This window comes from Saccopteryx leptura, chromosome 2, assembly GCF_036850995.1.
Source record: "Saccopteryx leptura isolate mSacLep1 chromosome 2, mSacLep1_pri_phased_curated, whole genome shotgun sequence".
Classification (NCBI taxonomy): Eukaryota; Metazoa; Chordata; class Mammalia; order Chiroptera; family Emballonuridae; genus Saccopteryx; species Saccopteryx leptura.
The window spans coordinates 160,220,885-161,319,915 of NC_089504.1; the positions used below are offsets into that span (position 1 = coordinate 160,220,885).

At 39.9% G+C, this 1,099,031-nt stretch overlaps 5 protein-coding genes, 2 long non-coding RNA genes, 1 other non-coding gene and 1 pseudogene across 17 annotated transcripts; 4 read left to right on the plus strand and 5 right to left on the minus strand.

The window, feature by feature from the left end:
- The first annotated feature begins 7,073 nt into the window (after positions 1 to 7,073).
- NUP58 (nucleoporin 58) lies at positions 7,074 to 117,419 on the plus strand. Of its 5 annotated transcripts, none has more exons than XR_010749262.1 (16): positions 7,074 to 7,392; positions 13,126 to 13,265; positions 18,571 to 18,720; positions 19,348 to 19,485; positions 22,145 to 22,255; positions 26,802 to 26,826; positions 28,583 to 28,648; positions 28,938 to 29,112; positions 30,739 to 30,818; positions 32,729 to 32,847; positions 33,274 to 33,356; positions 36,778 to 36,979; positions 42,243 to 42,341; positions 43,904 to 43,999; positions 45,202 to 45,622; positions 117,402 to 117,419. XR_010749262.1 is itself a non-coding variant. In XM_066369166.1 (15 exons), exons 1-15 carry the CDS (start codon positions 7,286 to 7,288, stop codon positions 60,426 to 60,428), a joined length of 1,623 nt encoding a protein of 540 aa, XP_066225263.1. In that variant the 5' UTR covers positions 7,074 to 7,285; the 3' UTR covers positions 60,429 to 60,483. The 5 variants fall into 5 exon arrangements, 3 of the variants coding, with proteins under 3 accessions (XP_066225263.1, XP_066225262.1, XP_066225261.1); XR_010749261.1 differs by lacking the exon at positions 117,402 to 117,419 and adding an exon at positions 47,431 to 47,524 and having other exon boundaries at positions 45,202 to 47,270; XM_066369166.1 differs by lacking the exons at positions 45,202 to 45,622; positions 117,402 to 117,419 and adding an exon at positions 60,346 to 60,483 and having other exon boundaries at positions 42,243 to 42,290.
- An 8,867-nt stretch (positions 117,420 to 126,286) lies between these two features.
- On the minus strand, positions 126,287 to 134,107 carry LOC136395063 (uncharacterized). Its single transcript, XR_010749263.1, has 3 exons — positions 133,975 to 134,107; positions 127,779 to 129,028; positions 126,287 to 127,373 (listed from the first exon to the last, which is right to left on the minus strand). It is a non-coding gene; the product is annotated as an uncharacterized lncRNA (long non-coding RNA).
- ATP8A2 (ATPase phospholipid transporting 8A2) lies at positions 133,701 to 860,187 on the plus strand. 4 transcript variants are annotated; one of them, XM_066369169.1, is made up of 37 exons: positions 133,701 to 133,774; positions 263,514 to 263,658; positions 314,816 to 314,915; positions 316,628 to 316,726; positions 317,647 to 317,692; positions 318,373 to 318,413; positions 324,918 to 324,991; positions 326,936 to 327,005; positions 328,805 to 328,932; positions 330,132 to 330,243; positions 336,223 to 336,388; positions 341,150 to 341,277; positions 343,252 to 343,329; positions 347,639 to 347,727; positions 350,211 to 350,255; positions 352,534 to 352,609; positions 371,715 to 371,820; positions 372,546 to 372,628; positions 375,377 to 375,426; positions 377,690 to 377,759; positions 383,541 to 383,625; positions 384,951 to 385,090; positions 387,475 to 387,613; positions 406,942 to 407,006; positions 499,289 to 499,461; positions 582,024 to 582,207; positions 588,406 to 588,516; positions 650,236 to 650,310; positions 663,832 to 663,954; positions 666,898 to 666,976; positions 683,579 to 683,640; positions 684,206 to 684,262; positions 686,053 to 686,160; positions 808,734 to 808,822; positions 815,237 to 815,332; positions 853,390 to 853,484; positions 859,776 to 860,187. In XM_066369169.1, exons 2-37 carry the CDS (start codon positions 263,558 to 263,560, stop codon positions 859,871 to 859,873), a joined length of 3,441 nt encoding a protein of 1,146 aa, XP_066225266.1. In that variant the 5' UTR covers positions 133,701 to 133,774; positions 263,514 to 263,557; the 3' UTR covers positions 859,874 to 860,187. The 4 variants fall into 4 exon arrangements, with proteins under 4 accessions (XP_066225266.1, XP_066225265.1, XP_066225264.1 ...); XM_066369168.1 differs by lacking the exon at positions 133,701 to 133,774 and adding an exon at positions 133,988 to 134,164; XM_066369167.1 differs by lacking the exon at positions 133,701 to 133,774 and adding an exon at positions 232,941 to 233,009.
- LOC136396384 (U4 spliceosomal RNA) lies at positions 327,886 to 328,018 on the minus strand (annotated as a pseudogene).
- Positions 568,942 to 569,045, plus strand: LOC136396546 (U6 spliceosomal RNA). The gene has a single exon (XR_010749817.1). It is a non-coding gene; the product is annotated as a U6 spliceosomal RNA (small nuclear RNA).
- A 21,402-nt stretch (positions 860,188 to 881,589) lies between the features above and the next one.
- On the minus strand, positions 881,590 to 886,603 carry SHISA2 (shisa family member 2). The gene is made up of 2 exons (XM_066369172.1): positions 886,007 to 886,603; positions 881,590 to 882,719 (listed from the first exon to the last, which is right to left on the minus strand). The coding sequence occupies exons 1-2, from the start codon at positions 886,341 to 886,343 to the stop codon at positions 882,166 to 882,168; spliced, it is 891 nt and encodes a 296-aa protein (XP_066225269.1). The 5' UTR covers positions 886,344 to 886,603; the 3' UTR covers positions 881,590 to 882,165.
- An 18,727-nt stretch (positions 886,604 to 905,330) lies between these two features.
- LOC136393193 (uncharacterized) lies at positions 905,331 to 909,669 on the minus strand. The gene is made up of 3 exons (XR_010749056.1): positions 909,631 to 909,669; positions 907,989 to 908,335; positions 905,331 to 905,609 (listed from the first exon to the last, which is right to left on the minus strand). It is a non-coding gene; the product is annotated as an uncharacterized lncRNA (long non-coding RNA).
- Positions 909,670 to 1,066,507: 156,838 nt separating this feature from the next.
- RNF6 (ring finger protein 6) lies at positions 1,066,508 to 1,082,480 on the minus strand. 3 transcript variants are annotated; one of them, XM_066369175.1, is made up of 6 exons: positions 1,082,352 to 1,082,480; positions 1,081,840 to 1,081,925; positions 1,079,308 to 1,079,518; positions 1,077,848 to 1,077,943; positions 1,073,497 to 1,073,615; positions 1,066,508 to 1,066,689 (listed from the first exon to the last, which is right to left on the minus strand). In XM_066369175.1, exons 3-6 carry the CDS (start codon positions 1,079,498 to 1,079,500, stop codon positions 1,066,657 to 1,066,659), a joined length of 441 nt encoding a protein of 146 aa, XP_066225272.1. In that variant the 5' UTR covers positions 1,079,501 to 1,079,518; positions 1,081,840 to 1,081,925; positions 1,082,352 to 1,082,480; the 3' UTR covers positions 1,066,508 to 1,066,656. The 3 variants fall into 3 exon arrangements, with proteins under 3 accessions (XP_066225272.1, XP_066225271.1, XP_066225270.1); XM_066369174.1 differs by lacking the exon at positions 1,066,508 to 1,066,689 and having other exon boundaries at positions 1,070,812 to 1,073,615; XM_066369173.1 differs by lacking the exons at positions 1,066,508 to 1,066,689; positions 1,081,840 to 1,081,925; positions 1,082,352 to 1,082,480 and having other exon boundaries at positions 1,070,812 to 1,073,615; positions 1,079,308 to 1,079,533.
- On the plus strand, positions 1,080,149 to 1,086,351 carry LOC136391640 (uncharacterized). Its single transcript, XM_066363394.1, has 5 exons — positions 1,080,149 to 1,080,219; positions 1,082,161 to 1,082,722; positions 1,084,076 to 1,084,200; positions 1,084,930 to 1,085,013; positions 1,085,926 to 1,086,351. The coding sequence occupies exons 1-3, from the start codon at positions 1,080,149 to 1,080,151 to the stop codon at positions 1,084,136 to 1,084,138; spliced, it is 696 nt and encodes a 231-aa protein (XP_066219491.1). The 3' UTR covers positions 1,084,139 to 1,084,200; positions 1,084,930 to 1,085,013; positions 1,085,926 to 1,086,351.
- Positions 1,086,352 to 1,099,031: the final 12,680 nt, after the last annotated feature.

The window sequence follows — 1,099,031 nt, forward strand, 5'->3', positions numbered from 1 at the left end:
TATCCACTGCGCCACCACCTGGTCAGGCACTTACTTTTTTTTTTTTTTTTGTATTTTTTCCGAAGCTGGAAACGGGGAGAGACAGTCAGACAGACTTCCGCATGCACCCGACCAGGATCCACCCGGCACGCCCACCAGGGGGCGAAGCTCTGCCCACCAGGGGGCGATGCTCTGCCCCTCCGGGGCATCGCTCTGTTGCGACCAGAGCCACTCTAGCGCCTGAGGCAGAGGCCAAGGAGCCATCCCCAGCGCCCGGGCCATCTTTGCTCCAATGGAGCCTCTCTGCGGGAGGGGAAGAGAGAGACAGAGAGGAAGGAGAGGAGGAGGGGTGGAGAAGCAGATGGGCACTTCTCCTGTGTGCCCTGGTCAGGAATCGAACCCGGGACTTCTGCATGCCAGGCCGACGCTCTACCACTGAGCCAACCGGCCAGGGCCACAGGCACTTTTTTTTAAACATTCATCTGCACAACAGTGTATTCTAAATGCCTGTAGTAATGTTCATTCTGTCCATAGGTGAAAAACATGCAAATAAGGACACCAATCAAGAAGCAATATGGAAATATCTTAAATAACAGTTTTATTTTTTTGTGAGGCATTGTTTAATATTTTTCATTAATATTTTAAAACTCATAACAGAATCTAGTTTTGTGTACCTTTTTTATTTTATTAAATGTATGAAATAAACTACCTTCTGGTATGTCATTTTTTTATACTTAAAATGGTCATTAGGGCAGAGAACAGGTTGTTCAATTATTTGAACCTCATCATTGGATGAAGGCAGGGACAGAGGTTGGTGGAATCTGTTTTGACAAGCTGGTTTCATCTTCTCTCCACTTGCTTGCTAACCCCTATCTTTGCTCCCCGAGAATCGAGAATCAGGTCTTCTTTAACTAGCTCTATCATAATTCAGCACCACTGACTTCTGTGTGTCAGATGCCTGAATGGCCCTGTCTCTCTCCCTTGGATGTGCAGTCAGTTAAAATGAACCCTTCTCCCATCTTCTGGGTCCTACAGATCTCAATTTTCTGAAGTGGGTGCAATCCTCTCCAGTTCATTTCTTACGAACTAGATCTTGGCTTCTGATATACTCGAGGTCTGGCTGTACCTCTTTTTCTAGATTTTCTTGAAACTTCTCTGTATCTCTACAATAACTGTCTTCTCCTGTCTCTCCCACATATAATACACACTTATGTTGGAACTACTTGAGAGACCTTCTATTCCTTAAAACCAAAAGAGGCCTAAGTAAGTTATGGGGAAACTGATCAGAGCAAAGGGAATTGGACAGGCTTGAGGGAAATTTCATTTATGCCATGGAAAAGTCTTATGACTATATTCCTGCTTGATGGCAGTAAACATTACTCTACTGGCCAGAATATGTGCAATGTCCAGGTATAGTGATTTGTTTCCTTGAAAGATGAAAAGAATAAATGCAGATTAATTCTTCCTCTTTGACTCCTTCTTCTTCTCATTCTTCCTCTTATTCTTCTTTTTGACTAGAACTTGACCACTATTGCCCGTCTGTTAGCATGTTTCAAGACAATTAGGTAACGGGTTGTTGTTACTTATTACTGTTATATTCCAGTCCTATAGATATTTTGAACCTTGGTTCACCTTGGATATTCTCTATGTTTACACATGTAAAATGCATATGTGGATGCCTACTAAAGATGGTGTAGTAAATTTAGCTATAGGGGCCCAAATATAATGACCTAAATAACACAGAAGTTGAGTTTTCTCTCATGTTAAAGAAATTTGAAGTAGGCCCTGGCCGGTTGGCTCAGTGGTAGAGTGTCAGCCCAGTGTGTGGATGTCCCAAGTTTGATTCCTGGTCAGGGCACACAGGAGAAGCACTCATCTGCTTCTCCACCCCTCCCCTCTCACTTCCCTCTTTTCTCCTCCCCTCCTCCAGCCAAGGCTTGATTGGAGCAAGTTGGCCTCAGGTGCTGAGGATGGCTCCATGGCCTCCACCTCAGGTGCTAAAATGGCTCCAGTTGCAACAGAGCAAGGGCCTCAGATGGTCAGAGCATTGCCTCCTGGTGGGAATGCTGGGTGGATCCTGGTCAGGGTGCATGTGGGAGTCTGTCTTTGCCTCCCCTTTGCTCATTAGAATAAAAAAAGAAAGAGAGAGAGAGAAATAAATAAATCTGAAGGTAGTTAGACTAGGGTTGGTATGCTGGCTTTATATCACCAAGGAACTACATTCATACTATTTTTCTGCTATACCTTCCTTAGTGTATGACTTTTTTTTTTATTTTTTTATTTTTTTGTATTTTTCTGAAGTTGGAAATGGGGAGGCAGTCAGACAGACTCCCGCATGTGCCCGACCAGGATCCACCCAGCATGCCCACCAGGGGGCGAAGCTCTGCTCATCTGGGGCATTGCTCTGTTTGCAACAAGAGCCATTCTAGCGCCTGAGGCAAAGGCCATAGAGCCATTCTCAGTGCCTGGGCCAACTTTGCTCCAATGGAGCCTTGGCTGCAGGAGGGGAAGAGAGAGACAGAGAGGAAGGAGAGGGGGAGGGGTGGAGAAGCAGATGAGCGCTTCTCCTGTGTGCCCTGGCCGGGAATCGAACCTGGGACTCCAGCATGCCAGGCCGACGCTCTACCACTGAACCAACTGGCCAGGGCTTTTTTTTTTTAAATGAGAGGAGGGGAGATAGTGAGGCAGACTCCCATGAGTGCCTGGTAATGATCCACCCAGCAACACGTCTTGGGCCAATATTTGAGTACCAAGCTATTTTTAGCACCTTACACTGATGCATTTGGACCAACCTTCAAGCTATCCTCAGTGCCCAGGACCATACTTGAAACAATCAAGCCACTCGCTGCAGGAGCGGAAGAGGAGAGAAGAGGGAGAGGGAGGAAAGGAGAAGCAGATGGTTGCTTCTCCTGTGTATCTTGACCGGAAATCGAACCCGTGACATCCATGCTCTATCCACTGAGCCCCCAGTCAGGACACATATGACTTCCATTAATTTTCTCACAGTCCAAGACAGCTGTTGGAGCCACAGTCATTGTCCAGTTCCAGGCAATAGGAAGGAAGAAGAAGAAAGGCAAAAGGGATATATGCCAGCTATCTCCTTCTCTACAAAAGCCATACTGGAAGTCTCATCTCATGTCTCCTACTTATATCTAATTAACCTTTAAAGGCAGTTGAGATGTGTAGTCATTTATCTGGTTAGTGTTCCACCTTGAACAAAATTGGGACTTTTTTTTTTTAAAGAAAAAGGGAAGTATAAAAATTAGTGGCAATAAGATAGCTTCCCTCCTTAATTTTATTTTGACACTGACAAGTTTCTTTTCCTCTTACGTTCATCCACTATCATTATCAGGTCTGAAAGCAACTTTTTCATGTCTCTTTCTCCACACTCACCAAAAGGAATGATATAATTTCAAAATAAATGACCACAGGTTAAATTAAATCATATATTTATCTTCATGGAAAACTCATTAGATTGCTTTCATTTTTCTCATTCCTTAGGTTATAACTGAAAGCTTTATCAAGAAACAGGCCATACTGTTCTGATATATTGTTGCAAATGCTTGTTTTTTAGCTTTAGGCTTCCCCCCTACTTTTTTTTTTTTTTTTGAAAAATTTTAAACCAACATAAAAGTGCAAAGGGTATAATAATAAATACCCATATACTTTGCTCATAGAGACACCAATAGTTACCACTTTTATCACATTTTTATTATTGACCTATCTCTCTATAAATTGTTGTCTTTGGGTCTTTTGAAAATTTAGTCAATAACCCTCTTATGAGAATAAATTCAAGATGGAGGGCAACTGGTTATATGTAATCTCTAAAAGGTAACTTCTCTTTTGGGTATTTCATAGATTCAGACCCTACATGTATCAAATCCCTTTAAATAGATGTGAGATTCCTACTTCATTTATGTGTTAAAGCCTTTTTTTTGAGAGAAAGAGGTATCAATTTGTTCCACTTAGATGTTTTCATATATGCCATGATGAGCGTTTGAAATGGTGACCATGGGGATGGAGCTGTACCCTCAGGATTGAGCTATGACCTCGGGATCAAGCTGGTGCCCTCAGGATCCAGTCAGTTATCCCAGGCTTGAACTGGCAACCTCTGGGCTCTATCCACTGCACCACCAGTCAGGGCTAATTAGAGCCTTTTGACTGATACTTCTGGAAGTGTTATCTTGATCAGAGCATACCACGGAAGGAGTCTATTTAGATATTTTAATGAAAACTGTGCCTAGAACTTTTTTACAGTTAATTTCAGATTGCATTTCAGATACTTCAGTTTGATTATGACATTATACAACCAGTAAATCAGCAAAAGATGGGATTTCTTAACAGAATTCTCACAATAATAACAAAGGGAGGAAGCATAGGGGCTTACCATAGAATATGAGTCACTTTCTTCATTGTGGAAATAAGTAATTCATGTAGAATTGATATATGGGTCCAAGTCCCATAATGTCCAAGAGGAATATTTGGAACATTCTTTGGAATAGGATGTATTACTATCACTAGGTAAGGAAGATTAAATTACAGTGCTTCATGGTTGCCTTGCTGGAACAATTTTAGACATAAATAGGCATGAAGACCATTTTACTGTCGAGTTTTCAATTGAATAACCAAAAACGTGCGGTTACAGAAACTGCTTTCATTGGAGTTTTATTTCTGTAGAACATAAGGATTTAAAGTGTTTCTTTTTTCTTTTTGACTAATAGGACCAACAGAAGTAATCGAGAATGAGTCTTTGAGGTCCAATCTTAAACTTGTCCATTTAGAGGCATGTGGTAGATTTTACACTGTTCATCAAATATTCCAGTTTCCATCTCTGTAGTGCTCCACACTGTGGGATTTTGAGGGTTGCTGTAGTATAATTTAAACTAGTGTCAAGTGAGTGAATTTTGGAAGGGCACAATTCAGTTCATAACAGGTGGTAATGTCCAAGTTCAAGGCAGGACAAAGTGCTGCATTAAGGAGAGTTTTGAGATAGTAAGTTAGGAAGTGCCGGACTAGAGCCACTGAGTATTTGAACAAGGCAATGTCATGGTGAGAATTCTGTTTTGGGAGAGCAAATCTGGTGGTTGCTTATGGAAAAACTTTATTGCAAAAAATGAAAAACCACGTTATGATGGCAGCACCTAAAATGCACTACTGCCAGAAAGTCTTTCCAGATCCTTCCACCAGAGGGGATTTCTTCTTTAAACCCACGGGTTTTGTTTTTTTTTTTGTTTTTTTTTTTTTAATGTTTAAGGGTTGCTGAGAGAACACTTACATTTCACCTTACATTGTATACTTACTTCTGTAGTTTTCTTCTGCCTTTCTTTTGCAGATCCTCTAGGAGAGGTCGCGCAGCCGTCTGAATGCCGCCGCAAAGCCAGGAGGCAGCGGTGGGGGGGGGGGGGAGGGGGCAACCCGGCGCTCGGCCCCAGGTACCACACTCCTAGCAAGCAAGAAACGCTGACACTATTTGTAGACTTGGCTCATCCTTTGACACCCAGGGTCTGTCCAGTTCTGTCCGCTCGGTCAGCACCAAGAACAGGGCCAGCCACCCCACCCACGAAAGGACGTTCTGAACTTCCTTGGTGGCCGCAGCCTCTGGGCTCTGCGCGCCTCGGATCCCGGAGGTGGTGGTACTCACCTCGTTGAACGGATGAGTGAATTATTATAGGTTGACTTCGAAACTGTCAGGAAGCAGACACGCTCCTCGTTCTTCAGCGGGTGGCGGCCAACGACAGACTCAAGTCACCTCCTTTCCTGTAGTAGGGGTTTGAAACGATCAGGAGGGCCGTCCCAATTCTGGGATTCTGCAAGTCCTTTTTGTCAGGAGGCAAGGACATAACCATTAATTGAAACACGACACACATGTCGCCTGACCAGGCAGTGGTGCAGTGGATAGAGCATCGGACTGGGATGCGGAGGACCCCGGTTTGAAACCCCGAGGTGGCCAGCTTGAGCGCGGGTTCATCTGGTTTGAGCAAAAGCTCACCAGCTTGGACCCAAGGTCGCTGGCTCCAGAAAGGGGTCGCCCGGTCTGCTGAAGGCCTGCGGTCAAGGCACATATGAGAAAGCAATCAATGAACAACTAAGGCAAGAGTCCCCAAACTTTTTACACAGGGGGCCAGTTTACTGTCCCTCAGACCGTTGGAGGGATGGACTATAATAAAAACTATGAACAAATCCCTATGCATCAGATCATTTACAACAACATGGATGGACCTTGATAACATTATACTGAGTGCAATAAGTAAATCAGAAAAAACTAAGAACTGTATGATTCCATACAGAGGTGGGACATAAAAATGAGACTCAGAGACATGGACAAGAGTGTGGGGGTTACGGGGTGGGGGGGGGAGGAGATTGAGAGGGTTGGGGGAAGGGAGAGGCACAAAGAAAACCAGTTAGGTGACGGAAGACACTGGGACTTTGGGTGATGGGAATGCAGCATAATCAAATGTCAAAATAACCTAGAGATGTTTTCTCTGAAGATATGTACCCTGATTTATCAATGTCACCCCATTAAAATTAATTAAAAGAATAAAAAATAAAAAAATCCCTATGCACACTGTACACATCTTATTTTAAAGTAAAAAAAACAAAACGGGAACAAATACAATATTTAAAATAAAGAGCCAGTAAATTTAAATCAACAAACTGACCAATATTTCAATGGGAACTATGCTCCTTTCACTGACCACCAATGAAAGAGGTGCCCCTTCCGGAAGTGCAGCGGGGCAGGATAAATGGCCTCAGGGGGCGCAAGCGCCCTGAGGGCCATAGTTGGGGACCCCTGTACTAAGGTGTCACAACGTGCAACGAAAAACTAATGATTGATGCTTCTCACCTCTTTCTGTTTCTGTCTGTCCCTATCTATCCCTCTCTCTGACTCTCTCTCTTTCTCTGAAAAAAAAAAAAAGAAACACGACACGCATGTAATAGATTACATCAACATTAGAACTAAAAGAGAAATAGCTGGATTGGATTTGAACTCTGGGAACCTCCCCCTAGAGAGTAGGCGGGGCGCCAATCTCACCTAGTCCCAGGGAGCTTTGCGCGGCCCGCAGGCCGCGCCCCCGCCCCAGGGTTCTGTGCGCCCCGGGCTCGCTTCCGGTGGGCTGTTTGCGGGCTTAGGGCGCTGGGGAGTGGTGATTGTTAACTGCGGCCTTGTCTTCTGGGCCGCTGGGTTTGAAGTTCCCGCTAGGTCCCGGCTGAGCGGGAGCGATGCTGGCGGGCTCGCCTGGGCTTTGAGGCGATAGGATCGCCCCAGACCTCTTTTCGCTTGCTGACGGCCCAACGCCGGGCAGCTATGTCTACGGGGTTCTCCTTCGGAACCGGCACGTTGGGCTCCACCACCGCCGCCCCCGGCGGGACCGCCACTGGCGGCGGTTTCTCCTTCGGGACGGGAGCGTCTAGGTAACCGCCCTTCCTCTCCTTCCCGGAGTAGTCCGGCCCGTCTTGATTCCTGCTGACTTCTTTCCCGGTCGGCATGGAGAAAAATAATTGCCCCGCTCCAGCTTCGTCGGCTTCCCGATCGCCGCCCTTCTCGGGCTCTCCAGGCAGCATGGCTGAGGGGCGGGTGGAGGATCTTTGTATTGTGAGCGCCCGAAACCCACAGTGGTACCGACATTGTTCCTACGGAGTGGGGTGAAGGGCCTGGAATTTCACACTCGGGCCCTAGCCGTTTCTCAGTCTTAGGTGTGGAATGAATGAATGTTGAACGAATGAATGAAATACAACTTATTGTGGGGTTTTAGAAACAATAGAAAAGTTTAAGAACAATTGTAAGTTTCTCCTAAATAATGCAGATTTCTGGGATTCCAGATGTCCTTTTTTTCTTTTGGTTTTTTTTTTTTTTTTTTGGTGTACTTTTTGCAGCATGTATTGCTGATAATTTTGAACAGTATGCAGACGAGTATCATAAGTGAGAATGTGGTGTTTTAATGACTCACATTGTCTTTTAATTAAATTGCAAAATGTAGGTAGCATGTTCATCATTTCTGCTCAAGCTGCTACACCGGTGACAAAAATTTGGCTAGCAGAAGTCCAGAAAGAGGCAATTAAAATAGTGAATGATCATTTTACTGATGACAGATTTAACCATTAGTACTCAGTCTTTTCCAGATAGAGGAGTTCATTAAAACAAGAATTGTACGTAGGTGTTGCAAGAAGCTTAAATATGGTTGTAAATTAGAGGTAAAAATACCTTCAGTGTTGTCTGTATTCAGAAAGTGAGGAGGACCACAGACTGCACAGTCAAGTCAGAAATCTGGGAGTTTTCCTTAATATATCCTATTCTATCACTATACAGTTAATCAGCAGGGCCTGATAATTTTAATTATTTTCTATTTATTTAAAGTACTACCACCCTGTTGCAAGCTCTTGTCATTCATGGAACAGATTCTATATAATATGCTGTGTTTTAGGTGATAGATAAAAAAGAATCCTGTTTTGAAGCTTACATTCTTAGAAAAACACTTATGATTCTTGCTGGGTTTTCAACCATTGATCTTTTTCGTATAAAATGAGAATTGCTCCCTGTAAGGTATTTTTCCCCGCCGAGGAAGAAGGAAGGGGCCAGAGCCAGGAAGTGTGGAATAATAAAAGGCTTTATTGAGTACAGAGTGCATCCCGCCCGACGAGGTTCCCTGGTCCTGGGGACACAAAGGCCAGGGAAGTCGCATAGGGTGACCCGTGTAGAGGATATTTAAAGGATCTCAAGGATGGTCGAGCTAATATGATGTGGTGAAATCTTACTGGCTGACAGACAGTCGCTTTTTTCCAAAGGGTTCCTGGGAAGTTTCTTCTGGCCAGTATGGATGTGGGCGGTTCTAGCCAAGTTCCCGGTCTGGTGTCTCATGTGACCTTTCCCCTTGCCCACCACCTTACACTCCCATCATCTGTTACTTATTCAATGAAATCCCAATTGCTATCTCAAAAATATTTTTTTTCATTGTTTTTTTTTTGAGAGAGAGAATGAGAAGCATCAGCTCATTGTTCCTCTTGGTTGTGCACCCATTGGTTGCTTTTCATCCGTGCCCTGACCAGGGCTTGAATCAGCCACCTGGGGGATTCAGCCAGGGACCCAGGGATCGAACCAGTGACCTTGTCACTCCGAGACAACCAACGTTCTATCCACTGTGCCACCAGCCAGGACTCAAAAATCTACTTTTATATCTATCTTTTTTACTACATTGTAGTCAGGTTGATATTTTTAAAAAAATTCACATTGTCTCCTTTTAAAAGATTTTTCACTATCATTATAATGAAGTAAGAATAAGAGCCAAATAATCTGGAACCTCTTCAGCAGGCTCATCTGAATCCATCTTTTCCTCATTCCAGTTTGCTCCAATTCAGTGATCCAGACCCACTAAAAGAATAACATTTATATCATCACCTAGCTCAGGAACATAAGTAACTGAAAGTTTCCAAGGAAGATACCTTACTCCACAAGATGCACCTTTGATGCTTTCTGTTCTGTTGCATTTTTAAAAAATGCTTGTAGTCTGCTAAATTAATTTTATTATACCTGTTAATGGGTCCTGATTTTAGTTTGAAAAAAGGTACTCTCGTAACTTGAGCCTTTTCTCAGTTCCTCAGGTGGTTTTGGCCAAACACCTCACTTTAAGCCAGTTCCCTCCACATGTAATTCCCCTACTCCCTGCTACCTAATGTGCCTAGCTAATGTCTGCGTTTGGAACTTAAAGGGTTACTTTCCCAGAGAGACCTTTTCTGACCTATCAATCTAGAGGAGGTGTGCATCTTCATAGTAACCTGTACCATAGCACTTATCACAGCTGTAACAGCTAATTATATATTTTTGATGACTTGGTTATTGTCTGATCCAAGCAATAAGAATGAGGGTGGAGACCTTTTCCTACTGTTTTTTTTCCAGGAAAGACAGTGGAGCTCAATATGTGTGTGTTGAATGAATGGTTAGTCTCTTTCACTGACTGGAAACTTCTGGAGGAAAGGGACTCAATCTTATTTACCATTTCATTCTTACTCCTTAGCCCCTGTAACAGTGCCTGGGATATAAAAAGGGCTTTAATAAATACTGTTGAGTGGTCAAGTAAAGAATTTATTAGTAATAAATTAGAAAAACTTACACAGGTTCTAGGAAGGCTTGGATAAATTAATGAAAGGAGAGACTGTCTAACATCTCTTTGTTGGCATCCTGATTTGACTACTCCTGTTGCCACTTAATTTGGTCTCATTCTGGGAAGGTTACTCTTCAAGCTTCAGTTCCCACAATTAGAAAAGGGGTATAATGTATTTACCTCAGAGAGCTGCTAATGGGATAAAGCTTGTAGAGAATTTAGCATCATATCTGGCACTTGGTTCAGTGCTCGATAAATATTAGATATTATGTTAAGTTTATAGAAAAGCAAGCTGGGGAAGTTAAAATAACATTCTGGATCTGCTTGAGTCAACTTGGCTTTTCTACCACACAACCTGTTGAATCAATGGTAGATAATATTGAGTTGAGGTCAGTTCTGGAATAGCTGCTTTTTTTTCTTAAAGGAAGTAAATATTTTTGCCATGGAGACTTTTCTGTTTTGCTTCTCTGATAGAGTAATATGATTTCACTTTAAATTATTTCTTTGGTGATGTTTTCAACTTTAATTATGAAGCAGTTTATTGTGTTTTCATTCAAGAAATTTTAAATGTTTTAATGGTCTAAATTACATACTTTTATTGTACATCTCAGTTCCTCAGGTGGTTTTGGCCAAACACCTCACTTTAAGCCAGTTCCCTCCACATGTAATTCCCCTACTCCCTGCTACCTAATGTGCCTAGCTAATGTCTGCGTTTGGAACTTAAAGAGTTACTTTCCCAGAGAGACCTTTTCTGACCTATCAATCTAGAGGAGGTGTGCATCTTCATAGTATCCTGTGCCATAGCACTTATCACAGCTGTAACAGCTAATTATATATTTATTAGCTGAAGTAAAAAAATGGAATCACTAATTGGGAGGAAGGGGAGCATAATAATCATTTTCTTAATTTGATATCAAGATTGCCAACAATGTTTCTTGTAAACTCAGTTTATTAAGTGTTTAAAGATATGTGCTTTGTATGCCCTGGCCAATTGGCTTAGTGGTAGAGCATTGGCCCAGCATGTGATGTCCCAGATTCGATTCCCAGTCCTCCACCTCTCCCCCCCTCTTCTGCTCCTGTTCACCCTCACCCTCACCCTCACCCTCACCCTCATGGCTTGATTGGTTCCAGTGAATTGGCCTTGGGTGCTAAGGATGGGTCCGTTGCTGAGCAACAGCAGTGGCCTCAGATGGGCAGAGTATAACCTGCTAGTGGGCTTGCTAGGTGGATCCCCATCAGGTCACATTTGGAGCCTGTCTTTCTGCTTCCCCTCCTCTCACTAAAATTAGGAAAAAAAAAAAGTGCTTTGTCAGTGAGACCTTGCAGCCCTGCCCCGACAACAGCCAGTACTTCCTGTACCCAGTACACACGCTTGTGCTCCTAGGTATCATTTTTAAAGCCAGTGGTAAGACACAATTAGTGTATGCTTTCTCTTTATTCTGGTTGAGTGTTGATCCCTGATTTCAGCTTCTGCCTCTTTAATTAAGCTCCTCCCTCTCTTTGCCCTCAGTGATTTGTTGAGATAATACCCATGTTTATAATGAGTTCAGTAGAACTTATACGTGTTCCTAATGATAATAATAGTAACAACATGTATTGAGTGAAGTTTATTCATCCTGCACGATTTCTTAATCTTCACAAAAAATCCTGTTTGTGTGTACTGTTATTCCCATGTTGTAGATGAGGAAATACAGGCTCAAAAAGTTTACATAATGTCAGTACATATCAGCACAATAGGGTGCCGGAACTGGAACCCAGCCATAATACCCCTGCCTTTCCCTTAAATTGAAACTCTCCAGGTTTCTAAGCTTTTTAAAATTGACATTGAGTTTTCATGGTGATTATGTTTGGAAGGGCAGAGAGAGAATTAATAAAAATACATATATAAAATGAATGGGATTTCCCATTATGTTACGCATGTTATAATCTCTATTAATTCTCCTACATAATTTTTGAAGTATCAAGTGCTCAGGATATTTTTTGCCTATTTTTATAATTTGTTCTATCTAGAGATAGCAAATTGGAGCCTCTGAGGCTTTATAAAAACAGTTGAACAGTTGTGAACTTTGTTCACATCACTTGTTACTAGCTGCTCTTTCAGAAACGCTCTGAAGAGGATTTCTGCTGGTGAACCCAATCTTGATAATTTTGCTTTGCATTTTACTCTTGCCAGGATATGTTCATTTTTATCTGTTGCCCTCCTGCCCCCACTCCCACCCCCAACCCCATGAGTATGGTGATATAGTCATAGATGTTAAAGACATCTTACAATACCTTTTCCATTTCTGGGAATGTCCTACTTTTTTTTTATGTTAGTAGTTGGTGAAGAACAAACATTTAGCAGTGTGAACTGTACATGATTAATTCAAAAGGAAAATGCTCCACATTCAAGGATTTCCTTGTGGCCATTTTAAAGTATGCTCGTTTTCAAACAAAAACTGGGTAAAGGAGAATATGTGTGGTCCAGTTTGTGATTACTTGGGATCTGAAGTCATAATTGCTCTAGATCAGTGGTCCCCAACCTTTTTTGGGCCAAGGACCGGTTTAATGTCAGAAAATATTTTCACCAACCGGCCTTTAGGGTGGGACGGATAAATGTATCACGTGACCGAGACAAGTGTCAAGAGTGAGTCTTAGACGGATGTAACAGAGGGAATCTAGTCATTTTTAAAAAATAAAACATCGTTCAGACTTAAATATAAATAAAACGGAAATAATGTAAGTTATTTATTCTTTCTCTGCACACCAGTACCAAATGGCCCACGGACCGGTACCGGTCCTCGGCCCAGGGGTTGGGGACCACTGCTCTAGATTATGCTTTTTTTGAAAGTTGGTATTATATTTTTTAAAGACTAATTATCTATGTGGATTTATTCTTAAAGACAACTGAAAAATATTTAAACTTGGCTCAAATTATAAGTTTCTTTTTTATCCTGTGGAGCTGTGTTAGCTATGGTAAATGAAAGAAAATAATCTTGAAGAGTTAATTTTCATTTTTTTAAAGCAAATATTGGTTCTAGTAGACTTTGTTTTGTCTTTTATAAACAAGCAATCCTGTAGGCCTCAATTTTGGAAGTCTTGGAAGCGCCACGACTCTAGCAACTACATCTGCCTCTTCAGGTAGTTTTGGAACCGGGCTCTTTGGATCTAAACCTGCCACTGGGTTTACACTGGGAGGATCAAATACAGGTAAGGAAAATTGTCACATTTTCAGGGAGTAGGTTTGGGATTTTATCCTCTTTATGGTTCTGTAGTGTATCTCCTCCCTTTGCAAGTATTGTTGTTGATGGTAGACTTTAAAAATGAGAACTACTAAGATAAAAAAAAATAAAGAGATATGGAATTAAGGGCCAGTGACAGGCCCAGCCATTAGCTATGATCTACTTTAATGTAAGGAAGGAAAACACACATTTAAAGAATTAAAGAAGTTATATCTCTTTATATATAATGAGTTAAAGTAATTTAAATTTTAATAGATTATATAATGCAGTGCTTTACCTTAGAGAAGACTTAGGTTTACCAATTTTGCCGTTAATTAATTGAACATATATGGGACAGTCAGCATCCTATTTTGCTAGAACACTGTAATTTACATTCTTTATTTTTATATAATTTAATTTTTAAAAAATTATTGATTTTAGAGAGAAAAGAAGGGAGGGAGAGAGAGAGAGACAGACAGACAGACAAGGATGTTTATCTGTTCCTGTATGTGTCCTAACTAGGGCTCAATCCCCCAACCTTGGTGTAATGGAACGATGCTCTAACCAACTGAGCTATCTGGCCAAGGCTATAATGCTATAATTTACATTCTTTTTATTTATTTATTTATTTATTTATTTATTTATTTATTTATTTTTGTATTTTTCTGAAGTTAGAAGCGTGGAAACAGTCAGACAGACACTCACATGTGCTGGACCAGGATCCACTGGGCAAGCCCACCAGGGGGCGATGTTCTTCCCATCTTGGGTGTTGCTTCGTTATAACCGGAGCCATTCTAGCACCTGAGGCGGAGGCCATGGAGCCATCCTCAGCGCCCGGGCCACTTTGCTCCCATAGAGCCTTGGCTGCGGGAGGGGAAGAGAGGAAGGAGAGGGTGAAGGATGGAAAGCAGATGGGCGCTTCTCCTGTGTGCCCTGACCAGGAATCGAACCCGGTCCTTCTACATTCCTGGCGGACACTCTACCACTGAGCCAGCCAGCCACAGCTATAATTTACATTCCTAAGAAATGTTTTAAATTGTTATATTAAAACGGTTGTTTCACTGGGAAAAGGGCAAGAGGGTAGTTTGGTGGACATTTCAATGATAAAAAGTGGTTTGTTGTTTTTTGTTTGTTTGCTTTGTTTTTTTTAAGCGAGAGAGTGAGAGGCAGACACAGACAGGAAGAGAGAGAGATGAGAAGCATCAACTTACAGTTTTCTCACTTCAGTTGTGCATTGATTGCTTCTCGTATGTGCCTTGACTACTTTTCATATGTGCCTTGACTGGGGGGCTCCATCTAAGTCAGTGACCCTCTGGGCTCAAGCCAGTGACTGTGGGATCATATTGATTATCCCACACTCAAGCCAGCATTCCGCACTCAAACTGGTGAATCCAGGGTTTCTGAGGTTTCAAACCTGGGACCTCAGTGTCCCAGGTCGATATTCTATCTATTGCACCACCACCGGTCAGGTGTATTGTTGTTTTTTTTTAGTGCTACAAGTATTTTGTTATAAACTAAAAATGTTTTACTGGAGTTGCTTTATTATTTATTCTTTATTCTCTACCCTCAGTCTCTTTTACATCTTTTGCATTGATCTTCTAGCATTGATTACAGTATTCTTCACAGCCACACACAGAAAGTGAAAGAATTGCAGGAATAAATATGAGACCAGCCAGTGAGCTTCAGCTCTGTGTGCCAGGGTTTTCCTTGGAGTAGCTTTTTTTTCTTCTTTGCCTAATATTCTAATCAATAATTGTTTTCATTTTATAAATCTTATTTCCTAATTAATTGGATTATATACACTTACAGAATAAAAATCAATTCTATAGGAAGATTTTTTATATAAGTGGTTATGGTAGAAGAGGAAATTGTGATACATATTGGATTATAAACAGTGTTCTCACTCCTTGGGTTCCATGATTCCAGGTCTTGCCCTTGAGACAAACCAGAAGAATGCCATATTCCACTGATGATTAAATTTTATTTTTCTTTTTGTCCCCACAAATAGTAACAACTATAACTATAGGGTTGACTCTGGGCAAGAACTTTTGAGGAAAGATCCCAGGTCTGTGGTTTTCAACTCTTTCCTAATATCCTTCAGAGCTGGGGTATAGAGAAAAGCATGTAAGAATATGAATATAGATCACAGATCACAAATGCTGACTTATCAAAGAATCTTTTAGTATTTGAGTATTTAAAATTACTATATAGTCTTTTTTCAATTTAAAACAATTTTTTAATTCAGCTATGGTTTTTCTGTGGACATTTATTTTACAATATATTTTTCAGTCATTTGAGTTCATTTAGTGGAAAAGACACAAAAATGTAGGCCAGGTGTCTTGGAATTAAGCCCCGGTTGCACCTCTAATTAGCTATGAGGCTTCATCAGTCCTTGAAATAGCTGGCAGCTTTTAGTTATTTATAAAATGAGGACATTGGACCATAAGAAGCTTTTGGATTCTCTTCCAGCTCAAAAACATAGTTTCCTGTAGTGGTATACCAAAGGGAATGTGAATAACTAGGGTTATAGCCTGCCTTGAATCTGTATGGCAGTAATTAATGGGAAAGGAAATAAAAGAAGAAAAGTACATTGAATAACACCATTAAAATTAAATTAAAAATTGAAATAAAGTTTAGACTAAATAAAATTTAATCATCAGTGGAAGATGGCATTCTTTTGGTTTGTCTCAAAGGCAAGACTTTCTTCACTTGGCTGCTGCTTACCTTACTGTTAACAGAAAGCACATATTTACCACCAGAATTTTGGATAGGATTGACTACAAGTGCAAGCAATTGGATTCTCTTATTTTCTGAGATTGTGGAATTCATACATGATTTCAAAGCACTGTACTTGGCAGGAACTTCTAGTTATAGTAAGGTCAATCCAAAAGGATAATATTTGGATTTTTTTTTCCGTTAGTGCTTTTAGGAGAACTCCAAATAAGCCATTTATACTTTACTTCATTTAAATTTTTATAAGCTACTGTTTCCTAACTGTGGCCTTAGGTATACATAATGCCTTGAACATTTAGTATTGGCTGTTGATGTCACGAACTGCTGAGTGCATGAGCAAGACAGTCTGTTATGAGGTGAGGTGACTGGGCAGGTATAATACTATATATATCCTTGTGTAATCTGATAAAAGCTCTAACAGCTTTATGCAAGGCACCAAGGAAGGCAGAGGGAAAAGAGGGCAGGAGTTCATTTTAGGGGCAGGAAACATTCTACACTGATGAGTGGAAAATGCAAAGACCCACTCAAAAAAAGATACAGGGAAATGGGAATAACACTTTGTTATTGGAGTTTTGAGATTTAGGGATAGGAATGGTAGGGAGAGATTTTGAGGAACAGTGGGACCAGATGGGAAAGGCGATGCCAACATTTTAGACTATTTAAGAGTGGAGAGTTTATGGGAATCTTATACTGGGAATCACAGATAATTCCAAGATTAGATTATAGGCTAGAGGAAATTGATAACAGAAACAAATTAAGAGGTTTATTGTAATAGTTCTTGAGAGAGGAAATGGCCTGAACTAAGATTTTTGAGGATGCTTGTATTCTTAGAATAGTTCTGAAATAAAATTAATTTTTTTATTTAGGAAGTAAGTTTAATGGGGTGATACTGATTAGTAAGAGAGCATAGGTTTCACATAAACATCTCTATAGCATTTGAACTGTTGATTTCATTGTGTGCCTGTCACCCAAAGTCAAATCATTTTCTGTCACTGTATGTTTGTCCCTCTTTACTCCTTTCACCGCCACCTCTCCCCCTTAGAAACCACTTCATTTTTGTATGTGTCCTTGAGTCTCAGTTTTATATCCCACCTATGTGTGAAATCATATCCTGAAGGAGAATTTACAGGATGTGTCAGTTGCAGTGGAGAAAAGGGATGTCAAGAATGATTGTGGTTTCTGCCTTAAGCAACAGGGGGTTTAGGAAATATTTTTTTAATATAGGGAGAGCCTGACCAGGTGGTGGCGCAGTGGATGGGGCGTCGGACTGGGATGTGGAGGACCCAGGTTTGAGATCCTGAAGTTTCCAGCTTGAGCGCGGGCTCATCTGGTTTGAGCAGGGCTCACCAGCTTGAGCCCAAGGTCACTGGCTCGAGCAAGGAGTCACTAGCTCTGCTGTAGCCCCTCGGTCAAGGCACATATGAGAAATCAATCAATGAGCAACTGAGGAGCTGCAACAAAGAATTGATGTTCTCATCTCTCTCTTCCTGTCTGTCTGTCCCTATCTGTCCCTTTCTCTGACTCTCTGTCTCTGCCACACACACACAAATATATATAGGGATAAAAATGTAGGAGTCCAAAAGGGCATTTAGGTAGATCTAGCCAATGCAGACTCAGATAGATATAGATTAGATCAATGTACCTGTAGTTATACTTGAAATTCTGAAAATGAGTGAGATCTTTTAGGAAGTAAGAGCAGGAAGTGAACCATGGGGAGTATCACTTAAGAAGTGAACAATGAATGACAATGGCCGGTTGGTTCTGTGGTAGAATGTTGGCCTAGCATGTGGATGTCCCGGGTTCGATTGCCGGTCAGGGCACATAGGAGAAGCACCCATCTGCTTCTCCACACCCCCTTCTCCTCCCCTCCTGCAGCCAAGGCTCAATTAGAGTGAGTTGGCCCTGTGCACTGAAGATGGCTCTGGTGGCCTCCACCTCAGGCACTAAGAAGAGTTTGGTTGCTGAGCAACAGAGCAAGGGTCCCAGATGGGCAAAATATCGCCCCCTAGTGGGCTTGCTGGGTGGATCCCGGCCCAGGTGCATGCGAGAGTCTGTCTCTGCCTTCCCTCCTCTCACTTAAAAAAAAAAAAAAGTGAATGGAGTAAGGGGATCTACAAAAGTGAACAGAAAGGAGCAGCAGGAGGAGAGGCAGGAAGAGAGCTGGGCACTGACAGACAGCAGCTCTCAGGAAGACGGTTTTGAGCAGTAGAGAAAAGTCATTAAAATAGTCTTGGAAAAGGGGCCGTTTTTCTGCTGAGTATAAAGGAAAGGAAGGGTTGATGGCTGTTATAAGTCAGTGTAGGGGTAGAACCAAAATTGAATGTCAATATTAACACATTGATTGAATTTTTTTTTTTTTTTTTTTTGCTTCCTTAACTCTTAGGGCCATCTTTTCAGTATGCACCATCATTTGGTACCAACTTTTATATTTTTCTCTCATATACAAGTACATCCTTGTTCTCTCTGCAAAACATAGGATCACTAACTTTGAGGAATCTGGATTGACTGACATATATACATACAGTTATTTTAAACTAAGGATTTTTTTGTTTTTTAAATAGGAACTCCAACCACTACATCTGCATCTGCAACAAGTTTCAGTTTGGGATTCAGTAAACCTGCAGCCTCTGCCACACCATTTGCTCTGCCTATTACTTCTACCTCAGCTAGTGGTCTTACTCTTTCATCTGCTCTGACATCAACTCCCGCAGGTGAGGCAGAATGGGAAAAAGTCACATGTTGTGGTTAAATTATAATTTTAGTTGGTTAGTGTACATAGGTATCCATGTTTATTAAAGATAACTTCAATTTGGGAAAATTTTTATTTAAATCATTCAGCAATTTTGACCTATTACTGATTTGTGAAAAAATTCATCATTGGGCATTAAAGCAGCAGAGACTGTCATAGAAGTTGGTCTCTATTTCGGAGAGCAAAGCAGGGGAGAGGATGAGAGAAATAAGTGTAAAACTATTAATACCTGCTTTGTTTTCGAGGTGCATTTTGGTGACAGGGAAGGAGAAGGAGTTTACATAAAGCTTCCCTGGCTTAAATTCATTCAGATTTGAAGGCAGAGTTGGTGGCCTGGGCTGAAAACTCTTTATTACCGTGTGAAATCAGTTACCCAGTATCATTCTGTTATTACCCACAGTCCTTTTTTCTGATACTGGTTTTCTCTTTATTTGTAAGTTATATATCAATATAATTTTATCTTTATTGAGGAGTTTTTCCAAGAAACAGTTTTATCATGGATTTTCATTGTTTTGAGAAAGTATTTTGTATTTTCTGTGGTGTTCTAGAAACAGTTTCTTTTTGAAGACTAACAATCTCACCTTTATAGCATCCACAGGATTTACTCTGAACAGCTTGGGTGGAACGGCAGCCACAACTACGACTGCGTCGACAGGCCTTTCTTTAGGGGGGGCCTTAGCTGGTTTGGGGGGTTCGCTTTTTCAGACTACAAACACAGCATCATCAGGTAGGTAATCAATGGTATTTGCTCTCCAGAAATAACAAATATTTTAAAATTTACTTTATTTTGTATTTTGAGCTGATTGCTTTGTCTACTTAACCTGTATGTTTTCCTTTTAGTATGAAACCAATTATAATGTTTTGCATGCATAATTGGAGCTCTTAGCCATATTTTAGATAAAAATTTTCTTGTTTCTCAATATTGACTGAGTTGATAAAGAGGGGCCTATTTGAGGAGCCCTTAGTTTCTAGAGAAATTTGTCTTTTTGATAAATAGCATTTGAATAGTTTGGGTTATTTAGTGTCTACAGTTATTGTAAAATATCTTGACCTTTTAAGCCTTGGTTCTAGGAATGGCTTTCTATTATAGACATCAGGAAAAGGGTATTAGCACACTATGAAGGCAAAATTTTAAAATACAATATTAAATAATTTTATTATAGCCAGACAATACTCAAGTGGTCAGTTCATCTGACAGAAAATTTCTGTTTAACAGTTTATATATTAGGAATAGTTAATAACATGTTGAAATCACAGAATTTTCAGTAATGCTTACATTAATTTATAATGGCTATTTCAGTATTTTCCCTGAGACCCTAATATGTGTCTAGTATTTTACTTGGTTGTGTGGGAGACATGAAGGAATATAACTTGATGATTTCTATTAAAGCTATAGTTCTTTTGTGTTCTCAATTTAAATACTAAATTTAATGGATAATTCCAAGTCAGTAGAAGGGGTGAAAGGAGTTGGTCAAGGTAACCTGTAGAAATTTGTAATATTCAGATTTCATTGATTTTTCTTTGAAAGAGAGAGTGGAAGGAGGGGAATAGAGAGAGAGAGGCATCAATAAATTGTTTTACTTAGTTGTGCCATTGATTGCTTCTCATATGTGCCCTGACCAGGGCTTGAACTGGGGACCTCAGGATTGAGCTGGCAACATCAACTATCCAGGACGATACTCTATGCACTGCACCATTGGCCACGGCAAATTTTATTGATCTTTCAAATATTTTTGTCCTTATTGTTTAACTTTGTAGGTATTCAAAATGTCTTCTAATAAACAAATTACTAGATGACTATAACATACATTTCTTTGTAGGATAAATATTTAAATATCTCCCGAAGATTCCAATGAAAGACAAAAATAGTATATGGGAGGTATATGTTTTTTGTGTGTCTTTTATTGAGTTTTTGGGTCTGTTAGGATTTTTCCTAGGCTCTTGACACAGTATTCCATGCTTAATATATGGATACATTAACCTAAAGGTGCACTGATCTTTTTAAAACATAAGAAGTCACTTATTTAGCTAAGTTTTTTCATACATTGCCAGGATTTAAATCCCGCTTTCAGTTATCTCATGCTCTTACCAGTACATCTCACTGTTTTCTCTGAGGTTGTTTTTCCTTTTTATTTATTTTTTTTTGAGATTTTACCAAGTAGACACAAATTAACAAAATTTTATTTAAATACACACAAATTACCAAAAGTAGAGATGAAATGAGAAGGCATCACTATGTTTTCTCTGTTTTTAAAGTAGATAGATAGCATCCTGTCTAAAATACCCACCATTATGTCAGCTTGGGATTGTATTGACTTATATGATTTAAAAAGCAAGATCTTTGAAATTTTGCTATTTGATCCACAAGTACTGTATTTCCCCATGTATAAGATGCACTCTCTTTTGAAAAATTTGGGGTCTAAAACTGGTGCGTCTTATACAGTGGGGGTAGATTTTTTTACTTGCATTTCCCACTTTTTTCGCACAGATGCAGGGTTGTATGAATTTTATGATGAATAAAACTTGAGTTCAAGAACTTTATGTATTACATTTACTTTCAAATTTCAGGTGCCTAAATTAAGGTGTGCCTTATATATGGGAGCATCTTATACATATGAGAATACGGTAAATAATAATGATTAAAAATTAACTGTAGTCTAGTCCCTTTCATTTCTTTTGTCAGTGAGGTGGGATTTAGAGAAAAGTCTGTTTTTCTTTTTAAGTCTCCATTTTTTTTAAGTTTTATGAAAGTATGAAATTTTGATGATGTTTGAACTATAAGACTTCCAATTATTCCTTAAATTTCATTAATAGTAAAACTTTATATTATACTAAACTCGTATAAATTCATTCTAGATATTTATTTTCCTCCAGGTTTATTGAGGTATAGTTGACAAATAAAATTGTAAGGTTTTAAAAATATGTATAATTTGATCAACGTAGACGTTGTAAAGCTATACATTAACTCCACCTATTGAGTTAACACATTCAATAATAGATTACTTTAAAAGTGTGTAATTCCAAACTATGGTTGGAAGACAGGATATATTCACCTGAAAACATACAAACTGAAACTGCTTTTGTAGGAAGGGCTTATAAACAAAATAAAATTAAGTGTTTACATATACAGTATTGAATTAACAGATATATTCTGACCCTTTTCATTAAGAAAAATCACATTATGCAAACTATATATACCATTGAATCCAAGCAAGACTATCAGTCTTTGTGCAGAGTATGCTCTGGACTTGTTTTTTGTTATTTTTCCTAATCAAGTATGAATAAAACCTGGGATCCAACTTAAAAGCATTTGAGTCCTTTGGTCAGAAGAAATCATTATAAAGACTTCCAGGGAACTTTATAAATGATGTTTGGCTTATTTATAGGTCTTGGGCAGAATGCTTTAAGCTTGACTTTGGGAACCACAGCAGCTACTTCAACTGCAGGCAACGAAGGCCTTGGTGGTATAGATTTCAGTAGTTCATCAGATAAAAAGAGTAAGTAATGTTATTATAAATTCTAAAAATCCTGTGAGGGAACTTAAATTCCTGTATCTGGAAGATCATTAGTTATGCTATATATTCAGTAGTAAAGTATTTTACTTTTAAGTTTATTTGTATTGTATTTAATAAATTTTGTGTGCTGCGCATTTAAATTTTTATTTTTGTGAAAATTGAGATTTGTATGTGCCTATGCCTCATGTAGCTGTTTTATTGTGCATATTAATATGTATTTTTTATTTGGGATTATAATACATATACTGTTTGAAACCTGCTCTTCTCCCATGTAATAATACATCAGAAGTATTTGTCAATGTTAGTAGTTCTTTAAAAATATGTTAATGTTGCTTAATATTAATTTTATGAATCGATATATCAATTTAGTCAGCCATCATTCTATTGTTAGTGTATGTTTCCAGTTTTTTTTCACTCTGGGAAGTATCACTATACTGGGCGTCTTTGCAGAGAGGCCCAAGGTAGTATTAAGTTTAAAGAGTGTCAGCTGTGGAGATAAATTGCCTGTGTTCAAATCCTAGCTGAATTATTTAAAAACCTTGCACTATTCAAGTTATTTATTCTCTCAGTGCTTTAGTATTTTTTGTTTTAATCTGTGAGGGAAACTAATGGAACCTACTTTGTAGGGTTAGTTTGAGGATTACTATTTGTAAAACCTTAGCAGAGAGCCAGGTTCACAGTAAATGCTATCTCGGTGTTTGCTTTTGTTATAAATGTTGTTCATATGTTTCTTTAGGGTGAATACCTAGAAACTGAATCACTGGCTTAAAGATAGGGACATTTGGGAGACTTTTGGTATATGTTGTGAAACTGCTTTGCAGAAAGGTGTTACACACCAGTTAGTGTGAAAGTACTTTTGTTACTGTGCTGTTTGTCATGCTGAAGATTCTTTTTAAAAATTTGCCATATTCTTTTGGAAAAGTTTTTTATTGTTCTGTGTGTTATGTCTTGTTTTGTAGCATCTTTTCTGTTTCTGATGAAAGTGTGTCTTTAATTAGAGTATATACATGCACATTGCATTCTAAGTTTTCTCAGAAGAACTTAGAATGACATAATGGGTAAAGGGGTAAATAGTGTCTTTATATCTGTATAAGAATTTTTTTAATTAAACATGGGTTTTATTATAAAGAGGTACTATTTATTTTAGGGTGAATTATTATCCTAAAAGTTGCTAAAATCCTTTTAAACTTACACAATTTGGGTTTCTCTTTGAATGAACATTTACAAATTTCTAAACATAGGGTTCTATCTCTTGTTTTTATGTAGTATTCTTTATAGCAACTTCATCATTAGAAAAATAGCCTTAGATGTTTTAGCTGTTTATTTTTTTACTCAGAGCAGCTTGATACCTTCTAACTACTTATATTTTAAACATGAGACTACTTGTTTCTTCATTTTAATTGCTACTAAGCTCCACGTGAAGGAGCCAACTGAAACAAAGGAGTGAGAGAAATATAAGGGGTTAGCCCCATCCCGGTCCTATTTCATGTATATTGTACCTTTGCTAGAGTTGAGCAAAAGGGACACATAGAATAAGTGCACATGGCTACACGTACCACATCCCAGTTCCCTCTAATCTGATACATGTGTCAAGGGAATCAAGGGATTTTTTTTTTAATCTAAAAGAATTTTTTTTTACGTAGCTATATTAATGTGGACCTCTACTAGTGGGATTTAATCAGATGAAGAATGGTAGAGAGCAGCATTCCATGAGCATGGAATGAGGCTTAGACATGAGAATGATTTTAGCCCTTTTGAAAAAGTGCTGACAGGCCAGTGTAGCTGCAGAACAGAAAGATTCAGATTCCAGAGATCACAAAGAGGGCTTTGTTATAAAACATTAAAGAGTTTTGTAATTATACTGAGGACAGTTGGGATCTACTAAAGAATTTTTTTTTTAATTTTTTAATTTTTAATTTTTGTCAAGTGAGAGGCAGGGAGACAGAGAGACAGACTCCTGCATGTGCCCTGACCAGGATCCACCTGGCAACCCCCATCTGGGGCTGATGTTCTGTCCATCTGGGGCTGCTGCTCCATTGCTCTGTAACTGAGCTGTTCTGGTGCCTGAGTGGAGGCCATGGAGCCATCCTCAGCGCCAGGGCCAACTTGCTTGTGGCCGTGGAGGGGAAGGAGGGAGAGAAGGGTGGAAAAGCAGATGGTCACTTCTTCTGTGTGCTCTGACCAGGAATTGAACCTGTGACTTCCACACGCCAGGTGACACTCTACTGCTGAGCCAATCGTCAGGACCTACTAAAGGGTTTTAATCTGGATAGTGTGACATGGTGAGACTTGTATTTTAAGAATAGCATTCTGAGAACCATGTGGAGAATAATGTACAGGAAGCCAAGAGTAGATGAGGAGAACTGTTAGGAAGCCTTTATAGTAGTCCATAGGTATTTATTTCCGAGGCAAGCTAGGTGGACTGATTAGGAGTCCACACTAATCAAGAAACAGGCGCAAGTTTTTATACACATGCTTGTGTGTGTATTAATTTTTGTAAAATATAATAAACTGGAATATCAAAGAAACAGCAAAATAACAACTGGTCAATAAAAAAGTTTAAATACTTGGGAAAAATTAAATTAAATCCCTACCTTATATTACTGTGTCTTGTCAAATCTAAAACACTGTGTATAGAACATGGGTGCCAATTTCAGACATGTCAAACTAAGAAAGAAAAAATCCTAGAATAATGTAATACAAATATGGAAAAATAAATTACAGTTGAATTAAAGAGGTGAACAAAAGCAAATTTGGTACAGAGATAAAAGGTAAATGACAAATATAAAGTAAAATACTTTATTTCACATGCTGCTTTTTTCACATTTTAAATCTCTGAAATCATGAATCTTGCAGTTATTAAGGGTCTAGTTTTAGAAATAGACACATGAAATATAAACATGAGACAAATAATTTGCTTAATGTCAAAATGACTCTTAGAAGTCAGTAAGAGAAGTACAAATAGCATCAATAAGTAGTTCACAGAAGGAGAAATGCATGTGTCTCATTAACATTTGAAATAGATATTTTACTTCAGGAATATGAATTAAGATGGAAATGAGTTGACATTTTTCACCCACATACTAGCCATGATTTATTTTTCTTTAATGTGTTCATTGTTGTTGAGGGTGTGATGGAAAAGTTACGCTTATTTTTAGTAGATGGGAAGGTAAGTTGAGACAAGTGTTCTAAAGGATCAGTGGTAAGATGTCAGACGGCATGCTCTGATTTCTAAAGTCCTCTTCTTGAAGTAAAGATCGGGTAGTGCACAGGTACTTGTAGATATAGACACTCCCCACATCAACATTATTTCTGTAGTAGCTGCTAAGATGCTAAGCAAAGAGTTGGGCGTGAAGATTACACTACAGCTACATCATCTGTCTACTCTGATGATTGAGAGTCATTTTAATTGACATGGAAAATATTCACAGCATGCTGAGAAAAAATATGTTAAAATGTGACAAAGTAATCCTGATTGCATTTTAAAAAGTATGCGTAAATGCAGAAAAAGACTGGAAGGAACTATTAAGGTTTTCCTGTGGGATGAAGATTTATGTGTTTCTATATTTTCTCTATGTCCTTAAATAAACAGGTCATTGTATCATTTGCTGAAGAAAAAGTTACTTTTATCTATTTTTAAGTGTGTATGCTATTAATGAAATAGGTGTTACTACTGAGAGAGCTTTCGATTGGTCTCAGGCACAGAAAAATTTCATTCTTGAAAATTTGCTGCTTTTGTAAAATATTTAGAATAGTTCAGGTAATCTGATATATTTTAGTATTCCATACTGATTGGGCTTTAAAAAGTTTCAAGTAAAGCTCTTGGGAGTTAAACTGCCAGGTTGCAATATTTTTTATGGAAGATAGAAGATTTAAAAAACTTGTATATTTTTATTTTTCAATATAGTTTACATTTAGTGTTATTCTGTATTAGTTTCAGATGTACCACGAAGTGGTTAGGAAATCATGTACTTCTCAGAGTGGTCCCCACATTGCTTCAAGTACTATCTCGCCCGCATACATAGTTATCATAATATTATTGAGTATGCTCCCGGTATGCTGTGTTCTACATCTCTGTGACAGTTCTGTAACTACCATTTTTTACTGCTTAGTCCCTTCATCTGTTTCACCCAGCCCCCTCTCTCCCCTCCCTTCCGACAGCTGTCAGTCTGTTCTCTATATCTATGAATTTGTTTCTATTTTGTTTATTTTATTCTTTAGATTTCACTTATAACTGAGATTGTATGCTATTTGTGTTTCTTTCTCTGACTTATTAAGAAAGATTCTTGCCCTTGAAAGAAATAGGTGCACATCAACTATATAACTTTATGTATACATGAATATATCTCCATAACTTGCTGTAGTTGGAGTTTGTGACAAGTCATGACGTTTAAGGGGCTTTGTAAGAAATGCTTTAACAGTTTCTATTTATACCTTAGTTTGCATTAACTTAAAACTTTTATTTGCAGTACAAATATTGCAGTATTTGTTGAATTACCTATTTTTACACAAAACTTGAATTTTCTAGGTGATAAAGCTGGAACAAGACCAGAGTAAGTTTACAATTTAACTTTTAAAATATTTTAATTAAATAATTTTATTAAATTGTAGGGAAATAGTATGGTTGGAAGTATATGGAACCATGTAGACATTTTAAAGAAAAAATTTTTTAACCAGTCTTTGTCAAAAATAAAATAATAAACATTTGCTCTAGAAAGATTACAAAAGGTCAAATCTTTAATTTTTATTGTTAAGAAAATTTATAGTCAGTTCGTTCTAGGAAATGGTTGGCTTTTCCCCAAATAATACAAATGAGTACCAAAATATGTACCTATTTTTTTAACTTATTAAATATTGAATGATTCATGGACCTTTACTCTTGGAGCACCTTTAATATATATAAATGAAAATATACATGTGGGGCAAAAGTAGGTTTATAGTTGTGAGTATGCAAAAACAGTTTATTCCTATATTATTAATTTATTAATTGTATTATTTTTCATATAAACAGCTGAAGCCCTAGTTTGGTACACCCTGTATATGTGTGAGTGTGTGTACCTTTTTTATATAAATTACTATGCCAGTATCATTCATTTCCTAAAGATGAAGTGGAATAATAATAGCTTCCATATGCGTCATATATGTGTTTGAAGATTATTATTTTTATATTTCCTCACCTAATATGTATTATGTTAAAGAAAGCATTTGAAGTAAATTATCTGATCAAGTTCACTCTTCCCAACTATCTTGTGTATATTTTAATCCTGTTACATAAATGAGGAAGTTTAGAGAGACTGAGATTTGCCTAGTTATTATCCAGGAAGTAGTAGCAGGACTGCATCTGAAGACTAACTTGTGATTCTATCACTGCCTGCCAATTTTCACTTATTTCTGCCTTCATTAAATGTTTGTGATTTCCTTAAGTTATTTCTTAGTCTATTTTGTTGAAGAACAGATTGAAGTTATAAAATAATAAAATTTGTGAGTATCTCATTATGAGAAGTTTTATAGACTTTCTTGAAATGGATGCTTTTATATTTTCAGCCAAATAAAATGTCAGTCATGGAATTTTTGAACCAGAGGGAAATTAATTCAATATCTTAAAATCTGTAGTATTTTTTCATTTTTCTCATTTTCCAAACATTTAGTCAAATGCATTTATAGTATGTAGATGCCCAATCTTCTTAGAAAAGGAATCTCCACATCAGATGAATTGTTAGTTATTTTATTTTTTAGAGAGAAACCGGGACAGACAGGGAGAGAGATGAGAAGTATCAACTCACAAAGGTGTCACTTTAGTTGTTCATTGATTGCTTTCTCATATTGCTTTGATAGGGTCGCCGGGGGGCTGAGGGAGGGTGGCTCTAGCCAAGCCAGTGACTCGTGACCTTGGGCTCAAGCCAGTGACATTGGGCTTCAAGCCAGCAACCTTTGGGCTCAACCCAGCAACCATGGAGTCTTGTCTATGATCCCACACTCAAGCCAGCGACCTTGTGCTCAAGTTGATGAGCCTGTGCTCAAGCTGGATGAACCCTCACTTAAGCCAGTAACCACAGGGATTCGAACCTGGGTCCTCAGCATCCCAGGTTGACATTCTGTCCACTGTGCCCACCACCTAGTCAGTTGATTGTTAGTTATTTTATAGGTCACAAAAGGTATTGTTCTTTGTAAAGAACTTTGAAATCTTCCATGAAAGCTATACATGGGGAATATTTGCTTTATTTTCTTGTACTTTAACACATATTCTAGTAAAACTCAGCTGTCACCCTATAATCTCAATGGTTTTAATACATCTGGCCTTTTTCTTAGGGATAGTAAAGCACTGAAGGATGAAAATCTACCTCCTGTCATCTGCCAGGATGTTGAAAAACTCCAGTAAGTGTGTCAAGTATAATTGGATAAATCATACTTGAGGAAATGCAAGAATATATTTTAACTTGGGTTAAAATTTTGATGCTTTTAGAAATTAGAGTGAAATCAGAATAACAGACATTAAAGTTCTGTAATTGCTGTTGTGTAAAATAGCATGTGAACTACAGATGACGTTTTAGTTTTTGCTTCTTAAGATACTTAGACTCTGATGAACCTATTGTTAATGTGCTTTTTTTTAAACGTAGGAAACCAAAGGTATATATTTTTTTTAATTCAGTTTTATTTTTTTAAGGAAATTTGTGAAAGAACAAAAACAGGTACAAGAAGAAATCAGTAGAATGTCTTCAAAAGCAATGCTTAAAGTACAAGAAGATATTAAAGCTCTAAAGCAGCTTCTGTCATTGGCTGCCAGTGGATTACAGAGAAACACTCTCAATATTGACAAATTGAAAATAGAAACTGCTCAGGTAAACTAATTTAAAGTCATTTAATCACAGGAGTTTTTTTGTGGATGTTTTTTCTTTCCCAAATGGAAAATATAGGTCCTTCTTAAATTATAAAGTTTAATAAAGCGCATATACTTTTAAATTGCTATAATAATAATAGTTACTAATTTTTATCTGTTGTTTAGTAGGGATGAGACAGTGCTCTAAGCAGTTGATATATAAACCCTAAACTAGGGTTTTCACTACAGCCCTATGTAGTGAAACTTAACTTCATTATATAAATAAGAAAACAGAGCTTTGTTAATAAAGGGAGTGCTTGGATTCAGACCCGGGTAATCTAACTCTAGAGTTTATTCTGCTAACTGTGTTTCATAAACGTGCCTACTGGCATAATTGTTATACAAGAGGGAAACAGCTAGACAGAAAAGTGTCTTTTTAATCTGTCAGTTACTAAAAAGAAGTTATTTGCATTATAGATAGTAAATTCTACTGATGACTCAAAGGGCTCAAGTAGGCACTTTTATCATCTGTCCAAAGTAGGATACCTTTATTTTGGTTCTTGAAATATACTTTGGTGTTCCTCAGGCTGGCAGGAAAGAAGGGTAACAAGCAATGGCATGAGGCATGAAATAGGCATGTTGGTGGATCTACACGCAGTTTACCATTATTAGCTGCACTGAGTATGAGTCTGGGTCTGGCAAGAGTCAGTGCTCAATTAGGCAGGGGGTGTCCGAGTTTGAATAGTCCAGTCCTCTCCAGGGCATCTGGACTGTAGTCAGATAGGAGGGAAGCCTGGAGTGAAGACTGAAAAGGAGAGTGAAGGGCAGTTAGAGACTTAACAGTTAGACAATAAAATGAGGGCAAAAGGTTGCGATAGAGAATATAAAGGTTAAGGCAAGATTTACTTTTTTTTTAATAAGGGAGACTTACTTAGAATTGGAAAAAGCCATGAAATGTATGGGGTTAAAGCAGAATATCAGCCTTGATAAACAATTGATTAGAAAATAGAAATGACAGTAAGGAACATTCAAAGACAATTTAAGAATGGTTGTTGTGTATGTAAGCATTAAAAAAAACTGGGCTGCCTAGGTTCAATTCTCAGGTCTTTAAACTATATGGCCCTGGGCAAATTACCTAATGTCTCTAACTCCATTTTTTTCATCTGTAAATAGGGAGCATTGTCTGTATTTTAGGGTTATTATTGAGATTTAACCCATGATTATTACACAAAGCCTTCAACATAGTGCTTGGTACATAGTAGTCCCCAGAGTGTTAACTGTTGCTGTCATCAGCCTCTGTGTCATTACTGCTGCCTTGCTTTTCTACAGTAGCATTTTCTATGTTTATATTAAAGCTGTTTAAATAGTAGCATAGTCTTTTACTGTGAATGAATTAATTTCATGAGCCCTACAGAAATTCATAGTGTAAAAAATTTATCAACTCATAGATTTATCATAAAGTTTGTTAAAAGTACCGTCTGTCTTTTTTTTGGAAAGGTATTAGCAACTTGTAAATCAACTCCATGCACACTGTTCTCACAGTGTGGACTTCCAAGGGTGACGTGTGAGGTTGCAAACCAGAGATAGTTGGTGTTTTTAGCTTAATAACCTGCCCCCCTCCCTTTTTTTTAAACCTCTGGTATATTAGGAGTTAAAGAATGCAGAAATAGCTTTGAGAACCCAGAAGACACCACCTGGACTCCAACATGAAAATGCAGCTCCTGCTGAGTAAGTTAATGGAATTTTTAAAAGAACTGTTTCTCACTTTAAAAAAGCAGGGCAGTAAACACAATATAGAGGCTAAGAATTAATAGAAACTATATAAATTTTCTTGTTAACCCCATTTTATTGAAGGGTAAGTGAAGGCTAAGAACTGAGCTTTTAACTATTATTATGCCATTATACTTTATTTACGTGGACCTGTGGGATTTATTCCTTATTATTTTTTTTTTAGTAGAAATTGATATATTTTCTGTTTGGATTTTTAATTTAAAAATAATTTTGTGATAGTCCCTTTCTTGAACAGTGCATACTAAATGCAGTTTAACTCTTACTTATTTTCATAGCTTTTATTTACATAGGTAATAAATCTTTAGGAAGAAAAATAAGATGTTGATAAGTAAAATTAAAATAAAAAAATCCACCTGTAATCTCATCACTCAGCTTTGTATATTCATGTAGTAACCATACATGTGATACATATCTTGTCTCCTTTTTATGTATGTTTGTGTTACCAGAGATAATACTAAGCTAATATTTATCAAATGCTTCCCTTATGGCAAGCAGTGTGCTTAGCACTTCACATGCTCTATCTCATTTCCCACAAAACCTCTACAGTCTTAGGGATGAGGAGCCTGAGGCAGGAGGAGGTGAAATTCTGTGCTTGTGAATCTTACAAGTCTTTTTGATTCTTGTCTCTCTCTCTCTCTCTCTCTTTCTTTTTTATTGTTATTTTTTGTTATGATATGATTTCAGACTTACAGAAGAGTTTCAAGAATAGAACAAAGAATTCCCATATATATTTCATCTAGATTCCCTACATGTTAACATTTTTACTATTTTTGTTCCTTGCTTTGTATGTATATATATATTTTTTGCCCTGAACAGCTTGAGTTATTTGCAGGCATGACACCTTTATGACTAAGTACTTTAGCGTGTATTTCTTAAACAAGGATCTTATGACGAAAGTCAAGAAATAAACAGTGACAACCCTTTCATTGTATTTAGATTAGCATGGGATGCTTCCTTTAGTATTTTATACCTGTGTCTTTTTATTCTGCTATCAGAGCTAGTTTTGAAATGGGTTGAATCTTAATCATTTTGCATTGCAAAAAGCTTTTACAATTCCCCTTTTTGTGTAGAATAATGTTCGGAATGCTCTGCATGTTATTCAGGGTCCTTTTTTATCTAGCATTCTCTGGTTAAATTTATCAGAACAGTAGTACTGTCATGCCCTTTCTGTAGTACAGTATAGTGTTTCAGATTATAAAATAAGAACCGTAAGTATTTGGTTATAAATTCTGGTTAACAGCTGAACTTTTAAAAACCTTTATTTTAAATTTACTATATTTTAGACTTATCAGGAAACTAGCAAAAATGGTAATAAAGAATTTTCTTTGCTCCCCTTAATGTTAATGTATTGCAAAATCATAGTTGTGAAGAACAGGAAATTAACATTGGCACAAATAATTAACCAAACTACAGAATCTATTTTAATTTTACTGACTTTTTCACTAATGTGCTTTTGTATTTTCCACAAATATACTTGTTCTGCTCTAGGATCCTATTCACTTGCATTTAGTTGTTACTGCTAATTATCTCTTCCAATCCGTAACAGTTACTGTCTTCCTTTGTCTTTGATGACCTTGAAGGTGCTTTTGAAGAGTATTAAGTTACTGTATAGATTATGCCTTTATTGGGATATCTTCATGATTGGAGTAAGGATATGCATATATTTTTGATAACCTTGATAATTTATGAGGTTGGATTTTTGTTTCAGTAATGTTTGTTCCTCTTAAAGATACATTATGTCATTAGACTAACTCAAAGGCCCTGCTTAAGTGGGGGCATTTATTTGGTATTTTGAATATAAAGAAAATATTTATAAACCTTTTGTCTGACTTTATGTTTCTATATAGCTACTTCAGAATCTTGGTTCAGCAGTTTGAGGTACAGCTTCAGCAGTATAGACAGCAGATTGAAGAACTAGAAAACCATCTTGCCACTCAAGCAAATAATTCACATATAGCACCTCAAGGTAACATGATTTCTGTGGTAATTTTTTTTTTTTTTGTAGGAAAAAGGTTAAGCCGTTGTTATGTAGTAGATATTCTAAATAACTATTAGTAATTTTCTTAAGCTTCTATAAGAAAATTTTCTTAGAAGTCCTTGATTAGATCTTTATTGCTTGTGAATATAAAATGCTTTAATTATGCTAACCAAGGGCAGAAGGACATCCACCCCTCCCCCAGATTTCTGATGTAGGCCACCTTCTCTTAGTCTGCTCACTCAGCTGTCCTATCACAACCATGGGAATACTGATGTAGTTTTTTCCTCCTACATATTAACTGTACCAAAACTTGGACTCAAGTAATAGAAAACTAATAGTTATTGTGTTAATATATATATATATATATATATATATATATATATATTTATGTAATGATATAATTTTCTCTTACAGATTTGTCAATGGCTATGCAGAAAATTTATCAAACATTTGTAGCTTTAGCTGCACAACTTCAGTCTATTCATGAAAATGTAAAGGTAGGTTTTTATTGCCAGTTCATTTCTGTAGATATCGAGACTGAAGTGAAATATTTGTTCATTTGTGGGACAAAAGAGTTCATGTTTATTACAGAAAGAGCTGAATTACATAAAGTGAAAGAGATTTAAAATAATCCATAATCATGCCCAAACACAACTATGGATAATATCTTTTTATTTTTTAAAAAGATCCAACAGTACATTTTGAACAACTTTCTGTGTTCATACACACATTTCTTCAGCATCATTTTTAGTAGTTACATAAGATTTCATTGTTAATGTGCAGTTTGTTTAATCCCTTCTCTTTTGTCAGACTTTTAGTTTGTTTCCATCTTTTACCACTACAAACAGCACAACAGAATATAAACATTTTTAGTAGCAAAGTCATTTTGTGCTGCTTTGCTTAGTTTTATGTATGTTTTTAATGTTTATTAACCACTGCATTAAAAAACTTGCTTACATTAGTCCTTCTAAATAACGGCTGCTGTCTGTTCATGAAACACTACACACAAAATAATTCATCACTGCATATTTGAACCTCATCATATTTCTCCCTCTGGTTATATATATTTTTAAAATTTAAGTGAAATATTAAATACAAGTGCATTTTTACTAAGTAATCAGGCAAATATAATTGAATTATTTCTTGGAGTTATTTACAATTTTAAAAAGTCTTAAAAATGTAAAGCACCTAAATCTGAGTCTAAATAAGTTGTTAGCTGTAAAATAGAGATTACCAATATTTTCATTTATATTTTAATCAATGCATAGTAGAATTTTTTTTAAGTTAATTTAAATTGTCTTTTTTTTTTTTTTTTTTTTGTATTTTTCTGAAGCTGGAAACGGGGAGAGACAGTCAGACAGACTCCCGCATGTGCCTGACCGGGATCCACCCGGCACGCCCACCAGGGGCGATGCTCTGCCCCTGGGGGGGGGGAGGTTGCTCTGTTGTGACCAGAGCCACTCTAGCACCTGGGGCAGAGGCCAAGGAGCCATCCCCAGCGCCCGGGCCATCCCTGCTCCAATGGAGCCTCGGCTGCTGGAGGGGAAGAGAGAGACAGAGAGGAAGGAGAGGGGGAGGGGTGGAGAAGCAAATGGGCGTCTCTTCTGTGTGCCCTGGCCGGGAATTGAACCCGGGACCCCCGCACGCCAGGCCGACGCTCTACCACTGAGCCAACCGGCCAGGGCCAATTTAAATGGTCTTTTAAAAATAATTGCACAAATATTCTTAAATTTATGTCTGTAATAAATACAAAGTTTTGTAAAGTGCTAAAGATGATTTTCTGTTGTTACTTTAAAGTCTGTGTTGTTCATGTTGGTTTTGTTCTCCTTAATTTTATTTGAAACTTTTCAAATATATACAAAATGAGAGCACTATTATAATGAATGCCCAGGTACCCACCACCCAGTTACAACCATTATTAAGATCCTGCTGATCTTTTTTTTTTTTAATCAATTCTCCACACATACTTTTACCCCTAGAGTATTTTAAAGCAAACGCCAGATTGTCATTTATAAATATACGTGCTTTTTAAATGGCAAGTTCTTTTCTCTGATTTTTAAAAACTTCCCTTTTATGACCATAAAATAGTGAGATAGAGATTTACACAAAACAGCCTCAGGTCCTCTTGGATAAATTTCACATGAAATTTATCTACTCTTTTTAAAAAATATATATGCACATCCCCAAGAACCAAAGGATTTTCCATGACCAGATTTGCTATGTTGCCATTTATTTTCAGCTGCATTTAGATGTCTACACTTGATCATTTCTTATAAAAATCTAACAAGAGATAGTTTTTTTCTGTTTGTTTTATTTTGTAATGTTTTTTATGATATAATTTGGTGAAACAGCCTTAAACTACCTGATCCAGCCAGGTTCAATGACATTAACAAAATTGGACATTAATTTTGAATTATATCAATCATGACTGATGTCTGATTTTGGTTTCTTACAAACTGATCCTTTTCAAGTGTCTAAGGCAGGTCATTATTTCTGAATATTTGAAGTAGAACTAAAATTTATGGCCTGTGGCTGCTAAATATTGTGTGGATATGTGCAGTTAATTACACAGAAAAAGGGAAGATTGATTTAGAGGTGATCAGTTCTAAAAAGATTTGTGACCCTTGGCCCTTTGGCTCAGTGGATAAAGCGTTGGCCTGGCGTGTGGACATCCTGGGTTTGATCCCCAGTCAGTGGGGATCCCCAGATCCCCAATACACATGAGAAGTAACCATCTGCTTCTCTTCCCCTCCCGCTGCCCCTTCTCTCTCTCTTTCCTTCTCACACCAGTGACTGAGTTGGTCCGAGCACTGGCCCCAGATGGCGTTGTTGGGTGGATCCCAGTCAGGGTGCATGGGGAAGTCTGTCTCACTGTCTCCCCTCCTCTCACTTAAAAAAAAAATCTTTGTGTTTCTGGTATCACATACCCTTGCATTTTTACCAGTTTTCATTTCTTGACAGGCCCTCTTTTAGTACATTTTTGAGGTAGCAAAGTTTAGAACTGGAACATCAAATACTGACATTCACCTAAAAGATGATGATAGCATTTAAATACTGTAAATAATGGTACGATTTGTAAGTGCTCTACCTGTTATAATCAAAAAGCCTAAAATGTATTAATTTCTGCTCAAAACAGGTAGGAAATATGAAAAGTCTGCATCTCTTCAAAAAGCAGTTTAAAACTGATCTAAATTAAGTTAAATCGTCATGAAGTATTTAATAATTCTAATGCAAATATAATCATTTCTATTAATGGTCTTTAAGGCAGATATGTTGCCTTGGGTAAACCAGCCCAATTAATGTAATTTTTCTTTCTTACTCTGAAATTACAAATTCATTTTTCCCTGTTTAGTTAGTTACACAAACGGAACATGAGTCATTCTCATTGCAAAATAGTCAAATAGTATTGATAACATAAAGGCCCTCTTTTTACCATTCAAGCTCTCTGCTGAGGAACATCTTATTTAACATGTCATCCAGGCCTTTTAAAAAATGTATTTAACAAATATGTATTTAGTGCTTTTTATTTTCAAGCTTTTTGAATCAAAAGTTTATCAAAAGATTGGACTTTGGAGGGGAGAATTTCATGAAAAACTGGAATATTTAAAACAGTTTCAGGTACTGCTCTGCTTGTCTTAAAGCTTAGCTAACCTATTTTAAAGAGGGGTTCATGAAACCAGAATGTTTTAGAAAGATTATATTATAAAGACATATGACAGTCATGGGGAAGAAGTGTTCAAAGGAGTGCTAGAACTTTAAAACTCATCATTTCCCATACCATGCATTGCCAGCACTAGAATTTGTAATTTAGATGGACTGCATAATATTGGCAATATCGTTGTTCTCTCTCTGCTAACTTATTCATATGCTACCAAAGTCATCACAGAACTCGACTAACCTTTTTTTTCCTTCTTTCAGGTGCTCAAGGAACAGTACCTTGGCTACAGAAAAATGTTCTTGGGAGATGCTGTAGACGTGTTTGAAGCCAGGCGAGCGGAAGCTAAGAAGTGGCAGAATGCCCCTAGAGTTACTACTGGACCCACCCCTTTCAGCAACATTCCAAATGCAGCCGCTGTTGCCATGGCTGCAACACTTACACAGCAGCAACAGCCTGCTACAGGTCTGAATGCATTCAAGTTATAGCTTCTTAATGTTAAAATATGCAGAACATCTATGTGCATTTTTATAAGTCTTCCTAATGTTAGCACTGAAGAAACCTCTATGAATAGCTATTCCAGTACAATCTAAAAATTGTGATGGACACAATTATAAACATACCTGATAAATACAGGGTAGTTTTAGCAATAATTACATCAATGAAATATCAAATATTGTGAATTTACTTAATGTTATTTGCTGTATTGCTATAAATACCCTTTAGCACATGGTGTTTCACTACTGAATTACTTTTAAGAGTAACAGAATCTAAAATCGTGTTTATATCATTTACTGTTTTAAAGTTAGATAATCCAGCCATACACTGCAGTTTTCATGTATGATACTAATAGTGCGCTCTTGTTTTCCTCATATACAGTAATTACAGAATACCGACATTCAGGATGAAGTATGTTTTTATTGACTTCAGGGTGTGTTGAAGAGCAGTAGTTTTGTTTGTATGTGTAGCTGACAAGAAGGAGTACAGGTCCTCTAAATCAAATTTGGAAGAAAGTACATGCTAAACTTATTTATACCTTTTCAAAATGAGCAGAGCTGTAGCAAGAACAGGAGCAAGATGTTTCGAGATGCTTTGGATTGCATGTTAGCAGTATGAAGTGGAAAGTTAAGCTGATGAAAAGCATTGGTGAGATACTGGAAAGCAGAAAATTTTAGTCCTTGGTTTAATTCCACTTCTCATGGGAAAAACACATTTGGCAGTTCTACAGTGTTTAGTTTGGTCCTGTGTCAGAGATTACTACTGTCTTTTACTCCTGCTGTTCCTTTTTTGTCAGGCTTACAGTTTGCTATAGAAAAATGTAGTCTTAATTAGGATACTGATATATTTTTACTCATTCATACATTTTTGAGTAATGCTTACTATACTATAGCATGTATTCCTCTGAGAAATCCATGTAGTCCAGTAGTAAATTATAGTACAAAATAAGTAAAAAATAAAAATAAAAAGAACATAGCTAGACTGACTGCATTCAGGCTGCCTCTTTAGGGAAGCATTCTCTGTTTCTCACTATTGGCAGTGTACAACTTGTTCTTCACATTTGGAGGTGACAGAAGTGACTTCCATCTGTAAATGGCTATTGATGGATTTATGCCAACTCCTTCACATTCCAGGGCTGGTCCCATGTGAATAGTGGCTTGCATTAGTTCTGTATGTGATTCTCTAGCTGGCTGGGGTATAAGGTTGTATCCTCAAGTTGTGAGGAAAAGTGTCTGATTGAAGTGTCCCTATCAGTCCATAATTATGAGCCTCAGTTCTCATGATTATTTAACAAATTAATCAGACAAACCATAGTACCAGTATACTTTTTAGAGCCAATATCAGTCCTAAAAATAATCAAATAAGCATGAGTTTGGTTAAGTGTTCTTGCACCAAAGGGATTTCCATTCTAAGTTAGAGAGGTTTGTACGTTTTCACTCACGCATTTTGGGCTTATGGACTTAGGAAGATAGATGTTCATTGTATAAATATGAGTGCCTACTATGTGTGAGGTTGTGGGGACACAAAGATAAACAGTATAGGTGTGGTATTGGCTCTCTGTGGTGATGACAGTATAGCTTAATTTAGAGTAATTGTGTTGAGGAGCCTTTTCCTGATATGCTTTAATTTTGTCTGTGAATTTTGTCAGGCCTTGGGGGAACTGACTGCTTCCTCTGTTCCCTGCAGTTTTAAAACCCACATAGGGATTTTCTGATCATGTGGCAGGAATTGCAGTTTAGCAAACCTAAGCGGTCTAGAGTGTGTTCATGTTGAGTTATGTGAATGATTAGAACTGAGAAGCTAAGCAATCGTGAGAAGTTTTACAGCGTCTTCTCTTTTTCCTTTTGTTTTTCTGAAGGTTTCCCTGGCACCATAGTCCATACTTTATGCATCTCCCTGTTATGCTGTTAGTTATTTTAGTCATGTCTCCACTATAGCAAGATTTATGAGGCCCGTTAGATAGTGCTGATTTTATGTGTTACATCCTGTTTAGAAATATCTATTGATTTCATCATGCAATGTCTTATTTCTTATGCCCTGTAACTTTGAAGAAATCTTTTTAAAACCAGTAACAGATTTTAAAGACCATCTAGATAAAGTTAGGTAAAGCCTATGTGCCATTTATATATATATAGATATAGATATAGATATATATAGTGCTGTTGATCTGTGCAAGATTTAAGTTGTCAGGCGATTTGCTTTTATTTGCATATGGATTTTTTACTTTATTAATACAAAAAAAGCAGATAGCTTCTTAGGCTAGTACCTTCTGAAGGTGGTTTCTGTGTGGTCTTTCTTGGAGGTGGAGGTATGCACTTAAGTGACTTCTTGATTATTATTTTATGTTTTTTAATGAAGTTATATAATGAAATTTAGGCCTGTGTAATTTGTGGTTATTGCTTCTGAAGGATAAATATAATTAATAAAAATCCAGCAGGCTATTAAGGTATGAAATAAGCATCAACACACGGATAATTTACATGTTGATAGAGCGTGAGTATACTTGTCCACTTTCTAGTGCTTCTAAAGCCTCTTAAAAAGCCTAAGATTTTACATTAGGCTTTTATCAGTATGAATTTTAACTTAGGGTAGATTGTTTTAAGCCAATGTACTGGGATTAAGCTTTGCTGTTGTGTTTTGACACTTTAAAAGTGATGTTTACATAATAAGACTTTTTTCATGTGAGTTAGCTGCTGTTTCTAAGGAGAGCTGAGACATTTTAGGAATTCCTTCCAGCTTTTAGTATAGATTTGGACATTGAAGGTGTAGTGTTAAATAGGAAACTAAGTATTTCATTTTATTGTGGTTTTGTGATTTTGTTGTATTTAATAACCAAAGGAGCATTCCCCATTAAATCACTAAGCAAAATTTTTCAAATTGGGGAAAAGTTATTTTTTGTTTAAGAAATAATTGTTTTAAAATACGATTTAAGAATAACCAGATTACATTAGGTATTTTGAGTGGTCACTGAAAATTATAAAAAATTTTAGCACTTTAGTCCTTTTTCTGTGAATGAAATTTTACTCTTAAAGAGGTAGAATTTATTCTGGGAAGTATGAATTAACAGTATTAAACTTGATTTTTTTGTGTGTGAATCTATAATATGGTAACTTTTGTAAAATGTTACTCTACATGAAGATTTCACTTTGGGCAATCATTGGGATATATTACTACTAACTTGGTTTTATTTATGGGAACTAAGAGCCTCTCATTGAATGACTATTCAGATTTTGAAACAGACTTCTTGAATTGTTTACGTAATTTTTGCCTGAAGGATTTAGATTCTGCTTTCTAATAGTGAAACTAATTTATATAAGTGGCCAGAGTGTAATATATATGCTAATACTTTGGCATGGGAGATATTTATCGTGAGTCTTTACTATTAAAAATCTTATACATTTGCCTACTAGTTTTATAAATGATGCTGCCTTCAGAATTTGTGTGAAGGTACACAAAACTCAAAAATATGTATCTGTTGTGCAATGGAAAGTCTTGTCATCATTGGAGTTCTTCATTACTTATATCTTGAATATTGATGACTAGAGTTGCTCTTAAAAATAGACCCACACTCAACAAAAAGCATGTTATTTGAGTAACTTATGACTTGTGGGCTGAGGGCTGTGGTGTGCATTATTCTTTAGCGTCTTCCACCAGCAGTGCCTCCTATTAACGTGACGCTTGAGTCTCTCAATGTTAAAGAAACTGGACATGTGTTTTCTACATACTATTTTTGTTAGAAATAGGAAAGTAATATGCTTAGTTTCTTGTCCTGTAGTAACATTTTACAAAAGAGCTACTTGGCAAGTATTTTATTCTCAAATTGATCTCAAACTGGATGTAAAAATTTAAATCCTTTTTTAGTTTATTTTTTAATAGTAGTATAAGAACTCTGGCTGCTGTTAGTTCCCACTCTTTATTTTCTGGGTGGAAACTATGTGAAAAGTCCAGTTTTGTCCCAGTGTAACAAAACGTAGTTTGTTTCCTCCCTCCCTCCCTCCCTCCCTCCTCCCTCCTTTCTTTCTTCTTTCTTTTTTTTATGCTTTATAATTTACACTACCTTTTGAATATACAAACCTCATTCATTGAACAACTTGAAGGCTTTGAGTTCTCTGAAATATTACAATTTCAATCTATGTATTACTTTGGCAGATCCCTTCACTTTGAGATGCACTGATCACTGTGCTTGAAAAAGACGAGACTGAAGATTGTACTATGAAACTTATTGAATAGTTTTCATAAGTTATTTATCAAATGAGAGATTTTTAGATTTTTGCAGTCTGCTTAGTTTTAAAAAAGAATGTAGTTAAAATGAGAGGCAAGTTTGATGCTATTCTTGCCAAACAAACTCAGCCAAAATCTTTCAAATAACACCTGGAAAAAGGATGACCAAAATTGTTTTGCATCTGATTACATTTTCCAAAATGTTGGAAAGAAATTTCTGAATTGAAATCTTGAATGTATTGAATCTGTTAAGGTACACAGCGGTGCCTTTGTAAATGTTCATTATCTATCTTATTTAATCAGGTGATAAGTGGTGTAATGTAGCAGAGCTTAACATTAGAATTCAGTTACCACTTTTTGTGAACAAGTTGGAATTGTCATGTTACTGTGTAATTGATTTGCTTTAAAATGAACAATAAATTTAATAAAATAAAACATTGTCTTGTTTTTTATCTATTTATTTTATATATATCACTCATATTTCATATAAGAAATCATGCCTGGCTTTTTGGGTACTTACTCTTATGAAGTAACATGATAGTTTTGCCATGTTAGTGTCAGTCTCTTTTGATCAGTTGAGACTTGACTCTAACAGTAAGGAGCTTGTTTTAAAAAAAATAGTTAAAGTCTTTATTGATTACACCAACTAATTTTATCAAAAAACAAAAATGGGGAGATCTAAAAATGATTTTAGAAGTAAAACTAAACTATAATTTACAATACATTAAAGATTTCAAATTATTTTGCAGGTTAAACTAACATCTTTCAATGCAGTAAGCTTCTTTTACTTGTCTACTGTGAACAAATTAATTTTAAAAATTTGGGAGGTAGTTATATCAGTTGGGACAGATAAATTAGGCTGGGGAGACATCCTGAAAACTAAGTTTTAGCAAATAGAATTTGTTTAAAGTAATTACTGTTTATTTTAAAAACAATTAAACTTTAATCTTGAAAGAGTTAAGGCAAATTTGTTTTTCCCCCCCTCCCCCCCCCTTTTTTTTTATACCAGGGCCACAGCCATCTCTGGGAGTTAGTTTTGGAACGCCATTCGGCTCAGGTATTGGCACTGGCTTGCAATCAAGTGGCTTAGGTTCTTCAGCCCTTGGAGGTACACTTTAACTTTTCTAATAATTGCATTGAACTCTTATACACTTGAATTGATGCTAGCCTATAAAAAATTTCTAAAAGGATCTACTATTTTGGAAGGTAAGATTCCATCTGGCAAAACCAATTCTGCAAACATACTCAATGTTTTCTAGTATTAAATTTAGAATCTAGAAAATCATTTCATCTGTGAATAGTAAATATTAAAAAGTATTACAATTAAGTGTTAGGGATGTTCCTATACTCAAAGCAATATGCAAAAATATGAACTTGAAAATTTACTTAGTTTTAATAAATTTAACTAACTTTAAAAAAATTAGAAGTAGTAATTAACATCAGTTTGGAGTCCAAACTACTATACTTCTGGATATACATTCTCCTAATCATTATCTTCTTTTTCTGGAAATGAACACTTTAAATGGGGAAATAATTTCATAAGTTGAACAGCTTAGTTTCTGTTCATTCCTAAGTACTTTTGACATATTGGACTATATGCATGTTTGTATACATATGCAATTAAATTTACTTGAATAGTTTCATAAGTAAATTCTAATAGTGAGGTAAGTTTGGAAAACATGCTAAATAAAGATGCATTCATAATTGTCTGATATGGATGATTGAAAGTTGATTGTGTTTTATGGAGCACATTGTCATATAATGAATATGGTTCTATTATTTCCATTAAAATATATAAGAGAGTAAGCTTATAAGCTATTATGGTTACTTCATATAATAGACCCTATTAGGAATTACTAGAATTATGACAGCATAATTCTGTAATCTAATTTGCCATCATAATTCTTAGAGGCAATAAAACTCAAACTCAGTATTTTAGATAAGCTGTTGTAGTAATCTGAGAAGAATTTGAATTTTATTTTTAAGCACTTTTAGGTGTAAAGTCTTCAAGTACTTATTAAAATCTCATGAACTATATGATGAAAACAATTTTTTAGGTTAAATTTAGACTATTAAGAGAAAAAATGTTCTCCCAGTTTCTCATTGTTACATTGGCTGATGCTATGGCAACAGCATACTGTTATTGAGTAGATTAACTGTTTCATAATTATACAGTTTTTCAATGGTAAAGGTTCTTAAGTGAAAATATTTGGGTGAAAAAGCAGAGTAATATCACCTTGTAGTAACTCTCTTTACATTATTGTGCATGTTTGCTTATTGTGAATTTAGCCCCCCCCTCTTTTTTCTTTTGTAAAATGAAATATCCCAAAGTAGATAATGTTATATCTGTTTGACTAAAATCATGCTTGAATGCTCAGTAAAATTTCTAGTTCATTTGGAAGAGCAAATACTAAAATGTTCTTGTTTTTTATGGCCTTGTTATTTAAAAATCACTGATGGGTCATAAACTTAGTCTAAATACATACAAAAGTTTCATTTTAGAACTAATCTGGTTCTTCCAGAAGTCTTATGCAAAGCAGATTTCCTTCATAAGGCCATGTTTTTGAACACTGTATTATTAGACCTTTGATAATTTGGGTTTTACTGGTCAGTGTCCATTCACCTGTGTTTTACCTGCCATTGTGTATTTCTCTATTGCCCTTCCACTAGGATTTGGAGCTAGCTCTGGTTTTGGATGCAGCACCACAGGGGCCTCCACATTTGGATTTGGAACAACAAATAAACCCTCAGGAAGTCTTAGTGCAGGTTTGTGTGTTTCAGCCTGAATTTCAGACAAATTTAAAGGTGCAAAATACTCAATTTGAAAGTTCAAGTATTTCCAATATTGAAAAAAATCCTTGATTTAGTTCCTATCCTCTGGGTGAAGCATGAAAGCCTAACCATATAGCTTTATCTCTCTCGTAAGCTAAATGTCAGGTTTATAAAATATTTCTAACAAAACTCATTAGTTTGATAAAATAAATAATTATATCCTGTCTTAATTAGGTAGAAATTCCTTTGAACCCAAAGACTAACTTCATGGTTCAAAAATGTTTTTCATTATTATAAGAGTAAGTTTTAGCCAGTTTTTATCATTCATTCAGGATAATGATTTCTCTTTCAAAGAGATGATCTGTAGTTATGATGTCTCATCTTACAGTTGGGTTCTTTATTCATTCTTCAGATAGTCTCTGAGTCTTTCAGTAGAAATTTCCATGTTCCATCTACTTTTGTACTTTCTCTATATTTGTAAATTATGACTTGTTTTAATGTACAGCACTTAGGGATAAAAACTATGTCTAAAATGGTGATGTAATGCCAATTAAGCTGTATTAAAATTAAGGGAATTTGAAGGAAATTCTGTTTGATATTAAGTAATGTTTAAAATCAACAGTTCCAGCAGAATAACATATGTGGAATACAGTGGTATCAGAATTATAAATATGTTAATATTCATTAACTAGACAATGCTAGTACTTGATCTTAATTATGTAAGGGCTCTTATCAAATCAAAACAATAGGCATTACTCTTCAGTGTATTTCTTGCCTCGAAAATTGTGGGTTGTGGTTTTCTTGGAGGACTTAAAATTGCATGGATGGGTCCAAAGTTTGGGAGAGTATCTTCAACATGTTGATAAAATATTTCTGGAGGGGCAGAGGAAGAAGGCACCTTGGCCCATTCAGTTCCCAGAAAAGTGTATGGCACTTGAAGTCTTCTCTAGATTTCAGTTATTTGCACTAGGGTTTCTCTTTTGGCCTGGATGACTAAACTTCTGTCTCTCTGGTGCCAGTTGATTGCTAAGTGATTTTCCTATAAAATTGCATGTTAGAAATTTAGGGCCATAACATATTTACTGTTTTTATAGATTATATATCTTGCAGCTAGAAATTTACCTCTCATTCTCATTTTTTATATTTGTTTTTGTGACTTAACTTCTGATATGAATATTCTTTCCCCTAAACATAAGGCTTTGGCAGCTCAAGTACCTCTGGGTTTAACTTCAGCAATCCTGGCATCACGGCATCAGCTGGTTTGACATTTGGGGTGTCCAATCCTGCCTCTGCAGGCTTTGGAACAGGAGGTCAACTCCTTCAGTTGAAGAAACCTCCAGCTGGAAACAAAAGAGGAAAAAGATAAACATATGGGTTGATGTGTTGAGAGAATCCATTGCAGCATCGTTTATTCTGAGTCTATTTTTCTAAAATTGATGTAGGAATTAAATTACGTCCCAGGAGATTTCTAAAGTTTGATATTTTTCCTTACTCGGGAATTTGAACTTATTCTTATTTGCCATGCTAAATGTCTTTTTTCTTGTGAATTTGAAACCCAGTTGTATATTTTTCTTTATTTCCATTTTAAGTGTAAGAAATATTCTGATTACATTGCTGGTTGGTAAAACCTACTACTATTTACCTAGTGTTAATAGCAATGTTTTTGTTGATACAGTTTACATTATGTGAAAATATGCACATGTGTTTCTTACATAGTTGGTATGAACTCTAGGGCCTATACTAGAATCAGTTGGTTTCTTGATAAAGGTCTTTTGAACTACACTGCAGGGCATCTTGTGAATATGTATATAAATTTATACAGAATAATACACACATCTGCGTGTGCATATAAAACATATATTTACAGACCTACAACTTTTGCCTCAGACTGTTCCCCTTTTCTAAGGGTATTTCATTTTTCACCTGTGCAGCTTCAAATCTTCAGTGCTTGTAGAATGATGAGCTAGAGGTCAGGTTATTGCAGTTACGTATTTGCTTAAAGACTTAGTGAAATGGTTACTGTTATAAATATTTGACCGACTCAACTTTATTGCCCCTAGTCTTTTCTATTTTTGTTTTCCATCTTAACTGTCAACAGCTACTCTAAATGAGTAAATGAATGCTGGTAAAATTTGTTGAACATTTTAACAAATTTATTATCCTATATGTCCTCAAATTGCCTGTATGAGATGATTTTTCATATCTGAAATGAACCTTCAAAAGCATATTGGAACTCCAGACTGGTGTTCTGGGAGCAAAGAGCTATTAAGCCAAATTAGTTCTATGCAGATGAAGGATGCACTATGACTTTAGTGGAAACTTTTCTAGCTATTCCAATACTACAGAGTTCTTACAGGGCTATTGACATTGACACCAAATGGAGTGGCTCATCAGCCTCTTAATGTCTTAAGTAAGTGCTTAATTTGGAACAGAGAAACAATATATTTTAAGAAAAAAAGTATTCTTTTTATTAACTATAAACTGCCCCCTATTTTAACAGAGCTCCAGGTAATAACACATAGGCATGTCAGGATGCATCTGTGTCATATTTGCTTATCTTAGTACTAGTGACATAAGAGTGGGTGAAAAAGAGAGTCCTTGGAAAGAAAACTGCCTTAGCCATGATTTCAGACAGAAACCATTAGGTAGACCCTATGTACCTTTCAATTACAGTTTTCAGATGGGATGTGAACATGGAATTTATTGAAAATATTTTAATTTTTTATATAGAAGGTTTTGTACATAATGTGCATCAAGTGAATATTTTCAGAAGCATTTCACCGAGATAGCTTTTTTCTAAAATAAGTATTACATAAATATGTGTATGTGTATATACACACATGCAGATGTGCACACACACTTTTAGTATGTTAGTTCGGTTTGATTATAAAAGTGTTGTCAAATCTTTTATTTATACGCATATAACAATGATTGGCTTTTTGGAATTAATATATTTGCACCTTGATGCATTAAAATAAGGAAAATGCTTTGTTTCTGAGCTCTGAAGCTGTTTTTAATTTTGTACACTTCTTATACTGCAATCCCCAAAACCAGATTTTGGGTCAGGGTAGATAAACATGTGATTTTGTGTTTTGAATTACAGTTAAAATGAAATATACAATTAAAGCAAACTTTTTTTTTAAGAACATCACATTATACTGCAAAAATCTGAATATTTATATTTCTTGGTTTTTTTCTTTATATATTTTACATTTAAATATGTTGAACCACTGGAAATTTGTAACAGATCAGTTTTGTGATAGAAGTTAAACATGGCTGCAGTGCTCCAGTCTCTTCGGAGGCATGGGTTGCCTGCAGTCCCTGTGCAGGTTTGGGGGGCTGCAGTGCTCCCTTGCATGGGTTGCCTGCAGTCCCTGTGCAGGTCTGCAATAAAACTTATAAAATTTAAAAAAAAAAAAAAGAAGTTAAACATGTCATTGTCTCCATTGTCTTCACTTTGTCCAGAGCCTGTCATTAAGTAAACAATAAAATTTATTGCGTCAGTTGCTTTGAATCTTTATAGGTGTTAGTAGTTCTTAATATGTAATTTCTAATTATTGCTCTTTTATTCTCTTGGGTCAGTTTTTAGTGTTTTCAATGATTTACACATTTTTGGTTTAAAAAAAAAAAAACGAAGCCTGACCACAAGAAAGAAAGTTTGAGTAAAAAATAAAATTCGCCTTTAATTCCGAAGTCCTAATCCCACTTTCTTTCCCAGAATATTCACTGTAAATGGTTTGGTGTATATCCTTTTAGACTTTTTTTTTTAATACATTTTGAACATATGTGTACAGATATTTATTCCTGCTTTTTTCTTCTCATTTTCTCAAATTTATCATTCCCTCTTAGATCCTTTTTCTGTTTTGTAACAAATGGATTGAAAGTCAATATATTCTGTGATTTGCTTTTCTCCCCTTTAATACTGTATCATCGACATCTTTTCATGTCAATCCATGCACATTTCCTTTTTACGTACTATTCTGTAGCATGAATGGATGATGATTAGTTCCAACTAATACCTGTTGGTGGGCAGTTAGGTTCTTTCCATTATTTCAATGTTATAGAAAAATCTACAGTGAGTATCCTTGTAAATGGTTCTTTGTGCTTATGTTAATGTTTCTTTGGATGGATTCTAGAAGAGGAATTGCTAAAGATTAGCATACAAAATTGTATGTTTTAATGTCAGACTGCCTTCAAAAAATGCTATATATAATAAATACATACTTCTATAGTTTGTATGAGTATCCGTTTCCCAGCAATCTCTAAACATAGGTATTATCAATTTTAATAAGTACTTGTGAGGTTGAACTTTTTAATATATAAATTTCTCCACTTGCATGTTAGTATCCTTTTCCATTTTTATAATCAGGTTATTTAGGAGTTTTTAAATTTTTTAAAATCGTTTGTAAGGTTTCTGTACATAATGGTCATTAATATCTTTCTTTGAGATAATTTGGAGTCCTGTAATCATCAGTTCAAACTCCTGCCTTGACCCTGTATAATCTTGGGCAAGTTACCTAACTTTTCTAGCCCTCAGCTTCATCATCTGGAAACGGGACAATCAAGATGAGTGGTTGTATTAATAACATACTCGACTCGAAAGCATTTGGGTAGCATGAGCCCTGACTCGGAAAGCAGTTACTGTTCCTGCACCAATACCCCCACTGCTTTCATTATTGAGGCTGGAGGCTTGATTTTGGCCTGATAGGGAAAGCCAACCTATCTTACTATTCTGTTTGGTGTGTATGTGTGTCTTTTGGGGGAGGGATGTCTATTTTAGGGCACTTACTCTTTAAGGTGAAGTTTAATACTTATTTTGTCAAGTTTCTTTTTTCTTAAAGTCCTACTGGGATTTTGATTGGGTTAATACAAATATGGTATCATCCAGGGAGGATTGACATCTTAATACATAGAGCATGGTATATGCATTTATTGGGTTTTTATTTTTCAGCAAGGTGTTTCAGTGTTTTTATTAGATTCTTGGTTAATTGTTCCTCAACAGCATCTTGTTCTGTTTCTGAGTGTAGTTGGTACAAGGTTATTTACATTATTACAAATGCAGATTAATGGTTCTTTTGTGATAATAGAGTAAATCCAAGTTAATGTCCTACTAATTTCAAATAGTATCTTCTGTAACAAGGGAATTAGAGTATGCCTCTGGAAGTACTGTTGTGGGACTTTCTTTTGCATGTGAAATACTTGGATCTCTCCCACCTGTTTCCTAGGTACCCCCTTCCCCAGGCCTTGTTCAGTCTCTGTGTGAGTAACCTGAGTGCCCTGTATTTTCTGGAGCACACATCCATGGTTATTACTAAGGGGACACCACCCTGGGCTCATTAACATGGGCCAGGGTCCTGGAAAATCTGTGCTGGTGGGCCTATTTTAAGTCTTATTCACAAACTCATCTTTGCCTATCAATGTCTCTCCCATTTATTGAGTGTGTAGTCTGTTCTGGGCACCACCCTCAGAACTTTATTAACTTGACTTGTTTAATCTCCATATTACCCTATAAAGCAGAGAGCAATTTATTTATGGTCCCATGGCTGATAAGTCATGGAGCTGAGGGTTTTTTTGTGACAGAATAGCACACTGACTTTCCTGTCCCGCCTCTTAAAGGCACTGAAGATAATGCGATTGCATTATTTATATGGGGGAAATTACAAGTATATAATAGACTATAGATGAAGGCAAGGTAAGGTAAGTATGAAGGGCCATGGGACTTGAGGGAGAATAATCATATCCAGGCCTGACCTGTTTTGACACGGTGAATAAAGTGTCGACCTCAAACGCTGAGGTTGCTGGTTCGAACCCCAGGCTTGCCCAGTCAAGGCACATACAAAAAGCAACTACTACAAGTTGATGCTTTCTGCTCCTCCTCATTCCTTTCTATATATCCTCTTTGTAAAATCAATAAATAAAATCTTTGAAAAGAAATAATCACAATATTTTGGATGTAAAGAGTGAAGAAGCAAGCCTTACCTGCGGTGGCACAGTGGATAAAGCAACAACCTGGAACACTGAGGTCACTAGTTTTGAAACCCCAGGCTAGTGCCCGGTCAAAGCACATACAAAAAACAACTACTAAGAGTTGATGCTTCCTGCTCTGTCCCCCCTTTTTGTCCTCTAAAATTAATAAAATCTTATAAAAAATAAAAGTAAAATGATTTTACCAAATCCCTTTGGTAACTAGGAACTTTAAAGGTTTGTTACAAAATTAATGATAAATATTCTTTAGTACCTAAGTCATTACCAAATAAGAATCTTAAGAAAGGAAGTTTTATGTATGTAGTCAAGGTTAAGATTAAGATAAATTTATTTTAGTGAGTGAATTTAAAATCAAAAGTAAGCTGATGCAGAATTAGAATTAGATTTTTCTCTCTCTGCTAAAAAGGATAGTTTCTTGGGCTATTGATTTTCCACTATTACTGTGAAATTTTTTCTTCCTAGAGAGCAAAAATAAAACATAATTTTCTGTTTTGTGTTGCCTTAACCATGTTCATGATTACTTAAGAAAACAATCTCCTTCATAGTAAGAACTAAGTTTTGCTAACAATATGTAAACTTCTGGTATTTGTGTTTGAAATTTTTATTGCCACTTAGACTGAATGGGTAAGTAAGTATTGCTTCATAATGACTTATGATCCTAGTTAAATGTCTAAACCTCTTGATATTTTCACAAACTTCTCCAAATTTAAATTATAAATGCAATTTTGACCTGGGAATAACTGAAGTGTTTAGAAGGACTCCCAGGACACCACAAAAGATTTATTTTCTCTCCTTACAAAAGAGAAATATTAAACTAATTAGGTTTATTTTGATGTGTTGAAATTACATGGTAAGCTCTGTCAAATAATTATCTTGTATTTATATGCCTATAATTCTTAGTATTTAATGAATGTCCTAGAGATGACAATCTAATAGTTTACAATGTCCTGAAATAATACAGTGATGCCTTGAGATACGAACAGACCAACATACGAATTTTTTTAAGATACAAGCTGCGACTCGGTTCGTATTTTTATTTGAGATCCAAGCGAAATTCCGAGATACGAGTAGTGATTCGGGAAGCTGCCGCTAGTTGGCACGTTGGCTCACCGTTACGGTATCAGCAGTTTGATACAGTACGAGTTGACTTACGAGCTCGGTTATAGAACGAATTAAATTTGTATCTCAAGGTACCACTGTATTTTAATTTGGTAACTTAAAGTGGTATGTTATAGAGAAAAGCATATTTCTTTATATTTCTTTGTCAATTGTTTTATAACCATGTCATCTTAACCTGGGGTTTCAAAACCAGTCTTTTTGTTTTAAGTGAGAGGAGGGGAGATAGACAGACTTTCGCATGTTCCCTGACCAGAATCCATCTGGCAACCCCATCTGGGGCCGATACTCGAATCAACTGAGCTATCCTCAGTGGCTGGGGCCAACGCTCTGACTAACCGAACCACTGGCTGTGAGAAGGAAAGAGTGAGAGAAGGGGGTGTGGGAAGGGAACAGAAGCAGATGGTCACTTCTCCTGTGTGCTCTGACCTGGGATTAAGCCCGGGATCAAACCTGGGACCAAACCCAAGATATCCGCAAGCCAGACCGATGGTCTATCCACTGAGCCAGCCCCGGCCAGGGCCCCATCTTAAGTTTTTTGTTACTTACAGGCACTCCTTTGGTCTAACTTTAATAGCTATGTAGAAGTTTGCTTCTAGCAAGGTGATGTACCTGACTAATGTCCCTCCCCGTCGCATCAGTCCCAGAGATTCTATTGAAGTCATGGAAGAACAAATATCCTGATGATCATCTTGAACCCAGGTTGGTGGGGCTTTACCAGGTTCTCTTAATAACCCATTCCTCTGTTAAATTGATCCAGCTCCTCTTAAGAACACCCAGGATGGCCCCACTGCTGATGAAAATTCAGTCAGAAGGCCTTCAAAAATCAAAAGGAGATGTGCTCCTGTTCTGGCCAAAGATATACTCCAAAAGTCAGAATACACACTCAAACTCCAAACAGATCTCAAGTTGCTGATTAGAAGACAGCTAGCAAAAGATAAATAATGCACAACTTACTGCTGTGCATATCTGTCTTCATTTTACATCTCCTTTGTACATATAAAATTTAATTAGCTTCCTTTATTTATTCAACCAACTCAAAAGGGAAGTTCTCCAATGTTCTATGTACTTGGCTACCAGGGAGATGGTTTTGGCCAATATTTGGCAAAACCTTATCTCCCTAGCGGGGAGTCCAAGCCCACCAACACATGATTAGTAATCTTTCAATAACTTTAAGAATGATAGCCAATGAAACTATTCAAGCCATAAAGCCTCAAAAGAAGGCTTTAGACTGGCTAAAGTTGTGTTCGATAATTGAATTGCTTTGGATTTTATTCTAGCTGAATAGGTGGTTTCTGCTCACCGGTCAATTGTTGCTCAGGAGCTGTAAACCAGGACATTAAAATAGTAAGGTAGGACAACAGTACCCAACCACGCACTTGTAAATATTTGCAACTAGGTACAAATCAGATCCATTCCTTAAGCCCCTAGGTTTACGACCCTAATCAACAGCTGTGGAGTCTACCTTGCCTGGGTGGATGAAGGTCATTGCCAAGGCATTAAGAAAAGTGAAAACAGTAGAAGGCTTTTTCCTGAGGCTTAGGAACTGCTGCAAGTGAAGTGCTTTTCAGTTCTGTTAAGGCTATGGCTTGATGCCTTAGCATCATAAGTGCTGATAAAGGACCAATGTCATCTCTGTTCTGGGCTCCTCAAGAAACTGAACCAGGGGAGGGTACACTTGAATGGCGATTGGACTGACAACTTCTCTCAAGTTGTATACTATACAATGTATAGGATGTGTCTTGCCAGAGAGTGAGGTGTGTCCCAGCCAGCTAAAGTGTATTGATCCTGTTGAAGTCCCGACTCACATGCTCTGTGGACGGGAACTGACCCCAAGAGCACTGATAAGCTTCCTTTTTGTTTGGGTTCTTTTTGTTTGTTTTTACATAAGAGGAGGAGAGATAGTGAGGTAAACTCCCACATGCACCCTGACCCGGATCCATCTGGTAACCCCATCTGGGGACAATGCTTGAGTACCGAGGTATTTTTAGTGCCTGAAGCTGATGCTCTCCAATGAAGCTATCCTCTGCCTGGGGCCACACTTGAACTAATTGAGCCACTGGCTGTGGGAGGGGGGGAGGGAGAGAAAAGCAGATGGCTACTTCTATGTAACCTGACCAGGAATTGAACCCGGAACATCCATACATCAGGCTGACTCAGGCCACTGTGCCACTGGCCAGGGGCTGATAGGCTTTTTAACATGGTCTTTTGCCACCTCACATTGCAGATCATCTGGCACCTGGTGCCTTCATCCCTTGAACACTATGACTGATGTTCACCATATGCATAGAATATGCAAACTGTATCCATGTTAACGATAGAAATAATGCCACTGCATTTGTTATAATTGGAGGAAAGAACCTCAGGATGCATTTGGACCCTGAGAAGAGAAACTCACCCAAATATATATAGATAGGTATTGCAGGCAAAGTCTGATGGCAAGTCCCTGCCTTGGCTTTTCTGGCCTGGAGAAGCCTTTTATTTATTATTATTATTATTAATATTAATATTGGAGAGGCAGGGAAGCAGAGAAGACTCCCACATGTGCTCCAACTGGGATCCACAAAGCAAGCCCCTACCAAATTATGCTCTGCCCAGCAGGGTGCAGCTCCATTGCTTGGCAACCAAGCTATTTTAGTACCTGAGGTTTAGGCCTTGGAGCCATTCTCAGTGCTTAGGGCCAACTTTGCTCTAACCATTTGAGCCATGGCTGCAGAAGAGAAGAGAGCGAGAGATGGGGGTGGAGGGGGGAGAAGCACATGGTCATGAGAAGCCTTTTAAAGTTCAATCTGAAGATTCCTTAGGGAAATTACAGCAAAGCAGATTTAAAGGTGCCAGTATGGGTAATTACTATTCTTGCTGGACTTACACAGATAATCAGGCCAAGTTTATTGAAACTATACCTATTTTTCAGATAAGTTCAGTATAATTTGGCTATCTTTGGTAAAAATGGGGTTGATTTTAGAAAATTGTTTCATTAGGAACTACACTGCTCACAAATATTAGGGGATATTTTATAGCTTCATATTCATTTGAAATATCCGCTAATTTTTGTGAGCCTTTGTGGATATTAGATTCTAGTGATATCCATTCTCTTGAGTTTTGTTTTCTACTTGTAAACTGGACTGGATCCTGATTCTTGTAGTGATGTGGAATCATTGAGAACTAAAACTGTCCTTTCTTTGAACCTCACAAATTGCAGCTGGACAACATGATATAAACTTCAGAGATTGCCATAACAGCTCATACTTAACCTCAGAGACTGATGCTGTGTAAGTCACACAGAAAGTTTATCTGGGCACCTGATGACATTAAAGACATTTCCAATTATAAAAGGTCGTTTCTAATCTACAAACCCAGAAACTGGTTTACAATTTTCTCTGATCATTAACCTTTGTTTTCTTGTTCCCATAAATCTTATCAAATACTGATTTTATAGAATTTAACCCATATGGTCAGCCGTTTAGCCCATTTGACTGTCCAAACTCTAAGGCTCCAACAGAGTCCTTGGCATGTGGATCCTTAAACAATAGGATTGCTTTAGATTACTTGTTAGCTGAACAAGGACGTGTTTATATACCGGCCAACTGTTTGGTTCCTGGGGAACATAATAACAAAAGTTGCTCTTTATTCTTTGTCTCCTCTTGGGGTACAGATATCCTAGCCTGCTGCTACTTCTCCCACTGCTGTCATCCATGCTTACAAATTGAACACCCAGAGTACCCCCTTTAAGGCTCAGGAAATATCACATAAGATGTGGACATGTGAGATTATAATGTGTGATTATGTGGACATACGAGAGCCGGCTAAGAGGGGCACAGTGGACAGACAAATCTGACTTCATCTTAAAAGTTAATCCTCCCTCTTAACCGAATGAACAACAAAAAGGGGAAATTGTAACAGTAAACTGCTCGGCTTCTCTTTGACTCCATCTTTCTAAAGCCTGATTTGTTCCCTCTGGCCTTTTCTTTTTTAGAAGTTCTAATTGGTCCTTTAAAAATTATGCCTGGTCACTTTTGGATATTCTCTTATTTCTTATATTTATCTTCTTTAAGCGTTATTTAACATATATTTGTCATTGATAAATCTAACATCTAAAGTAAATAGGTCTGATTTTTTTCTTTTTTTGAGAGAGACAGGAAAGGAGATGAGAAGCATCAACTTATAGTTGCATCGCTTTAGTTGTTCACTAATTACTTCTCATATGTGCCTTGACCAGGTTGTGGGGGGCGTGGTGCTCAAGTTGAGCCAGTGATCTCTTGTTCAAGCCAGCAACCTTGGGCTTCAAGCAACCTTTGAGCTCAATCCAGTGCCCTTGGGTCATGTTGATAATTCTGCACTCAAGCAGGCAACCCCATGCTAAAGCTGGTGAGCCTGCAATCAAGCCAGCGACCTTGGGGATTTGAACCTGAGACCTCAGCATCCTGGGTCGGTGCGCTATCCACTGTACCACCACAAGTCAGGCAACAGGTCTGATTTTGTTACTTGATTTTTCTGTTGACTTTTGCTCAATGCAGGTTATTTTTTTTCCTTGTGTGTTTTGTGATGTTTATTTGTGAGTTCATCTTGGATAGGAATTTATCTTTAGGAATTCTTTGTAGCTGAAGATGTGCTCCTCCAGAGAGGATTTACATTTGCTTCTTCCGTCAGGCACCTGAAAGCTCTACCAACCCAAGTCCACTTTAAGGTAACACTGCACTCTTGAGGAATTTGTAGTGTGAGTTGAAACCATAGTCCCTTCTGAAAGTCAGCTCTAAATAATGATTCTCAGAGCAGAATTTTCTTTTACTTCAGAGAGTCAAGGCTACAATGGGCAAGTTTCTGTCACAAAGTTTTCTTTCTTTCCTTCCCTCCTTCCTTCTTTTTTTCTTCCATCCTCCCTCCCTCCCTTTCTTTGTTTTTTCCCCCCTTCCTTCCTTTTGTTGTCAAGGGATTGGCAAACTATGGCCAGCTGGCCAGATCCAGCTTACTTCCTGTTTTTGCAAATAAAGTTTTATTGGAACACAGCTGCTATACCCATTGTTTTACTTAGTGTCTGTGTCTACTTCTGCTCTACAGTGAGACTTAAGTAGTTGGGACAGAGACTATATGGCCCGTGAAGCCTAAAATAATCACTATCTTATGGCCATTAGAGAAAAAGTTTGCTGAATCCTAGGGTAGACCTTTGGTATCCCTGGTCTCGGGGGGGGGGGGGGGATTCTGTGACCTTACCTTACATGACTTATATTGCCTAAGATACAGAGAAAAGCTGCTCTTTTATTAAAAGACCTCAAAATACAGTGGTTTAAACAAGATCGCTTATTTTTCTTTCACATGATGGTCCAAGCAGTTCAGTGGGCTCAGAGGCCCAGACTTCTAACAGTGTTCTGCCATTCTAACAGTAATGGCCTTGTTTACATGATGGAATATATAGGGTAGGACAAAAATAAGTTTACAGTTATGAGTATGTGAATCACAGTTCATTCTTATATTATTATTTATTATTTATTGTACTAGTTTTCATATGAACAACTATAAACCTACTTCTGTCCCACCTTGTACTTGCATTCGAACTCATAGGATAAAGGAGAGTGATGAGAAAAATAGCTCTTTTTCTAGTGAGTTACATATGTTACTTCTGCTCCATCACATTGGCCAAACCTACTCATATAGTAAGTGAGGCTGGGAAATGTCCTGATAATTGGTCATACAATCAGCTAAAACTCCTATTTGTCAAGAAGGGGAGGATGTTTACTGGGGAGCAGGAGGGGGAGGGCTACCAGAAGTCTGCAACAGGCTCCAGGGCCATGGATTGCCTCCTAAACAGCCGCTAAAATCTAGAGCATTGGTGGTCACCAATCTCAGTGCTCCCCCTCCCTCAGGCTTTCATTTTTGTCTTCTATGATTTACCTTAATGTCTTAGTAGCTTAGCTATGCATTTAAAAACTGTTTAAAAATTGTACCCATCGTTTTCAGGTGTTTTGTAGTGGGAGTGCATTTCAGGAGCTCTAATCCAAACACAGTTTTAAATAGAAGATCTTGCTTAATTTTTATGGGTACATATTCTATTCAGTCTATGTTATTCCTGGTCTGAGTGTACACTGATCTAGATGGCATCTAGTCTCAGCAGTGACTTTATTCTTTTTTGTCAGTGGTCTAGTTAGTTGATATTATCCTTTCTTCAAAATCACTATACTCACTTGGCTCTCATTTTAACTTTGCTTTAGCTTTCATTTTAACTCTGTTTCTGGTGTTGCTATGTTAAGTTTTTGTTCAGAAGTTGCAAACTAGAGGTCTGAAACTTGATCTGTTTAGTCCACAGAATGTTTGATGATTCTTGAAAATCAGATTTTACATGAAATTCCAACTTAATCATTTGCCACATCAATTTAATAATTTGCTGCATTTCACACTGGTTTTGTCACTTCCCTTTCCCACATTTAATTATCACAAGACTCCTCTGTACATACCCTTCCCTAGTGTTGTGAAGAGTCTAGTAAGGGAGAGGAGATATTTTCTTTGTTTCCCAGTCGGGAAAACAAACTCACATATAATCAGCCTTTTGGCATTCCCTGTTCACACAGATGTTACAATGGTTAATCTGCTCACAAATAAGCTTAGGAAGGAAATTGTGTAGTAAATTTCTCAGCCTGTGGCCATCAACCATCACTCTGAATGCAGTGATCCCGAGTGGAGCTCTGCAGTTCAGGGCAACTGACAGCAGGGCGCAGGGGACATGATCGTCCGCCTTTCCAAGAGCTAGTTACCAATTTCCCACATTGTTATTCAAGCATGTTTCCTGACCTGTTATTTTTATGGCTTAAGGTTCTATACTGGGACTTGTTTTTGTGTGTGTTTTACTCTTTTTAAGCACATTTATACAAGGAATAATTCTTTCCAATATTCTATGTTAGCTGAAAAGGATTGGTTTAAAGAACAATGTTCTCTTACCTAACTTAACCCAAAATAATAATATGTTGAGCATTTATTCCTTCTTCTCTCAAGAAGAATTCCTTCTGCTCCTATATACTGTTTTATATGCCATTGGTTTAGAATTAGTGATTCTCCTTTAAACTCCTATTCACTCTGATAATAACAAACATATTTAGTGAACACCTATTTTTTAAGTCAAGCAAAAGTGTTTGGTAAGTCATCCTGCCATTGTTCAGAATTAGCTCTTTAATTTGTGCTGTCCAAAATGGTAGCCCCTCACCATATGTGGCTATTGAGCATTTGCATATGGCTAGTATGATTGAGAAACTAAACTTTAAATTTCATTTGAATCAATTTAAAATTTAATTTTAAAACTGACATTTGATTCAAATATTGGGCAGCATTTAAGTGTTTGGAACAATGTGTTTCATTTTTCAATTGTTAATTTTAAGAAATTTAAATTCAGGTCGATATTGATTAATGTCACTGTGTTCAAGTTAATTTTCTAAATAAAATTTAAAAATTAAAAAAAATTCAGGTCAAGTAGTTCCAAGGCAAATTTAGCATATGAATTAAGCATTTAGTATAAAAAGAAGAATGTAAAATATTTCATTAATATTTTATATTGATTACATGTTGAAATGATAAGATATTGGGTTAAATAGAACAGATAACCAAAGTTAATTTTATGTGTTGCTTGTTTTAATGTGGCTAGTATAAAATTTAAATAATACATATGTGACTTGCTTTATATTTGTTGGACAGTGTTGCCTTAGATGGTACTAACCATGGTCCTGGGACCACTATGGCTTATCATACACCTAAAAGAGAATTAAATTGCATATTTTTAATTTGCTTCCTTATTAAAATCTCTATGTTCTAACAGCCGACTCCCTGGTATCCCTGTTTTCATTGTCTACCCTGTCCCTCATCAGAATTCTTATGCTTATTTTCTCAAGATGCAAATAAGGCTATGTAAAGCCCATATCTTTTTTTATTTTTTTAAAAATTTCTTTAAGACTTTATTCTTTTTTTTTTTTTTGCATTTTTCTGAAGCTGGAAACAGGGAGAGACAGTCAGACAGACTCCCGCATGTGCCCGACCGGGATCCACCCGGCACGCCCACCATGGGGTGATGCTCTGCCCATCCTGGGCGTCGCCATGTTGCGACCAGAGCCACTCTAGCACCTGAGGCAGAGGCCACAGAGCCATCCCCAGCGCCTGGGCCATCTTTGCTCCAATGGAGCCTTGGCTGCGGGAGGGGAAGAGAGAGACAGAGAGGAAGGCGCAGCGGAGGGGTGGAGAAGCAAATGGGCGCTTCTCCTGTGTGCCCTGGCCGGGAATCGAACCCGGGTCCTCCACACGCTAGGCCGATGCTCTACCACTGAGCCAACCAGCCAGGGCAACTTTATTCATTTTATTGAGAGTGAGAAAGCACATGGATGAGAGAGAGAAGGGAGGAGGAGCAGGAAGCATCAACTCTCATGTGCCTTGACCAGGCAAGCCCAGGTTTCGAACCAGTGACCTCAGTGTTCCAGATCTATACTTTCTCCACTGCGCCACCACAGGTCAAGCAAAGCTCATATGCTTTAGTGTTCTTTATTCAGAACTCTTTAGCACAATAGAAAAGACCCCTCACGGCCTGCTCTTTCCTTTTACCAACCTCTTCTGATACTCTTACACACGGAGGCCATTCCAGAACACCATGTGCTTTCCTGCTGCTGTGCTTTTGCAGATGTTGTGTCTTGTCTAGAAGAAATGTTAACCCTTCAGCGCCATTTTTTCTCTCCTTGCCATTTCCTCCAGCAAATCTTTAGCCAGGTCTTCTCTACCTCTTCTCTCTTGTTAGACTTTGGACCTTATGATACAGGCTTTCCACATTTTGTTTTTGTTACTGGCAGTGTATTCATCTCCCACATTAGACTGTGTAATACTAGAACAGGAGCCCTGTTCTGTTTTTGTTGTTTTCACTCAATACATACCATCTAATTTGACTCCATCAGTGTCTCGGAATTAAGTAATTATTGCAGCAGGAAAAAGGTTAATTCAATGACTCACTGAATCTTTCTTCATATAGGTTTTAGAAGTGGGCTGTTAGGGTTAGAATCTCTGTTTCACCACTCAGTAGGTTTATGATCTTGGCCAAGTTATTTTAACATCTTTGTGCCTCATAAGTAAAAGAGAAATAACAATACACATCTTACATGTTGATTGGGAAGATTCAAATGAGTTAGGTGCTAAGATATCTGCTTGGGGCAAGCTAAGCATACAATAAGTATTAACTAATTGTCACAATACAGTCTCAACTATTTTTCTTTTACTCGCAGGCAACAAGTCACAGGTTTTAACAGGATTTCGAAAACCCACTGTTACAGAAACCGATGAACTAGGAAGAAATATCATGTTCTGAGGAGTCATTAAATCAACAAATATCTACTTGACAAGGAACTTCTGATTTTCATTTTGTGAATCTCGTTATTTAACAACAGAACTCTAGGTCTTAGAGTGAGTTTGGTCAAAGTTTTTAGAATTCAGGAAAGACATCTTGCCCTTGATGTTTAAAAATAATCTAATGGATCATATACTAGATACGGAGAGTTAGGAATTAAGAAGTAGGCCACTAATTCCATGTATATAAGGAATTGTGGAAAACTCACAGATGGAAAGGAAAAAGTGGATACAAAATATAATTGACCAAGTATAGTAAATTAAATATCTGTTAAATTATGCAACTCATTCTTTTTGGGGAAAAAAAGCTTTATTGAGATATAATTTATATATTATACAATTCACCCACCTAAAGTGTACATTTAAAGACTTTTAGTGTATTCACAAAGTTATATAATACCACAGTATATTTTAGAACATTTTGACACCCCCCCCCAAAAAATCCCATACACATTAGCTGTTACTCCCCATTCCCCACCACCACCTCAAGTCCCAGGTGACCATTATTGTATGCAAACATTGCTTCTGTGTATTTGCCTATATATCTGCCTTTTTATATAAATGAATGGTTTTGTTCACTTAGTATAATGTTTTCAAGGGTTGTCCATGTTGTAGGATATAGCAGTACTTCATTTCTTTTTTCTTTAATTTTTATTTTTAATTTATTGCATTGACATGGTTTCAAGCTTCCCAGTCAATATAACATTCTCTGCACACCGCATTGTGTCCCCCTGTGCCCATACAAAGTCTCTGTCCACCCCCATTTTCTCCCCTTTGCCCTCTACTCTCTACCATCACTCCCCTTTCCTTCTGGCTATTGCTCTCCTGTTGTCTGTATCTATGTGTTATGTATATATAATTTGGCTAATCCCTTCTCCTTCTTGGATCCCATTCCCCCGTCCCCTTTCCCACTGACAGCTGTCCATCTGTTCCCTGTGACCCTGCCTCTGTTTCTATTTTGTTCCTCAGTTAATTGTGTTCATTAGATTTCACGTATAATGAGAGCATATGGTCTTTGTTTATTTCTGCCTGGCTTATTCATTAGCATAATGATCTCTAGATCCATCCATGCTGTTGCAAAAGGTAAGATTTCCTTCTTTTATACAGTCACACAGTATTCCATTGTGTAAATGAACCATAGCTTTTTTATCTACTCATCCACTGATGGACACTTGGACTGTTTTCAGTCTTAGCTATAGCAAACAACGCTGCAATGAACATGGCAGGGCATACCCCCTTTTATATAGAACTAGAAAGCCTGGCGGTCATACGAAATGGCCGCTGTTCTAGATATAATAAATTGTAATTAAAATGATTTGTGAAAAGGTGTCTGCTAATTCAAACTGAATTACCCAGGGCAGGCAGCGAGGATGCCCCTTTGCTTAGTGCCCATGGGGTTTCCCCCTTCTACTTGCTTAATTGCTTAAAGTAGAGTGCAATGAAGGAAACCACTGGTGGTACATTTCTTAAGAGCCACCGCTAGCTCAATAAATAAAGGTGATTTAAATAATAAAATGTTAATTCACATGTCAAAGATCTCTTTGTACACAACATTTCTTGTGTATATCTTTCCATTATTTTTAAGCTCGCCTTGAAGAGGACCATCAATTATTTTTAATTTTACGTCCATTCTTTCACGAACTCTTGAACAGGCAACATAAAGTTGACCGTGTCCAAATGTACTTGCAACATTGAGAAAATCCTTTCTTGCCACGGTCAAATCAATTAGTTTCTAACTTGAAGTTTAAGGACTGACAATGTTCACATTTAATATTCATGTCACCAGAGGAATGCTCAAAAATTAAAGTTTCTCTGTTTGAAACTGTTTTAATCCTTTTTGCGTTTCGGTCAGCATTACTCTGTCATTTTTTTGCATTTCTCTCCTGCCTTTGTTCAAGGGACTCATTTTGTCGAGACAGGCTTTTTTGTCTTGCATCTGAGGCAGGTCTTGTTTCTCTATGCTCATCAGTCTCATTTTGCCGAGAAAGACGCATTTGCTCTGCGATTGAAGCAAGCCTTGTCTTTCTCTGCTCAGTGGTTTCTTTTTGTCGAGAAAGCTGTTTTTGTGCAGCTTTAGCTCCTTTTCTCTCCTCTTCAGTGCTGTATTTTCTAGGAGGCGTTCTTAAAAGAAATTACGTTAAGACGTAGTTTTTATGTAAAACAGATAATTGCCAATGCAAACAAATGTTCACCTTCCCCCTGACACACTCAATTTGCATTCAGCCTTAAATTGTTTCAAAAGCAGATGATTGCCAATACAAACAAATGTTCACCTTCCCCCTGACCCGCTCAATTTGCGTTCAGCCATGGCAACTTCACCCCATTGGCTAGTACAGTTACGCAAGCAACCAATAAGCTATCGGCGACAAACAGACACTTAAGCTGCATATAATAAAGATATTAAATTTAATGGGATGACATTAATGAATAAGGGTAAATAGGTTTCAGGTAAACATTTCTATAGCATTTGAACTGTTGATTGTGTTGTACGTCTATCATCGAAAGTCAAACCACTTTCTGTCACCGTGTGTCATTTTTTACTACCCTCTCTCCCTGGTGACCACTTTTATCTATGTCCATGAGTCTCATTTTTATATCCCACCCATGTGTGAAGTCACACAGTTCTTAGCTTTCTCTGGTTTACTCAGTTTACTCAGTATAATGTTCTCAAGATTCACCCATGTTGCCGTAAATGGCAATATGTCATTATTTCTTATGGCTGAGTAGTATTCCATTGTCTGTATGTACCACATCTTCTTTATCCAATCCTCTATTGAGGGACACTTAGGTTGTTTCCATGTTTTGGCCACTATGAATAATGCTGCAATGAACTTGGGGGTGCATGTGTCTTTACATACCAATGTTTTCAAGTACTTTGGGTAGACACCCAATGAAGGCATTGTTGAGTCATATGGGAACTCTATTCTTAATTTTTTGAAGAACTATCATACTTTCTTCCATAATGGCTGTGCTAGTTTACATTTCCACCAGCAGTGAATGAGGATTTCTGTTTCTCCACAACCTCTCCAACACTTGTTATTACCTGTCTTGTTGATAATAGCCAATCTAAAAGTATGAGGTGGTATCTCATTGTCGTTTTGATTTATATTTCTTTAATGGCTATTGAAGATGAGCATCTTTTCATATATCTATTGGCCATTTGTATATCTTCTTAGGAGAAGTGTCTGTACAGGTCCTCTCCCCATTTTAAAATAGGATTGCTTGCTTGTTTGTTGCTGAGCTTTGTGAGTTCTGTACTATTTTAGATATTAACTCCTTATTGGGGCTATTGTTTGTAAATATCATCTCCCATTAGGTTGGCTGCCTTTTTGTTTTGTTGTTGGTTTCTTTTGCTGTGCAGAAGCTTTTTAATTTGATATAGTTCCATTCATTTACTTTTGCCTTTACTTCCCTTGCCTTTAGGATCAAATTCATAAAGTGTTCTTTATGGTCAAGGTCCATGAGTTTAGTAGCTATGTTTTCTTCTATGTAAGTTATTGTTTCAGATGCATATTTAGGACTTTGACCCATTTTGAATTAATTTTTGTACATGGAATCAAAATGTAGTCAAGTTTCATTTTTTTGCATGTGGTTTTCCAATTTCTCCAGCACCATTTATTGAAGAGGCTTTCTTTTTTTTTTCTGATGCATTTTTGGCTGCTTTGTTGAAGATTACTTGTCCATATATATGTGGTTTTATTTCTGGGTTCTCGATTCTGTTCCATTGGTCTGTATGTCTGTTGTTCTGCCAATGCCATGCTGTTTTGATTATCATGGCTCTGTAGTATAGTTTGAAGTCAGGTATTGTGATACTTCCATCCTCATTCTTCTTTTCTAGGGATTGCTTTGGCTATTTGAAGTTTTTTATAGTTCCATATTATCCTGGTCATTTTTTTGTTTTATTTATTTTAAATGACATTGTAATTTAAATGGAGATTATATTATATTTATATATTTCTATGGGTAATATGGTCATTTTAACTATGTTGATTAATGTGACCCATGAACATGGAATATTCTTCCATTTTGTTGTATCCTTTTTGATTTCTTTCAATAATGCTTTTTAGTTTTCAGTATATAGTTCCTTCACATCTTTTGTTAAGCTCATTTCTAGGTACAGTATTCTTTGTTGTTGTTGCAACTGTGAAGGAAAATTTTTTTCAATTTATTTTCTGAAGTTTCATTGTAGGTGTAGAGGAAAGCAGTATTCTTCTGTATATTGATTTTGTATCCTGAAACATTACTATTTTGATTTTTTGTTTCTAATAGTTTTATGGTGAAGCCCTTGGGGTTTTCTATATATGGGATCATGTTATCCGCAAAAAGTGACACCTTTACTTCTTCTTTCCTTATATGGTTGCTTTTACTTTCTTTTTAAAAATCTGATTGCTCTGTCTAAAACTTCCAGCACTATGTTGAATAGGAGTGGAGAGAGTGGAATGCCTTGTATTTCTTCTCATTTTAGAGGAAAAGCTTTCAGTTTTTCACCATTTGGTGATGAATGTCTTAGATGGCCTTTATTATGTTGAGATACTTTCCTTCTATACCCATTTTTTTGAGTGCTTTAAACATAAATGGATGTTGTATCTTATCGAATGCCTTTTCTGCATTTATTGATAAGATAATATAATTTTTGTTCTTTATTTTGATGATGTGGTGTATTATGTTGATCAATTTCTGTATGTCGAACCATCTTTGTGCTCCAAGAATAAATCCCACTTGATTGTGATGTATTATTTTTTTTAAATATTTTGTTGTATTCGATTTGCTAGTATTTTGTTTAGGGTTTTTGCATCTGTATTCATTAGAGATATTGGTCTGTAGTTTTTTGTTGTTGTTTCTGTCCTTGCCAGGTTTTGTTATGAGGGTTATGTTGACCTCATATAATGTGTTGGGGATTATTGCTTCTTCTTCTGTTTTTTAGAAGTCTTTGAGAAGGATAGGTATCAATCCTTTGAATGTTTGGTAGAGTTCACTAGTGTAACCTTATAATCCTGGAATTTATTTTGAGGGAGGGATATTTTTGATAGTTGTTTCTATTTTCTCCCTGTTTATAGATCTATTTAGGTTTTCCATTTCTTTGTGGCTCAGTCTAGGAAGATTGTATAGTTCTAGGAATTTACCCCCATTTCCTCTAGGTTGTTGAATTTGATGGCATATAATCTTTCATAATATTCTACTATGATCTTTTGTATAGCTATGATGTCTGTGGTATTTTTTCCACTATGATTTTGGATTTTGTTTATATGAGTCCTTTCTCTTTTTTCTTAGTGAGTCTAGCCAGTGGTTTGTTGATTTTATTGATCTTTTTTAAAAACAAGCTATGTTGTATTAATTTTTCTATATTTTTTTGTTCTTTATTTCATTTAGTTCTGCTCTAATTTTTACTATTTCCTTTCTTCTGATGACTTTAAGTTGCCTTTGTTCCTCTTTTTCTAGTTCTTTAAGTTGTGATGTTAGGTTGTTTGCTTGGGATATCTTGTGTTTCTTGATATAAGCTTGCAATGATATAAACTTCCGTCTTATTACTGTTTTTGCTGCATCCCAGAAATTTTGATATGCTGTGTTGTCATTTTCATTTGTATATATCTTTTGATCTCTGCTTTTACTTCTTTAACTCAATCATTTTTTAGAAGTATATTGTTTAATCTCCACATTTTTGTGGGTTTTTTTACTTCCTTTTTTCTAATTTCAAAGCCTTATGGTCAGAAAATATGCTTGGTAAAATTTCTATCTTCCTGAATTTGTTAATGTTAGTTTTATGGCCCAACATGTGGTCTATTCTTGAGAGTGTTCCATGCACACTGGAAAAGAATGTATAATCCAATGTTTTGAGATGAAATATCCTAAAAATGTCTATTATGTATATTTGGTTCATTAGGCCAATATTTCTTTATTGATTTTGTTTAGATGATCTGTCTCAAGTGCTCAATGGTGTGTTGAAATCTCCAAGTATGAATGTGTTGTGGGCTGCTACTATTTTTAGATCAGTTAGTAGATGTCTTATATATTTTGGTGCTTCCTGGTTTGGTGCATATATATAAGAAGTGTTGTATCTTCTTGCTACAATGTTCCCTTAATCGTTATGAAATTTCCATCATTGTCTCTGGTTACCTTTGTTGTCTTGAAGTCAGCATTGTCATATATGAGTATGGCTACACCTGCTTTTTCTTTGGGTGTTATTTGCTTTGAGAATCATTTTCTGGTTAGACACTTTGCAAGTATGTTTGTCCTTGCAGCTTAGATGTATCTCTTGAAGGCAACATATGGTTGGGTTTTGCTTCTTGATCTAATCTGCTACTCTGTGCCTCTTTAGTGGTGAGTTCAGTCCATTTACATTTAGGATAATTACTGACATTTGAGGATTTCCTATAGTCATTTTATGTTTTGTTCTCTGGTAGCTCTGTGTCTTGTTTGGTTCTTTTATTTCTTTTTCTGTCAGTAGTTTTTGTTTGCTGGTATTTTATACTTCTTTCCCCTGTTTCTTCTTTTTTAGGCATGTGTTCCAATAGTGGCTTTTTCATGGGTGGTTACCATTAAGTTAAGAAAAAAATGTTCATATGGACAAGAGTCCTTTGTAATAAGAGTGCTTCTGCACTCCATCCTCCTTTGCTCCTGGAGATCTTTATCCTCTCCCCTTTTATACTATTGTTGTCACAGATTACCCTTGTTTTTATTGTGACCCTGCTGGAAATTTTACTTATAGTTTTGACTTGTTTTGCTCTTTGTGTCTGGTTGAATATCCCCATGAGTATTTCCTGTAGTCCGTGTTTTCTGGTGATATATTCATTCAGCTTCTGTATGTCTGTAAAAGTTTTTATTTCTCCTTCATATTTGAAGGATAACTTTGATGGATATAGTGTTCTTGGTTGGCAATTTCTCTCTTTCAGTACTTCGAATCTTTGGGTCCATTCTCTTCTGGCTTGTACAGTTTCTACTGAGAGGTCTGATGATAACATAATGAGCTTTCCTTTATATGTTATGATCTTTTCCCTCACTGCCTTGAGGATTCTTTCTTTTTCATTGATTTTTTTTTTGACAAATTTATTATGATGTGCCTTGTAGTAGGTCTGTTTGGGTTGCAGTAACTCAGTGCTCTGTTTGCTTTTTGGATTCGAGGCTCTAAATCTTTCCAAGGGCTTGGAAAATTCTTATTAATTATTTGTTTGAATAAGCTCTCCATCTCTTCTCCCTCTTGTCTTCTTCTGATAAACCCATTATTCTTATATTGCTCTTTCTGATGGAGTCAGACAATTCTTGTAGAGCTCTCTCAATTTTTTTAATTTGTGAGTCTCTCTCCTCTTCTCTCTACAGCATCTCTAGTTGCCTGTCTTTGATGTCACCAATTCTTTCCTCTATCTGGCTTGTTCTAGTAGCTAAACTTGCTACCTCAGTCTTTATGTATTGAGTTCTTCATCTCTGTTTTTAAAGTTTCAGTCTCCTAAAACTTTAAAAGTATTTGTTTTGTTCTTTAATTTGTCTTCTGAGCTCATTAAGTTGCCTATTGGTGTTTTCTCACATCTCATTGAGTATTTTTAGAACTTTTTGAATTCTCAATCATTATACTCAAAGGCTTCTAAGTGATTAAGATTTTTTCTAGAGATTTTTCATCTTCTTTCTGAAAGACCTCTCTTGTGTGGACATGGTATTTGATGTCTTCTTGCTTGATGACATTTGAGAATAGTATTGTTGGCAGCATTGTTCACAATAGCGAAGATCTGTCAGTGGATGAGTAAATTAAAAAGCTTTGGTATATATACTGTGGAATACTACTCAGCCATAAGGAATGGTTACATCGGGTCATTTACAAAACATGGGTGGACCTTGATAACATTATACTGAGCGAAATAAGTAAATCAGAAAAAACTAAGAACTATATGATTCCATAGATAGGTGGGACATAAAAATGAGACTCAGAGACATGAACAAGAGTGTGGGGGTTACCAGGTGGGGGGGAGAGTGAGGGGTTGGGGGAGGGGAGGGGCACAAAGAAAACCACTTAGAAGGTGATGGAAGACAATTGGACTTTGGGTGATGGGAATGCAGCATAATCAAATGTCAAAATAACATAGAGATGTTTTCTCTGAACATATATACCCTGATTTATCAATGTCACCCCATTAAAATTAATTCAAAAAATAAATAAAAAATATCTTTGCTAAAAAAAACTCTAACTAAAAATAAATAAATAAATAGCCACAGCTAGAAAAATTGAAAAAAATAAAGAAATACAATAAAAATATAAAAATTTAATAATTATTACAAGTAAAGAAGAAAAACCACAGGAAGAGATCAAATGCAAACAGAAAATCAGAAACAAAACACCAACAAGAAAATAAAAATAAAAATATAAAAATTAAGGAAATGAAATTTAAAAATGAAAAAGAGAAAAGGAATAAAAAGAAAAAAAAGAGGGGGAAGGGAAAAATAAATTTCAGTTTTGAGAGGTTTCTTGCAGTAGGTGTCACTATATTACAACTTTTAGTTCTGTGAAGTTCCTGGGCTGTCCACTGAGATGTTGCTGTGGAAATGATGTAAACATGGCCACAGTCGTGTTGGTCGGGGGGTAGTGTGTTGTGAGGGCTTTATGGTTTCGGCTTTATGGTTTTGGCTTTACTACTTTGACTTGCTGGCATTATGGCTCTAACAATGGTGATCTCAAGCTTCTGGGAACTCCTTCCCACATCTCAACAGTCCTGGGGACTGAATTTGGAGCACCTCTGTTCTTCAGGGGAGAGCATGGCTTGGAGAACAAGCTGTAGGATTTGTCTCTGTCACTCTCTGTACTGTGAGGTGTGGGATGTGGGATCTGGGAGGCTAGTGGTGCTGCACTTTAGCTTTCTCTGTCTTCTGTCAAGTGTGGGCTACAGGCAGAACATGGGAACACTGGGTGAGACCTCATGTTCTGACTGCTTTGGATTATCTCGCCCTCTGCCCTTCTGTGTCACCATTCCTCCTGGCAGAAAAAGACCCAGTCCCTCTGAGTTTCCCTCTCCATACTGCTCAGACAAATTCCAGAGAGCTTGAGCTTTCCTCCTTCCTATAGTCTGGCAGAGAAAAAAACCCCAGTCACTCCAGATTTGTCTCCTCTCCTTTCCAAAACCCACTGCAAATTCATTTTATCTTCTGATCCCCTTTTTAGCCCATCTCATCTTTATTTATTTATTTTTATTTTTTTATAAATAAATTTTTATTAATTTTAATGGGGTGACATCAATAAATCAGGGTACATATATTCAAAGAAAACATGTCCAGGTTATCTTGTCATTCAATTATGTTGCATACCCATCACCCAAAGTCAGATTGTCCTCCGTCACCTACTATCTAGTTTTCTTTGTGCCCCTCCCCCTTCCCATCTCCCTCCTTCCCTCCCCCCCCATAACCACCACACTCTTGTCCATGTCTCTTAGTTTCGTTTTTATGTCCCACCAATGAATGGAATCATGCAGTTCTTGTTTTTTTCTGATTTACTTAGTTCACTCCATATAATGTTATCAAGATCCCACCATTTTGTTATAAATGATCTGATGTCATTATTTCTTATGGCTGAGTAGTATACCATAGTGTATATGTGCCACATCTTCTTTATCCAGTCTTCTATATACATTTTTTTTACAGTGATTAAAGCCTTTAAGCAAACTCTTGGCCAATACAACAAGAATCCATAAAAGAGTAGTGTCCTTAACATGTTCACCAAGTCCAAGTTGGCACCAACACCATTCCAAATCCCTGCAAATGCAACCCAACCCCAGTTCAGTCTGTTAGGAGCTATCACAAGGAGCAGGAGTCCAGGAAAAGTCCACATCCAGGAAAAGTCCGCATGGCACTGGAATTGTTGTCACAATTCTATACTTTGCAGTTCACGTCCAAGTCCCAATGACCACTGCTTCTAGCTGGGAATGATTCAGGTAGACTGGGAAAGCCATCTGCAGCATGTGTGGAGATGGAGCTTCTGTTCTCTGCCTGGAGAGATGAGACCAGGTTGCTTTTCCCTGGAGCTCTGCAACTGTGGCTTGGTAAAGAGAACCTTGGGATACACTAAGCTGGGTGGCAAAGGTAAATTCACAACAGAAGTTGGCAAAGGGGGAGAGAGAGCTCTAAATTAGGAGTAGGTCCCAGCCTGAACCCCATCTCACCTTTAGTCCATTCAGTTTGCTGATCCCTCAGGCACACCCGGTGAGCCCAGCTGGGGTTCCTTTGTTGCATTATCATTGTTCAATTTGTTGACATTTCAAAGGGAGAGATCAGGAGTAACTCTCACACTTATATTACTCTGACATCATACCTCTTAATATTTTTAATGATGTCTTTTGTTGTGCAAAAGGCTTTTAGTTTGATATAGTCCCATTTGTTTATTTTTTCCTTTATTTCACTTGCCTGAGAAGATATATCAGCAAAAATATTGCTACTAGAGATGTCTGAGAGTTTATTACCTATGTTTTATTTTAGGATTTTTATACTTTTGCAACTTACATTTAAGTCTTTTATTTATTTTTGTGAATGGCATAAGTTGGTGGTCTGGCTTCATTTTTTTGCATGTACTGTCCAATTTTCCCAATACAATTTATTAAAGAGACTGTTTTTACTTCATTGTATACTCTTGCCTTCTTTGTTGAATATTAATTGCTGATAAAGGTGCGGGTTTTTTTCCCCTGGGTTCTCTGTGTTCTATTCCTTTGATTCATTTGTTTTTTTCTTATACCAGTACCAGGCTGTATTGATTACAATGACCTTGTAGTATAGCTTGATATCAGAAAGTGTGATACCTCCCACTTTGTTTTTCAGTGTCAAGGTTGCTGAGGGTATTCAGGATCTTTTTTGGTTTCATATAAATTTTTGGAATACATGTCCAAGATCTGTGAAGTATGCCATTGGTATTTAGTAAAAATTGCACTGAATCTATAGATTGCTTTGGGTAACATGGACATTTTAATTATTTTAATCATTAAATCCTTGCTCCCTGGTATAACTGCAGATAATCATGGTATATAATCTTTTTAATGTATTGTTGAATCTGGTTTAATAATATTTTGTTAAAAATTTTAGCATCTCTGTTCATCAGGTATATTGGCAGAGAGTTTTCTTTTTTTGTAGTGTCTCAACCTGGTTTAGGAATCAGGAAAATGTATGCTACATAAAATGTGTTTGAAAGTGTTCTCCCCTCTTGAATTTTTTGAAATAGCTTGAGAAGAACAGGTGTTAGTTCTTCTTGAATGTTTGGTAAAATTTGCCTGTAAAGCATCCAGTCCAAAACTTTTGTTTGCTGGGAGTTTTTTGATAACTCTTTCAATTTTATCTGTTGTATGGTCTGTTCAATTTTCTGATTCTTACAGATTCAGTTTTGGAGGATTGTATGTTTCTAGAAATTTACCCATTTCACCTAGATTGTCCAATTATTTGGCATATAGTTCTTTATAATATTTTCTTACAATCCTTTGTATTTCTGTGATGTCAGTTGTTACTTCTCTTTCATTTCTCATTTTATTTATATGGGTCCACTCTTTTCTTTTTTTTATCATTTAGTTTTTTGGGTTTTTTTTTGTTTTGTTTTTATAAATAAATTTTTATTTTAATGGGGTGTCATCAATAAATCAGGGTACATATATTCAAAGAAAACATGTCCAGGTTATCTTGTCATTCAATTATGTTGCATACCCATCACCCAAAGTCAGATTGTCCTCCATCACCTTCTATCTAGTTTTCTTTGTGCCCCTCCCCCACCACTACATAACCACTACATCTTGTCCATGTCTCTTAATCTTGTTCTTATGTCCCACCAATGTATGGAATCCTGCAGTTCTTGTTTTTTTTCTGATTTACTTAGTTCACTCCGTATAATGTTATCAAGATCCCACCATTTTGTTGTAAGTGATCTGATGTCATCATTTCTTATGGCTGAATAGTATACCATAGTGTGTATATGTGCCACATCTTCTTTATCCAGTCTTCTTTTTTTTTTACAGTGAATAGAAGCTGAAAAAAGGGGGAAAGAGCCTTATACTATTCTTCTAACTGCCAGAAATAGCTGTGAGACACATTCTTTTTTTTTTTTTTTTGATTAATTTTGATGGAGTGACGTTCATAAAATTGTCTTCTGTCACCTTCTAACTGGTTTTCTTTGTGCCCCTCTTCTCCCCCAAGCCTCTCCTGCTCCTCCCCCCCCACCCTGTAACCCCAACACTGTTGTCCATGTCTCTGAGTCTCATTTTTATGTCCCACCTATGTATGGAATAATATAGTTCTTAGTTTTTTCTGATTTACTTATTTCACTCAGTATAATGTTATCAAGGTCCATCTATGTTGTTGTAAAAGATCCAATGTCATCATTTCTATGGCTGAGTAGTATTCCATAGTATATATGTAACAAAGCTTTTTAATCCACTCGTCCTCTGATGGACACTTGGACTGTTTCCAGATCTTTGCTATTGTGAACAATGCTGCCATAAACATGGGGGTGCATTTCTTCTTTTCAAACAGTGCTATGGTGTTCTTGGGGTATATTCCTAAGAGTGGTATAGCTGGGTCAAAAGGTAGTTCGAGTTTTAATTTCTTGAGGAATCTCCATACTATTTTCCACAGTGGCTGCACCAGTCTGCATTCCCACCAGCAGTGCAGGAGGGTTCCCTTTTCTCCACAACCTCGCCAGCACTTATTCTGTGTTGTTTTATTGATGAGCACCATTCTGACTGGTGTGAGGTGATATCTCATTGTGGTTTTAATTTGCATTTCTCTAATAATTAGTGATGTTGAGTATTTTTACATATGCCTATTGGCCATCTGTGTGTCCTCTTTGGAGAAGTGTCTATTTATTTATTTTGCCCATTCTTGGATTGGATTGTTTGTCTTCCTGGTATTAAGTTTTACAAGTTCTTTATAAATTTTGGTTATTAACCCCTTATCAGCCTTGTTCCTGATCTTAAGGGGATTGCTTTTAATTTTTGCCCGAGTATGATATTGGCTGTGGGTTTGTCATAGATGGCCTTTATCATGTTGAAGTATGTTCCTTGTATTCCCACTTTGCTGAGAGTTTTGATCATGAATGGGTGCTGGATTTTATCAAATGCTTTTTCTACATCTATTGAAATTATCATATGGTTTTTCTCCTTCCTTTTGTTTATGTGATGAATCACATTGATTGATTTGCGAATATTGTACCAGCCTTGCCTCCCAAGAATAAATCCCACTTGATCATGGTATATGATTTTTTTCATATATTGCTGGATCTGGTTTGCTAATATTTTGTTGAGGATTTTAGCATCTAAATTCAGCACGGATATTGCCCTATAATTTTCTTTCTTTGTGTTGTCTTTGCCTGGTTTTGGAATCAGAATTATGCTCGCCTCATAAAAGAAGCTTGGAAGTCTTCCTTCCTCCTGAATTTTTTGAAATAGCTTGAGAAGAATAGGAGTTATTTCTTCTTTGACTATTTGGTAGAATTCACTTGTGAAGCCATCAGGCCCAGGACTTTTCTTTTTTGGAAATTTTTTGATAACTGTTTCAATCTCATTTGTTGTAATTGGCCTGTTTAGGTTTTCTGATTCTTTCAGATTAATTAATGGAAGATTATATGTTTCAAGGAATTTGTCCATTTCATCTAGGTTGTCTAGTTTTTTGGCGTACAGTTCTTCATAATATTTTCTTACAATATTTTGTATTTCTGTTGTGTCAGTTGTTATTTCTCCACTCTCATTTCTAATTTTATTTATTTGAGTCCTCTCTCTTTTTCTCTTGGTGAGTCTGGTTAAAGGTTCATCGATCTTGTTTACCCTTTCAAAGAACCAGCTCCTGGTTTCATTGATCCTCTGTATTGTTTCTTTAGCCTCTATGTCATTTATTTCTGCTCTTATCTTTATTATTTCCTTCCTTCTACTAGCTCTGGGCTTTACTTGCTGTTCTTTTTCTAGTTCTATTTTTTATTTATTTTTTTAATGGGCTGACATCAGTAAATCAGGATACATATATTCAAAGATAACATGTCCAGGTTATCTTGTCGTTCAATTATGTTGCATACCCATTACCCAAAGTCAGATTATCCTCTGTCACCTTCTATCTAGTTCTCTTTGTGCCCCTTCCCCTCCCCCCTTCCCTCTTCCTCTCCTCCCTCCCCCCGTAACCACCACACTCTTATCAATGTCCCTTGGTCTCACATTTATGTCCCATCTACGTATGGAATAATGCAGTTCCTGGTTTTTTCTGATTAACTTATTTCACTTCGTATAATATTATCAAGATCCCACCATTTTGCTGTAAATGATCCGATGTCATCATTTCTTATGGCTGAGTAGTATTCCATGGTGTATATGTGCCACATCTTCTTTATCTAGTCATCTATTGATAAAGGGCTTTTTGGTTGTTTCCATGTCCTGGCCACTGTGAACAATGCTGCAATATACATGAGGCTGCATGTGTCTTTACGTATCAATGTTTCTGAGTTTTTGGGGTATATACCCAGTAGAGGGATTGCTGGGTCATAAGGTAGTTCTATTTTCAGTTTTTTGAGGAGCCACCATACTTTCTTCCATAATGGTTGTACTACTTTACATTCCCACCAACAATGGATGAGGGTTTCTTTTTCTCCACAACCTCTCCAACATTTGCTATTACCTGTCTTGTTAATAATAGCTAATCTAACAGGTGTGAGGTGGTATCTCATTGCAGTTTTGATTTGCATTTTTCTAATAACTAAGGAAGATGAGCATCTTTTCATATATCTGTTGGCCATTTGTATTTCTTCCTGGGAGAAGTATTTGTTCATATCCTCTTCCCATTTTTTTATTGGATTGTTTGTTTGATTGTTGTTAAGTTTTAGGAGTTCTTTGTATATTTTGGATATTAGGTCCTTATCTGAGCAGGTGTTTAGAAATATCATTTCCCATTTAGTTAGCTGTCTGTTTATCTTGTTGTCAGTTTCTCTTGCTGAGCAAAAACTTCTTAGTCTGATGTAGTCCCATTCATTAATTTTTGCCTTCACTTCTCTTGCCTGTGGAGTCAAATGCATAAAATGCTCTTTAAAGCCTAGGTCCATGAGTTAGTACCTATGTCTTCTTCTATGTACTTTATTGTTTCAGGTCTTATGTTTAGATCTTTGATCCATTTTGAGTTAATTTTAGTACAAGGGGACAAACTGTAGTCCAGTTTCATTCTTTTGCATGTGGCTTTCCAGTTTTCCCAGCACCATTTGTTGAAGAGGCTTTCTTTTCTCCATTGTGTGTTGTTGGCCCCTTTATCAAAAATTATTTGACTATGCATATGTGGTTTAATTTCTGGGCTTTCTATTCTGTTCCATTGGTCTGAATGTCTATTTTTCTGCCAATACCATGCTGTTTTGATTGTCATGGCCCTATAATATAGTTTGAAGTCAGGTATTGTAATGCCCCCAGCTTCATTCTCTTTCTTTAGGATTGCTTTGGCTATTTGGGGTTTTTTATAGTTTCATATAAACTGTTGATTTTATGCTCCATTTCTTTAAAAAATGTCATTGAAATTTTGATGGGAATTGCATTAAATTTGTATATTGCTTTCGGTAATATGGCCATCTTGATTATATTTATTCTTCCTAACCAAGAACAAGGAATATTCTTCCATCTCATAATATCTTTTTCGATTTCCCTTAACAATGGTTTATAGTTTTCATTGTATAAGACCTTTACATTCTTTGTTATGTTTATTCCTAAGTATTTTATTTTTTGTTGTTGTTGCAATCGTGAAGGGGATTATTCTTTTGAGTTCGTTCTCAAATGTTTCATTATTGGCATATAGAAAGGCTATTAACTTCTGTATGTTAATTTTGTATCCTGCGACCTTACTGTATTGGCTTATTGTTTCTAGTAGTCTTTTTGTGAATTCTTTGGGGTTTTTGATGTATAGGATCATATCATCTGCAAAAAGTGATACCTTTACTTCTTCTTTTCCGATATAGATGCCTTTTATTTCTTTGTCTTGTCTGATTGCTCTGGCTAGAACCTCTAGTACCACATTAAATAAGAGTGGAGAGAGTGGAAAACCCTGTCTTGTTCCTGATTTAAGGGGGAAAGCCTTCAGTTTTGTGCCATTTAATATGATGTTAGCTGATGGTTTATCATATATGGCCTTTATCATGTTGAGATATTTTCCTTCTATACCCTTTTTGTTGAGAGTCTTAAACATAAAATTGTGTTGTATTTTATCGAAAACATTTTCTGCGTTTATTTATAAGATCATGTGGTTTTTGTTCTTTGTTTTTTTGATATGGTATATTAGGTTAACCGTTTTACATATGTTGAACCATCCTTGAGATTCTGGGATGAATCCCACTTAATCATGATGTATTATTTTTTTAATATGTTGTTGTATTCGATTTGCTAGTAGTTTGTTTAGTTTTTGAGCATCTGTGTTCATTAGAGATATTGGTCTGTAGTTTTCTTTTTTTGTGCCTTCCTTGCCTGGTTTTGGTATGAGGGTTATGTTTGCCTCATAAAATGTGTTTGGAAGTATTGCTTCTTCTTCAATTTCTTGGAAGACTTTCAGTAGAATAGGAACCAAGTCTTCTTTGAAGGTTTGATAAAATTCGCTGGTATAGCCATCTGGGCCTGGACTTTTATTTTTGGGGAGGTTTTTAATTTTTTTTTTCTATTTTTTTCTGCTAATAAGTCTGTGTAGGCTTTCTGCTTCTTCTTGACTCAGTCTAGGAAGGTTGTATTGTTCTAGGAATTTATCCAGTTCTTCTAGGTTGTTGAATTTAGTGGCATAAGGTTTTTCATAGTATTCTACAATAATTCTTTGTATATCTATGATGTCCATGGTGATTTCTCCTCTTTCATTTTGGATTTTGTTTATATAAGTTCTTTCTCTTTTTTCCTTGGTAAGTCTTGCCAATTTTGTCAATTTGTTGATATTTTCTCTTTTTTTTTCTTTTTATTTATTTTCTTTTTTTCTGAAGCTGGAAACAGGGAGGCAGTCAGACAGACTTCCACATGCGCCCGACCGGGATCCACCCGGCACGCTTACCAGGGGGCGATGCTCTGCCCACCAGGGGGCTTCGCTCTGTTGCAACCAGAGCCACTCTAGCACCTGGGGCAGAATCCAAGGCGCCATCCCCAGCGCCCGGGCCATCTTTTGCTCCAATGGAGCCTTGGGTGCGGGAGGGGAAGAGAGAGACAGAGAGGAAGGAGGGGGGGAGGGGTGGAGAAGCAGATGGGCACCTCTCCTGTGTGCCCTGGCCGGGAATCAAACCCGGGACTCATGCACGCCAGGCCAACGCTCTTCCACTGAGCCTACCAGCCAGGGCCTTTGTTGATCTTTTCAAAGAACCAGCTCCTTGTTCTATTAATTTTTTCTATAGTTTTTCTGTTCTCTATTTCATTTATTTCTGCTCTGATTTTTATTATCTCCTTTTTTCGGCTGGTTTTGGGTTGTCTTTGTTTTTCTTTTTCTAGTTCCTTAAGGTGAGAAGTTAAGTGGTTCACTTGGGCTCTCTCTTATTTGTTCATATATGCCTGAAGTGATATGAACTTCCCTCTTATCACTGCTTTTGCTGCATCCCATAGATTCTGATATGTCTTATTGTCATTTTCATTTGTCTGTATATATGTTTTAATCTCTGCACTTATTTCTTTCTTGACCCATTCATTTTTTAAAAGTATATTGTTTAGTTTCCACATCTTTGTGGGATTTTTTTCCTCTTTTTTGCAGTTGAATTCTAGTTTCAAGGCTTTATGATCAGAAAATATGCTTGGTACAACTTCGATTTTTCTAAATTTGCTGATGTTGTTTTTGTGGCCCAACATATGGTCAATTCTAGAGAATGATCCATGTACATTGGAGAAAAATGTATACTCAGTCACTTTGGGATGAAATGTCCTTTAGATGACTATCATATCCAGGTGCTCTAGTGTTTTGTTTAAGGCCACTATATCTTTGTTGATTCTCTGTTTGGATGACTGATCTAGAGCTGTCAGTGGTGTATTGAGGTCTCCAAGTATGATTGTATTTTTGTCCGTTTTTGTTTTAAGGTCAATAAGTAGCTGTCTTATATATTTTGGTGCTCCTTGGTTTGGTGCATATATATTAAGAATTGTTATGTCTTCTTGATTCAGTGTCCCCTTAGCCATTATGAAATGGCCATTTTTGCCTCTGAATACTTTTGTTGTCTTGTAGTTAGCATTATCAGATATGAGTATTGCTACGCCTGCTTTTTTTTGGATGTTATTTGCTTGGAGTATTGTTTTCCAGCCTTTCACTTTGAATTTATTTTTATCCTTGTTACTTAGATGAGTTTCTTGTAGGCAGCATACAGTTAGATTTGCTTTTTTGATCCATTTTGCTACTCTGTGCCTTTTTATTGGTGAGTTTAATCCGTTTACATTTAGTGTAATTATTGACACTTGTGAGTTCCGTATTGCCATTTTATAGATTGCTTTCTGTTAGTTTTTTGTCTTGTTTGATTCTTCTCTTTCATTTTTCTATCTTTTGTTTTTATTTGGTTGTGTTCCATACATCTTTCCTCTGTTGCTATGTTTTTTAAACCATGTGCTTCTGTGGTGGTTTTTTCAATGGTGGTTATCATTAAGTAATGAAAAGGGTTCCTACCCTGTTCATTGTAGTGCACTATTTTGTGAATATTTTGCACTCCATCATCCTTTGCTACTGTTAGTCTCCATCCTCTCCCCCCCTTTCTGTTTGTTGTCACAGTTTAAATTTGGTTTTATTGTGTTCTTCTTGGAGCTTTTACTTGTGGCTTTGTTGTTTTTTTTTGTTCTTTGTATCTGATTGGAGAACCCCCTTTAATATTTCCTGGAGTGGGGGTTTTCTGATGATAAATTTCCTCATCTTTTCTGTATCTGTAAATGTTTTTATTTCTCCTTCATATTTGAAGTTTAGCTTTGATGGGTATATTATTTGTGGCTGAAAGTTCCTCTCTTTCAGGACTTTAAATATTGGGGTCCACTCTCTTCTCGCTTGTAGAGTTTCTGTTGAGAAATCTGATGATAATCTAATGGGCTTCTTTTATATGTTGTATTCTTCTTTTCCCTGACTGCGTTGAGAATTTTTTCTTTGCAGTTGGTTTTTGCCAATTTCATTATGATGTGCCTTGAAGTAGGTTTGTTGGGGTTAAGAAAACTTGAAGTTCTGTTTGCTTCTAGAATTTGAGGCTTTAGTTCTTTCTACAGGCTTGGGAAGTTCTCATCTATTATTTGTTTGAGTATGTTCTCCATTCCATTTTCTCTCTCTTCTCCCTCTGATATACCTATTATTCTTACGTTATTCTTTTTGATGGAGTCAGATAATTCCTGTAGGGCTATCTCATTTTTTTTAAAAATTTTGAGTCTCTTTCCTATTCTCTCTGTTGTGCCTCAAGTTGCTTGTCTTCTATTTCACTAATCCTCTCTTCTGTCTCGCCTGTTCTATTAGCTAAGCTTATTACCTCGTTATTTAGTTCGTGAATTGAGTTTTTCATCTCTGATTTGTTTTTATAGTTTCAATTTTCTTGGAGATATACTCTTTGTGTTCATTTGAGTTGTTTTCTGAGCTCCCTAAATTGCCTTTCTGTGTTTTCTTGTATATCTCTGAGTATTTTTAGGATTTCTATTTTAAATTCTCTGTTGTTTAACTCCAAGGTTTCCAATATCTTAAATTTTTTCTCATCTATCTGTGTTACTCTCTTTCTTTTGTATCCATGATATTCGATTTTCTCTTTTTTAATGGCATCTGAGTGTGGTTTTGTTGATAGTATTAATGAGATTTAATAAAGAATAAAAAGTTAAAAAAATAAATAAAAATAAAAAATAAAAAAGAGTTTTTTTATAAATTAATCATTAATTAAAGAAAATTAAATAAAATAAAAATTTAAATAAAAGGAAATTATTCCTCCCCCTCCTTTTTTCCTCTCCTCTCCTCTCCCCTCTTTCTTGAGAAAATCTTGTGGTGATCTGTGAATTATATTGTACTAAATAGAACAAACAATACCTGTAATGGAGGGCCTGAATTGGGGAGAGGTAATAAAGGGGCAAAAAAAAAAAAAGAGAAAAGAAAAAAAGAAAAAAAAGGGGGGGGGTGCGGTATGGACCCACAAAAAGCAAATAAGGAAAAAATTTGGGTCAAGAATTAAATGATTTGCTTTTAGGTGTTGGCTGACTAAGAGTTATGATGAGAGGAATACGAGGGAAACAGGAAAAAGAAGAGGGAAATTAAAAAATTACTATTGTATTTAGTGGAACAGGAACTAGAGGAGAGCGAGGGATGGGAGTACTGCTAGTGAGTTATAAAGGTGAAGTAAAACCCCCTCAAAATGCAACAAACATAAGTTTGAGTTCCAGATAAGATAATTTGTTCATTATTGAGGTTTGAATGAGAGGAGACGTAAAGGAGAAAGGAAGAGACTAATATAGAGGGAGAAAAGAGTGAGAGAGCGAGAAAAAAGACAGAACCACTAAAAGAAGAAAAAAGAAAATAGAGGAGAGAGAGAGAGAGAGAGTTAAGGGTTTTGGAGTGCAACCCTCATAGAGAGAAAGGAAGAGGAAAGAAAAGATAATGGGAGATGTAACACTTATGGGTAGTATAGTTCAAATAGAGGAGAGAGTAAGGCCGGCAGAGAATTAAACGACCAAATTGGAGGAGGAAAAAAAAATCAAGAATGAATATAGGAGACACAGATGAACAAATATAATAAAATGGGATAGGTTATAAAGTCTGCAGATTATTCTTGATTTTGAGAGGTTATCGTCTTGCTTTTTCTTTTCTGTCCCTCTTCTTGGTCGGTGACTTTGTACCCCGGGTTCTGCCCCTGTGGCACGCTCTGGTTGAGGTTTGCAGTTGATAATTCTCTATGGCGATGTCATGTATTGGGCTTCAGTCTCGTTGGCAGTCGAGGTTCATTAGCGTTTATAGGCTCCGACAGTGAGAGAGTCTGTGTTCCTGGAGGCTCTTTCCTAGTCTTTCCTTCCTCAATTAGAAGCCTGATTATCCAGCTATGGGGTTGCTGCTGCCTCTGCCTGGATAGTAAGAGGCTCAAAGAGTTGGCAACTCCCCACTCTATTCCCACTCAGCACTGGGCTCTGGGTAAGGCTGAGTAAGTCAGAGCTGCTAACATGATCAGGCGTGGCTTCCACCCACTCAAAGACCTCTAACTCTGCCCCTCTGTGGGATAACAAGAGCGCCCACCCCTGAGGTGTTTGGAGGAATCTCCTGCCCACTCTCAGTGCATGCTGACCAGGATATCAGGCCAGCCGTCTCTCACTCCGAGAAAGCCCTCCACCCACATGGAGAAGTTCTAGTGTTGGAATTGGCTCTAGCTCCCTCCCCATGCGTGGCTCCCTCAGGGCACTGGGGCAATTCGGAAATTCTACTTTTGGCCCACACAAAGGCCTCTGACTCTGCCTCTCTGTGGGTTAACACGGGCGGCGCCCACCCCTGAGGTGTTCAGAGGAATCTCTCACCCACTATCTGCACGCGCTGACCAGGAGATGGGGAAAATGGCTGCCCCACTTGTTTTTCTTTATCTGGGTTTGGCGCAAGTGTTAGCTTGTATTGCCCGGGTTGCCACAGTCACAGTTTTTACTCGGCTTGGATCTCTGTGCCACAGCCTGGTTCGGCCGTTTGTGCCATGGCCTGGATCTATTCACCCCCTTTGCCTGCCTTAGTTTCTATACTGTAAGTTCCTAGTGAAAGCAGCCTTATTTAGGTTAGTGAGGAACACGGAGCATTTCTTACTCCCTATTTCCCCTGGGGTTTGGTTATATATTTAGCCAATTTTTCGCTCAATCATACTTTTGGGTGTGTTGCAAAACATCTGAAGGCTCCAAGGATAGGTTTTTCTGTTTCTAGTTGAAAATCTTGTTGAGTTTATGGGGAGATTTATCGGTATCGCTTCCTACCATGCCATCACTCTGACGTCATCTCTCTAGTTCTTATAGATGTAGGGTCAAGTTGTTTATTTGAGCTTTTTCTAGCTTCTTGAGGTATGCCTATAGTGCTATAAACTTCCCTCTCAGGACTGCTTTTGCTGTGTACCATAAATTTTGAATTGATGTATGCTCATTATCGTTTGTTTCTAGGAATTTTTAAATTTCTTCTTTGATCTCATTGTTTACCCATTTGTTATTTAATAACATACTATTTAGTTTCCAAGTGTTTGAGTATTTTTCAGTTTTTCTTTTGAGGTTGATTTCTAGTTTAATGCCATTGTGATCAGAGAAAGTGCTCGATATGATTTCAATCTTCTTAAATTTGTTGAGACCGCTTTTGTGACCTAACATGTGGTGTATTCTAGAGAATGTACCATGAGCACTTGAAAAGAATGTATATTCTGCTGTTTTAGGGTGAAAAGTTCTGAAGATATCTATTAAATCGAGTTGATCTAATATGTCCTTTAAGTCTGCTGTTTCTTTGTTAATTTTCTTTCTTGAGGATCTATCTAATGATGTTAATTAGGTATTGAAATCTCCTACTATTATAGTATTGCTGTTGATCTCGCCCTTTAAATTTATCAGAGTCTGCTTTATATATTTAGGTGCTCCTATATTAGGTGCGTAGATATTTATGATGGTTATATCTTCCTTTTGGATTGCTCCCTTTATCATTATGTAGTGACCTTTATCTCTAACTATAGTCTTTGTTTTAAAGTCCATTTTTTCTGATATAAGTATTGCTACCCCAGCTTTTTTTTTTTCATTTCTATTTGCATGAAATATTTTTTTCCATCCTTTTACCTTCAGTCTATGTGCATCTTTTGATTTAAGGTGTGTCTCTTGTAGACAGCATATGTATGGGTCCTGTGTTCTTATCCATGCAGCTACCCTATGTCTTTTGATCAGATCATTTAATCCATTTACATTTAAGGTTATTACTGATATGTAATTGTTTATTGCCATTTTATTCTTTAAAACTGTATTCCTCTTTTGCTATATTCTTTTTCTCCTTTGATCTGTTTACAACAGGTTCCTTAGCATTTCTTGCAGCCTTGGTTTGGTTGTAGTGAATTCCTTGAGGGATTTTTTTTTTTTGTCTGGAAAGCTTTTTATTTCTCCTTCAATTTTAAACAATAGCCTTGCTGGATAAAGTAGTCTTCATTGTAGGCTCTTTTTCTGCATTACTTTGAATATTTCTTGCCATTCCCTTCTGGCCTCAAGTGTTTCTGTTGAGAAGTCAGAAGTCATCCTTATGGGGGCTCCTTTGTAGGTGATAGTTTTTTTTTCCTTAGCAGCTTTTAATATTTTCTCTTTATCACTTAGCTTTTGTATTTTAATTATGATGTCTTGGTGTAGATTTCTTTGGGTTTCTCTTTAATTGAGTTCTCTGTGCTTCCTGAACATGTTAGGTGTTTTCCTGCCTTAACTGAGGGAAGTTTTCAGCTGTGATATGTTTGAACAAAGTCTCTATCCCTTGTTCTTTATCTTCTCCTTCAGGAACCCCTATGATGTGGATGTTATTTCTCTTCATGTTGTCACAGAGCTCTCTAAGAATTTCCTCAGACTTTTTGAGTCTCTTTTCTTTTTTGTGCTCTGCTTCTCTGCCTTTATTTATTGTGTCCTCTAACTTGCTGATTTGATTCTCCTCTTCTTCCATCCTGCTTTTAATTTCTCCCATTGTGTTCTTTATTTCAGATATTGTATTTGTCATTTCTGACTTATTTTTTTTTTATTATTTCAATGTCCTTTTTATAATTGCTATCTCTTTATTTAGGCTTTCGTAGTGACCACCTATTGTTGTTCTAATATGTTTGAGCATCCTAACAATAGTTATTTTAAACTCTGCATTTGGTAATTTGGTTATATCTGATTCATTTGGGTCCTTTTCTGGAGATTTCTCTTGGTTCATTTGTGTTGCATTTCTCTACCTCTGCATTTTCTCTGTGTAAAGGAAGGTTTTGGCCCCTTGAGTCCACTGGGTATGGACTCTGTTCCCTAGGTATGGTCTGTCTGCAGGCCCGCCACCCCCTCTTCTGTTGCTGCCTAGGGCTCTTGGGTTTGGGTGTTGCAGGCGCCTTCCCACTGGGGCTGTTGCTGTGGTTTCCACCTATCCTTCATGGGAGTGGCTGTGCTCATGTGCTCGGGTGCACAAGCCTTGGTGGCCTTGGCCTTTGCCCTGCCCCCATGGGTGGTGTTATGCTTGGTCGTGAGGGCACTGGCAAGCACCTTTGCTCAGCTGTGGGTCTCCGCCTGTTCCCGGGCTTTCGCCCCACCCTTGCAGGAGGAGCCTGCTCGTGGAATGGCTGCTAGCCTTGGCTCTACTGGCCAGGCAGGACTGCGTGCCCACGCTCAGCTCAGTAGCAGAACTTTGCCTGTTCTGGGCTTTTGGCTCCACCCTCGCAGGAGGAGCCGGCTCACAAGTCAGGCCACAAGCCTCAGTTCCATGGTTGGGGCAAGGCTGTGCTGCTGTGTCCTTGCTCAGGGGCTGGTCTCCACCCCTTCCGGGGTTCCCACCCTTCTCTCATGGGCTGGATTACAGGCTGGCGGCAGCTGGACTTGACTGCTTTTGCATGCCTACTTCTCCCCAGCTGGGCAAGACTGAGCTCACACATGAGCCCAGAGGCGGCCAGCAGGCTTCCGCACCTGCCGATAGAACCGACCCTCTACGTCCCGCTGCTGCCCGCCCTCCAGCGAGCCCTCAGCCATGTGGGGTGCGGGTGCTGCAGCTCCGACCTTAACACTCACTACTGTAGACCTGAAAGCTCCTTCCTTCTAAGCAACTCTTCTCTCAGTGCCGTGGGGGAGCTTGTTTGGCTGCTCTCCTGCTTCCCTTTGTTGGTATTGCTGTTTCCGGGGAAAATATTCACTTCAGATTTGGGGAGTGACTTGACCCAGGGGTTAGGGTGGCTGTCTCCCAAAATGTTTCTCCCTGTGCCTCCTAGATTACACTCTCTTCCTGCTACTCTGGTATTCTCCTCTCTCCCCATCCCCCAGATCCCTGGGTGAGTGGTTGTGAGAGAGGTGTTCTGCACGGTCCCTTTAAGAAGAATCCTGGGTCTGAGAAATCAGTCTCTTTCTCACAAACAGTATCCTGACTTGTTTCCAGCTAAATACTGTCCTTACGCCTCTTCTGGGCTCTGGGGCTGCAGGTTGGGGGTTTGTTCCTGGGACTCAGGACCCTCCCCTCTCTGCTATACTCACTTCCTGCCACGCGAGTCTCTCCCAGCTGCCATTCACTCCGGGGAGCTGGGCAGCCCTCTCCGCGTTTCCACTTTTCCTACCAGTCTCAGTGTGGCTTCTTCAGTGTTCTTTGGTTGAAGAGTCCGCTTAGTTTAGTCCAAAGTTGGTTTTTCCAGATGATAGTTCTTAAAATTAGTTTGTAATCCACTTTGGTTCTGGGAGGTGGATGTTGGTACGTCTGCCTACTCCAGTGCCATCTTGTCTTCCTCTTTTTTTTTTCTTGATGACTCTGGTTAAAGGTTTCTTAATCTTTTTTACCTTTTCGAAGAAATTAAACCAGCTCTTGGTTTCATTGATCTTTTGTATTTTTTTGCTTTTTTTTTAGCCTCTATGTCATTCATTTCCATGCTGATCTTTATTACTTTCTTCTTGCTAGTTCCTCTAGGCTTTGTGTGTTGTTCTTTTTCTAGTTCCTTTAGGTGTGGGGTTAGATTGTTTGTTTTAGATATTTTTTTGGGGCCATCTTGAGGTTGGCCTGTTATTCTATGAACATCCTTCTTAGGCCTGCTTTGCTGTGTCCCATAGGTTTGAGGTTGTTGTATGTTCTTTTCATTTGTTTCCAAAAAATTTTTTATTTCTTCCTTGATCTCATTGTTAACCCATTCATTATTTAATAACATCCTATTTAGACTCCAAGAGTTTAAATGTTTTTTAGTTTTTCTCTTGTAGTTGATTTCTAGAATTTTGCCATTGTGGTCAGAAAAGATGCTTGTCATGATTTCAATCTTCTTAAATTTATTGACACTTGTTTTGTGTCCTAATATGTGGTCTATCCTAGAATATGTACCATGTGCATGCACTTTAAAAGAATATTTACTCTGCTGCTTTGGGATAAAATATTCTAAAGATATTAATTAAATTCAGTTGATCTAGTATGTCATTAAAGGCCACAATTTTTTTGTTAATTTTCTGTCTGGAGGATTTTTTTATTGATGTTAGTGGAGAATTAAAATCCTTAACTGTTATTGTTTTTCTGTCAATTTTGCCCTTTATGCCCATCAAAATCTGCTTTATATATTTAGGTGCTCCTATATTAGGTGCATAAATATTTACAATGGTTATTTTCTACTGTTGGATTGCTTCCTTTATCATTATGTAGTGACCTTCTTTATCCCTTACTATAGTCTTTGTTTTAATGACTATTTTGTCAGATATAAGTATTGCTACCCCAGCTTGTTTTTTATTTCCATTTGCATGACATACTTTTTTCTCCCTTCACTTTAGGTCTATGCATGTCTTTTGTTTTGAGGTGGGTCTCTTCTAGATAACATATATGAGGGTTCTGTTTTCTTATCCATGCAGCTACCCTATATCTTTTAATTGGAGGATTTAATCCATTTACATTTAAAGTTATTATTGATATGTACTTATTTGTTGCCATTTTATTCTTTAAACCTATAATTCTATTCCTCTCGATTATTTTTTTCCTTTCTTTTTTTCTTGGCTTTAAGTGCACTCTTAGAAATCTCTCTTGCCTTCCCCAAGTTGGGGAAGAAGTAAATGTGCAGGCTGAAGTGCAAAAAAAGAAAGATAAGGCAGAAGTCCAAGTAAAGTGCTAGTTTGTGCCCCTATGGAAGCCTCAGGAGCAGAAATAAGGAAAGCCAGAGGCCAGGGTCACTGGTACAAATTGGAGGACTGCCTGTCTGCTGTCTAGAACTTCTCCATAGATCTAGAAAATACATGCCATGACTATCTTTGGAGATCCACCCTGCTATTACAAAAACATTCCCTTTTGGTCTGTTGACCTGGACCTGTGACATTCTGGACTGGTTCTGTTCTCTGTGTGGCTGAATGTAATGTGTACATTAAATTATTTCTCCTGTTTAGCTGAAGAAAAAAAACCATTTCTTGCAGTACTGGTTTGGTGGTAATCAACTCCTTTAGCCTTTTCTTGTCTGGGAAGCTCTTTATTTATTCTTCAATTTTAAATCCAGCTTTGCTGGATTAAGTAGTCTTGGCTGTCGGTTTTTGTTTTGCATCACTTTGAATATTTCTTGTTGATCTCTTCTGGCCTAAAGTATTTCTGTTGAGAAGTCAAGTGACAGCCTTATGGGAACTCCTTTGTACATAATTAATTGCTTTTCTCTTGCTGCTTTTAGAATTCTTTCTGTCTCTTATCTTTGGCATTTTAATGATATGTCTTAGTGTGAGTCTCTTTGGGTTCATCTTAAGTGGGACTCTTGGTGCTTTTTGAACTAGTGTGAGTTTTTCTTCATCAGGTTAGAGAATTTTTCAGCTATGATTTCTTCAAACAATTTCTCTGTCTCTCTTTTGTGTGTGTGTAGAAATGTTTTTCCTTTATATATATATATATAATTAATTATGTTTTTAAATAGATTCTAGGGTCACCCCGAATGCACTTCCCCCTATTGCCCTCAACATCTCCCTTGCCTCTCTGCCTACAGTGCCCTCTACCCTTCCGTTCAGGTTTATCTCATCATATCATCCCCTTTCCCTCTGTCCTCTTTTCCTCTGTTTCCTTTGATCTCTCCTCTTTCTCAATTCTGTTCCTCAGTTCTCTTAATTCCTTGGATTCCTCAAATGAGTGAGGCCATATGATATTTTTCTTTCTCTGCCTGGCTTATTTCATTCAACATAATAGTTTCCAAGTCCCTCCACATTGTTGCAAAAGGTAATATTTTCTTCTTTTTCATAGCCCCATAGTATTGCATTGTATATATGTACCACTGCTTTCTAATCCACTTGTCCACTGATGGACACTTGGGCTGTTTCTAGATCTTTGCTATTGTGAACAATGTTGCCATAAACATGGGGGTGCATTTCTTTTTTTCAATTGGTGATATGGTGTCCTGGGAATATATTCCTATAAGTGGGATAGCTGGGTCAAGGGCAGTTCCATTTTTAATATTTTGAGGAATCTCCATACTGTTTTCCACAATGGCTGCACTAGTCTGCATTCCCACCAGCAGTGCAGGAGGGTTCCCCTTTCTCCACATCCTCGTCAGCACCTATAGTGTGTTGTTTTGTCAATGAGTTTCATTCTGACTGGTGTGAGGTGGTATCTCATTGTGGTTTTAATTTGCATTTCTCTAATGATTAGTGATGTTGAATATTTTTTCATGTGTCTATTGGCCATCTGTATGTTCTCTTTGGAGAAGTGTCATTCATTTCTTTTGCCCCTTTTTTGATTGAATTATGTATCTTCCTGGTGTTGAGTTTTACAAGTTCTTTATAAATTTGGGTTATTAATCCCTTATCAGATGTATTGTCAAATATGTTCTCCCATTGTGTAGTTTGTCTTTTTATTCTGTTCATATTGTCTTTAGCTGTGCAAAAGCTTTTTAATTTGATATAGTCCCATTTGTTTATCCTGTCTTTTATTTCAGTTGCCTGTGGAGATAATTCAGCAAAGATATTGCTGCGATAGATGTTGGTGAGCTTACTGCCTATGTTTTCTTCTAGGATGCTTATGGTTTCATGATTTACATTTAAGTCCTTTATCCATTTTGAGTTTATTTTTGTGCATGGTGTAAGTTGGAGTTCTAGTTTCATTTTTTTGCAGATAGCTGTCCAATTTTCCCAACACCATTTGTTAAAGAGACTGTCTTTACTCCACTGTATGCTCTTACCTCCTTTGTCAAATATCAATTGTCCATAAAGATGTGGGTTTATTTCTGGGTTCTCTGTTCTGTCCCATTGATCTATATGTCTGTTCTTATGCCAGTACCAAGTTGTTTTGAGTACAAAGGCCTTGTAGTATAACTTGATATCAGGAAGTGTGATACCTCCCACTTTCTTCTTCTTTTTCAAGATTGCTGAGGCTATTCGTGTTCTTTTTTGGTTTTGTATAAATTTTTGGAATATGTGTTCTCTATCTTTGAAGTATGTCACTGACATTTTAATTGGTATTGCATTGAATTTATAAATTGCTTTGGGTAATATAGACATTTTAATTATAATTATTCTTCCTAACCATGAGCACAGTATATGTTTCCATTTTTTTATGTCTTCCTTGATTTCTTTTATCAGTGTTTTATAATTTTCTGAGTACAAGTCTTTAACCTTCTTGGTTAAATTTACTCCTAGATACTTTATTTTTTTTGTTGTTGCAATAGTGAAGGGGATTGTTTCTTTAATTTCTCTTTCTGACAGTTCATTGTTTGTATATAAAAATGCCTCTGATTTATGAGTATTAATTTTATATCCTGCCACCTTGCTGAATTCGTTTATTATGTCCAGTAGTTTTTTGACTTAGACTTTAGGGTTTTCTATATACAGTATCATATCAACTTCAAATAATGATAGTTTTACTTCTTCTTTTCCAATTTGGATGTGTTTTATTTCTTCTTCTTGTCTGATTGCTGTAGCTAGGACTTCCAGTACTATGTTGAATAAGAGGGGTGAAAGGGGCCACCCCTGCCTTGTTCCTGATTTTAGGGGAATTGCTTTTAATTTTTGTACATTAATTATAATGTTGGCTGTGATTTTGTAATAGATGGCCTTTATCATGTTGAGGTATGTCCCCTGTATTCCCACGTTGTTGAGAGTTTTGATCATGAATGGGTGCTGGATTTTATCAAATGCTTTTCCTGCATCTATTGAAATTATCATGTGGTTTTTCTCCTTCCTTTTGTTTATGTGGTGAATCACATTAATTGATTTATGAATGTTGTACCAGCCTTGCCTCTACAGAATAAATCCCACTTGATCATGATGCATGATTTTTTTCATGTATTGCTGGATCCAGTTTGCTAATATTTTGTTTTGGATTTTAACATCTAAATTCATCAGGAATATTGGCCTATAATTTTCTTTCTTTGTGTTGTCTTTACCTAGTTTTGGAATCAGAATTATGCTCCCCTCATAAAAGGAACTTGGACATGTTTCTTCCTTCTGAATTTTTTGAAATAGCTTGCGAAGGATAGGAGTTAGTTCTTCTTTGAATGTTTGGTAGAATTCACCAGTGAAACCATCAGGCCCAGGAGTTTTGTTTTTTGGGAGCTTTTTGATAACTGTTTTGATCTCTTTTGTTGTAATTGGTCTGTTTAGGTTTTCTGGTTCTTCCAGATTGCTTTTGAAAGATTATTTGATTCAAGTAATGTGTCCATTTTACCTAGGTTGTTTAATTTTTTTGCATACAGTTCTTTACAGTATTTTCTTACAATATTTTGTATTTCTGTTGTGTCGGTTGTTATTTCTCCACTCTCATTTCTAATTTTATTTATTTGAGTCCCCTTTCTTCTTTTCTTTGTGAGTCTGCTTAAAGGTTCATCAATCTTGTTTACCCTTTCAAAGAACCAGCTCTTGGTTTCATTGATCCTCTGTATTGTTTCTTTACCCTCTATGTCATTTATTTCCATTCTGATCTTTATTATTTCCTTCCTTCTACTACCTCTGGCCTCACTTGTGGTTCTTTTTTTAGTTCTTTTAGATGAAGGGTTAGGTTGTTTATTTGAGCTTTTTCAAACTTCTTAAGGAATGCTTCTAGTGCTATGAACTTTCCTCTCAGGACTGCTTTTGCTCTGTTTCATAAATTTTGAGTTGTTGTTTGTTCATTATCCTTTCTTTCTAGGAATTTTTAAATTTCTTCTTTGATTTTATTGTTAACCAATTCGTTATTTAATAACATGCTATTTAGCTTCCATGAGTTTAAGTATTTTTCCGTTTTTCTGTTGTGGTTGATTTCTAGTTTCATGCCATTGTGATCAGAGAAAATGCTTGATATGATTTCAATCTTCTTAAATTTGTTGAGATTGCTCTTGTGTCCTAACATGTGGTCTATCTTAGAGAATGTACCATGAGCACTTGAAAAGAATGTATATTCTGCTGCCTTAGGGAGAAAGATTCTAAAGATATCTATTAAATCAAATTGATCTAGTACAGGTGTCCCCAAACTATGGCACGCAGGCCGCATGCGGCCCCCTGAGGCCATTTATCCAGCCCCCGCTGCACTTCTGGAAGGGGTACATCTTTCATTGGTGGTCAGTGAGAGGAGCACAGGATGCATCTGTGCTATTGGAGTACTGTATGTGGCAGTGCTGCAAAGTGCAGCATCGCTCATGTACAGTACTACTTCCAATGACGCGGGATGTATGTGTCACGGCTTCGGGAGCATGTCATATCACTTGTTACAGCTATCAGTGACAAATATGAAACCAGACATTGACCATCTCATTAGCCAAAGAAGGCCCATAGTTTCCATTGCAATACTGGTCAGTTTGTTGATTTAAATTTACTTGTTCTTTATTTTAAATATTGTATTTATCCCGTTTTTTTTTTTTTTTACTTTAAAATAAGATATGTGCAGTGTGCATAGTGAATTGTTCATAGTTTTTTTTTATAGTCTGGCCCTTTAACGGTCTGAGGGACAGTGAACTGGCCCCCTGAGTAAAAAGTTTGGGGACCCCTGACCTAGTGTGTCCTTTAAGTCTGCTGTTTCTTTGTTAATTTTCTTTCTTGAGGATCTATCAGGTGATGTTAGCGGGGTATTGAAATCCCCTACTATTATAGTATTGCTGTTGATCTCACCCTTTTTATCCATTAAAGTCTGCTTTATATATTTAGGTGCTCCTATATCAGGTGCGTAGATATTTATGATGGTTATATCTTCCTGTTGGATTGCTTCCTTTATCATTATGTAGTGGCCTTCTTTATCTCTTAGTATAGTCTTTGTTTTAAAGTCCATTTTTTCTGATATAAGTATTGCTACCCCAGCTTTTTTTTTTTCATTTCCATTTGCATGAAATATTTTTTTCCATCCTTTTACCTTCAGTCTATGTGCATCTTTTGTTTTAAGGTGTGTCTCTTGTAGACAGCATATGTATGGGCCCTGTTTTCTTATCCAAGCGGCTACCCTATGTCTTTTGATTGTATCATTTAAACCATTTACATTTAAGGTTATTATTGATATGTAATTGTTTATTGCCATTTTATTCTTTAAAGCTGTATTGCCCTTTTGCTATATTCTTTTTCTCCTTTGATCTGTTAACAACAGGCCCCTTAACATTTCCTGCAGTATTGGTTTGGTTATAATGAATTCCTTGAGTTGGTTTTTTTTTTGGTCTGGGAAGCTTTTTATTTCTCCTTCAATTTTAAATAATAGCCTTGCTGGATAAAGTAGTCTTGGTTGTAGGCTCTTGTTCTGCATTACTTTGAATATTTCTTGCCATTCCCTTCTGGCCTCAAGTGTTTCTGTTGAGAAGGTGGATGTCATCCTTATGGGGGGCTCTTTTGTAGGTGATAGCCTTCTTTTCTCTAGTAGCTTTGAATATTTTTTCTTTATCGCTTAGCTTTGGCATTTTAATTATGATGTGTCTTGGAGTAGGTCTTTTTGGGTTTCTCTTTAATGGAATTCTCTGTGCTTCTTCAACTTGTGAGACCCTTTCTTGCATTAATTTAGGGAAGTTTTCAGCTATGATTTGATTGAATAAATTTTCTATCCCTTGTTCTTTCTCTTCTTTTTCAGGAACCCCTATGTTGCAGATGTTATTTCACTTCATGTTGTCAGAGAGCTCTCTCAGAGTTTGCTCAGACTTTTTGAATCTCTTTTCTTTTTTATGCTCTGCTTTTGTGCCTTTGTTCATCTTGTCCTCCAGCTCGCTGATTCAATCCTCAGCTTCATTCATCCTGCTTTTAATTCTTTTCATTGTGTTCTTCATTTCTGATATTGTATTTGTCACCTCTGACTGGTTATTTTTTAATATTTCAAGGTGGTTTTTTTTATATTGTTATCTCTTTATTTAGGTGTTCGTAATGACCATCCTTTGTTGTTCTAAGATCTCTAAGCATCCTAACAATCATTCTAAACTCTGCATCCAGCAGTTTGGATATTTCCATGTCATTCAGTTCCTTTTCTGGAGATTTCTCTTGTGGTTCATTTGGATTGCACTTCTCTGTCTTCTCATTATGTCTGTGTGTTTGGGTGTGTTGTTTGTAGGGCTGGTTGAATCTAGGTTTGGTGTTGTCAGCCTCCAATTTTCAGTTGTGTTATTTCTAGGTCTTCTTGGGTTGGTATCAGCTGTTATTTGTAATCAAGTTCTCTGTCTCTTGTTGGTTCTCTTCTTCAGGAATCCTTATGATGCAGATGTTGTTTCTCTTGATGTTGTTGCAGATGTCTCTTATGTTCCCTCAGCCTTCTTGAGACTCTTCTTCTTTCTTTCTCTCTTCATTCATTTATTTTTTGTTTCTCTGTTGTGTGCTAAATCACTGATTTGATCCTATTCTTCATACAACCTGCTATTGAATTCTTCTAATGTAGTCTTCATTTCAGATATTGCATTTGCCATTTATGACTTTTTATGGTTTCAATGTTTTTTTAATGCCTCTATCTCTTTGTTTTAATTCTCACTGATATGATATAATTTTTACTTTAAGATTCTTAAGCATCCTAATAATCATTATTTTAAACTCCAGTTTGGTAGGTTTTTTGCTTTCTTTTTATTTAATTCTTTTTCAGGTGATTTCTCTTGTTGCTTCATTTGGGGTGTGTTTCTGTATCTGACCATTTTTTCTGTATGTTAAGTTGCTCTGCTCTTACTCCCAAATTTGTTGTGATATTTTTATGAGGAAGGGGGACTCATTGGTACTAACCTCCAGGTCACCTGAGCTCCTTGTTCTAGGAATACTTTCTTTCTTTTCTTCTTTCTTTCATTTTTTTTCTTTTTTTAAAATGATCTGATTTTACAGAGAAAGGAGTGGTAGGAGAAATGAAAAATATCAACTCATAGTTGCTTCAATTTAGTTGTTCAATGATTGCTTGTTGTATGTATATGCCTTGACCAGGCAAGCCCAAGATTTCAAACCAGTGACCTCAGTGTCCCTAGTCAACAGTCTAGCCACTGTGCTACCACAGCTAGGAAGAATGTTTCTTGAGGGTTATGTTTATCCTCCTGTTGTATGTGAGAAATTAAAATTTTTTTAATTCGATTTTAATTTATTGTTTTAACCTGGAAACAAGTGTCCCATTCAATATAACTTCCTCACCCCCACGTTCTTGTCTTCCATAACCCCCATGTTTGCCAATCTCCCTCTACCTCCCCCTTCCCTTTGGGATTTTCTGTTCTGTCCTGTTATCTGTATCTATGTGTTATGTATATATAATTTTACTAATTCCTTCACCTTCTCTGACCTCATTCCCTCATCATCCTTCCCTCTGATAGCTGTCCCTCTGCTTTCTGTGACCTAGCCTCTGCTTCTTTTCTGTTCCTCAGTACACTTTGTTCATTAGATTTCACATATAAGTGAGATCATATGATATTTGTCTTTTTTTGCCTGGCTTATTTCACTTAGCATAATAATCTCCAGGTCCATCCATGCCACCACAAAAGGTAAGATTTTCTTCTTTTTCATGGCTGTGTAGTATTTCATTGTGCATATGTACCGCTGCTTTGTAATCCACTTGTCCACTGATGAACACTTGGGCTGTCTTCAGATCTCGGCTATTATAACAATGCTACAATAAACATGGGGTGCATATCTTCTTTTGAATCAGTGATTTGGTGTTCTTAGGATATATTCCTAAAGGTGGGATAGCTGGGTCAAAAGTCAGTTCCATTTTTAATTTTTTGAGGAAACTTTGTACTATTTTCCACAGTGGCTGCACAAGTCTGCATTCCCACCAGCAGTGCAGGAGGGGTCCCTTTTCTCCACACCCTCTACCGCACTTATTGTCTGTCATTTCATTAATGAGTGCCATTCTGACAGGTGTGAGGTGGTATCCATTGTGGTTTTAATTTGCATTTCTCTGATGATTAATGACATTGAACATTTTTTTCATATGCTTATTGGCTATTTGTATGTCCTGTTTGGAGAAGTGTCTATTCAGTTCTTTTGCCCATTTGTTAATTGGATTGTTTACCTTCCTGGTGTTGAGTTCTTTATAAATTTTGGTTATTAATCTCTTATCAAACGTATTGGCAAATATGTTCTCCCATTGTGTGGGTTGTCTTTTTATTCTGTTTATGATGTCTTTTGCTGTACAAAAGCTTTTAAATTTGAAATAGTCCCATTTCTTTATTTTGTCCTTTATTTCACTTGCCTGTGGAGATAAAGCAGCAAAAATACTACTATGAGAGATTTGGATAGTTTACTGCCTAAGTTTTCTTCCAAGATGTTTATGGTTTCATTACTTACATTTAAGTCTTTTATCCATTTTGAGTTTATTTTTGTGAATAATTGAAGTTGATGATCTAGTTTTATTTTTTTGCATGTACCTGTCCAATTTTTCTTTTTTTTCTTTTTGTATTTTTTTCTGAAGCTGGAAATGGGGAGAGACGGTCAGACAGACTCCTGCATGCGCCCGACTGGGATCCACCTGGCACGCTCACCAGGGGCGACGCTCTGCCCACCAGGGGGCGATGCTCTGCCCCTCTGGGGCATCGCTCTGCCACGACCAGAGCCACTCTAGCGCCTGGGGCAGAGGCCAAGGAGCCATCCCCAGCGCCTGGGCCATCTTTGCTCCAATGGAGCCTCGGCTGTGGGAGGGGAAGAGAGAGACAGAGAGGAAGGAGGGGGGGTGGAGAAGCAAATGGGCCCTTCTCCTATGTGCCCTGGCGGGGAACCGAACCCGGGTTCCCCGCACGCCAGGCTGACGCTCTACCACTGAGCCAACCGGCCAGGGCTACCTGTCCAATTTTTCTAACACCATTTATTAAAGAGACTGTCTTTACTCCACTGTATGCTCTTACCTCCTTTGTCAAATACCAATTGACCCTGAAGGCGTGGGTTTATTTCTGGGGTTTTTTTCTGTTCCATTGATCTGTATGCCTGTTCTTATGCCAGTGCCAGGCTGTTTTGAGTACAATGGACTTGCAGTATAACTTGATATCAGGAAGTGTGATACCTCTCACTTTATTCTTCATTTTCAAGATTCCTGAGGCTATTCATGTTCTTTTTTGTTCCATATAAATTTTTGGAATATTTGTTCTATATCTTTGAAGTATACCATTGGTCTTTGAATAAGAATTGCATTGAATCTATAAATTGCTTTGGGTAATATAGACATTTTAATGATGTTCATACTTCCTATCCATAAACCCATTATATGCTTCCACTTGTCTGTATCTTTCTTGATTTCTTTTTTCAATGTCTTATAATTTTCTGAGTACAAGTCTTTTACCTCCTTGGTTAAATTTACTTCTAGGTAATGTTTTTGTTGTTGTTGCAATAGTGAGGAGGATTGTTTCCTTAATTTCTCTTTCAGACAGTTTATTGTTGGTGTATAAAAATGCCACTGATTCATGAATATTAATTTTATATTCTGCCACTTTGCCGAATTTATTTATCAGGTCTAGTAGTGTTTTTGACCAAGACTTTAGGGTTTCCTATATACAGTATTATGTCATCAGCAAATAATGATAGTTTTATTTCTTTTCCAATTTGGATGGCTTTTATTTTTTCTTCTTGTCTGATTGCTGTGGCTAGGCCTTCTAGAACTACAATATGTTAAATAAGAGTGATGAAAGGGAGTACCCCTGCCTTGTTCCTGACCTTAAGTGGATTGATTTTACTTTTTGTCCTTTGAGTACGATGTTGTCTGTTGGTTTGTTATAGATGGCCTTTATTATGTTCCCTGTATTCTCATTTTGCTGAGAGTTTTGATCATAAATGGGTGCTGAATTTTATCAAGTATTTTTTTTGCATTTATTGATATAATCCTGAGTTTTATCTTTCCTTTTGTTTATGTGATGAATCACATGTATTGATTTGCGATGATTGTATCAGCCTTGTCTCCCCAGAATAAATCCTGCTTGATTATGATATATGACATTTTTAATGTATTGCCGGATTTGGTTTGCTAATATTTTGTTGAGAATTTTAGCATCTATGTTCATCAGGGATATTATTCTATACTTTTTTTTTTCTTTATAATGTCTTTACCTGGTTTTGGAATGAGAATAAGGCTTGCCTCATAAAAGGAGCTTGGAAGTGTTCCCTACTCTTGAATTTTTTGAAATGTTTGTGAAAGATATGTGTTAGTTCTTCTCTGAATATTTGGTAAATTTTCCTATGAAACCATCCCGTCCAGGACTTTTGTTTGTTGGGGTTTTTTGAAAACTTTTAATTTCATTTGTTGTAATTGGTCTGTATATAGGTTTTCTGATTCTTTCAGATTGAGTCTTGGAAGATTGTATGTTTCTAGAAATTTATCCATTTCACTTAGGTTGTCCAATTTTTGGGCATATAGATCTTCACTGTATTTTCTTACAATCCTTTGTATTTCTGTGGTGTCAGTTGTTACTTCTCCATTTTCATTTCTAATTTTATTTATTTGAGTCTCTCTCTTTTTTTCTTGATGAGTCTGGTTAAAGGTTTGTCAATCTTGTTTATATTTTCAAAGAACCAGCTGTTAGTTTCATTGATCTTTTGTATTGTTTTTCTTTAGCCTCTATGTCATTTATTTCTGCTCTGATATTTATTATTTCCTCCCTTCTATTTCCTTTGGGCTCTATTTGTTGGTTTTTTTCTAGTTCTTTTAGATGCAGGATTAAGTTGTTTATTAGAGCTTTTTCTTCCTTCTTAAGGCATGCCTGTAGTGCTATGAATTTCCCTCTCAGGACTGCTTCTTCTGTGTCCCATAAATTTTGAGTTGTTATATGTTCATTTTTGTTTGTTTCAAGAAAATTTTTTATTTCTTTCTTGATCTCATTGTTAACCCATTTGTTATTTAATAACATGGTATTTAGCCTACAAGTGTGTGAATGTTTTTCAGTTTTTTTATTGTAGTTGACTTTTAATTTCATGCCACTGTGATCAAAGAAGATGCTTGGTATGATTTCAGTCTTCTTCAATTTATTGAGACTTGTTTTGTGTGGTCTACTAACATGTGGTCTACTCTAGAGAATGTACCATGAGCACTTAAGAAGAATGTATATTCTGCTGCTTTTCAGAGAAAGGTTCTGAAGATATCTATTAAATCCAGTTGTTCTAGTGTGTCATTTAAGGTCGCTGTTTCTTTGTTAATTTTCTTTCTGGAGTATCTATCCATTGATGTTAGTAGGGTATTAAAATCTCCTACTATTATAGTATTGCTGTTGATCTCACCCTTTATGTTCATCAAAATTTGCTTTATATATTTATGTGCTCCTATATTAGGTGCATAGATATTTACAATAGTTATATCCTACTGTTAGATTCCTCCCTTTATCATTGTTTCCTTTATCATTATGTAGTGACCTTCTTTATCTCTTACTGTAGCCTTTATGTTAAAGGCTATTTTGTCATTATAAGTTTCCTACCCCAGCTTTTTTTTCATTTCCATTTGCATGAAATACTTATTTCCATCCCTTCACTTCCTGTCTATGTGTATCTTTTGTTCTGAAGTGGATCTCTTGTAGATAGCATATGTATGGGTCCTGTTTTCTTTTTATTTATTTATTTATTTATTTATTTATTTATTTTTACAGAAACAGAGAGAGAGTCAGAGAGAGGGATAGACAGGGACAGACAGACAGGAACAGAGAGATGAGAAGCATCAATCATTAGTTTTTCGTTGCGACACCTTAGTTGTTCATTGATTGCTTTCTCATATGTGCCCTGACCGCGGGCCTTCAGCAGACCGAGTAACTCCTTGCTGTAGCCAGCAACCTTGGGTCCAAGCTGGTGAGCTTTTGCTCAAACCAGATGAGCCCGTGCTCAAGCTGGGGACCTCGGGGTCTCGAACCCGGATCCTTCCGCATCCCAGTCCGATGCTCTATTCACTGCGCCACCACCTGGTCAGGCTGGGTCCTGTTTTCTTATCCATGCAGCTACCCTATGTCTTTTGATTGGAGCATTTAATCCATTTACATTTAAGGTTATTATTGATATGTGTTTATTTATTGCCATTTTATTCTTTAAATCTACAATCCTCTTTTTCTAGATTTCTTTTTCTTTTACTCTTTTTACAGTAGGCCCCTTAACATTTCTTGAAGTACTGGTTTGGTTATAATGAATTCCTTGAGTTGTTGTTGTTTTTTTTTTTTTTTTTTTTGTCTGGAAAGCTTTTTATTTCTATGTCAATTTTAAACAATAATTTTGCTGGGCAAAGAAGTGTTGCTTGTAGGTTCTTGTTTTGTATCACTTTGAATATTTCTTGCCAATCCCTTCTGACCTCAAGTGTTTCTGTTGAGAAGTCAGATGTCATCCTTATGGGGGCTCCTCTGTAGGTAATTAACTGCTTTTTTTTTTTGCAGCTTTTAGCATTCCTTCTTTGTCTCTTAACTTTGGCCCTTTAATTATGATGTGTCTTGGTATAGGCCTCCTTGAGTTCCTCTTTAATGAGACCCTCTGTGCTTCTTGAACTTGTGTAACTTTTTCCTTCATCAATTTAGAGAAGTTTTCAGCTGTAATTTTTTCAAACAGGTTCTCTATTACTTGTTTGTTCTCATCTCCTTTAGGAACCCCTATTATGCAGATATTGTTTCTCTTCATGTTGCACAGAGCTCTTTTACTGTTTCCTCAGTCTTAATCCTCTTTTCTTGTTGCTGCTCTGCTTCTGTGCTTTCATTTATCTTATGCTCTAAATCATTGTTGCAATTCTCTGCATCATCCAGACTGCTGTTGATCCCTTCTAGTGCAGTGTTCATTTCTGTATTTGTCATTTCTGACTGGTTATTTTTAATGATTTCAATGTCATTTTTGATGCTTGTTGTATATTTAGGTCAGGGTTCCCCAAACTATGGCCTGTGGGCCAAATGCGGCTCCCTGAGGCCATTTATCCAGCCCCCACCACACTTCCAGAAGGGGCACCTCTTTCATTGGTGGTCAGTGAGAGGAGCATGGTTCCCATTGAAATACTGGTCAGTTTATTGATTTAAATTTACTTGTTCTTTATTTTAAATATTGTATTTGTTTCCATTTTGTTTTTTACTTTAAAATAAGATATGTGCAGTGTGCATAGGGGTTTGTTCATAGTTTTTTTATAGTCTGGTCCTCCAATGGTCTGAGGGACAGTGAACTGGCCCCCTGTGTAAAAAGTTTGGTGACCCCTGATTTAGGTGCTCATTATGTCCATCCATTGTTGTTCTGAGATCCTTGAGTATCCTAAAAACCATTATTTTAATCTCTGCATCTGGTAATATGGTTACTTCCATCTCATTCAGTTTTTTTTCTGGTTATTTCTCGTTTATTCATTTGGGTTGCATTTCTCTATCTTTCAATTTTGTCTTTGTATTAGGTATCAGTGTCTGAATTTGACATTTTTGTGGTGTCTTTATGGAGAAGATGGACTTGGTGGTACTGACCTCCAGGCCACCTGTTTTTCTTGTTCTAAGAATGCTTCTTGAGGGTACTATTTTCCCTATTGTTGTATGTGAGTATTAGATGCAGTTGATCCTTTTGTGGCTATGGTTATCCCTTCAGGCTGGCTGGTTCTAAGGGTAAACCTTGATCATGTGTATTATATATTCTATGCAATGTCTGTTCTATTGAGTGTACTTATTCTCTACTGTCTCTGGGAAGCTTTTTATTTATGCCTGCTAGACTCCACCTTTGAGCATGCTGCTTGTGTAGATAGCTGAGTCTAGGATTGGTATTGTCTGCCACCCACTACCAGTTGTAATATCCCTCAATCTTTTTGGATTTGTGTCAACTGTTGTTTGGGCTACCTGTCTGCTGCTACTGCACTTTTCACAGTTTGTGTCTGCATTTTCTTTGCCTGGGTAGTGTGGGAGGGGCCAACCTTTGTTAGAGGAGACTTCTTCCTGCTTAGAGATGACAGCATCTCTGTAAAAGCCCCAAACTCTGTAAGATTTGTCTCCACTTTTCAGCTCCTCCTCCTCCTCTTGAGGCTGCCTGGTCTTCCCACAGAATCTTCAGACTGGCTTCACTCAACCAACTCCTTTCCAGGTTGCATGCTTGGTGGGTTAGAGCAGCAGAGGTTGTGAATACAATGTTAGTGGGACCCATACTATGGGGTCTCTTGGTCAGGAGCTCAGTATGCAAATGTGGCCCCTATTCCAGAGCTTAATTCTTCAGCCACTGCTGGATACTCAAATTTTATTTCTCCCCATCAAGGTGAGCAGCAGGTTCAGACCAAGTGTGGCCAACAGTCCCCTCTGCAAAAGTTCTTTCAGCAAGTGAGACCCTGGACTCAGGAAGGAAGACTGAGAGAGTCATCTCCTGGGGCTGACTGCGCCCCCCCCCCCCAAAAGTGGCTAAGCCCCTTGACCAGATCCAACAATAGACTCACAGGGATCCTTGTGTTAAATATCCATGCTCTAAGCCTCTCTCCCTTCCCTTTTCGAATCTAGCCCAGCAGGGCAGGATATCCAGTGCCCAGTCCTGCTGACTATGAAGTTCCACCCTATCCAATGCACATGAGCCTCTGTGTCAGTGCTGATCACAAAGAGTGGAACTTGCCTCAGCTGGACCAGGTGTGAGGAGCCTTTCTTTAGGATACCACTCTAGCAAGGGTTGTTAGCTCATGAACTGATGCTTTCTACAGCCGAGCCATGGATATGCCAACCCTGGGCCTCCCTGGCAGGAACCTGGAGCAGACCAGTGGGAGACACTGCCTGTGACTGGCCCTCAGCAACCTTCTTTGAGCTATAAGCAATCCAGAGTTTGTGGCTGCCTCTGCTAGGACCAGGTGTACATGGAAATACCAAGCTGCACTCCTAGGCTGGCTTTTAATCGCACTGGGCCTGGGAGAAGGTTGACTTATAAGACCAAGTTTCCTCCGTCATCTCACTGCTTGTTGGGCTTAGCTGCTGAAAAAAACCTGGCTATAGTCTAGCACCTGCAGCAATTCAGGGATTACAAAGGGTGGTGGGTGTGGCTTCGCCTCTCGGCCCCAGGTGTCAGTCTGTCTAGACTTTTTTCATAAACCTCAGTAGGGTGTGGCCTCTGAGACCCAGAGGCGTGGTCTGCCTGCAGTTTGGACATTTTATACTGAGTCTCCCGTGAGGTGGAAGCACCAGTCTTAGAGTTGGGAGCATGTGGAGGAAAGCTCCAGTCTCAACACCAGAAAACTGAGCCACTGACACACCCCCTGCTTCCTCACCGCTCAGAACAACCTGTCGCCATGACTCGGGTAGGACAGACTCCTGAGAGTGGAACTGTTGCTTTTCTCCAGGCTGATGCCACCCAGAGGGGACACTCTGCCCAAGAAAGATGGCAACTGCAGTATTGGAGATTGACTCAGCACAGGGGTTCCATTAGCCTTCCCCCACAGTGTTTCTTCCTGGGCCTCCATCTTTACACTCTCATCATATAACTCCAGTCCTTTCAGCTCTCCCTGCACCAGAGCCCCAGGTAAGTGGCTGTGAATGAGATTTTCTGTGTGGGCCCTTTAAAATAGAGCCTGCATCTCTGAGAGCTCAGTCTCTTTCTCGCAAATAGAAACCTTGGTCATTTCAATGCCAAATGCTGTCGGGGTGCCTCTTCTAGGCTTTGGGGCTCTAGGCTGGGGCTCCGGACCTGGTGCTGAGCACACACACCTCTCTGGGTGACCCTCCCACAGTGAGAGTCTCTCTGGACCCTCAGCCACCACTTGCTCCTGGGAGTGGGGCAACCCTGTCTGCATCTCCACCCTTCCTACCAGTCTCAGTGTGGCTTCTTCTGTGATCCTTGGTTATAGTCTCCTCTTTCTGTAGTCCAAAATTGGTTTTTTAAGATGATTGTTCTTAAATTAAATTGTAATCTAATTTGGTTCTGGGAGATGGCAGTTGGAATGTCTGTCTTCTCTGTCACAATTTTGGAACCTGTTACTATGATTCATATGAGTCTTGAATGCTGTTGTCCCATTCGTGTGTGGCATTAACCCCTCAGGCTGACTGGGTCTAAGGGTCAACCTTGATTGTGTAGTTATTCTCAGCAGGGTCTGGTGCCTGCTGGACTCCCCTTTCAGCATGTCTTTTGTGTGACTTGTAAGCTTAACATTGGTGCAGTCTGCAACCCACCACTGGTTGTGTTGGTTCTGGGTCCTCTTGGGTGGGGTTCAGGTATGGGTTGATGTCAGACGTTGTTTGTAACTCACTGTGAGCTACGTGTCTGGAGCTACCACTCTGTTTACTATTTGTGTCTGTGTTATCTGTGCCTGGGTGTATGTGGGAGGGGCCAACATATGTATAAAGATTACCTTTCTTCTACTTAGAACTAAGAGAAGCTCCATAAAAGGACCCAAGTTCCTTAATATTTGCTTTCACTTTGTAGCTGCTCCACTTCCTCTTATAGCTGCATGGTCTTCCCACAGAGTTTTTTGTGGAAAGACTATAGAGTTGGGTCAGACTGGCTCACCCAATTAACCCCTGTACAGGTTGCAAGCTTGGTGAGATAGGGCACTCAGTTTGGGAGAATAACATTAGTTGGACCCCCTCCTTGGGGTATCTCTTGGTCAGGAGCTCAGTACAGGGAAAGTGGCCTCAACTCCAGAGCCTAATCCCTTATTCACTGCTGGATACTCCAATTTATTTCTTCCCAGACAGGTGAGCAGCAGGTTCAGGTTGGGTGGGGCCTATAGTTCCCTCTGCAGAAATTCTGTCAGCTGAGGAGCCCCTGGTCTCAGGAAGGAAGATTAAGAGAGTTTTCCACTGGGGCTGTCTGTGATCCTTTCCCCATGAGGTGGCTAAGCCCCTCAACAAGTCCCAACAATATGGTCCATGGAACACACATTCTGAATGTCTGAGCTCTAAGCCTCTCACCCATTCCCCAATGGAACTTAGCCCAGTGTGGCAGGGTATCCAGGACTTGGGTCAGCTGACTATAAGGTTCTACTTCATCCAATGCATGCAAGCTACTGTGCAGGTGCTGACCATAGAAAATAGAATTTGTCTCAGCTGGCTTTGGTGCCTGATGAGCTCTCCATTTGGATATGCTCTTAGTAATATGAGTTCAGTTCTAGTCCGATGTTGTCTGTAGCTGGCCACTGGGTGTGTGGTTCTGGGCCTTTTAGGAGGGCACCTGGTATAGACTAATGTAAGACACTGCCTATGACACCCTCGGCAAGGGGTTTGGAGTTGTAAGAAATCCAAAGTTTGTGGTTAGCTCTGTTGGGCCTTGGTGTACATGGAAGGATCAAGCTGCACTCCTAGGCTTTTACCAGATCCAGGCCTGGGAGCAAATCAACAAAAGACCCAATGTTACTTCAGATCCATCTCATGCTGCCTCTGTCTGCTAGTTGCTTGTCAGGCTTGGTGCCCTGAAAACAGCTCTGGTAGATTATAGAGGTTGGAGTTAATCAGACATCAGGTAAGGTGGTGGGTGAATTTCCGACCCCGGGGCCCCAGGTGTTGGTCTGTCCTGAATTCTTTTACAGACCTCATTAGGGTGTGGCCACTAGGAATCCACTGGGTGTGGCCTCTGAAACCCAGAAATTTCATCTGCCAACAGTCTGGACAGTTCCTATTGAATCTCTCATAGGGCAGAAGCACAAGTCATATTCTCAGGAAAGTAGAGGGAATAATAGCTCTGGTCTGAACACTAGACAACTGAGTCGCTCCCTAAGTCTTTTTAGCCTTCTAATTTCTGGCCAAGACTGCTTACTTCTCAGCAGGACCCAATCTATGTAGGATGGGTCAAGAGAGATTGCCAAGGGTGGGGCAATTGCTTTTCCCCAAGTTGATGCTGCATGAAGGGGACTGCTCCACCAAGAAAGACGGCGACTGCTGTATTGGAGAACAATTCAGCATAGCACATGTGGTGGCTGTCCCACACCGTGTCTCTCTTCGGGGCTGCCAAATTCATACTCTCCTTATGTGACTCTAGTTCTCTCAGCCTGCCCTCTACTGTAGCCCAGGTTAAGTGGCTATAAATGAAATTTTCTGTGTTGCCCTTTAAGATGGTGCCTGCATCTCTGAGAATTCCTATTTCTTTCTCACAGACAGAAACATCTCCTCTTTTCACTGCCAAATGCTATGTGAGCCTCTCTTCTAGGCTCTGGTGCTCTAGACTGGGGTGCCCATCCTGGAGCTTAAGATCCTCACCTATCAAACCTTCCTGGCAGCTTGGAGTCCCTCCAGAGCCTTAGCCCCCACTCATGGGAGCAGAAGGGCAACCTTTTCTCTTGTCTGCCCTTCCTACCAGTTTCAATGTGGCTTCTTCTGTGACTCCTTGGTTATAGACTCTTCTTCATTTAGTCCTGACTTGGTTTTTCAGGATGATTGTTCTTAAATTTAGTTATAACTCCAGTTTCAGCCTGGGAGTAGGTGAGTGGAACAACATTCACCTACTTCACTGTAGTCTTCTCTCCAAAGCTAACCCAGTATAATGTTTTTCAACATATGGTTTCTGGAGTTATAACTCCAGTTTGGTCCTGAGAGGTGGCAACTGGAATGTTTGCCTACTCTTGTCATCATCCTGGACCATCCCATCCTTCATTCCTCTTTATTACGGAATAATATTCAATTATGTGGATGTAATATGTTTTATTAACCCATTCATTAGTTGATGGACATTTAGGTGGTTTCCACTTTTTGGCTATTATGAATAATGCTGTTGTATTTGTGTACAGGTATTTGTGTGAATATACGATTTCGATTCTGTTGAGTATATAACTAGATAAGAATTGCTAGGTCACATATATATTTATTATTTTGAAGAACTGCTAGACTTTTACAAAGTAGCTCTTCCATTTTACATTTCACCAATAAAGTATGAAAGTTCCAATATTCTCATACCCTGCTTCTGTCTGTTTTATTATTATTATTATTATTATTATTATTATTATTATTATTACCATCCTAGTGGGTATAAATTGGTAGCTCACCATGGTTTTAATTTGCATTTCCCTAATGACTAATAATGTTGAACATCTTTTTATGTGGTTTTTGGTAGAATGGAAAGAAATTGAGGTGGTAAGACAAAGTAAGCCTTTTGAGGAGATTATTTAAAAGCGATGTAGGAATTGGAAGAAAAATTAGAATCAAGAATTTTTATGAAAATTCAAGAAATAATGGTATGTTTATGTGTTGACAGAAGAGACCCAATGGAGAAGCATAACTTGGTGGTGCAAGAGAGAAAGAAGAGAATTATTGGAGTAGTGTTCTTAGAGAAGTGAGGGGAGATGGGATCATCTTAAGAGCAGAAGCAGTTAACCCCAGAGTTACTATGCAGAGTTCATGGGCAAAGAAGTAGAAGGTAGGATGATGTTGTAGTGGGAGGTTAAGCTGAGAGTAGGAAATATAGACGAAGGTGTGGAGGTTTGAGAGGAAAGAGATAAACAGTAGCCACCCCATGACAGCAAAAAGAGTGAATAGATTAGGTTATTAGGCAATATTTAGTACCTTTTGGAGGTTGGAAACCATAAATTCAACAGATTCAGTCAACAGAGTTGGGCACTTTTCTTCCTCACATTCAGATATTCTGATTTTGGCACGTAGAAGGCAGAGACTTGGGTTAAATCAAGTTTTCTGTTTTTCCAAGCAAATAAAATGAAGCTAGAGAATGACAGGGGTTGGGAATTATGGAATTTCCCAAACTGGGAAAAGAGGGAAATGAAGAATTGAGGGACAATGAGATAATTATTAAATCAGTGGGTCTTAGGTCCTTGGATATGAAAGAATTATTTTACCTGATAGTTGAGTGAATGTGCTGGAAAAATAGATGATGATAGAAGAATATGATGACTGAAATTCAGATCAGGGAGGGGTTTTTCAGTTACTGACAATGACAAAATCTAGAGCTGTGCTTTCCAACATGATAGCTATTAGCTTTGGGTGACTATTAAAATTTAAATTGATCAGAAGTATATAAAATTAAAAATTTAGTCATTCAATCACTCTAGGCACACCTGCAAAGTCACATGTGACAATGGCCACCATCTTCTTGATGTGCAGAAGTGGCCAGTTTGATTACTGATCAGAGCACATACAGGAATAGATCAATGTTCCTGTTTCTATCTCTCTCTCACTCTCCCTTCCTTTTTCTCTAAAATCAATAAAAGGGAAAGAAAGAAAGAAAAAAAAAGAGAAAGCAAAAAGAATCAGAATCAGACACTGCTGGGTGTATGACTGTGAGAGTGAATGCTAAGTAAGGTAAAGATAAAAATCACTGGAGTAAAAGAAAGTTAGGAACCCTGAGGCCAGGGTGTTTGGATGGATCAACATGAATATTGGAGTCACCCAGAAATACAGTAGTAGTATTAAAATGAGTGGGATTAAATCAGGAGCTAAAGTCTTTAAGGAATGTGGTGAGAAGGAATGACCTAGGCTAACTGTTGGTATAGTCTGATTGTCTGAGCTTCAGAGCTGAGCGATTTTTTTTTGGAAAAATGAGAGAGAAAGAACTGGAAGCAGCAACAAAGTTTAAGGACACTCACATGCTCTCCTGGCAGTATATGAGGGATTTGAGGGAGAGCAGCAACACAATGAGAAGGTTTCGGGGAAGCAGTGTCCATAGGAGAGAGAGGCAGGCTTCTCTTAGAGCAGGCATACCAAGGGAATACTTAGAGTTTGAGGCTATCAAGGACTTTTGCTAATGGCTGACTGCAAGGCAGAAGACGCAGGATTCAAGAATTGAGGAAGGGTGAAGGAGATTAGGTCAATGAGGAACTTCCAGTGGAGATTTAGGACCTGGGTCAAAGTTGTTTTTACTTTGAGTTTATGGGCCTCCCTCTTGACACTTGTACCAATTCTACAGTTTTTTAATTTAAAACAGGTATTATGTATATCTGATACATACAAAAAGACAAAGTATAGGTTATGTGGGACAATAATAAAATAAATACAGGTATAAGTCTGTAATAATAAGCATATAATATATTAACCAGAAAATAAGCATAAGTAAATATAATAACTATAATAATAAAATAAATATAAATTATGAGCAATAATAATAAACACTCATGAAATCACCATTTAACTTAGAAACCCAGAGCATGATTAATATTGTTAAAGCTACCTGTGCAGTCTATCTCTCTGGCTCTCCACGGAAGTCACCATCAATCTAAATTCTGTTCTTTTCTTTCAATCTTTCAAAAATACTTCTTAACATATATGCATATTTCCCTAAACATTTAATTTTCTTGTTTTTGAGTGTTATAAAAATGATTAATATATGTAGTCTGCACATTGTTTATTTGCACTTAGCATTGTATTTCCAAGATTGCCCCATGTTGTATCTAGGTGTATCTAGGTTCAAGCATTTTCATAATGGCATAAACATGCATTATGTGAAGTTAACTATCCCTTACATCAGTGGTCCCCAACCTTTTTTGGGCACAGACCGGTTTAATGTCAGAAAATATTTTCACAGACTGGCCTTTAGGGTGGGATGGATAAATGTATCACGTGACCAAGACAAGTGTCAAGAGTGAGCCTTAGACAGATGTAACAGAGGGAATCTGGTCATTTTTAAAAAATAAAACATCGTTCAGACTTAAATATAAATAAAACAGAAATAATGTAAGTTATTTATTCTTTCTCTGCGGACCAGTGCCAAATGGCCCATGGACCGGTACCAGTCTGCGGCCCGGGGGTTGGGGACCACTGCCTTACATGATAGTGAGCACTTTTAGTTTCTATATTGTTTTCTATTATGAACAAATGGGGGGTGACGTCACGGAAATGGCGCCGTGAGCAGCGCGTCCGACAGATCTCCCCAAAATCTCAACAAATTTATCAACTAGAAACAGAAAAATTTATCCTCGGAGCATTCCAGAGTTCCACACACACTGAAAGCGAAAGGACTGTTATCACTTGAATCTGATAGACAGGTCGGAGCTGAGGGTGTGGAAGAAGCTAACTACCGCACGGACGTTCATTCAAGCCAAGGAGGGAGTACGCCTGTGGTGAGTCAACCCACGCGTGCAACTGCCCGCCCACACTCTGCGAGCAGCCACCGGCGTGCCGTTAGAAACTAGTCACAGAGCAAGCTCCCTTGCACTGTGAGCGTCCCCAGCAGCCCGCGCACTGCGAATGAGAGTCCCCAGCCACCGGCGTGCCTAGAGCACCCCATTCGCTCGCGTGCCCTGAACGTCCCACTTGCCCACACGCCCAGAGCACCCCACTCGCCCGCACACCCAGAGTGCCCAATTCTCCCGCGCGCCCAGTGCACCCCAGCCGCCAGCGGCAAGGCAAGCGGGAAGGGCACCAAAGCTATCTTTCCTACTCCGGAGATTCTCTCTATGGGCAGGGCACCTCACCCAGCCATTCAAGCTAAAAATCAAGCGTTGGGGGAGGGACGCGTGGGCAGCTTGAAATACTTTCTGGAGCACAGCTGCGGATCCAATCACTGAAATTAGCTTAACCCACGAAATCTGCGCACCCACGGGGCTCTAATTGATAAGATCTCTCTCAGTTCAGTGATCCAAGACAAGAGGCGTGATATTTTTTAGTGCCTCTCGCTAAAGGGGCAGGGGCAATGTCTGATTGACAGAGCCTTCATAGTCAGGGATATATGCTAACAAGAAGGACTTGGCAGATGTTAAGATCTATACAGCAAGCAGCGACCAGTGCCTCTTCTTCCCAGCCAAAACAGGCTACAAAGTGTGGAAAGCCTGGGTTGAGTGGTCCAACTGAATGCTAGGCGCTGAACAGTCACTGTTGGGCAGATAAAATGTATTATGCTCACTTTGTTAAAAATGGCGCTGCCCACGTGAGGCCGTAGCCCAGGTGATATTAATGTGTGTTGAGAATCCTTGGAGCCTGGGGCTTGGTTTTGGGATTAAGCCTTTCCCACCCTTTTTGATGTGGGGTGGTACAATCCAATCATGCCTCAGAGAAGTGACTTTGTATTATAGACTTCCCTATTTTGTATATTGGATTAGAGGTTGTGAAGCTACAATATAAAATGGGGGAAGAACGAGAGTTTGCTCTTGGTTCCTGGGATGATTAGCATGAGAGAGCAGAGGGAGCAGAGCAGAGAGCAGAAAGAGGCCATGTGGCCAGGAGAAGCAGCCAAGATGGCGGAGTGCTGAGTGAGATGCCAGTTTGGGCAGAGATTGTATCTGGGATAAGGAAGGAGATGGGGAACTGAGAATAAGGCTGGTGAGCTAGAAACCTTTGATTCTAGGAAACTCGTATAAGTCAGTGGCTTTGTGAGCACTGAATGTGAATGGGTTTTGGAGCCCAGTGTGTGTTTTTACTTGCCCACCGGGTGCAAGCTAGGATTAAAGAAGATGGCCCATCAGTTTTTGGCTCCATTGTTTCTTTACCGACTGTCTGAATCCAATGCGAACCTGCATGGGCTGGGCTGCTGTGATAGTGGCCCTGGCCTTGGCTGCTGGCTTTACAGTCACCTTGACAACAATTGACTCCCAGCCCTGCCTGATTACACTGGAGGCTCTGACTGCCAGAGCCTTACCCAAAGCCTTGCGCTGAGTGGGGATAGAGTGGGGATTTCCCAGCTCTTTGAGCCTCTTACTCCCCAGGCAGAAGCAGTGGCAGCCTCATAGCTGGATCACCAGGCTGCTAATTCAGGAAGGGGAGACTAGGAGAGAGACTCCAGGAAAGCAAACTCTCTCATTGTTGGACCCTGCAAATGCCAACAAGCCTTGACTACCAACGAGACTAAAGCCAATTATATGACATTGCCATAGAATCCCATCAACTGCAAATCCCTACCTAAGCATGACACAGGGGCAGAGCCTGGGGTACAGAGTCACTGACCAGGAAGAGGGAGAGAAAAGAAAAAGAATGAAGTTAACCTCTCAAAATCAAGAAAAATCCACAGACTTTATAACTTGTTCCACTATTTTTTTGTTGTTGTTGTTTGTTCCTTCTACTTTATTGCCTTTATTATTATTACTCCTATTTCCTCCACCTCGGTCCTTTTATTCTCTTCCCATCTTATGCTTTCCTTTTCTTGAATTACAATACCCATGAGTGTTACATTTTATTTCTTTTCTTCATCCTTACTCTCCTTTAGGGTTACACTCCAAAACTCTTAACTCTCACTCTCTCCCCTTTTGTTTTTTTTTTCTTTTCCTTTGTTTTACTCTTTTTCTTATTTTTTCCTTTCTATTCATTTCTTCTTTTCTCCTTTTACTTTTCCTCCCATTCAATCCTCAATCATGAACAAATTATTTAATTTAGGACTCAAGTTTTTTTGGGGTTTTTTTTTTGCTTTTGTTTTTGGTTTTCTTTTGTTTGTTTTTGTGGCATTTTGGGTACTTTTAACTTTGCTTTTTAACTCATTAGCATTCCTCCCAAACCAAGGTCTCCATTGTATTTAGTCTTTGCTCCACTTAATACAACAGATTTTTACTTATTATTTTTATTTTTTTCTTCTTTAATTATTATTTTTTTCTCCTTTTTTCTGTTTCCCTCTTATCCCTCTCATTATATCTTTTAGTTGACCATCACTTACAAGCAAATCATTTTATACCTGTCTAAGATTTTCTCCTTTTTTTTGCATTCAGTAGGTTCCTACTCCCTTTTTTGCCCCTTGAACTCTTCACCCCAAATCAGGCCCTCCATTATAGGCAGTTTTTGTTCCATTTAGCATAATATAATTCACAGGTCATCACGATATTTCCCTAAGGAGGGGAGAGGAGGGGAAGAGAAGAAAGAAAAAAGGGGGAAATAATAAATTATTACTGTTTTTTTTTGTGGGGTGTTTTTCATTTTTCCTTTTTTTTTTTTTTACTTTTTATTCTTTATTAATTCTAATTAGTGCTATCAACAAGACCACCCTCAGATGCCAATAAGAAAAAAGAAATAGAATATTATGGATATAAAAGATAGAGAGGTAACACAAATAGATGTGGAAAAACCTATGGAGAAAAGATTTAACATATTGAAAACCTTGGAGCTAAATGACAGAGAATTTAAAATAGAAATCCTAAAAATACTCAGAGATATACAAAAAAACACAGAAAGGCAATTTAGGGAGCTCAGAAAACAACTAAATGATCACAAAGAATATATTACCAAGGAAACTGAAACTATAAAAACATATCAAACAGAAATGAAAAACTCAATTCACGAGCTGAAAAACGAGGTAACAAGCTTAGCTAATAGAACAGGCGAGACAGAAGAGAGGATTAGTGAAATAGAAGACAAGCAACTTGAGGCACAACAGAGAGAAGAAGAAAGAGACTCAAAAATAATAAAAAATGAGAAAGCCCTACAGGAATTGTCTGACTCCATCAGAAAGAATAACATAAGAATAATAGGTATATCAGAGGGAGAAGAGAAAGAAAATGGAATGGAGAATATACTCAAACAAATAATAGGCGAGAACTTCCCAAGCCTGTGGAAAGAACTAAAGCCTCAAATTCAAGAAGCAAACAGAACACCGAGTTTTCTTAACCCCAACAAACCCACTCCAAGGCACATCATAATGAAGATGACACAAACCAATGACAAAGAAAAAATTTTCAAGGCAGCCAGGGAAAAGAAGAGTACAACATATAAAGGAAGGCCTATTAGATTATCATCAGATTTCTCAGCAGAAACTCTACAAGTTAGAAGAGAGTGGACCCCAATATTTAAAGCCCTGAAAGAAAGGAACTTTCAGCCAAGAATACTATACTCATCAAAGCTATCCTTCAAGTATGAAGGAAATATAAAAACATTCACAAATACAGAAAAGATGAGAGAATTTATTATCAGAAAGCCCCCACTCCAGGAAATACTAAAGGAGGTTTTCCAACCAGATTCAAAGAACAAAACAAAATAAAACCACAAGTAACAGCTCCACCAAGAACACAATAAAACCAAATTTATACTGTGACAACAAAAGAAAAAAAGGGGGGAGAGGATGGAGATTAACAGTAGCAAAGGATGATGAAGCGCAGAAATACTCATAAAATAGGGTACTACAATGAATATGGTAGGTACCCTTTTCATTACTTAATGGTAACCACCCTTGTAAAAACCACCACAAAAACACTTGACTTAAAAAAGGTAGCAACAGAGGAAAGAAGTATGGAATACAAACAAACAAAAACAAATGATAGAAAAACAAAAGAGAAGAATCAAACAAGATACAAAACTAACAGAAAGCAATTTATAAAATGGCAATAGGGAACCCACAAGTGTCAATAATTACACTAAATGTAAATGGATTAAACTTACCAATAAAAAGACACAGAGTAGCAGAATGGATTAAAAAAGAAAATCCAACTGTATGCTGCCTACAAGAAACACATCTAAGCAACAAGGATAAAAACAAATTCAGAGTGAAAGGCTGGAAAACAATACTCCAAGCAAACAACACCCAAAAAAAAGCAGGTGTAGCAATACTCATATCTAATAATGCTGACTACAAGACAGAAAAAGTACTCAGAGACAAAAATGGTCATTTCATAATGATTAAGAGAACACTGAATCAAGAAGACATAACAATCCTTAATATATATGCACCAAACCAAGGAGCACCAAAATATATAAGACAGCTACTTATTGACCTTAAAACAAAAACTGACAAAAATACAATCATACTTGGAGACCTCAATACACCGCTGACGGCTCTAGATCGGTCATCCAAACAGAGAATCAATAAAGATATATTGGCCTTAAACGAAATACTAGAACACCTGGATATGATAGACATCTACAGGACATTTCATCCCAACGCGACAGAGTATACATTTTTCTCTAGTGTACATGGAACATTCTCAAGAATTGACCATATGTTGGGCCACAAAGACAATATCAGCAAATATAGAAAAATTGAAATTGTACCAAGCATATTCTCTGATCATAAAGCCTTGAAACTAGAATTCAACTGAAAAAAAGAGGGGGAAAAACACAAAAATGTGGAAACTAAACAACATACTTCTAAAAAATGAATGGGTCAAAGAAGAAATAAGTGCAGAGATCAAAAAATATATACAGACAAATGAAAATGACAATATGACATATCAGAATCTCTGGGATGCAGCAAAAGCTGTAATAAGAGGAAAGTTCATATCACTTCAGGCCTATATGAACAAACAAGAGAGAGCCTAAGTAAACCACTTAACTTCACACCTTAAGGAACTAGAAAAGGAAGAACAAAGACAACCCAAAACCAGCTGAAGAAAGGAGATAATAAAAATCAGAGCAGAAATAAACGAAATAGAGAACAGAAAAACTTTAGAAAAAATTAATAGAACAAGGAGCTGGTTCTTTGAAAAGATCAACAAAATTGACAAACCCTTGGCAAGACTCACCAAGAAAAAAAGGCACAGGACTCAAATAAATAAAATCCAAAATGAAAGGAGAAATCACCACAGACATCATAGATATACAAAGAATTATAGTAGAATACTATGAAAAACTATATGCCACCAAATACAACAATCTAGAAGAAATGTATAAATTCCTAGAACAATTCAACCTTCCTAGACTGAGTCATGAAGAAGCAGAAAGCCTAAACAGACCAATCAGCAGGGAGGAAATAGAAAAAACTATTAAAAACCTCCCCCAAAATAACAGTCCAGGCCCAGACGGTTATACTAATGAATTCTATCAAACATTCAAAGAAGACTTGGTTCCTATTCTACTCAAAGTCTTCCAAAAAATGGAAGAAGAAGCAATACTTCCAAACACATTTTATGAGGCCAACATAACCCTCAAACCGAAACCTGGAAAGGATGGCACAAAGAAAATTACAGACCAATATCTCTAATGAATACAGATGCTAAAATACTAAACAAAATACTGGCACGTCGAATACAACAACATATTAAAAAGATAATACATCATGATCAAGTGGGATTCATCCCAGAATCTCAAGGATGGTTCAACATACATAAAACGGTTAACGTAATACACCATATCAACAAAACAAAGAACCAAAAACCACATGATCTTATCAATAGATGCATAAAAGGCTTTTGATAAAATACAACACAATTTTATGTTTAAGACTCTCAACAAGATGGGTATAGAAGGAAAATATCTCAACATGATAAAGGCCATATATGATAAACCATCAGCCAACATCATATTAAATGGCATAAAACTGAGGACTTTCCACCTTAAATCAGGAACAAGACAGGGTTGTCCACTCTCTCCACTCTTATTTAACGTGGTGCTAGAAGTTCTGGCCAGAGCAATCAGACAAGACAAAGAAATAAAAGGCATCCATATCGGAAAAGAAGAAGTAAAGGTATCACTTTTTGCTGATGATATGATCCTATACATTGAAAACCCGAAGGACTCCACAAAAAGATTACTAGAAACAATAAACCAATACAGTAAGGTCGCAGGATCCAAAATTAACATACAAAAGCCCATAGCCTTTCTATATGCCAACAATGAAATATTAGAAAACGAATTCAAAAAAATAATCCCCTTCATGATTGCAACAAAAAATATAAAATACCTAGGAATAAACATAACAAAGAATGTAAAGGACCTATATAATGAAAACTACAAGGCATTGTTAAGAGAAATAGAAAAAGACACAATGAGAAGGAAAAATATTCCTTGTTCTTGGATAGGAAGCATAAATATAATTAAAATGGCCATATTACCCAAAGCAATATATAAATTTAACGCAATTCCCATCAAAATTCCTATGACATTTTTTAAAGAAATGGAACAAAAAATCATCAGATTTATATGGAACTATAAAAAACCCTGAATAGCCAAAGCAATCCTAAGGAAAAAGAATGAAGCTGGGGGCATTACAATACCTGACTTTAAACTATATTATAGGGCCATGATAATCAAAACAGCATGGTATTGGCAGAAAAATAGACACTCAGACCAATGGAACAGAATAGAAAGCCCAGAAATAAAACCACATATATATGGTCAAATAATCTTTGATAAAGGGGCCACAACACACAATGGAGAAAAGAAAGCCTCTTCAATAAATGGTGTTGGGAAAACTGGAAAGCCATATGCAAAAGAATGAAACTCGACTACACCTTGTCCCCATGTACTAAAATTAACTCAAAATGGATCAAAGACCTAAATATAAGACCTGAAACAATAAAGTACATAGAAGAAGACATAGGTACTAAACTCATGGACCTGGGTTTTAAAGAACATTTTATAAACTTGACTCCAATGGCAAGAGAAGTGAAGGCAAAGATAAATGAATGAGACTACATCAGAATAAAAAGTTTTTGCTCAGCAAGAGAAACTGATATCAAAATAAACAGACAGCCAACTAAATGGGAAATGGTATTTTCAAACAACAGCTCAGATAAGGGCCTAATATCCAAAATATACAAAGAACTCATAAAACTCAACAACAAACAAACAAACAATCCAATAAAACAATGGGAAGAAGACATGAACAGACACTTCTTCCAGGAAGAAATACAAATGGCCAACAGATATATGAAAAGATGCTCAGCTTCATTAGTTATTAGAGAAATGCAAATCAAAACTACAATGAGATACCACCTCACACCTGTTAGATTAGCTATTATCAACAAGACGGGTAATAGCAAATGTTGGAGAGGCTGCGGAGAAAAGGGAACTCTCATCCACTGTTGGTGGGAATGTAAAGTAGTACGACCATTATGGAGGAAAGTATGGTGGTTCCTCAAAAAACTGAAAATAGAACTACCATATGACCCAGCAATCCCTCTACTGGGTATATACCCCAAAACCTCAGAAACATTGATACGTAAAGACACATGTAGCCCCATGTTCATTGCAGCACTGTTCACAGTGGCCAAGACATGGAAACAACCAAAAAGCCTTTCAATAGATGACTGGATAAAGAAGATGTGGCACATATACACTATGGAATACTACTCAGCCATAAGAAATGATGACATCAGATCATTTACAGCAAAATGGTGGGATCTTGATAACATTATATGGAGTGAAATAAATAAATCAGAAAAAAACAAGAACTACATGATGCCATACATTGGTGGAACATAAAAATGAGACTGAGAGACATGGTCAAAAGTGTGGTGGTTACCAGGGGTGGGGGGAGGCAGGATGCAGGAGGGAAGGAGGGAGAGAGTTAGGGGGAGGGGGAGGGGCACAGAGAAAACTAGATAGAGGGTGACGGAGGACAATCTGACTCTGGGCAAGGGGTATGCAACATAATTTAATGACAAGATAACCTAGACATTTTCTTTGAATATATGTACCCTGATTTATTAATGTCATCCCATTAACATTAATAAAAATTTATTAAAAAAAAAACCACAAATGGTTGTCATGAACTCTGAATGTTTCCTGACATACCACATAAGAGGTTCTTCTCTAGGACACCATTTTCAAATTGTGGGTCATGATCCATTAGTATGACATGAAAACAAATTTAGTAGGCTGTGCGGGATAGGGGGAAGTTCAGGAAGAGACACAGTGGCATGCAGACTACTTTGAGCTAAATGCAACTTCTCTAGCTAGAATAGTGATTTTCACACTTTTTCATTTCATGGCACACACAAACTAGTTACTAAAATTCTGCAGAACACCATTAGTATTTTTTTGTTGATCTGACAAAAAATAGATATAAATTTGATTCATTTACACTAGATGGCTATTGTTGTGTTGGCTGTTGTCACTTAGATTTGCAGTCTATGGGGAAAAAGGTCAGTATCCCTGACTAAATAAGTATTGCATGTTTTAAAAATTCTTGTAGCACACCAGTGTGCTTCTTGAGGCACATCGGTAACAAATCACTGACCTAGAAGAACTTGAGTTAGAGATCTTGCCCATAATAAGCTATCATAACTTCTTTTGATAAGTCTATAGGGCAGGGCAAACTTTGTCTACTAAAGATTTGCTCTTTTTTTATCTTGCAATGCCTCTATGAAGCCCCCAAGGTGCATCACCTTATCCCTAGCTCAGGATGTCTTATGTACCTCAATCCCTCTTTCTGTCTCTGAACCTCTCAGGCATGTGAGGTCTCTGATGCTCTCATGAATGCCAGTTGCTTATATATTGTATGTACTAAATTTGGTCATTTTCTCTTACTAATTTCTACCATGTGTATTTGATTATTAGACAAGCCCAAATGATCTTGAGGGTAGAAGAAAGTTTGCTATTTCCTCCAAATGGCCAACAGCATCTACAAATTTAACCAGAACTGAAATGTTAGTAATCACAAGAATAATGAAGAGAAAGGGAAAAAAAGGAGGGACTTTGTAATGGTCCCTAGGCCTTGTTGAAAACATGGAATTGTTCCTTTGTCCACATACATAGAAATCCACAAGAAAGCTGATATTGTAGATATCAAGAGAATATATCTGGCCCTGGCTGGATAGCTCAGTTGGCCAGAGCATTGTCCTAAAGAGCAGAGGTACCAGTTCAATTCCCTGGTCAGGATACATACAGGAATAGATCTATGTTCCTGCCTCTATCTCTCTCCCCCTCCCTTTGACTCTCTTTAAAATCAATCAATAAAAAATGAAGAGAATATATATACTCTAAATGGAAGGCCAGACCTCACAAACGTTACCATAACAAAGTTGGGAAGAATCTAGAATGTCAAATACCCTGCTTGGAATTTTTTGCATCAAAGAAGATATTTGCCAAGAGAATTAATGGTTGTTTGTGTGTGTTAGACACTCTAATGTACTGAAGGCGCTTCCTGACCAAAAAAATAAAAATAAAAATAAAAAAAGAAAGAAAGAAAGAAAGAGAAAGAAAGAAAAATGTGAAAAAAAATGATTAGACTAATGGATGTCAAGAGAGGAAAATGCCTGGGTTCAGCTGGAACACCAGCCTGTTCTACCTTAAAAACTCCCTGTATGAAGGTTCAAGGTATGAAATTTATGCTGGTGGAACTGACTCTATATAAATTCATGGCAAGGTTGGTAGAGAAGCAATAAAGACTTTTGTTTGAAAAAAAAAGAAAAGATCAGGGCACACAGCACATAGTGAGAGCAAGTATTGTTTTCTTAAACTAATTTCACTTGAGTGTTGCTGTACTGCTTTAAGATATAAACTATTACTGTGGTTGATAGTAAAAAAAATTAAAGCCAGTCCTCTATAAAGTATTTACATATGCAGATGTTCAAATTGTTTATCATGGGAGTTGTATAAATTTACATACCCACCAGCAGTGTTTGTGAGTCCTTGTTCTCCACCCTCACGCATTAGTAATGAGAAATTTTTTATTTTTTTATTTTTCTGAAGTTAGAAGCGGGGAGGCAGTCAGACAGACTCCTGCATGTGCCCGACCGGATCCACCCTGCATGCCCACCAGAAGCGTGCACTGCCCATCTGGGGCATTGCTCGGTTGGTGTTGGAGCCATTCTAGTGCCTGAGGTGGAGGCCAGGGAGCCGTCTTCAGTGCCCAGGCCAATTTGCTCCAATGGAACCTTAGCTGAGGGAGGGGAAGAGAGAGACAGAGAAGAAGGAGAGAGGGAAGGGTGGAGAAGCCAATGGGTGCTTCTCCTGTGTGCCCTGGCCGGGAATCGAACCCGGGACTTTCACATGCTGGGTCGACACTTTACTGCTGAGCCAACTGGTCAGGGCCAGTAATGAGAGATTTCTTAATTTTTGCCACTCTACCTGGTATTAAATGTTATCTCCTGGTGGTTATAATTTTTTGTTACTAAATAAGATTAAAAATATATTAATATATTTATGGGCCATTCATGTTTTTTTCTTTTTTTTTTAATGGTTGGCACTGATTAAATTTATTTAAAAAAATTTTTTTTAAAGACTTTATTCATTATAAAGAGAAGAGAAGAGAACAGAGGGGGTGGGAAGGAGCAGGAAGTATCAACTCCCATATGTGCCTTGACCAGGCAAGCCCAGGGTTCCAAACTGGCAAACTCAGCATTCCAGATTGATGCTTTGTCCACTGTGCCACCACAGGCCAGGCATTTATTCATGTTTTCTTTTTAGTTAATAACTGTGATATCTTTTGCCCATTTATTGTATTGGATTATTTATCTTTTTCTTATTAACACAGAAATTCTAGCTGCTCATCCTTTGTTGGTTATATATGTTGCAAGTATTTAGTTACAGTTTGTGGCTTGTCTTTTCCATCTATGTTGTTGTCTTTTGATAAGCAGATGTTCTTAGTTTCTTTTTAAATTATCTTTTATTTTTCATTTATGTGAGAGTAGGAGAGATAGAGAGACTCCCACATGTACCTTGACTAAGATCCACCCAGTGACTCCTGTCTGGGGCTGATGCTCTGCCCATCTGGGGCCATGCTCACAACCAAGCTATTTTTAGCACCTGAAGTGGAGGCTCTATAGAACCTTCCTCAGCGCCCAGGGCCAATGCACTCAAATCAATTGAGCCATGACTGCAGGAGGGGAAGAGAAAGAGGGAAGGGAGAGGGGGAGAAGAAGAGAAGCAGATGGTCGCTTCTCCTGTGTGCCCTGACCGGGAATTGAACCTGGGACTCTCACATGCTAGGTTGATGCTATACCATTCAGCCAACCACCCAGGGCCTAGTGGATAGGCATTCTTTATGTCCGTGTTCTTAATTACTTTCCAGAAAGCATCACACAATGGGAATGAGGAAGGCCAATCATATGTAGGATATAAGACTAGGGATTTTGCTTTTTGTGATAGGACCTAACATCATGGCCAGTATACCAACTGATGCCCACAAACACATTTTATCTTTGAAGTCAAAATGTGTTGAGAAACACTTCAAGAAGTTTTGCTGTTGCATCATTTTTATGTTGACACCATTCATCTCCACAGGGCATTTTTTAAATAACAATATGTTCCAAATAAATTTGATGACAAAGGTGGGAAGAGTTGCAGATAGGATTGTATCAATCAGTAATATTTTGGTTGCAACTGATACAAACCTAAATAGCATTAGCTTCTAGGAATGGCTAGGAGGAAGTTTAGTTTCCTGTCCCTACTAATCTTCATAATCCTGCCAAAAATCTATAAGTAAAGGCAGTGTTTGCAGCTTCAAGATTTGTTCGTTCACTCTTTTCTTCTCTAAGTCTTTGCTATGTAGTAATTCTAGGGTTGCACATTGTCTTAAGTACAAAGGGAATTGTTTCAACCATGTTCAATGAAGGGCCTGGGCTTCAGAAAAGGCTGGATTGATCAGAGCAAATGATATTATATGAAAATTAATTTCAGTCTTGCCTACCTAGTCAGGGTTTCTCCATAGTGCCAAGAGGGCTTCTAAAAGCCCCAAATTTACATCCTTCTTGTTAGGCCAGGTAGTGATGTAGGTTGTGAAAGAATTCACAAAGAGTGGAAATGCTGAAGCAGATGAATTTATTGGCTATGCAAGAAGAAATCCGAGAAAAAGGGACCTTGGAGACAGGTTTGGGGGGTTGGCCCAGGGTGAGCTGCCGCTGCCTTCTGCTCCCCTGGTTACAAGTCTCATGGGTTCCTTAGAGTTTAGGAGAAAAACGGGCAAGGAAAACGCACCTGGGGGGGGGGAGGAGGAAGAGGAGGAGAGGGAAGGGAAAGGCACAGGTGTGCGTCCGGAAGAGAGAGCACCACTGGATTCTATCCTAAGGTCTTTTAAAGTCAGGGTTGGGGGGAGGGGGTCTTAGGGGAGGTCCCAGGAGAGAATCTCAGTAGCATATTCATCAGCTCTCACGGTGTGCCCTTTAAAGGTCGTGATCTCCACCAATGGTCAGTGCCAGAGCAGGGGGCCATTAGTCAATGCAGCTAGTCCTAAGGTCAGCTGTGGCACCGCTTATCTGGTTTTGCTGCTTTTCTGGGCCTGGATGTTATCTCTGGGGGGCTAATGCTTAAGCTGTATTCTCTGGCTTCCTTGTTTGTTTCTTCTCTAAGGGGGTCTAAAACCCCATACGAGCTATATGCCAGGGGAGAAAAGGTCAGGGGAGGGTACAAATCCCCTGACCAGTAATATGAAATTAGAGGGTCTACTGTATATATGACCAGCTAAGGGAGGAAAGGTCACTCTGAGGGGAGAGGTCCTTGTTTTGCCAGTTTGCCCATTGCTAGGCACCCGGGCCTTTCCTCCGTGGTGGCCTCCTGTGGCTGGCCTGTAGTCCTTGCTCTGCTCACGTCTGTCTTAACTGCCTACCACACTCAGTATCTCTTTATTTCTGTAAAACAAACTTAAAACTTTGTCAGGAAACTAGGTTAAGGGGTGAACGATAGGTATTTGGTCTTTTTACTTCTTACAGCTCAAGATCCTCTGTCTTCAACTGTATCTCTCTCTGTAAAACCCTCTGGATTTTCCCGCTCAGATCTGGTTTTTCCTTTTCACCTGGAGATAAAGCATGGTTTCCAGGGAAACTTAGTCTGATTGGTCAGCATGGTTTTATGGTCACTCCAGTAGTAGGGGAGGTGGAGCTATGATGATATTGTTCTCTCTCCCCCTCCAAATCACTTGCAGTTGAGAGAACAGTTCATAAAATATGACAAAGCAACAGATGACTGTCTGCTAGAATTTAGTACCTTTGTTAGTCTTTGGTCAGCAGATATGAAAGAAAATACAGATGCTTGATTAAAGTCTTTCGGTCTGTTTATGTAAAAGTATGCTTTTTGGTTTGTGCTATTATAACTGTCTAGAAATCCTTTCTTTTTCCTTTACTTCTACTTCTCTGTTGAAAGATGTAGGTGAATACAATAATTATGAGCGTGGCCACTAGGCAGACTGACAAAAGCTCACAGTCTGGCTCCATTTACGACCTGCCTATGTGATCTTGGGCAAATCATTGAACTTCTCTAACCTTGAGTTTTCTCATTCACACAACAGAGCTAGTGGCTTATCTCCCTGCATTGTTTAGAAAGTTAAATGAGAATAGGCAAGGAAAGCATTTAGCTTATTGCCTGACAGAGTGTAAGCACTTAAAAATGTTAGTTATTATTATTGTTATTATAAAACTAGTGCATCTGCTTTTAGACTTGTTGATTTGTCCTCAAGTAGCTCTGCTGGCTGCTGAATTTCCCAATACTCTGCAGCTGAGTTGCATTTCCTGAAGAGGGTCTTTGCTCAGTTGTTATGACATTCCTTCTGTTCCCCATGTTCAACTTGGCAACCAATAAATACTTGCTTTGATCACTTTCCAATATCCATCCTTTGCACATGTTCAAACAAGTGCAATTAAAGCAAAAACTCTGGGCTGATGGACTCACAATATTCCTACAATTCATTTAAGAAGGCACTTTTTCTTGTTGTATTGTAAAAATTTTTGAAAGATACCAAGAACCATAAGAAGGAAATAAAAATCACCATGCACAGATAATTACAGGTAACATTTTAGTGCTTCTCTGTCTAGATATGGGCATATAATTTATATATTTATGTTAAAAATAGATCACATTCTATATATAATTTTGTATTTCTCCTTTGTTCATTTAACGTTATATTTTAAATAGTTTCTCAAACCATTAGTAGCCTTCAAAATTTTTATTTTTAAATACAATCATTTTTTAAGAAACATTTAGCTTATTTGTTCCTTCTTTCATCATTGGGCTTTTCATATGTTTGCTATTATAAATGACATTATTATGAGTAACCTAATGGAAACATTCCCTTCCTTTATTAGTATTTTTAAAGTTAAGGTATAAGTCTTAATTGTATAGTTTGATAAGTTTTGAAAAATGCACACATCCCATATCTACTTCTTTATTTAAAAAGACCAGAACTTTTTTTTTTATCACCCCAGGATGTTTCTTTTAGTCCCTTCTCTACAAATCTCTACAATCTGACCCCTAGAGGGTTTTTTTTGTCTTTCTTATACTTTATTTGAATGGAGTTTTTAAAACTTCCCGCAGAAAATTTACAGATCAATGTACTAGAACAGGTAGGCTTTAATTCAGTGATTCATGGATTGGATAGCATCTAATCTAGCAGGTAGGAGGGAGCTCCAAAGAGCTGTTCAAGGCAAGAGATTTTTCAAAAATTGGGATATAATTGACATAACGTTAGTTTCAGATGGATGACATATGATTTGATATCTGTATGTATTGCAAAATGATCACCATAAGTCTGATTAACATCCATTACCACGTATAGTTATAATTTTTTTGCTTGTGATATGAACTTTCAAGATGTACTCCCATAGCAGCTTTCAAATATGTGATACAGTGTTAATAACTATAGCCATCATGCTGTATATTACATCCCCCAAACTTATTTTATAACTGGAAGTTTGTACCTTTTGACCCCTTCATCTATGTCACATACCCCCACCCCCACTCCCCAAGTCTCTGGCCATCACCAATCTGTTCTCTGTATCTGTGAGTTCAGTTTATTTTAGATTCCACATATAAGTGAGATCATATAGTCTTTCTCCATTTCACTTCTTTCTTTCTTTTTTTTTAAATTAAGCAAGAGGCAAGGAGGCAGAAAGACATGTGCCCCAACTGGGATCCACCTATCGAGTCCCCTACTGGGAGATGCTTTGCGCATATGGGGCCACTTCAGCAACTGAGTTATTTTAGTGCCTGAGGTGAGGCCATGAAGCCATCCTCAGTGCTTAGGGCCAACATGCTCAAACCAATTGAGCCATGGATGCAGGAAGGGAAGAAAGAGAGAGAGAAGGGGGAGGGGGAGGGGAGGAGAAACAGATGGTCACTTCTCCTGTGTGCCCTGACTGGGAATTGCACCTGGGACTTCCACACGCCAGGCCAACATTCTACCACTGAACCAACAAACCAGGGACTTGTTTAACTTATTTCAGTTAACACAATACTATCAAGGTCCATCCATGTTGTTCCAAATGTCAAGATTTCATTCTTTGTTATAGCTGAGTAGTATTCCACTGTACGTATGTACCGCATTTTCTGTATCTATTCATTTCCTGATGGATACTTTGGTTGCTTTCATGTTCTGGCTATTGTAAATAATGCTGCAATGAACATGGAGATGAAGATATTTTTTCAAGTTAGTGTGTTCATTTTCTTCAAATAAATATCCAGAAGTGGAACTGCTGGATCATACAGTAGTCCTATTTTAAAATTTTGAGGGCCCTCCATACTGTTTTTTATAGTGGCTGAATCAGTTTACATTCCCACTTAATGGTGTAGAACATCCTTTTCTCCACATCCTCATCAACATTTATTTTTTAATTTTTTGATAATAGTCATTCTAGCATGTATGATATAACTCATTGTGGTTTTGGTTTGCATTTCTCTTCTGATTAGTGACATTGAGCATCTTGCAAGAAATAGGCCAAAGTGAGCAGAAATACAAAAGTTATACTGGGCATTTGCTGATAGGTTAAAGCATGGTTACTTCCCTTATATGGAGCAAAGGGAAGATTTGGAGCTGGGTCAGGTAATTTTTGATGGACACACACAAGTGCTGAATGGTTGACCTAGGCTTCCTTTTCTGGGACAGTCAAGAACACAAAGCATAGTATAGTAACTTAGTTAAGTTCTGGTTTGCTGATGTGGGGCTTAGCATGAGAGACTCCACCTTGGGCCTAATCTGGTTACTTTAACAGAATCATTCTGTATCTCCCTTTCTCTGTCCTGCTTTCACTCAGCATACTTGATAATTTATTCCTTTTTATTGATGAGATATAGCCCATTATATGAATATACTGCAATATTTTATCCACTTTTTTTTTTGTATTTTTCTGAAGCTGGAAATGGGGAGAGACAGTCAGACAGACTCCCGCATGCGCCCGACCGGGATCCACCCGGCACGCCCACCAGGGGGCGACGCTCTGCCCACCAGGGGGTGATGCTCTGCCCCTCTGGGGCGTCGCTCTGCCGCAACCAGAGCCACTCTAGCGCCTGGGGCAGAGGCCAAGGAGCCATCCCCAGTGCCCGGGCCATCTTTGCTCCAATGGAGCCTTGGCTGCGGGAGGGGAAGAGAGAGACAGAGAGGAAGGGGGGGGGTGGAGAAGCAAATGGGCGCTTCTCTTATGTGCCCTGGCCGGGAATCGAACCCGGGTCCCTTGCACGCCAGGCCGACTCTCTACCGCTGAGCCAACCGGCCAGGGCTATTTTATCCATTTACCTATTGATGGATATTTGGATTATTTCCAGCTTGACTATTATGATTAAAGCTTATATATATATATATATATATATATATATATTTTTTTTTTTTTTTTTTTTTTTTTTTTAAGTGAGAGGAGGGGAGATAGTGAGATAGACTCTTGCATGCTCCCCAACTGTGATCCACCTAGCACTCTGCCCTGGTCTGGGCCCAATTCTTGAATCAATTGAGCTATTTTAGCACCTGAGGTTGTTGCTCTCTGACCAGATAAGCTATATTTAGTGCCTGAGGCTAATGTTTGAACCAGTTGAGCCACTGGCTGTGAGACGGGAAGAGGGAGAGAAGGGGGAGAGAGAAGGGGAGAGAAGCAGATGGCCACTTCTTTTGTGTACCCTGACCAGGGAGCAAACCTAGGACATCCATAGGCTGAGCCAATGCTCCATCCACACTGAGCCAATGGGCCAGCACCACTATTAATATGTTATATACAGGTATATATATGTTAATATATATATATGTTAGTGAGAGAGACAGACAAGAAGAGAGAGATGAGAAGCATTAACTTGCAGTTGCTGCATTTAGTTGTTCATTGATTGCTTTCTCATATGTGCCTTGACTGAGGGGGTCAAGCTGAGCCAGTGACCCCTTGCTCAAACCAGTGCCCTTGGGCTCAAAACAGCAACCTTGGGCTTCAAGTCAGAACCCTTTGGGCTCAAGCCAGTGAAAATGGGGTCATGTCTATGATAACATGCTCAAGCTGGTGACCCTGCACTCAAGTTGGTGAGCCCACACTCAAGCTGGATGAGCCTATGCTCAAATTAGTGACCTCAGGATCCTTAGCATCCTAGAGTTGAAGCTCTATCCACTGTGCCACCACCTGATCAGGCACTATTAATATTTTAATGTCTTTTTATAAATATGTGTTCATTTCTCTTCAGTAAATACCTAGAATTGGAATTTCTAATTTATAGGGAAGGTGTACATCTAACTTTATGAGAATCTACCTGTTTACACTCCTACTAGCAACACATGAATTATTCTACATCCTCTATTTGGAGTTGTTAATCTTTATTTCAACATCCTGGTGAGTGTACAGTGGAATGTCATTGTGTTTTAATTCACATTTTCCTGATGATTAACAAATTAGATTTGTCTTTTTAGTATTATACTGTAAGAGTTACTTGGCCCTGGCTGGTTGGCTCAGCGGTAGAGCGTTGGCCTAGCGTGCGGAGGACCCGGGTTCGATTCCCGGCCAGGGCACACAGGAGAAGCGCCCATTTGCTTCTCCACCCCTCCGCCGCGCTTTCCTCTCTGTCTCTCTCTTCCCCTCCCGCAGCCAAGGCTCCATTGGAGCAAAGATGGCCCGGGCGCTGGGGATGGCTCTGTGGCCTCTGCCTCAGGCGCTAGAGTGGCTCTGGTCGCAACATGGCGACGCCCAGGATGGGCAGAGCATTGACCCCTGGTGGGCAGAGCGTCGCCCCTGGTGGGCGTGCCGGGTGGATCCCGGTCGGGCGCATGCGGGAGTCTGTCTGACTGTCTCTCCCTGTTTCCAGCTTTTTTAAAAAAAAAAAAAAAAAAAGAGTTACTTATACATCCTAGATACCAGTTCTTTGTCAGATGTATGCACTGTAAAAGTCTCCACCCAGTCTGTGGCTTGCCTATTCATTTTCTTGGTAGTATTTTCTGATGAGCAGAAGGTTTATTTTTTATTATGTTCACTTTATAAGTTTTCCCCTTATGGTTAGTGTTTTCTATGTCCTGTGTAAGAGGTATTTTTAGAACCATGTTTTCTACAAGCTTTATAAGTTTACTTTTTTTTACATATAAGTCCTTGATCCATTTAGAGTTAATTATTGTATATGGTTAAGGGGCCAAGGCTTATTTTTTTCCATATAAACATCAAGTTTTTACAGCACTATTTATTGAAAAGACTATATTATATGCCTGTCCAGTGGTGGTGCAGTGGATAAAGCGTTGAGCTGGAATGCTGAGGTTGCCGGTTTGAAACTCTGGGCTTGCCTGGTCAAGGCACATACAAGAAGCAACTATGAGTTGATACTTCTCGCTCCTCTTCCCCCACCTTTCTTTTTCTCTCTCATCTCTAAAAAAATCAATAAATGAAAAGACTATTTTCAGGATGTGGCCACAGTAGCTGAGAAAGGGGGGAGAAAGAAGGGGAAGAGTGATCTGAGGAAGAAGGGAATGGGGAGAAAGAGAAGGGGAGGGAGAGGAGGAGGGGGAGGGAAAGAGAAAGGAAGGAGAAAGATGCTAACGAAGGGGAGGGAGAGGAGGAGGGGGAGGGAAAGAGAAAGGAAGGAGAAAGATGCTAACGCTCCAGCAGGTCCTAAGACAGAAGAAGGGGACAGGAACCAAAGAATTTAGGTGGGAAAGGAGTCAAAACCTTCAACTGAGGACTTGGGGTATCAGAAGGAAGGGGAATACATTAAACACAAAGTCTTTGGACTGAACAGCAGTGAGAGTCACTTCAAAGTGAAAATAATAACACATCTCAAGAAACTCAAAGAATCATACTGCCAGAGATGGAATTCCAATGAATTCACTCCAGCTTCCCTTTGAAGGTCAGAGAATTGCTGATAATCACTGGGCACGAGGGTTTCCTCTATCCCTGTCTCTTCAGAGATTGACCTGAAGCAGGGCTGCAACATTGTCTTAGCTGTGGTGGTCAAGGAGACTCAAAACAGAGAACTTTGTCTCATAGGTATCTTCTGGGTCGCTCCACGACCCCGTGAGCATTTTCTTCTCTTTTCTTCTTGCATACCTTAGACTTGTCTGTCTTGGTTCTTTTCTTTCTCTTGGTGTTGTCCATCAATTCCATCTCTTCCTAAAGGTGAACATACAATATAAGTAAAGGGACAATGATACATGTAGGAAATGAAAAAAAATCAAAGGAAGATTATGTTGATCATGACAGAATGGCTTTGAATGGAATTAGTGTGAGTTCCAGATGAAGCAGAAGAGCACGTCTTAGAGCGTGGAGCTGGTGGGGAGAGCCACGATCTCCCCCCTTTTTTAATGCTAAACCACAGTCTACAGAGCCAGATCAGAGTGAAGGAGTTTTCACCTTTGATAGACTGCTGTTGCCAAGATTAAGTAGTTTAAATCAAAGACAGCTTTATTCACTGTTGTGTTGTTTGCTAACCTTGAGGAGACCTTAAGCAGATGACTGCAGCCAGGTCAGTCTTTGCCTTTCCCTGTGGCTGGGACTAGATTGAGGTGCCTTCTAAGAAAGGACGGCAGAGCAGGGTCATGGCTACCCACTCAGTTCCTGTGATGTTGTGGCGTAATAAGAAATACACATTTGTTGTTCCATCTTCAGTTCCTGGCACAAAGCCCCTAAAACCCTTGTAATTTCTGAGTCTAAAAGGAGTATGCTTTGTTATTCATAACAGGCTCCTTTCAGCATCTGAGATTACCTTAATGAGGTAACTTTTGGAAAGCCCTTATAGAGGGGAAACAGGTTGCCAGGGGAGCCAACCAGGAGATTAGAAGTTTGGACCTTTGAGCCCCACTAATCCAACATCAAAGAGGCAGAGCAGGACTGGAATTTAATCAGCACTTGCTGATGATGTAATCAACTGTACCTGTGTAATAAAGACTCCTTAAAAATCCAAACCAAAGGAGTTTAGAGAGCTTCCATGTTGGTGAACATAGTCATAACTTGGAAGGGTGGCACACCCCAAACTCTACAGGGACAGATGCTCCTGCGGTTGGAACTTTTCTGGACTTTACCTTATGTATTTTTCTTCATCTGGCTATTCATTTGTGTCCTTTATCATTAATTTTGTAATAAATCAGTAATAGTAAAAAAAACCAAAACACTATACTTTTCCTATTGAATTACTCCATTGCTTTTATCAAAAGTATTTAACCATATGTGCATGAATCTATTTCTGGATTCTCTGTTTCAATGATCTGTTTGTCTCCCTATACCACATTGTCTTGAATAGTATTACTACTATAGTAAAACTTGAGATCTGGCCCTGGCCGGTTGGCTCAGTGGTAGAGCGTCAGCCTGGTGTGCAGGAGTCCCAGGTTCGATTCCCGGCCAGGGCACAAAGGAGAGGTGCCCATCTGCTTCTCCACCCCACCCCACTCCTCCTTCCTCTCTGTCTCTCTCTTCCCCTCCTGCGGCCGAGGCTCCATTGGAGCAAGGTTGGCCCGGGTGCTGAGGATGGCTCTGTGGCCTCTGCCTCAGGTGCTAGAATGGCTCTGGTTGCAGTGGAGAGGTGCCCCAGATGGGCAGAGCATCACCCCTGGTGGGCGTGCTGGGTGGATCCCGGTCGGGCGCATGCGGGAGTCTGTCTGACTGCCTCCTCCTTTCCAACTTCAGAAAAATACAAAAAAACAAACAAACAAACAAACAATATAAAACAAACAAAAAAAAAAACAAAAAAACTTGAGATCTGGTAAATACTCCAATTTTGTTCTGTGGGAGCCCAAATACTTTGCTTTTAGCATGAAGGTCTTTCACATCTTTCATTAATTCCCCATACATATTATATGCTTTTGGTGCAATTATAATTTATTGAAATCAAAATTGCTAATTGCTAGTTCTGGTGGATTATATTTCCAGGCATGGCTGCCACAGTGTTTCCAATCCTCATGTTCTTCCAGAATTTTGCCATGTTACCATCAAGTAATGGAGTCTATTTCCTGTCCCCTTGGACTGACTGGACCTTTGTGACTGCCTTAACAAACAGGATGTGATGGAAGTGACACTACATGATTTCCAAGACCAGGTTAGAAGGTGACATAGCCTCCACTTGGCTCTCTCTCCTGCAGGGACCCTTTGAATCTAACAAATATCTTGTGAGGAAGCCCAGGGTACCTACAGGATCCATGTGTTAGATGTACAAGATGACAGCCCCTGCTAAAATTCCAGGTGTAGCCAGCATCACATTCCAGGCATAAATGTTAGTAAATGAATGAATAATTGTGGGGGATGGGTGGGAAGTGATAGGTCATTAGGAAGATTTATATTGACAGTTCTACTGATCATTTCTTCTATGTCCATTTGGGACACTGCTGCCTAAAAACAATGTGTAAGAATGAGGTGAATTTGAACACATGTTAGGAGAGTCATCAAAATGAATTTACAAAGTGTTGAATAAGACCACCATAGAAGAATAATGATTTCCACGAAATGAGCTTTCTCCCTGCATCCTTTAGCCACTACTGTCAGAGATGCTTTTTAGTTTGTATATAACAGGGAAAGAGGTAAGGGACCCTCTGAAGAAAGCCTGAAAGAAAATGGTCTGGGGACAGAGGGAAATGAAAGGGATTAGGGCTTAGTGGCTTCCACTGTTTCTATATTGTTTTTTTTTTTTTCCTAAACTGGAAAGTATGTACATGGTTGATAGCCATATACTTATCCATATGTTTTTACATGCCCTATATATGTCACTTCCTTTGAAGAAATGTTTACATATGTATAGACATGTATTCATATGTAAAAGAGAATGTATGGATATTTCAAAAAGGAAATGGGGTTTTAGCTGAGGAAAAGAAGTGTTTAAGAAATGGCTTAAAATCTTCAGTTGTATGAACAAACTTCTTGAAAAGGGTGCAAGCTGGTTGTGCTATAGAACCATGATGACTAAGAAAGAATGAGTTTCAATTAAAATAGAGAAATTGAAGATGGTTATAGGAAGAACTGCTTGAAAACCCTACTTCCTGAACACTGAAGTGTGAGGTCAAGAGAAGTTGTGCAGGTCTCTTTCCTTGGTAATCTTGGGAGACAAGTAGAGTACGCTTTTTTGCGGTCCCAGCACTGGGGGGCATAGGCCCTCTCTCTGGGAAACTGTATCTGGGCTGATCTCATTGCCTAGGGAAAGGGGCACACAGGATGGTAAGAGTGGATGGAGACAGTTGGCTTTCAGCGAAAGAAAACCTGAACCCCTTGTTTGCCTCCATGTCCTCCATAAGGAAGAAAAGGGCTGCTCTGACTTCTTAGCTCAACCATACGCATCATGACAGGGTACAATAAATCAGGGTAGCACACTGCATCAGTCTGTGGTGGCAGGCGAATGTTCTATATTTAACATATTTGACTTCTTTCTTAAAAATTAAAAATAACATCTACTTTTTCTGTTCCCATCCAGTTATGGAAAACAATTTTTTTTTTTTTAATTTACCTTGAACTTGGGGTTTCACTCAAATCCCTTTCAGTTCTGCTTAGGTCCTCAAGGGATTATTATCAGTAAGAAAATTTACTGACTCATTAGTGATGAAGTTTTCGAAAAACTCATAGCAGTAAGATCACCCTAAGCAGCTATGAAGTTCACTGAGAAAACATCTCCCACCCGGGAGTTCAGCTCAACCATTCAGAAAATTTTTTTCTTTCTCAACTCCCTGCTAAAGACTCTTCTCTTATCGGAAACATCTTTTTTTTAAGGGCCCAGAATATACAGGTAGGGAATCCTACTTGAAGCTAAGATTGCCAGCCTACAGTTCCCAAAGCAAGTTCTCCCTCCTGCATCGTCCTAAGGAAGCCCTCACTAGACTGCCTTCCCTAGACTGCCTTCCCGGTGCCAATGCCCTCTGGGCTCTGGTTTCCTCAGGACCTGAAGTTTATGTGAAATGAGGCGTAATGATCACATTGGTAAATTGCAGGGTCAGACTCATACCTGAACCTTTTTTTAAAAAAAACTCTGAGGCCTGACCTGTGGTGGTGCAGTGGATAAAGCGTCAACCTGGAACGCTGAGGTTGCTGGTTCAAAACCCTGGGCTTGCCCGGTCAAGGCACATATGGGAGTTGAAGCTTCCTGCTCCTCCCCCCTTCTCTCTCTCTCTCTCTCTCTCTCTCTCCCTCTCCCTCTCCCTCTCCTCTAAAATGAATAAATAAATAAAAATAATTTAAAAAAATTAAAAAAATAAAAATAAAAAAATAAAAAAACTCTGAGGTCAGAATTTCTTCAGATAGTAAAAAGATTGAGGTGTTCTCCCCCCCCCCCCCGAACTGTGCTCAGAAGGAGAAGCACAGTTTGAACATTAACTGACAAGTAAAAACAAAAATAGATCAAATGACCTTGGACAAGTCACCTCACCTTTCAATGATTTTGTTTCTATGGAATAAGGTGTGAGTGTATATGTATGTACATGTGTTAGTGTGTATTAAGAGCTCCCTAGGATATTTTTTACAATGTTAGCATGCCACTAGCACACATCTTAGGCAGGCTGTTGGGGCTGGGAGTGAGGAGTCTCTGGACCTCAGCCTTTTCTGAGTTCCAGGCCATATATCAGACACCTGAGAAATAATATTCCTGTGAAGAACCAAAACAAATCCCACCAAACTAGACACGGAAGAACAGAACCAGTGAAAAGAAGGAAGTTATGAGTTCTGTACTTTTATCTATAGGAGACACTTGTGCCCCATGACAAGTGACAAGCAGGTAAAATAGGCACCACAGACAGGCATAGATATAAGACGGTAACTCGAGGGGAGCCCACTCTCCTACACCGCCCATCCATACCTTCAATCCCAACAATTCCACCCCACCTGCTTCTCCACCGCTTAAAGCCCTTAGTCTTGAGAAACATCTCAGATTTTTCCTGAGCAACGTTGCAGGTAATTTCCAACCCCGCTCCTTCCACCCCAACCGGTGCCCTGAGGAGGCCGGACCATCCCCAGCCACACCCGGCCCGCAGCGGCAGCGGAGCGAGCGCGAGCACCGCCGCATTGGGCTGCAGCGGCGGCACCCACGCGCAGTCCGGCGGCCGCGGCCCCGGCGCCTGCGCTCCCAACTGCTCCCACAGCACGGCCGTTACCGCAGTGCGCCCGGCACGCGTCGGTCAGCGATCCTCGGGTCGCCGGCCCTGCGCCCAACCAAGCTGCGCGCTGCCTCCGCTGCTCGCGCGGTGCAGCGCCGCCTCTGCGGAGAGGTGTCCAACGGCTCCCGCCTGGACAAAGCCCTGAACATGTCCGTGCCGGGAAGGTCCAGGATTCGCGCCTCCGTTGGTGAGAGGGGAGGGTGGGCTGGGCGGGCTTGGGTTAGGTGACACCGCCCCCCGTCTGGCCTCCCCCGCAGTTGGGTCCTTGAGTCCCAGGACCCGCCCGAGCGCAGTGCCGCCACTACACTGCGGAGCCTGAAATGCCCAATGGCCGGCGGGGTGGGAGGCGGTGACCCGGTGGGCGCCTAGTACAGGTGCGCGGGTGCGCGCCTGCCCCTGCGCGGGAGGCGGCGGCTGGTGGCCGCGACCCAGGAAGCAGTACGCGGACGGCCGCGCCCGGCTGTCCCCCGGGGTGGCGCGCACTGTGGGAGGGCGCAGAAACCATCTCGCCTTTCCCTTTGGTGTGCAATGTTTGCCGCAGAACTCAAAGGGAGCCAGGAAGGTCACACGAACGTTTGTAGCACCCGGGGCTCTGGGGCCTCCGCGAGCCCACCCCGGCACAGCACGCACCCCACACCCTGCAGCTGGCCGCCGCGGGTTCCTAAGCCACGCGGTGCTCCAGACAGCATCTCCCACCGCTCGCATCTGGATTTTGTTCTTCTTCTTCTTCTTCTTCTTTCTTTCTTTCTTTTTTTTAAATTTATTTTTATTTTTATTTTTTACATATTTAGAAACTGAAGTCTTGTTGAGTTGAGTGCTATGTGATTATGATACAGGACGCGTTCTCCAGACCTTTGAGCTTCAAAAACCATTAGATTTCTTACCCTTTCAGGACTCCCGCAAAGTTAGTAGGTAGATGTTTGATGTGAGAAGGAAAGTACAAGGTTTGCAGTTTGGAGCTGGGATCTCTTGTGTTTTTCATTATCCTTATTTGGAGAAAACAGGAGTATAAAGACCAGTAACTTTATTTTTGTGGCTGGGTACTGTGAGAAGGAAACGGCTTATCAGGTAATTTAGGGCAGAGTGTTTCTTAAATTTGAGTCACGTAAGGTCACCTTCAAATTCATTAAGAGGGAACTCCTAGTGTAAAAGGATCATGGGCCTGATGCTTTGAGACTGGACTAGGGAGCAAGGGCTGAGCCCCGTGGGACGGGGCAGCAGTAATCCAGGTGCCAGATGGTTCCTGTGGCAGATTTAAGGAGGAAGAAGGGGGAGTGTGCACGTCCGCCATATGTTTGAAAGTAGAGCCAACAGCATTTGCCCGTGACTTGGATGTGAGGCTTAAATAAAAGAGGAGAATCTAAGATAGCACAGAGGTTTTTGGTCTGAAAACTGGAAGAGTGTACCATTTCCCAGGATGGGGAAGGCAGCAGAGAGAACAGGGTTCTCTTTTGCGGAGAGAGGAGGGTAGTCGTCAGGAAATTGGTTTTGAAGACATGGAGTACATACTAGAGAACCAGATGAAGGTGTGTGGTAGAGAATTGCATTTATAAGCCTAGCGTTCAGGGGACTGTTGTTCTAGACCCGAGAGATAAATTCAGGAGTCTTCAGCAGGATGGCTCCATGGGGGTGTGACGGTGCAGTTGCACAGGGCCAGGCTGCTGTAGGATGCCCATATTTGCTTTAATGATTGGCTGTTGCTGTCTTGGAAGTCTTAATAAGTTTTGGAGAAGGGGCCACACTTTCATTTTGACTTGGCTGTACAAATAATGCAGTCACTGTGTACAGATGTGCCTGAAAGGACAGGGTTTCTTGGACGAGATCCTGGGCTCTCCATCGTTTTAAGGTCAGAGATTAGAGCAGCCCTCAAGGAGGCTGAGAGAATGGCCAGTGAGGTTGGCGGAGCCCGCAAGAGGGAAGCTCCTCATCTCAGGAATTGGGCAGATATGCAGGAAGTGAGGATTGTTTAGTTGTGCCCAGTGCTGCTGAGAGCTCAAGAAGGGTGAGGCCTGAGAATCAACCGTTAGACTTAGCAATGTGGAGGTCATTGGAGACCTTGAAAGGAGCTGTTTTTGTTATCATCATTGGGAAGAATGTCTATAGAGCAGTTTCCAGACAGACTAAGAGGACAGATACGGGAACGGCATGTCCAGAAAACTCTTTTGGATGAATTTTGTAGAAAAGGGGGAGAGCAAATGGAGCGGTAGCTGGACAGAATATGAGTTTCAGAGATTGTTTTGTTTTAAGACTAATATTGCAGTTGTAAAGTTGATGGCATGGATGTGAAAGTCAGGGGGTTTTAGGGAGAAGGGAGGGATAGTGATCTGAGATCAATGAGAAGCAGGGTTATCAGGGCAGAGCAATGAAGGGCAGAGGTCCAGAGGTAGAGGATATAGGGGATCTTGCTGATGACAGGCTGCAAGTTCCAAAAGACAAAAAGGATGGTTTTAAGAGATGGGGTCTGTTAGAATATTTACATCCTGTATGAGAAAGAGGGAGGACCTGGATAGTGTGAGTTTCCTGGGGTGACTCAGTGAACTTGAGTGTATACAGTATAGGGCTTCATAGGGCTGGTTTGGAGGATGACCCAGGCAGAGAGAGGTGGTGAGGCTTGTAAGTATTGCAAGAGGAGGGTTGGTTGGATGCTGGAAGGTTGGCTCAGGAGTGTCCTGATCTCTGAAACTTCTTTTCTCTTTTTTACAGCTGATAGGGGTGTGGAGCCAGGCGTGGAGCCTTGCAATGGGCAGAAGTAACACTCAGAGCTTTGGGCAGCTCTTTTTTTTTTTTTTTTTTTTTTAAATAAAGCACGAGAGGAGGGGGGGTGGAAGAGAGAGATGAGAAACATCAACTCCTGGTTGCTTCACTTTAGTTGTTTTCATTGATTGCTTCTCATTGGGCAGCTTCTTTATCTATTATACAGAAATGTCTTGGTTCTTTTTGGTCCCATACTTTTGTATATGTATTTTTTTTAAAGGAAGTAGGATTTGTGGGTGAGTATGACCAAGGAGGGGCAGCACTGAGGCTCTCATGAGTGCAGGGCCCACCATTTGTCCTGGGGCTCGTGGATATATGATCCCCTAGCCACTGGGATGAGTCACTTTTTCAGATGTATTTTTAAAAGAGCCTTTTCTGAAAACAAAAATAAAAACATCCTGTTAGGATATTGGTTAAATTTGCTTTAAGCTTATAAATTAATCTGGGGAGAGTAGATATTTAAAAAATATTGTGTCTTCTTAAGTACAAAAATGGTATTTCTCATTGTTTAATGTCTTTTATGTTTTTTTAAAGTGTCATAATTTTTTTCCATGAAACTTTCTATGCATTTTAAAAGGTTGATTTCAAGATACTCATGTTTCTAGAAGGAATGGGATTATTCAAAACTTACATTTTTAAATTGTTTTTTTGCTGGTGTCTAGAAAACTAACAGGGTTTTTCTAATGATTGTGTATCCAACAATCTGGTGAACTATCTATAAATTTTTATAGTTTATAGATTCACTTAATTTTGTTTGTATAATGGACAATCTCATCTGCAAGAAATTTTGTTTTCTCATCATTATTATAACTCTTACCTTTTTCTTATTTGATTATATTTGCTAACACTGTCAATAAAGTTTGATCAGAAGTGCTATGCTTGCTCTGCTCTTTAGAACACTGAAAATAATGCTTCCAGGATTTCATGTGGAGTATGATATTGCCTGGCAGAATTTAGTAGCTATTCTGTATTACAGTATGAAGTACTCTACTGTTCCTTCTCAGTACTTCAGTGAGGCAGAGGCTCATTGACTGTGTGCCTTGATATAATCACACAGTCAATGTGAAATTGGAAAATACCTTATGGTTCCCAGATGGTTGTGGGATCTCTCCCTTTTGTCTCTGCATCTTTGTGTGCATTAATATTGAATCATGGCATACCTAATAGAATGGTTATAATAAAAAGTGATGACCATTAAATCCTGGCAAGAATGCAGAAAAACTGGATCATTGATATATTGTTGCTGGGGCTGTAAAATGGCACAGCCACTCAGGAAAATGTTTGGCAGTTCCTTATTTTATTTATTTATTTTATTGATTGATTTTAGAGAGACAAAGAAGAGGGGAAGAGTGAGAGAGAAGCATTCATTTGTTGTTCCCCTTAGTTGTGTCCTTATTGGCTATTGCCTGTATGTGCCCTGATTGGGATCGAACCTGCAACCTTGGTGTTTTGGGATGACACTCTGACTGAGTTAACCAGTTTCTTATAAAGCTGAACCTGCAACTACCATTAACTACAGCAATTGTACTCTTGAGCATTTATTCCCGAGAAATGGAAACATATTCACACAAAAACCTGTACATCAATATTCATGGCAGCCATAATTATATTAGCCAAGACCAGATGTCCTTCAATGGCTGGATGACTAAACAAACTGTGGTACATCCATACCGTGGAGTACTATTCAGCAAGAAAAAGGAACTGACTACTGGTACATGCAACAACTTGGATGGATCTCTAGGGAATTGCACTGAGTGGAAAAAAAGCCGAGTCCCAAAAAGTTACATGATGGCTGATTCTATTTCTGTATTATTCACAAAATGACACAGTTATAGAAATGGACGATGAATTAGTGGTTGTCAAAGGTGAAGGCAGGTGTAGGGGTGGGAGGGATAAAAGGCAGCCTGATAAAAGGGACCGTTGTGGTGATGGAAATGTCCTGTATCTTGACTTATCCAACATCAGTTTTGCAAGATGTTACCATTGTGGGAAACTGGAGAAAGGGTACCAAAAGAAAAAAGAAATTCTATTATTTCCTATAACTCATGTGAAATCTTAAATAACCTCAAAAAGTTTAATTAAAAAAAGTAAACCATAGTAATTTTCCATCAAAAGAGAATAATTGTCATATCATATACTATCATTCAAGATATTTAAGTTTTATTATTATAATTTTATTGTACATTACCTATTTCTATAGCACAGCAGAGCCTGTGTGTTTAAGAAGCTTAGTGCCTGCCTCATTACGTTGTGCTTAATAAATCTGGTAAGGTCTAGAGCAGGGTGAACTTGAACAGTAGTTACTTTCTTAAATTGTGCTTCTCATTTTTTACAAACTAGTACTGAAAGGATCAAAGATCACAGCCTGCTTCAAGATTATAGGCTGAGCTGCATACTATTTAGTGAAAGACTTCTGGGATTATTCTTTCTTGCCTATGAGATGTATTTGACCTCTCTCTTAACCTGGATGTTCATTTGTACTTTTGTCAATTATAACATTCCTCATGGCTATATTTTGTGCCTCTGTGTCTCAGACATTTTACCAGGAGATGGGAATTCAAAGACTAATGGTGGGGGGGAAGAGGTCCTCCTGCCGTTATGGAGCTTCTGGTCTGGTCAAGGTGGAGCATTTTAGTAGTAAAGGAGACAGAGTAGAAACAGAGTTGGGGATTTTAACAAATATGTACTGAATGCCCACTGTCTACCAGGCACTGCTCCTGGGGATAGAGACAGAGAAGAGAGCAAGTGTGCTGTCCCAGAACACTGTCTTGTGGTTGGTTCCGGCGCATGGGGTGAGTGCTCTTAACTCTCTCATCCAGCTTTGTGTTGACTCATGGATGGTGCACATGCATGAATAGGGAAATGAAGTGGGTGAGTGTGTGTATGGGTGTGTGGCGTGGGGATGAATAGCAAGGACAGAAAGGAAGGGATAGCTGTTTTCTGTGGACTACAACATCAGCAGTATCTAGGGCAGAAGCTCCTAGTGCCTGTCTTACTGACTTTGTGGATTTGGCTAAATGATAAAAGTTTAGCGATGAAGAGCAGGCAGGCAGTAATTGCACAGACCAAATCGAGAAACCTCTCTCGAGTCCTCTTCTGAATCCCACATTCATTCATTCATTTCTTCTGCTCTCTCCTGGTCATCAAGGGTGTTTTGTTTTGTTTTGTTTCCATAAGATTCCTGCATGGACTTAGTTTTCCAGTAACAACCTGTCCTATGTTTCAAGGGGAGGATTAGAAGAATCAGGGCAGCTGAGGTGTGCAGAGTGGTGATATTACAATGTAAGGGCCAGGTGGTTCCTCAGAGATAGTCAAATCCTCTCCTTTCACAGGTGAGAAAAACAATTCCGAAATGTCCTTTGCTTGCTGATTAAGTTCCGGCAGGAGCCACTAGTTCCCAAAGCCACTGTGCTTTCTATCATCTCCAGCTTGCTGAGTTCAATAATTAGACTTAAGTTGAACAGAACAGTTTGTTCATTCTTTATTGTTTTCTGTTCGTCAAATGGAGATAAATAAAGAACTGGATCTAATTTCTCTTCCTCCCATTATCTGTAAAATAAATATTTGAGCTCTCTCATGAATTATTCTGGGACTTGGTCTAATGGTCTAGATTATGTTAGAAAGTTTCTTTAAGGTAGTTGTATAAATAGGGGTAGAAACACTAGGCTTTAGAGTTAGAGAGCATTGGATTAAAAAAATTTTTTTATGGTGACAGAAAGAGACAGAGAGAGGGACAGATAAGGACAGACAGACAGGAAGGGAAAGAAATGAGAAGCATCAGTTCTTCATTGCAGCACCTTAGTTGTTCATTGATTGCTTTCTCATTTATGCCTTAACTGGGGGGCTACAGCAGAGCGAGTGACCCCTTGCTCAAGCCAGTGACCTTGGGCTCAAGCTGGTGAGCCTTGCTCAAACCAGATGAGCCAGCGCTGAAACCAGTGACCTTGGGGTTTTGAACCTGGGTCCTCTGCATCCCAGTTCGAAGCTCTATCCACTGCGCCACCGCCTAGTCACACTGGATTCAAATTTTGACATTGCCATTTGCCACCTGTATGACATGAAAAAGCTTTCTTTACTTGTTACAGATGAGGATGAAAATAAATTTTCTTCCTCATGGTGTGGTTGTGATTAGTGAGTAATAATATACATAAAAGTGCATGCCTTAGTTATTAAGTACTACACTGACAGAACTTCATGATGTAATCAAGCTTCTATTGACAATATGACAGATATTTCTCATGTTGCCTGTCATCAACCCAGGTCAACTCCTCCACCTTGCTACCTATTCTGCATAAAAGAAGAATTGACAACAGCTTTAGTTTTCATCATTTTCCCCTCTAAATCTAACAATGGAGGTCTATTTAGGGGATGACTAGTAGAGTCATTATTAGAGAATTTAAGTGTTCTTTTTGTGTCATTATCTAGGTGTGTTATTACCCACTGAGCACTCTGATTATAGAGTGTTCATTCTTTAATGTCTCTGAAGGTTCTGTCCTTCTGTTAAAAGTAGTCACACCTTCAAGGCCATTTTCTACCCTGAAGGTAGCCAATAGACACCTCAGTGGATGGCTTCAGTTATTTAATAATTGATTTTATTTTTCTAGTGGATGTTTTATCTCAGACCTTGATCTGAGAGAAGTGCCAGTTAGACAAATTAAAATTACTCTCTAAAAAGTTGTCAAATATTTATGGGAGAATGTGTACAGAGTTCCTTTTAAAGATTGGTGTCTAACTTTCCTCCTTGTATCTCTGCATGTACTAAATATAACCTCTGTTCAATATTGCACTGAATACAATAGGTTATTTACATCCATTTAGGCCGGTAAAAGTACTCAGAACAAATATTAACAACCATTAAGAAAGGCTAAAAATAAAAGTGATCTCATATCCATGCCTGAGGAGTATCTCTTCATCATCCTCAAGGGCAAACACAGAAACAGGACGTAGGAGAGGGCCTGGACAGAGCAGAGCTGAAGTGGGGATAGTCAGTTGCTCCTGCAAAATACCCTGACAGCACAAAAGGACAGTCATACCTGCATGGCCACCTGGGTCTGCCTGCACAGATGTGTTCATAAGAGTGCATGAGTAACATTTTATTTATCAGCAATGATCATGGAAGGCTCACACCACCAACATATTACCACAGATGTGTGTGTGTGATGTGCAGACATATCTGCATATGATGTGTGCCTTTTGCTCTGACAGTTCACATCTTACCTTGTGCACTGCCTCTCTATAAGTTCTAGAATCTGATACATCATCACGTCATCCTAAAAACTGATGTAATCCTGATTAACTTTAATTTAGAGGTTTTATATTTGCAAGGGAGTTTTTTACTCTTTTGTACTCGTACACCAAATAATCAGCAAATGTCACATTTCACACATTCAGTGAAGCGTTCGGAGCTCCTTTCCCCTTCTCTGTCTTTGGAGATGCTCTGTGAGCTGCAAGCAGCACTGAGGTCCCAGGATTACCGTAAATGTTTTAAGCACATTACTAAGACTGATCCTGTAGGAAACTAGGGTAAGCAAACTACTGCATGGGATAAGCACTTCTTTCTTCTGACCTTTGGAATCTCATTCCAGACACTGAGTTCAGAGATGGTTGCTTTAACCCCAGGCCTTAAATAATATCATGGAAAAGTTCATTCACATTCCAGAGAAGAAACAATGCCCTGGCTGATGATATATTCGGGTTAGCACAGAACAGGATCAGGCCTCTTATCAACTATTTTTAGCTATATAATGATTATTCATATTTAAGATGCTTTTCTATTTTCTTTTCTTTATTCTAATGTACTGCAGAAACATAACTTTGGTTTTGAAATTACAGAATTTTTATTTTTGAATTCCCAAAGAGTCATAGTAGCAGACAAACTTAATGCTCTCTTTGGCCCTGGCATCTCAAGACTCACTTGGCAGCTGAATCTAACCTGCCCAGATCGCTAAGAGTTTAAGGTGACATGCTATTTGTGCTGAGTTCCTTGCTCCCCCTCCTCCACACCCCTTCATTTGTGATGGCAAGAGTAATAGAAATAGACTATCTGGGTTCACTCTAAATTCATGTTCATGTTGACCCTTCCTGATGTTTGGAAATACATTTATTGAAGTCTAACTCTTCTATCATCTGATTTTCTGATGTTAGGGTTCAGGCAGATTTTTCTGGAAGGGAAGACACCAGTGTGGGCAGGTGACTGAGAAAGCACCACAGGTAAAAGCAGGTGGGGTCGGCTGTAAGCGATTACGATCAGTGAAGATTGTAGATGGGGTGTACACGTAGGGTCTGTTACAGTATTCCAGCTAAGATAAAAGGAGGGCAGAGAGACGGGCTGAGCTGGACCCAAGTGCTGTAGACATGGAAACCAGGAAAGTGGAGGTTGAGGTAGAAACTCTTTCAGGTGAGTGGCAAGTAGAAAAGTTGTATTTCCTTCCTGCCTGTCCGATATTTGCCCTTCAGAGAGTCCAAGACACTGTCTAGAGTCTGACAGTATCAAAGTTGAAGGTGACTGTCTAGCTCTATCTTTCCAGTCTGGTGGCCTCTAGCTGCATGTATGATGTGTGAGAATTGAACTGTGCTGTGTCATAATGCAAACTGGATTTTGATGACTTATTATAAAAAAGGAATGTAAAACATCTCATTACTATTTTATGCTTAGTATATATTAAATTATATTTTGGCTGTGTTGGGTTAAGTAAACTACATTTAAAGATTATTTAATCTTTAGAACATCAATTTAGAACACTGAGGCCACCAGCGTTTCTAGTGTGGCTACTAGAAAAGTTAAAACTGTGTATGTGGCTTGTATTATATTTCTGTTGGACAACACTTTTATGTATCATCTTGTCCAAACATTTTTGATTGACTATTTATGGAATGGCAGACTTTCAGAAATAAAAATTACCCGATAGCTCAACAACCTCATTTCTAGGTGAGAAACCAAGGCCAGGGAAGGTCAAGTTCCAGGACTTACCCAATGTTCCAGGGACTGAAACAGAGATGAGAGCCATTTCTTTAGATTCCTCCAGTATTCTTTTCAGGGTTATTTTGTCTTCTTTTTACTGTGAGTGAAAATCTTCCTTGGGCGCAACCTAATTGTGGGGCAGCTGTGTTCGGCTTGCTTGCTGGTTTACTGGCTGCATGCCCTTTGCCTGACTGGTATGTGAGCATGTGGCAACGCCATGTATGTGTGGCATATGTAAGGCTAAGGGTGCTTGTGCTTGGGGCATTATGGATGGCAGATTACCTGCCCGCCACTGTGAGGGGCCATTTTGCTGTTTGTTTGCCTGAGAAACAGTTTTCTCTGCCTGTGTGCTTGTTGCCATTGTGACAGTCTATTAAAACAGGAATGGCCCAACACTTTCTGGCTCTGCAGTTTCTCTACTGTCCACCCGAATTCAGTGTGGACCTGCCTGGCCTTGGCCACCAGCCTTACACTAATATATCCACCTAAAATGAATTTTTAAAATGAACTGGGTACTGTGAACTTATATTTCTTTGAACCTAACTTCTAATAAAGTCTACTGGTTTGAGTTTTTGGCTGTTTTCAATATTGTCAGTCAGTATTTGCAGGGTGGATCTTCAAATAGCATGCTCTTGTGATTTGTGATTATATGAACTATCAACCATGTGTTGTGTGGTCCGGGGAAGCAGCTGGCAAGTCTTAGCCTGTAGAGTAACCTCCTTCACAACCAATTGGTGTCTCAGTAGCAGTTTTCTTTCCCCAGAGGCCAGTCATTAATTGGAGTTGAGTTTTTTGGGTTTTTGTTAGTTTTTTTTTTAGGTTTTTTTTTTTTTTGTATTTTTCCGAAGCTGGAAACGGGGAGAGACAGCCAGACAGACTCCCGCATGCGCCCGACTGGGATCCACCTGGCACGCCCACCAGGGGTGACGCTTTGCCCACCAGGGGGCGATGCTCTGCCCCTCCGGGGCGTCGCTCTGCCACAACCAGAGCCACTCTAGCACCTGGGGCAGAGGCCAAGGAGCCATCCCCAGCGCCCGGGCCATCTTTGCTCCAATGGAGCCTTGGCTGCGGGAGGGGAAGAGAGAGACAGAGAGGAAGAAGGGGGGGTGGAGAAGGAAATGGGCGCTTCTCCTATGTGCCCTGGCCAGGAATCGAACCCGGGTCCCCCGCACACCAGGCCGACCCTCTACCACTGAGCAAACCGGCCAGGGCTTTGTTAGTTTTTTTTAAGCAACATTTAAAAAAAATTATTTATTTTTATTTAGACAATTAAATTTAACAGGGTGGCAATTGGTCAACTAGAGTACATAGATTTAGAGAAAACATCTCCATTTCATTTGGACAGTTGATTATGTTGTATACCCATCACCCAAAGTCAAATCATCCTCCATCACCGTATATTTGTTTCCCTTTATGCCCTTCCCCCTCTATTCATCCCTTTTCTTGCTTCCCTTCCCCTCCCCCTGGTAACCACTGCACTCTTATCTATGTCCATGATTCTCAATTTTGTGTACCACCTATGTATGGAATCATGCAGTTCTTAGTTTTTTCTGATTTACTTATTTCACTCACTATAATGTTATCAAGATCCAACTATTTTGTTGTAAATGATACTATGTCATCATTTCTTATGGCTGAGTAGTATTCCATAGTATATATGTACCACATCTTCTTTATTCAATCCTCTATTGAAGGGCATTTTGATTGTTTCTATGTCTTGGCCACCATGAACAATGCTGCAATGAACATGGGGTGCATGTGTCATGTGTCTTTACATACATACCATGTTTTCAAGTTTTGGGGGTATATACCCAGTAGAGGGATTGCTGGGTCATACGGTAGTTCTACTTTTAATTTTTTGAGGAACCACCATACTTTCTTCCATAATGGTTGTACTACTTTACATTCCCACCAACAGTGGATGAGGGTTCTTTTTTCTCCACAGCCTCTCCAACACTTGTTATTACCTGTCTTGTTGATTATAGCTAATCTAGTTTTGATTTGCATTTCTTTAATAGATAGTGAAGATGAGCATCTTGTAATATATCTGTTGGCCATTAGTATTTCTTCCTGGGAGAAGTGTCTGTACATGTCCTCTTCCCATTTTTTTTATTGTATTGTTTGCTTGTTAGTTGCTGAGTTTTGTGAATTCTTTGTATATTTTTGATATTAGCCCCTTATCTGAACTGTTGTTTGAAAATATCATCGCCCATTTAGTTGGCTGTCTGTTTTGTTGCCAGTTTCTTTTGCTGTGCAGAAGCTTCTTAATCTGATGTGGTCCCATTCAATTATCTTTGCCTTCACTTCCCTTGCCTTTGGAGTCAAATTTATAAAATGTTCTCTATGGCCAATGTCCATGAGTTTAGGACCTATGTTTTCTTCTATGTAATTTATTGTTTCAGATCTTATATTCAGGTCTTTGATTCATTTTGAATTAATTTTTGTGCAAGGTGACAAACTAGTCAAATTTCATTCTTTTGCATGTCGCTTTCCAATTTTCCCAGCACCATTTGTTGAAGAGGCTTTCTTTTCTCCATTGTTTGTTTTTGTCTCCTTTATCAAAGATGATTTGAACATAGATATGTGGTTTTATTCTGGGCTCTCTATTCTGTTCCATTAATCTGTGTGTCTGTTGTTCTACCAGCACCATGTTGTGCACTTTGGTTTTTTTTTGTATTTTTCTGAAGCTGGAAACGGGGAGAGACAGTCAGACAGACTCCCGCATGCGCCTGACCGGGATCCACCCACTGGTCAACCTGGTCCCTACCACCCACTAGTGGGCGGTCCAGCTTTCATGGTGGGCCAATCGCAGCACTGATTGGTTGCGTGGTAGGGACCAGGTTGACCAGCACTGCAAAAGTGGGGTGTTTTTATAAAAAGTTTGAAGACCCCTGCATGCCTCCAGCTTTGTTTTTTTTCCATAGGATTACTTTGGCTATTCAGGGGTTTTTATGGTTCCATATAAACTTGCTGATTTTTTGTTCCATTTCTTTAGAAAATGATACTGGAATTTTGATGGGAATTGCATTAAGTTTGTATATGCCCGGTAATATGGTCATTTCAACTATATTTATTCTTCCTATCCAAGAACAAGAAATATTTTTCCATTTCATTGTGTCTTTTTTGATTTCCTTTAATAATCCTTTTATATTTAAAACACTCAACAAAATGGGTATAGAAGGAAAATATCTCAATATAATAAAGACCATTTATGACAAACCATCAGCTAACATCATACTAAATGGTAAAAAAATGAAAACTTTTCCTCTCAAATCAGAAACAAGACAGGTTGCCTACTCTCTCCACTATTATTCAACATAGTGCTGGAAGTTCTAGCCAGAACAATCAGACAAGAGAAAGAAATAAAATGCTTTCATATTGGGGAAGAAGGAGTAAAAGTTTCTCTTTTTGCAGATGATATGATCCTGTATATAGAAAACCCCAAAGACTCCACAGAAAGGCTATTAGAAACAATAAACGAACATAGTAAGGCCGCAGGAAACAAAATTAATATACAGAAGTCTATTGCTTTCTTATACGCCAACAATGAAACTTTAGAAAATGAACTAAAAAAATAATCCCTTTTACAGTTACAACAAAAAAAATAAAATACCTAGGAATAAACATAGCAAAGACTGTAAAGGACCTATATAAGCAACATTTAAATAATGTTCCCCTCTTAGTGTATATTTTCTCCATAATATGTTACATTCTTCAAATATGCATCCCAAAAAAACAGAGGAAGTAAATATAAAAGAAAAGAATCCAAGGAGGCAGTGTTTAAACCTCACCAGGCTGGTAGTGCCACTGATGAAAAGATAAAGAAGGTTTTTTGTTTTGTTTTGTTTTGTCAGTTGAAGTTAGACTTTTTAGATTGTTTATGACTATGAGTTTTTAGGAATGTCTTTTAAACTACATTGATGAAATTATGGGCTATGATGATAAATACAGTGGTACCTTGAGATAAGAGTTTATTTGTTCTGTAACCGAGCTCGTAAGTCAGTCAACTCATATAGTATATCAAATTTCTCCCATTTAAAATAACTGAAATAGATTTAATCCATTCCAGCCCTGTGAAACATCTGCAAACCATCCTAAATTATGAAAAAGACATGTTTTTAATTAAGAAACACATGTATACTTTACCAATGCATAACAAAATATATGAAATAAAAGAAAAAAGTGTTATTTAGTACTGTATTCTTACCTTGGAGACAGACGATTGCAGCTAACGGAGAAAACTGCACTTTCTTAACACTAAATGTGAATGAAAATTGCATTTTCTTTACTTTAAACAGAACTAAAACTGCATTTTCTTTACTTAAAGTAAAACCACAAAAACTTAATTGTACAAAAAATGCACTTTCTTAACTTTAAACTAAACCTAAGCTTAACATTACATATTTTTCATTTACTCATCACCTGTTTTTGCCTTTTTGGCTGCAGTTTCAGCACTTTTACTTGCAGGACTTTTGAATAAAAATTTACCCAAAGAGGTTTGCTTTTGCCTGCCTTTAAAAATGTTACGGAAATATGACAAGTGTCATTAAAAAGTGCTGAAGCACGACCAATTGAAACTTTTTCTGGGTGTTTCTTTTCAATGAACCTTGAAAACTCCTCCTACATTGCCAGCATGTCTTTAATTTCACTTGTAGAAATCATTTTCTCTGACTCTACCTCCTCCTCACTACTAATCTCTTGCAGAAACTCCATATGTTGCATCATCTGTAGCTCCTTCAACTCCTCAATTGAGAGTTCCTCTTCATGTTCCTCAATGAGCTCATTTACATCACCCTCAGCTACCTCCAGACCCATCGACTTTCCGAGGGACACAGTCTCCTCCAACACTTCTACCTTGGTCTTGGTCTCTGGTTCAAATCCTTCAAAGTCCCTGTCTGCAACAACATCAGGCCATAACATTTTCCATGCTGAGTTCAAGGTTCTTCTTGTAACCTCTTGCCATGCCAAGTCAATAATATGTAAACAAATCACAATGTTGTAGTGATCTTTCCAAAACTCTCGAAGGGTTAGATTTGTATTCTTAGTCACCTCAAAGCAGCGGTGGAACAAGTGCTTTGTGTAAAGTTTTTTAAAGTTGGAAATGACCTGCTGATCCATAGGTTGCAAGATTGAAGTCGTGTTGGGTGGAAGGTAGAGGACTTTCACAAATTTGAACTCATCGAGAATGTCATCTTCAAGACCAGGTGGGTGGGCTGGAGCATTTTCAAGGATTAGTAATGCTTTCATCAGGAATTTATTTTCTTGAAGATATTTCTTCACTGCAAGACCAAAGATGAGATTTACCCATTCAGTAAAAAACTGCCGCATAACCCATGCCCTAGCATTGGCGCGCCACATAACCTGCAGTTTTTCTTTAAGAATCTTGTGAGTCTTAAAGGCTCAAGGTTTTTCAACATGATACACTAGCAGTGGCTTTACCTTACAGTCACCACTAGCATTTGCACACAATGCGAGGGTCAGACAGTTCTTCATGGGTTTATGGCCTGGCAGCTTTTTCTCCTCTGCTGTGATGAAAGTCTTCTGGGGCATTTTTTTTCCCAAAACAATCCTGTTTTGTCAGAGTTGAACACTTGTTGGGGGATGGAGCCTTCCTTCGTGATATGCGCAGCAAAACGTGTGATGTACTCCTCAGCTGCTTTAATGTCAGCACTAGCAGCTTCACCGAGCGGATGCCAGATCTCTTCTTGAAATTTTCAAACCAGCCATGACTTGCCTTAAACGTATCTTCTGTGGCCTCTTTTAAGCTTGATGGTTCTTTCTTCTTCAATTCACAGTAAATAATACGTGCCTTTTCGCATTTATAGTCTCTGTCCCTGTATCTCCTGCCAGCTCTTTCTCTTTCACCCACACCAGCAGAAGCTTCTCCGTTTACTTTTTTTTAAATTTTTTTTTCCATTATCACAGGAAGTTTTATTGGACAGACAGAAGAAATTATTTCTAGTTTTCTAGGCTTGCTGGTACCATCTTTCATCACTCTGGGTCTTTTTACAGGGAACACATATTGTCTCTGCTAAGATCAAATGCATCTTTTTTTAAAAAAATTAATTTTTATGGGGTGACATTGATAAATCAGGGTGCATATGATGTTCAGAGAAAACATCTCTAGGTTATTTTGACATTTGATTATGCTGCATACCCATCACCCAAAGTCCAATTGTCTTCTGTCACCTTCTAACTGGTTTTCTTTGAGCCCCTCCACTCCCCCAACCCCCTCTCTCTCCTCACCCCACCCCATAGCCCCCACACTCTTGTCCTTGTCTCTGAGTCTCATTTTTATGTCCCACCTATCTATGGAATCATATAGTTCTTAGTTTTTTCTGATTTACTTATTTTGCTCAGTATAATGTTATCAAGGTCCATCCATGTTGTTGTAAATGATCTGATGTCATCATTTCTTATGGCTGAGTAGTATTCCATAGTATATATGTACCAAAGCTTTTTATTTTTTTTTTTAATTTTTTTTTTTTTTTTAATTTTTTTTTTTTTTTTTTTTTTTTAATTTTATTTTTTTTTAATGGGGTGACATCAATAAATCAGGATACATATATTCAAAGATAACAAGTCCAGGTTATCTTGTCGTTCAATTATGTTGCATACCCACCACCCAAAGTCAGATTGTCCTCTGTCACCTTCTATCTTGTTTTCTTTGTGCCCCTCCCCACCCCCTATCCCTCTCCCATTCCCCCCTCCCCCCCCCCCCCCCCCGTAACCACCACACTCTTATAAATGTCTCTTAGTTTCACTATTATGTCCCACCTACGTATGGAATAATACAGTTCCTGTTTTTTTCTGATTTACTTATTTCGCTTCGTATCATGTTATCAAGATCCCACCATTTTGCTGTAAATGTTCCGATGTCATCATTTCTTATGGCTGAGTAGTATTCCATAATGTATATGTGCCACATCTTCTTTATCCAGTCATCTATTGACGGGCTTTTTTGTACCAAAGCTTTTTAATTCACTCATTTACTGACGGACACTTGGGCTGTTTCCAGATCTTTGCTATTGTGCACAATGCTGCCATAAACATGGAGGTACATTTCTTCTTTTCAAACAGTGCTATGATGTTCTTGGGGTATATTCCTAAAAGTGGGATAGCTGGATCAAAAGGCAGTTTGATTTTTAATTTCTTGAGGAATCTCTATACTGTTTTCCACAGTGGCTGCACCAGTCTGCATTCCCACCAGCAGTGCAGGAGGGTTCCCTTTTCTCCACATCCTCACCAGCACTTATTCTGTGTTGTTTTGTTGATGAATGCCATTCAGACTAGTGTGAAGTGATATCTCATTGTGGTTTTAATTTGCATTTCTCTAATGATTAGTGATGTTGAGCATTTTTTCATATGCCTACTGGCCATCTGTATGTCCTCTTTGGAAAAGTGTCTATTCATTTCTTTTGCCCATTTTTGGATTGGATTGTTTGTCTTCCTGGTATTGAGTTTTACATGTTCTTTATAAATTTTGGTTATTAACCCCTTATCAGATGTATTGTCAAATATATTCTTCCATTGTGTAGTTTGTCTTTTTATTCTGTTCTTATTGTCTTTGGTTGTGCAAAAACTTTTTAGTTAGATATAGTCCCATTTGTTTATCCTGTCTTTCATTTCACTTGCCCGTGGAGATAAATCGGCAAATATATTGCTGCGAGAGATGTCAGAGAGCTTACTGCCTATGTTTTCTTCTAAGATGCTTATGGTTTCACGCCTTACATTTAAGTCTTTTATCCATTTTGAGTTTATTTTTGTGAATGGTGTAAGTTGGTGGTCTAGTCTCATTTTTTTTGCAGGTAGCTGTCCAATTTTCCCAACACCATTTATTAAAGAGGCTGTCTTTTCTCCATTGTATGCTCTTACCTCCTTTGTTAAATATCAGATGTTCATAGAGCTGTGGGTTTATTTCTGGGTTCTCTGTTCTGTTCCATTGATCTATATGCCTGTTCTTATGCCAGTACCAGGCTGTTTTGAGTACAATGGCCTTGTAGTATAACTTGATATCAGGAAGTGTGAGACTTTTTTTTTTTTTTTTTACAGAGACAGAGAGAGAGTCAGAGAGAGGGATAGACAGGGACAGTCAGACAGGAACGGAGAGAGATGAGAAACATCAATCATTAGTTTTTTGTTGCGCATTGTGACTTCTTAGTTGTTCATTGATTGCTTTCTCATATGTGCCTTGATTGTGGGCCTTAAGCAGACTGAGTAACCCCTTGCTAGAGCCAGTGACCGTGGGTCCAAGCTGGTGAGCTTTTGCTCAGGCCAGATGAGCCCACACTCAAGCTGGCAACCTCGGGGTCTCGAACCTGGGTCCTTCCACATCCCAGTCTAAGGCTCTATTCACTGTGCCACCGCCTAGTTAGGCAAATATAGACATTTTTTTTTGTATTTTTCTGAAGCTGGAAACTGAAAGGCAGTCAGACAGACTCCCGCATGCGCCCGATTGGGATCCACCCGACATGCCCACCAGGGGGCGATGCTCTGCCCATCTGGGGCATCGCTGTGTTGTGACCAGAGCCAGTCTAGCACCTGCGGCAGAGGCCATGGAGCCATCCCCAGCACCCGGGCCATCTATTGCTCCAATGGAGCCTTGGCTGCGGGAGGGGAAGAGAGAGACAGAGAGGAAAGAGAGGGGGAGGGCTGGAGAAGCAGATGGGCGCCCCTCTTGTGTGCCCTGGCCGGGAATCGAACCCAGGACTTCCGCATGCCAGGTTGACGCTCTACCACTGAGCCAACCGGCCAGGGCCAAGACATTTAATGATGTTTATTCTTCCTAACCATGAGCACGTTATATACTTCCACTTGTTTGTATCTTTTCTGATTTCTTTTATCAATGTTTTATAATTTTCTGAGTACAAGTCTTTAATCTCCCTGGTTAAATTTATTCCTAGGTACTTTATTATTTTTTTGGTTGCAATGGTAAAGGGGATTGCTTCCTTAATTTCTCTTTCTGACAGTTCATTGTTAGTGTATAAAAATGCCTCTGATTTCTGAGTATTAATTTTATATCCTGCCACCTTCCTGAATTCGTTTATCAGGTCTAGTAGTTTTTTGACTGAGACTTTAGGGTTTTCTATATACAATATTATATCATCTGCAAATAATGATAGTTTTACTTCTTCTTTTCCAATTTGGATGCCTTTTATTTCTTTTTCTTGTCTGCTTGCTGTGGCTAGGACTTCCAGAACTATGGTAAATAAGAGTGGTGAAAGGGGGCACCCCTGCATTGTTCCTGATCTTAAGGGGATTGCTTTTAATTTTTGCCCATTGAGTATGATGTTGGCTGTGGGTTTGTCATAGATGGCTTTTATCATATTGAGGTATGTTCCCTATATTCCCACTTGGCTGAGAGTTTTGATCATGAATGGGTGCTGCATTTTTTCAAATGCTTTTTTTGCATCTATTAAAATTATGTGGTTTTTCTCCTTCCTTTTTGTTTATGTGATGAATCACATTGATTGATTTGCGAATATTGTACCAGCCTTGCCTCCCCAGAATAAATCCCACTTGATCATGGTGTATGATTTTTTTCATATATTGCTGGATCTGGTTTGCTAATATTTTGTTGAGGATTTTAGCATCTATATTCATCAGGGATGTTGGCCTATAATTTTCTTTCTTTGTGTTGTCTTTGCCTGGTTTTGGAATCAAAATTATACTCGCCTCATAAAAGGAGCTTGCAAGTCTTCCTTCCTCTTGAATTTTTTGAAATAGCTTGAGAAGGATAGGCGTTCTTCTTTGAATATTTGGTAGAATTCACTTGTGAAGCCATCAGGCCCAGGACTTTTCTTTGTTGGGAGTTTTTTGATAACTGTTTCAATCTCATTTGTTGTAATCGGTCTGTTTAGGTTTTCTGATTCTTCCAGATTGTTTTTTGGAAGATTATATGTTTCAAGGAATTTGTCCATTTCATCTAGGTTGTCTAGTTTTTTGGCATACAGTTCTTCATAGTATTTTCTTACAATATTTTGTATTTCTGTTGTATCACTTGTTATTTCTCCACTCTCATTTCTAATTTTATTTATTTGAGTCCTCTCTCTTTTTTTCTTGGTGAGTCTGGTTAAAGGTTCATCAATCTTGTTTATCTTTTCAAAGAACCAGCTCCTGGTTTCATTAATTCTTTGTATTGTTTCTTTAGCCTCTATGTCATTTATTTCCACTCTGATCTTTATTATTTTCTTCCTTCTACTAGCTCTGGGCTTTACTTGCTGTTCTTTTTCTAGTTCTTTTAGATGCAGGGTCAAGTTGTTTATTTGAGCTTTTTCTACCTTTTTGAGGAATGCTTGTAATGCTATGAACTTCCCTCTCAGGACTGCTTTTGCTGTGTCTCATAAATATTGAGTTGATGTATACTCGTTATGTTTGTTTCTAGGAATTTTTTAATTTTTTCTTTGATCTCATTGTCAACCCTTTCATTATTTAATAACATGCTATTTAGTTTCCAAGTGTTTGAGTATTTTTCAGTTTTTCTGTTGTGGTTGATTTTAGTTTCATGCCATTGTGATCAGAGGAAGTGCTCAATATGATTTCAATCTTCTTCAATTTGTTGAGACCACTTTTGTGCTCTAACATGTGGTCTATCCTAGAGAATGTACCATGAGCACTTGAAAAGAATGTATACTCTGCTGCTTTAGAGTGAAAGGTTTTGAAGTTATCTATTAAATCCAGTTGAGTGTGTCCTTTAAGTTTGCTGTTTCTTTGTTAATTTTCTTTTTTGAGGATCTATCTAGTGATGTTAGTGGGGTATTGAAATTCTCTACTATTATAGTATTGCTTTTGATCTCACCCTTTAAATCCATCAAAGTCTGCTTTATATATTTAGGTGCTCCTATGTTAGATGTGTAGATATTTATAACAGTTATATCTTCCTGTTGGATTGCTCCCTTTATCATTATGTAGTAGCCTTCTTTATCTCTTACTATATTCTTTGCTTTAAAGTCCATTTTGTCTGATATAAGTATTGCTACCCCAGTTTTTATTTCATTTCCATTTGCGTGAAATATTTTTTTCCATTCTTTTATCTTCAGTCTGTGTGCATCTTTTTGTTTTAAGGTGTGTCTCTTGTAGACAGGATATGTATGGGTCCTGTTTTCTTTTTTTTTTTTTTTAAAGCTTAGTTTATTTATTTATTTATTCATTTTTAGAGAGGAGAGGGAGAGACAGAGAGAGAGAGGAGAGACAGAGAGAAGGGGGGAGGAGCTGGAAGCATCAACTCCCATATGTGCCTTGACCAGGCAAGCCCAGGGTTTCGAACCGGCGACCTCAGCATTTCCAGGTCGACGCTTTATCCACTGCGCCACCACAGGTCAGGCCTGGGTCCTGTTTTCTTATCCACACAGCTACCCTATGTCTTTTGATAGGATCATTTAATTTATTTACATTTAAGGTTATTATTGATATGTAATTGTTTATTACCATTTTATTTTTTAAAACTGTATTCCTCTTTTGCTATATTCTTTTTCTCCTTTGATCTGTTTACAACAGGCCCCTTAGTATTTCTTGCAGCCTTGGTTTGGTTGTAGTGAATTCCTTGAGGGTTTTTTTTGGTCTGGAAAGCTTTTTATTTCTCCTTCAATTTTAAACAATAGCCTTGCTGGATAAAGTAGTCTTGGTTGTAGGCTCTTGTTCTGCATTACTTTGAATATTTCTTGCCATTCCCTTCTGGCCTCAAGTGTTTCTGTTGAGAAGTCAGAAGTCATCCTTATGGGGGCTCCTTTGTAGGTGATAGTCTTTTTTCTCTAGCAGCTTTTAATATTTTCTCCTTATCACTTAGCTTTGGTATTTTAATTATGATGTGTCTTGGTGTAGATTTCTTTGGGTTTCTCTTTAATGAAGTTCTCTGTGCTTCTTGAACTTGTGAGATGTTTTCCTGCCTTAATTGAGGGGAAGTTTTCAGCAATGATATGTTTGAACAAAGTCTCTATCCCTTGTTCTTTCTCTTCTTCTTCATGAACCCCTATGATGCGGATGTTATTTCTCTTCCTGTTGTCACGAGCTCTCTTAGTTTCCTCAGACTTTTTGAGTCTCTTTTTTTTTCTGCTCTGCTTCCGTGCCTTCATTTATCCTGTCCTCTAACTTGCTGATTCGTTTCTTTGCTTCATCCATCCTGCTTTTAATTCCTTCCATTGTGTTTGTCATTTGATATTGTATTTGTCATTTCTGACTGATTCTTTTTTATTATTTTAATGTCCTTTTTTATATTTGCTATCTCTTTATTTTGGTGTTCATAATGACCATCTATTGTTGTTCTAATATCTTTGAGCTTCCTAACAATCATTATTTTGAACTCTGCATCTGGTTATTTGGTTATATCTGACTCATTCAGGTCCTTTTCTGGGGATTTCTCTTGATTCATTTGTGTTGCATTTCTTTGCTTTCTCATTTTGTCTGTGTAAAAGAAGGTTTTGGCCACTGGATTCCACTGGGTGTGGCCTCTGTATTCCCTAGGTATGGTCTGTCTGCAAGTCCGCCACCCCCTCTGCTGTTGCTGCTGCCTAGGGCGTTCGGGTATGGGCGTTGCCAATGCCTGCCCACTGAGGCTGTTGCTGTGGTTTCTGCCTCTCCTTCACAGGAGTGGCTGTGATCACGTGCTCGGGTGTACAAGCCTCAGTGGTCTTGGCCTTCTCCCCACCCCCATGGGTGGCGTTATGCTTTGCCCTGAGGACAGGGGTGAGCACCTTTGCTCAGCTGTGGGTCTCTGCCTGATTCTGGGCTTTTGCCCCACCTTTGCATGAGGAGCCTGCTTGTGGGATGGCTGCAAGCCTTGGCTCCACAGGTCAGGTGGGACTGCGTGCCCATGCTCAGTAGCAGGACTCCACCTATTTGGGGCTTTTGGCTCCACCCCTGTGGGAGGAGCCAGCTTCAAAATCAGGCCACAAGCCTAGGTTCTGTGGGTGGGGCAGGGCTGTGCTCCTGTGCCCTTGCTGAAGGGCAGGTCTCCGCCCCCTCTGGGGTTCCCACCCTTCCCCCTGCAGGCTGGATTGCAGGAGGCCCACAGCTGGGCTTGACCAGTTTTGCATGTCCCCAACCAGGCAAGACTGAGCTCACACCTGGGCCTCAGTGGTGGCCAGCTGGCTTCCGCCCTTGCCGACAGAACTGTGCTTCCATGTCCTTCCACCACCCGCCCTTGGGCGAGCCCTCAGCTGTGTAGGTAGGGGCGATGCAGCTCAGACCATAACACCCACTACTCTAGTCCCGAAAGCTTCCTCCTTTTAAGCAACTCTGCTCTGAGTGCCGTGGGGGAACTTGTTTGGCTGGTGTCCTGCTTCCCTTTGCTGGTATTGCTGTTTCCAGGGGAAATATTCACTTCAGATTTGGAGAGGGACTCGTCCCAGAGGTTAGGGTGGCTGTCTCTCAAAGTGTTTCTCCCTGTGCCTCCTAGATTACACTCTCTTCCTGCTACTCCAGTCCTCTCCTCTCTCCCTGTCCCCTGGAGCCCCAGGTTAGTGGTTGTGGGAGAGGTTTTCTGCACGATCCCTTTAAGAAGGATCCTGGGTCTGAGGAATCAGTCTCTTTCTCACAAACAGTATCGTGTCTTGTTTCCAGCTAAATAGTGTCCGTACACCTCTTCTAGGCTCTGGGGCTGCAGGCTGGATATTTGTTCCTGGGACTCAGGACCCTCCCCTCTCTGCTAAACTCACTTCCTGCCATGTGAGTCTCTCCTGGCCTCCACATTTCTGCTTTTCCTACCAGTCTCAGTGTGCCTTCTTCAGTGTTCCTTGGTTGAAGAGTCCTCATAGTTTAGTCCAAAGTTGGGTTTTCCAGATGATGGTTCTTAAAATTAGTTTGTAATCCACTTTGATTCTGGGAGGTGGAAGTTGGTACGTCTGCCTACTCCATTGCCAACTTGTCTCTCTCCTCCATTTCTTTATGGATATTTGTCCTTAATTGGAACAGAATTGTAGTTCCTTTCACTGGATTTGTGCTTTTGATGGCATCCTTTTGTTTAAGGATGGTACAAATTGTAGATGTATTGCAGTTGTACAGCCTTGCCACTTCAATCACTCATACACCATGTGCTCATGTTTTTCTATTATTTCTTGCTTTACTTCTATCAACATCATTCTCTTCTTCTCACCGCTGTCCTTTCCACTCCCTTTCTTAGGCCCCATGATAGCACACAAAAAAGCTAGTAAAAAATGCAAAAATGATGCAAGAACAAGTACAACGCATGAGATTTGACTTGATTCTGTGGGTAACATGTGAGAAAGAATGAGATGCTGGTGTTGTGCTGCTGATGTGCCAACACGCCAACTAGTGGCAGCTTCCCGAATCACAACTTGTATCTCGGAATTTTGCTCAGATCTTGAACAAAAATTCGGAGAGAGTCACAGCTTGTATCTTAAAATATTTGTATGTTTGTCTGCTTGTATCTCAAGGTACCACTGGTAACTAGGATGGTACTTGTGGTGCTAGCGGTCTGATCTGTTGGGTCAGTGGTGTGTGGTTACTGTGCTTAGGGGTAAGATTTGGCTCTCAGTCCGTGAGTCTGTGTAACAAAGAACTGTGTTGACTATAGTCTGTGATATAGTTCATTGGAGATTCTGGCTTTATGAGCATGGCTATAGAGCATGACTAAAGGACCCAGGGTCAGAGAGGTATTTTGTAATTCTGAGTCCATCATGATACATGATATGTTGACAAGATGCCCCAGGGCAATGCCAGCAGTATTACACTGAGGTGCTGGAGATGATGTCTTAGATGTGATGATGTCTATGTTAACTCTGAATTTAGTGCTGTGGTGTGACACTAAGGTCAGCACTATAGTGTGTTGCGTTGTGATGAATGTCACAACATAATGACATATATCTAGCATTACAGTGTCATACAGAGTATTTTCACTGCCCTAACAATTCTCTGTGCTCTAGTCTATTCATCACCACTGCCCACCCCCAGTTCCTGATCTCTTTACTTTCTGTATAGTTTTGCCTCTTCCATAATATCAGTTGGTTGAAATCATACAGAATGTAGCCTTTTTAGATTGGCTTTTTTTGCTTAGTGATATGCATTTAAGGTTCCTCCATGTCTTTCTGTGGATTGAAGGCTCATTAAAAAAAGAACCAAAACTCCGCATAATAATGTTCTGTTGTCTGGCTAGACCACAGTTTATTTATTCATTAACCTGTTGAAAGAAATCTTGGTTGAGTTCAAGTTTTGGAAATTATGAGTACAGCTTCTGTAAACATTTATGTATAGGTTTTTGTATGAATGTTAGTTTTCAATTCCTTTGGGTAAATAACAAGAAGCATGATTTCTGGATCATATAGTAAGGGTATTTTTAGTTTCACATGAAACTGCCAAACTGTCTTCCCAAGTGGTTGTACCATTTTGATTGATGACCAGCAGTGAATGAGAGTTCCTGTTGCTCCACATCCTCCCCTGTGGGTGGTAGTGTCAGTGTTTTGGATTTTATCCATTCTAATAGGTATATAGTGGTATCTCATTGTTATTCTAATTGCAATTACCTAATGATATGTGATGTGGAGCATCTTTTTATATGTTTATTTTCCATACACATATCTTCTTCTTTTTTTTTTTTAGAGTGAAATTGATTTTAATGGATCAAATTACTCCAACTCTTTCAACAATTTTTACTTAATTAGAAAGAACTCAAAAGGCTGTAAACTGCTGAGCTTTAATGAAACTTGTTCCATCAGTTTTCTGAAGTTTTTTTTTTTTTTTTTTTAATAATTTTATTTTTTTAATGGGGTGACATCAATAAATCAGGATACATATATTCAAAGATAACAAGTCCAGGTTATCTTGTCATTCAATTATGTTGCATACCCACCACCCAAAGTCAGATTGTCCTCTGTCACCTTCTATCTTGTTTTCTTTGTGCCCCTCCCCACCCCCTATCCCTCTCCCATTCCCCCCTCCCCCCTGTAACCACCACACTCTTATCAATGTCTCTTAGTTTCACTTTTATGTCCCACCTACGTATGGAATAATGCAGTTCCTGGTTTTTTCTGATTTACTTATTTCGCTTCGTATTATGTTATCAAGATCCCACCATTTTGCTGTAAATGTTCCGATGTCATCATTTCTTATGGCTGAGTAGTATTCCATAGTGTATATGTGCCACATCTTCTTTATCCAGTCATCTATTGATGGGATTTTTGGTTGTTTCCATGTCCTGGCCACTGTGAACAATGCTGCAATAAACATGGGGCTGCATGTGTCTTTACGTATCAATGTTTCTGAGTTTTTGGGGTATATACCCAGTAGAGGGATTGCTGGGTCATAAGGTAGTTCTATTTTCAGTTTTTTGAGGAACCACCATACTTTCTTCCATAATGGTTGTACTACTTTACATTCCCACCAACAGTGGATGAGGGTTCCTTTTTCTCCACAGCCTCTCCAACATTTCCTATTACCTGTCTTGCTAATAATAGCTAATCTAACAGGTGTGAGGTGGTATCTCATTGCCGTTTTGATTTGCATTTCTCTAATAGCTAAAGAAGATGAGCATCTTTTCATATATCTGTTGGCCATTTGCATTTCTTCCTGGGAGAAGTGTCTATTCATATCCTCTTCCCATTATTTTATTGGATTGTTTGTTTGTTGTTGAGTTTTATGAGTTCTTTGTATATTTTGGATATTAGGCCCTTATCTGAGCTGTTGTTTGAAAATATCATTTCCCATTTAGTTGGCTTTCTGTTTATTTTGTTATCAGTTTCTCTTGCTGAGCAAAAACTTCTTAGTCTGATGTAGTGTCATTCATTAATTTTTGCCTTCACTTCTCTTGCCTTTGGAGTCAAATTCATAAAATGCTCTTTAAAACCCAGGTCCATGAGTTGAGTACCTATGTCTTCTTCTATGTACTTAATTGTTTCAGGTCTTATGTTTAGATCTTTGATCCATTTTGAGTTAATTTTTGTACAGGGCGAGAGACTGTAGTCCAGTTTCATTCTTTTGCATGTGGCTTTTCAGTTTTCCCAGCACCATTTATTGAAGAGGCTTTCTTTTCTCCATTGTGTGTTGTTGGCCCCTTTATCAAAAATTATTTGACTATATATATGTAGTTTTATTTCTGGACTTTCTATTCTGTTCCATTGGTCTGAGTGTCTATTTTTCTGCCAATGCCATGCTGTTTTGATTGTCATGGCCCTATAATATAGTTTGAAGTCAGGTATTGTAATGCCCCCAGCTTCATTATTTTTCTTTAGGATTGCTTTGGCTATTCGGGGTTTTTTATAGTTCCATATAAATCTGATGATTTTTTGCTCTATTTCTTTAAAAAATGTCATTGGAAGTTTGATGGGAATTGCATTAAATTTGTATATTGCTTTGGGTAATATGGCCATCTTGATTATATTTATTCTTCCTAACCAAGAACAAGGTATATCCTTCCATCTCATTATATCTTTTTCGATTTCCCTTAACAATGGTTTATATTAATAGTTTTCATTATATAAGTCCTTTACATTCTTTGTTATGTTTATTCCTAAGTATTTTTTTTTTTTTTGTTGCAATCATGAAGGGGATTATTCTTTTGAGTTTGTTCTCAATTGTTTCATTGTTGGCATATAGAAAGGCTATTGACTTCTGTATGTTAATTTTGTATCCTGCAACCTTACTGTATTGGCTTATTGTTTCTAGTAGTCTTTTTGTGGATTCTTTGGGGTTTTCGATGTATAGGATCATATCATCTGCAAAAAGTGATACCTTTACTTCTTCTTTTCCGATATGGATGCCTTTAATTTCTTTGTCTTGTCTGATTGCTCTGGCTAGAACCTCTAGTACCACATTAAATAAGAGTGGAGAGAGTGGACAACCCTGTCTTGTTCCTGATTTAAGGGGGAAAGCCTTCAGTTTAGTGCCATTTAATATGATGTTAGCTGATGGTTTATCATATATGGCCTTTATCATGTTGAGATATTTTCCTTCTATACCCATTTTGTTGAGAGTCTTAAACATAAAATTGTGTTGTATTTTATCGAAAGCCTTTTCTGCGTCTATTGATAAGATCAAGTGGTTTTTGTTCTTTGTTTTGTTGATATGGTGTATTACGTTAACCGTTTTACGTATGTTGAACCGTCCTTGAGATTCTGGGATGAATCCCACTTGATCATGATGTATTATCTTTTTAATATGTTGTTGTATTTGATTTGCTAGTATTTTGTTTAGTATTTTAGCATCTGTATTCATTAGACATATTGGTCTGTAGTTTTCTTTTTTTGTGCCATCCTTGCCTGGTTTTGGTATGAGGGTTATGTTGGCCTCATAAAATGTGTTTGGAAGTATTGCTTCTTCTTCAATTTTTTGGAAAACTTTGTGTAGAATAGGAACCAAGTCTTCTTTGAATGTTTGATAAAATTCGCTGGTATAGCCGTCAGGGCCTGGACTTTTATTTTTGGGGAGGTTTTTAATGGTTTATTCTATTTCTTTTGTACTGATAGCTCTGTTTAGGCTTTCTGCTTCTTCTTGACTCAGTCTAGGAAGGTTGTATTGTTCTAGGAATTTATCCATTTCTTCTAGGTTGTTGATTTAGTGGCATAAAGTTTTTCATAGTATTCTACAATAATTCTTTGTATATCTACGGTGTCCGTGGTGATTTCTCCTCTTTCATTTTGGATTTTGTTTATATGAGTTCTTTCTCTTTTTTCCTTGGTAAGTCTTGTCAAGGGTTTGTCAATTTTGTTGATCTTTTCAAAGAACCAGCTCCTTGTTCTATTAATTTTTTCTATAGTTTTTCTGTTCTCTAATTCATTTATTTCTGCTCTGATTTTTATTATCTCCTTTCTTCGGCGGTTTTGGGTTTTCTTTGTTCTTCTTTTTGTAGTTCCTTAAGGTGGGAAGTTAAGTGGTTCACTTGGGCTCTCTCTTGTTTGTTCATATATGCCTGAAGTGATATGAACTTCCCTCTTATCACTGCTTTTGCTGCATCCCATAGATTCTGATATGTCTTATTGTCATTTTCATTAGTCTGTATATATCTTTTGATCTCTGCACTTATTTCTTCTTTGATCCATTCATTTTTTAAAAGTATGTTGTTTAGTTTCCACATTTTTGTGGGATTTTTTTTCTCTTTTTTGCAGTTGAATTCTAGTTTTAAGGCTTTATGATCAGAAAATATGCTTGGTACAACTTCAATTTTTCTGAATTTGCTGATGTTGTTTTTGTGGACCAACATATGGTCGATTCTTGAGAATGATCCATGTACACTGGAGAAAAATGTATACTCAGTCACTTTGGGATGAAATGTCCTGTAGATGTCTATCATATCCAGGTGCTCTAGTGTTTTGTTTAAGGTCACTATATATTTGTTGATTCTCTGTTTGGATGACCGATCTGGAGCCGTCAGCGGTGTATTGAGGTCTCCAAGTATGACTGTATTTTTGTTAGTTTTTGTTTTAAGGTCAATAAGTAGCTGTCTTATATATTTTGGTGCTCCTTGGTTTGGTGCATATATATTAAGAACTGTTATGTCTTCTTGATTCAGTGTCCCCTTAGCCATTATGAAATGGCCATTTTTGTCTCTGAGTACTTTTCCTGTCTTGTAGTCAGCATTATCCGATATGAGTATTGCTATGCCTCCTTTTTTGGGATGTTATTTGCTTGGAGTATTGTTTTCCAGCCTTTCACTTTGAATTTGTTTTTATCCTTGTTACTTAGATGAGTTTCCTGTGGGCAGCATACAGTTGGATTTTCTTTTTTAATCCATTCTGCTACTCTGTGCCTTTTTATTGGTGAGTTTAATCCATTTACATTTAGTGTAATTATTGATACTTGTGAGTTCCCTATTGCCATTTTATATCTTGCTTTCTGTTAGTTTTTTGTCTTGTTTGATCCTTCTCTTTCATTTTTCTATCTTTTGTTTTTATTTGGTTGTATTCCATACATCTTTCCTCTGTTGCTATCTTTTTTATCTCATGTGCTTCTGTGGTGGTTTTTTCAATGGTGGTTACCTTTTAGAAATGAAAAGGGTCCCTACCCTGTTCATTGTATCGAACTATTTTGTTAGTACTTTTGCACTCCATCATCCTTTGCTACTGTTAATCTCCATCTTCTCCCCCTCTTTCTTTTTGTTGTTGTCACAGTTTAAATTTGGTTTTATTGTGTTCTTCTTGGAGCTTTTACTTGTGGCTCTGTTTTTTTTTGTTCTTTGTATCTGATTGGAGAACCCGCTTTAGTAATTCCTGGAGTGGGGGTTTTCTGATGATAAATTCCCTCATCTTTTCTGTATCTGTGAATGTTTTTATTTCTCCTTCATATTTGAAGGATAGCTTTGATGGGTATAGTATCCATGGCTGAAAGTTCCTCTCTTTCAGGACTTTAAATATTGGGGTCCACTCTCTTCTAGCTTGTAGAGTTTCTGCTGAGAAATCTGATGATAATCTAATGGGCCTTCCTTTATATGTTGTATTCTTCTTTTCCCTGGCTGCTTTGAGAATTTTTTCTTTGCTGTTGGTTTGTGTCAATTTCATTATGATATGCCTTGGAGTAGGTTTGTTGGGGTTAAGAAAACTCGGAGTTCTGTTTGCTTCTTGAACTTGAGGCTTTAGTTCTTTCCACAGGCTTGGGAAGTTCTCTTCTATTATTTGTTTGAGTATGTTCTCCATTCCATTTTCTCTCTCTTCTCCCTCTGATATACCTATTATTCTTATGTTATTCTTTTTGATAGAGTCAGATAATTCTTGTAGGGCTATCTCATTTTTTAAAATTTTTGAGTCTCTTTCTTCTTCTCTCTGTTGTGCCTCAAGTTGCTTGTCTTCTATTTCACTAATCCTCTCTTCTATCTGACCTGTACTATTAGCTAAGCTTGTTACTTTGTTTTTCAGCTCGTGAATTGAGTTTTTCATCTTTGTTTGATTTGTTTTTATAGTTTCAATTTCCTTAGACATATATTCTTTGTGTTCATTGAGTTGTTTTCTGAGCTCCCTAAATTGCCTTTCTGTGTTTTCTTGTATATCTCAGAGGATTTTTAGGATTTCTATCTTGAATTCTCTGTCATTTAGCTCCAAGGTTTCCAATATATTAAATTTTTTCTCCATAGATTTTTCCTAATCTAGCTTTGTTACCTCTCTTTCTTTTGCATCCATGATATTCGATTTTCTCTTCCTTAATGGCATCTGAGGGTGGTTTTGTTGATAGTATTAATGAGATTTAATAAAGAATAAAAAGTTAAAAAAAGTAAAAAAATAATAAAAAATCAAAAATCGAAAAGAGTTGTTTTTTTTCTAAAAAAATTAATAATGAAATAAAGAAAAATAAAATAAAATAAAAATTTAAAAAAAAGGAAATTATTTCCCCCCTCCTTTTTTCCTCTCTCCTCTCCTCTCTTTCTTGAGAAAATCTTGTGGTGAACTGTGAATTATAACAAACAATGCCTGTGATGGAGGGCCTGAATTGGGGAAAAGTAATAAAGGGGCAAAAAAAAAAAAAAAAGAAAAAAAAAGATAAAAGAAAAAAAAAGAGGGTATGGACCCACAAAAAGCAAATAAGGAAAAAATTTGGGTCAAGAATAAAATGATTTGCTTTTAGGTGTTGGTTGTGTAAGAGTTATGATGAGAGGAATAAGAGGAAAACAGAAAAATGGGGGGGACAAATTAAAAAATTACTATTGTATTTAGTGGAACAAGAACTAGATAAAATGGAGAGCCAGGGATGGGAGCACTGCTAGTGAGTTAAAAAGGTGAAGTAAAAACCCCCCAAAATGCCACAAACATAAGTTTGAGTCCCAGATAAGATAATTTGTTTGTTATTGAGGTTTGAATGAGAGGAGATATAAAGGAAAAAGGAAGAAACTAATATAGAGGGAGAAAAGAAAGAGAGAGAGAGAGAAAGAAAAAAAAAAGGGAGCCACTAAAAGGAGAAAAAAGAAAGGAGAGAGAGAAAGAGAGAGAGAGAGAGAGAGAGAGAGAGAGAGTTAAGGGTTTTGGAGTGCAACCCTCATAGAGAGAAATGAAGAGGAGAGAAAAGATAATGGGAGATGTAACACTTATGGGTAGTATAGTTCAAGGAGAGGAGAGAATAAGACCGGCAGAGAGTTAATCGGCCAAATTGGAGGAAGAAAAAAAAGTATCAAGAATGAAGATAAGAGAAACAAACGAACAAATATAAGAAAATGGGATAGGTTATAAAGTCTGCAGATTATTCTTGATTGTGAGAGGTTATCTTCTTGCTTTTTTTTTTCTCTCCCTCTTCCTGGTCGGTGACTCTGTACCCCGGGTTCTGCCCCTTTGGCACGCTCAGGTAGAGGTTTGCAGTTGATAAGTCTCTATGGCAATGTCATGTATTGTGCTTTAGTCTCGTTGGCAGTCGAGGCTCATTAGCATTTATAGGCTCCGACAGTGAGAGAGTCCATGTTCCTGGAGCCTTTCTCCTAGTCTTTCCTTCCTCAATTAGTAGCCTGATAATCCAGCTATGGGGTTGCTGCTGCCTCTGCCTGGATAGTAAGAGGCTCAAAGAGCTGGCAACTCCCCACTCTATTTCCACTCAGCACAGGGCTCTGGGTAAGGCTCAGTCAGTCAGAGTTGCTAGCATAATCAGGCGGGCTTTCCGCCCACTCAAAGACCTCTGGCTCTGCCACTCTGTCCGGTAACACAGGCGGGCGCCCCCTTCCGGGGCGCTTGGAGGAAACTCTCATTCACTATCTGAGTGCGCATACCAGGATATCCGGCCAGCAGTCGCACGCTCTGAGTGAGACCCCCAACCGCATGGAAAAGTTGCAGCGTTGGAATTGAGTCCTGCTCCGTCCCTGTGCGTGGCTTTTGCAAGGCGCTGGGGCGGCCCGAGATTCCGCTTTGGCCCACACAAAGGCCCCTGACTCTGCCCCTCTGTGCGATAACACGGGCGCGCACTGCCGAGGCACTCGGAGGAATCTCTCACTCCCTATCTGCGCGCGCAGACCAGGATATGAGGCCGGCCGCGTTTCCCTCTGAGTGAAACCCCCACCAGCACGGAAAATTTCCACCGTTGGAATTAGTTCTCGCTCCCTCCCGTGCGCGGCTTTCCCAGGGCGCTGGGGCTGCCCAGAGATTCTGCTTTCGGCCCACAGAAAGGCCTCTGACTCTGCCTCTCTGTGGGGTAACACGGGCACCCACTTCCGGGGCTTAGGAAGAAATCTCTCATCCACTAACTGCGCACCGACCAGGAGATCGGGTAAAATGGCTACCCCGCTTGTCTTTCTCTGTTTGGGTTTGGCGCGAGTGTTAGCTTGTATTGCCCGGGTTGCCACAGGATCAGTTTTTCCTCGGCTTGGATCTCCGTGCCACAGCCTGGTTCGGGCGCTTGTGCCACAGCCTGGATCTATTCACCCCCTTTGCCCGCCTCAGTTTCTATATTCACAGTTACCAGAGAAAGCCGCCCTGTTTAGGTTAGTGAGGAAGGCGGAGCATTTCTTACTCCCTATTTCCTTCAGGGTTTGGTTATATATTTAGCCAATTTTTCACTCGACCATACCTTTGAGTGTATTGCGAAGCATCTGGAGGCTCCAAGTATAGGTTTTTCTGTTTCTGGTTGAAGATCTTGTTGAGTTTTGGGGGAGATTTATCAGTATCGCTTCCTACCCCGCCATTACTCTGACGTCATCTTCACATATCTTCTTTAATGGAACATCTATTCATATCTTTTGCTTGTTTGTAAATCAAAATGTTTGTTTTCTTATTGTTGAGTTCTAAGAGTTATTTGTATTTTTTAGATACAAGTCCTTTATCAGATATTTGTTTTGCTAGTTTTTTCTCCCTGTCTATGGCTTTTTATTCTCTAAGTGTCTTTTGCAGAGCACACATTTTTAATTTGCTTTTAAAGATTTTATTTATTGATTTTAGAGAGAGGGTTAAAGAGAGGGAAAAAGATCATACTTATTTTACTTCAGTTGTCCATTGATTGCTTCTTCTATGTGCCTTGACCAGGCAAACCCAGGATTTCAAACTGGTGTCGTTAGCATTCCAGGTTTGATGCTCTACCAGGGGTCCCCAAACTTTTTACACAGAGGGCCAGTTCACTGTCCCTCAGACCGTTGGAGGGCCACCACATACAGTGCTCCTCTCACTGACCACCAATGAAAGAGGTGGCCCTTCCAGAAGTGCAGTGGGGGGGCCGGATAAATGGCCTCAGGGGGCTGCATGCGGCCCACAGGCCGTAGTTTGGGGACGCCTGCATCTATCCACTGTGCCAACACAGGTCAGGCATGTTTTTAATTTTAACAAAGTCTGATTTATCAATATTAGGTGTGCCAAGTTTTTATTGGTAACATTTTTCCTTAGCGTTTTGAAATTTGTACATACAAACTTATTCTTTTAGAGAGCACTCTTAAATCTTTGAGTAGTACAAACATTCATGTATGTCCTCGTGCCTCCTGACCATCCAGAGTAACAAACTAATTTCATTTTTTGGAAAAAAACCCCTCACTCCCAGGGGTCAGCGAGCATGAGAAAAACTCACTACTCAAAGGGTTAAGTTATAAATACACATAATTCCTTATTTTCCCCTAACAATGACTAGAATTAAGCATTATAAATATCCTTTTCTTCTCCATAGTGAGTTCCCCCACTGAGAAGAAAGAGACCTGGACACAGTTTGACTCCCTCCCACCCCTCTCTTCCTTGAAATGGTCTGAGTTGGTTCCAGAAAGTCATGAATAGGTGTTTACAAACTTCTTGTTGGAATAGGTCCCCTGGGGTCTCTTAGTGACCATCTGTGAGTGGTGAACTAATTCTTTGTGTCCCTGAACATGCTTTTATGTCATTCTCACAATTAAATGATATAGTTTTGCTGACTACAGGGTTCTAGACTTAAAATTCTTTTTCTTCAGCACTTTAAAGATTCTGCTTCATTATTTTCTTGTACTCATATTTGCTGATAAGAATCACTGTCACTCTGATTCTTGTTCCTTGGCAGCTAAGCTATTTTTCTTTTTGATAAGTTTTTAATGATATTCTCAAATTTCAATGTGATGATCTAAGTGTTCTACCCCCCCCCCCCCCCGGTTAAATGCTCAGCAGTGGAAGACTCTTTTAATCTGAGAGCTGTGTCTTTCTTTTTGGGTGGAAATTCCCATATCTTGCATTGCCAAGTATTGCCTCCATGTGTTCTCCATCTTCCTGCCAATCCTTGCAGTTAGACTGCAGTTGACATCTCAGTCTCTGCCCCCAGGTGTCTTAATTTCCCTTCTGTACTCTTTATCTCCCAAAGCGATTCTTTGGGAGAATCGCTTGGTATTGTCTTCCAGTTTAGGAATTCACTCTTCAGCTTTGATTTTCTTTTCATTTCTCCTTAGTTTTTAGTATCTATTGACGTTTTATTTCAACAATTACAGGTTCTATTTCCAAAGTTTCTAATTGATTTTTTTTTCATTACCATCTAGCATTACTTTATGTATTAAATCTTCCCTCATCTTCTGGAGGAGACTTATTTCCAAGTCCTTTTCTGATCATTTTATTATTTGAGTGTGAGCTTTGTTTGCTTTCTACTTTTCCTGGTGTTCATGTATCTTGAGTTCTTTGTTACTTCAAAACTCATTTTTTTTTTCAGTTGGGAGTCCCTGGAGAGGACTAAGCAAAGCTTCAGGGACCATGCTTATTGTCTTCACTGAGTACAGGGATGGTGGATGCTAGTCAGCAGCCCACTCGGTGGCTGCTCTATAGAGCTGGACTGCTTGCCCTTCATTCCTTCCACACAAACAACTCTGTGTTTCATGAACAGGGAGCTCTCTCTAAATGAAAACTATTGGTCTTTCATTTTCCAAAGGGCTGGCGTTTTAGTGGCTAAGCCCTCACAAGATGTTGTAGAGAAGCATTTTAGCCCTGGGAGTTGTTTATCCTGCTGTTTCCTTCCTTGGCTTGAATGGCATCCTTGCTGGTTGACGAGGGGAGTTCAATCAGAGCCAATACTCCATCTTCATTTGACTTGTGCTAAACTTTAGGCTGACTGCAGACCTGTGTTTAGTCTGGGTATAGCTCAGATGACTCTAGTCAAGCCTGCTCTGGAGCTCTGACTCTGGCACTTCTGAGCTGGGTGTGCTTGGGGAGTCTCTCAGCTCTTCTTTCCTTATGGGTAAAATGTAGGTGAGAATACTGCCTACCTCACCAATTATTGAGAGGCCCAAAAAAGATAACCTACAAGTGAGACAAAAGTAGGTTTATAGGGTGTGAGTGCATGAAAAAGAGTTTATTCTTGTATTATTAATTATTATATCACTTTTCATACAAACAACTGCCATAACCTGTATATGAGGCACTTAACACTTACTTGAATTATTTATGATTTATTATAAAATTAATAATTAAAACAATGATGTTCATATGCTGCAGTTATTTTTTTTATTTTTTTTTTATTTTATTTTTTTTAATGGGGCAACATCAATAAATCAGGATACATATATTCAAAGATAACAAGACCAGGTTATCTTGTCATTCAATTATGTTGCATACCCATCACCCACAGTCAGATTGTCCTCTGTCACCTTCTATCTAGTTTTCTTTGAGCCCTTCCCCCTCCCCCTTTCCCTCTCCTTTTCCCCCCTTCTCCCGTAACCACCACACTCTTATCAATGTCTCTTAGTTTCACTTTTATGTCCCACCTACGTATGGAATAATGCAGTTCCTGTTTTTTTCTGATTTACTTATTTTACTTCGTATCATGTTATCAAGATCCCACCATTTTGCTGTAAATGATCCAATGTCATCATTTCTTATGGCTGAGTAGTATTCCATAGTGTATATGTGCCACATCTTCTTTATCCAGTCATCTATTGACGGGCTTTTTGGTTGTTTCCATGGCCTGGCCACTGTGAACAATGCTGCAATGAACATGGGGCTGCATGTGTCTTTACGTATCAATGTTTCTGAGTTTTGGGGGTATATACCCAGTAGAAGGATTGCTGGGTCATAAGGTAGTTCTATTTTCAGTTTTTTGAGGAACCACCATACTTTCTTCCATAATGGTTGTACTACTTTACATTCCCACCAACAGTGGATGAGGGTTCCTTTTTCTCCACAGCCTCTCTAACATTTGCTATTACCTGTCTTGTTAATAATAGCTACTCTAACAGGTGTGAGGTGGTATCTCATTGCAGTTTTGATTTGCATTTCTCTAATAGCTAATGAAGATGAGCATCTTTTCATATATCTGTTGGCCATTTGTATTTCTTCCTGGGAGAAGTGTCTGTTCATGTCCTCTTGCCATTTTTTTATTGGATTGTTTGTTTGTTGTTGAGTTTTATGAGTTCTTTGTATATTTTGGATATTAGGCCCTTATCTGAGCTGTTGTTTGAAAATATCATTTCCCATTTAGTTGGCTTTCTGTTTATTTTGTTATCAGTTTCTCTTGCTGAGCAAAAACTTCTTAGTCTGATGTAGTGTCATTCATTAATTTTTGCCTTCACTTCTCTTGCCTTTGGAGTCAAATTCATAAAATGCTCTTTAAAACCCAGGTCCATGAGTTGAGTACCTATGTCTTCTTCTATGTACTTAATTGTTTCAGGTCTTATGTTTAGATCTTTGATCCATTTTGAGTTAATTTTTGTACAGGGCGAGAGACTGTAGTCCAGTTTCATTCTTTTGCATGTGGCTTTTCAGTTTTCCCAGCACCATTTATTGAAGAGGCTTTCTTTTCTCCATTGTGTGTTGTTGGCCCCTTTATCAAAAATTATTTGACTATATATATGTAGTTTTATTTCTGGACTTTCTATTCTGTTCCATTGGTCTGAGTGTCTATTTTTCTGCCAATGCCATGCTGTTTTGATTGTCATGGCCCTATAATATAGTTTGAAGTCAGGTATTGTAATGCCCCCAGCTTCATTATTTTTCTTTAGGATTGCTTTGGCTATTCGGGGTTTTTTATAGTTCCATATAAATCTGATGATTTTTTGCTCTATTTCTTTAAAAAATGTCATTGGAAGTTTGATGGGAATTGCATTAAATTTGTATATTGCTTTGGGTAATATGGCCATCTTGATTATATTTATTCTTCCTAACCAAGAACAAGGTATATCCTTCCATCTCATTATATCTTTTTCGATTTCCCTTAACAATGGTTTATATTAATAGTTTTCATTATATAAGTCCTTTACATTCTTTGTTATGTTTATTCCTAAGTATTTTATTTTTTTTTGTTGCAATCATGAAGGGGATTATTCTTTTGAGTTTGTTCTCAATTGTTTCATTGTTGGCATATAGAAAGGCTATTGACTTCTGTATGTTAATTTTGTATCCTGCGACCTTACTGTATTGGCTTATTGTTTCTAGTAGTCTTTTTGTGGGTTCTTTGGGGTTTTCGATGTATAGGATCATATCATCTGCAAAAAATGATACCTTTACTTCTTCTTTTCCGATATGGATGCATTTAATTTCTTTGTCTTGTCTGATTGCTCTGGCTAGAACCTCTAGTACCACATTAAATAAGAGTGGAGAGAGTGGACAACCCTGTCTTGTTCCTGATTTAAGGGGAAAAGCCTTCAGTTTAGTGCCATTTAATATGATGTTAGCTGATGGTTTATCATATATGGCCTTTATCATGTTGAGATATTTTCCTTCTATACCCATTTTGTTGAGAGTCTTAAACATAAAATTGTGTTGTATTTTATCGAAAGCCTTTTCTGCGTCTATTGATAAGATCATGTGGTTTTTGTTCTTTGTTTTGTTGATATGGTGTATTACGTTAACCGTTTTACGTATATTGAACCGTCCTTGAGATTCTGGGATGAATCCCACTTGATTCTGATGTATTATGTTTTTAATATGTTGTTGTATTTGATTTGCTAGTATTTTGTTTAGTATTTTAGCATCTGTATTCATTAGACATATTGGTCTGTAGTTTTCTTTTTTTGTGCCATCCTTGCCTGGTTTTGGTATGAGGGTTATGTTGGCCTCATAAAATGTGTTTGGAAGTATTGCTTCTTCTTCAATTTTTTGGAAGACTTTCAGTAGAATAGGAACCCAGTCTTCTTTGAATGTTTGGTAAAATTTGCTGGTATAGCCGTCAGGGCCTGAACTTTTATTTTTGGGGAGGTTTTTAATGGTTTTTTCTATTTCTTCTCTACTAATAGCTCTGTTTAGGCTTTCTGCTTCTTCTTGACTCAGTATAGGAAGGTTGTATTGTTCTAGGAATTTATCCATTTCTTCTAGGTTGTTGAATTTAGTGTCATAAAATTTTTCATAGTATTCTACAATAATTCTTTGTATATCTACAGTGTCTGTGGTGATTTCTCCTCTTTTATTTTGGATTTTGTTTATATGAGTTCTTTCTCTTTTTTCCTTGGTAAGTCTTGCCAAGGGTTTGTCAATTTTGTTGATCTTTCCAAAGAACCAGCTCCTTGTTCTATTAATTTTTTCTATAGTTTTTCTGTTCTCTATTTCATTTATTTCTGCTCTGATTTTTATTATCTCCTTTCTTCGGCTGGATTTGGGTTGTCTTTGTTCTTCTTTTTGTAGTTCCTTAAGGTGGGAAGTTAAGTGGTTCACTTGGGCTCTCTCTTGTTTGTTCATATATGCCTGAAGTGATATGAATTTCCCTCTTATCACTGCTTTTGCTGCATTCCATAGATTCTAATATGTCGTATTGTCATTTTCATTAGTCTGTATATATCTTTTGATCTCTGGACTTATATCTTCTTTGACCCATTCATTTTTTAGAAGTATGTTGTTTAGTTTCCACATTTTTGTGGGATATTTTCCCTCTTTTTTGCAGTTGAATTCTAGTTCCAAGGTTTTATGATCAGAAAATATGCTTGGTACAACTTCGATTTTTCTGAATTTGCTGATGTTGTTTTTGTGGCCCAACATATGGTCGATTCTTGAGAATGATCCATGTACACTGGAGAAAAAAGTATACTCAGTCACTTTGGGATGAAATGTCCTGTAGATGTCTATCATATCCAGGTGCTCTAGTGTTTTGTTTAAGGTCACTATATATTTGTTGATTCTCTGTTTGGATGACCGATCTGGAGCCGTCAGCGGTGTATTGAGGTCTCCAAGTATGACTGTATTTTTGTTAGTTTTTGTTTTAAGGTCAATAAGTAGCTGTCTTATATATTTTGGTGCTCCTTGGTTTGGTGCATATATATTAAGAACTGTTATGTCTTCTTGATTCAGTGTCCCCTTAGCCATTATGAAATGGCCATTTTTGTCTCTGAGTACTTTTGCTGTCTTGTCATCAGCATTATCAGATATGAGTATTGCTATGCCTCCTTTTTTTGGATGTTATTTGCTTGGAGTATTGTTATCCAGCCTTTCACTTTGATTTTATTTTTATACTTGTTACTTAGATGAGTTTCCTGTGGGCAGCATATAGTTGGATTTTCTTTTTTAATCCATTCTGCTACTCTGTGTCTTTTTATTGGTGAGTTTAATCTGTTTACATTTAGTGTAATTATTGACACTTGTGAGTTCCCTATTGACATTTTATATATTGCTTTCTGTTAGTTTTGTGTCTTGTTTGATCCTTCTCTTTTGTTTTTCTATCTTTTGTTTTTATTTGGTTGTATTCCATACATCTTTCCTCTGTTGCTCTCTTTTTTATCTCATGTGCTTCTGTGGTGGTTTTTTCAATGGTGGTTACCTTTAAGTAATGAAAAGGGTTCCTACCCTGTTCATTGTAGTGCACTATTTTGTGAGTACTTTTGCACTCCATCGTCCTTTGCTACTGTTAATCTTCATCCTCTCCCCCCCTTTCTTTTTGTTGTTGTCACAGTTTAAATTTGGTTTTATTGTGTTCTTTTTGGAGCTTTTACTTATGGTTTTGTTTTTTTTTTTTTTCTTTGTATCTGATTGGAGAACCCCCTTTAGTAATTCCTGGAGTGGGAGTTTTCTGATGATAAATTCCCTCATCTTTTCTGTATCTGTGAATGTTTTTATTTCTCCTTCATATTTGAAGGTTAGCTTTGATGGGTATAGTATTCATGGCTGAAAGTTCCTCCCTTGCAGGACTTTAAATATTGGGGTCCACTCTCTTCTAGCTTGTAGAGTTTCTGCTGAGAAATCTGATGATAATCTAATGGGCCTTCCTTTATATGTTGTATTCTTCTTTTACCTGGCTGCCTTGAGAATTTTTTCTTTGCCGTTGGTTTGTGCCAATTTCATTATTGTGTGCCTTGGACTAGGTTTGTTGGGATTAAGAAAACTCGGAGTTCTGTTTGCTTCTTGAATTTGAGGCTTTAGTTCTTTCCCCAGGCTTGGGAAGTTCTCATCTATTATTTGTTTGAGTATGTTCTCCATTCCATTTTCTCTTTCTTCTCCCTCTGATATACCTATTATTCTTATGTTACTCTTTTTGATGGAGTCAGATAATTCTTGTAGGGCTTTCTCATTTTTTTAAATTTTTGAGTCTCTTTCTTCTTCTCTCTGTTGTGCCTGAAGTTGCTTGTCTTCTATTTCACTAATCCTCTCTTCTATCTGGCCTGTTCTATTAGCTCAGCTTGTTACCTTGTTTTTCAGCTCGTGAATGAGTTTTTCATCTCTGTTTGATTTGTTTTTATCATTTCAATTTCCTTGGACATATATTCTTTGTGTTCATTGAGTTGTTTTCTGAGCTCCCTAAATTGCCTTTCTGTGTTTTCTTGTATATCTCGGAGGACTTTTAGGATTTCTATCTTGAATTTTCTGTCATTTAGCTCCAAGGTTACCAATATATTAAATTTTTTCTCCATAGATTTTTCCTCATCTAGCTTTGTTACCTCTCTTTCTTTTGTATCCATGATATTCGATTTTCTCTTCCTTAATGGCATCTGAGGGTGGTTTTGTTGATAGTATTAATGAGATTTAGTAAAGAATAAAGATTAAAAAAATCGAAGAGTTGTTTTTTAAAAAAAATTAATAATGAAAAAAAGAAAAATAAAGTAAAAATTTTAAAAAAAGGAAATTATTCCCCCCTCTTTTTTTTTTTTCTCCTCTCCTCTCCACTCTTTCTTGAGAAAATCTTGTGGTGAACTGTGAATTATATTGTATTAAATAGAACAAACAATGCCTGTGATGGAGGGCCTGAATTTGGGAAAAGTAATAAAGGGGCAAACAAAAAAAAAAGAAAAGAAAAGAAAAAAAAAGAAGGGGGTATGGACCCACAAAAAGCAGATAAGGAAAAAATTTGGGTCAAGAATAAAATGATTTGCTTTTAGGTGTTGGTTGACTAAGAGTTATGATGAGAGGAATAAGAGGGAAACAGGAAAATGGGGGGACAAATTAAAAAAATTACTATTGTATTTAGTGGAACAAGAACTGGATAAAATGGAGAGCCAGGGATGGGAGCACTGCTAGTGAGTTAAAAAGGTGAAGTAAAACCCCCCCAAAATGCCACAAACATAAGTTTGAGTCCCAGATAAGATAATTTGTTTGTTATTGAGTTTGAATGAGAGGAGACGTAAGGGAGAAAGGAAGAAAGTAATATAGAGGGAGAAAAGAAAGAGAGAGAGAGAGAAAGAAAAAAAAAGAGGGAGCCACTAAAAGAAGAAAAAAGAAAAAAGAGGAGAGAGAGAGAGAGAGTTAGAGAGAGTTAAGGGTTTTAGAGTGCAACCCTCATAGAGAGAAAGGAAGAGGAAAGAAAAGATAATAGGAGATGTAACAGTTATGGGTAGTGTAGTTCAAGGAGAGGAGAGAGTAAGACTGGCAGGGAGTTAATCGACCAAATTGGAGGAGGGAAAAAAAAATCAAGAGTGAAGATAAGAGAAACAAACGAACAAATATAATAAAATGGAATAGGTTATAAAGTCTGCGGATTATTCTTGATTTTGAGAGGTTATCTTCTTGCTTTTTCTTTTCTCTCCCTCTTCCTGGTTGGTGACTCTGTACCCCAGGTTCTGCCCCTTTGGCACGCTCAGGTAGAGGTTTGCAGTTGATAAGTCTCTATGGCAATGTCATGTATTGTGCTTCAGTCTCTTTGGCAGTTGAGGCTCATTAGCATTTATAGGCTCCACCAGTGAGAGAGTCCATGTTCCTGGAGCCTCTGTCCTGGTCTTTCCTTCCTCAATTAGTAGCCTGATAATCCAGCTATGGGGTTGCTGCTGCCTCTGCCTGGATAGTAAGAGTCTCAAAGAGCTGGCAACTCCCCACTCTATTCCCACTCAGCACAGGGCTCTGGGTAAGGCTCAATCAGTCAGAGCTGCTAGCATAATCAGGCGGGTCTTCCACCCACTCAAAGACCTCTGGCTTTGCCACTCTGTCCATTAACACGGGCGGGCACCCAATCCTGGGGCGCTTGTAGGAAACTCTCGCTCACTATCTGCGCACGCAGACCAGGATATCAGGCCAGCAGTTTCACACTCTGAGTGAAACCCCCAACCACATGGAAAAGTTCTAGCGTTAGAATTGGCTCTCCTCCGTCCCGTGCATGGCTTTTGCAAGGCGCTGGGGTGGCCCGAGAGTCCACCCCTGGCCCACACAAAGGTCCCTGACTCTGCCCTTCCATGGGATAACATGGGTGCACACTGCCGAGGCACTGGGAGGAATCTCTCGCTCACTATCTGCGCGTGCCAACTAGGATATCAGGCCGGTTGCCTCACCCTCTGAGTGAAACCCCCACCAGCACGGAAAAGTTCCAGCATTGGAATTAGTTCTCGCTCCCCCATGCGTGGCTTTTTAAGGGTGCTGGGGCGGCCCGGAGAGTCCGCTTTCGGCCCACACCAAGGCCTCTGACTCTGCCTCTCTGTGGGATAACAGGGGCGCCCACTCCCGGGGCTTTGGAAGGAATCTCTCACCCACTATCTGCACATGCCGACCCGGAGATCGAGGAAAATGGCTGCCCCGCTTGTCTTTCTTTGTCTGGGTTTGGCGCGAGTGTTAGCTTGTATTGCGTGGGTTGCCACAGGAACAGTTTTTTCTCAGCTTGGATCTCTGTGCCACAGCCTGGTTCGGCTGTTTGTGCCGCGGCCTGGATCTATTCACCCCCTTTGCCTGCCTTAGTTTCTATATTCTCAGTTCCCAGTGAAAACCGCCGTTTAGGTTAGTGAGGAAGGCGAAGCATTTCTTACTCCCTATTTCCTTCGGGGTTTGATTATATATTTAGCCAATTTTTCGCTCAACCATACCTTCGGGTGTATTGCGAAACATCTGGAGGCTCCAAGGATAGGTTTTTCTGTTTCTGGTTGAAGATCTTGTTGAGTTTTGGGGGAGATTTATTGGTATTGCTTTCTACCCTGCCATTACTCTGATGTCATCTCGCTGCAGTTATTTTAAGAATACTATGCAAGGGATATCAGATCCTGACTATCCTCCATTTTATTTTGTGTATAAGTAGATGGTTAAATTCTCCCCATATAAAATGAACTCTAACTATATGGATGTAAATGTCTTTGGAAAGTCAAACAACAATTTTGTAGGCTTAATTTTTTCTATTGATTTTTGAGAGAAAGCAAGGGAGAGAGAGAGAGAGAGAGAGAGAGAATCATCAACTTGTTGTTCCACTTAGTTGTGCACCCACTGATTGCCCTTCATTTGTGCCCCAATTGGAGCTTGAACTGGCAACCTTGGGCTTGAGCCAGTGACCCCCAGATCGAGTCAGAAACCTTGGTGCTCTAGAACAATGTTCTATTTCTGCGCCACTGGCACTGGCCAGGGCTAGGCTTAATTTTTAAAGAGCATTACAAAATTCTGCATACATCAGCAAATGCTTGGGAGAATTTGCCTCTTCCAGTGAACCAAAAACATCTTCTACCTCAGGGGTCGGGAACCTTTTTGGCTGAGAGAGTCATGAACGCCAGATATTTTAAAATGTAATTCCGTGAGAGCCATACAATATGTTTAACACTAAATGCAAGAATAAAAGTAAATGTGTGCATTTTATGTAAGATCAACATTTTTAAAGTACAATAAGTCTCTGAATTCTTTTTAATAACATTGTTATGCTGTTGCTAACCAATGATGAATAAAGTACTTCTTCCCATTAATGTGACTTCTGGTGCTGCATGGTTTTATTGATGGCTTCGTAGTCTGGATGATACGTGGTAAGGTTAAGCTTCATGCAGGTGTTGAGACTTCCATCCGTTAAACGTGATCGTAGGTTGGTCTTAATGTTCTTTAGATGTGAGAAAGACTGCTCACATGCATACGTAGAGCCAAACATTGTCAGTACAGCAATACTCACAGGCTGCAGTGTGTGGTATGTGACGGGAAGCACGTTCCAAGTTTTGACAATCAGCTCGTCCGCGGGTTGAAGTTTTTTCATTTCTCCCCACTTGTGTTTGCTCACCAGCTCTGCTTGCTGTCATGCAAGTCTTTCCAAATCTTCATTCAGTGACTTGAACTTATTCACCCACATGTCTGAGGCCTTCAGGTCAGCAGCATGTAGCTCAAAATCTCTGATGGAGACACCGGGAATGTAACTCAGGTCAGCGCTGTCCACTGCACACTCGTGTGGATGGGTGATGAATTTAAAAAGATGAGTGCACTCACAAAATTCTCCAAAGTGCACTTTGAATAACTGCAGGAGATTAGATGTGAAGTCCACTAGCTGCTGGAGATCAAGATGTTGAGCAGGGTCACTTCCTGTGCATGCATCTTTAAAACTCTCCCAGTTTTTCAAAGTGTAGTAAATGACCTGTTTCAATGTTGGCGATGAAGAGTTCCAGCTTGTTTTCAAAGGCACAGTGCTTGTTTAAAGGGTAAGACACTATTTCCAATGCCTTGCATTCTCACATTGAGCTGGTTCAGATGTTCTGTCATGTCCACGAGATAGTAGAACTTCAGGAGCCACTCAGTGTTAGCTAACTCAGGATGCTCAATGTTTTTCATTTCAAGGAAAGTTCAGATTTCACTCAGACAAGCTGTGAAATGGCTGAGCACCTTCCCTCTTGACAACCAATGCACATTGCTGTGCAGAAGCAGACCAGGATAATTATTCCCAACTTCATCCAGCAGTGTTTTAAACTGGTGATCATTTAAAGCTCGGCCAACAATAAAGTTGACCACCGAATGTCCAGCGACATCACCTCACCAAGCTGCTCATCACACATCTGAGCACAAAGTGTCTCCTGATGTAGGATGCAGTGAAAACTTAGGATGGGTCTCTTTTCATGTTCATGAAGAAGCACTACGAATCCTCTGTTTTTCCCCACCATGCACAGAGCACCATCAGTACACAGTGAAATAAGTTTATCCATCTGTAGATTTTTTTTCTTTAACGAACTCAGTGAGAGACTTGAATAAATCCTCCCCTCTTGTTATCTCTTTCATAGGCAAAACAGCAAGACTTTCCTCATGTAGTGTGTCACCAACAGCATACCTTGCAATCACGCTGAACTGGGATAAATGGCTTACGTCTGTTGACTCATCCAAAGCGAGAGAAAAGAATGGTGCTGCATTTATGTTCTTCACTTTTGTTACCTCAATTTGATTTGCCATCATGATGGTACAATTGTGAACAGTTCTTGCTGACAGAGGCATGGTCTTGTATTCATTTGATTATCTTGTCTTTATCTGAAAAGTCGTCAAAAAGTTCACTGGTAACATCAAACATGAATGTTTTGGCATACTCCCCATCTGTGAATGGCTTTTCATTTCTCACAATTGCTAAAGCACCAGCAAAGCTAGCTGAATTCCAGTCACCTTGTTGGGTCCAAACATGGAGTTGCTGCTGACTAGCTTGCACTCTGCACAGTAGCTCTTGACATGCTTTCTTCCTGCTGTCCCCCACTGGATATTTCAATGCAAATGTAGTATGGCTTGTGTCAAAGTGCCACTTTATATTTACTGTTTCATCGATGCAATTTTATCATTGCATATTAGACACACTGCAGAACCTGCTCTCTCCACAAAGGCAAATTCCTCTGTCCATTCCTGCTGAAAAGTACGATATTCTTCATCTTTTTTTCTTTTAGCCATCTTCTTCGTCAAAAGGGTTTCTGCATTAGCTAGCTGACTACTTGATTAAAAGGAGGGAAGTTTACTTCCTGACCTCACACGACCCCTGTACATTAAGCATTATCCAATAAAAATTTGATGTTGCCCTGGAGGACAGCTGTGATTGGCTCCAGCCACCCACAACCATGAACATGAGCAGTAGGAAATGAATGGATTGTAATACATGAGAATGTTTTTTATTTTTTAACATTTTTTAAATTAAAGATATGTCTGCAAGCCAGATGCAGCCATCAAAAGAGCCACATCTGGCTTGTGAGCCATAGGTTCCGGACCCCTGTTCTACCTGATTATGTATGTGTTTTGGGAAACTTAGAGGAATACAGTGATTATGCAGAGTGCTGCCCCACCCTGCTCACCAGAGGAGATAGGGGGCAGGCTGAGGTGGCACCCATCACAGGCTTGCACTTCTTAACCAAAGTATACTAAGCCTAGTAGTAATTTGAGCATTAATAGGGACCGTATTTTCCTTATGGAATCCAAGTTGTCACTTTTCTGTCATCACTAGCATGAAAGATAGGACTGCCTCATAAACTTCAGATTCTGAAACAATTTAATGTTTCAGAATGTTCAATGTGTCTCTCTTCTTTTTCTTCTTTGATTTCCTTCAAAGCACATTTTTCAGCACCTCAAGACTTCTCAGCTGATCCTGTAAATACAGAATTCAATCAATCACTCTCTGTCTGGACCTTTAGGGAAATTTCTCCCACTCCATTAGCATTAGGAAAAAAGAACAGGCAGGCTCATTCTATGCTTGGATCTAAGGCACTAAATAACCAGAGAAAACCTTGCTCAGGTGGTTATGCTTAGAAAACCATTGAGGATTTCTCAGGGCAGCAGTGAACAACCATGAGCTTCCAACTGTGTGTTTTAGCAGGAATTAAAATAGTGCAAACAGGTCTGAGTGGCAAGGTCTCAGTGGACATGGTTTCATGTCCTAACTTTTTCTCTTTTTTTGTTTTTATAGAAAACAAACTGGTACTTGCTAGAGGGTTAGTTGGTGGGGGGATGAGTAAAAAAGATGAATGGGATTAAAGGTTGAAAGGTGAAGATACAAACTTTTAAGTCATAGGGATATGAGGTATAGCTTAGGGAATAGTCAATAACTTCACAATAACTTTGTATGATCACTGATGGTTACTGGACTTCTTCTGGTAATCACTTTGTAAGGTGTGTAAATATTAAAGCACTACACTGTGCACCTGAAGTTAATATAATGTATTCCAACAATACTTTAATTAAAAAGAGCTTTACATTCTAGAATGGAAAAAAATAGAGAAGAAGATAGGTAAGTTTGGAAATCAGAAATCCTTGCATTTTAGTTGTAAGGAGAACAAAATAGAAATGGTTGGATTTTGTGATGTTACAATTAGAAAGTGATTTTGTTGAGTCTGATAAATTATTTATGTCACATTTTCCTCTCTAAAGTACTAAAACTCTAGGCATAATGAGGCCCATTAACTATGAGCAAAGGAAATAGAATGCAATACTGGGAAAGGAGGCATCAGCACACATTGTGGACGCTTTCTGCCTGGCGTCTTCAACTTGGCCTGGGTTTGCTCAGAAATCTGCAGTCTCTTATCTTTTGTCAGAGATGAATCAACTAGCATGCTGCCCTGGGGGTGAAAAGTGTGAGTGGCTGGTGTACACAATTGGAGAGGCAGCAAGGAAAGGTTCATTTGGTGATTAACAGAGAAGGGCATTTGTATGCCTCTTTATCATTCTCAACTTCAAATTGAAGAAATGCCCAACATATCTTCTCTTAGCTGGTTTTTACTCAAATCAACACATTTATTGAACATTGTCTTATGTCTGGTGTGTCAGGAAGTGGCCTGGGTTGTGGATAAAGCATGCATAAAACTACACAGTTCCTGTTTCCAAGGATTTAGCATCTGGTTGAGGAGATAAGACCTAGATATGCAAAAAAATAAAAATAAAAAAGTGCCAATACATATTTTAAGACAATAATAGAAGAGGTGCCCACAGGCACAATTAATTGGTGAATGAATTAGGATGATGAAACAGAGATTGGTTTGGGTGAGCTTTTAAGAGGAGAATTTAGGTTAGTAACTTTTTGAATGATCTATCTGAATGGCAGGACAAATATGTAATTACCAAATATCTGCTCTTCTTAACATCCTGTGAATTACCCTTTTCCCCCTTGAAGCAAGCCCCAGGTCACTGTTCTATTCCTTAGCTCAGGATAGGATATAAGCCCCAAGTGCCTGTATGGTCCTAGAGTCTTATTGTCTTTGACCAGCAAAAAAACCTAGAAGGACAGAAGGAAAAAAATTCTCCCCCATAGGCTATTTTAAAAGTCAGAATTATTAAAGTATAATTGGCACACAGTAAAATTCACCCTTTTTAGGTGTAGAGTACTGCTTGATGATTTTGGCAAATGTATACAGTCTTATATTATAATCAAGTCATAGAATTATTTCATTACTCCAAAAGTTCATGTCATTTGGTAACCACTTCTCTCTCCACCTCTTCCAGCTCCTGATGACCACTGATCTCATTTCTGTCCCTGAAGTTTTGCCTATTTCAGAATGTCACACTCCTGGAACCATGTGTACGCAGTCTTTTGTGTCTAGCTTCTTTCACTGACTGCTTTTGAGGCTCATCCATGTTTATAGTTTCATTCCTTTGTACTGCTGACAAGTATTTTATTTTATAGATGGACCACATTTAAAAAAATCAATTAACTGTTTTCTTAATTTTGAAGGATGTATAGACTTAGATGAAGGTGGCAATGGTGGGGAGAAGATGGGGCAATTTGGAAGCAAAGAGGCACAAGGTCAAATAGAATGAGTTTCTGAGATGTATCCTGACTTTGAGAAGTCAGGATGAATCAGAGAGGAAGACTCCAGAGTATGAGGATTTACCTGCATTTTTATTATTGATAAATTCAGCTCATGCCTTTATTCCCACTTTATACTCCAAATCATATTTTTTTCTACCCTGGACTCCTGTTAATCTATCCATTCTTCACCCATCTATCCATTTCTCCATCCATCCATTATCTATCTATCTATCTATCTATCTATCTATCTATCTATCTATCAGTTTTTCCTTATCTATTTACTTATCCTATATATTTATCTTTTAGCAACATTTGTTGAATGTTGAAGGCCTTCAAAGTGGCAGACACTGAGGCTGTGATCAAGTTAAACAAATTAAAAATCATAATCCCTAGAAGTTTGCAGTCTAGTGGAGCAGTAGTCCCCAACCTTTTTTGGGCCACGGACCGGTTTAATGTCAGAAAATATTTTCACGGACTGGCCTTTAGGGTGAGATGGATAAATGTAACACGTAACCGAGACAAGCGTCAAGAGTGAATCTTAGACGGATGCAACAGAGAGAATCTGGTCATTTTTTAAAAATAAAACATCATTCAGATTTAAATATAAATAAAATGGAAATAATGTAAGTTATTTATTCTTTCTTTGCAGACCAGTACCAAATGGCCCACGGGCCGGTGCCAGCCTGCGGCTTGGGGGTTGGGGACCACTGTAGTGGAGGACAAAGCAGAAAAGTTAATAATTAACAGAAAAAGTTATCATGTAATGACTTAAATTGTTATTTATTTAAGTTGTTATTTCTATGTGGGTCCTGGAAGGTAGTAAGCTCACTTTGCCCTCTATTTCAGTTCCTTGACTATCTTAAGAGTTCGACAAGTATAAAAGATAATTTAAGTTGTAATTCGTAAGAATAGTTTTGGTCTTTGGGAAAGACAAGAAACTTTCTTGTGTGGATGTTTGTGTTTTTTCCCTTGTAGGATGCCATACAGAAGACATTTTGGTGGGGACCCTTGAACAGGCTGTCTTAAGTGATGTTGGGCTCAGGGGAAGGCATAGCATACAGATAATACATTTTCTTAATACCTATTTGTGGTTGAGAAAATGGTTTGAAAAGTGCTGGTAAGCAATAATCTAGTCTAATGTGCAACATGTATAATTTCATGTATTAGAAAATAAAGTTATGTAATTCCATTTCATGGCAATAGATGGACAAAAGCAGCCAGGATATCCCTGAGTGCTGAGCTGAGCCTATGCAGTGTGAAGTGTAGTCAGGTGCAGGCCTCTCACCTGGTGAACAGAAACACTAGCTATTTGGTGTCCTGAGCTGGTGGTTGAAGTTAATGGTGTGAGCTGGTGACCTGTCATAATCTCTCCACTGGCAAGTGTCTGATACTTGAGTCAGTAGAAATTGCTGTTGTTTTTACACACGTTGTGTCTTTCTTTCGCACATCTGCGAATGTCCATCCAGTCCCAAATGTTTCCTCCTTCATGGAGTCCTTAATGGTTGATCAAGATTGAGGAGCTTTTCTTTCTCTGAGCCACTGTGGCTTCTACTCTGTATCACTTTTTAATTTTTGTATGTGTGTGTGTGTGTGTGTGTGTGTGTGCGCGCATATCTTAGAACTATTTACAGGGGGCTCTTGGATTATAGCACAGTTCCGTTCCACAATAGTGATGTAACCCGATTTTTGGTATAAGTCAAAACACACCCTAGCCTAAGTCACTTTTCTATTCTAACACAGTTGTAAAATCATAATCTAGAACATAAAAACACAACTAAGACAAAGAAAAAGAAAAAAGACATAAATATACTGCACTGTACACAATATTGTGTATTCTTCTGACACAGGCAACCAAACTAGTTCACCCACGTAGTCCATAGGTACGATACTAACGGCATAAGCCAAAACACTCATGTCTCAATTTTTTAAAGATTTTATGGGAGTGAACATCATAAACTTGAAACATCATATGTCGAGACTGTCGTAACCTAAGGACCGCCTGCCTGTATATACTTTTTGAGTGTTCTATTTGGTTTTCATCATCTTGATGGAAGAATTGTGGATTCATTCATTTTGTATGTGCCTTGATTGTGATAGATACTGAGTACACATTTATTGAAAATTTACTTAAATCTAATTCATTGAAAATCTCATCTAAAAATTTTTTTTCTTGTACTCTTCTAGATTGTTGGCTGAGGACCCCCTCTTCCCCTTTTAATAAAAAGCAGATACACAAGAGAAAAAATTTAATTACATATCTATGTATGTTCATATAGGAGCCCCACAAAGGAGACTTAAAAGGCAGACAGCTGATGAGATACTGAGCCAAGGAGAGGGGTAGGTCTGGGACTCCAGAGGGGGAGGCAATTCATGGGAAGGAGAAAAAGGGAAAGTCACTCTGCTATGTGGGTACATCTCCTGCATGAAGAAGTGATCTCTGCCAATAGTTCTCTTCCTTGTACAGACCCCCCTTCTAATGTAAATCTACCTTACAAAAGGGTAATGTCTATTCAATTTTCAGAGCTTGTCCTGTATCTGCAGCTTTTCAAAATTACCAGCTCAAAGTAATCCTTCTGCCAAAGAGGCATGTTTTGGGGTGGTGTATTCTACTGTCTCTCACCAGCATAAGACAGTGAGGTGACTGGGAAGAGCCGAGGTGTCTACATCAGGCAGGTTGAAATCCCACACACTGGTCATGAGATCTTGGGAAAAATGACAAAACTTTTCAGACTAAGTCTACCAACTTATAAAAGATAAGTACTATCTCACAGTCACTGAGAGGAACTAGACAATATACATAGTGCATAACTTTTGATAGTTATTTTATAACTACAATTTTTTATTGTTTTGGTTGTTGTCAAATAATTAGATGAATGATCAGTTTAAATGTCATCGCCTGATAAGTGGATCTTAAAAATAGGTTGGAAGGATTCTAACAGATTGTTTGGAGTGTCTGGGTCTCCTTTATGGGTAGCATGTGGGTGGGCTTGTCCTCTACAGTATGATTAGACATGCCTGTCTGGTCACAGGCAGGCTGAGAGTGAGAGGGGACCAGTCCAAGGGGAGGGCAGCTTTTTATAGATAAAGTGGTGATGCTGGGAGGTGACGCTGGGAGGTTAGTGACGCAGGCAGGCATTAACAGGGGTGTTGCAGTAGGATAATTTATTAAGCTGTACATTTGCTTTGTGTAGTTTTCAGTATCTGTTTTATTTTACAATAGAAAACAAAATCCCCCACCAACAAAGAAATTAAAGAAAAAAAATTAGCAGTATGGAAACAATGTAGGTGTCCATCAATGGATGGATGAATAAAGAAGTGGTACATGTATACAATGGAATATTACATAGTCTTGAAAAAGATTGAAATCTTGCTGTTTGTGACAACATAGGGAGTATTATGTTAAGTGAAATAAGTCAGATAGAGAAAGACAAATACTATATGATTTTACTTATAGTGGAATCTAAAAATAAAAGATGAACAAACAAAACAAACAAGCATAGATACAGAGAGCAAATTGATGATTGCCAGAGGGGAGGGGGAAATGAGTATAAAAAGGGAAGGGATTAAGAGGTACAAACTTCCAAGTGTAAAATAAATAATGGAGATGTAATGTACAGCATAGGGAAGAGAATCAATAAGATCGTAATAACCATGATTGGTGACTAATGTTTACTAGACTTATGCAGTGGTCACTATGTAAAGTATATAAATGTTGAATCACTATGTTGTTGTACACCATACATTTCAGGAACTATTTTAGCTCCTGAAACTAATATAATATTAGAAAAATAAAAAAGAAGCAAACTAAAAAGCAAGACAAAAGAAAATTCCAAGTCTGACCAGGATGCAGCAGGCTCATCTAGTTCTGAGCTGTGGCCCGTGGGCCTGAGGGGAACCCACGCAGAACAGGCAGAGGACAGAAAGCAGGAGGTTACAGAATTCTGTTGTTGGCTAGGTGGGTGACATAGGTCAGATCTAAGCTTGCGAGGCTTGACAGTTCTTTTGGCCACTTTCAGTGGACTGCTGGTGTCTATGGACATGATCTGTCCACTTCAGAGTTTGTTACCCGAGATCTTGTCCCCAATCAGAGGGAGGCAGTCTTTTAGAAAAAGGCCATGGTGCTTTGTCACCTTCACCTTTGCCTCTGTGACTTCTGTGTTGGTCTGGACATCTATAGTAACATGAGGCCAGTTTCTTCTTAACCACAGCTGGTCTGTAACCATGAGGGTGCTCTTTGGAAATACTGTTATCTTCATGTTCCTAATCTTTGTTTTAACTGACTTTATCTTAGGGCTGTAAATATGGATTTTTTTTTTATTAAGTGAGAAGCAAGAAGGCAGAGACAGACTCCTGCATGTGTCCCGACAAGGATCCACCCAGCAAACACCCTAACAGGTGATGCTCTGCCCATCTGGTCCACTGCTCCATTGCTCGGCAATCGAACTATTTTAGCTCCTGAGGCAAGGCCATCAAGCCATCCTCAGCACCCAGAGCCAACTTTGCTAGAACCATTCGAGCCATGGCTGTGAGAGGAGAAGAGAGAGAGAGAGATGGGGAAGGGGCGGAGAAGCAGATGGTCGCTTCTCTTGTGTGCCCTGACTGGAAATTGGAACCAGGACTTCCACATGCTGGGCTGATGCTCTACCACTGAGTCAACCAGCCAGGGCCTTTTTTTTTTTTTTTTTTTTTTTTTTTTTTAAATCACCGACTTTGAGCCATAGTTGAAAAGCCTGCCTCACATAGGTCTGCATTTCCTTTCCTTTCTGCCTTCAGACTAGGCAGTGAGAGAAAAGAGGATGTATTTCTTATAGGATCTTACTAAAGTTCACTAGAAGACTTCACCACCAACATCCTGATATTTTCTTAAATCAAATTTTAAAGTGCTAGCCTCTGTGAGCATCTGGCCGAAATCCTAAGATGCACCAGCACCTTTCAGCTTCCTTGCTATGCTGCCAGGGAGTGAGGACAGTTTCCTGACTGAGCATGTGTGAGGGGTCCTCACTGCTCCTCATCCACCTCAACTCAGTCATAGTTCCCATTTTAGGACTGGCAACATGCAGTATCCCACTTCTAAGAACCACTTTCTGTCTTCAGTGGTGTTCATTAGTCAACTTGGGCTGCCATGAGAACATTCCATGGACTGTGTGGATTAAACAATAGATCTTTATTTTTCACAGTTCTGGAAGCTGTGAAGGGAAGACCAAGATACTAATTGATTTGGTTCCACAGTAAGAACCCATATCCTGTCTTGCAGGGAGCCAGCTTCTCACTGTGTCCTCACATGGTGGAAAGAGACAGCGCTGGTCTCTTTTCTTACAAGGACATTAATCCCATCATCTGGGTCCCATCCACATGACCTCATCTAAACCCAATTGTGAATCACCTCCCAAAGGACCTTGCCTCCAAATACAATCACATGGTGGGGTGGTGATGGTGGTGGTATAGGGCTAGACATGAATATTGCAGGGTGGGGGGCACAAAACATTTTTTAAAATTAATTTTAATGAGGTGACATTGATCAATCAGTACATAAGTTTAGAGAAAACATCTCCAGGTTATTTTGACATTTGATTACGTTGCATACCCATCACCAAAGTCAAATTGTCTTCCGTCACTTTCTATCTGGTTTTCTTTGTGTCCCTCCACTCCCTTCACCCCTCCCACTCCCCCCCTCCCGTAACCACCACACTTTTGTCCATGTCCCTGAGTCTCATTTTTATGTCCCATCTATGTATGGAATCATATAGTTCATAGTTTTTTCTGATTTACTTATTTCATTCAGTATAATGTTATCAAGGTCCATCCATGTTGTCATAAATACTATGTCATTTCTTATGGCTGAGTAGTATTCCATACTATATATGTACTACATCTTCTTTATCCAATCATCTATTAAAGGGCAATTTTGTTGTTTCCATGTCTTGGCCACTGTGAACAATGTTGCAATGAAAATGGGGTTGCATGTGTCTTTACGTAGCAATGTTTTTGAGTTTTGGGGCTATATACCCAGAAGAGCAGCGGTTCTCAACCTGTGGGTCATGACCCCGGTGAGGGTCGAATGACCAAAACACAGGGGTCTCGTTCGACCTCCGCCGGGGTCGCGACCCACAGGTTGAGAACTGCTGCAGTAGAGGGATTGCTGGGTCATATGGTAGTTTTACTTTTAATTTTTTGAGGAACCACCATACTTTCTTCCATAATGGTTGTACTACTTTACATTCCCACCAACAATGTATGAGGGTTTCTTTTTCTCCACAGGCTCTCCAACACTTATTATTACCTGTCTTGTTGATAATAGCTAATGTAACAGGCATGAGGTGGTATCTCATTGTAGTTTTGATTTGCATTTCTCTAATAGCTAATGAAGATGAGCATCTTTTCATATATCTGTTGGCCATTTGTATTTCCTCCTGGGAGAAGTGTCTGTCTGTTCATGTCCTCTTCCTATTTTTTTATTGGATTGTTTGTTTGTTGTTGAGTTTTATGAGTTCTTTGTATATTTTGGATATTAGGCCCTTATCTGAACTGTTGTTTGAAAATATCAATTCCCATTTAGTTGGCTGTCTGTTTATTTTGTTGTCAGTTTCTCTTGCCATGCAAAAACTTCTTAGTCTGATGTGGTCCCATTCATTTATCTTTGCCTTCATTTCCCTTGCCTTTGGAGTCAAATTCATAAAGTTCTCTTTATATCCAAGGTCCATGAGTTTAGTACCTATGTTTTCGTCTATGTAATTTATTGTTTCAGGTCTTATATTTAGGTATTTGATCCCTTTTGAATTAATTTTAGTACAAGGGAACAAGCTGTAGTCGAATTTCATTCTATTGCATGTGCTTTTCCAGTTTTCCCAGCACCAATTGTTGAAGAGGCTTTCTTTTCTCCATTGTGTGTTGTTGGCCCCTTTATCGAAAATTATTTGACCATATACATGTGATTTTATTTCTGGTCTTTCTATTCTGTTCCATTGGTCTGAGTGTCTATTTTTCTGCCAATACCATGCAGTTTTGATTGTCGTGGCTTTATAATATAATTTGAAGTCAGGTATTGTAATGCCCCCAGCTTCGTTCTTTTTCCTTAGGATTGTTTTGGCTATTCAGTGTTTTTTATAGTTCCATATAAACCTGATAATTTTTTATTCCATTTCTTTAAAAAATGACATTGAGATTTTGATGGGAATTGCATTAAATTTGTATATTGCTTTGGGTGTTATGGCCATTTTGACTATATTTATTTTTCCCATCCAAGAACAAGGAATATTTTTCCATTTCAGTCTATCTTTTTCGATTTACCTTAACAAAGCTTTGTAGTTTTCATTATATAGGTCCTTTACATTCTTTGATATGTTTATTACTAGGTATTTTATATTTTGTTGCAACCATGAAGGGGATTATTTGAGCTCGTTTTTTGATGTTTCATTGTTGGCATATAGGAAAGCAATGGACTTTTGTATATTAATTTTGTATCCTGTGACCTTACTGTATTGGTTCATTGTTTCTAGTAGTCTTTCTGTGGAGTCTTTGGGGTTTTTGATGTATAGGATCATATCATCTGGAAAAAGTGAAACCTTTACTTTTTTCCCAATATGAATGCCTTTTATTTATTTCTTTTGTCTGATTGCTCTGTCTAGAACTTCCAGCACTACATTGAATAAGAGTGGAGAGAGTGGACAACTTTGTCTTGTTCCTGATTTTAGGAGAAAAGTCCTCAGTTTTATGCCATTTAGCTGACAGTTTATCATAAATGGCCTTTATTATGTTGACGTATTTTCCTTCTATACCCATTTTGTTGAGTGTTTTAAACATGAAATAATGTTGTATTTTATTGAATGCCTTTTCTGCATCTATTGACAGGATTATAGGTTTTTTGTTCTTTGTTTTGTTGATATGGTGTATTATGTTAACTGTTTTACATATGTTGAACTGTCCTTGTGATTCTGGGATGAATCCCACTTGATCATGATGAATTATTTTTTTGATGTGTTGTATTCGATTTGCTAGTATTTTGTTTAGTATTTTAGCATCTATATTCATTAGAGATATTGTTCTGTAGTTTTCTTTTTATTGTGTTGTCCTTGCCAGGTTTCAGTATGAGGGTTATATTTGCCTCATAAAATGTGTTTGGCAGTATTGCTTCTTCTTCAATTTTTTGAAAGACTTTGAGTAGGATAAGAACAAAGTCTTCTTTGTATGTTTGATAGAATTCACTACTGTAGCCATCTGAACCTGGAATTTTATTTGGGGGGGGGTTATAGTTGTTTCTATTTCCTCCCTGTTTATAGGTCTGTTTAGGATTTCTGCTTCTTCATGACTCAGTCTGAGTCCTTTCTCTTTTTTCCTTAGTGAGTCTTGCCAAGGGTTTGCCAATTTTGCTGATCTTTTCAAAGAACCAGCTCCTTATTTTGTTAATTTTTTTCTATAGTTTTTCTGTACTTTATTTTGTTTATTTCTGCTCTGATTTTTTTTTTTTTACAGAGACAGAGAGAGAGAGTCACAGAGATGGATAGATAGGGACAGACAGACAGGAACGGAGAGACATGAGAAGCATCAATCATCAGTTTTTCGTTGCAACACCTTAGTTGTTCATTGATTGCTTTCTCATATGTGCCTTGACCATGGGCCTTCAACAGACCAAGCAACCCCTTGCTCGAGCCAGTGACCTTGGGTCCAAGCTGGTGAGCTTTGCTCAAACCAGATGAGACCGCACTCAAGCTGGCGACCTCGAGGTCTGGAACCTGGGTCCTCCTCATCCCAGTCCGATGCTCTATCTACTGCGCTACCACCTGGCTGCTCTGATTTTTATTAATTCCTTTCTCCTGCTGGTTTTGGGTTCTTTGTTCTTCTTTTTCTAGTTCCTTAAGATGTAAAGTTAAGTGGTTTACTTGGGCTCTCTCTTGTTTGTTCATATAGGCCTGTAATGATATGAACTTCCCTCTTATTACTGCTTTTGCTGCATCCCAGAGATTCTGAAATGTCGTATTGTTATTTTTGTTTGTCTGTATGTATCTTTTGATCTCTGCTTTTATTTCTTCTTTGACACACTCATTTTTTAGAAGTATGTTGTTTAGTTTCCACATTTTTGTGGATTTGTTTACCTCTTTTTTGCAGTTGAATTCTAGTTTCAAGGCTTTATGATCAGAAAATGTGCTTGGTATAATTTCAATCTTTCTGAATTTGTTGTTGCTATTTTTGTGGCCCAACATATGGTCGATTCTTGAGAATGTTCCATGTTCATTAGAGAAAAATGTATACTCTGGCACGTTGGGATGAAATGTCCTGTAAATGTCTATCATATCCAATTGTTCTAGTGTTTCATTTATTTATTATTTTTATAAATTTTTATTAATTTTAATGGCTGACATCAATAAATCAGGGTACATATGTTCAAAGAAAACATGTCCAGGTTATTTTATCATTCAATTATGTTGCATAACCATCATCCAAAGTCAAATTGTCCTCCGTCACCTTCTATCTGTTTTTCTTTGTGCCCCTCTCCCTTCCCCTTCCCCTCTCCCTCCCTCTCCTCCCTCACCCTGGTAACCACCATACTCTTGTCCATGTTGCTTAGTCTCATTTGTATGTCCCACCTATGTATGGAATCATGAAGTTCTTAGTTTTTTCTGATTTACTTATTTCACTCCATATAATGTTATCAAGATCCAACTATTTTATTGTAAATGATCCAATGTCATCATTTCTTATGCTTTAGTATTTCATAATGTATATGTGCCACATCTTCTTTATCCAGTCTTCTATTGAAGGGCTTTTTGGTTGTTTTCATGTCTTGGCCACTGTGAACAATGCTGCAATGAACATGGGGCTATATGTGTCTTTATGTATCAGTGTCTCTGAGTTTTGGGGGTATATACCCAGTAGAAGGATTGCTGGTCATAAGGTAGTAGTTCTATTTTCAGTTTTTTGAGGAAGCACCATACTTTCTTCCATAATGGTTGTACTACTTTACATTCCACCAACAGTGAATAAGGGTTCCTTTTTCTCCACAGCCTCTCCAACACTTGCTATTACCTAATCTAACAGGTGTGAGGTAGTATCTCATTATAGTTTTGATTTGCATTTTTCTAATAATAATGAAGATGAGCATCTTTTCATATGTCTGTTGGCCATTAGTATTTCTTCCTGGGAGAAGTGTCTGTTCATGTCCTCTTCCCATTTTTTTTATTGGATTGTTTGTTTGTTTGTTGTTGAGTTTTATGAGTTCTTTGTATATTTTGGATATTAGGCACTTACCTGAGCTGTTGTTTGAAAATATCAACTCCCTTTTAGTTGGCTGTCTGTTTATTTTGTTGTCAGTTTCTCTTGCCATGCAAAAACTTCTTAGTCTGATGTGGTCCCATTCATTTATCTTTGCCTTTATTTCTCTTGCCTTTGGAGTCAAATTCATGAAATGCTCTTTAAAACCAAGGTTCATGAGTTTAGTACTTATATTTTCGTCTATGTACTTTATTGTTTCAGATCTTATATTTAGATTTGTGATTCATTTTGAATTAATTTTCGTACAAGGGGACAAACTGTAGTCGAGTTTCATTCTTTTGCATGTGGCTTTCCAGTTTTCCCAGCACCATTTGTTGAAGAGGCTTTCTTTTCTCCATTGTGTGTTGTTGGCACCTTTATCAAAAATTATTTGACTATATATATGTGGTTTTATTTCTGGTCTTTCTATTCTGTTCCATTGTTCTGAGTGTTTATTTTTCTGCCAATACCATGCTGTTTTGATTGTCGTGGCTCTATAATAAAATTTGAAGTCAGGTATTGTAATGCCCCCAGCTTCACTCTTTTTCCTTAGGATTGCTTTGACTATTCGTGGTTTTTTATAGTTTTATATACAGCTGATGATTTTTTGTTCCATTTCTTTAAAAAATGTCATTGGAATTTTGATGGGAATTGCATTAAATTTGTATATTGCTTTGGGTGTTATGGCCATTTTGATTATATTTATTCTTCCTATCTAAAAGCAAGGAATATTTTTCTGTTTCATTGTATCTTTTTCAGTTTCCCTTAACAATGCTTTGTAGTTTTTGTTATATAGGTTCTTTACATTCTTTGTTATGTTTATTTCTAGGTATTTTTGTTGTTGTTGCTGCAATCGTGAAGGGGACTATTTTTTTGAGTTTGTTTTCTAATGTTTCATTGTTGACATATAAAAAGGCTATGGAATTTTGTATATTAATTTTGTATTCTGCGACCTTACTGTATTGGTTTATTGTTTCTAGTAATCTTTTTGTGGAGTCTTTGGGGTTTTCAATGTATAGGATCAGATCAGCTGCAAAAAAGCAACACCTTTACTTCTTCTTTTCTGATATGGATGCCTTTTATTTCTTTCTCTTGTCTGATTGCTCTGGCCACAACTTCTAGCACCATGTTAAATAAGAGTGGAGAGAGTGGACAACCCTGTCTTATTCCTGATTTAAGGGGGAAAGTCCTCAGTTAATATGCCACTTAATATGATATTAGCTGATGGGTTATCATATATGGCCTGTATCATGTTGAGATATTTTTCTTCTATACCCATTTTGTTGAGTGTCTTAAACATAAAATTGTGTTGTGTTTTATCGAATGCCTTTTCTGCATCTATTGATAAGATCATGTGGTTTTTGTTCTTTGTTTTGTTGATATGGTGTATTACATTAACCGTTTTACATATGTTGAACTGTCCTTGAGATTCTGGGATGAATCCCACTTGATCATGATGTATTATTTTTTTAATATGTTGTTGTATTCGAATTGCCAGTATTTTGTTTAGTATTTTAGCAACTGTATTCATTAGAGATATTGGTCTGTAGTTTTCTTTTTGTGTGCTGTCCTTGCCAGGTTTCGGTATGAAGGTTATGTTGGCCTCATAAAATGTGTTTGGCAGTATTGCTTCTTCTTTAATTTTTTGGAAGGCTTTGAATAGGGACCAAGTCTTCTGTGAATGTTTGATAGAATTCACTAGTATAACCATCTGGACCTGGACTTTTATTTTGGGGGAGGTTTTTAATAGTTCTTTCTATTTTCTCCCTGTTTATGGGTCTGTTTAGGCTTTCTGTTTCTTCATGACTCAGTCTAGGAAGGTCGTATTGTTCTAGAAATTTATCCATTTCTCTAGAATGTTGAATTTGGTGGCATATAGTTTTCCATAGTATTCTACAATAATTCTTTGTATATCTATGATGTCTGTGGTGATTTCTCCTCTTACATTTTTTCCCCCTTGGTTAGTCTTGCCAAGGGTTTGTCAATTTTGTTGATTTTTCAAAGAACCAGCTCATTGTTTTTTTTTTTTTTTTGTATTTTTCTGAAGCTGGAAACGGGGAGAGACAGTCAGATAGACTCCCGCATGCGCCCGACCGGGATCCACCTGGCACGCCCACCAGGGGCAACGCTCTGCCCACCAGGGGGCAATGCTCTGCCCCTCCAGGGCATCGCTCTGCCGCGACCAGAGCTACTCTAGCACCTGGGGCAGAGGCCAAGGAGCCATCCCCAGCGCCCGGGCCATCTTTGCTCCAATGGATCCTTGGCTGCGGGAGGGGAAGAGAGAGACAGAGAGGAAGGAGGGGGGTGTGGAGAAGCAAATGGGCGCTTCTCCTGTGTGCCCTGGCCGGGAATCGAACCCGGGTTCCCCGCACACCAGGTGGACGCTCTACCGCTGAGCCAACCAGCCAGGGCCAGCTCCTTGTTTTATTAATATTTTCTATAGTTTTTCTGTTCTCTATTTCATTCATTTCTGCTCAGATTTTTATTATTTTCTTTATTTGGCTGGTCTTGGGTTGTCTTTGTTCTTCTTTTTTAGTTTCTTAAGGTGTGAAGTTAAGTAGTTTACTTGGGCTCTCTCTTGATTTTTCATATAGGCCTGAAGTGATATGAACTTCTCTCTTATTACTGCTTTTGCTGCATCCCAGAAATTCTGATATGTTGTATTGTCATTTTTATTTGTCCGTATATATCTTTTGTTCTCTGTGCTTATTTCATCTTTGATCAATTAATTTTTTTTTATTGTATTTTTCTGAAGCTGGAAATGGGGAGGCAGTCAGACAGACTCCCGCATGCGCCCGACCGGGATCCACCTGGCACGCCCACCAGGGGCGATGCTCTGCCCATCTGGGGCATTGCTCTGTCACAACCAGAGCCACTCTAGCGCCTGGGGCAGAGGCCAAGGAGCCATCCCCAGTGCCCGGGCTATCTTTTGCTCCAATGGAGCCTCAGCTGTGGGAGGGGAAGAGAGAGACAGAGAGGAAGGAGAGGGGGAGGGCTGGAGAAGCAGATGGGCGCCTCTCCTGTGTGCCCTGGCCGGGAATCGAACTTGGGACTTCCACACGCCAGGCCAACGCTCTACCACTGAGCCAACCAGCCAGGGCCTGACCAATTCATTTTTTAAAAGTCGGTTGTTTAGTTTCCACATTTTTTGGGTTTCTTTACCTCTTTTTTGCAGTTGAATTCTAGTTTCAAGGCTTTATGATAAGAAAATATGCTTGGTACAATTTCAATTTTTCTGAATTTGCTGATGTTATTTTTGTGGCCCAACATATGGTCAATTCTTGAGAATGTTTTATGTACACTAGAGAAAAAATGTATATTCTGTCACTTTGGATGAAATGTCCTGTAGATGTCTATCATATTTAATTGCTCTAGTGTTTCATTTAAGGCAAATATATCTTTATTGATTTTCTGTTTGGATGAACGATTTAGAGACATCAGTGGTGTATTAAGGTCTCCAATATGATTGTATTTTTGTTGGTTTTTGTTTTTAGGTCAGTCAGTAGCTGTCTTATATATTTTGGTGCTCCTTGGTTTGGTGCATATATATTAAGAATTGTTATGTCTTCTTGATTCAGTGTCCCCTTAGCCATTATGAAATGGCCATTTTTGTCTCTGAGTACTTTTGCTGTCTTATAGTCAGCATTATCAGATATGAGTATTACTACGCCTGCTTTTTTTTTGGATGTTATTTGCTTGGCATATTGTTTTCCAGCCTTTCACTTTGAATTTGTTTTTATCCTTGTTGCTTAGATGTGTTTCTTATAGGCAGCATACAGTTGAATTTTCTTATTTTTTAAATTTTTATTATTTATTTATTTATTTATTTTTACAGGGACAGAGAGAGAGTCAGAGAGTGGGATAGATGGGGACAGACAGGAACAGAGATGAGAAGCATCACAACATCTTAGTTGTTCATTGATTGCTTTCTCATATGTGCCTTGACCATGGGCCTTCAACAGAATGAGTAATCCCTTGCTTGAGCCAGCAACCTTGGGTTCAAGCTGGTGAGCTTTTTTTTTTTTTTTTTTTTTTTGTTTAAGCCAGATGAGCCTGCGCTCCAGCTGTCAACCTCAGGGTCTCGAACCTGGGTCCTTCCGCATCCCAGTTGATGCTCTATCTCAGTGTTTCCCAATCCTTTTTGTGCCATGCCCCACCTTAACCTTTCTAAAATTTTTATGTCCCCCCATGTAACATACATAATTTTTAACATTAAAAAATTGATTTGTTCACTTAATAAACATAAATGATAGGTTCTAGGAAGAAATCACTATGAAATTGTTAACAAAACACAGTAAGTAAAATTTCAAAACATATAATGAAAAACAGAAATTTAAATTCCAAATAATTTTAATACAGATTTTTCTATATTAATTTATTATTTTAATTTAGTGTGATCCTTGCGCTTGATGCTTGCTGCACAGAGATTTTATATTAGGTTCCAATTTGGTTAGCTTTAGTCTCAAGTCTCCACGTTGTGTTAAATCCAGCCGATTTCTTTTTTTTACCAGTAAATCATTTACAGCACTAAATCCACATTCAGCTAAAAATGAAGATGGAAACAGTAGCAATAATTTTCTTGCACATTTGGTTGAATTTGGGTATTTGATTTCTGTTTCCTCACAAAGCCATGCCATCGCTGCTTTGATATTAAATAAAGCTTTAACTGACTCATCATTTTGCAATTCTGCGAGTTCTTCTTGATACTGCATATTTGATATATCAGACAAATCCACCAACATTGGCTGCATCATCCATGTTGGGAAATCAATTTGTTTTAAATCAGAAAATCTTTCTTTTAAATCAGCCGATAGAATATTCAAATGATTGACAATAACAAGTAAAGCGGTATCAGTTACTTCACATTTTTGGAGCCAATGAAACTGTTTAAAGTTTTTATTGTTCATATGTTTCTGACATAACTCAATATTGGTAATGAAAGCAAATATCTTTGCTTTTGCATCGACAAGAGTTTTATTTGTTCCTTGAAGTTGCTTATTTAATAGATTTAGTTTTTCAAAGATATCGGCTAAATAACTCACAAATGCTTTACCATCTATTTGTAATAGATACTTCATTTCAGGTTTGTCGCTTAAAAAATCACTAAGAGTATCAAACAGTTCCATAAATCTTTTCAAACAGTTTCCTTTAGATAGCCATCTTACTTCAGTATGAAGTAAAAGTCTCACATGGTCTTCATTTTGTTCTTCACAAAATAGCTTGAAAAGACGCTCACATTTGGCACTAGCTTTAATAGCATTAACAAACTTTATTACTGTATGTAATATCAATACTTCATTCAGAACAGGCAAGATGTTTTTAGCTACCAAGTTTTCCCTATGAATAACACAATGCACAAGAATCATTTCTGGATTCGCATCTTTCATCAATTTTAAGCAGCCATTTTTCTTGCCCATCATATTGGGAGCACCATCTGCAGCACAAGATGTTATATTTTTCATTGGTATATCATTGACATCTAAGTAGTTTTTTAGCTTGTTATATATATCTTTGGAGGTAGTGGTGCTTTCTAATCTTTTACAGAACAACATTTCTTCAGCAAAATGTCCTTTATCAATATATCTTATGTAAGTTATCAATACTGCCTCACTGTCTCTCAAAGTTGATTCATCCATTTGCAAGGAGAATTTTCTTGTTTTCAGATTTTCAATAAGTTGTTTTTCAATATCCTCACTCATTTCGTCTATTCTCCTGCTAACAGTATTGTCACTGAGTTGCATAGCTTTTACATCTTTGTCATCTTTTTCAAGAACCGTTTTAAGAAATGCTGATATTGACGGTTTTATTAAATTCTCTCCTATAGTGTGATTTTCTCCAGTTTTAGCGATGAATAAAGAAATTTGATAACTAGCCTCAAGAACACGATTATTAGTTGAAGTATGAGCAGTAAATAGAGACTTTAATGTTGTTCTTTTTTCAAAATTTTTCTTTAAAGTTTTAAAGTAACTCAAATCTGAATTAATATGAGCACTATGTTTCGTCTTCAAGTGCGCCTCAAGACAACCTCGTTTCATTGATTCGTTGGTCAAGCATTGCTGGCATAAAAGACAAAAAGGAATCCGCTCATCGTGAACAGCGGGTATGAACCCAAATTTTAAATATTCCTCTGAATATTGACGAGTTTTTTTCTTGTTTGCACCACTCATTTTACTATGGGCTATAAGAAAGAAAAATAAGATCAATTAAAAACTAATATTAAAATATGTGTTAAAATATATTCAATGTGACATAGAGTAAACGTATACTAAAAATTCGTATTTATTTAAATGTATATAACACATTTACTACACTACCACCGCAAATCAAAAGGTATCTATATTTTTCCACTTGACAAAATTTTCTGGAAAGTTATGCTTCTAAAATTAAAATTGTCGTGCATGCACTATTATAGCTCCAATAATATTTATAAAATATTAGTCCTTTCTAGCTCCGATGCAAGAAGTACTTAATAAAGAGTTTAATATTGATAAAAATAAAATCAAATACATACCAATTATATCTATACAATATATATATGTATATTTATTAAATCAACGAGCTTTTACAACAGTTTTGACTGACACTTATTTCAAATTAACACCAACTGAATGATGTGAAACACTACAGAAGTTGCGATGGGCCAATTAGGTGAGAATTACTGCGTTGTTTAGCGAGTTTTTAAAATGTCCGGGGTTCCCTGCGGCAGACGGCATGCTTTGCAGTGAACCCAGGACGAAGTTTACTTGACGACGCCAATCACCCAGTTGATATTTTGGTCTCGTCAAACGAAATTATACTTAATAATTATTTACCGCAATTATTTAAGAATTGCATTTTTTGTTAAATTTGGCACCGATATCTAGCATTGCATTTAAATGGCCCGGGGCAAAAGACTTAAAGTCGTGTTGAGTCCATTTTCAAATTGCCCCCCTTAACTATCGAATTGCCCCCCTGTGGGACGTGGGCCCCACGTTGGGAAACACCACTCTATCCACTGCGCCACTGCCTGATCAGGCTAGATTTTCTTTTTTAATTTATTCTGCTATGCTGTGTCTTTTTATTGGTGAGTTTAATCCATTTACATTTAGTGTAATTATTGATATTTGTGGGTTCCTTATTGCCATTTTATAAATTTCTTTCTGTTAGCTTTGTATCTTGTTTGATTGTTCTCTTTTGTTTTTCTATCATTTGTTTTTGTTTGGTTGTAATCCATACTTCTTTCCTCTGTTGCTAACTTTTTTAAGTCATGTGCTTCTGTGGTGTTTTTTTCAGGGGTGATTACCATTAAGTAATGAAATGAGTACCTACCATGTTCATTGTAGTACACTATCTTATGAGTGCTTCCATACTCCATCATCCTTTGCTACTGTTAATCTCCATCCTCTCCCCTTTTTTCTTGTTTTTGTTGTTACAGTTTAAATTTGGTTTTATTGTGTTCTTTTTTTTTTTTCTGAGACAGAGAGAAGGATAGACAGGGACAGACAGGAACGGAGAGATGAGAAGCATCAATCATTAGTTTTTCATTGCGCATTGTGACACCTTAGTTGTTCATTGATTGCTTTCTCATATGTGCCTTGACCATGGGCCTTCAGCAGACCGAGTAACCCCTTGGTCGAGCCAGTAACCTTGGGTCCAAGCTGGTGAGCTTTGCTCAAACCAGATGAGCCCATGCTCAACCTGTCGACCTTGGGGTCTCGAGCCTGAGTCCTCTGCATCCCAATCTGACGCTCTATCTACTGTGCCACTGCCTGGTCAGGCTTTATTGTGTTCTTGGTGAAGCTTTTACTTGTGGTTTTGTTTTGTTTTGTTCTTTGTATCTGGTTGGAAAACATCCTTTAGTATTTCCTGGAGTGGGGGTTTTCTGATGATAAATTTCCTCACATTTTCTGTATCTGTGAATGTTTTTATTTCTCCTTTATATTTGAAGGATAGCATTGGTGGGTATAGTATTCTTGGCTGGAAGTTCCTCTCTTTCAGAACATAAATATTGGGGTCCACTCTCTTCTAGCTTGTAGAGTTTCTGCTGAGAAATTTGATGATAATCTAATAGGCCTTCCTTTATATGTTATATTCTTTTCCCTGGCTGCCTTGAGAATTTTTTTTTTTTGTATTGGTTTGTGCCAATTTCATTATGATTTGCCTTGGAGTAGGTTTGCTGGGGTTAAGAAAACCCGATGTTCTGTTTGCTTCTCGAATTTAAGGCTTTAGTTCTTTCCCCAGGCTTGGGAAGTTCTCGTCTATTATTTGTTTGAATATACCTATTATTCTTATGTTAGTCTTTTTGATGGAGTCAGACAATTTCTGTAGGGCTTTCTCATTTTTAAAAATTTTTTGAGTCTATCTTCTTCTCTCTGTTGTGCCTCAAGTTGCTTCTCTTCTATGTCACTAATCCTACCTTCTATCTGGTCTGTTTTATTAGCTAAGCTTGTTACCTTGTTTTTCATTTCATGAATTGAGTTTTTTATCTGTGTTTGATTTGTTTTTATAGTTTCAATTTCCTTGGTAATATATTCTTTGTGTTCATTGAGTTGTTTTTTTGAGGTCCCTAAATTGCCTTTGTGTGTTTTCTTATATATCTCTGAGTATTTTTAGAATTTATATTTTAAATTCTCTGTCATTTAGCTTCAAGGTTTCCAATATATTAATAAATTTTTTCTCCATAGATTTTTCCTTAGCTATTTGTGCTACATCTCTGTCTTTTGTATCCATGATAATTGATTTCCTTTTCCTTAATGGCATCTGAGGGTGGTTTTGTTAATAGCACTAATGAGAATTAATAAAGAATAAAAAGTAAAAAAAGAAACAAAATGGAAAAAAATAAAAAAATATATTATTTCTTTTTTTTTCTCCTTTGCCCTCCTCTTTCAGAAAATACCATGTTAAACTGTGAATTATATTGTGCTAAATGGAACAAAAACTACCTATAATGGATGGCCTGAGTTGGGGAGAAGTGATAAAGGGGCAAAAATTAGGTAGGCACCCACAAAATGCAAAAAAGGAAAAAATTTTTATCAAGAATAAAATGATTTGCTTGTAAGTGATGGTCGACTGAGAGATAGAATGAGAGGGATAAGAGGGCAACAGGAAAAAGAAAAAAAATTACTATTGTATTAAGTGAATCAAAAACTAGATAAAATAGAGCCGGGGTTTGGGGGAATGCTAATGTGTTAAAAAGCGAAGTAAAAAGCACCCAAAGTGCCACAAAGAAAAAATTTGAGTCCCAAATAAAATAATTTGTTTGTGAGTGAGGATTTAATGAGAGGACAAGTAAAGGAGAAAAGAAGAAACTAATAGGGTGAAAAAATAAAAAGGGATAAAGGAAAAGAAGAAAAAAAGCAAAAAAAGAGAGAGTTAAGTGTTGTGGAGTGTAACCCTTATGGAGAGAAAGGAAGAAGAAAAGAAAGAAAATGGGAAATGTAACACTTATGGGTAGTGTAGTTCAAGAAGAGAAAAGAATAAGACAGGCAGAGAATAAAAGAACCAAGGTGGAAGAAAAAAAAATACAAGAAGATGAAAGAAACACAAAGAGGTAGAAAAAGTTATAAAGTCTTTGGATTTTTCTTGATTTTGAGAGGTTATCTTCTTCCTTTTTCTTTCCTCTCCTTCTTCCTGGTTGGTGGCTCTGTACCCCAGGCTCTGCCCCTGTGGCATGCTTAGGTAGAGATTTGCAGTTGATGAATCTCTATGGCAGGGGTCCCCAAACTACGGCCCACAGGCTGCATGCTGCCCCCTGAGGCCATTTATCCGGCCCCTGCCGCACTTCCAGAAGGGACACCTCTTTCATTGGTGGTCAGTGAGAGGAGCATAGTTCCCATTGAAATACTGGTCAGTTTGTTGATTTAAATTTACTTGTTCTTTATTTTAAATATTGTATTTGTTCCCGTTTTTTTTTTTTTTTTTTTTTTTTTTACTTTAAAATAAGATATGTGCAGTGTGCATAGGGGTTTGTTCATAGTTTTTTTTATACTCTGGCCCTCCAATGGTCTGAGGGACAGTGAACTGGCCCCCTGTGTAAAAAGTTTGGGGACCCATGCTCTATGGCAATGTCATATATTAGGCTTCAGTCTTATTGGTGATCTGGGCTTCTTAGCATTTGCAGGCTCCAACAATTAGAGAGTCCGTTTACCCAGAGCCTCTCTCCTAGTCTCTTCTTCCTGAATTAGCAGCCTGATGATCCAGCTATGCGGTTACTGCTGCCTCTGCTTGGAGAGTAAGAGGCTCAAAGAGCTGAAAAATCCCCACTGTATCCCCACTCTGCTCAGGGCTCTGGGTAAGGCTATGTCAGTCAGAGCCTCCAGTGTAATCAGGCTGGGCTTGGAGCCAATTGCTCTCAAGGTGCCTTTCTATGAGCTTCCAGGTGTGTCTATTATGCCTCAGCACTCTGTGGGACCACTCTCCCCAGGCTTTTTGCACTTTGTAACCTGTTTTGGCTGGGAAGAAGATGCCCTAGTCCCTGCCTGCAGAAAAAGAGGTCTTAAAGGCTGCCAAGTCCCTCTTTTTAACATATAGCCCTGAGTATGAAATCTCTGCCAATCAGAGCCATCAGCTTACTCAGGTAGGGGGGCATGTTGACTTCTGTTCAATTCCCCAGGTATATCTAGTTAAATTTGCCTTAGTGTTCTGTGGTATTGCTTTCTGCTGGCTTATTCTTTGTTCAAAAGCCTACAGTCTAGCCTGACTAACTTCTGCAGTGTTCTCTGAGGTTTGTTCCATGGGAATGTGTTTTTCACCCTGTATTGGCTGACAGAAAGTTGCCCCTGCCCCTACATGCATAGCAAGAAGCCCTAAAAAATATCATGCCTCTTGTTTTAGATCACTGAACTGAGAGAGATCTTGTCAGTTAGAGCTGCATAAATCTGTTGGGAGGTGATTCGACTGTGGGTTAAGCTAATTTCAGCAATTGGATCCGCAGATCTGCTCCAGAGACAGACTGCAAGCTGCTTGTGCGCCCCTCCCCCTAACACTTTCATATTTTTTTCTTCCCGGGGATGTTAGCTTGAATGGCTGGGTGAAGCGCCCTGCCTGCCCGGAGAAGTTCGGGCGTAGGGAAGTTCGCTTTTGCGCACTACCCACGCATGCTGTTCAGGGTGCAGGGACCACACTGAGACTCTGCTCACAGCCCATGCAGAGGCCTCTGACCTTGCCCCTATGTTCGGGAATGTGGGCGTCCTCTCTTGGGGCACTAGGAGGAACCTCTCACACACTATCCGCGCTCACTAACCAGGATATCGGGGCTAATGGCAGCTGCCGCTCACCCGCCTTTGCCTGGGTCTGGAGCAGGCGTTAGCTCGCATTGGCTGAGTCACCACAGGCACACTCTTTCCTCGGCTTGGATGTGTGTGCCACAGCCCAGTTCCCTTCACACCCTCAGCCCCCACTCTATCTCAATTCCAAGTGAAAGCAGCCTTTGCTCAGTTTAGTGAGGAAGGCGGAGTGTTCCTTTATCCATCTTATTTCCTACAGGGTTGATTATATATTTAGTCAATTTTTCACTTGATCATACCTTCGTGTTCAGTGTGTGGGACTTCCAGACGCACCAAGGATAGATTTTTCTGTCACTGGTTGAAGAACTTGTTGAAATTTTGAGGTATTGGGAGTGCTCTTCACGGTGCCATTTCTCTGACATCACTCTAGTGTTTCATTTAAGGCCGATATTTCTTTATTGATTTTCTGTTTGGATGAACAATCTAAAGTCATCAGCAGTGTACTGAGGTCTCCAAGTATGATTGTATTTTTGTGGGTTTTTGTTTTTAGGTCAGTCAGTAGCTGTCTTATATATTTTGGTGCTCCTTGGTTTGGTGCATATATATTAAGAAGTGTTATGTCTTCTTGATTCAATGTCCCCTTTATCATTATAAAATGACCGTTTTTGTCTCTGAGTACCTTAGCCATTTTGTAGTCAGCATTGTTAGATATGAGTATTGCTACACCTGCTTTTTTGGGGGTGTTATTTGCTTGGAGTATTGTTTTTCCAGCCTTTCACTTTGAATTTGTTTTTATCCTTGTAGCTTAGATGTGTTTCTTGTAGGCAGCATACAGTTGGATTTTCTTTTTTAATCCATTCTGCTACTCTGTGTCTTTTTATTGGTGAGTTAAATCCATTTTTGTTTAGTATAATTATTGACACTTGAGGGTTTTTTATTGCCATTTTATATATTGCTTTCTGATAGTTTTGTATCTTGTTTGGTTCTTCTCTTTTTTTTTCTATCATTTGCTTTTGTTTGGTTGTAATCCATACTTCTTTCCTCTGTTACTTCTTTTTTCAAGTCATGTGCTTCTGTGGTGTTTTTTTCAGGAGTGGTTACCATTAAGTAATGTAATACATTATCTCATAAGTGCTTCTGCTCTCTATCCTCCTTTGCTATTGTTAATCTTCCTCCTCTCCCCTTTTTTGTTTTTGTTGTCACAGATTAATCTTGTTTTTATTGCGATCTTGATGGATTTTTTACTTATAGTTTTTTTTTTGTTGTTGTTGTTGTTCTTTGTATCTGGTCGGAAAACCCCCCTTAGTATTTCCTGAAGTGGAGGTTTTCTGGTGATAAATTTCCTCATCTTTTCTGTATCTGTGAATGTTTTTATTTCTCCTTTGTATTTGAAGGATAGCGTTGATGAGTATAGTATTCTTGGCTGCAAGTTCCTCTTTTCAGAACTTTAAATATTGGAATCCACTCTCTTCTAGCTTGTAGAGTTTCTGCTGAGAAATCTGTTCATAATCTAATAGGCCTTCCTTTATATGTTGTATTCTTCTTTTCCCTGGCTGTCTTGAGAATTTTTTCTTTGTCATTGGTTTGTGCCAATATCATTATGATGTTCCTTGGAGTAGGTTTGTTGGGGTTAAGATAACTCGGTGTTCTGTTTGCTTCTTGAATTTGAGGCTTTAGTTCTTTCTGCAGGCTTGGGAAGTTCTCATCTATTATTTGTTTGAATATGTTTTTCATTCCATTTTCTCTCTCTTCTCCTTCTGAGATACTCATTATTTTTATGTTGCTCTTTCTGATGGAGTCAGACAATTTCTGTAGGGCTTTCTCATTTTTTTAAATTTGTGAGTCTCTCTCCTCTTCTCTCTGTAGTGCCTCTAGTTGCCTGTCTTCTATGTCACTAATTCTCTTCTCTATCTTGGCTGTTCTATTGGCTAAGCTTGTTACCTCGTTTTTCAGTTCATGTATTGAGTTTTTCATTTCTGTTTGATTCATTTCCATAGTTTCAATTTCCTTGGTGATGTATTCTTTTTGTTCGTTGAATTGTTTTTTGAGCTCCCTAAGTTGCCTGTCTGTGCTTTCCTGTATATCACTGAGTATTTTTAGGACTTCAATTTAAAATTCTCTGTAATTTAACTCCAAGGTTTCTAAGCTATTGAAACTTTTTTCTGTAGATTTTTCCTTATCTATCTGAGCTACATCTCTGTCTTTTGTATTAATGATATTTGATTTCTTTTTTCTTAGTGGCATTTGAGAGTGGTATTGTTAATAACACTAATAAGAGTTGATAAAAAAATTTTTTTTGAGAAAATGCTGTAAAAAAGTAAAAATTCAATTGTGCTCAGCGGAACAAAAATATGTAGAATGGAGGGCTTGAGTTGGGGGGAAATGACAAAGAGGCAAAAAATGAGGCAAGAACCCACAATATGCCACAAGGAAAAAATTTGGATCAAGAATAAAATAAGCCTGACAAGGCAGTGGCCCAGTGGATAGAGTATTGGACTGGTGTGCAGAAGACCCAGGTTCAGGACCCTGAGGTCGCCAGCTTGAGCGTGGGCTTATCTGGTTTGAGCAAAAGTTTACCAGCTTGGACCCAAGGTTGCTGGCTCGAACAAGGGGTTACTCGGTCTGCTGAAGGCCCACGGTCAAGGCACATATGAGAAAGCAATCAATGAACAACTAAAGTGTTGCAATGAAAAACTGGTGATTGATGCTTCTCATCTCTCTTTGTTCCTGTCTGTATGTCCCTACCTATCCTTCTCTCTCTGACTCACTCTCTGTCTTTGTAAAGAAAAAAATTTTTAAGCAGAATAAAATATTTTGTTTGTAAATGATGGTCAAATGAGAAATATAGTGTAAGAGAAGAGAAGAAAAAGAGAAAAAAGAAAAAATACAGTGAAAAATGAAAATTCTATTGTATTTAGTGGAACAACAACTACATAGAATGCAGAGCCAGAGTTGGGGGAAATGCTAAAGAGATAAAAAAAAAATGAGCAGAAGCATACAAAATTCAACAAAGAAAAAATTGAATCCAGAATAAAATAATTTGTTTTGTGGGTGAGATTTGAATGAGAGAAAAAGTGAGAGAAAAGAAGAAACAAAAAGAAAGAGAGAGAGAGGAAAAAAAAGAAAAAAAATTGAGTTAAGTTTTTTTGGAATGTAACACTTATAAAAATAAGAATGGAAAGTGTAACACCTATGGGTAATAAAGTTTAGAATGAAAAGAAAATAATAAAATGGAAAGATGATAAAATGACCAAGGGGAAAAAAAAAGAAAAAAAAAATGGAAAAACTTATAAAGCCTGTAGATTTTTCCTGGTTTTGAGAGGTTATCTTTCTTTTTTTTCTTCTCTCTCTTTTTGGCCGGTGGCGCTGTATCCTAGGTTTTGCCCCTGTGGCACTCTTAGGCTGAGATTTGCAGTTGATGTGTCACTATGGTGATGACATAAACTAGACCTTGGTCCTGTTGGTAGGCAGGGCTTGTCAGCGTTTTCAGGTTCCGACAATGGGAGAGTCCATTTTCCTTGAGCCTCCCTCTTCCTAAATCTCTCCTTCTTGAACCAGCAGCCTGAGAATCCAGCTGTGAAGTTGCCCCTGCCACTGCCTGGAGAGCAAGAGGCTCTAAGAGCTGCCAAATCCCCCCTCTATCTACACTCAATGCAGGGTTCTGGGTAAGACTTTGCCAGCCAGAGCCGCCAGCATAATCAGGCAGGGCTGGGAGCTGATTGCTTTTCAGGTGTCTTTCTATGAGCCTCCAGGCATATCTAGTATGCCTCAGTGCTCCATGGGTCTACTCTCCCCAGGCTTTTTGCACTTTGTAACCTGTATTGGCTGGCAGGAAGAGGCCCCAGTCACTGCCTGCAGAGGAAGAGGTCGTAAAAGCTGCCAAGTCCCTCCTCCAGGTTTGTTCAAAGCACAGCTCTGTGTATGAAAGCTTTGTCAACCAGAGCCCCCACCTCAAGCACACAGGGGAGTGAGCTGATTTCTGGTTCTACTTAAATTTACCTCAGTGCTCTGCGGGTCTGCTCTCCACAGGCTTCTCCCTTGTTGGGAAGCCTCCAGCCCAGCCTGCCCAACTTCCACAGTGTTCTCTGAGGTCTGTCCCATGGGACTGTACTTTTTAACCTGTATCGGCTGGCTGGAAGTTGCCCCAGCCATTGCCTGCCGAGCTAGAGGCCCTGAGAACTATCAAGTTCCTCCTCCAGGTCTCCTTAAATCCCAGGCCTGGGAAAGAAGGCTTTTTCACCTAGAGCCTCCAGCGTAAACCCGCTGGGCAGTGAGAAGGCTGTGGATTAGTCTCCTTTCAGCACTCCGTGGATCTGCTCGCGTGCCCTTCCCCCCACAACTTCTACAATTCTCTTTCTCGGGAAAGTGCTTTGATCACCTGTATGGCTGGAGGAGGCGCTGTGCCTGTAAGAAAGCCGGCTCTCCGCGCACTTCCTGCACGCTGCTATTTGGGGCACCGGGATTATACAGAAACTCTGGTCACAGCCCACGCAGAGGGCCACTGCTGACAGCCTCCAACCCAGGCCCTCTGTCCAGGAATGCAGGAGCCCATGCCTGAAGCGCCAGGTGGATCCACTCGCACACTGCTGGTGCTCGCTGATCAGGAGACTGGAGTAAACAAGGCAACTGCTTGCCCACCTTTGCTGGGGTCTGCTTCTCGCATTAGCATCGCATGGGCTGAGCGTGGGCACACTCTCTCCTCAGCTTGAACATCTCTGCCCTAGCCCAGCTTTTTCTGTGCCCCCAGCCCTTGCTTTCTCTTAGTTCCAAGTGAAAGAAGCCCTTGCTCAGGTCAGTGAGGAAAGCGGAATACTCTGTTCTCCGTCTTATTTCCTTCAGAGTGGATTATATATTCAGCCACCTTTTTGCCCAATCGTACCTCTGTTTGATGTATGTGTACTTCAGATGCTCCTGTGATTGTTTTTATGTCTCTAGATGTTGAATTTGTTTAAATTTCAGGGAGAGGTTTCAGGAGCATCCCTCAAGGCGGCATTTCTCTGACGTCACCGCACAATACATTTAGTGCACAATTTGTACTCTTTTTTTTTTTTTTTAAACCTCCTGGAATTTCCTTTAGATTAGTCACTTTACTTTCATGTATAGGATTATCTGAATGTCACCATTGTAGACCATAGGTCCATGAGTACAGCCTAGTCTGTGCTGCTTTATTATTGTGGTGCTTGGCACATAGTAGCTGCTCAGTAAACGTTGTGGCCCGGAGCTAAAAGACCTGGAAATACAAATTTGAATGGAACTCGGTTCCTGTCTTGAACTCAGGAGAGCAAGAAGATCTTCATAGGATTATTTCCATACAAATGTGCTAAATTTTATTAAAAGATAGGGAGTGAGGCTGAGACATGACAAGAAGAGTGTCACTCTGACTGGGGTGAGAATGATCAAGAAAACTTACATGAGAAGGTATTCTAAAGAGTATTTAACTAAAGTAATGAATATGAAAAGAAATAAAGTGGGACAGATTATTACAAGTGCTAGGGTTGTCCCTTGGTATAGATATGTATAATAAAATATCATTACTGTTATTAGTCTTCACCTGTGCTGGAAAAGTTTGCTGCAGTCATTACCACATGTCCATTTGCACAATTAGAGAGACAGGCCAGTACTGTCTAATCTGCATGTCTGACCAATGACGTTCTCTGGTGTAGAGCAGTGAGTGGTTCTCAGACAGAAGCATGCACCAGAGGCACTGGGGAATTTTGTTGAAAGGCAGGTGACTGGGCCCCTTTCTCAGGTTTTAAGGGTGGAACCAAAATTTTGTATTTCTAATTAATTCCCAGGGACTGTTGCTATTGCTGGCCTGTGAGCCCATTTGGAGAGTCACTGGCAGGTATGGTCACCCCTGATTTCTTGGCACTTCTGAAAAACTGTTCCACACAAATAACTTACCCAGATAACTAAACCTTATCTCTCCAAATTCCACTTTTGTTTTTCTAAATTATGTGAAGACAACATATCCTAAAATGAACTCTGCATTTCTTTACTTTCTTAAACAGAGAATTCTGAACACCATCAAACCCTCTACAATGTTTACTGAGTGGCTACTATGTGCCAAGCGCCACAATAATAAAGCAGCACAGACTAGGCTGTACTCATGGACCTATGGTCTACAATGGTGACATTCAGATAATCCTATTCATGGAAGTTTATGATCTTGGCTTATCATAATGAACACCTGTAATGGTTCTGTTCAGGGACCCACAAGGGGAGATATTTGAGCCCATCAGCGCAGATTCTGGTCCTGATGATGCAGAAGGGGCCGGGTGCCTCCTGCGCTTTGGCTGGTGTTAACCCTGCACTCACTAGTTCACGAGAAGGCCATGGCAGTCTTGGGAGGGGGTCTGAGGTGGCCAGTCCTCAGAAGGGCCACTTCGAGGCTTGGGACAGTGGTGTCTTACCAATTGGTACAAAAGTATTTCAGTATTTCAACAACAGTAAGGCCACACAATGCCTGTCCACCTGGAATACACATTGGTTCTGTGGCTGCCCAGGTCAATAATGGATAGTTTTTATTGTTTCATGTTTTTTTCTCCTTATGATCAAGTCATCAGCTATCATTAATTTTTAACTTTTATTCATTCATTAAACAACAGCTATGCACCCTGGATTTATACAAAGGCAAATCAGGCATGCAGTGAACATACTGCCCTACTGGGGAATTACACAGGGTCCTTACCTTCTCTTGCTAAAATTTGAATACATTCTTGCCCTTACGACATTGCAGACTAGTGAGGATAAAAATTAAAAAAAATATGCAAAAGTCCTTTAAAATGGCTAAGTATTACACAAATGAAAGAGATTATTTTTCTTTTTACTGGAAATGTTAAAAATAGGATCTCCAGATAAGTGGTATGAAGCTATAATAGAAGTGGCATTTTGTTAGAAAATTTCAGCCTGGCATACTATAGCAAATGCTTGTGTCTATCAAGTTATAAATCAAACCTTTAAAAAAGGGCTAGCAGCAAAATTATTAATAGATGCTTGCTCAGGCTGGAATAAGGAGGCTCTTGTGTCCTTTCAGTGGCTGCCAAAAACTTTTTTTCTCCCAAAATAACCATTTTTTGTTTTTCATTGCTATTCTCCTGCTTCCAGCCATTCTTTCTTTAGCAAGGAATACAATTTAGGCCAGATTGTGAGTTACAATGTTAAGTGCTTTCTGGAGGGGGGAACAAAGCAGTAGACCCATCAGTGAGAGCCAGGTGTCAGCCATAGGCAGGCATCGTGGCCCCTGTGTGTTTGGATGAGAGGACAGAGTGATGTCGAGGTGTCCTTCAAATATAGTTTCTCTTCTGTGCTGGTTCGCCATGGTGCTGGCTCCTGGGTCTGCATCTAAATGAGCATATCTCTTACTGGTTTCATCTCATTGTTCCTTTGCCTCTCAGGCGGGAGTAGCTGAATCAGACTGGGCCTCAGGTAAGAAGACTCTAATGGAAATATGGTCCTCTAGGGGCTCCGTTGGTAAAATGGCTCTTGTTCCGGGGACCAGTCCAGTTTGGCTAGTAACATTGACTTGGAAGAGACCAAGCTGTGAAGGTACAGCGTCATGCTGTGTTGGAGAAAATATGGAAAACATGCTCTAAACAGAATTCTGGTTGAGTTGTAGAATCTGTATTCACCTCTGCCAGGAACTCACTAGGTGACCTTGAGAAAGTTTTCAACTTCCTGCATCCAAATTCTTCATTCTGGGCCGGCTTTCTGTGTAGACAGACTAGGAGCTCACTTCTCGATGTGTAGCGACCATACTTCCCAGAACTCAATAGGAATGCATGGCCTGGAAATATTTCTTAACATGTATTTATTTTAATGGAATATTACCTACTGACTTGATTCATTTGTAACCCTGACACTTGAAGTTTGAGGGTTCAAAAGAGTAGGGAACTTGAAGTTGGGAATGTCCAGGAAACCCCCACATGTATAATTGTCATATCCTTATGAAAACCATTTGTTTGGTTTACTTATCACAGGTAAGATAAATTCCAAAAGCAAGAGGGATGGAGGGGGGCTGCCAAAAGGAATCTATTCATTCATTTCCTCCTCTGTACACTGGGATGTTTATTCACTACATGCCTGGCACTGTGTTGAGTGGTGAGAATCACTCTGGCCCGGTGGAAGACAGAGACAAATAGGCTTATAGAACAGTGAGTAACTGCTACAGCTGGGAGAGCAGAGGAAGCACATGAGCAAAGCACTAGATGTAGTGTCCGGGGAAGGCTTCCTGGAGGAAGTAGTATCTAAGACTGAATGAATTTTGAGTCACGCAAAGAAGGGTGTTGGAGGCGGTGAGAATGTTCAGGGCAAAGGCAAGAGCTTGGACAGAACCCTGGAGAGGAGCGAGAGCCTGCGAGGGAGCGTGGCCGGCTGGGAAGCTCAGCCTTGCTGACCTACTTGAGCTTCATCTGCAGCACAGTGGAGAGCCCTCCGGAGGACATGAATGTGTCACAGGAAGGGCTGTACTGGAGGACTCTACTCTCACTGTGGAGAACGGTGTGGAGAGGAGAGTGATTATGTCACGGACAGCATTCATAGGCGAGGAAGAGGGGAGAGAGCAAACCCGGTGCTCCCCTGGAGTGGTTGTGAGGCTGGAGGAAAGTGGGTGCACACTGGAGAAACGTGGTCGAATGTGGGAACGTGGGAAGAAAGCTGAGCATGCTGCTTAGATTTCTGGTTGAGGCAGTTGGGAGGGGGAGTACAGTTTTGGAGGGAGATAAATATAAGAGAGTGTGGTCTCCCGGTAGCTCAGGATGGCATGTGTCACACAGAAGTGGTTAGCAGGGTCAGACGCTGCCAGTGCTCAAGGAAGACAAAGGTATAAAGGTTTGACTTGGCAGCAAGGGGTTGTTAGAGACCTTGCAACCTTGAGGAGAGCAGCTTGGTAGATTGCTAAGCACAGGGGCCAACTGCAGTGTCTAAGAAGACAAGGAGAGGGGAGAAGCCAGTGGGTAGACATAGAGGACACTATCAGAAAACTCAGCTTCCAGGGGAGGGATGGGAAGAAGTTGTTAAAAAGTGGGTAAAAGTACAGAAAATGGAGTCCTGAAGAAGAATGATAGTTACCACTTAAGGACTGGCCATGCCCTTACATACTGAGCTAAACTTAGAATGCAGACATTTGCCAGTAAAACCTACCTCCCCTCATTCGTTTCTTTGTTCACCCCATACCTCTAGTTCTTCCTTTCAGGTCAATTCCCATATCTGAGATCTCCAGCAGGCTGTGTCCTCCTCTGATCACTGGGTTTGGGGCTGCTCCTTCGGGCCCCTGTAGATATAAGTGGCACCAGGCTCCCTGTGCACCAAGGTACCACCCAGGCTCATCTACCATCCTGGAAAGACTGACGCATCGACCAGTCAGCAAGGCTGATTCAGGGCTGAAACTTCTGGTTCTGCAGAAGGGCAGGGAGTGTAGAAAGGGCAGGGACAGCCTCATGGAGGAGGTGACATTTGAGTCCAGCATGGAGAAAGGAGATGGATTTCTCTAGGTGCTGGAAGCTGAGACCATGCTTGGAATCCCCTCTGCCTCTCTTGGACCCATCTTCCCGCTCTGGCCCATCTTATTCTCGGAGGGCTAGATTCTGAGTTAACGAGTTCATGAGCCAGTTTTGTTACCCTTACCAGAGAATGTATTATACTTCGCAGGTAAGATATTTTTTATTTTAGCAATGACATTGTATGGTTAATGCCTCAACCCAAGCAGTGATTTTATGAGGGTTGTGTTCAGGCTGCCAGATAGTCATGCCTCTCAGGGGTCATGCTGCAAAGACAGCTGCCTCTCAAGTGGCACTGTTACTACTGTTCGTGGCTTCTGGGCAGAGCAGTGGCATTTACCTGGTGGTGGTGGTCTGTAAGGACCACTTAAGGACACATGGTCGGGTTAAATTAGGAAGTGGGGGAGAGACTGTGTAGGTCTTAACTGTCATGCTAACATTTTCAGTATCAATGCAAAGTTTCACTATAGAAAAGATTCTACCATTAAATCCAATCAAGCTGCAAATATTGATGGCTTTAAAAGAAACTTATTCTATAATTCTGAATGTAAATGAGATGATTTAAAGAGTCATCAAATGGAAAACAAAACTTAGTCTTCTTTCTGAAAGCCCTTCTTCAGTTAAAAGGAAGAATGTTTTTGAATTGTGATATCGAATATCACAATATAAGGTTTTACTTCTAGACTGTATTTCAGGAAAGTTAGTTTCAGTGAGATGGGAAGCCAGTTTCTGCAAAGGATAATTTGTAAAGCTTGGTATTGCCCATGCCTGTATGCATTCCAGGATACAGCAGGCTCAGTGAGGGAGAGAAGGAGTGGCTTCCCTCTGGTTGCAATGGTCAAAATGTTGTGAAAGTTTCACATTTCTGTCACCATTGCAGTTTTCTTCTTTGGGATTAAGGCTGAGGTCTCTCTCTCTGGATAGTATGTGGATTCCCTCTCTTCTTCAAGGGTAACTATTTTTCTCACCTTAAGACTTAAGAACAGCTGTCTTTGTAGAAAGATTTATTTTCAATACCCAGAACTCTGTAAATCATGTATCTTCAAGTATTTGAAAGAAACCTGCCAGTGAGAAATCCATGATATTTTTCTGTCCACTTGGAGATGCAATTCTGGCACTTTCTACAGAACTTTTGTTAGTTTGACTACACCCTGATAGTTTAGGAACTGGTGCCTGTGGAGAGAGGCAACGTTCCTTTTCCCAAGGAGCTTTGGGGAGACTTGATGCCCAGACAAAATCAATGTCATGATCAAGTGGTGGCGGGAGTGGAGGAGAGGCTAAGATCCACCCCGTTCTTTTAGATTCAAGATCCCTCATGAAAATACCAACACTTCTGAAGGACTTAGGCCCACTCCAGTAGAAACCAGCTGACTAACTTGTGAGGACTCTGTGGGAGCAAGATGCTGAGAACACGGGCTCCAGGAAGGAGGCAGCTGAGCTGCCTGGGCAGGAAAGAGAGATGTGTTCTTTCAGCCTTTTGCTTTCCCCCAACCCTGTGCCTACACTCTTGTGGTGAGTTGAGTTTTATACTCCCTCTAAAGACACACACTTGTTTATTAAGAGTTAAAATCCATCAGGAAGCAAATATAAAAAGTCAAACTCTTCCAAATTTATGTGTTTTGGAAAGTGCAACTAGAATTAGTTATGGTAATACTGAAACTTCATCTAGATTGAAAACTTGTATCCGAAAGAGCCAATGAAGTAATGGAAAGTAAGAAAAAAAGCTGTCTTCTGACTGCCTTGACTTCCCCTCATATTGTGGTCTAGAGAAATGGGTATGGGATTGGCAGATAGATAGAGATTATTTAATTTAAAGGACAGTTTTGCAAGGCTGTTACAAGGGGAATGATAAGCGGTAAGAAATTTTACAGTGGGGAGATAATCCAAAGCCTGGGAAGAAATCACATAAAAATGGAAAAAGTACATTTGCCATTAGGGAACGCTGCCTACCTGTGTTAGGCTGGGAGTTCTCAGTGGGTTTCTGAGGAGGACTGCCATCTCTCCCTGTGAGCGATTTGCACATTATTTTGGATAGAAGGCCTGACACGGGGTCTCTGGGAACCACAAAGGGGGCATTAAGGAAGGGTTCTGAATATCATTAATGTGAGAGAATGAGTTAATCTTAGAACAGTTTTCAAAAAGGGGGGGGATATTTTGACTCCATGATTTGTAACTGGCCCAGACAACATGAGCCAGTGTCCACCTCCATAACCTTTTACTGAGTGCTCTGGGGCCTGCATGTGGCCCCAATCCCAACCTCTTTCTCTCATAGTCTTTATTTTTTAGAGCAATTTTAAGGTTCACAGCAAATTTATCAGAAAGTTTAGAGTTCCCTGCCCAGCCTCTCTATCATCATCAATGAACCGACATTGACTGTCACCCCAAAGTTCGTGCTTCACAGTACGTTTCTCTCTTTCTGTTGTATAGTCTATGGGTTTTGACACGTGTCTGCCATGATAGCGTCACAGAGTTGTCTCACAACCCTGACATTCTCTGCGCTCTGCCTAGTCATCCCTCCCTCCCCTGTGACCTCCGGAAACCACTGATCCTTTTACTGTCTCCGGTCTGACCTTTTCCAGAATGTGATATGCTCAAAACCATACGGTGTGTAGCCTTTCACGCAGGCTACTTGCACTTAGCAGTGTGTGTGTGAGGTTTCTCCATGTCTTTTTTTTTTAATTTTATTTAGAAAATTAACTTTAACAGGGTGACATTGACCAATAAGAGATCATAGGTTTCAGGTGAACATTTCTATAGCATTTGAACTGATGATTATGTTGTACACCCCTCACCCAAAGTTGAGTCATTTTCTGTCACCTTGTATTTGTCCCTCTTTAAACCCTGCCCCCTCTCCCATCCTTTCCCCATTCACTCAAGTTCCCTTTCCCCTCCCCCACATTCCCTTCCACTGGTAACTACTGAACTTTTATCTATGTCCATAAGTCTCAGTTATATATCCACCTATGTTTGGAACCATATAGTTCTTAGCTTTTTCTGATTGACTTGTTTCAGTATAATATTCTCAAGGTCCATTCATGTTGTCGTAAATGTCACTATGTCATTGTTTCTTATGGCTGAGTAGTATTCCATTGTATATATGTACCACATCTTCTTTATCCAATCCTCTATTCAGTGACATTTTGGTTGTTTCCATGTCTTGGCCACTGTGAATAATGCTGCAATGAACATGGGAGTATATGTGTCTTCACATACCAATGTTTTTGAGTTTTGGGGTTAGATACTCAGTAGAGGTATTGCAGGATCATGTGGTAATTCTATTCTTAATTTTTAAGAAACCACTGTGCTTTCTTCCATAATGGTTGTACTAATTTGCATTCCCACCAACAGTGAATAAGGGTTCCTTTTTCTCCACAGCCTCTCCAACACTTGCTATTACCTGTCTTGCTGATAATAGCCAATCTAACTGATGTGAGGTGGTATCTCATTGTAGTTTTACTTTGCATTGCTCGAATAGCTAGTGAAGATGAGCATCTTTTCATATACCTGTTGGTCATTGTATGTCCTTTTGGGAGAAGTGTCTGTTCAGGTCCTCTCCCCATTTTTTAAATGGATTGTTTGCTTGTTTGTTGCTAAGCTTTGTGAGTTCTTTATATATTTTGGTTATTAACCCCCTTTCGGAGATGTTGTTTGCAAATATCATCTCCCATTTAGTTGGCTGTCTGTTTGTTTTGTTGCCAGTTTCTTTTGCTGTGGAGAAGCTTTTTAGTTTGATTTAGTCTCATTCAATTATTTTGCCTTTAGGGTTAAATTCATAAATTGTTCTCTGTGGCCAGGGTCCATGATCTTAGTACCTATGTTTTCTTCTATGTAATTTATAGTATTATGTCTTATATTTAGGTCTTTGATCCATTTTGAATTAATTTTTATGAAGGGATCAAACTGTAGTCAAGTTTCATTCTCTTGCACGTGGTTTTCCAATTTTCCCAGCACTGTTTATTGAAGAAGTGTTCTTTTCCCATTGTGTGTTTTTGGCTCCTTTATCAAAAATGATTTATCTATATATATGTGTTTTTATTTCTGAGTTCTCAATTTTGTTCCATTGTTCTGTATGTCTTTTTTTCTGCCAGTACCATGCTGTTTTAATTATGGTGGCTCTGTATTATACCGTCATCCCTCGCCATATTGTGGTTCACTGTTTGCAGTCTCACTGTATTGCAAATTTTTAAGTTGTATATATCTAATTTTGTATTGTGGGATTTTGCGGTATATAGGTATTTTTATATATTTATCATTTTAATTATTTTTGTAGTAAAATAAGCATTTTCCAGCTTAAAAATTAAAAAGAATATGAAAAAATTAAAACATATTAAAAGAATATTAAATCAAAATAAAATATGTAGTGTACATTAGATGAGTAGACAAAGACACACATATGGAAAATGCAACTACTGCTGCTTCCACTTGAGCTAGTTTGCCTACGTGAGATTGTACATGGCACACTATTGGCTGATGGATGGAAAGCAACCAACCAGAGCACTGTGTTCTGAATCCTGGGTGCTGATTGGCTCAGCAACCATAGCCTTAAAAATATATATAAGTAATAAAATAAATTTAAGGTCACTACTTCACAGATTATTGCCTGTTGCAGAGGGTTCTGTAACCTAACCCCGTGATAGACAAGGAACCACTGTAATTTGAAGTCAAGTAGTGTGATATCTCTGGCTTCATTCTTTTTCCTCAGAATAGCTTTGGCTACTTGGGATTTTTTATGGTTCCATACAAACCTGGTAATTTTTTGTTTTATTTCTTTAAAAAAATGATATTGGGATTTTGATGGGGATTGCATTAAATTTGTGTATTGCTTTGTGTACTATGGCCATTTTAACTATGTTGAGTCTTCCGATCCATGAACATAGAATATTATTCCACTTCATTGTGTCTTTTTCAATTTCTTTCAATGTTTTGTGGTTTTCAGTATATAAGTGCTTCACGTCCTTTGTTAAGTTTATTTTTAGGTACTTTATATATATTTTTTTTTGCAATTGTAAAGGAATTGTTTTTGAGTTCATTTTCCAAAGTTTCATTGTTGACATATAGAAAAGCAGTAGAGTTTTGTATATTAATTTTGTATCCTGCGATTTTACTGTATTAGTTTATTGTTAATAAGTTTTTTGGTGGAGTCTTTGGGGTTTTCTATATACAGGATCATGTCATCTGCGAAAAGTGATACCTTTACTACTTCATTCCTGATATGAATGTCTTTTGTTTCTTTCTTTTGCCTGATTGCTCTGGTTAAAACTTCCAGAACTATGTTGAATAAGAGTGGAAAGAGTGGGCAACCTTGCCTCCTTCCTGATTTTAGAGGAAATGCCTTCATTTTTTCACCATTTAGTATAATATTAGCTGATGGTTTGTCATATATGGCCTTTTTTATGTTGAGGTACTTTCCTTCTATTCCGATTTTATTGAGTGTTTTAAACATAAAGGGGTGTTGCATCTTAAATGCCTTTTCTGCATCTATTGATAGGATCATGATTTTTGTTCTTTGTTTTGTCGATGTGGTATATTATGTTGATTGATTTCCATATGTTGAACTACTTGTGCTCCTGGAATGAATCCCACTTGATCGTGATGTATATATTTTTTAATGTGTTGTATTCTACTTGCTAATATTTTAGGGTTTTTGCATCTGTATTCATTAGAGATATTGGTCTGTAGTTTCCTTTTTTGTGTTTTCCTTGCCAAATTTTGGTATGAGGGTTATGTTAGCCTCATAAAATGTGTTGGGGAGTATTGCTTTTTCTTCTAGTTTTTGGAAGACTGAGAAGGAGAGATACCAAATCTTCTTTGAATGTTTGGTAGAGTTCAGTAGTGTTACCAGCTGGTCCTGGACTTTTGTTTTTGGGGAGGGAGGGTTTTTTTTTTTTTTTTTTTTTTGCATTTTTCTGAAGCTGGAAACAGGGAGAGACAGTCAGACAGACTCCCGCATGCGCCCAACCGGGATCCACCCGGCACGCCCACCATGGGGCGATGCTCTGCCCACCAGGGGACGATGCTCTGCTCATCCTGGGCGTCGCCATGTTGCCACCAGAGCCACTCTAGCGCCTGAGGCAGAGGCCACAGAGCCATCCCCAGCACCCGGGCCATCTTTGCTCCAATGGAGCCCCGGCTGCAGGAGGGGAAGAGAGAGACAGAAAGGAAAGCGCGGCAGAGGGGTGGAGAAGCAAATGGGCGCTTCTCCTGTGTGCCCTGGCCGGGAATCGAACCCGGGTCCTCCGCACGCTAGGCCGACACTCTACCGCTGAGCCAATCGGCCAGGGCGGGACGGAGGTTTTTGATAGTTGTTTCTATTTTCTCTCTGCTTATAGGTCTATTTAGGTTTTCCACTTCTTCATGTCTCAGTCTTGAAAGATTGGATAGTTCTAGGAATTTATCCTCTAGGTTGTTGAATTTGATGGCATGTAATCTTTCATAATATTCTATTATGATCTTTTATTTATCTATGATATCTGTGGTAATTTTTCCTCTTTCATTTTGGATTTTGTTTACGTGAGCCCTTCCTCTTTTTTCCTTTGTGAGTCTAGCCAGTGGTTTGTCAATTTTATTGATCTTTTCAGAGTTCCAGCTCTTTGTTGTATTAATTTTTTCTATCGTTTTTTTGTTCTCTATTTCATTTAGTTCTGCTCTAATTTTTACTATTTCCTTTCTTCTGCTGACTTTGGGTTGCCATTGTTCTTTTTCTAGTTCCTTAAGGTGGGATGTTAGATTGTTTACTTGGGAATCTCTCTTGTTTCTTGATATAAGCCTGTAATGATATAAACTTCCCTCTTATAACTTTTGCTGCATCCCAGAAATTTAGTATGTCATGTTGTCACTTTCATTTGTCTGTATATATCTTTTGATCTCCACTTTTATTTTTTTTTGACCCAGTCATTTTTTTAGAAATATGTTGTTTAATTTTATGTTTTTGTGGGTTTCTTTACTTCCTGTTTTTTGTGTTGAATTCTAATTTCAGAGTCTTATGATCAGAAAATATGCTTGGTATAATTTCAATCTCCCTGAATTTGTTGATGTTAGTTTTGTGGCCCAAAATGTGGTCTGGTCTATCCTTGAGAATGTTCCATGCACACTGGAGAAAAAAATATAATCTGATGTTTTGGGATGAAATATCCTAAAATTCTCTATTTCCATTTGGTCTAGAGTATCATTTAAGGCTAATATTTTTTATTGATTTTTTTTGGATGATCTATGTATCTAAAGCCATTTTTGGTGTATTGAAATCTCCAAGTATAATTGTATTTTTGTCCACTTCTATTTTGGATCAGTTAGTAGATGCCTTATATATTTTGGTGCTCCCTGGTTTGGAGCATACATATTAAGAAGTGTTATGTCTTCTTGATATCATGTTCCCTTTATCATTATGAAATGTTTATCTTTGTCTCTGGTTACTTTTGTTGTCTTAAAATTAGCATTGTCAGATATGAGTATGGCTACATCTGCTTTTCTTTTGATATTATTTGCTTGGAGAATTGTTTTCTAACCTTTCACCTTGAATCTACTTTTGTCCTTGCAGCTTAGATGTGTCCCTTTTTGGGGGAGGCAGAGACAGGGAGAGTCAGAGAGAGGGACAGACAGGCAGGAAGGGAGAGAGATGAGAAACATCAGTTCTTCGTTGTGGCTCCTTAGTTGTTCATTGATTGATTTCTCATGTGTGCCTTGAATGGGGGGCTACAGCAGACCGAGTGACCCCTTGCTTGAGCCAGCGACCTTGGGCTCAAGCAGGTGAGCCTTGCTCAAACTAGATAAGCCCATGCTCAAGCTGGTGTCCTCAGGGTCTCGAACCTGGGTCCTCCACATCCCAGTTTGATGCTCTATCCACTGCGCCACCACCTGGTCAGGCTAGATATGTCTCTTGAAGTTAGCATATGGTTGGGTTTTGCTTTTTGATCCAATATGCTATTCTGTGCATCTTTATTGGTGAGTTTAGTCCATTTACATTTAGGGAAATTATTGACATGAGGATTTCCTATAGCCATTTTATGTTTTGTTTTCCGGTATTTCTGTGTCCTGTTTATTTCTTCTATATTTTGTTTCTGTCAGTTGTTTTTGTTTGGTGATATTCCATACTTCTTTTCCCTGTTTATTCTTTTTTAGACCATGTGTTTCAATAGTGGCATTTTTGTGAGTGGGCTACCATTAGGGTAAAAAAATGTTCATATGTACAGTTGTCCCTCGCCATATTGTGCTTCACTTTTTGCGGTCTCACTGTATTGCAAATTTTTAATTTTGTATCTCAGATTTTTCACTATATTGTGCGATTTTGCAGTATATAGGTATTTTTATATATTTATTATTTTAATTATTTTTGCAATAAAATAAGCATTTTCTAGCTTAAAAATGGAAAACCATATAAAAAGATAAAAAATATTTAAACATATTAAAAGAATATTAAATTGAAAAAATACATAAAATTACATAGGTTTAAGAGTGTAGATTATGTTTAAGAGCATAGGAAGTGTTTAGAAGAGTGTGGGAAAGTTTAGTAACAGTGTGGGAAAGATTTATAAGAGTGTGGGGAAGGTTTATAAAGCCTTAAAAATACATAAGTAATAAAATAAATATAAGGTCGCTACTTCACGGATTTTCACCTATTGCAGGAGGTTCTGGAACCTAATTTTCGTGATAGATGAGGGACCACTATACAAGAGTCCTTCATCAAATGAGTGCTTCTGCACTCCATCCTCCTTTGCTACTGCAGATCTTTATCATCTCCCCCTTCATGCTATTGTTGTCACATATTATTCTTGTTTTTATTGTGACCTTGTTGGAGATTTTACTTGTAATTTTGACTTGTTTTGTTCTTTGTGTCTAGTTGAATATCCCACTTGACTATTTCCTGCAGTGGAGGTTATCTGGTGATAAATTTCCTCAGATTCTGTATGTTTGTAAAAGTTTTTATTTCTACTTCATATCTGAAGGATAACTTTAATGGATATAGTGTTCTTGGCTGGTAATTCCTCTGTTTCAGTACTTTGAATGTTTGGGTCCACTCTCTCATGGCTTATAGTTTCTACTGAGAAGTCTGATGATAACCTAATGGGGTTTCTTTTATATGTTATGGTCTTCTTTTTCCTAGCTGCCTTGAGTATCTTTTCTTTGTCATTGATTTTTGACAGTTTTATTACGATGTGCCTTTAGTAGGTCTGTGTGGGTTGCAGTAACTTGGCATTCTGTTTGCCTCTTGAATTCAAGGCTGTAGTTCCATAAGTTTGGGAAATTCTTATTAATTACTTGTTTTAATAAGCTCTCCATTCCCTTCTCCCTCTCATCTTCTTCGAATATACCCATTATTCTTATATTGTTCTTCCTGATGGAGTCAGACAATACTTGTAGAGTTCTCTCTGTTTTTTTAATCCATGAGTCTCTCTCCTTTTCTCTCTGTAGCATCTCTAGTTGCCTGTGTTCAGATTCACTGATTCTTTCCTCTTTCTGGCTTCTTCTAGTAGCTAAACTTGCTCCCTCAGTCTTCAATTCATGTATTGAGTTCTTCATCTCTGTTTTTAAGTTTCAGTCTCCTTCAGTCTCCTTGTTTTGTTCATTAATTTGTTTTCTGAGCTCATTAAGTTGCCTATTGGTGTCTTCTTGCATATAATTAAGTATTTTCAGAACTTCATTTTGAATTCTCTATAATTTAACTAAAAGGCTTTTCTATGTGATTGAAATTTTTTTCTGGAGATTTTTAATTTTTTTTTCTGAAATACTTCTCTGTCTTGTGTAGCCATTGTATTAGATTTCTTCTTGCTTGATGGCATTTGAGAGAGGTATTGTTAAGAACCTTAACCAAAAAAAAGAGCTAGAAAAATTGAAAAATAAAAAATACAATAAAAATATGAAAACTTAAAAATTATGACAAGTAATGAAGGAAAACCACAGGAAAAAATTTCAAAGGTGAAGAAAAGTATAAAAAACAAAGCATGTGGCCCTGGCCGGTTGGCTCAGCGGTAGAGCGTCGGCCTGGCATACGGGGGACCCGAGTTCGATTTCCAGCCGGGGCACATAGGAGAAGCGCCCATTTGCTTCTCCATCCCCCCCCCTCCTCTCTGTCTCTCTCTTCCCCTCCCGCAGCCAAGGCTCCATTGGAGCAAAAGATGGCCCGGGCGCTGGGGATGGCTCCTTGGCCTCTGCCCCAGGAGCTGGAGTGGCTCTGGTCGCGGCAGAGCGATGCTCCGGAGGGGCAGAGCATCGCCCCCTGGTGGGCAGAGCGCCGCCCTGATGGGCGTGCCGGGTGGATCCCGGTCGGGCGCATGCGGGAGTCTGTCTGACTGTCTCTCCCCGTTTCCAGCTTCGGAAAAATACAAATAAAACAAAACAAAACAAAGCATGCACAAAAATAAGAATTAAGATATGAAAATTTAAAAATATGAAATTCAAAAATGAAAAAGAGGAAAAAGAATAAGAAAAAAGAGAAGGCAAAAAGGGGGAAATAAAAGGAAAAATAAATTTTGGTTTTGAGATGTTTCTTCCAGTAGGTGTTGCTGTATTACAACTTTTAGTTCTGTGAAGTTCCTGGGCTGTCCACTGAGATGTTGCTGTGGCAATGGTATAGACGGGGCCACAGCTGTGTTGGTGAGTGGGGCATTTTGTTAGGATTTTATGGCTCTAATAATGGTAATCTCAGGCTTCTGAGTGCTCCTTCCCATGTCTCAACAGACTTGGGGTCTGGGCATGGAGCACCTATGTTCTTCAGGGGAGAGAGCAGCTCTGGAGAGTGGGCTGTGGAGTTTGTCTCTGCCACTCTCCATACCATGAGGTGAGGGAGGCATGATTTTGGAGACTGTGGGATGCAATTTAGCTTTCTCTATCTCTACCAAGAGTGGGCTTCAGGCAGACCATGGGAACACTGGCTGTGACACTGGCTGCACTATGGCCACTTTGGTTTATCTCCCCCTCAGTCCTTCTGTCTCACTCCTTCTCCCAGCAGAAGGAGACCCAGTCACTCTGAGTTTCCCATTCTGTACCCCTTAGACAGAATCTAGAAAGCCTGAGCTTTCCTCCTCCCCATAGTGGCAGAGAAAAAAAAAACAACCCAGTCACTCCAGGCTTGTCTCCTCTCCTCTCCAAAGCCCACTGTGAATGTGTCTTCTCTTCTGCCTCACTTTTCACCCCACCTCACCTTTAGTTCATTTGGTGCATGGATCTTTCAGGCAAACCTGGGAGCCCAGCTGGGGTTCCTTCACTGCATTATAGTTGTTTGATTTGTTGACATTTCAAAAGGCAAGATCAGCAGTATCTCTCATGCTACCACTTATCACTGATAGGAAAACTGGTCATTATTTTGGAATAAAGGCTCTTTATTTACTTGAAGGCTGCTCTATTTTTATTCCTTAGTAACTCTCTGTCTTTATTTGTATTTCCTGGATTACTAATAAGATCTTTCATTTTCCCACAGATTGATTGGAAATCTGTCCAAAGAGGGTGGCTCTTTTCTCACCTTAGTGGATGCAGTGATGTAAGTGGGAGGGCTGGACTGTGTTTGCCATGTGGGGGTGACTGTGTTTAGACAGCAAAGCCACAGACTGTCGGTGGAGGAACCCTAGGAATGCTGAGCCTTTCACTCCGTGAAACACATGGGGACCAAATGGCTTGTCAGAAATCAGAGCTATAATTGGAACCTGAGACCCTTGACTGTGATTTAACTTATTACAAGAACTGCACTTCTAAATAGAAGTATCAATTATATTAAACTATAGACAGAAACATAAGTTTTAGGAGACCAAGCTGTTTTTTTTTTACTCCGGGGCACAATCTGAAATATCTTTATTAATCAGTCGCTGGAATGCATCTCGTGTATTCTGCTTTCTCACAAATTGAGTGCTTCCAGCTCTCTAATTGAGGTTTACTGCATATTAATAACCCTAGCCATAATTTTAATTCCATGCTACAAAACCTCAGAACCGCAAATGATGCTGAATTCATTGCCTGATTTGTGGTTAATTACCTAATGTACATTTTTTTTTTTTTTTCATTTTTCTGAAGCTGGAAACAGGGAGAGACAGTCAGACAGACTCCCGCATGCGCCCGACCGGGATCCACCTGGCACGCCCACCAGGGGCGACGCTCTGCCCACCAGGGGGCGATGCTCTGCCCATCCTGGGCATCGCCATGTTGCGACCAGAGCCACTCTAGCGCCTGAGGCAGAGGCCACAGAGCCATCCCCAGCGCCCGGGCCATCTTTGCTCCAATGGAGCCTTGGCTGCGGGAGGGGAAGAGAGAGACAGAGAGGAAAGCGCGGCGGAGGGGTGGAGAAGCAAATGGGCGCTTCTCCTGTGTGCCCTGGCCGGGAATCGAACCCGGGTCCTCCGCACGCTAGGCCGACGCTCTACCGCTGAGCCAACCGGCCAGCTAATGTACATTTTGTTCTTGGAGAATTGCCCTTGGTTACTTGTTATATAGTCTCTACTTTTGAGCTCTCACCACTGCCTGGCTGTTATTTCATCTTTTTATTTGTTCTTTATCAGTTGCTGGTCACACAGGATTGTGTCAAGCAGGTTGTGTGTATATACTATATTTTTGACTCCTTAAGACTCATCTGATCATAAGACACACCTTGTGCTTTAAGGAGGAAAATGAGAAAAAAATATCTGAACCAAATGGTGTATTAAAATATTTAATAAAATACCGTATTTTTCACTCCAGAAGATGCACAGGCATTTTCCCCTCTACTTTTTGGGGAAAAATGGTGCATCTTATGGAGCAAAAAATATGATAATTAATCAAGACAGGACATATTTGAAATTTTCCAGGGAACAAGCGAAAGAATATGGTACTTTAGTAAGTCAAGGAGATGATAAAGTTGGATTCTTTCTGGGAAAACTGACTCTAATCAAGCAGAATATGACAGCTATAATAGTCTCTAAGCTTTGGGTCCTATCTGCAGTGCATCCTAAAACAGGGTGTTTCTGAGGACCCTAGGATAGGGCAGAAAACCCACACAAAGCCTGTCAGTTGACTTTCTGTCCTTGGGGAATTTTTAGATTTGCATAAATAAATGTGCTGCCGAAGTAAGCACGAGATTTGCCTAAATATGAGTGAACTTTTTCTCCTGGTGTGAACACCGACTTCTTTATTGTAGGGCTTTGCTGGTTCCTAGAGCTGCATGTGGTCATGTGTTTGTGAGAAGATCCCGGCTCTCAGATCCTGAATGGAGCTCCTGGACAGGATCATCTCAGCTGGAATTCGGCCCCCTGGGAACCACAGCAATTACAGTAGCCTGCTCATCTCCCCCATTACCTTTCTCTGCAGATGACATGACTTTGTTCACATTTCTCAAAAGGAAGCACTCCCGGAACAGTCCCCTCAGGATGTGTAACTAAGTTGACTCCTGGGATTGCTGCATTCTTAAGTGGTTCAAGGTTTTTTTCCCCTAAATATACATTTTTTTTCTCCTCAAACAGAGTAAATGACAGGGACAGTTTGTGTGATCAGAGCCCTCCAGTACTCATTTATCTAAAGAGATAAACCAAACACTGGGTTCCCTCAGCTCTTTGTAGAATAGGGCATAGCCAGCTCTAGTGAGACTCTGCGTGTGTCTTTTCAGTTTTGGAGGAATCTAAATTTGTGTGGAGAATGACTTCTAATTCTCTTTTTATATTGATCTTACCTGTGGGACTGAGGTTGTTGTAAGGTCTGAGTTCTTGAGGATTGGCCTCTCATCCTCCCACGATTGCATGGGAAAGGCATTTTCCCATGTGCTGTTCCTTGACTTGGGTGTGTATGGGGAGGGAGAGGGGAGGGAGTGCTATGGACTTCCTCTGAAAATCTCAGTAGTGTGCTGCCCTTCATGCCTTTCTGGTCTGTTTTATCTTTTTATTTTTTTTTAAAATTTTTTATTTCTTTTGTATTTTTCTGAAGCTGGAAACGGGAGAGACAGTCAGATAGACTCCTGCATGTGCCCGACCGGGATCCACCCGGCACGCCCACCAGGGGGTGACGCTCTGCCCACCAGGGGGTGATGCTCTGCCCTCCCGGGCGTCGCTCTGTTGCGACCAGAGCCACTCTAGCGCCTGGGGCAGAGGCCAAGGAGCCATCCTCAGCGCCCGGGCCATCTTTGCTCCAATGGAGCCTCGGCTGCAGGAGGGGAAGAGAGAGACAGAGAGGAAGGAGAGGGGGAGAGGTGGAGAAGCAGATGGGCGCTTCTCCTGTGTGCCCTGGCCGGGAATTGAACCCGGGACTTCTGCACGCCAGGCTGACGCTCTACCACTGAGCCAACCAGCCAGGGCCTTTTCTGGTCTGTTTTAAAAGCGTCATTTGCATATATGAAAGTGAAGTGCATGTGTACTTGATTTTTGTCTCTCAGCTGAAATGCTCAGTTTCCCACAGAACTCTTATCTAATGTGTCAGAAGTCATGTGCTTAGCAGCAGAGGGAGGGGACATGTGTTTAACCCCTGCTTTACATAAGCTTTTCTAACGTCAGGCTGAGAAGAACCTCATCAGGGGTGGTTAAGATTGGGGATCTTTGTGCCTGAGTTGCATTCACCCACAGCTCACACCTGGGATTGCCACCCAATTGGCAGTGAGTACCAGGAGGTTCTTTTCTAGAGAATAATTTCTTATCTACATCAGCTGCCCCATCACAGAGTTAAGATAACTATCCACTGTTATGTTCTCCAATAGTACCCAACCCACAGCCCCATCCGTTCTGTTGATGACTTGTTTCCAGCTCTTGGTTTTTACTAATGTGATAGTGTGGAAGGCACGAGCACATTCAGGCTTACTGCACTCACATGCTCCTTTTTCCAGCATGGATGTGTCCTGCAGCTATGGGCACATCCCTGCCTTGTTGACCTAAGTGTGGCTTGTGTAGCATTTGACTTCTCCTATTATTGGGCAAGGTGGGGAGCATGTCATTTGTGGGGGGGGAGATCTACAGGACCTTTTTGGATCCTGAATACTCTTCTTGGGACACACATTCCAAGGCCCCCTGGGGTTTCTGAGTGTTAATCTGCTGGAGCCTGATAGAAACTTCTTATTACCAGGAAGTGACAGCAGAAGCTGTCTGAAGTGTAGATGTTTCTGGCTATTGGAAATATTTATACAGTCAGTTAAGTGATGTGTGCTGCATCTCCTGGAAGAAAAAACCAGTCAAGTTTAAATTTTGTTTTTTATCAACATAATCTTTGTATTAGGATTTTTATTTTGGAAGCATCTAACCTCAAGCTTGATGTAGTCCTTCTCTGGTGTGAATGTCACCAGAATTGATTGTATTAGATTCCTGCTTGGTTTTTGTTGGGTTGAACTTTCTGTCCTTTTGAGCCTCAATTGCACAGTTAATTGATCTTGTGGGTTTTTCCCTGTTGAAGACTTGCACATTGAATTGTGTCTCTGCTCTTCAAAAGTTCTGCATAAGGGAAATGTAATGTAGGCTATTGATTTTTGGAATTACCATTGGAATAGAATCTTATTTAGTTTTCCTCTAAATTATAGGCTACACTGATCTTATGAAAAGTTTTCACAGTTAACAAAATCATGTGTACCTCTTCTAACTAAATTTAAATGATGGGCTATCTTTTTATTGGTTTGTGGCCATAAAGTTGATCATAGTGTTGGAGATTTCAAATTTGCCTCAAGACAAGGTGTAATGACTTGACTTGGAATTTGTGCCCATAACCTTCCAGTCAAATCAGAAAAATATTTTGACCATGTTCACAATGCTGCTAATACCTGCTTTAACTTTAATAGAAACCTAAGCTGTTTACATTTTTTTCCTCTCAAGGATATATTTATGCTGAGGAATCTGAAAGGTTTTCAGCAGATCAAAGCCCTAAAAATCCAGTTGTCAAAACTTTTGAAGCTATGGTACTTTTAGGTAATCAGTGTAAATACAATCAGTCTGACTTTTTTTTTTTTTTAATGAAACTTGTCCTGTTATTGCTAGAAATTGCATTTAGCATTTCTGAAAGGTTCCTGAAGTTGGACACTTCACCATTAAACAGGATTATGGAGCCAGACACGTTTTAAAGTCAGAATTACAAATGAATTTTAAAGAAAATATATTATCTAAATTCCAAAGAATAGTTAAGGATAGACATTGCAGCACATACCCTGCTTTGTAGAGAAAGTGAGACAAATTATAAACAAGTGGAAACTTTGGGATCTTTCTAATTCCCCAAAGGGTTCTTCACCATTGGGAAGCCTCCAATTTAGAATCAGAACAATTACATGTTGATAATATGATGGGAAGCTTTAATTTATTAATCAAATGTTAAGAAGGTGTTAAAAATAGGATGTAATAGTAAAGAAAACAGTTCTTCCTATTTTACTCTTTTTCTAATAATAAAATGTGTTCATTTGAGAAAACAGGAGAACACGAACAGGGATAAAAACAAATCATCTATATTCTTTATTTTATTATTTTATTTATTTATTTTTTCTTTTCCAAGTGAGAGGAGGGGAGATAGACAGACTTCCCCATTTGCCTCGACCAGTATTTGCTCAGCAATCCCCGTCTGGGGCTGATGCTATGCCTATCTGGCATATGCTCGCAACTGAGCTACTTTTAGTGCCTGAGATGGAGGGTCCAAGGAGTCATCCTCAGCACCTGGGGCCAATGTGCTTGAACTAATCAAGGCATGGCTGCAGGAGGAGAAGAAGAGAGAGAAAGAGAAAAAGGGAGAAGGGGTGGTGGAGAAGCAAATGGTCACTTCTATGTGCCCTGACCGGGAATCAAACCTGGGACATCCACATGCCGGGCTGATGCTCTACCACTGAGCCAGCTGGCTAGGGCCTCATCTGTATTCTTAAAGCCCAAAGAAGATAATTGCTATTAACAGTTTGATGTGTGGCCTCTTAAAAAAATGTGATGAGTTTTAATTCTTTGTTTTCATTGATTTGCTACATTTGTTACTTTTCAGATTTTGTTTCAAAATCATCAATCCGGGCATCCAGAGATCCCTGTGGATTTTTCTCAGAGGGACAGTTAATCCTTGAGGGTAGATCTGAAGTGAGGGAATTTTTGGGTGTGAGATTTATAACCTTCAAAAGTCCAGTAAATATCTAAGAGAGAAGCCCAGTTCTAAAAACATTCTCTAAAAATATTTTAGTATATTTTCACCTCTTTTGCATAGTTTCTATAGAAAGATTTGCACTTTCCACAAGTAATCACAGATAGTAAGAGATGAATTAGAAAAGACAGTTTCTCCCAGCTTTGAATCAAGTTTGTTAGCAAACACAACCTAGTGTATGCTGGGTTTTTATTTCTATTAATTGTTTTATTTCACTATAGTCTTTTTGTAAAAGAATGATTTATTCACATCAAAAAGGAATGGTATGTCACAACTGAAAATAAGTTAGGGGAAAAAGAGGGTAAGAGAAAATAAGAGTTAGAAAAAGTAAGACATAATCAGAGGTCTAAGAAAATATACTTTGTCTCAGAGTTTTTAAGCAACCAAAGCAAAAAGAAGGCGTGATCCACCGTGAGAATTAGTGTGCATTAGAGGGGAAAAATTCTGCCCAGGAGATGCTGAACTGGTTCTGATACTTAGTCCAGAATCAAATTTCTCCCTGAGGAACCCCCAAAAAGTGCTGTGATATGGGACCACAACCTTTACAACCTCCCTGAAGAAATCATAATGATGTGTTGATTGGAACTCATCAGTCAGCTGTCTCTTCTCGTTCCTCCTGTGAGCCAGGATGGGACAGGGACAATTCTGGGGCAATTCTGCTCCACAGTCTGGCTTGAGCACCGTTAGATGGGCCTGGATGCTGCCACAGGGTCTCCCTAACAAGGAGGTCAAGTTAAATCCTCTGAGGAGCGGGAGGTGTTTCAGGATGGAAACATTACAGAGAGGAGCTTTGTTCACTCTCCTGTTTATCTCCACACACGTCTTTGTGCGGTGCTGTGTCAGGCCAGTTTAGAGAAGCAAGATTCTTTCTTACTTTACCATCACAGTCAAGGTTAATGTTTGCCATTGCCTCTGCACACACCTTGCAACTTAACAGGCTTTTAAAAACGCAATATGATTCTAACCTTTTCCCCCATTTGTTTTTAGGTTTTCATTATAGATGGTTGCCACAGGCAGTTTTGTTAAATATACTGAGTTTGGGGGCTTATGTTTTTTATCTTGCTGAGAAATCTTTTCAGTCTATGGAATTTTAACATTAAAATCCAAGTGCTATTTTTATGTGATGTTCTGTGGAATGTAGGTGTCACCCATTTGCCCCTTCTTCTTAAATGACATGATGATGATGGTGCCTACCTTGATGTAACTGAGTTCTGCGTGGTGAGTCAGGTAAGCGGAAGGAGCTCCAGTCGGTGCCGAGCAGACTGGGTCTTTTTCACAGTCCTCCCTCTGACTTGCTCACAGGTGCTGAGATGAATCTCCAGAAGTGACTGTGAAATAAGGCAAGCCAAGGAGGCTACCATTCATTAGAAATTCTACTGTAGTATAGGAGGGTACATCCTTGAATATTATTCTCCTCTCCTTCTTTTTCCTTTGCCAATTTGGTAGGCGTAAAGGTTTTATTTTATTTGTTTCTTGTTTTCAATAAAAATTGTTTCCTCTATTCTATATGACTCTCTACCATCCTTCATAAGTTTCTTTTACTCAGGAGCTGTGCTTTGTGCTAGGTGAATTAGAACAGGGGAGTTTCAGGGTGTAATATAATTCTCCCAGGTTATCACAGGGATCAGCTTTGAGCTGTCTTAATACCCAGACACCTGTGAACAGTTACTGCTGCATGTGTCTTCATGTGCCCATGTGAGAGACCGAGCACCATGCCTCTGACCTGGAGGAGATGCTGTTCCACAGGTAACAGACACCAGCTGCATAGCTGTTTTAATCTAGATGCACTAGTGCGAGATGTGAGTGAAGGGGAAGGTAAAAAGAACAGCAGTATTTTGAGCAGATTGTTAGCCTGACCCTAGCAGTTCTTATTCTTGTGCCTTTCTAGATAGGGATGATAGGAAGCAGATGATGATTTAGGGAATTCTTTCTCTTTTTGTAAATATTAGCCAGATATGTTTTAAATCCTGAGAGCCTCAATAAAGCTTTTTACAATAAAAGCATTTAGATGAATTTATTATTTAGGTCAATATGAAAATGAATTAGGTTATATTTAGACAGCAAGAAATCCAGAAGTTACATGTGAAAATGGTCTAATAATAACCTGTGGTCTTAGATTAGGTTGTTTACCTCAGTGGGCACCAACATAAAAACAATAAGCTTGAAACAATAAGCTCCTGATTGGGGATCATGCCATTCACATTACTTTAAAATTACTTTTTCTTTGCCCAAATTTGTTTTTAGACAGTTTCTTTGAGTTTAATGAGCTTGCTGTTAGGTGTTTAATTTGCTCTTGCAACTTAGAACAATGGCTGCAAAAGAATAAACCCTCAAAGCACAATAATTCTGCATGTCCGGCAATTTCTTTTACTTGGTAACAGTCAGAGGTGGGTTTAATAGCAAGTGCACCAGGCATGCACTCTGGGCCCCGACTTCTGAAGGGCCCCACAAAACCCCAACTTTACACTTTTTCCTAATAACATCAAGTTTGGCTTCATATGTGCAATTTAAACATTAATAGTACATAATATTTTTTATTTATTTAAAAATATGGTTAATATGTATTTTTATTTTCCCTGATTCTCTCTCTTTTTTAAGGGGCCCAATATTTTCTTCTGTGCCTGGGGCCTCAACCGACCTTAATCTGCCCATGGTATCAGTTACAACTACTGAAGGCTGTGGTTGTGGGGAGAACGAAAACCACTGTTTGTTAAGATCTGCAGCTTTCAGCAACTTAACATTTCTGTCCCTACCTTACAGTTGTTAGAGGGACTTGAGCACAGACTTAACAGTGATTGACACCACATTCACATGACGAGGAAGTCAGTGCTGCCCGTCCCATGTGTATTCTGGGAGTTCTCCTCAGCTTGTGTAGTCTCCTCGTGGTCTATCTGCTCATTCATTTTTTCAACCTTCCCACAACTGGGGACTTAGCTTCTTGCAGCCTCAATACATATTGTGACTCTTGCAGAAACACTTTATGTAAGTATTATTTGGTGACCAAGAAAATGATCTTAGTAAACAAATACCCAAAACACTACAATGTCCTGCTTTGTTTTCTTTTTTTTTAACTCAACCCAAATTTACTATCTTATGGATCTGGAGATTAGAAGTCCAAGCGTAGTCTTAGAGCTAAAATCAAGATGTCAGCAAGGCAGCATTCCTTTTGGAAGCTCCAAAGGCGAATCTGTTTCCCTACTTTTCTAGAGACTGCCTGCATTTTTTGGCTCCTGGCCCCTTTCCTCCATCTTCCCGGTGAATTATTCCAATCTCTGCTTTCATCCTTGAATCTCTTTTTTTCTGACTTTGAACTCTTGCCTCCCCCTTTTTCTTTTTACTTTTAATTTTATTTTATCATTTTTTATTTTCAATTACAGTTGACATTATTGTATTAGTTTCAGGTGTATACCTCAGTGATTAGACATTACATAATTTACTAAGTGATCATCCCAATAAATCTCACACTCACCTGAGACCACACACAGTTATTAGACTATTATTGACTATATTCCCCATGCTGTACTTTACATTCCTATCACTATTCTGTAACAACCAAATTGTTCTTCTTAATCCCTTCAGCTTTTTCACCCAACGCTCAAACCCCCTCCCATCTGGCAACTGTGAAAATGTTTTCTGTATCTATGATTTTGTTTCTGTACAGCTTTTTCATTTATTAATATTTTGCTTTTTAAAGATTTAATTGTTGACAGATATGTATCTATTGCCATCTTATTGTTCATATTTTTTATATATATTTTTCATCTTATTAAAGAGGGCCCTTTAACATTTCATGTAATACTGATTTGGTGGTGATGAACTCCTTTAGATTTTTCTTGTCTGAGAAGCTCTTTATTTGTTCTTTGATTCTAAATGAAAGCTTTGCTGGTAAGAGTAATCTTGGTTGTAGGTCCTTGCTTTTCATCACTTTGAATATTTTTTGCCAATCCCTTCTGGCCTAAAGTGTTTCTCTTGAGAAATCACCTAACAGTTTTATGGGAGCTCCCTTGTAGGTAACTAACTGCTTTTCTCTTGCTGCTTTTAAGATGATCTATTCATATTTGCATTTTAATTATGATGTGTCTTGTTGTGGGCCTCTATGGGTTCATCTTGTTTGGGACTTTCTGTGTTTTCTGGATTTATATGTCTTATTTCTTTCACCAAGTTAGTGAAGTTTTCTGTCACTATTTTTAAAAATAGGTTTTTAATTTCTCCCATTCTCTTCTCCTCCCAGCACCTCCATGATACAACTGTTGATACACTTAACGTTCTCCCAGAGGCTCCTTACAGTATCTTCATTTTGTGTGTGTGGGGGGTTCTTTCTGGTTTTTTTTTTTTTTTTTTTTGCTATTCTCACTGGGTGTTTTCTGCTTCCTTATATTCCAAATTGCTGATTTGGTTCTCAGCTTGATCTACTCTACTATTGATTCACTGTAAATTATTCTTCATTTTAGTTAGTGTATCCTTCATCTGACTGGTTCTTTCTTATGGTTTCGATGTTTTTTTTTAATGCTCATTTTTTCTTCTTGAAGTTCTCAATAAGTTTTTTGAGCATCCTTATACCTAGTGTTTTGTACTGTGAATCTGAGGTATCACTTGCCTCCATTTTGTTTAGTTCTTTTTTCTAGGGATTTCTTCTGTTCTTTCATTTTGGACATGTCTCTTTGTTTTCACATTTTGGCTGCTTCTCAGTGTTTGTTTCTGTGTATTAAGTAGAGCTGCTACATCTCCTAGACTTGGTAAGTGGCCTTGTGTAGTAGGTGTCCTGTAGGGCCCAGTGGCACAGCCTCCCCAGTCACCTGAGCTGGGCTCTCCAGTGCACCCCTGTGTGGGTTGTGTGTACCTTGTGTTGTACTTGAGCCTTCATTGCTGTTGACATAACTAGGAGGGATTGAACCTCTGGCTAATCAGCTTTTTTTTTTTTTTTTCCTGAAGCCGGAAATGGGGAGAGACAGTCAGACAGACTCCTGCATGCGCCCGACCGGGATCCACCCGGCACGCCCACCAGGGGGCGACGCTCTGCCCACCAGGGGGCGATGCTCTGCCCCTCCGGGGTGTCGCTCTGTCGCAACCAGAGCCACTCTAGCACCTGGGGCAGAGGCCAAGGAGCCATCCCCAGTTCCCGGGCCATCTTTGCTCCAATGAAGCCTCGCTGCAGGAGGGGAAGAGAGAGACAGAGAGGAAGGAGAGGGGGAGGGGTGGAGAAGCAGATGGGCGCCTCTCCTGTGTGCCCTGGCCGGGAATCGAACCTGGGACTTCTGCACGCCAGGCCGATGCTCTACCACTGAGCCAACTGGGCAGGGCCGACTAATCAGCTTTGAGGACTGGCTGTGACTACAGCAGAAGAGCTGCTGTCTACCCTTTGAAGCAGGACTTGCATCAGTGGGGCTTTGGTACTCAACGAGTCTGTCCCTTGAATATATTACTTGTGGAAGTGGTAGGGTTGTGCTCTGGTGTGGTCTAATGCTGTCCATTTAAGTGCACTGGCTCTGGGACCTCCCAAGAGGTGTAAGGTCAGCCACTGCCTATGGCCTATCTGGGGCCACCCAGCATGAACTGCAGAGTGACATGCATTTGGCAGTTACTTGTGCTGGGCTTGGAGGTACCCAGGAGAGGCCAAGTTGTAAACTAAGGGTGGCTGCTACTAGTGCCAAGCCTGGGGCCACTTAGCAAGAGGTATGGGGTATGCAGAGGTCAGATGTTGCCTGTTTGAGAGATTTTAGGAAAGTCTGAAGCATGAGCCAAGACAAGCCATTTATGTGGAAAAGTCACTGGAAACACTGTATTTTTCTTTTTTATTCTGCTTGGTGTTCATTGAGCTTCTGGACCTTTGAATTTATAGTTTTCATGGAATCTGAAAACATTTCTGTCTTTTCCCTCTTTATGCTCCCTTTTTTGCCCCCTGGGACTCTAATTATATATATATATATATATATATATATATATATATACACACACACACACATATATATCTCAGAATCCCTTGATACTATCTCATAAGTCACCGATGCTCTGTTTATATTGTTTTCTCATTGTTTCAGTTTGGATAGTTTTTATTCTGATGTCTTCAAATTCAAGTTTTGGGGTTTTTTTTCCTTTGCAATGCCTTATCTTCTTTTAATCCTACCAGGTATCATTTTAATTTTAGATATTTTAGTTTTTATCTCTAGAAATTCCATTTGCTTCTTTTTATAAATCTCTCTTTTCTTTTTTATATGCCTTTTCCCCTTCTAAATCCTTGGACATATCAAATATACTAATATTAGTTTTCTAAACTTCTTGTCTAATAATTACACATCTCTTAAATTATGGGTCTGTTCCCATCATTGAACTTTTTTTCTGGGTATGCATCATCCATTTGATATGGGTTTTCTGTTTCTTGCATGTGTAGTAGTTTTTGATTGAATATGATACATTGTGGATTAAGTGTTGGATTTTGTTAATTTCTGTCAAGAGTTTTTGGACTTTGTTTTGGCTTATTACTGTATTTCCCCATGTATAAGACGTTCCTGTTTTTGAAGAATTTGGTGTCTAAAAACTGGGTGCATCTTATATAGTGGTTGTAGATTTTTTTCTTGCATTTCCTGCTTTTTCGTGCTTGTTTTCACGCTCATTGTTGAAGACAATGATTTGTCATCAGGCACAGATGAGGACAAGCTAATGGATGGGAGTTTTGACAGTGATGAGGAGTTGTATAAATTTTATGATGAATAAACCTTGAGTTCAATAACTGTCAGTAATACATTGTTTTTCAAGTTTCAGGCCCCCAAATTAAGGTGCATCTTATACATGGGAGCATCTTATACATGTGGAAATACGGTGACTTGTAGTTTAGTTTGATTTTTACTAAGGTTAGTTTTTAAGCTACAATGTACTGGGTCTCTAGAGTAGCCTTTCCAATAGGCCTATCTTAGTCCCACAACTAAGGCATGGTTCCTTTAGTTAATTAGGTCTCTTTGGGTCATGGGAACCCAAACAATTTCCTGGTTTTGTATGAATCTTGGAAATTGTTGCTCTTACTTTTCTTTGGTAATTACCCTTTCCCTGGCCTTGATAAGTTTTACCATTTATATTTACAGTTGGAATTTAGTCAAAGATCCATAGCGACCCATATGAAAATTTCTGGAGCTTAAGTTTTTTATAGTTTCTCACTCCTCAGTTCTCTGCCTTGTAAATTCTCAGCATTTGGGGCTCTTTGCACTGAAGTTTGTCTTCTCAATTTGATGAGACTTCCAGGTTTTCTTGAGTGGTGGTAGAGAGGGGAGTGGGAGAGGTTCCCTCCTCATTACAGCTTTGCCCAGAAATTGTTTTCAGGTAGAAAGATGATATGATTATAGGGGTCACTTTGTTTGTTTTCTTCTCTCCAGTGTTATCTTCCTATACTGCTTGTTGTTTGCTATAAAAAAAAATTGTTTACTCTATTTCATCCAGATTCCTAATTGTTATAGTGGAAGCATGCTAGTCTGGACCTCCTTAATCTCTCATGGTCTGAAACAGATATCCTAATGGGTGTATTTTAAACTGTCAATATGCAAGATAAAGTAATCCCATTTCAATGTATATTCCCTTGATTATTGTGTGCTTTTTTGCATTAAACCAGGGGTCGGGAACCTTTTTGGCTGAGAGAGCCATGAACGCCACATATTTTAAAACATAATTCCATGAGAGCCATACAACGACCCCTGTACGTTAAGCATTATCCAATAAAAATTTGGTGTTGTCCCTGAGGACAGCTGTGATTGGCTGCAGCTACCCGCAACCATGAACATGAGCGGTAGGAAATGAATGGTTTGTAATACATGAGAATGTTTTATATTTTTAATGTTATTTTTTTATTAAAGATTTGTCTTTGAGTCAGATGCAGCCATCAAAAGAGCCACATCTGGCTTGCGAGCCATAGGTTCCTGACCCCTGTTCTAAACTAACTTAGACTTTCTAGGCTTTCTGTGGTATAGTTTGAGGGAGCCAGTTGCTTGGATATCATCTAACTTGGGTTGTTATTACAGTAGTGGAAAGGCACTCCGTACCAAAAACACAAGTATCACACTGGGTTTCGTTTTCAAAATTCTAATGTAGTTTAAAAGGGGAAGAGATTTATTTCTGTAAGCAAATATATCTTCATATGTATATAGGCATGCGTTTTAACTGGAGAACTTAGAGGAAGTTTACAACATAGCTCACTATTAGTCACACAAGAGACCATTGTGACGTCATAAAGGGAATGGAAAAGTAGGTATCTGCATGCACCTCTGGCATCTTCTCACCATCAAAGACTAAGAGTATATGGTAAGAGGATGTTATATTTTATTCTTTAGGTGCTATAAAGTATCATCTTGATTTTTCTCTTTACTAAAATAATTCAATTCTGTTTAGATGCTTTTCTCTCCTTATAAACTTATGATTGGTTTTTATGGCTGTCATATTTTTCTGTAAGTCAAATAACAATAGTGTGCTTAAAAAAGGTGCTGTTAAAGATTGACACCCTGTTTAAGTTTGAATTAAGTATGTAGTAGCAGTTCACAGCTGTGAAAGCATTTATGGATACATATCTTTAAGAAACACTACTATATATTATTTTAGATGTTTTATATTTCCAGAAAGGTCCCAAATATTTAAAACAGCAAATATCTTCTTTAGTTTGACCAATAGATACTAATTTCATATTTAAAGTTGATTAAAAATGCAGTTTTGATAAATCAAGTGTTAACTTACCAAAGTAAAATAGGAAACTTTTGAATTAAAAATAACTTTGGGCAAAGCAGGGGGACATGTTGGGAAATATTCTACAAACATTTAATGGCTCAAAATGGTAATGTGAACATAAAAGATTGTTTTATGCATATGTAGGGCTGTCTGTAGCTAGGGTTTGACAGCTGTGTGCTCTCTCTGACATTTGACCTCAGAGGTTGCTGTCTTGGTAAACTTGTGTGTGCCCTTCCTTGTTGTGAGCTCTCACTTCTGATATTACAAGTGTCACTGGCTGTAGCAATATTTTTCCTTCTATTTGTGTCTAATCTGAGGCAGGGGTGTGTCTAGTTTGTTAATCTTATTAGAAACAAGGATAACCTAAATATGTTCTTAACTCTAACGCAGGACTGAAGTCCTCTAAAATGGAAACTTTGGATGTTAGTGAAAAACTTTCATATGTTGACTTGGATTTCTCTACAGGCATTTTGATTTCTAAATCACAGCTGGATTGAGAGTTTTCAAGAGGGCTAAGTTATAGCTAGGCCAAGTGCTAGTACAGCTTGAGAATATGGTGGTTTTGTATATAGAGCTATCTTCCCTGTTAAATTTTCCTCAAGCTGGTACTGAAATCATGTTTTCTTCTTTAGATACAAGGTGTATGTTTAATGAGGAGTGGGAGGGCTGTGAGGGATCTCCACAGGTAAGAAGTCAATGCAGGTAAGGTAATTATTAATAATAAAGTTTATAACTGTTAGAATAGTGTGGTCAAACAGAAATATAATGGCATATTTGTACTTTAATAGTATATTTTAACTTAGTAATCCCAAATGTTATTTCAACATGTAATAAATATAAAACTTATTAAGACAGTTTATACTTTTTAAATTCCCAGTCTTCAAATTCTAGTGTCTATTTTACCCTCACAACATGTATCAATTCTGATTGGCCACATTTTAAGTACTCACTAGTCATATGTAGCTAAGTGGCTACCTACCAGATAGCATAGGGGTAGTTTCTGGTTGTTCTCTAATCAATATTGTACTTCCTGTTAAAAATTTATATATGCACACAAATTGCAGTCTAAGTAAAGTGTTGATAGTTCACAATACCCATTTTAATGCACTCTAGATAGCTATAATGAAATAACGATCTTTTTGTTTACTTACCAAAATCATTGCTATCCTTACCAGTAGTGTAGTCTTTCTACTGTTGGGTAATTGACACGATCCTTGTAATGCAGTTTTCTCTGAATGATAAAAATTTTAAGACAACCATAAACATAGTAAATGCTTTTTAATATTGACTGTGACTATACAGTAGGAATAGAAGAGTTCTTTGGGTTAGTTAATGCAATATGCAAGTAATTTGTGTGAGTGTGTGTGCAAGGAAAGTATAGGATTTAACTTAGAATTATAAGTTACAGAAATAATATGGTTAGAAGGGAATGGTGAACATGGAGATGGCCCTTGTGATCTAGAACACAAAATTGAGGCTCATAAGTAGGCCAGGTAGAGGAATTCCTGGTTGGAATATAAAGTAAGTAAATACAGAGATCCTCTTGTGAAAAATGACTCGACAAAAAGAGGGTGTATAAGCTTTGTAGTAGCTGATATTTAGATATTTAACAAGTACTCTTTGGTACTGTAACACAGTACAGCCATATGAGTTAATAGAATCTTTAATAAAAATCTTAAAAATTACCATATCTTTGTTAGCTCTATCTAATACATCTGAGAAGAGCATATTAATTTCGGGGGTCAGAAAGATTAAGAGATTTGTCATTACGTTTCATGAAGTTGGGGGTGGGATTATGCCTTTAGATTAGACTTGAGTTCATTGTCACATCTGTTATAGTAGCTGTGATGAAAGCATTGTATTAATAGTGTCAACATCAGGTGTGTGAGGGTTCCAGAGAGTTCCATAGCTTTGTATTTATTGTAAGTCTGAATTTTTCCCCTAAAGAATCAGCCATGTGACAGATGTGTACATGCAATGGGGATGGTGAGAATAGTGAATTGGGCCAATGAATTACCTTGAGCAGGGGTAGTCAACCTTTTTATACCCACCACCCACTTTTGTATTTCTGTTAGTAGTAAAATTTTCTAACTGCCCACCAGTTCCACAGTAATAGTGATTTATAAAGTAGGGAAGTAACTTTACTTTATAAAATTTATAAAGCAGAGTTACAGCAAGTTAAAGCACATAATAATAATTACTTACCAAGTACTTTATGTCAGATTTTCACTAAGTTTGGCAGAATAAGTCTTTATAAAACAACTTACTATAGTTAAATCTATCTTTTTATTTATACTTTGGGTGCTCCACTACTGCCTACCATGAAAGCTGGAACGCCCACTAGTGGGCGGTAGGGACCAGGTTGACTATCACTTGACCTAGAGCGAGGCTCTGTTGAGGATGAGTTGTTGTATTGATATATTTCATGTAGATACATCTTACATTCCCTTCAAGGAATTTTTTTTTGAGGGATTGGTTTTAATAATTTTATCTTCCTGTAAAACAAGTTAAGTTATTTAGATCATTGGCTTTTGACTTTTAAACTTTTGCTTAATAAAATTTTTTTCAAAATTCTGATTGAAAGTTATTCTTAGAAGATAATAGTAAAATTCAAATTAGGAAGTTTTACTCATTGTCACAGTTGCTGAGGCCAATTAAGATGCCAGCGTGCAATGTTCTAGCGCAATTATTTTCAGATATTACAGTTTTAGGATTTCTCCTTGTGGTGAGTGCTCTGACCTTTGTCCTTAGATAATTTGAAACATGTGTAGCTTTATTTCAGTGTGGCTGCTTTTTTGAACCCTTTCTTGGTTTCTTTGTCTTCTTATTCAGCATTTTACCTTGTGTTGCGAGAACTTTCTGTTGTCCTCTTTTCTTGGATTTTACCCACATTCTTGACATAGCTATTTGTTTTATGTAATCTATGGCTTTGATGGTCAATGCCATGGCTTTGAGGGTCTTCCGCCTATTCCAGAAATGCAGGTGTGTGCCACAGTTACTGTTCAGAGCCTCAGAAGAACTCCCATGGCCCTCTTTTTTTTTTTTTTTTAATTTTTCTGAAGTTGGAAATGGGGAGGCAATCAGACAGACTCCCGCATGCACCCGACTGGGATCCACCCAGCATGCCCACCAGGAGGCGATGCTCTGCTGCATCCATAGCCATTCTAGCACCTGAGGCAGATGCCATAAAGCCATCCTCAGCACCCAGGCCAACTTTGCTCCAATGGAGCCTTGGCTGCGGGAGGGGAAGAGACAGAGAGGAAAGAGAGAGGGAAGGGTGGAGAAGCAGAAGGGCGCTTCTCCTGTGTGCCCTGGCCGGGAATTGAACCCGGGACTTCTGCACGCCAGGCCGATGCTCTACCACTGAGCCAACTAGCCAGGGCCTCCCATGGCCCTCTTGTATCATTAAAAACCCTTTTAATTGGGTGTGTTTACATTAAAAGAATTCTTCTGTTTACTCATGCCAGTCTTCTTGTATCAGTTCCTATGAAACTTTTTATAGTGATTATAAAACATCTAATAATTTCTAATTTCAACACATGATCAGTGGAACCAGACAGACCCAGATCTGAACCTTGGATAGATCACCTGTGAGGTAGGTGTCTTTCAGCAAGTTATTTAACCTCATAGAGCCTCAATTCTCTAATCTGTAAAAGGGTGATATACACAACCTGGTTGTAAATTAAATGTGATTTTATGTGGAAGCACCTGGCAGGTGGTAGGTCTCAGGACATAGAAATTTAATAACACTGGGGAACAAATTTTTTTTCCTTTTCTGTTGCATAAGGTTTTAGAACTGTTTCTATATATTTAAGCATTGCTAATTCCAAATCTGAAGTTTGTTTCTTGGTGCATGCTCTAGTTTTTATGCAATTTTAATTTCTTTTTGTTACAGTTAATGGCATGCATTGGGGGTTTTTTTTGTTTTTTTATTTTTGTTTTTTGTTTTTTACAGGGACAGAGAGTCAGAGAGAGGGATAGATAGGGACAGACAGACAGGAACGGAGAGAGATGAGAAACATCAATCATCAGTTTCTCATTGCAACACCTTAGTTGTTCATTAATTGCTTTCTCATATGTGCCTTGACCACGGGCCTTCAGCAGACCAAGTAACCCCTTGCTTGAGCCAGCAACCTTGGGTCCAAGCTGGTGAACTTTTTGCTAAAGCCAGATGAGCCTGCACTCAAGCTGGCGACCTCGGGGTCTCGAACCTGGGTCCTTCTGCATCCCAGTCCGACACTCTATCCACTGCGCCACAGCCTCGTCAGGCTGCATTGGTTTTTAAATTGGAGTTAAAGGGCAATGACTCTTGGATTGAACATAACCACAAGGCAATTAATGTTTTACAAATATCACTTTTACATAATTATAGTTGTTTTTAAATGTAAAAAATTATTATCTGATAAAAACACCCTCTTGGCCTGACTAGGTGGTGGCGCAGTGGATAGAGCATTGGCCTGGGACATAGAGGACCCAGGTTTGAGACCCTGAGGTCGTCAGCTTGAGCATGGGCTCATCGAGTTTGAGCAGGGCTCACCAGCTTGGACCCGAGGTTGCTGGCTCCAGCAAGGGGTCACTCAGTCAGCTGTAGCCCCGGTCAAGGCACATATGAGAAGTCAATCAATGAATAGCTAGGGAACCACAACAAAGAATTCATGTTTCTAATCTCTCTCCCTTCCTGTCTATCTGTCCCTATCTGTCCCTCTCTCTGACTCTCTCTGTCTCTGCCAAAAAAAAAACAACCCAAAACAAAAAAAAAAACACCCTCTTATTTTGTTTTAAGATTGAATCATGGCTACTTCGAGTAGGCATAAATGTAAGAATAGTCCTGGCACCTTCTGTTATATATGTGGCTGTTACATACTTCAATGTCAAAGGTGCAGTATTTCATCATTTGTGACACATGTATATATTGCCTATTTTCAAGTTCCCCTTGGCGATCAAGACAAGAATTGGGCTCCTCATATTGTGTGTCATAATTGTGAGGAAATGCTTCGTGACTGGACAAAAGGAAAATGCAAAGGAATGACTTTTGGTATTCCCATGGTTTAGTGTGAACCTAAGGACCACAGCAGTGACTGTTATTTCTGTCTGATCCATACAAAGGGCATTGGCAAGAAAAAACAGCATATGATCTCATATCCTTATATTCCTTCAGCAATACGACCTATCCCAAACTCTGAGACACTCCCGGTTCCAATTTTCAATGGTTTTATTTCTTCTAAGGATGAAGAAAGTGAACATGGTGATCAAGTGTATTTTGATAAGATGCATGAGGAAGTGGTTGTAGAATCGGAAGGGTCTTTTTCTGATGCCAAGCAGTCATTAACCCCTCAGCAGTTTAGCCAACTCGAATTGAATGACTTAGTAAGAGATTTGGGCTTGTCAAAAAAAGCAGGGGGAGGGAGGACATAGGAGGGAGGGAGGGAGAGAGTTAGGGGGAGGGGGAGGGGCACAGAGAACTAGATAGAGGGTGACGGAGGGCAATCTGACTATGGGCGAGGGGTATGCAACATAATTTAATGACAAGATAACCTAGACATGTTTTCTTTGAATATATGTACCCTGATTTATTAATGTCATCCCATTAACATTAATAAAAATTTATTTAAAAAAAAAAAAAAGGCAGCCGAGTTATTAGCCTCCAGGCTTCAAGAAAAGAATGTACTTCACCAGTCAGCTAAAGTATCCCATCTCAAGAAGCGTGAACAAATTTTTGTGGAGTTTTTTTTTTTCTGAAGACAAACACTTTGTTTACTGTCAGGATATCAGTTGTCTTCTCAGTCAGCTAGGTGTTACCACTTACAGTCCAACAGAATTGCGGTTATTTCTTGACAGCTTTAAACGGAGTCTGAAATGTGTTCTCCCACACAATGGTAATGTTTATGCAGCAGTTCCAATTGGTTATTCAGCTCATCTGCAAGAAGATTATAATGACATAAAAATTGTTCTCCAATTTCTGAAGTATGAGGATCATAACTGGATCATTTGTGTGGATCTTAAAATGGTAAGTTTTCTGGTAGGACAACAGAGAGGTTTCACAAAATATCCTTGCTTTCCGTGTTTGTGGGACAGCTGAGCTCAGGAGAAACACTGGACACAGAAAGAGTGGCCAAAGTGAAGCTCTGGAAGTAGGGGTGCAAAATATTGTGAATGAACCTGTAGTTAATTGAGACAGGATCATTTTTCCCCACTTCACATCAAACTTGGTGTAATGAAGCAGTTTGTTCAGGCTTTGAATAGAGAAAGTGAATGCTTTCAACATATTATTTCTGCTTTTCCTGCCTTGTCTTTCGAGAAGATAAAAGTAGGTGTATTTAATGGACCTCAAATTCGAACCCTCATAGCTGACAAAGAATTTGCCAGGAAGATGAATAAGGAGGAGAAAGCAGCATGGCAGTCTTTTGTGGCAGTTACAAAGAACTTCCTTGGCAACAAAATAGCAGAAAACTATGAACTTCTGGTTCAAAGGATGCTGTTGGCTTTCCGCGACATTGGATGTAACATGAGCGTTAAGATTCACTTCCTGAACAGTCACCTTGATAAGGTTCCCAAAAATCTTGGAGCTGTTAGTGATGAGCAGACTACTTCTAGAGCATCAAACAAGATTGTCCTCAACAAGTCACAAATGCAAGAGCTACAAAGGCAAATTTTTGCCTGAATAGAATTTAAATGTTTTGCACAAATTTTATGATTAAAATAAGTGTTTTAATATGTTCTGTTTTGAAATTGTAGAAAAATTTTGATGCAATTATATCTTTTAGTGTATTAGCATATTTACTGCATTATATAAATTATTATATTTTCACAAAGATGATGCTCAAGAAGACATTCTACTTTATTATGTTAAACTAAATGTTGAAAATTTTACAATAAGATGAAAACCTAAAATCTTGAATTGCAAAAAAACCCCTGTAGCTTACAAAGAAAAACTAATGTCAGATTTGAGATCAGTATACTCTATTTAGGTAAGAACAAGTGTTTTTGTGGATACAACAAAAATTTTGTTCCCCAGTGTAATTAGCATATAAAGACATTAACAAATGTCTTTATCCTGCAGTTTTATCACATTCCCTATTTTATTACAGAACTTTGCAATTTACTTACTTTTTTAAAAAAACCCAAGGTCTTATTTTAGCATTATAAAATTATTAGGCAAAGTAGGTTATATCGTTATCTCTCAGAGAAAGAAGTAAAATCTCATAGATTAAGCTTTAAATTATGGGTTAAATGTCATAAGCTTGAGGAAATTAGGACAATTAGGCTAAAATTCTAGCCCTACTAAAAATTGGACAAAGTGTCCATTTATGTTTAAAATGAGAAGGAGATATAATATGTTTGCTATATACCAGATGATTAATAAACTTTAGCAACAAAGGTGAGTAGGGTATTTGCAAAAATTTCATTCACTGAATTAGTCAAAAGGCAAGAACCAAGCATGTACTAGGTACTAGAAGGAGAGCAGATAACAAGAAAAACTTAGCTCATTCTGCTTACATTCTCAAGGGGTGGACAGATAGCACACAAACAAATGATATTTATAAGAGTTATCACTGCTCTGAAGAAAAGAAACCAGGGTAGAGAATGACCAAAGGGAAGAACCACTGTAGGTAGTCTAGTTAGAGAAGAGCTCTTTGAAGATGTGCTGTTTGAGCAGAGAGCCAAATGACCAGGAATAAGAGCTGTGAAGTTGTAGAAGTAGGTAATTTCAGCTGAGGTTATCCTGACCATAAGGAGTAGTAATACAAGAGCTGAGGGCCTGAGGTGGGAGTGAACTAGACATTTATAAGGGATGGAAGAAAAGACCAGTCTGTCTTAAAGAAAGAGTTATAGCCCATGGTGGGGAGTTTGCTCTCTACTCCAAGTATGATGAAAAGTTGGGCAGTTTCAAAGAAGTGATTGATCAGATCTGGTTTTACATTTTAAAAAGTGACTGACTGACTCCATGTGGAAAACAAGCTTCTGAAGTGTAAACATATGGGGAGGGTGAGTTAGGAAGTTGCTGTGGTGTCTGGGTGAGGAATGATGACAGGATGACCTAGGATAGTAGCATTTGAGGGGGAGAGAAGTGGTCAGATCCAGTATCTATTTGTGGGTGAGAGGTATAGAACCAGTGGTATTTCCTGACAGAGTAGATGTAGGATTGAAAGATAATTCAAAATATTTGGGAAGTCACTGTGAAGGACAATGCTGAACTATTCCTCCTTCAGGTCAATGATTTTTTTACCCTGCACATTATAAAGACAACAATCCATTTATACAATCTGAGTATGCTTTAAAGTGCCAGAGACTGTAGGGAAATTAGATAGTCCTTGACTTCAAGGACCTCAAAGAAGGACATTTGAAAGAAGCACTCAGTCTCCATAATTAAAAGGAGGAGAGAATTAAAGCCAGCAGAGGAGAAAGAGCTGGCAGAAAAAGTATCTAGGGGAGATGCATGCTTTGAGAATGGAGAAATGAGAAGCACAGTAAGTGCTGTTGGCTTTTGTGAATTTGTTCCCCTGTTCTCTGTGGAGTTAAGAATGAAGTTACTTTTCCATCATCATCATCATCATCAACTTCATCATCACCATCATGTATTTCAAATGTGTCTCAAATATGATAGGATTTTTTTACATATATAAACATTATTGTTCTCTTTCTTTACATAAAGGCAGTGATAAAGCTTAAAGATGCATCTCCTATGAAAAATGCAAAAATGAGAAGTCTACATAAATAATTAATGCTTCAGAAAATTAAAGGTGGAAAATATTTTCCCAGTAATTACAGTTCTTCATTGGAGTACTTAAAGTAAATAAAACTTTTCCCCTTAGATTTCAAACTATACTGTCTCAGCAGAGAATGGTAAAATCTAATCAGTAATGTTTTTTATTCACTAGATGAGTGGACACTATTTCAGTATCTCTCAGGCTGCTCACATGCCTAAGCCTGAACTCTGTAGGCACGAACACCCCAAGATAGATTGTCATAAGGAGAAAGGCATTCCCACGTGTAACAGAATTTCCGTGTACACGCTGTTGCCAGGACTGCATTTCCAGTTGCCTGTTTGGCTCCCTGGCCTCCCGGGAGTCCAGCGTTGCCATGTCAGAAGACTTGCCTGCCTTCTCAGTGCACAGAGCAGGGGGGACACAGCAATTCTTGAGGAGGAGCTCTATTCCAACCAAGTGACTCCCAATGTGTTTGTTGACTCGGTCTTTTTAGTGTGAGAGGTGTGGGCATCTTACCTGTTTACTGGTAGGGACCCTGGACCTTCTCAGGAGTGAGGGAGAGTCTGGTGAGAGATTAGTGCAACCAGTGAGGAAGAGAAAATGGAGCAGGAAAGATAAGCACAGAAATCAGACACACTCCTGTTTGCAGGCATGCCTCACAAGTGTGTGAGTCGGGGAAAGGAGGAGAGGCAGGATCCCAGCATTGGCCCTTATGAATCTGCTATCTCCTACCTGTGGCTTCACCTGAGAGTGGAACCACTTTCTTGGTGGCCTGGGCCTACTTTCACACTGGGGTAAGAGGTGTGTGTATTGTAGACCATGAACTGATAGGTTGAGACCTTGATGTAGTCCGACGGCCACACTCACTGTAGGTATGAATAGCCACTTGGGGGAGTACCTAACTCCTAACAGTAGGCACAAATCGGGGCTGCCTCCATAAAGGTTTGAAAGGTTGAAAAGAGTATTCAAGTGATGAAAAAAGTAGAAGCTGCATGTGTCAAACTGCAGAGGAAAAGAACTTAGTTCCTTTAGGAGCTGGAAAGTGGCCCAGTAAGTCTAGACCTTGAGTGATGGCCGCAACTGTAAGAGATGAGGCCAGCCTGACCTGTGGTGATGCAGTGGACAGAGTGTTGACCTTGAATGCTCAGGTCCCCTGTTTGAAACCCCGAGGTTGCTGGCTTGGATGTGGGCTCATTGACTTGAGCACAGGATCATTGACACAATCCCAAGGTTGTTGACTTGAGCCCAAAGGTCACTGGGTTGAAGCACAAGGTCACTGTCTTGAGCAAGGGGCTGTTTGCCTTGAGCCCCCCCCCCCCAGTCAAAGCACATATAGGAAGCAATCAATGAACAACTAAAGTGAAGTAACTATGAGTTAATGCTTCTCATCTCTCTCCTCCCTCTCTCTCTCCCTTCTTGTCTCTCTCTCTCAAATCAATTAAAAAAAAAAAACCAAACAGATGAAGCTGAATGGATAGGTGTTTGAGTTTAAGCAACACCTCACATATCCTGGGTAATTAATGATTTTTAAATAAAGCATCTCTACTTATGAGGATTTTGGTAATACATGTCAAACCATGCACTTGAAAAGCACTCACACTTTTATTTGGATTTTTCTTGAGATATGTGTCCTAACAAAATAAGTTCACATGATCTCCTTCACTCTGCCGACCTGCTTTGGTGATTGAACCAGTGTGGGTGATTTCCAGGAGCGTGACTGTTTCTTTGTGGGCTCTGGGTTCCTGATGTTGGTCTCACTAGGTGTTTGGAGAGTTCTAGTGTTGATTTACCTTTTCATTTTCTGAGCTGCATAGACCCTCTGGAATGATCACTGGGGTCAGTTGTACAACAGTTCCCCCCTTAAACCCATGGTTTCACTCTCCATGGTTTCAGTTACCTGCACTGAACCACAATCTGAAAATATTAAATTGAAAATTCCAGAAATAGTAAGTTTTAAACAGTGTGCCATTCTGAGTAGCAGGATGAAATTTCGAAGCTGTTCCACTTCGTCCTGATTGGATATGAATCATCCCTTTGTCCAGCATCTCCATGCTGTGTACAGTCCCATGTGTCACTTAGGAGCCATCTCAGTTATCATGGTGTTGCAGGGCTTATGTTCAAGTAACCTCTATTTTACTTAAAAACCCAAAGCAGAAGAGCAGTGATGCTGACAATTAGGATATGCCAAAGAGAAACTAAAGTGCTTCCTTTAAGTGAAAAGATGTAAGTTCTCAACACACACTTACTTTATAATAGGCACATGTGTATGTATAGGAGAAACATAATATATATAGTAAGTTTGGTATTTCATGCAGTTTCAGTCATTTTCTGGGGGTCTTGGAACATATCCCCATGGATAAGGGGGGAACTACTGTACCATGGCCTTTTCACATCTGGTGTTCCATCCTTTGTGGCTTGGCTGTCTTTGCAAATGTTATGTGTATCATATGTTCTTTATCGTTTGGTATGTCTTTCAACCCGCTATGTAGCAGTTGTTTAAGCATTGTTGTCATTATTCAAATAAAACTAGAAACTGTTTTTTCTGTGAGTGTGAAAATGCAAGCTGGAACTAGAGGACACTAGACCTGTGGTGAGATCACAGACACGGAGATGGAGTTAGGAGTAAGGAAAATTTGTCAGGGGGCACCAGGCTGCCTCTGAGCCTGCAGTTCAGTGGGGTTTCTCTTTTTTAAAAGGGAACTCTGAAAGTGTACTTTTATTTAGTGAAAAAAAAAATACCGAAACCAAATAAGGATATAAGATTCAGTTAGTCAACAAACATTTGTCTCTCTTAAAATTTTTTTTACCTTAAAACCCCACCCCCAAATTATTTATAATGTAGGTCATATAAATGACTCACATTATAATAAACAAAAAAATTAACTTGTAGATACATTGAGCAAGTTGCTTAATTACTCTTTGCCCCATTTTTATTATTGCGAAGCAGGGCATATGATTGTTGTAAGGATTGATACCTATGGAGTACTTAGTTGAGGCTCAACAAAAGAGAGTTATGCTTTTCATTGTAATTATTTATGACTTCTTAGTGACATTACAAAGAACACTAATTGCTGTGGCAGCAATTAGTTGGTGGAGGATGGTGGGGATGCCAGTGACTCCATCTGTGTCTATTTGGCGTTGCTTTTGCTCTTCAAGGATTTTTTTTTTTAGATTTGAAACTTTCTCAATTCTCTGAAGAAACGTGATACACAAAATTTGAGGGAAACAAGAAAGTCAAGGAAAGCCATCACACTGGAAAAGAATATCTTGTGTCAGTGGATTTGGGAATAAAGGTGAATGAGTTGACTTTTGTGTTGACCTGCTTATATCAATGTGCAATTTAGGAGGTTGCTTTAAGGTTGTTAATGGAAGTAAAGAGTGTTAGGGTCACATGACCAGTGGGGATAAACAAAAATAGTAGGTTGATTTGCATGTGAAACTAGGTTGATGGTTGAAGCAAATAATGTGCCTTTCTCTTGTCCATGGCCTTTGATTTCCAAGTACTCGGAACCTCCACCTCTGTAGGAAAGACTCATCTCCAAACAAAACTGGACATAACCATTTCTTTCTCCCAATTCTCTAGGTGGTTCAGATTTATTGTTGATTATAGTTAAGGAGTTACATTTTCCTCTTCCCATTTAAGACCATGTGAAATGTGTGGCCATGTTCACTTGATTCATTTGTTGGATGCATCAAATGCCTTCTATATTCTGTACACTGGGGATGCAGAGGTGACTAAGATGAATAGGAATCCTGCCCTCACAGAGCTTATATCTAATGTTGGAAGACAGAAAATGGACAGAGGGATTTCATGGGGCAGTGAAAGCAACAGAAGAGAAAGCATGGTGTTAGGAAGTAACTGACAAGATGAGTACTATAGACGTGGTGGTTAGGGAATGCTTCCATGTGGAAGTGATATTTCTCTTGAGGCTTGAATGATAGGAAGGAAGTAGCAAAGCAAAGACTCGGGGACAAACTTCCAAGTAAAAGGAAAGGCAGGTACTATGTCTCTGGAGATGGAGCAGAGTTGATGTCTTTGAGGATAGAGAGGAGGCCACTATGGATGGTATTCTTCAAGAACAAGGACAAGATTGGTCACTAATGACCCTGGAGAGGGGGTGTTGACTGTGATATTAGATGCAGTAAATCTGTATGTCTTTGGATGAGGTATTGTGGTCTTCAAATACTCAGGACTGGCAAACTACATCTTCAGAGAAAATTGCACCCTCTCGGGATTAACTGTTCAAAGACAGCATTTACGTATTTTGAATTGGCAATGGGGTTTTAAAGTTCATAGCCCTAATTTGAGGCCAGTCTTGAGGTCCTGGTGGGATGAAGAATATCTATGCTAGCAGTAGAAGGAGTTGCTACAGGATGTCATTGGACCTGTGATTTAAGCCTCAGCAGATTCAGCCCACGTAAAAAAATCCTTTGAGTATTTGAATTGTAGCTTTGCATTTTTTGTTATTTTTGGTCATATATTAAATATATTTTCTTAAAGCAACTTTGTCCTTATTTAATTTACAGGTTATATTTGAACATCTCTAAGGTGTAAGATGGGTTTCAAGGAACAGAAGCCCAATTTGTATTGCTGTACTTATTGGAAACAAAGCTTCGAATACTGTGGCTTGACTTTCAGCCACCACGCTGAGGCCAACTAGGCTGTCAAGAAAGTGGTACTGGCCTGTGTCTCTGCTCATACTTAGTCCTGGAATGCTCTGCTCTTTCTCCTCACAATCAAATCACACTCATTCTTATAAGGCTACTTTAAATGCTTCCTCATGAGACAGCCCTGCTTTTTGGGCCTGTGTGAGATTGGCAGTCATCTTTGTCCTCTGAATTTCTATATTTCTCGATCTCTCTTGTTTCTGTTGCCTCTACTAAGATGTAAGCTATGCCTTAGTGTGCCTTTCCCTTTCCACTCACTAGTAAAATGCCTTATAGCCACAAGGTGCTTAGTAACTATTTGAATAAATGTAGCCCCCAACAATATTTTAAATCATCAGTAGTCCATGAGCCATTATTTCCTTTCCTGTTTTCTCTATCCCTGAAGAGAGAAACCAATAAGATTTTGCAGTAATAAGAAATCCTGATCCATCAATGTTATTTTCCTTTAGTGTTTATTTCTTTTGAATTCTTTTTTTTTTTTTAAGTTAGAGAAGGGGAGATAATGAGACAGACTCCTGCATGTGCCCCAACTGGATCCACCTGGCAACACCAGCTGGGGCTGATACTGAGTACCAAGCTATTTTTAGCACCTGAAGCCAGACCCACTCGGACCAACCTAGCTATCCTCAGCTCCTGGGGCTGATGCTCAAACCAATTGAGGGCACTGGCTTCAGAAGAAGAAGAAGGAGAGAAGGAGAGAAGGAGGAGGGGGGAGAAGCAGATGGTCACTTCTCCTGTGTGCCCTGACCGGGAATCAAACCCAGGACTTCCATACTCTGGCTAATGCTCTATCCACTGAACCAACTGGTTAGGGTCTTTTTTGAATTCTTGGGTGTAATGGATCATAGATGCTGTATTTGGAGAGATGTGGTTTGTGCAAGGTGGGGTCTAGAAAAGGCCTCCCAAATGTGTCTGCCAAGACTGGAATAATTATATTTTGCATCTGTATAGCATTTTCATTGTGTTTGATTAAGATAAATAATCAACCCAAGTGTTTCCCCAGCTACTGTTCTTCATGCTTGTGTTCTGAAGGATCATGAAACATCTTCATAAATGGCCAGAGTTTAACTCAAAACTCCTTTGGGAAGGGGAGTGTGTGTTTGTGTGTGGGTGTCTGTGTGTGTGTGTACTTATGTGTACATGCATGCACATACATATGCCTCTTGTTACAAAGCTTTATGATAATTATAGTGTTTTTCTGGAAAATTTTCTGGAGGCAAAGAGAAAACTACCTTTACACACTTTTCAAGTACTTAAAAAATAAAGAAAATAATATTTAAAAACTTTGAAAATCTCTTTTCTAGGAATTTTAGCTTCTGTTTTGTTGATATAGAAGAAATTTAATATTTCCTTTAGGTGGGAGCTGGGATATAATCAGGTTGTTAACTGTGAAAGAACTTAGTTTATATAAGGGGTCAGCAAACTATGGCCTGTGGGCCAGATCTGGCCAGTGAGTGAGGTATAGTTTGTTCATTTTAAGACTTACATGTTAAACAAACAAATAAGAGAGAGAGAGAGAGACAGAGGAAGAGGCTGTATATGCCCCAAAGCCTAAAATATTTACTACCTGACGCTCTGCAGAAAATGTTTGCCAACCTTTGACTTAGAGAATCAATTTCTATTTTGTGGATAAAGAGGCCAAGATTAGATGATAGCAGACTTGCCTAAGTTCTCAGAAGGAGTCTGTTCTAGTGGAAGGAGAGTCAGATTCAAGTTTCTGCAGTTCTGGCTTCAAGTCTTATCTGGCATTTGACCTAATGTACTTTTGTGATTGTTAGTAAAGTTTCCCTTTTGACTCTGTCATTTTAGGGTTCACAGTGCACAATGCAGTTCTAATACTATCTACCCAAAGTTAGGTGAAACTTTGGGTAGATAGTTACAGATTCAGGGCACAGTTCTCTACAAGAATGCCTTCACTTCAAACCCCAGCTGCAAGCTCTGGTGTTCCAGTGCCATCTGTATTTCTGACCAACTGGCTACAAATTCAGGGGTTTCCATGATCTCAATATTTTTATTCTTTTTCAGTATTTTTAATTTCATTAATAAGCTAGAACAACTCAGATAACTCAGGAAAGCACTATACTTATGACTACAGTTTTATCATAAAGGATACAAATCAGGACTAACTAAATGGACAGACACATAAAGCCAGGTCTTGGAGGGTCTTACATGTGAAACTTCCATGTCCTCAGGATATGTTACCTGAGCTTTGATATATATTGTTTTTACTGGAGTTTCATTACACAGGCATTATTAATTGGATCATTGGTGGAATTCAGTCTCTAGTCCCCTACCTTCTCCAGAGTAAGGAGGTCAGTCTGATATCAACTGGTTCAAATCCCAACCCTCTAATCACATGGTTAATTTTTCTGACACAGCAGGCCCCTTCTAAAAAGGTCTAGGGGCTCACAATGAGTTACTTCATTAGCATTGTCAACTGATAGTCATTGGCACCAATTCAGTGCCAACAGAGATCCCCAATTTGGGGTGCAGTGAAGAAGGAAACTTCATTCAGTGTGAAACAGCTCGTGATACAGCCTGGCTGTAAAAACAGCATGGCTGTGTGGCAACCCTGGGGGCAGGCCCCTCTCCAGCTAGATATAGCTCTGCTCTGCACTGCTCCTTGCTGGTCTGCTTTGTTGTGCATTGGTCTGCTCTGTTCTGTGCCAGTCTACTTTGGCCTGCACTGGTCTGCTCCACTCTGCTCTAGTAAGACATCTTTGGTGTTTCAGCTCCAGCCAAGAACACACAGTCTTCAGTCATTGGTGGAAAAGGAAGTGTACTCTCAGAGCCACAGGGGTCCTGGTTTATATGGATAGAAGTCTCTCTTCCTGGTCCCTGATTGGTCTGTTCTCATGCTAATGAGGACTCCAAATCCTTGCAATGTGATTGATTCAAAAGGCACTGTCCTGATTGGTCAGAATAGAGATGCTCTGGTTGGTTGGAGCTGCATAGCTCTGATTGGATGAAGAAATCCTCGGTCCCATTGGTTGAACTAGGATTCCAGGAACTCCTTTATAAGGGCTAGCTCAGGCAGCAGTAATACAGCACAGGCAAAAAGTTTAGTGCAGGCTTCACCCTGAAGTGCAGTTTGCGTAAGAGACCATGTGTGGCTCTTTTTTTTTTTTTTTTAATTTTAAATTTAAGCCTAGCTAGCCACCAGGAGCCCTTTTTAGTAGGTGTCTTCTTTCTCAGGTTCACAACATAAACTCAGATGTGGTCCCAGGCACACATTATGCATGACAAATACTCCCATCACTTGGGAAATTCTAAGGGGTTAGAGGTTTCCCAAGGAAGCTGGGGCTGGGACAAAGACCAGCCAAAGTCTTTATTGTACAACAATGTCCAAGTGACTTACAGAGGTGCTGCAAACATTTATAAGGACTGGCTCAGATGGCAGAACCACTTTAATAGGTTTCTGAAGGAGGAAGATTAGAATATTATTTTTCCCAAGAGTTTCTGTGAGACAGTGAAATCTTCCTTGTGAGCAAAATAGACTAGATGAGTCTTGAGCATCTTTGGCATTTGAACACTTTGTTTGAATTAGGGAAAAATACTGTACTTCAGAGTGAAGGCTTTCCTTTTAAATATAAAGGAGAAATAAAAACTTCCAGATATATAGAAGCTGAGGGATTTATCACAGAAAACACCCATTGCAGGAAATTCTCAAGGGAGTCATTCTACCTGATACAAAAAACAAAACATCACAAAACTACAAGTAAAAGCTCCAACAAGCTTACAATATAAACAGGGATAACTTGTGACTACAAGAGCATAAAAGGGGAGAGGATAAAGGTCTGAATTAGCAAAAGTGGATGGAGTGCAGAAGCACTCATAAGACAAAGGACTCTTGTATATACAAAACTTTTTCCCCCCAATAAGCTAATGGTAATCACCCACAAAAAACTAAAACTAAAATACATAGCTTAAAAAAAAAAAGAGGAAATAGAGGAAAGAAGTATGGAATACCACCAAACAACAACAACAAAAAAACAACTGAAAGAAACACAAAGGAAAAGAACCGAAGGAGACACAGAGCTACTGAAAAACAAAAGTTAAAATGGAAATCCTCATGCGTCAACAATTACCCTAAATGTAAATGGACTAAACTACTAATAAAGAGGCACAGAGTAGCAGATATAATAAAAAAAACCCAACCATATGCTGCTTTCAGGAGACACATCTAAGCTGCAAGGACAAAAGTAGAATCAAAGTAAAAGGATGGGAAACAATTCTCCAAGCAAATAATACCCAAAGAAAAGCAGGTATAGCCATACCTAACAGTGATGACTTCAAAAGAACAAAAGTAAAAAGAGACAAAGATGGACATTTCACAATGATAAAGCGGACACTACATCACTAAGACATAACACTTCTTAACATGTATGCATCGAATCAGGGAGCACCGGAATATATAAAACAACTACTAACAGAACTAAAAGGAGAAACAGACAAAAATATAATCATACTTGGGGACCTTAATAATCCATTGACAACTCTAGATAGATCATCCAAACAGAGACTCAATAAATAAATATTGGCCTTAAATGACACTCTGGACCAAATGGACATAATTGACATTTACAGAACCTTTCATCTCAAAACATCAGATTCTACATTCTTTTCCAGTGCACATGGAACATTCTCAAGGACAGACATATGTTGGGTCACAAAACTAGCCTCAACAAATTCAAGAAGACTGAAATTATGCCAAGCATATTCTCTGACCATTATACTCTGAAATTAAAATTCAATTGCACTGACCTGTGGTGGTGCAGTAGTGGATAAAATGTTGACCTGGAATACTGAGGTTGCTGGTTTGAAACCCTGGTCAAGGCATATATGGGAGCTGATGCTTCCTGTTCCTCCCCCACTTCTCTCTCTCCCCCCCTCCTCTCTCTCCCCCCTCCCCTGCCTCTAAAATGTATAAATAAAATCTTTTAAAAAATTAATAGAATTCAACTGCAAAAAGGAAGAAAAGAAACCCACAAAAATGTAGATATTAAACAGAGTGAATCTTTTGCTTCTGTGTGGCTGAAGGCAATGAAGTAATTAGTAAAAATTTGCCTTAATATTAACTTTATGTGTGTGTGTTTGCTTCTTTATTTAAAGTTATTAACTCCCTGAACCTATTTAGTTTATGCTAATATTTATCTATATATGTATATATCATATAAGTAGTAAAATAATAAGTGTTAAATATTACTATAGTAATACTTATTGGATAGGAATAAATTTCAAAAACCTCTTAGGATTTTTCCTTTTGTTTCCAAAATGATCTCCATGGAATTAGTTTATGTAGTGATTAGAAATAAAGTGTCCTACTTTCTCTCTGCTCAACTGCCAATGGGAGGTCTGTCATTGTCCCTGGTTCTTAATCAGAGACTTCCACATCCTTATTGCTTCAGATACGTTTCATGTGAGTGAAATGAGGAAGAATTTGGGTCATTCAATAAAATAGAAAGACTACTATAATGGCACAAACAAAATGAATGGGGAGATTAACAGGCAACTTGAAGCCACAGAGTGTCAGAGGCCTGTGGACAGGGGGAGTTACTGAGGTGTGTCCCTGCCCTGCCCTGCCAACTCTATGGGTCAGTGTCATGTTTACCATACTTATTCTTCTTTCCTCTGCTCCTTCCCTATTCTTTACCTGTCTTCTTATAGTCTCCTGGTGAGCATTTTTTGTCATCTAGGCAGGGGATGCTTTATCACTTCATATTCATTTTGAAATATCCCCTACTTTTTGTGAGCAATAGATGTGTGTTCCTTAAAATTCTCCTTTCTCCAATCTTGGCAGAAACTCTGAAGGGAAGAGGAGTTGCTTATTTATTTAGCCAGTCATCTTCCAGCTACTTATTGGCTTCATCCAAACCAACCAGCTCAAATGTTTCCATGAAGACCTTGCTCTGTCAGACCTGGCCTCCTTGGGTCTGGGGTATAGCATCTAACGGCAGCTGTACCAGAAGCACCTAAACGTTTGGGCGCCGCAGAGCAATATATAAGTGGATAAGTGTTCGTCTGTCCTGTTTAACTTGCTTCTCTGTCTTACAGGGAAAAATAGGTTCTCTGTGTGTCTGTTGGTTAGCATGTCTGCTTAGGAATAATTTATAGAATGAATTAGTAGTAGCTTATGAAACCCAAAGACCGAAAGACACCTGGGGTCTTGGAGGGGACTATACTCAGAATCCAGAAGCTTTAGGACAATTTCTGTTGCTCTCCATGCATCTGCTGCATCTTCATCTCAAAAGAACTCCCTTCTCTGCTTCCCTGCCCACTCAGTGGGTAGACAATGTCCACCCAGAGACATGGAGAGTGTGTTAATGGGGCAGGCACATGCAGAGAAAAATCTCCTCTATGTCCCATATCACAGTTTCTGGAGGAGAGACTCAGGTTGACCAAGTAACCATCCTTGGTGCAAAGAGCTACATAATACAGACCAAGTCTTTGTTTCAGCATCTGGATAAGCATCTTCAGAAGGCATCCACTATATCAACCCTTTACTTATTCATTCAAAATATACCTACAGACTGTTTACTGCATGCTACGCATTATTCAGGAATACAGGTTGAGCCCTGAACAAGAGTCCCTGCCCTCATGGCCTTGGCTGTCAACCATCTTTTTTGCCTTTCAACTTTGCAACAAACTTAGTGCTAGTTCATTTACCAGCTCTTGTTTATTCTTTACTTTCACTTTGGTTTATTTCTCAATATTTATTGATTCCCACTATCTGCTGACACTGTGCTTATTTATGTGTGTGTATGTGAGCACATACTCTCATTTTGTATGGTGGTATTTTCAAAATGCATTGTCATGATTTATTTCATGAGTGAATTTGAAGCCTTAGTCATAATGTGTTTTGCTATATATAGAACAGTGTCTTTTTTAGGCAATGTACTTGCAACAGATTTGTGTTAATTTGAAAATATTAATGTTTGTCTCCAAAGCAAGGCTGGATCAGGATGAGGCCGCTGAGGTAGAAGAAAGTTAACTGAGTCTTAGTGGGGCACCTCTATTTCTACCTAGAAGAGAAGTCCAGGATGGGCTCTATTGATTCAGAAAGATAAGCTGGCCTGATATATTATTTCCCTTTGTTCCGTCATCACTGCTTGTTTGTGTCAATATTTTTTTTCAGCACAGTATTTATTACCCAACAGTTAAATGTTAATTTGGAAAAACTGTGGTTTCCATTCTTATTTTTATCAGTGGTGCATTTTATTTATTTATTTTTTTTTTTGTGCTAGTCTTCTCCTCTTCAAGTCCCAATTATCTAATATTTCTTCTTTTCTCTGGCCCACACATTTAATAATAATAAAAAAAATCTTGCAGCATTTTCTTTTGAGGTATTTCTCATGTTCATGGTTTTTTTTTCTGTTTTTCATTTAATTCATGCTTTTTATCATCTTCTATATTGCCGAATTAATTTTTTAAATTGATTTCCTTATCCATAAATTCTTCCCTTTTTCTGTTTCTACATATACATCATTACCAGGAGCTTTTCCCTCCTGCTTGGAAACCTTGTGTGGTTTTATATGACAGTTACCATGAAGTTCAAGCTTCCCACCCAGGTATTTAAGTAATCCACAGTCTGGCTATGGGTTATTTTCTGAGTTTCCTTCCTACCCATTTCTAATTTGGACCCTTAGTGCTGGTGTTGTTAGTTTTTTAATTGGCCCCTGGTGCATTTTGTCTATTGGGCCTTTGCTTATACTCTTCTGGCTCTTCCTAGAATGCCCTCCGCCCTCCTCATATAACCTATCCTCTCCTGGAAGGCTCTCATGTCTGTTCTCAGATTCTGTTCTGACCTCACCCCAAGCACAAAGACGCTGCCAACTTATGACCCTCCTCAGCACCTTCAAAGCTACTCTTAGTCACTTAGTCATAAACTGAGGCATGCTGGCAACCATGGTTATACCGGTTAACATTGTGGAGAGCAGGAACCAGGTATCTTTTGTTTTTTGTGTTCTCAGCAGTGTCTAACAAGTGATTCTCAATTGTGGCTATCCATTAGTCTCACTTGAGTGTTAAAAACAAAACAGGACCTGGGAGGGCTGGGCCAGGAAACCAGTGACAAGTGAGCGCTCTTTTGGTGATAATAATGTACGGCTGGAGTGGAGAGCCAGTAAGCGAACACAGTCTCGCACTGAATTGTTTGACCCATACTAGAAGAATAAGTCAATCAGAAAAAGCTAAGAGCTATTTGATTTCACACACAGGTGGGAAATAAAATTGAGACTCACGGACACAGATAAAAGTGAAGTGGTTACCAGGGGCAGGGGAGTAAAGAGGGACAAATACAGTATATGGTGATGGAAAATGATTTGACTTTGGGTGATGGACACACACACAAACAACAATTCCAAAAAAATAACAGTTTGAGCCATCTGTGAATATCACTGCATCTCTGCCTGGAGGATTCAAAGTGACCCTTTATAAGACTTGAGTAAAAATGACTTATTCAACCAGCAAATATGAGTTCTCATTATGTGCCAGGCACTGGTCCGGGTGCTGAGGTCACTGTCATGAACAAAACATGTCCCCACTGTTCTGGGGCTTCTGCTCTTGGCCAGGGGAAGACAGACCATAAATAAATAATACCAGGTAATGATGATAAATGCTGGGAGAAAAACAGAGCAGGATAAGTGGGCAGAGAGGAAAGCAGTACTTTCATATAGGCTTGTTTCAAAGATATTCCCTAATTAAATTAGTCAATGCCTTAAAAATCAGCCTCTCCTGATTAAAGTCTGGCAGCCAGAGCTGGCTGGCCAGCCAGGACTGAAGTGGGGACTCTCCCTCTCTGCTGCCCCGTATCTATAAGCAGAGGGTTGAGCAGGGTCCTATGGAACAGAGGGACCCCAGAGAATGGAGGGCTGGAGGGGAAGATGAGGGGGTTGTGAACGTGGGGTCCTCTAGCAAGGAACAGCCAGAGCACTGTGGCTGCACACCTGGCCCAGGACCAGGGATCTGGCTTCTGGCTATGAGCACTTTTCAGGACAGCGTGTCAGTGATCAGTGACCAGTTCTACATTGTGGTTGTCCCCTTCTTATGCTAAGGATTATGATATTCGTCACTTTGAAAAGATGACATGCTTAAATAGCCCAAACTTTGTTTCAAAATGTTTTGCAGTGTCAGTGAAACTTCTCTGTTAGCTGGAAGTGGGTGTTTACTGAAATAAGATACCAGTTTCCTTAATATGCAACATGCATTTCTTTGATAGGTGTAAAGTATGGCAGATATTAGAGCAAATGTATATTTAAGGAAAAAGAGGGAAGGTTTTATCTGGTGGGCATGTTTCTTCGGTTCTTTACTTAGGGCTCCGCTCCCAGAAGTTCAGTTCTTGAGATAGGTGGTCCCTTCTCCTGTGGGATGCTCCCTGTAGTTGGAGACATGGTTAAGATCTCCTGTGTGTGCCTGTGTGTAGCAGTTTTAGTAATGGGTATATCATTATTCTCCATGCAGACACCTCCTTAATGAAGGGTATGGGGATGTTGTGCTCAGGGAGAGAGGTTTCACTCGAGGACTGAAATCTTAAGGAGATACACTTGCATTGTCTTAACCACAGAAAACAGTAACTTGAGCAGTGAAATGGAAGATCGTGCATCTGTCGGTTCAAGATAGCCGTGGAGCAAGCCTTTCACACCGAGGTCGGGGAATTTCATTGTTAGAGCAGAGATGTCTCCTCTCCCCATCCCTTTCTGCAGGGACTGAAAAAGACATATCCCCTTTGTTGCTATCATCTTGTCCCTACAGCAATCCAAGGGGCCGAGAAAGCCTAGTGCAAGAGCTCAATCCCTAGCTTTAGAAAGGGAGCTCAGCAGGCAGGAGCTAGTGACCTCTGCCCCCGCCCGCGTCCCCGTGCCAGCCCACGCAGCCGGAAGCGAGTCCCTCGCCTGCTCCTGCCGAGCACACGGCTGCCCGGAGTTGGGGGAGAGGGCAGCGAGAGCGGGAGGGCAGGGGCCGAGGGAACAGCAACGGGGCGGGGTGGAGGGAGGAGCGGGGAGGAGCCGGCAGCAGCTGCACGGCGGGTCTCCAGGGGGAGCTAAGGTACATAGGCGGGCCCTGCATCGCCCAGAGCATCCTTTCCCTGCTGGACCCCGCCCGCGGTTGGTCTCGCTGCTCCTCTTCCTTGGCTGACTTCTTTGTGCTGTTTTCTGCTCGCGCCTCCTCTCTGCAGTACCTGTTCCTCCTCCTTCGGGCTATAAGAAGGCAGATGATGAGATGTCCCGGGCCACGTCTGTTGGAGACCAGCTGGAGGCACCAGCCCGCACGATTTACCTCAACCAACCGCAGTTGAACAAATTCCGTGACAACCAGATCAGGTAGGGAAAGGCGGCTGAGAGACGCGAGAAGTGGTGAATTTGCAGTTGGGGAAGGGGCTCACCTTCCCCTTGTTAGCTCTTCCACGCACCTAGCCAGCTCCCACCTCTGTCTGCTTCCTTCAGCCCCTCCCCTCCCCCTCCCTTCCCTTCCCCTCCCCTCCCCTCCCCCTTCCTTTCCCTCTCCTTCCCCTCCCCTCCTCCTCCCCTCCCCTCCCCTCCCCTCCCCCTTCCTTTCCCTCCCCTTCCCCTCCCCTCCTCCTCCCCTCCCCTCCTCCTCCCCTCCCCTCCCCTCCCCTCCCCTCCCCTCCCCTCCCCTCCTCCTCCCCTCTCCTCCCCTCCTTTCCCCCCCCTGAGCCTGTCAGTCTGCAACCCACGCGTACTTCCAGTGGGGTCATATGTACATAGCCTTTACTTTTCTCTCCTTTGCCTCTATCCCTTGTTTAGGCTGTGTGGGTCCCGAGAAAGTTTTTTATTTAAAATGAGGTCTCATATTTTCATCTCTGAGTTCCCTTCCAAGAATTCCCCCTATCCTGTTTTAACCCAGTTGATAGCTCTTAGCAATTTATAGACCATAACCTGGGGAACTGTTTTATAAGGGAATCCCACAGATCACAAGGACTCACATGCAGCTCTGAATGGTCCAGGACATGCTAAGAGGTTTATTTGCTGGGAAACTTTGCCCAGAGTTAGCAGAAAGATGGATGGAAACCGACATGTGTGCTTTTGGCTACCCACTGTGTCAGATGCTTTAGCTATACTAGCTTTGTAAATCCTCATGACCTCCTGAAGAAAGGCATTATTACAATAAGATTAGGAAACTGAGATAGCAAGATGTTAAATAATGTATTTATGGTCATATAGCTACTGAATGGTAGAGCTGGAAATAGAACCCAGCCTGTCTAACTACTAAGGCTCAAATTCTTTCTGTTGTGCAAAGCTAGATCATTAGGCACAGGTGTTAATACATTTTCAAATTTCATTAAAATTTCAGGCTTAGATAACTTTATCCCTGGGAGTGTCTTCAGAGGATATAATTCTGTGAGTGTCTCAGAACACCAAGGTCAGGTGTAGAGAAGTTAAGTGATTGGTCAGGTAACATGTAGAATCTAGATTATTGACAAACCTGAATTCCAGTAGGTAACACTTTGTTATTGTTATATGTTTAAGTAATTGATAGCAATAGCACTTGTGCAGGAAGCTTAACCTGATATCCTTATTTAGAAACATTTGGCTGTTAGACATTATTGTAGCTTGATAGGATTTGGAGTAGAATAATGGTGCATATTATGTGGAGGTGATTCCTTCTTTTATTAAGGGAGTGTTAGATTATCCTGTTTTTATTTTGGGTTTTAAGAATGATCACTGGGACATATTTTTATACTTAAAAGTATAGCATAGAGCCTTAGAAGAATAGCAGAGGCCACATTCAAATAATGAGTGGGTTTGTTTTAAGATACAAAACATCAACCACAGTGAGTTACCACTTCTCACACTAGGATGCCTCTAACCAACAAGATCTGGAGTAAAATGTGTTGATGAGGATGTAGAGAAATTGGAATCCTCATACATTGTGGATGGGAATGAAAAATGGTGTAGCTACTTAAGATAACAGTGTGGCAGTTTCTCAAAAGGTTAAATGTAAAGTTAACATCTGTTCCAGCAATTTTACTCCTACATATCAATAACCAAGAGAAATAAAGACATGTCCACACAAAAACTGTACACAAATGTTCATAGCAGCATTAGTCACAATAGCCAAAAAGTGGAAACAATCCAAATGTCTGTCAATAGAAGAATGATTGAATAAAAGGTGTTATAGCTATACAATGGAATATTATTTGGCCATAAAATAAATGAAGTCCTGATACATGCTACAACATGGATGAACCTGAAAATATGCTAAGTGAAAGACGCCATAACAAAAGGCCTCATATTATAGGCACACCCGGTGATTTTGTGGTCTCAGTTTCAGACCTACCACTGTCAAGTGAGTAAATATTGCAATAAAGTGAGTCCTAAATTTTTGCTGTTGGAGGTTCTTGCCTTCAATTAGTAAAAAAAAAAAAAAAAAAGAAAGAAAGAAAATATCTGTGAAGTGCAATAAAGCATAATGCAATAAAACAAGGTGTGCCTGTATATGATTCCATTTATATGAAATATCCGGAAGAAACATAAGATGGGTTCATGGGTCCTAGGGCTGGGAAAGGGGGAGGGAGGGGCTGCTAACGTGCATGGAGTTTCTTTGGGGTGATGCTTTACACATCTCTGAAAATACCTGAAATCATTTTTAGAATCCTGCACTGCCACAATAGTTTCATTACCTCATACCTTCTCATTTGTATTTCTATTGAATGACTTTTAAAAAGATAAAATTTCTTTTTAAAAAGATTTACACTGTATAAGGATATGGAATTGAAGAGTCACTTTTTAACTTGAGGCTATTTTTGGAAAATACCTTAGTAGTATTTTTGATTAATCCCTATTTAATTTTGGTATTCATTGTTCATGCTTAAAGCTGGGAGAATGAAATAGGGGTCTTTGTTTTGCCTAAATTTTCTAGTTTCTATGAAATGAAGATTTTTAAAAGCCTTGGAAAAGGAACCTTACAATCTGTTTGTAATCAAGACCCAAAGCTGACTTTTGAGACTGATTTTATTATCAGTTGGAGATATGTCAAGTGGCTACTTGTATTAAGAGTTTGAATTTTACTATTTTGGGATGGGGAGAAATTAATATGGGAATGTACAGTGATGATTGACCAGGAATAAAGTAGGTAGATACAAATTATTCTATTTAAAGCCTTATGTGAGTGTATAATTGAATTAGTTGACAGGTAGTTAATACTAAAATTTATAGAATTTCTGAGAGACTTATACTATGAGCATAACTTTCAGAATACACTGAATAGGGTCCAAGAAATTAAAATGTGCCCCTTGTGGTTTTATAAAATGGCCTTTGAATATTTGTTTTGCCTTAACTGCGTATTTAAATAGGAATTGCTAATGGCCATGTGTCTAACAGTTCATTAAAGGATTTGTTGTAAAGCTTCTTGGTGTTATAGCTTATGGAGTTTACAGAATGTTGAGCCACATTATTTTATATTGCTGGAATCAAATTTTATAAAAATAGTGATTTTTAAAAATAAGGCTTTTTACCTTGGTCATGAATGTTTGTTAAAAGTCAATAAAGCTGTTCAAAGGAGTGCTTTCATAAAAGGGAGTTGATAAAGAATTTTTTAATATAACTTTTCTTGAGAAGAGGTTAAGTTTATTTTTATTTTTTTGGAGGCTGGGTATGAAGTATTTATCCCAGATTGCTTCTAAGTTGAGATTTTTGAAGAGAAGGGAACATGTGGGACAGATGAGGCTCATGCTGTTTCGTGGAAGTGTTTGGAAGCTGTGCGCCTCAGGAGGCTGGCCCTTGCTGGAGCAGTTTTCTCACTGACCTGCCCCGCTCTAGGCCCGTTCTGACTTGGAACCCTGAGGATCGTGGCTGTGGCTCCTGTCTACCTTCATGAGCAATTGACATTCTGAATTCAGGGAAGAGATCAAAGTTTGCTAAAGGTGGAGGTGGCTGCTGGGTATTGGGGGAGGTTGGTCAGGGGGTGGTGTGGTAAATTCAGGACAGGGATCAAGGGTCGAGGGTTAATGTTTGGAATGATGTTTCCGAGAAGGAGGCTGGGCCTGGTGAGTAGGAGTTAGAAGGTCACCACCGAGGCTGACTGTGACCTTGTCACCTTCAGGGGAATGTGTAACCTGGTAATTCCAAATTCCAAGCAATTCCTTGGAGTTCCTGCACCATAGAAGTGGCTATCTCTCCAAACGTTGTTCTTGTTCTTGTTACTGAAAATAACATGTGTTCAATCTGAAGCTGTGGCAGATTGAAGTTTTCCATTACTGAACTAAAAAAAATTGGATTACCTAATTATGGAGAAGAATGATATGATCTTTTTCTCCTAGACAGTAATTTTTTAGGGCCTTAACTGTGAGGAAAAAAATAACCTTTATCTTCTAGAAAGAGTAATTAATGGAATATTGCAAAGTACATATACATGTCCAAGATGGTGTATATGTCTACCTAAGAAGATCTCTTTTTCATGAAGTATACAATACCTTCTCTTAAATATTTTTACAGCTTTATTGAAATATAGTTCAGCCATCTAAGGGGTATGGTTCATTGGTTTTTAGTATATTCACAGAATTGTATAAAAATCATCACAGTTAATTTGAGAACATTGTCATGGCTTCCAGGAGAACTCCATGCCTTTAGCTGTCATCTCTCTGCTCTTCCTCCCCAAGTCCTAAGCAACTGCTGCTCTTCGTCCTACCTCTGTAGCTCTCCTTGTTTTGGACCTTTCATCTGAATGATATCATTTCCTTTTCTATGGTTTAAATTAAATATTAAATGTGTGTAAAACGCTTTCTATTTAGAGGCACCTGTTGGCGAATCTTTAATTCTGTGTAATTCAAAATGTGTAATGTTAAGCTTTTTTTTTTCTTCCAGAAAGATCTTGAAATAATTTACTGGGCAACATTTATGTAATCATGATCAGGCATATGCAGTCTTTTTATATGATTATCATATACTCTTTGAAATAGTGACTTTTAAGGCTGTAAGACCGTTTTCTTCTGTGTTTGAAATGAAGTCTTCAAAGCCGGTTAGGAGTGTTGATAGATAGTAATTCTGAATGAGTATTGGTATCAGGCGGGAGTTTTAACTAGCAAAAGTCTTCATTAGATAAAGTGCTTGGATTTGGTAAGACCTAGTGCCTTCAGGTTGGGTTGTCTTAAAGGAAACTTGCTTTATAGGAATATTTTGTTGGTTTTGCTAAGATAAGTTTTTTTCTCTCTTTAAGTCTTTTTGTTGTTGTTCTTGTTTGCTAAGATAGGTTTAAAATAAGTTTTTGCCTTGGCAGAATGGTAACTGAGCACTGGGTGGCCAGTTTTACAGTATCATTGTTTTATAATATTATGCTGGAATCCTAATGTCTGAGAGGGAATTTTTGTCTTGAGGACTGAAGAGCAATCATCTTTACAAACTAGTCTGTACATGAATAGTGGTGATAGATGACATGTATAATATAATACCTAATATTACCAAATGCACTAAGGAGGACTGACTTTTCTTTAAGCATTTAAAGCTGCAGAATTTAGATAGGATCTGGTCTTAACACTTAAACTACTTGCAATTTAACAAAGAAACAATACTGAGATTTGAGTAACAGTCATAACTTCCTTCTCCTTCATGTAATGATCAGTGTTTTATTTATTTATTTTTTTTACAGAGATAGAGAGAGAGTCAGAGAGAGGGATAGACAGGGACAGACAGACAGGAACGGAGAGATGAGAAGCAGTCAATCATCAGTTTCTCATTGCGCATTGCGACACCTTAGTTGTTCATTAATTGCTTTCTCATATGTGCCTTGACCGTGGGCCTTTAGCAGACCGAATAACCCCTTGCTGGAGCCAGCGACCTTGGGTCCAAGCTGGTGAGCTTTTAGCTCAAACCAGAATAGCCCACACTCAAGCTGGCGACCTCAGGGTCTCGAACCTGGGTCTTTGGCATCCCAGTCCGACACTCTATCCACTGTGCAACGACCTGGTCAGGCAAAATCAGTGTTTTAAAAACTAAGGTTTACATACCTCATTTGAGACAATTGCCCATTAAGGCTGGCAAAGATAATCGTGTATAAAAGTTCTTGTCAAGAGTAATTGATTATGTTGAAAGCATTCCACGTACCTACCTTAAAAGAGCCTCAAGATTTTTTCCATGTACACTGTTTTTATCTTTATTTATATATTTTAATAAAACTGTATTTAAGGTATACAATGTGATGATTTGATATATATACACACACACAAATATACATATATACATAGTGAAATACTACAGTCAAGCTAATTAACATATAATCTTTTCACATAGTTAACCATTCACTGTTTTAAAACTAGAGGCAGATATATACTTGGTTAATTTCCAAACCACCCACTCCTATCATCCTGTAGTTTCTGAACATGAATGTCACAGAATATTTTTTTTTTATATAATTTTATTTTTTTAATGGGGCGACATCAATAAATCAGGATACATATATTCAAAGATAACAAGTCCAGGTTATCTTGTCGTTCAATTATGTTGCATACCCATCACCCAAAGTCACATTGTCCTCTGTCACCTTCTATCTAGTTTTCTTTGTGCCCCTCCCCCTCCCCCTTTTCCTCTCCCTTTCCCCCCTCCCCCCGTAACCACCACACTCTTATCAATGTCTCTTAGTTTCATTTTTATGTCCCACCTACGTATGGAATAATGCAGTTCCTGGTTTTTTTCTGATTTACTTATTTCGCTTCATATCATGTTATCAAGATCCCACCATTTTGCTGTAAATGATCCGATTTCATCATTTCTTATGGCTGAGTAGTATTCCATAGTGTATATGTGCCACATCTTCTTTATCCAGTCATCTATTGACGAGCTTTTTGGTTGTTTCCATGTCCTGGCCACTGTGAACAATGCTGCAATAAACATGGGGCTGCATGTGTCTTTACGTATCAATGTTTCTGAGTTTTTGGGGTATATACCCAGTAGAGGGATTGCTGGGTCATAAGGTAGTTCTATTTTCAGTGTTTTGAGGAACCACCATACTTTCTTCCATAATGGTTGTACTACTTTACAAAATGTCACAGAATATTTAGAGTTCTTATGCCATAGGAAATTCTTGTACTTAGAATTTTTATTGGATTTACACCCCTGGACAAGGCTTTTGAGGTATTCTGCAGATAAAAATATTTAAACTGGGAGGGAGGGCTTTTGGTACTGAGTGTTTCAGGTAACCATTAAACACATGAGCTATTTTGAAATGTATTTTATGAGAAGGAAAAGTGTGTCAGCCTTGGACTACATTTGTATTTGATGTATCTAAGAAAACAGTAAATGTCTAGAACTGACTCCTGTGGTGGTTTCTTTATCAAGTTGACCTTTGTATGGGTGGATGTGGAGCGTATTTTGAATTGATCAAGGAAACATCAATGCATTCCCATTAATGAAAACAGGTTAAAGCAGTAACTTATTTCCCCTGTTCCCAAATTCTATTAACTTATTGTTTCCTGTGAACTTGTGAGCACTTCTGGATCTTATGGATAAAAATAATTAAACATCAAGATTTGTGAAAAACACAAGTTAAAATTTAACCAGAATTGGAGAGACTACGGAGATATGACAGTGTCAGATCTGAATCAGATCTTAGGACAGAAAATGTACATTGGTGGGCACACTGGTAAACTTTGAAGTTGGGGTAGCATTGTGCGAACACCGTCTAATCAGTTTTATGGTGATATAAGATAGTAACATTGTGGGGAAACTGGGTGAAGGGTATACGACAACTCTGTGCCATGTTTGCAACTCTTCTGTAAGTATAAACTGACCTCAAAACAGAAATATTTTAAAAATTAAAGTACCTGGGAGAGCAGGAACTAAATGCCAAACTTGTCTTTCTGTTGGGTGCTTTGGGAAATGTTGGGTCCTTCATTGGAGACAGACATGTTTTTGAAGGGCTGATAGTCAGTAGAGACCGCACCAGTATCTCCCCATGGTTACCATGCTAGGTAGGTGGAGAAACACCCTCTGGGTGTCAAACATCATTCCCTTAGATGGCAACACTATGAGTTTGTTTGCTTAATGTCTGATCTGGTTGTACAGAAGTTGAAAAAGTAGGCATTTACATGGACAGCAGAAAATTCAGAGTTTAGTCACATGAGCTTTTGTGTAGTTATCTAGAAAGTAGCATCTAAGTGTTTATTTTACTTACGGGTGAGCCACTCAACAGACAGCACAAACTTACTCAGAAATGCTGCTCAGCAACCCTTTCAAGAGGGACAATGCTTAGAGAAAACAAAAGGTGAGGTATGCCCATTGTTGGGATGCAGGGATGTTCTACAGAGAAATTTCCTGAAATCCATGATGTTGGGTCTGATCATTTAAATGCTGATCTATCCTTTTAATGAAAGCCAGTTCTTCAAAACTTAAATTGCAGGTTTTTAGCTACTATTTTTAAAAAGGAATTTGGGGTTGAGTTTGAGATGATGTTGGTCATTCTGAGAGATTATTCTATGTAGCTTAAATATTTGTTATGTGTACTGCCACTCCCCAGGCTGCTCAAGAGTGTTGGCAGTTTTAGTTTTCAGGCCTGCCTGAGACAAGATGTCAGCTGGAGAGTGGGTCTGACTGGTCACATAAGTTCTGTATCTCTCGTTAGTGGCCTCCAAACTTTTGTGATCGCATGTCTCATCAGTAAGCCCTTTTACTATGAACCTTTAACATGTATATTTAAATATCTGTTTAGCTGCATCACTATTATTATTTACTATCTCAAGACCCAATATGTATTTACCAAGATTCTCAGTTAAGAATCATGGATATAAATCCATATTGTTAATATTCTTCTTGATTATTTTGAATGTTTTTGGCTGATTTATCAGATTTAATTAAATTATCCTAATGTTTAACCTAGTGAACTGATTTTGAAGAGCTCTTATTAAACATAAAAGTGTTAATTGTATTGTTTTTTATTCACTTGTCCTTGTTTTCAGTCTGTCATTTGTTTCATCGCATGATTAGTAAGCCACTTGTTTTTTGGGGGAGAGTTAGCTTAGTTGAAATTAGATAAATTAGTCCATAAAGTCACCTAGCTGGACACAGAAACTGAAATATGTAGTAATACACAGCAAGAACAGTCAGGGCAGGGGTGGGTACCACTGTTTCTTTCGGGTTTGGTCATCTCAACCTGCCACAACAAAATACCATAGCCTGGGTGGCTTAAACAGTGGAAGTTTATTTTCTCACACTTCTGGAGTCTAGAATTCCAAGGTCAGGGTGTCAGTGTGGTGAACCCTACCTCCTTGTTTGCAGACAGCCGGCTTCTCTCTGTGGCTATGTCCTCACATGGTAAAGAGAAACCAAGCTCTTTGGTGTGTCTTTTTTTTTTTGTATTTTTCCGAAGCCAGAAACGGGGAGGCAGTCAGATAGACTCCCGCATGTGCCCAACCGGGATCCACCCGGCACGCCCACCAAGGGGCGATGCTCTGCCCATCTGGGGCATCGCTCTGTTGCGACCAGAGCCACTCTAGCACCTGAGGCAGAGGCCACAGAGCCATCCTCAGTGCCTGGGCCAACTTTGCTCCAATGGAGCCTCGGCTGCGGGAGGGGAAGAGAGAGACAGGGAGGAAGGAGAGGGGGAGGGGTGGAGAAGCAGATGGGTGCTTCTCCTGTGTGCCCTGGCCGGGAATCGAACCTGGGACTCCTGCACTCCAGGCTGACGCTCTACCACTGAGCCAACCGGCCAGGGCCTGTGGTGTGTCTTCTTTTAAGGGCGCTCACTAATCCCATCAAGAGGAGGAGGGGTGGGGGAACTTTAACTACCTTGTGCCAGCTTAATCTCCTCCCAAAGGCCCCATCTCTAAATACTATCACACTGCAGATTAGATGAGTTTTCAGAGGACGCAGTTCAATCCACAGCACCTGCCCATCATTTAAGAGCGTCCCCTCCAACCATGTTATATAGCAGGGGTCCCCAAACTTTTTACACAGGGGGCCAGTTCACTGTCCCTCAGACCACTGGAGGGCCGGACTATAAAAAAACTATGAACAAATCCCTATGCACACTGCACATATTTTATTTTAAAGTAAAAAAACAAAACGGGAACAAATACAATATTTAAAATAAAGAACAAGTAAATTTAAATCAACAAACTGACCAGTATTTCAATGGGAACTATGCTCCTCTCACTGACCACCAATGAAAGAGGTGCCCCTTCCGGAAGTGCGGTGGGGGCCAGATAAATGGCCTCAGGGGGCCGCATGCGGCCCGCGAGCCGTAGTTTGGGGACCCCTGTTATATAGGACCATGTGGAGGCAATCCAATCAGTAAATGTTATGAAAGCTTAATTTTTTGCAGGAGCACGTACATGTAAGCTCTGATAATGTATTCCTGTACCCCACTCAGGAGCCATCTGCTTTAGACTTTCTTCCTTGGAGAACACTTATGTGGTCTCTCCCAGTCAAGCTTTGACTTTGGCCTCAGCAGCACTGAGACTGACCACATTAAGGGGACCTAACCACCACCATTTTTAAGCCTACATTTGGTATAAACTAAAAAGGCATTTCAGTCTCCTTCTATTGAGACTGATGAATTGGGGCTGGGTGGTCAGTTGCAGCTCTGCAGAGTGAGGTGGATACAGGCTGGAGAAAATCTGCTAGGAGGTGACCAGTGCACTGGGTTGGAAGATGAGTCAGTCTGAGAGAGAAGGTGTAGCTCTGGCGGGGGTGGGGAGGGCATCTAGGCCGGGAGCAGCCCATGCACAGGTGCAGGAGAGCATCACAGCTTAACTGCTGAGTGCTTTGCAGCAGAGACAGGCTGTTGGATGACATGCCGTGAGGGGCCAGGCTCCTGCAGATGGGTTAGCTGTAGCCAGGAAAGCTTTTAACGGGAATTCCTTCTGGCTGTGGTGTGTATGTGCTCACATGTTCTGCATTTGTAAGTGCGTTAGGCTGTGGTGATTGCCTAGGGAGAGGTGTTGGGCTGTAACATTGTAGGAGAAAAAGTCACTAGGGATGGTTAGATGTGGGGCTGTGATTGGGTGGAGGAATAGACTAGCAGGTTCTCAGGGTTCCAGTTTTGGGAACAGGAAAGGTGGTGACAGTGTTTCTTGTATTCCTGAGGATTAAAAAAAAACTATTTTGAAAAGTGAGTTGGGGCAAGGTCATTGACTTCAAAATAGCACAATCTCTCTTCCACTTCAGTATTAAATCTAATACTGATTCCCTCTGCGGGAATCAGAGGTGCATGAGTGCTTCTGTTGGCTGTGTATGAAGTTAGATAGCTATGTTTTTGTCTCCATCTTCCAACAAGGTAGGAGGAACTCCAGTCCTACTGGAGAGACACTCCAGCTTTTGATGGATCTTTATAGGTTTGATTCCAAGATACTTGACTTTGCAAACAAGAACTATAATAGCGTCATGACTCATAAGAATTAGTTGAGACTATGTATATAACCCAAGATGTAGTATTAGATGTACTGTGTCCAAAGAGAGTCTGATAATCTTACTAGTGATTACTAATATTGTTCTTTTGTGTAACTCGTGTTGCTTACTATCCAGTTATTTGATAACTAAAACATTCAGTTAGTGAGCTATTACTGGGGGAAAGGAAGGTGTATTGAGTATTACCCTGTGCATGGGACATAGACTGCCTGGAGAAGAAATATGTAGGCTAAAGAATAATGAGGTAAATTTTGGGTGTCAGGGGCTTTTGTATGTATTTTTCTGGCCTGCAAATTCTACACGCAAGCACACTGAACTGAGAGCATATGACAGGCATGATGTATTTGGGGTGAGTGAATGTTGTTAATCAATAAATTGACTTCTATTTTGGAGTGCTGCAAGAACAAAGCTGGGTGTAAATCACATTGAATTCACCATGGCTCCTCCATGCAACTAAACACAGACTCTTCACCAGAAAATGGCAAAAACCTTAAACTTGGTCCAAGTGAATAACTAGAACGTTATTGAATTGTGAATATAGAGTCTGTATCTTTTCTTCCCCACTCTTTTTCCTTCCTACTGTGTATAATGTTTACTCTGAATACTTAATTGTAGATTCAGTTTTTTCTTTTTTTATAACAGAGACAGAGGGAGGGACAGACAGACAGACAGGAAGGGAGAGAGATGAAAAGCATCAATTCTTCACTGTGGCACCTTAGTTGTTCATTGATTGCTTTCTCCTATGTTCCCTGACTAGGGGGCTACAGCAGACCAAGTAACCCCTTGCTTGAGCCAGCAACCTTGCATCCAAGCTGGTGAGCTGTGCTAAAACCAGATGAGCTCCTGCTCAAGCTGGTGACTTCAGGGTTTCGAACCTGGGTCCTCTGCATCTCAGTCTGATGCTCTATCCCATTGCGCCACCACCTGGTCAGGCTAGATTCAGTTATATAAAGAAATATTCTTTAAATTTTCCCATCAAAAATATGACTCATTTATTTCTATTCCAGCAAAGGGTGAAGGTTTTGAAAGTGTCATTGTCTAGTATCTGATATGTGTTACCAAGCTATCACAGTTTAAAAATAGAGCTCATTAGTTTAAAACAGTAAGCCTATTTGCTGAGTAGTATCATAATTACTTCTTCAGTATTCTATCTTTGTTAAAATTGCCTCGTATTAATGTTTAATGTTACCTTTACAGACTAGAGTTTATTAATCATTCTAGAGTTGATACATCCGAGTAAATTGAATTATTTCACAGAATGACAATGCCAAAGGCAGACGGAAGCATTAACTTCTCAGTATTCCTGTTTTGCCTGCCAGCTGTCACACGGTTTCTGTGCTATCATATTTCAATAAAGTTTAGTTCCCTATATATGCCTAGGTATTGCAGGAGAAGTAATTTTAAGTACTGGAGGGAATGTGTATATGTGTTGTGTGTATGTGTGTGTATAAACCATAGTTATTCTTTAATGGAGGTCTTGGCATGGGTTGGCCATATTTATAAGCCAAACATTATAGGTATTGTAAAGTTGGGGAAGTTTAAAGTAAAAAATAGTGTAATGGGAGATCCCTACTGATACCTTTACCAATCTCCTCCCACCACTTTGTGTAAATGTATACAATTCTCTTACTTAATGCTTATAACTCATTGGGCCTACAGGTGAACATTTATCTCCACTGGGAACTTATTAATTCACCTGGTAAACCATTCTAGCCAATGCTTACCTGATATGGAAAGTTCTTTCATTATACTGAGGCTTCCTGTGATTTCTACACGTGAAAAACAGCAATTGATCCATAAACAGCAGTAAATATTTTTAGTCCCCACAACAAAACATTAATTCTAATATCATATTTGGATTAGTATTCATGAACTGACCTGCATTTAATAGTGTTCTGAATGAACATTTAGTGTGACAATCATATAGAGTCATTTATAGAGAAGTGCTTTGTAGTGTTGTCTTAGGGAGACGTGGGTCTCCTCATGTACTGGGCTTCCTACTGCCTCCTCAGAAAAATGAGTGTTCTTATTTAATGAGTTAGCTGATGACTGATCCAGTTCTCATTGCTCCTATACTCAACAAAAATTTAAATGTGCATTTAAGGTTTTTATATTTTTGCCCTTAAAACTGTACCCTCAAACATTAAAACTATATGATAATATGCATGAATTTTGAGGAAAGGCTGAGAAAGCTGGGGCTGTCAGTCAGTTGACTAATAATATTTCCATGTCTCTTCCAACTTATGAGGGCCATGTAGTTCTAGTTTTGTGGTCCATTTGTTGGTATTTCCTTCATGGACATAGTACAGTGTTCCAAAAAACTGTTAAATCACATTTCACACATTTAACTAGTGAAGAAATAACTTTTAATACAGTGCTGGCATTTTCTATAGAGTAAAATAAGTGTTTTATAGAAACCAACCCTCGATATTTAAGTATTTTGAAATAGTGGATTACTCTACAAGAACATTAGCTGACTGATTTTAAATCATAGTATTTTCATATAAGTAGCTTGAAAATATTGATTTAACATTCTTTTTTTTTTGTATTTTTCTGAAGCTGGAAACAGGGAGAGATAGACAGACTCCCGCATGCGCCCGACCGGGATCCACTCGGCATGCCCACCAGGGGGCGACGCTCTGCCCACCAGGGGGCGATGCTCTGCCCCTCCGGGACGTCGCTCTGTTGCGACCAGAGCCACTCTAGCGCCTGGGGCAGAGGCCAAGGAGCCATCTCCAGTGCCCGGGCCATCTTTGCTCCAATGGAGCCTTGGCTGTGGGAGGGGAAGAGAGAGACAGAGAGGAAGGGAGGGGGAGGTGTGGAGAAGCAGATGGGCGCTTCTCCTATGTGCCCTGGCAGGGAATCGAACCCGGGACTTCTGCACGCCAGGCCAACGCTCTACCACTGAGCCAACCGGCCAGGACCTGATTTAACATTCTTCATAGCTAAATATTTTTCTCACATAGCAGTTAAAGATAAATGATGAATCCCGTTATGCTAAGGAACCTCATAAATTTTGAAATTTGAGATACTACCGTTAGGAAATAGGAATACAATAAGAATGCCTAGCCTTGGAAAGAAACTTATATGCTGTCTGCCTTTGGAAATACATGTAATATTTTGAAAATTAGAACAGCATAAAAACAGGTTCACATCTGTCCATGGAATAATAATATATTAATTCCAAAGTTGTATTTTCTGCTTAGTAAGACCTTAGTGGTAGTCTCTGACTAAAAGTGAATTGTCTTTAAAAGCTTGTGCCAAGGTTTTCATACTCCATAAAATTATCAAATACATTTATTTTGGAACCTGCAAACGATATCAGCACTGATAATTGCTTTGCCCTCAATTTCTCTTTTTCATGGTATTCGCACGGCGTTGTCACATGCTTCTCATTTCCTGTAGCATGCACAGGTAACCAGGTTGGTGAGACCATGCTATATAGATTTTTTTTTTTAGAAAAAACTTACATTGCTTAAGAAAAATATAGGTGGGTATGTATATATTGGTATGGGTGGGGCTTGATTTCCATTTGAAACCAGCACTCAAGGTTATTTTGTTGAGGGTGGTCCTCATTTACTGTCATCCCCATCCCAAAGAGCATATTTCGTAGAATCATTGTGAGGAGTAAATGAATTAATAAGTGGCAAGCATATTAAACAGCACCTGGCTGAGTGCTTTATATATTTTGATGTTATTGTCATTTGCATTTTAGATAGTATGTTTGGCGGTAACTTTCCCATCAAACTGGGTACATATCGCTTGAGTTAGAAAACAAACAGGTTTTGAATTGCCTTAGTAGAGATGAAAAGGTAATGCAAAAACTGAGTAGGATGAGTATTTTTAAAGAACAAACTACATTTTTTATATTTAGTGAGAGAGAGAAAGAGAGACAGACAAGAAGGGAGAGAGATGAGAAGCATCAACTTATAGTTGCAGCACTTTTAGTTGTTCATTGATTGATTTCTCATATGTGCCTTGACCGGGGGCCTAGAACTGAGCAAGTGACCCCTTGCTCAAGCCAGCGCCTTTGGGCTCAAGCCAGAGAGACCTTTGGGCTCAAGCCAGTGATCAGGGGGTCATGTCTATGATTCCACGCTCAAGCCAGCAACACAGCACTCAAGCTGGATGAGTCTGCGCTCAAGCTGGTGACATCGAGGTTTCAAACCTGGGTCCTCAGCATCCCAGGTTGATGCTCTATCCACTGCATCGCTGCCTGGTCAGGCCAAACTACATTTTCTTTTTGTAGCAACCTGATTTTTAAGATTAATTTTAGTATTTGCCTGAGGTTATCATGGAGAAAATGTAAATTAAGTATTTATTGGAAAGATGGTAATGAGAAAAACATTTTTTTTTCTTGAATAGCCAGAGAAAGAAGGTAATTAGGGAAAGTAATAGGGGCAAAGCAAACCTGCTATATGGGTTTTGGCTCTTCTAGAAACCAGCTGAATGATTTTTTCCTCATTTGTTAGATGAGAAGCATACTTGAAAGTTTGTTGTAAAACTAAATGAGGTTACAAATGAGAAAATGCCTAGAGAGTAATGCACCATAGATATTGTATGTCCCGTCCTCCCTAGCAGGTCAGATAGATAGGCTTATTGCTTTTTTCTTTTTAATCAAGATGGATACACATGACATGAAATTTACTATTTAACCACTTTTAAGTGTACAGTTCAGTTGTTAAGTACATTGACATTGTTGTGCAACCAGATCTCCAGAACTCTTTTCATCTTTCCAAACTGAGACTTTCTATCCATTTAATGACTCCCCATGCCCCCCTACCTCCAGCCCCTGGAACCCCCCACTCTATTTTCTCTCTATGACTTGGTCTGGTCTAAGAACCTTATATAAAACAGTCTTATTGATCTTTGAAATAGTAAACCTCCATCATTATAGAGATTTTTGGTTATTTTATCAAGTTGTCCCTTTTTAATGGTGTCTCCTTTAAATCTTCTATGCTTTGTCTTACATCTTGCTGTGTACCATGGCAAGTGCCATTTAAAAAATATAGCTATAAAAATAGGTATAAAAATTTAAAGGAAGTTCAAATGACTTTTTCCTTCCCATTTCTGCAGAGTGGTCAGACTCACCACACCTATTTCCCTGATGATTTGGGGGAAAAGTTGGGCTGTTCTGGGAGCAGCAGGGAGAATTAGAGGGCTGAGGAAGAAGCTGAGTGGACTGGCATGGGGTTTTACACCACATCTACTCTGTCGAGTGCATGGTTTCTGCCACACTGGTTCAGGCTCTAGTTCCTCCACTTCTAATGTGATGCCCTGCCTCTGTGCCCATTTCCTTTCCAGGTAGTTTTGTTCTGAAACAGTGACCATACTGTGTTTCTCCCTGTTCAGTAACCATCGCTACTTTTATTTTGTCTTCAGTAAGATATACACATCTATTCTTTCTCATTCTATCCCAGGCTTACTGTTCCATGTCCTCACATCCTTCTTCCTGTGTTCTGGTTGCAGTGAATTACTCACTGCCCCCCCCCCCACTCCAGTGCCCCTCCCTGCCCCACTGCCCCACTTTTTGAAAGAGACAGGGAGAGAAAGAGACTGTAAGATTGAGCTGCTCCTATATGTGCCCTGACTGGGGAATGGAACTGGCAACCTCCACACTCCTGGATGAAGCTCTAACCAGCCAAGCTATCTGGCTAGGGCTTAATTTTTATTGATTTTTAGAGAAACAGAGGAAGGGAGAGAGAAGGGAGGGAGTAGGGAAGCATTTGTTGTTCCACTCAGTCAAGCATTCTTTGGTTGCTTCCTGTGTCTGTCCTGACTGGGGATCGAACTTGCAACCTTGTTTCAGGATGATGCCCTTAACCGACTGAGCTAACTGGCCAGGACCCTCACTGGGCCTTTAATTACAGAATTTCCCTTAGAACGTTCCTTTTTCACTACTAAAGTTCTTCCCCCTGGTGAGCTCTGTCTTCTAAGGCTCAGTCTCATATCTCTTAAGAAGTGTTTTCTTCCTTGTCCTGCACCCCCACGCTTGGCAGGTTGAGCCGTCCTCAGCTAGCACCACAGCATTGCACAGACTTTTCTCTGGTGGAACTTTGGAACTTAACACGTTGCATCTCATCTATTTTTATGTATGACTCTCCAGCCCTGCTGCATCATGCTGGATGGCAGAGTCTTATCTCGCATCCTCCCCAGACTGAGCACAGTGCCTGGCCAATAAGAAGCACACAATCTTTGCTGAATGACTTTGTTCTACTGGTGAAGGTCAGAAGTGTACAGAAAATAGGAATTGGCTTAACACATTGTTCTAAGATTTCCTTCATACTTAATTGCTTATTGAACAAGATAGAAACCCCAAAGTAGTTCCTTATGCCTTGGAAATTGATGTATTGTGTGGTTTTGATGTGCTTTTTATACATAAAGTACTCTTGAAAGGGGATCACTGAGTTAAATGCTTTTAATGTCAACTCTTCAACCATACAGATTGATATCTGCCGTCAAATGAGGTGCCTTTGGGACTAATGTGATTGCTGGCATCCTTAGTCATTTATGTCAGTTGAAGTTTAAATTTTGTTTACTCAACCAATTTTTGGTACCTAGTACACACCAGTCATTGTGCTTGTTATTTGGGGATAGGATGGTGGGAAAGCAAGGGCTCTGTATATGTGATTCTGATCATCTTTTTACTCATTTCATTCTATTTCTCATACTTACCTTTAGCTTTTGGGGTATGTTTGTGAAAAGAGATGACTTAGAGAACACACGTGCTAGTTGCCCCTTTGTTCTCTCTGCTTTTTGGCCCGCGTCCTCAGCCTCTTAAAAGAGGGCTTATAGCAGAGGAAGATTCAGAGTAGCCTTCTGGTATGTTCCTCCTAGGTCCCAGCTAGGTTGTGCCATTCCTTGGTGGTCTGCCCACCTTATAATTTTCATTTCCATGGCACTTTCTTTTTAGGTTCACCATAGGGTGCAAATCTCGAATAGGTCAGAGAGCCAGTGCTCCCACACCCGAAACTATACTCACAAGGAGAGGTCAGATGTGAGGTGTGGATAAGATTAAGTTAGTCCCAGCTGGTGTCCCATTTCACAGATAAAGAAATCCATGAAAACAATGTTACTTAATTCACCTATATCTCCACAGTCCATGGAGGACCAAGGACCAGTCTGCCTGAGGTGCAGATGATAAAGCCAACTACAAGTCGATCTGCTTTTTATTATCCCTGTGCACCAGTAATTGTAAGCAATGTCAGTGCTAAGAATAGCCCTTTCTGACATACCTTAACATAATAAAGGCCATGTATGACAAATTCACAGCTAACATCTTGTTCAACAGTGACAAGCTGAAAGCTTTTCCTCTAAGGTCAAGAACAAGACAAGATTCTAACTCTCACTACTTTTATTCAAAATACATAGTATTTCCTAGCCACAGCAATCAGACAAAAAATAAATAAAAGGCATTCAAGTTGGAAAGGAAGGAGTAAAATAGTCACTATTTGCAGATGGCATAATACTATATCTCGAGAACCCTAAAGATTCTACTAAAAGCCTGACCTGTGGTGGTGCAGTGGATAAAGCGTCAACCTGGAAATGCTGAGGTTGCCGGTTCAAAACCCTGGGCTTGCCTGGTCAAGGCACATATGGGAGTTGATGCTTCCTGCTCCTCCCCTCTTCTCTCTCTCTCTCTCTCTCTCTTCCTTCTCTATAATGAATAAATAAAAATAAAATCTTTAAAAAAAAAAAGATTCTACCAAAAAACAGAATGACTGAATTCAATGAAGTTGCAGGATATAAAATTAATGTTCAGAAATCTGTTGTGTTTCTATACACAAACACAGAGCTATCAGAAAGAGAAATTAAGAAAATAAATATTGTTGGCCCTGGCCGGTTGGCTCAGCGGTAAAGCGTCGGCCTGGCGTGCGGGGGACCCGGGTTTGATTCCCGGTCAGGGCACATAGGAGAAGCGCCCATTTGCTTCTCCACCCCCCCCCCTTCTTCTCTGTCTCTCTCTTCCCCTCCTGCAGCCAAGGCTCCATTGGAGCAAAGATGGCCCGGGCGCTGGGGATGGCTCCTTGGCCTCTGCCCCAGGCGCTAGAGTGGCTCTGGTCGCAGCAGAGCGATGCCCCGGAGGGGCAGAGCATCGCCCCCTGGTGGGCAGAGCTTCGCCCACTGGTGGGCGGGCCGGGTGGATCCCAGTTGGGCGCATGCGGGAGTCTGTCTGACTCTCTCTCCCCGTTTCCAGCTTCAGAAAAGAAAAGAAAAGAAAAGAAATATTGTTAAAATTTCCATTCAACCCAAAGCAATCTACAGATTCAATGTAATCTCTATCATTATATCAATGTAATTACCCCCTTCCCCACAAAACTAAAACAAATAATTCTGACATCTATATGGAACTACAAAAGACCCAGAATAACCAAAGCAATCTTGAGAAAGAATAACAAGTTGAAGGTAACATGCCCCCTGGTTTCAAACTATACTACAAAGGTGGTAATCAAAACAGTATGGTAGTGGCACAAAAACAGATACATAGATCAGTGGAGCAGAATAGAAAAATAAACCTGGAAATAAACCCATGTCTATACACATGGTCAATTAATCTATTATATGACATGGAGACAAGACTATACAATGACATTGGTATTGGGAAAAATAATTGGTATTGGAAAAACTGGGAAGATACATGCAAAAAAAAAAAGAAAAACTGGATCATCTTCTTACACCACATACAAGAATAAATTCAAACTGGATTAAAGACAAATAAATATAAGATGTGAAATCATAAAACTCCTAGAGGAAAATATAGGCAGTAAATAGGAAGTAAACTCTTTGACCTCAGTGTTAGCGATATTGTTTTAGACATATCTCCTTGGGCAAAGGCAGCAAAAGAAAAATAAACTAATAGGACTATATCAAGCTAAAAAGCTTTTGAATGCAAAATAAACCAACAACACAATGAAAAGACAACCTACTGAATGGGAGAAGATATTCGCAAATGATATATTTGATACAAGGTTAATATAAAATATATAAATAATTTATACAACTCAACAACAACAACAAAAAACAAACAAGAAGGAATCCAATTAAAATATGGGCAGAGGACCTGAATAGACATTCCTCCAAAGAGAACATGCATGACCAATGGGCACATGAAAAGATGTTCACCATCACTAATCATCAGGGAAATGAAAAATTAAAATCATGAGATATCACCTCACACCTGTCAGAATGGCTGTTCTCAAAAGGACAGCAAATAAATGTTGACACAAATGTGGAGAAAGGGAATTCTTGTGCACTGTTGATGAGACTGTAACTTAGTGCAGCCACTATGGAAAACAGTATAGTGATTTTTCAAAAGAAAAAAAATAAACAGTAAAACTACCATATGACCCAGCAATATCAATTCTGGTATTTATACGAAGAAAAGAAAAATAATAATTCAAAGAGATATACACACCCCTGTGTTCATTGCAGCATTATTTACAGTAGCCAAGATTTGGAAGCAACTTATGTGTTTATTGATAGAAGAATGGATAGCCTGACCAGGCGATGGCGCAGTGAATAGAGTATCGGACTGGGATGCAGAGGACCCGGGTTTGAAACCCTGAGGTTGCTGGCTTGGGCATGGGCTCATCTGCCTTGGGGCGGGTTCATCTGGATTGGGCGCAGGCTCACCAGCTTGAACGTGGGGTTGCTGGCTTAAATGTGGGATCATAGACATGACCTCATGGTCACTGGCTTGAGCCCGAGGTCGCAGTCTTGAAGCCCAAAGTTGCTGGCTTGAGCAGGGGGTCACTTGCTCTGCTGTAGCCCCCTGGTCAAGGTACATATGAGAAAGCAATCAATGAACAATTGAGGTGCCACAACGAAGAATTGATGCTTCTCATCTCTCTCTCTCCCTTCCTGTCTGTCCTACCTGTCCCTCTTTCTGTCTATCTCTGTCACAAAAAAAGAAGATATATGTGTGTATACACACATACACATGTGCATTACTCAGACACAAAAAAGAATGCAGTGTTGTCATTTGTGACAATATGGGTGGATCTGGAGAGTATTACATTAAACAAAATAAATTGAACAAGGATATATGGTATTGTGTGATTTCATTTACATGTGAAATCTAAAAAACAAAACAAACCAGAAACAAAGTTATGATTGCCAGAAGGGTGAACTGGGAGTATGGGAGGAAAAGGGGGAGGGGATTAAGAAGTACAAATGCCCAGTTATAAAATATGTTGTGGAAATATAATATACAGCATTGGGAGCAGAGTCAATGATACTGTAATAACTATGAATGGTGACAAATACGGTTATTAGACTCACTGTGGTGATCTCTTTGTGAGGGATATAAATGTGGAATCACTGTTATAAACCTGAAATGAATATAATTTGATATGTCAACTATAATTAAAAATAAATTACAAAAAGAATACTCTTCCTTAAAGAAATTCTTAACAGTTGCTGTAATTATTATTTACTTCTAAAGATTATATGTATGTGTAACATACATAAACATATACGCACATAAATGCTTAACACTGGCACAGTTAAATTATGTTTAAATAAGTTTTGTATTCTACATGGAAATCCATTAAGAGCACTCCCAAATAACCCTCTAGCCCCTAATGAACATGAGCTAGGTTTAATAATAATATTAAAATTGTATATTTTATAATTATTTATTGTTTTAAAATTGAAGACCAAATCAAGAAAGTAAAACATAACAATGTTATGTTATGTAGTCATTTAGTAGTTGTCTAAATTTTACCTTTTGCAGGTACTTTGGGTTTGTTAAATTCACTTGTTCCTTGATAATGATGACATAAATATTATTATAGTAGCCTATAACCAGAGCATCAAAGCTCACACTATTACGTAGATATGAAAATGATGGAATAAATAGCTGTGCCTTTTTCTTTTTTGTATTATAATAAGAGCTATGCTTTATTAGTGTATTTGGATAAAGTTTAATAAAGACGGTGTTTTCTGGTTGTTTTTGTATGTTTTTATTTCATAATTGTTATTAAAAATAATTTTGTAACAGAGAAGAGGACTATTGAAAAAACACTGCATGTCAGACAGGATGACGCAGGGTCTCTGCCTGCAGCCAGTGTCATGGCAGAGCTGAGTCTGACCTGCTCTGAACTGTCACATGGTGCCCTTGATTACTGAGCTGCAGCCCCTCCTGCCCCTGTATGGATATATAGGTAGCACTCTATTTTCCAGGCCTCAGTTTCCTCCTGAACAAAACAAGGTGTTCCAATTAGATTTTTCAAGGTCTCTTACAGTTCTGAAATCCCAGGGTTGAATGAATCCTAAGCCCGTGGCCTGGAACTGGTGGGATAGTGTTTCAGTTGACCCGTTGACTAATTATCGCAGTGATACCTGCTCCTTCTGGTCCTTATGAGACCAGGAGTGAGGGACTTACTAGATGTTTCTGTCTGCACTTGGAAGGAAGATATATTTATTTCCTACATGCTCCAAAATTCATTTGTTCAGACTTTTTTTTTTTTTTTTTCATTTTTCTGAAGCTGGAAACAGGGAGAGACAGTCAGACAGACTCCCGCATGCGCCCGACCGGGATCCACCCGGCACGCCCACCAGGGGCGACGCTCTGCCCACCAGGGGTGATGCTCTGCCCATCCTGGGCGTCGCCATATTGCGACCAGAGCCACTCTAGCGCCTGAGGCAGAGGCCACAGAGCCATCCCCAGCGCCTGGGCCATCTTTGCTCCAATGGAGCCTTGGCTGCGGGAGGGGAAGAGAGAGACAGAGAGGAAAGCGCGGCAGAGGGGTGGAGAAGCAAATGGGCGCTTCTCCTGTGTGCCCTGGCCGGGAATCGAACCCGGGTCCTCCGCACGCTAGGCCGACGCTCTACCGCTGAGCCAACCGGCCAGGGCTGTTCAGACTTTTTAATTACATTTTTCAAATCTGTATTTATAGCCTATTCAATTAGTCTGATAATAGCATTAGTCTCCTGTTACACATTTTTCAGTTTGCTTTGAATTGTGTTTCACATGTTTTCATGCCAGATCATTTAATACATAGAATTTAACACATTGGTGGTAACATGGCTATACATGTTATCCCCTGCTTTTTGAAACTTTGCTTTAGGACATCAGAGTAATGTTGTCATGAGAGATACCTTTGATCTCTCCCCTTGATATTTCAACAAATTGAACAGCTATCACTCATCAAAGGAACCCCAGCTAGGTTTGCAAGCTTGCATGAAAAGATCCATGCATCAAATTGACTAAAGATGGGAAGGGTAAAAATGGAGGATGAAGGATAAGAAGCAATTGGTGGGGCTCTGGAAAGGGGAGAAACCCAGAGTGACTGGGTCTTCTTCAGCCAAGAGGAGTGGAGAAATTAGGGGGCATCTGGAGAGATACTGAACCAAGGTGGTAGCAGAGCATTCCTGCGGTCTGTTGGCAACCTGCACTTGGGACAGAGACAGAAAAATACAGAGTGTAGTCCCCTAGCCCCCAACCTCCCAGATCCTGCCTCACTCTCCTTGTGGGCTATGGAGAGTGGCAGACACATGCCCCACAGCTAGTTCTACAGAGCCACTCTTTCCCTTGAAGAACAGAGGCCCTCAATCTGTGTCTAAGACCTTGATCTGTTGAGACAGAGGAAGGAGGGCCTGGAGGCCTCAGATCACGATTACTGAAGCCATAAAGCCCTCATTGCACAGCCCATACATCATCGTCACAGCAGCCCACCTCTATCATCACAACGGGCACTTCTCAGCAGAGGTCAGCCTGGGGACTACAGGCTAAAACTGGTAATCCAACATCATTTACTGAAAAAAAAAATAGAATAAAACTCTTACAAGTGCATCTAACACAACTCCCTTTTTTATTTGCTTGGATTCTTTTTCTTTCTATTGTTGCTTTATTTTAATTATTGTTTTTAATTATTATTTTTTCTTCTTTTAAAAATTTTAATTATTTTTCTTTGTTTTTTTCCTGATTTTTCTTTTTTATTTATTTTTATTTTTGGTTTTTGTTTGATTTCTTAACAATACCACTCTCAAATGTCATCAAGGCAGAAAAAAAATGTGCCATGATTGTCCAAGAAAGAGATGCAGTTCAAATTTCCTGAAAGCAATATCAATCGCATTGAACCCTTGGTGTTAAATGGCAAAGAATTCAAAGTTGAAGTAGTAAAAATATTCAACGAGATGCAAGAAAACACTGATAGGCAGTATAAGAACCTCAGAAAACAAAACAAGTACTTCACCAAGGAGATCAAAACTTTAAAAACAGAGATGAACTACTCAACACATGAATTGCAAAATGAACTAGCTAGTTTAGCTAATAGAACAGGCCAGATAGAGGATAGAATCATGACATTGAAGATAGGCAACTAGAGATAATACTGAGGAAAGAAGACAGAGACTTAAGAATTTAAAAATGATAAAGCTCTACTAGAATTGTCTGACTCCATCAGAAAGAGCAATATAAGAATAACAGGTATATTAGAAGAAGAGAGGGAGAAGAGAATGGAGAGCTTATTCAAACAAATAATTGATGAAAATTTGCCAAGCCTATGGAAAGAATTAGATCCTCAAATCCAAGGAACGAACAGAATGCCGGGTTACTGCAACCTGAACAGTCCTCCAAGGCACATTGTAATAAAACTGTCAAGATCAATGACAAAGAAAGAATCTTCAAGGCAGCTAAGGAAAATAAGAAAATAACATAAAAAGGAAGGTCCATTAGGTTAGCATCAGACTTTTCAGCAGAAATTCTATAAGCCAGAAGAGAGTAGACCCAAATACTCAAAGTACTGAAAGAGAGAAATTATCATCTGAGAATACTATATCCATTAAAGTTATCCTTCCAATATGATGGAGAAATAAACACTTTTCCAGACATACAGAAGCTGAGGGAATTTATCACCAGAAAACCCCTACTGCAAGAAATACTCAAGGGGGTTATTCTATCAGATATAAAGAATAAAATAACACATAACAAAATATAACTACAAGTGAAAGCTCCAACAAGCTTACACTATAAACAAGGATAATCTGTGACAACAATAACATAAAAGGGGAGGGGATAAAGATCTGTAGTAGCAAAGTTAGATGGAGTGCAGAAGCACTCATAGGCAAAGGATTCATATATATGAACATTTTTTTCTTAATAATGTAATGGTAACCACCTACGAAAAACTAATACTGAAGCACATAGCATAAAAAAAAAAAGGAAACAGGAAAGAAGGAAGGAAGTATGAAATACCACAAAACAAAAGCAACTGAAAGAAACACAAAGAAAAAGAACCAAAGGAGACACAGAGCTACCAGAGAAACAAAAGTTAAAATGGCTATAGGAAATCCTCATGTGTCAACAATTACTCTAAATGTAAATGAACTGAATTCACCAATAAAGAGGTGCAGAGTAGCAGATTGGATCAAAAAACAAAGCCCAGCCCTGGCCAGTGGCTCAGTCATAGAGTGTTGATGCAGTGTGTGGATGTCCCAGGTTCGATTCCTAGTCAGAGCACACAGGAGAAACGCCTATTTGCTCCCTCACCCCTCCCCATCTCGCTTTTCTTTCTCTCTCTCTTCCCCTCCTGCAGCCATGGCTTGATTGGAGTGAGTTGACCCTGGGTGCTGAGGATAGCTCCATGGCTTCTGCCTTAGGTGCTAAGAAGAGCTTGGTTGCTGAGCAATGGAACAATGCCCCAGATGGGCAGAGCATCACCCCTAGTGGGCCAGTTGAGTTGATACCAGTTAAGGCACATGCAGGAGTTTGTCTTTCTGCCTCCCCTCCTCTCACTGAATAAACAAACAAATAAACAAACAAAGAAAACCCAAATAAAAGCCCAACCATATGCTGTTTTCAGGAGACACATTTAAGGTGCAAAGACAAAAGTAGACTCAATGTGAAAAGTTGGAAAAATATTCTCCAAGCAAATAATACCCAAAGAAAAGCAGGTGTAGCCATACTTATATCTTAAGAATACTGACTTCATGACAACAAAGGTAACAAGAGACATAGATGGATATTTCATAATGATAAAGGGGTCACTATAACAAGAAGACACTTTTTAATATATAATGCACCAGATTAGGGAGTGCCAAAATCTACTAACAGATAGAAATAAAAACAGACAAAAACACAATTAGTAGAGTTGCCTCAGGTGCTAGAATGGCTCCAGTTGCAATGGAGCAATGCCTCAGATGGGCAGAGCATCGCCCCCTACTGGGCTTGCCAGGTGCATACTTGTCAGGCACATATGGGAGTCTGTCTTTCTGCCTCTTTGCTTCTCACTTCAGAAAACAAACAAACAAAAAAGAGGTAAAAAGATATATACCAAAAAGCAAGAATGACAACACGACATGTCAAACATTCTGGATGCAGCAAAAGCAATAATAAGAGGGAATATTATGTCATTACAGGCTTATATCAAAAACAAGAGATCTCAAATAAACCACCTTACATTACATCTTAAAGTACTGGAAAAAAGAAAAAAGGCAACACAAAGTTAGCAGAAGAAAGGAAGTAATAAAAGTTAAAGCAGAACTAAATGAAATAGAAAACAAAAAATACAACAACAAACAAACAAACAATCCAATAAAAAAATGGGAAGAGGATATGAATAGACACTTCTCCCAGGAAGAAATACAAATGGCCAACAGATATATGAAAAGATGCTCATCTTCTTTAGCTATTAGAGAAATGCAAATCAAAACGGCAATGAGATACCACCTCACACCTGTTCGATTAGCTGTTATTAGCAAGTCAGGTAACAGCAAATGTTGGAGAGGCTGTGGAGAAAAAGGAACCCTCATACACTGTTGGTGGGAATGTAAAGTAGTACAACCATTATGGAAGAAAGTATGGTGGTTCCTCAAAAAACTGAAAATAGAACTACCTTATGACCCAGCAATCCCTCTACTGGGTATATATCCCAAAAACTCAGAAACATTGATACGTAAAGACACATGCAGCCCCATGTTTATTGCAGCATTGTTCACAGTGGCCAGGACATGGAAACAACCAAAAAGCCCATCAATAGATGACTGGATAAAGAAGATGTGGCACATATACACTATGGAATACTACTCAGCCATAAGAAATGATGACATCGGAACATTTACAGCAAAATGGTGGGATCTTGATAACATGATACGAAGCGAAATAAGTAAATCAGAAAAAAACAGGAACTGTATTATTCCATACGTAGGTGGGACATAATAGTGAAACTAAGAGACATTTATAAGAGTGTGGTGGTTACGGGGGGGAGGGGGGAATGGGAGAGGGATAGGGGGTGGGGAGGGGCACAAAGAAAACAAGATAGAAGGTGACAGAGGACAATCTGACTTTGGGTGGTGGGTATGCAACATAATTGAACGACAAGATAACCTGGACTTGTTATCTTTGAATATATGTATCCTGATTTATTGATGTCACCCCATTAAAAAAATAAAATTATATAAAAAAAATATATAGAAAAAATATTACAACAAAGAGCTGGTTCTTTGAAAAAAATCAATAAAATTTGCAACCCCCTGCCTAAACTCACTAAGCAAAAAAGAGAAAGAGCTCATATAAAAAAAATTCGAAATGAAAGAGGAAAAATTACCATGGATATCATAGATATAAAAGGAATAATACTAGAATAATATAAAAAACTATATTGCACTAAATTCAATAATGTAGAAGAAATGGATAAGTTCCTAGAACTATACAATCTTCCTATACTGAGTCATGAGTAAGTAGAAAATCTAAATAGTCCCATAAGCAGGGAGGAAATAGAGACAACTATCAAAAGCCTCTCCCAAAATAAAAGTCCAGGAACAGATGGCTTCACTGGTGAATTCTACCAAAACATTGAAAGAAGGTTTGGTTCCTATCCTTCTCAAAGTCTTCCAAAAAATAGAAGAAGAAGCAATACCTCCTAACACATTTTATGTGGCCAACATAACACTGATACTAAAACCTGGCAAGAACAACACAAAAAAAGAAAACTACAGACCATTATGTCTAATGAATACATATGCAAAAATCCTAAACAAAATTTAATATAACAACACATTAAAAAATTAATACATCACTATCAAGTGGGATTTACTCCAGGAGCACAAGGATGTTTCAACATACATAAATTAATCAATGTAATACACCACATCAACAAAACTAAGGACAAAAATAATATGATCTTATCATAGATGCACAGAAGGCATTCGATAAGATACATCTATTTATGTTTAAAACATTCAATACAGTGGGTATAGAAGGAAAGTACCTCAATATAATGGACATATATGACAAAGCATCAGCTAATATCATACTAAATGATGAAATATTGAAAGCTTTTCCTCTAAAATCAGGAAAAAGACAAAGCTGTCCACTTTCTCTACTCTTATTCAACATAGTTCTGGAGGTTTTAGCCAGAACGATCAGGCAAGAGAAAGAAATAAAAGGCATCCATATGGGGAAAGAAGTATAGTTATCAGTTTTTGCAGATGACATGATCCTGTATATAGAAACCCCAAAGATGCCATCGAAAAACTATTAGATTTCTTTGAATACATGTACCCTGATTTATTGATGTCACCCCATAAACATTAATAAAAATTTATAAAACAAAATACAAAAAACCAAAACAAAAAAGAAAAACTATTAGAAACAATAAATACAGTAAAGTTGCAGGATACAAAATTAGTATACAAAGGTCTACTGCTTTCCTATACTGCAACAATGAAACTTCAGAAAACAAACTAAAAATAATACTCTTGTTATAATTGCAACAATGAAAAATTAAATACCTGGGAATAAACTAAACAGAGGTTGTGAAGGACCTATATACTTAAAACTATAAAACATTAAAAGGATGGGAAAATAGTCTATGTTCATGGATTGGAAGAATCAAAATAGTTAAAATGGCAATATTATCCAAAGCAATATACAAATTTAATGCAACCCCCATTAAAATGCCATTTTTTTAAGAAATAGAACAAAAAGTCACCAGATTTGTATGGAACTGTAAAAGACCCCAAATTGCCAATGCAATCCTGCGAAAAAAGAATACAGGTGAAGGTATAACACTACCTGACTTTATACTACAGAGCCATGATAATAAAAACAGCATGGTATTGGCAGAAAAAGAGGCACACAGACCAATGGAACAGAATAGACAGCTCAGAAATAAAACTGCATGTATATGTACAAATCTTGGATAAGGCAGCCAAAAACACACAGCCTCAGGCTGTTCATTTAGGTTTGTATTCTCAGTTACTGTTTAGTTATGGAGGAACCTATTCTCTGTGTACAAGGAACTATCCTGATGCTTGTCTCTCTCCAAGAACAGTGTGTACGTGCGCTTTAGAATGATTGGATTGAATGAGTCTAAGGTCCTTTGCCTTGGCCCCTAGTCTCAAGTAGCAGCTGGTAAAACTTTTATTTTCTTTAGGTTTGCTAACCAGGAGTAGTTTTTTACAACTATTTTCTTATCACTGGAAATCCTCCCCTCCCCCTACACCCTCCCATCCCAACCTGTTTTTCCTCTACCAGTTTCTTTTCTCAAAACCATATAAACACCCTCAATTTATTTTTTTCTTATAAGACTATGTTTTCCTCCTTGGTGTTCGTCATGTAACCTGAGTGTCTGGTATTAGTTATAAAGTCTAAATAAATAGTAAAAGGATTTTGCATTTATATATCTGGTTACACCCATTAAAGGCACTTTCATACACAATTTTATGTTAACCTGAAAGACTTCCTAAAACACAACCTAGTATAAATAACTTAACTTTTTAGTTGATTCCTAACTATATTTGCTTTCAGTATACCTGCCCTAGAGACACTTTGTCTCCAACCTAAGAGATACTGTCCCTTTGCTCCCAACGGTTTGCTGACCCTCCTCTATGGTGAAGTCTGTCCATTCATTGCACTTTCAGAGCCACTGCTGGCTGGCTTCTGTTGTTTTGGCTTTGCATGCCTTAATACTACTATTTTATATAGTGTATACTATGTAATGTTTTATAATATTGGAATATTATTATTTAATGGTTTCTTTTATATTCCCTTATACAAGTATTCTTTCTTGCTATAGAATTATAATTAGTATAACTTTTTTTTATGTCCTGTGACATAGAAAGGAATAAAATGGTCTTTACTTATGAGTGTGGAAGCTGACACATAGAGTCCTGACTGGTGGCACAGTAGATGGAGCAATGCACCACAGCACTGAATTTGCTGGTTTGATCCTGGGATCACAGAATCCAAGTCCCCCAAGCCTGGGATCACCAGCTTAATCCTGAGGGTGTGGACTTGAGCCCAGTCAGGGCACATGTGAGAAGCAATCAATGGCACAACTAAGTAAAACAGTGAGAATTGATGCAACTCCCCCCCCCCCCACACACACACACACTTCTCTCTCTCAAGAAAAGAAGTTGAGACATAGAAAGGAGCAGTGGCTTCTACAAGCTGGAGTTGTGAGCAGAAACCAGCATTCCGTACTCTCTTACTGGGCCTTTTTCTCTTTTATTATTCAGAGAAAACTAAATGAACAAAATTTTGATTATCGCCCAATAAATTCCTTCTAGCTTTGTTTAAATTCTACCTTTATATTTATCATAGATAATATCTAATTATGATGTCTGGAGATTTTTCTGTTCTCATTGCTAAGAGTTGGTCATTTTTAGTTCAGTGCTCATCAGAGGGGAGCTGATGTATTTTTTTTTTATAAATAAATTTTTATTAATTTTAATGGGGTGACATCAATAAATCAGGGTACATATATTCAAAGAAAACATGTCCAGGTTATCTTGTCATTCAATTATGTTGCATACCCATCACCCAAAATCAGAATGTCCTCCATCACCTTCTATCTAGTTTTCTTTGTGCCCCTCTCCCTCCTTCCCTCCCCCCCCCCCCCCCGTAACCACCACACTCTTGTCCATGTCTCTTAGTCTCGTTTTTATGTCCCACCAATGTATGGAATCATACAGTTCTTGGTTTTTTCTGATTTACTTATTTCACTCCGTATAATGTTATCAAGATCCCACCATTTTGTTGTAAATGATCCGATGTCATCATTTCTTATGGCTGAGTAGTATACCATAGTATATATGTGCCACATCTTCTTTATCCAGTCTTCTAATTTTTTTTTACAGTGATTAAAGCCTTTAAGCAAACTCTTGGCCAATACAGCAAGAATCCATAAAAGAGTAGTGTCTTTAACATGTTCACCAAGTCCAAGTTGGCACCAACTCCATTCCAAATCCCTGCAAATGCAACCCAACCCCAGTTCAGTCTGTTAGGAGCTATCACAAGAAGCAGGAGTCCAGGAAAAGTCCACATCCAGGAAAAGTCTGCATGGCACTGGAATTGTTGTCACAATTCTATACTTTGCAGCTCATGTCCAAGTCCCAAGGACCGCTGCTTCTAGCTGGGAATGATTCAGATAGACTGGAAAAGCAATCTGCAGCATGTGTGGAGATGTAGCTTCTGTTCTCCTCTGCCTGGAGAGATGAGACCAGGTTGCTTTTCCCTGGAGCTCTGCAACTGTGGCATGGTAAAGAGAACCTTGGGATACACTAAGCTGGGTGGCAAAGGTAAATTCATAATAGAAGTTGGCAAAAGAGGGAAAGAGAGCTCTAGATTAGGAGTAGGTCCCAGCCTGAAATATGAGTGGGGCATTGAGGTAGGAGGAATAAAGGAAACACTATATATTAAACAAAGCAGCAGAAAATAGGACTATCAACACCCACAACAGAGATCTTCGAGGGAAGAATAAAAAACCTGACTATTCAGGCAAGACATAGTTAAGTGGCCCTTGTGCAAATGAGATCAGTTTACCTGCTTCTTGGAAGAAATACCCTGGGCTCGTCCACAGTGTTGTAGATGGGGCCGATGGCCCTGGGCACCTTCAGCCTTCAGTGGCAAACCCCAGCTTTCTGGGCAAGGTTAGGTCATAAGTGGCTGGAGCAGGGCTGGAAGAGACTGAACCCTCCCTTAGAGGAGTGAGGGGAAAGCCTACCTTCCAGTGTCCCTTTTTCCTCACAGCAAAGGCATGTAAGCCTGGCAGGCTTTAGCTCAATGACCTTCCTTTTCACTATTGAAGCAGGACCCAGATGGCATCCTATGAGACCCCTTTGGGGCGTTGGAGCCTTGAAGGGCGTATCCTAAAAGCTGGTAGTTTACCTGATCTCTCTTGGGCTTTTTCTGCCTCTTGGTACCTTAAAAGCCATGCTCAGAAGATCTCGCTGAGGGGTTTGAGGATCCCCATCCACCTATATAAACCTTTTCTGTATATCTGGAGCTATTTGGAAAATGACAAAACAGTGTTATTAGCTGGATCAAATAAAAGAAGGTAAAAGTTTGCAAGAGAAAAAGATTTGGCATCTCCTGTTCATTAGCATTCAAAAGAAATTAAAAATTTTTTAAGTAAAAAGCATGATATGGTAGACCCATAGGAGTTCCAGGATATGACTCCTCCCTTTTAAATTTTTTTAAATTGACCTTAAAATATTTGCCGGGTACACTTTAATAATACCTTGACTTTAAAGATTGTAAGAAATACCCATAATTCGAAAGGTTTGACAAAATACAGTAAATGCTTTTGCTACATATGCAGGAGCATTGTCAGCTTTAACTAGTTTAGGAAATCCAGTAATAGAAAAATGCATACAGACAATGAGCAATAACATGCTTAGCAGCCTCTCCTGTTCTGGCAGAGGTTACTATAAATCCAGAATAAGTATCCACTGTAACGTGGACATAGGACTGTTTGCCAAATGAAGGTATATGAGTAACATCCATTTGCCAAAGTTGTCCTGGTAGGAGTCCTTGAGGGTTAACTCCAAATGAAGGGACAGATTGTAGTATAGGACACCTTGGACAGGATTTATCAATCTGCCATGCTGCTTCCCGAGAAAGTTGAAACTGTTTACGCAGGGCTGCAGTGTTCTGGTGATGAAAAGTATGAGACTGAATTGCTCGATCTGTCATGGTTGCTCCAAATATTTTCTTTTGGATAGCTTGATCAACAAGGGCATTCCCTTGTGCTAAACCTCCAGGGAGCATAGAGTGAGCTAGAGTATGTCCTATAAAACATGGACATACAAGTCTTTGAAGAAGGAGGAACTGCTGAAATAGTTCATCAGCAGTTGTCTCTAAAACAGCAGTCTTTAAAGTGGAAACAACCATAAGTAAATATTTGCTGTCTGTAGATAGATTAAAGGGGGAATATGGCAAATGCTGAAAAGCCATGATAATGGCATATAATTCTAGTCTTTGAGCTGATTTTAAGTTGACTGTTTCAGTATAAGTTGTCCATTGATTTGCAAAAGCAATTTGCCATTTAGTGGAAGTTTCTCAGAGCCATTGTTGTTGATCCTTTGACAAAAGGAACAACAATAATTTTGAAGCTCAAAACCTATAAGCTATAAGGGTCGCCTATGCCTCTTGATAATCCAGGAGGCGACAAGATCAAAATATGGAAGTGTATTCCATGGGCTATTAGATGGTTCAATGTGCCCAAGCTGTAGCTGCTCTTGTACCAATCGAGCCTCAAGTTTTTCCTGAGAAAGGGGCTATTGGTTTACCCATACAGGATTATCTGATTTCCAAATAATTGGGTCTGCACAATGCATTATTGGGGTAGCAGGAGTTACCACGGCCCCTATGCTAAATTTTGATATGCTAATCCACACCTTCTGGTATTGGGTGCAACTTCTACGGGGATGAGAATTCCTCGCTGTACTTTCCCTAGTCCCTTAGTGGGCAAAAATCCCCAATCAAGCATCTGAGTACTGACTAAACCATTAGGACTGACAAGCAACGCTCCCGTATTTTTCAAAACATCTTTACACCACAAATTAACTGGCCATCCAGGGAGCACATAAGGCTTAAAAAAATCCAGAATGATCTTCTTAATCTTTCCAATGTAAAAAACTAGAACTTTGTTGAGGGGATTTATTCTGCCCTATACCTTGTAATTCTGTGGCTGCTGCATGAGTGGGCCAGGAAGGAGGCCAGTGTAGCTTAGCAATAACAGATACATCAGCTCTAGTATCTAAAAGTTCTTTAAATTTATGCCCATGTATTGTTAGTTCCATTTCAGGGCGTTCCTGACCTATTTTTTTTTAATCCAATTGGCAAAATCAAAGGAGCCAAATCACCAATTTTCTTGGGGCCCCTTTTGCAGGATGTGGCCTGAGAAGCAGAATTAGCATCTTTATACTATTCTTCTAACTGCTTGAATTAGCTGTGAGCCAAATTCTTTTTTTTTATTATTAATTTTAATGGGGTGACATTGATGATGTATTTTTTTTTCACTTCTGATTTTAGGTTCTTTGCATTTATGGTTACTACCATGGGCATATGATTTTTGTAATGCCCTAAACACAAACCACTAATACTTTCACATTTCTAATTAGTCAATATACAGAATAGTCTCATTCCAACTCTGAACCTCAATCCATGCTGACTCCTTTGTCATGCTGGATTAGGGACATATGCCAACCAGTCAACCTACTGTATTTAAAACCAGAAAGCTCTGAAATGTCTTGGAAATTTGCTTTTCTCAGCAAAAGACAGTAAGACAGATACGACCCACCAATTTTGTTGCTGTTGTGCACAGTTAAAAATGCCTGGAACTAGAAGTGATTGCGAGGTGCAGTTCTGCCAGTAAGATGTGAGCAGAGGGCATCTGGGATGCTCCGGATAGTCCCAGTTCTTCCTGTGTGAACACAGCTGTGAATCTGAAGGAGGAAATCCATTCTGTGGCAATACAGTGAGAAGCTGTTGGAGTAGAGACACTTAGGATATTGACCTTTGTGAGGCTGCTGCATGGGCACTGAGTCAGCTACCTCTGCAATTCCCTTTCTGAGAAGAACCCCCCACCCTATCCCACCAATGACTTCAGACAAGTTTCTGTTGCAAGAAGCAGAATTCAGTTTCTCATTCAGAACATTAAAAAAAAAAGTTCTGGCCCTGGCCGGTTGGCTCAGTGGTAGAGCGTTGGCCTGGCATGCGGGAGTCCTGAGTTCGATTCCCGGCCAGGGCACACAGGAGAAGCGCCCATCTGCTTCTCCACCCCTCCCCCTCTCCTTCCTCTCTGTCTCTCTCTTCCCCTCCCACAGTCGAGGCTCCATTGGAGCAAAGTTGGCCCGGGCACTGAGGATGGCTCTGTAACCTCTGCCTCAGGTGCTAGAATGGCTCTGATTGCGGCAAAGCGACGCCCAGATGGGCAGAGCATCGCCCCCTGGTGGGCATGCCGGGTGGATCCCGGTCGGGCGTATGCGGGAGTCTGTCTGAGTGCCTCCCCGTTTCCAACTTAAGAAAAGTACCAAAAAAAAAAAGTTCTAACTACTGTATTGGCTTGTTTTCTAAGTATTCACATATATTCATGTTGTCTTTCCATTCTCACTGGCTTTCAATAAAAAAGTATTTTCTTATTATGACATATGGTGTACTTTTCATTTGAAAATCTACAAGGCTAAGAAATTGGCCTAAATATGATATAAATATTATGGTTCAGTCTTAGATTAATGACTTTTTGTTTTAATATATTACCACAGTCACATGGCCATTTTGCCACTAGTTCATAATAGTGGTCATTTTCCAGAATATATTCTATTTAGCAAAGCATTGTTACTAATTGGAATTGTTAATCATAATACATGCACTTCTAGAAAAACTGCAGATGTGTTTTCCTAAAGTGATGACTTAAACAGTCCAACAAACCAGTTCCTCATTGGGGAATTTGCACTTTATCACAAAACACATGTGCATGTATGTCTTTAAAAAATCTTTAAGGCACTTAGCTTGCATATTGCTAAAAATTGCTAATAATCAAAATATGAGTGCAACTTATTACAGTTGAACTACATGAGTCATACTGGAGAAACAATGTTTGAAATGTATGGGGCCATAACTTTCTCTGTTATTTCATCAAGTGATCATATCCAAGTCTGTAGTAATCATTTTAAAAACAGATATGGAAACTAATATTTTTCCTTTAGAATTTTTCTTTTTGTATGTGTGGTGTTAAGTTTTCCATTGAGAACTTTGGCTAAAAAAATTATGTATTGTCAAAATTTTGGTAAAGAAGGATATTGAGGGGGAGGTATTGTCTTACTAGAGTGACAGAACATATATATATCTACTGTGAACTGACAAAGATATCCATGGAACTAAATATGTGCCAATATTTTACATAGTGATATTTTAGTTAAGTGGAATGGATAATTGTGCTGGTACCACTTATTAGACAATATGACTATGTGTCAGGATAAAGACGAAATTGAACTCCATCCTATATGATATGTAAAAATGAACTCTTATTGCAAAAATTACAGACCACATTTTAAGAAAAATCTATAAAGAGAATCTTAGAAGTGTGTATGTATTTTATGTATGTGCATATACATTATATAAAATGGAATGGGGGGAAGAATTTCTTAATACTAAATCACAACACTAACTTTTTTTGGAGTATCTACATTATTCATACTTGACATACCTTTTTGTATGTCAAAAGTACTGTTTAAAAAAATATACAAATGAATGGTCTAGAAAACTATTTAATATATATTAGGGTTAGTAGGTAGACATTACCAAATTCTTACAAATGGACACTGAGAAGACCAACAAACCAATTGGAAAATGAGCAAAGTATATGAGGAGGTGTTAATGAAGCAAAGCCTTATTGCTCTCAGATGTGTAAAAATGTATGTTGAATTTTGTTATAATCAAAACAATGAAATTAGCATCACAACAATTTATTACTTGACATAGGGCTGAATACTGTAAAAAGACTGTTAATACCTTCTGTTGGCAGGAATATGAAGATAAAATATATTCTCATACATTGCTAATAGTAGTGTGAACTACTAAACTGATTTGGGAAGTAATTTGCTATCTATTAAAATTAAAAGTTTATGATTCTCTTGGAACAGAAAAAGGACATTCAGTAGAAACTTTGGAAATCTTGTCTGGTCCACTAATCTTTAGAGATGCTTAGAATGGAACCACTTTTTGAAGTGAAATCTAATAAAAGTAAAATCACCAGCATTATGAATGAAAATGGATATTCACGGTGGCATTTTTCTAGTTTGAAAGCCTGGAAATAAAGAAATTGCTCCCTATAATACCTTGATTGAATAAATTATGGAATATTATATAACCATAAAAAGAATGGCTTAGAGCTTTACCATTGACTTATAGAGATTTTGCTTTTGTTGAGTGATAAAAGCAAAATTTAGAAAATGGCATGTGTCTCAGTTTTTGTGGAACATGGGCAACTTTCTGTATATGAATATGTGTGCATATCTGTGTAAGATTATGTGATCTTAGAGAAATTATGGGAGGGTATATATTGTAGGTCATTAAAATAACTCTATTTGTGTTAGATGATGCATGGATCCAGAGTCAGCTTGACTAACAGTTAAGATCCAGGACCTCTGCCCATTCCAGGGCCCTGGGAGGTCGTCTGCTATATGATTACCTGGTTGATGTTTTTGTATAACTTAGGAAATAGATCTGAACCCTGATATTCCAAGGCAACTATCTCTTTTCAGTTAGACTTCAGCCATTATCACACTTTCTCTCCTGTTAGATGACATTGGAGTGGTGTTTTAGGGATCTGGATAAGGAAAACTTGGAAATAACATTTTGTTTGGTTTTAGAGGTATATTTTTGTGCTGTGCAGTCACATTTGTGAATAGATAAATTAATCATCCCAGCACAAGAGCAAATAACAAATGCTCCTACTACCACTGCATCAACTGGGGTTGTGATGTGCGATTATAGAGTTAGAAGTATCAAAATATGAGTGGCACTTATTATATTTGAACTACATGAGTCATATTGGAGAAACAATGTTTGAAATGTATGGGGCCATAAACTAGTCTGCAGGGAAGTCTTTCATATTTTCAGTTATATTTATAAAAGAAATTTGATAGGAATTTCTCTGAATTTGATGCTAATCATAAAAATTTACATTACGTTGCTGTTCAGGAATTATAAAGCTGAAAGAAATATTACAGAAAGATTAATGAAAAATAACCACAGCTCGAGGAATGATTTTTCTATTCTTTCTATTGAAACTATTACAAAATTGTTATATAAGAAGTGATTTAAGTAAGTGAAGTAAAAAATATGGGAGGGGGTATAGAATGTCAGATAGTTAATAAAAAATACTGTGTATCCCAGAAATTGCAATGTAGTTTATTTCAGCTTTCATGAATTGTATTATGTTGTGATCCCCCCAAATCTTAAATGTTTTCACTTTTATGCCCTATTTTATTTTTATACTTTTGTATTTTTCTTAAAGTGAGACCCTCCAAATCGTATGTATATTGTATACAAATGATATCCAGGCCCCACAAAATCTGGATTTAGATTTTTTTAAAGTTTGTTAACTGGGTATAGAATAATAAGTAAATTAAATGAAAAGATGAGAAGATATTTTAAGATTACTTAGGAAGGAACTACGTTATATTAAATGGCCATGAGTAAATATGCAAGGACCAATTATTAAAATGAAATAAAGCTTTAAAGTTCTTCCTTAAACATTGCTTCTCTGAGGATTCGTGTTAGAAAATTATTATTGAGGAACTTGATCTTCATCTGGCTCAGGTTTCTGTTACAGAAAACGCTATTTTAGCTGGCCAGCAGAGGGCACTGTGTTGTTGGTCAGAGGTGTGCGGTAAGCTCTCTGCCTCCAAGGCGGGTGGAGGTGGTTAAGAGCATAAATATTTGATGTGGCCAATTTAGAGCTTAATGTGTAAGAGGAGAGAAGTCCCCACCCCCATGCCTTCACTTGTGAATGTGTGTGTTCTCTCTGTCTCACACACATACTCTCACACACACACATGCACACGCACACAATACTGAGATGAATGGATGGATTACAGACTGTGTGTTGGGTACTCATGGATAGGGAAAAGCTTGCTAGAGAAGATGACCCCTTGGGCTGTTGGCTGGGAAGAAGAGAAAGGATATGGTTTGATAAAAAGAAAAAAAGATGTTCTGGAAATTTGGCAGAGGATTAAAGGAAGCGAGACAATGTAAGAGCTAATACTCTTCAGGATAAAGTGATTTCCATTGGAGTGGGAAGAGGTTTATTCCCTTTCTTCCTGAGGGCTTTCTTCTTGTGTTGAAAGCCAGACTGTTCTTCTCAAGGAATAACTGTATAAAAGTTTTATATTCTGAATGCTGTCCTGCTTGTTTTTTTTTAGACTCATATAGGGCAGATTAGAATTTTCCTTTCTTATCCATGACCTAGAGTCTGGCTGTTGCTGATAGAACATACTGACTGTAGGGATTAATAACAGATATGAGTTGTTACTAGATTTTGGGGGAAGTAACATGAGAATTAATTAGGTATTTAACCTAATTTCATGTTCCAATAAATAGCTCCTTGTGTATGACGATTCCTGAAATTAGCTAAAATAAAAAAAACAAAAACAGCCTGACCAGGCTGTGGTGCAGTGGATAGAGTGTCAGACTGGGATGTGGAGGACCCAGGTTCGAGACCCTGAGGTCGCCAGCTTGAGCGCGGGCTCATCTGGTTTGAGCAAGATCACCAGCTTGGACTCAGTGTCTCTGGCTCGAGCAAGGGGTTACTCAGTCTGCTGTAGCCCCACGGTCAAGGCACATATGAGAAAGCAATCAATGAACAACTAAGGTGTCACAACAAAAAACTAATGATTGATGCTTCTCATCTCTCTTTGTTCCTGTCTGTCTGTCCCTGTCTATCCCTCTCTCCAACTCTTTCTCTTTCTGTGTAAAAAAAAAAAAAAAAAAAAGAAAGAAAGAAATGAAGAGTATGCTAACTGAAATGAAGAATAATTTACAGGAAATCAACAGAGAAGATGAAGCCAATAATCAAATCAGGGATTTGGAATATAAGGAAGCAAAAAACACCAAATCAGAACAGCAAAAAGAAAAATGAATGCAAAAAATTGAAGATAGTATAAGCAACCTCTGGGACAACTTCCAGCGTACCAACATTCATATCATGGGGTGCTAGAAGGACAAGAGAGAGAAAGAAACTGAAAACTTACTTGAAAAAAATATGACAGAAAACTTCCCCAACCTGGTGGAGGAAATAGATATATAAATCAAGAAAGTACAGAGAATCCCAAACGAGATGAACCTAAAAAGAATCATACCAAAGACACATCATAATTAAAATGCAAAAGGTTAAAGACAAAGAGAAATCTTCAATGCAGCAAGAGAAAAGCAATTAATTACCTACAAGGGAGCTTCCATAAGACTGTCAGCTGATTTCTCAACAGAAACTTTGCAGGCCAAAAGGGATTGGCAGGAAATTCAAAATGATGAAAAAGGAGGACCTACAACCAAGATTACTTGAACCAGCAAAGCTATCATTTAGAATTGAAGGACATACCTATAAAAAGCTTCCTGGGAAAGGAGTTCATCACCACCAAACCAGCTTTATGTGAAATATTAAAGGGTCTTCTTTAAGAAGAAGAAAAAAGAAGATAAAAAATATGAGTAATAAAATAGCAATAAATAAATACATATCTACCAACAAATATATCTAAAAAGTAAAATAGACGAAGAAGCAGAACAAAAATAGAGTCATAGATACAGAGAATATTTTGAGAGTTACTAAATGAGAGGAGAGTTGGGGAAGTGGGTGAAAAAAGGTGAAGGGATTAAGAAGTACAAATTGATAGTTAAGGAATAGTCATAGTAATGTGCAGTACAGCATAGGGAGTATGGTCAGTATTCTAACAACTTAATATGGGGTCATATGGGTACAAGATATATCAAGATGATCACTTAGTAAGTTATGTAATGGTTAATCACTGGAGTGTACATCTGAAACTAATATGTTGATGTATGTTAACCTTAATTGAAAAATAAAAATGATATAAAAAATCTTGGTTATTGCCCTATTAATTTTTAGCATAATAATACGAATCCATCAAAATCTGACTTCCATTTCCTCCCTCATAAGCTCTATCTTCTATTACACCTTTATTTATTTTGCCCCAAACTCTGTGCAATAGCTGTGTAACAGTGTTGACTGTTCCTAAAACAAATGCCTTTTTTGCTGTTTTGCTTGTCTTTCAGAATGACCTTTCCCCTTCATCCCTTGAAGCCCAGTTCCAATGTGAAACCCTTCCTGACTTGCACTAATTGAAGAATTAATTGATTCTTCCACTACACTCCCATAGAACTTTGTATATAATTTCATTATGGGATACAGACAACAAAATAATTATGATGCAAATATGTACTGTTGCCCTGCCTGATGCGAGCTCTTGAGAACAAAGAAATAAGCACTACATAAATGTTTGAGTGAAACGTGAACAGTAGAGTAGTTTGTATTTCTGCAAACCCTGAGGATCAAAGAACAGAAGCTCATTTGAGTTAGTTCTTAATTTGAGATCATGGACTCAATTACCAATAAGTAGTCTTTATATAAATCATTACTTATTGAGAACTACCAATGTGCAAGATACTTTGCTCAGTGGTTTGGTATTATAAATAATTTGGTTGGTGATAATAATTTTGAGCTATTACATGTGCCCCTATTCTCATGCAAAATAATACTTTTAAAGATTTTATAATATTCGGAGTGTTTTCTTATTTTACTTGATTTATGTAACACTCTTAGGTAGGTAGAACAGCTACAGACTGACTCCCTTTTATCCAAAAGGAGTTTGATGTTTAGAGGTTATTTGTACAAGTTCACTGATTAAGAACTATGGGAATTGGAACCAGAATCTAGATTTTTCCTGAAATAAATGCCAACTGCTAAGACATTTATTCTGAACTATCTCATTATATTGATAGACTAAACAGTTACTGTAATGAAAATCTATCTTTTGTTCTCTTAAAAGATAATCTAAGATATTTTTTGGACGGTGTAGAACTAAAATGCTTGTCATATGACAGACTTTTAAAGACTGAAAGAACCTGAGTTAATTATTTCTCTGAGTTAACTAGCATTTTGAAAACACATCTCTACTACTGCTAGCAATAAATATATTTTTTTCTTAGGCTTGCATTCAAGCAACTGATTTGGATTTGGGTGTTCATGGAAATGAATGAAACAACCTTAGAAAAACTTGTTTGACATGTAAATTTTTTATTCTTTAAAGAGAATAGCTGATAGATGTAAATTAAAAAGTGAAGTGTATATTGGTACTTGAACACATGGAAGCTTTTGGTGATTAGTACTGTATCCTTTGTCAAATACAATTTGGGTTTTATTTTAATTTTGTTTTTCTTGGTTTTTGGTGGGATTAGATTATAATTTAAAGACATAAGAAAATTTGTTTTCTTTTTTTATTATTACTAATTTTAATGCAGTGACATTGAAAAATCAGGGTACATATGTTCCGAGAAAACATCTCCAGATTTTTTTGACATTTGATTGTGTTGCATATCCCTCACCCAAAGTCAAATTGTCTTCCGTCACCTTCTATGTGGTTTTCTTTGTGCCCCTCCCCTAACCCCACCTCCTCTCTCTCCTTCCTCGCCCCCTTCCCACCCCCCCAACCCACCCCCGTTACTATAACATTCTTGTCCATGTCTCTGAGTCTCATTTTTATGTCCCATCTAAGTATGGATTCATATAGTTCTTAGTTTTTTCTGTTTTACTAATTTCACTCTGTATAATGTTATCAAGGTCCATCCATGTTATTGCAAATGATCCGATGTCATCATTTCTTATGGCTGAGTAGTATTCCATAGTATATATGTACCAAAGCTTTTTAATCCACTCGTCCTCTGACGGACACTTGGGCTGTTTCCAGGTCTTCGCTATTGTGAACAATGCTGCCATAAACATGGGGGTGCATTTCCCCTTTTGGAACAGTTCTATAGTGTTCTTGGGGTATATTCCTAAAAGTGGGATAGCTGGGTCAAAGGCAGTTCAATTTTTAATTTTTTGAGGAGTCTTTATACTGTTTTCCACAGTGTCTGCACCAGTCTGCATTCCCACCAGCAGTGCAGGAGGGTTCCCTTTTCTTCACATCCTTGCCAGCTCTTATTCTGTGTTGTCTTGTTGAGTGCCATTCTGACTGGTGTGAGGTGATATCTCATTGTGGTTTTAATTTGCATTTCTCTAATGATTACTTATGTTGAGCATTTTTTCATCTGCCTATTGGCCATCTGTATGTCCTCTTTGGAGAAGTGTCTATTCATTTCTTTTGCCCCTTTTTTGATTGGATTGTTTGTCTTCCTGGTTTTGAGTTTTACAAGTTCTTTATAAATTTTGGTTATTAACCCCTTATCAGACGTATTGTCAAATATGTTCTCCTATTATGTAGTTTGTCTTTTTATTCTGTTCTTATTGTCTTTAGCTCTGTAAAAGCTTTTTAGTTTGATATAGTCCCATTTGTTTATCCTGTCTTTTATTTCACTTGCCCGTGGAGATAAATCAGCAATATTGCTGCGAGAGATGTTGGAGAGCTTACTTCCTATGTTTTCTTCTAAGATGCTTATGGTTTCACAGATTACATTTAAGTCTTTTATCCATTTTGAGTTTATTTTTGTGAATGGTGTAAGTTGGTAGTCTCGTTTCATTTTTTTACAAGTATCTGTCCAATTTTCCCAACACTATTTGTTAAAGAGACTGTCTTTTCTCCATTGTATGCTCTTACCTCCTTTTTCAAATATCAGTTGTCCATAGAGCTGTGGGTTTATTTCTGGGTTCTCTGTTCTGTTCCACTGATCTATATGCCTGTTCTTATGCCAGTACCAGGCTGTTTTGAGTACAATGGCCTTGTAGTATAACTTGATATCAGGAAGTGTGATACCTCCCACTTTATGCTTTTTTTTTAAGAATGCTGAGGCTATTTGTGTTCTTTTTTGGTTCCATATAAATTTTTGGAATATGTGATGTATGTCTTTAAAGTATGTCATTGGTATTTTAGTTGGTATTGCATTGAATTTATAAATTGCTTTGGGTAATATAGACATTTAATGATGTTTATTCTTCCTAACCATGAGCACAGTATATACTTCCACTTGTTTGTATCCTTCTTGATTTCTTTTTCAATGTTTTATAAATTTTTCAAGTACAATTCTTTAGTCTCCTTGGTTAAATTTACTCCTAGGTACTTTATTTATTTTGATTGAAATAGTGAAGGGGACTGTTTCCTTAATTTCTCTTTCTGCAGTTTTTGTTGGTTTATAAAAATGCCTGTGATTTCTGAGTATTAATTTTATATCCTGCCACTTTACTGAATTCATTTATCAGGTCTGAAACTTTAGGGTTTTCTATATACAATATCATATCATCTGTAAATAACGATAGTTTTACTTCTTTTCCAACATGAATGCCTTTTATTTCTTCTTCTTGTCTGATTGCTGTGGCTAGGACTTCCAGGACTATGTTGAATAAGAGTGGTGAAAGGGGGCATCCCTGCCTTGTTTCTGATATTAAGGGGATTGTTTTAAATTTTTGTCCATTGAGTATGATGTTGGCTGTGGGTTTGTCATAGATGGCTTTTATCATGTTGAGGTATGTTCCCTGTATTCCCACTTTACTAAGAGTTTTGATCATGAATGGGTGCTGGATTTTATCAAATGCTTTTTCTGCATCTATTGAAATTATCATGTGGTTTTTCTCCTTCCTTTTATGTGAAGAATCACATTGATTGATTTGTGAATATTGTACCAGCCTTACCTCCCAAGAATAAATCCCACTTGATCATGGTGTATGATTTTTGCATATATTGTTGGATTCGATTTGCTAATATTTTGTTGAGGATTTTAGCATCTATATTCATCAGGGATATTGTTGTTTTTTTTCCTGGATTTGGAATCAGAATTATGCTTGCCTCATATAAGGAGCTTGGAAGTCTTCCTTCCTCTTGAATTTTTTGATATAGTGTGAGAAGGATATGAGTTAGTTCTTCTTTGAATATTTGGTAGAATTCACTTGTGAAGCCATCAGGCCTCGGACTTTTCTTTGTTGGGAGTTTTTTGATACCTGTTTTAATCTCATTTGTTGTAATCGGTCTGTTTAGGTTTTCTGATTCTTCCAGATTGATTTTTGGAAGATTGTATGTTTCAAGGAATCTGTCCATTTCATCTATGTTGTCTAGTTTTTTGGCATACAGTTCTTCATAGTATTTTCTTACAATATTTTGTATTTCTATTGTGTCAGTTGTTATTTCTCCACTCTCATTTCTAGTTTTATTTATTTGAGTCCTCTTTCTTTTTTTCTTGGTGAGTCTAGTTTAAGGTTCATCAATCTTGTTTACCTTTTCAAAGAACCAGCTCCTGGTTTCATTGATCCTCTATTGTTTCTTAAGCCTCTATGTCATTTATTTCTGCTCTGATCTTTATTATTTCCTTCCTTCTACTACATTTAGGCTTTACTGCTGTTCTTTTTCTAGTTCTTTTAGATGCAGGTTTACATTGTTTATTTGAGCTTTTTCTAGCTTCTTAAAGTATGCCTGTAGTGCTATGAACTTCCCTCTCAGTACTGCTTTTGCTGTGTACCATAAATTTTGAGTTGTTGTATGCTCATTATCATTTGTTTCTAGGAATTTCTTTATTTCTTCTTTGATCTCATTCTTAATCCATTTGTTATTTAAAAACCTGCTATTTAGGTTCCATGTGTTTGAGAATTTTTGAGTTTTTCTGTTGTGGTTGATTTCTAGTTTCATGCCTTTGTGATCAGAGATAGTGCTTGATATGATTTCAATCTTCTTAAATTTGTTGAGAGCACTTTTGTGCCCTCACATGCAGTCTATCCTAGAGAATGTACCATGATTACTTGAAAAGAATGTATATTCTGCTGCTTTAGGGTGAAGGGTTCTGAAGATATCTATTAAATTGAGTTGATCTAGTGTGTCCTTTAAGTCTGCTGTTTCTTTGTTAATTTTTTTTCTTGAGGATCTATCTAATGATGTTAGTGGGGTATTGAAATCCCCTACTATTATAGTATTGCTGTTGATCTTGCCCTTTATATCCATCAAAGTCTGCTTTATATATTTATGTGCTCCTATATTAGGTGTGTAGATATTTATAATAGTTACATCTTTCTGTTGGATAGCTCCCTTTATCATTATAAAGTGGAATTCTTTATATCTTACTATATCCTTTGTTTTAAAGTCCATTTTGTCTGATATAAGTATTGCTACCCCAGCTCTTTTTAAATTTCCATTTGCATGAAATGTTTTTTTCCATCCTTTTCCCTTCAGTCTATGTGCATCTTTTGTTTTAAGTTGTGTCTCTTGTAGACAACATATGTATGGGTTCTGTTTTCTTATCCATGCAGCTATCCTATGTCTCCTGATTGGATCATTTAATCCATTTACATTTAAGGTTATTATTAATATGTAGTTGTTTATTGCCATTTTATTCTTTAATGCTGTATTTCTTTTTTGCTATATTCTTTTCTCACTTTGATCTGTTTACAACAGGCCCCTTAACATTTCCTGCAGCATTGCTTTGGTTGTAATAAATTCCTTGAGTTTTGTTTTTGTCTGGGAAGCTTTTTATTTCTCCTTCAATTTTAAATGATAGCTTTGCTGGATAAAATAGTCTTGGTTGTAGATTCTTGTTCTGCATTACTTTGAATATTTCTTGCCATTTCCTTCTGGCCTCAAGTGTTTCTGTTGAGAAGTCTGATGTCATTCTTATCAGGGCTTCTTTGTAGGTGATAATCTTTTTTTCTCTAGCAGCTTTTAATATTTTCTCTTTATCACTTAGTTTTGGTGTTTTAATTATGATGTGTCTTGGTGTAGGTTTCTTTGGGTTTCTCTTTAATGAAGTTCTCTGTGCTTCTTGAACTTGTGAGAGTTTCTCCTTCATTAATTTGGGAAGTTTTCAACTATGATATGATTGAACAAAGTCTCTATCCCTTGTTCTTTGTCTTCTTCTTCAGGAACCCCTATGATGCGGATGTTATTTCTCTTCATGTTGTCACAGAGCTCACTAAGAGTTTCCTCTTAGACTTTTTGAGTCTCCTTTCTTTTTTTTTCTCTGCTTTCATTCCACTTGTCCTCTAACTTGCTGATTCAATCCTCAGCTCCATCCATCCTGTTTTTAATGTCTTCCATTGTGGTCTTCATTTCTGATATTGTATTTGTCATCTCTGACTCTTTTTTAATATTTCAATATCCTTTTTTATACTTGCTATTTCTTTATTTAGGTGTTCGTAATGACCATCCATTGTTGTTCTAAGATCCATAAGCATCATTACAATCATTATTTTGAACTGCGCATCTGGAAGTTTGGTTATTTCCATATCACTCAGTTCATTTCCTGAAGGTTTCTCTTGTGGTTTCATTTGGGTTGTGCTTCGCTGTCTTTTCATTATGTCTGTGTGTTTGGGTGTTTTGTTTGTAGAGCTGGTTGAGTCTAGGGTTCCTGTTGTCTGCCTCCAATTTTCAGTTGTGTTATTTCTAGGGCTTCTTGGGTTGGCATCATCTATCATTTGTAATCCACTTTTGGATTTGGGCCACTTTGAGGTCTTGATTTGTTTGTTTTCTTTTCTTTTTTTTTTTTATATAATTTTATTTTTTTAATGGGGTGACATCAATAAATCAGGATACATATATTCAAAGATAACAAGTCCAGGTTATCTTGTCGTTCAATTATGTTGCATACCCACCACCCAAAGTCAGATTGTCCTCTGTCACCTTCTATCTTGTTTTCTTTGAGCCCCTCCCCACCCCCTATCCCTCTCCCATTCCCCCCTCCCCCCTGTAACCACCACACTCTTATAAATGTCTCTTAGTTTCACTATTATGTCCCACCTACGTATGGAATAATACAGTTCCTGTTTTTTTCTGATTTACTTATTTCGCTTTGTATCATGTTATCAAGATCCCACCATTTTGCTGTAAATGTTCCGATGTCATCATTTCTTATGGCTGAGTAGTATTCCATAGTGTATATGTGCCACATCTTCTTTATCCAGTCATCTATTGATGGGCTTTTTGGTTGTTTCCATGTCCTGGCCACTGTGAACAATGCTGCAATAGATTTGTTTGTTTTCTTAACAGGTGATAGTCTTGTTTACTGATCTCAGCAGGGGGCTTATTTGAAACGTATCCAGGAATGCAGTGGCTGTAACCCGAGACTCTGAAGGTCTCTTCTGCCTGTTACTTTCTCTGGGGGCAGGGTGTTTTCTCAGCTTCAGTAGGGGGAGGTGTATCTCAGATCTCCATGGAGACCTGAGTTACTGCCCCTCCTCCCCACTTCTTGTTTTCAGCTGTGTCTTGTTGTGCTGATTGGAGCTGGAGAGATGTTTGGAAATCTGTTACCTGGAAGCACTTCAGTCTTTTGTTTTGTGGAAGCGTCAGCCCCTCTCCCAGCTAAGGCCACCTCCAGCATTGGATGAATCAGCTTCTCAGTTCGTCCCCTGCATTCCTCTGCCCCTCACTGTCTGTCTCTCTCTCTCCCCTTTCTTTTTGGAAGACAAGCTTGCCCTTTCAATACACCTCATTTCCTGGTCACCAGGCAAGTGGCTGTGAGCTGTATTTTCTGCTCTTTTCCTTGGAGGGAGAGCCATTCTGGGCTCTCAGCCTCACCTCCTTTCTGTTCCTGTAAGCAGGGGAGATTCAGGCACTCCCTACCAGGTTTGTTGTGGCTTCTTCTTTGCTCCTTGGTTTTTGAGAGCTATTCTTGTAGTCCAGAGTTGGTTTTTCATGCTGATTGTTCCTAAATTAATTTGTAATCCATTTCAGTGGTGTGAGCTGAGAGTCTGTGCCTCATTTTTCTTTTTCAGAGAGAAAGACAGGCAGGAAGGGAGAGAGATGAGAAGCACCAATTCTTTGTTGTGGCACCTTAGTTGTTCATTTATTGCTTTCTCATATGTGCCTTGGTCAGGGGGCTACAGCAGAGCGAGTGACCCCTTGCTCAATCCAGCAACTTTGGACTTCAAGCCAGTGACTTTTGGGCTCAAGCCAGTGACCATAGGGTCATGTCTATGACCCCATGCTCAAGCTGGTGACCTTGGGGTTTCGAACCTGGGTCCTCTGTGTCCCAGGCCAATGCTCTATTCACTGCACCACACCCTGGTCAGGCTAGAATGGATTTTCATGGTTCCTTTACTGATCAGTGTTGGTTGCTTTATTTCTGTAGTCAGTGCTGCCATAAAGGAACACACTGTGTTCCATTTGACTTTTCTGGAAGTTGCGGTCAAGTATACAAGTTACCATATTTCCCATGTATGAGATGCCCCCATGTATAAGATGCACCTTAATTTTGGGGCCGGAAATTTGAAAAAAAAAGTATTACATAAATTTATTGAACTCAAGATGTATTCATCATAAAATTCATACAACTCCTCATCACTGTCAAAACTCCCATCCATTAGCTTGTCCTCATTTGTGTCTGATGACGAATTTCTGTCTTTAGTGTGCAGAAAAACAAGTGCGAAAAAGCAGGAAATGCAAGTAAAAAAATCTCCAACCACTGTATAAGACGCAACCAGTTTATAGACCTGAAATTTTTCGAAAAATGGTGCATCTTATACATGGGGAAATACGGTAAATATATTTCCCCTACTCTTTAAAGAAATTATTGTCAGCTCATTTATTCTGTCTGCCTGAATTTGACCATGACATCCCTTTATCCCACAGAGCTACACAGATGAGTGGGAACTCTACGTAAGTGAAGTTTCTAGCTAATTTGGTGATACTCCTTTAAGTGTCATGTTCTTTAAGATTGAACTGTTTATAAGTGTTTTTTTTTTTTATAATTTGTTATATATAAATATCTTAAGCAGAAGAAGGTTAAAGAAACAAGTCTGTCTATAAGGACAACTCTAATGCTTGGGTGTTTGCAAGCATCATGGGGATCATCTTCCCTGAGGCAGAGGCTGTAAGTGGTACATGGGACCATTTCCTGTTCTGTCAAGTGACCTTGGGTGGCAATATTTTCTGAGTTGTCAGCTTGCATGTTTTTGTTTTGTCTTTCCAGGGTTGGCTGGGGCTGGGTGTTGTGGTACTACTTCTGCCTCTCATATTCTGTCTACTGAGCTCCTCTGTTCTGGTGCTCTAATTGGTTGTGTATTTGAACCCTGCAGGATAACCCTGTTAGAATACATTTCCGTTAGGAGTTGGTCAGCACCATGCCTTCAGAAGGTGAGCTAGGGGCCAAACAGGTAGTCTTGCGGACAGCCTTCAAGCAGCCAAGGGAGGAGAGGTTCATTTTCTTCTTCAGGGTCTCAGTTTACACCTCTGTGTTATTCTCTTGTTCATTGAGGGTCTGCTGTGTGCTGTGTGGTAGGAACATGCAGAGGTGAAGATCATGACTGTTCTCAGGATCTATTCTGGGGATAGATAAATAAATATAAAATAAAGCAAAACAGATACTATATAGTGTAGTATAAAGCACCACACTGTGGGCTTCAAGGGAGAGGAGTCTGTGGAAGATACAAGATTCAGTGGGAAGATAAGAGGGAAAGTATGGCTTAGTTATGGAGAGGATGTCCCAGGTGGAAGCAAAGTGTGGGCAGAGGTGGGTGCATAAAGGGCACGTGGAGGGAATGGAGTTTATTTAGGTGTGGTTAGGTAAACATCCGTGGTGGGCATTCAGGGGGATACTGAATTGTTGTTCACAGCCTGTTGCTCTATAGGTGACTTTCTACAGTGAATCAGTGGCTTTGTAATAAGACTTGTAGAGCATCACAAATCCTGGCATAATAATTCTGCCTTGCTTGTGTGAGTTGCCTGCCTGATGTTTCCACCTCATTCTTTATGTCAGTGTTCATGTCTAACTGTGTTTGGAACATGGACCTCTTTCTGTTTTGTGATTCCTGAAACATTCTTTACATTCTTACTGTGTCTGTAGCACATAGATCCTAGAAGGTGGGCAAAGTTTCCTGCTTGTACACTGTTGGAAACTAAACAAACACATGTATAATGGAATTTTAAAATAAATATCACATTACAATTTTTTCTTAACAGGTATGTCCTTTGTATGCAAGGGCCAGCACAGCATTTACTTGTCCTGAATTTTGAAATATTTTGTTTTTAAAATCCCTTGTAAAATATTTGAAATTTTATCTTTTTTTTTTTGTTTGTTTTGTTTTGTTTAGAACAGCGGTTCTCAACCGGTGGGTCGCGACCCTGGCTTTAGGCAACCCCTGTGTTTTAGTCGTTTGACCCCCGCCAGGGTCGCGCCCCACAGGTTGAGAACCACTGGTTTAGAATTTTCTCCTATAACTAATAGCAGTTTTCTTTGTACTTTTAGTACGGCCAAGTACAGCGTGCTGACATTTCTACCTCGATTTTTGTACGAGCAGATTAGAAGAGCAGCTAACGCGTTCTTCCTCTTCATTGCCTTACTACAGGTAATGTTTCTTTAAATTTTCTCTAAAATTTTTATCTTGATTACAAGATAAGATTTTGCTGAAAGGTCACCTACCTAAAAAAGTGTCTTAATACTTGGATGTAATTTGCTTTCTTCATCCAGTCCTTGTTTGCATAAACAAACATGGTCTTATAATTTGCATAAATAAACATGGTCTTACATAAAGGCACATTTCTTTAAGTATGCCTTAGATCAGGAGTCCCCAAACTAGGGCCGCATGCAGCCCCCTGAGGCCATTTATCCATCCCCCTGCTGCACTTCCAGAAGGGGCACTTCTTTCATTGGTGGTCAGTGAGAGTACTGTATGTGTATGCATCCTGTGCTCCTGGAGTACTGAATGTGGCGGCGCCACAAAGCGCAGCATCACTCTCATACAGTACTACTTCCGGTGACATGGGACGCACGCATCATGGCTCTGGAAGCGCGTCATATCCTTGTTACGGCTAGCAGTGACAAATATGGAACCGGACCATATTGACCATCTCATTAGCCAAAAGCAGGCCCATAGTTCCTATTTAAATACTGGTCAGTTTGTTGATTTAAATTTACCTGTTCTTTATTTTAAATATTGTATTTGTTCCCGTTTTGTTTTTTTACTTTAAAATAAGATATGTGCAGTGTGCATAGGGATTTGTTCATAGTTTTTGTTATAGTCCGGCCCTCCAACGGTCTGAGGGACAGTGAACTGGCCCCCTGTGTAAAAAGTTTGGGGACCCCTGCCTTAGATTGTAATAAATAAAAGGAACATTGAAAAATGGCCTGAGGGCTTTACTTTTCACTCTTTTTCTGTTCTGCATATAGCAACATTGGATAAAAATTTAAAAGTATGACTGTTGGTGGGAATGTAAAGTAGTACAACCACTATGGAGGAAAGTATGGTGGTTCCTCAAAAAACTGCAAATAGAACTACCTTATGACCCAGCAATCCCTCTACTGGGTATATACCCCAAAACCTCAGAATCATTGATACGTAAAGACACATGTAGCCCCGTGTTCATAGCAGCACTGTTCACAGTGGCCAAGACATGGAAACAACCAAAAAGCCCTTCAATAGAAGATTGGATAAAGAAGATGTGGCACATATACACTATGGAATACTACTCAGCCATAAGAAATGATGACATTAGATCATTTATAGCAAAATGGTGGGATCTTGATAACATTATACGGAGTGAAATAAGTAAATCAGAAAAAAACAAGAACTACATGATTCCATACATTGGTGGAACATAAAAACAAGACTAAGAGACATGGACAAGAGTGTGGTGGCTACCAGGGGTGGGGGGAGGGAGGACGCAGGAGGGAGGGAGGGAGAGATTTAGGGGGAGGGGGAGGGGCACAGAGAAAACTAGATAGAGGGTGACAGAGGACAATCTGACTCTGGGCGAGGGGTATGCAACATAATTTAATGAGAAGATAACCTAGACATGTTTTCTTTGAATATATGTACCCTGAATTATTAATGTCATCCCATTAACATTAATAAAAATTTATTAAAAAAAAAAAAGAAAATACTTTAAAAAAAAATTTTAAAGTATGGAACACACTTAGCTAGTTTTTAGAGTAAGGTCATTATTTTGGTGTAACAAAAGTGGAGAAGAACCACAGAAGAGTGGCTGGTGAGTGACATTTTTTTCTTTCTTAGAGGATTTTAATTTGCCAACTTTTCTCTTTTGGTTTCTTATCTTGCAGCAAATCCCAGATGTATCTCCAACAGGAAGATATACCACCCTGGTGCCACTGATCTTTATTTTAACAGTTGCAGGCATCAAAGAGATTGTAGAAGATTTTGTAAGTTTTTGCTTTCAGATAATCAAAACCTTGTATTGAATGTAACATAACTCACTTGTTGCTTGGGCTTTAAGAGAGGATTGGTCTATAGCTTAACTAGTCTCCCAAGGTTCATAATTATATTTTTTAGGGGAGGGAACATGTACATACATTGTCCTTAATATCTGTACAATGACACAGAAGTAGTTCAAACTACCTTTTCTGATAGAGTTCCCAGGACCTCTTTGATTTTATCACTGATATTCTCACATCCTCCTGTAGAGCTTCCTATTTGGTGGCAGAGGAAGAGCTGTAATGCTGTCCAGCATAGCAGCATTGTGCTGGTTGTCCCTGAGGGAATTCTGCAAGAATCTTTTCCCTCTTGGTGTATCCCAAGTTCATTGGCTACAACTATCCTCTCTCCATCCTATTTTCTAACTCTGTGCCTTTTTTCTCTCTATTCCTCCCATCTCGTACATGTACTTGCTGTCTCTAGGACGCATCTTATGCACATTTTTTCAGGGACTAGGTAAATGAATAAATGTAATATAAATCAAAACAAAGGTAATTTGCCCCAGAAGATTGGTTTTTAATCAAGAAAAAAAATGAATTCAATTTTGTGTTTATCATACTGAATAATTCCCTCAGTCTGATGTAAAACCAAGAGGAGTGAGAAGTTTCCTACTTCAAGTTGCTTAATTCATTGTTAGAACCTGAATATGGTAATTTAAACCAGGTTAGATGACATGTCTACATTTACTGTACTTGTGTACTGAATTAGTGAGCAGTGCTGCTTACAAACATTGAACTGAGCTGGAGTGTCAGCATTGTAGTAGTTGGCGTCCTAGTCCCCTTCCCCGCCACCATCATCCTTAGTGTTTGCTGTGTCAGTTATTCATTTGCGACTTTTGAATCTAAGATCTTTTTTCTTTCTCTAACAGAAGCGACATAAGGCAGACAACAGTATTAACAGAAAGAAAATTATAGGTAAGATACCAGACCAATCTCTTTGCCACTAGAAAACCTGAGAATAAGACCTGTATTTAAGGCATTTTAATAAGTAATTAATGGTGTTGAGATAAATTGGGGGAAATGATCTATAAATACTTTAAAGAAATAGCAAAATGGTTAACAAATGCAATAAAATGTGAATTCTGGCAATTAAGTTTTGAATAGGACTTGTGTGTTTTAGAATTTCAGGAAAGGTTGTAACTTTTCAGTAGCTAGACATATTTTGTGTCAAAAAAAAGTCCAAGCATTCATATCCTTGGTTTATAATTGCTCCTTACCTCTCTCTGTTTACTTTTTATTGTAGTGTCTTTTAGAACATTAGCTCTGTTATTGTGGGATTGTTTTGATTTCTTCTTTGTTTTGGTAAATCTTGTAAGAGCAGGGTGATTTTTTTTCTTATGGGCTAAGTATGAATAGATTTAACTTTATATACATACATCTATATTTATGTGCATGCATTTTTATATATATGGTACATAAATAAATAGGTTAGGGCTCTCCATAACTTATGGGGAGTGGTGATGTTATATCTGTATATCTAAGGATGTGGTATGTTGGAATTAATAAGTGGGATTTTTAAGAAGCCTTTTATATTTTGGAAAGCTAACTTTGATTATCATCAGTATTAAGTGATACATTTATTTTTTCTTTTTCAGTGTTAAGAAATGGTATGTGGCATACCATTATGTGGAAAGAGGTAAAAACTATTTTTAAATATATGCCAAAAAGTATTGGTTTGGAGACATGTAATGAATTGCTTGTATTGATTACAGTATAAAGTTTATGTTAAGACATAGAGGTCATCTTTATTTGATGTAAGTTTTATGTTGTGGAGTTTTCCCACGAGGTTTACTTAGAATTGATACATGCTTATTCTACTCCCTGTGTCGTCTGGAAGGTGCTTACTGTGTCAGTCCAGAGTTATGAAGTTCATTGCTCCTGATGAATAGTTCTGAAATCTCAAAGCATTTTCTAGTTTCTAAATCCAAGTCAAGAAACATTTTTTCTTGTTTTCTGTTCTCTTAAACACAATTCATTTTTTAAAAAGATTTTTTAACTTTTGAGATACAATAAGTAATGGGCTAGTGGTTGGAAACCATTCCATTCAGATTCTGAGGTGGGGTAGTTGGGTGTGGCCAGCAGTTGTTGCTTTTAAGTTTATAGCAGCCAGAAGGGCTTGCTTTGCTTTCACCTTTCTGGAGGTAAGAGGTCTGCAGGGTTTGGGAATTGTGTGCTTTTTTGGTTGTTTATATTGATGAATAGAAAATTTAGAAAAAATATGCTATGCCACCTGGGATTATTGTGTCTGACAAAATTATCTTTTCAAGTGATTCTTTGTTTTAACTGGATCTTCTTCAAAGTCACAGATGGTTTTTGGGGATGACTGCCATTACTCGAGGATTGAAAGCTGATTAACATGATTTCAAAAGAAAATTACTCTTTAGAAGGTTGACTTATAATAGTTTCTCTTGCTAAACATTTAGCAAGCAATGTTTAAAAATGTCACAATGATCTTTTAATCTGAAAAATGCCTGTGATATGGTAAGGGCAGCCTTATTTTAGTTTTTGTCTTGTTTTTACTTTGTTATACGAGCCCCTCTGTAGTGTTCTGTGATAACACTTTAAGCTTGGTACCAATCCAGTACTGTACTGTAAATAGTAGTTGACATCACTCTCATTTAAGGTGTGGTGGTTCTTGGTCAAATGGTTGGAAACTCTTGACATCACAGAGGGTAGAAATGTGACCAGTGCTACAGAGTGCAGGGATTCCCATGGCACTTAGGAAAGACCTGTTTCTTCAAAGTTCCTACTGCCAGCCCCCTCCCCAGAAAGGCACTAAGACTGGTTGGAGTGGAAAACAGTGTGCATTTGGGATGTGGATGCTACCTGAAACAGTAGGAAATGGAGTGAAGATCTCTGAATTCTGGGCCCAGGAGTTGATGGCCTTGCAAACACCTAAAGCTTATTACTATTTCCACACATAAATCAAACACTTGTTATTTCATTTGCCACATGCAATTTTATTTCAATTAAAATGAATTTTGTTTGCATATTTAAATGAAGCTCCCAGCTGTACCAGAGACCCTGTTAGGCATTGGGGATGCAAATCGAATCAGAGAGCTTGGCCCTGCTCTTAAGGAGTTTTCTCCAGTGGTTGTCAGACTTCTGTGGGCATCCTAGTCCCCTGGAGGGCTGGTACAGCACACAGTCTGGGCCCTGCTCTCAGAAATTCTAGTTCAGCAGTTCCAGGTGGGAGCCCTAGAATTTGCATTTGTATTATTTATTTATTATATTTTTTAATTTAAAAATTTAAATTTAATGGAGTGACAATGGTCAATAACAGTATATATGTTTCAGGTACACATCTCTATAGCATTTGAACTGTTGACTATTGGCTCTGTTGTGTGTCTATTACTCAAAGTCAAATCATTTTCCATCATCATATATTTGTCCCTCTTGACTCCTTATGGTAGCTCTTTGTAAATATCATTTCCTATTTGGTTGGCTGCCTTTTTGTTTTGTTTTCAGTTTCTTTTGCTATGTAGAAGCTTTTTAGTTTGATAGAGTCCCATTCATTTATTTTTGCCTTTACTTCCCTTGCCTTACTTCTCAAATTCATAAAATGTTCTCTACAATCAAGGTCCATGAGTTTATTTATTTATTTATATTTTACAGGGACAGAGTAGAGTCAGAGAGAGGGATAGATAGGGACAGACAGACAGAATGGAGAGAGATTAGAAGCATCAATCATCAGTTTTTCGTTGCGACACCTTAGTTGTTCATTGATTACTTTCTCATATGTGCCTTGACCGGGGGCCTTCAGCAGACCAAGTAACTCCTTGCTGGAGCCAGCGACTTTGGGTCCAAGCTGGTGAGCTTTTTGCTCAAGCCAGATGAGCCCACGCTCAAGCAGGCAACCTTGGGATCTCGAACCTGGGTCCTTCCGCATCCCTGTCCGATGCTCTATCCACTGCACCACTGCCTGGTCAGGCGGTCCATGAGTTTAGTACCTATATTTTCTTCTATGTAGTTTATTGTTTCAGATCTTATATTTAGTTCTTTAATTCATTGTGAGTTAATTTTTGTGCAGGAGGACAAACTGTAGTTATTTTATTGTTTTGCATGTGGTTTTCCAATTTTCCTAGCGCCATTTATTGAAGAGGCTTTCTTTTCTTCATTGTGTAAGTTTTTGGCTCCTTTGTTGAAGATGATTTGTCCATTTATATATGGTTTTATTTTTGGGCTCTTGATTTGGTTCCCTTGATCTGTATGTCTGTTTTTCTGACAATACCATGCTGTTTGATTATCATGGCTCTGTAGTATAATTTGAAGTTGGGTAGTATGATATCTCTGGCCTCATTCTTGTTTCTCAGCATTGCTTCGGTTATTTGGGGTTTATTATGGTTCCGTACAAATCTGGTGGGGTTTTTTTCTATTTCTTTTTAAACTGATATTGAGATTTTAATGGGGATTAGAATTTGCATTTTTAACAAGTTCCTAGATAACGCTGATGCTGCTGGTCTGGGGAAGTGATAGGCAATAAGCATGTGCAATGTAGGTGCTGAGCTCTGTGTTGGGGCATGTATCTGGTGCTCTGGGGACTTCTGGGAGGGTCGGAAAAGGCTGTCCTTATGAGATGCCCTCTTGAAGGATGAACAGGAGATAACCAGTGTAAGATAGGGGCTTTGGGTGAAACTGTGAGGTGCCTGGGAAAGCCAGGCACATCTGCAAACTGCTTAGAATATGGGCAATGACAAGACAGCCATGGTAGAGGTGCCCGAGATGGCAGGTATGGTAGAATTGGCTAACTTTAAGCTTCCCAAAACAATAACCAATCATCTGAACTACCCAAGCTCACGTCAGCGGGATCCCAGACTGTAGCTGATCATTGGTAAATGCTCAGCTGTTAGTTGGTAAATGGTAGTGCTGGGGTGGATCTCAACAACTTTGGTTGACTTTGAGAGACTTTTTGGCTCATTCTTCAAAATTATGAGATTTGAGAAATCCTCTGAGGCTAGAGTGAATTCAGGGATCTGAGGGGGGGGGGTGTCTCTTTTCACCTTAAAAAATTCTCCCTCTAGATCAGGGGTCTCAAACTCGGGCCTGCGGGCCGCATGCGGCCCGCCCACCAATTTTGTGCGGCCCGCAGACTGGCCCGCAGACTAATCCACGAAGTTTGATTAGTCTGCCGGCCGCACAAAATTGGTGGGCGGGCCGTATGCGGCCCACGGGCCGCGAGTTTGAGACCCCTGCTCTAGATAGTTTCCCACACTAAATGGATAACCATGCATAAGAACACCAGATAGAAACAAACAAAATTCCGAGTAAGTAGTTTCTCATGTACATGTAACTTCTTAGTACTTTGTTACTAAGCACTGAGAGGATAGTTATTAAGGAGATAATTATTTTCTTATTTCAGTAATAGAGATGGGAGAAAGCCTTAATTTCTCTTGTCCTCCCACTTTGAATGAGAAAGAAACCACTGCCTTTTTTTTCTTTTGAAAACGTGACTAATTTTCCCTTCTCATTTTAAAATTATTTCTTCTGATTTTTCTATGTGATTTAACTGTTCAGATAAAATATTTTTATAACCTTTAACTAGTATGAACATTCATGTACATTCTCATGCCTCCTGACCATCCAGAGTAACTGGAACTAATTTCATTTTTTGAAAAAAAAAAACTCACTCCCAGGGGTCAGTGAGCATGAAAAAAGCTCACTACTCAAAGGGTTAAAAAATATTTTCAATTTTCATAGGTCCTCCTTGCTTTTGTACTGATGCTGTTAAACTAGCTCTGTAGCATTTATCCTCTGGCTTCTCTTTATTGTTAGAGATAGTTTAATTATATGACTTCCTTTTGCCTTAAAAGAGGGTACTAACTTCAAATGTACAATGGTTGTGGAATTTAATTCTCACCCCTTCCCTTAATTGGGCCTGATTCCTTAGACACCCCCAGACACGTGGATAAGCAAGGCACAGCACTTACAGGGCAGCTTTTAGTAAAACCCTTTTGATTATAGAAAATTAGGCCCAGGCTGGTTGGCTCAGTCGGTTATGAGCATTGTTCCAAAATGACAAGGTGGTGGGTTCGATCACGGGTCGGGGCACAAACGGAAGCAACCAAAGAATGCACAACTGAGTGGAACAGCAGATGAGTGCTTCCCTTCCCCCTCTTCTCTTTCCCTTCCTCTCTCTGTCTCTCTCTCTCTAAAAAAAAAAAAAAAAAAAAAAATCAATAAAAATTAAAATTAAGCCCTGGTCAGATAGCTTGGTTGGAGTATTGTCCTAGAGCCCGGAGGTTGCTGGTTTGACTCCCTAGTCAGGGCACATACAGGAGCATAGGAGCAGCTTGGCGTTTCTTTCTTTCTCTCTCCCTCCCTCTCCTCCTCTCTCTCTCTCTCTCTCAAAAAAAAAAAAATTAAATGTAGGCTCCTGCTAGAGCCATTCTCCCAGTTTGCAAGATCCAGTAATTTTTCACAAGTGTTACAGTATATGAAATTCTTGATTTCTTTTTAATTTAATTTAGTGAGAGGAGGGGAGGCAGAGACAGACTCCTACATGCCCCTACCCCTCAGAATCCACCTGGCAAGCCCACTAGGGAGTGATGCTCTGCCCGTCTGGGGCGTTGCTTTGTTGCTCAGCATCTAAGTTCTTAGTACCTGAGGCAGAGTCCATGGAGCCATCCACAGTGCCTGAGGCCAACTCGCTCCAATCAAGCTATGGCTGCAGGAGGTGTAGAGAGAGAGAAAGAGAGAAGCACGAGGGGGGTGGAGAAGTAGATGGGTGTTTCTCCTGTGTACTCTGACCAGAAATTGAACCCGGGACATCCACATGCTGGGCTGATGCTCTACCACTGAGCCAACAGGCCAGGGCCTGAAATTCTTGATTTCTAAGAGAATAGTAACATGGGTTAAGTTGAGAAACAGATTCCATTTTGATTTTCAAACTGTTAGTATACTTCGGCTGGCCTTCCTTGTGTCATTGGAGAATGCTGCCACCTTTCACGCTCACACTCGGAGTGCCCACCCCCACTCATGCCGGTAGAGGCTAACCCTTAACATATGCCTGTTTCATGCCAGGTGCTTGCATCTACTTTCTAAATCATTGCCTCGACCCTACAGAGCCAGTGGTGGAGTGTTCTCCCTGTTTTATAAGTGAGGACAGGGGAGTTCAGAGAGGTGAAGAGATTGTTAAATCCCAAGGTAGTGTATCTGTGAAGCTGGGTCTAAGCCTAAGCCTAGGCCTGCCTGACTTGAGAGCCTACATTCTCTCTATCCAGGTGCTTGTGTGATGTTATTTAAAGGATTTAGAGAGCCTTGACTGTGGGGTTCATTTTCTGCAGACTAGGGCCTGTTTCTTTGCTGTGGGTTCTTCTGCCCAGTGGAGTTTGCTTTTCGAGGTGGTCTTTGACTTCAGCCACTATTATTTTTCTGGCAATTTCTTGAGGCTACACAGATTTTCTCTGTTTTATGAGGTATATTTTTGGGGAACATTTTAGAAGGACTGTTCATGAATGAATTTAGTATTGCCTTTTAATCAGACTGCTGGCCAGATTGCTCTGTTTTGAAAATCTTGGTTGTTTGCTCTTTGATCAAGTTATTTCACTCTGAGCCTCAGTTTTCCCATTTGTAAAGTGGAGAAATTTATATGTGTTAACTCAATTGGTGCTCACCATAACCTTATGAAATAGTACTGTTGATTTTATTATATAGATGAGAAAACTGAGGCATGCAGACTTTATTGGACCAGTTCAAGGTTACACCTAGGTCGTAAGGAGTGCATACAGCCAGGGGATTTGAATTCAGAGCTGTGTTCTTAACCAGTCTACCTGACTGCCTATAGCTGTGAAATTTATAAGTGGATGAATACTTGCAAGAAAATGATATCTTGCTAGTTCTGACTTATATTTCTCCCCCTTCCCTTTCTTTTTCTTTTCTTTTTGTTCAGCATCATTGCAAAGAGGCAATAGTACCATTTGTCTATATTGAAAGATTTTCTTTTTGTTCTTGTCAAAGAAGATAATTTGGGCTTCTTTATCAAACTATAGAAATGATTCCTGAAAGTATAGTCTTGGGCTTCTTTATCTTAAACTTCATGGCATAGTTATGAAGTAATTTTTATTCAAATATTTAACCACCTTTATCACCATTCGTTCTTTCTTTTCTTTCATGCTTCTCTCTCCTTGTCCCTGTTTTCTAGGTGACAGTGGGAGACATTGTGAAGGTTGTCAACGGGCAGTACCTTCCAGCGGACGTGGTCCTGCTATCCTCCAGGTTAGGTGTGCTATAGTGGGCATGCTTTTTGAAATAAATGTTAAGAACAATAAAATATTAAATGGTGACTGCTGACATCCTGAGCCACTCTTGCTCTTCTCCCCTGAGTCACTGATCTTCTCTCAGGCCTGTTCTTCCATTACCTGTCATTTGCTCTTTCCTGTCTTAATCCTAAATTTTCTTTCTCCTCTTTATTCCTTTGTCTTTTTTGTGAACTCTTTTACATTTACCAATTCATTTTAGTCTCATGGCTATTCTGGGCTGTTCCTCTTTGTAGGGTAACGTTCAAGAGCAGTGGGTGACCACTCCAGCAACCTCCAGGTGGCAGCATGTCTGAGACTTGGTGTTAGTCTCCTGATGGGTCCAGCCCACAATCCCTCCTGCTGAGCCCAGTGCCTCCCTTTACTATTCAGAGAACTGCAGGTGTTTTCTCAGCATAGACATGACTAACAGATACTGTTCCCTCTTCATTCATCCACACTTTGCTCTCTTTCTGCCCAAATATTGTTGCTGCGTTTTCTAGGTAGTTTTGTTGCTAAAGTGGCATAAATAATGGACAATACAGTCCTTGACTTTTCTTTGGCTTGATACATGATATTATATATCAAAGAAGGAATGCCAACATTAGAGTAAGAATAAATTTCTAGTCTTGAGTTCAAGGGTAAATGATTTGATATTAAGGCTAAAATTTCCTGTATTCCTGTTGGGAATCATAGACACTCACACTGTTTGCATCTTCTTTGGTTGGAGTATGAAATTGTTTCTCTGAGCTGACATGTTTTCAAGGGTGGTCATTAGTGTTTGAGCCCGTACTTTGTGCCAAGCAGTTTGCTGAGTCCCTTGTTCCATTCAGTCTTCCCAACAACCCCTGGCATCCTTACTTCATACAGAGAAAGCAGAGGAATTAAACAACTTGCTGAAGCCATCAGCCAATAAAGGTAGCGCCGTGAGATTGTAATTTACCTGGTAGCTGTCAGTCTAGCCTCTTAGCCACAGACAGTGATGCCTATACCTGAAGATTGGTAGTAGCAGTGTCATCTACTCTGCTTAATTTTATTATTTGAGTTTTCTGTCCTTAACATTAGGTGTGTTGATGAAAAAGTTGCCTGTTGACAGAGTAAAAGGTTCAGGGCAGTTAAGGCTTGCCAGAGCTATGCAACTTCCCTGAACTATAATTGATTTCCAAACCTCTCTTGCTGTAATTTTCTTCAGAAGATGAGTTTCTACTGGCTCTGTCTGGAGAGGCTCTTTTGGTCAGGAGGAGTGGGCCAGCTCTCAGACTTCAGGTGTCACCCATATCCATTGGTTGGGTCTTAGCTGGAAAGTCATATGTTTGCTCTAAACTCCCCCTCCCTTCTCATTTACCCTGAGTTATTTCTGTTACTCAAGGTCAAGCATCCACTGTGTGGAGCCCATAAGGGCAGATCATTTGTGTTGGTGCTTAAGCCCCAAAGATCAGTGTCTGTCTTTCTACTCAGTTACTACTACTAAAGTGTTTGTGTACACAGTTGACCTGTAAACAACACAAGTTTAAAGTGTGTAGGTCCACTTATATGCAGATTTTTTTCAATAACTACCTATTCTGTTTTCCACCTGTGATTGGGAGTCTGCAGAGGGCCGGCTGTGTGCACTGACTATGGCCATTTTATATAGGGGACTTGAGCACCCACAGTTTTGGAATGCAGGGTCCTAACCAATTGCCTGTGGATACCAAGGAAAGACTTGGGGTCATCAAGTTTTTGGGGAGTTGAAAGTTAAGCTTGAATTTTTGGCTGAGCAGGGGAGGTGGTTGTCAGTACCCCTAACTCCTCAGGTTGTTCAAGGATCAACCTAACACTTTGTTGAGGGCTAGTGAGCAGACATAGTTTCCATAGTCTTTATGAGCTGTGAATTTGTGGAGGGGACCTTACTAAATTTTGGCTTTTTCTCTCTTTCTTTCCTTAGTGAACCTCAGGCAATGTGTTATGTCGAGACAGCTAATCTAGACGGGGAGACGAATCTTAAATTACGGCAGGTAAAGTTACCTTTCGTGACTTGTGTTGTTCCGGAGGCCCAGTCTATAGATCTGGTCCCCACTTGTACTGGTCGGTGCTTTTTCCAGAGGAAAAAAATGTTCTGCCACAAAAGGTTATGCCATAATCCTAATGGAAGCCATGGAGAGAACATGCCTTTTGTTATAATGGGAACTCCTTGAGCACGTAAAAGAGCTGAAAAAGTGGGCGTAATTCAAGTATGGGTCAGGAAGGATGTCATGCCTGAACTTTGTTCTCACTATGCTCTCTGCCTCTTAGCCCTGCAGGGCTGAGTCGCATGGTGCAAAGTGCAGCAGCTGCAGGGAGAGATGAAGTTAGACAAACAGTGGGCACCTTCCTTTCCATTGTTTTTTTTTTTTCTTTTTTTTTTTAGATTCTAATTTTAGAGAGTGGTATAGTAGATACAAAATTTCCATTCTTTAAATAAAGCTATTCTTACCATATTTTTAAATTCTACAATAAAGAATAGTTTTTAATATAATAAACATTTGAACCATTTGACACTTCAACTTTTATGCTGCACAAAGTTGAATTTGATAATTCTGTCCACATGTCTTTCTTTTCTACCTCAAATATTTGATTTAAACATCTTTTTTTTTTTTTCTTCTGTTTAAGGAGGAATAGTTATTGGCTTAAAGGGGTACTTTATTCCAGTGTTTTTCAACCACCGGTCTACAGTCTGGTCTGCCAGAAATATTGTGCCAGTCTGTGAAAGAGTTAACCACCTTGATGTTATATGAAGATTATAGACCTAAAGATCTTAGTTGAATTCGCTTATGCTCAGGGTGATTTCTGCCTTAGCCAGCCCCAAAATAATTCTCCCATTTTCATCGGTTTGGTCCCCAAGTGTAAAAAGGTTGAAAACCACTGCTTTCTTCTGTTTTTGTGACCAGTATAGCTAGTAAATATGCTTTTTTAAAAAGAAAATTTTTACTTAGCAATAATCATGCCTCAGATAAACTTCATTGGCTACGTACTGCCATTGCGCAAAGCTATGCTTTTCTGTAAGGTGTTTGAGGATGTGAAATGTTACTAAACATGGATGCTCCAAGCATAGTGATGGAATCTTTTTTTTTTTTTTAAATAAGCCAGCTTTAATTTTTAAAGTATTATTAATACATTTACAATTAATTTTGTACATAGAGATAATGTAACCATGAATGACCTATACAAACTGGGGCAAATCACTTAACCTCTCTAAACCTCAACTGTTCCACATAAAGAATTAGTCCTTCCAAAACTTGCAGTCTACAGAGTTTGTAGTAGGGAGGTATTGATCTATTTTTAATATGTCAGAAAGCCTTTAAGAACCTTGTATTTAACCACAATAAAGATTCACAAGCCCAATATCTAATACATAAAAAGTACTCAATAATTAATGAATTAGGGAATGAACAAGATGAGAATGAATAAAAAGGAATCTGAATAAATGAAAAAAAATAGAATATATTCAGTCTTCACTTACATCAAAGCTATAGTCTACTGGTTATATTTTGCTGATATGTGATGGCCAATTAATATATCATTCTGACTATGAGTGATGGAATCTTAACTTTCTGCTTCATTGAATTCTTTTGAAACTGTTGTGTTAGGTTGCTGTCTGTAAAAAACGCTGCTTGTAAGGTTGATGTTGTGGACGGATAGCCTGTTTTCTTAATCTCCCTAAATTATTTCATTTTAGAGGACTCATCATTTCCTTTAGTTAACAGTGGGGATGTGGGATGTGGTCCCTAAACTTGGAAAACTGTAATCAATCTCCTCTTTTGATTTAACATTTTAGAGTTTGAACCACACTGCTGATATGCAAACAAGGGAGATATTGATGAAGTTGTCTGGAACTATAAAATGTGAAGGGCCCAACCGCCACCTTTATGACTTCACTGGAAACTTGAACTTAGATGGAGAGAGGTATTACTTTCTCTTTTCTTAGTGGTTATTATTTTTTTTAATGAGAGTTAGAATTACTGGACATTTGGAAAATATTAGTTTGTTTTCTGGAATATTTCAGAACACTGATATTTCTTCATGTTAAATTTGAATAAGAGAGAATGAAGTTTTTTTGAAACACTGTTTCAATCAATTTAAATCATCACTTCAATTTAAGGAAAGAACTGATTTTTGTTAAGAAAAGACAGCCAGAAGGTCTGAAAGGAAGTTCGCAGCACTGGCCTGTTCTCCCTCTGTGTGTTACCTGCCTGGGAGGAGAGATGCTTCTGGCTGTGTGAAATCATCCAGGGAAGCAGAAGGGAGGTGTCTGAGGTGCATGAAACCTAATATATGTATTATTTCTAGCATTCTTTTTTCTAGCGTTCTTTTAAGTAGCATTTATTTTTAGAAAGTTAAATGAAAGGAACAACAATTAAGTCTCCTTTAAAATATTCACTGCCCTATTGTCTATATTCTGTTGTCTTTGTGCTCTTGGCATTGTTGTATTGTTAGAGAGTCATTTTTTGTCATTATGTTGGGGTGCAGTTTCTACCTTCTGCCCATCTTTAATTTGCATACTTCTAATCAGTCCTTCCCACCTGTGTATTTTGAACAGACCCATAGAGAAGGACCTGATGGTGGGAATCAACCCAAAATAACCACGGCAACTACGTGTGACTGTTGCCCTTTTATTTACGTGGGTGGAGCCATTCCATAGGCTCCTGTTTTGCAATTCTAAATCATCACCCTGCCTTTTATCTAATCATTAAGTCATTCTTGACAAATATGATATTATAGCTTTATTTATTTATTTCCTTAAAATATGCTATAAAATAAACTGAATTTTTCAAATGGATAAATTTCTGGTTATATTAGCAAAAAATTTTTTTGATGTTGAGTTTCATAACAGGATTATAAGAGACACAATTTCCTCTAACACTTTATAGGAAAAACAGAAATAAATTTTTTTGTAGTGATGGATAAGAGAAACCCTTCTAGTGGGTCTTTATTTATTTATTTAGATTAAGCTAAAGGTAACCTTTATTGCCCCATTTTTCAGTGAAATAGTTCAACTTTAAGTAAAGGAAACATTTGATTTATTGTGGGTTTATGTTTAAGGGGAAAGCTTGTGCTCATTTGTTAGACTCTCATTGAATATAAATGTTGTTTCTTGTTTTTAGCCCTGTTCCCCTTGGGCCCGACCAGATCTTATTAAGAGGTACACAGCTTAGGAATACTCAGTGGGTCTTTGGCATAGTTGTTTATACTGGACACGACACCAAACTCATGCAGGTAAAACATTTCAATGCTGAAAAACAATGCTGATGTTAGTCTTTTTTTTTTCTTCTTCTTTTTAAAAAACACTTTTGTTCTGCTTTTATGGCATAGAGAGAAGAAATGCAGATGTTGCATTTTGGAAGCTGGAATTTGTCTATGAACCTAAATTTGGAAAGGAAGTTTCTTTAGTTTGATTCATTAGGTAGTTTCTCATAGATTTCTGTTGTTATAGTAGATATTTGTTAACTCCTGCTTGAAATAGCAATGGTCTTATTTTCTGGATGTAGGGGAAAAGCAGTTCTTATATATTTCATCTTCTGGACTTAAGCAGGGACTTGTTCTTTCTTCATTTTTCTTACTACTTCTGCTCCTCATCTCCATTAATTAGAATATTACAGTAAATTGTCTTAATTAACTGCATTCTAGATAATTTAAAATCAGTTATTTTTTAATTAATGTTTATTCTTTATATACCAAAATATATAATAAAAATGATTTTGCTCTTTCTCCATGTTAATATTTTTAAAAAATTATTAGTTATGAATTTGCAGCCCACTTTTATATTATGACATATTTTGCTAGACTACTTTGAAATTCTGGATAACTCTGTGTCCCTATGTGTCATTTCCTATATATTTCTTTGGTATCACTTGGCATTTTATTTTACTAATGGTTGCTGTTAATGAGGTTGGCTTTTCAATTTCTCTGCCCTTTTGCATAATTTGCACACATTTGACTGTATTTCTTAACTAAAAAATGTTTAGTGACCACTGTACACCATGTCTTGTGCCAGGCTATGTGGATACAATAGTGAAATACCTTACCTTCTGGGAGCCGTATACACAGAAGAATAATAAGGAATTATGAAGTAGAGAGATAATTGTTGTAATGTGCATCATTACAAAGTCTACAGGTGTATATAGAAGGGTTGACCAACCCAGTCTTGGGAGTGTCCGTTGGCTAGCTACTAAGAATGACACTAAGAAGCAGAGTTTAGACATAGAGTTGGAAAAGGGAGGCTATTGTGTTGGTCTACACTTTGAGGTCAAATAATGTAGGAGTGAGTTAAATACTTGCTAGAACAGATGAAGTAATGGACCCCAATGTCTATACCAGCTGAGTAATGTAGTTGAAACAGGGGAGATATGGGGAGGATAATAAGGGCTGAGAGACTCATTGCAGTTGATGAAGATTGTTGGAGTTGCTGAGTGATAGCTGATCAGTCTGTAGGGTTCTTGTCTTTGAGTTTCTCGTGTGTGTGTGGGGGGGTTATAGAGTGGAGAGATCTGGAAGTGAACCATGGGAGTTGGGAGCTAAAGGTAGAGCTGTTGAAGGCCATTTGGTGTTGAGGAGTGAAGGACTGAGAGACTGTGGTATTTGATGGCCCAGTGCTGTGACTTTGAAGGTCAGATCATGGCAAGGCTGGATGCCACAGCCAATTGCTCAAGTACCTAGGGCATGAAGGAGGGGTGACTGAGAGGTGAGTAGACTTGCTAAGGGAAGAAGCAGAAGGTATTGTCACCAAATGGCATGAATTTTACAAATGGGTTTTTAATATGGCATTAGAGGAATAAAGTGTCAGGAGTATTACCAGGTCCCGTGTACACATTCAGTAATATTGTCTGGATTCGGAGGGATGTGAGTCTTTCCTGGAGCACCCTTCACTTGACAGGCCTTCCAGGAAAAAGTGTCTGTGGCTGGGTAAGGTAAGGAGGCAGAGAACAGCTTCTGAAGGAGGGCAAGGACATAGAGAAGTATTGGTCCTGGAGTGGGGGCCCCCAGCTGTGGTGCAATGGTTACAGAGGCAGTGGGCATGGGAATGGTGCATGGGGCTTCTGTGGCTGTTCAGAAGGGAATAGTTGGTGAATGCTACAAGGCAGGTTTGGATGGAGATTGTTCAGTATATCTGGCATGTGCCTGATCCATCCTTCCTGGAGGTCCTCACCCACTTACCAAGGCTGGTTGGAAAGTGTAAGTTTGGTTAAGAGCAGCTTGTGTGCAGAGAGTATCTTGATAAATAAAGTTCCGCTGCCTACTACGTGTTTTCCAACTTCCCGCGTCCAGTGTCAGTATCCAGTCTGACACGGCTGGAGCTCCACTTATGCAGATCACTTCTGCCTTTGATAACATGAGAAGCATATCACAAAGAGTTAGGTCAAATTTGGTCAGGGCCCCAAGCCTAGTTTCTAGATTGTGCGTGTCACAAATTTAGCCATTCTTCAAGATCCCTGGTACACTGGTTGTTTTCTTAGGGTGTAACACTGTTTCTCTAGATCAGGGGTCCCCAAACTTTTTACATAGGGGGCCAGTTCTCTGTCCCTCAGACTGTTGGAGGGCCGGAGTATAAAAAAAACTATGAACAAATCCCTATGCACACTGCACATATCTTATTTTTAAGTAAAAAAAACAAAACGGGAACAAATACAATATTTAAAATAAAGAACAAGTAAATTTAAATCAACAAACTGACCAGTATTTCAATGGGAACTATGCTCCTCTCACTGACCACCAATGAAACAGGTGCCCCTTCCAGAAGTGCGGTGGGGGCCGGATAAATGGCCTCAGGGGGCCGCATGTAGCCCGCGGGCCGTAGTTTGGGGACCCCTGCTCTAGATCATATATTGGTAATACAGCTTTGTTGCTGAGGTAATATGGGATAATTAAGTTACCCTTAAAATGATCCCATCATCTCTTCAGTGAGCAAGGAATGCACTAAGTTATCTTGTGCATCTTTATCCCATGGGTGTGGTAGGCACTTTCCTTTGCACCTAGATATGTTAAAGCTCTAGTTACATGTTGACTGCTTGAGTGCAGAACAATGGAAAGCCCCAGAAGTGTCTGCATGAGTCGCTGTGCCTTCAGGGCTAAAACAGCAAGTAAACCTGCAGAGCCTCGCAGGGAGTGTAATATAACACACGCAGCTGGAAGCCACCCTGTTGGGAAGTAACATTATTTGTCTGTACTTGTGCTACTTGACCACAGAGAGGAAAAATGATTGCTTTAAGCCTCTTCTGCTTTTTGTTTTCTTTTTCAAACTCTCACTTCAATACCTTCTATTCTTCAGAGTTCCCTTGCTTCATGTTTAGTGTAGTTACAGGTAGAAATATTTCAGTGTCTACTGTTTGTATTGGTTGATTGAATGGGAAAGAGAGGTATTATCACAGTAATTACAGCAAATACTTAATGCCCATGTATTTTTCTAAGCAATTGGCATATATTAACTCATTTATTCCTCACAAGGGCTCTGTGAGGAAGATGCTGTTATTTCCATTTTAATAGATGAGGACACTAAGGCAGAGAATCTATGTATGTTACCAAAAACGCACACCCAGTAAGAGAGGAAGCTGGGATTCAGGAGCTCAGCAGTCTGGCTCCTGAGTCCATGTTCTAATTAGTACTCTACTGACTGCTTTCTTAGGAGGAAATGAAATGTGTAAAATCCAGGTCAGATACAAGCTTTTACAGAATCTGACATTTTGCCCTGTTTCTATTAAGAACTACATTACTCAGGAGTTGCAGTGCTTTCTAAGAATTTTACAGAACTTATACTGCTAGTTAGAATTTCACATTATAAGCTCATCCTTATAAGTCGCCGTGGTCAGCAGACAGGAATGAATCGGCACAGCTTGACTCTCCACTCCACAAAGCACATGTGTTTTGAGCTCTTGTGTTGCATGAGAGATAACTTTCTCCAATCTTGTTAACTGGCCAGGATTTAACCACAAAAAAAAGATCAGAAGTTCATAAGCTCAGGAGTCATAAAAATGATGTTTATTGTAAACTGTTTTTCTGTCTATGCCTCTAGTGATTGTTTATTAAACATTAAAAGATCCTCTTTAAACAATTGGGATAGGCAGTTTTGGAACTGGTCTCTTGGCTCCTAACCTGAGACCAGAGGTGTTGTATCATCGTCATTGACCTTTAGATGGCATGGATTTTTATTTAGATTTTAGAGGAATTTTTAAAAAGTCTATAAAGAGAAAATAATTAAAAAAAAAATTAAGTGAGAGTCAGGAGGCAGAGAGACAGACTCCTGCATGCACCTCAACTGGGATCAACACGGCAAGCCCCTACCAGGTGATAAGAGCAAATAATTTAAAGAACTAAAATGAAAGGGAGAAAAGAGTATATAAAGGAAAATGCTGTTGTGCAGTTAAGATACTGAATGGACTTAGGTTTTCAAAATTGCCAGTATGACACTTTCCTAACTCCCTACACCAACAGAAAACCATGGCCATTAGTGTAGCATTTCTAGGCTTGGCAATAGAATTTAGATCATTTCAGAGATGTTGTGTGTGTTTTTCAATGGAACTGAGGAATTACCTTCTATCTTGGTTTTATTTTCAAATTGTGACTTGATTTGTATTCTTTTCAGAAGTTTTTTCATCTTAATTCCATTAATGTTCAGATAAATTGAGACTAGTGGAGAGCACTGACTTAGGTTTGGCAACAGGCATCATTTTTATGTCCCAGTAGTACCTTATCAGCTTTCACATCACCAGATCTTTGCAAATCAATGTTGCCTCTAAAAAGATAGGCTCATTGCTCAGGAAAGGAGACCTGCAGACAGAAGCTCCTGCGCCATATCCCTGTCCACTTCCAGTTTTCTGATTTAATCTAGGCTCTGCTCACCTCCAGGAATGGGTTATTACCATTTATTGAATTATTGTATTAGTCTCCTACTGCTGCCATAGCAAATTTCACAATTTTAAGCTTACAGACACAAAGTTGTTACGTTACAGTTGTATGTGTTGGAAGTAAAATATCAGGTGGGTGTCTGCAGGGCAGCATCCCCTCCATACAATACTTGGGGAAACTCTAGAGGAGAGCCTTTCTTGCCTTTCCCAGTCTTCCAGAGGCTGCCCCGATTCCTTGGCTCATGACCATCTTCCTTCATCTTCAAAGCCATCTCTGTGACCATTCTTCTACGGGCACATCTTCTGATCAAGGACCCCTGTGATTAAATCAAGTCCACTCGGATAATCTAAAATAATCTAAGTCAAGGTCCTTAATTTCATTATGCCCACAAAGTCTCTTTTACCATATAAAATAACATATTTATAGAGTCCAGGCATTAGGTTATAGATATGATTATGGGGAGGGGTCATTATTCTTCCCACTACAGTTAGTAGTTAGTAGTCATTTTTAATAAAATGACTTCAGGCTCACAAATGTCTAGTGTAAACTATTCTATTGGATTTTCCACTGTTGAGAGGATATAGTCCCAAATTTTCTGCCTTCTGTGCTTTAATGAATATTTCTAACATCACTTCCCAACACTGGCCTCTGTTCTAGTGGGGCTGGTTCCCCACCAGCAGTGAGAAAACCAGCCCTGCATGTTAGGTTGTCTTTCTGCGTTTGTTTTACCTTCATGTTTGTGTTTTATGATTTGGGACTCCATTCAGGTTTCTTCTGGCCACTAGAGCTTGCCTGACCTTTCCTGCTTGTTTCTTGTTCAGTTTTCTTAATGAATTGTCTATTTCTTTTGATACCTATTGATATTCTGTTTTGCATTATTGATGTATATGTGTTTGTATGTGTACTTTCAAAATCTGTTTCTGTATGTTAATTGTAGAGCTATGTTATTACTTTGAAGATTCTCTCTAGATTTTTTATGATAGAGAATCTTTAAGTTTCTCTTGAATTAGAAACATCCTGATTTCTTTTAATATTGACTTAAATGATTTAGGACCTGTTGATTTCCAAGATAATGCAAGTAGCTAATTTTATGCTAAAATGGAACCAGGAGAAGCACAGGTTGAATCATGTAGAGTTAAAATATGTTCTTTAAAATAGAATGTATCTTCCTTAATCTTTATTTAAAACTAGCTGCTGATTCAGAAATATGGTACACTTTGTAATTTTATTGGTTATTTGGCAAAAATATAGTCTTTTACTTTTTGTTTAATTTGAATGACTTACCTCCTTTTCTCCCCACTCCTTTTCCTCGAGTCTGTTCTGTGACCCTTATTGATTATAAATCCTGTTGTACAGAATTCCACCAAAGCTCCTCTCAAGAGATCAAATGTTGAGAAAGTGACAAATGTGCAGATCCTGGTATTGTTTTGCATACTCTTGGTCATGGCCTTGGTGAGCTCAGCAGGAGCCCTGTACTGGAATGGGTCTCAAGGTGGAAAAAACTGGTACATCAAGAAGATGGGTAAGTGTTGGGGTGAGTTGCTTGTTGAAGTAAGACAAAACATTTTTGGAAAGTCCTTCTAGGCACAGTTTAAGTGTGGTGGCCATGCCATCCTTCTCTACCCTTTGGCCACTCTGAATAATGCCACCCTTTCAAGGAGAATCGAAAGATTAAGAGTCATGTGATGAAGTGAAGATGGACACATTTAGGGATTGTTTTATATTCAAATGATTACATTTAACTATATTTTTTGTTATTTTCTTATTAGTTGCTTTAGAGATTGCATTAATTCACGAGCACATACTTCAGATAAATACCAATTTAATTGCAGTACAACATAGAAAATTTCTTTTAATACAGATCTGTCTCCTCCTCTGCTTTATGCTACTTTTGTCATATATTGATTGCATCTATCTATCTATCTATTACAGTAGTGTTGTAATCATTGATTTATATAATCTTATGCCTTTTAAATAAGCAAAAGGCAAAAGAAGTAAACTTACAGAGTTTTTTTTATATTAACCTACTTCATTTCTTCCTGTGGATTTGAGTCACCAGCTTATGTCATTTCTTTGCTTCAGTAGTTTCATTCTCTCCTCACTCCTTTGTGCTCTCATCTCTATTATGTCTGTATAAAATTTTATAATGAATTTTTTGCAATTAAAAAAAATTCCAAAACAAAGGATAAAATTATGTAATTATGTTGTGTTTTATAAGTACCTATATAATTACCTCTACTGCTACTCTTTGTTTCTTTATGTGGGTTTAATTACTGTGTCATTACCTTTTATCTTGGAGAATTTTCTTTAGTATTTGTTATAAAGCAGTTTAGGTAGTAGCACATTTTTTTCAGTTTTTTTTTTTCCCCTGGCAGTTCTTAATTTCTTTTTTAGAAGGGAAATTTTGCTGATAGAGAATTCTTGTAGGATTCCTGGTTGATATTCTTTTCCTTTCAGTACTTTAAATATGCTATCCCACTGCTTTCTGGCCTCTATTGCACTGATGGGGAGTTAGCTGTGAATCTCACTGACTTTTCCCTTGTATGTGAGTCATTTTTCTATCAGTGCTTTTAAAATTATCTTTGGTTTTTAATAATTTTGAGTTTAGTTTATGAAGTTTCTTGAGATTTTTGGATATGTATATTAATATTTTTCATCAAATTTGGAAAGTTTTCAACTATTATTTTTTTAAATGAAACTGTGGTTTAAATGTAGTGTTGGGACCAACCCACTCTGCCTCTCTGCTCCTCCTACTAATCTCACTGTGGCTTCTTCTTTAAATCCCTCGTTGTAGGAGTACCATTCAGCTAGATTTTAAGTGGTTCTGAATGATGGCTGTTCTGTAGGTTAGTTGAAATTTTGGTGTGGTTGGAGGATTCGAGTACCGTCTTTACCTATGTTGCCATCTTGACCAGAAAATGGATTTTTAATACCTCTGATCCTCGAACAATTTAGTGATTAGGGCTAAAAAAATCCATATGTAACTTTTGACACTGCCAAAACTCAGTTTTCCCTCATATCAATAAGGGATTGGTTCTAGGACCTGCCACAGATACCAAAATCCATGGGAGCTTAAGTCCCCTACATAAAATGGCATGGATCGATGCATACAAATGGCCTTCCACATTCACAGGCTCCCAGCTGTGGATCAAAGACAGTGGTAGGTATTTGTTGAAAAAAATCTGCATAAGTGGACCCACACATTTCAAACTCATACTGGTCAAGGGTCAACTGTACATTCACAGAATTGTGCAGCCCTCACCCCTACCTAAATTTACAACATTTTTGTCTCCTAAGAAAGAAACCCTGTCCTCATTAGTAGTCAGTTCTCTCCTTGTTTTTATTTTTAAGTCTGGACTCCTAGGGTTCTACACAGTTTAGTGTTCAGTGATTGGACACAGGTTATGCTTAAACCCCTTTGTTGTTTGATCTCTGCATGGCTTTTAATGTTTGGGGAATTTAATGTCTGACCCACATTCAGTCACTAGTTCCTAGCTCACAATTACCCTCTTTGGTTCCTCCTGAGCATGTGCAGCCTTGTGCAAGGACATGAACTTCTAGACCTCCGGAGTTGAGAGTGATCTAAGCAAGGTTTCCTTAGCTATCTTTTCCATGGATTTCCATGTTTAATTTCTAGCTAATCTGCTGCCTTGTTTGTTCCTACAGGTATAGTGAGATATTTGTCTTCCCTGATTATTAGCCACTGGAAACTATTGTTTTTGACAATTCCTTGGGCTTGGCTGTTCATACTCTGCTTCAAATAATGTCAACTCCCTCAGGCTGTTCCTGTCCTGTACACCTGCTTCACTCTCTGGTAGCAGCCTGAAACACCCTGGGATGGAGTCCTCATGACTTACCCCAATCGCTCACCTAGAACATATTTAATGCAACATAGATGTTGGGGAGAGGGGAACCTGCTTTTGGATTAAATATCAAAGGCTTCCATTTATCAAAATTGAGTAGATTTTCTTGGATACATACCTTTGAATTTTATATACTCTATTTTTTTATTATTAAGTGAGAGATGGGGAGGCAGAGACAGACTCCCCTATGCACCCCAACCAGGATCCACCTGGCAAGCACCCTACCAAGTGATGCTCTGACTGTTTGGGCTGCTGCTCTGTTGCTCAGCAACTGAGCTATTTTAGCACCTGAGGCAAGGCCATGAAGCCATCCTCACTTCCCGGGGCCCACTTTGCTCATTTGAGCCATGGCTACAGGAGGGGAAGGGGGGGGAGAGAGAGAGAGAGAGAGAGAGAGAGAGAGGGAGAGAGAGAGGGAGGGAGGAGAGAGAGAGAGAGGAGAGGGGTGGAGAAGCAGATGATCACCTTTTTTTTTTTTTTTTCTGAAGCTGGAAACAGGGAGAGACAGTCAGACAGACTCCTGCATGCGCCCGACCGGGATCCACCCGGCACGCCCACCAGAGGCGATGCTCTGCCCACCAGGGGGCGATGCTCTGCCCATCCTGGGCGTCGCCATGTTGCGACCAGAACCACTCTAGCGCCTGAGGCAGAGGCCACAGAGCTATCCCCAGCGCCCGGGCTATCTTTGCTCCAATGGAGCCTTGGCTGTGGGAGGGGAAGAGAGAGACAGAGAGGAAAGCGCGGCGGAGGGGTGGAAAAGCAAATGGGCGCTTCTCCTGTGTGCCCTGGCCGGGAATTGAACGCAAGTCCTCTGCACGCTAGGCCGATGCTCTACCGCTGAGCCAACCGGCCAGGGCTAGATGGTCACTTTTTGACTGGGAATTGAACCTGGAACTTCTACATGCTACGTCAATGCTCTACTGCTGAGCTAACTGGCCAGGGCCTTTACATACTCTTGTTATTGGTTTCCAAGAACTTTAAATGCTTGTTTTTGACACTTTTGTCCAGTTTCATTGTTCATTTTTTGGGAAGGAGATTTGCCAACCTCCTTATACAGCAATTTCAGAAAATAAATAAAACAATGACGAAATTCTTTTAAATGATAAACTTGAATTTAAAAATTTTGGAATTTTTTGGGGGGGATTATTGTTCCTGTCTTTCAATATATTTTAGTTAAACTGATCAAAACACTTTTTTCCTTTTCTTTAAATCTCATGTAGAAAACCCTCACACTTTGAACTTCTAGGAAAACTCTTGTTGCCATTTCACAAATGTGGGAAATGTGACTAGAACTTCAGTTGTAGGTTAGATTCAAATCTCTTGATTTGGCTGTTAAAATTTGGATTAATGTTTTGTGTCTAACTTCAGATGTGAAGTTTGATACTTTGCATATATACATACTTTATTAATAAAAACATGATTTGAGTAAATAAACAACATTGACACTATCTTGGTGTACATGCTTAAAGGAAACTGGTGGTTAAATTGCTCCAATAATATCAGACTCCAGTACTAGCTGCATGATTTACAGTGGAATAATGGTCTTTTTGTCCCACCCAAATGCTCTCTGTCTCATTATTCTGATGGTAATATCTGAGTAGCTCTGGTAAATGCCATTGGCCTTCACATTTATACTGCCACCGTTGAAGTTTTGACTTAGTTCAAAGATCTTTGACCTTTTGATGTACACAGAATTTGTACCTCCCCCCCCCCCCATCCCTTCTCCTGTAAAGCTGGTCCTGAGTGCTTTGGGTCTCTTCTCTTAGGGGTCTTGTTCCATCAAGATATTCCTTCTTTTATCTTCAATAAATGGACTCAAGGCTTCTTGCCTTCCTACCCTTATTCACCTAGTTTACCTATTCACAATTATTTTTTTCCAGTTCTTTGGATTGTCCCAAAGGTACTCATACCATAATGAGTTGCAGACATTTCTTATAACTATTTCAAATGCTTGTCCTTTTTTACATCCTTTTCAGTTACCTGTCTTCTCTCTGTCCTCCAAAACTCGACTAAAGTCTCTATTCTTCTGGATGGTCCTTAGTTGACCATGCCATCCCATAATAAAACAAATCTCCTGTCCTGGTTCCTGCAATGCCCTACGAACATCTCTTTAACAGATGTAACTTGATGTCTTGTCACACTGAGGGACGCACTTGCTTCTGCTTCCTTCCTGCCCCACGACCTCCTACTAGAAGCCAGCTCTTTATTGAAAAGGATTGTGTATTTATAGTCTTTGTATTCACAGTTGGTGCCATGTAGCAGGTGCTCAATAAATATTTTAACTTGACTCTAAATGCATACATAAACTAATACATTCTTTTTGTGTGTGTGAGCATCTTTTAGAAAAGTTTCAAAATAATATGAGAAAACTTCATGGAGATTAAGTAAAGCTATACAGGTGTTCTGGTTTTCTTCCACAGACACGAGCTCAGATAATTTTGGATATAACTTGTTGACGTTCATCATCTTGTACAACAACCTTATTCCCATCAGTCTGCTGGTGACTCTTGAGGTTGTGAAATACATTCAAGCCCTTTTTATAAACTGGGTGAGTATCACAGCAGACTTTAAAAGTTCAGCTACTGCAGAAATGTCAACCACAATTTTCTAATGTTCTCTTAGAGCCTTAGTCATTTAATTGAGTGCCCAGAAAAAGAATAATGTAGTTAATTTTTTTTAAGTGAGAGGAGGGGAAATAGAGAGAGAGAGACTCTTGCATGTGTCCCAACTGGTATCCACCTGGCAACCCCGGTCTGGGGCCAAATGCTTAAATCAACAAAGCTATCCTCAGTGCCCAGGGCCAATACTGAACCAATTGAGTCACTGGTTGTGAGAAGGGAAGAGAGAAAGAAGGGGGAAGAGGGAGGGGGAATGAGGCAGATGGTCACTTCTCATGTGTGCTGTGACTAGGGATCATCTATATGCTGGGATGGCCGTATGCGAGGTGCACGCTCTATCCACTGAGCCAATTAGCCTGGGCCATAGTTAATTTATGATTTGGTCTGGAAGGTAGAGGGCCAGAGAACTGGCCAGGTATCTCTGGTGAAGTTGTCCCTGAGCCAGTGATAGCACTGACCAGTTACCTAACATCTTAGCTCTCTGTTCTATGAAATGGGGTAAGGGACAGTTGTTTCTATTCAAGGGGTTTTTGTGAGGATTAAATGAAAAAATGGAGGCAGAATGCTTAACAGATGCTTGTCTTTTGGTGAGTGGGGATGAAGTGAAACAGTTATATCTATTTATATATAAACAGATATAACTTCTGTTTATGCTTTTGAAGTTTAATGAGTGCTGAAAAAAGGCCTCTTGCATGTGTCTGTATCAGCATTTATTATATATCAAAATTTGTGGTGACAGTAAACTTGTTTTTAATTGTTAAGGGTGGAAGTGGAATCTTTAAGGAACTGTCATTGTCATTAAACACTTTAATTCAGCAGCATGTATATGTAGACCAGGTGTTTGCATGTATATTTTTTATTATTTTCAAATATTTAAAAATTTTACTGAATTTATTGTAGTACAATTCTATAATATATCATTTGTAAATTGCATTGTGTGTTCACCAGCCCAAGTCAAGTCTCCTTCTGTCAGCAGATATTTAAAAAGGATAAAGGACATCATGTACATTTTTATTTGGTCTTCATAACAATCCTGTGAATTAGGTATTAGCTGAACTCAGAAATGTGAGTTAGTTGAGGTCATGAAATGCTCGCCTTGAAATAAAATCTTCTGTATATAAATATCATGTCTTCTCCCTGTAGCACAGTGTTTCTCTTTACTAATTACTGCTGTATTTTTACCCCAAAGTATTATTTAAAATTTTTTTAAAAGATTTTATTTATTCATTTTAGAGAGAAGAGAGAGAAAGAGAGAGAGAGAGAGAGAGAGAGAGAGAGAGGAGAAGGAGGGAGGAGCAGGAAGCATCAACTCCCATATGTGCCTTAACTGGGCAAGCCCAGGGTTTCAAACCAGTGATCTTAGCATTCCAGGTCGACGCTTTATCCACTGTGCCACCACAGGTTGGGCTACCCCAAAATTAAAAAGCAGCACTCACAGTATCTATTTTTTTTTTTTTTTTTTTTTTGCATTTTTTCCGAAGCTGGAAACGGGGAGGCAGTCTGACAGACTCCCGCATGTGCCCGACCGGGATCCACCCGGCATGCCCACCAGGGGGCGATGCTCTGCCCATCTGGGGCGTCGCTCTGTTGTATCCAGAGCCATCCTAGCACCTGAGGCAGAGGCCATAGAGCCATCCTCAGCGCCCAGGCCATCTTTGCTCCAATGGAGCCTCGACTGTGGGAGGGGAAGAGAGAGACAGAGAGGAAGGAGAGGGGGAGGGGTGAAGAAGCAGATGGACGCTTCTCCTGTGTGCCCTGGCCGGGAATTGAACCCAGGACTCCTGCACGCCAGGCCGACACTCTACCACTGAGCCAACCGGACAGGGCCCACAGTATCTATTTTTAATATAGACAAAGGATTAATAGTGTATATTTTCTGAAGCTCCTCCTCTTCTCTTTCTCAGGACACAGATATGTATTATCTTGGAAATGATACTCCTGCCATGGCCAGGACATCAAACCTTAATGAAGAGCTTGGTCAGGTGAGAACCTCTTTGGGAACTTGATGGTGCATGAGGGAAGACTCATGTTAGAAGTGTGGAGAGATTTTTGCAAAAATACTTGTGTATGAATGTGATTTTGACATCTGAAGAGCTATATAGTACTTGAAAGTATTATTAAGTATAAATGTTAATCAGTTTTGAATTGCATTTTGAGGTATAGATATGTCTTATCACTTAGGTGGTACCTGCAAAAAATCTAGTACACAAATACAGTACAATACTTTTTGGATTCTTAAAATTGTTTGTCAGGAGCAAGTGGCAGGGAAAGCAAGGATTAGGACACTCAGATGTTGTTTGTTTAACCCTGCAAAACATGTGGGGACTGACCAGATTTTGTTTCTGAAATATTTCAGGGAACCAGTGTCATTTTCACCATTCCCCCATCCCTCTCCAACCTGAATTACTTTACTGAGTTGTGCTTTGTGTTATATTTTCCTCTTATGTTGAAATTACTACAATAGCCTCTTTCAAATGTGTAGCAATTAAAATTTATAATTTCAAATTTATAAAATGCCCTGGCTGGTAGGCTCAGCGGTAGAGCGTCAGCCTGGCATGTGGAAGTCCTGGGTTCGATTCCCGGCCAGGGCACACAGGAGAAGCACCCATCTGCTTCTCCACCCTTCTCTCTCTCCTTCCTCTCTGTCTCTCTCTTCCCCTCCCGCAGTCAAGGCTCCATTGGAGCAAAGTTGGCCCCAGGTGCTGAGGACAGCTCCATGGCCTCCGCCTCAGGCATTAGAATGGCTCTGGTTGGAACGGAGCAACGCCCCAGATGGGCAGAGCATCGCCCCCTGGTGGGCATGCCAGGTGGATCCCGGTCAGGTGCATATGGAAGTCTGTCTCTCTGCCTCTCTGCTTCTCACTTCAGAAAAATACAAAAAAAAAAAAATTATATAACTTATTTAAACCTCCCAAATACCCTGTGAAGGCAGTGCTTTATATATCAGGCTAAGTTTGTCTCCTCTTTGAATCCTTCTCCAGTTTTCCAGGTAAAGTTGATTTATTTCTTTTCCATATCCCCAAACAGTCTTTCCAAACATAAATACAATAATAAAATAAATAAAATAAAAGACATGACAGTGGTGTTTCCCTTTTGAGATTTTGAAATCCATCTAAGGGTATGGATGTGCTGGAAACAAAGTCTTTGTTGTTGTTGTTTTCATTTTAGAGGAGAGAGAAGGGGGAGGAGCAGGAAGCATCAACTCCCATATGTGCCTTGACCAGGCAAGCCCAAGGTTTCGAACCGGCGACCTCAGTGTTCCAGGTTGACACTTTATCCACTGCACCACCACAGGGCAGGCCAAAGTCTTTGTTTGTTTGCACAGTACTTAGGATATTATTGTTCTCAGGTGCCATTGAACTGGATCTGAACAACTGAAAGATTGAAAGTGCGCACCCAGTATAAAATTATTCATCTTAATTGGGTATATAGGGATGTTTGTATGGGAAAGTAATTTTCTTATTTTTCAATTATAGTTGACATTTAGTATTATATTATTTCTGGTGTACAAATAGCCATTAGACATTTTATAACTTACGAAGTGATCACCCTGCTAAGTCTAGTACCCATCTGACACCACACAGTTATTTCAATATATTGACTATATTCCCTATGCTGTACTTTATACCTCCCTGTGACTATTTTTATAACTGCCAATTTGTACTTTTTAATTTCTTTACCTTTTTTACCTATCCACGTACCTGACCTCCCACCTGGTGACCATCAGTTTATTCTCTGTGTCTATGAGTTTGTTTCTGTTTTGTTTGTTCATTTATTTTATGTTTTAGAATCTAAATGGTAATGGTCTTTCTGTCTCTGAGTAATTTCATTTTGCATAATAACCTCTAGGTTCATTCCTGCTGTCACAAATGAAAAATTCCCATTTTTTTTATGACCAGGTAATATTACATTGTATATGTGTACCATTTCTTTTTTATCCATTTGTCTATTGATAGACACTTAGGTTGCTTTCAGATCTTGGCTGTTGTAAAGAATGCTAAATAAACCTTGGGGTACATATATGTTTTCAAATTAGTTTTAGATTTCTTCAGATAAATACCCAAGTGGAATTGCATGGGGAAGTAGTTTTGAGTTGGATAACTTAAAATTCAGTAGGCAGAATGATAGTAAATCTTAATAATTTATTACAAATTTTTTATTTTTTTAATATTTTTATTTAATCTTTTAATTTTTAAATACAAGACCAAAATACTTCATTAGAAGGCTGATTTTTTTAATATTAGCTTTTTAATTTTTTTAGTGAGAAGAGGGGAGGCAGAGAGACAGACTCCTGCATGCACCCCAACTGGGATCCACCTGGCAAGCTCACTAGGGGGCGATGCTCTGCCCATCTGGGGCCCTTGCTCCACATATTTTTACCGCCTGATGCAGAGGCCACAGAGCCATCCTCAGCACCCAAGGCCAACTCGCTTGAACCAATTGAACCGTGGTTGTGGGAGGGGATGAGAGAGAAAGAAAAAGAGAGAAAGAGAGAGAAGGGGGAGAGGTGGTGAAGCTGATGGTCGCTTTTCCTGTATGCCCTGATGGGGAATAGAACCTGGGATATCCACACATAGGCTGACGCTCTACCACTGAGCCAGGGCAGAAAGCTTATTCTACTGAATTTTTTTATACCTCTAGACTTACTGCATATAAAACTTACATAAAAATTTATTACAGTGGCCTGACCAGGCAATGACGCAGTGGATAGAGCGTCAGACTGGGATGCAGAAGGACCCAGGTTCGAGACCCCGAGATCGCCAGCTTGAGCGTGGGCTCATCTGGTTTGAGCAAAAGCTCACTAGCTTGGACCCAAGGTCGCTGGCTCCAGCTAGGGGTTACTCAGTCTGCTGAAGGCCTGTGGTCAAGGCACATATGAGAAAGCAATCAATGAACAACTAAGGAGTCACAACGCTCAACGAAAAACTAATGATTGATGCTTCTCATCTCTTCATTCCTGCTTGTCTGTCCTGTCTCTGCCTCTCTCTCTGTAAAAAAAAAAATTATAGTTAAGATATTAATTACCCATAGTATACTAATTTTATATTTCTATGTAATATTTGACTTTTTAGGAGCATGAATCATTTTTCTTGAAAACAGTCTTTCTTAAAGGCTCTTTGATTGCTTTTAAAAGTAATTACATTGTATAATTAAGAAAAAGTACCAAGTAAAATTCATGTTATTGATCTCTCTTTTATAAAACAGGAAGACATGGGTTTCTTCTGGGGTTCGTGGAGTACATCTAGCATCTAGCAACAGTTATGATCCCTTTTTAGAAAACCACTGAGAAACTGGGAGTTTTCCTAGAGACATTCCTATTAATTACTCACCCTTTGCCAAACCATACTATAATTTCCCAGAATGTTGCACATAGAATGATGTTACATATCTTCTGGCCAGACCCTTTTTTTCATAGATGTGCCAACTGAAGCCAAGAAGGATGAGGTGACTTTTCCGGAGTGTACATGACTAGTTAGTATCCAGAGCCTGAACTGCACTGTCTCCTCCTGAGTTTGTTTCCCTCACCCCTGTCACTTTACCCACCTGGGAAGACATAATTCTCACAGCACATGTGCATTTTGGGGATTATCCATTTTGCAGACACTTACGTGAAAATGGTGGGCTTGTGGGCCTTCTCCTGACATTTCTTTATACCTTTGTGTATTGAGAGTTTAATGTATTAAGTCTCTAAAACTTTGTATCTTGGAAAGTTATATACTCAATTGCAGTTCCATCTTGCCTTCATGTAATCTCAAGAGTGAAAGTGATTGAGAGGTGTGGTGTTTGTTCTGCACTGTTTCAGGATATGCTTTTATAATCCAGATGGGAGATAGAGTCTTAAAAAGAAATGCTTTGAGGTAGCCAATATCTGAGCCTGTAGTCTTGACATACTGGACATTAGAAGAGAATACTGTATGAAATCATGGGAATGTTTTGAAGAATGATACATGTCCTTGTAGCAGGACTTAGTGCTTATGATTATAGGTCTAAAATGGCTCCAGAACTGTTACTGAGACTCATTTGCAGATTTCCATACAATTGGACTCTAAAATTGGTTATTGAAAAGGGTTTTTAGTGGGCTAAGCATTAAAATATATTAATTTAATAATGATAATGTATAATTACAATTAATATATATAATATCTATGCAATTCTAAAATATATATTGCTTGATTTAAGGAAATTTTACCTTTTAAAATATATATAGATTTTGAAAAACAGAGTATTTATTGGTTTTTGTATCTTATTACATTCTTGATGTATGTGTGTTTCTCTTATGCTTTTATTTAGGTTAAATACCTGTTTTCTGACAAAACTGGAACTCTTACATGCAATATCATGAACTTCAAGAAGTGCAGCATTGCTGGAGTAACCTATGGGTAAAAGTGTTTATCACTTACTGAAAGTTTGGTTTGTATTTTTCCAACAAAATAAGTTTATTTTATCTGCTTAATCAAATACTTTCTGTTATCTTGAAGGGATACTCATAAGGTTTTGGTGCCAAATCCAAAAATTCATTGCCAAGTCTAATGTCAAGGGGCTAACCATCTGTTTTTTTCTAGGAGTTTTATGGGCTCAGGTCTTATGTTCATGTCTTTAATCCACTATGCATTAATTTTTGTATATGGCATAAGATAGGTGTCCAATTTTATTCTTTTAAATGTGGCTGTCAACTTTATTAACACCATTTATTGAAGAGACTGTCCTTTCCCTATTGTTTATTTTTGGCTCCTTTGTAATAAGTGAATTGAACATATATGCATGGGTGTATTTCTGGGTCTCTATTCTGTTTCACTGATATGTGTCTGTTTTTATTTTGACATCATACTGCTTTGATTACTATAGCTTTGCAATATAGTTTGAAATCAGATAGCATGATGCCTCCAGCTTTGTTCTTCTTTCCCAACATTGGTTTGGCAATTTGATTCTTGTGGTTTCATACATGTTAGGATTGTTTGTTCTATTTTTGTGAAAAATGCCATTGATATTTTTAATAGGGATTGCATTGAATCTGTAGATTGCTTCAGGTAATATGGACCATTTTAGCAATATGCATTCTTTATATCCCTAAGCATGGACTCTCTTTCTATTTATTTATGCCTTCTTCAATTTTCTTCATTAATATCTTATGGTTATCAGTGTATAGGTCTTTTACCACCTTGGTTAAATTTATTTCTAGGTATTTTACTTTTTTTTGATACAATTTTAAATGTGATTTTTTCTTAATATTTCTTTCTCATAGTTCATTATTAATGTATAGAAACACAATGGCTTTTTGTATTTGATTTTGTGTCCTGCAACTGTACTGAATTGGTTATTAGTTCTAACAGTGTTTTTGATGATGTTTTTAGGATATTAAATATTTATCATATTACCTGAAAATAGAATTATACTTCTTTTCTGATTTAGATACCTCTTACTATTTTTCTTGCCTGTGCAATGTTTAATAAAAGTAGCAAAGTGGATATTCTGTCTTGTTCCTGATCTTAGTGAAAAAAAGTTTTCAGTGTTTACCACTGAGTATGATGTTAGATGTGCGTTTATCATGTATGGCCTTTATTATATTGAGGTATGAGCCCTCTCTGCCAACTTTGCTGAGAGTTTTTAATCATAAATGAAGTTGAATTTTGTCAAATACTTTTTCTGCATTTATTAAGATAGTCATATGATTTTTATCTTTCATTTGTTATTATGGTATATCCCATCGATTGATTTGCGGATGTTGAACCATCTTGCATCCCTGGAATAAAGTTTACTTGACTATGATGTATGATCATTTTAATATATTATTGAATTTGATTTGTTGATATTTTGTTAAAGATTTTTTGTTAAGAATCTATGCTCACTAAGGATATTGGCCTTGATTTTCTTTTCTTATGGTATCCTTGTCTGGTTTTGGGATCTGGATAATGCTGGCCTCATAGAATGAGTTTGGAAGTGTTCTCTCCTTTTATGCTTATGAAAGAGTTTGAGAAGGATTGGTATTCATTTTTCTTTGAATGTTTGTGAAAATTCACCAGTGAAGCTGTGTGGTCCAGAACTTTTGTTTGTTGAGAAGTTTTTTGATTATTGATTTAATTTCCTTGCTAGTTAATGGTTCAGATTGTCCATTTCTTCATGATTTAGTCTTGGTAAGTTGTTTTATCCATTTTTTCCCCTAGGTTGTCCAATTTGTTGGTATACAGTTGTTCATAGTAGTCTCTTATTCTTTGTGTTTGTGTGTAATCAGTCGTAATTTCTGATTTGGATACCCCCCTTTTTATTCTTGGTGTGTTTAACAAAAGATTTGCCCATTCTTTTTATATAAACGGCTCTTAGTTTTTTATTGATCTTTTCTATTGTATTTTTAGTCTCTTTCATTTATTTCCTCTCTGATCTTTGTCATTTCTTTCCTTCTACTCTTTGGGCTTTGTTCTTTTTCTAATTCTTTGATGAGTAAAGTTATGTTGTTTTTTTTTGTTTCTTGATGCGAACTTCCCTCTTAGAATTACTTTTGCTGCATCCCATAAGTTTTGCTATGTTTCCATTTCCTTTTGTCTCAAGGTATTTTTTTATTTTTCTTTTAATTTCTTTTTTAAACCATTGATTATTCAGTAGTGTTATTGTTTAATCTTCACATATTTCTGAGTTTTCCAGTTTTCTTCTTTTAATATCTAGTTTCTTACCATTATAATTGAAAAAGATGCTTGATATGATTTCAGTCTTCTTACATTTATTAAGACTTATTTTATGGCCTAACATGTGGTCTATTTTGGAGAATGTTCCATGTGTGAATGCCTATCATTTAATCACGGTTTTGTGACCTCTCTCTCTTTCTCTCTCTTTCTTTCTCTGTCTCTTTTTCTTTCTCTCTTTCTGGCAGTCATTTTCCAGAACTGACAAGGGAGCCATCCTCCGATGATTTCTGGTATGTAGATTCTAGCACATTCTGACATTTTAGTGGGGAAGGCTATGGAACAATTTTATATTGTCATGTCTCACCTAAATATTTTGTGATTTAAAGTTGCATATATTTTATTTCAAGAGAGAGCCAGAATAACATAGTGAGCCCTTGGTCTAATACTTCCCATTCACTTTCTTAGGATAGTATCTTCAAGGTTGTAGTATACATGTTATGTAGGAAGTATCAGAATGTTATTCCTTTTAAAGGCTGAGTAATGTTTCTTTGCATTTACATACCACGTTTTGTTTATCCGTTTATCTGTTGAGGGTATTTGGGGCATCTCCCCCTTTTGGCTAATGTGAATAATGCTGTCATGAACATGGGTGACAGTGAGTCTCTGCTTTCAGTGCTTTTGGGTATGTACATAAAAGTGGAATTGCTGGGTCATGTGCTTATTCTATGTTTAACTTTTTGAACTACCAAACTGGTTTGCATAGTAGATGTACCAATTTATTTCCTGCCTATAATGCACCATTTTTTTACATCCTTGAACCATTTATTAGTTAATAAAGTAATTTAAAAACTAATAACCATCCCGGTGGGTATAAAGGGGTATCTCATTGTGGTATTTTTTTTTTTTGTATTTTTCTGAAGCTGGAAATGGGGAGAGATAGTCAGACAGACTCCCGCATGCGCCCGACCGGGATCCACCTGGCACGCCCACCAGGGGCGACGCTCTGCCCACCAGGGGGCCATGCTCTGCCCCTCCGGGGCGTCACTCTGCCGCGACCAGAGCCACTCTAGCACCTGGGGCAGAGGCCAAGGAGCCATCCCCAGCGCCCGGGCCATCTTTGCTCCAATGGAGCCTTGGCTGTGGGAGGGGAAGAGAGAGACAGAGAGGAAGGAGAGGGGGAGGAGTGGAGAAGCAAATGGGCGCTTCTCCTATGTGCCCTGGCCGGGAATTGAACCCAGGTCTCCCGCACGCCAGGCTGACGCTCTACTGCTGAGCCAACTGGCCAGGGCCCTCATTGTGGTATTGATTTGCATTTCCCTTAAGACTACTGATGTTGTCTGCTCATGTTTTAAGATTTATGCACTAACAAAACTGATGAGTAGGGTTGTGTGTATAGGGGCAGTGTGGTTGACAACTAACTGGCTTTCCTGTGGGATGATCAACCAGGACCTACTCTTTTATTAGAGGATCCCTAGATGTCAGTGTCTATGGGTCTTCCTTGTGAGCTGATCAGTCTTCTTATGAGAAGAACTCTTCTTCTTCCTTTTTTTTTTTGCCAAGGGTTGTAATGTGGCTGCAGTTGTTATGGGAGCTGGTGATAGTACCTCTCAGCATATATAGGATTTCACTTAAAACTCTTGTCTTGGGAGGATACCCTACCCTACTTGCCCATGTGCCCCATGTTTCTGAGTCTAGGGCTACTCTGGTTTAACCTCTCTAAAGGATAAACCTTCCATTTCTCTTTGAGTGCAGAAGGTTCAATTGCCTGGCTGCATGGATGAGGGGAGGGTTCTTGCAGGCTGACCCTTCCTTAGCTGCCTTTGGAGCCTGGCCTGTTTTCCACCTTCCCTTTATCTCACAGGGACCATATGCTGCCATTTCCTTAGCTTTCACAAGGTTTTGCAGGGGGTGTCAGATTGCATTAGGAGCTTCCCTTTGCAAGCTGTTGGTTTCTGTTTTCTCTGCTGTACTAAACTCAGACACCTATTCAGAGTTCAGACTGACACCAGCTGTGCTGTTTTTTGTTCTTCCATTGTCTTTGTCCTGAAGAAGGAGTTTCAGGAGGGAATAGAGATACATGAATATAATTAACACATCACATTTTCTTCAGTGGGATAAGATATAGCTATAATATCAAGTTTTCTTGTAATTCTTTGCCTCCTTATTTCTCCTATATCCAAGTCCTATCCATAAATGGTTGCATAGATACAATGCAATAATTCCTCATATTTTTCCTGTGTTGAACAGGCATTCTTAGAAGATTTTCCTGGTCAAAGTTATACAGAGGCCAACTAAAATGACAAAGTCAAGGATTGATCCTTGCCTCTCTTTCTTCTCCTTATAGCTATGTTGTTGTTTATAAAAACTTATAAAATATTTTGCAATAATGTTAAAAATTTTCTGTTTTGAGATTTGAAATAATATGTAGTATTCCAAACCTTTAAGAATTTAATATAAATTTATATTTCTTTTAGATATGGTTCTTCTTGTAGACATATTCTCACTGACTTTGAATTATCTGAAAGGAGCGCTTGAACTGAATAAATATTTTCTGTTTTTTTTTTACAGCCGGATGCCTTGTCCTCCTAGTGATTCATGTGACTTTGATGATCCTAGGCTCTTGAAGAACATAGAGGATTGTCATGTAAGGCCACCGTTTTGCTTCTAGGATGTTAAATAGCTTATGTGTACTTTTATTTATGTATATGGGTAGTGTCTTAAAAGTCACAATTTTGGAGCCTAGGGAAGAGATGCAGTCTCACATTGATGATGTAACATCAATTAAGATTACTTCTGGGAAGTAGTCTTAAACAAATGCTTTGTGGTTAATACTTTTTACAAGTCATTGTAAAGCTGAGTTAAATATATGTGGTAGAATTATAAAGTAGCACACCAAAGTTAAAACAAGTCTTATTGTAGAATTCTCTAACATTTCATATTTCCTTTGCTTTATCAATTAGGTTTCTACAGTACTCTTTCTTCACAGTTGTGAGTCTACAAGCTCATGTATTTTGAAAAGTAATTGCAATATACTTTGACTAGGATCGTTTAGGAAACAAAAGAAAGATATAATAACATGTAGCAGTTATAATATACTACTACTTTGTGTCAGACATTTGACATGTATTTCCTTTAGCACTGAAGTCACCTCAGAGAGATAATAGGAAGTTGCATAGAAGGATTGACTCGGTCCCAGGCTACACAGAGGACGCTACTGAAGTCCATGTTCTGCATTACGGTCTTCAGTGCAATCCTTTCTTGAATTTAGAGCTTAGTGGTGTATCCAGCTTCTAGACTAGAGGTTTTTCAAGCAGAAGGATGCGTTTCAAAAGAAGCTTCGTTGGAGGATCGTAGTTTTAATCAAGGATGTCAGAAATGGGTGCACTATGGGACCTGCTTTCTGAAAGTGGACTCAGTTATTCTCAAACTGTGTTTAGGTTGAAGGCAGTAATGAATGTGGTTGACCAAATGTCTGTTCAAGTTGGGATGGTGAATGGGAAAGGAGAAAGTGAAAAGTGACAGAGGCTTAGGAAACTGTCTAGTTTCACAGGGTTTGTTTTTCTTGCATAGTTCAGAGGGCAAAATACCACGAGAGATTAGCGTAGCATACTGAGTACTGTGGAACTGCAGTGTTGGCTTTGGAAGATTAGCTAACTATTGGATCCCTGTTTAAATGAGAGACTCTCATTCACTCAGCAAACAGTTTAAGGGCCTAATTTATATCAAAAAACTTTCCTAGGTACTAGGTGAAGAGATGAATAAAACACTACCCAAGGCATTTCTATTACTTGGGGAATCAGACTTGTCACATCAAAGCCGTTGTGTACTTTTGCATCATAGGGCTAGGTATGATGTGACTCCTTGAAAAAATGATTTTGTGATTTTGTTTTGTGTAGACAGAGGAGTTTGATCTCTTCGGTGGGTGTTACGGCTACTGTGACTGTTGAAATGTGGATAATGTGGCCACTCATACTGAATAGTGTTTGCATAGACCTAAATGTGGGCTGGTATGGAAACCTTGTGACCAGGAGCAAATCTTTATTTGAAGCAGAGATACTTGGGAGATCCCCTGTACCTGGTGTTGTGATCCTAATATTTGAAATCTTTAAATACTTTGCTCAGTTCATTTATGTACACTAACAAATGTTTTTCTCTGAAGCTGAACCCACATTAACGTGTCCTGGGTTTCTAGGCGTTTTTGATCATTGATCACGTGCTCTTATGTCTATCCTCTCTTGACATTTGAAAGGAGACTGAGCATGGATTAGGATCTTCTAATGAGCCTTTTTTATCCTATGGTTCATGCATGCATTTTAGAAGAAAATCTCACTCTTAGAGAAGTTAGTGAATTTCTTTTTTCTTCCTTGCTTTACTCTTCATCTTTGACTCTCCTGGGCCAAATTTTCTTTTCCAGTAGGAAGGCCAGTGAGAGCAGGGGTAGTTGTAGCCCTTATGAAGAGGAAGCCCTGACCTAGGAAGGTTATCATAAGCATCAGTGAAAACATGGGGACTTTGCAGTTCATTAAATGTTTAATGAGGCCATGAGTTGAGGCATTTCCTTTCTATTTTTAAATAAAAGCCTACTTGTCTATATTTAACTTTTTTTTTTTTAGTGAGAGAGAGAGACAGACAGACACACAGACAGACAGGAAGGGAGAGAGATGAGAAGTGTCAACTCATAGTTGTATCACTTTAGTTGTTCATTGGTTGCTTCTCATACTTGCATTGATGGTGTGGGGGGAGGACACAAGCCAAGCCAGTGACCCCTTGCTCAAGCCAGCCACCTTCGGCTCAAACCAGCAAACTGGGGTTTTGAACATGGGCCCTCAGCATCCCAGATCAACGCTTTACTTACTGTACCACCACCAGTCAGGCAATATTTAACATTTATAAAAGCGTTCCAGGACCCTTGAATCCTTCTGAGGCGTTCTTCATCTTGGTTACTGCATTAGTTAAGCCCTTTTACCTTTAACATCTAGCTCCATTTAAATGATGAAGACTGTAGGCTCCAATATTTTTCTTTGGAAAGGCATGAGATTGAATTGAATGTGCCCAATGGATGTTTTTAAACATTTTTAAAATTGTATTTTTAATTACAGTTTATAGTCAGTACTATTTTATATTAGTTTCAGGTGTACAGTAGAGTCCATTAGATCACTTGGTTATTTTGACAAAATATAGTTGAGATAAGGGAAGAAGCATTTTAAGATTTTAGCCTGTAGATATCTCACATTCTTATCTCAGTTCTCTTGGGAGCATTGACTAAAATTAAAGCATTTGTGCCAAGAAAACTCCCACTTTCTGCCCAACGGAGTACTTTATGTGCTACAGAATTTCTGTTTTTCCTGGGTCATCATTTTTGATTTTCTGGGTTTTTTTTCAGGATTGTGTTTTAAGCTTTGTAGGGGCTGATAGCCAAGATAGAATTTGCCTCTTACAGAATCAACTCTAGGAACAATTCATGTGGTCCCTTAATTATATCTCTAACCAGTGTGACATTCTATTTGTAAGGTAATTTGCCAAGTAAGAAAACAACTATATTTTGAATTATTGTGCCTAGGACTTTTGAGTTTGTGTTGTGAAAAATTATTTTTATGTGTATATTATGTATTTCCTTTATATTGAATAGCTGCACGTTGGATTGCAATACAATTTTAGACATGTATGTTTTTTTTCTATTTTTTACATTCATCAAATAAATTATTCAATTTCAATATGAATATAAAATATTCATATTCATTTCTAGATATATAAAGCATTTTGTGAAGACTAAAATCTATTAACTGAAGGACAAGTATTGTATGATTATGATTATATGTGGTACCTAGAATAGAGACAGAGCAAAATAGAGGTTGCTAGGGGTTGGGAGAAGGAAGGATGGGAGATATTATTTGATGGGGACAGTGTTTCTTGGAAAGATGAAAAAGTTTTGGGTATAGATAGTGGTGAAAGATATGCAGCATTGTGAATGTATTTAATGCCGCTGAATTTTACACTTAGAGATGGCTAAAATGTTAGATATTATATGTATAGAGTCCCACAATTTCTTTTAACTTGTTAAAAGATGTGTATTTATGTATATATACACACATGGCTGCATACATTCTCCAATAAACAATCAGTTTTTTGAAGTTATAAGTTGTTTTTATTCTTAGAAGTAGGTGAAAAAAATAGTTTATTTTCAAACATGGAGCACTTGTCTAAATATATCATAAACATCTTATCCATAGGCTTTTTTTATTATAATTTTATTTTTTTAATGGGGCGACATCAATAAATCAGGATACATATATTCAAAAATCAACAAGTCCAGGTTATCTTGTCTTTCAATTATGTTGCATACCCATCACCCAAAGTCAGATTGTCCTTTGTCACCTTCTATCTAGTTTTCTTTGTGCCCCTCCCCCTTTCCCTCTCCCTCCCCCCCCCCCCCAACCACCACACTCTTATCAATGTCTCTTAGTTTCACTTTTATGTCCCACCTACGTATGGAATAATGCAGTTCCTGGTTTTTTAGTATTCCATAGTGTATATGTGCCACATCTTCTTTATCCAGTCATCTATTGATGGGCTTTTTGGTGGGTGTTTCCATGTCCTGGCCACTGTGAACAATGCTGCAATGAACATGGGGCTGCATGTGTCTTTATGTATCAATGTTTCTGAGTTTTGGGGGTATATACCCAGTAGAGGGATTGCTGGGTCATAAGGTAGTTCTATTTTCAGTTTTTTGAGGAACCACCATACTTTCTTCCATAATGGTTGTACTACTTTACATTCCCACCAACAGTGTATGAGGGTTCCTTTTTCTCCACAGCCTCTCCAACATTTGCTATTACCTGTCTTGTTAATAATAGCTAATCTAACAGGTGTGAGGTGGTATCTCATTGCAGTTTTGATTTGCATTTCTCTAATAACTAAAGAAGATGAGCATCTTTTCATATATCTGTTGGCCATTTGTACTTCCTCCTGGGAGAAGTGTCTGTTCATATGTCCTCTTCCCATTTTTTTATTGGATTGTTTGTTTGTTCGTTGTTGAGTTTTATGAGTTCTTTGTATATTTTGGATATTAGGCCCTTATCTGAGCTGTTGTTTGAAAATATCATTTCCCATTTAGTTGGTTTTCTGTTTATTTTGTTATCAGTTTCTATTGCTGAGCAAAAACTTCTTAGTCTGATGGAGTCCCATTCATTAATTTTTGCCTTCACTTCTCTTGCCATTGGAGTCAAATTCATAAAATGCTCTTTAAAACCCAGGTCCATGAGTTGAGTACCTATGTCTTCTTCTATGTACTTTATTGTTTCAGGTCTTATGTTTAGATCCTTGATCCATTTTGAGTTAATTTTAGTACAAGGGGACAAACTGTAATCCAGTTTCATTCTTTTGCATGTGGCTTTCCAGTTTTCCCAGCACCATTTACTGAAGAGGCTTTCTTTTCTCCATTGTATGTTCTTGGCCCCTTTATCAAAAATTATTTGACTATATATATGTGGTTTTATTTCTGGACTTTCTATTCTGTTCCATTGGTCTGAGTGTCTATTTTTCTGCCAATACCATGCTGTTTTGATTGTCGTGGCCCTATAATAGAGTTTGAAGTCAGGTATTGAAATGCCCCCAGCTTCATTCTTTTTCTTTAGGATTGCTTTGGCTATTCGGGGTTTTTTATAGTTCCATATAAATCTGATGATTTTTTTCTCTATTTCTTTAAAAAATGTCATTGGAATTTTGATGGCAATTGCATTAAATTTGTATATTGCTTTGGGTAATATAGCCATCTTGATTATATTTATTCTTCCTAACCAAGAACAAGGAATATTCTTCCATCTCATTATATCTTTCTCGATTTCTCTTAACAATGGTTTATAGTTTTCATTATATAAGTCCTTTACATTCTTTGTTATGTTTATTCCTAAGTATTTTATTTTTTTTTGTTGCAATTGTGAAGGGGATTATTCTTTTGAGTTCGTTCTCAGTTGTTTCATTGTTGGCATATAGAAAGGCTATGGACTTCTGTATGTTAATTTTGTATCCTATGACCTTACTGTATTGGCTTATTGTTTCTAGTAGTCTTTTTGTGGATTCTTTGGGGTTTTCGATGTATAGGATCATATCATCTGCAAAAAATGATACCTTTACTTCTTCTTTTCCGATATGGATGCCTTTTATTTCTTTGTCTTGTCTGATTGCTCTGGCTAGAACCTCTAGTACCATATTAAATAAGAGTGGAGAGAGTGGACAACCCTGTCTTGTTCCTGATTTAAGGGGGAAAGCCTTCAGTTTAGTGCCATTTAATATGATGTTAGCTGATGGTTTATCATATATGGCCTTTATCATGTTGAGATATTTTCCTTCTATACCCATTTTGTTGAGAGACTTAAACATAAAATTGTGTTGTATTTTATCGAAAGCCTTTTCTGCATCTATTAATAAGATCATGTGGTTTTTGTTCTTTGTTTTGTTGATATGGTGTATTACGTTAACCGTTTTACGTATGTTGAACCATCCTTGAGATTCTGAGATGAATGCCACTTGATCATGATGTACTATTTTTTTTAATATGTTGTTGTATTCGATTTGCTAGTATTTTGTTTAGTATTTTAGCATCTGTATTCATTAGAGATATTATTCTGTAGTTTTCTTTTTTTGTGCTATCCTTGCCTGGTTTTGGTATGAGGGTTATGTTGGCCTCATAAAATGTGTTTGGAAGTATTGCTTCTTCTTCAATTTTTTGGAAGACTTTGAGTAGAATAGGAAACAAGTCTTCTTTGAATGATTGATAAAATTCACTGGTATAGCCGTCAGGGCCTGGACTTTTATTTTTGGGGAGGTTTTTAATGGTTTTTTCTATTTCTTCTCTACTAATAGGTCTGTTTAGGCTTTCTTCTTCTTCTTGACTCAGTCTAGGAAGGTTGTATTGTTCTAGGAATTTATCCATTTCTTCTAGATTGTTGAATTTAGTGGCATAAAGTTTTTCATAGTATTCTACAATAATTCTTTGTATATCTACAGTGTCTGTGGTGATTTCTCCTCTTTCATTTTGGATTTTGTTTATATGAGTTCTTTCTCTTTTTTCCTTGGTAAGTCTTGCCAAGGGTTTGTCAATTTTGTTGATCTTTTCAAGAACCAGCTCTTTGTTCTATTAATTTTTTCTATAGTTTTACTGTTCTCTATTTCATTTATTTCTGCTCTGATTTTTATTATCTCCTTTCTTCGGCTGGTTTTGGGTTGTCTTTGTTCTTCTTTTTCTAGTTCCTTAAGGTGTGAAGTTAAGTGGTTCACTTGGGCTCTCTCTTGTTTGTTCATATATGCCTGAAGTGATATGAACTTCCCTCTTATCACTGCTTTTGCTGCATCCCATAGATTCTGATATGTCGTATTGTCATTTTCATTAGTCTGTATATATCTTTTGATCTCTGCACTTATTTCTTCTTTGACCCATTCATTTTTTAAAAGTATGTTGTTTAGTTTCCACATTTTTGTGGGATTTTTTTCCTCCTTTTTGCAGTTGAATTCTAGTTTCAAGGCTTTATGATCAGAAAATATGCTTGGTACAACTTCGATTTTTCTGAATTTGCTGATGTTGTTTTTGTGGCCCAACATATGCTCAATTCTTGAGAATGATCCATGTACACTGGAGAAAAATGTATACTCAAGTCACTTTGGGATGAAATGTCCTGTAGATGTCTATCATATCCAGGTGCTCTAGTGTTTTGTTTAAGGCCACTATATCTTTGTTGATTCTCTGTTTGGATGACCGATCTAGAGCCGTCAGCGGTGTATTGAGGTCTCCAAGTATGATTGTATTTTTGTCAGTTTTTGTTTTATGGTCAATAAGTAGCTGTCTTATATATTTTGGTGCTCCTTGGTTTGGTGCATATATATTAAGAATTGTTATGTCTTCTTGATTCAGTGTCCCCTTAGCCATTATGAAATGGCCATTTTTGTCTCTGAGTACTTTTGCTGTCTTGTAGTCAGCATTATCAGATATGAGTATTGCTACGCCTGATTTTTTTTGGATGTTATTTGCTTGGAGTATTGTTTTCCAGCCTTTCACTTTGAATTTGTTTTTATCCTTGTTACTTAGATGAGTTTCCTGTAGGCAGCTTACAGTTGGATTTTCTTTTTTAATCCATTGTGCTACTCTGTGCCTTTTTATTGGTGAGTTTAATCCATTTATATTTAGTATAATTATTGACACTTGTGAGTTCCCTATTGCCATTTTATAGATTGCTTTCTGTTAGTTTTGTGTCTTGTTTGATCCTTCTCTTTCGTTTTTCTATCTTTTGTTTTTATTTGGTTGTATTCCATACATCTTTCCTCTGTTGCTATCTTTTTTATCTCATGTGCTTCTGTGGTGGTTTTTTCAATGGTGGTTACCTTTAAGTAATGAAAAGGGTTCCTACCCTGTTCATTGTAGCGCACTATTTTGTGAGTACTTTTGCACTCCATCGGCCTTTGCTACTGTTAATCTCCATCCTCTCCCCCCTTTCTTTTTGTTGTTGTCACAGTTTAAATTTGGTTTTATTGTGTTCTTGGAGCTTTTACTTATGGCTTTGTTTTTTTTTTTTGTTCTTTGTATCTGATTGGAGAACCTCCTTTAGTAATTCCTGGAGTGGGGGTTTTCTGATGATAAATTCCTTCATCTTTTCTGTATCTGTGAATGTTTTTATTTCTCCTTCATATTTGAAGGATAGCTTTGATGGGTATAGTATTTGTGGCTGAAAGTCCCTCTCTTTCAGGACTTTAAATATTGGGGTCCACTCTCTTCTAGCTTGTAGAGTTTCTGCTGAGAAATCTGATGATAATCTAATGGGCCTTCCTTTATATGTTGTATTGTTCTTTTCCCTGGCTGCCTTGAGAATTTTTTCTTTGCCGTTGGTTTGTGCCAATTTCATTATGATGTGCCTTGGAGTAGGTTTGTTGGGGTTAAGAAAACTCGGAGTTCTGTTTGCTTCTTGAATTTGAGGCTTTAGTTCTTTCTGCAGGCTTGGGAAGTTCTCATCTATTATTTGTTTGAGTATGTTCTCCATTCCATTTTCTCTCTCTTCTCCCTCTGATATACCTATTATTCTTATGTTATTCTTTCTGATGGAGTCAGATAGTTCTTGTAGGGCTATCCCATTTTTTTAAATTTTTGAGTCTCTTTCTTCTTCTCTCTGTTGTGCCTCAAGTTGCTTTTCTTCTATTTCACTAATCCTCTCTTCTATCTGGCCTGTTCTATTAGCTCAGCTTGTTACCTTGTTTTTCAGCTCGTGAATTGAGTTTTTCATCTCTGTTTGATTTGTTTTTATAGTTTCAATTTCCTTGGAAATATATTCTTTGTGTTTATTGAGTTGTTTTCTGAGCTCCCTAAATTGCCTTTCTGTGTTTTCTTGTATATCTCTGAGTATTTTTAGGATTTCTATCTTGAATTCTCTGTCATTTAGCTCCAAGGTTTCCAATATATTAAATTTTTTCTCCATAGATTTTTCCTCATCTATCTGTGTTACCTCTCTTTCTTTTGTATCCATGATATTTGATTTTCTCTTCCTTAATGGCATCTGAGGGTGGTTTTGTTGATAGTATTAATGAGATTTAATAAAGAATAAAAAGTTAAAATAATAAAAAATCAAAAAGTTTTTTTAAAATTAATAATGAAATAAAAATAAAATTAAAAAATTAAAAAAAGGAAATTATTCCCCCCCCTCCTTTTTTCCTCTCCTCTCTTCTCCCCTCTTTCTTGAGAAAATCTTGTGGTGAACTGTGAATTATATTGTATTTAATAGAACAAACAATGCCTGTAATGGAGGGCCTGAATTGGCGAAAAGTAATAAAGGGGCAAGAAAAAAAATTAAAAAAATAAAATAAAAAATAAAAAAGGGGGGGGATGGACCCACAAAAAGCAAATAATGAAAAAATTTGGATCAAGAGTAAAATGATTTGCGTTTAGGTGTTGGTTGACTAAGAGTTATGATGAGAGGAATAAGAGGGAAACAGGAAAATGGGGGGACAAATTAAAAAATTACTATTGTATTTAGTGGAACAAGAGCTTGATAAAATGGAGAGCCAGGGATGGGAGCACTGCTAGTGATTTAAAAAGGTGAAGTAAAAACCCCCCAAAATGCCACAAACATAAGTTTGAGTCCCAGATAAGATAATTTGTTCGTTATTGAGGTTTGAATGGGAGGAGACGTAAAGGAGAAAGGAAGAAACTAATATAGAGGGGGAAAAGAAAAAGAGAGAGAGAGAGAAAAAAGAGGGAACCACTAAAAGAAGAAAAAAGAAAAAAGAGGAGAGAGAGAGAGAGAGAGTGTTAAAGGTTTTGGAGTACAACCCTCATAGAGAGAAAGGAAGAGGAAAGAAAAGATAATGGGAGATGTAACACTTATGGGTAGTGTAGTTCAAAGAAAGGAGAGAGTAAGACCAGTAGAGAGTTAAACGACCAAATTGGAGGAGGAAAAAAAAAAATCAAGGATGAAGATAAGAGAAACAAACGAACAAATATAATAAAATGGGATAAGTTATAAAGTCTGCGGATTATTCTTGATTTTGAGAGGTTATCTTCTTTTTCTTTCCTCTCCCTCTTCCTGGTCGGTGACTCTGTACCCCAGGTTCTGCCCCTTTGGCACGCTCAGGTAGAGGTTTGCAGTTGATAAGTCTCTATGGCGATGTCATGTATTGTGCTTCAGTCTCGTTGGCAGTCGAGGCTCATTAGCATTTATAGGCTCTGCCAGTGAGAGAGTCCATGTTCCTGGAACCTCTCTCCTAGTCTTTCCTTCCTCAATTAGTAGCCTGATAATCCAGCTATGGGGTTGCTGCTGCCTCTGCCTGGATAGTAAGAGGCTCAAAGAGCTGGCAACTCCCCACTCTATTCCCACTCAGTGCGGGGCTCTGGGTAAGGCTCAGTCAGTCAGAGCCCCTAGCATAATCAGGCAGGGCTTCCGCCCACTCAAAGACCTCTGGCTCTGCCACTCTGTCCATTAACACGGGCGGGCACCCACTTCTGGGGCGCTTGGAGGAAACTCTCGCTCACTATCTGCGTGCGTAGACCAGGATGTCAGGCCGGAAGTCTCTCCCTCTGAGTGAAACCCCCCGCCCGCACTGAAAAGTTCCAGCGTTGGAATTGGCTCTCGCTCCGTCCCCGTGTGCGGCTTTTTCAAGGCGCTGGGGCGGCCTGAGACTCCGCCTTTGGCCCACACAAAGGCCCCCGACTCTGCCCCTCCTTGGGACAACACGGGCTCCCACTCCCGAGGTACTCAGAGGAATCTCCTGCCCACTCTCCGTGCACGCAGACCAGGATGTCAGGCCGGAAGTCTTGCCCTCTGAGTGAAACCCCCCGCCCGCACTGAAAAGTTCCAGCGTTGGAATTAGCTCTCACTCCCTTCCTGTGCGCGGCTCCCTCAGGGTGCTGGGGTGGCCCGAGATTCCGCTTTTTGGCCCACACAAAGGCCCCTGACTCTTCCCTTCTGTGGGATAACACGGGCAGGCACTGCCGAGGCACTCGGAGGAATCTCTCGCTCACTATCTGCATGCGCAGACCAGGATATCAGACCAGCGGCCTCACTCTCTGAGTGAAAACCCCGCCCGTACTGAAAAGTTCCAGCGTTGGAATTAGTTCTCGCTCCCTCCCCGTGTGCGGCTCTCCCAGGGCGCTGGGGTGGCCCGGAGGCTTTCGGCCCACACAAAGGCCTCTGACTCTGCCTCTCTGTGGGATAACACGGGCGCACCCTCCCGGGGCTTTGGAAGGAATCTCTCGCCCACTATCTGCGCGCGCTGACCAGGAGATCGGGTAAAATGGCTGCCCCACTTGTCTTTCTTCGTCTGGGTTTGGCACAAGTGTTAGCTGTATTGCCCGGGTTGTCACAGGAATAGTTTTTCCTCGGCTTGGATCTCCGTGCCACAGCCTGGTTCGGCCGTTTGTGCCGCGACCTGGATCTATTCACCCCCTTTGCCCACCTTAGTTTCTATATTCTCAGTTTCCAGTGAAAGCCACCCTGTTTAGGTTAGTGAGGAAGGCGGAGCATTTCTTACTCCCTATTTCCTTCGGGGTTTGGTTATATATTTAGCCAATTTTTCGCTCGATCATACCTTTGGGTGTATTGCGAAACATCTGGAGGCTCCAAGGATAGGTTTTTCTGTTTCTAGTTGAAGATCTTGTTGAGTTTTGGGGGAGATTTATCGGTATCGCTTCCTACCCTGCCATTCCTCTGACGTCATCTCCTCCATAGGCTTTTTTAAAAAATTAATTTTAATGGGGTGACATTGATAAATGAGGGTACATATTTGAGAAAAAACGTCTCTAGGTTATTTTGACATTTGATTATGCTGCATTGCCATCACCCAAAGTCCAATTGTCTTCTGTCACCTTCTAACTGGTTTTCTTTGTGCACCTCCCCTTCCCCCCACCCTGTAACCCCCACACTCTTGTCCATGTCTCTGAGTCTCATTTTTATGTCCCACCTATGTATGGAATCATATAGTTCTTAGTTTTTTTCTGATTTACTTATTTCACTCAGTATAATGTTATCAAGGTCCATCAATGTTGTTGTAAATGATCCGATGTTATCATTTCTTATGGCTGAGTAGTATTCCATAGTATATATGTACCAAAGCTTTTTTTTTTTTTTTTTGTATTTTTCTGAAGCTGGAAACGGGGAAGCAGTCAGACAGACTCCTACATGTGCCCGACTGGGATCCACCCGGCACGCCCACCAGGGGGCGATGCTCTGCCCATCCGGGGCGTCGCTCTGTCATGACCAGAGACACTCTAGCGACTGGGGCAGAGGCCAAGGAGCCATCCCCAGCACCCGGGCCATCCTTTGCTCCCATGGAGCCTCGGCTGCAGGAGGGGAAGAGAGAGACAGAGAGGAAGGAGAAGGGGAAGGGTGGAGAAGCAGATGGGCGCCTCTCCTGTGTGCCCCGGCCAGGAATCGAACCCGGGACTTCCGCATGCCAGGCCGACGCTCTACCACTGAGCCAACCGGCCAGGGCTGTACCAAAGCTTTTTAATACACTCGTACACTGATGGACACTTGGGCTGTTTCCAGATCTTCACTATTGTGAATAATGCTGCCATAAACATGAGGGTGCATTTCTTCTTTTCAAACAGTGCTATGGTGTTCTTGGGGTATATTCCTAGAAGTGGTATAGCTGGGTCAAAAGGCAGTTCAATTTTTAATTTTTTGAGGAATCTCCATACTGTTTTCCACAGTGGCTGCACCAGTCTGCATTCCCACCAGCAATGCAGGAGGGTTCCCTTTTTTCCACATCCTGGCCAGCACTTATTCTGTATTGTTTTGTTGATGAGCGCCATTCTGACTGGAGTGAGGTGGTATATCATTGTGGTTTTAATTTGCATTTCTCTAATGATTAGTGATGTTGAGCATTTTTTCATATGCCTATTGGCCATCTGTATGTCCTCTTTGGAAAAGTGTCTATTCATTTCTTTTGCCCATTTTTTGATTGGATTGTTTGTCTTCCTGGTGTTGAGATTTACAAATTCTTTATAAATTTTGGTTATTAACCCCTTATCAGACATATTATCAAATATATTCTCCCATTGTGTAGTTTGTCTTTTTATTCTGTTCTTATTGTCTTTAACTGTGCAAAAGCTTTTTAGTTAGATATAGTCCCATTTGTTTATCCTGTCTTTTATTTCACTTGCCCGTGGAGATAAATCGGCAAATATATTGCTGCATGAGATGTCAAAGAGCTTACTGCCTATGTTTTCTTCTAAGATGTGTATGGTTTTATGGCTTACATTTAAGCCTTTTATCCATTTTGAGGGTTTTTTTTTTTGTGTATGGTGTAAGTTGGTGGTCTAGTATCATATTTTTACAGGTAGCTGTCCAATTTTCCCAACACCATTTGTTGAAGAGGCTGTCTTTACTCCAATGTATGCCCTTACCTGCTTTATCAAATATCAGTTGTCCATAGAGCTGTGGGTTTATTTCTGGGTTCTCAGTTCTGTTCCATTGATCTATATGCCTGTTCTTATGCCAGTCCAGGCTGTTTTGAGTACAATGGCCTTGTAGTATAACTTGATATCCAGAAGTGTGATACCTCCCACTTTATTCTTCCTTTTCTAGATTGCTGAGGCTATTCGTGTTCTCTTTTGGTTCCATATAAATTTTTGGAATATGTATTCTATATCTTTGAAGTAAGTCATTGGTATTTTAATCGGTATTGCATTGAATTTATAAATTGCTTTGGGTAATATAGACATGGTTATTCTTTCTAACCATGAATGCTGTATATGCTTCCACTTGTTTGTAACTTCCTTGATTTCTTTTATCAATGTTTTATAATTTTCTGAGTACAAGTCTTTAATCTCCCTGGTTAAATTTTTTCCTAGGTACTTTATTTTTTTGGTTGCAATGGTGAAGGGGATTGCTTCCTTAATTTATCTTTCTGACAGTTCATTGTTAGTGTATAAAAATGACTGATTTCTGAGTATTAATTTTATATCCTGCCACCTTGCTGAATTCATTTATCAGGTCCAGTAGTTTTTTGACTGAGACTTCAGGGTTTTCTATATATAATATCATATCATATGCCAATAATGATAGTTTTACTTCTTCTTTTCTAATTTGGATATCTTTTATTTCTTCTTCTTATCTGATTGCTGTAGCTAGGATTTCCAGTACTATGTTAAATAAGAGTGGTGAAAGGGGGCACCCCTGCCTTGTTCCTGATTTTAGGGGAATGGCTTTTAATTTTTGTACATTAATTATTATGTTGGCTGTGGGTTTGTCATAGATGGCCTTTGTTTTGTTGAGGTATGTTCCCTGTATTCCCAACTTTGCTGAGAGTTTTGATCATGAATGGGTGCTGGATTTTATAAAATGCTATTTCTGCATCTAATGAAATTATTACGTGGTTTTTCTTCTTCCTTTTTTTTATGTGATAAATCACATTGATTGATTTGCAAATATTGTACCAGCCTTGCCTCCCCAGAATAAATCCCACTTGATCATGATGTATGATTTTTTTCATATGTTGCTGAATCCGGTTTGCTAATATTTTGTTGAGGATTTTAGCATCTAAATTTATCAGGGATTTTGGCCTATAATTTTCTTTCTTTGTGTTGTCTTTGTATGGTTTTGGAATCAGAATTATACTCGCCTCATAAAAGGAGCTTGGAAGTCTTCCTTCCTCTTGAATTTTTTTGAAATAGCTTGAGAAGGATAGGAGTTAGTTCTTCTTTGAATATTTGGTAGAATTCACTTGTGAAGCCATCAGGCCCAGGACTTTTCTTTTTTGGGAGTATTTTGATAACTGTTTCGATCTCATTTGTTGTAATTGGCCTGTTTAGGTTTTCTGATTCTTCCAGATTAATTTTTGGAAGATTATATGTTTCAAGGAATTTGTACATTTCATCTAGGTTGTCTAGTTTTTTGGCATACAGTTCTTCATAGTATTTTCTTACAATATTTTGTATTTCTGTTGTGTCAGTTGTTATTTCTCCACTCTCGTTTCTAATTTTTTTATTTGAGTCCGCTCTCTTTTTTTTCTTGGTGAGTGTGGTTAAAGGTTCATCGATCTTGTTTACCTTTTCAAAGAACTAGCTCCTGGTTTCATTGATCCTTTGTATTGTTTCTTTGCCTCTATGTCATTTATTTGTGCTCCGATTTTTATTATTTCCTTTCTTCTACTAGCTCTGGGCTTTACTTGCTTTTCTTTTTCTAGTTCTTTTAGATGAAGGGTCAAATTGTTTATTTGAGCTTTTTCTAGCTTCTTAAGGTATGCCTATAATGCTATGAACTTCCCTCTCAGTACTGCTTTTGCTGTGTATCATAAATTTTGAGTTCATGTATGCTCGTTATGTTTGTTTCTAGCAATTTTTTTATTTCTTCTTTGATCTCATTGTTAACCCATTTGTTATTTAATAACATGCTATTTAGTTTCCAAGTGTTTGAGTATTTTTCAAGTTTTTCTGTTGTGGTTGATTTCTAGTTTCATGCCATTGTGATCAGAGAAAGTGCTCGATATGATTTCAATGTTTTTAAATTTGTTGAGACCACTTTTGTGCCCTAACATGTGGTCTATCCTAGAGAATGTACCATCAGCACTTGAAAAGAATGTATATTCTGCTGCTTTAGGGTGAAAGGTTCTGAAGATATCTATTAAATCGAGTTGATCTAGTGTGTCCTTTAAGTCTGTTTTTTTTTTTGTTAATTTTCTTTCTTAAGGATCTATCTAGTGATGATAGTGGGGTATTGAAATCCCCTATTATTATAGTATTGCTGTTGACCTCACCCTTTAAATCCATCAAAGTTTGCTTTATATATTTATGTGCTCCTGTATTAGATGTATAGATATATATAACGGTTATATCTTCCTGTTGGATTGCTCCTTTTATCATTATGTAGTGACCTTCTTTATCTCTTACTATATAGCCTTTGTTTTAAAGTTCATTTTGTCTGATATAAGTATTGCTACCCCAGCTTTTTTTTCATTTCCATTTGCGTGAAATATTTTTTTATCCTTTTATCTTCAGTCTATGTGCATTTTTGTTTTAAGGTGTGTCTCTTGTAGACAACATATGTATGGGTCCTGTTTTCTTATCCATGCAACTACCCTGTATCTTTTGATCGGATCATTTAATCCATTTACATTTAAGGTTATTATTGATTTGTAGTTGTTTATTACCATTTTATTCTTTAAAACTGTATTCCTCTTTTGCTATATTATTTTTCTCCTTTGATCTGTTTACAACAGGCCCCTTAGCATTTCTTGCAGCATTGGTTTGATTGTAGTGAATTTCTTGAGTTTTGTGTTTTGTTTTGTTTTTTGTTTTTTGTTTTTGTCTCGAAAGCTTTTTATTTCTCTTTCAATTTTAAACGATAGCCTTATTGTTATCCATAGGATTTGAATTAAGTTTGTCTTTCTCCCCTAATTTATTATAGAATGTCAGGTTAAGTAGAGAACCAAATGTACTTTCATTTTGTCTTGGGTTTATATTTTTGATCTTTAAAAATTTTGTGTGACCTTCTACTCAAGATAGAAACTTAATTTGAATGTGTGTATGAATTTCTTTATAATGCTCAGAGAATATTTTACTATTAAGTTTATTTATTTGCTATTACATCTAAGGCTCTCTTTTGGGTTGATTAACCATGGGAAAGGTGACAAATAGGACTAGATAGTTCTCTGATGCAGAAGGTAATCTTAAAGTGAAGTCATGAAATTAAACTGCTTTTTGATAAAATTTCTTAGCCACATTTGTGATGTTGGCCTTGGGGAATTTATAAATTCCCCAAGTGTAAGATTTCATGGAACTGGAATTTATTTATTTATTTATTTATTTTTTTAATTTAGACGAGAGGAAGGGATATAGTGAGGTAAACTCCTGTATGTACCCTGATGAGGATCCACACAGCAACCATGTCCGGTACTGATGCTGGAGTACCAAGCTATTTTTAGCACCTGAGGCTGTTGCACTCCAACAGAGCTATCCTCAGCACCTAGGGTCATGCTCAAACCAATAAAACCAGTGGCTGTGGGAGGGGAAGAGGGAAAGAAGGGGTAGATGGAGGTGGGGAGAAGCAGATGGTCACTTCTCCTGTGTGTCCTGGCCAGAGTCGAGCCCAGGACATCCATACCCCAGTCAGATGCTCTATCCCTTGTGCCACTGGCCAGGGCCTGAACTCTAATTTAATGTGCATTTTTTTTCCTGAAGGCTGATAAGAAATAGCTGTATGAATAGTTGTGATCCTTTTCTATACAATTGCTCTTAAATCACATTAGAGGTCAGAGGAGAAACTAAAAATGTTAAAAATGTTAGTTACTATTTGTGACTAAACAAAAGAAAGAAAGAAAGAAAGAAAGAAAGAAAGAAAGAAAGAAAGAAAGAAAGAAAATAAAGATAAAGAAAGTAGAAAGAAAAAAGAAAGAAAGGAAGAAAGAAAGAAAGAAAGAGAAAAAGGAAGGAAGGAAGAAAGGAAACTCCATAAAATATAGCAAAGGCTGAATTATTTTCTGAATGTGAAAATAGAAACCTTTCTCAAATTTATAATCAGCTCCTATTTAAAAATGAAACATTAAAGATAGTAATTTTAAAATAACCTTAGGAAGGAAACCTGGTGTCACCACTGTCACTGTACGTTGTTCTGAAAGTGCTGGACTATGCAGACAGGTGAGAACTAAACACATGCATGTACGGGAAAGGGAAGGGAAAGCGATGGTCTGTGGGCAGTATAATGGTCTGCCCTGATAATATGGGAGGTACACTGGAGAGCGAGTAAGAGTGTAGTTACAACTGATATTGAATTAATTTATAAAATTACACTTTTACTCACATACAAACAATAAACTCTTGTAAAATATAATGGAAATGAGATTACAGTCATAATATAAAAAGCAATAGTGTAGTGCCTCATATATCATAGGCATGTAGATATTTTTTGAGTGAATAAATATTAATCATTAGTATTAATAAGTTAATGATAAATTAATGAACAAAATATCCCAGGACCTCTATTTGGAAGCTTTAGAAGCCTTTAGTAAATAGGAATACATGCTGTTTTCTTAGATGGGTAGACAGTATTAAGATGTCATTACTCCACACATTATAAATACTATAAATACTGTCTAATCCCAACGAAAAATGTTAGGATTTTGTGTGCAGGATGGAGAGGACAAAGAATTGTTTATAATATGTATCCATGACAACTCTGGGGTTTTTTTTTGTTTGTTTGTTTTCAGTGAGAGAAGGGGAGGCAGAGACAGACTCCTGCATGCACCCTGACCAGGACCCACTCTGTAAGCCCATTAGGGTCGATGCTCTGCCCATCTGGGGCGTTGCTCCATTGCTCAGCAACTGTGTTCTCAGCATCGAAGGCCGAGGCTATGGATCTGGGGCCAACTTGTTCCAATTAAGGCTGCAGAAGGGGAAAAGTGGGAGAGAGAGAGAGAGAGAATTGAGAGGTGGAGAGAAGCGAGAGCGGGAGGGATGGAGAAACAGATGGGCGCCTCTCCTGTGTCCCCTGACTAGGAATTGAACCTGGGATATTCACATGCTGAGCCAATACTCTACTACTAAGCCAACCAGCCAGGGCCTGTTTTTTTTTTTTGTTTGTTTGTTTTTGTTTTCGTTTTTAAATGTAATAGGCCAAGGGGTTATTGCCTTACAGGTTGTAAAAGCGTCATTGTGATGGTGTGGAAGGACCAGGGTTGCTGAATCAATTCTCGCTACCATGATCCAACACAGACTTGAGAGCCTTCTGTTTGACTGGTCTGGGGATGTATTCATGAGCAAGGCCGATAGGCAGCTTACCCTCCTCCCCCTAAAGATGTGTGGAGGAAACAGGTAGTCAGCAGGGTGCTATGGGTGTCTTGGGAGAGGCACTGGCTTCCTCTTTGTTTTCAGCTGATCACATGGGCTAGCATGTCAAGAACGGTGTTCCAAAAGAGGTGTGACAGCAGCCTTCTCAGATGTACTGACTGTTAAACCATAGTCCAGAAGATAAGTAAATAGAAGAATGGTCTGAACATGTGTAAGGGGCAGCGATGGACCAGCAGGAAGGGTGAATCTTGTTGGAAGAACTGCAGCCCCAAGTGGCTGGAGAGAGCTCAAGAGGGCAAATAGCAGGAGTTGGGGCTAGATGGTGAGTAGGTTCCAGTCACGGGGACCTGAGTCCATGTAGGGATCTCAGCCTCTGTTCTAAAGTGGCAGGAAACCATTTCAGATTTTAGGCAGGAGATGACTTGACTCTTAACTCTAAATAAGTCAGTGGTGTCATAACAGATGTGTTTCTGGGTTCCCTCTGTAGCCCACAGCTCCCTGCATCCAGGAGTTCCTCACCCTTCTGGCTGTGTGCCACACTGTTGTTCCTGAGAAGGATGGAGGGAACATCATCTACCAGGCCTCTTCCCCAGGTAAGGCCTTTTGGCCCAGGCACCCTGCTGTCCCCTTCTCTGAAGACATGGGTGTTTGCAGTTCCTTGTGAGAGATGTGATGGTGTAGCCTGCCCTACAAAGACCCCCACTAGTCTCTGACCTCACACAGTTTGCAGGCTACAGCTGAAACTGTTAGAACAAGGGAAGCTGCTGCTGAGTTCTACTGACTTTGACAGCAGGAGGAGGTCTCAGGCCATCTTGCATTTCCTATCCGAAGTCATTATGCTAGTCACTCTCAGAGTGAGTGTGGTTGATTTCTTTATTCGCCCCCTGGCCCCCCATGGATTTTCCAAATGCTAGTGAAGCTGTGTCCTGGAGCACTAACTCTACCTACTCCTGGTGCTCTGTGAATGCCACGGTGCTGGAGCGAAAACATTGCTTACCCAGAGATGTGTAGTCAGAAAGTCATGCGAGTATCACTTCAGTTCATTAGAGAACTGAGCTCCAACTGAGAATAGTAAGTATGTAATCATTCTTGTCCCCATGATTTACTTTTAGGTCCGAGTCTTCCCGCTGAACAGAAGTGGTTCTGTCAGGCCCCTGGTGGGAGGAGGAGTGAGCAGGTGCCTTGTATACCCAAGTGCACACGAGGCCTGGCCTCTTTAACTGGTGTAGGTTTTGTTAATTTGAAAAATAATACTTGCTAAGCAGAATACTGGCATTACCAGTGGTTAGTCAATGTTTCGTCAACTCTTGATTAACAGATGAAGCTGCTTTGGTGAAAGGAGCTAAAAAACTAGGCTTCGTCTTCACAGCCCGGACTCCATACTCGGTCATCATAGAAGCTGTGAGTGACACTCCTGTGCACCTCTCCACCCCATATATCACCTACTTTTTTGAAGCCTGTATATTTGAAATAGCATGACTGTTGTGAATACGGTAGCTAAATGTCTATTTTGTTTTCTGTGAGAAACTAGGCCCATTCAAAATCTGAGGATGTTATGTGATTGGTTATGTTGCTCATTAATATTGTTTCTGCATGCATTTGCAGTCATTTTTCTCTCTTAACGATGCTGCCCTAGATGTCAGTGCAGGGATGTGGAATTCTTTGTAGTAAAGGACTTAAGAGGCCTCCTCTTTGTTCTGTAATCATCAGGCAAACAGCTGCAGGGCCCACTTGCTTTGAGGCAGCTTCGGCAGCTCTGTCCCTGCAGCCTTGGTGCCCAGCTGTTCTGTACATTGACACCCTTGCTCCACTGGCTTCAGTCTCCTTGGCCAGGAGAGAAGGGAATTGGCACTTACGATCTTTTTTTTATATACACAAGTTTTTATTCCCCCTAGAGTCAAGGGGTTTATTTATTTTGTGTTTTTTCTCCCTTTAGTTTCCCTCTCAAGAAACCTGAGGGAGAAATTTGGTAATAGCAACAAATTTAAATCAAGAATGAGATCACATAGGGACCCTTGAGATGGGGAGCAGGAAGTGGTGGTTAGGAGTGGCAAGGCACTGGCGTTTTCATGATGACCAGTTAGAGGGCCCGCATTTTACTACATCTGGGTTGATGCAGGCCTGGAGGTAGTCACTGCTTTCTCTCCCTTCTGCCTCTCTCTACCCCTCAATTTGGGGATGACTTGTGGGTTGTTACAGTTTTAGGCTTTATTTGCCCTGAAATCCCTCTACCTCTTTAATACATTTGAAATTCACTTCTAACTTACATAATAAATCAATTGTTCCTGAATTAGTGGTAGCCCATTGTTTTCTTTGCTTATATCAAAATCTATAATATATTATATCTTATATAGAGTACCCATTTCTTGACATTTTCAGTGTCTTTTCTTACGGCGTGCAGAGGTCAGCTCATGTTTGTTTATTTCATACCACGGAGAATTTAGCTTAGAGAAGTGTGCAAAGTGGAACGAAGTCTGACTGAACGTAGAATTTTTTTCCTCAATTTTTTTCATAAATGTGGTCTTCTTTCCCTTCATTTTGAGGAGACTTTTATTTAGAGCTTTGTGGAGGGTGCTCAGCTGTGTGGTGCTTGTCTGCATCCCAGCGGTGGGATCAGAATTCCATGTGGACAGCGGGCATGGTGGGAGAGATGGGGGTGGGGGGCTCTGCTCTGCTCACAATGCCAGATAAATGTGGGGAGCCAGAGAACCAGCTGATGTTGTCATCATGGTGTTACATGTTGACAAAAAATGGATTGATACTCCTTGGTCATTTCATTGAACTATTAAGGCCATATTTCTGAGAGTAAAAAGTACCTGATTAAGATTTATAAGTAATAATAACCTTAAAAAATGGTATTTAACCATTAATATTGGGGTATTATTAAATCACAGATTCCCAAGCTGGTTTACATAGTGTGGCCTTACTGACCATCTTAATATCCAAGTCCCTGATCTTCCCACAGGAGTGGTTGAATATCAGTGCAAAGAGGGTTCCTGGCAGTCACAGCCCTAGTGTCCCAGGGGGCTAAGAGTGAGCACAGGCATCTGACAAAGTTGGGACAGACTGAGGAGAAAGGGAACTGGTGATTACAGAAAGAGAGGAGTAAAAGCTGGTGAAAGCTCGTATAAGTGGATGGTTACTTGTATTTTAGGATGGAAAGAGAAGGGGTGAGGAGCTGTGGATGGAACAGTAATTATTCAGTTCTACAGTGTGTCAGTCATGTGCTCAGTGATTTGCGTGTCAATTTATTTTCTCCAAACTAGGGGGTGGGTCCTATTGCCATTTATAAGAAAGTTACACACTTAGTGGAGAAACTGAACTCAAACTTGTATCTGTTGAACTCCAAAGCTTATATACTTTTCACTGTGATATATTGAGGAAACAGAGACAAAATTTGATATAAAAAAAGTTTGAAAATAGCACATACATAATCTGGAATGTTCTGGAGAAAAAAATTGAGAGTATTGAGTTTCCAACTTTGAAGAACCTGAGAAAAAACAATGGACATTTTATTAATTGCCCTAAAATCTGATGCTAATTCATAATTCCTTGTTCTAAATATAAAATGCAAGAAGCTTTAAATTCCTAAAGTTTTTTCCTAAATTGAGGACACAGGCATTTGGCAGCTAAATCTAACCAGACCTGACATGAGGCTGTTGATCTTTATAAATCTCAATGTTGATTAGTCAATGTATTTTGCCGAACAAAACTGATGTGCATTACAAGGTATTGCCCTGGGGATGTTAATGGTGTATGCATACACTTCTATAAAATGTGTTAAATTCTGAATGCAGGAGTCTAACTGGCCTCGAGGTTTCAGATGAACCTACCTAGCCTGTGTCTTATGTTTATGTCTTGGAAGTGGCTATGCACTAAAGTAACTGGAGAAAAATGAGAAGCTAATACCAGAAGAGGGAGCTCTGACCCCACCAGACTGACTTGTAGGAAACCAGTACCTGTTGATAAAGCTTTTGCGGTGGGTGGCGGAATGGGCCGCACAGAAAGAAGAATGCGAGTGAACCAGGGGTAGGGGGACTGAGAGGGAGGGAGAGAAGTGTGTGTAGAGAGGGTTATGAATGGGGAAAGAGTTGTTTTGAGATTTTAATACATTTCTTCTCAGTTCAGAACCTATTTTTCTTTCTGTAGATGGGACAAGAACAAACATTTGGAATTCTTAATGTCCTGGAATTTTCTAGGTATGTTTCTCTTTCATGCACTTGAAATAAAATACATACATACATACATACACACACACATATACACACACACACACATATATATATATATATATATGTATATATAGATATAATAACTTCATCGCAGTGTTTGCATGATGGTATGATTAAATATAGTACTTAAGTATTATATATAGTAAATATGTATCCACAAGCCCTCTTCTACCTGGAATTTGCGAGCTTTCATGAGAGGAAGGGAAGTAGGTAAATTACCTTTTTTTTTCTCAAATGAAATGTGCTTTTGTGTTCTTCTTTTGCTTTAGATTTTCAGAACCTGGTGTTCTTGCATCAGGGACCACAGACACACCTGTATAGGTTGGAGTATGTGATGAGGGCATTCTTACTATTGGTTTCCCCAGGTCCATTGAGTATTCCCATGCAGAGTAAGATCAGTTCATCCCATCATAGCCTTGGTCTGAGCAGGGCAGGTCTCCTGTGCGTGCTTGGACTCAGACTTGCCCAGTGTAGTTTAGTTAATATGAAATGTTGGAGTACTTATTCGATTATTTGTCTTCCTAGATCATTCATAGTTTGTTATAAAAATATCTTAATGTTTTGGTTTTTTTTCCTCCTCTTTAACATTGACCTGTCCATACTAGAGCACGGTGCTGTTGCTATTCCCAAAATGTCTTTTCCTTTTATTATATAAAATTAGGTGGGTTTTTCAATAACCTTTGTTAAGTGATACACAAACTGTTTACTCTGTCTGCTTTATAACCTGTTTGGAAAAGATCAATTTTTTTTACTCTTTTAGGTAATGCTTTCCAGCCCTGGATTTTAGTTGTAGGACTGCAAACTTGAACTTTGGTGGGTCAGGAGCTTTTACAGTTGATTGTGCAGTGAGAGAGAGAGGTAGTCGATAACAGTAGTCGTTCACATAGGGAGTAGGGCACCAAGTCCGTGTGTGGAGGTGAGGGATATACTAAACATCTCTACAGACTTTTTGTGGCCCATGTCTTGTTGATGTTCTCAAAACTGTCTGCTGTCATGTGGCTGTGTTACTAGGGCCAGCAATTATGAGAGGGAGAAGAAGGGGAAAGGAGAGTTAGATAAAAACAGGTGGATATGGATGGAGATATGAGGATATATTTTTTAAAACTTATAGGAGAATAGAGGGAACAGAAGATCATTTGGGGTTATAGTTGTGGTTCTATTTCATTTCCGTTGATTCATCTTTCTCCACATACCACTTGACCACTTCTTTGAAATAGTTGGTGGCAACTTTGCTTCATTCAGAAACTGAAATGTGGGGTGAATAACTGCTCAGAGCACCTGGATTCAATCCAGGTCAGAGAGAGTGCTGTGGGTCAGGATGTGGGAACATACACAAAGCTGGGGAAGGAATGCCCCTTAGTCTCTGGAGCTTATAGTCCATTGGAGATCACCTTATTGAAAGGCCGAAGAGATGGGGGGGGGGGTCAGGGCCCACTGTAGATGGGACATATTTCAGGAGGATGAAACGTTGTCTGTGAAGGCATGGAACTGAAGGACTGGGGAAGGACATTTATGGGTCTTCTAGTGAGCTCGAAGCCCAGTATTGTGTGTGTGTGTGTGTGTGGGGGGGTTAGTGGGAAATAAGGCGATACTGCAGAGCTGGCTGGAGATTGGCAGGAAGAGGAATCTGTGGGCTTTGGGGAGCCGTTGAAGGCTTTGTGAGTGAGGATGGTCACAGGGAACAATGAATACGGGTGCCCATGTTGGAGTGGGGAGAGGAGTGATAGAACATATTTCAGTGCTCCATTAGCGCTGTTCTGTGAATTGGTCATTCCCTTCTACTACTCTTAAAGGAAGAGCATGAGGAACTTTTGAGTTATGCAGATTTATAGGGAAGCTTCTGTACTGTGCTCTTAGTAGGCAGGTTACTTAATTTCTCTGAGCTGTGAAAATAAAGAAAAAAAATTTTACAGAGTCTTGTCAGAAGTTAATTAGTTGTATATAGTAGATGCTCAAATTCTGCATTTCTCTGTCTACTGGAAGTAGCTATACTCATGAGTCCTTATGGTGGGGACAGGAATAGGTTTACATTTATTATATGTAAATAAAAAAGACTAGGAGATAGATAAAATCTTACTTTGAGGAAACGGGTAGGGAGATATGGAGCTTGGTCATTTTGGGGACTGCCAGACCACCTTTTGATTTGTTAGGTGTTCAATCAGAGGACATGGGTCCACAAAACAGACCAATGAGAACTTTCCTTTCCTTTTTTTGTTTTATACTCCTACAGTGACAGAAAAAGAATGTCTGTAATTGTTCGAACTCCTTCAGGACAACTCCGTCTTTATTGTAAAGGGGCCGTAAGTATTAAGTCCTGCATAGTGGGGAGTTCTTGGTAGCCACTGTGTTGACCTACAGCTTTTTCTAATTGCAGTCCTTGTCATCCCTGAGCGTTTGCCCAAGGTTGAAAGGCTCTTTCGGGTCAGCCATCATGTTAAATTAGTAGTTAAAGCCCACTGAAGATAATGCTGGTTTAAGCGAGGGTGGCAAAGATGGTCAGTAAAAAGCTTGCTTATAGTCAACAACTGCTTTCAGAAACAGTAACTTGCTGTGTCATGGAAAATCTTGGGAGTATGAACTCTGATTCCAATTTACCACTATTGTGCGGTGACGTTGAAAAGATAAAGTAATTTGTGATCATCTTTATATATACAGGATGGGGCAAAAGTAGGTTTTCAGTTGTGAGTATGTGAAACACAGAGTTAATAAAGCTACTATAATAATCATAACCTGCATGTCTTTTTCCATCCAAACAACTGTAAACCTACTATTGTCCCACCCTGTATGATTATAAAATGAAGATTGTATGTGTGTGTATGTATATGTGTGTGTGTGTATGTGTGTGTGTGTGTATGGTTACTTACAACAGCTATTCTCAATTTTTACAACTTATTTTTATATTCACTACAGAGGGCTATGTGGTAGGCATGAGAATTATGTCCATTTGTGGCCACATTTTTACTGCCACTTTGGTCAGTTTCCTAAGTGAGGCTTTTTGTCCCATCTTGAGTCACAGTATTTAAATCTAAATATATTATCTTTAAGGAAAAATGCTATTGTACATGAGCCTGACTTGCAAAACTAAATCCTGTTAAATTATGGTCCTGTGTGTGAGGGAAAGAATTATTAAGCTCATTTTATGAGCCTGTGTCAAGAATATGAAGTTGAAACTCTTACTCATCTTTACTAACTGTGGGAGCATTGTCTTGAGTACGCTGTAACTAGAGCTTATAAAAACTGAGTAATGTGATGATGTCAGAGTAATGGCAGCATGAGAGATACCCTTGATCTTTCCCCTTGAAATTTCAACAAAATGAACAGCTATAACTCAGTGAAGGAATCCCAGCTGGGCTCACAGGCTTGCCTGAAAGATCCATGCACCAAATGAACTAAACATGGGAAGGGTTGAGAAAGGGGGTGGAAGATAAAATACACTTGCAGTTGGCTCTGGAGAGGTGAGGCCTGGGCTGTTGGGTTTTCATTCACTGGGACTCTGGAGAAAGGAGAAACACAGAGTAACTAGGTCTTCTTCTGCTGGGAGGAACAGAGAAATTGGAGGGAATTTGGACCATACTTTGGTTCAGAGTATGGGGTCACTTCCAGTGTGCTCACAGTCTGCTGGCAGCCCACACTTGGACAGAGACACAGAAATACAAAGTGTGGCCCCCTAGCCTCTCAGATCCTGCCTCCTTCCCCTAGCTTATATAGAGCGTGGCAGAGACATATAACACAGCTGAAGAACAGAGTTGCTCAGTATCTTGTCCCCAGGGAGGAACACCCAAACATCTAAGATTGCCATTGCTAAAGCCATAAACCTCACAGCATGCCCCACACATCATCACGACTGCAGCCCTGCCTCCATCCTTGGCACAGCAGCTTCTCAGTGGACGTCAGCCTGGGATTTCACAGAGCTTAAACTTGTAATCCAGTGCCACCTACAGGAAAAAAATACAAAACACCTCTTTGAAGTCGGCTTGGGTGTTTGGGGGGTATTTTTATTTTCTTTTGATTTTTTCTTTGCTTTAGTTTTATTTGTTGTTGATTATTGTTTGTTTTTATTCTTTATTGTTTGGTGTTTTTTTCTCTTGTTTTTCTTTTCGTTTTTGTTGTTTTTTGCTTGATTTCTTAACAATAACATGCCAAATGCCCGCAAGGCATAAAAAAATGAATACCATGGCTACTCAAGAAAGAGATGCAGTTCAGAAAGAAAAATGATAAATTGCCAGAAAGCAGTTTCAATCACATGGAAACTTCAGAGTTAAAAGAGAGAGAATTCAAAATTGAAGTAGTGAAAATACTCAATAAGATGTAGAAAACACTGAGAGGCAACTTAATGAGCTCAGCAAACAAAATGAGTACCTCATCAAGGAGATTGAAACTTTAAAAACATGAATTGAAAAATGAGCTAGCAAGTTTAGCTAATAGACCAGATAGAGGAGAGAATCAGTGACATTGAAGATAGGCAATGAGAGATGATACAGCAGGAAGAAGAGAGACACAAGAATTTTAAAAATAAGAGAGCTCTATGAGAATTGTCTGACTCCATCAGAAAGAGCAATGTAAGAAAAATGGGTATATCAGAAGAAGAAGAGAGGAAGAAGGGAATAGAGAGCCTATACAAACAAATAATTGTTGAGAACTTTTCAAGCCTATGGAAAGAGTTAAATTCTGGAATCCAAGAAACAAAACACTGAGTTACCTCAACCAAAACATACCTTCTCCAAAGCACATTATACTAAAAATGTCAAAAATCAATGACAAGAAAGTATCCTCAAGGCAGCTGGGGAAAAGAGGAACATAACATATAAAGGAAAGCCCATTAGGTTATCATCAGACTTCTCAGCAGAAACTCTACAAGCCAGAAGAGAGTAGAACCAAACATTTAAAGTACTGAAAGAGAAGAATTACTAGCCAAGAATACTATATTCATCAAAGTTATTCTTCAAATATGAAGGAGAAAAGAAAACATTTACAGATATATAGAAGCTGAGGGAATTTATCACCAGAAATCACCCACTGCAGGAAATACTCAAGGGGATTATTCTACTGGATACAAAGAACAAAATAATGCCAAATTACAAGTAAAACCTCCAGCAAGGTTACAGTATAAACAAGGATAATTTGTGACAACAGTAACATAAATGGGGAGAGGATAAAGGTCTGCAGTAGCAGAGGAGGATGGAATGCAGAAGCACTCATAAGACAAGCACTCTTGTACATATGAAAATTTTTCTCTTAATAACCTAATGGTAATCACCCATGAAAAAGCCAATACTCAAACACATAGCTTAAAAAAAAAGAAGAAATAGGAATGAACTATGGAATACCCCCAAACAAAACAACTGACAGAAACACAAAAGAAAAGAACCAAATAAGCCACAGAGCTATCAGAAAACAAAACATAAAATGACTATAGGAAATCAAGTGTCAGTAATTACCCTAAATGTAAATGGATTGAACTCATCAGTAAAGAGACACAGAGTAGCAGATTGGATCAAAAAGCAAAACCCAGCCATATACTGCCTTCAAGAGACACATCTAGGCTGCAAGGAGAAAAGTAGACTCAAAGTTAAAGTTGGAAAACGATTCTCCAACAAGTAATACCCAAAGAAAAGCAGGTATAGCCATGCTCATCTCTGACAATGCTGACATCAAGACAAAAAAAGTAAAAAGAGACAAAGATGGACATTTCATAATGATAAAGGGGACATTGTATCAAGAAGACATAACACTTAATATATATGTAGTGAATCACAGAGCATCAAAAGATATAAGACATCTAACTGATCTAAAAATAGAAACAGACAGAAACACAATCATACTTGGAATCTAAACACACCATTGACGATTTAGATGGATCATCCAAACAGAAAATCAATAAAGAAATATTGAACTTAATGATACAGTGGACCAGATGGACATAATAAACATTTACAAGACATTTCATCCCAGAATGTTAGGTCATACATTTTTTTTTAATAGGCTTTTAAAATTTATTTATTCATTTTAGAGGAGATAGAGAGAGAGAGAGAGAGAAAGAGAGAGAAAGAAGAGGGGAGGAGCAGGAAGCTTCAACTCCCGTATGTGCCTTGACCAGGCAAGCCCAGGGTTTTGAACTGGCAACCTCAGCATTCCAGGTCGACGCTTTATCCACTGCGCCACCACAGGTCTAGGTCATACATTCTTTTCCAATGTGCATGGAACATTCTCAAGGATAGACAATATATTGGGCCACAAAACTAATATCAACAAATTCAGGAACATTAAAATTATACCAAGCATATTTGCTGACCATAAGGCTTTGAAATTAGAATTCAACTACAAAAAGGAAGTAAAGAAACCATAATAATGTGGAAATTAAACAACATACTTCTAAAATATGACTGGGTCAAAGAAGAAATAAAAACAGAGATCAAAAGATATATACAGACAAGTGAGAATGACAACACATCAAAATTTCTGGATGCAGTGAAAGTGAAAGGAGTAATAAGAGGGAAGTTTATATCACTACAGGCTTATATCAAGAAACAAGATAGAGCCCAAGTAAACAACCTAACTTCACATCTTAAAGAACTAGAAGAACAAAGGCAACCCAAAGTCAGCAGAAGAAAGGAAATAGTAAAAATTAGAGGGACAAATATATGGTGACAGAAAATGATTTGACTTTGGGTAATGAGCACACAACACAATCAACAGTTCAAATGCTATCAAGATGTTCACCTGCAACCTATGCATTCTTATTGATCAATGTCACCCCATGAAATTTAATTTCTAAGTTAAAAAAATGAGTAATGCACATGAATTCTGAAGGCATTTTATCTGAACTCATTAAAGAATTCTATCTTTTATAATAACAACTGAAATCAAGGTCCCCCTAGATTATATTCTCACATGATATGCTTTTTTACCTTTTTATATTTTATTTGCCATTGTGTTCTAAGTACCCAGCAAGTACAAAGGGGCACTATCATGGCACACAGGATGGCTGTAATACTATAAATAATGTAAATATGAAAATGTTGCCATAATGGATTTTATTTTTATAGGATTTGATTCTCTTCAACTTGCCCCCTCCAAAAAAACAAAAACAAAAACAAACAAACCCAAACTAAATTTCTTTTAAAAATTGTGTCCTAAAACCATACAGTTTATAGCATATTTGATGGATCATCTGTATCATCCAGTTCCTCAGCCCTGCTTATCAGTCATGGTAATTGTCAGAGGGGGATGAGCTGTTTCACACCCATATATTTCTTAGCTGAATTGGGTTAACGCCTGGTGGGTGTTAAAGCTCTCTGGTCAGGAGCTTCTGCGGAGTCAGAAAGCAAGAGTATAATTGAGCAATTTAGGATATGTGTTTTACCTTTCCCACTTCTGCAAAAGGTATTAAATTTTGGTATGAGTTCTGCAAATTTGGGGCATGTAGCACCATTAGATTCTGGATTATTCTCCTGACACTGATTGTCCTTCCCAACATGGTTTTTCTTTTCTTTTTTACATTTTTAAATTTAAAAAAAACAACTTGTTTTCAATTACATTGACATCCATCTTATTTTATAGAAGTTTCCAGGTGAAACAATTACATAATTTACAGAGTGATCCCCTGATAATTCAAGTACCCATCTGACACCATCCATAGTTATTACATTATTGACTGTATTCCCTATGCTGTACTTTATATCCCTGTGATTATTTTTATTTTGACACATCCATACTCAACTTGTTTTGCAAAGCTCATGCTGAATCCAGCTAAGAACTATATTTCTACTTGCCTACTAAATATTCTCATACACATAAAAGAAACACCAGTAAAACAAAGCTGTGTTTATTTTATTTTATTTTTTACTAATTTTTAGAGAGGAAAGAGAGTGAGAGAGAGAGGGGGGGGGGAGGGAGGAGCAGGAAGCATCAACTCCCATATGTGCCTTGACCAGGCAAGCCCAGGGTTTTGAACCAGTGACCTCAGCATTCCAGGTCGATGCTTTATCCACTGCGCCACCACAGGTCACAAAGCTGTGTTTAGAATGCTGATTGGATGTTTTACTAGGCTTTGCCAGTCACAATGTTTTCTTATTTTATAGGACAATGTAATTTTTAAGAGACTTTCAAAAGATTCAAAGTACATGGAGGAAACATTATGCCATCTGGAATATTTTGCCACAGAAGGTAAGTAAAATTTGGAAATGTTCTTTTTAACCATCGAAGTTTGTACTTCAGGTTGTTTATGACTGGCATCTGGGTAAGCAGTCATGATCTGAATAGACATGTCATGTTTGTGCTTGGCTGGCTTCACAGGAGTGTATACTTTTCTAATGCTAACCCCTGTGCCTGTCCTCCACATGCTGTGCCCATAGCAGCGACAAGATGTGTGAGAAATTCCATACTCAGTTACTGTATTTCCCCATGTATAAGACACATTTCTTTTTTCAAAAAAATTGGGGTCTAAAAACTGAGTGCGTCTTATACAGTGGTTATAGATTTTTTTACTTTTATTTCCCACTTGTTTTTGCACTCATTGTTGAAGACAGTGATTTGTCATCAGATACAGATGAGGACAAACTAGTGGATGGGAGTTTTGACAGTGATGAGGAGTTGTATGAATTTTATGATGATTAAAACTTGAGTTCAATAACTTTATGTAATACATTTTCTTTCAAATTTCAAGTCCCAAAATTAAGGTGCATCTTACACATGGGATCATCTTATACATACGGAAATACAGTACCTGCGTGTGACTCAACTCTCAGCCAGCAGTACAAAGGGGAAAGGCAGGCCACTCAGTGCGTAGACTCAGCTTGTTACAGTTCCCTTTCTTGGAAAACACACATTTTTACTCACCTATTCCTCTCTTATCCTTATGACACTGGCTTACCCAGTGCAAGACATACAGAGGAAGCTAATGGCTAAAGGGAGTAATTCATTGCACCCATAGAGGAACAAGGAGGAAATTCTCAGAAAGGCTTTAAACTACACTGATGTCAGGTGTTCTGCAAGTGAACGTGCTGAATGCTGGAGCCTTGCTTTGTGCTGACTGCTGCTCTCTCTTCGTATGTTCCTATGGCTGTGTTTATGTGTGTATGTGCACACGCACATACATGGCTGCTTGAAAATCTGGATCTTTCACATGGTGGCACATCGGGCTTTTATTGCTGTCTTAAACTGTACTTCCTGCCTCCTTTACTCGCTGATGCCTGCGACTGCTCACACAAACATGGATCTGCCCAGCCCCTGTACATCTCTGCTGTGGGAGTCACTCTCATGGCTTTTCATGTACTCGCAAATTTTATAAATGGCGGTTTATATTAAAATACAGTAGAATTGTTTTTAAATTCCCTTTTTAGATATGTGTAAGTTGAATTAGAGTGACCTAAAAAGCAGTTGGTTTCTTTGATTTTTTGGAAGGTGCTGGTATAAAATGGAGCCACGTGATGTTAGCTAGGAGGTAAGGTACCCTGGGGACATTATTGAGATGCACTGTGGCTGTTTTGCAGGCTTGCGAACTCTCTGTGTGGCTTACACTGACCTCTCTGAGAATGAGTATGAGGAGTGGCTGAAAGTCTATCAAGAAGCCAGCACCATAATGAAAGACAGAGCTCAGCGTCTGGAGGAGTGTTATGAGATCATTGAGAAGGTAATTGCATTTAATATAGTCCTCACTGCCCACTGAGGGGCTTACCCAGCTATTAACAAAGTCTTTGAACAGGAATCCTTTTGCTATCGAGGGATATTCTCTTTACTGGTATTTTAACCATTAGCTTTTAATAATTTGTTTCTTTGTTTTTAGAAACACTTAGTTTTTATGGACTATCTGTGGTCTAGCCCCCCTCAACTGAGCGTCCGTGCTATTTTAAGAAGTTTCAGGTCAAAACAGACTCAATGCCTTTCTGGGTCTGCCTAAAATTAACCTTTACAAGATGAGCTCACCCTATTGAGTTGGATGAACAATCAGAATTCATAGGCCAGTGGACTATTGTACATACTAAGAATTTTCACATCTACTTATTCTAATAAATTTTAAGTTTTGCCATTGCTCGTCCATATTGCCTACTTTGATTTTTGTTGTTGTTGTCTTTTTCAGTTTATCCCAAGAGATTACGTAGCTTTCTACATATTGAATTTCCTCTGTCAAAGGACAAAATTCAGCTGAGTAAATTTGAAGATTTAATTGGCTTTACTAAGCAATTTACAAATGAGGTAGAATCCTGTCTAGCAACTGGAAGGGCTCTCTGAAGGGTTGTACAAATGGGAGGTTTTTATAGGTAGAAGGCAGGGGTGGGGGGGACTTATTAGCAAAAAAAAGAAGAAGAAAGGATTTTTAAACTAGGTCATTTTTTTGTTGGGAAGGGATTGGCAGGGGGTTTATTATGCAGATTACCTCACTGGTATTTCTCAGGAAATTCCAGACTTGATTGGTTTAACTTTTCATTCTTGGGAGAGGCTGGAACTGCAGTTAGATTCCTTAATAAGTTTTGGTTTAGTGACATGGCTTAGTGAGAGTGACTCCATTTTGACCTGGACGTTTTAAAAAAATTTTTAACACCTCAAATCTGGGAGCTTGATTTCAACTTTTTCTGTTTTATATCAACAGCCATTGGTCCATCCAGTTTTCAGTTTCTTATAACTCTGAAATCATCATTTGATTGCTTTTTTAATTCCTTTTATTGTGTGTTATATTTTATATTTCCTGTTTTGTTTTTTCTATTCAGTTTTTGAGTTTTATTTTAACTTCTTTGTCATTTTAATGGAATTTGCATGGGAATAGAACTGAATTCAAGTGTTCATTTACCCTCTTTACTGGAAATATTCCAAATTACTTCTAGAGTCAGAAAAGAGCAATTAAGTAGATGACATGCACATGTGGTACCAGGCATAGGCATACATATATATAGGATGGATGCTCAAGAGATAGTTGGCTTGATAGCTCAGTTGGTTAGAGCACCATCTTGATACACTAAAGTTGTGGGTTTGATTCCTGTTCAGTGTACATACAAGAATCAAACAATGAATGCATAAATAAATGAAATAAACAATCTCTTTCTCTCTCTCTCATCCCCCTTCTCCCTTTTCTCTCTCTGAAATTATTAAAAAAAATGAATCAAACAGTGAATACGTAAATAAGTGGAACAACAAATTGATGTTTCTCTCTTTCTTCCTCTCTCTCTCTCTCTTTCTCCCCCTTTCTCTCTCTGAAATCAATAAACACATTTAAGAGATAGTTTGCTTTTCTCATCAATTCAGTTTGTTTCAGTGAGGTCAGTTTGTTATCAGTGAATTCTTTTTTCTCTTGATTTAACTACAACATAATACTTGAGTCATTTGTGGAATGAGAAATAAGGGCTCATGTACTATTAACATCCTCAGGATGACTTTCCCATGTTCTCTCCTGCCAGGTGATGTTTGTTCTAACATGCCCATGTACAAGGAAATAAATGATGGGCCCTGGGTTGTCTGTGTGTATGGAAGAGTTCCAACACTGGGCAATAGCTTTGAAATGCCACACATATAGCTATCATTCACTGTCTGCAAACAAAGTTTTAATGTAGAGAAAATATGATAATTGTCTCAGAACATTTTTTTTTTTTTTTTACAGAGACAGAGAGTGAGTCAGAGAGAGGGATAGACAGGGACAGACAGACAGGAATGGAGAGAGATGAGAAGCATCAATCATTAGTTTTTCATTGTGCATTGCAACACCTTAGTTGTTCATTGATTGCTTTCTCATATGTGCCTTGACTGCAGACCTTCAGCAGACCGAGTAGCCCCTTGCTGGAGCCAGCGACCTGGGTTCAAGCTGGTGGGCTTTTGCTCAAGCCAGATGAGCCCGCACTCAAGCTGGCGACCTCAGGGTCTCGAACCTGGGTCCTCTGCATCCCAGTCCGACACTCTATACACTGCGCCACTGCCTGGTCAGGCTGTCTCAGAACATTTTGATTGCCTTTCTTTTGTCAGAGTTTTGTTATAAATGCTGCTCCTGAGTCTGTACCAATCTTTAATTGAAGATATTCTTCAACCTAGAATTTACTGTTACTTGGGGCCACAGCCATAGAAGACCGCCTTCAAGCTGGTGTTCCAGAAACCATAGCAACTCTGCTGAAGGCAGGAATTAAAATATGGGTGCTGACAGGAGACAAACAGGAGACTGCAATTAATATAGGTAATTAATAGTAAAATAGTTCCCTGATGCTGGATTTTGTGTTCAAGTATCTTATGAAGTATCTAAGAGTTTATGAAATGCCTTGATGATTATATTTTATTGAACTTTTAATTTTTAGGCCAAGAAAATTTTACTGAAATCTAATGAAGATGTTCATATGAGCATTATCTGCCTCTTATAAACACTAAAACTATTACATTTTCCTGAAAAGTATTAAACACACTTATAGCGGATATAGAATTTAAGAGTTGATAATTTTGATTTTCTTATTGCTTTCTTCACAAAATTTTAGTCTAAGAGACTAAGAGCATGTTTTCATTAAGTTTAAATATTGAGTTATTTTATATTACTATAACCATTTTAATGATTTTTACCAATTAATAGATTTTTCTAAAAGTCTTGTATTTTTTTCTTTCCCATCTGGGTTGGCAACCTCTTTGCTTGCTAAGTATCACAGAATTGAAAATTGAAGAAAAGGAATTTAAGTTCAAATAACTTTATCAATGTTAAAGAGGTATATTTTAACTTTAAAAGGAATTGAAACTACTGATTTAAAAAAAATCTAATTTTGATTATTTGAATTATTTTAAAAATTATCTGTTATTTCTGTCACTATTATGGTGTAACAAGCTGTGCTGCACACGTAATAAAGTGAATATGTAAGGACTATATAACTTATAATGTATTTATGAAAATAGATTCTGTCACAGACTACTTCACAAAGAAACATACTAGAATGTCTGAATTTAAGACACTGTTGTCCTATTTGGAGTGGCCTCCCTGAAATATTACCAGCTGAATCCAATGGTGCTTTTTCCCTTAAACTTGCTCTTTTAAGTCAGCTCCATCTCTTAGATAACCTCAATTGTGAACAATACCTACCATCTGGAGTGAATTTTGTCTTTTTTTTTTTAATAGAAAAAAAGAACATTTAATCGCTTCTTCTCAAAGCTATAGCTGCTCAAATGCAATTTGGACTCCCAACCAACTGAAACAAAGTCATAAGGGAATAACTAGTGGTTTCCCAGTCTCTGGGAATCAGGGAGTCTCTGAAGCATCAGTTACAGACTTTGTCCATTGATTTGTGCTGTGGACAGATGCATATGTTTTTAGAGAAAATGCAAGTTTTTGGAGAAAAGTGTGATGAAGTTTCCGTGAAGACCCATTACTACTACAAAAAATAAAAACCTATTTTTATAGCCCGTTGGTAATATTGGCAACATTTTTATAAATGAAGGATAATACATTTGCTTTTGTTATACTGTCTCTTTTTATATGTATATATGTTGCCCCTTCAAGTATAAGTTTTCACACAACCTTGGCCTAAAACACCTGCTATTGACCTGTCACTCCTGTTGTTCATGTAGGGCACATGAAGTTGACTGCTGCCCTGAACACTTCCTTAAAATTGAGGTGTGTGATTTCTGCTCTCTGAGAACAGTATGAAAGAAGTGTGTAACTCCTGCAAGTTCAAATTGGACTGTAATGATAAGCTTTTTTAATTTTCTAGATCTTGAGTGTTCCTGTTATACTAATGGTCCTCCTATGTCCCTAGGTCCAAACTTAACGTCCACAGTGCTTTCTTGTGTTTACATGAAAAGTGAGCATACAGGAAAGGGAGCAGCCATCTCTCACTGCCTCTGAGCCAGATCACCCTGCCCTTGGGAGCCCTCATGAACTTGTTCCTATTGCTCCTTGTGTTTTTCTGAATTTATCAGAGTTAAACCATGTTCAGAATAAACACAAGTGAAACCAAAGGGCTGCATATCAACCCAGAAAACACAAAGGGCTTCTTATTCCTGAAGGAAGACTTTACTTGCCCACAGCAAGGCTTCTCTGAGCCTTATGAGATCGTTGATCCCTGTCTAGTTTTTTTTTGTTTTGTTGTTGTTGTTGTTGTTTTTACAAATAACAGTTGGTTATTTTGTGCTTTTTTTTTTTTTAAAGAATGTATAGCTACATTTGTAGTTTTGATTCCAGGAGCACTCACACCTGTTAGATATTTTAACATTGATCATTTTTAGTGAATGTTCAAGATGACTAGAAAAGGGTGCCTACTACTTACAAGCTGATGACTTGACCAAATTCTTATATTTGTCTTGGAGTTTTTCTCTGCTTACATTTGTGCCAGTGTGACAGCAGAAGTCAGACATCTCCTGGATGTCACGAAGTAGGCCTTCAACAACCAGGGCACTGATGTTCTTTGGAAAACTGTGTCTGAATTATTTTTTTTTTTTCACTTTATATTCAGAACTCAAGTTGGTAATCCTGAGTAATATTGTGGAATTAAACGTCATTTTCTGACTTAGGATATCTGCTGAGCTTACACACAATATAGAAGGTGTAGACATCCAGACATTTTGTTAGACTTGTTCACATTAGACTGCAGGCGACAGCTACATGCAGCATGAGGTCATGCTCCAGAGAGTCTGGGTTGTTGCCATGTAGTCCTCATGCCCTCAGGGACATGAACCATTACTGATCTGTGCCCCATCACACTGACTATTCTGTACAGTACAGTGCATTCTCTGTGCTTCAGGATACCCAGAAGATATTTGGGAAGAATATCAAATGTCTCGCAGTTCTACTTCTAGGTGAAGTAAGGAAAAGAGAACAATTAATTGTGTCTGTTGAGTGCCAGCCTCTGTGCTAGGTGTGCTTTCTGGAAACTATCTTCAGTCTTTACAAATGAATAGTCTTAAGCTCAAGGGGGAAATTCAGAGTTTGCAAAGGTTGCACTCTTCCTAATGACCAAGCAAATACTGGGTCTCAGAGCTCTTGACTTCTGGTATAGGGTTCATTTATAACAGATTCACATAGTTTTTCAAAATCCATTCCCTAAAATTTGAGTTAGCAGACCAGGGGAGAATGATACTATATTTCATCTATCTGAAGATGCTCACTGTTTCTACATTTTAATGTCTCTGAGATTGGGATGTCTTATGATTGTTGACTCTTAACATTTTAATTGACAACATGTCCTTAGTGGTAGAAGTTGTAAGAGTTCACATTTTGAGGTGACATATAGTATGTTTGGATTCTTGACTCTCTTTAGTATTTGATCTACCTATCGGTCATAGTTTGGAATTTACTTTTAAAGTGTAACTTTTAGTTCATGCCTTGAAAATAGATTTACTCAGTCAAATCAAGTTCCAGGATATTTGTGTCTCTTATGGGCCAGTGAGTATTATGTAGATAGACAGTCACCTTACCTGTGGATTTTAGGTTGTTTAAAACTGTCATGATGCCAGACTCCTGCTGTGCCGTGCTTGCATTTGTGCTAACTAGCTGTGTTTCAAGAAGCTGGCAAATTTCTTTTTTAGCTGGAAAATTTGGCATCAGCTAGTCTAAAGTGAAATTTCAGATGCAGCCTTTGTGAATTATGTAGTCGTCATTTCCTTATTACCACTGGATAAAACATCTATTAAACTGTTAGACAATAGATATGAAGTTTTTAGAATCTATAATTTGTTTTTAATGCATGTAGGATGAGTGAGAATAGAATTCTAGTATGTATTTCATTTTAAAGTCAGTAAGTTGGAAATTGCTTTGTCATCCAAATATGAGTTGGAATTGCTTGCCTGTCCTCTTGCATTTTGCTCCTCATCATTTGATACTTTTAAACCACTTCTTTATAATATTAAAAGTTTAATTTTTTTAAGTGAGTAAATATGGTGCTTACCCATCCTATTATTGCTATAGACTTCCTTGCCCATTAAAAGGAAGACAAATCCCCTTCTCAGGTGAAGGTTGGCATGTTTGGTAGCATTCACAATCTTAGTGTTGTTCTTTCTCAGAAAAGTCAGATGTGCTATACCTGCAGCTAACATTGTTGCCTGATGTTTTGCTATTAGCCTGGGAAACTTACATTTCCCAGTAAGGGAATGAGTTAATTGTGAGACAAATTAGAGACTAAAGTAGATGAAAAAGTAGTAATTATGCAATAGAGTTATTAAACATGACTGGCGTCAATAATACTCACTAAATATCAGCTATCATATGCCAAATACTGTACTAAGTCCTTTATGTAAGTTTTATGTTTAATTCCCTTTGAGATCATCATTACCCCTTTCCAAAGGTAGAACTGAGGCACAGAAATAGCAAACAACTTAACCTTGATCACATAGGAGTGAGAGTGCTGAAAATCTGAGCAAGTGACCTCCACACTTGATATTTACTTCCCAGAAAGAAAATTTCCTGAGCCTAAAAAGATCAGGGAAGTCTTAACAGATGAGATAGGTTTAAAATTTGAACCTTCAAGAATTTTTTTGTTTAGGAGAAAAAAAAGTACTAAGCACAGAATGGGTCATGACATTCCAGAGGGGGGCTGAAAGTTCTGGAAGGAAAGGTCCAGGTGTGGTTCTGTGGGCGAGTTCTTTGCTTCTTGATTCTCCAAGAGATTTAAGGACTCTGTACTGAGCCTCTGTGTCCCCATCTGTAGTAGAGTAAAGGTACCACATATTATCATCCATTCCTCATGTCTGACAGTATGTTTCACATACTCATACTTAAATATTTATTGACCACTTTCTGTATGAAAATATGATATTTATAATCAGTGGCACACTTACTGAGAGTTTGGAACCAGGTTGAATCCCAATGATAGGTAGCTTGATTAATCTGATCTTAGGATGTATGGTTAAAAAGGTTAAATTGTTTCTAGTCTTTCCAAACTTGTCACCAAAAAAGAAGTAGATTTGGATCTTGGGCAATATGAGCTTACATCAGAAAAAAGACCCTGAAGAATCAGAGAATCTGAATAGAAACAATACAACTAGTGAAAATGAAGCAGTAATCAAAAAAGCCCAGCAAACAAAAGTCCTGGACTGGATGGCTTCACAGGAGAATTTTAGCAAACATTCAAAGAAGAACTAACACCTATCCTTCTCAAACCATTTAAAAAAATTCAAGAGAAAGGAAAACTCCCAAGGTTATTTTTTGAGGCCAGCATTATTCTAATTCCAAAACCAGATAAAGGCACTATGAAGAAAAAAATTATAGGCCAATGATGAACATTGCTAAAATCCTCAACAAAATATTAGCAAACTTGATATAGCAATACATTAAAAAGATCATACACCATGATCAAATGAGATTTATTCTGGGGATGCAAAGTTGGAACAGTATCCACAAATCAATAAACATGATATGCCACATAAACAAAATGAAGGATACAAATCACATGATCCTATCTATTGATCTACTGCAGAAAAAGCATATGATAAAATCCAGCACCTATTTATGTTAAAAACTCTCAGCAAAGTGGGAATAGAGGGAATATACATTAACATAATTAAGGTCATATATTACAAACCCACAGTCAACATTATACTCAAGGGGAAAAAAGTACAAGCATTTCCCTTAAGATTGGGAACAAGACAGGGATGTCTACTTGTACCATTCTTATTCCACATAGTACTGGAAGTCCTAGCCAGAACAGTTAGATAAGAGGAAAAATAAATAAAAGGCGTTCAAATAGAAAAGGAAGAAGTAAAATTGTCACTATTTGCAGATGACATTATACTGTACATAGAAAACCCTAAGACTCCATCAAAAACCTACTAGGACTGATAAATGAATTCAGTAAAGTAGCAAGATACAAAATTAATATTGAAAAAATAAATGACATTTTTATATACTAATAATGAATTATAAGAAAGAGAAACTAAGATGACAATCTCATTTACAATTGCAACAACAACAAAAGAAAATACTGTACCTAGGAATAAATTTAACCAAGGAGGTAAAAGACCTATACTCAGAAAATTATAAGACACTGAAGAGAGAAATTGAAGAAGATAGAAATAAGTAGAAGCACATACCATGTTCATGGATAGGAAGAAATAGCATCATTAAAATGTCCATACAGCAATCTATAGATTCAATGCAATTCCTGTCAAGAAAGCAATGGCATATTTCATAGAACTAAAACGAATAATCCAAAAATTTATATGGAACCATAAATGATACCAAATAGCAAACAATGATCTTGAGAAAGAAGAAGAAATTTGGAGGAATCACACTACCTGATATCACACTATACTATAAGGCCATAGTATTCAAAACAGCCTGGTACTGGTATAAAAATAAATATATAGATCAATGAAACAGACTAGAAAGCCCAGAAATAAACCCACACCTTTGTGGTCAATTAATATTTGACAAATGAGGTTAAAACATACAATGTGTTTAGGATACTCCATTCAATTAATCATGTTGGGAAAATTGAATGGATATGTGCAAATAAAAAAATGGAACTGGACAACCTTCTTACACCATTTACAAGAATAAACTCAAAATGGATTAAAGACTTAAATTGTTAGACTCAAAACCATGAACACTCTAGAAGAAAACATAGGCAATAAAATCTCAGAAATGTCATGTAAAAATATTTTTTTCTGATGTATCACTTCAGATAAGGGAACCAAAGGAAAAAATAAACAAATGGAACTACAGCAAACTAAAATTTTTTGTACAGCAAAGGAAACCAACAAAATGAAAAGATAACCCACTGATTTAGAGAACATATCACCGATACATCTGATAAGGGGTTAATATCCAAAATTTACAAAGAACTTACAAAAATTCAATACCAATAAAAATAAGCAATCCAATTAAAAAAGGGGCAGGGAGAGCGGCAAGATGATGATGGAGTAGACAGATGTAACAACTTCTACCTCCCAGAACCAAAACAGAATACAACTTAATTTTAAAGACCATCATCTGAAAAAACCAACTTTGGACTAAACTAAGAGGACCCTTCAACCAAGGAGCACTGGAGAAGCCACACAGAGACTGGTAGGAAAAGTGGAAACACAGGGAGGGCTGCCCAGCTCCCAGAGCAAATGGCAGCCAGAGAGACTCACGTGTTGGGAAGTGAGTTCAGCGGATAGGGGATGGTCCTGAGCCCCAGGAACAAAGCCAAAGCCTGCAGCCCCAGAGTCTAGAAGAGGCGTATGGACAGTATTTAGCAGCGAAACAAGTCAGGATACTGTTTGTGAGAAAGAGACAGATTTCTCAAACCCAGGATTCCTCTTAAAGGGACCGAGCAGAAAACCTCTTTCACAACCACTCACCTGAGGCTCCAGGGGATGAGGAGAGAAGAGAAAACTGGAGTAGCAGGAAGAGAGTGTAATCTAGGAGGCACAGGGAGAAACACTTTGAGGGACAGCCACCCTAACCCCTGGGCTGAGTCACTCCCCAAATCTGAAGTGAATATTTCCCCTGGAACCAGCAATACCAGCAAAGGGAAGCAGGATACCAGACAAACAAGCTCTCCCACAGGCACTCAGAGCAGAGTCACTTAGAAGGAGGGAGCATACAGGAAAACAGTATTGAGTGCTAGGATCTGAGGTGCAGTGCCCCCACCCACACTACTGAAGGCTCGCTGGAGGGAGGGTGGCTGCCAGAAACAGAGTGCGGTCCTGTCAGTGGGGGTGGAAGCTGGGCCAGCCACGACTGAGGCCTGACATTAGCTCAGACTCGCCTAGCTGGGGCGGGAGGACACACGAAAGTCGTCCAGCCTGGCTGTGGACCTGCCTGTAATCCCACCGACGGGAAGGCGAAAGCCCAGAACGAGGCAGAGACCCGTGACCGAAAGCAGGCATGCAACCCCTCCTAGCCCGTGGAGCTGAGACTTGCAGCCTGACACGCGAGCCAGCTCTGCCTGCGGGTGTGGGGCGAAAGCCCTGGAGCAGGCGAAGACCCTTAGCTGAGCAAAGGTGCTCAGCCCTGCTCTCTGTGCAGAGGCTTGCAGCCAGGTGCAGTGTGCAACCCCACCTACGGGGGTGGGATGAAGGCCAAGGCCTGCCAAGGCTTGTAGACCAAAGCATGTGAACACAACCCCTCCTGTAGAGAAGAGGTGGAAACCACAGCCACAGCCTCAGTGGGCTGGTGCTGGTAATGCTCATACCCAAATGATCAAGGCAGCGGCAGAGGCAGTGACAGGCCTGCAGACAGACCACACCTAGGGAACACAGAGGCCACACCCATTGGATTCCAGTGGCCACACCCTTCTTATACACAGAAAAAATGGGTAGGCAAAGAAATGCAACCCAAATGAATCAAGAGAAATCCCCAGAAAAGGACCTGAATGAGTCAGATATAACCAAATTACCGGATGCAGAGTTTAAAATAATGATTGTTAGGATGCTTAAAGATCTTAGAACAACAATACATGGTCATTATGAACACCTAAATAAAGAGATAGAAAGTATAAAAAAGGACATTGAAATATTAAAAAAGAACCAGTGAGAAATGACAAATACAATATCAGAAATGAAGACCACAATAGAAAGTGTTAAAAGCAGGATGAATGAAGCTGAGGATTGAATCAGCAAGTTAGAGGACAGGATAAACGAAGTCATGGAAGCAGAGCAGAAAAAAGAAAAGAGACTCAAAAAATCTGAAGAAACTCTAAGAAAGCTCTGTGACAACATGAAGAGAAATAATATCTGCAAAAAAGAGGTTCCTAAAGAAGAAGCGAAACAAGAAGGGATAGAAACTTTGTTCAATCAAATCATAGCTGAAAACTTCCATACATTGAGGCAGAACAAAGTCTCACAAGTTCAAGAAGCACAGAGAACTCCATTAAAGAGAAAACAAAGAAACCTACACCAAGACACATCATAATTAAAATACCAAAGCTAAGTGATAAAGAGAAAATATTAAAAGCTGCTAGAGAAAAAGAGGCTATCACCTACAAAGGAACCCCCATAAGGATGACATCAGACTTCTCAACAGAAACACTTGAATCCAGAAGGGAATAGCAAGAAATATTCAAAGTAATGCAGAACAAGAAACTACAACCAAGACTACTTTATTCAGCAAGGCTATCATTTAAAATTGAAGGAGAAATAAAAAGCTTCCCAGACAAAACAAAACAAAACAAAAAAAACCCTCAAGGAATTCATTTCAACCAAACCAATGCTGCAGGAAATGTTAAGGGGCCTGTTGTAAACAGATTAAAGTGGGAAAAGAACATAGCAAAAGCAGAATACAGCTTTAAAGAATAAAATGGCAATAAACAACTACATATAGATAATAACCTTAAATGTAAATGGATTAAATGATCGGATGAAAAAATATAGGGTAGCTGAATGGATAAGAAAACAGGACCCGTGCCCTGGCCGGTTGGCTCAGCGGTAGAGCGTCGGCCTGGCGTGCGGGGGACCCGGGTTCGATTCCCGGCCAGGGCACATAGGAGAAGCGCCATTTGCTTCTCCACCCCCGCCCCCCCCTTCCTCTCTGTCTCTCTCTTCCCCTCCCGCAGCCAAGGCTCCATTGGAGCAAAGATGGCCCAGGTGCTGGGGATGGCTCCTTGGCCTCTGCCCCAGGTGCTAGAGTGGCTCTGGTCGCAGCGCCCCGGAGGGACAGAGCATCGCCCCCTGGTGGGCAGAGCGTCGCCCCTGGTGGGCGTGCCGGGTGGATCCCGGTCGGGCGCATGCGGGAGTCTGTCTGTCTCTCCCCGTTTCCAGCTTCAGAAAAATAAAGAAAAAAAAAAAAAGAAAACAGGACCCGTACTTATGCTGTCTACAAGAGACACACCTTAAAACAAAAGATGCACATAGACTGAAGGTAAAAGAATGGAAAAAAACATTTCATGCAAATGGAAATGAAAAAAAAGCTGGAGTAGCAATACTTGTATCAGACAAAATGGACTTTAAAACAAAGGATATATATAGTAAGAGATAAACAAGGCCACTACCTAATGATAAAGGGGGCAAAACAACAGGAAGATATAACTATTATAAATATTTATGCACCTAATATAGGAGCACCTAAATATATAAAGCAGACTTTGATGGATATAAAGGGCGAGATCAACAGCAATACTATAATAGTAGGGGATTTCAATACCCCACTAACATCACTAGATAGATCCTCAAGAAAGAAAATTAACAAAGAAACAGCAGACTTAAAGGACACACTAGATCAACTCGATTTAGTAGATATTTTCAGAACCTTTCACCCTAAAGCAGCAGAATATACATTCTTTTCAAGTGTTCATGGTACATTTTCTAGGATAGACCACATGATAGAGCACAAAAGTGGTCTCAACTAATTTAAAAACATTGAAATCATATCAAGCACTTAGATCACAATAGCATGAAACTAGAAATCAAATACAACAGAAAAACTCAAAACTTATCAAACACATGGAAACTAAATAGCAGGTTATTAAATAACGAATGGTTTAAGAATGAGATCAAAGGAGAAATAAAAAAATTTCTAAAAACATGATAATGAGCATACAACAACTCAAAATTTATGGTACACAGCAAAAGCGCAAAAGCAGTACTGAGAGGGAAGTTCATAGCACTACAGGCACACTTTAAGAAGCTAGAAAAAGCTCAAATAAACAACTTAACCCTGCATCTAAAAGAACTAGAAAAAGAACAGCAAGTAAAGCTCAAATGTAGTAGAATGAAGGAAATAATAAAGATCAGAACAGAAATAAATGACATAGAGGCTAAAGAAAAAATACAGAGGTTCAATGAAACTAGGAGCTGGTTCTTTGAAAAGGTAAACAAGATTGATGAACCTTTAACTAGATTCACCAAGAAAAAGAGAGAGAGGACTCAAATAAATAAAATTAGAAATGAGAGTGGAGAAATAACTACTGACACAACCGAAATACAAAATATTGTAAGAAAATACTATGAAGAACTGAATGCCAATAAACTAGTCAACATACATGAAATGGACAAGTTCCTTGAAACATACAGTTTTCCAAAAAAGCAATCTGAAAGAATAAGAAAACCTAAACAGACTGATTACACCAAATGAGATTGAAACAGTTATCAAAAAACTCCCAACAAAGAAACGTCGTGTGCCTGATGGCTTCACAAGTGAATTCTACCAAATATTGAAAGAAGAACTAACTCCTATCCTTCTCAAGCTATTTCAAAAAATTCAAGAGGAAGGAAGACTTCCAAGCTCCTTTTATGAGGCGAGCATAATTGTGATTCCAAAACCAGGCAAAGACAACACAAAGAAAGAAAATTATAGGCCAATATCCCTGATTAATATAGATGCTAAAATCCTCAACAATATATTAGCAAACTGGATCCAACTATATGGAAAAAATCATACACCATGATCAAGTGGGATTTATTCTGGGGAGGCAAGGCTGGTACAATATTCACAAATCAATCAATGTGATTCATCACATAAACAAAAGGAAGGAGAAAAACCACATGATAATTTCAATAGATGCAGAAAAAGCATTTGATAAAGTCCAGCACCCATTTATGATCAAAACTCTCAACAAAGTGGAAATACAGGCAACATACCTCAACATGATAAAGACCATCTATGAGAAACCCACAGCCAACATCATACTCAATGGGCAAAAATTAAAAGCAATCCCTTAAGATCAGGAACAAGGCAGCGGTGCCCCCTTTCACCACTCTTATTCAACATAGTCCTGGAAGTCCTAGCCACAGCAATCAGACAAGAATAAGAAATAAAAGGCATTCAAATTGGAAAAGAAGAAGTAAAACTATCATTATTTGCAGATGATATGATATTGTATATAGAAAACTCTAAAGTCTCAGTCAAAAAACTACTGGACCTGATAAATGAATTCAGCAAAGTGGCATTATATAAAAGTATATAAAATTAATACTCAGAAATCAGAGGCATTTCTATACACCAACAATGAACTGTCAGAAAGAGAAATTAAGGAAACAATCCCCTTCACTATTACAACCAAAAAAGTAAAGTACCTAAGAGTAAATTTAACCAAGAAAATTAAAGACTTGTACTTGGAAGATTATAAAACATTGATAAAAGAAATCAAGGAAGATACAAACAAGTGGAAGCATATACTGTGCTCATGGTTAGGAAGAATAAACATCATTAAGATGTTTATATTACCCAAAGCAATTTGTAAATTCAATGCGATACCAACTAAAATACCAATAACATACTTTAAAGATATAGAATACATATTCCAAAAATTTATGTGAAACAACTAAAGAACACGAATAGCCTCAGCAATCTTTAAAAGGAGAATAAAATGGGAGGTATCACACTTCCTGATATCAAGTTATACTACAAGGCCATTGTACTCAACTTAGCCTGGTACTGGCATAAGAACAGGCATATAGATCAATGCAACAGAACAGAGAACCCAGAAATAAACCCACAGCTCTATGGACAACTGATATTTGACAAAGGAGGTAAGTGCATACAGTGGAGTAAAGATAACACCATTTATCCTCTTTAATAAATGGTGTTGGGAAAATTGGATAGCTACCTGCAAAAAATGAAACTAGACCACCATCTTACACCATTCACAAAAATAAACTCAAAATGAGTAAAAGATTTAAGTGTAAGCTTTGAAACCATAAGTAAGCATCTTAGAAGAAAACATAGGCAGTAAGCTCTCCGACATCTCTCGTAGCGATATATTTGCTGATTTATCTCCACGAGCAAGTGAAATAAAAAACAGGATAAACAAATGGGACTATATCAAACTAAAAAGTTTTGCACAGCCAAAGACAACAGGAACAGAATAAAAAGACAAACTACACAATGGGAGAACATATTTGACAATACGTCTGATATGTGGTTAATAACCAAAATTTACAATGAACTTGTAAAACTCAACACCAGGAAGACAAACAATCCAATCAAAAAGGGCAAAAGAAATGAATAGACACTTCTCCAAAGAGGACATACAGATGGCCAACAGGCATATGAAAAAAATGCTCAACATCACTAGTCATAAGAGAAATGTAAATTAAAACCACAATGAGATACCACCTCACTTGAGTCAGAGTGGCGCCTATTAACAAAACAACACAGAATAAGTGCTAGGGAGGATGTGGAGAAAAGGGAACCCTCCTGCACTGCTGGTGGTAATGCTGACTGGTGCAGACACTGTGGAAAACAATATGGAGATTCTTCAAAAAATTAAAAATCGAACTGCCTTTTGACCCAGCTATCCCACTTTTTGGAATTTACCCGAAGAACACCATAGCACTGTTTCAAAAGGAGTAATGCACCCCCATGTTTATTGCAGCATTGTTCACAATAGTGAAGATCTGGAAACCGCCCAAGTATCCGACAGTGGACAAGTGGATTAAAAAGCAGTGGTACATATACACAATGTAATACTATGGGGTCATGAAAGAAATCTTACCTTTTTCGACAACATGGATGGACCTGGAAACTATTATGTTAAGTGAAATAAGTCAGGCAGAAAAAGAAAAATATCATATGACCTCACTCATTTGAGGAATCCAATGAACAATGTGAACTGAGAAATGGAAACAAATAAAAAATAAAAAGAAATAAATAAAAATGGGGCAAAGGACCTGAATGCACAATTCCTCATAGAGGACATAAAAATGTGTGATAGACGTATGAAAAAATCAACATCATTCATCATCCAAAAATGCAAGTTAAAACCACAATTAGATATCACCTTATGCTTATCAGAATTGCTATCTCCAATAAATAAACAAACAGCAAATGTTGGCGAAGTTGTGCAGAAAAGGGAACTCTTATGTACTATTGGCAAAAATGCAGATTGATGCAGCCATTGTGAAAAGCAGTACAAAGTCACCTCAAAAAATTAAAAATGGAACTTCCTTATGACCAAGTGATTCCACTTTTGGGGATTTATCCAAAGAAACCCAAAACACTAATTTGAAAGAATATGTGCAGCCCCTGTGCTCACTGCAGCATTATTTACAATAGTCAAAATTTGTAAGTAGCCCTAGTGCCTATAAGTAGATGAGTATATAAAATAACTGTGATACATTTATACAATGGAATGCTTATATTGCCAAAAGGAAAAAAAGAAAAGGAAATCTTACCTTTTGTGACAGCATGGATGGATCTGGAGAGTATTATGCTAATTGAAATAAGTCAGTCAGAGAAGGACAAGTATCATATGATTTCACTTATATGTGGAATATAATGGACAAAATAGACAAACAAAATAGACAGACTCAGAGACAGATAGCAGGCTCATAGCTTTCAGGGAGGTGAGGGCTGAGTAAGGGGGTGGAGAAATTGAGCAAAAAAGGAAAAAGAAAAGTGGCCCTGGCCGGTTGGCTCAGTGGTAGAGCGTTGGCCTGGCATACAGGAGTCCCCGGTTTGATTCCTGGCCAGGGCACACAGGAGAAGCGCCCATCTGCTTCTCCACCTCTCCCCTTCTCCTTCCTCTCTGTCTCTCTGTTCCCCTCCCGCAGCAGCCAAGGCTCCATTGGAGCAAAGTGGGCACTGAGGATGGCTCTGTGGCCTCTGCCTCAGGCGCTAGAAGGCCCTGGTTACAATAGAGCGACACCCCAGATGGGCAGAGCATGGGCCCCTGGTGGGCATGCCAGGTGGATCCCAGTAGGGCGCATGCAGGAGTCTGTCTGACTGCCTCCCCATTTCCAACTTCAGAAAAATAAAAAAAAAAAAATAAAAAAACAAAAGGTAAAAGAATAGCAAAGAAAAAATCCATAGGTACAGCCAACAGTGTAGTGATTGCCAGGATTGGGTTGAATAGGGCAGGTGTCGGGAACCTATGGCTTGCGAGCCAGATGTGGCTCTTTTGATGGCTGCATCTGGCTCACAGACAAATCTTCAATAAAAAAAAAATAACATTAAAAATATAAAACATTCTCATGTATTACAATTCATTCATTTCCTACCGCTCATGTTCATGGTTGCTGGTAGCTGGAGCCAATCACAGCTGTCCTCTGGGACAACACCAAATTTTTATTGGATAATGAGAACGTACACGGTCGTATGGCTCTCACGGAATTACATTTTAAAATACATATGTGGCGTTCATGGCTCTCTCAGCCAAAAGGGTTCCTGACCCCTGGTATAAGGGGATTAAATGGTGATGAACAGACACTTGACTTGGGTGGGGGGATGTGAACACACAATACAGTATACAGAAGATGTGTTATAGAATTGTGCATCTGAAACCTGTTTTGTTAACTGGTGTCATTCGTATAATTCAGTTAGAACTAAAAGATAAATGATATAGGATCTGAGAAATTTGGTTTGGTAATATTTTTTAGTGTAAATTGTTTTAATGTCTTAAAATCAAGTCCTATTCTAAGTACCAGAGATTCTTTACTATTTTGCTTTTTCTGAATGTTGATTGTACTCAGGTAGTTGAAAGACTAAGACCTTTGTTGTGTGCCATTCATTTCATCTGTAGTAAAAAGTGAAATCCCAGAGTTTTTCATCTCAGCCATTTTATGTTTGTCTTGTTAGACTGTGAGATTAAAGAACTAGATCTCAATTTTCTAGTGTGGATTGATGTTTCATACCTGGCTCTTTTCCAAGAGTTGATCTCATTTTATCCAAAAACATTAGAAGTGAAGCACACCAAACCTGGATTGACATAATTTGATTTGCCACATTAGCTAAGTCGCAATTAACTGTGTTAACCTTCCATGGTCTGTCTAGAGCAAGTGTTCTGTGTGATAATTCTGTAAGCAAAATCTTGCTTCATTTTCCAAATTAAAGAAAAAAGTAAAACACCAACATGTTTCTTCTCAGAAACCTTTAGTTTTGTATATTTAAATTCATGAAAGTGTCAGCAATTTTATTTGTTGTCCTCTCCCTGCAATGGCTAAAAATTACTTAGGTTTTCCCATAATGCCTTTGTGCAGCTTCAGCTGTCAAGTGGCATTTCACTTAAATTGAAAAATATAGACTAAAGCAGCGACATAGGGTTTAAAAATTACAGCTCGCTTCTGCAGCTGTTGTTGAAAAAAAATGTACCAGCAGATCCTTTCGCATCAGTTATACTAAATTTGTAACAGTCTGTATTGCATGAAGTTGCTTGAAGTCTCTAGGGATAAAGAAAGAGGAAGCTTAACATGGAGGGGAAGTGATTAATGCAATATTCCTTTTTGTGAATGAAAATAAAATATAGACCTTTCTTCTGGTCCTAAACTAAGACTTTATAGAAAGAAGGAATACATTTATAAGATTTTAATGGGAAACAAAAAGTTCAATGATATTAGTCCTACCATGCAGACATTTTACTGGCATTCTGAGAAATTCTCATTTTTACTCACCACTGTTGTTAAAATACAGACTTGAACACATTTGAAAATGCACAGAAAATTGGTTCATGTTTTCTCCTCCTTTTTTTTTTTTTGTTTGTTTTAGAGGTTTAGCAGGTATTTGCCCATGTGGTGTCATGATTTTAATTTAATCAGTCTTTTAATTTTTAAAATTATACATGGTGGTTTGAACAAGTGAAATAACCTCATTCCCTTGAGATAGCTATTGTTAACAGCTTGAGCTATATTTTTATGATACTGATTTAAAAAATAATATTTGGGTTAAAAGCCATAATTTTGTACTTTAAAATTTGTGTTCTAAGGTGATTTATAAATATTCCTCTCTAATGACAGTGAAGGATGTACTTTGTACCTTCCCAAATAATCAAATAAAAGTACTTATTGTCTCCCCCCCCAAAGTAAGGTTTTACTTGTTCTTAATTTTTTTTTTTTCTTTCATTTTTCTGAAGCTGGAAACAGGGAGAGACAGTCAGACAGACTCCCGCATGTGCCCGACCGGGATCCACCCGGCACGCCCACCAGGGGCGACGCTCTGCCCACCAGGGGGCGATGCTCTGCCCATCCTGGGCGTCGCCATGTTGCGACCAGAGCTACTCCAGTGCCTGAGGCAGAGGCCACAGAGCCATCCCCAGCGCCCGGGCCATCTTTGCTCCAATGGAGCCTTGGCTGCGGGAGGGGAAGAGAGAGACAGAGAGGAAGGCACGGCGGAGGGGTGGAGAAGCAAATGGGCGCTTCTCCTGTGTGCCCTGGCCGGGAATCGAACCTGGGTCCTCCGCACGCTAGGCCGATGCTCTACCGCTGAGCCAACCGGTCAGGGCTTGTTCTTAATTTTTGTCTGTCTTGAATTCTATTGTGTGTCTTTTAGCATGTTTTCCTCAAGGTGGGAAGAGGATCTGCTGTGGAGAGTTGGGCACATGAACATAGCAGTTCTGTGACGCATCCATTAGTCGGTGCCCATCTCCTTCTCTAGTTACATGCAGCGCCTGTGGGAATGCTAGTTCCGCTGTTCAGCCAGGGAGAGTCCTGGCTCCTCCTTGCTTTAAAAACAGCATTGGTTAAGGGCCTTTTCTTTTCTTTTTCTTTGTTTCCTCTTCTTTTTCCAAGTGAAAGGAGGGGAGATAGAGACAGAATCCTGGATGTGCTCTGACTGGGATCCACCCATCAACCTCTGTCTGGGGTCAGTGCTCTGCCCATTTGGGGCTATGCTCACAAGCGAGCTATTTTTAGTACCTTAGGAGAAAGCTCTACAGAGCCATCCACAGGGCCCAAGGCCAGTGTGCTCAAATCAATTTAACCATGTCTACAGGATGGGGAGAGAGAGAGAAGGAGGACAGATGGGCCGGTCGCTTCTCCTGTGTGCTCTGACTAGGAATAAAACCCAGGATACTCACATGCTGGGCCAATGCTCTATCATTGAGTAACTGGCCAGGGCCATGGCCCTTTCGTGAGATGCTTACATATGAACTTGCCCTAAGGTTGAAATTCTGTGTACTAATGATTTGTTTCACTTTCTTCAATCACTGGTTCATTATCTTATGGTACTGAGAAGAAACTTTTTGTGAGGGCCAGTTTTCTAAGTGGGAGGCATCCTTTCTTGTGTTTTCTCAATAAGATAAATTGAGATAGGCACTGGGTGAAATGGATATTGATGCCAGCTCTCCCCCCCCCCTCTCTCTCGGCACTGAGAGGGTGGAGGGGGATTTGGACAAAGGACTAGAGCTGGGCAGTCACCCTGGGCTTGTGGTTTGCTGGAGCTGGTCCTCCCTAGTACATGCGAATTTGAAAGGGAGGAGTCGGGAGAGGCTCTCATCTTGGTCTGTGGTGTCACAAAGGGCCTTAGTGTGGACTGCAAAGCCTGACTAGGAAAGAGCCTCATAAAAAATGTGTGTACCTTCTGGGAGGTGAGCAGGGGTCTCTAAACTTTTTACACAGGGGGCCAGTTCACTGTCCCTCAGACCATTGGAGGGCTGCCAAATACAGTGGTCCTTTCACTGACCACCAATGAAAGAGGTGCCCCTTCCAGAAGTGCAGTGGGGGCTGGATAAATGGCCTCAGGGGGCCGCATTGCGGCCCGCGGGCCATAGTTTGGGGACACCTGATAGAGAGAACTTGATTTTAAAAGGTGATGGAAATAGTCGATGAAAATTAGTATTGGAAGACTTTGTTAAAAAACAACTTTTTTTAAAAACACTTATCAATTTTAGTGAGAGAGGAAGGAGAGAGCGAGAGAGAGATAGGAACATTGATATGCTCCTGTATGTGCCCTGACTGGGGATTGAACCAGTAGTCTCTGTGCTTTACGATGATGCTCTAACCCACTGGCCAGGGCCAAAACAAACTTTTTTTTTGTTTGTTTTTAACTCAGGTTTAATTCTTGGTCTGGAGATTGCTTTAAACTTTTTGTATTTTTCTGAAGCTGGAAACGGGGAGAGACAGTCAGACAGACTCCCGCATGTGCCCGACTGGGATCCACCCGGCACACCCACCAGGGGGCGACGCTCTGCCCCTCCAGGGTGTCGCTCTACCGCGACCAGAGCCACTCCAGCGCCTGGGGCAGAGGCCAAGGAGCCATCCCCAGCGCCCGGGCCATCTTTGCTCCAATGGAGCCTTGGCTGCGGGAGGGGAAGAGAGAGACAGAGAGGAAGGAGGAGGGGGGGTGGAGAAGCAAATGGGCTCTTCTCCTATGTGCCCTGGCCGGGAATCGAACCCGAGTCCCCCGCACGCCAGGCCGACGCTGTACCGCTGAGCCAACCGGCCAGGGCCTGCTTTAAACTTTTGTAGGGAAAGTGACTTCCACAACATATAATAATTGTATTCCTTCGAAATCTGTTGTGAGAATTATCTACTCTTTAAAAAAGCCAATGAGTGATCTCGATATAATGCTAGGCGAGTTCATGTTGGTATATAGGAGTACCATGAGATTATGTCTTCTTAAAGTGTTAGCTGCTGTTTTAGATAACCCAAGGCTTATCCTAATGTCATACAAGGATAGCAAGGATAAAGAAAAATTCACAGAAAATTTGGGAAGTATTTATTTTAGTTATTAGTTATGAAGATATTCCCTACCAGTTCTGCTTAAGCTGTCTGCAACAATCAAAATCGGTTTAAAGTTATTTTTCTACTCTTCACTTTGCCCACTTTTGTATGAGCCAGTAGCTTTACAGTGGGAATAAGGAGGATATAGGAAGGAAAGCTGAATTCAAACAACCATTGAAAAAACGGTTAGTTCATAGAGGGAATGATCAATTCATGTGTGTTGTTCCTTCTTTCACTTAGGATATTCCTGCCAGTTGATATCACAGAACATGGCCCTTATCCTATTGAAGGAGGATTCTTTGGATGTAAGTAGTTTTTTGAAAGTTGTGTTTGATGTAATTGTATTAAACTCTGTGTTTGTTTCTGCTAGGACTGATTATTGTTGTTTAAACTAACCTGTTGTGAAACTGTGAGTTTCTGTTTTCATTTATGAATGAATGGCATAAAGTCATATCTTTAAACATCAAAATAGTAAGCTTAGAACATTGCTTCATAGTAATACTTTATTTTACTTACCTAAAATTGTGCATCTAAAATGGGATAGTTTTAATGGGGTTTAAGTTCCTGTTATGATTTATGGTAAGTTGTGATGGTTAACTCCAGTGTTGGTTACCAAAGAGACTTGAAGGATTTTTCTTCTACTATAAACTTGAAAATAAAGAGACTATTCAAGTGTCAGGAGTTGTTTAAATTTCTATAGTAATGGGATACATATGCACTGAATTCCCTGACATCCCAGTGCTACCAGCTCATACAGATTTGGATGTCATAGTTCTCTGAGCATTTTAGACCTGGACCCACCACATCGTGGCCTGAAGCCACTGATGAGACCAGGGGTAGGAGTTGATTTGGGTAACCAATGATTTGGGAAGTGGTTTGATATGAAGATATGACCTGAACAATAAGATTTGTTTGTTAGGACTTTTAACAAGAGCTTGTTCCTGGCAGGCACCCACCGCCACAATTCCAGTGGGCATATTTAAATGGCAACCTAGGAGCAGATGACAGGGATAGTTGGCATTTTGAATACAGGAATACAATACAGAGATTTCTGTACTTGCCATTGGTGAGGCCATGGATTCTACTGTGAAGGCCAAGGCACTCTTAGCCTCTTCAGGACTCCAAGGGCAGGAAGGGGGAGAGTCTGTGTGCCTGCAAGCCACCATTGACCAAATACCCTGCTCTGACTTGAGAGGCTTCCGGATTTATCTCACTGTGCCTCTGATGCTTTCATGTCTTTACCAGCGAGGGCCCAGAGCCCTTCGGCCCTCCCTCATCTCCGGACTCGACTTCTCACGTGCTCTGAACTAGTGAGGAGACCCTCCTCTGCCCGAGCGGCCCCGTCTCCCCAGCACTCCCTATCCCATTTGTCCTTATTTTTCTTTATAGAACTTTTCATCTTTGGATATAATATATATTATTAATATGTAATTACTATATATAAAACATATAATAATTATAATATATTGTAATGTAAGATTATAAGAAGGCAACATAAGATTTACCCTTAACCATTTTAAGCATACAGTTCAATGATATTAAATATATTAATATTGTGCTACTGTCACCACCATATATCTCCATAACTCTTTTCATCTTACAAACATAAAACTCCATACCTCTTAAACAACAACTGCCCACTTCTTACCCTCAAACCCCTGGTACCATCATTGTACTTTCTGTCTCTGTGAATTTGACTTTTTTAGGTATCTCATATAAGTGCAAATATGCAGTATTTGTCTTTTTGTGAGTGTCTGATTTCACTTAGCGAAGCATCCTCAATGTTTAGCATGTGTTAAAATTTGCTTTTTATTTTTTTAAGGCTGAGTAATAGTCAGTTGTAATATGTAACACATTGTGTTTATCCAGTTATTTGTCGATGGACACTTGGGTTGCTTCTGCTTTTTGGCCGCTATGAATAATGTCACAGTGAAGATGGGTGACGACCATCTTTTTGAGACCTTTGTTTGTTTTGGCTATACTGTACCCAGAAGTGGAATTGCTGGGTCATGAGGTGATTTTATGTTTAGTGTTTTGAGGAACTGACACACTATTTGTACAACTGTTGTCCATTTTATATTCTCAACAGCAGTGCACAAGTGTTTCAATTTCTCCACATCCTCAACACTATTATTTTATTAAAAATGTTTTAATTTGTTTTGATGGTAGCATTTGATGAGTGTGAGGTGATATCTTCCTTTGGTTTGATGTGCATTTCCCTAATGATTAGTGACACTGAGCATCTTTTCATGTGCTTTTTGACTATCTGTTTATCATCTCAGGAGAAATATTCAATCCTTTGCCCATTTTTATATTAGTTTATGTATGTGTGTTTGTTGTTCTTGTGAAATACTTTATATTCTGTCTCCCTCTAGAACATAAGATCCATGGAAAAGACGTCTGATTTTTTTTTTAACTGGGCATTTCTACCTTTAAGCCGCTGCTTTGCCCAAATTCAGTACTCATGAAATGTTTGAAGGGAGTGAACGAACTAACTTAAGATACTTTTCCAGTTACCAGATAAAACTTCTGTTTGAAAGGTTATGCTGGCTAAAGTTGCCATGATGGGCTGAGTGAAGGTTGACATTAGGAGGGGATCTAAAGGGAGGGAAGAAGCCAGAACAGTGCCCTGGTGGGCAGGAGGGTGGAGTGCTGGTGCAGAGAGGCTGGGAACCCTGGGCTGAGTCCACATAGCTTGTGCACACACCTGAGTCCAGGCCTGGAGGCCCCTTGTTTCCTGATTACCAGTTTTGCGGCATCCAGTCTTAAACCTCTTTTTCTGGAGGTGACTGAGAAGTGAAGCCTGTATTTTTCTTTTATATCAGCCATTCTCTGGAATTCAAGAGATGGGCTTTAAGTCTCTTAAAGCAGGATAAAACTTAAGCAGAGGTTGAGACATTTGGTTTACCTCAGCTGAGGTGTGATTTGTGAGACCAAACAAAAAGTTTTATGGCTGTGTGCCTGACTTCCCTTGGAAACCTGTTAAGAATGCTAACCAGTTTGAACATCTTTTAGTATAATGACATTAATGTAATCATCATCTGTTGAACAGAGTTCATTTCTATGTATTTTTTCTGTTTTATACTCAGAGGGGCACTCCATATGTCTGAGAGTCCTCTACCTCCCCTTCCACCTCCTCTTTCCTACTTCTTCCTCTCCTTCTTTAGTTGGGTTAAAGCAGGATAAAACTTAGAGCAAAGGTTGAGACATTTGGTTTACCTCAGCTGAGGCGTGATTTGTGAGACCAAACAGAAAGTTTTATGGCTGTGTGCCTGACTTCCCTTGGTAACCTGTTAAGAATGCTAAATTCCTATTCTCATTAGAATTTCACTTGGTAGGTGTGGAGGAAAAGTAGAGTACTAGGGCAATAAATTAGATATATAGTAGATTGTAGCAAAGTGTCCAGTTGAGTTTTTGATGCTGCCAGGCTCTGATGGTGAAGCAGATAAGACAGAAAGAGGAAGAAACCCAAGAATCAGAAGCACTGGGCCTGGCTTCCCTCATTCTATCTCTCATATAAATGTGAGGGGAATTCAGGGGCTAACCTCAAGACCCAGAGCTGGTATTTGTCACCTTCACTTGACCAACAAGTATGTCCAGGTTAGGACTCCAAGTGCTTATAAGTAATTAGGATTCATATCTCTGTTTCGTGTTTTCAGCTGTTGCCAAAATAAGGTCTACGCTCTGTGATATAAACAAGAACTGTGGTTTTTGAAACAAGGATTGAGTGTGCATGTAGTGATGTACACTGCGGGGGGCACTAGATAATTATATGTTAGAAAAAGATATGATTTTCATTTTTTAGGTTAAAAAAAGGTACAAAGAGGTCATCTTTATTGATAATAACATATGGATTGTCATTGGCACTCCCAGTCCTTATTTCTGGCATACTGAACAGAAATGGTTCTATGAGGAATGGTTAGGAGGAGGGAGGAATGGAATTCCACTTGTGAGGAGGGGTAATGCTGGGGGCCTCCTGTTTTTTGTTTTGTTTTTTGTGGAGTTTTTTGCTTTTAGCTCATTATGAAGCATTGCCATTTATGTGGACTGGTTAAATGGATTTATGGACTGTATTTATTTTTGGTTAAACTCACTTTCATAAGGTGCTGGCTTAAAAATATTCCTATTAAAAAAAGAAAAGAAAAAGAATTGAGATAACAATAATAGTGTAAGCAGAAACTACAATAATATGGCATCACTTGACCTGTGTGCTAGTTCAAGCTTTCCTTCGGCCACTTGATGAGTTCAAACAGTGATCAGATCGGACAAGTTAAACAAATTTCAAAATTACATGAATCTTGCCCTAGATGTATACCATATCTTCAAATACAAGCTGTGGTAATATGAAACTATCGCAGGATTAGTGAGACTTTAAAAACTAAGGATACTAAGTACGAGAATAAAAATCAACCATTTATAAAAAAACACATAATTTTCAAAGCAGCTACTGTTTCACAAAACCTACTGCTAGCAACTGAATAATAAAAGTCTTTTGACATTTGTTAGTAAAAGGTAAAAAGTGTCAAGCCATTTGGGGAGCATTTGTTTTCCTGCTGCAACAATATAGAGAAAATAACATGGCAATGATTAAAATGTATATAACTGTGTATGAATAAGAGACCTAAAGAAAACCTTGCTAGGATTTTCTAAAAAACAATCATTGAGCATGTTATGAAATATAGGAGATCTGTTATATATTTAGAGGTACTGTAGCTGTTTCTAACATGTGTTAGCTTATGAAATACACCAGTGATTTTCAACTGGTGTGCAAAAGGATTTTTAAAACATGTAATACCTGACTAGTCAGGGGCACTGACCTCTTTTCCCTGAGAGTGTCAGATAAAAAAAAATGACAACAACCCACACAACAATAACCATCTGGTCTGAATGAATCAAAATTATACCTATTTTGTTGTCAGATAAACAAAAATATATTTTTTTGGAGTGCCACAGAATTTTAACAATTAGTGTATGTGTGCCATGAGACAAAAAAATGATAAAGTCTGAAAATTAATTATTGGTTTAGCAAAGTGAAGGTTACTGGTGACCTTTCAGGAGCTGTTTGGGAGACATTGTTGAGATAGATGTCAGATTAGAGTGGGTTCAAAGCATTGGTTGAAAAATTGGAGAAAACAAATACATATGGAAGTTTCTGAGTTTTGCTGACACTTTTGATAGACCTTTGGTTAATGTGGTAATCTATTTCTTTATTCTGATGAGCAAATTAATGAGTAACTTTATTTTTCTATGAGTGCACAATAAACCATGATTTAAAAAAGTAAATTCTACCAATAAAAAGAATGTGTTTTTTTTATTAACACTTCCTCTGTTTAAATGGAAGTTGTAGATATTTGTTACTAATGGTCTTGAAATAATTAATTGATTCAATCAGAACTTCAAACTTAGTTTTTATTTAATGAACACAACTAAACTGTTTATAATCTAACAATCATACTTTTGTTTATGTTTTTCACAAGACAGAGCTGGTAGTACTCTTTTGTTCTCCTGTAGCTACTTAAAAAAAACATTCCCATATGATGGGTTTATTTATAATAGATGATCCATGTCTTTGGATTCCAGTTTTGGGAGGGAGGGTCAACGCAGAAATCTTTGTCCACCTCTAGTGCTAATGGTATCATTGAAAGTATCAAAAGCATAGAGTGACAGGCAGGTACAACCTGTCAGGGAGCCTGATGACTCTTATCATGACTGGCTTCCTAAATGAAGAAAATCAGTAATTGCACAGTGTATCATAAAGATATATTATCGGCCTGACCTGTGGTGAAGCAGTGGATAAAGCATCTACTCAGAACACTGCGGTCGTAGGTTCGAAACCCTGGACTTACCTGGTCAAGGCACATATGGGAGTGATGCTTCCTGCTCCTCTCTCCCTCTCTCTCTCTCTCTTTCTCTTGTCTCAACTCTTCTCTCTAAAATGCATAAATTAAATCTAAAATACAAAGATATATCATGAAAAATGTTTAGTATCAACAATGATGTCAGTTCTAAGACTGAGAAAACAAATTATTTTGCTGTGACAATACGGGCAAGGTATTATAAGAGAAAAATCATTACATTTGAGGCTTAAGTCTGTCAAATTCCTTCATCTGTGAAGTCTGTTCTGTGGTCAAGTTTCTAAGCACCATTGTTCCTTTATAAGGCATGTTTTATTTGGAATGAGTTCCAAGATGTATTTAAGACAGAACCTTTGATGTAATTCACTTAATTAATGGGAGCATAAGCATTGAGCTTTGTTCTAAGGATAAATTAGATTTTCTGGCAATCTGAGTTTTAAACCTCATTTACCTTCTTGTAAAAGTTACTCAACCCTAATGTAAAAAAATAGATATAAATTAGAATAAAACATAAAATTACTTGAATTCTACTACCCAAAGAACTGCGTTAAAATTTGGTCTATGACATTTTTATCTGGGGCAACCAGAAACATACATTCTGTATGTAGAAATACCTAAATATAGTTCCCTAGATATAGATATGTGTATCTATCTATATACATTTACATTTTATATTTTTATGTATTTAAATAAATATATATGACATACTTATTACATGTAAAATTATATATCTGTTTTTGACTGTTCGCTAACAATACTAATGTATGTATATATATGCATATATGTGTACATGTATGTATATATATAGCCATTTTAAGAAATGGAATTATACATAACAGATATTCTTGTTAACCTGATTTTTGTCTTAACTGTTTCTCTATCTCTAGATTTATATTTAAGTGTCTACAACCCCTTTTTAGAGACCAACATAGATTCCATTATATATATTTCCATAATTTATTTAATTCTTCACTAATTATTGGGCACTGATGTTGTTTCTAACCTTTCATGTTTGGAAACTTACCTTATTTTGCTTCCTGTTCTTCATTTTCTTCAATTCCTGCAAGTAGGGATCTTAGGTCAAGAAAAATATACCTTTTAAATGGATATTTTCCATGAACACACATAAACATGTATGTACAGATATTAATATAATCCTCCTTGCCCTCTAGAAAAATTTTGCCAATTTATCTGTAATTTATTTTTTGTTGAATTTAAAAAGCTTATAACTGTATGTATAAGTAATATAAATATTGTTTGTAGAATTGAAATCCTCTGAATTGAGATTATATTTAATATTTTCTAAATTTGAAGCTATTGAAGCATAATGAATTCTAAACAGATGGCCACATAGCTTATAACTTGAAATGCTGATGAACCTTCAATATATGTGGCTCTGTTTTGCTTTTCCTGTTGGGAGTGCAGTCCTAGGTGAGCCCTGAAATGTAATAGCTGTTGCTGATTCTGTTTCTGTTTGAATGACTATTTTCTTAATTCTTTTAATATGAACAGTCTTAAATGTATGATTTAAGAACATGTTGAAAAAGAGTAACTCATTGGCAGATAAAAACCAAAGCTTACTGAATTAAGAACATGGTTATTTTTTATTTTATTTTTTAGAAAATTAAATTTGAGATGACATTGATCAATTAGAGTACATAGGTTTCAGGTAAACATCTATATAGCATTTGAACTGTTGATTACGTTGTGTACCCATCACCCAAAGTCAAATCACTCTCTGTCACCTTATATAAATATTTGTTCTTCTTTATAGCCTTCTCTTCACCCCCTCCCCATAAATCCCTCTCCCTGGTAACCGTATCACTTTTATCTATGTCCATCAGTCTCAGTTTTATATCCCACCTGTGTTTGAAATCATCAAGTTCTCAGTTTATTCTGATTTACTTATTTCACTCAATATTCTCAAGATCCATCCCTGTTGTCATAAATGTCATTGTGTCATCATTTCTTATGCTGAGTAGTATTCCATTGTATATGTGTACCACTTGTTCTTTATCCAATCCTCTATCAAGGTACACTTTGGTTGTTTCCATGTCTTGACCACTGTGAATAATGCGGCATTGAACATAGAGGTGCATGTGTCTTTATTTACCAATGTTTTCGAGTTTGGGAGGTAGATACTCAGTAGAGGGATTTGCTGAGTCATATGATAGAAGAACATGGTTATTATCTGTTAGAGTTGTTTTCTCTGCTCTGCTTTCAGTAGGGAAGTTCTTGATTTATTGTTACCACAATCTCCGTCAACCAGAATAAGTCTAGTTTTTCTATTTAAATTTAAGTTATAAGCCTACTGGAAAATGTTTGGGTCCAAGTGAGCATATTCATTTGGCCTTAATATTATTTTGTTCAGATGTTCTTCTCCCTTTATTACCCAGAATTTAAAATTTAAAACAGTATAAAATAAAATGATCATTATATTAAAATAAAAAAGAAAAAGAAAATAAACATTTTTTTATAATCGGTGAGAGAAAAATTAAAATTTTTTCTGTCTGGCCCATTATGATAATTACTTGTCCCAAGTAGTTTTTAATCATTCAACGCATAACAAGTTTGATTGAGAAACTATTAATTTTAAGTAACTTAAAGGGTCACAATGTGACTGGTGGCTACCACACTGGATAGCACAGAGTACATCATTTCCAGTCCCTTAGTGCAAGGGTCAGCACACTCTGGCCATTGGGCCAAATCTAGTTTACCTCCTGTTTGTGTAAATAAAGTTTTATTGGAACACAGCCAGGCACATTGGTTTATGTGTCAGTGGCTACTTTTGTGCTACTGTGGCAGTGTTGGGTAGTTGTAACACAGACAATGGCCCATAGATGTTAAACTATTTACTACCTCATCCTTCACAAAACACTTTTTAACTCCTGCCTTGTCTGATCAAATGGAATCGACCTAGTTCTAGTTCTGTTGTCTGCTGGTGCTGCATCTACTAAAACAAGGATTTTTTGCATTTAATAAGCATTATGAGAGAGATGGAATCTATGACTCGTTTGGGGAGGTACAGTTATAAATAAATAAGTTTCTCTGCTACAAGTTTTATGCAGTCCTTAAACACTTTTGCTTGTGAATCTCAAAGTGGATGCTAGAGAATAATTAGTTAACCAAACTTAATTTGATAACCGAATTTCTTTCTTGATGAGTAACTCCCATGATGAGCAAGACATTTAGGAATGCTGCTTTGAAAATTGAGAGCTGTCCTCTTGACAGGTGATGGCAAAGTAAAAACATGTCAAAGGGAATGCTCAGAGTAGTAAAATAGAAAAATGCCTGTGTAATTTCTGAATTAATATTAGCAGATATTTGAGTACTTTTACTAGGTCGGGCAGATTGCTAGGACTGTAGTCAGCAATAAATGTCAGCATATTCTCTGCTATCCTCAGGTTTCCATTTTAGCTGAGCAGATATCCATTATGTTTTGACTTATGCAATTAAGTTCTTTTTGTGAAAATTCCCACAAAGGGAAAGTATAAGGTGATGAAGTATGTATATATAGCTAGGGCAAGAATTGGCAATTGTTTTCTCTAAAGTACCAGAAGGTAAATATTTAAGATTTTGCATGCCATGTGCTCTAGATCACTACTACATGATTCTCCATTGTAATGAGAAAGCAGCCATAGACCACACACACACACACACACACACACACACACACACACACACACACGTCATACATATATGTGCATGGATGAGTATGCCACCCATAAATATATACATATCTATTTGTCTTTCTGCACTCACATTCTTCTCAAGTGTTTTTCTAAAACGACTAAGTCATAAACTGATAAAGGAAGTCTCAACAAAATTTTAGACTTATTTATCTTTTAGCTTATGTTCAGTGAACACAGTGCATTGAATCAACAAATCAATATTTTTAAGAAAGACCACTATAAAAATCTGTACTCTTGGAAATTTTATAATACTTATAAATAAATCAGGAGTCAAAGAGGAAATAAAACTGGAAATTAGAAAGTAACGTAGGACTAAATTATATAAAAATTACTTTCCATCAAAATCACAGAATATGAATATCCCAGAGAGAAATTTGTAGCATCATTGATTATGTTATAACAAAAGAAAGGCTTACAATTTGTGATCTATATGTACAATTTAAGGTGTTAGTCAAAGAACAAGAGAAGATCAACAGACCACAAGGAGATTCTTTTTTTTTTAAATAAGTTTTTATTAATTTTAATGGGGTGACATCAATAAATCAGGATACATATTTTCAAAGAAAACATGTCCAGGTTATCTTGTCATTCAATTATGTTGCATACCCATCACCCAAAGTCAGATTGTCCTCCATCACCTTTTATCTAGTTTTCTTTGTGCCCCTCCCCCTCTCCCTTCCCTCCCCTCCTCCCCCCGTAACCACCACACTCTTGTCCATGTCTCTTAGTCTCGTTTTTATGTCCCACCTATGTATGGAATCATGCAGTTCTTGTTTTTTTCTGATTTATTTCACTCCGTATAATGTTATCAAGATCCCACCATTTTGTTGTAAATGATCCAATGTCATCATTTCTTATGGCTGAGTAGTATTCCATAGTGTATATGTGCCACATCTTCTTTATCCAGTCTTCTATTGAAGGGCTATTTGGTTGTTTTCATGTCTTGGCCACTATGAACAGTGCTGCAATGAACATGGGGCTACATGTGTATGTATCAATGTTTCTGAGTTTTGGGGGCATATGCCCAGTAGAGGGATTGCTGGGTCAAAGGTAGTTCTATCTTCAGTTTTTTGAGGAACCACTATACTTTCTTCCATAATGGTTGTACTACTTTACATTTCCACCAACAGTGAATGAGGGTTCCTTTTTCTCCACAGCCTCTCCAACATTTGCTATTACCTGTCTTATTGATAATAGCTAATCTAACAGGTGTGAGGTGGTATCTTATTGTAGTTTTGATTTGCATTTCTCTAATAACTAATGAGGATGAGCATCTTTTCATATATCTGTTGGCCATTTGTATTTCTTCCTGGGAGAAGTGTCTGTTCATGTCCTCTTCCCATTTTTTTTATTGGATTGTTTGTTTGTTGTTGAGTTTTATGAGTTCTTTGCATATTTTGGATATTAGTCCCTTATCTGAGCTGTTGTTTGAAAATATCATTTCCCATTTAGTTGGCTGTTTATTTTTTTGTCAGTTTCTCTTGCTGAGCAAAAACTTCTTAGTCTGATGTAGTCCCATTCATTTATCTTTGCCTTCAATTCTCTTGCCTTTGGAGTCAAATTCATAAAATGCTCTTTAAAACCCAGGTCCATGAGTTTAGTTAGTATCTATGTCTTCTTCTATGTACTTTATTGTTTCAGGTCTTATATTTAGATCTTTGGTCCATTTTGAATCAATTTTAGTACAAGGGGACAGACTGTAGTCGAGTTTCATTCTTTTGCATGCGGCTTTCTAGTTTTCCCAGCACCATTTGTTGAAGAGGTTTTCTTTTCTACAAGGAGATTCTTACACACACACACACACACACACACACACACACACACACAAAACCAAACAAAAAAACAACTAAGGGGCAAGAAACAGAAATTGAGCTAATTGATAGGTGCATTTTCAGTGCTACTAGAAATGACCTAATTTCTCTCCAGAATGGTTCTATTTATTTCACTTTCTTGAGGAGTGTGTATAAGTTTCTATTGCTTGATACCCTAATCATCCACCCAGATGCTCAGCCCTTTTGGTGTGTTTGTTTTCTTTGCTATCTTTGCCAAAGGCTGAAGGGCACCTTTTAATGAAACTTACCCATACTGCTTCCTGGCTACAGGAGAAAGGTTAGCAGCATGATTTATCAGAAGTCCTCTGGGAACTGTGTTTGAAAAATTAAAAAGAAGTTTGAGAATCTTGGATTCAATATGTCCTGTGCACCTTTTTGGTGGTCCCACCCCCTTTTTTGTTTTGGTGAGTGAAATGGTGTCTAGAGCAACCCTTTTGTCCTAGATGCAGGAATAAGACCTTTTCCATGTTTGCTTTCTAATGAAATCTCACTTTTAACGTCAATATGTGGTACAGCTTGTCTTGGCAGATTCTCCAAGTCCCTAAATAGTTACTTGTTTTGGCATCAAGAGAGAAAATGATACTTCTATGCCTCACTCCTGTAATATTTACTTTCTGTTTCTGAATTATGGGTACTAGGAATTATTCTTTGTTCCTTTTTTAAAAAATGAGCAAAATCTGATAGGTTGAATTAGGTCGTAGGGTACAAACTGTCGTGACTCACTGGCACACGTGGCTCCTATTGAATGCAGTAATAACCCTTTGACATGTGTGGCAGCTGCTGTCGGAGTCTCCAGCCAGAATCTGGGCAGGAAGGCAGTGCATGTATAATTTAAGCAATAACATGGGGATTAAATATGTAATTGAAACTGATTTTGCAGAATAAAACTGAAGTCTGGTGTATCTTGAAAAGGAAATTATTGCAGACATAGAAATAGCTTACTGTACATTTTAATTATAGTTTTAGCTGTAGACAAGACTCAATTGATAAATCTCCACATGGAGATTCAAGTACCCCTGAAAATTCTGCTTCATTCATGTGGAAATAACAAAAGCGATAATGCCAAACTGAATGTGAAAACAGCTTTATTTCTTTTAAGTTAATTTTTTTATTATAATTATGTGGAGAGTTATTATTTCATGGCCATATATGATTTATCATTGATAAACTTGAAGGTCTTTATCTCTTTATTCATGTGGCATTTACAGAAGTTAAATATTAGGTTTTCATTATAGAGGTTGAATATTTTCATATCTGTAAAGCCAGTAGATATGGCCACCATCACAGCCGCCTGGCCAATGCAGGTTCGCATTTGATTTGGACAGATGGTAATGAAACAATGGAGCAAAGAACTGGTGGGCTATTAGCTTTAATCTTAGCTTGCACCCAATGGGCAAGAAGTACACACAGTGGGAAAACACTTCCCTTTCCATTCAGGGCTCCCAAAGCCACTGACTTATTTGAGTTTCCTAGAATCAAAGGTTTCTACCTCACCATCCTTATTCACTTCTGTTCCCCATCTCCTTCTCTCTGCACAAACTCTGCACAAACTGACTTCTTCAGCACTCCACCATCTTGGCTGCTTCTTCTCTCCTCCATGTGGCCTTTCTCTGCTTTCCTCTCTAATGCTAATCTCAGGAACTGAGAGAGAGCAAGCTCCTGGTCTGCCCCATTTTATAATGTAGAAATCAAAACCTTTAAGCCTTTAATCCAATATACAAACAAGGAAGTCTCTGATACAAAGTCACTTAGGGGGTGGGAAAGGCTTAGTCTTAAAACTAAGCCTTAGGGTATAACAATCCTGCCTGCTCACAGCCTGTTCTCCACACCCAATGCAAACTATAAGCGAGCAAACCTATATATCATATTTACAAACTTATTTGACCAACAGTATCTTAATTTATTTAAATTATGGGATTTTTTTCTAACCGATGGAATCCATGGGTTATAATCAGTTTTTTTGTTATATGAATTTCCTTCATTGAGGATTGACAGGATAGTTTGTGAATAGGGAATGATTTGAAGAGTTTGGCAGAATTAAACTACAAACTGTTTTTTCAGACCAAAAAGTTAGTACAGGGAAGAGGAGAAGATGGTCACTGTTGAACTACCTGATTCTTACTTGGTGTCACCTTCGGCTTTGCTGTTTATTGTGCCTTTTAAATTTTTATTTATTTATTTATTTATTATTATTAAATTTAATGCAGTGACATTGATAAAACAGGGTACATATGTTGAGAGAAAACATCTCCAGATTATTTTGACATTTGATTGTGCTGTATACCCCTCACCCAAAATCAAATTGTCTTCTGTCACCTTCTATCTGGTCTTCTTTGTGCCCCTCCCCTCCCCCACCCCCTCTCTCCTTCCTCGCCCCATCCCCCCTCCCCCTACCCTCCACCCCTGTTGCCATCACATTCTTGTTCATGCCTCTGAGTCTCATTTTTATGTCCCATCTATATATGGATTCATATAGTTCTTAGTTTTTTCTGATTTACTTATTTCACTCCATATAATGTAATCAAGGTCCATCCATGTTATTGTAAATGATCCAATGTCATCATTTCTTATGGCTGAGTAGTATTCCATAGTATATATGTACCAAAGCTTTTTAATCCACTCGTCCTCTGACGGACACTTGGGCTGTTTCCAGATCTTCGCTATTGTGAACAATGCTGCCACAAACATGGGGATGCATTTCTCCTTTTGGAGCCATCCTATGGTGTTCTTGGGGTATATTCCTAAAAGTGGGATAGCTGGGTCAAAAGGCAGTTCGATTTTCAGATTTTTGAGGAATTTCCATACTGTTTTATACAGTGGCTGCACCAGTCTGCATTCCCACCAGCAGTGCAGGAGGGTTCCCTTTTCTCCACATCCTCGCTAGCACTTATTCTGTGTTGTTTTGTTGATGAGCGCCATTCTGGCTGGTGTGAGGTGATATCTCATTGTGGTTTTAATTTGCACTTCTCTAATGATTAGTGATGTTGAGCATTTTTTCATATGCCTATTGGCCATCTGTATGTCCTCTTTGGAAAAGTGTCTATTCATTTCTTTTTCCCATTTTTTGATTGGATTGTCTTTTGATTGGGTCATTTAATCCATTTACATTTAAGGTTATTATTGATATGTAGTTGTTTATTGCCATTTTATTCCTTAAAGCTGTATTCCTTTTTTGCTATATTTTTTCCCACTTTGATCTGTTTACAACAGGCCCCTTAACATTTCCTGCAGCATTGGTTTGGTTGTAATGAATTCCTTGAGTTGTTTTTTGTCTGGGAAGCTTTTTATTTCTCCTTCGATTTTTTTTTTTTTCTGAAGCTGGAAATGGGGAGAGACAGTCAGACAGACTCCCGCATGCACCCGACCGGGATCCATCCGGCACGCCCACCAGGGGGCGACGCTCTGCCCACCAGGGGGCGATGCTCTGCCCCTCCGGGGCGTCGCTCTGTTGCGACTAGAGCCACTCCAGCGCCTGGGGCAGAGGCCAAGGAGCCATCCCCAGCGCCCGGGCCATCTTTGCTCCAATGGAGCCTCAGCTGTGGGAGGGGAAGAGAGAGACAGAGAGGAAGGAGAGGGGGGGGTGGAGAAGCAGATGGGCGCTTCTCCTGTGTGCCCTGGCCAGGAATCGAACCCGGGACTTCTGCACGCCAGGCCGATGCTCTACCACTGAGCCAACCGGCCAGGGTCTTTCCTTCGATTTTAAATGATAGCCTTGCTGGATAAAGTAGTCTTGGTTGTAGGTTCTTGTTCTGCATTACTTTGAATATTTCTTGCCATTCCCTTCTGGCCTCAAGTGTTTCTGTTGAGAAGTCAGATGTCATCCTTATGGGGGCTCCTTTGTAGGTGATAGCTTTTTTTTCTCTTGCAGCTTTTAATATTTTCTCTTTATCGCTTAGCTTTGGTATTTTAATTATGATGTGTCTTGGTTCAGGTTTCTTTGGGTTTCTCTTTAATGGAATCCTCTGTGCTTCTTGAACTTGTGAGAGTTTCTCCTGCATTAATTTAGGGAAGTTTTCAGCTATGATATGATTAAACAAAGTCTCTATCCCTTGTTCTTTTTCTTCTTCTTCAGGAACCCCTATGATGTGGATGTTATTTCTCTTCATGTTGTCACAGAGTTCTCTAAGAGTTTCCTCAGACTTTTTGAGTCTCCTTTCTTTTTTCTTCTCTGCTTTCATGCCTTCATTCCAGTTGTCCTCCAACTCGCTGATTTGATGCTCAGCTCTATCTGTCCTGTGTTTAATTCCTTCCATTGTGGTCTTTATTTCTGATATTGTATTTGTCATCTCTGACTGATTCTTTTTTATACTTGCTATTTCTTTATTTAGGTGTTCATAATGACCATCCATTGTTGTTCTAAGATCCCTAAGCATCCTTACAATCATTATTTTGAACTCCACATCTGGAAGTTTGATTATTTCCATATCACTCAGTTCATCTCCTGAAGGTTTCATTTGGATTGCACTTTTTTGTCTTCTCATTGTCTGTGTTTTGTTTGTAGAGTTGGTTGAGTCTAGGCTTGGTGTTGTCTGCCTCCAGTTTTCAGGTGTGTTATTTCTAGGTCTTCTTGGGTTGGTATCAGCTATTATTTGTAATCCACTTTTGGATTTGGGCAGCTTTGAAGTCTTGATTTGTTTGTTTTCTTAACAGGTGATAGTCTTGTTTACTGATCTGAGCAGGGGGCTTCCTTGAAACTGTATCCAGGTTTGCGGTGGGTGTAACCTGAGACTCTGAAGGCCTCTTCCTCCAACTAATCTCTCTAGGGGCAGGGTGTTTTCTCAGCTTCAATAGGGGGAGGTGTATCTCAGATCTCCATGGAGACCTGAGTTACTGCCCCTCCTCCCCACTTCTTGTTTTCAGCTGTGTCTTGTTGCACTGATTGGAGCTGGAGAGATGTCTGGAGATCTCTGATCCGGAAGCAATTCAATACTGTTTTGTGAGGAAGGATCAGTCCCTCCCCTAGCTATGGCCACCTCCAGCATGGATGAGTCACCTTTTTTTTTTTTTAGGTTGTCTCCTGCATTCCTTAGCCCCTCACAGTCTGTCCCTTTCTCTTTCCTTTCCACTTGGGAGATAAGCTGGTCTTTTCAAGACACCTCACTTTCTGGTTGCCAGGCAAGTGGCTGTGAGCAGTATTTTCTGCTCTTTTCCCTGGGGTGAGATCCCCTCTGGGCTCTCAGCCTCACCACCCCCCTCCATTCCTGTAAGCCTGGGAGATTCAGGCGCTCCCTACCAGGTTTGTTGTGGCTTCTTCTTTGCTCCTTGGTTTTTGAGAGCTGTTCTTGTAGCCCAGAGTTGGTTTTTCATGCTGATTTTTCCTAAATTGATTTGTATTCCAGTTTGGTGGTGAGAACTGGGTGTCTGTGCATCCGCCTACTCCACTGCCATCTTTTCAGGTCTCCTCCTGTTTATTGTGCTTTTACTGGTGAAGTTCTTGAATTTATTAACTTTTATTGGATTTCATTATGAAATTCACTGAATTATTTGTGTGTATATTTGTTTTTTATTAATTTTCAATTTATTGTGTTTACAGGGATTTAAGTGTTTCTCTGAATATAACTCCCTCAGCCCTACCCCTGTGTCTCTTTTTATACCCCTTTGTCCCCCTCCCCCATCTGCCTCCCCCTTCCTGCCTCCCCCTTTCCCTCTAGGGCCATGATGGCAAACCTTTTTATAAAAACTTCCCATTTTTGCAGTGCTGGTCAACCTGGTCCCTCTTGCCCACTAGTGGGCATTCCAGCTTTCATGGTGGGCAGTAGTGGAGCAACCAAATGGCGCCATGATTGGCCCACCATGAAATAAAGACTTGTGCAGCCACTGTGGAGGACTGTATGGGGTTTCCTCAAAAAATTAGAAATAGAACTGCCTTTTGATCCAGCTATCCTACTTTTAGGAATATATCCCATGGATACCAAATCAGTGATTCAAAAGAAGAAATGCTCCCCCATGTTTACTGCAGCATTGTTTACAATAGCCAAGATCTGGAAACAGCCCAAGTGTCTGTCAGTGGACAAATGGATTAAAAAGCAGTGTTGCATATACACAATGGAATACTATAGGGTGTGAAAAAGAAGGAAATCTTAATTTTTGTGATGGATGGATCTGGAGATTATTATGCGAAGTGAAATAAGCCATGCAGAGAAAGAAAAATATCATATGATCTCACATATATGTGGAATCTAATGAGCAAAGTGAACTGAGAAATGGAATAGAGGCAGAGGCGGGGTCACAGCGACCAGAGGGATAGCAGTTAGAGGGAAGGGGGATGAGGGGATGGGATCAAGGAAGGTAAAGGGATTAGTCAAACTATATATACACACACACACACACACACACACACACACACACACACACACACACACATAACATAGAGATATAGATAACAGGTCAGCAAATCCTAGAGCCATGATGGATAAAAGAAACCCTCCAGCAGTGCAGGAGGATTCCCTTTTCTCCACATCCTCACCAGCACTTATTCTGTGTTGTTTTGTTAATGAGCGCCATTCTGATTGTGTGAGGTGGTATCTCATTGTGGTTTTAATTTGCATTTCTCTATTGATTAGTGACCTTGAACATTTTTTCATATGCCTATTGGCCATTTGCATGTCCTTTTTGGAGTAGTGTCTATTCAGTACTTTTGCCGATTTTTTAATTGGATTGTTTACCTTTCTGGTGTTGAGTTTTAGAAGTTCTTTATAAAATTTGGTTATTAACCCCTTATCAGACGTATTGGCAAATATGTTCTGTCATTGTGTGGGTTGTATTTTTATTTTGTTCATGGTGTCTTTTACTGTGTAAAAGATTTTCAGTTTGATATAGTCCCATTTGTTCATCCTGTCCTTTATCTCACTTGCCCCTGGAGATAAATCAGCAAAAATATTGCTACGAGAGATATCAGAGAGTTTACTGCCTATGTTTCCTTCCAAGATGTTTATGGTTTCACAACTTACATTAAAGTCTTTTATCCATCTTGAGTTTATTTTTGTGAATGGTGTAAGTTGGTGGTCTAGTTTCATTGTTTTGCATGTACCTGTCTTTACTCCATTGTATGCTCTTACCTCCTTTGTCAAATATCAGTTGTCCATAAAGGTGTGGGTTTATTTCTGGGTTCTCTGTTCTGTTCCATTGATCTTTATGTCTGTTCTTATGCCAGTACCAGGCTGTTTTGAGTACAATGGCCTTATAGTATAACTTGATATCAGGAAGTGTGGTACCTCCCACTTTATTCTTCCTTTTCAAGATTGCTGAGGCTATTCATGTTCTTTTTTGGTTCCATATAAATTTTTGGAGTATGTGTTCTATATCTTTGAAGTATGTCATTGGTATTTTTATTGATACTGCATTGAATTTATAAATTGCTTTGGGTAATATAGACATCTTAATGATGTTTATTCTTCCTAACCATGAGCACAGTATATGCTTCCACTTGTTTGTATCTTCCTTGATTTCTTTTATCAATGTTTTATAATTTTGCACAGGCAAGTTCTTTACCTCCTTGGTTAAATTTACTCCTAGCTACTTTATGTTTTTTGTTGCAATAGTGAAGGGGATTTTTTTCTTAATTTCTTTTTCAGACAGTTTGTTGTTGGTATATAAAAATGCCACTGATTTCTGAATATTAATTTTGTATCTTGCCACCTTGCCAAATTCCTTTATCAGGTCTATTAGTTTTTTGACTGACTTTAGGATTTTCTATGTACAGTATCATGTTATCAGCAAATAATGATAGCTTTTCTTCTTCTTTTCTGATTTGGATGCCTTTTATTTCTTCTTCTTCTTGTCTGATTGCTGTGGCTAGGATTTCCAGCGTTATGTTGAATAAGAGTGGTGAAAGGGAGCACCCCTGCCTTGTTCCTGATCTTAAAGGGTTTGCTTTTAATTTTTTGCCCATTGAGTATGATGTTGGCTGTGGGTTTGTCATAGATGGCCTTTATCATGTTGAGGTATGTTCCCTCTATTCCCACTTTACTGGGAGTCTTGATCATGAATGGGTACTAGATTTTATCAAATGCTTTTTCTGCATTTATTGATATTATCATGTGATTTTTATCCTTTCTTTTGTTTATGTGATGAATCATATTGATTGTTTTGTGAATATTGTACCAGCCTTGCCTCCCAGAATAAATCCCACTTGATCATGTTATCTGATATTTTTCATGTATTGCTGGATCTAGTTTCCTAATATTTTGTTGAGAATTTTAGCGTCTAAGTTCATCAGGGATATTGGCCTATAGTTTTCTTTCTTTGTAGTGTCTTTACTTGGTTTTGGAATGAGGATTATGCTTGTCTCATAAAAGGAGCTTGGAAGTCTACCCCCCTCCTGAATTTTTTGAAATAGTTTGAGAAGGATAGGTGTTAGTTTTTGAATATTTGGTAAAATTTGCCTGTGAAGCCACTTGGTCCAGGGCTTTTGTTTGCTAGGAGTTTTTTGATAACTGTTTCAATTTCATTTATTGTAATTGGTCTGTTTAGGTTTTCTGATTCTTCCAGATTGAGTTTTGGAAGATTATATGTTTTTAGGAATTTATCCATTTTGCCTAGGTTGTCCAATTTTTTTGGCATAAAGATCTTCATAATATTTTTTTACAATCCTTTGTATTTCTGTGTTGTCAATTGTTACTTCTCCATTTTCATTTCTATTTTATTTATTTGAGTCCTCTCTCTTTTTCTTTTGATGAGTGTGGTTAAAGGTTCATCAATCTTGTTTACCTGTTCAAAAAACCAGCTCTTGGTTTTATTGATCTTCTGTGTTGTTTTTTAGCTTCTATGTCATTTATTTCTGCTCTAGTCTTTATTATTTCCTTCCTTCTACTTCCTATGGGCTTTATTTGTTCATCTTTTCTAGTTCTTTTAGATGCTGGTTACGTTGTTTATTTGAGCTTTTTTTTTGCTTCTTAAGGTATGCCTGTAATGCTATGAACTTCCCACTCAGTACTGCTTTTGCTGTGTCCCATACATTTTGAGTTATTGTATATTCTTTTTCATTTGTTTCAAGGAAATTTTTATTTTTTCCTTTGATCTCGTTGTTAACTCATTCATTATTTAATAACATGCTATTTAGTCTTCAAGTTTTTAAATGTTTTTTTTTTGTTTTTCTATTGTAGTTGATTTCTAGTTTCATGCCACTGTGATCAGAGAAGATATTTGATATGATTTCAGTTTTCTTAAATTTATTGCAACTGTTTTATGTCCTAACATGTGGTCTATTTTAGAGAATGTACCATGAGCATTTAAAAAGAATGAATATTCTGCTGCTTTAGGATGAAAGGTTCTGAAGATATCTATTAAATCCAGTTGATGTAGTGTGTCATTGAAGGCCACTGTTTCTTTGTTAATTTTTCTTCTGGTGGATCTATCCATTGATGTTAATATGGTATTAAAATCTTCTACTAGTATAGTATTGCTGTTGATCTAACCCTTTATGTGCATTAACGTCTGCTTTATATATTTAGGTGCTCTTATATTAGTCACATTGATATTTACAATTGTTATATCCTCCTGTTGGGTTGCTCCCTTTATCATTATGTAGTGACCTTCTTTATCTCTTACTGTAGCCTATGTTTCAAAGCTATTTTGTCAGATATAAGTATTGCTACCCTAGTTTATTTTTTTTTTCATTTTCATTTGTGTGAAATACTTTTTTTCATCCTTTCACTTTTAGTCTATGTGTATCTTTTGTTCTGAGGTAGGTCTCTTGTAGACAGCATATGTACAGGTCCTGTTTTCTTATCCACGCAGCTACCCTTTGTCTTTTGATTGGAGCATTTAACCAATTTACATTTAAGATTATTATTGATATGTAGTTGTTTATTGCCATTTTATTCTTTAAATCAAAATCCTCTTTTTCTCAATTTTTTTTTCTTTGCTCTTTTTACAGTAGGCCCTTTAACATTTCTTGCAGTTTTGGTTGTTTGTAATGATTTCCTTTAGGTATATTTTTATCTTATGGGAAGCTTTTTATTTCTTCTTCAATTTTAAACGATAGACTTGCTGGATAAAGATGTCTTGGTTGTAGGTTCTTTCTTTGCATCACTTTGAATATTTCTTGCCATTCCCTTCTGGCCTCAAGTGTTTCTGTTGAAAAGTCAGATATCATTCTTATGGGGACTCCTCTGTATGTAATTAACTGCTTTTCTCTTGTACCTTTTAGTATTCTTTCTTTGTTTCTTAACTTTGACACTTTAATTATGATGTGTCTTGCAGTAGGCTTCCTTGAGTTCCTCTTTAATGGAACTCTCTGTGCTTCTTGAACTTGTGTGACTTTTTCCTTCATCAATTTAGGAAAATCTTCAGCTATGATTTCTGCAAATAGGTTCTCTATTCCTTGTTCATTCTCTTCTCCTTCAGGAACCCCTATGATGCAGATGTTGTTTCTTGTCATATTGTCACAGAGCTCTCTTAGAGTTTCCTCAGACTTTTTAAGCCTCTTTTCTTTTTCCTGCTCTGTTTCTGTGCTTTTGTTTATCTTGTCCTCTAAATCTCTGATTAGATTCTCTGCTTCATCCAGCCTATTAATTTCTTTTTTTTTTTTTTTTTTTTTAATTTTTTTTTTTTGTATTTTTCTGAAGCTGGAAACGGGGAGAGACAGTCAGACAGACTCCCGCATGCGCCCGACCGGGATCCACCCAGCACGCCCACCAGGGGCTACGCTCTGCCCACCAGGGGGCGATGCTCTGCCCCTCCGGGGCGTCGCTCTGCCGCGACCAGAGCCACTCTAGCACCTGGGGCAGAGGCCAAGGAGCCATCCCCAGCGCCTGGGCCATCTTTGCTCCAATGGAACCTTGGCTGCGGGAGGGGAAGAGAGAGACCGAGAGGAAGGGGGGGAGTGGAGAAGCAAATGGGCGCTTCTCCTGTGTGCCCTGGCTGGGAATCGAACCCGGGTCCCCCGCACGCCAGGCCGACGCTCTACCGCTGAGCCAACCGGCCAGGGCCTATTAATTTCTTATAGTGCAGTCTTCATTTCTGATACTGTATTTGTCATTCCTGACTGGTTATTTTTTATAATTTCAATGTCCTTTTTGATGCTTGTTATCTCTTTATTTAGATGCTCATTATGTCCATTTATTGTTGCTCTAAGGTCCTTGAGCATCCTAAAAATCATTATTTTAAACTCTGCATCTGGTAATTTGGTTACTTCCATCAGTAGTTCTTTTTCTGGGGGTTTCTTTTTTTTTTTCTTTTTCTTTTTTCTTTTATTTATATGGGTTGCATTTCTCTGTTGCCCATTTTGTCTGTGTATTAGGTAGCACTATCTGCCTTTGAAATTTTTGTGTGGTCTTTATGAAGAAGATGGGCTCAGTGGTACTGTCTTCCAGGCCACTTGATTTCCTTGTTCTAGGAATGCCTCTTGAGGGTACTATTTTCCCTCTTGTTGTATGTGAGTATTAGATGCAGTTGGTCCTTCCTTTGGTATGGTTATCCCTTCAGGCTGGCTGGTTCTATGGGTCAACCTTGATTATGTGTATTACACCCTGTGCAATGTCTGTCCTGTTGGGCTTATTTATTCTCCACAGTGTCTGGTGCCTGCTAGACTCTACCTTTGGGTATGTTGCTTGTGTAGGTAGTTGAGTCTAGGGTTGGTGCTGTCTTCCATCCACTAGTTCATGTTGGCTCTAGTTCTTCTTGGGTTGGTGTCAGCTGTTGTCTGTAACTTGCTGTGGGCTACCAGTCCACAGCTACTACACTTTTCACTGTGTCTGCATTTTCTGTTTCTGGGTATTATAGCAGGGGTCAACCTTTGTATAAGGATCAGCTTCCTCCTGCTTAGAGATGACCACAGCTCCGTACAAGCCCCAAGTTCTGTAATATTTGCCTCCACTTTTTAGCTGCTCTTCCTTTTCTTACAGCTTCCTGGTGTGACCACAGAGTCTTCTGTAGTAAGACTGTAGTATGAGCTCAGATTGGCCTTACCAAACCAACCCCTCTATAGGTTGCATGCCTGTTGGGTTAGGGCAGCTAAGGTTGTGAATACAATGTTTGTGGGACCCCCTACTTCAGGAATCTCTTGATCAGTAGCTCAGTATGGGGAATGTGGCCCCTACTCCAGACCTTGATATCTCTGCCACTGCTGGATACTCAAATTTTATTTCTACCCAAAAGGTGAGCAACAGGTTCAGACCGAGTGTGGCCAACAGTACCTCTGCAGAAGTTCTTTCAGCTGTATAGACCCTGGTCTCAGGGAGGAAGACTGAGAGAGTCCTCTCCTAGAGCTGACTGTCCACTTCCCGAAGGAGGCTAAGCCCCTCAACCAGGTCCAACAATAGACTCACAGGGACCCACACTTTAAATGTCCATGCTCCAAGCCTCTCCCTTCTCCCTGTAGAATCTAGCCTAGCAGAACAGAATATCCTGCACCCAGGCCAGCTGACTGTGAAGCTCCACCCTATCCAATGTTCAGGTGCTGATCACAGAGAGTGAAATTTGCCTCAGCTGGGCCAGGTGTGAGGAGCCTTTTCTTAGGATATCACTCTAGTAAGGGTTGTTAGGTCATGAACTGATGCTTTCCACAGCTGGGTCCTGGATGTGCCAACCCTGGGCCTCCCTGGCAGGAACCCAGTGCAGACCATTGGGAGACACTGCCCCTGACTGGTCCTCAGCAACCTTCTTTGAGCTACAAGCAATCCAGAGTTTGTGGCTGCCTCTGCTGGGCCCAGATGTACATGGAAATACCAAGCTGCACTCTGATGCTGGCTTTTACCCACACTGGTCCACTCAGGTCCATTCAAATGGCCAAATTTCCCTGAGTCTTGCCTCCTGCAGCCTGTCTTCTGGCTGTTTGTTGGGCTCAGCCTCTGAAAACACCTCTGCTGGAGTCTAGAGACTGAGGCAATTTGGCAATTAGGAAGGGTGGTTGGTGTGGCTCCACTCCTTGGCCCCAGGTGTCAGTCTGTCCAGACTTTTTTCACTGACATCTGTAGGGTGAGGCCCCAGGAGTCTGGTGGATATGGCCTCTGAGACTCAGAGGTGTGGTATGCTCACCCACAGTTTCAACTGAGTCTCTTGTGAGGTGGAAGCAGCAGTCATAGCCTGGGGAGAGTGTGTGGGTGACCTCTTGTCTCAACACCAGAAAGCTGAGTCACTGACGTGCCCCCTGCTTTCTGACCTCTCAGAATGACCCATCACCATGAAGAGTAGGCGAGACTCCCGAGAGTGGAGCAGTTGCTTTTGCCCAGGCTGATGCCATTCAGAGGCAATTGCTCCACCCAAGGAAGATGGCGACTGCAGTATTGGAGAATGACTCAGTGCAGGGGTTCTGGTGGCTGTCCCTCACAGTATCTCTCCCTGGGCCTCCAACTTTGCACTCTCCTCATGCAACTCCAGTCCTCTCAGCTGTCCCCCACCAGAGCCCTGGTAAGTGGCTATGAACGAGGTGTTCTGCGTGGGCCCTTTACAACGGAATCTGTGTCCAAGAGCTGTGTCTCTTTCTCGCAGACAGAAACCCAGCTCTTTTCACCGCTAAATGCTCTTTGGGCACTCTTCTAGGCTCTGGGACTCTGGGCCTGGGGCTGTGCAGCCACACCTCAGGGCAACCCACCCCGCTATGAGAGTCCCTCAGGACCCTCAGCTACTCGCTCTTGGGAGTGGGGCAGCCCTTTCCATGTCTCCGCCCTTTCTACCAGTCTTAGTGTGGTTTCTTCTGTGATCCTTGGTTAAAGAGTCCTCTTCGTTTAGTCCAAAGTTGGCTTTTCAGGATGATTTTTCTTCAATTAAGTTGCAATCCAATTTGGACCTGGGCGGTGGCAGTTGGAACATCCGCCTACTCTGTTGCCATCTTTCTTCCCCCTCGAATGTATATTTCTCCATGGTGCTTCTTCCTTACTGCAGAGTTGGAAATATTACTGTTTCCCTGGGGAGAAAATTTTAAGAAACACCCCTCCTTCTTCATTGTTCCCTCTGAACTTTCCTATATCAATCTTAATACTACTCTTAAAATGCAGACAATAGATAAGAACTATTAGAAATAGGAAAAAAATGGAGAGGGCTTCTTACTGTTTTTATAAAACAGCAACTCGTGTTCTGACGTACAGGATATGTTTGTAACAGGCTGAACTTTTTCAATCCAGTTCATCTACCAGCCCCAGCTGCCTCATGATACAGTGTTCACATTTTCTAACTTATGGGTTTCTATGTTTTATATTATTGTAAGGTATTTTCCCCCCACCGAGGAAGAAGGAAGGGCGTAGCCAAGAAGTGTGGAAACCAAAAGCTTTATTTAGTACAGCACATCCCACCGGACGAGGTTCTCTGGTCCGGGGGACAGGGACCAGAGAAGTCGCATGGAGGAAACCGCATGGGGGAAACTTAAAAGATTGTTAGGGCGGTCAAGCTAATATGATGTGGCAAAATTTCATTGGCTGACAGACGGTCGCTCTTTTCCAAAGGTCTCCTGGGAAGTTTCTTTTGGTGTGCATGGGTGTGGGTGGTTCTAGCCAAAGTTCCCAGGTATGGTTCTTCATGTGACCTTCCCCCATTGCTGACTGACCTCACAATTATGACTTTAAACAATGTAGAAATTGATATTAGTCTGTAAATTATATGCTACTACCCAGCACTTGAGAATGTTCCATTCTTGAAAGTAGTGTTAGAATTTGTGGCTAAGCAGTGTTTTTATAATCCTATAAAAACATGTTCAGTGGTTGAAAGATTATGTTAGCATGATTGGATATTTGGGTGGCCCTCTGAAAAATATTTTTTAATATACTCAATAACTTATGATATTGGTAGCATAACTTCTCTATGCTTAATTCCATATAGATTTCTGATATTATTGGCTCTTGTTGCATGGCTATAACTAACACTGCTCTACCACCGTTAGTACTTTAGTGATTTTCTTTACTTAGAAACTAAATTCAGTGGGGTGACATTGGTCCATAAGAACACATAGGTTTCAGGAAAATGTCTCTATAGCATTTGAATTGTTGATTATGTTATGTACCCATCACCCAATTCAAATCATTTTCTGTCATTGTATATTTGTCACTCATTACTCGCCTTCCCCAACCCCTTCCCTTTGGTAGGAACCCACTCCACTTTTATCTGTATCCATGAGTCTCAGTTTTTGTATCCCACCTCTGTGTGAAGTCACACAGTTTTTAGCTTTTTCTGATTTACTTATTTCACTCAGTATAATGTTCTCAAGGTCCATCCATGTTGTAAATGATACTATGTCATCATTTCTTATGGCTGAGTAATATTCAATTGTATATATGTACCACATCATCTCTATTCAATTTTCTATGGAGGAACACTTTGTTTGTTTTCATGTCATGGATACTGTGAATACTTCTGCAGTGAACATGGGGGTGCATGTGTCTTTGCATACCCACATTTTTGAGTTTTTTGGGTAGATACCTAGTAGAAGAGTTGCTGGATCATATGGTAGCTCTATATTCTTAATTTTTTGAGATACTACCATACTGTCTTCCATGTGGCTATACCAGTTTACATTCCCACCAGCAGGGTTCCCTTTTCTCCATAGCTCTCCAATACTTGTAAATGCCTGTCTTGTTGATAATACCCAATCTAACAGATGTGAGGTGGTATCTCACTGCAGTTTGAATTTGCATGTCTTGAATAGCTAGTGAACATGAGCATCTTTTCATATACCTGTTGGCCATTTGTATGTCCTCTTGAGAGAAGTGTCTGTTCAGGTCCTCTCCCCATTTTTTAATTGGATTGTTTGTTGTTGAACTTAGTGAGTTCTTTATATATTTTGGATATTAACACCTTATTGGAATTGTGGTTTGTGAATATCAATTCCCATTTGGTTGGCTACCTTTTTGTTTTGTTGTTGGTTTCTTTTGCTGCCTGTGCAAAACTTTTTTTAGTTTGATATAGTCCCATTCATTTATTTTTGCCTTTACTTTCCTTTCTTTTGGGGTCAAATTTGTAAAATGTTCTCTAAAGCCAAAGTCTATAAGTTTATTACCTATGTTTTCTTATACATAATATACAGTGTGTCCATAAAGTCATGGTGCACTTTTGACTGGTCACAGGAAAGCAACAAAAGATGATAGAAATGTGAAATCTGCACCAAATAAAAGGAAAACCATCCCAGTTTCTGTAGGATGATGTGGCAGCATGTGTGCATGTGCAGATGATGACATAACACCGTGTATACAGCGGAGCAGCACACGGACATGCCAGTCAAGATGTGGACGGTACAGAGGGGAGTTCAGTGTGTTCTGTGGCTCCCTAAATTCGAATCCGTGAGCAAAGTGCAACGTGAATATCGGCGCGTTTATAATGAAGCACCACCACATAGGAATAACATGACTCGGTGGGATAAGCAGTTGAAGGAAACTGGCAGTTTGGTGGAGAAACCCCGTTCTGGTAGGCCATCAGTCAGTACCGAGTCTGTAGAGGCTATACGGGATAGCTGCCTAAGGAGCCCTAAAAAATCTGTGCGTGAGCCCACATCGAACTGCACTGAATAGGTATGAAACTGGGAGAGTTTTCCTTTTATTTGGTGCAGATTTCACATTTCTATTATCCTTCGTTGCTTTCCTGTGACCAGTCAAAAGTGCACCATGACTTTACGGGCACACTGTATTGTTTCAGAATATATATATATATATTTTAGGTCTTTGATCTATTGTGAATTAATAGTTGTGCATGGGGTCAAACTATAATCTGGTTTCATTCTTTTGCATATGGTGTTCCAATTTTCCCAGCACCATTTATTGAAGAGGCTGTCTTTTTTCCATTGTGTGTTTTTGGTGCCTTTGGTCAAAGGTTATTTGCCCATATATACGTGGTTTTATTTCTGGGCTCTCAATTCTGTTTCATTGGATTGTCTCTCTTTCTGCCAATACCATGCTGTTTTGATTATTTTGGCTCTGTAGTATAATTTGAAGTCAGTAAATATGATACCTCCAGCTTTATTCTTTTTTTCTTTAATATGAAAGCCATCAAGAAATCTGTGGTCATTATGAGGGGAATTATTCTGGGGGAGGTTAAACTGAGACTAAGCAGTGAACCTGGGAATGGAGGGTTATTGAAGCTGCTGTTTGGCCTTTATTTGATCTCTTCTTGTGCTGTGGTAGAATTCTTCTAAGCATCTTCTCCACTAGACTTCATATTCTCAGGAAAGTTCTCTTATTCCAGTTATTTTTGTATCTGTTCTTTTCCCTAGGGTGCAAGAAGGTACTCTGAGATGTGTCAAGAAATGTTTATTTAAGAATTAGGAGGCCCTGGTTGGTGGCTCAGTGGACAGAGTGTCAACCTGGTGTATAGACATACTGGGTTCGATTCCTCGTCAGGGCACACAGGAGAAGCAACCATTTGCTTGTCCCCATCCCCTACTCCCCCTCCTCTCTCTCTTGCCCTCCCACAGCCAGGGGCTTGATTGGTTTGAGCATCAGCTATGGGCACTGAAGATAGCTCGGATGGTCTGAGCATCAGCTTCAGGTGCTAAAAATAGCTTGGTACTCGAATATCACGCCAGATAGGTTTGCTGGGTGGATCCTGGTTGGGGTGCATTGAGGAGTCTGCCTGACCATCTCCCCTCCTCTCACCTAAGAAAAAAAATCAAAGAATTAAGAAAGATGCACTTACTACAACTCATTTAGTGCATTAATAAGTATAAAATCCATTTAAGTGTGTCAAATGTTGGATTTCTTATTTCTTGTATCGATGAAAACATTGGATGACAATTTAGCAATAAGATGTGACCTATTTTTGATTGAGTATATTTGCTTTTGCCTTCTTATTTTGCTCAACCTTTTCTGCTTTGTGGTGCTTTCTGGCCATCAGCTTGGGATTTTAAGAGTTAAATGTGTTTATTCTAAAATGTTATGTCAGGCTGATAATTATTGTAAATGTTGATCTTAGGAATTCTTGAGGTACTTTACAGGGCTGAGGGATCACCTCCTTTCTCTTAAGTACAATTTCCTTGGCTTTTATTCAATGCAATCTGATTTTTTTATTGAAATATAATTTATGCCCTGGCTGGATAGCTCCATTGGTTAGAGCATTGCCCTGACACACAAAGGTTGCCTGTTTGATTCCCTGTCAGGGCTTATATAGGAACAGACCAATGTTCTTATCTCTCTTTCTCTCTACCCCCTTCCTCTCTCTCTAAAATCAATAAATAAAAATTTTAAAACTTAATTAAAAAAATAAATGTAATTTACATCTAGTAAATTCACCATAATGCATTCTTATTCCTATATTATTAAACATGTACATATGGAGTTTTATATCTATGTTAAAAAATTTTGAGAAAATTAAAGAAAACATTTTTCCCAAGTAACCTTGTAGATTTTTTTTTAACTTAGAAAATTAAATTTATCAGGATGACAGTGATCAGCAAGTGTACATAGGTTTCAGGTAAACATTACTACATCATTTGAATAGTCAATTATGTTGTATCTCCATCACCCAAAGTCAAATCATTTTCCATGGCTGTAGAGAACCATTTATTAATTTGACCCCAAAGGCAAGGGAAGTAAAGGCAAAAATAAATGAATGGGACTATATCAAACTAAAAAGCTTCTGCTCAGCAAAAGAAACTGACAAAAATAGAGGCAGCCAACAAAATGGGAGATGATATTTGCAAACAACAACTCTGACAAGAGGTTAATATCCAAAATATATACAGAACTCACACAGCTCAACAACAAACAAGCAAACCATCTAATTAAAAAATGGGGACAGGACCTGAACAGACACTTCTCCAAGAAGACATACAAATGGCCAATAGATACATGAAAAAATGCTCATGTTCGGCCCTGGCCGGTTGGCTCAGCGGTAGAGCATCGGCCTGGCGTGCAGGAGTCCCGGGTTCGATTCCTGGCCAGGGCACACAGGAGATGCGCCCATCTGCTTCTCCACCCCTGCCCCTCTCCTTCCTCTCTGTCTCTCTCTTCCCCTACCGCAGCCAAGGCTCCACTGGAGCAAAGTTTGCCTGGGCGCTGAGAATGGCTCTGTGGCCTCTGCCTCAGGCGCTAGAATGGCTCTGGATGCGACAGAGCGACGCCCCAGAGGGGCAGAGCATCGACCCCTGGTGGGCATGCCGGGTGGATCCCAGTCGGGCGCATGCGGGAGTCTGTCTGACTGCCTCCCCATTTCCAGCTTCAGAAAAAATGAAAAAAAAAATGCTCATGTTCATCAGCTATTTGAGAAATACAAATCAAAACTACAACGAGATACCACCTTACACTTGTTAGATTGGCTGTTATCAACAAGACAGGTAATAACAAGTGTTGGAGAGGCTGTGGAGAAAAAGGAACCCTCATTCACTGCTGCTGGGAATGTAAACTGATATAGCCGTTATGGAAGAAAGTATGGTGGTTCCTCAAAAAATTAAGAATAGAACTACCATATGACCCAGCAATCCGTCTGGGTATCTACCCCCAAAACTTGAAAACATTGGTATGTAAAGACACATGCAGCCCCATGTTCAATACAGCATTATTCACAGTGGCCAAGACATGAAAACAACTGAATTGTCACTTAATAGAGGACTGGATAAAGAAGATGTGGTACATATATACAATGGATTACTACTCAACCATAGAAAACGATGACATAGTATCATTTACGACAACATGGATGGACCTTAAGAACATTATACTGAGTGAAATAAGTAAATCCGAGAAAGCTAAAAACTGTGAGACTCATGAACATAGATATGAGTCCAGTGGTTACCAGGGGAGAGAGATGTAAGGGAGGGGGAGGGGAGATGGAGGAAGGGTGTAAAGAGGGACAAAAACAAGGTGATGGAAAATGATTAGATTTTGTTTTTAATTTCATACATGTGGCAATAATTATTAATTATTGATTTAGTTCATGGGGCAAAATATACTGAATGCCTCTTTCTATAGGGATCCCACTTGGTCATTTCTCATTCTGAGTTTTTATCAAAGTATACATATTGACAAATAATCTAAAATACTTATTCAAATAAGACTTAATTTTATAAATAAAGATGTATTCTATAAACTGTTTTTTTTCCAACCAGAGGTGTTATTTACAGAGATTTTTATTATTTTTTCTTGCCAGACCAAAAACCATCCTTCCTTTCTAGAGTTAGTTCATTTTTCTTCATTTTAGGTAATGTTGAAATTTACCAAATGCAGTCCTGATATGTAAGAAAGGGTCCATCACAAACCTGGAGAGCATTATGCTAAGTGAAATAAGCCATTCAGAGAAAGACAAATACTATCTGATTTCACTTGTGTGGAATCTAATGAACAAAATAAACTAATAAACAAAATAGAAACAGATTCATAGATACAGAGCACAGACTGACAGCAGAGGGGATGGGGGTTAGAGGGCTGGGTGAAAAAGGTGAAAAAATTAAGCAAAGAAAGAAAACCTCAGATACAAACAACTATATAGTGATTTCCAGAGGGAAAAGGGGTTGGGCAGAAGTAGAAGAGGGTGAAAGGGGGATAAATGGTGATGGAAGGAGGCTTGAGTTAGGGTGGTGAACAATGTACGATTGCAATGTACGATGATGTGTTATAAAATTGTATACTGAAACCTGTATAATTTTATTAACCATTGTCACCCCAATAAAGTCAATAAAATGCTAAAAATGTGTATTATATATATGTATATGTACATATACATATGTACATTTATGTGTGTATGTATCTGTATGAGAGGTTACTTCACCAAGAAAACTGTGAGGGTGGGAAGGAGGTAGGATTGCTTATGTAATGATGGATTTCCCTCCAAGAACTTGGAGATCTTTTCTTTCAAAGTTTTGAGAGGTCACTGTCAAAATTAAAAATGGTAGAAAACAAATTTTCACTGAATTTAGAGCAAATTTACCCCAAGTTCAATGTTATTAAAATGCATGGCAAGCCCTGAATTTTGTCCTGTGGATATGATTCAGTCATATCTTAACTATGTATTACTCTTTTTTTGTGTGTGTGTATTTTCTGAAGTTGGAAACAGGGAGGCAATCAGATAGACTCCCACATGCGCCCAACCGGGATCCACCTGGCATGCTCACCAGGGGGCGATGCTCTGCCCATCTGGGGCGTTGCTCTGTTGCAACCAGAGCCATTCTAGCGCCTGAGGTAGAGGCCATGTAGCCATCCTCAGCGCCCGGGCAAACTTTGCTCCAATGGAGCCTTGGCTGTGGGAGAGGAAGAGAGAGACAGAGAGGAAGGAGAGGGGGAGGGGTGGAGAAGCAGATGGGCGCTTCTCCTGTGTGCCCTGTCCGGGAATCGAACCCAGGACTGCCTCACGCCAGGCTGACGCTCTACCACTGAGCCAACCGGCCAGAGCCATGTATTACTTTTTATAAATGAAAATTTTACTCCAAGGAATTTATATGCCAAGAGAGAGGTGCATAAGTATACCTAAGCAGATTTTGGCAGCTGGCAAGTTTAGTTTCTTATAGAAAAAGAAAAAAAGAAGAAATGGGGTAGCGAGAATGAGAGAAGCAGCAATGCAAGGAGTGAGGGGTGGTGAGCGGAGAGCGAGGCAAAAGGGCAGCACGAAGAGTGGGATATTGAGACATAATGTTACTATGGTTTGAAGTCTAGAAAAGTAGTGAAACTGTCCTGCCCTCCCTGTTTCTCTCTTCCAACTTTTGGAAAGCATGAAATAATTTGAAACAAATATTCTAGAGGACTTACTGTAGGGTCATTTACATACCTAAGCCATCATATTAGTTTAAGAGAAAAATTGATTCACAAAGATGTGCTCATTTAAAAATTAGTGTGTAGGTTCATTAGAAATTTCTAAAATATCTTTAATATTTTGTTATAAATTATGAGTAACTGAATTTTAAAGAATATATTCTAAGATGCACCCCACCTTCCCCTCCCCAAAACATACCAACAAACAAAGCACAAATCTGGAACAAAATTAACTAGGAGCATGGTTTATTTTTTAAAGGTTCTTCTCAGCCTGGCCTGTGGTGGCGCAGTGGATAAAGCCTCGACCTGGAATGCTGGGGTCGCCAGTTTGAAACCCCAGGCTTGCCTGGTCAAGGCACCTAAGGGAGTTGATGTTTCCTGCTCTTCCCCTTCTGTCTATCACTCTCTCTCTCTCCTCACTAAAATAAATAAATAAATAAAAAATACAGGTTTTTCTCAGAAGTGATAAAAGGGTTTTTTTCTTTCCTATTTTTCCCCATTGATTTGAGAGAGAGGAAGGGAGAGACAGTTTGCTTCTCATATGTGCCTTGACTGGAACTCAAACTGGTGACCTTGGGATCAAACTGGGAACCCTGGGATTAAACCAGTGACTTTAGCGCTTCATAATGACACTGTCCACTGAGCCACCAGCCAGCACTCTGTCCTATTTTTTTTTAAGGAAGGATTTCAAGCGATGACTAGAAAAATTCTATAAATTCAGTAAGTACACTTTTTGCTATATAGTAGTTTCCTAATTAATTAGTATTAATTTTTAATTTTATCATTATGTCCAATTTTTTCTTTGTTTTGGATTTATCACCTTCATGGACTTTTGGACAGTGGAGGTTTTCACCTTGACAGAAATAAAACTCTCTTTTTACATGTAGAAAGCCTCCCCAAAAGATCTATTTTCTCACTTTTTCTCTACAATTTTGCTGTTTATTGAACAAAGCCTTCTTTATTCATCTAGCATGTTGCCTAACATTATGATAGGAACTTCGTGTATTGAATGAATCTCTCACTTCGTTAGTTCTGTTGCCCGATTCTCACTTCTAAAACCCTAACTCTAACCCTGCTCATGTGAAATATCATTTCTTCTTGACTTTTCCTGATGTCCCTCCATCTGTCAAACCAGAATTAGATCTCCATGTACTTATCCTCGGAGTTTATTCTGCTCTTTATTTACGATACAGTGGAATGCTTGCCATCTTTTTTACTGGACTATGAGCTAGTTTGTTAAGACATTATTACTCACGAGACAGTTAAAATATTTTGCATGTAGATGTTGTTAAAGATACTCACTGAATTGAAATCCCTAAGAAGCGTACTTTCTGTCTTGCTTTTTCATTTGTGCTTTTCTTTTCTACTTGACTAGCTGACATTCCTCACTTTTGTTTCTTTGTTGGTCTGTGTGAATTCTAATGTATGGCATTATTGGTTGAGTCACCTTTTTATGGCTTGTGGTTTATGAATACAGAAAAGAAAGAAGATAGACATTTGGAGGAAATTAAATTATAGAAACTGCTCCAGGCTGATTGAGTTATACCCTTAATTCTCTAATTTTTTAACTTTAGGCAAGTACTTTGTCTTTTTAAAACTTCATCTCCATTTAATTTATATTCTTCTAAATTGTTAGAAGACCCAGTTAACTTGAACAGGATTACTTAATGTTGGTCTTTCTGTATATTTTTAATGGCACTCATGTTGTGGAGTATTGCATAAAGGTTGAACAAGCATAAAATACAGTATTTCCCAAAATTATATGTACTAAAGTCAACTGAGGTAAGTACATGATTATGTGTCTTATCATGTTGGTGACTTGCTATTCATGGTTGGGTAAGTATGATTTGTGTGAAATATCCATGCCCAGGGGTGGTCTTGTCTATATGTGAGCTGCTTTTCAGGAAAATATTCAATTTACCCACATAAAGTGATTGGTACATTTTCCCTGATTACCACCCCTCTAGTGCTCTCACTTCTGTTTTAGCTCCTGTAAATTTTTCAGTTGTATCCTTTTAAAAGGAATTTGTTTCATCTGCAGTCATGTGTTGCTTGTAGCATCCTTGAATCAGCTGATATCTGTAACGTTTTTGCATTTAAATTGTCTTGAAATACACTACAAGATTATGTTTTTCTTTTGTGGTGTCAGGAAACTTCACAGCAACAATGGATTGTGTATGATCAATTATATGTAGTCACATTTTTGGGGGCAAAGAACTTTAAGAAAACTGGGAGGGGGGCACTGAGATAATACACATTTAGTGGTGGAAGGAAACTGATTGTCAATCCAGAGATGGTGCCTCCACAGAGAACTGGAGACACTATTCATGAGGAGGGACACACAAGTTGGTGTCTAGTCTTCAAGAAACACGAGAAGTGCTATTTGATAAGGAAAAACCTTTTTCTCTATCAGATCCCTTTTTGAGGAAGAACAAATGCAGTCTTTGAAAGCATTAAGGGTTTAGAAAAAGTGTATGGTAAATGTAGGAGTGCAAACATGACTTAAAAATATATGGCTCTATGGCCGTTTTCTATACCATGTGAAGTAATTGTCTAAAATTACAAGGGCTACTATAGTGATTGAACCCCAGCTGCTCATTGAGCCTTCAGGTTTAAAAATACACAGGCCTCAGCAGTTCAAAGATTATTAAATTACACCTTCTTGTGAGAACCAACATTAATGCGTTGGAACAGTGAGCAGCGAAGGGCTTGGGGACGCCAGGGTGCTGGTGTCTCATTACAGCTTTTGTTATTGCGGAGCTCTGCTGGGTTGCTCCTTCCCCAGAAGGGAAATTTTGCTAACGCTTCCTTCCATACACCATTGAAAAAGTGGTCCCTTGCATCAGTTGACTGTTATTTTGAGTTTTGTGTTGATTTTTGAATAACTAGAAATTAAATAAAATTACTTATGAACCAAAAGTCACATATTGGTACATAACTTTGTTACTTTTGGCTATATCTCCATTTCAGGGGCGGGTATATTGGATTCAGAAGTAACTTATCAAAGGTCATATAAGTAAGCTGAACTGCTGAAACTGGCTGTCCTGGTTCTGATTTTTTTTAAACTGTATTTTAGCTTTTTCCATGTTTCAGATTTTTTATAGTCAAAATTGAATCTGAAGTGATTTTTATTTGCCACTGCAAGCTCAAAGAATAAATACTGGATGCTCATTAACTAAGAGGGTTTATTCTCTGGCTCAACAAATTTATTGAGCATCTGCTGGGTGTCAAGTACAATTTTAGGCACTGAGAGTAAGTGGTTAAAAAGGACATGGAAGGTTCCTTAAGCAGAGCTCACAGTTCAGTCAAAGGGCGGTGGACAAAAGTTGAATGGATCAACAAGATAATATACATGCCTTGAAGGACAAGTAACAGGCTGGGGCATTAATGAGTGGTTTGGGGAATGATGGAGGGCACCTTTCAGTAGGGTGGTGATGAGAGTAAAGAATTGAGTGTTGGCCTGAGACCCAATAATGACGAGATAGGGCCAGAGGAAGAGCATGCAGGAGGAGAAATGGCAAGTCCCCTCTCCCCCTAAGGCAGGGCAATGGCAGAGCACAGAAATGGTAGCAAAGCAGAGCCTAGCAAGCAAGATGTACTGATTGAGGTCAAGAAGCAGGTGAAGAAAGAGCAGGTCATGTGGGGCCTGCAGGACCTGGAAGGAAGCAGGTCTGTTCTAGGTGCAGTGTGACTCCATTGAAGGTAGTGCCTTTGAGATGGGGAGGCTGGGGAGAAATGCGTTCTCTCTCTCGGCAGGGCCACTCACGCTGGCTGAATGTCTACACCTCAGTGACCAATGCTCACTTAGATTGATGTCCTGTTGGATTCAGATATGACCATGGCTGGTGATGCCATCAAAGCTCACAAGTTCTCTGAGCCAGGATGCAAGTGTATATTCAACAATGAAAATTCTCTCTCACAAGGCTTGGGCCAAGCAGATAACCTGAGAAGCCATGTTATCTATCAGAAGGTTGCTTGGTGAACAGGATAGAAGGCTGCTTTGCTCTGTAATTTCAGTATTTAATGAAATCAGGTGCTATGGCTCTGTCTCTGTGATAGACTGCAAAGCCTGTTGGACATCCTAGGCCACCCCCCTTTTGCTGATTTAGACAATCCATGCTGTTGGCCTCCTTATAAGTCTTTCATTTTAAACTAACCTTTTTAGATACACAGTTTTTGTTTTTGTGTTGTTTTTTCCTTTAACATTAATTTCTTTAGGCAAATTATTGTTGAGACCCATTGTCCTGGGAGGCTCTTCATTCTCTTTATGATAATGTCAAACAACTTTGCTCTGTGTTAATTAATCCTAATGCATTTTCAAGTTCTAGAATGTCTCTCCAACCTCCCAGTCACCACTATACAGTTCTATTTCTGTAGTCCACACTGGCAAATAAACTGCATTGTTTTCATCCCTCTACCTTTGTTTATCCTGATCCCTGTGTCTGACTAGCCTTTCTTCCTTTTGTAATTCAACTTGGGCACCACACCTGTATTCGTCTGCTTGGGCTGCTATAACCCAAGTACCATGAACTTGGGAGCTTATACATCAGAAATTAGTGTCTCACAGGTCTGGAGGCTAGAAGTTCAAGATCAGGGGCTAGCAGAGTTGGTTTTCTAAGGGCTGTGCAGGAGAATCTGTTCTCAGCCTGTCTCTTAGGATTTGGTGCCCTCTAGCTCCTCTTGGAGATGGTCACCTTCTTCCTGTGTCTGCATGTTGTTTAGCCTTTTGTAAGTGTCTGTATCACATTTCACATTTTCATGTAGACACCTGTTATATTGGGTTAGGGCCCCTTTTGATGACCTCTGCAAAGACTTTAGATCCAAATAAGTTCACCTTCTGAGGGATATGATTGTGACATGATTCAGTCCTTAACACTGCCTTTTTCTTTCTAGCTTGTGTGAACCATGGATTTCAAGTTGTCTTGCAAACATCTGAAACCTTGTTTGATACTTAGGAATGATTCTTTCTCCTGCAGGACAGCATGGTTTTGCTGTGGCCTATTGGTCACCAGCCATGTAACTCTTCTGTTATAGTTATCTTCCTACTTGTCTGTACTCTCACTAGCCCATAGTCTTCTTGGGAACAGAGACCGACATCAGCTTTGTAGCCTCTCCCTGAGTACTTCAAAAGTGTGCAAGAGGCCCTGGCCCATGACTCGGTAGATAGAGCATTGGCCCAGTGTGTGGATGTCCTGGATTCGATTCCCAGTCTAGGCACACAAGAGAAGCAACCATCTGCTTCTCCCCCCTCCCTCTCCCCCTTCTCTTTCTCTTTCCCTCCCACAGCCAGTGGCTCATTTGGTTTGAATGTTGGCCCTGGGAGCTGAGGATAGTTTGGTTGGCCCGAGCATCGACCCAGAGAGTGTTACCAGATAGATCCCGGTTGGGGCACATGTGGGAATCTTGTCTCTCTCCCCTCTTCTCACTTAAAAGAAAAAAAAAAGTGTGCAAGGAGTGAATGCATGGGTAATATCAAGTAAACATATAGCTATACATTGTTGGCCTCCAGGCTAGGCATAATTTGACTCAACAAACTTAATGTTAGAATAGCTAGTCATATAATTGAACAGAATAGTGGTTCAAAAATTCCTTTTTAATTAGGACTAGTGAAGACACTATAATGAAGGCATAGATTATATATAGTAAGTCTCTTCTCTTGGTGTAAAAGATGAAAATTAAACTTGTTTCTTGCAAAATGATCACTCTAATAAGTCTAGTTAATACCATTGCTATAAATAGTGAACAAAAATTTTTTTCTTAGGTAAAAACTTTTAAGATTTACTCTCTTAGTAACTTTCAAATATACAATACAATATTGTTAACTATAGTTACCTTTCTGTACATTATATCTCAGGACTTATTTATTTTGTAATTGGAAATGTGTACCATTTTACTACCTTCACCCATTTTCTCCCATCCTCCACCTCTTGGAACCACCAATTTGTTTAATCTGTTCTCTGTTTCTGTGAGTTGGATATTTTTTTAAGAGTCTTTATATAAGTTAAGTGATAAAATATTTGTCTCTTTCTGACTTATTTCACCTAGTGAAATGTCCTTAGGATCCTTCCATGTTGTTGCAAATGGCAAGATTTTATTATTATTTTTTTTAAGTTAGAGGAAGAGAGAGAGATAGGCTCCCTCATGTACCCCAATCAGGATTGACCTGGCAACCCCTGTTAGGGGCCAATACTTTGCCCATCTGGGGCAATGCTTGCAAGCTATTTTTAGCACCGGAGGCAGAAGTTTCACAGAGCCATCCTCAGTGCCTGGAGCCAGTGTGCTCAAATCAGTTGAACCATGGCTGTGGGAGGGGAAGATAGAGAGAGAGAAAAAGTGAGAGAGAGAAGGAGGAGGGGGGAGAAACAGATGGTTGCCTCTCCTTTGTGCCCTGACTGGAAATTGAACATGGGACTTCCACATGCCAGGTTGACACTCTAATGCTGAGCCAACAAGCAACTGGCCAGGGCTGATTTTATTCTTTTTATGAATACGTAACAGTCCATTGTGTGTGTGTGTGTGTGGTATTTTCTTTACCCATTTATCTATCAGTGGACATGTAGGTTGTTTTCATGTCTTGGCTATTGTAAATAATGGTGCAATGAACAGGGGGGTGAAATTATCTTTATTGATTTTGTTTTCTTCAGAGAAATACCCAGAAGTGGAACTGCTGGATTGACTGTTACTTCTATTTTTAATTTTTTGAGGAATCTCCATATTGGTTTTCACAGTAGCTGTGCCAGTTTACATTTTCACCAACAATGTATGAGGATTCCCTTTTTTCCACATCTTCGTCAACACTTGTTATTTCTTGTCTTTTCGGTAATAGTCATTCTATTAGATGTGGGGTGAGTTGAGGTGATATGTCGCTATGGTTTTAATTTACATTTTCCTGATGAATAGTGATTTGACCACCTTTTCATGCACCATCTGGCCATCTGTTTGCTTTCTTTAGGATAATGTATATTCAAATTTTCTACCCACTTTAGAGTCAGATTTTTTTTCCTATTGAGTTGTTCTTTATATATTTTAGATATTAACACCTTATAAGATATATGATTTGTAAATATTTTCTCCCTTTTAGTAGGTTGCCTTTTCATTTTGTTGTTTCCTTTGCTGTGCAGAAGCTTATAAGTTTGATATAGTCCTTTTTGTTTATTTTTGCTTTTGTTACCCTTACTTTTGGTGTCAATTCAGAAAATATCTCTAAGACTCTTGTCAAGGAGCTTACTACACTTGTGTTATCTTCAAGGAGTTTTATGGTTTCAGATCTTACCTTCAAGTCTTTAATAACTTTTTAGTTAGTTTTTGTTTATGGTGTAAGATAATGATTCAGTTTAATATTTTTGCATGTGACTGTCCAGTTTTCAACACCAATTATGGAAGAAACTGTCCTTCTTAGCTCTTTTGTCATATATTAGTGGACTGTATAAACATGGGTTTATTTCTGGACTCTCCATTCTGTTCCATTGATTTATATATTTGTTTTTTGTTTTGTTTTGTTTTGTTTTTTTTCCTGTATTTTTCTGAAGCCGGAAATGGGGAGAGACAGTCAGACTCCCGCATGCGCCCGACCGGGATCCACCTGGTACGCCCACCAGGGGGCGATGCTCTGCCCACCAGGGGGCGATGCTCTGCCCCTCGGGGGCATCGCTATGTTGCAACCAGAGCCACTCTAGCGCTTGGGGCAGAGGCCGAGGAGCCATCCCCAGCGCCCGGGCCATCCTTGCTCCAGTGGAGCCTTGGCTGCGGGAGGGGAAGAGAGAGACAGAGAGGAAGGAGAGGGGGAGGGGTGGAGAAGCAGATGGGCGCTTCTCCTGTGTGCCCTGGCTGGGAATCGAACCCAGGACTTCTGCATGCCAGGCCGACACTCTACCACTGAGCCAACTGGCCAGGGCCTATATATTTGTTTTAATGCCAATACCATACTGTTTTGATTACTCTAGCTTTGTAATGTAGTTTTATGTTAAAACGTGTAATACCTCTTACTTTGTTCTTTTTTTCCTCAAGATTGCTTTGGCTATTTAGGATCTTTTATGGTTCTATACAAATTTTAGGATTGTTTTTTCTATTTCTGTGAAATATGCCATTTGAATTTTTGTAAAAATTGCATTGAATCTGCAGATTGCTTTGGATAGTATGGGCCTTTTAGCAATTACTGATTCTTCCAAACTGTGAGCTTGGAATATCTTTCTATTTGTATTTTCATTAACATCTTGTAGTTTTTAGTGTACAGGTCTTTCACCTTCTTCTTTAAATTTATTCCTAAGTATTTTATTCTTTTTGATGCAATTATAAATAAGATTAGTTTCTTAGTTTGTCTGATAGTTTGTTATTAGTGTTTAGAAATGCCACAGATTTTTATATATTGATTCTATATTCTGCAACTTTACTGAATTCATTTATTAGTTCTAACAGGTTTTTTTGCTAAAATCTTTAGATGTTTCTATATATGTCATTTGCAAATAGTGACAGTTTTACTTCATTCTTCTTATTTGGATATCTTGTATTTCCTTTTCTTGCTAAATTATTTTTTAATCAGCCATTTAATCTAGTAGTTTTCATAAATTCCTTGCTTCAAATCTTTAGAAATATTCTTTCACTTTGAAATAATACCTCAAAATAGAGCTATTTTACTTTATTAGATATTTGAAGAGATGCTAACTATTTTATATTAAGCTAGATGATACATATATGTTGAAATTTGCTATACTTTTTAGAAAGATTATCGTGAGCAAGGGAGCATCCTTGAAAGGAGTCACTTACACACGTTTGTGTCCTTCCACAACACCAGATTTATTAGGGGAGACTTCCTTAACAAGCCCATAGAGTCACATGCAGGTCACACACAGAGCAGGGGAGCCTACTCCATAGAAGTGAGCAGAGCCGGTGTCTGGCACCAAGTCCCCTGGGTCACTGGCAGCCTCTGTGGCTGGAGAGGCGGGTGTTTATCTCAAGGCAGCTGCAGTGGCAGCACCTGTCGGGTGGAACGGAAGTCTGGCAGGGCTCCAAGTGTGACTGATGGTACAGCTAAGCTCTGGCATTAGGTTGTCAGAACTCTGAGTTCTTATAGCCCTAAAGGGATGGAAGTTCCTTTTCTATCAGTGTCCAGATGGAGCCTTTATCCAAGTGTCCAGACTTGTGGTTTTGGGCATTCTCATTGCAACCTATGACCTCAGTCTTGATATAGCACTCGATATAACTTTTATGGCTGACAGTGACTCCATATTGGATTGTCAAAGGGTGTCTAAAAGGTCCACTTTGCTCTTGCTCTGTGAAACTATAATATATTCGAGTGTGAAGGAGACAGTATAAACTAGATAGCAGGGCTCATTGAGTTGGCTTGCATTTTTTCCTCTCAATAATCACCCATCCTGCTGCTACCCACCAACTTTCCCACTGCTCTACCTCTGTTTAGGCCAGTGTGGCTTCTGTTTTTCAGTATAAAACTCCTGACCTCAAAGGAAGAAATGCTGGTTTAACATATGGTGTAAATTGCTCTGCTCATTATGACAAATTTATACTAATACTTTTATTATTTTGGTATTTGAGAGAGAACTAAGATGCGGAGAGAAAGGGATAATATAATATTGAAGTTCCTATGGCACCCACAGTTTAATTTTATGGCAAAAGTTGATGACTTTAGAAATGATGATGTATTTATAGCACTGAAAGCTTTGTGTTGGCCATTTCTTTCAAAGAAAGTGGTTATTATTCTAGCATTGACATGCATACCCACCCTCATGCTGTGAAAGACATTGTTATTTTCCTTTTCTGAGCAGGGGACTGGGTGGGAATATCAGGCTTATGGTTTTTTGGTGCTTGCTTTTACTCTTTTATTTCTTAGTGAATTGAGACCATATGGTCACATAAACCCAAAGCTAGGTGGTTCAGAGGTTTAATTGTGTGACCTTGAAATATTTTAGTTTTGCTTGCAATTAGTGGGAAATAATATGTTCATAGAACAATTTATAAGTCACACAGACCCACTGGAAGAAAAGCCTACTCCAGGTACTGTCATGTGTCCAAGAGAAGTTGCAGATTGTCACAGAAGTGACAGTCAGTCGAGACTAAGCCCTCTCCCTTTTACTTATGACAACATTTATTTGGTGTGACACTTATTTCACAGTGTCAGTTTTCTTTGCCAATATGCCCCAGCCCTAATCCTCATTTTACACGCATCAGTGCTCATTCCCTCATTGATGAAGCTTGGCTTCAGGCTAACAATTTTAAGTGATGGAGCTGTGGTTTGGTAAATGCAACTAGCTGCTGCTTATGTTCTCTTCTGAATAGAAAGGTCTGAGTATTTCCTTGAGGTAATGGTTCTACAGGAAATATTGAGACAGCCCTTATGTTGATACATGCAAAATATGCTTCTTAATTATACATGTTGATGATAATCAGATAACTGAAGTGTTGACTGATAATTTGAGCAATTTGACTGTCTAATGAATAGGATGTTTATTCTCTGTTAATATTCTGGGCAACTGCCTCATCTATTGAAAAAATATTCTTGAGAGTCATATTTCTAAACCTTATTTTAGTTTACAAGAGCAGTGAAGGCTTCTGGGACTGACCTGGAGTATTTTCTGAGGATTAAGTCTGGTTCAAAGGCCTTTGGTTGTGCAGGAGCCACAGCCTTCACCTGCGCCGGGTGCCTCAGTTGTCATAGTTAGAGTATTTGCATCTTAACTGGTTGACTGTTGGTTTTCTGAAACTTTGAGGCTGCTTGCTGTGATTTGCTTTTCAGTTTCTAACCCAGAACGTAAATAATTTCCCAGGCCCTGGCTAGTTGGTTCAGCAGTAGAGCGTTGGCCCGGCATGTGGAAGTGTTGTGTTCGACTCCTGGTCAGGCACACAGAAAAGCCACCATCTGCTTCTCCACCCTTTCTTTTCCCCTTCTCTCTCTCTCTCTCTCTCTCTCTCTCTCTCTCTCTGTCTCTCTCTGTCTCTCTCCACCCCCCCCCCCCACCCTCTTGCTGCCATGGATCGAAATGGTTTAAAGCAAGTTGGCCCTGTGCGCTGAGGATAGCTCCATGGCCTTGCCTCAGGTGTTATAATGACTGGATTGCCAAGCAACGGAGCAGCAGCCCCAGATGGGCAGAGCATTCCCTGGTAGGGGGCTTGCCAGGTGGATCCTGGTTGGGACACATGTGGAAGTTCTGTCACTTGAGAGAAAAAAAAATTCCCAGGTAATTGTTAAATAAGAGAAAACTGTACATATGTTCTTTGCTGGGGTTAAAATACTCTTCAGAACTTATAGTAACACTGTTCAATAGGATGTGTTGCAGTGTTGGAAATGTTCATTTGTGCTGCCTAATGTGGGACTTCTAGTCGCATGTGGCTAATGCAACTATGGAACTGAATTTTTTATTTTATTTTATGTAAATTGAAATGTAACTATCAACACGAGGCTGGTAGGTACTATATTGGACATTATGATGTAGATTTAGAATATTTTTTTAAAGACCGAAAATATTTCTACCTGGTGGTTCAGAATGAAGTTCATGTGCTTAAGTCTATGCCAAGACAAATTTTTATTTTTCTGGTACTAAGATGAGTTGAAAATAGGCTTATGATTTTGAAGTCATTCAAACTTTATGTTTATGTGACAGCATTTTTTCAAGTACTGGTTCATGATTATATTGACTCTAAAAGAAGGTGTGTGCTGCTTATCTGTAAAAAGATAATTTGGCAGGCTCCTGCTTTATTCACAAGCTTAGGGGACAAATGTTCTACCTGCTGTAGGCTGATGCTAACTTACCTTTAATAATGGAGCATTATTACAGTGTTCACTCAGGGTATTTTAAAAATGCTCATACCAATAGATGTCATCAGAGAGGAAAAATTTCTTCTCTTCTATATTCTTTGTCTGTCTATAATCAAATTAACAAAGAACAGATAAAGAGAATTAAAAAACAAATTTAATTACTTATGTACGGGAGTACCATAAGAATATGAGGCTCAAGATAGTCAGACAAGTGAGGCTTACATGCTATTCTGAGCAAAAAAAAAAAAAAAGGAGTTATGGTGTTTTGGGCTTCAAAGAGGAGGAAGGCACCTAAGTGGCAGACAAATGGATAGTACGTCAGACTGGGATGCGGAGGACCCAGGTTTGAAACCCCAAGGTCTCCAGCTTGAGTACAGGGTCACTGGCTTGAGCATTGAGTCACTAGCTCTACTGTAGCCCCCCGGTCAAGGCAGATATGAAAAATCAACCAGTGAACAACTAATGTGCTGCAATGAAGAATTGATGCTTCTCATCTCTCTCCCTTCCTGTCTGTTGGTCCCTATCTGTCCCTTTCTCTGACTCTCTGTCGCTGTAAAAAAAAAAAAGTTGGAAGGAAATGACAAGGAGATGTGAAGAGCAAGTGTTTGGCCACAGATGTTTGTCATGCCATGCAGAGACAAAGGTCACGAGCGGACTCTGACCAGGCCTGCCGAGCTCCTCTCACCACACCTCACCCATATTCTTTGTAGTTATCTCTTGGTGACAAGTCTGTCTGTCTACCTCCTGGAACAAGCAAAGTTTCCTTCAGATGGGAGATTTATCTCCTGTGTTCATGGGGACAGAAGAGGGTCAGAGTGCCCATCAGAAACAGAGTGGCTGTTTCTAAAGTAACTTTAATTAACAATACTCAGTGTGCCAATGTGGCATATTTTGGGGTTGCAAATTTTGCTCCCCTCCAGTGTCATACCTCCATTCCTTTCATGGCTCCCTTGATTTTTGCCCTGGAACTTGCATCCTTCAGCTCACCTGTCTGTTACTTTGTTTGCCAATGCCAGACACGAAGGAGATGGTAGCACTACAGCATTCACCAGGGCGGCTGGTGTTGGATGGAAGGTGGGCCATTGGGCCACTGAGTGTGTGTGTGTGGCTGCTGGGGAGTATCTTTAATGCAACAGAGAGTCAGAGGGATAATGGGAACCTGTGTCTCTGTAATGAGAAGCCTTATTAACTCTCCAACTCAACTGGAAAGTTTCTGCTCAGCCCTCCAAGGTTTCCATCAGTCTTCAGCGAGGAGGCTCCAGAGGGCACTCTCAGAGCCACATGACTTCTTTCCTAGAACTCGTTCACTTCTGTGTTTATGCCTGAATGACAACTGTGTTTCAACCTTTTAAGTCAAAGCACTGAAATCATAGGATTTAGTACCTAGAAATGTTTGACTGATTCCCAAAGTGTTGAGAAAGAAGAACCTGCTGGTTCGTGTGTTGAAACTTCTACTTTTCCCATTGACAAAGGAAACATAAAGCTAGATTTCTCTTGAGCTTGGTGGTAGCTTTTATAGTAACATTTGAGATTGATACAGAGCTGGCCAAGGATGCTCCATTTTGCAAATAGAGTCAAGATTTTGGTTCTCCAAGACTACACACCAAGTGAGTCATTACCTCTCTATCAGATAAACATGTAAAGAATTTTCTTCCTGGGGTATTCATTCATAGTCCACATTCACTACTTGTGAATCTGTTTTGAAGGGCATTCATCGTACAGTGTGATTTCTAAGATAATGTATACCATCAGCCTTGGAGTGGCTTATTAGAATCCCAGCTTTGCTCTCCTTTCCAAAAAGAGGGAGAGAGATGGCCTCAGAGAGTGTGCCTGAGACCACCTCTTTGTCTTTTTAGAAATCTTATCTGTGGGTGTTGAATTGCATTTTTACTTAGCCCCTTTTAGTAATAGCAATACAGTAATGACCATGATGATAATGATGGTGACTAGTAGCCACTTTATATAAGGTTGTCTGCGGGAAAGTTCTACATCCAGGAATTTAGATGTGAAATGGGTTGGATGTAATATAATTGCATCAATGAAACCAAGATCATAGTGAAATAAAAAATTCCTTGCAAATATTTTTTTGATGGAAAAACTGCCTGAATATTAAAAGTGGTAGAGAAAAAAAACTTTAATGCTGCATCTAAAAATCTACTGAAGCTTCACCAGAAAATGTAAGAATTTAACGCAGATTAGCTCAGTCAGTCTTGACACAGACACAAGCTGTCTCTCCTTCTATTGACAGTTCTTTTAGGAGACAGCATCTCAAAGTGAGTTGTCAGAAATGCCATCAATTTTCTCCAGGGACTGTTGCTACAGTTAGAACTGTGCTCCTCATGGAACAGGCATCAAATAAATTGGACGCATGAATATTAATAATTTCTTAAAAGTAAATGCATAGTGACTCTAAACCTCTAGCCCATAGAAATGGTGACATTGTGCCCAAGCTATAGCAGTGCCATTAGGGTGCAGGTGTTCATCAGTCCCATAGAGTGATCATTTAGAAATAAGGTTCTTACAAGTCATAAATTCAACCAAAAACTAAGCTATATGAAAATTCAAAATTTAATGAGTAAGAGTTTGTCTTAGGGATTTTAAATTATGGCTTAAATCATCTCATAAAGCTCTCCTAGGAAGTTTGAACTAATGAAGTTTTCCTTTAAATTCTCCTGTATTGAATAGTGGCATTGAAAATAAGTCCACGTATCTTTGTTTATGAATGAAAAAACATTTGCAAGAAGACATGTAGCAAGCATTTCTTCCATTTGCTTCCTCTAATTCAGTTGAAGTTGATTCAAAATAGAATTTTTTCTTTGGCTTCCCATAGGGGAATTAAGACTGAAGACTGACCTTCGTGACACTTACCATAGTGGTTAGCCATTGGTTGGGAAGACAGAAAAACAGGGAGCAGATCATTAGCAAGTACTTTTTCTTGTTTTCTTTTCTTTTCTTTTCTTTTCTTTTCTTTTCTTTTCTTTTCTTTTCTTTTCTTTTCTTTTCTTTTTTGAGAAGCTGCAAAATATCTCCTAAAATTTCTCTAAGGAATGTTTCTTCTAATTAAAAAAAAAAAAGTACAGGAGCAAAACTAGGAAAAAAGTGAATTTGCATTAATATGTATGCGCTTTTCCCAGGGTCTCTCGCATGTGTCAATTCATCCTGTGTCCCAGGAGCTTTGCTCTGTGATGGAGACCCAAGACCGGAATCACCATGCTCATGAAGTTCCTTCCAAGGGAGGGGGCCCACTTAACGTCTTAAAATGAAACTCACCAGCAGATGTGTAGAACACTCTGGAGATAAAGGGAAATGTGGGACAGGAGTGTACTAAAACTGGGAAAGGTTAAGCCTGACAAAATGAATTGGAGTGAAAGCACATGGAGAAAATGAGGAACAAGAAACCATTCCTTAAAGGAGATTGCTGCAGTTTGGGGAATGTTCTGCTAAATACTTGTATTGCAGGCTGTAAATAGGTGTTCCATGTGAAAGGGGCAGTTGTGGCTAAGTGAGTTTGAGGGTGCAGCATGTCAAATTCCCTTTTTGGAGGGTCTCAACCCCCATAACCAGTTTAAAGTCTCTGAGATGTCCCCCTGCCAAGAAAACCCACTCAAATTGGTTTAATACAGGGTTTTTCCAAACTCAGTCAAGCATGGAATCCTTGCACTATTCCACAGAATGGTTTCTGTCCAATGGTTCAGGGAACACTGTCTGCTAGAGGCAAAGAGGGGCTAGAATGCCTTGCCCAGGCCAGGCTGTGAGATTCTTTATGGGCCAAGCTCCGATTTTGAATTTTTCCTTTGTGTAAAAATTTTAGTGTCTTAATGTTCCCTCTCTGAAACAGAATTGCTGTGATTGCACTGAGACCATTTGCTTTGGAGAGGAATGAAAGGAAATAGCAGGCCTCTTATCCTCAAGGGACTCACAGCTTAATTGGGAGACAGAAATGAGAGTTATCTCGATAGTAAGGTAATTGCTTTCAGTAGAGCTTTGCAGAATGCTTCAAAACAAGGAGCATGAGCTCATGTCCACTGGGGACTTGGTGATGGTGCATTGTCCAGATCTACGTGCCTGGAGGTTGGACGAGGAAGGCTGGATGAGGGCAGGGGAACAGTGGTTCCAGGGTCATGGAGTAGCAGAGGGTCAGGGCTAAATCTTAGAGATCACCCGGAAAGGTATAGAAGATGAGTTGAACAGAGTGTGGGAATGGATCGGAGGATAAGGAAGGAATATTTTAGAAATCTGAAAGCTTTTTGTCTTGAGCAAGTTAATATTCAACACTCTTACTGAGGGTAGGGCTTTTTAAATTTTAAACTCCTGGTTTTGTCTCCACCTAGACTCTTACCTGGCACAGAGTAAACATCAAGAAATGAGTGGGTTGATTAAATTATATTTTATAATGCGCATTGCTTAAACTATATACATAGTATTAATGACTACTTTGAGTTCCATTGATAATGTTATAGTGTTACAATATGTGTGTGTGAGCCTCCTAAGAGGGAAGATATATATATCTTCCCAAATAGCAGCATTGTTTTTTAGTATAAGAAAATAAGTTGTATGTGATCTCTCCTGGGTTTTGCTAATTTTCACTCAACATTGTGCCAGACAATGTATCCAGGTTTCAGTACAGGTGTAGTTTCCTTTCCCTGCTGCATTATTACATTGTAGGGTAACTGTGCCATCCTTTCTCCTGTGAGGGTGTTTGGGTTGCTTGCGGTTTCTGCTGCTGTGAACAGTGTGATACTGAACAGTCCTATATGGGGCCCCAGCTGTGTAAGGTTTCTCTGAGGCATGTACCCAGCAGTGGAATTGCTGTGGACACATGTTTGAGCATATTCAACTTTGGGAGGTGATGCCAACTGCTTTTCAGAGTAGTTGTAACAGTTAACCTATTTTTTGACATCATAAGAGTTGCTGTTGCTCTGTCTCCTCTTTAGCCCGTAGTATAGTAAGACTTCCTAATTTTTGCCAGTCTAAATTTGGGTTCTTCCTTGTGAAGTCCCTGTTAATAATGTCTCTTGCTAAATTTTCTATTGGGCTGTTTGAAATTTTCTTAGTGATTTGTAAGAATTCTTTTGTATATTGTGAGTATTAAAATTTTGTTAATTTATATGTGTGGCCAATACCTTCTTGTTCATGGCTTGTCTTTTCTCTCTGTCTGTGGTTTCCTTTGATGAAAGAATGTTTGTAGTTTCAAGGCTCATTAACCAGTTGTTTTCCCTTTCATGGCTTGGGCTTTCTGTGTCTAGAAGCCTTTTCCTGAGATCATAAAGGTAGTTCTCCATATTGTTTTATAAATTATTTTTGGTGGTTTTGTTGTATTGAATTGATTTTTTTGGGTACAGGATGTCAAGCTAATTTTATTTTGAATGGTTATTTATCTGTTCTCTAATTATTCTCAGTGCCAGCTCTTTTTATCAACCAAGTGCTCATATGTGTGGGTCTGATTCTGACATTTCTGTCCTTTACATTAGTCATTGTTTATCTCTCTGGCAGGTGCACAAGGTCTTGTGGTCACAGCTTTGTAGTAAAGTCTGAGGCCTCTGTGGCCAGTCCTGCTACCACTTTTTCTGGAGATATTTGTCTCTTCTTTCTTTTATATATAAATGCTCTGTTGAGATTTTAAGTATAAATACATTTTAAACTATAGGTAATTTTCTGAAAAAATAACATCTTTATGATAGTAAGTCAGTTAATCAATGACATGATCTCTCAGTTTAGTATTTCCCTGATGTCTTTCAAGTAAAATTTTTATAATTTCTCCTTAAAGTCTCCTATATATTTTTAGATTTAATTCTGGATACTTAATGTTTTTCTATGCTATGATAGATAATAGCTTTAAAAATAAATCTTATTCTCTACTTACACATGGCTAGCATTTCTAAATGGAATTTTAGTACATTATTCTGTAATCTAGGAACCTCTAAACTCTATTAGTAATTCTTAGATGTAGATTCTTTTGAAATTTTAACATAAATAATAATACAACCTTTGAATGATGGTTTTGGCACGTCTCTCCAGTCATGATGCTTAATTCCTTCTTCCTGACTTATCTTGCTGACTAGGCCCTCAGCACATTGCCAAGTAGAAGGAGTCATAGGGCTACTTTGCTTTGTTATGATCTGAATTCTTCTCATGTTTTGCTTTTAAGAATGATGCTTATTATAGATTTTATTTAGTGGATACTCATTTTCCTGTTAACATGAATGAATGCTGAATTGCATCAAATGCTTTTTTCTGCATTCATTGAGATGATCTTATATTTTTCTTCTTTAATTCTTGAACTAATGTTTACTGATTTTCTAACATTAAACCAACCTGGCTTTCTGGAAATGTTCCACTTGGTCCTGATGAATTATTTTTTAAATTTATTATTGACTTTTCTTAGAAATATTTATTTTAGAATGTTATATCTATATTTAAGTGTAATTTGTATTTTTTGATTTCCTATGTTGTCCTTACTGGGTTGCAATCTCAGAGTTATGTGGAGCTGACCCTAAACATGAACATTTTGCTTCCCAAGTTCATGGCCCCAAGCAAATCACTAAAGGAAGTAATGTCCTGTCAGATCTTGCAACATAATTATTTGACTATCCATTTTCTGTAAAACAAAACAAATGAATCATCACTAAACTTTACCATAGTGAATGTGGTGTATACCCCATGCAATTTGTATTTTGTTTTAAAAATATTTGTGTACATAAGAGCAGAGTGAATCGAGAGTGCCAGCCATTTTGCCAGCTGGTCAGATGTCGATGTTTTGGTCACTTGATTTTAATGTATGCTGATGATAAACAGGCTCTTCTTCTTTCTAAAGACAACAGCATTTGTCGTTTCTAGGAGCCTTCCCAAAAATGGAAGAGAAAGTAGAGGGTAGAAAATTACAAGCAGAATCAGAGTCTTGGTTGAAATCTTGACTCCCTTCTGTGTAACCTGAGGCCCTGTACTGAAATACCCTGTGTCTCAGTCTCTTTATTTGTAAAATGGGGATGATAGTGGTGCGGTAGGAAAATAGTGAAGACTAAATGGGTTCATGCATGTAGAAGCAAGGAGAGCAGTATCTAACAAGTTGCAAACATTTGCTTATACTGTATTATTATGAAGTCATTCCCAAAATGTAGCCTTCACTTGTGACCGGAATTCTAACATCAGTGATTCTTAGTGAATTGTACTGTTTTTTAAACTTGGATTATTTTTTTATTAAAATTCCCAATTAATTCAGATCACTGAAGTTTATAATCTGTTATTAAAATGTTTTACTTATTAATTCAAGATAGAAAGTGTCCCAGGAGCTTGATAAAAAGCTTAGATGTAGGAGCTACACTTACTTTTTAACCCCAGAAAACCACATAAAATGAATTGAAGATAAATCTTTGGTATTGAGGTCAGGAAACCAGAGTGTAAACACAAGAGGAGAAAATGTTTATTTCACTAATATGTAGAATATAGAACAAAATTTACCAAATGAACTAACAAAACAAGCAAAAACAAACACATAGATACAGAAAACAGAATGGTAGTTACCAGAGGAGGGGGTGGTGAGAGAGTGAAGAGGGTAAAGGGAGTCAAATATAAGGTAAGGAAGGAAGCCAGACTTTGGGTGGTGAGCATGCAATAGAGTATACAGATATCAAATTACAGTGTTGTACCCCTAAAAATTATAGTATGTTATTAACCAATGCTACCCTTATTAAATTTATTTATTTATTTATTTATTTATTTATTTATTTATTTATTGTTAAGTGAGAGGAGGGGAGATAGAAAGACAGATTCCTTCATGCACCCTGACTGGGATTCATCTAGCAACTCCCATCCAGGGCCAATGCTTGAATCAACTGAGCTACTGGCTGAGGGAGGAGAAGAGGGAGAGAAGGGGGGCGGTAAGCATATGGTTGCTTCTCTTGTGTGCCCTGAATGGGAATCAAACCTGGGACATCCATGCACCAGGCCAACACTCTATCCACTGAGCCATTGACCAGGGCTATTTTTTTTTTAAGTACAGTTGGTATACAATATTATTATATTAGTTTCAGGAGTATAATGTAGTGACTCAGCATTTATATACATTATAACATGGTCACTTCACTAGCCTAGTAATCATTTGTCACCTACAAACTTATCACAATATTATTGTCCAATAAATTTAATTTGAAAAAAATAGGAAGGATGTTTGTCTCTTCCATCTGGAGACAGGTGGGTGCTGAGTGCAGTGCAGTCCTGGCAGCAGTTCGGTTTAATGAGCACACAGAAATACGCTGGAGAGTTTCTTTCCTCCCTCCTCAAAAACCAACTTTGTGCCTCAGTGTCCATTTCTGTGAAGCAGGTGTTACATGCTCAGATGCTTACCGGGGTGAGACAGACAACGTAAATGTCGTCAGCCGGGTGGGGATTGTTCCCCATGGCACACAGCATCATCTTCTTCTGAAGTGGGCAGCCACTTTGGGTTCTTCTGTTCTTTCATATTCAATTACAGTATCATCTTTTAAAGAAGTTCAGTGTTATGACTTGGAGTCTTGAAATCAGGGAAGCTTTGGGAACATACAGCCATCTGAATATGTTGAACCACTTGGCATCCAGCCCACTGGTATGAATGTACATACTGTCTTCTTTTTTTTTTTTTTTTTTTTTTTTTTTCATTTCTGAAGCTGGAAACGGGGAGAGACAGTCAGACAGACTCCCGCATGCGCCCGACCGGGATCCACCCGGCACGCCCACCAGGGGCGATGCTCTGCCCACCAGGGGGCGATGCTCTGCCCATCCTGGGCATCGCCATGTTGCGACCAGAGCCACTCTAGCGCCTGAGGCAGAGGCCAAGGAGCCATCCCCAGTGCCCGGGCCATCTTTGCTCCAATGGAGCCTTGGCTGCGGGAGGGGAAGAGAGAGACAGAGAGGAAAGCGCGGCGGAGGGGTGGAGAAGCAAATGGGTGCTTCTCCTGTGTGCCCTGGCCGGGAATCGAACCCGGGTCCTCCGCACGCTAGGCCGACGTTCTACCGCTGAGCCAACCGGCCAGGGCCATACTGTCTTCTTAATAAGTGAGGGTTGATTGAAACTACTGAATGAAGACTTCAGCGGACATTTATTTGGCTTTTGTTAAGATTCTCTAAGTCATATTGCTCAAAAGAATATAAGAATTTACAAGTTTACTGCATAGGCAGATATACAGCTGGAAGAACCTGTGTCCAAACCACAAAAATGACAAGACATTCTCCTTTCCTGGCTAATATGAGGGACTGCTGCTTCTTTACCCATTAGAGATTTAGTCTTACTTTGATCTGCACATCTTCTAGGAAAAAATCACCAATCACAGATCTGCCTCTGTTCTCTGACAACTCCCTGGTTCCCTGATTGCCATGAGCCAGTAAATCCAACATGGTTTTAGTACAGTCAGTCCTGGTCACCTGTAGATGAAGGATGTTGATACCTATGCAAGATTTCGTTATATTATTATGTAGTTATTTACTTTTTGGTCCTTGTGAAAAATTAAAGGCAGAAGGACATATTAAAGGAAGAAAGTTTATTAAGGAAAATTAACGGTAAAACTGAATGAATAATTCATTTCAATAAAAGCCATTTCCAGATTTTTCCCTCTCAAGATTCTGTACCTGCTGTCACTTTGGTGCCTGGGAAAGCCAGCGTCTCTAGGGCAGATTTGCAGATGTCTTGTGATTCACACCACAGATAGGAAGAGGAGGTTACCCTTTGAAACCTTGGTAGAAAAAGTTCCTTCCAGAAGCTATAGATTGTGCTGATTGCGATTTTAGCAGGTTTCAACCTGCTGTCCAGGTCTGGAACTTGAGACAAGTTAAGATTAACAAGCTTTTTGCGGTTGAGTTTCATTAATGAGAGTTTGCTGTCAAACCATGTTGGGGAGGCTGACTTCCATGCCCCGTGCCTTTCCTCACTGACATACCTGAGCTGTGAGGGCCCTGCAAGGAGGCCTTTTCTCCGGACCAGCTGGTCCTGGTCTGAGCTGTCTCTGTGCCCCTGGCTGTACAGTGCTTTGCTGCTAATGTGTGAAGGCAGAGCTCAGGAGGGGTGAAAGTTGGGAGTCCAGCTTGGGAGGCTTTTCCCAAAGGTCAGTGAAAAGCATTTTTAGTCCTTTACCTGGACAGTTTAAAAAAGAATTAAGGTGACTTTTATTTTCTCAGGTCACTTTTCTAGGAAACATGCAAGACCCGCAGTATGGGCTGCTCCCTTGCCAAGCAGACGCGGAGTTATTCCATGCCAGCGTTATTATGTCATTGAATTAATAATGCTGTCAAGACTAGATCAGAAGTCAGTTTGGCAACTATGCCTTTAGGGAAATTTCTGGAAGAGTGACCTTCCATTTTTAATAAGCATGTTATTACATTTAGAATTAAATTACTGAGGGCCAAGCTATCCTCTTGAATTTGCTATTAGCCATTTTTTCCCTTTTATTTTTAATGAAATAGAACAAGGTAAAGCCAGTTATTTCTAACAATATGCAGTCAGAAAGGAACTCGGAACCTTTTACTGTCAGGCCCTTTATTTTAGACAAGTTTAACTCTTCTATATATTAGAATTTTGAAATTCTTCCACAAAGCATCCATTTTTCTTCTTAATTAAAGTGGATGGGAGAACACACTGTGTGACTTTGGCCACCTCTGTTTGGATGCCTTCTCAAGCTTGACTTTTTTTTCTTTTTCTTTACCTAAAGTAAAACACGTCCTCTTCACTGTAATATTTTTGTGATTTGAATCTTCATGTGGAAAATAAATGGGCCAGAAATTCCATTAGTATATTCTGTAACACATCTGGGGAGAGAGTTTAACTCATCAAATATCAGAATCCAACTTAAAACACTAGTTTTTTGTTTTGTTTTGATTAAAAACACTTTGTATAGTGTGTTGCTTTGTATAGTGTATAAGGTGGTTACACAAGAAGGTGTGACAGTAAATACAGGTGTGTGGGGGTCAAGCTACTTGAGCCTGCTCAGCACGGGACCCTGAGCAATGCGGGTACTCCCACGAAAGCCCCCGTCAGAGGGCAGAGGGACGAGACATGAACAGGTTGTTTGTTGGGTATACATTTTTTCGGTCCATAAGCTGGAAAGGACAGCTCATATTTACATTTACATAAATGCATTTATTGTGAGTGATGGCCTATTTAGCTCTTTGAGCTAGTCCATCCTGAGTGTGCAGTGAACCCGACAGCACCCCTGCCCAGTCACATGTGCATAGTTTAGGAGGGGAACAGGGTGTGCACCCCTGTACTCCTGTACCCAAGGGAGAAGACCCCCTCCCCCGACAGAACTGCTGGGCTTAGCTATGTAGGACGGGACATGTCCTCCTGTGCTTCTCATTGGCTTTGTGCTGGAATATGTACAGGTAGTCGGTGGTAGCATGGCACTAATGTTGTCGTTGGCCTGGTCCCAGGCTGTGTGCAGAATCTTCTTATTGAAGGTCCACACTGACTTCCCACTGCTCCCTGTTCCCCCTGGACATGCTCTCCCAGGCCTCGTGCTGGCTGGAGGCTGACTGTTCTCTTTCAAAGCTTGCAGGGCCTTGTCCCTCCGCATGTTTCTATCCAACATTCTGGAGTTGTTGTGGGGCCGCCTCATGATGGCACTGCCCAGGCGGCTCCAGCAGCGTGCACACTTGGCAAAGATGCAGTCATTGTACGGAGAACACGACTTGCCTGAAAGGTCCTCCTGGACCTGCTGTGCCTCGGGAGGGGAAGCTGTCCGTGCTGAGAGCCCAGGCCTGCACCCACAGGGAGCTTCAGCCCTCATGTACTGACCACTATGGCAATTTCGCGTGGGAGATGGAAGGAATTATTTCTGAGAAGAAAGATATACTTCTGGGATCTTCAGGTTCTTCAAAAACTCAGAGTGACAGTGATGCAGGGTGGAGAAGTGCATGTCGCACAGCTGATACAGTGGACACGCCATGCTGGTGTGGGTAGAACTCGATCCCTGGGGTCACCTCCAGCTCCTCGACAGCCCAAGGCTTAATATCCATGGTGTTTACGCTTCTCCCTGTAATTTCTGAATGCCACCGATGAATTCTCAGGTCATCTGTGGAAAGATACATTTCATTTTTGCTGTTTATGGAGATAGAGTTTATATGGTAAGTGTGAGCATTTGCAAAAATTGGTAGACTTGCTTCTACCGTGAAGTCCATGGTCTTCACTGTTGGGACCGACCGTGCTGTAATTGTAATTGGTTCTCTCTGGAGTCGTCCATATGCACCTTTCAGTGATAACCTGCTGCTCTTTTATCCTGTCCATTTATTTTTCATAATTTAATAGTTTTATCATTTGCAGAGAATAGAAAATGAGCAGCATTTTTGTGTATGTGGTAACCACCTAACTGTATTTACCCCTCCCCCTCAATTTCTATTCTTTTCAAATAATCAAACTCTTCTGGTTCGTGACTTTGAAAGGTGCTGTATTATGCCCTTGAAACCTGCATAATTTTATTAACCAATGTCACCCTAATACATTCAATAAAAATTTTTTAAAAAGAAAAAGGAAAATTTTAAAAAGAAAAAGAAAGGAACTGTAAACATTATATTCTCCCCTAGAATGAGGCTGGCCTTTGTTCCTTTGTTCCCGCTGAAAAATAACAGTTCTGCCACCCTGGTCTCCTGTAGCAAGAATATCTCCAGAATAATTAAATTTGAGAGCTAGGGCCCTGGCCAGTGGGCTCAGTGGTAGAGCATCAGCCTAGAATGTGGATGTCCTGGATTTGATTCCCGGTCAGGACACACAGGAGAAGTGCCCATCTGCTTCTTCACTTTTCCCTCTCTCCTTTCTCTCCCCTCCCCCTTTCTCTCTCTCTGTTCCCCGCCCTGAACTTTATGTTGGGTGCCATTCGGCAACCATCCCAGGGAACATGCACAGATGTCCAAATAGGATGTGGTGGCTCCATTTGGTCTGTTGAGGAAATCAAGGCTCAGGAGAGAATCTGTCTTGGCTGAGGTCACACATATAGTAAACAGCAGAGCTGAAATTCAAATTCAGTTGCAAAGTTGATGATGCTCCTGAATATGTAGGTTTAATCAGGTTCACCCAATGCCTTTAAAGGTTAATTTAGTGGCAGTGTGACTTTTGTCTCAATATTAATTCAATTTTTTTCTTATGAATTATTTCAGATTTACTACATTTATAAAAATTTGAATTAAACTTAATTTTATTACTGAACAATCTCACTTATGAGTTCATGATGGGAGAGATATTCTTTAAATCAACATTATAATTTAAATTGAGTATTTGAGTAATTACAGTAGGTATGCTTCAATTTAATCTCATTACCAGCTGTAATATTTATGTTTTACTGAAAATGAATCAGGCTTTTATCCCTTGACCTCCAGAGTTGCATCTAAAATTCTCTATTTCAGGGATCACAAACCAGCTTCTTTTTCAGGACTAGAATTCTTTTTGTCTATATCCATTATATGGTGATATAAGTGTTAGGTAATAGGGCTTTTTTATAGCCCATTATGTGAAGAACTAATATGAATTTTGCCTCTATTATAGCCATTTTCTGAGAATAAAGACATTTTTGAATGTCTCCTTAGTAGGAATCTTTATTAATCATCAATGACTTAAAAGCATTGTCAAACTTATAACTTTTAGGAATTAGTCTAGCAGAATGAGGGGGGGGGGATTCTGCAGTTTGAGTAGAAACTGTAGAAGTTAGATGAATGATTACAATAGTAATTTACTTTCTTGCATGGTGAGTGAAATGCCTTACATATTGATTAGGTTTAGGAAAGAATATGAAATGAGGTAGAATGATAGCGATATTTGATATTTTATGTCTTTCCCCACCCACACCTCTACAGATATGGGTGGTGGGTCCTGTACATGTCACTGTCAGGAGAATAAGCATTCTCACTGCAGAAAGGAAAAAAAGGAGTTAACTATGTGAGGTGATGGATGTGTTAACTATTTTGATCTTGCTAATCATTCTGCAATGTTATGTATATCAACTTATGCTGTGTACTTTAAATATATACAATCATTTTTATCAATTATTTCTCAAGTTGGTGGGGGGTTGGGAGAATGCCCCAGAAACTGTCCAAGACAGAGAGCAGCTGCCAGGGGCAGTGATTGCTGGAAATGGAAAGCCAGGTGAAGTTTGGATCAGTGGGGCTGCGATGGGTTATGTGAAATCAAAACTGCAGGCAAAGGGAAGACATAGAAGGACCTCCAGAGAGAGTCAGAGATAGCATTGAGGAGATGGGGAGATTTATCCGCTTGCCTGTTGCTGCCACAGGTTTCTGGTTTCCTGAGGCTTGGCTTTCATTTTCCTCTGCATATCTAGCAGCTACACACCCTTCACCATGAGGAAAAATGTGATATAACTGACTGTCTTGGATGGTATGGAGATCTTTGATTGCAAGGAGAGTGGCACCTACGGAGAAATCTTTTGCATGTACTCAAGATCATCCACACTTTGGTTTAGCATGTTGGAGAATGAAGAATGTGGCATCAGAGATAACTAAAACCTGTAAAAAAAAGGGCAGCATGGCCATGACATCTTTAAATTGTCTAACAGATGCCTTCATCACATGGAAAACCACTCCAGCCCAAGGGAGCAGGAGCAGGGGCAGGGAAAGGGGCAAAACAAAGGTTACCCCACGTGTCATTCCTCAGGGAACCACCAGACAGGTCAAAATGCACAAGTGCAGTTCTTTAAGAATAAGGTCTGTATTAGCACCTTTGCACCAGTAAGTTGCATTAGCAATGCAGGCCCTCATCTTCATAGGCACAGTGTGGTGCTAGGGAATGGTAGACACGTAAAAAGGCCAAAGTACTTTCTTAATGAAATACAGCCATCTTATTTTCATGAAGCACTCTTTTAGTTATTGTAGGCTTTTTATTAAATACCATAGTTGTGAAATGTTGATAGTGTCAATATTTTTCAGCTTAATCTTTAGTTCAGTGGAGGAACCCTTTTTTTGAGCACCCTATTTCACCATTTTCTGGGTTGTCACTTGGTAATTCTTTTTTGGTCTTTGTTTTTATCAAGACTTTTTTTTTTTTTTAAGAACACTTCATGGTTCACAGCAAAATTAAGGGGAAGGTACAGAGATTTCCTATAAATTTCTTATCTCCAAACATGCACAGCTTTTTCCCAGTATCATCATTCCCCACCAGAGTGGTACGTTTGTTATAACTGAGGACCCTCCACTGACAAGTTATAGTCACTCAAAATCTATAGTTTGTTTTAGGATTCACTCTTGGTGTTGTGCATTCTACCAGTTTAGATAAATGTATAATAACAGGTGTGTATCCACCATTAGAGTATCATAAAGAATGGTTTCATTGCCCTAAAAATCCTCTGTGCTCTTCCTAGTCATCCCTCTTCTCCCTCCCAAAACCCCTGGAAGACAGTGATGTTTTAACTCTCTTTATAGTTTTACCTTTTCCAGAGTCATATAGTTGGAATCACATCATGTAGCTTTTTCAGATTGGCTTCTTTCATGTAATAATATGTATGTAAGTTCCCGTGTCTTTTCATGGCTGGTAATTCATCTATATTTATCACTGAATACTATTCTATTGTCTAGATGTACAACAGCAGAGTTATCTATTCACATACTGAGGACATCTTGGTTTCTTCCAAGTTTTGGCAGTTATAAATAAAGCTGCTATAAACATCTGTGTGCAGGTTTTTGTGTGGACATAAGTTTTTAGCTCCTTTGGGTAAATACCCAGGAGTGTGATTGTTGGATCACATGTAAGGGTATGTTTAGTTTTGTAAAAAACTGCCAAACTGGTCTTACAAACTGGCTGTACCATTTTGCATTCCCATCAGCAATGAATGAGAGTTTCTGTTGCATAAAATCCACACCGATATTCGATGTTGTCAGTGTGCCGGATTTGGGGCATTCTAATAGTGGTCAGCAATTACTTTTTGAGGGAAGATATGTTCACCTTATACAAATATGAATAGTAATATTTTTAACTAGAGGTGCTGTTCTTTGAGCAGCCTTTTCCAAGCCAGCAGCATTTTCCTGCCTGGGGGTTATTAAGTCATGTGTACAACAGCGCTTTGCCTGCAGCCAGGGCACAGGTGTGATTTTAAATTTAAGTAAATTTGCTGGGCCTGACTGGGAGATCCATTAGGTTGACTTCCTGAGAGAAACAGATAGCAACACTTCATGTCTTAGAGCAGAGGTCCCCAACCTTTTTTGGGCCATGGATCAGTTTAATGTCAGAAAATATTTTCACGGACCGGCCTTTAGGGTGGGACAGATAAATGTACAAAATAAAATTATGCAACAGGCGTAAAAACTGTGGTATTTTAAAATATAATTGTTGAACTTACGAGACAAGCATCAAGAGTGAGTCTTAGATGAATGTAACAGAGGGAATCTGGTCATTTTTAAAAAATAAAACATCGTTCAGACTTAAATATAAAACGGAAATAATGTAAGTATTTATTCTTTCTCTGCAGACTGGCACCAAATGGCCCATGGACCGGTACCGGTCCGCGGCCCGGGGGTTGGGGACCTCTGTCTTAGAGGATGTTCCTCCTGATATCTTAATTAAAAGCATATAGATTTCCTTGCAGTCCAGCTTATGCTTAGATGTATTATTTCATCTAGACTTTACCTGGAATCACAATTTGATGGTTTTCTACTGTGCTTTGGGTCCGTCTCACTAAAGAATTGGCCCATATGTGAAATCATGGCACTTCCTCGTCAAGTGCATTAGTAAAACGCGTTTTTACTTCATTTCCTGTTTATAGCTCTAGTATATTTCTTGCCTCATCTGTGCCTGTAGCCTCTGGAAAGGTACAGAGGAGGAGAGTATAGTTCTGTCCAGTGAGGGACTTTATAGGCTATATAGCATCTACCTTGGATGGGTATCAAATTGGAGTTAATATCTGCCTGTCTGTCCTTCATCTCTTGGTTTGCCTATCTCTTCATATGTTTTTTTGTTTTGTTTGAAGTTTTTTTCCTGGAGGGTTAATACAAGATGCCCAAAGATAGGATGATTTCATTATCAGCTTGTCCTTACAAGAGCCCTGGAGAAGACAAATTAATTCCTTCCTTTTTTCAGACTGTAGCACCATCAGCTTTGTTTCTGAAGCACTGGCTGCCTCTCCTAGCACCACCACAGTGTGTTGCTGTGTTAAACTGTCTTTCCATTTTGCTTTGGAATTGAGGGTAGGAAAGTATTCTTTCTAACACATTTGATAAGGAAGTTAAATCTAAAACTATAAGGAATTTGTTTTTAAAGTATGTGCCTCCTCTTTTTTCCCCTCAAAATTAAGACACTAAATTTTTCACACTTCCAAACTTCTAATTCTGGCCCCCATCTATTTTCTTCTTTCTTTAAATTTGTTTAGTCAGTAGTATTTCTGATGCTGCATCTACTGTTTGTCAGGCGTTGACTGTACACCTCTTTGAGTACAGACGAATTTGACCCTAGGATGGGGCAGAAATCTGTATCAGCAGGTCCCAGTTCTGCCTTTTTGAACTTACACATTGACTCTAATGTCCCTTGCATATGATAGCTATTAAAACATTTCAAGACTGTGAACATGCTTATTTAAGACTGGAAGAGCCTGGGTCACAAAAGAGGAAGGAGAGTTACAGAGTGGGGGTAGACAGGCTTGAGTGGTTGGGAAGACTTCGGGAATCATATAAAGCATTTGTGGGAAAGACAAAAGGAGTAGGACAGAGACACAAACCTGTGCGTCTAGTAGTTTTTATGGTTAGTATTCCCTGAAAATAATCTCTTCGGCTTCATTCTTCAGAATGAAAGTATGGATGGTGTTTCAGATTGAAAATCACAGAATTCCCATGTTAGAACCATCTTTCTATTTAACTCTTGCCTTTTTTTCTACCAGGGTAGGTGAGGAAAAGGGAAGGAGACGGACAGGATGCCTTCTTCTCTACCACTGATTTTCCCATGGCTTTCAGATTGTGCACTCTTAGCAAAGTCCTACAGGAAGTATCACCATTGAATACAATGGCTTTCTGTAAATTTATTTTTTTATTATTATTATTATTTTTTTTTTTGCATTTTTCTGAAGCTGGAAACAGGGAGAGACAGTCAGACAGACTCCCGCATGCGCCCCACCGGGATCCACCCGGCACGCCCACCATGGGGTGACGCTCTGCCCACCAGAGGGCGATGCTCTGCCCATCCTGGGCGTCGCCATGTTGTGACCAGAGCCACTCTAGCGCCTGGGGCAGAGGCCACAGAGCCATCCCCAGCGCCCGGGCCATCTTTGCTCCAATGGAGCCTCGGCTGCGGGAGGGGAAGAGAGAGACAGAGAGGAAGGTGCGGCGGAGGGGTGGAGAAGCAAATGGGCGCTTCGCAAATGGGCGCTTCTCCTGTGTGCCCTGACCGGGAATCGAACCCGGGTCCTCCGCACGCTAGGCCAGCGCTCTACCGCTGAGCCAACCGGCCAGGGCCGGCCTTCTGTAAATTTAGATGAGATTCTATTTGACAGTTCTTGTTTTGCTTCATACGGATTCTGGATGGGTTACAAGATTACCCTGATGTGGCAAATGAGACCAATTTCTATGGCTATAAAGCAATGACTGATTTCCTCATACCTCACGGGAAATTGAGTATCATTACTCTAATCCTGTCATGGATGATACCAGTGTATCATTTTTATAGGAATAAAGATTTTTAAAAAAAAATACTGCAAAAAAAGAATGCTGAAAGCAACCTAATTAACTAATATACCATAATTTCATGATATTTTATAAATTGGCATTTATTACTCCTTGTCTACCCTGGTACCCTAGACACAAATATAATTATCACTTTTCATTTGTCCTGCCAGAACAGCTATTAGTGAGGAGGGAAATGGTTTAGGCTGACAAAAGATGATTCATAGCAATGACGTTTTAAAAAAGGAGAGAAAAATGTCTGTTAAACTAACTTATAAAAAAACAACAATCCTGTAACTCAAAATGTGTATTTATTTGCTTGTGTGGTCTTAATTATACTTGGTTCCATTAGGAATAGGGGAGAAACAAAAACAAAAATAATTTTAGGGTAAAAAAGTGAAAGATGGTGAAAAAGATTGTATAGTCCATGTGCTGCTTTGACACCATGAAACTTATGGGGGTTTTTTCTTTGTTTTTTTTTCTTTTGTATTTTTCTGAAGCTGGTAATGGGGAGAGACAGTCAGACAGTCTCCTGCATGCGCCCGGCCGGGGTCCACCCGGCACGCCCACCAGGGGGCAACGCTCTGCCCCTCCGGGGCATCACTCTGTCGCAACCAGAGCCACTCTTGCGCCTGGGGCAGAGGCCAAGGAGCCATCCCCAGCACCCGGGCCATCCTTGCTCCAATGGAGCCTCGCTGCGGGAGGGGAAGAGAGAGACAGAGAGGAAGGAGAGGGGGAGGGGTGGAGAAGCAGATGGGCGCTTCTCCTGTGTGCCCTGGCTGGGAATCGAACCCGGGACTCCCGCACGCCAGGCCGATGCTCTACCACTGAGCCAACTGGCCAGGGCCGAAACTTATGTTTTAAACAAACTATATTTTGTGGTTCCACAGAAGAAACTTGGGAGCTTGATTGAGATTGTGAAATCCCATCCTGTCTTGGCTCTACCATGCCCATATCCTACCTTAGGAATGAATCTTGGGAATGGTTTAGAAATTTTCATGGTGTTGATGTATTCAGTTAAAACTCAGCCAACTAGGGGTCTCCATCATCTGCCCAAAGTAATGTTTTTGCACTCAAGCCACCAGACCCATGTCCCTCCAATTCTAGGTCAGCATGAACAAATTCATCTTGTTCATGGCATCTTCTAGGATGTATGCCTTCAAGAATCAAGCTGTGTGCCACCAAGAAACCCAGTCTGTTGGTGAGGACCTGGAGCAGACTCTTTAAACTGTCCCCCCCCACCCCCCATCCGCTTTTGGTCATGGGATTAATCATGCAAATTAGGTATTTTTATAAGTTATACCTCCTTCAATATTAATATTTTTTTTCATTCAAGTCAGTTGTAGGCCTCCAAATCAAGTCATTAGGTCTAGAACTGGTTGAGACAAATTGGTTTTTAAATGTCTCCAGTGCCTGTTGGCCCATATTTTTCAGCATGAGGTTAGAATGGGTTCCCTGCCAGGAATGCCCTCTCATTTCTGTCTCTTTGACTAGGTGGTATATTTATCTCTTTACATTCCTGGCAACAGACTTGAGCTTCTTATTTCTTCTTTCTCTAAAGTGTATAAAATTCCTGTCAGACTTGGAAAGCAAAATGAGATTGAAGCTTCCAGAGAAAGTGTGTTCTGTGGCACATTCTCCCCACCCCCAAGTCCTCTCAACAGTACATTTCTTCCCATTTCTTGGCCATCAAGAAAGTGAAACTTGAACAATTTTTGAAAATTACAATATGACTATAATCACAAATAGAATAGAATTGAAAGTAGTGGCAAAGTGAGCAGTTACTTGTAGGTTTAAAGCCTGTCTAAATAATTTACCATCTGCTTCCAGCAGACAGTTTCCCTGATGAGATTTTCTAAATTTTATTTTATTTTATTTATTTTATTTTTTTATTTTAGTGAGAGGAGGGAAGATAGTGAGGCAGACTCCTGCATGCAACCCCATCTGGGCTAATGCTCAAGTACCAAACTATTTTTAGTTCTTGAGTCTGTCTTGCTCCTAGGGAGCTATCCTCAGAAACTGGGGCCATGCTTGAACCAATTGAGCTACTGGCTGGGGTAAAGGGTGGGAGGGAGAAGCAGATGGTTGTTTCTCCTGTGTGCCCTGACCAGGAATCGAACCCAGGACCTCTATACTCCAGGCTGACTATCTACTGAGCCACTGGCCAGGGCCCCTAGTGAACTTTTGAACATATCAGATTCACTGGTCATTCTTATGAATAGTTTTAAAGCAAACTGCAGTCATCAAATGAATAAAAAGCAGTCATAGAAGGACCCTTAATTCTTTCTCTTTTCTCATAACTTCTCTGTTTTCATAGGCATTCTTTAGAACCAAATGAGGGTGATTTTGCTTTTTCTCTTTCCATTTGTCCTTAAATTCAAACTGATCCCCTGAGTGTACTTGCCATGTTGTTAGCATTCAGGTTTTATACAAGTGGTGTACATATGAAGTAGACATGATCCCTATGAGGCGATGAAAAGGCCAGAACAGGGAAGAATTTTGGGAAGGGTAGCAATGCACATGTCTGTTTTGTTGGCTTTGCTCTTAGCATTTGTGACCTGTAATGCCAGGTGGCTAAGAAGGAGCCAAGTTTCATTTGCCTGGGGCCACTGTTATGCAGGTATCAATCCTGAAGTGCTTTAAAAAAATATCTACCATTCTACCTTTCCAGTGGGCATCCTTCTCTTGTTTATACACTTAATGGCATTGAAATCAAGCTTCATTGGTGGATGAGTCAGAGAACAGGACAGACAGAATCACATCAGGTCAGCCACAGAGTATTAACTTGGGACAGGCCTCCAATTGTTTTGAGACACTGATGACTATTGGAAGTTACACATTTATTAAGTAGTTCTTCATTTTAATGTTTTGGGAAATGTGATGACACAGCCTTTTCTTGTGAATATCTTGTGTGCTTTTGAAGAATGTGAGATCATTCCAATCTTAAGTAGGAAAGGATTCCAAATGAGCATCATATACACAAATTTTAGAAGATGTGGGCATTACCTTTGTTCTGATGAGTATATTTCAGAGAGTGAAGGTGTTTGGAAGAGTATTGAAAGTACTGTCTTGGGCTCTGAGAGTTGATGGGTCGGATAAGCTCACCTCAATAGACAGTCCTGAATGGTCCAGTGGAGTGATATAAAAGGCTCAAAAAAAGAACATCTTAAATGGAAGTCCTCCGATTGGTGCTTTCTCTCTTTGACTTATATAAATCCATTTAATATAATTAAATTACTTATTTATTTAGGTTTACTTTGAATATCAGTAGTGCCTTGGATGGTGAATATTCTGACAGGTACACATGGTTATAAGTAAATAATCTGACTGGCGGTACGGATAGGAGGATTGAAATTTCAAATTAAGGAATATGTTTTCAACACAAGAGCTTAAGCACAGATATCTTAAAATTTCCTTAATGTTCACATGTAGCTGGGGAAGGATGAGCTGGGCTGTTTTTTCTTCTGACTTATCTATGTCTACCTTTGCTACAGTCAGTAACTCTTCCCCAGAGCTGAGTTGTGCTGGGAAGGTATAGACCTCTGTGTGAGGAAGAGGATAGTAGGGAAGGCATTGCAGGGCTCTGTTAAGAAGCACAAGATCTAATCTGGTTCAGAGACCACACATGACCCCTACCTCAGGGTATTCTAATCTTTTCCCTGTCAACACAGTTTCTTTTCTGTAAACCTGTCATAACACCCTTATTATCTCCGCCTCCCTCCCTGTGTATTATTCTGTGTGTGCCAAAACTAAAGGTTTGAATTTTGCCAAAGTAAAAAGGAAAAAAAAAACACATTAGATGATTATTTTATATATTCATCCTAGAAAAATTTTTTTCACCTGATGAAACTATGAACTTATTAATAGGGGATCAAAGTTTATTGGTAGAGTTATTCAATAGGAAACTCAATATGACAAAAGACTCCCAAATAAAAAAGCATCATGTCTTCTGTAATCTTCCTTCCTTCCTTCCTTCCTTCCTTCCTTCCTTCCTTCCTTCCTTCCTTCCTTCCTTCCTTCCTTCCTTCCTTCCTTCCTCTTTCTTTCTTTTGAAGGGATTTAGGAAACCTCAAACTTTCTTTATTTTATTTTATTTTATTTTATTTTTTATATTATTCTTTTCCTCGTGCTTGGTGATAGGGCAGAGTCATCTCCTTTTTCTCCATTCTAGAGAAATGGAAATCTGCCTGCAATTGCTTCCAGAGGCCTCCTGGCTGATTTTCCTTGCTGTGTCCAGCACACTGTCTTCCTTCTACTGGATCAGGCTTCTCTATTTAAAAACTCTTCTATCATGACATCAAAGTAGATTTCTAGTCTAGAAATCTGCTGCTCAGTACAGTTGCCACTAGCCACAATGGCAATTTAAATTGAATTATAATTAAAATTTTTGTTTTTTGGTTGCCTTAGCTGTATTTCAGGTACTCAACAGCCACATGTGTTAATGCAGAACATTCCCATAATTACAGAACATTCTATTGGACAATGCTTGTCTCACGCTCATAATAGTTTCATATTTTTTAAGACTTTAAGTGGAAACTCCTTAGCCTGGCTTCTAAGCCTCTCAAACTCTTGCTTTCTGTACAGATTAAATATAATTTATTAGAAGTTGGCCAGAAAAATCTATGTGCTGCTTGACCAGATGGTAGTGCAGTGGATAGAGCATTGGTCTGGGATTCTGAGGACCCAGGTTTAAAACCCCGAGGTTGCTGGCTTGAGCGTGGACTCACCCAGCTGGAGTGCAGGATCACCAGTCTGAGAGTGGCGTCTGGTTTAAGCAAGGGATCATAGATATGACTCCATGGACGCTGGCTTGAGCCCAACATTGCTGTCTTGAGCAAGGGGTCACTGGCTCAGCTGGAGCCCCCTGGTCAAGTCACGTATGAGAAAGCAATCAATGAACAAGTAAGGAGCCACAATGAAGAATTGATGCTTCTTATCTCTTCCTTCCTGTCTGTCTCCGTCTGTCTGTCTGTATCTCTCTCTCTCTAAAAAAGAAAAATAAAAGAAAAAAATCTGTCTGCTGTAGCTCATGAAAGACTTGGTGGAAGAGAAGAAGCATTTCATTTTATTTTTAAAGAATGAATGGTAGAAGATCGTCCTGGGAAACTGTAAGTGTGAAGATCAATGTGAAAAGTATAGAGAAGCTTGGTCTTGGTGAGGTTTGAGAGACAGCAGGAGAAAGACAGATGACCTGTGTTCTCTGTTAGGATTTTATTTAGGAGAGTGTCTTCTCATGGTCTTTAACCTGTGTACAAATTCAACCACCTTTAATCTCCTCTGTCTCAAAAAGAGAGCATGAAAGAGTTGATTCAATAATTGCAAAGAAGATGGGAACAGGATGTCAGTAGTTAATGTGTGCTTCAGAGGGAAGAGAGATGGTGCTGGGAGAATTAGCAGTGCAAAGATTCTGGAAGGACTCTGTGATAATCTGGTGCAAACGAGAAAGGAAGAGCCAGAAAGACAGATAGAATATTATAGAGGGTTATGAGACAAGTAACATCTGTAGTGATGGCCATAATACAGGAATATAAAAAGTTTTAATATGAATAAAACATTACAACAGATGAGGTTCTATGCAGCGGTTCTCAACCTGTGGGTCGCTACCCCAGCGGGGGTCGAACGACCAAAACACAGGGGTCGCCTAAAGCCATTAGAAAATACATATTTCTGATGGCTTTAGTCGCTGAGAAGCCACGCTACCGTCTGCAGCAGCGCTATTCAGCTTGAACGCATGCTGTTATAGACGTGTAAACTGAATGCCTGCGGTCATGTGCAGACGTGATTGCGTCACCCGGCCGGGGCCTAAGGGGCCGGGGAAGCGGGGGGGGGGGGGGGGGGGGGGGGGGGGGGACACGACGCTCCATAGTCCATAGCAGCGGGCTGCTCGTCCATAACAGTGCATTAGGTGTGTCCGGCGTTTGCTGATGTCATCAGTGGGCGGGTGCAGCAAGTGCTGGAGGACAGAAGCCTAGGAGGCGGAGAGGCAAGAGGCGGAGAGCCAAGAGAGCCTGCGAGACAGCCTGCTGGTGTAAAAAAGGTTAATAATGTAAAAACAGTACACACACCATACACACAATACTGTGTAAGTGTAAGGTGCTTTGTGTGTAATCATTACACAGTACACAAAGCAGCTTACACTTACACAAAGCACCATACATTTACACAGTGTGAACTACATCAGTCTTATACTATAAGAGGCCACTATAAGATGTAGTTCACACTGTTCCCCTATGTATAATTATCTCCCATATCTCCCAATATTTTCCCATATTCTGAATGAGGAAACTGCTGAAATCAGCGGTTTCCAGCATTGAATCCACCTCCTATTGATTTCATTGGGATTGCAGCGGATTTTGTGGAAGAGAGCTCCCGAGAATCTCGGGTTACCACACAATCCGCCGCAGCCTCCTTTTGATTTCAATAAGAGGCGGAGAAATGACAGTTTCCGACACATTTCTTCCTCTCCTATTCAAGTCAATGGGAGGCCGCAGCAGATTCCTCTCAAATATAGAGCATGTTGCTTAATTTTTTCCACAGTAGAACTTTTCCTAGAGCAGAAAAATTCCAAAGGTGGAATCCGCCACCCCCAATAGACTGAAAGAGGCCTCACACTGAGGAATCTGCTGTGCGGATTCTGCAGTGTAAAAGATCTGCCTCCTATAGAAGTCTATTGGGGGTGGTGGATTCCACCTTTGGAATTTTTCTGCTCTAGGAAAAGTTCTACTGTGGAAAAAATTAAGCAACATGCTCTATATTTGAGCAGAATCTGCTGCGGCCTCCCATTGACTTGAATAGGAGAGGAAGAAATGTGTCGGAACTGCATTTCTGCCGTACAGGGGATCTCTCTTCTGCAGAATCCACGAGTCTCCCATTGAAGTAAATGAGATATGGATTCCACTGCAGAAACCGCTGCTTTATAGTTTGAAAGAGCCCTGAAAGATACCATGTTGTGCAGAAACTGCAGTGTATCTTATGACATAGTTCACACTTTTCTATATAGAAAACTTGCCACTAATCTGGAAAAAACAGATCCATTAGTTAAGCAGCTATTTACAGAATGGTAGCCCCAATACACTAGGTAAGGAGGTCCATTAGTAATAAATATTTCTCAATGTATAATTAAATATTGTTTTTGTGATTAATCACTATGTTTAAATTATGTTTGATTTGTAGCAATGAGAATACATAATGCATGCATATCAGGTATTTACATTCCGAATCATAACTGTAGCAAAATTATAGTTATGAAGTAGCCACCAAAATTATTTTTTGGTTTGGGGTCACCGCAACATGAGGAACTGTATTGCGGGGTCATGGCATTAGAAAGGTTGAGAACCACTGTTCTATAGGATGCAGTGGATAGGATAATAGAGACACAAGCCAACAACTTTGTGTCCCTAGTGCATGTAGCACACCTGATTAATGGAACGCTATTAAACACTTCTTGCCTATTTGGGAAGGTTAGGTTGACCAAACTGAGTAGGCATGGAGTATGGTGCTAAACAGACTTCCATGCCTGCGATGGCTATTTCAGCAGTGAATGAAGGAGGCTGGGGAGAACGGTAGAGGTACTTAGTCACTGGGCTGACAACAGATGGAGTGGAGGATGTGGCCAGGAATATTGATGAGTTTATGGGGGAAAAAACACCCACTGGGGAACTGCTGAGTTTATTGAATTACCTAGAGCCAAGGTGCCAAAGAAAACGTTGCTAGCTTAGCTGCTGGCATTGCCCTCCTGGCACCTGCTCTGGTCTGGGAACGGCTCCTGTGGGTAGGGTTCTTCTGAGGAGGGAGGGGCAGGACTGGTGGAATCCAGCAGAGGGAAGAGTCACTAAAGCCATTCTGGAAGATGTCCTCCAGGTGGTCACTGCCCTTATGCAGAGACCTGAACTCGGAATGTTCTTTGGGAAGGTAACTCTGGCTGCAGGGTGTCTGTGGAGCTATGCATTTGAAATTGGACCTGATGTTGAATGGTTGCTCTGTCACTGCTTTGTTCTGTGACCTTGGGCCCGTCACTTAACCTCTTCGGCCACTTTCTCTTCACAAAATGAGGAGAGTAATTCTTACCCTGCCAGTCACAGTGGCTGATGTGGGGATGAAAAGTGATTTGTGTGAAAGCATTTTATAAGCTGTGACATGCTGTAAAAATGCAAGTAATTTGTAAGTTGGCATGCAGTGGGTAGAGATTTGAGGAACAGCAACGTGCTGCCTATGTCTTTACAATATCATGATGAATTGAGGAGAACATGAATCTATACTGTGTTCATGGGGAAAAGACAATAGATAAAAAGTTTTCTAGTGAGGATTAAAAAAAAAATTACACTGGGGAACCAGTGAAGCAGTGAAGGGAAGGCAGTGGGATAGAAGAGGGTTGAGAAAGATGCCAGGATTCTGAATTTGAAGGACTGAGAGCATGGTGGTAAAATTAACCAAGGAGAGGTAGTACAAGGAGAGACTAGAAGTCAGGGGGATGGCCTCTGCCTTGGATTTACTGAATTGCAGGTCCTACTGGAATGCCCTACTAAAAAATAGCTGGAGGAAATCCAGTTGTAAGCACAAAGGAAAAATTCAGGCTGAATTTGATGCTGATCACCAGAAGCAGTGTTGGGGATTTTGAAATTGAATGCTGCCTGACCAGGCAGTGGTGCAGTGGATAGAGTGTCAGCCTGGGATGCTGAGGACCCAGGTTCAAAACCCCGAGGTCGCCAGCTTGAGTATGGGCTCATTCTGCTTGAGTGCAGAGTTGTGGTTGAGTGTGGGGTTGTTAGCTTGAGCGTGGGATCATAGACATGACCTCATGGTTGTTGGCTTGAACTGAAAGGTCACTGGCTTGAGCCCAAGGTCGCTGGCTTGAGCAAGGGGTCACTGGCTCAGCTGCAGTCTCTCAGTCAAGGCACACATGAGAAAGCAATCAATGAACAACTAAAGTGCCACAACAAAGAATTCATGCTTCTCATCTCTCTCCCTTCCTGTCTGTCTGTCTGTCTGTTTCTCTCTTTCTTTCTCTTTCTCACTAAAAGGAAAAAAAAAAAAGAAATGGAATGCTAACAAACAGAATATATAGCATTAGAAGGACAGACTGTTGGGGGAGATGCTATAATTTAACTTCCTTCGGAGCTAGGTTTTTCTCGATGCATTTGTAGCCTCCTTACCTGCTCAGATCATGGCGCTTATGACACTTAGCCCTGCATGTTTACCTGCACATTCACTTGTTATATACCTGACACACTCCTAACTCTGGGAGGGAGGCATTACAGTGCTCTAGTATACCATCTAGTCTTAAACATAAGTGAAATGCCAAGTAGCACACAGAAAGTATTTGTAAATATGTATATTTTTCTGAATGAGTGAATGCTCTGAAACCAAGGTGGTCATCACTAAGGAAGATGATCATAAAGGAGAGGGCTGTATCCTGGTCATCCTGGTCTTGTTCTGGGCCCAGTGAGATCAGTGGATATTGTTAATGTTTTTCTCTTTTCATGCTCTGTAGGCTGAGAATGTGAGTTGAGAACATAGGTTGTTGATTGTGGATTAGGAAAAATAGAAATAACAGAAGTTCAAGGAAATTAGGGCAAATCAATATCCCATGAAGCCCCAGGTAGTTGGTCAAGCCGAGAAAGACTGAGAGTGAGCTGTCAGTGACTTAGGGAAAAAAAACATATTTTGAAAACAAGGCAAGTGGTGTTTTGAAGGGGGTGGCAAAAATTGAATGAGAGGGAAAGAAAGGGAAATTTCACGCTGTAGGTTCTGGGATATGACTGTGCTAATTGTGTGGCTTTTATGGGTTGAATTGTGTCCCCCATAAAGATATGTTGAAGTTGTAACCCCCAGGGCCTTGGAATGTGACCTTGTTTGTAAATAGGTCATTGCAGATATAATTGGTTGAGATGAGGGCATGCTGGAATAGGGTGGGCTGTGTGCAATGACTGGCATCTTTCTAAGAAAGGAAGAGATGCTTACACACAGGGACAAGACAATGGCAGAGGTTGAGGTCAGCAGCAGCTACTGGCTGCAGAATTGCTGCCAACTCACTAGAGGTGGGAAGGGGCTGAGAAGCACGGTCCTCCACAGGTGTTAGTGGGAACATGGGCCTGCTGACACCTCGAATTCAGACTTATAGGTCCAAGAAGTGTGAGACAATATTTTATTAAATTTTTTTAAAGTTAGAGAATTAAATTTAATGGGGTGACACTGATTTTATGTTGTTTTGAGCCACCCCATTTATGGTTAGTTATGGCTCCCTGAATATAGATAGATAGTGGTTAAAGGGCAGTAAGACCAAAGTCATGGAGTCCAAGGCAGATAGAATCAGGGATGCAGCGCTCACAGGGAACAGTGTGGAGAGAGGGAGCGAAGAAGATGGTGTTGAGCCTGAAAAGACCCTAGATAGTGGGATGCTCTGTAGCCTCCATTGTGAAGTGATCATGACTTTGTAAGCTCTCTGCACTTGTTTCTTTGAAAGTAAAATAAGGGGCTTTCACCATAATCATGCAGAAGGCTTCTATATTCATGGTTTTATCCATCTCTGCCACCTAGGCCTATGAGGCCCTGGCCTGTGGATTTAGGTTGCACTTGGTACGGATGCTTAATTCCTGTGCAGTTATTATGAAAGGGTTCAGTGCATCTAAATAGAACTGGGGTCTTCAGGTTGAATAGATTTGGGGTGCCAGCCACTCTCTGCCTAAATTCTCACTGCAGAAAACTTAATCAAACAGCATACAATCAAACAGTTTGTATGCCTCAGTATATTTTTTTTGGAAGAGAAGGAAACAGTTGATATTAAAATGGCTGATTCCGTTTCCAAGGGCCTTCAAGAAAACTGGGAATTCTGGACTGGTTTACTGGAGAAAAGTCTTTGAAGGTTGGGAAATGGGAAAAGAAATCTGTGCTCAAGAAGCTGGGCTTACCAGTATTGAAGACATTGGGAGGTTGACAAAAGTCCTGCAGGTTTCATTGCCTTTGTCTCCCATGACTCCAGACAGTGTGGGTATGATTAAAACAAATGTCCTTTCTTTGTTATTTTTAAGTGAGAGGAGGGAAAATAGAATCCCGCATGCACCTGACCAGGATCCACCCAGCAACCCCTGTCTGAGGCCAGTGCTCAAATCAGCCAAGCTATTTTTAGTGCCTGAGGCAGATGCTCAGACCAGTCGAGCCACTAGCTGTGAGAGAGAAAGAGAGGGGGTACAGGAGAGGGAAAGGAGTAGGTGGTCACTTCTCATGTGTACCCTGACCAGGGATCAAACCCAGGACATCCTCATGCTGAGCCAATGCTCTATCCAGTGGGCCAACCTGCCAGGGCTGAAAGTCTTCAATCTATATCTTAGAGCTCCTGCATTTCAAAAGAGTTTGGGATTAGTGCTTATGTTTTAGAAGGTATTTCTCATCTTGGATGGAGAACAGAATGTTTATGTACCTCTCACTTAGTGTTTACTTTTTCTATACTAATAAGTATTCCAGAGATTGATAGATATATAATTTGAGGCAGCAGCATGACCTGATTGCGGTGGGGTCTGTGGCAGTGGTTCCTTCTGCTCCATGTGTGGCAGAGGAAGCAAGGTAGCAGGGAACCACCAGTGCAGCTTCTAGTGTGGTTACCAGAACAACAGTTGATTCCTAGTGGAAAAAGAAATAGTGCCAACATAACCTTGTAGGCAGGTTTATTTCCCCTACTTAGATATGAATATTTTATCTTTTCTCTTTTTACCTGCTTCCTATGCCTTACCAAAATAAAGCAAACAATTCTTTGAGGACACGTTAAAATGACTTATTTGCTGAAATTGTGTGAAAACAGTGATCTAAGGTGTCAAAGAGAATTCTCAGTGGTTTGTTCCATTCTCGTGTATGTATTACCTTTTAAAATTGGTGAGAACAGAGGAAAACTTTGTGCTGACTGCTAAGGATGTAGTCTGGTTCACCCTCTAACTAATGGAAAATGGAACTTCTACGGAGTGACCGTGTTTGAATAAAATCCAGGCAAAAAAAAAAAAAGAATGTCTTAGTCCTTGACTAGGTGCATAGAAGAAAAACATGTCAAGCATGCGCAGAATTATTGAGTATCAGTTTCTGTGTGTAGCCATGTGTGTGTAACTGTAGTTGAAGGAAGTTAAATTGGAGAAAACAATTGTGATTCTTTGTAATCTAGACTGTATCCAGTAAGAAATGCTGTGCTGCTTCAATGCAGACAGCAGAGGACAGAGTAAAGACCAGGAGTCTGTTAGCTGTACTTCCTTTCCCAGTCTTTCTTCTCAGCCTTCCACAATCACTGTGGATCTCCATTGTTAACCAAACACTCTTCTGCACTCCTCTCACATTTCATTGTTTTGAGATGGTAATCAGGAACAAAGTCCTTTCCCATTGTCCAGTCCTGGGGGCCCAGTCACCTTGCAGGATACTGGGGCAGCCTGGCATGCTCCCCAGTGGTAGTTTTTTGTAGTCGTATTGCTGCTTTAATTGGCCCCAGTTCTTGTCATCTGTCTTGAAAAACTCTTAAAACTCATATGAGATTCCCCACCTTCTTTATTGCGTGTTCTTTTCCCCCCATGGGTACATGGCTGGGGATGGGCCCAGGCCCTGTGCGCCCCTCAGCACGCTGTCTTCGGAGAGCAGCCGTTATCATCATTACCGACTTGCACGGATCAGGTTGCCCCCAAGGAACACACAGCCTGGTCCTCAGCTGCGGGATGCCTTTCTCAAAAGTTCATGTGCTGCAAGGTCTGCTCTGGGGGCTCACTTGAGTGTATTGGTTTTCAGCAACATGAAAGCTTTCTCCCCACAGTAGATGGGTAAGTTCCTTAAGGACTATGAGGTGTGCTCTCCAAGGACCCAGAGCTCAGCATTGGCCTGTTGTGCAGGCCAGTTCCCTTCTGGCTACTTTCACATGCATTTATGACTTACTTTTACACCTAATAGTCTTATCTTGGATTTCAAAAAAAAAAAAAACATTCTTAAGGCAACTAGTGAGAGATTATGTGGTCATTTGCCATAAAAAAGTAGAACACTCTAATAATGTGAAATCATCAAACAAGCAAAAAGAGTCAACTTTCACATAAGCTTCAATTATTGCGTTTGATAGAACATTAATAGAGAGCAAATGACCATAAGCAGAAAAGTGACCAGCTGATATTACAGTCTGAGGTGGTTTTAGTAATGGCATATGGGATGACATAGATGAGGAGACAGATTAGGAGGAGGCTCTGTGTGTCCACAGCACTTTCTGGCCGAAGCTGTGGTGGCTGCAGCATCCAGGCTGAGGCTCCAGTGAAGAGTGTGGGTGCACAGCCCTGTTCCTATAGGTCTTGGCTGGTCCTTTTGGTTGTAAGTCTTCTAGACTCATAAGATTCTCAAAAAGCTTGATCTGGTAGAAGAGTAATATAAGTCTACTGGATTTGGTCCATGTTGAGAGGGGGGGGGGAATGTGTTATTACATCTGTGGGTTTATTCATTGTTTTAGTTTATAAATTTGTACTGTATGCTCGCCATTAGAGTTCTAACATGCTTGTTTGTAGTGATGAATCCTCATATCAAAGAATTACTCAGATCCCATCGCTTTCCTCTAGCCACTTAGGAGTGATGGTGGCTTCTGGGAATGCATGTTGGGGGGCTTGCTGCTCATAGTTTGGGGGAAAAGCTATGTGAATCATCCTTCCTTTATTACAATTCTATGATCATGCTTGGTAATGGTGGCAGATCCGTGGTCACTAGGCCAACTTTAGCCTGCAGTGGTATTTTGTTAGGATAGCACAATGCATAATTGATAGGTTGGGACAGGCACTTTCTAGTCGGCCACAGATGCTACCACTCCTTAATGTTGCAGTCATACCTCCATTGCCTACCCAAACAGAAGCAAGTGAATAGTGAGGCAGACTTCTGTTTGATTTAGATTTTGTTTCTTTGTCCATCTGCCTTCTGACAGTGATATAAAATGAACAGTGAGACACTCAAAATTCTTGGGAGGAAACAAAACTATTAAAGAATAGAGTAAGAATATACAAAATACCTAATTAGTACTCATTTGTGACATTGATGTTTTTATATTTATTGGGGCGACATTGGTTAATAAAATTATACAGGTTTCAAGTGTACTATTCTGTAACATGTCATCTGTATGTTGCATTGTGTGTTTACCATCCAAAGTCAAATCTCCTTTTGTGTGACATTTATCTTAATGACTGAGTTCAGCAGAATGGGAAGTCTGTGTGGTTTCATGTTTACTGAGTGGAATTACTGAATGATTCAGGTTTAACCTTTTCCGATCTTACTGGAAACGTTCCTAGCTGTTCCTTAATTCCTCCAATGTTGCTAAATTAACACTTGGAAACCCCTGAAAAGCCCTCTGCATTTCACATATTTCTCTTATTTGTTTCATTGAAAGTGTTGATCATGAGACAAGCTGAAGTCTGGCCTGGATGGCATTGACATGATTGATGCCTCCGTGTGGTCTGCTCTGTGGTCGTGCGCCTTCTGGAAAGACCATATCGAGTTCATGCACTGTTGTGAATGAAAATAATCAGTTGGTGAAAGCATAGAATTAGAAACTTCTTGGTATATTTATTTCTGTGTCTCAAAAATTCTGATTTAAAGCAGACTTGATTTCAAGTAATGTGAACAGTAGGTTGTTCAGGAGTCTCAGATGAATCAATGTTTTCTTCCCTTCACTCCAAGAGAATCTATTTAAAGCAAAGGTCAAACCTGTGCTGGTTTTGGAGCCTATTAACTGTGGGTCTGGAGAACAGAGCCTCTCTTCTGTTTTATTCTCCACATAGTTTCAAGCACTGGGGACACTCCAGTCTTCTGCAGATCATCATTTCCCACATATTTCTGGTGTTTGCAATTTTTCTTTTGTTCTAGAGGGTAGAGTATAACCTGCAGCATTACACCTAGTGCATCTGAGCCCTGTGAATCTGGGGACTTATTAAATTTAGAAATAACTGAAGCCTTTAAATGTTGCTTTCTATTAGGCTTTGAACTATACCTAAGAAGGATATATTAATACCTATATTAATATACCTCATTTAATTAATGTGCTCAAAAGTTGAACTCTTCATATCCACCCTTTCTTCTCCTCCCCCACCCCCTGATCCTCTGGCCTTTTCCATTTCCGTTAAAGTTGTTAAACTGTTGTTCAAATTAACGGCCCCCTCCTTTGGTCTGCACTTTGTTATCTGAAAGTCTCCAGTCCTGCCACTTCTGCAGTCCAGGGCTTATTATGTATGTGGCTGTTGGCAGAGACTGGATTTGTCTCCCAGCTTCCCACTGCTACTGATTGTAAACCATCCTTGCATTCAAAAAGGCTTTGAATATATTCTGTGGGGCAGGCTTTGTCCTGAGCTGAAGAGACAACAGTGAAAGAGTTAGCCAAAAAATCCCCAGCCCCCAGGAGCTTGTAATCTATTGGGGAGGGCAGACAGTAAGTGTGTGCCCTGTGATAAATAAAGCAGGAAGGAGAAATAAGTAGTGTAGGGTGAGTGTGATTTTAAATAGGGTCAGTCAGCCCTGGCAAGCTCGGAGGTTGTGGATTCAATCCCGGATTGGGTCACATGCAGGAAGGGGTTGATGTTTCTGTCTTTCTCTTTCCTTCCTCGCTCTTAGAAATCGATTAAATAAATAAATAAATAAATAAATAAATAAATAAGGTTACTCAGAAGGAGAAGATGACATCAAGTTCAGAAATGTCGGAGAGGACTAGTGTTTGAGGAGCACCGAGATGTCAGTGAGCACTGTGGCGGGAGCTGAAGTCAGAGAGGTGCCAGGCCCCACCTGTCACGGCACAGCTCTTGGCTCTTATTTGGACAGAGGACATAAGCTTTGGAAGACTAAACAGAGTGACAGGTTTTGCCTTTTGTGTTACCAGATCTTTTATGTTGAAAGTAGAGTCTAGGTTTGAGGAGATGCACGGTGTGAGATGCAGCCTGGTTCTAGATGCATTTCAAAGTTTCCATTTTCACTCTTCTTTAAAGTTTGACAGCTACAAACTCATCTCTATTGTTTTAAGTAGTTTTCTCCTGCTCCTTAACCCCTCTCCTGTTAGAAGCTATTTCTCTGTAATTTATTTTATAATTCTTTCTTTCACAGTCCTCTGTAATAGCAGTTATCCTGTTTTATTTTTCATTTCGGTGTCCCTGCTAAAATATACCTCCTTGAAGAGGGGAGGGGCATGGGCTAACTTTATAGACCCAAGACTTTGAGTATTACCTACATGTTATAGCACAGCATCTATTAAATTGCTTAATTTAGTAAGGTTTGTAAAAGCAGTTTCTGTTATATATTGAATATATAACATATATAGTATTTTGTATCGCATACAGAATATATATAGTATATAAATAAATATATTTTGTATTATCTACTTTTAATATATTTCACACACACACACATATTTTTTCCCTTCAGAATAACCTTTCATCTCTTCTCTCAAGCATTTAGTACTAAGGCTTGGGAGCCTCAAAATGTATTGATATATGGGCAGTCCCTAGGTTACAAATGAGATGGGTGTTCTGTAGGTTTGTTCCTAGGTTGAATTTGTATGTAAGTCGATACAGGTACATTTATCTATTAAGTGCAACTTAGACAGATGTTTGTCTTAACATAGTTTTTATTTTTACCTTATGTGTCTGTAAATACTTAAACATTTTCAAACTTATGGAACCTATCTTGTTCATAACCTACGAAGTTCCTGTATATAAAGAAGGAAGTCCTCATAGGCACATTAGAAGTTACTAATTCCATCCAATATGCTATCTTATGCAAAGTTTTAAACAGTGAAGCCGACACTTTATTTTTCCCTGTGGAAATGCTAGCCATCTGGAAAACTGTGTGGGAGAGAGAGAGAGAGAGAGAGAGAGAGAGTTAGATTAAATGTAAAATCTCTGCAGAAAGCAATTTAAGGATTTTCAGGAAATCCTCATTCATCTGGATGCCTTTTGGGTTTTAAATCTAGGAATGGGTGGATTCTCTCAAAATTACTAGCTTAATTTTAGGGGCTGGACCTTCATCAACTAAGTGGAAAAAAGCACCTGGCACCATCCCTATATTAGAAACGACCTACAACAACCCTAAGGAGAAGCTAGACAGAGCCCGTGGAAGCCTGTTTCTGTGTGAGCTGTGCCCCTTAGAGAGGAAAGAAACTAGTGCTCACCAAATGAGGGGTGCGGCACAGGGCTGCAGGGCAGGACCATGGGTGCAGCCAGTGCTTCAAGTGGATCTGTGTCCCCAGACCAGGGAGCTGTCACCTGCCCGCATAATTTTTATTCTCACTTTTAATGGAGAGGTGAGTCAGAGGAACAAAGCCACGCATGTCCAGTAACCAGTGACATTTGGTTTCATGTCCTGTGAGGCCCTGGCGTCAGTGGTATTGTAGAAACGTGTGCCCCACATTTCCAGGCACTGTGAGTTTTCAAGAGAAACCGGATATCAGAGTTTTCATGTGATATTACTTGCCTTCTAATTTTGGCTAAATTTTTTTAACATAAAATGAATAATTAACCTAGAATCAACCTATTCATTATGTTTTTTGGCCACTCAAATCTACTGTTGGGACCTCTTGTCCAGTTAAGCATAAACTGTCGGACTTCTGCCCATGAGTCAGTCTCAGTGTTTGTGACTGAGGCCCCTCATGTCCAGTGTCCAGTGGACTCCTGCTTTCTTCTCCCTACTTGATTTTTCTCCAGAGCACTCATGACATGTGTCAGGTACCTGTGTGCTTTATTCCTGTCCCCTTACTAACTCGTGCACTCCTAGAGAGCAGGCCTTTGGATTTTGAGGCACGATAGTGTCTTCACAGCACAGCTATTGACTGTGAATGTGTGAATTGTCCACCAAGTTAATGTCTCAAATACTTTAAAATGTTTTAATAGAAGGCCATTGTCACAATGCAAGTGCAGGGATATACAGAGGGTCTAGCATACACAGAGCAGAGGTGCTTCACAGCGGACAGTGAGCGATTGTTCTGGCCAGGTCAGGAGTTCAGGAAGCAGCCAATTATCCCCAGACAAGGGATGGCGGGCATTTCTCAGCACCTGCTGTATGCTGAGTGATTTGTTTGTTTGCTTTTTTTACCCAGAAGGATTGGTAAGAAAACTTCCCACATGGTTTCTTTTTCCGTTCTTGGACCAGCACTGATTGCAAAGTTATATGATCCACAGAGAACAAGTGATGGCTGCCGGATGTGCAGTCAGAACTTTGCAGGCGTTCCCAGGGGCGTCGTGGTTGGGGTGACTGCTCAGTCACAGTGTCTCTAGACAGCAGCACCAGGTGGCCCTGGGCTAGAAAGGCTCTCTCACCCCCTTCCATCCCAGTGGGCCTCTCCTCCAGTCTTGCAGGGAACAGTAGGTTGCTCTTAAATCAAAGCACCCACTCTCCTCTCCTCCCCCAGTCTTCCTATGTCCTTTCCCAGTAACTGGCCTGGCTTACCCACCTGGCTAGAAGTTCATTCCTTATCCTCATTCCTCCTTCATCCTCTGACCACTCACCAAGCACTGTGTGTTCTTTTTCTTAAATGTGTTTCTTGGTTTTGTCTCTTTGATCCCAGTCACAGGTTAGACTCTCATCATCTGGAGCAGGGGTCCCCAAACTACGGCCCGCGGACCGCATGTGTCCCCCTGAAGCCATTTATCCGGCCCCTGCCGCACTTCCTGAAGGGGCACCTCTTTCATTGGTGGTCAGTGAGAGGAGCACAGGGATTTGGTCATAGTTTTTTTTTATAGTCCAGTCCTCCAACAGTCTGAGGAACTGGCCCCCTGTGTAAAACGTTTGGGGGACCCCTGATCTGGGGTCCTTATTCTAATCTACCTTCCTTATTCTAATGTCCTTATTCTAATCTACCTTCCATTCTGTTGGCTGGTGATCTTGCACAAATGAACTTCTGGATGCGGCATTTTCATACACAGATGCTGGCTTTGCTGGCTCCCTGTAGGCCCTGGGAGGAGGTCTAATGCTGGCTGCCCACCCCAGCATTTTTCTAGCTTGTGTCTGTGGTTCACTGCACCTCCCAGGCCTCCAGCACTCACTGTCTGGACATGCCAGGCACGAGGCGATCTTTGGCTGTTCTGTGCCATTTCTTTCTCTCTGGGCCTCTCTAACCCTAGAAGCTAGTGCACATAATAGGCCCTTAATGACTTAAGGTTAATTAAAGTATTTTTTTTTACTCTGCATTTCCATATAAGCTTCTGTCCTCCATGATCTTGACTCCTATTCAGCCTGTGTGGAGAAGACAATGGTGAGGAGCAGCTCAGTCTGCACCAGAGCCTGCCCCCACCTGCTTCTGTAGTCAGCTGGGCAGTCTGTACCCCTGGGGAGGCCTCAGCCTGCTGTGGGGGGTGAGGGGCCCCCTGCCATCATCAGTGTGGAGGTTTCCAGTGGAAACAAGACCTTTTTTTTAAAATATTTTTACCTATTTATTTGATTTTATTTATTTTTAAAATTATATAAAAGAGTATGCCACTGACTTTGCCACCTGGAGACTATCATTTGGAAAGTAGTCCCAGTTTTAAGTGTGAATAGTGTTCCACATAAACAAGAGACATTTTCCTTAAAAAAAAAAAAAAAGCAGAGAATTTGTGTACATAACTCTCTCTGTACTCCCCCCAACTCATTCAAGGAATATTAAGGAGGTACCAGTGGTTGGCTCTTCCTAGAGCCAGACCCATTGTTGCTCAATGGCAGCCTGGGAACCTAGGGTGACAGCCAGTCAGTCCCACCCTTTGTGCCCAGTGCTTTTCCTTCAGTAGGTGCTAGAGGTGACCCCAAGATCCATTTTCTTTATGTGACTACAATCCTTACTGCCTGTTTGCACGGCCTGCAGCTGCTGCCACACTCATTTGGATTTTATTTTTTTAAGATCTACTTTAACTATTGCTCTTTCAGAAGTTCCTTACCGGTTTTTGTTGTTTGCACAAGTCTGTACCAAGTCAAGAAGACTCTGGAAGCAATGAGTGCAGTGGCTGTATTACCAAAATATCAAAGTGGAAAGTGTAAATCCCCAAGGTCAAAGAATTAACCGTTTGATATTATATTCATTTTCTTATTTGGCATCTGTAAGGTTTGTTTAAAAAGTTAACATATGGCCCTGGCCGGTTGGCTCAGTGGTAGATTGTCGGCCTGGCATCTGGAAGTCCCAGGTCCAATTCCCGGCCAGGGCACACAGGAGAAGCACCCATCTGCTTCTCCACCCTTTCCCCTCTCCTTTCTCTCTACCCCTCTCTTCTCTTCCCACAGCCGAGGCTCCATTGGAGCAAAGTTGGCCTGGGTGCTGAGGATGGCTCTATGGCCTCTGCTTCAGGCGTTAGAATGGCCCTGGTTGCAGCAGAACAACGCCCCAGGTGGGCAAAGCATCACCCCCTGGTGAGCATGCTGGGTGGATCCTGGTCGGACGCATGTGAGAGTCTGTCTATCTGTCACTCCCCACTTCTCACTTCGGAAAAAAAAATACAAAAAACAAAAGTTAGTGTATGTTTTGGTTTTTGTAAGAGACTGGTTTTATCATATAGCATATAAGTAGTACAAGAATTGAAGTGACTTTGTGCTGCTTATGGTGGCTTCCTCATAGTGGATACTAGCCTTTCTTGCTGTGAATCAAACAATGGTCTTTAGTTTACAATTGGTACTTGACCTTTTTGTGTGAGGTTCATAGCACAGCCGTCCTTTGCTGACGTTTATCTGACATGTGACTTAATTGTATACATAGTTTATTAAAAACACTCTGCAGACTGTCTAGAAATTATTTTCTGCTGTAGTTTCTTTTGAAATTTATCAACTCGATCATATTTGTGTCTGCTCTGGACATTTTATAATCTGTTCAAGAATTGAGGAGACTTTAGAAATTGTAGGCACAATGGCTATAACTTAGATGTGTTAATAAAAGTTAAAAATTTAAAAACCCCCCCAAATCAGGAAATTAACTAAACTCAGGTTGTTATATTCAGTTAATGTAATAATATTAAATGTGGCAGTGATTTCTTGTATCCTCAAAGTATATATTAACTTTTAGGGATTCAATTTGGGTAAATATATAACAAGCTACTGTTCCATGGGATTATAGAGGGTTATTTTATAGACAGCTGAGTGATTATTTACAAATGCTGATTTCACATTCTTGTTGCTGGCGGGTCAAACTTTGAAACTATTTCTTATAGAAAAGGGTTATCTACTATAAGAAGATTCTATATTCTAAAAAATTACAAGAAGGATTCATAGTTGAGATTTAGTTGAGCAAATGCTTCTTTAAATGTATAAACATATTTTGAGATCTTATTCTACACAGCTATTCAATAATATATTTGTTTAGCATGTAAAAGGATTCCTGGTACTAAAATAAAAATCTAGTTTTTTAGAAGAAAAAAGTTAAGTACATTAGGTTTGCATTTAATATCCTTTGAAAAGGGGGGAAAAGTATGTATTTTCAGGGAATTTTTTTAACCCCAGTGATTTGAGTTCTGTCACAACTGTTAGTCGAAATTTTTTTCAATAAGTAGTGGTGATTGATAGTTTCCAAAGTTTCTGGGTTCTGAAGCCCAAGTGAATAAACAGTCTCTTTCTTATAAATGACACTTATTCATCAGCAGCTGCTGCCTGGTTTCTTTCATACAGCCCACTTCCTGAATCTCTTTTCTGACACTACTTAGGATTCCTTCCAGGAAAATGCAGATCTTTTAGAGATGGGAGATGTAAAAAGAAAAGAAGAAACTGAAAAATAGAGTATCTCAGCTACCTTGAAGAGAAGTTCTGGGGGCCAGCCTCTGTCCACAGGTGTTATTACCCTACACAAAAATATCCCTGGTATATTACTTGAATTATTGTACTTCACTTAGTTTTATATCTTGAAATTCCATCAAACAGAAAATCACTTACTTTGCTAAGCATTAAAAGATATTCAACACCATAGTCATTTGGGAAATGCAAATTAAAATGACTTAATCTAGGCCCTGGCCAGTTGGCTCAGTGGTAGAGCGTCGGCCTGGCGTGCAGGAGTCCCAGGTTTGATTCCTGGCCAGGGCACACAGGAGAAGCGCCCATCTGCTTCTCCACCCCTCCCCCTCTCCTTCCTCTCTGTCTCTCTCTTCCCCTCCTGCAGCCAAGGCTCCATTGAAGCAAAGTTGGCCCGGGCGCTGAGGATGGCTCTGTGGCCTCTGCCTTAGGCGCTAGAATGGCTCTGGTCACAACAGAGCAACGCCCCAGATGGGCAGAGCTTCACCCCCTGGTGGGCATGCCAGGTGGATCCTGGTCGGGTGCATGCGGGAGTCTGTCTGACTGCCTCCCTGTTTCCAACTTCAGAAAAATACAAAAAAAAAAAAAATGACTTAATCTAACAGTGCATACCCATTAGAATGGCTAAAATTTATTTATTTATTAAAGGATTTTATTTATTCATTTTAGAGAGGAAAGAGAGAGAGAGAGAGAACGGGGGAGGTACAGGAAGCATCAACTCACTTATGTGACCAGGCAAGCCCAGGGTTTCGAACTGGCAACCTCAGTATTCCAGGTCAACACTTTATCTATTACGTCACCACAGGTCAGGCTAGACTGAATAAAATTTAAAAGACTGACAATGCAAGTATTGACAAGGATGGGAGTAGCTAGAACACTCAGATAGTATATGACATGATACAACCACTTTGGAAAATAATCTTACAGTTTCTATATTATTAAATATATACTTTCTCCATATGTATCTGCATGGATGATATGGCAGAGTAATTGTAATTTTATATCTCTACTAAAGAGACATAAAAACATATGCCCACAGAAGACTATGATACAAATATTTGTGGTAAGGTTATTCACAGCATCCTAAAGCTGGAAACAAGCCACATGCATACTAATGGTTGAATGGATAAACAAATTGTGGAATGTTCACAAATTGGAATACTATTCTGAAACAAAGAGGAATAAACTACTGAAGGAATAAACTACTGATGAGTGCAGCAATGATGAGACAGATCTCGAAGCATTGGTCTGAATGAGTAGGTCAGACAGAAAGGATTGCGTGGGTGATTCTGTTTATATGGCATTCCAAAGGAGGCAAAGCTACAGTGACAGAAGTAGATGGATGATTGTGATGGGATGGGGATTGCCTACAGCACAGCAAGAGGGAACAGTTTTGGGTAATAGAAATGCTTCGTATCTTAAATGTGGAAGCAGTAACATGATTGTGTGTATGTACTGTATGCCTTTGGCAAAACTCATTGAATTGTATGTACACTTAAAATGGCTAAACTTTATGTGAATTAGAGCTCAATGAGGCTGATTAACCAAAAGCAAAACAAAATAAGAGAACTTCTATAGAAACTTATATACTGATATTAAATCAGTAACTTGGGGGGTTGGTTTACTCTGAGATTAGAATTTTTTATCGGAAATTGAAATATTTTCTGGGAGGTAGAGACGGCTAGTTTAGACAAATGCTTGATGGCAGTGGAGGTAAAAGGTGACCAGAGGGCACCAGATGGGCACCTGGGTGCTTGTAGGCAAAAGACCACATTGTCTCTTGAGAATGTTTGCTTAGTGCCGGTGAGATATCATCTTATCTGCCTTGGAAATTTTAGTACTACAGGGCATCCTTGAAACATAGCACATTTTACAGAGATTTCTGTTACCTACTAAAGAACTCTAACTTTGGAGATATTTATAGATTAGAGCAAATCAACCAGAGCAAAAGCCAGTCGGCTCTGCCAGCACCAGTAGCAGACAGGAGAGACCACATGTAATTGCCTTAATTCCAGCCTTGGCCTTTCTTAGCCTGTGCTGGCTTTGCAGGATTTGTACTTAAGTTTCACAAACTTTTATACCCGTAAAAGTCCATAAGTAAAAAAGTTTTGAGAATCTTAAGACTGTAAAAAAAAAAAAGACATGTGATTATATTAGAAATGAAAATGATAGTAAAAAAAAAAATTGAGGAGGTGGGACTATGGTGAATGCAGCTGTACCTGGTATGAGAGGCTAAGCAGTGGGAATGAGCTGGAGAACAGGAGAGCACAGTGCTGAAAAGAGACATATCTGACCACTGGCAAGGGACAAGAAAAGTAGTTGGATTGAAAAACGAACCTATTCTGAAAGCCATGGTCTTGGGGATGAGCATTATTGTTCGATACTCACTTGCCCAGGGTTAATTCAGGAAAGGGGAATTTGGTCTAGAACTTGAAGGCTAAGCATGATTTGGTTGAATTGCTGCTTGTGAAACTTGAACCATCCTGGTTTTCAACATCATCAGCTCCGAGCCCATTGGAATTTGCAGAACATCAAAGTGAGGGCTGAGGCAGCTGCTGCTGCCATGGCGTCAAAGAAATTCCTTCTGACGCTGGCAAGCTCACGAGATGGGGAACTTGCTTCTGAACTTTAGTGTTTGGAACTATTTAATTTTGGGGGAAAATTTCTGCTATTTGCAAATTGGTAGGAATGCGTCTAGGTTCCAATATTTTCCACTTTTCCTGGTTAGTTTATTAAATCCAAAACGTGATTTAAGAGTAGAACCAACTACCTTTTGGATCCCATCTGCTTGCAGGTTGACCAGGATGCACTTCAACTTTACTTCAGAGTCTGTCATGTAAACCTCTGATCTCTTAATCAGCAGATGGACAGCCATTTTCCGAGGTCACCGAGTAGCACTCTGTACAATGCTTAAATAATTCTATTTTTAAAATGGAAAATGCAAAGGCAAGAAGTGACCCAATGATGAGAAAAGCGGGTTCACCACAGAGCATAACTGGGAAGAAGGAGCGTGGTCAGTCCCACGGGGGCTCAGCCTGTAGTCACAGCCACTCACTTTTGGCATTAATTTGTGTGTGCGTGTTTTTAATTGTGAAGGAAATTAAATTGTAGAATATATATTCAAAGCTGGAAATATATATATTAATGTTCATGTCTATAAGGCAAATTGTAATGAAAGGTTTTGGAATGTTTGGATCTTCTGGGAATGAAACCCCCAGCCCCAACTCCCTATGTTCCTCATAACAACTAAGTCCATTGTGACTTTCAGTAATTTGTTTTTATTAAAATAAGAGACTGCAGTATAATTTTAGCAACTAAGCTAAATAGGCATTAACAGGATCTGGGATCCAACCGCAATTTTTGTAACATCGTTCCTTTGGGAAAATGGATTCTAAGTGCCCAATAACTAACTTACAAATAGACTTTTGAGTCATAGTCCATTTGAGAATAAGGAACTGTTTGTGATAGTAATACCTTCAATTGGCTTGCCTGGGAACTACACAGAAGGGACCTATATTCTGCCATACGTATGTGGTGAACTCAGCTAGTCTGGGTTTGATCAAAGATTATTGCTGAGTGGGCACTGAAAGCATGGGAATTAAAACCAAAGTAGAGCCTGGAGACAAGGCATTAGAAGGCAAGATCTGGAGAGGTTTTCATAGTTGGGAAAGGTTTTCCGTCTCAAAGGCAAAGGTGTGATTCTGAGCAGATGAAGCAAGGAAAGAACAAGGTGGGAAAAATAAATAAGAAGGGGGGTTAGGAGCCTCTGCTCCTAAGTTGAAGACAAAAAAAAAAAAAAAAGCCAGGACACAAGGAATAAGGAGGACCAAGAGCCAAACATTTTTAAGGAAAACTATAATGCAAAACATACCAGGAGGTCAGACAAAGAGATGCCTCCAGGACCCATACAATAATCTCTTAAAGATACCACAGTGCATGTTCAAAATCACAACTTTGATATGTCAATTCATTTATGAAGTCATCATATCAATTGAGTGCCTGCTGTAGGTTAACATGATCAGAGAGGTTGGCAAAGGGAGTTTTTGCCTTCATGGAATTTACAACTTACTGTAATAGCAAACCACTAAAAATGAGCCAAAGTAGGCCTAGGATATGATGGTGGTGATATCTAGGATCTGCCAATAATCAGAATGTTAGGGTTTTTTTATTTTATTCTTAATTTTTTGTACTATAATATTCATTGGGGTAGACAACATAGAAGATGTATTCTTGATATTTATTTATTTACTTATTTATTTATATCATCATGAGAGCATTATAAGTACTCTGATAACTGATAACTATATCTTGATTGGTTGATTATAATAGGTTTGACTCATGTTCTCATGTGTCTGGTGGGTGATATAAAAGTTGAGGGAGGTGGAGTAGCAGACAGAAGAGAGAGAAAAAGCTCTTCTGTCTCTTCTTACAAGGGCAAGAATCACATAGTGAGGGCTCCATCCTTATAATGTAATCCACTCTCACAGACCTCACCTCCAAATACCATCACATTGGCGTTCAGGCTTTCAATATGAATTTTGGAAGGGACACAAACATCATTCCATAGCATTTTCATGATCCAATTTAAAAGCATTTCAACTCAGTATCACCCAAGTGTTCTGGGTCATGGGGGCTGTGGCAGAGGGTTTAAGGAAGAAAGCCTTTCCGGAGGGTGTGCCTGCCAGGGGCAGATGTGTGACAGACACATTCTCTCTGTCCACTCCTGCTACTGTTAAAGCTCCAGTTTCCTGTCAGGTTCTTCCTCCACAATTTTGAGGGGAGTGGGAGATTTCAAATGTCACAGGAACAGTTTTCTGTTACCATGTTTTTGCCATTCATGGTCCCAGTGTTCAGGCTCGTTCTGGTGACACCCCCATCCCTGCTCCTGCCCCAGAGCCTCACACACCAATGGGTGGTCAGCTGCCAAAACTTGGGGCCTCCTCACTCCTCCTCCAGGGGAGGAGGAAGTACCCTTGGTGTCTATTCTATCCTCATGCATGCTCCAGAAATAACCCCAGTAGAGAAAGTACCCTTCATAATACTACTGTCTCTTTGTATCTCCATAAATACTATGACCCTTTTATTTTTTAAAAAAAGAAAGCCACAGACAATGGTCACTACATCTCAGATTTTTATTCTTCAGCTTTTTCCTTCAAAAGTCAATGGGGAAGGCCAATAGGAGTAAAGGATGTTAGGCTAGACTCTGCCTCTGTGACAGCATTGACATGTTGTCTGTGGACCAAACCTGCGTACCTTGACTCATCCCTATTTTCCAAGGAGATTTTCTGTCTGCCACACATTGACCGCTGGCAGGCACACCCTCCAGAATTGCCAAGACCTGTCTGAGTTCCCTGCAGAACACACCCAGGATTCCCCTAAGTGGGTGGGAATTCTTCTCTCTACCCAATACTAAAGGTTAGGCTATTTGCACAGATAAGTTAAACACAGGTATTTTCATAGATTTTTTTTTGAGGTTCAGAATTACTTAACTAATCAAGAATAAGTTTAAAATTTCCTTTATCTTTATTTTTAGTTAGTAAAAGTCAATTTAAATTTTATTCTCAGAGCACCCTTCTATTATTCTTCTATTATTACATTGACAAAGAAGGCATTGACAATGATGACATTTATTTTCTGCCTGAAGTAGCATAAATGTGTATTTCCCTTGATATAGGAAATCCTTAATGAGTAAAAAGTAATGTGGAAAGAATGAGTTTTATTGTGTACTTATTTTGTGCAAAGTTCAGTGCTAAGTAGGTTACATTATAGAGCTCATTTGTTCATAATAAAAGTGCTATAAAATAAATATTCTTAGTACCATTTTACATAGAGAAAATTGTAACTTAAAGAAGTTAAATATTTCGTCCAAGATCACAGAGGTAATAGGTGGAGAGCTGGGACTGGACCCCAGACTATCCAATCACAGAATGAAGGCTCTAGATGTGATCATGCTTTAAATACATCTTTCCTGATACTGCCAAGTGTCTCTTGTTGAGAATGAAAACTGAGCAGAAAGACTATTATAATCATCTTCTCGCTTTGTCATGGTGGCTGATCCTCAGTATAATAAGGGTAGCAGGGTTCCTGTCTGTTCTGTTCAACTCCTTTTGTTAAGACTAATTTATGTTATCAGATGATAAATGACACATAAATGTAACTTAGCAGTCAAAGGATAGTTGTCCAGACAAAATAATTTCAGCAGACGGTTGTGCTTCCCTAGTTAACTTAAACCAGTTTGTTTTATTATAAGCCCCAAATTACTTTCTTATATTTGAACCAGATATCCTATTCATAATCTTAAATTCACTGGGAAGATGAGAACATAATTTTTTTTTAAATCTTAAGAATCATTCTATGCTTTAATTGCATCTGATAACAGATATCACACTTATTTAGGCTGGTAGTAATGTCTTAAATTTAGAGTATTGGTAGTTTAATTTGATTAGGTGCTTTCTGTAATGTAAAAAAATAATCAGCTTTGTTCTTACTCTGATGATCCAAAGAAAAAAAATGGTTTAATCTGAAGATCTCAGCAGAGACTAGAAATTAATCTTTTGTGGGGTTTTGTTTGTTTGTTTGTTGTGACAGAGACAGAGAGTGGGGCAGATAGAGACAGATAGGCAGGAAGGGAGACGTGAGAAGCATCAATTCTTTGTTGCGGCTCTTTAGTCTCCTTAGTTGTTCATTGATTGCTTTCTCATATGTGCCTTGACTGAGGGGCTACAGCAGAGCAAGTGACCCCTTGCTCAAGCCAGCGACCTTGGACTCAAGCCAGCAACCTTGGGCTTCAAGCCAGTGACTTTGCGCTCAAGCCAGCGACCATGGGGTCATGTCTATGATCCCACGCTCAAGCTAGCGAGCCCATGCTCAAGCTGGTGAGCCTGTGCTCAAGCCCGATGAACCCACACTCAAGCGGTGACCTTGGGGCTTTGAACCTGGGTCCTCCACATCCCAGTCTGATGCTCTATCCACTGTGCAACCACCTGGTCAGGCTCTTTTGTGTGTTTTTTTTATTCATGCTAATATCTCTTGGATGCTTTAAAGATTACCTTGTGTATATACTGAACTATATTTGCCATTTAAACCAGCAACATTTACTTTCCCTAAAAGCACGTTTGGTTATATGGAGTGTCCAGGGGGCACCAAGAAAAATATGTATGTAGTATAAAGGAGGGGAAACAAAGAGTTGTAAGGACCTTAGCAATGAAAGTTCCAACAGGGAAGAATTTGGCTGCTCTATACCAGCCATCGGCCACAACCGTGATGGGGCATTATAAATATCAGATGCAAATATTACTTGGAGATGATTTCACCAATGAACCAGCCCCAGAGAGCAGTCCAATGAAATTTTAATGTGTAAATATACCAAGTTGAACTCTGCTTACATTATCTACATTACATATATGTATTATTATATATATTTTACATTAAAATGGACGTGTTTTCACTTCTAGCAATGTACTTTTGATTTCTGTTTTGCTTTTGATACATTGAGCACACAGAAACGTGACCTCTCCTCCAACTATCATTTCAGGCAACAAGAGCGGCCATTACTCAGCACTGCACGGACCTTGGAAATTTGTTGGGCAAGGAGAACGACCTCGCCCTCATCATTGATGGCCACACCCTCAAGTACGCCCTCTCCTTCGAAGTGAGGAGGAGCTTCCTGGACTTGGCGCTCTCCTGCAAGGCTGTCATATGCTGCAGGTAGGCCTGCTCACTGCATGAGATCACATTCCAGGGTGCCTTTGTCCTGTGTTTATAGGAAAGAGGTTAGTGCAGGGAAATTCTGGGGATACAAATTCATTTTAAAAAAGGCAAAACAAAAATACAAATTTAACTATCCATTCACAGATTTTTATGGAAGGCAGTCAGTGGTTTTTGCATTTTTGTTTTGTTTGTTGTCTTCTGAGAAGACGAAAGAAGAGGCAGAGCCTCCAGTCATAGTCACTCTGGGGATAAACTGGAACACTCGGCTTCAAACTGGTGTGAGGAGTCAGGTGGGTCCATCTGCCCACCTGGTTCCTTGTTTCTGGGTGGCTGGCCTCAACTTCCCAGGACTGTGGGACTGGGTGTCTATTTCCGGATACACAGCAAGCATTTCTTCTCAGTCAACAAGGAGCATTGGTTAGGTCCCTTCTCTGCCAGTTTTGGTGTTAAGATCCAACTAGAAGGCTTTGTTGGTTTTTCCTAAAATCTGGGCAGGTTTTTAGTGTGGGTGTTGTTAAATCCCATTGACTATTGACTGTACAAGGTACAGTTCTGATAGAGGTTTGAAAGCCAAACAGAATTACGAAAATACTGCTAGATAGCTGAGTGGCACCACCCCAAAGGTTCAGTGAACAACTCGAAAGGTGAGAGGAGAGCTTTTGATTTCTTAGACAATACCTGGTATGGGGCTAAATTTTCTATGCATATTATTGGCTTAATAATCTCATTAAATCTCATTAGTGCCTGTTATGGTTATATACTTTTTATACTTTTTTAAACATTGTGTTCTATATTTTCTCAGAAGCTAGTTACTAAATTACTTTCTAAACTTCCTTGCTGCATTAATACTTTAAGAATGCATCCTGTGGCTTCAGACAAGGATACTTTAGAGCAGTGGTAGTCAACCTGGTCCCTACCACCCACTAGTGGGCGTTCCAGCTTTCATGGTGGGCGGTAGCTGAGCAACCAAAGTATAAATAAAAAGATAGATTTAACTATAGTAAGTTGTTTTTTATAAAGATTTATTCTGCCAAACTTAGTGAAAATCCGACATAAAGTACTTGGTAAGTAATTATTATTATATGCTTTAACTTGCTATAACTGTGCTTTATAAATTTTATAAAGTTACTTCCCTACTTTATAAATCACCATTACTGTAAACCAGTGGGTGGTTAGAAAATTTTACTACTAACAGAGATACAAAAGTGGGCGGTAGGTATAAAAAGGTTGACTACCCCTGCTTTAGAGTAACCAGTAGTCACACTGACAAGATGGCCTTGCTGTTTTTGCCTTGGGAGACCCTAGTGACATCATTTGCTGTGCCTCTATTTCTTTGTACCCACACTTGTCATGACACTGCTTGTTTGGAATGCTCTTTCAGTCACAGTGGAAGCCCAGTGCCTGACTTCAGGACAGCGTCTCTCCCAGGTCTTCTTACCCCCAACCCCACTAGTTCCTATGTGATACCAAAGAATCTGTTCTCATTTCCCCATGAATACACCCCCACTCAGAACCCTGAACTGTCTGTCTTCACACTATAATATCACACTGTTGTCCTGGTCCCTTTTCTTAATTTTGAACATGCCCCTCAAAAGCTGAGGAGAGCTGGAGTGGTTGACTGGGGAGCCTCCATGGCATAAAATGCTGCAAGTGGGTGTAGGATGTTCAGGGGTGAGGAATAAATTCAAATACGTTTGAAATGAACAAGAGCTCTGTGTTCCCTTTAAATCAGGAAGCTTGTGCAGCTGTGGCGGACCTAGGATAGTGAGGAATGAACAGAGGACCTGGAAATGAAATACCAAGCTCTTGGTTTCATGGTAGACTCCTTCCCCATTTTTAAACAACTTATTGAGATATAATTCACATACCATATAATTCACTCAAAGTATATAGTTCAATAGCTTTTAGTATTTTCACAATTTTATAACTGTCACTACAACTAGTTTTAGAATATTTTAATCACCCCAAAAAGAAACCCTTTTATCCATTATCAGTCAAACCTCATACCCTTCTACCCTCCCATTCCCCCACCCCCATCCCCCTAACTACTAAATAACCGCTAATCTGCGTCCTACCTCTCTGGATTTGCCTATTCAGGACTTTGCATAAATGTAATCAAATTATGTGTGGTCTTTTTCTACTGATTTCTTCAACTTAGCATAATGTTTTCAAGGTTCATTCAGGATGTGAGATATACCAATACTTCATTTTTTTATGCTGAATAATTTTCCATTGCCTGGATATACCACATTATTTATCCATTTTGATTAACATTTTGATTGTACTTTTGACTATCATGAGTGATGTTGCCCCAAAGATTTTTGTATGTACAGGTTTTTGTGTGGACATATGTTTAATTTCTCTTGGGTACATGCCTAGGAGAGAAGGTGCTGGTTATAATTCTCTGTTTGATCCTTTAGGAGCTGTTATATTGTTTCCCAAAGTGGTTGCACCCTTTTATGTTCCAACCAGCTCTGTGTGAGAGTTCCAGTTTCTCTACATCCATGTTCACACTTGTGATGATCATCTTTTTCATTGGTTAGCCCACTGGGTGTGAAGTGGTAGCTCCCTGTGGTTTTGATGTGCATTTCCCTTGTAGTTAATGATGCTGAGCATCTTTTCATGTGCTTATTAGCCATGGGAATGTCTTTTTTGGAGAAATGTCCATTCAAGTCCTTTGCACATTTTATAAATTAGGTTATTTTTGAATTAGTGAATTGTAAGAGTTCCTTATATACTCTGGATACAAGTATCTAATCAGACATATGGTTTACCAATATTTTCTCTCATTCTGTAGGTTGTATTTTAACTGTATTGATGGTATTGCTAGCAGCATAAAATATTTTAATTTTGAAATCCCTCTCATCTGTGTTTACGTTTGTCCCTTGTATTTTGGCATCATATGTAACAAGCTCTCTTGTATGAGCAACTGACACTGTACTTTTTCCATGAGTCCGCTGGGCAGGTTAGATCCAGGACATGCATATGGCAAGAAGAGAAGGACGAGGGCTGGTGAGGGGCTGCTTTCTAATTCCCTCCCCGTGTCTGTGTGTGGGGTTGCTGGCAGGCGGTGCCTGGTCTCTGGGAGTCCTTGGCGCTGAGGTTCTCCCCCCACCAGAGGCAGGAGTCGCGGTGAGAAAGTCACTCTTCCTGCCAACTGCCACGTTGGTCAAGGAGTAGAAACAAGCAACAGCAGCAGAAACAACAAAACACAACACAGAAAAGTCTGGTAAACTGTAAATCAAAGCAAATGTGCTGTAACTGCATGGTTTTTCAAAAGGAAATCAAAACAAGTCCGTCTGGGCTCTCCGGGGAGAGCCAGGAATGCCTTCCAGGCTTTACGTGAGCTTCGCTTGCCAGATGTTTGATACTAAAGAAAAACATCTCTTTCCCCTTCTTACTCTGGCTGCTGTGTTTTGTGTGTCACATAAAGCTGTACACTTAAAGCCTTCACAGGAAGGGGTTCAAACTGGAATTGCACAAAAAGAGGAAATTTCAAATTAAATACTGTTACTGTCTACAAAATAGAAGCACTAATTGAGAGAAGGAACCCAGGATCGTGCACTTTGCCGCTCCAGGAGACATTTCTTGGCTGGTCTCACTCTTAAGATTGAAAAAAAAAAATGAACACATAACATTTTTTTTTTAAAGCACTTGTACACTTTAGATGTGCTCACTATTCATTGAGAATTTAAACAAGTTAAATTTAATATGTGACTTCACATAAAATTGACCTTAATGCTCACGTTTCATCTTTAAAATGTAAGAGTTGCAAAAGTTACTCTTTTCTCTAATCACAGAAGAAAACCATTTATTTCAGAACATAATTTTTCAGTGAAATCATGAAACACTATTTCCCGTCAGTATTGATTCAGAGACTGGCAAATGTGTAGAAATGGATAAACACTTTAAAACATTTTAGGTAGCAAAAAGAGGAACAGCATAAGAATATGTTAAATATTTTCCTGAGGTTAGAATGAAATAATATTGCTAATTATACATTGTTATAACAAATATTTTCTTTTTTTTTTTTTTCTTTTTTTTTTTTTGTGAGAGGCAGGGAGGCAGAGAGACAGACTCCTGCATGTGCCCTGACCAGGATCCACATGACAACCCCCAGCTGGGGCTGATGCTCTGCCTATCTGGGGCTGCTTCTCTGTTGCTCAGCAACTGAGCTATTTTAGTGCCTGAGGTAAGACCCTGGAGCCATCCTCAGGGACTAGGGCCAACTTGCTCGAACCCATTCGAGCTACAGCTGTGAAGGGGGAGAGAGAGGAAGAGAAAGAGAGATAAAGAGAGAGGAGGGAGGGGGAGAAGCAGATGGTCACTTCTTCTGTGTGCCTTGACCTGGAATTGAACGCCAGAGTTCCACATGCTGGACCGATGCTCTACCACTGAGCCAGGGCCAATATTTTCCACATAGTTAAAATCCTGGAAAGGTCATCACATGGTCAGCAGGATAGTGACCAGTCAATGCTTTGCTGCAAGGACACTGACACATTTTTTGTTGAGGTACAAATGGGTTGGTCCAATAAGATTTTTGCTATAGATATTTGCATTGTACAATCCCAGGTATCATGGGAGAATAAAGAGATGAGACATGGTCTTTGCCTTTTAAGAGCAAATAATGCATAAGAGTGTAGCATAGTACTTACCTCTTTTCTACTTCTGTGGCTCTCGTGTGTGCTCCAACTCCTTGAGTCAGGCCCTCAGTGAAGCTAGCAGACCTCAAGGCTCCAGTAACTTCCATCTCACCATATGCAGCAGCCTGCCAATTTCCTTATTGATACCTCCTCAGCATTTGGTATCGATGGTTCCTCTTGCATTCTTCTCTGTTTCAGTGACATCTCTCCCTTTCCATGTATTTCTCTCATAGGCTCTTTCCCTGGCAGCTTTGAAATGTTATTTTTTCAAGGTTTTGCCTTTGACCCTGCAATATTCCCACACCCTGTCTTCCCTCTACATTCCGTGTATTCTAGGGCTTCGTCTATCTTCTGAACCAGTGATTCCAAACACCAGATTCACATCAAATCATATGAGTAACTTTATACAATTATTTTTCCCACACATAGTATTACCTTATGACCCAGCAATTCCACTCCTATGTATACATCCAAGAATTAAAAACAGGTAATCAAATGAATACCTGTATGTGTACATTCATAGCCGCACTATTCACAATAGCCAAAAGGAGGAAACAACCCAAGTGCCCTTTGGTGAATGCATGCATAAACAAAATGTGGTACATTTATACAATGAATGATTTAAGCACTGGTATGTGCTACAACATGGTGAACCTCAAAAAAATAGTGAAAGAAGCCAGTTACACAAAAAAGTCACATATGATGTGATTGCATTCGTATGAAATACTCAAAATAAGCAAATACATATAGACAGAAAGCAGATTAGTGGTTGCCAGGGGTTAGGAGGAGGAGGAGGAATGGGGAGCAACTGATTAATAGGTACAAGGTTTCCTTGTGGGGATGATGAAAACATTATGGAACTAGATAGAAGTGATGGTTGTACAACATTGTGATATATTAAATGACACTGAATTCTTAGGCTATATAAAGCTTACTCTTAAGTAAACCTAACTTTAAAATATAAATGAATAAATTTAATGGAATATATCCATTTAAATGAAAAGGTTATTGAATAAAAAAAATATTAAAATGTTGAATGAAGTTTCACTCATTGGAATAAATATCTCTATTGAAAGAAAACAAACAGAAGGGATTGTGATTCCCAAGCCCTGACCAATTAATTGAGCAATTAATTGAGAACTCCAGGAGTTTGAGAAACTACCTGCTTGATTCCTATGAGTAGTCAGGGTTGAGAATAGATGACATCCCTGGTCCAGCAGGATTCTTTCCTTGAGCCTCCAGATCTGTAGGTCCATCTACACCTGGGACTTTTTCACACTGACATTTATTGGGACCCTACATTCAAAATGAGTAAACTGAATTAGTTAGAGCCCCCTGGTCTGTACATCACCCCACTCCTTCTGTTCTGTCTTGGTATATGGATGTACCTCTGAGTTGCCAGAGCCTTTTGATAGTACACTAGGGATGGTTTCATGTCTAAATGACTATTAGAAAGACCAGACTATATAAGGAAATTATTATATTGAGGTGAGAAATTGCAGTCCCTTAATTTGTTAAGTCCTTGGTAAGTATTTTCTTTGTTTTCATAAATGAAGGAATGGAGAAATGAAGGCCTCAGAAGAACTATAGCATCTTGTTTATGGCTTCCGCTAGTAATGGAAGCATTAGCATGTTATCCTAGATCTGAATATCAGGGATATTAAATCATGTAGTTGACTGCATCAACTAATTCATAGTCACATGTTTATTATTGTTAATATTTACAGCTTATAATAAAAGCTTTTGCTTTTGACATATTTTTTTAAATTGTAGAATTAGTTGAAATCTAGTTAGCATAGAATCTTGAAGGATTTGTCATTCTCCAAAGGGATAAAAGTCAAACTATTTCAATATATTCAGGAAGGAGCTCTCTGTTCTCTCTTCCCTGTTTCCTTTTCTTAAAACTATCATCTTTAATGTTTTCTCATGCTTAATTATCCTTTCAAGTTATTTTTGTCAAAATAGAGATAAACTCTGTAGGCTCGGCTCCAACTCAGAGTATGGGGTAGGGGTGTTGACCTATTTAGAACATCCCAAAATTTTATAAGTTAGTGCATAGTATCAGGAAAAGAATCATGAAAGAATCTTCAGAGTCCTTCCTGTGGGGAAGCTGGTGGATAGCCCTACCATGCCTCCCTACAGACACAGGTGATGCTCGTGGCCACCAGTGCTGCGCATGGGAAGACATGATTTATGGCTTTATGTCCCTGGACAGGAGATGGAGTGAAAGAAAAACACCACAGCAGGGATTTCCACTGGGTGTGCAAATTAAGGGCTTCAGAAGGCATCATTTATTTTCTTGGATGTGTTTAGACTTTTGTCTTTCAGGGTACCATATATTCAAAAATAAACATGTATAAACCAACAGTGGTACCATAGAAATAAAGGCAGTCCAGAGAAGAAGGCAAAGGGAGTACAATGAATTTTTCTAAAAACTTTTTGGGTTTATTTTTCTAACTTGAAGAGTGATTTATATTTTGTGTGGAAAAATTAGAAAATGCAGATACGCAAGAAGAAAGGAAACAGCATTTACAACCCTACTGGCTACAGTTCCTCTCTCACTGTTAGCAATTGGTGTTTAATTCTAGATCTTTCAGTTCATGTATATATTATTGCAAGAGGGTTAGACTGTTTACAGTGTATGAAGTAAAAATGTTATAAACAGTTGCTATGTCAAATAGTAATATAAAATATGTTTTAAAAAAGCTTAATAGTATTGTTATGTGAAAACATAATTAGTTTAACTTATTCCTAGTTGTTGGATTTTCAGGTTAACAAGTGTTTTTTTTCTTTTTTTTACTGTTATAAATATCACTGTAAGATTTTTATAGCTAAATCTTTGCAAATATACTTGATGATTTTAATAAAATAATAATAAGTTCAAGAGGCAGCAACATAGAAATTTGCAAGAAGGCTGTGCCCTTAAACCTAGGAAAGTGGTTATTTGACTTCAAATGAGAAGAATATCAATAGCTCACTTTTGCTGAGGCAAATGTATTCTCCTCTGTTCAGTAATCAGAGCCTTACCTAGAAACGAGAGCAGTTGAGGAATTAATTTGTGGCAGGATACTTACATGAGCAGAATCGAAAAGGAAATCAACACAGATTACCCTATTGAACAAAAGTGCTCAGCCTTTTAATACACTGTCAGTACAATTCCTCCCACAACTGGTTCAATCTTATACCCATTTTCTGGATTCTGTTAAACCTATGACTCAGACTACATCCCAAAACCCATATGTCTGTCCTACCCTTAGACTACGTAGTATAGAAAAGAACTGGCTTAGCTTTTTACATTAATGAGGCATCATGAATAATAATAGGGTGTCTCAGAACACTATTCATTTTGTGTGTGATATCTTTCAGCCTGTGAACCCCATGCAAGAACTATATCCAAACAGAGTTCCGACATACTAATTAGAATTGTACCACAGATCATGTTTTAGTTGGCCTCCACATTGGTCACGTTGGTAGGGATTCAATCATTCACTTGCAAAAATAAAACTTTCCTTTAGTTTTTTTCATGATGTAATTTCTCAACATCAAACATGTTTAATTATAAGTCAGCTTCCTCCTTTGACATTTTATTCCAGAGAGTATTATTAACTTGTCAAGGTATCAGCTTTGGGTTGTTTATACTGTGGCTTAGCACATGTTTGCCCATTTGTTGATTAAATAAAATTAACAGAATATATTCCAAGATGGCGACGGAGTAGGCAGATGTTCCAACTGCTGCCTCCCAGGACCAAATGGATTACAACTTAATTTAAGAACAGTCATCTTGCCCTGGCCGGTTGGCTCAGCGGTAGAGCGTCGGCCTAGCGTGCGGAGGACCCGGGTTCGATTCCCGGCCAGGGCACACAGGAGAAGCGCCCATTTGCTTCTCCACCCCTCCGCCGCGCTTTCCTCTCTGTCTCTCTCGTCCCCTCCCGCAGCCAAGGCTCCATTGGAGCAAAGATGGCCCGGGCGCTGGGGATGGCTCTGTGGCCTCTGCCCCAGGCGCTAGAGTGGCTCTGGTCGCAACATGGCGACGCCCAGGATGGGCAGAGCATCGCCCCCTGGTGGGCAGAGCGTCGCCCCTGGTGGGCGTGCCGGGTGGATCCCGGTCGGGCGCATGCGGGAGTCTGTCTGACTGTCTCTCCCTGTTTCCAGCTTCAGAAAAATGAAAAAAAAAAAAAAAAAAAAAAAAAAAAAGAACAGTCATCTTGAAAAACCAACTTTGAACTAAACAAAGAGGAGTCCATAACCAAGGATCACAGAATAAGCCAATCAAGATGGGTAGGAAGGGCAGAGACACAGATAGGGCTGCCCCACTCCCAGGAACCAGTGGCAGCTAATGATCCAGAGAGAGTACTACTGCAAGGAGGTTCACCCTGAGAGGTGAAGGTCCTAAATCCCAGGCCAGCCCCCCAGCCTAGAGCTCCAGAGCCTAGAAGAGGTGCCCACATAGCATTTGGTGGTGAAAAGAGCCAAGATTTCTGTCTGTGAGAGAGAAAAGAACCTCTCAGAGATGCAGGCTCTGTCTTAAAGGGCCTGCACAGAAAATTTAGTTCACTTACTTGGGGTTCTGGTGAAAGGAAAGCTAAGAGGACTAGAGTTGCATGAGGAGAGTGTGAAGTTGGTGGCCCAGGGAGAGACACCATGGGGGACAGGCACCAGAACACCTGTGCTGAGTCATTTCCCAGTTCTGCAGTCGCCATCTTACTTGGGTGGAATGTGGAAGCAGCCTGGGGAAAGCAACCTGCCCTGCCCTTGGGAATCTCTCTTGCCCCACCCTGTAGAGACTGGGCCATTCTGAGAAGTCAGCCAGCAAGCAGGGGTTGCCTCAGTGACTCAGTTTTCTGGCATTGAGGCCAGAGATTTCCCTAAACATTCACCCTGCAGCTCCCAAGTCTATGACTGGGACTTCTACCTTATGGGATATTCAATATAAGCTATCCAGACTGTGTGCAGGCCACATCTCTGGGTCTCAGAAGCCACACCTGCCAGACTCCTGGGGCCCATACCCTACTGAGGGCTGTGAAAAAGTCAGGACAGACTAACACCTGGAGCCTAAGGGTGGAGGCACACCCATTACCCTTCCTAATCCCTGAATTGTCCCAAGCTCTGTACTCTACCAGAAGTTTTATTTCAGTGGCCAAGCCCAGTAAGGAGCCAGCAGACAGAGGCCTTTTGCAAACCTTCCCGCAGACCCAATGTGGGTAAAAGCTAGCCTCGGTGTGAGGCTTATCATTTCTATGTGCACCTGGATCCAGCAGAGGCAGCCACAAACTCTGGATTGTTTGAACTCCAAGAACGTTTCTGAGGGCCATCATGGCAGTGTACTCCACAAATCTGCACTGGGTCCTCTCCAGGGAGACCCAGGGCTGGCACATCCAGTGGCCAGCTGCAAAGTACATAAGTTTAAGACCTAAAGACCCTTGTTGGTGGCATGTCCTAAGGGAGGGCTCATCACACCAGGTCCAACTGAGGCGAGGTCCATTTTTTGTGACTAGCAGCAGCATAGTGGCTTGTGAGCATTGGACAGGGTGGAGCTCCACAGTCAGCAAGCCTGAGTGCTGGATTTCCTGCCCTGCTGGGTTATATTCCACAGGGGGAAGGGAGAGAGGCTTGGAACATGGACATTTAAAGTGTGGGTAACCATGAACCTATTGCTTGGTCTGGTCAAAGGGCTTAGCCACTTTATGGGGGCCACAGTCAGCCCAGGGGAGGACTCTTTCAGTCTTCCTCCTTGAGATTAGGAGCTTACCAGCTGGAAGAACTTCTGCAAGGGGGCCTGTCAGCTCCATCCAATCTGAACCTCCTTCTCACCTTGCTGGGGAGAAATAGAATTGGAGTATTCAGTAGTGTCTGCGGGATTAGGCTCTGGAGTAGAGGCCACTTTCCTTATACTGAGCTCCTGACCAGGAGACCCCTGAAGTAGGGGGTCCCAATAACATATTCCCAACCTCAGCAGCCCTAACCCAACAAGCTTGCAACCTGTAGAGGGGTTGGTTAGGTGAGGCCAGTCTAAGCCCACACTACAGTCTTTCTACAGAAGACTCTGTCAGAAGACCACACAGCTTCAGGAGGAGGTGGAGTAGCTGAAAAGTGGAGGCAAATCTTACACAGCTTGGGGCTGTTACGGAGATGCTATCATCTCTAAGCAGGAGGAAGCTTGTTCTTTTTTTATTTATTTTTTTTTGTATTATTTTTTTTTTGTATTTTTCTGAAGCTGGAAATGGGGAGAGACAGTCAGACTCCCACATGCGCCTGACCGGGATCCACCCAGCACGCCCACCAGGGGCGACACTCTGCCCACCAGGGGGCGATGCTCTGCCCCTCTGGGGCGTCGCTCTGCCATGACCAGAGCCACTCTAGCGCCTGGGGCAGAGGCCAAGGAGCCATCCCCAGCGCCCGGGCCATCTTTGCTCCAATGGAGCCTTGGCTGCGGGAGGGGAAGAGAGAGACAGAGAGGAAGGAGGGAGGGGAGTGGAGAAGCAAATGGGCGCCTCTCCTATGTGCCCTGGCCTGGAATCGAACCCGGGTCCCCCGCATACCAGGCCGACGCTCTACCGCTGAGCCAACCGGCCAGGGCCAGGAAGCTTGTTCTTATATATAGGTTGGCTCCTCCAAACAACAGCTGACACCAACCCAAGAAGACCAGAACCAACACAACCAGTAGTGGGTGGCAGACAGCACCAACCCTAGACTCAGCTAGCTACACAAGCAGCATGCCCAAAGGAGGAGTACAGCAGGCAGCAGACACTGAGGAGAATAAATACACCTAACAGGACAGACACTGCACAGTGTCTAATACACATGATCAAGGTTGACCCTTAGAGCCAGCCAGCCTGAATGGATAACCACACCCACAAAAGGACAAACTGCATTCAATACTCACAATATGAGGGTAAATACCACCCTCAAGAAGCATTCCTAGAGCAAGAAACTCAGGTGGCCTGTAAGTCAGTACCACTGAGCTCATCTGCCTCAAAAAGACACCAAAACAAATTTCAGAGTCAGAAAGCACTACCTAATACACAGATAAATGGGCAAAGAAATATGACCCCAATGAATCAACAACAGAAATCCTCCCCCCAAAAAGCAAATGAAATGGAAGTAATCAAACCACCAGGTGCAGAATTTATAATAATTTTTAGGATGCTCAAGGACCGTTGAGCAACAATAGGTAATCACAATGAGAACTTAAAGAGATAGCAAGCATCAAAAAAAAAACCAACAAGACATTGAAATGATAAAAAGAACCAGTCATAAATGACAAATACAATATTGGAAATGAAGACTGTACTAGAAGGAATCAGCAGCAGGCTGGATGAAGCAGAGCATCAAATCAGCGATTTAGAGGACAAGATAAACATAAACACAGACGTGGAGCAGCAGAAAGAAAAAAAGGCTCAAAAAGACTGAGGAAACTCTAAAAGAACTCTGTGACAACATGAAGAGAAACAACATCCGCATCATAGGAATTCCTGGAGAACAAACAAGAGATAGAGAACCTGTTTGAAGAAATCATAGCTGAAAATTTTCCTAAATTGATGAAGGAAAAAGTCACACAAGTACAGGAAGTACAGAGAGTCCCATTAAAGATGAAGCCAAAAAGAGTTATACCTTATACCAAGACACATCATAATTAAGATGCCAAAGTTAAGGAACAAAGAAAGAATACTAAAAGCTGCAAGAGAAAAGCAGTTAATTACCTACAGAGGAGCCCCCATAAGGATGACATCTGACTTTCAACAGAAACACTTGAGGCCAGAAGGGACTGGCAAGAAATATTTAAAGTAATGCAAAACAGGAACCTACAACTAAGACTACTTTATCTAGCTAGGCTATCATTTCAAATTGAAAGAGAAATAAAAAGCTTTCCAGACAAAGAAAAGACTCAAGGAATTCATTACAACTAAACCATACTAAAAGAAATGTTAAGGGGCCTGCTATAAAAAGAGCAAAGGAAAAAAGAAATCAAGAGAAAGAGGATTGTAGGTTTATAGAATAAAATGACAATAAATAAGTACATAGCAACCTTAAATGTAAATGGATTAAATACTCCAATGAAAAGATATAGGGTAGCTGTGTGAATAACAAAACAGGACCCACATATATGCTGTCTACAAGACACCCACCTCATAACAAAATATACACATAGACTGAAGGTGAAGGAATGGAAAAATGTATTTCATGTAAAAGGAAATGGAAAAAAGAAAAGCTGGGGTAGCAATACTTATATCTGACAAAATAGCCTTTAAAACAAAGGCTATAGTAAGAGATAAAGAAGGTTACTACATAATAAACAGTCCAACAAGGGGATATAACCATTGTAAATACTTACACACCTAATATAGGAGCACCTAAATATATAAAGAGGATTTTGATGAACATAAAGGGTGAGATCAACAGCAATACTATAATAGTAGGGGATTTTAATACCCCACTAACATCAGTGGCTAGATCCTCCAGACAAAAAATTAATAAGAAATAGTGGCCTTAAATGACACACTAGATCAACTGGATTTAATTGATATCATCAGAACCTTTCACCCCAAAGCAGCAGAATAGACATTCTTTTCAAGTGCTCACGGTACATTTTGTAGATAGACCACATGTTAGGACCCAAAATGAGTCTCATTAAATTTAAGAAGACTGAAATCATATCAAGCATATTGTCATGTCACAACGGCATGAAACTAGAAATCAATTACAATAGAAAAACAAAAGCATTCAAACAGTTGGAGACTAAATAGCATGTTATTAAATAATGAATGAGTTAACAATGAGATCAAGGAAGAAATCTAAAACTTCCTGGAAACAAATGAAAATGAACATACGACAACCCAAAATCTATAGGACTCAGCAAAAGCAGTTCTGAGAGGGAAGCTCATAGTATTACAGGCATACCTTAAGAAGCAAGAAAAAGTTCATATAAACAAGCTAGCTTCGCACCTTAAAGAACTAGAAAAAGGATAACAAATAAAGCCCAGAGGAAGTAGAAGGAAGGAATAATAAAGATCAGTGTGGACACAAATGGCCTAGAGGCTAAAAAAAAAATACAAAAGATTGATGAATAGGTTCTTTGAAAAAGTAATCGAGATTGATGAACCTTTCACCAGCCTCATCAAGAAAAAAAGAGAGTGAACCCAAATAAATAAAATTAAAAATGAAAGTGGAGAAGTAACAACTGACAACACAGAAATACAAAGGATTGTAAGAAAATACTATGAAGATCTATACACTCAAAAATTGGACAGCCTAGGTGAAATGGATAAATTCCTAGAAACATACAATCTTCCAAAACTCAATCTGGAAAAATCAGAAAACCTGAACAGACTGATTAAAACGAATGAAATTGATACAATTATCAAAAATATTCCAGCAAACTAAATTCCTGGACTGGATGACTTCACAGGTGAATTTTACCAAATATTCAAAGAAGAACTAACACCTGTCCTTCTCAAGCCATTCCAAAAAATTCAAGAGGAGGGAAGATGTCCAAGCTTATTTAATGAGGCAAGCGTTATCCTCATTCCAAAACCAGGTAAAGACACTACAAAAAAAATTAAAGGCCAATATCTCTGATGAACATAGATGCTAAAATTCTCAACAAAATATTAGTAAACTGGATCCAGCAATATATTAAAAAGATCATACATCATGATCAAGTGGGAGCCTGTTGTACCAGCCTAACCAGGGAGCTAAGGCTGGTATAACATTGACAAATCAATAAATGTGATTCATTGTTGTGGACCGTAAATGGCAAAAAGCCACTGTAGATTTGAGGCTTAGCAAAAGGCTAAGTTCTCCCCCCTTCACTTCCATATTGGCTATGAAGCTGAGTATTTGCACCCACTTCACTTGCTTCCGTAAGTTGCTGGAAGCAATTTACATGTCCTTCCTCTTACTCTTTGTTTGTTCAGATGTTGGTTGATTTCACTTATGCATGGTTGGGGGATTCCTGTTTATCTTGGGAGAGTTCCTGTTTTAGCCTCGTATGTGTAACTTTGCATCAAGGACTTCCTTGATTTGCATACGGATATATAATAAAGCAAATTGGGGCTATGGGGCACGTGGATATTGCCATCAGCATTGAAGAGGCCTCCGGTCCTATTTTTTCTTGATGAGTATGTTTCCTTAATTCCGCACCATTATTAGGAGCCATGCTGGTCCATGGCAATTCATCACATAAACAAAATGAAGGATAAAAATCACATAATTATATCAATACATACAGAAAAAGCATTTGATAAAATCCAACACCCATTTATAATCAAAACTTTATGTAAAGTGGAAATATGAGAAACATCACTCAACATACTAAAACCATATATGACAAACTGACAGCTAACATTATACTCAATGGGAAAAATTAAAAGCAATTCCCTAAAGATATGGAACAAGACAGAGGTGCCACCTTTCATCACTCTTATTCAACATAGTTTTGGAAGTCCTAGCCACAGCAATCAGACAAGAAGAAGAAATAGGCCCTGGCCGGTTGGCTCGGTGGTAGAGCATCGGCCTGGCGTGCGGAAGTCCCGGGTTCGATTCCTGGCCAGGGCACACAGGAGAGGCGCCCATCTGCTTCTCCACCCCTCCCCCTCTCCTTCCTCTCTGTCTCTCTCTTCCCCTCCTGCAGCCAAGGCTCCATTGCAGCAAAAGATGGCCCGGGCACTGGGGATGGCTCCTTGGCCTCTGCCCCAGTCGCTAGAGTGGCTCTGGTCACGACAGAGTGACGCCCCAGATGGGCAGAGCATCGCCCCCTGGTGGACGTGCCGGGTGGATCCCGGTTGGGTGCATGCAGGCGTCTGTCTGACTGCCTCCCCATTTACAGCTTCAGAAAAATACAGAAAAAAAAAAAAAAAGAAGAAATAAAAAGCACCCAAATTGGAAAAGAAGAAGCAAAACTGTCATTATTTGCTGATGACATGATACTGTATATAGATAACCCTAAAGTCTCAGTCAAAAAACTACTAGTCCTAATAAATGAATTTAGCAAGGTAGCAGGATATAAAATTAACATTCAGAAATCCGTGGCATTTTTAAACATCAACAGTCAACTGTCAGAAAGAGAGATTAAGAAAACAATCCCCAGCCCTGGCCGGTTAGCTCAGCGGTAGAGCGTCGGCCTAGCGTGCGGAGGACCCGGGTTCGATTCCCAGCCAGGGCACACAGGAGAAGCGCCCATTTGCTTCTCCACCCCTCCGCCGCGCTTTCCTCTCTGTCTCTCTCTTCCCCTCCCACAGCCAAGGCTCCATTGGAGCAAAGATAGCCCGGGCGCTGGGGATGGCTCTGTGGCCTCTGCCTCAGGTGCTAGAGTGGCTCTGGTCGCAACATGGCGACGCCCAGGATGGGCAGAACATCGCCCCCTGGTGGGCAGAGCGTCGCCCCATGGTGGGCGTGCCAGGTGGATCCCGGTCGGGCGCATGCGGGAGTCTGTCTGACTGTCTCTCCCTGTTTCCAGCTTCAGAAAAATGAAAAAAAAAAAAAAAAAAAAAAGAAAACAATTCCCGCCTGACCAGGAGGTGACCCAGTGGATAGAGCGTTGGAATGGGATGCGGAAGGACCCAGGTTTGAGACCCCAAGGTCGCCAGATTGAGCGTGGGCTCATCTGGCTTGAGCAAAAAGCTCACCAGCTTGGACCCAAGGTCGCTGGCTCGAGCAAGGGGTTACTCAGTCTGCTGAAGACCCACGGTCAAGGCATATATGAGAAAGCAATCAATGAACAACTAAGGTGTCGCAATGAAAAACTGATCATTGATGCTTCTCATCTCTCTCCATTCCTGTCTGTCTGTCCCTATATATCCCTCTCTCTGACTCTCTCTCTGTCCCTGTAAAAAAAAGGGAAAAAAAAGAGAAAGAAAACAATTCCCTTACTATTGCAACAAAAATATAAAGTACCTAGGAATAAATTTAATGAAGAAGATAAAAAAGACTTGTAAGTGGAAAATTATAAGATACTGAAAAAAGAAATCAAGGAATATACAAACAAGTAGAAGCATATACCATGTTCATGGATAGGAAGAATAAACATCATTAAATTGTCTATAATATCCAAATCAATATATAGATTCAGTGCAATTCTTATTAAAATACTATAGCATACTTCACAGATCTATTATTCCAAATAGAATTATTCTATTCTATCTAAATATTTCAAAAATTTATATAGAACCAAAAAGAACACGAATAGCCTCAGCAATCTTGAAAACGAAGAATCAAATGGGAGGTATCACACTTCCTGATATCAAGTTATACTACAAGGCCATTGTACTCAAAATAGCTTGGTATTAGCATAAGAACGGGCATACAGATCAATGGAAAAGCCTAGAGAACCCAGAAATAAACCCATGCCTTTATGGTCAATTGGTATTTGACAAAGGAGGGAAGAGCATACAATGGAGTAAAGACAGTCTCTTTAACAAATGATGTTGGATAAATTGGACAGGTACATGCAAAAAAATGAAACTAAACCACCAACTTACACCATTCACAAAAATAAACTCAAAATGGATAAAAGACTTAAATGTAAGTCACAAACCCATAAAAATCTTAGAAAAAAACATAGGCAGTAAACTCTCTGACATCTCTCATAGTAATATTTTTGCCAATATATCTCCACGGGCAAGTGAAATAAAGGTCAAAATAAACAAATGGGACTATATCAAACTAAAAAGCTTTTGCACAGCAAAAGATACTATTAACAAAATAAAAAAAAAAAAGCACACAATGGGAGAACATATTTGCTGACATATCTGATAAGGGATTAATAATCAAAATTTATAAAGAACTTCTAAAACTCAACACCAGGAAAGTAAACAATCCAATTAAAAAAGGGTAAAGGAACTATATAGACACATTTCCAAAGAAGTCATACAGATGGCCAATAGGCATATGAAAAAATGTTCAATGTCACTAATCATGAGGAATGCAAGTTAGAACCACAACTCTAACTTATCTGTCAGAATGGCGCTCATTAACAAAACAACACAGAATAAGTGCTGGCGAGGATTTGGAGAAAAGGGAACCCTCCTGCACTGCTGGTGGGAATGCAGATTGGTACAGCCACTGTGGAAAATAATATGGAGATTCCTCAAAAAAATTAAAATGGAACTGCCTTTTGACCCAGCTATCCCACTTTTAGGAGTATATCCTAAGAATACCAAATCACTGATTCAAAAGAAGAAATGCACCCCCATGTTTATTGCAGTATTGTTTACAATAACAAGATCTGGAAACAGCCCAAATGTCTATCAGTGGACATGTGGATAAAAATGTAGTGGTACATATACACAATGGAATACTACTCATCCATGAAAAAGAAGGAAATCTGACCTTTCTTGATGGCATGGATGGACCTGGAAATTATTATGCAAATTAAATAAGACAGGCAGAGAAAGACAAATATCATATGATTTCACTTATATGTAAAATCTAATAAACAAAGTGAACTGAGGAATGGAATAGAGGCAGAGGCGGGGTCATGGGGAGCAGAGGGACAGCTGTCAGAGGGAAGGGGGATGAGGAGATGGGATCAGAGAGGGTGAAAGGATTAGTGAAATTATATATACATAACACAGAGATACAGATGACAGGTCAGCAAATTCCAGAGGGAAAGAAGGGTGGGATTCAGGGGGGGTGGGGGCCAAAGGGGGCATAATGGGAGCACGTTGTTGGGAAGTGAGGGAGTTATATTGAGTGAGACACTTGAATCCATGTTAATACAATAAATTAAATTTATTAAAAAATAATTTTAAAAGTACAATTAACATAGAACTTGTTTTTAGACAACTATTTTTGTTTGTTTACTTCTAAAATGAATGCTATTATTTCAATGATTACAGCAATTTTATTTGGTTACTTTGCTAAAGATGAGTATATTCAGTTGTAATGGTCTTTCAGCACCATATCAGTAAAAGTAATTTCCAAAAGCCCAAAGATTAAAAAAACTTTGTCACCTACATGTTTTACCAGTGTTTATGTAGGATGAAAATTAGATTGATGTAGATTTTACAACATATAAAATATAGCTTATTAACCATTGTAAAGACTGGCATATTGGAAACTTTGGAATATTAATTTAAAGTAGGAAAAGGAATCCCTTTCTAGGTAATTATCTCTAGTTTAGAAAAAAAATACTACATTTGTCTAAACTTTTTGAAATCAAAGCTAATTGTGATGATGACTGATAATTTTGAAATGAAGGACTATTTTCATTTTAAATAACTATTTTAGGAAGTAATTTTTACGAATCACTCTACCAGATCAACTTTTTAACTATTAGGGATTTCTGTCTCCCCTCAAGTGAAAAGTTCTATATTATTACTGTTTATATATAAAGCTCCTTCAAATGAGAAATACAAAAATAAATTAACCTGTCATCCTCGTTGTTTGTGTCCTGAGCTAGTAAAATAATTTGGTAAGGAGATACATAGTACATGTGATAAGATATAGGCAGATATTTTAATATAAAACTGAGAATACAAGAAACTGTTCTTTAAGAAAATCGTCTGTTTATAGGGAATATAGTCAATAATATTGTAATAATTATGTATGGTGTCAGATGGGTACTAGCCACATTAGTGCCGGGGGGGAGGGATCACTTCAAAAGGTATGTTAATGTCTAATTACTGTGTTGTACACCTAAAACTAATATATATTGTATATCAACTGTAATTGTAAAATACATTTCAAAAAGAAAAAAAAAGGAAATCTGCTATAAGTAATCAAAATAAAATGATGGCACTTATGGCATGATAACATGATGGAAAAATCTACCAGGGGGCAGTTAATTGTAGGGGTTGTTTTATAATAATATGCTGTATAATTGGGAACACATCTCTTAGGACATTTTTGTTCTTTGGTTATAAAATTGGTGTTATAGCACTTTTTTTTTCTTTAAAACTGCCCTCTGAACATTTCTTGAAAGTGACTCCCATGACCACAGTTCCCTTGGTTGATAATGCCCACATAGCACGTTTGTGTGGGAGCTCAGACACAGAGTGGGCAGTGGGGGTAACATGGCCCTTTCCTCTTTTGGCAGTGATCCAGGGATTACAGTGATGGGGTCTGTGTGAACTCCCATGCACTCACTCTGCTTCTTTCTTTTTTCTTTTCTTTTCTTTTCTTTTTTCTTTTCTTTTCTTTCCTTTCCTTTCAACACATTGGGACCCCTATGAGATGCCAGAAGAGGTCCTGGACATGTCACTCTTATTTCCCCGTGTTCTTTCTTCTCCCCGTTTTGTGAATGATTAATTCATTGATGCATGTCAATTATGACAATCTTGCTTGCAAAATGAAACAAGATGGTATTAGGTCAAATTGTGGCCCAAAATTCTAAAGTAGAAGCTCACAATATTTGGCATCTTTCTTACCAGAAAAACAAACCAGAAAGAAAATAGTTAAAAATAAAACCTGGCCCTGGCCAGTTGGCTCAGAGGTAGTGTTGGCCTGGCGTGTGGAAATCTTGGATTTGATTCCAGGTCAGGGCACACAGGATAAGTGCCCATCTGCTTTTCCACCCTTCTCCCTCTCCTTCCTCTTTATTTCTCTCTTCGCCTCCCACAGCCAAGGCTCCATTGGAGCAAAGTTGGCCCAGGTGCTGAGGATGGCTCTATGGCCTCTGCCTCAGGTGCTAGAATGGCTCCGGCCGCAACTGAGCAATACCCCAGATGGGCAGAGCATTGGCTCCTGGTGGGCATGCTGGGTGGATCCCGGTCGGGCACATGCGGGAGTCTGTCTGACTGCTTCCCAGCTTCTAACTTCGGAAAAATACACAAAAAAGAATAAAACCTAATTAAACATGTGGACTCTGTCATGCGTATTTATGTCCCCAAGTCTTGCCTTGTGATAGTATTTGTACTTCAAGTGCTTTTAGTTCTTTTTTCCTGTGAAGTAGTTCAGAATGTGTTTTATGAATACAAGAAAGTGTCATGTTAACTTTGATTAGGAAATTCACTTCTCTCAATAACCATTGACACCTTTCTGATTGAAGCTATGCAAAGTAGCTCTTACATTAATTGGTCCTGAAGAAAATTATGTTTTACATTTTTGTTTGTTCATCTGACCCTTTCCTGCATTTATCACTTCCTGAATTACTGATGCTTTCCCTATTCTGATTTTGACAGCTAGTATTGCTTCTATGACTCTGAAAACCACAAGGAATACTCCATGCTGGAAGCTTTAGTGTCTCCCACTTTGAATAGGAAGCATTGGGGTCATAGTTAGCAACTACCTGTGGACTGTGTGTGGCCTTCTTTGTTTTGTTTTGTTTTGTTTTGCTTCGGCTTTATTGAGGTAGTCCAAAAACTGTACATAATTAAAATATACAATTTGATGATTTTGGACATATGTGTAACTCATGTTACCATCAATACAATCTAGGTAATAAACATATCCATCACCTCCAAAAGATTCCTCAGGTCCCTTTGTTTTTCTATTTTATTTTATTATTTTATTTTGTTTTGTTTTGTTTATTATTTTACTGATATAGTAAGAACACTTAACAAGAGATCTACCCCCCTAACAAATTTTTAAATGCACAGAACTTCATTGCCAACTACAAGTACTTCTGTACAGCGTGTTTCTGGAACTTCACCTCTTATTATTACTGTCCTTTATAACCACTGAACAACAGCTCACTGTTTTCACCTTCTCCCATCCCCTCGTAACCCCCATTCTATAAACTCTGTACCTTTGACTGTTTTAGTTGCCTAATATAAGAGAAATCAGGCATTACCGGTCTTTCTGGGACTGATTTCTTTCACTTAGTATATCTGCCTTTCTGGTCCATCGATGTTGTCCAATGGAAAAAGGCTTTTCTGATTCAGTTTCTTGCTTGCTTAACTTTAAGGAGGAGACAGATGACAAGTGAGGAGTATTCAAGCATTTTGAGACTCAGAGTTCTTGATATTACATTTATATTTAGTCCCATGTAGGGCTACAAGTAAATTGTCAACAGGGCATGTGTCAGTTGATGGCTGTAACTTAAGTTGCCAAACCCTGAGCTTGGTTTGTATTTCATGACTAGCAATGTCTCAGCTTTGTCACCGTCATCTGCAGAGCTTTGCTGGGTCAGCAGGGACTGAGAGTGGCTGTTGAAAGATCTGATTTTTGTTGTTTCTGGTTAATCAGCTAACTGAACCCTGTCAGAGTTCCAGGGCTGAGCTGTCTCCAGTGGCTTAGTTCCTGACATGCCAGTAAATGAGAAGGAGTCAGACAGACAGACAGACAGACAGATAGGCAGCCACTCTTTCCCCCACCATCCCATCAAAATCTTGACACCTGGGTCACATCTGAGAAAAACAGAGCAAGCATTTTTCTCTTAGTAAGTTATTATTCATAGTGGTGTCTGTCCTTTCCCCACTTGGACATACCAGTCATTAAAGACCAGAGTAAATACACCAGTTTGAAGATAATCCTTAAACAAATACACAAGTTCCAAGTTAGAAGCTTGTGTCAACCGTTTGTGCATTTTTTCTTACTTTTATTTATTTTAATGGAAAGGTATTGTTTGAAAATATTAGAGTTTGAGAAATCAGGACTCCTGTAGTATCACAATATTTTGTCTATTTACAGGTAATTGAAATATAAGGTCTTATTTTCTCTTTATAAAATCATGAGGAGTATATATTGAAATATTTTCCTGAAACAAAATAGCAGTAAGGCAATCTATACTTATTTGTAGATCATTCCACATATGAGTACAGATATATGTTTGATGCTTTTTCAAACCCTGATGCTTCACATCAAAATATTAAATTTCAGGCCCTGGCCGGTTGGCTCAGTGGTAGAGCGTCGGCCTGGCATGCAGGAATCCCGGGTTTGATTCCCGGCCAGGGCACACAGGAGAAGTGCCCATCTGCTTCTCCACCCCTCCCCCTCTCTTTCCTCTCTGTCTGTCTCTTCTACTCCCGCAGCCAAGGCTCCATTGGAGCAAAGTTGGCCCGTGCACTGAGGATGGCTCTGTGGCCTCTGCCTCAGGCGCTAGAATGGCTCTGGTTGCAAGAGCCCCCTGGTGGGCATGCCGGGTGGATCCCAGTCAGGTGCATGCGGGAGTCTGTCTGACTGCCTCCCCGTTTCCAGCTTCAGAAAAATACAAAAAACAAAACAAAACGCCAAAATATTACATTTCAAATTACCAAATCTAGGAACAAATACAAGATTAATGTGGAAGGCAGAGAAGTCTTTTGTAAAAAGGGAAAAATATAAATGTGTGAACATAACTTTAATAACACTTGGGATCTGAATTTATATTTCTATGTAGCCATAATTGATTATTAACTCAAGTAGGTGTTAACGTAGCTACTTAAGAATAATAAATAATGAATGCATTAGGGCTGGTACTAACATTTCATGAAGTTTTAAAATATTTATAATCAAAGAGGTTAAAGGAATAGGTAGGAACTGGCTGTCGTCCTGTTTGTGTTTCCCTTATTTGAAAATGCCCGTGAAGAGTTTTCAGTGTGAGTCTGTCGTCCAGTGTCTGGCAGTTCTGTTCGTCTATTTGAGACTGTCTTGAGCTAACGATTTCTTTGCATTAAGTGTCACGTGTATTTAGATAATGATTTGGATAAAAAGAAGGCTTTTAAACATCTAGGCCTACTTAAAATCTCTCCTGTCTGATAGTAGTTCTGTTAGTAAGCTGACATCAGCGTGACTGAGTGGATAGCTGCATTGCCAGCAGTCAGCTCACAGAACTGTAGCCACTCCCCACTGTGGCCCAGTGGAGCAGATGTCTACTGATTAAGGTTGGTGAATATGCAGAAATGGTCCAGCCTGGCCTGCTAGAGGGCTCCTATGGTGGGAAGGCCCAGATATGACACATAGTAGCACAGCTCACAGGTCAGGTCTGGGAAGATGAGGGAGTGTAGTGAGCTCCAAGCAGTGACTGACTGGCAGGAAATATTAGTGATGATGACACTCATACTCAGATTATCATAATGTGCAGACCCCCTGTGTGTACTTAATATCTGCTGCCTGCCTCTGAGACTCTTTAAAGCTGTCCCAGGGAGACTGAGCATCTCTACTTTAGAGTGTGGGGAGCTGAGGCGCATCCCAAGGGCCTATAGCTTTACCCAGCAGGTCAGCCAATCAGGGTTGCACCCCACAGTCTAACTCCAGAGTCCCCAAAGGAATATTTTAAAGACCATAGTGAGGAACTGAAGTGTTCCAGCGGATTAAGAGAGCTCGTTTGTGTTTAGGGGAAGGCAGCGTCTGATTGGGTCAGCTTAGAATATGTATACAAGGTGTGAGTCCTCACAGGACTTCAGTTTAGCTGCTGTGAGGACTGGATTCTGATGCATAGAAGGAATTCAAAACAGCTGTTGGACTGAATTTCAGATTCTCTGAGGTGGACCCTGAGCCAGATTCATAGTCTTTAAGGAGTAAACACCAGAAACTCTTAGTGACTGAATGTAGTTGCAGTTGGTAGGAGGGCGGAGGCTGCCTGTGATACAGGTCATGTTATCGGGCACCTTTTTTGGGCCACGGACCACTTTTAATGTCAGAAAATATTTTCACAGACCAGCCTTTAGGGTGGGATGGATAAATGTATTACGTGACTGAGACAAGCATCAAGAGTGAGTCTTAAACGGATGTAACAGAAGGAATCTGGTCATTTTTAAAAAATAAAACATTGTTCAGACTTAAATATAAATAAAACTGAAATAATGTAAGTTATTTATTCTTTCTCTGCGGACCGGTACCAAATGGCCCACGGACCGGTACCGGTCTGCAGCCCAGGGGTTGGGGACCACTGTTATAGGGGACACTGGAGAGGAGACTCATTTCCAGAATCAAGGCACTGCATGATCTCCAGGTCTGGCATAGGTAGGTATCCCCTGAGTCCAGACTCCCTGGTGGCAGTCTGTCCGTCCATCTGGAGCTATAGAAATACACTGTTTAATTTATAAGTAGCATTTATAGAAGGCCCAGTTTTGGTCAATCACTACAGTATGTGCTGCTCCAGGATGAAAAAGAGAAAGACTTGAGGGTGTGTCCAGCCTCCTTCAGCTTGTGTTCTGGTGGGAAAAAACCTAAACATAATATGACCTTAGAAAATATACCATACAATACACCAAGAAGATCAGACTGATAGAAAATTAAATCTCACAAAGCTGCAAGTCCCAGTTTTGATTTTTGGAGTGGGCCTAAATCAGAAGTTTTCTAAGGCAGGTGAGTTCCCTTTGCATCTTGCAGAAGGAGGTGGATGTTTTTGAACAGAGGAGAGGCAGATACCTTGCTGTCATGTGAACTAAGCTGGATCTGAGAAGAGCAAGACATTAGAAGAAATATACATCACAGCCGAGGAGATCAAGGGCAAGGATGAAGTTCTTGTCATCTTCATGGGACAAATTCATTGCCCTCTTTCACTGCTGGAGAAAACGTGAATGCTTTGTAGTTAACTTTTAGGAGGCACTTCCTTTTCTGTATTGTTTTTTGATGTGTAAAAGCAGTATCTATAAGAAGCCGGTCCATGCTTCAGTCCATGTATTTCCATGGTTGCTGTTTGACTTTGGGTGTGTGGCCAGGGTTGCTGGAGCAGTTCCCCTGTTAGAAAAGATTCTTGAACTCTCATTTTGCACAGAACCATGAGGACTTTCACCTTGAAGGTGTTGAGATCATCTTCATGAGTTAGTGTTTTGGTCTCTAGGACTCCAGGGCAGGGAGCACTGGCCCTTGTAGAAACCTCTCTTCCTAGGCGCACTCAGGACAGGGAGAATGTTGAGGGCAGGTGACGCGTTTCTGCTGTAACTCAGTCTCTGTGTTAAGGTAACAGGGAGGCGGGACTCTGAGTGAGGCCAGACATTCCTGCTAAGAGGAAAGCCCATTCAGACTAGGGTCCACGTGCTACCTGTGGCAAGGCCAGTCCTGTGGGTGTGCTCCATCTCTGTAGACTAGATGATACATGAAAAGGACCTAAGTGACTCGCCTAGTGCTTTGCCCAAGGAAAAAGACATAATGAACAGAAAACTGATACTGTGGCAGATTTGTGTCCTCCTAGAATTTGTAGGTTGAAGTCCTAACCCCTAGTGTGACTGTATTCAGAAATAGGACCTATAGCAAGGAATTAAGGTAAAATGAGGTCATAAGGGTGAGACCTGATCCAATAGGAATAGTGTCTTTATAAGAAACTCCAGAGAGCTCTCTACCTTGTGAGTGCAGAGAAAGAAGGCAGCCACCTTCTACAAGATAGGAAGGAGGCTCCCACCTGAAACCAGACTGGCCAGCACCCAGTCCTTCTTGGACTTCCAGCCTCCAGAACTTTGAGTAAATAAATTTCTGTTGTTGCTGCTCAGTCTGTAGTACAGTACTTACTTTGTTATGCCAGCCTGAGCTGACTAAGCTTGCGTCTCCATACTGTCTGAGCTAATTAATAGAATCCTTCACTGTAGCTATTTTGATCAGCTGGAGTTGCCTCAGCCAGTTCTGAATTGTGTATGTAAAGGGACTGAAAGCAGGGGGCGAATGTTGGGTACGGAGAACTGCATGAGCAGTTCTTATTTCCTTGCAAAATGAGCCTGGGAATGGTTTGTGTTTTAAAATTATGCCTTTCCAACAAAGGATAAGTTATTTCATATGATAAAAATAAAAGTAAGGATTACATTCATGGAACTAAAAATTCAATATGGTATTTATTTTACCATTACCGATCTTCCCTTAAAATTATCCTAAGATTGAGTTGATAGATGATGTCTTCAGGTAAATTTAGCAACTCAATCCCTAAAAATATCAATGTGATCATTGCAGAGAATACCCTCCTTGCCCAAAATGATATCTGTTTCTCTTTTACTGAATTCCCAGCTTTGTTAGTTTGTTTCATAATTCAGTTTGGAAGTAAGTTTAAAAAGCAGAAGTAGCTTCTCTTTACAACTTGAAAGGCATTTTTACAACTGAACAAATTTCAGCCTTCTCACTAAGTACACTGTTTTTGATAGGACTAAGAGGCATGTTTGACTGGCTTGGAAATTTTCACCAGTTTATGAGCATTATATTGTTCAAGCATATCTTTATGTATGTATGAAAGGATATTGACTTAGAACAAATTTATACCAGCCTATTGTTCAAAATCCTAAAGGTAATCAGTGTTATTTTGAGGGCCATACCTTTCATGTAGACATTCTATGGAAAAAACAAAACAAAACTTTATTCCCCTGAACTGAGATTCTCACTCAATATTCTAGAAAACCCTAACCTGAATCCAGTAGCTGTTAGTGATTCATAAATCTTTCCTGTTTATAGCCTTAGTACTTTTTCTGTGGTTCTTCCAGCAATTTAAAGGTCTCCTAAGCATTATTTCAAATGTAGGTCATATTGAGTTTCTTGAGATGAAAATATAAATAAAATTTATCAGCAGACTTGCTGAATGAATCAAAGGTGGGGCTCCTGATCTGTGCTGGGGACTGGCGATACCATGGGGCCAGGTCAGTGTGGTGCTGTCGTTGTGAGGCTCCTGGTCTAGAGGAAGAGCTGGATAGTGAAAACAATATGGCCTGTACAATTGTGAATTTAGTATTTAATCCCTTGTATTTCAGTGAATAGATGCTTTTGATCTTAGGTCATTGAATTCTTAAATATACTGGCTACTCTAATGCTGTAGGCAGATGTAGATTTCCATGGCTACACTTTCTGATTAGCTTTAATTAGCCCAGAGTGTGGTTAAAAGACAAACTCTGTCCTCTGCTACAAACCCAGTGCTTCTTGTCTCTGAGAGTAAAATGAAAAGGTCTTAGCAGGATACTCCTCCCCCTTGCTTACTGTGCTGTCCACATGGGACTCCTTTCTGTTCTGTGGACTCTCTGAGCAGTAGCAGGCTGTGGGCTCAGGACCACCATTGGATGGACCACTCCCTTTCCTGTCAACACCTGACCCCAGATGCTACCTGTCAAATGTGCTTTCTTGATTCAGGTCTCTGCTCAGAATAGAACCTTCTCAGTGAGGCTGTCCTTGAATACATGGCTAAATGAGTGCCCCTTCTCTTCCCTTAGCTTTGTTTTTGCCTGACAGCACTTATCACTACCTTGCATACCATACTTTACTTATTAATAATATGTCTGCACCCAACAGAATGTAAGTTCTATTAAAGCAGGTCTCTTTTGTTCTCTGCTCTATCCTCAGCACTCAGAAATGATGTCAGCATATAGTGCAGTGGTAGTCAACCTGGTCCCTACTGCCCACTAGTGGGCATTCCAGCTTTCATGGTGGGTGGTAGCGGAGCAACCAAAGTATAAATAAAAAGATAGATTTAACTATAGTAAGTTGTTTTATAAAGATTTATTCTGCCAAACAGCGAAAATCTGACATAAAGTACTTGATAAGTAATTATTATTATATGCTTTAACTTGCTGTAACTCTACTTTATAAATTTTATAGAGTAAAGTTACTTCCCTACTTTATAAATCACCATTACTATGGAACCAGTGAGCGGTTAGAAAATTTTACGACTAACAGAGATACAAAAGTGGGCGGTAAGAAAATGTTACTACTAACAGAGATACAAAAGTGGGCGGTAGGTATAAAAAGGTTGACTACCCTTGATATAGTGAGAGCTCAATAAATGGTTGTGAATGAGTAAATGGTGTGATTGCCCCCCCCCCAAACCTTTATTTTTTTAGACACTGCCGACTCCCTTCTCATGACAGTTACTGAAGGTATGCTGAGACCACTGACGGTATAACAACGGAAACGAAAATGTTAATGGTACCAGAGCCAACCCTTTTCTTCTCTCATTATTTTCCCAATTTGGGGCACTTCCTTAGCTGCTGTTATCTGTGTGTTCTGGGTTACTTACATGTAGAAAACTGATACCCTGTAAGGAAATATAAGTCCTTGGAAGAACCAGAAAGCCTTTGTCTCTGAGTTAGCATGTAACCCCGAGTGCAGAGTACAGATCAGATCTCTACTTGAACATTAGAAACAGGGGGAAAAAAGCCATTGACTTGAAATTTATGTCCCTTGAAACTTACATACCTTATTATTATTATTTTTTCTCTATCTCATGCCCCTTCCTAAGGATTTTTGGCTTCATTTACAGTTAGTACTATTGATTGTTCTCATAAAGTCAGTCCATCAAGGTAATGTTTATTGAGCAAGGACTGTGTCTAAGATTTGTTTTGAGGAGAGAGATGCAAGCTTGAGAGAAGAGAAGCAAGTCAAGGCCAGAGTACATAGATCCATAAGACAGGTTGGAATTTAGAGTTGATCTTCAGCACAATGTTAAACCTTTGGAATTTTTTAACTAAGAAATGATGTGATAATTTATATACATTTAATAACTACTTTATTGAGATATAATTCACAGACCATATAATTTACATATTTGAAGTATACAGTTCAATTGTTTTTAGTATTTTGACATACTGTTTGCAGTGCAACATAGTCCATTTTCAAACGTTTTCGTCATGCAGCAATGCCTCCCCCCAAAAGCCTTGTATTCATTAGTTACTCTCAATTCTCCCCCTTCAATCATAGGCAAAAATGAATACTTTCTTTCTCCATGGATTTGCCTATTCTGGGCATCCATATAAATGGAATTATAAATATGTGGTCTTCTGTGACCAGCTTCTTTAACTTATGTTTTCAAGAGTCATCCATATTGTGGCATTTCACTTCTTTGTATTTTACTATAAAATGTCCTGTTGCATGGATATACCACTGTTTATACCTTTTTCTGTTATGAATAATGCTTCTATGAACATTAATGTACAACTTTTTGTAGGGATCTATGCTTCCAATAGTTTTGAGTATGTACCTAAGAGTGAAATTGTTGCATCATGTGGTTACTCTGTGTTTAACCTCTCGAGGAACTGGCAGACTGTTTTCTAAAGTGTTTGCACTGTTTTACATTCCCACGAAAAATGTGTGAGGGTTCCAATTTCACCACAGAACTGCTTATTATTTCTGTTTTTTATTATGGCCATCTGAGTGGGTATGAAGTAGTGTTTTACTGTGGTTCAGATTTGTATTTCCTTGATGACTAATTATGTTGAAGATTTTTTCAGGGGCCTATTGGCCATTTGTATATCTTTTCTGGAAAATTTCTTTTCAAATTTTTGCACATTTTTAGTTGAATTGTCTTTTTATTATAGAGTTTCAAGAGTTCTCTATATCCTCTAAATATAAGTATCTTATCAGACATATGATTTGCAAATGTCTTCTTCCATCTTGTAGGTTGTCTTTTCACTTTCTTGATGGCATTGTTTGAAGCACAGCACATATAAATTTAATGAAGCCCAATTTGTTCACTTTCTTTTTCTTGTTTGTGTTTGGTGTCTTGACTCAGAAGACACAGTCTGATATGTGCTCATGAAGATTTATTCCTATGTTGTCTTTTAAGAGTTTTATAGTTTGGCTCTTATATGAAGTCTTTGATCTATTTTGAATTAGTTTTTATGTATGATGTGAGGTAAGGGTCCAATTTCATTCTTTTGCACATGGCTGTTTGGTTATTCCAATGCCATTTGTTGAGAGACTATTCCCCCTTTAAGTGGTCTTGGCCAGATTTATATTTTTTAAAGATGACCATAATTGGTGGTGTGGAGAATGGTTTAAAAGGGAGGAGATAAATTTGACAAATATTCATTTAGCTCTTATCACATGTTAAACATTATTCTAGGCACTAGAATCGTGTGCAGACATAGCTCTAGCCTCATGCAGGTACTGAGGATGAGGATGCAAGTCTAACAGGATAAAGAAAAAGAACAAACAAGATGATTACAAATCATGAAAGAAGAAACAGAATGATGATGTAATTATATGGATGTTGAATGTGTAAAACAAATTGCTTGTTTTTTTTTTCCTTTAATTTCAGATATGTTTCCACACTTGAGTTGAACATGCCAAGTCATGCACAGGTTGGATAGAATGGAGTTCGACTGATAGTCTCCTCTGAAAAGAAAGATGTCTTTATTTTTCATTGTCCCATACATGCTCTAGTCACCTTTTACTTCATGTGCATATCCAACTGTGGGCAGCATTGCCAGAGATTGACAAACTGAAGGAGTGACCACTCTTTCATTCATCTCATTAATTCATTCACCTATAATAAATCAGATCAGAATAGCTTAGACTAAGGAAGTGAAAAGAAATGAACAGATTTGAAGGATGTTTAGATATATAATGGAAAAGACTGAAATCAAATATTGTATGAACGGTAACAGTGAAGAAGAAGGAATTGTCAAGAACAGGATCAAGGATTTAGTATTTTGACGGCAACACTAGCTAGTGAGTACTGAGATTGGCATTATTTTCAGGCATTATTTCACGTGCTGCTCAAAAATCCTTCCAAGAAGGATGCTGCCAACAGCACCATCAGACAAAACCAAGGCTTAGGGAGAAAAAGTTACTTGCCCTAGATCATAATACAATGAAATTTGATGAATAATGGTTCCTTTTCCTGCTTAAATGAACTCCTTTTACTATTGCTGAGCTCTTCTTTTCAAAAAGTATCCAATGATTGAATGAAAAAATACAATAGTTCTAAATAAATAATATTTAGTGAAGAAAATTCCAAGGGAAAACCAATCAAAAATATAAAATAAGTTTTCCATAATGTCATTGATACAAAATAATGTATGACTATTTTTGGTGGGGGTTGCTTCATTTTTGAGAGAGAAATCCTAACCTGAAGACTACTCTTTGTTATAACTGACCGGAATCTCACAGCATGCATGTCATTTACTGCATGGCAAGCGCAGAATGCACACAAGTTGGTATTTTAATTTTCTTACTCTTACTACATGATACATATATGTATACTTTTATGATAGTGCTTAAAAGTCCAGGCTAACAAGGAAAAGGAAACAATATTGCCTGTTAGCACACAGGGGTTAGCTGGAACAGATGGCTGGAGGACTCTCCTGTGTGGGGCATGTGGCCTATTCCTAAACTATAGCATATGTACCCCAGCACTTTATTCCCTCAAAGTTGGAACTGGTTAGATCATTGGTTTGTAATTTGTGTGGTGTTTGGCTATTTTTTCGAGCAGGATAGTGACATTAGGAAAGATGGATTAAGACCACTTCTTTGTCATATGATGAAGTATAGTGACTCTCAAAATTGGGCATCTGTGTAATTCCATGAGTTGGAGCAAGGTATGAATATAGAAAATTTATTAAGGAAATTTTAATATCTCAGAGACTCAGGATTAGAAGGAATTTAAGTGACTAGATATATAAATAAGTTTTCCATTTACTATTTATTGTTTTATGTTTCCTTTTTATTGACCTATTATTCTGACTCTCCTGGCTCTTTCTTACCCATTTATCACTGTTGTGGTTATGGAAGCTAGCTGCTCCACAGAGCGAAGAGCCTGTTTGCTATTATTTTGCTGCCATTCTGTTGTGCCTGGAGAAATGTGGATTTTATTTTGCCAAATGGACTACAAAAATCAATATTTGCGCGCTCTCTCTCTCTCTCTCTCTCTCTCTCTCTCTCTCTCTATATATATATATATATATATATATAAATGCTGAAGAACCAGCAATAATGTAGACAACATCCACCAAGCACACCATTACAAAGTCTCAGCCTCCTGAGACAGAATGTGAGTCAGGAAAAGAAAAAACAAGGTTAGGTTTTTTTAGCCAAGAATAATGATGAAAGATTAAAATACTAGTAGATTGTTTTAAGTTGATTTTTTAAAAATTGTAAAGAAATAACATTTTAGAAACATGCTATTTTATTTAGTGATAAATGAAGTCTGGGAGTGTTTCTTCTATTGTAACTGGCTTTTGGCATTGATTAGAACTGGATGGATGAATGGATGGATGGATGGACTAACAGACAGACAAAGTTGGTACAAAATGGCAGAAGGATGGGAAGGGAAGGGCCCCTGTTCCTGTATAAAAACATCTATGCGTGCATGTGGGCACCCAGTGACATTTTCTATGTATTTCAGGGTTTCAGAAGATTTTTACCTTTTTCTGCCTCTTTGGATTAAAACTTATGTGAAAGCTAATAAACAGGTCAGTGTCTGTGAATGCTTTTCACCCTGGACTTTCCCAGCTAAGCACTTTGAATCCATGATTCCAGTGCCAGGCCTGAGAAAGACTTCATGATGTGGCTCAAGGGTTTAATTTTGAATGTCTTCCCAGTTCCAGAATAAAACTTCCACAGCATCACAACCCTATGCCAGTGGGATAGCTGTTCACTCTCCTTCAGGGGCAGCCCATTTTTATTAGTCAATTCACAAAGCAAAAGGAGAATTAGGTGGACTGTTGCTTTAGCATGATGAACTTTCTCCAGCCCAGGGCATGTGTTTTTCAATGGCACTACCAACATCTGTGTGGACAGGAAGTGAGAAAAGCTGACCTAGCAGCTCTGAAATTGAGGTGAATATCACTTCTTAAATGGGAAAAAAAAACCCCAAAACAATAAATACGTAGGTAGAGAGACAGATGGACATAATAAACCCAGGCAAGAACATTTGCTTCCTCACTGAATTTTAGCTGTTGTGATTTTGAGGTGTCACTGATGATAGTTGCTCCGTGTGAATCCTTGGATTCTTTTACGTTTCTCCTCCTTCTTACTCCTCTGAACTGTTCCCCATGAGCAGTTCTTGATTCTTGTTTCTTTTAAGGCTAATTTTTCTTTTTCATCTATTCAGCCTTCTGCAGACTGTGCTATAGGCTTCTGATAAGAACTTTATGCACCTTCTCTTATGAAATCCTCATCACAACCTGATGGAGGAAAGTTAAACCCCATGTCCAAGGGCTGGACCTGGTGCTGGATAAATAAAATGGAGTAGAAGTCCAGCTCTGACTGACCCAAACCATTGGCACTTAAATGATTTTTTTAATAATTGCTTTATTATAATACAGTTTATATCCCAAACAATGCAGCCATTTAGGTGTGCCATTTGGTGGTTTTTAGAATATTCACAGATGTGTACAACTACCATCAGACTCCATTTAAAATAATTTTAATCCCCTCAAAATATACACTAGACGAGCCCCAGCTTTCAGTCCTACGCAGCCCCTCATCTACTTTTCTGTCTCCAGGGATTTACCTATTGTAGACATTTCATGTGAGTAGAATCACAGAGTCTTCTGTGACTGGATTCTTCTACTTAATGTGACATTTTCAAGGTTTACCCACATCATAGCATATATCATCAGAACTTACAGTTCTTTGTAAGGCAAAATAATATTCTACCGTATGGCTATACCCCACTTTGTTTATCCATTCATCAGTGGGCGGATATCTAGGTTGTTTCTACTTTTCAGCTGTGACAAATAAGCTGCTCTCAACATCTGACTATGAGCTTTTGTGTGGACATATTTTCCTTTCTCTTGGGTATGTATCTAGGAGTAGATTTGCTGGTCAATGGGAACTACATGCTCAACTTTTGAGGCACAATCAGACTCTTTTTTTTTTGCCGCAGCAGCTGCACCATTTTACATTCTCAGCAGCAGCATATTTCTCCACATATATGCCAACACTTGTTATTTCACATGGTGTGTTATGTGGCTTTTTCATTGTGGCCATCCCAGTGTGTGTGATGTGGTGTCAGTGTGGGACCATGGGCTCTTAATCCCCTTGTGCTGCTCTCTTCTGTTCCTGAGTGGCCTCCACAGTGAGTTTTCCCTTCTTTCTCGGTGGCAGTGGCTAGTCCCTTTTGCTTCCTAGGCCTCCATTGAGGTTGCCACCCAGGAGCCTCTCTGAAGTTGTGTTTGGACCTAATATTTTGTTGACCTCGGGGGTTCCCCATTTCCTACAGGATGGTGTCTGCGTTTCATGGAGGTTTAAAATTTATGTTATTGACTCAGCTTTGTTTCACTCTTCTTTTAGACAGACTTTCTAACCAGTGATACCAGTGTATTTTCTGTAACCTGCACATGCTGTGTACTGTTGTACTTCCAAGTGTGGTTCCCACAATCTCTCTCTTCCACGAAGGCCTTTCTGCCTGTGCTGTATGGAGTGGACTTCTCTCTCGCCCTTCCAGCATGTTATTGGCATCACATAGCTGGCACTCACTAATTGCTTTGCATTTATGTATTTTGACTTACGTCTGTACATACCAAAAATGCATATAATGCATAAGAGCCACAATAAAATAGATACTTCTTTACTCCCTGGTCAAGAAACTAAACCTTTCCAAAGCTATTAAATACTCCTCTGTAACAAAGATATTACCTCCCCTTCTATCTCCCAGAGGCAACTACTCCTGTTAATTTTGTTTTATTATTTGCTGGCTTTCCTTCATAGTTTCTAGCTGTCTATGACTCACATTGCTTTTTTATGCATGTATTTGAATGTGGAGCAAATGAAACTGAACTACAGCAAAATGGCCTCTTTTGTTCAAGAATGTTTGCATTTACTCTATGTTACTTCATGTGGCTATAGTGTATTCATTTTCACTGCTGTATAAAGTTCCATTGTATGACTATTACCACAGCATATTTTATTATTTTCTGTCAATAGATATTTGGTTTGTTGCCAGATTTTCATTATTACATAAAATGGGGCTTAGAAAATAGTAAATGTCTCCTTGTGTACACATGCAAATACTGGTCTTCTAGGGTATAACACTTGGAAGCAGAATTGCTTGGTGGTGAGCAATGTGCATTTTAAAGTCCACTAAAATGTAGAATTCTATTCGTAAGTGAATTCCCAGCAGTTTATGGAAGTTTCCCCAGATCTTTGCCCTTGCCAAGGCATGTATTTTTAAGGTGTTTTGATCTCACCAAGTTTGCAGGTGTAGAATGGCTCATCTCCTGGTTCCAACTTTACATTTCCCCGCTTACTAGATGACTTTATTTTTAACAATGCTTTTTTTTTGGACTTCCAATCTTATATTTATTTGGCTATGAGTTTCCTTTAGTTAGCATCTGTCCGGCATATCTCTTTCCATACTTCTATGTTTGGCTTGTCTGTATTCCTTTTACACAATGTCTAGCTGGACTGTATTAGTGTTTGTTTCTAACTCTAGTTAGAGGGTCTGTGTAGCTGGAGAGCTTTGCTCATTTTCACCAAGACTGGTGATTGCTTGTATCTGGGGTTGCTGAAGAGAGGGGAGATAAGTTTGTGTGCAGCCACCATGCTCAGCAGCATTCCGGGATGGCCCAGAATTCCCCACTCTCTGCTGGGTGTGTCCTGCATAATCACCAAGACTGGGGCATAAGATGAATTTACTTTCATGGTTAGGTTATATTTTATGGAACAGTTAACTTTAAGAAAAGGAGATTATCTGAATGGGCTTGACTTATGTGAGCCCTTTATGTCTGAGGTGAGGGAATCAGAAATTTAAAATATGAGTAGGATTTGATGGACTGTTGCTGGTTTAAAGTTTCAGGAGACTACTTAGCAAGGTATGTAGATGGCCTCTAGGAGTTGGGAGTGACCCCCAAATATAGTCAGCATGGACACAGGGACATCCGTCCTATAACCACAAGGTTTAGAAGAGGGTCCAAAACTCCAGGTGAGAACTTAGTCTGGCCAACACCTTGATTTTCACCATAGAAGACCCTGAGCAGGAAACCCAGTCATTCTGGAGCTGGACTCTGACCCACACAATTGTGTTGCTAATACACGAGTCCCACTTTAAGCCACTAAAGTTGTGAATCAGCAGTACAACTATGAATACAGTCATGCTGCATTTGAGACAGCTTTGAGAAAATTTCAGGCATTTCCATAAGGTAATTGGGAGTAAATACCTAGGAAATACCTATTCAAGGGATAGATTTACGATTGGTACATGAGTGATAGGAGCTGTAGAAATGTGATGTGTCTAACTGGAAAATGGCGATGGAGTAGGCGGACATTACAACTCCCGCCTCCCAGAACCAAACTGGTTTACAAGTTAGGAACAATCATCTTGATAAACCAACTTTGAACTAAACTAAGAGGAATCTATAACCAAGCATTACCGGAAAAGCCACACTGAGCTGGTAGGAAGGGCGGAGACGCGGAAAGGGCTGCCCCGCTCCCAGGAGCGAGAGGTGGCCCATAGGGTCTCTCACAGCGGTGTGGGTTGCCCAGAGAGTTGTGGGTCCTCAGCTCCAGGACCAGACTGGAACCCCAGCCTGGAGCCCCAGAGATTAGAGGAGGTGTAAGGACAGTATTTAGCTACAAGAGGGTTACTGTTTGCAAGAGGAAGACAGAACTCTCAGATCCAGGCTCCATCTTAAAGGGACCATGCAGAAAACCTCATTCACAGCCACTTGCCTGGGGTTCCAGGACCAGGGAGCAGCGGGAGGACTGGAGTTACGAGAGCAACGTGTAGTCTCGGGGGCACAAGGAGAGACTGTGGGGGACAGCCACCTTTACCCCTGTACTGGGTCACTCTCCAAACCTAAAGTGACCATTTTTCCTGGGGGAACCAAGCCAGCAAAGGGAAGCAACTACCCCGCCCACCAGAGGCTCTCCTGCTCTAGTCAGTGCAAAGAGATGCTTAGAAGGAGGGGGCACATCAGCGACAAAGGTTTTGAGTGCTGAGGTCTGGCATACACCGCCCCCCCCAAACTGCTGAGTACTGTCTGAAGGATGGGAGTGCCCAGCTGTGGCGGCAGCTGCAGTGCTCATCCCATGCGGCAGCGGGGGGCAGAGCCCAGCGAGGCAGCCTGTGCGGTGGTGGCTGGTGGTGGAGCCTGGCATCCCACACAGTGGCAGCAAGGGGCACCCGCGGGGAGGGGGGCAGAACCCAGCAGTGGGCATCCGCTTGGCCATGAGGTGGAGCCTGGAGAGGCAGCCTGCACGCCCATGGGGGGCAGACCCAGGGAGGCGAGGAGTCCCCACAACCGTGAGGCAGCCCCACAGGGCAGCCCGAGCTGCGGTCCACAAGCCCGCGAGCCTGTGCAGTGTCGGTGCCTGAGTGCCTGAGCAGTCCGCAGCAGTGGGGGGATGGCAGGAAGAACACACCTAGGGAATAGAGAGGCCAAACACACTGTCCGAGTAGATAAAAGCCAGCCTAGGACTGCAGCTGATATTAACAATGGCATCAGGGCCCAGCAGAGGCAGCTACAAATTCTGGATTGTCTGTAGCTCCAAGAATGTTGCTAAGGGCCAGTCATTAGCAGTGACCAACACTAGTCTGCACCAGGTTCTAGCCAGGGAGGTCCAGAGCTGGTACATCCAGCGGCCAGATACGGAGAGCATCAGCTCAGAACCTAACAACCCTACTTAGAGTGGTATCTTAAGGAAAGGCTCCTCACACCTGACACAGCTAAGACACTGAAAATGCTGACACAAAAAGCAAAAAGAACAGTAGCAAAAGACAAGTAGCCCACAGTGGATTACAAATAATAGCTGAGGCCAACTCAAAAAGATCTAGAAACAACACAACTGAAAGCTGGAAGCAGACAACACCAACCCTATACTCAGCTAGCTACACAAACAAAACATCGAAAGGAGCAGTCTATACAGAGACAAAATGGAAAGACAGAAAAATGCAATTGAAATGAATCATCAAGAGATATACCCAGAAAAAGACCTGAATGAGATGGAAAGAGCCAAGAACCGGATGCAGAGGTTAGAATAATGATTGTTAGGATGCTCAAAGATCTTAGAGCAGCGGTTCTCAACCTGTGGGTCGCGAGCCCAGCGGGGGTCGAACGACCAAAATACAGGGGTTGCCTAAAGCCATCAGAAGTACATATTTTATTTCAAAATGTATTGTATAATAAATATGTATTTTCCAATGGCTTTAGGCGACCCCTGTGTTTTGGTCATTCGACCCCCGCCGGGGTCGCGACCCACAGGTTGAGAACCGCTGTCTTAGAGCAACAATAGATGGACATAATGAGAACCTAAACAAAGAGATAGTAAGCATCAATAAGAACATTGAAATAATAAAAAAGAATCAGACAGAAATGACAAACACAATATCAGAAATGAAGACTACACTAGAAGGAATTAAAAGCAGGCTGGATAAAACACAGGATCAAATCAGCAATTTATAGGACAAGATGAGTGAAAGCACGGAAGCAGAACAGCAAAACAAAAGATCAAAAAGTCTGAGGAAACTCTAAGAGAGCTCTGTGACAATTGAAGAGAAACAACATCCCCATCATAGGGGTTCCTGAAGGAGAAGAGAAAGAACAAGGGATAGAGAACCTGATTGAAGAAATTATAGCTGAAAACTTTCCTAAATTGATAAAACAAAAAGTCACACAAATTCAAGAAGCATAGAGAACCCCATTAAAGAGGAATCCAAAGAGACCTACACCAAGACACATCATAATTAAAATACCAAAGCTAAGAGAATATTAAAAACTGCAAGAGAAAAACAGTCAATCTCCTACAAAGGAGCCTCCATAAGAATGACATTCGACTTTTCAACAGAAATGCTTGAGTGCAGAAGAGAATAGCAAGAAATATTCAAAGTAATGCAAAACAAGAGCCTACAACCAAAACTTCTTTATCCAGCAAGGCTATAGTTTAAAATAGAAGGAGAAATAAAAAGCTTCCCAGACAAAAAAACAAAAAAAAACAAAACAACCTGAAGGAATTCATTACAACCAAACCAATGCTGCAAGAAATGTTAAGGGGCCTGTTGTAAACAGAAAAAAGGTGGGGAGAATCTAGTAAAAGAGGAGTATAGATTTAAAGAATAAAATGACAATAAATAGCTACATATCAATAATAATCTTAAATATAAATGGATTAATTGCTCCAGTCAAAAGACATAAGGTAGCTGCATGGATAAGAAAACAGGAACCATACATATGCTGTCTACAAGAGAACCACCTCAAAACAAGATATACATAGATTGAAAGTGAAGGGATGGTTAAAAATATTTCATGCAAATGGAAATGAAAAAAAAGCTGGAGTAGCAATACTTATATCTGACAAAATAAACTTTAAAACAAAGACTATAATACGGGATAAAGAAGGCCACTACATAATAATGAAGGGAGCAATCCAACAGGAAGATATAACCATTATAAATATATATGCGCCTAATATAGGAGCACCTAAATATATAAATCAGATTTTTATGCACATAAACAGCGAGATCAACAGCAAAACTGTAATAGTAGGGGATTTCCAGAGCCCGCTAACATCAATGAATAGATCCTCAAGAAAGAATATTAACAAAGAAACAGCAGCCTTAAAGGACGTACTAGATCAAGTGGATTTAATAGGTATCTTCTGAACCTTTCACCTTAAAGCAGCAGCATATACATTCTTTTCAAGTGCTCATGGTACATTCTCTGGGATAGACCACATGTTAGGGCACAAAATGAGTCTCAATAAATTTAAGAAGACTGAAATCATATTAAGTATCTTCTCTGATCACAATGGCATGAAACTAGAAATCAACTACAATAGAAAAACTGAAAAACATTCAAACACTTGGAAACTTAATAGCATGTTATTAAATAACGAATGGGTTAACCATGAAGTCAGGGAAGAAATAAAAAATTTCCTTGAAACAACGAAAATGAGCATACAACAACTCAAAATTTATGAGACACAGCAAAAGCAGTCCTGAGCCGCTTGACCAGGCGGTGGCGCAGTGGATAGAGCATCGGACTGGGATGCGCAGGACCCAGGTTTGATACCCTGAAGTCGTCAGCTTGAGTGCTGGCTCATCTGGTTTGAACAAAGCTCACCAGCTTGGCCCCAGGGTTGCTGGCTTGAGCAAGGGGTTACTCAGTCTGCTGTAGCCCCACGGTCAAGGCATATATGAGAAAGCAATCAATGAACAACTAAGGTGTTGCAACGAGAAACTAATGATGGATACTTCTCATTTCTCTCCATTCCTGTCTGTTTGTCCCTTTCTGTCCCTTTCTCTGACTCTCTCTCTGTCTATTAAAAAAATTAAAAAACAGTCCTGAGAGGGAAGTTCATGACATTACAGGCATACCTTAAGAAGCAAGAAAAAGGTCAAATAAACAACGTAACCCTGCATGTAAAAGAACTAGAAAAAGAACAGCAAGTAAAGCCCAGAGGAAGTAGAAGGAAGGAAATAATAAAAATCAGAGCAGAAATAAATGACATAGAGGCTAAAAAAACAATACAGAAGATCAATGAAACCAAGAACTGGCTCTTTGAAAATGTAAACAAGATGAATGATCTTTTTAACCAAACTCACCAAGAAAGAGGACTCAAATAAATAATTAGAAATGAGAGTGGAAAAATAACAAATAACACAGCAGAAATACAATGGATTGTAAGAAAATACTATGAGGAAATGTTTGCCAAAAAATTAGACAACCTAGGTGAAATGGAAAAATTCCTTGAATCATATAATCTTTCAAAAATCAATCTGAAAGAAACCGAAAACCTAAACATACCAATTACAACAAATGAGATCGAAACAGTTATCAAAACACTCCCAACAAACAAAAGCTTGGGTCAGATGGCTTCACAGGCGAATGCTACCAAATATTCAAAGAAGAACTAACTCGTATCTTTCTCAAGGTATTTCAAAAAGTTCAAGAAGAGTGAAGACTTCCAAGCTCCTTTAATGAGGCAAGCATTATTCTTATTCCAAAACCAGGCAAAGACAATACAAAGAAGGAAAACTATAGGCCAATATCCCTGATGAGTTTTGAATGTTAAAATTCTCAACAAAATATTAGGAAACTGAATCTAGCAATACATGAAAAAAATTAAACATTATTATCAAGTGGGATTGATTCTGGGGAGGCAAGGCTGGTACATTATTCACAAACCAATCAATGTGATTTATCATATAAACAAATGGAAGGATAAAAATCACATGATAATACCAATAGATGTAGAAAAAGCATTTGATAAAATCCAGCACCCATTCATGATCAAAACTCTCAGTAAATTGGGAATAGAGGGAACATACCTCAACATGACAAAGGCCATCTATGATAAACCCACAGCCAAAATTGTATTCGATGGGCAAAAATTAAAAGCAATCCCCTTAAGATCAGGAACAAGGCAGGGATGCCCCTTTCACCACTCTTATTCAACATAGTTATGGAAGTCCTAGCCACAGCAATCAGACAAGAAGAAGAAATAAAAGGCATCCAAATTGGAAAAGAAGTAAAACTATCATTTTTTGCTGGTGATATGATACTCTACATAGAAAACCCTAAAGTATCCATCAAAAAACTATTAGACCTGATAAAGGAATTCGGCAAGGTGGCAGAATACAAAATTATTATTCAGAAATCAGTGGCATTTTTATATACCAACAATAAACTGTCTGAAAAAGAAATTAAGGAAACAATCCCCTTCACTATTGAAACAAAAATTGTAAGGTCCCTAGGAGTAAATTTAACCAAGAAGATAAAGGACTTGTTCGCAGAAAATTATATAACATTGATAAAAGAAATCAAGGAAGATACAAACAAGTGGAAGCATACACCATGTTCATGGATAGGAAGAATAAACATCATTAAAATGTCTATATTACCCAAAGCAATTCATAAATTCAATGCAATTTCTATTAAAATACCAATGACATACTTCAAAGATATAGAACACATATTCCAAGAATTTATATGGAACCAAAAGAGAACACGAATAGCCTCAGCAATCTTGAAAAAGAAGAATAAAGTGGGGAGGTATCATACTTCCTGATATCGTTATATTATAAGGCCATTGTACTCAAACAGCATAGTACTGGCATAAGAACAGGCATATATTTAGATCAATGGAACAGAACAGAGAACCCAGAAATAAACCCAAACCTTTATGGACAGTTGATATTTTACAAAGGAAATAGGAGCATACAATGGAATAAAGACAGTCTCTTTAACAAATGGTGTTGGGAAAATTGGACAGCTACCTGAAAAAAATGAAACTAGACCACCAACTTAAATCATTCACAAAAAAAAATTTTTTTTTTCTGACCTGTGGTGGCGCAGTGGATAAAGCATTGACCTGGAAATGCTGAGGTCACTGGTTTGAAACTCTGGGCTTGCCTGGTCAAGGCACATATGGGAGTTGATGCTTCCAGCTCCTACCCCCTTCTCTCTCTCTGTCTCTCTCTCCTCTCTCTCCCTCTCTGTCTCTCTCTCTCATCTCTAAAAATGAATAATTAAAAAAAAAGTTAAAAAAAAACAAAAAGAAACTGCTTTTCTGGCCTGACCTGTGGTGGCACAGTGGATAAAGCGTTGACCTGGAAATGCTGAGGTCGCGGGTTCGAAACCCTGGGCTTGCCTGGTCAAGGCACATATGGGAGTTGATGCGTCCAGCTCCTCCCCCCTTCTCTCTCTCTGTCTCTCCTCCCCCCCCCCTCCTCTCTAAAAATGAACAAAAAAAATTTTTTTTAAGTGAATAAAAGACATAAATGTAAGTTGAGAAACCATGAGCATCTTGGAAGAAAACATAGGCAGTAAGCTCTCCGACATCTCTCGCAGCAATATTTTTGCAATTTATCTCCACAGGCAAGTGAAATAAAGGACAGGATGAACAAATAGGACTATATCAAACTAAAAAGCTTTTGCACAGCTAAAGACAATAAGAACAGAATAAAAAGACAAACTACACAATGGGAGAATATATTCGACAATACATCTGATAAGGGGTTAATAACCAAAATTTATGAAGAACTTGTAAAACTCAACACCAGGAAGGTAGACGATCCAAAAAATGAGCAAAAGAAATGAAGAAGACATACAGATGGGCAATATGCAGATGAAAAAATGTTCAACATCACTAATCAATCAAGAAATGCAAATTAAAACCACAGTGAGATATCACCTCACACCCATCAAGAGGGCGCTCATTAACAAAACAACACAGAATAAGTGCTGGCAAGGATGTGGAGAAAAAGGAACCCTCATGCACTGCTGGTGAGAATGCAGACTGGTGCAGCCACTGTGGAAAACAGTATGGAGATTCCTCAAGAAATTTAAAATGGAACTACCTTTTGACCCAGCCATCCCACTTTTAGGAATAGATCCTAAAAATACTGAATCACTGATTCAAAAGGAGAAATGTACCCCCATGTTTATAGCAGCATTGTTCACAATAGCGAAGATGTGAAAACGGCCCAAGTGTCCATCAGTGGACGAGTGGATTAGAACGCAGTGGTACATATACACAATGGAATACTATGGGGCCATGAAAATAAAGGAAATCTTACCTTTTGCGACAACATGGATGGACCTGAAACTATTATGCTAAGTGAAATGAGCCAGGCAGAGAAAGAAAAATATCATATGACCTCACTCATGTGAGGAATCCAATGAACAGTGTGAACTGAGGAGCGGAATATAGGCAGAGGTGGGATCAAAGGGACCAGAGGGAAAGCAGACAGGAAAAGGGGATGAGAGGAAGGGATTAAAGAAGGGAAAGGGATTGGTGAAATTATATATACGTAAGACAGCCTTATAGAGAGCAGGAAAGCAAATCTTGGAGGGAAGAGGGGAGGGTGTGGGGGGAAGGGATAAAGGAGATATTGAGGGGAATACGGGGTTGGGAGGATATAGTCAATGGGACGTTTGTATCTAAGTAAACACAATAAATTAAAATAAATAAATAAATAAATATGACGTGTGGGTGAGGTCAGCCAGACAAAGCATGAACAGGTATAAAGAGAAGGGTGGGATGGAGAACTTGGGTGATGCTCAGATTTCCCAATGTTGAGTTGGGAATGAGGATCTGAAGAGCAGTGAAAAGTCACAGCTCAGTTATAATAATGTGTTATCTCCTAAATAAGTTAAAACTCCTCTAAGAGCTGAGCACGTATTCTGTACTAACTGCTTTCAAAAGTACACAATGGCACCCATCTGCAGCTATTTCTTCATTTTGAAAATTCACTTTGGCTTCTGATGGTTTTGTGTTATAAACAGGCTTCTGTTGGGTCCTTGGATTATCTCCTGGGAGTCGGGAAAAGAAACACATGGCTGTTATTTCCCTTTTGGTGGGACTGTCTTATTTAAGAATGGAAGAGAGGGTGAAAAGCAGACCTTGTCTTGTGGTTTCCTAGGATGGATGACCAGAGGTTAGGTCCAGGGGACACTGTTCCCTTTGCCTTTTCCAGTTTCTGGTCAATGCTGAATTCTGAAGTATTTCTTTAAATAATAAACCCTTTTGTTTCTGGTCCTTTCTTTCACCTTCAAAATGCATCCCATCATCTCTGCTTCTGTCACCACATCACCTTCCCCTCACCTTCAGATAAATCGTCCTCTGTGGACATTTGTGATTCAGTTCAGAGGCCACCCAGACAATCTGCACTAATCTTTCCATTTCAGGGTCCTTAACTGTGTCTTCAGAGTTCTCTGTTTTGTCATACAAGGGCAACACTTATGGGTCTCAGGGATCAGGATTTGCCAAGCTGTTATTCTGCTGATCATAGTTGACTTATAAGGACATAGGATCTATTTGATTAGTTCCAAGGAGTCCTTTTTGTGAGATGGCTGGACTCCCAAAAGTCTGGAGGAAATACCCAGCAACAAGACAGGAACATTGGGAGGCTCTGTGGGGAACAGTGATTAAGGATTGCCCTGTGTGTGTGTGTGTGTGTGTGGGGGGGCAATGGATACAAGGATTTGTACTTTTCAGCTCCTTTTTTCTTTGTCTTGATTTTCTTTATAGTATCTTATCTCTTTAACATCTTCTCCCAATCCTTCCCCAACTGGGCTACAATGTGTTTGTGCATATGATGTAGACCTGGAGTGAGCAAAGCCACAGAGAAAACCCAGCGTACCTTGAGGGCGATTTTTCTCCTCACATCTCAGAGAGAAGCATTTATACCTAATGACGGTATTATATAATGTAAAAGTCACCTGAATTTTCAAGATAAATAATGAAACTTGACAAATATTCAAGTTTAACCCTTATATGGCACACTTTGATAGTCTGAGAAGCATTTTTTACCATACTGGAACATTACAGGAAGATGTAAAGCTTTTTTGATATTCCATTTGGTTTTACAAAATGTTCCCCCCAAATGCTTGTGGACAATCAGGGAAGAGGTTTTGTTGTTTTTTGTTATTAGTGTTCTCTCTTGCCAAGACCCAAGGAGATACCATATGGTAGAGCTGTGTTTGCAAAATGGAAAAGCAAATAATGCAGGGCATTGGACAATATGAGCACCCATGAGCTAGCTGACTGGAAATGCTTCTGGCTAAAGTCAGCCATTATCTGGAATAAATGCTCCCAGAGGGAATTTTCAGACTTACCCAGGGGGCCAGTAATAAAACACAAACTATAACACATTCGCCAGCAACAAAAACACACGGGATGTTTTTCTACATAATATTTCACATTAAATGTAATTGTAGATTAACTTTTATAGAGAAAATATTTATTCAAGCCAGATAGGGCTTAAATCCTTTCATTTCCTCTACTATAACAAGGCACAGGGACTGTGCTCTCCTTTGTAATTTCCTACTCATTTGCCCCCAGTTATGGTCAGAACATTAATTCTGTGAAGTATGAATATCAAAAACCACTTCAGATGGAAATTTTAAATTGCCCAGTCCCCTGTTCCAGTCCGAGCGTCACAGTCCACCCATGGCCTGTGGCCCATGGCCGTGCTCGCGTGTGTGGCCCCCCAGCCTCGCCCGCCCCAGCTCCCAGCTTGGTGAGGGTCAGGTCACTGGCAAGGTCCTTCCCTGCTGTCAGTGTGCTCACCGCTCCTCTGGCAGAGGCCACGTGCTGTGTCAGGTTCAGTTAAAACTGAAACCTGTTTTTATAAAAATGTCTTTATCAAACATCAAAACTTGGAATAATATTTATTATTTCTTAATGTTTTTAATTTCTTCATTATTAATAATTCATCATTATTGTTTAGAATTTAACAATATCTAAATGTGTGAACAAACTGAGAAACTATAGCAACATAGGGGACTGGTTTTGAAGGGAGACCTGGATTTGAACCTTGCCACCACGATTACCCCCTGTGGGGCCTTGACCAAAGAATTGGCTGGATCAAAGAAGTGGCCACACTCTTTCAAATGAAAGGTGCCAGCACAGTAACTGGCTAATAATATTACCTGTTTCATAATGGAGGTGAAGGTATCAGCAACGTCTTGTTCACTATTCTATCTACACTGATGTGAGAGCATCTTGAATTGAAGTCAGCAATACTTAAAAATCATATTAATTTTCAGGATAACTGAAGATATTTAATCCACGGGTAGAAAAATGTCTCTGCCTTAGAGAGAAAACGGGATGTTTTAGGGGGTCAGGATGGCATCATACTTTTGCTAGTAGACATTTGAGATGATAGTCTGAAAACAGTGAGGGGAAGACATCTGAGCCCCCGAGAAGGGGACTACTGTGTCCTGGGTCACAGGCTGCACTGTGACCAGACCGCCTCTGTCTTGTCTTCTATCTCCTGCTGTTCGTACAGGTGTGTGGGCTTTCAAGTAGACATCCTCACTGTGTCCACTTCAGTAAGTGTCGGGAAAATTTGTGATTAGCACATACATTTGAGTATGGAAGTGGGAGCCTGAAACTACTGTGAAGTTCAATCCCATTGTGTTCTCCTTGGAGAGTGACAGCTGCTAAGGTGAACTCTGAAAACTGTTTTCTCAGGGTGCAAATGGAAGTTCAGTTCAGGCCTACCAGTGACACTCTTCCTGTTGCACTCACACACCCTTGGCGCTAACCTGGAGGAGCTGTTCCCCTTTCTCTCCTTTTTTGCACAGGATTTCAGTTCATTTATTGGGTTACCTGACCTGACTTGGCTTTTGAATTGCTTGGTGGTTCCTGCGGTGCCCTTCCTTATTTCCTCTGTCTGCGTTAGGCCTATAAACTAAGCATACTCGCTTGTTACCATGAAAAACAGAATCAGGAAGACCTTCCTCTGATTTCTGTTCTGCTCTCTTACCCTCTCTGTCCTCTTAGCTCCTCTGTGGGAGGAAAATCGGGAAGGCTAGAAAGTAACCAAATGTGTCACATTCCTGCTGTGTGGCCAGACCAGGCACAATAGTTGGTGCTCCTGTATGTTGTCTTAATCCTGAATCAGTGGGATGTCCGCTTAACTGGGGTTCAAGCACTTTGTCCAGTATGTCACAAGTAGATAGTTTATGATCAGAGTTCAGGTCTACGTTAAACTATTCTGTCACTTATTTGGAGTCTGTTGTGACACTTGAATCTTTCTCTTGGTTTGGCATTATCATCACCATCATCATCATCATTATTTCCTTGGCCAGGCTTATATAAACTAAGCCTTGTCTTGTACTTGTTTGGCTTGTTTTGTTTGATTTGTTTTTTGTGTATCCTTTTAGCTGACTTTGTTGAACTGTAAAAGCTAGAAATGGTGCAAAGATATAAGATTTACAAGAGACTTAGTTACTCATCCAGTTTTGCACTTCATAAATGGCAATTAAGGAACCATTATTGAGGAGGCTGATGGCAATGCAAAAGAAAGTGTTTTCATGCATGAATAAATACAGTTGCAAAATTTTGTTGTTTTTTCCCAAGTCCTTAATAAGCTACTGTGCATTATGACAGAAATGAACATAGTATACCGCACCTCCCTAAAAACTTAATTTTGCTCATGACTAAATTTATTATGAAGCAAAAATCAGATTAAGACAGATTTGTTTTCAAGTCCATCAAATTAATTTTACTTTTGAAGAACAGAAGAGAATAGTGGTTTGGAAGCTTCGATGATGTTCCAGGACCACCTGCAATTACACTGGGGTTCTCCTGCTTTTCCTACAGAAGCTTAAAACGCAACACACATGTAAGAGAGGGCCCGTGTGGAAGCCTCTGCTCCTCTTTTGAGTCAACAGCTTCACGTGGTGTAAGATCTGTCAAATACATTGCTCACAAAAATTAGGGGATTAGGGATTGTGCAGATATTCCAGTACTTTCAGCCTTTTTTAGAGTGCATTTTCACCAATGAAATAAAAGTTGGTTTTGTATCTCATTTGCATAATTGAGCAATTTTCTTTGACTTGTCATTTGCTTTTTTGATGTTCTTGTTTTATAAAAAAAATCAAGTGCTTTTTTTTATCATTTCATATTCATTTTGGAATATCCCCTAATTTTTGTGAGCAGTAACTAGTGTACAGTGTGACTTCTTTTGGAGGTTTGGGCTTCTTTATTTTCTTCTATATTTTTACTTGACAGTTTTTCGTGTTTAATAGACCTAACATGAATGCTATAAAGAAGGCCAAATGCAGAATCTCTGCCCAAGTTATTTATTCTGCAAAAGCCAACTGTGTCAGATGGGATTTGGGAAGTCCATGCATTTTTTTGTTTTGTTTAAAGGAGGGAATTGAGATAAGTATTAAAGCCACAATCATTAAAATATTGAACAACTGAATTCTTGTGCTTGTGGTATTTCCCATAGTCTTCCCAAATTTTTTTTGGCTACAGAACACTTTATTTGGAGGAAACCCTGTTAGTCTTGTACTTTCATTTTTCTGAGTCCAAGTAGAATATAATGTTCTCTTCAGTTTAAAAAAAAAAAAACTAGTATGGCAAATCTAGGACATACATACAAGAAATGGGCTGCATTTGATGACTAATGAAAGGCGTCACTGAGAACTAGGAAAATACACTGTTACAATGCACAACGCCCAATCTGTTTTTTGTTTGTTTTTTCCTCACAGGAGAGTAGAGGACACCACCAAATTTACAAGCAGTTCCATCTGGAACTTGATTTAAATTGTATTGAAGGCCTTGGCCAGATAGCTCAGTTGGTTAGAGCATCATCTCGATACACCAAAATAATGGGTTCAACCCCGGTCAGGGTACATACAAGAATCAATCAATGAATGTTTAAATAAGTGGAAAACAAATTGATGTTTTTTTGTCCCTTTCTCCTTTCCTTTGCTTTCCTCTCTTTCTCTAAAATCAATTTAGTTTATGACTGAAAAAAATATATATTATACTCTGTGTTATTGCTGATTTGTCCCACAGGTGTGAATAAAGCTGAAAGGCATACACATTTGGAAGTTATTGAAAATTTATTGAAAATTTCAAAACTCCCACCCTTCCTTTATTTTCATCCACAATGTAGAACTATTATATAATTGGCTGGGGTTTTTCTTATATCTCAGTGGTATGATTTCCCCACATGTGAGAAAATTGAATGGGTAGGATCTAAGAATAACAAGCTTTTAAAGAACAACTTTACATGCTTTAATGATGAAATATAGATGGTGAGAGATATGTATCATGGAAGTCCTCAATGCCTAATAAGGAAATAATCTGACAGCAGGTGTTTTGATTAACAGGGAAGTTAGTTTATAGTGTAATAAAGAATGGCATGAAGGATTCTATCCCCCCCCCCAAAAAAAAACAAGACAGATTTGTAGGGGGAGAGGAAAATGATTTCTCCCTGCTTTTTATAAAAGTAATAAATCTTTTTTTTGTAAAATTTGAAAAAAAGAAAGGAAATAGAAATCACTCCTGGAATCACTATTTTAAGGCAACTACTTTTGACACTTTTTGTTTGCATGTGTCTATTTGTGCATGCAAGTTGCCATTTGTGTTTCATTATTTATGGTGTACTCTTGACGTTTTTCACAAGATCAAATAGGTCATGCATTGTGAGAAGAGATTGGAAACCTAGGTCTGCAGGACTCCAAAGTTACATTCTTCCACCAGGAACCTTAGCCTTTTGAACATACGAATTAATATCATAATTTAATTTGCTAATTTAATAGTTTCGTTAACATGCTAATTTAGTAGTTACTTATTCTGTTCTTTACGCCTTGCCAAACCTCTCATGTACTGGATTTTAATAGCTTTTCCAAAAGTAGGTAATACAGCATTTACAGGTATTGAATCATTTAAGCCACTGACATACGGGCCTTCTTTTTAAAAAAAAGAAAAAATCAGTTGCGGTCCAAAGAGGTAGCTTGAGAATTTATCAGTTCCATCTCCCTTCAAATAGAACTGGCCAGATCCTCTCAAACTACTAAGGACCTCCTGAAAATAAAATTGTAAACCACAAATAGTGTTTAACACCCTTTGATGTCAGAAAAAAAATTTTTTTCTACATAATTTCAGTACCTTCTGGAACTACTTAACCCCATTTCCTTTATATTTTTTCTGTACTGGAGATGGGGAACAGCTGGTCACCCCTTCTGTAACATTAGCTTTTACCAGTACACAAACAAGATCAAGTTACCCTTTAACTTTCTATTCACGTCACATTTCTTCTTTTAGTCATTCTCTTTTACCATGAAGAGTTTGCTAGGAATACTACAAGGTGACCAGCCTGTGATATGCTTTCAGTACATAAGTTTGACTGGATAAATTTCTATAATGCTTGTGAATTGCTATATAAATAAAGCATCATAATTTTTCCTGATGACCTTCTCCTCATCCCTATCCCCTATTTTGTCCTCTTGGTCAGCACTACTGGGAAAGGTCTGTGTCCAGCCAGGGGTAGGAACTCAGCCCATTACTAAGACAAAACTTGGAAAAGCCATTTGTTAAGACTTCATCCAATCCTCAGCTGAGGGCTTTTCCCATCTCCAGTTTGTGTCCGGAGGAAAGGAAGTGGGCAGAAAACTGAACAAAGAATATTAGGCAGCACAGAGTTATCTCTTTTCAATTGATATTTGTGTAGCACCTTGCAGTTTGCAAAGCATTTTGTGTCTTAGCAAGCATTTATTGAGTGCCGACTGTGTGCTACCCAGGAGGTGAGCTTCAGGTTTTCTTAAAGTCGCTCCTGCCCTCAGGGAGCTCACAGTCCAGTAGAGAGGACAGAATGTAACAAATAATCAGACTCATGTGATAAGCTTCCTAACACAGGTAAAATCAAGGTGCAATGGTGACAGGAAAGAACAAGTGATTATTCTACCTGATATTCAAGGGGGACTCAAGAAAAAGTGGTTGACTTAGGTTCTAGCACAACATCTAAAATATAATATTTGCTTAGTTACATGATTCCATTTCCCCTACTAGAAGGTGGGTACTGGTCTTCCACCTTGGACATCCTACTAGAGGTTGGGCACAGGTTACTGGCTAGCTACAGTGTTGGATGTGAAGGGAGAAACAATTTGAGATGTAGCTGAAGAATTAGGGGCTATATCTAAGAGGACACTGAGTTGAGAAAAAGAGTTGGAAATGTTTATGTTAGAAAAGTAACTGAACTTAGGGGAACGGTGAATGAAAGGAAGGTGAGTCTGGAGGAAAAGAAAAACAGGAGGCGTTTGCAGTGTTCCAAGGGAGACTGGAAGTGTTCCAAGTGGCCAGGAAAAGGCTAGTGTGGCAGTTGGGTGGGCAAGGGAGAGATTTGGGGAGTAGGAGCTAAGATTGACCTCACAAGTGGATTGGCAAAAGAAGGCTCCTTCTGGGACAAACCGCACATTCTGGAGTGTGGATCGTGTTCCCCTGAATTCTGATTACGGCATGAGGGTGAGATGGTGATGAGTGATGGGTCACTTGAAGATATTTGGAGAGTGACCTGCGAGACATACAAGTCATCATGGTTAGTTGGAGATGCAAGTACAAGTGTGGCTTAGGACACACTCTGCATCAAGCGTTGACAAACATTTTCTGTAAGGGGTCCGATAGTAAATACCTGAGGCTTTGAGGTCTCTCCACAGCCACGCTCTGCCACTGCGGCACAGAAGCAGCCGTGGACAATACATGGGCCATTTGTGCTGGGTTCCAAAACCAACTCTATTTACAAGAATGGGACTGATCTGAATTTGACCCGTGGCTGTAGTTTTCTAATCCCTGGTCTAGATATTGATCAACATGAAGGTTGTAGTTGATCATGGGAGTGGATCAGGGTGTGTACCGTATGGATGTGTCTGACACAGAGCCCTGGGGAGTATCAGCCAACAAGGAAAGATGAGACAAAGATCAAGACAAAGTGGGGAGAGGTTTTCAGACTTGGACTGTGTGTTGAAGTTAGCTGTTGCAGAGATAACTTCATTGCTGAGACAATGACTCCATCGTGCCCATGAGGCTGGAGGGAAGTTTCTGTAGTGTAGTGGGGGCAAAAGTAGTACTTTGAAGAGTGAGCAGAAGGTGAGCAAGTGAGGGCAGGTTCACACCAAGTTTAAATGTGAGGAAACAGACCCTTACAATGGCTAGTAAATTACTCAAGCCTGATCCCAAACTCAAACATGTGCAGTTTTGTTTGTTTGTTTATTGTTTTTAACTATACCCACTTGGGCCCTACATAATTTTCTTGGTTATTCTGGAAAACCTCAAGTTAAGAAGCTCCTTTCTGGTTGGACCAAAGAATTAGTTGTCTGTTGGTCTAGTGGTATGCAGGTGAAAGCCCCCTTTCCAAAAGCAACACACAGCAGATTCTTATTCCTATTTTTATAAATGATCACTTTTATAAACAGATACCAGATGACACTTTTTATAAGTATCATACCGCTTGATGATTCTGAAGACTGTCTCCTAGCCTGGGTCAAGAGCATTTGGTATGCTAGCTCATGTCATCTTTATATCAACCTAATGATTTTTTCAGAAGTGCTATTGCCATTTTATCCATGAGAAAAGCCTAGTAGAGCCCAAGATATACACACACAACCCCCAGAGGAATGGTGGACTGGAGTTTGAACTCCCTATCCATCCCATAGACCTCTCCCCAGCAGAGTGGCGCTGACCACAAATTCTGGCACACAGTGGTGACCATCCCTCTAGCCTTGTGTGATCCTCTGGTCTCTGCCTCTTCCTTCTGCACCTCTTTTTCTGGTTGTTGCTCTGATTCAATCTCTAAGAAGGTTGCAGGGCTGTGGAATTTTGTTATATCCTGTATTCTCATTCTGAGGTCTACCGCCCTGGCTGGGCATGTGAACTGAGCCAGTAGTAAATGATAAAAATGTGTGCTATTCAGAGGAGGGTGGAGGGCAAGCTGGGGGAGCACAGGGTAGGAAGCAGAAAGGGATTTGTGGTGATGGGTGGGAAGGGGGCTGGGCCTGCAGGGTCCCTCCAATGTGTCTGTGGACCCTAAACACATCTGTTTTCAGCTGCCTTACTTCTGCTAACAGTTTCTCAATTTACGTATGTAAGAACTATATGCAGAATGACTGGAATCAAGGGCGCATGCCACTTGGACCCCTGCCAGCTTTTATTTCAGCCTGACAACTTTTTGGATGCATACAAGATTTGTAGTTGTTTGTTTATTCTAATGAGGTGGCAAGATAAGGCTGCAATTCTCAAAGCTTCTGAACAACAGGATATCTGAATATTTGTTCATTTTTTAAAAGAAACAGAAAACATTCAAGGTTTAAAATAGTGTAAATTATTGAGCTGGTAGTTGGACTCTCCTCCAGTAACCTTCTCTTACCTCATTGGTGAGTTCAGGAGGGAGGCATGATGGAAAGATAAATTAGCATGTGCGGCTGTGAGTGAAAACTCTTCCTGCTCTTCCGAGCTTTGGGAGCTGGAGAGAATCATGTCATGCAGTTCAGGAATGGAAGGGAATTGTCTGGTGTTTCTCTGAGATGTCTGCATGCTCCCATCCTGGTCAGAGCTTACGCTGGAGCGCCAGCCCTCTGTGGCACTTGCTGACACAGACCCAAAGCATCTTGGAAATGCCATTCTGGAGGCACCAGGAGGGCCTGCTGCGGGCATCAGAGGTGTTCTGCATAACCCACCCAGCCCTTTCTTTGTCCTCCGTGGAGCATGCTTGTGCTCATGTTTGCGGGAGAAATTCTTCTCTCGTTCAGTCACACTGTATTGAAACAGAAACAGAAAAGGAACAGAAAGATTTAAACAGGAAAACCTGTGGACTTGAATGTGCTTACTTTGTAACTAGGTAAACTGAGAGGCAAGAGCAACCTTGCTCTAGTACGAAGGAGGTATTCTTTTTCTTCTTGTATTTTTTTATGGTACTTTTTGACCCTGCTCCACTGCAAAATAAGTTCAGCTTGGCTTGGAGAGGAGCCACACAGATGGAAAATAGTGGAAAGACAGTAAATAAAATTAACATAAATGGTAGGGTTACCCACAATAACTTGATGTTATGGGGATTTGTATGGGATCTCATTTTACTTAAGAAGGAATAAACTTCATGTTAATGAAGTTGGCAGGTGATCCTGAGTCAGAGGAGATTTTAAAATCTGAAAGAGAGAAATATTATAATTATACCTTAAGGAGATTAAAAATATAGGCAGGAAATAACAAAATGAGATATAGCTTGGAAAATGCACACTAATGCAACTGGGAAAAATAATGTAAAATGCAGGCAGGATCCAAGTAAGCAGAAGAAATGCATGCTAAAATGTCAAAGAATAACAATATTTGGAAATATTCATTGGACCCTGCAACATACTACAGTGGACTAACCATTTGGGGCCACCTGTGATCATCCTTAATAAAGAGGTGACTTACACTGCAAAGGATGACCCGCAGTGTTTATTGTCACTTCATAATTTCACCATTTAAAAAATGAGATTGGAAGGCACTTATTGGAAGAAATAGACATAATATGTGGGAGGGTGGAAATACAACAGTAGGGATGAGACCAGGATAGGGGTGGGTTGAAACACATGAACCTAAATGAAATTTGGGAAGCAAATCAACAGGGTAAAGACCCAAGAAGGAAGAAGAAGAAGTTGAGGATGGTTCCACCAATTGGGGCTTTGTGGGGTGGGTGGTAATTGTCATTACTCACGAGAGGAATTTTAAGAAGAAAGTCAGAATTGGCAGGAAAGACAATGAATTCCACATTTGTTGAGTTGCAGAGGCTGAAGGAATATTCAGCTGTAGGAGTTTCCAGTGTAAATACATCTTTAGGTCCAACTGGGTTAGTCTATAAGCTAAATTGGATGTGTTAGTGATTGATTTGAAATGTCAAGTAATTGTTGTATAGAACTGTAGCATTTTATCTCAGAAGACTGAAAAATGTGAGAATCTCAGATACCTTGGTCAAAACAATGGAAGTCAATCATTTAAGCATTTCTTTTGTTTCATAAAAGTGTGCTTATTTACCTTCCTTAAATATAGCTATAGTAAATATTGTTATTTTAATAATCAGACTTTAAAGAAATGTATAGCTCTTAAGAACAACATAAGAGAATAACTATTTTAAAGAACAGTTATAGGTTCCCATAGTTTAGTTTTATAGGAAGGAATTTTGTCTGAAAATTTTGTTTAAAAATCAATCGTTTCTAAAATATCATAGAAATTTAGATGTGGATATAAATTCAGAATGCTAAGAATGCTAATGAAGTGCAAGGCGAAAATCAGATTGCTGCTTAGATTTTTAAAATATTGGAATTGAGCTTGACCAGGCAATAGTGCAGTGGATAGAGCGTGGGACTGGGATGCAGAGGACCCCTGTTCAAAACCCTGAGGTCACAGGCTTGAGTGTGGGCTGATTTGATTTGAGCATAGCTCACCAGTTTGAACTGAAGGTCGCTGGCTTGAACAAGGGGTCACTTGGTCTGCTGTAGCCCCCCCAGTCAAGGCACATATGAGAGAGCAATCAATGAACAACTAAGGTGCTGCAACGAAGAATTGATGCTTCTCATCTCTCTCCTTTCCTGTCTCTCCCTATCTTCCCCTCTCTCTGTCTCTATCACCAATATATATATATATATATATATGAATAGATTATCTCCCTTGATAGTAATTAGCAATTAATGAGCAGAGTATCCAGAATATAAATTACTCTTGGACTGCTAAAACTTCCACTCAAGCAAAATTTTAGTTTTTGCTTTTTTCACAAAGATGATGTCAAAAGAAAAGAAGGAAGTTCCTGCCCCTCTTGAAGCTGAAGGCAAAGCAAGGGTTTTGAAGGCAAAGAAGTACTAAAACGTGTTCACAGCCACACACACATGAAAGAATATCTACTAGTCACCCACGTCCAACTGCCAAAGACATCACAGCTTCACCCCTCAAGGCAGCCCATGTATCTTCAGAAGAGCACCCCTGGGAGAATCAAGCTTGACCACTCTGCATTATTATCAAGTTCCCCTGACTACCCACTCAGCCATGAAAAGATAGAAGATAACAGCCCACTCATGTTTATTGTGGATTCAAGACCAACAAGCACCAGATCAGACAAGCTAGAAAGAAGCTCTGTGACATTGACGTGGCCAAGATCAACACCTTGATCAGGCCTGGTGGAGAGAAGAAGGCATATTATGTTCAGCTGGATCCCGACTATGATGCTTTGGATTTTGCCAGCAAAATTGGGCTCATCTACACTGAGTCCAGCTGGCTAATTCCAAATATAAAAATTTTTCACTGTAAAAAAAATTTAGTTCTTAAATTTAAAAGCTTAGGAAATTTGCGTTATTGATCTTTAATTAAAATGCTACCTTTACAAAAAAAAAATGAGTACTCAGTGTGACATTTGTGGGGGGACACTGGAGCCAGAAATGGGAAAAATTGTGTTCTGAGGCAGGATCTGTTTTAGGATGTGTGAGTTTTGAGAAGGTTCTGGAGATAATTGGGTCTGAGTCTATGATGCCTGAGGGCAGGTGACTGCCTTCTTGTATCTGATAGACTTTCAGGAGGTGTAGATGAGATGTTTACTGATGGAAATCTCAGCAACCTTCCTTACAGGTATTTCTAAGGGTCAAATTCCTCAACATGCACAGGAGGTATACAAGATGAAGTACATATGTAAAGTACCTTGTTAATGTCAGCAAAGACCATGTGCCTAAAGCAGGCAAAAAATAGGCACATATATATGTCATCATAAGAAAGTGTGACAGGGGTTAATTAAACACAAAGGCCCTGTATTTCTCAAAATATTTTCTGCCTCCTCCTCACCACTATTACTGTCTCACTTATTGGCATCATTTATTTTAAATTTTCTGAAAGGGGCAATAGAGAGCACTGTGCTTCCCAAACATATTTGACTTCTTTAAATACCCCTCCTCCAGCACACACATGCTCTCTTACTTTATTGGTGGAGAATCTTTCGGATTACCTATTCTGAGGAATATGCATTGGGACTCATAACCAGGGATTTAGAGCAAGTGGAGGATGCAATGGTTTGGAAATGGCCTTTGGAGGTTTAAGAGAAGGCTTTCCTACCCCTATGGGATGTGGCACAATGTGCAGTACACATAAGGTGGGGTCTTGTAGCACAGGCCTTCTCCAGGGAGCCTGTTTGGGAGAATTTTTGAAGAGTTAGAAGATGTAGAGGTGTTATTGATTGAATCCCCCTGTCCAAACTCTTATGTTAAAATCCTAAATTCCAGTACCTCAGAAAGCGGCCTTCATTGGAAATAAGGGTTGTTTCAGATGTCATTAGTTAAATTAAGATGATGTTATTAGGGTGGGTCCTAAACCAATATGGCTATGTCCTGACATAAAGAAGAAATATGGATGCAGATGGGCACACACAGGGTGAACACTGTGTGATGATGAAGGCAGAGATCAGGGTGATGTTTCTGCAAAATGAGGAATACCATAGATTGTTAGCAATCTTCGAATTAAGACATATTCTCCCTGGTAGCCATCAGGAGGGACCCACCAACCCCTCAATCTTGTGGACTTCTAGCTCCCAGAATCATGAAAAAAAGGGGATTTCTGTTGTTCAAGCCCCCAGTTTTGATATTGTGTTATGGCAGCCCTAGGAAACACATACAAGGGGGATTACACCAGAAAGGAGAGATTTTCACAGTATTCTACAGAGTGGGGGTGGTCCGGTCACAGGAAGGGAGAGCAGGAATAACCCTGAGGGCATGGAGGAGATAATAGGAATTGCTCCCACAGTGGGTGGCCACAAACTCTGGGAACATAGCTTCAGTTTTACATATGGAATTCTCTGTCACATTTTTCATGTGTAATGGGAGAGGTTGCGTCAGGCTCTGGCATCTGTTGGGCTGGAAAAGCTTAAGGAAATATTAGACAAATGTGTCCTGAGGTGTCAAGCAGCACCATTGAAAGAGTTCTGTGGTGATTTGTTTTAAAGCTTTCATCAAGTTGATCAATTTCATCTACTTTACCTGTTGCTGAGTTTTTCTTAACCTTAGCAAGAATACTAATTAGTTATGAAAACCTATATTGATGAATGAGGTGAAGGTCCTCTGAGGAGCAGGCATACTATCCGTTAGCAGTTGATTTATTCATCGATGGAATGTCCTTGGAAAGAGTATTTTGGGTTATAAGAAAAGGATTTTGAAATGTTTTAGGATGTAAGTTAATCCTGTGACTACATCTATTACTTTTGAAAGAAAAAGTATATATGTACTGCCTTTTAGTGTACCGGAATTGTTTAAAACCATTAATTATCTTCTGTTGTGGATCCGGTTTTGTAATTTTTACAAACTAACATCTCATAGGTGCTTTGATCTTGTAAGAGGGAGAGATTAAAATTTATTTACCCTAACTGTGACTTTTCTTAGACAGTTGTCCAATTCTTTTCAGTGTCTCAGCTTTTGTGAGCCACTATGAATGCAGTAGGTGTTATTTGAAGCTGAAACTATGAGTATTTTTCATCATTCTTTTTTTGTTTTATCACTGTGATATTTTCATTCACCCCCTTCCTTGCTCTTTTCTTCCTTGCATATGTATGTATGTCATGCTCCATGAGGCTTTGACTACCCAAATATGCAGGTTTACAGGGTCAGATACGCTCCTGGCCAAAGCAAGCTGCAGATGTGTCCGCTTGTTTCATCTAGAATGCACTCTCCTTGCTCCTTTCGAAAGGACTAAGGTCAGGGGAGGGAGAACCTACTTTTTATCCACATGGTTCTATATTTTGAGATTGTGAGTTCATTTCAGTTTTGCCAATGATATTAATAAGTAGGAATTAATATGGGCTGATAGGTTGAGAGTCAAGATGGCAATATGGATTCTAGTTCAACTATGTCCTTATTATGTGACCTTGATTAGAAATCTCAGAGCCACTGTGGCAAGAGTAACCTGTCTCAGGCACTGTTTATTAACAAAATAAAAGCTTGCTACAAGGCATGCTGTGAAACTGAAGTGCTTTTGTCCAGAGAGAAATACTGGAGTTTTCTTAAATTGGCACAGGTTGTATTTTCAGAGGAAAGGACCTGAAATGTATTTTTCAGAGGGTATGTCTTCATGTTGTACAGATAATAAAAGGAAAATTATAAGTCAGGAAAAGACAAATAGTATATGGTATCTCTTTTATGTGGGATCTAAAAAAGCCAAAATCATAGCAACAAAGATCAGAATGGTGATTACTAGGGGCTGGGGGCTGTCAGAGAGGACCAACTTGCAGGGATAAAGGTGAATAATTTCTGGGGTCGAATGTACAACGTGGTGAGCATAGCTAATAACATTGTATTACATACTTTCCAACGTTGCCAAAATAGATCTTCTATGTTTTCTTCACAAAGAAAGAATTGCTAATTATTTGATGTGGTACAGGTGTTAGCCAACACAGTGGTGGTTATCATTTTGCAATTATGTGGTTCACATCAACATGGTGCATACCTTAAACTTATGTAATGTTGTATGTCAATTATATGTCAGTAAATCTGGGGGAGTGCAAATTAACAACTTTTGAGAAAACTGCAGTGATTTTTGGTTCTGTCATATGATTGACACAAGAGCAGAAAATCTCTTCTGACCTGGCTTTGGGGTTTGAGGGATTAGGTAAGAGTTCTGATGGTGTATAGTTCACGCTCCTACTTGTTTTCATGAAGTCATATGACAAGCCATGTGCATTATGCTGCAAACTGCTTGATATCAATGGGAAGTTCATGCCTGGTGACAGGGACCCAACCTAGAGTTTAAAATCAGTTGTACAATTAACTGTATTTACACTTGTTTTGATTCTATAAACTGGACGTGAGATACTTGTATTTGATTTAGCATTCATTTTTAGGATTGTCTTATGAGGACTCAGAAAGTGTCTTTGGCTTGTTCGAAGCCCATCTATGCCCTGGACTCTATATCCTGCTCTGTGACTGAGCATGGACTTTTCCTGGTGACTGGGGACACACTAGAGTGTTGACATGGAGAGTAAATATGAATTTAGCTAAGGTATTGTTGATACAAAGTTAGGATACTATTGAAGGAAAAAGTAATATTTCATGAATGAAATAAGTAGCAGAATTAATTTCTAATACTAGTAGAACTTTATTTGCTCTTTTTAAAAATAAGAGTAGTTTAACTAACAAAAACACCAGCATTTCATCCTCTAATCCAGTTTCCTAGAAATGCAATATTTTTTTGGTGCCTGAAAGGCTATTTTTATAAAAGAGAAGTGTTATGGAAATCAATCTCCCTGGATTTGACAGAATGCTAAGCATGACACTGGTTCAGTCCAACCATGTTTGCACCCCCTCTTGTTCTTAGCACAACCTGGGTACCATTGGGAGCTAACTTCTTATTTTTCTGCAGTAAGCCTTTGCCAAAATGCTATTTGATACCCAAGAGATTCCCCATCGCAAATAATGCTTTTCAGAAAAGACTTAAAAATCTAGATAATGTAATTCATATTACTCATTTCTCCAGCTGAATGAAATTGGCATTCTCAGTGACATTCACAGTACAACTAATGGTAAAGCCAGCTCAACACTGAAAACTTAACACAAATAAAAACTCAGAACAAGGAAGACACATTCAGAGCATTCCCTCGGTCTGTAGAAATTTGTACACCAATATGAACTTGGGGCAGGACAAAGGACATGGTGTGGCTCTCTCACTGGTTATTTAACTTGGGAAATGAGAAGAGTGACTAACATACAGGCAAATAAAGATCCTTAGAATGAGGCTGTTAAAAGAATTTGAATTTGAACTTGGAAGCATTTAACATGTCTCTTTTTTGGTACATGAAATGGTCCATTTTTGTGGGAGATATTTCAGGTCACTTTGTATATTATAGGTGCTCAGATACTTGTGAAATTGCATTATAGTTAGAGAAGAATAAACCCCAGCTGAGTCTGTTATGTTCCCTGATTGTTTTTTGGAGGCCCAGGCACCTAAAGGAACTTTACGGGCGCATTGCCTCCCCTGCACAGACAGAGTAGTTAGTTACTCAACAACAACAAGGCAGCAGAGCATTCCCTCAATAGCTGAAGAGCCGACAGTTCTGGCTGATGGGCATTTAGCAAGAAGTGCTTTTTTTCAGACTAACTGTGTCTAAACAGATCAGAGTAAGAGCCTAGTTTCACAACCAGTCAAACTCAGCGTGGAATAATTCCATAGGTATTTTAAAATTTTATTAGAGATTAAACATTGGGGTACTATCTCCCAACTTTGTCTGTTCTTTCAGAAACTGCTGTGACTGGAGCCTAGCAGGTGGGGTGCGTTTGGCTTTATATGGGAGAGTACTGGAGCTCAGGGCGTGCCCGTGGGCTCTGGTTGGCTCCTCTTCACAAAATGCGGCCCGTCTTCCTAGCATTTCCTGATCTCACCCAAGAGTTCTTAAATTATTTTTTAATGAGGAAGGATGACACCATCTCTGAAAAGACTTAGCATAGCAAATTTTTATCTTTCTGCACACACATAAGAAATCAGAAATAGGGGTCAGAAGAAACAGAGAGCCAGCTCTTTCTCCAACCCCTTGATTGTATCCATCGGTAGTAATTAAGGGATGAGAGCCCAGCAGAACCAGAGTGCCTGAGCAAGGAAGCATGCCCGTCTGTCTGTGCTCCTGGGCTCATAGATCTTCATCTGAGGACGGGATGTTGGGAAGGTCAGTGGAAGAATCAGTTTTCAGATTAGCATTCCCAAATTCTTGTGGTCTTCCATGTAATAGTTTAAAAATATAAAGGGATTCCATTCTTATTTTTTGGCAGAAGTAGAGGAGGGTATCATAATGTCTTTCACATACCAGTGAACCTTGCAGAACAATCTCTGCTCTTAAGGCTTCTTGTGAAGGGGCTCTTAAGGTGCAGTGACATCAGTGGAAAAACAGGCGAGCCCCTACCATGAGGGGCACTGAGTCTGTTATGTTCCCTGATTGTTTTTTGGAGGCCCAGGCACCTAAAGGAACTTTACGGGCGCATTGCCTCCCCTGCACAGAGCCCCATGGGGATGTGTTCTGAGTAGAGGGGCTGCTCTACTGTAGTCTAGTTGAGACTGTGGAGTGTGTGGGGTGGGATGGAGCAGTGTGGAGTTTAAAGGTTCATGTTTTGTATATACTATTCCATTTCATCTCAAAATCCTCCAAGGCTTCATTCTATAGGTTAGGAAAAAGCAGTAGTGAGCATTTTTGGTTGCCTTTGTTCAGGTATTTCCCTAAACGTATGAGATTCATTGGATTTTAAAAAATAGAGTTAGCTAGTTCATTTAGAAAAATCTATGAGTTAGTTACTGATATATAGTAGTTCTGATTTGAGAGTAAGTTTCGTTTAAATTCCAATTAAAAAAAATAAGTAGAGATACATTGTTTTAGCTCTGTGTTTTCTAAGTAAAATATACAGATAGACTTGAACATTGTGAATAAGCTGAACAATTTCAACGATGAAAATCTCACTCACTATAGACAAATTCTTGTTTGATGAAAGGAAGTGATAAGATTTTCCTTCTGCTGTTTGTGTTGAAGATCTTTGAACGGACCGGTCAGAGTTCTACCAACTGTTGTGAAGGTTCTTCAGAGCTGACCTGGTTCTTCTCCTTACTACACATGTGAATTTTCTTAAGCTTTGGTACTTTTTTTTCCTGTCTTAAAATGTTATATGAACTTTTTGGTTCGACCACTGAATGAAATGTTATGACATGTGAGGGGGAAAATCCTGTAAGCATTAATCAGTGTACAATATTTGTTGCTTTTTCACCCAACCTTGTCCAGCTTTCATCCTGATGTCCACCATCCCGGAGGCACTGCCTGCCTGTTTAATTGTTCAGGACAGAACCCTGGTTTGATCTCTTTCTGTGCTTCCAAGTGCTGGTAAATTAATCAAAAGAAGTTACTGCTCTGCTGGGCATTCGCATGAGTTTAGATGTTTCTGCTTCAGGGCCTGTTCATCAGCTAAAATGCTTTTAAGCCCCAAATGGGGAGTAAACACCGTGGCGGCTGCTTTGAGGTGAGTGATTACTTGTGGCCGCTTACATTTGGGAAGGGGCCTGTTTGTATTAGCAGTTATTCTGGTTTGGGTTATAGAGCCTTTTCAAATTCTTTTCCTCCTCTTTTTATTTTAATGTTTTTTAGTATTTGTGAAAAACCACCCCTACCACCATCACTGCGTGTATGTGCCATAGGAATTTCAGTAGTGGGACGTGGAGATCAAAATAAGGCAACCCAGTTTGATCCTACGCCAACGTTTTTATAAATAAAGTTTGAAAGCTAAAATATGCCTAGTAACCAGAGTTTGTCATCGGAGGACAATGAAGTTAGAATATATGTTGAGATACAAGTTATAAGAATAGTTTTTATTCATGTAAGATTGCAAGTCTTTAGGCTTGCTGGTTTTCTTACGTTCGATAAGAGTTGACACTTTTATTATCATTGGCACTATTCATGCTGAGCATTATAGTAGGCACGGAGGTTACAAAAGAAAATAACCTTTGCCATCCAGGAATTAGTCCCGCAAAGAAGACAGACACATAACTGGTTGTTTCAGGGTAATGGGGTGTGAGTATTCTGAGTGAGGTTTACTGGGGGACATTGGGAATATAGAAATTAAATGCACAATGAGAGGCATAGAGACACAGTGCAACAAAATGTCAGCATCTTTTTTTGCAAGGGCATCTTAATATGTTTTGTATTTGGAAAGCTCAGACATGTCCATGTGCAATCACAAAGCCCCTATAATATAGTATGATTCAAATGGCTACAATTAATGGTAGAAGTGGTCATACAAGGATATTTAATCAACTTTTGTTCTTAAGAACTTATTTGCTTTTTCATTACAAAAGTTATTTATGTTAATGATGTGAAGCAGAGCGCAAGGTGAAGGAATAACACGCCTACATTCCTTCATTCTATTCAGAGTGGCCTGTTTTTAAAATGTTTCTTCCCAAGCTTTATTTCTGTGTGTGTGTGTGTGTGTGTGTGTGTGTGTGTGTAGTGCATGCAGTCTTATAACTTTCTTTCTTTATTCAACAGCAAGCTGAACATATGTCCATATTCCTGGCAGGCCCATTTTAGATCTACAACATTCTCGATGGTGTGATACTATGACCAGTGCTCTTAACCATGCAATGCCTGTGACCTTGTCTGCTTATTCGTTTATGGTTTTTTTTGTTGTTGTTGTTGTTTTTTTTTGTATTTTTCCAAAGCTGGAAACGGGGAGGCAGTCAGACAGACTCCCGTATGCGCCCGACCGGGATCCACCTGGCACACCCACCAGGGGGTGATGCTCTGCCCATCTTGGGGCGTTGCTCTGCCGCAATCAGAGCCATTCTAGCTCCTGAGGCAGAGGCCACAGAGCCATCCTCAGCGCCCGGGCAAACTTTGCTCCAGTGGAGCCTTGGCTGCAGGAGGAAGAGAGAGACAGAGAGGAAGGAGAGGGGGAGGGGTGGAGAAGCAGATGGGCGCTTCTCCTGTGTGCCCTGGCCAGGAATCGAACCCGGGACTCCTGCACGCCAGGCCGACGCTCTACCACTGAGCCAATCGGCCAGGGCCTCATTTATGTTTTTAGCCCAAATTCCTGCAGTGAAGTTGACTGTTCAGAACTGATGTATAGTGATATGCAGCCATTGGTAGTGTGTGAGGGGGTTTGTTCATGCACACATTGACTTTATGTATTTTTAGTCCATTTAGTCTTCGCTAAATCTGTTCGAAGTCTTCCCTTCACCTGGACTGTTCAAACTATTGTTTTGTCTATCTGGCCCACCACCTCTGTCCGTTCTTTCAGAACTAACTCAGAGAAAGGCTTCTGTGATTTTTTTCCCTCTAAGACCTTGTCCTCTTACTATCTACCCTCCACTGTGTCTGTGGCTGTGTGTTCTGTTCTGGTGGTGTTCACTTCCCACCTAACTAGAGGGCTGTATGAACCACTCATGTCTCTCTTATTGGAGGGAGGGGAACTAGGGGCAGGGAAAGGGTCTGGGTCATGAGTGGAGGGTCGTTGTACCCTCCCATCATACTATTTACCAAGCTGGGCCTTAAGAGAAGGGACAGATGAGGCCAGGTGAACTTGTGGTACCACTATTCAGAGAACTACTATCCGACTGGCCACAGCACATATAAGAACACTGAATATACCAGAATAGCAGGTAAGTCTGGGACGTGGGACCACAGACAGAGCTGGCTATTGCACCCTGGGAGCCCACAAACCAAGTGATAGCACTCATGGTGGGTGGTCCCACAGCTGCCCCTTAGTCCCCACCGCCACACATTTATAAAACCATTTCTAGCTCATTCAGCGCCCAGCTCCGTGTGGATTCATATGAATGTTGGCCAGACGTTCTGGGTTGTGTGGTTATTCCCTTTCCTTTCCCTTTAATGCATACAATACTCTTTCTTCATTACTAGACTAGAGCAATGTGTCACTGTAAGTTGGGAGACTCATTCTGGTGCAGTGGGTCAGTCCACAGATATTATCTGAGTGCCAATGCGCCAGGCACAGAAGTGAGGACTGGGGTTATGTGAGACAATGGCTGTGGTGCTGGCCTGCATGGGGGCACACAGAGAGAAAGTGACCCTCAGCGGAGAGGGATGACCTCTCTGTATCTGTGCTATCACCTCCCAGTTTCTCTCTTGGAGACCTTGGTCATGAGAACTGGCAGCCCCCAGAAGGCTGGGAGGTAGTGTGCTGGAATGACTGTTTCCCTGGAGCTTGGTGAAAGGGTGTGTACACAAAAAAGGAACTCCACCTGTGTCAGAACTTAGCCCAGGGAGTTAAGGAGAAATCTTTTTCCTTAGTCAACATAGCATCTGGAAGAAATAGAAAATGGCTATTTTCTAATTTCTATTAATGTGTAGTAAGTTACCATCCATATATATTTTTCTCTCCTCCATTCACTCAAGGACTTGTAAAGAAACTGGTCCCCTCTCACTTAGCACCATGTCTGCGTGACTTATCCTAAGAGCTGTTGGGCAAACCGCAGATACTGCTTGACTCAGTCACCATTGATAACCCCTCCTATCGCCGTAGCACCTCAGAGGCATCAGGCTATCTCTCCACATTCAGTATAATTGCTCCGTGTGTTTATATTGGTTGACTAGTTTGCTGCAATCTGCAGAGTTGAATTGCTTAATGTGTTTTCCTCTGTTCTACTAATGACTTAAACTATGTAGTGTGCAGACAAAGAGTCCCACAATGTGCAATAAAAACTGACAACGAGTATCTTTTGGTGCCTAATTAAACTCACTGGCCCTGGTGGCTGCCTTCCTGCTGCTCAGGAATGTCAGCGGCCCAGTCAGGCAGAGTGGCTCAGTACTTGCTGACGGCCAGACCCATCAACCATTATCTTTCCAGGAAGCAAGAGCCTTCTGTTTGCTTCTTAGAAAAACTTCAACTTTTAGACATTTCAAATGGAAAAAAACTAAGTGGTTTTTTTTCCTTCAGTTTTTACTAATAGGACTTAATGGGCTGTGGCCTAGCTTCTTGGAGACCAATCAAAACTGTCTTTTCAAAAATGTTGGAAAATTTTTTTCCTCTGACTAAAAATTAATGCCTTCAATTTTATAAAATTTATTTAGAGTATTAAATTTAATGGGGTGACATTGATCTATAAGAGTACATTGGTTTTAGGTAAACATTTCTATAGTGTTTAAACTGTTGATTGTGTTGTAATGCCCTCAATTTCAGAAGATCTCTACCTAGAGGTTTGCATTCAGACAAAGCTCCTGTAAGTAAGATCTTCCTGGAGAACCGTCGATGTCAGAAAGGAAGCAGAGAGGTCTTAACTTTTAAAATTGTTCTGATTAAATATAAAGAACAAATTCAAATTTAATTTCTCCTCGTAATTTTTTTGTCATCATTTCAGAGATGAAGTACTTAGATTTTTCTCTCCCTATAGCAATAGATTATCTATAGTTTAAGAGAGTCACTCAGATTTCCTTACAATTTTAGGCTGACTGAAAGTGGCTGACTCTTGCAGTGGGTAGTTCTATTTTTGGCTTCTCTGGTGTCGTTTTACATAGTTAGGGAGACTTTTTAAATTTATTTATTGATTTTAGTGAGAGGAAGGTAAAGAGAGAGAGACAGGAATATCGAGCTGTTCCTGTATGTGCCCTGACCGGGGATCGAACTGGCAACTTCCTTGCTTCAGGACGATGTTCTAATCAACTGAGTTATCTGGCCAAGGCTGATATTCTTTATTTATGTATCAATTTCTCTCCTCTTGCTTAGAAAGAGTGAAACTGATGCTGGACTTCCATAGTATTGAGGGGACCCCATCAGGTACTGGCTGTTCTGTTTTAATTTCAGAGATGAGAGTAAGAAGGAAACCCATTTCCAGTGCACAAGTGAGAAAACATCAATCCTCCATGTTTGACGCTGCTTGAGGTGATGATATACTTGTAATGCTTGCACATTTTTTCATGTGTCTGTAACTTGTTCCAGTGAACAACAAACATTGTTTTAGGGTATGAGGACACATTGGGCCAATGATAAGTTCTAATCACTCAAGAAAAAGCTCTTGTATTATTCTAGTTCCAAAGACAGAAGCAGGCCTTCCTCATGTTAGCTCCCAAGTTCACCCAAGGAGAAAGGTGTGCTGACAGTGACAGAGTTCTTTCTTGCCTTTCATTTTCTCTGCTCCAAACCGCTACATGTGCCACATCCTTCAGAGCATGTATCAGAACTGTTCCCTTCATTTCCACGCTCCGGTTCACGAAGGTGGGATTAGCCATAGCCCTGCATGCCACGCACTTCATCACATGTGGGGACAGTTAAACACTGAAGATATCATCTTCACCTTGCGAGAACTTTCAATCTTGTCTGTGTTCGCCTATATTCCTATTCAGTTTGTATGAACATTAGTGTGGATATGTTGTATAATTCAATGGGTTAGCATATAGAGGAACTCTATATAAAATTATGCATGGAAACAATTCAATATAGGACTTTGAGAGAAAGGATAAAAAATGTAAGCAGGGACACATCAGCCAAAATTTTCTTCTCTGCTGGTTCTCATCCCATCTTCATCCCTAAAGATCCTAAGAGCCAGTATCTTATGGGGGAAGAACATTCCCTGCCAGAACTAGCTCAAAGTCTGGATGGTGTCTGTCACTGTAGAAGTGAAGAATGTTGCTCAGCCCTTGATCCAAGAGTCAGTTAGAAACTAAGTGGCCCTGGCCGGTTGGGTCAGTGGTAGATCATCGGCCTGGCGTGCAGGAGTCCCAGGTTTGATTCCTGGCCAGGGCACACAGGAGAGGCACCCATCTGCTTCTCCACCCCTCCCCCTCTCCTTCCTCTGTGTCTCTCTCTTCCCCTCCCGCAGCCAAGGTTCCATTGGAGCAAAGTTTGTCCGGGCACTGGGGATGGCTCTGTGGCCTCTGTCTCAGGCACTAGAATGGCTCTGGTTGCAACAGAGCAATGCCCTAGATGGGCAGAGCATCGGCCTCTGGTGGGCGTGCCAGGTGGATCCCGGTTGGGCACATGTGGAAGTCTGTCTGACTGCCTCCCCGTTTCCAGCTTCAGAAAAAATACCAAAAAAAAAAGAAACTAAGACATGTTGTTGTTGTTTTTTTCTTTCCTGCCTTTCAAATTGTTTTCCACTTTTACAATGTATTTGGTCTTCATAGCTATTATGTGAGGCAGATGGCAGTGATGACATCCCCAAGTTCCAAGTAGAAAGCTGAGAATGGGATGGGGGGGAGAAGGTGACCTTTCTGTGTTCTGACAGTGCTGGGAGTAGAAGATCTCATATGTGCACTGTCCTCCAGATTGGCCTCGCCTGATTGCTCAGCAGGGCACTCAAATGGTGGTTTTGGCGTAGCTGAGAGTGTAGCACATGGTTGCATAAGCGGACCCTGGCCTGAGACAGGTGTTTAGGTCCTGTCTTGGCCACTTATAAGGTTTCTGTGGCCTTTGGCACTTCATGTTGACCTTTCTGAGCTTAGTTTTCACACCCATGAGAATAATACCAATTCCTAGGAATTTCAGTGAGGATTAAATTAGCCAGTGCATGGGATGTAGTTAGCCCCATTACTGATGAAGAAATAGCATGTGCTACATTAGCACTTGCTGCTGCTCCTATGTTATTATTATTATTGCCTCATATTTTTGCCTTACTTAAAAGTGTAGGTTTAATGCTCACTTAGGCAGCACATATACTAAAATTGGAACATTGCAGAGAAAGATGAGCATTGCACCTGCTCAAGGATAACACACATATCTGTGAAATGTTCCTTTAAAAAAAAAAAAGCAGTATGGCTTTTAGAACTTAAAAAACATTGGGATTCTCATTGTTTTGGTCACAGAGGAGAAAAAACAGAACCAACATCATAATACCTCTGGATAAATAGAGCCAAGGATCCCATTTATACCCTATCTTTTGTTTCCTTTCTCTTGAGGCATTCCCACCATTCCTCCTTGAACATGTCTATGCATGGTTATCACCTGACTTCTTTTCTCCCCATTCACAGCTTTAACCGTGAGCATACTAAAAACCTAGAGGGAAGCAAATAGGCTCTCAAAGGGGTGGGAAAGGTGAGCTGTTAGAGGAAGAGTGGAATTTTCTCAGCAACCCTTAGGACCATAAAGGCTTTCACCACATGTTAGTTATTATTACCCTGGACCCCAGGTCCCAGAATCTGGTTCAATCTTGTAAACTCTGGGTGTTGGTTATTTGATAAAAAGAGAAAAATTGTATCTGCAGTTTTATTGGGCACAGTGCTTCTTCTATTTATAGTGTATACTAATTCAATTTAATAAGATACTCACAAGTGTGTGTGAGTGAAAGACAGGTTGTCCACGGAAACTTGGCTTGATATGACACTGCTTTAGCCTGATCTGTCCCATTCCCTTAGATGACCCTCAGTTTGGTTGATGACTCCCATTTTCAGCTATGGGCTGGGCTATAATGACAAGATATAGGCATTCCTTACCTTCTCCATTGTATTTCAAGATTTGTCACAGGATGAGAAGTAAAAGCCTCTGCAGAAAGCTAGGAGTCACTGCTGTCTGTGCTCCTGAGCACCTTCCCTCTATTTGTCAAGTTTCTTGGCTGGAACTGTTTTAACTCTAACTCCCTTCCTGTGCTAGCCCTAACCCAGGTGTTTGTGTATCTGACTAGCTCTGACCTTGATCTCCGTACCAAGCTCAGTGTTAGGCTCTCTGTCCCAAGGTCTTCATGGTCTCACGCATTGGTCCGTTGCAGGGCCAGCCAAGGTGAATGTGGCAGCATGAGCCCTGCCTGTCAAACCCTGTGAAGGGCAAACTTGATTTTTAGGTCATGGTTGGTACTTAGGAAAAGTGGTAGCATGATACACGTGCCTGTCCATGTGTTAATTACTCATGGACAGTGTATGGCTACGGGATGGACTCCAAGGTTGAGACTTGGGCTTCTCTGAGCAAGCATTGTAATTAGCAAATACTCTTACTCCTTCAGTTGCTTTAATCAAACTGCAAATTGATCATTATTCATATAGTATTGGAAGTGTGTTCTTGAACCTAAAATGGGAATAATTATAATTAAGAAGGACGAGAAAGAGAGCTGTGTTTAACATTAAAAATATCATTAAAAAACAGGTAATTTAACAAACATTTGTTTGTTATTTATTGTGTTTGGTGCTATGGGATTTAAAAGTGAGTAAAACAAATCCCTAACACCAGATAGCTCACAGCCTAGCTATGGAGACAGAAGCACACAGTTAACTACATTTCAGACTAGACTTTATCCAAAGAAGTGCTATTATTATGGTCTTAATCAGTTAGCCGAGCAAGTTACAAATTCAGCTTTGTAGTAGGTTAAATTGACTACCATTTTAATTGGCTGTTACAAGGTATTTAACCTGAAGGTGCGCAGTACCTTGGGGTTCATGTGTTCTCTATAGGCAGATGCCCATGTAGCTGATCACTGTGCCCATACTCATCCCACCACCACCAGGACCTTCTTCCCCTTTTGCCTGATGCCTGCGATTTTTCTCTGTCCCTCTCCAGGACTTTAGCAGAAGTATAAAATCATTAGGTGTCACTTTCATATTCTGTTTTAAGGGTGGTAAAATGGCTCCCTCACCAGGTAGCTCTGTTGGTTAGAGCGTTGCCCTGACATGCTAAGGTTGTGGGTTTGATCTCCGGTCAGGGCACATACAAAGAAACAAACAAGAAAAGAATGCTGCTCCTTTTTCCCTCAGATTGAGCTAATTTTTGGAACGGTTTTAGGTTTACAACAAAGCTGAGGGGAAGATTTTCCTCATATCCACTCCCCTTTTCATCTGCAGACGTGCAGAGCCTCCCTCATTATCAACATCCTCCACTGGAATGGTATGTTTGCTACAATTGGTGAGCCTACAGTAACATATCACTATCAGCCCATAGTTTACATAAGGACTCACGCTTAAAGTTGTACATTTTATGGGTTCGTAGAATTATGCCCTTTGTTTAAACAGTTTTACATGTATGGTAATAAAAAAAAAGCATTATCATTTCCTGTTATCGAGATTAAGACTTATGGCTTATTAAATATAAGCTCTAGGTTTGAAAAGAGGTATAGGCTACTTGGATGAAAGAGCTTTGTCTGACTTAGCTCCATGCACATCCAAAAAATCCATTCTCAAATTAAAAAGAAGAAAAGAAGAAGAAGAATGAGGAGGAGGAGGAAGAGGAGGAGGAAGAAGAAAAAGAAGAAGAAGATGGAGGAGGAGAAGGAAGGAAGGAAGGAAGGAAGGAAGGAAGGAAGGAAGGAAGGAAGGAAGGAAGGAAGGAAGGAAGGAAGGAAGGAGGGAGGGAGGGAGGGAGGGAGGGAGGGAGGGAGGGAGGGAGGGAGGGAGGGAGGGAAGAGGGAGGGAGGGAGGGAGGGAGGAGGGAGAAGGAGAAGACGAAGAAAGAAGAAGAGCAGCATTAATCTGTGAACTAACTCCGCAGGTGTGAGTGCCCATGGTCTGGCCACTGCATCCCCATGGCTGTTAAGGCTCTTGATTGTTAGGATTAGGACTGAGTTGAAGGTCAGAGGTGCACAGGCTGCTCCACTTTTTCCAGAAGACAAGTACTTGCTGTTGGCTTATTTATTGGGTTGGTAATCAGATGACCTTTCTTCCAGGTAGAGGTGAAAGATAATGGGCAGATCTAATTACAATCATTCCATGAAGCATCTTGGTCATCATCATTTTTTCAGTTGTGCATGAGCTCATGATGCTTGGTCCAGAAGGAGCCATAAGCTTGCTCTGAAATGTCAAAACTCTAATACTTCTCAACTTTCCCTCTTGGTTCTGTTTCCTATTTCCACTTTCCCTGTAGCAGAGGCCAGGCACTCAGTTTCGAAATACTAGTGAAATTTTCACTGGAGGATAATAAATGCATGCTAAGTCCAAGGAAGGCAGACACTCCTGAGAGGGTTTTGGTGACCTTAATGAAGCAGTCAAAGGAAACAGAGTATCAGATTAATGCTTTTTGTGCTAAAAACATAAAGCATTTGAATGTGTTATTCTAATCCCTGCTTCAGCCTGGGAACAGAAGGATCTAGTATCTCTTATTTAAAACCCAGCCTTCCTATACTGCTCCATTCCTTTCAGACCTAGTATAGGAAGAAACAGGCTATATAACCAGCTGGTTTCAAAGAAAGTAAAACTGTATTTAATCTACAACACACAACCTATGAAGTTGTCATAAAATGTGGTTGCCTAGATCTTAATGTATTCCACATCATTTGGTGGAGATGTTAGGTTTTCAGAAGCTATCCTCCTGTGTGAGGGCCACTTTGATTGCTCTGTTTCCTAGACATGTGATAAAATTGTCATGGACACAAGTACAGATGCATACATTCTGAACTCCCCCACCCCAAGCAGGGTATACTCATTTCAAAGTGGGCTCTTTGCGGCCACAGAGTAAGCCGATCTTGAGCAGACAAGGTGTCCTCCCTTTTTCTGCAAGCCACTCTCAAAGCCTCGGCTGCACAGGCAGCATTTGTAGCCACAGCACAGGATCAGGTTATAAGGTTTTTGTTCGGGTACATAAAGAATATCAAGTTCCCTCTCAACTCACAACCATGTGACGGTTGATCTCCACCTCCTAGATTGGATAGATGAGAAGGCTCGTCAGACGGGAGGCAGTCCAGTCATGTAGTAATTAAGAGTGGTGATAAATATATTGCCTCATCTGAAAATTAGTTGATAGGGTTCCTTCCCTTTAAAATTTTTGTGTGTTGAGGAAATTTTTAGAGTGAAATCAAGATTTAGAGGCCATATAAGAGTAACTTCGTATTATAAGAATATCTGTCTTAGAATTATTTATATTTAAGCTCTGGGTAATGCATTCAAGGGAAAGTACAGAGTACTTTAAGACACTAGCAAAATTGCTTTTCAAGGTCAATATTAAAAGGAGAATCACGACTGTGTGTGTGTAATACTAATAAAATCAGTGACCCCTTCAAGATTTATATTATGATTAAATAGTGAATGGTTAAATAAACCTTTCAAACAACATGAAAATTATTAGTAGTAATTGTAGTAAGTTGTTACAGTGGCAAATTTATATAAATAGTACTTTTAAAAATCTCTCATGCTGTCCTTTCCTTTTTACAGCCTGCTGTCCTTTCCTCATCTCCTTACTCCCTCCTCTCTCTCTCTCTCTCTCTCTCTCACTCACTTTCTTTTCCTCTCTCCCTCCCTCTTCCTCCCCCTTGTCCACCTTTTTGGTAGAGTGTGAAGTAGAACTCAGCTCCTGTTTTTAAAAGTTGAATCACACCTAAAGAATGTATTCTGGAATGTGGAAACAATTAACCCTAGTATTTTTGAAAAATGAATACCTATACCATGTTAAAAAATAATCTTTGCCCTGGCCGGTTTTTCAGTGGATAGAGCAGACATGGCCAACATACGGGCTGCAGGCCGGATCTGGCCTGCGTAATGAGTTTATGTGGCCCGCGATTAAATTTTTAATATTCTCCGCTACTTTAAAATCTCAGCTACTCAGAAGAGGAAGCGTCTTTGATTATTGGAAATCGAGATATTTAAGAAGATAGTGACACGCGGAAAAGAATTCCATATGTGACTAATCTAGGGTTAACTTCCAATAATTGGTCGAATGGATTCGTGATACTTATTTTTTTTAATTCATTTATAAAGATTTACAACTTTTGTACTTGTCTGTACTTGATATGAACTGTTTGACGTTTAGCGGTGATGTGAAGCCCACATTCTATTAGGCAGAGTTTGCCAGTGCGCACCGAAGGTCAAACAATTTGTTATTTTTGTGGTCAAGTGTGCTAAATCAAGAGGCACTGTAGTATAGACAATAGCTGCAGTTGATAACTGAAAACGTGTCCAGGCTGTTTGTAAAACGAAATAATTGTTTTATTTGCGATATAACCCCTTCAAGCTCATTCTATTAATTAAATATTGTTTTGATTCACTGCAATACAGTTTGGATATTTATACAGTATATAATTATATTTTTATTAACATAATATTGTATATTAAAAATTTTTTCACATTTATTCATAAACAAATTACATAATAAAATTTTGTTTACTTAAACGAATTGTTTTTTGTATTTAACATTTTTTAATTTTAATATTTTGTCTGGCCCATGAAAAAAGTTTTCTTTTTAATCTAGCCTGGGGGCAAAAACTGTTGGCTAGGCCTGGGATAGAGCGTCAGCCTGGCATGGGGACGTCCTAGGTTTGATCATTGGTCAGGTCACACATGAGAAGCACCCATCTGCTTCTCTCCTCCTTCTCTCTCTCTTTCTTTCTCACAGCAGTGGCTCAATTGGTTCAAGCGTTGGCCCCAGGCACTGGGGGTAGTTTGGTTGATTAGATCATTGGCCCCAGATGGGGGTAGCCAGGTGGATCCCAGTCAGGGCATGTGCGGGAGTCTGTCTCACTATCTCCCCTCCTCTTACTTAAAATAATAATAATAATTAATAATAATAAATCATCTTTGTACTAATAGGATAGCATGGATTTTAAGCTTTTTGCAGTTTCAATATAATAAAACCATATATATATATATGTATATATGTGCCCATACATACATACATACATACATATAAATATATATGAAATTCTAAAGTAGTCATAAAATTGCATCACCAAGATATAAAGTAAGATGCTAGCACAGCTCCTGCTCCTCACCTCACCTGGCACAATCAGATTGTTGCATTATGCCAGTAGCATGTGTCAACCTTCAGTGTAATCAAAGGGAGACAACCTTATGGCTGATACTGGTAAAATACAGGGAATGTTATCAAGGCATGAATGTTTTAATTTATTCTACCAAAACAAGTAATACCATTGGTACATCTGTGCTCTTAGATTAGTTGCTCAACAAATCCTGTGGTATAATGACCTGTATTTCACGGGGTCACATAGGGTTTATAGTTATTTCATGCAAATTTTTATCCCTGATAATGAGATGTAGATCTATCATTTTGTTTAAGCAGCAAGTTAAATGCTTATTCTACTAGGCACTGTGTTGAATAGTCATTAATAGTAAGAAAGTACTTAGGTATTCAAGATAGTGAAAGACTTAAATTATTGTTCAAAAAGCAAATGCGTGGTGAGGTGCTTAAATATAAAAAATTGGTTGGGTGATGTGCATGACCTGACACCCTGATACAGTTTTATTTTTATTAAGTGAGAAGCAGGGAGGCAAAGACAAACTCCTGCAAGCGCCCCAACTGGGATCCACCTGGCAACCCCCTACCAGGTGATGCTTTACCTATCTGGGCCGCTGCTCTGTTGCTCGGCAACTGAGCTTTTTTTTTTTTTTAGCACCTGAGGGGAGACCATGGAACCATCCTCAGCTCCCAGGGCCTGGGGTCAACTTTGCTAAAACCATTTGAGCCATGGCTGCAGGAGGGGAAGAGGGATAGAGAAGATGATCACTTCTCCTGTGTGCCCTGACTGGGAATCAAACCCGGGACATCCACAGGTCAGGCTGACGTTCTACTGCTGAGCCAACCGGCCAGGGTCCCCTGAGACTATTTGTAAAGACTTGATAAGTAGGTGTCTGTTAAGCCCTCAAAGTGCTTACCCAATGATACATAAGAGCTAGATCTTGGCTTATAATAGTCAAAGCATTATGATCGGAAGAGCCAGGGGAAATAAAAAGGCCAGGCTTCTGAAGATTGTTGTCAGCTCTATATCACCTAAGAGCTGTCATCAAAAAAGCCTATAACAACCCTATAATGTTTTTAAGGATATTAGCAGAAAAAGAGTCAAGAACACTGGCATGTTTGATCAGGAAATTTTCAGTGTTCATCCCTAAATCACAGGAAAAAGTGAGGTATTTTTAGCTACTTTCCATAGATGATAAAATTTAGATCTCATAGAGGTGTTCAGCCATTTTTATATTACCTTCCTTCTCTCCATCTGTGAGCAGAAGTAGTCTTTCACAATTGCATACCACTCACATGTTTCTAAGTCTGTTACTTAAATGGAAGTTAATGTATTTTCGTTTAAATGTAGCTGTATTTTTTCCTTTTATATAGTTATGCTTGGAGATGTGCTTTAGTCTTAGGATCATGATTTTGGTAGTTAGTCACTATTTTATGAATGTGAATTATGGATTAGCATTTAGGGTCATATGAAGAAGAGAGGGATAGATGGGAACAGAAGAAAAGGTGAAGGGCAGAGAGACAAACATATCCCACTTAAGGGTTAGAGTAATGCTGGTGGCCATGGCCAGGCAGGTTCACACTGGATTCAGGCAGATGGTAAAGGAACTGTGGAGCCAGAGGATGGTGGGCCATTCCCTTTATTAAAGTCTCCCAATGGCAGACAAGCAAGCTGGCAGAGAAAACTGCTTCTCTCTCTCTGCCTCTGCCTCTGCCTCTGCCTCTGTCTCTCTCTCTCTCTCTCTCTCTCAGGACTCACAGGCAAAACAGACCTGGGGAAAAACCCCTTTCCGGCAAACAATAGCCCCTCCCAATGGCAGCAGGCAATCCACAATTTAAAATCTGCTTTCCTGAGGACACGCACCTGCAGCCTTACATAGACTATACACACATGGTGCTGCCCCATGCTCATGCACCAATCAGGCAAAGAGCAAGCGAGCAAGCCTAATACATTTGTTTTCCCAACAGTTATAATCAATAACACTGAAAGAATAGAGTTTATGGAGATAAATAACCTATTAAATAGTTGTGGAATCAATTCTTGAAATGTTGGTAGTCTGCACTGTCCCCCTTATGGTTTATCATTCTGTCTGCTCTTGTATGAGGCCATTAATGAGATAAGGGAAAGGATAGTAACTCTGTAGGAAACCTCATTTTTTATATGATCAATCAAGCGTAGTTTTGAAATTTTTAAGAAGTGAGAGAAATGCTTCCATAGGAGGGTCTTCTAATACCTTCATCTTTAGAGACAATGCTGGTCTGGGATAGAACACTTCACAACCAAAGCAACCAAAGCTAGAGATGCTCACAGTTGAATGTGGTGTCCATGTTGCTCATGTGACAACTAAGTAAAGTACATGGGGCTGTGCTCTCAGACCCATTACCTTGCAAACTGTACTTTCTCTGCAAGTGCTCATTCTGCTTTTCAGAATGTGTGTAAGCTTATAAGCTCAGCTGATTCAAACATTTCAACAAGAAAGAACTTGCAATCTTGTCCAGGCCATCATGGGTCACTCCAGTGGCCCACAGACAAGCAGCATGGCATCACCCAGAGCCCGTTTAAATGTACATTCTCCAGACCCATTCCTGAGTCAAAATCTGTAGTTGTACAAACCCTGTAGATCAGTGCTTTGCAACCGTCAAGCCACCAAAAATTTCATGCCAGTCTGCGAAAAGTTAACCATCCTGATGTTTGAACTGCAGACCGGCAGTTGAAAACCACTGCTCTAGATGACTCATGCTTGCTTAAAACTTGAGACTCAGTGATCTAGGCCAGTGGTCTTCAGATCTCTTTTTTAGTCATGAGGACTGTCTATCTGGAATACAGAAGTTTTGAAATCCAATTAGTGAAAGTATGTACTGTAGTGATTCTGCTTAATTAGTAAGAATCGTGGCTCTGGTTGAAGTTCTCCTGGGTGCCACTGCACAGAGTTCCTTTCACTCAGAGGAGCTCAGTTTACAAATCAGCGTTGGAAAGCCCAACCCCTCTTTGACAAATGGGGCAGCTGAGCTCTGAGAAGAGAAGGGACTTAAGTTTGTTCAAATGATACTGTAAGATTAGAATTTAAAAACTCACTCTGAGACCAAGGCTTTTGTAGTTCAGATAAATTATTGCATGATCATTAATCCTATAGAAGCAGTTACCAATGGTCATCCGTCAGTGTTTTGTTCGAAATGTCTTTAGAAAGGGAATTTTAAAATTTCAAGAATACATATCCCAAAAATGAGGTACTTCAGAATACTGAGTTTTTGTCTGAAAGTCTCAAAAGGAAAACTAATTTTTAAAATTATTTTAGGATCTATTGTGTGAACCAAAAGAAAAATGGGTAGAATACCTCCCCAGTTGATTGAAATTCTTTGAATTTATATTTCTATTTGTAATGCAAATAATTTATATTTCTATATGGTATAGAAGTGTCCTAAGTACTCAGCTTGACTCAGATGTGAACAGGAACCCTTATTTTATGGGTTGAATGTATTATATGCTGGGAATACTTGTTGAATATGACATGTGATTCCAGGTCACAAATGAAGATTTTAAAAGAGCTGGTTCGTGCTTCACGGTAACTTTGCATACTAAAATAGCACATATGGCTGAAGTATGATGGTGCCTATTCATTGCTGTAGAAATTAGCTGTTTGACATCTGTTGTGAACCCCTCGTGTATGTTCAAATTATGTTTTCTCAAGACATTACAGTTGAGGGCATAATAAACCTTTGATGAGAATTTCATGCTTCTAAAACACGGGGATATGACTTAGTTTATATAGCCAGTCAGGTTTTCTCTTTATTTTTGTTTTTCTGGGAAAAGGCAGCTGTTGGGCTTTCAAAGGTTTTACTGTAAGTCATCAGAATCATGACTTTGACTCGACTTTCTTGAGATCCAAATCCCAGAGTGGAAAATATCGTGACTATATGAGACTTGCTGCTTGTCTCGTGCCTGTTGGCTTATTCCTAAACCCCCTAACATAAAAGTAACAATGTTGACCTCAAAGAAAACCTTGAAATCTGTTTAGCAATGTCCCTCATACACCACCACAATCCTCTGAACCCCCCACAGCACGGTGTCCATGTGGCTGAGCTCTCTATCTGTGGACTCCTCTACTCCCCAGGTGCCCTTTCTCTCCAGACAACTTCAGATTTGCTGATAAAGATGCCAACTTGCTCAATTACCTGGGTGGCAGGTAGACTCGGGAGGAGTTTCTGCCTCAGGCCAGCCCAGTTTTAAATGTCTGTTCCATGCTCTCTGGTGATGTTGTGTATTCAGAAGAGGAGTTGCAGATTAAACAATGACACCATTAGGAAAAGTTCTACTTCAGTGGGTGAATAATTGTACTTGAAGAATTATTAATGTAACCATGGAGAGAAGCAATTAGTGCAGCATCCCCGGATTCTTTGGATCCACAGTACCCCAGTGTCTCAGTAATTACTTTGCAAAGTCACTCAGCCAAAAGTATAGCTGAACAGTTTCTAACTATTAAGCAGGCAAGATCAAATAATTTAAGGAAATTTATGTCCTAACAACTTAGCAGACACTTGAAACAATAATGCACTTAAATGAAAGTTATTTTCTATCATCAAATAACTATAATCACTTACCAATCATTTAGTAGGGCACACCTGCCGAGCACTGTACAACCTCTCCAACCTTGGGGTAAGAGTGGATGCTGCCTCCCTCATTTCTTGTTCTACAATGATTTTTTTCCCACAGTATTTTCTTTTTATCATAGCAGCCTATGAAAACTCAGCTTCACAAAGAAGTGTCATGCAGAGGAATGTAGCACAATCTAATGTTGAGCTATTATTGACTTTGAGCTATTATTTAGTACCACTACCTGAGAGATATTGCTGTATTTATCCTGACAATTTATAATTCCCCTCTAAGCATGCCAGGACACTTACACACACCATTTGGGAACCATGGCTCAGGTGCTATGAAGTTTTCAGATGTGTACATTTTTATTTTCCAAAAACTAAGGTTTTGTAGGTGGGTTAGGAGATAAACTTTGTTTGCACTTGCTAGTAAGCAGAATGGTTTCACATAAATACACCACAACCATCTCATGAAGTAGATGGCTCTCATTTTTCTCATTTCATTGGTGAAATACAAGGACTGAAAGAATTGTCTTCCCTGTTGACATAGTTCATATGGAGCACGGGAAAGTCATGCTCATGCTCAGTTCTTCAACTTTGAATTCTAGGTCATTTTCTCTATAAAGTATTTGGTCAATTGAGTTCAACAATAAAATGAGAAATCACATTTGCATAGCAAATTAGAATTCTGAGCTGAGTATGCCCATCTGCCCATCAGAAATTTAAGGAGGCCCTCAATTCCAAGTGGCAGTTCTCAAACTTGGAGGAAATAGAGACAACTTATATATCCCTCTGCGTTAAAATTGCCTACATTTAGTTGACAAGAAGCTCAGTGATAAACAATAGTCATGTCATTTTAGGCTACATTAGGGTCGCTATGGCACCTGCTAGCAGGGAGCTGGTGGTTCTGTTGTATTCTACTCTCAGCTGTCTAGAAGTACATATGTGGGAGCTATTTTGAGTTCCGAAGCATGCTGTTAAATAATGGTTAAGGACCTGAGACTGTTTAGACAGCGGAAACTGAACTTTTGAAGGAAAGATGTGATAGGTGTCTATATATTTCTCGTCTTCATATTTGAAAGAAGAGTTATATTTGTTCTAGTCTGGCCCAGAAGACAGAATTAGTACTTTTTAAGTATACTTATCAACAACAACAAATAATAATAATAATAATACTAAAATAATTTTTTGTGGTTACAACTACCCCAGGAGGTGTATAGTCCCATTATTGAAAATACCTGTGAATACGACAAAAAATGTATTAGGTCATACACCATGTCTTATAAAGCCCTTCCAATGCTTAGATTCAGTTTTTCTAACTTGCTAGTTTTTATTTCTCTGTCACTGAGCAAAAGCTATTCGAGTACTCATGCTTTAAATTCAGCTTGCTGTCTCACCAAACACATTTCTTTCCAGGGTTGGTAAAATTTTAAGTTTTCTTTTATAAACAAGAATTTTTGGAGGTTGACCATCTGAGAACCCATTGTTCCTACTGGGAAAGTCTTTGATTTTAAGTCCAGTCCATGTGTGATGTACGGCTGTTGACAGTACCTTTGGGCAACCCCAAAAGGTCTTTTGTGTGTATGTGTGTGTGGGGTTGGGAGTGGGTAGTGATTCAGTAAGTTTCCCAAATCAAGTTACCAATTCAGAATTTAAAATAAAAATAAATCAGTCCTGAGATACTCAGGGCTCTAGCATTTTATTGTATTGTCTGATCTTATACCTGGAACAAACACTTCATAATCAGTGTTGCTGTGTTTTAGATACCATAGATTTATATTGGGTCTTCTTCTCAGACAACTTGAGGGCTTATGAACACTAGCCAACCTCCTTGATTCCTTGTGGAAGCAACCCCTCAGAGGCAAAGTCTGCTCGTGTTTTCCCCTTTGGACTCTACTGCTGCAGCTCAGCCTTAGTAGACGGTCTACCCTTGGGAGTGCCCTTCTTAAATCCTCTGCCTTGGCTGCCCTGCAAACACTGTCTCTATCTCTGGGGTGGAGTTGGAGAAGTCTTTCTTTCCTCTTACTCTAGTCTTTCTGCATTTCTCAAGCTCTGCCAACCTACTTTCCCTTCTATGAAAGCAGATTTTACAGGAAACTCCCTTACGAGCCTAGGATGTGAATGATGTACACCAGAGCAAAAATGGGGCTGTGCTAGTTCCCTGATTTGCTGGGAAGACATTTCCTAAGGCCTGTGGAACCAGCTTAACTGCCTGTATCTTTCAGGAGGGCACATGTGCCCTAGGGACTTGGAACGTATGGCTCCCACTGAGCAGAGTGATTATAAATGGGCTGTGTTTTAAGTCAGTTTTTGAGTTGTGTATTTCATCTGTGAAGTTGGCAAATACTTGAAAGCCACAAGCTACTGTTTTCTGAGAGCTTCTTTGCACATAAACATAAAACGTATGTATTGAATTTGGAAATTGTCCAATAACTGCCCTTTTACTGCAGCTAAATGTAGATTACAGCTGTTTCCTCTGGAAAGATCAATATGGTCATAATTTCCCTGTCTTCTCTTACAGAGTGTCTCCTCTGCAGAAGTCTGAGATGGTAGATGTGGTTAAAAAAAATGTAAAGGCCATCACCCTTGCCATCGGGGACGGTGCCAATGACGTCGGGATGATCCAGACAGCGCATGTGGGTGTAGGAATCAGTGGAAATGAGGGCATGCAGGCGACCAACAACTCAGATTATGCCATCGCACAGGTCAGAGGGGTATTCCATCTCATAGTCACAGGTGTCCACTGGGCATGAAGGCCTGGTTGATGCTTGAGCCCTCAGTTCAGCCTGAAGAACTCTGCCACCCCCTTTCAGGTTGCCATCTATGTTAAACCAACAGTGTGTGTGAACTCCTCTATAGTCTTGATCTTGTGCAGTTTGGAGGAGGCCCTGTCCTGCCAGGAGGGTTACTTCTGGCCAGTTGTGGGCTGGCCAAGCTTTCTGTCATCCAGGCGAAATATATTCCGACAGATAAGATAATCTCTTATTTTCAAATCATGCCTCTGCTGTGCATGCATCTCCTCCAGCTGTCCTGTGCCAAAGGACAGCTGTGTTCACGACATCCACTCTCGACATTTTCCATAGTGGCATCTCTCCTCTTTCAGGGATTCTAGAACACTCTCTCATTAGGCACCTAAGATCAGAGAAAAGGAGGGATTTGCAGCTGCCATTCTGCCTGCAGCTATGACCAGGGAACACCCAGGACCACTGCTGTGAGGTGAATTGCTGAGAGCCTGAGCTGGGTTTGAGACATATAGTACCCCACAGTTTCTAGCAGACATCCTCCTGAATTTAGATCAGGTTCATCCCATTCTTGTCTGGATGGCGCATCCCATGCAGAGGCCCCTGATACACTGTAGTTACTATATGGGTGGCATGAGGATGAAAGAAATGTCTGCTTAACAATAGCCCAAAAGTGAGGGGTCAGCCAACCTCCTGACCTCTAGGGCACGTGCTTAGGCCATTTAGCTCACATGATTGTGCAGAAAATCTAGACATGACAATGAGCACAGAACGTTTCCTCCTGTCTCCTGATTGCAGTATGTTTTGATTAAATGCTGTTTGTTTGCAGGTTAGAGTTCCCTCCTATTTCTCCAGTGTTTAGTCTTTTGAAGAATGTGTTCATCTTAATCATATGAACACAAGTAATGACTTTTTTCTCTCTTTACGCTGAATCGGGGCTACATGTAAAACAGAAAAGAGCTTCCTGAAAAGGGGCTGCAGGCTGATCCTCTGCATCCTTGGGGCCCCACCTTCCCGGAGGAAGGCTCTGCACTCTATCACCTTTCGAATTCCCTCCCAGCTCATGGTTCTGCAAACCCAGAGAGGAATTACAAAATCCTTATGGCTCTGAAAAGTGCATGAAATCAATCTTGTTCCTTTGTTGATTTCAGATAAATCCCCAAGATAATTGCTCAAAGTAGGTAGAAGGAATTATGATTTTACAGGTGGGAACACTGGTGCTCTTTCAGGTGACCCGCCTCAGGTCTGAGCATCCAGGGGTCAGAAAACACCAGACCTGCATATGACCTTGGGGATCAGTCCAGCACACCTGCCCGTTTACTTTCCTGAGTCAACTACTCCAAGGCCTGGGGGACCCATGCTTCCTGTAGTCTGTCAGCAAGTGTAGATGTTATACACCCTAGCATTATTAAATACTCGAGTTATAGCATCATATGGCTGGAAGGGATCTTTAGAGGTTTCCTAGGAGTTCCAGGCAAATATTTGTCTGTCTTTTTCTTTAAAACGTCTAGGGAAGGGTGATTCCATAAGGTGCATTATTGAAACTGCATACTAATAGGATGTGGAATCTGGAGCAATTGCTCTCTTCAAATTAAAAGCATGAAAGAAGAGTAGAGAGGGGAGCAGGACTTTCTAACTCTGTTTAGAGGTTTCCTTGCCCCTCCAGCATAATAGTCCCCCCCCCCCCCCCCGCCAAAGCAACTGATGAACACCGCTATATCTGTGGGTCTTTATTTCTCCTGCCCATGGTCCTGTTTATAATTAGGCAGAGGTCCCATTATTTTAGGGCAGCATTCCTCCCCGCTTTACAGCCTCTTCACCTGACAGTGTGCTTTCTCTATAACTACTGAGTGGAAAAGACCATGATTTGATGAATTCCTTTTCTCCTAGTGGAAATGATAAATGTCTTTGGTTGAAGTCTTTATCTGTTCATTTTAATGTGGATTAAATCATATTGATTGGGTTTTAAAGAAAGTACATTGAAGGGTTATTTATAGAAGAAAATTTAGCTTGAAGAATTGTTCTTTGGAGCCCAGAAATAAGCTCACACTTTTATGGTCAATTAATATCTGACAAAAGAGCCAAGAGCATATAATAGAGTAAAGACACTTCCTTCAATAAATGGTGTTGGGAAAATTGAATAGGTACATGCAAAAAAAAAAAAAAAAAATGAAAGAAAGAAAGAAAGAAACTAGACTACCAGACACAAGAATAAACTCAAAATGGATAAGGGATTTAAATGTAAGTCATGAAACCATAAAAATTTTAGAAGAAAACATAGGCAGTAGAATCTTGGGCATCTCTCCTTGGGCAATATTTTTGCCACTTTCTCCTTGGGCAAGGAAAACAAAGGAAAAAATAAACAAATGGGACTCAATCAAACTAAAAAGCTTTTGTATAGCAAAAGAAACATCAACAAAATGAAAAAAGAACCCACTGACTGGGAGAACATATTTGCCAATGATCAATCTACAGTGTGTCCGTAAAGTCATGGTGCATTTTTGACTGGTCACAGGAAAGCAACAAAAGACGATAGAAATGTGAAATCTGCACCAAATAAAAAAAAAAAACCCTCCCAGTTTCTATAGGATGATGTGGCAGCATGTGCGCATGCGCAGATGATGACGTAACACCAAGTATACAGCGGAGTAGCCCACGGCCATGCCAGTCAAGATGTGGACGGTTAGGAAAGTTCAGTGTGTTCTGTGGCTCGCTAAATTCAAATCCGTGACCAAAGTGCAACGTGACTATCGGTGCATTTATAATGAAGCGCCACCACATAGGAATAACATTACTCTGTGGGATAAGCAGTTGAAGGAAACCGGCAGTTTGGAGGAGAAACCCCGTTCTGGTAGGCCATCAGTAAGTGACGAGTTGTAGAGGCTATACAGGATAGCTACCTAAGGAGCCCTAAAAAATCTGTGCATGAACCCACATCGAACTGCACTGAATAGGTATAAAACTGGGAGAGTTTTCCTTTTATTTGGTGCAGATTTCACATTTCTGTTGTCTTTTGTTGCTTCCCTGTGACCGGTCAAAAGTGCACCATGACTTTATGGACACACTGTAATATGGGATTAGTTTCCAAAAATATATAAAGAACTTATCAGAAAGTCAAATAACACAATTGAAAAATAGTAAGGTGGCCTGACCTGTGGTGGCACAGTGGATAAAGCGTCAACCTGGAAACGCTGAGGTTGCCGGTTCAAAACCCTGCGTTTGCCTTGTCGAGGCACATATGGGAGTTGATGCTTCCTGCTCCTCCCCCCTTCTCTCTCTCTCTCTCTCTCTCTCTCTCTCTCTTTCTCTCTCTCTCTCTCTCCCCTCTCTATAATGAATAAATAAAATCTAAAAAAAAATAAAAAACAATAATAAGGACCTGAATAGACACTTCTCCAAAGAGGGCATACAAATGGCCAGTAGACATATAAAAAATCCTCAGTTCCACAAACCATCAAAGAGATGCAAATTAAAACCACAATGAGATATTACTTCACACCTGTGGGAATGGCTGCCATCAATAAATCAACAAGCAACAAGTGCCGGCGAGGATGTGGAGAAAAGGGAACCCTCTTGCACTGCTGGAGGGAATAGACTAGTGCAGCCACTGTGGAAAACAGTATGGAGTTTTCTCAAAAAATTAAAAAGAGAGCTGATTTTTGGCCCAGTGATCCCACTTCTGGGAATATATCCTAAGAATACAGAAAAACTAATTCAAAAGAATATATACAACCCTATGTTCATCATGGCATTATTTATAATAGGCTAAATCTGGAAACAACCCAAGTCCATCAGTCTATGAGTGGATAAAAAGCTGTGGTGCATTTACATGGTGAAATACTACTCAGCCATCTAAAAAAAAAAAAGAAATCTTACCTTTTGCAACAGCATGGATGGACCTGGAGATTATTATGCTAAGTGAAATAAGCCAGTCAAAGAAAGACAAGTACCGTAGAATTTCACTTATATGTGGAATCTATTGAACAATTAAACTGACAACAAAATAGAAACAGAGACATGGATGCAACAGATTAACAGCTGTCAGAGTGGCAAAGGTTTAAGGAATTTGGATGACAGGAGATGAAGGGATTAAGTAAAAAAAGGAATATATATATATATATATATATATATATAAACACATAGACAACAGTGTGATGATAGCCAGAGGGAAAGGGAGGTGGGTGTTAGGTGGAGGTGGGCAAACAGGATGGAAATGGGGTTGGAAAGAGACTGCTTGGGGGTATGGTACACGATGTGGTACACAGATGAGGTTTTATTGAGTTGTACACTTGCAACCTGTGTAGTTTTGCAAACCAATGTCACCCCAATAAATTCAATAAAAAATGACATAAATAAAATTAAAAAAAAGAATTGTTGTTGGAAAAATGATGAAGTAGGCAAAACTCTGCATGCTCCTTTCCAGCCTTTCTGTGCTTTTATCCGGCGGCTCCCGGAACTGACAGCTGTCCTCGGACTTGCCATCTCGCCTGTGGCCGCCTGTGCTGGCTGCCTGAGCCCTCAGAAGCCTCTTCTCCCCAGGAGAGAACCATTCCTGCCCCTACCTTCTTAATGTTTTCTGAACGACCTCATGCCTCATGAAAACAGCATTTTGATTTAGGATTTTTTTGTGTTTCTTTTCCTGGAAACAAATCATTGTGACGCTAAAGTTGAGGCATCAGGGATGAGGCCAGCAGATGTTCTCTGTTCCCATTGAAGTGGAGAGTCAGGGGTTCTGGGTCAATACTGACTTCCTTTCTATTGCTCTAGCTAGTTATTCCCATTCCTCTTGGGCATCCTTGATGAGCCTTTATGGGCAGTTTTATTTTTCCATGTGCACCTAGTCCTGCACTGTGGAGCCGCCATTTAGCTTTCAGAGTATGCAGGTGAGGGACCGGTCTCATCCTGGTCATCTGGAAGAACTCCCTAAAAGGTGACATCATATCGGATTAAGTCCCCTTCCTTAGTCCTAATGGAAATAATTGTGTGGCTCCCTCTTGAAAATAATGTATTTTGTCAGAGTCTTTTTCTACAGATATTTAATTTTAAAAGTAATCTGAAATTAATAGGAAGTTTACAATAGCAAAAGAATTTCTAATATTTATGAACATCATCAGTACAGACTGATTATGAGTCACGGAGTTTGAGTTTGTAGACTGCCCTGTGACTCAGAACAAGAGATTAAGGTTTTAGTTCAAGACAACCAAGGGGAAACTGAGCATGGGTGTGAGGCTTATTGAATGTATAGACACCGTAAATTTAAACAGGATTGTTCCTAACAGTATATCCACACCGCACAGTCCACAAACCAAACAACAATAACTCATTTCCTTCCCTCCAGCTTAGTGCTCACTTTCTGGTACCCTGGTGGAATAGGACACAAAAGTCCACGCCAGGCTAGGAGGCTGAGTCTGAGAAGACAGTATTTGGGTTTTATGGGAATATTAGGATATTGCTGGATATTTCAAACTGTACGAGCCATTACATTACTTACTCTCAGCTTAGTATGTTAGTTTTTGTTAGTATGTATGCTTCTTGTTTGTTTGTTTTTCCCAACTGCATAGCACTTTAACAAGAGGTGCTCTATAGTAGTTGGCAAAAAGGGGGAACAAAATAGGTATAGTAGTTGAGGCCGAGGGTGTGTGCATTTCTGAGTGTCTCTCTCTTCGTGTCCCTATGTGACTGTGTGTCCATGTGTGTGTCTGTGAGTCTCTGTCTGCAGCTGTTTTTAACCTGCAGGCCGACAGTGGAAATATGTCGTGTATATATGTGTGTCCCTTTATAAAAGGATACTGTTGCATGAGTGACATTATCCCTTGCTCCTGTTGTCACTATAAAACCTATGATTTGAGGTGTCTGATTCATACTGTACTTTTCTTCGAGTTCAGCTGGTCACCTTCTTTTAATAATTAAGACCCATTAAAAACATTTACAGAAGTGAATTTCATGAGAATAATTAGAAGTCCAGCTTGCATATTTGGGAGAAATTTAATTATGTAGATTAGAGAGATTTTAGCTCTTCTCACTGGGACAATAAGTTTGGCCCTTACTTTTCTAAGTGACTGGTTTTACCTATATTACCTTACCTGTCATTTTCTCCAAGGACATTTTACAACTTTCACTCCTAAATGATGGGTTTCTCTGACCTTTATTTTCTTTTTCCAGTTTTCCTACTTACAGAAGCTCCTGTTGGTTCACGGTGCCTGGAGCTACAACCGGGTGACCAAGTGCATACTGTACTGCTTCTATAAGAACGTGGTCCTCTACATTATTGAGGTAAGCAACGCTGACTTTTCCTTGACGAGAAAGGCCTCTTCCAGAGGGAATTTTCAGTATTTCAAGTAACTTAAGGAAGGATTTTAATCATCTGAAAAGGAAAGGAGAGGGGCTGCTGTGACCTGTTGAAACCTGCGACACTTATAACCTCTTTGATGCTGGGGACACCTTCCAGATGTAGGTCCTCAAGCTGAGTAACCAAAGCCAGGGGTCAGCAGCCCTTCTCTCCACCACCCTGCTCTTCCCCCAACTTCTGTCCCCGCAGGTGGGTGAGGCCCGCCCCACCTAGCGTTCCTCTTGGCCACGTAGATATTGTCATGTTATGTCCCTCCCCCTTCTCCCAGGGTAAGCAGAGCCTGGACAGCAGTGTCCACACCTTTCTTAGTGGGCACTGAGATACTTTCTAGGCAATCCAGTCAGTTTTTTCTTTACTGGAATGAAAGGGCCAGATTTCATGCTGTTGCTCTCATGGTATCCTCAAGCTTCTTGAACATTTACGTATTCATTGCTTCTGGGATATTTGAGCACTACTACTGAAGTGGGGCAGGTGTAGAGGCGAGTGGAGAGTAAACCAACAAGGAAATTGCAAGTATCTCAGTGGACTCATGGAGTTGTCAAACTGTTTTTCATGCTTTACATTTGAATATAACTAAAACACATGGGCTCTCTAGAGGAACTGGGTGGGGAGAGGGGTGGACTCAGGACAAAGAGGAAAAGTCACTTCACTTGCTCTCAGTGGAAGTTCCAGCCACCTCATTCCTTCTGGAAGAACAGCTCTGCTACAGAGATGTGCCTCTGAGGCCTTTATGACCGATATGTTTAGAGAAGTAGAAGTAGGCAGTCCCTGTATGCAGATATAGAAAAGCAATGTTAATTGTATATGGTGTTAATATCTCATTCTTTTATGGGTTATTGTGTCTGACTTCTCATCTCTTGGCAGAAATAATGACCGAGGCATAAATCATCTTTTTTTCTGATGAGGCCCCTTAAAGTCCTCAGCTCAGATTATTTAACAAGTGGTTTGCTGTGACTACCTGTCTCTTGACCAACTTACCTACTCTTTCCTTTGAATATTCAGTTCAAACATATAGGATTACATCACTCACTCTGTAACTAAAGTACTAACAAGTAATTTTCCTGAATTGTATAGGTTGTTCAGTGCTCAAGGCTGCTTAGCCAAATGGGATTAATAAGGCTAAAACATAGGAAAACCAGGAAAAAGAGTTGCATTTTTCTAATTTGTGTGGAGGGCAGCCTGCCTGCCTTACCTGCTTGTCTGATGTCCTGCTCAGTTCAGTCCATTCCAAGTAGGAACTTTTAGAGGGTATGGTAATAAACTTTGTTATTTCTGTCTTCTTCCTATTCACATTTTTACAGTTACCCTGTTGGCGCTTTAAAGATGCTTGTCCCCTCTTTCTGTGGCATTTTTTTTGCATTTGCGATAGGAGTCAATCCTAGAAGTTACTTGGGGTCATAAACTACTAGAATCCTGTTCCCACGTGTTACCCGATGTATCATGTGCATTTTCAGCTCCTGTAGCTGTTGGTGTCACAAGGCTTCTTAATACTCTGACTTTCCTCACAGTCAGCAAATTACAAATAGTTTACACTTCTTATCAAGACATTCTTCATGAGGCTCCTGACCCTCAGCTCCCCAGAGCATCCTCTGGGGCGACCCTCACTCATTCACACCTACAAATGCTTTAATTTTTATTTTATTTATTCATTTTAGAGAGGACAGAGAGAGACAGAGAGACAGAGAGAGGGGAGAGAGACAGGGGGGAGGAGCTGGAAGCATCAACTCCCATATGTGCCTTGACCAGGCAAGCCCAGGGTTTTGAACCGGCTACCTCAGCATTTCCAGGTCAACGCTTTATCCACTGTGCCACCACAGGTCAGGCCACACCTACAAATGCTATGTGAGTTCCTTGAGTTAATTTTTCAACTGTCACTGGGCAATAGTTGCTAACTGGGCTTGTGTTAATAGCATTTGAAAACATTCTTTATAAAATTCAAAATAAACAAATAAGAAGTCTTCATCACTCTTTGACCAGTTTTCTAGCTAGTATTCTTCAGAGATATTAATTTGAAAACCAAGAAAACAAAATTCTTGAATGAGCCCAGACAGCTAGAGAGTAGACTTGGGCAGTGTCCATTGTGTCCAAATGTTCTCTGTGGAATCAGCATGCACTTCAAATACAATTCTAAAAATAGGAGAGTACCTCTTGCATGCTATCCTAGTGTGTTTTGAACTAAAAGATCAAAGATTGTTGTAATTTGATTAGCTCACTTGTAATGAATTTTTTTTTGTGTTCTGTGGGTTTTGTAATTAAGTGAGAATAAATTACATATATTCATATTTCTCTTAAATGGTTTTCTTGTAACTTAAGGAGAAACCCTTTGCAATAGCCAGTATGGTCTCATCTCAAATGTCCTCTGATATAGATAACTATCAGTCATTTAAAAAAAAAAACAGTCTAAAAATAAATTGGCAAATTTAAAAGATACACAGGTGCCTGCACACACACACTTATATAGTCTTAGCCATTATTATGAGCATATTATATGATTTCTATTACCAATAAAGGTTTCATGTAAGAACTATGAGCCTGTGATGTAATACAATATACTCACTTGGTATATCCCCTATAAAACTTGGTTTTTCTATAGAAGGAATGCACAGCTACATTCCTATTGCAATATGGACCAACTGAAGGTTTCCTTCACTTTCATCTCCAAACCTCCTATGTATATTCTTTTCTCACCCTTTTCTCTGTATTTATAGAGATGTTTACATATACAGACAACTTAATATTTTTATATCAATGCAATCATGCTTTATAATACATTCTGCAATTCGTGTTTTACTTAACAGTGCATTTTGAGATCATTCTGGGTTACTACATATAGATCCAGTGCATGGTATTTCACTGTATAGTTTCCTACAATTTATTTAATCATTTCTGTATGGGTAAACATTCAGGTCATCTCCAGTTTCATCTACAAAAAGCCTTGCAGCAAATCACTGCCCATAAATATTCTACCAAAATGATACTGCTCTAATTAGACCATTTTTGCCATAGTGTCTTGAACACAACACATGCTCAATTTATGTTATTATCTGTATGTACCACGGGTTCTTTGTTATTGAAAGATCTTCCATGAGGCTTGTTTGGTGTGCTGCATAACAAATTAATGTACCTAGCCACTGGTTGGAGTGATTTAAAAGTAGGAATGAAATGATGGAATAGGTGATTTCGTGGTGTCCCTATTAACCACAGGTAATGCTCTCCATCGCCTCTGCTGCTGCCTTAATTTTGTACTTTTTACCTGGATGATGGCAAAAACCACTAGCTTCACCCTCTCAGCCATCCGTAATGCATTCAGAATGAACTTTGTGAGACATATGTCTAACCAATTCCAGTGGCTGGCGCAGTGCCGAAAATATAAGTGCTCAAAAATGTTGGCAATGAGTGAGTGAATGTCACTACTCTCTTCACCCTCTTCAAGGGTTCCTATAACTTCCCATAAAATCCCTGTCCCTCCTCTGCCCATGCCTGTGCACTTGTGGTCCGGCCCCACTTGTCCCCAGCCCACTCCCACTACATCCCTCCTTATTTTGCTTTTATAATCAGTGTTATTGAAATATAATAAATATACAGTGATATCCCCCCCCTTTTTTTAGGCATCCAATTCTGTGAGTTAAAACTAGATTTTTATCATTAAAAACTAACTGGCAGTTTTCTATCTGCCTCCTGTAGTCTGTGACAGTGGTGCCCCAAAGAGCTCCGGAGCTGGGCATTGGTGACGGCTGCACAACTGTGTGAATGGACTCAGTGTCAGTGAACTTTGCCTTTAAAAATAATTGAGGTGCTACATGTTATATGATGTGCATTTTACCACAATAAAAAAAAATGCTGAAAATTTCAAAGGAATATCACAAGCTCTCCATGGCTCTAATCACCTTGAGGGAAACAACCATTATAGACAAGTCATATGCTTAAGGGGAGCTCATTGAAAGTTTGGAAACAAACTCGATATGTAGTTTTGTTTTATATTAAAACCAATTAAATGCTAAGTGTTGTGGCTGTGAGCAAATGGACCAGATTTCTCAGAAGCTAAAATCTTGTTGTGATCTAGACCCAGCAGAACTTCTGAGCCTAGCCAGGCAGATAGGATTCCCATCAGCCAGCTTGAGGGGGTGCATTCCTGGTGTGTCTGTTTGTGTTGGCAGTGGGGGGGGGGGTGGAGAAAAGGAATAAAATTAGCAAAGGTAAAGAAATAGGGCTGGTTGGGATAGAACAATGGCCAAGGAAGGGAATCTGAATAAGTAGACCACTACTGGAAGCTGGGTTCTAGAACAGGCAAGCTACAAAGTAAAAGTGATTCTGGAAACTTTGTCAATATATGGGGCAGACAGTAGGCATAGACCTGGGGTATACATCACAACCATTATGTAACTGTTTCCCAATACAATTCATAAACAGAAAGGAAAGACTGATTTTTAAAAACTCTTTGATGTACAATGGCAGGAATTTTACCTTAAACACAAAGATTGGGAGTAGGGAAGTTAGGAAAGGAGTCTATAAATTGTTGAAGTTCTGATGTGACCCCATGGCAATTAGTAAAGAGAAAGGTCAATTAAATTCTTTAAAGTTTCTGCACTGTTTAACAACTAGGAGTTGATTATTCAGAAATCCCCAGATAGAGTACATTTTTAAAGCATAGCATGGTCAGCATTTTAAACATTTACTACCTATGCATTTGTCTATGGTCTTTCTGAACACCTAAGAAATGGTTATTTGAAATGGATAACATTTTTTAGTAATAATAAAATTCAAATAGAAAAGCAAAAAGAAAGTTGCTTAAATTTATTCTTTATTTAAAAAAAATTAAGATATGGATTTCCTGTAAACTTTAGTATAACATAAAAAAATACAGTGTGTCTGTAAAGTCATGGTGCACTTTTGACCGGTCACAGGAAAGCAACAAAAGACAATAGAAATGTGAAGTCTGCACCAAATAAAGGAAAACCCTCCCAGTTTCTGTAGGATGATGTGGCAGCATGTGCGCATGCGCAGATGATGATGTAACACTATGTATACAGCAGAGCAGCCCATGGCCATGCCAGTTGAGATGTGGACGGTACAGGGGAAAGTTCAGTGTGTTCTGTGGCTCACTAGATTCGAATCCGTGACCAAAGTGCAATGTGAATATCGGTGCGTTTATAACAAAGCACCACCACATAGGAATAACATTACTCCGTGGGATAAGCAGTTGAAGGAAACCGGCAGTTTGGTGGAGAAACCCCGTTCTGGTAGGCCATCAGTCAGTGACGAGTCTATAGAGGCTATATGGGATAGCTACCTAAGGAGCCCTAAAAAATCTGTGCGTGAGCCCACATCGAACTGCACTGAATAGGTATGAAACTGGGAGAGTTTTCCTTTTATTTGGTGCAGATTTCACATTTCTATTGTCTTTTGTTGCTTTCCTGTGACCGGTCAAAAGTGCACCATGACTTTATGGACACACCCATTATCTCTGAAAGAGATGAGACTGAAATGCTGGTGGTTAGGGAGTGGTTCTGAAACCTGAAAAAAGCTGTAACATATTGATGTGAAAAATGAGAATTTTATACCATTTAGAGGGTCTGCTTATTTTGGCAATATATATAAGGAATTTTAATGGTTTTGGGGGTCATTAAACTGGTATGGATACAGGCCAGAAAATGGGATGCATGTTTAACATGAGGTCTGGAAATATTGCCAAATGAGAAATAGAGATTTAGACCATAGGAATTTTGAGGCCAAATGAAACCTAACAATGAAATTTGATTGAAAGCTACTTAAGACTTGTCAATAACTAAAGCCTAAAGTAACCAAAGAAACCAAGAGCCTGAACTCTAGAATTCTGCAGGACGTGAGAAATGCTTTATGTATCTTCAAACTAAAACAATGAAATGAATTATGGTTCACGTATAGATTGTCATTCTAATCCCCCCCAAAACAAAACAAAACAAAACAAAAAACCTTAGTAGAGTACTTGGAACTTACTTGCAACTTACTTTTTCTGAAAACATATACATATTGTCTTTAGCTGTTTTACAACTTTTTTTTTATGTTGGACCTTTGAGAGGTTTTGCTTTAGTCTCCATTTTTCAGGTTATCATTACATGAAAATATTATATTTAAATTGCTTCAAGGCAGCCCTTTCTTTCACTTCCTGTCTGATTGGCTTCCTGTTTGGGGAGCCTTAACTTAAACATGTTCATGTACGGAGGCACTGTGGATTTGATTAGAATATTCCAAACTGGTGTCTATTTTCTGACAGTCACCCAGATTGCATTGCAAATGGTGAAGAAAGGTACTGTACTTGGACAGATTTTGCTTTAAACATTAAAATCAGAAAAATAGAGGTCTTAAATCATAAATATTTTATTTCTTAACTTTCCACTTTTAGCTATAATGCATGACTTAACTATATCTTGAAAAATATTCTATTCTTGGTACACAAGAAAACTGTGGCAAAAGACAAAATTCCTGATCACTACACTTTCCTCCTCTGGCCTGTGCATTTGCCTTGTCAGAGGTGACTTTATGTTTCCTGATACAGCGTCATTATTTGAAGGGCTAGATTTGCAGTCATGAGCTTAATGTTAGTGTGTTGTTAGGTTAAGGTGAATTGAAAAGCTCAATCAACATATGAACCTTTCTGTAAAGGCTGTGGCTTTATCAAATATGAAACAATTTTCTATAAAAAGCTTTAATTGGGTGTTGACCATCTAGTCTGTTGCAGGCAGAAAGCGAAGACCAGAGGCCCCAGGACCAGCTCCACAAAGTTCCCTGTTTAATGGTGGGTGAGGTGGTGTATACAGCATTGTAAGGGCCCTGATGGTTGTATAGTTATATGCACAGCCATTCCAAGAACACCCATTCCAAGTACATCACAGCTTGTACTCAGTCCATGATTGCTTGAGTAGATCCTATTTTGTGCTGCTAGTTGTTGAGAAGTGATTACAATTTTAATATGTTGGAAGGAAAACTATTTCCAGAAAGACTTCCCATTAGACAATTAGAAATGAGAGTTAACTGGAAATAGAAACATTCTTAAAAGTCCTTTCCTTGTCTCATGCATCCTCATTCTCCCAGTCAAGCTCTCTCAGATTGTGGAACGGGGATGAACAAGACAGAGCCCTTGCTCTTGGAATTAAGTAGTGGGTGCAGATGGAGGTCCCACCATCACAACAGGGCTTGAGTTCTGGCTTAGGGGAAGGCAGCCTGCAGTGAGCACTCAGAGGTGATGCTTCACAGCCCAGTGGCCTCATGTTTCCAGAATGAAATGAGTAAAGAGCTGAGGGATGAGCAGGAGCTGACCAGGTAAAGGGGCTGGTGGAGAGGATCACATCAGTATGCCAAAGTGAGGTGGCACCTGTCTTCCCCATTCTGCCCTCTGTTTATTCCAGCTCTGTGAGCAATGTCAGCAGTCAGCCGGGACCTTAGTAGAGGGCAGGAAGACATGCACTTTGCTGGGGTTTCATGTTTCAGAAGGAAGGTGGCTGCAGAACGAGTTGGGCACAGGCTTGAGGATATCCTCTACAAGCCTAGTTTGTTGCTTCAGTTTATAGAGCTGGCAGTTTATTAGCAAAGGAGGGAGGGGATGGTTACAAAGCCAGAGAAATACTAGCAGTCTTGGAATAATTCCCCTCCAAGATACACAATCACTTTGAACTTCATAAAAATAGACTCTTATCGCTTTTTACATGTGGGAGTAGTATATGCTCTTTGTTTTTTTAAATTTTTCTGAAGTGAGAAGCGGGGAGGCAAACAGACTCCTGCATGTGCCTGACCAGGATCCACCCGGCATGCCCACCAGAGGGCGATGCTCAGCCCCTCTGGCATTGCTCCATTGCAACCAGAGTCATTCTAGCACCTGAGGCGGAGGCCGTGGAGCCATCCCCAGCGCCCGGGCCAACTTTGCTCTAATGGAGCCTCGGCTGCAGGAGGGGAAGAGAGAGACAGAGAGAAAGGAGAGGGGGAAGGGTGAAGAAGCAGATGGGCGCTTCTCCTGTGTGCCCTGGCCGGCAATTGAACCTGGGACTTCCACACGTTGGGCCAACATTTTACTGCTGAGCCAACCGGCCAGGGCCTAGATGCTCTTTTTAATGTTTTTGCAGTTACTTTACCTAAGAGTATCATTATAAAGAGACAACATTCTAAAGAAAAAACTAAAGTTAGGTATTGATGTTTTAAAGATTGAGTTTCTTAATGCCACAAAATATATATTTAAACCGTCCTGGAATAAATAAAAAAAAAATCAAGCCCAAAGACAAAATCAATGCCAAGGACTAACTGGGAACTGATGTGAACTTTGAGAGACCTGCCATGTGCCGGGGCTTGCCTTTGTTCTAGGATGCCCAGTCTTCCTCTTGACCTGATGCTGTGGACTCAACCCCCGGCCAGAGGCCAGCTAATCACCTCTTGCATTAATACTCACCTACTCCAACTAACTTTCCTTCCTTAAGGCCCCACTGCGATCAGACACAGCACCTGCAGAGCTTAGTACTGGATGCTTGTCAGGCTGAATGTTATTTCTGTTTATCAAATTGGTTCTGACTTCTCTAAGGCAAAAACTGTTTCTTTCTGACTTTTACCCCAGACAGGACTAAGTACATAGTGCTCATAAATAGATAATCCATCCATCAAACACATTCTAATAGAAGCCGACATGTATTGTAAAAATCTATTGGTTTTTTTGTTTGTTTGGTTGGTTTTAAAGAATGTAAGAAAACACTACTTAAGTAGCATGTTATATTATTTGTCTTTTTTTAAATCTAACTTAAATCTTTCCTGATGGAATTTTTATACAGAGAGGTATGTCCTTCAAATATTAAAAGATTAACTCATTTTATAATTTATTTAACCTCATTCTATGTAAAAATAAAGGATAATTTTTATTGCATTCATTAAACACATTTCTACCTTTAACTACCTTTTATTTTGACCAAAATTCTCAAATATATTTTCACGCTTGTGAAGTTAATTTTACCAGTTTGATTTTTTTACCATTTTACTCTGTTCGTATTACTCTCCTATATTTTTTCCTGTCCTTACCCTTTCTGCCAGTAGAGACCAGGTTTCCTGAAAGTTTTGAAATCAGATTTCCTTTAATTTTTCAAATTAATCTTGTGATAGTGCCCAAGCTCAAATCCACTGATCATGCCTATCTATTCATTTTCATCTTGACACCCAAATAGCAGCATTCTGCACAAGTGGGCTACAGTGACATTTGATTAAGGGGGTAGAAAGTCCTGGATCGGGAGTGGAGACTTTAGTTATAGGCTGGAGAAAAGGTAAAGTGAAAACAGGAAAAGCACCTTGTTGGAGCAGATGAAGAAGCAGATAATAGGAAGTGACAAAGGGAATCACAGCTGCCGCCAGGGATGAAGAATAGTTGTTTCTTTTTGGACAACCATGTATTTACATGGAGAGGATTGGAAGCTATATGCCTTCTGTTCCCTCCCTTTTTCTCTAAACTGGTCTGCCTGTTTTAGGAAAGAGACAAAGATTTTGGCCCTGTAATTTTAAAATACCTTTTTTGTAAGCAGGTAAAATGGAATTATTTGCATTAATGCCATTCATCTTTTTTTTTATTTTATTTAGAAGTGTTTTGACTTTGACCTTTAGTTTAACAAGTGTCTGTTAATAAGTATCACACAAGAGAGCTCATCTCTCTTGTAATAAATACCTGTTCTCTTTTTTAAAAAGATTTTATTTATTCATTTTAGAAGAGATGGAGAGGGGGTGTGGAGGAACAGGAAGCATCTACTCTCATATGTGCCTTGACCAGGCAAGCACAGGGTTTTGAACCAGTGACCTCAGCATTCCACATTGACTCTTTACCCATTACATCACCACAGGTCAGGCAATGCCTGTACTCTTAAGTGATAAATAATCTTCACTGTCATTTGAGTCACTACATTGGTTTTCCGACAGATGTCCTGGGAGCTCAGAGTTCCTGGTCCCAAGGTCCTGGCATTCCAAGTGGACTATTTAAAGAAGCCTCAAGAATAGGAGTGATAAGTATGCTTTCTTGCCTAGTGTTTTAGACTAAGGGGAGGCAAAGTAGATCAGTGCTAACAATACTGCTTGTACCTACGGAGCATACCACTAAAAGAATATTGATTAAAATAAGGGACTATTTTCCAGAGAGTAGCCACTGAAGTTTATTATTGCTCCTGTAACTAAACTGCATGTTATTTTGATAAATTTTTGTCAGTCACTGTCAACCTGAGAGTTGCTTTTTTTTTTAAATAACATTAGCTATTAACTAGAAGCTTTTACCTTCTTGTTAGCCTCACCTTATTAGTTTTCTTTATTCCTTTGAAGGTGTTTATCGGTATGATATACTACTTTCTTTCTTTTTTTTTATAAGGTATAACTTGCATGCAGTAGAATTTACTCATTTTAGCATCCAGTTCTGTGAGTCATAAATGCACACAATAGTATCATCACCATGACACTCAGATGTCTCACAGGAACATCTCCAAAAATCTCTCCAGCCCCCGTGTAGTCATCCACACCCACTCCTTAGCAACAGTGGTCTGTTGTCTGAGCCTATGGTTTTGCCTTTTATTGAATGTCATGAGGGTCATGAATGGAACTGTACAGTTTATGATCTTCTTTCTGACTTCTTTCATTCGGTATAATGCACATGAGGTTCAGCCATGTTGTTGTATCAGTAATTTCTTTTTGTTAATTGCTGAGCAGTATTTCATCATAGGAACAAAGTTTCCCATGGCTGGGAGCTCTGCATGCCCAATCCCAGGGGCTTGTGAACTAGGGACCAGGATGTCACTGATTTCAGGTAATATCATGGTTTAAGGAAGGACTTGAGTAAAATTTGCGTAGAATAACACTGACCATAGTAAAAGAAGATGACAAGGTGGAGGGGTGAGTTGGCCAGGAGAACACTCATGCTGGCCCTTCCTGGTGAGAAGAAGGGCCAGGAGCCCACAGCCTTGTCTTCCTAGAGCCTCTCTTCCAGCTGCTGCCTGACTGTGACGGCCATCACTGGGAACAGCATGGTAAGGGCACAGTCAGACCACCTGGGGGCTTTGCTTCCAGCTCAAGCCATGCAAATTTGGGCATGTCTCCTGACCACCCCCAGCCTCAGTGTCCTTCTCTGTAAAATGCGGATAATAAAGTACATACACTGAAAAGGATCAAGTGAAATCATATAGGAATGTCTTTTAGACTAGCACCAATCACTCAGTCAGCATTCACATTAGTTGTCAGCATTGTTTGAAGGTATTCAGTACAGTATTTGATGGACCTTATGACTTATAGCATTGTTTGGGGCTTCAGGCTCTTCTAGTCCACCCTGCTCCCAGAGCGGGACTGTGCCCACAACAGCATGGCAGCCATCTCTGCCTTTAGCTGGAAACCTTCAGAAAGGAGGTGAAGCTTCCCTCACCACATCTTCAGACAGCTCTCCCTCAGGCAGACCTTTGACTGTACACAGCAGCTACATGTGATCAACGTACAGCAACATTACTATGATTAAATCTGTTAAATTAACTTGAAAATCTGCTTGCTTCCATCTGTACTAATCATTGAGGTGCTAAAAATAATAGTATTTCAGTAATGTGGTCACCTGTTGATAACTAATAATAATTCCTCTAACATCACCTCTCCTAATCCCCTTTCCTGACCCAGAGTGGCATTGACAGGTTGCGTTACTTAGCCTGGAACCCTTGGTGCTCATGCTTTGCCCAAGTTACATCAAGAGAATTTAATCAAACATTGAAACTGATGTACTTGTTCCTTAAAACTCCAGTCCCTGAATAGTCCACTCCACTGGAATTTGCCGGAAGAGATCAAAGTGAGAGTGGTTCCTCTGCTACCAGAACACGAGTTTCACTGCTTCCTTTCAAGGCCACGTCATCTCATGTTGACTGAAACTCATTTTCTGGGCTGCATTGGATCAAGATGTCTGTCTGCTTTAGAACCAAAAAGAGCATTACCATGTCCCCACTTTTTTTTATTTCTAGGAGTTATTTACATATTGTGGGGATTAGCCCATTGTCAGTGGCATGAATTGCAAGCATTTTATTTTTCATTGTAGCAGAAGATGAGAATCATCCTAAACTGTTGATGGCAGGTTGGGTTCCCCAGGGGAAGGGACTCTGAGATGAAATTTTGTATGAGGAACGCTTGTTAAGGAGTGCCCTTGAGATCAACATTTGCCTCCAGGTGGAAGCGTCATTTGGTGAGGTGGAAGCATAAAGGAACTGTGGTTTGGTTAGTGAATAAAACCCTAGGTTAGGCAGTTGGCCAGGGCCAACGCCAGGTTGAGAACACAGGTTCCTGTTCTTGGAATAGCATAGCTACTTCTTCCAAGGAGAGCATCCCTGAGAAGGCCATGGCTCAGGATAAGTGATTCCTAAAGAAATAAGTGGGAATATATGCAGAGTAAAGCAAGGAAGGAAGGTTACCTTAGGAGGAGGGTATACAAGTGGCTCTGGGAAATTGCAAGTAGGCTCTAAATGGTTGAAGGCTGGATATGAGAGCAGTGTCTAGAAATGTAGGGGGAGGGAAAACTGGGGTCCCATCAGTTCAGCCGTGGATGTGTGAGTAATGGCATTTTAAGCACAGTAGTAGTGATGCAATGAGATTTGCATTTCTGAAAGATCATTCTGGTAGCTCTTCAGCTTGGCAGCTCGTAACAGAGTAGCAGCTTATATATTTTTTTATCTTATTATCTTTATTAATTTTAATGCAGTGACATTGATAAATCAGGGTACATATGTTTCTAGAAAACATCTCCAGATTATTTTGACCTTTGATTATGCTGCATACCCCTCACTCAAAGTCAAATCGTCCTCCGTCACCTTCTATCTGGTTTTCTTTGTGCCCCTACCCTCCCCCCACTCCCTCCCTCTCCTTCCTCGCCCCTTCCCCACCCCTCCACCCCTGTTACCATCACATTCTTGTCCATGTCTCTGAGTCTCATTTTTATGTCCCATCTATGCATTGGTTCATATAGTTCTTAGTTTTTTTCTGATTTACTTATTTCACTCCGTATAATGTTATCAAGGTCCATCCATGTTATTGTAAATGATCTGATATCATCATTTCTTATGGCTGAGTAGTATTCCATAGTATATATGTACCAAAGCTTTTTAATCCACTCGTCCTCTGATGGACACTTGGGCTGTTTCCAGATCTTCGCTATTGTGAACAATGCTGCTATAAACATGGGGGTGCATTTCTCCTTCTGGAACATTCTATGGTGTCCTTGGGGTATATTCCTAAAAGTGGGATGGCTAGGTCAAAAGGAACTTTGATTTTCAATTTTTTGAGGAACCTCCATACTGTTTTCCACAAAGGCTGCACCAGTCTGCATTCCCACCAGCAGTGCAGGAGGGTTCCCTTTTCTCCACATCCTCGCAGCACTTATTCTGTGTTGTTTTGTTGAAGAGCGCCATTCTGACTGGTGTGAGGTGATATCTCATATCTCATTGTGGTTTTAATTTGCATTTCTCTAATGATTAGTGATGTTGAGCATTTTTTCATATGCCTATTGGCCATCTGTATATCCTCTTTGGAGAAGTGTCTATTCATTTCTTTTGCCCATTTTTTGATTGGATTGTTTGTCTTCCTGGTGTTGAGATTTACAAGTTCTTTATAAATTTTGGTTATTAACCCCTTATCAGATATACTGTCAAATATGTTCTCCCATTGTATAGTTTGTCTTTTTATTCTGTTCTTATTGTCTTTGGCCGTGCAAAAGCTTTTTAGTTTGATAAAGTCCCATTTGTTTATCCTGTCCTTTATTTCCCTTGCCCGTGGAGATAAATCAGCAAATATATCGCTGCGAGAGATGTCAGAGAGCTTACTGCCTATGTTTTCTTCTAAGATGCTTATGGTTTCACGCCTTAAAGGTAGCTACACTGATGTCTTTGAAGTCCCATGCTCTTCATACAAAGTGCTTCTTCTACTGAGCAATGGGACTGTGTTCCTTTGGTTTGAGTCTGGGTGGACCTTTGTAAGAGCCTCAAGCAGTAGCCACCAGGTGACTCCCAAAAGGTAGGGCATAAAAGGGGCACAAACCCTTGGAACTCAAGTCTCCTATTGTAGGAAGATTAACAGCTTCTCTTTGGTGTCAGCTTCCAGAAGACCACAGCCCCCAGTCTGCCAGCTGATACCAACGGAGCAGAGATGTGTGATCTGTCCTGAGCGCTGCTAGTTACAGATCTGGGAGAAAAATTAATGTTGTCACTGTCTTGAGCCACTAGATGCTGGGAGTAACTTGTTTGCCCACAATCACTAGGGCACTAGCTATGCTGATTTTGATTTTAAGCAATTAGTTATTGTCTTGTCAAGGCAACAAGTTTATCTATTGATTCATGTTCTTTGAGCTGGGGGATACAGAAGGTTGTTTTGTACAAGTGACAAATTCATTGAAAAGAAAGTTACAAGGACCTTGTCACCATGAGGTTTAATGATCAGGTACCAGGAAACCTGCCCTTTAGCACAACCTGGTCTCCCTACCCTGGTATCCATTTACCTGAATCTGACCATGACAGTAAAACTATCAGTTTCCTGATGACAGAAAAGTACCAAATTTTCCTGTTGCCACACAAGGATATGCAGTTGTCAAAACTTAAAGAACTATATACTGAAAAGGGTGAATTTGGTTATATCTAAAATATAGCTAAAATAAATAAAAATAGAGAGATATTCTAGTAATTGCTTCTTGATATTTTAATTAGGCCAGGTGCCACATCTACCGGAAAGGTCTTTCATTAATATTGAACTTCCTTGCCTTCTCTTCTCTCCACACTCTTCTCCTTGTCCCTCCCTTCCCTGCCTGTCCTATTCTCTCTCTCTTTCATGAACCCACACACTTTCTTCTAATCTTTTTGTATGGTTAGACCTGCTAAGAGTGACTTATACATTCACAACCACATTTTGACTCAGTAATTAAGGCTGTGATCAAAATATTTATTCTGTATTTTAAAACTGGGGAACATTTGACATACCTGAACTTAGTGTCCTTCAAGACAATGTAAGCCTGGAAAAGTCATATGTGTACTTTATATATGCATGTATGAATAGTAGTAAAGAACTGTCTTCTGTTCTATTTTTTCATTCCTGAACTTTAGATGGCTCAAAAGTGTTGGGGCAAAAATTTATTTACATATCACTGGGCTGTCAAAACTTCATAGTCCTAATTATTTTTGAATTGTAAAAAGATAATTAAAATGCTCATATTTCTATACAATTCCTTAACCTTCAAATATGAATATGATAGTAAATTATAAACCATAGTTCAAAAGTGAAAACACCTTCTTTGCCTGTGTTTAGCATACTTATTCAATATTTTTGCCTTATTCAATAACAGCTGAAGGAATTTCTTTACGGTGGCAGATTGTCAGCATATTGACATAGATTATTTTAGATGTATATTTTTAGTGGGAATGAATGATTTTTAAGTGAACTTTCTCAGAAATATAGTAATAGGGAGAAGTGTTATCCCATATGTCAAACTTATAGAATACTTTTCTTTTTTGACTTTATTAAGTCAACCTAATTAGTGACTTAATAAATATTTTTTTAAAAAAGGAAATTTGGAATTTGATGAAAAACATTGTAAATCCTCTAGAATAGACCTGTTGATGAATAGTAAGGAAAATTATCTTGTTGGCTCAAGATAGAGAAAAAATAATTTAAAATATTTTAGAATTGTTTCTAGTCTTTTATTGTATTTATTACTTAGGTAATGTTTGGAAAGGAGGAATGATCAAAACTGGGTAGATAGAGAGGGCATTTCTTTATACTTATTTGTGACATTGAACTCAAATCTGGAGTTCACAAGACAATATTTCCTTTATATATCTATTTTCAGAACTATGATCACTTGATGAGATTCTGGTTTCTTATGAAGGATACTTTGTAAGGATTAAGGTCTAAATTTCGTGGTTGTGGCCCAGTTACTACCTGGAGGTACTGGAAGTCATTCAATAAGAAGGTTATGTGTTGTTTTCTGCCTCTGAACTTGGGGACCATCTCTTTATTGTGTATGAGGTGGAAGACTAGAGGTGGGAAAGGAGAATGGGACATATGTGAAATCTTTTTAATGTAAGGAATGCTTAAGCTGGTTCCTGGAGGATGAAATTTGGCAAGACCCTAATGGAGAAGAGCTGTTCCCAAACTGGAAAAAACAGATGTGGCTTCCCAAGGGGACATCTTAAATCTCCAGCATTGGCCCCCAGGGGTGTGTTTTTTCATACTCATTTGAAATGGAATGTGCCACACAACAACATGCACTGGCTGTAACTTGATTCCTTTTAAACTGGTCAGATTTTCAAAGAGACATCTTTAAGCACATGGACCCAAAGAGGAGAAAACACTATAAAAATTGAAGAAGGTAGCCTGACCAGGTGGTGGTGCAGTGGATAGAGCATTGGACTGGGATGCGGAGGACCCAGGTTTGAGACCCCGAGGTCGCCAGCTTGAGCGGGCTCATCTGGTTTGAGCAAAGCTCACCAGCTTGGACCCAAGGTTGCTGGCTTGAGCAAGGGGTTACTAGGTCTGCTGAAGGCCCACGGTCAAGGCACATATGAGAAATCAATCAATGAACAACTAAGGAGCCGCAACGAAGAATTGATGTTTCTCATCGCTCTCTCTTCCTGTCTGTCCTTCTCTCTGACTCTCTCTACTACCCCCCCCCCCAAAAAAAATTGAAGATGGTAAATTTTATGTAGAGGAGAGAGCAGCTTTAATTTTCCTCTGGAATATCATTAAGAGCTGCCAGGGACCATGAGTCCTCAGCAACGGCCCATAAACAGCATAGGTTCCTTAGTGTGATCATTAGTGGGGCTTTTGCAGGTAAATCCACAACTTCCTATGGGAATGTGGATCTCACCCTCCAGAACTGTAACCCCTGGGTGGCTGATCCGCATATGGGAGATTTTAGGATTCCATTCACCTACCCCACACTGTCCTGATTCTCACCTGGCTATCAAAACAGTTTTTTCCTCCTCCTTAAGGAAGGAGGCCACTGGGCATTCTTACCACACCAGTCCCAGGAATAAGAGAAGCCTAGAGTGGTCATATAAAATAGTGATGATAATAATAATAATACTAAACCCAAAAAGAATACAAAAATTAAACCACTAGAACCTGCAGGTACAAGTGCCATTTAGAGCTTCATTTCTGACCACAAAACTATACTCCACCAATTTGTGTCCCTGGTCTTAGCTTATGTGTAAATCCTTTTTTTAGAGTGAAGAATAATATGGGTGAGAAGCATTCTGAAACATTATTTGCAATTACTGGACTACTATGAATATGTATTTTAAAATATGATTACTGAGTATTTCTAAGGACCAAAAGAAAGCCTTGTTAAGATAAATAATGACAATTTTTATACCATATAAACTCAGCTATGTAAATATATGTGCATAAAAAAAAAAGACTGGAAGGCTAAAACCAATATATTCACATACTTAATTTTGAATGAGTAAATAAATGGATGCTTTTTCTCTATGTATTTTATACATATTTTTAAATGTTCTAAAATAGTATGTTGATTTTATATGCAGAAAAATGCCATTTTAATTTATACATGTGTGAATTGGTGCTCTAATGAAGGGAGTTAGGTGAAAGACAACCAACAGTTATAGCTGACATGCACTTTAAAAACAAAATAAAAAACACACAGTGGAGAACAGAAAGCCTCTTTATAAATGGTGCTGGGAAAATTTGAAGTCACTTGCAAAAGAATGAAACTTGACTATAATTTGTCCCCCTGCACAAAAATTAATTCAAAATGAATTAAAGACCTAAATATAATATCTGAAACAGTAAATTACATAGAAGAAAACATAGGTACTAAGCCCATGGATCTTGGCCATAGAGAACAATTTATGAATTTGACCCCAAAGGCAAGGGAAGTAAAAGCAAAAATAAATAAATGGGACTATCTCAAAATAAAGAGCTTCTGCACAACAAAAGAAACTGATAACAAAACAAATAGGCATCCAACTAAATGGGAGCTTATGTGTATTTACAAATAACAGCTCCAATAAGGGGTTAATATTCAAAATATATAAAGAACTCACAAAGCTCAGCAACAAACAAGCAAGAGATCCAATTAAAAAACGGGGCAAGGACCTGAACAGACACCTCTCCCAAGAGGACGTACAAATAGCTAACAGGTACATGAAAAGATGCTCATCTTCATTAGCTATTTGAGAAATACAAATCAAAACTACAATGAGATACCACCTCATACTTGTTAGATTAGCTATAATCAACAAGACAGGTAATAACAAGTGTTGGAGAGGCTGTGGAGAAAAAGGAACCCTCATTCACTGCTGGTGGGAATGTAAGTTAGTACAACCATTATGGAAGAAGTATAGTGGTTCCTCAAAAAATTTAGAATAGAACTACCATATAACCTAGCAATCTCTTTACTGGGTATATACCCCCAAAATTCAAAATAATTGGTACATAAAGACACATGTACCCCCATATTCATTGCCTCATTATTCACAGTGGCCTGGACATGGAAACAATCATAGTGTCCCTGAATAGAGGATTGGATAAAGAAGATGTGGTACATATATACTATGGAATACTACTCAGCCATAAGAAATGATGACATAGTGACAATTACGACAACATGGATGGACCTTGATAACATTATACTGAGTGAAACAAGTAAATCAGAAAAAGCTACGAACTACATGATTTCACACATAGGTGGGATATAAAACTGAGACTCATGGACATGGATAAAAGTGAAGTGGTTACCAAGGGGAAGGGAATGTGGGATAGGGGAGAAGGGGTGGGGGAAGAGTGTCAAGAGGGACAAATATATGGTGACAGATGATGATTTGACTTTGAGTGATAGGTATACAGTACAATCAACAGTTGAAATGCTATAGAAATGTTTACCTGAAACCTGTGTACTCTTATTGATCAATGTCACCTTGTTAAAGTTGATTTTCTAAATAAAATTTTAAAATTAAAAAAAAAATCACCCAAAAATCTCAGAAGCAAAAGTAGGTCATTGCAACAAAAATTAGGATTTTATGGGAAAACTATCACTTAGGGAAGCTTACATTAGTACAATACCTTTTGCTGTCAGTAATACTCACACATTTATTTACAAATCGTTTTCCCTGAAAGAGAAATACTATTAAGTTGTTTTCAAAATGTCAGTTGCCTTAGCAGGGTTTCATGAACTCTCTTTTCAAGAGTCTCTAGTGGACATTAAGTACTTTATACCTTTACATGAATTGAATTATAAACACACCAAAATAGTGATTAAAAAAACCTTACTATGATGCAAGGTAAATGAAACAGCTCTGTTAGAAAATCTATTTCAGTCATTAATTTTATTTCACCTTTTGGATTTCAGGTACAGACAGTGCTCATTAAATATGGACATTGTACCCAAGAACAGTTTAGTCCCCATTGCAGTCAGATAGGTTGTGTTTTATTTAGTCCTTCTATATTAATTTGTTCCCCTTTGGTTTAAAAATATGTATTTAAAAGTTATAAATGGTAACTGGTCATAGTAACTGGTGCTTAGGAGACGCTTTAATGCAAATAAAGCTTTACATTGACTAATTAGAAGGAACCCCTTTTTATCTGCAACTATGTAAGCTGTTATTATATGAAGACTATATGCACATTTATTTAGGAATTTGATATATAGTTTGTCTTATTAATGTAGGTTTTATTCAATTTAGGTTTTATTTTCTACTTTAAGTTTGGAGGGCCTAAACTAGTTTTATTTGATGGCATGATGTTTATGGGTGGAATCTCCAAAGGCCTATTAGTGATTTCAGTGCCACTCATAATGGCACATTTTTGGGTTGTTAAAGTTTTGTTAAACATTTCATACTGAATTCATAAAATATTTAAGGCCTGGATACTTAATTAGAATTAAAAGGGAGAAACAGGGTAGCATTTGTGGATAGATTCTGTTAAAATATGAATGGTTATCTAGAGGAAGGGGATCTTGGTAAACCTGACCTATTGAGATACAAATATCATAGATGCTTAGGTAATTTATGCCAACTGGATCTGTATATCAAACCATGTTTGTTACTGCAAGAAATAGTAGTGATTCTACTGTGAAGACATCAATCACAAAATGATCAGTGATTCACGTAACTTGAGGCTCTCTCAGAGAAGCATCTGTTACTTGTGGAAAATGATACCAGGTGCTCTAAGAACGTCCTCAGCTCTCTGCATGTGTTTCAGGGTGAGGCACAGGGGCATGGGGTGGGCGTTGGGGGTAGGTATGTACAGTTGGTATACGCAGCCATTAAGCAGTCATGTACTTTGAAGTACCTCTTTTGTCCACCTAGCTAATTGAAGATAAAGATTTATCTTTTTATAGATAGTTTTTTTAAATTACTGGGTGTCTAATCCTTAATGGGGAAAGGCTATTTTGAATAGTATTAAGTTCTTAGTAAGAAAATAATTGCTGTACGTTAAGGTACTACTTAAAGGGAAGGCCATTCTTTAGAAGGAAGAGTCTGGGAGGCATGACTTTTGATTCAAACTTCAGTCACATAATTATTCTGCACTTCAGTGTCCTAGTTATAAAATGGGACTTAGCTGACCTCTTTGAGTAGTGGTGGCAGCTAACTGGTATTAACCTATGAGCTCCAGCCAGTCTAAACACCTTAATGCACTCTCTTCCTAAACACAGAGTCATTTTGGTGGATGATTATATTGGGCAAGACAGAAATTCATCACTTAAAAATAAACAAATCTAGTCTGCCTCTTTGGAGGGTGAATGTGATTTGAACAGGAGCCTGGAGAAAGGAGTCTATGGGAGACTTACTCCCAATAACTATAGTCAAATGAACTAGGAACTTTTTTCTTTGTGTGTAGTTTTAAGGACTATTCCTAAAGCAGTGCTTGAATTCAAGGATTTTAGCTGCTCTTGCTGATGAAGCCATTTCAGGACACAGGATTTTTCTTAAGCAAAAAAGTACCACTCTTCTCCTTTGACCTTACAGAGCAGAAAAGTGACTCTTCTTTATGAAAACAAAATGTGGACATTTCCAGTAGAGCATCCAGGTCTTCAGGAACATATAACACGTTTTCTAAAGAAAATTAAAAAGACAAACTATTTTCCGACAATTCAGTATATCCTACAATTAAAATCACAATAGAAGCCAACATTTGCTAAGCCTGTTTATGTACCATCCACTGTCACCCCTGCTTTCCACATATTAACTTATTTAATACCCACCAACACCTATTAAATATTCACTACCATTATCCCCATTCCACATGAGGAAACTAAGGCATGTACGGCTTCAGCCACATGGTCAAACAGTGGCCAAACCACCATTTTAAACCATATGCTCTGATTCTAGAGCACCAACTGCCTATATCGCCCCTACACCAAATATCTCTGAGAACAGTGGACATGAGCACCAACATCGGTGCTCATGTGATCAGAGCAGAGCTCATGTCATTGGTTTACTAAAGGAAAAAATAATACGCATTGTTAAAAAAAACACAGCACCTGATTCTAAAATTGCTGGTGGGATAATGGGTCAGTGCTAAGAAGTCAAGCAAAAGGTGCATACACCAGAAAGTATCATGCAGGATCTGGAATCAGGCCTGAATGTCTAATATAATCCTCTCTCTAGTGATTTTTTAAAATCTTGCATAATCGAAGGTGCAGCTACTCATTCTACTTTAAAGGAGTTGTAGGATAGGTTGCCAAACACCTCGGGGCACTATATGGATTTTTTTCCCTTAAAAACGATCCCCCAAGGAGGAGATTGCTGCACTGAGACACTAAGCGTGTCACAAAGAATGTGTCCCAATGCTAAGAAATAGGACCCCAGCTATCACGCTGTGATGAGCTTTTTCATCTCCAAGCCTGGCCTTGGTCTGCCTCCGTGCTTGGAAAATGTAACCTTTATAAAATTTCAGTAAGCAACAGCAAGAATAACTGTAGGGGTGTTATTAGAACATGGTTGGGCCTTGTGATTCTAAGATGTTCCTTAAAATCTGTCTGTGCCTAACGTGGTATTAATTCCAGGAAGAAGCAGCAGAAAGCATCTTTCAGTGTCAGGAATTACCGAGATTCTGACTCTCCACAAAGCTGTATACTTCTATTCAGCCACAGAACCTGGAATCTGAGCCCTAATCTTGCTTAGTTTTCTGAGGTCTGCACATAGGAGCACATTGGACCATAGTCTGAATAAGATACATACTGTTGCAACTGGAAGAGAGATCTGTCTTGTGAAAAGAGAATTATAATTTGTGGAGTGGGGATTATGCATCTCCACCTCCATGCAATGCCTATGTGTCTAGGTTCATGTGGGATCTGTGCTCCCTCCTCTGGTCTGACTGTGGAGCCCAGGGCTTCTCTAAGGTGTTCTCCATGCCTGATAGGCTAGCCAGACATGCTCACCTGGAAAAGATTGGCGTTCTGACCCGAATAAAAATCCCCTTGTTTCTCAGTTTCAAGCCAAATTCTCCAAGGCTTCCATATTGCTACATCGCTCCAACACACTGGCCAAACATGTAACTCTTTTGGAAACTCTTATGGGTAAACTTTAACCAGTGCTGCTCTACTAATCCGCCTCCCACGTCCCTGTCTTTATGGGTGGTACGCCCAGAGAGAAGGCCGGGGCTTTCAGCACAGGCAGAGAGCAGTTCTGGGCTCTCGTCCTTTTCCTCACCAGGGACTGGAACTTGTTATTGCGAGATTTTCCACACATACACACTTTGAAACTGGACATGGTTGGATGTGGAGAAATATTATTTGACAATTTGAATATTTAAAATGTGATCTACGTGGCAACATTCTTAATTAGAAATTCATTGTTTGGATGATAGGACTTCAAAAATTTTGCCTTCCTATTTTTAAAAATAAACACAGGTTATTTTAGAACATGTCTTTACAAATATACACAATAAATACTTGCAATGAAACAATTGGTCAAGATTCAGTAAATGAGGTGCAGTTTTTATATTGCAGCTTGACAGAGACCTTGAAGACCAGCAGCTGTGATCACCAGTGTGCTTTCTGGGATTAGGTAAAAATTAGGTGAAACACAGAATAGACAACACCTGGCAAATGCTTGCCAACTTTTAAAAAGTAAACAAATTGCCCTTAGTATTATGAGATATGAATTGAATATTTTAATTAGAAAGAAAAATGTACTCAAGAACTTTTTTCTCTGTTGCATTGAACCTGGCCAGTTAGGAGGCAACAGAAATTGTAACCGCTGGAATTCTGTTACCAGTATGTGCATCAGTTCTGGTTTTATTTGGAAAATGGAAGGCTTAGGTGCTAAATATTACTTTAGCAATAGATAAATCTGAAATTGAATTTTTCAAAGGTTCATCCTAAAAGTAAACCTCCAACCTTCCTGTGGAGCAGCTATGTTAGGCTTGCTGGCTGGTTTACTGGCTGCAGGCTCTTTGCCTGATTGGTGTGTGAGCACCTGGCAGAGCCTCATGTGTATGGATTATATAAGGCTATGAGTGGTTTTGCTCAGGGGGATGTCAGATGGTGGATTGCCTGCCTGCCACTGTGAGGTTTTGCTGTCTGTTTGCCTGGAAAGCGGTTTTTCCTGACTTTGTGCCTGTCTGATGTTGCAAAACTTGATTAAATGGAAAGGCCCAACCCTTTATGGCTCTGCAGTTTCTCTCTCATCTGCCTGAATCCATTGTGGACCTGCCTGGCCTTGGCCACTGGCATTACATCTGGCATAGTGGGCAGGATTGGGATCAGATGGGTATGGAGCTGCTGATACCCTTGAGGGGTGGGATAAAGGAGTGGCTGTTCCCGGTGGCTCTCCTATTGGGGACCATGGGCTGAGTATTTTTTACAATTCTGCAGGAAGAAACCAAGAGCTTTGTGCAAGAAGCAGAGCGAGGTCGAGAGCTCTAGGGTGAGCTGCAGACTGAGTGGCAATGATGGTGTGAACTGGAGCCAGCGCTGTAGAGGGAGGTCAGCCAGGTTCGAGAGTTGCACCAATGGCGCCTGGAACTGCAGCTGTCTCTGGAGAAGGAATTGCAGGTTCACGAGTTGCAGTTTGCCCTGAAAGTGGAATGCTGGCACAGGCAGCTGGTGGAAAAACAACTGTGGGTTCAGGAGCTAAAGAGTCAGCTTCAGGCTGAGAGCCGGCAGCCACAGGAACCGAAGCAGGCACAGAGGACAGAGCTGCAGTCCTGCCAGTGGAGTGGCTCTGAGTCGGCGGGAGCAGGTGTTTCCCATCCTTCAGAGGGGGAAGTTTGAGGTGAAACTGCCATCAGCAGATGCCAAGAGGGTAAAAGTCCAGCAGCCAAAAGTCTCAGGGACAGGCACAGCCCCCTCCCCAGATAGTGGAGCACTTTGTAGTCCAGCCCTAAACCCAGGCAAAGCTGATGGATTTGGGGGCACAATTAAGTCAGAAGCCCACCGAGCCCCTGCAGTTATGGGACATAGGGGTGATGGCATCATGCTCTCTGGAACAGAGATGCACCATAAGGCTGTGAGGGCCGCTGCCTGTGCTGCACCCCACCTGACCCTGACTGAGAAGAGAAACGGGCCTGTAAAGTTACTAGAACACAGAAGTGGATAGATTTGATTGTGGCCGAGGCAGATAGGGAGAAATTAGATGACAAGCCTAATAAAGTCTTTTTGGAGCTTTGGCCACAGCTTGAGTCAGAATGAGGTTCCAGCTGCTATAAAAGCAGGGGAAGCAGGTGGCCCAGGCATCTGCCACACAGCGGAGACTGTCATGGTAGTGCAGGTGTCAAATGTGTTTGACCCCTGTAGGCCCTATAAGCTGCTGAGGGGTTTGGATGGGGCTTGTGGTATTGTATAGAGAATCAGTGAGCTCAGACAAATGTTTGCCACATGACCAAATTCATCAAAGGTAGGAGTCTTTATCAAAGCTGGCAACTGCAAGGGGACTCAAGTTCGTAAAACCAAGTGGCCCCAAATAAGCTCAGGGGTCAGCTTTTAAAAGCAAAAACAACATTCTAGTGGCATAGGCAGAAATGGAAGAGCAGAAATGGGCACCTAGCCAAGCAAGATTACAGAAGCAAAACAAGCTTGTTAAGCTAAAATTAAGGTTATCTTTAGAACAATTTTGGGAGTGGGGTCTAGATGTCACAGCGGTCAGTTGGCAGGTCCCTGAACATCTGCATTTTTGCAGACTGTTGAGCCTGCACAATAACTTCCCTTCAAAGGACAAAAATAGAAAAATGCTGAGGCAAAGGGGTCTTATTTCATTATAGATCAGATGCACAAGCCAGTTCTGGGTAGCTTATAATGCAAAGGGGGTTACAAGTTGGGTCCCTTATAACAGTGGCAACGGACAGCATGCTTATGGAAAGGCACTGAGGTCCAGTAATAAAGAGCTGTGTGGCTAGTCGCCTGTAATGCTCCTTTATCTTGGTGATTTGCACAGACAGCTGGGCTGTCATGGACTGATCTTGGACTGTGACTATGAGAGACTTGGATGGAGGTGCTGCAGCACCTGTGGAGGCCCTCTTTCACTGAGAAGCTGTTCCCATCCAGTTGCAGAGATGCAACAGGACACTTTTTTGTTTCAAGGGACATAGCCCTGGACTGTCCCTCTCACCTACCGTGGGGTAGGGAGTTGGAGGCAGGCCTCCAGTTGACACCCTGGGCAAAGTGCTCAAGGGGAAGGACACCTTTGTAATTATTTTAACTATTGTGTAACTTTTGCTGTTGCTGTAGTCTCTGTTTTCTGTCATGTAGATTGTGAAGCAAGCAACCCTAAAAGGGTGAAGTGTGGGGCCGCTGTGTTAGGCTTGCTCGCTGGTTTACCAGCTGCAGGCTCTTTTGCTGTTTGTTTGCCTGAGAGGCTGTTTTCCCCTGGCTGTGTGCTTGTCCACTATTGTGAGACTCTATTACACGGGAACGGCCCAACATTTTCTGGATCCGCCATTTCTCTACTGTCTACCCGAATCCAGTGTGGACCTGCTTGGCCTTGACCACTGGCATTACACTTCCACACTGAAATTTTGTCTCCACCAGTGATGAAAAAAAAATCAAAGTTTGATTTCCCTTCCATTTCATGTGCCCCTTCCACGGTTCCTTCCTTACTAGTAGTACAAGTTATTATAACCATGCTGTGTAAACTATTACATGAAGTGATGAAATACGTGTGCAGCAAGTAAAGCAGTGTGTTGTTTTAATGAAAACTAATTTGTATGCTTTGGAAAGACTCAAAGGTAAGGGTTACTTTTTTTTTAAAAGCTAATTAGATATGAATAAAACAACTGAAAAACTTTGTGAAGGATTTACACTGAATTTGTCTTGCAAGTTTTCTCATTCCTTTAAAAAAAAATTAAAACCCTGAAGCTGGACTTTTGTAACTTAATAGTATTGATATATTGTAATATTTATGTACAATGGAGATATGAAGCTTAGCCAGGAGGGCAGTTCTTGACTGTAGAATCAAGTTTCAGTGAATAAACATACATTTACATATTCTAAGTTAAATAAAATATGGATCAGGTTCGACTGCTTTTTCAATTAACAGACTTATTGCAGTTGTCAGCTAAATCAGATGGCAGGATTGTAACAGGTTGCTAAAATGAATTTAGTAATATAATTGAAACAATATCAAAATTATAATTCAGTGTTTGGGATAACAGTCATTTAATAGCAGTCCATAGTGTCAGTTTAAGAGATACTATAATTGTATTTACCTGCAGTCATTTAACAAATAATTATCACATAGGTAATATATGCCACCATGTTTTCTTGTTTATATCAGCATCTGAATCCAAAATGTTACTTGCCTCTTCCCCATATCTTAGCATTGAAATTCCGACCATCCTTCAAAAACAATTCCAATTATTTTTACCTAAAGGCTATCCTAGGTTCTCTGTGAGGAACTCTGGTGGACTCATGAAACTTGTTTATTGGTAATACATTGGATTATTGCCTATTCTTTGCCTTAGAGTTGGTCCAGGTGCTATGATTTTTGCCTAACTTATTTAAGAGAACACATGTTAAAATAATGTGAAGAGCAGCTAAAATTTGCATTTATGTATTGGTAGAAATGACAAATGATTGTCCACAGCAAGCACAAACATCCATTTTTTTGAGAAAAGAGCACATTGATAATATTCTGCTGGTGGAGTGACTGCTGGTGCACACAGGGCACAGTATACTTTGGCACAACATCCTGTGAAAACTTAGCCTTTCAGTTTTGGCCAGGATATTTAAAAATGCATCTTAATTTATAATCATTTTCTGGTCATGTGAGGAATGGTCACTCAATGACATTACCATAGAGAGGATTCTTAGTTGGTAAGAAGTTTCTGTAAATGTTATAATTTATATTAAAAGTGTGAAGATAGACATAGGTGGTGGCTACTTGAAAAGCTCTGAAACTTAAAAGCCCATCTGCTCTGATGAGGGACAGGGAAATGCATTTTAACTCTGAAATATAATCTTCATTTGTTTTGGAGTTTGATTTTCTATGATGTTAACCAATTTTATGCAAGTTTTATAGCTTTGTAATTCTATTAATCTAACAAATAGAGAAAAATGATTGGGTCTGCATTTATAAGACCAGAGGCTACTTTCTTCCTTATTTGGGGTCACAAAAACTGTCAAGTGTTTGGTAAACACATTCCAACTCTAAAAATGTCTTTAAAATGAACTTTTTTTTTTTTTTTTTAAGGGAGTTTCCGTTGGGCTCCTTAAGGAGAGATACTCAGAGCCCAGTACAGCCTCACTGCCTAGCCGCCACAGTTTGGATTTTATGGCCTGCCAATTGGCTTCTTAGTGTGTAGAAAAATGGATTCTGTGAACTTAAAAACCATAGACCCCCCCCCTTTTAGTGAGAGAGACAGAGAGAGGGACAAAGAGAGGGACAGATAGGAACAGACAATCAGGAAGGGAGAGAGATGAGAAGCATCAATTCTTTGTTGTGGCTCCTTAGTTGTTCATTGATTGCTTCCTCATATGTGCCTTGACCAGAGGATTACAGCCAAGCCAGTAACCCCTTGCTCAAGCCAGCAACCTTAGGCTCAAACTAGCAACCATGGAGTCATGTCTATGATCCCACACTCAAGCCAGTGGCCCCATGCTCAATCTGGTGAACCTACACTCAAGCCAGTGACTCTGGGTTTTGAACCTGTGTCCTCTGCATCCCAGTTTGATGCTCTATCCACTGCACCACTGCTTGGTCAGGCCATAACCCTTGTCCAAGGAGACTTCTGACATAAAGACAGAAGTGAGCTAAGGTTTAAGAGTTTTGCTGAGGAGAAAAATGAGGTGCTAAACAGACACTGCCACCAGATTTTTATCATTGCTTCATAATTCTTAGGTCCAGAATGTCAGTTATCCAACTCACTGACATTAAACATTTAACTGCCAGCTTTTGTTTTCTTGGTTGTTATTTTCCAGTTCCTATATTTTAGATGTTTGGCTGAGGATTTTGTTAAAATATTTTTTTCTCATTTTCTACAAATTCTGACTTTAGAAACACACTTAAGAGATCAGTTACTTTTTCTTAGTTACTCTTATTTAAGGGTAACGAGGAAATAAAGCTTTTATTTGGTCAGAAACTCTAATATGTATAATTTATTCATAAGTAACAGTTGCTTTGGAACTCACCATATGCTTGAAACCTATGCATATAGATATTGTCTCTACACAAATTTTATATTGAAAACCATACTGGCATCTCAGAAATTAAGTACAAAGACTCTTTATGAAATGGCACATAATATTTAATAATGAAACAAACTCTGGAAATATTTGTTTTATCTTGAAGGCTACAGTTCTTGAAAAATTAACTTTTTACATTACTTTGAAGACATTCATAGGTACTTAATGATTACTAATATTGTTATTTGTGTTTTTTCTGAACTATTTAATTCACATTAGGTATATCTTAATACTTATTTTAAAAAGTGAAAAACTTAGACTTTAAATTCAAAAACTGCAATAAAATATGCTTACTAAATATAGCATCTGCTACTTTAGAGGACAGATTGCAAGAGGACAGGCTCCTGATGATGGGATGGGAGATCATTATTCATTTGTTTGAAGACTGAGTTTATTTCAGACTCTGGATATATAGTAATTGCTCTACAAACATATGTAGAGCAAGTTTCCTGTTTGAACTGAATATCACAGTTGACAGTCAAATAGAATAAAAAAAGTGAAATCAGAGAAAACAAAAGATACTACAAAGGGAATGAATGAGAAGGGAATGAGAGTAAGAGAAATCTTGAACTCAAGATTTTAAGATTTCAAATGGGGCATAGAGAAAGAAATCCGGTTTGATGAAAAGTCACATGTAGATTTTACTGCTCTAACTGGGTGTGATCCACTGCCCTACCTTCAAATTCACTGATCCTTTCATATGCTCTATTTAGTCTGCTGTTGAACATTTCTATTGTATTTTTCAGTGCAGTTACTATATTCTTCAGTTCTGTGACTTCTCTTTCTTATGTTTTTTGTTTCTTTTTTGAAGTTCCCACTGTGTTCCTTCATTCTTTTCCCAAGCTCAATGAGCATCTTTATGACCATTATTTTGAACTCTTCATTAGGTAAGTCACTTTTCTCTGTTTCATTAAAATCCTTTTCTGAGTTTTGATCTTTTTCTTTAATTTGGAACATATTGCTCTTTCTTTATTTTCCTTGACTCTCTGTGTTGGTTTCTGTGTATTAGATAAACCAGCCACCTCTCCCAGTCTTGAAGGAGTGGCCTCAGGTAGAAAATGGATCTTATTGTTCACCCTACCCTTTCTTTCAGTTGTCTCTCAAGCCTTTATAATTTCTGAATCTGCCTACTTTATTTTTAGTGGTTCCCAATAATTGAGAGTATATCAAGATCTGTCATTGTCCCAAAGGAGAGGATCTCAGCACCTAGATGCAGGTTGATTGAAAGCCAGACCCTAAGGCAACAGCTTCTAAAGTACCCAAATATACTTATTTCAGGAGGAAGACTAGGAGATAGGTGTTTCTGCCTGCCTCCTGTTCACTGAGCCCTGAGGTGATCATCACTTAAGAACTCTCTTTCTTTGCTACCATCCCATTAAACTCACATACATAAGCTCCACTGCCTACCACATTCAGATGAAGAAGGGGTGCCCCCTAGGTGGCAGCCACAAAAACCAAAGCACCATATGTAAAAACCAGGAATCAGACATGTGGACAAGTTCCATGCCAGGAGATTCCCATGCTCTGGAACACAGCCAAGGGAGAGTGCAAAGATGATGCCTGCCAGACTCTATCCCTGGAGGGTATTTCAATAGGCCCCTCAATGTGTGTCAAAATAGATTTCTGCCCCTCTGGTTGACACTCTTAAGATAAGCAAATAGGCCTCTTTCACAGGAAGTCTGGCCTCTTTCACCTCTGCATTGGGCCCTGGGTTGGGTGAGTCTTCCTGTGAGCCCTGTTGGATGCAAGCCCCATTGGCTTTCAAAGATAGATGTTTTGGGAGCTAATTTCTCAGGGACAGATCTTAAAATGTAGGGTAAGATGTGTAGACTCCTTGGGGCAAAGCTTGGGCTTGGGAGTTCCCTCCCAATTGTGGGTTACTGTGGGGAGGCAGAGGGCTTTATGGTGAGATTGTGCCTTAGCATTTCTTACCCACTTTGATGTGGGTTTTGCTCATTGTCCCAATGTGTAGGAGTTTACTCAGCTAGTTTGGGTTTGTTTGTTTTTTTCTAATGGGAATTGTTCTATATGTAGCTATAGATTTGGTGTACCTGTGAGATGGTATGAGTTCAAGATCCTCCTGCATTGCCATCTTGAAGCAGAACTGACAAGTTGGTTTTAAAGATATGTTAAAATTGCAGTGATTATGGAGATGGGGATCAGGAAGGGGTCACTAGGAAAAGAACAGGGAACTTTTAGGGTAGTAAAAGGATTCTGCATAATACTGAGATGATGGGTACATGACATCTAACGTTTGTCAAATCCATGGAACTGCATAATTTGAAGAGTGAACCCTTGTGTAAACTGTGGAGTTTAGTTAATAATAATATACCAATGTTGGCTCATCAGTTGTAACAAATGTACTACATTAATATAAGATGTTAAAAGGAGAAACTGTATGGGTCTGTGCAGATAGTATTGGGAACTCTGTGCTTTCTGCTCATTTTTCTGTAAACAGAAAACTATAAAGCCTATTAATTATTTTTAAATATTGCAGTGATACATAAAGATGAAGGTGGTCAGTAGCCAGTGAGTGAAAAGAAGGATTGACATGATAAATGCAGTTTGAGAGTCTTCTGTGTAAGACCTTTGGGGCTTCATGAGTCGGTGAGCTCCTAGTAGGGAGTGATGAAAGGGAAGACATGAAGGCCCAGCACCAAGTCTCCTGTTATTCCTATGTAAGGATCTGGCTCACGATGAGGAAATGGTGAGGACGAGAAAGAAGTGACACTAAAAATTGGAGGAGTACAAGTGTCACATCATCTCAAGGCAGCCAAAAGAGACAAATTTGAAAGGTCATTACTGATGCTCCAAAGAGGTGAAGAATAATGAGGACTTACAGTGATCATTAAATCTGATGATTAAGTGGGAAAAACCTGTCAGAGAAAGAAATTTCTTCACTGTCCTGGTTAGGGTTGGGTTGTAGTGGTTAAGACTCAGTGGATCTGGAAACAGAAGCCAAAAGTATAGATTTCTTTTAAGAACTAAACAGCTTATTTTTAGGGACTTGAGGAATGGTTCTTTCTTTCTCCCTTCCCTTCCCTTCCCTTCCCTTCCCTTCCCTTCCCTCCTTCCCTCTTCCTTCCTTCCTTCCTTCCTTCCTTCCTTCCTTCCTTCCTTCCTTCCTTCCTTCCTTCCCTTCCCTTCCCTTCCCTTCCTTCCTTCCTTCCTTCCTTCCTTCCTTCCTTCCTTCCTTCCTTCCTTCCTTCCTTCCAACTATGAAAGACCATCTGTTTTTGGATCTTTAGGCTAAAGATCCAAAATTCTGGTAGAGGCTAGACATTTGGGAGACATGATAGAAAAAGATGGAAATGAAATCAAGACCCTGATTAAGACGTAGCCATGAAACCAGAAAGAATTGGAAGATAGATGAACAGAAAAGTATGTAAGGTCATTTTACTATTCCTGTAATCAGAGATTTGGGGTTGCAAAGAAAATAGATGGGGAGATTGAAATGATATCATTTCTATCTCTAATAAAGTAAGAGGTCAATTTATCTAATAATTATTTCATGTTTGAGATGTTAAGCCAACTGGATCATGTATAAAATGAAGTTTTGAGGCATTTTTATTTAAAGTCCTCCACAATAAAGTGCTCTGAATATACTACATATAGACCCCATTTTTAATTTTAAAAAATCCAACAGACATTATCATGCCCAACAGCCTACTTTCAAAGAATAACAGCATAAAGAAAGGTTATATGGATCACTTAAAGTCACATGGCTCTTTAGAGGTTGAATCAGAACTATCATGGAATCTTGTTTCTGGAAATCTTGTATTTCTTCTTCTATATTACTGCCGGTTTACAAAATTTGAGATGATCCGATGGTGGTAGGCAGCTGATTAAGGTAGCTGGTTTTACAATGAGAGGTGAGAGCTAAAAGCCAAGTTCTTTTTTTTTATTGAAATATAATTCACAAATCACAACATTTGCCCCTTAAATGTGTGCAGTTGAAGGATTTTAGCGCATTGACAGATTTGTGCAACTCTCACTGTTACATAATTCCAGAACACTTTCATCACTCCAAAAGAAAAATTCATGCCCATCAACAGTCACTCCACATCATCACACCACTGCTACCACCAAAGCCTCTTGCAACCTCTAATCTCTTTTCTGTCTATCAATTTGCCTATTCTGGACATTTTATATAAGTAAATTATACACTATGTAGCATTTTGTGTTTGGCTTCTTTCAATTAACACAAAGTTTTCAAGGATTTCTTCCTGTTGCAGCATATTATTAGTACTCCGTTTCTTTTTGTGGCAAAATAATACTCCATTGTATGGATCTATCACATTTTGTTTATCCATTTGTCAATTGATAGGCATTTATGATGTTTCCACTTTTTTCTGACATGAATACTGCTATGACATTCTTTTTTTTTTTTTTTGTATTTTTCTGAAGCTGGAAACGGGGAGAGACAGTCAGACAGACTCCCGCATACGCCCGACCGGGATCCACCTGGCACGCCCACCAGGGGCGACGCTCTGCCCACCAGGAGGCGATGCTCTGCCCCTCCGGGGCGTCGCTCTGCCGTGACCAGAGCCACTCTAGCACCTGGGGCAGAGGCCAAGGAGCCATCCCCAGCGCCCGGGCCATCCTTGCTCCAATGAAGCTTCGGCTGCGGGAGGGGAAGAGAGAGACAGAGAAGAAGGAGGGGGGGTGGAGAAGCAAATGGGCGCTTCTCCTATGTGCCCTGGCCGGGAATCGAACCCGGGTCCCCCGCACGCCAGGCCAATGCTCTACCGCTGAGCCAACCGGCCAGGGCCTGCTATGACATTCTTATACAAGTTTTGTATCAACATGTTTTCAATTCCCTTGATGCGTAAGAATGGACTTACTGAATTATATATATATACACACACACATATAATTATATCTTGTTTTATTAATATTTTCTATAGTTTTTCTGATCTCTATTTCATTTATTTCTGCTCTGATTTGTATTATTTCCTTTCTTCTTCTAGTTTTGGGTTTTATTTGTTCTTTTTCTAGTTCCTTAAGGTGTGAAGTTAAGTGGTTTACTTGGACTCTCTTGTTTGTTCATATAAGCTTGTAATGATATAAACTTCCCTCTTATTACTGCTTTTGCTGCGTCCCATAGTATTGTCATTTTCATTTGTCTGTATATATCTTTTGATCTCTACGCTTATTTCTTTTTTGACCCATTCACATTTAAAAGTATGTTGATTAGTTTCCATATTTTTGTGGGTTTTTCCCCTCTTTTCTGCAGTTGAATTCTAGTTTCAAGGCTTTATGATCAGAAAATATGCTTGGTACAATTTCGATTTTTCTGAATTTGCTGATGTTATTTTTGTGGCCCAACATATGGTCAATTCTTGAGAATGTTCCATGTACACTAGAGAAAAATGTATACTCAGTTGCTTTGGAATGAAATGTCATGTAGATGTCTATCATATCCAGGTACTCTAGTGTTTTGTTTAAGGCCAATATATCTTTCTTGATTTTCTGTTTGGATGAACTATCTAGAGCCGTCAGCGGTGTATTGAGGTCTCCAAGTATGATTGTATTTTTGTCAGTTATTGTTTTTAGGTCAATAAGTAGCTGTCTTATATATTTTGGTGCTCCTTGGTTTGGTGCATATATATTAAGAATTGTTATGTCTTCGTGATTCAGTGTCCCCTTAATCATTATGAAATGACCATTTTTGTCTCTGAGTACTTTTGCTGTCTTGTAGTCACCATTGTTAGATATGAGTATTGCTATACCTACTTTTTTTTGGATGTTATTTGCTTGGAGTATTGTTTTACAGCCTTTCACTTTGAATTTGTTTTTACCCTTGTTGCTTAGATGTGTTTCTTGTAGGCAGCATACAGTTGGATTTTCTTTTTTAATCCATTCTGCTACTCTATGCCTTTTTTTTTTTTTTTTGTATTTTTCCAAAGCCAGAAACAGGGAGGCAGTCAGACAGACTCCCGCATGCGCCCGACCGGGATCCACCCGGCACGCCCACCAGGGGGCGATGCTCTGCCCATCCAGGGTGTCGCTCTGTTGCGACCAGAGCCACTCTAGCGCCTGAGGCAGAGGCCACAGAACCATCCTCAGTGCCCGGATCAACTTTGCTCCAATGGAGCCTTGGCTGTGGGAGGGGAAGAGAGAAACAGAGAGGAAGGAGAGGGGGAAGGGTGGAGAAGCAGATGGGTGCTTTTCCTATGTGCCCTGGCTGGGAATTGAACCTGGGACTCCTGCACACCAGGCCGACGCTCTACCACTGAGCGAACTGGCCAGGGCTACTCTACTCCTTTTTATTGGTGAGTTAATCCATTTACATTTAGTGTAATTATTGACACTTGTGGGTTCCCTATTGCCATTTTATAAATTGCTTTCTGTTAGTTTTGTATCTTGTTTGATTCTTCTCTTTTGTTTTTCTATCATTTGTTTTTGTTTGTTTGTAATCCATACTTCTTTCCTCTGTTGCTACCTTTTATGCTTCTGTGGTGATTTTTTCAATGGTGGTTACCATTAAGTAATGAAAAGGGTATCTACCATGTTCATTGTAGTACACTATCTTATGAGTGCTTCTGCACTCCATCATCCTTTGCTATTGTTAATCCCCATCCTCTCACCCCCCCCTTTCTTTTTGTTGTTGTCACAGTTTAAATTTGGTTTTATTTTGTTCTTCTTGGAGCTTTTACTTGTGGTTTTGTTTTTTTTTTTTTTTTTTGTTCTTTGTATCTGATTGGAGAACCCCCTTTAGTAATTCCTGGAGTGGGGGTTTTCTGATGATAAATTTCCTCATCTTTTCTGTATCTGTGAATGTTTTTGTTTCTCCTTCATATTTGAAGGATAGCTTTGATGGGTATAGTATTCGTGGCTGAAAGTTCCTCTCTTTCAGGACTTTAAATATTAGGGTCCACTCTCTTCTAGTTTGTAGAGTTTCTGTTGAGAAATGTGATGATAATCTAATGGGCCTTCCTTTATATGTTGTATTTTTCTTTTCCCTGGCTGCCTTGAGAATTTTTTCTTTGCCGTTGGTTTGTGCCAATTTCATTATGATGTGCCTTGGAGTAGGTTTGTTGGGGTTAAGAAAACTCGGAGTTCTGTTTGCTTCTTGAATTTCAGGCTTTAGTTCTTTCCACAGGCTTGGGAAGTTCTCATCTATTATTTGTTTGAGTATGTTCTCCATTCCATTTTCTCTCTCTTCTCCCTCTTATATACCTATTATTCTTATGTTACTCTTTTTGATGGAGTCAGACAATTCCTGTAGGGCTTTCTAATTTTTTTTTTAATTTTTGAGTCTCTTTTTTCTTCTCTCTGTTGTGCTAAAGTTGCTTGTCTTCTATGTCACTAATCCTACCCTCTATCTGGCCTGTTCTATTAGCTAAGCTTGTTACCTCATTTTTCAGTTCATGAATTGAGTTTTTCATCTCTGTTTGATTTGTTTTTATCGTTTCAATTTCCTTGGTAATATATTCTTTGTGTTCATTGAGTTGTTTTCTGAGCTCCCTAAATTGCCTTTCTGTGTTTTCTTGTATATCTCTGAGTATTTTTATGATTTCTATTTTAAATTCTCTGTCATTTAGCTCCAAGGTTTCCAATATATTAAATTTTTATCCATAGATTTTTTTCCTCATCTATCTGTGCTACATCTCTGTCTTTTGTGTCCATGATATTCGATTTCCTTTTCCTTAATGGCATCTGAGGGTGGTTTTGTTGATAACACTAATGAGAATTAATGAAAGATAAAAAGTAAAGTCAAATAAAAAAAAGAAAATATATTATTTCCCTTTTTTTCCCCTCTCCTCTCCTCCTTGAGAAAAAATCATGATGAACTGTGAATTATATTGTGCTAAATGGAACAAAAACTACCTATAACAGAGGGCCTGAGTTGGGGAGATATAATAAAGGGGCACTAAAGGAGGTAGGGACCCACAAAATGCAAAAGAGGAAAAAATTTGGGTTAAGAATAAAATGATTTGCTTGTAAGTGATGGTCAACTAAGAGATATAATGAGAAGGATAAGAGGGAAACAGGAAAAAGGGAAAAAAATTAAAAAATTACTATTGTATTAAGTGGAGCAAAAACTAGATAGAATAGAGAGCTGGGGTTGGGAGGAATGCTAATGAGTTAAAAAGCAAAGTAAAATGTACCCAAAGTGCCACAAAAAAAAAATTTGCATCCCAAATAAAATAATTTGTTCCTGATTGAGGATTGAATGAGAGGAAAAGTAAAGGAGAAAAGAAGAATTTAATGTAGAGGGAGAAAAAAAGAAAGAGGAAAAAGGAAGAAGAAAAAAACAAAAAGAAAGAGAGAGAGAGAGGGAGAGAGAGAGTTAAGGCTTTTAGAGTGCAACCCTCTTAGAGAGAAAGGAAAGAAAGAAAATGGGAAATGTAAAACTTATGGGTAGTGTAGTTCAAGAAGAGGAAAGAATAAAATGGGCATAAAATAAAAGGACCAAGGTGGAAGAAAAAGAAAATAATCAAGATAAAAAATGAAAGAAACAAAATAAATGAAAAAAGTTATAAAGTCTGTGGATTTTTGTTGATTTTGAGAGGCTATCTTCTTCCTTTTTCTTTCTTCTCCCTCTTCCTGGTCGGTGACCCTGTACCCTAGGCTCTGCCCCTGTGACACGCTTAGGTAGAGATTTGCAGTTGATAAGTCTCTATGGCAATGTCATATATTAGGCTTCAGTCTTGTTGGCAGTCAAGGCTCGTTAGTATTTGCAGGCTCTGACAATGAAAGAGTCCGTTTTCCTGGAGCCTCTCTCCTAGTCTCTCTTTTCTGAATTAGCAGCCTGATGATCCAGCTATGGGGTTGCTGCTGCCTCTGCCTAGAGAGTAAGAGACTCAAAGAGCTGGAAAATCCCCACTCTTTTCCCACTCAGCACAGGGCTCTGTGTAAAGCTCTGTCAGTCAGAGCCGCCAGTGTAATCAGGTGGAGCTGGGAGCCAATTGCTCTCAAGGTGCCTTTCTATTCACCTCCAGGCATGTCCAGTATGCCTCAGCACTCTGTGGGACCACTCTCCCCAGGCTTTTTGCAATTTGTAACCTGTTTTGGCTGGGAAGAAGATGCTCTAGTCGCTGCTTGCAGAACAGGAGTTCTTAAAAGTTGCCAAGACCCTCTTTTTAATGTAAAGCCCTGAGTATGAGAGTTCTGCCAATCAGAAGTTGCCCCCACACCTACGTGCATAGCAAGAGGCACTGAAAAATATCAAGCCTCTTGTCTTAGATCACTGAACTGAGAGATATCTTGTCAGTTAGAGCCACATCGGTCAGTTGGGAGGTGAGCAGACTGTGGGTTAAGCTAATTTCAGCGATTGGATCCGCAGATCTGCTCCCGAGTCAGACTGCAAGCTGCTTGTGCACCCCTCCCTTTAACGCTTTTGTATTTTTTTTTCTTCCCGGGGATGTTAGCTTGAATGGCTGGGTGAGGTGCCCTGCCCGCCCAGAGAAGTTCCAGCATAGGGAAGTTCGCTTTCCCTGCACTCCACGTGATCCGCTGTTCAGGGTGCAGGGACCACACCGAGATTCTGGTCACAGCTCACGCAGAAGCCTCTGACCCTGCCCCTCTGTCCAGGAACATGGGCGCCCACTCCTGGGGTGCTAGGAGGAACCTCTCACACACTATCCGCGCTCACCGACCAGGATATTGGGGCTAATGGCAGCCACCGCTTGCCCATTTTTGCCAGGGTCTGGCGCGGGCATTAGCGCATGTTGGCTGGTTCGCCGCAGGCACAGTCTTTCCTCAACTTGGACATCTGTGCACAGCCTGGCTTTCTCCACACCCTTTGCCCCCCTTAGCCCCCACTCTCTCTCAGTTCCAAGTGAAAGCAGCCCTTATTAAGGTTAGTAAGGAAGGTGGAGTGTTCCTTTCTCCATCTTATTTCCTTCGGGTTTGATTATATATTTAGTCAATTTTTCACTTGATCATACCTTAGTTTTCAGTGTGTGCGACTTCTAGATGTTTCAAGGATAGATTTTCTGTCTCTGGTTGAAGAACTTGTTGAAATTTGGGGGAGATTTATCAGTAGTGCTCCTCATGGCGCCATTTCTCTGATGTCACTCTTAAAGTGAGTTTTGATAGGCGTCTACTTGTGGTACTTAGAATCGATTGGCTACATTAAAGGAATGATGTAAATTTATTTTAAAATGTCAGTATTTACAACTTTTTAGAAATTATATCCTTTGTAATTACTTAATCTTATAATTAAAAAATTTACATTGTGTTAAAAATATATTAAAACTGGCACAGGCCAGATATTCAAAGGTTTGGAGCATTATCCTTCTATACCAAAGTTGCGGTATCGATCCCTGGTAAGAGCACATACAAGAATCAACCAATGAATGCATAAGTAAATGGAACCACAAATTGATGTTTTTCTTTTTCTTTGTTTTTCTTTTTTTACAGAGACAGAGAGTCATAGAGAGGAATAGATAGGGACTGACAGACAGGAGAGAGATAAGAAGCATCAATCATCAGTTTTTTGTTGCAGCACCTTAGTTGTTCATTAATTGCTTTCTCATATGTGCCCTGACTGAAGGCCTTCAGCAGACTGAGTAACCCCTTGCTCGAGCCAGAGACCTTAGGTCCAAACTGGTGAGCTTTTTGCTCAAAGCAGATGAGCCCGTGCTCAAGCTGGCAACCCCGGGGTCTCGAACCTGGGTCCTCCACATCCCTGTTCGACGCTCCATCCACTGTACCACCGCCTGGTCAGGCACAAATTGATGTTTCTCTCTCTCTCTCTTTCCCCCTTTCCTCTCTCTAAAATCAATAAATAAAAATTTAAAAAATATTGAAATTAAAGCATTCCACAGATTTGCTGAAATCCCTATCAAAATCTCAATATTTCTTGCAAGAAATAAAATTCTTATGGAATCTTATGGGAATTCAAAGAACCAAAGCAATCTTGAAAAGGAAGAACAAAGTTGGAAGAATCATACTTTCTGATTTCAAACCTTGCTTCAAAGCCACACACAGTACTTAAAACAGTGTGGTACTGGCTTAAAGGCAGGCACATAGGCCAATGGACTAGAGTAGAGAGCCCTGAAATCATCCATTGTATGTACAGCCCAATGATTTTCAACAAGGTGCTAAGATCCTTCAATGGGAAAGGACTGTCTTTTCAACAGATGTAGAGAAAACTTGGTATCCAAATGCAAAAGAAAATTCAGCCTTTACAATATAACATACAGCAAAAATAATTCAAAATTGATCAAAGTCCTAAATATGATGACTAAAACTATAAAACCCTTAGGAGAAAATATTAAGGAGACAACATGACATTGGATTTGGCAGTGATTTCTTGGGTATGACACCAAAAGCACAGATAATGCTGATAAGTTGTACTTGAAAATTAAAAAAATTTGTACATCAAAAAATACTACCAACAAAGTGAAAAGACAACCCACAGAATGGGGAAAAATATTTGCAAGTTGTATATCTGATAAAGGATTGATATCTGGTATGCATAAGAACTGCAACTCAAAAACAACAAGAAAGCCCAGTTCAAAAATCAGTGACGGACTTGAATAGACATTTCTCCAAAGATTATACACAAATGGCCAATAAGCACATGAAAAGTTGCTCAGGATTTCTAACCATTAGAAAAATGAAACTCTTAACCACAATGAGAAAGATACCAATTTTCACCCACTAGGATGGCTACTATATATTTTTTAATTGAAAATAAATGTTGATGAGAATATGGAGAAATTGGAATGTTTGTGCTTTGTTGGTAAGAAAGTAAAATGGTGCAGAATGGTGCAGCTGTTATGGAAGACAATATGGAGGTTTCTCAGAAATTTAAACATAAAATTAATATAATTCAGCAATCCCACTTCTAGATATATACCCAAAAGTATTGAGCCTGACCAGTGGTGGCGCAGTGGATAGAGCACCAACCCAGGACGCTGAAGACCCACATTCAAAACCCTAACGTCGCTGGCTGGAGTGTGGGCCCACCCAGCTTGAGTGTGGGGTCTTCAGTTTGAGTGTGGGATTATAGACATGACCCTATAGTCACTGGCTTGAGCAAGGGGTCACGGGCTCAGCTGGAGCCCCCCAGTCAAGGTATATATAAGAAACAATCAGTGAACAACTAAAGTGCCGCAAATGCGAGTTGATGTTTCTCATCTTTCTCCGTTTCTATCTCTCTGTCTGTCTGTATCTCTGTTGCTCTCTCTCACACACACACACACACAAAAAGAATAGAAAACAAGGACTCAAACATGTATTTGGACACCAATGTTCACAGTAGCCAAAAGGTAGAAACAACCCAAGTATTCATCAGTAGATGCATGAATAAGGAAAATATGATACATACATACAATGAAGTATTATTCAGCCTTTAAAAGGAATGAAATTCTGATAACTGCTACAACATGAATAAACCTTGAAAACATTATTCTAAGAGATATGTATAACACAGATAGAAAAGGGCAGATATTGCATTATTCTAGTTATATGACATAACTAGAATAGATACGTTCATAAAGACTGAAAGTAAACGAATGGTTACCAAGAACGGAGGTGGGAGTGGGGTTTGGGGAATGGAAAGGTACTGTTTATGGGAGCAGTTTCATTTTGGGATGATGAGAAAGTTCTGGAGATGGATAGTGGTAATGGTTTTACAACAGTGTGAATGGACTTAATGTCACTGAACTGTACAATTTAATGGTTAAAATGGTAAATTTTATGTTATATATATTTTACCACAATGAAATAAATAAAAGTTTATTGAAACAGTTTTTTAGACTTTAGATACGCAGTTTTTCAGATTCCTCTTAGGCATATATGCATAGCTCTTCGCATATTTGAAGAACTCCTGTCTAGTGTCCTTCACAGTCTTAACTCAGTCCTATCCTCTCACTTAATTTTTCTTATTCTAGTCACCTGGAAATTCACATCTGCTATAGTTATATGCAAGTTGTTCCAAACACCTTTAATGCCTCTTCTACCCCACCCCCACAGAATTGATGAATGGAATCTGATACTTCAAGATCCAGCCCAAGTGCCTACCACCTTTGGAAAAGCTGTGGTGACTCCTAGAAACAGAACCCATACCTCTCTCTATTATGTTCTCAAAGAACTTTCCCATACCTCTGATTTGTCCCAAGCCTGTCCCCACCTAGACTGAATTCTTTAAGGGCAGAGATGATATTTGCTTCACCTTTGTGACACCCATGCATAGCACAGAGCATAATTTGAAACAGAATCATTGTAAATAGTTCAGTAACTGAATTTTAAAATAATGCTTACTACTTATTTTGTTATATATACTCCTTCTCTGAGAGAATAGACCTTTCCCCAATTACCAGAACAAGCAAATAAGAAGAAATGTCACACCTTGTCCAGGCTACAGGCACTGTGTGGCTGATGGAGGTGGAAAGACAGCATCAAAATTCTGCTGCCTTCTCATGACCCTGATTTGTGGGGAGCCAGGCTTTAAATCTTACTGTCAGTGTGTTAAGAGCATTATTTTATTGGTTATAAAACACATGTTCTCTAATATTTGCCATAGGTTCTGTCCATAAATGAAGTGATCTTATACATATTTCTGCTACCCTTTCCATAATAAACCCCCTGCCACTGTTCCAACACCAGGAGGTTGGAAACAATTGTGTCATTAATGAACTATAGCAGATCCTAACCAATGACCTCCAGATGAAAGACTCATTATTTCATTACTGGTCTCCAGAGCTATTTGGTCCCCTAACACTGTAGCACAGGATTTGGACTGAAGAGTCTAAACCTTGAACTATAAAAAATGTAAGTAGTCCTTGACATAATTTGGAGCGATTACATTCTATTGTGCCAAGAATTCCTTATTAAAAATCAATTTAATTGTGCATACACCATCTGGTCAGTATTATAGTCTTTTATGTGAGGGAAACACGATTTTGTATTTACCTCATGTTTCACAGTGTGAGCATGTAATTTTGCAGAAACAGAGGCATTTTGTAGCACTGAAAAGTTTGTAATTAAGGAAAGTTTAAAAGTGTTTACCAGACTTTGTTTTACTAACTGTTTGTGACTTCTGAGCTATAAGATTCAACTTCCTGCATCATATGGGATTTTAATGGAAAAGAAAATACTAAAATAAGAAATTTATATGTGCATATCATATACTACATTTATTTGCTTATTACATTTATGTTTTATTCTTTTTAGATTCTAATTCAACATAATTTAAAATGTCACATTAGTATTAATGTGGGTTTTTATTCAAAGAATAGAAAGAGGGAGGTTTCCTTTTGATTGTCTACTTGATTGTTTTCAACCATGTTAGCAAAAAAACCCATAATATTTTAGCTCAAAATCTTGCAGGCAAATGTTTCAAACCAGAGTGGTTGTATTTTGTTAAGAAAAATGGGGCAAATTTTTGCAGCCTGTGTTTCAAAACAGTTTATACCCTTATCTATCTATCTATCTATCTATCTATCTATCTATCTATCTATCTATCTATCTATCATTTATTTTTATTAAGTGAGAGGCGGGGAGGCAGAGACAGAGTCCTGCATGTGCTCCAACCAAGATCCTCCCAGCAAGCTCCTACCAGGTCATGCTCTGCCCAACTGGGCCGCAGCTCCATTGCTCAGCATCCAAGCTATTTTAGCGCCTGAGGCCATCCTCAGTGCCTGAGGCCAACTTTGAACCATTTGAGCAATGGCTGCAGAGGGGAAGAGAGAGGGTTGGGGATGGGGTTGGAGGAGAAGCAGGTCTCCTGTGTGTCCTGCCTGAGAATCAAACCCAGGACTTCCACATGCTGAGCCAATGCTCTACCACTAGGCTAACCTGCCAGGGTCCTGTTTATATTCTAATTTAAAAAGGATACTTTTGCTTCCTTACATGGCATTAGAAGCTTAAGAGTTAGATCACTTTCTTAATAAATTTTTGATATGCTTCTGTGCATATAGTTTTTAAGTATTTTGTTGATGTTACAGTCTTGAAATAGCAGCAGTCCCCTGGCCTGATAGCTCTGTTGGTTAGAGCATTGTTCTGAGATACAAAGGTTGCAGGTTCTATCCCTAGTCAGGGCACAAACAGGGACAGATCGATGTTTCTGTCTCCCTGTCTCTCTGTCTTCCTCCCTTCTAATCTCTAAAATTGGTAAATAAATTTTAAAATAAAATAGCAGCAGCATTATAAGTCAGTAGCCATAAATACTGATTCAATTTTGAATTGCCTTAATGTTGATGTTTTTGAAAAATCACTATTTGTCATATAGGGTCTACTGTTAATAACTGTAGTTTATTAAACACTTATTTGATTCTAGTCATAATCATCCATGTGCCCTGATTTGTGAAATGGAGAAAATGCCTACTTATCACTATGAAGTTTCTACGAGAGTGGTGCAAGATTCTTGGCACACAGTAATCATTAAATGCAGGTTAGCCATCATCATCAAAAAGAGCAAAAATGGCCTGACCAGGCAGTGGTGCAGTTGATAGAGCATTGGACTGGGACGCAGAGGACCCAGGTTCGAAACCCCAAAGTCACTGGCTTGAGCGCTGGCTCATCTGGTTTGAGCAAGGCTCACCAGCTTGAATCCAAGGTCACCAGCTTGAGCAAGGGGTCACTCACTCTGCTGTAGTCCCTCGGTCAAGGCACATACGAGAAAACAATCACTGAACAACTAAGGAGCTGCAACAAAGAATTGATGTTTCTCATCTCTCTCCCTTCCTGTCTATCTCTATCTGTCTCTCTGTCTCTGACACATAAAAAAAGTGAGCAAAATTGAAAATTCGGCAGTGTGTGGTTTTCTTTTATTTATGCATTAGCAAATGAAGTTAGGAGAGATTAAGGAAGAATCCTGTGCTTGAATAGCAACTAAGTGCTTATACTAGTATGAATCTTATTTGTCCAATTCCATGGTCTTCCCTATGCTCACATGAATGTGATCTTACTAGTCCACATGTATTCATTTATTTAACATCAACTATATGCCAAACAGTGCACTAGGTCCTGGGCATGTAATAGTAAGTGAAATAGATATAATTTCTACACATATCTTACAAATGGTACAACAGATTTGATAGATAATAGAACAAAAATTATAGGTTGTGACAAGCTAAGAGAGAACTGAGCATTGTGCAGTGCTAGAAAATAGCAAGGATTTTTTTCTACATAAAATCCTTTAATAAGCTTATTTATTTAACAATAATAGAGATGTATAAAGAAAAAATAATTTCCCTTCATCTGCCTCCATTTCTGCTCAAGTAATCAATGGAAATTAATTTAGATACATAGGCATTTTTGTTGTGGTTTTACAAAAAATAAATTCTATATGCATTATTCTTTAACTTTCAGTATTGTTTGTTTGCCTTAAAAAGTCCCTAGAAGTTTTATAAGTGGTATTTGCTGCAAGCATTTCCTCAGAAAGAGGAAACCCTTCAAAGATTTATTTTTGGCTTATGCTTTATTTTTTATTGAATTTATTGAGGTGACATTAGTTAATAAAATTATATAGGTTTCAGGTGTACAATTCTATTATACATCATCTGAATATTGTATTGTGTGCTCATCCTTCAAAGTCAAGTCTCCTTCCATCACTGTTTATCCCCATTGACCCACTTCTACCATCTCTCATCCCCCTTTCCCTCTTGTAATTCCATACTGTTTTCTGTGTTTATGAGGTGGTTGGTTTTTGTTTGTTTGTTTTGCTTAATCCCTTCACCCTTTTCATTCAACCCCATACGCTACCGCCTCTGACAGCTGTCATTTCTTCTTCTTATCTATGGGTCTGATTCTAACTTGTTAGTTTATTTTGTTCATTATATTCTACATATAAGTGAAATCATATGGTATTTGTCTTTCTCTGCCTGGTTTATTTCACTTAGCATACTAACCTCCAAGTCCATCCATGCCATCGCAAAAGGTAAGATTTCCTTTTTTTTCACAGCCGCGTAATATTCCATTGTATATATGTACCACTGCTTTTTAATCCACTCGTCCTCTGATGGACACTGGGACTATTTCCAAATCTTGGTTGTTATAAATAATGCTGCAGTGAACATAGGGGTTCATATATTCTTTTGAATTAGTGTTTTGGGTTTCTTAGGATATATTTTTAGAAGTGGGATAACTGGGTTATAAGGCAGTTCTGTTTTTAATTCTTTTGAGGTGACTCCATACTGCTTTCCACAATGGCTGTACCAATCTGCATTCTCACCAACAGTACACTAGAGTTCCCTTTTCTTCACATCCTTGTCAACACTTGTTTGTTGATTTATTGATGAGTGCCATTCTGACAGGTGTGAAGTGATATCTCATTGTGGTTTTAATTTACATCCTACTGATGATTAGTGACATTGAGCATTTTTTTCATGTCTATTGGCCATCTGTGTGTCCTCTTTGGAGAAATGTTTATTGAAGTTTTTTGCCCATTTTTAAACTGGATTGTTTGTTTTCATTGGTGTTGAGTTTTATAACTTCTTTATAAATTTTAGATGTTAAGACCTTTTCAGATATACCATTGGCAAATATGTTCTTTCATTCAGTGGGTTGTTTTTTCATTTTGTTGATGGTTTTCTTTGCTGTGTAAAAGCTTTTTGGTTAGATGTAGTCCCATTTGTTTCTCTTTTCTCTCATTTCCCTTACCTGAGGTGATATATCTGAAAAAAATATTGCTATGAGAAATGTCTGAAATTTTACTGCATATATTTTTTATAGTTTCATCTCTAATATTTAATTAAGTCTTTAATCTATTTTGAGTTTATTCTTATGTATAGTGTAAGAAGGTGGTCTAGTTTCATTTTTCATATGTATCTCTCCAGTTTTCCTAACACCATTTATTGAATAGACAATCCTTACTCCATTTTATCCTCTTGTGTCCCTTGTCAAATATTAATTGACCATAAAGGCATGTTTATACCTGGGCTCTCTAGTCTGTTCCACTGATCTGTATTTCTGTTTTTATGCCAGTACCATGCTTTTTTTTATTATTATTATGGTCTTATAGTATGGTTTGATATCAAGTAGTGTGATTCCTCTAATTGTGTTCTTCTTTCTCGAGATTGTTGTGGCTATTTGTGGTTTAATATAAATTTTTGGAATATCTGTTCTAGTTCTGTGAAATACATCATTGGTATTTTGATAGGAATTGCACTGAATCTATAGATTGCTTTGGGTAGATGGGCATTGTAATGATGTTAGCTCTTCTAATCCATGAACACAGTATGTACTTCCACTTATTTGTATCTTCCTCAGTTTCTTCTTCGGTGTCTTAAAATTTCCGAGTATAGATCTTTTATATCCTTGGTTAAATTTGTTCCTAGATATTTCACTTCTTAAAAGGAACTATTAATGGGATTGTTTTCTTAGTTTTCCTTTCTGATAGTTCATTGTTGGTGTATAAAAATGCAACTGATTTCTAGATATTTATTTTCTGTTCTGCTACTTTATTGAATTCAGTTTATCAATTCTAATTGTTTTTTGTTTGGTGGAATCTTTAGTGTTCTCTATATTCAGTATCAGGTCATCTGCAATAATGACAGTCTTACTTTTTCCTTTGTAATTTGGATACTTTTTATTTATTCTTCTTGTCTGATGTGCCTAGGACTTCTAGTACTGTGTTGAATAAGAGTGGTAAAAGCAAACCTCCCTGTCTTGTTCTTGATCTTAAAGGAAATGCTTGTAGTATTTTCTCATTGAATATAATGTTGGCTGTGGATTTGTCATATACGGCCTTGATTAGGTCTCCATAGATTTTAGAGATGAAGCCCTGCCCACTTCATTTAATTCTGGCTACTTACTCCCATCACTTATTGGACAAAAGATACTTAAGGGGGAAGTTTTTATGGTATCTTATTATTATTATTTTTATTATTGATTATGATAACCCAGCTCCATAACAGCAACTCTGATTTTTCCCGTTGATTTCCTACCTACCTACTGACCTGCCTATGTATTTTGTCATTTTTTTTGTCAATCTAATGCTATTTATTTGGCATACATTTCTTTATTAACATAGGTATAGATTTAACATTGTAAAAAATAAATGCTCATTATTTCATAGACTTGCTACGTTCACCCCCTAATAAAAAACTATATAGTACTCTTTTTACCAGTGCTTTTTGTTTGGGTTTTGTTGTTGTTCTCTGCTGTTAACAATACTGGAAGAAAAAAATATGTTTTTATATAAAGGTGTTTTTATTGATAAATAATGTCTTTCGAAAAGTAGAATTTTTAGATGTAGCCAATACTTATTTTTTTAACCTAACACGTATTACCATATCAAATCCCAAAAATAATTGTAGTGTTTTTTCCTTTTAAACAAATATGACTAATGCCAGTTAATCAGCTCAGAACTGATGTGCAAATAGTATATCATGATGTTACTGTCACTTTAGTGAGAAACCATATGGCTTTTATTTAATTATTCAGTGTAGGGTACTTTGCTACTTCAATGCTCTACCATGGGCCTTGGAAGAACAGAGTAAATTGAGAAACAGGTCCTCCCATTCTCAAATAAAGAAACCATCTACATATATCAACTGTTAGTTGAGAACCTGAGTGACGGCAGCTACAGCCTGCTGAGATTGTACAATGGCACTGGGACCTCTAGACAGGAGTCTGTGCAATTAGCCAAGACGGTTACTGAATTTTTGGCAATGAGGCAACAGTTAAAGCAAAGAAGAATTTTTTTCCAAGAAGGAAAAGCTATTTAATAAGTTTGGGTCAGTTTGCTCATAACAGCACTATGTTTGAGGACCAAAAACCCCAGGAGCTTGGCAAGCCATCAGTGCTTGGCAGGTCTTCCCATCAACTTACCAAGTCTAAGGCTGTCCAGGCAGAACCTGGCTCTCTCAGCTTTGACTGTATTCATTTAATAGCATTCCTAGTTAACAAGAAAGTAAAGGCAGAGGAATCTTTTTCCCCATTAATCCAGAAAAGTAAAATTTAGTGGCTATAAGCAAACTGTGGGCCAAGAAACTGCACATCAGAAGGGGGCCAAGCCGTCTGCTTGCATTGAGGGCTGTGTTTGGTATAGCTTGGAAATTATGGTCCACCAAAAATGACATTAATGTTTAGGAATTGGTTGGTACTTTTTTTTTTTTGTATGTGAATTAACATTTGTATATAACTAACCAGTATGAAAGTCTGATTTTATAGTTTGTCAGGGGGCCATTGTGTACCTGTCTTATGAATAAATAAAATAAAAATTAAGTACATTTGTATAAATATTTTAAAATAGTATGTTCTTCTATTTTTTCCATTTTACCTATGGAAATCTTGCCAAAATGAAATCAAGTTTGAGTGTTTAGTTTACAATATAAGAGAAAACCAGTTCATGGATTTTGAAATTAAAGAATGGTTTTTTGTTTGTTTATTTTGGTTTTAATTTTGCTCTTTACCAAATAAATATTTCCAATGCAGTAAACTGGTCTGATCATCTAATGATGAATCCATCATTTGAATGAAGATTGAAATTGAACTGGAAATGCTAAGAATGCTTGTTTATACTTTCCAAGAAGCTACAGCACCTGCAACTGATAAAAATTAGTACAAACATATCAAAAATGCTTTAAAAAACATGTGACCAAGCCAGTGCCAGCTTGGACAGAATCAGAACATTGGCTCCTTATGGGAAATATTTCCGCATTCAGCTAATCAAGAACATTAATCTGAAGTGAAGATTGAAATTTTTTTATGGTTCATGGTGGCTTTAAACAGAGGTTAATGCTGAGGAAGAGATACTTGATTTCTTAGGAGTTTTTTCCCTTACTGTATATTTTCAACAACTAGAGTGTTTCAGTTAAGTAAAATTCAATCTGTCTTTTTTTTATCTATTGATTTTATAGAGAGAGGCATAGAGAGAGACAGAGACAGACAGAAAATCAATTTGTTCCTGTATGTGCCCTGACCAGCGATCAAACCAGCAACCTCTGCAATATCTGGACAGTGCTCTAAGCAACCAAGTTATCTGGCCAGGGCCAAATTTTTCTGTCTCTAAAGTAATTTCTCATTACTTATTTATAAGGCTGTATTTCTCTTTCAGGAATCTATGTGAAGTTTTGGATACACATTCAGTGCTTCTATGACCTCTAAAGAATATGGCCTTTGGTTCCCTGTATGAGATCAGGTTAGAGGGGAGTCACTCTAAAATAAATAAAACTTTCTGAACTCACACATAATTGTGGCTTCATGTAACCTGTCACATGTCATTGTTTTGCTTATAACAAACATCTGTTACCACAAGATTTCTAATTTTTATCCAGTTGACCTATTGAATTTATTTTTTCATTCAGAGTTGACATTTTGGACTAGGTAATTCTTTGTTGTAGGGGGCTCCCTGGACATTTTAGGACAGTTAGCAGAATATTTTACCTTCAACCACTAAATGCCAATAACGTTCTCAGGAACGTCTCCAGATACTGTCAAAGTCTACTTGGAGGAAAAATGAATCCTAGTTGAGAATTACTGCTTGAAACAGTTATACCAATAAAACATGAACAGGTTTTAAAAGCTCAGAACAGTATAAGAGGTATAACTGAGTCTCCATCCTACTGCCTAGAACACTTTTGCTATCTAAAATAAGAATATTAGTAATTTCTTATATGTCTTCCTAAAAGTTACCATGCATATGAGTATATCATCTATCCTGTACAATCATGACATTCAACATATAACTTGATATTTTCATTTTAATAATATATGGGATTTTCATATATTACACTGCTTACAGATTTATGATATTCTTTGTAATGTTGGCATAGTGCTTTATTTTTATGAATGAACCATAATTTATTTAGCCAGTGTAAATAGAGAGTTCTAATTTTTTATCTTTCAAATAATGCTATGGTAAATACCATTGTATTTCCATGTTGAATACTATGTGATTATAATTATTAAATATAATTTAAAATATTTTCCTAAAAGTGAAATCGTTGGACCAAAAAAATGTACATTAAGCATAGTTGCAGATGATGACTCGGTATGAGAGTAACTATTTCCCCAAGTTACCAAACTTTTAAATCTTTGTCCATCTGTTGGTAAAAAATGTTGTGTGTGTGTGTGTGTGTGTGTGTGTGTGTGTGTGTGCACGCATGCATGCATGCATGTTCTTGTATGCACATGTGTATGTGTGTTTCATGAAAAATGAGGCTTTTTATATTTGCAAGTTTTTTTCCTAACAGCCTTTCAGCAGTTTTCTTTCTCATTTGTAAAGACTCATTATACATTAAGAAAATTGGACCCTTGTCTTCATAGATGTTTAGATTTTTGTGCTATTTATTAATTTTCTTTCAACTTTATTTTTATTCTCTATAGCAGTGAATGGTTTAAAATTTACTCCTCTTTTGTATAATTTCTGATTATAATATCTACAGTCAGTTTCACATATAAAAAACATTTTAATGTTGGCCCTGGCTAGTTGGCTCAGTGGTAGAGCGTCAGCCTGGCGTGCAGGAGTCCCGGGTTTGATTCCTGGCGAGGGCACACAGGAGAAACACCCATCTGCTTCTCCACCCCTCCCCCTCTCCTTCCTTTCTGTCTCTCTCTTCCCCTCCCGCAGCCAAGGCTCCATTGGAGCAAAGATGGCCTGGGCACTGAGGATGGCTCTATGGCCTCTGCCTCAGGCACTGGAATGGTTCTGGATGCAACAGAGCAATAGCCCAGATGGGCAGAGCATCGCCCCCTGGTGGGCATGCCGGGTGGATCCCGGTCGGGTGCATGCGGGAGTCTGTCTGACTGCCTCCCTGTTTCCAACTTCAGAAAAATACAAAAACAAAACAAAACAAAACATTTTAATGTTATCTCCTAATGCTTTGAGTTTTATTTTTCATGTTTAAATATTCAAGTCATCTGTAATTAATTTTAATATATAAAGTGAGACCAAAATATTTTATAAATTTCTGTAAATACCATGATTACTATTATATAATAAAGGGCATGTCAAACAAGTGAGATAAAGATAGCTTATTAACCAAATGCTGTTGACATAATTGCCTCAAATTTGGGTACAAAATAAAAAGCTGGATTCATACTTAGTACTTACAAGGAGCCAACAGAGAACCATTGTAGTTTAGTGAAGAAGAAGCACTATTGTCAGAATGGTAGGTGGCAATTTCATTTGTAGGACTTCATTAAGTCAGGGATATGGATTTGATTTTACTCAATAGCATTTCTTTTTCATGTTTGTTTGACATGTTTCTCTTGTAAATAGCATATGCTTGGTGGTTTATTATCCATTAAACATTTAAAATTTTTGTTATTATTAATATAACAAACATATTTGGTATACTTCTATCATCACATTTTATGTAATGTTTTCAGCTTCTGCTGTGGTTTCTGTATTTTGCTAAAATTCTTATCATGTGTTATCTCCCTAAGCAGTTGTAAACATGCACTATTGTCTTCTGATATTGTATACTGCTAGAGAGAAATATGAAACCAACATGAGTTTCCCTCTTGCAGGTTAATTTTTTTTTTTTGCCTGAATATATTAAAGATTTAATCTTTATAGAATTTTAAAACTCATGATCTTTCTATATCTGTTGTTTTGTTTCCTGGGGACAAAGAGTACCCACTCCATTGACTGATTATGGTTTTAGAATGTTTCAGAAAATTTTCTCCTATTATATCTTTGAATATTTTTTTAGTCTATTTGTCCTTTTTTTAGGGTACACACCTTTTTGGGAATTTTAAAAAATTATCTTTGAAAAGTTTTCAGTTTCTCTTAAAATCAGTGTTAACCTTTGCCTTTTGGTTAGCATTTGTTTTCACAAGCCTACTCTATCCTCACAGTGAATCCCTGTTGTGAATTCAGTGTCAGTCCTGGATTTTATTTATTTTTCTTACAGTAGATTGAATTTTTCCTTATTTGTTTCCTTCTTTGATATTTTACATATCTAATTTTAGCTCTCTTCCACATTGGTCACCCATCACTTTACAGCAGGAGTCGGAAACCTATGGCTCGTGAGCCAGATGTGGCTCTTTTGATGGCTGCATCTGGCTCACAGACAAATCTTTAATAAAAAAAATAATGTTAAAAATATAAAACAGGAGAAAAAGATGGCAACGGAGTAGGTGGACGCACAGACGCCCAGCTCTTACCACCAAACTGGAATACAAATCAATTTAGGAAAAATCAGCATGAAAAACCAACTCTGAACTGCAAGAACAGCTCTCAAATACCAAGGAGCAAAGAAGAAGCCACATAAAACCTGGTAGGGAGCACCTGAATCTCCTCTGCTTACAGGAACGGAGGGGGGGTGAGGCTGAGAGCCCAGAGGGGATCTCAAACAAGGGAAAAGGGCAGAAACTACAGCTCACAGCCACTTGCCTGGCAACCGACCAGAGAGCGAGGTGTGTTGAAAAGACCAGCTTATCTCCCAAGTGGAAAGGACAGGGAGAGGGACAGACTGTGAGGGGCTAAGGAATGCAGGAAACGAACTAAAAGAGCTGACTCATCTGTGCTGGAGGCGGCCATAGCTGGGGGAGGGACTGAACCTTTCACAAAACAGAGCTGAAGTGCTTCCGGATCAGAGATCTCCGGACATCTATCCAGCTCCAATCAGCGCAACAAGACACAGCTGAAAACAAGAAGTGGGGAGGAGGGGCAGTAACTCAGGTCTCCATGGAGATCTGAGATACACCTCCCCCTACTGAAGCTGAGAAAACACCCTGCCCCCAGTGAGATTAGCTGGCTAAAGAGGCCTTCAGAGTCTCAGGTTACACCCATCACATTCCTGGATACAGTTTCAAGGAAGCCCCTGCTGAGATCAGTAAACAAGACTATCACCTGTGACCTGTGGTGGCGCAGTGGGATAAAGCGTCGACCTGGAACACTGAGGTCGCCGGTTCGAAACCTTGGGCTTGCCTGGTCAAGGCACATATGAGAGTTGATGCTTCCTGCTCCTCCCCCTTCTCTCTCTCTCTGTCTCTCTCTCTCACTCCTCTCTCTCTAAACAATCAATAAATAAAAAATATTAAAAAATAAGAAAAGAAAACAAACAAATCAAGACTTCAAAGCTGCCCAAATCCAAAAGTGGATTACAGATAACAGCTGATACCAACCCAAGAAGACCTAGAAATAACACAACTGAAAACTGGAGGCGGACAACACCAAGCCTAGACTCAGCCAACTCTACAAATAAAACACCCAAAAACAGATAATGAGAAGACAAAGAAGTGCAATCCAAATGAAACCACAAGACACACCTTCAGGAGATGAACTGAGTGATATGGAAATAATCAACCTTCCAGATGCGGAGTTCAAAATAATGACTGTAAGGATGCTTAGGGATCTTAGAACAACAATGGATGGTCATTATGAACACCTAAATAAAGAAATAGCAAGTATAAAAAAGAATCAGTCGGAGATGACAAATACAATATCAGAAATAAAGACCACAATGGAAGGAATAAAAAACAGGATAGATAGAGCAGATGATTGAATCAGTGAGTTAGAGGATAACTGGAATAAAAGCATGAAAGCAGAGAAGAAAAGACAAAATAGACTCAAAAAGTCAGAGGAAACTCTTAACTCTGTGAAAACATGAAGAGAAATAATATCCGCATTATAGGGGTTCCTGAAGAAGAAGAAAAAGAGCAAGGAATAGAGACTTTTTTCACTCATATCATAGCTGAAAACTTCCCTAAATTAATGCAAGAGAAACTCTCACAAGTCCAAGAAGCACAGAGGACTCTATTAAAGAGAAACCCAAAGAAACCTACACCAAGACACATCATAATTAAAATACCAAAGCTAAGCGATAAAGAGAAAATATTAAAAGCTGCAAGAGAAAAAAAAGTTATGACCTACAAAGGAGCCCCCATAAGGATGACACCCGACTTCTCAACAGAAACACTTGAGGCCAGAAGGGAATGGCAAGAAATATTCAAAGTAATGCAGAACAAGAACCTACAACCAAGACTACTTTATCCATCAAGGCTATCATTTAAAATCGAAGGAGAAATAAAAAGCTTCCCAGACAAAAAACAACTCAAGGAATTCATTACAACCAAACCAATGCTGCAGGAAATGTTAAGGGGCCTGTTGTAAACAGATCAAAGTGGGAAAAGAATATAGCAAAAAAGGAATACACCTTTAAAGAATAAAATGGCAATAAACAACTACATATCAATAATAACCCTAAATGTAAATGGATTAAATGATCCAATGAAAAGATATAGGGTAGCTGCGTGGATAAGAGGACAGGACCCATACATATGTTGTCTACAAGAGACACACCTTAGAACAAAAGACACACATAGATTGAAGGTAAAAGGATGGAAAAAAACATTTCATGCAAACGGAAATGAAAAAAAAGCTGGGGTAGCAATACTTATATCAGACAAATTGGACTTTAAAACAAAGGATATAGTAAGAGATAAAGAAGGCCACTACATAATGATAAAGGGAGTAATCCAACAGAAAGATATAACTATTATAAATATCTATGCACCTAATATAGGAGCACCCAAATATATAAAGCAGACTTTGATGGATTTAAAGGGCGAGATCAACAGCAATACTGTAATAGAGGATTCCAATACCCCACTAACATCACTAGATATATCCTCAAGAAAGAAAATTAACAAAGAAACAGCAGACTTATTGGAAAAACTAGATCGATTTAATAGATATCTTCAGAACCTTTCACCCGAAAGCAGCAGAATATGCATTCTTTTCAAGTGCTCATGGTATATTCTCTAGGATAGACCACATGTTAGGGCACAAAAGTGCTCTCAACAAATTTAAGAAGACTGAAATCATATCAAGGACTTTCTCCGATCACAACGGCATGAAACTAGAAATGAATCACAACAGAAAAGCTCAAAAATTCTCAAACACATGGAAACTAAATAGCAGGTTGTTAAATAATGAATGGATTAAGAATGAGATCAAAGAAGAAATAAAAAAATTCCTAGAAATGAATGACAATGAGCATACAACAACTCAAAATTTATGGGACACAGCAAAAGCAGTGCTGATAGGGAAGTTCATAGCACTACAGGCACACTTTCAGAAGCTAGAAAAAGCTCAAACAACTTAACCCTGCATCTAAAAGAATTAGAAAAAGAACAGCAAGTAAAGCCCAAATATAGTAGAAGAAAGGAAACAATAAAGATCAGAGTAGAAATAAATGACATAGAGGCTAAAGAAACAATACAGAGGATCAATGAAACTAGGAGCTGGTTCTTTGAAAGGTAAACAAGATTGATGAACCTTTAACTAGACTCACCAAGAAAAAGACAGAGAGGACTCAAATAAAATTAGAAATGAGAGAGGAGAAATAACAACTGACACAACAGAAATACAAAATATTGTAAGAAAATACTATGAAGAACTGTATGCCAAAAAACTAGACAACCTAGATGAAATGGACAAATTCCTTGAAACATACAATCTTCCAAATATCAATCTGGAAGAATCAGAAAACCTACACAGACATATTACAACAAATGAGATTGAAACAGCTATCAAAAAACTCCCAACAAAGAAAAGTCCAGGGCCCGATGGCTTCACAAGTGAATTCTACCAAATATTGAAAGAAGAACTAACTCCTATCCTTCTCAAACTATTTCAAAAAATTCAAGAGGAAGGAAGACTTCCAAGCTCCTTTTATGAGGTGAGCATAATTCTGATTCCAAAACCAGGCAAAGACAACACAAAGAAAGAAAATTATAGGCAAATATCTCTGATGAATATAGATGCTAAAATCCTCAACAAAATATTAGCAAACCGGATCCAACAATATATGGAAAAAATCATACACCATGATCAAGTGGGATTTATTCTTGGGAGGCAAGGCTGGTACAATATTCGTAAACTAATCAATGTGATTCATCACATAAACAAAAAGGAGAAAAACCATATGATAATTTCAATAGATGCAGAAAAAGCATTTGATAAAATCCAGCACCCATTCATGATCAAAACTCTCAGCAAAGTGGGAATACAGGGAACATACCTCAACATGATAAAAGCCATCTATGAGAAACCCACAGCCAACATCATACTCAATGGGCAAAAATTAAAAGCAATCCCCTTAAGTTCAGGAACAAGGCAGGGGTGCCTCCTTTCACCACTCTTATTTAACATGGTCCTGGAAGTCCTAGCAACAGCAATCAGACAAGAAGAAGAAATAAAAGGCATTCAAGTTGGAAAAGAAGAAGTAAAACTATCATTATTTGCAGATGATATGATATTGTATATAGAAAATCCTAAAGTCTCAGTCAAAAAGCTACTGGACCTGATAAATGAATTCAGCAAAGTGGCAGGATATAAAATCAACACTCAGAAATCAGAGGCATTTTTATACACCAATAATGAACAGTCAGAAAGAGAAATTAAGGAAACAATCCCCTTCACCATTGCAACCAAAAAAATAAAGTACCTAGGAATAAACTTAACCAAGGAGACTAAAGACTTGTACTCGGAAAATTACAAAGCATTGATAAAAGAAATCAAGGAAGATACAAACAAGTGGAAGCATATACCGTGCTCATAGTTAGGAAGAATAAACATCATTAAAATGTCTATTTTACCCAAAGCAATCTATAAATTCAATGCAATACCAATTAAAATACCAATGACATACTTCAATGATATAGACCACATATTCCAAAAATTTATATGGAACCAAAAGAGAACACGAATAGCCTCAGCAATCTTAAAAAAGAAGAATAAAGTGGGAGGTATCACACTTCTTGATATCAAGTTATACTACAAGGCCATTGTACTCAAAACAACGTGGTACTGGCATAAGAACAGGCATATAGATCAATGGAACAGAACAGAGAACCCAGAAATAAACCCACAGTTCTGTGGACAACTGATATTTGACAAAGGAGGTAAGGAAATACAATGGAGTAAAGACAGCCTCTTTAACAAATGGTGTTGTGAAAATTGGACAGCTAGCTGCAAAAAAAATGAAACTAGATCACCAGCTTACACCACTCACAAAAATAAACTCAAAATGGATAAAAGACTTAAATGTAAGCCATAAAACCATAAGCATCTTAGAAGAAAACATAGGAAGTAAGCTCTCGGACATCTCTCGGAGCAATATATTTGCTGATTTATCTCCACAGGGAAGTGAAATAAAAGATAGGATAAACAAATGGGACTATATCAAACTAAAAAGCTTTTGCACAGCTAAAGATAACAAGAACAGAATAAAAAGACAAACTAAACAATGGGAGAACATATTTGATAATATGTCTGATAAGGGGTTAATAACCAAAATTTATAAAGAACTTGTAAATCTCAACACCAGGAAGACAAACAATCCAATCCAAAAATGGGCAAAAGAGATGAATAGACACTTCTCCAAAGAGGACATACAGATGGCCAATAGGAATATGAAAAAATGCTCAACATCACTAATCATTAGAGACATGCAAATTAAAACCACAATGAGATATCACCTCACACCAGTCAGAATGGCGCTCATCAACAAAACAACACAGAATAAGTGCTGGTGAGGATGTGGAGAAAAGGGAACCCTCCTGCACTGCTGGTGGGAATGCAGACTGGTGCAGCCACTGTGGAAAACAGTATGGAGATTCCTCAAAAAACTGAAATTCGAACTGCCCTTTGACCCAGCTATCCCACTTTTAGGAATATACCCCAAGGACACCGTAGAATGGCTCCAAAAGGAGAAATGCATCCCCATGTTTGTGGCAGCATTGTTCACAATAGCGAAGATCTGGAAACAGCCCAAGTGTCCGTCAGAGGAAAGTGGATTAAAAAGCTTTGGTACATATATACTATGGAATACTACTCAGCCATAAGAAATGTTGACATCAGATCATTTACAATAATTTGGATGGACCTTGATAACATTATACAGAGTGAAATAAGTAAATCAGAAAAAAACTAAGAACTATATGAATCCATACATAGAAGGGACATAAAAATGAGACTCAGAGACATGAACAAGAATGTGATAGCAACAGGGGTGGGGGTTGGGGGGAGGGGGGATGGGGTGAAGAAGGAGAGAGGGGTTGGGTGAGGGGAGAGGCACAAAGAAAACCAGATAGAAGGTGACAGAAGACAATTTAACTTTGGGGGAGGGGTATACAGCACAATCAAATGTCAAAATAATCTGGAGATGTTTTCTCTCAACATATGTACCCTGATTAACAATGTCACTGCATTAAATTTAATAAATAAATTTAAAAAAAAAAAAACGAGACTGAGAGATATGGACAAGAGTGTGGTGGTTATGGGGAGGGGAAGGAGGGAGAAGGGGAGGGGAGGGGGAGGGGCACAAAGAAAACTAGATAGGTGACGGAGGACAATCTGACTTTGGATGATGGGTATGCAACATAATTGAATGACAAGATAACCTCGACATGTTTTCTTTGAATATATGTACCCTGATTTATTGATCTCACCCCATTAAAATTAATAAAACTTTATGTATATAAAAAAAATCATGAGGGAGAAAGGTCAGTCACAGTAGTAATTTTTAAATATTAAAACATAAAAATAAAACTGATTTGAATATTTGTGTAAAAAAATATATATAAAACATTCTCATGTATTACAATCCATTCATTTCCTTCTGCTCATGTTCATGGTTGCGGGTGGCTGGAGCCAATCACAGTTGTCCTCCGGGACAACAACAAATTTTTATTGGATAATGTACACCGGTCATTGTATGGCTCTCACGGAATTACATTTTAAAATATGTGGTGTTCATGGCTCTCTCAGCCAAAAAGATTCCCTACCCCTGCTTTACAGTAATAAGCACCTTCCTCACCACCATTTCTTCTCCTTAGGTGAGTCAGAAGCCTGTATTCCTGACAGTGAATTTCTGTATGTTATAGGCTTTTTAGTTTACCTCAGTCAGTGTCTGCCAAGTTGATTGCCAGTTATGTTTCCTCCTGTGCCTTGCCATTCTCTTCACTTGCTTCTTGGGGTGGAGGAAAAGGTGAAGAGGCATATATGTGCATGCAGAGCCCTTTAACTTTAATTTACCTGCTGTATTGAGACAGTCTAGGTACCATGCCCTGACTTGTCCTTACCTCTAGATTCCACCTTCTAAATAAGAATTGGTTCGACTATTTCTTGGGTTATTCCATGTATTTCTTGGAAATCTTTTTACTTTGTAGGCTTTATCTGCTACTGGCATCTCCTTGATTTAATCTAATCTTGTCATATAAGCTTTTATTCTATGTCATTTGTAGTTTTAACAGAGAATCTATTGTAGTTTCATTAAAATCACTTATTTCTTTTTTCTTTTCAATTTTTTAAATTTATTTATATTTTACTATTTTTAATTGATATTAGAGAGGGGAGGGCAGTAGAAATGTCACCCCTCTACCTTCAATAAAAGACAATATATATATATATATAAATTAACTGAATTAAGCAATAAAATAGTGTTTACTAAATATTTATTAATGTTTGTTCAGTTGTTTGAATAAGAGACTATAGAAGAATAGCATGACCTTGGGAAATTAGGTTAAGATCCTTGAAAAGATTTACAAATATGTTTGAATCAGATGTGGGTCCAGGCTATCATTGCACTAAAAGTTCGGTTGAAGGATTATTTGCTAAGGCCTCAAGTGGTAGGGAGGCAGTGCAGTGACACTGTCACTTTAGGAGTGGCTAATATTAGAATAGGTACTGTCAGACTGTTCTGAGAGCAGAGCACAGCACAAACTTTTGATCCTTAGCTCTCTTTCAGTATCTTTTCACTGAGAATAGCCAGGCCTCTTTAGGACCTCTTGGAAAATAGTTGAAACTAAAAGAGGACAGAGGTGTGGAAGGATTTTTGAAGGGCAACTGGCTTATTTTAGGTTTAGGGGGAATCCCTAGTAGTTTTCAGAACTAGGAAATGAGATGATGAAATCTATGCTTCAGAAAAATTCATCTGGAGATTGAATTGAGGTGGTTCTTTGATCCCACTAGAACTCAGTGAGTCCTTGTTTGTACCAAATATCATACTATGTCCAGTTAGTCGCAAGGATAGGGAACAATTCCTGTCTCAAGAAACATAGTCCAGTGGAGTCAAGAAACTGATTCTGAAAAATATGATTTGGTAGAATTTCAGTAGCAGAGTTGATCTCAACTCAGATTGCTGTGGGAAGCTGTTTTGTGTTGCCAACATTTCACCATGGTCACAGATTCAGTCTGTTACAGTGTTCTGCCACTGAAATCCAGGATCTGTGATTAGCATGAAATACTCTAAAGTCTACCCCACATCCCTGGAATCCTGTTGTAGCATATCAATTTTAGCTGAATTTTAAATAGCAACACTTTGCATTTTACACTTTTGCCTTCACTCCCTTCGGAGTCAGGTTCCTGTCCCTCAACCTGACAGCTCGTCCCTTGGGTCCTGCTCCACTCTTACTACCTCTATGTCTTCTCTGAACTATGCCCAGGTGACCATCCCTTCTCTAAAACAGTTGTATTCACTTGTCATGCATGTTCCTGGAATTTTGCTCTACAGTAGTTTTTATGTCTGTCTTGCCTAATCAATTAGAATTATATACTACTTGAAGAAATGAACAATCATTCACATTTTATTTATTTATGCAACCCATGTTACTCCAAAAGATGATTTAAGCATTTTTTTTTCATATATTATACTTCCACCTTTGCTGCAGTGGTGGTCACTCGATTATAGTGGGTCAACATTTTATGAGCTAAGAGCACATATGACCGGCAGAGGAGTTCTCATTGTTGTTTTTATTTAATTTTTAGCTATTTAAAGCCCTACAAAGATAAATTATATTTATCAAATTAACTTTATAGAGAAAAAGAACATGAAGTTGAGACTCTTCCAGTCACTAAAAAGTGTTGACACTAAACATACTAGTTACAAATTAAAAATAAATTGCTTTTCTATTAATGTGTGTATATTACCACTTAAAATCAGTGTATGCACTAAATATAAATTTTTCTTAAAAGACTGGTAGTTGTTATATTGGGAATTGTATTTTATGAAAGAACAACTGCTATGGGCCTGTGGCTTTTTATCCCTGAACAGCTGTGTCCAGCTGGTGGTCCACATTCCTGCTACTTCTTCAGCGAATGGAAATATTTAGGTCAATATTGATATAAAACTTCATGAACTTTCTTTTCTTTCAGCTTTGGTTCGCCTTTGTAAATGGATTTTCTGGACAGATTTTATTTGAACGTTGGTGCATCGGTCTGTACAATGTGGTAAGCATTCTCCATCTCTGTCTGATAGCACACAGAACTTCAGTGACATTCCTTCACTGTTTATGTCTGGGAAGTGTATCTAAGTCCATCATCTGTATACATAGCAGGCAGCACAAATACATCTTTAGGGCCTTTGTTGCTGCAACACATCCTGCAGAAGCCCAAACTCTCCACACATGGTTTCAATCATAGCAGATCATTCTTGAATAACTCCATGAAATTATTAACCCATATATCTTGATAATAGACCCTTGTTACCTCCTTACTAAATGCCTATGCAACATTTTCATGTTTTTAGCTTGAGTAAAAATTTCTGAACTCATTCTACTTCATAATTTTATTTCTGAATTCTTAAACATAGATATACAAACATACAGTATGTGATCTACTGTTCTTTTTGTCCTTCTTAAAAGAGTATCTGTCTTTGTGGAAGAATGTTTCTTTCATAGTTAGTGCTAAAATAATGAATTCTGACTTCCAGCTCCCATGGTAAATAGTAATCATTTTATTTGATATTTTTAAATGATTTTTAAGTTCTTATTTTTTTATTATTACTTGACTGTAATGAATACAAAAGCTGGAAATAAATATACACTATAAGCTAAAATAACTAAGTAGCTATTGGCTTTGTGTATTACTGTTAGGGAGGAGTGAGGGGCTTGTACTAAATGCTTCAGACACCCCAACACAACAGGATTTGTGAATTGCACTTGCCTGCTTGTTTTGGACCCTAACTCTGATATTCTCTGCTCTGTGGGGGGGTTTATACTCAGAAGCAATCATCATAGATGGATGTCGATAGAAGTTACCAGACATACAATAAGATCTCAGTTGTGCTGTTATAAATATTTACAGCTGGAACATACATTTGTGGCTGGATGTTCAAGCCCTCCATGCATTCAACCCTTTTTTCATTCATTCATTCATTTCTTTAGTTTTTATTATCTGTTTGTTTGTTTGTTTTTGAGTAGCCACTGTACTAGTTCTAGGTATAAAATACTGTATACGGCAGGTTGCCCCGATCCTGCATAGCTTACAGGTTAAGAGAGCTAGATATGCGGACTAAGGTGGCACTGAGATAGAGTTTGGCTTTTGAGGGTAAAACAGCATTCCTTGGTCAGTAACTATGCTACTCACTACAGAGTGCACAAACACATTTGCTGTTAATACTTACACCCGAAAAAACAAAGGTGACAGGTGGTGAGAGCAGGGATGAATTCTTCATAGGACTAAAAACTGTTTTGAGCAGATTAAAATTATGTGACTTGTTTGGGAGAAATATTCTGACTGCTCCATAATGATTTAGTCCTGGAAAAAGCCAACCCTATGCCCACATATGTATTTAGAAATAGGAGGCTGAGACCTAGGAGGCTTTGATTTAGAGCTAAAACCAGAACTAGAATTAATGTCACCTGATTACATAACAATGGATTTTAGCCCTATTTGAATGCTCAGGGAATGAGAACTGGATTATTTTCTTGGTCCTACACAACCCTGGGCAATTCAAATTAATTCAATAAGCTTAAATTGGGTACCTACTATTCAGAAGATGCTGATAGGATGTAGGATGGCTTTGGTCAAAATGTCATCCTAAAACCACTTGCATAGAAATAACAATTTGTTTAAAGATGCAGATTCCTGATCATTACCCCAAGTTAAAAGAGTTTTCAGAGATACTGCATTTTAAATGAATTTTTTAGCAGTGGTTATGCACAGTGACCTTTGATCATTAGGGCTAGAAATATTTTTTATCTACTTTGGTTCCCCAGACTATAGAGAAGAGAATATTGCAGCAGAGAACTGAATTTCAAAACGAAATGGCCCTGAGGTACTAGAGTCCACAGTCCAATTGCTGAAGTGGTGGCCAAGCGGGGAGGGACCTGGGATGCCAAGGACTGTGATGTGGGGTCACTGACCTCCAGACTCAGTCATACTGAGAGGACCAAACCTTTTGAGAACATGGAAGTTTGCCCACAGGCACATGGCATACACATCCCTGCAAATACATTTATATTTATATTTCTGAAGCAGTTGAATGTAAGTTAAGACATCATGCCCCTTATTGCTTAATACTGTACTGCATAGTTGCTAAGATCATTTTCTTACATAACCACAGTGTAATGACCAAAATGTGAAAAGTTAACATAGATATGATACTCTTATCTAATCTACATTGGTCCATATTTTAATTTTACTATTATTGTTCTAATGTTGAACTATTGGGCAGTTTTTTTTATCCATTCCAGAATCACTGCAGAAAAGCCCAGTTCAAGAGACAGTTTATGACATCTGTGGCATTTCTCATGACTCTTCTACACTTGGTTCTTCTTTCCATTTTCTTCAAGTAGTATTTCTCCTGCTTTTTCTTCTTCTGTACTTTTCTTTGATTCCTGAACCTGGCTAAAGTAGCACATCACTGTTTCTCAGTGTAACTCTCATAGCGGATGAAAAAGCATGAAAACTGATGTAACATTTACAGCTCTCCAAATAATGAATGAGCGCTGTTTCATTAGGTTCTCATTACTAGTCTATTATTATCACAAAATTCCACAGCATTTTATTTTATGAGTAGAATGAGAGTAAAGAGGCCATCAGTGACAAAAGCTACAATTATCAGAGGGATTTCAGTTTAATTTTATCTATCTTTTAGTGAAGAGGTAGCTTTGTTTTTAAAGTGTTTCAGAAAATTTATATTATTTAATTTTATCAAGCCAACATAACTTTAAAAATCTGTTATTCAGCCTCACTTAAAAACTGATTACAAAATTCTAAATAAAACATCAGCAAATAGAGTTCAAGAGTGTATCAAAAGAATAAAATATTTGACCACGTAAAATGTAAATGAGTTTTATAGGCAGTTCAAAATTTTTAAAAAGTCTTCTAAATATCACTGAATCAACAACATACAGAAAAAAAATGTGATCCCATCAATAGATGTTGCAAAAGTATGTGAGGCAATTCAGCTGCCATTCCCAAAATAAGAACTCTAAGTAAAATAGGAAAGAAAGAAGCCAATAACATAATACAGATTCTTTATAAAACACCAGTAGCATATTGCCATAAATTGTAAATTCTAAAGCTATTTCAATTTAAATAATAAATTAGTCAGGGATCACTGCCATCACTCTATAATTCAGCATGGTTTTGGAGTTTTCAGCAACTGCCAAGAAATTTAAATAACTATTGAAAATACTGAGAAAAAAAAAAAACTATTTCTGTGCTTATAGACACACAAAACACCAACATGTGAGATCCTGTCATTATGATGCATTGCAGAGGAGAGGCAACCAAGATGGTGGGGTGATGAAGGAGAAGCCAGTTTGTGCAGACTTTGTGCAGAGAGAAAGAGATGGGGAACAGAGGTCAATAAGGCTGGTGAGAGAGAGGAGACAGAGAAAAAGATGGGGAGTAATAAGAAATGTCAACTTGGAAGACAAGATGGCGATGGAGTAGGCAGACATACCAACTTCCACCTCCCAGAACGAAAGTGGATTACAAACTAATTTTAAGAACCATCATCTGGAAAAACCAACTTTAGACTAAACTAAGAGGACTCTTTAACCAAGGAACACTGAAGAAGCCACACTGAGACTGGTAGGAAAAGCGGAAACACAGAGAGGGCTGCCCAGCTCCTCAGAGTGAACGGCAGCCTAGAGAGACTCACGTGGTGGGAAGTGAGTTTAGCCAAGAGGGGAGGGTCCTGAGTCCCAGGAACAAAGCCCCAGCCTGCAGCCCCAGAGCCTAGAAGTGGCATATGGACAGTATTTATCTGGAAACAAGACAGGATACTGTTTGTGAGAAAGAGACTGATTTCTCAGACCCAGGATTCGTCTTAAAGGGACCACGCAAAAAACCTCTTTCACAACCACTCACCCGGGGCTCCAGGGGACAGGGAGAGAGGAGAGGACCGGAGTAGCAGGAACAGAGTATAATCTAGGAGACACAGGGAAAACACTTTGAGGAACAGCCACCCTAACCTCTGGGACGAGTCACTCCCCAAATCTGAAGTGAATATTTCCCCTGGAAACAGCAATACCAGCAAAGGGAAGCAGGACACCAGCCAAACAAGCTCTCCGGTGGCACTCAGAGCAGAGTCACTTAGAAGGAGGGAGCTTTCGGGACTACAGTAGTGAGTTTTAGGGTCTGAGCTACAGAGCCCCCACCCACATGGCTGAGGGCTCGCCCGAGGGAGGGCAGCGGCAGGATGCAGAAGCGCAGTTCTGTCAGCAAGGGCGGAAGCTAGCTGGCCACCACTGAGGCCCAGGTGTGAGCTTGGGGAGGAGGGGATGTACAAAAGTGGCCAAGCTCAGCTGTGGACTGCCTGCAATCCAGCCTGTGGGGGAAGGGCAGGAGCCTTGGAAGGGGCAGAGACCCACTGTTGAGCAAGGGTGCAGGAGCACAACCTTGCCCGCCCACGGAACCAATGCTTGTGGCCAGACTTGGGAGCTGGCTCCTTCCGTGGAGGTGGAGCCAAAAGTCCAGAACAGGCAGAGTCCCGCTACTGAGCGTGGGCATGCAGTACTGCCCAGCCTGTGGAGGCAAGGCTTGCAACAATCCCATGAGCTGGCTCATCCTGCAGGGGTGGGGCGAAAGCCTGGAATCAGGCGGAGACCTGCAGCTGAGTAAAGGTGCTCACCTGTGCCCTCAGGGCCGAGCATAACGCCACCCGCAGGGGTGGGGTGAAGGCCAAGGCCACTGAGGCTTGTACACCTGAGCACGTGATTATAGCCACTCCTGTGAAGGAGAGGCAGAAACCACAGCAAGAGCCCCAGTGGGCAGGGACCGGCAACACCCATACCTCAACACCCTAGGCAGCAACAGCAGAGGGGGTGGCAGGCCTGCAGACATGCCACACCTAGGAAACACAGAAGCCGCACCCTGTGGACTCCAGTGGCCAAAACTTTCCCTTACACAGACAAAATGAGAAGGTAGAGAAATGCAACACAAATGAATCAAGAGAAATACCCAAAAAAGGACCTCAATAAGTCACATATAACCAAATTACCAGATGCAGAGTTTAAAATAATGATTGTTAGGATGCTCAAAGATATTAGAACAACAATAGATGGTCATTACGAACACCTAAATGAAGAGATAGCAAATATAAAAAAAGGACATTGAAATAATAATAAAAAAAAGAATGTCAGAAATGACAAATACAATATCAGAAATGAAGAACACATGGAAGGAATTAAAAGCAGGATGGATGAAGCTGAGAATCAAATCAGCAAGTTAGAGGACAAGATAAATGAAGGCACGGAAGCACAGCAGAAAAGAGACTCAAAAAGTCTGAAGAAACTCTAAGAGACCTCTGTGACAACATGAAGAGAAATAACATCTGCATTATAGGGGTTCCTGAAGAAAAAGAGAAAGAACAAGAGATAGAGACTTTGTTCAAACATATCATAGCTGAAAACTTCCCTAAATTAAGGCAGGAAAACGTCTCACAAGTTCAAGAAGCACAGAGAACTCCATTAAAGAGAAACCCAAAGAAATCTATGCCAAGACACATCATAATTAAAAAACCAAAGCTAAGTAATAAAGATAAAATATTAAAAGCTGCTAGAGAAAAAAAGACTCACCCACAAAGGAGCCCCCATAAGGATGACTTTCAACTTCTCACAGAAACACTTGAGGTCAGAAGGGAATGGCAAGAAATATTCAAAGTAGTGCAGAACAAGAGCCTACAACCAAGACTACTTTATCTAGCAAGGCTATCGTTGAAAATTGAAGAAGAAATAAAAAGCTTTCCAGACAAAAAAAAAACATCAAGGAATTCACTACAACCAAACCAATGCTGGAAGAAATACTAAGGGGCCTGTTGTAAACAGAATCAAAGGAGAAAAAGAATATAGCAAAAGAGGAATACAGTTTTAAAGAATAAAACAGCAATAAACAATTACATATCAATAATAACCTTAAATGTAAATGGATTAAATGATCCAATCAAAAGACATAGGGTAGCTGCGTGGATAAGAGGACAGGACCCATACATATGCTGTCTACCAGAGACACACCTTAATAGAAAAGAAGCACATAGACTGAAGATAAAAGAATGGAAAAAAATATTTCATGCAAATGGAAATGAAAAAAAAGCTAGGATAGCAATACTTATATCAGAAAAAATAAACTTTAAAACAAGGGCTATAGTAAAAGATAAAGAAGGTCACTAGATAATGATAAAAGGAGCAATCCAACAGGAAGATATAACAGTTATAAATATTTATGTACCTAATATTGGAGCACCTAAATATATAAAACAGCTTTGATGGATTTAAAGGGCAAGATCAACAGCAATACTATAATAGTGGGGGATTTCAATACCCCACTAACATCCCTAGATAGATCCTCAAGAAAGAAAATTAACAAAGAAACAGCAGACTTAAAGAACACACTAGATCAACTCGATTTAATAGATATCTTCAGAACCTTTCACCCTAAAGCTGCAGAATATACATTCTTTTCAAGTGCTCATGGTACATTCTCTAGGATAGACCACATGTTAGGGCACAAAAGTAGTCTCAACAAATTTAAGAAGATTGAAATCATCTCAAGCACTTTCTCTGATCACAATGGCATGAAACTAGAAATCACCCACAACAGAAAAACTGAATAATACTCAAACACTTGGAAACTAAATAGCATGTTAACGAATGGGTTAACAATGAGATCAAAGAAGAAATAAAAAAATTCCTAGAAATGAATGATAACGAGCATACATCAACTCAAAATTTATGAGACACAGCAAAAGCCGTCCTAAGAGGGAAGTTCATAGCATTACAGGCATACCTCAAGAAGCTAGAAAAAGCGCAAATAAAGAACTTGACCCTGCATCTAAAAGAACTAGAAAAAGAACAGCAAGTAAAGCCAAGAGGTAGTAGAAGGAAGGAAATAATAAAGATCATAGCAGAAATAAATGACATAGAGGCTAAAGAAACAATACAAAGGATCAGTGAAACCAGGAGCTGGTTCTTTGAAAAGGTAAATAAGATTGATGGACATTTAACCAGACTGATCAAGAAAAAAAGAGAGAGGACTCAAATAAATAAAATTAGAAATGAGAGTGGAGAAATAACAACTGATGCAACAGAAATACAAAATATTGTAAGAAAATACTATGAAGAACTGTACACCAAAAAACTAGACAACCTAGATGAAATGGACAAATTCCTTGAAACATATAATCTTCCAAAAATCAATCTGGAAGAATCAGAAAACCTAAACAGACCAATTACAACAAATGAGATCGAAACAGTTATCAAAACATTCCCAACAAACAAAAGTCCTGGGCCTGATGGCTTCACAAGTGAATTCTACCAAATATTCAAAGAAGAACTAACTCCTATCCTTCTCAAGCTATTTCAAAAAATTCAAGAGGAGAAGACTTACAGGCTCTTTTTATGAGGCGAGCATAATTCTAATCCCAAAACCAGGCAAAGACAACACAAAGAAAGAAAATTATAGGCCAATATCCCTGATGAATTTAGATGCTAAAATTTTCAACAAAATATTAGCAAACCAGATCCAACAATATATGAAAAAAATCATATCACCATGATCAAGTGGGATTTATTCTTGGGAGGCAAGGCTGGTATAATATTCGCAAATGAATTAATGTGATTCATCACATAAACAAAAGGAAGGAGAAAAACCAAATGATAATTTCAATAGATGCAGAAAAAGCATTTGATAAAATCCAGAACTCATTCATGATCAAAACTCTCAGCAAAGTGGGAATACAGGGAACATACCTCAACATGATAAAGACCATCTATTACAAACCCACAGCCAACATCATACTCAATGGGCAAAAATTAAAAGCAATCCCCTTAAGATCAGGAACAAGGAAGGGGTACCCCTTTCACCACTCTTATTCAACATAGTTCTGGAAGTCCTAGCCACAGCAATCAGACAAGAAGAAGAAATAAAAGGCATTCAAATTGGAAAAGAAGAAGTAAAACTATCATTATTTGTAGATGATATGATATTGTATATAGAAAACCCTAAAGTCTCAAATAACTACTGGACCTGATAAATGAATTCAGCAAGGTGGCAGGATATAAAATTAATACTCAGAAATCAGAGGCATTTTTATACACTAACAATGAACTGTCAGAAAGAGAAATTAAGGAAACAATCCCCTTCACCATTGCAAGCAAAAAAATAAAGTACCTAGGAATAAATTTAACCAGGGAGATTAAAGACTTGTACTTGGAAAATCATAAAACATTGATAAAAGAAATCAGGGAAGATACAAACAAGTGGAAGCATATACTGTGCCCATGGTTAGGAAGAATAAACATCATTAAAATGTCTATATTACCCAGAGAAATTTATAAATTCAATGCAATACCAATTAAAATACCAATGACTTACTTCAAAGATATAGACCACATATTCCAAAAATTTATATGGAACCAAAAGAGAACACGAATAGCTTCAGCAATCTTAAAAAAGAAGAATAAAGTGGGAGATATCACACTTCCGGATATCAAGTTATACTACAAGGCCATTGTACTCAAAACAACGTGGTACTGGCATAAGAACAGGCATATAGATCAATGGAACAGAACAGAGAACCCAGAAATAAACCCACACTTTTATGGACAACTGATATTTGACAAAGGAGGTAAAAGCATACTTTGAAGTAAAGGCAGCCTCTTCAACAAATGGTGTTGGGAAAATTGGACAGCTACCTGCAAAAAAATGAATCTAGACCACCAACTTACACCATTCACAAAAATAAACTCAAAATGGATAAAAGACTTAAATGTAAGCCGTAAAACCATAAGCATCTTAGAAGAAAACATAGGCAGTACGTTCTCTGACATCTCTCGCAGCAATATATATGCGATTTATCTCCATGGGCAAGTGAAATAAAAGACAGGATAAACAAATGGCACTATATCAAACTAAAAAGCTTTTGCACAGCTAAAGACAATAAGAACAGAATAAGAAGACAAACTACACAATGGGAGGATATATTTGACAATATGTCTGATAAGGGGTTAATAACCAAAATTTATAAAGAACTTGTAAAACTCAAAACCAGGAAGACAAACAATCCAATCCAAAAATGGGCAAAAGAAATGAACAGACACTTCTCCAAAGAGGACATACAGATGGCCAACAGGCATAAGAAAAAATGCTCAACATCACTAATCATTAAAGAAATGCAAATTAAAACCACAATGAGATATCACCTCACACCAGTCAGAATGGCGCTCATCAACAAAACAACACAGAATAAGTGCTGGCGAGGATGTGGAGAAAAGGGAACCCTCCTGCACTGCTGGTGGGAATGCTGACTGGTACAGCCTCTGTGGAAAACAGTTTGGAGATTCCTCAAAAAATTAAAAATTGAACTGCTTTTTGACTCAGCTATACTACTTTTAGGAATATACCCCAAGAACACCATAGCACTGTTTGAAAAGAAGAAATGCCCCCCTTGTTTATGGCAGCATTGTTCACAATAGCGAAGATCTGGAAACAGCCCAAGTGTCCGTCAGTGAACAAGTGGATTAAAAAGCTTTGGTACAGCCTGACCTGTGGTGGCGCAGTGGATAAAGCGTCCACCTGGAAATGCTGAGGTCTCCGGTTTGAAACCCTGGCCTTGCCTGGTCAAGGCACATAATGGGAGTTGATGCTTCCGGCTCCTCCCCCCTTGTCTCTCTCTCCTCTCTTCTCTCTCTCTTTGTCTCTCTCTTTTCTCTCTAAAAATGAATAACATAAAAAAAAGCTTTGGTACATATATACTATGGAATACTACTCAGCCATAAGAATGATGACATCGAATCATTTACAACAACATGGATGGACCTTGATAACATTATACTGAGCGAAATAAATAAATCAGAAAAAACTAAGAACTATATGATTCCATACAGAAGTGCGACATAAAAATGAGGCTCAGAGACATGGGCAAGAGTGTGGGGGTTACGGAGTGGAGAGGAGAGTGAGGGTGTTGGGGAAGGGGAGGGGCACAAAGAAAACCAGTTAGAAGGTGACAGAAGACAATTGGACTTTGTGTGATGGGAATGCGGTATAATCAAATGTCAAAATAACCTTGAGATGTTTTCTCTGACCATATGTACCCTGATTTATCAATGTCACCTTATTAAAATTCATTAAAAAAAAAAAACACCAACATGTAAATATGTTCATATATGATTGTATGCCTAGAAGACCCAAAAGAAACCAGTAAAGAAATACTGAAATTATCAGAGAATTTGATAAGGTGACCAGATCTATGACAAATATATAAAAATTAGTAGCATTTTTTTCCTTTTTTAGCAATCAGTAGTTTTTTGGGGGGTGGGTTTTGCTCTAGTAATGAGCATTTAGAAATGCAAAGGAAGTAATAATTATTTTAAATTAGTAATTAAAATTGCATTGGGATAATATTTATAGTATCTATATTAAGAAACAGTTTTTTGAAGTATATAAAACAAAATTTTGAAAAAATGGAAATATATACTATACTATTTTTTTATGGGAAGACAGTATTGTAGAAGAATCAACTCCTCTAAAGTTAATATATAAATTTTTATGTGATTCCAAATAGAATCCCAGTAGGTGACTGTTTGGGGGGGAAGGGTAGGAATTGAATAAAATGATATTAAAGTGTAAATGGAGTTAACAACTACCTGAGAACAAATATGCAAAGCATGTCCAAAAAGGACAATCTTAAGGGGACTTATCTTTGCTAAACATTAGACTGTACAATAAAACCACTATAAACAAGTCTATGTAATATTAACATATAACTAGACAAATAAGCCAGAGAATCTAGAATAAGATCCCATTTCTACATCTTAGGTCTATAATATGTGAGAATTTAATAAATGTCAAAATTGATATTTCATTTTAATGGGAAAGTTTTGATTAATTTAGTTGTAGTCTCACAACTGGTTATTTGGGGGGAAAAATTGGACCCCAATCTTAAATCACATAGTAAATTGCAAGTATATTAAGACTTAAATGTAAAAAATAAAACTGTAAGAATCTTGAAGAAACTTCTGAAATCTTCCATAGCCACAATTGGACACCCAGAAGCTATTCTCAACCATATAAAATTTAAAGCTTTTAAATTGCAAAAGAAACCATATAGAAAGCCAAGGAGTGCATTTGGATAAAATTGTATAACATAAAGACAAACTTGAAATCTATTATACCCAAAAAACTCTTAGAAAAGGTGATAAAACATGAATAGAAAAATGTACAAAGGATTTGACTAGACATTTTACAGAATTCTAAATCCAAATGTTCAGCAAATATATGGAAGCATGCTCATAATTATTGGTAGTTGAGGAAATGTAAAAATTTAAAAGAAAATTAATATCTTTAATTTTTTCAGACTAGAAGATATGAAGTATAGCATCATACCTATTGCTGATAGGACAGCAGGGAAAAGATTACTGTTGTCTTTTAAGAAGGAAAAATAAATGATTGGAACCCTTTAGAAAGCAACCAAGGAGAACCTTGTAAAATTAAAAATACTCCTATCTTTTTACCAAGCTACCCTACTTCTGGGAATCCAGTCTATAGAAATACAAGACAAAGTATAAATGGTATAATATATTATAGATGTTTATTACATAAATATTTGTGAGAACAAAGACGTAGAAATGAAATGAACGCATGGTTGAAAAATTATTGTACATCCATGCTACAAATTATTATGTGAGCAGGAAAATGCTGCATTAATGTCAGACCCAAGGGACTCAGAGGGCTTCCTGTGATGTACTGTATAGTGAGAAAAATGTTATAAAAAATGTGCAGAATGTCTTATTTCTTTAAAACAAAGAATAATCCCTCAACATTATATATGTGTGAGAGGTATGCTGTAAGCAAAGTGAACAGTGTCAGGGGCCTCCTAGGTTGGCAGCCTAGCGGTGCAGGGTAGGGGAGAATTTGAAGTGGGTAGAAGGAGAAAGTCAAGTGAAAAGAGAAAAGAAAAAATAAGGTGGTGATATTAACAGTATATATGTATCACCATACACATTTAAGCAGAACAGTAAGGGTGAGTTTATGTACTAAGAATATGTAGAGCTTCTGAGATGTTTGTTCCCCCTGCTTTCTTCTAGTCATTAAATGGATAACTTCTGTTATTGTGAAGGAAATTAGGGCACCCACTCTTGATCTTTTTCTCCTGGAAACCTGTAGAGCATTGAAATCCCAGGGCTGCTTTTCTTTCTGCTCCTGGGTGAGGGAGAGAGCCTGCAAGTTGTGGCCTTCCTCCACCACATTGCCAGTGGCTTTCCCCTGACAGTCTGGGGAAAAGCTTATTTCTCTGGCTTCCATGACTGGTGTGCATTCAAAGCTCTCTTAGAGACAAGCGTCCAGCTCCTCCTGTGGGCTTGAGTGCATACTGGGTTTGTAGGTATGACTTTGCTCAATGCTGATGCTAAGCAGTGAGTTACCCAGCCAGTCTCTGGGACCCAAGTGCCCAGAACCACAGAGGAGAATGACCCACAGGGCCACTGCACCTCCCAGACTGAAATGACATATTTATTCCAAACCTCTTCTTCAATATCTGGCTTTCCTTTCTGAAACACAAGTATGAGCTAGTCACTTCCTTCCAGAGCACTACCGGTAAAAGTTGTCTTAGAAATCACTTCCTGCCCAAGGACTTAGTGTCACAGGAGTTGTTCTGTTACATCCCTAGCCTTGTCTTGTATTGAGTCCTCAGCTAGCCACCATTCTGAATGGCACATTGAATGTTCTTCCCAGTGTGCCAACGAAGCTTTGTGAGAGGTGTCGTTTTATGTAAATGTTCCACTCTCACCCACATCCATTATTATCCTGCCAGATCCTACAGGTACACTGCCTTACAGTGCAGATACTCTTTGGTCCAAGAATTCTCTCTTGACTCTCTCTTCCCTTCCACACTCTTTCACATGAGTAATTGTGTAGAGCACTGTGTTTTATATGTTTATTTGCCTGTTGCCTGCTGCCCGTCTCTGCCTCTGTCGATGGAGTTCTAGAGGTCAGGGACCTGCTTCTTTTCCTTCATTTTCCTTCTGTTTTTATATCTCTGTATTCTTGAGCTTACCATAGTATCTGGCCTATAATTCATTCCCAATAAATGTCTGTCAAATGGATAAATGAAGTACATTGTGCTTCCGGAACATGAGCATAAAGTCAGGATGGACACTGTAACCGTGTGCCTCCACCAGCCCCCACAGAGAACACAGCAGCACCTCACAGAGCTAAGGAGGGTGTGGTTCTAGCTCACTGCTCATTTGACAAAGGAAGATAGTTGTTAATTCAAGGATTCTTGACTAATCAAATGTTTGCAATATTGTTTTTGGTGTTCTGTGTATTCATTTTATGCTGATTAAGTAACCATTTGAAAATGGTCTTTGGCTTTTTTCCTTTGTTTGGAGGGTGTCTGAGGTGTGAATCACTGACACCAGGTTTGGACTTGACCAAGGGCTACGTCTCCATTCCATTGAGCTGAAACAGTAAGCTGTGTGAACCAGAAAGGCCTCCTTTAATGGCTCATTGTTCTCCACGCAGATTTTCACCGCACTACCACCCTTCACTCTGGGGATATTTGAGAGGCCCTGCACTCAGGAGAGCATGCTAAGGTTTCCACATCTCTACAGAATTACCCAGAATGCTGAGGGCTTCAACACAAAGGTAAACAGAATGTTCTGATGGAATTATCACTTGAGAAGGGGAGTAAGCACTGTGTTCTGTCTCCTCACTCTGGTTCCCTGCCTGTGAGAGAGCTGAAGTTTTAGAGAGATGATGCAGTCACACCAGGGGGGGGGAGGGGGGGAGGGGGGGGCCCTCCCAGTGTCGTAAGCTCAGTGGGATTGATGCCAGATCAGAAGGGAAGTTGCTATGTTGTACATGGTGCTTCTCTCAGTTCTTCTTGGTCAACTCCTTCCTTCTTCACATGTGCCTCTGACATTGGTGTGGCCAGGAACACCCTTGACTCCCTTTAGGATCAGCCATCAGACATGCCCCTTACCCTTTCATAAAGTCCTGCACTGAGGCAGGCTGGGTCTTGCCTAACAGCCCTTTTGCCACCATTGCTTGTTTGTTTTTCATTTAAAAAAAAAATGTTACTTTAGCTAGTGAATAAAACTGGCCAGATGTGAACACAGAAAGTCAGTCATAGGAATTTTTTTCCAGTCTGGAGAATCAGAAAAGAAAACGTTTCTAGACAGAAAAGGTGCAGGCTGTCTTAATGAGAGGCTAGCAGAACTGGGGTGGGTGTTGCAGAGCATCTGCAGTCATGATGGCAAAGAGATCTCAGCCCACACGCCAGCCATAGCCAAGCGTGGCAGAGCAGCAGCTGCCTGGCCAGAAGAGAGGAATGTGCCTGGCTTGACTGAAGAGGCAAGAGATGAACACGCCACATCGCCCTGTTTCTGTCTGGTATTTGTGCAGGAGGCGATTAGGAAGTTCACACAGGTCCATTGCCCAGATCAGTGACAATTCTGAGTGCTGGTTGTATTCATGATTTACTTATTTAAACACTGGGGTCTTAATAAGGAAGACATACAAAGTCTTCAATAAAAGAACAATGTCCAAAGACTTCATTTCAAGCCAGGTATTATTGAAAGCATTCCTTCAGAGCTGCCTTTTTTGGGGGCATGTTGCAGACTGGAAAAATAAAAAGGATTCTATTGGTTCTGGTAGGTTCCATACACAGGAGCCTCAGATGACCAGTTGTAGCAGTCCTTGTCTACTGTGATTCTGTCAATGGAAAATATCTATCAGTGGCCTATTCATTCTGCGTTATCGACATCTGTTTTTTACATAGTTTAAATTCAAAGGCTTTCTAAGGTGCAATGTAAGTAAGGAATGGACCCATTAAAAGCAGTAGAACTGGCCCTGGCCGGTTGGCTCAGCGGTAGAGCATCAGCCTGGCATGCGGGGGACCCGGGTTCGATTCCCGGCCAGGGCACATAGGAGAAGCGCCCATTTGCTTCTCCACTCCCACCCCCTCCTTCCTCTCTGTCTCTCTCTTCCCCTCCCGCAGCCAAGGCTCCATTGGAGCAAAGATGGCCCGGATGCTGGGGATGGCTCCTTGGCCTCTGCCCCAGGCACTAGAGTGGCTCTGGTCTCAGCAGAGCGACGCCCCGGAGGGGCAGAGCATCGCCCCCTGGTGGGCAGAGCGTCGCTCCTGGTGGGCGTGCCGGGTGGATCCCGGTCGGGCGCATGCGGGAGTCTGTCTGACTGTCTCTCCCCGTTTCCAGCTTCAGAAAAATACAAAAATAAAATAAAATAAAATAAAATAAAATAAAATAAAATAAAAGCAGTAGAACTGAGGACCATCTGAGCCATCTCTAAGTTTTCTGGGGGTGGGAGGAGTAGAGGTCAGAGGAAGAGTAAACATTTAAAATGGGAAGGTTCCTTTGTCTTATACTTTTTCATTATTTTCTGTTGCTCCAGCTCCACCAGGATTAAACTATATGACAATTCCCAGATCAATCTGTATATTTATAAGTAAATTCAATCTGGCTTTAGTAGTTTAGTCATCTCAGTGGTTGAAAAACTTATTGAAATGTATGTATGAAACTAAAATTTAGAAGAAACTAAACTTTGCAGTCTTTTGTTTGAACTTTTAAGTGTAAAGAAAATTTTTATGTATGTATGTATATATGCATATATGTATTTATTTTTAAGTAAGAAGAGAGGAGACAGAGAGACAGACTCCTGCATTCACCCAGACTAGGATCCACCTGGCAAGCCTCCTACTGGGCTATACTCTGCCTATCTGAGGCTGATGCTTGGCAACTCAACCAAGCTATTTTTTAGCACCTGAGGAGGAGGCTCCAGCGAGCCATCCTCAGTGTCTGCGGCCTATTCACTTGAACCAAATTGAACCAATCAAGCTATGGCTGCAGGAGGAGAAGAGAGAGAGAGAGAGAAAGGGGGAGGGTGAGGATGGAGAAGGATGGAGAAGCAGATGGGCACTTCTCCTGTGTGCCCTAATCAGGAATCGAACCCAGGACATCCACTTGCTGGGTCAATGGTCTACTACTGAGCCAACCAGCCAGGGCCTTAAGATAATTTTAAATGTAGATGGTATTACCCAAAATTCTAAAAATTGCAAAGCTGAATGGGGAAGACTTTAAGGAGTAAAACAAAAGAGTGAGAATACCGTGTAAGAATTTACATTTTAAATGTTTTTAATGCTTTCAGAGAGTACACAGTTTCAGTCTCGTATTAACAATTTTGACCAAATAACCTTTTCCTGAATGATTTTAATGTCTTTGATTATAAAATTTTGGTGTTTTCCTTAGAATTCTGAAGAAAACAGCTCATAATTCATTTTTCAGATGTGGATAGATTGTATATTGGTCTACATATATCTGTATATATATATTTAGGTCGTTGTACTAAATAATAGTATCTGGAGATCATCCAGTCATTTTTGTAAAAAAAAAAAAAAAAAAAAAAAAAAAAAAAAGAGGAAATTGTTTTGTTTTAACTTCAAGAATAATATGCTACTCCTGGAGCCGTGCAGCACTCCGCCAGTGTCCTTCACAATGAGGCGTTTGTTGAGTCGCACGGAGGTCAAGAGTTGTGGGCAGTTCCTGACTCCCTTGGTTTGTTTTCCCTTAGGTTTTCTGGGGTCACTGCATCAACGCCTTGGTCCACTCCCTCATCCTGTTCTGGTTTCCAATGAAAGCGCTGGAGCATGGTAACGGCTTTATGACTTCAACTGTCAGCAAGTAGATTTGCAATCCCTTCGGTGCCTGTTGTTCACAATACTTTTCACCCCAGTTCTGCAGACCTAGAGATCACAAAAACTAATCTGAGAAGAAAAACATGCCTAACATATGCTGAGAGCTAGCCTCACGTTTGCAGTTGTAGGGTTCCTCCACTCTGGCTCTGAAAGCCCATTTGCTTTCCAGTTGCCTGGAGAGTTTAAATACTAGGAATCCTAAACTTTTATTTTTAATAACTGTTTGAGTTGAGGATCTTGAAGGAAAACACTGTACTATGATAAAAACATCAAGGCCTCATGACCATGAGTTTGAAATTTTCTGTTCATTACTTGGGCTTTCATTCTCTAAGCCAGTGACACATACCTAAAGCAGAGTAACTCAAATATTGTAACAGTTTAATCTTAACCTCATTTTCTGAAGATCTGCTCTACTTGACAAATGCTTTTCAAGCAAACTCTTAGAGTTTATTTAAGGATTAGGTCTCCCAATTGGTCGTAGTCTTCCCCACAGCTAGAAGATGTTTCAGAAAAGTCACCAACTCTGCCTTCATGCATGCTGCTTAACACGTCCAAAGTGTTGCCTCTCACAGAGACATAGCTTTTAGTCTCAGAAAACAAAAAATGTATTACAGGAATGCTACTCTTTCATTCCTCTCAAATAGTAATAATTCCCCTGGGAAAAATTACTCCAAATGTTGACTAGACAAGGCCTTTGATTGTTCAGAGACCCAGAGAATATAAAGTTTCCAAGCCTCTTTGTTTCTGTGTCAATGTGTTCTGTGCTTCAAACAGAAATGATTCATCCTCACTGATATTAACCTATTAAATCCTGACAGACAAAATGCATGCACTGCCAATTTATTATACCCTCTGCCCCATTCTTTCCATTTCCTCAGAACTCCTTGTCCTTCCAGAGTCCCTAAGCCTCCAGATCAGAAAATAGCATTTTCTGCTTCTAACCCCACCCCCCAAAAGGGCCATTCTTAACAGAATCTTTTTTTTTTTAACCCAAAAGCTTTCCTGTGATTCATCTTTACTCATAGTGGATTTAATTGATCTTGAAATGGCTTTGTACAGGTTTACAAATATAAGAGTGTTGAATATGGTTTGTTTTAGTAGCTTTGACAATTTGGTGGTAGAAGCAACCATCATTTTATCAGGACTGACTGGTGATGGGAAGCGATAATGTGTAATGAGCATCAGAACAATTTTGACAATTGTCCTTATGTCCCTGGTCTCAGCCTTTTGTACTTAGGAAGAGATGGTGAATAGCATGGGTTGACCACAAGGACTACCTCCAGAGCCCTTACCCTTATACCTGTAATGTAGATATTGCACCTGTTTGAAGTGCTTCTCTTTGGATTCTGAGAAGTTTTACAAGGCAGTCTTTTACATACCTGCCTCTGAAGGAACTAATGTGGTCCATTCTGCAGTAGAGACAATGGGTTTCTAATCCTAGAGCTATAATTATGTGGTATGAAATTGTGGCTTGTCATTTATGTGGCATTTCTATAGTTCATTTGGTTTCATTATGTAAATCCATTTGCTTCGTGGTCTATGTTTAAGAGAGGATAGACTCCCAACCGCTACCTGAGGTATCACTAAGTGATTTTCAAGTTAGCTCTGCCACTTTTATTTGCTTCCCTCAGATGTGGCGATTTGCCTGGCTGTCAACTAACAGGGTGATATTTTTTCTTGTTTCTATCATGATCATCATCGTCGTCATCATCATTGATGTCATCATATGATTATATTTATTAAGGCATCATCATAGAGGTGTTTTTCAGTTGTGTTATAAGCAATAGCCTATTGAATGAAATAGATTAAGGTGAAATAAATTGAAAATATTGTGTATTTGGCATAGAACAAAGGAAGTCCATTGGTATTCTTGTTTATCAGTTGCCTTCCTTTAACAATTTGAGTAAATGTTGTAGAATTAACTGCTAAATTCTCACTATTAGTGTACAGCAAAAAAAAAAAAATGATGGTATCACTGCTCATTAACCTTGTTGAGTCATGTCATATTTATGTCAAAGAAAATGTGATAGACCGGGGCAGGGGGTGTTGAGGATACATCAGTGTGGGTCTGACTTCAAAGAGGTTATAGTCTGATAAGGGAGATTAGATTCACACATGGACAATTCTAGCACAAGGCAAATAATAAAATACAGATAAAGTGCTACCAGATTTCAGAGGACTGAGAGAGATGTCTTTCATTTGGGATTATAATGGCTTGCTAGGAGAGATAACATTTAGGCTTAGCCTGGAAATCCAAATAGGAATGAGGTGTATAGGGGTGGAGAGAAGAGCCAGACAAAGTGGGAATTTTAAGGCAGACGTGGAAAGCTGTTTAGAAGTTCATCCCTTCAAGAGTGGGAGGCAGTGGTGGGATTCAGCTGGTCCGCAACAGTTCCATAGAACCTATACCTAAGTTTTTGTTGAGTTCGGCAGACCGGTTATTAAAATGGCACTTGTAATCAGGGTTCTCTCTAAGGTGGGCACTTGGGCAACCACCCAATGTGGACATCACAAATTCACATTTCTTACTCGTTTTTAATGTTCCTCTGTGCAACAGCATATTCTAAGCGTCTGTAGTAATGTTCATTCCACCCATAGGAGAAAAAAATTGTAAGTGAGGACTCCAATCAAGAAGCAATATGGAAATATCTTAAATAACAATTTTATTGTTTATTGTCAGGTATTATTTCATATTTTTTCATTAATATTTTAAAACTCTTTCTTATAATATACCATATCCCCCCATGTATAAGATATACCCTTTTCTGAAAAAATTTGGGGTCTAAAAACTGGGTGCATCTTATACAGTGGTTGTGGCATTTCAAATGCCATAGATGGAACTGAGGACAAGGCAATATATGAAGACAGTGATTCGTCATCAGACACAGATGAGGACAAACTAATGGATGGGAGTTTTGACAGTGATGGGGAGTTGTATAATGAATAAAAAAGTTCAATAACTTTATATAATTTTTTTCAAATTAAGATACATCTTATACATGGGAGTATATTAAACATGGGTAAATACAGTAATCTAGTTTTGTGTTCTTCTTTATTGTTCCTATTTAAGTATTAAATGCATGAAATAATAAATACCTTTCGGTTCATTTTTTTATATACTTAAAATGGACATTAAGGCAGAGAACTGGTTGTTAAATCATTTGAATTTCACTACTGGTGAGAGGTGGTGGAAAGTTTGAGGAGGCAGATGAAAGCTGGATTGCAGAGGTCTTTGAATGTGAGGTTAAGGAATTGGAACTTAATTTTTTAGAAGCTGAAGAGCCAGTATGGAATTTAGATCAAGGAGAGCATTATCAGAGCAATTTAGGAAAATGAATCAATCATGTGAACGATAGAAGGTGGATGGTGGAAGGATGCTAGTTATGTCTCTGAGTATTCCAGGGAAAGCTTAAGGAAGGTTTAGTCCAGGAGATGGGAATTTGTGTATTGAGGAGGAAACATGTTTTGAGAAGAATTTATTTATTCAGCAAGATCTTGGCATACCAATGATGTGCCAGACACTGAGAGCACACTGGATATAAATGTGGCTGTCTTGCCCTCTGAGGGTTTCTATAAGGTTAGAGTTGATCAAGAAGTATAGAAATAGCCTGACCAGGTGGTGGCGCAGTGGATAGAGCATCCAACTGGGATGCAGAGGACCCAGGTTCGAGACCCCGAGGTCGCCAGCTTGAGCGTGGGCTCATCTGGTTTGAACAAAACTCACCAGCTTGGACCCAAGGCCACTGGCTTGAGCAAGGGGTTACTCAGTCTGCTGTAGCCCCACAGTCAAGGCACATATGAGAAAGCAATCAATGAACAACTAAGGTGTCGCAACGAAAAACTAACGATTGATGCTTCTCATCTCTCTTCGTTTCTGTCTCTCTGCCCCTATCTATCCCTTTCTCTGACTCTCTGTCTCTGTAGAAAAAAAAAAAAGAAGTATAGAAATAGTTGTTTTATTACCAGCATGCTATGTCTACAGACTCCAGGTAGAGCTTGATACAGGAACACAGCCTGGTCCAGTGCGTCCAGGAAGAGTCTTCTCCAAGGAAGTAAGTGGCATTTCAATTCTTGAAAGATGAGGAGAGGGTGAGCAAGTGGGGCAGTGGAGGTGTGGAGAAAGGGGGAGAGAGAGCATTTTTGGATGCACCAAGCAAGCACACAGGACCTGTGCTGCCGAGGAAGTTGAAGAAGCCATCAGCCATGCAACTGACCCTTGAACAACACGTGGGTTAGGGATGCTGACCTCCTATGCAGTTGGAAAACCACATATAACTTTTGATTCCCAAAATGCTTATCTAATAATAATATCCAACTGTTGACTGGAAACCTTACTCAAACATAAACAGTCAATTAACACCAATTTTGTATGTTATATGTATTATGTACTATATTTGTACAATAAACTAGAGGAAAGAATGTAATTAAGAAAATCATAAAGAAAATATATTTTCAGTATTTATGGGAAAGAAATCCACATATAACTAGACCTACATGGTTCAAACCTATGTTGTTCAAAGGTCAGCTGCATTTCCAGTGGGCGGGGGCTTGGACTCTGCACTTGACACAGCCTCTCACTCGCCTTGCAGGAGATGGCGCATCACTGGCCTGGACCATCCATGTCATTAGCACCCTCTCCCCCTTTCCCTACCCTTGTGCAATTGTAAATCAAACCTATCTCCACATATTTTCAATGTCAGCAGCACCCCCTTGTCAAGAGAGCTATGGCATGAGGTAGTGCAGGGTGAGGGGTGGGGGACACAGCTGGAAAAGGGGGCAAAGAAGTTATATGACAGTAAGATCACTAAAACCCAGCTGGGGCTTTTTCTTAGTGAAGGGTTTGAGGTCAGAGAGTCACATGGTGGAGTTTGCCTCTGAAGTAGGTAAGACTGTAACGTAGAGGAACAAACAAGATTGGCAAGAGAGCATAGGGTTATTAGGGGGTGGGGCCAGAAGTCAGTGCTGGAAATCAGGAAAGATTGCGAGTTTGAGAAAACCAGGATACGTAACTGATTAGATTTCTTGTTTATGTGTGCTGATTCACTGTCCTAAATATACATGATTCTTGTTATACTTAGAATTGCCATTTAGAAGGATATATTCACCCTACCCCTAAAGACGCATAGGAGCATGACACCAATTTGAGACCACCTGGGGCACCTTGAACGTTTGGGGGATCCTGATCTAACAGAGGATCACCTTTAGGCTTCTCTCTACCCCCAAGTCCTGCCTGATGCTGTTTCTCAGATGCTTGCCCAAACTCGGAGCCTAAAGGAATTTTGCTTGACTAGAGGCCAAAGTCCCCAGCATAACTTTATTTCATTGTTTCATGCTATGTCATTCTGTCACAAAGATGGTGACTTTTTTTTTTTACCAGGAATTCTCTTCACTGTGTATGGAGAGACTGTCAGGTACATAGCAGTGCTGTTCACTTGGGCACAAAATTTTTGAGAAGGTGTGAGCATGTTATTCATACATTAGAAAGCTTCCAAGAATTCTGCTTTGCTTATTTTTGCATGGTTTTGGATAGATGTTACAAAGCACTCCTTTCCTGATTGGGTTTGTGATGATTCATTTCAAGTTTCAAAATAAATTTTTCCACTCAAGCAATTCAGTAAATCAGATTTCTTCCAACCATCACAACTTTACGCTCACTCCCATGGCCCGCCTGTAGCTCCCGCCCTTTGATCTGAGAAGTGAATCTAGTTTAAAACCATAGATGTCACCTTCACAGGCACTGAAATTCATCATGAGCCTTGGTTCCAGGCCACACTTAGGTTTTCCATCGGTGTATTCCATCTGCAGTTTGAGCAGCCCTCCTTGAAGTGGAATGTGGTTATTGGCAAAAAAAAATGTAAAATCAGTTTTCATTTCAAAAAAGGAAATTTTCAGATTTTTTTTTTTTTTTGGACAAAATTTAAGAGGGAGGTGATGGGAAAGAGACTACTGAATATTTACCAGCAGAAAAAAATTTCTAAAAAAAAATTGTTCTTGATTGCTCAGAGTCCACACCCTGGAAACAATTCCCACCCACTTTCCAAAGAAAAAGTCCCATATGGATACTTACTGTACTGGCACAAAGTAAGCAACAGATCTTTCAACATTTGGGGAGAAAGCTATTTTATACTTTTAATAAATGTGCTACTGTAAGATTAGGCATGTTTCATAAACTGTAATAATAATAATGCATGTGTATAAAATGAAACATAGCTTCCTTCTCTCTGTGGCATTATTGGGTCACTTTAGGTTGAACTATTTATGACCTATACCGGTTACTATACATTTGGCTATCATATAAAATGATTTTTATTGTTTCACATTAAGCACAATTTGAGCAAGGCAGCCATTGTTCTCTGAGATTTCACCTTCTTAAACTCAATTATTCATTCATTAAAAAGAAAAAAACAATGGGTATGTTTTTTGTGCCAGGCCCAGGACTGGGTTCTGGGTATTACAGTAGTGTGCCTGTCAAGGCCCAGTCCCTGCCCTCACAGGACTTATACCAGGGAAGGCAAGATTGAACAAGAAGTATTACGAAAGAGGGAGGTCAAGGTCAAATGGTTGTATTCCAAGGAAGCTGACCTGGTTTCATTTTGGTTTTATGGCTTTTTTCCTGGAGGATGTGTCAACCAAGTTGAAGGATAAGGAGGAGTGAGGCAGGTAAAGAGTCGAGAGAACAGGGTTGTGGGACAGTCTGGGTGCGAGTATGATTCCGCGTGTGGAAGGCATGTGTGGATGGAAGATGGGGAGCACAGGGGTGAGATTCACATCACCTTGGAATGACAAGGGTAGATACAGGAAGATCAGACCCTTCCACACACTTGGGGACTTGTGAATCTTTGTATGGTAAGTTTAAAAGAAGCCGCTGATTAGTTATAAGCAGGAGCATCGATCTGGTTCACTTTAATGTAACCACCCTGGGGAGGAGGACTTGGAGCCCAGGTGGTTGATTGTTGCCTAATCTTGCATAGTGACAATAGCAGTAGAGATGGGTGGATTAAAGGACTGCTTTGAAGGTAGAGTTGGAAGAATTCAATATTGCCCTAATTTATACTTCCCTAATCTACCTGAATAGTATTGTCTTAAATCCTTAAAAAGAATGGGCTATTGCAGTCACAAAGTTTACCAACAAAATAATACTATATTTTAAAGTCAGGTATGTGAAACAGTAAGTTGATATTTTGTTCCCCTTTCAAAGACACTGACCATACTGTGTGCAGATTTTAAAAGACATAAAATAAATTTTAAAATACCTAGAATGAACATTAAGTGCTAAGTGGGACAGAAGAGAGGAATAGTAACTGCACGTGGCCTCTGCCATCTGGAAAAACCTGCTGAGAGGCCAGGGTGGTGTGGGGAACATTCATCAAACCCTGCAGCGTATAAATGAAGTGAGTGGAACTCGCCCACTAACAACTAGAGAGACAGAACACTCTAGGAGTGTTTAGATTTATACAAATAGAATGACAGCTTATAAATCTATATAACTAGTATAATACACTTAAAATAAGACCAGGTTTCCAAATTTAAAATATATATATTTTTTTCTGTTTTGGTTTGTTTTAAACATATGGACTGGTAGACACATCTCTAGTGATGTCTTGCCCCACACATCCATAGCACTGTTGTTTGGAAATACAAATTGGCTTCAAGGGCCATTGTTTCCATTCGGTTAAATATTTCTGATGTTTCAGTGTCTCTTTTAATAAACTCTATAGTACATATATTTTAAAGAGATGGTTTTTATGTAATGTTGCAAGGAATGTGAGCCAGAGTTCCCATATTTCACCCTTATCATTTTATCAGGAAGTTGAATCAAGGTGTATTAGTCACAGTAGGAATAGCTGCTGCAACAGTCTCCAAACCTCAGGGGCTTAGCCATATCAGGCTTATTTCTTACTCGTGTCACCAAAAGGAGGACTGCATTGTTCATAGGTGTAGCAACCACATTTCCTTATTTTCTGTATTTTTGATTCTCTGACATTTGAGGCCTGGATCCTGGAGAGACTGTCCCTCCCAAGGATAGCAAATACCTAGAGAGAGCAAATGACTTCCCTGAAAGATACAAAGCAACCGGCCTAGAGCCCATACCCCCACCATCTCCTTTATTAAACTCTCACACACCAAGTCACTATCCCCCTGACCTAAACCCTGGAGCAAGATACCATACAACTGGGGACAGCCCTATAACCCAGAGCCTGCTGAAGTTATTTAAACTATTCAACCGTAAGCTAACATAGCATACCAACCCTGCCTTGCCCATTCCCTCCCATGAAAACCCCAATAAAGGCTCTGGACCATGGTCTCCCCTCTCCCTTTCTCTCTCCTTGACTGACCCTGCTGCTTGCACATGTGGCCCTGCATGATATCCTGTGCCTCCTGTTTCTAGGGATCTATAAGTATAAACTTTTTACTTTGTGACAATCATTTCCATGTGTGCATGTACTATATTACTGTGCCTGAATAAAACAAAACCTGGGCCCATTTCTGTACAGTGGGGCTCCATGGCCCCTGGGTTTACCCTCAGCCTTAACACTGTGAGGGAAGAGAACCAGGAACAGGATAGCTTGTTCTTAACCACCTCTGGCAGGAATTGATCCAGCACTTCTGCTCATGTCTGAGTGGCAATAATTAGTCTCAGAGCTCTGACTAGGTACGAGGGACTGGAGAATGTTATTTAGCTGGGCACCTGAGAATAAGCAAAGAATCACGAGGTAGGTTTGACTTTGGCAATTGAGTGTGCTTTCCGTCCTTTTTGCTTCCATTGCAAATTTATTTTTAGTAAACAAATGTGAAAATGGATTGAAATTTGAGTTTTATATTCATCAGAAATGGCCATAGAGAGGAGAAAATCTAGCAAAAGCTTTATGTAACCAGGAACTTAACCCAACATTGGTTATGAATGTAATTATAATCACTAACACTTGAATAAACTCTACCTTTTTATAAACTCTTTCCAATATTTTTTTACAACTCTTTATAGAGAAAGGAAAAAATAAATTTTCTCTTCATGAAAACATAGTGTTGGAAGCAGAAAACCTAGTTTCAATTATAGTTGAGGCAGTACAGGCATTTGAATGGAATGAGTTCTAAAAGTTTGTTTGTAAATTGGTTATATAACACTTGAAATATATTTTCACTCTTGAGATTGATCTAAGAGTAGCTAGTTGGCCTTGTATCTCCTCTGAACCTCTGGAGTCTTAAAAGGCCCAGAGAGTGAGGTCAAGAAAGGTGGCCCTGACGACATTCTGGACCTGGCGCTGCTTGGAAAAAGTGCTTCTGAAACTTCTTGAGGCAAAAGTGGGGAGAAGGAAGTCAGAAGAGACTCAGCATCTGCTCTCCACCCAGGTTCCTAGCCAGGGCCCTGGCATCAAGGGAATGGTGCCACTTCTACCTTAATTCTCCCTCCTGAGTCACATGTGAGCGAGAGGCCTATAATTTTTAGTCCGTGTGTTCTATGGATTCTTACTACATTCAAAATACACCTATAAATTCACCCCATCTGTTTTCTTGATTATTAAATCCTGTCTTCTCTGACTGTACTGTGCTATGCTATAATGTTGTCTTCAAATTTTGCTTTTTGTCAAGAGCTGTTTCTGAGTAGATTTTTGTGGTTTAGCTGGGTAATGATGTAATGTTTTTAATGGCCATTAAATTGAAATGGCATCTTTATAAAATGTCATCAACCTAGCCCTTCGGAATATTCTAAAGTAAGTTCCTTGATCATTCTGTCTATTAGGAAAATGAGATGCTTTTCTCACAAATTGTGGGTTTACCCACAATTATTTTCAAAGAGGTTTTTGCATGCAACATTTTGGGCCAGCCCCTGCTAATGTATAAGGCCCATGTGGTTTTGTTTCAATTGTCCACAATAGTCTGTTTTAGTGACTGTGTTCCTAAATCTTATTTGCCTAATCTTACATTATGTTGGTCCCTGTATCAACCAGATTTTGCAAAGAGTATATATGTTTTGAAGAACAGGCTTAACCACTGCTGTGGGTCAGTTGATCCTAAAGCCATAGCATTATTCGGGGCTGTGAGAACATACTGAGTATAGGGAATGCCTTCCTCTCTCATTTCAGCCTCCTCTGGGCGATCTGATCTGGATTTGCAAAAGGCTGAATGATCTCAGACTGTTGAGTTAAATGCCCACTGTTCTAATGCAACAGGCAGGTTATTCCTCCTTACCTCTCCCGTTGCTGGTGGCCTTTGTGATCTGATGATGGGTTTGGGTTTAGGTCAGGCTGGTTAAGATAAGAAAACAAAGGTTTGATGATATTATAGCTCTCCACATGCACTTATGATGCATCTCTTTTGTAGGGACCTTTTAGAGCCTTGCAGAACTTGGCTCCTGCTGACCTCACCAGTCTGCCACCTGCCACCTCAGCCTCACCCACACCTCCCACTGCTCACCACCCCATTGGTGCAGGATGGGAGTCAGTGTTGGGGTCCACTTCCAGGCCTCTGTATAGGCTGGTTCCCCTTTTTACCTGAACTGTCCTTTCCCCTCTCTCTGCATATTTCCTCCTAAATATCCATCTATCCCACCTCCTGCTGCTTTTTCTGAAGTAATGTTCTTACTATATTCACACAAATGAATAATGATCTGAAGGCTAGCATGGGGAACCCAACTACTCACCTTAGTTTGGGGGTTATTTTTTCTCTATCAAAATAAAAAAATTACTTGAGATTTTGAATATCCGACTAAAATTAAAACAAACTCCAGGAAAGATTTTCCCCGACTGGAGTGTTGAAATCACCACAGTACCATTAAGATTAAGCAAAGTGGGAGGAAATAATTTGGCAGCAGCAGCAGCCTTTAGGAATAAACCTGGACAATCAAAGCAGGCTTTTCCAGCTTGGGGTTCCCAGCAAGCCATAGCTTATTAATGCATTCACCCACAAATGCTTTCATCTCTCCTTCAGGGGTATGTTATTGGCAAGTTTTAACGAAATGATTCCTACAGGGATTTGCCTCTAGAGAAATATAACCTGTAAGAGAACAATCCATTCCATGGGAATTCCCCCAACTGGATGTACAGAGTGCTAACTTGTGGCTCATTTAGGAGATGCTGTCTTTTCAGAGGTGCTTGCGTGTTCCATAATCTCAAATTGGTTTGGGAGTTTCTCTTCCAAGGAATTAATTATTTACAAATGGTATTAGTTTTGACTGAGGTGGGAGTCACCCTTCCCTAGGTAGAAAACTAAAATATAATGGTGAGTTATCTTTCTGAAATGATGAGCTATAACCTTAGGTTAATCTAATCTTTGCTAATGGTTACCTTAAATGTATTCAAACTACCTCAAGTGTAAACATTTTACTTAATGCCAGTAGCATTCTATGATCATAAGAATGTATTATAATGAATGCATTATAGAAGCTATCAACCATTGGAAAGTACCCTCTGGTTTCCCGTCTATTGCTTCTGTCCATGCCAAACTGCCCGCAGAACAATCAGTGGTCTTTAGGGGTTCCATGGAGGTGCTCTTCCTGAGTGAGCTCTCAGTCCTGTAGGACATCAAAGAGTTTGCCTCCTTATAGGGCCATCAGCACTGTGAGCCTCACAGCGTCTCTCCGCTGATCGTGTGAACCATTTTGTCCCATCACACTCTCTCCTCTCAGGCTGAGTGGAGAGAAGGGGATCCCCTCCATAGGTTGGACACTCTTACTTAAGAATGCATTCTCTGTACTTGTTCCAGATCTTATTTTCTCTTCCTCTAATGCTGTGGTTCTCACTCCAGGTGATTTTGTCCCTGGGAAAGGTGAAAATGCCTGAAGACATTTTTGTCCTCACAATTATGGGTGGATACTACTGGCACCTAGTGGGTAGAGATTAGGATGCTGCCAAACACCCTATAATACGTAGGACAGTGTCCCATAACAAAGAATTATCTAGAAAAACTTCAGTATTGCCGAGGAGATTTAGGAATTCTGGAGCTGAATATAGGTAGAATGATCCGAGGCAATTCAGATCATTACTCTTCTCAGTTAAAATGCCTGTTCTCCTTCATTCATGAATACATAGAATGAGATTGATATTAGGAAAAACACCCTAAGCTAAACTGTACAGGAGGAAGATCTGAAACTCTCCAGTTTCTACCATTAGACGTGTGGGGTTAAGTTAGTAGCAAAGAACATGGACCTTACAATCTTAGAATTTTCTCTCTCTCCTTTCAGAAACCTTAGTGATAATTCAATCATCCTTATCAGTTTCTGATAGAAAACCCCCATTCTATAGATATACAAACTGAGACTCAGATCTAAAATTTGTAAAAGCTGATAGTGGCAGGTCTGGAACAAGAGACCAGGAATGGAAGAAACAGGTCTTCCACTCTACTACCTAGTATTTTTCCTACTAACCTAATAACCTAACTCCTCCTCTCCACCTCATTTTTCCAAATAACCTTTTTTTTTTTTTTGTATTTTTCTGAAGCTGGAAACGGGGAGAGACAGTCAGACAGACTCCCGCATGCGCCCGACCGGGATCCACCCGGCACGCCCACCAGGGGCAATGCTCTGCCCACCAGGGGGCGATGCTCTGCCCCTCCGGGGCATCGCTCTGCCGCGACCAGAGCCACTCTAGCGCCTGGGGCAGAGGCCAAGGAGCCATCCCCAGTGCCCAGGCCATCTTCCAAATAACCTTTTGTTAATAGTATCATGCTACATTGCTCTCCATTCTTGTGTTGTGAGTTTACAATATTGATTACTTGGTACCAACTTTTAATTAGTATTCTTGTATTAATAGGGCCAGAACCAATGTTTTCCATCTCAGACAAATGATACCACTATTTACCTAGTTACTCAGGCCAAAAATTGTGAAATCATCCTGGATTCCTTATATCTTTTTCCACCCAACATTCCAATTCATAGGCAAAGCCTATCATCTCTACTTCCGAAATATGTGCCAGTTTCCTTCACTGTTCTGCATCCAGCATAGCCACTCTGCCCTGCAGTGTGCAACAGAACTTTCTGTGATGTTGGACATGTCTGTTATCTGTGCTGTTGAAGACAGTAGTTGTTAGCTACCCGTGGCTACTGAGCATTTGCAATGTGGCTAAGTGTGACTGAGGGACTGTTGACTTTTGATAACAATCTTATTGATACATAATTTGCATACCATACAGTTCCCACTTTAAAGTGCACGATTCTGTGGTTTTTAATGTATTCACATAGCTATGCAACTATGACCTTAGTTCATGTTCGAGCATTTTCTTCACCCCCAAAAGAAACCCCATACCTATTAGCCGTTACTCCTCATTTCTCCCCAAACAACCCCAGCTCCTGACGGCCACTAATCTACTTTCTGTCTATAGATTTCATACAAGTAAAATGATTCAACATATGTCCTTTTGTGACTGGCTTCTTTCACCTAGCACAATATAGTTAAAGTTCGTTCCTGTTGTAGCATGTATTTGTACTTCATTTCTCCTTATTGCTCAATAACATTCTGTTGTATAGATGGACCACATTTTATCCATTCACTCATTGATGGCATTTGGCTATTGTGAAAATGCTGCTATGAAAACTCATGAGCATGTTTTTATATGTTTCATTCATATGTTTTTACTTCTCTTGGGTATGTACCTAGGAGTGGAATTGCTGGACTTTGTGTTAACTCTGCATAACCTTTTGAGGAGCTGTCTGACAGTTTTCCAAAGCGGCTGCATTATTTATTTTTCCACCAGCAGTGTTTGAGCATTAGAATGTCACCATATCCTTGCTACCTCCTGTTATTATCTTGTTTGCCACACTAGTAGGTGTTAAATGCTATCTCATTGTGGTTTTAATTTTGTATTTTTGATGGCTAATAATGTTGATCATCTCTGCATGCACTTATTAGCTATTTGTATGAGTTTGAAAAAAAAATCTCTTCAGATTCTTTGCCCATTTTTAAATTATTTGTTTTTTTATTGTTGAATTGTAAGAGTTTTCTATGTATTCTGGATACAAGTTCCTTATCAGATAAATGTTTGAAAATATTTTCTCCATATTTCTGATTTTCTTTCACTTTTTGATGGTATCCTTTGAAGTATAAAAATTTTATAAATTTTGATGAAGTCTTATTTGCCAATTTTTTCTCTTGTCACTGCTCTTTTGGTATCATAGCTAAGACACCATTACCAAGTCTAAGGCCATATTACTCCTATGTTTTATTCCAAGAGTAAAAGTTTTGTAATTGTTAGTTCTATGATCCGTTTAAGCTGTACAATTCAGAAGTATTACTTACATTCAGAATATTGTTTCTCTGTCACCTTCATCTAGTCCAAACTTTTTTCATCACCCTAAACTGAAACTCTGTACAAATTAAGCAGTAACTCCTTTTACTCCTCTTTCACATCCACCCCAGGCAAATTTTTTATTTTACTTCATTTTAACTAATTTAAATGTAAACAACTACAGCAGCTGGTGGCTACCATATTGGACATAGTTCTACACACCACCAGTATTATCTTCCTGGACAGATGGCTAGTGTCATTTCCACACTGGCATTGCACTTAACTGTTACTACAGTTTTGGTAGTCCAAGATCCGCCCTCCCATAAAAGCTGGACTGTTTCTTTAAGAGCATTACTCAGACCATTTCATTTCCAGCTCAGAATCATCCAGTGGTTTCCTATCATAATTAACTGTGAAAGCCCAGCTCCCCACCATGGCCTACATTAAGTTGTACCTCCTGTCTGATCATTACCTTGTGTGACCAGCCAAAGTAACCATTGTGATGATGATCTTTGAGCTCCTCTATGTGCCTTCATTCACACTGCTGGCAATTTCTCTCTGCCTGGAATGCTCTCCCCCCTAAATATTCATATAACTCACACCATCATACTGCTCAGATCTGCTCAGTGTTACCTTCTCAGAAAGATTTTTCCTGAACTTGCTATCTCAAAGAGCAGCCTCTGTCATTCTCTGTTCCATTACCCTACCTTGTATTTCTTCATAGAACTTATTGCACTGGACATTATATTGTATATCTACTGTGTTGATGTTCTGGCTCCCTTTGTTGCAGTTGAGCCCCATGAAAACAGACCTCGTCTCCTCGGTTCCGTATCTGGCATATTTGTATAAGGAAAAAGTAATGTTACTCCTTTCAAGACTAGAATCTGTGTTAGAATCAAATCAATGGCCTCCTATCTGATCTCAAGTGTTTCTGTATGGAGGCAATGTCTTTAAAAGTGTCACAATTAATATTAAAACAATCTGAAGTCCAGTAACTAAAAGTGCACAGGTTTGAATGGCTTTTGCTAGTAAATCAACATATTACCTCCTTGACGTTAATTTAGCCTCTCCCTTACTTTTTGAACTTTTCCCTTCCCTTTTAATGAAACCCTGCCTAAGCTGCTAGTCTGTCTTCACCACCTCCTCTCCCTAAGCTTTGAAATCATTCCTTTTTAAGTCGGTGGCCACATCTCTTTCTTTCTCCTGTTCTGCTAGGATAACCCTCCCTCCCCCCAGCTGCAGTCTCTCAGTGTGAGTCTGCCATGCAGCCATGATGTCACTCTGTGGTTCATTTACCTGTCTAGAATCAGGAGGAAAGGCGTGCCCTGGAGTTAGAGCTGGGGTTCCAGGCTTCTACCTGTGATGAGACTTGATTATTACAGTGTTTTAGAACACTAAGCAGATTTCAATTCTTTGATAGGATTCTCCAACAAGCAGACGGAAATCCATGAGCCCAATTATGTGTGTGTGTGTATGTAGCAGCAGTTACTGTGTTGGAAATATAAGCAGAAAACCTCTTATGTACTTGGATTGTAGGCCACGGGTCTGAATTTGAGCATAAAAGAGACTAAAAGGAGACAGGCTGTGTCATCCAAAGAAACCATTCCTGATCTTAAAATAGGCTTTGACCCCTCAGGATAGAAGCTGGCATTTTCACAGCAGGCTAGCTGACAAGAATTAGACAACTGTATTAGAGGTCTTCCTCAGTGATTCTTAAGTACATTGTAATAGTCATCTTCACAGAGCAACACATGGGAAAGGTACAAAAATGCAAGCTTCAGAATCCTAGTTGTATTTTCCAGATGTCTGTCATCTTAGTGTTTGCATTCCTTCGATTTATAGATTCCGGAAGGTCATGTCGTTGCCTATGTGGATAAGAGTAGATTATAGCCTCCAAAATTCTCTGAGCTCAAGAATTATGACTCGGTTTTGTATTTGTGTAATCGTCTCTTTTTATTGGCCTATAATTCCAAGTTAGCAAGAATTAAAGATGAATAGAAAATGAATGCTTGGAAAAGGTCTAATGCTGGCATTAGTAAAGACAGATTAATATGACTTTATTCTATTCCTATTTTTAACCAAATAAAGGGAGATTTTAACTTTTATGAAACTCTAAATCTCCATGCCGATCAAGTGTGTGGTTGTTTGGTTTGTCAGAAACCAATTTTGTTTGCTCCATTTGGAGAGAATATGTGGTAAAAATAATTCAGACTCACAGATGTAATTTTTGAAATTCCTTTACCTTTTAATAAATGTTTCCAAAGTTTGCTTTTATGTTCTGAATAAAATAGACTGCAGTTCTGTGCTCTAGAGGTTAGTAGTAACTTCTTTGTTTTTCAGATACTGCGTTGGCCAACGGTCATACCACAGACTATTTATTTGTTGGAAATATTGTTTACACAGTAAGTTTATTTCTCTGTATACTGAGCCATTCTTAAATAACACAGGTGTGGATCCTGCCTCTCAAAGGCCTTTACATGAGGCCTTCTGTATAATCATTTATTTCGGATCTTTAGACGATATATTCTAGATTTCTTGAAGCTCAGAGTGGTTGTGAAATATTTATCTTATTTTTTGGTGAAGATTAAGCAGAATTAGGATTTCTGAACAGCTGGTTAACAGCTTTCCCCATTCCTAAAAAAACCATTCCACTTCTACCTGTGGGGGAGGGGGAAAGGACTCTAAAGATGGTGATTTCTCCGAATTCTCCCAAGTTAAGTAAAGAGCAAAAGTAACTAATCCTTGTTGAGAAGATAGTCACTAAGATGAGAGTGTTTCTTAAATAAAGTAGACCTGCCTGTATTCCCTAAAACTACCCCTGGAGACTTAGTTACCTACATGGCACCTTCCCAGTGCAGCTGCCTGGGAGGAGTGTCTTCTAGAAGGGGATCCTTGGGATTTCTCCTGGAACTGAAAATCACTCACTAAGGATAACATGATTTCCCAAACGCTTCTGTCTTTTCACAGTATGTTGTTGTCACGGTTTGTCTAAAAGCTGGTTTGGAGACTACAGCTTGGACTAAAGTAAGTTTTTGCTAGAATTATTTCTGTATTCACTATAGATACTTTTCCTAGTATGATACCTTTTTAAGCCTTGGAAAAGCAGTAAGCAATATCCAGCTATCTTATTTTAAATTTTGCATGTAAAAATTGTGATATGATCTTTATCAGGGCATATTTGCAATTCAAACTTTCCTGATGATTCATTTTCTTGGCTCTTAATACAGCTATAAGCCATGGACATTCATTTCATTTCAAATGTATATGCTCATTATAAAAAGAATACATACAAAATACAGGACAGAAAGGAGAACTTTTAATTTCCATAATTTTACCACCAAAAGATAGTGACTGTTAACACTTTGCTATATGACCCTCCAGACTTTGTTCCGTGTAGTTTTTAAAAAGATAATGCATTACAGGACATAGACTTTTATAATCTTTTTTTTACTTAAAAATACATCCCTAACATTTTTTTTTTTTTTTGTATTTTTCTGAAGCTGGAAATGGGGAGAGACAGTCAGACAGACTCCCGCATGCGCCTGACCGGGATCCACCCAGCACGCCCACCAGGGGGCGACGCTCTGCCCACCAGGGGGCGATGCTCTGCCCATCCTGGGCGTCGCCATGTTGCGACCAGAGCCACTCTAGCATCTGGGGCAGAGGCCAAGGAGCCATCCCCAGCGCCCGGGCCATCTCTGCTCCAATGGAGCCTTGCTGCGGGAGGGGAAGAGAGAGACAGAGAGGAAGGAGAGGGGGAGGGGTGGAGAAGCAGATGGGTGCTTCTCCTATGTGCCCTGGCCGGGAATCGAACCCGGGACTTCTGCACGCCAGGCCGAGGCTCTACCACTGAGCCAACCGGCCAGGGCCCTAACATTTTTCACCCTTTAAAGTATACTTCTTCAAAATCATTATTAATGATTAAAGAGAATTAAATCTTATCAGTATCCCATCTCTTTTTTAATCATACCCCAGTTTTAGACATTTTGCTGGTTTCCAGTGTTTGGGGAGTATATCATCGTTTCATGATGGCCTGTCACTGCTGTTTAAATAGGTTCCTAATTCTGTTTTGAGACAGTAAGGGAAGGTGGGAGATTTGTGTGAAAGCAGGGAATCTCTTAAGGAACGATGGCAATTAATCCAGGTAAGAGCAGAAGGTGGTTTAGCCTGGGACATTAGCAGAGGAGATAGTGAGAAGTGTTAATATTTTAGATGTATTTAAAAAAAAAAAAAGGCAAACAGAACTTGATGATGTATCAGATCATGGAAGTGGAAGAAAGGCAAAAGTCAAGTATCATGATATTAAGGTGAAAATGACAAAAAATTTACAGCTCAGTAGATGCTTCAAAGGGCATTGTAGCTGTAATATCCATTCCAGATTTTTTAAAAAGTTTTTTGGAGAATAGAAAGAACAAAGTCTCAAAATGGTAACTAAAAACATCGTGTTCATCTTGTCTATTGCACATTCTGTTACTAGTTAGATCTTGTTTTATGCAGCTCCTCATCAGAGCAGCTGGTGAGAAATGAAATGAGCCTCCTCACACTACGAGATGGATCTAGAGGAAGATCAGCTTGTGGTGGCCAAAGCACCTTCATCTTCAGGGTAGTACAAGGACATTAGGCACTTGAACTCACTGTTAAACCCTTGGAGACAAGGAGATTAGGCAGATTGAATTCTCCAGTGACTGGAGAGGGACCAGAATCTCTCCATAAAGAAAACCAGCTTGGATGCAGGGATTGTGCAGCAGGTAGAGTCCAGTGCTTGTCCCATGCCAGCAGAGTGGCCCTGCCTAACTGTGTGTTTTCTTCTGCAGTTCAGTCATCTGGCTGTCTGGGGAAGCATGCTGATCTGGCTGGTATTTTTTGTCATCTACTCAACCATCTGGCCCACCATTCCTATTGCTCCAGATATGAAAGGACAGGTCAGTGCTGTTAACCGTGAGTGAACTTTCCATGTCTCATGGCAATGATGCTTTTCTGTGTGTGGTCTTTCCATGTCAAGTGAACTTTGGAGAGGTGGGTGTTGCCTGCTACCATCAAAATATATCAGGAGGGAAACAGACTAAATCAAGGTACTTGATAGAGGTTTGTCCAGTCCATAGAAATGACATCTGAAATTTTAACTGTTGTAAAAATTGTCAACCTAAATCCTCTGACCTACCCCTTATGTCTATCTTTCCATAATAAATTCTGTGTTATTCACACACCGTTCTGATGTATGTAGTTCATGGTTCTTGAAAAACTGGAGATCTTTTGAGTGGCTCATAATCCAGTCAATATGTTGATTGTAGTTTTGATGTTAAATGTAGATTTATATTCTTATAGTTGTTGATAGTCACCTGTGAAAGATAAATCTAATAACTCTTATTAACTGGATTATTCAGATCATTAATTAATTAGAATATCTCATTGTTCATCTCTTAATCTAGAGAGGCTGAGATTGTTATAGGTGTTTAAATTTTTTTATATTTTCTTTCCTTTGTATTTTTGTTGTCCAGTGTTTGAGAGTGAGCCAACCATGGCAGACTGGATCTTTCCACAGCATTGTGTCTGGAGAGGAGCTTGATAGTCCTGAGTTCTAAGCCTCCTCAGTTTACAAATGAAGTTCTGCAGGGCCAAATTCTCCAGGCCCAGAGCCAGCATCCCACTTCTAGTCCATTCCCTGGCCCTGGGTCCTTAGGACCCTAATTTCTCTTCCCAAAGAGCCAAAGCCCACTTCTAGGCCTGCTTGGTTATATATTCAAATCTAGGCCAGTGTGAGGACCCCTGGGCCCAAGGGGCTTCTCTTTGCAAAGGATGTGCCCTTGGTTTATCGATGCTTGCACTGGTATACCCCATGTTTGCATGAGGATGCTGGTGCAGTGGGACAGGACCAGGTATGGGAAGAAAAAGACTGGGGTTGGGAACTTCCTCTGTATTCAGTCGTGTTCTGGGCCCAGGAGTACACATTTTAGGGGCAGGCCTGTGCATGGCACACCTGGCTGTTACCATCTTTGCCTCGTTTCCTCTGCAGACACGAGCTGAACCTCCTGGGTCTACCCCAGTCCAGGTACATATCTAGCGGCTGTTTCATGTGGGATAGTCTCGAAGTGGCATTGTCTGTCTCTTTTACTTGATAAATCAGCCAGCTGATGGACTCCACTTTGCCTGAGGCCTCCTTGTGTGTGGGTGCTAAGGACAGACATGTCCCACTTGAGTGGGCTTCTCTGTCCCCTAATGCATCTTTGCTTCCTGTATGGAGCAAAGACAAACACATACACACTGCTCAGTTCTTTTCCGAATTCAAGTGACAGAGGAAGTTAACAGAGCAGAGAAGGGATCAAGATTATTCTGTAGCAAAACGAGCATTTCCTAGCAAAGAGACTTTGTACATTTAAGGAAGTCAATTAGATTTTCAAGCAATGTGATTTGTGATTTGTCCCCAAAAGGCAAGTCAAGAAAAGTCTTTACAACAATGATGATCACTTGGTAAGGTGTCAGTGTCTAGATGTTGGCCTTGAGTTTCCTTCTTTCTGATTAAGGGTAGGTGAGGACTGATGAATATTTTATTCGGGAATTTTACTGCACAGAACAATAAAAGGTACTGCAGCTGCTTGCTGTGGACAGTTTTCTTAATTAGAGAGTGACAGCTGACAGAATGACTCAGTTGCCACGTGACTGGCCAATAAAACCACCCCCAGTGTCCTCAGTAAAAAGATGCTCTTAGGCTGGTTGCTGACTGTCACTCGCATCAAGAGGTTGATTTTCAAAGTGCAGAGGCCACATTTGCGGTACTGTCACCGACATGCCACATGTTCACTGTACAAGTCACCTCCTGAGCTGTGTAGTTTGAAAGCTCAGCTTAAGGGTGAAATTTCCGTAGTTGGAAACTTAAAGAAATTTAATGAGCTATTCCTACCATCCAAAAACATAGAAATTATAATATTAAATCACATGTCACTTCGATATAAAAACTATTTTTTACTTAAGCTGTGTTGTTTTAACTTTTCTGTTGGTTGATTTCTTTCCATGAGGCAAATAATGTTTTAAAATAAAATATGGTGGGGTTGAGACAGGGGCTTTCATTAGAAGTCAAATGAGATGATCACAGCCGTCTTCGTGTTACAGGATTTCTGCATCAGTGACCCCACTGTATGTGTGTTTAAAGAGCTGTTTATTATCTACAGTCCTTCTCTGGGAAGAGCTCCGAAAAGTGTCAGGATGTCGGGAAATAACCTCAGAGCCGACTCTGATACTCTTTTGCTTGGTGTCTGCTGCTCATTGGTTGGTTCATTGTTTGAAAAGTACTATAGAGACGTGTTAAAAAACATTTTTTAACACTCTTGAAAAATCACGTGGGTGGAGAGTGGCTAAACTAGCCTGAAGTCTAGTTTCCTGCTGCTTCCAAAGGAAGATGGGAGTTGGGCCCAGGTGTCATCGGTAAGAGGAGTTGGCTTCTCTGGGGGGCTGTTGGAAATATGGCCATGCTGTGTCCATCCCTTTGGTTCTAGGTTGATATTATGGACTGAATGTTTGTGTCCTTTTCAAATTAATATGTTGAGGTCCAACCCCCACAGTGATGGAATTACAGTGAGGTAGGGCCTTTGGAAGGTTAACTAGATCATGAATGTGGTTGGTGCTCCAACAAGAAGAGACCAGGGAGCTACTTCACTTGTTTTCTGCCATGCAAACACACAATGAGAAATTAGACAGCTACAGCCTGGAAGAGGATCTGCACCAGAACCTTAATCTCAGGCTTCCAAATTCCAGTACTGTGAGAAATAAACCTGTGTTACTGCTGAGTCACCCAGTTTATGGTATGTTGTTACAGCAGCCGAACTAAGACGGTCACTGTGCTTAGGAATGAGGGTCACTATGGGGAAGGACTGCTTTGTTATCATCATCGTCATCGTCATCATTAAAAGAATGTTTCTAGCTATTTTTATAAACCAGTATTTTTTGTAGCTTACAAAGCATCAGGGATTTGGCAGATAAACATGGTTCCTTTCATCTCTAGAATGAAACTAGTATCTAATGGCAAATGGCATTTCTCACCTAGGAGCCAGAGACAGACTCAACACATGGAACGCTGTCTATTTATAACATTATAATCTGCTGAAAAGATGCATGGTTTCTGCTGGGGTTTCCTAAACTAATTTGATTAAATATTTCTTTGTCTTATTTATTGTATTTGGAGTTTTTCTCATAGGGGAAAGGCAGGTTCTCCTTTGAGGGAAAAGGAAAGGAAGGCTGTAGAATGAGAGTGATTTTTTACTATCAAAGGGTTTTTCTCTTCCCTAAAGCATTTCATGTGATGGTGCATGAAATCCAACCAGACAATGAGCCAAGAAGTCTCAGTGAAAGTTTCTGAAATTAAAAAAAAAAAAGTCATCTGTCTGTTTCCTCTCCTGAAAATATGTAACACTTGTGGGATTTTAAGGAGCACCCTGTTTTTCCATTTTTCTAGGCCCAAGCGAGGTCTAAATTGAACTGAAAACTCAGGCTGTGTCTATCCTGGGGATAATACCAACATCCTCAGCTGAGGGAAAATGTGTGATGATGTTTAAACTCTGTGTCCTTGTGTTTTTCTTTCTCCCAATGGCATAACTATGGGTTATAAGCGTCTCCATCATGGGTTTCCAAAGCCAATGCTTGAAGGTGAATGATAGACTTCCTTCAGCCCAAAGTTGTCTGCAGAAGTGGAGCTTTGAACTAAAGAGATGAGGAGAACAGGACCAAAACCAGATCAGGAAATATGCTTATATTTTCTCTATGTTATTTTTCAGCTTATCACTTTAGAAGTATCTGAGGTGATGCCACCTTATTTGATGTCTGTCAAGCAACCTGCCCCAACTAGCTTTGTAACCTTTGGGAAATCATTTAACCTGTGTTTAGTTCCTTATCAACAAAGTCAAAATAATATAACCCACCCAGATTATCTCAGAGGAGTCCAGTAAAGATGCAATAAGATAATCTGTGGGCAGACTCTTATTTTCCCTGCCATGATCGATTGTTTTTGAACTTTTATAAGTAGAAACACTGCGATTTGAACTCCCAATTCTTTTGGCATAGAATTTAATATTTGTAAGTTCTAGATGTGATGTTTCTCTTTAGGGCCCATCGGCTACCTGTATTTGAATCATCTGGGTTGTTTATTAAAATGACAACCTTCCCCCACAAAAATATGCAGACTTGTAACACACACACACACACTGTGTCTCTGAGTGTGGGGCCCTGCCTCTGAATTTTAATAAATCTCCAGGCTATGCTTAACTTTAAATTTGAGAACCATGGCTCTAAAACACCTAAATTATTACTACTCCATGACAGTGTATAAGCCAGTGCAAGGTGTTATAGGAGAAGATGGTATATTTAAAATATTCACATCTTGTGTGTTTCTTGTGTGGCATGGTTATGTAAGACGGCGGGCAGCACCAGTGACTGCTTTGAGGCATCTAGCTTTCTAAATAGAGGATTATACCAAAAGACATTACATCGTTCACCATGGAAAAATACTTCTCACCAACTCTGGTGCTTTTCCTTTAAAATTCTTTTCATTGCTAGTAAAACAGGAGGAAAAAAACTTACTTCAAAGCCTACAAACTGCTAACTTCGTCTGCAGTGCCAAGCTCCAGGCTCCAGCCAGTTTCTGGCATATGATGGGCTTTTTAAAAAAAGTCCTAAATACAAGAATGGGTTTACTTTTGAGTTTTATGTATGTGCTTGTGTGTACACAATGCCAATCCCGAGGGACTCAAAGCAAAGAGAGGGAAGAATGGCTGCCATTAGCCACTCTTGAGTCTTCCCCAAGCAATAACCGTCTCCTAGACTGTGCAGCTCCACAGTCTCAGGCCCAGGCACTTTCCACGGGAAATACAGAAAGAGCGATTTTATTTCCATGTCGCCTGTGCTCCAGGAGGTGAGATGAGACATAGTGGTGATGGTCATGCTGATCACCATGTTTACTCAGCTGTGGTTCCAGAATGTCCTATAGGACAGACACTGTCTGAGGGCCAGTAGAGGACTTGCTTTCAGGTTAACTTTTTGTGGTGTGGGGACATGGTTGTCTGTCCCCACCAGCCGTCCTCCTCCACTCTTTCCTAAGAAGCCCAGTTTGCATCAGCGCCATGTGCAGGGAGCCCAGAGCCCTAGGGAAGTCACTGCGCCCCTGACTGCAGGGAGAGCATGGTCCCGGCCCCCACACTGTACAGCGTGGTTCAGAGACCCTGAAGGAGGTGCAAGGAGACTTTCACTGGGGTGTTCTGAGAAAGAAGCATGTTTGCTCCTGAAAGAAATCCATCAAGGAGGTGATCTTCTCTTGTGTATGACATAGTTGCTCTGTAGTGCTTGGAGTTGTTCAGTCACAAGGAGCGAGTCCAGATCCTACTGCTGCTGTGAAAGATGGAAGAGAAAGACGACGACAACAACAAAGACCCACAGCCTTTTTGGAGCTGGCCTTGATTGAATCCCAGCCCCTGGGTTCTCCAGGCAGCGTGGGCATTGCTGCCTGCTCTCTGTGAGGTGTGCACGGAATTCTTCCCATTGTGTGTGCACGCGGGGATGTTTCTTTTCTGTTCATAAGTATATGATCAGCCAATGAAAAAGGCAATTTTTAAAAACAGGCTTAAGGCTTTAACATCACATATTATTCTGTATTGAAGTTGGGTGCTTGTAGATTCACTTCAAGACTTGGTAAAGAATTACTTTAATTTTGAAATTCTTTAGGTAATAACATCCCAGTGATACCTAATGTGATTTTGCAAACCCTTTGGGATTACCTTAAATACAGCAATATTAAATAGAGTAGGGTCTTTTTACCTGAAATCATGTCTTTCAGAAGCCCGTTGGTCTGACCAGTGTAAGAAGTGGTCAGTCTCATGAGGGAGGAAGTCCTGTCAGTAGGGACTTGCCTCTTTGTTTGAAATAACTTTCTGGCATCTTCTATATACAGTTTTCTTGTGTATTGAACTTGGCTAGATCATTTGTTGAAGTCAATTAACATTTTGATGTTCAAACTGTACATTTTGGGTGCTAGGAAGACCGACTCACAGAAAAGAGCACACTGTGTTTCTGGATGACATCATTACCTGAATAAATGACAACATGAGCAAAATTAAAGGGACACATACTTCTTGCTTCCTCATGTTTCTGTAACTCTCATCCCCTGAGTCCATGGTCCCACGTTTGCACATGTGTGCCTTCCCTAAAGGCATCCTACACTAATCCCTGTTAGAGGAAATCACAAGAACTGAAAAACAAAAACTAGAATAAAAAGTTCTTCACTGATAATGAAAAGAAAAATCAGAGACATTCACTGATCGGGGATATCTAGGTTGATTCTCATAGTCCTATAAATATTTGGGCTCTAAAATCAGAATACTCAGGCATCAGATAACAGCACTATCAGAAAATGGCTTTTGTAGTCGTTACACATTGTTTTTGTTTTTCTCTTCTTGATTATCAAACATAAGGGAGAAAGCATATATTTTTAAATGGTCAGCTCTTGTCTGACCAGGCAGTGGCGCAGTGGATAGAGAGTCGAACTAGGACACAAAGGACCCAAGTTAGAAACCCTGAGGTCACCAGCTTGAGTGTAGGCTCACCAGCTTGAGCGTGAAATGATAGACATGGCCCCATGGTTGCTGGCTTGAGCCCAAGGTCACCGGCTTGAGCAAGGGGTCACTCGCTCTGCTGTATAGCCCCCAGGTCAAGGCACATATGAGAAAGCAATCAATGAACAACTAATGAGCCACAATGAAGAATTGATGCTTCTCATCTCTCTCCTTCCTGTCTGGCTGTCCCTCTCTCTATCTCTCTGTCTCTGTCACACACACAAAAAATGGTCAGCTCTTTAAAGTAACATCACATTCTTCCTACAGGCAGGCATAGGGCCAGCACCTGCTTTTTCCTGGTTACTTTTCTGTGAGGCCTGCACATCAACAGATTGAGTCTGGATTAATGTGACCAAAATCAAACCTCCCTCCCATTTGGCACAAATTCTAACAGTGAAAGTAGGATTCGAACCAAACTAACCTAATGCCTAAGATGTGTATACAGTTAAGCCTGTTGCTAATTATATCCGTCACTGTGGTATTTCTGCACCTCAGTTTCATCAGGTCTATGAAGTAGATGATAGCTATGTTTGGAGTTAGTAGGGACATTAAGAAAATAAAGGCATATATAAAATAAGTGATTTCTCAATAAAATTACTGTATCTCAGACAAAACATACATTCATATAAATATGCCACAAATATACAGTTGCAGACCCTAATGAATTATGCATTAATGCATCTGAGAACCTACAATCATATGAGGGAAAGAGGCTTAGAAAAAGAGAACCAATACCTCAGATGGCCAGGCCAGGGTGGAGTAGCTGGGACTTTCCAAGTCTACTAGGCACCAGGGTATGAACCCCAACACTGTCTAAGGAAAGCATCAAGGGGTATGCCCCGTACAAACCAAGTGTTGAGTAAATATCCAGTCAATTCTCCTTAAAATCTTGCTTTTACTAAATTGTATCTGAACTGACTTACCCTGCAGTGTAAAAGAATTTTTGAATCATAAATGTGGAGTTAGAAGGCTTCTATATACTTTATATTTCAACAGTGATCTTCTGTCCAGGTACCCCAATAAAGCAGGTTTCAGACAATAGTAGTTTTCAGCACGTTATGGAAAGAAAGTCTTCATATTTTTAGATCCTGCTCCTCCTTCCCCCACAAAGTTCTTTCCATGTTGGACATTTATTTCATTTTGGCCTCTTGTTTCAGGGATGCTGTGTGCTAATTAGAGGCCAAGCAGCTTTGATTGTGAGTTTTCTCTTGGGTTAAAGGTTTTGTTATGGTGTTGGTATTTGTCATTCATTCTGATGTTAATTTTTAAAATATCTGTCAGCAAATTAAAGTACACATTACATGCCGATTTTGTTTGTTTGTAATATTTATGTTCAGTGGTCGCAGGGTATGTTTGATGTGGTTTTGAACTTTTTCTTTCTCCAAACATGTGGAAATGTGTAAATGGAGCCCTGGAGTGGAGCGTCAGTGCCAGGGTTTAGCTCTCTGACATCTGTCTGCCCTGCCTGGTGACTATAGCTGTACCTCCCTCACCCCAAGACATCAGTGTTCTTTAGATTCATTCTGTTGAAGAGGTAGAGGTGTCTGGAAAAAGCCACCAGATAAAGAATTGTGCAAGAAAAGATAACCAGAGTTGGTTAGACTAAAAAGAGAGGAAATAGAACCACAACACGTTATTAAGCATGTGCCAAGGTTTTCCTAGTCTGTATAAATGATGGTGTAAAGCTATTGTGGACAGCATCCAAGAAGGCTGAAATAGTGAAAGGACTTAAAGCAGTTGAGATTTCCAGTTACAGTTCTTGCCCAGTGGCGTTGTAAAACATCAAACATTCATTGAGGAGGTCGTGTGCTTTTTGAACCTGGATTTAACCAGCTGTCCTACGCTTTGCCATCTCTTTGGCTAAAGATAGGAAAGAGAGATCTAGGTTACCTGTGTTTGTGTACTTTCATTCATGGGGGGGGGGGGGAGTGGGAACTATGCAACGTGATTTTGATAAAGGATAGCACCTGCAAGAAGGGCATATTTAAATGTCTGGAAACTTCCAAGCAGGCTCTCCCCACCCTCTCTGCTCAGCAGCAGAGATTCCCTGTGCATCCGGGGTTAGGTGGCATCTTGTCATCTGTCACCCGCCCTGCTTGCATTTCCCCCTTTTCTGGTCACAGCCCCTGAATCCCTTCTCCTCTTTCGGAGCACGCATTCAAGCAGCACTGGTTCTCCTTCCACTCCGTTCTGGGTCTGGACATTCCACCCAGGACAGTCAGCCAGAATCACCATCTCCCGGACCATGGCAGCTGGTTCAAAAGTGAGCATGGTGACCCTCACCAGGACACCATTTAAGGAATTTTTTTATAGAAACAATAGGGGAAAGGGAAAGCTCCCTTGCTGCTGGGTTTGTGAGACAGGGATGGCATTCGTCTGGAGTCTGGGTGAACTGAGCAGAAGAGGAAAGCCAGACCAAGAGCAGGCGGCGCTGAGTGTATGCCTGGATTTGCTGTGCCTGAAGCCAGAGCCACCTCTCACCTGTTAGGTGTACATAAATCAATATAGTCCCATTTTTGCGTAAGACAATCCAAGTCAATTTCTGTTACTTTTGAAGAGAGTCCTAATTAATGAAGAAATTAATAAGTTACAGATGCAAGAGGTAAAACTGGCCATTGTTATTTGTGGAAAAGCAGCTGTGTGAATCTCCCTATTGGAGTATGAAGGGACTTTGTCTCCTTTTTGTAGCCTTCCATATGTCCCTCCCCATCCACTCTACCCAAGAAGTAGAAGCCAGGCTCGAGGAGAACTCACTGTTTGAAACAGAAATGGGAGGAAATCACAGTTTTCATAAGAGAGACCCCTTTCTTGGCACCAACAATCCAACATGGTGGACACTCAAATGGTCCTGAGCAGTGTCATCCAGTACAAATATAATGGGGGTCACATGTAATTTTAAATTTCCTAATGGCTCTATTTAAAAGGTAAAATGAAACAGGTTAAATTATTTTTATTAATATATATTTAGCAGAGCATTTCCAAAATATCATCACCTCAACATGTAATTGGCATTAAAAGAAGTTATTATTGAAATAATTTACATTATTTTGATACTGAATCTTAGAAATTCCTTGTGTATATTAGACTTACAGTACATGCCAAGTCAGAGTAGATGTATTTCAAGTGCTCAGTGGCCACATTTGGCCAGTGGTGACTGTATTGGACACACAGCTTTTTACCAAAAGAGATTTGGAGACATGAAGTCATTCTCCAAAGCAAAATGTAGTGTGAGTGAGACAGAGAGGGGGGCAAGCCAGCCACCAGGCTTTCCAGGTCCCTCTCTGCACATGTGGTGTGACTACCTAGCTGGGACTTTCACCACTTGGCAATAAAACGGTCTCAGTTCTTTAGGCTTTTTCTAAAAAAAAAAATGTGGGTACAACTGAATTGTTCATCTGTGCTTATTAATTGCTTTAAGCAGAGTTTGTAAACCTAGATTTATAAAGCATGGATCTGATTTCAAGTAATTTTTCCAAAATGTTTCCTCCTGAATGTGGGAGGGAAGACATTAGGACCCAGAACTTCAGTCATGTCTGTGTCCTGCTGCAGCCAGCTGAGCAGTAATAACCATGCCACTAAAAATAAGTTGTCTGTTCCTAACAAACAGTTAATTTGTTGAATAACTGGCAACTAACAAATAAAATTATCCTACTCATTAATTCCTAAGATCATATAAACCTTTAGTCCTTTTATCCTTCTAGAGTTTATCTTTCCCCTATCATTATGCTGTATTCAAGCACTATCATTTTTACCTCCTAAAAATCTCTGATATATGTCTCCTTCCAGCCAGTTCTGGTTCCATCCAGTTAGTTGCTACTACTGTAGCATTTCTTGCCTGGACCATTGCAGTAGCCTCGTGATTAGTTTCTTAGTACCCAGTCTGTCTGGATCTATTGCTCTACTGTAGCCAAAATACTCTTTCAAAGCACAAATCTGATGGAGTTATTTTCCTGGTTTTTCATGGTCCTCAGGATAAAGTTCCAGGGCATTTACCTGGCCCGGTGGGCCCCATGAAGCCCTGAGCCATGCTGTGATTATACTCTATCCCTTGGTTCTTAGCCACCCACACTGGTCTTCTCTCATGTGCTGGCACTGGCAAGCCCTAGCTGTGCTCTCAACAGTGCATCTGCACCTTCTTGACTCCCTTCCTGAATGCTCTGGTTTCCCCTCTGGCTCATGATTAATCACACAGCTCTCAAACCTCAAATGAGTCATTATTTCCCAAGAGTGCCTTTCCTTGCTTCCTTGATCAGGTTAAATCCTCCTAGTACATTTTCTCTTAAAAAACAATTGATCTCTCCTTTGTATCACCTACTACAATTAAAAATTTACATATGTGCATTTAATAATACCTTATACCCATTAGGACAGCCACTCTTTTAAAAAGAAAAGGAAAAACAAGAATTGATGAAAATGTGGGAAAATGGAATCCTTGTGTGTACTATTGATAGGAATGCATCACTATAGAAAACTAAACATAGAATGACCATATGATTCAGCAGTTCCCCTCCGAGTATATATCCAAAAGAACTAAAAGCACAATCTCAAAGAGACATGTGCTCTCATCCTTGTTTATAACAGTAGTATCCACAGTAACCATGGGGCAAGAGCAACCTAAACATTCATTGATACATGTTTGGATAAATAAAATGTGGTCTATACCTATAATGGAACATTATGCAGCCTTTGAAAAGAAATCTGTCACACACTGCAAAATGGATGAATTTTGAAGACATTGTGCTAAGTGAAAGGTGCCAGTCACAAAGGAAAGATTATATAATTCCACTTATATGAGGCACCTGGAGTAGTCAGAATCACAGAAACAGAAAGTAAAAGGGTAGTTACCAAAGGCTGCAGGGAAGGCCAAATGAGTTTGGTGTTGAATGGGTTTAAGAGTTTCAGTTTTGCAAGGTGAAAAAGTTTTAGAGAACTGTTGCACAATAATGTGAACATAGTTAACACTACTGAACTATATACTTAAAAATTATTAAGATGGTAAATTTTGTATTATGTTTTTATACCACAATTTAAAAAAATTTACATTTGTAATTAATATATGTTTCTTCCTCTAAACCGGGGGTCCCCAAACTTTTTACACAGGGGGTCAGTTCATTGTCCCTCAAACCGTTGGAGGGCCGCCACATACAGTGCTCCCCTCACTGACCACCAATGAAAGAGGTGTCCCTTCTGGAAGTGCGACGGGGGCCTGATAAATGGCCTAAGGGGGCCGCATGCGGCCCGCGGGCCGTAGTTTGGGGAGGACTGACTGCAAAGCTCTATGAAAAAAGTGAATGTTCTTCATATATCCTTGGCAGTGACCTTCCATTTTTCTTCTGGCATTCAATAAATAGTTAAATGAATTAATTGATAAAGTTAAATTGAGCACCTCTCATGTGGACTTAGCTTTGTGCTATAGATACTCAATATTGTTTGCTGATTTGATAACACAAGCAGATGACAAGGACTCAAACATTTGGAAATATCCTCGTACAGGATCCTCATATATATAATAAGTGATTGATAGATTAATGAATTTAGCATTTTTCTAAAGAGAAGTGTCTTACAGAAAAAAAAAAAACCATAGCACACACCATGCATTTTTCACCCCAAAAGAATAATTTACGATGCAAAATATTTAGACCTATTCCTGTTAAAATTGTAGTCACCTTTTTTAGCTACATGGATGGTGTCTGTGGTATAATATCAATGGATATTAATATCTGTAAAGGGTTAATAATAAGTTTTAGTTACTTCCTGGAAAATGTTTGTTTTGTTACTGATATTTAAAAATATGGGAAAAGATGGAATCAAAATGGATTTTTTTGAGTACCTAATTCAAGGTAGTACTAAGATAATCATTTTCCAATGATTTTATTATGTGAGATAAAAATGATAAAGATAGTTGACCACAGATAGCTCTAGCAGAAATGTATACTCCCTATTGGGCAGCATTTTCATTATTATGTTGAAGAGTTTGGTACTTTTGGAGTAACAGATATAAGCACATAATTAGAGAAGAGGTTTTGGTCAAGAAAATGTCAAGCTTAGGTAGAGTTTTGTTAGAAGCCGGCCTCTAATAAATTTTGGATGATTTCATGGGAAAAATGGACCTTCTCTGGCAGAACTGCTCCTTAGTCAGTCAGATAGTGGATCCTCCCAGGCCCAGGGATCACCTTAGAAGAGGCTTAAGGCATGGATAGATCTGGCACCAAGAGCTGAATTGAGGCATAAAATTTTAGTGTCAAGTAAAGTGATATTACAGGAAAAGAAGAAGTTTAAGGTTTGAAAAATCACTCCCTAAAACAGATCGTCTTAATTAAAGGAAAGAAAAGTAGTAAACAAAGTGACTCTGCATCCAGAAAAACCTAAGGAAGCAGAGGTGGGAGAAAAGAAAGACGGAAGGCAAAGTGATTGGTGTGTGGAGGGTGGGAAGTGTGGCCATGGTTAAGGCCCGGTGCAGGGGAGCCTGAAAGGAGAGGGCTTCCGACTTCCACTGAAGGCAATTACAGAGTTGTTGAGAAATTTTCCTCAATGTACCATCAAGAAAGAATAAGATTGACCATGAATAAAGGTCCTATAACATCATGTGTCTAAATTTTGCCTTTATATGATAATATGGGGAAAGTAATTCTTAGAAGAAAAGGAAATAGAGAACATATGAATGTTATTTTGCGTTAATCTTTCTGATTGCTAAATCGGTTAAAATGAATCTTTAAAGGTCCTGGCCTGGTGGCTAAGTGGATAGAGTGTTGATTCGAAGCAACAAGGTCATGGGTTTGATCCCCAGTCAGGGCATGTACAAGAAGCGAACCTCTGAATGCATAACTAAATGGAACAACAAAGTGGAGCAGTGAGTTGATGCTTCTCTCTCTCTCTCTCAAGTCAATGGGGAAAAAATTTTTTTAATGAATCTTTAAAGGAATTGCTCTTGTCTGTGCTATAAATAATTTTTAATCCTTGCATCCTTAAAAGGTAATCAAATATTACATTAAGGCATGATAATGGTTTTCTGTAATATAAACTTTTTTTTTACTCTAACATGATCATGATTTTGAAAAATAGCTCATTATGCCAGAATAGTTTATTTTGCACAGGTAATGTAAAACCAATAAACAATTTTAGGTACAAACTTGCAATTATAAGATAAATAACTTGTAGGGATATAATGTACAACATGATGACTATTTTTTATAATACTGTGCTATAGTTTATAATACTGTAGTTTATAATTTTGTGCTGGTGACTTATAACTGAAAGTTGCTAAGAGAGTAGATCTTAAAAATTTCATCACAAGAAAAAATGTGTAACTATGTGAGGTGATGGATGTTAACTAGACTTGTGGTGATCAATTTGCAGTATATATCATTATATTGTACACCTAAATCTAATACAATGTTTTATGTCAATTATATCTCAAGAGAACTGGGGAAAAAAGAAGGCGACTTTAGATAATTAATGAGTTTTCTATGTGAGGACTTGTTCATTTTGCTAAAAGAAAAACTGATTCCTTTTTTTCAATGGCTCAAATTTAGTGGAATAAGGTCAGTGGAGGTAGTATTCTCATAGTACAGCCTAAATGTGACTTCTATTCAAGACTTTTATGAAATTCTTCTTACATAGGTCATCTTGGTGGTGGATTGCCACCTAGTAAGTGCCATTTTAGGGCCACTTTCTCCACAAACTTTTTTTTTTTTAAGAAAAAGAATTATTCCTTTATTCCTCAATATCATTTATGTAACTACCAAAATAGGGTCATCATTCTAGAAAGTTGCCATTTGGACCCAGAGCTTTACGAGCTCATTGCTTTATCTTCTGACCTTCTGACAGGGGAGACCAAGCCCCTAACCCTCGAGACTCTAAACGCTGAGCGTCTGACGAATAACAGGATGTGTTTGGAGCTGTACTTTTTATGAATTCTTCATTTCAGTTTACTCTTAGTTTCATAGAGAGCTGTTTATATTCACTAGTTTTATTTATACTTTGCCTTCTTTAAGGTTAGTTCTTGATTGTTTTTTCTATTGCTGTCCTCTACCATTTCTGCCCCTGCTCTTCCTTGAACTCCAGTTCTCGTTCAGTAGTAGTTTCTAGGATGTCTCCTCTCATGTTTCTTTGAGTGATTGCCTTTCTACACTATTGTACGATGATATATTGGCTTAAGTTTAAATCTTAGTTTATTGATCACAGTTTTATCAAGAGAACCTTTCCAAGGTCTGTGCCTCTTAGGTTTACTACCAAAACTGTTATCATCATGAATTAATTTGAAGTCATTTGATGATCCCCCAACCCTTCAGCCTTTGTTCACTAAGGACCCATTCAAGGCATCCCTTCTTATATGTCATTGCTAACAAAGGGCAAATGCTCCTTTCCTAATGGCTTCCTCACAGAGCCTCAGCTGTACCTAGAAAGAGAGCCCTTAATACCCGAAGTACATATATCAGTCTTAACAGATTACTGTAGAAAATAATTTGGTAAGTCTATTGTAAGCTAAGGTTTAATAGTTGAACCACTCACTCCCACTCAGCCATTAGAGAAAAATGCGTTTCCAGGTATTCCCTTTAGATGTGAGACTTCTTCAGGGCAGAGACTCAATTGCTGGTAGAAGACAGTTCAGGAATAGACGATGGAGGTTCGTGGAGGGCTGTGTTCATGAATGAGCTGCCCCTCCTCAGCCATCACCAATCAGGCCCTTCAGACATGCCAGCTTACTTGTCATTCATTGTATAGTCAGTGTCAAAGCTAATGACTAATATTACAGGATAGTAACTGTATGGTGAATCTATACAACTTTGTCTAATTCTGTGTCAGCCACATGCTTGGCATCTTAGCACCTTACACTCTGAAATATCTAAAGCACTACTCTTTGTTGTCTTCTTCTCACCCAAACGCATTCCCTCATGTTCCCTTTCTGTCCATCACCCTCCCGCCATCACACATGCTTAATTAAACCTGTAAGCTACCTTCCCCCGTCTCACCCCATCACCAGAGCGCCACCTACCTCCTCCAGATATTGAGCCAGCGTCATTCATTTTCACTTTGTGCAGCTGTGTTGTTGGTATATGTGTGAAGTATTTGTGGCATTGTAGCAACACTCTTCTAGCAGATGTTTTGTTCTTTGCTCCAAGAGGGCACAAATCATGTGCACACATACTTGTTCTATAGGACATGTTGAAATGCCAGACAAGCGAGGGTCTTTGGCATTGCAGATAAGACTTTCAGTAAACTCAGAGTCAGGTCTCTGGATATTGACTTTTGTTGTGTCTTATTTTTATGAAAAAATATCTTAAAATTTAAACTCTTGTTCCCCACTAGTGTCTCCTGTTTTTAGAAATTCTTCTCCCAGGATTCAGGAAAATATTTCCAGTCGTAGCACTAAACGAAAGTTTCTGAGAGATATCAGGCTGCTCTGTTGGCCTTTGGCCTTGACCTCGCCAGTTTGGAACTGTAAACCAAACATACTAAACCTTTCTTTATTAAATACACCAGTCGAGTCTTTGACTGAAGTGAAAAAAAACAAAAAAAACAAATTGGGTTTGACTTAGTAAACAGTAAAGCAGTAAGTTGGGATAATGATGCAGCCCACAGAGTTTACGGAAAGGCATAAGAACCAGGCTCAGAAAGCTGGTAGGAACCACAGAGGCTACCCTTGGACCATGTAGTCAGGACATGACCTGGCACTGCTGCCGTTGGCTGTGTGCCTCTGCTAGTGATGGACGTTGGACTCTACCATGGGAATGACCCTTGGGTTACCCAAACATAGGCAAGAGAGTCTGATGTGCAAGTCCCGGTCTCCCTCCTACCTAGCAGTTTCCTGTACGTGTGTCAGTTCTTCTGGTAAATTTATTATGAACCGACTCATAGGTGTTTCTAGAAAGATCCTGACAACCGCCCACATTATTCTGCAATAAGGGAAGGAAAAGACAAGAGTTAGAAGGAGAATTCTACACCTTTTCTTGAATAACTTCTTTCCATGAGGAGACAAATTTACCTAACTTAGAGATAATTGGAATAAATTCAAGAAGCACAGTTTAAAAATATCTTATTCAGTAATGAGCCTAGACAAAGCAAGAATCATTCTTATAAGAAAACTTCTACAGGATGAGAGTTTGGGGAAAGGTGACTCAAGCTCTGTTCCCTTAAGAAAGGTAGATAGATGGTAAAGAAGAGGTGGCGTCTTGGACATAAGCTGCAGGGGCAAAGGCCTACCCATGGATGGCTTGTGATGGACAATCAGATGTCAGATAATCCTAAAATCAGAAATTAATAACATATAATTGCACATAACTTGCAGTGTCTAATGAACTTCAAGTAGCAATTTTTCTTTACTTGTGCTTTAAGAATATTCAGTACCTATCCATAGAGGTTGCCTCTTGGCAGACTTGCTTTGTGTGGAGTAGCTAAATATTCTGTCTGATTAAAAAGTGTAATTGCCTTGTTTTCTCCAGATACTGACCAGTCAGCATCAACCAAAGAGGAGAAGAGAAAAATAAAATGTGATTAGCATTATTTCATCATATTAATTAAAACATTGTGAGCGAACCAGTTACTAAAACTCAGGGAAGTTCCTCCCCAGCCATAAACCTTACATGAGACCTTAAATCGTAATGAAATGTTTGGGGTGAATTTTGTTTATGCAGCAGGATTTAGGCACTGTGAGGATCATCTGAGAATACATTTAGGTTAATTCATATCAATATACTGGAAGAACCTTTACAATAAGGAAAGTGTCCTAGTGAGCTCTATTTATCATTACACGTTGTTATGTACCCCTAATCTCCTCTACCCCTGCATGCCCCCAAAAGCTGTTCAGCATAAATTAATCTTTTCAACAGAAGCAGCTAACTCCTCTAGCAAAGGAATTTGCCGTTTTTGTGGTTTGGGTAAAAAGATGGTTCGTTTTACTGGTTTCTCAATGAAATAGGTTTCATGACAAATTCAATCTTTCCAAAAAAAAAAGTTCCTCAAATCTACTTTTCTGTGCAAAATTCGACATGAAAGCCTTTCTCTGTTGAAGCAGCCAAATACTGAGTTTGTGTGGGCCTGGGCAAACAGTTTGGGGTCCAAGGTTAAGGATATTTATTGCTGGAGATACTGCATGTATTTGTGTCCAAGAGGAACAAGATCCAACACATTGACACTGGTTTTGAAATACACTCTTTTGCTTTCTTTTGTCTAGGGGGAGTGTCGTTCCCCCCCCCACCCCCGGCTCCCCTTTTAATCCTCTTCCACAGTTGGTGGAACTTGAAGGTAGTTTTGCCAGGGATAACTAGTGGAGGTGCACGATTCGTGAATACACAGGTCTGCTGCGTTTTTTGCACACACTTCAGAGAGTTCCTTACACTCTGACTTTGGCATGGCGTGCAGGAAATTCCTCGTTGGCCTGCCCAATGCAATAAACAGACCTCCTGCATCTAACCATGGCCACGCCGACATTTCTTATTTAGGGTTACTTTTGCTTTTTATGTAAAAAAATTAAGGGTCCCGTTCTTGCTATTCTACCCTTTCTTTCGCTTTGGAATTTGTGTGGGGCTGTGTTTGGGGTTAACAGGATTTGTGGTTTGACATATTCTGTGTTCATTATACACCCATGGAAAAAGTAGACAAGGTAAACAGACTCCCTGTGTATGTGGTTCTGATACACCTTATATGTACCAGATTTATCAGAAAATGCAGAAGTTAACGTCCGTCTTTTGGTTACTCTTTAAGGACATTGCTGGTTCTGTTCAGTGCAGATGAGTCCTTCCCTGTAACCCTGCTACTCAAAGTGTGGCCACCAGCTGGGCAGCCTCAGTCTCCCCAGGAAGAGGACTTGCTATAAAAGCTGAATCTCAGCCCCTACACTGGAGCTACTAGATTAGAATCTGCATTTTAACCACAACCTTAGGTGGTTCTTTGGATATTAAAGGTGGAGAAGTCCAGAATTTAGTCCATGCTCCCAGAGTGTCAGAGCCCATTCCTGCAAGATCTCCCAGGGAGGGCAGGAGGGAGCAGGCCAACCGGTGGGGCACAGAGAAGGGAAAGCAGGAGGACATTGCCTGAGTTAAATTATGCTCATTAATTTAATTTGAGGCAGGAATGTGTGTAAATAAACGCTGGCAGCTGCGGAGGCTCTGTTTCCTGCAGAGCTCAGGCAGAAATGCAGGGCCGGTGGGGCGGGAACCCAGCTGGGGAGAGGCCAGAGAGCCCAGCAACGCGAGATAATGATGGAAAAGATAGTATGATATTATCGTTATCAAATTAGAGAGGTTTCCAATGCAGAGCTAAGTGCCAAACTAAGTACAACCAGAGAGGCTGCTCTTGCATAGATAAAAATCTTAATTATTTGAAAAACTAAAGCTAACTGTTCCTTCTCTCTCTTTTTTTTTTTTTTTTTTTTACATCAATACAGATCAGGTTTCCAGGGGTTAAAATGGGTAGGACAGTATCCAGTCCTGTGTAGCCTGTCAGCATTTCCAAATATAAATTAACCTGTTCACATCCACTTTTCCCTTACAAAACAGTCTGTGAGGAAGAGGGAAGAGAAAATGGAGTTTCATAGATTAAGAGAAACGCTTTTGTACCATAAAGCTGAAAATGGGTTTGAATTTTGGGTGCTTGATGTCTCAACTGTTTGGGGAGCTGACGATCACCACCAGTTAATATTTATTAAGCCCCATGTGGCGTGCTGGACAGATGCTTGCCTAACTGTTAAAAGATGTTCTCACTCATATGATCATTTTTAGGAGTTCATTGAATGTTATTTATTCCAAAGGCACAACTATTTCCCAGCTTAAAAATTAGCCACAAGTTCCTTGTCCCTATTTACTCTCGGGATGGCTATAAATGAGAAGAGTCATGCATGTTTTTCTTTACTTTTATTTGGAAATATTTTCCTCAATGCCTGAGCTGCTGCTACCGATTCTGATAAGAATAGATAACTAAGTGCTGGCACTTTATTGAATGCTTTATATATTTAATCCTCACCACAATTCCTATTTTACAAACAAGATATCAAGGCCTGGTGAAGTTAACGAACCCACTCATGGTCTCTTAATGGTGGGAGGCAGCTGGGATTGACCTCTGGCTGCCAAGAGGGCCCCACCAGCAGCCACTCACCCTCAGTATGCTTGCTGGATCAACCCCACCACCTCCAGACTCCCTCTCTGGGTGCTGCATGCCTTCTCTGTGCTCTTGGAGCCAACGCATAATTTTGTTATGAAAAAATATTTTTATTATTACTGAAGACTAATGTGTATACAAGTCTCACACCTACTGGTGTGTTAGGAAATTTAGAGAAGGGACTGGCATAGAACAGGCCCTCGTGGACAGTAATTAGTTCCTCCTGTATTCTGACGATCCAGTATCTCTGTTGCTGTGCCTTGCTTTGGTCCTGTAGGAGGACGTACAAGGTCATCAGACCCTCCCAACACTGAATGGCATTCTGGGGAAGAGCGGAGAGTCCTTTCTCTTGGCTTTATCCTTGCTTCTTTAAAAGGTGAAAGCAGGCCCTGGCTGGTTGGCTCAGCGGTAGAGTGTCGGCCTAGCGTGCGGAGGACCCGGGTTCGATTCCCGGCCAGGGCACATAGGAGAAGCGCCCATTTGCTTCTCCACCCCTCCGCCGCGCTTTCCTCTCTGTCTCTCTCTTCCCCTCCCGCAGCCAAGGCTCCATTGGAGCGAGGATGGCCCGGGCGCTGGGGATGGCTCCGTGGCCTCTGCCTCAGGCGCTAGAGTGGCTCTGGTCGCGACATGGCGACTCCCCGGAGGGGCGGGGCATCGCCCCCTGGTGGGCAGAGCGTCGCCCCTGGTGGGCGTGCCGGGTGGATCCCGGTCGGGGCGCATGCGGGAGTCTGTTTGACTGTCTCTCCCTGTTTCCAGCTTCAAAAAAAAAAAAAAAAAAAAAAAAAGGTGAAAGCAAAGTCCCCCGTAGGCAACTCCGGGGAACACATCACCTTGCGGTCTGCAGTGCCCATGCAAACTCCCATTAAGAGCGAGGCGGCCATGTGTAACTCACGAGGACACTCAGGGAAAATTGTACAAGTCACTGAGGCCTTGATTAACAGTCTTGGCAGACACACTGTGTTTAGCTTAGGGATTTAAACCTTGGGCTGAGAATGATGGGAACCAAAGCACAGAGTTTCCATTTTTAGTGGTTTCATCCCCTTTGTACACATAGCCTCTCCCCTCAGGAAAAAGGTAGTTCAGTTAGGGAGTTGGGAGGGGGGACACAAAAAGATGAGAAATTCAGCTCTTCGGGTCATCCATCTGAATGGCCATGATGGCGGCAGCTACTGTCCATACACTATCTGACCCATCCTCAGTATTCTACCTTTCACTGACATCAAAGGAGACTGGTTGATAGGGGGATGGTGAGCGTTTCACCTCTGCCTTTGTAAAGACCCACTGTGGGAGGGTCAGCTTCTTTGACTGGCTCGAGCAAACCACCACAAGTTGAAGTTAAGTGGTCTCTGCCCTCTCCCCATTACAGCAGTGTTGCAAAGGGACGATACAGTCCTTTGGGATTTAGGACAGCTATAGAAGTAAATGTGATACACTACATAAAAAAAATAAAAGATAAAAACCATGTGATCTTATCAATAGATGCAGAAAAAGTATATGATAAAATCCAGCAACCATGTATAATAAAAATTCTCAGCAAAGTGGTAATAAAAGTATCTTACATCAACATAATAAAAGCCTTAGATAACAGATTTACAGCCAACATCATACTCAATGGGCAAAAACTAAAAGCATTTTCTTTGAGATCAGGAACAAGACAGGGATATCTACTTTTATCATTCTTATTCAACATAGTACAAGAAGTCCTAGCCACAGCAATCAGACAAGAAGAAAAAATAAAAGGCATCCAAATTGGAAAGGAAGAAGTAAAACTGTCATTATTTTCAGATTACATAATACTGTACATAGAAAACCCCAAGAACTTCACCAAAAAAAAACCCTACTAGATCTAATAAATGAATTTGGCAAAGTAGCAGGATACAAAAGTAATATTCAGAAATTGGTGATGTTTTTATACACCAATAATGAACTATCAGAAAGAAAAATGAAAGAAAGAATCCCATTTACTATTGCAACAACAACAAAATAGTGTACCTAGGAATAAATTTAGCCATATATGTAAAAGACTGTACTCAGAAAATTATAGCACATTGAAGAAAGAAATTGAGAAAGATACAATAAATAGAAGCATATACCGTGTTCTTAGATTGAAAGATTTAACATTATTAAAATGTTCATATTACCCAAAATCTATAGATTCAATGCAATTCCTATTAAAATACCAATGACATCTTTTACAGATTTAGAAAAAATATTGCAAAAATTTATATAGAACCAAAAAATGAATAAACAAAAACAAAAACTCACAAATAGCCAAAGCAATCTTGAGGAATAAGAACAAAGTCGAAGGTATCATATAATACCTGATATCAAATGATACTAAAAAGCCACTATTATCAAAACATTCTGGCTCTGGTGTAAGAACAGGCATACAGATTAATGGAACAAAACAGAGAGCCCAGAAATAAACCCATGCCTTTATGCTCAATTAATATTTGACAAAGGAGACAAGTGTATACAATGGAGTAAAGATAGTCTCTTCAATAAATGGTGTTGGGAAAATTGGACAGGTACATGAAAAAAATGAAACTAGACTATCTTTTTACATGGTAACAAGAATAAATTGAAAATGGCCATGAGACAAATATATTGTAAGTCGTATCGTAAAAATCCTTGAAGAAAACAGAGGCAGTAAAATCTGACATCTCTCTAAAGAGCTTTTGCCCACCGAAAGAAACCATTAATAAAATGAGAAGGAAACCCATTGTATGGGAGAGTATATTTGTCAAAGACACATCTTTTAAGAGGTTAACTTCCTAAATATATAAAGATCTTTCAACACCAGAAAGACAAGCAATCCAATTAAAAAATGGTCAAAGGACCTTAATAGACACTCCTCCAAAGAGAACATACAGATAAACAATAGATACATAAAAAGATGTTCAACATCACTAGAGAAATGCAAATTAAAACCACAATGAGATATCACACCTGTCAGATGGCTATCATCAATAAATCAACAATCAACAAGTGCTGATGAGGATATGGAGAGAAGGGAACCCTTGTGCACTGCTGATGGGAATGCAGATTGATGCAGGCACTATGGAAAGCAGTATGGAGTTACCTCAAAAAATTAAAAATTGAACTGTCTTGCCTGACCAGATGGTGGTGCAGTGCATAGAGCATCAAACTAGGACGCGGAGGACCCAGGTTTGAAACCCCAATGTCACTGGCTTAAGTGAGGGCTCATCCAGCTTGAGCACAGGCTCACCATCTTGAGTGCAGGGTCGCTGGCTTGAGCGTGGGATCAGAGACATGACCCCATGGTCACTGGCTTGTGCACCAAAGGTCACTGGCTTGAAGCCCAAGGTTGCTGGTTTGAGCCCAAGGTCACTGGCTTGAGCAAGGGGTCACTCGCTCTGCTGCAGTCCCCAGTCAAGGCACATATGAGAAAGCAATCAATGACCAAGCAATCAGTGAACAACTAAGGTGCTGCAACAAAGAATTGATGTTTCTCATCTCTCTCCCTTCCTGTCTGTCCCTTTCTGTCCTTCTCTCTGATTCCATCTGTCTGTCTCTGTCAAAAAAAATTTTTTTGAACTGTCTTTTGGCACAGCAGTTCCATTTCTGGGAATATATCCTAAGAATCCTGAAACACTAATTTGAAAGAACATATGCACCCCCATGTTGACTGCAGTGTTATTTAAAATAGCCAAGATTTGGAAACAGCCTAAGTGCCCATCAGCAGATGAGTGGATAAAAAAACTGTGGTACATTTACACAATGGAATACTGTGCAGCTATAAAAAGAAGGCAATCTTACCTTTTGTAATAACATAGATAGACCTGGAGATTATTATGCTATGTGAAATAAGCCAGTTAGAGAAAGATAAATACCTTAAGATCTCACTTATATGTGATACTAATAAACAAAATTAGATGACAAACAAAATAGAAACAGACACATGGACACAAGGAACAGACTGAAACTGGATGAAAGAAGGTAAAGGGATTAGGGGGAAAAAACCATATACATAACACAGATTTAGAAAAAATGTCAACAATGTGGTGGTAGCCAGGGAGAAAGGAGTGTGAGGGTAGGTAGAGGTGGGCAAAGCAGGAGAAATGGGGACCAAAGAGACTTTGCTTAAGGTGATAAACATAATGAAGTGTACAGACAGTGTTTAACTGAGTTGTATACTTGAAACCTCTATTGTTTTGTGAACCAGTGTCGTTCCCATAACTTTAATTACTTAAAAAATAATTAAATAAAAATAATTTTTAAAAAATAGCCATTGTTCTGGATGATTCCCATTGTGGAAATGGTGGCATTTGGCTCCAGGTGGGTTTGACTGCATATGCTTTTTTTTTTTTTTTTTTAATTGGACAGGGATGCTGTGCCTGTGCTTTATAGATAGAACTGGTTGTGTGTTGCCCACTCTTTTGGCCTGCCAATTTTTTGTCACATCTGCAGGTGCCATCTGCCTAGGAAAGGGGAGTCAGCTTAGACTGACATAGTCAGCTAGCAGACACAGAACATTTTTCCATTTACTATCCAAGTATTCCTAATGTCTAAGTGATCTCTGTAACACCCATACTGTATGATTACATTTGCAGAAAGTTCAGACACTCACAAAACTGATTTATGGTGTTAGAGGTCAGGATAGTGGTGTGCCCGGGTGGAGGGAGGATAAGAAATGGAAGTGGCAGGAGTTTTTTGCTAAATTTCTCCGAGGGGTGGGGTGGTGGGGTGTTTTTTTATTTGAGTACTGTGCCCGCAGTTATTAATTTTCCAAAAATGAATAATCATTTGAGATGTGCACATATATGGAGACTTTGTTGTTGTATATGTTCTACTTCCATAAGCAGTCTACATTTAAAAATATGACATAAGAAAATAAGGAAAAACTTCTTTTCTCAGTCCTGCTTTCATTAATAATAAATTCAGACCAGAGGGGAGGGAAGAAGGCAACACAGCTAGGTGAGCAGGTGTTTCCACACACAGCACACCAAGATAGCAACTTCTTCACATCTGCCCTATGAGCTGGTTAGTTTTTAATAACTCTTCTTACTAAGTTTTATATAGTTTGTCTTCTGAGGGTTCCCAGTTTGATGTTTTAGTTTGTTTTTTTAATAGACTAATAACAAGTATATGATATTTTTAAATCTCAGTAGTATGTTTTTGAATAAGTGTTTCCATGGCTGCTTATATAATGAATAATCTAAAAAGTTTATTTCAATGTACTGACTTGGAAATTACTGCCATTTGGATGGATGTTAAAGTCATGGGAGTATGATGGCACTGTCCATGGTAAGGGGGCAAAGAGATTAAAGAAAAAACAGAGCCCAGAGACCCCAAGGAACGCTGAATTTACAAGGGTGGGTACACGGCCTTCCACTTACCTATGGTAGCACTAGTACTCTGATCACTCCATAAAGGTTAATTGAATAATTTAGTCTTTTCTCTTTAAAAAGCGAAATGGCTTTGAGCTGCTGTTGTCTGAAATTTTAGGTTTGGACCAAAACAATACCCTGACTTGAGTAGCACCACAGTTTTCTTCATTAAAGAACTTTGAAAGATGCCTGTAAATATCTTATAGAAAATTTCTGAAACTGGCTGATAAGGAGAGTTTCTTTCTTTCTTTCTTTTTTCCTTTATCAGATTTAGACAAAGCTAAAAAGAAAAGGGAAAAACCCAAACATGGACACTGCGTGCATTATATAATCAAGAGGGCCGATGTGCTTGGCACATACAGTGAATCCCAGCGCCAGCGCTGGGTAGCCCAGCCAGGTGTGTACAGCAGTGTGTGAGCCTCCTGGGTCATTGTATACATGGAAGTTTCATTACAATAGGTGCATTTTTTTTCCATGTGTTTGATTTTATGTGAAAATATTATATCTGAGGCTTCCCTTATCCTCTTCACCTTACTATGGCGTTTCTTCTATACCTATCAAGGGCTGCCCAGGAAGCAAACTATGTAAGTTCTACCACATAGATATTTATTTTTTTTATCAAAGAATAATTAAAGGCTATTATACATGATTTTCAGACAATAATTGATTTGCTTTACTTTTATTTTGTTGTGACCATTGTTGCTTCAATTCTGACCTTCTTCCCCATTTCCCAACAAAGACAAGTGTTTATGCATTTCTATGAGCTTTATCATCATTTATATATAATTTAAGTGATCTATTAAAAATAATAAAAAGGTTTTATGGTTTCAAGAAGTGAAAAGTCCTCTGGGTAGAGTGTGTGTGAAAAAATTTGTTTAAATCATTTCCCCACCCCTTCTCTATTTCTTGGCTAGAGGACTCTTTAAAAAAAAATGATTTCATTTCTCTTAAGTCTTTGAGACGTTGTCTGATCATAACATGATCCACACTTGCTCAAGGCTCAATGGTGGATTAGAAGTATTCTTTAAGAAGGACTATTATTTTGGGCTTAGTGGGGGGTTTTGATACAAACCTCAGCTCTTTCCCTGTTGGGCATTATCAATAACATTCCTGCCCTCCCACCTGATGCACTAACTGCTTTTTAACCCTTTGAATAGTACAAACATTCATGTACGTCCTCATGCCTCCTGACCATCCAGATAACAAAAATTTTTATTTTAAAAATGTGTAAGGCAACATTAAAAAAAAGCAAATGTATGTTCTTTTTGTTTCCATAAATTGGTTATCAAACAAACATGATTTTAAGTTACTAAAACTGGAACTGGAATGAATTTCATTATTTTGAAAAAAACTCACTCTCAGGGATCAGCAAGTATGAAAAAAACTCACTACTCAAAGAGTTAAGCTTCATGGTGGTGCTCTCCTGGGCAACAGCACTCAATGCTCACTGCTGCAAGAAATTCTGTCTTTTGCTCCCAGAACATATACTGCTCACAAAAATTAGGGAATATTTCAAAATGAATATGAAGCAATAAAATATTCCTTAATTTTTGTGAGCGGTATATCTCTTCTTTCCCTCTGAATTGTTACTTTACTACTATTTATTGGTTTATCTTGTTCTTGCCCTATCCCTTAAATACATTAGTCTGAAGGATTTTTTCCTCAACCACATTTTTTTAAACCTTCTCCCTAGGTTACATCATAAGACTAAAACCAACAGCTATAAACTTAACACCTTTCAACTGTATTATCTTTAGACCAACACTTTAAAGTTGCCTATAATTTTATTTACTTTAAAAATGGAGACAGATTTTTTCATCTTTTGTATATCTTTAAGTACCTAACAGAATACCTGATATGTAGTAAATATTAAATACATAATAAACATGCTCACATCTGTAAAACTTTCTAAATTTCTCTGTTCAAGTTTATAATTTTATTCTAATGAAATATCTCCCCCCCAACAATGATGGAAGAAGCAATACACATGATTTCTTTCTCTGATACATAATTATACTTCTGTCAGGATGATCAGCAGGCCACCCTCACGATTGATAGGCATTTAACTAAGGACTCCATTTCTCAGACTTCTTGGGGAAGTCTGATATTTTGGAGATTGAGATGACACTTTGCAAAACAATTTTTTTCCTCCTTTATGCTGTGGCACAGACTGATTTCGAGCATGAGTCCATGGAGCAGAAATGCTAAGGCATTTGAGAACCTTTTTCTCCTGGGGGGGGGGGGGGGGCTTTTATTGCCAGAGTGAATATCCCATAGAGATGAAGAAAGACTTATGAAACTTAGCTTTTAAAAACAAAGATGTGTTTAAGTTTTGTAGAAACAGAAGGTATTGCTTAAAAACGACCTGGCAGATGTTAAGAAAATTTGTTTTAAAGCATTTCTCTCAGGTTTAGTCATGTTTGCCAAGTTACAACCTGGAACAGATTTTGACAGTTCAGTAGAGCTCAGCAGTTGAGGGTCTGCAGCAATAAAGACCGGGAGCACTCACGTTGAGTGATGGCCAAGGGCACTGTGGGCGGGGAGCCTGAACCTCGGGTTGCCTGACAGGTATCCTGCTTCTTTTCCTGAGTCGATTTAGCCAAGCCAAACTGTCCAATGAAAAAATGCAAGCTATCTTGTCTTTGAGATTTACCTTTGCTAAATGAAAAATGTGTCTCAGTAAATACTGTACCTTGCTTTCACTCAGGGAAGCCCCTGGTTTTCTTCTGTGTGTATTTGATGTTTCTTGAAGGCAAAGTTATGCCATTCAATGGTAATCATATTGAAATCTAGTAGAACTCAGAATGGACTAAAAATTAGAAGCCTCTTAGGTCCAAACCATTTGATTCCTGGCATTGCTTACCTTCCTCTTGTGAATTTCACACACACACACAGTAGGCTCTGACTGGCTTTGTGAGGACATGATGCGGTCTCTGCCTCTGCACTGCAGTGTCCGAGTGTTCCTCCAGGTAGGGCCAGTGTGTTCCATGCTGGCAAAAGGACAGAAAAGTGAAAGGTCTTCTGTGATTTTCTTTTGTCTAACACAGTAAAAAGAAAAAAAAATCCCACGGTAGCATAACTAACTGATTGGACTGCTGGGATTTTTACGTTGTTGTTTGCTTGATTTTGATGCTCTGTATCCTTTTAGAAATTGACATGTGGGACCTTTACAGTCTTCTTCTTGTTCTTATTAGTCGGTGGTGTCAGCCTTGTTGTTTAACATGTAGAGCCTGTCTTGGCACGGAGTGGCATCTCTATGGTTATGAGATACTTATTTTGGCCATTAGGGCTACAATTGTCTTGATGCCAATGGAAAATAAGTTAGAGACAATGGAAACAACAAATGAAAAGTTTCTTTTCACACACACACACACACACCCTTCTGCCTTTTCTCCTTTCCTCTGTTTCTTCCTGATTCTGAGCTATCCTGGGAAGGTCTGTGCATGCAGAGGGTGGAGCTCTCCCGTCAGGGGCTGGAGGCTCCTTGCAGCTCCCCCGCTGCCTAGCACCATGGCATGGCTGCCTTTGCATGAAGACCCAAAGGTGTTTGATTGTTTTGCTTGTTTGTTTTTTTGTAGTTTTTTGCATAAAAATGAAGACTGGATTATGAAGGGACCCCTAACTGAAAATATTCTTTATACACAATCCAAAGCAGAGAGCATTCAACATCAACACAATGTGTTAAGTGGTAGTTAATACTTGATGGGCCCAGGTTTTGGACTGGTTCCATCAAACATTTTGGATGTATGAATATTGTCTGAGTGTAGGGTCTGGGCAGGGTATTGCTGACTAGCATAGGTGCATGTTTTCTTTGCCTGCTAGTCCAGACTCTGTAGCTCTGCAGAGCCAGCACACCCTTGTGATGGCCCACCAGTGTGCCACTCGAGTCCACGTAAGGAGGGGCTGCCATTTCAGCTCTGCTCAGGAAGCTCTCAGCCCTTTCCGCCTCTCTCTGGATGACATGCCACAGCTGACTTAACCTAATGAGTGTGTCTGACGAATGGAGGATTTAGGGTCCATTTTATGAAGGGTTTTGTGAGATGGTGCCTGAAGGCATCTAGTAAACTCCTATGATAGTTACTTGGTAAATAGCATTTACTGCAGAGTCTTCTCACTTTGTAGTATCCACCTGTCAGAAAGAGTTTTGGAGCATTCTGGTCAAAAACTCTGTAAATAATCATTCAACACAAATTAATTCATGCCTATGATGTACCAGGTTCTGTTCTAGGACCTGGTGATACAGCCGGGCTCAAGACCAGGGCCCCTTTTGTCATGGAGCTCTCATTCTAAGGATGTCAGGCAGACACAAATGAGTAATATTCAAGCAGGAAAAACTATAACTGCATCTCGGTTATGCAGAGAAATACAACAGCCAGTGGCTGTGTGCTTCTTTGATTGCCGGTGGGGAGACCTCTCAGGGAGCTGCCGCCACCACCATGGCTGAGGTCTGACTGACATGCATGGGGGGGCAGAGCCCATGGTCCCTGAGCCAGGGCAGAAGGAGCTGAGCAGAGCGTGCAGAGCGTGATGTGCTCTAAGTGCAGAGCAGCGTTTGGTTTGTCCAGCGTGGGTGCAGGGAAGGGTGTCAGGAAAGAAGAGCAGAAGCATGAGCAGTGGCAAATAGGAACAAAGGACAAAATAGGAAACTTCAATTTTACTTTACATGGTATAGAGAGTCTTTGAAGAGTTTTAAATAGGGAAACTAGGTGACCTGATGTACATTTCTAAAGATCAACCTGCAACTGCTTAGGAAATCGATGATATAATGGGAAGAGTGGAGACAGGGAAACCAGGAAGCGATGTGGGTTGGATAACGGGGACCTGCAGTGGAGTGGGTAGGTAGCGGTGAGAGAGTGTATTCAGGGTGTGAAGAACTTACACAAGGGTCGTACTAGAGACTGAGGGAAAAGGAGGGCTCCATGACATCTCCAGGTTTTGGTCTGAGGAAGTAGGAAGGTAGTGTGGTACTGTTTGGCAAGATGAAAAACTCTGGGAGAAGAAAGGGTTTGTGACATAAGTCAATTCCTCTCTCCTGGCCACATTATTTGCTAATGTAGGAGATGCACAGAAGAAGTGGGAGAATCCATGATCTCTTTACGGAGTCTGGATCTAGGTGAGAGAAAAGACTGAATCCCCATTCTGTGTGACAGTAAGCCCTGAAACCAAACTGATGCTATAATTGGCATTGTGTTAGAAGGGGCGGCAGGGGATGGCTCTCCACTGATCTCAGAAGGAAGGCAGAGGGGGTGAAGAAAAAAATACAGGGTGGTAGTGACCAGGCTGTAATTGCAGAGAAACTGGCTAACATGGGTGACTAATGAGGCTGATTAGATTTGCTGAAAATGCCAGACCTGGAAGAAGAAACTCTTCTGGAGGCTTCTGCCAACTTGGTGGTACTAGAAGTGGCTGACGAATTGTGTTGGGCCAAGGGCCTTTGTAAGTAGAATTGGGGTGAGGGAAGCTGAGAATTAGTTTGAAGAGGAGAAGTAAAAACAAAGGATTGGACTGAAAGGGCTTTGGCAGTTTTGTGGGATTGAAGAACTTTTCTTAAAGAAGGAGTTCCAGTGGCATCTGTGTCCATGTAAAAGGAGAAAAACAACCACAGGTAGAACTCAAAGCTGACAAGTTTCAGATACATGTGTGTGTATGCCTTTTGTTTTGTTTTGGGCAGCAGATTATGCTCAGAGACTGAGTTTGTCTTTGTTGGTAATTTACTGAACGCAGGGTCATTGCAGGAATTTTCACAAGTCAGTAGCATAGAGGATAATATCTCTTAATAAGCCAGTAAAGAAATAACACAGTCCAAAGCAATGATAGATCAATTATACTGTCATTCTAGGCAAGGGGAAATTAAAGGAAGAAAGTTCAAATTTAGATGAGATGGACCTTGTTGTACTAGCAGGCACACAGGAGAGACGGCTTTAACCAACTACAAGCTGACCCCCAGCTGCCAACGCAGAAAGAAAAGTCTATTATTGCCAAAGCATGTTGCTAAGAAATGAAGATGCCAGTGTTGGTGTATGGGCTGGCTGCCTGGGAGTTAACACTCCAGGGACCTACAAGGTGTGCCCGGCTGAGGCAGGAGTAGATAGCCCTTCTCTTCCCGAGACCCTTGCAAGGTTTAACACCATTGCCAATCAGAGTCTCCTTGAAGATCTTCTGTCTCAAGATCTTGAGAGCGGCATTTAAGTCAGCAAAGTGTTACCTTGCCTGGAATGAAACACTTAGATATTCCTCACAAATTGTCAGTATTTATAGTCTAGCTGTTCCGTTCTGTAGCTGCTTCTCCACATTGCTTATCAGGATGCCTCCAGTGGGGCCCCTCTAAAGCTGAGCCATTGAGCCCCTTCTCAGTGACAACAGATGAGATGATGACAGCCTAACATAACTTACTTCGTTCTTATATCAAAACAACTTCACTTCTAAAAACTTTTTTATTATCTTTGTAATAAACAAGTGGATTAAAACAACTTGAGTTGTAAACAAGTGCATTCAAAATCCTATCAAACCAATATACACCACCTTTAAAGGAATTAATTTTATATTCAACAGGTGTATATTTTCATATAAAAATATATTATAGCTATAAGTGCAAATTTGTGGCTATAGGTATTATTAATATAATTTAAAGTGTGGCTTTCAGAAAGAACTTGGTTAAGTAGGTAAGTCATGATAAAATTTTTAATCATTTTTCACTATTTTCATATACATATCTTAAGAGGCAGGAGCAGAGTCATTACAGAAGCCGGTTTCTGAGGGGAGTAAATATGTGCACTTTAAATTGCTATTGATAACAAAGCAACTGCTGTGGAAGGCTGAGGTTTCAAAGCCAGCTTTGATTTCACTTTTCACTCGAGCGCTTATTTGCTCAAGTACAGTCACTCTGTAGAGGCCTCTCCAAGCCTACTGGCTGGGAAACTACCTCCCTCCAAACAGGATATGGTGAATATCTGTAAACGGTCATTGCTCATTCTGACAATAGCTCATACTGGGTGCTCAGAGAAACTGCTCCTTTTAAACATGCACTCAAAGATGATTTGAATGAAAATACCATATGTACAAGCAATATAAATGCTAGTTGATCTACCAAATTGGAGGAGGACTAAGTAAGTTCAAAATAATTTAGTTATATTAACCTAGATTTGGATTCCATTAAGTAACTCGCCTAGTATGTTGTAAAGTACTCAATCCTCAATTCCATGGGTTTTCATAGAGACACCAAGTCCAGATGAGTTTTGAAGAGTTTTATTAAAGGAGGAAATTTCTTAAATATGCCAGCCACATATATCTTACACAGGGGCAGCAGTCCCAAATCGTGTGCCTCTATAATATTCTAGGGGCTGGTTATATACCCTTAATTATACATGGGCAAGGAAAAAAGCATGACATCACGGCATAAGCTTATAACCTTTGTTTTCACCTATACAGGTTTGGGAAAAGGATGAAGGGGGGGATGGGACACAATTCATTAGCAAGTTTATAACATCTGTCTATAGGATTCATAAAAAACGTTTCTACACATTAAAACTTACAAGGTAACACAATAGTAAAAATGTCACTCTACATATTAAAAGACATTCCTATATTTTCTAGTGTTCATTTGCTATTCCTTTGTTCAGAGATATATACATTAACTATATGCTTTCAGGAGAAGAGGGGTAGTTTCCATGGGGACAAATGCCTGTAAATGGCCCATCAATATAAGAAAAGGTTTAATTTAATCTTTTCTCTTTCTGCACCTGGCTAGCTATTCACTCGCTTCCTCACAGCTGTGGGGAGGAAGTCAGAGAATCCAACTCTCCTTCCTCTCTGCATTTACAGTACAATGCTATCGGCCATCCTGATTTTATGCTAATCACACAATCATAGAAATCCCATCTATAAAATCTCTCTGTCCTAGCCCAAATTAATAAAATGTTAAGCTTCCTAAAATATTAATATTAATTCTGTAACTTTTGATACTTTACAACAAGTATTTATAGAAAAGGATGTCAAAAATTCTTGGCAATCAAATGAAAAAGGACATAGGGTTTAGAAAAGAACAATGAAAAGTTCACTGCACTGGAAAGGAAGATTTCTCCACCGGTCTGCAGAAAACTTTCCCCCATCATCTCTGCATTTCAAATGGCAAATTCAGCTGCAGCCAGAGAAGAGTATTCTCTGACTGTGGAGTGCTATGTTAATGCGTACCTAGGTTTTCTTTTGTTTGTTTTTTTTTGTTTTTTTTTTTTTTTACTTGTGCAGTGAAGCTTCCATAATATCTCTGTATTCTTCACAAAGCCCTGGGAGCCACTGAACATTTCTCTGTACAAACAGATTTGGTAAATTTTTGAATAACTGGCATTTTTGAAACAAGAAATCCAGCTTTTATCCATAGGAATCCCCACGTCTGGTGGGCAAAGAATAGTGTAAACACCATATGTCTGTTTTATGATCATGAGTATTTGAAACAATAACTGATATCCATTCATTTGAAATGCTTAGTCACATCATACATAGCTACTGCTCTTAGACAATGACCCTAGTTTTTTCTCCAGCCCAAATCTCCTCCTGAGCCTCAAACCCATGCTTATTGAACGAACTTCCAGCTTTTTCCAACTGGTCATTTTTTCTTAAATGTCTCATGGTCTCTGGGGCTCTCAAAATTAACATGTCAAAATAGTGACTCACTTTAGACACACCCAGTGCACACACACATATGCATGCGTACAACAGAAGTGAGCAGACAAAGCCAAACAAAAAAATTTGTTTCTGCTATTAATCTTGTCTTGGTTTCAAGTAACTCAAACCAGGAATCTGAGACAAATCCTCAACTTCTTCTCCTGAACTCTCTTGTACTAACAGCCTAAGTGTGGCAGTGCTGACCCTCATGTTACCCTCCAGCTTCTCTCCTTTGCCCTCCTCCCCAGTCACAGAAACGGCCTCCTGACTGGTGTGGATGCCATTTACATCCCTCTCTTTCCTTCATCTCAGCCCTCCATATAAAATCCACCTAGACTCCATTTCTTCTCACCACCCTAGCTCCCAACCCTGGTCTGCCACTTCCATACTGACTCTGTCCATCTATTCTGTAACACAGCAACTGGAACGACCCTTTAATAACCTAAATCACCCATGGCATCCCTCTATTTAGAAACTTGCAGAGGCTTCCCACCTCATTAACAGTAAGTTCTTGTGATGGCCTAGAGCAGTGATTTTTTACCTTTTTCATCTCATGGCACATATAAACTAATTACTAAAATTCTGAGGCACACCAAAAAAATAGATTATATTTTTTGCCAATCTGACCAAAAAAATAGGTATAATTTTAATTCATTCACACCAAATAGCTATTATTGTGTTGGCAGTTGTCATTTTTTTTAATTTGATAATCTAAGGGAAAAGAGGTCAGGGTCCCTGACTAAATAGTCAAGTGTTGCATATTTCAAAAATTCTTACAGCATGCCAGTTGAAAATTGATGGTCTAGCAGACCATTCATAACCATCCTCTGCTATTGCCCTCCTCACACATTCTTGTCTACCATGCTGTCTTGTTATTCAACTGCCCGAGGTATATTCTTCAGGCTTGTGAACTTGCTGGTCCCTTTGCCATCAGCCCTCTTCCTTAGAAATCTGTGTCCTGGCCCGGCCACCCGCTCCAGGTCAGTACTCAAATTCTCAGCAAGGCCTGTCTCAACAATCATAGTGCACTTGTGCAACGTCCTGAACACACCCACTTTATTCTTCTTTCCATGCTAAAAATTTACCCACAGGACTGTTTGCCTTCTGATATACCATAGGATTTCCCTGCTTCTTTGACTTGTCTTCCCACACATGTAAATTCTAGGAGGTTGCAATTTTTGTCTATTTTATTCATTGTTGAGCCCTCTGCTTAAAAATGACAGAACTACATAGATTGTTTTCAAATCATCTGGGGGAGCATTTAAAAAACACTCTTGTGCAAATTCTACCTCAGACCTGTGGAGTGAGAACTCCGGGTGTGGGGTCCAGAAGTTGGTCTTTTTACCAGGCCCTCAGATTGAGAGTCATTGCCACCAGCGAGATTTCTTAAACTTTAGGTGTCCCCAGCCTAAACCCTTCCAACAACTCTTCGTTTTCCTGTGTCACCCCTGGTGTGTACACACACCCTTTCTCTGCCCAAAGTGCTTTCTTTTCACTCTCTGTTGGGTGAATGCTCATGGCTAAAGTCCTGAGTCAAATATCAGTGCTTAAGTATAATTTCCTCTTATACTCTGGTTTCCTCACAACCACCCCAGTAATTAATGGTTACTTTTACAACATGCTGCATACCCTATTCACATTATATTCCATTATAATTAGACCCTAAACTCCTAAAAAAATTATAGGGACATCCTCAACATCTGGAAAATTATCAAATATAGTTCTTTAACTAGTGTACCAAAACAAAACCATCTTAATGATATGAGCTATCTTTATTGGATTTTTCTGAGTATTCAGTAAAGTGGCTAGATTCTTGCATAGACACACACAGACAGACACGCACAAACACATCTAAGGAGAAGTGTGTATTTCCAGTCCTGGTCCTGAAGAGAAAGTGCAAGTCGCCCATTGTTCCCTTACTGTCATGGCCCACCTCCTCTTTCCCTGAATTTAAGCTCTGCTGCTCTCTCTTTCAGCAGATGACCCCCTTAGGTATGTTATTTAAAAATTAAAGGAAGACTTCTAAGTGATAGCTCTAATATGCTCATTTCTAAATGAGATTTTCTCTTCCTCTCCAGATTGAACTTCCTATTCTAATCCTATTTATTCTCTCTCTTTCCCTCTCTCTTTCTTTCTCTCTTTTTCCCACACACCTTTTCTCTTTATTCTGGTCTTTCCTGTTGCTTTAAAGGGACTGAAAAACACCTGCCTGATACTCTGTGCTGAGCTCTCCTCGCTGTCTTCCCTCCACCGCTTCGCTGTCAACAGTTGGTGAGGAGTGAGTTTTGCTTGCTTCCTCTTCCCTCTCTAATCTGAATGCAGAGGTTGCTGGTTGCCACGTGCACTCCAGGTGAGGTGCCTGTCCTCCTCATGGTTCTCTGCCTCTGACACATAGCCTCAGCCTCTTGCTGTCTGCCTCTGTGAAGGTCACTGTGTAGGCTCCTGTGAGGCTGTGCTCCCCTGGGACCCTTTGCTGCCTCTGAGAGAACTAGTGAAAAAGCCTATGGCCACATAGGTGTTCAACACAGTCTTGTGTTTCCTTCTTAAGTCGGAGTAATTTCTTCTTTGTTTTTTTTGTTGATAATCCTCAAGAAACCCTCTCAAAAAGTGACAGTTATCTCAAGTCTCCTTGCTGTCTGTATGCTAGCACCAGTCTATACTTTCTGTGCGCCTAATGTGTTCTCTCCTTACCTTAAACTTTACATGTCTAAAAAGCCTCCTTCTCACCCCCTTTAAAATAGATCCTTCCTAATTTCTGTTTGTCATTCATCTTCTGACCCATACCCAAGCCCTGATCATCTAACTATTCCTCCCCTTTATGTGCCCTTCACAATCCATCAGACTTTTCATCCTGTTGATATTTTCTTCCCTGTCCCCATGAAACCTTTTTGTCCTTTATTGCTTCCCATCTTCCTGCCTTCAGTCTCTTCTTTTGATACACACAACTACCACCTTGACTTTTCTCAAAGTCTACTTCACTGTCACTCTGCTAGAAATCTGCAATGAGTCTCTTATTTTTCTTCCGCAAAGCTCCCCCCCCCCCAGGCCCCCAGGTTCTCCTGTCCCACCTTCCAGATTCCTGGATCATTTCAGTGGGCTCTCCTCCTCTCGTCTTCTCTGCTGTTCATGAATGCCTTTGTTCTTCCTGTATAAAATGTTCCCTCCTGGCCTGACCTGTGGTGGCGCAGTGGATAAAGCGTGGACCTGGAAATGCTGAGGTCGCCGGTTCGAAACCCTGGGCTTGCCTGGACAGGGCACATATGGGAGTTGATGCTTCCAGCTCTTTCCCCCTGTCTCTCTCTCCTCTCTCTCTCTCCCTCTCTCTCTCTTCTCTAAAATGAATAAATAAAATAAAAATTTAAAAAAAAATGTTCCCTCCTTCTTTCTACCTAGCCACATCTGCCCTTTCTTCCTTTTCTCATTCTTTATGAGGACATCCTACACAGGTCTTTGCTTTTTCAATTATCAAGCTGATAAAATAAGAGCCTGAAGGTAGAAAGTCCTGGTTTCTGTGCTCTTCCCTGGCTGGGCCTTGACCTTTATCTGTTTCTCCCTGGTGAGTGTATCAGTGCTGGGAGCAGAGAGAGGTCCTTAATAAATTTGTCTTATTAATGAGCAGTCAAAACAGGGTACATTCAAGGAACCAGTATATTGTTGCATTTCAACAAATGTAATATTGAAAAGGAGCTAAATTAAAATCAAATTTCCAATTTTTACTAACAATCACTTGGAATCTTGGCTGCCTTAGTGGCTCTCCCCACGAAATAAGTCTTAGATTTCTTAATATCTCTTGCTTTTCTTATTTACAAAGTAAAAGATTTTATTGATTCAGCCATTCAACAGTCATTTTATAAATACCTACACTGGGGACCTGTTCACTGCTAAGGCCCCTTTCATTATACAATTGCAATGATGTTTCTGAAAACAAAGACCTTTTTTGATCAGCAGGACATTCAGACATTTTTTTCTCCATTTTCTTTTTGTCATTACAGACTTTCTTTATGCCCCTTCCTTTTTTTCTGTCTAGCTTTATTTCTAATTCAAGGCTAAGCACCTATGCTTTGGGCTCACTACTCTTTTAAATAAACACAATAGACTATAGAGTAAAAACATTTTGTCTGAGTTCTATGATAGACCAAACCATGAAATGATAGAGCTAGTTCTTAATAGAGAAGTAGGATCTTACAAGTTATTTTCGGGAGTTAAACTGTCCTATTGCATTGTTTGTTTTATTTTAAAATATTGACTTATGTCTATATCCTTGACAGATTTTTTTTCCAGACAAAGGTTCTATGGTAATAAACCAACTTATACCAGACTCTCAAAATTGAAATAGTTGATAAAAATACCATGACTTGGGATAAACTTTAGAAATCCCATAGCCCTTTAATGCCTGATGGTTTCCTATTGAGATCTACTTCCTTTGTTCCTACATCTATTATAGAAGATCTTTTCATGCAAAGTTTCAGTAATATTTGCCAGTCAACAATCACTGTGTGCTCACAGCATGGGTGGCTGTATTTTAAGCTCTTCAGGTCTGTGGTAACAGTGAATTAGGTGTGTTGACCATAGTTTTACCCATCCAGTTGTCTTGTCCAGGTGGGATGACAGAGGAACTGAGAATTTCCCTATTAGCCCATATATTGCTCTTGGATACTTTTTGCTAATTCTTATCTTATAAGAAAGTACTGAAGCAGTGATTGGCCTCCCCATTCAGAATAGACAAGGGTGTCTGTGAGGCCTCAAGTCCCTCGGAGGTGTCTTGTAACAGCATTTTACAACAGCTGTTCTGTTTTAAGACTCAGTGCACTCAACAAATTCCAGACACCCCATAGCTGCTGCAGTTGCTAAAAGGTGACTTCAGGCTTCACTTGGTTCACACCTCAAGGGGGCTGAGTGAAGCTGACACGACTTACTGTTCAGGCAACAAACTCCAAAGAGAGAAAACATTTCAAATATCAACTAACTGCTACTTTCTCCCAAAGAAATTGACCCTCAAGAAGCAGCCCTTCCAAGCAGCCTTTTTCTTGCTCCATTTCCCTCAACAGAGTTCCCAGGCCATTTTGTCGTGAAGACAGTTGATGCAATGATTTTGAATAATTTTGGTGTGTGATACTTAACTGTTAAGTAGAAAATATTATTTGAATGATAAGAGGAACAGACAATATTAAGGAGTATTTAAAAATTATTTTATATGATGTGGCTTTAAATTGAATTATGGTATTAAATTTTTAGATTGTGTAAAAGATATCTTGAACTTTGAGTATACTTGTTTACCAGTAATATCTATATATTAAATTTTATTTAAACCTAATATATTTTAGCTGTGTATGAGTTTTGCAAATATACATTGTAGATGTTGCTTTATTTATTTATAATTATGAACTGTCTTAAGGAGGAAATCCTGAGTACATATTTACATTACTATTGATAATAATTAAATTATCCTAAGGTGGGTTTCACAAGCCTTTTGATGTGTGTTCCCAGAATAATGTAGCTGGTCAAAAATATAACTACCATTGACTATTTGTGCTATATTTTATCTTATAATACTTTTAATTATTTTAGCCATTTTCAGTGTACAGTTTGGTGACATTCAGTATATTCATGTTGTGCAGCCATTGCCACTATTTTCAGAACTTTTCTCCATCCCAAACAGAAGGTCTATACCCACTAGACAGTAGCTCCTCATTCCCTGCCCCTGTTATACTTTCTGTCTCTGTGATTTTACATAAGTGGAATTGTACAATATCTATCCTTTTGTGTCTACCTTATTTCACTTAACATAATGTCTTCCAGGCTCATCCAACTGTCACCACCTGTTGTAGCATATGTCAGAATTTGGTTTCTTCTTAACACTGAATAACAAATAGTATTCCACTGAATGTTTTGTAGAGGAGAATAAAGTTCTCTTTGACCCTCTTAGAGTCTCTGGCTGGATCTGAAAATTAAAATGACAAATTAGTATGAGAAAAGCATACAAATTTATTTTTATATGTTTTATATAACAGGAACCTTCATAAGGAAATTAAGACCAAAAAAAATAGGTAGTGGTCATGATAGCAGATCTCAAGAGTTAGAAATTTAGCTTTAGTAAGAGTGGCTTTTAGTTATAATCAATAGGATTAATGATTTATGTAAGTAAAAGCTTTATTCCAGGAGCTGGAGATATGAGCAGGTCTAGGTGACTTCATGAGGCCGCAAGCAACTGCAACTTTTATGTTAATTAACTTCTCCCTAAATTCCAAACCCCTTACCTGTCCCTTTCTTCCCCTTATAAAAAAAGTTGGCTGAGACAAGATGTTAAGACAGTTTTTTGGGTACAGAGCCCCCATCTTCTCAGATCGCCGGCCATCTGAAAAAGTGCCCATAAAGATTCAATCCTTGTCACTACTCATTTGGCTGAGTGGTGACAGGCAGCATGAACACAGATATTTTTCTGGTTTCAGTTAAACCTGAGTGTTTGTATGCTGGGTTTGGTGAAGACTAAAAAGTCATGGAAAGATAAGAGTGGGCAAAGAGTATGAGCTAAGTGTCATAAACTGGGGAAAATTTAGCACAGCATGTTGGTTTGGATTCTTCTCACTGTCCACACTCCTCCACTCTGGCTCAAGGGGAGAAGGGCAGAGAGAACACCTCTTCTGCCCCTTCCACAAAGTCCTTTTGCCTAAAATATGGGGGCAGCGTGTGCTGAACCCCATCAGCACAGACATGGTGTTTATCCATTCATCTACTCAGAGACACTTGTGCTAGTTCCACTGTGGGCTACTGTAAAAATCCTGAAGTAAACATTGGTGTACAAGTTTCTGCTTTAGTGTTGATCTGTTTCGAAATGTGCCTCGCTCTTTTTCTTGTGATAAGAAATACTAAATATTCCTCCCTAAAATTGTCCAAGAATGGCATTTTTTTCTCTTTTCTAAAGAAATATATGCTTATTTGAAGGTCTGGGTTGACTAGTTGGCGAGTAGTATAAAGGTCTTCCTGCCTCATGGTGAACACCATGTAACAGGCCCATTCACAGCAGCTCAAAAAGAGTAAGTAAATATGGAGAGCTAATTATCCCTTCCTCAGAAAAGGCTGGGAGATTGTGAGAGAAGTGCTTGTGTCAGTGGGATGTTTTGCTTGTGAACAGAAGATTTTACTTTTTTCCAGGAAGTTTGCCTCTCAGGTCTTGTCAGTCTTGAATCTTCCTGGGGCCTCAGCCAGTTGAACCATTGTGTCCAGGCTGTGGTGCTCCAAACCAAATGGCCCTGGGGAATGTGCTCAGTATTCTGAAGTTCTGGACAATGTGGTCTGGTTGAAGCTTGGCTGTCACATTACGAACCCCCTTGAGTGAGCCTGGCAGGCGTCAGGTGGAAAGTAGTAGAGGGAGTCAACAGATTTGGGGTTTTTTCTCTTAATTTATATATTTTAAAAACATGAAACTATATTTAGTTTGTACTTGGATCTGTATTGGATCTGATGAATGTGTTTTTGTTTTCTAGTTAGGAAACATTCTGTTTTGCTCCCAAGGTTGAATGAAGGTGGTGGTCTTTGCTCCATATCATTGAATATTAATACACTAACAACAATTGAGCCTATAATGAGGAATTGTGACCTTTCAAATTATCTGAACTGTCACCTGTATGTCACATTTTACCTTTTTAGAGAAGTGCTAATTCATGTTAAGTCCGCCTGAGAGATTTGTTTAATGAGAAGATTAATGATTATCTTCTCAATTTTTTTTTTTTAAAGAGGGCTTCTTGGGACGCCCCTCTGTTATTTGGCACAGGAACACAGAGGAGTCTTTTAAAAATTACCCCTGTAGGGTCACTGCGACCCATGCTTTTTGCTTCATTAAAACCCTGGTGGCTTCTGTAGAGCCAGCCCCTTCCTAAGAGCCCTGACACAATTGTATCTAAATTAGCATCTGACTGACCCCCTTTCTCTCCTCTTTTCAAGCCCTAGCTGACAGGGATTGGCAAAGATGTTAATTGGTTGGGCCTGGCTCAGAACAATAGACTTGCCAAGTTGACAAAAGAACTAATGTTTCTTTCAATATGCACCCAGATTCACATAAGTACCTCTTTTAATTACCAAGAATTATTGTAATGCCTGGTCAATGGAATAATTGACCCTCAACCGCTCTCTCGTGCTTATTCTGTATTAAATAATGGCCTAGGCCTAGTCGGGGTAGCAGGCACCAGGGTGATTTGCGGGGCTAGAAAGAGGTCTTCTCAGCCAGTGTTCTGTGAGGTACCAAGGTAGCCCAGTGGGAGTCCAGGAGAGGGGACTAATTTGAGCTTTACCACAAGGAAATGTTCTGAGAGCCCTTACAATGTAACCTCGGAATCATAAAGGAATGAGTTCATAGTTTGAAAGAAGTGAGCTGGCAGCGTGGCAGCTTAGGATTCATGTTCAGGGATCAGTCAGGCAGCTCACAGTGCAGGTAGAAGCGTTCCCAAGCACCTGCTTTCACACCGTTCCTATCACAAGTTTCAACACGGAAGCACATGTTTATTTGGCGCATGTGTGCCTCTCTATTTTTATCACTTAATGTATACACACTGATGTAGCAAATTAACTAAAACAAAGTTGATTCACATTAGTCTTATGTGTGAAGTGATAGTGTACCCATGGCTACTGATAAAGTTCATTTATGCCACTGTAATTTTTACGAATTTCAACAAGAAAGAAATGCTACAGAAGCATGTCTGTCGCATCCACCATATTCCCCGGACTTAGCACCCTCCGACTATCACTTTTTTTTGTCCTTACAAAATTTTTGAAGGGCAAAAAATTCAAAAATGAAGAAGATATCAAACAAGCACTGGTTCAATTTTTTGCATCAAAAGATAAAACATTTTTCAAAAATGGGATATACAAATTGCCTTCATGCTGGCAAAAAATCATTAATAATAATGGCAACTATATTATTTAATAAAGTTTATTGACGGTAAGAAAAATTTGTATTTTGTTTTATTCCAAAAAATGGACAGCACTTTCCGGTAGACCTTATATTTAAGGTTTTAGGATACATGAGCCCAAAACTTAATGTCACCTCACTCTTTATCATCATAAATCTTAGATATCTTACTAATAATTTTTGTAGTGTTAAGGTTCTTGAAGAATTTGTTTTTATTTATTTATTTATTTATTTATTTGTATATTTCTGAAGCTGGAAACGGGGAGAGACAGCCAGACAGACTCCCGCATGCGCCCAACCGGGATCCACCCGGCACGCCCACCAGGGGCGATGCTCTGCCCACCAGGGGACGATGCTCTGACCCTCCAGGGCATCGCTCTGCCGCGCGACCAGAGCCACTCTAGCGCCTGGGGCAGAGGCCAAGGAGCCATCCCCAGCGCCCGGGCCATCTTTGCTCCAATGGAGCCTTGGCTGCGGGAGGGGAAGAGAAAGACAGAGAGGAAGGAGGGGGTGGGGGTGGAGAAGCAAATGGGCGCTTCTCCTATGTGCCCTGGCCGGGAATCGAACCCGGGTCCCCCCGCACGCCAGGCCAACGCTCTACCGCTGAGCCAACCGGCCAGGGCCAAGAATTTGTTTTAAAAATTAGCTAAATCAAGAACGGACGGGATGGGATGGGATGGGATGGGATACACCACATAGTAAAAGTCCACTCTGCAGCTTATATTCTAATTTGAGTCAAGGTTAGTATTTTAAAGTAGCATTTCTCCTCCCCCAGTAGAGTAGAGACTGGGCACTCCTTCCTGCTTAGCCTTCCATGTGGAGCATTCTTTTAGTGCTTTTAGCAACCCACTCTGAGAAGGGTGTGTTTGTGAGACCTCTGAACTGCTGTACTGGCTAACCGCGTGGTCTCGGAAGTCAGACAGAACTGGTGTGGTAAGGTACCAAAGAATTGCAAAAATTAATATTTTAGGAGGAAGAGTCAGGTTTCTTGCTCCCTCCTTTCTGTAGAAAGTGAGGGGAGAGGAATGTGGGAGTTTCCTGGCTTGCAGAGACATACTGTATAGGAAACCCCCCTCTTTACTAGGAAGCTTAAAGGGCATTTTATAATTTAGGCTAAGCATACAGATTTTGAAAATATGATTTTTTATACTTGTATGTGGTTCACACCTGGTCAGAATGGCCGATGGCATTGTACTGTGAGTGAAGAGGGGCAGGGAGACTTGGATTCCCTCCCTTCCCCCACACCTGTGAGGAAGAAGGTAAATAGCTAGCCAGGTGCAGGTGCGGGGAAAGGGAGGATTAAGCAGGCCCTTTCCTCTCCCCTCTTTCTTTCTTTGATGGGCCATTCACAAACACTTATCCCCTGACACCATGTAGACTCCCCCTCCCATCCTGAAAAAATGTGATTAATGTATATACCTCTAGACCAGGGGTCTCAAACTCACGGCCCACGGGCCGCATGCGGCCCGCCAAACAATTTTGTGTGGCCCGCTTCGTGGATTAGTCTGCGGGCCGCACAAAATTGTTTGGTGGGCTGCAAGTTTGAGACCCCTGCTCTAGACAAAGGGATGGCAGATGAACACTAAAAGATTTGGAGATGTCTTTTAATATATAAAACAACAACATTTTTTGCGATTATGTTACTTTATAAGTTTTAATATGTAGGAATGTTTTTTATGAGTCCTATAGACAAATGTTATAAACTTAATAATGATTATGTCATGCCCCCCCTCCTTTTCCCGCCAACCTGTGTGTGATCAAGGGTATATAACCTGCCTCAGGGCTATATTCGAGACTGCAGGATTTGGGTCAGCTATACCCCGTGTTTGTCATATGCAGCCAGCTTATTAATAAATCTCCTCCTTTTAGTAAAACTCTTTAAAAATTCATTTGGACACGGTGTCTCTATGTAAACCTGGCGGAACGGTACTTTACAACACTAGGGCCCCTTCCCAACTTTGCTACATTCATCCTCTGTGACTCTAAGCAAGTTCCTAAAATGCAGAAGCTTAAGTTTCTGCTTTTAAAAGCTGGTGGGGGAGGAGGTTGGAGGATAAAAAAAAAAAAAAGCTTACTTTATAAAGTAATTACAGAGATAAATTAAATGAGCTCATTTATTATTTCATTTGATACTGCACCAGGTAAATAGTAGCATTTGCTATGTTGTCTGTTATAATGACCACCCCAAGATTGCAAAGCCAGGAAATGATGGAGATGTCATTTGAACTGACTGCTGTCTCACTCTTTAAGCCTGTGCTTTACTAGGATGCCCCCACTGTCAGTCCATCCTTAGAGGTTAAGAGAAAATATAAATATGTTCAAAAATGGTAAAAATAAATAAATAAATAAATAAATAAATAAATAAATAAATAAATCTTTCATCATTTAAAATAGCAGGCGAGAAAAAAAATGTCAATTACTGTAACTGAAAGTTTCATACATACCATTGTGATTTTCTTGGTCAAGAAATTATCTTCCTTTATAAAACTAGCATTTATTTCTTTCCAGCAAGTTTTTATCAGAGAAAGTGTTACTGGAAAGAGGACCTTGGCCAAAGTGGGTCTGCTTGGGGCCAGTCAGCAGTGTGTGGGTTCTTGACTTTGTGCAAGAAAGATTTCACCCGAGTCCAGGTGATTTTGAGAGGGCATTTCTTTGAGCTGGGGCCAGTGAAACAAGGACAGGGTCTAGGGTAGAAGAGGCAACAGGACAGAGCCCAGGTGAGGCTCTGCTTAGGTTCTCTACAAATGCTGTCAGTCAGAAAGAAATGAGCCTAGGCGGGGCTGTTCTGGCTCACTGAGAAGTCAGAGGAAAGAGGGCCTTGGAGATAGGTCCAGGGGCTTTGGGATGAGCTGCCGCTTCCCAGTGCTTCCTGGTTGCAAATCGTGAAGTCCACTAGAGTTTAGGAAAAAGAGAGGCAAGAAAAATACACTGGGGGCAGGGGGAGAGGATAATAAGAGTGGGAGGGGAAAGATGCTGGTGTGTTCCCAGTTGGGTCCTCTGTTTTAAGGGCTTTTAAGGGTGGACATTACAGGGGAGGTCCCAGGAGAAGATCTCAGTATTTGTCAACTATCCAAGTGTGTGCTTTTATGGTCATGATCTCTGATTGGTCGGTGCCAGGGCAGGGGTTGGTGCCAGGGCAGTGGATCATCAGTCAGCGCAGCTGATCCTAAGGTCAGCTATAGCATTGCTTGTCTGGTTTTGCTGCCCTGCTGGGCCTGGAGCTGAAACATGAGAAACCTTGGTTCTGATCATGGAGAGCAGACTCTTTAGTAGGAAACATTCTGGTTGTCCATTAAAAGCCGAAGAATTAGTCCAGCTTTACTACTAAGAAATTCTAAACCCTTGGGCAGTTTAGTCGATCCCCACAGGATTGTCAATTGTAAAATGAGGGAATAGAACCAGATGACTTCTTATAACTCCTCAACAAGTTAACATATGAAATTAACCATTACAACACCAGAGCAAAAGACATTCTACTCATCATCTCACTTGATGTTCATGCTCTGATACATCCATGGCTACATTCTACTTCTTAAAACTCTCTTCTTCTGACATCTAAACTATTTCTTTTGCCTAATTTTCTCTTGTCTCTTTCTATTGCATTTGCTCATTCTTTTTGTCCTTTCTGGTCACTAAATGTAGTGTTCTTTAGAGTTCAGTTCAAACCTTTATTGGATCCTTATCTCTCCCTATGGTCATCTCTTCCATTCTCATGTTTCAACTAAATGTAAATATTTGCATTGCAAATATAAATCTCTAGCCCTTACTGCTTTCATCACTGACACTTCTCAGAACCGATCACTCTTTGCAGGTATGGGTTCACATAGCCACTCAGGATTCAAAAATAAACTGCCTACAACCTATATTCATATGAGCATCATTGTTCATTTCTCTGTTCAAACATGGAACAGAGAATGTTTCCCTACATATCCATCTTTCTTCAATCCTAGGCTTTCCTTCACCAATATGTCTTGTAAATCCACTCCTTTCCACATTTGCAAATGGTACCAAGCTGGCTATGGCCGTCATCACCTTTTGCTCAGCTGTAGCAATTACTCTGGATGATCCCCATGTCATAACTGCTTCACTCCATGCTCTACCTAAAGATCAAATCCTGCCTGACCAGGCAGTGGCACAGTAGATAGAGCATTGGCCTGGGAGGCTGAGGACCCAGGTTCAAAACCCCAAGGTGTCTGGCCTGAGTGCAGGCTCATCCGCCTTGAGCACAGGCTCACCAGCTTGAGCATGGGGTCATTGTCTTGAGCATGGGAATCATAGACATGACCCCCATGGCCTCTGGTTTGAGCCCAAAGATCACTGGCTTGGAGCCCAAGGTTGCTGGCTTAAGCAAGGGGTCACTTGCTCTGCTGGCGCCCCCCCCCCCATCAAAGCACATATGAGAAACAATCAATGAACAACTAAGATGCCACAACAAAGAATTGATGTTTCTCATCTCTAGCATGTCTGTTCTTGCCTGTCTGTCTATCTATCTCTATCTCTTGCTTTAAAAAAAAAAAAAAAAGCAAATCTCAAACTCCTTGGAAGGGCTTCCAAGAACCCCACACTAGATCCTCCCTCAACCCTCTAGCCACCTCTTCTTCCCCTGCTGCCTGTGCCGGAGACATACTGTACAGTTCCTAGCTTCTGGCTATGCTGTTCTCCCTGTGGAAGTTCCTTCTTCTTCCTTCCTCAACTGTTAAGATTTGGCTCACCTTTCAAAGACGAAACTCTCATCATTTGTTAAGCTGTCACTATCACAGGTGCTACTACTTGTGTGGAGTCTTCCCCAGATTTCACAGCAAAATTAATGTTTCTCTCTGTGCCCATTCATAGCTCTTAAGTGTTTTTGTTTGAACTGCTAGAAGAACAGCTATTAAACTATATATCATTAGAGGGTTGTATGTCAGTCAGAGTCTAATCAGGAATACAAAAGCCAGGCTAATTATTTAAAGTTGTGTATTATAATTCAAAGAATTGTTTGCAATGGTAATATAGGTGCTTAGAAAAAACCCAGCCAAAAGTTCCCACCCCTGCGTAGGCCAGAAGGTCAAAGGGAAGAGGCAGTGGTATCCAAGCCCAGTAGTGGGGTTACTCTGCAGAGCAGGAATCCTGGTGGGGCTTGCCAGCAGGAACAAGAACCCGGGAAACAAAGCCACTTCTGGAGACCTCCAAGAAGAGGGAAGAAATCCTGGCTTCAGCCTTCTTCCTATCCTCTAATTGCTTGTCAGAACCTCCCCACTGGGTAAGCCCAGTTGGAGCTATGAGAGCATGCGGCCTGCAGAGGTCAGGCCCTATGACACGGAACAGAGCAGGGGCTACAGAAGGGATTTGAGAGCAGAAGAGACCAAGTGCAGGCACAGGTCATATCTGTCTTCTTTTTTTTTTTTTTTCATTTTTCCGAAGCTGGAAATGGGGAGGCAGTCAGACAGACTCCCGCATGCACCCAACTGGGATCCACCGGCATGCCCACCAGGGGGTGATGTTCTGCCCCTCTGGGGTGTCGCTCTGTTGCATCCAGAGCCATTCTAGCGCCTGAGGCAGAGGCCACAGAACCATCCCCAGTGCCCGGGCCATCTTTGCTCCAGTGGAGCCTCGGCTGCGGGCTGCGGGAGGGGAAGAGAGAGACAGAGAGGAAGGAGAGGGGGAGGGGTGGAGAAGCAGATGGGTGCTTTTCCTGTGTGCCCTGGCTGGGAATCGAACCCGGGACTCCCGCACACCAGGCCGACGCTCTACCGCTGAGCCAACCAGCCAGGGCCCATATCTGTCTTCTTAATATGTTTCGAGCTGCTTGAAAACAGGGACCTTCTCTCATTTGCTTTTGTAACAACTCTGGTGCCTAGCACCGAGAAAAAATTGAATAAATCTGTAGTGAATTGAAATGAACTCTAAAGTTTTCTTCCAGGACTAAAATTATGCTTTCTTTCCCAGCACATTCCCTCCATTTATCATCATGTTGAAACAAAAACTTAAAACATTTCCATGAAATTTTTCTTTATAAAATCTTAGAGTTTTGTGTAATTATTTACTTAAAACCGTGCTTTAGTTCAATCCTGACCCCGTTCCTTTATTGACATTTAGTCACTGCTGTTTATCAGCTCTGGATTGGTTCTGAAAACATTCTCCACCAACTGTGAATCAAATTGAATCCAGGAAGGGAAAGGGAGATGTTGATTTAATAAATACTAACAATGTGAGAGGAAAAGGGGGAAAAAATTATGTTTTGGGCAATTTTCACATAACTCATCCTAAATATACCTTTGAACAGGCTCCTTCCCTGGCCTGTGGCTGGGTTCCCCTGGGCCACCCGGAGCAGACCTTTAGGAGTGTAGCAGACTGGCCCTGGGCAGAGCGTGGCAGGTCTGAGGCGGGAGGCTGGGTACCAGTCCCTGCCTGCCTTTTTTAGCTGTCTTGCTTTCCCTCAAAGAACACATTCCTTAAGGCAGGCCATCACCACACCACACCAATCCCCGTGGCCCTGGCATTCAGCTCTCTGCACTTTCAGAGGTCAGGGTCTTGCTTAGGAATCTTTCAGGCTTACTCTTCTCATGCTGCTCTGCTGCTGCAAAACCCTCTAGATTGGGTCAGTCAGACACAGGGTTACACCTTAAAATGCGCCAAGCGCTCTGACGTCTGCGCATGCAGCCAATCAGAGTTGGAGGAAATCTCAGAGAACTCGCTAAGTCCTTTGTTTTCTTGGGAGGAAACTGAAGCCTGAAAAAGGTGACCGAGTGCTCACTGCCTTGATGGCAATACACCTGGCCTAGAACCCAACTCACGTCATTCCTAGTCCATAGCTGCTTTCAGTTTGCTGCACAAGTTCCAGAAGTCGTTAAACCTTAACTTTGCACAGAATGTTGCAGTGTTGTCATTGTCCCTATTTGTGAATTAATTTGCTTTTCCTCTTTGTCCTCTTATTTCTAATTCATTCATATTCATTTTCTCTATATGCCTCTTTTATTAGATTATTTTAGGTTTGGACTCAGAGATCATCCGTTGAACCCTTGCTGAGTTCCAGACACTGTCGAGGTTCCATGTTTGCCATTCTTCTAGCACCTATGTTTCCCCATCAGTCCAACTGCTCTCTCTTTGGGTCCTTAAGTCTCACACTCGTTTTTGACTCCTGAATGGATTCACAGATTATACTCAACTCAAAAGAATTGAATCTAGCTACCCACTCCTAGTTAGCAACTTCTATGTGCAGATAAAATTTTAGAGTCTTTGAGATCATCATCTAGTTTAGCCCCTGGCCAGAGCAGTAATATCCGCTCTTCCGGACATCAACATAGTTCCAGTTTGTCAAAGCTGACCCCAAATGTTAAGCATAATGTTGTAACTATTTTCATTTTCTTTCTGCCCTCCTTTCCCTTCCTTTCCCCTGCCCCCATTTAAAGACTTTCTAAATCTTCAGATTGGATTAGTATCTAATTCAAGCCAAATACTATACTAGTTATTTTACATTGATTATATCTGGTCCTCACTGTAACCCTGAAGCACTGGTGTTATTGCCCTCACTTTTTGAAATTGAAAGATGGAGAGAGATTAATTAATTTACCCCATGTCACAAGCAATGAAGACACAAAGATGGGATTCAGTCTCAGGTCTGACAAATTTTAGACCTGCTTACTACATTATGTTACTCATTATACGATGTAATGATATATAATACATATAATCACCTGGTGACTGTTCCAATTAAAGTTCATATAAATAACTATAATTTCAGGAATAATTATCAATTAAAGGTGCCATAAATAATTTAATAGAAAACTTTGTCTTGGTGCAGTTTAAAAACAGTATGTCTTTCACTGTGCTGACAAATATTTAAAGAAAGACATGCTATTTCCCCTCTTTCAGTAGGTATAAAAATAAGTTCTTCATAATGGGATGTATCATTTAAAAATGTTAATGAGCCTGACCAGGTGGTGGCACAATGGATAGAGCATCGGACTGGGATGCAGAGGACCCAGGTTCAAGACCCTGAGGTTGCCAGCTTGAGCGCGGGCTCATCTGGTTGGAGCAAAAGCTCACCAGCTTGGACCCAAGGTCACTGGCTTGAGCAAGGGGTAACTCGGTTTGCTGAAGGCCCGCGGTCAAGGCACATATGAGAAAGCAATCAATGAACAACTAAGGTGTCGCAACGAAAAACTGATGATTGATGCCTCTCATCTCTTTCCATTCCTGTCTGTCTGTCCCTATCTATCCCTTTCTCTGACTCTCTCTCTGTCCCTGTAAAAAAAATTGTTAATGGTTGTATCATAGCAGTAGACTGTAATAGAATACCTTATTTAGTTCTAAAATATGTCAAGACATGGAGAATATATTTTTAGTCCTTGAATACTAAAAGCCTCCAAAATTGTTGGTCATGAGAAAAGAAGATGTGAGAGAATAAGAGAGAGCGGATGTTTAAAGAGAATAATTATCTGTGGAGGGACATATGTTTTTAGAGTCAGTGAATTCATCTTTATGAAAGGAAGCCCCAGCCAAACCACATAAATGTGCTTGCACAGACCTCCAGATAAGGAGCACCGAGAAAAAAAAGGGTGCTGCAGCAGGACTGGCTTCCTTAAGAAATTCCGATAAAAATAAAATACTTCAAGATGCTAGAGGTTCATGAGGCATAGATAGGGGATTTTCTTGGGGGAGAACATCAATTACTAAAATAGGAGGGCGGGAAATTTGTAACAGGAAGTGAGGGAGCCAAACTGTTATACCGAGTTTGTTGATTCACCTGCGTATGCTTCCAAAAATGTGATCTTCCAGTTACAAGGTTACTTTTTTCCTGGTGACTGCACTGTGGCACAGAGAGCCATAGTTTAGTAATAAAAAAAAAAAAAAAGAAAAAGAATAAAAAAGAAAGGAAGAGAAGAGAAGAAAAGAAGAGAAAAGAAAAGAAAAAGAAAAAGGCCCATGTGGTATGGAACACTCAATCCTGTAAAAACCATGTCTCTTGTGGCACCAAAGTACAACTGTAAAGCCAATAGCCGCAGCCACCACAGCCACCTGGCCCGTGCAGGTTTGCATTAGATTTGGACAGACAGTAATGAAACAACGGATCCAAGAACTGGTGGGCCATTAGCTTTAATCCTAGCTTGCACCTGGTGGGCAAGAAATACACACTATGGGAAAACACTTCCCTTTCCATTTAGGGCTCCCAAAGCCACTGACTTAACCAAGTTTCCTAGAATCAAAGGTGTCTGCCTCACCAGCCTTATTCACCTCTGTTCCCCATCTCCTTCTCTCTGCACAAACTCTGCACAAACTGGCTTCTCCTTCAACACTCCACTATCTTGGCTGCTTCTCCTCTCTTCATTGTGGCCTTTCTCTGCTCTGCTCTTCTACAGCATGGCCTCCTCTGGCCCATTTTATAGTGCAGAAATCAAAACCTTTAATCCAATATGCAAACAAGGAAGTCTCTGATACAACGTATGCAACAGTCAAGGGTGGAAAAGGTTTAGTCTTTAAAACTAAGCTTTAGGCTATAATGACCCTGCCTGCTTACAGCCTGTCCCCCACACCCAATGCAAACTATAAGCGGGCAAACATATATATCATATTTACAAACTTATTTGACCAATAACAACCCAGAAGGAAGAGACCACTATCGAAGCAGAGGGCAATGAGAAGGAGTTTGCATGATAAAATATTACAATGGCTTATTTTAAGGAAGATTTCCTCTAATTTGTGGAAGTTTTAGCCCCCCTACAATGAATGCATTGGTACATGGAAGACTGGGAAGCAGCAAAACCAAGGGTACCCTGGTTTCCCCCATCCAGCCTGTCTCCAGACATTTCATTTCATTTTGGGTTCCACTTGTAACACAATTTTAGGAGATTACTGTATTTGTTTCTGTGACTATTTTTAATTAACTTCCCATGTATTCTTCATAAAAGATTTATTAAAGGAAGCAATTTGCTACTTGGGGTTTAGTACTAAAATGGAGGTTAAACAGTAGGAAAAGGGGTTTAAAATACTATTTCTCTGAGGCAGGGGCATTAAAACAAGCAATTCCTAAAAGTCAGTATGAGCGCCTGTTGTCACTTGAGACCTTATACAGATAGATCATGAATTGGAGAACAGAGCCAGCCAAGGTTGTAGATAATGAATTTGCATTTACCCTGGAGAGTAAATGAAATTCACATTTAAAGGAATGTATATGTTTTTTAGAAATGAAGCCATGCACATTTTAATATATTCACTTCCAAAATTATACACTATTCTTTTTTTCTGGAAATTTTCAGGTGACCTCATAGTCAAGATTTAGATGTAGGAAAGAAAACACATGTTCATCTGGAGGAAAACATCACAAAAAAAGGTCTTGGCTAAGATATTCAGCATCATGGCAAATGACTCATCCTTCTCCTCTGTTCTTTGATTCCTTACATTTGATTTTTGAGCTAAGGGTAGGGCAGGCGTGGGGGAGAGAGCCTGTGAATATTTTTGAAGAGTAAACTGAGATTGGCTTTCTATGGCCCCGGGGAATCCGCTCCCAGGCCTGCTGTTATGATACTAGAAATACAGTGTGTCCGTAAAGTCATGGTGCACTTTTGACCCATCACAGGAAAGCAACAAAAGACAATAGAAATGTGAAATCTGCACCAAATAAAAGGAAAACCCTCCCAGTTTCTGTAGGATGATGTGGCAGCATGTGCGCATGCACAAATGATGATGTAACACAGTGTATACAGCGGAGCAGCCCACGGCCATGCCAGTCGAGATGTGGACGGTACAGAGGAAAGTTCAGTGTGTTCTGTGGCTCACTAAATTCGAATCCATGACCAAAGTGCAACGTGAATATTGGCGCATTTATAACGAAGCACCACCACATAGAAATAACATTACTCAGTGGGATAAGCAGTTGAAGGAAACCAGCAGTTTGGTGGAGAAACCCCATTCTGGTAGGCCATCAGTCAGTGACGAGTCTGTAGAGGCTATACGGGATAGCTACCTAAGGAGCCCTAAAAAATCTGTGCATGAGCCCACATCAAACTGCACTGAATAGGTATGAAACTGGGAGAGTTTTCCTTTTATTTGGTGCAAATTTCACATTTCTATTGTCTTTTGTTGCTTTCCTGTGACCAGTCAAAAGTACACCATGACTTTACGGACACACTGTAGTTCACGGGCTTAGAGCTTTGCCCACAATTTACAGCAGTGTCCTAGGTGTAGCCCGACAAACATTTCTTGTATATTTACTAGTTGCAAGGCTCTGTGCTGTATGCTGATTGTTTATATGTCTATAATTGACCAGGAGCCCACTTTGAAATACACAACTTTTGGGGTTATTATTATAACTATTATCTTGGTTACAACTTTCTCATTGTATTTTGAATCTTAGTTTTGAAATGTTTTTCTTTAAAATACTTAAGTATATATATTTGTTATTTTATATATATATATATATGTAATTTTACATATGAAATGTATAAATCATAGCTGTTACATATTACAAAAATTACACTAACGTCATCAGCCAGGGATAACAACTTTTAATGTTTAGGACTGATGTGGTTTTAGTTCAGTATACCACCACCTTTTTTAACTGTGTTCATATCACTATACCCAAGCAATTTGAGGTACTTGGACTTGGATTGTGTTTTTTTTTTTGGATTGCATTTTTAATATGTAAAATAATTAAATATATTTATGTGCGAGGAGAAGGGTCCAGCAGTGGGAATGCGCTATCTAAGCTCTAAGTCAGGGGTCCCCAAACTACGGCCCACGGGCCACATGCGGCCCCCTGAGGCCATTTATCCGGCCCCCGCTGCACTTCCGGAAGGGGCACCTCTTTCATTGGTGGTCAGTGACAGGAGCATAGTTCCCATTGAAATACTGGTCAGCTTGTTGATTTAAATTTACTTGTTCTTTATTTTAAATATTGTATTTGTTCCCATTTTGTTTTCTTACTTTAAAATAAGATATGTGCAGTGTGCATAAGGATTTGTTCATAGTTTTTTTATAATCTGGCCCTCCAATGGTCTGAGGGACAGTGAACTGGCCCCCTGTGTAAAAAGTTTGGGGACCCCTGCTCTAAGTTAATAGGAAGTTCTGTGAGCTATGTGCGTGCGTGCATGTGTGTGTGTGTGTGTGTGTGTGTATGTGTAGAAAGGTGGGTAGCCCTCTGGATTCTCTACCAACCCCCACCCCAGCTTCAGTCCTTACAGACTCTACAGTCACACTCACAAGGGAAGTTCACCCTTCCTAAACCCACCTTCCACTTCCAGTCAGCCCTTACCATCTCAGAGCTGACTGCTGACCTCTTCATTCCTCTGAAACTTAGTCTCCCCCAAGTCAGCAACTAGCCCTTAATTCCAGTTCCAAAGAATAATTCCCATCTCTTTCATTTTTATAAACATTTTATTTAGAACATTAATTTAATGGGGTGACATTGATCAATAAGAGTACATAGTGATAGGGTTGCAGGTGGGGGCCATGACCCCCCCTCCTTTAAGTGGACAAAGGGACATTGACAAACTAGATGTTCCAGATCACCTTGCCCCAGGCATCTGAGTGACTAACCCGGGTGTAGAAGGTCCCCTAGCTTATTTACGGTTAATCTTACATAAACCACTGAAAGAAACATTTTTCCTTAATGACCACCAGCCTCCACCCTCAAATCCCCTATTTAACCCTACCTGTTAGAGAACTGGGGGCTGCTCTCCCTTACAAGACAGCCCAGCAGGTTTCCTTTCATTAAAGCCTGTTACACTGGTCTTTCGGGCTCCTATTGATTCTATCATTTGGTGCGGAAACCCAGGCTCCGGTTGCCTGGAAGATCCCCCAGCTCTCACCCAAGCTTACTACCAGGGAAGCACGGACAGCGGCAGCTCGTTCTGGGCTTACTCCCTGATTCTGCTTAGTCCTGGTAGTGGGACCCATTGGCTGGCTCTGTGACCCTGTTCTGAACCCGTGCCGGACCAGGATTAGGGATCCTTCTTCACCTCACCTTCTTCTGGTAGACACTCTTCCAAATTTTTCACCCTAAAAATCTGGGGAGGTAGACCTCGGGGTTTCTTGTCTACTTGGACTACGTTTTCGGAAGCCCAGGAGCCTGACCAAGAAACCTCCTGCTCCTACTCACTGGGACTGAATTCTTGCAGTTGACAACCCCGACAGTTCTTCCCCTTCCTTTCTACGGTTGGAAGAGGAAGAAGGGAGATGCTCCTCCTTCCTTCCCAACTCCTGTCTACTTCCTTTACCTATCATGGGGACCTACTATGTGGCCCCAATATAAACTACTTTCGATTACAACACACTCAAAGATCTCAATAATTTTTGCCACTGGACAGAGAAGGCCTCAGAAATTCCCTATGCGCAGGCTTTCTTCTTTCCCTGATCTCGACCCTCCCTCTGTTCCTCTTGCTCGACCTAGCAAATACTTTTAGCAAGAACCCCTTCTCCCCCTTCCTCTCCAACTCTCCTCTAAGCTCTGATCTTTTTGACCCCTCTGAACACGTGGTGCCACCATAAGCACCTTAACCTCCTCCTCCTCCTGCAAATTCTGACCCTCCTTCTTTCCATCCAGCTGCTCATACTGTCCATCCATCTGCTTGCTCTCTTCCTCCCCTCTATGCTGACAACTCCCTGCCATCTAGAGATCACACAAGCTCAGAGTCAGACACTGATGAGCCCCCAAACCCTCCTCCTCCCCTCCAGGAGGTAGCAGGTGCCAAGGTAATTGTGAGAATCCATGTATCATTGTCCTTCTAGAACCTGTCCCAAATAGAGAAGAGACTAGGCTCCTACTCCACAGACCCAGACACCTATGTAAAGGAATTTCAATACCTAACCCAGTCTTACGATCTGACCTGGCATGACCTCTATATCATCCTCTCCTCCACTTTACTACCCAAGGAAGAGTGAGTCTGGTTGGCCACACAGGCACATGCTGACAACCTCATGAGGACAATCAAAAACCCATAAGAGCGGCAGCTGTTGCCAGGGAAGACCCTAATTGGTACTATCAAATTGCCAAACCTGGCAGAGATCTTCATAACTGTATGGTTGCTTACTTAATAGCGGACTCAAAAAGACAACTCACAAGGCAGTTAATTATGAAAAACTCTGAGAAATTTCACAACGAGCAGATGAAAATCAAGCCAAATTCCTGTCCTGCCTACCAGAGGCACTCCAAAAATATACTAAAATCGACCTGAATTCGGTCAAGGGGGCCATAGTTCTTAACACTCATTTCATCTCCCAATAAGCCCCTGATATACAGAAAAGGCTTAAATAGGCAGAGGATGGCCCTCAAACTCCTCAACGAGATCTTCTGTGCATGGCTTTTAGGATCTATAATAACCAAGAGGAACAGGAGAAGGCAGACAGAGCCCAAAGAGATAAGGCAAAATACTAGCCCTTGGCAGCTGCCCTTAAAGGCTCCAACGCCCCTAAGGGGTCTCATCAGACTCCATCGGGGCCCTGTTTCAAGTGTGGAAAAGAAGGTCATTGGGCAAAAGCCTGTCTGGTTCCTCAGCCCCACCAGGGCCCTGCCATCGCTGTGAGAAAAAAGGGATATTGGAAGGTAGACTGCCCTCTCGCTCCTCCAAGGGAGGGTTCAGTCTCTTCCAGCCCTACCGACTGCCTCCAACCTAACCTCACCCAGTCTACTGGGACTTGCCACTGAAGACTGAAGGTGCCCAGGGCCACTGACCCTATCTCATGTCACCATGATGAGCCTAGGGCAGTGGTCGGCAAACCGCAGCTCACGAGCCACATGCGGCTCTTTGGCCCCTTGAGTGCAGTTCTTTGGCCAGCTTAGGAGTACCCTAATTAAGTTCATAACAATGTACCTACCTGTATAGTTTAAGTTTAAAAAATTTTGCTCTCAAAAGAAATTTCAATCGTTGTACTGTTGATATTTGGCTTTGTTGACTAATGAGTTTGCTGACCACTGGCCTAGGGTAACCATCCAAGTGGCAGATAAGCTGATCTCATTTCTTGTAGACACAGGGGCTGCTTACTCTGTGTCAGTCAAATAAGTTTGTAAATATGATATATATGTTTCCTCGCTTATAGTTTGCACTGGGTGTGGGAGACAGGCTATAAGCCGGCAAAGTCATTATAGCCTAAGGCTTAGTTTTAAGACTAAGCCTTTCCAGCCCTTTTAATACTAGGATCTTTTCAAAACTAAGCTTCTCCCCACACCCGTGACTGTTGCATGATGTGAAGTGGTGCACTCTTACAAGGAATCCCATTTATGCCTCAGATAAGTGGCTTTGTATCAGAGACTTTCTTGTTTGTATAATGGCTTAAAGGTTTTTATTTCTACACTATAAAATGGGGCAGACCGGGGACTCACTCTCTCTCTCTCAGTTCCTGAAATTAGCATTGGAGTGCCTCTGGTAGGCAGGACAAGAGAGGCAGTCAAGATGGTGAGGGCTGAAGGAGAAGCCAGTCTGTGCAGAGTTTGTGCAGAGAGAAGGAGATGGGGAACAAAGGTGAATAAGGCTGGTGTGGTAGAAACCTTTGATTCTAGGAAACTAGGATGAGTCAGTGGCTTTGGGAGTCCTGAATGGAAAGGGCTCCCAAAGGGAGGTGTTTTCCCACTGTGTGGGAAAGGTATATCTCGCCCGCTGGGTGCAAGATAGGATTAAATGTAATGGCCCACCAGTTCTTGGCTTCATTGTTTCATTACCGTCTGTCCGAATCAAATGCAAACCTGCATGGGCCAGGCAGCTGTGATGGTGGCCATGGCTACTGGCTTTACACTCTGCCTTGCCCAGATATTTGGGTCCTGCTCATCCCTTAAAAATCTCTGTTGTGGGTGTTGATGGTCTTATTTTCTCTCTGTTGGCTACAGATCCACTGCCTTGTATAATACATGGTGTCTCCTTTTCACACTTTTTTCTCCTCCTGCCTCGATGCCCTATGCCTATTTTAGGCCAGGACCTACTCTCCAAAATCACAGCCTCTCTCTCTTTTCACCTCCCGTCCTCAGAGTTGGCTCTGTTACTGCTTCTCAGCCAGCCAGATTTGCCCAATTCTGTTATAAATTTACCTCTACCACCCGGCATACTGAATCCCAAGGTTCTCCTCACCACCCCATGGCTGCAAAACTCCAGGGAAAGGTCCCCTAGTTTCATATCTCCAGGTTAAAGAAAAGAGAAGCTCAATCTCCACACATGCCTACAGATGACCCTTCCAGTCAACCTGAATCACCGCCCAGATACGCCTGCTCCCCCTTAGAGCAAGGTCAGTCTGACTAAAATCCCAGAAGAAGAAGAACAGCCTGAGCCATGAGTAACTATGATTACCCCCTGACAACAGACAGGATGGAGATTCCGGCTTGCTCTATTCTTTCTTATCTCCTTACCCTTAAAGGCATACTCTGCCCCTATACCTTCATTCTTGGAATCCTCTAATCTAGAAAGCTCTCTTAATCTTATTTAAAATCTCATAATCAAGACTAACTCCTCCTATGAAACTGACTGCTGAATATGTCTGTCCATGTCATCTTCAGCTTACTCAGCTCTCCCTATTCCTCTTAATAATACTCATCTCCTTCACACCACTCTTATGTACAAGATTCAGAAAGGGGCCACCTTCTTTAAGAGAGACACACTTTCATAGGAGATTACCCCACCTCAGCTGCAAACCAAGCAAACACGTTATACCAAACCTACTACTCCCAGAGAGAGAAATTAAAACCCCAAACCCCTCCTGCTCAAGGACCAGTCATTGTTAATACCCTCTTCCTTTCACCTGCCGCCCATGCTTTACTGCTCAAGATATCTGTGTTCTTCTAGAAGAACAGTGTTGCTTCTACCTCAACCAGTCAGGGCTGGTTAGAGACGTGGCAACCAAATTGGAGGAACAAACTCAACGAATCTGTGAAAAACAAGCAGAATCTTGGCATCAGTTGCTCCTCACAAACTCGGTGTCTTGGCTACTACCATTTAATGGTCCACTCTCTCTCCTACTTGTCATTTTAGCTTTTGGGCCGTCTCCTACTCCTATTCTCTAGCTTCTTACAGAACCGCATGCAGACCTTCACTAATCAGAAAACTGGAGAAATCTAAGAAATCTACTTAGCCCTACACACCAACCCTGAAACCTGCCCTCACCAGGCAGAAAAACCTGAACCTCTATGACTACACCCCTAAACAGCAGGAAGAAGTTACAAAAGAGAGACCACCACCCCTATAACCCTACCCTGCCTTCTTAGCATCTGGTCTGTTTCCTGCACCTTTTCTCTAATTTCCTCCAGGACCGCTTAAAGGCCTTCACTAGGTGGAGTGTCCATGAACTCCTGTTACTCCAACCCACCTACCAGAAGGTCCCTACTTCGCCACTGCAGCCCGAGGCCAGCTGTCCCTTCCCCAGACTCACTGCCCCTTACCAGCAGGAAGTACAATAGCTACAGAAAAATGATCATTGCCCCTCAACCAAATAACAAAAGGCTGGAATGATAGGGCTGCAGGTGGTCCCATGACCCCCTCCTCCTTTAAGTGGACAAAGGGACATTGACAAACTAGATGTTCCAGATTACCTTCCCCCAAGCATCTGGGTGACTAACCCAGGTGTGGAAGGTCCCCTAGCTTATTTACGGTTAATCTTACATAAATTGCTGAAAGAGACATTTTTCCTTAATGACCACCAGCCCCCACCCTCAAATCCCCTATTTAACCCTACCTGTTAGAGAACCGGGTTCTCTAACCTTACGACAGTGGTTCCCAACCTTTTTTGGGTCATGGACCGGTTTAATGTCAGAAAATATTTTCACGGACCGGCCTTTAAAGTGGGATGGATAAATGTATCACGTGACTGAGGCAAGCGTCAAGAGTGAGTCTTAGATGGATGTAACAGAGGGAATCTGGTCATTTTTTAAAAATAAAACATCGTTCAGGCTTAAATATAAATAAAACAGAAATAATGTAAGTTATTTATTCTTTCTCTGTGGACCGGTACCAAATGACCCACGGACCGGTACCGGTCCGCGGCCCGGGGGTTGGGGACCACTGCCTTATGAGACAGCCCGGCAGGTTTCCTTTCAATGAAGCCTGTTACACTGGCCTTTCAGATTCCAATTGATTCTATCACATAGGTTTCAGGTAAACATTTCTGTAGCATTTGACCATCTCTTACAGACCTCTCTGTGGGTTGTTTTGTTTTGTTTTGTTTTATTTTTTGTTTGTTTGTTTGTTCTTTTAAACTCACTGCTTTCTTTCTACTTTAACCATCTTCTCCTGGGACTCCTGCTATACTCGAAACAGTCTCCTTGGTGATGCTTCCCAAGTTTCTGTCCTTAGCTCTTTTCTGCTCTTCCAGCTTCCACTGATACCTGTGTGCTTAGGACTTCCAAGTCTAAGTGTCTGAAACGTTAGATCCTTCATCTGAGTGCCAGACTCAGTGAGCCAGTGCCTTCCAGACTTTCCAACTTGGATATCTCTTCACACACACACACACACACACACACACACACATCACTAGTTCAGCATCTGTGAGAGAGGCAACCCTGTATCCCCCAACCTGTCTGCATTTCTGCCTCCAAAGATGACAAGTGTTTCCCCCACCTACCAGCTCACACAGCCAGGAGCTAGATTCCTCCCTCTCACCAGTTTAATCAGTCACCAAACCTGGTAATTCTACCTCTGAAATTTTGTGAAGTCTCCTAGTCTTTTATCCCAAATGGCCTCGTTAGGAGCATACCATTTCTGGCCACAGTGGCCACAGGAGTCCCCATCCTGCAGCTTTGCAGCTTGCCCCAGTGCTTTTGAGTTCCAACACTCTTCCTCTGCCTTTATTAGCACATGGCTTTTCCTGAATATTCCCAACATTTTCTGATTTTATTTTCACTTATTTGTGCTCTGAGAAAAATTGTGAAGATCCAGAGGGCAGAAACTCTGTTTTCCTTCCTTGTATCCCAAGAAGCAAGACTATGTTTTTTCCCCACTCTCATGAACACTGTAAAAGTGACAATTTGAACACCATCTAGCAAAATTAACAAACAGCAAGGCCAGAGACTTTGCCCACAACAAAATGAGCTAGTGTAAGTGAGTATCAAGGAGAAGTTATTGTAGAATGTTTTTCCCTTTTAAAATATGTCAAAAAATTACCAGATATTAGAAAAACTGAACTGAAAGTAAAGTCATATTTCTGTGTCATGTTTCATTTATTTACCTATGAAATCTTGTGCTGCATGAAAGACATAAGCCCAAAAGCCAAGATATGCTATTTTGATTGATGATGTGAGATATTGTAGAACAGTACAATATTTATAGTTGGGAGTATACTTCTTGGTGTTTATTTGATCAAATGTGTATAAAAGTGAAAAATGTATTGAAATATATAGTTCTAAACCAGAAATAAGTTAAATAATTTATTGCAGTAGTGAATATTTTTCTTTCTATGGTTTATTTCTTAGATTTTTGAAATGGGAAAACCAAAGATTCCCTAGTTTTGTGAATTTTGAAGAATCAGAATTAACTGCATTTAATTGTGGAGAATAAGAATTAGTTTCAGTTTTAGAACATAACAGGAAAATCCTAGCATGGTGATTGCCTGCATCCTAATTGTAAACAAGGTGGCGGAACTGTCCCAACCCATCAATAAGAGTTCTTCAACTCTAAAAGTCTATGTGTGGGTCCATCATCCTAATCAGTAACGTGCAATTTTTAAAAACTTCTGTGGCAAATTAATTATACTTGTTACGAGATTTTATTTCAAAAACACAGAACTTTATTCTAGTATTCAGCACTTGGAGAACTGAGTAATTCTGAGCTGGGCCCCATAAGAATCTGTAGGAGTTTAGAGTAAAAGGATGACTTCACAAGAATGAGTATGATGAGTTTTATGATTGCAACCTTGTTTTAGGCATTAACAGCAGCTGGTGACAAGAGGACAAACTCTTTAGATTCTGAAGTTTCAGTGAACCACAAACAGAAGGAAATAAGTTGACAACTCTCACATTGTGGAATTGTAGCTATTTCCAAAGACGACAGAAGGGAACATGTGTTTCCAGTCAGTGGGCAGGGCAGCTGGTTTCCTGTAGGCACTGCTTGCTCCTTCCATGGAAGGCCACCAAGTGCTCAGAGGTTATAAATAAGCAATCATTGGAGCCCCTTCAGAAAGCATTAAGCAGAAGGGTTAGCAACTCCTTGTATTCTTTTTTCATCCTGCTATTACAGTTAGTACAGCACATCTAATAGGCCTGCCCATGTCCAAATATATCCCACACAGGGGTGTGGCTTCCCAAAAAAGGTTTGGGCTGCTCCATACATTTGTTGCTCATCTGTTCAGATCTCTGGCAACTGCCAGTGAGTTGCACTTTCCGACTGTGACCTGCACTAATTCTAATCTTTGTAGCCCCATTCCCATCATCACGCTGGAGCCTTGCCTGTGAGAGAGCCCAGGGACCCAGTTCTTTCAAGGAGACCCAGTCTCAGACTCTGTGCCATGCTTGTTCAGGCCTGACATGGAATGTCTTCTTTTTATTGCTGACTCGAAGGGGGAAGGACAGATGGAGTTAAGCAGATCTAGTATTGGGTACCCAGTTTACTTTAGAAAACACAGGAATGACCTAAAAACACATACATGTCTTGGTAGGAACACAGAGTTAGAAACAGGGCCCCCTCCTCACATCAGAAAAGGTTTGCAATTATCATATTTGGCTGAAAAGTGTAGTAGAGTTTTCCCATAACCAGATCCACCAGCATAGCCCTGCCAAGAGCAGCAGTATACTTGCCAGTTCATGAAGCCTTCTAAAATAGTATTTTATTGAAGTCTTTTATTCCACTTTCAGTGTACATTTATTGTTTGCCTGCTTTAAGCCAGCACTCCACAAGGCACAGTGATAGAGTGAGCCAACGTCTGCAGACACCGAGGCCTGGGTTGCACACTAAACGGCATGGAATGTACAATGAGTAGAATTTTTTCCCTGCTTTTTAGTCTTACCTTTTCCAAGGTCAGAAATATTACTCTCTTAATGTTGATGTCTATCCAGATAACATTTATTTTAGAAAAATGATCAAGACTGAAATTGCAATGACCAAGTTCAGATTCTATTCTACCATCTACTCACATTGTAGCCTTGGGATAACTCAGCCTCTAGCCTTCATTTTTATTCTGTACATTGGGATGAGGTTAAATCCTCTTGTACCTAGAAGTTATCAAAATAAAGGACACGGTCCCTATTGCACAGGGCACAGTCGTCCTGTGTAATATTCTCATTAAAGATGCTGCCCACATACTGGGTGGGAGTATTTTATGATGGTTTGGACCTATCTTCCTTGTTCTGTAGACAGAGGGTTGAAAAATTTAAATTATTTTTTACTTTATTTTTCTAAGAATTTCATCCAAACAGGTTTATGTAATTCTAGCATTTTCTGTGAACTTGTTCTCTGGATGCATAAGACATTACAGAAAATCATAGTTTAGTTATATGTTTAACTTTTTACTTGATGGATTTGTATCACTGTCAAATGGTAATTCATTTCAGCCCTGGCTCAGCGTACAGAGCATCAGCCCAGCATATGGATGTCCCGGGTTCAATTCCCAGTCAGGGCACACAGGAGAAGCGACCATCTGCTCCCTTCCCTTGCCATCTGCTTCTCCCCCTTCCTCTTTTCCTCCCACAGCTAGTGGCTTGATTGGTCTGAATGTGGCCCTGGGCACTGAGGATATGTTGGTTGGTCCAAGCACATCAGCCTCAAGCACTAAAAATAGCTCATACTTGAGCATCAGCTCAAGATAGGGTTGCTGGGTGGATCCTGGTCGGGATGCATGTGGGAGTCTGCCCACTGTCTCTGCTCCTCTCACCTAAAAAAAATAAAATAAAAAATAAAGGGTAATTCTTTTCCAAATAGCTAATGTAGGCAGTAGAATCAAAACTAGCCAATAAGCTGCCCTTCAACTTACTATTCCTTGTCTTTGCAATAGCCAAATAGGTTGACAATGTCCCATAGTGTACATCCCATTTAACAATTCCTACTCCTTCTCAGGTGTCTTCATGCCTCTCCATTCAGAGTAGAGTAATGACAGACTTGATAAAAAGCAACTGAACAATATACAGTAGACTACCTGTTAATATCTGTATTTATTTCCTATCACAAACTAGGTGCCTCAAACACAGAAATTATTATCACATGGTTCTGGAGGCTACAAGTCTGAGATCAGAGTATTGGCAGGGTTGGTTCCTTGGGGGGGGGGGGGCTGTGAGGGAGAGTCTGTCTCAGGCCTACCTCCTAGCTCCTGGGGGTTTGCGGTCATCTTCATGTTCCTTGGTTTATAGAAGCATCACCCCAATCTCTGTCTTTGTAGTCCCAAGGTGTTCTCCCTTCTGCAGTCTGGGTCTAAATTTCCCCCTTCTTAAGGACATCAGTCCTGTTGGATTAAGGTCTCATCCTAATTACCTCATCTTAACTAATTACATCTGCAGTGACCCTATTTCCAAACAAGGTCACATTCTGAGTTTTTGGGTGTCAGGGTTCAATATAAAACTTTGGAATGGACACGATTCAATCTTTAACAATATCTCAAGTTGATTTTTTAATTGTTTTTGGTTTCTATAATTCTCACTAAGAACTAATTAGATAAAAGACTGGATTATGGTGTTTTGTTTGTTTTGTTTTAAAACAAATGATGTAGTATTTCTGTTTCACAGAGTAGTAATTTCCCAGCTAGGTTTGGGGTATCACAGAGAATTTCAAATGCTTGCTGTTTTTACTGAATTCTTGTAAAGTGATTAGTTAATGGGTCTACTTTCTGTCAGGCATTGAACTAGCGATGAGAATGTAAAAATGTAATGCTTGGCTATTGCCCTTAAAGATTTAGTGAAGGAAACAAACATATAGTAAAATGTATTCTGTGTAATGAATGAAGTTATTATGTTCATGGAACAAATATCTCAAACTACAAAGGAACCTGGTCAACTTTGGGGTGAGAACAAAGAAACTATAGGAGGACTTCTTAAGGATTATAGGGACTATCCTCAGTAAGATCCTAAAGGAAAATAGAGATTTCCCCCAGTATTAAGGGTTAGGACAGCATTTCAATAGGAAAGAACATGTTCTGGGACCAGAGAGATGGGAGATCAGGCAGAGGAGGGAGTGGCTCATGCCAAGAGTAAGGAATGGCCTGACCAGGAAGTGGTACAGTGGATAGAGTGTCAGCCTGGGATGTTGAGGACCCAGGTTTGAAACCCTAAGGTCACCAGCTTGAATGCAGGGTTGCAGGCTTGAACATGGGATCATAGACATGACCCCATGGTCGTTGGCTCGAGCCCAAAGCTCACTGGCTTGAAGCCCAAGGTCACTGGCTTGAGCAAGTGGCCACTGGCTCAACTGGATGCCTTTGGTCAAGGCACATATGTGAAAGCAATCAATGAACAACTAAGGTGCTGCAACGAAGAGTTGATGTGTCTCATCTCTCTTCCTTTCTGTCTATCTCTGTCTGTCCATCTCTCTTTCTCTCTCCCTCTCTCTCTCTCACTCACTCACTAAAAGAGAGAATGGAAGACAATTTGACTTTGGGTGATGGGTATGCAACATAATTAAATGTCAAAATAACCTGGAGATGTTTTCTTTGAACATATGTACCCCGATTTATCAATGTCACCCCATTAAAATTAATAAGAAAAAATTAAAGAGAAAAAAAAGAGTAAGGAATGGACACAGAACAGAAAGAAGTAGAATCAAGTGTCCAGGAAAAACAGGTCACATTGAACAAAAGAAAAATACCTTTTCATCTGAGGTTAAAATGAAAATAATTAATATGCATGTGATTGTAGGTACATGTATAAGCATAAAAAAGTGGTGTGGGGAGTGGGTGGAATTCCAATTGCATTCTCCCAGACCAAATTGGAGTTATAGCTAAATTTAAGAACAATTATTCTGAAAAACCAGCTCAGGACTAAATGAAGAGTCTATAACCAAAGATTCACAGAAGAGGACATATTGAGAAGGGCAGAGATGCAAAAAGGGCTGCCCAGTGGCTAAGGTTCTGGAGGGACGTCTCAGCTGCAGGAGAGGTTAGCCCTGAGAAGTGTGGGTCCTAAGCCCCAGGCTGGGTGTACCAGAGCCCAGAAGAGGTGCCAACATAGCATTTGGGAGTGAAAAGAGGCAAGGTTCCTGTCTGGGAGAAAGAGATGGGAGTTCTCAAAGATACAGGCACCCTTTTGAAGGACCAACACAAAAATTCTCATTCACAGTCACTTATCTTGAACTCTGGAAGAGGGAAGGCTGAACAGTCTAGAGTCAGGAGATGAGAGTGAGAAATTGGAGACCCCAGGGGAGACATAGTGGGGAACAGCCATTAGGATCCCTGTGCTGAGTCATTCTCCAGTACTGCAGTCACCATGTTTCTTGGCGGAGCAGTCCTCTCCTTGTGGCATCAGCCTGGTAGAAAGCAACTGCCTCACCCCCACCTTCAGGAATCTGTCTTGCCCCATGCTGTGGTTTTTGGTCCCTGCTGAGAAGTAAGCAGCCTTGAAAGCCAGAAAGCAGGGGGCTGAAAAGATTCAAGGTTGACACTGACACAGTTTTCTGGGGTTGAGACTGAACCTTGTCCCTGCCCACCTCCCCCTACTTTCCCCAGAATATGACTGGTGCTTCTGCTGCACAGGAGATTCAGTACAAACTGTCTGGACTGTGGGAAGATGAGGACATCTCTGGGTTTTAGAAGCCACACCCACCAAATTCTTAGTGGCCACATCCTACTGAGGTCTGAGAAAAAACTCAGGACAGATGAACACCTAGGGTTCTTGGGTGGGAACCATGTCCACCACCTTTCCTGATGCCTGATTAGCCCCAGCCTCTGTACTTTACCAGAGGTCTTTTCAGGGGTCAAGCCTAACAAGCAGCCAGCAGAGGAAGCAGCAGGTGGATCTCAAGGAACTTTAAGTCTTTTGCTGAATTGCCCCCAGGCCTAGTGCTGGTAAAAGCCAGACAAGGTGTACAGTTTGGTCCTTCCATGTGCATCTAAGCCCAGCAGAGGCAGCCACAAACTCTGGATCACTTATGGCTCTCAAAAGGTTGCTGAGGGCCAGTCATGAGCAGTGTCTTACACTGGTCTGCACCAGGTTCCATCCTGAGAGGTCCAGAACCAACACATCCAGTGTTAGCAATAGACAACATCAGAGCAGAATCCAACTAGTATTTCTAGCAGCATATCCAAAGGGAGAGCTCATCAGGCACCAAACCTAGCTGAGGCAAATTCTGCTTCCTGTTGTCAACACCTGCATAACAGCTCACACACACTGGGTGAGGTAGAGCCTCACAGTCAGCCAGCCCAAAGTCACAGATACCCTGCCCCACTGGGCTCAGTTCCACAAGAGCAAGAAAGAGAGGCTTAGAGCTCAGACATTCAAACTGTGAGTTACTAGGAGCCTATTCTTGGGCGTGGTTGAGGGGCTTAACTATCTCCTGGGGGAAGGGTCACAATCAGCCCAGTGGAAGACTCTTTTAATCATTCTCCCTGAGACCAGGGGCTCCTCAGCTGATAGAACTTCTGCAGAAGGGACTGTCGGCCCCACCCAACCTGAACCTGGTGCTCACCCATTCAGGGAGAAATAGAATTAGAGTAGCCAGCTATAGCTGAGGAATTAGGCTCACTTTCCCCATACTGAGCTCCTGATCAAGACATCTGCCCCAAGTAGGGGGTTTCACTAACATTGTACTCCCAACCTCAGTTTTCCTAACCCACCAAGCTAGTAACCTGTGAAGGGGTTGGGGTGGTGGGGTAAGACCAGTCTGAGCCCACTCTACAGTCTTTCTACAGAAGACTCTATAGGAAGTTGAGACAACTGCAAGAGGAGGTGGAGCAGCTTAAAAGTGCAGGCAAATCTTATGGAACTTGGGCCCTATTGCAGAGCTGCTGTCAGCTTTAAGCAGGGAGTAGTCAATTCTTATACACAGGTTGGCCCCTCCTGCACACACCCAAGCACAGAATACACAAACAGTGAACAGAGTGGGAGCTCCAGGCTGGTAGCCCATGGTAGGTTACAAACAACACTTGACATCAATCTGTACTTGAGCCTCACAAGATGACTTCAAACAAACACAACTAGTAATAGGTTGCAGACCATACTGACACTAGACTCAACTAGCCACACAAACGGCACACCCAAAGGGGGCATCCAGCAGGCACCAGGCCCTGCTGAGAATAACTACACCCCAGAGAACAGATACTGCACAGTGTCTGATACACATGATCAAGGCTGACCATTATAGGCAACCAGCCTGAAGGGCTAACTCCACCTACAAAAGGGCCAACAGCATTCAAGACTCATACAATAGGAGGGTAAATATAACCCTCAGGAAACATTTTTAGAGCAAGGAGCCTCAGGTGGCCTGGAGGTCAATACCACTGTGCTCAACTTCCTCATAAATACATCACAACAAATTTGGGAGTCAAAGCAGAGCTACCTAATACACAAACAAAATGGGCAAAGAAGTATGCCCCAAATGAATCAATAAGAGAAATCCCCAGAAAAAGAATTAAATGAAATGGAAGCAACCAAATTACCAGAGTTTAAAATAATGTTTATAAGGATGTTCAAGGATCTTAGAGTAAGAACAGATTATCTCAGTGAGAACTCCAACAGAGATATTAAAACCATAAAAAAGAACCAGTCAGAATGGCAAATACAATATCAGAAATGAAGACGGCACTAGAAGGAATCAACAGCAGGTTAGATTAAGTGGAAGAACGAGTCATGATTTAGAGGACAAGATAAACGTAAGCACAGAGCAGAGCAGCAAAAAGAAAAGAGGCTCATGAAGGCTGAGGAAACTCTAAGAGACCTCTCTGACAACATAAAGAGAAATAGCATCCACATCATAGTGGTTACTGAAGGAGAAAAGAATGAACAAGTGATAGAGAACTTGTTTGAAGAAATCATAACTGAAAACTTCCCTAACCTGATGAGGGAAAAGGTCACACATGTTTAGGAAGCACAGAGAGTCCCATAGAAGATGAACCCAAAGAGGACCTCACCAAGACACATCATAATTAAAATACCAAATATAAGAGACAAAGAAAGAATCCTAAATTCCTAGAAAAATACAACCTTCCAAGACTGAGTCAAGAAGAAGCAGAAAGCCTAAACAGACCTATTAGTAGAGAAGAAATAGAAAAAAACATTAAAAACCTCCCCAAAAATAAAAGTCCAGGCCCTGACGGCTATACCAGCGAATTTTATCAAACATTCAAAGAAGATTTGGTTCCTATTCTACTCAAAGTCTTCCAAAAAATTGAAGAAGAAGCAATACTTCCAAACACATTTTACGAAGCCAACATAACCCTCATACCAAAACCAGGCAAGGATGGAACAAAAAAAGAAAACTACAGACCAATATCTCTAATGAATACAGATGCTAAAATACTAAACAAAATACTAGCAAATCGAATACAACAACATATTAAAAAAATAATACATCATGATCAAGTGGGATTCATCCCAGAATCTCAAGGATGGTTCAACATACGTAAAACGGTTAATGTAATACACCATATCAACAAAACAAAGAACAAAAACCACATGATCTTATCAATAGATGCAGAAAAGGCTTTCGATAAAATACAACACAATTTTATGTTTAAGACTCTCAACAAAATGGGTATAGAAGGAAAATATCTCAACATGATAAAGGCCATATATGATAAACCATCAGCTAACATCATATTAAATGGCACTAAACTGAAGGCTTTTCCCCTTAAATCAGGAACAAGACAGGGTTGTCCACTCTCTCCACTCTTGTTTAATGTGGTACTAAAAGTTCTAGCCAGAGCAATCAGACAAGACAAAGAAATAAAAGGCATCCATATCGGAAAAGAAGAAGTAAAGGTATCACTTTTTGCAGATGATATGATACTATACATCGAAAACCCCAAAGAATCCACAAAAAGACTACTAGAAACAATAAGCCAATACAGTAAGGTCGCAGGATACAAAATTAACATACAGAAGTCAATAGCCTTTCTATATGCCAACAATGAAACAACTGAGAAGGAACTCAAAAGAACAATCCCCTTCACGATTGCAACAAAAAAAATAAAATACTTAGGAATAAACATAACAAAGAATGTAAAGGACTTATATAATGAAAACTATAAACCATTGTTAAGGGAAATCGAAAAAGATATAATGAGATGGAAGAATATACCTTGTTCTTGGCTAGGAAGAATAAATATAATCAAGATGGCTATATTACCCAAAGCAATATACAAATTTAATGCAATTCCCATCAAACTTCCAATGACATTTTTTAAAGAAATAGAGCAAAAAATCATCAGATTTATATGGAACTATAAAAAACCCCGAATAGCCAAAGCAATCCTAAAGAAAAAGAATGAAGCTGGGGGCATTTCAATACCTGACTTCAAACTATATTATAGGGCCACAACAATCAAAACAGCATGGTATTGGCAGAAAAATAGACAATCAGACCAATGGAACAGAATAGAAAGTCCAGAAATAAAACCACATATATATAGTCAAATAATTTTTGATAAAGGGGCCAACAACACACAATGGAGAAAAGAAAGCCTCTTCAATAAATGGTGCTGGGAAAACTGGAAAGCCACATGCAAAAGAATGAAACTGGACTACAGTCTCTCCCCCTGTACAAAAATTAACTCAAAATGGATCAAAGATCTAAACATAAGACCTGAAACAATTAAGTACATAGAAGAAGACATAGGTACTCAACTCAGGGACCTGGGTTTTAAAGAGCATTTTATGAATTTGACTCCAATGGCAAGAGAAGTGAAGGCAAAAATTAATGAATGGGACTACATCAGACTAAGAAGTTTTTGCTCAGCAAGAGAAACTGATAACAAAATAAACAGAAAGCCAACTAAATGGGAAATGATTTTTTCAAACGACAGCTCAGATAAGGGCCTAATATCCAAAATATACAAAGAACTCATAAAACTCAACAACAAACAAACAAACAATCCAATAAAAAAATGGGAAGAGGATATGAATAGACACTTCTCCCAGGAAGAAATACAAATGGCCAACAGATATATGAAAAGATGCTCATCTTCTTTAGCTATTAGAGAAATGCAAATCAAAACGGCAATGAGATACCACCTCACACCTGTTCGATTAGCTGTTATTAGCAAGTCAGGTAACAGCAAATGTTGGAGAGGCTGTGGAGAAAAAGGAACCCTCATACACTGTTGGTGGGAATGTAAAGTAGTACAACCATTATGGAAGAAAGTATGGTGGTTCCTCAAAAAACTGAAAATAGAACTACCTTATGACCCAGCAATCCCTCTACTGGGTATATATCCCAAAAACTCAGAAACATTGATACGTAAAGACACATGCAGCCCCATGTTTATTGCAGCATTGTTCACAGTGGCCAGGACATGGAAACAACCAAAAAGCCCATCAATAGATGACTGGATAAAGAAGATGTGGCACGTATACACTATGGAATACTACTCAGCCATAAGAAATGATGACATCGGAACATTTACAGCAAAATGGTGGGATCTTGATAACATGATACGAAGCGAAATAAGTAAATCAGAAAAAACCAGGAACTGTATTATTCCATACGTAGGTGGGACATAATAGTGAAACTAAGAGACATTTATAAGAGTGTGGTGGTTACGGGGGGGGGGAGGGGGGAATGGGAGAGGGATAGGGGGTGGGGAGGGGCACAAAGAAAACAAGATAGAAGGTGACAGAGGACAATCTGACTTTGGGTGGTGGGTATGCAACATAATTGAACGACAAGATAACCTGGACTTGTTATCTTTGAATATATGTATCCTGATTTATTGATGTCACCCCATTAAAAAAATAAAATTATATAAAAAAAAAAAAAAAAAAAAAAAAAAAAAAAAAAAACAAAGAAAGAATCCTTAAAGCTGCAAGAGAAAAGCAATTAACTACAGAGTAGCCTCCATAAGGATGACATCTGACTTCTCAACAGAAACATTTCAGGCCAGAAGGGATTGGCAAGAAATATTCAAAGTAATGCAAAACAAGAACCTACAACCAAGACTACTTTATCCAGCAAATCTATCATTTAAAATTGAAGGAAAAATAAAGGGATTTCCCAGACCAAAAGAAAAAAAAAACCTAAAGGAGTTCATTACCTCCAAGCCAATATTTCAAGAAATGAGAGAAAGGGGATTATACATTTAAAGAAAAAAAATGGCAATAAATAAATGCATAGAAATAATAACCTTAAATGTGAATGGATTAATTATGTCAATCAAAAGACATTGGGTAGCTGCATGGCTAAGAATACATGACCCATGTATTTATACTGTCTATAAGAAACCTACCTCAGAACAAAAGATACACATAGACTTAAAGTGAAGGGATGGAAAAAATATTTCATGGCAATGCAAATGAAAAAAAGCTGGAGTAGCAATACTTATATCTGATAAAATAATCTTTAAAGCAAAAACTATAGTAAGGAACAAAGAAGGCCACTACATAATGATAAAGTGAGCAATCCAACAAGAGGTTATAACCATTATAAATATTTCCACCCAAAATAGGAGCACCTAAATATATAGAGCATATTTTGGTGGATATAAGGGGAGAGATTGAGAGCAATACAATAATAGAAGGGAATTTTAACTCCCCACAGACATCAATGGATAGAACACCAGACATAAAATCAACAAAGAAAGTGGTGTTAAATGACACACTAGATCAATTGGATTTAATTGGTATCTTCAGAACATTTCACCTCAAAGCAGCAGAATATACATTTTTTTCAAGTACACATGGTACATTTTCTGGGATAGTCCACATGTTAGGACACAAAACAAGTCTCAATAAATTTAAGAAGATTGAAATTATATCAAGCATCTTCTCTGATCACAATGGCATGAAACTAGAAATCAACTATAATAGAAAAACTGAAAAAACATTTAAATATGTGGAAACAAATAGCATGTTATTAAATAATTAGTGGGTTAACAATGAGATCAAGGAAGAACTAAAAAATTTTCTTGAAACAGCTTGACCAGTGGTTGCACAGTGAGTAGAGCATTGACCTGGGATTCTGAGGTCCCAGGTTTGAAATCCCTATGTCACCAATTTGAGCACAGGCAGACCAACTGAACAAGGTGTCTCAGGTTCAGCGTGGGATCAGAGACATGATCCCATGGTTGCTGGCTTAAAGTCCAAGGTCGCTGACTTGAGCAAGGGGTCACTGGCTCAGCTTGAGCTCTCTAGTCCAGGTACATATGAGAAGCAATCAATGAACAACTAAAGTGATGCTTTACAAGTTGATGCTTCTCATCTCTCTCCTTTCCTGTCTCTTTTTGTCTCTCTTGCAAAAAAAAAAAAATTCTTTGAAACAAATGAAAATGAACATACAATACATCAAAATCTATGGAACACGGTGAAAGCAGCCCTGAGAGGGAAGTTCATAGCATTACAGGCATACCTCAAGAAGCAAGAAAAACTCAAACAAACAATCTAACCCTGCACCTAAAAGAACTAGAAAAAGAACAACAAACAAAACCCAGAGGAAGGAGAAGGAAGGAAATAATAAAAATCAGAGCAGAAATAAATGACATAGAGACTAAAATAAAAAAATACAAAAGATCAGTGAAACCAAGAGCTTGTTCTTTGAAAAGGTAAAGAAGATTGATGAACTTTTAACCAGATTCATCAAGAAAAAAGGAGAGGATCCAAATAAATAAAATTAGAAATAAAAAGGAGAAGTAATAACTGAAATCACAGCAATGCAAAAGATTGTAAGAAAATACTATGAAGACCTATATGACAAAAAGTTGGACAACCTGGGAGAAATGGATAAATTCATAGAAACATACAATCTTCCAAAACTGAATCTGGAAGAATCAGAAAACCTGAGCAGACTGATTACAACAATGAAATTGAAACAATTATTTAAAAAAACCTCCCAGCAAACAAATGTCCTGGACCAGATGGCTTCACAGATGGATTTTACCAACATTCAAAGAAGAACTAACACTTATCCTTCTCAAACTATTTTAGAAAATTCAAGAGGAGGGAAGACTTCCAAAATCATTTTATGAGGCATTTATTACCCTAATTTTAAAACCAGGTAAAGACACTACAAAGAAAAAAATAAAACTATAGACCATTATTCCTGATGAACATAGATGCTAAAATTTTCAACAAAATATTAGCAAACTGGATCCAGACATACATTAAAAATATCATACACCATCATCAAGTGGGATTTATTCTGGGGAAGCAAAGCTGGTTCAATATTTGCAAATCAATAAATGTGATTCAGCATATAAACAAAATGAAGGATGAAAATCACATGATTATATTAATAGATGTAGAGAAAGCCTTTGATAAAATCCAGCCCCCATTTATCAAAACTGAGCAAAGTGGGAATATAGGGCACATATCTAACATATTAAAGGCCATATGTGACAAACTGACAGCCAGCATCATAATCAGTGGGCAAAAATTAAAAGCAATACCCTTAAGTTAGAAACCAGAGAGGGATGTCCTCTTTCAGCACCCTTATTCAACATAGTACTAGAAGTCCTAGCCGCATTAATCAAACAAGAAGAAATAAAAGGCACCCAAATTGGAAAGGAAAATGTAAAATTGTGATTTTGCTGACGACATGATACTGTACATAGAAAATCCTCAAGTGTTTGCCAATACCTGCCAGACCTGATAAATGAATTTAGCAAGGTGGCAGAATATAAAATTAATACTCAGAAATCAGTGGCATCATATAACAATACTGAACTTTCAGAAAGAGAAATTAAGGAAACAGTCCTATTTACTATTGCAACTACAACAAAAAATAAAGTACCTCAGAATAAATTTAACCAAGGAGGTAAAAGACTTATAATGCTCACAAAATTTAAGACATTAAAAAAAGAAATTAGGAGGATACCAAGAAGTGGAAGCATATATAGTGTTCATGGATAGGAATAATTAGCATCATTAAAATGTTCATACTACACGAAGCAATATATAGATTCAATGCAATTCCTATTAAAATACCAAAGGCATAATTCACAGATTTAGAACAAATATTCCAAATATTTATATGCAACCAAAAAAGAACCTGCATAGCCTCAGTACCATATTTTTCATTCCATAAGACACACTTTTTTCACTCAAAAGTGGAGGGGAAAATGCCTGTGCATATATTATGGAGCGAATGTTCATTTTTAAAGCTGCTGTGGGGCACTGTGCTGGTAAACATATGTAGAATGAGTGCCAGCAGGAGCATAATCATACCTGCCACGGCGGCATGTGGAACCCCAGCATCTGCTGAGTGATCTCCTGGTCCCAGTTTCCACAGTTGCATGCAGCACAGGAGGGAAGGCGAAGGACGTTGTGTGGGTGCATTCATCTGGCATCATTGAGAGCAGATGTCAGAGGCGCGCTGCAGAGGTGGAGGGCTGCGCTGCAGCTGCTGGAGCTCTGTGTGAAGTGCTGACAACACTTGCTGCCCTATTAGTGCCTGACTAGTTTAGAGCACATATTAGCAAAACCACAAAAAAAAACTTTAAAGAAGAGAAGACTCATCTAGCTGTAATTCCTGGGGGTCTTACCAGCCAGTTGTAACCTCTTGACGTTTCCATCAACAAACCATTTAAAGTCATTATACGGGAAGAGTGGAACAAATAGATGGCTGCTGGTAATCATGATCTGACACCAACTGGACGAATGAAGAGACCCACTGTCACTTAAGTTTGTATATGGGTGAAAACATCATGGCAGTCAGTGAAGAATGAAACTGTGGTACGGACATTCAAAAAATGTGGCATTAGGAATGCCTTAGATGGCACTGAAGATGGTATCATATATGAAAATAGCAAAGAAAGTGAAACCAGTGATTGTGAGCAACTGAGTTTCTTAAATTCTGACACCAGCGATGATGAGTTCGTGGGGTTCCCAGACAACTAGAAGAGTATTTGAACATTAAAGTCTCTTCTCATTGTTAATAACAGTGCTAATGGTTGTTAATACTGCTATTGAGTTTACATTGTTGAAATATTATTGTGGTATATTTTATTAAATATTTTAACACACCATTTGGTTCAGAATGTTTTTTTTCTTATCTTCCTCATTAAAATCCTAGGTGTGTCTGATGGTCAGGTGCGTCTTATGGAGAGAAAAATATGGTAATCTTGAAAATGAAAAACAAAGTGGGAGATATGACACTTCCTGATATCAAGCTATGCAACAAGGTCACTGTAATCAAGTCAGCATGGTACTGGCATAAGAACAAGCATACAGATCATTTGAACAGCACAGAGAACCCAGAAATAAACCCATGACTTTATGGTCAATTAATATCTGACAAAGGAGGCAAGAGTATACAATGGAGTAAAGACAAGTTTCTTTAATAAATAGTTTTGGGAAAATTTGACAGGTACTGTTGTAAAATACCCAATCCACAATTCTGCGGGTTTTTGTAGAGACACCAAGTGCAGATGAGTTTTGAAAAGTTTTATTAAAGGAGGAAATTTATTAAATATGCTGGCCACATATAATTTACACAAAGCAACAGTCCCAAATCGTGTGTCCCTATACTGTTCTAGGGGCTGGTTATATACCCTTAATTATATATGGGCAGGGAAAAAGTCTGACATCACGGCATAAGCTTATAACCTTTGTCTTTAGCTACAAAATCAATAAATGTGATTCAGCATATAAACAAAATGCATATAAACAGGTTTGGGAAAAAGATGAAGGGGGGAGGATGGGACACAATTCATTAGCAAGTTTATAACATCTGTCTATAGCAGTGGTAGTCAACCTGGTCCCTACCACCCACTGTGGGCATTCCAGCTTTCATGGTGGGCGGTAGCAGAGCAACCAAAGTATAAATAAAAAGATAGATTTAACTATAGTAAGTTGTTTTATAAAGATTTATTCTGCCAAACTTAGCGAAAATCTGACATAAAATACTTAGTAAGCAATTATTATTATATGCTTTAACTTGCTATAATTCTGCTTTATAAATTTTATAAAGTTACTTCCCTACTTTATAAATCACCATTACTGTGGAACTGGTGGGCAGTTAGAAAATTTTACTACTGAGATACAAAAGTGGGCGGTAGGTATAAAAGGTTGACTACCCCTGGTCAACGGATTCATAAAAGATGCTTCTATACATTAAAACTTACAAGGTAACACAATGGTAAAAATGTCACTTTACATATTAAAAGATATCCCTATATTTTCTAGTGTTCATTTGCTATTCCTTTGCCCAGAGGTACATACATTAACTACATACTTTCAGGAGGGGAGAGGTAGTTTCCATGAGGACAAATGCCTGTAAATGGCCCATGAATATAAGAAAAGGTTTAATTTATTCTTTCTCTCCCTGCACCTGGCTAGCTATTCACCTATTTCCTTACAGGTGTAGGCAAAGGTCAGAGAATCCAAATTTCCTTTCTGTCTGCATTTACAATACAATGTTATCGGCCATACTGGTTTTATGCTAATCACACAAGCATAGAAATCTCATCTACAAAATCTCTCTGCACCTAGCCCAAATTAATAAAATGTTCTTTAAGCTTTCTAAAATATTAATATTAATTCTGTACTTTTGATACCTTACAACAGTACATATAAAAAAAATGAAACTAGACCACCAACTTACACCATTCACAAAAATAAACTCAAAATGGATTAAAGACTTAAATGTAAATCTCAAAACTGTAAACATCTTAGAAGAAAACATAGGCAGTAGATTTTTAGACATCTCTCGTAGCAATATTTTTGCCAATATATCTCATCAAGCAAATTAAATAAAGGACTATATAAACAAATGAGACTATATCAAACTAAAAAGCTTTTGAACAGCAAAAAAGGCCATTAACAACATAAAAAGACAACCCACTGTATGAGAGAACAGATTAACTGATACAATCTGGTCAGAGGTTAATAACTAAAATTTATAAAGAACTTATAAAACTCAGCACCAGGAAGACAATCCAATTTAAAAATAGGCAACAGACCTGAATAGACACTTCTCAAAAGAGGACATACAGATGTCCAATAGGCATATGAAAAAAATGTTCAATGTTACTAATCATCAGAGAAATGTAAATTAAAACCACAATGAGATATCACCTCACACCAGCCAAAATGACTCTCATTAACAAATCAACAAATAAGTGCTGGTGAGGGTGTGGAGAAAAGGGAACTCTCCTGCACTGCTGGTGGGAATGCAGACTCATGTAGCCACTATGGAAAACAGATGGTGTTTCCTCAAAAAATTAAAACTGGAACTGCCTTATGACTCAGCTATCCCACTTCTAGGAATATATCCTAAGAATCCCAAAACACTAATTCAAAAGAAGATATGCACCCCCCATGTTTATTGCAGCATTGTTTGCAATAGCCAAGATCTAGAAACAGCCCAAGTGTCCATCAGTGGATGAGTGGATAAAAAAGCTGTGATACATTTCCACAATTGATTATTACATGGTCATGAAAAGAAGGAAATCTCATTTTTTGTGACAGCATGAATGGACCTAGAGATTACTATGCTAAATGGAATAAGCCAGGCAGAGCATGACAAGTGCCATATGATCTCATTTATATGTGGAATCTAATGAACACAATCAACTGCAGAACAAAATAGAAACAGAGGCAGGGTCACAGGGAACAAATGGACAGCTGTCAGAGGGAAGGGGGAAGAGAGGATGAGATCAAAGAAGGTTAAGGGATTAGCTAAAATCATATATACATAACACATAGATACAGACGACAGGGTAGCAATAGCCAGAGGGAAAGGGGGGGAGTGATGTGGGGGGGTCAAAAGGTGGAAAATGGGGGTGGAAAGAGACTGCATGGGCATGGGGGCACAATACACTTTAAAGAGGGTGTTATATTGAGTGGGACTCTTGAAACCATGTCAACACAATGAATTAAAAACAAAATTTTTAATGTGGTTTAGGGTTGAAGATTTCAGGCTGAAATTCTCAGTTGTTATAGGATAATCCCATGGCTAAATCATCTTTCTTAAATGTAAATTTCTTAAATGTGTATTACTGTGCTGCTTAAAAACTTGTAATAGCTTTCACTTGACATTTTGATACAGTATTCCTGTGGTCCTCTGTGGCTTTTGACACCCAGGTAAATTACTGCCAAGTCTTTCTTTGGTTCATTGGGTTCATTCTTTCCAACATTTCTGACAATACAAATAATATTCGCTCTGCAATAATAAAAAATGTAACTTTCCTGTGACTGGTAGTAATGTTTTTTTATTTTCAAACTTTAGTGTGATTTCCATTCATTCATCCAGGATTCGTATAAATGTTTAAAGACCCTCTACACTCTAACTCCTCTTTGTGTCAGCTCTTCCTTGCTCTCTGCTCTGCTATATTAGTTCCTAGAATATTCCAGGCTCTCTCCAGCTTCCCAGGCATTGCCTAGACCTGAAACAGGGTCTCCTGTTTCTTCCAATCACATACCTCTTCCCCTGTCACCTGACCAAGCTTCTTGTGCAAAGTGGCTTATTCAGAAGGATTTTTCTGGTTGCTCCCCACTCCTGACCCCAGCCTCCATCAACTCCCAGAGTACCCTATTTTCTACTTTGTCACTTTCATGGCACTTATCATTCACTTAATATCTCTTTTCCCTCAATGCACAGGAGGCTCCCCAGCATATGAACTGTGTCTCTGTGTCTCCATCATGGAGTACTGTGTCTGGTATAAAAGATGTTCAGTAGAGGTTTTGCTAAATGAATGAATGGAAATCACACTAAAGTTTGAAAATAAAAATACATTACTACTCGTCACAGGAAAGTTACATGTTTTACTATTGCAGAGCGAATATTATTTGTATTGTCAGAAATGTTTGAAAGAATGAACCCAATGAACCAAAGAAAGACTTGGCAGGATTTACCTGGGTGTCAAAAGCCACAGAGGACACAGGAACAACACATAATGCGCTTTCCCTACGTTCTTCTCCTGGCCTCCCTCTCATCCTTTTCCCTCTCTTCTTTGCTTGTTTTATATTTCTTTTTCCTCCAGCCCACTTCCCATTCTTTCACATCCCTTTCCAGTATGTGACATACTCAGTGGGTTCTAATTCAATAGCGTAAGTGCTTGTTCAGTATTGTTCTCCTCAGTCCCACAGCATGGCTGGTCTTTGTGTTCAGGAATTCCATTGCCGTCCTGCTCACACCCCTATACAACTCAACACACAGAAGGAAAGTATCTCATAAAAAGATTGAAATTTTGTATTTTATCCCCTTTACTGAATAGAATTTAATAGCTTCTTCGTTTCAGAAGTGAATTTAGTGTTTGGTTTTTCTCTTAAAAAATAAATCAGGTTTGCCTGACCAGGCAGTGGCGCAGTGGATAGAGCATCGGACTGGGATGCGGATGACCCACGTTGGAAACCCTGAGGTCACCAGCTTAAGCGTGAGCTCATCTGGTTTGAACAAAGCTCATCAGCTTGAGCCCAAGGTTGCTGGCTCCAGCAAGGGGTTACTCAGTCTGCTGTAGCCCCATGGTCAAGGCACATAGGAGAAAGCAAGTAATGAACAACTAAGGTGTCGCAACGAAAAACTGATAATTGATGCTTCTCATCTCTCTCCGTTCCTGTCTGTCTGTCCCTATCTATCCCTCTCTCTGACTCTCTCTCTGTCTCTGTAAAAAAAAAAAAAAAAAAAAAAAAAAAAATCAGGTTTGATTATTTTTTTTTTTTTTTTTTTTTTTTTTTTTTTCATTTTTCTGAAGCTGGAAACAGGGAGAGACAGTCAGACAGACTCCCGCATGCACCCGACCGGGATCCACCCGGCACGCCCACCAGGGGCGGTGCTCTGCCCCCCAGGGGGTGATGCTCTGCCCATCCTGGGCGTCGCCATATTGCGACCAGAGCCACTCTAGCGCCTGAGGCAGAGGCCACAGAGCCATGCCCAGCGCCCGGGCCATCTCTGCTCCAATGGAGCCTTGGCTGCGGGAGGGGAAGAGAGAGACAGAGAGGAAAGCGCGGCGGAGGGGTGGAGAAGCAAATGGGCGCTTCTCCCATGTGCCCTGGCCGGGAATCGAACCCCGGTCCTCCGCACGCTAGGCCGACGCTCTACCGCTGAGCCAACCGGCCAGGGCAGGTTTGATTATTTAGTGAGGGGGCAGGGGGCTGAATCATTCCCAACCCTAAATAGGCCAGTAGCTGTCAATGACAGCGTTCTGAACTTTCTTGTCCTAATTGTAGTCAGTGTTTCTCTAACCGTGTGGCTGCTCCTGGGCCAGCAGAATAGGAAAAGGCGTGCTGCAATGTTGTATTGGCACTGGGAGACTGGAGAAGTTTAAATATTCATGAGGTCTTATCTTTGCCACTCACTGGTTATTAGTTCTTCACTTTAAGTTAAAGATATGTAAATCCTCAGAGGTTCATGTCATATCCAGGCTGAATAAATCTGAACCTTTGAAAAAGAATTGGCACATTGAATTTTATGTTCCTCCTTCTCTGTGGTCCACTCATCCAACAATGCTTTTCTTTCTCATACTGCCTTCCAACATAGAGTGTGGCAAAACCCCAGATAAAATGACGATCCCTTCATCTCCAAAATTGCATTTTGATCTAGTTTTATGTTTATACCATTTATCTTCTTTTGCTTCAAACATTTTGCATTGATGAAGACTGCTTTGAAAGCAGAACACCCACATTTGGTATCACGGCATTCGTTTCTCTTATGTTTTGGCTTCCATTATGGTGCTTTTAATATTCATGAAGTTTGAAAAAATAAACATCCCAGACTATTTCCTCTGAATGAAATGTTATGGTTTCAAACCCCAGAGAAAACAATTGGTAAATTCTACAAGCAGAGGCAGATTAAGGTTGGTTGAGACCCCAGGTGCAGAAGAAAATATTGGGCCGCTTAAAAAAAAAGAGGGAAAATAAAAATACATGTTAACCATATTTTTAAATAAATAAAAAATATTGTATACTATTAATGTTAAAAATGAAACCAAACTTGGAGTCATTAGAAAAAAATGTAAAGTTGGGGTTTTGCGGGGCCCTTCAGAAGTCAAGGCCCAGGGCACATGCCCAGTGCACCCGCCATTAAATCCGCCTCTGTCTAAAGCTCCCATTTTTTCCCATCAGTTGAAAAGGAGCCTCAACTTGGCAGAAGTCACCTCCCTCTTAACACTTTGGGCTTCCCAGGGCAGATGGCTAGCGCATGTTTTAATGAAAAGACAAAAAGCAGACATACGTTTTTGTTTTTTTTTTCCTGAAGCTGGAAACGGGGAGAGACAGACTCCCACATGCGCCCGACCGGGATCCACCCGGCACGCCCACCAGGGGGCGACGCTCTGCCCACCAGGGGGCGACGCTCTGCCCCTCCGGGCGTAGCTCTGTTGCGACCAGAGCCACTCTAGCGCCTGGGGCAGAGGCCAAGGAGCCATCCCCAGCGCCCAGGCCATCTTTGCTCCAAAGGAGCCCCGCTGCGGGAGGGGAAGAGAGAGACAGAGAGGAAGGAGAGGGGGAGGGGTGGAGAAGCAGATGGGCGCTTCTCCTGTGTGCCCTGGCGGGGAATCTAACCTGGGACTTCTGCACGCCAGGCCAATGCTCTACCACTCAGCCAACCGGCCAGGGCTGGCATACGTATTTAAAGATTCCCTTTGGAATGATAGATATACTAGCATCCTTTCAGTTGATTCAGAATTATATCTCTATAATTGAAGAAAGTAGAAGAATTGCTTATTCAGTTGACTTCTCTATGTTCAAGTTGAAATTATTGACAGTATGTCTCAGTTCTCTCTGCTTACTGTATGTTAAGCCTGAATTGATATTTATCTTTCTAAAATTAGCTCAACTAGTCCATTAAATAATTTGAAGAAATAAAGTCACTTTCTACAAATTGGAAAGCCAGCCTTTTAAGAAAAATAAAATTATTCTAAGTAATTAAAAGAAAAGGGATAATCAAAAGTGGTGTTTCAATAATACAACATTGTTCAAGACTTCATGCACAGGAGTCAGCCCCTTTGGATTACCCATTTTGTTGATTCAATCATATTGCCCAAGGTGACCTTACTGAGTTTACCAGTTGTCTCCTGATTGGCACCCCTCCCTCCCTTTCTCACTTAAGCTTCATCAGAGGATTGTCCCATGTCCCATGATGATTCAGCTGTCTCACACACCTTTGTTTCATGTTTCTCTTTCTTGAAACTCCTCTCTATCACCCATGGTCTCTTTCTCAGGGACTTTGTCATGCCCTGTATGCTTAACGCTAACTGCCTCTTTCCTGAAAGATATGCTGCATCTCTCTGGCTGATTCAAATGCCATTAACAACCTTTTTCATTCCTACCACTTCCCACTAAGGACACTGAAAATAAACACACTTGAGCCCACTAGTTGTGCTAGAGGAAGTTGGCCAGGGGCTTCCACATGAGGATGGAGCTTGGTGACACGGCCTCCTCTTCCTTCCCCAACATCAGATGTAATGCCTGTTGCTGTAGGAGACATCCTGGGACCATGAGGCCACCAGCAGGAGAGAGGAAAACCAACACTAGGGTGGTGCAATTGAAGGACTGTAAAAGCGGGTTACTTGATAGCACTGTGAAGCAAATGCTGACTTCCACAAGTATTTTGGGAGAAAATTCAACTGCTGTTTGTTAGCTAAATTTTTATTTACATGCAAACAACCTGACACACCCTCTCCCTAAAACAAAATAAATATAAAAACCTTACTTAATCCTGGGACTTGTATGTTTTTAATTCGTCTGTCTTCACTGGCGTTTCCCGTATCACGAGCTCTCCCCACCCCGACACTTTCCTTGTCTGTGCTTTCCTCCTGGTCAGTTACTCTCAGCTCCGCCTCACTGTCAGGCTTGTGCAAAGAGGGATCTAGCCTTCCTCTACTCCTGCACTGGACTGTGCCCTCACCACTTCACTTTTCTCTCCCAGAATATAAATGTCTCTTTGGTCTCAGGACCTCGGGTCTTCTGTCTTTCTCTTCCTCAGCCTCTCTGTGGGACTCAATACGTTAGATCTCCAGTCAGCTCCTGATTCTCCTCTGACCCTCTAGACTCACTCTGCTTCTCTTCCTTCCTTGTCCCCTAAACAATGTAAGGTTTCCTCAAGGTTCTGACCCATTTTTCTTCTCTCTCTTCTTTCTCCTTTGCTAATCTCATCTACTCTGTGCCGAACTTCAGATATTGCTTCTACGTGAATAATTCCCAGATCTCTTCCTCTTTGGCCTAATGTTGAAACTAATCTGTATTCCAACTACAACTAGTGCTCGACTTACGACCATGATTGGTTCTGACAGACCGGTCATAACATGATTTGGTCATAAATTGCATAGGCTATATGTACAGTACTGTGAAATGATGTTATAAAAATCTTTAAGTCATATTTTATCATAATTTTCTTTCATTATTATATATCATAATTTTCTTTGTTCATTTTATGCCATTTGTATCATCTCTACACCATTTTGTTTCTTATTTTTACATTCGTCAGGTTTAAGTAAAACACTGCATTACCAGTACAACTGGTTTAAAATTTGCAAAGACAATTTCCTCTTGGTAGACATCTTGGGAGGGGTTTGATGAAAAATATCCAAGACACAAAACACAAATTGCTGTACCGAGTCTGGGATAACAGTTGAAATGGTGCACACGGAGATGGTAGTGCTGCCGGAAGCTGGTCCGCACTGTTGTATGCCCAGCTGGGCAATGCTTGCACTGCCAGATGCGGAGCAGTCGTGGCTAGCGATTGTGGTCGTAAAGTCGAATGGTTGTAAGTTGCATAGGTTGTAAATTAATCAATATTTGTACTAGTTTGTCAGTCTAAGTCATCCTTGAATTTTCCTCATTCTCTTCCCTGAAACTCTACTTCCAAGCATCAAATCTCATTGATTTTTCTCTCAGCAAAAATTTTCACATCTTTTCTGCAGTTTACATTTCCGGTTCTATCCCTTAAGTGTAGGGATATCTTAATTAGTTTTTCTGTTTCAATCTGTCCTCATATAGACCACTACCCTGGCACCTCCCTCTCTAGTCCCCATGTCCAACTTATTGATCTGCCCTGTTCATCATTCCTCCGAAATGTCTTTCCAATCTGTCCACTTACCTTCTTTTCCCTGCCATCATCCTGCACAAGCCTCCACTATCCCTGTATTATTACACCAACTTGGCTGCCTACTCCTAATCTAGTCCTGCTCTCTTCTATTTTGGGCACTGCATCTGGAATGTTCTTCTAGCAATGTGAATCAAATTATGCTCCTCCGCCTGACCTGGTGGTGGCGCAGTGGATAGAGCGTCGGACTGGGATGCAGAAGGACCCAGGTTCGAGACCCCGAGGTCGCCAGCTTGAGTGCGGGTTCATCTGGTTTGAGCGAGGCTCACCAGCTTGGACCCAAGGTCACTGGCCCCAGCAAGGGGTTGCTCGGTCTGCTGAAGACCCGCTGTCAAGGCACATGTGAGAAAGCAATCAATGAACAACTAAGGTGTTGCAACATGCAATGAAAAACTAATGATTGATGCTTCTCATCTCTCTCCATTTCTGTCTGTCTGTCCCTGTCTATCCCTCTCTCTGACTCACTCTCTGTCTCTGTAAAAAATAAATAAATAAAATTAAAAAAAAAAAAAAAATTATGCTCCTCCCTCTTTCAAATCTCTTCATGAGTTAGAATTTTATTTAGAACCAAAATCCTTTATATGGCAAGCAAGACCAGGCTGACCTAGCCCCATCTGTCTGCTTCATCAGAAAGCACCATCTGCTCATTTTTTAGTTCCTCATATTCACTTGGGCCTTTCCCACACCAGGGCCTTTGCATGTGCAGTTTTTTTCTCTGTACATCACTCTTCACCCATTGCCCACTCTCTTACCAATTTCTACCCCTTCTTTTGGGCTCAGTGCAAAGGTTATTTCTTAAGAGAAGCCCTAGGCCTTCTCATTATTCTCAATCACATCCTTTATTGCCATTGATGACAAGAATGTTAATTATGTTGTTTGTTTAATGTTCCATCACCACCCAAAGTCCTTGGAATGTGATGCACCTTGAGATGAGGAACCTTAAATCTTTGTGTCTTCACATCAACCAATTCAGTGCCTTACATATAACATTGTCCCAAAAGTACTTTTCAGGTAAATAACAAATGGAGGTTCAATACTGTCTGTTGGGCAGATAAGATATATTATGCTCACTTTGTTAAAGATGGTGCTGCCCACATGGATGGCCATCACCTAGGTGATAACATTAATTGCCCTTCTTGCTTGGAAGGGGTGTGGTTATGCAAATATGTATTGGGGGAGGGCTTTCATGCCAAAAGGTTTTAAAAGGAGGAGCTAGGAGGCCATTTAGGGCAGAGATCACTTGTTCCAGGGGAGAGTGATTACATTCTAGGAAGAACCTATGGAGGCAGGGAAGGGAAGCCACATGGAGGAGGCAGTCAAAATGGTGGATTAGGGGAAGAAGAAGCCAGTTTGTGGAGGAGAAGGAGATAGGGTACAGAGGTGAATAAGACTGGCAAGGTGTTAGCCTTTGATTCTAGGAAGACTCGGATGAGTCAGTGGCTTTGGGAGCCCTGAATGGAGAGGGAAGTATTTCTTGCTGTGTGAATATTCTTGCCTGCTGGGTGCGAGCTAGAATAAAGGAAAATGGACCACCAGTTTTCGGCTCTATTGCTTCATTACCATCTGTCTGAATCAAACCTGAACCTGCGTTGGCCAGGTGGCTGTGATGGTGCCTGCGGATACTGGCCATACATTGTCTCACTGCCTGTCAATAGAATGTCAGCTCCTCAGCCTCTTGTTCTAAGGCCTCTGAGTCTGACTTCAGCCAACCTTTCTCGCCTCTTCCCTCCCAACTCCCACAGATGTGATGAATGAGCAAATGGAACTCTTCGATGTCACCTGCATGCTTTTGTTGCTGCTAGGCCTCTACGGGGAGTTAGTTTTCATTTTTTATATTTAAACCCTCCCCATTTTCTTACAAATCCAGTTTATATCATTTTATGATGATTTTTGGATTTGTTCCCAACCAGAAGTTATCTCTGCCTCCCCTGCTCTCCCATGGTACAGTGCTATATCTTCATTTTGGCTCTTATCCTATGTTATACCGAAATTTTAGGTGCTACTTCTCTCCTAAACTTGAATGCTGGAGAAGCATCATGTCCCACTTGCCTTGGTACCCAGCTTGCTGCTGAGAATAGGGCCTGGGTTGGTGGACATGGTGTAGAAACAGATGGACTGGGGTTGAGGGACGTGCTGAGAAACAGGCAGGCTGAGGTTGGTAGACATCTGGGGAGACAGGAGGGCTGGGGTAGCTGCCATCCACAGGTTACTGAGTCAGGGAGAAAGCTGAGGAAGCTTAAATGCCTGACCAAACATATTATTTGGGGGCAGAATCTTGAAGTTCTTGGCCAACCCCAGAGGAAAAAGTACTTGATAAGAAATGTCTAGTAGTAGCCAAAAAAGACTAGAGCCAGCAGTGAGGTTTTAAAATAAAGTTCCCTACAAGGTGCCAGCATGACATGACTTTAGTTCCCCAAAGCAGAAAAGAAGCAGCCCTAATGTGTCCTGGCTCTGCTGGCTGAGAGCATGTGATACAGAATATGACCTCGATCTCTGAGAGAAACTGAGCTGGAAAGGGCCCGGCATGGTCATTGGTAAAGCGTGCCCCACCCCCAGTCCCTTGGGATTGGTCAAAGAAGAAACATCAGTCTGCTTGGGGATTCCCTAGTACCTGTTGTGTGGCAACTTCTCACAAGAAAGAAACCTTTTCATCGCTTGAATAATCACAGCCCCTTTCCCCGAAAGGAAAATAAACAGAAAATTCTCTCTTTGGGTTGAATAACAGCCATAGTTGCTCGAGCAGAGATCAAACCAGAAGACTTTCACCTTGTGGTCATTGGCATCGAGGGCTGCACGTTTCCTTCCCACCTAATTTTAATATGCTGTGACCCTTGGGGGGTTTAATTAAAACTGCAGGGGAGCCAAAGAAAGCATATAAAGGAACTGTTTTGATGCTACAGAAACCCAAGCAAACAGAATCTGGATTATTCAATTCAATTTTTTTAAGTATGCTTATGGAATTTGTACTGGGTGTTTTGACTGCTCAGAGTCTGCTGGGGAAGTCAGTCCTGGGCTTTAGATCTCAAAGGAATCATATTTAATGCTCTCCCGCCCCCCTGCAAATTTCACTTTTCATCTTATGGAGGCTTCGTATTGCCTCTGCATTGTTGTAAGCTGTGCGTGAACTTTGACTTCTGTTTCCTCCGCTTCTCTTCCCACTGACACAGGATTACACGGCAAGGCCAACCCAGTTTTACTACCTGGATCTTGGATTCCTTTCCACTTTACACAGATGTTCTTTGCATCAATGAGCAGGGTTACTCGATAGGCAGTGTAGCGCAGTTTTGAGAGCAAGTCCTGTGTGTTTGGCCTTAGACAGGTTACCTAAGGTCTCTGTGCCTTGTTATTATCATATGCAAGATGGCAATAAGGGAGGTGGGAACTACTGACTTTGTTGCATTTACTGTGCTACTTCAATAAAATAATTCTTGTTAAGGTACTTGGCACAATACCAGACTCAGGACAAGTATTTGGTAAATAATGATAATTATCACAATTATTTCAGGACACAGGTAGGGTGTATCCCTGTTGGCTGCAGCCAGTGGGTGCAGGAAGACTAGAAGGGTTGTGCAGCCGGGTCCCCAGAGGCATGGAGTGCTCCCAGGCTAAGGAGGCCTCGAAGGTCACATGGGAGACCCCACATAGACAGCTGAAGTCGATGGAATGCCTGTCCATGTGGCCAGCTTTCTCAGCAGGCGTGTCAAGTGATAGTGGCTGCTGCAGTAAGCTCAGCTGCAGCGAGCCTGTCATAGCATGATGGGACTTTCTTAAGACAGCGCTCAGACAGGACGCCAGTCACACAGCACATAAAGGAAAGCAGCTGTGCTTCCGGGGCAGAGGCGGTCTGATTAATTGGGAGCATACCACTGGCCCCTCACAGACCGCATACTTCTAGCCAGTCAGCTCAAACTGGACCCGTGTGCCTAACCTCATATTAAAGTGCTGGAAAGCCACACACGAGGAACAGGTTTTCCTGATGCTGGTGGAAGAGACCAGACAAAACTCCTCAGTGTCAGTTGGTAAAGATTTACAAACGGGTGTTACCTGGATGGTACTCGTGTACTAGGCCTTAACTTCCTTCCCAAATGTGCCTATCCTGACAAAGTAGGCACTAAAGAATTTATAGCAAGTATGGATAGCCTGTGTAGTTTCCCCTTCATTGTCTCTAGTGAATCTGCTAATAAGGGGCTGCCTGTGACATACCAGCTGTTGTAGATTCAGGGTGTGGAGAGCATATCCCCGTAATTAGGAGGCTTTCAGGCTAATAAAGATGAGTAAACAAGTAAGCACCACATGGAGCATAATGCAAACCCACAAGGCACAGAGAGCAAAGCATGCACTCTGGACTCTGTGGGCCTATGTAACATGGAGGTTCTAACCTCTGGCCAGTGATATGAGCTTAGAAAGGTCAGAGACCTCTCTGAATCAAACTTTCCACATCCACATGTTGGAGGGTAATGTTCTTGTTGTAGGGTCATCTCTGTGTGTTAAATTAGGGTAAGGCCAGTGACTAGCATAGTGCCTGATGAGGCAGCCATGCAAAAAAGGGTAGCAATAAAATGCATATCATTAAAGAGAAACATGGGATGAAGCATATAGTTCTGCCTGGAGATGTAGAGGTGGTGATATTTGAACTGAATTTGGAGGAAGAAAAGTTCTTAGAACAATAGCAAAGTGGGACACCATCAGCTGAGTTGAGAACAAGATGGGCAAAAATAAGAACTTTGAAGACTTGGAGAAATGCAGACAGTTCACTGTGGACAGAGTACAAGATGCGGTGATAGAAGGTGAAGAACAGGGTCTTGAATGAGAGACAGGAGCCAGACAATAAATGACCTTAAATATCATTCTAGAGAGTTAGATTTTGACAACTTTTGCAATGTTTCAGAAATTCTCATTCCAAGTATTATATTGATACTAGGCTATTTATATATATTAATGAATGCCCAATAACCATCCTGCAAGATAAGGTAGCACCATTTTACAGATGTATAAACTAAGGCTGGAGGAGATTGTTGCTAAATTATCAAACTCATTATATTAATTTATGGTGAGTTAAGCAAGCTGCCTATATGAAGGACATGTCTCATTTGGTATTTTATGTTAAATTTTGCTGCCTTTTTTTGTTTGTTTTATTTCACTCATTATTCTACTTTGCATATACTTGGAACAAAGCAATACTGCAAATAAAATAAGCTGTCCCCAATGCTTATCCAACTGGAATAAGTTCGGTCCCCTCCCCCAGCTGGGCCATTGAGGAGGTAGAAGTAAAGTGACTAGCTATTATAGTGTAATTCACTAATATGAAAATTCATTTATACTTTGGGTCATATTGTTCTCCCAGATAAATCAAGCATTATATTAAAACAGTAGACTATATTTTCATTTTTCATGATATGTATTAGGCTTGAGTCCAAAATAAGGTAATATGGATCATTTGATTGAGGTTGACGCTATGGCTTTCCTGAAAGTTCTCATGTCACCCAAAAAGGAATAAGACCCAAACCAACTTTAGATAGACCATCCTCAATAAAAACATTGGAAAAGTACATGTTAGCATCAACTCTAGGAATGTGGACTGTGTAACACACCCAAGTACCCCAGGGCTCTGTAACCTGAACTGCTGCTATCAACCTCAACCCCTCAAAATACTCAGTGCACATTTATTTTGGACACGTTCTAAACAGGTGTTTCCTCTGTGTCACAAATGGTTTAAACTGGAGCCTCACTTATGTCCAGTGTGTTCAGCTGAAATCACAAGGCCAGCTGACGCTCTGTGACCATGTTTGCTCATCTGTGCTGATGCAGACAGCCAATACTTGCTGTTTCCCACATTGGTCAGCACTGGACATAGAACAGATGTTGGGGATTATACAGAAGGATTTGAGGAGGCTGTGGGCCTGAGTATCTGCGGAAGTAATTTATTGTGGAGACGCAGACACGCCCTTGCTGACCCTCAGTGAGAAGTTCTACAGAACAAGCCTCAGTGGGCCAGCGAATCGGGGCTCAAACAAATGTTTTCCTGCTGTCCTTTAATTGAAAGAAAAATAATAAATCATCATCTTGAATGGAGAAGGGAAGAAATCCTGATCCCACAAATTTTCATTTGAGTTCTAATGTATGAATTAATTAGTGGGATCATGACACTAAAGTGTCAGAGACCATCTGATTGGATCCATGATGAATCATTGGAAGACAGTTTACAGATGAGTTGGCTGTCCCACCCCTCCCTGGGAAAACTACTTGAGGGCTAGGCTCAATTTATATCAATACAACACAGAGCTACATATTTCTTCCTGGATGTCTCTGGCTGTCCTGCAGTTTCGTTGTCTAGCTGCCTACCAATGATGTTGTCTAGCCCTGGACTCAGCTCGCTATCCATGGCACTGTGATTTTCAGGTCCAAAGCTAGAATGCTGTAAGTTATGAAAGTGTTCACATCTACTCAGTGGACCACCTGTGATCTCCAGCTCTTACTATAGCACTGCTTTGTGGAAAGCTAACCAGAGATAACGTTCTTTTTTTTTTTTTCTTAATTATTTTCAGGTATCTCTCTAGATTTAATGAACTTCAGTTTGATACTTCTCATAGCAATCCAAATGTATTTGTTGGTACATTTCAGTAAGTGTTATTGTGTTTAAAAATCAGCTTACTTAAAGATTACTACAAAGAAAAGAGTAATATAATAGAATTCTCTTGACCAATAAGGGTCATCTAAGAAAAGTTTACAAATAAGGCAAACTATTTAAATAGGGATTCTAAGATGAAGCAAACTTGGAAAACATGCTTTTCAGATTTTTTCCCTTCATTGTTTCCATTAACAGCATAGTTATAGCCTGTTAGGATTTCAATAGAAAGAATAATAGCAAAGATAGAAGTTCAAATATTACTACTTTCGAGTTGATTTGCATTTTTTTGTTTTTGTTTTTTCAAAGAATGTAGGATATATGTATATGTTGTTTTTTCTGGGAGTAAACATATACCGTATTTTTCACTCCATAAGATGCACTTTTCCCTCCCAAAAGTGGAGGAGGGAATTCCTGTGCATCTTTTTTTTTTTTTTTTTTTTTTTTTTTGTATTTTTCTGAAGCTGGAAATGGGGAGAGACAGTCAGACAGACTCCACATGTGCCCGACCAGGATCCACCCGGCACTCTACCCACCAGGGGGCAATGCTCTGCCCCTCCGGGGCGTCGCTCTGCCGCAACCAGAGCCACTCTAGCGCCTGGGGCAGAGGCCAAGGAGCCATCCCCAGCGCCCGGGCCATCTTTGCTCCAATGGAGCCTTCGCTGCGGGAGGGGAAGAGAGAGACAGAGAGGAACGAGGGGGGGTGGAGAAGCAAATGGGCGCTTCTCCTATGTGCCCTGGCCGGGAATCGAACCCAGGTCCTCCGCACGCCAGGCCGACGCTCTACCGCTGAGCCAACCGGCCAGGGCTTCCTGTGCATCTTATAGAGTGAAAAATATGGTATTTTATTAAACATTTTAACACATCATTTGGTTTGGATTTTTTTTTTCTTATTTTCCTCCTTAAAACCCTAGGTGTGTCTTATGGTCAGGTGTGTTATGGAGTGAAAACTATGGCAACTGTTTCTGCTATGGAGAGAGCAAGTTAATGTGGAGAACAAAGGAACTGACAATAGTTTACTAATAAATGTTTTTAAAGAAAAAGATAAAGGTGACATAAAATTGTATATTATTGGCATTGATTAACACAGTGGGGAAGTAAAAATATAAGAAAAAACAAAGTGGATTCTTGCAATAAACTACACTTCAACATGTGCATTAGGAGAATTTATTTAATCAGCTGGAGTTTTTCTTTAAAAAAAACCCCCAGCAACTCAAAGTAACCTCATTTTTTAAATGGAAAAAGAAGAATAATAATTGTATTTTGATTCTCTCCTGAAAACATCTTCATTTCTTCAAAATTAATAAAAATATAGGAAGATAGTTTTATAAAAGCAAAATAAATTCCTCAGAGCTTGCAGCAATATTAAGGAGAACAAAGACCTAAGAAAAGAAGATTAGGGTGATTTTACGAAGAGTGTGTGGCATCAAATGTTATTTACATTTGATTTTAACATGGGAGAATGTTACAAATTAGAAGGCTTTCTATAGAAGGTTTGGTCAAAAGTATTCATGTTTGGTTATATCTAAGAGTTTTTAAAGTGGGGAAGCTGTATTGAAAAGATAAATTGAAATATGTAGGAAAGGGAAGTGTAGGTGAAATGTTTCTGCTGGGGTATTGGATCTGTTTTATGTAAATTTTCAAGTGATTTGGTAAAGAAAGTCAAAAGTATATTAATTAAATTTACAGAACCAAAAAAGGTGAGGACCCAGGAGATTAGATGGGAAAAATACAGATGGACTGAGAGAGATGAGAGGAAATGGACGGACTTTTACAACATGATATTCAGCTTGGAAATATGCAAGTTAATACGACGGGGAAAACTAGCCAGAAGACAGATAGCCAGTTTAAAGAAAAAGTTAATAAAATGTTGAGTCTGAAAAACTATACAGAGCAAAGCCAGGAAATTACAGAGTTATGTATCCCACAGCAACTGTAAATTAACCCCATTGCACATACATAGTATTTCACATTACTGTAGATGGTGTTAACTTTCACACCTAAATATGCACATATGTGTGTGTTTCGTCTGAATTACGGTTGTAATGAGAACAAAGGTGCAAACAGGGACACATAATGGATTGCCTACTCTTTTCACAAGTCACCCAGCAGTTTTTGAGCCCAGGCTTCTCGTACACCTCAGAATAGAGTAGAAGAGGAGACAAGTTTTGATTCAAAGTCCAGTTGCTTACTAAGAGAGCTAGGAAGATACCAACATTTCTTAACAATTGTAAAGAAGTCATGAGTGTCCTGGGTATGTGGAAGGGAGTCTATAATACATTCTCAGGACAATTCCTTGGGTTGAAATATGTCCCTACTCTAGTTTCTCCTTCCCTTTGCTTACCTCATATCTCCAACATGCTCCTTTTACCCCTGTTTTGCCCAGTTACCATCCAGTTTTCCTCTCTGTATACCTATTAGGCTCATTACAGGAGTTAAAATACAGTGTTTTCCTTTGAAAGCATCCAAACTATAAAGCCTGGTGGGTTGTTTGCATTCATCAGCACTCATAAGGTTCTCCTCCACAGCCACCTCCCCGTTCCTTGGCAGGGGTACACCTCCATTACCTGGTGATTGTCTTCTACACTATCTTAGCACTTGATTTCACTGGGCTTACAACAACCCCTGTTCTACTATAACCTCTGGGCCCTTGTTCCTACTGAAATTTCTTTTTACCTTCATTGTCAGTATTAATATCTCAGCCTTACAGTTGGTGTCCAGTAGGTGCTCTATGACTATACTCTTACCCAGGGGTCTCAAACTCAACTCAGCATGTGGGCCGCAGAGCAAGATCACAGCCATTCAGCGGGCCGCACTAGGTCTACAAAAGGCAACTGTTACGCAACACTTTTCTCACTGCAGTTGAAAACAAAAAAAAATCAGTACAACAAGCACAATCGTACATGCAGTTTACTCAGTGTCACAAAACCACCAGAAACTGTAGTTCGCATCACAACTGCTGTTAACTAAGCTAATATCTAGCTAGGATGCTAGAGAAATGAAAAATACAAGTAGGCCCCTAGGCTTACTTAATTTTATCCAAAATATTTTGAACTTCATGGATTAGTCTGCGGGCCGCACAAAATTGTTCGGCGGGCCGCATGCGGCCCACGGGCCGCGAGTTTGAGACCCCCGCTTACCAGTTCTCCCAAGCTTCATCTTCTCTTTTTCCAACTGGGCTACAAAATCAATTATTTAAGTGGTTCGTTCATTCATTCTCCTTACTCTTCTTGGTTCTGATTTTTCTATCTTCTCACTCCCCACCATTTGTTTGCATAGCTCTGTACTCTTGGACTATCAGCATTTTGGGGAAAAGTCGAATGATTTGTATCCTCATCAAATTCATCTGTTTGTGCTAGGAGTTGGGCTCTCATAGGTATCATAAGATCTATTTATTTGATTTCCTGTTCTCCAAGCAGCATTTTTCAAAGGTTTTTCCCTCCTCTGTAGCTCTGACTACTTTGTTATGAACTCATGACTCCACCTACTTACTCACACAGATTGAGGTCACTTCCCATCGGTCTCTTCCACATCCTTCTGGCCAACCAGAAATCTCTTCAAATCCCCATGTACCCATGCTCCCTTCCTCCCATCTCTGAGTCAAGAGCTGACTCTTGATCTCCCAAAGCCAAGTCTTCCAACACGGCTCCTAATATCCTGCCCTCTCCTGTGCTCTGAGACCACTCTTCACCACTTCCTCTCTTGAGTTTTTACTTCTCAAGATTCTTTCCCCTTTTGCGCTGCCATCTCATCACTCTGGCCCAACTCCCCCCAGACTTCCTTCCCTCCCCCATTACTCACACATTTTGCTGCATTCCCTTTCATCCTTCCCTGTGTCTTCCCTAAAATGTCCTCACCTTCAGAGTACAGTTCCATCCTGGGTCTTCCTCCTCCCTGACTAGGACTCAACTGAGCCCTGACTCCTTTTCTTTCTGCCACCTCCTAAGATAAGTATCACCCAGAGACTAGTCTCAAGCCTTTTCTTACTGTGTATTATTTTTCTTTGGTCACAGGTCCAACCATCACTGTGGTACAAATGACTTCTAAATAAATAGGCTAGCCCCCACCTATCTAAAGAGAGAGCTTGGGCGCTGAGGTCTGATGGCTGGGTTCCAACCCTGGCTCTGCCACATGCCAGCTGTGTGAACCTGGCTGTTACTTGACCTTTCTTGCCTGAGTAATTCATCTGAGGGACAGAAATGACACTAGTGCCTACCTCATGGGGTTGTAGTGAGTATTAAATAAACTAATTCATGAAGAGGGCTGAGAACATTATTTGGCACCCAACCAGCACAGAGTACATATAGTTCTTTCCTCATTGTCATGGCTGTCCTCATCAATCTCCACGTGCTCATCTTCATTGTGACCTTTGTACTCACATTTCCTCAGCCTCTTTCCAAGACCAAAACTTCCTTTTCATTTTCTTTTTTTTTTTTCTTTTTTTAGAGAGAGAGAGACAGACAGACAGACACACAGGAGGGGAAATTGCTGAGAAGCACCAACACATAGTTACAGCACCTTAGCTGTTCATTGATTGCTTCTTCTTTTTTTAATTTTATTTATTCATTTTAGAGAGGAGAGAGAAAGGGAGAGAGAGAGATAGAGGGAGAGAGAGAGGAGAGAGAGACAGAGAGAGAAGGGGGGAGCTGGAAGCATCAACTCCCATATGTGCCTTGACCAGGCAAGCCCAGGGTTTCAAACCAGAGACCTCAGCATTTCCAGGTCAACGCTTTATCCACTGCGCCACCACAGGTCAGGCTCATTGATTGCTTCTTATATGTTTCTTGATTAGGGGACTCCAGCCAAGTCAGTGACTCCTTGCTCAAGCCAGCGAACTTTGGGCTCAAGCCATTGACCATGGGGTCATGTCTATGATCTTACGCTCAAGCCAGTGACCCCCTGATCAAGCTGGTGAGCCCGTGCTCAAGCCAGCAACCTCAGGGCTTTGAACCTGGGTGCTTTGCCGATGCTCTGTCCACTGCACCACCGCCTGGTCAGGCCCAAGAGAAGAATTTCCTGAAAGCTAAAACCACTCATGCTCAGAACTTTGGTCTCACTTTCCCCTCCCACTCTCATTCAGCCCCATGCTTCCCTTCTTTGTCACCCCAACGACTGACCAAGGGTATCTTCTGTCCTGTGTCCTCATGGCTACTTCAGAGGCTACCTCTTTTGGCCTTCTAGAACCTGCAATTACTTCCAGAGCTCCTATAAGCTGGTGCCTTGATTGGTATCTTTGTTCCAAATACCTTCTGTAGCTTACTGCTTAGCCCCACATTCTTACCTTCCCTTTTTTTTTTAATTTATTCATTTTTAGAGAGGAGAGAGAGAGAGGAGAGAGAGACAGAGAGAGAGAAGGGGGGAGGAGCTGGAAGCATCAACTCCCATATGTGCCTTGACCAGGCAAGCCCAGGGTTTCAAACCGGCGACCTCAGCATTTCCAGGTTGACTCTTTATCCACTGCGCCACCACAGGTCAGGCCTCTTACCTTCCCTTTTAAGTTCACTTCCCTACAGAAGCCCCAAACCCATGCTCATTTCCCTCTAGCAGAATGAACTCCCTATTTAGTCTGTATTCCTGCACTTCTGGCAGGAGAACTTCTCATCACCTGCAGCTGGATGGAATCTCAGTGACCCCGCACAGTATCTCCCTTACAGAACTAGTGATATTCCTCTTTGCCATAAGACTATCTCTCTTCTCCTCCCATAGTGACCAAAAGTTACTAGAAGACAAGGACCACCCCTAATATTCCCCATGTGGTCCTAGTAGCATCGCATGTGAACCTTTGTGGATTCATAGCTGTGGACCCACCCTTTAACCCCAGCACTTGGTACAGGCTATCAGGCAGCTGTGCTATGTGCTATGGCCTCAGAATGGAAGTTTTCAACATTGTGACAGATTTCTCACTTGGGGACAAGGACATTGAATTAAATACCCAGCCTATTCAATTATTAATATACTATATGCCTCTTGTTTTTTTGAAAAGAAGTAATTTGTAACTGTATTGTTGAGTCCCCCTTGTGGCCCTCCCGATCTCATCCTCTTAAAATAGAGATACGCTCATTACTTGAAAGTTCACTATGTTATGCATGTATTATGTGTGTCTAAACCTATTGAAAATATAAACAATACACAGTGTTCATTTTTACAGTGTTTTGAAAGTTTATATAGATTGTATATTATGTACCTTTCCCCTCAACACTGAATTGTTTTGGGGTTTCTCTTCCCACTGTTTTTTACATTTATCTATAGTGATATATAATTGCAGTACATTCATTTTAATGCTCTTTTCAGTTCTATAAATATGCCAAGATTTATTTATTCTCCTATTGATAAACATAATTTCCAATTTTTCATTTGCAATTACCAAAAATGCTATGGTGCTCATTCCTGTACATACATATCTGTGGACATGCATGAGTTTCCCTAGAGTATAAAACTGTGAATGATGGAATATATATTGGAAATCTCTCCATTTGTGATTTTTCTTTTTTATTATTTTATATTTGAGATTTTTTTTAAATTTTTAAATTTTATTTAGAAAATTAACTTTAACAGGGTGACATTGATCAATAAGAGCACATAGATTTCAGATGAACATTTCTATAGCATTTGAACTGTTGATTATGTTGTATACCCATCACCCAAAGTCAAATCATTTTCTATTACTTTATATTTGTCCTTCTATAACCCTTCCCCCATCCCACCCCATCCTAATTCACTCAAGTCCCCTTCCTCCTCCCCCACATTCCCTTCCCCCTGGTAACAATTTCACTTTTATCTATGTCCGTAAATCTCAGTTTTATATCCCATTTATATGTGAAATTATACCATTCTTAGCTTTTTCTAATTCTTTTATTTCACTCAGTATAATGTTCTCAAGGTCCAACCATGTTGTCATAAATGTCACTATGTCATCATTTTTTATGGCTGAGTAGTATTCCATTTATATATGTACCACTTCTTCTTTATCCAGTCTTCTATTAAGAAAACTTTGTTTTCATGTCTTGGCCACAGTGAATAATGCTGTGATGAACATAAGGGTGCATGTATCTTTATGTACCAGTGTTTTTGAGTTTGGGGGCTAGATACCCAGTAGAAGGATTGCTGGGTCATATGGTAGTTCTATTCTTAATTCTTTGAGGAACCACTGTACTTTCTTCCATAATGGTCATATTACTTTACATTACCACCAACAGTGAATGAGAGTTCCTTTTTCTCCACAGCCTTTCTAACATTTGTGATTATCTGTCTTATTGATAATAGACAATCTAACAGGTGTGATGTGGTATCTCATCATAGTTTTGATTTGAATTTCTCGAATAGCTAGTGAAGATGAGCATCTTTTCATATATCTGTTGGCTATTTGTATGTCCTCTTGGAAGAAGTGTCTGTTCAGGTCCTCTGGATTTTTTAACTGGATTGTTTGCTTGTTTGTTGCTGAACTTTGTGAGTTCTTTATATACTTTGGATATTAACCCCTTATCATCTCCCATTAGTTGGCTACCTATTTGTTTTGTTGTCAGTTTCTTTTGCTGTGCAGAAGCTTTTTAATTTGATATAGTCCCATTCATTTATTTTTGCATTTACTTCCCTTGCCTTTGGGGTCATAAATGTTCCCTGTGACTTTTCTTTAAACTTTGTGTAGGGTTTCTGTTAGTGCAGAAGTTTTTTCATTTTAATGCAGTCAGACACATGTGTTTTTTCCTTCATGGCTTCTGCCATTTTGTATATTTTGTTATTAACTACTTACTTGATTGATAAGCCAATCAAGGTCATTAAGATACTCTCCTATGTTTTCTTCTAAAAGTTGTAAAGGTTTGTTTTTCACCTTCAGATTTGTGATCTATCTGGAAAGGGTGTATGCTGGTGGTGTGAAGTCGGGGGGTGGGACTGGCTATGTTCCCCTTCAATGAGCAGTGCCAGGCACCCACAGGCCCTCTGCTCCCTGCGGATGTGCAGGCTGCTGGACTGCTGTGCCCAGTGGTGTCATGTGGGACTCTTCATGCCCAGGCCCAAAGTGCTGCTATGTCTGAGGGGTGGGGTGAGAGCAGAGAGGGGGCTGGCAATACTCTGCTGTCCACATTGAGAGGAATATGGCTTCCAGCTTTTGAACCTGTGGAGTGTCTGAGATGGTCTGAGATCCCTGCACAGGAGATTTTGTATTTCTGGAGAACCATTGTGTATCAACTGGAAGCCTCCTCTGCTCACCCAGTTGACTTCTCTTTTATAAAAATGCCATTTTCTCAGCTGTTTATGCCCTGTCAAATGCTTTGAAGAACTGCAGGAGGTTTTATGGGGCTTAGAAATATATATATGGAAGTTCCCAGAAAGGGAGGACTGACAGAAGAGAGTAGAAGATGAAATCAAAACCTCCCTACCTCTCACTTGTGCCCAAGACCAGTGATGTTGTTAATGAAAACAGAGAATGCTAAAGAAGGGTTGGGAAGACATGAGAGCTGGTTTCAAATGAATAATAGGTATGTATGTTATTTCGGATACATTTCTTGGGAGTTTGGAGTTACTGCAGGATCTGCTGCTCTATCCCTATGTGCTCCCAGCAGGTGGATACAGAGAGGTCTGTAAGTCGTTTAAGAACAGTCACTACCTGCGGCCATTGTGAATGCCGGTAGGTGAGGAAGAGGAGGTGCTCTCTTCAACTGTGCATCTCTTGTAAGTAGCTGAGAGTCTGATACATGACGAGGGCTCAAAACTGCTGCAGGAAAGAGGGGAGATCGGTTGTGACTGTGAAATTCTTAGTTTCATGAAAGAAAGAAAACAAGTTGAAAAGTAGGAGTCGTTCTTTTAATTTCTTAATTTGCTACTTGGAATGGATATTTTGCTATATTCATTTAATCACTGTAAACTCTTTATTATGTCAAATCTTTTCTCCCCAAGAACCTTTTTTTCTACTAAAAAAAAGAAATCTGAACTCTGATGTGGAGGAGCAGTAAAAAGTAACAGCAAGACTGAGAGAGAGAAATACTCTGCAGGAATCCCAGGGGACCACAAGCTGCTGCTAAATTTCAGTTGCAGTTGTCAGAGTTAAAGAAAACATTGGAGAAAATGTCTCATCGAGGGGTCCCCAGATTGTTCTGCTCCGGGAAGGCCAGCTGAGGGATGGCTGGCAGCCAGCTGGCAGGGCTCTGACGCCCGGGTACCAGTGCGCCAGCCACTGAGCTCATTTGCTCCATCTGAGTCATTTTACAGTCAAAGCTGTTTCAAGATCAGCACAAGGCGCCGTGCAGATGTTTAAGGGTGGGGAAACAAGGTGGAGTTTGAGGAAGGAAGAAGTATATGCTTATTTTTGAAAGTTTAGCTCAGGGCTTCTTGAGGTTTGGATGAAATGGAATGTGTCATGAGCACTGCTATCTGTATGAGGGCCACAGCAGCTCTATGAAGGAGGTGCTACTGCCCACCTCAGCTTTACAGAGGAGGAAACTGAGGCACAGAGGTTAACCAACTTGTTTGAGTGTGAACTAAGGCGCAGAGGCATGAGTCTATCCCATTCTATTCTATCCTTCAGCACCATACTCCAGTGCTGAGAAAATCCAACCCTCCACCCTTCCACCCCAGCAACCACCAGAGCAATGAGGAGTTAGCCCAAGGCTACTGCATTGCGTTCTAGAATGCTGCTCCTTCTGTCAATGTTCGTTGTGACTTAGTAAAGCAGGGGAACACAGTGGCCATGTCTCCAAGGGAACATCTCTCTTCTCCAGAAAACCCTTCTCCTAGACTTAATTCTGGAATATAGATTGGAAAGCACATGAGAAAATCCAGCAGGATGGAAAGCAGATTGTTGACACATAGCAGGAGCCAAACAAAGCCTCCTTCTAAGCGAAGTTGGGTTGTGGTTCAAGCTTGGCAATTTAGTCTTTCCAAGTCTACCACTAGCTCCTGCTTACAACTTCGGTGAATGTATTACACCTGATGACAGACCACCTAATATATAAATTATTTTTGAATCCAAATAGTTATTCATGACTGTTATTCCATTTTCCTCAAACTTGCCCATGAAACACTTCTACCATGGAAGAGAGAGAAAATATGCATGCCCCTGAAGTCTGTGGATATATCTTGTGGCATCACCTCTCAAAAATTATATTTATTTGAAGACTGGTTTTAAGTCAGAAAAATTATTCAAATTATTGTGAAAATATTCTTGGTTTTAATACAAATGGATCTGTGCCGTGAACCAGTGCGGCTAGTAATTCTAGGTCCTGAGTGGAAACTGCACAGAATTAAGAAAAATAGGCTTAAAGAGAAACAGGATGGGTTCAGGGAGGACTATTTGCAACTCAAGAGATAGCTTGCAAAAAACAAACCTCCAACCCCCTACCTGCTTTATTTATAGGGCAACCTGAGGCCATTAGCAAATCAAAGAGATCATTAAAACAGAGTCATATTTCCAAGGAATCTCAAAAATTCTACCAAGTGCAGAAAATCCCCACCATACATAACATCTTAAATCCACAAAACAAAGGATAAAAAGAAACTGCCTCCAGTCTTTCTGAGGGACATGGAGAGTATAAACAATCCAGCTAACGTGGAGGTGTGGAGAAAAATAGCCCTTAGCAATTTAACCAAGCAAGTGGGGGGGGGGGGGCTTGGGCAGACTGTCAGTTTACTGCCAGTTCCCCACACCTCTGTCCCCCAAAAATCTAAACTGCAAAGACTCTGTTGGCTTTAGGTCCCCAACAGATCTGTTTTTCAAATCTTCCAGTGAGATTGAAGATCTAAGAAGTATCTTGTTTATTATATGGTTTTATGTAAATACCAAGACATTGGTACTATTTTGGGGGGGAAGATACTCTTAATTAAGAATACACAAATCTTCCAGGCCACATTAGCATTTTTTTTTTTTTTTTGTATTTTTCTGAAGTTGGAAACGGGGAGGCAGTCAGACAGACTCCCGCATGCACCCGACCGGGATTCACCCGGCATGCCCACCAGGGGGCGATGCTCTGCCCATCTTGGGGCGTCACTCTGCCACAATCAGAGCCATTCTAGCACCTGAGGCAGAGGCCACAGAGCCATCCTCAGCACCTGGGCAAACTTTGCTCCAATGGAGCCTTGGCTGTGGGAGGGGAAGAGAGAGACAGAGAGGAAGGAGAGGGGGAGGGGTGGAGAAGCAGATGGGCACTTCTCCTGTGTGCCCTGGCCGGGAATCAAACCCGGGACTCCTGCACACCAGGCCGACGCTCTACCACTGAGCCAACCAGCCAGGGCCACATTAGCATTTGTAAAGGTATTTGTTGGGCAGATAAAATATATTAAGCTCACTTTGTTAAAGATGGCACTGCCCACATGGAAGCCCATTGCCCAGGAGATATTAATGTGTGTTGGGGGTGGGCTGTGGGCAGGCAGGATCCTTGTAGCCTGGGGCTTGGTTTTAGGACTAAGCCTTTTCCACCCTTTTTGATGTGGGGTGGTGCAATCCCATCATGCCCCAGATAAGTGACTTTGTATTAGAGACTTCCCTATTTTGTATATTGGATTGAAGGTTTTTATTTCTGCACCATAAAGTGGGGCAGACCGCGAGCTTGCTCTCTCGGTTCCTGAGATTAGCATTAAAGGAGAGAGCAGAGAGAGGCCACGTGGAGGAGGCCAGGAGAAGCAGCCAAGATGATGGAGTGCTGAGTGAGAAGCCAGTTTGTGCAGAGTTTGTGCAGGGAGAAGGAAGGAGATGGAAACAGAGGTGAATAAGTCTGGTGAGCTAGAAACCTTTGATTCTAGGAAACTTGGATAAGTCAGTAGCTTTGTGAGCACTGAATGAGTGGGTTTTGGAGCCCAGTGTGTGTTTTTACTTGCCTGCTGGGTGCAAGCTAGGATTAAAGATGATGGCCCACCAGATCTTGGCTCCATTGTTTCATTACCGTCTGTCCGAATCCAGTGAGAACCTGCATGGGGTCAGGCTGCTGTGATGGTGGCCCTGGCTACTGGCCAGACAGTATTCTAAATGTCTAAAAGAGTGATTGATAAGAACTTTTCACTGGCAATAAATATCTCCTATTTTGGACCTATGCATGTGTGTATATCTTCAGTTAATTCACTAGGGGACAATTGTTTTTCTATTGCATGAGGTTTTAGAACTGTTTCTATATATTTCTGCATCGCTGATTCCAAATCTGAAATCTGTTTTTGGTGCATGTTCTAGTTTTTATGCAATTTTAATTTCTTTTTGTTACAGTTAATGGCATGCATTGGTTTTTAAATTGGAGTTAAAGGGCAACGACTCTTGGATTGAACATAACCACAAGGCAATTAATGTTTTACAAACATCACTTTTACATAATTGTAGTTGTTTTCAAATGTAAAAAATTATTATCTGATAAAAAAAAAACACCCTCTTATTTTGTTTTAAGATTGAATCATGGCTTCTTTGAGTAGGCATAAATGTAAGAATAGTCCTGACACCTTCTGTTATATATGTGGCTGTAACACACTTCAAGGTCAAAGGCACAATGTTTCATCATTTGTGACACGTGCATAATATTGCCTATTTTCAAGTTCCCCTTGGTGATTAAGACAAGAATTGGGCTTCTCATATTGTGTGTCATAGTTGTGAGGAAATTCTTCGTAACTAGACAAAAGGAAAATGCAAAGGAATGCCTTTTGGTATTCCCATGGTTTGGCGTGAACCTAAGGACCACAGCAGTGACTGTTATTTCTGTCTGATCCATACAAAGGGCATCGGCAAGAAAAAATGGCATATGATTGCATGTCCTAATATTCCTTCAGCAATACGAGCTATCCCACACTCTGAGACACTCCCAGTTCCAGTTTTCAATGGTTTTATTTCTTCTAAGGACGAAGAAAGTGAACATGGTGATCAAGTGTATTTTGATAAGATGCATGAGGAAATGGTTGTAGAATCTGACGGGTCTTCTTCTGATGCCAAGCAGTCATTAACCCTTCAGCAGTTTAGCCAACCTGAATTGAATGACTTAGTAAGAGATTTCGGCCTATCAAAAAAAGCAGCTGAGTTATTAGCCTCCAGCTTCAAGAAAAGAATATACTTCACCGGTCAGCTAAAGCATCCCATTTCAGGAAGTGTGAACAAATTTTTGTGGACTTTTTTTCCAAAGACACTTTGTTTACTGTCATGATATCAGTAGTCTTCTCAGCCAGCTAGGTGTTACCTCTTACAGTCCAACAGAATGGCGGCTATTTCTTAACAGCTCTAAACGGAGTCTGAAATGTGTTCTCCTACACAACAGTAATGTTTATGCAGCAGTTCCAATTGGTTATTCAACTCATCTGTGAGAAGATTATAATGACATAAAAATTGTCCTCGACTTTCTGAAGTATGAGGATCATAACTGGATCATTTGTGTGGATCTTAAAATGGTAAATTTCCTGCTAGGACAAAAGAGAGGTTTCACAAAATATCCTTGCTTTCTGTGTTTGTGGGACAGCCGAGCTCTGGAGAAACACTGGACACAGAAGGAGTGGCCGAAACGTGAAGCTCTGGAAGTAGGGATACAAAATATTGTGAATGAACCTGTAGTTAATCTAGACGGGATCATTTTTCCCCCACTTCACATCAAACTTGGCTTAATGAAGCAGTTTGTTCAGGCTTTGAATAGAGAAAGTGAATGCTTTCAACATATTATTTCTGCTTTTCCTGTCTTAGTTTTCGAGAAGATAAAAACAGGTGTATTCGATGGACCTCAAATTCGAACCCTCATACGTGACAAAGAATTTGCCAGGAAGATGAATAAGGAGGAGAAAGCAGCATGGCAGTCTTTTGTGGAAGTTACAAAGAACTTCATTGGCAACAAAAAAGCAGAAAACCATGAACTTCTGGTTCAAAGGATGCTGTTGGCTTTCCTCGACATTGTATGTAACATGAACATTAGGATTCACTTCCTTGATAAGTTTCCCGAAAATCTTGGAGCTGTTAGTGATGAGCAGGGAGAATGCTTTCATCAAGATCTAAAGACGATGGAAGAGCGTTTTCAGGGGCAGTGGGACAGAAATATGATGGCAGACTACTGCTGGAGTTTTATGATTAAAATAAGTGTTTTAATACGTTCTATTTCAAAATTGTAGACAAATTTTGATGCAATCATATCTTTTAGTGTATTAGTGTATTTACTGCATTATATAAATTATTATATTTCCACAAAGATGATGCCCAAGAAGACATTCTACTTCATTAGGTTAAACTAAATGTTGAAAATTTTACAATAAGATGAAAACCTAAAATCTTGAATTGCAAAAAAAACTGTAGCTTACAGAGAAAAACTAATGTCAGATTTGAGATCAGAACACTCGAATTAGGTAAGAACAAGTGTTTTTGTGGATGCAACAAAAATTTTGTTCCCCAGTGTTATGTAACTCCTATTGTCTATGTCATTGTTAATGTCAAATAGAAAAGCTAGGGAAACAGTCCTTCCCAGAGTCACCCCTCTCAGGTCACATGGGTTGCTCCTTGCCCTGTGTACCTGCAAGGCCAGTTCCGGTGTGGGAGAAGTCTTAATAATCTGAAACAATGATTTTTGTCTTTAGTTTTTGGTTCCCAACAACTAGGAATCTACAGAAAAATCTGAAAGCCAAGATCTCCAGGATCTTCCAGCTCTGCGTTCCTTGTCATTCTTTGCTAAGTATAAGCAAATGGCTGTGGCTAGTTATTCTACAGTAGTTCAATTCTGTATGACTGGGGAGATGCCACTCACCCCCTCAGTTCAATGGAAGCAGCTAACCTCTGGAGCACAGTTTGGGCTGAGAATGTCCCCTCTTCCTGAAGCTGTGACTCTAGGCATATTTAGCCTTTTGGCCTGTAGCTCCATGAAGTACATTAGCACCTACTCTTTTTTCTTTCCTATTCAGGCACAAAGTTATTAATGGACATCCTTTATCATGGGACAGCAACAGCTGAGTCTGGGCTCTAAATGCCATTCTATGCAGATTATAGATAAGAGACAGATTATATCGCAGTGAGCACAAGTGGGCAGTGCTTAGACTGGAGCATAAAGAATAGATCTTACCTCTCTATCTGCATCACTAGTAAGTGTGCCACCTAGCACCAACGAGCAACCTGTTCGCTGCATAATTGGGGAGTTCTTCAGCTTGCAGCTCACCTTGCCACCTGTCTGAGAGCAGTAGCAAGTAAACTTTCTCCTTACAGTAGGAGTAGAATGTAATCTTATGGACCCAACTTTCCCTTAGAACCCACTCAGGAGCCACCCTGCCTCACTGTCTACAACTTCTAAGATGTCTAAATAAGATTTTTGGTTATGTCAAAATTATGAAGAAAAAAAAACAATTATAGGTAATGGGCATGACACCTACCATGTGCCAGGCACTTTCTAAATAGTGCTTTACGTTGATTGATTCGTTGGAGCCTCATGGCAATCCCATGAGGTAAGTATTATATTTTTCTTGTTTCACAGAGAAAGAGAGTGAGTCAGGGTGATTAAGTCAGAGTAAGCGGCAGAGCTGGGAGTGGAGCCTGGGCGAGCTGTTCCTGCTTATCATGGACTGGACATTTGTGCCCCATCCCTACTTCACATGTTGAAGCCCTGATCCTCACTAGGATGGCAATCAGATTTAGAGATAGTAATTAGATTTAGTTGAAGTCATGAGAGGGGGGCTTCCATGATGGGATTCACTAATCCTTATAAGAAGAGACACCAAAGAGAATGCACTCTCTTTCTCGCCCTTTCCCTCCCCTGTGGTACACATGCGTGCACATGCATGCACACACGCACACACAGGTCATGTGAACACACAGTGAGAAGGATGCCATCTACAGGAAGAGAACCCTCATGAGAAACCAACCACATTGGCACCCCAGTCTCAGAACTCTGAGCATGAATGTCTGTGGTTAAGTCCCACAGTCTAGTTATGGCAGCTGAGCTAAGACAGTGCTCTTTAAGGCTGTGTAATCCAGCCTCTCACAGTAGTCTTCACAGCCCCATGGCCTTTAAGACATACTTGCCAGTCACTCTCTCTCTCTCTGGTCATTTCAGACACCCCTCCCCAGTGGTGCCTTCACCAAAGCCTTGATTTGAAACTTTGGTTTTACCCATGTCTAGGGGAGGAGGAGTGAGCAGAGCCCCTCCTTACTTCACCACAGTCAGTGCCACAGGACTGTAAGGTGCCACAGCAACCAGTGAGTGAATGACACAAAAGTGACACCTGTCTATCCAGGCAAAGCCCTGGGCTCTGCAGGGGCAAGAGGGCAACTTAGCTCTGCCTGGAGCCAGTTTCCAAGTCTCTGGACTTTCTAGATTCAGGGGCCTACTAGCCATAATCATGGGGAGATGCACTCATCTCTTTTGCGGGCTCATTATTCAGCAAATCAGCAGGATGGGCCATTTGTATTCACATCTGTCCTAAAAATTGTTTTAATATTGAACCTAATTTTCTAAATTATCAGGGTTGCTACAACTGTTGGGCATCCAGTTTTTCTCTTTAAGAAGAAGAAAAACTGGCCCTGGCCTGTTGGTTCAGTGGTAGATTGTTGACCCAGCATGTGGATGTCCCTGGGTTTGATTCCTGATCAGGGCACACAGGAGAAGCACCCATCTGCTTCTCCACCCCTCCCCCTCTCATTTCTCTTTCTCTTCCCCTCATGCATCCATGGCTCAATAGGAGCAAGTTGGCCCAGGCATTGAGGATGGCTCCATAGCCTCCACCTCAGGCACTAAGAAGAGCCCAGTTGCTGAGCAACAGAGCAACACCCCAGATGGGCAGAGCATCGCCCCCTAGTGGGCCTGCCAGGTGGATCCTGGTTTGGCTGCATACAGGATTCCGTCTCTCTGCCTTCCCTCCTCTCACTGAATTTTAAAAAAAAGTAGAAGAGAAACACTGTCAGTACAGTGCCTCTTTAGTTTTCTGTGCAACCATACAAGGATTGCAATCTAGAAATAGTGATTGTTAAAACTGCCCATAAACTCACAATATAAACGATGTCTCTTAGACACAGACCCACAGCAGAACTTCTGGAAGCCAACATGCTCACCTCTATGGGAGGAGAGTCAGTCCTGGTACCATGGTGTTCCTGCAGCCCTCCCTATCACCCCTGTGGAATAACTGCCCCACAACATAGAAGATGGAGACTGCACATGTGTCCCTGTGGACGTTGCTTTTTATTGTTTCTAAAAGTAGGAGAGTGTACAGATTATGCAGTACCCATTTTAAACTTGGAAATAAGGGTCCCACATTCCCTGCTTTAATTTCCCATACCAGATTGGTAAGAATTGCCTGTCTTCTCATTAAAAAAAAAATTACTGTAGAAAGGTAGTGCAAAGAAGGGTACAAAGGTCATTCTGGGTGATTCAGTTTGGTTAGACCAACTATTTGGTCTCTAAAATAGGACACTAAATATAAAAATGGGGACCATTACATAAGAAGAAAAGTTAATAATCCAAGGGATTTGAAGCCTCATCTTTCTAATAAGTAGGCAAATCACAGTGACAACATTCTGCCTCTTCACAGTCTGGGAAAATTGGAAATACCTTCTCTTTATGGGCTGGGGAATAATTAAGAGTTTGAATGTTACCACTAATTTTTAAAAAGTTACCTGATGCTATGTGCTCTGAAACAAGAATTACGCCCCATCCCCCAGAGGGGTGAAAGGTCTTTGTTAGCTTCAGGGTTTTCCTCCGGTAGCTTTTAACTTTGAGCTGCCCTGCCAGTCAGTGAGGGAGGGCCCCTCTCATGTGGCATCTACCTTTAATAGTTCATGGGATGATGACAGCCTTTGTCAGAGCTGCTGCCACATGCACAATTTCATCACCACGAAGAGCCATTAGAATAGCTAAAATCAAAATGGCTGACAATATCAAATGTTGATGAGGATGTAGAGCAGCTGGAATGCTCATACACTCACTTTACTCAAACAGCTCCTTTGAAGAACTTTCACACTTTCTTATAAAATTGATCATATATTTCCCATATGACTGAGCAACCCCACTCCAAGGTGTTTTCCCAAAAGAAGGGGAAACATACATATATAAAAAAGGATTGTATAAGCATGTGCATAGCAGTCTTATTCTTGTAATAAGCCCAAACTGGAAATAACTCAAAAACATCCACAGGATAAACAAATTGTAATATAGTCATACAATGGAATACTACTCAAAAAATAGAAAGAGCAAGTTACAGAGACATGGAACAAGATGAATGTCAGAGACATTGTGTTGGGTGAAAGAAACCAGATGCAAAAGAAAGAGTATACAGTCTTTCCAGTTTTATAATATTCTAGAATAGACAGTATTTAGCTGTAGTGACAGAAATCAGGGCAGTAATTGCCTGTTGAATATGGAGGTTGCTTGGAAAGAATACAGGAGGATTCTTTCGGATGATGAAAATGTCTTGTATCTTGTGTTGAGTGGTAGTTACACAGATGTAAACAGTTGTCAAAATTCTGCTAAGTACTTAAGATTTCTGCATTTTAATGTATTTTAGTGTATAGTAAATCCTCATTTAATGCTAGATTACATGAAATGACATATAATGAAACTAAGTTTTCCAGAAGCCAATTGATATAAACAGGAGTGAAGTTCCTACAGCCACTTGTCAACATTATAACAAAATGAAGTTGAACAAAACTATGTTATTTGAGGACCTGTTGTATTTAAATTGTAACTTCCAAAAGCATTGCTTTAATCTCTTAGCAGTAAATATGCCTGTTAAGAGTATAGGTTTGCTCTTGAGAAAACCTATGACTATGTTAATGAACCATCACTAACACTGAGGGTTTCAAAATAGTGACATCCACTGATAAAGCTACCTTATGCATTTGTGACAAAACATTAATGTCACATTCATAAAGAATATGTTGATTGTATCTTTTGTTTTTAATAACACTACATTTGTAAGAGTTTTTAGATGATTGCTTAATTTCTTCTGTCATCAGGTGCAGATAATAGGGAGGCAGAGGAGGCAGGTTTTTGTGTTGGAAACTGTGGGTCTAAATCTGCTTAAATGCAATGGGTCGGTGTTTAAGTATCAGGATTGAGTGTGCTGGCTAGATTTTTGAGTTATCAGAGGTATGCCTGGTACTTCTGGAATCACTTGTTTGTTTTTCTAAAAATTCATTTGCATTCACACAGAGCTTCTGACCTGAGAGCTTCAGAGGATGTTGCAAAGTACTGAACTGAGATGTTTTTCCCCTTTTCAGTACATTGAAACTTAAAATTAGCATGTTGTATGGGGGAGGAATTATTACAGGAAATGAAGAACTAGATTTCAGCCTGGAATTTGTATTTTTTTTTTTTTTTTTCAATTTTCTGAAGCTGGAAACAGGGAGAGACAGTCAGACAGACTCCCGCATGCGCCCGACCGGGATCCACCCGGCACGCCCACCAGGGGCGACGCTCTGCCCACCAGGGAGCGATGCTCTGCCCACCAGGGGGCGATGCTCTGCCCATCCTGGGCGTCGCCATGTTGCGACCAGAGCCACTCTAGCGCCTGGGGCAGAGGCCACAGAGCCATCCCCAGCGCCCGGGCCATCTTTGCTCCAATGGAGCCTTGGCTGCGGGAGGGGAAGAGAGAGACAGAGAGGAAAGTGCGGCGGAGGGGTGGAGAAGCAAATAGGCGCTTCTCCTGTGTGCCCTGGCCGAGAATCGAACCCGGGTCCTCCGCACGCTAGGCTGACGCTCTACCGCTGAGCCAACCGGCCAGGGCCGGAATTTGTATTTTTTAAAAATTAAAATTTATTTTCTTCATCATCATTTATTTCTCTTCTACCCTCCTCCATCTCCCCATCCCCACGTCCCACCCCAGCTGTTACCACACTTATCTGACTCCATTAAGTTTTGTGTGTGTCCTTTTTTGCTCTATCCCTCCATCTCCCTCATTCAACCCACCTACCCTCCACAGCTGTCAGCCTGCTCTCTATGTATGAATCTATCTATATTTTGCTTGTTAGTTCATTTGTTCATTAGATTCCACATATGAGATCATATGATATTTGTCTTTCTCTGACTGGCTATCTCACTTAGCATAATGATCTCCAGGTTCATCCATGCTGTTGCAAACGTAAGATTTCCTTCTTTTTTATGGCAGTGTAGTATTCCATTGTGTATATGTACCACAGCTCTTTTACCTACATCTACTGATGGGCACTTGGGCTGTTTCTATATCGTGGCTATTGTAAATAATGCTGCAATCAGCATAGGGCTGCATACATTCTTTTAATTACTATTTCTGTACTCTTAGGATATATCACCAGAAGTGGGATCACTGGGTCAAAAGGCAGTTACATTTTAAGTTATTTGATATAATGCCACACTGCTGTCCACAGCTATCAATCTGCATTCTCACCAGCAGTGCAGATTGCACTGCTATGCTTTTTGTTTGTTGATTTATTGTTGATAGCCATTCTGACCGGTATGAAGTGATTGATATCTCATTGTGGTTTTAATTTGCATTTCTCTGATGATTACTGACCTTGAACATCTTTTCATATGTCTATTGGCCATCTGTATGTCATCTTTAGAAAAATATCTATCTATTCAGGTCCTATGCTTATTTTTTAATTGGATTGTTTGCTTTTTTGGTATTGAGTTTGAGAAGTTCTTTATAAATTTTGAATATTAATCCCTTATCAGATGTATCAGCAAATATGTCCTCCTATTCAGTGGGTTGTCTTTTCATTTTGTTGATGGTTTCCTTAGCTATGCAAAAACTTTTTAGTTTGATGTAGTCCCATTTGTTTATATTTTCTCTCATTTTCCTTACCTGATGAGATAGCTGAAAAAATATTGCCATGAGAAGTGTCTGAGAATTAACCACCTCTGTTTTCTTCTAGGATTTTAATAGTTTTGTGTTCAATATTTATGACTTTAATTAATTTTGAGTATATTCTTGTGTATGGTATAAGAAAGTGGTCTAGTTTCTTTTTCTTTTTCTTTTTTTTTTTTTTTTTTGCAGATATCCATCCAATTTCTCCAACACCATTTATTGAATAGACTGTCTTTACCACACTGTATGGTTTTGCCTCCTTTGTCAAACATTAATGGACCGTATAGGCATGGGTTGATTTCTGGGCTGTCCATTCGTTCCATTGATTTAGATGGCTGTTCCTATGCCAGTGCCATGCTGTTTTCATCACTATGACTTTGTGGTGTAGTTTGATATCAGGTATTATGATTCCTCTCACTTTGTTTTTTGGTTTTTGTTTTTCAAGATTGTTTTGGCTATTCTGGGTATGTGATCTTCTTAATGTATTGTGGTTCCATATACATTTTTGGAATATTTGTTTTAGATCTCTGAAATACACCATTGCTGTCTTGATAGGAACTGTGTTGAATCTGTAGATTCCTTTGGATAATATGGTAGTTTTGATTATGTTAATTCTTCCTGTTCATGAACACAGTATTTGCTTCCACTTGTTTGTATCTTCTTCAAGTTTCCTTCTTCAGTATCTTACAATTTCCTGAGTACAGATCTTTTTCTTCCTTGGTTAAATTTATTCCTAGGCATTTTATTCTTTTTGAAGCAATTATGAGTGCTACTGTTTTCTTGGTTTCCCTTTCTTATGGATCAATATTGTTGTATAAATATGCAGCTGATTTCTGGATATTTATTTTGTATCCTGCTACTTTACTGAATTTATTTATCAGTTCTAGTAGTTGTTTGGTAGACTTAGGGTTCTCTATATACAGAATTTTGTAATCTGAAAATAATGGCAGTTTTTCTTGCTGCTAGAACTTCTAGTACTATATTGAATAAGAGTGGTGATAGCAGACATCCCTGTCTTGTTCCTGATCTTAAGGAAAACGCTTGTAGTTTTTGCCCATTGAGTATGATGTTGGCTTTGAGTTTGTCATATGTCCTTTATTACATTTAGGTATGTTCCTTCTATTCCCACTTTGCTGAGAGTTTTTATCATAAACGGGTGATAGATTTTATCAAATGCTTTCTCTGAATCTATTAATATGACGATTGATTTTTATCCTTCATTTGTTTATGTGGTGTATCATATTTATTGATTTGTGAATGTTATACCAATCTTGCATTCCTGGGATAAATCCCAGTTGATCATGGTATATGACCTTCTTAATGTATTGCTGGATCTGGTTTGTTAATACTTTGTTGAGGATTTTAGCATCTATGTTCATCAGGAATATTGACCTATACTTTTCCTTTTTTGTAGCATCTTAATTCAGTTTTGGAATAAGATACTGCTGGCCTCATAAAACAAGTTTAGGAGTCTTCCCCCTCATTAATTTTGAAATAGTTTGAGAAAGACAAATATTAATTCTTCTTTGAATGTTTGGTAAAATTTACCTGTGAAGCCATCTGGTCCAGGACTTTTGTTTGTTGGAAGTTTTTAATCACTGCTTTAATTTCACTGGTTGTAATATATCTATTCAGATTCTTTGATTCCTTATAATTTACTTTTGGAAGATTGTAACTTTCTAGAAATTTATCCATTTCATTGGGTTTGCTCAATTTATTCGCATATACTTTTTCATAATATTTCCTTAAAATGCTTTGTATTTCTTTGTTGTCTATTGTTACTTTTCTTCTTTCATCTATAATTTTATTTACTTGGGTCCTCTCTCTTTTTTTCTTGATGTGTCTGGTTTATCTTTTCAAAGAACCAGCTCTTGGTTTCATTGATCTTTGTTTTTTTGTTGTTGTTTTTTTTTAGTCTCGACTTTGTTTATTTCTGCTGTTATCTTTATTTCCTTCTTTCTACTCTCTTTGGAGTTTGTCTGTTCTTCTTTTTCAAGTACCTTTAAGTGGAAGGTTTGATTGTTCATTTGAGATTTTTTTTGTTTCTTCAGGTAGGCTTATATAATGTTATAAATTTCTCTCTTAGGACTGCTTTCACTGTGTCCATAGATTTTGGATTATTGTGGTTTTATTTCCATTTGTTTCAAGGTATCTTTTGATTTGTTCCTTGATCTATCTCATTGTTAACCCATTTATTGTTTAGTAACATGTTATTTAGCCTCCATGTCTATGTGTGCTTTTGGGGTTTTTTTCTTGTGATTGATTTCTGGTTTCATACCATTATGGTCAGAAGAGATGCTTGATATGATTTCAGTCTTCATAAGTTTTATTGAGACTTGTTTTGTGTCCTTGTGTCCTAACATGTGGTCTTCCTTAGAAAATTTTCCATGTGCACTTGAAAAGAATATATATTCTTTTGCTTTGAGGTGAAATGCCCTCAAGATACCAATTAAATCCAGCTCATTTAATGTGTCATTTAAGGCCTCCATTTTCTTGTTGATTTTCTATCTGGAAGATCTACCCATTGATGTCAATGGGGTGTTAAAATCTCCTACTATGACTTTATTGCTGTCTCTCTCTCTGTATGTCTATCGGGATTTGCTTTATATATTTAGGTGCTCCTACGTTGGGTGTGTAAATATTAACAAGAATTATATCCTGTTGTTGTTTTGCTCCCTTTATCATTATGTAATGTCCTTCTTTATCTTTTACTATAGCCTTTGTTTTAAAGTCTATTTTGTCAGATATAAATATTGATAACCCAGCTTTTTAAAAATTTTCATTTGCATAAAATATTTTTTTCCATCACTTTACTTTTAGTCTGTGTATCTTTTGTTCTGAGGTGGGCCTCTTATAGACAGCATGTATATAGGTCTTGCTTTCTCATCCATGCAGCTACTCTATGTCTTTTGATTGGGACAGTTAAGTAATTTACATTTAAAGTCATTATTGATAGATATGTATTTATTATCATTTTATTCTTTTAACTATGTTCTTCTGCTTTTTTTCTCTCTTCTTTTTTGTTTTAAAGAAGGCCCTTTAACACTTTTTATAATACTGGTTTTGTGGTAACAAACTCCTTTAGCTTTTTCTTATCTGGGAAGCTCTTTATTTCTTCTCCAGTTTTAAATGATAGCCTTTCTGGGTAAAGTAGTCTTGATTGTAGGTACTTGCTATTCATCACCTTCAATATTTCATTCCAGTGTCTTCTGGCCTGAAATGTTTCTGTTGAGAAATCAATTAACAATCTTATGGGAGCCCCCTTGTAAGTAACTAACTGCTTTTCTCTTGCTGCTTTTAAGACTTTCTCTTTGTCTTTAACTTTTGCCATTTTAAACATGATGTGTTTGGTGTGGGCCTCTTTGGGTCCATCTTGTTTGGGACTCTGCACTTCTGGGACTTGTGTGTCTTTTTTCTTCACTAGGTTTAGATATTTTCAGTCTTTATTTCTTCAAATAGGTTATCAATCTCTTGCTCTCCCTCTGTCTCTTCTCCTTCTGGTGCCTTTATGAGACAGGTGTTGTTACATTTGATGTTGTCCCAAAGATCTTTTAAACTATCCTCATTCTTTTTAATTATGTTTCATTTTTGCTGCTCTGACTGGGTATTTTTTTCTACTTTGTCTTCCAAATCACTGATTTGATATCTATTTTATCCAACATACTGTTCATTCCTTCCAGTGTATTCTTGATGTTGCATAATATAGTCTTCATTTCTGACTGATTCTTTTTTTGGGTTTCTATATCCTTTTTTATGTTTGCCACCTCTTTGTTGAAGTTCTCACTTTGTTCCTTAAGCATCCATATAATTATTGCTTTGAACTCTATATCTGATAAATTGCTTATCTCCATTTCAGTTAGCTCTTTTTCTAGAGATTTCTCTTGTTCTGTCATTTGGGCAATATTTCTTTTTCTCCCCATTTTGGCTGCATCTTTGTATTTGTTTCTATGTATTAGATAGATTTGCTATGATTCCCTGTCTTCATGGGGTGGCCTTATGTAGTAGGTGTTCTGATGAGTCCAGTGATATAAACTCCTTGATCCCCCTGAGCTATGTGCTCCAGGAATGTCCCATGTGTGGACTTTGTGGAACCTGCCTACTGTATTTGAATCTTGACTTCTAGTGTCTTGTTGTTCATGGGATCAACCTTCAGGCTGACTGACTGTGAGGCTCTACCTCAACCAATGCATGTGAGTTGCTGTGCAGGTAGGTGCTCATCACAGGAAGCAGAATTCACCTCAGCTGGGTTTGGTGCCTAATGAGTTATCCCTATGGATATACTGCTTATAAAACTAATTGGATCCTGCTCTGATATTGTCTGAAGCTGGCCACTGAGTGTATTGGTTCCAGGCCTCTTAGGAGAAAACCTAGTGCAGATCAATGTAAGACACTACCTGTGACTGGCCCTTAGCAACCTGTCTGAAACTACAAGCAATTCACAATCTCTAGCTGCTTCTGGTGAGCTAAGGTGCATGCAGAAGGACCAAGCTGCACACCAAGGCAAGTTTTCACCAGCACTGGGCCAAAGGACAGGTCAATAAAAGACCCAAGGCACCCTCAGACCCTCCTCAGTCTTCTTACATCTGCTGGTTGCTTGTTAGGCTCAGCCACTGTAAGTGCCTTTGGTAAAGTCAGGCATATGGGGCTAATGGATCTACCCTGTGGAGGTAGCTGTCAGGCTTCAGGAAGCCCAGAGAGTATGACTCCCACCCCAGAGCAACAGGTCTTTGTCCCAGGTTTTTCCTCCAACCTTAGCAGGGCATAGCCACTTGGAGTTGGGTGGATGGGGTCTCTGGAGCCCAAGAGTTGGTCTGCCAAGCTCCAGGACAGCAGTTCTACTGAATCTCCTGTGAAGGGACCCATCAATCCCATTCTTGGGAAAGTGGAGGTTATAGCTCACTGTTGCTCCCTGAGTCTGTCTAGACCTCTATTCCCTAGCTAAGACTGCTGACTCCTCAGTAGGGCCTAATCTTCACAGGGTGGGGTGTGACAGATTTCTGAAGGTGGGGCAGATGCTTTCCCCCAGCCTGCTGCCAAACTAAGTGTAGTGCTCCACCCAAGAAAGATGGCAACTGGGGTATTGGAGCATGACTCAGCACAGGGGTCCTGGTGGCTGTCCTCCAATATGTCTCTCCCCAGAGTTTCCTCAGATTCCTCACATGCGTCTCTACTCCACTCAGCCCTCCCTCTGTCAGAGCCCAGAGTAAGTGACTGAACGAGATTTTGTGCATTGGCCTTTAGAGGTGCCTATGTCTCTGCAGACTCCCATCTGTTTGGGGCAGACAGATACCTTGCTGCTTTTCACACCCAAATGCTATACAAGCACCTCTTCTTGGCTCTGGTGCTCTAGGCTGGGGAGCCGGGCTTGGTGTTTAGGCCTCACACTTCTCGGGGTTAACCCTGCATAAACATACATTGCAGCTGAGATATCCCTCTGGAACCTCAGTCACTGCTCATGGGAGTGAGGCCAGCCCTTTTTGCATTTCTGCCCTTCCTACCAGTTTTGATGTGGCTTCTTCTGTCAATTCTTCATTATAAAACTCCCCTTCTTTTAGTCCTAAGTTAGTTTTTTAGGATGATTGTTCTTAAATTTAGTTATAACTTCAGTTTGTTCCTGGGAGGAGGTGAGTATAACATCCACCTATTCTGCTGCCATCTTGGATCTCTCCAAGTACAAGTATTCTTAGGAAGCTAGCATTATATTTTATTTTGTTGTTATTATTGCTTGGTGGGAGTAGAGAGATTGGGGAATTTTTTTCTTCCTGTGCTTATTTTTGTTTTTATAACTTTACAAGTTCTTCAAATTTTCTTCTACTTAAATTTTGAATTTGGTGCCTGGTGTTTCTGATGTTAAATTGAAGTCAGACTTTTGCCTTGAGTGTTGGTGCTTCTCTAAACTTTAGACATTTCTCTTCTGCCCTGGAGCAGCAGGTGGTACAGAGAGCACTTCATTCCTCAGGCTGAGGTGAGGCAGGAGGCCTTGGATTTGAACTTCAGTTTGAATCTTTATGACTCTACTCTCTGGCTGCAGGTCCTTGGGGGAGGTTGCAGAGTTACTTTTTTCTTCTGTGAAATGAAGACTATGAAGGATTAAATGAAATTCTATATGGAGAGTCCGGCACAGAGTGATATACAAAGAAATCTGTTTCCTTCTCCTCACGCATGAGCTGGTGCCTTCTCCGTCTCTAACACATCCTTTTAGTTTGCCCCATACTCAGGAACACAAACTGACCTTCCCTACCTTGGGTTGCTCTAGCCTTCGTTTGAAAACTTTTTCCCAGCTGTCACCATGTTCATGGGTGGCTGGTCCTGGGTACTGTGGGTATGTGTGTGATTAGTAGTTCACCAAAGCCCATGAGTGCACTAGTCCCCCGTCACTAGTTCTGTGCGTGTCCCTGGTTAATACTTCTTGTCTGACTTGAGGTAGTTCTGTGTAGCATTACAATTTAGATAAGCCTCCAACCCTTTCTCAGCTCTCACAGATTTGTGTCCCAATTTATCAAATAATTGCACCCACCTGAGCCTCACTCTCGGCTAACTGACCACAGTGGGTTCCTATGCATTTGACACCTAAGTGGTTATTAGTCATTGTTAACTAAAGATTTGTTAAACAAGGGATGCATTCTTCCCAATGGGACTGTTAGCATATCAAAAGGATGTTATTAAAATCTCACTCAATGATTGGGGAGGGGGAGAGTAATTAAGAGCAATTTATCAGCTAGCTCAACTCATTAAACATTTTTTTGTTATGTTAAGAAACAAGAACAATCTAACTAAATTTAAATAAAGCTGTGGCTTTAGCAAAGACCGGAAATTTGGATTCATAGTCAATATGTGAAAATCAGGGTGGTAGAAACCTTTTTGTAGACACACCTTTAAAATTAGTTATCTATGTGATATTTTCACAGTTTCAGGTTTTAAACACCAACAACAATACTTTCAAATTTCCAAATTATCTTTGTTAAGTTTGGAGGGGCTTTATATTTCAAACAGGACAGCTCAGTGTTTGTTTTCCTTACTTCCCTCAGCAAGGAAAAGTTCTTACTAAGGTTCATAATCTGTTTTAAATGTTACATTATGGATGTAAAATATTATTTCTAAATGATCTTATTTGTTGATTAATACGGCTTGAACAAGTCTGCCTTCTGTGGGCCAAGCACCACTCTAGGCATCTCTGTAGCAAAAGCAAACTCAAGGGCTCTGCTCAGATGGGATCCTGGGGACCCTGTCAGCTGGGGGGAGGGGGGAGCAGGGAATTGGAGGTAGAAGTCTAGACTGCAAAAAGGAGCCTTCTAAGCCAACTCCTTCCTGAAGTTTCCTTGGAGGGAAGGGGGGTGGTTAACATTTTCTTTCATGTAAGTAATATATGTTTTCTATAGAAAAAAAACAGGAAGCAGAGCTAGCCAAAGATCTCTGAAAATAAAAACCAGCAATTGTCCTACGGAGACACTCCTAATATCTGTTTCATGCATTTCCCCAGAACATATCAGCAGGCACATATGCGAGGGGATTGGTAGTCTCAAGTCCATCAGGGCCTGGGCCACTCCTCTGTTCCTGAAGTCCTGAAATGTGCTTTGTAAAGGTGAGGAAATACCAAAGCAGGAATACAAAAACTATGATGTATATTGTCATATAGGTATCAACACAAAGATGCCATAACTTGTAGGTGAACTGCATCAAGAGATAACATCTCAAGTGTAACTTTGAGGCTTGGGCCAATCATCTTCCTTTCCACACACCTGTTTGCATGGCATGGCTCCTATAAGAGCTTGTCTGAGAACCCATATTTTCATTAGCAAGATGACATGACATCTCTTTCAATAAATGTAATTTTAATTACTTTAATCCCTGAATATCAGTCCATTGGATGGACCACATTATATTAAATCCTGTTCTTGGACATTTATCTTCTACTGCCTTTGATAGTCCAGTACCATGTGAATATTCTTGTACCTGCTTCTTTACACGTTTCCTTGGGATGAATTCTGAGAGCAGTGATTGATAGGGCAAAATATACTCATCTGTTTGTAGGGTTAGGAACTGTTCTTTCGGAAAGGCAGCCCTCTTGTTTTTAGAAAGGAGAGCAAGTGCTCCAGGGCCACGGCTAGAGTGCAGCTTTACCCCAAACCTCACAGCTTCTGTTTTGTTGTCATAGGGCTGTGTGACAGAATTCAGAGGTCAGATGGGCATGGTTAGACCTGGGCTTTGCTGTGGCTGCGTGGAGCCACAAGAGGTCTGGGTGTGTGTGTGTGGCCAGCAGGCTGAAGCAGAAAATCAAAATCAAAGAGTGAGTTGCAGTTTGGATGCCACCCTAGAGCCAGAGGGGACCCCACCGTCTCTTTGCAGGGTGAAGAAGGCTGTTCTGGTGCTCCCTGATTCTCAGCCCCACCAATTCCCTACAAGAATCCCCAACAATATTCATGCCAGAGCTCCTCCACTGCCCCCCACTTGTAAGCCTCACTCCACTTTGCATTGAGTTATATAGCAAAACGTCTATTCCAATAGCATCAAGTGGGGAGAACTCCAGATGAGGAAAACCGATGAACGTGAGGGGTCTGTCACGCTTTAAGCTGGGTTCCTTTTCCAAGTAGCCCATCCTCCTAGCCAGTTCCATTCCTCCAGCCTTGCTCACTCGAGAACCAAAATCTAAAGACCCTTTACTCTCCAGTCCCCATTGCTCTAAGTTCTGGTTTTAGCTCCTCCCCTCACTGACATCAGATTTGACCCCACAACTCTTTTCCTTCAAACCCTCTCTGTTTCCCCCCAAGCACTCTCTGACTCAGCACACCAGGAACAGTGTCATCAAAGTCAGCACTCCTGGCCATTCTCCCATCGTCCATCCTTCCTTCTTTCACCCTTCCTTCTTCCACTTGGACTCGCTCTCCCTCCACCCCTCTCTATCTGGTCCAGTCCTGTATTTTCCCAGGCACATCCCATATTCTATCTTCTCTAAGAAGTCTCCCCAGCCTTACAGCCTTCCTCTGAAGCCACATAGAATACGACCATGACACCTACATTCCACTGTGTCATGTAAATGACACCACACAGTTGTGTGTGTGTGTGTGTGTGTGTGTGTGTGTGTGTGTGTGTACACCACATGACTTTAAGTTCCTTGAAGGCAAAGCCTATGACTTGCTCATCCACCTCTTCTGGGTGTTGAAAATCACTATGCTTCTCTCTGAGATACTGGTTCCATGAATGGACAAGCAGTGAAGGAACAGGAGCTGACAGGTGAGTGAGGCGGATGAAAGGAAGCTAGTGAGTAAAAGTTTATTCCATAGGAGTCTGATGGCTCCATTTCTCCTAGGAGGGATTTAGGACAGTGTTCTGATTGGAAAGGGGCTTCAGGCACTTCATAAAAGAGTGAGATAACACTTGTCAAAATACAAGAATGGAGACAATAGCTGATGATCATGAAGAAGAACTTACCTGTTATGCCCTTTGATGTTCAACTTTCACTGAATTTAATACTTTCTCTTGTTTTTGTGTGACAGAATATTTTAACCTTGATTAAATTACCTCTCACCGTTTTCTTAAAAGAAAAAGTATTAATACTTCTTCCCTTCTACTTCTTGCAGGCAGCTATGGTCCTGAGCTCTGCACACTTCTGGTTGGGATTGTTTCTGGTTCCCACTGTGTGTTTGTTCAAAGATGTGGCATGGACAGCGTAAGTGAGAAATGAAATAATAACCCTTCGTCTTGCTCACCTCTCCCTGCCGTTGTCTTTAATGAGCCCTGTCATAGGATACGAAATGTGAGAGAATTCTGGAGAAGCAGGTCTCCTGCCACCTGCCTGCAAAGTATGTGAAGGTTGTTGTGTTGTTGTTTTTTTTTCCTTTTCATCTGCATTTCACCTTCACATGAGAATATAGACAAGAAGGAGTCCTGAGACAGACTGTATGAAGTTCAAGAGGGATGTTCCTTGCACATGATTATAAGGGAGTGTTTCTAAGTAAAGACCATTCTGTCAGGTTTAGGAAGTATGACTCAAAATTCATTTTTACTTATATCAATGAACCAATGACAAGTCATCATAAATATAGCCTGGCTTTAAGGAAAATTGTGTCTGTATAACTCATTTCAAGTTGCAAAATACTTGGAATGAAATATTCTTTCTTTTCCCCAAATAACTCATCATAAGAATCCTTCAGTTATAATTCTTCTAAAGTGTCAGTTTATAGTTGTATGAGAAAATTAATCACACAAATGTTATTATAATATAGATTAAATAGGAAATAATTCATGTTTAATTTTTTTGTTTATGTATTTTAAAATACATCATTTCCAAAATATCTTCTATACAATGTGATAGAAGTAACAAGGTAATGTAGATTTTAATCTCATTTATAAGTAAAAGATGGAATTCTGCAAATGAGATAAAACTGATTTTTGAGCTAGGTAGGGTCTGATTCCTCCTACAAATAGTTGAGACTGAAAATTGAGACTCTTGCATTGCCATTACTTTGGGCAGAGCCTAATTATTTGGCAGCCCTGAGGTAAGAGAATTGAGACTTTAATCCAAACCTTCCAAGAAAAGACACCAGATTTCATTCTTCTCTCTCCCTTCCACACTCAATGAGAATGTTCTTGCCTGACAGTTTAGGATGTCTTTTGAAAGAGTCTTCATTTTTGACACTATCTTGACAACCAAAGGCACCTGATGCACAAAGAGGGAGGAGAGACAGTTTTATAGCACATACTTTGTTTTAGGTGCGCTTCCCCTTCTGTTCACTGTTTTACAACCGTTAGGAAAAATAAAATAATTCCAAATATTTTAAATGCTGTAATTTACCACAATTTCCATTTTATCTGCTAAAACTGTGTTCTATGAATAGCAAAATCAGAATCTTTGGAAATGAATTATACTCAGAAAAGATGTTTTCTTAATCTAATAAGTGCACTAAAAGAAAATGTTAGTTCTGTTATAGCACATAGCTCAATTGTGCCACAGGGTATTACCTTGCTGAATTTCATCAATTTTGTGAGATAATCAAGGTAGTTTTAGATCCTGAGTACATCAGATGACTTTTCAATTTACAGCAATTGACAATAGTGATATGACTATAAATCAATCTTAGGCTATTTTGTTCAACTACCTTAAAGTAATGTCATGGAAAAACATTTTTATGGGGACTGTATATGTGCCTATATATATTCCCAGTGGGACTTTAGCACAGTGTCTTTCTACCATTTCAAAGAGAATATTTTCAGATCCAGTGTCCCTGCCTCCTTGTCTGTTTTCTGGATCTTCTCCAATACATTCTAAGTAGAAGGTCCTTGTCAGCAGGAAGCAAACGGTCTATTTCTTCAAGCAGGAATGTTATCTATTCCCGACTCCTTGCACTGTAAAATTAGTATCATGCATATTTTAAGAAAAATAAATCAAATGAGCCCACATCCAGCCCCACCATTCGGAAAGAGTAAAAGTTACCTATCCACTGGGATAGGAACCCTGTAAAGAAGGCCCTGATGGTGGCAGTGAGGGTGGAGGGATGGATGGGCAGAGGCTGACCATCAGTGTGGTCCACCTGCTGCCCTGCATGCAGGCCCAGAACACAGCCCTCCCTCCCCAGGAGCAGCAGCACCTGTGCTTTGGACTGAGCCTGAAAGGCCCCTCTTGGATTTCAGAGGTACTTCCCAAAGTGCACTGGTTCTCACCTGTGGATGTTGCCCATAGTATATGCTCAGTTTGTGATATATGTATTTAATGTCTAAATAAACTACAGTCATACCTTCCTCAAAAACAATAATTTTGCAAGTTGACTTGCACATTACCCTCTGCCCACAAGGCCCAGGTCTTACCTCATATTAACTCCCAGACCAGGATATTTGTGTTGAGTAGAATAAATCCCAAGGTGGCTCCCAGGATGAGAAAACATGGCCAAGTTGCTCACCTCTGATGAGGCCACAGCACTGATCTTTTGATATGTCTTTCTGAAGCTCAGCTTTATAAAATGTGTTGTTTTTTCCTTTCTGCACACTGAACTAAAATATTAATCCTGAATGTCCAGATCCACCCATCATTTGGTTCAAATTGTCAACTATTTATTGAAACATGATGTGCTGGGATGCACCCTGGGCTTCACTGAGAGTGTTAAATGAACTGAGTCAGAATGCAAACACCACTGCCGAGCTTGTACTCTGATGGTGACAGAGGGCAACGTTAGGACTCCAGCACAGCCCGTCACAGCTCTTCAATCCTGCCTTGGACCTAACTTAAGGATTTTGTTTTGTTTTGTTTTGTCTTGAATTTTGGTGGTTTACTATTTGGAAAGAGCTTTTAAATTCAAGCACAAGGCAGGCCTGCCTTTTCTTTTGTATTTCTATGAGCACTTAAGAAAATGAGTTATTCTGTCTTTGTGCATCCCCTCCATTCTTCTCCCTAGTCTCTCTCTTCCATTTGGGATCTGGAGTGTTAGGAGTCAGGAAAAAAAAGAGAAAACAGCATGAGGTAATTCGGTCATTTTTTCCATGAAGCCTGTCAACTTTCTAGATGAAGATCCATTATTAGTCTAACTTAAGTCATATTTGTATGCCATAAAATACTTACTCTGTTATCCTGTTAACCAGAATTTTCATGAGGGACCAAACTGATACACCTTTTATTAAAATAATAGATTGATTATATGTGATACATGGCTAATGAGTATTTTTATTAGAAGCATGAAGGTTAAATTACCCAGAACTATTTTAATATCCTTTCTCTTAACACTCTTCCAAAATGTTTACCTATGACAGCATTCTTAGGTAAGCTGCCATGTACTTATTCTCATCTAGAAGAAATTTGTCAGTATTGCTTTATGAAAATAATATAGAGCCCAAGGTCACTGAACACGGAACCAGTCTCTTTTATCTAACTTGTGTCTCCTGTAGTCTACTAATCAGCACACAATACATTCAGCAATTACAGAATGACTTCATTTCCTTATTATATTCCCAGATAGGCAGTTAAGTGGAAATAAAAGGTAATAAGAAATTTCTGTATACAAATGGACCTCAATTTAAAAAAAAGAAAAACTTTCTGACTACATTAATTTCCTTTGAAGCACATTTTTTATACATTTTCATCCATATTTAGAATTCAACATTTCCTTTTAACTTGCTAGCCTTCCATGCAAAAGAAAGAGCCCAGGGAAAAGTTTCAGGAACAAAGAAATGAAAAATTCAAGATTCTGAGCCGATCTATTTATTTTTAAATTCCCTAATAGCCTGGCAATCCCCTTAGCACTATTTGAAGGTTCAGAGACAAATCTCATACCCTCTGACAGAGGCTAAAGCACCCCTACCACCCCTCCTGTGGTCATCCAGTCTCTCGGTGCAGGATTCAAGGAAGCAAGCCCTGGACCACTGGGGATACACCATTCAAAGATAATGGGGCTCATTCTGTCCAAGCTGTGACTTACAGCCGGCAAACTCTTTCTCTGAGGAGACCTAAATTACACCCCCGGTGGCTAATACTTAAAGACGGGGCTTTTAAAACCTTTATTTTATGTGTTAGGTTTTAGTCAATTCCCATGTAGACTTTCATTGACGGAGAGACTTTAGAATAATTTACCTAATTAAGGCCTTATCGGGCAAACACGTTTGAGAAAATAATTTCAAATTGCTAGCATCTGCCTGACCTGTGGTGGCACAGTGGATAAAGCGTTGACCTGGAACATTGAGGTCACCAGTTTGAAACCCTGAGCTTGCCTGGTCAAGGCACATATGGGAGTTTATACTTCCTGCTCCCCCCCCCCCCCGTCTCTCCCCTCTCTAAAGTGAATAAATAAAATCTTTTTAAAAAAGAAATTTAAAAAATTGCTAGCATCATTTCTCCCCCAGCGCTACATGTGGGGAGAGTAACAGAACGGCCCCAGGATCACTATACATGTTCCTGAGCCCAGGTTAGGTGCCCTGGGCAGCCCGGGGGCTGGCATTGGGCATGTCGAGAGTGCCAGGTGGCCTGTGGACACAGATGCCCTTGTGTCCACTAAGAGCCTGCACAGTGCCTCATAGAACCAAGATCATTTCCCTCAAAGGGGATTTGGGGAATGAGTGAAAACCAGCAGTTTCAACGCTATGGGAACAGATTCCATTTTGCTTGGTCTAAGCTGCTGATGATATCCAGTGCCCTGCGCCCCATGGCCCAGCCTTCCATTTCAAGTTTACTTCTTGGAACTGCCCTTCTGCCCCAGCCCAGAAGGTAACACTGGGGGCTCGTGTACAGGTTGATGAACCCTGCCTGCTTTGTGAGGAGCACCAGGAGAGGGAGTCAGGGAGGGCGAGGATAGAGTCAGAACAGTCCTGAAGCCAGGAGAGTTTGCACAGCCTCGAGCATGGACCAGAGACATTCTGATGGCACCTCTGTGTCTGGGGTGAATTCAAGTATGGTAGGGGTTGCCACTCAGTTGACTTGTTATCATTGTAGCCCCATAAGCCCATGAGATAAAAAGGAAAATTTGAAGAACTGTACAAATTTTAACCTTTTTGACTGCCTTTTTCCCAGGGGAAAAAATGTTTAATGTTTTCTCATTTATTGTTTAAGTTAAAATTCCACAGCCTCTGCTTTGAACCACAGTATTTTATCACTACCGTCTCAGGGCACTGCTTGATGTAATTAGGTATCATGTGTTAAAACCTATGTGGTTTAGTTCTCTTGTTTACTTTGGGGAAAAGGAATGACAGGCACATATACAGTGTCTTAGTCCTGATACCCTGTTACAGATTAACTCGGAGTGTTAGGGGATGGCTGGGTATTATCTTCACAGACCTGCTCTTCTTGAAGATGGCAGGTGGGCAGAAGCGTGTGATCCTACTAAAACAGCTGCCGTCTTCAGAATGTGCTGGTTCCCCTGTCTCACTCCCTTGCAGATATACACCCAGGCTTGGTCCTTATTCACTGTTTGAGTTCTCTGTTTAGCAGGAGGCTCATGTTCATTTATGCTGAAACTAATGCAAAGCTTTCAATATACACATGTAAGCCTGCCCTGTGCTGCTAAGTCATGAGTGTTTTTCTTTCTTCAGCTTTTTTTTCCACCCTATTTCTGACCTGTATCTTGTTAGAAGCCTTTTCTTCACCTATAGTATTCCCAACCAGTAGCTTTCTGTTTAGTCTCAATCTTGGGAAGATCCTGAGAGCAGCCACTTACCTGAACATTATAAGGTATTCTTCTCAGTTTAAGCAGAAGAAGGGTACAGGTAACTCCTTCTACAGGTTAAGAAGAGTGCTGTCTAGGCAGAGGTTTCAGTTGTGGAGAAAAGGCCTGCTTGCCTCTAGCTGTTGATGCCAATGAGGCCTACATGTGCCAACCTTCATGGCAAGGCTGTGCAAGAGAGGCTGTGCCTGGGTACTTGTGTAGACCCTGAATTTCTGGTCACGGGTTTGGCATGAAAAGCATGAACTCAACTCACCTGACCTGTGGTGGCACAGTGGATAAAGCAGTGACCTAGAATGCTGAGATCGCCAGTTTGAACCCCGGGTTTGCCCAGCCAAGGCACATACAACTATTATGATGCTTCCCATTCCCCCGCCTCTCTAAAATCAATAAGTAAAATCTTTAAAAGAAAAAAAGAGAAGAAAGGCATGAACTCTAGCATTTTAAATCTGAGTCCTGCTGTGACACTGGCTCTTTTCACACTAAAAAGAGAGAGGAAGCCTCTCACTCTGGTCATTCTGATCACAGTAGAGGACATGGCCAAGGAACCAGCACACGTCTACAAGGCTGGGGTTTTAAAGCATCTTCTGCGTTGTGAGGTCCTGCAGTGAAAGGTTTTAGAGAGAGACTCATGAGTATCCAGGAACCCCAGTCTTTGGTCTGAATGGCTGGGGTCCTCACACAGATCTGCAGGCTTTCATCAAAAAAACAAAAACAAAAACAGTCATCTTTAGGGGATGACTCCTGATGTTCTGCAGGATGTGGATGCTCCCCAGGTGGAGTTCTTGCCGTGCATGGGGGCCACAAATGCTCCATGATGCTCCAGGCCTTAGCGTCAGCTGGTCAAAGGACATCCAGAGGTGGTCCAGGAGGGGAACATGCAGTCTTCACAGCTGTATGAAACTCTTGTGTCATGTTCTTACTATCTTTTCCTTGTGACACAGGATCAAGCACACATGCAGAAAAACGTTGCTGGAAGAAGTGCAGGAGCTGGAAATGAAGACAGGGAAAGCAGTGCTGCGGGATAGCAATGGAAAGAGGTGGGCAACTTCATCCAGCTGTTTGAAGAACAGGCATTCTTCGGACCCCCTTTCCCTATGGTTCCTTCTTGTGTTTCCTTCTCTTTTCTCAATTTTCAGTGTGAGCATGGGGTGCTCCATTTTCAGCATTTTGGTTTGCTCTAAGAAGGTAGTCATGGCGAGATTGAAATTGCACTCTCTCGGTGGCAACATGAAATCTGACTTCTGGTTCACTGGGGCCTGACCGCTGGCAAAGCTGGGGTTTCTACTGGGTCAGGACATGCACAAAAACAAGCCAGATGCAGGAAATTCAAATAGTAGCAATATTGTCTGAAGGTTCAGTGTTAGCAATGCCAAGGAGTATTTAATAGGCAGGCCTTTGGAGTTCAGGCCTAATTATTATGCTTTATATGAGTATCTGTCATGAAAGTTTGCAATAGTAATGTCAATACATACTATTCATATAAATCTTGTTCCAATTCACTTCATGTATTACCTAGGGTTTGGTTTGGTTTGTTTTTCAATGAATGATTATTTTCTGCTAGTGTGGAGAAAGTGTCATGTGTCTTACTGACTGGCTCTTGGGACAAGTGCTATTGCTCCCTGTCCTTGCTTCCCATAGGGCACTAGCCTTCTCTCCCCCACACCAAACAGTTGAGCATGTGAGTAGTTTTTTGTTTAATCACATATGTTAACATATTATCAGATTGTATTTAGTTAAATCTAAATACTACCAAAGAATAATTTGCAGTGCAATAAAGAGGCACTACTGTATTAGAGAAGTGATGTCTGGAAAATCATGGGTACAACTCTTTTGTAAATAAATGCTTAGAAGGAAATCTGTAACTAACCGCCAATGGGAAAAAAAATCCAGAAATGAGTACTTCTAGAGATTCCTGCTCTGTGTTTTTATAGTCTGTTTATTCGTACCATCTTTCAAAGCAATAAAGACACATTGTTTTTTTAAAGGAAAGAGATCCCAAACATTTTGAAAAGTATGAGGAGCATAATTTCCAACAACTGTCATTGTTTTAAGGAGTGGGATTGTTGAGTACATAGTTGAAGTTGTGGTTTTAGTGTTTGTCTAGGACTTATTTTTAATAAGTGAGTCCTCAGCATTCATTGTATGGCGACTGTACTAATCACTCTAAAACAGTCATAGTCAATTAGACAAAAATCTCTGTCTTCAGTAGGCTTACAATCCTGATGATGGAGGCAGGGGCTCAGCCGACTGTAGACCTATCTGTAACCATTATCCAAGACAGTATATGCCTCAGGCATGAGCCATGATACTTTGGACACAGCGCTTAGCACCTACTAGATTTTCAAGGACCTCAAAAGTCTTTGAGATCTGAAAAGAAACATATTCATAGGCTCTAATATGGGGGGGGGCGGGAAATAAGGGAAAGCCTCTGGAAATTTACATTAACAAATGTTTAAGACTCTACAAGATATTTAATCAGTCTTAATTACCATCAAGCTTAATAATCACAGTAAGTTTTATCATTATTTAAAATCAACATACAGACTCAGATCTCAAGAATTCTTAAGTATACATAGGGTTGCTGAGAGGTCATAAGTAATTCTAAGTAAAATGAGGGTTTCAAAGCCAAATTCTAAAACTCCTTGCAAATATTGGACAAGAAAATATTACACATAACAGGGCATGAGCATGCACTTTAACATGCTCAGTCTGACGTGGGCAGGGTCTCCTATTGGTCTGTGGGGTTCTTAAAACAGTCCAGATATGAGGTCAGCAGCACGGAGGGCATTCAAAGGAGGCGACAATTCAGGCAGCCGTCTGGTATAAGAGATCAAGAAAGGTTTCAGTCAAAGATAGGGTGAAAAGCCTCTGAGGATGTGAAGAACTTCTTGATAGAGCATGTTTCTGGCAGAGGGTGCAGCCTGTGCAGAGGGACAAGTCAGACTGCATTCAGGGGAGTGAACCCTGCTAAGGTTGGTGGGTCATGGGCATTTCACAGGGACCTGGAGTTTGTGTTTCAGTTCTGGTTTAGCCACTGATTAGCCACATGACCTTGAGTAAGCTATTTCATGTAATGGGTTGTCTCTCCATCTGTTACAGAAGAAGGCTAATATTTTGGAGAGAGAGGGATTAGGGTTTACGAAACAATACGGACAACATAGTGTATTGCCCACCCCATGGCAAGAACACTAAACACCAACTGCTAGTCTTCAGATAGGCAAGAGGTGGTAGGCTGTCAGCCCTGAGAAGGAGAGTGAGTACATCTCTGCTCGTTGATAAAAAAGAATGCAATTTGTGAAATTCAGTTCTGTTCAGAATTTACTTTTAAATGTTCAAATGGATATCAGAAGATAATTGGAGGTATTTTTTCTTTTTTTTTTTTTTACAAGGACAGAGAGTCAGAGAGAGGGATAGATAGGGACAGACAGACAGGATCGAAAAGAAATGAGAAGCATCAATCATTAATTTTTTGTTGTGACACCTTAGTTATTCATTGATTGCTTTCTCATCTGTGCCTTGACTGTGGGGCTACAGCAGATCAAGTAACCCCTTGCTCAAGCCAGCAACCTTGGGTACAAGCTGGTGAGCTTTGCTCAAACCAGATAAGCCCGTGCTCAAGCTGGCGACCTTGGGGTCTCGAACCTGGGTCCTCCGCATCCCAGTCCGACGCTCTATCCACTGCGCCACTGCCTGGTCAGGCCATAATTGGAGTTTAAATGAGATTCCTTCCTACCTTCTGTTTAACATCTGTTCCCTGGTCACTTTGTAAATGTCATCACTCCTGTTGCTGAAGTGATTCTGGGTGTAAGTGTGAGTGTGCACGCCCCCACTTGGTTGTGATGGTTTCCTTGTCCTCCAGCCCCCAGGGTCTTGCATCATTCTTGAATTTCAAGCAAAAGATAGTTTGGGGCTCCATCCTTCCCATCACCCTCAACAGCCCCCCTACCACCACACTTGTTTCTCTCCCTCCTAACTGCTCCCAGATTTTCTGGGTGGTCCATCTGCAAGCTAGATAACAGCAGCATGCCCTCTCTGCCAGAGAGCTTTTGTCCTGCTCTAAAACCACCCCTGCCCCCCACAGCTGCCTCACAAGGGCTCTTTTATCACCTTTGTTTGCTTCTTTCACACCTGCTGGAAGTCCTGTGCACCTCTGGTGTTGGTGGGGGCAGGGAAGAGCCAAGCCCCAGGGATAAGGGGAGGGGGGTTGAGATTTCTTCAGCTCTATGCTCCTTTCTAAAAGTTTAGACTCCCTCCTTGAGAGATCTGGACCATTTTGGTCTTTTTCCACACTCCCTGTGACTTATTCGCCATCCCAGCTGATGTGCCCTTCACTGTGCATCTCTCTTTCTGGATGTCAATCGGGCATACAGTAGAAGCTAGAAGCGCCATAAAGATTCGTTAACTAGCTGGAAATATGGAAACCCCATCAGGTAGCCTTGAGGGAAGGGAGGCGAGCCTATGTGATCTGTGTAGACCTGCCGCTGCCAGGTGTGCTAGCTCATGTTGAATGTAGCCACAGAGAGATGCCAAGAAACATGCAGGTGGTCACTGGGCTCCAATGAGAGCCATTTACCTCATGGTTCAAGAACAGAGCTAATAAAGATTGACAGGTGAAGAGACGTTTAGGGTGTTAGCATCAGCCTGCCCTTGCAAAGTCAACCCGTCTTGGAGTTGGTCCTCCCAGCAGCCCATGGGCCATCCTGCCTTCTGGGGTCAGCAGAGCCTCCCACCCAGCTGTCCTCCCCATCCCTAACCATCGCTACCAGGTTACTCAGTCATTTCTGAAGTCGTCTAGGACATTCTGCCAAGCCGTAAAGCCCAAGTCCAAGTCAGCTGGCAAATATCCTACCAGTTTTTCTCAAGAATGTACTCATAAAAATAAAACAAAAATCTTCTTAAAAACACTTTTGTGCCAAATTTACAATTATGATTTGAAGTGGCAGCTGGGGAGTCTACACCTCCCCCTAGGCCCCTTATTCATTCAGTAAAATATTTGAACATTTTGTTGATCTTGTCTAAGCCCCACACTTTTATATTATTTGGGTAGCCATTAAAACTTTATTAAATGCTTCTACACAGTCACATTGATAAATCTTACCTTCCAAAAATTATCCTGGGTAATTTATGCATAAATAAGCCTGTTCTCATGACTTAGATAAAACTTGAAAGTAAGTTTCTGTACTGGAAGGTATATTGAGTAGGAAAACACTAAAGGTAATGAGGAAAAGTGCTTTTCTTTATTTTAGTATGTCTTTTTTGGTGGAGCCTTTTTCTCGCCGTGTTGCTTGTGTACCTTTAACAGACACCAGAAACGTTTTCATAATTGGAAGACTTCAGAAGACTAGTCCTCAAACCTCTTTCTCTGGGAATCTTTCCTCAGAGATCACCCCACTGTTCTCTGTATAGAATAGAGTCTATGGTGCATAATGCTTACTTCACACGTGTCTGAAAATGAGGAGCTAATTGGAAGAATTCCTTTTTTTTTTATATATAGGTAATAATATTTTCCCCCTCTGTATTCTTAAAGTGTAACACATGTAATTTGTTTTTTCTGGTGTAAGAAAACCCATTGGTGATCATTTACCTTTAAATATAATTTAAACAAATGCCTGAATTGTCAGGTAAGAGGACAACTAACTTCTTTTCCCCCTGAAACTTGCTTTTGTTTCATGATATGGGGTAAAGGGTGTTCTGTGGTCTAGGTATTTTGGCAAGGAAGAAGAAAGGTGAATACATTTGATAAAAACATCTAGTTTTCCACTTATACTCAGTCTGAATAAACAACAAGGAGACCCTTGTTTTGTTTTAGACCTTCTTTCTGGTCATCATAGTTGAGGGAGGGGGGAGGAGAGGCCCTGGGCTGATTTTCTCCAGTTTCAAGGTCAAGGAATGCTGGTTGCTGCCCCTGCCTTTTGCCAAGGAGGTGGTAGGATTCTCTTTCCTTAAGTGCTTTCCCTGCCCAAGTATAGCTTCCCTGTGTCTTTGGTCAAGGTCATCACCTTATGGTGAGTGATCACTGAATCTCCCCTTTGGTTTCATGTTCTCTCTGAATGCTGATGCATGGCACCTGTGACCCCACAGCTGAGCTGGCGCCCCCAGGGCAATGTAGACAGCCAGGCAGCCTCTTGGAAATTCAGGAACGAAATCTGACTCACTCACTCCTCTGTCTGGGCACCTGTGCTCACCCAGCTTCCATTTCGTCAAGGCCCCCGACACACAGGCAGCGAGCGCTCGGTCCAAGCTGGTGACCTGGGAATACAGAGCAGAGCCTGATACACATCGGCAGGATCTTCAAACGATGAGAGGTGATCCTCCACTCCAGACAGCACTTTCCTAGTGCTCTTTCTAAAACCAATTGTGTGAAAACACAAAAACTCCCCAAAACATTTTGAGTTGAGTGCTCAGCTAAAAAATATCTGATATGTTTTGATGTTTAAGTGGAAACCCTTTGCCCTTTAAACATTAAAGAGCCTTTTGGTATTGTCACACCACCAAGTCCGAACTGATATACAGCTGCTGAGTCAAAGGTAAAGAATAAGCAAACCCTAAAATAGGCAGTACACCAGCTTTATTGAGTATTATTTCTTCAATATAGACTTTATATTATTTGGGGGAAAAAATTTTTCTCTACGTATTGGTGTTGACTATGCAAGTTTCTGTCCTTCCTTAGCTCCCCTGCCACTGCTTGTCACACTTGTTTCCCCTAAAATATCTATTATTTATTATTATTATCATTATTAGCTAAAAGATAGCAATCATGGCATCATTCTGGCCAATTGCTCCAAGCCAGGTGGCAAACATCTGTTTCCAACACCTGGTTAAGATTTATTTCACTTCGCACTGCTTTTTTGTTCAAGGCTGCGTCACCGACTGTACAGACAAACGGACCTGAGCTGGGCTCCACGCCCTGCCACTCACTTACCTGTGGGACCTTGGCTGGGTTATTAACTTCTCTGAACTTTAGTTTTCTCATAATACATTTGATTTGAGGTTTAAATAAAGTAGTACGTATTAAATCTACAGCATATATAGACTTCCAGAAAGTGTTAACACCAATGTCTATCCCCTGTTACGAAGCTGAATAAAAATCAAATTTCACTGGCCATTTAGTACAGACAGGTCTTCCCAGATCATTCAGAGAGAATGTGAGAACAGCGGGTTCTCTGGTGTACATCTTAGGAGTATGCCCCGCCCAGGCTAGGGGACCAGGCAGGGATCTGGCTGAACCCCAGGCACATTAGACATTGTGGGCCAGCCAGTGACCAATGAGTTTGGATTTGGGGTATCAGGGAGAGTCAAAATCCTGTGTATTTCTGAGGTCATCCTGTTTGCAAATAGGAGGCTGCCTCCCAACTCTAAACTCCCCTGATGACCTGCCCTTGGGACATCCATCTGAAACTCAGGTCATCTGTGCCCAAGCTCACCTTCTCCCCTCAGGGTCTTCCTTGATGGTTCTCAGCCCTGGTCATGACAGGTCGTTCCAGTGCGGCAGACTCACTCTTGGCCTGATCTTGTTTTCTCTTCATTTGTGCATCTAGAGGCGCACCAGTCTTCTGTGCCTTCCCGTAAAGGGGCCACTTCCCACCCGTTTGGCCAGAGCCGTGCTTTGGAGGTCGGTTACTGATTCTGAGCTCTAGGATTCTGGCTGGTCTGCCCGTGGGGGTGTCATTCCCTCTGCACTTTCACCTCCACATAGCTGAAGACTTTGTTTCCCAAGCACAGCCTTGGCCATACCACCTTCTGGTCCAACACCTTTGATGGTTCCCACTCCCTGTTCAACCAAGCACAGGCCAGAGCCATACAGTGGTTTTGGCCTCCTCTCACTCTTTTTCACCTATATGTGTCTGAGCCTCCCCGCGCCACGCTTGCTCATGCTCCTCTGTGGCCACCGCTGCCCCTCGGCCCTTCTCTAAGGATCGCTTTTATACAACTGAGTTGAACCCTGGGTCCCTGGGGACGAAGGCGACAGAACCTTGCCCCAGAGCAGATGCTGCCAGCCCTAGACCCACTCTTCAAAGTCACCCCAGTAGTGTTAGCCTGGACTTCCCTCAATACATTCCTTTGAAAAGTGTTTTTAAATTATTCAAATATTCAACATACACAATAGTAGAAAGACTGGCACAAGGAACTCCTGTACATTCATTGTCCAGATTCAACACTTACCAAGATTTTGCCATAATTTCTTCATATAGCCCGTTTTGCCCTATTTTTACTTGGCCGCAGCATATAAAGCAAATCACAGACATCACAACATTTTACCCTTACACACTTCAGGATGTAGCTCTAAATATCCCAGGCATCTCAGTGTGTGTTACAACTAATGCATATTATACATGTCTGTGTTATTACATATAAACTATAACTCCAATGCCTTTTATCATATGAAATATTAAAAGTAATTTCTTGGGCCTGACCAGGTGGTGGCACAGTGGATAGAGCATCAGACTGGGATGCAGAGGACCCAGGTTCGAGACCCCAAGGTCGCCAGCTTGAGCGCGGGCTCATCTGGCTTGAGCAAAAAGCTCATCAGCTTGGACCCAAGGTCGCTGGCTTGAGCAAGGGGTTACTTGATCTGCTGAAGGCCCACGGTCAAGGCACATATGTGAAAGCAATCAATGAACAACTAAGCTGTTGTAACGAAAAACTGATGATTGATGCTTCTCATCTCTCTCTGTTCCTGTTTGTCTGTCCCTATCTGTCCCTCTCTCTGACTCTCTCTCTCTCTGTAAAAAAAAAAAAAAAAAAAAAGTAATTTCTTAGTATCAACTGCTACCTAGTTATAAGTAAATTTTCTGGATTGTCTCAAACCCTGTCTTTTTAGTGTTTTATTAGGCTTGTATTAGGATATAGGCAGGATCCAAATTTGGTTGCCTGTCCTTGTTTTTAATGCCGTGGGCTTAACAGAAATTGTGCCCCATTTTACTTTCCTCATAATGATTATCAGCATGAGCTAAGAAGTTCCCTCCTGGCCCTGGCCGGTTGGCTCAGTGGTAGAGCATCGGCCTGGCGTGCAGAAGTCCCGGGTTCGATTCCCAGCCAGGGCACACAGGAGAAGCGCCCATCTGCTTCTCCACCCCTCCCCCTCTCCTTCCTCTCTGTCTCTCTCTTCCCCTCCCGCAGCCAAGGCTCCATTGGAGCAAAGATGGCCCGGGCGCTGGGGATGGCTCCTTGCCCTCTGCCCCAGGCTCTAGAGTGGCTCTGGGTCGCAACAGAGCAATGCCCCGGAGGGGCAGAGCATCGCCCCCTGGTGGGGAGAGCGTCGCCCCCTGGTGGGCATGCCAGGTGGATCCTGGTCGGGAATCTGTCTGTCTCTCCCCATTTCCAGCTTCAGAAAAATACAAAAAAAAAAAAAAAAAAAGAAGAAGTTCCCTCCTGTGAAGAAGAAAGAGCGAGGTCCCAGACAGCTGGAGTCACCTCCCAGTGTCACCCAACTGAAGCCAGTCTGGGTCCACATTTTTCTACCTCAGGCCTCTTTCCACAAGGCCCAGAGGTTGAGTTCACCCAAATGCTTCCATGTTCAATGACACGTTTATTAGAGTACCTGGAAAGCAGCAGAGCCCTAGAGGGACCAAGAGGGTTGCCTGCCTGGGAGCCTGGGAGCCTGGGAGCCAGAGTCCCATCAGAGGCCACAGGAAAGGGTCAGAGCCTGCCCATTTGACAACACTGTATGCAGGACTTGAAGGGAGCCAGAGACTAATAGTTGGACATGGTTGCCTTTCAGATCCCTGTGTGTAGAGAGGGCATGGAGCTGACATTGGAACCAGGCCCTTCCGTAAAGACATACAGAAGCCAGTCTGACAACTTCAGAGCGTAAAAGGGCAAAGGGATTTGTGAGTGCTGTTAACTGCTTGGATATGATTCAGAAAGGAGAAGCCTTATTGAGAAAGAAGATTTCCAGCCAGGAGTCACCTTCATGGAGACTAATGTAGTCAATGAAAATAAATTAATTGAATGTGTTTAATCGTGTGTAGGGAAGAACCATGAACAAGGCCTAAGTCCAGCAAATAGTTTAGACAACAGGGAGAATCCTTAGGAAAACAATTGGAGAGTCAGCAACACTTCCAAGGAGAGCCTCCAGACTTACTGACAAATGCTCAGAACAGATGAGGAAACGCATTGGTGGACAAAGGAATGAATGACCCAAGAAATGACAGAAAGGCTGACTGGATCACCCGAGGGGTGGTTTCTAGTGACTGCGTCCTGGGCACAGGAAGGGGTGGGTGAGGAAAATTAATTCTTAAGAATGCAAAATGCCTAATTAGCATTTAGTAAATGCTTAAACCACCTGTGTCAACTAAAAATAATTGTTTTTCTCTTACTTTATGGATATTAAATACTAACTGCCTTTGCTGTTGTGGGCCGGTGTTTAATACTTTAGACTTTTATAAATACCATGTGGGTTTTTTTGTTTGTTTGTTTGTTTTTTGTGGGGTTTTTTTTATATTTTTCTGAAGTTGGAAACGGGGAGGCAGTCAGACAGACTCCCTCATGCGCCCAACCGGGATCTACCCGGCACGCCCACCAGGGGGCGATGCTCTGCCCATCTGGGGCTTCGCTCTGTTGCAACCAGAGCCACTCTAGCGCCTGAGGCAGAGGCCACAGAGCCATCCTCAGTGCCCGGGCCAACTTTGCTCCAATGGAGCCTTGGCTGCGGGAGGGGAAGAGAGAGACAGAGAGGAAGGAGAGGGGGAGGGGTAGAGAAGCAGATGGGTGCTTCTCCTGTGTGCCCTGGCCGGGGATCGAACCCGGGATTCCTGCACGCCAGGCCAATGCTCTACCACTGGGCCAACCGGCTAGGGTTACCAGGTGTTATTTGTTGTGAAGCAAGAAAAGGACTTCTTGACTGCCTTTAAGGAGTGCTTTAGCTCAACTAGAGACCTCCTCAGGAGTTTAGCCACTGCCCACTGCTGTTATGAAAGGACTATAGCATCTTTATCGAATGTCTGGAGTGGGACAGGAAGAAATAGTTGCTTCTTTGTGAGGCGGGGAGCTGAGCTGACAGGTATGAAGGTAGGTTCAACTAGTCAGTGCTTTGCTGACAACGCATCCTCAGACTGTATTTTAGGATGACTTGAAGAAATTTATTTTTGGATTAAGACCTAAGTTAGCGTCCACCTTCTTCATTTGCAAATAAGGCCCCTTTTCAAAACATTATTCTTACTCATGAAGTTAATGTCAGTAACTAACTAGTCCTGATGGCTCATTATGTCCCTTTGAAAGTAATATGAAATATGTTAATCCTTTTTTTAAAAAAATTGGTTTTATTTAAGCCGTATGAGCAACAATAGAAATATTCAAAGGTAGAGTTAAAAAGATTTTTTTTTCCTTGTATAAGTCCTATGAGTTGAATACTGATAGTCCACATTTCAAGCAGGGATTAGTTGTTCAAGAGATTCTTAGAGGATCTTGGTTAATCACTTTTCTACTTCATTATCACTGAGTTCTTTGCTTTCCAGTTTCTTTCGCCCTCCTACTGAGAGTAGACCATTCCAGCCAGCTGAAAATGGTGAAGAGGAACAGCCATTCTGACAATGAATTGCAGTTTAGACATAACCCAGGAATAAGCAGATTCTCCCATTCACTTCTCAGTGGGCGGCACTTGAACTCCTGTGGAGGCTGTGGAGAGAGGTGTAGACTTTCTGGCACCCTGAAAGCACAGATCAGCAGTTGTTCCCTAGCACATTTTAGAGGATTTCTGAATCTTCTGGACGTATTGACTCAGAAGAAAAAGGAACCCAAAAGGCAGTGTGGGGCAGTGCTAGCCATTGGTCACTTACAGTTGATTTCTGCTTTTGGACCGACATTATTCTGATCATGTCCACCCCAGTCTCAGTCATAGTCATTGTAAGAGGCAGTGATCCCCATCTCTGTGTCTGGCACTGGGAAAGCTAGTTAAAGCCCATTTGGTCACAAGTGAATATAACATCTTTGACCTGGTGGTTGAGAAGAATGTGGAGAACTTAAACTTGTAGTGAGGAGTTGGTCATTGTAGTGGGAATTGCTGCACTTAACAGTAATAGAATTATTGGGGTTTTGGAGGGATTTTTTTATTAATAGAAGCAGGAAAAAAGGGAAGTGTCTCATCATAGTGCACCTAGGAGTTGAGGCCAGAACCCAGGACATAGGAATGTGTATTGTAGAGCCCCATTCCTTAGCCATTCAGTGAGTCCCACTGAACTCTGCAATTTCTAACAAGGCAGTGGGAAAATGGTTATTTGGTGTTTTCTTTTGTTTTTCTCTTTCTCTAGCAATTAGGATTGGCTCAAGGCACCTTAGGTGATAGTAATTGACAATTTACACTTGCTGATGAGTAAACATATTGGGCTTCATTAACAAATAGAATCAGTGAGTGGCTTAATACGGGACAGGTCATTTATTCATCCATGCCATAGGCATGTATGGAGAACTAAGGATGTGCTAGGCCTGGGTGTGGCACAGAAGGAGATAGACAGATGCCCACTTTGTTAGAGCTCACGTTGTAGTGGGAGTAAAAGCCAATGAACAGAGAGTCAATGACAATTGTTAGGAGGAAAAATGAAACAGGTTTGTCATAGAGAATGGATGACTGTGTTTAGGGGTCAAGAAAGCTTCTCCAGATGACACTCAACTGAGACTCACATAAAAGGCAGTGCGCACTCAACAGAGGTCTGGGGAAGGAGCATTGCAGGCCACAGAAAGAGCTGGTAGCAAGACCCGAGGCAGGACACACTTGGTTTGGCCGGTGCCTACAAAACGTGGAGCAAAGTCATCTACAAGGCAGCAGGGCTAGACACTGGGGGAGTTGTGGGCAGGGGTAGGGACCAGATCTCAGCCACCAGGAGCCATGGAAAGGGGTTAAGCAATGTGTGACTCTTGTTTTCTAGAAGATGTGATTCCAATGCCATTTTAAAGCCATAAAATCTCATTCTTAAATTTAAAAGTTAAGTAAAATCCCAATGGAAAGTATTTATTAGTATATAAATACAGAAAGTGTTTATTAGTATAAATTTATTATAAAAGCTCAAATTAACACATTTATTTGTCTTAAAGCCAGGGGTAACAAATGATTTTCAAAATGTCAAAAATTTGAAATCAGTATTATGGAGGACCGATGTATTGTTATTACATATATCCAGTGTTTTTCTATTTTCTTTTGGATCATATAGAGAAAAGCCCTGATGTCCCAAGATTAGTTGCCAGTTTTAAAAGTGTTTCACAGTTCAACTTATAACCTCAGAAAATCATTTTTGTTCTTGATTATATTTCACATATGTAAATATTATTAAATAATTATGCAGTGATCTTATAATAATTATTAAATAATATATAAATATAAATAATGCATAGTATATACAAATAATATAAGTTTGCTTATATTTTTGTTCGTAAATGTACATGTCATATAAACACATGATCAATAGTTTAATTAAGCACTAAAACTCTAAACTAGCATCATGTGATAAATTGTTCTCTTGTGTTATGACTGATATATGCAGGTAGGAGCTTAGGTCAAGCAGTGCAGAGTAGGCTCATTGTCAGTATTAATTTATTTGAATGGACACATAGGAATGCTTTCTTCAAAAAAAGCAATATATAATTACAACCTTTATAATAAGCAACCTATCTGTAAGCTCAAATATAAGAACCATTAATCTGAGATCTTTACTGAAACAAGTTATTGAAAACATTTGTGGTTTTTAATACATGAAAATTTAATGTGAATTATATGAAATACTTATATATTCTTATTTTAGTTAAGTATTTCAAAAATAGTTAATGTATATAGAATGTGATTTTAAAACTAGTGTTTGGACTCTGGCCGGTTGGCTCAGTGGAAGCCGGTGTGTGGAAGTCCCGGGTTCTTGCCAGCCGGTGCACACAGGAGAAGCGTCCATCTGCTTCTCCACCCTTCCCCCTCTCCTTCCTCTCTGTCTCTCTCTTTCCCTCCCGCAGCCAAGGCTCCATTGGAGCAAAGTTGGCCTGGGCGCTGAGGTTGGCTCTGGTTGCAACAGAGCAATGCCCCAGATGGGCAGAGCATCGCCCCCTGGTGGGCATGTCAGGTAGATCCTGGTTGGGTGCATGTGGGAGTCTGTCTCTCTGCCTTCCCACTTCTCACTTCAGAAAAATAAAAAAAACAAAACTAGTTTTTGATAGAATAGTAAAAAGTGCTATAACCTTAAAAGCATATATTTTCCTTGTATCTCAGTGTAGTCACAAAGTCCAGTCACACACATTCTTCAAAAACTTTGAAGAGCATATACTTTATTTAGAAAGAAGGAATAACACAATTATTTTAATATTGCTTATACATCTAGTTGAGGAATATACAATGAGTAATTTTGGTATTTAAAAGTATTATTTTAGCAAGAATCTTATATGTACTCATTGAATTTACTGATAAATATAACTTTTAATTACTAATGGAGTAAAAATAATTTTTTTAAACTAGCATATATTTCTTTTTGCCAGTTCATCAGAAATAGTCAAGAGTTTAGATGGAAGAAACTTTAAATATTCAGTGTATTTCTAAAATGCTAGTTGTTTTGTTTATTAAAGCATGGGCATATCACCCAAATCTTTTTCCTCCAAGCTATGTCCTGCCTATTCAGAAAGCACTTGCTTTCTTAAAAAGAAGGGAAGACAGGAACTTACTGAAAGCGGTTTTGTTATGGGGAACTTGCACTGGTCAGCTCATTGTTCAAGCTATCATCTTTTCTCCATTCTTACAAATCTACTGAAAACTGAAGACCTACCCAAGTTGCCACAGGCAGAGACAAAGCCCCAATTCATGTTCTGCATCCTCCCAATTCATGCGGTGTCTTCCCCATGGCGCCCAAGAGGAAGGACACTACAGCATGCAAAGGCAAAGAGGTGTCCTGGGCCGTGTACAAGCCCCCTTGCCATCGTGTTGCCAGACAAGTTAGTTGTATTCTTTGACCAGACATTTACAGACATCCTGTGTATGGAGCATATGGATTTTCAAAGTAAAATCCTTGAGCTTTTTCTTTGACAAAACGTGGCAGCAACAGTTCAGCTCCATTTGGCCTTTCTGTGTGTCCATAACCATGCCACCCCAGTTCAGCTGGCTGAACGCCGGTTTCTGCTGCTTCTCAAAGTTTTTGACTTAAGTTTAGACAGTATTTCAAAATGAAAATGTACTTTTATCCTCAAAAACAATTGATTTGTATCTGAGCTATTTTGCAAAGTAATGTCTACAGGCAAAGTATACTATCTGATCCCAGATGAAGAATGTTTTTGAGGACCCTCAGGAAATTTCTCAGTTAGGCCCAGCAGACATCCCCATTTATGTACCTTAGATCTTAGGTTCTTACTGTTTCTTAAAGGCGACATGTTCTTCTTCCCTTTTATGTAATTTTTCTCAGAGGATATAACCACACCATTCCATCAAGTTTACCTCATCCTTGTGTCACTGTTTCTTGCCGTGTTTCTTGCATGAATTCTTTTCTTGAACGCAGCAGCTTATACCATGCCTAGGTTTCTTGTTTTCTGACTTTTATTCTTTTATAGCTCTGTTGGAGCATGTCCAACTTATGACATCATTAGAAATGTTGTGTAGGCTCAGATGAACCTTCTGTTTATCCATTCTGATCTTCTGTGCTGCTGTTTGTGTCCATGTCAGCACTAAATACTTTTACATTTCTAATGACTAAGATGTGTATGTGTGAGCAGTGTTTTCCATCTACTTCTACCGTTTACAAGAACAAAGGAAAAGGAAGTAGCAACAACAAAAGAAAAACCTGATCATAGCATTTATTTTTATTTATTTATTTTTTTACAGGGACAGAGAGAGAGTCAGAGAGAGGGATAGATAGGGACAGACAGACAGGAACGGAGAGAGATGAGAAGCATCAATCATCAGTTTTTCGTTACAACAGCTTAGTTGTTCATTGATTGCTCTCTCATATGTGCTTTGACTGCGGGCCTTCAGCAGACCGAGTAACCCCTTGCTCGAGCCAGTGACCTTGGGTCCAAGCTGGTGAGCTTTTTGCTCAAACCAGATGAGCCCGCGCTCAAGCTGGTGACCTCGGGGTCTCAAACCTGGGTCTTCTGCTTCCCAGTCCGACGCTCTATCCACTGCGCCACCACCTGGTCAGGTCTGATCATAGTATTTACAGTGAAATTTATATCTCTTCTCCCAAAACTCTGTCCACCCCTTTGTGAACAGCGTAGGACACAACATGATTTTAATTTGTATTTTATTCTATAAACCATTACCACCCATTTCAGTCTAAACTCTTACAAACTTTTTTTTACAAACACCCACTGAGCAAGTAGGATCATGGTTTTTGTTTATTCATTTGTTTGTTTTTTAACGCCAGTGAGTGAGTAATATCCTGTTGCTGAAGATCGTGTTTTAAAAACAGATTTCTCTAACAGAACCTTTGTGCATTTTTCTCCAAATCCTCAGGTGTCAGCTTGGATAAAAGTCAAGCTTTTGAGAATTTTTCACACATGGTTGCTCATATGCATTTACTCCCTCAGAGATGCCAGTGTTGTCGTCCCTTGTGGTGATACTAATCCAAGCAAGAACATGTATTGAGCCCTTGCATTTTGTCAGAGATCATACAAGACAATAAAAAAAAGAAATTGAGTGAAGTAATGACGGCAGATAAATAGGTAGAGACAAGAATATACTGTGAAAAGTGTTTTGATAGATGTTGCTGTGACTGCCGGGAGAGCCCAGTGTAAAACAATCAGTTGCTTGTTAGGGAGTCGAGCAGGGGGAGGGGGTTAGGCTGCAGGGAAAGGCTGGGCAGATGTCAAGAGTCTTCCAGACACAATGAAAAATTTAGTCTGATAGACCAAGAGTCCAAGACAGTGGTGAGAAGTTAGGTTGGATAAGTAGATAAGAGCCAAATCCTATGACCATGATGAGGTTGGGTCTCTATTCTGAAAGCCACAGGGAGCCATTGGAAGCCTCACGTATAAGAAATAGCTGTAGAATGAGATCTTTGACTAGAACTTATGAGAAGAGCCACTCGGCCTATCTTCACAAAGGTCTCTACAGTATGCACATGAGACTACAAAGTTTATGTGTCTCCGGACTCCTCTCTCATGCAGGGCTGTATTGGGACATGCATGTTTCATCTGAGAGTGTTTGAAAGTCACCTCTCACTCCCACTCTAGAACAACATTATGTTATAGAAAGGTTTTCTTCTAGAGGTCCCACACCCTTTTTGAGGAGGAAAGATAATTGTAGATTAGTCACAGCCTGGAAGATAAACACTAAGCAACCAAATGTGCAAATTTAGAATGATGCCCCCATGGGTAAAGTACCCTCCAGCGTGGAGTTCATGGTACTGCTAATGTGTGGGATGGTTCCGCACACAAAACCTGCTTGTTCAGTGGAAATAATGTGTGCTGGTCACAAAAATGGAAAAGTGATAAAACAAGTGTACTTTGAAAAATAACCACTAGACGCACCCCAAAATCACAAGGCCAAGGTCACATTCTGTTTCTCTTTCACTCAATATCTTTTCTTTTTTCCTTTTTTTTCAAGGGAGAGGAGGGGAGGTAGTGAGATAAGACTCTTGCATGTGCCCTGACTGGGAGCCACCTGGCAATCCCCATTTGGGACTGATGCTCAGACCAACTGAGCTATCCTCAGTGCCTGAGGCTGACCCTTGAACCAATCGAGCCACTGGCTGCAGGAGAAGAGGGAGAAGAGGGGGAGAGAAGCAGGTGGTCACTTCACATGTGTGTCCTGACTGGAAATTGAACCCAGGACATCCATACACTGGGTCAACTCTTTATTCACTGAGCCTACCAGCCAGGGCCTCAATATCCTTTCAATTCACTCTCCTGCCCTTGTCCTGAGTATATACTCTTGGTTCCTTAAAGTCTGTCCTGGGGCCAGTGGTTCTTCATTATTTTGAAAAAAGAACTGTTGTATCCATCTAGGATGTCTCCCATTGCAAATTAACAGAGGCCCCAGTTCAGACTTCACTTCAGGTTGCGAGGAGTCCCTGGCACATCCTGCTGTAGGGCAGTCATGGCTTGTGTCCTGCACCAGGAGTGTTGTCAGGGACCCAGTATGTTTTTTTTTCATCGTTACACTTTCCTCCAATACTTTATACTCATTTTGACCCCTGTCATGATTACAGGAAGGTCACCCCGTGTGTAACCTTGTTCAAAGCCAGTGGGAGGGAGAGAGTTTGCCCCTAATATAAGCAGTCAACAAGTTCCTGCTTTTTTTGACGGGACCATCTGAGCTAAACCCTCCAGGCAGGGAAATGCCGCGGTGGACAGATTGAGGCCTGGCTAACCAGAATCCATCTCTTTTGGAAATTTGAGGTGGCATTCTGAGTGCCCCTCAGCAGGGAAGGAAAGAGTGTGCCCATCTTCCTGCATGTCAGTTCTGCATTAGGTTTTTAAAGGATGCACCAACCCCCTGATGACGTCATTCTTTTTTCTGAGAGAAAGAACTTTCTTCCCAGTGGAGAGATGCATCTTGCTCTTAGATCTCAGCATTCTCCTGAACTATGTATCCACTCAGGAAGCACAGTGGTCAGTCAATGGGGAAAAGCTATGGCTTTTCATCTGTTTCATAGTTTTTGTGGATGACCCAGAGAGAGGCCAAATAATACTATATAAATAACTTCTTTTTCTTTTCTTTTTTCCAAGTGAGAGGAGGGGCTATAGACATGCTCCTGGACCAGGATCCACCCGGCAAACCCCTATCTGGGGCCAATCCTCATAACCAAGCTATTTTCATCACCTAAGTCAGAGGCTCCATGGAGCCATACTCAGCACCTAGGGCTGATGCTCTTGAACTAATTGAACCATGGCTATGGGAGGGGAAGAGAGCAAGAGAGAGAAAAGAGGGAAGGGGAGGGGTGGAGAAACAGATGGTCGCTTCTTCTGTGTGCCCTGACCGGGAATTGAACCTGGGACATCCACATGCCAAGCCAATGCTCTACCACTGAGCTAACCATCCAGGGCCTAAATAACTTCAAACATTCAATTAATTATTTTAAAATTGTAATCTGAAGCTCCCCCCCCCCATAATTGGGAAAGGAAAGGGGAATATGTTTTCCCTTTCCTGTGCCTTGTGTATTTTATTTTTCATCATGTATTTCACAACATCATCCCTGCATCAGATACAGTGAATCTTTCTACAGACAGACCACTAGGTACCAAGAGTAAAGTAACCTAGCCAAACCTTTCAGGACAGCCTTACATCATGGAATCCAGGTAAATCTTTTCAGTGAGAGCTCTTCTTCAAGCTGGAAAACATGAGCAAACCATGATGAGGACAATCATCTTATTTTGCAATTTAAGAATAAATGGTTTGCCCCAAATACTGGGCAGATTTAACAGCCATTCTACCTGAAAGAAGGCAAGGGCCTGACCTCTGAAGAGCCCCTTAGCCCTTGTCTGTCTATGTGCTTATCAATTTGCAGTAAACCCTGCTTTGAAAATAATGAGAGAAAACCCTGGTGAAGTCTTTGTGCTGTTGCCTCACTCACCATCCCCAGCTGGATGACACTCCCTTAAAGACAAGGCTCAGAGAGGGCTTGAGGTGTTGCCAAGACCACCACAGCCACCAGCCAAATGGAGCTGTGGGTCTGTATGGCCAGTAGAAGCGGCCGTTGTACCATTCACATGCAGGTTCTCATTGGATTCAGGCAGATGGTAAAGAAACAGTGGAGCCAAAAAATGGTGGGCCATTCCTTTATTAAAGTCTCGCACCAGCCAATGAGCACCACACAGAGAAAACACGTCCTTCTCACTCAGGGCTCCCAAAGCCCAGACACATCCTCCAGTTCCACAACTAGGAGAATCTTCTCTGGTTTCTCCTGAATCAAAGGTCCCACCAGTCACAGCGGAGCTCACAAAGCTCCTCACCTCTGGTTCCCCATCTGCACACCTCCTCTTTCTCTGCACAAACTGGCTTCTTCCTCAGCGCTCTGCATTCTCTCTGCTCTTATTCTGCAAACATGGCTTCTCTCCCTCTTCTCCTTCCCCACTCTTTTCAAAACTTTCTGGCACAAAAACCTCTCCTTCAGCAGACATTAGCAAAACAATGGCCCTTTCCAAGCAGGAAGGTAATTTGCAATTTCACAGACCACATATACCTGCCACTGGCCTAGCCCCCTATGCTAACATAAAAATCATATTTTACAAACTTATTTGACCAACAGGGTCCCATTTTTTAGCCCTCTGCCACCCACTCTACAGATCTAGGTCTCCATCTGACCAGCCCTCAAATGACACCAGAGTGTGAATTTTCCCTTTTCATTTACCTTACCTCTCAATGATCAACATAAAAAAGGCATCTGTGGTATGGTTCTTGCTTGTTTCACCTTGAACTTTTCCACAGGTGTGGCCTCAGTTGAGAGATTGCTTCACGCTTGCTCTCTTCACCTAGCTGACTTGAAAACCCGCTGTGTATAGTCATCTTCCACTGAGGAGTGTGGATCAATATTTTGTTTAGATAATGCTTTTTTTTTTATTATTAAGTGAGAGGCAAGGAGACAGAGACAGACTTCCACATGTGTCCCAGTCAGGATCCACCCACCAGGCAATGCTCTGCCTGTCTGGACCACTGCTCTGTTGCTTGCCATCTGAGATATTTTAGCACCTGAGGTGAAGCCGTGGAGCCATCCTCAGTGCTCAGGCCAACTTTGCTCTAACCATTTGAGCCATGGCTGCGGGAGGAGAAGAGAGAGAGAAGGGGGGGGGGAGGTGGAGAAGCAGATGATTTTTTCTCCTATGTGCCCTGACCAGGAATGGAACCCAGGACTTCCACACACCTGGTTTATGCTCTACCACTGAGCGAACTGGCCAGGGCCGGGTAATGTATTTTTCAAAGGACATTTCCAGATATTTAGCCAAGCTGTTTGGCCACAGGAAACAAAGTCATTAAGTATCTATGCAGGATTATAGTTGGAGAATGAAATTGTAGCTCCAATTCCAATGCAAATCAGCTAGTTAGTAGAGACCCATCAGAGTTAGTGGCCAAGGAGAGTCCAGTTCAGACACCTGCATGTCCAGCCACGGCTCACTATGTGCAGGTGTCAGCCTCAGCTGGCCATGTCTGCCACCTGCCCTGCGGCATCACACACTCAGTTGCTTGCTCCATTCTGAGAGTGAAGGTGCCCTCAAACCTACGCAGGAAGCCGGAAGAAGCCTTGACTCAGACATGATAAGAGTGGCAGACACACTTTATTCATCCAGCTCACCTCCAACCCACAGCTGCTGTAGCTATGGCATGTGAGAGTGTCACAGCTCCATGCCACATCCTAGGTACAGCACATTCATTGGAAAAAGGAGGGAAGCTCATGCGCACAAACTACTTGTGTCTTTGTCTTTCTCTGAGTCTGCCTGGGACTTCGTTGCTAATATAACATCCCTCCACTTGGAAGGAGGTGAGAGAAGGATAAGAGGGAAATACTTCTACATGCTCGTGGCAGCATGGCTATACTCCAGGTTTATGAGTATTCAGGGTTGCAAATTGTCCACCCCTTTATCACATCTTATTTACACAAACCCACCTTGTTCCAGAAGGGACTTGAGGCAACTCAGAAACATGACTGAAGTCTGTCATTAAAAAACAAAACAAAACAATTTTTTGAAGTTGTCTAACTTCCTCCATGAGCTGGGCTGAACTTGGAGTGACTTCCTCATGGTTCTGAAATCCTATAAACAAGTACCCTAGGCTGACATCCGTGAGATTCCCTCTACATAATTCTTATCAAAAGAGTTTATTTTACTCCCACTGACTGGACCATGTCTTTTCCCAGGAAGACAGCATAAGGCAGGCATCTGCATCCATTTTACCCCTTTCCTCTGTGAGTCTTTACCTGGGCCACCAGCCCACTTGTGAACTCTGAAGAACACAGAGGTCAGGCTGTGCCAGGCACCTTGATCCCTCATTATCTTCAATTAGTGTTTAGGAGGTTAATCGGTAGTGAAGTTCATCTTTCTTTAATTACTTCAACAATTGAATGGCGGCAGCCTTGTGGCCAGCTTTGAATTATTCTGTTTGTTTGGATGCTTATTTGAATTTATAAAGTCAGATGTTTCTTACCCAGACCCTGTGTGTATTAGAGGGGCTGCTAGGAAAAGAGAGGAAATAGATGAGGAAAGTTGTTTTTATTGTACTTAACATGCAGACTCATAGGTCTACTAGAAGGTTTCTTGCTTTAAAAGGAGAGAAAACAGTCAAGAGAAATATCAATGGATTTCAACTTGATCCAAATCTTCTTTAAGTTCTACTAGGTGAATTTGTCTAATTTTTCATATATAAGGGCAACTTTATATTAAAGGAATTTAATTAATTTAAAAAATACAACTTACTCATTATCTGCATGGCTTGACTATCCATCACCAATTAGATGCTTTTCCAGGTCACGTTTAATTTTCTACATTTTATCTCCTAGCCCAGTATGCTTTACCATTCAAAAACTGCCCCAAACACCTGGCTTAAATTTCCCTGTACTTCTTTTGAGCACCTTGTGCTATTTCTCTCCTGCAGCTGCTACCTGTGACCATTAAATACTAGAAATATCATCATTGCTATTTTATAAACAACCGTTCCACCCTCCTGAGTCCTTTTCATACCTCCTTCATTATAGGCACACATTTGACCCTTGTTAAAGAGATAAACTGCCTGACCTGTGGTGGCGCAGTGTATAAAGCGTCGACCTGGAAATGCTGAGGTCACCGGTTCGAAACCCTAGGCTTACCTGGTCAAGGCACATATGGGAGTTGATGCTTCCAGCTCCTTCCCCCCTTCTCTCTCTCTGTCTCTCTCTCTTCTCTCTCTCTCTCTCCTTTCTAAAATGAATAAATAAAATAAAAAAAATTAAAAAAGAGAGGTAAACTGAGGTATATTCAAATTCTTAAGAGCTTATGTGAGCAAAAATCAATTCGAATCCGGCAGCACCAACCTGGAAACAGCCAGGAGCGCCCTGCCCAACAGGAGCTCAGGGAGGAACTTTTCCAGAGAAAAGGTGGGGAGCACAGTAAGGAAATTATTGATTGGGTGTATCTTAATGCCCAGCTATCTATTTGTGACTGGTCATTCATAGGCTTCAAATGTACCAGGTAGAGGCATTTTATAGGGTTACATTTTGGTATGCTTATTATGCCACTACATCAGAACCACCTCAGTCTAAGGACCTTCTAGCTTCATTCATTTCACACCCTTAAACTAAGTCATTGGGGTCACATCTCACCTGAGAATACACTTGGGACCTGGGCTGAAGTGCACCTTTTACCATGCATGGTATAAGAAAGTCACTCTTAGCCAAATTGCACATCTATCTGACAAGTGTCAACTCTTCTTTGACAAATTTGGAATGTAGAGTCGGTAGTCATGTGGCCTGGGAATTCTGGTTTTTTTACAAAAAGCTCCTGGCCCTGACCAATGGCTCAATGGACAGAGTGTCGCTCTATGTGTGAATGTCCCAGTTTCAATTCCTGGTCAGGGCACACAGGAGAAGCCCCCTCTTCCCTCTCCCCCTTCTCTCCCTCTTCCCCTCCTGCAGCCAGGGCTTGGTTGGTCTCAGCATCAGCCCCAGATAGGGGTTGCCAGGTAGATCCTGGTCAGGGTGCATGTGGGAGTCTAGAGTCTATCTCTCTATCTCCCCTCCTCTCACTTAAAAAAATAAAAATAAAATAAAAATAAGCTCCTTTTGGTCCTGGCAGGGTAGCTTAGGAGAACGTCACCCTGACACTGAAACACCAAGGTTTTGGATTCCACCCTCTGTACAAGAATCCACCAATGAATGCATGTATGAGTGGAACAACAAATCAATGTTTCTCTCTCTCTCTCTCTTTCTTTCAAATTAATCAAAACATTTTTTTAATTAAAAAGAGGCTCATTTTGGCAAAATCTTGGGAAGTCAACTTCCCCTTCTGGCAGAGGGTGTGGTCTGAGGGCCTTTGGAGAAAGGAAAACTAAGGACCCTGTGGCCTTGCCATGTCCATCTTCATTTTGGCTTTTGAACTTTGGCCCCACCTGCGTTTATCATTCATCTTTTTTTTTAATTCATTTTTTTAGAGAGGAGAGAGAGTGGGGGGGGGGGCAGAAAATATCAACTCCCATATGTGCCTTGACCAGACAAGTGCAGGGTTTTGAACCGGCAACCTCGGTGTTCCAGGTCGACCCTTTAACCACTGTGCCACCACAGGTCAGGCTATCACTCATCTTTTTATTCAATCCTTCAACAAATAGTTCTTGAGCACCTACTGTGTACTAGGCACCACTTTTTGATGCTGGACATATAACTGTGAACAATGAACTAAATTCCAGCCCTCCTAGAACTTATTAGTGGGGTTGCAGAGACAATGACTTCTCGGAGACCATATGGCATGCACCAAAGCACCTAGGGGAAACTGCCTCACAGTCCCTTGTACAGGTTTCATGAGAGGGCCCCGACCCCCAGTCTTTATGGGTATTTGTTGATACACACAAAATAGAAGCAGGCACAAGAATGATTCCTTTTCCTGCTTCTTGTCAGGAAGCAGAGAAGAGAATGAGGAAATCAGGAAGGGGAACTTCTTTAGAATAGATTAAAGGGCAAGCAAGGAGCTCAAATGTCCCCACCTATTGATCAGAGTCTCTGATTCTATCCCTTTTGTGCTGCTTTCAGCACTTTTGTCAGTAAAGCCACTGTGGCCTTTGCCTCAGGACACTAAACTCTATCCCTGCTCCCTTTTCCTATTCAGGGCCTCTATAAGTGGGGAACACAGACAGTAGACAAGAGCTATGCTTGTGAAAAGTGGGATAAACACAAGCAAAGCAGGGTAGAGAGTGAGGGGGAGAGGAGGTTTTATAGGAAGCTGGACAGAGCAGGCTGCTCTGACTGAACTAAGGGAGAGGCACAGTGGGAGAACAACTCAGGCAGAGAGAGGGCAGTGTGAAGGTGGGGAAGTATTTAGCATATTCTTGGAATGGAAAGAAAAGTGTGTTTGAGGGCAGAGGGCGGGAGGGGAAAGCATGATGGAAACCTGGGTTTGAGAGGAAGCCAGGGGTCTTGCAATGAGTCTATGATTTTGAGCACAATCCAGTGTGTAGAAACTCTAACAGACTCTCTGCCTCTAAAGCTGCGTCTCCCTGATTAGCATGGTGTTCCGCCACTGTAGTATTGTTTTGTCTGTACATTCCCAAATGCCCCTATCGGGAAACGCAGAGGGCCTTGACTCGTCCTCCATCACACCTGGGGCTTCTAGGAGGCCTGGGTCAGCCAGGTGCCCTGCTAATTTATCTGTTCCTAACAGCCCGTGATTCTTACCTAACCTTCCATAGGCTCACCCACTGGACCCAGGAGCTCAGCCTGGTTTCAGAGGAACCTCACCACCTCACTGCAAGTCGTGGAATGAGGTAATGGTTTCCACATGTGCCAGGGCTGTCAGTCAAATTTGACTTTGCCTGTTTGGGTAATGAGGTCAGACAGCTCCGCCTGTGGTGGACAGCCTCTCTCTTGGGTAGGGTGCCTGCAGGAGATGGATGAGGTCTCCCACCAGCCCTATTAAACGCAGTTGGGTAATGTAGCATTTCTTCGCACTGTTTAAAAAGGTTAACTGCAGAGAAACACGAAATAGAAAGGAATGCATTAAAAGCTGAGAGGGGTATTTTTAATTTAAACTTTTTATTTTGAGATAATTGCAAGTTCACAGGCCATTATAAGAACTAATGCAGAGCAATTCCATGTCCCCTTTACTCAGTTACCCCCAACAGTAACGTCTTGCAAAACTATGGTAAAGTATCTCAACCCCACATTGACATTAAGGCAGTCAAAACACAGGATGTTCCCAGGACCACAAAATCTCCTCACATTGTCTTTTTATGGCCGCGTTGACTTTCTATCCACTCCTTAGCCCCTGGCAATGGTTAATATGTTCTCTACTTCTATAATTTTGGCATTTTCAAGAATGTTACATGAATGTACCCTACAGTATGAAACCTTTTGGTGGTGACCTTTCACTCAGCAAAATTCTCTGTAGATCCAAGTAGGTGGCTGTATGTATCAATAGTGTCTTCCTCTTTCTTGCTGAGTAGTATTTCATGGTGTGGACAGACCACATTATGTTAAACCATTCACCTGTTGAAGAATATTGGAGTTTCTAGTTTGGTGCCATTATGAATAAAGCTCTTATAAAAATTTGTGTACAGATTTTTGTATGAACATAGTCTTCATTTCTCTGGAATGAATGTCTAGGAATCCAACTGCTGGATTTGTAGTAGTTGCATATTTAGGTGGGGTTTTTTTCTTTTAAAAGAATAACCGTTATTTAGCTTACGATTCTGCAGGTTGGCAGTTGGGCTGGTGGTTGTGGCCATGCAGATTCTCACTGAATTTGAGCAGATGGTAAAGGAACTGTGGAGCCAGAAAATGATAAGCCATACCAATTTATTGGAGGCTCACAAAGACTGGCAAGCCAAAAGCAGAAAAAAAAAGAAAGAAAGAAAGAAAGAAACTCAGGAAAACCTGCTTTTCTCAGTGGAGGGCAAGGGATCAGGAAACCAACCAAACCTCTCAGTGGCAGGGCACAATCTGCTCTTATCACCCCTGAGGGAAGCACTTATATCCTTACAACAGTGTTGTCACATGATCATGCACTAAATGCACAAAGGGCTTGCAGCAGGTAAACCAGTGAGCAAGCCTAACAAGGCTGTTTACCCCACAAGCTACGCATTAGCCCATATCTATCTGACTTTCATTTTGAGATATAATTGAAATATTCTTCACCTTTTCAAAGTGTATAATTCAGAGATTATTAATATAGTCATTAGGTGGTGGTATGTATGTTTTTTTAAGGATTTGCCAAACTTTTGTAGAGTGGCCATGCCATTTTACATTCCCACCAGCAATATGTAAGTGATCCAGTTTTTGTACATCCTTGCCAGCCTTTGGTGTTGTCACTATTTGTTTTTGTTAGCATTTGTGATAAGTATGTTTTGTCTAACTATTTAGATCTTTTTTGTGTTTTTTTTCATAAGCATTGTGGTTTGTTAGCATACAAATCCTATACACATTTTTCTAAATTTGCATCTAAGTATCGTATTTTTTGCTCCATAAGATGCACCTGACCATAAGACAAACCTAGGGTTTTAAGGAGAAAAATAAGAAAAAAAATATTCTGAACCAAATGGTGTGTTAAAATATTTAATAAAATACCGTATTTTTCGCTAGATAAGATGCACAGGCATTTACCCCTCCACTTTTTTTTTTTTTTTTTTTTCATTTTTCGGAAGCTGGAAACGGGGAGGCAGTCAGACAGACTCCCCGCATGCGCCCGACCGGGATCCACCCGGCACGCCCACCAGGGGGCGATGCTCTGCCCCTCTGGGGCGTCGCTCTGTTGCATCCAGAGCCATTCTAGTGCCTGAGGCAGAGGCCACAGAGCCATCCTCAGTGCCCGGGCCATCTTTGCTCCAATGGAGCCTCAGCTGTGGGAGGGGAAGAGAGAGACAGAGAGGAAGGAGAGGGGGAGGGGTGGAGAAGCAGATGGGCGCTTCTCCTGTGTGCCCTGGCTGGGAATCGAACCCAGGACCGACACTCTACCACTGAGCCAACCAGCCAGGGCCTACCCCTCCACTTTTTTGGGGGGAGAAGGTGCGTATTATGGAGCAAAAAATATGGTATCTCATTTTTTGAGCAATCCTAAATTGCACTGTATTTTTAATTTTAGGAAGCATGTGTTCATTGCTAATATATAGAAATACAATTGATTTCTGTATATTGGTCTTATATTATGCAACCTTGCTGAATTCACTTATTCATTCTGGGAGTTTTATATGTATATGTGTGGCTTTTTTCATATTTATATATTTATAATTTTTGGTATTTTCTAGACAATCATTTTAGATGAAAATAGGAGTGCTTTATTCCTCTTTATGATCCAAATGTCTTTTATTTTATCTTCTTGCCTATTGCAATGGTTAGAACTTTCAGCACTCTGTTGCTAAAAGTGGTAAGAATGGACATATTTGCCTTGTTTCTATTATTAGTGGGAAAGCATTCAGTCTTTCATCGTAAAGTATGGTGTTAGTTGAGCATTTTTTTGTAATTGTTTTTGGCAAATTGAGGAAGGTCCCCTCTATTCCCAATTTGCTACAAGGTCTTGTTTTTTAAAATCACGAATGGATACTAAATCTTGTAAAATGTTGCTTTATTTGCATCAGCTGATAGGATCATGTGATTTGCCCCTCTTTAATGTCTTAATATTGTGCATTACATTGACTGATTTTTGAATATTGAACCAGCCTTGAAGCCCTGACATAAACTCCACTTGATCATTTATATAATTCTTGTTATATATTACTGAATTACATTTACTGATATTTCATTTAGAAATTTTGCATCTGTATTCATGAGTGATATTGGACTATGGTTTTATTTATTTGTAATATCTTTGTATGGCTTTTGTATCAGGGTTATACTGGCATCATAAATGAATTAGAAAGTGTCCCTTCCTCGTCACTTTTCTGGAAGAGAACATATAGAATTAATGTCTTCTTTAAATAAGTATATTTGGTCGATTTCTCCAGTGAAGCCATCTGGGCCTAAACATTTATTTTTTGGAGGATTTTTAAATTATGAATTTAATTTGCTTAATAGTTCAAGAAATAGTCAATTATTTCAAATTTGTGAGTTTTTAAGTTGCTGTTTTTCAAGGAATTGGTTCGTTTCAACTAAGCTATCAAATTCATGTGCATAGAATTCTTTGCCCTGGTCTCCAATTATCTTTTAATGTCTGTGGGGTCTGTAGTAATATCCCATTTTATTCCTAATGTTGGTACTAATTTATATATTTTCCCCTTTTTTGTAAGTCTTGCTGGAGGTTTGTTAATTGTATTGTTCTTTTCAAATAGCAAGCTTTTTATTGTATTTCATTTGATTTTCGCTATGGTTTTTCTGTTTTTAGCCCACTGATTTCTGCTCTTTATTATTTACTTATTTCAGCTTGCTTTCTTTTGCTCTTCTTTTTTAAGTTTCTTCAACTGGGAAATTAAATTATTGCTTTGAGACTTTTTTTTTCTAATGTATGCATTTACTGCTATGAATTTCCCTTTCAGCAATAATTTAACTATGTCCTACAAATTTTGATGTATCTTTATTTTTAATTATTTTAACTCTTTAAAATTTTTTCTTGAGACTTTCCCTTTGACCTATGGATTATTTAGAAGTGTGTTTAGTTCCCAAGTGTTTGAAGATTTTCCTATTATCTGCTATTGATTTCTACCTTGATTTTATTGTGTTAGGAGAATGAACTCTCAATGATTTCAATGCTTTTAAATTTGTTGAGGTTTGTTTTATGGCCCAGGATGTGGTCTTTCTGGGTATGCTTCTTGTGCACTTGGAAAGAGTGTGTATTCTGCTTTTATTGAATAGAGTATTCTAAAATTTTGATTCAGTTCTTTTGAGTAATGGTGTTTGGGAGTTCTTTGATTTCCTATATGTTTGTACTATCAATTTTAGAGAGAGGAATGTTGAAGGATCTAACTATAATTGTGAATTTCTCTATTTCTTTTTTCAATTCTATCAATTTTTGCTTCATGTGTTTTGCAGATCTATTGCTTGGTACATAGACATTTAGGATTGCTATGTGTTCTGAGTGGATTGACCCTTTTGTCATTATATAATGTCCTTCACTGTATCTGGTAATTTTTCTTGCTCTAAATTCTATTTTATCTGATATTAATGTAGTTACTTCTACTTACCTTTGATTAACATTCTTATGATATATCCTTTTCCATCTTTTTATTTTGTCTTCCTAGATCACTATATTTGAAGTGAGTTTCCTATAGATAGCATGCAATTAGGTCATGTGTTTTAATCCACTCTGCTAATCTGTGACTTTCAGTTGGTATATAGACCATTTACGTTTAATATTGATATCTCAGAGTTTAAGCCAACTCTTTTATCTTTTGTGTTTTGAGGTTTTATTTCCTTTTTCATTTTCTGTTTTCTTTTTCTTTCTTGTGGGTTATGTGAACATTTTTTTTAATTTTATTTTAATTTATTGTATTTTTGAGTGTGTCTCTTAATATAGCTTTTTATGAGTTGTTCTAGTATTACCTTATGTATACATTACTGATCACAGTCTGCTGATGTCATTTTCCCAGTTTGAGTGCAGTATGGAAAACTAACCTCCTTTACATCTTTTTAATCACCCCCACTTATAATATGTATAATTGTCTTAAATATTTTCTCACCCAGTAGAGTGTTGGCCAGGTGTGTGGAAGACCTGGGTTTAATTCCCAGTCAGGGTACACAGGAAAAGTGCCTATCTCTACCTCTCCCTCTCTCACTTCTCTCTCTTTCTGTCTCTCTCTCACCCATCTACAGCCATGGCTTGAATGAGCAAGTTGGCCCTGGGTGCTGAGGATGGCTCCATAGCCTCTCCTCAGGCGCTAAAATGGCTGGTTGCCAAGCAATGGAGCAACGGCCCCAGATGGGCCCCAGATAGGGGTTGCCTGGTGGATCCCAGTTGGGGCATATGTGGGAGTTTGACTCTCTGCCTCCCTGCCTCTCACTTAATTAAAAAGAAATTAATAATAATAATATTTTCTCCATATACATTTAGAAGCATATCAGACAGTGTATAACTTTTGTTTGAACTTGGCAGATATAATTTGGAGAATTCAGGAGGAAAGAAAAAACCTATTGTATTTGCTCATAGTTTTGCTTACCACATTTTCTATTCTTTCTCGATATTCTAAGAGTTTTTCTTTCATCATTTCCTCTTTATTTATAGAACTTCCTTTAGTTATTCCTGTAAGTTACTTCTTATGGTGACAAATTCTCTTAGTTTATCTTTTATTTGATAATGTCTTGATTTCTTCTTCATTCCTGATATTTTCACTGAGCTGACAGTTTTTTTTTCTTTAGGCACTTAAAAAATATTATGGAATTTCTGGCCTCAGTGTTTTCTGAAGAGAAATCCATTGTCACTCGAATTTGCTTTTTTTCTATAGGTAAAGTGTCATTTCACTTTGGCTGCTATATTGAGATCTTTTCTTTGTCTGTAGTTTTCAGAAATTTAATTATAATCTACTTTAGCCTGGATTTCTTTGGGGTTTTTTTTTTCTTCATGTTTATAGGATTTGTTCAGTTTCTTGAATCTATAGGTTTAAGTCTCTCACAAAATGTGGGAAATTTTCAGCCTTTATTTCTGTGAGTGCTTTTTCAGCCCCATCCTTTTTCCCTTCTCCTCTTAGGACATTGAAGAATGAATGTTATGTCTTCTGTTATATTCCCACAGATCCCTGAGGCTCTAATAGTTTTTTTTTTTCAGTCTATTTGTCTGTTATTTAGATTGAGCCTTTGCTACTATTCTACCTTCCAGTTCACTGAACATTTCTTCTATCCCCTCTATTCTGCTATTGAACTCATCCAACTAAGCTTTTTATTCAGTTATTGTAACTTTTTATTGATTGCTTTTTCTGGGGGGGGGGAGCAAAACATCAATTTGTTGCTCCAATAATTTATGCATTCATCGGTTAATTCTTGTTTGTGCCCTGACTTGAAATAAAATCCACAACCTTAGCGTATTGGGACAATGCTTTAACTGAGCTACCTGGCAAGGGCCCATCAGTTATTGTATTTTTGAGTTGTAAAACTTACAATTGTTTCTTCTTTATATCTTCTACTTCTTTGCTGAGGCTTTGTTTTTTGTTGTTGTTTTTTTAATTTGTTTGAAGCATGTCACAATTTCATCAAAGCATTTCTATCATGGCTGCTTTAAAATCTTTGTCAGATTATTTCACCATCTCTGTCATCTTGATGTTGGCATCTATAGACTAGGTGTGATTCTTTTTTAACATGCAGTTTGAGATCTTCCTGATTCTTGATATGACAAGTGACTTTCAAGTGAAATCTGCACATTTTGGGTATTGTGTTATGTGACACAGGACTTTATGAGAGCCTTCCTCCTGCCGGAAGCAGGTAATTCAGATTCCCTAGTTGGCCTCAGCTGATGTCTTCTGGGTGAGAATGGGGTTCTGTGCTAGTACGAGCCTTTCTTTCCTCCAGGTCCTAGTTTTGATGGTCAAAGGAGACTTGAAATCAGGGAGAACTACAGCAATCTATCTTTTTATTTTTGGAATAGAGTTTGTCTTAAGTTAGGTAGCCTTGAACCTTATCTTGTCCTCAGCCAGACAGACCTCCAGCTGTTCTATGTAATCTGAATTGTTTTCTTAACAAAATGCAATATCCTATCTTTGTAAAGGCCATGGAAGTTTTCTTGCTCACAATATCTTCTAGAATTTGCAGTGAATTTCCTCGTCTAGAAAAGAATTGGGATTCCATAATTTAAAAAAAGTAAAAAAGATATCTTTGCTGCTACTAGAAAACTCACTCTGTCCTTAGCTCAGTGCTGGGCATTGTGACAGATGCCAAAACAAGTAATGCCAAGATTAACTTTTGGAGACATATATAAATATGATAGTGAGTGACAGCCCAAATCAGTAAATAAAAAGCACAAGTGTAATTTTATATGTAACCATTTCCTCTGCTCTCAGCCCAGAGTAGGTATGGTGAAAATGCAGAGAAAATATACACTTGGTGTCTGTTTGGGAGAATGAACCTTATAGTTGAACACACAGACGTGTTGCTGTTTCTAGGAATCACCATTTCCCGTGCCTCTTCACCCTGCCTGCTCTCCATGGTTTTCTACAGGCTGAGGGATCCACAGTGGCATCTCCGCTCAGACCTGTCTAGACCCGGTGTCCAGTAGCCTCCTGACGGACTCAGAGGCAACTCCAAGTCTCTGGTTCAAACCAGGACTCACTGTCTTTCCTATGAAACCTGTTGTTCCTCCTGTGTTTCCATCTGGATGCTCAGCAAGGAGTCCTTGCTCAGTACACAGATCCAATGTCAGTTCTCCTTCAAGCCTTCCTGAACTTCCTCTGAATTCTTCACTCCTCCCTCTTACCTCTTTTGAGCCTCATACAGTCTCTGTTCTACACTCATCACCTTGCACCGTAATATGTGTCTGAATGGTGCAATCACTTTATTGACCATGAGCTTCATTCTGACAGGCAGAGCGGCTGTCAGGTGTCCGTTTCTTAGGCAACTTTGTTTCCAGCACCGGGTCTCACCCACAATCAGCGAAGCATAAACACTAAGTCAGATGTCAGGTTTTTATAAATGGGTTCTGTATGGATTGGCAGAGAGGAAAAAGGAGAATAATTTACTGTCACCTAATAGAAAAGAATTTATGATGGGCTCCTGGCTCCAGGGTATAACTCTTCTGTTACTGGAATGTTTGAGTGGAAAGCCTTCTTTGTTTTGTTTTATCTTGTTATTGTCCCTCATTACAAGGTGGGGCAAACATAGGTTTACAATTTTTCATATGAAAAACAATACAATATTTAATAAATTATAATATTAAAATAAACTATGTTTTGCATACTCACAACTGTAACCTACGTTTGCCCCACCCTATGCATAAGTGTATTTATAGTAAAGTTTTTGATCCTACAAACGCCTAGGTAGTTCTGGAATATGCATGGGCCCAAAAGGTTCTCATTTCCTGATGTTTAGATTATAATTAGCAAAATAAGTTAACCAATTGAGCCTGTGAAATCTCTCATTTTCTAGAGATCCTAAAAATAGCCTCAGCCCTGGCTGGATAACCTCGGTTGGTTAGAGTATCATCCAGATATACAGAGGTTGCTAGTTCAATCCTCGGTTAGGGCACATATGAGAACAGACTGATGTTTCTCTCTCTCTCTTCTCTCTCATTCTCTCTCTCCTCTCTCATTCTCTCTCTTTCTCTTTCTACCTCCTTCCCCTCTCTCTAAAACATAATAAATAAAATTTTTAAAATAGGCTAGAATTTTCACACTCTGACAGATTGGTAGATATTTGGCCTTCCCTGGAGGGAAGGAATTTTAGACCAGTTTTTTTCTTGAGGAATCAATTAGATTTACATTTTGAAGACAGCCCAGCATTAATTTGAAAATACGTTTCTAAAACTACTGATTTCTTTTTGGATTTGTTGAGGTGTGAGCTGCAAGTCCTACCAGTTGTAACTACTGACAAGATTTAGAAACAGATTTGCAGTTTTTTGCTATATAGTCCATGCCCCTGTGTTTTAGCCGTCACACCTGTACAGTTTTTGTAGGAACGGCCTTGTGGAGCAGCTGTTGTGTTAGGCTTGTCGCTGGTTTACTGGCTGCAAGCCCTTTGCTTGATTAGTGAGCAGGTGGCAGCACCACGTGTGTATGGCCCATATAAGACTATGGGCGCTTGTGCCGGGGGTGGGGGGAGATTGTGGATGCACCAATTGCCTGCCCACCACTGTGAGGGGCCATTTTGCTGTTTGTTTGTCTGAGAGGCAGTTTCCCCTGCCTGTGAGCTTGTCTGCATTGTGGTATTTTATTAAACAGAATGGCCCAACGCTTTTCAGCTCCACAGTTTTTCTAAGGTCTGCCTGAATCCAGTGTGGACCTGCCTGGCCTTGACCACCAGCATTATAGGCCTCCTGATAGAACTGTGGACATAACAGTTTTATTATTTCCCAACATAGGCTTCTCAGCTCTTCACTCCTTCTTAACAATGCTGTTTTTGAGACAGGAGCACGCCACCTCCTCATGTCAGCTTCTACAAGAGCTGGTGTAAGGACTTGGGTGAGACGGACTTTCATCATTATTGTCGGGGAGGCCCCAAGAGCACGTGTACCTCTGGTGAATGTCTGTTACATGCACCTTTCATATCTGTAGGTCCCAGTCAGCAGACCTGCTAAGCTAGAATAGAAAAAAAATTAATAAATCAAAGAAAGTACTTCTCTAACATCCCTCCACCACTGGAGAAATAAACTAATAGTTCACGTGATGGGAAGGAATGTACCTTAATTCAGGACCCTTTCCCCCTCCTTTTTGTTTTTTAATTGAACTTTCTTTTTTTAAAAACACTGGTAAAGTTCATATAATATAAAATTTACCATTTTAAAGTATGCAATTCAGTGGCCTTTAATACATCACAGTGTTGTGGAAACATCATCACCGTCTAGTTCTAGAATATAGCTCATCCCCCAGAGGAAACCTTGTATGCGTTAGGCAGTCACCCCTCATTCCCAGCCCCTGCCCCCCCTACCATCCCTGGCAACCACTACTCTTCTTTCTGTCTCTACATATTTTTCTATTCTGGACATTTCATATGAATGGAATCATGCAACACATGGCCCTTTTGGCTTGGTTTCTTTCACTTACCATAATGTTTTCAAGGCTTATCCTTGAAATATAAATGTAACATATATCTTTACTTCATTTCTTTTCATGGCTGCATGATACTCCACTGTGTAGATATACAACATTTTTTTTTTCATCAATTGATAGACATCCAGATTGTTTCCATCTTTTGGCTACTGTGAATAATGCTGCTGCAGATATTGGTGTACAAGTATCTGTTTGAGTCTGTTCATAATTCTTTTGGGTGTACACCTAGGATCGGAATTTCTGACTGATTTAGTAGCTTCCTGTTGACCTTACTGAAGAACTATGGCTGCACCATAGGGTTCCACATCATGAACTAGGGTTCCAGTTAAACATTCTCTCCAAGATTTGTTATGTTCAGCTTTTCAGGCATTATTATTATTATTATAGCCACCCTAGTAAATGTTAAGTGTTATCTCTTTGACTTGCATTTTCTGAATGACTGCTGAGCAGGATATAACAACAAATCTACACCTAGTCATTCTCAGTGCTATAATAAAACTGTACAATACCAAAGAAAAGAGAATTACAAAGTGTCTGGAGGGAAAGACAAGGTTAGCTTGTCCTCTACTTAAGCAGATAATGCAAAGAAAGCAAGAAAGGAGAAAAGAAGGAGAAAGTGCAAATGTGATGAATTGGAAGCATAAATACATGATTCCATTGAGACATATTTTTAAATAATGATATATGAGTGAATGCATGCACACAGAACAAAAGTGGGAAATATGGGGGACAGATTGTTTCTAACTTTATTATAATAGAAGGGAGAGGATGGATTCAGAGGGGAGTCTAAAAGGACTTTATATGTGGGATTTTATTATGTTGTTAAAATCTGAAGTATTCCCCATGTATAAGAAGCACCCTTTTTCGAAAAATTTGGGGTCTAACAACTGGGTACATCTTATACAAAGGTTATAGTAAAAATATTTGCATCTCCCGCTTTTCCGTGCTTGTTTTTGTGCTCATTGTTGAAGATAGTGATTCGTCATCAGACACAGATGAGGACAAGTTAATGGGTGGGAGTTTTGACAGTGATGAGGAGTTGTATGAATTTTATGATGGATAAAACTTGAGTTCAATAACTTTATGTAATACATTTTTTTTTCAAATTTCGGGCCCCAAAATTAAGGTGCGTCTTATACATGGGGAAATATAGTAATCCTCACAACCAGGCCCACTCCTGACATTTGTGGGACTTGGTGCACTATGACACATGGGAAGCACCTGCCACATATAAGTATGCGGAAGTTATAAATCAGCCTAACAGACAGCTATGACCCTTGATGAATATACCTTCATAAAGATGGCAGTGCTTGGTGGTTCTCAGTCTTGGGAGGTCTGAGCCAGAAAGGGGTGGCACGGGGAAGAGTTAGTTGCCAGTGCCAGCTCTGCCCTGCACTGGGAGCGGACGTGTGCACATGTGTGGGGCATCCCAGACTATACGTCCTCTGCAGAAACCACGCCTTCCTACTCCTACAGGCCTAGAGTAGAGTGTAGACACCGGCTATCCGGCCTACTTCTAGGGGAATGGAGCTAGCAAGGAGGTCTTTTGTATGCCAGTTTGGGGGTCACTGAGAAGGAACTTCTAGGGTTCCAAATACCTGGGGTGGGAAACAGACGTGGGCTTCAGGTAGACCTGTCTCCTTGGCTCCTTGGACCCCTCACTATGTGGAAGGAAGGGCTGCGGGTGGGGTGGGTCCCTCTGAAGCGTGGGGTCTAAGGGTGTGCTACAATTTGCTAAAGCTGAGTGGATTAGTGCATACTCACTATACTGGTTTCTGACTGTTTCTGTGAGTTTGGAATATTTCATTATTTTAAAAAAGAAGAAAAAGAAAAGTATACAGCAAGGGAATTGGACACATCTGCCTAGCACAGAGGCAGGGGCAAGAGCCCTGCCAGCAAAGTTTCTTATTAAGCACAGCTGAGTCTGTTTCCTCATCCAGCAAGAGGAGATGTGGGATTTCAAACCCCCTCCCACCTACATGGTTCTGTGACATTCTGATAAGCCCCATCACTAGGAGGAGCTCCTGGACCTGAAATGTTAGAGGGACCCAAGGAGGAGCAGGGCAGAAGATGGGCCTGGTGACAGAGCATAGCCTTGTGCCTATCCCCTGGGTTTCTGCAGAGAGCGCCTTGCCAACGAGGCGGGCTGAGAAAGATGCCCTGGGACCCTGCAGTCCAGCCCTCAGGGAACCCTTCTACACACAGTGCCTTTCAGGGTCAGATGGAAGGATGGCCCTTTGTTACAGTACCAAAGTCCTGAAACTAGCCAGCACAGGGAACCGCAGATGGTCGGGTGACTGCAGCCACACAGAGGCCCGCGTACTCAAAGGCTCTCTCCTCATCTGCTCAGCCCTGCGGTCCTGCATTGCTCAGCAAGGCCCAATGTAGCCCTTGGAAGAAAAGGATATGAGAGGGAAGGGAAGCCAGAGTGAAGGGATAGGAAGTGTTTTAAGCCATCAGACACTTCGCCAAGCTTAGCTAGCTCAGGCTCACCCTGAATTGGTGATGAATTAATTAAACAGTGTGCTTTCAACCAAAAGAATCAGAAAACGCTCTCTTCTGGAAACCCAAGTGTAAAGTGAACTTCAGCTCATGGAACTATTGAAAGTACCTTGGGTGCTGCTCCACTTTTGAAGACCCCTGGGGGAGCTGTAACGTTGACTCTGGTCAGGAGAAGGTCCTCCTCAGGCTTGAGGCCCGTGGGCAGGGAGTACGAGGAGGTGCTGTGGATCACAAGCAACTGCAGCTTTTTTAAAAACCTTCAAGCTCCCATAAATAGCAGATCAGGGGTGCATTTGCTGCCATAGTAAACTACCACCGACTGGGAGGCTTAGACGAAAGGAAGTTATCGTCTCACACTTCTGGGGGCTGCTAGTCAAGGTCAAGCTGTCGTCAGGGTTGGTTCCTCCCCGGGCCCCTCTCCTTAGCTTGTAGATATCCGCCTTCTTCCTTTGTCTTCACATGGTCTCTCCTCTGCATGTCTGTGTCCTAGTCTGTCCTCATGAGGACACCAGTCATTCTGGATTCAGGCCTATACCCGAAGGGCCTCATTTTAACACACCTCTTTAAATACCCTATCTTAGGGTACAGTCACATTCTGAGGTAGGGGAAGGTTAGGACTTCAGCATATGTGAGAGAACATGATTCACCCCATCATGGAGGGCACTGGCAAACTCCTGTACCCCCAAAATGTCTTTGGGAGCAAGCAGAGTGACCTCCTGAAGATAAGAAATCAAAGCACTTTGACCCACCTTGACATTTTTCAAACACCCACTTAGGTTTATAAGAATGAAGACAGCTGTCCTGGATACCTCCCTGTCTGTTCACAGCTGTGGCAACCGTAGAGGGAGTGATTTCAGGAGAGGTAGGAAAAGCTCCTAATCCTGAGTGTTCAAAGAAAACTCACCTTGATTTTCATTGTGGTTTAAAATAAGAATGAGGGTCTGTGGAAAGAAGCCTGTCTCTTGCTGGGAGGGACCTGGGCAAGGCTCTGGCCCTGGTACAGTTTATGGGCTTGGCAAAAAGTGGCTGCAGGTGGGAGTGAGGCTTTTAAGACCTTTACGATAGAGATAGATCACCCCTTCAAGGCTGTTCTGGGAAGCGGAGAGTTTGCCCGGTATGAAAGAGCTCTTATAGAGAAAGGCAGAGTTCAGAGGCATTGTGTGTGGAGGAACTGAAAACAGTGGGCCTTTCAGAAGGGATAGCTGTGCACTCCAAATGTCGAGATAGCATCTAAAGTCAACAATGGGGCAGCTTGCGAAACTGGACACTCTTCCTGACGTGGGGAAGGAAACTCCCCTCTCCCCCCAGCCCCCACTCCTGCCTGTTTCACTTTACAACCTGAAGTCATTTGGCAGGTGCCTCTGAGAGGTGTCCACGGGAATCAGAGGCTAACCGTGTTTGATTTACCTGCAGGATGAATGAGCAGGATCGCTTGTTGAAAAGGCTCAGCAGAAAGACCCCACCCACTCTCTTCCAAGGAAGTTCACTTCAACAGCAGAGCGTCCCACGTAAGTGTCCCACAGTCAGCCTCCTCAGGCCGGCGAGACCTGACCTTCGCAGGGAAGGTGAAGGGCTTAATGAAGGCTTGGGCGCTGTTAATAGGGAAGGAGACAGCTGCCAGGCTGGAGCGCCTTGTGGAGGTGGGATCCGTGTGTTTGGCCTGAGGCAAGTACAGCTTGCATATAGGAAGTTCCCTGGGACCCAATCAAATGCCTGAATGACAAAATCCTTAAACTTAAAATCCTGATGTGGTGAAGATCCTCTGTCAGTTTCCCAACAGCATTTTTTTCTGAGGTTGAAGTGATAATACTTTAGAATTGTTTCCCCCAAAGATAGCAATATGCAGGGTTTTATTTAATATTTATTTAATATTGGTATATTTATTAAAACAATGCCAATCACTGGGGAAAAAATGTCTCTGTGCTTTTCCCAGGAAGGCTGTGCCATTCCTGGCACTGGTGCCCCACTCCTAGTTTCTGCCAAAGGGGCATGACCTGCACAGAGGTCTCCGGGCATGTACCAGGACCCCGAGGAGCAAGCAGCGGAGGCCAGGACAGGCACACGGGGTTCCAGAGCTCTTGGGGAGGCTGTGGGCTTACCTTAGCACTCCAGTCATTGGGGGGCCAGCTGAGGGGTACTGTTAGAGTGCAGGTTTCCCTGTGTGGAGGCCTGTACCCTCGTGGCCCCTGCTTCTCTGAACCCCGCCTCTCTCTCCAGCCCATGCTCTCTCTCTGTCTCTCACACACACACACATGTCATCTTTTCAGCTCATGCCTGCTTCCTGCTTCCTTTTCTCCTGCTAAGAAAATAAGAAGGAAACAACTGGTAGACTAAGAACAGCTGAAGGAAAATACTCATTGTATCCATAGGACAGGTATTCAGGGACCTATGTTGAGTTTAATTGAGCTCCACATGTCAACAGATCTTCTCAGACCTTCTCAACAGAGAGAGAAGGGAAGGGGTAGAATCTCATGCCTCTCAATAACCCACTTCCTCTCTCTCTTTCCCACTGAGTATCAACAGGAGGGAAAGAGGCCTGAGGCCAGCTTCGTGGGGCCTGCTTAGCATGTCCTTGAGTGCCCCACTGCCCCAGGAGGTGGGCGGTGTTAGTCCCCAGAGCAGCTGGCAGAGGCTCAGGTCAGGCCAGTAACTGGCTCGCACAGCCCAGGGCTCTAGATTACAGCTCTGGTGTCTCTGATCCAAGAGAGAGGTCAAGTCAAGAGGCTTAGCAGGAAGTCCAAGGAATGAAGTATGTGAGACCATCCACCTGGGGTCCTGTCCTGGCTCGGCCACATTTTTGTGATCTTAGGCAAGTTAACCTCTCTGTTTCTACATCCATAAAATATAGATGATACAAGAGCCTACCTGCGGTTGTTGGGAGGGTTCAGTGAGACCGGAAAGAGCCTAGAATAGTGCCTGACAATACAGAGTCCAATAAACATTAGGTATTACTATTTCTTTTTTCACCACTTGCTGAGTAACTGGGAAATTTATATATTTCTCTAAACTTCTATTTTATTCTCTGGGCAAAACATATTTATACTAATGTAAGCTTGCTTAGTCCTACGATGCTTCATGGCGCTGTACGTTACGTACCTGCCCTGTGCCAGACACAGAGCAAGCATGAACTTCTTTCCAAACCAGTTTCACGCCCGGGAGCTATGCTGCTTGCATGTTTCAAAGTAACCATACAAAAACTATATGCAACATATCTACAGTTGACCCTGAACAATGTGGGAGATAGGGTGCTGACCCTAGTTGCAAATTTACATATAACTTTTGACTCCCCCAAAACTTAACTACTTAATATAGCCTACCCCTACTGTTGACCAGAAACTTCACTGGTAACATAAATCACTGATTAACACCCATTTTGTATGTTGTATGTATTAGATTCAGTATTTTTACAATAACATAAGCTAGAGAAAATAAAATGTTATTAACAAAATTGTAAGGAAGAGGAAAAACATCTACAGTACTCATTGAAAAATGTACATAGAGGTGGACCCACACCGGTCAAACCGATACTGTTGAAGAGTCAACTATGCAGATCAAAGACCAAGTGAGAACTTCTGTGGGAGGGTTGTACAGTGTCTTAAAACAACTACTGAACATTTTGCTGAACTCTCAATATGTTCAAGGACAAAAAAAATTCTAAACAGAAGATCAAAAAGCTTCTAAAATCATACCACATTTTAAAAACACCCAGAAATGAGCAGTAAGAACCTGGTTGATAGTAGAATGTTTCTGTCATTAACAACTAGAGAAATCCATCCGTCAGTTAGAACCACTCCTGGCACGTGAGAAGTTCTTCATAGCTTGTCTGGGCCCTGCTTGCCCTCCTGGGTCTGTCCCTCAGCTGTCTTGGGCCTCAGTCTTCCCAGGAAACTGGGGAGGAAGGAACTCTAATCTTGGAAGTATTTCAGTTCCTTATGAGCCACCAGCACAGTATTTGTAATGGAGGTCGTTTCCTACATGGTCGAATACCCATTTCTACTGCTCTTTTTAGGAATATTTTTCCAGGCAGGGAACTGCTACTTTCATTAAGATGTTATCAGAGCTCAGCTGCAAAAGAGTAATATTCAAGGGGAGTTTTATTCCAAAATAATGAAATTAAATGTCATGATTTTTATGAACTTCATCAAATGTTCTACCAGGACTAGTCAAAATAACTAAGAAGTTCACCTCCTTTTCCATCTCCTTTCACCTACCGTGTTCTATCCTCAGATTCTGGCTGTTGGGGGCCCAGTCAGGGAGAGTCCACAAGCTGTGTCCACTGTGCACTTTCTCCAGGCCGCCTTAGTACTCTACAGCTGTCAGGACTTCCTGAAAGATGAATGAAAGTGGGAAGTACTAAGAGCTAAAGGCTTCCTCTGGGCTCCCTGTTTGGATGCCAGGGGCAGTTCAATACCCATCAGGCAGAAACTGGTGAACTGATGATGTGTCTTTGTCAGGATGGGGAGGCAGGTCCCACTTTGGGCTCACTAAAACTTCTTCCACTGTGACTCTAACTCCCACCAGACCTGGTTTCTAAGAGGAAAATATTTTTATCTGAGAGCCAGGGAGACACCTCCACTCACAGGGTCATCCTCCTTTCATTCTTGAATTGCAAAGTCCATGTTAGGTCTCAGGTGACGTTAAGAAAGTCTGATTCAGAAAATCTTAGTGCACAGCATTTTGTAAACATGATGGCAGATGTAGCTAATGGAAACTGGCAGAGAAACCATTTGGTAGTGACCTCTGGATGCTCTGCTTTCCCTGAACGAAGAGATTTGCTGTTGGACCAGGAGCCCCGTTTACCATCTCTTCTGCTGGTAACCATGTGGCTGAGTAATCCCCCGGAGGGCCTCGTGCTGGTGAGGCAGACAGAAGCTGATGGCGCCATCCGCTACAAGCTACAGGCTGGAGATGAATGAAAAACAGAATAAATAAAAGGCCAGAGTTTTGCTCCTTCCATTTGAATAGGGAATGGACAATTACAAATGCTAAGGTGCCTTTCCTGAAAGAATACTCTCAAACAATGTTTCTGCCTCAAGGAGTCCCTTTCACCCCTTTACTATCCTGCCCCCCCAAAAAAAAAACCACATCCAAAAAAGATAGGTAGCAGTTGTTCTATCTGGACGGATTGTTGAGGCAGGCTCCTTCCTTTTCTGGCCTGGAGGTAGGGGACTCGCCTGTTGTGCCTAGTGTCAGATAGCCCCGAACAGAGGTGAGGGTTCTGTGGCCTGTGGACAGTCAGTCAGGACAAGCCCCAGTGGCCATATGGAGGACCAGAGCTGTGGGAACCTGGGCTTCGCTTGGTCCAGGCTGCTTGTTTTACAAAAATGTCAACCGAGGAGACCCAGACAACTTAGAGAGCCCACAGTACTTGGATCAAGTTAGTGCCAAGCAAGGATCAGAACCAGCCCCTCGTGCCCCCAGTGCCTCAGCCCTGGGTCCAGAGTCCATGATGACAGCAGAGCAGACTGGGAAAGCCATCTTCAGGGCGGAGAGTTCCAAAGTCAATCCTGGCCCAGAAGGGTTCATGAAGCACCCTTACTTACAAGGTGTTTACATTCCTTGGAACCAGAACCATTTCTGTCGGTTTGAGAAGCACCTACCTGGGGTGGCACAGAGCTGTGGCAGGGCTGTCATTCCTGCAAAGACATCAGGTGTTTACTAGAGACATTGACTTTAAAAGACTGGAGAATGAAAATTGTCCAAGCTGACCTCACTGCAGTCTTGTTCTGGGGGGAGACAGTTATTTGCTAGATTTTGCTTTAAAAACAATCCAAGGAAAGGTGTGTCTTCTGGGACTGCAGTGGAGATTCCGTGCAAAGAGCACTCATGCTGGACAGTCTGGCAGCCCAGCACCATGGGGGGGGTGGAGACGAGGAAGGGAGACTAGGGGTCAGGAGAGGAGTCATCCCACAGAAGCTGGACAATGGAGGTTTCCTGGGCCCTGGCTGTTTCTGATCAAGCACTTCTGGACACTATGAGCTCTAAGGGGAACCAGATTGAGAGGGGTGTTTCCTCTTCAGATTCTGTGTAGCCTCCAAAGCAGTGAGTCGCCTTTCTGCTTCAGAAAGCCTATTCAGTGCCCAGCTAGGTGGGGCTCATGCTGGCCTGGGGGCGGCGGCCTCCTCTGGCTGCCACACACATAGTGTTTGCGGGTTTGATTCTGTTAGAGATGGAGGTAAGCAAACAGACGAGTCCCCTGTGGAAGACTGCTGCCCGTTCTGGATCACTCCTTGTTCTGCCTTCACTCCTGTCCGCTTCTTGCTGCCCAGCCGTGTCCTCAGTTGGCCCCCAGCCCATCTCTGGAGACCAGCTCTGGCCTCCCAAGGTGGCCCTCCTGAGCCCTTGGGTTTTTTTCAGGGGGTGCTGGAAGGCATGCTCCCCGGAATGGGAAAGCTGACCCAGAGACAGACGCTCTGAGTTTATGGGCAGACACAGAGTAAGAAGTCACCTGAGAATCTATTGAAGTCTCTTCCCCATCCCCTCAAAGACTCTCTTATACATTGTTATTGTATGTCTTTATATTCCAGAAACTCTCCTTTTTAAACCAAATGTCTGAGTAAAATAATTAACAATCCAGGAGATGATCCATGGGCAGAATTTCTAATTTCTTTTTCTCCTTTAAAGACTGACAAGTAACTAATAGCTCTGTTGATCAGTCATAACTGTGCACAGATGGGGCTCACAGTTGTCAGGCTTTTTACTGTGTTGTTTTTGGTCAGAATGTTTCATCCAGCGGTGGGACTTTTCTGTACCCCTGGACCAGAATGGTTAGCCAACAAAGGGACTCTTGTAAATGTCCCATTTGCAGAAAGAACCAGTTCAGAAGGAAAGCCCCACTTTGGGCTCACTAATGTTAAAACTTTTCCAGAACTGGTGGTGCAGAAGAGTGTGGGCCCTGCAGAGACCCTGCCTGGGTCTGGCTCCAAACTCCGCCACTCACTAGGTGTCTGACCTTGGGCAGGTCATGAAATCACCTCATGCCTCATTTTTCCCATCTGTGAAATGGAAAGACTACTAGCACCTATCTCATAGGGCTGCTAGTAAGAATAAACGAGCTATTTGTATATAGTACACAGGACAGTGCCTGATACACATGGTGTTTAGTAATTGTTAGCTGTGGCTACTACTATTATTATAGTTATTATTGGAACCGATTGTAAGAACCAGTCTTCCTGTGGCCATAGGGCCAGTCATTAAATTTCTCTTGACTTTATCTTGTGGTCTTTTTCTTCGTTTACACAAAAATAAACCCACTGTAATTTCCTATTACCAGCCCAAATCAGCCCAGTTTAAACACAGTACCTCTCCAGGCATCACATGCCCTCTGCCAGCTTTCACTATTAGCATGTTGCATGTTTTTCCTGTATGTTTACAGCGTCATAAATTACCCAGCCGGCCTGCAGCTTCAGATGCATGGGAACATTTCCAGAGCAGAATGACTGGATTGGTGGTGGGAAAGTGCAGACATGAACCACCGACCCACTGTTTATGCTTCCAAGGTTGAGCTCAGCTGCAGCCCCCTAAATGGGAGACCACCTTTCAGAGCCTGATCCCATCCCGGGATCAGCAGCCAGAATCCCGGGGACCTGGCCCACTGGGCTGCGTCCTGCCACCATACCCACACTGCCCCGCTCCCCTTCTGGGTTACGGGCTCCCCGTCTCAGGCCCCCACCGGCCCCAGACTGGCGAGGCCCATGTGTGGAAGCTCAGCTGCAGCCTCCCCAAAAGCAGCTTCTTCCAACCCTAAAATGCTCCCCCAGTTTAACCCTTACCCACTTCCTCCTGTGTGCTTCTTTCAGATGGGTATGCCTTCTCTCAAGAAGAGCATGGAGCTGTCAGTCAAGAAGAAATCGTTCGTGCTTATGACACCACCAAAAAGACATCAAGGCAAAAATAAGATTCAAATATCGAGGAAGAGATAAGAGCAGAGTTTTCCAGACTGGTCCTAGGAAAGAGATGTGATTCGGTGCACCCAGTGTTAACACATCTTTGTCAGAAGAGACCGGCGTCAGCCACCAAAAACATGGGAAAATATGTTTCTGTGGCCTTAGCCAGACGGTTTGTTAGCTATATATTCCCACACAAACCTGGAGTATATACCGCAGGGGGAAGCCGTTCTCCCCCTCCCAATTTGTTGCAGTGCTTGGCCTAACTTTTGTTTACGTTGTTATGAAGCATTAAACTGTGCTCTCTAAGTTGTGAAATTAAAAACATTGTGTCTTACCGATACTTAAACACCAGTCCTGGTTGCTGTAAAAAAGTTTTATGTTGCGTGAGAAAGCCATTTGTGTCAGGGGAGCAGAACACACGTGCTTCCTGTCTCTTTACCTTGCAGATGAAGTCTAGGAGGAAGCATGTAAACTTCACTTGAGGCAGGGTGCTGTCTTTCTTTTCCCCCTCCTTTTTTTTCTTTTCTTCCTTTCTTCATTAAGTGAGAAGAGGGGAGGCAGAGATAGACTCCCGCAAGTTCCCTGACCGAATCCACCCAGAAAGCTCACTTGAGGGTGATGCTCTGCCTATCTGGGGCGTTGCTCCATTGCTCAGCAACAAAGTTCTTCTCAGTGCCTAAGGTGGAGGCCATGGAGCTACCCCCAGCACCCAGGGCCAACTCACTCCATTCGAGCCATGGCTGCAGGAGGAGAAGAAAGAGGGAGACAGAGAGAGAGAGAGAGAGAAACAAGAAGAGGAGGGGTAGAGAAGTAGATGGAGCCTCTCCTTTGTACCCTGACCGGTAATTGAACCCAAGACATCCATAAGCCAGGCTGACACTCTGCCACTGAGCCAACAGGCCAGGACTAGCAGAAGCTGTCTTGTTTTGATCCCTATTTTGTTTGTATGATGTTAGCATAAACTTCTTGATTGCAATGAAGGCACAAATACATATATTTGAGTGCGAAACCTGAAAATGTTGATTTGAACCTCTTAGCTGCATTCCTAGTGGGGCAAACCATAGGCGTTCCAACAGAATCTGCTGCACCCTCCCAGGTGCCTTCCAGTCTAGTCCTCCATTTGCACCCAGGTGCCTCACCTTCAGGCCTTCTGCATGGCTGCCACTGTGCTCAGTGCATGAAAACTGGCGGGCAACAAGCCGAGTCCGCGCTCTTCCACTTTCGACCGCAGATCCAGATCCAGGTGCAAGAAATCCCTTCTTCCACTGCCCTTTTCCCTCTGTGAGTAAAAAAAATTGCTCTTCTGCATACATTTCTAAACATTTCCTGCGGTGACAGGAAAGCCTGCACCTCAAGGCTGGAGGAGACCCTACCCTGGTCAGGCTCCGAGTGCTCATGTCCCAGACTCCAGACCGCTGGACCTTTGGCATCCGCTTAACTTAGAACCCACGCTTGTCTGCCTGGGAGTTGAGAGCACATTTTGGATTTCCGCTGTTAGATAATGAATGAATTTAGACCATGTCTCCCCAGTGAAGGAATGCACCTGTTCCTGATTAGCTCTAGAACCAGAGAGGATGTGCAAAGCCAGACGAGAAAGTAGGGCCCCCGTGTGGGGAAGGAGTACCACCACGGAAGGAGAAAGCAGGAGGCACAGGCGCAGCAAGGAAGACATAAAGGACATTTCCCACCAGATCTGAGCAGAAACTCTAAAATCAAGCCCTCCAGCCCAGACAATTGTTCTGACCAGAATAATGTGTCCAGGAGGTTAAACAAGATGTTGACAGGTAGTTTTAATTGGAAAGAATTCCAAACATCTCAATGCCCTTTTTTCTATCAACAAGTTTTCCTTCTTTAGTGTTAGATGCAGGCACCGCCCACATTAGGAAGTGTCCTGAATCTAAGATGAGAAAGGTAAGTCATTGACTTTCCAAACTGCAGAGTCCCTTGTTCTAAATTTGGACAGAACCTGGATGCCTTCAGGCAGGAATATGAGCACCTGGAGCCCTTAATAAACGACCAGCCTCGAGGCACGTTCTCTCCTCTCTGCTTTGGTTGCCAAACCAGATTTTTGGATGGCTTAACATAAATACTTCTGGGCAGCTGTTACTGGTTAAAATGGCACAGGTCCTCTGGGAATGGCAATGCTAAATTAGGGAATAAAACAATAGTGTACTTTGCTCCCAACCCTTTATTTTTGGAATATCTACAGCTTATTGGGCATTGAAATAATTTAGTGTATAATTTGCATTGACTAAGAAAACTAATCCCTCATTTAAGAGCTGACCAAGATCCAGGCTTGAGGAGGAGCAGGACAATGTAATTAACAAGAAAGCTCAGAAAATTGTCACTCCTCCCTCCCCAAGTTGATGAAATATTTAAATACTGTAGCATCCAGCACAATGAATCATTGAAGGACTATGGTGCTGAAATTACAGAAGACAAAAGTCTAATAAATACCACAAAGCAAGGTAGATGACTTTATTGCACATCCAGAAAGATGGTGATTTAAATACAGAGGAGGAATGAAGATGAGATCTGAATATGCGTTAGGCATCCTGACTATGTAGTTTCATTTGGAACTGAGCCTGTTTGAAAAGAAGGAGCTCGAACTCAATTCTTTGTTAAACATTTAGCTATCTCTTGGACTTGGGGGGTGTGTGTGTGTGTGTGTGTATTGGGCTTTCTGGGGTTTTTTTATTTTATTTTTATATTAAAAAACAGCTCAAATTTTCTGACATTTAAGTATATTTCCCAACTGTCTTGAGAAATAGACTGAACAGCCTTTGCAATAATGAAATACGCACACAGAAGAAAACAGTAAATACGATGCCTTTCTTTTATTTTCGCATGCAATTAAGCTATCTTGTAGCCAAATGACTAAATTGGGTTTCTAGGAGGAACAGCTGTCACTACGTGTGATATAGAATATTTAGACAGGGCTGACTTGGGGGCTGTGTCATTTGTCCCATCTTTAAATTGAGGTCAGAGTGTGGCACACAACCCCTCCCCGAGGAGCAGGGTGGACCTGACTAAGTCTATGCATACTCTGGCTGTCAGCTCAGTGGAAATGCCACATGGGACTTGTCACTCTGCCATACAGTAAGTGACACACGGGCTGGCAGGTCACACTCGGTCAGCATGACAAGGCCTGCCCCTGGATTGGACTAAAGTGGCAGAATCCACTCAGGCTTGGCCTCAGTCTCATGTTGCACATGGCAGACCGCTGACTCTTGTTGGAGCCTGTGTCCTGTTCTGCTGCCTGCAGGAGACCAGTCTCTGGGAGCACTCCGTCCAGCTCCACACCGGCATAGACGGGCAAGTGCTGCTGCTGAAGGGCACATTGAAAAGGGAGGAGGAGAGAGCAGGTTAAACCAACCATTTTTGCTTGGCTGTCCAGATTAGCACTACAATGCTGATCAGAATGGGCTGTGTAATAACTGTAATAATAGACTGTAGCTGATGTGTCTGTCCTGTGTCTAGGGAGAGTAGTCGAGGCTTCCTGACCTTATCCCATCGCCAACATACATGCACATGAGTGACAACCTTTTTCTGAAACAGTACAGCACACAGGCCCAGCTCTGGAGAAAGGAGGTGCTGTTTCTTTAACACTCATGGAGTAATAATCCTAAAACGTGAGCCTGGGTTTCAGCAAAGCAAGACCAAGATCTCTGTTGACATTTTCTTTTCCTTGACAAGGCTTCAGGTCTTGCTGTAGGGAGCTGGCAGTGAAAATCAGTAATAACTTGTCAAGAAGCAGTGAATAATGGGGAAAAAAAGGTGAGTGTAGGTAACTAACATCTGAAAATCCGTATGGAGGTATATATTACAGGCTTTAAGGTTGAATTTTTAAAAAATAAAACTATAGTCTATAATCTCTATTTGTTATAACAGTGACCCTTTATCTTATTTTTTGAACCATAAGGAAGAGAACTTTCTATCCTATTCTTGTTCCTAGGGATTTATGTCTTAGACCATAAGTTGAATAGAATGTTTGCAAGACTCTGCTCTAGGATAGGTTGTCTTTAGTTGAACATGTGAAAAAAACTACACACATTTCAGCCACGGTTTGAATTACTGCCCAGGGTCATTGTCCCAATGTAATTCAAGAAGTGATTTAGCCTTAGCATTTGAAATGTAGCCTTCACCTCCTGGGATCCATAAAAAATATGAACAGGGAAACTGTGGTTATGGTTAAGAGCCTGAAATAAGGACTTGGCAAAGAAATGCATTTATCAGGTCAAGCCAAAAGGTTGCAACCCCCCAATCATATTCATTAAATACTTTCTTTATGCAAATGCTTACATTGGTAAATACAATAGCACTTGTCCCTCTTGAAGGGCAAGGAGAACAGTTGGAAGGGTTTCCATGGGTCACAGATCCCCTCATAATGATGTATTAATCAGTATTCCCTAAAAGAGTAGACTGAAGTACCCGACTTGATGCTCGTGCTCTCATGTATCATTTTCACAGCATATGAAATTGTCCCACAGGACACATTCCACTCCTGTCACATTGGCGCCATTTAATGCCAAAGCTCTTACTGGTGCTCTGTTCAGAACTCTCTCTTCATTTTTTGGGTACAAGTGAGCTGTGAATTGGGGTGCAGTCTTCAGTGGGAAGTAGAGGCTGCTGGACCAACATGAATCGAGGTGGACAGAAGCTATGAAAGAAATGGAAGCAGGAAAGGGGGGCAGGTTCACCTATCACCTTACCCCCAATCTGTAGCTGCTAAGTCGGACAAACACCTCTGCTCCCCCGACTGAGGGGACACAAAGGAATGATTCTTTTCACACCCAGCCTGGCTCATTTTCCAGTGACAATCTCTTTGCCCTAGTTGTCTTAGAGATATCTACTCCATTTTTTCTCCCAGGCATCAGACCAAGAAAAACACCCAAGATTAGTCCACTGGCATTTCTTCTGACCTGGCTAAAGAAAGAAAGGAGACCTGTTCGTTTTAAAATGTCAGGAACTAAGTGTCAAGTGGCTTTGATTTATGACAGAAACAGGAAAAGGAAAGTTGAAAGAATAGCACTATCCAAATAACCCTGCCCAGAAACCTCAGGGGTCAAGAGAGCTTATCATGAGCCTTTTATAGGCAGGCTCTTCAGTGCAGAAGAGAAAGGGCCAGAAAGAGGGAGAAAGCCCAAAGATCAGGAGGTGAACCCAGTTCCCCCCTGGGACTGGAGTCAGTCAAACTCCTTAAGGTAGCTTGGTTGTGCAGGTGGATCAATATACACCAATACAAAACCTTCAGAAGGAAATCTGCCCTGTCATAGAATATGTCTTCATCCAACAAGGTCACTGAGCAAGGAAATACGTTTGTTTGGGTTCTTTTATTAATAAATCCAGTGCAAGGGCTGATACTCACACCCACATTTCCTCTCCCGTGCTGCCAGTGATTGCCGAACTCAGGAGAGTGCTGCTGCCTCCAAGCTCCCCACTGAGGGCCAGTGCACTGGGAGCTGCAGAGGGTGGTGCCCACAGGGGTTGCAGCCTCAGTGGGTCTCCCTTCCTGCAGCTCACTGGATCACTGTTTGAAGGCAACATCTCTGTGGCATCTCCCCCACACAAGCCAAGCCACGTGCTCCTCCTTTCTGCTGTCACATCTGTTCTCAGATTGCTTAAACATTTTTTTGTGACAAGGAAGTTTTAATCTGGTTATGGAGAGAGGAGGTGGGGCTGTGGGACACGTTTAATTGGCTCCCAGCAGAGCAGTGAGCATTTCTGTGGAGGGGGGAGTTGTTCCGTCCCTCTAGAAGTGTTAGCATTTTCACATCCTATTAATGTCCTCTGGTTATTAAAGTGCAGTAACACATTACAGTGGGGCTGGGTTCCCTCCTGGAGTGATGACAGATGAAGGGCATTTATTGTTTTTAAAGGTTTTGGAAAATAGAGTGATTTGTGGCTTTGATCAATCCTGTTGACTTGTGTATGTCCACACAAACCTGTTTCAAATAAATCTTTTGTTAAGGTAAATGATTGGACCATGTCTTATTTTGGAATTTTTTCCCCCACTAATAATCTTCGTTGGTGCCATAGGGATTTCACACTGAAACGCAGAGATTTTGTCAGCAGGTACACACTGCGCATGCTCTGGGAGCTGGGGGCCGGCCCAGACACCGGTAACGGCAGGACTGCAGGGGGATCTGCATTGTAGATTAACACCAGCTCACAGTGCTCCGAGAGGAGGCCCCTCTGTGAGCATAGGGTCCAAGACGCCATGCTGAGTTGGGATTGATCCTGCAAAGGAAAAAAATGTGCCTATAAGCCCTTCTGCCTGCATTTACTTTACTGCCTTAAGTTCATCTCAGTTTCCCTGCAGACTGAAATGTGGGGAGGTCAAATTCTGTGGTCAAGCATGAAATCATGACACTGTTATCGAAAGGGTTCAGAACATGCCCCTACGCTAACATGCCGCTTTGGTATACTGACTGTTTTAAACTGAAGGCACTTGAGAGTTACCAGCTGCAGGAGAAGTTCTGTGCCCCCCTGCTTCTACCTGAAAGCAGGTCTGTGTATGTCCCCTGAGAAAGGTGCCCACCCGGTGCCAGGAGGAGGAGAATATTCTTACCCCCCCCCCGAGACTGGGGCCAGCACTGGGCTGGACCTGTACAATCAAGCCTACTAAAACAGCCTCCCAGCCTTCCATCAGTTTCCTCCATACATTCCCTAGTAGTCACTGTCCCACAATTTATTGCCACTAACTAAGCACTTTGTCTTGTCACACACCCACATTTTCTTTGTATAAAAAAGGCATATAAACTTGGAGGGGGGTCTTCATTTTCCTTCTGAAGACTCCCATGTACATAAAAAAATACTAAATTTCTATGTTTTTCTTCTATTAATCTGTCTTATACCAGTTGAATTCTTAGATCAGCCACAGAACCTGAGGGTAAAAGAAAGTTTTCTGCCTGTGTTACTTTAAAATGTGTAAGGAGACCTCTGCTTATTCCCTGTAGGAACAGTATGTGGCATTCAGGTCAGTGTCCACTGCCTTGGGATGCACAGTTTTGCCTGAGATGCACAAGTCACACTGGCAGGGGCCATGGTGCACCTGGGTAAGGTGGGCACTGGCAGACTCCATGTTGGCTTTGGGAACCTGGAGGCAGGGGCTTCCTCACTACACACTGCCCTCAGGCTCTGGCCTATGACCTGCTTGCCTGGCTTTGTTTGGGTAGCTCTCTGCTTCACCCACAGTGGGGAGGACAGAGCCTGAGGGTAGAGGACAGGAAAGAAAGCCTGGTAGGGGCAGTTCCTTTAAGAAGCCTGAGCCTGGAACCTGAAAAACCTCTTAAATGCCCACTTCAAATTTACTACAGTTTCCCTCAGCTGACTCTTATTCTTCCCAGATAGCCTGCATCCTATTTGAACTGGATGTAGCCAGTAGGCACGACCTTGGTAACCCAGGCACAGGCAGGGCCAGGAGGCCAGGCCTCCTTCCAGGCAGAGTTCTGCAGCTCATAGAAGAGTGGAAAGTGACTTCCTTCTGCTCTACATAGGCCGAGACTTTTATTTTTTTATTTTTTTGATCATGTAAAACTAAAAATGATTTAATACAATCAACAGCAAAGTGTTCCATTCCAACATTTGCCATTCCTTGGTCATGTCTTCAAAATCCACCTTGGCTGCTACAGTGATTTCTTTTTCTTCTTTTGGCATGTCACCCTTCACTTGGGATCACCAGAGTAAACTTGAACCATTGAGAGGTCCAAGAGGCTGAAGACCATTTGTAGACTCTATGTTTCTGCCTAAATCAATGTTCTTTAGAATAGTTTTCTCTCTTAAAAAAAAAAATCAGGATACTTTTAAAAAATCATTTAGATTCTGCTGTGTATTTTCAAAATGTTTGTGTGAGATACATATGTAACTGAAGTGATTAAAATGTATATCAAACAACAGGACATGTGGCAGGAGCCTGCTCCAGCCCCTAATGCCATCTGACTACATTCTGTTCCATACACATATCTTGCAAGTGAACTTTCCAGCAACTGTTGCAAGTCAAGCAATTGTAACTGGGACTATACGGGGAGCTCTGGCTCAAAAGACTACAAAATAAAATCATCTACCAAAAACTAGAAGTTCCAAATACAGAGTCCACCTCCCAAATATTAAGCTTTCATTTATTTAAAGTAGACCACACACATAAATAAAATGATTTCAAATTCTTGAGGTTTGGCCTCAGAAGTTTCCATCTTCAGCTGTTTGTCTCTTTTTTGCAATGAACTGTATTTGACTTTGGGTTCCAGAGCAATGGATGCTTAAAGAAAGGGCGCACAGGCTGTCCTTAGACCAGCAGCCTGGCCTGAGCCTGAAGTTGGAGGGGTCTGGCTCAGGAGTGTCAACATCATTGTTATTAAAGTTGTTTGCACAGCTTAATGCTATCTGTACTCTCTCCCCTACTCTAAAAAAAAAAAGTGTTTTCATTTGAAATATTTTAATTGCCAAGAAACACTTTGATTCTCCACCTTAAACTTTCAAAATGGTGGTGGTGCATACACTGAGTACGGTTTGATTTAAAGTTCTGCTGACCGAACACATCTTGCCCTTGGCTGGGGGATGGAAGATTGTCTAGTAATTTTTCAAAAGGGCCTGCAAGGAGGAAATGAATAACTGCTACGAGCTGAAAGCCATGAACAAAACTGCTGTTAGTCACTTTTGTTTCTTCCCAGAGTCCTTAAGAGTAATTGCCTACAAATTACTAACAAAGATGGCACAAGATAAAGCCTTTGAATTAGTTTCAATATTACCTTTAAAACTGGATGAGGGGAAGAAAAAAGGAAAAAGAAAACTCATGGACACAAACAACAGGATGGTGAGTGCTGGGGGCTGGGGGGAGGTGGAGGGGGGTTGGGGGGATAAACGGTGATGGAAGGAGACTTGACTTGGGGGTGAACACACAGTGCAGTGTACAGTGATGTGTTGTAGAATTTTTCACCTGAAACCTGTACAATTTTGTTAACCAGTATCACCTCAATAAATTCAATTTTTAAAAAACTGGATGAGGATGGGGATAATGGTGGCAGGGGGGACCCTTATTAATTTGTAGCAAAAGCCTCCTCCAAGCAAACTCATCTAATACTTTAACAGGAAAACACTTCACTGAAACCCCACTTTCCATTTATTTGGTGAAAAGCTCCAGTCGACTTGCTGCTGCTGGGAGACCCTGCAGAGCAGGAGTACAAGGGGAGCCCTTGAAACCATGTGCCCTTGTGTGAGAGGGAGACCCACTCAGACATTCAGGATGCTTTTGAAACTGTGCTCATAAACACACACACACATAATGGTTCCATAGGAAAGAATAGTGTAGACACAAATGTACATGAATACAAAAGAAAAAGAATTCTCCTTAACCTGGAGAATTTGGCAAAGCAGCCTCAATGATGCCATGGAAGGAAAGTATATAAGGGCTTAACCTGTTTCTTATTTTTTGTTACATAAGAAAACCCACTTCTGGCAACTGAATGTGCAGTGCTTAAGGAAAAATGCTCCGGGACCCTTTCATTGCCAGCTGACTAGATGGCCAGGTGTTTGAGAACCTGGAACCTTTCTGCTAAAGCTCCTGAGGCCCCTGTTCCCAAGGAAAGGCATCAACAGGCAGGCAAAGGCTGGAGAGTGCTAGGTCTTGCAGTTCGAGTGTGCTCCCATGCTGATGTGAGCGAGACCTTCTAATGACCTGACTCTACCTAGCCTAGAGCTTCAGCTGGGAGGCTGCTCCAAGGTCCCCCTTCCCCTTCCTCATTGCTCTTAGGCATACCAGCTGTATTCCAGATCCTGGAGACACAGAGGTAAACCAAACCAAGTCCCCAGCCTCCTGGAATTTATATTCGAGTGGGAGAGACAGACAATAAACAATGGGATATATAATCCAGTATCATGTGGTGCAGCATACACGGTGTCTTAGTCACCTTGGACTGCTATGACAAAAATACCATGGACTAAGTGATTAATAAACAACAGGCATTTCTTTCTCCCAGTTTTGGAGGTTGGAATTCTAAGATGCAGGTTCTTTTTCTGGCAAGGACTTGCTTCTTCTTTTTTTTTTTTTTTTTTTTTTGTATTTTTCTGAAGCTGGAAACGGGGAGAGACAGTCAGACAGACTCCCACATGCGCCCGACCGGGATCCACCCGGCGCGCCCACCAGGGGGCGATGATCTGCCCATCCGGGGTGTCGCTCTGTTGCGACCAGAGCCACTCTAGGGCCTGGGGCAGAGGCCAAGGAGCCATCCCCAGCGCCAGGGCCATCTTTGCTCCGATGGAGCCTCGCTGCAGGAGGGGAAGAGAGAGACAGAGAGGAAGGAGAGGGGGAGGGGTGGAGAAGCAGATGGCGCTTCTCCCGTGTGCCCTGGCCGGGAATCAAACCCGGGACTTCTGCACACCAGGCCGACGCTCTACCACTAGGTAAACGGCCAGGGCCAAGGACTTGCTTCTTGATTCATAGACAGTTGTCATCTTGCTGTGCCTCACAGGGCAAAAGGGTCTAGGGAATCTCTCTGGGGTCTCTTTCTTAAGGGTACTAATCTCGTTTATGAGGACTCCACCTTCATGACATAATCACCTCCCGAAAGATCCACTCCTAAAATACCAACTCATTGGGGGTTAAGATTCCAACATTTAAACTTGGGGAGATGCAAACACTCAGTTTATAGCAGAAAGTAATTGCCCTTACATCCTTAGATACAGGCTTCATGGCCTGACACCAGGGCTAGAAATGTGGCTTCCCAGTGGGTAGTTCAGTCATTTTTCTTTTTTTAAATTTATTTTAGAGAGAGGAAGAGAGAGATAAATCAGTTTATTGTTCCATTTATTTTTTAATTCATTTGTTGATTCTTGTATGTGTCCTGACCAGGGATCAAACCTGCAACTTTGGTGCCATCAGAACAATGCTCTAACCCTCTGAGCTACCCAGCCAGAGCCAGATGGTTAAGTCTTACTCAATAAATGTCATTGTCTTTCTCTTGTCAAACAACCTCTTAAAACTTCCCTGGGTTTTCATTTCTCCCTGTTGGTCATACAAATAAGCGATCAGGGGAGGAAGGCAACAATGTCTTTTTCTCTTTCCTACCTAATGGTGGTCACTCTGCTCACCAAAGAGAACCACTACTTTAACGAGACCCGGGCCTATTAACATCTGGTCTTACCTCCCTACCCAATTTCTCTGCTCACTCCCCCTTCTTCAATAAGTCTTCTCCCCAATGACTTGTTGTTCTTGGAGGCTTGATTCTAGTCCTCTAGGAACCCTTCTCAGATAGAGGCGCTCCTATCTCTACACCTTGCAGCATTGGGGCACTCGAAGTACCTGCACTTCTTTATAATATGAATTTTGCATACTTAAGCCCACCTCTCCAAGAATATGATAAACTTCCCCGCAATCGGACCCGTGTTACCACCTGTGCACAGTGCAGCTTGTGTAATAAGATAAACATGGACTTGGAATCAAAGCATTTGCCTTCAGAAATTTAGCCAGTTATTAGCCTCATGATCTTGCAGAAGTCATTTAAGTCCTCTGCACTGCAATGTCTTCTCCTACAAAACTGAGAGTAATCCTTCCCTACCTCCTTCTGGGTGATGGTGAAGACAGGGCTGGTGTGCTGTATTCACCCTGGCATAACTCCAGCACTTGTTAATATATTGAAATACTTCCCTATCAGTGATAAATAGCCACTTCCCCTCTTAGTAAAAGGGTAGATGAGTTATCCACACCATCACCACCTCTGAAACTTTCCACAGTCCAGCAACTAAGTGGTGATACCTGCCAGGCAGGGCTCCATTGTGTCTGGTCATAACTACTGCCATCCAGATTGATAAATACTTTTAAGATTACATCTGGTGGTGAGAATCTCCATTTACTCATTTCAGAACTGTGTCCCAGACATACTGCTATGTGCTAATAATACAGAAAAATGAAACTTCCAAAAAACTCAGTCCAGTAAAGGAGATAGGCATGCAAATAAACAGAATGTTATCTTTATCATGTAGCAAACCACCCCAACATTTAGTGGCTTAAAATCACAACAGTTTCCTCAAAGATCATTAAACAGAGATACTTATAATATGACCCAGCAAAAGAATGTGATGGTAATGGGGAGGGGGGAGCGGGGGGGTGAGGGGTATGCAACATAATCAAATGTCAAAATAATCTGGAGATGTTTTCTCTGAACATATGTACCCTGATTTATCAATGTCACCCCATTAAAATTAGTAAATTTAAAAAAAAAAGAATTGAAAGGTGGAACTGAAACTGTTATTTATACACCCAGGTGCATAGCAGCATTATTCACAACAACAAAAGTTGGAAACAACACAAATATTCATCAACAGTTGAATGACTAAACAAAATGTGGTCTGTAGACACAATTCAGTCTTAAAAAGGAAGGAAATTCTGACACATTCTATGTAACAGAGATGAAACTTAAAGACATTATGCTAAATGAAATAAGCTAATATTGAAGAGAAAAATATTATATGATTCTATTTATATAATGTCTCTCCAGAGCACTCTTAGACTTACAATTTATTATAAAAAGAAATTGTTTTAAGATAGCTCTGGTGATTTCAAACCTTTGCCATCTTTACTTCATTCTGTGGGACCAAACATTTAGACTTAATCTGTGATTAAAATCTAGACAGAAGCAGCCCTTTCTCAGAAAGGCCACCATAAGAAAGACCCAAAAAATGAAGCAAATAAGGCTCAAATTCCTGTTCTGTTTCAGGCATTTTAACTGAATAGGCTATTTGAAATTTTTTGTAATCAAAGAAAAATCTGTGTGTTAGTCTACATGATGCCTAGATATATTGGATCCTACATTAAAAATATATATATATTTTTTAAAAATATATGTATTTATATATAAATATATATATATAATGTATGGTATTGCTTTGGCCTAAGGATACCTCTTATTAAATTCATTTTGAAAAAATTTTAAATTTTGATTTTCAAACTTATTTTCTTTCTCTGAAAATGTTAGTCATCTACATAGTGCATGCAGGCTTTATACTAGGGTCTGAGAAGTCACTTAGCAATAAAGCCTTGGCTTCTATCTTCAAGGAATTTGCCATATAAGGGACATGTACACAGGTAAATATAGTATAAGGCGGTGTGACCCAAAGTTACAAGTTAAGTGCTATGGGAATGGAAAATAAAGAGAAATTATACCGAGTGCTTGTGAAAGGAGCAGGGAGCAATGCTGTCTCCTCCCCAATGTCTCCTGCTTCCAGTTCCTATAGTCCAATTTCTCAGGATTTTTGGATGACACGGAAACTAGAACAACAAAAGGATCCCAGGAGAATGTGGCCAGGTAAGGTTTTAAAGATGGTTTAAAATTCAACCCCAAACCTTCCCACTTACATAAAACCAGAGCCTCAGGAAAGTAGCCTACAAAAGGAACTTCTATTAGGAGAAGGCTGTGGTGGTGAGTACTGTCCTATCATGTTACTTTATCGGACCCACTGCACTGTATGGAGCTGTGACCGCAAATCCCGTTCTAAACCACTGAAGCTCAGAAAGGTCTCCTAAATTATCAGTTGTCAGAGATGGAAGAGGGACTTCAATCCAATTTTTATCTTCTCCAGAATCTGTGTTTTACCTCCAACAATGTCCTAAAGCAGCCTCTAAAAGATATCTGCAAAGTCCCCACCAAGATGGCTTCCCAAGGAACACTGTTAAACTCAACTCTGACTAAGCATGGAGTTTTAATTTTGCATGAACTGCGTTAGGTTCTATCATTTTGTGCACAGTTGCAGGTAAGTAGACTAGTGTGCTGCAGCATGTACATCACAGAGTCTGAGAAAGCCGTCAGAGTCATTCGAGTGACCAGGCAGAGTGTCAGCCTGAAGGATGCCAGTTATTGATTTCCAAAGTTACAGGCTTCATCCTGGCAGCAGTTGGTACCAGTTACCAGCTTTTAAAAAATGGTCGGCATTCCTAGAATCTGCCTCATTATGTCTCCTGGGAGCACTATACAGAGAAATTATAGTAGAGCCGTGGTCCCCAACCCCTGGGCCATGGACCGGTACCGGTCCGTGGGCCATTTGGTACCAGTCCTCAGAGAAAGAATAACTAACTTACATTATTTCTGTTTTATTTATATTTAAGTCTGAAAGATGTTTTATTTTAAAAAAATGACCAGATTCCCTCTGTTACATCCGTCTAAGACTCACTCTTGACGCTTGTCTCAGTCACGTGATACATTTATCCGTCCCACCCTAAAGGCCGGTCTGTGAAAATATTTTCTGACATTAAACCGGTCCGTGGCCCAAAAAAGGTTGGGGACCACTGTAGTAGAGCACATAGCAGGTGCCCCTCTGTGAACATTACAGGGCCTTTTCTTTAAGATCTTAGATTCTAATACTCTCCCACCTCTATACTTCTGTCCTTTGTTTTTCTGGCCCTGGGGTGGTAACTGCTTGTGGCAGTTACTATCTCTTTGTTGCCTCAGTGTGCCCCTTTGTTCAGTTCCCTAATACCTGCTTAACCAACTCCTTATACAAATTTGCTCTGTTGAAAATAACTGGTGTGACGATGGCCCTATCTACTGAGGCAAATACACTACAATCTATGACATTAGCAGTTCCACTCCTGGAATTTCACCCAAGAGAACAGTGCTTACATTCACCAAACGCATGTTTAAAAAGGTTCCTAACGGCATTATTTCTCACAGCCCCAAACAAAAAATAACCCAAATGTCCATAAATAGCAGAGTGGACAAATAATGATGATGCATTCATAAAATGGATACTGCACAGCTATGCAGAGGAACAAACTCCTGCTTCATTCAACATTAGCCATAACATGGTGTGAAAGAAGCCAGAACCAGGAGAGTATATGCTGTGTGATTCCATTGATATAAAGCTCAAAGCTAATTTATGATGACAGAGATTAGAAGAACACTTACCTTTGAAGGGAGCTATCAACAGGGTTCTTTCTTTAAGACTCATTATCTGGGTGATAGTTTATCAAGCTGTTCATTTAAGATTTGTGTGCTCTACTATGTGTAGGTTGTAAGTCAGTAGAAAATTAAAGTAACTCAGTCTATGTTCTTTACTGGACCCTGATTGGTTCAGAGAGGTGCCAAGTGGCAGACTAGGAAGGCTCAGTAGGAACAGCTAAACCTAGTCAAGATAGAAGGGAGGAGAGAAACTCTGTGAGTTTACAAAGAACAATTCAGAGGGACAAGACAGGCTACTTAGGGCATTACAAAGAGTGGTACTGATTCAAGGGTCAGAGAAAACCAATTCCATACATATCTCTTAAGCAAACCTAACACATAAGAAACTTAGACCAACCCAGGTAAAACTGATTAGTTACTGAAACAAAAATAAGAAAACTCTCCTACACTAGTTCTAAGAAGCTACAGATGTTTGACATATTTTTTTCAATATAATATTACATATTCCTCTATATTGGGCAGGTTAAAAATATATGAAAAGTTAAATTATATGTATATTATAAAAACCGATTGGATGCCACTATCACTGTGCCATGTCATATTCTTTGTCCCCACTCAACTCCTTTGGCAGAGAGCAAACTGAGTTTCAGTGACATGACAGCACAGTGAAGGACCCACCTGAAGTGGTAGAAATGAGTTGTAACCTGAGTCCATTCAACGTCAATCTAGTAAAACCAATTACAACTGAGACAAGAAAAGCTGAGCATGGCAAACAAACTCCTTTTTTTTTTTTTAATCAGTCAAGAATTGAGAACAGAACCTGACCAGGCAGTGGTGCAGTGGATAGAGTGTTGGCCTGGGATGCAGAGGAGGACCCAGGTTCAAAATCCTGAGATCGCGGGCTCAACAGCTTGAGCACGGGGTCGCTGGCTTGCGCGTGGGATCAGAGCCCAAAAGTTGCTGGCTTAAGCAAGGAGTCACTGGCTCGGCTGGAGCTCCCTGGCCAAGGCACATATGAGAAAGCAATCAATGAACAACTAAGGTGCCACGACTATGAGTTGATGCTTTTCATCTCTCTCTTCCAAGAATTGATGCTTCTCATTTCTCTCCCTTCCTGTCTGTCCCTATCTGTCCCTCTCTCTGCCTCTGTCTCAGTCACTCTTGCTAAAATTTTTTTTTAAAAAATTGAGAACAGAGCTTTAGATAACTTCATGTAATAAGTTGTTTCAAATTTTCCTGTGATCATTCTGTACACATACCTATACACACATGTGGTCATTTTATATACATGTTGCAGATGGCAATCAGTCTTCTATAGCTGTTATGTCTACTGAGTAAATAATGTCTTCTGTAACCTATGATTTTTCTAAATGGAAAGACCTACACTTCAAGAAGGTTGAAATTAAGATGCAAGTTTTATGTTTAAAATCAATTATAAGGCTACCATCATAAACTTTTACCCATTTTATCATCTTTTGCTTAAAAGTTGTTTTAAAAATATTTTAAATTTCTTGATCTTGACTTGAGTCAAGGTCCTTTAATTTTGAGTATGTTGAAAACTTAATGTTAAAAGCAAAATGACCCTTGCAGCCAACTCTCTACATAAAACTTTGTATTTTATCTCAAACTGCTTCTATCATGGTGCTGTGATATCCAAAAATACCTAACATCATGGACAGGAGTAACTGTCCAGGGTTTATTTTATTTTTCCATTTGTTACTGATAAATCCATCTATCTGGAAGAACAGAGGGTAGAGAAAAGCAGATGCAAATCAACGCACTAAAACAGGGGTCCCCAAACTATGGCCCGCGGCCGCATGAGGCCCCCTGAGGCTATTTATCCAGCCCCTGCCTCACTTCCGGAAGGGGCACCTCTTTCATTGGTGGTCAGTGAGAGGAGCATAGTTCCCATTGAAATACTGGTCAGTTTGTTGATTTAAATTTACTTGTTCTTTATTTAAAATATTGTTTCTGTTTTGTTTTTTTACTTTAAAATATGTGCAGTGTGCATAGGGATTTGTTCATAGTTATAGTCCGGCCCTCCAACAGTCTGAGGGACAGTGAACTGGCCCTCTGTGTAAAAAGTTTAGGGACCACTGTATTAAAACATACTTACCCCATGTATCACTGTAATTTGTGGAGAGGATTTAGTAATTTCTAACTTTTTGTCATCTTTCATTTACTCAACCCCTTAAAGGCACTTGGATTACACTTTGTTTTAAATTTTAAAAAAATTTAAAAGTCCAATATTTACCATTACACATATGTGTAATGCTACTACTCCTTTTCATGTTTGTAAATTAGTTTTATGTTAAATCCAGTAGCCTAACAAATTGCTGTTATTTCTAACTGACAGGCACTTATTACTTTGAAGGTTATAAATATTATGTGAAAATTCTTTTTTTTTTTTTTCTTTTTACAGGGACAGAGAGAGGGAGTTAGAGAGAGGGACAGATAGGGACAGACAGACAGGAAGAAAGAGAGATGAGAAGCATCAATCATCAGTTTCTCGTTGCGACATCTTAGTTCATTGATTGCTTTCTCATATGTGCCTTGACCACGGACCTTCAGCAGACCAAGTGACTGCTTGCTCGAGCCAGTGACCTTGGGTCCAAGCTGGTGAGCTTTTTGCTCAAGCCAGATGAGCCCACTCTCAAGCGGCGACCTCGGGGTCCTGAACCTGGGTCCTCCACATCCCAGTCCGTCCGACGCTCTATCCACTGCGCCACTGCCTGGTCAAGCGTTTTGTTTTGAAATTTGTAATAACAAAATCGTGTTGTTAGAAAATTTTTTTAAGTCAAAGAAACTTGCTATATGTTTTAGAATGAACGGGTTGAATGAAAATGGCTGATCGCTGGCCCTTAAAACAAGGAAGAGAGATGGCACAGAGTAGAGATGCCCTGAGGACGGCCACCTGGACATGCAAGGCATGCAGGATGAGGAATGGTGTTCTCATTTATATGCATGACCACTCCTTGTAATATCTAAGCTGTTCCTTTTCAAAATGAATAGGGCTCAAGAAGTGGAGCCCAAAGGGTGAGCCTTCACTGGTGGCCGGGTCCAGCCCACCTCTGGGCTCCCTGGAACTCCCCCTGAGGTCTTAATACACTGGCACCACCCACTCTGTGTTGAGAGTCCTCCACTCAAGATGACTGCAGCTTCCTCAGACACTTTGATTTTTTTTCCTGCTCAAGAGGCAAAGGAAATAAGCAAATTGGGGAAGTAATCACTTTATTTTTAAGTCCTAGAAAGTTCACTTAGCCATTAGTGCTGATACATGATTTACTCAGCAGGAACTTAGCAAGTCTGCCATTGTGCTGGTGGGCTGGTGCCTGAGCTTCTGGCTTTCCATTCTGATGACTGATGGGGTTGATCTGGCTTCTGTCTTCCCATCCCAGGTCCTGACCAGCTCCGCTGTGCACGTCCCCTGAGCAGAGGTCTGCACTGCATAGGGTAGTGAAGTACACACTGCAGCCCTCCTCACTGGCTGGATGAAGACCAGGCTTCATTCATGAAAAATCTCTATCGAAAAAGAAACAAGCTTATTCCTTTTAAGCATTTGGGAAGCTTAAGCAATTAGAAACAAGTGTGTTCATTAATTTAAAACATTTTAACAAACCGCTGAGGATATGTGTATGTGGGATACAGAAACTACCAGCAAAAAGACAACGTTTTAATTTGCAGGATACTGACAAGGCTCAGAGAGAAAAAGGACTAAATGTAGCACTATTGCCAGGTAGGGGACAAACTGAGAAGAGAACCTATTATTATTCCAAACTCTTTCTGATTCCAACTGTTAGTGCCACGTAACCTCTTCTCCTGTATCCTGTCTTATTTGCGAACATTTGCCCCAAATTTCCTTGCCAACTTCGTCCTACCTTTTCTGGTTTCCTCAGGAAATGCTTCTGAAGGAAGTTAAATCCTCTTTGGTAACACAACAAGGAGAAAATACCATTCATCAAATTCATGAAATAAAACAGTGCAATTAAAAAATAAATAGCCTGACCTGTGGTGGCTCAGTGGATAAAGCGTCGACCTGGAAATGCTGAGGTCACCGGTTCGAAACCCTGGACTTGCCTGGTCAAGGCACATATGGGAGTTGATGCTTCTAGCTCCTCCCCCCCTTCTCTCTGTCTCTCCTCTCTCTCTCTCTGTCTCTCTCTCTCTCCTCTCTAAAATGAATAAATTAAAAAAATAATTAAAATAAAAAAGATTAAAAAAATAATAAAAAATAAATAAATAAGTAAATGAGCACACGGTAAATTTAATAGATGAAGTATTTCATTCGTCAAGCATCTAGAAACATAAATATGCTCATTGCAAAGGCATGTGTCTTAATGGTCTTATAGCCACTTTGGATTTTGATATTATTGTTAAATTTTAAACTTTTCTGGCTGCAGCAGAAATGACAGGAGATGCATGTTTCTGGGGTCTTACATGGACATTAAGAGCTGGTTAATTCTCCTTCCTCAAAACCAAGGCGTTTTTCTGTCCTACACATAGGGATACAGAACTTCCCTGGAACCATCGTAAACCAACATGAAAGGTTTAGACACAGAAGAAAACGTGCAGCAGAAAGCTTCCTGCCCACTTGTAACAGCTCCTCCTTCCCCCTCCCAAGACTTTAAAATATTTGAGTGCAAATCACACCTGATAGATTCTGATTTCAAGAGAGTAAAAAAAGGTGTGCTTAAACCCGATATTTGAAATGTTTTGCTTTGGCAGCTAAATTACTCCATAGTTTTTACCAAAATTGAAAAGGTTTGAGGCTGCGTCCAATGTGATACTATATTTTTGGAAAGGCCAAGTAGGGCTAAGTGAAAAACTCAAGGCATTTACTAAAGTACACTTTTGCTTTTACCATATTTAATTACCACATAGAAAAGGAGGAAAAGTTGGACAATCTTGTATAAGGTGCACTCTCTTACATAAGCATCCTCATCCCTGTGTTTTGAACAAGACTGTCCAAAGTGTCGCTGAGGGACACAGGTATTGGGGAAAGATAGAGATCAGGTATTGGCCAACGATGGCCCAATGGCAAATCGGGCCACTGCCTGTTTCTTGCAGCCCTTGAATTTAGAATTAAATTTTAAAATGGAAAAATAAAAACAGAAAACTTTGTGACATATGAAAATTGTACGGAATTCAAGTTTTGGTGTCTGTTAGGAAGGTTCTACTAGACTCTAGCTATGCTCACTGGGTTAAGGCTGCTTTTGTGCTGCAACAGCTCAGCAGAGAGTCATCGCAAAGCCTAAAATATTTAGTCTCTGCCTGACCTGTGGTGGCATAGTGGAATGCTGAGGTTGCTGGTTTGAAACCCTGGGCTTGCCTGGTCAAGGCACATATGGGAGTTTATGCTTCCTGCTCCTCCCTCCCCTCTTTCTCTTCTAAAATGAATAAATAAAATTTTAAAAATAAAATATTTAGCCTCTGGCTCTTTACTGAATTCTCCAGTGATCTCTAAGGTCCCTTTCACCTCCAATCTTCTAGGAATTTTACTTCCTCAGATAAGCCTGAATCTGCCATCAAAGACAATGCAGCCTGACAGTATGGTCCCCAAAGAACTGTCCTTCAGGTGTTGTCAACATTTCCCATGGAACATATGAAATAATATCACTGAATCACAGAACATACATAATGCATACAAACTTCCCAGATATTAAGTAGTGTTAAAGGGAGGTCTTGCTTCTGGAAAGCAGTACTTAGGCAATTTCATTCTATTAACAGGTTTTACGGACCATCTAAAATTACCAAGTGGAATGAAAATGAAAAAAATTCAACTCTCCTAGGAATTCATAACATAAAATATTTATTAATAAGTAAAATGATTTCCCCCTGCTTTTGGTTATTAAAAAAGTTTGATTGAGTATCTTTATAGATGCCAACTGCCAATAATGGTTTCACATTATTCAGTCATAGATGAGATTAGATATAGATTGATATAGAGATAGGTAGGATAGATAAGAAAGATAGATGGATAATAGATATTGACATAAATGGGTAAAAGACCAACCTTATAATGGTTTAATTACAAATCTTGGTTTTGCTAGCAAATGGAAATTTACTACATGCACTTAAACTCATTTCTTATAAGTAAATAATATAGAAATTCACTTGGATTTCAAAATTCAGAACACTGGTAATAAATACAGTGCTTGCTGAGGACTAAAGGAGAAAAACAAGAATGAACTTTGTGGGTAGAGAAAGACAGTATCTCTTTGAACAGCTTTTCTCTTGATTTAAGAGTCCCTATTGGCTGAAAAATGAGCCATTTTAATAACGGATATTAAAAGTTTTTTGATTTGAAAAGTAAATTATATATGTGGTTTAAATTTCATCCCAAGTCTCAGTTTATGGCTGAGAAGCCACACTCAACCTTTGTGAGCATTTCTTTGATATTTATATGAAAAACAAGAAAATGTTTTATCAGATCTGCTTAGAAATGCTGATTTTCACTTATAAGATCAGTAATGGCCTGCACTGGATCTCATACAGACATGGAGGTCTGCAAAACAAACAGGAAGAAATGCCGAGCCATACATAACTTGCAGAAGTAGCAGGTGATAGTTTACTATTTCAATATAAAAACCACCAAATTACTTCTCAGGTGCCACTATAAAGTTGGAATATTAGATGATACAATCAAGAAGGGGATGAATGGGTTTATTACTACACCTCCCACTACATCAAGATTAAAACCTCAAAGTTCTGAATGTCATTAGTTCAGTAATTATACAATTTCTTTCAGTCTCTTTTTAATGTAGAAAATCACTTTGTAATAAGGTATCTATCTACACAAGGTAAAAAAGCACATCGACAAAAAAAGCACAAAAATAGACAATATATATATATATTTTTACAATGGAATTAAGAATGCCTGTGAAATACTGAGATAATTGACTAATCTCATAGAGTTCAGATTGGATTTCCTTCTACAATAATTGAGTTTATAATAATTGGGTATCTTCCCCTACCTAAACCTTGGATGCTTTAAAAAAACTTACCCAGGTAAAAGGCAAGGAACAGGTATTCTGACCTGGCATAGTAAAAACCAGAAAAGAAATAATAGCAACATAATAAAAACCATTAATCTAGCTGTTTACAAAATTCTTTTGACAGCCATACCCCAATGGCACTTAAGAGCTCAAGCATTTGTCACACAACCACTGGTAACAACACAGGCATCTTCTCCAGGTGACTTCCTTTTCCATCATAAATCAATCATGCACTGGGATGAAACATTTCTAGAAAAGCTAATTCAGAAACAGAATGTTTTCACATAGTTTGGGACAGATCAAACTATCCACAAGACCTGTGCCGTGAACAACCGACTTCTACTTCAAGAATCTTCGCCAAGTCTACAGTTTCTCTATTTTCCTTGGTCTCATAATGGAACCCGCTGGCACCTTGAGTCACACGGTCACAGCTGGGTACATCTTCTGTTCACTGTTAGTGTGAGGGAAGGGGGCCTGAATCTGCCTATAGCCTGTTTGCAGGCTGTCCAGGAAAGGTGGCACAGGAGTCATGGGCACCGAGTCATGCTGCACTGTGTATCCCACATATGGGGGATGCAGGTACTGCCCTTGATGGGGCACAATTTGGGTGGCCTGCTGACAGTTCAGCACAGAGAAATTCGTAGGCATGTTGACATACACGTTGTTCATGGTCCCCTCAGGCAAGCAACAGTTGGTCTGTGACCTTGTTGGGGGTGCCCGGGCTCCAGAGTTGGCACTGGAGCTAGAGCTGGCAGCTGTGCTAGACTGGCGAGAGGATGACCCACGGGAAGTGCTGGCACTCGGGATCATGGGGATGGTCTCCATCAAGCGGTTCCCCCCAGGTGCCCGGCTCTGCTGGGGCTCCTGCTTAGGCCGGAGACATCTGCAGCAACAGGCAGCCACGAGAGACCCCAAGATGATGAAGGCGACAAATACGGACCCAACGATGAGAAATGGCACGTAGATGGGGACTGGAGGACAAAAACATAACATTATGATTCACTAGAAATAGGCAACAAAAATCAGTGCTTGGCAGTGAAGATCGTAAGAGTGGCGGTGACAACTGAGAACTGGAGGACCCAGGCTTGATCCGAGTTTTGTGTTCATCAGCAGTCCATAATATGCACTGTCTTTTACTAAGTGTCCAGGAAAGAAGGGGAGAGTCCCATAGGCATGGCAGTGGGTCAGCCCCCCAAAGCAAAACTGCACTGATTGAAGCAAACATCCAATTTGGCAAAAACATGAGTTTCATGTTTTAAGACTGTTCTAAAATGGCTTCAATAACTAAACTGTCTGAATTCAAGTCAGATAACTATATGATCTGTCTAGAAATGAGTTGAAATTATTTAAAAGGCTCCCCCCCCAACAAGTTATTTATATTTCTTGCAAACTCCTTTTACCACAGATTCTAGCAATGCCCATTTCTAAAAGGAGTCTGTAAGGCACAGAGGTAAAAAAAAAAAAGGGTAAGAAAAACTCCACTGGCTTGCCTAACTGAGGCTGGTGGGGATTGGAGGAGGGAGTTAACACTAGTCACTGGATCAGAGGTCCCCAAACTTTTTACACAGGGGGCGAGTTCACTGTCCCTCAGACCGTTGGAGGGCCGCCACATACAGTGCACCTCTCACTGACCACCAGTGAAAGAAGTGCCCCTTCCGGGAGTGCGGCGGGGGGGCCGGATAAATGGCCTCAGGGGGCCACATGTGGCCCGCGGGGCCGTAGTTTGGGGACGCCTGCGTGGATGGTAGAAAGGACCATCAGCATAGAACAGATACTGGGGAGAACAAATGTTGGAGCAAAGAGACATCTGTTCCAGGAAGGAGACCAGCCTGTAGTGAGCTGGGAAGTCCCCAGGCAGGCTCAAGGGGGCTGAGGTGGAACAGTCACCTGAATCTGGCCCTGGATTCTGTGTGAGGAACTACAGGGAAAGCCTGTATAAAGCAACGGCTACCATATTTAACAAGGGAGGTTTATTCTGAAAAATGAAACCGTAAAAGATAAAAATAGTAACTTTTATTAAAATTGGTAATGAGCTCCATTTTTATGTTATTTTACTTAAAAACTCTTGCAGGAACCATAAGGGGCTGCAGCACAGGGCTTCCAGAAGCTGGATAAGAGATACAAACTGATGGAAGGAGGAGCCTGCAGAATGCCTGAAAACCACTTCCCTAGAATTCTGGCCAAGTTACTAGGAACTCTACTTTTTTGACATGTTCCCATCCCTGTCTATGAGGGCAGGGACTAGGTCTTGCTGGTCTTTGCAAAGCAGTGCCAGCTCAGTGGTATAGGGCAGCACCTCAAGAGGAAGCCCAGTTCTCCCACACCTCTGAGGTATGGTTTGATGGTCACCTGAGAATCGGTGTTTTTAGAATATAGTAGGAACACATGTAGTCATGAAGAAATAATGCTTTATGAGTAAAACATACTTTTTAACCAAAGCTGACATTTGAAGATTTCCTTAATCATCAATGCTGAACAGAGTAAACACTATATTTATACACAGTGTCCTTTTAACAGGTAGACACCCTTGCTACAGTTGACAGCACAGCTGGTTTTCCCATAGTAGGGCTGTTCCAATTACAGGGTAACTTCAGGCTAACTACAGCATACTAGAGCAGTATGAGGCTTTTCTATCCACATGCTATAAATATTGCATCCTCCAAATTAAGATATCAGCCCTAAATATGTCATCAAGAAGTAAACAAAAACAGTTGAAAAAATCCAAACATTACTGCAAAAAAGTAGGTGAAACAGCCTAAGTCCAGTAATGAATTTTGGGGAAAAACAACTGTTCTATTTCCAGACTTTTTAATTAGCAGCGTAAATAGCTACACAGAGTAAAGCATGCAGGGCTTCTGGAAGCCTCCTTGCACTGCTTAATTAGGCATGCTGTCCTTCCAGACTGCAGAACAGAAGTGAGAAGAACAGAATTTTCAGGAAAAAAGGACTTAAAAGTAGGGTGAGGGAGGCACCCACACACGTCACACGGTGTCATGAGAGGTCTGCTGCCTACTGATCTGTCCAAAGCCAACCTAACTTTTTAGAGGCCATTAATGAGCCTAACTTAGTTGACACATGGAAGTAGCAGTTCCGTCTCTGGCTCATTTCTTGAGGCTTTATTCCCCAGCCACACACTCTGCAATGCTGAGCTGGCATTTTAAGATGGCACCTTATCTGGAATTACCTACCTTCAGTTCTCCTCTCTTCAGATTCAGTGCAGCGGAAAAACAGGAGTAGCTTGCTAATAAAATACTCAAATGCCAAGGAACCGGCACCGAAAAAAACTGCCTCTTACCATGTGTAGACAGCTCTGTAAACACAGATGCCAGTCAGTGCCAAGCTCAGGTAGCTCAAAGCCTGGCTCCTAGTGCTGGTAAAAAGTCCTGTCCTTGACATAGCAGCTACGAAAAAAAGAGAAGACAATCTCTAGATGACATGCTTGCCATGTGACCTCTACCCATACACGGACCTAAATTTTCCCTTCCAAACACACAGACACTAATGTGGAGCCTGGAGAGAGGTCGTCTGGGAAGTTTGTGAAGAGTGGAGGAAGTGGAACCTACCAAATTCTAGCACCTACTTGTTTATTTTTCCAACTCTAGCTTTGGCAATTTGAAAAAAATATAATTTAACAAAATTAAAGCCACAAAGAGCAAGGTTGAGCACAACTCTGACGTGACACCTAGCAAGTCTGACATGGTGACAACTGTCCAGAAAACCAGGTAGGCCAGGGTCTGGCAGGGGAGAGGTGCAGCAGCGGTGTCAGAGAGGATTCGAGTCTCCAGGGCCTGCTAAAGTAGTCACTCACCAGAAACCATGAGGAGCTAGCTGCCTTCCTTCTGAGGAGCTTTCCCCGAAGTGCCCCTGCCAGCCTTCCACGTCTCAAAACATTAACCCTTAGTTGAAAGGTATAACCTCTGGAGATAAAGGACATGGGAGGAAGCCTAGGTCTGAAGGATTGTGGAGCTGTCTGAGGCCCACCCTGCCTTAGGGTGTAGTTTTCTTGGGAAAATCCAAACCAAACTACTCTTTAGTTGACAGATGGGGAAACTGAGGCCCAGGACGGTGAACTGGTGCCCCATTTCGCACACAATTACTGGCTGGCCCAGAATGCAAGCGCCACCTCCTGGTTCAAGACCCTCTTCTGAAATATCAATGCTTCTAATTTCCTTCCCCTCTCTAGGGTCCCAGGTCTTTGCCGTCCAGGCGAAGCCAACCTTCCTCCCCGTTCGCGCTCGCGCTCGGCTCTGCCCCCTACCTGCCGAGCCGTCTGAGCCGTCTTTGTCCACTCGGCCAGGCTCGCCAGCGCCCTGCTGGCGGTCGTTGTCGCAGCCGCCCTGGTCAAGGCGCGCATCGGCGCTGGAGCAGCAGTAGCGCAACGCACAGCTGCCGCAGCAGATGGTGGCGTCGCCGCCGTCGAAGCGCTCGGGGCACTGGAAGCCGATGCGCCAGACGCCCTGCGCGTCCAGCCAGCCGTGGCAGTACTCGCCGCTGGCCCGCGCCCCCGCCGTCAGCAGCGCGGCCATCAGCAGCTGCAGGAGTGAGGCGGGGATCCTGGAGGAGGCGGCGGCAGCCGGGCGGCGTCCGCCCCACATGGCACCCTGGACGCGATGCGGTCTCTCGATGAGTTGTGGTCCCAGCGGTGCTCTCAGGCCGGGATCTCTTCACTGAGTGTCCCGCACGCGGCGCTTTCGGCGCGGGCCACTGCTGTCTGCTGCGACGTCCGGGAGCCGACGACGCCAGGCTGCTGGGCAAGAGATTCCTAAGCCATGCCCTCCCTCTACCGAGTGGCCCGGTTCGGAAGGGGCGGCCTTGACAGTGGGTCCACACTGGTGGAACTCTTCGGGTGCTGATTCAGGGGGGCCACTGGAGCTGCCGTGCCTCATGCCGTGGAGACTTCACCTGCGAGAGGGCCCTCCAGGTGCATCCCCGAGGGGACGACCCCTCCAATAGGATTACCGCTGGGAACGCCGCTGCGGACCCGGAACCGGGGCGCAGAGTTTGAATCTCGGGGTCCCGCGCACGAGTCGAGGAGCGTTTCCCTTCCTTTAGTTCCCTCTCGGGCGGGGAGAAGGGGGCAAGAAGGTGGGCACTGCGCTCAGGACTCCGGGCAGCAAGTGCAGCGTCCCGCCGCGCTCAGCCTGCTCAGGTCCAAACTCGGTCCTCATGGCCCCGGTCGCGTCGCCCGGCAGTCCTCCGGCGTGCAGCCTCAACGCTCCCCGCCGCGGGACCGGCGGTCAGTCCTCCCAGCTCACGCAGCCGTCCAGGATGCGGGCGAGGGGCAGGCGCGCTCCCGCCGCCGTTCCGGGAGCCTGCCCGGCTGGCGGCGGCTGCGCGTCGGGTCCCCTGCTCCGCCTCTCCGGTTGCAGCTCGCTCCCACGAGCGCCGGGCCTGTCTGCCTCCCCCTCTCTCCCGGGACTCCGAGCCCTCGGGAGGTGCGCACTGATGGGTGCCTCCCACGGAAGTTTCAGTCCTCTAGGCCGCAGAAGCAGCGGAGCGCCGCTGCGACTCGTACACTCACCGCGCAGGGCACCAAGACAACCCCGAGTCGGCTCGCCGCGCCGCCTCGCCGCGCTCTTATGAGGGGCGGGCGGCAGCTCCAGCGCGCATGCGTGCTGCGCTCCCGCACGATTCTCCCCCCGCCCGCCCGCCGGACGTCCCGGAACACCAGAGCTCTTCACCTTCGCACTGTGGTGAAAGAGCAGCAAGTGGCCCCCAGCCGTGGGCTGCAGACTAGACCGGACGCGGGAAAATGCATGGTTGGAGCAGGCTAGGCCTTGCTAACGCAATAATAACAATAATGATAATAAAAGCACGTTAAACTTCCTTACTGAAGATCTGCGGCATTCAAAATTCGATTTCATTCTCAAACTTCCCCAAAGCAAGATTTTAATTACTTCACATCTTGCAGACAATGAGGTCTCCACTCAGATGGTCTCTCTCAGCTTTCAGCCAGCTGATGTCCTGGTCGCAGCTGGTCACAAGCCCAAAGAAGAACTTAGATGTTGGGGACAGGGTTCGCAAGCCTAAGGCTTTCTCTTGTGTGCTCCAGGCCTCTCCAAGGTAGAATGAAGAGAGTTAGAGAAAGACATCACAGATTGGCCACTGTCTGCAAGATTTGTGTCTTTTTTTTCTTTCTATATTTGGGTGTGGCAATTTATTGCATTCAGAGAGGTGCCTGGCCTTAGCGGTGTAGACAGCTGCAGTTAGAAGAAAACAAGGTTCAGACAGACCAGAAATTCAGCTTTGATGGAGGAGAAATTAATAGCTTCTTTCTTGCGGAAGCTGAAACAACAGGTGCTGATGCTATTAAAGCAGCAGTGATTATTTTTAAAGGAACTAGTAACCCTTCCAACTCAGTCTGGAAATTGGCTGGCCTGAAATTTAGACTCAGCCCTATCATTGCATGTCGCTGCCATCAGTTTCTTCATCTTTAAAGTAGAACATAGGATATGATGACTACTATGGTCCCTTCCAAGTCTGTGATGATAGAACACAAGGCAATTTTATTCACACCAAAGATGCTGCCATGCAAACAACCACTGGACATGTGTATGCCTGGTAAACACACAGATTCACACATGGTTGACATCCTTCATGCGCATCAACCAAGTCAAATCAAAAGGGAAAAAAATAGCCTGACCTGTGGTGGTGCAGTGGATAAAGCGTCAACCTGGAAATGCTGAGGTCGCTGGTTCGAAACCCTGGGCTTGCCTGGTCAAGGCACATATGGGAGTTGATGCTTCCAGCTCCTCCCCCTTCTCTCTCTCTTCTCTCTCCCTCTCTGTCTCTCTCTCTCTCCCTCTCTCTCTCCTCTCTAAAAATAAATTAATTAATTAAAAAAAGAAAAAAATACCCTATTCTCTACCCCCAACTACCTTTTTCTTTCACTAAATCACTCTCCTAGCATTGCACTTTATTTCCTTACTGGTTTTGTTGTTGTTTTAGCTACATAAAATTATGTATTTTAAATGCACCAACCACCAATGTTTCTTAACCTAATAAGTAAAATTTTCAATATGAAATTACTTGTTCAATAAATACATACTAAGGGCTTACAGTATACCCTGGACTGTGTTGAGTACTAGGGATTCACCAAAAAGCTAGACATCACGTGGCTGTTTCCTGTAAACAGAGCTTCAAGTCTCTGGAGAAAAAACAGATATTAGACAGAATGATATTAAACAAAGAAATGAATAAGCAAATACAATACAAATATGTAAAAAGCTATGACAGGTGCTATTCAGGGTCGATTTAAGCACATGATTTGGGGGTGGGAAAAGGAGGGAACTTTAAAAAGTTATCAGAGAAATGGCACTTAAAATTAGACAAGAAACTGAAGGAAGACTCTGTTTTGCGGAATGTCTTTTTCTTAGAAGATACTTTAGCTAATGTTCACTAGGGGCTTACTCTGTGCCAAGCACTGAGCCAACTCTGACATGCCTAGTCTCATTTAATCCTCACAACCCGATGAAGAAGACATCATTGCTATTCACAATAACTTGCCCAATTGATACAGATAAAGTGTCAGTGTGCCTGGACTGCAGCCAATTCTAGCTGACTTTAAAGGCAGCTCACCACGCTGCTGGTTACCACACTCTCCATTATAGTCAGCCAAGGATTAACTGTGAACTCTGTATCAATCACCAGATGGTTAGGCATCATTATTTTCCTATAGCATCATAAATTGATTTGGACGGTATCCAGAAGGTGAATACTTCATCCTTTTTCTTTTGGAAAAAAACAATTAGTGCAAAAGAATTGTACATTTCTTCAGACACTACCTGTTCCATACCATACTTCCACTATTCACTTACCATGTTCTCCACACACCCATAATTTGTCAGAGTTTATTTATGAAGAAAGAAATGTTGAATGTTTTCATATTGGAATTGATTTAGTGACCTGGTAGTGCCACAGTTTACACACAATGAGTTCTTCCCAAATAGTTCACGATTTAGTCCACAACTGGTAAACTTGTAAGTGTGAAGCCTAGAGCAAATTCATTCTCTTTTTAATTGCTACATTCCTTTATTTCTTGAAGGTCATGGAGATGTCTATTTCATACTTACTTCATGTGATGGTGGGTCGTCTTCAGTGTGGAAGATCCTTTCTATCACTCTGCTCTTCCTTCTGTTTTTACTTTGCTTTGTGTATCTAAATATGTTGTATTGAAGTTTTATAAAAATAACTTGTTGAATGCATATTGAGCTTTTCAATGGGAGGTGCTGTAGGGAGATATTAAGATGGTCTTGTTCTTTCCTTAAGGAACAAAAAAGATTCCCTTGCTGTCCTTAACAGAAAGCTTAAACTATTTTACTAGTCTCTTCTGAGAAACTGTAACTAGTAATCATAACATATCAGTAGTAGTAATAATTTATTATAGTCAAAAGTAAATGTCAGGCAGTCCACCAAAATATATTTAAATATATATGAAATAATTCTATACAAAAATTCTATTTAAAAAGTTGAATTCTAGAGACATGAAGTGCAGAAGTATATTTTCAGGTTATTTCAATTTCAGTCTGTCCTTACAGATGAGCAAAATACAATTGACTTAAAAACAAACTTCTGACATATCTTCAATAGTACAAGTAGAAAGTCATGTAAGTAAAGAAATGATTACTTATAACTTTGCTAACTGAGGGTGATACAAATCATATGAAGATAATCATATGCCATTTGGCTGGCAGTTCTAAAATTTGCAAGAGCTACAGTGTTTTTCTGCAAGTTTTAGCAAGAGCAGAAGGTTCTTACCATCTGCACACCAGTTGGCAGTTTGTTCAGGCAGAATGGCTTTCACTAGGTTCATTCATTTTTTTCTTCCTCTTTTATAAATATGAGTAGTGTTGAAAGTTTGCATTTGGTTTACCAGAAGTCCTCTTAAGTTAAAGTACTTTGCTCACAAAAATCAGGGAATATTTTGTCACTTCATATTCATTTTGAAATATCCCCTAATCTTTGTGAGCAGTATATTTGTGTTAACAAGTAAGACCCCAAGCCCAACAAATATGTTAATTTTCACTTTTTTCAATTTTGTCTTGTGGTTACATAACCTCATCTGAAAATAAAAATGGTCATAAAATTTGGAAAACAATCTTTCTTGTTGCTTTCAAATTGTTTCATCTTTCATCCTCTTATTTTTTCTTTGTAATTAGTATATTGACGTAAGTAATTTTCATATTTTCAATTCTTTTCTCTCATCTACCATTAACTTTAAACATTAGGCATACTTCTATCCCTCCCCCATCTTTACCCCTAACCCCAGAGTTTACTGAACCATTTTTATGTTGATTTTGATGTTTACTATTGTTATATTTTCTTTTTGGAGATATGGAGTTAAAACCCATCCAACACTTCTTTCAATAATGCCACAATATATAAAAGAGCAGCCCTTGCCAAGTAACTCAGTGGACAGAGCATCCATTTGGCATGCCAAGGTTGTATGCTTGATCCCCTGTCAGGGGACATATGAAGAACAATCAATGAGTACACAACTAAATGAAACAACTAAGTGGAACAAGTTGATACTTCTCTCTTTCTCTAATCAATGGAAAATTTTTAAAAAGAAGAGTAGTATAAACAAAATCAACATCACATCATAAAGCCCACAGCAAATACTTGCAAATTGTGTATTTGATGAGTCTAGTATCCACGGCATGTATGCAAATCTACAACAAAAAAACAAAACAACCTAAATTAAAAACCAGGCAAAGGACTTGAATAGACGTTTCTCCAAAGAAGATACAACAACCAACAAGCACATGAAAAGATGTTCAACATCATTAGCTATTAGAGAAATAAAATAAAAATCACCATGAGATACTGCTTCAGACCTACCAGCATGGTAATGATTATAATAATCAGAAAATAACAAGTGTTAGAGAACAGATAGAGAAACTGGAACTCTTGCACATTGCTAGCAGGAATATAAAATGATGCAAACATCATGTAAAACAATTTGACATTTCCTTTAAAAATCAGACACAGAATTACTATATGCAATTATTCTCCTAGGTATATGTATATACCCAAAGGAGTTGAAAACACATCTGCACAAAAATTTGTACACAAACGTTCATAGCAGCACTATTCATCAAAGCTATTGAAGTGGAAACAACTCAGTGTCCATCAGCTGATGAACAGATATACAAAATGTGCTCTATCCATACAATGGAATATCAACCATGGAAAGAATGAGGTAGTAGCACATGCTACAACATGTATGACCCTTGAAAATACTGTGCTAAGTGAAAGAAGCCAGATACAAAAGATACACACTACATGATTTCATTTATGTGAGCTATCCAGAACAGGCAAATCCAGAGACAGAAGTAGAGTAGTAAATTGCCCAGGACTGGTGGAGGAAAGGAAGGAAAGTGACTGTTTGATGGGTTAGGGTTTTCTTTTGGGTTGAAAATGTTCTAGAACTAGATAACATTATAAATGTAGTAAATGTCACATGATAAGTGTTATGTTCTGTGTATCCTATCACAATAAAAATAATTTAGAGCTAAAAAATTAAAATTAAGAAAAAGGCTTCAGCTGTGAAACTAGTCATCTGCCCATATGTCACATGATGGTTCTGAAGCAGATTCACCACTTTGAGGGCTCTATTCTCTTAACACTATATGGTGCTGACAGACAATCAGTTAATGAACTTTGTGCTCTCCCCAAATTCACAGGGGCACGAGTCAGTTTCCGAAGCCGCCAATTATAATAGGTATTACTATAAAGAAAATTATTACAAATGCATGAGCAGTGACCACTACGTTGTAGATTTGGTCATCGCCTAATAAGGCTCCTGGTTGGCCGAGTTCTGCACAAGTCCTAATCCCCAATGTGACCATACTTAGAGATAAAGCTTTAGGAAGTTAATTAAGATTGAATGAGGTTATAGGGTGGGGTCCTAAACCAATAGGACTGGTGTCCTTATAAGAAGAGGAAGGGTGCTGGCTGATTGGCTCAGTGGTAGAGCATCAAACTGGTGTGTGGAAGACCCGGTTTTAATTCCCAGTCAGGGCACACAGGAGAAGCGATCATCTGCTTTTCCACTCCTCCCCCCCTCCTCCTCTCTCCTATCTCTCTTCCCCTCCCACAAATATGGTTCAATAGGTTCAAGTGCATTGCCATGGGGCACTGGGGCCTCAGGCACTAAAATAGCTCAGTAGTGAGCATGGCCCCAGATGGGCAGAGCATCGGCGCCAGATTGGGGTTGCCGAGTAGATCCTGGTTGAGGAGCAGGCGGAAGTTCATCTATCTCCCCTCCTATCACTTAAATTAAAAAAAAGAAAAAAAGAAGAAGAGAAAGGCACAGCAGGGGGCACATGTACAGAGAAAAGTCCATGTGAGGATACAGTAAAAACATGGCCCTCTGCAAGCCAAAAAGGGGACTCTCAGGCTATCTCCTCAATTTAAACTTCCAGCCTCCAGAACTGTAAGAGATAAATTTCTGTTGTTGAAGCCTTCAAGTCGGTGTTATTTTGTTATGGTGGCCAGAGCTGAGTGAGCTACCCTCTCTCTCCCTATTCCTTCTAACCCACTAACATCGGAAATTACATAAGGCATCTGTGAGGTCTTCTTAAAATTTGAGGCAGCTTGGGCCATAACTCCACCTATAGACCACAGAGGGACGACTTGAAGTGATGGGAGCCTGTGCTAGAAACTGCTTGAAAAAATTAGTCTTCTGCAATAAGATACAGTAAATGTGTGCTGATTCAAAATGGTTGAGGAAGGAATGTAGCTAACTGGCTGCTAAGAGTTGAATATTGCACATATCCAGGTTCAATCCCCCCCCCAGAACATTTCATTCATGTCTTTATTGATATAGCTGCAATTATGATTCCTTTTGTCTTCCCTTCTAGAGGATAACTCCTTGAAGGTAGACTGCGGATCTTGCTCATCTTAGAATCCCTGCTCAAAGTCTAAGTTGGAGTAGGCTCAGTTTAACCAGTCAATAAACATTTACTGAGCATGTACTATATGCCAGGCACAAAACCACTCAATATTGAAGTGTTAATTTCAAGGACTGTGAAATCAATAAAACCTGACTAAATATTAAAGCTATTCTGAGTGTTGCAGCTTGAATATAAAATATCTGGTAAAGACTAGGCTAAAACAAACAAACAAACAATAACAAAAAAACTGCTGCCCATGAAGAAATCCTTGGGTTCAAAGTGGAGGGAATTCCTAGTTAAAGCCTCCCCATGGCTCCACCTCTAGACCTATATTTGAGGCTAAAGGTGCGAGAGGTTTGCAACGAAAAATGACTCAAGAAAAAAATAAGCCACTTCCTAGATGTCACTTCTTGAAATGTAAGCCATCCACAGAATCGGTGCCTCTAGCTTTCATCGGTAGCAGGAGGACCACTTTGTGATGATCTTGACTTTGCCTCAGGACGCCATGTTGGTCAGGCAATGTCATCATAAGTACCTTCTGCCAAGTTCTCAGCACATGAGGCACTCAGAGCTAAAGCTGAAGAGGAAACTGCACCAGTCTTGTGGTCACCAGAGGATGTTTGAGGAGCATGTAGGACAGACACTTTGTGGGGAGTCCCACAGCTGAGAGGAACTCCCGGGTGGGGTGGGGTGGGGTGGTCTCCACAGAGCAAGAGAAAGTGGAGAAATGTCTGATATTATGTAGTATGGAATTATGTTGCTTTATATCCAGACTAAGAAACTAGGTTCCTTGAATATACTTTCATATTTTGTATTAAAGTAATTCAGAAGACACTTTTGGATCATAGGTTCCTTGGAAGCTCTCGTTTTTGTTTTTTTTTATTATTTTTTTTGTACTTTTCTGAAGCTGGAAACGGGGAGACAGTCAGACAGACACCCACACGCGCCGGACCGGGATCCACCCGGCATGCCCACCAGGGGGCGATGCTCTGCCCATCCGGGGCATCGCTCTGTCGTGACCAGAGCCATTCTAGCGCCTGAGGCAGAAGCCATGGAGCCATCCCCAGCGCCTGGACCATCTTTGCTCCAATGGAGCCTTGGCTGCAGGAGGGGAAGAGAGAGACAGAGAGGAAGGAGAGGGGGATGGGTGGAGAAGCAGATGGGCGCTTCTCCTGTGTGCCCTGGCCGGGAATCGAACCTGGGACTTCTGCACGCCAGGCCGATGCTCTACCACTGAGCCAACAGGCCAGGGCCTAAGCTCTCATTATTAAGATCATTGTTTTTCTATGACTGGGCCATAGAGAAAAAATCCCATTTATCCTAAGTGTTTAGATTTGATATAAATAGGAATTTCCTTCATCAAAGCTGCCTCACCAGTCTTCTGGTAAAATCATAAAAAGATAAAAGAACCATTGTGCTGCTCATTTTAGTAAAAGCAGAATGATGGAATTCCTAGTACAGCCCCACAGTCATTGTAATTATCCCTGTCCAAATGCTTTAACGTTTCTAAACCAGGCCCTCCCCAATTTTTAGGTTTCAACTTTTTTTTTTTTTTTGTAGTAACTTTTGGGTTAGTAAGAGATTTTCTTTGGCTTTTGCAAGAAGTCAGTCTCTCAGGAAACAATTGAATTAAACTTTATATTTGTTTAAAAGTCCTTGGATAGCACCTAACTTCTACATTTCCTCAAAATGTCTCCATAGTAAGAATAAAGGAAGAATGTTCCACATTGTGTAGTACTCAAATGAGCAGGAAAAGGTTTAATGAGTCCCATATCCTAAAAATGTGAGCGTCCCAATAACACCTTAGACTTAAGTATTACAGACTATTTCCTGGCTTTACAGCATTCAGGATATTCTTGCTTGATATTGTATGTTCTATAATGTCACAGTTTTGGGGGGACTTTCCAGCTTTTTAGCCTTTACTACCTAATTAAAAGAAAGGTTTTTTTTTTAATGTTTTTATACTAGAAAATATATTTGAATAGCTGTATGACTGAGGCTTAATCAGCTAATAAGTACTATTTATTGAGTATCTGGTTTGTGCCAGGCATTGGACTACATTCCCTGATGTCATTATAGCATCTCTTCTAATAAGTATCTTACTGAGCCTGACCTGTGGTCATGCAGTGGATAAAGCATTGACCTGAAAAACTGAGGTTGCTGCTTGAAATCCCTGGGCTTGCCCAGTCAAGGCACATACAGGAAGCAACAACTATGAGTAGATGTTTCTTGCTTCTCCTCTGTCTTTCTCTCTCTCTCCCCCACTCTCTCCAAAAATTCATAAATAAATAAAAAAATTGTTATTAAATAAGCTAAAAAAAAGGTTTAAATTCATCCACTTTTCTAAAATTTTGGAATAAGTTAAAAAGAAGTTCCTAGCCCATGAAGAATGTTATCCAATTAATTTTATTTGTTTTTTTTTTTTTTTAATTTTTTATTGATTGGTTTCAGAAAGAGAGAGTAGTGATCTAACTGGCAACCCCTGCCCCTCAGGATAATGCTCTAGCCAACTGAGCTATTTGGCCAGGGCCCATCCAATTAATTTTAATATAAGCATTGTTGGTATTCCTTTCTCAGCTCTTATTTTCAATGAATTGGGTTCTAATGTTACACAAATTGGATGTCTTAGAGAAAATACACAAATCCCTGGCATTCCTAATTTCTATGACCAATTTCCATTTGATGCACAGTAGTTTGATTTCATAAGGTGCACAAATTTTTTAGTTATTTTATTTCTGAAAGTGGGTTGATTTACTGTACTTAGGAGATACAGGTCCCAGGGGGAAAAAAATAAGAAAAATAGAAAGCAGAAAAGTATAGAAAGGTTTAAGATGAAGAGATGTTATTTATGCCTAAAGAAAATAAGGTAAGGGGTGGGGAGGAATTGCTGCAGAACTACTTTTAACAGCATGAAGGATTACTTTGGGAGGGTTTGTAGTCCTCTAGTACAGACTGATCAGAAAAAGTGGAGTTGAATTACAGAAAGTGATATTTAAAGAACACTCTCTGAGCAGTCTGTAGGAAGAAGCAGTAAGCAGATGACTACCCAGCCCTCATGTTCCTTAAAAACTTGTTATTAAACTTTAACCTTTGAAGGAGGAGAATGTTAGGATAATTGTGACAATAGGGCCAGGATTAGTTAAATTCTTGAGATCCCTTACTAGGATTTCTTGAATCTTACTTTACAATGTAAAATTTTTAGGCTTATAATAAAGAAAACAGCAAGCCCGGTTCATATTTGTTCTATTGACATTGATCAATATCTTCCTAACTTTTTCAAGCAAATAAACTATTTCAAAAAAAAGACAAAATTGCATCTATTAATGTATCTGTTATCTCATTCCAATATTTTAATTAAAGTTTAGGAATAACGTGCATTTTAGTACTTCTGAGGGTGGGAGGAAAGGGCGAATGAGAGAGTGACTTGAGCTTGGATGTGACCTTGAGACCTGGTCTGGTCTGTGTAGGTCATACAGTTCCTACTCCTGCTCACTCAAAAGCCAGCCAGTGTAAGTTTCAGATGTAGGCAATTTACATTTATAGACTGGGTCAAGCAAATTGGACAGTTTAAGTGAGCAATGAATAAATGGGAACATCAATATGTTGGGCTCAATAAATGATCATATTTATAGAGTGCAGTAAAATCCATATCTCTCATTCTACTCAAAGATTTCCTGCCAACTGGATTGAATACAGTGGTTGTGCTATTGAGTGCTGAACCCATGGGAGAGACTAGCTCAGCTTTGCAACTGAACTTCCAGCTTCTGTAGTGCTACTTCACATGCACTTGAATATTTAATCTCCTCTTGGTACAGAATGGATAATAGGTGTGAAGACACAAAACAAAACAAAAACAAAACCAACCAAACAAGTGAAAAAACTCACTTCCATTTGAACTCAATCATACATTTCTAGAACCTGTATGGGGCTGCCAAACCACCTAATTTTGGGGAAAATATAATTTGTATGTTGCTTGATAGGAAGCAAAGGATTAAGCCAGACTCTATCTTTAAAAAGATAGATAACTGGCCTCGAGGCCCAGCACTCATGGCTGTTGCCTTCGTCATGGTGAGTCCTGTTTGGTAGTCTTGGAGGTGAAGCAGAAGATTAAGGCTTAGTTTACTTTAAAGTCTGAGTGTTGGAATAGATTTAGCTTCCCAAATATAAAAAGCACAACCCTCCACTTGTGGAGTCCTGGTGCCAGGAGCAGAGTGCTCTGACACAGGCTAGTTTTATATAAACTGAGTCATAGTAGCAAGCTCATCAAACTAGAAGATTCTTTCCAGAAGACAAACAGAGAAGTCCAAAAATAGCCTCCTTTTTCCACATGTCACAGAATGTGCACACTGCCTCTCTGTTGGAGGTATTTGGACACTATTTGCCATGTCTCCAATTCACTGGAGATTCCAAGATTCCTAGGATAATTAAAACTTGAGGCCCTGGCTGGTTGACTTAGTGGTAGAGCATCAACCTGGTGTATGGACATCCCAGGTTCGATACCTGGTTGAGGCACATAGGAGAGGTGGCCATCTGCTTCTCTACCCTTTTCTCTCTCCCTTCTCTCTCTTTATCTCTCTCTTCTCCTCCTGCAGCCATGGTTTAGTTGGAGCGAGTTGGCCCTGGGAGCTAAGGATGACTTCATGGCTTTGCCTCAGGTGCTAAAACAGCTCAGCTGTGGAGCAACAGAGCAACAGCCCCAGTCGGGCAGAGCATTGCCTGATAGAGGGCTTGCCGGTTGGATCCCAGTAGGTCAGGAGTCTGCCTCTCCATCTTCCCACTTCTCACTTAAGAAAAAAAGAAAAAGAAAACTTGGCATTCTGATATTTTACATGTATCAAATCTTTAAATTCCTTTCACACTCACTGTGTTTAATTTCACAATTGGCTATAGATTTCAGCAAACTTCAGCAAGCGACTGTTTTTTTTTTTCACCAAAGAAGTAGGTTAAGAACAATATAAGTGCTTGTTTTTAATCAAAAGATAAAACAATGCCATGTCTGATTGACTAAATAAACTAGGAATTCTAGGAGTTTTCTGTTTGTTTTTACTTTTCACTTGCAAATAATTTCAAACTTGAAGAGAAGCAAGAATAAGAATAGGGCACAGAACTCCTGTATATTCCTTCACCATAATCACCAACTGTTAGCATTTGGGCAATCTGTTTTATGTCCAAGCAATGACTCATAAAAAATGAATTAACCCTGTTCCTTCTGACTTGGGACTATCTGTCGTGTGGAAAAGCACAGAGAGAAAAAAGCACCAATGTTACTAATTGTACACTGCTTGTTAGAACAGAACCAAAACCTATCCTATTATGCTGGTTATTGATTTATGCCTTTTACATGTTGTCAACAAATTATTAAATCTAAAGCATATACTTGTTATAAAACATTATTTGGTCAGCCCATTTCTAACAGCTTGGCTAACTTTGCACATATTATGATGCTGAACTTTGGGTTCTAAGTGCTGAATTTAAAAATAGAATTCCAGGTCTTTCAATACAAAGAAAAATACACAGAAGTCATAAACAGCCCAAGATTTTCTGTCTTTGGCTCTTGCACTCCATCTTCTGGTTAAAGTTGTCCCTGAGACAGTTAAGTTGAACATACCCGTGGTTATAATCAATTACATAATAAAGAGTCTTCCAGGCACTAGATTTTTTTTAATTAAATATTTTTAAAAATTTAGTTATTGATTGTAGAGATAGGAAGGGAGAGAGAGAAACAGAAACATCTATCTGTTCCTCTGTGTGCTCTGAGGATTAAACCTGCAACTTTTGTGCATCTGGATGATGCTCTACCAACTGAGCTTTTCAGCCAGGGTCCAGGGACTAGATTAAAAGTAGAGAGGCATTGACATTGTACCAGTGAAAATCAAGTAAGTCCACAGGAAAACAGCAATCTACAGGATCAGAAAGAAAACTACAAGACTAAAATGACACTCTCTGCTTATCTGGAATGCCAATGTGAGAAGCTCACTTCAGAAGATTTTATTGCCCAGTGGGTGATGGAGATACAGGAAAGCCAACTGGGGTAAGGTTTTGGGGGAAAGGCACAGGTGCAATCAGCTGATCATTGTGATTTTGCTTTGAATGGTAGGTAACCTTTCTCCAAGTCATCAATCCTAAATCTATGTTTCTGAAAGGAAAGAACCAAGCCCAGTTAACTTTTGTACCATCCATGAACTGTAAAGTTTCTTGTTGAATGAGTAAAGTAAGGATGAGAAATTCATTACTTGCATCTGTTTAACACGTGCAGGTATGCTTTTAAAGTTTAACCTGAGGCCCTGGCCAGTTTGCTTAGTGGTAGAGCATTGGCCTGGCGTGCAGAAGTCCAGTGTTCGATTCCCAGCCAGGGCACACAGGAGAAGCCCCTTCCTCCTCTCCTTTCTCTCTCTCTCTCCTCTTCCCCTTACTCAGCCAAGGCTCCATTGGAGCAAAGTTGGCCTGGGCACTGAGGATGGCTCCATGGCCTCCACCTCAGGCACTAGAATGGCTTTAGTTGCAATGGAGCAACACACCAGATGGACAGAGCATTGCCCCCTAGTGGGCATGCCGGGTGGATCCAGTTTGGCACATGCAGGAGTCTCTTTGATTCCCTGCTTCTCACTTCAGAAAAAAAAATTAACCTGAAATACAAATATTAAAGCAATAAAGTACTGTAGTACACAACAGCAAAATATCTAGGAACTAAATATCTTTTCAGTAGCAAGAATGATACACATCTCTCTAGATAGTCACATTTTTAATTTGGTCCTGAAACCCAACCTGTTTATCAAAGAGATTATCTATTTAGAATTTTAATATTTTAGACTTGGAATGGGCTATACAGTAAGTATACACTTTACATCCAAAATCAATAGTTATTCATTTGGTTTTGAAATATCACCATAAATAATTCTGTAGTTTTTATAATTCTATAAATTCCATATACTTTGGGAGCCTGTTTTGGATTTAATCATATTTGCAACATATCCTTAATAGGTAAAATAAGTGTCATGAGGCCATGGTACTGAGAGTCACAACAGAGTGAAACTTGGAGGTAACAGGGCAGGGGGACAGCCTTCTCTATACTAAATGTAAATCTCCAAGGGACCAGATCCTTTTTCCAGAAACATTGCCCATTCTTGACTTTGGGTTTGTTTTGACTCAAGAAGCTTTGCTTATAAGTTTCACTAGGAGTCAAAAATATAATACAATACTATAACAAATTTTGACCAAAAGAAAAAACTGAAAAATATTGTCATTTATTGAAGACCTACCATGTGCTATATATAGCTTGACTACATAAACTGCCTCATTTAATCTTCTAAAACCTCTTTGGGAGCATAGTCACACCCAGAGCTCAGCTTTGGCCTTCATTTTCAGCTGAAATTTACTATTTGCCTTTGGCTTCAGCTTTGGAAGCCTGCTTCAACGATATTTCTGGATCCCTGAAATTGTGTGATCTGTGGTCATCTGCTTACATTAGGTACCATCATACCTAGTCATTTTACTAATGTCAGAAATGCAAGCATGGTATAATATTAGGATTTGTGTTAATATTGAAATACAGTATTTAATTTCAAATATAGGTTAGCAATTCTACATGAAAGTTAAAATCTTGGGGTGGAATTCTATCAGTCAGGTCAACCTTATATTGCAAAACTATGATGAGTGTGAAAGTTGTAAAGATTATTTAAAAGAAGAATGCAACCTGACCAGTGTTGGTGCAGTGGGTAAAGCATCAACCTGGAATGCTGAGGTCACTGGTTCGAAACCCCAGGCTTGCCCATTCAAGGCACATACTGGAAACAACTACGAGTTGATGCTTCCTGCTACCCCTGCCTCTTTCTTTCAACTTTCTAAAATGAATAAAGAAAGAATGCATGTTAGCTTCAAGAGACACATCCTTTTTTTGAGTCAATAAATGTTTATGCAAATTTAAATAACAGTGGCAGAATTATATGGATTAATAGATTATATCATAATCTAAACTTTGTATAATTGTTTTGGTGCACTAGCATCCTCATCATTAAGTACAGTGACATTTAAGAGCTGTATTTATTTTCTGTGGTTTTCTTCTTTTAATTCTATGTAAGCCACGATCCTTTTATGGGAAAATAACATTTGGAAATTCTTCAATTTTTGTATGGATGCTTTAAAATCAGCATGTTACTAAAAAATTCACAAGGAAAAACTTCCAAATTATTCTACAACAGCACCTATCATAAGTCATTTGTGATCCAGACATGATAAAGATCAAAAGAACAAAAGTAGTATATTTATTTTAAAATGAACTACTCAAATACCTCACTTGTCTCCCAATGACAGTTGAAAGTGGATTCTGTCCAGTATCATAAATATGCAGGGGCTACCAGAGGAGAGATCTTGTCTCTGACAATAAAGAAATGATTGTTTCTTTCCCATAATGTCAAATGTATAACAGTTGATGATAAAAACTTTAATAATAAAAACACATTAAGCCCTGGCTGGATGGCTCAGTTGGTCAGAGTGGCACCTCAATACGCAAAGGTTGTGGGTTCAATCCTTAGTCAAGGCATCCACAGGAATAGATTGATGTTTCTATCTTTCTCCCTTCCTCTCTCCCTAAATTCAATTTTTAAAAAAGCATGTTAAAATAGTAGGTTAACAGAAACAAATGACTCTAATTCTCTGCTGCCCTATAGACTTTGCAGTCTGGAAGCCCATACCTTCTAGAGGTGGGGTCTCTTTTCCCACTCTGAATCAGGCAGTTCTGTGATTTACTATAGTCAGCAGAATGCAGCCAAAGTGCCTGTTGAGCCGATTCTGAGCCTGATCTCCAGAGGCCTTGCAGGCTTGCAAGTTTCTGCTCTCACTCCTTAATACCATCATGCTCTGAGAACAAGCTGTAGGATGAGAGACCACATGGAGCATAGACCAGCTGTGGAGGATGATGACATCCCAGGTCAGTCCCGCCACCCCACCCACCCACCACCACCACACTAACCTGCCAGGAGTCTGCAGTCATGTGAGTGAGCAGAGGTGAACCCAGCTGAGGTCCTTTGGGTCTGAACCTGATCAGCACAACCACCCACCTGGCCAGTAGAATGGTGAAGTTTCCTACTGTATGCCACTAAAGTGTTCCAGTTGTTGTACGCCACTGAAGAGTGCAGTTGCACAGCATTGTTGTGGCAATAGATAACTGATGGAGTTAATGATGATCTTTTAAGAACAATATCAGGCTTGTTCTTTTATTCCTGAAATCCATAGCATCTCTATGAGGTAAGAATTATCTGTAATCTATAATTAAAAACACACACACACAGAGAGCACGAGGGTCTAGATGTTTCTCAGGTTCGGGCCACAACTCTCTGACTCCAGAACTGTGTTTTTAAGCACTGAGTTACATTCTCTCTGTCCCACAGTCCCAGGTGTGAGCCCCAGAAAGAACAGAGAGGTTCACTTTAAAATAATTAAGCCTATGGCCTGATGGATGATTTATTCTGGAAAGGAAATGAAGAAGGCTGTTTCTATTTGAAAACTGATATCTATGTATTCAAACTAACTTGATTTTCTAGTGTTATAATCCCACTACCTACTGGCACAGACGCTTAGTAACAGTGTACTGAGTTAATGAAACATATCAATGAAATATGTTTAGCAGCTTAAAGTAAGGAAAGCCATTAAAATTACAATTTTATAGTCCTTTCTGTTATTCTGCTGACACATTTACTCTAAAGTTAGGCAAGAGCAATTATTTGACCAGATGCTCCTTAGTCTAGCACTGTCCATCCTCCGATGAGACTCAACTGCCACTTGAAGGGATGATATTGGTGAGCGAAGCAGTTTTCAGAGAGATGCAAAGAAAAAAATTATCTTGTGTGTAAATATCCCAGCTAAAGAAAGCAGTTACAGTAATTGTATAGAGAAGAGCAGTGGTTTTTAAGGTGATTTCAGGAATGTGTTTGAAATGCAGTCTGGGGCCTTCCCAGTATCCATGGAATCAGAACTTCAGGAGTGACTTTCAATAATCCCCTTATGTGATTTCAAAGCCTGTTAAAGGTGAGGAGCAACAGCATAAGGGAACCATGTCATTCGAGAAGAACATTTCCTCTTTACACATTTTAAGTGTGGGCCTTGTGATCGGTTCAGAGAGGTGGACCAGGCAAGTCTCTGCTCCCAAAGCTCCTGGAGAGTGAGCGTCACCTTGCTCCCTGCCTCAGCTGGTAAACCATGGAAACTGGCAGGGGACAGGTAACTCTGCAAAGTCACTCAGCCAGCCTGTGGCCCTCTCTTTGCTCCATTTCTCCCTACTCCTTATACTGAACCTTCTGGCTGCCCTGACTGTTGCATCCACGGGGTACAAGAACAAACGTCGGAGACTTTCAGGAGTTTAGATGTTACTTTATTGGCCAGTTTAACCTGCACAGGGGCGAACTCCCAAGATGTCCGGAGACACCGTGCTCACAAGGAGCTGCAAACGGAAGCCGCGCCTGGTGCTTACAGCCAGGTCCTTATATATCCTAAGTGAGAAAGCACTATACAGAAGCAGATGTGGCAGTTTAGCTATTGGCTAGGGAGGTCCCACGCAGCATAGCAACAGGGGCAAGCATAGCAACAGGGGCCGGTTTTAGCTTAGTGGTGAATTTCAAACATAAACTGAGACCCTGATAAGGGTCTCTGACCTTCTTTGTTCTCAGCCTCACAGGGGCCCTATCAGCACTCCCTGTTCCTTCAATAGTTACACTCTTGGCAGCCCCAGCATATCAGCACTCCCTGAATCTAACATTCCCCCATCTCTTTTGGGCATAAATCAAACCCTTGATTCTTCATCAGTGGGGAGACTGGTGTAAGGTTGGGACAGAACTATTAACTTTACTACATCTATCCTCTCTTTTACGAACACAAGGAGCTTATTAAGGATTATTGGTCCAAAGGTAAGAGCCAATAATAATAATAGGAGGGGTCTAACAATTGCGGATATGAGGGTAGTTAATCAAGGAGAAGTCTTGAACATAGAGGCATACCAGCTAGGGCTGTCTTCTTCTAGGTTCCTATTCTTTAATCTGTTTGCAAGTATCTTGATATTCTCTCTAATTAATCTAGAGTGGTTAGCATAAAAACAACATTCTTCTCTTAAAGCAGCACACAGTCCTCCTTGCTCAAGGAGGAGGAGGTCTAGCCCTCTCCTATTCTGAAGGGCTACCTCGGCTAAGGAGTCTATTTGCTTCTCGAGGTATATTACCTGGTTTAAGTGGACTCTATTGAAATTCACTGACTAGGGTCTCACAACCCTACTTTTTACAAAAATAATCTGAGTGAGACCCGCATATGCGACGCCGTCCGAAAGGGGGTTCGGGCAAGCATAGTGTGGAGTATACTATAAAGCCCTATTTTTTTACATTGGGGTCACACTTATTACCTAAGGTGTATGAGCTAGGCAAATCATCAGCAAAAGGGCTCCTGGCTGAATCAGAATGTCTCCAAGCTGCTGGTGAATCACAGAACTTGTCTTCAAAGAACTTTGATAAGTCAGCTTGGAGAGTTATGGGATTGTTATTATCCCAGGTGTTATTCTGTGCTATAACTGTGCCATATGCTGTCCTAATTAAAACCCATTCCTATAACTCTAGTCCCTTGCTGGGTAAACAATAAAAAGTCATCAGTCCAAAGTGGAGGAGAAGGTGAGCTTTAGAGGCTCTCCAGGGGTCCGCATGACTTGCCATCTCTGAGATCCTTCGTCAGGTGGTTGGGCCGACTTCACGTGGGGGAGGTGGATCCAGTAGGGCTTTCAGCTACCTTAATAGCTGTGGGTGTACTCAGGATCACCTGGAACGGTCTATTCCACCGCGGCTCAAGGTTGCCTCGTCGGTGGTTGAGAATCCACACCCACTGTCCAGGCTCCGGTGGCTCCGGTAGTCGGGAGCTGTGTTCCGCATTCGATTGGGCTGATCTCTGGAGGGCCTGCACCTCGCTTCTGATGTGTTGCAGGGCCTGCAAGGACTTGAGGAAATTATGATTAAAAATCTCTAGTTCCCCTCTGGTCAATAAAGGTACAAGGGGCACAGGTTGCCCAAATAAGATTTCATAAGGGGTCCATTTATTGAGATAGGGGGTACATCTGGTTCTAAAATGGGCGAAAGGGAGGAGCTCAACCCAGTTTTCGCCGGTCTCCCCTCTCAGCTTAATTATAGTTTCCTTCAGAGTCCTGTTCATTCTTTCTACCTGTCCTGAACTTTGGGGCCTATAAATGCAATGCAATTTCTAATTAATACCTAACTTAGCGGCTAATTCTTGAGATATCCTGGATATGAATGCAGGTCCATTGTCTGATCCTAGGGCTAGGGGATTTTACAGACTGTGGAAGCAGCCTCTCCTCGCGTGGGGAATGCTTCCACCTATCCTGAGAAGGTGTCTACTACTAATAATAGATACTTATAACCTGACTTCCTAGGGGTCATCTCTGTGAAATCTATTTCCTACAGTTCTCCCGGAGCTTTCCCCCGATACCTCACAAAGGGGGGTAGCTTCTTATTCTGCACATTTACTCTGGCACAGATCCTGCATCTTGAGACAATGGAGTGGACAATATCCCTGATGTTGGGCCCTACATAATACTTCCTGATAAGATGTTCTAGCTTGTTTTGTCCCAGATGGGTACTAGTATGAATATCTCCTACTATTTCTCTTACTATTCCCTGGGGTAAATAGAGCCGGGAGTCAGGAAGCTCTATCTATCCCTGCTAATTTTTCTTCCCTTTCAACTGCATCCCTTCCTGCTCTTCTTCTGGGGAATATCTAGGATCTGGAGGTAGCGTTGGCTTAGGTAGCAATGGCAGAAGGTTTTCTTGTGGCCCAGTGGCTGCCTCTCTTGCAGCTGAGTCTGCTAGGTTGTTACCCTTTACAATAGGTGAGTCCCCTCTCTGGTGTCCTTTGCAGTGGATGATGGCAACTTTGGTAGGTAGCCAAATGGCGTTTAGGAAAGCAAGAATTTCATTGCGATTTTTAATGTCTTTCCCCCCTGCTGTCAGTGTAGATGTTGGCAACTTTTCCCTCTGCTATCTGTAAGGCTCGGGTTAGTCCTATTAGCTCTGCCCTTTGTGCAGATGTTCCTGCGGGCAGTGCTTTCTGCCACAGGACCTTATTTTCCATGGTCACTGCTGCCCCTGTATATCACTGTCCATCCTTAATAAAACTGCTCCCGTCAGTAAAGAGGGTCAGGTCTGCCTTCCCGTATGCTTGATCCCTTAAGTCCGGGCGGGAGCCAGTCACTGTGTCAAGGATTTGTTTGCAACTGTGGACCAAAGTGGAGTCGCTGGGTTCAGGGCAGCAGTTTTGAGGAACTGAACAGATGGAGGGTTCAGCAGCTGAGCCTGATACTGCATTAGCCGCGCATTAGATAGCCACCTGTCAGGAGGTGCTCACAGCACTTGCTCTACGTAGTGTTCCTCAATGACTTTGATGTCCTGCCCTAAAGTTAATTTACTAGCCTCCTTGACTAGTATGGAAGTGGCAGCAAGTGCCCTCAGACATGTTGGCCATCCCGAGGCCACAAGATCAAGTTTCTTGGACAGATAAGCGACAGGCCTCTTCTACGGCCCAAGTTCCTGGCTCAGTACCCCTAAAGCTACCCCTCCCTTTTCTGCTATAAATAACTGAAAGAGGGCCCTGGCCGGTTGGCTCAGTGGTAGAGCGTCGGCCTGGCATGCAGAAGTCCGGGTTTGATTCCCGGCCAGGGCACACAGGAGAAGCGCCCATTTGCTTCTCCACCCCTCCCCCTCTCCTTCCTCTCTGTCTCTCTCTTCCCCTCCCGCAGCCAAGGCTCCATTGGAGCAAAGTTTGCCCAGGCGCTGAGGATGGCTCTATGGTCTCTGCCTCAGGTGCTAGAGTGGCTCTGGTCGCAACATAGCGACGCCCCGGATGGGCAGAGCATTGCCCCCTGATGGGCAGAGCGTCGCCCCCCGGTGGGCGTGCCGGGTGGATCCCGGTCAGGCGCATGTGGGAATCTGTCTGACTGTCTCTCCCCATTTCCAGCTTCAGAAAAATACAAAAAAATAAAAATAAATAAAATAACTGAAAGGGTTTGGCCAGATCTGGCAGGGCCAAAGCTGGGGCAGCCACCAGGGCCTCTTTCAGTGCTTGGAACACTTGCTTCTTCTTATCTGTCCATGTGAACTGCTCTTCCTTACCCCTGGTCAGTTCGTGCAGGGGTTTAGCTAGTTCTGCAAAGCCTAATATCCACAGTCGGCAGTATCCTACTGCACCCAGGAATTCTCGTACCTGTCTCTTGTTAGTAGGCTCGGGGATCTGCAAGACCATCTGAATTCACTGGCTGGACAATGTCCTTTGCCCCCCCTGTAAGTTATACCCTAAATAACTTACAGTTTGCGTCACAATCTGGGCCTTCTTGGCGGAGACTCGATACCCCATTCGCCCGAGATCTTGAAGCAGGTCGGAGGTGGCTTCTTCACACTCTCCTTCGTCCTTGGCAGCTATGAGGATGTCATCCACATACTGGAGCAGTACGATCGATGGATGGGAGGAGCGGAAAGCCTGCAGATCTTTGCTGAGGGCTTCATTAAAAATGGTGGGGGAATTCTTAAACCCTTGTGGAAGTCTGGTCCAAGTGAACTTCCCCACCAGTCTATTATCTGGGTCATTCCTTTCAAAGGCAAAGATCTCTTGGCTCTGAGGCACCAGGGGAATACAAAAGAAGGCATCCTTCAAATCTAGGACAGAATAATAGGTATGGGTTGGGGGCAATGAGCTCAGTAAGGTTGGGCACCGTGGGATGAATAGTCTCTACCTGCGCATTCACCCCCCGCAAGTCCTGGACCGGACGATAGTCTTGGCTCCCCGGTTTCTGGACGGGAAACAGCGGGGTGTTCCAGGATGATTGGCACCTTCGAAGGATGCCTGCCTCCAGCAGGTGTTGCAAGTGCCGGGCGATTCCCTGTCTAGCTCGGGCTGGGACTGGGTACTGCCTGATCCTAACTGGTCTAGCAGTGCTAAGCAGTTGCACCAGGACAGGCAGTTGGTGAGCAGCCAAACCTGGGGGGTTGGTTTCCACCCAAACCTCAGGTACCCAGGCACGCAGGGTGTCTGGAACCCCTTCCTCGGCCTCCTTACCTTCTAGGACGGTGGCAAGTAAGTGTTCTTTAGACAGTGGGACAGTTACTTCCATGATGACCTCTGCCTCTTTGTTCCCCATAGGGCTTTCCTCCCATCAGAAGGTTATGGTGGCCTGAAGTTTCTGCAATAAGTCCCTTCCAAGCAGTGGGTAAGGGCAGTCTGAAATGACTAGGAAAGAGTGGGTGATGGTGCCTCGACCTAAGTCAGTAATTCTTGCGGTGGCCCATGGGTAGGCTTCTGCTTTGCCCATTGCCCCTATTATCTTAGTAGTTGCCTTCTGCATCTGGCCCTGTGGTTTCTTTAGGACTGAGTAGGTGGCTCCCGTGTTGACTAGGAAGTCTATTGGCTTTCCTTCGACTGTTAAGGTGACCATGGGCTCCTGGGAGCTGACGGGAATGGAGCCCTGGCCCCGTCAGTCTAAGGTTTGGAGCAATACCTCTGGGGCTTGTTTTGGCCTCTGGCTGTCGGCCCTCAACTTTGGGCACTCTCTCTTCTAGTGTCCTTTCTCCTTGCAATAGGCGCATTGATCCTTGTCTATTCGCTGTCCTTGGCCCTTCCTCTGCCCCCCTTTTCCTTTTGGGGAGAGGTTTCTGAGCAGCAATCAGGATCTTGGCTACCTCCTTTGCTCTGCCAACCTCCAGATCATCCCTGTTAATATATATACTTTCTGGGCTATTTCTAATAGATTACTCCTATTTTCTCCTTTAAATCCCTCTATCTTCTGAAGCTTTTTCCTAATATCTGAAGCAGCCTGAGTCACAAAGGCTATATTTACTAGTCTCCTGTTCTCTTCTGCCTCAGGATCTAGAAGGGTATATACTCTGTAAGCCTCTATGATTCTTTCTAGAAAGGCTGCTGGGGATTCCTCTCTTCCCTGGATGACTTCACTAACCTTACTGAAGTTGGTTGGCTTTCTAGCTGCTGCCTTGAGACCCCCTCAACAGAGCCCGGCAATACTGGAGGAGCGTGTCCCTTCCCCCAGCGGTATTAGGGTCCTAGGTAGGAGGTTGAGATGGGAGAGCATCTTCTATTTCCCTTCTTCCCTCCCAAGTTTCCCTTTCTTCTCCTAATACCGCCTTAGCAGCTTCTCTCATAATTCTGTCCCTTTCTTCAGAAGTGAAGAGGGTTTGTAAAATCTGCTGACAATCATCCCATGTGGGATGATGGGTCCTAAAAATGGTCTCAAGGAGAGATATTAGTCCCTGAGGTTTCTCGGAAAATGGGGGATTCTGATGTTTCCAATTGTATAAATCACTAGTGGAAAAAGGCACATAGATGAGGCGAGGAGGTGCCCGTGGGCCAGCATCTGGTGCCAGCAGCGCCTCCCGGAGGAGGAGGCAAGATGGCTGCACCTCCCAGAGGAGGAGGCAAGATGGCTGCGCCTCCTGGAGGAGGAGGCAAAATGGCTGTATCTACCCACACATCCATATACAGGTATTGGTCTGGGTGGGGAGCCCTATAGACTGTGGCTCTGACAGCAAATAAAGTTGGAAGGTCAGAAGTGCCCTCTGTGGGCCATCCTACATTAAATGCAGGCCATTCCAGCTGGCTCAAGGTCTGGAGGAAACCTGGACTTGGCTGCAAACCTCCGTGCCCCTGAGCCCTTCTGGAAATCAGAAAAATTCTTCAACAGGCACTCAAGCGGGGATCCAAGCACAAACTCCTGTTGTCCCATCCTAGATGACTCAGGAATAATGAGAAAGAATAGGATACAGGCAACACACACTATTAACACAAGGAACACACTTGTCTCTCTCACACTCAACTCAGTCATTTGAGCTCAGACAAAACGCAGCGCAGCACAAAACGGATTCCTAATGTGACCGGTCACTCTAAAGTTAACAAATCCAAATATCCAAATTTCAGAGCGGCATCCCGCTTCTGAAAGCCCTGGGTAGGTTACCGGCAGCGTCCTACCTACTACCTCAGGATTGTGTGCTCCGGAGCCCAAATGCCAAACCAAATAAGGATCCTCCGTGAATACTTACTCAGCTCGAGCTGTCCTTCCGGTCTCCGACCCAAAACTCTGCCAAGGGAGAATCCCGGACGAGCCCCCAAAATGTTGCATCCACCGGGTACGAGAACAAATGTCGGAGACTTTCAGGAGTTTAGATATTACTTTATTGGCCAGTTTAACCTGCGCAGGGGTGAACTCCCAAGATGTCCAGAGACACTGTGCTCACAAGGAGCTGCAAATGGAAGCTGCGCCTGGTGCTTACAGCCAGGTCCTTATATATCCTAAGTGAGAAAGCACTATACAGAAGCAGATGTGGCAGTTTAGCTATTGGCTAGGGAGGTCACACGCAGCATAGCAACAGGGGCCGGCATAGCAACAGGGGCCAGTTTTAGCTTAGTGGTGAATTTCAAACATAAACTTCTGATAAGGGTCTCTGACCTTCTTTGTTCTCAGCCTCACAGGGGCCCTATCAGCACTCCCTGTTCCTTCAATAGTTATACTCTTGGCAGCCCCAGCATATTAGCACTCCCTGAATCTAACACTGACAAGGTCACACACCTTGTATGTCATCCAAAAAAATATTTCCCAGCCAAAGTACTTCATCTTCAGCTGTGAAATTGATCAGTGGCTTTAAAGTCCCAAAGAGTCTCCACTGGCATCTGTAGTTACTATTTTAAAACCACAACAGTAAGGAGTTTGTGAGAGAAGAAGGCATTATGTATTAATTATGTAACAGGAGAAAGTTTAAAAATATTTTATTCCTAAAAGCTAGGGAATGGCACACCCAAGAGAAGAAATGTGACATTCTTTTACTTCTTATAATAGAGGTGGGGTTTTTTTTTGTTGTTGTTGTTGGAATTGCCTAACTTTTAGTTGTTACAAACCTACTTCTGAAATCAGTATCAAGAAATTTAGCCTGTAGAGGTTCATGATTGATTCTGGAATTAGAAGCTGAAAATCAGCCAGTGCCAATTCTGGGAAGGTGTGCTTCTGAGTGAAATACTTGGCCAGGGTGAACTGTCCACATGTTTAGGAGCACTGTCTGAAATATGGGGCAGGAATCAAAAGTGCCTTCTCTAATAGACATAACAGGTTCAAGTGATTATTCAGGTTTGAATTTTTTTCCCTACCAAGTTCATGTTTTCCATAAGAATGAGTTATAAAGGCCCAATTAAAATCTGAGTCACTCATCACCAGAGGACGCTAAACCTACAGAAAAAATGCAATTCTGAACAATTCTATTCTATTATTAATCTAGACATGACTTTACCCAGCAGATATTTATTGAGCATCTATTCTATGGAAGATATGTGTCAAGCACTGGAAATATGAGTAAAAAAGGCACTTAGTCTATATGTTGCAAACAAGACACAGTGAGTGCTAAAACGAGTCTAGTTCAACCAGAGCCAAGAGGGGAAAGTGATGTAGAGTCTGGAGAGGAGAATTGCACCGTGGGTGAAAAAGAGGAAGCAGGCCTTTCGGGCACTAGGAGGAGCATCTGCAGACAAGCCAGTCTGACCACATGAACTGTGAGTAGTCCGCACTGCAGGAGCACGTGGAGAGGCACCGTAGAGGCACAGGGGAGTGGGGCAGGGAAGAGAGGGTCAGGCAGGAAGGTTTATGCAGGTGGTGAGCAGGTGAGGTGGGCTTGTTCAACTGTCTCTAGTATAGTTTATCAAAGTCATATTGTTGGATAACTCCACTGGGACTCTGAAGATGGCCTATACAGGTGAGATAAAAAAGACAGGGAGTTTGATCTGAGATGACAAGAGAAGGAAACTGAAAATTTGTCATTTGTCTCCTCTTAGTTACATGATATGTCCTAGTTGCTCCTACAATCAAACCTGAGACATCTACAACCAAAGCAAGCAGGCATTTCAGTGTCTGTGAATGGGGCAGGTATAAATGTCAATGTTATAATATTACCGACTATTTGGAAAATGAAACAAACAATTAACTTCTTTTGAAATTTCCCAAATATCATCAAAAAAGGGTGGGAAACTTACCTTTAAGCATTGGATATATGGAGTTAAAAATGCTGAATACTAACAGTTCCTAAAGCACCTTTTATAGATTCACCCAGGTAACTAACATTTATTGAGTATGATATATAATGACTACCACTTTCATTTTGTTTTGGTTTGCTGGAGGGATTGTTTTTTCTTGTTAGTGTTTTTTAGGAAATACTTCCTACTCTGTGGGCAATAGTGCCAATTTTTTTCTAAAGCACCTTTTAAACACATCCTGTAATATTCTGAAGCAGAAAGATGCCACTTGACACAGGAGGACATGCACATCCAGGCCCAGCTACTGCTTCAGGAGCAAGTTATGTGAAATAGACAAACACTAATCTATTGGGCCAGGTGTTTTATTTTCAGTGAATGCATAGCCAATTAGATTTTTACACAGTGTAGGAGGGGGAGCAAGATTCATAATGGGAAAATATATTAACTATGCAGAAACAAATATAGGTCTCATAGGTGGAAAAGCTACAAACATAACTTTGGCAGTAAGTGTGTTCTTTGTTCATAAACTCTGCAATAGGGCAGATCACAGAGGAAAATGTCTCTCGTGCGCTCTGGTTTCTTTTGGTCTGACTTGCACAGTTCTAATTTTTTTTATCATTATTTCAGTAGAAAAAAAAATCCTATAGATATTTTTCTAACTCAAAACAATTCATACCGCCTGACCAGGTGGTGGCGCAGTGGATAGAGCGTCGGACTGGGAAGCCGAGGACCCAGGTTTGAGACCCCTAGGTTGCCAGCTTGAGCACAGGCTCATCTGGTTTGAGCAAAAGCTCACCAGCTTGGACCCAAGTTCACTGGCTCAAGCAAGGGGTCACTCAGTCTGTTGTAGCCCCCTGGTCAAGGCACATACGAGAAAGCAATCAATGAACAACTAAGGTGTTGCAACGAAAAACAATCAATGATGATTGATGCTTCTCATCTTTCCGTTCCTTCTGTCTGTCCCTATCTATCCCTCTCTCTGACTCTCTCTCTCTGTCTCTGTAAAAAAGAACAACAACAACAACAAAAACCCCAATTTATACCACAGCAAATGAATTTTAATTCCCCATCCTTACTTATGAGACACTTCATTATTATAATAATAATTTAAATACCTATCTAAATATGAGGGATGAGGAGGTCTGGTCTTTACTGATGGCTGTGGCTGAGTTTACTCCAGCTGTAAAACAGAGCTAATTAAGAGTGCTAAGAGGAGCTTGAGGCCATGACCAGATGGCTGCCATCAGTGAACATGTGTGGGGAGAACTTCCCAAACAATTACTAGGAGAGACAGGGACAGGGACTGAATGCCTACAGAAAGCAGTAGAGTTTGGTGAGCAAAGATAATATGGCCAAGCAGAAAATCAAGAGTACAAGAGGAGAACCAGAGGTGTGAGTTTTGTGGGAAGCAGGAATGTCGACGAGACCATGGGAAGAGGGAAAACCGAATGGATTGGGAATTTTGAATGTCACTCTAATCTAGTTTAGATCTAAGATAAAAACAATCAAATAAGCACCTATAAAAACCAACCAACAGGAAAAAACAAACAAACCAACCAACAGGCAAGTAAGGAAAGAAAATAAATTGCATATCAGACAGACATAAAATTATGTGAACAAGTAAACAGAGTGATTCATACATATATTTGTTCTTACCAGTTGTATTAGAAGGTTCAGAAGTTTAATGTTTAAAATCTTTAAATATCTAAAGAACATGAATGAAATTAAAGCCAGACAATGGACTTTGGGAAAGTATTTGTCCGGCCTGCAATTTGTAGTGAGAGGAGGAAGTAGAATATATAGCTCAAAGAATCTATGTATTTGCTCACCTGTTGACTGGAGAGTCAAATCTGCATCTTCTTGAGCATGAAGCCTGAGCCCCCAATATGGTGCTTGGTGCACATTACATCCCAGGAAAGGTTTGTTTTTGCACAATTTGGACTGACCAAGGCAAAATTACACAGGTACCAAAGAGGTCTCGTAAATACAAAATAATGATCACTCAGTTGTCTTACTAAATAAATCATTTAATAGCAGGTTGGATATTGTTGAGAAGCTCACGACTTCTCACATGCTGGTGTAGGTTTTGCTGATATTTGCTTTCTCCCTATAAGAATTCTGCAAGAGTCCCTTATTGTCAATCTCCACCTATTCCCTCTCCCCACAACAGAAGACATTTCCAACAGACAGTCATCTGTTCACTCTTTCATTCACCCAACTGTTAGTCACACAGGCACTGCTTTTCAGAGAACAATTTGTGTGGCTGCTCAAAAGCTTCCTAAGGTGTTAACAGTTAACAAAGCTTGTTTTCAGGATAAGATTAATTCAATTGTTTTTAAAAGGCAGCTATTGAAAGGAAGAAAGTTAACAGTAGCCCTTTATTGAATAATGCCCCTGTTTGATCTAGATCCAACGAATTGGAAGGATTCCTTTCCATAGAAACCAGAAGTTCACACCTTTTAGTGTGTGATGTTTTCCTGGTCTGGCAAGAATATTTTCACAACACAAATTGCCCCCTTGATATGGCGCGGGTGAAAACAATAGTCACATCTCACTTTTTGTCGAGAATTAAAAGAATGTGAACAATAATGTCTAGGAAAAGAACTCTCAGCTATGCACTTGATCAAAGGAACCAAGGAATATAGTTCTAGGGCCAACTTTTTTCGATTGTATAGTCAGTGGAAGGCAGCACGCACCCCACTCGCTAAATCCATAACCTTGTTTCCACTTGAGTTTTCTAAAGAAAGCCCCTTCTGAAGCCTTACTTTGACCTAAAAGACCAGAGGTACAAGCTTTCCTGGCGGCCACAGCCACCAAGTGGCTTCCGGAAACAGAGTGTGGACTCCTGGTGCAGACCGCAGGGCCACCGCAGACCGACTGTGCAACTCCCAACAGAAAGAAGGCTCTATTCCAGGTTCTTATTAGCCAAGCTCCAGAAAAGGGCTTCCACCTCCCGGCTACAGCGCAGCAAGACCCCCGTCACCTGAACAGCAAGTAAATTCTAAGAAGCGAAATACACGTGGGTGTGACCTCGTGGGTCTCCGTGTGATACCCCCTGCGTGTGTTCTCTGCTCACAGCGACTCAACCGAGAGGCGGTGTGCGCGTGCGCAGGCGCAGTTCCTAGCGCGCGCCGGAGTCACCTAGGGAACTTGTTAATAGGCTCAGGTCGGGTGGGGGAGAGTCCACCGCAGTCTTGTGGGTTCTGCAGTTAGGCCGCAGCGCGAAGAACTGTGTCTAACCAGCTGCCGGGAAACGTGGACGCTGCTCACCCTAAGACCCACAGCTGGAGGCCTGGGGCCTGGGAGGCGCCAGGTGGATAGTGAGCAGCAAGGAGGCTGGATGTGTGGCGGACAGGACGTTGCCCGGGGCATTTCCTCTTCCTTTGAACTGAGCAGCAACGGCATTCACAAGACTGACCCGTCCTCACCCGGCGGTGGCCAAACGGTGTCTTGAGCGCTTCTCGAGCACCCGCGCCAGTCGTTCCCTCCGCATCCTCCGCACCCGCCGCACCCTCCGCGCCTCTTCTCTGTCTTGCAGTTCCAGATCCCCGTGGGATCCCGCCGCTCCTCAGCCCCGCCGGAACCGGAACCGGCACCGGCCAGCCTGCGCCCCACCCCTCCAGCGCCCCACCGGACCCCTCCAGCACTGCACTGTGGTGCGCCCACCCAAGGGAGTTAAATGAGAAGTTAGTAAAAACTTGAACTGGGAGCCATGAACTTGGGAGACCTGGCAGGGGCTGGGGCGGGGTCTGGCTGGCGGGACGCGACTTTGGGGGCGCTTCAGGGGGCCGGCTCCCCTCCCTCTGGATGCGTTATTCAGCTTCTCTGGCTGATGGACTTTTAGCCCAGGTGGAGGAGTTGGGTAAAACTGAAGGAAGCTTCCGTACAAAGGTAACAACCCTATACTTCTCCGTCCCCCACCTTCCACCTTCCTCGGCCGGACCTCCGCACACGCCCCAGTGGAAGCTGCGCGGGCTCTTGGTTGCAGCCTATATTCCCGGAGCTTCCGTAGTCCCCAGGTTTAGTGGTCCCAGGTCTCACCAGATCACCTACTTACCTACATGGAAACAAGGATTCCTAGATGTCAGAACTCAGGAGACCCTGGGACGGCCTCCTTGTTCCACAGGCGCGAAAAAAATTTCGAGAATTGACTTGTCCAAGTATAATATTAAATTTTTATTTTTATTTTTCAAAGTTTTAAATGTTGCTGATCTCTCGGGGCACAGTTCCATAAATGTAAAAGCTTTAAGATAACTGGACACAGTGCCGACTAGGATAAAAAACCTAATTCAGGGAAAATCTGATCTTATACTTTGTGTAAAATTGTTTATTTCCAGGAGAATATCAGTGGACCAAGCGCTTAAGTCAGCAGATGGTAACACCCAAGGCTACCTATGGCTGTGGAGGTTTGCATTAAGTGATAATGGGACAGACCACCGGTACCATCTAGTGGTCATTACTTGAGAAACCAATCGTGGAATAACAACAGTCTTCTGAATAGCCAGCCTTTTGAGAAATGCAGGCTGGCAATAGACCACAGATGTCTTTAACTTCAATGTTGGTCAAATAAGTTTGTAAATATGATATATATGTTTGCTCACTTATAGTTTGTATTGGGTGTGGGGGGACAGGCTGTAAGCAGGCCGGTCATAGCCAAAGGCCGTAATGGCTAACGGTTTTTATAAAAACCGCCCACTTTTGCAGTGCTGGTCAACCTGGTCCCTCCCGCCCACTAGTGGGCGTTCCAGCTTTTATGGTGGGCCAATCACGGCGCTCTTTTGTTGCTCCGCTTCCTCCCACCATGAAAGCTGGAGAGGATGTGGAAAAAGGGGACCCCCCTGCACTGCTTGTGTAGCCACTGTGGAGAACAGTATGGAGTTTCCTCAAAAAATTAGAAATGGAACTTCCTTTTGACCCAGCTATCCCACTTTTAGTAATATATCCTAATAATACCAAATAACTGATTCAAAAGAAGAAATGCACCCCCATGTTTATTGCAGCATTGTTTACAATAGCCAGGATTTGGAAACAGCCCCAGTATCCATCAGTGGGTGAGTGGATTAAAAAACTGGTACATATACACAATGGAATACTACATGACCATGAAAAAGAAGGAAATCTTACCTTTTGTGACAACATGGATGGACCTGGAGATTATTATGCTAAGTGAAATAAGACAGGCACAGAAAGACAAATATCATATGATCTCACTCATATGTGGAATCTAATGAACAGAGTGAACTGAGGAATGGGCTAGAGGCAGAGGCAAGGTCACAGGGACCAGAGGGACAGCAGTCAGAGGGAAGGGGGGGTGAGAGGATGGGATCAGAGAAGGTGAAGGGATTAGTGAAATTATATATACATAATATATGTGGCTTAAGTGTCTGTCGCCGATAGCTTATTGGTTGCTTGCATAACTGTACTAGCCAATGGGGTGAAGTTGCCATGGCATTCAAATAGTCCTGCCTTCTGGCATGCCACCTCACAAATTGAGGTTAAAGATTGGAGCAATTATTATGCTGTTAAGAAATCTTAACACCAGAAGGGGTCTTTGCAATGGTACAAGACTACAGGTTCTCCAATTGAAAAATAATGTCATAATAGCTAAGTCTTTGGCTCCTCTAAAGGTGAAATACATGTCATTCCAAGAATTGATTTGGCTCCATCTCAAACAGGGTTGCCGTTTCAATTGAGACGTAGACAATTTCCTGTAAAACTTGCCTTTGCTATGACCATCAATAAGTCTCAGGGCCAAACGCTTAAGCGTGTTGGCATTTTTTTACCTGAGCCTGCATTTGGACACGGTCAACTTTATGTTGCCTGTTCAAGAGTTCGTGAAAGAACGGATGTAAAATTAAAAATAATTGATGGTCCTCTGCAAGGCGAGCTTAAAAATGATGGAAAGATCTACACAAGAAATGTTGTGTACAAAGAGATCTTTGACATGTGAATTAACATTTTATTATTTAAATCACCTTTATTTATTGAGCTAGCGGTGGCTCTTAAGAAATGTACTGCCAGTGGTTTCCTTCATTGCACTCTACTTTAAGCAATTAAGCAAGTAGAAGGGGGAAACCCCGTGGGGCAGTAAGCAAAGGGGCGTCCTTGCCGCCTGCCCTGGGTAATTCAGTTTGAATTGGCAGACACCTTTGCACAAATCATTTTAATTACAATTTATAATATCTAGAACAGCGGTCGTATGACCGCCGGGCTTTCTAGTATATATATAACAGAGCAATGCAGATAACAGGACAGCAGATCCCAGAGGGGAGGTGGAGGGGAGTTAGGGGGATGGGGACAAAGAGGCTATAAATAAGGACACAGGGGTGGGGGTGAGGGTGTTATATTTAGTGGGACACTTGAATCCATGTAAACACAATAAATTAAAATTAATAAAAAATTTTTAAAAAGAATGGCAAGCTCCCTAGGGATAGGACTGGGGTACAGCACTAGTCAGCAGACAGCAATAAAACCATTCAGAAAATAGAGTTCCTTATAATGAGAAGGTGGAGTTGTGTGCAAATACAAATGTGTTTCTTTACCATCTTAATAAGGAATGTACAAAGGAAGTCATTTATTTACATAACAAGCAATCTCTTTTGATAAAGAAAATGTGATTACAGAAAACATTGTATATGTAGTTTTCCAAAATAAAATCATATCTTTCATTTAAAAAAAAGAATTCAGTTACATGCTCACCTCTAAGCTAATCACAGATGCAGAAATAGAACTATCATGATTAACTTAAACCAAAGCGAGGATTCCCTCTGAACTTAATGGTAAGAAACGATAGATACCTGAACAAAATCAGGTTCTGTTGGCACGCAAGTAGAAGAAAATAGATGCTGGGTAGTCACCAATAATGTTTGCCATTTAGACTGTAACAGGATATATGAGTTTTCTGCAGCTGCCACAACAAATTGGATTCCTTAAAACAGCCAGAATGTATTTCCTCATAGTTACTGAGGCCAGAAGTCTGAAATCAAGGTATTGGCAGGGCTGTGTGTCCTCGGGGATTCTAGGGGAGTGTGGGGCAGCTGTGTTAGGCTTGCTCACTGTTTTACCGTGTGCAAGCACTTTGCCTGATTGGTGAGTGAGTGTGTGGCTGTGCCACATGTGTATGGCCTATGTAAGGCTGTGGGTGTTGGCACTCAGGGGGAGTGTGGATGGCAGATTGCCTTCCCACCACTGTGAGGGGCCATTTTGCTATTTGTTTGCCTAAGAGGCGGTTTCCCCTGCCTGTGTGCTCGTCTGCTGTTATGAGACTCTATTCTATTAAATGGAATGGCCCAACACTTTCTGGCTCCACAGTTTCTCTACCATTCACCTGAATTCAGTGTGGACCTGCCTGGCCTTGGTCACTGGCATTATGTCTGGTGTAGGGGGCAGGATTTGGAGCAGGTTGGTATGGAACTGCCAATACCCTTGAAGTGTGGAATAGAAGAGTGGCTGTTTCCAGTGGCTCTCCTGTTGGGGACCTTGGGCTAGGTGTTTTTTATAGTCCTGCGAGAAGAAACCAAGAGCTCTGTGTGAGAGCAAAGTTGAAAGCTCCAGGGTGAGCTGCAGACTGAGTGGTGGTGAAGTTGTGAACTGAAGTGAAAAGGAGGCCGACCAGGTTCAAGAGCTGCAGTGTGTGATGCGGGCTGAGAACCAGTGGTACCTGGAACTGGAACAGTGTCTGGAGGAGTTGCAGGTTTGTGAGCTCCAGTTTGCCCTCGAGGCAGAACGTTGGTGATGGCAGCTATTGGAGAAACAACTGTGGGTTCAGGAGCTTGAGACTCAGCTTCAGGCTGAGAACTGGCAGCTGCAGGAGCTGAAGTGGGCATAGAAAACAGAGCTGCATTCCTGCCAACAGAGTGGCTCTGAGTCGGTGGAAGGAGGCGTTTCCAACTTCTCTTCTGAGGGGAAGGCTTGGGCTACAACTGCCATCTGCAGACTCAAAGCCTTGCCAGTGGTTGCCCAGAGGGTAAAAACCCAGCAGCTCAGAATCCCTCAGGGGCAGGCACAGGCCCCTGGATTGGAGCACTCTGTGGTTCAGCCCCACACCCAGGCAGAGCTGATGGAGTTGGGGGTGAAATTCAGGCAGAAACCCACTGAGCCCCTGGCCAGAGGCAGATTTAATGGCAGGTGCACCAGGTACACATCCTGGGCCCTGACTTCTGGAGGGCCCCACAAAACCCCAACTTTACACTTTCTTCTAATGTAAGGGGCCCAATATTTTCTTCTGCGCCCAGGGCCTCAACCAACCTTAATCTGCCTATACCCCTGGCAGCCCGCTTGCTATGGTTGTGGAACATAGGTTTGGATGGCATCATGCTCTCCAGAACAGAGATGGACCATAAGGGTATGAGGTCTGCTTCCTGTGCTGACCCCAGGACTGACAGGAGAAATGAGCCTATAAAGGTTACCAAAAACAGATGTGGGTAGATTTAATTGCAGCTGTGGCAGATAGGAAGAAATTGGATGGCAAGCCTAATCAAGTCTTGTTGGAGCTTTGGTGGCAGCTGGAGTGAACAGAGGTTCCAGATGCTGAAAAAGTGGGGGAAACGGGTGGCCCTGGCATCTGCCAGGAAAATGGCTGGCGTTCAGGTTGCAGGTTTGCCAAGACCCATTGTCCCAGTTTGACTAGGGGGAAGGCTGAGTGACCCACCCAACAAAGACAGGAAGGGGCCTGGAGAACCTGTGTGAAATTTGCAATCCACTTCCAATGTGCAGAGCTTGGTGATTTCTACAGACAGCTGGGCTATCATGGACTGATCATTAAGCGGTATAATGGACTCCTGGACTGCGACCATAGGGGAGCACTGGCTCCCGTGATGGACGGACATATCATTTGTGGACAGTGCTATAAAACACTCTGATGGGAGGGCCCAGGGCACCTGTGGAGGCCTTCCTGCACAGGGAAGTGGCTCTCATCCAGTTGCAGAGATGCATCAAAGACATTTTCTTCAGTGGACATAGCCCTGGACTGCACAGGCCCTCCCACCTACCATGGAGCAGGGAATTAGAGGTGGGCCTCCAGTTGACTCCCTGGGCAAAGTGCTCAGGGAGACATTGTGAAGGGCACCTTTGTAATTCCTGTGTAACTTTTGCTGTCGCTGTGGTCTCTGTTTCCTGTCATGTAGATTGTGAAGTGAGCAACCTTAAAGGGGTGGATTGTGGGGCAGCTGTGTTAGGCTTGCTCGCTGGTTTACTGGATGCAAGCACTTTGCCTGATTGGTACATGAGTGTGTGGCTGCACCATGTGTGTATGGCCTATGTAAGGCTATGGGTGCTTGTGCTGGAAGGAGATGGGGGATTGAGGACGTGCAGATTGGCTACGCACCACTGTCAGGGCCCATTTTGCTGTTTGTTTGCCTGAGAAGCAGTTTCCGCTGCCTGTGTGCTTGTCCACCGTTGTGAGATTTTATTAAACGAAATGGCCCAACACTTTCCATCTCTGCAGTTTCTCTACCATCTGCCCGAATCCAGTATAGACCTGCCTGGCCTCAGCCACCGGCATTATGGGGGAATATCTGTTCTTTTTCTCTTCTGGTGGCTTCAGGAATTCCTTGGCTTGTGGTTGCATAACTCTAATCTCTGCCTCAGTCTTCACATGGCCTCTCTCTCGCAAAACTCCCTCTGTCTTGTTCTTATAAGGACATTTGTCTTTGGATTTAGTGCCTACCTAAATAATCCAGGACAATCCTTCACTCAATTACATCTGCAAAGATGCCTTTAACTGCTATAGACATCCCTGTGCAGTTTGTATGTGAACCTAAGTTTCCAACTCATTAAATGCCTAGGAGCAAAATTGTTGGGTTATTGTAATAAGGTTATGTTTAGCTTTTTAAGAAACTGAAGGAACTGCCAAGCTATCTTCCAAAGTGGCTTTATTGTTTTACATTCCTGCTAGCAGTGAATGAGAGAGTTCCTGTTTTTCCACATCCCTGCCTCCTTGCCAGCATTTGATATAGTCAGTGTTTCAGATTTTGGACATTCTAATAGGTATGTAGTGATATCTCATTATTTTATTTTAAAATTCCCTAATGACATAAGATGTGGACCATCATTTCATAAGTTTAATTGCTATCGATGTCTGTGATGAGGGGTCTGTTTAGGTCTTTTGTCCATTTTAAAAACTGGGTTGTTTGTTTTCTTATTGTTGAGTTTTTAGAGTTCCTTTTATATTTTGGATAATAGTCCTTTATCAGATATGTATTATGCAAATATTTTTTATTTTCCATTGGTACTTAAAGTGCTTATTGATATAATTGGATTAATATCTACCATAGTTGTTACTGTCTTCTGTTTGTTGCCTTTGTTCTTTATTCCTGTTTCTGTCTTCCACTTTTTTTTTCCTGCCTTTTATGGTTTTAACTGACCATTTTATGATTCCATTGGTCTCTTCTTTTAAACATATTAATTATATATATATATATATATATATATATTTTTTTTTTTTTTTTTTTTTTTACTGTTTTCAGTGGTTGGCAGCATACATTTACAACTATTCCAAGTCTACTTTCAAACAGTACTCCACTGCTTCATGAGTAATGCTAGTACTTTAAAATAACAAACTATTCCTATATCCTCCTTTTCCTCCTTTGTATAATTACTGTCCTCCATTTCACTTCTATATTAAATTAAATAATTGACTACATTGTTGCTGTTATTATTTTGGGCATGTTGTTATCTGTAAGCTAAGTAAAGAACAAGAAAAATGAAAAAAATTTTCAGTTGTATGCGTAGTGGTTAGACAATCGTATACTTTACATAGTGTTTCCCTTGGTTTTTCCAGTACCCCAGCTGACACTACACACAGTTATCACAGTACTATCAACTGTATTCCCTGTGTTGTACTTATTTCCCCGTGACTACTGTGTAGCTACCAGTTTATGCTTGTTAGTTCCTTCAACTCTTTTACCCAGTGCTCCAGTCCCCACCCCTCTGGCCACCACCAGTTCTCTCTAAATATCTTTGAGTGTGTTTTAATTTTGTTTATTCATTTTTATTGTTGTTCTTTAGATTCCACATATAAGTGAAATCAATCATCTGGTATTTGTCTTTCTCTGACTGACTTATTTCACTGAGCATAATACTCTTTATCTAGGTCCCATCCATGCTGTTGCAAAAGGTAAAGTTTAATTTTTTACGTCCAAGTAGTTTTTTAATTGTGTAAATGTACCACAGCTTTTTTATCCACTTGTCTATTGATGGGTGCTTGGGTTCCTTCTGTAGCTTGGCTGTTGTAAATAACACTGCAGTGCACATAGGAGTGCATATATTCTTCCCAATTAGTGTTTTGGGTTACTTTGGATAAATCCCCAGAATTGGTATTATGGGGTCATAAAGCGGGTCCATTTTTAATCTTTTGAGGAATCTCCATACTGTTTTCCACAGTGGCTGTATCAGTCTGCATTCTCACCAGCAATGCAGGAGGTTTCCCTTTTCTCCACATCCTCACCAATGCTGTCGTTTGTGGATTTAGTGTTGATAGCCATTCTGAAAGGTATGAGGTAATATCTTATCATGGTTTTAGTTTGCATTTCTTGCCTGACCAGACAGGGGGCAGTGGATAGAATGTTGGACTGGCATGTGAGGACCCAGTTTTGAAACCCTGAGATCGCTGGCTTGAGCGTGGGCTCATCCAGCTTGAACACGGGCTCATCTGGCTTGAGCATGAGCTCACCAGCTTGAGCACGGGGCAGCTGGCTTGAGTGTAAGATCATAGACATGACCCCATGGTCGCTGGCTTGAGCCCAGGGTTGCTGGCTTGAGCAAGGGATCATTCACTGTACTGTGCTGTAGCCCCCCCCCCCCCCCCCCCAGTCAAGGAACATATGAGAAATCAATCGATGAGCAAACTAAGGTGCTGAAATGAAAAATTGATGTTTCTCATCTCTCTCCCTTCCTGTCTGTCCCTATCTGTCCCACTCTCTGTCTTTGTCAAAAAAACAAATTGCATTTCTCAGACAATTAGTGATGTTGAGCATCTTTTCATATGTCTATTGGCCATCTGTATGTCCTCTTTGGAGAAGTGTTTATATAGATATCTGCCCTCTTTTTTAACTGGATTGTTTTTGTTTGTGTTTGTTTTGATGTGATGTTGAGTAGTATAAGTTCTTTTAAAATTTTGAATATTAACCCTTTATCTGATCATTGGTGAATATGTGCTCCTGTTTAGTTGGTTGTCTCTGTTTTTTTATGATTTCCTTTGCTGTGCAAAACTTTTTAGTTTGATGTAGTCATATTTATTTTTTCTTTTGTTTCCCTTGCCCAAGGATATATATCAGAAAACAAATTGCTACAATAAATGTTTGAGATTTCACTGCCTGTATTTTCTTTTAAGACTTTTATGGTTTTGAGTCTTACATTTAAGTATTTAATCCATTTTGAGTTTATGCTTGTGTATGGTATGAGGATGTGGTCTAGTTTCATTTTTTTATTGTATCTGTCCAATTCTCCCAGCTCTATTTATTGTATAGACTGCCGTTACCCATTGTATATTCTTGCCTCCTTTGCCAAATATTAATTGACCATAGAGACATTGGTTTATTCTGGGCTTTCTAGTCTCTTCTATTGAGGTATGTGTCTTTTTTTTTTTTTTTTTGCCAGTACCATGCTGTTTTGATTACTTTGGCTTTGTAGTATAGTTTAAAATCAAGTAGCACAATACTCCAACTTTGCTTTTCTTTTCTTTTTATTTTTTATTTTTATTTATTCATTTTAGAGAGGAGAGAGAGAGAGACAGAGAGAGAGAGGAGAGAGAGACAGGGGGGAGGAGCTGGAAGCATCAACTCCCATATGTGCCTTGACCAGGCAAGCCCAGGGTTTCGAACCGGCGACCTCAGCATTTCCAGGTCGACACTTTATCCACTGCGCCACCACAGGTCAGGCCCCAACTTTGCTTTTCTTTCTCAGTATTGCTGTGGCCATTTGGATTCTTTTATGGTTCCATATAAAATTTTTGGATTATTTGTTCTAGTTTTGTGAAATATAACATTGGTATTTTGACATGGATTGTGTTGAATATAGATTGCTTTGGGTAGAAAGACATTTTAATGGTGTTAATCCTTCCTATCCATGAACATGGTATGTGCTTCCATTTATTTCCTAAATTTCATGGGAAGAAATGTAGATTTTATTCTAAGAACAATGATCAACTCATGAAGGGTTTTAAACAAGGAAGTAATATGATATGATTTATGTTTTAAAACTAGTAAATTGTGGGGACTATTCTTTTTCTGCAAACATTTTTATCTATCTTTACATATTTATATTACAAGAGTCACTGGACAGGGCAGGTTTTCTTATAGCCACTGAAGATATATGAATCAGAAACTATATGCATATTCCCACTCTAATCCTTACCAGTTCCCTGAACAGGCAGAAATATGAATCAATACATTGAATTAAAAGGGAAAGACCCATCTGTCTCTGTGGAGCTGATTCATTGGTACTTACAAGCTCTGCCCTTCGTCTTCAGCAACAACTCTTGCTGTTCTCACTCTAGCTCACTAAACTTTGGCCACTTTGACAGAGGTCACTGAGAAAGTCATGAAATGATGGGGTGTCTCTAGATGTTTTTAAGAAGTCCATTGTCTTAAGGGCTTAAATCATCCAAATATCGCAAAGTTATATGAGATGACTGCCACACCAAAACAAAACAAAAAAACAACAGTGTTTCTCTTTATGGAACATATGAGTGGAGGGGACTTATTTGATCATCTGGAGTACTACAGTTGCAGGACTGAGGAGAAAGCCCAAGCCCTGTTCCAGCAGCTGCTGTGAGCAGCACCATACACTGGCACCTGAAGCCAGAAAGCATACTTATAGAAGGTGAGCTAAATACCAAACTAGCAGACTTTGGCTTCAGTAGAGAATTTACTGACCATAAACTGAGCACCTCCTATGGTACCCTCTCCTGTATCAGCAGAGAGATCTTACAGATTCAACCATAATCATGGCCCAATGGTTGATGTATGGAGCCTAGGGGTAGTCATCTACAGGTTGGTGTTGGGGACCCGGCCATTTGTGGAAGTGAACTTTGGAAAACTGAAGCAGCTGATAGGAAGTGAGCACTTCTTTGTACCATAATTTATATCTCTAGAATGTCAAAAACTTTTTAAAAAATTAATGGCTCTTGACACAAGTCAAAGAATAACCTTGAAAGATATAATGAAGGACGTATGGGTCAACACTGGCCAGGAGGAGGAACTGAGGGCCATACAGCAAACTGCTCTGGGTGGACATGGACTCCCAGGCAACAGAAATAATGAAGAACATGGGATTTGAGCAGCATGAGATCCAAGAGTCAGTAGTAGGAAGAAAATATAACAATATTATGGACACATATCTAATCCTATATACCACAAAAACCAAGGTGAAGGGCCACACCATCAGGGTAAGGACCTGCCCCTCCTATGACTCCAAGATCAGTCTTTCCCCCAAACCAAGAGATTCAGCCATTAGGGCAGATGACCTAATTCAGCCTAGGGCAGATGAGCCTGCCAGTCCTCTACCCACCCTTGAATCAAGGACTACCATTCCCCCACCCAGCCTGGAAGTGAGGATGATCATTTCCCCAGCCAGCCTGAAGTCAAGGACCACCACTCCCTGACCTGGCCCAGAGTCAAGGACTGCGACCCAGCCCGGCCCTCCAGCATAGCCCTCTACCTCAGTTTTCTCATGTGAAATAATATACCCAACATCATAGGCTTATTGTGAGTATTATGAGATATTACATGCACACTAATAACTGAGAGCCTGGAAAAGCACTAAATAAATAGTACTTATTATTTAATATTAAAGAACTAAATAGTTGGCCCTGGCAGGGTAACTCGTTTGGCAGAGCATCGTCTGATATGCCAAGATTGTGGTTTAATCCCAGGTCAGGGCACATACAAGAATCAACCAATGAATGCATAAATGGGTGGAACAACAAATCAATGTTTCTCTCTCTCCTTTCTTCTCTCTCTAAAATCAATTAAAAACAAACAACAAAAGAACTGAGTAGTTGATTTGCAAGTAGCAGAAGCAAAAGACAGTTTCAGTATTGTTTTATAATTAAAATGGGCACGGCAATAAGTTTTGAGTAAGATAACCATAAAAAGTGACATTTTAAACCTCTTCTCCAACTCCCAACAGTTCAGTTATTCTCTTAATTTTCCTGACTATTTATGCAGTTAACTTCTAGCTGGAGGTGACTTTAAGACTTTCTATATAAAGTGCCCTGTGCAGATGCAACTTAAACATACAGACATGTCATTGGCAGCTGATGGTTTGTGATGTATCAATATAGTGTATGTTGTAAATCTGTTCATTGAATGTTTTAAGCAAAAACGACAAGTTTTTCTTTAGAGAAATGCTATCCTTGTTTTTAAAATGTAAAAGAGATCAGCACCCCACTTATGGTCTCTGTAAATTCAACTGTTCATTTATTTGGGTGGGCAAAAGGCTACATAAATTCTATTAGAGTTCATCTTGATTTATATCCTTTTCTGCTTTTTCAGAAAATATATAAATATTTCAACCTGTCATATTCATTTTCAGTGTGTCAGTTTTCTGTAGATGTGAACATTGGACAGGTGACCTTAATGCTTTTCATGAAAATTCATAGTGGATGAGTAATAAATAGTAATGTCACTTGCCTAGAAAAACAGCCAAAGTGCTCACCTTTGGTTAATACAGACGAGGTGACAGTTAGCATCTGCAGTCTCATAGGTGATTTTCTCTCAGTGGGTTCAGCCAGCATTGTTCCACTGAGTTCTTTGGATTTCAGGGAGATGATGAGTCTTGTGTCAGAAAACCTTAATGGAACATTTTGTTGGAAAAGACACCCAACTAGATCCTGCTGTTAGGCAAGTCTGGGCAGAGGCTGAGCGTCAGGGAAGTTTCACCCATATCTAAGTCTCTCTAACTCATGATTAGAGCATGGTTATCACAGCCCAAGACAAGTTCTTTTCTTCTCATCTTGGTTTTCTCTTCCTCCACCTTCCCCCTTGCTCTTTTCTCTTCCTTCCTCAGGATGAGTTGATGTCTCTAACATTAGGAACTCATTTGGTCAGTGACCAATAGGAACTCAATAGTTCATTTCTATGACTTATTTAGAGCCAGACCTGCTTGGAGCAACTTCTAATTTTCTTGATAAAGGGTATTATAATTCAGATGTATTGATTTGGGATGGGACCACCAGGTACATTCAAAATGGTTTATGCTTGAAAATCCATAATCATCTCACGGTGTCCCAATTGAACCCCTTTTCATTGTCATGTTCATCCCCACTTACTGGTAAATCCATATCTACCAGCATCACATATTTATATAATATTGTATATAATGAAATGTTACAGAGAGATTCCCATATATCCCTTCTCTTCTAATCATCTAATATTAGAATCTAGGTATCAATAAACATTTTTTATTATGAGAGTCCTCAAACATTTATAAAAGTAGTGAGGGTGGTGTGTGAATGCCACATCAGAGACAATGGTACTTCATGTGTTCTCATTTCGTCATGAGCCCCAGAACTGTGAGTAGCACAAAACAGATACTTTATGCAAGTTTGCTCATCAAGCTGGTTGCTTATTTATCAAATTCATTTCCTCTTCAAACATAAGAAACAACTTTGTATTTTTTTTTTTGTTCTTTTGGTCAAAAATAGACTTATTGCAGACCTGTGGACATAGAAAATAACTGATTTTTTTTTTCTTTTAAAAGAGGGCCATTTGAGCACTTCCATAGTTTTCTAAAGATGTTATACTTGTTGAGTGGAGAGGGGCTTAGGCTTTTTCCTCTACTCAAAAATGTGTCTTTCATTATAATTTGAGATCATGGCTGTTTGAAGGTACTTGACCCTAGAGATTGTCTCTAAGAGAGTGGGGAAAATACATACATCAAGAGCAAATGAAATGCTACTGAAACCTGGAAGCATGTTTTATATTTAGAACTTTAAAAAACGGGGAATTTTTTTTCCTATAAGTTTCCTGTTTTCTTTATTTTTTCAGGGATTAAAAAACAAAAAGGTTGTTAACCTGCTTTGTATTTACTAACTCACCATCACATCAGTTCGTACCTGTCACTTAGGACAGAGGTAGGCTGCTGATTATGGGAGTCTCCAGAGTGACGGCCTGTCGTCTCCTGCCCTCTATGTCTAAGGCCTGCGGAGGTCTCAAGAAAATCAGTCTGGTTGGCAAATGCCTATCCTGACACTTGCTGCATTATCTGGCAATCATTTTCTTTGAGATTGTACATAAACTGGCAACCCAACCAGAAGATCTTCTTCTTCCTCTTTTTGAAGGCATTGATTCTTGGCCCCAACAAATTTCTGATATTGAGTGAAGAGTCCAGATTTTCTTTAAATTTGGGGGGAAATGTAATACTTAAAGCTCAGAGTTCAATTCTAAAATCACTTCGTTTTGCTTCAGACAATTGCGGGGAATGCAGAACAACCAACACAGAGCAAAGAGAAAACCCTAAACCGATCATATGATTCTGAGCAAATATAACCCCTCGACTAGAGAATGTCAGACTCTTTTATGGTTGATAGAATGGAAATTTGGTGAAATAAGTGACTTGGCTGAAGTCATCCAGGTACGTACTGGCAGAAGTAGATCTCTAGAAGTAGTTTCCTGGCTCATAAACAATCATGCAGGGAGAGCCCTGGCCGGTTGGCTCAGCGGTAGAGCGTCGGCCTGGCGTGCAGAAGTCCCGGGTTCGATTCCTGGCCAGGGCACACAGGAGAGTCGCCCATCTGCTTCTCCACCCCTCCCCCTCTCCTTCCTCTCTGTTTCTCTCTTCCCCTCCCTCAGCGAGGCTCCATTGGAGCAAAGATGGCCCAGGCGCTGGGGATGGCTCCTTGGCCTCTGCCCCAGGCGCTAAAGTGGCTCTGGTCATGGCAGAGCGACACCCCGGAGGGGCAGAGCATCGCCCCCTGGTGGGCAGAGCGTTGCCCCCCCTGGTGGGCGTGCCAGGTGGATCTCGATCGGACACATGCGGGAGTCTGTCTATCTCCCTATTTCCAGCTTCAGAAAAATACAAACAAAAAAACAAAAAACAAACAAACAAAAAAACAATCATGCAGGGAGATATTCACACCCTGAGTCCCACACCAATTCTGCATCCACTTCTTCTTGCTCCCAAAAAAGTATACTGGGATGCTCTCAAGCCTCATTGGGTAAAATGGCCATTATGTTGCTATTATCTGGGTTTGAATCCAGGCATTTCAGATCTGGATGCCTCCTTTCTTAAATGCCACTCTGTTCTTTTCAGACCAGGAATTGACTATGAACAAAACCCAGCATCATTTGGACAAAAAAAAATAGAGAGAGAGAGAAAATGCAATGATGGTTCTTTGCAGGGACACTAACATGACATTCTACATTCTATTTCTTTTATTTGGAGTCTAAAGCCAAAGAAACTTAATTATTCTAAACATTGTGACCTCAACCATACAACTGACTTCTTTGGGCCTATTTTCTTTTTTCTTTTTGAAAGAAATACAAATAATCAATGAGATTGAAAAATCTGGTGTTCAGAGAAAATTTGTCATCACATTTGTTTGAAGTGAATCTGTTTAAGGTTCTGCAAACAAATTCATCTTTAGGTTAGCTTTAAGAAGAGAAAATAAATTACATCCACAAGTACATTATTTCTTGTGCTGCATTTTAAAGGACAATATCAGGAAAGACTAGTAGCTGAGACCTCTAAAATGTCCCCAAGGAGTCTCTTAATAGTGACACTTTGTCTTCCTGGTTTCCCCGGGGTTAGACAGAAAGGAATGCCCTCTTAGCAACACTACAAAAGCAACAAGAAGTCCTGCAAAGTCTAGTGACCAAAATGGCAAGTTTTGGGGTCATTCACTATGTTGCTAGAGGAAAATCATTGTTTACTAGACTTGAAAAGCTTTTTATAAACATTCACAATTCACGAGGCTAATCCCTTTGTGAGACAGGATCAGTTCAACTGAGTATTCCTATGGCTAGTGAGCACTAAGACAGACATTTAAGTTTGAAAATCCTAAAATAACTTCAAACAACAATTTCTCTTTTTATTTCATGAAGTGATCAGCAGAGGTTTAAGCATATTTCCTCATTAGACATTTGAAAGTTAGGTAATCATTATGCAGTGTTTGGGTTCAACTTTATTTGGGATGCCACAGCATTATTTATTAGCACCCCTCCACACACACAAAAGCTGAAAGAGCTCCATAAGACATGGGTTGCCTGAGCTGTTTAGATCATCTGTAACTATATTCTCCCCTTGACTGTATGGACATGCACTTATAGATTCAAGTGTTTCAATTTTATCAACATTTATACCATTCTTTTATGCATCAAAAGTGTGTAGAACATTTTTATGTACAAGAAGACAGTACTACATCTAAGAATGTTAAAATGCATAAGATCATGACATACTGGCCAGTGAGACGGGAAGAATTGCTGTATAAAGACAGCAGGACCTTCGGTAAATGCCTGCTTTCAAAAAAACTTTCAAATGAGTGGACAGGTGTTTTAAATGTAGACACTTATCATGTTATTCAAGTTAGTCATTAGAAAAATATATATCAAACACTTTAAATATACCCTAAAATGCATGTATAAAAGATTCTAACAAGTCTTGTGCCCAAAGGCCTTTCACTCAGCTGGGGGGACAATATCTAGTATGGTTGAAGGTATAACAAATGCATAGTGTGACTAAGGCATTAAATAACACAAGTGATAAGGTATAATTGTATACAGTTACTATGACACTAAAATGAACCTAAGTGCAATATGCACCCATTTATAGGAGAGAAGTTGTGATTGCTAAAAGTCCTTATGTCTTTCATTCACTTACACATGGACTTAAATTCAAAGGGAGGGAAATTACTCATGCTTCTTGAATACCTACTCCTTTCACACTTGATCTCATTTCCCCTAAACAACTCTATATATGAATTCAATGCTATTATTTACATTTTAGGGATAAAGAGATGGAAGCAAGATTTGATCATTCACCTGTAGAGAGATGCTTATAAGTAGGTGGTGTGGCTTGACTCAAATCTAAGTCTGCATGTCTGAGATCCTGCTCATAGACCATTCTCCTCCCTGAAAACTTGTGGTGAGCTGTAGAAGAAGGTACTAAAGATATCATCATGACAATAATCAGCAGGTTAGACATGAATAGAGAGGCTGCCTGATCAGTATCACAATGAGATACTTTTCTAAATAAATGGTGTGTCCTATTGTCTTTTCCACAGTCCCTGTAAGATTTTGATTCCATTTTTAAGTGTAGAAGACCCTGAGACAATTTACAGAACCAATAGCTGGATATAAAAATGTGCCCATTTGTAGACCTTGTTACAAGTCCCCTCTATACAACTCAAACCTGTCTGTTTGCATTGTGCTCACATAAGTGAATGAAAAATGAGTATTTCTACTTGTTTGGATCATCCTTGAAAGTGTCTTCCCTTTCAGAAAAAGTTGTTTTCTTAGTATGTGTAATATAACATGCTTTACACACATTGGTTGTTCAATAAATAGTTGGTGTAGGTTGAGTAGATGGTGGTACCCTGAATCTCTTTCTTTCAAGACCCTTGGGCTCTTTCCAATCAAACAGAACACAGAGAGATGACGTCAGAGTAATGGTGGGGTAGGAAGCGATACCGATAAATCTCCCCCAAAACTCAACAAGATCTTCAACCAGAAACAGAAAAACCTATCCTTGGAGCCTCCAGATGTTTCGCAATACATGCGAAGGTATGGTTGAGCAAAAAATTGGCTAAATATATAACCAAACCCCGAAGGAAATAGGGAGTAAGAAATGCTCCGCCTTCCTCACTAACCTAAACAGGGCGGCTTTCACTGGGAACTGTGAATATAGAAACTGAGGCGGGCAAAGGGGGTGAATAGATCCAGGCCATGGCACAAACAGCCGAACCAGGCTGTGGCACGGAGATCCAAGCCGAGGAAAAACTGTTACTGTGGCAACCCGGGCAATACAAGCTAACACTCGCGCCAAACCCAGACAAAAAAAGACAAGCGGGGCAGCCATTTTCCCCGATCCCCTGGTCGGCGCGCGCAGATAGGGGGCAAGAGATTCCTTCCAAAGCCCTGGGAGTGGGCGCCCGTGTTATCCCACAGAGAGGCAGAGTCAGAGGCCTTTGTGTGGGCCAAAAGCAGAATCTCCGAGCAGCCCCAGTGCCCTGGGAAAGCCGCACATGGGAGGGAGTGAGAACTAATACCAACGGTGGAACTTTTCCGTGCTGGTGGGGGTTTCACTCAGAGGGAGACGCAGCCGGCCTGATATCCTGGTCAGCGCGCACGGAGAGTGAGCGAGAGATTCCTCCGAGATCCTCGGCAGTGTGCGCCCATGTTATCCCACAGAGGGGCAGAGTCAGGGGCCTTTGTGTGGACCAAAAGCGGAATCTCGGGCTGCCCCAGTGCCTTGCAAAAGCCGCGCATGGGGACAGAGCGAGAGCCAATTCCAACGCTGGAACTTTTCCATGTGGTTGGGGGTTTCACTCAGAGTGTGAGACTACCGGCCTGATATCCTGGTCTGCGCGTGCAGATAGTGAGCGAGAGTTTCCTCCAAGTGCCCCGGGAGTGGGTGCCAACCCGTGTTAACAGACAGAGTGGCAGAGCCAGAGGTCTTTGAGTGGGCAGAAGCCCCGCCTGATTATGCTAGCAGCTCTGACTGACTGAGCCTTACCCAGAGCCCTGTGCTGAGTGGAAATAGAGTGGGGAGTGGCCAGCTCTTTGAGCCTCTTACTATCCAGGCAGAGGCAGCAGCAACCCCATAGCTGGATTATCAGGCTACTAATTGAGGAAGGAAAGACCAGGAGAGAGGCTCCAGGAACACGGACTCTCTCACTATCGGAGCCTATAAATGCTAATGAGCCTTGACTGCCAACGAGACTAAAGCACAATACATGACATCGCCATAGAGACTTATCAACTGCAAACCTCTACCTGAGCATGCCAAAGGGGCAGAACCCGGGGTACAGAGTCACCGACCAGGAAGAGGGAGAGAAAAGAAAAAGCAAGAAGATAACCTCTCAAAATCAAGAATAATCTGCAGACTTTATAACCTATCCCATTTTATTATATTTGTTCATTTGTTTCTCTTATCTTCATTCTTGATATATTTTTTTTCCTCCTCCAATTTGGCCAATTAACTCTCTGCCGGTCTTACTCTCCACTCTCCTTGAACTACACTACCCATAAGTGTTACATCTCCCATTATCTTTTCTTTCCTCTTTCTCTCTATGAGGGTTGCACTCCAAAACCCTTAACTCTCTCTCTCTCTCTCTCTCTTTCTCCTCTTTTTTCTTTTTTCTTCTTTTAGTGGTTCCCTCTTTTTTTCTCTCTCTCTTTCTTTTCTCCCTCTATATTAGTTTCTTCCTTTCTCCTTTACATCTCCTCTCATTCAAACCTCAATAACAAACAAATTATCTTATCTGGGACTCAAACTTATGTTTGTGGCATTTTGGGGGGTTTTTACTTCACCTTTTTAACTCACTAGCAGTGCTCCCATCCCTGGCTCTCCATTTTATGTAGTTCTTGTTCCACTAAATACAATAGTAACTTTTTAATTTGTCCCCCCATTTTCCTGTTTCCCTCTTATTCCTCTCATCATAACTCTTAGTCAACCAACACCTAAAAGCAAATCATTTTATTCTTGACCCAAATTTTTTGCTTATTTGCTTTTTGAGGGTCCATACCCTCTTCTTTTTTCTTTTTTTTTTTGCCCCTTTATTACTTTTCCCAAATTCAGGCCCTCCATTACAGGCATTGTTTGTTATAATTCACAGTTCACCACAATATTTTCTCAAGAAAGAAGGGAGAGGAGAGGAGAGGAAAAAAAAGGAGGGGAATAACTTCCTCTTTTATAAATTTTTATTTTATTTTATTTTTATTTCATTATTAATTTTTTTTAAAAAAACCAACTCTTTTTGATTTTTTATTTTTAACTTTTTATTCTTTATTAAATCTCATTAATACTATCAACAAAACCACCCTCAGATGCCATTAAGGAAGAGAAAATCGAATATCATGGATACAAAAAAAAGAACTAACACAGCTAGATGAGGAAAAATCTATGGAGAAAAAATTTAATATATTGAAAACCTTGGAGCTAAATGACAGAAAATTCAAGATAGAAATCCTAAAAATCCTCCAAGATATACAAGAAAACACAGAAAGGCAATTTAGGGAGCTCAGAAAACAACTCAGTGAACACAAAGAATATATTTCCAAGGAAATTGGAACTATAAAAACAAATCAAACAGAGATGAAAAACTCAATTCACGAGCTGAAAAACGAAGTAACAAGCTTAGCTAATAGAACTGGCCAGATAGAAGGTAGGATTAGTGAAATAGAAGACAAGCAACTTGAGGCACAACAGAGAGAAGAAGAAAGAGACTCAAAAATTTTAAAAAGTGAGATAGCCCTACAGGAATTATCTGACTCCATCAAAAAAAATAACATAAGAATAATAGGTATATCAGAGGGAGAAGAGAGAGAAAATGGAATGGAGAACATAATCAAACAAATAATAGATGAGAACTTCTCAAGCCTGTGGAAAGAACTAAAGCCTCAAATTCAAGAAGCAAACAGAACTTCGAGTTTTCTTAACCCCAACAAACCTACTCCAAGGCACATCATAATGAAATTGGCACAAACCAACGGCAAAGAAAAAATTCTCAAGGCAGCCAGGGAAAAGAAGAATACAACATATAAAGGAAGGCCCATTAGATTATCATCAGATTTCTCAGCAGAAACTCTACAAGCGAGAAGAGAGTGGACCCCAATATTTAAAGTCCTGAAAGAGAGGAACTTTCAGCCACGAATACTATACCCATCAAAGCTATCCTTCAAATATGAAGGAGAAATAAAAACATTCACAGATACAGAAAAGATGAGGGAATTTATCTTCAGAAAACCCCCACTCCAGGAATCACTAAAGGGGGTTCTCCAATCAGATACAAAGAACAAAAAAAAACAGAGCCACAAGTAAAAGCTCCAAGAAGAACACAATAAAACCAAATTTAAACTGTGACAACAACAAAAAGAAAGGGGGGGAGAGGATGGAGATCAACAGTAGCAAAGAACGATGGAGTGCAAAAGTACTCACAAAATAGTTCGCTACAATGAACAGGGTAGGAACCCTTTTCATTACTTAAAGGTAACCACCATTGAAAAAAACAAAGAAAACTCAAAGTTCTGTTTGCTTCTTGAATTTGAGGCTTTAGTTCTTTCCACAGAAGCACATGAGATAAAAAAGATAGCAACAGAGGAAACATGTATGGAATACAACCAAATAAAAACAAAAGATAGAAAAACAAAAGAGAAAGATCAAACAAGACACAAAACTAACAGAAAGCAATCTATCAAATGGCAATAGGGAACTCACAAGTGTCAATAATTACACTAAATGTAAATGGATTAAACTCACCAATAAAAAGGCACAGAGTAGCAGAATGGATTAAAAAAGAAAATCCAACTGTATGCTGCTTACAGGAAACTCATCTAAGTAACAAGGATAAAAACAAATTCAAAGTGAAAGGCTGGAAAACAACACTCCAAGCAAATGACATCCAAAAAAAAGCAGGCGTAGCAATACTCATATCTGATAATGCTGACTACAAGACAGCAAAAATACTCAGAGACAAAAATGGCCATTTCATAATAGCTAAGGGACACTGAATCAAAAAGACATAACAATTCTTAATATATATGCACCAAACCAAGGAGCACCAAAATATATAAGACAGCTACTTATTGACCTTAAAACAAAAACTGACAAAAATACAATCATACTTGGAGACCTCAATACACCACTGATGGCTCTAGATCGGTCATCCAAACAGAGAATCAACAAAGACATAGTGGCCTTAAACAAAACACTAGAGCACCTGGATATGATAGACATCTACAGGACATTTCATCCCAAAGTGACTGAGTATACATTTTTCTCCAGTGTACAGGGATCATTCTCAAGAATTGACCATATGTTGGGCCACAAAAACAACATCAGAAAATTCAGAAAAATCGAAGTTGTACAAAGCATATTTTCTGATCATAAAGCCTTGAAACTAGAATTCAACTGCAAAAAAGAGGAAAAAAATACCACAAAAATGTGGAAACTAAACAACATACTTTTAAAAAATGAATGGCTCAAAGAAGAAATAAGTGCAGAGATCAAAAGATATATACAGACTAATGAAAATGACAATATGACATATTAGAATCTATGGGATGCAGCAAAAGCAGTGATAAGAGGGAAGTTCATATCACTTCAGGCATATATGAACAAACAAGAGAGAGTCCAATGAACCACTTAACTTCACACCTTAAGGAACTAGAAAAAGAAGAACAAAGACAACCCAAAACCAGCTGAAGGAAGGAGATAATAAAAATCAGAGCAGAAATAAATGAAATAGAGAACAAAAAAACTATAGAAAAAATTAATAGAACAAGGAGCTGGTTCTTTGAAAAGATCAACAAAATTGACAAACCCTTGGCAAGACTTACCAAGGAAAAAAGAGAAAGAACTCATATAAACAAAATCCAAAATGAAAGAGGAGAAATCACCACGGACATTGTAGATATACAAAGAATTATTGTAGAATACTATGAAAAACTTTATGCCACTAAATTCAACAACCTAGAAGAAATGGATAAATTCCTAGAACAATACAACCTTCCTAGACTGAGTCAAGAAGAAGCAGAAAGCCTAAACAGACCTGTTAGTAGAGAAGAAATAGAAAAAAACATTAAAAACCTCCCCAAAATTAAAAGTTCAGGCCCTGACGGCTATACCAGCGAATTTTATCAAACATTCAAAGAAGACTTGGTTCCTATTCTACTCAAAGTCTTCCAAAAAATTGAAGAAGAAGCAATACTTCCAAACACATTTTATGAGGCCAACATAACCCTCATATCAAAACCAGGCAAGGATGGCACAAAAAAAGAAAACTACAGACCAATATCTTTAATAAATACAGATGCTAAAATACTAAACAAAATACTAGCAAATCGAATACAACAACATATTAAAAAAATAAGACATCATGATCAAGTGGGATTCATCCCAGAATCTCAAGGATGGTTCAGCATACGTAAAACGGTTAACATAATACACCATATCAACAAAACAAAGAACAAAAACCACATGATCTTATCAATAGACGCAGAAAAGGCTTTTGATAAAATACAACACAATTTTATGTTTAAGACTCTCAACAAAATGGGTACAGAAGGAAAATATCTCAACATGATAAAGGCCATATATGATAAACCATCAGCTAACATCATATTACATGGCACTAAACTGAAGGCTTTCTCCCTTAAATCAGGAACAAGACAGGGTTGTCCACTCTCTCCACTCTTATTTAACGTGGTGCTAGAAGTTCTGGCCAGAGCAATCAGACAAGACAAAGAAATAAAAGGCATCCATATTGGAAAAGAAGAAGTAAAGGTATCACTTTTTGCAGATGATATGATCCTATACATCGAAAACCCCAAAGAATCCACAAAAAGACTACTAGAAACAATAAACCAATACAGTAAGGTCTCAGGATACAAAATTAACATACAGAAGTCAATAGCCTTTGTATATGCCAACAATGAAACATTTGAGAACGAACTCAAAAGAATAATGCCCTTCACGATTGCAACAAAAAAAATAAAATACTTAGGAATAAACATAACAAAGAATGTAAAGGACTTATATAATGAAAACTATAAACCATTGTTAAGGGAAATCGAAAAAGATATAATGAGATGGAAGAATATACCTTGTTCTTGGTTAGGAAGAATAAATATAATCAAGATGGCCATATTACCCAAAGCAATATACAAATTTAATGCAATTCCCATCAAAATTCCAATGACATTTTTTAAAGAAATAGAGCAAAAAATTATCAGATTTATATGGAACTATAAAAAATCCCGAATAGCCAAAGCAATCCTAAAGAAAAAGAATGAAGCTGGGGGCATTACAATACCTGACTTCAAACTATATTATAGGGCCACGACAATCAAAACAGCATGGTATTGGCAGAAAAATAGACACTCAGACCAATGGAACAGAATAGAAAGTCCAGAAATAAAGCCACATATATATAGTCAAATAATTTTTGATAAAGGGGCCAACAACACACAATGGAGAAAAAAAGCCTCTTCAACAAATGGTTCTGGGAAAACTGGAAAGCCACATACAAAAGAATGAAACTGGACTACAGTTTGTCCCCCTGTACTAAAATTAACTCAAAATGGATCAAAGATCTAAACATAAGACCTGAAACAATTAGGTACATAGAAGAAGACATAGGTACTCAACTCATGGACCTGGGTTTTAGAGAGCATTTTATGAATTTGACTCCACAGGCAAGAGAGGTGAAGGCAAAAATTAATGAATGGGACTACATCAGACTAAGAAGTTTTTGCTCAGCAAGAGAAACTGATAACAAAATAAACAGAAAGCCAACTAAATGGGAAATGATATTTTCAAACAACAGCTCAGATAAGGGCCTAATATCCAAAATATACAAAGAACTCATAAAACTCAACAACAAACAAACAATCCAATAAAAAAATGGGAAGAGGACATGAACAGACACTTCTCCCAGGAAGAAATACAAATGGCCAACAGATATATGAAAAGATGCTCATCTTCTTTAGCTATTAGAGAAATGCAAATCAAAACGGCAATGAGATACCACCTCACACCTGTTAGATTAGCTATTATTAACAAGACAGGTAATAGCAAGTGTTGGAGAGGCTGTGGAGAAAAAGGAACCCTCATACACTGTTGGTGGGAATATAAAGTAGTACAACCATTATGGAAGAAAGTATGGTGGTTCCTCAAAAAACTGAAAATAGAACTACCTTATGACCCAGCAATCCCTCTACTGGGTATATACCCCAAAAACTCAGAAACATTGATACGTAAAGACACATGCAGCCCCATGTTCATTGCAGCATTGTTCACAGTGGCCAGGACATGGAAACAACCAAAAAGCCTGTCAATAGATGACTGGATAAAGAAGATGTGGCACATATACACTATGGAATACTACTCAGCCATCAGAAATGATGACATCGGATCATTTACAGCAAAATGGTGGGATCTTGATAACATGATACGAAGCGAAATAAGTAAATCAGAAAAAACCAGGAACTGCATTATTCCATATGTAGGTGGGACATAAAAGTGAAACTAAGAGACATTGATAAGAGTGTGGTGGTTACGGGGGGGAGGGGCAAAAGGGAAAGGGAAAGGGGGAGGGGGAGGGGCACAACAAAAACTAGATAGAAGGTGACAGAAGACAATCTGACTTTGGGTGATGGGTATGCAACATAATTGAATGACAAGATAACCTGGACTTGTTATCTTTGAATATATGTATCCTGATTTATTGATGTCACCCCATTAAAAAAAATAGTTATTTAAAAAAAAAAAAAAACAGAACACATAGGTGTCCTGTCAAAAGCTTGAGAAAATCCTGCAGTCATCAAAAAGCTACTTATTTTGAAATTCCAAACATTTTCTTTATAGTACCTTAGTCTCTGTTTAGGGTACCTTACCCAGAGTAATTTAACGGTTCAATGGTTTTGTTATCATGTTCAATGCTTTTTTGTCAAGGTGATGTGTCAGAGGGACAGGAGTTTACAAATCAGTCCCTAGGGACTTCATCTCATCCTTCCAGCCAGTTTGAAGTGAAACGCATCTCTTAAGATAACTAGTTCAAAAACTGAGAAAAGGTTGGCACAAAAAGGGGAAATATGAGCTGGAGCACTCCGTGGCCAATGACTAGACTGGCCCCACTGCATTCACACAGTTTGTGTGTGAGGAGACAGGAAGAAATCCTGAATCCTAAGGCTGGAAGTGGGCACCCTCTCTGCTGGGGCTCCACGGGCAGTATTCTATTCGTCTCACCAGAATCTTTGATGTGGTCTAGGATACACCCAGTAATGAGCTGGTGTGAGTTCATTCAGAACATGTAGGACTTGACTCAACTTTGCTTGGCCCCTGGGCAGTGGAGGAATAAGAGATTTCAGAGGAAAAGCAGTTAAAGAAAATCTCAAAGAGATATGAAGATTAGAGAAAGAACATCAAGATCTGAAGGAGTAGTTCCCCGGGACTTGTCTAGATGCATTGTAACAGTCAAAGGCTTAGTCCTCATTCAGGAAGAGCCAGGCACAGTAAAGCAAACAAATCCTGTCTGCTCCTGAGAACAAGTAATGGATTATTTATTGCCCACCTCCCAGACCAAGCAAATTACTACAAGGTCAAAAACATAAAAAAGTTATATGTTCTTTTGGGCACACTCATAAGTGTATAATTGATGTAGCATATCAAAAAAGATTATTGCCTGCTTTTCTTTAAGTGTGGCTTTTGCCTTGACAGTTTTACTTTAAATGTCTTATCTTTCAATCTGTATTTACCTTGCTGAAGGAGATAATTATGCTAAGAAAATGATCTCTTCTATTGGTGTTATTTCTCTTTTTTCCTTTTTTTGGGTATTTTTCCAAAGTGAGAAGTGGGTGGGTGGGGGGCTGGAGAGCGGGTGGTGGGGGAACACTTCTGCATGGGCCCGGCCGGGATCCACCTGGCATGCCCACCAGGGGGCGATGCTCTGCCCATCTGGGACGTTGCTCTGTTGCAATCAGAGCCATTCTAGTGCCTGAGATGGAGGCCATGGAGCCATCCTCAGTGCCCAGGGCCAACTTTGCTCCAGTGGAACCTTGGCTGCAGGAGGGGAAGATAGACAGAGAAAAATAGAGAGAAAGGAGAGGGGGAAAAGTGGAGAAGCAGATGGGCACTTTTCCTGTGTGCTGGGAATTGAACCCGGGACTTCCACATGCCAGGCCAACGCTCTACCACTGAGCCAGCTGGCCAGGGCTATTGGTGTTATTTCTTAAGTAACTATTAATACTGTTTTAATAAATGGATACAATTAACTCATAGACTGGCAGCTTTTGTTGAATTTATCTCTTTTCTTCTTCCTGAACTTATTCTAACCTCTGACTGTAACTTGTAAAAATCTGTTGAGTTAATGCAATGAACCTGTTTGGATTTCAGTCAGCTCGGCAACAGAGATGGTCATGTTTAGGAACTGAGTATCACTGATCTAAGATAAAAATTATCAAACTAAACTGATGTAGATGGAAAACCTCACAGGCTTCTACAGATTCCCTCTTCACAATGCTGAGACTTTAGGAGAAAGATCTTAAAGAAAATAATTACTAGAATAATAACTTGTACATTTGATTAAAACACTTATTGTACTGAAAGTAGGGAGCTCTCTTCAAACATCAGTTTGGAATATAATGTACCAGAGCCTCCCTCCCCATCAGTGTCCTCAGGTCTGCCTGCTCCCTCTCTGCCTCCCTAAAAGGATAGAATTTCACCCAACATATTACCTCACCCCTTTGTACCTCTGCAGAAATTCTTTCATTCAGAGATTTCAAAGTGTTTCTTACAAATGTAAATTAACAAGCCTCATCATCACTTCTCTCCACAGAGATGGTTCATTTAAGTAACAGAAATTTACCTAAATGGCCTACTCCAGGTCATCTGAGAAGTCCTTTGTGTGGTGTGGAAGTGGATGTTCACAGTGTAACAATACCCTGCAGCCTCACTGCAGATGCACATCCACTGCACCCTGGAGGGACAGATCGTCTTTTCTAACCTTTACAGCAAGGTGTCTACCAGCTGGCCCTTCCTTGGCCTCACCAAGCGCCCACATACCTGGAAACCTAAATGTCAGACCTCCTTTGTCCTAGCTTATCTGCCCCAAAAGCTGAGTGGGGATAATGCATGAATTTTCTAAAGATTTTTCAAATGAATCATTTTGATTAAATAAGTAGTTGGCCATATTTTCTTTTGTTCCCCCAAACCCTTCCATTAATACAGTAAACAAATATTTATTAAACATTTACTTTATTGACACTCTCCGTGCTGGGCACACTACAGGCATGCTCTTCCCTTCCTGGGAGAGACAGACAGAACCAGAACCAGATATGCTGAGGTCAGTGCTCTGAGATGACAAAATTTATAGGCTGGGTGAAGAAGCAGAGATTTCAGAGGACACTTCCTTGTATCATATTTTACATCTCAAGAATTTCAAAAAAAAAATTTTAATTAATGACCCCTCACCCCAGCCCAGGAACAACACTGGAAGATATGAAGGACCCGTGGGTCAACACTGGCCAGGAGGAGGAACTGAGGCCTGTACAGTGAGCTACCCAAGGGATACAGGCCCCCCAGATAACAGAAATAATGAAGAACCGTGGACTTAAGCAGCACAAGATACAGGAGTCAGTAATAGGAAGAACATATAACAACATTATGGGTACATATCTTATCCTACATACCAAAAAAACCAAGCTAAAGGGCTTTACCATCAAAGGTAAGACCCTGTCCCTCCTTGGACCCCAACATCAGTCTTTCCCCAACCTAGGAGGTCCATACATCAAGGTAGAAGAACGAAGAGGCTGCCACTTCCCCAGCCAGCCTGGAAGGGAGGATAACTATTCCCCCAGCCAGCCTGGAGTTCAGGACCCCCACTCCCCTACCCAGCTGAGTCAAGGACCACTGCCCCAAACCAACCCTTCAGCATGGGCCTGGAGGCTTCCCCACCACCACAGTAGCGGTGCCCCCAGCAGCAGCTGCAGCGGCAGCAGCAGCAGTGGTGGTGGAACCCAGAGAAAACCACCAAGGAAAACTTCTTCCAAGCTGGGCTGCCCGATGGTGGGACTCCAGCCTCTCCCTCTGGCCATAGCCAGGACCAGCAGGTGTGACTAGGAGGTCTTCTGATTTTAATTAATATTCATATGCTGTAGGCCATTTACTAACAGCATGGCATAAAGACAAGAGTCAAGTTAAGTAATTTGTAAAATTGTGGGTGGTCAAGGCAGGGCCACAAAGATGTTGGAGAGGTCAAGCAGCACTCTGTGCATTTTAAATGTTGAACTGCTATATGGTGCAGGCGTTGAGCCAGAGGCTGGATACAAGCAGCTGCAGGTGAGAATGATGCTAGAAATATACGTTCTATGTGCTTGGTGAGAGGACTTGGTCTGGCAGATGATGGAGGTGTGCAAACTGCAGCTGCACTCTTTGCATAGGATTCGCATCAGGAGGGTATCCGGCAGCTCCATAGCCTTCAGGGGCATCTTATCCAAAATAATCTACTGAGCTTAGAAGACAGCCTGGAGCCCTCTGGGGTTCAAGAGGAGAGGCCCACCCCTCTACTCCTACCTGAATGAAACTTAAGAGACTGGACTGTTTTCCTGGGGCCCTTATCCCCTCCCCTGTTCTCCTTTGCTCCCATGTTTGTTGGAGTTTTTATTAAAATATTTGGCTCTATCAAATTTTATAATAAACTTGACTCTCCAAAAAGAGATATGGATGCCCTGTTTTTCATCCTCTCTGCACAGAATTGGGGGTGTGCATCCTCCGGTTTGAGTGTAGTGATGTAGTACTTGGACTTTATTATAGGAACTCAGAGGTTTCCACTCTCCTGCCCCTGAGGGCCTGGGTGCTCTGTGACGTCAGCAAGAATCATCTTTCCTGCCTCTTGGCTTTGCTCACTTACCCCTGTGCTGGTGTCATTCTTAAGTGAGCTTTCCCTTTATACTAGAGTCAGGCCCCTAAAGTGCTGGAGGAAGAGTGCTCCAGACAGAGGAAACAGCAAAGCTCAAGAAAAGAGTTCCAGTGGGAAGGACTATGGCATTTTTCATGGTGGCCAAAGCTTAGTGAGCTGCAGTGAGAACAGCAGGAGCTGTGGCTACAGATGAAGGGCAGAGCTGTGGGCCGTGGGAAGGAACATGGGTTTTATTCTGAGAGCAGTGGTCAACCCATGGCGGGTTTTTAAGTAAGGAAGTAATAGGATCTGAATTGTTTCAAAACTAGTAGATTGTGGAGAATATCCTTCCTCTGCAAACATTTTTATCTATCACTACATCCTACAAGATTCAACAGGTAGGACAGGCTTCTTTCAGCCACTGCAGTGATATGAGTTGGAAACTGTTATGTGTTTTTCCCACTTGAATCTGAACCACATCAGTTTCTTGAACAGGGAGAAATGCAAATTACTACATTGTTTTAAAAGGGAAAGACCTCCCTCCCTGCCTCTGTGGAGCTGGTTCATTGGTTTTCACATCACTGATTAGCTGGTCTTCTTGCCCTTTTTACCGAGGAACCTACGGTGTTCCTTTGATTCATCTGTCCTTCATCCCTGTGATGCCAGCAGCGTATGGCACAGACTTATGTGTGACTTTCATCACTTTGTATTGTCATTAAGTAGTTCCCTTCTCCTCCTTGCCCTGATCTTCCAGTCCTGAGTTCTTTAGGGGCTGGGAATTACCTTACTCACCTTTGTATTTCCAGTCATTCTCACCAAGCCAGGTCCAGGGTAGGTGCTCAGAAAATGATGGACAGGTGAACAATTAACCTGGTGACTATATAGTGGATTGTCCCAAATCAGGACATATTGGAGTGTAAAAGGGAATGTGATTAATAACTATGCTGGGACAACGGTGTAAAGTTGGACTGGGATGTATGAGCACCTTGGTAATTATTATAAAGCATTATACACACAATTATGAACTCTGCAATTCTGGAGATCTTTTAGAAGGCACTAGTACTCACTCCATTTGCCAAGGTTTAGATCAATAATTCCCAAAGCATGGGAGACATAATAGCCTAAGAAATGCTTTGCCTTCGCTTATTCTTTCTTTAATGCTCTTCCTTTCTGTCTGTAGATGTGAGTTTTTGTGAAGTTCAGAGTCATGGACATAGGTTTACTAAAAGATTGTAACCTACTCACAAGACTAGAGGCCTCCCTCTACACTTTCCCACCAAACCACAATACAGTTCTACATTATGCTATAGTGTACTGATGGTCTCTGAGTTTTTTTGTTCTCTCTACTTTAAGTGTTTTAAAACCATCATACCTTTTATTTCTTACAAACAGAAATTTGTGAAAAATAGCAGATAAGGTCCTGGCCGGTTGGCTCAGTGGTAGAGCGTCGACCTGGTGTGTGGAAGTCCCGGGTTCAATTCCCGGCCAGGGCACACAGGAGAAGCGCCCATCTGCTTCTCCACCCCTCCCCCTCTCCTTCCTCTCTGTCTCTCTCTTCCCCTCCCGCAGCCAAGGCTCCATTGGAGCAAAGATGGCCCGGGCGCTGGGGATGGCTCTGGGGCCTCTGCCTCCGGCACTAGACTGGCTCTGGTCGCAACAGAGCGACGCCCCGGATGGGCAGAGCATCGCCCCCTGGTGGGCGTGCCGGGTGGATCCCAGTGGGGCACATGCGGGGAGTCTGTCTGACTGCCTTCCCGTTTCCAGCTTTAGAAAAATACAAAAAAAATAGCAGATAACTTTTCTCTGAGATCCTGGGGTTGTGTAAGGTGAATACTTATATATCATCCTTATATGATATCATCAGTAGATATCATGAATTCATTATATATAAGCAGAGGGACCTTTTAGATGGTGAGCACAGTTTACACTGTTTACACCTCAGCATACAGCCATGCCAGGAACCTATATATGAGTTAGGCATTGAGATTTGGTTGCACTCAAATCAGGAAAACAGAGGATTGCCCAAATTAGTGGCCTTCCAGTACTCAAACCAGGACTGGTGTATTTCCCTAAAGCCATCAAGGATCGGATGCCTATCTTTTCACTTCTTCATCTGTAGGATGAGAGTATTGCTTCACAGTACATCATATCATGGCTGCTCCAGCTCTTTCCCCCCTCACTGGTCGCAGCCTGATTCCTGTGGGAGTTCTGGGAACTGTTCATCTTCCATCTCTCTGGCAGTGTGTTTTTGCCTACCTACAAACAGGAAGGTTTGCATCCAGCTATCTAGTCCGCGCTGTCCCTACGGTGATGTCTACAGTTCTTTCTGTGTATAGCTCCTTTCTAAATAATGGTCTGCCCAGAAAACTCCAGCTGCCTCAGCCCCCCCCCCCCAAATTTCTATCTCAGTCTCCTCAGTTCAGTGAGAGTGTTGGGCTTTGCCTGGGGACCAGTGCCCTACACCATGGTCTGGCAAGTGCCTCTTGGCAGGAAACCTGAGCAATAGGGTGGCTTACTTTGCTTCCTTTCTCTTAGGCATCATGGTCCTTGCTGCCCTTTGTCCAATGTCTGAAAACAGTTTTCCTTATATGTTTCCAGATTTCTGATAGTTTTCAGCAGGACAGCAAACCTAACATTAGCTGCTGTGTTATGATTAGAATAAAATCCCCCTTGGTACTTTTTAAAAATGTCTTTATTGATATTTAAATTGCCAAATAATCAATTTAAAGTGTTTAATTGAATGGTTTTTAATATATTCACATATGTGCATCTATTACTGCAATTTTAGGACATGTCCATCACCTCAAAAAGAAACCCTGTGCCCTTTAAATATTAACTTTTATCCCTTCACCTTCCCACTGTAACCAGCTACTGTACAAATCTTTACATCTTCATAGAGTTGCTTATTAATTTCCTGTGAATGGAATCATACTGTATGTGGCCTCTTATGACTGTTTTTTTATACTCAGTGTAATATTTTCAAGGTTTATTCATGTTGTGCATGCACCAGCATTTCATTTTTTTATCTCTGAATAATATTCCATTGTACAGATATACCACATATGTTTATTCATAGATAACTTTTAAAAATATTAATTGGATTTTTCTCCAATCTTTTTCTTATTGCCTTATTTCCATTCAAACAGGTATCAGGCTTTATAGTTCTTTTTCTTGAGGAAATCATTTGGCAGGACAGAAAATAGAGGTAGCCTTCAAAAATTTTTGGCCTTTGTGTCTAAAAACTTACTAAGTAGAATAAGGTTTTGAGAAAGGGGGCTGTACCCTGGACTGAAGGAGGGCTTGGAGAGACATCTCTTTGTCGCTCAAAGTGCACAGGTAGTGTAATGTTTCAGGAAAGAAATGGCTTTACTGGGGATATTAGACCATGGCTGTGGTTGCTTGCAGCTGCCTCAGAGTTTCCAGGTTCTCACACCTGGAACAGAAGCCTCAGAAAGCAGCCAGACCAAAAGAAACCACTTGTGTTACTGGTGGGCTGTGTGGGCAGATGACAGAGGATGGACGTGCCCCAATGCTTTGCACTGTCTGAAACTGAAAAATTAGTACAAGCCTGAGGCAGAGCCACAGAAAGATTACAGTTGAAGTTTCTACTATTTCTATTAGAGGGGAGTTTAAATCAATGTATAGAGAATAATGAGATACGGTAATTCTTACACACCTGATTTTGAGGACCAAGATTAATAATACATGCTACACTCATCATGTGAGTTCACTGAAATCAAGAATACTGTGCAAATTTCATACAAATAAAATGTGACTCAAAGTGACAGGACATGCTTCTTTGAAAAAATTTCTGTCTTGTACCCGCAAACTGTGAGTTTTTAAAATACAGATTTTCTGCATAACCCCTTTCCAATTAAGTAAAATAGGCTTATTGTGCAAAATGAGACCCTTCATCCTTTTTTCACAAACAATTTGTACCAAAGTTTAAATTTTGGTGAAAAATAATTTTATACTTCAGACTGAACTGATAAATTATCTTATAGCAAGAGAAAAATAAACTGATTACCTAAAACATTAAAGACAAATTATGAACCATCAAAGATTTATTTATACCCAAGGATCGTGACTCAATCAATGGATAATGAGCTGACTGGCCAGAGCCATGGAAATGAAAGCTCAGGAGTGTTGGCTCATTCTAGCAGTCCCAGGGAAGGACATAATGGGTATTGGATACAGCAACCCAAACCTCATTCATAGTTGGACTTGGAAGAGAAAGCACCTCAAGTCTCACTGGTTTGACTTTTAGTAGTGTCATAGGAACAGAACAGTTCTTCCTGAGTAATCACAGCTTGCTTGTTCTAGTTGAGAAAATGCATACCCATCTGAAAATGTAAAGCACAGATAATCTGTTAAGAGCATGCATTCACAATGACCATTCTGGTGACAGAAGTTGACACTCCCACTAGACTGGAACACTTTGGCCACATTAGTCAGGACAGTGACTGAGGCAGGGAAGGTGGTGAGGTCTGGCGAAGGCATAGTAATACAGCAATTTGCAAACCTGGCTGCATTAGAACCACTTAGGGAGCCCTTTCAATGTACCCATGTCTGGGGCAACAGTTGATCTGTGGGTGACTGGACATCTATGTCTGCTTTTTAAAATTCTCCCGGGTGTTCTGATGTGGCACCACACCCTACATTAGAGCTGTTATCCTGGAGGAGACAGCCTGCCCAAAGGGCTGTGTGTGGCTCATGCCCGTTTATATGGGGCTGTGACTGAGGCCATTCTGAACTGCTCAAACAGTGGCTGCATAGGGCCCTAACTTCATTTCCCACCACCATTCAAGAGGAGACTCTCTGGAAATATCTGAATCTTGAAACTAAAACTTGTAACTAGAATCCAGAAAAGTGGTTTATGAAGCTGAAAACAGGCCAGGACCATCACAATATTAATATCAAATTAGATAAAGAATCCACAATGCTGGAAATATTCCTATTTTTTAAGTTTAGCTAATCTACACAGGTATTGAAAGTGGTTTACTCAAGTTAAAATCAATAACAAGGTCATGGGTAAAAATCCCCACAGGAATTTATTCATTGATCAGCAGTTCCTCCCTGAGAGAATCAATCTCATCATTTCTGAAAGTAGAGTTGGCACTCACCAGCTAACAAATATTTCCATATTTCTCTAAGTCATTACCATGACAGGTTAGACAACAGAGCAATTGCACACTTGTATGATACATTCAGCTGGAAGGACAACAGAGGCAGGCAAGCGCTGTTTCTACCCATCTGTCACTAAGATGTACCTCATGGATCATTATTGACCAGGGACAGACTAGGGAGCAGCCAGGCTCTTTGGAAGAAGAAGACAACTGTATCTATGTGTTATGCACTGAATTTTTAGTGAAATGAAATGCTTCTGTGTGTGCCCTGGCCAGATAGCGTAGGTGGTTGGAACATCGTCCTAAAGCACAGAGGTTGCCCGTTCCATCCTAGGTCAAGGCACACACAGGAACAGATCGATATTCCTGTCTTTCTCTCTCCCTTCCTCTCTCTCTAAAATCAATACAATAAACATTGAAATGCTTCTGTGTGGACAGACAGATGAGTGGTCCTCAGTCTTCTGTGCATAGTGACTCACCTGGGAGCTAGTAAACCCAGCATCCAGCAAAAACGCAGACCGATGGTCCTCAAACCCGAGTGTGCACCAGAACTCCTGGTGACCGCCTGGTTTCCCTCCAGAGTTTCTGCTTTAGCGAATCTGGGTTGGGGCTCAAGAACCAACATTTCTAGCAATTTGCAGATCATGCTTTTGCTGCTAGTCTAAGAACCATGCGTGGAGAACCACTCTTCTAGGCCATTTTAACTGTAGCCCCTGGATGGACACTAGTATCAGTGGATCCCTCTTCAGAGAAACTCAATCAGAATCGCAAGGTAGAACTTCAGGATTTTTAAAACCACCACATGTCGCCATGGATGGTAGGAGTGGTTAGGGGGGACATGAAGGAATGCCCTCTGTGAGAAGGACAGGATCCAGCCTTCAGTATAGCAAGACAAGTCTGAGAAGGATCTCTGAATGATCAGAGGCCTCCCATTTTGGAGTCCAGACCCACGCAATGTCAGCCTTGCAAACAGCCAAAAGTGGACAAACAACTGTTCCTTCATTTTAATTTTAAATGTTCTAATCATAAAGATATGGAAGGCTATAAAAATAAACCAATAAAAAATATCCCTTCTCTTTCAAAAGGGAAGATGTGCTGGCATTTTGAATTGTCTCCTCCCCACATTTTAAAATTCTTGGTGTGTTTTTTTTCCCTCTTGCTTTTAACTCTTGACCTAAGAGATCCAGGGAGCAAGAGGGAGGCCCAAAAGACTCAGCCTGGAAAGGGTATTGCTCATTGGTTCACAGAAAAACAAGGAGTACAGAGCTGATCAAGCTTGCACCATCCCATCCAAGGTGCTGGGCGATGTTTGGGACTTTGCTTCAATGCACAAGTGCTTTGTTGAAGTTTCTTTTACTCATTCTAAATAAATTTTTGGTTTTGTACCTATTTTTTTCATTTTTAGTTTTGTATTCTTTTCCTAAAAAGGGTACCCCAAATTATGTGAAGTTCTGGCCTCCCAAAACCAGAATCTTCCCTTATACAGAAGCAAAAATATTTTTAGAAGCCTGAGCTGGTTTTCCTTTTCACAATATTCCCAGGGAGGAGGGAGAGCTGAAGTGGGACAGTGGGACCAACCAGCCTCCACCTGCTCAGTCTATACTGATGTTTCCCAATGTGGGGCCCATGCCCCACAGGGGGGCAATTTGATAGTTAAGGGGGGCAATTTGAAAATGGACTCAACAGGACTTTAACTCTTTTGCCCCGGGCCATTTAAATGCAATGCTAGATATCAGTGCCAAATTTAACAAAAAATGCAATTCTTAAATAATTGCGATAAATAATTATTAAGTATAATTTTGTTTGACGAGACCAAAATATCAACTGGGTGATTGGCGTCGTCAAGTAAACTTCGTCCTGGGTTCACCGCGGAGCTTACCACCTGCCGCGGGGAACCCCGGACGTTTTAAAAACTCGCTAAACAACGCAGTTATTCTCACCTAATTGGCCCATCGCAACTTCTGTAGTGTTTCACATCATTCAGTTGGTGTTAATTTGAAATAAGTGTCAGTCAAAACTGTTGTAAAAGCTCGTTGATTTAATAAATATACATATATATAGTATAGATATAATTGGTAAGTATTTGATTTTATTTTTATCAATATTAAACTCTTTATTAAGTACTTCTTGCATCGGGGCTAGAAAGCACTAATATTTTATAAATATTATTGGGGCTATAACAGTGCATGCACGACAATTTTAATTTTAGAAGCATAACTTTCCAGAAAATTTTGTCAAGTGGAAAAAATATAGATACCTTTTGATTTGCGGTGGTAGTGTAGTAAGTGTGTTATATACATTTAAATAAATATGAATTTTTAGTATACGTTTACTCTATGTCACATTGAATATATTTTAACACATATTTTAATATTAGTTTTTAATTGATCTTATTTTTATTTCTTATAGCCCATAGTAAAATGAGTGGTGCAAGCAAGAAAAAAACTCGTCAATATTCAGAGGAATATTTAAAATTTGGGTTCATACCCGCTGTTCACGATGAGCGGATTCCTTTTTGTTTTTTATGCCAGCAATGCTTGACCAACGAATCAATGAAATGAGGTTGTCTTGAGGCACATTTGAAGGTGAAACATAGTGCTCATATTAATTCAGATTTGAGTTACTTTAAAACTTTAAAGAAAAATGTTGAAAAAAGAACAACATTAAAGTCTCTATTTACTGCTCATACTTCAACTAATAATCGTGTTCTTGAGGCTAGTTATCAAATTTCTTTATTCATCGCTAAAACTGGAGAAAATCACACTATAGGAGAGAATTTCATAAAACCGTCAATATCAGCATTTCTTAAAATGGTTCTTGAAAAAGATAACAAAGATGTAAAAGCTATGCCACTCAGTGACAATACTGTTAGCAGAAGAATAGATGAAATAAGTGAGGATATTGAAAAACAACTTATTGAAAAGCTGAAAACAAGAAAATTCTCCTTGCAAATGGATGAATCAACTTTGAGAGACAGTGAGGCAGTATTGATACCTTACGTAAGATATATTGATAAAGGACATTTTGCTGAAGAAATGTTGTTCTGTAAAAGATTAGAAAGCACCACTACCTCCAAAGATATATATAATAAGCTAAAAAACTACTTAGATGTCAATGATATACCAATGAAAAATATAACATCTTGTGCTGCAGATGGTGCTCCCAATATGATGGGCAATAAAAATGGCTGCTTAAAATTAATAAAAGATGCGAATCCAGAAATGATTCTTGTGCATTGTGTTATTCATAGGGAAAACTTGGTAGCTAAAAACATCTCGCCTGTTCTGAATGAAGTATTACATACAGTAATAAAGTGTGTTAATGCTATTAAAGCTAGTGCCAAATGTGAGTGTCTTTTCAAGCTATTTTGTGAAGAACAAAATGAAGACCATGTGAGACTTTTACTTCATACTGAAGTAAGATGGCTATCTAAAGGAAACTGTTTGAAAAGATTTATGGAACTGTTTGATACTCTTAGTGATTTTTTAAGCGACAAACCTGAAATGAAGTATCTGTTAACAATAGATGGTAAAGCATTTGTGAGTTATTTAGCCGATATCTTTGAAAAACTAAATATATTAAATAAGCAACTTCAAGGAACAAATAAAACTCTTGTCGATGCAAAAGCAAAGATATTTGGTTTCATTACCAATATTGAGTTATGTCAGAAACATATTAACAACAAAAACTTTAAACAGTTTCATTGGCTCCAAAAATGTGAAGTAACTGATACCGCTTTACTTGTTATTGTCAATCATTTGAATATTCTATTGGCTGATTTAAAAGAAAGATTTTCTGATTTAAAACAAATTGATTTCCCAACATGGATGATGCAGCCAATGTTAGTGGATTTGTCTGATGTATCAAATATGCAGTATCAAGAAGAACTCGCAGAATTGCAAAATGATGAGTCAGTTAAAGCTTTATTTAATATCAAAGGAGCGATGGCATGGCTTTGTGAGGAAACAGAAATCAAATACCCAAATTCAACCAAATGTGCAAGAAAACTATTGCTACCATTTCCATCTTCATTTTTAGCCAAATGTGGATTTAGTGCTGTAAATGATTTACTGGTAAAAAAAAGAAATCGGCTGGATATAACACAACGTGGAGACTTGAGACTAAAGCTAACCAAATTGGAACCTAATATAAAATCTCTGTGCAGCAAGCATCAAGCGCAAGGATCACACTAAATTAAAATAATAAATTAATATAGAAAAATCTGTATTAAAATTATTTGGAATTTAAATTTCTGTTTTTCATTATATGTTTTGAAATTTTACTTACTGTGTTTTGTTAACAATTTCATAGTGATTTCTTCCTAGAACCTATCATTTATGTTTATTAAGTGAACAAATCAATTTTTTAATGTTAAAAATTATGTATGTTACATAGGGGGACATAAAAATTTTAGAAAGGTTAAGGTGGGGCATGGCACAAAAAAGGTTGGGAAACACTGGTCTATACCCTTCAGCCTAAGTCGTACTTATCAGTTTACCAGCTTCTACCTGATAAACGCAGCAAACAGGGAGCTCAGAGGAAGCCTCCAGCTCTTAGCACTGCCACTTCCATTTATCTTTTAGGAAGTCCTGACAGCCAGAAAGTACGGATGGTGGTCTGGAGGAAGCACGCAGTGGGCACAGCTTGTGGACTCTCCCTGACTGGCCTCCTACAGTGTCTGCCTCCTAAGTCTTGAGCCACAGGCAGAGCCCTGGGAGGAGGAGGCAGAGGTGAGACAGGTGAGAAGGGTGGAGGAGAAGGATGTAGACATTTTCAAGTCAGTTTTTCTTCAACTCAATAAAAATGTTTAACAGATTTCAGAAATCAACCATGTCATTTCTCATTACCTTGGCATAATTGTCTCATTTCATTCACTTCATTATACTTTTAGGAGTCTGATAAAAATCTTAAAGTCTGAATATTCTGTCTCAAAAAAGAGTTGGTATATTTCCATTAATGGAAATTTCCTCTCTGTTTCTGATTTTAGCTCAGAAGATTTTACAAATCCAAGTTAATACTGTGGTGTAGAGCAGAAAAACATGCAGCTACTCTCTGCTACATCCCTACCTAAGGGACCTGCTTCAATTCACAAAGAATAATGTGAGTAAAGAAAACACCTTAGAACCTCTTATAATCCAAACATATTTCTAACCGTCTACAAAATAGTATTCTCTATTTTAATATTAAAAAAAAGTGAGTCAGGGCGGTAGAGCATCCGCCAGTGTGTGGAAGTCACGAGGTTCAATTCCCGGCCAGGGCACACAGGAGAAGCACCCATCTGCTTCTTCCCCCTTCCCTCTCTCCTTCCTCTCTATCTCTCTCTTCCCCTACCACAGCCAAGGCTCCATTAGAGCAAAGTTGGCCCAGGCACTGAGGTCGGCTCCATGGCCTCTGCCTCAGGCACTAGAATGGCTCTGGTTGTAACAGAGCAATGCCCCAGATGAACAGAGCATCGCCCCCTGGTGGACATGCCAGGTGGATCCCAGTTGGGCACATGCAGGATTCTATGTCCCTGCCTCCCTGCTTCTCACTTCAGAAAAATACAGAAAAAAGAAGAAATAAAAAATAAATAAAAGAAATAGTGAGTCAGGAAAAGAATTTCTTCTTACATAATATTTTTAAAGTAACTGAAAATATTTTTTTCTATTTCTCAGAGGTATTCAGTGATACTTGAAATAATTTATATTTTCATGTTATAAAAGGTTTTTTAGTGGTTTTAGACCATATGATTTCTGCATAAAGCACTTATCCCTTTATTTGAATCCAGATACATGTGTCCTTTTACACTCCATGCTGCCTGTAATGGCCAGATAGTACCAACAAGACAGAGATATTGCATCTCAGAGAAGATTATTAACACGCCTTGACCTCCACAGCAGTATAAGAGACAGAGCTGTAGCACAGCTGCCCACCTATTTGATTTCCATGTCTTTTCTCTGGAACATTTTTCCTGGGAACAGCATCACCAGCAAAGGGAAGAAATTACCCCATCCAGCGGGGGTTCACCTGCCCCAGTTAGAACAAAGGCACTTGGAGGCAGGCAGCACATTAGGGACACAAATAGGGAGTGCAGAGGTCTAAGCTACACCACCCCCCACACTGCTCGCCGGAAGTGCAGCTGTGGAAGCCACGGCGCAGCTGTGGAGACCAGGGTGGTCTGAGTGAGCACACACAGGTCAGCCCACAGAGGTGGGAACTGTGGCTGCCACTGCAGAGATTAGGCTCATACACAGTCCTGCTTGCTGTGTATGCCCGCCCTTGGTGGGGGAGGAGGCCTGAGTGACAGTAGAGGGGGGTACACGCAGGCACTCACAAGCCAGCCAGTGAAGGCAGAAGTCGTGGCCTCCGCTATGGAGGTTCAGCCCAGCGTGCAAACCTGCTCATGGTACAGGTGCACCCTCAGCAGCAGCAGAAGCCAGGCAACCTCAGGGGTGTGCACAGATCCCCGGTGACACGGGCCAGCCCTTGGCAGCAGCGGAGGCTAAGGCAGGCCCAAAGGTGGTCTGAGCAGGCATGCGTGGGCCCACCCACAAGGGCAAAAGCCACATCACATGCTGCGAAGACCCAAGCCCATGAGCAAAATTGCCTATGGCACAGCCTGGCCCTCAGCAACAGCGGAGGCTGGAGTGGCCATGGAAGCAATCCAAATGGGTTTGCGTGAGCAAGCACAAGCCCGCCTGGGGCGGTGGCAGCCACGGAGGCAGGCTGACCCAAGCGGCACCTGAGCCCAAATTCCCCAGGCAGTAACAGCAGTGGCAGCAGCCAGGTGGACAGACCACACAGTGGGAGCACAGGGATGACTCCTACTAGAACCCTGTGACTATACCCTACTGAGTGCTGAAAAAGCAGAAAAAACAAAATAAAATAAAGTAAATAAAAGGTCTGGATAGAAAGACACCTGAGGCTAAGTAGTAGGCCACATCTAATACCATACCTAATTATTGAATGACAGTACTGAGCCCAACAAGTAGCCAGCAATAAGAAGCAACAGAAAGCAGATCTCAGGGGAACTTAAACTTTTAAAGGAACTTCCCCCAGGCCAAGAATGGATAAAACAAAGCCTAGGAGTGAGCTGATATTTAGAACAGCATCTGGACCCAGCAGAGGCAGCCACAAGATCTGGATAGCCTGTAGCTCCCAAAAGGTTGATAAGAGCCAGTCAGGGGCAGTGAACCCACTGATCTGCACTAGGCCCTGGAAAGGGAGGTCCAGGGCGGGCACATTCAGCAGCCAAATACAGAAAGCACCAGTTCAGGACCTAACAACCCTTCATTAGAGTGGAAGCTTAATGAAGGGCTCCTCGCACCTGACCTAGCTAAGATATAGAAAATTCCAAAACAAACAGCAAAAAGAACAGTGATGGCAGATAAGTATCCACAGCAAATTACAAACAACAGCTGATGCTAACACAAGAAAACATAGAAATAACATAACTGAAAATGGGAGGCCGAAAATACCAACCCTAGACTTAGCTAGCTTCACAAACAACACACCCAAACAAGGAGTGTATACACAGACAAAATGGGAAGACATAGAAGTACAATCCAAATGAATCAACAAGAGAAACTCCCAGAAAAAGAACTGAGTGTAAATAACCAAACTAACAGATGCAGAGTTTAAAATAATGATCATTAGAATGCTCAAAGATCTTAGAACAACAATGGATGGACATAATGAGCATATAAATAAAGAGATAACAAGCATCAAAAAGGACATTGAAATAATAAAAAAGAATCACTCAGAAATGAAAAATACAATATCAGAAATGAAGACTACACTAGAAGCAATTAAAAGCAGGCTGGATAAAGCGGAGGATCAAATCAGTGATTTAGAAGAGAAGATAAACAAAAACACAGAAGTGGTGCAGCAAAAAGAAACGAGGCTCAAAAAGTCTGAGGAAACTCTAAGAGAGCCCTGTGACAACCTAAAGAGAAATAACATTCATGTCATAGGGATTCCTGAAGAAGAGAAAGAACAAGGAATAGAGAGCTTGTTTGAAGAAATCATAGCTGAAAACCTCCCTAAATTGATGGAGGAAAAAGTCACACAAGTTCAAGAAGCACCGAGAATTCCATTAAAGAGAAACCCAAAGAAATCTACACCAAAAACACATCATAATTAAAATACCAAAGCTAAGAGATAAAGACAAAATATTAAAAGCTGCAAGAGAAAAATATCAATCACCTACAAAGAAGCCCCCATAAGGATGATATCTGACTTCTCAACAGAAACACTTGAGGTGAGAAGGGAATGGCAAGAAATATTCAAAGTAATGCAGAACAAGAGCCTACAACCAAGACCTCTTTATCCAACAAAGTTATTATTTAAAATTGAAGGAGAAATAAGAAATTTCCAAGACAAAAAACAGCAAAAAATTCTTAAGGAATTCATTACAACCAAACCAATGCTTCAAGAAATGTTAAGAGGCCTTAACATTTAAACAGAACAAAGGAGAAAAGAATATAGTAAAAGAAGAATGTAGCTTTAAAAAATAAAATGGCAATAAACAACTACATATCAATAATAACCTTAAATGTAAATGAAATAATGATCCAATTAAAAGACATAGGGTAACTGCATGGATAAGAAAACAGGACCCATACATATGCTGTCTACAATAGACACACCTCAAAACAAAAGATACACATAGACTGAAAGTAAAAGGTTGGAAAAAAATATTTCATGCAAATAGAAATAAAAAAAAGTTGGGGTAGCAGTACTTATATCTGACAAAATAGATATTAAAACAAAGGCTATAGTAAGAGATAAAGAAGGTTACTACATAATAATAAAGGGAGCAATCCAACAGGAAGATATAACCATTATAAATATCTACGCACCTAATAGAGGAGCACCTAAATACATAAAGCAGACTTTGATGGATATAGAGGGCAAGATCAACAGGAATACTATAATAGTAAGTGAGTTCAATACTCCACTAACATCAATAAATAGATCCTCAAGAAAGAAAATTAACAAAGAAACAGCAGACTTAAAGGACACACTAGATCAACTGGACTTAATACATATCTTCAGAACTTTTTACCCTAAAGCAGCAGAATATACATTTTTTTCCAAGTGCTCCTGGTACATTCTCTAGGATAAATCACATATTAGGGCACAAAAATTTAAGAAGATTGAAATCATATCAAGCATTTTTTCTGATCACAATGGCATAAAACTAAAAATCAACCACAACAGAAAAAATAAAAAATACTCAAACACTTGGAAACTAAATAGCATGTTCTTAAATAACAAATGGGTTAACAATGAGATCAAAGAATAAATTTTAAAATACCTAGAAATGAATGATAATGAGCATACAACCGCTCAAAATTTATGGGACACAGAACAAAAGCAGTCCTGAGAGGGAAGTTTATAGCATTACAGGCATACCTTAAGAAGCTAGAAAAAGCTCAAATAAACAACTTAACCCTGCATCTAAAATAACAGCAAGTAAAGCCTACAGGAAGTAGAAGGAAGAAAATAATAATGATCAGAGTAGAAATAAATAACATAGAGGCTAAAAAACAATACAGAGGATCAATAAACCAGGAGCTGGTTCTTTGAAAAGGTAAACAAGATCAATGAACCTTTAACCAGACTGAGCAAGAAAAAAGAGAGAGGACTCAAATAAATAAAATTACAAGTGAGATTGGAGAAATAACAACTGACACAACAGAAATACAAAGGATTGTAAGAAAATACTATGAAGATCTGTATGCCAGAAAATTAGACAACCTAGGTCAAATGGACAAACTCCTTGAAACATACAATCTTTTAAAAAATCGATCTGGAAAAATTAGAAAACCTAAACAGACCAATTTCAACAAATGAGATTGAAACAGTTATCAAAAACTCCCAAAAAACAAAAGCTCTGGGCCAGATGGCTTCACAGGTGAATTCTAACAAATATTCAAAGAAGAACTAACTCCTATCTTTCTCAAGCTATTTATTTATTTCTTTAAATTTTTATTTATTGCCCTGGCCAGTTGGCTCAGTGGTAGAGCATCGGCCTGGCGTGCAGAAGTCCCGGGTTTGATTCCCGGCCAGGGCACACAGGAGAAGCGCCCATCTGCTTCTCCACCCCTTCCCCTCTCCTTCCTCTCTGTCTCTCTCTTCCCCTCCCGCAGCCAAGGCTCCATTGGAGCAAAGATGGCCCAGGCACTGGAGATGGCTCCTTGGCCTCTGCCCCAGGTGCTGGAGTGGCTCTGGTCACAGCAGAGTGACGCCCCGGAGGGGCAGAGCATCGCCCCCTGGTGGGCAGAGCATCGCCCCCTGGTGGGCGTGCTGGGTGGATCCTGGTCGGGCACATGCGGGAGTCTGTCTGACTGTCTCTCCCCGTTTCTAGCTTCAGAAAAATACAAAAAAGTAAAAAATAAAAAATAAAAAAAATAAAAAATTTTTGATTTATTTGTTTTAGAGAAGAGAGACAGAGAGAGAGAGAGAGAGAGAGAGAGAGAGAGAAGAGAGGAGGAGCAGGAAGCATCAACTCCCATATGTGCCTTGACCAGGTAAGCCTAGGGTTTTGAACCAGCAACCTCAGCATTCCAGGTCGACGCTTTATCCACTGCGCCACCACAGGTCAGGCCTCTCAAGCTATTTAAAAAAAATTTAAGAGGAAGATTTCCAAGCTCCTTTTATGAGGCAAGCATATTTCTGATTCCAAAATCAGGCAAAGACAACACAAAGAAAGAAAATTATAGGCCAATATCCCTGATGAATTTAGATGCTAAAATCCTCAATAAAATATTAGCAAACTGGATCCAGCAATATATGAAAAAATCATACATCATAATCAAGTGGTATATATTCTGGGGAAGCAAGGCTGATACAATATTTGCAAATCAATCAATGTGATTCATCACATAAACAAAAGGAAGGAGAAAAATCACATGATAATTTCAATAGATGCAGAGAAAGCATTTGATAAAATCCAGCACCCATTTATGATCAAAACTCTCAGCAAAGTGGGGAATACAGGGAACAGACCTCAACATGATAAAGGTCATCTATGACAAACCTACAGCCAACATCATACTCAATGGGAAAAAATTAAAAGCAATCCCCTTAAGATCAGGAACAAGGCAGGGGTGCCCCTTTCACCACTCTTATTCAACATAGTTCTGGAAGTCCTAGCCACAGCAATCAGACAAGAAGAAGAAATAAAAGGCATTCAAATTGGAAAAGAAGAAGTAAAACTATCATTATTTGCAGATGATATGATACCATATATAGGAAACCCTAAAGTCTCAGTCAAAAACTACTGGACCTGATAAATGAATTCAGCAAGGTGGCAGGATATAAAATTAAAATTCAGAAAACAGTGGCATTTTATACACCAACAATGAACTATCTGAAAGAGAAATTAAGGAAACAATCCCCTTCATTATTGCAACAAAATAAATAAAGTTTCTAGGAGTAAATTTAACCAAGCAGCCAACTTGGAAAATTATAAAACATTGATAAAAGAAATTACGGAAGATAAAAACAAGTGGAAGCATATACCGTGTTTATGGATAGGAAGAATAAATATCATTAAAATGTCTATATTACCCAAAGCAATTTATAAATTCAATGTAATAGCAATTTAAATACCAATGATATACTTCAAAGATATAGAACACACATTTTAAAAATTTATATGGAACCAAAACAGAACATGAATAGCCTCAGCAATCTTGAAAAAGAAAAATAAAGTGGGAAGTATCACACCTCTGGATATGAAGTTATACTACAGGCCATTGTACTCAAAACAGCTTGGTGCTGGCATAAGAATAGGCATGTATGTAGATCAATGGAACAAAACAGAGAACCCAGAAATAAACCCACATCTTTATTGTCAATTGGTATTTGACAAAGGAGGTAAGAGCATACAATGGAATAAAGACAGCCTCTTTAACAAAGGGTGTAGGGAAAATTGGACAGCTACCTGCAAAAAAAATGAAACTAGACCACCAACTTACACCATTCACAAGATGATTAAAAGACTTAAATGTAAGTCATGAAACCAAAAAGTCTGGACAGACTGACACCTGGGGCTGAGGAGCGGAGCCACACCCACCACACTTCTTAATCCCTGAATTGCCACAAGCTCTAGACTCTAGCAGAGGATTTTTCAGCAGCTGAGCCCAATAAGCAGCCAGCTGACAGGCTGCAGGAGGTGGGACTCAGGAAAATTTGGCCCTTTGAGCAGACTTTCCCCCAGGCCTGTGTGGGTAAAAGCCAGTCTAGGAGTGCAGCTTGGTATTTTCATGCACACCTGGGCCCAGCAGAGGCAGCCGCAAACTCTGAATTGCTTGTAGCTCCAAGAAGGTTGCTGAGGGATAGTCACAGGCAGTGTCTCCCACTGGTCTGTACTGGGTTTCTGCTTGGGAGGCCCAGGGCTGGCACATCCAGGGGCCAGCTGCAGAAAACACTGGTTCAGGACCTAACAATCCTTGTTAGAGTGGTATCCTAAGGAAAGTCTCCTCACACCTGGCCCAGCTACGGTGAATTCCACTCTCTGTGATCAGCACCAGCACAGCAGCTCGTGTGCATTAAATAGGGTGGAGCTTCACAGTCAGCCAGCCTAAGCACTGGATAATCAGTCCTGCTAAGCTAGATTCGACAGGGGGAAAGGGGCGAGGCTTGGAGCATGGACATTAAATGTGTGGGTCCTTGTGAGTTTATTGTTGGATCTGGTCAAGGGCCTTAGCCACCTTCGGGAGAGGCACAGTCAGCCCCAGGAGAAGACTCTCTCAGTCTTCCTCCCTAAGACCAGGGTCTCACCAGCTGAAAGAACTTCTGCAGAGGGGATTATCAACCACATTCAGTCTGAACCTGCTACTCACTCTGTTGGGGAGAAATAAAAATTGAGTATCCAGTACTGGTTGAAGGATCAAGCTCTGTAGTAGGGGCCATATTCCCCGTACTGAGCTCCTGACCAAGAGATTCCTGAAATAGGGGGTCCCATAAATTTTGTATTCACAACCTCAGCTGCCCTAGCCCAACAAATGTACAACCTGTAGAGGGGTCAGTTGGGTGAGGCCAATCTGAACCCACACTACAGTATTACTACAGAAGATTCTGGGAAGCCCAGGTAGCTGCAAAAGAAAAAGAAGCTAAAAAGTAGAGACAAATCTTACAGATCTTGGGGATTTTATGGAACTGCTCTCACCTCTAAGCAAGAGGAAGCTGATCCTTATACAAATTTGGCATTACCCATAGTACCCAGGCACAGAAAACACAAACAGCAAACAGTGCAGTAGCTGCAGACTGGTAGCCCACAGTGCGTTACAAACAATAGCTAATGCCAACTCAAAAAGGACTAGAGCCAATGCTACTGGCATTGGCTATAAGACTGAACCAAAGAGAAATCCTCAGAAAAATTACTGAATGAGATGGAAGTAACCAAACTACCAGATGCAGAGTTTAAAACAATGATTTTTAGGATGCTCAAAGATCTTAGAGCAACAATGGATGGACATAATGAGCACCTAAATAAAGAGATAGCAAGCATCAAAAAGGACATTGAAATCATAAAAAAGAACCAGTCAGAAATCACAAATACAATATCAGAAATGAAGACTGCACTAGAAGGAATTAACAGCAGGTTGAGTGAAGCAGAGAATTGAATCAGTGATTTAGAGGACAAGATAAATGAAAGCATGGAAGTAGAGCAGCAAAAAGAGGTGCAAAAAGTCAGAGGAACCTCTAAGAGCGCTCTGTGATGACATGAAGAGAAACAACATCTGCATCATACAGGTTCCTGAAGGAGAAGAGAACAAACAAGGATAGAGAACTTCTTTGAAGAAATCATAGCTGAAAAATTTCCTAAATTGATGAAGGAAAAAGTCATACAAGTTCAAGAAGCACAATGAGTCCCATTAAAGAGGAACCCAAAAAGGCATACACCAAGACATATCATAATTAAAGTGCCAAAGTTAAGAGACAAAGAAAGAATACTAAATGCTGCTGGGGAAAATTAGTTAATTACTTACAGAGGAGCCCCCATAAGAATGATATTTGATGTCTCAACAGAAACACGTGAGGCCAGAAGGGATTGGCAAGAAATATTCAAAGTCATGCAAAGCAAGAACCTACAACGAAGATTTCTTAATCCAGCAAGGCTATCATTTAAAATTGAGTAAGGAATAAGAAAATTCCCAGACCAAGAAACCCCCCAAAACTCAGGAAATTCATTACAACCAAACCAGTACTGCAAGAAATGTTAAGGGGTCACTGTAAAAAGAGAAAAGGAAAAAAAATCGAGTAAAAAAGCATTGTAGACTTAAAGAATGAAATGGCAATAAACAAGTACATATCAATAATAATCTTAAATGTAAATTGTTACATGCTCCAATCAAAAGACATAGGGTAGGCCCTGGCTGGTTGGCTCAGTGGTAGAGCATCAGCCTGGCATGCAGGAGTCCCAGGTTTGATTCCCAGCCAGGGCACAAAGGAGAAGCACCCATCTGCTTCTCACCCCTCCCCCTCTCCTTCCTCTCTGTCTCTCTCTTCCCCTCCCTCAGCCAAGGCTCCATTGGAGCAAAGTTGGCCCGGGTGCTGAGGATGGCTCTATGGCCTCTACCTCAGGCACTAGAATGGCTCTGGTTGCAGCAGAGTGATGCCCCAGATGGGAAGAGCATCGCCCCCTGGTTGGCATGCCGGGTGGATCCCAGTCAGGCGCATGCGGGAATCTGTCTGATTGCCTCCTGGTTTCCAACTTCAGAAAAATACGAAAAAAAAAACAAAAAAAACCATAGGGTAGTGGCATGAATAAGAAAACAGGACCAGCACATATGCTGTTTACAAGAGACCCACCTCAGAAGAAAAGATACATATAGACTGAAAGTGAAGGAATGAACATGGAAATGAAAAAAAAGCTGGGGTAGCAATACTTATATCTGACAAAATAGAGTTTAAGACAAAGACTATATAGTAAGGGATAAAGAAGGTCACTACATAATGATAAAGGAAGTAATCCAACAGGAAGAGATAACCATTATAAATATAGATGCACCTAATATAGGAATATCTAAATATATAAAGCAGACTTTGATGGACATAAAGGGCGAGACCAATAGCAATACTATAATAGCAGGGGATTTTAATACCCCACTAACATCAATGAATAGAATCTTTAGACAGAAAATCAACAAAAAAACAGCAGCCTTAAATGACACTCTAGATCAGTGGTAGTCAATCTGGTCCCTACCACCCACTAGTGGGTGTTTCACCTTTCATGGTGGGCAGTAGTGGAGCAACCAAAGTATAAATAAAAAGATTTAACTATAGTAAGTTGTTTTATAAAGATTTATTCTGCCAAACTTAGCAAAAATCCAACATAAAGTACTTGGTAAGTAATTATTATTATATGCTTTAACTTGCTGAAACTCTGCTTTATAAATTTTATAAAGTAAAGTTGCTTCTCTATTTTATAAATCACCATTACTGTGAAATTGGTAGGCGGTTAGAAAATTTTACTACTAACAGAGATACAAAAGTGGGTGGTAGGTATAAAAAGGTTGACTACCCCTGCACTAGATCAACTGGACTTAGTAGATATCTTCAGAACCTTTCACCCCAAAGCAGCAGAATATACATTCTTTTCAAGTGCTCATGGTATATTCTCTAGGATAGACCACATGTTAGGATACAAAATGAGTCTCAATAAATTTAAGAAGATTGAAATCACATCAAGCATCTTCTCTGATCACAATGGCATGAAACTAGAAATCAACTACAACAGAAAAACTGCAAAACATTCAAACACTTGGAGACTAAATAGCATGTTATTAAATAACAAATGGGTTAAAAACAAGATCAAGGAAGAAATAAAAACTTTCCTTGAAACAAATGAAAATGAAATACAATAACTCAAACTTTAAGGGACACAGCAAAAGCAGTCCTAGAAGGAAGTTCATAGCATTACAGGCATACCTTAAGAAGCAAGAAAAAGCTCAAATAAACAACTTAACACAGCATCTAAAAGAACTAGAAAAAGAACAACAAATACAGCCCAGAAGAAGTAGAAGGAAGGAAATAAAAAAGATCATAGTGGAAATAAATGACATAGAGGCTAAAAAAAAATACAGAATACCAATGAAACCAAGAGCTGGTTCTTTGAAAAAGTAAACAAGGTTGATGAACCTTTAATCATACTCATCCAGAAAAAAAGAGAGAGGACTCAAAAAATAAAATTAGATAAATGAAAGTGGAGAAGTAACAACTGTCACTGCAGAAATACAAAGGATTGTAAGAAAATGCTATAGATCTGTATGCCAAAAAATTATACAACCCAGGTGAAATGAATAATTTTTTAGAAACATATAAACTTCCAAAACTCAATCTGAAAGAATCAGAAAACCTAAACAGACCAATTACAACAAATAAAATTGAAACAGTTATCAAAAAACTCTCAGCAAACAAAAGTTTTGGGCCAGATGGCTTCACAGGCAATTTTTACCAAATGTTCAAAGAAGAACTAACACCTATCCTTCTCAAGCTATTTCAAAAAAATCAAAAGGAGAGAAGACTTCCAAGCTCCTTTTATGAGGCAAGCATAATCCTCATTCCAACACTAGGCAAAGACACTACAAAGAAAAAAAACTATAGGCCAATAACCCTGATGAACTTAGATGCTAAAGTTCTCAACAAAATATTAGCAAAACAAATCCAGCAATACATGAAAAAAAAATCATACATCATGATCAAGTTGGATTTATTCTAGAGAGGAAAGGCTGGTACAATATTTGCAAATCAATCAATGTGATTCACCACATAAACAAAAGGAAAGAGAAAAATCACATGATAATATCAATAGATGTAGAAAAAGCCCTTGATAAAATCCAGTATCCATTTATGATCAAAACTCTCAGCAAAGTAGGAATACAGGGAACAGATCTCAACATGATAAAGGCCATCTATGACAAACCCACAACCAATATACTAATCAATGGGCAAAAATTAAAGGCAATCCCATTAAGATCAGAAACAAGGCAGGGGTGCCCCTTTCCCCACTCTTATTCAACATAGTTCTGGAAGTCCTAGCCACAGCAATCAGGCAAGAAAAATAAAATAAAAGGCATCCAAATTGGAAAAGAAGAAGTAAAACTATCATTATTTGTTAATGACATTATACTGTACACAGAAAGCTCTAAAGTCTCAGTCAAAAAATTACTAGACCTGATGAATTTGGCAAGGTGGCAGGATATAAAATTAATATTCAGAAATCAGTGGCATTTTCATACACCAACAATAAACTGTCTGAAAAAGAAATTAAGGAAACAATCCCCTTCACTATTGCAAAAACAAAATAATAATGTACCTAGGAGTAAACTTAACCAAGGATGTAAAAAACTTGTACTCAGAAAATTATAAAACATTAATAAAAGAAATCAAAGAAGATACAAACAATGAAGCATATACCATGTCCGTGGATAGGAAGGATAAACATCATTAAAAGTTCTATATAATGCAAAGCAATCCATAATTTTAATGCAATTCCTATTAAAATACCAATGACATACTTTAAAGATACAGAACACATATTTCCAAAAATTTATATGGAACCAAAAAAGAACACAAATAGCCTCAGCGATCTTGAAAAAGAAGAATAAAGTGGGAGGTATCACACTTCCTGATATCCAGTTATACTACAAGCCCATTGTACTCAAAACAGCTTGGTACTGGCATAAGAATAGGCATATAGATTAATGGAACAGAACAGAGTACCCAGAAATGAACCCACACTGCTGCGGACCAGCACCGCTCATAATTCTGGGTCTTGAGGGAGAATGGTGTGGAATTAAGAAAACAGACTTGTTAAGAAAAAAGGAGAAATATCAGGTGACGTCAGAGAAATGGCACCATGAGGAGGGCTCCCGGTACCTCTCCTTGAAATTTCAACAAATTCAAATAGAGACAGAAAAACAATCCCAGGAGAATCTGAAATACATATACACCAAACAAAGGTACAATTAGGCCAAATGGTAGCTAAATATATAACCTATTCTGAAGGAAATAAGATGGAGAATGGAGCACTCCACCTTCCTCACTGACCTGAGCAAGGGCTGCTTTCACTTAGAACTGAGAAAGCGAGGGTTGGGGGAATGGAAAAAGCTGGGCTAGGGTGGAGATGTTCATTCAGAGGAGAGAGTGTGCCTGCAGCTCATCCCACATGGAGCACGGAGCTAATGCCAGTGGCAGACCCCAGCAAAGGTGGGCAAACAGTTGCCTTGTTTACTCCCGATATCCTGGTTGGCGAGCACAGACAGTGTCCAAGTGATTCCTCCTAGTGCCCCGGGCATGGGCGCCCATGTTCCCAGTCTGAAGGGCAGGGTCAGAGATTGTCAGCAGTGGTCTTTTGCGTGGGTTGCGACCAGAATCTTGGTGGGATCCCTGCGCGCGGGGAGTGCATGAAATCTGGCTTCCCTATGCCTGGATCTCTCCAGGTGGGCACCTCCACCAGCCATACAGGCTAACAAGGCACATTACCTGGGAAGAAAAATACAGAAGTGCTAGGGGGAGGGGCACGCAGGCAGCTTGCAGACAGTCTCTGAGCAGATCCGTGGATCCAATCACTGAAATTAGCTTAACACGTAGTCTGCTTACTGCCCAGCTGGCTTACGCCAGCAGCGGCTCTGGGTGACAAGGTCTTCTTTCTCAGGTCTGTGATCTAAGAGAACCCAATGAAGAGACGTGATATTTTTTAGGGCCTCTTGCTCTACACACAGTGGCTGGGGCAACTTCCTGTCAGCCAATTCAGAGTAAAAAACACAATCCTATGGAACAGACCTCAAACAACACTGCAGAAGTTGGGCAGGCTAGGCTGTAGGCTCCTTAACAAGGGAGAAGCCTGCAGAGAGCAGTCCCACAGAATGCTAAGGCAAATTTAACTAGACATACCCAGGGAACCTTAGAAAGGAGCCTGAACAAAAGTCAATTCGCCCCCCTACCTGCTTAAGTTGGTGGCTCTGGTCAGCAGAGCTTTCATACTCAGGGCTGTGATCTAAAAGGACCTGGAGGAGGGACTTGACAGCTTTTAAGACCTCCTTTTCTGCAGGCAGTGACTAGGGCATCTTCCTGCAAGCCAATACAAGTTACAAAGTGCAAAAAGCCTGGGGAGAGTGGTCCCGCAGAGTGCTGAGGCATACTAGACATGCCTGGAGGCTCATAGGAAGACATCTTGAGAGCAATTGGCTTCCAGTCCTGCCTGATTACACTAGTGGCTCTGGCTGGCGAAGCCTTACCCAGAGCCCTGCATTGAGTGGGGATAGCACGAGGATTTGGCAGCTCTTAGGGCAGCGGTTCTCAACCTGTGGGTCGCGACCCCAGCAGGATCGCCTAAAGCCATCGGAAAATACATAATGCATATCAGGTATTTACATTCCAAATCATAACTGTAGCAAAATTATAGTTATGAAGTAGCCACCAAAATTATTTTTTGGTTTGGGGTCACTGCAACATGAGGAACTGTATTGCAGGGTCACGGCATTAGAAAGTTGAGAACCACTGTCTTAGGGCCTCTTACTCTCCAGGAAGTGGCAGGAACAACTTCACAGCTGGGTCACCAGGCTGATGGTTCAGGAAGGAGAGTCTTGGAGAGAGGCTCCGGGAAAATGGACTCTCCCATTGTTGGAGCCTGCAAATGCTAACAAGCCCCAACTACCAACAAGACTGAGGCCTAGTGGCCCTAGACGGTTGGCTCAGTGGTAGAGCATCAGCCTGGCATGCGGAAGTCCTGGGTTTGATTCCCAGCCAGGGCACACAGGAGAGGCACCCATTTGCTTCTCCACCCCTCCCCCTCTCCTTCCTCTCTGTCTCTCTCTTCCCCTCCCGCAGTCGAGGCTCCATTGGAGCAAAAGATGGCTTGAGCGCTGGGGATGGCTCTTGGCCTCTGCCCCAGGCGCTAGAGTGGCTCTGGTCATGACAGAGCGACACTCCTGATGGGCAGAGCATCGCCCCCTGGTTCGCGTGCCGGGTGGATCCCGGTCGGGCGCATGTGGGAGTCTGTCTGACTGCCTCCCGTTTCCAGGTTCAGAAAAATACAAAAAAAAAAAAAAAAAAAGACTGAGGACTAGTATATGTCATTGCCATAGCAACACATCAACTGCAAATCTCTACCTAAGTGTGCCACAGGGGCAGAGCCTGGTTTACAGTGCCACCGACCAAAAAGAGAGAGAAGGAAAAAGGAAGAACATAACCTCTCAAAATCAAGAATATTCCACAGCCCTTATAATTTTTTCCACTTTTTATTTTCTCTCATTTTTTTAAATTTTTTATTCCACCTTAATCTTTTTATCCTCTTTTTATCTTATTTTCTTTTTATCTTGAACTTCATTACCCATAGGTGTTACATTTCCCATTCTTTGTTTTCTCTTTCTCTCTATGACGGTTACACTCCAAAAACCTTAACTCTCTCCCATTTTTTTTCTTTCTTTCCTTTTCTCAATTTTTTTCTTTTTTCTCTCTCTTTTGGTTTCTTCTTTTCTCTTTCACTTTTCCTCTCGTTCGATCCTCACTCACAAATTATTTTATTTTGGATTCAAATTTTTTCTTTGTGGCATTTTGTGTGCTTTTTACTTCACTTTTTAACTCATTAGCATTTCCCCAAACCCTGGCTCTCCATTCTAAGTAGTTTTTGTTCCACTTAATACAATAGTATTTTTTTCTTTTTCTTGTTTTCTTCTTTTCTCTTTCACTATCTCTCTCATTCAACTGCCATTTACAAGCAAATTATTTTATTGTTGACCCAAATTTGTTTCTTATAGCATTTTGTGGGTCCTTACCTCGTTTTTGCCCCTTTCTCACTTCTCCCCAACTCAGGCCCTCAGTTCTAGGTTGTTTTTGTTTAATTTAGCAAAATATAATTCCAGTTTTTCACGGTATTTTCTCAAAAAATAATTTTTAAAAAAAACTTTTTATTCTTTATTAATGTTATTAACAAAACCACCCTCAGATGCCATTAAAGAAAAGGAAATCAAATATCATAGATACAAAAGACAGAGCTGTAACACAGATAGATGAGGAAAAATCTACAGAAAAAAGTTTTAATAGATTGAAAACCTTGGAGTTAAATGACAGAAAATTTAAAATAAAAATACTCAGAGATATACAAAAAAAGCACAGAAAGACAATTTAGGGACCTCAAAAAACAACTCAAAGAACAGAAAGAATATATTACCAAGGAAATTGAAACTATAAAAATGAATCAAACAGAGATGAAAAACTCAATTCATGAACTGAAAAACAAGGTAACAAGCTTAGCTAATAGAACAGGCCAGATAGAAGAGAAAATTAGTGACATAGAAGACAGGCAACTAGAAGCAAAACAGAGAGAAGAGGAGAGAGACTCACAATTTTTTAAAAAAATGAAAAAGCCCTAGAGGAATTGATTGACTCCGTCAAAAAGAGCAACATAAGAATAATAGGTATATCAGAAGGAGAAGTGAGAGAAAATGGAATAGAGAACATATTGAAACAAATAATAGACAAGAAATTCCCAAGCCTATGGAAAGAACTAAAGCCTCGAATTCAAGAAGCAAACAGAACAATGAGTTATCTTAACCATAACAAACCTACTCCAAGGCAAATCATAATGAAATTGGTACAAACCAATGACAAAAAAAAATTCTCAAGGCAGCCAGGGAAAAGAAGAATACAATATATAAGGGAAGGCCTATTAGATTATCATCAGATTTCTCAGCAGAAACTCTACAAGATAGACGAGAGTGGACCCCAATATTTAAAGTTCTGAAAGAGAGGAACATCTTTAAAAGTTGGTTAGAATACTATACCCATCAAAGCTATCTTTCAAATATGAAGAAGAAACAAAAACATTCAGAGATACAGAAAAGATGAAGGAAAGTTTTCACCAGAAAACCTCCACTTCAGGAAATACTAAAGAGGGTTTTCCAACCAGATACAAAGAACAAACCCAAACAAAACCACAAGTAAAATCTCCACCAAAAACACAATTAAATCAAATTTAAACTGTGAGAACAAAAACAACAAAAAAAGGGGAGAAGACAAAGATTAACACTAGCAGAAAAGGATGGAGTGCAGAAGCACCCATGAGATAATGTACTACAATGAACATGTTAGATATCTTTTCCATTAATTAATGGTAACCACCCCTGAAAATACCAGCATGGAAGCACATGACTTGAAAAAAGAAGTAAGAGAGGAAAGAAGTATGGATTACAACCAAACAAAAACAAATGATAGAAAAACAAAAGAGAAGAATCAAATAAGATACAAAACTAACAGAAACCACTTTATAAAATGGCAATAGGGAACCCACAAGTGTCAATAATTACACTAAATGTAAATGGATTGAGCTCACCAATGAAAAGACAGAGTAGCAGAAAGGATTAAAAAAGAAAATCCAACTGTATGCTGCCTACAAGAAACATATCTAAGCAACAAGGATAAAAACAAATTCAAAGTGAAAGGCTGGTAAACAATACTCCAAGCAAATAACATCCAAAAAAAAGCAGGTGTAGCAATACTCATATTTAACAATGCTGACTACAAGACAGCAAAGGTAATCAGAAACAAAAAAGGTCATTTCATAATGGCTAAGGGGACACTGAATCAAGAAGACATAAAAATTCTTAATATATATGCCCCTAACCAAGGAGCACCAAAATATATAAGACAGATACTTATTGACCTGAAAACAAAAACTGACAAAAATACAATCATACTGGGAGACCTCAATACACTGCTGACAGCTCTAGATCATTCATCCAAACAGAAAATCAATAAAGAAATATTGGCCTTAGATGACGTCAGAGTAATGGCAGAGTAGGAAGCGATACCGATAAATCTCTCCCAAACCTCAACAAGATCTTCAACCAGAAACAGAAAAACCTATCCTTGGAGCCTCCAGATGTTTTTCAGTACACCCAAAGGTAGGATCGAGTGAAAAATTGGCTAAATATATAACCAAACCCCGAAGGAAATAGGGAGTAAGAAATGCTCCACCTTCCTCACTAACCTAAACAGGGCGATTTTCACTGGAAACTGAGAATAGAGAAACTAAGGTGGGCAAAGGGGGGTGAATAGATCCAGGCCGCGGCACAAACAGCCGAACCAGGCTGTGGCACGGAGATCTAAGCCAAGGAAAAACTGTTCCTGTGATAACCTGGGCAATACAGCTAACACTCGCGCCAAACCCAGAAAAGAAAGACAAGCGGCGCAGCCATTTTACCTGATCCCCTGGTAGGCGCATAGTGGGCGAGAGATTCCTTCCAAAGCCCCCGGAGGGTGTGCCTGTGTTACTCCACAGAGAGGCAGAGTCAGAGGCCTTTGTGTGGGCCGAAAGCCTCCGGGCTGCCCCAGCGCCCTGGGAGAGATGCACACGGGGAGGAAGTGAGAGCTAATTCCAACACTGGAACTTTTCAGTGCGGGCGGGAGGTTTCACTCAGAGGGCGAGACTCCGGCCTCACATCCTGGTCTGCGCGCACGGAGAGTGGGAAGGAGACTCCTCCCAGCACCTCCGGAGTGGGAGCCCGTGTTGTCCCACGGAGGGGCAGAGTCGGGGGCCTTTGTGTGGGCCGAGGGCGGAGTCATGGGCCGCCCCAGCGCCTTGAAAGAGCGGCACACGGGGGCGAGCGAGAGCCAATTCCAACATTGGAACTTTTCAGTGTGGGCGGGGGGTTTCACTCAGAGGGCGAGACTTCCGGTCTAACATCCTGGTCTGCGCACGCAGGCCCACCCGTGTTACCGGACAGAGTGACAGAGCCAGAGGTCTTTGAGTAGGCGAAAGCCCCGGCTGATTATGCTAGCAGCTCTGACTGACTGAGCCTTACCCAGAGCCCTGTGCTGAGTGGAAATAAGAGTGGGGAGTTGCCCGCTCTTTGAGCCTCTTACTATCCAGGCAGAGGCAGCAGCAACCCCATAACTGGATTCTCAGGCTGCTGGTTGAGGAAGGAAAGACTAGGAGAGAGGCTCCTGGAACACGGACTCTCTCACTGTCGGAGCCTATAAACGCTAATGAGCCTCGACTGCCAACGAGACTGAAGCACAATACATGACATCGCCATAGAGACTTATCAACTGCAAACCTCTACCTGAGCGTGCCAAAGGGGCAGAACCCGGGGTAAAGAGTCGCCGACCAGGAAGAGGGAGAGAAAAGAAAAAGCAAGAAGATAACCTCTCAAAATCAGAATAATCCGCAGACTTTATAACCTATCCCATTTTATTATATTTGTTCATTTGTTTCTCTTATCTTCATCCTTGATTGTTTTTTCTTTTTTCTTTTTTTTTTCCTCCTCCAATTTGGTCGTTTACCTCCCTACCGGTCTTACTCTCTCCTCTCCTTGAACTACACTACCCATAAGTGTTACATCTCCCATTATCTTTTCTTTCCTCTTCCTTTCTCTCTATGAGGGTTGCACTCCAAAACCCTTAACTCTCTCTCTCCTCTTTTTTCTTTTTTCCCCTTTTAGTGGTTCCCTCTTTTTTTCTCTCTTTCTCTCTTCTTTTCTCCCTCTATATTAGTTTCTTCCTTTTTCCTTTACATCTCCTCTCATTCAAACCTCAATAACAAACATTATTTTATCTGGGACTCAAACTTATGTTTGTGGCATTTTGGGGGGTTTTTACTTGACCTTTTTAACTCAATAGCAGTGCTCCCATCCCTGGCTCTTTATTTTATCAAGCTCTTATTCCACTAAATACAATAGTAATTTTTTAAATTGTCCCCCATTTTCCGGTTTCCCTCTTACTCCTCTCATCATAACTCTTAGTCAACCAACACCTAAAAGCAAATCATTTTATTCTTGATCCAAATTTTTTCATTATTTGCTTTTTGTGGGTCCATAAACCCACCCCTTTTTTTTTTCTTGCCCCTTTATTACTTTTCCCCAATTCAGGCCCTCCATTACAGGCATTGTTTGTTCTATTAAATGCAATATAATTCACAGTTCACCACAAGATTTTTCTCAAGAAAGAAGGGAGAGGAGAGGAGAGAAAAAAAGGAGGGGGGGAATAATTTCCTTTTTTAAATTTTTATTTTATTTTATTTTTCTTTATTTCATTATTAATTTTTTTAAAAAAAAAACAACTTTTTTCAATTTTTTATTTTTTTAACTTTTTATTTTTTATTAAATCTAATTAATACTATCAAAAAAACCGCCCTCAGATGCCATTAAGGAAGAGAAAATCAAATATCATGGATACAAAAGAAAGAGAGGTAACACAGATAGAAGAGGAAAAATCTATGGAGAAAAAATTTAATATATTGGAAACCTTGGAGTTAAATGACAGAGAATTCAAGATAGAAATCCTAAAAATACTCAGAGATATACAAGAAAACACAGAAAGGCAATTTAGGGAGCTCAGAAAACAACTCAATGAACACAAAGAATATATGTCCAAGGAAATTGAAACTATAAAAACAAATCAAACAGAGATGAAAAACTCAATTCATGAGCTGAAAAACAAGGTAACAAGCTTGGCTAATAGAACAGGCCAGATAGAAGAGAGGATTACTGAAATAGAAGACAAGCAACTTGAGGCACAACAGAGAGAGGAAGAAAGAGACTCAAAAATTTAAAAAAATGAGATAGCCCTACAAGAATTATCTGACTCCATCAGAAAGAATAACATAAGAATAAAGGTATATCAGAGGGAGAAGAGAGAGAAAATGGAATGGAGAACATACTCAAACAAATAATAGATGAGAACTTCCCAAGCCTGTGGAAAGAACTAAAGCCTCAAATTCAAGAAGCAAACAGAACTCCGAGTTTTCTTAACCCCAACAAACCTACTCCAAGGCACATCATAATGAAATTGGCACAAACCAATGGCAAAGAAAAAATTCTTAAGGCAGCCAGGGAAAAGAAGAATACAACATATAAAGGAAGGCCCATTAGATTATCATCAGATTTCTCAGCAGAAACTCTACAAGCTAGAAGAGAGTGGACCCCAATATTTAAAGTCCTGAAAGAGAGGAACTTTCAGCCATGAATACTATACCCATCAAAGCTATCCTTCAAATATGAAGGAGAAATAAAAACATTCACAGATACAGAAAAGATGAGGGAATTTATCATCAGAAAACCCCCACTCCAGGAATTACTAAAGGGGGTTCTCCAATCAGATACAAAAAACGAAAAAAAAAATAAAGCCAGAAGTAAAAGCTCCAAGAAGAACACAATAAAACCAAATTTAAACTGTGACAACAACAAAAAGAAAGGGGTGAGAGGATGGAGATTAACAGTAGCAAAGTACGATGGAGTGCAAAAGTACTCACAAAATAGTGCGCTACAATGAACAGGGTAGGAACCCTTTTCATTACTTAAAGGTAACCACCATTGAAAAAACCACCACAGAAGCACATGAGATAAAAAAGATAACAACAGTGGAAAGATGTATGGAATACAACCAAATAAAAACAAAAGATAAAAAAATGAAAGAGAAGGATCAAACAAGACACAAAACTAACAGAAAGCAATCTATAAAATGGCAATAGGGAACTCACAAGTGTCAATAATTACACTAAATGTAAACAGATTAAACTCACCAATAAAAAGGCACAGAGTAGCAGAATGGATTAAAAAAGAAAATCCAACTGTATGCTGCCTACAGGAAACTCATCTAAGTAACAAGGATAAAAACAAACTCAAAATGAAAGGCTGGAAAACAATACTCCAAGCAAATAACATCCAAAAAAAAGCAGGTGTAGCAATACTCATATCTGATAATGCTGACTACAAGACAACAAAAGTACTCAGAGACAAAAATGGCCATTTCATAATGGCTAAGGGGACACTGAATCAAGAAGACATAACAATTCTTAATCTATATGCACCAAACCAAGGAGCACCAAAATATATAAGACAGCTACTTATTGACCTTAAAACAAAAACTGACAAAAATACAATCATACTTGGAGACCTCAATACAACGCTGACGGCTCTAGATCGGTCATCCAAACAGAAAATCAACAAAGACATAGTGGCCTTAAACAAAACACTAGAGCACCTGGATATGATAGACATCTGCAGGACATTTCATCCCAAAGTGACTGAGTATACATTTTTCTCCAGTGTACATGGATTAATCTCAAGAATTGAGCATATGTTGGGCCACAAAAACAAAATCAGCAAATTCAGAAAATTGAAGTTGTAAAAGCATATTTTCTGATCATAAAGCCTTGAAACTAGAATTCAACTGCAAAAAAGAGGAAAAAAATCCCACAAAAATGTGGAAAATAAACAACATACTTTTCAAAAATGAATGGGTCAAAGAAGAAATAAGTGCAGAGATCAAAATATATATACAGACTAATGAAAATGACAATACGACATATCAGAATCTATGGGATGCTGCAAAAGCAGTGATAAGAGGGAAGTTCATATCACTTCAGGCATATATGAATAAACAAGAGACAGCCAAAGTGAACCACTTAACTTCACACCTTAAGGAACTAGAAAAAGAAGAACAAAAACAACCCAAAACTAGCCGAAGAAAGGAGATAATAAAAATCAGAGCAGAAATAAATGAAATAGAGAACAGTAAAACTATAGAAAAAATTAATAGAACAAAGAGCTGGTTCTTTGAAAAGATCAGTAAAATTGACAAACCCTTGGCAAGACTTACCAAGGAAAAAAGAGAAAGAATCCATATAAACAAAATCCAAAATGAAAGAGGAGAAATCACCACGGACACCATAGATATACAAAGAATTATTGTAGAATACTATGAAAAACTTTATGCCACTAAATTCAACAATCTACAAGAAATGGATAAATTCCTAGAACAATACAACCTTCCTAGACTGAGTCAAGAAGAAGCAGAAAGCCTAAACAGACCTATTAGTAGAGATGAAATAGAAAAAAACATTAAAAACCTCCCCAAAAATAAAAGTCCAGGACCTGACGGCTATACCAGCAAATTTTATCAAACATTCAAAGAAGACTTGGTTCCTATTCTACTCAAAGTCTTCCAAAAAATTGAAGAAGAAGCAGTACTTCCAAACACATTTTATGAGGCCAACATAACTCTCATACCAAAACCAGGCAAGGATGGCACAAACAAAGAAAACTACAGACCAATATCTCTCATGAATACAGATGCTAAAATACTAAACAAAATACTAGCAAATCGAATACAACAACATATTAAAAAAATAATACATCACGATCAAGTGGGATTCATCCCAGAATCTCAAGGATGGTTCAACATACGTAAAACGGTTAACATAATACACCATATCAACAAACCAAAGAACAAAAACCACATGATCTTATCAATAGACGCAGAAAAGGCTTTTGATAAAATACAACACAATTTTATGTTTAAGACTCTCAACAAAATGGGTATAGAAGGAAAATATCTCAACATGATAAAGGCCATATATGATAAACCATCAGCCAACATCATATTAAATGGCACAAAACTGAAGGCTTTCCCCCTGAAATTAGGAACAAGACAGGGTTGTCCACTCTCTCCACTCCTATTTAATGTGGTACTAGAGGTTATAGCCAGAGCAATCAGACAAGACAAAGAAATAAAAGGCATCCATATTGGAAAAGAAGAAGTAAAGGTATCACTTTTTGCAGATGATATGATCCTATACATCGAAAACCCCAAAGAATCCACAAAAAGACTACTAGAAACAATAAGCCAATACAGTAAGGTCGCAGGATACAAAATTAACACACAGAAGTCAATAGCCTTTCTATATGCCAACAATGAAACAATTGAGAATGAACTCAAAAGAATAATCCCCTTCACAATTGCAACAACAACAAAAAAAATACTTAGGAATAAACATAACAAAGAATGTAAAGGACTTATATAATGAAAACTATAAACCATTGTTAAGAGAAATTGAGAAAGATATAATGAGATGGAAGTATATTCCTTGTTCTTGGTTAGGAAGAATAAATATAATCAAGATGGCTATATTACCCAAAGCAATATACAAATTTAATGCAATTCACATCAAAATTCCAATGACATTTTTTAAAGGAATAGAGCAAAAAATCATCAGATTTATATGGAACTATAAAAAACACCGAATAGCCAAAGCAATCCTAAAGAAAAAGAATGAAGCTGGGGACATTACAATACCTGACTTCAAACTATATTATAGGGCCACGACAATCAAAACAGCATGGTATTGGCAGAAAAATAGACACTCAGACCAATGGAACAGAATAGAAAGTCCAGAAATAAAACCACATATATATAGTCAAATAATTTTTGATAAAGGGGCCAAGAACATACAATGGAGAAAAGAAAGCCTCTTCAATAAATGGTGCTGGGAAAACTGGAAAGCCACATGCAAAAGAATGAAACTGGACTACAGTTTGTCCCCCTGTACAAAAATTAACTCAAAATGGATCAAAGATCTAAACATAAGACCTGAAACAATAAAGTACATAGAAGAAGACATAGGTACTAAATTCATGGACCTGGGTTTTAAAGAGCATTTTATGAATTTGACTCCAATGGCAAGAGAAGTGAAGGCAAAAATTAATGAATGGGACTACATCAGACTAAGAAGTTTTTGCTCAGCAAGAGAAACTGATAACAAAATAAACAGAAAGCCAACTAAATGGGAAATGATATTTGCAAACAACAGCTCAGATAAGGGCCTAATATCCAAAATATACAAAGAACTCATAAAACTCAACAACAAACAAACAATCCAATAAAAAAATGAAAAGAGGACATGAACAGACACTTCTCCCAGGAGGAAGTACAAATGGCCAACAGATATATGAAAAGATGCTCATCTTCTTTAGTTATTAGAGAAATGCAAATCAAAACTGCAATGAGATACCACCTCACACCTGTTAGATTAGCTATTATTAACAAGATAGGTAATAGCAAATGTTGGAGAGGCTGTGGAGAAAAAGGAACCCTCATCCACTGTTGGTGGAAATGCAAAGTAGTACAACCATTATGGAAGAAAGTATGGTGGTTCCTCAAAAAACTGAAAATAGAACTACCTTTTGACCCAGCAATCCCTCTACTGGGTATATACCCCAAAAACTCAGAAACATTGATACGTAAAGACACATGCAGCCCCATGTTCATTGCAGCATTGTTCACAGTGGCCAGGACATGGAAAGAACCAAAAAGCCCGTCAATAGATGACTGGATAAAGAAGATGTGGCACATATACACTATGGAATATTACTCAGCCATAAGAAATGATGACATCAGATCATTTACAGCAAAATGGTGGGATCTTGATAACATTATACGAAGTGAAATAAGTAACTCAGAAAAAACCAGGAACTGCATTATTCCATACGTAGGTGGGACATAAAAGTGAATCTAAGAGACATTGATAAGAGTGTGGTGGTTACGGGGGGAGGGGGGAAAGGGAGAGGGAAAGGGGAGGGTGAGGGGCACAAAGAAAACTAGATAGAAGGTGACAGAGGACAATCTGACTTTGGGTGATGGGTATGCAACATAATTGAAAGACAAGATAACCTGGACTTGTTGATCTTTGAATATATGTAACCTGATTTATTGATGTCACCCCATTAAAAAAATAAAATTTTAATTAAAGAAAAAAAAAGAAATATTGGCCTTAAATGAAACACTAGAACAATTGGATATGGTAGACATCTACAGGGCATTTCATCTCAAAGTGCCAGAGTATACATTTTTCTCTAGTGTACATGGAATATTCTCAAGACTTGATCATATGTTGGGCCACAAAAATAACATCAGTAATTCCAGAAAAATTGAAATTATACCAAGCATATTTTCTGATCATAAAGCTTTGAAGCTAGAATTCAACTGCAAAAAAGAGGTAATAAAACGCACAAAAATGTGGAAACTAAAAAACACACTTTTAAAAAATGAGTGGGGTCAAAGAAGAAATAAGCACAGAGATCAAAAGAAACATACAAACAAATGAAAATAACAATATGACATATCAGAATCTCTGGGATGAAGGAAAAACAGTAATAATAGGGAATTTCATAACACTACAGGCCTATATGACAAAAAAGAGAGAGCCCAAGTAAACCACTTAACTTTCCATCTTAAGGAACCAGAAAAAGAAGAACAAAGAAAACTCAAAACCAGCAGAAGAAAAAAAATAAAAATCAGAGCAGAAATAAATGAAATAAAGAACAGAAAAGCTATAAAAAAGATTAATAAAACAAGGAGCTGGTTCTTTGAAAAGATCAACAAAATTAACAAACCCTTGGCAAAACTCACCAAGGAAAAAAGAGAAAGAACTCATAAACAAAATCCAAAATAAGAGAGGAGAAATCACCACAGATAGCATAGATATACAAAGAATTATTGTTGAATACTATGAAAAACTATATGCCACGAAATTTAACAATAGGAGAAATGGATAAATTCCTAGAACAATGCAATCTTTCTAGACTGAGTCAGGAAGAAGCAGAAAGCCTCAACAGAACCATAAGCAAGGAGGAAATAGAAAAAACTATTAAAAACCTCCCCCAAAATAAAAGTCCAGGGCCAGACGGCTATACTAGTGAATTCTATCAAACATTCAAAGAAGACTTGGTTCCTATTCTACTCAAAGTCTTTTTAAAAATTGAAGAAGAAGCAATACTTCTAAATACATTTTATGAGGCCAACATAAACTTCATACTGAAACTTGGCAAGAACAACACACACACCAAAAAACACTACAGACCAATATCTTTAATGAATACAGATGCTAAAATACTAAACAAAATATTAGCAAATCGAATACAACAATACATTAACAAAATAATACATCATGATCAAGTGGAATTCATCCCAGAATCACAAGGATGGTTCAACATACCTGAAATGGTTAACGTAATACACCATATCAACAAAGAACAAAAACCACATGATCTTATCAATGGTTGCAGAAAAGGCATTTGATAAAATACAACACAATTTTATGTTTAAAACACTCAACAAAATGGGTAGAAAAGGAAAATATCTCAACATGATAAAGGCCATATATGATAACCCATCAGGTAACATCATATTAAATGGCATAAAACTGAGGACTTTTCCCCTTAAATCAGGAACAAGACAAGGTTGTCCACTCTCTCCACTCTTATTTAACGTGGTGCTGAAAGTTATAGCCAGAGCAATCAGACAAGAAAAAGAAATAAAAGGCATTTATATTGGAAAAGAAAAAATAAAGGTTTCACTTTCTTTAGATGATATAATGCTATACATCAAAAACTTCAAAGACTTCACAAAAAGATGACTAGAAACAATAAATCAATACAGTAAGGTTGCAGGATACAAAATTAGTATACAAAAGTGCATTGCCTTCCTATATGCCAACAATGAAACATTAGAAAATGAACTGAAAAAATAATTCGCTTCATGGTTGCAACTAAAAAATAAAATACATAGAAATAAACATAACAAAGAATGTAGAGGACCTATATAATGAAAACTACAAAGCATTTTTAAAGAAAATCAAAAAAGATACAATGAATCAGAGGATGTCAGAGTAATGGCATGGTAGGAAGCGATACCGATAAATCTCCCCCAAAACTCAACAAGATCTTCAACCAGAAACAGAAAAACCTATCCTTGGAGCCTCAGGATGTTTCACAATACATGCAAAGGTATGGTCGAGTGAAAAATTGCCTAAATATATAATCAAACCCCGAAGGAAATAGGGAGTAAGAAATGCTCCGCCTTCCTCACTAACCTAAACAGGGCTGTTTTCACTGGGAACTGAGAATATAGAAACTAAGGCAGGCAAAGGGGGTGAATAGATCCAGGCCATGGCACAAATGGCCGAATAAGGCTGTGGCATGAAGATCCAAGCCGCGGAAAAACTGTGCCTGTGGCAACCCAGTCAATACAAGCTAGCACTCGCGCCAAAACCAGACAAAGAAAGACAAGTGGGGCAGCCATTTTCCCTGATTTCTGGGTCGGCGCGCGCAAATAGTGGGAGAGAGATTCCTCCGAGTGCCTTAGCAGTGGGCACTCGTGTTACCCCACAGAGAGGCAGAGTCAGGGGCCTTTGTGTGCGGAATCTTCGGGCTGCCCCAGCACCCTGAAAAAGCTGCACACGGGGAGGGAGCGAGAGCCAATTCCAATGCTGGAACTTTTCCGTGCGGGCGGAGGTTTCACTCAGAGGGTGAGGTGGCTGGCCTGATGTCCTGGTTGGCGTGCACAGAGAATGGGCAAGAGTCTCCTCCCAGCACCTCAGGAGTGGGCGCCCGTGTTATCCCACAGAGGGGCAGAGTCAGAGGCCTCTGTGTGGGCCAAAAGCGGAATCTCGGGCCGCCTCAGTGCCCTGAAAAAGCCGCGCACGGGGAGGGAGTGAGAGCCAATTCCAACGCTGGAACTTTTCCGTGCGGGTGGGGGTTTCACTCAGAGGGTGAGGCACCCGCCCTGATATCCTGGTCTGTGCGCACAGATAGGGAGCGAGAGATTCCTCCGAGTGCCTTGGCAGTGCGCACCCATGTTATCCCACAGAGGGGGAGAGTCAGGGGCCTTTGTGTGGGCCAAAAGCGGAATCTCCAGGCTCCCCCAGCACCCTGCAAAAGCCGCGCACGGGGACAGAGCGAGAGCCAATTCCAATGCTGGAACTTTTCCATGCGGTTGGGGGTTTCACTCAGAGTGTGAGACTGCCGGCCTGATATCCTGGTCTGCGTGCGCAGATAGTGAGCAAGAGTTTCTTCCAAGCAACCCGGGAGTGGGCGCCCGCTCGTGTTACTGGACAGAGTGGCAGAGCCAGAGGTCTTTGAGTGGGTGGAAGCCCCGCCTGATTATGCTAGCAGCTCTGATTGATAGAGCCTTACCCAGAGCCCTGTGCTGAGTGGAAATAGAGTGGGGAGTTGCCAGCTCTTTGAGCCTCTTACTATCCAGGCAGAGGCAGCAACAACCCCATAGCTAGATTATCAGGCTACAAATTGAGGAAGGAAAGACTAGGAGAGAGGCTCCAGGAACACAGACTCTCTCACTGTCGGAGCCTATAAATGCTAATGAGCCTCGACTGCCAACGAGACTAAAGCACAATACATGACATCACCATAGAGACTTATCAACTGCAAACCTCTACCTGAGCGTGCCAAAGGGGCAGAACCCGGGGTAAAGAGTCACCGACCAGGAAGAGGGAGAGAAAAGAAAAAGCAAGAAGATAACCTCTCAAAATCAAGAATAACCCGCAGATTTATAACCTATCCCATTTTATTATATTTGTTTGTTTGATTCTCTTATCTTCATTCTTAATTTTATTTTTCCTCCTCCAATTTGGTCATTTAACTCTGCTGGTCTTACTATCTCCTCTCCTTGAACTACACTACCCATAAGAGTTACATCTCCCATTATCTTTTCTTTCCTCTTCCTTTCTCTCTAAGAGGGTTGCACTCCAAAACCCTTAACTCTCTCTCTCCTCTTTTTTCTTTTTTCTTCTTTTAGTGGTTCCCTCTTTTTTTTCCTCTCTCTCTCTTTCTTTTCTCCCTCTATATTAGTTTCTTCCTTTCTCCTTTACGTATCCTCTCATTCAAACCTCAATAACAAACAAATTATCTTATCTAGGACTCAAACTTATGTTTGTGGCATTTTGGGGGTTTTTTACTTCACCTTTTTAACTCACTAGCAGTGCTCCCATCCCTGGCTCTCCATTTTATGTAGTTCTTGTTCCACTAAATACAATAGTAACTTTTTAATTTGTCCCCCCATTTTCCTGTTTCCCTCTTATTCCTCTCATCATAACTCTTAGTCAACCAACACCTAAAAGCAAATCATTTTATTATTGACCCCAATAATTTTCATATTTTCTTTTTGTGGGTCCATACCGCCCCTTTTTTTTTTCTTTGTTTGTTTTTTGTTTTTTGCCCCTTTATTACTTTTCCCCAACTCAGGCCCTCCATTACAGGCATTGTTTGTTCTATTTAGTACAAAATAATTCACAGTTCACCACAAGATTTTCTCAAAAAAAGGGGGAGAGGAGAGGAGAGGAAAAAAGGTGTGGGGGAAATAATTTCCTTTTTTTAAATTTTTATTTATTTTATTTTTCTTTATTTAATTATTAATTTTTTAAAAAAACAACTCTTTCTGATTTTTTATTTTTATATTTTTACTTTTTATTCTTTATTAAATTTCATTAATACTATCAACAAAACCACCCTCAGATGCCACTAAGGAAGAGAAAATCGAATATCATGGATACAAAAGAAAGAGAGGTAACACAGATAGATGAGGAAAAATCTATGGAGAAAAAATTTAATATATTGGAAACCTTGGAGTTAAACAACAGGGAATTTAAAATAGAAATCCTAAAAATACTCAGAGATATACAAGAAAACACAGAAAGGCAATTTAGGGAGCTCAGAAAACAACTCAATGAACACAAAAGATATATTTCCAAGGAAATGGAAACTATAAAAACAAATCAAACAGAGATGAAAAACTCAATTCATGAGCTGAAAAACAAAGTAACAAGCTTAGCTCATAGAACAGGCCAGATAGAAGGTAGGATTAGTGAAATAGAAGACAAGCAACTTGAAGCACAACAGAGAGAAGAAGAAAGACTCAAAAATTTTAAAAAGTGAGATAGCCCTACAGGAATTATCTGACTCCATCAGAAAGAATAACATAAGAATAATAGGTATATCAGAGGGAGAAGAGAGAGAAAATGGAATGGAGAACATACTCAAACAAATAATAGATGAGAACTTCCCAAGCCTGTGGAAAGAACTAAACCCTCAAATTCAAGAAGCAAACAGAACTCCGAGTTTTCTTAACCCCAACAAACCTACTGCAAGGCACATCATAATGAAATTGGCACAAACCAACGGCAAAGAAAAAATTCTTAAGGCAGCCAGGGAAAAGAAGAATACAACATATAAAGGAAGGCCCATTAGATTATCATCAGATTTCTCAGCAGAAACTCTACAAGCTAGAAGAGAGTGGACCCCAATATTTAAAGTCCTGAAAGAGAGGAACTTTCAGCCATGAATACTATACCCATCAAAGCTATCCTTCAAATATGAAGGAGAAATAAAAACATTCACAGATACAGAAAAGATGAGGGAATTTATCATCAGAAAACCCCCACTCCAGGAATCACTAAAGGGGGTTCTCCAATCAGATACAAAGAACAAAAAAAAAAAAACAGAGCCACAAGTAAAAGTTTCAAGAAGAACACAATAAAACCAAATTTAAACTGTGACAACAACAAAAAGAAAGGGGGGGAGAGGATGGAGATCAACAGTAGCAAAGGACGATGGAGTGCAAAAGTACTCACAAAATAGTGCGCTACAATGAACAGGGTAGGAACCCTTTCATTACTTAAAGGTAACCACCATTGAAAAAACCACCACAGAAGCACATGAGTTAAAGAAGATAGCAACAGAGGAAACATGTATGGAATACAATCAAATAAAAACAAAAGATAGAAAAACGAAAGAGAAGGATCAAACAAGACACAAACCTAACAGAAAGCAATCTATCAAATGGCAATAGGGAACTCACAAGTGTCAATAATTACACTAAATGTAAATGGATTAAACTCACCAATAAAAAGGCACCGAGTAGCAGAATGGATTAAAAAAGAAAATCCAACTGTATGCTGCCTACAAGAAACTCATCTAAGTAACAAGGATAAAAACAAATTCAAAGTGAAAGGCTGGAAAACAATACTCCAAGCAAATAACATCCAAAAAAAAGCAGGCGTAGCAATACTCATATCTGATAATGCTGACTACAAGACAGCAAAAATACTCAGAGACAAAAATGGCCATTTCATAATAGCTAAGGGACACTGAATCAAAAGACATAACAATTCTTAATATATATGCACCAAACCAAGGAGCACCAAAATATATAAAACAGCACCAAAATATATAAGGTCAATAATAAGACTTATTGACCTTAAAACAAAAACTGACAAAAATACAATCATACTTGAAGACCTCAATACACCACTGACGGTTCTAGATCGGTCATCCAAACAGAGAATCAACAAAGATATAGTGGCCTTAAACAAAACACTAGAGCACCTGGATATGATAGACATCTGCAGGACATTTCATCCCAAAGTGACTGAGTATACATTTTTCTCCAGTGTACATGGATCAATCTCAAGAATTGAGCATATGTTGGGCCACAAAAACATAATCAGCAAATTCAGAAAAATTGAAGTTGTAAAAGCATATTTTCTGATCATAAAGCCTTGAAACTAGAATTCAACTGCAAAAAAGAGGGAAAAAAGTCCCACAAAAATGTGGAAACTAAACAACATACTTTTTAAAAATGAATGGCTCAAAGAAGAAATAAGTGCAAAGATCAAAAGATATATACAGACAAATGAAAATAACAATACGACATATCAGAATCTATGGGATGCTGCAAAAGCAGTGATAAGAGGGAAGTTCATATCACTTCAGGCATATATGAACAAACAAGAGAGAGCCCAAGTGAACCACTTAACTTCACACCTTAAGGAACTAGAAAAAGAAGAACAAAGACAACCCAAAACCTGCCGAAGAAAGGAGATAATAAAAATCCAAGCAGAAATCCTGACCTGTGGTGACGCAGTGGATAAAGCATCGACCTGGAAATGCTGAGGTTGCCAGTTCAAACCCTGGGCTCACCCGGTCAAGGCACATATGGGAGTTGAAGCTTCATGCTCCTCCCCACCTTCTCTCTCTCTCTCCTCTAAAAATGAATAAATAAAATAAATTTAAACAATGATTTAAAAAAAATCAGAGCAGAAATAAATGAAATAGAGAACAGAAAAACTATAGAAAAAATTGATAGAACAAGGAGCTGGTTCTATGAAAAGATCAATAAAATTGACAAACCCTTGGCAAGATTTACCAAAGAAAAAAGAGAAAGAACTCATATAAACAAAATCCAAAATGAAAGAGGAGAAATCACCATGGACACTATAGATATACAAAGAATTATTGTAGAATACTATGAAAAACTTTATGCCACAAAATTCAACAACCTAGAAGAAATGGATAAATTCTTAGAACAATACAACCTTCCTAGACTGAATCAAGAAGAAGCAGAAAGCCTAAACAGACCTATTAGTAGAGAAGAAATTAAAAAAAAACCTCCCCAAAAATAAAAGTGAAGGCCCAGACGGCTATACCAGTGAATTTTATCAAACATTCAAAGAAGACTTGGTTCCTATTCTACTCAAAGTCTTCCAAAAAATTGAAGAAGAAGCAATACTTTCAAACACATTTTATGATGCCAACATAACCCTCATACCAAAACCAGGCAAGGATGGCACAAAAAAAGAAAACTACAGACCAATATCTCTCATGAATACAGATGCTAAAATACTAAACAAAATACTAGCAAATCGAATACAACAACATATTAAAAAAATAAGACATCATGATCAAGTGGGATTCATCCCAGAATCTCAAGGATGGTTCAACATATGTAAAATGGTTAATGTAATACACCATATCAACAAAACAAAGAACAAAAACCACATGATCTTATCAATAGACGCAGAAAAGGCTTTCGATAAAATACAACACAATTTTATGTTTAAGACTCTCAACAAAATGGGTATAGAAGGAAAATATCTCAATATGATAAAGGCCATTTATGATAAACCATCAGCTAACATCATATTAAATGGCACAAAAATGAAGGCTTTCCCCCTTAAATCAGGAACAAGACAGGGTTGTCCACTCTCTCCACTGTTATTTAATGTGGTACTAGAGGTTATAGCCAGAGCAATCAGACAAGACAAAGAAATAAAAGGCATCCATATTGGAAAAGAAGAAGTAAAGGTATCACTTTTTGCAGATGATATGATCCTATACATCGAAAACCCCAAAGAATTCACAAAAAGACTACTAGAAACAAGTCAATACAGTAAGGTCGCAGGATACAAAATTAACATACAGAAGTCAATAGCCTTTCTATATGCCAACACTGAAACATTTGAGAATGAACTCAAAAGAATAATTTCCTTCACGATTGCAACAAAAAAAATAAAATACTTAGGAATAAACATAACAAAGAATGTAAAGAAATTATATAATGAAAACTATAAACCATTGTTAAGGGAAATCGAAAAAGATATAATGAGATGAAAGAATATTCCTTGTTCTTGGTTAGGAAGAATAAATATAATCAAGATGGCCATATTACCCAAAGCAATATAAATATTTAATGCAATTCCCATCAAAATTCCAATGACATTTTTTTAAAGAAATGGAGCAAAAAATCATCAGATTTATATGGAACTATAAGAAACCCCAAATAGCCAAAGCCATTCTAAAGAAAAAGAATGAAGCTGGGGGCATTACAATACCTGACTTCAAACTATATTATAGGGCCACGACAATCAAAACAGCATGGTATTGGCAGAAAAATAGACACTCAGACCAATGGAACAGAATAGAAAACCCAGAAATAAAACCACATATATATAGTGAAATAATTTTTGATAAAGGGGCCAACAACACACAATGGAGAAAAGAAAGCCTCTTCAACAAATGGTGCTGGGAAAACTGGAAAGCCACATGCAAAAGAATGAAACTCGACTACAGTTTTTTACCCTGTACTAAAATTAACTCAAAATGGATCAAAGATCTAAACATAAGACCTGAAACAATTAGGTATATAGAAGAAGACATAGGTACCAAACTCATGGACCTGGGTTTTAAAGAGCATTTTATGAATTTGACTCCACAGGCAAGAGAAGTGAAGGCAAAACTTAATGAATGGGATTACATCAGACTAAGGAGTTTTTGCTCAGCAAGAGAAACTGACAACAAAATAAACAGACAGCCAACTAAATGGGAAATGATATTTTCAAACAACAGCTCAGATAAGGGCCTAATATCCAAAATATACAAAGAACTCATAAAACTCAACAACAAACAAACAAAGAATCCAATAAAAAAATGAAAAGAGGACATGAACTGACACTTCTCCCAGGAAGTAATACAAATGGCCAACAGATATATGAAAAGGTGCTCATCTTCTTTAGTTATTAGAGAAATGCAAATCAAAACTGCAATGAGATACCATCTCACACCTGTTAGATTAGCTATTATTAACAAGACAGGTAATAGCAAATGTTGGAGAGGCTGTGGAGAAAAGGAACCCTCATACACTGTTGGTGGGCATGTAAAGTAGTACAACCATTATGGAAGAAAGTATGGTGGTTCCTCAAAAAACTGAAAATAGAACTACCTTATGACCCAGCAATTCCTCTACTGGGTATATACTCCAAAAACTCAGAAACATTGATACGTAAAGACACATGCAGCCCCATGTTCTTTGCAGCATTGTTCACAGTGGCCAGGACATGGAAACAACCAAAAAGTCCATCAAGAGATGACTGGATAAAGAAGATGTGGCACATATATACTATGGAATACTACTCAGCCATAAGAAATGATGACATCGGATCATTTACAGCAAAATGGTGGGATCTTGATAATATTATACAAAGTGAAATAAGTAAATCACAAAAAATCAGGAACTGCATTATTCCATATGTAGGTGGGACATAAAAGTGAGACTAAGAGACATTGATAAGAGTGTGGTGGTTATGGGGGGAGGGGGGGAGAGGGAAAGGGAAAGGGGGAGGGGGAGGGGCACAAAGAAAATTAGATAGAAGTGATAGAGGACAATCTGACTTTGGGTGATGGGTATGCAACATAATTAAACGACAAGATAACGTGGACATGTTATCTTTGAATATATGTATCCTGATTTATTGATGTCGCCCCATTAAAAAACTAAAATTAAATTTAAAAAAAGATTAAAAAAAAGATACAATGAAATCGGAAAATATTCCTTGTTCTTGAATAGGAAGAATAAATATAGTCAAAATGACCATATTTCCCAAAACAATATACAAATTCAATGCAATTCCCATTTAAACTCCAATGGCATTTTTTAAAGAAATGGAACAAAAAATCAGCAGATTTATATGGAAATATAAAAACCCTGAATAGTCAAAACGATCCTAAGAAAAAAGAACGAAGCTGGGGGCATTACAATACCTGACTTCAAACTATATTATAGAGCCACAACAATCAAAACAGCATGGTAATCGCAGAAAAATAGACACTCAGACCAATGGAACAGAATAGAAAACCCAGAAATAAAACCACATATATATGGTCAAATAATTTTTGATAAAGGGGCCAACAACACACAATGGAGAAAAGAAAGCCTCTTCAACAAATGGTACTGGGAAAACTGGAAAGCCACATGCAAAAGAATGAAACTCGACTACAGTCTGTCCCCTTGTACTAAAATTAATTCAAAATGGATCAAAGACCTAAATATAAGACCTGAAACAATAAAGTACATAGAAAAAGACATAGGTACTAAACTCATGGACCTGGGTTTTAAAGAGCATTTTATGAATTTGACTCAAAAGGCAAGAGAAGTGAAGGCAAAGGATAAATGAATGGGACTACATCAGACTAAGGAGTTTTTGCTCAGCAAGAGAAACTGACAACAAAATAAACAGACAGCCAACTAAATGGGAAATGATATTTTCAAACAACAGCTCAGATAAGGGCACAATATCCAAAATATACAAAGAACTCATAAAACTCAACAGCAAACAAACAATCCAATGAAAAAATGGGAAGAGGACATGAACAGACACTTCTCCCAGGAAGAAATACAAATGGCCAACAGATATATGAAAAGATGCTCATCTTCATTAGCTATTAGAGAAATGCAAATCAAAACTACAATGAGATACCACCTCACACCTGTTAGATTAGCTATTATATAATCAACAAGACAGGTAATAACAAATGTTGGAGAGGCTGTGGAGAAAAAGGAACCCTCATCCATTGTTGGTGGGAATGTAAAGTAGTACAACTATTATGAAAGAAAGTATTGTGGTACCTCAAGGAACTAAAAATAGAACTACCATATGACCCAGCGTTCCCTCTACTGGGTATATACCCCCAAAACTCAAAAGCATTGGTACATAAAGACACATGCAGCCCCATATTCATTGCAGCATTGCTCACAGTGGCCAAGACATGGAAACAACCAAAGAGCCCTTCAATAAATGACTGGATAAAGAAGATGTGGCACGTATACACTATGGAATACTACTCAGCCATAAGAAATGATGACATCAGGGCCCTGGCCATTTGGCTCGGCCTGGCGTGCAGGAGTCTGGGTTTGATTCCTGGCCAGGGCACACAGGAGAAACACCCATCTCCTTCTCCACCCCTCCCCCTCTCCTTCCTCTCTGTCTCTCTCTTCCCCTCCTGCAGCCAAGGCTCCACTAGAGCAGAGTTTCCCTGGGAGCTGAGGATGGCTCTGTGCCCTCTGCCTCAGGTGCTAGAATGGCTCTGATTGCGGCAGAGCGACGCCCCAAGATGGGCAGAGCATTGCCCCCTGGTGGACATGCCAGGTGGATCCCAGTCGGGCTCATGCGGGAGTCTGTCTGACTGCCTCCCCGTTTCCAGTTTCGGAAAAATACAAAAAAAAAAAGAAAAAAGAAAAAAAGAAATGATGACATCGGATCATTTACAACATCATGGATGGACCTTGATAACATTATGCTGAGTGAAATAAGTAAATCAGAAAAAACTAAGAACTGTATGATTCCATGCATATTTGAGACATAAAAATGAGACTAAGAGACATGGACAAGAGTGGGTTGGTTACTGGGCAGAGAAGGGTAGGGAGGAGAAAGATGGGGTTGGGGGAGAGGAGGAACACACACAAAAAAACACAGATAATAGTTGATGGAAGATAATTTGACTTTGAGTGATGAGTATGAAACAAAATGAAATGTCAAAATAACCTGGAGATGTTTTCTCTGAACATATGTACCTTGATTTATTAATGTCACCCCACTAAAATATTTTTTAAAAAAGGGTCAGATCGGGAGGGCTCTTCAATGCTGATGGCAGTATCCCAGTGCCCCATAGCCCCATTTGCTTTATTATATAGCCATATGTAAATAAGAAAATCTTTGATACAAAGTCACACATCTGAGGCAAAAACAAGAACTCTCTTAAGGCATAAACAGGAATCCCCCCACCATACATATGCAAAATCAACCAACTTCTGAAAAAACAAAAAGTGAGAGGAAAGGCATGAATATTGCTTCTAGCAACTTAAGCAAGCAAGTGAAGTGGGTGCAAATACTCCGCATTATAGCCAATATGGAGGTGGTGGAGGGAGAACTTAGCCTTTTGCTAAGCCTCGAATTAACAAAGGCTTTTTGCCATTTACAGTCCACAACATATCCTCCTTTTCTTTTTTATTTTTAATTTGTGTGCTGAGATTTGCACTCATCTGCCCAGATTCTAATTTGGAGGCAGACTGAAAAAATACAGAACAAACACAAAATGTGTATAGCCAATGCTAACAGATATCCAAACAAGTATTCTAATACATTACAGAGATTAAAGCCTTTAAGCAAATTCTTAGCCAATATAATGATCTATAAAAGAGTCTTTGCTGTTTTGAATGTCCTTAACATATTCACCACGTCCAAGTTGGCAACATCACCATTCCACATCCCTGAAAATGCAACCCAACCCCAGTTCAGTCCATTAAAATCTGTCACAAGGAGCAAGAGTCCGGGAAATACATCCAGAAAAGTTTGCATGGCACTGGTGTTGTTGTCACATTTCTACACTTTGCAGCAACTGTCCAAGTCCCAATGACTGCTGCTTCTGGCTGGTAATGATTCACGTAGACTGGAAAAGCCATCTGCAGCATGTGAAGAGATGGAGCTTCCATTTTCTTCAAAACTGAAAGGATGAACCCAGAGAGCCTTTGCCTGGAGCTTTACTGCCCTGGGGTGGTGAGGAGAACCTTGGGATACACTATGCTGGGTGGGAAAGGTAAATTTGTAGTAGAAGTTGGCAAAAAGGAGAAAGAGAGCTCTAAATGAGGAGTAGGTCCCAGCCTAAACTATGCATGGAGTATTGAGGCAGGAGAAATAAAGAGATAAACAAAGCAGCAAAAAATAGGACTATCAATACCCACAACAGAGATCTTCGAAGGATGAATAAAAACCCTAATATTCAGGCAAGACATAGTAAGTAGCCCTTGTGTCCATAAGAAATGAGATCAGTTTGTGTGCTATTTGGAAGGAATACCCTAGGCTCATCCATAGTAACGTGAGATGGGGCCAACAGCCCTAGGCACCTTTAGCCTTCAGTGGCAAGTCCCAGCAGGCTGGGCAAGGTTAGGTCACAAGTGGCTGGAGCATGGCTGGAAGAGACTGAACCCTCCCTTAGAGAAGCAAGGGGGCACCTTACCTTCCAGTGTCTCTTTATCCCCAACAGCAAAGGCATGGCCCTGGTGGGGACCAAGAAGCCTGGCAGGCTTTAGCTCAATGACTTTCCTTTCCACTATTGAAGCAGGGCCCAGATGCAGTCCTATGAGGCCCCTTTGGGGTATTGGAACCTTTAAGGGTGTATGCCAAGAGGTGGTATTTTACCTGATCTCTTATAGTCTTTGTCTGCCTCTTAGTCATTATAGACCTTAAAAACCATTCTCAGAAGATCTCACTGAGGGGCTGGAGTATCCCGATCAACCTAAATAAACTTTTCCTGGATATCTGGAGCTATTTGGAAAAAGAGAAAACAGAATTACTAGCTGGATCAAATAAAAGAGGGTAGAAGTTTGCAGGAGAAAGAGGTTTGGCGTCTCCTGTACATCAGCATTCAAAATAAAATTTTAAAGTAAAAAGCATGGTTCCAGATTATGACTCCCCTTTTATATTTTTTTAATTGACCTTAAATATTTGCTGGGTACACTTTAATAATACCTTGACTTTAAAGATTGTAAGAAATACCCATAACCCAAAAGGTTTGACAAAATATAGTAAATGCTTTTCCTACATATGTAGGAGTATTGTCAGTTTTAATCAGTTTAGGAAGTCCAATAATAGAAAATGCATACAAACAATGAGCTATAACATGCTTAGCAGCCTCTGCTGTTCTGGAAGAGGCTACTATAAATCCAGAATAAGTATTCACTGTAATGTGGACAAAGGACTGTTTGCCAAATGAAGGTATATGAGTAACATTTATTTGCCAAAGTTGTCCTGGTAGGAGTCCTTGAGGGTTAACTCCAAATGAAGGGACAGATTGTTGTATAGGACACCTTGAACAGGATTTAACAATCTGCTGTGCTGCTTCCCAAGAAAGTTGAAACCGTTTACACAGGGCTGCAGCATTCTGGTGATGAATAGTATGAGACTGGATTGCTTGATCTGTCATGGGCGCTCCAATAATTTTCTTTTGGGTAGTTTGATCAACAAGGGCATTCCCTTGTGCTAAAGCTCCAGGAAGCATGGAGTGAGCTCCAATATGTCCTATAAAACATGAAGCTCTATGTTGACATACAAGTCTTTGAAGAAGAAATTGCTGAAATAGCTCCTCATCAGCAGTTGCCCCTAAGACAGCAGTCTTTATAGTAGAAACAACCATAAGTAAATATTTTCTGTCTGTATACAGATTAAAGGAAGAACATGGCAAATGCTATAAAGCCAAGATAATGGCATGTAATTCTACTCTTTGAGCTGATTTCAAGGCAACTGTTTTAGTATAAACTTGTCTATTGATTATTAAACCTGCTATTCCTGAGCTGGACCCACCAATAAAGACTGTAGGTGCTTCAGGAATGAGCTCATTAACAATTGTCTTACAGTGACGTCACGGAAATGGCGCCGTGAGCAGCGCGTCCGACAGATCTCCCCAAAATCTCAACAAACTTATCAACTAGAAACAGGAAAATTTATCCTCGGAGCATTCCGGAGTTCCACACACACACTGAAAGCAAAAGGACTGTTGCCGAGGAGGAAGTACACCTGTGGTGAGTCAACCCACACGTGCAGCTGCCCGCCCACCCTCGGGGAACAGCAGCCTGGGCACTGGCAGCCGCCGCTGCATGCCCTGAGAAACCGCGGGCGCGCACCCCCCCGTGCCACGGTTCGGAGAGCCCCCCGGCCACTGGCGTGACGAGAAAATACGCGCACCCCGTGCTGCGATCCCTGGCCACTGGCGTGCCAAGAAACCGCGTGCGCGCCCCGTGCCACGGTCCAGAGAGTCCCTGTCCACTGGCCTGCCGAGAAACCGCGTGCGCACCCCGTGCCGTGGTCTGGAGAGTCCCCGGCTACTGGCGTGCTGAGAAACCGCGCACGCGCGCCCGAGCCGCGGTCTGGGAGGGGCGCCAAGGCTGTCTTTCCTAGTCAGGAGATTCTCGCCATGGGCGGGGCACCTCACCCAGCCATTCAAGCTAACAATCAAGCATTGGGGGAGGGGCGCGCAGGCAGCCTGAAATGCTTTCTGGAGCACAGCTGCGGATCCAATCACTGAAATTAGCTTAACCCATGAAATCTACGCACCCACGGGGCTCTAATTGATAAGATCTCTCCCAGTTCAGTGATCCAAGACAAGAGGCGTGATATTTTTCAGTGCCTTTCACTAAAGGGGCGGGGGCAACTTCTGATTGACAGAGCCTCCATATTCAGGCAAATACCTAACAAGAGGGACTTGGCAGATATTAAGATCCATAAAGCAAGCAGCGACTAGTGCTTCTTCCCAGCCAAAACAGGCTACCAAGTGTGGAAAGCCTGGGTTGAGTGGTCCAACTGAATGATAGGCGCTGAACAGTCACCTTGACAACAATTGACTCCCAGCCCCACCTGATTACGCTGGAGGCTCTGACTGCCAGAGCCTTACCCAGAGCCTTGCGCTGAGTGAGGATAGAGTGGGGATTTCCCAGCTCTTTGAGCCTCTTACTCCCCAGACAGAAGCAGTGGCAGCCTCATAGCTGGATCACCAGGCTGCTAATTCAGGAAGGGGAGACTAGGAAAGAGACTCTAGGAAAGCAAACTCTCTCATTTTTGGACACTGCAAACGCCAACAAGCCTTGACTACCAGCGAGACTAAAGCCAATTATATGACATTGCCATAGAATCCCATCAACTGCAAATCCCTACCTAAGAGTGACACAGGGGCAGAACCTGGGGTACAGAGTCACCGACCAGGAAGAGGGAGAGAAAAGAAAAAAGGAAGAAGTTAACCTCTCAAAATCAAGAAAAATCCACAGACTTTATAACTTGTTCCACTAATTCTTTGTTGTTGTTGTTTCTTTCTTCTATCTTATTGCCTTTATTATTATTTCTATTTCTTCCACCTCGGTCCTTTTACTATCTTCCCATCTTATGCTACCCTTTTCTTGAACTACACTACCCATGAGTGTTACATTTTATTTCTTTTCTTCATCCTAACTCTCCTTTAGGGTTACACTCCAAAACCCTTAACTCTCACTCTCTCCCCTTTTGTTTTTTTTTTCCTTTTTTTTTTTTCTTCCTTCGTTTCTCTCTTATTCTTATTTTTTCATTTCTATTCATTTCTTCTTTTATCCTTTTACTTTTCCTCCCATTTAAGCCTCAATCACGAACAAATTATTTAATTTGGGACTCGAGTTTTTTGGGGGTTTTTATTTTTTGTTCTTTTTTTTTCTTCTTCTGCTTTTGTTCTTGGTTTTCCTTTATTTGTTTATTTTTGTGGCATTTTGGGCACTTTTTACATTGCTTTTTAACTCACTAGCATTCCTCCCAACCCAAAGTCTCCATTGTATTTAGTCTTCGCTCCACTTAATACAAAAGATTTTTACTTATTATTTTTATTTTTTTCTTCTTTAATTATTGCTTTTTCTCTCCTTTTTGCTGTTTCCCTCTTATCCCTCTCATTTTATCTCTTAGTCGACCATCACTTACAAGCAAATCATTTTATGCTAGTCTAAGATTTTCTCTCTTTTTTTTTTTTTTTGTATTTAGTAGGTCCCTACTCCCTTTTTTGCCCCTTGAACTCTTCACCCCAAATCAGGCCCTCCATTATAGGCAGTTTTTGTTCCATTTAGCATAATATATTTCACAGCTCATCATGATATTTCCCTAAGGAGGTGAGAGGAGGGGAAGAGAAGAAAGAAAAAGGGGGAAATAATAATTTATTACTTTTTTTTTGTGGAGTGTTTTCCTTTTTTTTTTTCTCTTTTTCTTTTTTTTCTTTTTTCCTTTATATTTTTTATTAATTCTAATTAACACTATCAACAAGACCACCTTCAGATGCCAATAAGAAAAAGGAAATCGAACATTATGGATACAAAAGACAGAGAGGTAACACAAATAGATGTGGAAAAATCTATGGAGAAAAGATTTAACATATTGGAAGCCTTGGAGCGAAATGACAGAGAATTTAAAATAGAAATCTTAAAAATACTCAGAGATATACAAGAAAACACAGAAAGGCAATTTAGGGAAATCAGAAAACAACTCAACGATCACAAAGAATATATTACCAAGAAAATTGAAACTATAAAAACAAATCAAACAGAAATGAAAAACTCAATTCAAGAGCTGAAAAACTAGGTAACAAGCTTAGCTACTAGAACAGCCCAGATAGAAGATAGGATCAGTGAAATAGAAGACAAGCAACTTGAGGCACAACAGAGAGAAGAAGAAAGAGACTCAAAAGTAATAAAAAACGAGAAAGCCCTACAGGAATTGTCTGACTCCATCAGAAAGAATAACATAAGAATAATAGGTATATCAGAGGGAGAAGAGAAAGAAAATGGAATGGAGAATATACTCAAACAAATAATAGATGAGAACTTCCCAAGCCTGTGGAAAGAACTAAAGCCTCAAATTCAAGAAGCAAACAGAACTCCGAGTTTTCTTAACCACAACAAACCCACTCCAAGGCACATCATAATGAAGATGACACAAACCAATGACAAAGAAAAAATTCTCAAGGCAGCCAGGGAAAAGAAGAATACAACATATAAAGGAAGGCCTATTAGATTATAATCAGATTTCTCAGCAGAAACTCTACAAGCTAGAAGAGAGTGGGCCCCAATATTTAAAGCCCTGAAAGAGAGAAACTTTCAGCCACGAATACTATACCCATCAAAGCTATCCTTCAAGTATGAAGGAGATATAAAAGTATTCACAAATACAGAAAAGAAGAGAGAATTTATCATCAGAAAGCCTCCATTACAGGAAATACTAAAGGGGGTTTTCCAACCAGATTCAAAGAACAAAAGAAAACATAACCACAAGTAACAGCTCCATCAAGAAAACAATAAAACCAAACTTAAACTGTGACAACAAAAGAAAAAAAAAAGGGGAGAAAGGATGAAGATTAACAGTAGCAAAGGACGATGAAGTGCAGAAATACTCATAAGATAGGGTACTACAATGAATATGGTAGGTACCCTTTTCATTACTTAATGGTAACCACCCTTGAAAAAACCACCACAAAAACACTTGACTTAAAAAAGGTAGCAACAGAGGAAAGAAGTATGGAATATAAACAAACAAAAACAAACGATAGAAAAACAAAAGAAAAGAATCAAACAAGATACAAAACTAACAGAAAGCAATTTACAAAATGGCAATAGGGAACCCACAAGTGTCAATAATTACACTAAATGTAAATGGATTAAACTTACCAATAAAAAGACACAGAGTAGCAGAATGGATTAAAAAAGAATATCCAACTATATGCTGCCTACAAGAAACTCTTCTAAGCAACAAGGATAAAAACAAATTCAAAGTGAAAGGCTGGAAAACAATACTCCAAGCAAACAACACCCAAAAAAAAGCAGGTGTAGCAATACTCATATCTAATAATGCTGACTACAAGACAGAAAAAGTACTCAGAGACAAAAATGGTCATTTCATAATGATTAAGGGGACACTGAATCAAGAAGACATAACAATCCTTAATATATATGCACCAAACCAAGGAGCACCAAAATATATAAGACAGCTACTTATTGACATTAAAACAAAAACTGACAAAAATACAATCATACTTGGAGACCTCAATACACCGCTGACGGCTCTAGATCGGTCATCCAAACAGAGAATCAATAAAGATATAGTGGCCTTAAATTAAATACTAGAACACCTGGATATGATAAACATCTACAGGACACTTCATCCCAAAGCGACAGAATATACATTTTTCTCTAGTGTACATGGAACATTCTCAAGAATTGACCATATGTTGGGCCACAAAGACAATATCAGCAAATTTAGAAAAATTGAAATTGTGCCAAGCATATTCTCTGATCATAAAGCCTTGAAACTAGAATTCAACTGTAAAAAAGAGGGGGAAAACCCCACAAAATTGTGGAAACTAAACAACATACTTCTAAAAAATGAATGGGTCAAAGAAGAAATAAGCGCAGAGATCAAAAGATATATACAGACTAATGAAAATGAAAATACGACATATCAGAATCTCTGGGATGCAGCAAAAGCAGTAATAAGAGGAAAGTTCATATCACTTCAGGCCTATATGAACAAACAAGAGAGAGCCGAAGTAAACCACTTAACTTCACACCTTAAGGAACTAGAAAAAGAAGAACAAAGACAACCCAAAACCAGCCGAAGAAAGGAGATAATAAAAATCAGAGCAGAAATAAATGAAATAGAGAACAGAAAAACTATAGAAAAAATCAATAAAACAAGGAGCTGGTTCTTTGAAAAGATCAACAAAATCGACAAACCCTTCGCAAGACTCACCAAGGAAAAAAGACACAGGACTCAAATTAATAAAATCCAAAATGAAAGAGGAGAGATCACCACAGACATCATAGATATACAAAGAATTATTGTAGAATACTATGAAAAACTATATGCCTCCAAATACAACAATCTAGAAGAAATGGATAAATTCCTAGAACAATACAACCTTCCTAAACTGAGTCATGAAGAAGCAGAAAGCCTAAACAGACCAATCAGCAGGGAGGAAATAGAAAAAACTATTAAAAACCTACCCAAAAATAAAAGTCCAGGCCCAGACATTATACTAGTGAATTCTATCAAACATTCAAAGAAGACTTGGTTCCTATTCTACTCAAAGTCTTCCAAAAAATTGAAGAAGAAGCAATACTTCCAAACACATTTTATGAGGCCAACATAACCCTCATACCAAAACCTGGCAAGGATGGCACAAAAAAAGGAAACTACAGACCAATATCTCTAATGAATACAGATGCTAAAATACTAAACAAAATACTGGCAAATCGAATACAACAACATATTAAAAAAATAAGACATCATGATCAAGTGGGATTCATCCCAGAATTTCAAGGATGGTTCAACATACGTAAAACAGTTAACGTAATACACCATATCAACAAAACAAAGAACAAAAACCACATGATCTTATCAATAGATGCAGAAAAGGCTTTTGATAAAATACAACACAATTTTATGTTTAAGACTCTCAACAAAATGGGTATAGAAGGAAAATATCTCAACATGATAAAGGCCATATATGATAAACCATCAGCCAACATCATATTAAATGGCGTAAAACTGAGGACTTTCCGCCTTAAATCAGGAACACGACAGGGTTGTCCACTCTCTCCACTCTTATTTAACGTGGTGCTAGAAGTTCTGGCCAGAGCAATCAGACAAGACAAAGAAATAAAAGGCATCCATATTGGAAAAGAAGAAGTAAAGGTATCACTTTTTGCTGATGATATGATCCTATACATCGAAAACCCAAAGGGCTCCACAAAAAGATTACTAGAAACAATAAACCAATACAGTAAGGTCTCAGGATACAAAATTAACATACAAAAGTCCATAGCCTTTCTATATGCCAACAATGAAATATTAGAAAATGAACTCAAAAAAATAATCCCCTTCACGATTGCAACAAAAAAAAAATAAAATACCTAGGAATAAACATAACAAAGAATGTAAAGGACCTATATAACAAAAACTACAAGGCATTGCTAAGAGAAATAGAAAAAGACACAATGAGATGGAAAAATATTCCTTGTTCTTGGATAGGAAGAATAAATATAATTAAAATGGCCATATTACCCAAAGTAATATATAAATTTAATGCAATTCCCATCAAAATTCCTATGACATTTTTTAAAGAAATGGAACAAAAAATCATAAGATTTATATGGAACTATAAAAATCCCGAATAGCCAAAGCAATCCTAAGGAAAAAGAATGAAGCTGGGGGCATTACAGTACCTGACTTTAAACTATATTATAGGGCCACAATAATAAAAACTGCATGGTATTGGCAGAAAAATAGACAATCAGAACAATGGAACAGAATAGAAAGCCCAGAAATAAAACCACATATATATGGTCAAATAATCTTTGATAAAGGGGCCAACAACACACAATGGAGAAAAGAAAGCCTCTTCAACAAATGGTGTTGGGAAAACTGGAAAGCCACTTGCAAAAGAATGAAACTCGACTACAGCCTGTCCCCGTGTACTAAAATTAATTCAAAATGGATCAAAGACCTAAATATAAGATCTGAAACAATAAAGTACATAGAAGAAGACATAGGTACTAAACTCATGGATCTGGGTTTTAAAGAACATTTTATGAACTTGACTCCAATGGCAAGAGAAGTGAAGGCAAAAATAAATGAATGGGACTACATCAGAATAAAAAGTTTTTGCTCAGCAAGAGAAACTGATAACAAGATAAACAGAAAGCCAACTAATTGGGAACTGATATTTTCAAACAACAGCTCAGATAAGGGCCTAATATCCAAAATTTACAAAGAACTCATAAAACTCAACAACAAACAAACAAACAATCCAATAAAAAAATGAAAAGAGGACATGAACAGACACTTCTCCCAGGAAGAAATACAAATGGCCAACAGATATATGAAAAGATGCTCAGCTTCATTAGTTATTAGAGAAATGCAAATCAAAACTACAATGAGATACCACCTCACCCCTGTTAGATTAGCTATTATCAACAAGACGGGTAATAACAAATGTTGGAGAGGCTGTGGAGAAAAAGGAACCCTCATACACTGTTGGTGGGATTGTAAAGTAGTACAACCACTATGGAGGAAAGTATGGTGGTTCCTCAAAAAATGGCAAATAGAACTACCTTATGATCCAGCAATCCCTCTACTGGGTATATACCCCAAAACCTCAGAATCATTGATACGTAAAGACACATGTAGCCCCATGTTCATAGCAGCACTGTTCACAGTGGCCAAGACATGGAAACAACCAAAAAGCCCCTCAATAGAAGATTGGATAAAGAAGATGTGGCACATATACACTATGGAATACTACTCAGCCATAAGAAATGATGACATTAGATCATTTACAGCAAAATGGTGGGATCTTGATAACATTATACGGAGTGAAATAAGTAAATCAGAAAAAAACAAGAACTACATGATTCCATACATTGGTGGAACATAAAAACGAGACTAAGAGACATGGACAAGAGTGTGGTGGTTACCAGGGGTGGGGGGAGGGAGGATGCAGGAGGGAGGGAGGGAGAGAGTTAGGGGGAGGGGGAGGGGCACAGAGAAAACTAGATAGAGGGTGACGGAGGACAATCTGACTCTGGGCAAGGGGTATGCAACATAATTTAATGACAAGATAAACTAGACATGTTTTCTTTGAATATATGTACCCTGAATTATTAATGTCATCCCATTAACATTAATAAAAATTTATAAAAAAAAAGAAAAATCATGAATTTATAACATAAAAAAAAAAAAACTATTGTCTTAGAAAAGACAAATGTAGTAATTAATGAAAATTGAACTCTTTTATCCTGTAAAATTTGCAAAAGCAATTTTAGTGGAAGTTTCCCAGAGCCATTGTTGTTGATCCTTTGAAAAAGAAACAACAATAATCTGAGGCTCAAAGTCTATAAGCTGTGAGAGTCGACTACACCCCTTGATAGTCAAGGAGACGACAAGATAAAGAATCCATTCAATAGGACCTGAAGCTTGCTTCAATAGTCCTGTTGGAGTGTAACTTGAGGGACAAATTAGTAAGACAATTAATTTTTCAGTATTTATGCGTTTTAGTTGTGCTTGTTGCAAGGCTTTTTCTACAAGCTTTAAAGCTTGCTGCCCCACAGCTGTAAGTAGCCAAGGAGAAGCTGGTTCAGCCAAGCTCAAAAATATCAAAAAGAGGCTTCAGTTCCCTGGTAGTTAATTTCAAAGAAGGTCTAAGCCAATTAATGTCTCCTAATAATTTCTAGAAATCATTTAAAGTTTGCAAATGATCTGTCCTGATTTCTAATTTTTGTGGATGAATTTGTTGTCCCTCAATAATTTGTCCTAAATAAGAGAAAGGTAAATATTGCTGTACCTTTTCAGGAGCTATATAAAGTCCTAATTCTTTCAAAGAATATTCTAATTTTTGCAAAATGGTCAACACAGTGTCTTTATCTGGATTAGCAATAAGAATATCATCCATATAATAAATTATGTACACCTTAGAGTGCTGCCTTCATACTGAAGAGGTAGCTTGAGCAACATATTTTTTGCACAAGGTAGGACTGTTAGCCATACCTTGAGGCAAAACTCTCCACTGGGGATAGAGCATCAGACTGGGACACGGAGGACACAGGTTCAAGACCCTGAGGTCTCCAGCTTGAGTGCAGGCTTATCTGGTTTGAACAAGGCTCACCAGCTTGAGCCCAAGGTTGCTGGCTTAAGCAATGGGTCACTTGGTCTGCTGTAGCACCCCAGTCAAGGCACATATGAGAAATCAATCAATGAACAACTAAGGAACCGCAACAAAGAATTGATGTTTCTCATCTCTCTCCCTTTCTGTTTGTTCCTCTCTTGACTCTCTCTGTCTCTGCCAAAAACAAAAACAAAAAACAAAAAAAACCCTCTCCATTGGTATTGCTTCATTGGATCCTGGAAATTAAGTGAAGAAACACTGAATGCAATCATGAGGGCTTAAAGGAATAGTAAAAAAAGCAACCCTTCAAGTCAATAATTACAGGGTGAAAATTGCATGGAATGGCAGTAGGAGAAGAGAGTCCTAGCTGAAGAGGACCCATAATTTCAATAGTCTTATTTATTTCTCTCAAATATTGTAATAGCCTCCAGTTTCCTGATTTCTTTTAAATAACAAATATAGGCATACTCCATGGGCTATTCGAAGGTTCGATGTGCCCAAGCTGTAGCTGCTCTTGTACCAATCGAGCCTCAAGTTTCTGCTGAGAAAGGGACCATTGGTCTACCCATACAGGATTATCTGATTTCCAAGTAATTGGGTCTGCACATGCATTATTGGGGTAGCAGGAGCTATGAAGGCCCCTATGCTAAATTTTGATATTCTAATCCATGCCTTCTGGTATTGGGTGCCACTTCTATGGGGGTGATAATTCCCCGCTGTTCTTTTCCTAGTCCCTTAGTAGGCAAAATGTCTGATCAAGCATTTGAGTACTAACTAAACCATTAGGACTGACAAGCAATGCTCCCATATTTTTCAAAACATCTCTACCGCACAAATTAACTGGCCATCCAGGGAGCACATAAGGCTTAAAAAGTCCAGAATGACCTTCTTTATTTTCCCATTGTAAAAAAAACTAGAGCTTCATTGAGGGGATTTACTCTGCCCCATACTTCGTAATTCTGTGGCAGCTGCATAAGTGGGCCAGGAAGGAGGCCAATGTAATTTAGCAATAACAGATACATCAGCTCCAGTATCTAATAGTCCTTTAAATTTATGCCCTTGTATTGTTAGTTCCATTTCAGGGTGTTCCTGACCTATCTTTTGAATCCAATAGGCAAAATCAGGGGAGCCAAATCCTCAATTCTCTCGGGGTCCCTTTTGCAGGGTTTGACCTGAGAAGCAGAATTAGCATTCTTATACTATTCTTCTAACTACCTGAAGCAGTTGAGACAAATTCTTGAAATGACCTATTAGGGCCCTGCTTAATTTTGCTCAATTCCTTTGTTTTGCCTACCTGAGTATAACCTTACACATAAACAAGATCATTTACACACAAAATCGCAAGTATAACATATAACTTTGATTAATCCTAATACTTGAATTACTATTTGGCTTCTAACTCTGAACACACCTCATAATGCACTAATCAAACTAGTAAGTCTTAAGGATCTACATTCTATTCTATTTAAATTTAAATGAGCACTCCTTACAAGTTCTAAAATCACTTTATTTTTTCAATATTAAAGCTGGCATTTCCAATCTTTGCATGCAAGAACTCAATTCAGGCCTCAAAAACAGACACATTTAGACATTAAACAAAGACTTCACATACAATCACACAAATCCAGAGTAAAACCCGGGATTTTAGAGATTAGAATGTGTCTTGCTTGATCTTATGTAGGGCTATTTTAATAAGAATAAATACTAAACAAAAATCTCTCTTGAAAAATCTCAAGATGGCCGTATGAGATTTCTGTTTAGCAACATCCAAACAGGCGCCCCCTTCACCCTCTTTTCAGGCAAAGAATAAGAAAGAAACAAAATGATAGTTAAACTACAAAATTGTAGTTAAAACATTAAAGAAAAATAGACCATAACAGGAAAATCTGTAACTTTCCTAATACTTGAGTCTCCTATCTACTCTTAAATTCTATAGTAGCTGTAACTGGTGGCTCAGGTTGACTATGCTGAGATTTCTCCCCTACCTTAACTTCAGCTGAGTGGCAGACTAAGAAGCCAGAGAGAACCAGAGGCAGCCACACTGTCCTACGTTCCTCGGCCCCCAAGCCGCAAAGTACAGCACCAACTGCCAGAGAAACTGCCGCTTTTATCATCTTACCATAGTCTCCTCACACCACTGCCTTCTCAGAACTTTACCTACTTGCTCCTCTGTAGCAGAAAAAACCATTTCCTCCTCCGGGGACCAGGAACACACATCTTGAACATATTGCAGAAAGCATTCTAGCTGCATAACTATTCTTACAAAAAGGTCTTTTGACCCTAAATATCCCATAATTTTTTACTCCCAACTATACTATCCCCACAAACTTTCTTTACTCACTGTGCACACTTGGGAAGTTCCATCACCTGCCTTTAGTTTAGTTTTCTTGTACTCAAGTCCCTGTTTTGGCGCCACTTGCCACAGACCAGCGCAGCTCGTAATTCCGGGTCTTGAGGGAGAACGGTTTGGAATTAAGAAAACAGACTCATTAAGAAAAAAGGATGGGATTGGGAGGGCTCTTCAATGCTGATGGTAATATCCCAGTGCCCCATAGCCCCAGTTTGCTTTATTATCTAGCCATATGTAAATAAGAAAGTCTTTGATACAAAGTCACACATCTGAGGCAAAAACAGGAACTCTCTTAAGGCATAAACAGGAATCCCCTCATCATACATAAGTGAAATCAACCAATATCTGAACAAACAAAGAGTGAGAGAACGGGCATGTAAATTGCTTCCAGCAACTTAAGCAAGCAAGTTAAGTGGTTGCAAATATTCAGCATCATAGCCAATATGGAGGTGGAGGGGGGAAAACTTAGCCTTTTGCTAAGCCTCAAATTTACAAAGGCTTTTTGCCATTTACAGTCTACAACACCACACCTTTATGGACAATTGATATTTGACAAAGGAGGTAATAGCATACAATGGAGTAAAGACAGCCTCTTTAATAAATGGTGTTGGGAAAATTGGACAGCTACCTGCAAAAAAAATGAAACTAGACCACCAACTTACACCATTCACAAAAATAAACTCAAAATGGATAAAAGACTTAAATGTAAGTCGTAAAACCATAAGCATCTTAGAAGAAAACATAAGCAGTAAGCTCACTGACATCTCTTGCAGCAATATATTTGCTGATTTATCTCCACGGGCAAATGAAATAAAAGACAGGATAAACAAATGGGACTATATCAAACTAAAAAGCTTTGTACAGCTAAAGACAATATGAACAAAATAAAAAGACAAACCACACAATGGGAGAACATATTTGACAATATGTCTGATAAGGGTTAATAACCAAAATTTATAAAGAACTTGTAAAACTCTACACCAGAAAGATAAACAATCCAATCAAAAAAATGGGCAGAAGATATGAATAGACACTTCTCCATAGAGAACATACAGATGGCCAATAGGGAGATGAAAAAATGTTCAGCATCATTAGTTATTAGAGAAATGCAAATTAAAACCACAATGAGATATCACCTCACAACCGTCAGAATGGCACTCATTAACAAAACAACACATGATAGGTGCTGGCAAGGATGTGGAAAAAGGGGACCCTCCTGCACTGCTGGTGGGAATGCAGACTGGTGCTGCTACTGTGGAAAACATTATGGAGATTCCTCATAAAATTAAAAATGGAACTGCCTTTAGACCCAGCCATCCCACTTTTAGGAATATACCCCAAGAACACATCACTGATTCAAAAAAAGAAATGCACCCCCATGTTTATGGCAGCATTGTTCACAATAAAAAGATCTGGAAACAGCCCAAGTGTCCATCAGTGGACGAGTGCATTAAAAAGCTGTGGTACATATATATAATGTGATACTATGGCACCATGAAAAAGAAGAAAATATTAACTTTTATAACAACATGGATGGACCTGGAAACTATTATGTTAAGTGAAATAAGCCAGGAAGAGAAAGAAAAATATAATATGACCTCACTCATTTGAGGAATCCAAAAAATAACATGAACTGAGGAACGGAATTGAGACAGAGGAGGGATCAAAGGGACCAGAGGAAAAGAAGACAGAGGGAAAGAGGATGATAGGATGGGATAAACCTGAAGGGAAGGGGGGAGGGCACTGTTTGGAGGGGGGCAAGTGAGATGTTGAGGGGAATATGGGGATGGGGGGATCATTTGGGGTGACACTAGAATTTATGTAAACACAATAAATTAAATTAAAAATAAGTAAATAAAATAAAATTAATACAAAATCAAAACAAAACGAAAAAGAACCTGGGATGCCTCCGAAATGTCATCTTCAAGGAGGACCTCTCCATGAAAAGGTAGAAGCCTACCTCAGTGGGTACCCTGATTCAAGTGGCAGAACTCTCTACTTTCATGAAGACAGTAGAAAATGTACTTTTCCTCTGGGTAAAGCCAATTAGCAAAAACAAGTGGTCTATGATTCACAGCCTCTCCCCACCCCAATTCTTAACACTCTCCAGTCTTTTGTGTCATCAGCTGAGCTGAGTTCAATCTCTCTCCCATATTGTGATAGTCCTGAATAAAGTCTTCCTTGCTTGTTTTTGTACAGTGCAATTTTTTTGACACCTCTAATCCCCAAAACAAATGAGATTTTTGACAAAAGAAGCAAGGCAAGCTTTGGGGGTTTTTTTCAATATATAAGAAATAGAGGTCAGACTAGAAAGGGGATTTGCTCTCTACACCTGCAACACTAAGGAAATATATTTGTACTAGAGTCCATGTGCCTAAACTTCCTTAGATTCAACAAAAGTCCTATATTCCAGGATTTATGTTGATGTTCAAATTCTTAGGTAAAAGGACTTTCCCACCATTGCTGTTGTTTTGTCCAGCTATTTTTCTTCATGAATTTCACTAACAGACCATCTATGTGTGAGGTTGAAGAAACAAAAGGTGGGTGACAGTTAGGTAAGCAGCTCTTCATGAAAAGAAATCAAGCTCAATTCATCTAACTAGAGACCTGTGATCTTCAAGGCTATCTTATGAAACCCTCTGACCTGCTACCTGAAGGAAGGTTGCTAGTTACCATGTGTTCCCAACTAAAAGGTGTAAGCCTAAGATAACTGTCCCTGCTCACATATTAAACACCTCCCTCCACAATAACACATCTCTTCAGCAAATAACAGGTCTTATAGAGTAACCCCATTAAACTGAGTAACAGTAAAAATGAATCAGCATAGAATCTAGGCAAAAGTATTGTGTCCTTTGTCTAAAATATGGCAAAGTATGATAAACAAAAGACAGGAAATACATGGTTGCACATCAAAAGAATTAATTACAAAACACATGAAAAATACATTTCCTTTAAGAAATTAAATACAGGCACTATGATACAAAATCTCAAAACTACAAAATAAATTTTAAAGTGATAATGAAACTACAGAAGAATTTTTAAAGTGATCTGAAAGAGCTTGAGAAAAAAAGATAAAAATAACCTTAAGAAATAGAACCAAAGTTTCCTTCAGTAGATGACTGGTTAAAGAAGTCATGGTATAGCACAGTGGATAGAGCATCGGACTAGGACATGGAGGACCCAGGTTTGAAACCCTGAGGTTGCTGGCTTGAGTGCAAGCTCATCAGGCTTGAGTACATGCTCACCAGCATAAGGTTGCTGGCTTGAGCATGGAATCATAGACATGATCCCATGGTCACTGGCTTGAGCCCAAGGTTACTGGCTTGAGCAAGGGGCCCCTCACTCTACTGTAGCCCCCCTGGTCAAGGCACAATGAACAATTAAGGTGCGGCAATGAAGAATTGATGCTTCTCATCTCTCTCCCTTCCTGCCTGTCTGTCCCTACTATCCCTCTCACTGTCTCTCTGTCTGTCACAAAAACAAGAATAAAGAAAGAAAGAAAGAAAGAAAGAAAGAAAGAAAGAAAGAAAGAAAGAAAGAAAGAAAGAAAGAAAGAAAGAAAGAAGAAAGATGTGGTACATATATACAATGGAATACTACTCAGCCATAAGAAAAGATGAAATACTTCCATTTGCAACTATATGGATGGATCTTGAAAATATCATGCTAAGTGAAATAGACAGAAAAAAGCCAACCACATGATTTCACTCATATGTAGGATATAAAACTGAAAGGAACAAATGAACAAACAAGAGAAACAAGCAGGCCTTGGCTGGGTAGTTCAGCTGGTTAGAACGTCCTCCCAATATGCTAAGGTTTTGGGTACAATCCTCAGTCAGGGCACATACAAGAATCAACCATAAATTCATAAATAAATGGAGTAACAAATCAATGTTCCCCCCTCTCCTTTCTTCTCTCTTTCCTCCTTCCTCTCTCTAAAATTCAATAAACAAAAATTTTAAAAGAGAGAAACAAAAAAACCTCATAGACATAGACAACAGTATAATGGTAATCAAAGAAAGGGCGGTGGGAGTGTTGAAAGGATAAAGAGGGTCAAGTAGATGGTGATGGAAGAAGATTTGACTTTGGGTAGTAGACACAAAATGCAATATACAGGTCATGTATCATAAAATTATATGCCTAAAACCTATATAATCTTATTAACCAATGTCACCCCAATAAGTTTAATTTTAAAAAAGAAAATGAAAGCTACAGTACAGTCCATTGAAATAATTGATAACCAAAAGGAGGGATGTGCTGCATAGGCTACAGAAAACTAAGCAAAATGAAATGAAAAAAAAGCAAAGAAGATAAAGAATTGGAGAAAAATTGAGCTGTGGAAAAATGATACCCAATGTATGCATATCTGTCATCATCGAGAAAAAAAAACAAAAATGAAATGAATAAAAATATCCAAAGTCATGTTAGAATGAACTTTAAATTAAAGAAAAAAATGCCTGGCCTGTGGTACCCTGGATAGAGTGCAGATCCAGAACACTGAGGTCGCCTGTTTGAAACCCTGGCTTGCTTAGTCAGGGCACATACAGCAAGCAATTAAAATGGTTTAGGACTGGTAGTGCTACAAGTCACAGGGTGAAGCAAATAAGAGTCCTCTCAGAAGAAAAATACCTTTATCCTAGACCTCAAAGAATCCCACAAATAATTTATCAAGGGAGAGAAGTTGAGAAGTTAGAACCAATATTAACAAAAGACAGCAAAAACTACCCACTAAAGATTTCAGATGCTTGAATTAAATGACATGAATTTCTTTAAAAATAATAATAATAATCATACTTACTAAGCATAAGAAACACCACAGCTTTAAGATACCTATATGAAGAAAATCTCTGAGAAGTAAGCTATTAAATAAATAAATAAATAAATAAAAATAAAACCTCCAGAAGTGGTGGGGGGGAGCAGTCACATTCAAATTTAAAAATTCAATGGATAAATTTGTCAGCCAATAGAATACAGCCAAAAGAGAAAATAATAAAATTATATATAGATAAGAAAAATTACCCAAAATACAACATGGAGAAGCAGAAAGATTAAATATATAAAAAATAGTTTAGAAGATCAAGTAAATAGTGAGAAGACTTTAACAGGGATTATTTGGAGTGCAAGACAGAAAGAGAGAATACAATGGGACAAAAGCAATATATACAGAGACAACAACTATGAATTTTCCATAAAGGCAAGAAAATAATAAATCTCAACAACATAAGTAAAAAGTAAAACCACACTTAGACTTATAGTAAAAATGCAGAAATCAAAGACAAAAAGAGGAAATATATATTTTTTTCATTTCTTTAAATTTTATTTTAATTTATTGGATGTACATAGATTCTAGTGTCCCCCCGAATACCTCCCACCTCCCCTTGTTTCCCACCACATCCCCCTTGCCCTCCTCCTTATAATGCCCTTCCCCCTAGTTTTGTTTTTCTGCTCTCATCCCATCCTATATTCCCCTTTTCCTTCTGTCTGCTTTCCCTCTGGACCTTTTGATCCCATATATTCCATTCCTCAGTTCATATTGTTCATTGGATTCCTCAAATGAGTAAAGTCATATGGTATTTTTCTTTCTCTGCCTGGCTTATTTCACTTAATATAGTAGTTTCCAGGTCCATCCATGTTGTCACAAAAAGTAAGATTTTCTTCTTTTTCATGGCCCCATAGTATTCCATTGTATATATGTACAGTTTTTTAATCCACTTGTCCACTGATGGAAACTTGGGCTGTTTCCAGATCTTGGCTATTGTAAACAATGCTGCCATAAACCTGGGGGTGCATTTCTCCTTTTAAATCACTGATGTGGTGTTCTTGGGATATATTCCTAAAAGTGGGATGGCTGGGTCAAAAGGCAGTTACATTTTTAATTTTTTGAAGAATCTTCATCCTTTTTTCCACAGTGGCTGAACCAGTCTGCATTCCCACCAGCAGTGCAGAAGGGTTCCCTTTTCTCCACATCGTCGCCAGCACTTATTCTGTGTTGTTTTGTTCATGAGCACCATTCTGACTGGTGTGAGGTGATATCTCATGGTGGTTTTCATTTCCATTTCTCTAATGACTAATGATGTTGAGCATTTTTTCCATCTGCCTATTGGCCATCTGTATGTCCTCTTTGGAGAAGTGTCTATTCATTTCTTTTGCCTTTTTTTTTTTTTTCAGAGAGAGGGATAGATAGTGACAGACAAACAGGAATGAAGAGAGATGAGAAGCATCAATTATCAGTTTTTCGTTGCGACACCTTAGTTGTTCGCTGATTGCTTTCTCATATGTGCCTTGACCATGAGTCTTCAGCAGACCGAGTAACTCCTTTATCAAGCCAGCGACCTTGGGTCCAAGCTGGTGAGCTTTGCTCAAACCAGATGAGCCCGCGCTCAAGCTGGCAACCTCGAAGTCTTGAACCTGGGTCCTCCGCATCCCAGTCTGATGCTCTATCCACTGTGCCACGGCCTGGTAAGGCTGCCCACTTTTTGATTGGATTGTTTATCTTCCTGGTGTTGAGTTTTACAAGTTCTTTATAAATTTTGGATATTAACTTCTTATCAGACGTATTGTTGAATATATTCTCCCATTGTGTGGTTTGCCTTTTTACTTTGTTCATATTGTCTTTAGCTGTGCAAAAGTTTTTAGTTTGATATAGTCCCACTTGTTTGTCCAGTCCTTTATTTCCTTTACCTGTGGAGATAAATCAGCAAATATATTGCTGCAAGTGATGTCGGAGAGTTTACTGCCTATGTTTTCCACTAGGATGCATATGGTTTCATGACTTACATTTAAGTCTTTTATCCATTTTGAGTTTATTTTTGTGAATGGTGTAAGTTGGTGGTCTAGTTTCACTTTTTTGCAGGTAGCTGTCCAATTTTCCCAACAACATTTGTTAAAGAGACTGTCTTTACTCCATTGTATGCTATTACCTCCTTTGTCAAATATCAGTTGTCCATAAAGGTGCGGGTTTATGTCTGGGTTCTCTGTTCTGTTCAATTGATCTGTATTCCTGTTCTTATGCCAGAACCAAGCTGTTTTGAGTATAATGGCCTTGTACTCAATATCAGAAAGTGTGATACCTCCCACTTTATTCTTCTTTTTCAAGATTGCTGACACTATTTGTGTTTGTTTGTTTGTTTTTTTGGTTTCATATAAAGTTTTGGAATATTTGTTCTATATCTTTGAAGGATGCCATTGGTATTTTAATAGGAATTGCATTGATTTATAAATTGCTTTGCATAATATGGATATTTTAATGATGTTTATTATTCCTATCCATAAACATGGTATATGCTTCCACTTGTTTGTATCTTTAATTTCTTTTATCAATGTTTTATAATTTTTTGAGTACAAGTCTTTTACCTCTTTGATTAAATTTACCCCTAGGTACATTTTTTTTTTTTCTGCAATAGTGAAGAAAATTGTTTTCTTAATTTTTTTTTTCAGACAGATCATTGTTGGTGTATAAAATGCCTCTCATTTCTGAGTATTAATTTTATATTCTGCCACCTTGCTGAATTCATTTATCAGGTCTACTAGTTTTTTTACTGCAACTTTAGAGTTTTCTATGTACAGTATCATATCATCAGCAAATAATGATAGTTTTACATCTTTTTTTCCAATTTGAATGCCTTTTATTTATTTTTTCTCGAACTGCTGTGGCTAGGACTTTCAAAACTATGTTGAATGAACAAGGGAAAGGGGGTACCCCTGCCTTGTTCCTGATCTTAAGGGGATTGCTTTTAATTTTTGTCCATTGAGTATGATGTTGGCTGTGGGTCATCATAGATGGCCTTTATCATGTTGAGGTATGTTCCCTGTATTCCCACTTTGCTGAGAGTTTTGATCGTAAATGGGGGCTGAATTTTATCAAGTGCTTTTTCTGCACTTGATACTAACCATTGATAGTATCATGTGGTTTTACTCCTTCCTTTTGTTTATGTTATGAATCACACTGATTGATTTGTGAATGCTGTACCAGCCTTGCCTCCCCAGAATAAATCCCACTTGATTATGATGTATAATTTTTTTCATGTATTGCTGGATCTGGTTTGCTAACATTTTGTTGAGAATTTTAGCATCTAAATTCATCAGTGATGTTTTCTTCTTTGTATTGTCTTTGCCTGGTTTTGGAATCAGAATTATGCTCACCTCATAAAAGGCGCTTGAAAGATTTCACTCCTCTTTAATTATTTGAAATAGTTTGAGAAAGACAGAAGTCAGTTTTTCTTCGAATATTTGTTAGAATTCGACTATGAAGCCATTTGGCTCAGGGCTTTTGTTTGTTTGGAGTTTTTTGATAATTCTTTCTATCTCATTTGTTGTAATCCGCCTATTTAGGTTTTTTGAATTCTTCCAGATTGATTTTTGAAAGATTATATAAATATATTTCAAGGAATTTTCCCATTTCACCTAGGTCAGTGTTTGGCAAAACATGGCTCATGAGCTACATGTGGCTCTTTGGCCCCTTGAGTGTGGCTCTTCCACAAAATACCATGTGTCGGTGCTAAATTGATAAGTAATGTACCTACCTATATAGCTTAAGTTTAAAAAATTTGGCTCTCAAAAGAAATTTCAATCGTTGTACTGTTGATATTTGGCTCTGCTGACTAATGAGTTTGCTGACCACTGACCTAGGTTGTCTAACTTTCTGGCATACAGTTCTTCATAGCATTTTCTTACAATTCTTTGTATTTCTTCTGTGTCAGTTGTTACTTCTTCACTCTCATTTAAAATTTTATTTATTTGAGTCCTCTCTTTTTTTCTTGGTGAGTCTGGCTAAGGGTTCATTGATCTTGTTTACCTTTTCAAAGAACCAGCTCTTGGATTCATTGATCCTCTGTATTGTATTTTTAGCCTTTGTGTCATTTATTTCCACTCTGATCTTGATTATTTCCTACCTTCTACTTCCTCTGTGCTTTACTTGCTGTTTTTTATTCTAGTTCTTTTAGTTGCAAAGTTAACTTGTTTATTTGAGCTTTTTCTAGCTTCTTAAGGTATGCCTGTAATGCTATGAACTTCCTTCTCAGTACTGCTTTTGCTGTGTCCCATAGATTTTGAGTTGTTGTATGTTCATTTTCATTTGTTTCAAGGAAATTTTTTATTTCTTCTTTGACCTCATTGTTGACCCATTCATTATTTAATAACATGCTGTTTAGTTTCCAAATGATGGAGTGATTTTCAGTTTTTCTATTGTAATTGACTTCTAGTTTCAAGCCGTTGTGGTCAAAGAAGATGCTTGATATGATTTTAATCTTCTTGAATTTTCTGAGACTCGTTTTATGCCCTAATATGTGGTCTATCCTGGAAAATGTACCATGAGCACTTGAAAAGAATGTATATTTTGCTGCTTTAGGGTGAAAGGTTCTGAAGATATCTATTAAATTCAGTTGATTGAGTGTGTCCTTTAATTCTGCTGTTTCTTTGTTAATTTTCTTTCTTGAGGATCTTTCTTTTTTTTTTTTTTTTTTTTTTTTTTTTTTTCATTTTTTTCTGAAGCTGGAAACAGGGAGAGACAGTCAGACAGACTCCAGCATGCGCCCGACCGGGATCCACCCGGCACGCCCACCAGGGGGCGACGCTCTGCCCACCAGGGGGCGATGCTCTGCCCATCCTGGGCGTCGCCATATTGCGACCAGAGCCACTCTAGCGCCTGAGGAAGAGGCCACAGAGCCATCCCCAGCGCCCGGGCCATCTTTGCTCCAAGGGAGCCTTGGCTGCGGGAGGGGAAGAGAGAGACAGAGAGGAAAGCGCGGCGGAGGGGTGGAGAAGCAAATGGGCGCTTCTCCTATGTGCCCTGGCCGGGATTCGAACCCGGGTCCTCCGCACGCTAGGCCGACGCTCTACCGCTGAGCCAACCGGCCAGGGCTTCTTGAGGATCTTTCTAGTGATGTTAGTGAAGTATTGAAATCCCCTACTATTTTAGTAATGCTGTTGATTTCACCCTTTGTGTCCATCAAAGTCTGATTTATATATTTAGGTGCTCCTATATTAAGTGCATAGATATTTATAATGGTCATCTCTTTTTGTTGAATTGTTCCCTTTATCATTATGTAGTGACCTTTTTTATCCCTTACTATAGTCTTTGTTTTAAAGTCTATTTTGTCAAATATAAGTATTGCTACCCCAGCTTTTTTTATTTCTATTTGCATAAAATATTTTAATTGATTTTAATTTATTGTGTTTACATAGATTCTAGTGTTGCCCTGAATGCATCACCCGCCCCCATATTCCCCTCAACATCTCTCTTGCCCCCCTTCAGATAACACCCGCCCCCCTTCCCTTCAGGTTTATCCCATCCTATTATTCCCCTTTCCTCTGTCCTCTTTTCCTCTGGTCCCTTTGATCCCTCCTCTGTCTCAATACCGTTCTTCAGTTCACATTGTTCATTGAATTCCTCAAATGAGTTATGTCATATGATATTTTTCTTTTCCTACCTGGCTTATTTCATTTAACATAATAGTTTTTAGGTCCATCCATGTTCTTGCAAAAGGTAAGATTTCCTTCTTTTTCATGGTTTATAGTATTCCATTGTCTATATGTAGCACTGCTTTTTAATCCACTCCTCCACTGACAGACACTTGGGCTGTTTCCAGATCTTCACTATTGTGAACAATGCTGCCATAAACAAAGGGGTGCATTTCTCCTTTTGAAACAGTGCTATAGTGTTCTTGGGGTATATTCCTAAAAGTGGGATAGCTGGGTCAAAAGGCAGTTCAACTTTTAATTTTTTGAGAAATCTCCATACTGTTTTCCACAATGGCTGCACCAGTCTGCATTCCCACCAGCAGTGCAAGAGGGTTCCCTTTTCTCCACAACCTCACCAGCACTCATTCTTGTTGTTTTGTTGATGAGAGCTATTCTGACTAATGTGAGGTGATATCTCATTTTGGTTTTAATTTGCATTTCTCTAATGATTAGTGATGTTGAGCATTTTTTCCATCTGCCTATTGGCCATCTGTATGTCCTCTATGGAGAAGTGTCTATTCATTTTTTTGATTGGATTGTTTATTTTCCTGGTGTTGAGTTTTACAAGTTTGCTATAAATTTTGGTTATTAACCCTTTATTAGTGGTATTGTTGAATATGTTCTCCCATTATGTAGTTTGTCTTTTTATTCTGTTCTTATTGTCTTTAGCTGTGCAAAAGCTTCTTAGTTTGATATAGTCCCATTTGTTCTTCCTGTCTTTTATTTCACTTGCCCGTGGAGATAAATCAGCAAATATATTGCTGCAAGAGATGTCGGAGAGTTTGCTGCCTATATTTTCTTCTAAGATGTTTATGGTCTCATGGCTTACATTTATGTCTTTTATCCATTTTGAGTTTATTTTTGTGAATGGTGTAAGTTGGTCGTCTTGTTTCATTTTTTTGCAGGTAGCTGTCCAATTTTCCAAACACCATTTGTTAAAATCTTTACTCCATTGTATGCTCTTACCTCCTTTGACAAATATCAATTGTCCTTAAAAGTGTGGGTGGGTTTGTTTTTGGGTTCTCTGTTCTGTTCCACTGATCTATATGCCTGTTCTTATGCCAGTACGAAGCTGTTTTGAGTACAATAGCCTTGTAGTATAACTTGATATCAAGAAGTGTGATACCTCCCACTTTATTCTTCCATTTTGTGATGGCTGAGGCTATTCGTATTCTTTTTTGGTTCCATATAAATTTTTGGAGTATGTGTTCTTTATCTTTGAAGTATGTCATTGGTATTTTAATTCATATTGCATTGAATTTATAAATTGCTTTGGGTAATATAGACATTTTAATGATGTTTATTATTTCTATCCATAAACATGGTATATGCTTCCACTTGTTTGTATCTTCCTTGATTTCTTTTATCAATGTTTATAATTTTCTGAGTACAAATCTTTAATCTCCTTGGTTAAATTTACCCCTAGGTACTTTATTTTTTTGGATGTAATAGTGAAGGGAATTGTATTCTTAATTTCTTTTTCAGACAAATCATTGTTGGTGTGTAAAAATGCTTCTGATATCTGCATATTAATTTTATATCCTGCCACCTTGCTGAATTCATTTATCATGTCTAGTAGATTTTTTACTGCAACTTTAGAGTTTTCTATGTGTAGTATCATATCATCAGCAAATAATGATAATTTTACTTGTTTTCCAGTTTGGATGCCTTTTATTTCTTCTTCTTTTCTGATTGATGTGGCTAAAACTTCAGAACTATGTTGAAAAAGAGTGGTGAAAGGGGGCACGCACCCCTGCCTTGTTCCTGATCTTAAGGGAATTGCTTTTACTTTTTGCCCATTGAGTATGATGTTGGCTGTGGGTTTGTCATAAATGGCTTTTATAATGTTGAGGTATGTTCCCTGTATTCCCACTATGCTGAAAGTTTTGATCATGAATGAGTTCTGGATTTTTTCAAATGATTTTTCTGCATCTATTGAAATTATCATGTGGTTTATCTCCTTCCTTTTGTTTATGTGAATAATCACATTGATTGATTTGCGAATATTGTACCAGCCTAGCCTCCACAGAATAAATCCTACTTGATCATGGTGTATGACTTTTTCCATAAATTGATGGACCCAGTTTGCTAATATTTTGTTGAGGATTTTAGCATCTAAATTCATCAGGGATATTGGTCTATAATTGGCCTATAATTTTTTTCTTTGTGTTTTTTATTTTTTGCCTAGTTTTTGAATCAGAATTATGTTCACCTCATAAAAGGAGCTTGGAAGTCTTCCTTTTTTTTTTTTTTTTTTTGAGGTTTTTGAATAGCTTAAGAAGGATAGGAGTTAGGTCTTCCTTGAATATTTGGTCAAATTCACTTGTGAAGGCATCAGGCCCAGGACTTTTGTTTGTTGGAAGTTTTTTGATAACTGTTTAAATCTCATTTGTTGTAATCGGTCTGTTTAGGTTTTCTGATTCTTCCAGATTGATTTCTAAAAGATTACATGTTTCAAGAAATTTGTCCATTTCATATAGGTTGTCTAGTTAATTGGCATACAGTGCTTCATAGTATTTTCTTACAATCCTTTGTATTTCTGTTTTGTCAGTTGTTATTTCTCCACTCTCATTTGTAATTTTATTTATTTGAGTCCTCACTCTTTTTTTCTTGGTCAGTCTGGTTAAAGGTTCATCAATCTTGTTTACCTTTTCAAGAAACCAGCTCCTGGTTTATTGATCCTCTGTATTGGATTTTTAGCCTCTATGTCATTTATTTCCACTCTGATCTTTATTATTTCCTTCCTTCTACTACCACTGGGCTTTACTTGCAGTTCTTTTTCTAGTTCTTTTAGATGCAGGGTTAAGTTGTTTATTTGAACTTTTTCTAGCTTCTTAAGGTATTCCTGTAATGCTATAAACTTCCCTCTCAGTACTTCTTTTGATGTGTCCCATAAATTTTGAGTTGTTGTATGTTCATTATCATTCATTTCTAGAAATTTTTTTATTTCTTCTTTGATCTCATTGTTAACCCATTCATTATTTAATAACATGCTATTTAGTTTCCAAGTGTTGAATATTTTTCAGTTTTTCTGTTTTGGTTGATTTCTAGTTTCATACCATTGTGATTGAAGAAAATGCTTGATATGATTTCAATGTTTTAAAATTTGTTGATCTAGTGTGTCCTTTAAGTCTGCTGTTTCTAGGCCCTGGCCGGTTGGCTCAGTAGTAGAGCGTCGGCCTGGTGTGCAGAAGTCTTGGGTTCAATTCCCGGCCAGGGCACACAGGAGAAACGCCCATCTGCTTCTCTACCCCTCCCCCTCTCCTTCCTCTCTGTCTCTCTCTTCGCCTCCTGCAGCCGAGGCTCCATTGGAGCAAAGATGGCACGGGCGCTGGGGATGGCTCCTTGGCCTCTGCCCCAGGCACTAGAGTGGCTCTGGTTGCAACAGAGCGACGCCCCGGAGGGGCAGAGCATCGCCCCCTGGTGGGCAGAGCATCGCCCCTGGTGGGCGTGCCAGGTGGATCCCGGTTGGGCGCATACGGGAGTCTGTCTGACTGTCTCTTCCCGTTTCCAGCTTCGAAAAAATACAAAAAAATTAAAAAATTTAAAAAATAAATAAATAAATCTGCTGTTTCTTTGTTAATTTTCTTTCTTGAGGATTTATCTAGTGATGTTAGTGGGGTATTGAAATCCCCTACTATTATAGTATAGCTGTTGATATCGCCCTTTATATCCATCAAAGTCTGATTTATATATTTAAGGGCTCCTATAGTAGGTGCGTAGATAATTATAATGGTTATATCTTTCTGTGGGATTGTTCCCTTTATCTTTGTGTAGTGACCTTCTTTATTTCTTACTTAGCCTTTGTTTTAAAGTCCAATTTGTCTGATGTCAGTATTGCTACCCCAGCTTTTTTTCATTTCCAATTGCATAAAATATTTTTTCCATCTTTTTACCTTCAGTCTGTATGCATCTTTTGTTCTTATCCACACAGCTACCTTATGTCTTTTGATTGGATCATTTAATCCATTTACATTTAAGGTTATTATTAATATGTAGTTGTTTATTGCCATTTTATTCTTTAAAGCTGTATTCCTCTTTTGCTATATTCTTTTACCCCTTTGATCTATTTACAACAGGCCCTTTAACATTTCTTGCAGCATTGCTTTGGTTGTAATTAATTCTTTCAGTTGTTTTGTTTGTTTTTTTCTGAGAAGCTTTTTATATCTCCTTCAATTTTAAACAATAGCCTTGCTGTATAAAGAAATCTTGGTTGTAGGTTCTTGTTCTGAATTACTTTGAATTTTTCTTGCCATTCCCTTCTGGCCTCAAGTGTTTCTGTTGAGAAGTCAGATGTCATCCTTATGGGGGCTCCTTTGTAGGTGTCAGCTTTCTTTCTCTAGCAGCTTTTAATATTTTCTCTTTATTTCCTAGCTTTGATATTTTAATTATGATATGTCTTGGTGTAGATATCTTTGGATTTCTCTTCAGTGGAATTCTGTGCTTCTTGAACTTGTGTGACTTTTTCTTGCCTGAATTTTGGGAAGTTCTCAGCTGTGATTTGATTGAACAAAGTTTCTATCCCTTGTTCTTTCTTTTTTTCTTCAGGAACCCCTATGATGCAGATGTTATTTCTCTTTATTTTTTCACAGAGCTCTCTTAGAGTTTCTTCAGACTTTTTGAGTTTCTTTTCTTTTTGCTGCTCTGCTTCTGTACCTTTGTTTATCTTGTTCTCTAACTTGCTGATTCGATTTTCAGCTTCATGCATCCTGCTTTTAATTCATTTCATTGTGGTCTTCATTTCTGATATTGTATTTGTTATTTCTGACTGATTCTTTTTTATTATTTCAATGTCCTTTTTATACTTGCTATCTCTTTCTTTAGGTGTTTGTTTTGTACATCTATTGTTGTTCTGAAATCTTTGAGCATCCTAACAATCATTATTTTAAGCTCTGCATCTGGTAATTTGGTTATATCTGACTCATTCACGTCCTTTTCTGGGGATTTCTCTTGATTCATTTGGGTTGCATTTCTCTGCCTTCTCATTTTTCTGTGTATAAAAAGGGTATGGCCACTGGAGTCCAATGGATGTAGCCTCTGTGTTCCCTAGATGTGTATCTTCAGGCCTGCCACCCCCTCTGCTGCTGCCTCAGGTGTTCGGGTATGGGTGTTGCCGGCACCAGACCGCTGCCCTGTCGCTGCACTGTTGCTGTGGTTTCTGCCTCTCCTCCACAAAAGGGGCTGTGTTCATGTGCCTGGGCTACAAGCCTCGGCCAGCCTCAGCTTTTGCTCAGCCCCCTGCAGGTGGGGCTCCACACTGCACTGGGGCCGCAAGCCTTGGCACCATTGGCAGGGCTGCGCACCTGTGCTCAGCTGCGGGTCTCTGCCTGTTCCCAGGCTTTTGCCCCACCCCTGCAGGCGGATCTATGTTCACACGTCTGGTCACAAGACCTGGTTCTACATGCTCAGCCGGGTTGTATGCCAGTGCTCAGCCCAGGCTTTTGCCTTTCCCCTGTGGGTGGGATTGCAGGTGGACCACTCTTGCTTGCCTGGCCCTGCAGCCATGCCAGACCTTTCTTGTGCATCCCCTTTGCCCCCACCAGGCTAGGTTGAGCTCATGCCAGGTCTTAGTCGTGACCAACCCAGCTTCCGCCTGTGCTGACAGGACTGTGCTTCTGCGTCCCACCGCAGCCCGTTCTCCTGCAAGCCCTCAGCAGTGTGGGTAAGGTTAGTGCAGCTCAGACCTCAGCAGTCAATACTGTATTCCTGAAGGCTCCTTTTTTTCTGAGTGACTTTGCTCTGAGTGCCACAGGAGAGTTGTTTAGCTGGTGTTTTGCTTCCCTTTGCTGGTATTTCTGGTTCCAGGGGAAATACTCACTTTAGATTTGGGAGGTGACTCGGCCCAGGGTTTAGAGTGGCTGTTCCTCAAAGTGCTTCTCCCTGTGCTTCCTAGATTACACTCTCTTCCTGCTACTCTGGTCCTCTCATTTTTCCCTGTCCCCCGGATCCATGGGTGAGTGGTTGTGAAAGAGGTGTTTTGTGTGGTCCCTTTAAGAAGAATTCTGGGTCTGAGAAATCTGTCTCTTTCTCACAAATAGTACCCTGACTTGTTTTGCAGCTAAATACTGTCTATATGCTTCCTCTAGGCTCTGGGGCTGAAGGCTGGGGCTCTGTTCCTGGGGCCCAGGACCCTCTCCTCTTTGCTCAACTCACTTTCTGCCATATGAGTCTCTCAAGGCTGCAGTTCACTCCCAGGAGCTGGGTAGCCCTCCCCACGTTTCTGCTTTTCCTACCAGTCTCAGTGTGGCTTCTTTAGTGTTCCTTGGTTAAAGAGTCCTCTTAGTTTAGTCCAAAGTTGGTTTTTCCAGATGATGGTTCTTAAAATTAAGTTGTAATTCACTTTGGTTCTGGGAGGTGGAAGTTGGTATGTCCACCTAACCCATTGCCATCTTGCCGCCCCCTCTGAAATATATTTTTTTCTATCCTTTTACTTTTGATTTATATGTATCTTTTGTTCTGAGGTAGGTTTCTTGTAGACAGGAAATGTATGGGTCCTGTTTTTTATCCATTCAGCTACCCTATGTCTTTTGATTGGATCATTTAATCCATTTATGTTTAAGGTTATTATTGATATGTAGTTGTTTATTGCCATTTTTTTCCTTTAAACCTACATTCCTCTTTTACTAAATTTTTTCCCTTCTTTGTTCTGTCTACAGCAGACCCCTTAACATTTCTTGCAGCATTGGTTTGGTTGTGATGTATTCCTTGAGGGTTTTTTGTTGTTGTTGTTGTTTTGTTTTTGTTTTTGTTTTGGTCTGGCAAGCTTTTAATTTCTCCTTCAATCTTAAACGATAGCCTTGATGTATAAAGAAGTCTTGGTTGTAGGTTCTTGTTTTGCATTACTTTGAATATTTCTTGCCATTCCCTTCTGGCCTCAAGTGTTTCTGTTTAGAAGTCAGATGTCATCCTTATAGGGGTTCCTTTGTAGGTGATAGACTGTTTTTCTATTGCAGCTTTTAGTATTCTTTCTTTATCTCTTAGCTTTGGTATTTTGATTATGATGTGTCTTGGTGTGAGTCTCTTTGGGTTCTTTTTTAATGGGGTTCTCTCTTCTTCTTGAACCTGTGTGACTCTTTCCTGCATCAATTTAGGGAAATTTTCAGTTATAATTCCTTAAGAAAGGTTCTCTATCCCTTGTTCTTTCTCTTCTCCTTCAGGAACCTCTATTATGTGGATATTGTTTCTCTTCATATTGTCACAGAGCTCTCTTAGAGTTTTCTCGGACTTTTTGATTCTTTTTTCTTTTTGATGTTCTGCTTCGTACTCTTGCTTACCTTATCCTCTGTATCGTTGATTCGATCCTCTGCTTCATCCAGCTTGCTTTTAATTCCTTCTAGTGTAGTTTTCATTTCTGATCTTGTGTTTGTCATTTCTGTCTGATTCTTTTTTATGATTTCAATGTCCTTTTTGATACTTGTTATCTCTTTATTTAGGTGTTCATTATGTCCATTCATTGTTGCTCTAAGACAGGGGTCCCCAAACTTTTCACACAGGGGGCCAGTTCACTGTCCCTCAGACCATTGGAGGGCCACCACATACAGTTCTCCTCTCACTGACCACCAATGAAAGAGGTGCCCCTTCTGGAAGTTCAGCAGGGGCCAGATAAATGGCTTCAGGGGCCGCATGCAGCCCATGGGCCATAGTTTGGTGATGCCTGCTCTAAGATCTTTGAGAATTCTAACAATCATTATTTTAAACTCTGCATCTAGTAATTTGGTTATTTTTATCTCATTCAGTTCTTTTTCTAGGGATTTCTCTTTTTGACTCATTTAGATTGCATTTCTTTGTCTTCCCATTTTGTCTGTGTATACACTCTTCCTCTAGGTGTGTTGTTTGTGTAGCTAGCTGAGTCTAGGGTTGGTATTGCTAGCCTCAAATTTTCAGTTGTGTTGTTTCTAGGTCTTCTTGGGTTGGCATCAGTTGTTGTTTGTAATCTGGTGTGGACTGCTTATCTGCTATCACTTCTTTTTGCTATTTGTGTCAGCATTTTCTATGTCTTAGCTGGGTTGGGTGTGAGGAGCACTTTATTAAGCTACCTCTCTAACAAGGGTTGTTAGGTCCTGAACTGATGCTCTCTGTATCTGGCCACTGGATGTGCCTGCCCTGGACCTCCCTGTCCAGTGCCTGGTGCAGATTGGTGGGGGTCACTGCCTGTAACTGACTCTTAGCTATCATTTTGGAGCTATGGGTGTTCCAGATCTTATGGCTGCCTCTGCTGGGCCAAGGTGCTGTTGTAAATATCAAATGCACTCCTAGGATAGTTTTTATCTACTCTTGACCTAAGAGAAGTTCCTTTGAAAGTTCAAGTTCCCCTGAGATCCACTTTTTGCTGCCTCTTATTGCTGGCTACTTGTTGGGCTCAGTAGTGTAATTCAGTGATTAGATACGGTATTGGTTGTGGCTTGCCCCTTAGCCTCAGGTGTCTTTCTATCCAGACTTTTTATTTATTTTGTTTTGTTTTTTTCTTCTTTTTCAGCACTCAGAATGGTGTCGTCTCAGGGGACCAGTGGGCTCTGTGCTCCTGATGTGTGGTATGTCTTCCGGCACCCTACCACCACTGTTGCTGCCTTCGGCTTTTGGTCTTGGGCACTGCCAGAGCCAGCCTGCATCCATGGCCACTGTGGCTTCTGCCACCCCTGGTGGGCTTGCACTCACCCCCGAGGTCGCCTGGGCCCCAGCCACCACCAATGGTGGGCTCACGCCATGGGCTGGATTGCACCTGAGCTAGGACCTCTGCAGTGGCTTGCCGTGTCTTTCACCACCACAGGCGGCCTGTGCATGCCTTTTCCAACCGCTTGCATTGTCCCCCAGGTCTCAGCTGCCACCAGGGGCAGGCCCAGGCCGCAGGCATGATTTCGCATGAGCCTGGACCTGTGCAGCAGCCCCCACAGCCTCTGCCTCTGCAGGTGGGCCTGCACAGCCACTCAGACCACTTACACTGTCTCCTGGGCCTCAGCCACTGCCAGGGGCTGGCCCACACCGCAGGCGTGATTGTGCACGAGTCTGACTTCCACAGCAGCTGCTGTGGCCTCGGCCTCTGCGGGCAGACTCGCATGCAGCCACTGGGACCACCTCTGCTGTCCTCTGGCCCCCTCTGCCTCCAAGGGTGGAAGGGCTGGATTGCGCATGAGCTCAGACCTCAGTAGCAGCCCCCACAGCTCTGGCTCCAGGGGCCTGCCCCCATGTCCTGAGCTTGAACCACCTCCGCAGTCATTCTGGATTCAGCCGCAGATGGATTTGTGGGTTCGCAGGTTTGCTCCAACCAGCTGCCCTGGCCCTTATGTCTGGGGCCCGACCTGTGCGCTCACCTGGGACCTCCACAGTGGCCATGGCAGCTTCGGCCTTCTCAGGTGGGACCGCACACTTGCTCAGACCACCCCCAGCTCCTGCAGCTGTGCTCCTCTGCCACCTGCCAGCCCACCCCAGAGAGCACTCAGCAGCATGGGGAAGGAGTGTAGCTCAGACCCCAGCACTCACTACCTGTGTTCCTAACATGCTACCTGCCTCTAAGCGCCTCTTTGTTCTAACTGGGGCAGGAGAGCCTCCAGTAGATGGGGTAATTTCTTCCTTTTGCTGGTGTTGCTGCTCCAAAGAAAAATGTTCACTTTAGATTTGGAGCATGATTCAGCCCAGGGGTTAGGGTGTCCATCCCTCAAATTGTCTCCCTCTGTGCCTCAGAGACCACTCTCTCCCCTGGCAACTCCAGTCCTCCCAGCGCTCTCTGCTCCCGAAGCCCCAGGCAGGTGGCTGTGAGAGAGGCTCTCTATGTGGTCCCTTTAATGCTGGGTCTGGGTATGAGAGTTCTGTCTCTTTCAAACAGTGTCTAGGCTCCTTCCTCAGCCAAATACAGTCCTTTTGCCCCTTCCAGGCTCCAGGGCTCTAGGCTGGGACTCCAGTTTTGGGACTGAGGACCCACCACCCACAACTCACTGGGCACTCCTCCCCACTGCAAGAGTCCCTCAAGGCCACTGCTCTCTCCAGAGAGCGGGGCAGCCCTTTCCACGTCTCCACCTTTCCTACCAGTCTCAGTGTGGGTTCTTTGGTGGTCCTTGGCTGTAGAACCCTCTTAGTTTAGTCCAAAGTTAGTCTTTCAAGATGACTGTTCTCAAAATTAATTGTAATCCACTTTGGTTCTGGGATGTGGGAGTTGGAACATCCGCCTACTCCATGGCCATCTTGTCTCCAAAAGAGGAAATCTTAAAAGCAGCCAGAAGAAAGTAAAAGAGGAAGAAACATTTTCCAAAATATTTTATGAAGCCACATCAAAATAATACCAAAGCCAGAAAGTCATTATGTGACATTTTAGGACAAGCGGTACAGGCCACCAGCCATGAAAACTGAGTACATCCAGTACATGGCTGGAGGAAAAAAGATAAACAACTGTTAGAAATGTAGCAATATTTTCCACTGAACTCTATGTACCCAGATCAAGGAAGCCCCTACCCTAGAGACTTAGCCAAGAACAAGGTCAGCTAATTGCACCTCTCCTGCCCTTGTAAACATTGCTTGGTTGCTCAGCCTAGATAGCCACCCTATAAAAAGGAGCCATTTTAGAAGCTCGGGCTACAGTGTTCCCTTGCGTGGTTGCCTGCAGTCTCTGCGCAAGTTTGCAGTAAAATTTATAAAATTCACTTTGGGTCTGTCTCCTGGGATGTAACATATGGAGGCCCCAGTGAGATTGGCCATGTAAAACCCCTCCTCACAGAGTGGGCTGCAGCAGACCAGTTGGTAGCTGGCCAGCCTCTGGCAGTTGCCGTTTGGAAACTGAATTTGGCTGATTCGAAACATTTGGAGTCTCGAGACTGTTTGGTAAGGAAGCTTCCTCTTTGAATATTTGGAAACAGAGCTCTGGTTAGAAAAGGGTGTAGTGGAGCAGGCGGGATGCCACCTGATTTCTCCCCACCTGGTTGGTCGGGGAACGCAGGATGCTGCCTTCTCCCTTTGGTTTTGGTTTAGAAGTTTTTGTTTCATGTGCATATTTGGTTTGTTTGTCTGCTTCGCCCATTGCTTCCTCACAGGATTCCTTCAAGAGCCAAGGGCCATGAGTTAGGGGCAATATTCTACCCTAATGCCTCTTCAGTGCTTGCTTGATAATTTTTCTGATTTCTCTCACAGGGCATGAGACTATGGGACTCCTGTCGATTCCGCCACGTTGCGGACTCTTTGTGAACTAGAATGGCCAACCTTTGGTGTAGGGTGGCCCTCAGAGGGCACCTTCAATTTACCCACACTCTTTGCTGTCAGGGCAAATGTCTATTGGGTCCCGCACTCTGACTAGATACCATATATAGATGTGTGGATTGACATAGCCACGAGAAGACCAGGTTATGTTAAGAAAATTTTTAAGAACTATATTAAGGGAAATTTGTAAACAAGCCCACAAATTATAGGAACTAACTAAAGACCTAAGAGAGTGCTGGAGGAGGTATAGAGTAGAAACTAGTTTCAGATATTCAGATATTCACCTACTGACCCAAAGAAATTTTACCCATTTAGAAAATAAAGGGTAAGAATTAATATTAAGAAGATACATTGAGAACTCTCTGTAAATTAAAATGACCAACTTAAGAGCAGACTGGCCAAACCAAGGATTGCTAAACCCATAGAAAACATAGAGAGTCTAGCATACTGTCACCAGCACCCCCCCTCAGGCAGGTGGCATGGTCAGTATGCAGCCCAGTATGGCAGCAGAGGTAGAGAAAGAAAGGCAGCCAGGCTGCAGCTGGCTGCAGGAGAAGTGGTAGAGAAAAGGAAAAAAGAAAAAGAAGCAGCAGGCTCCCCTAACAGTTCCGGGCACCTGCCCCTCCCCCTTGGGCACTGGGAATCCCAGGCACTCTGATTCCCTTATAGTGTATATAATAAAGAAACCTCTTTCTTAGCTCAAGGGCTGAGCCACTGCTTGGTTAGGCAAAAGATAACAGCGCAGTAAGCTAGAGGCTATCATCACCTTGCTACAGCCCCCTGCCCTCCTCTGCTTTGGCTCCGGGGAATCCCCACCTCCTATCTGGAGCCAGACCTGAGGAGAAGATTTAGGGAATATGACCCCTTCTAAACCCACTGCTTTAGCCATAATAGTCAGGAATTATAAGAAAAGGGCCCTCAGGGAATTATAGGGTTACTATGTCCCTAAAAAAAATTGAAGACCTTAACTAAACTAGAATACCCCACTGTTAAGAAAATAAGTTTATAAAATTGTGGTTTTTTTAGTTTACTACCCCGACCCTTATAATAACTTAATGTTGTAAAGCTCTATAGGTCAAAAAGAGGGTTAGCATCTCTTTGCCAGCTGGGAAGCCACAAAATAGTAACTACATTTTGACCATTCCTTATTTTTCTCTGAAAATCAGTAGTTCATTAGGGATAGTAGTTTATAATCTCTTATTGTAAATCGTACTAAATTTGTACTAATAATAAAGCATATAGAATTGTATAGTCTGTCAAATACAAAGACTTCCTTTTTGTACCAAAAATCTGTTGTTGTAAAAAAAAAAACATTTTCTGTTAGAAAATGTTATTTCAACAGTCTTTTGTTAATTCTCCTTTTCATTTGCTATTTCATAGCCTGTAATGTTAAATTTTTAAATATTAGGGGATATGTAATAATTCAGTAATTGTTAATTGTTCAATGTTAGGTCACAAAACCCAGAGTGACAAATATTATTATTGATTGGCTTAATAGAAGAATTCTTAACATAATAGGTAGAAAAGAGAACTCTAGAGACATAATCCTGAACCCCCACCTAATTTACCACCCTATCAAACTACAATTGTTAATCAGCTAAGTAAATAAGTACATTAGGAAAAGTACAGAGGTGAAACTGTTTGGATTTTACTTAATATTTCCTATAGAAATGTCATAGATTAGAGCCTTCATAGTTCCAACCAAGTTAAAGAGTAGGGTGCTAATTTAAGGTAGCATAAGAACAATAGTTCAATTACAGCTGATAGTCAAGGAAAGAAAAAATAAGAAATAGTTTAAATTCTTTTTTCCAAGTGGCCTACAAAATTAGAAAGCTCAGAACCCCCTTTTCTCAGAGGAGCCTCAAGCCTGAACAGGTCTGTTACAAATCTGTACTGTACATAGGCTGCCCCACTTACAACAACTGAGACCACCTTAAGCAAATGTTTCTAATTGCCTAGCCTAAGTGGGACCCCACCACCCAAGCAAGTGAAGAAATTTTTAGACACTTTCCACCAGTTTCTGTTAGCCTGGATCAGAGAAGATACTCAGAAAAACAACCATAAGTTTATCTAAGGTGTCAGAAGTTATTCAGGATCCTCAGAAGACCCCCACAGCTTTCTTAGACTATAGAAAGCTTACAGAGTCTATACACCCCTAGACTTAGAGATACTAAGGCAGTCAACTTAGCCTTTACATAGCATTCAGCTCTAGGAATTAGAAAAGAAATGTATTATAAGTTTTTCATTAGGTAGAAACATCGGCTGCTAAAACTAAGCATTTTAGAAGGGGCATTGCTCCTCCTTTACTTTCATGGCCATAAATAACTCTGGCCCCTAAGATAGCTGGTTAGCCAAAGATGGGTAAGATTCCTGAAGACAGGCACAGTCGAAGAGGGACCATCAGGAGAGGCTTAAGAACCAGCAAAAGTGAGGTTCAAACCCTCACCCCGGAGAATGCAGGAGACTGCTCTCCTGAAGTAGTGGTCATCATCCACTGTCCAGGCCACCTAGAGAGGACAACTCCATAGAAACTCTCAAGAAAAACCAAGCAAGCAGCTGATAATACTACCAATAAGGTAGCCCTAAAACCAGTAGGGTTTTAGGAAATTTTAGTAACTTTTCTAGAACCCAGATTGCCAAAGGTTTTTTTACAACCAATCAGAAAAATCAGACTTAGAATCTAATAGAGAAAGCATAATGTCTAAGTGTTTAGTCTGTACCCAAATAAATATTAAGCAAAGTAAAGAAATTATAAAGAGAAACAGAGAACTTCCCAGGTAAACATTTAGAAATAGATTTTACTAAAGTAATTGACAGGTAGAAAACATGAATCAGATCTTAAAGGAAACTTTAAACTTGTTTTAAACTGGTAGAAAGTATCCCACCTTATTCCCCTTAGCCCTCCTTAGGGTGAGATATACCCCCTACAGGGAAGAATTCACTCCTTTTGAGATAATGTTTAGTAGACTCCCTCCCTTCCTACTGAAACTCAGAGAGGAAATAAAACAACTAAATTAAATAACCACTCCTTCCTTAAGTACTTACAGCAGGTGTCCCCAAACTATGGCCCCCTGAGGCCATTTATCTGGCCCCTGCCACACTTCTGGAAGGGGCACCTCTTTCATTAGTAGTCAGTATACTAGAGTACTGTATGTGGCGGCCCTCCAATGGTCTGAGGGACAGTGAACTGGCCCCCTGTGTAAAAAGTTTAAGGACCCCTGCATCTTACAGGGTCTACAGATTACTCAGCAGGCTGTCCAAAAGACTGTCCAAGAAGTAATTTCAGCTCTGCCAGAAGACCTAATACATTCCTTCCAGCCTGCAGACTCAGTAAAGAAGTACACCACCCAAGGACTGACTCCCACGTGGACGGGTCCACACACCATGATCCTGACCACTCCCACTACTGCCAAGGTAGAAGGCATACCCACCTGGGTCCACTGCAGCCAGCTGAAGCTTGCAGTCCCAGCAGAGACACCTTTGTGGACAGCAGAGACTGACCCCGCCAACCCTTGTAAGCTGACCCTGAGAAGGACAGCATGCCTTGCTTCAGCCACAAACCAGAAGTTGACTAGTCCACACATGGCTAATGCCTAGAGAAACTCACTAAGGATCTCCTTTTAATTAGATTTTAGGGAGGGAGGGGAACGAAGGTCAAAGGAAAGCCAGAACAAGTTGTCTTAAGAGTTAATACATGTACTACTACTATAAGTCCCTTAGTTAGAAGGGAAGCTACAAGGTAATGAAAAATATATGTGTACTTACACTTAACCTATAAATACTAGTTACTTAGAGGGAAGACCCCTCCAAGAGGAAGTATACTTTAAAGAAAATTACTTACTGCCAGCTTAGTTGTCACTAAAGATAAAGGTTAAGATTTTTAAAATTAAGAGTTCTGACTGAAAGGAAATTGTAGTTTCAGTAATAAAAGGTATAAGGTATAGAAATACTTTAGAATGAAAAAGGGAGAAAGTAAGTTATTATAAAGCCAGTTATTTCTGAATTAGATAAGAAAGTTCATAAAAATTAAAGGTTTATATAAGTTGCAGAAGGTTTGTGCAAGTTGTAAGAAGTTAGTACAGAGAAGAAAAATGCAAGGCAGAAAGAAATTAGTATGAGAATTTATTCTCTTCGTCCCCTTGGCTCACTACATTACTTACTGCTCTTACCGGACCCCTCGTTTTACTTATAGTAGGGGGGTCACCATTAGTTCGTGTATTATTAACTGCCTCATGCAGTATGTACAAAAGAGAATTCAAGCCGTAAAGCTTGTAGTACTAAGGGCACACTATCAGCGTGCCAGCACATACTAGGGAGGACCCCTAACCCAATTAGCTTATAGCTACAGCTAAAGTAAAAAATTCTCATGAGCCTCAGCAAATCTAATCTTGCTAGCGAAGGCAGGATGCGTTCCTTGTGTATCAGCCCTGCCGATATTGCAGGAAAGTAGTTTATTATCTTAGAACAGTGTGTACTTGTGTGCTTTTGCAAAGATATTGTACAAACGTGCTGAAAACATTGTAACCTTGTAGGTTTTGCCTATAAATACCCCCTTCCCCCTGAGCTCATTGCTGACCATTGTGAGAGGTGTAGTAGTCTGATCACTGGCCAGTGTATAAAACCCAAATTGATTGCATCAGCCTAGGGTCCAGTTCCAGTTTGTTGAGATTGCATCACAGCATTTGTTCAAGAAAGAATAGATATTGTAAGACTTATAGTCTTAGCTCAGCCCTACCAGATTATACCCAGTTTGGATGAGCAATACCAAAGTTCAATGATTTGAACTAGTAAGAAGAAAACGGGGGAATGTGACTTCTTAGGACAAGCGGTGCAGGCCACCAGCCATGAAAACTGAGTACATCCAGTACATGGCTGGAGGAAAAAAGATAAACAACCGTTAGAAATGTAGCAATATTTTCCACTGAACTCTATGAACCCAGATCAAGGAAGCCCCTACCCTAGAGACTTAGCCAAGAACAAGGTCAGCTAATTGCACCTCTCCCGCCCTTGTAAACGTTGCTTGCTTGCTCAGCCTAGATAGCCATCCTATAAAAAGGAGCCATTTTAGAAGCTCGGGCTGCAGTGTTCCCTTGAGAGGGTTGCCTGCAGTCCCTGCGCAGGTTTGCAGTAAAACTTATAAAATTCACTTTGGGCTTGCTGTGGTCTGTCTCCTGGGATGTAACACATTATAAGAAAAAAACACTGCATAAATCCCTTATAAATATGGATATGAAAATCCTTAGTAAAATGTTGAAAATTAAATCTACCAATATACAAAATTATTATACATAATGAGTTTTGAATTTTGTCTCCCCTCCAAAATATAAGACATGCTGACTTCTTGACCCCTTGTACCTCAGAATAAAAACAAGACCACACTGTGTTGTCTACAAGAAACACACTTTCACTGTAAAGACACACATAGATTAAAAGTAATAGTATACAGAAAGACATTCATGCAAACACTAATCAAAAGAAAACTTGAAATGCTATATTAATTTCAGACCAAGCAGGCTTCAGAACAAGGACATTTTTCAAGGAGCAGAACATTATAAAATGATAAAGAAATCAATCTCTAATAAAACATAATTATCCTTAAGTGTATGCATATATCAATAGGACATCAAAATATGTGAGACAAAAGTAATATAGAACTACAAGGAAAGATAGACAAATTCACTATTATAGTTGGAAATTTCTTACTCTCCTATCAGTGTTGGAAGCTCCAATAGGCAGAAAAATCAGTAAGGATATAGTAGAACTGAAAAGGAACATCAATCAACTGGATCTAATTGACACAGAATACTTCATCCAACAAGTACACATTCCACATTCTGCTCAAGGTCACATGGAACACTCAACAAGGTAGATCACAATCTGAGCCATAAAGCACACCTTAAAAATATATAAAAGAAAGAATTAACAACAATCTTCTCAAAGTAATTCAAAAGACTGAAGAGGAGAAAATACTTCCAAACTCATTCTATAGGGCCAGCATTACCCTGACACTGAAACCAGAAGAACACAGACATTACAAGAAAATTACAGACCAGTATTTCTTATGAACACTGGTGCAAAAGTCTTCAACAAAATATTAGCAAATAAAATTCAATGGCACATTAAAGGGGTTATACACCATAACCAAGTGAAATTTATCCCTGGATGCAAGGAGGGTTCAAAATACAAAAATCAATAGATCTAATACAGCACATTATCAGAACAAGACAAAATTACACTATCATCTAGATTGATTCAGGAAAAACATCTGACAAAAATAATAACCTTTCACCATCAAGATACCCAACAAACCAGGAACAAAAGGAAATTACCTCAACATAATAAAAGCAATATATAAAAAGCCACAGCTAACTATTCAATGGTGAATGACTGAAAGTTTTCCATTAAGATGAGGAAAAAGACAAGGATGTGCACTCCCATCACTTATATTCTATCTAGTACCGGAAGACTTACCCAGAGCAATTACACAAGAAAATAAGTACTGGTAAGTCACCCAAATTGAAAAGAAAGAAATAAAAAGATCCCTGTTCATAATGGTGTGTGGAATAACCCATTGCATGGCCTTGGATGGGAACACAGCCAACAAGAAAAGAATGTTTTGCCAAGAAAATTGTTTTGTGACTTGAAGGTGGGTCACTGAAACAGGTCTATGTGACTGAAGGCAGTTGCTGGGCTTTTTTCTCAGTAAAACATTCTCATAAGATTTCTGTTCCTTTCAAGGTTATCCCTTGAGATAAAGAGAGGAATGTTGTGGGAACCATAGAAGCAATAGCAATTATTGCCTTTTGATATTATGTTATTATTAAGCTATCATGAAAATGATGTCACAGAAATGGCGCCGTGAGCAGCGCGTCCGACATATCTCCCCAAAATCTCAACAAATTTATCAACTAGAAACAGAAAAATATATCCTCGGAGCATCCCGGAGTTCCACACACACACTGAAAGCGAAAGGACTGTTGCCGAGGAGGGAATATGCCTGTGGTGAGTCAACCCACACGTGCAGCTGCCCGCGCCGCGGTCCAGAGAGTCCTGGCCACCGGAGTGCACTAAGAAGCTGCGCGCGCGCCCCGTGCCGCGGTCCGGGGATTCCGGGAAGTCCCGGCTACCGGCGTGCACTAAGAAGCCGCGCACGTGCCCCATGCTGCGGTCCGGGGAGTCCCGGCTACCGGCATGCACTAAGAAGCCACGTGCGCGCCCATGCCACGGTCCGGGAGTCCGGGGAGTACCGGCTACCGGCGTGCACTAAGAAGCCGCGTGCGTCCCATGCTGCGGTCCAGGGAGTCCCGGCTACCGGCGTGCACTGAGAAGCCGCGCGCGCGCCCCTGTGCCGCGGTCCAGGGAGTCCCAGCCACCTGCGTGCACTGAGAAGCCGCGCGCGCGCCCCTGTGCCGCAGTCTGGGAGGGGCGCCAAACCTGTCTTTCCTAGTCAGGAGATTCTCTCCGTGGGTGGGGCACCTCACCCAGCCATTCAAGCTAACAATCAAGCGTTGGAGGAGGGGCACGCAGGCAGCCTGAAATACTCTCTGGAGCACAGCTGCGGATCCAATCACTGAAATTAGCTTAACCCACGAAATCTGCGCACCCACGGGGCTCTAATTGATAAGATCTCTCCCAGTTAAGCGATCCAAGACAAGAGGCATAATATTTTTCAGTGCCGTTCACTAAAGGGGCGGGGGCAACTTCTGATTGACAGAGCCTCCATACTCAGGGATATACCTAACAAGAGGGACTTGGCAGATATTAAGATCTATACAGTAAGCAGCGAATAGTGCATCTTCTTCCCAGCCAAAACAGGCTACAAAGTGTGGAAAGCCTGGGTTGAGTGGTCCAACTGAATGGTAGGCGCTGAACAGTCACCTTGACAACAGATGACTCCCAGCCCCACCTGATTACGCTGGAGGTTCTGACTGCCAGAGCCTTACCCAGAGCCTTGCGCTGAGTGAGGATAGAGTGGGGATTTCCCAGCTCTTTGAGCCTCTTACTCCCCAGACAGAAGCAGTGGCAGCCTCATAGCTGGATCACCAGGCTGCTAATTCAGGAAGGGGAGACTAGGGGAGAGACTCCAGGAAAGCAAACTCTCTCATTGTTGGACTCTGCAAACACCAACAAGCCTTGACTACCATCGAGACTAAAGCCAATTATATGACATTGCCATAGAATCCCATCAACTGCAAATCCCTACCTAAGAGTGACACAGGGGCAGAACCTGGGGTACAGAGTCACTGACCAGGAAGAGGGAGAGAAAAGAAAAAGGAAGAAGTTAACCTCTCAAAATCAAGAAAAATCCACAGACTTTATAACTTGTTCCACTAATTCTTTGTTGTTGTTGTTTCTTTCTTCTTTCTTATTGCCTTTATTATTATTTGTATTTCCTCCACCTCGGTCCTTTTATTCTCTGCCCATCTTATGCTACCCTTTTCTTGAACTACACTACCCATGAGTGTTACATTTTATTTCTTTTCTTCATCCTAACTCTCCTTTAGGGTTACACTCCAAAACCCTTAACTCTCACTCTCTCCCCTTTTGTTTCCTTTTTGGGTTTTTTGGTTTTTTTCCCTTTCCTTTTTTTTCTTCCTTCATGTCTCTCTTTTTCTTATTTTTTCCTTTCTATTCATTTCTTCTTTTCTCCTTTTACTTTTCCTCCCAGTTAATCCTCAATCACAAACAAATTATTTAATTTGGGACTCAAGTATTTTTGTTTTTTTTTTATGTTTGTTCTTTTTTTTTTCTGCTTTTGTCCTTGGTTTTCCTTTATTTGTTTGTTTTTGTGGCATTTTGGGTGCTTTATACATTGCTTTTTAACTCACTAGCATTCCTCCCAACCCAAAGTTTCCATTGTATTTAGTCTTCGCTCCACTTAATACAACAGATTTTTACTTATTATTTTTATTTTTTTCTTCTTTAAATATTATTTTTTCTCTCCTTTTTTCTGTTTCCCTCTTATCCATCTCATTATATCTCTTAGTCGACCATCACTTACAAGCAAATCATTTTATGCTTGTCTAAGATATTCTCCCTTTTTTTTTTTTTTTTTTGCATTTAGTAGGTCCCTACTCCCTTTTTTGCCCCTTGAACTCTTCACCCCAAATCAGGCCCTCCGTTATAGGCAGTTTTTGTTCCATTTAGCATAATATAATTCACAGGTCATCACGATATTTCCCAAAAGAGGTGAGAGGAGGGGAGGAGAAGAAAGAAAAAAGGGGGAAATAATAAATTATTACTTTTTTTGTGTGTGGAGTGTTTTCCCTTTTTTTTCCTTTTTATTCTTTATTAATTCTAATTAACACTATCCACAAGACCACCTTCAGATGCCAATAAGAAAAAGGAAATAGAATATTACGGATACAAAAGATAGAGAGGTAACACAAATAGATGTGGAAAAATCTATGGAGAAAAGATTTAACATATTGGAAGCCTTAGAGCCAAATGACAGAGAATTTAAAATAGACATCTTAAAAATACTCAGACATATACAAGATAACACAGAAAGTCAATTTAGGGAAATCAGAAAACAACTCAACGATCACAAAGAATATATTACCAAGGAAATTGAAACTATAAAAACAAATCAAACAGAAATGAAAAACTCAATTCACAAACTGAAAAACAAAATAACAAGCTTAGCTAATAGAACAGCCCAGATAGAAGATAGGATCAGTGAAATAGAAGACAAGCAACTTGAGGCACAACAGAGAGAAGAAGAAAGAGACTCAAAAATAATAAAAAATGAGAAAGCCCTACAGGAATTGTCTGGTTCCATCAGAAAGAATAACATAAGAATAATAGGTATATCAGAGGGAGAAGAGAAAGAAAATGGAATGGAGAATATACTCAAACAAATAATAGATGAGAACTTCCCAAGCCTGTGGAAAGAACTAAAGCCTCAAATTCAAGAAGCAAACAGAACACCAAGTTTTCGTAACCCCAACAAACCCACTCCAAGGCACATCATAATGAAGATGACACAAACCAATGACAAAGAAAAAATTCTCAAGGCAGCCAGGGAAAAGAGTACAACATATAAAGGAAGACCTATTAGATTATCATCAGATTTCTCAGCAGAAACTCTACAAGCTAGAAGAGAGTGGGCCCCAATATTCAAAGCCCTGAAAGAGAGAAACTTTCAGCCATGAATACTATACCCATCAAAGCTATCCTTCAAGTACGAAGGAGATATAAAAACATTCACAAATACAGAAAAGATGAGAGAATTTATCATCAGGAAGCCCCCACTCCAGGAAATACAAAAGGGGGTTTTCCAACCAGAGTCAAAGAACAAAAGAAAACAAAACCACAAGTAACAGCTCCACCAAGAACACAATAAAACCAAACTTAAACTGTGACAACAAAAGAAAAAAAAGGGGAGAAAAGATGAAGATTAACAGTAGCAAAGGATGATGAAGCGCAGAAATACTCATAAGAAAGGGTACTACAATGAATATGGTAGGTACCCTTTTCATTACTAAATGGTAACCAACCTTGAAAAAACCACCACAAAAACACTTGACTTAAAAAAGGTAGCAGCAGAAGAAAGAAGTATGGAATACAAACAAACAAAAACAAACGATAGAAAAACAAAAGAGAAGAATCAAACAAGATACAAAACTAACAGAAAGCAATTTATAAAATAGCAATAGGGAACTCACAAGTGTCAATAATTACACTAAATGTAAATGGATTAAAGTTACCAATAAAAAGACACAGAGTAGCAGAATGGATTAAAAAAGAAAATCCAACTGTATACTGCCTACAAGAAACTCATCTAAGCATCAAGGATAAAAACAAATTCAAAGTGAAAGGCTGGAAAACAATACTCCAAGCAAACAACACCCAAAAAAAAGCAGGTGTAGCAATACTCATATCTGATAATGCTGACTACAAGACAGAAAAAGTACTCAGAGACATAAATGGTCATTTCATAATGATTAAGGGGACACTGAATCAAGAAGACATAACAATCCTTAATATATATGCACCAAACCAAGGAGCACCAAAATATATAAGACAGCTACTTATTGACCTTAAAACAAAAACTGACAAAAATACAATCATACTTGGAGACCTCAATACACCGCTGACGGCTCTAGATCGGTCATCCAAACAGAGAATCAATAAAGATATAGTGGCCTTAAACGAAATGCTAGAATACCTGGATATGATAGACATCTACAGGACACTTCATCCCAAAGCGACAGAGTATACATTTTTGAATAGTGTACATGGAACATTCTCAAGAATTGACCATATGTTGGGCCACAAAGACAATATCAGCAAATTTAGAAAAATTGAAATTGTACCAAGCATATTCTCTGATCATAAAGCCTTGAAACTAGAACTCAACTGTAAAAAAGAGGGGGGAAAACCCACAAAATTGTGGAAACTAAACAACATACTTCTAAAAAATGAATGGGTCAAAGAAGAAATAAGCGCAGAGATCAAAAGATATATACAGACTAATGAAAATGAAAATACGACATATCAGAATCACTGGGATGCAGCAAAAGCAGTAATAAGAGGAAAGTTCATATCACTTCAGGCCTATATGAACAAACAAGAGAGAGCCGAAGTAAACCACTTAACTTCACACCTTAAGGAACTAGAAAAAGAAGAACAAAGACAACCCAAAACCAGCCGAAGAAAGGAGATAATAAAAATCAGAGCAGAAATAAATGAAATAGAGAACAGAAAAACTATAGAAAAAATCAATAAAACAAGGAGCTGGTTCTTTGAAAAGATCAACAAAATCGACAAACCCTTGGCAAGACTCACCAAGGAAAAAAGACACAGGACTCAAATAAATAAAATCCAAAATGAAAGAGGAGAAATCACCACAGACATCATAGATATACAAAGAATTATTGTAGAATACTATGAAAAACTATATGCCACCAAATACAACAATCTAGAAGAAATGGATAAATTCCTAGAACAATACAACCTTCCTAAACTGAGTCATGAAGAAGCAGAAAGACTAAACAGACCAATCAGCAGGGAAGAAATAGAAAAAACTATTAAAAACCTCCCCAAAAATAAAAGTCCAGGCCCAGACGGTTATACTAGTGAATTCTATCAAACATTCAAAGAAGACTTGGTTCCTATTCTACTCAAAGTCTTCCAAAAAAATTGAAGAAGAAGCAATACTTCCAAACACATTTTATGAGGCCAACATAACCCTCATACCAAAACCTGGCAAGGATGGCACAAAGAAAGAAAACTACAGACCAATATCTCTAATGAATACAGATGCTAAAATACTAAACAAAATACTGGCAAATCGAATACAACAACATATTAAAAAAATAATACATCATGATCAAGTGGGATTCATCCCAGAATCTCAAGGATGGTTCAACATACGTAAAACGTTTAACGTAATACACTATATCAACAAAACAAAGAACAAAAACCACATGATCTTATCAATAGACGCAGAAAAGGCTTTTGATAAAATACAACACAATTTTATGTTTAAGACTCTCAACAAAATGGGTATAGAAAGAAAATATCTCAACATGATAAAGGCCATCTATGATAAACCATCAGCCAACATCATATTAAATGGCGTAAAACTGAGGACTTTCCACCTTAAATCAGGAACACGACAGGGTTGTCCACTCTCTCCACTCTTATTTAACGTGGTGCTAGAAGTTCTCTCCAGAGCAATCAGACAAGACAAAGAAATAAAAGGCATCCATATTGGAAAAGAAGAAGTAAAGGTATCACTTTTTGCTGATGATATGATCCTATACATCGAAAACCCAAAGGACTCCACAAAAAGATTACTAGAAACAATAAACCAATACAGTAAGGTCTCAGGATACAAAATTAACATACAAAAGTCCATAGCCTTTCTATATGCCAACAATGAAATATTAGAAAACGAACTCAAAAAAATAATCCCCTTCACGATTGCAACAAAAAAAATAAAATACCTAGGAATAAACATAACAAAGAATGTAAAGGACCTATATAACGAAAACTACAAGGCATTGCTAAGAGAAATAGAAAAAGACACAATGAGATGGAAAAATATTCCTTGTTCTTGGATAGGAAGAATAAATATAATTAAAATGGCCATATTACCCAAAGCAATATATAAATTTAATGCAATTCCCATCAAAATTCCTATGACATTTTTTAAAGAAATGGAACAAAAAATCATAAGATTTATATGGAACTATAAAAAACCCCGAATAGCCAAAGCAATCCTAAGGAAAAAGAATGAAGCTGGGGGCATTACAATACCTGACTTTAAACTATATTATAGGGCCACAATAATATAGTGGTATTGGCAGAAAAATAGACACTCAGTCCAATGGAACAGAATAGAAAGCCCAGAAATAAAACCACATATATATGGTCAAATAATCTTTGATAAAGGGGCCAACAACACAAATGGTGTTGGGAAAACTGGAAAGCCACATGCAAAAGAATGAAACTCGACTACAGCCTGTCCCCGTGTACTAAAATTAATTCAAAATGGATCAAAGACCTAAATATAAGATCTGAAACAATAAAGTACATGGAAGAAGACATAGGTACTAATCTCATGGACCTGGGTTTTAAAGAACATTTTATGAACTTGACTCCAATGGCAAGAGAAGTGAAGGCAAAGATAAATGAATGGGACTACATCAGAATAAAAAGTTTTTGCTCAGCAAGAGAAACTGATATCAAAATAAACAGACAGCCAACTAAATGGGAACTGATATTTTCAAACAATAGCTCAGATAAGGGCCTAATATCCAAAATTTACAAAGAACTCATAAAACTCAACAACAAACAAATAAACAATCCAATAAAAAAATGGGAAGAGGACATGAACAGACACTTCTCCCAGGAAGAAATACAAATGGCCAACAGATATATGAAAAGATGCTCAGCTTCATTAGTTATTAGAGAAATGCAAATCAAAACTACAATGAGATACCACCTCACCCCTGTTAGATTAGCTATTATCAACAAGACGGGTAATAGCAAATGTTGGAAAGGCTGTGGAGAAAAAGGAACCCTCATACACTGTTTGTTGGACTGTAAAGTAGTACAACCATTATGGAGGAAAGTATGGTGGTTCCTCAAAAAACTGCAAATAGAACTACCTTATGACCCAGCAATCCCTCTACTGGGTATATACCCCAAAACCTCAGAATCATTGATACGTAAAGACACATGTAGCCCCATGTTCATTGCAGCACTGTTCACAGTGGCCAAGACATGGAAACAACCAAAAAACCCTTCAATAGAAGACTGGATAAAGAAGATGTGGCACATATACACTATGGAATACTACTCAGCCATAAGAAATGATGACATCAGATCATTTACAGCAAAATGGTGGGATCTTGATAACATTATACGGAGTGAAATAAGTAAATCAGAAAAAAACAAGACCTACATGATTCCATACATTGGTGGAACATAAAAACGAGACTAAGAGACATGGACAAGAGAGTGGTGGTTACCAGGGGTGGGGGGAGGGAGGACACAGGAGGGAGGAAGGGAGGGAGAGAGGTAGGGGGAGGGGGAGGGGCACAGAGAAAACTAGACAGAGGGTGACGGAGGACAATCTGACTCTGGGTGAGGGGTATGCAACATAATTTAATGACAAGATAACCTAGACATGTTTTCTTTGAATATATGTACCCTGAATTATTAATGTCATCCCATTAACATTAATAAAAATTTATAAAAAACAAAAAACAAAAAAAACAAAAAACATTTTAACTGTTAAAAAAAAAAAAGCTATCATGCAGGTGTATACTCCATGTATCTTTAAGTAAAAGTTATGCTTGATGTTATGCCAATTTCTCAGTAAACAAGATTTTTGAAGTCTTGTGAATAAATTAGGACACAGTGCAAACTCAGGGCCATTTGCTTGAGCGAGTGGTGGGCCTTTGCTAGTCCTTGATGATTTCGTCTGCTGATCTCTCTCTCTGCGCCCCTGACTCATAACAACATTATGGTATTGACTTACATATAGAAAACTCTAAATACTACACTAACACACAGATACACACAAACATGCTAGAACTAATTAACTAATCCAGTTTAGTGGCAGGATTTAAAATCAACACACAAAAATTAGTTGTGTTCCTATACACAAACAATGAACAATATAAAATGGAATTAAGAAAAAATATCACTTTTAATAACATCAAAAAAGAATAAAATACTTAAGAATTAACTTAAACAAGGAAGCAAAGATTTGCACAGTGAAAATTATGAAACATTGCTGTAAAAAAAAACGAGCTTTGGTTTGCAAGAAATAGTACACTTCTTAGTTTTCAGAATCCTGGTTAATTTCTGACTCCTCTGAGACATGTACAAACCCACTCTTTCCCTGCCCCCATTTTGTGGAAAGGGGCTAAAAAATAAAAGTTACTGCAGACCTTCTTGGGGTTCCTTTCATGTCAAGGACTAAACCAGATTCTGGACATTTATTTAGTGATTTGTTGGCTGAATTAATTTGTAGTTAAGGAACGTACCCAAGGTTACATTGTCAATGAGTGGCAGTCAGAATTTAAACCCAGATTTCGTGGACTCCGAAGGCAGTTCTCTTAGCCAAGAGATCGCTCTCTGAAATGTTTTTGCCTCAGTCCTGAGTGTAGCGGACTTAGACCACAGTGCCCGAAGCATAAAGCACACTGGACTAGGAGTTAAAAAATAGGACTAGATGTCAGTAGGTAACCTAAACAAGACTCTTAAGTCTCTGAACTTTGGTTTCCTCTGGATGAAATGGGGTTGATGACTAAGGTCTAGGAATTCTAGGGACTGTACCTGGTCATTTACAAGCCCCCATCCAGCTTATCATAATGGTGTCTTCTGGGTGACGGAGACTGTCAAGCATAGAGGTTGCGACTCTAAGGGGAAGTGGCCTCATCATCATATGAAACTAAATGCTACAAGAGTACACTCATTGATGCACAGATGAGGAATTATGATAATGCAGGGGAGGTAATGTTGACATTAGCTACCCTTACATCCAAAGAGACAGGCACAAGAACTTAATTGTGCCTATGGAAGGGAAGCTGACTGTTGAGATGTGTGAATCTGTACTGAAAATGCTACTGATCACTATCAGGGAGAGCCCTCACATCATGTATGTCTGAGGAGCTACTTCTGGAATTATCAACAGTCCAGCTGAATTTACATTGTACTTTCCAAAACAAATGTAACCCAAAAGAAGAACAGGATCTTGCAACCTCTGCTTAAGCACACTTGTTAACTTCCTTATAATCAGAGGTGACACAGATGTGCAGACTAGGGGGAGTTTAAGTGAAATCTGTAGCTATTCTCTCCCTCTCGGTTGGGGGCCTTAGTTGTGCAAGTTGGAACAGATCCATGAAGAGGGTTCCTGTTGTGTGAAAACTGATTTGCAGACTCAGAGGCCTGTACCTCTCTGAGGTAAGTGGGAGTTTTCTTTAAGATGCCATCAAAATGGGTTCTATTGTAACAGGCCCTTGGATGGAAATAAGCAACCTTGCTCAATCACTCAAAATTAAAGGCAGGCTCAGTTTGGGTGTATTATCGATGACTATGTTGTTTATATGTTCTGTGGAATTTCATATTATGCCAGATGGGAAATAGAAGTTTTAAGTTGCTTCAATTTGGACATTTTCACCTAAAACCCCAAAGCATTCAGAAGGAAAATTGTTTCCATTTAGATGCAATTTGAATAAATAAATGATAAATGAAGACAGAAAATTGTTTTCATTTATAGTGGCTCTCACCTTAGGAATTGTTTTACTAATCTAATCCCTCTTCTAACCATTCAGCATTATGGAATCTTAGCTCAGGCAAATAATCTTAAAGTTTATTGTATTAGTTTTTAAAATATATTTGAGCAATTAAAACACATTTACTATCTTATGGTTCTGTGCATTAGAATTCCAGCACAAGTCAAAATTTTAACAAACACAAAAAAAGTGATGGCAAGGCTGTGTTCCTTTCTGGAGGCAATGGCGGGAATCCTTTCCTTTAGAGGCTAACCCTGCTCCTTGGTTTGTGGGCCCCTTCCTCTTCAAAGCCAGCATAACTGCATTTCTGCCTCTTCCTCACCTCACCATCTGACTCTGACCAGTTGGAAAAAAGGTTCTCTGATATTAAGGACATGTGATTACCCACCCACCTCCATTAATCTAAGATAATCTTTCCATCTTAAGGTTTTTATCTTAAGCACATCTACAAAGTCCCTTTGTAAGTTAATATTCATAGGTTCTAGGGGTTTGAACAGACATCTTTGGGGGGTGCATTATTCTGCCTGCCATAGTCATCTCTTTCAACTCCTTTCTATAAGCAGGAAACCCCTGACATGTCCCTCTAACTCTGAGTATCGGTACTTCCACTGATGGAGAAGTCATTATTTCACAAGGTTGCCAACGGTAATGTTGACCAATTTTAAATGTCAGAAAATTCTTATGTTTAGTATTCTTATGTTTAATAATTCTCATACATGGGTCCTTGACATAAGCACAGGAGGAAACCCAACCCAGTGTCTCCATGTACAAGTTCACCACATGAAGTTCTTAAAATATTTGAAGACAGCTGGAAGATTTCACTTTTTTCATTAGTTGAACAAATTGAGCACCTGTTGTATGTGGGTGCTATTCTAGGCTTCTGAGATACAGTGATTAATTGGCCAAAGTCTCTAATCTCAATGCATTTCTTCTCGTGAAGGACAATGGTAGATGATCTAACAGACAGCCTTAGCATTGTCTTGAGTACTATTACATCAGGGGCGCCAGAATTATTTTTGAAATAATTTGATAGATATATTTTTAAAAATCATCTACATAGCAATTATTCAGGGCAGGGGTAGAACTGGTTAGACCATTTGTACACATATATATTTTACAATTTTTATTATTTTGAATTAAAATGGAGGAGCACCAAAACCTTTCAGAGCCACAGTTCTCCAGGTCTTATTCTAGCCCTGAGAGAAACAGAATTGTGAAAGATGAGTGTCTTGAAATAAGCAAACATGGCTTCCTGAATAAAAGTAAAAACTTTGAAGATGAGTAGATTTAGGTAAATAAAGGCCAGAGGGGGTGCATTCTATAACTTTCTACTAACATCATGGCAGTCAGATGAGGAGAACTGGGCCGATTGGTGGCCTTTTAGTTTGGGTATATGATTATGGAAAGGGAGTAATCTAGGTGGATGTTTTTAGTTGTTTCCTAAAAGGCAGAGAAGACAAGAAATTCAGTGGCAATGAAGTAGCACAGCTCCAGCATCTCTCACACACTCAGCAAAAATCCTTCCAAGCAAAAGAGAACCAAAAAGCAGACATAGAGGATGAGCAAGGTACTTGGAAGGTTGGAGTCCCAGTCCAAGGCTGGTTTCTCTTCTGAACAGCAGCACAAAAACAAGGCATAGGAAAGTCTGACTCTGCCATGCTCAAAAAGATGGCCTCTTTAGAAATAATGTGAAGGTGTTTAGCATTTAGTGTCCATCTCTCCATCTCTACAGGCTACAAAATCCAAACCTAACTGCACTTTCACATGCTGTGACTGAGTCTACCAGAGCTCCAACCTGGGGCAACCTATAAACGAAACCTGGCAGTTACTCTAGCAGGTGAATGTCATCAAGGCATTTGTTCTTACTCATTTAAATTAAATTATATGCTTTTCTCTTGGTCTAAATTTAGCATCTCCACGTGCATTCTGGGAGCTGGTAGTAGAAAGCTGCAATTTCCATTCATATTCAGTGCTGCTGTTTCCAAAATATAGATGTAATTGAAATACTGTAAATAAACCTAACTGATTTTTATTCAAATTTCCAGACATAGAAAATTTAAAAAATATTTATATCTGATTTTTCCATTTCAGATTTCCTAGAAGTTCTGCTGCTTACACTATAATGTTAAAAGTTCATTAGACTAGATTATCAGATGGCACAACCTCTCTGTTGGAAAGGTGATGCATTTTGTAATTAACATGTGAGGTCCTTCCTTTGATCCACCTTTTTTAATAGAAGGCTTTGCTGCAAAATGATCATTTCAGTTTGTGTATTTATTTTAGGCATGTTTGGCTACAGATCAACTTCAGTCATATTTCTGAAGACCTTGTTTTAAAAAATTATTACTTATTCATTTGGAGAGAGAGAGAGAGAGAGAGAGAGAGAGAGAGAGAAGGGGGGAGGAGCAAGAAGCATCAACTCCCATATGTGCCTTGACCAGGCAAGCCTGGGGTTTTGAACCGGCGACCTCAGCATTCCAGGTCTATGCTTTATCCACTGCGCCACCGCAGGTCAGGCTGAAGACCTTTTCAAAGATCACTGGAAGTGTTTCTGGCATTGTTTTGGTTGCAACCAAATTTGTATCCTGTGATGATAACCTCATTGTTAGTGATTCTTATTTTTAAATTTTGTTGAGTCCCTAAATGGGGTATGCTGAGGTGAAACTTAAAACTCCAATATAAGTGAATAGGGTGCAAGGCAAGAACAAAAGGGTAGTACAATGCTGGTATGTCTAGTAAAGAGCAGTATGACATAGATATCTTATCCTTGTTTTAGTTCCATACAAGGTTCTGGAGAACTCTGCTACCCCTTTCTTTTACTACTTGTATCAATTCAGGGAACTTGGGCACAATTAGTAGCAGAGATCACTTGGTTCCCGTTTCCATAGGAAAAAATATAATCTTGCTTGGTTTTATAGAGAGGTCAAGGGGAGCAAGAAGTATCAACTCATAGTTGCTTCACTTTAGCTGTTTACTGGTTGCTTGTGGTACATGCCTTGACCAGGCAAATCCAGGATTTCAAATCAGCGACTTCAGCATTCATTCCAGGCCCATGCTTTATCCACTGTGCCACCACAGGCCAGCCATGACTACCACTTGATTTCTTTCTTTATTTGTACCTGGGTTTGGATATTTAAAGATGTAACATGATTGAGATAATTAGAGCAAACCAAACCGTGCTCATTTAATGTCTACAAATACCATAGAACATAACCCAATCCTCAAAGTCTACTTATATGGAAAGTTTGTTTTAGGGGGCAACTCCAGAGTTGATATATCTAAGATATCAGATTCTTATTGACCTTGTAGCCTTAGAGTGTGTGTTAGAGCTGAGAGGACTTGTTTGAAAACATGTGAGACACTCCCAGGAGACTTACAGAAAGAAGCAGGAAGACTTTGAGAGCAGCTGAAGATCATGCACTAGCTGCTGAAAGTGAGCACCATAATACATGGTTTACTACTGCTAATCTTACCTGATTGGTCATTGTTCACCACCTGTCTTACCAAAGGATGTCATGGCTAATAGACTCATGGGTTCCTCATCATCATCATCACCAAAATTCTGATCCTTTGTTCATTTAGCATGGAACAAAAAATTCCAGAAATCCAGAAGGGGAATGAGTCATATTAAATAGCAGAGAACTAGAGTGAAGTTTCACAAATTTCTTCTGAGAATAAAGAATCATTATATTCACCTATGTTCATGGGACCAAGCTTAATTAAAGGATTCCATAAAGCTAGAATATTTTTAAAAAAAACTGATAGAGAAATAGGTAATGTTCTATGAAATAGACCCTCTATTTAGACTCTGTTTCAATTTGGGGGGGCAGGTGTGGTATGTTAGATAGAATATTAAATACAGGGTATTGGAATAATTGGCCACCTGTTTAGGGCATGACCATTTTGGAAAACAATTTGGTGATTTCTTATAAAGGCAGCCATATACTTACTACATGACCTGTGGTAGCTAACTTGGGACATTTGCACCCTACTGAAGAAAATGAAAGAGATGGTATGATTGGCAGCTCCACCAGAAATATACAGAATGGAAGAAGAATAATTCCCCAAATGAATGGAGAGAGGGTTGCTGAGCATGCAAAAATAACCAAGGCAGAAGATGAATAAGGAGAGGGGGAAGAAAGTAAGAAAGGTAAGAATATTTTATTACAGATGTCAGAGCTGAAAATTAAGATTCCTGCCAACCTCAGTAATGCACTTGATTCTACATTAAGACACTATCTAGAGAAATGGCTTTTTTCTGCAAAGAATTGTTTGTAAATTATACCTGACACAATTAACTATGGGTTAAACACACTCAACCATATATGGGTCTCTGATCCCTAGGAGTATAAAGTTATTAATGATTTTTCTTTTTTTTTTCTTTTTTTTTATATTTTTTTTAATTTTTTTTATTATTTATTCATTTTAGAGAGGAGAGAGAGAGAGTCAGAGAGAGAGAGAGAGAGAGAGAGAGAGAGACGGGGGGAGGAGCTGGAAGCATCAACTCCCATATGTGCCTTGACCAGGCAAGCCCAGGGTTTTGAACCGGCGACCTCAGCATTTCCAGGTCGACGCTTTATCCACTGTGCCACCACAGGTCAGGCATATGATTTTTCTTAATAGCATAACTAAAAGGCAGACTTGGGCTCAGATTCATAAAATAATTAATGTAGGCCCATTGGGTGTCTGAGATTTTATGTTCCTATCCAAAAGTTAGATTTCATCATTTGAAAGCCAGTTGGCTGACACTCAGTGTCCTAGCTGTGGACCTGTCTGGAAGCTACAGGGACCAAATGCTTATTCATTGCTGAGAACACAAAGAGATGCTGCCTATGTAGGTATGTGTTCCTAGATTTCAGGATGCAGAGTGAAGAGTGCCATTCTACCTTCATTCTGATGGTGTAGCCCTGTCCTGCCATGTCTAGTAGTCTGGCCAAACTGAAGAGCCTTCAGTTGTAAATTTGGATAACTAAGGTCTGTTTTTAGCAATGTCACTGGCCTTTTGATTGACTTGGGCAAATTATTTACTTCACTGTACTTCTGTTTCTTAAAAAAAAAAAAAACAACAACAACAAAAAAACCCCATAAGTAATACTTACCTAACCTGCTCTAGAGTCGGTTTGAATATTAAATGAGACAATAAACATGATTTCTCTTTGGGAAAATAAAATAAAATGTTATAGAAAATTAAGGTGGTGTACTGGCTGTTGTATTTAGCATTCCAGAGTAGGGCTGGCACCTTCCCCTTTTTTGCCAGATTATTGGCAATGGGAGAGGATCAAATTAGGATCATGATTGGATTTAGAGAATTATCTTTTTTTTTTTTTGAGAATTATCTTTTAATATATAGCTATTCATGAAACAGATCAAAAAATTTTGTGACTATGCTAGTTTCCTGAAAATCTAGGAATCATTATGAATCTAGAAGAGACATTAGTTGTTTTGTCAGAGATAGAATATTTAATATTTTAACAATGATACAAGGCAGCATCTTATTTTTTTGCCTCACAGCATAAAAAAAAAAAAAAAAAAGGGAGAGAGGGAGGGAGGAAAGGAGAGAGAGGATAGAGAAACACCTTTAACTTCCCAGAAGCACAGATTTTCCAGGAAAGCTGGAGGAGAGAGAGGGTCAATAAGCAAGAATGAAAACAGTATAATACATGTATGAAGGAAGAAGAGAGACATCCGTATCACACTGGCAGATACTTACTTAGAACAAATAATGAGCAAAAGTACCTCAGTGGTATTCAGCCAAATGGAATACACCTTTGATGAGTCAGCAAAAAAGTCCTCTTGTTAAACTCAGGACTGGATAGAAGGTTAATAGAATTTTATGCAGATGTTTATGAAGCACTTACTATGTGCCAGGGACTTTTAATGTATACATGCGTTATCTCATTTAATCCCATTAGGTAGAGGAGATAGTTATTCATATTTCACAAATGAGGAAACTGATAACCAGAAAGTTAAAGTCCTCCTAGCCATTATATGGCAAATTTGGGACATGAGCTGATATCTGTCACCATTGCAAATTGACTCTCAGAGAGCATCCATTTATATACAGTGTGTCCATAAAGTCATGGTGCACTTTTGACCGGTCACAGGGAAGCAACAAAAGACGACAGAAATGTGAAATCTGCACCAATAAAAGGAAAACTCTCCCAGTTTCATACCCATTCAGTGCAGTTTGATGTGGGCTCACCTACAGATTTTTTAGGGCTCCTTAGGTAGCTATCCTGTATAGCCTCTACAGCAGGGGTCCCCAAACTACGGGCCCGCGGGCCGCATGCGGCCCCCTGAGGCCATTTATCCTGCCCCCGCCCCACTTCTGGAAGGGGCACCTCTTTCATTGGTGGTCAGTGAGAGGAGCATAGTTCCCATTGAAATACTGGTCAGGTGTGTGGAGGACCCGGGTTCGATTCCCGGCCAGGGCACATAGGAGAAGCGCCCATTTGCTTCTCCACCCCTCCGCCGTGCCTTCCTCTCTGTCTCTCTCTTCCCCTCCCGCAGCCGGGGCTCCATTGGAGCACAGATGGCCCGGGCGCTGGGGATGGCTCTGTGGCCTCTGCCCCAGGCGCTAGAGTGGCTCTGGTCGCAACATGGCGACGCCCAGGAGGGTCGCAACATGGCGACGCCCAGGATGGGCAGAGCATCGCCCCCTGGTGGGCAGAGCGTCGCCCCATGGTGGGCGTGCCGGGTGGATCCCGGTCGGGCGCATGCGGGAGTCTGTCTGACTGTCTCTCCCTGTTTCCAGCTTCAGAAAAATGCAAAAAGAAAAAAAAAAAAAAAAAAAAAAAAAAAAAAAGAAATACTGGTCAGTTTGTTGATTTAAATTTACTTGTTCTTTATTTTAAATATTGTATTTGTTCCCGTTTTGTTTTTTTACTTTAAAATAAGATATGTGCAGTGTGCATAGGGATTTGTTCATAGTTTTTTTTATAGTCCAGCCCTCCAACGGTCTGAGGGACAGTGAACTGGCCCCCTGTGTAAAAAGTTTGGGGACCCCTGCTCTACAGACTCGTCACTGACTGATGGCCTACCAGAACGGGGTTTCTCCACCAAACTGCTGGTTTCCTTCAACTGCTTATCCCACCGAGTAATGTTATTCCTATGTGGCGCTTCGTTATAAACGCGCCAATATTCACGTTGCACTTTGGTCACGGATTCGAATTTAGCAAGCCACAGAACACACTGAACTTTCCTCTGTATCGTCCACATCTCGACTGGCATGGCCGTGGGCTGCTCCGCTGTATACACGGTGTTATGTCATCATCTGCACATGCGCACATGCTGCCACATCATCCTACAGAAACGAGGAGGGTTTTCCTTTTAATTGGTGCAGATTTCACATTTCTATTGTCTTTTGTTGCTTTCCTGTGACCAGTCAAAAGTGCACCATGACTTTACAGACACACTGTAGAACATAGTTGCATGTCTGAGCTTCAGCAAAGGGGCTTGGCAAACCTTAAGAGGATTCAAAGGATAGCAGTGAAAGGAATAAAATTATTTAACCTGGAGGGAAAAAAAAGCTGAGATCTGATCCAAAGCAATATTAACTTATCTGTTGGCAACCAGGATCAAGATATAGGCGGTTTTGAAGAGCACTGAGGATTCAGCGTAAACCAGGATCAAATTGTGATTGTTTCTAAAAGTGAAGGATGCTAAACATTTGTGGTGGTCATGAAGGTGCACCACTCAAAAATACCTGCTCTGGGGAGCATGATGGAATGACAACCTCCACACTCAAGCCCAGATCCTGTGTCCCCAAGCTGCCCCTCACTAGTGACAGCTGAGGAGATCCAGGAGCTGGGCCATTCCTGCCCACTGGGGCACTCTCCACTTGAGATTCTCTCAGAACTACACTGCAATCTGAAGTTGCTCCTAGTGCAGCCTCCAACATTCACCCTCCTTTCTTAGGTATCAGGCCTATGTCGTAGACTGGATGTTCTGCTCATTCCTGCTCCTTCCCCCTTTATTATTATTATTATTATTTGTGTGTATGTGTGTGTGGCAGAGTCAGAGAGAGGGATAGACAGGGACAGACAGACAGGAATGGAGAGAGATGAGAAGCATCAATCATCAGTTTTTCGTTGCACCTTGTGACACCTTAGTTGTTCATTGATTGCTTTCTCATATGTGCCTTGACCGTGGGCCTTCAGCAGACAGAGTAACTCCTTGCTCGAGCCAGCAACCTTGGGTCCAAGCTGGTGAGCTTTTGCTCAAACCAGATGAGCCTGCGCTCAAGCTGGTGACCTCAGGGTCTCAAACCTGGGTCCTCCGCATCCCAGTCCGATGCTCTATCCACCGCGCCACTGCCTGGTCAGGTTCCCCCTTTATTCTTTTTTTTTTATTCTGAAGCTGGAAACAGGGAGAGACAGTCAGACAGACTCCCGCATGCCCCCAACCAGGATCCACCCAGCACACCCACCAGGGGGCGATGCTCTGCCCACCAATGCTCTGCCCCTCTGGGGCATCATTCTGTCGCGACCAGAGCCACTCTAGCACCTGGGGCAGAGGCCAAGGAGCCATCCCCAGCACCGGGGCCATCTTTGCTCCAATGGAGCCTTGGCTGTGGCTGCGGGAGGGGAAGAGAGAGACAGAGAGGAAGGAGAGGGGGAGGGATGAAGAAGCAGATGGGCGCTTCTCCTGTGTGCCCTGGCCGGGAATCGAACCCGGGACTTCTGCATGCCAGGCTGATGCTCTATCACTGAGCCAACTGGCCAGGGCCTCCCCCTTTATTCTTAATAGATATTTCCCAAATAAATCTCTTGTATATATAATCTTATCTTGGTGTCCACTTCTCAAGAGAACCAAACTGACCCAAATGACTGAGTGTGTAGTGATAGGGAAATCTCACCTTTTATCTTTAAAAGCAGGTCTGTTAATAAACTGAATTTATTCAAGTGCAGGCTCTTGAAGGCCCAAAGAAAATGTGCTTAGATCAGTGGTGGGATTCAGCTGGTTTGCACCGGTTCAGCAGAACCAATATCTAATTGTTTGTTGAGTTCAGCAAACTGGTTGTTAAAATGACACTTGTAATTTCTAATGGCACAGGGTTCTTTCTAAGGTGGGCGCCTAGGCAGCAGCCCAACGTGAAAATCACAAATATATATTCCTTACTCTTTTTTAACATTCATCTGCACAACAGCATATTTTAGCGCCCATAGTCATGTTCATTCTGTCTATAGGTGAAAAAATTTGCTAGTGAGGATGCCAATCAAGAAGCAATATGGAAATATCTTAACAGTTTGTTTTTTGTCAAGTACTATTTAATATTTTTTATTAATATTTTAAAACTCTTTCGCCCTGGCCGGTTGGCTCAGTGGTAGAGCGTCGGCCTGGAGTGCGGAGGACCCAGGTTCGATTCCCGGCCAGGGCACATAGGAGAAGCACCCATTTGCTTCTCCACCCCTCCCTCTTTTCTTCCTCTCTGTCTCTCTCTTCCCCTCCTGCAGCCAAGGCTCCATTGGAGCAAAGATGGCCCGGGTGCTGGGGATGGCTCCTTGGCCTCTGCCCCAGGTGCTAGAGTGGCTCTGGTCGCGGCAGAGCGACGCCCCGGAGGGGCAGAGCATCGCCCCCTGGTGGGAAGAGCATCGCCCCTGGTGGGCGTGCCGGGTGGATCCCGGTCGGGCGCATGCGGGAGTCTGTCTGACTGTCTCTCCCCGTTTCCAGCTTCAGAAAAATATAAAAAAACAAACAAACAAACAAAAAAAACCCTCTTGTGTACCTCTTTTATTGTTCTTATATAAGTATTAGATGCATGAAATAATAAACTACCTTTTGGTATATCGTTTTTTATACTTAAAATGGTCATTAGGGCAGAGGACAGGTTGTTAAATTATTTAAGTCCCACCACTGGCTTAACTCATTTCTCTTGTAGATCTGAAATTCCATGGGTCTATATGTTACCATTGATAGTCGGGGAGCAGTGGGAGTTGCTTTCATTGGCCAATATGGCGCAGGAGGCGGTTCTCACACTGAGTGTGTCAAAAGCTAGAAAGAGGAAATGCACAGATCCCAAGCATGCCAAAATCAGGCAAAATAATTGGATAGAAAAAAAAGGCCCTCCCCTCTCTATCCCAATAAGAACCATGGGCTTGAGCAGGAAGGGGGAATGGCCTTTGAGATGGGGGTCCATAATTTTTCCAGGTCCCAGCACCTGAATAAACCTTTTCCTTTTCCACAAGCATTTATCTCAGGAGTCCGGCTTCTGTTGAGGCAGGCAGATAAACCTGTGCTTCAGTTATGTACATTTGGAGCTTAAATATAAGAAGCTGAATGTTCTCAGTATTCAGTATAAGATCAGAGTCAAAAATATGACTTTAAGTTATTTATCTGAAAGTTAATGAGAAGTTATCTCATTAATGAAATAATGAGAAATGAGAAATAACATTTTCATTGTACCTATCATCATCTCTGCTCTGAACCCTGCACTGATGCTATTATAATTATTGCAAAAGTGAATACAGGCCAATACTCATTAATAACAGAAAACTGCAGACCAAGGCCTGTGCTGTGCCCCCACCCCCACCAAAACCAGTTTTGGAATTGTACTGAGTCCCTGAAGCAACATAATGAATCAGTTTAATTATAAATTTATATTAAATATAGAAACTAACTGCATAATAGTGAATAAGAAATAATCAAGTATAGGTCATAATGATGCTAGCTGAAATCGTAAAATCTGGGAAACGGTAAAAGGCTATAATACTATGTGGGGAAAACCGTTGGGAAGCTGACAGTTTAGAAACAGAAGTATGTAAGACAGCCACATATAAATGAAAGTTCTAAGGACATGACATGGAACATAATATTTTAATGAAAAATGTTAAACTACAATATTTGTTCCTTTCTATATTGGAACCATAAATAGTATAATGGTTGCCATATATCAGATATCTTTATTATATGCGGCTTAAGTGTCTGTTTGTCGCCGATAGCTTATTGGTTGCTTGCATAACTGTACTAGCCAATGGGGTGAAGTTGCCGTGGCATTCAAATAGTCCCACCTTCTGGCATGCCACCTCACAAATTGAGGTTAAAGATTGGAGCAATTATTATGCTGTTAAGAAATCTTAACACCAGAAGGGGTCTTTGCAATGGTACAAGACTACAGGTTCTCCAATTGAAAAATAATGTCATAATAGCTAAGTCTTTGACTGGCTCCTCTAAAGGTGAAATACATGTCATTCCAAGAATTGATTTGGCTCCATCTCAAACAGGGTTGCTGTTTCAATTGAGACATAGACAATTTCCTGTAAAACTTGCCTTTGCTATGACCATCAATAAGTCTCAGGGCCAAATGCTTAAGCGTGTTGGCATTTTTTTACCTGAGCCTGCATTTGGACACGGTCAACTTTATGTTGCCTGTTCAAGAGTTCGTGAAAGAACGGACGTAAAATTAAAAATAATTGATGGTCCTCTGCAAGGCGAACTTAAAAATGATGGAAAGATCTACACAAGAAATGTTGTGTACAAAGAGATCTTTGACATGTGAATTAACATTTTATTATTTAAATCACCTTTATTTATTGAGCTAGCGGTGGCTCTTAAGAAATGTACTGCCAGTGGTTTCCTTCATTGCACTCTACTTTAAGCAATTAAGCAAGTAGAAGGGGGAAACCCCGTGGGGCAGTAAGCAAAGGGGCGTCTTTGCCACCTGCCCTGGGTAATTCAGTTTGAATTAGCAGACACCTTTGCACAAATCATTTTAATTACAATTTATAATATCTAGAACAGCGGTCATTTCGTATGACTGCTGGGCTTTCTAGTAAATAGATAATCAGAGCCTGTGTATTTGTCATCAGCCTTGTTTACTGGGAAATGAATGAAAATAAAATAATAATAATACTAGTTCTTTGTTCCCAACCAGGATACCAATTTGCAAAATTCATTACGCTTTCCTGCTGCTCTCAGGGAATTTTCCATATAGTACACATCTATTTCTATGTCAAATGTCTATTTGTATCTCATCAAATGTTGGTCCTACCATGTCTTGCAAAGGATTAAATCAAACAAAGAATCAGTATACATTTTATTTTTTTATCCCTACCTTTTTCATTTCCCCCTTTCCTTGCTCTCCTTTCTATTCTCCTATCAGGCAGGGGGAGGTAGAACTTCCTGAGGAATATTTCATGAGCAATAAATGCTGGAATTAGTGACTTGTCAAATGGTGACAATGAAATGAGTGTGATATATAAATAAGGTTATGTCTAAAATAAATGTCTAAACTAGCATTGCTTCTACCCTTCCTCATTTAGACCATTCTCCATCTGTGAACATCTGACTCTCCTACCCCTTCATTTTGGGCTAGAAACCAAATGTCTTCCCCCCCCCCCCAACATTTCACACCCTTCTCTCTTTCCAGTTTTACTGCCATCACTCTAAGTTAGATAATGATGAGGATGAGGATGATAACTAATAATAATTATCACAATAGTTCCTTTCTTGTTTTTTCGTTTCCCATCTTTCTCTAATCCATTGTGTTCTGAACACTGTACCACACCAGTTTTCCTGAAGCATGAAAAATGATATTACTATTTACCACTAGAATTCATCAAGAGGCAGCTAAAATCTACAATGTAAAGTAAAAATTCCTTCACCTGATATTTAAAGCTTTCAAATCAAACTTCCCAGTCCTGTGTTCCATAACTGACCTGCATAAATCATTCACTCCAAAGAAAATCATGACCTTTAGTAAAATATTTCACTCCAGGTACTAAATGTACTCCCTAGCAATTCTTGTGCTGGCATCTTACCAATTGAATTGAATACTGGGATGGGCAAAAGCAGGTTTACAGTTGCTACAAATAAATAATACAATACTTAATAAGTATATAATAGAGGCATAAATTCAGTGTTTTACATACTCACAACCGCAAACATTTGCCCACCCCTATACTATCACTAATCATAAAGAAACTGAATCTTGAAATATACAAAAATCTCAAAGTGTCAGGTGATTTTGCCCAAGCAGTATCACCACAGAAAAATATCATATTATTTACAAACAAACATAAAAGTCAGAACAGGATTCCAAGATGACTGCAGAGTAGGTGGAAACTACACTCACCTGCTCCCAGCTCCAAACCAGATTTATAGCTAAATTATAGAGCAATCAACCTGAGTAACCAACTGAAGGCTAGCTAAACTGAAATATTATAACCAAGAATTTACAGAAGAAACCACACAGAGACTGGTAAGAAGGGCAGAAATGTGGAGAGGACTGGTCCCCACACCCAGGTACAGTGGCCAAGAAGCCAAGGGATATCATGAAAGCAAAATTCCCTCCCCATAGAAGTGTGGGGTCTCAATGCCATGTAGGGATCCCCAACACAAAGCAACAGAGATAGGAAGAGGAGCTTGCATAACACCTGGTGGGGAAAATCAGTGGGGATTCAGTCCAACTGGGATACCCAGCTGCCACCTTCCCAGGGACGGCACTGCTATTGTTCAGCACCAGCCCAGGGAGTGCATGGCCTTGTCTCCAACTGCTGGCAGGGCCACTCTGCTATGCTTGGTTCTGCAAAGGAGTCTGCTGGTCAAAGCCAGCACTGTGTCTTGGGGCACTCTTTTTCTGGGGAGGCTTTCAGTGGAGTCTGTCTAAACTTCAAGTGTATGGCTGCCACCCCTCCCCCAACCTGTTGAATTACTTGACCAGCCCTGTCCTACTGACTTCAGCTGTGCAGAGTGCTGAACAGAGCCAGGACCTTTGGAGCATATCTCTGGGGAAGCTTTTGTCTGGGAACCAGACAGGCGGGAGCCATAGTGTGTGGCCACATCAGTGGTGTAACTCCTATCTCCCCAGCGAGCTCAGCCTGCACTACACTGAGAAGGGGAAGAAGTGCTAACCCCTCCTACAGGCTTGCAGCCATCACCCCTAATGTGAGATTGTTTGGATTAGCCCTACCAAATCCCAGATTCCCCACTCCACTGGGCTCAGTTCCATGGGGAAAGGGAGAGTGGCTTAGAATTCAGATGTTGGTTTTTTTTTTTTTTTTTTATGAATAAATTTTTATTTTAATGGGGTGACATCAATAAATCAGGGTACATATATTCAAAGAAAACATTTCCAGGTTATCTTGCCATTTAGTTCTGTTGCATACCCATCACCCAAAGAGAGATCATCCTCCGTCACCCTCTATCCAGTTTTCTTTGTACCCCTCCCCCTCTCCTTCCCCCTCTCCCTCTTTCCCTCCCCTCACCCCCCATAACCACCACACTCCTGTCCATGTCTCTTAGTCTCACTTTTATGTCCCACCAATGTATGGAATCCTGCAGTTCTTGTTTTTTTCTGATTCACTTATTTCACTCCACATAATGTTATCAAGATTTCACCATTCTGCTGTAAGTGATCCGATGTCATCATTTCTTCTAGCTGAATAGTATACCATGGTGTATATGTGCCCCATCTTCTTTATCCAGTCTTCTATTTTTTTTTTTTTACAGTGATTAAAAGCCTTTAAGCAAACTCTTGGCCAATACAGCAAGAATCCATAAAAGAGTAGTATCCTTAACATGTTCACCAAGTCCAAGTTGGCCCCATCACCATGCCAAATTCCTGAAAAATGCAACCCAACCACAGTTCAGTCTGTTAGGAGCTGTCACAGGGAGCAGGAGTCCAGGAAAAGTCCACCTCCAGGAAAAGTCCGCATGGCGCTGGAATTGTTGTCACCATTCTATACTTTGCTGCTCATGTCCAAGTCCCAATGACCGCTGCTTCTAGCTGGTAATGATTCAGATAGACTGGAAAAGCCATTTGCAGCATGCGTGGATATGGAGCTTCTGTTCTCCTCTGCCTGGAGAGATGAGACCAGGTTGTTTTCCCTGGAGCTCTGCGACTGTGGCTTGGTAAAGAGAACCTTGGGATACACTAAGCTGGGTGGCAAAGATAGATTCATAATAGAAGTTGGCAAAAGGGGGAAAGAGAGCTCTAAATTAGGAGTAAGTCCCAGCCTGAAATATGAGTGGGGCATTGAGGTAGGAGGGATAAAGGAAAGACTATATATTAAGCAAAGCAGCAGAAAATAGGACTATCAACACCCACAACAGAGATCTTTGAGGGAAGAATAAGAAACCTGACTATTCAGGCAAAACATAGTTAAGTGGCCCAGAATTCAGATGTTCAAAGTGAGAGTCCCTCAGAGGCTATTGTCTGAGACAGGGATGAAGTGCTTAACTCTCTCCTGGGGGCTGGGGCAGCATCACCCCCAATGGGAGACTATTTTGATCTGTCCCACTAAGCCTGCAGAGGGGATGACTGCCCATGCCCAACCTCAATCTGTGGTTCATCCATCCAGGAGGAACTAGAGTTGGAGATTCTGGCAGAGACTGAGTAGTTTGGCTCTGAAGTAGGGGTTACTATCCCCTCATTGGGTGCCTGATCATGTAACCCCCAAGTAGAACACCTACCAGCCCTGTCCTCCCAATCCAGGTTGCTGCCCTACTGAGCTTGCTACCTGTGGAAAGATCTGTGAGGTGTGGCCAGTCTGAGCCCACTCTACAGTCCTTTCTGGAAGGCTCTGGAGGAAGACCAGGCAACCTCAGGGGTTAGCAGAGTAACTGACAGGTGGAGCAGACCTCAGGGAGCCTCAGTCCTTTTACAGATCTGCCCCCCAGCTCTAACCAAGAGGAAACTGACCCTTATGCACACCCAGGCACAGTAGACACAGCCACAAACAGTGAACAGCATGATAGCTTCAGATAGGTAACCCAAGGCCAGTTATATACAACATCTCACATTGACCCATATCTGAACTACACCCATGTGGACCCAGAACCAATACAACCAGTGACAGACTTCAGACCACACTAGAGCTCGACCCAACGAGGATGCAAGCAGCACACCCATAGGGGGATTCCAGCAGGTACCAGATCCTACTAAAAACAACTCAACCTCAGGAGGCATCCCCTGCATAGCATCTCATACACAGGGATTAAGATTTAGCCTTAGAGCCACCCAGCCTGAAAAATTGAGCCCACCCACAAAAGGGCCAACAGCATTCAAGACTCAACTACAACAGAAAGGTGTACATAACCCCTAAAAGCATTCCTGGAGCACATAGCTCAGATAATCTGGAAGATTGTGCCACTAAACCAAAAAAAAAGGCAGCTTCAACATAAAGAATTCCTAAGTTTGGGAGTCATAGCATATGACTATACACATACCTAATACATAGACAAAATGGGAAACCAAATAAAAATGTCCCAAATGAAAGAACAAGAGACATTCCCAGAAAAAGAATTAAAAGAAATGGAAGCAACCAAAATACCAGATGCAGTGTTTAAAACAATGGTTATAAGGATGCTCAAGGAACTTGGGGGAAGAATGAATGATTTCAGTGAGAACTTAAACAAAGAGATAGTAAGCATCAAGAGGATTTAGAAACAATAAAAAGAACTGGTCATAAATAAAGAAAATAATATCTGAAGTGAAGAATATTCTAGAAGGAATCAATAGCACATTATATGAAACAGAGGATCAAATCAGTGATTTAGATGACAAGATAACAGTAAGCACTCAAACAGAACATCAGAAAGAAAAAAGAATTTAAAAAAATGAGAAAAGTCTAAGGAATCTCTGGGATAATATCAAGCATAACAACATCCACATCATAGGGTCTCAAAGGGAGAACAAAGTGAATAAGGGATACAGAACTTGTTTAAGAAATAATGGCTAGAAACTTTTCTAACCTGGTGAAGAAAAAGTCACCCAAGTATAGGACGTACAGAGAGTCCCAATCAAGATGAACCCAAAGAAATACCTACACCAACATACATCATAATCAAAATGCCAAATATTAAAGACAAAGAGCAAATTTTAAAAGCCACAAGAGAAAAGCAATAGTTACCTACAAAGGAATCCCCCCCTCCCTAAGGCTATTACCTGATTTCTCAACAGAAACACTTCAGGCCAGAGGAATTGATATATTGATAGAATATTTAAAGTGATCCAAGACTACTTTATCCATCAAGGCTATCACTTAGAATTGAAGGCAAAATAAAGAGCTTCCCAGACAAATAAACTAAAAAAGTTCATTACCACCAAACCAGTATTGTAAGAAATGTTAAAGGGCCTGCTTTAAGAAAAGAAAAAATAAAACCAAGACAGAGAGGAATATTGGTAAAAAAAATAAAATAAAATGGCAGGCCCTTGCCAGTTGGCTCAGCGGTAGAGCATTGGTCTGGTGTGTAGAAGTCCCAAGTTCGATTCCCAGTCAGGGCACACAGGAGAAGTGCCCATCTGCTTCTCCACCCTTACCCCTCTCCTTCTTCTCTATCTCTGTCTTCCCCTCCCGCAGCCAAGGCTCCATTGAAGCAAAGTTGGCCTGAGTGCTGAGGATGGTTCCATGGCCTCCGCCTCAGGCACTAGAATGGTTCCGGCTGCAACAGAGGAATGACCCAGATGGGCAGAGCATCACCCCCTGGTGGGCATGCCAGGTGGATCCTGGTCTGGTGCATGCAGGTGTCTGACTGCCTCCCTGCTTCTAACTTCGGAAAGATACAAAACATAAATAAAAAATAAAAAATAAAATGGCAATAAATAAGTACATATCAATAAAACCTTAAATGTAAATAGATTAAATTCAAAAGATAGAAGGTAGCTGAGTGGATAAGAAAACATGACCCATATATATATTGTCTACAAGAGACCCACATCAGAACAATAATACACACAATCTAAAAATAAAGAAATGAAAAAGAACATTCCGTGAAAATGGAAATAGCAAAAAATCTGGGTTGCAATACTTATATCAGACAAAGCAAACTACAAAACAAAGGCCATAACAAGAGACAGAGAAGGACACTACATAATACTAAAGAGAATGATCCAACAAGAGGATATAATCATTATAAACACAGATGCATCCAACATAGGAGCCCCTAAATAAAGAAAATCTTGATGGACAATAAGAGAAAGATTGACAGCAATACAGTCATAGTAGGGAACTGTCACACCTCACTGTCATCTGTGGATAGATCTTCCAGACAAAAAATCAACAAGGCAACAGCAATCTTAAAGGACACACTGACCAGACGGATTTAATTGATATTTTCAGAACACTCATCACAGAGCAGCAGAATATGCATTCCTCTCAAGTGCACATGGAACATTCTCAAAGACAGACCACATGTTAAGACACAAAATACACCTCAAAATTTCAAAAAGAATTAAACCATATCAAGCATCTTCTCTGACCAAAATGGTATAAAACTAGAAACCAACTACAATAAAGAAAACTAAAACCTGAAAAACATTCAAACATATGAAGGCTAAATAGTATGTTATTAAAAAATGAATGGGTTAACAATGAGATCAAGAAAGAAATAAAAATGACCTGGCCCTGGCCATTTGGCTCAGTGGTAGAGCGTTGGCCTGGTGTGCAGGAGTCCCAGGTTTGATTCCTGACCAGGGCACACAGGAGAAGCGCCCATCTGCTTCTCCACCCCTCCCCCTCTCCTTCCTCTCTGTCTCTCTCTTCCCCTCCTGCAGCCCAGGCTCCATTGGCTCGGCCGCTGAGAGTGGCTCTGTGGCCTCTGCCTCAGGCGCTGGAGTGGCTCTGGATGCAACAGAGCGATACCCCGGAGGGGCAGAGCATCGCCCCCTGGTGGGCATGCCGGGTGGATCCGGGTCGGGCGCATGCAGGAGTCTGTCTGACTGCCTCCCCGTTTCCTGCTTTGGAAAAATGAAAAAAAAAAAAAAAAAAAGACCTGGAAACAAATGAAAATAAAAATACAACAACCCAAAATCTATGGGGTACAGCAAAAGCTATATCCCTTGAGAGGGAAATTCATAGCATTATAGGCATACCTCAAGAAGGAAGAAAAATTTCAAATACACAATCTAACCCTGTACCTAAAAAAAAAAAAAAAACTAGAAAAAGAACAACAAAGCCCAGAGGAAGAATAAGGAAGGAAATTATGAAGATCAGAGCAGATTGGTTCTACTGTTGGCCCTGGGTGCTGAGGATAGCTGAGTTGGTCTGAACGTCAGCCTCAGGTGCTAAAAATACCTTGGTTGACTCCAGCATTGGCCCAGGACAGTGCTTGCCAGATGGATCCCTGTAGGGGTGCATGTGAAAGTCTATTTTACTATCTCCTCGCCTCTCACTTAAAAAAAATTACATATGCCTACACCTAAAAAAACTAGGAAAATAACAACAAACAAAGCCAAAGTAAGTAGAAGGAAGGGAATAATAAAGGTCAGAGTGGAATTGAACGACACAGAGTAAAAAGAAAGACAGACACACACAAGACCAATAAAACCAAAGTCTTGTTCTTTGAAAAGAAACAAAATTGGCAAACCTGTACCAAACTCATCAAGAAGAAAAGAAATAAAAGAGAAATAACAACTGACATAATAGAAATACATAGTAAAATACTATGAACAACTATATGCCAAAAAATTGGACAACCTGGGTGAAATGAATCCATTCCTAGAAACATACATTTTCCAAAACTGAATCTGGAAGAATCAGAAAACCTGAATATACTACTACAACAAATGAAATTGAAGCAGTAATTCTGAAACTGCCAGCAAATGAAAGTCCTGGATCAGATGGCTTCACAGGCAAATTTTACCAAACATTCAAAGAAGAAATAACACCTATCTCTCTCAAACTAGTTCAAAAAATTCAAGAAGAGGGAAAACTGCCAAGCTATTTTTATGAGGTCAGATTTACGCTAATTCTAAAACTAGATAAAGACACTACTAGGACAGAAAATGATAGCCCAATATCCCTGATGAACATGGATGCTAAAATCCTCAAAAAGATATTAGCACAACAAATCCAGCAGTACAATACAAAGATCATACATCATGATCAAGTGGAATTTATTTCAGAGATGCAAAGTTGGTAGAATATCCACAAATCAATAAATGTGATAAATCAAATAAACAAAATGAATAAAAATCACATAATCATATCAATACATGCATAAAAAGGATTTGATAGAATATAGCTCCATTTATGATAAAAACTCTCAGCAAAGTGGGAATAAAAGGAACATACCTCAATGTAATAACGGCCATCTATGACAAACCTACAGCCAATATACTCAATGGACGAAAACTACAAGCGTTTCCCTTAAGATTAGGAACAGAACACAAATATTCACTTTCACCACTCTTATTCCACATAGTACTGGGAGTCCTAGCCACAGCAATCAGACAAGAAGAAGAAATAAAAGGCATCTAAATTGGAAAGGAGGAATTAAAACTGTCATTATTGCCTGACCTGTGGTGGCACAGTGGATAAAGCGTCGACCTGGAAATGCTGAGGTCGCCGGTTCGAAACCCTGGGCTTGCCTGGTCAAGGTACACATGGGAGTTGATGCTTCCTGCTCCTCCCCCCCTTGTCTCTCTCTCTGTCTCTCTCTCTGTCTCTTCTCTCTCTCTCTCCCTCTCTCTCTTCTTTCTAAAATGAATAAATAAAATAAAATAAATTTAAAAAACTGTCATTATTCACAGATGACAGGATATTATACATAGAAAATCCTAAGGACTCCATCAAAAAATTACTAGATCTAATAAATAAATTTGGCAGGATACATATTTAATATTCAGAAATCAGTGGCATTTTTTTTTTTTTTAATTTAAACTGGAAACAGGGAGAGTCAGTCAGACATACTCCCGCATGCGCCCGACCGGGATCCACCCAGCACGCTCACCAGGGGCGACGCTCTGCCCACCAGGGGGCGATGCTCTGCCCATCCTGGGCGTCGCCATGTTGCAACCAGAGCCACTCTAGCGCCTGAGGCAGAGGCCACAGAGCCATCCCCAGCGCCCGAGCCATCTTTGCTCCAATGGAGCCTTGGCTGCGGGAGGGGAAGAGAGAGAAAGAGAGGAAAGCGCGGCGGAGGGGTGGAGAAGCAAATGGGCGCTTCTCCTGTGTGCCCTGGCCGGGAATCGAACCCGGGTCCTCCGCACGCTAGGCCGACGCTCTACCGCTGAGCCAACTGTCCAGGGCCGAAATCAGTGGCATTTTAATACACCAATGAACTAAATTAAGAAAACAATCTTGCCTGGCCTGTGGTGGTGCAGTGGATAAAGCACCAATCTGGAACACAGGTCATCAGTTCAAAATCCTGGGCTTACCTGTTCAATGCACATACAACCAGCAACTAATGAACAACTAAGTGAAGCAAGTACTTCTCCTTCCCCCACCCTGTAAAATCAATAGATAAAATCTTTAAAATATTAAATAAAGTTTGATCATTTAAAAAAAAATAAAACAATCACAATTACTATTGCAACAATAACAAAATAATGAGGTACCTAGTTGTAAATTTAACCAAGGAGGTAAAAGCCCTGTACTAGGATATTGAAAAGAAATTGAGGAGGTCACAAATAAGTGGGAGGATATATCATGTTCAGGGACTGGAAAAATCAATATCATTAAAATGTCTACGCTACCCAAAGCAATCTATAGGTTCAATGCAGTTCTTATTAAAATACTAACGACATAATTCATGGCTCTAGAACAAATATTCCAAAATTTTATATGCAACCAAAAAGACCCCAAATAGCCTTAGCAAGCTTGACAAAGAAGAACAAAGTTGGAGGTATAAAAATACCTTATATCAAACTATACTAGAGGCCATTGTAATCAAAACAGCCTGGTACTGTCATAAGAACAGGCATGTAGATCAATGGAACAAAATAGAGAACCCAGAAATAAATCCACACCTCTACCATCAATTAATGTTTCACAAAGGAGAGAGTATACAATGGCATTAAAGCAGTCTCTTCAATAAATGGTGCTGGGAAAATTGGACAAGTACATGCAAAAAAAAAAAAAATGAAACTAGATCACCAACTTAGACCACACACAAAAATAAGCTCAAAATGGATTAAAGACTTAAATGTAAGTCATAAAAACATAAATATCCTAGAAGAAAACATAGGCAGTAAAATATTAGACATCTCTCATAGCAATATTTTTGCCAATATATCTCCTCAGGCAAGGAAAACAAAGAAAAAAAAATAAACAAGTAAGACATCAAACTAAAAATGTTTTGTACAGCAAAAGAAGCCACCAACAAAATGAAAAGGAAACTACTGAATGGGAGAACATATTTGCCAGTTATATATCTGGTAAGGGGTTAATTTCTAAAATATATAAAGAACTTATAGAACAACACCAGAAAGACAAACAATCTAATTTAAAAATGAGCAAAGGACCTGAATAGACACTTCTCCAAAGAGGACAGACTGATGGCTAACAGACATAAAAAAATACTCAATGTCATTAATTATCAGAGAGATGCAAATTAAAACCACAGTGAGATATCATTCACACCTGCCAGAATGGCTTTCCTCAATAAATCAGCAAAAAACAAGTGATGGCGAGGATGTAGAGAAAAGGGAAACCTAGTCCACTGTTGGTGTGAATGCAGAGTGGTACAACTACTGTGGAAAACAGTATGGATTCCTCAAAAAATTAAAAATGGTATTGCTGTTTGACCCAGCCATCCCACTTTTGGGAATATATCTGAAGAATCCCAAAACACTAATTTGAAAGAATACATGCACCCCCATGTTCATTGCAACATTACTCACAATAGTCAAGATCTGAAAACAGCCCCCAAGTGCCCATTAGTAGATGAGTGAATAAAATAGCTGTGGCATTTACACAATGGATACTACAGCGCTATAAAAAAGGAAATCTTACCTTTTAGGACAGCATGGATGGACCTGGAGATTGTTATGCAAAGTGAAATAAACCAGTTAGAGGGAACAGACAGTTGTCAAGGGGAAGGCGATGGGGGCACTGGATAAAATAGGGTGAAGGGATTAGCCAAAAAAAACATTTATACAAAACAGACACAGACAACAGCATGGTGATGACCAAAGGTAGTGATCCTGTGAAGATAAGGACTTTGTCTTTTAGTCCTCTGTTGAATTCTCAACACCTGTAACACTGCCCTGCACCTAGTAGGGGGCTATGTGGAGGTGGGAAAAAGGTGGTAAATAGGGACAGAAAAAGACTTTGCGTGGGGGCAGAGGGCACACGATGCAGGGGGTAGACGGTGTTTTATTGAATTATACACTTGAAACCTGTATGGTATTGTGAACCAATGTCATCCCAGTAAATTCATTTTTAAAAAACTCATTGATCATATTTGTGAGAACCTTTTTCTGGACTCTGTTTCATTTCTCTATGTGCCACATTGTCTTTTTTTAATTTTAGAGAGACAAAGAGAGGAAGGGGTAGAGAGACAGAAACATTGTTTCCACTCAGTTGTGCACGCACTGGTTGATTCCCGTGTGTGCCCTGACCAGAAATCCAACCCACAACCTTTGTGTTTCAAGAGGACGCTCTAATTGACCGAGCTAACCAGCCAGGGCTCCACATTGTCTTGATTACTTAGCTTTAGATTAAGTTTTCAAATCAACTAGTGGGAGTCCTCTAGCTTTTTCTTTTTCAAAATTATTTTGGTTATTCTAGGTTCTTTGCCTTTGTGTGCGTGTAAATGTGTATGTATATATAAAATCAGCTTGCCTTTAAATCAACAAAAAAACCTACTAGGATATTTGATAGTTATATTAAATCCAGCAAGGCAATTTGGACCCTGTAGGTGTGCCAGATAAAATACAGGGGTCCTCAGGTTACAGCAGTCTTGAGATATGACATTTTAAGTTTACGACGCTCACTCCCATAAAAATTTTATAAAATTAAGACAGGAGTGTTTCAGCTTATACCATTAGCGTCGTACTTACAAACTATGAGGGCAAACTAGTTTGGTTGCATGTGGTAGGAGAATACACATATAGTATACAGTACACATTCATGTCCTTTTCCTTTTTCTGTGGCTTGTTCTTTTTTGTTCCAGATTATGATTTTACAACTTTGTTAGAACAGGTAAGTGACATAGGCTAGGCTGTGTTTCAACTTACACTAAAATTCGGGTTACGTCACTGTCGTGGGAATGGAACTGTGTCATAACTTGAGGACCTTCCGTATAGAAATTGTTAAATTTGAATTTAAGAGAAAAAAAAATAACGAGCATATAGTCTCAAATATTGTATGGACATAATCATACTAAACGTATGCATTGTTTATCTGAAATTTAAATTTAACTTGACATCCTGTAATGCTTCTTTTCTAAATCTGGAAACTAAGTTGGGGTGAATTAACATGTTGTTTTTTACAGGGACAGAGAGAGAGAGAGTGAGTCAGAGAGAGGGATAGATAGGGACAGACAGACAGGAACGGAGAGAGATGAGAAGCATTAATCATCAGTTTTTCGTTGCGACACCTTAGTTGTTCATTGATTGCTTTCTCGTATGTGCCTTGACTGTGGGCCTTCAGCAGACCGAGTGACACCTTGCTCGAGCCAGCGACCTTGGGCTCAAGCTGGTGAGCTTTTTGCTCAAGCCAGATGAGTCCATGCTCAAGCTGGCGACCTCGGGGTCTCGAACCTGGGTCCTCCGCATCCCAGTCTGACGCTCCATCCACTACACCACCGCCCGGTCAGGCATGAATTAACACTTAACTATTGTATTTGAATGCTCCGATTTATGAACACAGTATTTCTCTTTATTTAGCACTTCTTTGATTTCCTTCACCAGTATGTTATAGTTTTTAGCATACAGATTCTCGCGTTTGGAGATTTGTACACAAAATATTTTAATTGACATTTTAAATATGAGATTCTGTGTCTCATTTAAATCCTACAGAGAATGTAAAAAAGTCAGAACAGTAATTCATTTTGCCAAGTGATTTTTTATTATTATTTTTTTTTTTGTATTTTTCTGAAGCTGGAAACGGGGAGAGACAGTCAGACAGACTCCCGCATGCACCCGACCGGGATCCACCCGGCACGCCCACCAGGGGCGATGCTCTGCCCACCAGGGGGCGATGCTCTGCCCCTCCGGGGGGCGTCGCTCTGCCGTGACCAGAGCCACTCTAGCGCCTGGGGCAGAGGCCAAGGAGCCATCCCCAGCACCCGGGCCATCTTTGCTCCAATGGAGCCTTGGCTGCGGGAGGGGAAGAGAGAGACAGAGAGGAAGGAGGGGGGGTGGGAAGCAAATGGGCGCTTCTCCTATGTGCCCTGGCCGGGAATCGAACCCGGGTCCCCCGCACGCCAGGCCGATGCTCTACCGCTGAGCCAACTGGACAGGGCCGATTTTTGATTTCTGAGAGCAAAAATATCTTTCCCATGAAGATAGGGACTTTGTCTTTTAATCCTCTGCTGGATTTTTAACACTTGCACTACCTGGCACCTAGTAGATACAAAATAAATATTTTTTTGAGTGAATAAACCACAATGGAACAATACAACACTTCATACACAGCTTTGTTTTAATATTTATTGGTAGAAATAGATCATTAATGCATACTTTGTGTTTATATAAATTCTACATTCTCTTAAGGGTATTTTGTTTTATTTGGAGTTTTTTGGCCTCCAAGCAAACTTAACATATTACCTATGCATTTGATTCTTTATAGACATTTTTTGGACTCTAAAATTAAATCTGAGAATCCATGCATACTGTGTACCTTAATATAATTCAAAGAATTGTTTGCATTTTCAAAACAGACATGAAAAAGCTGAACTCAAGTTAAATAACCTGTATGTTCTAAAATGTCCAGGTTCCATTTCTGAATAAAGACTTGATCAATATTATATATTGCTTGCTGTCTAATAAGTCAGATTGTCAGAGGCGCTTCATTAAATTATCTCTGTTTTTAAATATCTTAATCCACTTCCACCCAGAGATGATTTTGTAAATATTAAACATTGTGCAATATTCAGGATTAGCTGAAAAGCTTAAATAAGAACCAAGCTGGTAAGTTTTTTGACTGAATATTTTACCTTAAAATTATATAGTTGTATATATATACATATGGTATGCCACATATTAACTTTAATATTTCAGGTAACTTAAACACATTTAGCAAATATTCAGCCAAACACTCTTTCATAAAAAGACAGTGTCATTAGAATAAAAAGGCAATGAAAGGCTTATTTAGACATCAATGCCTGTATGTAGTCCTAAGCCAATGGAATTTAAAATTCCAAGTAAAGTGTTGTACTATTAAGAAAAAGATTGCTTTTTAACGTACTGAACTGTGCAGTGTATACAAAAGTGCTTAGCATGACAAAATTACTAAAATAAAAACATTTTAAGGTTTTTTGGTTCTAGCAATATTCATTATTCCGTACTTTTGGAAAATTTATCATTTGCATTTTAAATTTTATATAAATGTTCTCTTTTTAACAAGTTAAAAAAATCACACAAAAATAGTTTAAACTATAATTAGTTACTTTTCATCCAGGTTAGCTCATCACAAATAACTCAACAAAAGAATGCTTGAATACTCAGCTCATTCATTGTGGGCTACACTCAGCCCTAAGACAGGCTGCCTACAGACAGGACAAGTGCAATTCTCCGAAAGCCATCGGTCAATACAATGGATGTGAAATTCGTGCATGCAAGGTAATTGCCTGAGCTTGTTTCCAGTTACATAGTCACTGATACAAACACTACAGATTTTACCTAGCTCACTGTCAATGCCGTTATGCTCATAGTTCCGGGTAGAAAGATTGTCAATCTGCTCTTTGGTTAAACCACGTATGCGATCATCATCATCACCTTCATTTAGTAAAAAGAAGTGAGCAAGGCGAAAGATAGATAGTGTTACAGTTTCCACTACATTATTTGAAGTTTGCAATTGCCCATCACCTCTACTATCACTGTTTTGGGTATGAGGCTGGGTGGTCTCGTTTTCATCACCCATTTCAGTGCTGTCTTCTTGGTCCCGCCTGTCCTGAGAGGAATCTTCATGGTGCTGGCTAATGTCATTCCCTGAATCTACATTATTCAGTTCTGAGTGCATCTCTGGTAAATGCTGGCCATTTCTCTGAATCTCTGACTCAGATTCGGCCTCCATTAGAGAACTCAGGTCTCCAAATCCAAGCATGATCTGCCTTAAAACTGACCGAAGAGCCAATGAGGATGGTTCAACAAGCTCATTCTCAGATATCCTAAGAAGAGGAACAGTTGTCGTACTAACATAGGTTCGAATACCTGGTCGCTCTAAACTAGAAATAGTTTGGTGAAAGCCCCTGCTGTTGCTCTCGATACTGACTGTATTTTCTGCTAGCCCTGTTCTAGATCGAGTTCTATTTGCAATACTATCCCGATCTCTGTTCTCTCCAGGACGAATCCTTCTCACTTGAAGGTTCAGTGTGATTGTTGTATGTCGTGCAGAAGTTGAGGATATGTTAGATTCTTCTCCTTCTTCTACTGTTATTCTTGACACAAGTCTTGAGTTAGAAAATGGGTTATATGCTGTACCTCTGTGTGGTCTGTCATGTTCTAAAAAGACACGAGGTATACCTCTCCTCCTAACAGACATTCTAATGGTTTGTCGTGAAGGTCTACCTTCCCTTTGTGAATTATGATAAACGGTGCTGCTCTGTCTCTGAACCGGTGAACGGCTTCGGCTACTGATAGTAGACTGTAATCTTATTGGCTCTAATCTTTGGTTTGTATTCCTCACTGTAACATTAGTTCTAGCCCCATTTTCCCAAATATGTGCTGCTCCAAATCGCTGCCCCTCCCTTTGCCTGAGTTCACTAGCACCTGACTGGTTTGTGTGACTACTGAGATTAGCATGTGGAGCACTAGTTCTAGGACTGCCAGCTGCTCTCCTAGTTCTATTTCTTATTCTTCCTGATGTTAAGACAGATCCTCCCATTGAATTCTGCCCCCTTGAGCTAAGCCTAGTCCTTGAAATGTTGGAACTACCACCACTGAAATCCACTGAGGTCTGGCTTCTTGTTCGCATAGCCACAGGACTACTTGTTCTTTGCTGTCTATTTATAGTATGATCACTGCTAATATCTGAAAGTGGAATGCCTGTGTAATCTTCATCACGAGTTTCAAATCCTCTATTCTCTTGATTGATGTGGATTTCCAGACTAAATCGAAACTCGCCACTATTTGGGTTTGTTCGACTCACAGCTCTCCAAGTTTGGTTCCCATTTTGTCCACTTTGAATTGCACTGCCTGTGCGATGAAGGGTATTCAGCCATTCTAGCAAAGAATCATCATTTGAACTTTCTCTAGGGACTTCTGAGTCTGGAAAGCAAACCAAATCAAATTAATATCAATTCCTAAACTCCATCCTTAGTTTTTTATTGAAAACTTGTAAGATAAACTTATTAAATTAAATTATATTTAAGAAATCTGTGCATTTTAATGAATAAAAACTGGCAAAAAAACAACTTTCTAAAAGAAAGGTATACACTATAAGCATATTATAATACACTTATGCATTATAAAACTTTAAACTCTATACAGCACTGTGAAGAAATCCTCATTCTTGCTTTCTATATGCCTGTTATTGGCAAACATGAAGGCAAATTAGAACTATTTCCCATATAAAAATTTGAAATTTAGATTGCTTTGTTCATATGGCAATATCAATAAAATATAATGGTAAAATTTATATATAATATAATTAATCTTAAACTTGTGGAAGTCTTCTAGTAAAAGTAACTCAATCGATGTTTTTACAACTAAGTATTTTTGTAACCTTGGGAATTTTATCCTATTTCTCAGGGTCTGCCAAAAATGTACAGCTAAAGAAATCTGGCTTTCTGAATACGACGTCAGAACTACATTATCCATCTTTATGTAAAGCTGGTAAACTTTAGGCATTTTTTTAAGTTCTCTATAGCTGTATCCTTATCTGTAAATTTGAGATAGTAGTATAAATATCATAGAATTAACATGATAAAAAATAAGCTATTGTATATTAAATGAATAGTACAATACCTGGCACTCAGGAAGCACTCAATAAATGTTAGCCATTATACATAATATAACAAATGCATTTTCTGTTCATTTAGAACAAAAGCTCCATGAAGACTAAAGCTTCTGTCTTATTTTATTCACTGTTAAATCCCCTCTACAACAGTATTTGGTACAAATCATACCATCAACTAATATTGGTAAATGAATCAATTTAGAAATAAATTTGTCCCTAATAAACTTCTTTGACTCTGATACTGCTACTATGGAAAAGATTAAGTTTTCCAATTTTAACCAGTAGGTTGTGCAAAGTGCAAAACTGAAAGAAAAACATTCTAATGCATATTACTATATAGACTTTAACTTAAAGTTTGTTCTACTAAAAAACAGATATGAGATTGCCTTTGCTTCATCCATGACTGCAATCTCTCATAAAAAGCTTTTTTAAATGTTGACTTAAAGCTGTTAATCAGGCCCTGGCCGGTTGGCTCGGTGGTAGAGCGTCGGCCTGTCGTGCGGGGAATCCGGGTTCGATTCCCGGCCAGGGCACATAGGAGAAGCGCCCATTTGCTTCTCCACCCCCCCCCCCCACTCCTTCCTCTCTGTCTCTCTCTTCCCCTCCCGCAGCCAAGGCTCCATTGGAGCAAAGATGGCCCGGGTGCTGGGGATGGCTCCTTGGCCTCTGCCCCAGGCGCTAGAGTGGCTCTGGTCACAGCAGAGCGACGCCCCCCGGAGGGGCAGAGCATCGCCCCCTGGTGGGCAGAGCATCGCCCCTGGTGGGCATGCCGGGTGGATCCCGGTCGGGCGCATGCGGGAGTCTGTCTGACTGTCTCTCCCCGTTTCCAGCTTCAGAAAAATAAAAAAATAAAAAAATAAAAAAATAAATAAGCTGTTAATCAGCTGCCAGTGTCATAAAAAAAAGTACTTTATCCATATTCTAAAGATATAAGCTATTTTACATGTAGTTAAGTATATTTTCAATGAAAACAATGGACCAGTATTACCAGTTTTATCAATATGGTAGTACTGTTTACTTATCTAAATATAAAGTAGAATAGGGGTTAATACCCAATTTCCATTTTAATTTGGAAAAAGACATGAGTATAAGGCAGGTAAACACTAATCACTCTAAATGCTACTTCCTTCTTTAATTACTAGAATATAGTGATAAGGGTGTGTGTCCAAGAGTTCACTATTTATCTAACAAAACCTATCCTAACCTTCTTCCATTGTAAAGTAATGGTCATGTGGACAGCCTAGCATTTAGGTGTGGTCATGTGACTAAGTTCTCATCAATGCAATGGGAGTGGAAGTGATATATCTCACTTTCAGGCTGGTGCCTGCATCTCCTTTATGCCAGCTAGAACCTACATGTGGCTGTAACTTACCTTGATCATGCAAACAGTACTCTAGATTAGCCATATCCAATAAATCTTTGTGTCACAGTGGAGATGTTCTAATCTATCCTGTCCAATGCAGAAGCCACTAGCCACATATGACTATTAAACTCTTGAATGTGGCTAACATGTGTAAAAACATGACTGAGGCACTATTTTTTATTTTATTTCATTTCAACTTAAATAGTCAAGCCTGACCAGGCAGTGGCACAGTGGGTAGAGTGTTGGACTGGGACACAGAAGACCCAGGTTCGAAACCCTGAAGTCGCCAGCTTGAGAGCGGGCTCATCTGGTTTGAGCACAGCTCACCAGCTTGAACCCAAGGTTGCCGGCTTCAGCAAGGGGGCACTCACTCTTCTGTAGCCTACTGGTCAAGGGACATATGAGGGAGCAATCAATGAATAACTAAGGTGCTGCAACAAAGAATTGATGCTTCTCATCTCGCTCCCTTCCTGTCTATCTGTCCTATCTGTCCCTCTCTCTGTCTCTGTCACAAAAAAAAAAAAAAAGAATTTAAATAGTCACATGTGGATAGCACAGTTGTAGAAACTGCTGGCTGTCTGGGTCCCAGGAGGATTTATGGAGCAAAATTTGCTTATCTACCTGGCCTATTAATATGAAAGAAAAATAAACTTTTATCTTATTGAGCTACTGCACTTTGTTTTTATCGATTGATTTTAGAGAGATTGGTTGGGGGCAGAGAAAGAGAGAAAAAGAGAGAGAGAGAGAGAGACAGAAAGGCATTCATTTGTTGTTCTACTTAGTTGTGAGTTCATTAGTTACTTCCTGTATGTGCCCTGACCAGGGATTGAACCTATAACATTGGTGTTTTGGGATGACGCTCTCTGATTGAGCTAACCAGCCAGAATCATAACTTTTGGTTATGAATAGTCTTTGCCCTAATTAATATAATGCTCTTGAAACTACTAGTAATAAATACCTCTGTGGAAAAAAGTGGAACTGGTAAGAAGGACATTAAAGTTGGCTTTAGCCTGACTGGTGGTGACACAAGTGGACAGAGCCTTGACCTGTGATGCTGAGGTCCCAGATTAGAAACCCCAAGGTCGCCGGCCTGAGCACAGGTTCACCAGCTTGAGTGCGGGGTCACTGGCTAGAGCAAGGGGTCACTGGCTCAGTTAGAGCTCCCCAGTCAAGGCACATATGAGAACTAAAATGCCACAACTATGAGTTGATACTTCTCATCTCTCTCCCTTCTTGTCTCTGTCTCTCTCTTGCTCGCTTTCTCTCCCGCTAAATAAATAAAGTTGGCTTTACTTTTAACTTTATAGACTTCTTATCTAGTTTGAATTCTTTTCACAAGCACTTTGTTTTTCACCAGAACTTTTTATATTATGACTTAGTGTTTGTTCAATAAGATGATGAAGCACATACAAAAATAACAAAACAAGAAAAAACAGGTTTCCTGACCAAGTCTTTCTGTATTGCTTTGCATAAATTTTTAGAAGCTAGTTTAGTTACATTACTTTTATAAATGTAGTGTGTACACTCTAAGATTAAAAAGAATTAGGCTTGTGCCTGACCAGGCGATGGCACAGTGGATAGAGCATCGGACTGGGATGCAGAGGACCCAGGATCGAGACCTCGAGGTCGCCAGCTTGAGCGCGGGCTCATCTGGTTTGAGCAAAAGCTCACCAGCTTGAACCCAAGGTTGCTGGCTCCAGCAAGGGGTTACTTGGTCTGCTGAAGGCCTGCAGTCAAGGCACATATGAGAAAGCAATCAATGAACAACTAAGGTGTTGCAATGCGCAATGAAAAACTAATGATTGATGCTTCTCATCTCTCTCCGTTCCTGTCTGTCTGTCCCTGTCTATCCCTCTCTCTGACTCACTCTCTGTCTCTTTAAAAAATAAAAATAAAAAAATAAATAAATAAAATGAAAAAAAATTAGGTTTGTAATTAACTTAATTGTATACTATTTCATATATACAAGCTGAAATCCATCTGTGTGTATAACTCCGTATTCAACCCTATCTTGCATTGTCTAATCATACTGCTTTGCAGATAATACATAAATACTATTTGAGTAGCACATCAAAACTGTAAAACAGTAAAAACAAACATATTATACAAGACCCAGTAATTTCATTTCTGCAACTACTCTAATCATACTTATTCCTTACGGAAAGGAGTCCACAGTACCTCTGGGATTTGTCTCATTTCTCGAGTCAGGCTGAAACGCTAGCTGTTCCTTGGCCCCATCTAACCGCTGCTGTAATTCTTCTGATGTTATTTCTCCTAAAACAATGAAAAATTATTCACTGAAATTAATAACTTTAAATTACTAAGTTTTATTATAACTCATGAAAGGTAATACTAATTTTTAGTTGTAGAACACATTCTATTGTTCTCATGTTCTGTAAAATACAGTAAAAAATATTTAAATAATGCAAATGTATATCCCTTTGGTTGTATTTCATTTATTAATTTTTTATTCAAATTAAGGCTTAATTTGAATAGTTAATAAAGTACTCTCAGTTGATGGACTTAGGAGCCCATAAGCTATAATTCAATGCATTTTTTTGTCAGAATTAAAAAGAAATTAAGATGGGAGTATTTCTAGAGAAAACTTCAAATCTTTATTTGAATTTTACCTCAATAGTTCATTATATGGGTCATCAATATACAATATACAATGTGCAAATATGCACTAAATATATAACATAAATATTCATGTTTAAATGAGTTCATTTGTAAAATAAATTTGTAAAAAAAATTTTAGAGCACATTGGACCTTTTGGCTATTATTAATTCAGCTAATTAATTATAATACCTCAAATGAGTTGCAACTGGGTTTTAAATACAGTAGTCCCCCCTTATCTATGGGGTATACATTCCAAGACCCCCAGTGTATATATACTATGTTTTTTCCTATATATACTATGTTTTTTCCTATACATACATACCTATGATAAAGTTTAACTTATAAATTAGGCACAGTAAAAGATCAACGATGACAAAATGAAACAATTATAACAATATGTTGTACTATAATTAAAGTTTGTGAATGGCTTTGGGACCATCAAGTCAAATAAGGATTACCTGAACACAAGTACTATAATACTACCACAGCTGATCTGATAACTGAGATAGCTACTAAGTGACTAATGGGCAAATTGTCCAGGGAGCATGATATGATGGACAAAGGGGTGATTCACGTCCAAGGCAGGACTGTGCAAGATTTCACATGGTACTCAGAATGACATGAAATTTATTACCTTGGGAAACTTAAAGCTTGGAACGAGAAACCATGGATAAGCAATTGGGTGGTAGGGAGGGGCGTGGACACACAACGAGTGCAATTATATTTATACAAATATTACTTAAGAAAAATAGGGTCATCTATGTGAATATTTGATACTATTATGTACATTAACCTGCCTGTTAGTTTGGCATTCTTATAACAGTGCTCCATGTATAATAGCCTTACTTACTTAAGTAAGCCAGTGATTTTCTATTTTGTTATATTAAAAAGTTCTTAAGTTCACAGAAATAGTACACTATATTTTGGGATAGGGAAGGAGGGGGAAAAAACTCCTTATTTTCAAATTCCTCCTTATGATGATGAAAAAAAGGTGTCTTCTCTTGTACCCATCTCTTACCAGGGGTGCCTAAAAGGTTATGGTCTCTCATTAGCCGGTAATCTTCATCATTGAGTTCATTAATAAACTGATAATAAGCTTCTTCTCTGTGGAGACGCTCTTCATGCCACCTTCTCTCATTTTCACGATGATCATGCTCTTGAAATGAGCTTTCTTCACCACCATCATCTGCTCTAGATCTAGACTGATTCATACCGAGATTCCTGGTCTTCTGTTCAAACAACATATATAAAGTTCAAGGCATTAGTTACAGACTACACATGGCTTCATGTTTTTAATTTATAGTTTATTTTTATTTTTAAATTTTGACTATGGCTCTGGCAAAGTGGTAGAGTGTTAGCTCAGCATGTGAATATGTGGATGGCCTGGGTTCGATTCCCAGTCAGGCATACAGGAGAAGCACCCATCTGCTTCTTTACCCCTCCCCCCTCTTGCTACTTTTTCTCTCTCTTTCTTTCTCTCTCTCTTCCCCTCCTGCAGCCATGGCTCAACTGGAGCGAGTTGGCCCCAGGCGCTGAGGATGGTTCCATGGCCTCTGCCTCAGGCACTAAGAAGAGCTTGGTTGCTGAGCAATGGAGCAACCCCCAGATGAATAGAGCATCACCCCCTAATGGGCTTGCAGGTGGGTCCCTGTGGAGGCACAAGCAGGACTCTGTCTTTGCCTCCCCTCCTCTGAATTAAAAAAAAAAATGTTAACCCATACTCAAATATTTCATGTACCAAATTTTTTTTTATTTTTTTTAAGTGAGAGGAAGGAAGATAGTGAGACAGACTCCCACATGTGCCTCCAACCAGGATCCACCTCGCAACCCATCTGGGGTTGATGTTCAAATTAACTGGGATGTCTATACGCTGGTCTCATGCTCCATCCACTGAGCCAATCAGCCAGGGTCTCGTGTGCCAAATCTTGCGGTAAAGAACTTACATATAAAATGAAAAACAGCTTCTAGGAGTTAGAATATAATTGGACCTAAAGCCATCATTATTTAAGTCAGATGGGATTTGGTTTCACCATACATTTTTCATCCCTGAATACCAAAGTTATTATCTCATTTTTACCCTTTGATTCTCCAGTAAAGTTGGTCTAAAAGCCCTCATTAATGTTTCAAATATCTGGGTACTTCATGTTAGCCTAAAATTTTTAAGCTTGAATTTATTTATTTATTTATTTTTATTTTTTTTTTTAAATTTTTTATTTATTTATTCATTTTTAGAGAGGAGAGAGAGAGGGAGAGAGAGGAGAGAGAGACAGAGAGAAGGGGGGAGGAGCTGGAAGCATCAACTCCCATATGTGCCTTGACCAGGCAAGCCCAGGGTTTCGAACCGGCGACCTCAGCATTTCCAGGTCGACGCTTTATCCACTGCGCCACCACAGGTCAGGCTAAGCTTGAATTTATTTGATAAACAAATAGCTATTGGAAGGGTATTATTTAGTTATTACTAGCAAGGATATTCCTCCCAAAATAAAGCTCATAAATGTAATAAAATGCCGACCCCTGACCCAACTGTACTTTGTTGATGTAAAGATAATTTTGCCTACTGTATCTATTGAATAGACTTGGGGTTACTGTCTCCTTAAACTCAACAACAACAAAAAGAAATATCCACTGTATGGCTCTGAGGTTTGTTAAAGTGCATCAGAGCACTTTGTGGTTCCCCATCCCAAACCTTATCCCTAAATCTAGAATGTTTAGTGGCAGAGTTTGCTGAGTGCTGGTGAAACTTCCTGATAATGCCTAGGCTAACACTCTCTTTGGGAATACTTAGATGTCATTGGTGAGGAGCTTACTTTTAAACTATAAAGAAATCAAGGAAAGAATCTGTGTCCAAATATTTTAGAATTTCTTAAACACATCTATTTAGTAGGTCAGCAAAGCAACAGTTGTCAACTGGGAGTGCACATCAAACTCACTTGAGAAAACTTAAAAAAATACAGATGACCAGATCTCATCCCCAAGACTTGGTCAGAATTTTCCAGCATAAGGCCAGATCAATCTTTAAGAGCTAACTTGGGTATTTATGTGAATGAAATAAACTATTCCTTAACAGTTTCTGGTACATAATACAGCATACAACTTAATAGAGGCTGAACTATCACATGACTAGGTGGCCAGTGAAGCAACTGTGTTAATAAGCACACAACTTGAAATATAAAGTGAAATTAGCCTACAAGTTTAAGCTATTGTATGAATAAGCAACAATCCAATCCCATGCATTTTCTAACATTAAATTGCAAATCCAAGGATTTTACTGATTACCTCATTTTAAAGGAAAGATTTAGTAGAACTATCCAATCAAATGCAAATTAACACTACTAAAGACTCAAGACTTTTCTTTTCAGAATAGGACTAGATCACCATTAGTAAAGAGTGTATTTCATAGGTACAACAGTTAATGATTTTTGTATTAAACAATTTAAGAATTTGAACCCTATCATAAAAATCAAGCTACCTCACAGTATTAAAACTTAAGAGTTTCCTCTCAAAGGCAATTCTCTTGTGTAATTAACCACAATTAAATCAAAGTGAATACCTTATTTTCCTTTCAACATGCTTTTAATATATGCAAGGGTATCCATCCTTCAATGGTTTTTGTGCTTTTTTTGGAGAGCCACCCATCTGAATGCAATAAAAGAGAGCACTAAATTACTCGGTAAGTTAGTCCCCCAACTCCACTGCAAAGTCAAAGCCAAAACCTCCAGTGGGTTTTGTTCGCTGCTCGCCTAGAAAATCAAGTCCCCAAACAATGAGATCACGGAGAGCTCCCCCCCAGGGCCCTTGGCCTCACCACAGGACCCGAGCCTCTCCTCCTGCACTGTCCCTGCTCCCGGGAGCACAACCCCCTCTCTCAAAGGCCTCCCTATTGCGTCCGCACTTGGACGTCGCCAGTTAGGGGTCCCCCGGTCACTTCTAACCCTGCACTTCCTTGCCAACCCACGCCCTCCGTCAGACTACTGGTTCCTTCCCTGGCCGAAGCGATCTGGGCTCGCGACGGGGCCAGTCCCCACGACAACAAAAAAACTGGGCTCAAGAGTACAAACCAACCTCTTCCCAACCGAGCCGAGAGTAACGCTTCCCTTAGCGACCTAGATTCCTACAGGGAGGCAGGTGACCAACGCTGCGTCTGTACCAATAACCAGTTAGGGGAGCTCCGTCACAGAGAAGTTAGCCAATCAGAGAAGAGACGGAGGCCATTCAAGGACTGCCGGCTTTCGCGGAGTCTCCCGGAAGTAGTGGTGGAGGCCGGAGTGTTTTCCCGAGCTCCCCTAGCTGGGAACAGGGGTGAGCTCCTCCCAGGAGGGAAATTCGTGGCGGGCGGCTGGCCTTTCGGGACCCGGATGCAGGGGCTACCCTCTCAGCTGAAGAGAGACGCCGGAAGTCCGAACTGCAGCTTGCGATCGTCCAACTGGAGGAAGGTCGTGGAAGGGAACAAGCAGGGCCCCGCCTTTTCTCTCCATGGCTAGGTCAACCCCTCAGTGGAGAGGGGCACTACGCCACCTGGCCGGCGCTCGCTGGTGCTACTGAGAACTGCGTCCGGTCGGCCCCGGACGCCGGTCTGCCACGTTCCGATCCTCACGCCGCGGTCCCCGCGCCCCTGTGCAGGGCTGGGCGTCCCCGGGCCTCCTGGAGTCTCGAGTACCTAGCGGTGTTTAGCGCTCATGGCAGCCGGGTAGTCCCTGAGACGCGCTCTGCTTTCCACTTGGGCCTTACTGGCACCTACTCTGCGCTTCGGTATCGCTTATTTGCCGAGCCTGGCCATGGAGGGCAACCTCACAGTCTGTTCCTGTTTCTCAATGTCTGGGATCCCCTGACCAGCTAGGTTCTCTCCCTTCTTGTTCATTGGGACCTGGAATTACAAATCCTGATCAATTCTGGAGCGCTTATATTTGTGTTTCTTCACTTTTCCTCTAGGAAAGCACTTTGAAACCCTCCACATTCACGTCTCTGGTATTATTTCTGAGATGAGACGCTTACCAAACACCATTTTTTAAGCCGTTGATTAGCTAGCACCCTGCCCAGTCTAGTTGTAGACTACATTCCTGACATCCTTCCATCCAGAAGACTATCATTGCACAATGCTCACCCTACTGTTACTCTTTATTTCATCCATCCATTCATTCATGGAACGAAGATACTCTATCCCCACCATTATGCTGAGTTTCTGGGAAGCAGACAGATGTGGTCCAGTGTAGTAGGAGTAGACAGACAAGTTAAAAAGAAACCAGCATATTCTTATAGATACTAGAATGTAAATAAATAATTACTGCAGTCTACAAGGATCTTCAAATATTTTTGCTGCATATCTCTACAGACTGATCCCTTGGCATCACTGAACTATCTGAAATTCAAAATCATAGAGGAATTTCTGAGTAACGCCTAACCCCATTTACACCTAATTTTCTTTATCTCCCAGCAGTCAGCTCATATCTCATTTTCAAGGATATTTTTATGATATCTCTGAAGAGACACCCTCACCTCACCCTCCAGCCAAACCTCCACACGTAAAACTAGGAAGATGTCTCTTTGCAGGCTCCCATAACTCCCTCTGTATAACTTTATTTTGGTACATTCATTTACTTAACAAATACTGACTGCTCCTATGTATTAGGTGCTAGTGATAACAGCAAAGAATAAGACAATAAAAGCCCTTGCCCTTCTTTTCAAAGGGAACAGACAAGTACTTACAATGATTTTCTATTAATTTATGTCTCCCCATCTGTGAGTCTAAACTCCCATGTTTTAACAAATGGTTTTATTCATTCTTACAGCCTGCGAACTTAGCACAGCACCTGGCAAAACATTCTCCTCAGCCTACTGCATGGATAAGCTGAGAAAAATGCAAACTTTCTGCAAACAAGATTAATGCAACGTTAATACAGTGACCTCAAAAATTGTGAGTACAAGTCAGAGAAAACCACATGTAAGACGTCCAAAACCCAAGTAGAAATCATTTTATATAGCTATATGCATTTTAAGGAGTATAATATTCTATCAAGTGCAAATAAGTTTTAAATGTTAAACTTAAAAAAACATATATCTATCCTAAGAATCTAAAAATGCAAAATGCAATCAAATGATTCACCTGGAGAGATGTAGAAATATGCTATGAAGACATGCAGAGTTAGGATAACTATTAGAGACAGCAAGGTATCCTAGGGTGAAAGCGCTGAGTGGATGAGAATCCAGGGGCCTCTCTGACCTTTTATTGGAAACAGAAAAACAGCAGGATAAGATTCGGTAACAAGAAATGTTTAGGCTCTCAGAATACAGATTAAAAGTCAGCATATTCCTCGGCCTGACCTGTGGTGGCACAGTGGATAAAGCATCGACCTGGAAATGCTGAGGTTGCCGGTTCGAAACCCTGGGTTTGCCTGGTCAAGGCACATATGGGAGTTGGTGCTTCCAGCTCCTCCCCCCCTTCTCTCTCTCTGTCTCTCCCTCTCCTCTCTAAAATGAATAAATTAAAAAAAAAAGTCAGCATATTCCTTGTCCTTTACTTGATCCCCTGAAAACTTCTGCTGTCTGCTTCTTTGAATTATTTGTACTGGCTAATATCTTAGTAAGGCTGGGGGTGGGACTTGAGTCCTTCAGTCTGCTGACCAGGGATGTTGTCTCCCCTCAGACCCTCAGAGCATGTCATCTGGTCTGCGGTTACTTCGTTGTTGCTGTGATAAGTGGTGCCCTATGTGAGGATCAGGAACCAAAGGTAAGGCTTGCTACTTTGAGTTGTTCATTGTTGCAGTGATAAGTTGGTTCCTCACATGAAGAACCAGAAGAAATGACCTCCCAAAGCCTGGCAAAGGAAAAGGATGTCTACTCATCCCATTTGGTAAGGGACACAAGCAGCAGGGGAATAGTCCTTTAATGCTTGCGGTGAGGTCACTTTTAGGAATCAGGTCAGGGATTTCCCTTTACATTCATCCTGGGGAACTCCCTTTCCCCTGAGCAGCAGAGCCTCAAGTTATAGCTACAGGGACTCAGAGCTGCAAGGTGTCAGATCAGAATTTAACTGCCCTCTTGCTCATGATCCAACAACAATACCCTTGGTATCCAAAGGAGGGAAGATTAAACTTTGAAGATTGGGAAAGCACTTTTACCAAAGGGATAGTTGAAGCAAACGGGACAGAATATGAAGTGACCCTTGGGATTGGAAAGGGCTTATAAAAACTGTTCTCACCACCTAGCCTGAACCTCAGGCCAGCCCCACCACTAGATATTTCACCAACCCTAACAAGCAGAAACTGGCTACAGAAGAAGAGACCTTCATCATCCCCTTAAGAAAAGGCTAGAATGTTAGGTTTGGATCCAGGGTGCCCTTAAACTCAAGGCAGGCTATGAAAATGGGAGAGGTCATGCCAGGACCTCAATGTAAAGAGAAAAAAAAAGAGGGACACTTTTAAAATCCAAGCGGCTCAGTGGCCCGTCCCCTCCCTTCTTTTCAGTCATCCTGGAAGGCTGCCAAAGACAAATTCTCTGTAATTATTAATAATAATGTAACATATAAAGTTATGCCAATTTTTTTAACCAGGTGGTCTAGAAAAGCATTTTATATTACTAATAGTTTAAATTTTATCAATGTCTTTTGAAGTTCTTAACAAAAAATGTTTGTTTTCCCTAGGTTTACAAAAGGTTCCTGTTATCTCCGTTATGCCACTAAAATATGAGTTTGTTTGCCAATGAAATAACTTGTTTCTGAATGTCATATAATATGTTTATAAAAGTATCAATCTAAAATTGCTAATTACTGACTTAGTTGTCACTGAAAGTTAAGGGTTTTAGAAGTTGAGAATTCTGATTAATTAGAAAGAAACTGTATGGTTTTAATGATAGAAGGTATAAAGTATGGAGGTACTTTTGAAAGGAAAAAGAAAAAAGAAAGTAAATAAGTTCTGAAAGCTAGTTATTTCTGAATATATAAGAAAGTTTGTGTAAGTTGTAGAAGGTTTGTGTAAGTTTCAAAAGGTTTGTGCAGGTTGTAGAAGGTTTGTGCAGAGAAAAAAAAAGAAGGAACTGAGAAAGTAGACAAAGGTAAGAAAAAGAGAAAGGAAGGAGTTTAGAAATAGTATTGTTCTGAAAGGAAAATAAAAAGGATATTCTTAGGGGCCTCAGGAGCTTGAGAAATTCACCCAAACTTACAGGTATTACAGAAGGAGCCAATGGCATTTTTAAGCCCCAACTACACAAATGAAAAAGGGAGAGTCAGGAGGAGAAACTCAACCCAAAAGATAATTGTATAAGGCTCTTTTTACTCTTAATTTTTTTTAACATTTCCTCATCTAGACTCACTGCAGCCAAGAGGCATTTTATACCAGCCAAGCAATGGCCTAAGCCTCTCATGTTGTACCGGGATATATTAGCTGTCCCTGAGTGGCAGAATCCAGTTGAATTACTAACCTGAAGGGGAGGGCAAGTTCCAATTTTGTCATCAACAGGTCCTCTTTGAATACCAGTGAGGACAGAGGTGGATTTAATGGCAGGTACACCGGGCACGTGCCTTGGTCCCTGACTTTTGAAGAGCCTCCAAAACCCAACTTGACACTTTTTTGTAATGCAAAGGGCCCAATATTTTCTTCTGAGTGAGGAACATGAAGCCTTATCACAAGTTAGCACCAGCCCCTAGAAAGCAACCCAGTTCCAGAGATCCAAAAGCTGATAGTGAATCCACCTCCAGGAATGGACCAAAGGAAAAAAAAAAGGTGGACACCTAACTCACTCCCAAGCACTCAGGGAGCACCTGACATCACCTGGGACACTTTGAAACATCTAGCCAGGCATGCTAAAGAACTTTTGCAAAATATAGGCATGCCTGTATCCCCTAAAAACCTTTTTTTCTTATGCTTGCCCTTGACCTTCAACTGCAACCACCTAACTATCTTACTCTCTGTTAATCTTTACTGAAACAAAAAAGGGGGATATGTAGGAATATGCTATAAAGACATGCAGAGTTAGAAAAACAATTAGAGACAGCGAGGTGCCCTAGGGTGAAAGCCTTGAGCAGATGAAAGTCCAGGGGCCTCTCTGACTCTGTATTGGAAACAGCAAAACGGCAAGATAAGATTCAGTAATAAGAAATGCTTAGGCCCTCGTAACAGAGATTAAAAGTCAGCATGTTCCTTGTCTTTTACTTCACCCCTGAAAACTTCTGCTGTCTGCTTCTGTGAATTACTTACACTGGCTAATAAATATCTAAGGTTAGGGATGGGGCTTCAGTCCTTCAGTCTGCTGACCAGGGCTGTTGCCTCCTCTCAGCACCTCAGAGCATGTCATCTGGTCTCTGGGCAGTTCACTGTCGCTGTGACAGGGAGAATCTCCAGATTTTTGTGAGTAGATAGGTAATATATGTAACTTGAATCCAACACCTTGCTTCAATTTTTGTAACCCAAGACAAAGTGACTAGAAAAGGATAATTGGAACAGAGATGAATCATTCAGGATTATCTGTATTTCTAGGTCTCGGGACCTGCCAAAACCTCTGCTCTAATTAATCTCAGTTTACTGGAACACTACCTGGCCTTTTCAGTGTGTATACATGTTTTAACTACAAGATGTTTTACAGTTAAGAATTTTAAAATGTAAAAGAATTAAAACTAATATTAAAATGATCCTGTGTATAGTTGGTATCTTATATACTTATAATGTTTAAGTAATGTTTGGTATCTTAGAATGATAACCTCAATTAAAATTTAAAATGCAAAACTGAATAATTGATTTAGACTTTTTAAATTGAATTTATTGGGGTGACATTGGTTAATTAAATTATATAGGTTTCAGGTGTACAGTTCTATAGTATATCATTTGTATATTGGATTGCGTGTTTACCAGTCTAAGTCAAGTCTCCTTCTATCACCATTTATTCCCACTTTACCCTTTCTACATCCCCCACTCCCTTTCCCCTCTGGTAATCACCATGCTGTTATCTGTGTCTATGAGTTTTTGTTTTTATGTTTATTTTTTGCATAATGCCTTTATGATTTAGACTTCTTAAGTTTTAGTTAAATCTTATGAGTTCATAGACAGTTTCAGAACGCTGAGAAATTTATACTCATCATATTGAATTTATGATTAATTATTATTTGAGGATTTAGGAAGGCATTAAATTCAACAGTTAAAGTACTTATGAATGAAATGAAATGTTAAAGCTGTAAATACAGTTTTAAATGTTTAGAGATGATTAATTACATAGGTATGTAAAGAAGTAATTGATGATTCTGGTGACAGACGTTTTTCTGATGTTGGCTTCCAAGATCACTGTATTTGAGCAGCCAACACAGTGCATTCTTGAACTCAGGACTACGAGTGGCAACCTCAGAGCTTGTAACCAGAAATTGAATCACTACTGCAGAAAATCCTCACCTCGCCAAAACCATCAGAAAACTATTCCTAAGGGGGAGAAATATGGTTTCTGCTTTGGTTCAGTTTTTTATATCTTGGTGAATACATTTAACTGGCAGAATATAATCTGAATCCAGAACTATGGTTGCAAGACAGTCTGGGTAATGTCACTTTTAGACTTTATACAAGATGGCAAACTAGAATAAAGGAATAGAGGTTGAGCAAGAAAATCCAAAGTAACCATTACTATTCTCATCAATCTCACCTATCTAATTAGGCAGAGGCTGTATTGGGTTAGGTTCTCCAAAAATAGAGCCTGAGGATTCTTGATTTATTAGGGGAGTGCTCTCTGGAGAAAGGGTGTGGAGGAAGCAGGACTGGCTTGAAAGACAAGGAAACAAGAATGAGCCTCAGCTGATCTCACAAAATTCAGCAAGTGTTAACCAAAAAGGCAGTTGACTGTAACCCTATGTCATTAGATGAGGTCTTCACAGGCAGGAGGGCAGCAGCAGAGCCTCTTCAGCAAGATGGCTCCTGTTTTGGCCAAGAACAATTTTCTAGTGAAGGTGACACCTGGAATTGATATTTAACACTAATGGCAGCTGGAGCATAGCTGTACTAGCTTAAAAAGTGGATTTCGAGGTCCAGAAGATGGTGACAGAGTAGATGAATGTTACAACTCCCACCTCCCAGAACCAAAGTGGATGAATACTTAACTTGGGAACAATCATCTTGAAAAACCAACTTTGGGTTAAACTAAGAGGAATCTATAACCAAGGATCACCGAAGAAACCACACTGAGACTGATAGGAAAGGCAGAAACGTGGAACGGGTTGCCCCACTCCCAGGAGTGAGTGGCATCCTGGAGGGACTTTCATGGTGGGGTGGGTTGCCCAGAGAGTTGTAGGTCCTCAGCGCCAGGACTGGAGCTTCATCCCAGAGCCCCAGTGACTAGAGGAGGTGTACGAACAGTATTTAGCTGAGAGAAGAGCTGGGTTACTGTTTGCGAGAGGGAGACAGACCTCTCAGACTCAGGCTCCATATTAAAGGGACCACATGGAAAACCTTGTTCACAGCCACTTCCCTGAGGCTTCGGGAGCGGGGAGTGCTGAGAGGACTGGAGTTGCGAGAGGAGAGTGTAATCTTGAAGGCACACTGAGAGACACTGTGGGAGGCATCCACCCTAACCCCTATGCTGCTGAGTCACTCCCCAAGTCTAAGTGGCCATTTTTCCTGGGAGAAGCAACACCAGCAAAGGAAAGCAATTTCTCCGCCCACCAGAAGCTCTCCTGCTCTAGTTAGAGCAGAATCACTTAGAAGCAGGGGGCATATAAGAGACACTGGTTTTGAGTGCTGAGGTCTGGGCTACACTGCCCCCCAAAGGGCAGGCAGACCAGGCTGTGGAGGCATTGGCCACAAGCTTGTGGTGATGGGGGCAATGCCCAGCCCACATGCATGCCGGCTGGTATCCGTGCCCGAAAACTTGAGGAGGTGGCAGCGGTGGGCTGGTGGGCAGACCACAGAGGCAACACCCACTGGCCAAGAGTAGATAAAAGCGAGCCTAGGAGTACAGCTGATATTTACAACAGCACCTGGGCCCAGCAGAGGCAGCCACAAATACTGGATCACCTGTAGCACCAAGAAGGTTGCTAAGGGCCAGTCATAGGCAGTGACTTCCCATTGTTCTGTGCTAGGTTCTGGCCATGGAGGTCCAGGGCAGGCACATCCAGTGGCCAGATACAGAAAGCATCAACTCAGTACCTAACAACCCTTGTTAGAGTGGTATTTTAAGGAGGGGCTCCTCAGACTGACCCAGCTGAAGCATAGAAAACACCAACACAAATAGCAAAAAGAGCAATAGCAACAGACTAGTAGCCCACAGCATATTACAAACAACAGCTGATGCCAACCCAAGAAGATGTAGAAACAACACAATTGGAAGATGGAGGCAGAAAACACCAACCCTATACTCAGCTAGCTACACAAACAGCACACCCAAAGTAGCAGTCTATACACAAAATAGGAAGACAGAGAAATGCAATCCAAATGAATCAACAAGAGAAATCCCCAGAAAAAGAACTGAATGAAGTCCTGGCTGGTTGGCTCAGTGGTAGAGTGTAGGCCTGGCATGCAGGAGTCCCGGGTTCGATTCCTGGCCAGGGCACAGGAGAAGTGCCCATTTGCTTCTTCACCCCTCCCCCTCTCCTTCCTCTCTGTCTCTCTTCCCCTCCCACAGCCAAGGCTCCACTGGGGCAAAGTTGGCCCGGGCGCTGGGGATGGCTCCATGGCCTCTGCTTCAGGCGCTAGAATGGTTCTAATTGCGACAGACCAATGCCCCAGAGAGGCAGAGCATTGCCCCCTGGTGGGCATGCCAGGTGGATCCCGGTTGGGTGCATGCGGTAGTCTGTCTGACTGCCTCTCCATTTCCAACTTCAGAAAAAAAAAAAGAACTGAATGAGATGGAAATAACCAAGATACCAAATGCAGAATTTAAAATAATGATTGTTAGAATGTTCAAGGATCTTAGAAAAACAATGGATGAACATAAAGAACATCTAAATAAAGAGAGAGCAAGCATCAAAAAGGACATTGAAATCATAAAAAAGAACTAGTCAGAAATGACAAATACAATATCATAAATGAAGACTGCACTAGAAGGAATTAACAGCAGGCTAGGTGAAGCAGAGGATTGAATCAGTGATTTACTGGGGTAGCAATACTTATATCTGACAAAATAGACTTTAAAACAAAGGCTATAAAGTAAGGGATAAAGAAGGTCACTACATAATGATAAAGGGAGCAATCCAACAGGAAGATATAACCATTATAAATATCTATGCACCTAATATAGGAGCACTTATATAAATATATAAAGCAGATTTTGATGGACATAAAGGGTGAGATCAACAGCAATACTATAATAGTAGGGGGTTTTAATACCCCACTAACAATAGGTCCTCAAGAAAGAAAATTAACAAAGAAACAGCAGCCTTAAAGGACACTCTAGAATTCAGGCATCCCCAAACTATGGCCCGCAGGCCATATGCAGCCCCCTGAGGCCATCTATCTGGCCCCCCGCTACACTTCCAGAAGGGGCACCTCTTTCATTGGTGGCCAGTGAGAGGAGCACTGTATGTGGTGGCCCTCCAGTGGTCTGAGGGACAGTGAACTGGCCCCCTGTGTAAAAAGTTTGGGGACCCCTGCGTCTAGATCAACTGGATTTAATAGATGTCTTCAGAACCTTTCACCCTAAAGCAGCAGAATATATGTTCTTTTCAAGTGCTCATGGTATATTCTCTAGGATAGAGCACATGTTAGGACACAAAACAAGTCTCAATAAATTTAAGAAGATTGAAATCATATCAAGCATCTTCTCTGATCACAATGGCATGAAACTAGAAATCAACTGCAATAGAAAAACAGAAAAACAAACACTTGGAAACTAAATAGCATGTTATTAAATAACAAATGGGTTAACCATGAAATCAAGGAAGAAATCAAAACTTTCCTTGAAACAAATGAAAATGAACATACAACAACTCAAAATTTATGGGACACAGCAAAAGCAGTCCTGAGAGGGAAGTTCATAGCATTATAGATATACCTTAAGAAGCAAGAAAAAGCTCAAATAAACAAATTAACCCTGCATCTAAAAGAACTAGAAAAAGAACAGCAAGTAAAGCCCAGAGGAAGTAGAAGGAAGGAAATAATAAAAATCAGAGCAGTAATTAATGACAGAGGCTAAAAAAACAGTACAGAAGATCAATGAAACCAAGAGCTGGTTCTTTGAAAAGGTAAACAAGATCGATGAACCAGACTCATCAAGAAAAAAAGAGAACTTAAATAAATAAAATTAGAAATGAGAGTGGAGAAGTAACAAGTGACACAGCAGAAATACAAAGGATAGTAAGAAAATACTATGAAGAAAAATTAACCTTATGCCAAAAAATTAGACAACCTTAGTGAAATGGACAAATTCCTTGAAACATAATCTTTCAAAAATCAATATGGAAGAATCAGAAAACTAAACAGACCGATTACAACAAATGAGATTGAAACAGTTAACAAAAACTCCCAACAAACAAAAGCTCTGGGCCAGATGGTTTCACAGGCAAATTCTACCAAATATTCACAGAACTAACTCCTATCCTTCTCAAGCTATTTCAAAAAATTCAAGAGGAGGGAAGACTTCCAAGTTTCTTTTATGAGGCAAGTATAATCCTCATTATAAAACCAGGCAAAGACAATACAAAGAAAGAAAACTATGGGCCAATATCACTGATGAATTTAGATCTTAAAATTTTCAACAAAATGTTAGCATACCGGATCCAGCAATACATGAAAAAAATCATACAACATGATCAAGTGGGATTTATTCTGGGGAGGCAAGGCTGGTACAATATTTGCAAATCAATCAATGTGATTCATCACAAAAGCAAAAGGAAGGATAAAAATCACATGATAATATCAATAGATGCAGAAAAAACATTTGATAAAATCCAGCACCCATTTGTGATCAAAACTCACAACAAAGTGGGTATATAGGGAACAGACTTCAACATGATAAAGGCCATCTATGACAAACCCACAACCAACAGCATAATCAATGGGAAAAAATTAAAAGCAATCCCCTTAAGATCAGGAACAAGGCAGGAGTGCCTCCTTTCACCACTCTTATTCAACATAGTTCTGGAAGGCCTAGCCACAGCAATCAGAGAAAAAGAAGAAAAAAAAGGCCTCCAAATCGGAAAAGAAGAAGTAGAACTATTATTATTTGCTGATGACATGATACTGTAGGGTCAGTCAAAAAACTACTGGACATGATAAATGAATTCAGCAAAGTGGCAGGATATAATATTAATATTCAGAAAACAGAGTCATTTTTATACACCAGCAATGAACTGTTTGAAAGAGAAGCTAAGAAAACAATCCCCTTCATTATTGCAACAAAAAAATAAAGTACCTAGGAGTAAGTTTAACCAAGGAGGTTAAAGACTTTTGCTCAGAAAATTATAAAACATTGATAAAAGAAATAAAAGAAGATACAAACAAGTGGAAGCATATACTGTGTTCATGGATAGGAAGAATAAACATCATTAAAATGTCTATATTACCTAAAGAAATCTATAAATTCAATACAATTTCTATTAAATACCAATGGCATACTTCAAAGATATAGAACAAATATTCCAAAACTTTATATGGAACAAAAAAGTACACAAATAGCCTCAGCAATCTTGAAAAAGAAGAATAAAGTCGGAGGTATTACACTTTCTGATATCAAGTTATACTACAAGGCCATTGTACTCAAAAGAGCTTGGTACTGGCATAATAACAGGCATATAGATCAATGGAACAGAACAGAGAACCCAGAAATAAACCCACACTTTTATGGACAATTGATATTTGACAAAGGAGGTAAGAGCATACAATGGAATAAAGACAGTCTCTTTAACAAATGGTGTTGGGAAAATTGGACAGCTACCTGCAAGAAAATGAAACTAGACCACCAACTTACACCATTCACAAAAATAAACTTAAAATGGATATAAGACTTAAATGTCATGAAACCATAATCATCTTGGAAAAAAACATAGGCAGTAAGCTCTCTGATATCTCTTGCAGCAATATATTTGCTGATTTATCTCCACAGGCAAGTGAAAGAAAGCACAGTATGAACAAATGGGACTACATCAAACTAAAAAGCTTTTGCACAGCTAAAGACAATATAAAAAAAAGAAAAACACACAATAGGAGAACATATTCAACAATACCTCTGATAAGGTATTAATAACCAAAATTTATAAAGAACTTGTAAAACTTAACACCGGGAAGATAAACAATCCAATCAAAAATGGGCAAAAGGAATGAATAGACACTTCTCCAAAGAGGACTTACAGATGGCCAATAGGCATATGAAAAAGTGTTCAACATCACTAATCATTAGAGAATGCAAATTAAAACTCAATGAGATATCACCTCACACCAGTCAGAATGGCACTCATTAACAAAACAACACATAATAAGTGCTGGCGAGGATGTGGAGAAAAGGGAACCCTCCTGCACTGCTGGTGGGAATGCAGACTGGTGCAGCCACTGTGGAAAATAGTATGGAGATTCCTCAAAAAATTAAAAATGGAACTGCTGTTTGACCCAACTATCCTACTTTTAGGAATATGTCCTAAGAATTCCAAATTACTGATTCAAAGGAAGAAATGCATCCCCATGTTTATTGCAGCATTGTTTACAATAGCCAAGATCTGGAAACAGCCCATGTGTCAGTCAGTGGACGAGTGGATTAAAAAGAATTTTTACATATACACAATGGAATACTATGCAACCGTGAAAAAGAAGGAAATCTTACCTTTTGTTATAACATGGATGGACCTGGAGATTATTATGCTAAGTGAAATAAGACAGGCAGAGAAAGACAAATATCAAATGACCTCACAAGGATCTAATGAACAATGTAAACTTAGGAACGGAATAGAGGCAGAGGCAGGATCAAAGGGACCAGAGGGAAAGCAGTGAGAGGAAAAGGGGATGAGAGAATGGGATCAGAGAAGGGAAAGAGATTAGTGAAATTATATATGCAAAACACAGCGTTATAGAGAGCAGGACAATAAATCCTGGAGGGAAAGAGGGAAGGCATTCAGGGGAGGTGACAAGAAGGGTGTTGAGGGGAACATGGGGGTGGGAGGGGGAGATATATTCAGTGGGACACTTGAATCTATGTAAACACAGTTAATTAAAATCAATAAAACATTTTTTTAAAGAAGCAATATGGGAATATCTTAAATAAAAGTTTTATTGTTTTTATCCAGTATTCTTTAATATTTTTCATTAATATTTTAAAACTCTTTCTTATAATATAATCTAGTTTTGTGTACCTCTTTTATTGTCCTTATTTAAGTATTAAATACATGAAATAATAAGCTACCAAAAAAAAGTGGATTTGGGCAGGCCACTGACAGAATTCAATATAGTCTACCCTTTGCTTAAATAGCTTACTTTTCACATTCAAGCACAGCTTCTCCAGATTTTGTCTTAGTCAAAATTTCTGGGAAAGTTCATAAGAAGAGGGTAATGGGACATATTACAGTGCCTACCACTACAGCAGGTCCCAAAGCCATAATTAATACTCATTATCTCCCTCTTCCACCACCCTTTCTGAATTCTCCTCCACTTGAACTATGACATCTATTGCTATAGGTGGCTTTACTGATGCATTGACTGTAGTGTCAGCGGCCCAGGCCAGGCAGGGCCACACTGAATTCGAAACGACGGTAGAGAAACTGAGGAGCCAGAAAGCACTGGGGCATTCTTTTTAATAAGGATGTGCACACAAGCAGGAGAAAACTGCTTCTCAAGCAAAGAAACAGCAAAATGGCCCTTCACAGTGGTGGACAGGCCATCCGCCATCCCCCTGAGTGCAAGCACCCATAGCCCTACATAGGCCATACACACATGGTGCAGCCACATACTCACGCACCAATCAGGCAAAGTGCTTGCAGCTGGTAAACCAGCGAGCAAGCCTAACACAGTTGCTTCCCCACATTGACTCACTTGTCGCTGAGGGGTTTGAGATCCTAGTTATCATACTCTTATCAGGTTGTCGTTGCCAGTTTATAGCTATAATGAGGCACGGAAATACCAAGAAATGTCTATGGTGGACCTTCTGGTGCCAAGTATATTCCTCTCCGCTTCCATTATATACAGGTAGTCGTAGCTCTACCTCTTTCTGATAATTTGCTATTTTACTAGAAAAGACAACAGAACAGGGATGAGGGTCAGTGTCAGTCAGTGGAAAAGGTAGCAAACATTAATGAGTACCCACCAAATTCCAGACACCACACCAGCTGTTTTCCTAGCAGCCAGAGGGCACAGCACACAGTAGGGGCTCAGTAAATGTTGTCATATGAATAACAGAGCAGGGATTGGGCAGAGGGCAGGTGTGAGGGGGAATGACTCCAATGTAAGAAACGCCCTGCTGAAAACTGTCTTTTTTTTAAACATGAAATATGTTTTATCTGGAAGAGACTGCAATAAACTGGGCTGGGAATGGGGAGAATAGGAGACAACATCAAACTGGAAGTGCTAGAAACTAATTTCAATAAGCATTGTTCATAACTTAGAATGCATATTCTGGGGAGAAAGCATGCATGGTAGTTCCTAGGCTGGTCCTTAAATACACATTTAATCTGTGGTAAATCTAAATAATCCTCCAAATAAGGGTTTTACCTCCTGGGATCACATGTGCCTACTCTAAAGAAAGTATTATGTTGAGAAATGAGAAGGGGGGAAAGAGAAGAAAAGGCACATTTTCTGACAGTCATCTGACAGTCACATAGAAATGAAGTTTCTAATCTATAAATTGATTATATTTGAAGGTTTGTAAATTCCTTATCAGAACTAATTTCCTCAAAAAATAAAAGGTCTATGTGCTGGTTAGTTTCTAACTGGCCCACAGAGCTCAAGTAGTAATTTGGTTGAAATTAATTTATTTTATTTGATCCCCTACTGGTCTTGCCCTGTAGATTTATCCTTTTCTTTTTTCAGTTTCTTCACTTGCTATCTGTGTGACCTTGAGAAAATTACTTAATCTCTATATGCCTCAGTTTCCTAATCTATAAAATGAGGATCTAGCCATAGTACCTACCTAATTCTTTTTTTTTTTTTTTTTCTATTTTTCTGAAGCTGGAAACAGGGAGGCAGTCAGACTCCTGCATACACCCCACTGGGATCCACCCGGCATGCCCACCAGGGGGTGATGCTCTGCTCATCTGGGGCGTTGCTCTGTTGCAATCAGAGCCATTCTAGCGCCTGAGGCAGAGGCCATAGAGCCATCCTCAGCGCCTGGGCAAACTTTGCTCCAATGGAGCCTTGGCTGCGGGAGGGGAAGAGAGAGACAGAGAGGAAGGAGAGGGGGAGGGGTGGAGAAGTAGATGGGTGCTTCTCCTGTGTGCCCTGGCCGGGAATCGAACCTGAGACTTCTGCACGCCAGGCCGATGCTCTACCACTGAGCCAACTGGCCAGGGCCCTACCTAATTCTAAAGTTTAAATGACTTAGTATCTAGCAGGTAGAAAATATTCAATAACTAATATTGATCATTGTTATTCCTATTGTCATGTTATTATCATGTCTTAGGTGGACTATTCCCCACCCCCTCAAAGGCAAAACCTTAGGCAAGTGATCATGTGAAAATGATTATTCAGGAAATGCTCCCAGTAAAAACCAGTAAGGGAGTGGGAAGGAAGGATACAATATCCACATTGACCTGAATCTAGAGGGGACACAAGAGACAGTATAGGTCACTGTAATGCCAGTGGCCGAGGCCAGGCAGGTTCCCATTGAATTTAGGCAGATGGCCTAGGAACAGCAGAGTAGGAAAGCATTAGGCCATACCCATTTATTGGAGGCTTGCAAAGACAGGTGAGCAAATAAACAAAAGGGAAAGAGCTAATAAACAAAGGAAAATCTGCTATCCGCAGTAAGGTCAAGGAAGCAGGGAAAACTGCACCTCACGGTGGCGGTGGCGGGAGAGCAATCTGAGAGAATCACTGCCCAGGGGACGCACCCGCAGCCTTACACAGACCACGCACACGTGGTGCTGCTACGCACCCACGCACCAATCAGGCAAAGAGTTTACAGTCACTAAAATTGTGAGCCAGGCTAACACAGCCATTTTCCCCACAGTCGCCCCAGGGCTTTGCCAAACAGAGGCCATAGAGCAGGAGTATTGATACTTGTAGCCATAGCCATTAAGTTAAGGGAGGCTTAATTCCCAAGTACTTCAGCTTTGTATGTGAAAAGGCGTTCCGTAGTCTAAGGGTGGTAGTCCCACAAAGAGATAAAGAACTCTGAAGTGATAGGGCCAGCGCACTGATGCAGCATCTGCCTATTACATAGTCATCACCATCACAATCATCATCACCATCACCATCACCATTTCCCATAAAACACACACTAATACATCATGTGAAAGGCATTGTGTTAGGCTCTGAGGATAAAAAGAGCTTTAAAAAATAATGTTGAATGTAAACTGTAATTGAAAACAAGAAAAAAATTTAAAAAAAGAATAAACCAGCCACAGTACAGTTCACCAATAAGGGTGACAACATTGGAGTGAATATAATGGACTGGTCAAGTTTATCAGAATACTAACTTAGGAATAATAAACTTTTCCAAATAAACAAACATTTAAAATTTTTTAAAAAAAGCTGTAAAAATCTGTCCCTGTCCTTCTATACCTTATAATCCTATTGCACAGACAGGATAAACACACAAAGGTAAAAGAAGTATATGCTAAGTGCCAAATAAGTGTAAACAAGGCATTACTATTGGAGTGTATCTGTACTGGGTGATCAAGAAAGATCCCAGAAGTACTTGACT

What these genes read in the sequence shown, in the direction of transcription:
- NUP58 (XM_066369164.1), top strand. Translation starts at nt 7,286, where the DNA reads ATGTCTACGGGGTTCTCCTTCGGAACCGGCACGTTGGGCTCCACCACC. An exon ending in TTCACATATAGCACCTCAAG is followed by an intron (nt 32,848 to 33,273) that starts GTAACATGATTT and finishes TTTCTCTTACAG; the next exon opens with ATTTGTCAATGGCTATGCAG. An exon ending in CTATTCATGAAAATGTAAAG is followed by an intron (nt 33,357 to 36,777) that starts GTAGGTTTTTAT and finishes TCCTTCTTTCAG; the next exon opens with GTGCTCAAGGAACAGTACCT.
- ATP8A2 (XM_066369167.1), top strand. Translation starts at nt 232,949, where the DNA reads ATGTGCCCATGTGAGAGACCGAGCACCATGCCTCTGACCTGGAGGAGA. An exon ending in GTTATGAGATCATTGAGAAG is followed by an intron (nt 385,091 to 387,474) that starts GTAATTGCATTT and finishes TCTTCAACCTAG; the next exon opens with AATTTACTGTTACTTGGGGC. An exon ending in AATGAAAGCGCTGGAGCATG is followed by an intron (nt 666,977 to 683,578) that starts GTAACGGCTTTA and finishes TTTGTTTTTCAG; the next exon opens with ATACTGCGTTGGCCAACGGT.
- SHISA2 (XM_066369172.1), bottom strand. Translation starts at nt 886,343, where the DNA reads ATGTGGGGCGGACGCCGCCCGGCTGCCGCCGCCTCCTCCAGGATCCCC. An exon ending in CGGCTCAGACGGCTCGGCAG is followed by an intron (nt 882,720 to 886,006) that starts GTAGGGGGCAGA and finishes TTTGTCCTCCAG; the next exon opens with TCCCCATCTACGTGCCATTT.
- RNF6 (XM_066369173.1), bottom strand. Translation starts at nt 1,079,533, where the DNA reads ATGTTGTTTGAACAGAAGACCAGGAATCTCGGTATGAATCAGTCTAGA. An exon ending in TAACCTTTTAGGCACCCCTG is followed by an intron (nt 1,077,944 to 1,079,307) that starts GTAAGAGATGGG and finishes TCATTGTTTTAG; the next exon opens with GAGAAATAACATCAGAAGAA. An exon ending in AAATGAGACAAATCCCAGAG is followed by an intron (nt 1,073,616 to 1,077,847) that starts GTACTGTGGACT and finishes TTTGCTTTCCAG; the next exon opens with ACTCAGAAGTCCCTAGAGAA.
- LOC136391640 (XM_066363394.1), top strand. Translation starts at nt 1,080,149, where the DNA reads ATGTCTATACGCTGGTCTCATGCTCCATCCACTGAGCCAATCAGCCAG. An exon ending in CTCGTGTGCCAAATCTTGCG is followed by an intron (nt 1,080,220 to 1,082,160) that starts GTAAAGAACTTA and finishes CCTCTCTCAAAG; the next exon opens with GCCTCCCTATTGCGTCCGCA. An exon ending in GATCGTCCAACTGGAGGAAG is followed by an intron (nt 1,082,723 to 1,084,075) that starts GTCGTGGAAGGG and finishes TCATTCTTACAG; the next exon opens with CCTGCGAACTTAGCACAGCA.